Below are 1,097,952 nucleotides of genomic sequence, written 5' to 3'. Positions count from 1 at the left end.
TTCGAGTCTAATGGCAGGAAAAAGACAATGTACCAGTTCATAGGCCATCAGGCAGGAAGAGTTCTCTCTTCCTCAGGGAGAGTCAGCCTTTTAGTTCTATTCAGACCTTCAACTGATTGGATAGGGCCCACCTACTTTATCCAGGGCAATCTACTTTGCTTAGTCTACCAACTTAAACATAAATCTCACCCAAAAACTCCCTCACAACCCACCCCCCAAATAATGCAGAATATCTGGGCACCCTGCGGCCTGGTCAGGTTGACACATAAAATCAACCATCCCACCGAGGTGTTCATTCTTCTGGTCTTCCAAGTGAGTGTCTGCCAACATTCATGAGTTTAGAGGAACCCCTGGGCAAAAAAGCAAAGACGCAGCCCATAGACCTCAGCCAGAGGCTGACACAGAATGTGCACAGAGCCAAGGCTTAAACTGGAAGTGAGGCAAAGAGGTGCAATTTGGGGCATAAGAGCATCTTATACATTAGGTTTTTCAGAATGTGTTAAGACTGTTATTTTCACGCCATTGACAGAATAGGGATTTGAAAAAGAGATTCAGCTGAGGTATAGAAACATGGAGAAAGCCACATTTCCTGCACACCTGGTTTCTGTGGTGCAGGCTATTCCTACCCACTTATCACATCTAAAAAATCCTAACAAGCTAAATTTAGTTAATCGAATCTTGGCAATCAATGGGTGTTGCCCAATCACCTCATATCTCATGTGCCTTTAATTTATTTTTCCACATTAATTCATCCATTGAGCATCACTGAGTATATAAGTCGTTATGCCAGTTGGGAGCACAAAAGGTGGAAAAGGTGAATTATCTGCTAGTAGCTTCCCAATTACTTGCCTTCAGGGACAGAGGTTGATGTTGTGAATGCTGGCCAATGTGTGGGCTTATGACTTTAGACGTTATTTGGACTCTGTCTCTAGATGGAGATTGGGAAGAAAAACAGGTACCCCAAAGTTGGAAGTCACAGAAGCTCACATTTGAGTCATTTCCACTCAAAGGCAAACTGTCTGACCTCAAATTGTGACAGGCTGGGACCTGGGCCCCTGTGCTGCAGGGCTTGCACCTGGACAAACATCTCCTCCAGCTACAGAATACAAAGAAACCACGAGGGACTAAAAATAGCTGCGTGCATGCACAGTTGGGGCAAATTATGGACAAGATACAAAAAGACCAAAAACCCAACTGCCACTTCTGAAGAGCCTGGAGCAAAAGCAGGGCACTGCGCATGCCCCCAGCACACGACACCACCTAAGGGTGGGCAGACCACCTAAGCCACACCTCTGGCCCGACCCCCAGACACACCCCTACCCTCACCCCCATGTAAGGAACAAGCTCACCGCCCCCACCCCCATCCCAGGTAAGCGAGCAAGGGAACCTGTTGCTTGTTCTTACTCCCTCTGGCAGCCACAGGGGCCCCAATAAAGCCTTGCCTGGATTTCTTGTCTGGCCTGTGATCAATTTCTATTGATTAAGGAGGCCAAGAACCCTGGTCCGTATCAGATTGTCTAAGCATCCCTACATCTAAATTTATAAAGATCAAAATATTTCTTTTCAATCCATAGCACTGACATTCTGTTTCTTTTTACTGTTTGGCAATAAAGGAGTCAAACTAAAAATCTGATTTCCTTTTATTCTCCCCATTCACAAATAAATCAAAGTGAATGTCTCCAAAATGTTCTTCCTGCATTTCCTTCCTACCTTTTCCTTCTTATTCATTAACTTTCTTTTTTTCTCTAGTTTTTGCTCCTCTTGTTCTTTCCCAAAAGCCTAGAGTATAGGAGTGAAAAGTTGTTTGTGGAATGAGAGAGCAGGAAACATGGTCAATTTAAAAAAAAAAAAAAATTTCAGGAATTTCCCTTCCCGTTTCAAACCCTAAACCCCAAACAAGAGTGAACTCTGACAGCACCCCCATTTCACTCACTTGATCTAAGGAAATTCACAGTATGGTCCACATGTCAGCAGTGGGCTACAGGGGTTCTTCTCAGAGGCCACCCAATAATCAAAGCTGAAAGTTCTGTGGTTCTTACAGGTGAGTGATGCCCCAAAGTGTAGTCCACAGACCTCATTATTTTTTCTAGCAACATGTTAATAATAGAAGTAATAATGGCCAGCATTTGTTGAGTGTTTATTGTTGACTACGTGCCAGATACTCTAGTAACTACTTCACGTTAATTAGCTCATTCTTTTTAAAATTTTCATTCACATTTCTTCCTGTTGATTATTATTTGAGGGGGTGGGACATGGAATTTTTACTGCATAGTTATGAACGCACTGTCTATTTTTTAATTAATTTTTTATTGGAGTATAGTTGATTTACAATGTTGTGTTAGTTTCAGGTGTACAGCAAAGTGATTCAGTTATACATATACATATAATTATATGTATATGTTATATGTATTTAATATATATAATATGTATATTATATATTTTATATATATATTCTTTTTCAGATTCTTTTCCCATAGAAGTTACTACAAAATACTGAGCATAGTTCCCTGTGCTATACAGTAGTTAACTCATTCTTCACACCCAACCTAGGGAATAGGTACTTTGTTCTCCCTACTGACAGGTGGGGAAGCAGGGGCACACAGAGGTACAGTATACTGCCCAAGGTCACCTACTCGGTAACCAATGGAACTAGTCTGAACCCAGGCCTTCTGGCTAGAACTCTGTGCCACCTGCCTCTTTGTGAGCTGTGGAGCAGGGTTGAACTTGGGCATTTACAAACAAAAATTAGCACTTGACTGAAGTTTACTACGGACTCTCATTCACTGTTCTCATAGGCTGCTGTCTACCACGTGACAGCACAAACCTCCTACTGAACAGAGCACAGGCAGTACCTGAGTTTCCTGAATTAGCTAAACCCAGTGCTCACTTCTCAGCGTCATGGTCTTGACCCATCAGTAGTATTTGACCAAGGCTTCCTCTTCAGTACACATTCTCTTCTTGGCTCCCAGAATACCAGGCTCTCTGAAAAGAGTATTGTCAGCCATTGCTTCGTGGCCTCCTTGGCTGGTTCCCCCTTTTATAGGCCTAATAATTCTAGAAGGTACCAGGGTGCAGCATTTCTCCCTCCTTTCTTACCTATAACCACACACCCTCTTGGTTAGACAAGCCATTCTCACAACTTTAAATACCATCCGTTTCCATGCCAGTAACTCCCAAATGTAGAACTCTAGCCCAGCCTTCTCTCTCCTGAACTCCAAACTCTTATACCAACTGTCTACTTTAATGTCTTCACTTATATACCTAACAGACACCTGAACCGTTTTTTTATTGAGGTGTAGTTGATTTAAAATGTTGTGTTACAGCAAGATCTTTTTTGATCCACCTCCTAGAGTAATGAAAATAAAAACAAAAATAAACAAATGGGACCTAATGAAACTTAAAAGCTTTCGCACAGCAAAGGAAACCATAAACAAGATGAAAAGACAACCCTCAGAATGGGAGAAAATATTTGCAAACGAATCAACGGACAAAGGATTAATCTCCAAAATATATAAACAGCTCATGCAGCTCAATATTAAAGAAACAAACAACCCAATCCAAAACTGGGCAGAAGACCTAAATAGACATTTCTCCAAAGAAGACATACAGATGGCCAAGAAGCACATGAAAAGATGCTCAACATCACTAATTGTTAGAGAAATGCAAATCAAAACTACAATGAGGTATCATCTCACACCAGTTAGAATGGGCATCATCAGAAAATCTACAAACAACAAATGCTGGAGAGGGTGTGGAGAAAAGGGAACCCTCTTGCACTGTTGGTGGGAATGTAAATTGATACAGCCACTATGGAGAACAGTATGGAGGTTCCTTAAAAAACTAAAAATTGAATTACCATGTGATCCAGCAATCCCACTACTGGGCATATACCCAGAGAAAACCATAATTCAAAAAGATACATGCACCCCAATGTTCACTGAAGCACTATTTACAATAGCCAGGTCATGGAAGCAACCTAAATGCCCATCAACAGACGAATGGATAAAGAAGTTGTGGTACACATATACAATGGAATATTACTCAGCCATAAAAAGGAATGAAATTGAGTCATTTGTTGAGACGTGGATGGATCTAGAGACTCATACAGAGTGAAGTAAGTCAGAAAGAGAAAAACAAATATCGTATATTAACGCATGTATGTGGAACCCAGAAAAATGGTACAGATGAACCAGTTTGCAGGGCAGAAGTTGAGACACAGATGTAGAGAACAAACGTATGGACACCAAGGGGGGGAAAGCCGCTGGGAGGTGGAGATGGTGGCGTGCTGAATTGGGCGATTTGGATTGACATGTATACACTGATGTGTATAAAACTGATGACTAATAAGAACCTGCTGTATAAAAAAATAAATAAAATTAAATTTAAAAATTAAAAAAAAATTGTGTTAGTTTCAGGTGTACAGCAAAGTGATTCAGTTACACTTTTTTTTTTCAGATTATTTTCCCTTATAGGTTATCACAAAATATTGAGTAGAGTTCCCTGTGCTATACAGTAGGTCCTTGCTGGTTATCTATTTTATACAATATAGAGTAGTGTGTTTATATTAATCCCAAACTCCTAATTTATCCCTCCCCTGCTTTCCCCTTTGGTAACCATAAGTTTGTTTTCTATGTCTGTGAGTCTGTTTCTGTTTTGTAAATAAGTTCATTTGTGTCATATTTTAGATTCCATATATAAGTGATATCATATGGTATTTGTCTTTGTCTGACTTACTTCACTTAGTATGATAATCTCTAGGTCCATCCATGTTGCTGCAAATGGCATTATTTCATTCTTTTTTATGGCTGAGTAATATTCCATTGTATATATGTACCACATCTTCTTTATCCATTCATCTGTTGACGGACATTTAGGTTGTTTCCATGTCTTGGCTATTGTGAATAGTGCTGCTGTGAACATTGGGGTGCATGTATCTTTTCAAATTATGGTTTTCTCCAGTTATATGCCCAGGAATGGGATTGCTGGATCATAATGGTAGCTCTATTTTTAGTTTTTTAAGGAACCTCCATACTATTCTCTATGGGAGACACCTGAAACTTAATATGAACCAAACAGAACTCCTGATCTTTCCCCAAAACTCTGATCCTCACATCTTCAGATGATGAGAACTTCATCCTTCTACTTGTTCAGGCCAAAACCCTTGGCATCACGCTGACTCTTCCCATGCTTTCACCTGCTACATAAAGTCCATTAGGAAATCCTTTAGGCTCTACTTCAAAACACACCCACTGTGTGACCGCTCCTTAACATTTCCACTGCTGACACCCTAGCACGAGCCACCATCAGCCCTTGCCAGCATCACTGCAACAGACTCCTAACTGGATCCTTGCTTGCATTCCTGCCTTCCTACAATCTGTTCTCAAGATAGCAGCCTGATTGTAAGTCACATCACAACACCTGCTCAAAACCCTTCGACAGCTTCCCAGCTCGCTCACCCCACCTTTCTGACATCATGTGTCCCCTTTGCTCACTCTGCTCTGACCACACTGGCTGCCTTGCTTTCCCTCCACTGGGCACTCTCCTGCCTTCGAGCTTTGCACTGGCTGATCCCCCTCCGGAGATGGCTCTTCTGTTAGAAATCTTCTTGGCTAACTCACCTGCTTGAAGTCTATTCCTAAATGTCTCCTTGTCAGTGAGGCTGGCTCTTATCTCCCTATATTCAAAATTGTAACTGATCCCCTACACCTAATACTCCCAATCCTCTTTATTTGGATTTCCAGTTTTCTTCTTACATAGCAACTGTCACCTACTGACTATGTAATAGAATTTACTTATTAATTGTTTATTATCTGAATCTCCCACTAAAATGTAAGCACCAAATGGGCAGGAAATTTTTTTTTATTCATAGGTATATTTCAAGATCTTTTCCTAGAAAAACTGAAGTATTTTTTCCTTCCTTAATTAATCCTCCAATGTTCAGAAAGCCCTCTTTCTCAAAATATGTGGGTTACCTTGGTCATGGTTTTCATTTATTACACTTCTTGCTTTTTATTTATCAATTGCAGTTAGTTTAGCTACATCATTATGATTTAATTCATTTTTATTTGATTAACCTTACATGCCTCACAAAAAAATATATTCAGCAACAGCATATTTTGACCCACAGTCTCCCAATAAAGACACTTTAAGAGCTTTGTATTGAGGCACAAATATGAACTGGCCAAACTTTGTGGCTAAAGCAGGTATGCACAAAATCCTCACAATTTTGCTTTTGTAGTGGGAGATATTTTATTAGTGATACACTGCCTATGAATTTGGGCTACTTAAATAATATATTACCAGGGTAAATGTGGTAAAATTACTGTTATATTTCAGTTACAGGATACTAGTATGTAATAAAAAAATTATATGTATGTAGGTTTAAATTCCTCTTCTAAATTAAACATATTACTGTAATAGCAAGTAAATCACTACTTTTAACTTTTGTTTCTCTCCAATTCTTTATTAGAAAGTCTTTTTCAAAAGAAGAGTGAGTCTACGGAATGGGCCTCTACAGTTTTTCCCCAGTCTACATTAGACACAGTCAAAAATGGGTAAGATTAACTGATCTTGGGGTGACTGAATGTCTTTGGAGGGTGTGTGACCAGGTGATTAAGAACTCAGTCTCCATAATCAGACACACTCAGGTATGAATTCCCAGACCACCACCTGCTAGTTATGTGAACTGAGGCAAATGATGTAACATCTCAGCGTCTCCATTTCCTCATTTGGAAAACGAGGATAATATTAGTACTTACCTCATAGAGCTACTGAAACGATTAGTTGAGATGATAGAAGATAAGCACTTAGCACAGTACCTGGCACACAGTTTGTGCTCAACAAGTATTAGTTATTATTAAATTATTATTATTATTACTAACAGGATATTCGCAATGGAACCACAGCATTGACAATGAATCATACGACCAGAAGAGCTGGGATTCTGTACAGCTACAGAATCCAAGTTATGCCTACAGGGGAAAACATACACCAAATATTAGTTTCTTGGGTTTTAAATGGGAAGATTAAAAAAAGCACAAGTTCATTTCAACATTTTTTCCCCAAGGTCAAAATTAATTTTGCTTTGAGCTTTGAAAATCCCTCCTTTAATTGTCTAAACATCTGTAATTGAGAGAGGAATGAAACATATATGTAAGTTTATTTCCTCTAAAGACAAAAAAACATTGAGGGCACCAAAATCATTTGCTTGTACATAATATAAAGATCTAAATGGGGAAAATAAATCTTCAAAGACATTACATGCATTCATTTCACCAGCCGTGATGGCCTTAGAACACATATTAATTTCCTAAACTGACAGAAAGAAAAACTAGATCTCATCTATTTTGCCTTTAATTTTTTTTCTTACTTTTGAATAGGCTACAAGAATCAATGAACACTATAAAAATAATATAGACAGGTATTTCAAATTGAATATTTGTTATTTCATCAGTAAATAGCTTAAAACTAATCTTGTGCTAACACCTCCCGTTTATTCTATTATAACCAAATGATGCCTGTAAGAACAACTTTCACATGAGGAGGCATTAGCACATGTCACAGGTAAAGGAAAGCCACTTTGACATTCTTCCCATCAAGAGGTGGAGCCTATGTCCTCTCCTTTTGAAAACAGATGGGGTCTAGGACAGTTTTCTCACAGGGATTACAGTAGAAACACTGCTCCCTTGTCTGAGCCCAGGTTGTAAGACGCTGGCAGCCTCCACCTCCTTTCTCTTGGAACACTTTTGCAAAACCTGCTGGCTTGCAAACTCAGATGCTCCCCGGATGAAATCTGAAACCGGACCCATACACGGAGGGCAAGGAGGGACCAAAGAAAGAGGCAGACCCTCCAGACTGGTAGGTGGCAGGTTTAATAAGCAGGGGAACTTACAAGGCTTGTCTTGGGTGGCCACAAGGTGAATAGATCTCCTCACCGACCTGCCAAATCTTAAAAGTTTACACAGAGCCCTTAACTGTTTCAATCACGTATTCAGTCCAGATGGTCCCAACACCACCTTACTCTCTCAAGGCTGTGTCCTTGAAACACCTCCCACTGTGGGAATGGTGGGTGGAGTGTATATTCCAAGGACAGGAGGGGGGTGAGGAGCCTCCAATTGCCCAGGGTCAGCTGGAGGGTCAACCAGTGGTCATGGCCTCTTGATTACCTCCCCCAACAGAAGCCAGGATCCACATAAGAGGTCCAGCACCCCTGAGACCACCATGCAGTGAGGAAGCTCAAGACAGGCTCATGGATAGTCCAGCAGGGCAGAGAGACACACAAAAACCCACCTGCCTACAGCTATTCCAGCCACCCCAGCCCAGGCACCAGATATGTGCAAAGAAGCCTTCAGATGACTCCATCCTCAGCCAGCACTTGATTGCAGCCGTATGAGACACTACGCAAGAACCACCATCTGAGCCCTTCAACCTTCAGATCCTGAGAACCTCAACAGCATGGCCTTCCATTTATTGATAGGTGTGCTTAACTGCAAACCGAGAAACAGGCTTTCTTTGTACTCCTGCTTTATGTGTTATTATAGAGATGAACTTAAAATGGAGGTTCCAATTCTACAAGCTTTATTTCAGATTCTCAATCCAATGTGTTCTAGTTAGAAATTGATTCTATTACCTTCTTTAAAAATAATAATTGCCGGGGGACCTTCAAGATGGCAGAGGAGTAAGACATGGAGATTACCTTCTTCCCCACAAATACATAAAAAATACATCTACACGTGGAACAACTCCTACAGAACACCTACTGAACACTGGCAGAAGACCTCAGACTTCCCCAAAGGCAAGAAAATCCCCACATACCTGTGTAAGATGAAAAAAAAAGAAAAAACAGAGACAAAAGAATAGGGAAGGGACCTGCCCCTCTGGGAGGGAGCTGTAAAGGAGGAAAAGTTACCACACACTAGGAGCCCCTTCACTGGTGGAGACGGGGGGCAGGGGGGAAGCTTCGGAGCCACGGAGGAGAGTGCAGCAGGGGTGCAGAGGGCAAAGCAGAGAGATTCCCGCACAGAGGATCAGTGCCAACCAGCACTCACCAGCCTGAGAGGCTTGTCTGCTCACCCGCCGGGGCAGCTGGGGCCTGGGAGCTGAGGCTCCAGCTTCGGAGGTCAGATCCCAGGGAGAGGACTGGGGTTGGCTGCGTGAACACAGCCTGAAGGGGGCTAGTGCACCACAGCTAGCCGGGAGGGAGTCCAGGTAAAAGTCTGGACCTGACAAAGAGGCATGAGACCACTGTTTCAGGGTGTGCAAGGAGAGGGGATTCCTTCCCTCTCTGCCCACAGAAGGTAGAGCACTGCCTAAATGAGCTCCAGAGATGGGCAAGAGCCGCGGCTATCACCTCAGACCCCAGAGACAGGCATGAAACACTAATGCGGCTGCTGCAGCCACCAAAAATTCTGCGTGCAAACACAGGTCACTATCCACACCTGCCCTCCCAGAAGCCTGTGCAGTCCGCCACTGCCAGGGTCCCGTGATCCAGGGACAACTTCCCCGGGAGAACACACGGCGCACCTCAGGCTGGTGCAACATCACGCCAGCCTCTGCCGCCACAGGCTCACCCCGCATTCCGAACCCCTCCCTCCCCCTGGCCTGAGTGAGCCAGAGCCCCCGAATCAGCCGCTCTTTTAACCCCATCCTGTCTGGGCAGTAACAGATGCCCGAGGGCAACCTACGCACAGAGGCGGGGACAAAACCAAAGCTGAACCCCAGGAGCTGTGCAAACAAAGAAGAGAAAGGGAAATTTCTCTGTGCAGCCTCAGGAGCAGAGGATTAAATCCCCACAGTAAACTTGATGTACCCTGCATCTGTGGAATACCGAAATAGACAATGAATCATCCCAAAACTGAGGCCGTGGACTTTGGGAGCAACTGTCAAATTGGGGTCTGCTGTCTGTGAGTGATTTGTTTCTGATTTTTATGTTTATCTTAGTATAGTTTTTAGTGCTTGTTATCACTGGTGAATTTGTTTATTGGTTTCGGTGCTCTATTCTTTTTTTTATCATTATTATTTTTATTTTTTCACTTTAATAATTAAAAAAATTTTTTTTCCTTCATTTTTTCTCCCTTTTTTTCCGAGCGATGTGGCTGACAGGGTCTTGGGGCTCCAGCCTGGTGGCAGGCATGAGCCTCTGAGGTGGGAGAGCTGAGTTCAGCACACTGGACCACCAGAGACCTCCCAACCCCACATAATATCAATCAACGAGAGCTCTCCCAGAGATCTCTGTCTCAATGCTGAGACACAGCTCCAACCAAGAGCCAGCAAGCTCCAGTGCTGGACATCTCATGCCAATCAACTAGCAAGAAAGGAACACAACCCCACCCATTAGCAAAGAGGCTGCCTAAAATCATACTAAGTTCACAGACACCCCAAAACACACCAACCAACACGGTCCTGCCCACCAGAAAGACAAGATCCAGCCCCACCCACCAAAACAAAGGCACCAGTCCCCTCCACCAGGAAGCCTACACAAGCCGCTGAACCAACCTCACCCACTGGGAGCAGACACCAAAAACAATATGAACTACGCAATTTCAGCCAGCGAAAAGGAGACCCCAAACACAATAAGTTAAACAAAATGAGAAGATGGAGAAATATGCAGCACATGAAGGAACAAGGTAAAAACCAACCAGAGCAAATAAATGAAGAGGAAATAGGCTGTCTACCTGAAAAAGAATTCAGAGTAATGATCGTAAATATGATCCAAAATTTTGGAAACAGAATGGAGAAAATACAAGAAATGTTTAACAAGGACCTACAAGAACTAAAGAGCAAACAAACAATGATGAACAACACAATAAATGAAATTAAAAATTCTCTACAAGGAATCAATAGCAGAATAACTGTGCAGAAGAATGGATAAGTGACCTGGAAGATAAAATAGTGGAAATAACTACCACAGAGCAGAATAAAGAAAAAAGAATGAAAAGAATTGAGGACAGTCTCAGAGACCTCTGGGACAGCATTAAATGCACCAACATTCGAATTATAGGGGTCCCAGGAGAAGAGGAGAAAAAGAAACGGTCTGAGAAAATATTTGAAGAGACTATAGTTGAAAACTTCCAAAACATGGGAAAGGAAATAGTCAATCACGTACAGGAAGCACAGGAAGTCCCATACAGGATAAATCCAAGGAGAAACACGCCAAGACACATATTAATCAAACTATCAAAAATTAAATACAAAGAAAAAATATTAAAAGCAGCAAAGGAAAAGCAACAAATAAAATACAAGGGAATCCCCAAAAGGTTAACAGCTCATCTGTCAGCAGAAACTCCGCAAGCCAGAAAGGAGTGGCAGGACATACTTAAAGTGATGAAAGGGAAAAAGCTACAACCAAGATTACTCTACCCAGCAAAGATCTCATTCAGATTCGATGGAGAAATTAAAACCTTTACAGAAAAGCAAAGTTAAGAAAATTCAGCACCACAAAACCAGCTTTACAGCAAATGCTAGTGGAACTTCTCTAGGCAGGAAACACAAGAGAAGGAGAAGACCTGCAAAAACAAACACAAAACAATTAAGAAAATGGTAACAGGAACATACATATGGATAATTACCTTAAATGTAAATGGACTAAATGCTCCAACCAAAAGACACACTGGCTGAATGGATATAAAAACAAGACCCATACATATGCTGTCTACAAGAGACCCACTTCAGACCTAGGGACACATACAGACTGAAAGTGAGGGGACGGAAAAAGATATTTCATGAAAATTGAAATCAAAAGAAAGCTGGAGTAGCAATTCTCATATCAGGCAAAATAGACTTTAAAATAAAGACTATTACAAGAGACAAAGAAAGACACTACATAATGATAAAGGGATCAATCCAAGAAGAAGATATAAAAATTGTAAATATTTATGCACCCAACATAGGAGCACCTCAATACATAAGACAAAGGCTAACAGCCATAAAAGGGGAAATCAACAGTAACGCAACCATAGTAGGGGTCTTTAACACCCCACTTTCACCAATGGACAGATCATCCAAAATGAAAATAAATAAGGAAACACAAGCTTTAAATGATACATTAAACAAGATGGACTTAATTGATATTAATAGGACATTCCATCCAAAAACAACAGAATGCACGTTCTTCTCAAGTGCTTATCGAACATTCTCCAAGGTAGACCATATCTTGGGTCACAAGTCAAGCCCTGGTAAATTGAAGAAAATTGAAATTGTATCAAGTATCTTTTCTGACCACAATGCTATGAGACTAGATATCAATTACAGGGAAAAAACTGTAAAAAATACAAACACATGGAGGCTAAACAATACGCTACTAAATAACCAAGAGATCACTGAAGAAATCAAAGAGGAAAATAAAAAACACCTAGAAACAAATGACAATGAAAACATGACAACCAAAAACCTATGGGATGCAGCAAAAGCAGGTCTAAGAGGGAATTTTATAGCAATACAATCCTATCGCAAGAAACTTAAGAAAAATCTCAAATAAACAACCTAATCTTACACCCAAAGCAATTACAGAAAGAAGAAGAACAACAACAAAAAAACCAAAGTTAGTCAAAGGAAAGAAATCATAAAGATCAGAGCAGAAATAAATGAAAAAGAAATGAAGAAAACAACTGCAAAGATCAATAAAACTAAAAGCTGGTTCTTTGAGAAGATAAACAAAATTGATAAACCATTAGACAGACTCATCAAGAAAAAAAGGGAGAAGACTCAAATCAACAGAATCAGAAATGAAAAAGGAGAAGTAACAACTGACACTGCAGAAATACAAAGGATCATGAGAGATTACTACAAGCAACTATATGCCAATAAAATGGACAACCTGGAAGAAATGGACAAATTCTTAGGAAAGCACAACCTTCCAAGACTGAACCAGGAAGAAATAGAAAGTATAAACAGACCAATCACAAGCACTGAAATTGAGACGGTGATTAAATATCTTCCAACAAACAAAAGCCCAGGACCAGATGGCTTCACAGGCAAATTCTATCAAACATTTAGAGAAGAGCTAACACCTATCCTCAAACTCTTCCAAAATATAGCAGAGGGAGGAACTTTCCCAAACTCATTCTATGAGACCACCATCACCCTGATACCAAAACCAGACAAAGATGTCACAAAAAAAGAAAACTACAGGCCAATATCACTGATGAACATAGATGCCAAATTCCTCTAAAAAATACTAGCAAACAGAATCCAACAGCACATTAAAAGAATCATACACCATGATCAAGTGGGGTTTATCCCAGGAATGCAAGGATTCTCCAATATACGCAAATCAATCAATATGATACATGATATTAACAAATTGAAGGAGAAAAACATATGATCATCTCAATAGATGCAGAAAAAGCTTTCAACAAAATTCAACACCCATTTATGATGAACACTCTCCAAAAGTGGGAATAGAGGGAACCTACCTCAACATAAAAAAGGCCATAAATGACAAACCCACAGCCAACATCGTTCTCAATGGTGAAAAACTGAAACCATTTCCTCTAAGATCAGGAACAAGACAAGGTTGCCCACTCTCACCACTATTATTCAACATAGTTTTGGAAGCTTTAGCCACAGCAATCAGAGAAGAAAAAGAAATAAAAGGAACCCAAATTGGAAGAGAAGAAGTAAAACTGTCACTGTTTGCAGATGACATGATACTATACATAGAGAATCCTAAAGATGTTACCAGAAAACTAGTAGAGCTAATCCATGAATTTGGTAAAGTAGCAGGATACAAAATTAATGCACAGAAATCTCTTGCATTCCTATACACTAAAGATGAAAAATCTGAAAGAGAAATTAAGGGAAAAAATCCCATTTACCATTGCAACAAAAAGAATAAAATACCTAGGAATAAACCTACCTAAGGAGACAAAAGACCTCTATGCAGAAAACTATAAGACACTGATGAAAGAAATTAAAGATGATACCAACAGATGGAGAGATATACCATGTTCTTGGATTGGAAGAATCAACATTGTGAAAATGACTATACTACCTAAAGCAATCTACAGATTCAATGCAACCCCTATCAAACTACCAATGGCATTTTTCACAGAACTAGAACAAAAAATTTCACAATTTGTATGGAGACACAAAAGACCCCGAATAGCCAAAGCAATCTTGAGAAGAAAAACGGAGCTGGAGAAATCAGGCTCCTTGACTTCAGACTATACTACAAAGCTACAGTAATCAAGACAGTATGGTACTGGCACAAAAACAGAAACATAGATCAATGGAACAGGATAGAAAGCCCAGAGATAAACCCACGCACATATGGTCGCCTTGTCTTTGATAAAGGAGGCAAGAATACACAATGGAGAAAAGACAGCCTCTTCAATAAGTGGTGCTGGGAAAACTGGACAGCTACATGTAAAAGAATGAAATTAGAACACTCCTTAACACCATACACAAAAATAAACTCAAAATGGATTAAAGACCTAAGTGTAAGGGCAGACACTATCAAACTCTTAGAGGAAAACATAGGCAGAACACTCTATGACATACATCACAGCAAGATCCTTTTTGACCCACCTCCTAAAGCAATGGAAATAAAATCAAAAATAAACAAATGGGACCTAATGAAACTTAAAAGCTTTTGCACAGCAAAGGAAACCTTAAACAAGATGAAAAGACAACCCTCAGAATGGAAGAAAATATTTGCAAATGAAGCAACTGACAGAGGATTAAACTCCAAAATATACAAGCAGCTCATGCACCTCAATATCAAAAAAACAAACAACCCAATCCAAAAATGTGCAGAAGACCTAAATAGACATTTCTCCAAAGAAGATATACAGATTGCCAACAAACACATGAAAGAATGCTCAACATCACTAATCATTAGAGAAATGCAAATCAAAACTACAATGAGGTATCACCTCACACTGGTCAGTCAGAATGGCCATCATCAAAAAATCTACAAACAATAAATGCTGGAGAGGGTGTGGAGAAAAGGGAACTCTCTTGCACTGTTGGTGGGAATGTAAATTGATATAGCCACTATGGAGAACAGTATGGAGGTTCCTTAAAAAACTAAAAATAGAACTACCATATGACCCAGCTATCCCACTACTGGGCATATACCCTGAGAAAACCATAATTCAAAAAGAGTCATGTACCACAATGTTCACTGCAGCTCTATTTACAATAGCCAGGACATGGAACCAACCTAAATGTCCATCGTCAGATGAATGGATAAAGTAGAGGTGGTACATATATACAGTGGAATATTACCCAGCCATAAAAAGAAATGAAATTGAGTTATTTGTAGTGAGGTGGATGGACCTAGAGACTGCCATACAGAGTGAAGTAAGTCAGAAAGAGAAAAACAAATACCAAATACCATCTGCTAACACATAAAAATGGAATCTAAAAAAAAAGTTTCTGATGAACAGGGGCAGGACAGGAATAAAGACGCAGATATAGAGAATGGATTTGAGGACACAGGGAGGCGGGAAAGGTAAGCTGGGACGAAGTGAGAGAGTAGCATGGACATATATACACTACCAAATGTAAAATAGATAGCTAGTAAAATACATAGCTAGTGGGAAGCAGCCGCATAGCACAGAGAGATAAGCTCGGTGCTTTGTGACCACCTTGAGCGGTGGGATAGGGAGGGTGGGAGGGAGACACAAGAGGGAGGGTAATTGGGATATATGTATACGTACAGCTGATTCAGTTTGTTATACAGTAGAAGTTAACACAGCATTGTAAAATATTTATACTCCAATAAAGACGTTAAAAATAATATTTGCAATGATCTATTCTTTTCACTACCCCCTAATTTTCTTTGTGAAGAAATAGCTAAATCTCCCTAGAGCAATTATATCTACCTAATTGTTCTTTAAAATATTTTAAAGTGTGCTTTAATGTTATTATTAATGAGCAATGGATCACATCAAGCATTTTCTGAATGAATGACTTTCATCTCTGTATTTTCATATGCAAAATTCTGGAGGATGAAAATGAATATTGTCTAGAAGGCTGAGCTGATAATATACAGGAATGAGGGTTGTACATCAGTTAAATGCTGATTCTTATTTAAAAAATGAAGTTTTCCAGGTTAAACACAGTTTCCTAGCTCAGTTCAGGTATTACTCATGAAGAAGGTACTCATTTTCATAGCTTTAATTTAACTTGTTCAACACTGAAGTATGGAAGGACAATAGCCCCTACAATCTATTTGTATTTTTTGCATGGAGTGTTTTGAATTCACTGTCCATTTTCTTCATTCACTACATAAAGTAGGAACTTAACCTTTTCTCAAGCAGTAGCTCATTCAATCATCCATTCAACAAACTGGGTACTACTTTGTCAGGCACCATGTTAGGTCCTAGTGACACCAACACTTGGTCACTACCTGGAGTTCATATTCTAGCAAAGAAGCAGGGATTACACCAATAGTAGCAGGGATTACACCAATAGTAAGTGTATTAAGAGCTATAAAAGGAGAAATACAAGGTGCTATGCAAGCACATAGGAGAGGCATCTAACCAAGGGTAGAAGGTCTGAGACGGCTACCGGGGCATCCTACAATTTGATCCCAAGAAACAGCACCATCATGCCCCAGTTTTTGTACAATTTAAGGTATAAATCAATGAAGTGGGAGAGGAGACAAAATCTCATATTTTACTGATAGAGCCTTAATTATAGGATATAAGTTAGCATGAAAGCCAAAAGGACCTGAATTAAATACACAGCCAGGCCAGGTGGTATTGGAACAGGTTAAGCAAGAAGGACAGAGCTGAGCTAGACATGCCCAGTTATTATTTCCAATTTTACCAATCAAGCAAATCAGTCATAACAAAACAAACGATAACAACAACAAAAACAGCAGAGCAAAGGGTCAGAAGTGTCACACCAGACCACTTGGAAGAAACCAACATGAGTGTGTAACAAGTACGAGCCTTATATTCACAAGAGAAAGCCATTACCTCTTTCTCTAACAGGTTTCTTCTTGACCTTCTGTTCTCTTTAACAAAAGAAAAATCACTACAACTCCTGATGGTTTCCACTAACAGCATAAATCTATCGCACAAACAGTTCTACATTTAATAAATACCTTTGATGTATAAAATGATCTTTTTGCTGATTTATCATATTGGACATTTTCCATTATCACCATATGTTTCCCAAGTGCAAGGCTGAGTGTCTAAGCCATTCCACTTAAAATGCAACAGATTTATGTCATAAATTGATAAGCTGCCAGCAAAAATTACGCTAATTTTTCTCTGTTTTACCTTCTGAAGAATATAAGAATATTTCCTTTTCTAAAAACTCAGGGAAAGAAAGATTAATGAAAATTAAGTATGAATATTCCCAGATATTTCACATTTTTATTTTCTGCCCTTACTCCAAACTCAAAATTTCATTTTATCCATCTTCTAGATAAGTAAACTTTTAGTGCCAAAAATATGCCAGAAACTAAGCTGGTACTTGGTAGAGTGTATAATGAAATCATGTATGTGAAAGTATGTTATAAACTACAAAGATTCAAAAGGGTTACCATCTTGTAAAAGTGATAGAATCCCTTTCATAAATTCATGAGTGCATTCATATTTCAAAGAAATAAAACGGAAAATGCGGATGATTTTAATATTATTGTTCATGTCCAGAAACTTCCTGGATGTCAGCAGTAATTATTTTTTTTAATAAATGGGTAATGGTGGTGGGCTAAGTGAAGTGGAGGTCCAAATTTCCTTATACTCCGAGTAATACTGCCTCTTCCCAGCCTCTACCCTCCATCAGCTTGAGTGAAGATGCGCAGCTGAGCTTGTGTCCTTGGCAACACCTCTATCCTACTCTCGGCACCATCACCCCAACACTCACAGCCTTGCCACCACTATCTGCCTTGGAGACCATGAGCACCAATTCCATATGCCTCCAAATCAGGAAGGCCCATAGCCCTTTGTATCCCTCATCCCCATACAGCTCTGCACAATCCTTAATCTAAGCTGTCTACCCCTCCCCCAACCCTTTTGTGGAACTCCTGATGCAGCATCGGCAAAATCCCCTTCTCCAGATGTGTGCTGCTGGGGGGGAGAGCTCAGTGCTGTGCACACTCAGGTCGCAGGTGGGCCACCTGAGCTCCAGTCCCAGCTCCGCAACTTACAACCCCTGATCCTGAGCAAGACACCCTACCTGTCTATGCTCTAATTTCTCCATCTGTAAAATAAGGCTAAAGAGAGATTTTGTTTTGAGGATTAACTTTATAAAGCATCATGGGAAGAGTTCCTGGCACATAGTAAGTGCTTTGTAAGTTCCAACCCCTCCCCCATCTTTCCTGCTCCCAGTGAGCCCTGGCTCTCCCTGAGACCCTGCTTTCCTTAAAGCTCTACCAAAGGTATCTTCCTCTCCATCCCCCTCATGCTAATGTGACCAAAGGTTGAATGAAGGTGCTTCTTGCTCCATGTTACCCCTTCTGAACCATCAACCTTCCCGCCTCTGAACTACCCTCTCCAACTCCGAGGTCCATGCATCAAACCACACTACCATCACCAGACACCAGATCACCTTGCTCACTCCTCTGAGGACTTCAACTCCTGCATCATTACTACTGTAGCTCTGCTGTTATCATACTTTTTGCTGATTTCAATGTCTTTGGGGATTACCCTTTCAACTCTCTTGCTTTTTACTTTCCTGCTCACTTCACCTTCAGTTTCTCCTTAGCTTTAACTCAACAACTTACTGCCTTGGTTATACCATACACAGACCTTGCTACTGCCAATAAATCCATCCCCTTCCCATGGTCTCATCCTCTGACCATTGCCTCCTATCCCTCAGCTCACTCCCTTTGTTAGACAGTTAGTCAGACATGAGTGGGTCCCGCCCCATCCTGGACGGGGTCATCTTTCCCTCCCCCACCTGGACACCGGTGACTGGAACACGTCCAGAGATCCTACCTTTTGTGGTTAAGGACCGCTAAGTTTTCATCCCTATCAGGACCAAGCAAGATAAAACCGCCAGCAGAGGTCGGCACAGACATATGAAAACCTAAGAGGTGACCCCAAATAACCTGGGGTTCATTATGCCCTATTTATAATAAATTAGCATCAGGGTTTTGCCTCCCCACCCCCGTGGGTTTCACTTGGGTACTTATGGGTAAGCACCTGCACACTAGGAGAAAAGTGATATAACCTAAAGTTGTCAATCAACTTGTCAGTCAAATGACGCAGGACACGGGGAGGGACCACCACTCTAAAAAACCGAACCCGACCCCATAGAGAGGCTGCTTCTGGTTCCCAGACAGCCCACTCTCCTCCCTTCTCAAGAGTGTACTTTCACACTGCTTAATAAAACTCCTGCTGCTGGAAACTGCTCTATGTCTCTCGACTGAATTCTTTCCCTTGAGGGGACAAGAACCGAGGAATTGCCATTCCACCGGTGACACCTTCACTGCTCCTGATACCAACAGATTTGCCTTCCAAGTTCTCTCAGTGCATTGATCCTACGACCCATCCATTCACTAGCCTCACATCCAGACTTCCCTGCGTAGTATTAACCTAAAGACCAGTCTGTTATTCCGTCTTTTCCTTCCATACAACTTCAACTCCTTTGTGCCTTCACCCTTAATTTTACTCGCCTGGCAAAACCCAACCCTGGTGAAATCCAACTCTGCCCATTCTGTACTTTCCTCCACACAGCTGAATACAGCTGGAGAAGACTTCAAAATCAGGCTGACATACCTCACTTTACATTCATAACCACTAACCTAAGAAAGCACAAGTGGACCCAATAACCATATTCTCTTTCCCAACTCCTTTAACTCTCCTCCTCTATTCAATAACTATTTTATACCTTTCCTTACCTCAAACTTCCAATACCTCCTCTGTGATACTTATTCTCTGCTGGGAATGACCTTTCCTATTCCATAGGAAAATGGAAGTAATCAGAAGACAACATTTCCACCATCGATACCCTGGACTTTTCAGTTTCCCCTTCAGATCCACCCTCCAGCCTTCCCTCCTTTTCTGGGCCCAGGAGTCAGACCTCTCTGGACTACACCAGCTTTACTGCCCTTGAGCACTGGTTGATTCAGCCAATGAGAGAACCAGAGAATGGAGGTCAGGAAGGGGAGTGCTGGGCTTTATCCCCTGGGCTCCCTCCCTTCTGGTCTATAGATTGACAGTGACTGCATTTCTTTTGTAAGGTCCCAGCCCCCATCACATGGCTCTCCTAAAGTTACACACAGCGGGAGCTCCACTGGGTTCCAACAGCAGCCCTGCCCCTGGACTCTTCAAGCCTAGGGTGGTGACAGCTCCCGGCCATGACTCACATGAGGTGCTTCACCCACCAGCTCCTGTTAGTTTCCCCAAAGTGTCCACTCCTCTGTAAGTAATGACTTTATTAACCTCTCCTCGGTTACCCCACCCAAGCATGCTGCCAGGTCCTCCTAATATACCCTCACCCTCCTCCATTTGTGCCCTTACTCTGTGCCAGCACTCCCACCCCCACCCCGTAACCATGATGCACCATCTGGCTCTTTTCTAAGGCAAATCTCGTCACTTGTCCCCAGATTCCCTCACCTATGAAAGAATATCCCTCTAACAATTAATCACTTTCACCTCTGTGTTATTTTTCTCTCTCTACTGGATCATATCTATTAGCTTGCAAACATGCTAGAAGAGCTCCCATCAAAAATCTTCCATTTCTTCACATCATCCTCCAGCAGCTGCCCCATTTCTCTGTTCCACTTTAAAGCAAAAGCCCTCCAAACTGTGGTCTATTCTGTCTCCCATGCTTCTCTAACATTTCCTAAAATCCTCTGCAGATAACACTCCAATTAAAGTGGCTTCTCTAACACTTAACCAAAAAAGCCATTACCGAGGTTACCAGTGACCTCCCCATAGGTAGTCCAGTGGTCACTTCTCAGTCATCGCCTACATGACTCATCAGTAGCATCACACACGTGATGACTCCATTCTTCTTGGACCACTTTCTTCCCTTGTCTCCAGGGCAACACTTTCTCCTGGTTATTTGCTACCTCACTGACTACTCTTCTCCAATAGACTTTGCTGGCTGCCACCTGTCTAATGTTGGAATGCCTTAAGACTTAGTTCTCAGGGGACCTCCCTGGTGGTAGGGTGGTTAAGATTCCTCACTTCCACAGCAGGGGGCCCAGGTTGAATTCCTAGTTAGGGAACTAAGATCCCACATGCTGTGTGGTGAAAGCAAGAAAGAAAGAAAGAGAGAGAGAGAAAGAGAGAGACAGGGAGGGAGGGAGGGAGGGAAGGAGGAAGGGGGAAAAAAAAGATTTAGTTCTCAGACCTCTACCTTTGTCTACTTCAGTGACTTCATCCCACCTCATGTCTTTAAATTTTATTTTTCTCTAGCCCAACCTCTCCTGCAAACTACAGGGTGCCTAATATACCTGTCTAGTCAACAAATTTGGAGGTATACTAGGCTCCTCAAATTTAGCTCATCCAAAATGAAATCACTAAATCCTCCCCACCCACCTTTCAAGCTCTTCCTCCTAGACTTCCCATCTCAGTAAATGCAACTCCATCCTTCCATCTGTTCAGGCATCAGAGCCACCTTTGACTCCTCTCCTTTGGCACATCCTATATCTTATTCATCAGCAAATCCCACGAACTACACCTTCAGAATGTATCCAAACTCTTGCCCTCTCTCCCCATCTCCACATTTCTCCCCTCATCTAAGCCAACAGCATCTCTTGTCTGAAGACTGTTTTATACCCTCCTAACTGTTCCCCCGCTCCATTGAGACTTCCCCTGGCATCCAATATAATAGACCAATTTCCCTGTTTCCCTTACTCAGCTGTATTTTCTCACAAGGTAGTTATCAACATCTAACATAATCTATATTCACACATTTATTTTCTATCACCTCTTAAACTCTAGGAGAGTAAGGAGCTCTGTTTTCATTTATTGTTGTATTCCATTGCCTGAAAAAATATGTAGTACCCAACAGTCACTCAATATATATTTGTCTAATGAATAGTTGAATAAGTATTGAAATAAGCCACAAATGATTTCATGACCTAAATTCATCATGTGACTAGAATGGGAGACCCATGTGACAAGGATACCATAGCGCATGGGGCCATTGTTAATACTCATGTACTCCACGGGCAGACTTAAACCTTTGTAAAGTATCAACCAGTAAAGTCTTATCTCATTTCTTCATAGCTTAGTACTTAATACATTACTCCACAGTGAGCTTGGAAAATTAGTTCTTAAAGAAACTATACAATGTTTCTTAAGGAAAGAAAAAGAAAATCTGTTCCAGCTAGGATGAAGAGTGAGAACAGAGGCTAAAGTAGAAGGTGCAGGCCTGTTGGGAAAACAGGGCCATGTTGGAAAAAATGAAAGATAAACTTGGGTACAGGGAGACTGACTGTGAAATGATCTTCATCAAGCGTTTATTAAATGTCTATTCCTTGCAAGATACTGGGCTGGATGCCAGGATTGAGGCACATATAAGCATGAATAAGGCAGGTTTCTGTCTCCAGGTGTTTATAATCAAATATAGCAAATAAAACATATGCTTGAACAACTCTGATACAGGTAGAATATGAGGTGTCAGAAAGGAAGAGACGGTGAGAAGAAAGAGGCTCCTGGGTGGTAGAGTGACTGATGGAAATAAAGCAGCAGGTGGAACCAAACACTATTCTAAAACTTTAAGCCTAAAGTTCCAGAAGAATTGTAATTACACAAACAGAAGTGAGGAAAATCCGTTTGTCAAAGTTACAGGATTAGTTTGAAATGGCAGTGGGCCATTGGATAAGCCATCGGATAAGCCATCATCCAGGGGGTCCCAAACCTGGCTGTTCTTGGGACAGGATTGCCTAAGAAACTTCCAAAAAATACCAACTTCTAAGTCCTAGCCCATAACCACTGAAACAGAATCTCTAGAAGTGGAGCATATTAGTATGTGTGTATTTTGTCTCTATGTATGTGGATGTTTATGTGATAGGTGTGTGTGTGTGTGTGTGTGTGTGTGTGTGTGTGTGTGTGTGTGTGTGCACATATGGATTTCTTAGGTCCTGATACAGATAGTCTGTAGACCGTTATTTAGAACCACTGCTACTGACAGCTAAAAATACAGGAGTGAAAAGAAGATGTGGAGTCATTGGAGAAGTTATCATTCTTTCACCAATGATGACCTAATTCATATACTGAGGACTGGCAGCTCTGAGAACGGAAGAAAATCTGGATTCACCGCTTCACAAGAGCAGAATTAGACTGACATTCAGGGGACAAAAGGAAGACACAATTAAGAATTCTGAAAACAGACTAAAAATACTTCTTAGGAGAAATTATGAACTGTACCAATTCAATAAGCAAGAAAGTATTTCTTATGCATAATAAAATATGGAGTCAATTCCCAGGTATATCCATGCCCACATGCATATTTTCCACTTTTTTGTGTTTTGAAACTCAGCGATGTAGTGTAGCAATTATTCATTTACCTCTCCAAATATTTTTGAAAAAGAGAATTGCTATCTTAAAATAATGAATACTGAACTGAATGGTGCAGAACACATGCAATGCCCAAAAAGACAGGTCTTGCTAATTAACTCAGTACTCATTAAAGATGAACAGCTCATGAAGCTAAAACATAATTGTGCTCTGGTTTAAAATGTATAATTAATATGGAAGAGAATGTATTATTAAAATAAAGTAATATGTTCATGCAATGTTTAGTCTGTGGCCTACTTGGGAAAGTATAGTCTTAACTTTTACCATGATCAACCTCATTTTTTATTCAAGCATTTAACCAATATTTCATGGCAATTATTATATAATAATAATTTATATATTCTCTGAGCACATTACAAACTGTAATTTATTTAATGCTCTAAGCAAACACTGAGGTATAGATTGTCTACCTGAGAGAGGAGTCTGAGGCATTGTGGGCCTAAGAGGCTTGCCCAAGGAGTACAACTAGAAAAGATTCAAACCCAGACCACCAATCTCCAGAATCCATGTTAAGACAAAGCAGTTGCCATAACAATATGAATTTTATTAATTTTGAAGAAATTTAATTTTTATCTGAAAATAGATACCAGAAGTTAGTTTGTAGTATTTCACCACTCTAGCTAATGAACATATTAAAATAAACAGATTTGGAAGATGAGCTGACTGAAATAGACAGATTTATCCACATATCTGATTTTCGAGTGTCTCTTATCTTGGGATGGGTTTCCCCAGAAGCAGATCCTGGGACCAGGCTGTGAGAGGGAGAAGCCTGTCTGGGAAGTGATCTCAGGAAGCGCTGGAAGGGAAGTGCGCCCATGAGGCAGGAAAGGGGAAGAAGGTAACCCAGTGCGTTTCTGCGCAGGTGACCTCCATGGGTAACGCTGACTCAGTGCCACTGGGATTCTGAGGAGCACTGTGGAACACGCGCCTCCAAGGCACCAGGGAGCTACCAGACATCAGAGCTCTTCTGAAAATATATTTGCATAGTCAAGTACAAAGTATCCCAGACATTATATAACATTAGTAAAATTTTATCAAGGTTGTAGCAAAGATAGATAGTGGTAAAGTGAATCCCCATAAAATTTTTCAGTGCACAGTTTTACATAGAGGAAAAACTGTGAGTAACATTTACAGTAAACTCCCTATGTACGAACCGTCGAGTTGCGAACTTTCAAAGATGCAACGTGCGTTCACCTGTCCAATCACGTAAGTTAGTTCACATGTCTGGTGTACATTGTCAAGCGCATGCATCCTCTAAAAGTGGTTGTGCTTTAGTGTACTTTACTGTACAGTACTGTATACAGTAGTACAGTACCTTTATTTCAAGCCCAGGATGTCTGGAAGCAAGCGTAAAAGCAGCAGTGATGTAGCTGGTACTGCTAAGAAGCACCAAGGAATAATGATTATGTTATTCATAGTACCTAGACTAACTTTGTTGGACTTATGAACAAATTGGACTTATGAACACACTCTCACGACAGAACTCGTTCGCATGTAGGGGACTTATTTAAAACCCAGTTCTCTTGAGCTATGTGATCTAGGATAAGTGGCTTAACCTTTTTCAACCTATGCTATTATGTGGAAAATAGAAATAATAATACTTGCCTCACAAAGGTGTCAACAGATACGTATTCTTTTTCTTTGAATTACTTATTTCTTTGAAAAATTCACCCTCCTTTATTCCACGTGTCCATGAAGGAGCTGTCTACCATGATGACTGGTCACTCTCTAACAAGGACCAGCAGGTGACCCAAGCAGGGCCAGCCAGAGTTTTTACTGAAGTTAAAATAATAATGACTCTGAAAGAGGAAATTCCTCATCCACTGCTTTGCTGAAATGACAGGATGAAGTTACAGACACAAGTGGCCTTCTTAGCAGATACACGGAGAGACCCTGCCTGCAAAGAAATCAAGCAACACCCCCAAAGAGGAGTATCAGCCTTTCTGAAGCATTCAGGGTTGTGTTTTCTAAGTGGTTCAAATGGGGATACAGGTGCTAACGGGACCATGATCCTTCTCTTTCTTCTTCCTCTTCTTAGTCTTGCACCCGTACAGCTGAAGCAGTCAACAAACTCGGGCTCCCTTGGAATTGGCCACACCAGGGTCTGGAACTGAGTTGGAAGTAGATACACTCTCTCTGGCAATGCCTTTCTTATTCCATTTTCTCTACTATTGACCATCATGGCTTTTGTCCTATAGATTTAGTGTTAGGTCCCACAGCACTACTGGGATCTCCTGAAACAAAGTTAGTAAAGGGCAGATCCTGGATCCAGACTCACAACTTTTTAACCTAAGAGTCCTATTATTCCTATTATGCCCCAAGAATAGCAAAAATAATACAGAGAAAATAGTATGCAAACTTGAGGGTCTTCTTATAATTAAATGAATTTAGCACAGTCCCAGGGACTGTACTACTTTGTATATCTAACACAGTATTCCTAAGGAATTTAATAATAAATGCAATGTCTCAGTTGGAAACAGCAGCAATAATCTTTCAATAATTCATTGAGAAAAAAGTAGGTGGGAAGAAAATAAATTTGGTGTTAACACATTTAATAATGGCTCAAAATGGTAAAATTATGAAAGAAGCATGAAAAATAGATATGCTGTTGTTCAAATGACTAATTTTTTGAGAGTGAAAGTCTTTATATGAGAATAAAGAGATTTTTGTTTTAGGACGGAATTTTTATTTTTGCCAAATAACTTCTAACGCAATTAGAAGTAAAATATGATAAAGACATATATGTACCCCACATGTAATATTTTATACAGCACCAGTGAGTACCACAGAAATAGGTGTTGATATGAATAATTCATAAGAAGGAAATTACATATTACTTCAGTAACACTTATCTACAATTATTTTCAACCTCATTAAGGTGCCAAAACTCTTCAAAATGAACACAGAATGACAGTATAGCAGTGGCTGTATGACCAATCATAAAGGGATCGAAGAGAAAATAAGGAATCTATGTCTTGGTCTAAGAAACACAGAACGATTTTAGGGAGACGTATGGCTTTGTTAACATGCTTCAAGGCCGCCTCAGCTACATTCGAGCAACTGTCACTTACATGGGGGGTGATCACTGGGATCACGGTCCAGCCCACCTACTAAGTAGCACACAGTGAGAATTCAGCCTCAGGAAACATCTGCCTGTCAAGTCAGAAACAAAGCCCGAGAAAGTCGGAGAATTTAGGTGCCATTAGCATCACCCATGCCGCATGAAGAAGACTGGACAATTACTAACTGAGATGTTGTATCACTGTTCAAATTTTATCCCGTCAAACTCAGGATATGTAGCAACCAAGACCAGAGCTTTAATCTCCCTTTAAAAATAAAAATAAATAAGTAGCCCTGAAGCTATTTAATGCATGGAGTCCCTCTCATAACAAGCAGCCAACAACCCATCCCAGCAAAGATAAAGCAGGAAGAGCTGAGCACAAACAGCAGCATAGATTGTGCATCTTAGAAGGTCATGCCCTAAGTGACACGGCGATGAAGGTATACCTAGATTTTATACCTATGGGCACATGGCATGAGCTGGATTGAGGGCAAAGAGCAAACCAGAGTTTCCTTATCACCTGCCCTAGGTGGGTCTTTAGGATCATAAACTGGCGATGCACTCCAAATTGAATGCCTGACTTGGTACAGCATCATTCATTCCATGATTAATTAATTTCTGACAGCATGTTTATAAATGCTTGCCACTCCTACCTAATTCTCCCTTAATCTGTAAGTTAGAAGATGTGAGGGAATGATTTCCTATATCATGGCATTACTCAGAGATTGCCAAGATGTCACCATACCATTGGTGCAAATGTAGTCACAGTAATAATAATAAAATTCATTGTATTGGGACTTTCTACCACCTGCATAACTCAGTATCCCACACCGCTGCAGAATTTCCTCTCAAGAGCGTCTCGTGGTTTCCAGGAGGCATCTCACAGAAGGTTACCACGCATCTTCTTATGGAGCCCTTTATTAATGGAAACTGTCCATAAAGCCATCACACAGTGTTACTGTACCACATTATCCATGTTCTGAGTGGTCCTTCTATTAATACTCCCAGTGGTGAAAAGCCATATACCATATAGCCCTGAGCCAACTGGCAGAGAAGGGGTCAGTCTATCGGCTGAGGTGGTTGGTTCCAATTCCTAAGGTGAAATTGGGGTGCCGCTACAAAACAGGAGCAAAGAGGACTATGTTTGGAACCCAGGTGATTCCCTGGGGTGGCCTTAGTATTCCCTTGACTAATGCTACTTCTCCTTAGAAGACTTCAGCAAGCAAATACTAATAGAACCACCAAGGGCTCAAATCCCTTGGATGGCCCACTAGGAAAGAATAGAGGCTAGCCAAGGTACCGGCAGAAGATGAGGAGAACAGGAATGGAGTATGGAGGATGGGAGCTATGATTATCAAATTAGACGTCATGGCCAGATCCAGAAGATGTGGCGGCTATGTGTATATTAAGTACTTTCCCTGCTACCTTATATGAAAGTCATGGTTAATATTTTAGATTTTAGGTGGAAGGGCAGCTGAATTGACATTATCCTGTGAGAATATGTATCTGATAGGACTTTCTTTCCCCCTGCATAGGAAACACATATTTTTTTTACTCAAAGAATAGTGGTAGATGTTAGGGGCAAGAGCTAGAGAGTTTTTCTTTCCCTCTTGAATCTGCTCTTTACTCTTCTCCACCTTCTCCTGTGCTGGATCAAGGGCAACTGTCATTAAAGCATTAATGGTATCTCTTGCCCTCTGCCTTCTCATTAAGTTTGACCAAGAGGAGTCAGTGACAGAAAATCAGAATGGAAGGGGAAGAGTAAGGTCAGGGTGTTTAATCTTCCAGCACTTACTCTGCTGGGTTGCTGTCACTTAGCTGCATGTTTTCCATCAAAATCAAAGCTCCTGGAGGCAGCCCCTTCCCACAGCGTAGCTTCCACTCCAGGTCCAGCAACTGCTTCCACTCCTCACCCCTTCAAGTGTAAGGTTCAGCATCTTAACTACTGCTGGTCCTAGGATGCTGTGCCATCTTTCACTGGTTTCTATTTACCTTGTCCACTTCTTTGTAAACATTCCCTTTATCTGCTCATTACCCATTTGAGGAATGTACTTTTTTATTGTCAGGACTGAAACTGGTACAAAACCCGGTAACAAAAAAGAGCAAAACCCCTGAACAAGCAGACATGAAATATTCTCCAGGGGATACCATATGCTGTGCCATGAAACAAGTCTCAATAAATTTCAAAGGATTGAAATTATATTAGGGTGTTACCTCTCCATAATAGAATTAACTTAAAGGTCCATAATGGAAAGAAATCTCAGAAAACCCGTAACAGTTGAAAATTAAACAAAACGCTTCCAAATAATCCATGAGTCAAAGGAAAGTTTTAAGAATACCTTAAGCTGAATGAAAACAAAAACACAACATATCAAAATTTGTGGGAGTTAATGTAGTGCTTTGAGGGGGAATTTATACCTTAAAGTACTTATCAAAGAAAAATATCTCAATTAGTAACCTAATAGTCCACCTTAAACTAGAAATAGAAGAACAAACTAAACTAATGCAAGTAAAGAAAGAAATAGTAATGATCTTAGTGGAAATCAATGAACTAGAAAACAAAACAACAGAGAAAATCAATGAAATTAAAAATGTGTTCTTTGAAAAGATCAAAAAGATTGGCGAACCCTTCTCAAAACTAACCATAGAGGATCTTAGTAGACGTATAAGTTAAAAATTGAATTAATAATTAAAACTATTCCCACAAAAAAAGCCCAGGACCAGAAGTCTTTACTTGTGAATTCTATCAAATATGTAATGAAGAAATAATACCAATATTTCATAAACTCTTTCAGGAATTAAAGGAGGAGGAAACACTTCCAGCTCATCCTATGAAACCAACACCAGAGAAGATCTGGTGAGGGAATGTAAATTGGTACAACTGCTATGGAGAACTGTATGGAGGTTCCTTAAAAAACTAAAAATAGAACTACCATATCATCCAGCAATCCTACTCCTGGGCATATATCTGGAGAAAAACATACTTCAAAAAGATATGCACCCCAATGTTTATAAGAGCATTATTTACAATAGCTAAGACATGGAAACAACCTAAGTGTCCACTCACAGATGAATGGATAAAGAAGATGTGGTACATATATACAGTGGAATACTACTTGGCCATAAAAAAGAATGAAATAATGCCATTTGTGGCAACATGGACGGACCTAGAGATTATCATACTGAATGAAGTTAAGTCAGACAGAAAAAGACAAATATCATATGATATCACTCATATATGGAATCTAATTAAAAATGATTTAAATGAACTTAGAAAACAAAAACAGACTCACAGATTTTGAAAACAATCTTATGGTTACCATAGGGGAAAGGTGAGGGGGAGGGATAAATTAGGAGGTTGGGATTAACATACACACACTACTGTATATAAAATAGATAACCAACAAGGTCTTACTGTATAGCACAGGGAACTCTGCTCAATATTCTGTAATGACCTATATGGGAAAAGGATCTGAAAAAGAATGAATATATATATATGTATAACTGAATCACCTTGCTGGACACCTGAAACTCACACAACATTGTAAATCAACTGTACTCCAATAAAATTTTTTTAAATATGCTAAGTAAAAGAAACCAGATGTGAAAATTACATATTGTATATGATTCCATTTTTATGAAATGTTCAGAAAATACCAATTTATAGGGACAGGAAGCAGATTAGTGGTTGCCTGGAGCTGGGAGTGGTCCCAAAGACTGACTGCGAATGAACCCAGCAGAGTGTTTTCCAGTGATGGAAATGTCCCAAAGCTGTACTATAAGGATGATGTATTTACCAAAAATCACTGTACTGTACACTTATAATGGGTAGTTTTTATTGTATGTCAATATGTCCCATGAAAAATGGGGGTAAATTCATGTGACAAGGTTTCAGTCTCTTTCTTATAGGTGGGTTGTGGAGATTCAGAATTTGCTTACACTCCAACTACAAAATTATTTAAATGGTCAGGAGCATACCTTCAACATAATGGAGAAACAATTGGCAATTGCAATTAGGCACCATGCCGATAAGACTTTGTTCAATATGCTGATATTGGCATGTAAACTAGGTTGCCTACACTTACCATGATGTCCTTGAATGAACCAGGTATAACTGACAGCCTATTCTAAGCACTGCCTAGTTTTCTTCTTACCAGTAGAACAAGACAACCTAGAACAGCTTCCTTCCTTCCTGAAGTTGGCCTACTGAAAAGGTCACATTAGTTGGTATCTCCCTAATATATCTTACACAGTAACTTGCTGAAAATTACCCAGTTTTCTAAGTAATTTTCAGGCTTGTACGGAAGACTAAGATAAATGTGCATTTCCTTTCCTTTGAAACCCCAAGCAATTTGTCATGCACTTCTGCTTCAGAGTTATAAGAACATATTCTTTTTGATGTACTCAGAGGTGCCCTTTCTTCATCAAATATACTACAGGTTACCTTGAAATGCATGCTCCTCTGTCCCTCCTCCCTGCTCCTACGGAACAAGGCGAGACCCGCCAGGACTATTCTTTCTCCTTGAAATCTTCAATCCACTTTTTAAAGCAATCCCCAAAGAATTCTATTTCCTGTTCTAGTTTCCTTTTCAGGATCCGTGTATCAAGAGCTTAATAATGATGTGTGCCCATTCTGTAAGTTTGCCCCACGTCACACATCCCACACAGTTAGAGGTAGGTCTGTGGGTTCTGCAACATGCAAGGTTCTGCAGGTTAACTCTGAGGAGTTATGAGGCCCAGCTCTGGCTCTGACAGTCATCATGATCTGATGGGGAAAACAAAATGCACATATAGAAAACCACAGAGAATCAAGTTTTTCAGCTGAGTGTCAGCAGTGGGAAGATGGTCAGTGTCTTAAATGATTTCTTGAAAAGGATAGCCAAAGACAAAGTTTTGAGTGGAAGTAATTTATTTGGGCAGCAACCCAGGAAACATACCAGGTCAATAGGGAAGTGTGAGAAAAGGAAAGCACCATAAAAGCTTACCATCATGGGCAACTGACTTGTTCCTTCCTGGTTGGTAACTCTGGGAGACATCACAAGTACCACCTCACACTGGTCAGAATGGCCATCATCACAAAGTCTACAGACAATAAATGCTGGAGAGGGTGTGGAGAAAAGGAACCCTCCTACACTGTTGGTGAGAATGTAAGTTGGTGCAGTCACTATGGAAAACAGTATGGAGGGTCCTTAAACCAAAAATAGAGCTACCATATCATCCAGCAATCCCACTCCTGGGCATATATCCAGAGAAAACCATAATTTGAAAAGATACCTGCACCCCAATGTTTATTGCAGCACTGTATACAATAGCCAGGACATGGAAATAATCTAAATGTCCATCGATGGATGAATGGATAAAGAAGATGTGGTATATATATATACATACACACAATGGAATATTACTCAGCCATAAAATGAATGAAATAATGTCATTTACAACAACATGGATGGACCTAGAGATTGTCACACTGAGTGAAGTAAGTCAGACACAGAAAGACAAATATCATATGATATCACTCATATATGGAATCTAAAATAAATGATACAAATAAACTTATTTACAAAACAGAAACAGATTTACAGACTTAGAAAACAAACTTATGGTTACCAAAGAGGAAAGGTGTCGGGGAGGGATAAATTAGGAATTTGGGATTAACATACACACACTACTATATGTAAGATAGATAACCAAGAAGGACCTATGGTATAGCACAAGGAACTCTACTTAATGCTCTGTAATAACCAGAATCTGAAAAAGAGTGGATATATGTATATGTATAACTGAAATCACTTAGCTGTACACCTGAAACTAACACAACCTTGTAAATCAACTATACCCCAATATAAAATAAAAATTAAATTAAAAAAAAAAAGAACCAACAAAACCAAAAACAAAATACACAGGCAAACTTGCCTCACTCACGTCCATCTGTCTTTGGCTGAGGAAGGCAGAAGGTGTTAATTCCACTGTATCTCCAGCCTTCCTTGCATGGGGGCAAGAGGAAGTCCTCGGTAGAGGGTCGAAGGTGCTGGTGGTAGGACATCATCTGCAGGAACTGGGAAGGTGAATGCCAGGGGGTTACAGGCAGAGCAACCCTGCAGCAACCAGCAGAGACTTTGTGGGGAATGGCTTTTCAAACCTTCTTAAAGAATATACTGTGACTTGGTAGGGAAGAATAGAGTTCCCAAGAACATGCAAAGAAAAGGGCATGAGTGTGAACACGCCGAGAAGAGGGAAATGGGAGATGGTGACAGCATGGGTCCCAGGAAGTGGCCTGTTCCATGGAGCTGTTATTTAAGGGGGAAGGCATCACTTTTATCCTAGGATCTTTGTGTCTGCAGGTATTAATCATCTCATTGTACACAGATCTAATTAAACTCTCACTGGAAAATGAACAGCTCTTGGCTCAGAAAGCAGCAGACAACGTGAGAAGTTAGAGGGAAATCCTAAATGAAACTCATGTGCTAGAAAGTAAAAACTTGAGCAAGGCTAACATTTAAAATTTTTCATTATACAGCAAAGGAATGAGCAACATTGGCCCTTAAGTCAAGTCAGACATCTACAAAGTACAAGGCACATAAAGCTTAATCCAAGGGTATATTTGCAGGGTGTCTCAGACAGTGACCTTCAAAGAATCACCTATGACGTTTCTTTAAAAACACATATGCCTAAGCCAAATACCTGGATGTTTAGATTTAGAATCTCCTAAGTGTAGATCCTAAGTACTTGTATTTTAAGATCCATAGGTCATCCTAATACGCACCTTGGGTCATGAGCTGCTGATGGAGAACAGTCCTGTGTCTATGTAGTTGGACTGTGGAGAAAGGCTGGGGAAAAAGGAAGAAGACAGGAGTGCAAATAGAAATGACCTATGGCCAGGAAATAAAACACCATAGAGGGAGAAAGAAAAGAGTGTGGCAACACTAAGAGAAAAGAAGCCCCCCACCCCACTCCCATGGTGCAACAAGGGAGCTTCGCACGTGGCCTGCTGGCTCTCCACAGCAGGCAAGGCTCCCCACGAGCCTAAGTCAACAGTCACGTTACAAACGCCCCACAGACGTTTCCCCCGTAGGAGGTGGGCCCAACTGCAGCCTGAGTGTTAACCGCTCAGGCCACAGAGTTAAGGAAGACTTAGTGGGAGCACATCCCGTTTTTTCCTAAGTAAAGCAAACATGACCAGAAAGCAGCAACTCGGGAGCACACAGGATAGAGGATTAATCAGCTTTGTGTACCAGCCACTGACTGAATGTTGGGTATTGAGACCTTTGTTGATTAACAGCTATCATTTATTTCATCCACTAATGTGCAAGCTGGGCACAGCCCAGCAAGGACAACATGTCTCTGCTCAACATGGAATCATCTGAGACAGAGAATCTACTTCCCAGTTGCTTCACTCACAAGTGGCAAGTTGGTCTTGGCCGTCAGCTGGGAGTTCAGCCAGAGCTACTCCCCTGGGGACTCAGTTCCTCTCCCTGTAGGCGTCTCCTGGGGGCTGCGTGAGCTTCATTAGAGCATGACAGCTGGGTTTCAAGGGTGAGTTTTCTAAGAGATTGGGAGCTGTAGTTGACAATCTTTAAGGCATGGGCCTGGAAGCTGCTCACTTCCACCATGTTCTATTGGTCAAGCAATTGGACTCTGGGCGATCAAATTAACTACTCCCAATTTGGGGGTAGTTCTCTAAAAGGGGGTGGTAGAATGTGACCTACCAAGGAAGAGGACAGGAGTGTCCTTTTTCTATCTTCCAAGGAATAGGAAGAATAATAGGAATGGGGTAGTAGCAAGAGAATCTTGAAGGTGGTTCTGGCAGAGGACAATCACATATTAAGTGATTGACAGCTGGGTGTAGGGTGAGAGAGAAGAAAGGACAGGCAGTCCAGCATAATTTGTTATGGGTAAGTTAGTCCCCCACTAGATGTGTGTCCAAGAGATGTGACTCCCAGGTACTGTACCACAGGGAGGGCTGAAAATTGGGGTAAGACAAAGATGATTGCTTGCCCATAAATTACCTCATATCCAAAAAGAGGGCCCAGACAGAGGAACTATAGGAAGAACAGAAGGAAGGGAGGGAGGGAGGAAGGGAGGGAGGGAGGGAAGAAGGGAGGGAGGGAGGGAGGGAAGAAGGGAGGAAGGGAGGGAGGGAAGGAGGGAGGAAGGGAGGGAGGGAAGGAGGGAGAAAGGAAGGAAGGAAGGGGAAAGAGAGAGAGAGAGAGAGAGAGAGAGAGAGAGAAAGAGAGAAAGAAAGAAAGAAAGAAAGAAAGAAAGAAAGAAAGAAAGAAAGAAAGGAAGGAAGGAAGGAAAGAAAGAAAGAGGGAAGGAGTGAGGAAGAAAGAAGGGAGGGAGGGAGAGAGGGAAGAGAGAGACAGAGATAAATTTAAAATTAAAAGTTCTAGGGAGTTCCCTGGCAGTCCAGCAGTTAGGATTCAGCATTTTCACTGCCATGTCCTGGGTTCAATCCCTGATCAGGGAACTAAGATCTCACAAGCCATACAGTGCAACCAAAAAAAAAAAAAAAAAAAAATTCTAAATTAAGGTAAGATTAAGACAAATTCAGTCATAAAGTTTAAGAATAACCAGAAACATTTAACAAATTTAAAACTTCATGACTCCTAAGTCAAATTCAAAAAGAATCTACAGCACACTGTTCTGTAATTCACAGAATAACGTGTCAGTGGCCAATGTATCATTAAATTCTTGACTAATTACTCTGTATTCACAGTTCCCACTGTGATACAAAAGCACCATTTATTTCACTTATTTCACATGAAATATAACTGACCTCAGTGAATTCCCATCACTCACGCCTTTTTTGTGGAGGAACTACATTTTTATTGATTCTGATTTTGTAGCGCTTTGAAGATGATAAATTGTTTGTAGAGCTAAAACATTTCCTACAGGCCTTATTATTTTTGTAATAACCAAATTACTCCCTATTTCACAGGCTTATTTGTATTCCTGCCTTTTCCCCTTTTTTCTGATTTATTAGCACAGACTGTTCATATTTTCCCCTCCAAATACCATAACTCTGCACAATCAAGCTGAAAGGACTATGTTATCATCACTACCATCAGTCATACTCTCAGAAACAAAACAAATTAAAATTGTTCCTGTTATAGATGCCATACAAGGAAGGGTAGCAAAGTACAGCAGTGTAAGGCATGGAGACACAGCCACTGAAGTCCTGTATGAGTCTGCCACCTACTAGAGGGGCCTTGAGATGTTACCTATCCCCTTGGAGCTTTATTCTCTTTATTGGACATTGGGGATTAATAATTCCTGTCTTACCGAGTCCACCATCTTGTCATTAAAAAATCACATAATTTTTATGAAGCATGTTATTAAAGTTGTAACATCCCACAGGAAATTGTTGACATACATTTTAGAGTCTAACGTGAAAAGAAAGGTGGTGTCTCTGGAGTTGTCTTTGTTGCTGAAACTCATACAGTGGGGTTAATGCTTGAGATTAAGAGTTGGACTCTGGAATCAGATAATCTGGGTTCAGATTTGAGCCCCTCCACTCACTAACATGGTATCTTATGGTAAATTTATTAATAAATGTTTTGAGTGTTTTGATAAATGTTTGATAAAAAGAGTCTCTGAGACTCTGTGTCTTACCTGTGAAACTGAAACAATAATACCATATGATTGTGATGAGTGAATCATAAAATATATGCAGCATTTTTCTATTTTCCCAAAGGTAAGAATAATGACAAGGGCAAATGGGTAATGTCAAGAGAATCTTGAAGTTGCCTAGCACATAATAATTCTTCAATAATTGGTAGCAAATATTAGTGCTGATAATTCATGTTATAACAAAAAAAATCTGTTCTTCTCCCTTCATTTCCGCCATGATCAAGTAAGACTTATTACTGGGATGCAAGGATACTTCAACATATGTAAATCAATCAATGTGATACATCACATTAAAAAAATGAGGGTAGGAGTCCGGAGAACCAGTCAAGCAGCCACTGGTCCTCTCGATCTAGCGCCACCTCCCTGAGGGGCCCCTGGTGATGAAAATGCCAGGAAAGATTTAAAGGCATTACCAGCCTTTCCAACCAAAACTCTGCAGGAGCATCCCTCCCTTGCCTACTGTGAGGACAGGGTAATTGAGCATTATTTGAAAACCAAAGGTCTGACTCGGGGTCAACCTGTGGTTCAGTATATGAAAATAGTAGAAGCTCTACCGACCTATGGAGTCCATTATTATGCAGTAAAGGATAAACAAGGACTTCCTTGGTGCCTTGGAATCAGCTATAAAGGAATTGGCCAGTATGATTTGCAAGATAAGGTGAAACCTCAGAAAGAGGCAAAACAGATCCGCAAAACGTGCACAAGCCTCTTAGATAGCCTCATCCACCAGAGGGCAGACAGTAGAAGCAAGAAGAACTACAATCCTGCAGCCTGTGGAACAAAAACCACATTCACAGAAAGATAGACAAGATGAAAAGGCAGAGGGCTATGTACCAGATGAAGGAACAAGAAAAAACCCCAGAAAAACAACTAAATGAAGTGGAGATAGGCAACCTTCCAGAAAAAGAATTCAGAATAATGATAGTGAAGATGATCCAGGACCTCGGAAAAAGAATGGAGGCAAAGATCGAGAAGATGCAAGAAATGTTTAACAAAGACCTAGAAGAATTAAAAAACAAACAAACAGAGATGAACAATACAATAACTGAAATGAAAACTACACTAGAAGGAATCAAGAGCAGAATAACTGAGGCAGAAAAATGGATAAGTGACCTGGAAGACAGAATGGTGGAATTCACTGCTGCAGAAGAGAATAAAGAAAAAAGAATGGGGGGCTTCCCTGGTGGCGCAGTGGTTGAGAGTCTGCCTGCCAGTGCAGGGGACGTGGGTTCGAGCCCTGGTCTGGGAGGATCCCACATGCCGCAGAGCAACTGAGCCCGTTGAGTCACAACTGCTGAGCCTGCGCGTCTGGAGCCTGTGCTCCGCAACGGGAGAGGCCGCGATAGTGAGAGGCCCGCGCACCGCGATGAAGAGTGGCCCCCACTGGCCACGGCTGGAGAGAGCCCTCGCACAGAAACGAAGACCCAACACAGCCAAAAAATAAATTAATTAATTAATTAATTTTTTTTAAAAAAGGCTCCACAAGGTTTAAAAAAAAAAAAAAGAAAAAGAAAAAAGAATGAAAAGAAATGAAGACAGCCTAAGAGACCTCTGGGGCAACATTAAACGCAACAACATTCACATTATAGGGGTCCCAGGAGGAGAAGAGAGACAGAAAGGACCAGAGAAAATATTTGAAGTGATTATAGTCAAAAACTTCCCTAACATGGGAAAGGAAATAGCCACCCAAGTCCAGGAAGTGCAGCAAGTCCCATACTGGATAAACCCAAGGAGAAACACGCTGAGACACATAGTAATCAAATTGGCAAAAATTAAAGACAAAGAAAAATTATTGAAAGTAGCAAGGGAAAAACGACAAATAACATACAAGAGAACTCCCATAAGGTTAACAGCTGATTTCTCAGCAGAAACTCTACAAGCCAGAAGGGAGTGGCATGATATTCTTAAAGTGATGAAAGGGAAGAACCTACAACCAAGATTACTCTACCCAGCAAGGATCTCATTCAGATTCAATGGAGAAATCAAAAGCTTTAGAGACAAGCAAAAGCTAAGAGAATTCAGCACCACCAAACCAGCTCTACAACAAATGCTAAAGGAACTTCTCTAAGTGGGAAACACAAGAGAAGAAAAGGACCTACAAAAACAAACCCAAAACAATTAAGAAAATGGTCAAAGGAACATACATATCGATAATTACCTTAAACGTGAATGGATTAAATGCTCCAACCAAAAGACACAGGCTTGCTGAATGGATACAAAAACAAGACCCATATATATGCTGTCTGCAAGAGACCCACTTCAGACCTAGGGACACATACAGATTGAAAGTGAGGGGATGGAAAAAGATATTCCATGCAAATGGAAATCAAAAGAAAGCTGGAGTAGCAATACTCATATCAGATAAAATAGACTTTAAAATGAAGAATGTTATAAGAGACAAGGAAGGACACTACATAATGATCAAGGGATCAATCCAAAAAGAAGATAAAACAATTATAAATACATATGCACCCAACATAGGAGCACCTCAATACATAAGGCAACTGCTAACACTTATAAAAGAGGAAATTGACAGTAACACAATAATAGTGGGGGACTTTAACACCTCACTTACACCAATGGACAGATACACAATGGAATATTACTCAGCCATAAAAAGGAATGAAACTGGGTCATTTGTTGAGACGTGGAGGGATCTAGAGACTGTCATACAGAGTGAAGTTAAGTCAGAAAGAGAAAAACAAATATCGCATATTAACGCATGTATGTGTAACCTAGAAAAATGGTACAGATGAACCGGTTTGCAGGGCAGAAGTTGAGACACGGATGTAGAGAACAAATGTATGGACACCAAGGGAGGAAAGCTGCGGGGGTGTGGGGGTCGTGGTGTGCTGAATTGGGCGATTGGGATTGACATGTATACAGTGATGTGTATAAAATTGATGACTAATAAGAACCTGCTGTATAATAAAATAAAATTAAATTAAAAAAAAAACAACATAGCCGCTAGCTGGCTTGTGGGTACTAACAGTATATTCATCAAGTGTAACTTTTTTGAAATGAAAAAAGAATAAATCAAAAAAAATACAATTAAATTAAAAAATGAAGGGTAAAAATCATATGATCATCTCAATGGATGCAGAAAAAAAACATTTGACAAAATTCAATGTTCTTATATGTTAAAAAACTATCAACAAATTGGGTACAGAAGGAATATACTTCAACATAATAAAGACCATGTATGAGAAGCCCACAACTAACATTGTCCTCAACGGTGAAAAGCTGAAAGCTTTTCCTCTAAGATCAAGAAAAAGATGCACACTCTCGCTACTTTAATTCAACATAGCACTGGAAGTCCTAGGCAGCACAATTAAGCAAGAAAAAGAAATAAAACACATCTAAACTGGAAAGAAAGAAGTTAAATTGTCTCTGTTTGCAGATGACATGATATTAAATATAGAAAACTCTAAAGGCTCCACAAAAAACTGTCAGAACTACACAATGAATTCAGTAAAATGGCAGGACACAAAACCAATATGTAAAAATCAGTTGCATTTATATAAACCAATAACAAACTATTCAAAAAGAGAAATTAATAATCCAATTTACAATAGCATCAAAAAAAAAAGTACTTAAGAATAAATTTAACCAAGGAGGTAAAAAGATCTATACACTGAAAACTATAAAACACTGATGAAAGAAATTAAAGAAGACAAAAATAAATGGAGATATCAATGATCATGGATAGAAAGAATTAATGTTGTTAAAACATCCATACTGCTCAAAGCAATCTACACAGTCAGTGCAATCCCTACCAAAATTCCATGGCATTTTTCAAATAAAGAGAAAAAAAAAATCTTAAAATTCACATGGAACCACAAAACACCCTGAATAGCCAAAGTAATCTTGAAAAAGAAGAACAAACCTGGAAGCATCATACTTCCTGATTACAAAGCTATACAGGCATACCCTGTTTTTTTGTGCTTTGCTTTACTGTGTTTCACAGATTGATTGTGTTTTTCACAAACTGAAAGTTTGGTGGCAACCCTGCACTGAGCACATCTATTCGAGCGATTTTTCCAACAATATTTGCTCCCTTCATGTCTCTGTCACATTTTGGTAATTCTTGCAATATATCAAACTTTTTCATTAATAATATATTTGTTATGGTGATCTGTGATCAGTGACCTTTGACTTTACTACTGTAATTGTTTTGCCGTGCCATGAACTGCACCCACGTAAGATGGCAAACTTAATGGATAAACGTTATATGTGTTCTGACTACTCTACCCACCAGCCATTCCCTCATCTCTCTCTGTCTCCTCAGGCATCCCTATTCCCTGGGACACAACAATATTGAAATTAGGCCAGTTAATAATCCTACAATGGTTTCTAAGTGTTCAAATGAAAGGAAGAGTCGCACATCTCTCACTTTAAATCAAAAGCTAGAAATAATTAAGTTTAGTGAGGAGACAGGCTGAAAGATAGGTCTCTTGTGCCAAACAGTTAGCCAAATTGTAAATGCAAAGTAAAAGTACTCTAAGGAAATTTAAAGTGCTACTCCAGTGAACATGAATAAGAAAGTGAAATAGCCTTATTGCTGAGGTGGAGTACATTTTAGTGGTCTGGATAGAAGATCAACCCAGCCACAACACTCCCTTAAACCAAAGCCTAATCCAGAGCAAGGACCTAACTCTCTTCAATTCTTTGAAGACAAAGAAAGGTGTGGAAACTGTAGAAGAAAAGTTTGAACGTAGCAGAGGTTGGTTCATGAGGTTTAGGGAAAGAAGCCATCTCTATAATATAAAAGTGCAAGGTGAAGCAGCAAGTGCTGGTGTAGAAGCTGCAGCAAGTTATCCAGAAGATCTAGCCAAGATAATTCATGAAGGTGGCTACACTAAAGAACAGATTGTTAATGTAGATACCATAGCCTTCTACTGGAAGCAGATGTCATCTAGGACTTTCATAGCTAGAGAGGAGAAGTCAATGCCTGGCTTCAAAGTATCAAAGGACAGGCTGACTCTCTTGTTAGGGGCTAATGCAGCTGGTGACTTTAAGTTGAAGCCAATGCTCACTTACCATGTGCAAGTCCAAGGGCCCTTAAGAGTGATGCTAAATCCACTCTGTGTTCTATAGATGGAACAACAAAGCCTGGACGACAGCACATCTGTTTACAACACGGTTTACTAAATATTTTAAGCCCACTGCTGAGGCTACTGCTCAGAAAAAAAGATTCCTTTCAAAACTTGACTGCTCACTGACAGTGCTGGTCTTGTAAGAGCTCTGAGGGAGACGTACAATGAAATTCATGTGGTTTTCATGCCTGCTAACACAGCATCCATTCTGCAGCCCATGGATCAAGGAGTAATTTTGACTTTCAAGTCTTATTTAAGAAATACATTTCATAAGGCTATAGCTGCCACAGATAGTGATTCCTCTGATAGATCTGGACTAAGTCAATTGAAAACCTTCTGGAAAGATTCACTACTCTAGATGCTGTTAAGAACATTCATGATTCACAGGAAGAGGTCAAAATATCAACATTAACAGGAGTTTTGAAGAAGTTGATTCCAACCCTCATGGATGACTTTGAGGGGTTCAAAACTTCAGTGAAGGAAGTAATTGTAGATATGGTGAAAATAGCAATCAAATCAGAATTAGAAGTGGGGCCCGAAGATGTGCCTGAATTGCTGCAATCTCATGATAAAATGTTAACAGATGAAGATTTACTTCTTACGGATGAGCAAAGGAAGTGGTTTCATGAGATGGAATCTACTCCTGGTGAAGATGCTGTGAAGATTGTTGAAATGACAACAAAGGATTTAGAATATTACATAAACTTAGTTGATAAAGCAGGGGCAAGGTTTGAGAAGATTGACTCCAATTTTGAAATAAATTCTACTGTGGATAAAATGCTATCAAACAGCATTGCAGGCTACAGAGAAATTCTTGAAAGGAAGAGTCAATCAATGCAGCAAACTTCACTGCTGTCTTATTTTAAGAACTTGCCATGCCCACCCCCAACCTTCAGCAACCACGACCCTGGTCAGTCAGCAGCCATCAACACGGAGGCGAGACCCTCCACCAGCAAAGAGGTTAGGACTCACGGATGATGGTTAGCATTTTTTAGCAATAAAGAATTTTTAATTAGGGTATATACATTTTTTAGACATAGTGCTACTGCACACTTAATAGACCACAGCATAGTGTAAACACAGCTTTAATATGCACTAGAAAACCAAAAAACTCCTGTGAATTGCAATATTGTGATACTTGCTTTATTGTGGTGGTCTGGATCAGAACCCATAATACCTCCAAAGTATGACTTTAGTCATCAAAACAGTATGGAATTGGCACAAAAACAGACATAGATCAATGCAACAGAGTCAAGAGCCCAGAAATAAACCCATGCGTATGCGATCAATTAATTTTTTATAGAGGAGCCAAGAATACACAATGGGAAAAGAATAGTCTCTTCAATAAATGATGTTGGAGAAAACCGATTTCCAATGCAAAAGAATAAAACTGGACCTCTATCTTACACCATACACAAAAATCAACTCAAAATGCATTAAAGACTTGAACATAAGACCTGAAACCATAAAACTCCTAGAAGAAAACATAGGGGAAAAAACTCCTTGACATTGGACTTGGCAATATTTTTTTTATTTGACACTAAAAGTGAAAGAATAAAAACAAAACTAAACCAGTAGGACTACATTAAACTTAAAAGCTTCTGCAAAGCAAACAGCAGCAAAATGAAAAGGTAATCTGTGGAAAGGGAGAAAATATTTGCAAACCACATATCTGATAAGGAGTTAATATCTGAAATATTCAAGGAACTAGTATAATGCAATAGCAAAAAACCAAATAATTCAATTAAAAAATGGGCAAAAACCTGAACAGACATTTTTCCAAAGAAGACATACAAATGGCCAACAGGTACATAAAAAGATGCTCAACATCCTTACCATCAGGGAAATGCAAATCAAAACCACAGTGACACTCACCTCACACCTGTCAGAATGGCTCTCATCAAAATGACAAGAAATAACAAGTGCTTGTGAGATGTGGCGAAAAGGGAACCCTTGTGCACTGTTGGTGGGAATGTAAATTGGTGCAGCCACTATGGAAAACTGCATGGAGGATCCTCAGAAAATTAAAACTAGAACTACCGTATGATCCAGTAATCCCACTTCTGAGTTTATATCCAAAGAAAATAAAATCACTATCTTAAAAAAAATCTGCACTCCCCTGTTCATTGTGGCATTACTCACAATAACCAAGGTAGGGAAACAACCTAAGTGTCTGTTGATGGACGAATGAATAAAGAAAATGTGGTGTGTGTGTGTGTGTGTGTGTGTGTGTGTGTGTGTGTGGATGGATAGATAGGCGACAGGTAGATAGGTAAATAGGTAGATAGATAGATGATTGTATACAATTTATATACTATGGAATATTATATATAATAGAATAATAAAGGATAGTAAATGTGATATATCTGTAGTGATAATCTACAACGGATAAAATATACATATATGCAGAATATTATTCAGCCTTTAAAATGAAGGGAAACCTGCCATTTGTGATACGGATGAACTTGGAAGGTATTATGGTACGTGGAATAAACCTGACAGAGAAAAGCAAATACTACATGATGTCACTTATATTGTTACTGAACGCAAGTCCGTGTGCCCCACGCACAGTGAGACCAAACAATACCAAAACGCCCGCGTTTGGAGCAGAGAAAGGTTTATTACAGGGCCATGCAAGGAGACGGCTGGCTCATGCCTTAAAAAACCGTAACTCCCTGAAAGCTTTCAGCAAAGCCCTTTTACAGGAAAGGTGAGGGAGGGGCATGGTTAGCTGTTGCAAACTTCTTGGCGTCAGATCTTTTGTTCTTGAGGTCAGGTCACGGTCAGGTCACAACGTTCCCGTAAATCTCCACCAAAATAATGATTATCCTCTGCTCTGACAGAAAGGGCACTTTCACCCTCCGAGGCCCAGGTCCTGGCTAAGAGGAGGGGGTCCCAGTCTGGCCAGTTACCCTGCCCGGGAGCGTCTGTCCAGCAGCCAGTCTGGGTCCTCCCGCCAGTGCCCAGGCCGGGCTAAACAGGCACATCTCAGCTGGCGGCGCCCTCAGGGCCAGGTCCCCAGGGCCCGCCCGGCCGTCGTCACTGAGGGAGCCAGGCGCCCAGGACCCCGCCGGCCCTCAGGCGTTTCCTTTAAACAGGAGAGAATCATTTGTATCGGATCAACAGGAGTACGTGCTGAGCAAACACCCATCAGGTGAATTCCCAGCTCACGACAACTGCCCTCCTTTGAGGACAGCCCCATCACAGAGGTGGACCTGAGGTAACGACGTGCAGTGTCCTGGCAACTTAGCCCTGACCTCCGGCCACCTCCTAGGGGGAGACAACTGACCTAAGCTGGACCCAGTTTTGAAACGAACGGAAAGACTGAAGCTGGTGGACGCTGGTACCTGAATGGCAGTGTCCGTACACGCCAGGTGCTGAGGCCTCCGTGGACCGAGGGACCCGCGGAGACCGCCGCCATCAGGTCACGGAGCGGGAGAGGTTCGCGCTGCTTCCAGGCCTGGGTCCGGCCAGCATGCGGCCGTGGCGAGGGCTCTGGGGCTCCGCGGGACACAGCCCCCAGCCTGTCCCCGGGCCCCCAGCTCACCAGAGGGCCCGGGAGACCGGAGGAGAAGCCTGCACACGCCTCTCCCCACGTTCTCTGCCGCGAGGCACCCTGGGAGCCTGACTGTGGGCGGAGCGGGGCCCCTAACCGCGCTCAGTGTCTCGCGATAACGGCTTTGCGCCCGCCCAGCCCCTAAAACAATATGTGGAATCTAAAAAAAAAAAAAAAAAAAAAAAAAAAGTTGAACTCATAGGAACCGGAAACAGAATGGTGATTGCCACAGGCTGGGGATTGGGAGAAAGAGGGAGAGATTGGTAGAATGGAACAAACTTTCAGTTACAAGATGAATAAGGCCTGAGGATCTAATATAGAACATGGTGACCGTAGCCGATCATACTGAATTCTCATTTAAATTTGCTGAGAACAGAACTTGTGTTCTCCCCAAAGAAATAAAGGAAATAGGTGAGGCGACGGATGTGTTAATTAATTAACTCAATGACGGGACTCCTTTCACAATGTATGCATGTATCAAATCGCCATTTTGAACACTTTAAATAGCTTACCATTTTTCTGTCAATTATGCCTCAATAAACCTGAAAAAAAAGGAAGATGGAAAGAGGTACTTCACGCAGGGGATATAACGACGGTCAGCTGCGCTACTCATCAGGGTGAGTCATCTCACCGCAATGGCATCCCAAAACATAACCATTATAATGGCTACAGTGAGAAAGCTAAACAATACCAAACGTTGGCAAGAATATGGGACAATCAGGATTCTCATCCTCCGCTGGTGAGAGATAAATGGGTAGAACCACTTTGGGAAACCTGAAGTACTCACTGTCTCCAAACCTGTGAGTACTGTATCACCGGGGACCATTACTCCCAAAAGATACCTGTATATATAGTCGCCAAAAGATAGGTACAAAAATGTTCATAGCAGCACAATTTAAAGTGGGCAAAAACTGCAAAGTACACAAACGCCGGGAAACAGTAAAATGGATACAGAAAACGTGGCATATTCCCCAAACTGGTTACTATAGAGCAAGGAGACTGAACTAACTGCCACTGCATACGACATCACGAATGAATTTCACAACTTAATGTTGAGGGAAATTGCAGAAACAAAAGGAAGTACACAGTATGGTTCCATTCCTATAATGTTCAAAACTAGGCTCAAGTAGTCTATGGTGTTATAAATCAGTTAACTTGAAAGTGGATGGTGGCGAGAGCTGCCATGACATGGGCTTGGGGAGTGCTCCAGGGTTCAGTTTCTCGATAGTGAGTGGGTTCATATTCAGAAAAATCATCAAGCTGTACACATGACTTGTGCACTTTTCTAAAAGTATGTTCCATTTCAATTACATTTGAAATAACAAATGAGGACATTTTAAGAGCTGGCTTTTTCAGGAAAGGTGGTGAAATGAAGCTCTATCACAGAGGTGCCCATCTCTAATACCAACAAATTTAACAACAGGCAATAGAACCCAGACTCCTTCAAAAAATTCACCAGCAGAAATCCAAAAAAAAAGGGGGTGGTGTCACAATTTAATGTCACAAAATTCTAAAGGGGAAATAGCTGTGAGCTGAATTTGGAGAATAATCTGAATATGCATCCTCAAGAGGTGGTGTGGTTTTTTAATAAAATTATCAGGAGACCAGAACTTGTTTTTCCTATATATGGTTCTTCCCATCTCCCAACCTGCAAACACATAGAAAAGTGGTGGAGACACAATTCCAAGCTCCAAAAATCTATTTCAGGAAAAACAAGTAAGTAGATGTGTGGTTAAAAAAAATAAAGTCAAAGACTCACAGACTTCAAAAACAAACTTATGGTTACCAAAGGGGAAAGGTGGGGGGAGGGATAAATTAGGAGTTTGGGATTAACAGATGCACACTACTATATATAAAATAAATAATCAACAGGGACCTACTGGGAAAAGAATCTGAAAAAGAATGGATATATGTATATGTATGACTGAATCCCTTTGCTGTATACCTGAAACCAAAACATTGTAAATCAACTATACTCTAATATAAAATAAAAATTAAATTAAAAAATAAAGTCAAGAAAAATTCATTAGTACTATATCTGAGTAAAGAGAAACTCTGGTCAGGGTTGCACACACTAAATAGGAGGCTGACAAATCATCAGAATCTTATCAACAGACTAGAAACAGAAAAAAAGTAAAAGTAAGAGGAAAGAAGGAATGAAGAAATGGAAAGAATGAAAAAGGGGGAGAGAGAGAGAGTAGAAGGAAGGGAAGGAGGGAGGAGGGAAGAGAAGGGGAGAAAGGGAAGGAGGAAAAGAGGGAGGGAGGAAAGAAAGGTATGGAGTTCCAAGTCCAGAACCTCTAGCTGATGCACAGCGCCTTTACCTGATATCCAGATGTGACACCTCTTGATCCAGAGACCCAGGTACTAAAAGGACAAACTTCTGCCCCTCCACACACCCAACATACAGCAGTTGAACAAGAGCGAGACAATCATAATAAACATTTCATTCAGAAATAAACCCTCTTTTCTTTTAGAAAGGGGAAGAATGGGAACACATGGCATTCTCCAGTCCATTGCAATCCGGAAATCCAACTGGGAAGGTGTGAGGGGTCAAGACCCTAGGGTGGGGAACATTCCTTCATCTGCCTCTGATTCCGTAACCTCTGGGTTGCTCACCTGTCCACCATTCTCCACGGAGCTTGGCTCAACCCTCTAGAAGGGCCATCCTTTTCAATTAAACTTCTTTATTATATCTGAAGAGGGCTTTGAAACAACAATCGAGGCCAAAGAATCAAGAGATTTGGGCAGTGAGCAAATGGGTTATTAAACCTCTACCAAGTAGACATAAACACAGTTTAGTCAAATATCTTTGAGTGGATCCATTTGGCCAGAGTAAAAGTTTGTGCAGAGTAATGGTAGCAAAAGAAGGGTGTACGGAATCCTTCAATATGTCTCCCAACATCTACAGAATAAAGTCCTCTGAGCCTAATAGCCAAGACCCTTCATAGTCCAGCACCAACCTGACTCTCCAGTCTTATTTCCCTTAATTTATTTTCATAGATTCTATAGATGAGTCAAAATAAATAACCTGGTAAATTATTCAGAATCAATATGCTATTAAGAATGTCATCTCCAAGTTATATGTGTATATTCCTTATTGAGACCTTAGTAAAAATGCTAAATAATGAAGTGTCTTTAGAACATTTCTGTATTCGGAGCATTTCTGCATGTAAATGACATGAGGGTCTGAAGAAAGGATGTGGAGGGTTTTCTACTCCAGATTAAGCAGGTAAAGTTCCATGGTCAGAGTATTTGGGAAGGATGCAGTGTTTCTTTAGCAATCGTTCTCAAAAGAAGGTGATTTGCACCCTTGGAGATGTTTATTAATTCCTTGAGACATTTTTTGTTATCACAAATCAGGGGTTTGGGCCAAAACATGGAAACAATCTAAATGTCCATCGACAGAGGAGTGGATACAGAAGATGTGGTACATTGTATACAATGTAATATTACTCAGCCATAAAAAAAGAATGAAATAATGCCATTTGCAGCAACATGGATAGACCTAGAGATTATCATGCTAAGTGAAGTAAGTCAGACAGAGAAAGACAAATATCGTATGTTGTCACTTATATGTGGAATCTAAAATATGACACAAATGAACTTATCTACAAAACAGAAACAGACTCACAGGCATAGAGAACAGACTTGTGGTTGCCAAGGGGGAGGGGGGTGGGAGAGGGGTGGAGTGGGAGTTTGGGGTTGGTAGATGCAAACCATTACATTTAGAATGGATAAACAACAAGGTCCTACTGTATAGCACAGGGAACTATATCCAGTCTCCTGGGATAAACCATAATGGAAAAGAATATTTTTTAAAAAAGAACATCTCTGTGTGTAAAACTGAGCCACTTTGCTATATAGCATAGATTGGTACAACATTGTAAATCAACTAAACTTCAATTAAAAAACAAATCAGGGGCTTCCCTGGTGGCGCAGTGGTTGAGAATCTGCCTGCCAGTGCAGGGGACATGGGTTCAAGCCCTGGTCTGGGAAGATCCCACATGCCGCGGAGCAACTGGGCCCGTGAGCCACAGTTACTGAGCCTGCGCGTCTGGAGCCTGTGCTCCGCAACAAGAGAGGCCACGATAGTGAGAGGCCCGCGCACCGCGATGAAGAGTGGCCCCCGTTTGCCGCAACAAGAGGAAGCCCTCTCACAGAAACGAAGATTCAACACAGCCATAACTAACTAACTAAATAAACAAATAAAATTAAAAAAAAAAAAAACAAATCAGCAGCTTGGTGGGGGAGTAGGGAACAGGGGCTACTCATCTAACAGGTAGAGGCCAGAGATGCTGCTTAAACCCACCGCATTCCAGTAAAGAATTGTCTGGCCCCAAATGTCAATAGTGCCACTGGTGATAAATCTTGCACTACAGTTTGACCTACAAGCCCAAGAACTGGTCTGAAAGAAATATGGAGGTACTTCCCTGGTGGTACAGTGGTTAAGAATCCGCCTGCCAATGCAGGGCACACGGGTTCGAGCCCTGGTCCGGGAAGATCCCACATGCCACGGAGCAACTAATTCCGTGCGCCACAACTACTCAGCTTGCGCTCTACAGCCCGCGAGCCACAACTACTGGGCCCGCGAGCCACAACTACTGAAGCCCATGTACCTAGAGCCCGTGCTCCGCAACAAGAGAAGCCACCGCAATGAGAAGCCCGCGCACCACAATGAAGAGTAGCCCCTGCTCGCCGCAACTAGAGAAAGCCCGCGCGCAGCAATGAAGACCCAACGCAGCCAAAATAAATAAATAAATAAATTTAAAGAAAGAAAAGAAAGATGGAGAGAGAGAGTTAGGAGAAAAACCAGCTCTCATCACCAGAGTGGAGGGGGTGTGCTATTGGCAGAGAGCCCAAAATATACCAAGGCAGGCCTGCACCTGCCTCTGTTTCTTCGGCCCGCACACTCTACCCACACTCCTCCCCATGTGTCCCCGTCGGCTCTCCGCATCCTGAAGGGAGTGGGGCATAGCAGCCAGATGGCCTTGCCTCTCACCCTCTGCTTGGCCACTAGCTCTGCACTCACGGACTCAACACAAATCAGCCGAATTACCATTGCTATTTTCAGCAGCTTGAGGGCAGATAATCCTTGCTGGAGCAGGGCATCCTTACTACAAAAAGAAAAAGAAAAAATGAAAAAAAAAGAAAGAAGGAAAGAAAACACTTGAAAAATCTCCAAACTTGAAGTCCTGGGCGGTGGGTGTTTCTGTTTCCTGTCAGGGAGCCTGGACTTGGCCCGCAGGTGAAATGCAACTGAGTGTGCCATCAAAATAACTAGGTCAGTTTTCAGCTTCTTCTTGCAAGGCTTTCTCCCCCTTCTCTCTCCTCCCTGCTGGGCCCTCAGCTGGTCTGGGCCAGCCACCTTCATTTCCAATAATTGACTTTCTCAACCTACCTCTCACAGTCCAAAGGCCCCTGGGATTGAACAAATTGCCCACCCACTTTGAAACGAAGAATACAGTCCTGCTCCTTTGATTTGGGCATCTGGAATTGGTGACACCTACAGTGTACAAGCACTGGACCACCTGGCGGAGAATGAAATTTTACCCGATGCCTGCTGGCATTCTGGGCTTCGTCCACTGGCTCCATCAGAATGTGTCATTGGACCCGGGAAGTGCTAAGTTTCATGCTGTACCCAGGGACATGGTTTTAGGCCTATGTCAGTGGAAAAGACATGATTTATCAGGTTTGGAAAAAAATCAAACAATAAAACCAAAAGTATACCCAAAGTATCAGGTTTAAGGAATCCAAAAGCCCTAAGGAAAAAACAGATGTCAGGAAAGATTCTTTTCAATAAAATCATCTCAGAACATGGCAGCTTTTAGATAAGAACATGGTATGAATAAAGACATCTACTATAGAAATTCTCATAGTTCTTCAACTGCTTGTTTACACTTATCTTTCTTCCTTTAAACACCAATCTGTCCAAGAGATGGAGCTTATTTCATTCATCTTACATACTCACAATGCAGCAAAATGCCTCACACCTATTAGGTGCTTAATATATTAATTGATTCCTCAACCTTTTCTTGCACACTTTTTCCCAAGATGACCCTCAAACATTCGCCCAAAGACACCCGTCTCCCATTCCCTGACCCCATGACCTTAGCTACTACTTACATCCAGTGCATGTTACTAGTTAGCTCTTCCCCACCTGGATACTATCTGTTCTTTACCAGCTGACTACCACTCAGACAATCAGTTGGCTAGTTTTACAAACTATGTGGGATTTGTGTCCTAATGAATGAAAAAAAAAAAAACGCATTATTTTTTGAAGCCAGTATCTATGCTTATTGTCTTACTTATTGGTTGACATTGCAAGTTGCTGAATTCAACTCTTTCTACCATCGTGTTCTACATATTACAGATGCTTATAAATACTTGTTAGACAAATCCTGGCTTCCCCCCACCCCCATCATCACAGAAGGGAGTAGTTAATTAAGTGTATATTCATGTTCTATTTACACATCAAACTAGCACATGATGATTCCCATGCAACTTCTTCCTGAGGAGAAAAATAAGGAAAAATGGGGATAAATCATATTTTAAAAAATCATAACTGCACCATCCACAACAACCTCCAAAAACATGGATGTTTCTGGACTATAGTAAAATAAATATTTGCTCCTAATTGAAGGACTTAGGTATAAATTTCTTACATTAAGAAAAAAAAGAAAAAAATCCTAACTTGACATGCAGTCTGTCAGGGATGTGTTCTTGGGTAAATAAGGTTTCAGAGTTTTTTTTAGAAAAGAAAGATTGGCAAAGACTTAAGGAGGTTATTTCAAAGGCCTAGAAGCTGAAAGGATGGCATCGAATCAAGACAGCAAGGTACCCCAGAGGCTGAACCATTAAGGAAAGTGATGGAACCTGCACAGAGCTGAGTAGGGAGAGAGAACAAAGGCAGAGTCAGAGACAAGGAAGCCAGGGCACCATGAGTGACATCTACCCAGTGGGAACATTGGTGAGTGGTCCCCACAGTCATTCCACAAACACGGGGACATTGTCACCAGCTTCTGCTCTCCGCTCTTCTATTAATTAGGAGATGCATCTCCCTTTGTTTGCTCCAAAAACATCTGGCACAAAGTCAAGCTATAATAGAGTAGAATATGATCATGACTTAGACAACAAACCTTTTGGTGTAAACCTAAAGTTCTCAGAGTGTAAGCAATTAGAAATTTGCTACTAGTAACCCACAGTGAAAGCTTTCAGACCTAAGTTTTAAAAGATATGTGATTGTAGTGAGAAAAATTATAGAAATGATACCAACATCATTTTCTTCACTTTATCTAATGGACATTTTTTAATGACTATATGGTGCTAACTAATAACAAAGGGAAATGGAACCAGTGATCAACCAACTTATTGATTTGTATCTTACACAATCAATGTCCAAATGATTACTGTCTTCAATTTTGCCCTTTGTAGCAGGTATCTCTGGAGGAAACTATGTGCCAGCCATGTCTGGATGCTTTATGAGGGTATTTTATCTTCCTGGGAGAAATATTACCTTCTCTACTTTACAGCTGAAGAAAGGAAGATTCCGAGAAATTAAGAAGTTTCTCAAAATATGTGGCAGCACCAGGATTTGAACCCTGATTCTTCTAATTCCAATCTCCCATGTTTAATACTAAGTCACTAGGTCCCAGACTTTGAAATTCCACAGACCAATAAATTTTCAAAAACATTTTGAAGGTCAACATAAGATTGCCAACTCTTTATTTTTCTAGGTAAGGACATTAAACACACACACACACAAACAAACACACACACACACACATACACACACACCTGTCACCATCATTTCATAAAAGAACATTTTAACACCAAAAGAGTGAATAAACTCAGTTTTATAAATAACACGTTATATTTCCTTACTATTATTACATTGCTTCAAGTGGGTAAATTTTAATCAGATGGTGAAAACTTCAGCTCAGCTCTGAACTTCCAAGGACCTGCATTTGGGAACTGCTGCAGAAAATCAGGGAACCTCTTCAGGCAACAAAGTCCATCTGCCTGGAATTGGATTGGATCCTAAAACCTATTGGAGCCCACTTTGTTGACTTCCAGCCACCTACGTGGATCAAGGTATTCAGGAGAATGTGGGAAAACGTAAATGTATGGAGGAGAACATATAGATAACTTCAACATGAATAGGGTACTTAGAGACACTTTCAAGAGCAGATAATGCTATTTGTTTGCCACTGTTCTCTACAAACTGTTACTCTTCTGAAAGATATTTCTGTATTGTAAGTAAACATTCCTGAAGCTAGGGATGAATTTAGAAGCTCCTATGCCTTGCTTGGATTTAGGTATATACATTAAACTATGTAAATTTTGCACTAATTTTGCACTAATTGAAAATGCACATAATTTAGTAGACAACCCATGAGGACGGATCTGAGTTCTCTGCCTGGTTCTTTCACTCACTCACCATGACTTCCAGCAAACCACAAAATGTTTCTTGGCCTCACTTTCTCACGAGGAAAAGGAGGGACTAAGAACATTGTTCCCCAAGCTTTCTTTCTGCTCCATGAAACTCCACTTGCCAACATCTGAGATAAGGGCTTGTTTATGAAGGGCTATTTTATTCCTATTGCTTTTACTTTTCACTTTCCAATTATTATCATTTTCCAAGTACCATACAAAAGTTGGAAAAATAGACACAAAGTATGAAGAAGAAAAAACAAATAATAATCCTACCACTCAGAAACAACAATGCTAACAATATGGTTAATATTTTCCGAGTAAATTTTTACAAATTTATAAACTTTTGCATATAAAATTTTGTATCTGTTTTCTCTTGATATTATATAAAGAACTTTCCCAATTTAATCAAACAGTTGATTATAAGCAAACATTTAAAATCACTCAAACATTATTTTCCCAATGTAATCAAACATTTAGTGTTCTATACACTAATAATGAACTATCAGAAAAGAAAGTAAAAATACAATCCTGTTTAAAATTGCATAAAAGAATAAAATAGCTAAGAATAAACTTAACCAAGAAGGTGAAAGATTTATCTCTGAAAACTATTGATATAAAACATTGATGAAGGAAATTGAAGATGATACCAAAAAATGGAAAGATATCTCATGTTGGGCTTCCCTGGTGGTGCAGTGGTTGAAAATCTGCCTGCCAGTGCAGGGGACACGGGTTCGAGCCCTGGTCTGGGAGGATCCCACATGCCGCGGAGCAACTAGGCCCGTGAGCCACAACTACTGAGCCTGCGCGTCTGGAGCCTGTGCTCCGCAACAAGAGAGGCCACGATAATGAGAGGCCCGCGCACGGCGATGAAGAGTGGCCCCCGCTTGCCACAAATAGGGAAAGCCCTTGCACAGAAACGAAGACCCAACACAGCCAAAAATAAATAAATTAATTAATTAAATAAAAATAAAGGAATTCCTTTAAAAAAAGAAAAAAGAAAAAAGATATCCCATGCTCTTGGATTGGAAGAATTAATATTTTTTAAATGGTCATAAGTACCCAAAGCAATCTACAGATTTAATGCAATTCCTATCAAAACATGCATGACATTTTTCACAGAACTAGAACAAATAATCCTAAAATCCATGTGGAACCACAAAGACCCCAAATTGCCACAACAATCTTGAGGAAAAAAAAAAGAACAAGCTGGAGGTATCACCAGACTTCAGACTCTACTACAAAGCTACAGTAACGGAAATAGCATGGTATTCACACACACACACACACACACACACACACACACACAGAGACACAGATCAATGGAACAGAATACAGAGGCCAGAAATAAGCCCATGTACTATGGTCAAGTAATGTATGACAAAGGAGGCAAGAATATACAATGTAGAAAAGACAGTCTCTTCAATAAGTGGTGCTGGGAAAACTGGGCAGCTACATGTAAAAGAATGATATTAGAACATTTCCTCACACCATATATGAAAATAAACTCAAAAGGGATTAAAGTCCTAAATGAAAGACCTGAAACCATAAAACTTCTAGAAGAGAAACACTCTTTGACAGAAGTCACAGCAATTTTTTTTGGCTCTGTCGCCTAAGGCAAGAGAAATAAAAGCAAAAATAAACAAATGTGACCTATTTAACCTTAAAAGCTTTTTTACAGCAAAGGAAACCATCATCAAAACAAAAAGACAACCTATGGAATGGTAGAAAATATTTGCAAATGATGCAATCGACCAAGGGTTAATATCCAAAATATACAAACAGCTTATACAACTCAACATCAAAAAAAAAAAAAATCAAAAAGAAATGGGCAGAAGACCTGAATAGACATTTTTTCAAAGAAGATATACAGATGGCTAACAGGTACGTGAAAAGATGCTCATCTCCTCTACTTATTAGATAATTGCAAATCAAAACAACGAGTGAGATATCACCTCACACCTGTAGAATGGCTTATCACCTCACACCTGTAGAATGGCTGTCATGAAAAAGTCTACAAAAAACAAATGTTGGAGAGGGTGTGGAGAAATGGAACCCTTGTACACTGTTGGTGGGAATGTAAATTGGTGCAGCCACTATGGAGAACAGTATGGAAGTTCCTCAAAAAACTAAAAATAGAGTTGCCATATGACCCAGCAATTCCACTCCTGGGTATACATCAGGAAAAAATGAAAACACTAATTCAAAAAGAGACAGGCGCCCCAATGTTCATAGCAGCACTATATAATAGCCAAGATATGGAAGCAACCGAAATGCCCATCGACAGATGAATGGATAAAGAAGATGTAATATATATACAATGGAATATTACTCAGCAACATGGATGGACCTAGAGAATATTATGCTTAGTGAACTAAGTAAGAGAAAGACAGATACTGTATGATATCACTTATAGAGGAATCTAAAAAATAATACAAATAAATGTATATGCAAAACAGAAACTGACTCACAGATATAGACTACAAACTAGTGGTTACCAAACTAGAGGGGCAAAATAGGGGTCTGACCATATGAACTACTATGTATAAAATAGATAAGTAATAAGGATACATTTTATAGCCCAGGAAATTACAGCCATTATCTTGTAATAACTTTTAATGGAGTATAACCTGTGAAAATACTGACTCACTATGCTGTACACCTGAAAGTAACATAATAGGGTAAATCAACTATACTTCAATTTAAAAAAACAATTTTTACCTGTGTAATCAAACATTTGTTGAAACATACCTTTTATAATACATTATCTTTTTATTGATTTTAAAGTAATATGTTTATTATAGAATACTTGGAAACTATCAGAAAAACATAAAGAAGAAAATGTTATATTTCCTAAGGGTTAATTCCTGTTAATACTTGGATGTAAATATTCCAGATGTATAGTATAAAGTTTTACCATATTAACTGTCTCACATGATGTAATGGCTGTGCAATCTTTGATCATAGGAATCTACCAAATGTACTTATGAAATCCTTCACTATTGTTCCATGTTTAGGTTTCTAATCCAATCTAATATTTTAAAATGTTACTACTGCTCTTTCACTAATAATGCTAGTTGTATTAATGTACATTTTAACGTTTCAGGTTTAAAGGTACTAGTTTGCTATAATAATTATAACGAATATAACTGAGCTATCTGTGCCAGGAGTTGTCCCAAGTATTTTATATGTATTATTTCTTTTAATCCTCATGACAATGTTATGTGGGAGATACTATTTTATCCCCATTTTACAGATGAGTGAACCAAAGCTTGGTGAGCTCAGTGACTTGCCTCAAGTTTGGTAAGTAAGACTGGTAAGTAACAGAGCCAGGAACGAAATCTATTAGACATCAGAATCCAGGCTCTGAACCTGGAGACTGCCATTTCCTCAGTATGCCAGACAGTGAATAATATCTATTAACTTGTTTATATAAAGTCTCAGTCTTCTGAAACTCTGAGAAGTAGGTCTTACTATCCTCATTTAGCAGGTTAGAAAACCTAAGCTTAATGGAGTTAAGTAACGATGCTAAGAAACTGAAACCAGCAAGTGATAGAAAAGGATGGAGTCCCAGGCTAATGATTCATGTTTTTTAACCATTTCACAAAGATTTTAATACACTTTATTTATTAGTTTAACTGATACATTTGGTTTATTTTGTTGATATGTTTTTCCCTTAATTTTTTAAGTTTTGTTGCTTCCTTTTTATAGTTTCTTTTTATATTTTACATTTTTTATGTTTTCCTTTTTATATTTTCTTTACTTTCCTATACTCTAGTGTATCAAAGGCATATGTCCTATTTTTAATTTTGTTAATAGTTACCTTAAATTTTTTTCCAAAATCATCCTTGGATTTACATTCAAAAAGAATATCTTTTTGGAATTCCCTGGTGGTCCAGTGTTTAGGATTCCACACTCTCACTGCCAACGGACCGGGTTCAATCCCTGGTCAGGGAACTAAGATCCCACAAGCTGCATGGCGCAGCCAAAAAAAAAAAAAAAGAATGCCTTTTTGAAGTAAGTCAGAAAGAGAAAGACAAATAGCATATGCTATCACTTATATGTGGAATCTAAAATATGACACAGATGAACTTATCTACGTAACAGAAACAGACACACAAACATAGAGAACAGACTTGTGGTTGCCAAGGGGGGTGGGTGGGAGAAGTATGGTTGGGGAGTTTGGGATTAGCAGAGGCAATTATATAGAGAATGGATAAACAACAAGGTCCTACTGTATAGCACAGGGAACTATATTCAATACCCTGTGATAAACCATAATGGAAAAGAATATGAAAAAGAATATATATATGTATAACTGAGTCACTTCGCTGTACAGCGGAAATTAACACATTGTATTTCAACGATACTTCAATCAAAATATATAAAAAACAAAACAAAACAAACAAACAAAAAAGATGTTTTTAATTTCCTCTTGCACAGGGCATGGGGTTCTCTTTACCCCCACCTGCTCCTTCAGCACTGCTTCTCAATCATTACTGTAATCTAGTAATAAACTCTAAGCTGTATTGTTATTACACTATCATTTATTAATCTGAGATTAAATGTATTACTTATTCATAATAGATATATAAAATAGTAAGTTTGTTATACTAAAGTCTGTTTTTGCCCTACACATTTTTCAAAAAGCTAACTTAACACAAGTATTCCGTCACGTGGAAGATTTGCGGTCGTTTGTTGGATGGGTCTTGTTAAACGAGTTGCATCTACACTGCAGTCCTCCTTCACACAGAATCCTCATCCCTGAGCTCCAAGCTCTATCTTCCAAGCAGTCACACTGCAGCTCCAGTCATGGGGCCATCTAACGTTTAACCCCTGGTGGATTTCTTTCCTCCCTGGCTAGATGCTTATAAGATTGTTTTCCCTTGTCATTTAGTTCAGTATTTTTATCTGGAAAATTTGAATATGGCTCCCTTTTCAATTATTTCTCCAGGATCATAATGGAATCTTTCAATATTCATAAACTAGCCTTTTAATCTCATTTATTACATTTATGTTTATTTTTTTGTTCCAATATTCCTCTCATGAACACAAAGCCATTTGCTGAGTCTTTATTCTGTCTTTCTTACATTATGTTCTTTCTCATCATTTTAAGAAAATTTATCTTTTATTTCTACATTCTGGGAGAGTGTGTCTTCATTGATTTGATTTTCTGTAATGCTAAATCATCACTTTTTTGCTTTCAATATAGATTTTAATTCTACTATTTAACATTTAATGTACTCGCAATACTTTTTAACATTATCCATCTCTATTTTCATTCAACCCCTTGTCTTTTCATCAGAGCATTTATAAATTTTGGCTGCTATTCCATAGGGGCTATGCCTCCTTTCATCTTATTGAGAGTATCTGTTCCTTTATAGTCTATTCTACATCTACAGTAGGTCATTTTTAGAGATGTGGTTTTCTTCAAAGTCTTCGAGTCTGTTCTCTTCCCTTAATCTCTGTCGTTTTTCCATTAGCTCCATGTTGGTTGTGGGTTTGATTTTTGCTCTCTCTTCATCCTTGGTGAGGAAATATTGCTCCCCCCATGACCACTGAAGTAGCCATCAAATTCCAGTCCAAGTGCAAGTACCACTTACAGACTGCACTGCCAAGACCTTTCACCTTCCTGCTGTCTTGAGCGCTTTCTTTCTGGAGACCACATCTCCCAGGATGCCCTTGGCCACTACCAAATACCCTGAACTTCTCTGCCATTAGTTTCTAAGAGTGGCTGCCTCTGACCTTTCAAATAAAGTTGATGAGGGAAGGGGGAGGGGCTCTGAAATTTTAGCTGCCTCAGTTATGTGCAGGTGATTCTGGGCCTTCACCCTGAGTGTTTAATTCAGTAGCTCTGAGACGAGACATGAGAATTTGCATTTCTAACAAGTTTCCAAGTAATGCTGATGCTACAGGCCTGACGACCCTACGCTGAGATCCACAGCAGTAGAGGGATGTAGGTCCTTTTCCCTGATTAGTAAGATGCCTATGAGTCAAAGCAGACAGTAGTGAGGGGAGTGGGCCCTTTTTTTCCACTTGGGTTCCACACCGTGAAGCCAAACTTGAACAGATTTTCTCTGGTTGGAAGAGATTAAAACTTCCAGCATCCATTTTTCTGTTGGTTTTGGTTTCTGGGAGAGGTCATTATAGATATTTTAGTGAGAAAAGATGTTTTAAGGGCCACTAGACAGATACATTTTTAAACCAGAAGTTGGTAAATGTCATTTTTTAAAACAACATACTATTCCTTCAGAAGGATCGTGCATAACAGCTTCATCATTCTCTGAATGTTTAACTCTCAGGCTATTATCAATTTTTCAGTATTAGTAGGTAAAGCTACATTGAACACCTTTATAAATAAAGTCATTTATGCATTTTAGATTATTTCCTTTGATAAATTATGAAAAGAATAATTAATCCCTTTCGTGGCTCCAAATACAAATTGCCAAATTCTTTCCTCAAAAGTGCGTCGTAGCAATAAATACTGGGTATTCTCACAGGGGGAAAACCCACTATTTTGTTAATCTAATATACAAAAAGGAGGAGTATCTCATTATTGTTTTAATTTGCTTTTCTTAGTTTAATTTTATTTTATTTTTGGCAAGGAATGTATCTACCCACACCCTCCATATGCAAAACTTTCCTGGGACCAGGCACACACTAAAACCAGCCTAACAAAAGGGGTCTTTGGTAATGAAATTTTCATAGGGAAAGAAAGGCCAGAACCTCCTTCATCATAGTAATGTGCAGAAGAGACATTGGCCGTAAGCTAATTCTGGCATGTGAGAGGCCTTTCTTATACTCCATCGTAAGGGTGGGTCATGTTGAAGACCTGATCTTTCCTATTCTCCTCCAATCCAGCCCCAGTACCCAAAGCCCTGTGACACTCCCAGCAGCAGAAGTGAATCTAGAATAATCACCAAAACTTTCATGAGAGGCTAGACACAAGAAAAAGTAGGTTCTTGAACAGGACATCTAGAAGGAGGAAAAAGGCGAAGGAAGCAAAGAGATTTTAAATGACCAAAGGCTGGGAGAAAAGGGAAAGAGCCTAGAGAGGACCAGAAGTGGCAGGTCCTTATTTCACTTTGAAAAGGTGAACAGTAAGATGCCCTAAGAGTAGGACACTCAGACCCCACTTCCACCCTTTGGAGAAGCCAGGGAGTGGAACAAATAGGTTACAGACTCTCTTTCTGAATTCTTTCCCAAAACACAGCAGTTCCCACACTGGACACCGCAGAGCAGTGGTTCTCAACCCTGGCTGCAACCCACACTGGACACCGCAGAGCAGTGGTTCTCAACCCTGGCTGCAATCAGAATCATCTAGGGAGTTTAAAAAAAAAAAAAAGAAAAAAGAAACCTGATTCCCAGGACCATAATTGGGTACCAATATTGTTCCTCAGGTTATTTTTATGTGAAGCCATGGTTTAGAACAGGATGGGAAGTTTTGGAAAGACCATTCAAAGACAAAGTCAAGAACTGTTTGATGACTCTTCTGTAGGTCAGGAAGTTCCTGACCAGAGAATGAGAGGCCCATTTGGGAATAGACTGTATATCACTGCCTTCCACAATAAAGACTGCAGTGCTGGCTCAGGAAGTTAGTTTGAACATTTCTCCATAATTCAACCCTTAGTCATTTGGATGGTGGGTTCATATCTATAAATCTGGGTGGTCTCTTCTCACTCTCTGAGTCCACCAGCTCAGACCTGATTGCTGGTCATTTGTGAAGTGCCATGGTGCAAGGCTTCTGGATGAGTTCTGAGTACAGTATTATTGTCTTTCTTATTCTACTACATGCTGAAGTATATGTTTAATGGTGTGAAAACAGAGCAGCTGAAATGTAAATGCTAACTTACAGAAACAAATTTTTAAAAATTTTCATCCTCTCAACACTTATACTTGAATGTCTACAATATTAGTAAAGCCTATGATGATGGATTTGAGATTAGATACTGTACTAACAAAGCTCTTTTGCTATTTTACATTTTAAATCATTGAGGTTGCAGAATGCTAAAAAGACTCTCTAAAGGACCCTTAAAATTTCCTAAAACAATCAAAGGATACACATGTAGGACATATTAATAACTTCTTGAAATCAAGAAGAAAAAAGAGACAACCCAAAAGGAAAATAAAATGCAAATGATTTGAACAGGTACATCACAGAAGGTACATCATATGTTGTCCAAATAACATATGAATAGATTCTCAACTTCACTAGTCAGTAAGGGAAATGCAAATTCAAGACACAGTGAGATACCTATGCATGCCAACAAGAAAAATTGAAATTAAATATACAAATAAATGCCAAAATGTTGGCAACTGGCCTCTCATACACTGCTGGTGAGGGTGTAAATTGATACAACCACTTGGGAAACTGTTGGAAAACTGAACACACATACCCTCCAGGACCTGGCAATAGGCACACTTGTGGCCCAGCAACGTGTAATCCCTATACCCCAACAATTTCACTCCTAAGAGTTTCTCCAACAGAAAATTTGTCCAGACATGAACAAGAATGTTCATAGCAGCACTCTTCATAATAACAAAAATCTGAAAATGACTCAAATATCTATCGAGTAAGATGAATAAATATATTATGTATATTCACACAATGGAAGACTATCAACAACGATAAAGTACTACTTATGAACTATACATAACAACATCGGGAAACCTTAAAAACAGAATAAAGAGTGAGAGAAGCCAGATACAAAGTGATTTCAATTATATGAAGTTCAAAAACAGGCAAAATTCGTCTACAACGTGAGCAGTCAGGATAGTGCTTCTCCTTGAGTAAGAGTTTGGGCAATGTCCAATTCCTTGACATGAGGTGGTTGGATTAACGGACTAATTTTGTAATAAATAAGCTGTTTACTAGTGATTAGTATACTTTGTTATACACATATTACTCTGTAATAAAAAGTTTTTTAAGTAAACTGAAGTTTAGGACAACTGTATCCCATAATTGTGAATTATAAAAAGCTAATTTATTTATAGTCAACAGGGCAGGAAGAGGAGGTGATAACTCTTGGTAAATTAAACACTGTCTCACAGATCCTGAAATTGAAGTTCTTATTATTTTATTTAACAAAGATTTATTAATGTTAAACATCGATGCATTTCAACAACCCTGTAAAGTAGGTGCTAGTGTGGTCCTTACTTTGTTGAGAAACCAAGGACTGGATAAGTAAAATAATTTGCCCAACACAGCGAGTGGTAGAGCTGAGTTTTCAATCCAGGTGGTCTGGTTTGGGATGCTGAGTGGGGGACATTCTTTTTAAAAATTATTTTCCATTATAGGTTATTAAGGGACATTGAATTTAATTCCCTGTGCTATACAGTAAGTACTTGTTACTTATCCATTTTATGTATAGCAGTTTTACAGTAGTGTGTATCTGTTAATGCCATAATCCTAATTTATTCCTATCCCCTCCCTTTCCCTTTTGGTAACCATAAGTTTGTTTGCTATGTCTGTGAGTCTGTTTCTGATTTGTATATGGATTCCTTTGTATTATTTTTTAGATTTCACATATAAGTGATATCATATAATATTTGTCTTTGACTTACATCATTTAGTATGATATTCTCTAGGTCCATCCATGTTGCTGCAAATGACACTATTTCATTCTTTTCATGGCTGAGTAATATTCCAGTGTATACATATACAACACATCTTAAACTACTCATCTGTCAATGGACACTTAGGTTGCTTCCATGTCTTGGCTATTGTAAATAGTGCCACTATGATCACTGGGGTGCATGTATCTTTTCAAATTATCATTTTCTCTGGATATATGCCCAGGAGTGGAATTGCAGGATCATGTGGTAGCTCTATTTTTAGTTTTTTAAGGAAACTTCATACTGTTTTCTTTCTTTTTTTTTTTTTTAACATCTTTATTGGAGTATAATTGGTTTACAATGGTGGGTTAGTTTCTGCTTTATAACAAAGTGAATCAGCTATACATATACATAGATCCCCATATCTCTTCCCTCTTGCATCTCCCTCCCTCCTACCCTCCCTATCCCACCCCTCTAGGTGGTTACAAAGCACCGAGCTGATCTCCCTGTGCTATGCGGCTGCTTCCTACTAGCTATCTGTTTTTCGTTTGGTAGTGTATATATGTACATGCCACTCTCTCACTTCGTCCCAGCTTACCCTTCCCCCTCCCCATGTCCTCAAGTCCATTCTCTAGTAGGTCTGCGTCTTTATTCCTGTCCTGCCCCTAGGTTCTTCATGACCTTTTTTTTTTTTTAGATGCCATATATATGTGTTAGCATATGGTATTTGTTTTTCTCTTTCTGACTTACTTCACTCTGTATGACAGACTCTAGGTCCATCCAGCTCACTACAAATAACTCAATTTCAGTCCTTTTTTAGGCTGAGTAATATTCCATTGTATATATGTGCCACATCTTCTTTATCCATTCATCTGTCGATGGACACTTAGGTTGCTTCCATGCCCTGGCTATTGTAAATAGTGCTGCAATGAACATTGTGGTACATGACTCTTTTTGGATTATGGTTTTCTCAGGGTATATGCCCAGTAGTGGGATTGCTGGGTCATATGGTAGTTCTATTTTTAGTTTTTTAAGGAACCTCCATACTCTTCTCCATAGTGGCTGTATCAATTTACATTCCCACCAACAGGGCAAGAGGGTTCCCTTTTTTCTCCACACCATCTCCAGCATTTATTGTTTGTAGATTTTGTTTGTTTGTTTGTTTCTAGATTTTTTGATGATGGCCATTCTGACTGACCAGTGTGAGGTGATACCTCATTGTAGTTTTGATATGCATTTCTCTAATGATTAATGATGTTGAGCATTCTTTCATGTGTTTATTGGCAATCTGTGTATCTTCTTTGGAGCAATGTCTATTTAGGTCTTCTGCCCATTTTTGGATTGGGTTGTTTGTTTTTTTGATATTGAGCTGCATGAGCTGCTTGTAAATTTTGGAGATTAAGCCTTTGTCAGCTGTTTCATTTGCAAATATTTTCTCCCATTCTGAGGGTTGTCTTTATGTCTTGTTTATGGTTTCCTTTGCTGTGCAAAAGCTTTGAAGTTTCATTAGGTCCCATTTGTTTATTTTTGGTTTTATTTCCATTGCTTTAGGAGGTGGGTCAAAAAGGATCTTGCTGTGATTTATGTCATAGAGTGTTCTGCCTATGTTTTCCTCTAAGAGTTTTATAGTTCCATACTGTTTTCCATAGTGGCTGCACCAACTTACATTCCAAGTAGGGGATATCTTAATCACTTCATGAATGGTTCTCAAATCCTTTGGTTAGAACCTCTTTCTACTCTTAAAAATTATTGAAGGCTTTAAAGAGTTTTGTTTATGTGGGCTATGTCTACCAATATTTACAGTATTAAATTTAAAACAAAAATTTTTCATCTAAGAGCACACAACCACACATTCCACTAGTCCTCAAATCAGTGTCATCACATATCATGTAGCCTCCAGAAAACTCCACTGTGTACATGTGAGAGAACTAGAGTGAAAAAGTCAAATAATGTCCTGGTATTATCAAGAAAATAGTTCTGATCTCACGTTCCCTTGGAGATGGTCCACACTTTGAGAACCACTGTCCTACACTGGGCTTGCCTCTGTGTTAAGAGAAAGATTCCACCTGCTGTTTATCATACCAACAATTCAGATATCATATTGTAAATTTAAGCCCAGATTTCTAGGAATTCAAGACAGAATCAGAATACCTGAATTTGTATTCTAATACCATCACTTGATAGCGAGGTAGCCTTGGGAAAATTATTTCATCTCTCTGATCCTCTGTACCTCCAAGGGTACGCATTTAATTCTAACAACAGTTACAGGAGCCAGAATTGAATGGCCTACAAATTAAGAGAAAATGCCCACCATGGTTTCCAACAACAATAGGAGTTCCATCAATATATGTGGAATTTCTAAGTGTCATTTTACTCCCATGTGGAATGAACAAAGGAAATTAAAACTGTAAGAAAGAGCCTTAATCTACTTTCCTTAGCAGCTCCACACTGTTAAATGATTCAAATCTATCTGACTGCAATTCTTTCAACTTTTATGCCTGGTCTTATGTTCCCTAGAAGATAAGAGCTCTGAAGAATTTTTTTTTGGTTCTTTCACCTTTGCTGAAATTCATCCAGCACTTTTACTAGCAAACTTATGCTGCCATCACAAAGTTGAGCACCCCACGTGTCTCCAGTTATCCCAAGGACTATAATGGAATTTTCTAAGCAAGTCTGCTTCACTTTATTTTTTAATACATAACGACATGCTCTTAGCATCATTAGAAAGATGTATGGATAAGGCAAGGAGGTAATGTATGATATCATGAAATCAGATAAACAATGAAAAATCTTGGGAATCATGTCTTTAAATCAGGGGTTGGCAAACTTTCTCTGTAACGGACCAGATGGTAAGGTTTTAGGCTTTGCAGGCCATATCATCTTTGTTGCAACTACTCAACTCTGCCATAGTATAAAAGTAGTCGTGGACAGTATATAAATAAATGAACACAGCTGTGTTCTTAAAAAATTTCATTTACAAAAACCTGTGGTGGGTGAGTTCTCATTTGCTGACCCCTGATTTAAATGATGACGCCAAAAGTGAAATTTTTCTTAAAGTACCGATCTATCTTCCAACTCTTTCAGGCTTGTTTTAAAATGGCCTGCTATATCGAAAAAGAATCTAAAAAAAAAAAAAGAGTGGATATATGTATATGTATAACTGATTCACTTTGCTGTACACCTGAAACTAACACAGCATTGTAAATCAACTATACTCCAGAAAAAAAATAATAAAATAAAATAAAGTAGATAACTGAAAAATAAAATAAAATAAATTTTTAAAATTAAAAAATAAAATAAAGTGGCCTGGATGAACCAAAAAAAATCCTGTAGTGTTTCATTCTGAAATCAGTGTTCTTTTAGGAAAATGCCAAGACATTAAAATTATATTCTTATTAAAATCCCTCAGATGTAGGTTTGTTTTCTCTACCTGAAGATACTGTATGGTTATCGTCTTTGAGCATCTGAATTTCTTTTCTGGGTGTTTACAGTTATTCTAATTTCCTTGTTCTAAATCCCATATTAATAATGTTTGCAGAATATAAATGAACTATAATATATATCATACACAAAGCTCCTCAGAAAATGAAAAATGCTATATTAATGTGTTTATGTTTTTCCTTGAGATAAGTCACTTGTAAAGTAGCTTTTGTATTTTTATTGTTAGCATAAACACAAATAAATATTTTTGAAATTAAAAAAATAAAAAATAAAATAAAATGGCTTGAAAAAATATCCAGGCAATTGAATTCAAACCAACTTAGAACTCAGATGTTGGAGAGCCTCTCTTCCAGCCCCGAACTAATCGAGGACTTGTTTCTCTCTGACCTAAACTCACTACAACTCCACAAGGATGAGGCACCATATTTCCATTTACTTTCTAGTTTTATCACAGCTGTGCCATTCCTGCCAGCAAAACTCTGAGGCTGTCAGCATTTTCATCATAATGCTAGCATCTCAGGAAGTTATAAACCTGCCTAAGAGAGTCTGAGCTAAAACTTGGCATGAGAGCTTCTGGACCACGAATTTTCTCAAGGATGAGCAAGCTGGCTCAACAAAAAGTAAGTTCATACTGACAGTAGACCAAAAAATTACTTCTATAAACTTCAGAACAAGTTGTGGTTGTGAAGATTCTCAGACAATTCAATCTAACAAGCATTTATTGGGTTTCTACCATAGGTAGCCTCTGTTATTTTATCTGCCCCACTTTATTTCCCTCAGGGAATGCCTTTCCCCTTATTGATGTGAGCCTCTGATGGAGCCGTCAATCAGGGGGCTTGCTTTGCCTTCCCCCGGAGCAGTTCACACGACCCATGTGAGCCAATTAGATTACTCCATCTCTCTAGGCATAGAATGGATCCAAGGACACTTTGGGACTGTTCCCTTTTTCAAGGTTGATACAGTTTCTGGGATCAAGAGACTCTCTCTTCTTCTTTGCTCTTTACAAAGTGGCCACATGGACCTGGACCTTCTGTGTGGGATGAATTTGATGGACCATGGGACATCTTGTTGGCGATATCCAGTAGGCAGCTGGATCCAGATGCTGTCATGGGTTTGGGAGCAATCAGTGTGCTTCAAACATTTTGAAGAAAATTCTGGGATCCTACAGTTCTCTGGAACACCATTTAAGAGGAGTAAGAACACAACGAGAAAGGAAAAAAGTAAAAACAACTACTCAACAAATATACTGTGCTCTTACTACATGCTGCATTCTGGGCTAGGTGATAGGGATATAAATATGAGTGAGAATGATGTACAGTACTGGTAAAGAGATACAAATTCAATGCACTTATTAGCTGGGGACTCCTAGTCCCTTAAGATTTAGGTAATATGACATTCAGTCCCTATACCGTGACCCACAGAATCTAAAGTTCTCCTGAAAGTTTCCATGGAGTCTCAGGGGCTAACCTGGGACTGACCTAGTCACCACGCTTTCCAGGTTCCTGCTTCTGCATAATGTTTCCATTGAGCAACAGCCTAGACTAGGAACACATTTATGAACCCCCAAAACACATATTACCCATTCATTTGGCATGTGTTTGTAGTCTATTAATTTACTTTGCACTTTTGAATATCGTATTTCTTCAACTACACAATGGTTTTATTGTAAACAGAGATTATATCACGAGACCTCAGGAGCTCAGTAGTGGTGCCAACGTCTTTGTCGGTTAACCCTTATTCTACTCATCCTACCTGTACTTCCCTTGAGAGGCCTCACCTTCCTTTCTTTGTGCAAGTAATAGGGCAGTGCCCCCAATCACTAGCGACCCAAGTCAACTCAGGAAAGCAGCCATAGGATTCTTCTCTTGCAGCAGCACCAATCAAAAAGAGAGCCAAAATTATATCCATTCAGAAACATTAGGGTATTAGTTAGGTTAGGCTAAACAGCTGCGACCAATACATCCAAAAATGTTAAGTGGTACAAATAAAACTGAAGTTTATTTTTCAGTCACAAAACTGTTCAAGGAAGGTGTTCTTGATTGGCTATGACTCTCTTCTCAGAGTGATTTGGGGACCCAGGCTCCTTCTACCTCATGGCTCTAGAATACCTATAGCCTCATCATCATTGACATCAATCTGTCGGAAAGAAAGAAGAGTGAGGAGGAGGCTGACACACTTTCTTAAAAGCCCAGGCGCAGAGGTAGCATACGTCACGTGCATTTAGTTCCACAGACACTTCACCACAAGAGCAGCTGGGAATGTAGTCCATCCAATATGTCTGGCCAAAATCCAATTGCTACATAAACAGACAACAGATGTTGGTGGACAGCACATGGACCCAAACATCCTGGGTTTACCTGCTTTGGTTAAGATCATCCCAGCAGATAAAATAACAGGCAAGAGGTTCCGTGCACTCTCTTTCATCCCTTTTTATTCACTACTGAGCCCTTTCTCTTACAGTCTCGGTTTCCCACTCTATAACCTCCTCCCAAACACCCCCTAATTCCACCCTCTCTCTTTGATTACAGTAAGGTAAGAATTCAATAATCTCTCCATTTAAACAGAATAGAGAGCCCAAAACAAAATCCACACATCTACGGTCAATTAATCTTTGACAAAAGAAGCAAGAACATACAATGGAGAAAAGAGAGTCTCTTCAGAAAATGGTGCTGGGGAAGTTGGACAGCCACATGCAAATCAATGAAGTTAGAACACTCCCTCCTACCATACACAAAAATAAACTCAAAATGGCTTAAAGACCTAAATATAAGACAAGACACCATAAAACTCCTAGAAGAGAACATAGGCAAAACAATCTCTGACATAGATCATACCAATGTTTTCTTAGGTCAGTCTCCCAAGGCCAAAGAAATAAAAGCAAAAATAAACAAGTAGGACCTAATCAAACTTATAAACTTTTGCACAGCAAAGGAAATCATAAACAAAACAAAAAGACAACCTACGGACTGAGAGAAAATATTTGCAAATGATGCGACTGACAAGGGCTTAATTTCCAAAATATACAGACATCTCATACAATTCAATAACCAAAAAAAAAAAAACAAATCAAAAAATGGGCAGAAGACCTAAATAGACATTTCCCCAAAGAAGACATATAGATGGCCAATAGGCACATGAAAAGATGCTCGACATCACTAATTATTAGATAAATGCAAATCAAAAGTACAATGCGGTACCACCTTACGCCAGTCAGAATGGGCATCATTAAAAAGTCCACAAATAATAAATGCTGGAGCGGGTGTGGAGAAAAGGGAACCCTCTTGCAGTGTTGATGGGAATGTAAGTTGGTGCAGCCACTGTGGAAAACAGTGTGGAGGTTCCTCAGAAAACTGAAAATAGAACTACCATATGATCCAGCAACACCACACCTGGGCATATATCCAGACAAAACTCTAATTCAAAAAGATACATGCACCCCTATGTTCATAGCAGGAATATTCACAATAGCTAAGACATGGAAACAACCTAAATGTCCATCAACAGATGAACAGATAAAGAAGCTGTGGTATATATATATACAATGGAATATTACTCAGCCATCAAAATGAATGAAATAATGCCATTTGCCTCAACATGGATGGACCTAGAGATTATCATACTAAGTGAAGTAAGTCAGAAAGAGAAAGACAAATACCATATGATATCACTTATATGTAGAATCTAAAATACAACACAAATGAACCTATCTATGAAACAGAAACAGACTCACAGATACAGAGAACAGACTTGTGGTTGCCAAGGGCAGGGGGGAGTTGGGGAGGGAAGGAGTGGGAGTTTGGGATTAGTAGATGTAAACTATTATATATAGAATGGATAAACAACAAGGTCTTACTGTATAGCACACGGAACTATATTCAGTATCCTGTAATAAACCACAGTGGAAAAGAATATGAAAAAGAATACATATATGTACAACTGAATCAGTTTGCTATACAGCAGAAATTAATACAACACTGTAAATCAACTATATATATATTTTTTATAAATTGATTTATTTATTTTTGGCTGTGTTGGGTCTTCATTGCTGCACGCGGGCTTTCTCTAGTTGCGGCGAGCAGGGGCTACTCTTCATTGCGCTGTGTGGGCTTCTCATTGCGGTGGCTTCTCTTGTTGTGGAGCACGGGCTCTAGGCACGTGGGCTTCGGTAGTTGTGGCTCTTGGGCTTCAATAGTTGTGGCTCTTGGGCTCTAGAGCACAGGCTCAGTAGTTGTGCAACACGGGCTTAGTTGCTCCGTGGCATGTGGGATCTTCCTGGAGCAGGGCACGAACCCGTGTCCCGTGCATTGGCAGGCAGATTCTTAACCACTGTGCCACCAGGGAAGTCCCAACTATATATTTTTTAAAATAACATTTTCTAAAATTTCATAAAGTGAATTCCAAAAGATAGTCAGTCCAAAGAAAATCTCTTCATTGTGATCATGGCTTTATTTCTAAGCATTTTACAGACCAAGTCATGAATGTCCAATTTATTCATTATTTCTACAAACAAAATACAACATGCATAATATTCCCAACCCTGCAAGACCACACCTAAAAACTCTTACAAGGCAACGTTTCCAAATATATTATTTATCCTGACACTTTGTCCCTTTTCAATACAGCAAACTTCTCTTATGATCAGAATTTTCAATGTCGTATACACTTCTACATCCTCAGCCTCTAGCATTGCAGATGTCACTTTATTAAGTGAATTGTCTTCCATGATCCTAGTTCACCTAACCTGAAAAAAAAGTAGTGCACACGTTTGTCAACAAATATTTCCTAAGAGCCTACTATGTGCTTAGCAATGTAAAAGATGCCAGAGATTTGAGGATGACAAGACTATACTTGTGGATCACCAGGGATTTACTGTCTAGTATGGGAAACAAGTTATAAACAGGTATTTATAGCCTGCTGTTCTAGTAGAGCTCTGAACAAGTCTTCATAAAGCAAGAACAAAGGAAGCACTGAACTCAGCTTGAAGACGTCAGGGAAGTATCACTCAGCAGACTTAACGGCTCCCCATTGTGTACTCGGTGCTCTGATGGGCAGCGTGAAGGCTAGGAGAGAAATAAAGTGTTCTATCCTCGTCCTTGGTGAATACATCATCTCCATTCATAGAGCTATAATGTGCTCTGCATGGCTGCATACATGAATGTTGCAACTCAGTTGAAAAAGAATATTAATGATGCCCAAGACGAGGTACGCTTCCTGGGGGAGGTTAAGTCTGCAGCTGGACCTTGCAGATTTGTTTTGACTTGGACAGGAGTTGCTTGTGAAACAACTGGCTTTCCAGACAAAGGAAAGAAATAGAGTGAGATAGAACAGGGGAAAAGACAGCCAGGATGTGCCTGAAACAGTCAGTAAATTAATCTTTCTGGAGTGAAAGGAATTAGTAGAGAATATGGAAGAAAGTGTGAGAGGAGCTAGCTGGACGCAAACCTTACGAGCTGAACAGATGAGATAAGATTGAATGGGTATAAATTTTTTAATGAAATATTCCATGCCTCAGGGAGACTTCTGTAATTCCAAACTGGGATAACCTTTGATGCAAAACGTTGATATTAAGGGAACATATCACTTCCTCAGATGGCAGAGCACAGAAATTCCTGTTTTTCAGTATTTGGGAGACACAAATAGTTCAACACTGTTCTTCTTTCCCTAGTAAAGGCAGATTACTTGTATATGTTAATGGCATTTTAAACAACTTTGGGAAATATTTTTACCTTTTCTCTAGAAATATTAAAGAAAATCAGAATCCTAGAAAAGGCATCTTGGAAATGACATTTATTAGTGATTCTCTTGTACACTTCAAATTACCAGTCCAAAGCTTAAAATCTTCAAATGGCCTTCTTTCAGTTAGTTGGCACTCCAAGATTGTTATTTTATATTTCACTGAATGCTGGTTTATTTTTCCATTTTATATTGTAATGTTGAAATTTATTGTTCAGATATTCCCTGAGGAATTATGTTTAAAGACACATTTTTAAATGAAATGAATTACATAAAACCTGATGTAATAGTATGGGGGAAAAAAGATTTAATGCATATAAATGAATGGACTGTTGGAGCCTTATGAGGAGAGAGACAATTTGATAGAAGCAGAGATCCCTGTGCCTGTAATGGCCTGATCCTTAAACACTTGTGACTTTTTAACCTGTGCTCATTCTTCACTTTGAAGAGTTAGGAAGCATGGGTCCTGCCATGTGGTCTGTATTGAATGGTATCATTTTGATACTCTGGGTTCCTGAAGTGGATACGTAAATGAAAATCAGTTAGACACATGCCAAGAAGGGTGCAAGTAAAATCTCCCCAAGTTTATGATTTTGTTTTCTAAATTCTTTAATAAGGTTTTCATGTGGAAATCCATCATGGTCCTCCTGGAACCACTTATGTCATATTTTCTGCTTCCTGCTCTCATATGAACAAGCTTGCTAACTCTTTTTTAAAATAAATTTGATGGGGTTTTATTTTGTTTCAAAAGCTGTTTTTATTTTTTAACATCTTTATTGGAGTATAATTGCTTTACAATGGTGTGTTAGTTTCTGCTTTATAACAAAGTGAATTAGCTATACGTATGCATATATCCCCATATCCCCTCCCTCTTGCGTCTCCCTCCCACCCTCCCTATCCCACCCCTCTAGGTGGTCACAAAGCACCGAGCTGATCTCCCTGTGCTATGTGGCTGCTTCCCACTAGCTATCTATTTTACATTTGGTAGTGTATATATGTCCATGCCACTCTCTCACTTCGTCCCAGCTTACCCTTCCCCTTCCCTGTGTCCTCAAGTCCATTCTCTACATCTGCATCTTTATTCCTGTCCTGCCCCTAGGTTCTTCAGAACCATTTTTTTTTAGATGCCATATATATGTGTTAGCATATGGTATTTTTCTCTTTCTGACTTACTTCACTCTGCATGAAAGGCTCTAGGTCCATCCACCTCACTGCAAGTAACTCAACTTCGTTTCTTTTTATGGCTGAGTAATATTCCATTGTGTATATGTGCCACATCTTCTTTGTCCATTCATTTATTGATGGACATTTAGGTTGCTTCCATGTCCTGGCTATTGTAAATAGTGCTGCAATGAACGTTGTGGTACATGACTCTTTTTGAATTATGGTTTTCTCAGGGTATATGCCCAGTAGTGGGATTGCTGGGAAGTATGGTAGTTCTATTTTTAGTTCTTAAGGAACCTCCATACTGTTCTCCATAGTGGTTGTATCAATTTACACTCCCACCAACAGTGAATGAGGGTATCTGTTCTCCACACCCTCTCCAGCATTTATTGTTTCTAGATTTTTTGATGATGGCCATTCTGACTGGTGTGAGGTGATACCTCATTATAGTTTTGATTTGCATTTCTCTAATGATTAGTGATGTTGATCATCCTTTCATATGTTTGTTGGCAATCTGTATATCTTCCTTGGAGAAATGTCTGTTTAGGTCTTCTGCCCATTTTTGGATTGGGTTGTTTGTTTTTTTGATATTGAGCTGCATGAGCTGCTTGTATATTTTGGAGATTAATCCTTTGTCAGTTGCTTCATTTGCAAATATTTTCTCCCATTCTGAGGGTTGTCTTTTGGTCTTGTTTATGGTTTCCTTTGCTGTGCAAAAGCTTTTAAGTTTCATTAGGTCCCATTTGTTTATTTTTGTTTTTATTTCCATTGCTCTAGGAGGTGAGTCAAAAAGGATCTTGCTGTGATTTATGTCATAGAGTGTTCTGCCTATGTTTTCCTCTAAGAGATTTATAGTGTCTGGCCTTACATTCAGGCCTTTAATCCATTTTGAGTTTATTTTTGTGTATGGTGTTAGGGAGTGTTCTAATTTCATTCTTTTACATGTAGCTGTCCAGTTTTCCCAGCACCACTTACTGAAGAGGCTGTCTTTTATGGTAGAGGGAGGGATAGAGTGAGAGTTTGGGATTGACATGTACACCTGCTATATTTAAAATAGATAACCAACAAGGACCTACTGTATAGCACGGGAAACTCTGCTCAATATTGTGATAACCTAATTGTGAAATGAATTTGAAAAAGAATAGATTTATGTATATGTATAACTGAATCAACTTTGCTGTACACCTGCAACTAACACAGCATTGTAAATCAAGTATACGCCAATATAAAATAAAAATTAAATTTTCAAAAGAAAAAGAAAAGTAAAGAAAAGAAATGGCACTATGGCCATTTGAGATGAACACCATGCCAAGGGCTGCTCAGGGTCTGGAAGCAACAGATCTTTCCTGAGGAGGTGTTATCTGTCTCTGGATACAAATACAGCCTCCAAAAGGCAAACCTTACATTGCTTCATCCTCTCCACCTAGATGATAAGCATAATTTAGCACACCTCAGCAGAAATAAGCCAACAGGAGATGGCATTCAGCAAGAAGGTGTGGGAGAGGGCTCCTGGTTCAACCCAGTCGGGGCACCAGACTTTTGAGGTAATAATCACTGGGCAATGCGTCCATATGCCTCTATCTGGAAAGAGTCTTCAACATGGACTTCTAAGTATAGTTTTAGTGTTAGCAATTTGTCAGGACTGATTTTCTCTTTGATTCTCTAGGCCTAAAATGTGCACCTCTGTGTTGATTTATGTCATAAATGAATAGCAAGAATTTTATTGCAGCATTGGTACAAGCCAGACTCTGCTCATTGAAGCCAAGGAATCTGATGGGCAAAGTTCCCAAACTTATGTCGGCACAGCTGACCAGCCAAACGGTATGCAACTCTGTGGTAATCTGAACATTTTCGTTTTGGAAAGTTTATTATTCACAACAGTGTTTATCTAGCTTTTAATCTCTTGAACCTCAGATATCTTTTTTTAAGTAAGGAATATTTAGCAGTCCTGTTAAAAAATGGGAATGGTAGTCACTTTAGATCAAAAAAATATTAATTTTCATTAGTCATGCTTTTCTGAAGGAAAAATATATAAATGCTGAAATGTCTTCAAATATCTGGAGACCACTTCTGCTTGAGTTTATCAAATTTTATGCTGAGTATTTTGAGTTTGGCTAGTGATGAGAAAGATAAAGCCAATATGACAGTATGGTACTGGCACAAAAACAGAAACATAGATCAATGGAACAGGATAGAAAGCCCAGAGATAAACCCACGCACATATGGTCACCTTAACTTTGATAAAGGAGGCAAGCATATACAGTGGAGAAAAGACAGCCTCTTCAATAAGTGGTGCTGGGAAAACTGGACAGCTACATGTAAAAGAATGAAATTAGAACACTCCCTAACACCATACACAAAAATAAACTCAAAATGGATTAAAGACCTAAATGTAAGGGCAGACACTAGCAAACTGTTAGAGGAAAACATAGGCAGAACACTCTATGACATAAATCACAGCAAGATCCTTTTTGACCCAGCTCCTAGAGAAATGGAAATAAAAACCAAAATAAACAAATGGGACCTAATGAAACTTAAAAGCTTTTGCACAGCAAAGGAAACCTTAAACAAGACCAAAAGACAACCCTCAGAATGGGAGAAAATATTTGCAAATGAAGCAACTGACAAAGGATTAATCTCCAAAATTTACAAGCAGCTCATGCAGCTCAATAACAAAAAAACAAACAACCCAATCCAAAAATGGGCAGAAGACCTAAATAGACATTTCTCCAAGGAAGATATACAGATTGCCAACAAACACATGAAAGAATGCTCAACATCATTAATCATTAGAGAAATGCAAATCAAAACTACAATGAGATATCATCTCACACCGGTCAGAATGGCCATCACCAAAAAATCTAGAAACAATAAATGCTGGAGAGGGTGTGGAGAAAAGGGAACACTCTTGCACTGTTGGTGGGAATGTAAATTGATACAGCCACTATGGAGAACAGTATGGAGGTTCCTTAAAAAACTAAAAATAGAACTACCATATGACCCAGCAATCCCACTACTGGGTATATACCCTGAGAAGACCATAATTCAAAAAGGGTCATGTACCAAATGTTCATTGCAGCTCTATTTACAATAGCCAGGACATGGAAGCAACCAAAGTGTCCATCATCGGATGAATGGATAAAGAAGATGTGGCACATATATACAATGGAATATTACTCAGCCATAAAAAGAAATGAAATGGAGTTATTTGTAGTGAGGTGGATGGAGTTAGAGTCTGTCATACAGAGTGAAGTAAGTCAGAAAGAGAAAAACAAATACAGTATGCTAACACATATATATGGAATCTAAGGGAAAAAAAAAAAAAGGTCATGAAGAACCTAGTGGCAAGACGGGAATAAAGACACAGACCTACTAGAGAATGGACTTGAGGATATGGGGAGGGGGAAGGGTAAGATGTGATAAAGTGAGAGAGTGGCATGGACATATATAAACTACCAAACGTAAAATAGATAGCTAGTGGGAGGCAACCGCATAGCACAGGGAGATCAGCTCGGTGCTTTGTGACCACCTAGAGGGGTGGGATAGGGAGGGTAGGAGGGAGGGAGATGCAAGAAGGAAGAGATATGGGAACATATGTATATGTATAACTGATTCACTTTGTTATAAAGCAGAAACTAACACACCATTGTAAAGCAATTATACTCCAATAAAGATGTTAAAAAAAAAAAAGAAAAAAGATAAAGCCAATAAAATCTGGGTGCTGTCACCCAATAAAGGAAAACACTTCCTCCAAACTTTTCAAATAAGAGAGGGCCTTGGTTATAGCTTTCACTTTCTGTGGTGAGAAAATAATCTGCTAAATAAGAGAAGAAATTTCAGGAAAGAAATTACTACATGAAATGTGTTTAGGGAGGTCCCTGGTGGTCAGTGGTTAGAATTCGGTGCTTTCACTGCCATGGCCTGGGTTCAATCCCTGGTTGGTGAACTAAGATCCTGCCAGCCATCCTGCAGGCCAAAAAAAAAAAAAAAAAGTTTAAAGAAATGTGTTTAAACTGTCTTTGAGTCAGTGTTAAAGACATTTTGGTGTCACGTATGGGCCAATGAACACAACATTAAACACTGAGTGAACAAGAGCTAAACGATGCATTTCCATGTCTTACGTATGCCTTTCAGTTGTGTAGAAGGAAAGATGACTTTGTGAAAAGTAATTCATTAAAGCCACACCATTTAAAGTGATACATAAGATATAGCCTGTTTCCAATAAACTTTTCATAGACCTTGGCCATCCAACAACAGTGCCCCAAGACTAGCTCGGTCTTCCTCTGATCTGTCCTGTGTGCCCATCTTTCACAATACCCCAGGACACACAGAAGTCCTAGAAAAAGAGAGTGGAAGCCTAGATTTTGACCTCCTCAGCTGGATTAGTAGTTGATGACATTCCAAGAGCTATGTACTATGAAAGCCACTAAATAACGTGAATCCTCAAAGATGTGCCTGTCATTGGGATCAGGTAACAACATTGAAAAAACATACTTGCAGGGCTTCCCTGGTGGCGTAGTGGTTAAGAATCTGCCTGCCAATGCAGGGGACACGGGTTCAAGCCCTGGTCTGGGAAGATCCCACATGCCGTGGAGCAACTAAGCACGTGCACCACAACTACTGAGCCTGCGCTCTAGAGCCCACGTGCCACAACTACTGAAGCCCGCACACCTAGAGCCCATGCTCTGCAGCAAGAGAAGCCACCGCAGTGAGAAGCCCACGCACCACAACGAAGAGTAGCCCCCGCTCATCGCAACTACAGAAAGCCCGCACACAGCAACGGAGACCCAACGCAGCCAAACAAAACAAAACATCCTTGCATGCTGGAATCTTGCTTGCTGCTCTCATCTCTGCTCTGCTAATCATTATTATCCATGCTTGTCATTGTTTCCTAGACTCTAAATGATCAATTCGACATCATGTGTATTGATGGGTTTATGAAACCCAAAATCAGTTAGCATTTGCTGCATAACAAAGTATCCCAAAATTTAGTATTTTAAAATAACTCTTGGGAGTTCCTTGGTGGCCTAGTGGTTAGAATTCCAGGCTTTCACTGCCACGGACCGGGTTCAGTCCCTGGTCAGGGAACTGAGATCCCACAAACCGTGCGGTGCAGCCAGTATATATATTACCCTTTATTATGACTCATGAGTCTACAGTCATCTAGGTGATTCTACTGGCCTGGGCCAAGCTTGACTGGTCTTGGCTAACACATGTCTGAGACGTTGCTTGGGAAACTGGGATGGCTCTGCTCTGGCCCACACAGTATCTATCCTCCATCTGGCTGTCCAGGCCTGCTCCCACTATGGCTGGCAGTGTCCCAAGCGAAAGAGGGGAGGCACACAAGGTCTCCTGAGGCCAGGCTCTTAACTCACACACAGTTACTTTGCTTCATTCTATTTGCCAAGGAAAGTCACAAGCGCAGCCCAGGTTCAAGGTTTGGCAAAATGGATTTTGCCTATTTATGGAAGAAGTTGCCAAGTCTTCCCATTGCAAAGGGAGAGGTCAGGAGTGCTGGCTATATTTGCAGTCTGCCTCAGAAACCAGTAACCCTTCTAAGCAAAAAATGTTTCTCTGTGGGGAGTTTAATTTGGGAGGAGGGGAAGAATTCTTTCCAACACTAAAAGGTTGGTACAAATCTAAACGTATTCACCAGGTAAAGCAGCACGCAGTTGACCCAAATCACCAGTTTTCCCCTCTGAGTTCTGCTGCTAGACCCTCGCACTCCATGAAACCATCTTTCAGTTCACACCCAGGAAGGAGAGTGTGCAGGACAGTGTTTATTATTGAAAAGTAATTTAGGCAGCCTCTGGCCTGGAAGGCATCCACTGAACTGCAAAGTTCAGGAACTACAAAAATAAAATGCTTGATGGACAAATGAATGCTTGGCTCCTTCGCACAGAGGGAACTGGAGAGCAGAGGAGCTGGCAGAGAAGGTCAGAAGAAGAACAGACTCACCAGAATCCTCGCCAACTTTCCGCCAACTCCCAGGGAGACCAAAGGAGGAGGAAAGGGAAGACCCCTCGCAGAGGGAAGCAGCAGAGCCGTGAAAGCCAAAGCGGAGAAGATGAGAAAACAAAGAGGCAACAGGAATCTGGAGGACCAAAAATAAAATGCCTCGAGTTTTAACAAGGTTCAAAAATACTAGTCTTTCTGGAAAATGAATCACTAGCAGGCGTGCCAGTTTCCCTGACGGCATGTCTGTGATGTTTGGAAAGACAGCAACAAACATAATCAGATCCTTGATATTTAAAGGGTTTACTCCCAAGCTGTGGGTTATCCAGTTCCCTTGTTTTCCCTCTTTTCCATTTCCTTCAGCCTAGGGTACTTTGTCAGGTAAATGCAGATGTACAGAAACACTAATGGAAGAAGATAACAGGGAATAGTAAAAATTATTGGCTACTATAGAAGAGAAACTTCATAAATGTTAGCATCCTAACAATCCAGAGAGGAAGGTATCATTATAACCCTTAGACAATTATTTTTTAGCATCCTTATTGGAGTATAATTGCTTTACAGTGGTGTGTTGGTTTCTGCTGTATAACAAAGTGAATCAGTTATACATATACATATGTTCCCATATCTCCTCCCTCTTGCGTCTCCCTCCCTCCCACCCTCCCTATCCCACCCCTCTAGGTGGTCACAAAGCACCGAGCTGATCTCCCTGTGCTATGCGGCTGCTTCCCACTAGCTATCTATTTTACACTTGGTAGTGTATATATGTCCATGCCACTCTCTCACTTCGTCCCAGCTTACCCTTCCCCCTCCCCGTGCCCTCAAGTCCATTCTCTACACCATTAGACAAATTTAAAACTGTAGGATTAGAACAGTAAACATGTCTTCAGCGTGCCAGGCTCCCATCCACCTCAGCCTGACTCCAAAGCCCAGGCCCTTAACATGGTCCTTACAACCCTGAGACCAAGTAAAGGCCTTAGTTTGTGTCAGACAGCCAGGACCAGCGTGGTCGGCCGAGCTGCCAAGAGGAAACCGCGTCCTGGGTTAATGACAGATTTCGGCTTGACTCAGTCCTGCCACCTTCTGGTCCAGGGCTCTCCCTCTCATCACACTCCTAAGGGGAAAAGTTCAATCAGTGAGTTTATTCGTTTATTCCAAAACTTGGTATGGAGCAGCTGCTATGTTCCAGATGTTGCGTGGAGAGTTCCTGGCCCTGGCGGAACTTACCGCCCAGCAGTTGCAAGATAAATGCTCAGTTAGGAGGAAACCTTAAGCATAGGGCAAAGGAAAGTTTGGGGAGTCGATGATGCGTGGTATTCCTCCTTTCTCCTCCTCTCTCGTTCTGTTCTTCCCTCCCTAGTCACCATTCGCAGGACTTGACAGCAGCAGTACTTCACCTGCATTCTTCAATGACTCATAAAGGACCGACTGAGCTCCCCTTCCCCATGTGCGGGGCTTTTTTCTATAATTAAAGGATTGGAAAAAAACACTGAAAACAACAGCTCTGAAGCTTTAGAAGTTCTGAGTACATTGACTATCATCATGGCAGCCTCTTAATCCCTCCAGTATGGTAAAACTGCCAGCAATTTTCTCCATAGGGTGCTTGCTGAAATATCCTTTTTTCTTTCTTTTTTTTTTTGTTTTTTAAGAACAAGTATTTAATAAAGGTGAAAACAGAAATGAAGAAGTTAGAAAATGAAAAGTCAAGAGAAGCAGAAAAACACCAAAAGAGGAAACCATTAACAAAACTGAACAAAAATAAAAAGAAGAAAAACCAAATACACAAAATTAGCAATCACATGGGAGATATAATCATCAGAAGAACGTTAATTTAAACAAATCCTAAGAGACTGCTTTGTACAACTTAATGCGAAATCTAGATAAATTAACATCCATCAATAGGTGAATGAACAAATAAAATTATATATATTGCTTTCTTTTTTTTTTTTTTAAAGATTTTATGAGCATGGCTTTTAATTAATTAATTAATTTATTTATTTATTTTTGGCTGTGTTGGGTCTTCGTTTCTGTGCGAGGGCTTTCTCCAGTTGCAGCGAGCAGGGGCCACTCTTCATCACGGTGCGTGGGCCTCTCACTGTCACGGCCTCTCTTGTTGCAGAGCACAGGCTCCAGACGCACAGGCTCAGTAGTTGTGGCTCACGGGCTTAGTTGCTCCGCGGCATGTGGGATCTCCCCAGACCAGGGCTCGAACCCATGTCCCCTGCATTGGCAGGCAGACTCTCAACCACTGCGCCACCAGGGAAGCCCTATATTGCTTTCTTTTATATACATATTGCTTTCTTCATATATGGAGATGATCATATTATTAATTACATTAATGGACAGAAACATTTCCTTTTGCAGAAGTTTGGTGTCTTTTTTTCTTTAGCGTGACACTAAAATGTCTTAGAGGAAGTGAGGTTATGGTGATACCTCCAGAGAGCAAGGGCTGGGGTGCAGATAGTTCTATGGGAAAAGAAAGCAGAATTGAGGGAGTGGGAAATGCAAGACAGGAGAGTGAGAAAAGACAGTAAGATGGTGTGCTGGTTCCCTCTGTGGGCAGCCAGAGCTCATGTCTGCTGAGAAGCCTGTGCGGAAATGTGTGGCCCACACATCAGCCTTGTCTCACTAGAAGACAAGCAGCCCAGGACCTTTGTACACTGACTCCCATCAGCCGTGGGGCACTAATTCCCCCCCCACCCCGCCCCACTCCTGGACCATGTCTGTATGTGGCTGATCAGCCTTCTGTGGCTTCAAAGTAGAGAGACACAGCTTCCTCCCCTTGAGAAGGGATGCTGGTAACTCTGGAAATTCCTCCTGCAGCTGCATTTAAATCAGGTGAGCTAGCAGGATGTGGCACAGCGCATCGTAAGTATCAGCTAGAAGTAATGGTACTGGTTTTGAAATAGACATACTTATAGATACTATTTGGTACCTTGTAATTTACAAAGGGCTCTTCACATACACAATTTCATTTAGGTCTCACAGTAGCCATCCTATGAAATTGATGCTATTACTACCACATTTTCCTCATGAAGTTCTGAGGACCAGAGACGTTGGCACCAGTAAGAATATCCCCTCTTACTGACAGTTCTAGAGAGTAGGCTGCTTCCAGTTAGTATTGACTTAATCCAAACATCTTCACTTGAATAATCAATACACCCCACACCTTCTGACTTGGAAAGCCTAATAAGACTTTTATTTTCAAATCAGTTCAAAACCACAAACACCTGGCCTAATAATACTCCAGAGAACACCTGTCAACAACTTACATTTTTCTAATCCTCCAATACGTAAATCAGAACTACAGAGTCCAAGAAATAACAGGTTCCAGTTTATCTTAAAATAGTCCCAATATAACTCATATGGCAATTCCAGCAATACGAACGTTTATCCTTGTTGCCAAAAATCCTCCATAGAAATCTGTTGCTGAAAACATTATGTGGCCACATTCCCATCTGCAGAGATGCTCGTTTTTCTCTGTTCCATGCCAGAGTACTTAATCCAGTCATCATAATAAATTGCTGTTTTCTCTGCCCTCTTTATACAATCATTAGTGTATGTAACTGAAAGAATCTTGAGATCTTAACAATAGAGGAAACTCTACCAGGAACGTTAATAGAATCACTCCCACATTTCACTCCTCTGATCTTTGCTTTTTCAAAAAGTAGGCAGATAATTATATTTTTTATGAGATGTCACTGTGCATTAAAAAAATATTTCAAATGATAGTTATTTTTATCTGTAGTCAAGTCTTACTCAGCAAATTTTATATTTTGGTGATGCAAACAAGCATAATTTCATCTGCTTTGCCTACTGGCAGGTAGACACATGTACTCATAGTGTCACAAAATGACACTATGACACATATAGTCATTGCAATAGGACAGATGAATTAATATATGGAATGTGAGTTTATTTCAAAAACCAGTAAAATTACAATAAAATTGCTGAAAAAAATAAAAATAGATACAGTCTATAGGTCTGCCTACTTGTCATAAAACTAAAAAATAAAACTATTCCTGGTTCTTCTTAATAATAAAATTTATTTATTACTCTTCCCAATCATTCTTGTTAAATGGTATAATGGTGTAATATTCCCACCAAAAGAGAAACATATCCATGCCACAATTTTCAGTTTTTAGCTTATAATTATTACTTCTTATTGCTCCTGTTTGATGTATTTTGTAAACCACATCAAGGCCAGAGATCCTCCTACCAATTTCTTCTCAGTGTTTACAGAAGGGTTTACTATGTCTCTCTCTTCATCCTTTGATATGGGAAAGGTTCCGTCTACAAAACCAGGAGAATTAAAAGGCTGCTTATTAAGAAACTGTTAATAACAAAGTTCTGAGTCAAGTGAACACCGCAAGTGTGACAGATTTGTATATGCCTCTAATATATTTGCTCAACTGCAGAGAAATGTTCCACCCAAGCAACCAAGAAAATAACTCATTAAAATTTTCAAAAGATGAAATGGTTTTTATTTTAGGCCAGCCTAATGAGAAACAGTTGTTTTCCCACAATGTGCATGAAAACTTCAAGTGTTACTTGAACAAGGCAGATTTGGATCTTCTGGTCTACCTCAAATCCTTCTGGGATAAGAAGCTTCCAATAGTGTTGCTAAGAATCAATTATCCTTTGCAACAAAAGTGTGAAACAAAAGTTACTTCTTAATCATTGCAAAAACAAAGATCTGAAATTGCCCTCCAGAAATTATAGCAATGGGTTTAGCATATTGTACTCCTCACGTTGTCATAAGACATTCTTCTTGAAACCACCAATTCCAGTGGGAAAATATACTTTGTACAATCATATTTCTAATGTTTTCCAAGAAATAAAACTTCCTGGAAAGGGAAAAGGAAGCACCATTAATAGAGTCAAAACTATCCCTAGCCAGTATATTTTTGAAACACTATGTTTCTATAATAGATCACCCCTATCTCTATTTGCATTCATTTTTGCAGATGTAACGACTACGTACTCTGTGCCAGGTACTCTGTGATGCACGAGGAATAAGGAAATGAAGAACACATAGTATCTGAACTGGGGGTGGGGGTGAGGTGGGATTGCTCTCCAGCAGTGAAAGATGTAAACAGATGAAGACCTTAGCGGAAAAAACAAAACAAAACAAAACAAGATTTAATGAAGTTATACAGACTAGATGCTATGAGACACCAAAGAAGACAATAATTCAGTCTCTGCCCAAGGGATTCAGGTTCACATGGGGAGTGATTTTTGTTCTCATTCTTAAATAAAGGTATTCACTGGGACCAGGGTGATGAGGAGAAGGTAAGGTGTCACTTACAGCATATATACATATAAAAACTCATATACTAAACCGAATTCAAGTGGTTAAAAAAAAAAAGCCCAGAGAAATGTATCATTTCACATAGATAATATATCCAGAGGTGTATAGCCTTCAGATATATCTAGATCCAGGCACCCAACAGATATTATTGCAAACTAGCCTCTCCTCACCTCTAAGCTCCCCTTTCCTCTCTGCAGACACAATGCTTAGGCAAGCTTCCCCTTCATGGTGCAAGATGACTGGCTGCAGCTCTAGACTTACATCTTAGCTTCTAATAACCTCAATAGAAAGAAATGTTTCTTCCTTCCTGATAGTTCTGCAAAAGCCTTGAAATTGGGATTCATTGTGTCCAATCGAAACACCCAATCCTGTGATACTAGAGTCAAGAGGATGTGACACTCTGATTGGTCAGACCTAGATCACAAGTTCACTCCTGGAGCCAAAAGTAGAGGGATCTGCACTCAAACCAAATGGGCAGGGAGTGGAGAAGGTGTGGACCCTTGACACAAGTAAAGATTCACCATAGAATAACCAGAACAAAACTGAGCAGATGGGTCTAGGGCATACCCAAAACACATGACCACTCCAAGGGTGTTTGGGATCTACCGTGGTTCCACATGGCTAGGGTGAAGCATGTAGGTCCAGGAAGGCAAGAGATCTGGTTGCAAAGATGGTGGCAGTAAATGGTGAAGAAGGTTTTATGCTGTACTACATAGGTGAGGAGATAGAAGATCAGAACTTCTCAGATTATTCATTAATGTCCTGATGATACAAAAGAATCAAATATTCTCCCTAGGATTTAAGGCTGGAGATTAAAGCAACTTCCTGCTTGGGCCAAAATTTTTCGAAATTTGTTTTAACTTCAAAATTCTTGCTATACAGCACTATTCACAATAGCCAAGACATGGAAACAACCTAAATGTCCATAGACAGATGAATGGATAAAGAAGACATGGTACAAATATACAACGGAATACTACTCGGCCATAAAAAAAGAATGAAATAATGCTATTTGCAGCAACATGGATGCAACTAGAGATTATCGTACTAAGTGAAGTAAGCCAGATACAGAAAGACAAATACCGTATGATATCACTTATACGTGGAATCTAAACTATGACACAAATGAACCTATCTATGAAACAGAAAAAGACTCACTGACATAGGGAACAGACATGTAGTTGCCAAGGGGGAGGGGGTTGGGGGAGGGATGGAGTGGGAGTTTGGGGTTAGCAGATGTAAGCTCGTATATAGAGAATGGATAAACAACAAGGTCCTACTGTACAGCACAGAGAACTATATTCAGTATCCTGTGATAAACCATAATGGAAAAGAATATTTAAAAAAGAATGTTTATATATGCATATATATGTATAACTGAGTCACTTTCCTGTACAGCAGAAATTAACGCAACATTGTAAATCAACTCTACTTCATTTTTAAAAAATCATGCTATAGTCTATAAGATACCCTTGTTTGCTTTAACATTTTTTAATGTTTTATTTCCATTGAGAAATTAATGCTCCAGGAATTGTCAGCTTTAGGGGAAGGGGCTGCTTTCCTCCTATTCATCCTGGAGCTTTGCACACCAACAGCACAAGTATTTATTGAGCCTCTATTGAGTGCCCGACACTCTTTGGATTGGCACACCCTCATGGACACCAGCGAGAAGTTCTGTGGAAGCAGTGGGCAACTGTTTGAAGGATTAAAGATGGTGTTACAGGTTGGGTTCTCTGGAAGCACGTACTGAGACAGAGTTTGCGGGTGTTTATGAAGAAGTTTGTGAAGGACCAATACCTGGAAGGGAGAGGAGAGAGAGGAAGCATGAATGGACGGAGGGAGAAGTTAAGCTAAGACGCAGGCCCATCAGAGCCTTGGCCAGCCCAGTGCGAAGCTCCAGGGCAAGCCCTTCAGAGCTCTCCTGGTTCTAGCCGAAACCGCCAGGCCATTACGTGTCCACTTCACTCAGCAGTGGGTGACGGCCTCGGGGAAGGGTGTGACCTGGCGAGTGGAGAGAGCTGGGGCAGGTGCACCTCTCTGCAGCCGGGCAGGCCCTGGGGAGATGGGAACTGAGGCTGCCGCCCCCTCCCCGCCGTGGGGAGCGAGCTCTTCCTGAAGGCGGATCTGGGTAGCGCAGCTCCACGTCTGCAACGGGAGGACAGAGAGGTGAGCGGATCTGCTTTAGAAGGACGACTCGGGAACCACCGGAGGGAGGGGCTGTTGCCGCCGCGGAGGTGGGGCTGATAAGGGCTGCTCTTCTCGCTTTCTTTCTCTTTGGGCTTCCTTTTTAGCCCTGGACGTGCAGAGAGAGGAGCAGGCTGGTGCAACGGAGACGAGACGTGCTTCAGTGTTTCGCTCCCGCGCACCCACACCTCTCTCATTAAGTGGCATTTGCGTCATTTTCTGTGGTTCCTCGGGCACCATCACATACAGCATCTCACTTGTTTGCTCCTCACAGCAAACCTGCATAACTAGGTTGTAACAGAAATAAGTCCGATTGCACTGGCCCTAAGGGTGGGCTGGTGTGTCCTCAGAGCAAACTCCCCTCTTCCCGCCTTCACCAAGCGCCATCTCTCCCAATTGACCATCACTCCTTTCTTGCCTTTCTCTTTTTTTTTCTTTTAATTGAAGTCTAGTTGATTTACAATGTGTGTTAGTTTCACGTGTACAGCAAAGTGATTCAGTTATACATATATATGTATATTGTTTTTCATATTCTTTTCTATTATGGTTTATCACAGGATATTGAATATAGTTCCCTGTGCTTTACAGTAGGACCTTGTTGTGTATCCATTCTCTACATACTAGTTTGCAACTGCTAATCCCAAACTCCCAATCCATCCCTCCCCCAACCCCGTCCCCCTTGGCAACCACCAGTCTGTTCTCTATGCCTCTGAGTCTGTTTTTGTTTTGTAGATAAGTTCTTTTGTGTCGTATTTTAGACTCCACACCGAAGTGGTATTGTATGGTATTTGTCTTTCTCTGTCTGACTTAGTGTAATAACCTCTAGTTCCCGTGTTGCTACAAATTCTTGCCTTTCTCTTATATCTCCTCCTTGAAACTTCCAATTCCTAGAGCATCACACAAGTTTGAAGCAGGGAAGTACCCCAGCCCATTTTTCCTGACTTAAGTCCTCTTCCTTTTGTGTCTTCCCCCTAGTCTATTTCTAATACTAGCCAGGAAGATTCAATGACTCTATAGGAATTGCTTGGACTGCCTAAATCTCTTCTAATATGGAACCACTGTGAACCTCTTACCACCAGGCAAGAGCATCCCCAGAGGGCCAACCTTGGCTTGTGAGGTTGCTGTCGCTGATGCAGCGCCCCCTGGTGGGTTTGAAAGTCTTGGTCCAGGAGACACCACTGGGGGCTCCATATAGGTTAATATTCCCTGACCAAGCACTAAAGAGATCTACTCTAGACCCTCTGGGAAGCTGCATTAGGCAGGAAATGCATCTGCTCTCTGTTGTACTAGGACCTCCTTCTTCCACAAGAACCTTTGCCTAATCCAACAAGGGGGTGGAGCTACATAACTGCACCAAAGAGTGAGTATTACAGAGCTATTTAGCACACAGAACAGAGATTTGTGCCTTTCATTGGGTAGTATGCTTGAGTATTGTATTAGTCAGGATTCTCCAGAGAAACAGAACCAACAAAATATTAGAGAGAGAAAAAGATTTATTTTCAGAAATTGGCTCATGTGACTGCAGAAGCTGGCAAGTTCTAACTCTACAGGGTAAGCTGGCAGGCTGGAGACCCAGGGAAGAATGGCAGTTTGAGTTCAAAGACCATCTGCTGACAGAATTTCCTCTTCCTCGGGGAAGGTCAGTCTTTTTCTTAAGGCTTTCAACTGATTGGATGGGCTTCAACTCACTCACATTGTGGAAGATAATCTGCTTTATTCAAAGTCTGCTGATTTACATATTAATTTTATCTTAAAAAATACCTTACAGAAACATCTACAATAATATTTGACCAAAAATCTGGGTACAGTGGCCTAGCTAAGTTGACACACAAAATTAACTATCACTACTATTAAGATATAAAAGATACTATATCCAGAGAAAAACATGGTTCAAAAGGATACATGCACCCCAATGTTCATAGCAGCATTATTTACAATAGCCAAGACACGGAAGCCACCTAAATGTCCATCAACAGAGGAATGGATAAAGAAGATTTGGTACATATATATACAATGGAATATTACTCAACCAGAAAAAGGAATGAATAATGCCATTTGCAACAGCATGGATGGACCTAGAGATTGTCATACTAAGACGAGTAAGTCAGACAGAGAAAGACAAATATCATATGATATCACTTATATGTGGAATCTAAAAAAATGATACAAATAAACTTATTTACAAAACAGAAACAGACTGACAGACTTAGAGAATGAACTTACAGTTACCAAAGGGGAAAGGTAGTAGGGAAGGATAAATTAGGAGTTTGGGATTGACATGTACATACTACTATATATAAAATAGATAACTAATAAGGATCTACTGTATAGCACAGGGAACCCTGCTCAATATTCTGTAATAACCTAAATGGGAAAAGAATTTGAAAAAGAATAGATACATATATATGTATAACTGAATCCCTTTGCTGTACACCTGAAACTAACACAAAATTGTTAACCAACTGTACTCCAATATAAAGTAAACAATTTTTTAAATTAACTATCACTACTATTAAGATATAAAAGATACTATATCAAAATAGTCACAATCATACTGTGTATATTAATTTTCATATGATAGAAAGTTAATATAAACGTTATCATGTTGTTTCCATACAAGGGTTGGCTCGGTTTTGATTTTAGCCTTTCAATATCAGCTAGAGTTCTTGAATGCAAGCAACAGAAACTAACTCTTGTTGTCTGAATCAAAAGATAATTTAGTGGAAGGACATGAAGATCTGACAGAATCAACAAAAACTTGGAAGACCAGAACTGGAAAATAGAAAGGAAGCAAGGTAGCTGCAGAAGTTAGACAACCGGGAGACCACCACCCTTGTAAGACAGTGCCACTGCCCACCCCTAGATGTCGCTGCTCCTGCATGAATATTGAATTAGTGAATTCAATTGAATTGAATTATTGGTGCCATTATCTTTGTGCCATTCAACAGAGATTTAAAGTCATGGGGGAACATCAGATTGCCCAAGACTTGGTCACATGCTCACCCTTCAGCCTCCACCCCAGGTAGAGAGAATAGTGGACCTTTCTGGCTTCCACCATGTGAGATAACCCCCTGCATTCAACAAGATCTACAGCTTGTGGATTCCCACAAAATGAGAAGACTGTTCAGTGTTGTAGCAAAAGGATACAAAATAACTATGAAGCCAGAAGCACCAGGGCTACTTAAACGGTCTATTCTCAATTTGTATGCATCCTCTTTTCTGCTCTGAAAAACTTCCAAGGAGATTCCAAAGGGATTCCAAGTGGATGGCTGTGGGCCAGTCTGCCTGGCTCTCACGTCTGTCCCTTTATCCCTGCCCCAACTATGGACCGTGGTGAGGCCAGAAAATCCACTCAAGAGTACGGGCAGGCTAGGGCCAAGAATACTTACATACAGAGCAGGTAACTTCCATGGCTTTGTAAGTGGATACCCCTGGCTTTCTCATTGGATAAATGCCACCACCAGAGTAACTTATAAAAATAGAAACACTCTTTCCCTACTAACTTTGTTACACAGAGTGAAATTTCACCCTCCACCCCATTGGGAATTACACAACCCTGAAACAGAAGAATGAAACAGAAGAAGTCCTTGCTGTTAGCTTGGGGCAGACTCCTTAATCTTTTTAAGCACTTTTAAAAAAGCTAGATGGACTTGTCCAAACTTGAATCCAGACTGGACTTGGACACCTGGAGTTCATACGGTGCACTGGCTTATTTGTTCCAAACATACTTTGTGTGGACCCCCAGCAAAGCAAACATAGAAGTGAGCTTGCTCCAGTGAAAGCAAGAGTGGGAGCCTGGGGCCCTACTTACTGGGTTTTCCATTTATCCATGTGCAGGGGAGGAAAAAGTGTTCCTACAGGTCCCTGGCTGGGTCTGAAAATTAAACTGACAAAGACAGATTAACAGAAGCAAAGCATGCACATTTATTTAATATGACGTTTACTTGACGTGGGAACCTTCATAAGGAAATGAAGGCCTGAAGAAACGACTAAACCAGATCGTTTTTCTGTTGTATCTGATGAAGAGTCAAGCATCGTGCAGAAATATGAGTGAGGAAAGTGCAGTAAACAGGGGAAGCTTTGCAAGTCCTGCCTGTTAGCTTCTTCTCAGCAACCCTTTGTCTTCAGAGATAAGGATGCTTCTTTCCTCCAGGTGTAGGGAGGGCGCTTCTCACGTGAGGGTTTTCTGACCTGTTTCCAGGTCATAAAAAAGATGTGGGGGAGGGAGAAGGGCAGCGTGGCCTTTCTACTTCTGCCCTTTTCTCAAAATTCTTCAGCTTAAAATATTCAATATGCCAATATTCAATATGTCAATATTTCAATATTGAAATATTCAATATTCAATATTCAAAATATTCAATATTCAAGGTGGCATATTCTCAGGTAGCATTTCCTGAGCCTCATCACAGTTTGGTGGCCACTGAGGACACCCACTCAAGGGACCACAGTTTGAAAATAAAGATCAAGTTCAACACAACTATATACAAAATAGATAACTAATAAGAACCTACTGTATAGCACAGGGAGCTCTACTCAATACTCTGTAATGACCTATATGGGAATAGAATCTAAAAAAGAGTGGCTATATGTATATGTATAACTGATTCACTTTGCTGTACACCTGAAACTAACACAACATTGTATATCAACTCTACTCCAATAAAAATTAATTTTATTATTATTTTTTAATCTTTATTGAATTCGTTACAATTTTGCTTCTGTCTTATGTTTTGGTTTTTTGGCCGCAAGGCATGTGGGATCTTAGCTCCCTGACCAGTGATAGAACCTGCACCCTCTGCACTGGAAGGTGAAGTCTTAACCACTGGACCACCAGGGAAGTCCCCAAAATTAATTTTAAAAAAAATAAATAAAAGTGAAAAAAAAAAAAAGATCAAGTTCAGTCTTCATTCTGAATGATGACCTGCCTGACCCAAGTCCACACATTCAGTTTATGGCACATCTAAGACCTAAACTAAAATGGTTTTTAAAATAGCTACGTATTTTATGTATGGATCTATTATGACGGATATTCATTTATTTGCTTATTTTTGCATTTAATGGTGTGTTTAAGAGATAAGGAAATGGAGAAAAGACAGAAAGATGCAAATCCTTACTTTCCTTGACCTGTTCTTTGTAGCTGTGACTGTCCTCCTTGCAGAAACCTGCAGAAATCTCAGAAAAAAAACACAGAAGGTATTTTCAAAGAAATTTAAACTGTAATTGTTAGAGATTAATTCTGAAGAAAGTTAGGAGCAATTAAAAGAGACTAGTAAAATCATATGACAACCTCTCTGAAAATTATCCTGTTCCCCACATCTTTTTCATTTTGTTGTATCCACTCTTAGAGGTAACCTAGTTAACTGATCCAAGTTTTACCACTGAAGAAAAGGTCCCAGGTCACTGAGGAGTATAGGGTCTTAAAGTTTAGAATCCATTAGAATCATGGTGAAATGCAGATTTCTGGGTCATGCTACCCTGGGAGTCTGATCAATGGGTTTAGACACAGCCCCAGAATCTGCATTCTTAACAAGCAGGTTTGCTAAACAAGACCGTTCCCCACAGTCTTCGAATGCCCTAATCATGAATGTTATCTGAAGGCACATCATCTTGAGAGGTGGAAATAAGACCACCTCTATAAACAAAAGCATAAGGATCCGTCTTACTGGATTATTTACTTATAAATTCTTTTTTAACTACCAGTATTGAACGTCTCCCAGTATGCCAGACTTAGTGCTAGAGTATTTCACATTTATGGTCTCATAAAAGTCTGTGTCAGTGAGGCTGACTCCTTGAGGCCTTTGTAGAGCTGAGAGTATTTTCACTGGTTTGAGGCATGATGCCATCACAAAGGGTAACACGTCAGCTTTCTAACAGTGTATACAAATTTCTTCGAATCACTGCCATCTTGGGGAATACAGAATGAAACAAGGGATAGATGTGCTTTATTAAAGGGAAGAATGACAGAGCGTATAAAAATATCAGGAGCATAACTCCTCTAAGAAAACCAAAGGAAGTACCGAAGGGAAGCTAAAAACAAACTTGGCCGAGTGTACAAGATTCTGTAGCCCTGGGAAGCCTGACTGGCTGGTTTGCTCATTGATAAGCTAATGGGGTCCCCAGCTTGACCTGACTCCTTACAATCAGTGATCACTCTCTCCCTACACACACGGAACCCTCCATTTCCATTCTCGTATCTCACACAGGATTTCATTTACTTCAGGTCAGGGGAGAAAGAAAATTGAATGTATTCTTAATGCAGTCATCTTAATCATACAAATACACTTGATCTTACCCAAAAGGCCAAGAAGCGATTACCCACTCCTGGGCATATATCCACAGAAAACTCTAATCCAAAAAGATACATGCACCCCAGTGTTCACTGCAGCAGTATTCACAATAGCCAAGACTTGGAAGCAACCTAAATGTCCATCGACAGATGAATGGATAAAGAAGATGTGGTATATATATATATATAAATATATATATATATATATATTTATATATATATACACACACACACATACACAATGGAATATTACTCAGCCATAAAAAAGAATGAAATAATGCTATTTGTAGCAACATGGATGCACCTAGAGATTATCATACTAAGTGAAGTAAGTCAGACAGAGAAAGACAAATATCATATAATATCACTTATATGTGGAATCTAAACAAATGATACAAATGAACTTATTTACAAAATAAGTTGCATGATAATGTTGTTCCTTTAGTTTGTGAAAATACAACAGAAAATATTTCCTTTGTATCAGCAATATTTTGGACGGCAATTCAATTTTTAAACAGGCAAACTTATGTTTTTGAGATTCAAGAAGAAAAAAATTTTAATGGATTATTGTTAACATTTATACAGCAGAAATTATATCATTTCCATTTCTCAAACAGTTTTCTTTTTAAATTCAAACCAAGGTACACACATAGGTGTCTAGTCCTCTTTGCCAATAGATTGCTCTAATTCCACCAGACCTTATACCCAGTCATGATGCAGGTAAGGCCAGCTGTTTTGAATTTTGAATATGATTATATTATATTCAGAAAACTCAATATGGAATTAAACCATTTCTGAGAAAAGCTCTATCTAGATGTGGTATATTTTAACTTCATCATTTTAACCAGTTGGTTTAGCTAGCAAAATGTAAAATGATTTATCTAGGTTACAAATTAGCTACATTGTTGAGTAATTTGAGGTTTAAAAGAATCTTATACCTATTAAATTACAGAGGAAGTTGGGCAGAGTGTGATAATTACTAAGTACCAATTCTATTTCCTCTGTCATTTAACTGGTTATAGGAAAAAACACTATAATTGCTTTTTGTGTATTGTGTTGCAAAAAAGTTTCATTCCCAAATCACACACTTAGCTCTCAGCTAGAGTTTAATTGGCAGCAAATGCAGGGATATTATTTGCTGGAAGTTAACTCTCATTTAGATGTTTCTCTGAATACTCCGTGACTTTGGGGACCAAAGGAAGGAACTTCCAAATAGGCCTTCAGACTCATTAAAACTCAAGGGAATCATTTAAGAGATGCCAACTGCTTGTATAGCCAAGTGAAACAGAATTTTACTGTCTTTGGTGCCATGGAGTCCCATAGAATAGTCATCAAGATGTTGAAATATTTAGGAAGTGTAAACAGTATGAGAGAAAGAAAGAAAGAGAGGAAGGAAGGGAGGGAGGGAGGGAGGAAGAAAGGAGGGAGGGAGGGGACGAAAGAAGGAAGGAAGATAGAAAAAAGAAAACAAAATCTAGAATATTCTGAGGAATCTACTAGCTTGTGTTCCAGTGTCCATCATCACAGACTTGCATTTAAGCTACAGATGACGTGAGATGAAATACTGTAATAAGTGTGTCCCTCTTCCTCACTTGGAAGCCACGAATTATTTCAGTATTCCACTTGATTCAAACTGTCCTAAGCCAATTTTCCATTCAACAATTGTTCAACACTTTGTTGGTAGATACCAATAGCTTCCACTTATTAAAGATAGTTGAGGACCTATCTTGCTTCCTCTCCCCTAGTCTCTTTGCCAGGGGATAAGTTACAAAGAAAGTTAAGTCTCGGGCTAAACTCTGCCACTCACACATTTATTTAGAAGCAGCAACAACAAACCAAGCCATCAACCTGTGGTAGTCATGTGCTGTTACCCAGATATTTCCAACTATCTGCCCTCTTGGTACCGGTAACACTGTATTCGCCAATACGAGACCCTCCAGAGGGAGCTCCCTCTTCCTTCTTCCAAGACAGTCAACGAGGTTCCAGCCGGCGGCTGCCCTGCCAGTCAGGGTCTGAGTGATGACAGCGCAGGGCACATCCTCAACAGCACACAGAGTGAGGAAGAAGTAAACCTTTGTCAAGCTATGGGGATTCTAGCTGTTGTTCGTTACTGCAGGACAACCTAGCTATCCTGACTGAGGCACAGTGGTCATTGTAAGCTCAGTGAAATCCCCCCCCCCCTTTTTTTTTTTGGTCCTTTTTTCATTTCAACAAGTATTTTGAATGCAAGTTTCAATCTGAAGTAAATACAATAATATTTAGAGTAGGATCAACTAATCTTCTAAACCTATAGAAGATGGAATCCTCCATATTCAATCCTCCATCCCCAAGGAAGTGGGGATGAGCTAAATGTATCTAGGAAAGTATTCTGGAGTTAAGAGGTGAGGCTCACCAGATTTCCACCCGTTCATGCAACGACAAGGTGCCTATACAATCATTTTTACCAACCACATATATTTAAAATTGTTTTTCATTAATAAAAATGTATTTCTAACATCACTTAATGGGCTCAATAGTGAGCCTGTTGTGCAGACTCAAATAGCTATTGCTTATTCTGGAGTTTGGATTTACAACTAGGGTACCTTCAAATATCAATTAGCCTCAAATATTAATTTAACCTTAGAGTATAAAGTAATCTACATGTACATATATATCACAACTATAGAAATACTATATTTAAAGTTAATTACAGACAATATAACATCAGTAAAATAACTCAAGTCCTTACTCACCTCACCTATTTACAAAAATAAATAGCCTCTCTCTTCTCCAGGGACATATCTCCCATCAAGATGCTCAAAACTCTGTAGAATGCTTACTCACAACTAAAGGGTTAATTCAGATGTTCCACCACCTTTTGGGAGGTGCTGGAACTCCAGATGTGCCATCTTGATGCTGGACAAACCCGCCATAAGAAGTAAGTTGCTTTAGAAACAGCTACAAATCTGTCACACCAGGTTTCCAGTGTCACGCCTTTCATTTACTCAGCCTATTTTTCAAAGTCCCCACAAATATTTTAAAACAAATAGTTATTGTTTAAAAGAGACTGTTTTCAAAAGTACGGACATGCCGCAGGGAAATCTCAGGGGTGGCCCAATACTCCAGAGCATGTGGAGGACCAGAGAAGGACTCTGTAGGAGGTGCTTGGTGAGAGCTGTGACCTTTGTTTGAAGGATCCAACCCACAGGAAGGGAACTGAGGAGGTGCGTGCAAGCTTTACTCTTCAGTATCCTGCTGCTTTGTCCCATTGGCAAACCCAGTTGGAAACAAGAGGGCAAGGGAGCCATGATGCAAGCCCAGAGGAGAGAAGGGTAACCAGCGCCTCTGGAGAGGCAAGTGGAAAATACGCAGCAGCTCCTTCATAAGGCAGGAGGCTGGGCCAGAACTAACCACTTCATCGATCCAGAACCACCTTTGCCACTGGTCTATGTTCCTACCTTCATGACTAATTTATTTTAGGGACTTCCCTGACTTTCCCTGTGTCAGGTCCTCAGGTGGGGACACACATATTCTTCCCAAAAGGTTCCAAACTCTGATTCTCAAGAAGGAGTCAGGAGTATAGAATAAAATGTGTGTTTCATCGGAAAACTGTACATGGTTACACAGAGCACATCCTTTCGGGTGTCACATTCTAACACATTGTTGCTTTGTCTGTTTTGTAATTTTACACGTTAGTAGACTAGACATGCAAACTCTGTGTCTCCCTGTAGAGTTTCTATCAACTTCCTTCCCTCCTGTAGAAAAACAGATTTACCTCCATTCGCAATTCAATTCCTTTACTCCATATCAATTTTTTTACTTTTTCTTTGAATTAGGTTATAAGATATTCCTGGTTCTCTCCTATATGAATAAAATAAAACTGTAACATAAGTTCATTTTTATATCTGTAGTAGAGTCAGGAATTTACCTTTGTCTGAAAATTATCTTTTAACAAGAGTCTCATCCTTTACTTATCAGAAAGTACTTGGGATCCTTAAACAAATTTGCCCTAGCAAACCGTAATTTAGCATATCAATGATTTATCCCAAAAGATTCTTTAAAAAATGAATGCATTGTTATGTACAAAGTTTATAGAAAACAAGTAAGTCGATGGCATGCTACGGAAATGAAGACTCTGGCTAACTTGTGAAATGTTGAAATGTTAATCCCTTAATAGTATTTTATAATCCTATCCTTTTGATTCATTTTGTTTATGTGACCATGACTCAGAACCACAATGAGTGGCCAAATTTGATAGCATCGGCGTTTGGTTTCACAGTGTGATTACTGCATTATTTTTCACCTCTTCTCACATATCTGTTGGAGACAGCAGGAAGCTGGCTTTACTGTGTGTGAAAGCCACTGGATGGGCATTAGATGAAAAGCTCTGAACTCTTCTAAAAGAATTCTAAGTCCATGGGTGGGGGGCTGGGGGGAGTGCACAGGTGCCCTACTTTCAGTGAGCAACCAGAGAAAACAAATGAGCAAAACAATCCAAGATTCCAGAAATAATTGTTTTTAAATGACCTCCTAGTTGCAGGTTTGAAGAAGTGTTTCCAGTTTCATAAGTTACCATTTCAAAATTGTGTCTTTCATTATTAAAATGCTAGCACGAGCTAAATCTAGCTCCCACCCACTTTTCCTGGCCTAACTCTCACTACATCCTAACAAAACCCTTCCACAGTGTCAGACTTGACTACTCCTTGGGGCTGAACATTCTGGGCCTTCTCCAGAGACTCACTATCACTCCCATCAGGCCCCTCCTGAACTGCCGACTTACTTCTGAATCCTCCTTACACTTTTTCACCTGTATAAGTAAATTGTTCCCCCAAGATTAACTCAAATATTACCTCTTCCATGAAGTTTTTCCTGACCGTTCCAGCTGGAAGTGACAACATCTGTACATCTTTGACAATTGTAGCTTGTCTGTGTCATTCATTTGGTGATGCAAGATGGGCTGACTCAAGTATTACAGGCAGGCTGGATCTGCTGTGGGAATAGATAAAACCAGCAATCACATCTCTTCACTCTGTAGATTCTAAAACAATTAAGAAACAGACACGGGAGCTGGGAAGGTGTCAGAATATCAGCTTTATGGCTGGCAAAGTAGAATTAGAAGGCATGGTTGGGACCTGGCGATGAAACCAGACTTCCTATTACCTTGCCCCCTGAGTTGGATCAATTTGGCCATCCATTACTGGGGCAAGAAGCCCCACCAGTGGGAAAGTAAATTGGTACAATCACTATGGAGAACAGTATGGACGTTCCTTAAAAAACTAAAAATAGAACTATCATATGATCCAGCAATCCCACTCCTGGGCATATATCCAGAGAATACCATACTTCAAAAAGATACCTGCACCCATATGTTCATCGCAGCACTATTTAAAGCACCTAAGACATGGAAGAAACCTAAATGTCCATTGACAGATGAATGGATAAAGAAGACGTGGCACATATATACAATGGAATATTACACAGCCATAAAAAAGAACAAAATAATACCATTTGCAGCAACATGGATGGACCTAGAAACTATCATACTAAGTGAAGTAAGTCAGACAGAGAAAGACAAATCATATGATATCACTTATATGTGGAATGTAAAAATATGATACAAATGAACTTATTTACAAAACAGAAACAGACTCACAGACTTTGAAAACAAACTTATGGTTACCAGGGGGGAAATGTTGGGAGGAGGGATAAATTAGGAGTTTGGGATTGACATATACACACTACTATCAATATATATAAAATTGATAACCAACAAGGACCTACTGTATAGCACAGGGAACTGTACTCAATATTCTGTAACATCCTACGTGGGAAAAGAATTTGAAAAAGAATAGATACATGTATACGTATAACTGAATCACTTTGCTGTACACCTGAAACTAACACAACATTGTAAATCAACTATACTCCAATATAAAATAAAAACTAAATTAAAAGTTAAAAAAAAAAGGAAGAAACCACAACAGGGCTTTTATCCCCACCAATCAGCAGCGGAAATGGAGAGAACACATGCATCTATCAACAGGCTGAGCTAACATGCCCAGAAACTGTTCTGCCCCCAAGGGTATTAAGAAAGGGGGTGAAGTATGGGGCCAAAGCTACTCGGTAAGGGGTGGATATCTTTCATGTATGAGCTTGTAAGAACAGGCCATGAATGAGTGATCGTGCCTTCAGGCAAAAAGCATAATTATGTCATTTATGTCTGCGAGTAACCGGTTTATCATCACCCTGTCCCTCTCCCCAAAAAACCATCACAGGCTGATGATAGATAAAGCCAAGTCCATTGCTCTCCACGGCAAGAGACAGAACTCCCCCCGCAGAGCTTTGACGATGTCGGGGTGCAGGCTGGTCACAGAAAGCAATGTCAGAATTCTTGAGAACTAGAAGTTTGACTTGAGGAGGATCTTTCAAAGTGGGGACTTTTTCTTTTTTAAATTTTGTTGACATATAGTTGGTTTACAATGTTGGGTTGAATTTCTGCTGTACAGCAAAATGACTCAGTTATACATATATTCATTGTGGGGACTTGATTGGGGTCGAGTAAGGATTATACTACAACAGTCCAGGATTGATGGAAACAGCAAGGGGAGGATTTTTTTTTTAATTAATTAATTAATTTATTTATTTATGGCTGTGTTGGGTCTTCGTTTCTGTGTGAGGGCTTTCTCCAGTTGCGGCAAGTGGGGGTCACTCCTCATCGTGGTGCGCGGGCCTCTCACTATCGCGGCCTCTCCCGTTGTGGAGCACAAGCTCCAGACGCGCAGGCTCAGTAGTTGTGGCTCACGTGCCCAGTCACTCCGCGGCATGTGGGATCTTCCCAGACCAGGGCGCGAACCCGTGTCCCCTGCATTGGCAGGCAGATTCTCAACCACTGCGCCACCAGGGAAGCCCAAGGGGAGGATTTTGAAGTGAGAGATTCAAAGAATCTCAGGGTGCAAACTATGCTTTGATGCGTCCCACAGAAGAGTTCATGAGACTTTGGGGGATGTTCCTGTATGGACCAATCAAGCCATTTGCCTAGAAAGAGGTTCCTACTAAAATAAAGTCTTGTTAATTAAGACAGGGGAATAGGACAACCCGCAGTCAAGTGAGCGGGGTGCATCGGGATCCCTGCGTTACCAGAACCCCTGACGCACAGCCTGGTCCTGGTCCCCCTGGTGCTCATTTCTCCGCTCAGGGCCAGGACCGGGGCTGGGGCTGGGGGCTGGGGATCGAGGACTGCAGACTGGGAACCAAGGACTGAAGAGCCAGCAACTTTTTTTTTCCAACCTGAGCACATAGAGAAATTTTTCCTGTCATCTTGGGTCAATATCACACTCTTTGTGCATGCATGAAGAAAGTTTCCCTTTTCTTTCCCCACTGCCACCGCAACGAAGGGACATCCACAAAAGAGACTAATAAAAAATTCAGTAATATTTTAAAATAAATAAATAAATAAAGACAGTGGAATCACAAAATCATGTTAATACAGACATTAAGTAGTGGTTTTGGGTCTCAGTGTCTGCACTGAGTATGGGGGTAGATGATTTATTTTTTTTTATTCTTACTAGGGCATAGTTGATTTACAATGTTGTGTTAGTTTCATGTGTATAGCAAAGTGAATCAGTTATACATATACATATATCCACCCTTTTTTAGATTCTTTTCCCATATAGGCCATTACAGAGTAGAGTTTCCTGTGCTCTACAGCAGGTCCTTATTAGTTATCTCTTCTCTATATATAGTAGTGTGTATGTGTCAATCTTGGGTAGATGATTTTGTTTCTCGCTTTATTCTGAGAAGAAAGTTGAGCGTTTCTGGAGCAGGACTTTAGATACTCAAACCTCAACACTTTCTCCTTGAAGTTTAATGCAGGAAAGCTACCATATGCGAAAGGCACTCAAATCTGACTCCAGGAAATGTGACCTTGACATGCCTCAGCTAAACTTTCTCAAAGCCTCTCAGATCCCACTTCTCCCTAAAGACTTCTCGGTAGCTGTATCAGTCAAGGCTCTACAGAGAAGCAAACAATAGGAGAGAAAGAGAGACAGAGAGACAGAGATTAAGAGAGAGACTAAGATTAAGAGAGAGAGAGAGAGAATTATTTTAAGGAATTGGCTCACAGGACCATGGGGGCTGGCAAGTCCAAAGCTCATAGGCAAGCTAGGAGTCTGGAAACTCAGGAAGTTTTGAACTTGATGCTGTAGTCTTCAGGCAGAATTTCTTCTTCAAGAAACATCATTTTTTTTTTTTTTCTTTTGCTCTTAAGGCCTTCAACTGATTGGGTAAAGCCTGCCCAGAGTCTTTGGATAAAGCCTGCCCAGAGCCTTTGGGACCCTGACTCTGCCCACCAGTGAGCCAGCACTAGCCCCAGGGACCCTAGGGTTCTGCAGCCAGCTGCTTCCTGACCAAGCCCCGCTAAACAGCAGCCAGCAGCATCTGTACAAGGCAGGGCCTGGCAACCAACCAGACTACGGGTCAACCAAACCTACCAGACCACCCACATAGTTAGCCTACCACAACAGAAGGACCCTCGCAGCCCACATAGGGGGCACACTAGAGCACGTAGCTCAGGTGATGAGAGGGGAGCGCAGTGCTGGTATACATAGGATGCCTCCTACGGGGGGCCACTTCTCCAAGGTCAGGAAACATAACTAACCTACTACAGACATAAAAATACAAACAACTACTTAGACAAAATGAGGCAGCAGAAGAATATGCTCCAGACGAAGGAACAAAATAAAACCCCAGAAGAAGAACTAAGTGAAGGGGAGATAGGTAATCTACCCAAAAAAGAGTTCAGAGTAATGACCATAAAGATGATCAAGGAAATAGGGAGGAGAATGGAGGCCCAGAGTGACAAGTTAGAGGTTTTTCACAAAGAGTTAGAAAATATAAAGAACAACCAAACAGAGATGAAGAATACAATAATTGCAATGAAAAATACACTAGAAGGAATCAATAGTAGACTAAATGATAGAGAAGAACAAATCAGTGAGCTGGAATACAGAGTGGTGGAAATCACTGCCACGAAAGAGAAAAGAGAAAAAAAAATGAAAAGAAATGAGGACAGTTTAAAAGACCCCTGGGACAACATCGAGTGCACTAATATTCACATTATAGGGGTCCCAGAAGGAGAAGAGAGAGAAAAAAGGCCTGAGAAAATATTAGAAGTGATAATAGCTGAAGCCTCCCTAACATGGGAAAGGAAACAGTCACCAAGTCCAAGAAGTGCAGAGAGTCCCATACGGGATTGACTCAAAGAGGATCACACCAAACGGATTAAAGTCCTGAAGGTAAGACTTGGAGCCATAAAACTCCTAGAAGATAACATCGGCAGAACACTCTTGCACATAAATCATAGCAAGATTTTTCTGGATCTGTTTCCTAAGGCAAAAGAAATAAATGGGACCTAATGAAACTTAAAAGCTTTTGCACAGCAAAGGAAACCATCAACAAAACAAAAAGACAACCTACTGACTGGGAGAAAATATTTACAAATGATATAACTGATAAGGGGTTAACATCCAAAATATATAAACACCTCATACAAGTCAATATCAAACAAACAAACAACACAATTAAACCTGGGCAGAAAACCCAAATAGACATTCTCCCAAGAAGATATACAGATGGCCAACAGGCACATGAAGAGATGATCAAGATCGCTAATCATTAGGGAAATGCAAATCAAAACCACAGCGAGATATCACCTCACACTTGTCAGAATGGCTGTCATCAAAAATTCTACAAATAACAAATGTTGGTGAGAATGTGGAGAAAAGGGAACCCTTGTACACTTGGTGGGAATGGGTATTGGTACAGCACTATGGAAAACAGTATGGAGGTTCCTTATAAAACTAAAAATTGAATTGTTATATGATACAGCAATTCTACTCCTGGGTATATAGCAGAAGAAAACAACAACACTAATTTGAAAATATATACGCACCTCAATGTTCATAACAGCATTATTTACAATAGCCAGATATGGAAGCAACCGAAATGTCCACCAACAGATGAATGGATAAAGAAGATGTGAAGAAGATATATATATAAGAAGATACACACACACACACACACAAATGGAATATTACTCGGCCATTAAAAAAAAAGAAAGAAATTTTGCCATTTGCAAGAACATGGATGAAACTGGAGGGTATTATGCTTAGTGAAATAAGTCAGACAGAGAAAGACAAATACTGTATGTTATCACTTTATATGTGGAATCTAAAAAAATAAAACAAATGAATGAATATAACAAAACAGAAGCAGATTCACAGATGTAGAGAACAAACTAGTGTTTATCAGTGGAGAGAGGGAAGAGGGGAAAGATAGGGATGTGGGATTAAGAGGTACAAACTACTATGTATAAAACAAATAAGCAACAAGGATATATTGTACAACAGAGGAAACATAGCCATTATTTTGTAATAACTTTAAATGGAATATAATCTATAAAAATATTGAATCACTATGTTGTACACCTGAAACTAATATAGTATTATAAATCAACTGTACTCTGATCAAAAATAATAAAATAAGAATAAACGTAACATATTCACACATAGTTAGTGGTTACTCTATTAGACAACACAGATCTAAAGAGTGCAGAAATAAAGGTATGTCCCGATCTTCTGATTTTTCAAGAGGAACCAAAAAAATTCATGCTCCTTTGTGAAATACCTTGGCTTTTGCATGTTGGATCAAATTTTCTTTTTTTAAAACAACCTTATTGAGGTATAATTGATAAAAAATTGCACATATAAACATTATACAATTTGATGAATTTGCACATATGCACACACCAGTGAAACCATCAGCACAACCAAGGGAATAGATTCATCACCTCCAAACATTTCCTCATGTCTCTTCGTTTTTTGTTTTGTGGTATTAACACTTAACACGAGATCTACCCTCTTACATTTTTAAATGCATAATACGGTATTGGTGACTAGAGGTGGCTCACATTTTCTTTTAAGCTGTATATAGGTCAAAGATATTGAGAGTCTGTATCCTGCCAGCAGACCAAACAGTGCTGTCTGCTTTAGATTTAAACAATCCTTCTTAGTCTCAGATCACACTCCATATTCACCAGCTGTCTCTGTGAGGCACATCCCCTAGATACCAAAGAGACCCTGGGGATCCAGATGTCTTGTAGGCTCAAGACACAAGCTCCCAATCTCCTTGTCACTGTTCTCTCCTGAAGTGCTTTCACAGTGTCTGATTACAAGATGTGAAGCCGAATCCAGCCTCTGTACCCCGACACAGAATTAAATCTCAGAGAGTTTTGGATGAAGTATAAAAGAATAGCTTCATTGCTTTGCCAGGCAAGGGGGGCCACAGCAGGCTAATGCCCTCAAAACTGGGGGGGGAGGTGTTGTGAGGAGTTTTAAAGTCAAGGGGGTGGGGTTGCTGATAAGGAGCAGGGTGCGTGCAGGGCCTGCATTCCTTCAATCCAGAGATCATCTTGCTCAGGTGATGATGGGTGAACTGTGACCTCTGGAATGAAGAATGCTTCATCAAGTAGTTAACATCTTCCATTTGTTGGGGGTTTAGTTCTGCAGAAGAGCTCAAAGATATTGTTATGTGTATCCCTTGAGGGGGAACCAGGACCTGCCCCAAGGCTGCACTATTGTTTCTTGGCTGTTCCTCCCTTGTACCTGCATCCCCTCCCTTCCCTGATTAGCAACTGTTTGAACCTGCCCTTTGGAACTCAGGGAAGGTCATGGAGGCTGAACTAAGCCTATTTCCTGTAATCAAGAAACAGAGGACACAGAAAGGCTTTTGTGCCCAGGAGCCCTACAGGGTCCTGCTTGGTTCCAAATGTACCACATATCAAGATTTTAAACTCCATAAGACAGAAACCAAATCTTATAGTCTTTTGAAGCTCTCATTGGTGCCTGCAATAGTGATTCCATTTTCAAAGATTCTTGATATTTGTTGTTATTATTATTGTATCTGAGAAGGAAATCTTATTTTATCATGGGCACATTCCAGTTAGAGTAAAATTAATGTACAGAATTGCAGGTTTACAACAGATAAATTAGTAGGTAATTTTATGTCTACCTAGAGAATTATTTAAATGGCAACTTTCTCTACCATATTTAAGATACGATTCTGGTAAAATAGTAATACTTTATGCTATTATTTGTGGACATATCAATTGTACCAAGCAGTGATGCTAAGTTGATATTCTCAAAATGATTATCAATAAGACAGAAACATATCTGACAATCAAGCCTTCTTTCAGAATGAAAAAATAAATAATAAATTTTTTTTCAAATGTTAGGTAAGAAACTTATTTAATACAACACCACTGTTTTCACATGTATGGTGTCATTTGGTCAACAAGATAATTCTACAGACAAAGGAATCCCAACATACAATCCAAATCAAGTTAATAATTTATTAGAAAGTGTTTGCCCATTTTAAAAATGGGCAAAGAACTTGAATAGATATTTCTCCAAAGAAGAAAGACTAATGGCCAAAAAGCACATGAAAAGGTACTCAACATCATTAGCCATTAGGGAAATAAAATTAAAATCACAATGAGATACTACTTCACATCTATTAGGAAAATAACAAGTGTTAGTAAGGATATAGGGAAATAGAGCCCCTATGCATTGCTGGTGGGGATGTAAAACAGTACAGCCACTATGGAGACAATTTGGCAGTTTCTTAAAAAGTTAAACATGGAATTACCATATAATCCACCAATGCAACTTCTAGTTATATACCCAAAAGAATTAAAAGCAGAAATCCAAACAGATGTGTATGACAGTGTCCATCACAGCATGCTCACAATAGCCAAAAGGTGGAAACAATTCAAGTGTCCGTCAACAGATGAATGAATAAACCAAAGGTGGCATATACACACAATAGAATATTATTTATCCTTAAAAAGGAATGAAATTCTTATACAGGCTACAACATGGTTGAAGCTTAAAACCATTATGCTAAGTGAAATAAACCAGACACAAAAGAATAAATATTGTGTAATTCCAGTTATATGTATATCTTAGTCAGTTTGGGCAGCTTTAACAAAATACCATAGACTGGGTGATTTAAACAACAGAAACGTATTTCTCATAGTTCTGGAGGTTGGGAAGACAAAGATCAGGTCAGGTTCTGGTGAGAACCCTCTTCCTGATTTGCAGATTGCTGTCTTCTTGCTGTGTCTTCATGTGCTGGAAAGAGAACGTCTCTCTCACACCTCTTCCCATAGGGGCACTAATTCCTCTACTGAAGCCTCCACCCTCATGACCTAATCACCTCCCAAAGGCCCCATGTCCAAGTGACATCACACTGGGGTTTAGGGCTTCAACATATGAATCTGCGGGGACACAAACATTCAGTCCGTAGCAGTGTGGTACCTAGAACAGTCAAATCATTAAGAGAGAAAGTAGAAAGAAGTTATCAGGGGCTAGGGCGAGAGGGGAGTGGGGAGTTATTTCTTAATGGACACAGAGTTCTGTTGGGGATAATAAAAACTTTCTAGAAATGGAAAGTGGTATTGGATGTAAAACATTTTAAATGTATTTACTGTCACTGAATTTAAAAAGTAGAAGTGGTTAAAATGGTAAATTTTGTGTTATGTATATTTTACCACAATTAAAATGAAAACTAATTGCTCTTTGAATTCTCTAGATCACTGCTTCCCATCCACTCCCAATTTATGCTAATCAGAACACATAAAATTAAACAGATGTTCTGAGTTCTGAAATAGCATACAAAGTTGTCAATCACAGTCATTACATTATGTTGTCACAGGCATTAGAGTGTGTAAGAACATAGGATTTAAATAACAAGGCAAGTCATGTAAAACTGTGTTATTCCTTTCACTGGTAAAAGGCACCCAAAATTTCATAAGTCTAAGGATAGAAAAGAACATTACTTAATCATTTAAAGAAAGTCTACAAATTTGACCCCAGGGGAACCCATAGAAATTTGAAGGTTACTTTAAAGCTCAGCACAAACCTCTAATATATGGCTGAGATCATGCAACATTTCAAAAATACAATAGCATCTTAGAGAAACCGTGTCCATCTTGAAATCCAATAGAAAAACAGGTAAATCTTAATTAGGCCCCACAATTTTCCTGCAATGAGAGCAGATTAAGCTGGTCTATCACAGACCCCTTCCAAAAAGTTTTAGCTAAAGAAGTGCTGAAACAAAGCAGGATCCTGCAGGGCCTTCCCGGGTACAAAAGCATTTCCATGTCCACCGTTTCTTGTTTGTAGAGCTTCCCTGAGTTCCAAAGGGCAGATTCAAGCAGTTACTAATTATGAGAGGGAGAGAATTCAGAAACAAAGGAAAGGCAGTCAAGAAACAATAGCGCAGCCATGGGGCAAGATCCTGGTTCCTCCTCAAGGAATATACATAACAATAACTTTGAGTTTTTCTGCAGGAACTAATGCCCCCACCCAGGTGAAGGATGGTAACTTCAGGGTGAGCACAAGATTCCTGTTACCTCACTGCCAACCCATCAGAAGAACGTCATGAACCCTGCAGCCCTCACCCCAGATTTTGCCTATAAAAAACATTTCCCTGAAAACCATCAAGGAGTTTGGGTCTTTTGAGCACGAGCCACCCATTCTCCTTGAGTGGCCGTTCAATAAACCTTTCTCTGTTCCAAACTCCGACGTTTTGGTTTGTTTGGCCTCACTGTGCATTGGGCACATTGAACTGGAGTTCAACAACAGTGCCAGAAGAAGTGCATTCTATGACAGGTTCAGTACTCAAGGTGGTGCCCCTGTATGGACTCCAAGAGCAGCCGTGTTCAATACAGTTGTGTCAAGCTCTACCTGAGTCACATTTGGTCTAACAACCCATAGTACAAAGGCCAAGGTCACAATTTCTTTGGGTTTAATTCAGCAACTTAAATTGTGATGGGAATGACTGCTGTTGGACTGGCCTGATCAAAGCAAAACTGGTCTAGTTGAATAATGCTTACCCTCCAAGCTCCCTCACAGTTCCACCGTATTTTAATTCTGTTATTGTTGTTGAATCCAATTTCCTTTGACCGACACACAGTGAGGCCAAATAAACCAAAACATCAGAGTTTGGAGCAGAGAAAAGTTTATTGCAAGGGCCAGGGAAGGAGTACAGGCAGGTGGCTCGTGCTCAAAAGACCTGAACTCCCCGACAGGTTTCAGGGAAGGGTTTTTAAAGGCCAGGTGAGGGAGGGGAGTTGCAGGGTGTGTGACCAGCTCAGGCACAGTTCTCTGATTGGTTGATGGTGAGGTAATAGGGTGGTATCACAGGGGTCAGCATCATCAGCCTCAGGCTCCAGTAGGGCTATGTGCTCATGGTCATTAAGTAGGTAGTATCTTCCGTTTGGTGGGGGGTTTAGTATCTGCAAAACAACTCAGGAAATGTGCATCAGACACTGTTATCCATGTCTTTCAAGGAGGAACTAAAGAGTGTGTGACTGCTACATGGCTGATCTACAGTTTAAATGGCCACCAGTGCTCCTGGCCCAAGTGCTATTTTTTGTTACTACACGTTCACATCCCTTCAATCATTAATTCTTTTTTTTTTTAATATCTATTTATTTATTTACTTATTTAGCTGCACCGGGTCTCAGTTGCGGCATGCAGGATCTTCATTACCACTTACGGGATCTTCATTGTGGCATGCGGGATCTTTAGTTGCAGCACGTAGGATCTCGTTCCCTGAGCAGGGATCGAACACAGGCCCCTGTGCTGGGAGCACGGAGTCTTAACCACTGGACCACCAGGAAAGTCCCTCAATCATTAATTCTTGAGCCAGGTTTTTGTGACTCAGGGGAGGCCTGGGAGACCACAGATTTTCTACAAACAAGAGGCAGGCAGAGGACATGGCAGGGGGGAGGGTCTGTCCCCAAAAGGCCCCATAGGGTCCTGCTCAGTTATATTACTGCAAAAATTGCTGAAATATCCAGCTCTTCCCATCTAAAGAATATTAATTTGGGGACTACAAGTACCCACAGTCTTGAGTTGATGATGACCGCCTACTTCACTGTTTAATAAGGCATTAGCAACAGTCAGTTAAGCTTTAGTGATAGTATTAAAATGCAAACCAGAATAATTCATATACTTTTCCATGACTTGGAAACAGAGCTTTTGTTCTACAGAACAAAATCTATTAAAACAGCCTTTGCACATCAATCGAAACAGAATAATTTGCATGAAACTGATAATAATTAACTCACAGTTGCATAGGGCTTTAAAATTTACAAAGTGTTTTAACATACATTCCCTCATTTAATCCTCATTACTGTGTTGTTTTGTGGGCTGTAAGCTGAATATTCAAATTTCCCATTACACAATCTGAAACAAGAACAATGCAAACAGCAGTGGCCCTAAGAGTTAGCCGAGGAGTAACTTAAATTTACAAAAGAAACCTCACAATTTTTTTTTTCTGGATTAAACTAGCAACAATTTCCCTGGGACTAGAATTATAATGTTTAAATGATTCTTGAGCTTAAACTACACGTTTGAACTGTCCGACAACATTACATTATATGAGCCAGTGAAGTTCAAACACAGAGATAGAAAGGAATAAGTAGATATAAGACAAGTCAACCCCTTAATCACCACTAAAAGACAAACAAGTGAGAAAGGTTAAAAATCTGCTCTTCGAAATAAGTGTGGGTTAACCTTAAATAGTTTTAGAAGAATTTTAGCTTTTAAAGTTAGTTTGTTCTCCTTATGTTTATGTTTTGAGGACTTCTTGGTTTCAAACATATAACGACCATAAGCAAAATATTTTAAAAGAGCATTTAAAAATATGACATATTCAAAACTGAGATAAACCACTCCAAGGAGCAAATAGAAACTTTCCATAATGTGCAGGACACCTGAGTGCCTATGGTTCTCTGCATACACACGCAGGCGGAGGATTCTGGGAATCTGGGTCCTGACGGAGAACAGGTTGGTGTGGGATCACTGCACTCTGGAAAGGAGGGGGAATAGACGCTGTCGCCCATCACCTGTGGCTGCTACTTATATGAGCCTCATGCCTAGAGAGGCAGATGAACACTCACGTCACCTGGCAACAAGATGCTGAGCCAAGCCAGCCCCATCATCACTGAGGGACAAGAGCTGGGAACCACCAATAGGAGACATGGTTCTGGATCAGAGCCCCAAGGTGGTCAGGTGGATGCAACTTCAAAACGACTAAACAGGGAGAAGGAAGTCAGAAAAAAAGATAACCACCTTTAACACGAGATAAGCCTGCAAAATACCAAAATATATAAATAAAACTATGGCTAAGAGAGATAACGCATAAATCAGAACGTGAATTGGTGCCAATCAAATTGTTTGGTACGCTCAAAGAGATAAATAAAGGAATAATACTCATAGAAATAAACAAGAAATCCAAAACAGTTAACAATAAAATAAGAAGTTGATGGCAAATACAAATTAGTAGAATTAAACCTATGAGCATTGAAATTAAAACTCAATAAATAGACAAGATAAAGGTCTGTTTGGACCCAAACAGAAAAAGGAATTAGTACCTTGGAAAGCAATCTAAAGAATGTACTCAGAATGCAGCACAGAGAGACAAAAAGATTTTAAAGATATCTACATCTATATGGATAGGGAGAGAGAAAAAGAGAAAGAAACAGAGAGAAGCTCAAGAAACATCTCATATTAGCGCTGTAAGAATAGAATAAAGGAGATGGATGGCAGGGAAGTAATATTTTCAAAAAGATAACTGCTCAAATTTTCCAGAATTGACAAGAATAGAAACAATAATATGCCAATGAATTTTAAAAAGTTAGATAAAATGGATGATTTTCTAGAGCTGCATAAAAATCTCAAATTTGACTTAAGAAAAAAATGGAATTCTTGAATAAACAGCCATTAACGAAAGTGAATTAATCTTTTAAAATCTTTACCAAAATAGGACCCCAATTCCCCACAATTTTACAGGTACATTTACCTCATGTTCAAGGAATAAATTCTCTTATATAAAATGATAAGTTAATGTAGAAACTATTATTAAGCTTTAGTAATTAAAATGGTGTGGTGTTCATGCAGGAATGGAAAAATTTATGAAACAGACACATCAATATATTGAAACAGAGATGTCCTTATAAATCAATAAAGAAAGGGCAGGCTAATTAATAAATGTTCTGGGACGATAACCATGGAAACAAATAGCTAACCATATGGCAAAAAATGCAACCCTTACCTTATTGCATACACAAAATACATTTCAGGTGCATTAAACATCAAAAAAGGGAAATGATTTTAACATTAAAACTTTCAGAAGGATATTTTTATAATTTCAGATAGAGTATAAACCCCTGGGGATAAAATTAATTTAAAAATTCCAAGTTAAAACTGAAAGTGTCTATGTCTCAAGCAGCATCCTTTTAAAAAGTTAAAATTTGAGACATAAGAGTGGGAGAAGATAACATGGAACCAATAAAAGCTCAATATCCAGAGTATCAAAGGAAGTCCTCCAAAATCAATAAGAAAGAGACAAACCACCCAGTGGCAAAGAATATAAACAGATAATTTACAAAGAACCACATATTTGAAAGGATGCTCAGGCTCATGGATAGTGAAGGTAATACACAGCAAAACATCGAGACCATCTCACACCCATCAAACTAGCAGAAAGTGACAAGTCTAGAAATACCAGGTGTTGGAGATCAAGAGGAAAACCAGGAATTCTCAAACACACAGCTGGTAGAGGGGAAAATAGTGCAGTGACTTGAAAAGTAATTTGGCAACATCTAGTAATACTGAAGATGTGATCACCCCTTATCAAGCATCCCTACATAGAGGCATTGAAAATTTTGTACATATGCACAAGAAGAGATAGAAGGATTGGTGTGTGTGTGTGTGTGTGTGTACACGTGTGTACATAGCCGTTCATTGCATTACAACTTGTAATAGAAAAAAAATTTAAGACAGAAACAATCTAAATATCCATAATTGAAAAATGGACAAATAAGGCATTGTGTAGTAATAATATGGAAAACTGTAGAACAGTCTAAGTGGATAAACAAGAGCTAAGAGTATTGTAATGTATAAATCTGGAAAATAAAGTTGAGAGAAAGAAATCTAGTTGTAGAATTACACATACAGTTCAACCTCATATATTTAAAAACAAACAAAATAGTAGTATTTGTAAGGAGGCATATTTGTTCTCGGGATTTTGCTTGTTTGTTTGTTTGTTTGTTTTTGGCCACACTGCGCAGTATGTGGGATCTTAGTTCCCTGATCAGGGATGGAACCTGTGCCCCCTGAAGTGGAAGTATGGAGTCCTAACCACCGGACCACCAGGGAATTCCCAGGAGACATATATTTTTAATGAAAGTTGCACAAAAGCTAATGATGAACGTAAGAGTAGAGTGTATCTCTGGGGAGAAAAAGGGAGTGACAGGATTAAGGAGGGGTGCAACATGTATTAAAGAAAAAGAACTAAAGTAAATGTGGAAGATATTTACTAGAATTGAGTTGTTGATGCAAACCTCTTTGTTACGTAATTGTAAATATATTTGAATATTTTCTGATAAAAATATTTTTTCAATAATTTTTACCAGGAAACGCCAAAGGAAAGCTAATTGACTAAAAGTCAGTTGGTTTGAAGAAAGCAGAACTCTTAAATTCACAAATAGTAGCAATAAAAATGTCTAAGACTTTCGGGCCAAGTGTCATTTTTAAAATAAAAATAAATAAAATTTTGTAATAAATTAATAGAGTCTGTCTTCGGTGAAAACCGTCTATGGATGACTCTCTGAGCATCAACTAGAAAATGCTGAGGCAAGGCACAAAATGAGGTACTATTTTCTTAGAAATGTACTCAGTAAATTCGTGCAGCCAGCTATAAACACTGACAAGTATCATTACATAATTTCAAGGTTTTATTTTATATCTCTCTGATAGAAATCACTCTTTGTCCTTGAAAACGTGTTCCAACATCTGTGAAGCTACAGAAAGAACACCTAAGTGGCCACTCAAAGCCTGAGCCTGGGATCTGCTAGGTGCCGGTCCTTGCCTTACCTGGTCCCGTACAGGTACTGGGGCTCTTCAAACCCTGCCCAGCCCTGAGTCAATTGTAACCAAGTTTCCAGTGCATGACTCGTCTAAGAATCATCACCGCACGGACTCTAAGTTTCATCTTACGGCCCTAAACAATCTGGCTTTCCGGTCCAGTCCATGCTGTGTCCCTAAAGTTCAGCTGTTCCTACACTGACCACATATGGAAACCCCACCGGCGCCACGAGCAAGAACATGACATACGTGCTGCATCGCTGGCTGTTTTCTAGCTTTACCCTCCTAACCACGGAGGGTCCCAGCCTTGCTCCAGCTGGGACATTTCTGAGTCTTCACCCATCGCTGACACTTCACGGGGAGGCTCCTCTAGGACTGGTTACTCCCCCCTGCATTCTGGTCCTTACTTTTTTGCCTTTGCCTGGTCCTCTGTTTCGGACACTTCCAATTGTCTTCGGTAAACGTTCCCTCCATGCTTTGGACACGTTCTTCCCATGCTCTAGCCTCTCACCAAGCAGCTCAGACTGTGGTGAGTTTGTAGGGTGCAGAGCAGAGGTGAACACCGAGGACCTCCCCGTCCACTAAAACTTAGGCCCGTGACCCGAGCCTCTGACCTGTGACCAGGCTTCCATTCAGGTTTACTAATTTGCTCTCCAATTTCCCTTTCTGGAGTAAAAGCCCTGCCTTGCAAAATGAATAATAATAACAACAGTTACTTATACCTGCCAAGGTTGAGTCAGGAAAACAGAAGCTACTCCGTGTATCCAGGAAGAAGTATTTTAATACAAGGATTTAGAGGTTTCCGTACCTGTTGGAAGAGCCCGGGGAGAGAGGGTTGGGGAGTCCCCACCAGCCGTCTTGGCCTGAAGCACTGATGTGGTTGATTTTTGGGGGCTCCCTGGGAAGCTCTGGGAAGCTCTCTGCCCATGTGTCCCGCTGCAACTGCCTCTAAAGAATAGGGCCTCCCCCTCTTAGCTTCCAAATCTCACCCAGGTGTTTCTCTTGGAAGCACCCTCACCCAGATCTAGACAGAGAAGGTGAGGGAAGGAAGTGCAGCCCAGCCTCTCCTCTGGCAGGCAGAGACCTCAAGGCGGGGAGTGCTGATGTTTCTTTGACAGCACACTAACCATTTACTGAAAGCTTGGAATGTACCAGGCACCTCGCTAAATTATATCATTTAATCCTCACAATAATTCTATGATATGGGCACTTCTTCCATGAGCAGGAGGAGGAACAAAATTCAGAACAGTGAAGGAATACCTTCAAGGTTACATAGCTAAAAAAACGGCTCAATTAAGATTTGAACCTAGGTTCAAATCAGGTTCACCTGACTGCAAAATCCCATCACTTAACCACCATGCTGTGTGGTCCCTGAACTCTATCCTTTTGATTAGAACCCTTCAATGAACTAATCCTTGCTAGAACCCTCCACCCCTGCTTGAAGACAGATCCGGCACCTCCAGCCTCAGGCTGGGGTCTTATTTCAAGTTGGATTAACCTTTCAGAAACAAGGTAGTTCCTCCCAATTGATCCAGTTTTCCTGCTGCCTGAAGTTTTCTAGAACTAAGGCTCTCGAGGACCAAGACATGCAAACTAAGACATGCATTGGCCACTTCCCTTTGGCTGCTGAGATTCTCTCAAGGGCAACTTTATTTCCACACTAGTTCACTTAGACCTAGGCTGTCTCCTTCTCCCACTTCTTACACTTGCCTACTGACCCAGCATCCTTTAAGCTCAAACCATACATGTGAAAATAGCAAGGCAATTCTGCACTATTCTTGTCTCTAACTGGAACTCTTGAACTCCCCACCACGTGTACTGAGAACACCCTTCCCAATTCAAGTTAATTAGACAACAGGTCTACCATGACACAAAATTTTCAGTAGCCATTATGGCCTACAGAATTCAAAACCTGAAGAGGCCTAGGTAAAAACAGGGCTGAGATAGGAAAGCTGAATATTAAGGTTTCCACTACAGCAAAGGCAAGTATCTGTAAGCCGGGAGGTAAAGGCAGAAGCTACATAACCTAAGCTAGCAGTTGTCAGGTGTAATCCACAGGTCTGAAAGCCAAACTTGGAAGCCAGAGGTGACGAGTCTTGGGTATCAGCGATCAGGAGCAAGTCAAGCATTGGAAACACAAAAAGGTCAAAGCAGAGGTAAGGAGGACAACAGGATGTAAATGACCAAGGTAGATACAAATACAGAATTCTGAATGTCACATTGCTCAAGACATGGACACCAAGAATAAGAATGCAAGAGTCTGATTTGTGAAATAAACATGACTGATTTCTGAAACCGATACTCTCTGACTTCCTTTAGGCATTTTACTAATTGTGTATCGTTCTGAGTTCACAGGTAAATGAAGAAAATAATGAAACTAGCTGGAGCCCAGGACCCTTGGCAGATACAGGTGAATTCTCCTGACAGCTGGAACAGGAGTAGGTGAGCTGGGTTTGGCAGATTGCATTTTCCAAAGATGGTCATGACAGCATCTCCCAACGAACTTGCTCTTCTGTAGTGTGACCTTGCCATTTCCCCACCAAGAAGTCAAGTCTCAATACCCTACCTGAGTGGCTTCCTTGACCTATAAAATAAATGTGGCAGGAGTGACACTCTGGAACTTTTGAGAGAGGATCATAAGAAACCTTGCAGCTTCCACCAGGACCTCTTGGAAAGTCGCAAGTCGCTCTTGGACTGCTCCCTCTGAGACCCGCTCTCTGCTAGGAGAGCTCTAAGCCACATGGAAAGGTCATGCGTAGCATTCGGGGGCGGGGGGACGGCGGCGGCCGTGGCAGACTCTCAAGCAGTCAGCATCGGCGGCCAGCCAGGGGACGTCCCAACGCAACGGAAGCTTCAGGTCAGTGCAGCCTTAGCCTCTATCTAACTGCAGCTGCAAGAGAGACCTCAAGCAGAGCCCAGTCAAGCCACAAATCTGTGGGCGAGAATAAATTGTAGCTTTCAGACATACGTTGCAATGGAGCAATAGAAAATCAGTCGTTGGAGTTTCAGGGATGATTTTGAAAATGGCTCCATCTCTAGCTGGTGATATTGGGGCCATGTCATTTACAATGATCACCTCTAGCAGACTCTGAAGCTCACTCCGTCTCCCCCATCCCACCTCTTTTGATGTTCTAATGAAAAGTTTGGTGGAGGAAGAATTTGAAAGTTAAAACGAGATTTGGGGTTATCTGGGGAGTTTGATTTGCACTGTCTCCATAATGCCCATTGCTGCACATACTGGAGTATTTGGCTAGAGCCTGGAACAACTGAAAATGTGAAACAGCCTATATTAAAAGGCCAGGATGGAGAGCGAGCGCTGGAGATAACAGTGATTTCTGAACAACTTAGAGAATCCACACTCTGGTGATCATTAGCATTCGCACGGGGGAGTTTTCCAGAGAGATATATCTGATGTCTCTCAAAAAATTAATACCAGTGACTGTGCTGCTAGTTACTTTGTTGCATTTCCTCCTGAAATATTACAGGCGATAAGCTATTGCACTTACCTCCAGACCTTCAATCGTTCAGTCCCTGTTAATTCAGGGACATAATGCAGAACAGAAAGTGATTCTCAGTTTAGAGTCAATTTTCAATTATCCGAGGCCTATGGAGTCACAGGTCAGTCCTTGGGGCTCTGTTTAAATACTGGCTTCACTGACATTTGGGCACATCTGGAAATTCAATCTGTCTACTTATAATTGTCAAACATCACAACTAAGTTCTTTGAAATCTAAATATTCAGTCACTTCCTGTGAAGGTTTGGGCTAGATGGAAGGAGGACACAGGAAACTTTTATAGATTGTCCTTGTGTATGCATTGCTTTACATATGTTATCTAATTTAATCCCTAAAGCAACTCTATGAGGTGTTGTTATCTTCACTTCATAGAAAAAGAAACTGAGGCTCAGAGAGGTCAGCTTAGGTTTGTTTCCTTCCCCTACTTTGCTCCTTAACATTAGAAATAATAGTACAAATTCTAGAATCAAACAGGTTGGAATTAATGCTCTGTTTTCATCAGATATGTTTCCATTAGAACTGGGTTTTTTTAATGTAGAGCTCATCTCTGATTTTATATATGGCAGTTTCTCTATGATTTAGCTTTCCGGAAAGTTATGTTTTTCTTAAATGACCTAGCATCTACTTTATTTAACTCACGACTTCACCAATCTGGTAAACAGCTAGCCTTACAGGTAAACAGGTGACCATTTAACTCAGATAGTAGCAGCGTCATGCACTAAAACAGAATGGGGAGTGGAAAGAATAGAAAGGGTCATTTTCAAAAGTACAGAGACCACATGATCTGGTATTTTTTTTGACAAGTTTTCTCCTTGTTCTTGTAACGGAGCAGGACCCTAGGAGGCCTTCCCAGAATAGACCCCGACCCATGTCCTCCACCTGCCTTTTGTCTGTAGAAAAACTTTAGTCAAAGAATAAATTTAATCAGAGAAGTGAGCAAATGCAGACAGAAAGGAAAAACAATCAAGCAAGACAAAATAATAATACTTTAGCCATTAATCAGAGTCAAGGACCTTTAGTTCTTCCTCCAGGACTATAGAGAATATTCTGAGCCACATCCTTTGAGCTGCTTTGCAGGTACTGAAAACCCCACCAGGTGGAGGAAGTTAACTGTCTGCTGCCCACAGGCATGTAGACCGCAGACCGGTTGGAACCAGAAGGTTGACGATGCCGACTCCCCATTACCTCACCACCAGCCAATCAGGAGAATGTCCTCTGGCTGACCACGCCCTGCTCCTTGAACACCGTAAGACTCCTCACTACCCCCTCCAGGGCGGGGCACAGAGTTTTCAGGGCACTAGCCCACTGTGGCGCCCTTTGCCTGGCAAAGCAATCAAGCTCTTTCTTTCTACTTCACCCAAAACTCTGTCTCCGAGATTTAATCTGGCACCGGTGTACAGAGGCCGAATTTCGGCAACACCCTCAAAACTACAATTCTACCAGCCAGTGTATCCTCAGTTTTGTTTGGAAAACATGGTCACTCTCCATACAGAGAGGAAAAGTTGCCCTAGAATAACAGTGCTGACTATTAGGGGTTTTTTGGTGGCCTTTTGCCAAAGATAGGCCTTTAATGTGGACTTATAACTCCCTGCCAATTTTGCTTCATATTTTACATGCAACACAAGATGGAAATATAAATGGTCTGCAATTCAGCTTGTAATTTCTACCTACTAAAAAAACTTTGTGGTGGTGACTTATCCATTTACAAAGGGACCTTAACTCTAGGCCGATGGTTCTAATTCTCTTTCAGTAATGTGTTTTTTGCCTGGTTCCCAACTGACAGCTGGAATTAAGCGAAGAATTGAGTTTCATTCTACAGTATGACAATCTTATGGGAACACTAAGAGGTAAATAAAAAATTAGTCTACAAGCTCTAATATACTGAAATTATAAAAGCATTTGCAGGCATCACGAAGATGCAACAATAGAATGCAGAGGATGGTAAATCATAGAGCACACAAACTATGCTGAAGATTAAGTAACGACAAAGCACAAATTAACTTCAGCAATAATTCTGGAGGAACACTTTTTACTGGGGGTAATATCAATCTTAGCATAAGCAAGCAGGAAGGGAAGAAGCAAGCAGAAAGATCCAAAGAGAGTCCCTCGCAAATAGATACAATTTCTAAAATGTAAGATAAAAGAACACAGTATTAGATCTAACCTTTTTTTAATCTAAATGAAAGTAGGAAGAAATTAAAACTCTCTGTCACTAATAACTAATCAGCCAGAATTGTTCGTCACCCCAAAGACAAATAAAAATCCAAGTGATGACAACAGATTGTTTGATATCGATAATCAAATAAATATGAATGAAAGAAAAAGTAAGATGTTTGAAAAATTGGGAAAAGCCATTTAGGAAATAAGATCCATTGAAGAAAACTTATCAGAGACATGTCTAGATACGTAGTAGACTGAGCTGATATGGACCACTTTCCCATTGCAGGATAAAACTGAGCAGGACCCTGTGGGGCCCTCGGCAGTACAAAAGCCTTTCCATGTCCCCCATTTCTTGCTTGTAGGAAAAAGTTCAGCCTCCTAGACCTTCCCTGTGTTCCAAAGAGCAGATTCAAACTGTTACTAATTAAAGGAGTAAGGAAATGCAGAAAGAAAGGAAAGGCAGTCAAGAAACAGTAATGCACTGATGGGCAGGGTCCTGATTCCTCCTCAGGGGATACACATAACAATCTGATACACATCTCTGAGTCCTTCTCCAGGAACCAACGCCCCCGCCAGGTGGAGGATGGTAACTTCAGGCTGAGCACAAGCACGTGGATCTCAAACTGGTTGGAAGGCTGATAACTGAGGTTCCTGAAACACCACCCTGTTACCTCCCCACCAACCAATCAGAGAAAGGTCACACACTTTGCAGCCCTCCCCCTGAAATTTTGCCTATGAAAACTGTTCCAAAAATACCACTGGGGAGTTCAGAGGTTTTGAGCATTAGTTGCCTCAGACTCCTTGTCTGGTACCTTACAATAAATGTTGCACTTTCCTTCACTACAACGTGGTGTCAGTAGATTAGCTTTACTGCACGAGCGTGCGTACCCAAGTTTGGTTTGGTAAAAAAAACTATAAAAGTTCAGGGCATGGGTAAAAAACTGTTAGCTTGATCTGACACTCCAGCAGCCCAGAGTGGTACTGAAACAGGAGGGGCACAAGCCTCTTAGATAGCCTCATCCATAAGAGGGCAGACAGCAGAAGCAAGAAGAACTACAATCCTGCAGCCTGTGGAACAAAAACCACATTCACAGAAAGATAGACAAGATGAAAAGGCAGAGGACTATGTACCAGATGAAGGAACAAGATAAAACCCCAGAAAAACAACTAAATGAAATGGAAATAGGCAATCTTCCAGAAAGAGAATTCAGAATAATGATAGTGAAGATAATCCAGGACCTCGGAAAAAGAATGGAGGCAAAGATCGAGAAGATGCAAGAAATGTTTAACAAAGACCTAGAAGAATTGAAGAACAAACAAACAGAGATGAACAATACAATAACTGAAATGAAAACCACACTAGAAGGAATCAATAGCAGGATAACTGAGGCAGAAAAACGGAAAAGTGACCTGGAAGACAGAATGGAGGAATTCACTGCTGTGGAACAGAATAAAGAAAAAAGAATGAAAAGAAATGAAGACAGCCTAAGAGACCTCTGGGACAACATTAAACGCAACAATATTCGCGTTATAGGGGCCCCAGAAGGAGAAGAGAGAGAGAAAGGACCGAGAAAATATTTGAAGAGATTATAGTCGAAAACTTCCCTAACATGGGAAAGGAAATAGCCACCAAAGTCCAGGAAGTACAGAGAGTCCCATACAGGATAAACCCAAGGAGAAACATGCCGAGACACATAGTAATCAAATTGGCAAAAATTAAAGACAAAGAAAAATTATTGAAAGCAGCAAGGGAAAAACAACAAATAACACACAAGGGAACTCCCATAAGTTTAACAGCTGATTTCTCAGCAGAAACTCTACAATCCTGAAGGGAGTGGCATGATATACTTAAAGTGATGAAAGGGAAGAACCTACAGTCAAGATTACTCTACCCAGCAAGGATCTCATTCAGATTTGATGGAGAAATCAAAAGCTCTACAGACAAAAGAAAGCTAAGAGAATTCAGCACCACCAAACCAGCTTTACAACGAATGCTAAAGGAACTTCTCTAAGTGGGAAACACAAGAGAAGAAAAGGACCTATAAAAACAAACCCAACGGCTTCCCTGGTGGCACAGTGGTTGAGAATCTGCCTGCTAATGCAGGGGACACGGGTTCGAGCCCTGGTCTGGGAAGATCCCACATGCCAAGGAGCAACTAGGCCCGTGAGCCACAACTACTGAGCCTGCGTGTCTGGAGCCTGTGCTCCGCAACAAGAGAGGCTGCGATAGTGAGAGAGGCCCACGCACCACGATGAAGAGTGGCCCCTGCTTGCCGCAACTAGAGAAAGCCCTCACACAGAAACAAAGACCCAATACAGTCAAAAATAAATAAATCAATAAATAAATTTAAAACAAAAAAAAAACCCAAAACATTTAAGAAAATGGTCATAGGAACATACATATCAATAATTACCTTAAACGTGAATGGATTAAATGCTCCAACCAAAAGACACAGGCTTGCTGAATGGATACAAAAACAAGACCCATATATATGCTGTCTACAAGAGACCCACTTCAGACCTAGGGACACATACAGACTGAAAGTGAGGGGATGGAGAAAGATATTCCATGCAAATGGAAATCAAAAGAAAGCTGGAGTAGCAATATTCATATCAGATAAAATAGACTTTAAAATAAAGAATGTTACAAGAGACATGGAAGGACACTATATAATGATCAAGGGATCAATCCAAGAAGAAGATATAACAATTATAAATATATATGCACCCAACATAGAAGCACCTCAATACATAAGGCAACTGCTAACAGCTCTAAAAGAGGAAATCAACAGTAACACAATAATAGTGGGGGACTTTAACATCTCACTTACACCAATGGACAGATCATCCAAAATGAAAATAAATAAGGAAACAGAAGCTTTAAATGACACAATAGACCAGATAGATTTAATTGATATTTATAGGACATTCCATCCAAAAACAGCAGATTACACTTTCTTCTCAAGTGCGCATGGAACATTCTCCAGGATAGATCACATCTTGGGTCACAAATCAAGCCTCAGTAAATTTAAGAAAATTGAAATCATATCAAGCATCTTTTCTGACCACAATGCTATGAGATTAGAAGTCAATAACAGGGGAAAAAATGTAAAAAACACAAACACATGGAGGCTAAACAATACATTATTAAATAACCAAGAGATCACTGAAGAAATCAAAAAATACCTACAGACAAATGACAATGAAAACACGACAATCCAAAACCTATGGGATGCAGCAAAAGCAGTTCTAAGAGGGAAGTTTATAGCTATACAAGCCTACCTCGAGACACAAGAAAAATCTCAAATAAACAATCTAACATTACAACTAAAGGAACTAGAGAAAGAAGAACAAACAAAACCCAAAGTTAGCAGAAGGGAAGAAATCATAAAGATCAGAGCAGAAATAAATGAAATAGAAACAAAGAAAACAATAGCAAAGATCAATAAAACTAAAAGCTGGTTCTTTGAGAAGATTAACAGAATTGATAAACTATTAGCCAGACTCATCAAGAAAAAGAGGGAGAGGACTCAAATCAATAAAATTAGAAATGAAAAAGGAGAAGTTACAACCGACACCGCAGAAATACAAAGCATCCTAAGAGACTACTATAAGTAACTCTATGCCAATAAAATAGACAACCTGGAAGAAATGGACAAAGTCTTAGAAAGGTATAACCTTCCAAGACTGAACCAGGAAGAAATAGAAAATATGAACAGACCAATCACAAGTAATGAAATTGAAACTGTGATTAAAAATCTTCCAACAAACAAAAGTCCAGGACCAGATGGCTTCACAGGTGAATTCTATCAAACATTTAGAGAAGAGCTAACACCCATCCTTCTCAAAGTCTTCCAAAAAATTGCAGAGGTAAGAAAACACCCAAACTCATTCTATGAGGCCACCATCATCACCCATATACCAAAACCAAACAAAGATACTACAAAAAAAGAAAATTACAGACCAATATCACTGATGAATATAGATGCAAAAATCCTCAACAAAATACTAGCAAACAGATTCCAACAACACATTAAAAGGATCATACACCATGATCAAGTGGGATTTAACCCAGGGATGCAAGGATTCTTCAATATACGCAAATCAATCAATGTGATACACCATATAAACAAATTGAAGAATAAAAACCATATGATCATCTCAATAGATGCAGACAAAGCTTTTGACAAAAGTCAACACCCATTTATGATAAAAACTCTCCAGAAAGTGGGCATAGAGGGAAACTTCTTCAACATAATAAAGGCCATATATGACAAACCCACAGCAAACATCATTCTCAACAGTGAAAAACTGAAAGGTTTTCCTCTAAGATCAGGAACAAGACAAGGATGTCCACTCTCACCACTATTATTCAACATAGTTTTGGAAGTCCTAGCCACAGCAATCAGAGAAGAAAAAGAAATAAAAGGAATGCAAATTGGAAAAGAAGAAGTAAAACTGTCACTGTTTGCAGATGACATGATACTATACATAGAGAATCCTAAATGTGCCACCAGAATACTACTAGATCTAATCAATGAATCTGGTAAAGTTGCAGGATACAAAATTAATGCACAGAAATCTCTTGCATTCCTATACCCTAATGGTGAAAAATCTGAAAGAGATATTAAGGAAACACTCCCATTTACCACTGCAACAAAAAGAATAAAATACCTAGGAATAAACCTACCTAGGGAGACAAAAGACCTGTATGCAGAAAACTATAAGACACTGATGAAAGAAATTAAAGATGATACCAACAGATGGAGAGATATACCATGTTCTTGGATTGGAAGAATCAATATTGTGAAAATGACTATACTACCCAAAGCAATCTACAGATTCAATGCAATTCCTATCGAATTACCAATGGCATTTTTTATGGAACTAGAACAAAATATCTTAAAATTTGTATGGAGACACAAAAGACCCAAATAGCCAAAGCAGTCTTGAGGGGAAAAAAACAGAGCTGGAGGAATCAGAGTCCCTGACTTCAGACTATACTACAAAGCTACAGTAATCAAGACAATATGGTACTGGCACAAAAACAGAAACATAGATCAATGGAACAGGATAGAAAACCCAGAGATAAACCCACACACCTATGGTCAACTAATCTATGACAAAGGAGGCAAGGCTATACAATGGAGAAAAGACAGTCTCTTCAATAAGTGGTGCTGGGAAAACTGGACAGCTACATGTAAAAGAACGAAATTAGAACACTCCCTAACACCATACACAAAAATAAACTCAAAATGGATTAGAGACATAAATGTAAGACTGGGCTCTATAAAACTCTTATAGGAAAATATAGGAAGAACACTCTTTGACATAAATCACAGCAAGATATTTTTTGATCCATCTCCTAGAGTAATGGAAATAACAAAAATAAATAAATGGGATCTAATGAAGCTTCAAAGCTTTTACACAGCAAAGGAAACCATAAACAAGACGAAAAGACAACCCTCAGAATGGGAGAAAATATTTGCAAACGAATCAATGGACAAAGGATTAATCTCCAAAATATATAAACAGCTCATTCAGCTCAATATTAAAAAAACAAACAACCCAATCCAAAAATGGGCAGAAGACCTAAATAGACATTTCTCCAAAGAAGACATACAGATGGCCAAGAGGCACATGAACAGCTGCTCAACATCATTGTTAGAGAAATGCAAATCAAAACTACAATGACATATCACCTCACACCAGTTAGAATGGGTATCACCAGAAAATCTACAAACAACAAATGCTGGAGAGGGTGTGGAGAAAAGGGAACTCTCTTGCACTGTTGGTGGGAATGTAAATTCATACAGCCACTATGGAGAACAGTATGGAGGTTCCTTAAAAAACTAAAAATAGAACTACCATATGACCCAGCAATCCTAGTACTGGGCATATACCCAGAGAAAACCATAATTCAAAAAGACACATGCACCCCAATGTTCATTGCAACACTATTTACAATAGCCAGGTCATGGAAGCAACCTAAATGCCCATCGACAGCCGAATGGATAAAGAAGATGAGGCACATATATACAATGGAATATTACTCAGCCATAAAAAGGAACAACATTGGGTCATTTGTAGAGACGTGGATGCATCTAGAGACTGTCATACAGAGTGAAGTAAGTCAGAAAGAGAAAAACAAATATCATATATTAAGGCATATATGTGGAACCTAGAAAATGGTACAGATGAACCGGTTTGCAGAGCAGAAATAGAGACACAGATGTAGAGAACAAACGTATGGACATCAAAGGGGGAAAGCGGCAGTGGGTGGTGGTGGTGGTGTGATGAATTGGGAGATGGGGATCGACATGTATACACTGATGTGTATAAAATGGATGACTAATAAGAACTTGCTGTGTGAAAAAATAAATGAAATTAAATTAAAAAATAAATAAATAAAATAAACACACTCTCTTCCCTCTTGACTCAAATGCCACCTTAGGTGGTCTTCTCCGACCACCGTATCTAAAACTGTAGCCCCGCGTTTCTGATACTTCCTATTTTATCTTTAGCAATTATTACCTAACACATTATCCTTTTATTCCTTATTTAATTCACCTAGAATGTAAGCTCCAGGAAGGCAAGAATTTTTGTCTCTTTTGTTCACTGCTATAGTCTCAGTGCTTACAACAGTTCCTGGCACAAAGGAGATGCTCAGATACTAAAAAAAATACTTATTAAATAAAAGAATAAACCTAACTCCGTTTAAATCTAAACCCATTCAGCTGCCTGAGCATGTAGCAGGGAACATTATAAATAACTCAAAATAGAAAATAATGCAAATGCAACTCTCACAGAATCATAAATGTTAAGGGCTAGAAAGAATCTCAACATCCTCATTTCACAGACAAAACAAAACAAAAAAAAAAGAAACAGGAGGGAAGGACGCAGGTCACAACCCTTTAAGAATGACATAGCCGTGTGGATACGACATAAGCTGGTTAGAAGCAGTTAGGTCCAAGATTCTGGAAGATTGGCCTTCCAGTGGACCTTGAGCCTAATCACACATTCATTGTAATACATCAGCATTCAATGACACACCCACAGGTGCCATGACAGTTCCAAGGCCGACCATAAATGGCCAAAAAGTGGGTGGTGGCCCAATTCCTGGAAATCTCTGCTCCTTCTCCAGAATAGTTGGAATAATCCTCCCACTCATTAGCCTATGAAATTTCCCAGCCCATAAAAACTAACCACCTCACATTTCAGGGCCTCTTGACTTCTGAGATGGCCCACACTCTGTCTGTGGAGCGTGTTTCTCTCTAAATAAAACCGCTTCTTACCTATCGCTTTGTCTCTCACCAAATTCTTTCTGTGATGAGACATCAAGAACCTGAGTTTCATTAAGTCCTGAGACCAAGTGTGTGATCTCAGTTAAAAGACAGTGGGTTCAAGTCCCAATCTGAGTTGTGCAGCTTCAGTATTGGACTCAAATGTAGGCTGTAGGAGATGACTGGCCTGAATGGAGTTCGGGATGGGGGAGAGTGACGCTAGAGGTGGGATGCATCCAGGGAATTCCCTGGCGGTCCAGTGGTTAGGACTTGGCACTTTCATGCTTTCACTGCTGCGGCCCGGGTTTGATCCCTGGTCAGGTAACTAAGATCCTGCAAGCTGCATGGCACAGCCAAAATAAATAAATTAAATAAATAAATAAACAAACAGGACGCATCCAGAAAACCAGAAACAAGTCTCAGGAATCCAGTCCAGAAAATAGAAACTAGAGAGACTCTGTCCCCATGGGATGCAAAGTGTCAAGGAAACTTGCCTTCTGGATGGGAAGAAAAAGAAAATCTCCTGAAAAAAATGTGACAACTCAGGCTTGCTCTACATGCAGGGGTAGAGTCAGGAGATAGTCATATGTGAGAGATAGTAACAAATGGTTGTCTTAGCTATAGGTCTGGGGATAGCTTGTTATAGAGCAAAAGGTAATCAGTATCTGGAGTTATAAGAATGATTTTATACTTCCTTCATGGGGCAGGAATTTGGAGCAAAGAAATTAACACTGGTCTGAAACTGATAAAACACCTGAAGCATTGACAGAAGCAAACAAAATTACTTTGAAGAGATGTTTCCAACTCACTGCAACTCACATACTGGCAGCTCAATATAAACTAAAGATACGCTCACAATAAAAAAAATTACATATAAAATAGACAACTAATGAGAACATACTGTATAGCAAAGGGAACTCTACTTAATGCACTGTGGTGACTTAAATGGGAAGGAAATCCAAAAAAGAGGCGATATCTGTGTACGTATAGCTGATTCATTTTGCTGTACGGTAGAAACTAACAAAACATTATAAAGCAACTACACTCCAATAAAAATTAATTTAAAAAATTACAGAGGTGGGGGTGAAATAGGTGAAGGGGACTGAGGTACAAATCTCCAGTTATATAATAAGTAATGGGGATGTAACGTACAGCATAAGGGATATAGTTAATAAGACTGTAATAGCTTTGTATGGTGACAGATGGTTACTAGACTTATCGTGGTGATCATTTCATAATGTATGCAAACGTCAAATCACTGTGTATCATGCCTGAAACGAATATTGTACGACAACTATATTTCAACTAAAAAAGTGGCAAATCACATAAGGAAATGAACAACCATAAAAGAGAGCAAATAAGAAAAAAAATATATTAGAAAACTTTACACATTGGGAACTCTATTCACCACTCTGTAATGACCTATATGGGAAAAGAATTTTAAGAAGAGTGGATATATGTATAACTGATTCTCTTTGCTGTATAGCAGAAACTAACACAACATTGTAAATCAACTATACTCCAATCAAAATTTTAAAAAGAAAAGAAAATTTTGCAACCTAAAGATAGGAGTTTATAAACTGTGTGTTTCAAATTATTAAGAAAACTTAAAATAAAAGCAATAATGTTATCTTAGCTATTTCTTAACCTCTGAACTATGTCTTCAGACATTCCTCTTGTAATGTTGCTAGTAAACTCTGTTTTTGTTTATCTGAATATTGGGGTGGGAAGAGGGTATTAACTACAAAGGGCATGAGGGAACTTTTTGGGGTGACGGAAATATCCTATAACTTGATTGTTGTGGGATTACAAAACTGTTTTGTCAAAATTTGTTAAAGTGTGCATTTTACTGTAAAAGGATGAATCTTATTCTATGTAGATTATACCTCAGTGCCTGACACTTAAAAAATAATTCAGTCTCCTCTCTTTCAGGGTATCCACAGATGGAAAACAGAACAAAATAGACATTTTCATTCAGAGAAAAAGAATTTTTGCAAAGATTCACCAAGAAATAAACTCACCCAAACAAGCAAAGACATGGAAAAGAATTGGATTCAAGTCCCATGAAGGGTTTAGTTATTTAAGTCGGTGAAGGTCTGCCTGAGCACCAAGCCCCCAAAGCAGGTGTGGGTCGGGCAGCCTCACAGGGAAGCTTCTTCCCTGTGAGATTCAGGATCTACTCCCGGCCACAGCCATCTTTGAAAAATGTATAACAGAAACATTTACACTCATTTATAGCCCTGGAAAAATAATAATTAAATCCTTAGTAAACAGGTTTTTCACTGCAAAGTGACTCAGAACATATGAACTCATTCAAATCCAGACTTTGACAGTAATAAGTAATGTAACCTTGAGCCAGACACCTCCCTTCTCCCTCTGTTCCATTCCTGCGTTTATATCCTAAAAGGTTATAACACTTTGGACTTAGGCAAGGAGCCACGAAAACTTCAAAGTTAAAATACTCAACTGGAGAAAAATTAGAGACCTATAAATTCTAATTGCCATGGTAGATTACACTGTGCCATTTCAGAGAGGAGTAAAATCCTGCTTTCCTCAAAATCTCCATTTGGGGGCTTTGCTGTAGAAACTAATTTCTCAGAGATACAGACAGAAGGAAAATGTTAATATTGACATGAACTTTAAGAAGAATTAGAAAGTTGACTGTTTAATACATCATGTTCCATTCCTTCAAATTTCTATTTTAACTCTTTGTAAGAGGTTATTGATATACGAGCCTGCCCCAAACAACTTAAATGAAACTTGGAATCTATTAGAAAAATACCAGCAGCTCACATGGAAACCCAGGGCAAGAAGAAGAGCCAACCCTCAGAAGGTGCTGAAAAAGGGAACATCACGACCAAGGTTACCCTTGATTCTCGGGGCTGTATTAGAGCTTATTCTGACACCAACTGATAAACTGCAATTTAAGTCTGGCACTAATGTAACCGAGCAGGACCCTGCGGGGCTCCTGGGCATAGAAGCCTTTCTGTGTCCCCGGTTTCTTGCTTGTAGGGAATAGGCTTCAGCCTGCATGGCCTTCCCTGAGTTCCAAAGGGCAGGTTCAAAGAGTTGCTTATCAGGGAAGAGAGGGGATGCAGAGACAAGGGAGGAAAAACCAAGATACAATAGTGCAGCCTTGGGGCAGGAGGGTGCTGGTTCCCCTCAAGGGACGTACAGTTTTGAGAGCATTAGCCCGCGGTGTCCCCCTTTGCCTGGCAAAACAATAAAGCTATTCTTTTCTGCTTCACCCAAAACTCTGTCTCTGAGATTCAACTTGGCACTGGTGCCCAGAGGCCAAGTTTTCAGCATCACTAACTATCTGGAATAAGCACAGACCCCACAAGTTAAGGCCTCGGTCCTCCACAAGACTACCTTCAGGTGTGCTAATTTGCTAGACTGATTCACAGAACTCAGGAAGCACTATACTTATGATTACAGTCTTACTGTGGAGAATACAGATCAAGATGAGTCAAAGGAAGAGACACAAAGGCCAAGGTCTGGGAGGGTCCTGAACACAGAGCGTCCATGCCCTCTTCCCATGGAATCAGGACACGCCACTCCTCTGGCACATAAGCTGTGCATCTACCAGGAAGTGCCACTGAGCCCCTGTGTCCCGAGTGTTTGCTGGGTCTCACTATGTCACGGTATTGATGAGCTAATCAGTCATGTGCCTGAACTCCAGCTCCAGCCTTTGTCCTCTTCCTAGAGGTCAGACAGGCTCCAAGTCTCAACCGTCCAATCACATAGGTGGTCTTTCTGGTGGCCAGCCCCCACCCTGAAGCTATTTAGAGACTGAACTTGAGGCATCTCATTAGCATAAATTCAGCTGTGATCCAAGGGTCTCATGAATAGCAAAGATAATTTCTATCACTTGGGAAATTCCAAGAGTTTTAGAAGCTCTGTGCAAGGAACCTAGAACAAAGATCAGACGCATTCTTCATTATACATCAAAGCTCATCTCCGATTCTCTCGGTGCAGTCTTTTTTTCTATTCTTTCTCTGCACACAGGCATTCCTGGCTTCCAGATGCTGGTGGATCATGGCCACCCCAGCTGCAGAGCTCCAACTAACTAACTAACATCCCTGGGTTACCATTTTAAACCTCTGGGAGAGAAAACCCAAGTGCCCCAACTTGAGTCAAGAGTCCATTGGTCCAACAAGCTGTGATCAGAGGGGCAAAGTCGTAGGATGCTTCAAGATGGGCTGACAATTCTCAGAGACTGATGCTGAAAACTCGGCCTCTGTGCACTGGTGCCAAATAGAATTTCAGAGACAGAGTTTTGGGTGAAGTAGAAAAGAATAGCTTTATTGCTTTGCCAGGCAAAGGGGGACACAGGAGGCTCATGCCCTCAAAACTGTGGGTCCCAGCCCAGGAGGATTTGGTGAGGAGTTTTATAGCAATGGGTCAAGGCCGGGGTTGCTGATAAGATTAGGGTGTGTGCAGGGCCTGCGCTCCTCTAATCTGGCCTCAGGTGGTCTCCTGATGAGCTTCTCTGGTTCTCGAGGTTATCAAACTGTGACCTTCTCTCTGGAATGAAGAATGCTTCATCAAGTAATTAACATCTTCCCTTTGTTGGGGGTTTTAGTTCTATAAACAGCTCAAAGATATTGTTACGTGTACCCCTTGAGGGGGAACCAGGGCCCTGCCCCAAGGCTGCACTATTGTGTCTTGGCTTCTCCTCCCTTGTCTCTGCACCCCCTCCCTTCCCTGATTAGCAACTGTTTGAACCTGCCCTTTGGAACTCAGGGAAGGTCTTAGAGGCTGAGGCCTATTTTCTACAAACAAGAAACGGGGGACACAGAAAGGCTTCCATGCCCAGGAGCCCCACAGCGTCCTGCTCGGTTTCAAGACCAGAACATGGACTATGAAAGGCATCAGACAGTGTATCTAAATACAAGTTCTACAATTAGGAAGAGCGTAAGGCTCTGCTCAAGGAGAATGAGATGTAACCAAGCTCCAGGACGGTGGTCTTCCCTCCTACACTGTCTGTGTTAAATAGGTACAGAAATAGTTCAGTCCGGCTTTATACATATAGGATGTCGTCATTGAGATTAATATTCATGGGAGGCAAACCCAGGTTGGACGTGTTCTTTTTTGTGTACAAATGGTTCTATTTGGTTTTAGAAAACCATTGTAAATGGAGAGAGCAGTTTGTAGGAAATGGGAGAAAGAGAATTCCCATTTGGGAATCAAAATGTGGAGAGCTAACAGAAGACTTAGATAAAGACTAGCCAAATAGTACATATTTGAGCTAAAAGACAAAAGGATAAAGGTCTCTTTACCTGCATGTGAAGGAAGCTAATTAAAGCTAGATTAAGAAAAATGAGAATGTATCATAATGATGTGAAATAAAATTCATATTTTATGGCAAGATGAGAAATATTTAAACATAAAAAATGCTTCTCTGGGCTTCCCTGGTGGCGCAGTGGTTGAGAATCTGCCTGCCAATGCAGGGGACACGGGTTCGAGCCCTGGTCTGGGAAGATCCCACATGCCGCGGAGCAACTAGGTCCGTGAGCCACAACTACTGAGCCTGTGCGTCTGGAGCCTGTGCTCCGCAACAAGAGAGGCCGCGATAGTGAGAGGCCCGCGCACCGCGATGAAGAGTGGCCCCCGATTGCCGCAACTAAAGAAAGCCCTCGCACAGAAACGAAGACCCAACGCAGCCATAAATAAATAAATAAATAAATAAATAAATAAATTTATAAAAACAAACAAACAAAAAATGCTTCTCTGCCCTTTGGCTTCCCCTCTCTCTCCCTGCACCGTGCATTGTGTATCTGCATTATGCGTGAACCAAACCTCCCCCACTGCAGAAATACCTGACCAACCATAAAAGCAACATTCTCCCAGCATCAACAAGACAACTCCTGAAAAGACAGCATTCCTTCTTGATCCTGTAAGGAGTCCCATGACCCACCAGGACGACGCTTAGATCTGGATCATATAAGCTGTCAATAATACATCATTTGATGCACAGCCCTCTGTCTCAAAAAACTTATATAATTGTGCCTTGACTTCTAACGGGCAGAAGAGTACTCAGAGCTTTCTGAGATGCTCTTCCTGGGTTATAACCCCCAAGTTTGGCTCGAATAAAATTTTCCATTTCTTTCTTACATTGACTGATTAATATTTTGTTGACAGGGATTAAGAGATAACTCAGGAACTCCAAGTGCAGAAATGCAATCTGGCCTCCGGAAGCGACTCAGACCAAGGCCTCGTAGCTCCCACGGCTGCTCTCTGCAGGGCCTGGCCTTCTCTCTCTCTCACGAGCATTCCCATTTTACTGTTTCTCCAGCCACACGGCTGTGCATAATGGCCACTTCACCTTGAGTTTACTCTCCCTCCGTCTGAAAGGCCAGACTAGAGGAAGCTAGAATCCTTTAGGTCCCAGTCTTTAGCTCCAGGACACATTGCCTGGTTGGCCCACTCTGTTGCAATCAGCAATGGCCCAGCAGGCAAGGATTCTATAGTGCAAACACGGTGCCAACGTTACTAGAAAACTGGGTTCGCCTCTTGGTGGGTGTCGAGCCAATAGATACACCCAAACCAAAGATCAGGAAAAGGAAGGATTTATTACTTGCAGCAAGTAAGGAGAATACTGGAGATCTCTCCCAGAGCAGTGTCTCCCCAGACAGCAAAACTGGGGAAGTTTTAAGCTATGGGAACATGCATCTTCATGAAGGGGCTTGAGCAGAGGAGAATCTAGCATAGAGTTTAGTTGATTGAAGTCAGGAGGGTCAACATCATCACTCCATCCTTCAACTGGGTGGGGGCCTTAGTTCCTGCAAGACTCAAAGATATACATACATATATATATATATACTTTTTTTTAACAAGAATGTTCACTTTTATATATATATGTATATATACATTTATTTATTTAGGCTGCACCAGGTCTTAGTTGCGGCACGAGGGATCTTTTTAGATGCAGCATGCAGACTTCTTAGTTGCGGCATGTGGACTCTTAGTTGCAGCATGCAGGTTTCTTAGTTGCAGCATGCAAACTCTTAGTTGTGGCACGCATGTGGGATCTAGTTCCCTGACCAGGGATCTATCCCAGGCCCCCTGCATTGGGAGCATGGAGTCTTACCCACTGGACCACCAGGGAAGTCCCAAGACTCAAAGATAATATTATTATGGATATCCCTTGAGGAGGAAGTAGGACTCTGCTTTTATGCCCTATTGTCTGACTGCCTTTCCTCTGTTCCTGCATCCTTTTGTTCCCTTAGGATTATTAATTACTGAGACCTGTTCAAGGGCAAGCATCACACAATGGCTTAGGCCAAAATGGCTTCTCTTATGTCAAGAAAGCCACGTCTGGTTCTCTTTCTCTGGGGACCCCCTTCCCTATCTGCTTACACCAGGACCTTGTGAGTTGAGAAGATGCCCCAGGAAGTGACTCTGATACTACTCCATTTATTTAGTTTAGAGAAAACAATAGCTGCCCTGGATAAATACCTAAACACATCTCTCCAGTCTGCATGGTAGTTTCTGAATTTAACATTTTAATAAATTATGTAAAGAGTGAATGCTCAAAAAAAAAAACAAAAAACCCAAAACCTCACATTTGCAGATAAACACAGATCTCTGGAGTATAAGTAAGCCTAGGTGATAGGGATAAAATGCCAACAGATGGACTTCAATGAGTGTAAGTGAAACTGAACAGGATCTTGTAGGGCCCTCCTGGGTACAAAATCTTTCCTTGTCCCCCTTTTCCTGTTTCCAAGGAAAAGACTTGAACCTCCTAGACATTCCCTGATTTCCAAAAGGCAGATTCAAGCAGTTACTAATCAGGGAAGTGAGGGAATGCAGAAGGAAACAATAGTGCAGCCATGGGGCAGGGTCCTGGTTCCTCCTCAAGAATGTGCATAACAATGTCTTTGAGCTCTTCTACAGGAACTAAGGCCCCCACCCAGGCGGAGGATGGTAACTTCAGGCTGAGCACGAGATTCCTGCTACCTCACTGCGAACGCATCAGAAGAACATCATGAACCCCGTAGCCCTCACCCCAAATTTTGCCTATAAAAATTTTCCCCCGAAAACCATCAGGAAGTTTGGGTCTTCTGAGCATGAGCCACCTGTTCTCCTTGCTTGGCCCTTCAATAAACCTTTCTCTGCTCCAAACTCTGACATTTCAGTTTGCTTGCCCTCAGTGTGCATCAGGCACAGGGACTTGTGTTCAACAACATAAGGGGAAGGTAATAAACTCAGACAAAGTAAATCCAAAGTATCTAAATCCATTGATTCTAAGAAATCAAAGGAACATAATCTTGGATGCACTGAACAGAGTTTCCACTAGATAAAGACCTGAGATATTCCTATGACCTAAAAAATTATGGGAACTATTATTTATTGACTAATTTCTAAGTCTCAAGTATTATTTACTCATTTACTAATGCAACAGAAATAGAGAGAGAGAGGAGGAGGGGGAAATGTGAGCGGGAAGGAGGGGAGGAAGAGAAGCAATGGAAAGAGAAGGAAGGTAGGAAAGGAAGAAGGAAAAACACACTTGATCCATCACGAGTACCTCAGGAGGCAAACTGTTATCAACATCAGGGAGCATTAAAACAGCTTAATGAAAAAACAGGGGGTAATACATTTTTTTAATACTACATAAAAGGGACTTCCCTGGTGGTCCAGTAGTGAAAACTCCGCGCTCCCAATGCAGGGGGCCCGGGTTCGATCCCTGGTCAGGGAACTAGATCCTGCGTGCTGCAACTAAGAGTCCGCATGCCGCAATGAAGATCCTGCACGTGGCAGCAAAGATCCCCTGTGCCACAACTAAGACCAGGCAGAAAGAAAGAAAGAAAGAAAGAAAGAAAGAAAGAAAGAAAGAAAGAAAGAAAAGAAAGAAAGAAAGAATTTTTAAAAAACTACTACTTAAAAGGCTGAAGATAAAACAATAACCCATTTGGAACCAGAGTATGATACCAAAGAAAGGTAAACAAGTTTCTCTACCCACCTACATTTGTACCCAAAAAATGCTGCCCTGTTTACTGGCTAAGGCCTAAAATTTTCAACAAGAAAATTTTGGTCTCAGGTAAAATGAAAATCTTCAAACCCCAAAACAAAGAAGAAATTGTTGAAGAAAAAAATTGATACATAATATTACAGAAAAATTAAAAGTGACTTGTAGGCAAATAATGCCAAAAATAAGGTTAAACTGGAAATCATACTTGTAAAATATATGACAATTACTAATTTTTTTTTTTTTTTTGGCCACACTGTGCAGCATGTGGGATCTTAGTTCCCCGACCAGGGATCAAACCCGTGCCCCCTGCATTAGAAGCATGGAGTCTTAACCACTGGACCACAAGGGAAGTCCCAACAGCTACTATTCTTAGTACCTCATACAATAAGAAGAGTAAAAGCCTCAACAGGAAAAGGGCACAACCAAAATGCCTCTGGACAGAGAATGGATAAAGAAGATGTGGTACATATATATGAAACATAGCAGGACCCTATGGTTCTTCCCCTCTATGTCCTCAGCCTTTCTTTTGTCTGTGGAAAAACTTTAGCCAAGGAATAACTTTAATCAAAGAAGTGAGAAAATGCAGAAACAAAGGAAAACAGTCAGAGGAGACCAAATAATAATAGTTTAGTCATTAAGCAAAGTCAAGGACCTTTAGTTCCTCCTCAAGGGCTAGAGATAATATTCTGAGCCCTCTCCTGTGAGCTGTCTTGTAGATACTAAAACCTCCATCAGGTAGAAGAAGTTAACTACATGATGACCAGACTGTAGCCATGACATAAGCTGCCACAATTCCGAGAGCTGGCCTCAAGAAATGGGAACAAACTGACCCTGGAACTGAAGACTAACTGTACTTAAAACAATCAAGATGACACTGATCAGACCACCGATGACCAATTTCAAGGTGACTGTCAGAGCTGCCTGGGCTGTTTCTGCATGTAGCCCCTCCCTCTGTCTATAAAAGCTCTTGCCCACTGACTGTCAGTGGGGGGAGTTGGCCTTTGGACAGGAGTCTGTCCTCCTCCCCAGTTGCTGGCCTCCAGAATGAAGCAAACTTTCCTTTCCACCAACCTTGGCTCTTCATTGGCTTTTGAGTGGTGAGCTGCTGGACCTCACTTTTGGTAACATATACAGTGGAATACTACTCAGCCATCAAAAAGAATGAAATAATGCCATTTGCAGCAACATGGATGGACCTAGAGATTGCCATATCAAGTGAAGTAAGTCAGACAGAGAAAGACAAATACTATATGATAGCACTTACATGTGAAGTCTAAATATGATACAAATGAACTTATTTACAAAAGAGAAAGATACTCACAGGCATAGAAAACAAACTTATGGTTACAAAGGGGAAAAGTTGGAGGAGGGATAAATTAGGAGGTTGAGATTTTATATATAGTAGATACAAACTACTATATATAAAACAGATAAACAACAAAGTCCTACTGTTTAGCATGGGGAACTATATTCAATATCTTATAATAAACCATAATGAAAAAAAGAAAAAGGGCAAACGAGAGGAGAAGTGCATTGGACAAATAAACTTATGAAAAAATGTCAGTCTTTACTAGTAGCCCTGCTATTTGTCTATCCAATTGCAGCTTTTCTCTTTCTCTCTTTTTAATGACAATATCCAGGGTTGTGTATGTTATTGTGAAGTGTGCTTTCTTAAATACTGCAAATGAGTGTTTAGAATGTTACACATTTTCTATAACATAGTCAATCGTATCAAAAATTCAAACATCTGACTACCTTTGACCCAACACTTGCACTTCTAGGATGTATTCTAAGACAAAAACTAGACCTCAAAGATTAAATGGCAATATGTTTATACAAAAGTATCTATAAAAACTGAAAATGACTAAATTTCCAATGATAGCAACTGCTTAAAGAATGTTGATGCATCCACAGGTTAAAATTCTTTGCAACCACTAAAATGTGTGCTAGAACAGAATAGTAATGTTCTGAATAATTAAGTGAAAAAGGCAAATTATGAGGTTGTCTATACTTATCTATACAATATTAGATAAACATTACATATATAACATATATTATCTATAAATGATAGATATATAGATAATTTTTAAATATTCATTAGATATACACCAAAATATTAACAGTGGCTCTTTCTGGGTAGTAGGGTTACAGGAGATTTTTACTTTGTATATGTATGTTGTTCTCTATTTTTCACAGTTTCCATAATAAAGTTGCATTATTTTTATAGTCAGAAAACAATCATTTTTCAATCAAAGCGAAAATTCTTCAAAGAGGGAGGCACCAGTTCTGTCCATCTCATCTGTGTGAAGGATGGATTCAAACAGTTTTCGATCCTGTCCGAGGAGGTCACAAAAGTGGCAGCACATCTTGGATGGCTGCAAGTAAACTCTGTCTTCTCTACAAATTTGTGGAGCCTTTAAATATTCCTTCACAAAGCAAGACACAACAGTACATTTCTAATAAGAGTAATTTGCTTTTGATGATGACTTCCTACCAAAATAATCAAGACGTTATTCAGAATCTTCAAAAGCAGTAATACAGACAATAACAACAGCATAAAACATACAATAAAAAGCATAAAACACAAAATCAAAACAAGGTCATCTCATTAAGAACAGGGGATTCCTCTTACAAACGTCTAGGCTCTGGTGGTCCAGTGGTTAAGACTCCACACTTCCACTGCAGGGGGCAGGGGTTGATCCCTGGTCAGGGAACTAAGATCCCATAAGCCACGTGGCATGGCCAAGAAAAAAAAATGTCTAGGCTCTCATTGGAAGGAACTTTCTTTAATAATAGTTTTGATTTGGGAATGCTGACACCAAAATGACCTTATTTTCCTCCCTTCGTGGTGCCTTCATGGTCATGTTTGGGCCCCTCTGACAGTGCTCAAGGTCTGTCTGCTAAGAAGAGTGTGATTGGTGGGTGAGGAAATGTCCTATCTGCACTGTTCAAAAGCAAAACAAAACAGACCATATGCTTCTAACGTTTTAACGTATTTTTTAATTTTCTATAAACATAGCATAAATTGAGTTTAAGCAAGGCTGGCCCCTCACTCTCTACTTCTCTCTCCTTCCCAAATATTTCTCTCACTTCATGCCAAAATGGCCAAAGTACACCACTATCAAGTCATCCCGAGTCCTGAAAGCATTTGCCTTACCAAGGATCTTTCATTATTTACAAGCAAATACTCCCTAAACCAAATTCAGCTCAGTCCTTGATTCGGTGCGGTCAGCTGAGTGTAAGAAAGTGACCAGAAAGAATGAACCAAGTAGGGGACTGTGTACAAGGACATACATGCAGGAAGGAATATGGGAAGCAAAAGGCAAAGTGAAAGGATCATAAATGCAAGCACTGCTAGTTATCCGTACATAGATGACAGATACAATCATTAAATCCCAGGGGGGAAAAATGATGTACTTTTTAAACCCAGGCAGCGTCCAGTTTCTTCCATCCTTTAAGGAATAGAAAGCAAACCTCTCAGTCCTGAAATGAGCTACTTCCTCTTCTCACCACAAGATGGCGCTCTCTTTGGGATCCCTAAGCTCAGTTTCCGAACTCAGAGCTGAAACAGTGGGGACCTTGCATTAGAAATCCCATCTATAAACCATGCTCTTCCAGTTCAATTCAGCTTTAAATAGAACTTGCAGCTAATGAAACATTAGACTTCTGTCCATTGAGAATCCTTCATTACTGATGCTGCACGTATCTGGGCAAAGTCACCTCTGAATTTCAGCATCCATTTGCAGCAACATGGATGCACCTGGAGATTATCATACCAAGTGATGTAAGTCAGAGAAAGACAAATACCATATGATATCACTTACATGTGGAACCTAAAATACGACACAAAGGAACCTATCTATGAAACAGAACCAGAATCATGGACATAGAGAACAGACTGGTGGTTGTCAAGGCGGAGGGAGTTGGGGGAGGGATGGAGTGGGAGTTTGGGGTTAGCAGATGCAAACTAGTATATATAGAATGGATACACAACAAGGTCCTACAGAGAAGTATATTCAACATCCTGTGATAAACCATAATGGAAAAGAATATTTTTAAACAAGAATGTATATATAGGTGTAAATGAATCACTTTGCTATACGCAGAAATTAACACAACATTGTAAATCAACTCTACTTGAATTTTAAGAGCTATTGATAAATTTCAGCATCAACAGCCATCACTTTTCTTTCCTCAAGCCAAGCTGTCTGCTGTCGGTATCCTTTTCCCTCTTTCTTGTTGTTTCTTGGATCTTGTTTTCTTTTTATGTTATGACGAGAAAAGTGAGATGCCATGCTGTAGCAGATATGGAACTAGGGCACCAGAGCCATTCTTCAAGAAAGGGCTGGATGCCAGCTGTGGGGAATGCACTCCCCCGGTCAGGTGCAGCTGGCAGCCCCTCCACAGTCTTGGCTACAGAGACCACCTCACTCAAGTCCATGCCTTCCCACAGCCCTGCATCAGGTGACTGCGGGGGGCGGGAAGGGGTGGGATATGGAGACCGAGCCATTTCAACCCAGTGTAAGACAACAGGCAAGGCTTGTTCTACAGCCTCGCTGGCCTCCACTGCCTGGCAGCTCTTTCCTCTGGTTCACTCTGTTTCCTACCCCTTGCCTTAAACATGTACTGATCCCGATTAAGTATCTTGTTCCGTAAATGACATCTCTGTGTCTACTGCCAGAGAACGCAACCGGCAGCAATGCAAAAATAAATTGCTCAGATCATCTGACAATGGTTGGCCATTAAATCATTTGGAATACTTAGCTTTTGCTTCTGTACCCATCTGTACTTCAGATGCTTTCACTGAATTGCCATGTACTCACTTATTCAATAAATAACTGAATGGCTTCCACGAGCTGGGCACTGTGCTTAGCAGAGGATACGTGAAAAAACGTCTCGGGGCTTCCCTGGTGGCGCAGTGGTTGAGAATCCGCCTGCCAATGCAGGGGACACGGGTTCGAGCCCTGGTCTGGGAAGATCCCACATGCCGCGGAACAACTGGGCCCGTGCACCGCAACTACTGAGCCTGCGCGTCTGGAGCCTGTGCTCCGCAACAAGAGAGACCACGATAGTGAGAGGCCCGCGCACCGCGATGAAGAGTGGCCCCCGCTTGCTGCAACTAGAGAAAGCCCTCGCACAGAAACGAAGACCCAACACAGCCAAAAATAAATTAACTAATTAATGAAAATTTTTTTTTAAATGTCTGGAATGTAGACCCAGTACTGGAGGTGAAGCAGCCCTCTTGGCAACCATGAAAATGAAAGCGACAGTCAAAGGCGGGCAGAAGAGAGAGCCAGAAATAGCCTCGATGGAGCAGCCTGGGATTGCCTATCACTGGCCTTCTCGCTGTGTGAGAAAAGCAACCTCTACTTGGGTTTTCTATTATCCCCTCAGTTGGCACTTACTGGTGCCTGATGGAAATACCACATCTCAGCCATTGTTTGTTAATGTATTGATTGACTAAACCAGCAAATGAATGGTAGTTTTTTTTTCTCTATTTTTTTATTGAAGTATAGTTGATTTACAATGTTGTGCTAATTTCTGCTGTACAGCAAAGTGACTCAGTAATACACATATATACAGTCTTTTTTTATATTCTTTTCCTTTATGGTTTATCACAGGATACTGAATACAGTTCCCTGTGCTACACGGTAGGACCTTGTTGTTTATCCATCCTATATATAATAGTTTGCATCTACCAACCCCAAACTCCCACTCCACCCCTTTTTCTCCCCCCTCCCACTTGGCAACCACAAGTCTGTTCTCTATGTCTGTGATTCTGTTTCTGTTTCATAGATAGGTTCATTTGTGCCATACTTTAGATTCCACATGTAAGTGACATCATGTGGTATTTGTCTTTCTCTTTCTGACTTACTTCACTTAGTATGAGCATCTCTTGTTACATCCATGTGGCTGCAAATGGCATTATTTCATTTTTTTATGGCTGAGTAATATTCCATTGTATATATGTACCACATCTTCTTTATCTGAATGGTAGTTCTTCCTATTATTCTACCCCACATTCCCTGGTCAGACCCAGAGAGCTAACCAGCAGTAAGGAGTAAAGCCGTAAGAGGAGCCTGGCCCCTGCCTGCCCACCCCTTGACTCAAATCTGCTCACCTTATTCTTCCCTTTTTCATTTCAAAAGCATACTCATGTCATTCCTTTCTTGGTATTACAACATGAAAATGAACAACAAGCAAAGCATTTCTCCAGTTAAGATCATTTTTGACACTTTTTCATTCTATATCTTATATCCGAAGGAGAGGAAAACTTGACACATAGGATGTGGGGCTGTATAAACATATAGCATATTTTTTAAATGCTTCGGTTTCAGAGGATCTGAGACAATGGCATGTCTATCATTATCCCTCCACCGTCAGTAAGCTTCAAATTACGATCTGTTCTCAAAGGTAGAGAAAATTTTTAAGTATTTTTAATGAAATTTCAGAAGTTGCCTATTCAGTAATTTGCTATTTCATGGAGTCATATACACAGAATGTGTCTTGAGATTCTGTTTAACTGAAGGGAGGTTTTCAATCAACCTATTTGATTGGGATATAAGAAGACCAACAAGAAAAGCCTGACCACCAAGCAAATGGAATGTCTTAGAGGTCCACAAACACGTTCCACCAAAATCACAAACCACTGATGGTAGGACACTCAATTCAGCTTATTTCCTATCAATTTCCTTCTTCCCAAAAATATATCCTCTTAGTTCATATATATATATGTGTGTGTGTGTGTTCGACAGATAGTCATTGAACATCAATTATGTACAAGCATCTTGCCAGGTACTAGAAAGAAATACAGTTAAGTCCCCTACATGAGAACCTTCAAGTTGCGAGCTTTCAAAGATGCGAACATGGGTTCGCATGTTCAACCACGTAAGTTAGTTCACTGTCTGGCGTACATTGTCATGTGAGTGCATACCCTACAAGTGGTTGTGCTTTTGTGTACTTTACTGTACAGCACTGTATAGAGTTCAGTAGTACAGTATATTATTTCAAGCCCAGAATGTCCAGAAGCAAGCGCAAAAGCAGTGGTGATGTAGTTGGTACAGTACTACCCAGACATCACTAGATCGTTTTTTCAAGAGGGTAGATAGAATTGAATCCAGCAAGGAACCAGAACCTGTGCCATCAGCGTCAGGCGTGAGTGACACTGCAGCTTGCCCTCCATCTCCTATTGCTGACGATTCTTCAGCTCTACCATCTCCCACCTCCTCTCCCTCCTCCAGTCAGTAACTCTTCTTGTCTGTTCACTTGATGCCAGCCCCTGGATGCCAGCTGCTGTACCGCACTACTGTACTTTTCAAGGTACTGTACTGTAAGATTAAAAATGTTTTCTTTATTTTTTGTGTTTGTTTTTTATGTATTATTTGTGTGAAAAGTATTATAAACCTATTACAGTACAGTACTATTAATATATAGCCGATTGTGTTATTTGGGTACCTAGGCTAACTTTGTTGGACTTACAAACAAATTGGACTTACAAATGCGCTCTTGGAACAGAACTCGTTCATGTGTAGGGGACTTACTCTAAGGCATGGTCTTGGAGCTCGAAAAAAGATTCACAGACAGACAGACATAGACACGTAATAAAGCATATTAATAAACTCTCAAGTGTCTAAAAGAGGTAAACATGGCTGCGTGGGGAAATCACAGAAGAAGGAAACCTGACCTAGCGTGGAAGAACAGCTCAAGAAATATTTCTCCGAGAAAATGGCCTCTGAATCATCTCACACAATGAGCAGAAGTTGTCTCTACTGTAAAGATATTCAAATCCAACTGAAACCACTAGGTGGCGCCTCAGAGGGCTCTGAGGAGCTCCAGTTCTTTATGTCTTAGCACAGAAAGAATTCGGTGAGAGGCAAAGTGATAGATAAGAAGTGATTTATTAGGATAGGACGCTTGTGAGGCTCACAAGCATGTGGGCAAGAGGGTGCTGCCCCAAGAACTTAGTGGGCTACACTTTTATAATCAAAGGAAAAGTGGGGAGGGGGAGGAGACCACCTGCTTCCTCATTCTTTTTTTTTTTTTAATTTATCTATTATTTATTTTTGGCTGCGTTGGGTCTTCGTTGCTGCACGTGGGCTTTCTCTAGTTGCAGCGAGCGGTGGCTACTCTTTGTCATGGTGTGTGGGCTTCTCATTGCGGTGGCTTCTCTTGTTGCGGAGCACGGGCTCTAGGTGCGCAGGCTTCAGTAGTTGTGGCACATGGGCTCAGTAGTTGTGGCTCGCGGGCTCTAGAGCGCAGGCTCAGTAGTTGTGGTGCACAGGTTTAGTTGCTCTGCGGCATGTGGGATCTTCCCGGACCAGGGCTCGAACCCGTGTCCCTTGCATTGGCAGGCGGATTCTTAACCACTGAGCCACCAAGGAAGTCCCTGCTTCCTCATTCTTGAGTAGATGTCAGGCTTCCATCATGAGCTCCTCCTCCACATCAGGTGGAAGTTTTTTTGTCCCTACACGATCAAGCTGGGACTGTCATGGCACAATGGAAATGAGCAAAATGCAGTAACACATGCTAAAAATGGTAAATCATCTCAGGTTTCAGTATAAAGTCACCTTTTCCTTATATTTGCATTTTTAGTGTGTGCAGAGGAGCATGTCCTAGGAATCATTAAATTACTGAGCTCACTGGGCAAGATGTGGGTCTCATAACACCATTGTTTTATTGTTTGGGGGCATGTCTTGTGCTTCTGTTGCATGGTTTTGCTGCTAAGCAAGCCTGCTTGGCTTTGTGGTTAAGCAAACCTGCTTTCTTGAGTGATCATTAACTTACAGGGTCTCCCATACTTTTTCCTTTACTTACGATCCCCTAGTGGGATTAACTATTTAATCACCTACTTTGTCCCTTTACTCTGTTCCTATCACAACTTCTTCTCCGCACACCCACTTCTACCAGCCCAGGCCACCATTCATGTACCTGGATCATGGCAATAGCCTCCCAACAGTCTCCCTGCTGCAAACTCCTGCTCTGATATCAACCAGAGTGAGCCTCTTAAAAGGTAAATCAAAAGATATCACCCGGGACTTCCCTGGTGGTGCAGTGTTTAAGAATTTGCCTGCCAATGCAGGGGACACGGGTTCAATCTCTGGTCCAGGAAGATCCCACTTGCCACAGAGCAACTAAGCCCGTGCGCCACAACTACTGAGCCTGCGCTCTACAGCCCACGTGCCACAACTACTGAAGCCCACGCACCTAGAGCCCGTGCTGTGCAACAAGAGAAGCCCCCGCAACAAGAAGCCTGCGCACCGCAACGAAGAGTAGCCCCCGCTCACCGCAACTAGAGAAAGCCCGTGTGCAGCAACGAAGACCCAACACAGACAATAATTAATTAATTAATTAATTAATTTTTTAAAATGGATAAATACAAAGAGATGTCACCCCTCTCATGGCTGTCCTACATTTTTAAAATAAGGGTCTTCATTACGTCTGTAAGAACCCATATGATCTGGTATCTGGGTCCTGCTGGATTTCATTTCCTCTTCTACTCTTCCCCTGGCTGACTGCTCTGCGTCTAGACTTGCACCCTTGACATTCCTCAAACACAACAAGAAATCTACCGCAGGGCCTTTGTACTTGCTGTTCTCTCTGCCTAGAAGTGCTCTATCGGCTACTCACTTCATTAGGGTCTCTGCTCAAATGTCACCTCTTCCGAGAGGCTCTCCACAACAATACCATTGAAAATAGTACTTATTTGGCTTCGTTTTCTTCCCCTAGCACTTGTCACTATCTGACATTACATGTATTTATCCATTTTCTAGCTCCCACCCTAGAACCTAAGTCCTATGAGAGCGAAATTTTATTTAAGTCACTGCTGTGTCTCCAGCACCTGCAGCAATTCCTACAAATAACAGGCACTCAATAGACATCTGTTCCATAAATAAATCCATCCCATGTCCCCTTGACCCAGAAGAAAGAAGAAATAAAAGCTTAGTGTGTGCAGAAGTTGTTTACATGGCAGGTCCTGGCTCTTCACTCCCCTTCTTATCGAGCTAAATAGGCTGTTCTAGTAACATCATAAAACCAAACAAAGAAAAGATCAGTTTCAAAGGGAGTACAAAGGGTGGGCAGGACTCCTTGTCTAAAAAGCTTTGGAAATAGTATTGTTGAGAATCAGAGCCATGATACTAAAAGCCTTTTTAAATCCTTCAAGTTCTAAGTGACCGTAAGGCCCAAGTCCACTTGGAGACGCATGTTCAGCCACGTCGGCGTGATGCCACACTCGAAAGAAAGGATTTTTCCAATAGACAGATGTTCCTGGAGAAACTGCTCTACATCCTCGCAGGGAGAAGACCTGGCAACTCTTAAAATGACAACCCAGAGGCCCATCCTGTATTTAGGGGTTGGGGGCGGGGATGGGTTACATTTTATTTTTACATTTTTTAATTAGTTTCCTGCATTCAAACATTAGAATCCATACTTTCTATGATCTGTTGAAAGTGTGAAAGATCTAGCACTACCTAATAGTCAGTGTGAGGCTAGTGACAGCTGCTTCCTCCAGATCGGGAAGCACTCAGACTGCGGCCCCGCTTCACATGACCCATGTATGAACTCAGGTGGGTTCTCTCGTTTAGTTGACCTGTCTGGGCCACGTAGGCATTTAAGGTCTGATTCCTGGCCTTAAACCTGATGGGTTACTTTCCCCAGAGTCAGGAAGACCATAAAAGGAACAGAAACACTGATAAATGCCATGAAGAACCACCAGCTTTTTAAATGAGGCGTCACTGTAGAAATGTAGAGCTGGAAGGGGCCTCAGGAATCAAACAGTGGCTTCCTTATTATAGGTGAGGGGCAGGTGGTCACACTTTGAACAGATCAAAGATTGCATCTCCCAATACCCAATATGGGTCTTATATGCCATCTACGGAGTGGCCATCAGAACATGTGTTCACAGATTAACAAAAACACTGCCATTGGTCAATGTCATGGCCATTCAGTGGCCCCCATCCCTAATTTTTGAAAACATTTTTTTAATCTAAATATTAAGAAAAGGCAGTCTTTCTAACCATTTAAGAGCAATTGAGAAAAATCTATTAAATAATATTCTCACGAGGCCAGGACAAGATTCGGAGAACTGAGTTGGCCTAAATCAAAGGTGAGGAAATTCTTTTGGTAAAAGACCAGAGAGTAAATATTTTAAGCTTTGCGAGCCATCGGGTCTCTACGGCAGCAACTCACCTCTGCTACTGTCTCAGGAAAGCAACCCTAGGGGATATGTAAATAAATAGGCATTACTCTGTGCCAGTAATACAGGCATTACTATGGACACTGAAAGTCAAATTTCATACCATTTTCATGTGTCATGAAATAATAACTTTCTTTGATTTTTTTTTTGGAACCACTCAAAATTGTAAAACGCATTCTTAGCACACAGGCCATAAAAATGACAGGCAGACACAACATTGTAAATCAACTCTGAGCCAATAAAATTTTTTTTAATTTTAATGTTTAATTAATTAATTAATTAAAATGATAGGTAGGATTTGGCCCTTGGGCCATGGTTTGCAGATCTCTGTCCTTGATGGTGAGGGGAGATAAAAAGAGCAGCCAACCTGCTTGTCCTGGTATCCCAAGGTTGCTTTCAGTTTGAATACGAGATCTCTGTCCCTAACTAGACCAGCCTGACTTTTTTGTTTTTAATTTCTCTTTTATTTTATATTGGAGTATAGTTGATTTACAATGTTGTGTGAGTTTCAGGTGTACAGCAAAGTGATTCAGTTATACATATACATAGATCCATTTTTTTTTAGATTCTTTCCCCATATAGGTTATCACAGAATATTGAGTAAGAGTTCCCTGTGCTATACAGTAGGTCCCTGTTGATTATCTATTTTATATATAGTAGTGTGTATATGTTAATCCCAAACTCCTAATTTATCCCTCCCTCCCCCCACCTTTCCCCTTTGGTAACCATAAGCTTGCTTTCGAAGTCTGTGGGTCTGTTTCTGTTTTGTAAATAAGTTCATTTGCATCATTTTTTTAGATCCCACATATAAATGATATTAGATGGTATCTGTCTTTCTCTGTCTGACTTACTTCACTTAGTATGATAATTTCTAGGTCCATCCATGTTGCTGCAAGTGTTATTATTTCATTCTCTTTTATGGCTGAGTACTATTCCATTGTATATATGTATCACATCTTCTTTATCCCTTCCTCTGTCGATGGACATTTAGGTCGCTTCCATGTCTTGGCTATTGTAAATAGTGCTGCTATGAACATAGGGGTGCATGTATCTTTTTGAATTAGTTTCGCCTGGATATATGCCCAGGAGTGGGATTGTTGGATCATACGGTAGTTCTGTTTTTAGTTTTTTAAGGAACCTCCATAACTGTTCTCCACAGTAGCTGCACCAATTTACATTCCCACCAACAGCGTAGTAGGAGGGTTCCCTTTTCTCCACATTTATTATTTGTAGACTTTTTGATGATGGCCATTCTGACCAGTGTGAGGTGTTACCTCATTGTAGTTTTGATTTGCATTTCTCTAATAAGTTACAATGTTGAACATCTTATCATGTGCTTTTTCCAGCCCAATGTTTTTCTTTAATTTTTTTTTTTTTTTTTTTTTTTTTTTTTTTGCCACACTGCACGGCTTGTGGGATCTTAGTTCCCTGATCAGGGATTGAGCCCAGGCCCCAGCAGTGAACAGAGTCCTGACCACTGGACCACCAGGGAATTCCCCAGCCTGACTTTTTAATGGCAGTATTTGAATTGTCCTACAGTTTATCTAGTTTATCTAGTTTACTCATTCTCTTGTTTGATCTTTACCATGTTCTATGAGTTACACAGGGCAGGTATATACATATATATACGGCATTTCAAATTTGTTCATTTTCATACAGATAATAATCACAATAACAGATGAAAAATTCACCCAAAAAATCACAAACTCAGGAAAAAATATTTGATGTTTTTCTTTATATTGCTCCACTCTTTTTTCACATGTAAATTTTTACTGAATTGGCACCATAATGTTGATAAAATGGTAAATTCCAGTTTTTCACATAATGAGTCTACGCATTATACTGCATTACTAAATAGGCCTCGTGGTGAATGTTTAAGATTCTTTTGTACTTTATCATTATTTACTTAATCTTTTCTCGTTTGTTGGACATTTAGGAAGTTTCCAATGATTTACTGTGATAAATCATGCTGTAATGAATGTCTTTCTCCACTCTACTTTTTTTTAATTAATTAATTAATTTATTTATTTATTTTTATGGCTGTGTTGGGTCTTCGTTTCTGTGCTAGGGCTTTCTCTAGTTGTGGCAAGCAGGGGCCACTCTTCATCGCAGTGCGCGGGCCTCTCACTATCGCGGCCTCTCTTGTTGCGGAGCACAGGCTCCAGATGCGCAGGCTCAGTAATTGTGGCCCACGGGCCCAGCTGCTCCGCGGCATGTGGGATCCTCCAAGACCAGGGCTCGAACCCGTGTCCCCTGCATTGGCAGGCAGATTCTCAACAACTGTGCCACCAGGGAAGCCCTCCACTTTACTTTTATAGAGTATTTTCTTATGATATCCCCAGAAGTAAGATTACCAGATAAAAGGATAGTAACACTCTTTAATTATTCATAAGCTTTGGAAATTTCTTTCAAAAAACTTTTACTGAAGCAGAATTTTTATTAGCATAGGGTTAAAACAATGGGCCATGGAGAAGCCCAGTTCTGTCACTGACTCCTGTGTGACCTTGGGAAAGTCTCTTATACTTTAAGCTTCAATTTCCCCATCTGTCAAAAGAGGGAAATAATCTATGCTCTCAGTGAGGATTAAAAGAGATAATCTATGTAAAGGTGACTCATAATAAGTAACTTCCCAATACTAGTGAAGATGGTGTAATGATGGTGACGGTGATGATAATGGTGATAATGAAGGTGATGATGATGGTGATGGTGATGATGATGATGATGATAATTCTGATGATAATGGTGATGATGGTGATGGTGATAATGAAGGTGGTGATGATGATGGTGATAATGAAGGTGGTGATAATGAAGGTGGTGATGATGATGGTGATGGTGGTGATGATGATGGTGATAATGAAGGTGCTGATGATGCTGATGAGCTTCAGTTTATTTATGAAGAACTGAAGTTCAGCCTTAAGTGTCTCACCCAATGCCACACAATTGAGGAATAGCACTTCAGACTCTAGCTCCTGCCTTTTGCTGTTTCTTTTGGACGGCACCCAAGGATCTCCCGCGATTTGGAATATATAAGTAGTTTTGAATTCTTGTTCTCGCTCAGGGGCGTTTCATTTGCAGACTGACTTCTAAGCCCCAGATATCAGCCAATCTGTTCCTTCCGGAACTGAGGACCCTACTGGTCCATCTCTAATCTGCTACACAAATCCAGAGGTGAGGCTTTTTTTCCTTTATATTTTTTAAATTAAACAAGTAACAAATGAGCATTATGTGGCATAACATTTGTGCCTTTACATCAGCCTAGTCACCAAACTTGCTGCAACAGTCCCTTCCCTTCTGACAGTATTTATTTGCTATTTAAAGTAGATGTCAACAAGTCCTAACTGTGAGTTCATTTATATTCCTAACGCTTTATCGACACTCTGATATTTCAAGGTTAATGACATTTGTGCTCCTGAAACTGAGAATTAATATCCAAGAAGAGTTCATATAGGAAAAAAATTTATTGCTTCCCCCTCTTTATTTCTTCTTTTACAAAAATATCCCTAAGAAACTTCAAAATTGTAGAGTTAATAACAACATGAGAACAGTGACAAAAACTGTAATCTCTGTCTATATAATATTCTGAACGAGATGCAAAGATGGAGTCTAGGAACTTCCTTGGCCGCTTCTGTCAGTGCTTAATCACCCCTCCCAAGATGTTTTCTGTAAGTTTACTCATTGACGCAGTTGTGTTTCTCACTGTTGGTTGCACGTGGTAACAACTTTGATTTAAAGTATTTGAGGGGGACTTCCCTGGTGGCGCAGTGGTTGAGAATCCGCCTGCCAATGCAGGGGACACGGGTTCGAGCCCTGGTCCGGGAAGATCCCACATGCTGCGCGGCAACTAAGCCCGTGCACCACAACTACTGAGCCTCTGCTCTAGAGCCTGCGAGCCACAACTACTGAAGCCCGCGTGCCTAGAGCCTTTGCTCTGCAACAAGAGAAGCCACCGCAATGGGAAGCCCACACACTGCAACAAAGAGTAGCCCCCACTCGCCGCAACTAGAGAAAGCCCGCACACAGCAACAAAGACCCAACACAACCAAAAATAAATAAATAAATAAATAATAAAGTATTTGAGGGACTTCCCTGGTGGTCCAGTGGCTAAGACTCTGCACTCCCAATGCAGGGGGCCTGAGTTCGATCCCTGGTCAGGGAACTAGATCCCACATGCATGCCGCAACTACGAGTTCACATGCCACAACTAAGAGTTCACATGCCACAACTAAGGAGCCCGCGTGCTGCAACTAAGGAGTCTTCAAGCCACAACTAAGGAGCCCTTGAGCCACAACTAAGGAGCCCGCCTGCCGCAACTAAGACCCAGTGCCACCAAATAAAAAAATAAATAAATATTTTTTTAAAAAATAAAGTATTTGAGGCAAATCTGGTTCTAGGAATTAATGACACTTATAGTTACAGGTTGGGGGAAATTGGGAGATTAGAACAGATGTCAGCAAACGCTTTCTTTAAATAATCAGATGGGAAAGGTTTTAGGTTTTGTAGGTCTCTGTCATAACTAGTCAACTCTGCTGTGATAGCACACAAGCAGCCATAGACAGTGTGTAAATGAATAGGTGTGGTTATGTTCTAACAAAACTTTATCAAACCAGGTAGCAGGCCTGCAGGCCATACTTCTCTGACTCCTGGTCTAGAAGTTGAGAGAACTTGCACTTCTAGATATCAGTGACACTAGTAGTATCTTGGCACTTTGTGGCACTTTTTCACACTTTAATGGCACATACTATTCTAGGTTTTGGTGTTTTCTGGCACTTTGTGGAGCCGGCACTTGCTGAAGGCCTCTTGGGACTTGGTGGAACTTACGATTCTAGATCTTGATAGCACTTGAGGTTTCATGCTTGGTGATTCTTGTGGCTGTGAGTATTGCTGGCATTTACATTTCTAGAAGGTGGTTATTTAATGGCATCAATGGTCATTTGCCAATCCTAAACTCATAGCCCTGATAGTAAACTCTCAGAGAATGTTCAGTGAATACATGACTCCTTCCTGGGTCTCCAAGGTGTGCTAAAAATTATATCTCTATTATCATGCTAAGTGAAGTAAGTCAGACAGAGAAAGACAAATACCATATGATATCATTTACATGTGGAATCTAAAAAAATAATACAAATGAACTTATTTACAAAACAGAATAGACTCACAGACAGAGAAAACAAACTTGTGGTTACCAAAGGGGAAGGGAGGGGGGAGGCATAAATTAGGAGTTTGGGGTTAAGATACACACACTACTATATATAGAATAGATAATCAACAAAGGACAGGGAACTCTACTCAGTATTCTGTAATAACCTATATTGGAAAAGAATCTGAAAAAAAATGGATGCATGTATATGTATAACTGAATCACTTTGCTGTACACCTGAAACTAACACAACATTGTAAATCAACTATACTCCAATATAAAATAAAAATTAAATTTAAAAAAATGTTAAGAACCATAATAGAAAAATAAAATAAAATAAAATAAAAATTATGTCCCTAATATTTACAAATTTCTACACTCCATGCTTTTTATTCAATAAAAACTGGCTATTAAATTTGGAAAAAGTGACAGGCTTTGGCCAACAGGTGGTTCTGGTTTTCATTAATTCACATTTGCAGTCATTGTGTCAGTAAATATTAATTTAGAATCTACTATGTATAGGGCACAGAACCTCCTCTAACTAATCATTTTGAATGTTGCATTCAGGTATCTGGGTTCATAGCTTTATAAATACCTTTTACTGAAGCTTAGTATATCTCCCAAAGTACTATGGAGAAATTTCTGCATTCCCTAAGAAATGGGAATACTATTAGGATACACATCCTACTGGTCTCATTCTTAAATTTAAAAAATATATAATTGTTTCCCTCTTCAGCACAACTCTGAGAATGTGCTCCTCTGGGTTAGAAAACTCCAGTTTTACAAATAAAACATCATGAGAACTAAGTCAGGACTACCTGTTGACTTAAGAAACTGATTAGAGGGGTGGGGATGGTGGTGTGCTGAATTGGGCGATTGGGATTGACATGTATACAGTGACGTGTATAAAATTGATGACTGATTAAAAAAAATTAAATATAAAGAAAACATATTAAAAGCAGCAAGGGAAAAAAAAAGAAACTGATTAGAAATAAAACATTACTTTGAAGCTACAAAAATATTATTTATGTTCCATGACTTTGTTTGTTTTTTAAAATAAAATAACTGAAGCCAAGGTGGCCACGTTTCTATACAAGAAGGAATTTGCAAGCTGGTCTGAAAAGCCATATTAACTACCAATGCTTTGGCACCATCATGTGGCCGTTTAGATTTATCCACTAAAAACTAAAGTAAGTGCTGCCATAACCAATATGGCAACTCCACGCAGATCATAACCGATATCTGGAAATAGAGAAGAAACTCTTCAAAACAGTGTTTCAGTCCAACCTGTTCTCTGGTTCTCTGACAGGGGACAAAAGATTATTATAATCAAATTATTATCTGACGTATAATGGTAGCTTGCCTATTTTGAATCCAGTTGTTGTCAAGCCTTGTGGAATTTACTGGCTAGATATCCCCTGCATCCTCTCTCTCCTGTCTTTTCCCACTGCCACCACCCGGGTCCAGGCCCTTCCATCTGTCCTCAGCAGATCTGTCTCCTAGGCTCCTAAAGCAATATCCCCCTCGAGTCCCTTCCTCCGTTCTCCACTCTGCTGCCACAGTGAAAACAAGACCGATCCTGTCACTCCTAAACTACACCTAAACTCTTCAATAATGTCCCCACTTCTTCCGAGAAAAATGTCCCAATTCTAACTCAGCCTTGCAGGCCACCCAGCTCTGTCCAACAGAGGAGCCTCCAGCCACTTGAAAGGTGGCTTGTGCAGATGCAATGTGCTGTGAGCGTAAAACACACCCCAGAATTTGAAGACTTCAAACATAAAAAAGTATGTAAATTATCTCATTAATAATTTTAGTGTAAAATGATGATACTTTGGATATAATGGGTTAAATGCAGGCTTTTTAATTTTTTTATTATTTTATACTATTTTTTTAAATTAATTAATTAATTTATTTTTGGCTGTGTTGGGTCTTCGTTGCTGCGTGTGGGCTTTCTCTAGTTGCAGCGAGCGGGGGCTACTCCTCACTGCAGTGCGCGGGCTTCTCATTGCGGTGGCTTCTCTTGATGCAGAGCACGGGCTCTAGGTGCGCAGGCTTCAGTAGCTGTGGCGCACCAGCTCAATACTTGTGGCTCGTGAGCTCTAGAGCGCAGGCTCAGTAGTTGTGGCGCACGGGCTTTGTTGCTCCGTGGCATGTGGGATCTTCCTGGACCAGGGATCAAACCCGTGTCCCCTGCATTGGCAGGCGGATTCCTAACCACTGCACCACCAGGGAAGTCCCTATTTTATACAATTTTTAAAGGTTACTTTCCCTTTACAGTTATGACAAAATACTGGCTATGTTCCCCGTGTTGTATAATACATCCTTGAGCTTATCTTACACCCAACAGTTTGTACCTCCCCCGCTCCCACTGGTAACCACTAGTTTGTTCTCTATATCTGTGAGTCTTCTTATGTTATAATACAGTATATTATTAAACTTACTTTCACCTGTTTTTTTTTACTTTTATAACGTGGATCTAGAACCTGGGGATACAGTGAAGCAAGCAAGAAAAGTGCCTTTCCCTGTGGCGTTTCTCCCAATCTCATAGGAGAAGTGGGAGGTAGACAACACAGAATATGAGACAGAACAGGTAAGGGGGTGAAACGTGCTGAGGAGGAGGGGGGATAGGAAGAGCCAGGACAGGTGGGTGAATTGGAGATAAGCAATTCTAGGCAAGGCCTCATTGAGTAGGTGATTTTTCAGTCCTAAAGAAAGTGAGGGGGGCTTCCCTGGTGGCGCAGTGGTTGAGAATCTGCCTGCCAACACAGGGGACACGAGTTCGAGCCCTGGTCTGGGAGGATCCCACATGCCACGGAGCAACTGGGCCCGTGAGCCACAACTACTGAGCCTGCACGTCTGGAGCCTGTGCTCCGCCACAAGAGAGGCCGCGATAGTGAGAGGCCCACGCACCGCGATGAAGAGTGGCCCCCACTTGCCGCAACGAGAGAAAGCCCTCGCACAGAAACGAAGACCCAACACAGCCATAAATAAATAAATAAATAAAATTTAAATAAATAAATAATAAATCAAATTTAAAATAAAGAAAAGAAAGTGAGGGAAGCCACCCAGAAAAACCATTAGAGGCAGAGGAAATAGCAAGGGCAAAGGCTGTAAGGTGGGAGCAGCTCTCACTTATTTAAGAAGTCTCCAGAGGTCAGAGTGGCTTAGCCTCAGTGAGCAAGAAGAGACAGGGGAAGTGAAGGTCAAGGAAATAACAAGACATCACTGAGAGTCTTACAGGAGGTAGGAAGGACTTCAGCTGAGGAAGACAGGAAATTACCAGAGACCTTAAATAACAGACCAGCCCCAATGCTTTCCCTGATTCAAACTATGCATCCAATCACTGCACACTTTCCCTTCGTTGTCTAAAAGCTCTTTCAGAAGTGACTGATTCCTGACATGTCGCCCCCAAGACCAGCTCCTCACCCAGGAGTCCTCATCTTACTTAATTACACCTACGTATTACACTTATGTAGCACCTAAATAAAAGGAATTTACAGTAAAAGTCCTCTGGTGTTAGCCCCATTATGTAAAAGACTGGAAGGCATCACTCCCTTCTTACAAAAAGAAAAAGCTGAACAAACTGAAAATCAGCAACTTTTCTTGGACCTGTCAGAGAACTGAGGTGGCAGGACAAATAGCACCCTGAGATCTGGAGAGACAGGTGCATCCAGAGGGTCACAGCCAAGGTCAGCAGAAGCCACTGGAGTCATAAATTGGCAGCCACAGGTTCCACATGGTGGCTACAATTAGATTGAGAATTTGACTCCTAGGCACCTGGCAGGTGTCAATGGCTTTTCTGAGTAAGAAATGGAAACCAAAAGTAAAACATTTACCCAAGCCATGAAACCTAAAAACAGGTTTTGATTATGCACATAAAAATGAAGAACTTCTGTACAATGAAAGGGAAGAAAAGTTTAAAAATAACTAGGAAACTGGAGGGAGTTACTTGCAGCATAGGTAACAAAAGGTCAATGTCCATAATATATAAACAGCACCTACAAATCATTTTTTAAGTATGAGCAAGTTCTTGAAACATTGTTTCCAATACAGAAAAACTGGACTACGTTCACCATAGGCAGGGTATAGCCATTCCATAAGGTTCTATGCAACTGATAAAAAAGGACTGTTGTAACTCCTCTTCTGTCTTAGAAAAAGCTCCATGATTTGTATTTAAATGACAAAAGCATGATAAATATTGAAAGTCTCATCTCAAGACAAAGTATGTAATTTATCTCTTCAAGACTTCTTTATGCCCAGAGAAAAACAAATTCAAAAAGACACATGCACCCCAATGTTCATAGCAGCTCTATTTACAATAGCCAAGACATGGAAGCAACCGAAATGTCCATCAACAGAGGAATGGATAAAGAAGATGTGGTACATATATACAATGGAATAGTACTCAGCCATAAAAAAGAATGAAATCGGGTCACTTGTAGAGATGTGGATGGACCTAGAGAGTGTCATACAGAGTGAAGTAAGTCAGAAAGAGAAAAACAAATATCGTATATTAACACATATATGTGGAATCTATAAAAATGGTATAGATGATCTTATTTGCAAAGCAGAAATAGAGACACAGACGTAGAGAACAAATGTATGGATACCAAGGGGGAAAGGGGGGGTGGTGGGAGGAATTGGGAGATTGGGATTGACATATATACACTATTGATACTATGTATAAAATAGATAACTAATGAGAACATACTGTATAGCACAGGGAACTGTACTCAATGCACTGTGGTGACCTAAATGGGAAGGAAATCCAAAAGAGAGGGGATGTATGTATATGTATAGCTGATTCACTTTGCTGTACAGTAGAAACTAACACAACATTGTAAAGCAACTATACTCCAATAAAAATTAATTTAAAAAAGAAAACTTTAAAAGAGAGAGGAAAAAAAAAAAAAAAGATTTCCTTATGGCTCCACAGTGGAGTTTTACAGTTTTCTTCCAAAAGATCCTTTACATTTTTCATTAGGTTTATTTCTGGATATTTTCTGTTTCATGATGCCAATATGAATGGAATATATTCTTCCATTATATTTCCTATATAAATTTCTATACAGCTCATATAAAACTTGTTCATGTTTTTACATAAGAAATCTGCTGATTTTCTGATATTAATTTATAATTGGACTCAGTGAATTATCTTATTGTTTCTAGTAGTTTAATAACCGTGCTTACCCATTCTATTCCTTATATTTCCTCCTCTATACCCCAAGAGGCGCTGTTAAACATGACTGCAGTTCAGGGGAATTTTACTGCTAAACAGCTGGGAAAAGAGAATAGGGAACCATAAAATTACTCATATTTGAAAACAAAACAGTTTTGCAAAATCACGTAAGTCAGTATGTGGTCCCTGAACGACGGTTCCTAAGTCTTTCTCAGTCTGGGCAGTGGTGATCACACACTCTTTAGGCAAGCAGCTCTTTCTCCAAATGAAATCTTGAGCAGGAAAAAGCCCAGTACCTAAAACTGAGCTTGTGTGATTGACACTGCGGGGGGAGGGGGAGGGCAGAGGCGGGGAGGGGCTGCAGCATCCTGGGTAAGAGAGGAAGCCTCCTCTGAACTCTGGCGACTTCCCAGAATAATACACTAAGCACTGAGAGCCCCTACTACTCTCACTTCCCTTTCATCCCTGCCGACTGCGCTCAAAATTCTTTTCTTCACTTGTCCCCTTCTCTCAAATTTATATGCCTCTTCTGCCATAAAAAATTACTCTTTTTCAATGCATGGGGGCCCCAAGATAACTTCTGGACACAAATATAGGGCATTTTCTCACAGTGCCAATGAAATGTTCCATGATCGCCTGGAACATTCTGGGATTTGACTTGACTTCAAGGAACCAGAAAACAAAAAACTGTGTATGATGACTCTTTGCTTTAGAACTCATTTAACCGATTCTTTAGAATTCCCACCTGTTGACCTTAAAAACATAGCAGGTGAGTGATTAAAATTCCAGTGTTTCTGCTGATTTTCTGTCCTTATGACGGTTATCAATTTAACAAAGTTCTGCATGCCCACAGCTGCTTGAGAGAACTTCTCCACAAATCAGGAAAATCAAATCAGAACAAAACTGGAAAGGAAGCAAAAAACTTTTAAAACATTCTAGACCCAGGATAGGGCTTTAAACAGCAGGGCTTTCGCCCAACACTGTGCTTGATGCAAATCATACTTCACGTTCCATTTACCTGATGGGCAAACTGAAAGGTCTGCTGTCTGGCAAGTACTCACAAGCACCCACTGGGGGATTTGGTTCTTGCAGTCCCCTGTTCCACAGAGCTGGCAGCTGTGCTTTGAAGCTCCTCTCGCCATCCTGGAACGCATCTGTGTGTGCTTGCATAAAATTCCATCTGGTGCTATAAGCGTGATTTTAATTACAAGACTGAATTTGGCGAGTAGCTGAGAGAATGCATCAGAAGTTCTCCACATGATGAAACTGCACCTCCTGGCGTTTTACTTTTTGATGAACCGATGAGGCTAAACTACATTGTTTTTGAGCAAAAGCCTTTCCACTGAAATCATGACTTATGGTAGGAGGAGCTATCGGGAGCTGAGCCATTACACTGACCAGAAGGGTCTCCCCAAAGAAAACGCTGTTGTCTGCTAGAGGCTCTATAGAAAGTACAGTGTGGCACAGGGATTAAATGAATAGCTTTGATAACTACTCCGCATAGGTGATATCAAGAGAATAAATACACAGTTGAGGAAAATCACAGGTGTCCAGATTCACAGTATTTAATTAGCTTAGCCAAGACTGAATTCACTATTTCCACTTCCCTTTCTTACAAGTTTACTGTGCTCCCATCTCCAGGCTTAGGTTGAATGCTTAGTTTTCTGTCTCAGTTAAAGTCTAGACGTATAAGCTTCAGGAGGCGATACCTCTCCTAATAGCCAAATGGTGCATGTAAGTTCTATCGGTGTCCATTTCTTTCTGTCCACAGAGCTCTCCCATTGATTCTGAACCTACTGCACAATGGTTTTATGCATCAAGTATTGCTGATGAAAAGTCTGATATCATTCTGATTTTCTTTCCTCTGTAGGTAATTTGGTTTTTATCCTTCAGGATTTTCTTTTTATCTCAAGTGTTTCAAAGTTTCACTCCAAGGTGTTAATTTTTGTGACAGGTGTAAAGTCTGTGTCTAGGTTCATTCTTTTATTTAATTTTAAAAGAAAAAGATTTTAATTGAATAAATTTGACATGTAACATTATATAAATTTAAGGTGTACAGTGTATTACTTTGATACATTTAAATATTGTAATATGACTGTTGTAGCAATGTTTATCAGTATTATATAGTTATAGTACAATATTATTGTCTACTTTCATTATATTGTATATTAGACCTTTATGGCTTATTTACTACTCGTTACAAGTTCATACCCTTAAACACCATCAGTCTTATCCCCCCAGCCCTCATCTCCTGATAACCACCATCTTACACTCTGTTTTTTACTAGTTTGACTTTTTTAGACTCCACATATAAGTGATATTGTACAATAGGTTCATTTTTTGCTTCTGGCCTTCCAATTGCTCCAGCACCATTTGTTGAAAAGATTATCCTTTCTCTATTGAATTGCCTTTGATCCTTTGTCAAAAACCTGTGAGGGTCTATTTCTGAGCTCCTTAATCTGTGTCACTGATCTAAATCAACCTACGTATCTGTCACCAGTACCATGCTATCAGCATGTCCTGCAAGAAAGGTTTCTCAATATGCACTCCCAATAACACTGTTTTACCTTTTCTCCATATCCCCATCAGTAATGAATGTTATGTCTTTAAAATTTTTTTCCAATCTACCAGACTCTTCTCCCCGTCCCAAATCTTTACTTTTTCAAAATGCCTAATATATTGTGTCATTTGTTTTATTTTTTAAATTTATTTTATTTTACTTATTTTTGGCTGTGTCGGGTCTTAGCTGCAGCATGTGGGATCTTCACTGAGGCATGCAGGATATTTCATTGCAGCGTGCAGGATCTTCGTTGCGGCATGCGCGCTTCTCTCTAGTTGTGGTGTGCAGGTTTTCTCTCTCTAGTTGTGGTGCACAGGCTCCAGGGCATGTGGGCTCTGTAATTTGCAGCACATGGGCTCTCTAGTTGAGGCACACAAGCTCAGTAGTTGTGGCACATGGGCTTAGTTGTCCCACAGCATGTGGGATCTTAGTTCCCTGACCAGGGATTGAACACACGTCCCCTGCATTGGAAGGCAGATTCTTTACCACTAGACCACCAGGGAAGTCCCTGTCATTTGTTTTAATGATTTGTCAATACTGTTTACATATTACAGATATTGACCTTTTGTTACCAATATTGGAAATAGTTCCCTTCAATTTCCTAGTTATCTTTTAACTTTGTTTCCCTTTTATTACATGAAAGTTCTTCATTTCTATGTAGTCAAACCAGTCTTTTAAGTTTCATGGCTTATGTGAATGTTTTACTTCTGGGTTTCATTTCTTACTTAGAAAAGCATTTGACACCTGCCAGGTCCCTAGGAGTCAAATTCTCAGGCTAATTGTAGCAACCATGTGCAACCTGTGGTTCACATATTTTCATTTGAAATTTTTGCTTTCTCATATCATCATTCTAAACTTCTTAATGTTATCTAATATCCAACTGAGCTAATATATCAAATACCACCTCAAAAAATGTTTGTGCCTTACATGAAATATAAATAAAGTGGATAAAAATAAATGTACATTTTACTCAGGTATATACTCAGAAGGATTGAACCCAGGTCTTCAAATAGAAACTTGTATACAAATGTTCATACAGCCCTATTCACAAGAGCCAAAAGGAGGAAACAAGTCAAATGTCCATCAAATGATGAATGTATACTAGAGGTGATCATACTAAGCGAAGTAACCCAGACAGAGAAAGACAAATATCATATGATATCACTTATATGTGGAATCTTAAAAAATGATTCAGCTGAACTTATTTACAAAACAGAAACGGACTAACAGACATAGAAAAAAAACTTATGGTTACCAAAGGGGAAAGGTGGGGTGGGAAGGGATAAATTATGAATTGGGGATTAACATACACACACCACTATATATAAAATAGATAATCAACAAGGACCTACTGTATAGCACAGGGAACTCTACTCAATATTCTGTAATAACCTAAATGGGAAAAGAAGCTAGAAAAGAATGGATCGATGTATATATATAACTGAACCACTTTGCTGTACACCGGAAACACACACAACATTGTAAATCAACTATACTCCAATATAAAATAAAAAATGACAAACTGTGGCATACCATACATTGGAATAGTACTAGGAGTGAAATAGTGATACATAATGAACCTGGAAAATATTATACTATGTAAAAAGAAGCCAAACACAGAAGTTCTCATATCATGCGACTCCGTTTATATGAAATATCGAGAATAAGTAAATCCATAGAGACAGAAGCAAATTCGTGGTTGCCAGGGACAGTGGGGAGGGGGTGATAGAAATCAACTGTGTAATGAGTATGGGGTTTCCTTATGGGATGATGAAAATCTTTTGGAACTAGATAGAAGCAATGGCTGTACAACATTTGTGAATATACTAAATGAATATACTAAATGAGCCAATGAGAAGCAATGGCTGTACAACATTTGTGAATATACTTAAATGGTTAAGTTTACATTATGTAAATTTTACCTCAGTGTTTTTTAGAAAGTACAAATATATCAATAAACGTTTCTGTCTCAGGTGGGGATTTTCATCTCTACCCACTGCAAATGATTGTTATAATGCTGAGATGACACACTGTAAGTTAAAACATCGTATAACTATGTCAAGACCAAGTATATCACAATCACGATTATTTTCCTTTCTGGGACAGATTTTGCCTTCCTTTCAAAGCCTCTCAGCTGTGGCTCATCATTTGTAAATCTGTTAAGATGACAAATTACTTGGTTTTGACACTGCTCTGCTTGAATTTTAATATTAGGAAGGTCAAGGTTGAAATTGTAGCCCATCTCTACCCCTGCTCCAGTGAGAAGCAGGCATCTGATTTTCCTACTGACTGGATTACAAACTGTAGGGGCCACAGATGCACAGAAGGGAGATCTGTGAGCCCTTCCCAAAGGGCAGAGTTTGCTTCAGAGTTCCCACTGGAGAGTGTTGCTGTTTTATTTTCTTATTCAAAAATTAAACACTTTCTGGACTTTCCTCATGGCACAGTGGTTAAGAATCCATCTGCCAATGCAGGGGACACGGGTTCGAGCCCTGGTCCGGGAAGATCCCACATGCCACAGAGCAACTAAGTCCGTGTGCCATAACTACCAAGCCTGCGCTCTAGAGCCCATGAGCCACAACTACTGAGCCCACGTGCCACAACTACTGAAGCCCGCATGCCTAGAGCCCATGCTCTGCAACAAGAGAAGCCACCGCAATGAGAAGCCCACACACCGCAACGAAGAGTAGCCCCCACTCGCCACAACTAGAGAAAGCCCGCGCGCAGCAACAAAGACCCAACACAGCCAAAATAAGTAAATAAAATAAACACATTTATTTAAAAAGTTAAACATTTTCTGAGCACCTATTACGTGCCAGTCACTGTTTTAGGTACTTGGAATACAGTCACCAACAAACCAGTCAAAGGTACCAGCCCTTGTGGAGCTTGCCTTCTGTAGAGGGAGAGAGAAAAATAAATGATAAACTTAACCAGGAAGGAAGTCTTTTACAGTGTGCCAGAAGGTGATGAAGTGCTATGGGGAAAAGGAAAGGAAAGGAGCATTAGGAGTGTAAGAGGGTGACATTTCTAACAGGTGATCAGGCTAAGCCTCTCTGGGAGAGTGACTTGTGAACAAAGATGTCAAGGAAGAGTAGACCTGTAGGCATCTAACACTCATCGTGGAAGAGTGCTTCCAGCAGAGCTCAAGTAAATGTCCTCAGACAAGAGCACATTAAAACCTCAGCTAGGACCCTTCCCTGAGTTCCAAAGGGCAGGTTCAAACAGTTGCTGATCAGGGAAGGGAGGGGATGCAGAGACAAGGGTAGAACAGCCAAGAAACAACAGTGCAGGCTTGGGGCAGGGTCCTGGTTCCCCCTCAAGGGGTACACGTAACAATATCTTTGAGCTGTTTTGCAGACACTGAAATCCCCACCAAATGGAAGATGTTCCAGAGAGAAGGTTCAATAACCTCAAGAACCACAGATCACAAGACCACCTGACACCAGAAAATCTCTGGATTGAAGGAATCAATTGAAGGAATGTGGGCCCTGCACACACCCTGATCCTTTTCAGCAACCCCACCCCTTGACTGTAAAACTCCTCACAAACTGTCCCTCCTCCAGGTAGGGACACACAGTTTTGAGGGCTTTAGCCCACTGTGGCCCCCTTTGCCAGGCAAAGCAATAAAGCTCTTCTTTTCTACTTTATCACCCCCCCCCTCAAAAAAAACCCTCAGCTAGGAGACCAGTGTGGTGGGAAAGGAGTGAGTAATGGGAGAGAAGACGTAAGTGAGATCAGAGAGGTAAAGGGGACACAGATCACATCAGGTCCCTGTGGGCAGTGGTGAAGACCTTGGTTCTTACACATGAGTGTGACAGGGGCCGTGGCGAGGCTCTGAGCAGGGGTCCTGACTGTGCCCAGCCTGATTTCTCACTGTCTCAGGTGGGTTTCCCTCAGTGACCCTGGCTCAGCATGTCACCTGAATCAGATGCTTCTGGTGCACATTGCAGAAGCTTCTTAACCCCACGTCTTCCTTTAGCCATTGCTGCAGTTACTAGTTCTATGCAGGCTTTGACCTCCTTTGTCCCTGGGAGACTGGGTTGTACCTTGACTTTAGCTGCACTGAGAACCTCTTGCTTTGTGCCCAGGGATTCCTTTGAGGCGAACCCAAGATGTCTTCCAAATCACCCGGAATTCATGCATTCTCGATCCAGATTACAGGGAAGCTAACGTCAGTGAGACCACCCTTGACCATGGGGGACAGATGTTGATTAGTAAATGCTCCCCCCTTGCATTCTCCACCCCCTGCCCAAGAAAACAATTCCTGGATGCATTTCCTAAGGGTCCTCATGAAGTCTCACTGGATCCAACACAAGATGTCTCTAGCACTGGTCCAGCTCAACAATGCATCCTTGTACTGCCTTCCCTCCTTTCCTGCTTCATTCCTGCGTCCTGCACCCTTGCTCCCTGGGATCATATTTTTTAATAAACTGACTCTGCACCAACTGATATCTCAAGTTCCACTTTAGGAGAAATCCAGCCTAAGACACCTCCCTCCACTTTCAAATCCTACTCCTCCAGCGTGGAGCCCCCTAGAACGTGGAGCCTGCCTGGAATCTCACAAATTGTCACACTCGCCTGGTCTTGACTGACGGCCAGTTCTACCCTGGCTGCCCCTCAGGCCCTTTTAGCTCTCAGTCACCTTCCCCTCCCTCTTCATCTCCTCTGCTCCCCAGAGCTAGAGGCAGAAAATGAACCTGGAAATAGGTGGCCAACAGATTGTGAAAGTCCTTGGATGCCATGCCAAAAGTTATAGGCAGAAGAGATCCACTGGGTGTTTTTAATCAGGGGAACAATGTGATCATATTTGAGAAAAACAACGAAGGGCAGAGCATAGACGGTAGATGAGAAGAAAAAAGTCTAGAGCCATGGTGATTAGGAACAAAGAAAGTGGAGGAATAGCCACTCTGATTATGGCCATTTTCTCCCCAAAACTGGTCGTATGCCAACAATGCTGGGCATAGCAGTGGAGCCAGGGCCCACGGGGAACGGTGGATGTGCTTCCTTGAGGTGCTCAGGGCTGGGTTGCTCTGAGTGGGGTTGGCATGGTAGGTGCAGTGGGAACATAAACAGATGGGGGCCCTGGTGATGTGAGGGTTGTGGTGGAAGGGGTGCATCATGGGACTCATACTGGATGGGAAGGTAAAGAAGTCAAGAGGCAGGACCCACAGTCTGAAAGAATCAAGACAGTCAAAAAGGGACTTCCCTGGTGGCACAGTGGTTAAGAATCCACGTGCCAATGCAGGGGACATGTGTTCGAGCCCTGGTCCGGGAAGATCCCACATGCCACGGAGCAACTAAGTCCGTGCGCCACAACTACTGAGCCTGCGTATCTAGAGCCTGTGCTCCGCAACAAGAGAGGCCACGATAGTGAGAGGCCCACGCACCGCGATGAAGAGTGAACCCCGCTTGCCGCAACTAGAGAAAGCCCTCGCACAGAAACGAAGACCCAACACAGCCAAAAATAAATAAATAATTAATTAATTTTTTTTTAAAAAAAGAGCAGGATTTAAAAAAAAAAACAAACAGATTAGGAACACATGCACCCCAATGTTCATAGCAGCACTATTCACAATAGCCAAGACATGGAAACAACCTAAAAGTCCATTGACAGATGAATGGATAAAGAAGACATGGTACATATATACAATGGAATACTACTCAGCCATAAAAAAGAATGAAATAATGCCATTTGCAGCAACATGGATGGACTGAGAGATGATCATACTAAGTGAAATAAGTCAGACTGAGAAAGACAAATATCATATGATATCACTCATATGTGGAATCTAATGTTTTAAAAAATGAAACAAATGAAATTATTTCCAAAACAGAAACAGACTTACAGATATTGAAAACAAACTTATGGTTATCAAAAGGGAAAGTGAGAGGGATAAATCAGGACCTTGGGATGAAAATACACACACTACTGTATATAAGATAGATAACCAACAATGACCCACTGTATAGCACAGGGAACTCTACTCAGTATTCTGTGATAACCTATACGAGAAAAGAAACTGAAAAAGAATGAATATATGTATATGTATAACTGATTCACTTTGCTGTACACCTGAAACTAACACAACATTGTAAATCAATTATACTCCAATAAAATTAAAATTTAGAAATTAAAAAAAAACAGATTAGGAAGAGAAAAGAGATTTTTATTCATGCACATACACAAGAGTTCACAGAAAAACATGACTCAAAAAAGGTGTCTTGGGGCTTCCCTGGTGGCGCAGTGGTTGAGAATCTGCCTGCCAATGCAGGGGACACGGGTTCGAGCCCTGGTCTGGGAAGATCCCACATGCCACGGAGCAACTGGGCCCGTGAGCCACAACTACTGAGCCTGCGCGTCTGGAGCCTGTGCTCCGCAACAAGAGAGGCCACGATAGTGAGAGGCCCGCGCACCGCGATGAAGAGTGGCTCCCGCTTGCCGCAACTAGAGAAAGCCCTAGCACAGAAACGAAGACCCAACATAGCAATCAATCAATCAATCAATCAATAAATCTTTTAAAAAAAAAAGGTGTCTTATCTTTATAATTTGGGAACTACAAATTATCTTAATAGGGGAAGTGGAGGGGAAGAAAGGACACTTATGGAAAAACAAATGCCTTTTAGGAAAGATAAATGGGCCCTCAGGAGAACAGATGACAGGTATAGTTTTGTGACAATGTTTGGTTAGATGTGGTTCCAACTTCTCATATCTGTGATAAGAGTCAATCTTCCCTGGTTGAGCATTCCTGGGGAGTTTCATCACAACTGAGTTCTTCTAGGAGGATCTGCTCTTAGGCAGATAAAAGAGTTCAGAAAAAAAAGCATATCCTCAAATGACTTCAGTTCAAAATAATTTTTATGCATCAATGGCATATTGTGGACCCCTTCACTGTGTTCCAATAAAACTTTATTCATAAAACAGAGTTTGGGCCATAATTTGCTACCTTTGTTTTAGAGATACATACTGGAAGATTTAAAAATGAAGTATAGTATGGATGAGACCCGTTTCAAAATAATCAAGTAAAAGTAGGGGAAGTGAAGGGGCATTTAGGTAAAACAAGATTGCCCATAAATGGATAACTGCTAACGAATACATGGGGGGTTATTATACCTCTCTCTATTTTTAAAAATTAAAAATTTTTCCATCATAAAAAGTAAAGAAGTGAAAACAAAAAGGAAACAAAATAAAACACAATAATACTTAAGATTTTGAATTAATTGCTATTATTGAACACATTGTATTCCAGGCACCATGTTAACCACTTTACATTTATTAACTCATTTAATCTTCCCAGCAACCCTAAGAAGTAGGTAACTATTATTATCCCCATTTTACAGATGAGAACCATGAGGCACAAGTAGGTTAAATGCATTGCTATGATCACAGAGCCCATAAAAGCTCAGAACCAGTATCCAAACCCCCATAGGCTGGCTCCAGAGCCCATTCTCCCACAGTACTACACAAGTTACTTATTAGACACGTGGTGCTTTACAGATCTGGGAACTCTCTGTTCTCTGCTACAAAGACTCTTTCCTAGTTAATATGCTGCTCCAGTGATAGCTTTCTGGGGGAGTCACCTCCTGGGTTTTTGCATTCTACATTATTATTCATTCCTCTTTCTCACCCACAATATAAAAACTAAGCTTAGTTATTAAAATAATCTAAATCCTTCTGTATTTAAATGCATTTTTTTATCAACCTTCTCCCTCTTGCTTTAGTCCAAAATACAATAACAAGAAATCTTTTTGAGGAGGAAAAAAAGACCCAATGGCTTATATAGGACATGAGCATTTGAATCCCGTTAATCTCAAGTATACGATTTTAACCAGGCAGGCATAGATTCAGGTCAGGAGCCAGTATTTTTAACCATCACTGTGTACAAAGGATTTTACATTAGCAGTATTAGCATAATCTTTAAACAGACATCAAAAAACAAAACCACCAGCAACAAGGAACCTTGAGAGGTCATCTGATCCCCCACTGCTGCTGCTAGGAAGGGGTGGGCCTGAGCCAGCCTAGAGCAGCAGCTTTCTCATCTTTCATCTCTTCAGAAGGAATGTCATAAGCTCCTTTGTTAATGTTTCTATGCTTCACACTGCTTATTTTAGGGAAAAATCCTAAAGCCTGGATATGGTGCTTTTTACCTTGACAAAGCTTTTCTCCTATGTAATAAAAGGTCACATGGATGATGCTATAATAATAATAAATCTGCATAGATATAGAAATATGAAAATAATAATAAAATCCAAACCAACTGAATTTTCTGGACTTAGCAACGAAGGTCCTAGAGAATCCATACATATGGAAAAGCCCACTCAGCTCTTAACAAAACAGCCACTCTCTGTACAGAGAATACACTCAGTATTCTCTGTACAGTATTGATAACCTCATTTGAGGCTCAAAACCATTGTTGCATGGATAACATTATTGACTCTGAAACCGAGCAGTACCCTGTGGGGTCCACCCGAGGACAAAAGCCCCTCTGTATCCCCATTTCTCGTTTGTAGAAAAAGGCTTTATTCTCCTAGGCCTTCCCTGAGTTCCATAGAGAAGGCACATGCCCTTACTAATTAGGGAAGAGAGGGAATGCAGATACAAAGGAAATGCAGTTGAACAAGAAAAGTAATGACAAGAGTACAGTGATAAAACAGTCCTAGTTTCTCCTCAAGGAATACACATAACAACCTGATGCACAGGTTGTTGAGTTGTTCTGCAGAAACTAAGACCCCCCTGCCACCCAGGTGGAGGATGGTAACTATAGGCTGAGCACGAGCACTAGACCCCAGGCTGGTTGGAATCAGAGGCTGGTGACTGAGATTCCTGAAATGCCACCCTATTTATTACCTCACCTCCAACCAATCAGAAGAAAGCCATGCACCCTGCAGCCTCCCCCACAAATGTTGCCTTTGAAAACTCTTCCCTGAAGACCATTGGGGAGCTTGGGTCTTCTGAGCACAAGAGTCGCCCGTTCTCCTTGCTGGGTGCCCTGCAATAAATGTTGTACTTTCCTTCACCACAACCTGGTGTCAGTCAATTGGCTTTGCTGCAAGGTGGGCAAGTGGACCCAGGTTTGGTCCAGTAACAACTCCATTTACAGATGAGAAAAAGGAGGCCCAGTGATAGTGATTTAAACCTAGGTCTACTGAGTCTAAAGCTCCCACTCTTCCCCCAACATCACTCTGGAAAGCAAGGAAATCTCAGGTGGCTTATTCACCACCAGCCCATCTTTAACAGAGCTTGGCAAGGGTGGAATTAAGCAGTGAAAGTGAAACCAAGTCCTCCTAAAGCTGAGTGCCCCTGCTGAGTTTATGATTAACCTCTCTTTGCAAAACTTTATTCCCTTTCTTGTCCCACCCTGGTCGCCTCAAGATTGAGGGAGATCAAAGAAAAGAGAGGATTGAAACTGAGGCCCCTGCAGGGCCCTCCCAGACACAGAAGCCTTCCCATAACCCCCATTTCTCATTTGTAGGAAAAAGGCTTCCGTCTCCTGGGCCTTCCCTGAGTTCCAAAGAGCAGACTCAAGCAGTTAATAATCAGGACATGGGGGCTTCCCTGGTGGCACAGTGGTTGAGAATCTGCCTGCCAATGCAGGGGACATGGGTTCGAGCCCTGGTCTGGGAAGATCCCACATACCGCGGAGCAACTAGGCCCGTGAGCCACAACTACTGAGCCTGCGTGTCTGGAGCCTGTGCTCCGCAACAAGAGAGGCCGCAATAGTGAGAGGTCTGTGCACCACGATGAAGAGTGGCCCCCACTTGCCGCAACTAGAGAAAGCCCTCGCACAGAAACGAAGACCCAACACAGCCATAAATAAAATAAATAAATAAATTTTTTTAAAAAATCAGGACAGTAGAGTCACAGGACTCCTAGTTCCTCCTGAAGGGACATAGATAACAATCTGGTGCATATCTGTGAGTTGTTCTGCAGAACTATGACCCCCCTCAGCCGCCCAAGGGGAGGATGGTGACTACAGGCTGACCACAAGCACACAGACCCCAGACTGGTTGGAACCAGAAGGTTGAGATTCCAGAAACTTCACCTGTTACCTCACCACCAACCGATTAGAAGAAGGTTCACGAGCTGATCGTGCAACCTAGGACCCTCTCCCCTCACACTGTCTTTAAAAACCCTTGCCTGAAAGCCATCAGGGAGTTCGGGGTCTTTTGAGCATTAGCTGCCCGGTCTCCCTGCGTGGTGCCTGCAAATAAACCATTACTTTACTGCAAACACCTGCTGTCAGAGTTTGGCTTTCTGCACCAGGGCATAAGAGCCCTTGCTTGGTAACAAAAGGATAAAGGAAATCCTCATGTGCTGTTTGCTAAAGTTAGGCCAGATCAAAATGGCAATACATGTGTCAGTTACTTTGAGGTTATAAAATGTTATTAGCCAGTGGTGAGGGGGTGTGGCAATGGGCTGACATATATTCTTCTGCTCTGCTTTAATTTTTCTTAAATGAGCATATATCACATACCATCTGATGGTATATGAAAAATACACCATCAGTGTTTTTAACCAATAAATTAATAGGTCCTTCCCGCAAGATACTATGATGAATTTTTTTAATTATAAAGATACACTAATATTAAACCTGGAAAGAGTAGAATATATATACTTAGGGAAGGATCATTTTGATTTTCAAGTTGGGGTTTGGTTATCCGTCTTTATATATTCTAATTTAATGTGTCAGTACCTGCAAAAACAAAGCAGGTCCCATTTTTCCAAAGAAACAAAAGGAGATGTTCAGGAAGCTGCATTATTCCTCCTCCCAATTCAGAACAAGGTCCAAAAGAGCTGGTTCTGCCCCCGCCTATAAGATTTCCCTTGGTAGAGCCTCAGTCCTTGCTCTTTGGGCTGGTGGTATATTCATGAGGGTAAAAGTCTGTTCTTTAGAGTCAGAAGACACTCTTGAGTCCCCGCTGTGCCATTGTTTGACTGTGTGACTTCGGACCAGCTTTTTTTTTTTTTTTTTTTTTAAATATGGCTATTAGCCTTATAGCATATTCTTTTTTTTTTTTTTTTTTTTAATTTATTTTTATGGCTGTGTTGGGTCTTTGTTTCTGTGCGAGGGCTTTCTCTAGTTGCGGCGAGCGGGGGCCACTCTTCATCGCGGTGCGCGGGCCTCTCACTATCGTGGCCTCTCTTGTTGCGGAGCACAGGCTCCAGACGCGCAGGCTCAGTAGCTGTGGCTCACGGGCCCAGCTGCTCCGCGGCATGTGGGATCTTCCCAGACCAGGGCTCGAACCCGTGTCCCCTGCATTGGCAGGCAGATTCTCAACCACTGCGCCACCAGGGAAGCCCCGGACCAGCTTTTTAACTTCACTAAATTTCAAATTCCTTATCCATAAAATGGGGACAAGGATGTTACCTAAATTACATAGTTGTAACCGAGCAGGATCCAATGCGGCCTTCCCGGGACAGACCCCTCCCCCATATCCTCTGCTTCAGCCCCTCTCTGAAGTACCTGGATAACGGTATGTGATGCACACTTCCTGAGTTGTTTCACAGATGTCAAAATCCCCCACCAAATGGAACATGTTACCTACTTGATGACCTTGAGCCCACAGCCCCCAGGCCTACTGGAGCCTAAGGACTGATAATGTTAACCCCTGTGATCCTGCCCTGTGACCTCACCATCAGCCAATCAGAGAATTGTGCACGAGCTGATCACATACCCTGCAACCTGCACCCCCCCCTCACCTGGTCTTTAAAAATACTTTGCTGAAACCCATCGGGGACTTCAGGTGTTTTGAGCACTAGCTGCCCTGGACTCCTTGCTTGGTGCCCTGCAATAAACACTGCACTTTCCTTCACCACAACTCAGTGTCAGTAGATTGGCTTTACTGTGCACGGGCTAGTGGACCCAAGTTTGGTTCAGTAACATCGTGAGGATTAAATGCAAAAACGTTAAGAAATGTAGTTGAAATACTGCCTGACATACTACGTTAGCATTAGCTATTGCTATGATAATTATTGTTATTATTCCAGGACGGAAATCCAGCTTTCCAATTTTACGCTGCAAAATTTCTAGACACCCCACGGGCACAGAAAGGCTAGCTGGCTAAACACTTCAGAGAATGAGCTTCCTTGAAGACTTAAAGCAGGAGTCGCCAAACTACAGCGCATTGGCCAAATCTGTCTCCCACCTCCAGCGCCCCCTCCAGGTGGAATCCTGCGCGCTTGTCACTTGTCTAAGTATCGCTCATGGCTGCCTTGCACCGCTAGCTGCTCGACTGAGAAGGAGCAACTGAGACCATGTGGCCCGTGAAGCCAAAAATATTAACTCTCCAGCCCTTTACAGAAAAAAAAACTGGCTGAACCCTGAGCTAAAGGCATTTTTGTTCAAAACAACATAAGGAGGCTTTTATAATTCAAGGTACACTGCTTTTGAGCAATTCTAAAGAAACTACCAAGATAACCATGACCCTTCCTCCTTGGTGTCAAAGACCAAAGCTGAGCCTCTAGTAACTAGACAGAGAAAAGCACTGCAGCCCTCATTCATCACAGCCGTGAGGGCCATCCCCTGAACTTCCTCGAGACGGTGATGACAACCCTCTCGGTTTTCTAAGACCATGAACGAACTGGTCTTCCTCACCGTCTTCCTGAAACAGAGATATTTTCAGTCACTGCTAGGACTAACATTCTTCTCTTTGTGTTGGGGTGTGTGTGTGCACACGTGTGCGTGCCACACGCTTTGCTGGATTCTGGGAATAACGATTTTTGTTCCCAAGATCAGTAAGACTTCTCTTCTCATAAAGTGTACATTCTAACAGAGGAATAAAAAGCCCGGAAAAAAGTATTTTTAAAATGGCATCATTGGGTCTTCCCTGGTGGTCCAGTGGTTAAGACTCTGCACTCCCAATGCAGGGGGCGCGGGGTTCGATCCCTGGTCGGGGAGCTAAGACCCCACATACCGCAACTAGAGAAGCCCACGCGCCGCAACGAAGAACCTGAGCGCCACAGTGAAGACCCAGCTCAGACAAAATAAATAAATTAATTAATTATTTTAAAAAGGACATCATTTCTGATAGTGATAGATGTAAAGAAACAAAACAGGGCTCTGGGATGGAGAGAGATCAGGAAGGAGAGAGGGGGCTCCTTTAGATTGGAGGCTCCCTCAAGAAGAGGCAGTTGTGCTGAGACCTGAATAACAGGAGCAAGCCAATTTGCACATAAATGAAAAAGGACAAGAGAAGAGCAAAGACAGAGGCAGAAAGGAGCTTGGTGTATCTGAGGAAGAAAAAGAGCACAGTATGGCTTGAATGCAAGCAGTATGAGGTGGGATTGGAGGGGGGTCAGGGCCAGATCACATGCCGTGGTAAGGAGTTTGCCTTTCATCTGCTGTGAAACGGGCAGCCATTGGAAGCTTTCCAGCAGAGAAGGGGCACGATCTCATTTACATCATAAAAAGATCAACTTGACAGCTATGACTAAAACTGTTGCAGGAAGGCGGACCCCTTCCAGGGCTCGAGAGCGGGCTCTTGTCTAACCCTCGGAAATGAATTGTCCGAGGAGACACACGTGCTGACAAAGCAAGAGACTTTATTGGGAAGCGGCACCTGGGCGGAGAACCGCGGGGTAAAGGAACCCAGGAGAACTGCTCTGCCACGTGGCTCGCAGTCTAGGATTTTATGGTGATGGGTTAGTTTCCAGGCTGCCTCTGGCCAGTCATCTTGCTTGGCCCATATTTGGTACCACTCAGGGTCCTCCCGGGTGGTGCACGCATCTCTCAGCCAAGATGGATTCCAACGTGAGGGTTTCTGGGAGGTTGGCCGGACACATTATGGGCTGGCATCTCCTCCCTCCTGCTTTCAGCCCCTCCTGAATTCTCCCAGTTAGTTTTCAGTGGCAGCGCCACGTTCCTTTTCGGGACCTCCTGTTGTGAGACAACTCATGCAAGTGGTCATCATCATGCCCAGCCCAGGCGGGTGGTTTCAGTCAGCGGTTCCCTAACAAAATGAATGGCGCTCAGGAGGCAATGGAAAGTGGGTGCAGGAAGAGCAAAAAGTTGGCTCTTGCGGGAACTCGGGGAGATCGACAGCAGCAGTGGAGGTGAAGGGCAGCACTGTGCAGGGGATATTTTGGGGATACAATCAGGTGGAGTTTTGGAAGAAGGAGATGGGGGAAAGTGGGGAGGGCAGGAATCAAGTTGCCTCCCACCAGCCTTGTGGTCAGTGGAGCAATTTTCTGAGATTCGCTCATTTGTTCATCCAACAAATGTTTATTGGGGACACACTTTGTGCAGGTACTGTTCTAGGTGCCAGGAACTACAGCAGAGAAATAAGCCGCAGAAATCTCTACTCTGGGGACTTTCTGGTGGTCCAGTGGTTAGGACTCAGTGCTTTCAAAGCCGGGGCCTGGGTTCAACACCTGGTTGGGGAACTAAGATCCCACAAGCCATGCCACATGGCCAAAAAAAAAAAAAAAAAAAAAATCCCTACTCTGGTGGAATTTATATTCTAGCAGGGGATAGAAAATACAGAGGATTATGAGAGAAGCAAAGAATTTTGGAAGGAAGACAAGGGGAATCATTTACCAAATCCTCTGATTCTGTCTCCTAAATATCCCTTGCAGTAGTTCAAGTTGAAAACAGGTGGCAGCTGCATTAAAGTCATATTCAGGGTGTTAAATTAATCAAACAGGAGGCTGTTAGACTGAGGTGGCCCCCATGTCCTGGCAGCCTAAGTCAGCAAACCAACATCTAAGCCCGAAATGCCTCAAGGTTATTAAACTGAAACTAAGGACAACCAATCACAAACGGCCAACTAGGCTTTAAGCTGTAGCCAATCAATATGTCCTTGCTTTGCTTTGCTTCCTTTTCTCTACAAGTCGGTCCCTGAGCTCCTGCTGGTGAAGCCACCTAAACGCTCACGGTTTGGCCCATTCGAATCAAAAAACACTCAGATAAACTCGTAAAATGTTTACTATGCCTCAGTTTATCTTTCAACGAGGAGTTCACTTGAAAGACACTGGTGAGGGGAAATGTTTCCAATGGGCAGAGCTGCAAGCAATGTATCTGGTCATCCACTTTGTACAGGAGAAACTGCCCAAGAAGTGAGAATGCATCAGTATTTCTGGACAGTGGCCAAAGGCCTGGCCTTTAGTCAGGGGTCTGGGAAGAAAACAACTGGAAGACCAGAGATGAGACGGTCTGGAGTAGAGGCACGCAGACGAACACCAGACACTCCATGGAGAGTACAGATTTTCGTATCACACATTCACACCCACCAGAAAACACTCACATGGCAGAGGCACTGAACGACCAAGCAGACAAAACGACTCTGTCAGCTGACACTATAAGCCTTTGTCATTGGCCACCCAGAACTTACACAGAAGGCTTGTGAAGGAAGTCACGGTGGCAGAGATGAAGGCCACATATGGGCCCGACACTGCGGACCCCTACTTACCAAGATGGATCCAGCTACCGTTGCCTCTGCTTACTGAATGCAATCCAGGTACTGCTGCCTCTGCACGTCCAACCACGCTCCAAAAGGAGGACCTGTGGTTCATCCTCGCATTTCAGGTGCGGGTTTGCCCTTGCTGCCATCGAGCCTCAGCCGGCACCACTGTCTGCAGGTCCACAGGCATGGATTCCCTTCAACACAACTTCTGAGTGTTGGCTCAAAAATACAGGAGCTTCCCGGGAGAAATCTGAACCTGGGCCCCACAAACGGAGGAAAAGGAGGGACCAAAGAAAGAGGCAGGTAGGTGGCGGGTGCCATAAGCAAGGGAACTTACACAGGAGGCTTGTCTTGGGCGCCAGAAGACGAGGAGGCCTCTCCACCCACCAAATCTTAAAGTTTATACAGAGAACTTCACTGGGTTCAGTCATGTGTTCAGTCCAGATGGTCTCAACACCACACTGCTCTCTCAAGGCTGCGTCCTTGCAAACAGCTCGCACGGCGGGAATGGCGGGCGGAAGGTACATTTCAAGGACAGGCGAGGGGTTGTGGAGCCTCCAATTGCCCGGGGCCAGCTCCAGGGTCAACCAGCGGTCGCGTCCTCTCGATGACCTCCCCGGACACTCCAGCCCTCCCGGTCCCTCGGCTCCTACAGTCTCTCACGACCCCCCCAGCCCCTCCACAGTGGCTCTGAGAGGTCCGCAAGAGGTTTCACTAGCATGGAGATGGCTTGTTTGGCAGCTGTCTGGTTACACTGTAGCAACATAGGCACAGGCAGGAGAAAACACAGATCAACACAATGACTCCCAAAATAAGTAACAACTTTTCCCACCAAGAGCCCCATGATCCAAACCACTGATTCTCTAAATGTCCCAGGCTGGGGACACTGGATCACTCAGGGTGCTCGTCTGAGTCCCCATGTGCTCTAGTAAAGAAGACACGTTAACAGACCACCAGGTGTGAACACACAGCATTCTGTCTGGATAACACACAGGGGCCTCCTTGCGAGGCAGTGGTAATGTCCGAGGCCGTTTTATTTTGGAGGACGGCTTTTCTCACTAGAGACAGTTCAGGGTCCGGTAGGGGCAGGCTTTGCCAGCTATCACTGAAGGCTTGCTGGGTGAATGTGGTGAGGGCTTGTGTGTGAGCTAGAATAACCTCCAGGCCAATGGAGGAACGAAGATGGTGGCCACATGACGGTACCAGTGGAAGAGAGAACGGGCCCGCCTGGCCTCCAGGAGAGGGAGGTGGGCAGCTTTAGGACCTTGACCCAGTCGTGCTGGCCATACAGGTTGGCCGGGAAGGCAGCAGTGTCGGGAGTGAGGGATGGACCGGAGGTGGGCTATGTCAAAGCAGGACCAACGGTCCCCCCCCCCGCCCCGCTCCCCTCTCTCAATGGTGCACGCTCCAATCCGGGCACAGCTGGCAGCAGGACAACGGGGTCCCGGTGGAGACCCCCTGCCGCAGGGGCAGGGAGCAACTCTCCTCCCCTGGTGGGACGTCCCACTGCAAATTCCAGCACACGACGCCCGTCCCGGGCTCGAGGGGCCGGGTGTTCTCAGCAGCACAGCACGGTGATCCGTGGTGTCAGGGCACTGCTACACCCCGACACTTCCGTACTTTATGGTGTTGAGGGTCTCGGCAGGGGGCCCCGGTCTGGCACATGGGGCCACAGTCCCTACTGGTTGATCACTCAAATGTATAAAGTCTGGGACAGTGGCTTAGTCCAGCCAGCCAAGGTGGTTTGACCTGTTAGCAACTTAATCTGCTGCTCGCAGGTTACAGGGGAGATGAACCCTCTATTCAACGTCACGTTCCTCCGCCTAGTCTTGCACAGCATGGCCCTTGAAATGGGATCTCCGATCACTATTTGCCGAGGGTATCAGTACCGGGCACTCAGCTCCTCTAATCACCTAAGGGTGGCAGCCGGGTTCGTGCAGCCACAGGGGAGAGCTTGGGTTAGGCCAGATGCAGTGTCCACAGGAACCAAGGCATATTTAGAACCCTCACTCGGAGGGAAGGGGCCAATACGATCAATTTGCCAAGCCCTCGCTGGCAGGGAACTCCAGGGGGTGGCCCCAGACCCCTCTGGTAGCTGCCCTGGGCACCGTTTAGAACACACAGGACACGCTGTTGCTGCATGAACCAACTCACTGTATTTCAAGGGCAGTCCAGGGTCTGGGCAGTACGCCATCCCACCCTGGTGCTACGCCGGCTGTCCTTCCTATGCACCCCGTCTACTGATGAATCTACTGAAGGGTCAGTTACCAGGGCTGGCACCCGAGCTAGGGCATCAGCCTCCTGATTGCCAGGGGGTGTCAGCGCCTCCTGAGCCGGGACGCGGAAGCCAGTGAGGACGGCCTCAGCCTCTTGCAGGTGAGCCCAAACGTCTCTCCACACATCCCGCCCCAGCGAGGGTTTATTCATGAACAACCACCTCCCGACTCCCCGCTGTTCAAACCACAGGGTTAATCCCTTTAGATCAGCCCAACTGTCATGGCCAAGGGTTAATGGCCGGGGCTCATGAGTGGTCACCAGCCAAATGCTGAGTGCTGCTGCAATTCATTCCTGCTACAAGATGAACAGATTCTTGTTGAACTTATGCAAATAACTATATTGCCATGAAAATAAGAATGCTCATTCTAAGACTTTCTGAATTCTGGAGGGGTCAGGTAGGGAGGAAAAGATGAACGTTTCCTCTTTGTTCACAATGGTATATGTTAGCAAATTGCTGATAGCTTAAGAGAAAAGAAAATAGTTTTTCTTAAACCTGGAAAAACAAAACATAAAAGGATCAACAATGTTTCCAGTTTAAAAAATCATAAAAATTATAGTCATCCTCATCAGTTTTTCCTTTAGAGTTCTGCAAATTCTTTTTCAGTTTAGTAGCATGATCTTAGTTATCAGAAAGCTATACTCTTCCACAAATCTTGAAGATGAAGCACTCTTACAGGAACACTTTTGCAAAAGCATCAGAGCATGACAAAAGTCTGTAAATGACAGAAGACTTTAAAATGGCCAAGGTTAAAGATCTGATGAGAGCTCATTATAATGCAATTGGCAAGGAAATTTGGTTATTGCTGTGATATACATCCTCCTGATGACCTCCTCTGACACTGAGCAGGGGACCTACTTCACAGCAAAGACGGGCCGTGGGCATAGGCCAATGACACGGGATCCCTGGGTTGTATGACACATCACACCATGCAGAAGCAACCAGCCTCCTAGAAGGATGAACTGCCTTCCAAAGGCACCCCTGAATGACCAGCTGAGAGGCAACCTCCTGAATGGGTGTGGTGCCATCCTCGGGATGCAGCATATGCTTAAATCAAAGACTTCTGTACGGGGCTAAGTCCCCAGTAAGAACAACACACGGGTCCAGAAACAAAGCGGGGTGGGGAACAGGAGTGGCCCCACTTACCATCACTCCCGGTGATCCAATCACAGTGAGGAATTTCACGCTTTCCAACCTTGCCACTCTGAGCTCTGCACCGTTAAAAGTTCTGGTCTCCAGAGGGTATGCAGACTCTTGCCAGGGGCCACAGCAAGTGTCTCATTACAGCCAGGACACTTTGGCCTCCCTGTGCCCAGGGACCAGAAAGTCAGCATACTGGCTGTGGAATTTGACCCTGACCAGCCAGGGAAGGCAGCATGTGTATGGAATCCCGGTGGTCTGCTTGGGTGCCTCCTAGTATCCGCTGGCTTCCTGATCCAAGTGCCTAGGACACAGCTCCAGCTGCTGTCCGAAAAGAGTGTGGTATGATTGCCAAGGGCTCAGCCTTTCAGGACTAAAGGTTTTGAGTCACACCACCAGGGAAGCCGCCAAAGCCTGCCAAGATAATCACTGAGGGTGAGGGGAATTTGGAAAGAACAGTGGCTTAGGGAGAGGATGGGTACCAACCAGTATGCACCTGAAACCAATGCAGGATCAGGGTCTACCGCTTGTCCCACTAACTTCCCTCTTCTAAATTCTCCCTCAGAAAGAGAGGCCCACAGAACTCACGGAGGACCTGCCCCCTAAACTTGCTTGCAGAAGTAGATCACTGTGGTACAAGGGGTGTAGCATACTGGCCACAAAATCGCACAGCTCAGGTCTCCGGCTGTACCCTGGCAGCACTGTCGCCGACCACAGTGGGGGCACTAATGCAGGTCCACTCCTGAGGGTCCTGGAACTCCTTCAACATGAGATTCTAGGTTGATTTGGCCCGTCGGCCTGGCCAAAACTCTCTTAGAATGGGACTTCCATCTGAAACCTTTCTACCCCACCTCCTTTCATCCCTGCCCCCACTCCTGATGGGTGTCAGACGCTCATCACGGTCGGAGGGGCTCCCTGCCTTCTCTTGCTCCCTCTCCCCTCATCCTTCACAGGCCTTTCCCCCAGAAGACTTCCTGCACAGGAAATCCTCTCCTGGTGTCTGCTTCTCAGGAGACCTGAATTAAAATTAAAGCTCACTGTTATTACTTTTATTACCCTAAGTTGTCTACTTTTTTCCTTAAACATAAAGACCCAGGGGAAGAGGAGGGTCTTTGGGTCCAAAAATAGTCATATCCCGGGCTTCCCTGGTGGCGCAGTGGTTGAGAATCTGCCTGCCAATGCAGGGGACACGGGTTCGAGCCATGGTCTGGGAAGATCCCACATGCCACGGAGCAACTGGGCCCGTGAGCCACAGCTACTGAGCCTGCACGTCTGGAGCCTGTGCTCCGCAACAAGAGAGGCCGCGATAGTGAGAGGCCCGCGCACCGCGATGAAGAGTGGCCCCCGCTTGCCACAACTAGAGAAAGCCCTTGCACAGAAACGAAGACCCAACACAGCCATAAATAAATAAAAATAAATTAATTAAATTTCTGATTGCTGACAACACCTTTGTTTTAAAAAAAAAAAAAAAGTCATATCCTCTTGGCACTAGACCACAGAAATATCAAATTTCTACCCGTTCAATATTCTCAGTAACGTGTGTATATATAGATGTACACACATCTATCTATATAAACCGCATACACATATATACACAGTTGAGCCTAGAACAACGTGGGTATGGGGGGTGCTGACCCCCCTTCCCTAGCGTGCAGCCAAAAATCTGTGTATAACTTTACAGTTGGCCCTCCGTATCGCTGGTTCTGCATCTGTGGATTCCACCAACCTGTGGATCGTGTAGTACTGTAGTATTTACTACGGAAAAACATCCTTGCATAAGTGTACCCGTAATCCAGGTATCAGTTCAAACCCATGTTGTTCAAGGGTCAACTGTATATCCTTTATACAACTGTATCCTTGTATATTTGTGATTTTCAAAGGAAGGATTCTTCACTTCAGAAGCTATCAGTTTTAGAAAAAATTTTAAATCCTTGTCTTCCGTGCAAGAGGCAATACATATCCATCTAAAAAGTAACAGTGAGATTAAGTAAAATGTTATAAAATAAGCTGAGTTGGGATTAGGGAAAGATTAAAAGCCAAAAGTATATCTATTAAAGAATTTTTAAAAATCAGTAATAAAAGAGGAAAGAATTACTGATACACTCAATAATGTGGATAAATCTCAAAAAAATTGAGAGAAAGAAGCCAGGAACCAAGGAGTATTCTGTATGACTCCACTTATATAAAACTCTAGAAAAGGCAAATCTTATCTATAGTGACAGAAAGTTCTTCTGGAGCTGGGGAGATTGACTGCAAAGGGGCACAAGGAAATTTCTGCAGAGATGGAAATGCTCTATATTCTGATTGAGGTAGTAGTTCCTCGAGTGTATGTAACACCTTTATTAAAACTCATTTAACCATACACGTGAAATAGGTGCAATTTACTGCATGTAAATTATGCCTTAGTAAAACTGACTAAAAAAAACAAACGTCATTTTCAACTTTAAAATAACCTTGGGTCAAAATATCCTGCTTCATCCAGGCCACCATCTTTTCTTACCTGGATTTTGCTCTCCTCTTCTGATTGGATTCCCTTACAGGAATCCAGCTTCCCTCCAATCTGTTCTTTGCTCTGCAGCCGGAGTCATGTTTCTAAAAGGAAATGTGATTATGTTACTCCCAACGACTCCCATTCTTCTTCACATGTATCAGTCAGGGTTCAATCAGAGGAAGAGAACCGCTAAGAGAGATACAGATGTAGATACTTATTACAGGGATCTGACCTACACAGTTACAAGAACCGGCTAAACAGTCTCTGTAGGGCTGTTAGGTCCACCTATTCTCTTCCGCTGCTGGAGACTCAAGTCCGCCGGGCAGGCGACTGGGAAGGGAAGATGATGTAAAGTTCCAACAACCAGCTGGAACGCACAGCCACAAGAATGAACCTCACCCTGTCAGTTCTTGCTTCCTCTGACCTTGGCGTCACGGGGTGGAAGCTGGGCCATTCGTGAAGCTAAACGCATCTGGCCCAGGAGTCAGGGAAACTGAGGGAGGATCCAAGGGCGGGTGGAGCAGTTATAGGCTCAGCCACTGCCTCACCTCAAAAAGTCAGCCAGGGGGCTTCCCTGGTGGCGCAGTGGTTGAGAATCTGCCTGCCAATGCAGGGGACACGGGTTCGAGCCCTGGTCTGGGAAGATCCCACATGCCGCGGAGCAACTGGGCCCGTGAGCCACAACTACTGAGCCTGCAAGTCTGGAGCTTGTGCTCCGCAACAAGGGAGGCCGCGATAGTGAGAGGCCGTGATAGTGAGAGGCCCGCGCACCGCGATGAAGAGTGGACCCCGCTCGCCGCAACTAGGGAAAGCCCTCGCACAGAAACGAAGACCCAACACAGCCAAAAATAAATAAATAATTTTAAAAAAAAGTCAGCCAGCAAAGCCGCAACACACATGAGCTATAAAATGGCTGCTGCTTCACGTCACCCTGCGTACCTCCTACAAGACTCTCTCGTGGCCAGCCCTAACCAAAAAACATACGGTAGAGCGAATTCTGGGAAATGCGGTTCAGCCTAGCCAACCTGACACGTTACAAAACCAGCGTTAACACACCAAACCTTAGATGGCTTCCATTACCCTCACTGCCTTAACAGAACTTATAAGGTTCTCTGTGACCTGATTTCCACCAGGTCTTCTGGCTTTATCTCCTACTCCCATCTCAGGCTATAAGTATTGAAATATTTACATTTGGTCCTGAGGTTTTCTCTAAATTTCCTAGCCGTTCCATACTATGTCTCCTGGCTGGAATACTCTTCCTTCCTTCCCCTGTAACCTGGCTGAGACCTTTTCACCCTTAGGAAGCCTTTCCTGACATATCACTTTATTGCTGGTGGCCAGTACAAAACCAGGTCCACAGCTGGCACCCAATAAATTTCAAATGAACAAACCATACGCCAATGAGAATTAAGACTGATTACCACTGAATCAACATGACTGGAGACTTAGGCATATAGGGGATAAAGTGCTGCAGCAAAGGTAATACGAGCCGCCCATTAACACATGCAGAAGGCTGTTCCCTTCTCACTTTTGTCCCCCCTCCCCAGGAAACAGGGGGAAATGTCTAGAGATGTTTTTAGCTGTCACCACTGGGGAAGGAGGTGCTACCAGAATCTAGGGGGTGGAGACTAGGACGCTGTAAAGCATCCCACGATGCATAGGACAGCTCCCCTCTCCCCAACGAAGAATTGCCTTGCGCAAAACGTCAGCAGTGCCAAGGCTGAGAAACCCTGACAAACATAAAGCGTATCCGGATATTGATATATAAAAATATGCATTTACATAAACATATTATTTCACAATTAACGCAGTTTATAACAGGTAAAAAAAATCAATATTTAATGACAAATGATTTGTCCTACATGCCAGCAATACAAAGTGTTGCATTTGTACCACCAAAACCAAAGGAATTGGTGAGTCCAATACATCTTTTCTCAGTTTTCCATTCCTGCGCCTTGAGTGGAACATAATTGAGATCAAATTCTGGTTCTGTACAGTCCAGGTTTAAAGTAGGTGGCAGTTTTCGATGATAACAAGCCAGGGAGGTGAAAGCTGCCTCGGCGGCCCCGGCGGCCCCCAGCAGGTGTCCCGTGGCCCCCTTGGTGGAGGAGACGGCAAGGGCGTGGGCGTGCTCTTTGAAAAGATGTTTGATGGCTTTGTTTTCAGCAGCGTCTCCCAACGGTGTGGAAGTAGCATGTGCGTTGATATAGGATATCTCTTCAGGCTGTACACCTGCATCTTTTATAGCAGCAGCCATACATCTAATAAAATGAGAAAAGCAACTGAACTTATCGGAACGACATCTAATTTTAGCAAGGTATCCATTGTCTGTATGGCTTACGAAAAAGAAATATCCAAGTACACTGGATGAAAAGAACCCTTTATGCTCTAATGACAGAACAGCATCTTGGATTACCGTGTGAGTTGGAATGCTGCCTGCATGGGAGTAACAAGGCACCCCCAGTACCCTGGACTGATTCATCACCATGACACAAACATACAAGCCTATGGATTCTGCAATCTCTAATAAAATGTGTTTCTATTTTATTTGAATTGTCCTTTCTTCCTTGAGGAAAAAGCCACATAGACTCAGGCCTAGAATAATTTCTCTTCTAGAAATTTCTTATCAGTGGGGTGTGTTGTAGAGTTAAAACGTGGAGAAAAAAATATATAACTATGCTCTAATGTTTTCTTTCACATTTAAATGTAAAACTTGGAATATGTCCCAATAATCTAAAAAATGTCTGTACTATTACTTTAAGGCTCAAACACCCTTTCAAAAATTGTCTTATTCAGGCTATGAGAATTCTAAATAAATGAAGAAATACAAAGCCAAACCCCAAGAGAAACAAATCCAAAAATAAAACACTTCTCTGGGAAAACCTCTGAAAATCTCATGGATGTTAACACCCTTTTTTTTAGTTGTTGATCTCTGGGCTGCATACATTTCCTTAAGAGGCAGCTCAGAGTATAATCTGAAGCGTGCTGGAAGGTTTCACCTAAACATAACTATTTCCTCATCTAGCTGACTACCAGGCTTGACATTTCCAGCACCAGCAACTACTCACTAAAACTCAGAAGTATAATTCAGGGGTCGGTGAACTATGACCCTGGCCAGATGCTGTTTTTGTAAACACAGTTGGCCCCTGAACAAACTGGGGGTTAGGGGTGCTGACCCGTCACACAGTGGAAAATGCCCCTATAACTTTACCGTTGGCCATCCATACCCCCAATTCCACATCCGCAGATTCAACCGACCGCGGATCCTGTAGCTCTGTAGTATGTACTTAGCGAAAAAGATCCACGTGTAAGTCGAACCGTGTAGTTCAAACCCGTGTTGTTCAAGGGTCAACTGTAGTTTCATCGGAACACACCCATTCATTTTCGTACTGTCCATGGCTACTCTCAGTTACAAAGCAGAGTCTGAGTAGCTGTGATAGAGACCCTCATAGCTGGGATAATATTTTTGGCCCACAAAGCCAAAAATATTATTTGTTCCTTGACAGAAAAGGCCTGCCAACCCCTGGCTAATTGAACTGGTTAAGACATAATATGATCTAAGCAGGCTAACCTATGAACAAACATAACTGACACATAATGTTAGTGTCAGAGGGGTTTTTGGTTTTGCGGGTTTTTTAACTTAACTCACTACCTCTTCCACGATAAAGGCAACTTGCTTTTCCAAGTGCGGTCCTCAGACCAGCAGCGCCAGCACCACCTAGGAGCTGGTTAGAAACGCAGCATCTCGAGCACCACCCTAGACCTACGGAGTCAGAATCTGCATTTTCGTGAGATCCCTGGGTGATGAGAAGTCGCAGCAGAACCCTACTGAAACGGAGCAGAGACCAGGTACGCGTAGGACAAAGCGCTAACTGTACTGTCCAGGTCTGATGGAGGGCTGCAGAAGGGAGCCTCCTGTCCCTGACGGCTGTGAAGCACAACTGAAGGGAAGAAGACGTGGCAAGGTCACACACGGCCTTCTTCACAACGTTACTGGCCTTTGCTAAAAATCCAGATTTTGTAAGGATACTCACATGTTTTTGAGTATTTCAAACGTGGTAAAGCAAAGAATTCAAAAACACTAGTCAGTCTAAAATGGGAACACAACAGAGATACAGTACACCAAGGCCAGATACTACAGTTTCCCCTAAGTTGAGACTCCAATAAAGAGTCTTATCTGAAGAAATGTGAACAAACAACCAGTCTTTACCTTAAGGCACCTTCTCCTCCAGGATCAGGGGCGGTTATGTGACTGGCATCACCTGAGAGTCCGTAGCCCAAAATCTCTGCATAGATCCGAGCCCCTCTTTGAACAGCATGCTCGTGTTCTTCCAGCACCAGCACGGCTGCACCTTCTCCCATCACAAAACCATCTCTCTTGGGATGGAATGGCCGACATGCTGACTTCGGATCAGAGTTTGTGCTCAGAGCCCGGGCTCTGGAAAACGCAGCAAGCGACAAAGGGCTGATGCAAGAGTCGGCACCTCCAGTCACCATCACATCAGCATCGCCGTGGGCTATGAACCTCAGAGAGTCTCCCACAGCATGAGCTCCCGTGGTACAGGCTGTGGACACTGCATGATTGGGACCCTTGAGTTTATAGCGAATGCTGACCTGGCCTGCGGCCATATTGACCAGAATCTTAGGGACAAAGAATGGGCTGACTTTACTGTAACCTTTCGTCTGAAACATCAAAGCGGTTTCAGAAATCACTTCAAGGGGAACCATTCCCATGCCAATTGCAACACCAGTAGCCGCTTGGTCAGCTTCTGACTGAGGATACCAGCCGGAATCTTTCAAGGCTAACTCAGCAGCCCCAATGGCCATAACGGTGGGAGAAGACATGGACTTGATATCTGATTTGGGCACAAAGTTTTGTGCGTTGAATTGACCTTCATCACAACCTCTTGGCACATAAGCAGCAACACTGCAAGGGACACTCTTATACTCTTCACCGACCAGTGAAACGATTCCACTCTCTCCCTGGATAAGACGATCCCACACCAGCTGAGTGCCAACACCCAGAGGAGTCACTAAGCCAATGCCTGTAACGACAACCCGCCTACGCAATCTGGGTGTTGGCACAGTTCCGAAAAACCTCCTTTCATTTATCAATCGCTGGCACAACCTTGTGTGTATTCGATGAGGGCTTGTAACTTTTAGGAAACTTTGCCAGCCGTTTGACAGCATGGTTGAGACTCAGAGGATCAGAGACGTGCCCGCAGCAGGCCACGACACGCCCAGCAGGTATTGACTGTTGTTGAAATACCTTAAAGGCCTAAGAAACAACATCCAAGGTGATTTTTCTCGGGTGCTTGGTATGAGCTGTTAAGGAGCGCAGGGAAAATAATGTTACATCACTTTTACTTATCAAACCACCTGTCTGGACTCAACCCTTTTTAGACTCTCAGTACCCTCCGACATTCCAAGATAAAGAGCTGAAAAGACGACTCATTCGATTCACAACAGAACTTCACAATGAAAAATATACAGGCACTCCTGGCCGGATATAGGCTGCGGAAAGCATCCTTTTTCAGGATTACCGAGGCCTTATTACAAAAGACAGTTCACGTGTCGGTGGCATAAAACACACTTCAGAGCCTATTCTTTGGGGTGGCGGTGAGAGAACTTTTTCGATCAGGGTTTCGGGGACCGCGAAGGTCAAGGGCGGGGGGCGGGGGGAGGGAAGGGATGTGGCCAACTCCCCGCACCGCCCCAGACACCCGAGGAAAGCGTGACGAGAGGAAAAGACACCTGACCCGGGTCCTCCACACCCCTCTCCCCACGCAGCGCCGACCCGACTCGGAGCTGGAGGGCGGAAGGAGAAGAGGCGCGAGCAGACGCTACCTGCACCCGGCCTCCGGCGGCTAGCGCAGCCGCAGTCCCCAGCGCGAGGCGGGCGTGCGCACGCGCACAGCACGTCCTCACACGTCCGCGCACACGCACGTCCGCATGGCGCGCACGCGCACGCGCAGACCGCGCACGCACACGTCCAGCGTGCGCGCCCTCTGGGCCAGGCGCCCTTCCCCCGCGTCACCTTGGCGGAGGTCAGACGGTGAGGCGAGGGTTCGGGTGCCACCTCACCGACTCCAGCATAACTTGGGAACGAGCACGTAACGAGGGGAGATAGCATTTTTGCGTATCAAAAAGGGATCTCTTTCTTTTTTCTTTTGCTAATAATCCCAAATATTCCCCTGTTGTGGGAAGAGGGACTCCGTCATATTCGCCCAGAATGCTAGGGAAGAATTAAAGAAGTTACCGTATCCTTACAGCGATCTCTGTATCGCCCAGAGCTGTTTATAATAGCAAAGTAGGACCCACCGAAATGCCCAACAGCAGGAAATCAGTTGTCTATTTTGTGGTACATCTAAATAATGTGCAGCCATTTAAAATAATTTTATAAGTGAATATTTATTAATGTGGAAAGATGTTAATTTCTTAGAAGATCCAAGTTGTAACTTGTATTTTTCCTTTTTTTTTTAAAGGGTTTTCTTGGGGGCGGGGTCTGGTCTGCAAGCAAGTATAATGATTGCGGTGTTTTTCCCTTATTTTATTTTTTAATTTTTTAAATTTTTTGGCCACTCCTTGTGGCGTGCAGGATCTTAGTTCCCCGACAAGGGATGGAAGCCAGGCCCCATGCAGTGGAAGCCTGGAGTCCTAAACACTGGACCGCCAGGGGATTCCCTTTCCCCCTTATTTTTGCTTAGCTTTATTTATCATCTTCTCTATAGTATACAAACAATGCTTTTGTAATAATAAAGTTACTTTTACTTTTTAAAACTTATTTTCAGCTCTTGGGCGGTGCTCAAAATATCACAGCCAGTGTCTAAGAATGGAGACAAGAATAGAATAGAGAAGAATGTAGACATTTATTTCTAAGTGTTCGAAAAATTCAATAACTTCTATTTGCTCAGAGCTCACTGTGAATCTATCAAGGGAAAAATAACATGAAAATATAAAAAAGCAAGAAATCAGCAAGGTAGTATTTGTTTAGATGACCATCTGTTGCTCACATGCTGACCCAGGTGTGTTTTGTGTCCTTCTTTCTTCTGTAGATAAAGGATTGACCATATAACCTGCATCTGAAGCTCTCAGCATATTTGTTTCTTTCTGGACAGTGTGCCTCTTGATGGCCTCCAAGTAGAGTGCTTTGCCTTCTTTCCCAGCTCTAGAGAAGAATTTGGGAGAAGCTTAGCTTTTCCTGGTTAGTACTGGATTTAAATGTGTCTGGAAATAGACTTTTTCTAAAGTAGTTCCCTAGTATGACCTTGAGTCATCCTTGTTCCAAGGCCTATTCAGTCACTTCTTAGGATGACCTTCTTTCAATGACGATAGAGTTACTTTAAGAGGAATTAAAACAAACGTGGTTATAAAATACAACTAAAAGTTAAGGAGTGAGAAGTACCCAAACTTGCTCTCTCTCCTCTCTTCATGGCTATATAATGTTTTAAAATCATAGTGTGAAAAGTCCTAAAATATTTTTTGAAGCCAAACTCATATGAAACACAGTTTTAACATGCTGTTCTTTTTTCTTTTGTAACATCACAAAATTACCTTGGATAAGAAGTGACAAGTCAATTAAAATATTGTAGAGGGAATTCTCTGGCGGACCAGTGGTTAGGACTCCCCGCTTCCACTGGTTGAGGAACTAAGATCCTGCAAGCTGTGCAGTGCGGCCAAAAAAAGAAAAAAAAAAATTGTAGGAAAGTAAAGCCACCGAAAGTCTTTTCATTTTTATTTCCACCTCTGATCTTTCCTTTGGTCTGGAAAGGGGTGAGAGATTTTATGATATTCTAATAGCTATACTGTATGATTTAGTACCATATTCCTTGTTAAAATACCATGGTGTTTTAGCTAAAGTACCAAAATCTTCAAAAAGGCTCCACTTACCATAGCCTCTTGTTCAGACATATGTTTACTTAAATTTTTTGTAATGTGATTCAAAACTATCTTTCCAGATATAGTTCCCATTCTCTATTAAAATAGATTTCCACCCAAGATGGCTGTTCTCTTGCTCTCTGTACATCCCCTGCCTGACCAGTGCCTGCTTCACCTACACCCTACTCACGTGACTGACCTTCCTACAGACTTGCCCCCAGCCCCAGCTGGTGACTGTTCTAATCTTTAGATCAGAACCTCTGTAACGTGAGAGTTTATCAAAGGAGCAGTGAGGGGCGTGCCTCACTGCTGGTAACCGATGAGCCAACCTGACATCAATTCCCCTATAACTGGTAACCTCCCCCTCCCCCTGGAGCAAAGACTGCCGCCATGTCCTGCCCACCGTCTGCTGCAGACGGTGGGGTGTCACTCCACGACCTTGCTTCAGACATGTAAGATCCCCCATCCATTAAACCACTGATGTCTCTGTCACTGACTCTGGGATCTTTCTTTTGTCTTGAAGCTGGGTAAGCCCAGGGCTTGCAGTCCTGCAGGGTGCAGCCCAGCACCCAGCAAAACTGATCTTATCATCTCTAGATTGACTTCAGCTTTTCTTTTTTCATCTCTGTATCTTTGCTTGTACTTTCTTTTCTTCAACATTCATTTTCTTCCTAAGCTGTGCTAGAAGCTGGCATATGAAAATGAATAGGGTATGGTTCTTGCTTTCAGGAAGTTCATAGTCTAAGGAAACAGACATGGAGACAAATATGTGCAAACCACTGAAACAGGTGCTGTAATAGAAGAATATGACAGAGTTATAATAATACAAAGGAGACAACTGGGTCAATACTACCTTCCAAAGTCAGGAAAGCCTTCAAAAAAGTTGACCTTTGAACTGCATCTTGAAAATGAGTACATGTTTGTCTAGTAAATTTGGTGGGAAAGGTCATCCTGACAGGCAGAGTAGAACAAAGGCCTGGAGACCTGATATCTTCCACAAACTGCTAGTAGTAGTTCAATGTGGCTAATGCTGGATGTGAGGTGTGGGACAAAGCAACAGTGAAAGCTTGAGGCTGATCTGAAAAAGTCTTGGATGTTGTGCAGAAGACTTTGGATTTGATCCTGTAGGTCAGAAATGATATGCAGGCAGCCCTGGTGTAACATGGACTGCAACATTCTTTTATTGAATCTAAATTCCTCTAGGAAGGACTCTCTGCTACTTCTTTTGTCTTGAACAAAGCCACTTAGTACATTCAAGTTTCTTGCCTGACTCCTGACATCATTTGACGGTAGAGTGTGTGTTGCTGAAATCTGGCCTCTACACTGGTGCCAGATTAAATCTTGGAGACAGAGTTTTGGGTGAAGTAGAAAGAAATGGCTTAATTGCTTTGCCAGGCAAAGGAGAACATAGCGGGCTCATGCCCTCAAGATGGTGTGCCCCGCCCTGGAGGGGGTAGTGAGGAGTCTTACGGTGTTCAAGGAGCAGGGCGTGGTCAGCCAGAGGACATTCTCCTGATTGGCTGGTGGTGAGGTAATGGGGAGTCGGCATCGTCAACCTTCTGGTTCCAACCGGTCTGCGGTCTACATGCCTGTGGGCAGCAGACAGTTAACTTCCTCCACCTGGTGGGGTTTTCAGTATCTGCAAAACAGCTCAAAGGATGTGGCTCAGAATATTCTCTATAGTCCTGGAGGAAGAACTAAAGGTCCTTGACTCTGTTTAATGGCTAAAGTATTATTATTTTGTCTTGCTTGATTGTCTTCCTTTCTTTCTGCATTTTCTCACTTCTCTGATTATTCTTCAACTAAAGTTTTTCTACAGACAAAAGGCAGGTGTAGGACGTGGGTGGAGGTCTATTCTGGGAAGGCCTCCTAGGGTCCTGCTCAGTTACATGTGGGAAAGGGGTAGCCATAGAAAACGTTTCAGCAGAAGAATAACATGATCAGATGGGTGGTTTAGAAAGATCATCGTTGCAGCATGTGCAGGGGGATTGGGGAATGTGGGAGTGGACATGGGGAAGAGAGTTAAGACTGGTGAGGCTCTGACGGGGGGATGAATTGGGGGCTTGGGACTGACATATGTACACTACTGTGTATAAAATAGATAATAATAAGAACCTACTGTATGGCACAGGGGACTCAATGCTCTGTGGTGACCTAAACGGGAAGGAAATCCAAAAAAGAGGGGATATATGTATACATATGGCTGATTCACTTTGCTGTACAGCAGAAACTAACACAACATTGTAAAGCAACTATGCTCCAATAAATATTAAAAAAAAAAAAAAAAAAAGACTGGTGAAGCCCTGAGCTAAGGCAGTGACACGGAGGAGAGAGTGCTAGGATGCTGTCCTTAATTAAGTGTGCGTTGGGGGCATTTCCTCCCACAGCTGGGAAGTCCTCCCCTTCCTCATCTCATTAACCTCCCAACTTAAGGGTTCTCTTCAAATTCTTCTTCCACGAAACTGCAACCACAGTGGAATTTTCCTTCTTCTAAACTAATAGTTCTCCAAATTTACCGTGCATCAAAATCACCTGCAGGGCTTAGCACACACATTGCTAGGCCTCATCTTCAATGGTGGGGCCTGAGAATATCCTGCAATTCTCTGGGGGTGCTGACCCTGCGGGTCTCACCGGTGCTCCAACTCGGTGACTCTTACGAAGGCGGGGCCTGTGCTCATCCCCTCCCCTGCTGCACAGTGTGTGGCGCACGGCCCTTGGCTTCATAACTATTTGGTGAATGAATGAATTACGGAATGAATTCATAAACACATACCCTTATGCATATACCACTTTGTGCATTTCTTACCAAATGATTTTTTTCACAGTAACTCTGTTTCATCAACTCAACGGCTATCTGTATGTAAGGTATTATTATTCATTTTGTCCTTCCTACTAGATTAAAAGTTTCTTATGTCATCCATCTCAGACTGCTTTGCATACAGCATGTGCTCAATAAATAGTAGTTGCTTAATTACTTAATACCGTCACACAGTAGTGAGCTACCACATCAATTCCTGGGAGGCTTCAACCCCTCTCCTTGCCAATAACCTTTATTGAGGTCAACATTTTCTTTTTTTAAAAAATATATTTATTTATTTATTTATTTTTGGCTGTGTTGGGTCTTTGTTGCTGCGCCCGGGCTTTCTCTAGTTGCGGCGAGCGGGGGCTACTCTTCGTTGAGGTGTGCAGGCTTCTCATTGCGGTGGCTTCTCTTGTTGCAGAGCACGGGCTCTAGGCGTGCGGGCTTCAGTAGTTGTGGCACGTGGGCTCAGTAGTTGTGGCTCGCGGGCTCTAGAGCACAGGCTCAGTTGTCGTGGCACACGGGCTTAGTTGCTCCGCGGCATGTGGGATCTTCCCGGACCAGGGCTTGAACCCGCGTCCCCTGCATTGGCAGGCGGATTCTCAACCACTGCGCCACCAGGGAAGTCCCAACATTTTCTTTTTTATGACAAAACCTATCCTGGGGAAATTTCAGTGAGTTATATCTTTATTCTAGTTCATTTAAGAATAGTGCCACTATATGTCAACTCTAAAGATGATGTTCTTAACAAAGCTGGAATCCTAAAAAGAAATTCATTATTTCGAAGCAAAAAAAAAAAAAAATCAAGTGAATGAACAGGAAGTTCAAAGCTGATTTAATACTAGAACATCCTTTTATGTGTTTGAAGCAATGGTGGGTATAAAGAGATTGACTAGCTTAAAACCTTTAACTTTTCTAAAGGAAATTGAAGAATCAGAATATTTTCAACTTGACTTAAGTGGAAGAAGCAGACAGGGAAAAGAATGAGTCAAGTCCCTTGTTATAATAAATTCCCTTAATAGCTTCATAGATGGTGGTATCCAAGAGAGAGAGTAGTTACTCAAAGTAACTCAAAGTAAAGCGTAATTGGGGGTTTTCCCTGGTGGTGCAGTGCTTAAGAATCCACCTGCCGATGCAGGGGACACGGGCTTGAGCCCTGGTCAGGGAAGATCCCACATGCCGCGGAGCAACTAAGCCCGTGCGCCACAACTACTGAGCCTGCGCTCTAGAGCCCGCAAGCCACGACTACTGAGCCCGTGCACCACAACTACTGAAGCCCTCGCACCTAGAGCCCGTGCTCTGCAACAAGAGAAGCCACTGCAATGAGAAGCCCGTGCACCGCAACGAAGAGTAGCCCCCGCTCGCTGCAACTAAAAAGAAAGCCCGCGCGCAGCAATGAAGACCCAACGCAGCCAAAATAAATAAATTTAAAAAAAAAAAGTAATTGGGAAGGATTTAAATTTCAGGTGAATTAAAATAAACAGTAATTTAGTGAATTACCCTTGAAATGAGGATTTCTATGATTTTATGGACTGTACATTATTGTAACAACATTAATTTTACGGCCTTGGTTTTCACACTGTGGTTGCATGTCCCTCACAAAAGTACCTTAAAGCCATTATCTCCTCAAGGGTAAAGCTAAGTTGATAACATTCTATTCCTCCCCCACCACACAAGCACTCCTGCTTCAGTTCTAGAGTGCCTCCACTTTGGTGTTTTGTATATACTGGGTTTCCTTCTAAGGGTTTATTTGAAAAAAAAAGAAAAAAAAGTGTTCTGTAGCCTTAAAGTCATAAATACTAGATAGTATATGATAACCTTATACAATTATTATAAGAATAAATGAGTGTGCTGATGGAAAGAAGAAACTCAAGGGGAATACTGTTTGTGATAGAGACAGCTAGTTACAACCCAGGCCTCCCACCTCCCATCCCACAATTCCCAGAGTTGTGGGTGGTGCCTGTCCAGCTAAGGACTACATTTCCCAGCCTCCCCCACTTTTCATCTAGATGGGGCTTCATTTTCACTAATGATACAGTAGAGAAAACGCTGTCATTTCTGGGCCCATGTGGTTAAGAAGCAGGTATGCCCAAATCAATTTTCACTGCAAAGTAAAGGAGCTGTTACAGTGGAGGATTACTGGACTGAATGTCAATACTATGACATAGTATGAGTGTGTTTCATGTTTGGTAATTGCAATCATTGTTGCTTTTGTTGTGGTCATCCATGTACAATGCTTGGTGTCAGTCGATTTATCTCTTGTAAAAATAAAATACAGTGTGTGTGTGTGAAAAAAAAAAAAAAAAAAGAAGCAGGTATGCCGTCTTTTTGCCCAACCACTAACTAAATGCAGAAGTCTCTGTGGCCATATAGCAGTAGTTAGCAAACCACACACTAAATCCAGAAGGCTGCTTGTTTTTATAAATAGTTTCAGTGGACATACCCATACACATTCATTTTAAAGTACAGTTGACCCTTGAACAACACGGGTTTGAACTGCATGGGTCCACTTATATGCGGATTCTTTTTCAACAGTAAATGCTACAGTGCTACACGGTCCACTGTGAGTTGCAACCTCAGATTCAGAACCACAGATACAGTGGAACCTCAGATATACAGCGGAAGTTATACACAGAATTTGAATGCCCGGAGGGTTGGTACCCACATTGTTCAAGGGCAAACTGTATTGCCTATGGAACTACAACTGCAAAGGCAGAGTTAAATAGTTGAACCAGAGACCCTATGGCCACAAACCCTTAAACATTTAATATTTGGCCCTTTATAGAAAATGTTTGTTGACCTCCTCTGAAAGGAGCCTGGGGCCCTCAATCATTATCTGGAGGAAAGCTGCTCACTGACAAATGATACCTCTTGTATGAACAAGAAAGAAATTTCTCATGTTAAGTCACTGAAAATTTCAGTTACAGCAGCTAGCAACACACTATCAGTTAAACACACTATTCTTGGAAGCTGGTCCAAAAACCTACATATTTATTAAAAACTTCTCACATATATCTGGCAAGTGAATGGTAACTGAAGTGAGTGGTTATTGCTCAGGGTCTTGCTCAGAGATATTGGAGGAAAATTTCAAATTTAAAAAGCAAACTGAAGATAAAGCATCAAGAACATTCAAAGAAGCTACTTAGGCAAACAACTTTTAAAAATATATAGTGTCAAGAAAAACATTTGTTGAGGTTTGGAAAAGAAAGAAGGCATTGGTAAAGTACACTTTCAAGGTCATGGAGAGGTAGATGATGGATTAAAGAGGTTAGGATTCTTCTTTTAAGAGTAATAAAGGACACTGACCACAGGATCTACCTGCAAAACAAAGTCACAAATTAATACGTACACTTACTATATGGGATGCATAATTTTGCTGTCTTTCCTTTCCCCTCCATTCCATTCTACTTTGTCGTTATTGGATATGTGTTTTACTTTGGTCAGTAGAGTCCACAACCCACTATGTTGCAATCTGCAGTTTCGAAAAAAACTTCTTTACAGAGGCATCATATTCTCTGAGCTGGGACTTATGCAAGAGAGTTTCAATCATTTATCTAATTCCAAAAAAAATCCATATAGGAGGAACCCAGCAGAGTTTATGTGTTTGGTTTTGAACGTGGTTTTCTGCTTCTCTCTGGGGTCTTTTATCCACATTTACTTAGGAAGGCCTGACCATCTGCAAGGAGGAAGCTGTAGAACAGTTTCATCTGGGGGCAAAGGAGTGGTTGGAATATAGGGGGTTTCCGCACCGTCTGGCTGGATCTATTGAGGCCGGCCCCGGGGCGCCGAGGAACCTGGGTTCCTGCGATGCACCAGCCAGCACCCCCTACCCCTGCGCGAAACCCCCGCCCCTCCACCCCACCCCGCGGCCCCGACCACCAGACACACCTGGGCAAAGCCCCTCGGTCCGGACGACCAAGACCCACACCCCCGCCTGGTCGAAGCCCCCAGGCCCTGACAACCAGGCCCCTGTCGGCCCAAGCCCCCAACGGCCCCAAACAGCCCCCAGCTCCTCCCAGACGAACCCCACCGGTCCCGAATACTAGTCCCCGCCCCCTGGAGACCAGCCCCCGCCCTCCCTCTCCCCACGCCGAGTCCCCAGCCCAGGATACCAGACACCGCCCCCACCGGGAAAGCCCCCCGTCCTCTGGAGACCACCACCCCCCCAACGAGCCCTGCCCCCCCCTCCCCGCCCTGGAGACTAGCCCCCACCCCTGGAGACCAGCCCGCTCCCTCTCGGCCGGGCCCCGCCCTTGGAGACCAGCCCCTTCCCTCTCGGCCGGGCCCCGCCCCTGGAGACCAGCCCCCTCCCTCTCGGCCGGGCCCCGCCCCTGGAGACCAGCCCCTTCCCTGTCGGCCGGGCCCCGCCCCTGGAGACCAGCCCCCTCCCTCTCGGCCGGGCCCCGCCCCTGGAGACCAGCCCCCTCCCTCTCGGCCGGGCCCCACCCCTGGAGACCAGCCCGCTCCCTCTCGGCCGGGCCCCGCCCCTGGAGACCAGCCCCCTCCCTCTCGGCCGGGCCCCGCCCCTGGAGACCAGCCCCTTCCCTCTCGGCCGGGCCCCGCCCCTGGAGACCAGCCCCCGCCCCGCGGCCGGCCGCAGAGCGCGGTGAGCTGAGGCGCCTGCTCAGAGCGCACGCGGTGCGGGGAGGCACGGCAGCGCGCTCGAGCATGGCGGCGGCGGCGCTGGGCAGTTCCTGTGGGTCCGCGTCCCCGGCGGTGGCCGAGCTCTGTCAGAACACTCCGGAGACCTTCCTGGAGGCCTCCAAGCTGCTGCTCACCTACGCGGACAACATCCTCAGGTGCGGGGCCGCGGGCGGGACGCGTGCCAGCGGGCGGGGCTCGGCGCCCGCTCGGCGGGGTTTGGGGGCGCCCGGCCGGCCCCTGGGGCGCGGAGGCCGGGAGGGCCCCGGGCCTGGTTCCCGCTCGGGGGGGGCGGGGGGTGTGAGCTGGGGCCTCCCGCCAGGGGCCTGGAGACCCGTCCGGCCCAGCCCCGCCGGAGCGGAGGGAGTCTCTGCACCTGTGACCTGACACCTGCTGTCGCGGAGCCCGGGGCGAGCCGGGTCCCGGGACGCGCGGGGCGGAGGAGGGGAAGGCGCGCCCCGGGCTCTGGCCTCGGTCCGGCGGTTGAACCGTCTTACGTGTCAGGACAGGAGCGGCGACAGCGTTTCATCCCCACTGCGTGCGTTTCACCCACCCGGTGCCTTCAGTTGCCATAGGGCTTCTCAGAAGTTAGCCACGGGCAAGATGTTTTCTTCCCAGCATTTTGTGAATAGCCTAATACTAGAGCCTAACACTACCGTGGTGTTCGTGAGGATAACCTTGGCTAAGAGTAGTTTGTTTCCTTTTCCTCTGAGCACACTTCTAGACCTCTAAGGAGCCTTACAGATTTGGGGAATTGGGAAGTAAGTTTGGGTATTCATTTTGAAGCATTACGTCCCTCTACTCTTAGATCAAATGAGGTGGTGTCCTGAGGGACGGGATGTGGGGGGGCGGGAAAAGGAGCCCCACGTGCCGCCGCCTTAGTGCTGTTAGCTCGTTCATCAGGGCGCCGTGATTATACAGGCTCTGGCCCCGCCCCCCAGCCCCTGGTGCGCTTGCTTTTCTAAGGGGTGGATGTATTGGCCTGAAGTCTGAAAGGAGATCCTTCTCAGTGTCAAGGTTATAGATTTCACGTGACCCAGTTTTGGAGCCATTAGTTACAAGCGCAGTGTCTTAACCCATGGCAGTTTTAATATGGCTCATATAGGCAACATTCATGATTTAAAAAGTGAGTTGAAGGAAGAACATATTGAGCCCTTGTTGTGTGCCAGATGCAGCGAGAGATGCAGCACACAGCTGCACACTTGAGGCCTATATGGGGGCCTCCTTCCTCCTCTGTGACACTCTCAACTCACCTTCTCAGCCCTGGGCGGTCTGACAGCTCTTCACAGCGCCAAGGATGCCAGAGGATTCTGCACAGTGAACTCCGAGGCAGAGTTCTCCAGAGCCCGTCAGCTAGCACCCCATCTGGAAAGCCACCGAACTATTTAAACCCCATTCTTCAGAAAAGGGAGTTGCCCTTGTAATGAGGATTCACTTCTGCTTTCAATCCAGGGAAACCACAAATGCTGAGATCAAGGTGTTTTGAGGAAGAAAATCTTTTGCATCATAGTCATCATTATGAATGTTTACCAAACTCATAGAAGAAACTTGGCATGCTGTCAGTGTATGTTGTAGTCTCTACTATGGCTTATGTTTCTTATCTTAAAAAGTTTTTTTTTTATCCAAAAAGGGAATTAGGAGTCTGGAACTCATGTAAGTGGAGATGGTATGAAAAACTACCCTTTTTAGTTCATCTTAATTAATAGTATTAGTTCCTGCCCTCATTCTTACAGTTCAAACTCGTTTGGTCTTCAGAGGGGGGAAAAAAACCCCACCTTTTCTTCCTCTTCCAAGTCCAGTGATTTGCTTGCCTCTTAACAGAAAAGCCCCAGACCTCTTCTTGATCCCTTAGCTACACTGCATTACAGACAGGCTAATCTAACTTATTTGAGAATAGAGGAAACCATGGTTTCTTTTGCTGTTTTAGGAACTCCTTTAGCATGAGAGATAAGGGATGTTGTCTCGATATCCTTTGCTCCTACCTCAGGGTCTGACATAGTATTTTATAGGGTGAGTGCTGAAATGAGAATTTCATTTGCAGTTTTTTTATTGTTGTTGTTAACAGCGATATTTGTCACTATACACTGGTGAAAATAATACTTTGGGTTAAGTTTGAAATTTCTGCTTCAGATGATGTTTATCTTATTCCGCAACTAAGGCTCGTAAAGCTAATGAAATTATAGAATGTAGTATATACTAATTTGCATGTACAATATACCATGGGTTTGAACCGTTTTTTCAGTTCACTGACTTCTAGATAAAAATCAGCTGTCCTCAGTATCTACCTTTCAAAAATCTGCAGTAGTTTTCCTGGCATTCCATGTGGGTTCCCTAGAAAACTTGCTTCATTCATTCTTTAAAAAACAATATTTGATTTCCCACTAATTTCCTTTGCAAACTGCACACAGTTACTGGTTATGAACTGCACTGGGTGTGATTGGGAAGGGCCAAGAATGGAAAGTGGTTTCTTCCTTCAAAGAAAATAAGAAAGACACAGGTATGGAAAATAGCCACAGCATAAAATCTAGAGAACAATTAATTCCAAGACGATGTTTAAGCACTTACATGTTTATGTGAGGAGATAGCTGTATGACCTAGTGTGGAACAGTTCTGAGAACAGAGGTTTGGTTAGAGCACATATATTTGACATGATAGGCAACAGAAAGTGATTGTAGTTTCTAGACTCAAAAGAGAAGCATAATGAGAGATTCACGTGGAATAATGATGCGAGAAGACACAAGGCGTGGGTTTCATTTCTGAAGCTACTGCAGGGCATAAGCATAACTGTGGATGGAACAGAGAGAAGAACTGTAGTCAGGGACTGGCAGTCCTTGATGACTGAGTGCCAGGGGTAGAGCTGGTAACGGGAGGAGACAAAATACTGTACCTCAAATAACGTGAGATTTCTCATCTGGGTTACTCCTGACACCTGGAGAAACTGAGCAAGGTTGTCAACTGAGGATGGGTGAGTTTGTTGGCAACTTGTATGGTGGAGAGTATTTGTAATCGAACCAGCGGGTCTAAGTCCCAGTCAGCCATTTCCTAAGAATGTATGTAAACTGTCTGGGCTTCAGTTTCCTCTTTTTTAAAAGGAACGAACAATACCTACATTATAAGATTGTTGCAAAAGATAGAAAGAAATAAAGAACATGGCACATGTGTTGTTTGTTAGTCTCATTCAGTTTTTCATGTTAAGCTAGGTTACGTGCACATGTTTCCCTTGTTGTCAGCTGCAGAGAGCGGTGGAATTAGAGCCAGAGATGCTTCCCAGGTGTTCTAAAGGCAGAGAGATGTTTTTGAAAATTTTACATGTAAGTCACAATAACAAATTTTCAGAAGGGCTAGAAATAGTTTTTCAGATGACCTACAAACCAACTTTTGTGATCAGTAATAAAAATGCAAGATTATAGGATGCACTCATGTACTAAATTTCCACTTGTGAGAACTCTTTCTGGGATTATGCATCCTAAAGAGGAAGAGAGCTAGTGAATGCTCAGATATATTTAATTCCCAGCATTTCTGAAATAGAAACATTTAAGCTTTCCTTTTCTGAGAAAAGGAATGCTGTGACTCAGTGGGAGGCTTATTATTAACATGTTGTAAAATCTTAGAAATATGGTAGATTATGACTTTTGAGGTGCAAAGCAGGACTTTTTCCTACTATTCAGTTGTAAATACACGGGCTAATTTTCTATAAATGAAACACTTTGTCTACCTGTGGGTAAGACAGCTAGAAAGACACCAAAATGTGTTCAAAGTGTTGGTTGAGTGAGGTTTAGGAAGTTTTGCTGCCCTTTCAAACCTCATTCATTCAACGTCATCATCCAACAACCAGAAAAAGAAATCTCAAGCTAAGGTGCAAGATAATTGCTAACAAGCAAGATAAATAATAAATAAAGTCGTAGAAATAGTTAATGGTTACCAGAGATAGGGGGGAAAAAATCAAAGAGTTATAGCAAACAATATTAGAGAAAAGTCTGCAGAGAAAATTACATTAGTGGAAGAAGAAGATCAAAACTAAAGGTCCGTAGGGGTACTTCAGAGGCCGCAGGATCCTGAGAGTAGCAATGGGCTCGAGGAGAGTGGCCACACCAGACTTATGCTGTGAAGCAAGAGAGTCAGGAGTGTTTGTGTGGCACTTCTCCAAGGGCAGGAAATGGGAACTGACGGACCTGAGGGCTGCTGGCCCTGGGGCCAAGTTCTGTAAGCCTTTGAGGGCTTCAGGGGCTGACTTTCACATCAGTCTGTGCTCAAGACTATGGCTGGTCTGCTCAACACATTCATTCATTCATTCATTCATTCATTTATTTATTTATTTTTGGCTGTGTTGGGTCTCGGTTGCTGCGCGCGGGCTTTCTCTAGCTGCGGCGAGCGGGGGCTGCTCTTCATTGCGGTGCGCGGGCTTCTCATTGCGGCGGCTTCTCTTGTTGCGGAGCACGGGCTCTAGGTGTGCGGGCTTCAGTAGTTGTGGCTCGCGGGCTCTGGAGCGCAGGCTCAGTAGTTGTGGCGCACGGGCTTAGTTGCTCTGCGGCATGTGGGATCTTCCCGGACCAGGGCTTGAACCCGTGTCCCTGCATTGGCAGGCGGATTCTTAACCACTGCGTCACCAGAGAAGTCCTCAGCACATTTAAAAAGAGGAAGCTAGGATTTGGGTACCTGGATGTTATTGCCATTTTTCAAATTTTTATTTGCAATATACGTTGAGTGAGAAAAACACATAAATGATATGTGAGGTCCATAGATGTTGTACAAAGATAGAACATTGTTCTTTAGAAACTAGGGAGGAAAATCTAAGCTATACAAAGCCTGTAGCAAAGAAGCTGCTTCGACACTTTGAAACATGTCTCAAAATAATAAGCTATATCGGAACAGCTCATGTAAGTTTTATCAGAATTTTTTTAGTGTGAAAAAGGGAAGAAAAATTAGAAAATTAAGCCCAGTGAAAGACTTTGATTATGTAGAAATCTGGAAACTCTTGGGAAAAATAGACTAAGATAGCTCAAGCAGTTCTGCACCAAGTGGGATATACCCTCCTGGTGGTTACTGATGTGTTTATCACCCTGTGGAGTGTGTTGAGTGTCGTGAAAAGATGCCTCGTCTACCTGTAACTAGCTTTGGTAAAGGTAGGATTTTTCACTGTTTAATGTTTAAGTGGTAAGAAAGAGCGGCACGCTTATGATGTAGTGTGGCACAGAAGCCAGGGATGTAAACATTTCACTGTGCCCAGGGCAGCCCTCAGAGCAAAGGCCAAAGGTCAGTATTGCCAAGGTTTACAAACCCTGATCTGATACACACAATAAAAGAGTAAGGCATCTGTTTCTCTTTGTGTTTCTCAGTTATCTGTGATTTTCAAATGACCTGCAGTAAAGAACAGTATTTTTAATTTCCAATCCTTTGTGGACCTATAACTTTTGTAAAATGCAATGAAAATTTCATGGCAGTGTCAAATTGCTGTAATAATTACTGAATACTTTCAATTTCTGTACTCCTCATGGATGAAAAGCAAAGAGTTTACAGATCAGCACCAATCTGGACATTTTAAGTAACACTATTTTGGAGCTTTTGTCTCTGAATATTCTGTAATAAACTTGTGTAATTTTTGAAATTAAAGAAAAGAGGTTTAAAAAAGTTTTGTGTAGTATTTATGACAGTTTGGCAACAGGAACTGCTTGGTGGAAAACAAATGTGAAATTTGTTGAAACTTCCACAGGTAACAATCCCTGTTTTGGTTTTTATATCATGATATCTGGAGAACATGCGTTAAGTTTAGGACAAAGGTGTTTGGTCATTTGCCAGCACTTGGCCACCCCGTCATCCCAGACCCCAGGCTGGTAGCCTCAACACTGCTTCTGTGGACCCCTGAGACAGCCTCAGTCTTTCTTAATGCCATACTGATGGAAGCCACTACCATTTTAAGGGCGTCAGTATCAGATATGAAACCTACTTATCATCCTGAATTAAGTTCAGAAGGCCTTTTGAGTATAATACCTTGATTGCCTTTAACCTTTTATTTTCTTTCTGATTTTTTTTTTTAACAGCCTTTCTGATTTATCAACGTTATTACAAATCTCAAATCAAAGATTTTTCATGTGCTGGTCTCATCTCATGTGTACTATTCAAAATCTAAATCATGGTAAAAGAAGTTCATATCTTCATTGTATTTTATTACCGTAGTTGCTGTGACAAAAATATATCTTGAGCTGAAACAGAAATTATAGTAAAAAACAACCATTGGTCTAGGGAAGAAAGAAAAATCAAGTGACCATAAACGTATACCTAGGTTCATGTTTGTCAGAAGTAAAGTCTTTGAGGAGCTGTGATTCATTTGTATATAGCTTCTTAGTTTCTTTTATTCATTCGTTTCACAAATATTTATTAACCACCATGTACACGTCCATCAGGCGCTATTCTCGATGACTGAGATCCATCAGAAGAAAACAGGCAGAACCTTCTACCCCTGTCTGGAGCTTGCATGGAATTTTTTCTTAGCAACGTAAAAACCCATAAAGGTCTCTAGTTTTAACAGCACAGAAATAGAATGTCGCGTGGGTTTCCCTTAGGGCAGCATTGATATTATCAGCTGTGAAGTTAAACAGTAAGGTTGCAGTAAGTGTGTACGAGGTAAGAATCACAAAATCAGTCTGTCTTTCCAGACTGCATCCTCTTCCCTTAAAGCTGGGATCTCTACCACCTCGTAGGCGTATAGCCAGCATAAAATGTGAAAAAGAATGCAAAAACATGGTGAAAAATGTAAATTGTTATATATAATCAGACTTTTTTTTTTTTTAATCAGAAACCCTAATGATGAAAAATATAGATCTATCCGGATTGGAAACACAACTTTTTCTACTCGACTCTTGCCTGTCAGAGGAGCTGTTGAATGTTTATTTGAAATGGGCTTTGAAGAGGTCAGTGTGTTCACGGTTTCTTCTCCGCGGTTCGTGTACAGAGCATTCAGTATAGTGTTGATAGATAATTTCTAAATAAGAATATTTTTATTGATTGATTCATTTTGGAAAACTATGGGACCAGTTATTTCTTCACTTACTCTACATTGAAAAGTTACAGTCAATATGCTTTAAAATCACAGTAAAATATAACAACTCTCCCACAGGGAGAATTCTTACAATCTCAGTCCTTTAGAATAGGGAGGTCAGACATGCAACCCAAGGACTAAATTGTGGTTCTCTTTAGACCTTTAGCAAAAATCTGCCATGTAAGCAAACATGAATTGCTGATGGGGGTCCAACCACAATTGCTGATGGGGGTCCAACCACCTGTCTCCAGTAAGAAATGACAAGAGTAAAAACAGAAAAGTTGAGTTTAGTTGCCACACATAAGGGTTCCCTTCTGTGACAGAAGAAAAGAATCTCAGTGGGTTTTTTTGTTTCCAGGTCAAAGGAAAAGCTTGGTGTTTCCATGTTGTGGAATCTTGTGGCATAGTTTAATTTTATGACACAATGAAAGTAGCTTTCAAGATGATGAGTTTTCTTTATGTGTATATGCTTAACCATTTCTAGTTTATGGAATACTGAGAGAAGTCCAGCCAGGTTCTAGGGGCCGAGCAGCCAATAGCAGTCAACTGGCAAGACCGTAGCAGCTGTTAAGGAGATATTCTGAGTTGCTCTGGGATGTGCTTTCCTCCCCGCCTCTCTGCTTGCCTCCCCTGGTTCTGTTTCAGGCCTTAGGAATATAGTGGTGAACTAGTTAGATAACAGATCCCATCTCGCATGGAGCTTGCATTCCTGTAGGTTAGACAGGCAGTAGGTGTGAAAACAAAGATGAGCACAAAGAAGAAAATGAGGCATGGAAAGAACATCATAAGCAACTGTAGTGATGGGCAGCTATGTGAGGACAAGTGCTCAGGGGAGGCCCCTGAGGAGATCGTGGTTGAGCTGGGACCTGAGTGATGAGAAGCAGTTCAAATACCTGACGCTCTCAGGTGAGGGTTTTTCAGGCACAGAGATCCACACGTGTGGAGGATTTCTAGCAGGAGTAGCCTTGGCACAGAAAGTGGCCACGGAGGCAGGCCTGGGGTTTTGGGAACTGTGGTAAAGATGGCACTTTATGACGAGTGGGATGGGAAGCCATTGAAAGGTTTTAAGCAGGGAAGAGTATTTTTGAAGATGGCTCTAGCGGTTGTAAAGAGAATATTCTGGATGTTCTGGATGGGGGCAAGGGGTAAAGCAGGGAGGCCAGTTATAAAGCTGATCCCGTTAGTCTCAGTGAGAAAGGGTAGTGGTTAGTCTAGATTCCGTGAGGACAGGCTCTGTGTCTGTGTTGCTCCCTGTGGGCCGGCTGCTGGGAAAGGAGCAGAGCAGGTGGGCACCCAGTAAATATTTGTGGAATCAAAGACCGACAGCAGTGGGGATGGGGCAGTAGTGGGATCCAGGATTTCTTTTTGAAGCAGTCTGTGGGACTTGCCGATGAACTAGATGTGGAATGTAAGGGAAAGGAAGGAGTCAGGGTGACGTCTGGGTTTTGGTTTGAGCAGCTGAGTGGATGGGAGTACCATTCATTGAGGTTGAAAAATCTTGGAGAGTAGCAGGTATCAGGGGAGAAAAAACGAACCTGTCTTTTGGATAATTGTAACTGATATACTGTTAAATATTCAAGTAGAGGTGTCAAGTAGAGAGTTGGATATATGAGTCTTTGATGATTCAAAAGGAGAGGCCAGGGTGGAGGTATAAATTATGGTGTCACCTGCTTGTAGTTGCTCACAGACATCTGAACATAAAGAATTTAAAACTATAGATGGGGAAGATTGAGAACGTTGATGAATTTGTTCAAGGAAATGCAGATTTTTGAGAGTCAAATGACAGGAAAATTAAGTAAATGACAACTGGAGACTGTTGAAGTTGAAGTGTTTCAGTTTCTCATTGTTTCTCATTGTTGGAGTGTCACAGATTCAGTGGAATCATATTTATCTTTCATTCAGCAAATACTTGAGTGCCAGGAGGGATGACCAACCGCTCTAGTTTGCCGGGGACTGTCCTGGTTTTAGCAGTGAAAGTCCAGCCCCGCAGAAAACCCCTCAGTCCCAGGCAAACTTGTAGGTTGGTCACGCCAGTGCCAGGTAACAAGCCAGATTGAGACTTGCAGTAGTATTTGATGCAAGTAGAGTCACAATTTCAGAAAAGATGATCATGCTTTAAGACTAATTTATACTTAGAGTTTCTGGCTGGCTTTGCACTTCACACTGTAGGAAGTAAATGTTTTATCAGTGTTAGCCAACGGAGCTGAAACTGAACTCTACCACCAGAAAGAAACTTGGTGGGCTTTGAGATGAAGTAGCAAATCCAAGACCTATCCTGAAATTTTCAGTTGCACATTAAAATCCTGGACACCTTTGTGCCCACTTGTCCCTGAGGCTGCATTCTTGTTTATGAAAATTCTGAGGAGGAGGTTGAGAAAGAGTAGGATTCAAATGGTCGTGTGACCCATCAGGCTGGCTTAGTGGAGTAGTTCTTGCTGGGAGCTGCACCTACCCTCGGGGAGGATGGGGCATCGAGGGCCGTAGTTTTGGTTGTCTTGGTGACTGGAAGATGTCACCAGCATTTAGCGAGCAGGGATGGGGTTGACTCATATCTGGCAGTGAGAATTGCCTCACCAAGAATGCGTTGAGAAACAGAGATTTTGTTAAATACTAGAATCCTCGTTGGTTTCTTAAAATGTTACTGGGTCTAGTGCATTAAGCCTGTAGTTTTGTCCTTTTATGAAAATACAGTGCTGTCGATTAAACTTTTTCGTACAGACACTTCAGTCATAATCATACATTCTTTTAGGACTGGTCCTGAAAAGATGGAAAGGAAGGGAGCAGCCTCTGTCTCACCGGGGCCCTCTCTGAGGTGTGGACCAGCCAGATCCACATGGCTGTCGGGCTCTCCCATCTCTGGCCGTGGTGTCGTGTACCTTCCTCCGTGCTGCTCCACTCACAGTGTGAGATCAGGGGCCTCCATGCTTGGTTTTTTTTGTTTTTTTTTTTAATTTTTTATTTTTTTAATAAGTATTTTAATTAATTAATTAATTTATTTTTTATTTTTGGCTGTGTTGGGTCTTCGTTTCTGTGCGAGGGCTTTCTCTAGTTGTGGCAAGCGGAGGCCACTCTTCATCGCGGTGCGCGGGCCTCTCACTGTCGTGGCCTCTCTTATTGCAGGGCACAGGCTCCAGGCGCGCAGACTCAGTAGCTGTGGCACACGGGCCTAGTTGCTCCGCGTCATGTGGGATCTTCCCAGACCAGGGCTCGAACCCGTGTCCCCTGCATTGGCAGGCAGATTCTCAACCACTGCGCCACCAGGGAAGCCCCATGCTTGGTTTTAAACCAGGAGTCTGGTTTCTCTTCCCAGAGCTCATCATAGATAGGAGGTGGTTCCTTTCTCCTGTTGGAAAATTCACTGTGTTCCAATTTGTGCCAACCATCGTGTATGTAATCATCACAACTGTAGAAATACTTTTTGCTCAACCCTTCCAGCTATTTGTACAGGCTTGTGGGTTTTGATCTCTGTTCAGTCTCAGGTGGAATCAGTTATAGCATATAACGATTAAGGTCATGCGGTTTGAATCCTTGCTCTGACGGTTGGTAGCTTCAGGCAGGTTATTTAACGTCTCGGAGCCTTCGTATTTCCATATGAAAAGTGGGGATAAACCCAATACCTACCTTTCAAGGTGGTTGTAAGAATTCTTCAGATAATGTGGGTAAAGTGCTTTTTAGCACAGTACCTAGAAACACATAAATGCAGTAAATGGTAGTAGTCTTTTTTACAGCTGTTTTGGGTAATACATGGAGATTGCTGGCCTCTCCCAGCTTTTTCAAATGGATTCACGTGGAATTGATTTTCATGTCGTTGTGGAGTAATGTCTTGGTCAGTTGATTCCTGTAGATCTGCCATCACCAGGGAAATAAGGTCATTCTCAGTTGTGGAGTTGAATTTAAATGCTCACAATCTACAGGTTGGTCCACTGCATATTGTAACGACTGTGTTATCTCATTTGCAGTTGGTGGAATTACTGTTTTAACACTGTTGCTTCTCAACACCTTAAACCTTGATGGAATATATTTTCATTTCACTTTTCTGTTTGTTTTGTAATTTACTATTTTACATTGTGAACTTTGTTGTAATGTTTATTGTACCTCAGAGAACTCTGATTATATTATGTGAATTCATTAAATGAATCACTTCTTAAAGAATCAGATTTTTATTGTTTGATGGTTTGTTTTTGTTTGGACCACCTTTGTATTACTAAATAGCAATCCATAGTTTTGAATTGACCCTCAGGATGTAATTTTTGTTATCTTGGAAGAATTAGTGAACTCCATACACAGACTTCTAATCATGTAGCTATTCTTAAAGACTTGAGTTTAGAAGATTCAAAGGTTGTTATATAACTTCTTACTGGTTTTATGTGACCAATGATCATTTTGAATGGCTGTATCTATAGTGTCATTATTTCATAGGGAATTTCATGGAGAATAGTTGTATCATATACTATTGCAGAGAAGATAGGAATGTGCATTTTTGCATCTCTTAGGAGGATTTCTGGCTCATTACAGTATTTCTAAAAGATAAAGTATTTTTCTAAAGGTCTTTTGAACCAATAAAACAGGCTAAACATTTTATGCTAACAAGGAGACATATTTTCTTAATTTTCTGGTATACCTTTGCCTGTATTTTTTTTAAAAGTGCCAAAATGGTAAGAAAAGAGAAAGATTGTTAAAATATGATGTGTTCTGTAGTATTGGCTCCATTTTACATATACTGTGTAAGAATGACTGTCAGTATAAAGCAAAGGTTAAAATTTTCCCTAATTTTATAAATTCCAGGGAGAAACCCATCTTATCTTTCCTAAAAAAGCTTCAGTGGAGCAGCTGCAAAAAATTCGTGACCTGATTGCCATAGAGAGAAGTAGCAGATTGGATGGATCAGATAAGAGCCACAAAGCAGAATTATCTCAGCAACTTGCAGCCAGCACCCAGCTTCCTACAGCGCAGGCTTCCGGTCCTAGTGGGTTAACCCAGCATCCAGGGAACAGTGAAGGGCGGTCATCAAACCCACCGTCCACTCCAATGGTAATGTTAGAATTAAACCTTCCTTGACTGCTCCTTTCAAAGTGTTGATATAGCAAAAGCTTTAAAATAGGACTTATTCCAGAATTTATGTCTGAGTCATTCTTGGTTCTTACAGTTCTAATACGTTCAAATTTCCTGAGCTCTTTTAAAAAATTGTCAGATCTGTAACAAGAGTGGGGAAATGGCTGTCTTTTATTTGGACTTTTAAATCTTAACTTGTGGCTTGTTGTTTCTGAGGCAGCCAGGGTTTTATTTAATTTATCATTTGTAAATGTACCTGTTGCCGTGGCACTTAAATCAGTTGCACAGATTAGCATGTGTCTTTAACCTAGAAAAAGTAAAGGACTTGCTAGACAGGTGTGTGGCCATCAAATAAGGTTTCCTCTATTGCTTTGACGCTTCTGATGTAATACCTGCTGCTGTCTACCATGGAATTATTAATTCCAACAACCTACCATTATCAGCACCTCAATTCAATAAAAAATCGGCTTCTTTAGGCTTAAGGTAAATAATCATTAATTTACTGATAGTGGTGCTAGCATACACATATATACTTCTGAAGAACTGAGGTCAAATTACTGATGTCTTACAGGAATTCTCGGTATACTTAAATGACCTTATTTAATAGGAAATTATCCTGTTTACAAAAGAATCCCTTTTAATAAAGGTCCTTAAGCCTTTTACTCCTAAATTTTCACTGTCAGAAAAATTTTCATGGTTTTTCTATAGTAATTTTATCAGTAGGCAGCTTAAACTCATGTCCTCTTTCAATTTTGGTGAAACACCTGATTACTCTCCTCCATACACTGGAACTCTACATCTAGAGTCAGTTGTTAAATCTACCCTTAATTTTCTCCAGCTGGATAATTGGAGAGCCTTTAACCTAACCTCCCGGGTAGTCAGATGATGGGCCGTCATTCCTTAGTGTAGGCTGGGAATACCCTAAGCTTGTCTTTAAAAAATAAAGAATTGAAGGTGGTAGTGGCTGGCAAGGGAGGAGAGAGTACTGTCCTTTTGAATAATAATTCTTCTTCTTCTTCTTCTTCTTCTTTTTTTTAAAATTAATTAATTAATTAATTTATTTATTTATTTGCTGCGTTGGGTCTTCATTGCTGCACATGGGCTTTCTCTAGTCGTGGTGAACGGGGGCTACTCTTCCTTGCGGTGCGCAGCCTTCTCATTGTGGTGGCTTCTCTTGTTGCGGAGCACGGGCTCTAGGCGCACGGGCTTCAGTAGTTGTGGCACTCGGGCTTCAGTAGTTGTGGCTCGTGGGCTCTAGAGCGCAGGCTCAGTACTTGTGGCACATGGGCTTAGTTGCTCCACGGCATGTGGGATCTTCCTGGACTAGGGCTCAAACCTGTGTCCCCTGCATTGGCAGGCGGATTCTTAACCACTGCACCACCAGGGAAGCCCCTAAGTTACAGTTTGAGGTCTTTAATTACTTACCAGAAAGGGCCTGGATACTACACTAAAAACAAATTGTCATTCTATTGTCAAAACGAATTTAGAGTTTAGAAGAAAATAAACTTTCACAAACACATATGCTCCTAGAAGGCTACTGTATATTAACTCTTACTTCTCTAGTCCCTGGGACAAAGTATCTTTTTCTGTATTCCTTAAGGGAGTTGGGAGGAATTAGAAGGAATCTTGTTTTTTATAGCCAACTCCTGGTTCCATGGATCACTGAAGTACACATTTTTACAAAGTATTTGTTATTTAAGCTTTTATCACCATTAATTGCTGTATTACAGAGTTTGACAATTATGTTCTCCTCCCTTTCTCATTTTGAGTGGGGATACTAACTGAGAATTAAAATGGCCCAAGTAAAGCAGCAGGAGAGAGATTAACAAAGCATTTAACTGCATGTAAACTAGACAAATCCTGAGCACTGTTGAGTGTCACAACTAATATATTTCTTTGGTTGAAACTGTATCAAGTAAAATTTGGAAATATAAGACAGGGTGATAGTCATTGATGTTGAAGTTGCCAATAAGTTTTTCCCTTAAGATATAAAGTACTGGAATATACCGGTGCTCAGTAAACGGTGATGTAGTTAGAAATTTATTTTGCTGCTTTTTCTGGATATTTTATGTAAATGAAAGCTACACTACGTAGTCTTTTGCTTCTGGCTTCTTTTACTTTGTATGTTTTTGAGGTTTATCCGTATTGCAGGATGTATTAGTATTTTTTTCCTTTTTATTGCTGAATAACATTCCGTGGCGGGCATTTGGGTTTGCCATGTTTGCCTCTTACGGACAATGCTGCTATGAATGTCCACATACCAGGCTTTGTGTGGGCAGATGTTTTCATTTCTCTTGGGTAGATTCCTAGAAGTGGAACCACTGGGTTGTACGACAAGTTTATGTTTATTGCTTTAAGAAATTGCAAGCTGTTTTCCAGAGCTGTTGCGCCTTTTTACATTCTAACCAGCAGAGTGTGAAGGTTCCGATTTCTCAGTATTCTCATTGATAATGGTTAATGTCTTTTTTATTATAGCCATTTTAGTCGATGTTAAGTGTAGTGTCTCATTGTGGCTTTAATTTGTACTTTCCTAATGACCAAACTGATTTCTTAAATTTGCTGGTTATACATGCTGAGTATTTAGTGTTCTTATATGAAATAACTTCCTGATAACCCTTTATATATTTTTATGCCCTTTGCCTTCCAAAAGCAGGTTCAAAACAGCAAAGACAGTTTTTCAAAGACTGAGCCTCAGAATGTTAGAAGCATTGTTCCCAATTTTGCAACTTTATCTGGGTTGAAAGCATGTGACTCTGAAGTATGATTTGCTTAAAAAAGTCTTTGGCAGTTATTGCACAGATAGTCTAAATGCATGCTTTTATTTGATATGTGACTGCTTTTAGAATGTGTATGAAGTTGTTGAGGACTTTGCGTCAACACTTTTATCACTCTAGAAATTATTGCCCATTGTGTATATGAGTATATATGTATCTATTTAAAAGAATTATCATTTGAGATTATTTCATTGAAATTATAAAAATAATATTAGATAATGATAAATAACAAAATTAGTTTTTTTAAAACGAAGATATATATTTTTTATTTTTTTAAATTTAACTTTTATTTTATATTGGAGTATAGTTGATTTACAGTGTTGTGTTAGTTTCAGGTGTGTAGCGAAGTGGTTCAGTTATACGTATACATGTATCAGTTCTTTTTTAGGTTCTTTTCCCATATAGGTTATTACAGAACATTGAGTAGAGTTCCCTGTGCTATACAGTAGGTCTTGTTTATCTATTTTGTATATAGTAGTGTGTATATGTTAATCCCAAACTCCTAATTTATCCCTCTCCTAGACCTTTCCCCTTTGGTAACCATGTTTGTTTTTGAAGTCTGTGAGTCTGTTTCTGTTTTGTAAATAAGTTCATTTGTATCATCTTTTTAGATTCCACATAGAAGTGATACCATATGATATTTGTCTTTCTCTGTCTGACTTATTGATCATCTCTAGGTCCATCCATGTTGCTGCAAATGGCATTATTTCATTCTTTATTGTGGCTGAGTCATATTCCATTGTGTGTGTGTGTATACACATCACATCTTTATTCATTCATCTGTTGATGGATATATTGGTTGTTTGCATGTCCTGGGAATTGTAAACAGTGCTGCAATGAACATTGGGGTGCATGTATCTTTTCGAGTTATGGTTCTCTCTGGATATATGCCCAGGATGTGGGATTGCTGGGTCATATGTTAGTTCTATTTTTAGTTTTTTAAGGAACCTCCATACTGTTCTCCGTAGTAATTGTACCAATTTACATTCCCACCAACAGTGTAGGAGGGTTCTCTTTTCTCCACACCCACTCCAGCATTTATTATTTGTAGATTTTTTGATGATGCCATTCTGACCAGTATGATGTGATGCCTCGTTGTAGTTTTGATTTGCATTCCTCTAATAATTAGCGATGTTGGGCATCTTTCCAAGTGCTTTTTGGCCATCTTTATGTCTTCTTTAGAGAACTGTCTATTTAGGGCTTCTGCACATTTTTTGATTGTGGTGGGTTTTTTTTGTTTTTTCTTTTTGATATTGAGCTGCATGAGCTATTTGTATATTTTGGAGACTAATCCCTTGTCAGCTGCTTCATTTGCAAATATTTTCTCCCATTCTGTGGGTTGTCTTTTAATTTTGTTTATGGTTTCCTTTGCTGTGCAAAAGCTTTTAAGTTTAATTAGGTCCCATTTATTTATTTTCTTTTTATTTTCGTTACTCTAGGAGACAGATCCAAAAAGATATTTCTGCAATTTATATTAGACAACGTTCTGCCTATGTTTTCCTCTACGAGTTTTATAGTATCTGGTCTTACATTTAGGCCTTCAATCCATTTTAACATTACTTTTGTGTATGGTGTTAAAGAATGTTGTAATTTCATTCTTTTACATGTAGCTGTCCAGTTTTCCCAGCACAACTTGTTGAAGAGGCTGTCTTTTCTCCATTATATATTCTTGCCTCCATTGTCATAGATGAATTGACCATAGGTGCATGGGTTTATTTCTGGGCTTTCTATCCTGTTCCATTGATCTATATTTCTGTTTTTGTGCCCATACTATACTGTTTTGATGACTGGAGCTTTGTAGTATAGTCTGAAGTTAGGGAGCCTGATTCCTCCAGGTCTGTTTTTCTTTCTCATGATTGCTTTGGCTATTCAGGGTCTTTGTGTCTCCATACAAATTTTAAGATTTTTTTTTGTTCTAGTTCTATGAAAAATGCCATTGATAGTTTGATAGGGATTACATTTAATGTATAGATTGCCTTGGTTAGTATAGTCACTTTGACAATATTGACTTTTCCAATCCAAGAACATAGTATATCTTTCCATCTGTTTGTGTCATCTTCAACTTCTTTCATCAGTATCTTATAGTTTTCTGAGTACAGGTCTTTTGCCTCCTTAGGTAAGTTTATTCCTAAGTATTTTATTCTTTTTGATGTGATGGTAAATGGGATTGTTTGTTTTTTTTTTTTATTTAAAAAAAAATTTTTTTTTTTTAATAGTAATCTTTTATTTATTTATTTATTTATTTATTTTTATTTTTGGCCGTGTTGGGTCTTAGTTTCTGTGCGAGGGCTTTTCTCTAGTTGTGGCAAGTGGGGGCCACTCTTCATTGCAGTGCACGGGCCTCTCACTATTGTGGCCTCTCTTGTTGCGGAGCACAGGCTCTAGAGCACAGGCTCAGTAGTTGTGGCTCACGGGCCCCATTGCTCCGCGGCATGTGGGATCTTCCCAGACCAGGGCTCGAACCCGTGTCCCCTGCATTAGCAGGCAGATTCTCAACCACTGCGCCACCAGGGAAGCCCCGGGATTGTTTGTTTAATTGCTCTTTCTGATCTTTCACTGTTAGTGTATAGAAACAGCAGATTTCTGTGTATTAGTTTTGTATCGTGCAACTTTACTGAATTAATTGATGAGCTCTAGTAGTTTTCTGGTGGCATCTTTAGGATTTTCTATGTATACTATCTGGTCATCTTCAAACAGTGACAGTTTTACTTCTTTTCCAATTTGGATTCCTTTTATTTCTTTTTTTTCTCTGATTGCTGTGGCTAGGACTTCCAAAACTATGTTAAATAACAGTGGCAAGAGTGGACATCCTTGTCTCGTTCCTGATCTTAGAGTAAATGCTTTCAGCCTTTCACCATTGAGTATGATGTTAGCTGTGGGTTTGTCATATATGGCCTTTATTATGTTGAGGTAGGTTCCCTCTGTGCCCACTTTCTGAGGAGTTTTTATCATAAATGGGTGTTGAATTTTGTCAAAAGCTTTTTCTGCATCTATTGAGATGATCATATGGATTTTATTCTTCAATTTGTTAATATGGTATATCACACTGATTGGTTTGCAGATATTGAAGAATCCTTGCATTCCTGGGATAAATCGCACTTGATCACAGTGTATGCTTCTTTTAATGTATTGTTGGATTTGGTTTGCTAGTATTTTGTTGAGAATTTTTGCATCTATGTTCATCAGAGATGCTCTCCTGTAATTTAATTTTTCTGGTGGTGTCTTTGTCTGGTTTGGGTATCAGGGTGATAGTGGCCTCATAGAATGAGTTTGGGAGTGTTCCTTCCTCTGCAATTTTTGGAATAGTTTCAGAAGGACAGGTGTTAACTCTTCTCTAAATGTTTGATAGAATTCACCTGTGAAGCCATCTGGTACTGGACTTTTGTTTGTTGGAAGTTTTTTAATCACAGTTTCAATTTCAGTGCTTGTGATTGGTCTGTTCATATTTTCTATTCCTGGTTCAGTCTTGGAAGATTGTTCCTTTCTAAGAATTTGTCCATTTCTTCTAGGTTGTCCACTTTATTGGCATAGAGTTGCTTGTAGTAGTCTCATGATCCTTTGTATTTCTGTGGTGTCAGTTGTAACTTCTTTTTCATTTCTAATTTTGTTGATTTGAGCCCTTTCCCCTTTTTTCCTTCATGAGTCTGGCTAAAGGTTTATCGATTTTGTTTATCTTTTCAAAGAACCAGCTGTTACTTCCATTGACATTTTATGTTGTTTTCTTCATCTCTATTTCATTAATTTCTTCTCTGAACTTTATGATTTCTTTTCTTCTACTAACTTCGGGTTTTGTTTGTTCTTCTTTCTCTAGTTGCTTTAGGTGTAAGGTTAGGTTGTTTCTTTGAGATTTTTCTTGTTTCCTGAGGTAAGATTGTATTGCTGTAAACTTCCCTCTTAGAACTGCTTTTGCCGGGTCCCATAGGTTTTGGATCATCATGTTTCATTTTCATTTGTCTCTAGTTATTTTTCGATTTCCTCTTTGATTTCTTCATTGATCCATTGGTTGTTTAGTAACATATTGCTTAGCTTCCACGTGTATGTGTTTTTTTAGTTTTTTTGTTGTAGTTGATTTCTAATCTCATGGTGTTGTGGTCGGAAAAGATGCTTGATATGATTTCAGTTTTCTTAAATTTGCCGAGGTGTGCTTTGTGACCCAGCATGTGATCTGTCCTGGGGAATGTTCCATGTGCATTTGAGAAGAATGTGTATTCTGCTGCTTTTGAATGGAATGCTCTATAAGTATCAATTAAGTCCTTTGGTCTAATGTGTCATTTAAGGCCTGTGTTTCCTTATTTTCTATCTGGATGATCTGTCCATTGATGTAAGAGGGGTGTTAAAGTCCCCCACTATTATTGTGTTACTGTTGATTTCTCCTTTTGTGGCTGTTAGGATTTGCCTTACATATTGAGGTGCTCCTGTGTTGGGTGCGTATATATTTACGATTGTTATATCTTCTTCTTGGATTGATCCCTTGATCGTTATGTAGTGTCCTTCCTTATCTCTCGTAACAGTCTTTATCTTAAAGTCTATTTTGTCTGATATGAGTAATGCTACTCCAGCTTTCTTTTGATTTCCATTTGCATGGAATATCTTTTTCCATCCCCTCACTTTCAGTCTGTATGTGTCCCTAGATCTGAAGTTGGGTCTCTTGTAGACAGCATATATATGGGTCTTGTTTTTGTATCCATTCAGCCAGTCTGTATTTTGGTTGGAGCATTTAATCCATTTACATTTAAGGTAATTATCAATATGTATGTTCTTATTGCCATCTTGTTAATTGTTTTGGGTTTGTTTTTGTAGGTTGTTTTTCTTCCCTTCCTCTTTTGTTCGCTTCTCTTGTGATTTGATGACTGTCATTAGTGTTGTTTGGATTGCTTTTTCTTTTTTGTGTGTGTATCTATTGTAGATTTTTAGTTTGCTGTTACCATGAGGTTTTGATATAGCAGTCTATATACAAACAAGATTGTTTTAAGTCGCTGGTCTTTTAATTTCCAATGCATTTCCAATATCCTGCATGTGTACTCTCCTCTTCTCGCAATTGCTGGTTTTGATATCATATTTGTGTGTGGATGATTTCCTACCTTTACTCTATGTTTGCCTTTAATGGTGAGCTTTCCCATTCGTAATTTTCTTGATTCTAGTTGTGGCCTTTTCTTTTCTGCCTAGAGTAGTTTTTTAAAGATTTTTTGTAAAGCTGTTTTGGAGGTGCTGAATTCTCTTAGCTTTTGCTTGTCTGTAAAGCTTTTGCTTTGTTCTTCGAATCTAAATGAGAGGCTTGATGGGTAGAGTATTCTTGGTTGTAGGTTTTTCCCTTTCCTCACTTTAAATATATCATGCCATTTCCTTCTGGCCTTCAGAGTTTCTGCTGAAAAAAATCAGCTGATAACTTTATGGGGATTCCCTTGTATGTTATTTGTTGCTTTTTCCTTGTTACTTGTAATATTTTTTCTTTGTCTTTAATTTTTGTAAGTTTGATTAATATGTGTTTCGGTGTGTTCCTCCTTGAGTTTATCCTGTATGGGACTCTCTGTGCTTCCCGGACTTGAGTGAGTGTTTCCTTTCTCATGTTAGGGAAGTTTTTGGCTATTATCTCTTCAGATATTTTCTCAGGCTCTTTCTCTCTCTCTTCTCCTTCTGGGACCCCTATAATGTGAATGTTGCTGTGTTTAATGTTGTCCCAGAGGTCTCCAAAACTGTCTTCATTTCTTTTCATTCTTTTTTCTTTATTCTGTTCCACAGCAGTGATTTCCACCAATTTGTCTTCCATCTAGCTTATTCATTCTTTTGCCTCATTTATTCTGCTATTGATTCCTTCTAGTGTATTTTTCACTTCAGTTATTGTATTATTATTCATCTCTGTTCTTTAAATCTTCTAGCTCTTTTTTAAGTATTTCTTGTATCGTCTCAGTCTGTGCCTCCATTCTTTTTCCAAGACCTTGGGTCATCTTTACCATTACTCTGAATTCTTTTTCAGGCAGATTGCATAGTTCCACCTCACTTAATTGTTCTTCTGGTGTTTTATCTTGTTCCTTCATCTGAAACATATTTCTCTGCCGTTTCATTTTGTCTAACTTTCTGTGTTTGTGGTCTCTGTTTCTCAGGCTGCAGGACTATAATTCTTCTTGGTTGTGGTGTCTGCCCCCTGGTGGGTAAGGTTGGTCCAGGGGCTTGTGCAGGCTTCCTGGTGGAAGGGACTGGTGCCTGGCCACTGGTGGGTGGGGCTGGGTCTTGTCCCTCTGATGGGCAGAGCCGTGTCAAGGGGTGTGTTTAGAGGTGTCTGTGTGCTCAGGATGTCTTTAGGCAGCTTGTCTGCTCATGGGTGGGGCTGTGTTCCCACCCTGTTGGTTGCTTGGACTGATGTGTCCCAGCACTGGAGCCTACATGAGACACAGCTGACCCCCGCCTCCCCAGGAGACCCTCCTAGACCCACAGGTAGGTCTGGCCCAGGCTGATATGAAGTCACTGCTTTGCCCTGGGTCCCAGTGCATGTGAAACCTTGTGTGTACCCTCCAAGAGCAGATTCTCTGTTTCCCCCAGTCCTGTGGAGCTCCTGCGCTCAAGCCCTGCCGGCCTTCAAAGCCAAATGCTCTGGGGGCTCCTCCTTCTGATGTGAGCCCCCCAGGCTGGAGAGCCTGACATGGGGCTCAGAAGTCTCACTCCTGTGGGAGAACCTCTGCGAAATAATTATTTTCCAGTTTGTGGGTTGCCCACCCGGTGGGTGTGGGATTCGATTACACAGCAAAAACGCCCCTCCTACCGTCTCACTGTGGCTTCTTCTTTGTCTTTGGATGTAGAATATCTTTTTTGGTAGGTTCCAGTCTTTTTCGTCCATGGTTGTTCAGCAGGTAGTCGTGATTTTGGTGTTTTCCTGAGAGGAGATGAGCTTAGGTCCTTCTCCACCATCTTGTCTCCTCTCTCTTCTGTTTATAATTTTAAATTCTGCTTATTATATGCAAAGCCCTTCTCTAGTCTCCACATCAAAGTCAAATTTGTTCTGTCTTGAAGATGTTAAAGAGTTAAGTCAGAATTGCAAAATCTTCAAATGCAGACTTAAAACGGTAGGAGCCCACCATGAAGAGCACTCAGGTTCAGCCTCCTGGCCGTCCTGGCATCTTCTTCCCCTGGCTGTGCACCTCTGAGTTAGTCGATTTTTAAACTATTTAAATCTCATAAGACAACTTCTTAGTCTGGATCTATATGCAAACTTTGTAAGAGAAGAAATCTCCTCCTTGTCTCCTTTGGACACAGATTTAAATGTTCAATTTCTTGTTCATGAACCATTCTTAAAAGTAACATACATTTACATACTTTCAACAGGCAGTTATGACACATATTTAAATTGGCATTCTTAATATCCATTAGAAATGATGATGTGGTGTATTTTGACATGAAGACAATTATTATGTGGTGAAAAAAAGGTAAACTAAGAATTCCAAAATTAAACACCATATGTTGTGTGTATGTGTGTATTTCCATTTTTCTTATTAAAAACACACATACATAAATATGTTCATTTTTAAAAGGTCTGGGAAGCTGTACACAGATATCTTAGCTATAATTTTCTCTGAGTGGTGAAATTATATAGTGATTTCATATTATTTATACCATTCAGTATTTCCTGAAAACCTTCTGCAACATTTATTACTGTTACAAATAGAATAAAATGGTTTTTGTAAGAAATGTTTATTGAAGTCACAAGTTGATTAAAACTATCATTAAAAATTTATTAAACATAACTTTTATGTTAAGAAAACAGGTTCTAAATTTAAAAGCCACCGAAGCAAAGGGTTGTAAAAAGGTAGAAAGAGGGCTGGTGGGCTTGAGAAGCCTTGTCCTTTACTAAAGTAAATTTGCTGATCCAAATTCCACTGCTTCTATTTTGTGTGATTTGACAAAAATACACATTGTACTTGTTTTTTTATAAAGTGTCTTAAATATCTCACATTAGAAACCAAATAATTGGAATCCAGGTATGATTAGTGAAGAAAAAAATCTTTTTTGCTCTAAAACAGATTTCACATTTTAAACTCCCATTTGTATTCCAAATAACTTTTAACTCTTAAGCAATTAACTGTTGCCTCGTCTACATGGTTACCCAGCTGCTATAATGGCCATGCAATCAGCAAACTTCTATTTTTATGAATTAGTTTTTTTGGCATTGTGCCAATGAGTATTTAAAGAAATAAGGCAAAGAAAATAAACTTTATTCTTCAAGATTGTTTGAGTGCCATTAAAAACCACAGTGAAGGAGGTAATTTCCAGAGTGAAAAATGAAAATAAAAATTCTTTGCATGAGTTCTTACCCTCTCAGTAAATGAAAATCTGTGTGTAAAAATAAATAAATAAATAAAAAACAACTGTAAGGGTCTCCTCTTTATAGGAATTCTTTCAAATAAAAATGGAGACATCCTGTTTGCTTGTTTGTTTGTTTGTTTCTGTATCAATTCTGGTAAAAAAGCACACTCCTTCCTGCTGTGGGTGCCCTGGGTTTCCCAGCTTCAGGTCTGCCCCATCGCTTCCGTCATCTGTTAATAGAGTAAATGTGTCTGCACCTGCTAAAGGCCAGCCCTGGCCCCTTTCTTCCCTCAGGATGGCTTCTGAGGCCTGGGAGGGAGCCATCATTGATCCAAATATTAAATATTATAATAACTTAATTGCTTTACTTTTTGGACAAAAAAATAATATAAATAGAAGTTGTAATATTTTCTGTCCCTATCCCAGTGGACCACTTTGTACAGCTCCTTGCGGGCACCTGGCCCACTTCGGGACACCACTTATACCACTGAGTCTCTTAAAACTTGTTTTCCTTATTAACACTGTTACAAAACGTATTACTAAGATCATCAGTGATCTCCATGCTGCTAAGTTTAATGGACTTTTTTTTCAGTTCATTTTTACTTGACCATTCATAGTTTTTAGCTCAGTTGACCATATCCTGGTTTTCCTTCTATTATAAGTGGTTCAACCATTGACCCAGTTGCTCATATGTGGATCATTCCCACATATTTTTCTACTTTCCTAACTGCCCCCTGACCCCATGGTTCAGTCACTAGGATTTGTTGATTCTACTTCCTGCATGTTTTTCGTATCCATTCACTATTCTACCACCTCTGTCCCCACCCTGGTTTAAGCCTCCACTCCCTCAGAGTTCGGCAGTGGTCCCCCAGTGAGTCTTCTGAGGACCGCTTTCTCCCCCCTACAGCTGGTGTCAGACTCAGAGAACACAAATCTGATCATTTTACTCCCTTGCTTAGGTCTCTTTAATAGCTTCCCATTACAGTGGAAAGAGACAGGGAAGATCTCGATGCTTCCCCAGCCCAACTTCTTGCTCAGCTGTCTCACTCCATCATTTCCCCTGGGTTCTCCAGACACACTGACTTTCTCTCTGATCCTTCACACCATGTTAAGTGTATCCCCCTGTGCAGACTCCTCAGCTACCTACACGTTGCTCCCTGTGACAGGAATGGTCTTCTCCCTTCCCTGGTTACCAGCGGCTTCTCATCCTTCATATTTTACTGCAGATATCATTTCTCCAGGGAATTCTAGTTGTACAGTTACACTGTACAACTTTATATTTGCTTTATAACTCTTACCGTACATATGAATAAACTGTCTAACCGTTATATCCCCCGTACCTAACAGGTAATAAAGGCTCCTTAAATATTTGAGTAAATTAGCATCGTTGTAGCAATATTTGTTTCTGTGTCCACAGACTCCTTACTCTGTGAGGATAAAGTCCTTGTCTGGTTTGGTCTCCATTATTTTTCCATCATCTAACACACATATGCACACACACATTTACACACAAACATTTGTCGACTTCATGTGAAGATTCTGTCGTTTCTTGTTTTAATGCCTTCCCCTTCAGACTGTAAAGTGATTATGTCTGTTTTGTGCACCCATGCCCAGGGCTTAATACAGTGCCTGACTTTGCAGTAAGTATTTGGTAATGGTTTTTATTTTTTAAATTAATCTATCTCTGCCTTTTAATAAACAGGTTAATCCATTCCTATTTTCTGTAATTCTAATATGTTTGAACTTACTTCTGACATCTTGTGTTGTCTGTGTCCTTGTTTTTTTTTTCTTTTTCTATTTTTGTTTAGATTGATGAAGTTTTCTTCCATTATTTCCCCTCTAAAAATTAGGAAGTTAAGTATCCTCCTTTTAGTCTTCTAATTATTCACTTTAAATTTCTAATGCAGGTATTTATATTTTTCTACCAACATCTTACAACAAGACAGGAACCTCAGAAAGGATTTACTCTTCTCCCTTCCCTGCCACCTTTCTTAGGAGATTTTGCTTTTCAATTATTATTATTTATTTATAACAATCGGAACTTAAGTTTTACTAGTTTGTTTGGTTTTTATTTAACTCATTCCTGCTCTTTTATCCCAGGTTCTACTCCTTGGTGTTCTGTTTATTTACTTTGGCTGTATTATATTTGGGGGGAACAATAACTTTTCTAATAATTTTTTAAAATAGGATTTGGGAGTGATATATTTTCTGCATTGTTAAATATCAGAAAATGTGTTTATTTTGCCCTTCTATGTAATTAGTTTGCCTGAGTATGCGTCATATGTTCTCATTTTCCCTCAGTATTTCAGAGATTTTGCTCCGTTGTTTCCAGAGAGATGTTTGATATCATTGAAGGCTTTTAGTATTTTGTTTTTAATCCTTACTGTCATGAAATGTCACTATTACATACCTGGTATAGTTTTTGTTTTTGTTTTCGTTTTCCCATTCACACTGGCTCTTTCTTCAACTCTCAGAAATTTTCCATTATTTCTTTGAGAAGTTTTTTCTTTCATTTTTTTCTACTCTACTTTCTAGACTTCCTGTTAGCTGGATTTGGGAAGTTTGGGGTTTATCCTCAGTGTCTATTTGTTCTTTTGTACTGCATCCTCAGAAAATGTCTCAGTCTTCTAACTGATCGATCACTTAGCTGTGTTTGTTCTGCTGTTTGACACACCATCTGTGCTTCTTTATTTCAGTGTTTACATTTTTAATTTCCAAGATCCATAGTTTTCTTTCTCTGACTGCAGTGTACTCTTGCATTTCTAAAGGTAGACTTTTTTTTAGTCTTTTCCTGTATTTGCTGCCATTGCCACAGGGTTCCTTCTTCTGCTGTTGATTTCTAGTGCATCTTCTCAACAGTACGGGTTGTTGTGGATTCACAGGGGTCCGAGAGTCCCTGCTCGCCTGTGAATACCGCATGTGGTTTCAGCCACTGTGGGGAGGGGCAGGACATGCCGCCAGGTGGGCTCTGCCCGAGCAGCGCCTCTTCTGAGCTGGGGCACTTCTCAACCACTGCGCCACCAGGGAAGCCCTCTTAGTTTTTATAACCACTTTCCCTAGAGGATATATTGCCATTGTTTCTTCCTTTAGTCCATTTGCATCTGCCTTTCCTCTCAGGAATTTCTCAAAATTCCTGATCCCTTGAGAGTAGTCCTCGTTAGCTAATGCGGTAGAAAGTTTTTAAAAAAAATTGTCATTTACAGGGATTTGAAGTGGAAACAGCTGTAGGATGCATTGCTTAGAGTGCTATCTTGTTCCAGGTGTGTGGTCAAGAGTTCAGCATATCCCTGCCTAAATATTTATATCCTCAATAACATACTTTCAGATAAAAATATAGACATGTCTTAGACTGTGATACAGATATGGCTGTCTCCTAATACTAATTTTGTAAAGGTTTTGAGTATAATTATATTTCAGTGAATCCATACATTCTTTATCTATGAAATCATAGAACCAGTGTTTTTTTATTATGTTTAACATAGAACCAGTGTTATTTTTTATAGCATATGGAGAAAAGCTAATTTCATTATTTTCTTTCTGTTAGGTTACTGGTGATTCAATCATTCTAAAAGCTCTTCAGTCCAACATTCAGCATGTACTGGTCTATGAGAATCTTGCTGTCCAGGAGAAAGTGCTGGCTTGTATTCCAGTCCAAGAACTAAAAAGGAGATCACAAGAAAAGTTATCTAGAGCTAGAAAATTGGATAAAGGTAGTGGCTTTACATAACCATTCATTGCTAAATATGCATCATTGCTAAATAAATGGGAACGCTGAAATGGTGCCTTTTGCTGTGTACATTGTAAATACGTAACCCAGTTCTATTTGGATTTTTAAGAAGTACAACAATAGTATAATTTTTTATTGCATGCACCTCATGCACACTGGAATGTGTATTTGCAGTTTAATCATTGGTATGTGATTTTTTTTTTCAGATATAGTAGAACTTTAGTCCATGGAATATATGATGGCATTATTAGAAGATTTTAATGTGAATCGGAGAAAAACCTTACTCAAAATTAATTCATGTGATTAGACCACTGACTCCCTTTAATAAGACAGTTACTGATTAAAGAGTGTGGATATAGAAGCCAGCTACCTGGGTATAAATTCAGCTCTGACTCTCACTGTGCATCACCGAGCAAGTAATTTAATCTCCATGCCTCAGTTTCTTCATTTGAAAATAAGAATGCTAATTTTAAGAGATAACTGAGATAGTACATGTAAATGGCTCAGAACAGTGCCTGCCACATTCATCAAGCAATAATTATTTGTTGTTTTCATTCATGGTCTTAGGATTTTAGTTGTTAAATTTTTCCAACTTGAGCATTTTTACTTTGGGTTTTTATGTAATTGGTTTTTATCTGTTAAGTCATTTCTTAATACTGTCTTTTCTAGGGGGTTCTGTAGTATTTTTTTGGTGGTTGCCTTAGTTTACAATAAACATTTTTTTCCAATTTTAAAAAAAATTTTATCTTATATTGGAGTATAGTTGATTGATAATGTTGTGTTAGTTTCAGGTGTACAGCAAATTGATTTAGTTATACAGATACATACATCTATTCTTTTTCAGATTCTTTTCCCATGCAGCTTATTGTAGAGTATTGAGTAGAGTTCCCTGTGCTACACAGTAGGTCCTTGTTGTTTATCTATTTTATATATAGTAGTATGTATATGTTAATCCCAAACTCCTAATTTATCCCTCCCCCCTCCTTCAAAAGCATTATACTGCTTTGTGTGTAGTGCAGATACATTTTAACAGAATGTCTCAATTCTTCCTTCCCATCCCTTGAGACTCTGCTGTCATTCATTTCACTTACCCAGAGGCTTTAATCATTCAGTACATTGCTATTGTTATTATTTAAGCCATTACTTTTTAGACTAAGTAAGAATGAGAAAAATAACAGATTTTATGTTACCTTCATTCATTCTTCCCCTGAGGCTCTTCCTGTATGCAGGCCGGAGTTTATGACCATCACTTTTCTTCTTCCTGAAGAACTTCTTTTACTGTTTCTTTCAGGGCAGGTATACTAGAGGTGAAGTTCCTCAATTTTTCTCTGCCTCAGAAAGTCTTTATTTCTCCTTCACTGTTGAAGGATAATATCACTGGGATGTAGAATTCTAGGTTGGTGGGGGGTTTTTTTTCTGTCAATGACACTTTAAATTTCTATTCACTCTGTTGCCTGCTTGTTTATGATGAGAAGTCTACCGTAATTTCTATCTTTATTCTTCTTTAGGTTTCTCCCACCTATGCCCCTCACCTCCCCCTCCATCCCCAGCTTCACTCAGGATGTTCTCTGTTTTTAGTTTTCTTCAGTTTGAATATGACGTGCATATGTGTAGTTTTTTGGTACTTATCCTGGTTGGTGTTTTCTGAGCGTCCCAGATCTGTGGTTTGGTGCCTCATTAATTTTGGAACGTTCTCGGCCATTATTACTTCAGATATCTCTTCTGCTCCTTTCTCTCTTTCTTTTCCTTCTGATATTCCAAAATAGGGTATCCTATTCTACCTTTATCTATCAACTGTTTCCCACCATTGTTAGATGTTCTGGTCCATTTTTTAAATTCTCCCACCATAATTGGATGTTCTAGGTGTTTTGTTCCTTTGTTCCTTTGTTTTTATTCTCTTTTTTCCTCTTTGATTTTCAGTTTGGGATGTTTCTCTTGACCTGTCTTCAGGCTCAGTGGTTGTTTCCTTGGCTGTGTCCAGTCTACTGATGAGTGCATGAAAGGCATTCTTTATCTCTGTTAGAGCACTTTTGGTTTCTAGCATTTTTTTAGTTTCCATCCTTCTGCTTACATTATTCTTACATGTTGTCTACCTTTCTCATTAGCCCCCCAAACATATTAATCATAGTAATTTTAACTTCCCTAATTCCAAAATTTGTGCCATATATGAGTGGTTCTGATGCTTGCTTTATCTCTTCAGACTTTTTTCTTGCCTTCAGGTTTTTCCTTGCCTTTTAGCATGCCTCGTAATTTTTTGTTAAATGTCGGATACGATGTATTGGGTAATAGGAACTGAGGTGAACAGGCCTTTTGTGAAAGGTGTAAATGTCCGTTTAACTAGGAATTGGGCACCGTTAATGACATTGTGTTTAATGTTTGCTGTAAGTGTCAGGGGCTTCGGGTTCCCCTGGTGTTCTTGGGGTTCCTCTGTTGTCTGTGGTCTTCCCTAAGGACCCCTCCTTAGCTCCAGTCTGCATCCTGCAGATGGTTTAGTTGTAATCATCCCCTATCGTTGTACCGGAGTCCTGTTGGTGTGGTGGTGAGGTGTGGGGGAGGAGCATTCTGTAATCTTAGGGTTAAATCTCAGTGTCTTAGGGGGCCTTATGCTCGGGCCTGTGACCCACCCCCTGTAGGTGAGACAGGAAGGCCAGAGGGGCCTAGAGTCAGGGAAGCGCCCTTTCCCCAAACTTACTTAAGCTACAGGTTTGTTGTGAGACCTGGAGACAGCTCTTCCTCTTCTTGAATTAACAGGGTTTTTTGGGTTTTTTCTATTTATGAAACAAGGATGCTTATCAGTATGCGGTCACCGAGGCTGTGTCCATCTCCGAGTACTGTGGTCCTGTGCGTGATGTCTGACTGCACGCCTGCGTAGCAGGTGCTTCCTGGCATGTTCTGTGTGTGCTGAGCCCTGCAGAGGAGACGTAGTTAGCAGTGTCCCTGCTGACGTTTGCCCTGGCGTTTTTTCCCTCTAATTATAAAAGTAATACCTGTTTTATGTAGAAAATTCAGAAAATAGGGGGAAGATAAGCCATCCATAATTTCATCACATCAGAATGCAACTTCTGAGATTGTGTATACAGTTGAGCCTTGAACAACACAGTTTGAACTGTGCGGGCCCGCTTACACGCAGATTTTTTTTCTCTAAATACATACTACAGTACTACATGGTCCAGGGTTGGTTGAATCCGTGGATGTGGAACCGCAGAGGGCTGACTGTAAAGTTGTACATGGATTTTCCACCGCGCGGGGGGGATCAGCACCCCTAACCCCTGCATTGGTCAAGGGTCAACTGTATATCCTTTCACACTTAAAAATATAAGGGCAGTATAATGGCGTTTTAATGTAAGTAGCAAAGAAGGAACACATCAGGTTGTGTGCACAGTATGGTGAAAATCAGCGAAAGATTGGGCTTTTTTTTAAAGTTCATGAAGGATATGTTGGATTTATAACCTGAGATGCCAGAGGACACACAAAGGCAGGTGTCAGGGATTTTCTTGCAGGTGTGGCGACCACTACATGGGGGCAGAAGGGCACAGGCCGTCTCCGGGGAGCAGTGCCCAACACGGTCTGGTTCGTGTAGGGTCGGGAGGGGGACATCACGAGGGCCGAGACCATATCTTCGTTGACATTGAATTTCAGGCAGAGCAAAGCATACTGAGTTTATTTATATATTTTTTAACCTTTTGAAAAAGAATTAGCAGCAAAATGAAGCAGAGGATACTTCTAATGAGGTTTTGAAGTAGAAAATAGGACCAAAGAAATTTGCAGGATGAACGTATCTTAGTCAGGAGGCTGATGCTGTAGTGTTAGTGTGATTGAACGTATAGCAAAAGTATTATATAGCCTGTTCATTAGGTAGGAAGAAATGAAATGATTTCTCAGGGAAGTCAAGTGTTCTTGATGACTTAATTCAGCAGGGTTAAACATTGAAGCTTTAAGCAAGTGAAAGGTAGAGGTGCACTTCAGGAAGATCAATCCAGCAATAACTTGTAAAATGAACAGAATCAAGAGAGTACAAGGAGAGAAGAGTTCAAACACAGTAGTAATAGAATTCAGTTAAGAGGAATAAGAAGGCAAACAGGTATCGTGACTGCAACGGAGGAGGTGGATGTGAGAGTTGAGGTGACAGAATATATGGTATTTGCATTGATGGTATACAGTCGGCAGGGCATGGAGTCAGGTGTGCATAAGGAGAATGTCAAAGAGGACCGCCTCGTTTTGCATCGGCGTCAGTAGGCACAGGCTTTGAAGGGAAATGAAGAGTCTGCTTTCAGACACCTGCCGGACATCATCTGGACTGCCAGGTGAAAACGGAGGCCTGGAGCTTTGTTTGGAGGTCAAGCCTTGACATACACTTCAGGGTGATAGGTAAAGCCATGCAAGTAAGTGAGATTGCCCAGACTGAAGATGGCGGGGTGGTGGAAGGATTGCAGAGGTTCTAGAAAACAGGGCAGCACCAGCCACATGTGGGTACTTACAGTAAGTAATGAGTCTAAGTTAACATTATGAGGCCTGTTGGTTTGCTCGGTTCTTCTATCATTTATTCTGCTATTTACTGAGCACCTGCTGTGTAGCAAGCACAGCTCTAGGTCTTGGAGATACAGCAGTGAACAAAACAAAGTCCCTGCTATCATGGGTGAGACAGCCAAAAACAAATCCTCAGATCTGGCAGGTAGTGATACATGCTGGGAAGACAAGTCAGGATAACGGGATAGAGAGTGATTAGGGAGGGTGCTGTTTGGTGGAGGGTTGTCAGGAAAGGCTTCTCTTGAAGCAGTGATTTTCTTTTCTGGTAGAGGCATTGGCAACTGCAGAGGCTCCGTAGGTGGGAGTGAGCTTGGCATGTTTAAGGGATGGAAGGAGGGCGCATGGCTTTAGCAGAAGGAGCAAGACAGAAAGCTGAGAGAGGCAAAGGGGGTACGTTAGTTTCCTGTGCTGCTGTAGCAGATTACCACAAACTTGGCTCCTTGAAACAGCAGGAGTGTGCTGTCTCACAGCTCCGGAAGCCAGAAGTCCATAATCAGTATCCCTGGGCCAAAATCACGGTGTGGGCAGGGCTGAAGGGGAGAGTCTCTCCCTGCCTCTGTCCGCTTCTGGGGGCCGCGTGCGGTCTGGCTTGTGGCTGCACCACTCCAGTCCTGAGGACCAGCATCTCCACATCCTGCCCCTCCACCGCTGCATCACCTTCTCCTCTGTAAGGTCGCCCGCTGCTTCCCTCTTGGAAGGACACATGTGATTGCGTTTAGGGCCCCCATTTAGTACATAGGATAATCTCCCTGTCTCAGAACCCTTAACTGCATCATATCTGCAAGGCTTTTTTTTTTTTCTTTTTTTTGCCTCCTTTGGTAGGATTCACGGGCTCCAGGGGTTAGAATGTGGATACCTTTCAGGGAGCCATTTTTCGGCCTACCACAGGGGCCAGCTGAAAGAACGAGAGTGGCGACTTTGGGTTGTATTCTGAATGAGATGGAGACCCATTGGAGGGTCTCAGTCGACTCAAGCTACCTTGCATTCTTAAAAAGCTCACTCTGCTGTAGGGACTTGGTGGAGAAAGCAGGATGAGAGTGCTGTTTTTCTTAAAGTTCATTTTTAGTCCAGCATTCATGAATATCTCCTTGTTGAGAAACTTTCATGTCGCGCAGGAAAAGCTGAACTCTCCCTGCCAGTCAGTCCTCCACCTCCTCTTCCGCAGGTAACAGCTATTATCACATGACGTGTTCCTTTTCATATCTTTTCCTGTGTATTTACACCCATAAATAGTTATCTATAAAAATAAGTAAAGTTGCATGGGTTGACTAAAGTGTATCATCTCTCACACATTCAGCTCCTTGGTGATTTTCATTTACTGACATGTCTTGCAAGTCATTTTCCCTCCCCCCCAGTGCTCCGTAGTGTGCATGCACTGTTATTTGTACAGTTCCCCACTGATGGACACCGAGATTTCCCTGTTCTGAAGGCTGCTGCAGTGAAGAGCCTTGTAAAGCATGCCTGCCTACATGAAGGAATGTTTCACTGGGTTAGATGTAAAAGTATCAAGGGTGTGTGATACTTTCATCCTACAGTGGATCCCTGCCAAACAAATTGCCTTCCAATTTATACCAGAAGTGTCTGGGAGTATTTGTTTCAACTTAATGAAATTATTGAACTTCTTTTATGGACTTCACTAATTTTTCTAATGGGTTTTGTTAATATTCTTACTGATTGATAGACGTTCTTAATATATTCTGGATACTTTTCTTTGTTAGACTCATTACATTTTTCTCTCAGGATTCTTTAATTTCATTCAGTGTATCTTGAAATTGAAAAGTTATAAATTTTAATATGAGAAAATTATTTTTTCCATTTTTGTTTTTACAGTTGGGTTTTGTTTTCTACACCGAAGTCATAAACGTAAACTTCTACTGTTACTTTTATAATATTCCCTCTCTGTGTGTAGTGTTTATATATATGTATTAGAATGAATGTAGTAGGGATCTGCTATTTGGTAGCTACTCGTCCCAATACCATTTGTGGAACAATACATCCTCTTAGAACTACTTTAAAGGCTAACTTTATTAAATACCGTGTATCACTTAGAAATCTGTCTTTCAGGACTCTGTTTTGTTTCATTCATCTCTTTGTCTATTCTTTATCAGTATCACAATATTTTAATTATTAGAGTTTTGTAATGTGTTTTGATGTGCTGTAGACAAATTTATCTCATTCTTAGTCAAAGTTGTGTTGACTATTTTGTGCCTTTCCTCTTTCACATGAATTTTGCAGTTAGCTTGTCAAAGTTTATGAAAAATTATTTTGTAATTTCAGTTGAGATAGCCTTAAAGTACAGGTTAATTTGCGGAGAGTTAACAACTTCGAGTTTTCCCGTTCAAGAACATAATATATTTTGGCCTTTTAATATTCTCTGTAGTTTTTTTTTCTTCTATAGTTTTTTATTTTGAAACGTATCAAACATAAATACAAGAATAGCGTATAACAGATCAAACACCTGTGCCCAGCATCAGACTTTATTAGATCTTAACATTATGCCATATAGCTCCTTCATATATGTTTTATTATTTTTAATAATAAAATATTAAAGATAGGAATGAGAATCCCCATATATGTCCCCGAGATTGTTTTCCCCTCTCCTTCTTCCCAGAGATACCACTGTCTTGAATATGGTCGAGAGAGAGATCTTTTTATTTGATAAAGTGGATATAATAGTATATGTCATGCTTACTTGCTAGGGTTGTTCTAGATAGATAGATAGTACACATGGTTCTGCTTTTATGTGTTTTGTGAATTATATTGAATGATGGTGAATTATATTGTACAGTTGAAGCACTAATAGAAAAGCTAATAGGATTTTTAAGGTGTCCAGAATTCTGTGATTTCTGCCTGTAATACTGTGATTGTTTCATATTTACTTGTGAATATATCTGATAACAAATATAATGCAGTCATTTAAAAATGTTTTTCAGAATCAGACTTACTTTGTTACCTTCCAGGTGCTTCAGGATCAATTCCAAACTGTCAGTAGTTCCCTGAGGGGTGGTTGTATTCAGCATGGTGTCGGTCAGAGGATGCAGTAAAGTCCCACTGCTTTGAATGTGCAGTGGATTACGTCATTATATTTCAGCCTGCTTCACAATACACTGACAATTCTGTCTGCATCCTATTTGTGAAGACCTTTTAGATCATCTTCTGTTTTCATATATTTCAGCTTCATATTTGAGGATAAAATACACGTGGATGTTTTTAGTTTTTTCTGCTTTAAATCTTACTTGGTTCTGTTCTAACTTCTCAGGTACTAATGTAAGCGAAGAGGACTTTCTTTTGCTGGAGCTTTTACACTGGTTTAAGGAAGAATTTTTTCACTGGGTGGATGACGTTTTGTGCAGCAAATGTGGCGGCCAGACTAAGTCTAGAGGCGAATCATTGTTCCCCAGCGATGATGAGCGGAAGTGGGGTGCAAACAGGGTGGAAGATCATTACTGTGACGCCTGCCACTTCAGCAATCGATTTCCGAGGTGAGCACCCCCTGGACAGTAAAGTCAGAAGAATCTCTTATTGGGATGGTTAGGAGAGAATTTTATTAAATCAACTTTTAATCTTCATTTTAGTTATTAGAAGTATATTCCTCTAGGACAGGGGTCAGCAAGCTATGGCTGACAGGCTCAATCCAGCCCACATCCTATTTTTGTAAATAAAGTTTTATTGGGACACACCCATGCTGCTTCAATAGCTTATGGTCTGTAACTGTTTTCACATTGCAATGTCAAGAGTTGAATACTGGCAACAGAGACCATATGGTCTGCACAGTCTAAAACATCTACTGTCTACTGTCTTTATATAGGAAAAGTTTGTTGACTCTTGAATATAAATTGAGTGTAGTCCTAGCAACTTAATGCTGTAAATCTTGTATTTTTATTCTTTTAATACATAAATTTTAACTTTCTGATAACTTTAATAATAATACTGATAACACATAAAATAATGCTAAAACATTAGAATAATACTGATCATTGTGATAGTAAATACAATGCTGTACTCAAAATCATCAGGTGGAAATGTGGAAGGTGAAAGTATAGTATAGGACCATCTTTTTTTTTTTTTTTGGCTGTTCTGTGTGGCACACGGGTTCTTAGTTCCCCGACCAGGGATCGAACCCGTGCCCCCTGCAGTGGAAGCGCCGAGTCCTAACCACTGGACCGCCAGGGAGGTCCCCTCATCATATCTTATCTTGAATGGCAGAAGTTTAATTAGGGGCCTCTGCTACCAACCTAACCTACCCTCATATCTCTAAATTTAAACTAAGGGAACTGGAACTTTTCTGTTCACTTTTTCCATCCTTTAAAGTCTCTTATCAGATGTTCTTAATTGACAATACTTGTAAAGTTTGGTTGTATCATCAGGCAAGAAAAGATATCAAGTTTTTGAAATACCTGATTTTGGGGGCTTAGGGACTCAGTTCTGTCCTAATGAGGAATCAGTCCTGTGATATTCAGAGTCTAAGATAAACAGAATCCACTGCCCAATAATTATCTAAAATAAGCGCAGGTTATTTTTTCATTCAGCATATGTGTGCACAGGTACTTTGCAAAGATTTGAAGATAAAAGATGTCTGTGATTAAATCCTGTCCTCATAAAGTCTAAGCCGTTGGGTGTAGACTGATAGTGCGTGCTCAGGGAGCCAGAGGCTAACAAAGGTGTCTGTACCGAGCGGTGTCCTTTTCCCTCCTAACCGTGTGCTTGTCTTACTGTTAGCTGTTCTCTGGGTAGGGCTGGGAGGATGAACACTGTTAATGAGAGACCAAGCAGCCTTTCAAGTTGGCACAAGTGGTGTTTAGAAGATGGAGGCGTAGGATGCTCTAATCCTGCTGCTGTTACTTCTTCATGTTAACACGCAACTTTTTCCAGTAACTACATTACCTAAACCACAAATTCATTTCACTTAGCTCAAGCAAGAGCATCTGCTTGATTGAAGACAGACAGCTTGTCATTGCAGATACGGTTCATTCACAGCTGACATCGCTGCTCAGCTGGCCACTTTTCCTGAGTAGCTTTATTAGCTCAAAATCCTTCTCAACACAATATGCAAATTTTGATGTTCTTCAGCTTTATGATAATTTTATAACTGGAGTAACTTTTTAAAAGAATGTTGCCAACACATTTCAAAAAACAACTTGCAAATTAGCAAGCACCTTTAAGTAGTTCAGCAGAATAAAATTTCAATCCAAATGATTGTTAGAAAGAAGAATAGTATTTTAAGTAAAATTGAGTTCAACTAAGCTTTAAAATCTTTCTTGAGTAGTTTGTTAAAGTTGTTTACCTTTGAGGTACAATGAGCTAATTATACCACTGGTTAGAGTAACACTAATGCTTAATGCAGATTTCCTAGAGAATCTGCCTGTCCAGATCCTGCGTGTCCTTCAAGGCCCAGTTCAGGATCAAGCCCTCCTCCCCGACCCCTCCCCCATGACACTAATTCTGACCTGTTCCAGGGTTGGGATCACATTCTGCCGTTGTATTTAAATGATTTGTGTTCTCTCCTTCCCTGTCTCAGGACTGTAAGCTCCTTGAATGCTGTACCACTGTTTAATCATTTTCCACCCAGGATTCTAGCACAATGCCTCACATGTTCTAGGCTCTTTGTTATTTAAGAATATGAAGTTAAGAAATATTACTGTTTAGCACAGAGGTAATGTAAATTCTTTAGAATGCTTGATTTCTATATTGAATCGAAGCTTTTTGTTGTTGTTATTTTAAACCAGGTATAATAATCCCGAGAAACTTCTGGAAACAAGATGTGGACGGTGCGGGGAGTGGGCCAATTGTTTCACACTGTGCTGCAGAGCCCTGGGCTTCGAAGCCCGCTACGTCTGGGATTACACAGGTGCGGACGCCATGTGGGCAGAGGCCAGGGGGTTCTTGCTGACTTCAGGATGGGGTGTACAGTCCCGCCTTGTCAGTCTGTGTTTCCATTTGCCTTCTGTAAATAGCAGTAATCCCAGCCTCATGGGGATTTTTTTGTTTTTTTTTTTTTAAAGGGGATCACAGGATTGTTTTTAGTACCCCTAGCATTTTGCCTGGTACTTGACACTATAAACATTTTTTATTAACAATTTATCATGACATTTTTAGTAGTGCTGTTTCTCTATGGATAAGAACATGTATAATAATGTTCTGTAGAAATCTTCATTTTTGTAGAGATGAGTGTAAAAGATTTAGTAATCTTAATATACAATAAAATATAATAAAAGCCATGTGAGATTTATATTGTCCTTATTTCGTTATAACTTGTGTCACATGTTAAAAAGTTTTTCTTCTTAGATTTTTTTCACTTGTGTTTCTGTTATTTTCTTGGGATAAAATGAAACCTTCACTTAATAGTTATTGTTCTCTTACAGTCAAATAGAGACCATCAGTAACCAGACATCCTCTGTTAGACCTCTGCTGGAATTAACTCCTTCACATTAGCAAACTGTGTGCATTAGTCCTATGGTTTACGTGCTGTTGTTCAACGTGTTTGCCCTTTTCAGAGTTATAGCTCACATTATTTTTAATTAAGCCTAAAACTGACTGTATTAAAGGAGATTTTCCAAAACAATTGCAAGGATTTCAGAGAGAGAGAGAGGGACTTCCCTGGCGGTCCAGTGGTTAAGACTCCATGCTTCCACTGCAGGGGGCACGGGTTCGGTCCCTGGTTGGGGAACTAGGATCTCACATGCCGCACGGCGCGGCCAGAAAATAAAAATAAAAAGTTAAAAAAAAAAAAAGTCATCAAGAATTGCACCTATTAAAAAAAGAGAGAGAGAAAGAGAAATTAAAGCAGGTGTTCTAGAGTCTTGTGTGCCACAAAATGCTCACTTGTTAATTAAAATTTAGAATCTTGCGTATTGTCACGTGGTTCTCATCTTAGGCGTTCGTATATAGTTATTGGAAGTCTTGGTTTTATAAACTTAGCTTTTGTTTTCTCGTTCTGTCGCGTCCTCGTCTGTCACTTGCGTAGACCACGTCTGGACAGAAGTGTACTCCCCTTCTCAGCAGCGGTGGCTGCACTGTGACGCGTGTGAAGACGTCTGTGACAAGCCCCTCCTCTATGAGATCGGCTGGGGCAAGAAGCTGTCCTACATCATCGCCTTTTCTAAAGATGAGGTAGGACGGAAGAGAAAAAATGCGTTCTAAGAATAAAATTTATTTTTTCTTTTTTGACAGCCTTTGAAGGTATAATTGACATAAAATAAGCAGCACATGTTTAAAGTGTACAATTGAATAAGTGTTGTCATTTGTATATGCCCGAGAGATGACCTTTGCAGTCAAGGTGGTGAACACATCGATTATCCCGGGAGTTTCCTTGTGTTCGTTCTCGCTCCTTCTTGCCCCTCTCCAGGCAACCACAGATCTACTCTCTGAGACTATACACTAACGTGCATTTCTAGAATTGTATGTAAACGGAATCATATATACTCTTTTTGATGGGGGGGTTTATTTTACTCATCGTAATTATTTTGAGGTTCCTCCATGTGTTTGCAAGTATCAATAATTTATTCTTTTTATTGCTGAGCAGTATTCCATCGTATGAATGTACCATGGTTCGTTTATCCATTTGCCTGTTGATGGACATTTGGGTACTTCGCAGTTTTTTACTATTTCAAATACAGCTGCACAAGTCTTTATATGGGCATATGCTTTCTTTTCTCTTTGGTAAATGCCTGCTAGTGGAATGACTGAATCGTATGGTAGGTGATTGTTTAACTTTTTAAAAAACTGGCTCAACTGTTTTCCAAAGCAATGATGCTGTTTTGCATTCTCATCAGCAATATGTGCGTATTCCCAGTTTCTCCATATTCTTGCTAACAGTATGGTCTGACTTTTTCATTTTAGCCCTTTTTAGTAGACGTGCGGTGGTGTCGCATTGTGGTTTCATTTGCATTTCCCTGAGGACCAACAATGAGCATCTTTTTTATGGGCTTGTTTGCCATCCATTTCTCTTCTTTGCCCTTTCTTTTTTTAATTGGGTTGTTCATTTTCTTATTCTTGAGTTTTGAGAGTTCTTCATATATTCTGAATACAAGTCCTTTTTCAGGTATGTGCTTTGCAAGGATTTTCTCCCTATCTGGCTTGTCCTTTTATTCTCTCAGTGACTTTTGAAGAGAAGAAATTGATGAAGTCCAGTTTATCAATTTGTTCTTTTGTGGATCTTGCTTTTTGATGTTATGTCTAAGAGATGTTTGCCTAGCCCGAGCCACAAGGATTTTCTCCTACGTTTTCTTTTAGAAGTTTTATACTTTTAGTTTTACACTTGTGTCTGTGATCCATTTTGGGCTAATTTTTGTAGATAGTCCAAGGTGTGAATTGAAATTCATTATTTTGCATGTGGTTAATGAATTGTTCTAGCACCGTTTGTTGAAAAAGTTATCCTTTTCCACTGAATTGGCCTTGTACCTTTGTCAAAAATCAGTTCTATAATATATTTATATATAATGTATATATTCAGTGCAATAAAAATGGAGTGTTTATTTGTTGAATTTTGTGAAATTGGCTTTGTAGATAAGTTATAAACAGCTAGATGTTCTGAAAATTTTATCTCCTAATCACAGTCTTTCTTGGAAGTGTACCGGTTAGAAAATGAATAAAAAGCATATTCTCTTCGATGTTTTTCCCACAGGTTTTAAAATGTGAAACAAAGGACAGCATTTTAAAAATTCTGTTTAAGAATTACATGCATTCTAGGTATCTAGCAAATTAACGTTGATGGTTGTAATCTTGTTAAATATTTGTGTCCTGTAATTCGAGGTGGTGGATGTCACTTGGCGATATTCCTGTAAACATGAGGAGGTCATCTCCAGAAGGACTGAAATTAAAGAAGAGTTACTTCGAGAAACTATTAATACACTTAATAAGCAGGTATGTGATGGGCATTTGTCATTTTTTCAGAGGACATTTGAAATATTACATAATCAAGAATAGCCAATTTTTAACCCAGTGAAGTTCTTCAAGTAGTAGCATTATTTTACAGTCAAAAATATTTAAATATTTAAATTAAAATTTTTGAGGACTTGTTTTAAGTATTGTGAGGTGGGGTTTTTTTGCCTTAAATTGTCACATCTCAAAGTTCAGTGAAACAATTTCCATATATATATACTAGTTGACATAAAAAATATGTTGCCTTATTTTTCGAAGTAATTGTGTCTTGAATATTATTACCCACACACTTGTCCACATAGGGAAATTTCTGGAACAAGGCACGGGAAGTTGTTAACAATGAGTATTTCTGGGAAGAGGACTGGGGGGTCCAAGAGGGAAGTTTCAGCTTTGATTTTATACCCCTTTGGTAGTACTGAAAGTTTTTTTACTATATATATATGCATATTATTTTTCATGATTTAAGAAACAACTAATTTTGCTGCTGGCAGGCAATTAGAATAGGGCAGATCACCTTACAGTGGTTGAGATTCAGTGTTTCAGCATGCTCACCTGTTTTGAGCTCGGCTCCTTGGGCCACTTGATGATTGGCAAATGCCTGGAAGGGAGAAGAGGTGCAGTTCACCTCAGTTTGTTTCTTCCCTTGGGATCTTAGCTTCTTCAGGTCGGGCTACCTTGGTAGCTTTGTGTTGCATTCAGACAGGTGTGTGTGTGTGTATGTGTGTGTGTGTGTGTGTGTGTGTGTGTATGTGTGTGTGTGTGTGTGTGTTGTTCCCTGCTGTCCTCGCCTTTCTCGGCAGGACAGTTGGTCTGACTCAGGCTAGTCTGTCACAGCCAGAAACAGAAGCTGCTGCCTCTGTTTGAAACTTAAGCCAGTAAAGGGCATGGCAAGTTGGATTATGGGTGTTCAGTGATTTCTTAACATAAAATTTGTAAAAGTATTTTGTTTCCACAGTGTCCTTTCTATTTTCCAAAATTACATGTATGAAAACAAAGTTGGTTACTTCTTTCTAAGACCCTGTTAAAATACAAATGTCTTAATTATATTCATACTTAGAGATGGACCCCTGCATTCCCCTAATCGTTAATGACGTTTTTTTAAACGTGCATTACAGAGGCAGATATCTTTGTCAGAAAACAGAAGAGAAGAACTTCTCCAGAGGATCATTGTGGAGCTTGTTGAATTTATATCTCCCAAAAGCCCTAAGCCTGGAGAACTTGGAGGAAGGATATCTGGGTCCTTGGCGTGGAGAGTAGCCCGAGGTGAAACGGGTCCAGAGGTATTTACTTCATAACAGCCTGATAACCTTCTCACTTTACCACTTCCTGTCCTGTGCCCTTTACGTACAGAAAAACACGTTGGCCATGACCTTTCAATGAACTTTGCAGGGTAATTATTAAAAAATGTAAATATTTGAAGAGAACCAATAATTGATTGACATAGTAAAATTACATACAAGAGTTAGCAAAGCAATTAAAATGGGATTTTTCTGTTGTTACCTTACGTAAATTTCTAGGGCAGTTATAACTAAAGTACATAAAAACGCATTAATTGTAAGTGTGAAGCTTAACAGAGTTTCACAAATTGTGGTTCCCCATGTAACCACTAACCAGAACAAGAAGTTAGACAAGCAGATGTCTGAACGACCTGAGTTCCCTTCCAGCCACTGCCTTTCACCCCTAAGAGTGACCTTTCTCCTGGTTTCTAATATCATGGACTAGTTTTGCCTGTTATTGTGCTTCATGTAAATGGAATCATACAGGATGTACTCTTTTGCGGACGATTTCTGTCTCTTAACATTATTTAGTGAGATTCATACTTGTTGCTGCGTGTTTATAGTACATTTATTTTCTCATTGTGGTATAATATTCCACCATGTGAATATAGTATAATTTATCCACATCACTATTGGGTATTTGGGTTGTTTCTCGATTTTGGTTTAAAATTGTGCTGCTGTGCTATTTACAATAGCCAAGACATGGAAACAACCTAAATGTCCATCAGCAGATGAATGGATAAAGAAGATGTGGTATATATATACAATGGAATATTACTCAGCCATAAGAAAGAATGAAGTAATGCCATTTGCAGCAACATGGATGGACCTAGAGATTATCATACTAAGTGAAGTAAGTCAGACAAAGACAAATATTATATGATATCACTTGTATGTGGAATCTAAAACATAATACAAATGAATCTATTTACAAAACAGAAGCAGACTCCACAGACATAGAAAACAGACTTATGGTTGCCCAAAGGGGAGAGGGGTGGGGTGTAAATTAGGAGTATGGGATTAAGAGATGCACACTATCATGTATAAAAGAGATGAACAACAAGCGTTCACTGTAGAGCACAGAAAACTATATCCAGTATCTTGTAATAACCTATAATGGGAAATAACCTGAAAAAATATATATAGAAATAACTGAACCACTTTGCTGTACAGTTGAAATTAACGCAATATTGTATATCAACTGTACTTCAGGTTTTTAAAACTTATGCTGCTGTGAACATACACAGACATGTTTTCAGTGAATGTGTATGCATTTCAGATGGGTGCCTGCCCGGGAGCAGAATAGCTGGATCGCAGCGGTAGCGTGAGGATGTTCGGCTTTAGCGGATACCACCGAGCGGTTTCCCAGAGCGGTTGTGCCGGTTTACACCACCCCCCCCCCCGCCCAGCAGTAAATGAGACTTTTCTATGGCTCTGCCTATAGTTGCCTGTCTTTTTCATGTTAGCATTTCTGGTAGTATATAGTAGTGATAGTATTATATTGTGATTTTATTATTTTTTTAATAAGAAATTACATTTTTTTCCTGGAAAACATAGTTTTTTTAAAAAATTTATTTATTTTTTATTGAAGTATAATTGATTTACAATGTTGTGTTTCAGGTGTACAGCAAAGTGATTCAGTTATATGTACATATATATCTTTTTTTTTTCCGATTTTAAATTTGCACTTTGGTGCTGAATGAAGTTGAATGTCTGTTCTTTAAACGTCCGTTTATTTATTTATTTATTTTCATTTCTGGCTGCGTCAGGTCTTCGGTTGCGGCATGCAGGATCTTTCTGTTGCGGCGCATGGCCTCTTCGTTGCAGCGCGTGGGCTTCTCTAGTTGTGGCGTGCGGGTTTTCTCTCTCTAGTTGCGGCGCGTGGGCTCCAGAGCACGTGGGCTCTGTAGTTTGCGGCACGCAAGCTCTCGTTGAAGTGCGCGAGCTCAGTAGTTGCGGCGCACGGGCTTAGTTGCCCCACGGCATGTGGGATCTTAGTTCCCCGACCAGGGACCAAACCCACATCCCCTGCATTGGAAGGTGGATTCTTAACCACTGGACCACCAGGGAAGTCCCATTCTTTAAACTTTTGGATATCCTCTTTTGTGAAGTCCCGTTCAGTGCTATGAAAACTTTATAAAGTGGGAAAAATAATAGAATCTGGGTAATTCAGCAGATGAAGGTGTTTATTTCTTATTACATACTTGCCTGCATCTGGTTTTGGCTAGAAATTGTTGTTGCTCTGAGTACTATTATATAGTCAAACTTATTTGAAGATATTATCACTTGATTAATCTCCCAAAATTAAATAATGAACAATGGAAATGTAATTTCTAGAGTTAGGGGCTAGCATTAAAGCAGTGTGCTCTGTAATGGACATTAAGTACAATAGACTGTCCTTTGCTCTTAGGGAGCTTAAAGTTGACTCACTAGAAAGTATTTAATGTAAACGTCTAAGAAGATAAGCAATGAAAAATGCTTGAAAGGAAAATAATCCATCACAGTAGCAGTATCAAACAGTTCCACACAAAGTTTTAGATCTACTTTTTCTAAATTTGCCATTGTTACACCTCATTTCTCTAATAAAGGAATATATCCTGAAAGGGAGAATTATCTCTAGTAAACTTTGTTTACTTTTAAATTTATCCCATCATCTTTAGCTGGCAGTTAGAAGTGTTGGTTCAGCCATAGAATTACAAGATCTAATTTCAACAGATAATTCAGTTCACTGCTGATGCAGTGCAAGTTACAAGTCTAAATCTAAATGAAGCCAATTGAAAAGAGCTAATGTAATTCACAGCTGTGTTCAGTTTAAAATGGGGGTATTTAGGTCTTCACTTCTTTTTCTTTTTGTGGATGAGTGCACTTCCTCTTGCATGGCATATACATTGATGAAACTTTAAAAATATGAATTGGGTCCTATGCCCGGATTGTTTTCCCTGATGAACATTTTTTAAATTTCTCAATTATTGGAGACCATATTAGGGCCGTGGATTTAAAAAATCATTTTCCTTTTACAAATAGATGTTTGTTTTAAAAGTCAGTCCTAAAAAATTAGGGAACTATATCTTGAAATCGGTTGGAAAAAGAAGGAAACATTGGTGATACTTTCGTAAAGAAGTTTTGTCTTAATCTTATATTTTAAAGAAATTATGAAATATTAACGATATATTCAGTAACATTTTTCTTTTCCCTTTGATAACTAGTTATCCTTGGTAAAATAGTAGACAATGCTACTTTAATATTTTAATTCCATCTGGTTTATGTCAGCACTCTGAAATATCTTTGATAGAGAAGAATTGAGAAGTATTGTTACATGCTTGTTTTAAAGTGTAGTATACTAATTCATAGTTAGAAAATCACCTTCTAAAAATAATAAACTGCCTTTTTTTTTTTTTTTAACCTTATCCAGGTTCTGCTAGGGAATTATCTTCTTGTTTATACATTTATAAATATTTTTCTCTTTCCATCTCTAAGATGGTTTATATTCTACTTATTGACCCTTGTACATTTGAAGTTTTTACATTGTGTACTACCTAGTTCCCAATGTTTAGCGGGAAAGCATCACCTACTATCTTGATTGATTAGTAAATTGATTAGTTAGAAGCAAGACGTTGATACAGACTAGAGCAGTGGTTCTCAACGGTGGATGACTGCCTTCCAGGAGACACTTGTAATGCCTGGGGACATTTTGGGGTTTCCAGCTGCGAGGGGCAGTGCCACTGGCATCTGGTGGGTGAGGCCAGGGATGCAGCCCTGCCCCGCACGCCACCCGCTGCTGTGCTCACGTCTGAGGGGGGGGGACGTTGTGTCGGTGCCACAGACAGGCGCGGGACAAATACGTCATCTTCCTCAAACCTGAGATTCAACCAGTGATTTCAGGCGACTGTTTTACATTAAAATAAACATTTATTTTGAAATAGATTGCAAAATTTGCCTGGAATTTTAAGGTGAAACAAGAGTTTTTGTAGCACTTTCACTTGTGCGGAAGATTGTTTCCAGCTATACCTCCCAGGCACTGTCCTCGCTTCGGGCATCAGGAAAGGACCCTGGTGAAACGGCTTTAGGCTGAGGCCTGAAGGGTGAGAAAGAATCACGTAGCTGGAGAGTAGAAGGAACAGCATTCCAGACGGAGGGAACAGCATGTGTCACGGCCCCGTGGCAGGAAGCAGCTGGGCCTTTGTGAGGAACTAAAGAAGAAGTAACACGGCGGGGGTGAAGAGACCGCAGAGAAGGGTGCCGTGGGATCTGGTTGGAGAAGGAGCAGAGGACAAGCCACGTGGGCCCTGGTAGCCTTGGTAGGGGTGTGGCGTTCCTGTGCAGTGAGAGGTCAGTGGAGCCAGTTAAACAGGAAGGTGAGGGACTTCCCTGGGGGTCCAGTGGTTGAGACTCTGCGCTTCCACTGCAGGGGCCATGGGTTCGATCCCTGGTCGGGGAACTAAGGTCCCCCATGCCACGTGGTGCAGCCAAAAAAAAAAAAGTGATGTGTCCCAATTTACATTTTTAACAATCACGTTGATGACTGTGTGAAGAGGTTAAGAGTTGAAAGCTGGGAAATCAGCTGTAGGAGAGGATTGCAGCATCCAGTTAAGACATGGCGGTGGTGGAAATGAAGTCATGTTGACACAAAATCCCAAAAGTGTAAGTCAGCTACAGTTTATATTTCTTGTTTTCTGTCTAGTAATGTTTTGTGCTAAGTCAGCATCATACTGTTCATATTTAATCTGTAAAATATTTTCCAGATTTTCCAATGGCACCAGTTTTTCATTTTCAAGTTGAAGGAATCTCTTAACCACTATCCATAGCAGTACCTCTCTATGGATCTGTTTTCTATTGTGTTGAAAAACTAATTCTGCTTTCTTTTTAAGAGTAAAGAAACCCTGTTCATCCCCTCTGAAAACGAGAAGATTTCTAAACAGCTCCACCTTTGCTATAATATAGTAAAAAATCATTATGTCCGTATTTCAAGTAATAACCAAACCATTTCTGGATGGGAGAATGGTGTGTGGAGAATGGAATCCATATTCAGAAAAGTTGAAACAGACTGGAACATGGTAACGTAATGCATGAAGCTGTTTAAAACTTCAGTCGTTGTTTAAACAAATATGGATGGGCTTAATTTTTCAGCTGTGTATAATGTGAAAACGGATATCAAAATTACTTTTAGTAATCCTTAAACTTGTAAAAGAAGATCCTGCTCTCCGCGTTTAATGAAATGTCCATTTGAAATCTGTGTGTTTATATCAAGAAAAGTATCCATTTTCATCCAAGAGGCCCAATTTAATTCTTTCATGGGGAAAAATAATCAAGTGTATGACCAACTCATGTGACTCGTTTTTGCATGAATATGTAGAGTATATTGTTATCCACTTCCTTCATAGATGTGTATTGATTGCCAGCCACGGGCAAGCTGTTAGGGACTGTAATCCGTGTAGTCCGAAGTCCCAAGAGCTAACCATCTAACATGCTTCTGTTTCATAAGAATGTGGATGATTGAGCAGCGATATTGGTTATTTCTCCTCTGTTTCCTAAAAATAAAGGGAGAAATGGATGGTGGGACTGTAGTAGTTCATTGTACCAACTTGTACATTGTTGTTACTTGTTGTCTGGAATAAGAGGCTTTGCTTTTAGACTGCCCTCCCCCTTAGACACACACCAAAAATAAGCTCAGAGCAACTCACATGACCTCAGTAGGTCTGACCGTATTATGGATAGGTTTCACTGGACTGAATGAGCTTATACGCAGCTTTAACTTGCCACCTGAAGAGTGAGAAGCTGTTCACTTGTAAGACCTAGTGAATAGATTTAGCAGGTGAGTCACAGATGAACAGCTGCTTGTGTTTATGAGTATCTACTACATGCTTATCACTGTACCAGCCATTAATCAGAGTACAGAGGACATACAAAGATAAGGTCCCTGCTTTCTTCCACCCCCACCCCCACCCCCCCATAGGTTTTTGTTCTAAACTTACCTTGGTGCTTATTTTGACCATCTTTTTGTACTAAGCCAAGAATGATTTGTAGGCTCATTGAGATTGTAGATGCAGGAATTCTCTTCTTTAGTTAAGGAAGGGCATAAAATATAATACAAGATAAAATTTAGAACTTGAAGATATGTGTATCTGTAATTGACTCTTCTCGCTGATGAGAGAGGAGGAGTTTCTTCTGGAAAACCATCCTTACCTGAAGAATTGCTCTGAACAGCAAGCAGGAGAGGACGGACGTGGCGTTTACCCGAGGCCTAGCGTGTGCTGAACTGGAGACAAGGCCTGCCCCCCGCCCTGACCGCCCGCCTGGTGGAGAAGACAGCACTGTGCCGAGGAGCGGGGCTGGGGTGTGGCGTGCTCCCGTCCTGCTCCCGCGTCTGCTCGTCGGCACACGCGCCCCGAGCGCCTGCTGCGCCCGGCACGGCCCTCACCGCGAGGACGCGCGGCTGAAGGTGCCACCGGTGTCGGCCCTCGCAGCCCAGCAGGGGAAGGAGAAGCGTGAGCGGCCACGAGGCAGGGCGCTGTAACGAGGACGCCGGCGCGTTGCCATGGGGACTGCGGGAGGCTGGCGGAGCGCCGCAGCGCGGGGGGCGCGGGGGGCGCTGGGGCCGCGCGCGGAAAGCGGAGTAGGTGCTCGCGAGGCAGGGCCGGAGCGTGCCGGCCAGGGCTCGCTTCCAGACCTCGGAGTAGCCGGTCGTGGCCGGAGCCGGGGTGTTGTGTGAGAAGGCTTCACGTCAGGCAAGTGAGGTGTGAGGGCCATTAAGTACGAAACAAGAGCCCACTGAAGTAAAGTTTGTGCCTTTATATGCTTTTACGAGGGGCGCCATCTTTCAAAAAGTGAACGAATCCATTTCCGGTTAAAATACTTATTACTAAATGAAGAAGAATGCTGGAATTGTAACTGCGCTTGTAGAGACTAATCACTCTGAAGTCATATGTCGCCCTTAAAACATGAATTTTTCGCCTAAAGCAACCTCTGTCGTTCTGTTCGAGGGCGCCCGCAGCTAGGGCTTCTCTAACTCGGCTAAAAGTGGAGGCTCGTTCCGCTCAGTAATCGCCACGCTGGCGTCACGGCAGGTGCCGCGCAGCCCGTCTGGGGGTGCTTAGAACGGAACCTTACGCGCTCACGGTGGCAGCCTCCCGGCAGCACAGAAACTCTCTGAAGTTTACTCCTTAGCAAAGATACTGTTCAGTGCTGTCTGGATTTGAAGGGAACATAAAAAGCTCAATCAAGAGTCTGCTTTTTTTGGGGCTTCCCTGGTGGCACGGTGGTTGAGAATCTGCCTGCTAATGCAGGGCACACGGGTTCGAGCCCTGGTCTGGGAGGATCCCACATGCCGCGGAGCAACTGGGCCCGTGAGCCACAACTACTGAGCCTGCGCGTCTGGAGCCTGTGCTCCGCAACGAGAGAGGCCGCGATGGTGAGAGGCCCGCGCACCGCGATGAAGAGTGGCCCCCGCTTGCCGCAACTGGAGAAAGCCCTCGCACAGAAACGAAGACCCAACACAGCCAAAAATAAATAAATAAATTAAAAAAAAAAAAAAAAAGAGTCTGCTTTTTAGGAGGCAAGTAATAACAGTCTGATAAAAGTGATGTTAGGGGCTTCCTGACTAGTCTCCCTGCATTGCCCTGGTCCCTTCAAAGATGTGTGTCTGGCTACAGCATGGAGAACGTTTTCAGAACCCCGTGCGTTACTGAGTGCTCTCAAGGTGAGAAGCAGCTCTGGTCTCTTCTGAGTCTGGCCCTCGCCTTGCACCACCAGGCTGCCCCCTGGCTCTCTGCATGCGGTGCCCTGCCCTGCCCTGCCCCACTCCCCGCGGAACCTCGTTTCTTTCCTTTCTGTGAGGCTAACTTATTCTTACCCTTAGAACCTGCGTAAGCCTCATTCCGTCCAGTCCCGGCCAGCTGGTGCCTTTTACCCTGTATTGACTCGTGGCCCCTCCCCTTCCTGAAGTTTATTCTACGCACGTGTGTGAGAACAGATTGTCTCTCTCGTACCGGACTGTAAACATTGCCCGGGCAGGGACCTTGTCTTTTCCTACTCACTTCTGTGCTCTCAGTATTCACATGTCTAACATAGTGCCTGGTGCGTAACAAATGTTTAATAATAAAGACGGGTGGACGTGAGAACGAGCGCTTGAGTGTTTACGGCATAAATTCTGCGGCACCCGAGGGCCACGTCGAGCACCGCAGGAGCTCTGTTCATTCAGACTGTGCCCCTTGGATGTTCCTCAGTACTTTGCAGTTTTGAGCAGTTTTGTCATTCTCAATGCCACTAGAGTCCCGTTAGCCCTTTCTGGCGGCGCACAGCGTGATGTCAGGAATTGACCCCCTCAGCCGTTCGGCAGACGTGCGCCCTGTCGCACTCTGTGCTCGGCACTTAGGGCCTAGTGGTGAGTTACGAGGCGCACCCAAGGTGAGCTAGGCCTGTGTAGGAGGAAGACACGTGGACCAGCTGTTTCGGTTAGCAAGGTGGGCGCTGGAAGGCCGTGGGCCCGTGTGTGACACGCGAGGAAGAGCCACTGCATCTCACGCCGGAGGGGCCTTGCAGAAGAAGTGATATCCGAGGGGGCGGCAGAGGGGAGTTTCTCAGAGAGGGGCATGAGAAACAGTGTGCACACGCACGGAAGCGAGAAACACCCGCACCTTCAGAGAAGAGGAAGCAGTCGGGAACGCGGGGAGAACAGCGAGGAATAAGGCTGGAGGGGTGAACGGTTGTCAGACCCCAGGGACTTTGATGACCTTGCACTTATGCAATAGGAAACCTTGCAGGAGTTCAGACAAAGGAGGACCGTCATCACACTGGCCATCCAGAGGCTGCAGATGGAATCAGTAGGAAGCATAGTCTGGAAAGATGTAAATACAGTGGGAACTGACAGTGTTCACGTTGGACCTCAGTTGAAAAATTAGAATAACCAAAAATAAGATTCACAAGCAAGAGCAGCTTACTAGCATTCGATTAGGGTTTCTTGAAATACAGCTGCTCTGCTGGAGATCTGTAGGAATGACTGACTGCACCGTGAGCTCAGAGTTCATCTCAGCGGCCTCAGCAGAATGATAATTTTAAGTGTGTGCTAAAGAGCAGCTGCAAACAGTGCAGTGCAAACTGAACCTCCGGGAAACCGTAACAGCCGGCTAACCAGCCTGGCATGTTTCTCATGTAACGAGAAAATCTTTTAAGTGCAGATCTTCCCAAGAATGGGAAATACAGAAAGAAGCTGATGTGCAGATTGTTCTCAGTCTTGAGAGTAGTGGTCGCAGCCGCAACCCGCAGGACCAGTTTCAGCAGGGTGCATGGCGAGCCGTATAACTTAGATCTGAAGCCACAGATGCACTGGTCTCGTTCCTCCCCACAGGCTGTGTGTGATGTGCTTTCATTGTCTACAGATGCCACAGAGGGGCCGGGGTGGATCACGTACAGATTTAAAAAGCCAACAGGCAAAACATTTGTTGAAGGTAAATCAAGTTAGGAGCGATCAACAGTTACAAAAATGCTTTTTTCCCCCTTTAGAGCAAACAGTTGCCTGCTTGAGAGGTCATGAAGTATTTTTTTCTCCTAAATAAATTATAATTACCGGTTCTGTTGGTTTTACACCTAGACAGGACCACAGTTGGAGGTTTATGTAAATCCTGCTGTTTTGGTACATTTCAAAGTGCCAAACTGAGCATACCTAGTATACTATGGAACTGGGTACACACAGTGTACCCAGTACCATAGTAGCATCCTACAGTCTCTAAAAATGCTGAGTTACCTAAGTTGGTTAAAGCGCTACAGACAGAATATGTTGCGTCCAAAAGATGACATGAATTTTCAATATAAATAGGGTCTGTTTTATCTCCATATGCTGTTTCTTTAGCCTAAGAGAACTTTTATTTGCTCACAGTATGTTTAAAGGTTTATTTAAGCATTTAAGAATTCAATGATGAATTCCACCTTATCCTTTAACGTTTTAGAGTTGTAAAAACTGATGCCTTTAGGACTGAAAAGTGTAAGTCTTAGAAAAAGCAATTTTCAGACATGTTCAACAGCCATTATAAGCCTTCTGTGACAGTTAAAAACAGTTCTAATTAGCTTGTCTTCACTTTCAACTGCGATCAGGTATTACTTTTCCAAGTGTACCTGTAAGACTTTTCTGTCATGTCTCAAAATTAGAGGCTTTAGGAAAGAAGAAGGAAAAAAAAAATTTTTGGCCCAGACTCACGTGATATAATTAAGGCAGTTCTTGGGGGTAAACTAGAACTTTGAAGTTAGCTTGACTTCAGCCTATCGTATTTTATATGCCCACACTTTTAGGGGAGCATTTGAAGCCACTGAGCTCTGAAAACACACAAGACACAGAAGACATGTATTAAGACATAAATATATTTGCCCCCTGTCTTTCAGTTTCTTCCCACCACCTATCTTCCAGTGACCCCTCTGTTTGGCTCTTCTTTTCCAGGTAGCCCCCTTTACTAGCCTCTCCTTTGGAGGAGTAATTACATTATGGATAATCCCTGGGTGCCCAGGAGTTTAGCGTTGGTGAGACTAACAGCTCCCTGGCAGCTCTGCTGCAGCCCTGAGCCCAGGCTCACCACGCACACAGCTCTCGGGGGAGCAAGCAGTAAGCACACACGCACCCGAGGTGCTAGAGTGAGGTAGCCGGGACCCGAGTGGGGCAGGCAGCAGTGCAGACAGCTGGGATGGTTGTGCAGAACAGCAGCAGGCGGTTATGTGTTTCTGGTCTAAGGAGTTCTAAGTCATCTTCCTTGGAGAGTGATTGTTTAACGGTTTCATTGTCTCCAGCTCACTGATTCTAAAAACTCAAATTAGCCGGCATATTTCACCTGGAAGAAAACTAGCTAGAGGTTGCCGAGTAGAATAGCATATCAACAGCGTGCTAGCAGCGACTGACGTTTTACTTGATGGCTGAGGACTAGCGTAGTGAGGAACTGGACATTTCCACGGCAGGTGTGCTTCATGTGGTACTGCCAGCTGTTTGCCCCTGAGAAGTAGCTTAGCTGTTTCCGAAAGAATGTATGTGTGTGTGCGCGCAAGTTTCTAGTACTTAAATACTGTTTATTAAACCCCATAAATCCAGAGCCTGTGCCCCCAGAGCGTTTATGATTTGGTTAAGTTAGATAATACAAGTACACCTGAAATAAAACAGTTATATTTGGGTCACGGAGTATTGGCAGTTCCAGGCGGGATGCACTTGTGGAGGACCATGAAAACTGCGAGTTTGGATGTCATGCAAGAGGCAGGTACTTGCTGTATGTTCTAGACCAGCACACAATAGGAGGCAGTGGGATGTTAAAAACATTAATTAGGCAGTTGAAGAAAGATGAATGTAACGTCATGACCGAAGTGATAAGTGCAGTATCCGTGAGGAAAGGGTTTTTTTTTTTTTTTTTTTCCAAGACTTATTTCAAAGAAATGCATGGATTATTGTGGGAGTTTGGACATTAGGGATAAATGAGTAAAGAGGCAGGTTCTTAGGGCTTTAAACCTGGGTGAGTGGGCCAGGGCTGTGGGCGTTCAGTTTTCACGTCGGCACATTTGAAGAGTGTGGACGAAACTGTGAAGGGAGCTGGGCCGGAGGCAGCGGTCGGTCTGGACGTCTTAGAGAGGACATTGCCGCTGGTCACAGCGTTGACGGTGAAGGCCTGGGGAGCATCCGGTGTAGAGAGGCTTACGGGGAGCATGGACTTTTAGCCTTGTAAACCATTACCGTTGCTTAGCAGTGACTGAGGTATTTGCTTGACTTAGAGGATATGGCCCATCCCATTCTAGGAAAGCTTATTATCTGAAAATCCAGGCTTAGAAAAGAAGATACATTAAGGAGTAATTGCATTTAAAAGGACTCTTCGTTTTCAGCAGGATTCATCATAAAGTTCATTTTAAATAGCTGAACTGGGGACTTCCCTGGTGGTGAAGTGGTTAAGAATCCGCCTGCCAACGCAGGGGACACGGGTTCGAGCCCTGGTCCGGGAAGATCCCACATGCCGCGGAGCAGCTAAGCCCGTGCGCCACAACGACTGAGCCTGTGCTTTAGAGCCTGCGAGCCACAACTTCTGAGCCCGTGTGCTGCAACGACCGAAGCCCGTGCGCCTAGAGCCCGTGTTCCGCAACGAGAAGCCACCGCAATGAGAAGCCCGCGCACCGCAACAAAGAGTAGCCGTCACTGGACGCAGCCACAGAAAACCCACGTGCAGCAACAAAGATCCAACGCAGCCAAAAATAAATAAACAAATAAATAAATTTAAAAAATAATAATAAATTTTAAAAAATAAATAGCTGGGGTTAGTAATTTAAAAGAGAATATGATTTACCAAAATTTGGTTAGCATGCAGCCTTAGGGCTGTACTTATTGAGGCACATGTATTCAAATAATACCTTTCATCCATAGCAAAAGATGCTATCTCAAAGATTGCTAATCAAATGAAAAATTGTTACCAGTAAAAATCTTTTCAGTGGGGAAACGTTATTTTTTTTTTTTAAACGTTATGTTTTAAATAACCATTTGTGCATAGTTCCTGTGGCAATAAGACTTTGACTATATGTGTTTTTCTACACTGTTTGATTATCTCTGACAGTTCCTTTTCTCCCTCCTACTTTATAGGTGTATTTAACCCGAAAGGAAGGATCGTCTTATGCTTACATTTCCTGGAAGTTTGAATGTGGGTCAGTTGGCCTCAACGTAGATAGCATTTCCATTAGGACAAGTAGCCAGACCTTTGAGACAGGAAGAGTACAGTGGAAATTGAGATCTGATACAGCACAAGTAGAGCTGGCGGGCGGTAAGCATTGGACTGGAGAAGTAATCGTGAAGTGTGCGTTCAGCACTCTGAAGAGTGATTGTGCTTATCTGAGATGTAGTTAAGAGTTTTCCTTAGCCTAGAGTTATTCATACCGTTGCAGTAAAAAAAAAAAAAAATTAAAAAATATATATTTAAGTTAAAACCTGTAGTTTAACCTCATTAATAGTAGGGCCGATGTTTTTTATTGTGAAACACAAATGGAAGGAGACAACATCATTTCTTTTTTCAGAGGACACATTTCCTCCATAAAGAATAATTTGTATTTATTTTTTAAGGGTAGATTTTTACCTATAAGGCAGGTATTTCAAATGCATTCCGAAACTACCTCTTTATGTTCTTACCAAAAGCAAAGTGTTAATTTTTTTTTTTCCTCCAACAGATAAAATTCTTCGCTCCTATCATGATTTTTCTGGTGCCACTGAAGTTATTTTGGAAGCAAAATTAAGCAGAGGAGATGGTGTTGTTGCTTGGCAACACACCCAGCTGTTTAGACAAAGCTTAAATGACCCTGAAGAAAATTGTTTGGAGATGATTATAAAATTCAGTGACCTTTGAGAACCTGAACATTATAGAAAAGCTGGCAATGATCAAGGACATAGCATGTTCTAAAGTAGTCTCTTGGTTCCCTGCATGCTTAGGTGGCAGTGTTCTACCCCCTGCTAGCATATTTCCTTGTTGGCTATCCATCACGTTAACCCTCATGAAAATGTATCTTTTTACTGTGGACCCTAATGAAACCTTGAATTAAAAGCTTCCTTCCATATGTGACTCTGATTTGGAGTGAAGTCTTACTGCCCCACTATGAGATTTTAACCTAAAAATTGTAAGTATGGTTTTAAAAGTAAAATGAAGGTTTTCATGATTAAGTGCTATTCATGATTATGATGACATGTTAAGCTAATAATAGTAATTTGACAGTTTCTGATCAGGCATTAATTTCTCCGTAAGTAATTGAAATAGATTTCCTAAGATTTTTTAATTTTTAATAAACGTGAAAGTGTAGCATTTCATAAGTTATAGAGCATGAAAATTTTTATGATTGTAAATACGTAGGCATTTAAGAAATAAAATGAATTATTTTGCGTTATATCTTTTTAGTGATTACTTTGGCTAAATAAAAATCATAAGTATGCTAAACATTGAAAACCACTTGAATAGACAAGAATTATGAAAACGGTTAACACTGCATAAATTCCAAGATACATTATAAATCCATAATATGTGGACACTTCTGAAAATGCTTTACTTTTGAGTTTACTTTTGAGTATTTTTATCTACCTCATTGAATAAAATGTTTATTCTTGACTTTGAAACTATGTAACTGGGATGATTCAGTGTGTCTATACTGTATCAAGAGTTTTCGTGTGTGTGTGTGTGTGTGTGTGTGTGTGTGCGCGCGTGTTCCATGTAACCTCTCCAGTTAAACTTAGTGAACATTTATGAAGTGTTTGTGTGCACCACGAGGGATGCGGTGACGAAGACGACCACGGCCCCGCTCCCTAAATGCCTTTGTCATGTTCTGCAGAGCGAGTTCTCAGCTCTCCCGGCCAGAAAAGTACGTTCTCAGACATTCTCACCCTGTGCAACTCACTAGCATGTTTACATGCGTTGTGAAATATGTACTGGAATTCTGAAACAAAGGTCTTAATGTTTTCTTTTTAATCGTAGTCCAACTCTGCTGAGGATCACCTTCTTGCTAAAAAGTTACACTTAAAGGTAGCTTGTGCGTCTAAATTTATTAATACGTCTCGAATATTAGAAAATTCTCTGGAATTCTGAAACTCTTAAGTTAATCATAGCATCGTAGAGTGGCCAAATGCGTGAAATTGGACAGCCTTGTCTCCTTCGTGTCTTGAAGTGCCTGGTTTTGGCACGGTGAGTATTTGGGTGATAAGTGGAACAACACTCTTCATGAGAAAAACTGGAGCTTGACAAGCACTCGTGTTAAAGATGGCAACAGAGATAAACTGAATGTACTTTATCTGTGAAAAGGAAACATTCTAATTTTTACTGTGGCTTTAAGCAGAAAGTTCAAATGTCCTGTATTTTTACAGAGTTGAACTACTGAAGAGAAAAGCAGTTGCACACTTTTCTTAAACGTGTTCCTTGAGAGTTTCAACCTCAGGGTGCCTGACACACGTTAATAGATATTTTATGATACAGACAAGTTTGGCAGTAGTACAGAAGGTATGAGACAAAGCAATTCTCAGCAATGTGTACGGCGTAGTGAGTAAACCAGTCAGGCAAAAAGTAACTGAGGCAGAGATGGGCTGATAGTACAAACCCCCTGAATAAACTGGCCCTCATATTAGCTGCCTTTTATAAAGCAGTCATCGGAGATCTTTTTTTTTCTTTCTTTCCAGCTGAAAAATTGTAATTAATTTGCAGGTTTTTTAAATTTATCTCGATCAAAACAAATTTCAGAATCCAAATATACGATACCAAAACTAGACCATTTATATTTTGTAGAAATTAATAATAAGCCTCTCTCTCTTAAAACCTTTACAAGATACACATCTAAACTACAAATGCTTAGGGCAGTGGTTTCAAAAGTGTTTGTTATCTCTGAACCAGTGGCATCAGTATCACCTAGAGACTGTGAGAAATTTAAATTCTCAGTCCCCACCTCAGACCTACTGGATCAGAAACAAACCTCCAAGTGATCCTGGGATCTTATTGTAAAAGCCCTCAGTCTGCGGTGACTCCAGGGTGAACGCAAAGCGCTCGGGGGATACCTGCACCAGGCTGCAGAACCACGGGCTGGTTGGTGAGCCTCTGCCTCCCTTGCTCACTGTCTGAAAGGCTTTATACCTTGGCGTCCTGACGAACTTTACAGACCGTCTGCTTTCTGTTGCAGTGTTGTTTTTTTTAAAGTAGGTCCTTTGCTGGAAATCACATTCTCAAGATGAACAAGAAGTTACATCTGATGTTTTGATCACTTTAGAAGGAAAAGAAGTGCCTTGGATTAAGGGAGGGCTAGAGAACACGGTGTCATGAATTTGGGGGTAGGGGGGTTGTTAGAGATCCTTTAATCCAGACCCCTCACTTTTTCCCTGAGGAAGCTCAAGCCCGGAGAAGGGCCTGTCTGAACAACGCAGTGGATTAGTGACACAGGCAAGATTGACTTGGACACTCAGTGTTCCCTTCTACCGAGTTGCAGGGTTGTAACACAGCGTTGTAATCCTATAGAATTCTAGTCCTGTGTGTGGGCTGCTGTTGTATTACATGTTTCCTGAGTACAGATACTTTGGTAGGAATGTTCAAGTTGAGGAGATACTAAAACTGATGTTAGAGCCAGTTATTTTTCTAACTATAGTTAAGCTTTCCTGGAGAGTAAATGTATTATAATTTGATAATAGATTACTATAGATATATATGCTTTGGTATTTTTTTCTCTACAACACAATAAATTGTGTTTTGATTTTATAGTTCAAGCAAATACGCTTTTTAAATTTATTTTTATTGAAGTATAGTTGAGTTGCAATGTTGTGTTAATTACTGCTGTACAACAGTGACTCAGTTTTATATATTTATTTTTATATATACATATATGTGTGTGTGTATGTATATATATATGCACACACACACACACCTTTTTCATATTCTTTTCCATTATGGTTTGTCACAGGATATTGAATATAGTTCCCTGTGCTGTACAGTAGGACCTTGTTGTTTATCCATACTATATAGAAGAGTTTGCATCTGCTAAACCCAAACTCCCAATCCATCCCTCTCCCACCCCCCTCCCCCTTGGCAACCATCAGTCTGTTCTCTATGTCTGTGAGTCTGTATTTGTTTCATAGGTTCATTTGTGTCATATTTTAGATTCCACATATAAGTGATATCATATGGTAAAGCAAATACCCTTTTTTTTTAACATCTTTATTGGAGTATAATTGCGTTACAATGGTGTGCTAGTTTCTGCTGTATAACAAAGTGAATCAGCTATACGTATACATATATCCCCATATCTCCTCCCTCTTGCGTCTCCCTCCCTCCCACCTTCCCTATCCCACCCCTCTAGGTGGTCACAAAGCACTGAGCTGATCTCCCAGTGCTACGCGGCTGCTTCCCACTAGCTATCTATTTTACATTTGGGAGTGTATATATGGTCTGTCATACAGAGTGAAGTAAGCAAATACACTTTTATAAGCTGCGATCAAGGTGGTATTCCTTCCTAAAGTACTCATGGGAAGAATAAGGGTAAACCACACAAGTCATGATTGGTTTTATTCCCCTTAGGATGTATTCAGTTACATCCTTTATATTGACCAAACCAGTGCTTTATTTCTGATCAGAGATTTAGAATGGACCTACACTGATAGTGGCCACCTTTTGAGTGTCTACTAGGTACCAGTGACTTTGGTATCTCGTTGGATCGTAGTGGCACTGTATAGTAGGTAGTATATCTTGTCCCCATTTTATAGCTGATGAAACTGAGAGGCTGAGAGTCAGGTACTTTAATACCGGACTGTCTAACAGCCATTTCCCATTCATTACACCCCGACAAGTGAAAGCAGACTCAGAAGTTGAGACCTTGCTCTATTTCCTTAATTTTCTAAAGACTTGATCTGAGATCAACAAAATTGTAGCAGCAACTAGAAATCCATAAGTGAGCCATAAAGGGTCTCCGAAGAGCTAAAATAAAGTCTAGCCACGAAAGCCCAAATTCTTTACTGTAAGAGGGCACTTTGGGTTGTCACTCAAAGTCTGTTGTTTTCCAGTTTTAAATGTTTAGATTATTTAAGTCATTTTTGTTAAAAATTCAAACAAGACAGTATTATGAATTAAAAGTGCTGCCTTCACGCCCCACTCCTCTTGTACCATTTTCAGAAGTAACCACCAAAACTTTTACATGTGTCTTTCCAGGGCTTTTCTGTAGATTTTGACATTCAAAGATATATATGCACACACACAAAATCAGTATTCATGTATTGATATTTGGTTTTCTTCTTTTTACGTAAATGGGAGAGTATTTTCTTCTTGTATTCTTAACAGTGTGCCTTAGAAATCTTTCCATGGTCAGTCATAGATCTGCCACATTCTTTTTAACTGCTCCATAGTATTCCTCAATTTATGCATTCTTTAATTTACAGATATGTAGGTTTTCCCCCTTTTTCTTGTTATTGCAAATACTGCACTAAACTTCCTTGCACGTATGTCCTTCACATAGAATACCTGCAAAGATATGTTGCATTTTAAGTCTTACCACCCACCCACTGTCAAACTGCCCTCTAAATGAGGTACACCAATTACACACCCCACAGTGGTCTATCGGGGTGCCTGTTTCCAGTTACACACCCAGCAGTGGTCCATCGGGGTGCCTGTTTCCAGTTACACACCCCGCAGTGGTCTATCGGGGCGCCCCTTCACTCCCATTCTCCCCCAAACTGAATATGGCAGTTATGGTAGCCAGCCTCCAATGATCTCACCTCCTGGCTTCCACGTCTCCGTGTTGTCCCTTCCACACTAAATTAGAGCTGGTCTGTGCCCAGTAGAATATAAGTGACCGTGTGTGTGGTATGTCATGAAAAACCTTGCTCTCCTGGACCGCTTGTTCCGGAGGAGGCCCATGGCCGCGCCAGGAGGCCTCGAGCAGGTCTGGAGAGGAACCGACGGCAATCGAAGCCGCTCCTCCAGCCCCATCAAGCCTTCAATGACTGCAGCCTCGTGAGAAGGAGTCACGCACGTTGGACCTGCCCAGCCAAACCACTACTGAATTCCTAGTGCACAGGAACCAGGAGAGCTAGTGAGTGGTCTGTTGATAACAGCATGAGATTACTGTCTGGGACTGAATGTTGGTGTACCCTCCCCACACCCCAATTCATATGCTGAAATCCTAACCCTCTCCCCACACCCCCTGCAGTGTGATCTGTGTGAGGGTGTGAGGAGGTGGGGCCTTTGGGAGATAATTAGGTTATGAGGGTGGAGCCTTCATGAATGGGATTTGTGCCTTTGGGAGGAGAGAAGAGAGCTTGCTTCCACTCTGCTCTCCAGCTGTGAGAACCCAGGAAGAGGCCATCCTTAAACCAGGACGAGGGGAGGGCCTTTGCTGGGAGCCCAGCCTGACCTCGGGCTTAGAGCTTCCACAGCTGTGAGAAATAAATGTTTGTGGTTTAAGCCCCCTAGTCTATGTAATTTGTTACTGCAGCCCAAACTAGTACAGTTAATTAAAACAGCGTTGCTCTTTTTGCCGATCCGATGGATGAAAATTACCTAGTTTTAACTTCCATTTCCTTGATTACTATGAGATTAAAATTTATCATGTTCATTAGCCAGTTTTGTTTCTTATCTAAATGTTCTATATATACAGTCATCCCTCGGTATCCACAGGGATTTGGTTCCAGGACCCTCCACAGGTACCAAAATCTAAGGATGCTCAAGTCCCTTTTATAAAATGCCACGGTATTTGCACATAACCTGTGCACATCCTGTGTACTTTAAATCATCTCTAGACTGTTTATAATGCCTAATACAATGTAAAAATGCTATGTAAACAGTTGCCAGTGTGAGGCAAATTCCAGCTTTGTTTTTTGGGACTTCCTGGAATTTTTTTTTTCTGAATATTTTTTTTTGAAGAAATGATTTTTATTTTTTTAATTTACTGCTTTTATTGAATGAAGGAGTCTTTAAATTCTATAGTACTTTACAATTCTCAAAAGTCTCACACATGATTTCATATAATCCCATAATAACCCTTTTTTTACCCCCTACTCCTTTATTGCCCCTCCCCCTTCCCCCTTCCCTCTCCCCACTGGTAACCAGTAGTTTGTTCTCTGTATCTCTGTGAGCCTGCTTCTTTTTTTTGTTTTATACACTAGTTTGCTGTATTTTTTTAGTTTCCACATATAAGTGATATCACACAGTATTTGTCTTTCTCTATTTCACTTAACATAATACCCTCCAAGTCCATCCATGTTGCTGCAAATGGCATTATTTCATTCTTTTTTATGGCTGAGTAATATTCCATTGCATATATGTGCCACATCTTTTTTATCCATTCATCTGTCGATGGACACTTCGGTTGCTTCCATGTCTTGGCTATTGTAAATAGAGCTGCAATGAACACTGGGGTGCATGTCTCTTTTCAAGTTAGTGTTGTTGTTTTCTTCGGATACATACCCCGGAGTGGGATTGCTGGCTCATAGGGCACCTCTGTTTTTAGTTTTCTGAGGACCCTCCCTCCACACTTCTCCACAGTGGCTGCACCCGTTTACATTCCCACCGACAGTGAGGAGGGTTTTTCTGAATATTTTTGGCTCACAGTTGATTTCAGTCCACAGCTGTGGAACCAGAGGGTACAAAGGGTGACTGTGTTTGCCTGTTGGGTGGGCTCTTTGTTTGATCATCACCTTTAATCCCTGACTCTTCCTGATCTCTTTCCTCCATATCGGTTTGTGCTTGTTTAATGCCTGGGACATTCTCTCTATCAAGATTCCTAATTATAACTTGCCCAGAGGTCTGTTCTGTTAAAGAATTATCTCCACTTTCTTCTGGATCATATCACATTGTTCATCTTGTTTTCTGTTCCATGTGGTTGGTTTTTCGTAAATGTTTGATGGACTGTATTTATGACTAAGGACTAAGCAGGTAACTACCAGGTGGCAGGCCTAGGTCTCCTCACTCAGGGAGGCTGTTGATTGGCAGGTCTCTCCCTTGGTTGGGAGACTGACTGCACAGCTGACCGTGTAAGTGGTGGGCATGGCCAGTCCCCAGCGAGCCTCACCCCATCCCTCCCTGCTCAGTATTCATTTGTTTCAGGGATTTTCTTTTCCCTTTATGATCTCGTGGTTTATTCTATTTTTTTCTTTTTGAAAATATAAGCAGGAAAAAACATTTCCCCCCCTTTCCATCACTTCAGACACTGTACTATGCTACAGATTCTGTTTTGCACCTCACCTTTTTCACTTGCTATATTGTGGCACTCACTGTGTATTTTTTTTATATTGGAGTATAGTTGATTTACAACGTTGTGTTAGTTGCAGGTGTACAGCAAAGTGATCTAGTTAGACATAGACATACATCTATTTTTCAGATTCTTTTCCCATATAGGTTATCACAGAATATTGAGTTCCCTGTGCTACACGGTAGGTCCTTGTTGATTACCTGTTTTATATATTGTAGCGTGTGTATGTTAATCCCATCTATGTGAGTATTTTAAAAGCTTCCTTATCCTTTCTACAAGTGCATAATATTTCTTTCAGTGCACGATAGCTCACATTTTGGGCTGTCCCCAGTCTTATTCAACCAACAATTTGAAATTATGTTATATTTACCATAAAATCTGGATTTCAGCTTACATCAGAAAGTTAGGTGCTGTGACAACACTGCACGCACAATGGCAGCAGCTGCGCTTTCTTTAAGGCAGGACCTGTATCCCCATGATAAGGGCCGTAGGGACCATAAGCCCGCACCCCTGCCCAGCTCTGATGCTGAAGCCTAGGGTCAGTCAGTCACCTTTTGCTGTAATACTTGCACTACTTTTTTCTTAGAGAAATAATCCTCTGTTCCCGTCTACCAAGATTGTAAAATCAAAGATAGACTACATGGATTGCATATGGTTTTATTTATTCATTAATTCACTTTTACCTACAGTCAGTTTACTCATAGAAGTTATCTGCCAGTGTGCGTGTTGAAGTTCGTGCCGGCCCTAAAGGAATGTACTATTTTATTTGTGCATATTTTGCTCAAGTTTAAGGTAATTGCTTAATAGTACAAGTTGCTTAAAGCAGAGTAATTTGATACGTTGACTAGCTTTAGGAGAGGCTGTTGTCTTTGAATTTTCAGGAACTTAGGATCCATCAGGAAGTCAGCTAAGATGGTAGGAGTCATTTCTGATGTCAGATACAAAATGTAGGCAACTTAATTTTTATATCTTTTTTTAAAAATAAATTTGTTTATTTTTGGCTGTGTTTGGTCTTCATTGCTGTGCGCGGGCTTTCTCTAGTTGCAGTGAGCGAGGCTACTCTTTGTTGCGGTGCGTGGGCTTCTCATTGGGGCGGCTTCTCTTGTTGCGGAGCACGGGCTCCAGTCGCGCAGGCTTCAGTAGTTGTGGCACACGGGTTCAGTAGCTGTGGCTCGTGGGCTCTAGAGCGCAGGCTCAGTAGTTGTGGCGCACGGGCTTAGTTGCTCCGCAGCATGTGGGATCTTCCCGGACCAGGGCTCAAACCTGTGTCCCCTGCATTGGCAGGTGGATTCTTAACCACTGCGCCACCAGGGAAGCCCAATTTTTATATCTTTATTTCTATAATCCCCGACTTCAGTCAGTGTTCTGTGAGACAAAGCTCAGTTCTCACGACTGTCTTTGACAAGGACCCTTGTACTGAATAATTTTCAGAATGCTTTATAAGTATCACTGCATTTGGAGGAACTAGCGCCGCAGAGTGGCTGGCCCCACTGTAGCACCCTCACCGTTTAAAAGGATCATCGTGAGCATCCAGAGATTTTTTTCCAGGTATCCCACACTGTTTCTTGTTAATACGTCAGTTTAAAAATATTTTTAAATACAGGGAAGTAGAAAGAATGATATAACAAAACCCAGTGTCCTCTCCACTCGAAAGTGAAATACATTAGCATTTGGTTTTTCTTGTTTTTTTTTAACATCTTTATTGGAGTATAATTGCTTTACAATGGTGTGCTAGTTTCTGCTGTATAACAAAGTGAATCAGCTATACGTATACATACATCCCCATATCTCCTTCCTCTTGCGTCTCCCTCCCACCCTCGCTATCCCACCCCTCTAGGTGGTCACAAAGCACCGAGCTGATCTCCCTGTGCTATTAGCATTTGGTTTTATTTGCTTCACCTTCTAATGAACATCTGAACAGCACTTAATCAGTTGAAGGCCTTATGGGTCCCCTCTACTCCCTCTCTCCCTTCCCCACAGGCAGCTGGAATCAGGAATTTAGAGTTTATTTATTGCATGATTTTTAAACTTTTACTATATGCATATATTTAATAATATATAATATTAATTGTAGAGTTTTAAATCTACATAAATAGTATTATAAATAGTACATAATGTTCACTAATTCGCTTTTTCAGTCATTTTCCATATCCATGTTGAAACATATAGATCTTAAGTATCTTAACTGCTGAATCCATTCCATTGTTTAACAGTATCACAATTTATTTCTCCCTTACCAACCTGATGGGTGTTTGTCTTGTTCTCGGTGTTTATTACAAGCAGTACTTATAACCAGTGCTACCTGTTTCTCCTTGTGGGTAAGTGCAGTTTCTCTAGGACATATTCCTAGATATAGAGTTGCTGACTCACAGTCTATGTATATTTTCACATTTATTGCCAGTTTTTCTCCAAGATGTTTATGCCAACTTACAGTACTATTGTCAGTTTATCCCAGTTCCTGCTTGTCTACATCCTGGCCTACACACAACATTGTTAAACTTTATAACAATATTCTTTTTTCTGAAGTATAGTTGATATCCAATGTTGTGATAGTTTCGGGTGTACAGCAAAGTGATTCAGATATGTGTGTGTGTATACATTTATATATTCTTTTTCAGATTCTTTTCCATTATAGGTTATTACAAGATATTGAATATAGTTCCTTGTGCTATACAGTAGGTTGTTGTTGTTTATTTTATATTATATATAGTCGTGTGTATCTGTTAATCCCAAACTCCTAATTTATCCCTCCCCCCTTTTCCCCTTTAGTAACCATGAGTTTGTTTTCTCTGTGAGTCTGTTTCTATTTTATAAATAAGTTCATTTGTATCATTTTTTTAGATTCCACATGTAAGTAATATCATATCGTGTTTGTCTTTCTCTATCTGACTTAACTTCACTAGTATGATAATCTCTATGTCCATCCATGTTGCTGCAAATGGCATTCTTTCATTCTTTTTTATGGCTGAGTAATATTCCATTGTGTATATGTACCACATTTTCTTTATCCGTTTCATCTGTTGATGGAAATTTAGGTTGCTTCCATGTCTTGGCTATTGTAAATAGTGCTGCTATGAACACTGGGGTGCATGTATCTTTTCGAATTAGAGTTTTTGTCTTTTTCAGATATATGCCCAGGAGTGGGATTTCTGGATAATATGGTAGCTCCATTTTTAGTTTTTTAAACCTCCATATTGTTCTCCATAGTGACTTACATTCCCATCAGCTAAACTTTATAACTTTTGCCATTATGATCTGTGTGAAATAGTATTTTGTTGCTTTACTTTGTATTTTTCTGATTACTGGTGAGTTGGAGTATCCTTTTACATTTATTGATCATTTGAGTTCCCTGCTCTGCGATTGCCTGTTTGGATATTTTGCTTCCTTTTCTATTGGATTCTTTTGTCCTTTTCATACTGATTTTTAGTTCTTTATATACTGGGACAGTAATCTTTTGCCTGTTTTATATTTTACTCCATATGTGTTCCATCTTTTAAGTATGTCAATGATCCTTTGCCAGACGGAAACAACACAACAAAGAGCCATCTTCTCTAAGATCTGTTTAGGAAGATAACAACCTTTGACTTATACCATTTTATAAGCCCTAAAGCCAGTCTTACTAGAAAAGAGCTTTGTGGGAAGAACAGGGACAAAGCTGTATCTGGTGGCAATTAAGAATGGTGTGTTAGATCCCTGGTGTTCTTGAAACATAACACTGAATGAAATTCCATGTGTGATGGCAGCATGCTTATAATCTGGAGAACGTTTAGGCTTAGAGAAAAATAAATGCTTGAAAATGAAGGCATTCTCATGCTAAATTCTTTGGTGGAAAGAAAACCTGTCATCTGAAATGTTATGTTATCCCTTGCAGATGTAAAAGACGAAAAAAAGCAAAGAAGGCCTTTGATCTTCACTTAATAAATATGGAGCCATCAAAGCTCTTGTACTTCTTGTAAACTTAAATTTGAAACAGATTCAATGCTAAGGCAGAATGATGGCAGGAAAACTTTGTAAAGTGAATCATGAAGTAGTTGAATTTCAAAAAAAAATTCATGGCTGAAGAAATGAGTGCTGTAATTTCAGTTGGATTCAAATCATCTCACAGGATAAGGAGTGTCGGTACCGAATGGTCGTGCAATCGAGTCATGTACCTTTGCCACTAGGGAAAATTAAGGTATTTTTATTAATCAAATACTATACCCTGAAAATGCCAGGTGGCAGAGGAGCTGTCCAAAAGGCACAGTGCAAACCTAAGTACCACTTTTTCCTGTCCACATGAATGGGAACGGGCGTCGACACTGAGGCGTTGCCAGGTTGCAGTGCTGCCCGACTTGCCGGCGAGGGGCAGGTGCTGTCCCTCCTGCCCTCCTCCCACTGCTGTGTAGGGCACTAATACCCAGTCCCACGTCACCAGGAGCTGCAGGGATGCCTTGCTAACAAGTAGGCCTGCATATGAAACAATCACTACTTTTAAAGTATGTTTTCAGTAGGAGAATGGAAACAGTCTGCATTTGATGTCTCAGACTCTCCACAGCATACTTCATAAATCACGGTTTTTGGGGGAAAACTTTTCATTTTGATTTGTGAGTACAAGTTGATTATTTTCCTCAGTTTGAATGCAGTGTTGTGTTTCAGCCTCATTTTCTGAAAAGAAAAGTATGATTTTGATTTCACTGAAGAAGGAATGGCGTGCAGATTAAATTATACCGTTCATGAAATAATTCCTACTTTAAACTATTTGTGATGTATTACAATGGGAATACATACATGGAAACAGGAAGAAAAGAAACGGCAATTTGCGTGTTTACTGTTTCTGCTATTTCCCTTTTGTAAGGGGCATGCCTTGCGCAGAACATAGAATCTTTCAGGCAGTGTCCCCAGAGTGAGGGTTGTATCACACATCTGGGGGCGGTGTGTGCGTGTGTGTGTGTGTGTGGGGGGGGGGGTCACTTAAATACAGATTCCTGGGCCTCATGCAGGCGATATTAAGTCAAAATCCTGGGACTGAGGCTAGAGAATTTGGTTTATTCACAAGTCCCTGACTCTTAAATGGACAAACATTTGAGATCTGCTGTTCTAACATAATGCTCTCATTTTTATGATGAGGAAATTGAAGGTCAGGGAGCTTAAGACATTGGTCCAAGGCCACACAGCAAGTTAGGAATTCTTTGCCCACTGCCTAGTATTCGGAAGCCTCTAACTGTTGCTAACCTGTCTCATTCTCATTTTTACCAAGATTTTACTAACGTGGAGTTATTTCATTTTGTTCTTTCCCTTGCGTCATTATGTGCTAGCTGCTTTTTTTTTTTTTTTTTTTTAATTTAATAGAAAAGGAATTTTTTTCTTCTGGTTCTCTTCTCTCAATTCTTAGAGCAGACCAAGGTTACCTCCAAAGGGAGAGGGGTGGGAGAAAAGAGAGAGAAAGAAAAAAAAAAAAAAAAAAAATGGTGCTCTAGATTAACTGAGCCTACTTCCTTGAGTCCCCTTTCACTTTGAACCCACTGCAGTTTGTCTTTTACCCCTCACCTTTGCTGAAAACACAAGATGGCAAGCCCCTTAATTCCGGGAACCATGTGCCATTTTATTTTGTTACCCTTACTATACGTAGCACAGCACCCAGAAGCGGTATATTGTAAGAGGCAGCAAAGGATAAGCAGATAAACTCCAGAGTAAAAGAACCCCGAGTGGACTCCCTGCCTCTTCAGGGAGCTGCTACTCTGCGGATATAGTTATATATATAAATATATAAGTTTATAAATATATAAATGTGTCCTGGTGGTTTTGCCCCAGGACACACTGTCAACATTTTGCACCCCTTGGGCTGTGGATTCATGGAAGATCTGCTTCTCGGCTTTTCTTTATCTTTCCCTGTGGGTAGTGGTCTCCAAACATTCTCCCTTAGTCACCAGGACTGGCTCTCTCTCAAGCCACATTCTCTTTCCTTTTCTGATTGGATCTATCAGCATAATCCTAATTGGCTTCCTGTTACCCTAATCAGTCCAACAAGTGCTCATCTATCCCAATGGGTATTATTATGATTATTTAAATTAAAATCTGTGGTTGAAATAATCACTGGGACAGTCTGACAGCTAGTGGCACATACCACATCCTACAATTTTTTTTTTTTTTTTTGTCGTGGTCAATTCTTACCCATCTTTCAGTTCTCTTTTACCAAAGAGATCCTTTATCCAAGCTCCATTCTGAGTCTTCTTTCTAATTTCTCTATTTCTCTTATAGAAGTGAGCAGATCTCATAGTTTCCCTGACCCACCGAGGCATAGCTGACTCCCAGAGCTGGACCTCATGCTCACACCTCAGAGATGTCCGAGTTCCTGTCCACGCAGCCATCCCACTGCCATCCTCAAACACAGCCGTCTCTACAGTGGGAACCTTCTTAGCCGCTGGGTATGAGCCATGTTGATGTTCGTGACATAGTTGATTCAGGCCTCCCATAAATATTACTGACAGCCTACTCTGTATTAGGAATTATTTTAGGTGTGGGGGCTACAGCAACAAATAACACAGACAAAACTCTGACTTCATGGCGTTTGTATTATAGAGAGGGAGATGATTTGTTTTTTTTTAATTTATTTGTTTTTGGCTGCATTGGGTCTTCGTTGCTCTGTGTGGGCTTTCTCTAGTTGCGGCGAGCAGGGGCTACTCTTCGTTGCGGTGCGCGGGCTTCTCATTGCGGTGGCTTCCCTTGTTGCCGAGCACGGGCTCAAGGCACGTGGGCTTCATGAGTTGTGGCATGTGGGCTCAGTAGTTGTGGCTCATGGGCTCTAGAGCGCAGGCTCAGTAGTTGTGGCGCACGGGCTTAGTTGCTCCGCAGCATGTGGGATCTTCCCGGACCAGGGCTCGAACCCGTGTCCCCTGCATTGGCAAGCAAGATTCTTAACCACTGCGCCACCAGGGAAGCCCGGGAGATGATTTTTAAGCAAGATACACACACATATTTAGATAGCGATATGCAGAGAAATAGATATTTAAATAGTGATAAATTCCAAAGAAGAAGAATATTATTTTACCAGTACACAATATTAGGCTGGTGAACCAAGAGTGACTTGCTTACAATGAACCTAACTGACTGCCCAGCCTCCAAGCAGAATGACTGGCAATTTGGCGTGGCTTTACTGACTATCCGCACCTCTATCTGACCGATGGCGGTTACGAGGAGGACACACTACCATCTCTCGCTGTAAGGGTTGAATAACTTAAGATTTTGCACAATTCCTTGAGCTGGCTGCAAACATCCCCCCACATCTGTGTGTCCTCGGGATAAGCCTGATGCACCTCTTCTCTGTACAGAAGACCTCACTCTCCCATCTGCTGTGTGGGTGATGTTAACTGCAGCCCCACACGTTGAAGGACCAGCCGTTGGCTGAGTGGTACAGGACCGAACATTGATTAGGAGAAACAGGGCAGCAACACAGTGCGTATCAGCGCCTCTCCATCTCTCCCTGGACCAAATTTGCTCCTGTGCTTTGGCCTCACCAAGATCTTGTCAGCTCTAGCGCACCCACTTTATCACGTAGTCGTATAGCTTTAACTAAGTTCCTCGTGAGTCTGTGTTATTGTGTGATACATAGAGAGAATTCCAACATTTCAAGAACATGAGAATTGGAGATGTTTCCTATAAAGCGTTGGCATTGACACTTGGATATAATAGGACTTGATGCATGCCAGCAGTCATTGTAATTGACCTCCCCTCTCCCTACAGGGCCAGGCCTGGCCAAACTGTGTCTTCTTCCAGAATTTTGGCCTTGGCCACTCCTGTTTAGATAGCTTTCTCCTCATTCATGATTTTGCTTCATGTTTATCACCTTTTGTAAACTTGCAGTTATTTTCAAAAATGTAGCAAGAAAATCAGAGATGTTGAAGAAATTTAATAGAATGCAGTAATATTTAATTAACTAGAAAGCAATTAAAATTTAGGATTTTTTTCCCTATAACTTTTTCTTACTATACGTTCAAATGGAAAAAATTAAAATACAGATACGCAAAAATCGAAATTCGCCTGTAACCCCATTGCTCAGAGATAACCACTTTTTAGATTTTGGTATTTGTCTTTATATAAATAAGGATACATATTTTAAAGTTCATGTATCTGTTTTTTTTTCAAAAACAGAATTTCACTATACATCATGTTTTATATATTAAATGTTTGTGAATCATAATGTGCTTTTCTTTATTTTTTATAATTGCATAGTAATCAACTGTACAAATGCTCTGTCATTTGAAGCACATCAGTCTCTTGTTGGATTTTTAATGGTGTGATTAGTTTGTTGTTTGGTTTTGATTCTTGTCAGCTTTTTTAAGAGAAAGAGGTACATGAAAAGAAAAGGCAGCTCGTAGCAAAGATTTCCCCCCAAAATCAAAATACCTATAACGTGTCCTGAGATGATACAGATCAATCTAGTTTCCCAGACTTTTAGTAACATCTTAGTGATGTAACCAATTCATGGTGACCATTACAAGGCACTGAATCCCTCCCTTCCACCCTACATACCGAGTGCTAGAGTGGGACCTGAGGTGCCAGCACAGCCTTCAGGAAGCTGTTTAGCTCCTCAGCACAGGACTAATAGTTTTGGGGACACAATATTTAAGCATGGGTTTTAAAAAGACATTTTTTATTTAGTCTTGTATAAATTAAATCAGCCAGATTTTGTGACACATACGTCACTGGTACAGAGATGTTCTTTAAATTCGAATCTCAAATTTATTAACTATCTAAACATAGAACATCAAACATACTATTTCCTAGTCTTCTTGTTTCCCACTTACTTATCATGTACTTAAAAAACAAGATGCAATTTTATTGCTGATTCTCATGTAACATAAAGATGAACTGAACATCATAAGAATTATAAAGGACTTCCGTGATCTGTGGCAGATATATTTGGCATTGCTGGATGACAGTCATTTTGAAGAGGAAGTGAGATTAAAATAGAGACTGGGGAATTCCCTGGTGGTCCAGTGGTTAGGACTTGGCACATTTTCACTGCCGGCCCAGGTTCAATCCCTGGTCGGGGAACTAAGATCCTTCAAGCCATGGATTAATTAATTTAAAACATTTTTTTAGAAGACCATAAAATATAAAATAGAGGCTGATGGCAGAGTACAGGCCTGGTGGTCCTGGAGCTGTGGCCTGTCTACAACAAAGCATAGACGTGGATACTCCCGTTCTTAGAATTCTGAGGTCCACATTGAGCTGAATACACTGGCCTCTGTGAGCTGTTTTAAAGAGAATGGCAGGCTACGATTAACTCAGGTGTGGCCCCCACTCTCCTGACAAGCTGCCCACATGGGCCGAGTTTGAACCTATTGACTGTAGATTGATAAGATGTAGACAAGTCCTTTGTAGAAGAAAGTAAGATTTCAAAGATACAGCTCTTGTTCCCTCTGACCAGTATTCATTAACAGAAGGTAAATGTGGAAAAATGTAACTCACAGATGACTTCTTTCAAAACTAATCACTGCATAAATTATGGTAGGCACCATTGGGAAGAAAGTACACATACTTCGGATTCTTATAGTTAATCAAATCCATGCAGCAGTCATTTAGATGAGCCACCATCATCTTAAACTGAAGGTATTCTGTCTCGACCCAAAATCCAACTCCTCATCTCCAGGTGATTCCCTTTCCCATCTTTCCTATTTCTGTCAATAATGCCACTTTATCACAAAACTTTATCAAGTCCTTCTTGTTGATAATTTTTAAGATGTTTAAAATATTTAAAATATTTCTCTCTTCCACTCATTTCTTTCTAATCCCACAACAGGACTCAGGCCCTCATCCCTTCCTAATTGGTTTCTGTGCCTCTGGTCTCTCCCTTTTCTCTCCCTTTATCTTTCTAAAACATATCATCAGATCAATCCCCAGTTCAAAGTTGCCTTTGATTCCCCACAGATTTAATTCCTGACACATAGTAAGTTTTTAAGAAGTGTTGAAAGGGGACTTACCTGGTGGTCCAGTGGTTAAGAATACACCTTCCAATGCAGGGGGCGCAGGTTCAATCCCTGGTCGGGCAACTAAGCCCACGCACCACAGCTACTGAGCCCGCGTGCCACATGCTGCAACTGAGACCCCACGCAGCCAAATAAATAAATAAATAAAATTATATTTAAAAAGCTAAATAAATATAAATAAATAAATAAATAAATAAAATTATATATATATAACAAAAAGAACTGTTGAAGGAACTCAATGATTGGTTTCCAAAATGTGAGGTTTCAGTTTTGTTTTAGCTTAAACGTGTGATTCACTAAGCTTGAACTTGTAACTACGGAACTATACTTCTTTCAGGTTATTTTCACTCACAAATATTAAATGAGGCACTGTAAAACAATTGTTGACAGTGAAATAAACTAAGGCAATTAAAGCTTTACGGACACTTCTATCTTGTGAAATAATTTGGAGTCACAATCTAACTTGCATGTCACTAAAACTTGGATCCTTCACAATGTGTGTCTTAAGGTGATGATACTGATTTTCATAATCCTCACTTGCAAATCCTCCTCATTATTTTCTCCATCACTGTGTATGCTCAACCCTTCTTCCCATTCTTTCATTTTTAGACCCGGCCAAACTGCCAATCATCTGTGAGCCACTCATAAGCAAGACCATCACTAAACAGGACTGCAGGGTTAGGGGTTTTGGCTTCTGCGTAAATGTCTGTAAATCAGCTGAATTCACTGAGCATGTGGAGTTGAATGATTTCACGTGGAAAAGAAGTTTTGCATGAAATGCTCAGTGTTTGCATTTGGAGTGGAAGTGCTTCCTCGTCTTCCCCATCCCCCCATCTAGGATTTGCAGAAGTTGTGATGATTTAACTTTAAGCAAGGTTTAATAAGAACTTCAGATGAATCGGAGAGCCCATCTCAAAATGATACATATAATCCAAGTTCACAGATTGAATAAAACCAATGAGTTGGTTGAAACAGTTCCTAGGGTGATTCTGGTGTATCATCTCCCCTCAGTTACCCCAGTTCTTTAGCAGAGCTGGGTTTTAGAGCCCAAAATATCAGCTGATAGGAGAGTGTGCTTTTTTCTCTCAGCTTAATTTTTATAAGTCCTCCTGAAAGATGCACAACTTGCTGATTAAGTGCAGGTTATCATTTTCAGTCACTGAAATGAAATGAAATGAAATGAAAATGAGTGACACAAGGTAGATTAGCTACGTCTACTCTGGCTGATACTGGATGAATCTGAATAATTAACTCCGGAATGATTGACTGTAATATGCATATTTCTTTCGGTCATCGTGGGAAGGTCTTTTTGCTCCTCCGATTGCACACTGTACACCTTCTAATTGTAGGCTGAGTGTCAAGTTGCCCGTGTTCCAGGCAGACTGGGAAGAATGTGGGCAGTTCTCTCATGTTTCAGAGTTATTTAAAACCTGTATGACTCTTTTAAGCTGCGGTAGGCTATTCTTGCCAATAAGCTAAATTTAACTTTTCTCTCAATGTGCTGGAATGATGTTGCTACTATAAATTGCTATTGTGTAGATTGGAACTTCAGAGAGTAATTATATGTGCAAAGGGCTTCAAGCCAACTTCTACTGCATGTTTCTTGACATCTTGCCTGCAGCCAGTGTGGTAATACTAGAAGTTACTTATTCTTCAGTACAAGACAACACCTGTAGCAGAACCTGCAAAGACCCAACAGCTACCACAAAACAAGTTAGTCCCTGCTGAAGTGGAAATCAGCAAGAATACATGACATAAAACGTGAAAAATGCAGGGACTTCCTTTGTATGCCTGCTGGTGGCCATTATTTTTTAAATCTTTTAAGGGTTATTTTAACATGGGGAGAATTGTTTCCTTCAGAGGGCTTTTTTTAATTTATTTATTTTATTTTATTTTATTTTTGGCTGTGTTGGGTCTTCGTTTCTGTGCGAAGGCTTTCTCTAGTTGCGGCGAGCGGGGGCCACTCTTCATCGTGGTGCGCGGGCCTCTCTCACTATCGCGGCCTCTCTTGTTGCGGAGCACAGGCTCCAGACGCGCAGGCTCAGTAGTTGTGGCTCACGGGCTTAGTTGCTCCGCGGCATGTGGGATCTTCCCAGACCAGGGCTCGAACCCATGTCCCCTGCATTGGCAGGCAGATTCTCAACCACTGCGCCACCAGGGAAGCCCCAGAGGGCTTTTTAAACGTTCATTTTAGTATTATCAAGGCTGTTTTCTTATTTGAATTAGAAAATGTCAAAGAGTATATATTGTTGATTTGATTCAGTTTGTACCAAACAATGAAGAGCCTTAAGTGTGGTAATTTGAGGCACATTTTGAAGACATTTTTGGAAAAAATATATATTACAAGGGTTTTTTTTCTTTTTTTAAAAAATGAATCAATGTTTCTGATATTCATAAATACAGATATTAGTTTACTGTTGACTTGTGTTCCATAAGTCTGTTTTGAACAGTTACTTGTCATAGTGGAAAGACCAAGGACTTTTAAATAAGCCAGACCTGGTTAAAACTTGGTTCTATTATTTCTTAGCTGGATAAAGTCCCTTAACCTTTCAGAGCCTCTTTTTATATGTGTGGTAAAGGGATAATATCTTCCCTACTGAGTTGTTATAAAGCTTAAAGGGAATATATATAAAATGCAAAGCGTAGTACTTGAGACATAGTAAGTATTCAATTAATTACAGTAATAAACTAGCAGTAGTAGATGTATCTGCAGTTGTTGTCAGAACTTAGAATTAATAGCAGGAATGTAGGTTACTACTCACTTTAGGCATTAAAATGAGATTTTGTGGCACAGCCTAGAAATCCCATCTTATTTAAAAAGAAAGTGAAAAAGATTTTCTTCTTAAAATAAGGTTCAATTCCCAAACACAAAGACATTTCAGACCAACGTTTAAAAATCTTATAATGAAATCAGCCTTTGGGGGAAGAACACATAGTTTTAACAAGCTAAAAAGCTTGTTGATTAGAAGAAAGCCACTGAAAATACTGGCAGTGTTTTCTGACCTGAAAATTTGATATCCGCCAGTATTTGAGAAGAAGCAAAACAGAGACAACTCTTTTTTTTTTTTTTTGGCCACACTGCAAGGCATGTGGGATCCTAGTTCCCGCTAGGATGCCCCATGCCTCATGGCCAAAAAACCCAAAACATAAAAAGCAGAAGCAATATTGTAAAAAATTCAATCAAGACTTTAAAAATGGTCCACATCAAAAAAAAAAATCTTTAAAAAAATAAATAAAAAGGCTTCTTAAGTGTTTTTTTTTTTTTACTTTTTTACATTTTTTTTTTTTGAAGTGTAGTTGATTTACGAGTGTTTCAAACTTAAAACAAAACAAAAAACACACACAGGAAAAACCCTCATCCCAGTTTTGGAGACCTACAGCACAAGGATGAAACAAACACAGACAAATATTAGGATAGATGTTTAGGTGTCAAGAGCAGAAGTATGGCTTTACTTTTTTCCTCCTTTTGCAGTGTTCCCAACATTTTAAGAACAGAATCCCTGATTAAATAAATTGAGGTACTGAGGTTTTCAAGATTCAGATCACGAGTGGGTTTTATTACTTTTCTCCAAAGCATAATATATTACTGGGTTTCTCTTCCAATATCTAAACAGCTGATAGCTTTGTTGACCAGTGTTCTCTTGCCCAAAAAGGAAATTCTCATTAAATCAAGCACTTTGATTCAACCTCTACACCATTTAAAGACTGGGGGTTATGCTACAGTTAGTTTTATCCTGATGTCCTTTGTTAGCTTCATCCAACTTCTGTGGATATGAATCTTAATAGATTTCAGTCCTGTTCTATTTTCCCATTCCTGCCTGTCCTGAGGGAGTCGTATAGTTGCTTAGTGTTGGTCTGGCATGCAGCTGGAAGAAGAATGTCAAGCTTATGGGAGTGTGGGAAGGGGCTCTCTGTTTGCTTCTGCTGCCAGAAACGTGTATCTTGCAACTCCTAGGTTTTGTGCAGGACATGATAGAAAAGGAACCACGCACCTTGGTGGATATACGGATCTGAAATAGCAGCGGCTAGAGCCTTGGCACTGCTGCACAGGAAATGGGCGAGTTTTTTGGAAGGATGTCAAGTGACAGGATCGAGGCTCCACAGCTAGTAAGTCCTTTGGCTTCCTGTTCTCCAAGCCACTCACCCTGCTCATGGCTTTGCTTCCCTTCCCACTCAGCCTAGCCTCTGGGCCGACACATTTCAGCTTCTGTCTCACACACGCCACCAACCCTCATCCCTCGATGGTTCATTCCCCCAGCATCACCCGCGTGCGATTTGTCAGGTGGACCGTCCTGCTCTACGGCCTCTTCCCACTTTGCATGCTCTTCCTGGGCCCATGCTCCACGGCTCCACCTAGCCGCGTTTCGCAAACCTGTGCTGGCGTTTTGCGAACTTCTGTCTGCAGCCCAGATCTCCATCCCGAGTTCCAGGCCCATCTCCTCCCACTTAGTGGAGACACTCACTTAGATGTCCCAGGTGGAATTCACCTACTTCCCTCTCAAATCGGCATCTCCTTCGATGATTGTCAAGACCCTAGGATCCTTGGAGGGGGAAAAAGAAAGCGAAGGAACCAAAAGCCAGGAACCTGGAGTCCTTTGCTTCCACCTCTCATGCAAAGCTAACTAGAGCCTAGTGCATCGAAAGTCAGGCTGGCGTTGTCTCCTGCTCCTCAGTAGACTGATGATCTAAGGCGTGTTGCAGACGGTCAAGGCTTCAGGATGGGACATGTTGATTTGTTTATGGCATCAGCAATGACGCCAGATATGGGCCTGGAATAAGAAGAGTTCTTTAGATAAATTATAACTGGGTGTGCTGTTGTCTTTATATGCACTGCGATATTGTAAGCATTTCTTGAATAACCAGTTTCCCTGGGATATGCACGCTCCTTCTAAACGTCTATGCACTGCCCACCCATCCTTCCGTGGGAGGAACTTGCATTTAGAGCATTATCTCAATGTATGCCTTTTGAAAGGGGCCACAATGAAGGCCGTGGATTTCCTCTGGGATTGATATAAAACCAACGTCACATTGAATAGGAAAAAATCGTTTGCCTCGGCCAGGAAAGGACTATAGGATTAGGAGTGATTAAACCTTGCCTGCAGGGCTGAGATGTTTGGGAAGGTTTGAGTTGAGGGGCAGGTGCCAGGGGCCGTCTGGCCTCTCTCAAAAGAACATGATGCGTTGGTTTTTACTTCTTCAACCAAACAAAGGTGGTCAAAAAATAAAGGTGTAGCTGTTGAGGTTTGGCTTTTCTGCAGGCATATGTTCAAGAAGAAAGAGCGAAGAGCCAGGAGAGAACTCGTTCTCCTCTGAGCTGTGTCATCTGAACCAGGTCACTCTTTTCCAGGCTTCGGTTTCCTCTCCTGTTAAGCAATGCTTTTTGTGCTTCATGTAAAGTCATCTTGGATCTCTAACAGAGCACTCAGGAAAGTCAAGCTCTGTGATAAGTACGTTTCTACAACACAGAAGACCGAATATCTCACTTTAAGCCCTCTGTTATTTTGATTCTAAGACAATTCCTGTATTTTCTTTTTTAAAAGCGATCCTTGGATTTGAAGGACTTTTATTACTTGTTGGATTTGGAAAGTTGATATTATTTTTTAAATTTTAAAATTTTCATTTATTTTTTTTTTTAGAAAATAAGCAAAGACATATTATTGAAGATGATATACAGATGGCAAGCAAGCACCTGGATATTTGTTTGCCATTATTGAAAAGTTAATTTTAAAACTATGGTTACAGCGTTACAGACTGTGAGCTCTTAGTCACCAGGACCCTTGGTACAGAATAATGGTGTATTTGAAACTGGAGTGTTGTATTGGGGCGTGGGGGGTCTTTGAACCTCAAGAAGAGAAGGGGTTTGTAAGAGTCGGGATAGGGGAAGGATAGGGGATTTATACCCGCTTCACTGGGTATAAATGTGGAGCCCTTCCCAGTGCCTACGGGGCCCTGCACCCTCTGACCCTGCTGCTTCTCTAGACTCACCTCCTCCCTCCCTCCCTCCCTCTCACCCTGGCCTCCACCTGCCCAGCTCTGGGACCCACCAGCGCACTTCAGCCTCCGGGCCTGTGCACTTGCTTCCCCTCTGCCTGGAATTGTCCCCACCCCCGGCTCATGGCCTCACTTTCTTCAGGTTTCTACTCAACTACCAGTTTATAAGAGGGACCTTTCCTGACCAAGACAAATTCAAGAACACACCTTGTCCCCCTCCCTTCTCTCCAGCCCCCTTTCTTTCCCTTACCTGCCTTTCTTTTTCTCATGCCCTTACCAATACCCGATGTCCGTTTGTTCGTTTATTGTCTGTCTGCCCTCCTCATGTGAACTTCGGATGCAGGGGAGAGGGTATGCTTAGTTATTACGGTATCACCAGCACTTAGAATTGGCCCGTGGTAGATGCTCAATGAACTGTTCTTTGGGGTTTTTTTGCATTTTGTTTTATTTTTATTTATTTTTTAAATTAATTTTTATTGGAGTATAGTTGATTTACAATGTGTTAGTTTCAGGTGTACAGCAAAGTGAGTCAGTTATACATATACATATATCCATTCTTTTTTAGATTCTATTCCCATATAGGTCATTACAGAGTATTGAGTAGAGGTCCCTGTGCTATACAGTAGGTCCTTATTAGTTATCTATTCTATATATAGTAGTGTGGATACATCAATCCCAATCTCCCAATTTATCCCTCCCCCCCTTTCCCCCAATAAACCATTACTGAAGGAACAAAAGAAATGCGTTTGAGACTTGCAGAATTAGAGGTGTCTCAATTCCATCTAAGTGGAGCCACACACAAGCAGTTGAATACTGCAGGTTCAGCAGAGAGGCCTGGGTGACAGACTGGGAGTCATTGGCATCTGGCACAGCAGGTGGGGTTGCAATAAGGCAGTGAGGAGTGAGAAGACCGGAGAGCAGGGCCTGCATCCTGGGGACAGCAGCCTTGAAGTGTGGCTGGCGGGGAACAGATCTACGAAGGAGACTTAGAAGGAGTAGTGAGAGGGTAGAAAACAACCAGGAGGGAGTATCCCGGGGGCAAAGTACAGGGGGGGCCCCTGAGAGAAGGACATACTGTCAAATGCTGCGGAGTGAGCCCAGGTCCTTTAGGGCAGGGTCCCCGGCAGGGTGAAGGGAGAAGCCAGATGGCAAAGACCTGAGGACTGAATCAAGAATGAGATGGTGAGGGTAGAAGCTGGCGGTGGGAAGAACAGAGTTCATTGAGGAGTAACAGAAGCCTTTGTAAAGGAAGACGGTGAGGGAGAGGATGGAGCTGAGGCCACGGATGAGGACCCGTGGGGAAGCCACCCCGCCTGTGGTTGAGGAGAGCGGGACAGCGTAGGTGCAGAAGGGAGCCGAAGCCTGATGGGATTTAGGGAGGGGCGGGGGGCAGCCGTGGAGGACTTCGTGCCTGAGGCCTGCTATCACCCCCCCTCCCCACCAAATAATGAGGGGGAAGAGGTAATGCTATTGGCTGACAAGCAGGGAGAAGTAACGGATGGATTTCCAAAGACAATATCCAGTTTGGAAATGGGATAACGTGGGTGCCCAGAGGTGGCCGAGGCCAATTGTGGCTGGAGACCACGGCTCCTGGAGCAACCCTGGTGTTTTGTGTTTAGCTCGCCAATTTTCAGGTGCATGGGGACCACCTGGGGATCTTGCTAAGCCATGAATTCGGGCTCAGTGGGCCTGAGGCAGGCAGAGGTCTGCAGCCCCACAAAGTCCCGGTGACACCGATGCTGCGAGTCTCTGTGTGGAAGGTGTGTGGGGATTTTCTCGGGCAGCACCCAGTGGTCCTGCGGGCAGAGCGGAGCCAGGGCGGCGCGGGAGGCAGGGCTGGGGTGTTGCCAGGTGGGCTCAATAGAGGGGAAAGGGGGAAGGGAAGATGAGGAAGTTGAAAAGCTTGGCTGACGCAGGGGGCTTCGGTCAGATGGTGCTGGAGGAGGACGCGAACGAGGTGGAAGGAGGCGTCTGAAGGGCAGGAGCGGAGGACTCAGGACGGAAGGTAAGTGCGCGCTGTCAGATGCGGGCGGCGGGACCGAGGCAGACACGGGTGCGGGCCCTGGGGGCTGGGATGTAAATGCAGCTCCCCAGTACTGGCATAACGTGAAATGTGGAAGGAAAAATACTACCCATGGCCCGTGTGTAGTACTTTCTAAACACACCCAAGTTAAGCCAAGTGCCTTAAAATTCTTATCCTCTTTCTTTTTAATTAAACGTCTCCTTTTTTTCCTGTTATCTCTGCCCTGGATTTTAAATTTCCCCTGGGCAGAGATTTTACTTTGGGGTTAACATGTATACAGCCCTACATTACACAGGGAGCTTGGCTGGTCAACATATTGAGGGAATTCCCTGGCGGTGCAATAGTTAGGACTCCACGCTTTCACTGTGGTGGCGGGGTTCAGTCCCTGGTGGGGGGACCAAGATCCCGCAAGCCGCTGGGCACGGCCAAAAAATAAATAAGTAAAGCTAAAAAAAAAAAAAAGTATTGAAACTTTTCTTCTGGGCAAGTATATGGACTTCAGTGATCCATGACTCTAGTCATTGTTTATCAGGAAAACCTGTTACCATCATCCTTCCATTATTTATTTTTCTTTGGAGTGGGCCATCACCCACATTCTTAGAAACACAGCTGTTCAGTAAAAGACTGAATTATGTGGCAAGCCCATATTCTAATAATTACATTGTCCAATTACAGTTTTTTTTAAAAAAAATTTTATTGAAGTATAGGTGATTTACAACGTTGAGTTAATTTCTGCTGTACAGCAAAGTGATTCAGTTATACACTATTATACACACTCCTTTTTTTTTATATTCTTTTCCATTATGGTTTATCCCAGGAGATTGAATATAGTTCCCTGTGCTATACAGTAGGACCTTGTTGTTTATCCATCCTATATATAATAGTTTGCATCTGCTAATCCCAGCCTCCTAATCATCCCTCACTGTCCTCAACCCCTGGGCAACCGCCAGTCTGTTCTCTATGTCTGAGTCTGCTTCTGTTTCGTAGATAAATTCACTTGTGTCGTATTTTAGCTTCCACATATAAGTGATATCATATGGTATTTGTCTTTCTCTTTCTGACTTCACTTAATGTGATAATCTCTGTGTCCATCCATGTTGCTGCAAATGGTGTTATTTCATTCTTTTTTATGGCTGAGTAACATTCCATTTTATATATGTACCACATTTTCTTTATCCATTCATCTGTTGATGGACATTTAGGTTGTTTCCATGTCTTGGCTATTGTGAATAGTGCTGCTGTGAACATAAGAGTGCATGTATCTTTTTGAATTATAGTTTTGTCTGGATATATGCCCAGGAGTGGGATTGCTGGGTCATATGGTATTTCTATTTTTAGTTTTCTGAGGAACCTCCATACTGTTTTCCATAGCGGCTGCACCAAATTACATTCCCAATTATAATGTTTATATAACAAGCATCTTTTATATTTGAAGGAATCATTATTAACAATCTTTAGGACATGGTGCTGCATGACAGGAATACAAAGAGGCCTGAGGTAGGTCCCCTCCCCTTGGTTCTGTTCAGAGACTAAGATACACGTGTGTAAAAGTCTTACAAACAACACCAGGCAGTATGTTTATTAAGTACCAAAATGAAAAACATGAATTCGTACTAAAGGCACCTTGAAAGGAAAGGTAAGTCTAAGTAATTCCAAACAAAAAGCAGTTACCAGATGTTTCTGGCTTTAAGATCAATTTGAAGGTATAATTTCCAATTAGCATTAAGCCTCATTCTGCCTTGATTGCTAGATCTCTTTTTCAAAACCTGAAATCAATATTATTAGCAGTTGTTAGTTACCAACCAACACTAAAACTGAACAATTTAATTACTGCTTTAAAAGCATGTATCATCAACTATTTCAGGCATACAGAAAGGCACAGAGAATAATATACAAAATAAATTCTCACGAGTATGAAAGAATAGTTATCCCAGTAGGTACTCAGTAAAGGTTTGCTGAACGAATAACTGACTCTCATTTATTACAAAATGCCTTGTCTTCACATTTATAGTATCCTTGGAGCCAAGGACAATGTTTTAAATTTGTCGTCTTTTCCATGGTGCCCATATAATGATGGTTACGTGGTTGGCGTTCAATCAGTGCTTGTAGATTGGTTGACTTTTTCGGCCTAGGCTCCCTATGTTTGTAGCTGTCTTTAACCTTGAGCCCTAACTGGTAGCTTTTTAAACTCTAACCCAATATTTAGCTTAATTGAAATTAAGCTAAATTGTAACACATTATTGATGAAGTACAGCTCGAAAACTTTAAATTGAGAGAAGCTGAAAATCATTTACGGTATAGCTTTTACTTAATTTTATTATTACATCCTAACATCTTTTATTACTACCTGCTATTTTTAATGTTCGAATTAAAAATAGGAACTTGTTTAAAGCCCTGATTTTTAATTAGAGTAAGAATCACTCAAAAGCTGATATTGCAGAATGTTTAAGCACAGATTTCTCTTGTAAGGAAAAAAAAAAAAAAGGACTCGGCTTCAATTTTCAGAGTACTCTTGTAACTACTACAGATTCCATAAAATCCCGGAAATTGTTCCTCTACTGCCATGTGCATTTATTTTCTGCTTCTTCCTCTGGTTCGCTGTTTCAGCATGGTTGGAAATGTCTGGGGTGCTTGTTGTATAGATTCCTGACTTTCAGTCCTTCTGAATCCCAACCAGGGCAGGGGGCAGCACGTTGACGCCAGCATCTTTAAGGTTTCCATATGCTTCGTAAAGAAGCTAAACTTGGATAAATTGTTATTGCTGTTGTCTTAACTCTGGTTTTCTTGTTCAACTTTCCCTCTCACAATATCTTTAAATTTCTGTTCCTATTCTTCCCTTTTTGCTGATCCCTTCCGTACCCTACCCTTGCTCCCACTCTGGCACCTCCCTCAAGGGTCTCTTCTGTCCTTCATGGCCCCCCATGATCCATCTGCCAGTATGGAAACTTTGGAGTAGCCCCTCTTACAGAATCACTAGCCCTCCTCATTTCAGTCTCAGGGGATGTAGTCACCAAAGACACTGGAAATCATTCTGTTTCAAGTGTGAGGTGCTATAGATCAGTGCTACTCAAAAGAGCTTATTTATGAGATAAGAAACTTATGCTTGTATAATCAATGCACAATTTCCTTTTGGGGAAAGTCTTGCTACAGTTTCATATTTTGGTGCAAGCTCCTCAACTTTTCATAGACTAACAACAAACAGTTCACAGAAGGCACAATCCCACTAACCACATTTTGAGTATCTGTGCTATAGATTATGTTGTGGGAAAAGCTTTATTGAGATATAATCATACAACATAAAATTCATTTAAGTACACAGAAAGTATACTTGGAGTTTGCAGCCTTTACCATAATCGATTTTTAGGACATTTTCATCACCTCAAAAAGAAACTCAGTACTCCTTTAGCTATCACCCACCAGCCCTTCCATCTCTCCTCCTCCCAGCTGATCACTAATCGAGTTTCTGTCACTATATATCAATACTTTCCTGTTCTGGATATTTCGTATAAATGGAATCACGTAATATGTGATCTTTTGTGACTGGCTTCTTTCGCTTAGGACAATACTTTTAAAGTTTATCCATGCTGTAGCATGTATTAGTACTTCATTCCTTTCATGATCGAATAACATTCCATTGTATAGATATTTTTTTGCTTTTTCATTTATCAGTTGATGGACCTATGGATAGTTTCTACCTTTTGGATGTTATAAATAATGCTGCTGTGAACATTCATATGCAAGCTTTTGTGTGAATATGTTTTCAGTTCTCTTGGGTATATAATTAGGGGTGGAATTGCTGAGTCAAATGGTAATGTTTAAATGTTGAGAAACTGCCAGATTGTTTTCCAAAAAGTGGCCTCTCTATTTTATGTTCCTATAGCTGAATATGAGGATTCTGATTTCTCCACATTCTGCCAGCACTTATTATTATTTGACTTTTCTATTATAGCCATCCTACTGGGTGTGAAGTGGTATTGTGATTTTCATTTGCATCTCCCTAATGACTAGTGATGTTGAGTATCTTTACATGGCACTCATTGGCCATTTGTTTATGTTCTTTGGGAAAATGTCAATTCAGATTTTTTTTTTGCCCTTTCTAAAATTGGGTTATCTTTTTTATTATTGGGAATTATAAAAGTTCTTCATATATTCTGACAACAAGTTCCATGTTAGATAGGATTTGCAAATATTTTTTCCCATTCTGTGGCTTGTCTTTTCACTGTCTTATAGCACAAAAGTTGTTAAGTTTGATGAAGCCTAATTTGTCTACTTTTTGTTGATGCTCATGCTTTTGGTGTTATATTTAATAATTCATTCCAAATCCAAGGTCATGAAGATTTACCCCTATGTTTTTCTCTAATAATTTTATAGTTTTGACCCTTCCATGTAGGTCTTTGATCCATTTTTTAAAGTTAATTTTTCTACATGGTGTAAAGTAAGGGTCCAACTTCAGTCTTGTACATGTGCCTGTCCAGTGTTCCAGTACCATTTGTTGACAAGGCTATTCTTTCCCTACTAAATGATCTCGGTACCCTTGTTGAAAATCAATCGATTATAGATACAAGGATTTATTTCTGGACTGTCAACTCTATTCCACTGACCAATATGTTTAACCTTATGCCAGTTCCTCATTGTCTTGATTAGTGTCGCTTTGTAGTAAGTTTTGAAATTGGGATTCGGGGGTCTTCCAATTTTGTTCTTCTATTTCAAGACCATTTTAGCTGTTCTAAGTCCCTTGAGTTTCCTATGAATTTTAGGATCAGCTTGTCAGTTTCTACAAAGAAGCCAGCTGGGATTCTGCTAAGGATTGCATTGACTCTATAGATCAATTTGTGGATTATTGTTGTTTTAACAACATTGTCTTCTAATCCATGAACATGAGATGCCTTTCCATTTATTTAGATCTTATTTGATTTCTTTCAACAATGATTTGTAGTTTTCAGAGTCTAAGTTGGTATTTCTTTTGTTAAATTTATTCCAAAGTATTTTGTGGAATTGTTGATTTCATTTTGGATCATTCATTTATAGTTCTTACTCATTAGGGACACATAGAGGAAAAATTCAACCGTTGCAGTTGCAGGGAAAACTTGGCTGGTCTCCTGTGAGCCAGAATTTCCTAAAATGGATTCCTTGAGATTCTATGTGGGGAAAAAAGTATTCTGTGTCAAATAATTTTGGAAGATGTTTCCTGTCTTAAAGCTTCCTGATCTTTGTAAACATACAGAAGAATCTGAGAAGTCAGGCAGCACCTTAAATCCTACAGAAAGCAAAGCTTTCATCTATTTTGAAGTACTTAATCCTGAATGATTTTCGTATCCTTCTTAAGATGTGATAAGGCACAGAATTTATGTGGCCAATGTCTTGAAAGACAAAGTTAAGCTATTTCATAATTTTGCCTAGAGTAGACATTATAATGGTTGGTCATAATATTATAAAATGCATTCTAAGTGCCAGTGAAAATATTTCTTTTTGAAAGTGACACTTAAATTCAGCCTGTAAAATACTGCCTTTTGTTGAATTTTTTCCTTGGATTCAGTATCCTAAATGTGTATATCAATACTGTATAATGGTAAGAGCAGTGTGTTCAAGACTGGAGAAAGGGGCCTTGGGGAACTATTAGATGAATAAGCATACACAGTTTTAAGGTTAGGAAGGTAAGGTATAAAAAGACAATGTGGCCTTGGAAGTTGGACATGCTCATGTTTGAATCTTAGCTCTGTGTGTGTTTCACTTGAGTGATAGTGAGCATGTGTAATGGCCTCCCTGAATCTCAGTTTTATCGCTTAAAAATGGTCTTGATAGCTATATCACTTTATAAATTGCATAGCATGGTACATACATAACTCAAATGTAAAATGGCTTTGTTCCCTAAAGTAGGGATATATAATATATATAAAATTCCATTTTACATATGTTTTACCTGTATCCTTCAGATTTGTGTCTGATTTGAAGGAACACTGGGGATTGAATTCTTGGACAAGTTTAGGGCCTTCCTTCAAGAATGGACTCAAGCATTCCACCTATAACTGCACTCCAAGCTGCAGGCCAGCTTCGAATCAGGCAATTTATTTCCAGCGTTCCCCCCAACTCTTTTTTTCCACCTTCTTTCCCTACAACTCATTCCCTCCTTCTCTCTGGAATACCAGTCTGTCCTGACAAAACCAACTTTCTGGAAAAGTAATGTGTTAGGCTGTCTGAGCTCCTGTAACAAAATGCCAGAGACTGGGTGACTTATAAACAAGAAACATTTGTTTCTTACAGTTCTGGAAGCTGGTAAATCCAGGATAACGGCACTGCCAGATTTGGTGTCTAGTCAAGGCCCTCTTCTGGGTTGCTGTGTCCTCACGTGGTCTAAGGGGCCAGGGAGCTCTGTGTCAGGCCTCCCCCCACCCCTTGTTAATTTCCTTTAGCATCTAGTTTATTTTTGAGCAGCATCAATGCACCTTGGCAATAACCACCCAATCTCATTGTGTTTGTACTTAGTCTTCCATGGTTTCAAATGCCTGATATACTGTACCAATGGAAGGTACAAGGAAATTTGTATATTTTCTTTTTATTAATAAACATATATTAATATTATGATTAGCTTCGTAGATTGTTCTCCCTGGTTTGTGATTTCCTCAAGGGCAAGGCCATATCATATTCAGTTTGTCAGGCCTTTTTTTTTTATAAGGGCATTAATCTCATTCCTGAGGGTGAGCCCTCAGGACTTAAAATCTCCCAAAGACTCCACCTCCTAATACCATCACATTGGGCATTAGGATCTCAGTATCATATTTGGGGGGGATATAAACATTCGAACAGCAGTATAATGTAAAGTAAAACTGAGTCAACAAGTTACCTGTAGCAGTGATATTTTGCAATTTTCCTGTCTTCTCTAAATACGGACTGAAAGGCATTGTTTCTAGGTAAATTTTGAAACTTTGCCATGAAGGGCAGTGAGAAGGTATGGAATTCTATTTTGAATAGATGATCCTTTCCTAATTCTTCTGGTTTTATTATGCCTGCTTGATGATCAGTTCCATTACACCTCTTCTACTGGGTTCTATAATAAATCACCAACTTTCTGGGAAGGAAAGCATCAACTTTGGTGTTTTGATGCCTTTTTGGCTTTAGATCTGGTCCTAAGAAGTTGGTGTGGAGGAGGAAAGAGAATAGCTAGTTACAAGGAGACTGAATAGATGGAAAATATCAACAGAATTCAGGCCCAACGATAAAGCATAACAATGTGGGTGCTAGTCTTGGTTATTACAATCTCCAAAAGGATTTTTTGTACTGGAGATAACAACTCTCCAAACATAACTGTTGGCATGAAAATAGAATGACAGCAAGTTACTGGGGACTATGGCATTGTTTTCTGTTTTTGTTTTTTTAATTCTTGACTTTGCTATGATTTAAGTTTGTTAGCAAACGATTGTGTGACTTGTTTTAAGCTGATTACAATTTAATGCAAAGTCACTCAAGGGGCAGAACAGGGGAACTTCAGAAATGAAAACAAATCAATTCAATAAAAATTCACCCAGTCCATGTAGAGGTCTTTAAGGGATAAGGGAAAGTCTAGATGGCTCTTCCTCGGTGGAAGTGGAATGAATGGTGAGTTCATTGAGGACCTCAACAGCCGTGAGCTCAGGTATCTCTCTGGTTGGGACTCACGGCTCAACTCTGTCCACTGGAAGAGGCTGGATCATGAGATTAGGTGAATCTATAGTTTTCCCAGAAGCATGACTTTTTCCCCCTATGACCTTTGAAGAAGACATTCTAATAAAAGGAAAAGATAGCAAAATAATATTTTAACAGCAAAACTGATTTTTAAAAAATTTTATTGGAGGTAGTTGATTTACAATGTTTTGTTTTAGGTGTACAACAAAGTGATTCAGTTTTACATATACATATATTCATTCTTTTCCAGATTCTTTTCTCATATGGGTTATCACAGAGTATTGAGTAGAGTTCCCTGTGCTATACAGTAGGTCCTTGTTGGTTATCTATCTTACATATAGTAGTGTGTGTATGTTAATCCCAAGCTCCTGATTTATCCCTCCCCGCCATGCCACGTTTCCCCTTTGGTAACCATAAGTTTGTTTTTGATATCTGTAAGTCTGTTTCTGTTTTGTAAATAAGTTTTTGTATCATTTTTAAAAATTAGATTCCACATATAAGTGATATCATGATACTTGTCTCTGTCTTACTTCACTTAGTATGATAATCTCTAGGTCCATCCATGTTGCTGCAAATGGCATTATTTCATTCTTTATTATGGCTGAGTAATATTCCATTGTATATACATACCACATCTTTATCCATTCATCCATTGATGGACATTTAGGTTGCTTCCATGTCTTGGCTATTGTGAATAGTGCTGCAGTGAACATCAGGGTGCATGTCTCTTTTCAAATTATGGTTTTCTCTGGATATATATGCAGGAGTGGGATTGCTGGATCATATGGTAGCTCTATTTTTAGTTTTTTTAGGGAACCTCTATACTGTTTTCCATAGTGGCTGCACCAACTTACATTCCCACCAACAGTGCAGGAGGGTTCCCTTTCCTCCACACCCTCTCCAGCAGTTATTGGCAAAATGCATTTTTGACATTACCAAAACCAAGCATAAAATGGACTTAGTCACATGTCCCTCTCCTGTTAAACTAGAATATTTGATTTTTGAGCCCCACTGGTAAACAATGGATGTTCTCCTTCAGTGCTGCGGAAAGAAGCCTGACTGTATTCATTCCTTCAAAAGCCAACAGTTTGGGCAAAGTATGTAATGTTTGGTATCAAGTTACAGAAAAAAAAAAGTGTTCTCTAAAGCTGTGAAGGGGTAAATGCAACTCATTGGTCATATTTCTCAAATTACTCTTACGTTTGAATAATGGGAAGACTAAAAGAAATCATAGAAATATTTGGTTAGAAGGGAGTATCAAATCCAAATTCTTTACATTTTACAGATGAAGAAACTAGAAACCCAGAGAAATTATACTTTGAAACAAATGATTTAACCAACAAAACCTGTAAAGTTGAGGCCAGGGAATTAAAAACAGCTGTGAAAAACATCAGTCGCAGTTAGTTCCTGGAGACCACTGAAGAAACAAGAAATGTAACATGAACGAGTGAAGATGGGTGATAGCCTAATTAAAAAGCAAGAATTGTGCAGTATGATCAGTTCCTGAGAGAAATTTATGGCCAAGGTAATGGCAAAACATTTCAGACTTTTACTGTTCTGTATCTTCAGGTGCCCACAGTCAGGTGAAGCAATCATTCGGTTGTTGTCACAGACCCTCTGGAAAGGGTCAGCTCAGGTGCTGTGGAGACTGCTTCATCAGCAGTGAAATAAGAAAGCAGTGAATTTACGGATGATGTTTAGGGAGGCAGATTTAAAAATAACAGCCCATAAGTGATGGTTGCCGGGACTTAACTTAGGATCCCTGAGAATTTTTTGTTCTTAGAACTCTATTAACAATCCGTCTTTATTCATCATAGTATTCTCCATCCGATGACTCCTCAGGAGGAATATTCTCACTTTACAGGTATGAAAACTAAAGAGCAAAAGAGAAGCAGAGAATCAGTAGCAACATGTCCTCCGTTAAGCTTTCGAAGCCTTGGTTCATTGTTTAACCAGAGGTCCCAAAATCCCCAGCGAGGGGAAAATTTTAAGGCCAGTACTGGGAAGGAGCCATTACTTGTTAATAAAGTGGCTCAGGGTTATTGTTCCCCTCTTATTTTTCTAGCAGGGAAAGAATATGTTGTAGTAGGCAAGTTAGTCTAATCTCTTAAGACTTGGTGTCTGATTCTCTTTTCTGTTAAGATAACAGTAATAATACTAAAGCAGAAAGACTAGGAAACTCCAAATGGAATCAGGAGACTCCACTGCTTACAAAACCTCCATTGGTTTTTCCTTGGACTTTTTTGGAGCAAAGATAAAAATCCATAACATGACCCCACATGCTCTGCTTGATCTAACCTGGCCCTGGTTGTCTTCTCTCATGTCCTCAGTTACACCGTGACCCATTCTGCCTGAGGGTTCAACCCGTGCTGTTGAATGTTAATTCATACTCCGTCCTCAGAGCTCAATGTACTTTTTAAGAAAGCCTCTTCCATCCCCTACCTTGTTATTATACATTCCCTCCCCACCCCCCACCACGGATCACAGTTATTTAAGCAACTAGTTACTGAATGTCTTTCACTTGCTTTTCTAGAGGTGTGCTTTGTGCCTCTCTGGTCTACTCTTATATCTGTAGCACCTGGTGGCCCATCTGGCGCATAGGAGGTGCTTAAATATTTGTGGAAGGGAGTGAGATAACAGCTGATTGAAATATGTGGTACAGAGTTAGCACTCAATCAATATTAACAGCTAGATTAATTCTGAATTTGTTTCACTCTCCCTCTGTTGCTTGATCTGCCTTATTTTCGATTGCTCAGGGTTACAAGACCCTGCCCAGCTCTGGGGCCGAGCAGTGTGCTGCTGTATGCAGTAGGAGCTTCATACATGTCTACGCTCACTGCTGCTAATGAGAGGTCTAGGACCCTGCCCTTGGACCTGCTGCCAGTATAAACTAGGTTAGCTTTCAGGGCGCTTCATCATAGTTGGGTATGTCAACTGTGGTGATACTACATTAGCTCTATGTTCTAAAAATTCATCAAGTCTTCTGTTTAAATGTTTATTACAGGTGACTTGTTCTGCTATGGGCACCTTTAGAAAGCTGAAAAATTCTATCTCCTGATTCTGTCAGAAGAAGCTGAAGGATGTTTGTCAGAGCTGAGATAGCTTTAATATTTATTTACTGTCAACAGGTAGTGATAGTCACTGCTCAGACAGTCTCTTTTTAGAGTGGCTTCTCAAACAACCTCTGGATAGTCAAATTACAGTGGAACTGAAGGCTAAAATCATGAACTCTGGAGACAAGAATAGAACTGGGTTCCTATCTCCCCTTTACTATTTATAGCAGTGGGACCTCGGGCAGATCAACCTTCCTAGCCTCGGTCTTCTCAACTGTAAAAAAGTGGTTTGTGATAAATAATACCAAGATGTTCAGCGAATCCGTTTCACATTGTTGAAAATAACAACATAAATATCCTTCTCTACCAGTGATTCTCATTGGTGGTGCGAGGGAAGGAGTTTTGTCTCTCAGGAGACAATATATCTGGAGGTGTTTTTTGGTGGTCACGCTGGGGGTGGGTTGGTGGAGGAGAGGTGGTTTGCTACTGGCCTCCAGTGGGTGGAGGGCAGGAATGCTGGTAACATCCCACAATGCATAGGATAGGTCTTTATTATTTTATTATTATTATTTTGTGTGTGTGTGTGTGTGGTGAAGGAAAGTGCAGCATTTATTGTAAGGCCATACAGGTAGTCCAGGACAGCTAGTGGTCAAAAAGCCCAAACTCTCTGATGAGTTTCAGCAAAGCATTTTGAAAGGCCAGGGGAGGGAGTGGGCATCGCAGGATATGTTATCAGCCTGTGCACAGTTCTCTGATTGGCTGATGCTGAAGTCTCAGGGCAGTGTCCCAGGGGTTAACATTATCAATCCTCAGCCTCCCGTAGGCCTGGGGGCTACGTGCTCCTGGTCATCAAGTATCAGTAGTCACCTTCTTCCATTTGGTGGGGGATTTTCACATCTGTGAAACAATTCAGGAGAAGTGCATCAGATGCTGTTATCCAGGTACTTCAGAGAGGAGCTAAAGCAGAGGATATGGGCAAGGGGTCTGTCCCGGGAAGGCCCCAGGGGGTCCTGCTGGGTTACAGAAGGACTGTTGAAATCCGTGCTCCCCTGCCCCCCGCCCTCCTGGCCCCCCCTGCCCACTCCAAAGGGAGGGCAGCGCTGGAAGGGAGCTCATTATTAAAACCAGCATCAGGCGTCCGTTTCTAGGGTGGAGTTGAAGCCGCACAACTCAGATGGGACTTGAACCCAGCCAAAACCCAGACTGGGAGTTGAACCCCTTGTCTTTTAAAATCACACCTGGTCTCAGGACTTAATGAAGCTCAGGTTCTTTGTGTCTCGTCACAGAAAGAATTCAGTGAGGGACTAAGTAATAGGTAAGAAGTGGATTGATTGATGGCTGCGTTGGGTCTTCGTTGCTGCACGTGGGCTTTCTCTAGTCGCGGCAAGCAGGGGCTACTCTTCGTTGTGGCGCGCAGGCTTCCCATTGCGGTGGCTTCTCTTGTTCCAGAGCACGGGCTCTAGGCATGCGGCCTTCAGTAGTTGTGGCACGCGGGCTTCAGTAGTTATGGCTCACGGGCTCTAGAGCGCAGGGTCAGTAGCTGTGGCGCACGGGCTTAGTTGCTCCGCGGCATGTGGGATCTTCCCAGCCCAGGGCTCGAACCCATGTCCCCTGCATTAGCAGGCGGATTCTTAACCACTGCGCCACCAGGGAAGTCCCCAGAAGTGGATTTATTTAGAGCGATACACACTCCATAGACAGAATGCGGTCCAGCTCAGAGAGTGAGAGCAGCCCGAGGGCATGGGGGGCATCTGGGAAAGTGAGAGGGGCCCAGGGAGATATACACTCCACAGACGGAGTGTGGGCCATCTTGGAAGGCGAGAGGCAGGACAGGTCTTTAAAGAATCATCCAGTCCAAAAAGTCCATAGTGCCTGCTTATGGTGAAATGGTTGAATAATCACTGCTGTCGTTCAAAGAATGAGAGAGGTCTATGCACAGACGTAGAAGGATTTCCAGGAGACACTAAGTAAAGCAGCTCACAGGGATATATTTATAATATCTCATTTATTACTACCTCTCTGCTGTGTGCATGTGTGTTTCCACATACATATGAAAGATCTGGAAGGACACATACCAACGTGTTAATCACTGATATCTATGGGGAAAAGGCGTGCTAAGGAGTGTCTGCATTTCTTACTGGACATACTTTTTACTGGGTTTTTACAACCCAGAAGCTATTACCTTTATAATTCTGAAAATTCCTAACTCATACTGTTCCTGTAAGAATTAAAGTAAAATGTTAGTACAGTGCCAATATATAGTAAGTGCCAATAAATAAGAGTTATAATTATTGTTACTAGGACAATGTTATATTTCTTTCTTGAAAATCGAGGGAGTTTAGGAAGTGAAGGTATGCAAGTGAGTATGGTAATTAAAAGATTTCATTAATGACTTGTGGAGTTTCAGATGTGGCAGCATTCTTTATTTAATCACATTAAGTTTCCTTTTGTGCTTATTGAAAGAACTGTTCAATCTTACATCATTTTTTGGGGGGGCGGCACACATAAAAAGGGAAACACATATGAAATAAATTGGTAAGTGTATTCCTACCACTTCACATTCAGGATACAAATCTTCTAAATCAGTGATCAACTCAGAGGCACCAGTGAGCCTGTCTTTCCACACACCCTCACCCTTATTTCTATCAAGTATTGGTGATACAACATTTTTAAAGTAAATTGTTTTTTTTTTCCCTCACGGTGCAGCTTGTGGGATCTTAGTTCCCTGACCAGGGCACCCTCACCCTTGGCAGTGAAAACGCGGAGTCCTAACCACTGGACTGTCAGGGAATTCCCCAAAGTAAACTGTTTCTATTAATGTAATTTAAAATTTTTTAAATTTATTTAATTTATTTTTGGCTGCGTTGGGTCTTCATTGCTGCACGCGGGCTTTCTCTAGTTGGGGCGAGCGGGGGCTACTCTTCATTGCGGTGGGCAGGCTTCTCATTGCGGTGGCTTCTCAGAAATAATAATAACAGAAATAATATAAAAAGTAGCTGCATTTCCCAAAGTCTTTTCATTGAAACAGAAATTCAACAATGTTAATAGATATTCCTGCAAATAGTTTCAAGGCTAAGTAAGTTTAACTTGTTCACGGCAGCGTTGCTCTGAGACAAAAAATGTTAATGTTATCTGATGAATCTCTTATGCTTGGGTACTACACAATAGTGTGCATGGTTTCAGGGATTTATAATTTCCAAAATCTCTGTTTATGCCTCAAGGAGCTAGTATACTGAGAAACATTATTTGCAAAATGCTGGAATGGGAGATGAAAAAAATGTAATACATAAAAATAGGTTACAAAAGAGCAAATAATTCTTATCATAGGTGGAGTGTCCAGAAACAAGTCTTGCCTGTATGACTGCACACTCAGAATTTTTAATGCTGCTTTAAGTATCTTTTACTATGAATTTGAAGCTTTCCAAAATGTGAATCCAAGAGTCCAACCCCTTGGTACTTCTGCATTCTCCCTGCTACTTTTGAAAGTTAGCTATTTGAGTGTCTTCTATGATCATAACACTGGATTTATATTATACGGTTTAAAATCATGGACGTGGAGAGATGTCCCTGGACCCACAGGGTCTTGGACCTCAGGTAGTCTTTGATCCTTTGGACTGACTCCAAAAAGCAACTTATTTTGTAACAAGGCAGATAAAGCAGATTCAGGCTAGTGTCCAAGAGAAGTGCTAGTCAGTCCTACAAATTGTGGATGCTTGTCACCATAGTTCAATGATAAAATGTAACAACCGAAGGGTTTTACCAAGGGCCAGATTTATTCACTAGTATTGCCAGCTTCCTAGCACATTGCCGAAGATGCTCCACTGCCAAGTATGGCAGCCAACCTGGCACTCTGACAGAAGGGTGTGGTTTGGACGAAGAGAGGCTTGGGCTTGAATTTCACTTCCACCACTTGTTCAGCTCTGTGGCTTTCTATGACAATTAATTTCCTTGGCTGTGAAATAGGAGTGAATAATACCTCCCTCTTAGGGTTGTTGAAAGTTAATTAAGCTAATATGTGTGAAAGTGCCTGCCCAGTACTGTACTAAACAGATAGCAGGGTTCTCGATAAATGGGGTTATTCCTTCTTCATAAAATGAAGCATAAGCATTGGCTGGGCTACAGCTCATCGACTTCCATAGACAGAACGTGTTCACTTTCTCTGCTCAGTTTCACTCAGTTGGATGCTTTTGTTATCCCTCTTCTGGTCCCACCCCCAGTTCTTTTCCCTGGTACCGTAATCTCTCCTCTTTCCCTCCTCATATCATCCTGCTTTTCATTCCTAAAGAAGAACAATGCTTTAACTAATTCTTGATAATCTGTTAACGGATAAAGTTTAAGGTACTTTACCCTCTTTGGTATTCAACCAAAAACACTTGAAAAAATACAACTTAAGGATCCTGGTCAAGTTTCAGCACCATCACGGTGATGGGTGAGATGTTTTGCTTTGAGGAACTTTTTGATATGCCTCAAATTCATTCTTTGAGAACTTATTTACTGAATACCTACTATGTGTCAGGCTTTCTAGGACTGGATAGCACTAGGTAGTGTACCATTTACTGAACAGACTGGTCTTGTTCTTTTACTTTTCCCAAACAACGTTTAAATCAGAAATACATTCCTTAAAGAATCAGCATCTTAGGTCTGCTTCTGGATATTTCCACACTCAAGCAGCACTCTCGAAGTAAAGAAGAAAGCTATTAGACAAAGATATCAGTTTCATAAGATATCTGGGCTAATCTGTGCTTAGCTGTTTTTAAGTAGGGAACAGTTGCTTTTTGTTAATTGGCACACTAAAAGATGGAATATTTTCAAAGTTCTGATTTTTAATTATCACCTTGGGTAACCTACAGGTATCTTTTTTGAAACCCCTGTAACTTGAAGACTTTCCATCTTAGATTTTTCTGGTGTAGGTATTTCTCGTACTTCCAGCCCCGTACCATCCGAGTTCCTAGCTCTTCTGAAATGCAAACAGTGGAGTTAGGAAAGCCACTGCTATCTTATTTCTTTAGGTCTGAATCTTATAAACTCACTGAGTCCCTCGATCCAATGACTCTAAAGAGACATCTAATACAACATAGCCATACGCGCGCTAAGATCACATCACATTCTGTGGGTGAAGGTCAGGAGAATGACGGCATCTAATGCTCCCCCAAGATGGGGTTTGCTTAGAACAAAATGCTTCTTTGAAAGCCCAAACCTAATGGTACACCCTTTCAAAGCCCAAGTACAGCATTTTTTTTTTTTTTTTTAAACAACAGCTCCTGTTTTTTAATTTTTATTTATGTATTTATTTATGGCTGTGTTGGGTCTTCGTTTCTGTGCTAGGGCTTTCCCTAGTTGCGGCAAGTGGGGGCCACTCTTCATCGCGGTGCGCGGGCCTCTCACTATCGCGGCCTCTCTTGTTGCGGAGCACAGGCTCCAGACGCGCAGGCTCAGTAATTGTGGCTCACGGGCCTAGTCGCTCCGCGGCATGTGGGATCTTCCCAGACCAGGGCTCGAACCCGTGTGCCCTGCATTGGCAGGCAGATTCTCAACCACTGCGCCACCAGGGAAGCCCCCAAGTACAGCATTTTTAACTATATGCCAATCATATGCTAATTATGCTTTCCATATTACATAATTTAGTAGAGTAGTTGAGAGGCCTGGTCTATATCACCTAAAATAAGGGAAAATGTCCCTTCTATCTGTACAAGTAATTAGAGACATCACCAGAGGATCAGCATAGCTTGCTTCGCCAAAACCAATCGAAATAAACTCCTCCAAATCAAAAAGGCAAACAAGATGAACCTGCTATAATTATTATAGGTAGAAATTGAAGACCTTTAGCCTTTATCTGTCTTCTCAGTGGTGATAATACTCAGCAATGTGGTGGTCATTAATGTCTTCTGCCATCAATAAACACCTGTTACTTTTGGTGCTTAGGTATATTTTTAAAAGTAAAAATATACTTAGAAAATATTTGGAGCAATTAGTCTCAAAAAGCAGAGTTAATAATCTTATTATGATATTTACTATAGAAATGCTGAAACCCAAAAGGCTACATTGATGGTAGCTTTCTTCCTTAACTTGAGCATATACTTCTAAAGAAATATTGATATAACAAAGTAAATTACATTGAAAAAATTTAATAGTCATTATCTGGAAAACCATTTATTGAGTTTACTGAATTTTTCTTCTTATTCTTTGCCTAGCAACTTTGTATATATTTATGATCCATAAAAGCTAACACAATAAGAGGAAGGGAGAGGTAAAATTGCAGACACTGAATCTTGAATTCAAATATTAACTTCTTTAAATGCTCACTGGGTTAAAGATTAGCACCTCTCCCCTCACCTCCCAACTGAACCTCAGTGTTGGAACAAGACATGATTTAAGTGGAAACTCTATTGAAACTTTGCCAGGTATCTAGAAGTATAGTTTTGAGTTTCTATCTTCTTAGTTAAATCAATCATTTATTGATTAAAATACCTGCTGTGTTTAAGCGCAATGAAAGGTGTGACACATCAGGTAAACTGTTTATTAAATAGCAAAGGGATTCATATAAATTGCTTTTTTACTGGAAAGCTTAGCTCAAAACTAGACTACACAAGGTGTAAACTCAAGGCAGAGACTACATCCTCATAACCTTCTTGAATTCTTAGGTCCTGAGTACCTAACACATGGCAGGCATTTAATATTTTTTTGATTGCTGTAATAGGGAGACATAAGATCTAAGAATAAAAATTCTAAAGTAGTTAGGATAAATTCCCATGGAAGCTATTCAGAAAGCTTGATTAAATAAAGGCCTTTATTTTGACAGTTAATGGAATTGACTTTGATTTCTACAATTTTTCATTTTGGCTGGTGCCTGCCATGGGGTGGAAATTAAGTCTTTAAATGTAATAAACGCATGAATAAAGTAATATTACAAACGGGACAAACCTTGACATAGAAGCTTTTTTTAAATTGAAGTATAGTTGATTTACAATGTTGTGTTAATTACTGCTGTACAGTGAAGTGATTGTTATACATACATATACATGCTTTTTTTCATATTCTTTCCCATTATGGTTTATCACAGGATACTGAATACAGTTCTCTGTGCTATACAGTAGGACCTTGTTGTCTATCCATTCTATATATACAGGCTTACATCTGCTAACCCCAACCTCCTAATCCATCCCTCCCCCAACCTCCTCCCCCTTGGCAACCACCAGTCTGTTCTCTATGTCCATGAGTCCACTTCCGTTTTGTAGATAGGTTCATTTGTATCATGTTTTAGCTTCCACATATAAGTGATATTATATGGTATTTATCTTTCTTTTTCTGACTTACCTCACTTAGTGTGATAATCTCCAACTGCATCCATGTTGCTGCAAATGTCATTATTCCATTCTTTTTTATCGCTGAGTAATATTCCATTGTATATACGTAGCACATCGTTTTTGTTTTTTTTTTTTTTAATTTATTCATTTTTGGCTGCGTTGGGTCTTTTGTTGCTGCATGTGGGCTTTCTCTAGTTGCTGCAAGCGTAGGCTACTCTTTGTTGTGGTGCACGGGCTTCTCATTGCAGTGAATTCTCTTGTTGCGGAACACGGGCTCTAGGCACGCGGGCTTTAGCAGTTGTGGCACGTGGGCTCAGTAGTTGTGGCGCACGGGATTAGTTGCTCCACTGCATGTGGGATCTTCCTGGACCAGGGCTCGAACCCGTGTCCCCTGCACTGGCAGGCGGATTCTCAACCACTGCACCACCAGGGAAGTCCCTGTACCACATCTTCTTTATCTATTCATCTGTTGATGGACATCTACGTTGTTTCCATGTCTTGGTTCTTGTAAATGGTGCTGCTGTGAACACAGGGGTACGTGTATCTTTTTGAATTATAGTTTTGTCTGGCTACATGCTCAGCAGTGGGATTGCTGGATCATATGGTAATTCTATTTTTAGTTTTCTGAGGAACCTCCATACTGTTTTCCATAGTGGCTGTACCAACTTACATTCCCACCAACAGCGTAGAAGGGCTCCCTTTTTTCCACATCCTCTCCAGCATTTATCTGTACAGTTTTTAATGATGGCCATTCTAACCGGTGTGAGGTGGTACCTCATTGTAGTTTTGATCTGCATTTCTCTAATAATTAGCAATGTTGAGCATCTTTTCATGTGCTTATTGGCCATTTGTATTTCTTCTTCGGAGAAGTGTCTATTTAGGTCTTCTGCCCATTTTTCGATTGGGTTGTTTATTTTTGTCATTGTTGAGTTGTATGAGCTGTTTGTATATTTTGGAAATTAAGCCCTTGTTGGTCACATCTTTTGCAAATATTTTCTTCCATTCTGTAGGCTGTCTTTTCATTTTTGTTTGTTTGTTTTTGCTGTGCAAAAGTTTGTAAGTTTGATTAGGCCTCATTTGTTTATTTTCATTGGTATTTCTATTGCCTTGGGAGACTGACCTAAGAAAACATTCGTACGATTTATGTCAGAGAATGTTTTGCCTATGATCTCTCATAGCTTTTTAATATGGCAATTATTGCAATAGTTACTCTGTAAATGGAAGTTATTTGACAAAACCCCAGAAGGGAAAGCTGCACTGAAGTTCAACACAATCACTTTTATCATCAATATATGCTGCAGGAGGTTAAACAGGTCAACGTGTCTTCAGGAGCTGAGATGCTTGTGATCTATGTACATTTTCCCATTCATGGAGAACCTCTGCTTTAAACTGCTGATTTGCATTTATATTCAACAGCTCCTTTATTTGTGATTCTTTTAGGTAAGTCAGTATTTTCATAAGAACAAATCAAGTTACATTTACTAGAGGGTCTTCATGCTTAGAAGGCTAAAGACCTCAGTGCCTCATGTACAAGGCAAGTGAAAAGATGAACGTGAATTTCCATTAGTTAACCCATCTGACTTTTGAATATATGGTTTTATTTATTAGAAAATTTGAGACAGAAGAGCTTTGAAAACTGAAGTTTAAAAAAAAGAGATGGCTATATATTTTATATCTTGGCTTCTATTTAACACATATATCTTTATTAAAAAAAACCCTCAGAGCCCTTAAAATTATTTACCCCTTTTCAAACTTGTAGAATATCTGTGTACTTTGAAGATGTAAAGACAGAGTTAAGTACAAGAGCAAAAATCCTCAACTTAAGGAGGCGCAAACAGAGGTCCGTGAAGTTAAATAACAAGGCAGGAATACTTAGCTGATCAGGTTCAGAGCCCAGATTAGACCCTGGTCTGTCTGATTTACAAGCTGGCACCTCAAGTTCAAGGTAAAGAAAGGCTTCACTGTTCTGAACTAAGATCCCAAATATGCCAAAATTATATGGCCGCTAGAGAGCTAATTAAGAAAAACTATGTCTAAATTATTTCCATGTTTCAGAGTTCTCCTACTCTTTGGATTCAGAAGTCAGTTGAAAGCTGTGACCCGAGACATTTTTGTTTTCCCTTGAGAGGAAATGCGCAGTTGGAAGTTCACAAAAACACCTTTCCAAGAGGCAGCAATAAGGTTTTCATCTTTTTAAAAAGCTCTCTTGTCCCAACGATTTGGTGGCACTTCATGCCCTCAAGTACGCATGTTGGTGATAGTTAACTCCCTTTTAGCCTGTTTCACAAGCCAGGCTCTCAGTGACTTGAAATCAGGGGCCCCGGTTTTATTTTGAGCCCACGGCAGAGCCTGGTACAGGGTGGCGGAGTGTGGCATGGATTTCCATCCAAAAGCAGGACAAAGTCAAGCCATCTTCCTCTGCCAGACCGTGCTGCGGCTGTGTGGGTGATTTTCTTCCTTAGAAAGCTTTGATGTGAATGACATGATTCCTTGGTGCGTGCACTGGGACATTAAAGAATTAAACGTACGCTTAGAGACAGAAGGCACAGTTCTGGACAGAAGAGAATGAAACGTGACAGTGACATGTCCTCATTGTTCAGAAAAGAGAGAAGGTCAACAAAGAGTAGACTCGGAACCCTCGGCCCACCGGGCATTCTTTCCCGGGAACGTTCTCTGTGCGTCCCGTATCATTTAAGTTCTTTAAAAGCAGTTTTCTTGAAACACACCGGGTCTCTTTTGCGGTGAGGGGAGGAGAGGGCGGGAGGAGATGGAGGAGGGGAGGTCTGAGGAGAGGATTCTTACACAGCAGCGTCCACTCGGGGCCTCGGGAGGCCGGGGTCACGGGGCCCTCCTTGCACCAGTGATCTGCAACGTCCCTCCTGCGGTTTACAACCGCTCTTTAAAAATACTTTCCCTTTGGGACGGCGGCTCCCGGCTGCTTCCTGCCCCCTCCCCGCCCCCTCCCACGGCCCCGGGCAAGGAAGGGCCTGGGCTTCACCCTCAGGGCTAGAGTAAACGGCACGCTCGGAGGATTAAAATCGACCCAAGGCCAAGTCGACCCTTTCCCTTTGCCGCCCTCAAACGACCCTTGACTGCAGCCCCCGCTCTGCCTTCAAAGGGAAAACCCTCAGACACACACGCAAACAAAAAACCCCAAGTCTTCCCTTCGGTTGCTACCCGCAATGACGTTTCCCGCTCGGGTCCCGCCCCTCCGGGGCTTGGGAATTTGGGATTGGCCGAGAGGTTGGCTGACGGGGCGCCGATTGGGCGCCGCGGCGTGAGTGACAGCGGGGAGGCCACCGCTCCCGCCCGCCCTCCCCCCGGCCTCCCCAGCCCTCCCCGGGGTGCGAGTGTGTGCGGTGTTATGCCGGACAGGAGGGAGGCGACCGCGGCCGCGGCGGCTCCGCTTATTGTCCCTCTCGGCGAGTGGATGTGAGGAAGTCGGGCTGCGGCGCGGCCGACACAAGCGGCTTAGGCGCCGGCGGCGGCGACCCCGCTCCCGCTCCCCGAGGGCGGCCTCCGCGGAGCCTGAGGAAGGACAGGGAGCCGCTGCGTCCCCGGCGCATCCGGACGCCCGCGCTCGGGGCCTCGGCCGGCCCGGCGGGGAGGAAGCAGCGCCGCCGCCCACCGCCGGCCTCCACGCTTCCTGCTCCGGCGCCGCCTCCTCAGCGGCCGCGCAGGCCCGGGCGCCGCGGCCGCGCGCCTCGAGTTTGAGGGCGGCGGGCGGCAAGGCCTCCTCGGCGGGCTCGGCCGGGCGTCCGCCCCGGGGTCGGCGATGGGGCACGGGGGGCGGCGCCGCTAGGAGCGCGGCGGGCGCGCGATCGGTGCGGAGCGGCGGGGCCGGGCGGCCCGCGGGAGGCGGAGCGGCGGCCTCGGGCCGGGAGCGGAGGAGCGCGCCATGGCCAAGGCGGGCGGCGGCGGCGGCGGCATCGGCATCGGCGCGGGAGCCGGCGGCCTCGGGGCGCTGACCTGGGTGGTGAGTGGGGGCGGCGGGGCGGGGGTCCGGGCCGGGGCATTGTTCCCGGGCGGCGGTGGGGGGCTCCGCCCGTAGGATCCTGCTGGGGGTGGGGGAGGACAGGGGGAAATCCGGGCCCCCAGACGCGCGCCCCGTCGGGGCGCCTACCGGCTGAACCCCGCGCCCGCCCCTTTTCTTTCTTCCCCGCCTCGGTGGGGGCTCGGGCTGCGGGCGCGCAGCGTGCACTTGAAACTTTGGGGGACAGACCGTGAGCAGGATGGGGGGCCCCCCCCGCTTCATCTTCTTTGCTGTTGCGCAGGCTTTGCAGGGCGGTGGGGCAGGAGATGGTGGGGATGGCAGTGGTGCGTGTGTGTCCGTGTGGGTCAGCGGTTGCTCCAAACGTGTCTTAAGAGAAGCCGGGGGAGAGGTGCGCGCCCGTGTGCGTGTGCCGTAAGTGCCACCATGTGTGACGCTCTCGCGTCTCAGGGAAGAATGGATTTGGTGAGGGATGCGGCTGCAGCCGTGTGCACTTCAGTGCCGAGGGTCTCGTTCGGTTGGAAGCGCGCTCGGGATGGCTCTTTCACAGCAGTGAATACCCTGTAGCTCGTCCGTCTGTCACAGGGGGATTATTAAGGGCGCTTACCTGCGTCAGCTTCGCGGGCGAAACGGGAGGGGGGCTGCGTGGACAGTGTCGCCGAGGTGACCCAAGTGATTTGTCCTGGAGTCAGAGCATTTCGGCGCTCGGTTCCTGCTGCTGGCAAGTAGTGGAGGAGGGAAGACCTAGAGAGATCCGATTCCCACGGCGGATCGATAATTCACCCGCATTTCACTGGCTCAGCAGAGAGTTCAGACCAGGGTCACTTCCTACACACACACACACACACACACACACACACCGGCTCAGCCAACTGACTAGGCATCCAGGAGAAGAAAAGCCTTACATTTTCCCAGGGGACTTTGGATGCACCCTCCCTTTTCCAAAACACCCAAGGAGACTTTCATATGGGCATTTTTATTAAGTTCTTAATTGTCTTTTTGTTTGGGTGAGGTTTAGGTGAGTTGGGTAGCAGTTTCGCTGTATTGACAAGTATTCCCCGTTAAAAAAAAACAAAAACAAAAAAAGACAACTGTGTTACCGCTAACAGGAAAATATTTTAACCATTTATGTTTGCACGCCAAGATGCTTTGCAGACTAACTTGCCAGACTGTCATTGTTGGATCTGTCCGAATTCTGTGTATTACTCCAATAATGTAGTAAGTATGAACAGACCAGAGCCAGGAGAGAGAAAACGTCAGATAATAAGTTAGCCGTCCATGTGAACATGGGGGGGGGGCGGGGGGGGAGGAGGGGGAGGTTTGCATAAATGCAAAAGAAGGCCTTTACCCTCGTTACTAAAATCAAACAACTTCTGAAAATGGAGTTAGCCAGATGGTTCTCTTTCACTGTTTGGAAGTGTTGAGGCCTCATCAGTGTTTCCTCTGAGGACCTCTGATTCTCCGTAATGGTAAACATTTTGCTCCAAGATTGAATTGGTTAGCTTTAACATTTAAAAGCAATATTTTTTTAAAATTAATTTTACCTGTTACTTTTTACTTCTTTTTTTTTAAATTTTATTTATTTATTTATGGCTGTGTTGGGTCTTCATTTCTGTGCGAGGGCTTTCTCTAGTTGCGGCGAGCTGGGGCCACTCTTCATCGCGGTGCGCGGGCTTCTCACTATCGCGGCCTCTCTTGTTGCGGAACGCAGGCTCAGCAGTTGTGGCTCACGGGCCTAGTTGCTCCGCGGCATGTGGGATCTTCCCGGACCAGGGCTCGAACCCGTGTCCCCTGCATTGGCAGGCAGACTCTCAACCACTGCGCCACCAGGGAAGCCCTAAAAGCAATATTTTTGTTTACTGTTCCTTAACTTTGTAGATAATGAAATGACCACTTTTTCTTTCAACCTCAATAGGAAATTTTTCTTTCATTTACAGAAGAAATTTCGTGAAACTTAGAGGGTGTCATTCAATATCAGAAAAATTCATTTGAAACTAAAATTGACTTACTGAATCAGTATTTTCTCACTGTAAACCTATTATGGGAAATATAGTAAAATAAATAAAAATCACTTAATCTTTTATTTATATATTATATCCTCTTGTTGAATTAGAAATTTATTAAAAAGATAATCACTCCCTAAGTCCACTTTAAGATTTGATGCTTGCTTTAAATTTGTCAGGTTATATGAGCATCTTTATGTCCATAATATACACCATTGACCATAGACCATAGTTTAATTTTATGGGGGGAGCAATATAGGGAGGTGGTTATGAGCATGGACTTTGGTATCATATTGATGTAGATTCTGATCCTGCCTAACATGTAATCACTGGGACTTTGCACAAAGGGACCTAATCTTTCTAAGCCTGTTTCTTCATCTGTAAGATAAGGTTGCATTGATAATTAAATGAGTAATATACATAGCACATTGCTGGGCTTAATAAATGTTTGTCTTTATCGGTGAAATTCAAGAAATACACACTGAGAAGAATAAAGTTGCTTTTACATAAAATATCTTTGAGCCAGAGTGAAAGCAGATTATTCCTTTGCAAGAGTTCAGGAGTTTGTTGCGGAGGTCATCTATTTCTGAAGAGGGTTAATTTTGCCTGCTTTATTGAAACATGTCATATTGCTACCTGTTTGTGGGTAACAGGAAGAAATAAAAATTGAATCAGTCCCTGCTATCGTTCTTCTTTTTAGGGAGTGGGGGTGGGTAACGCCATGTGTTGCTGGTAGTAACTTGTGTTGGGATGTGTGCTACAGAGTAGTGTTAACATTGTCACTGCACAGAAGTTTACATTTTTGAAACCACAAAGCAAAGTGGTTTAAGATTATTAACTTCTCCTTATAATAGTGCATTGGGTTTGTGTTTGATTCGCAATATCTTAACAAGATATTTTAAAAAATTAAAAAGTGAAAAATATAAGTACTATAGTAAAACTATTTTGAGTTAAAATTGACAACAGCTATGAAAGCTTCTCTGAAGCAAGCAATTTCTTGAATTAACTTTTAGTTTGTAAAGCTTTTCTTAAAAAATATTTGTTTATTTATATGTATTTATTATTTATTTATTTTGGCCGTGCCGGGTCTTAGTTACCGTGCGTGGGATCTAGTTCCCTGACCAGTGATCTTTCCCAGCATCCCCCACTGCACTGGGAACGCGGAGTCTTACCCACTGGACCACCGGGGAAGTCCCTGGTTTGTACAGCTTTGATTTGTAGACCCTAATAATCTATTTCATTCAGTCAGTCTTTTATCAGGTTTAAGTGGTTGCAAAAAACATTTTATTTTATTAGAGTACAGTTAATCACTATGTGAATATTGATCTTTTCCCAGTACTACTCTAATTTAGTAGATTAAGAAAAAAAAAAAAGACACTGTAATGGAAAATATTAAGCCTATAAAATTATGGTGGCCAGAATGGTATAAGGACACTCCATCATCAAGCTTCAGCAGTTACAGCTCAAGGTCACCCACCTTTCCCCCTCTCATTATCTTGAAGCAAAGCAAATCCACTTTATCTGTAGATATTTCAGTATTCACCTCTAAAATGTAAGTTTCTTAAATATAATAACTACTATTAACATTGGAGTTTTTTAAAAGTAAAATTCAATGAAATATAAAACATACTTTGTTTTGACTGTGAATATTTCTAATTTAGGAAACATGACTGTATATTTAAATATTATTTAAAGATTTGTATTAAAAACTTTGTTATAGTGGCTTATTATTGCAAGTCTAAACTCCTCAACCAGACTTTCAAACCACTTCTTTTATAAACTATGTGCCAATTGAAATTTATTCCATATCGTCCTCATGGTTAGATTTACCTCTTCACTTGTCCCCTGGGCATCATGTTTGTTTTTGTCACTTTGCATGCTTATCTTTCAACAGAAATGCCTCTTTCTCTTTACCAGTCTAAATCTTAATTACTCTTCAAGGCTAGCTCAGGGTCTCACCAAACGTTTATCCTCCAGTTTATACTCATCTTTTTCTGTCACCCTTATGGATCATAAAACATAAATATATCTTTCCTTTTAATGTAACTTTCATGTGTGATACTTTTAACAATTAGATTATCAACTCCTGGAGTCAGAGACCATGTATCCTTTATAGTTTTTAGCAAAGAACTGGATACATAATCCAACCTCAGTTATTGTTAACCAGTTAGATAATTGACTAACTTCCTCAAAAGTCTTCTGTCATTCTTAGGACAAGTGGTTACATAACAATGTTCTTTAGATACATTCTCAAGTAACTAATTGCAGTTACAATGAGAACAATTTTTAGAAACTGTGCTAACTTTTCTGAATAGAAGTGGGTGTGTTCATCAGTAGTTTCAGATATGTTTAATACTTGGGTGTAGCAACAGTTGCATTTTACTAAGTACGTTAAAAAAAAAATAAGCCTCCTTTGTATTTTTAAAAATCTTAATACAAATAGGACTCAGTTTTAAAGAAGAGGTGAGACCGGTATAATTATTCCCATTTGGAGAGAAGGAAACGGGGGCTTACAGATTAGGTAACAAACTGTTAATCACGTGACTAAAGCAAAGGTGGGATTTAAACCAGGCCTATATTCCTAACCATCATTTACACATTCTCCTGGCTTAAAGACAGTAACAACCAAAACAATTTGTCTTTTATACCGTGATATCTTTCCACTAACCTTTCTCTTACTTTCACACAAAAAGCTACAAAGTACACTTCCCTTTCAGGGTGTATGTATTTTGAATAATATTGTAAATGTGATGCCTTTTAAGAGTATGGGCTACGAAATCACATCACCTGGTTTCATAACTCAGCTTCTTCAATACTAGCTTTGTTAGCTTACATTCTTCAGACCTCAGTTTCCTTGCTGTAAAAAGGGAGTCATTAGTAATGGTGTCTACTTCATGGAGCTTTTATGAGGAATGAGAGTACTCATATAATTCCCACAATGCTTTGCCCATGGTAAGCTCTTAGATGAGTGTACACACACACACTTGTCTTCCCCCTCTTCGTTTTTAAAAAATCAAGGGATCAGTATTTTCACTTTTGTCTGGGAAAATTTTCTTATATTGCAAAATGATCGCCACAGTAAGTCTAGTTAACATTCATCACCATACATAGTTACATATTTTTTTCTTTGTGACAAAAACTTTAAAAATCTACTCTTAACAACTTTCAGATAGACAACATGGTATTATTAACTATAGTTACCTTACTGTACATTACATCCCCAGGACTTACTTATTTTATAACTGGAAGTTTGTACCTTTGACCACCTTCACCTGTCTCCCCGCCTGCCCACCCCCCAACTTTGGCAACCACTGATTTGTTCTCTGTATCTATGAGTTCGGTTTTTTTGTTTTGTTTTGTTTTAGATTCCACATATAAGTATGATCATACAGTATTTTTGTCTTTCTCTCTCTGACTTATTTCACTAAAATTATGCCCTTTAGATCTACCCATGTTGTCCCAAATGTCAAGATTTCATTCTTTTTTTATGGGTGAATAATATTCCATTGTATATAAACACCACATTTTCTTTATCGGTTCATCCATTGATGGACATTTATGTTGCTTCCTTGTCTCAGCTGTTGTAAACAATGCTGCAGTGAACATGGGGATACATATATCTTTTCAAATTAGTGTTTTCATTTTCTTCGTATAAATACCCAGGAGTGGAGTTGCTGGATTATATGGTAATTCTATTTTAAATTTTTTGTGGGACTTTCATACTGTTTTAAATAGTGACTGCACCAATTTATTTATTTACTTATTTATTTTAAAGAAAAATTTTTTAACCAGCTTTGAGATACAATTTACATACCATAAAATTCTCCCGTTTATAACATACATACAAGTCAGTAGTTTCTTTTTTTTTAATTTTTTAATTTAATTTAATTTTTTTTTTATACAGCGGGTTCTTATTAGTCATCAGTTTTATACACATCAGTGTATACATGTCAATCCCAATCGCCCAATTCATCACACCACCCCCACCATCCCCCCGTGGCTTTCCCCCCTTAGTGTCCATACGTTTGTTCTCTATATCTGGACTGCACCAATTTACAGTCCCACCAACGTACACAAGCGTTCCTTTTCTCCACATTCTGCCAATACTTGTTATTTCGATAATAACCATTCTAACAGGTGTGAGGTGATATCTCATTCTGGTTTTGGTTTGCATTTTCCTGAGATTAGTGGTGGTGAGCACCTTTTCATATACCTGTTGGCCATCTGTATGTCTTTTTTGGAAAAATGTCAATTTAGATCCTCTGCCCATTTTTTAATGAATTGGGGTTTTTTTGGGGTTTTTTTTTGTGTGTGTGTTTTGTTGTTTTTGTTGTTGTTGTGTTGATTTTTTTTTTTTTTACTATTGACTTGTATGAGTTCTTTATATATTTTGGATATTACCCCTTATTAGGTATATGATTTACAAATATTTTCTCCCATTTGCTAGGTTGCCTTTTAATTTTGTTGATGGTTTCCTTTGCTGTGCAGAGCTTTTTAGTTTGTTGTAGTCCCACTTGTTTATTTTTGCTTTTGGGATCAAGTTAAAAAACAAATCATCGCTAAGACTGATGTCAAGGCGTGTACTGCTTATGTTTTCTTCTAGGAGTTTTACGGTTTCAGGTCTTACATTCAAGTCTTTAATCATTTTGAGTTAATTTTTGTGTATGGTGTAAGATAGGGGTCCAGTTTCATTCTTTTGCATGTGGCTGTCTAGTTTTCTCAACACCACTTATTGAAGAGATTGTCCTTTTCCCCTTGTATATTCTTGCATCCTTTGTGATAAAGTAATTGACCATATACGCATGGGTTTATTTCTGTGCTCTCTGTTCTGTTCCATTGATCCATGTGTCTTTTTTAAAGGACGTTCACCGTTTTGATTACTATGTTACTTTGTAATATAGTTTTTTTGTTTGTTTGTTTTGGTCATGCCATGCAGCATGTGGGATCTTAGTTCCCCTGCATTGGGAGAATGGAGTCTTAACCACTGGACCGCCAGGGAAGTCCCTGTAATATAGTTTTAAATTATGCCTCCAGCTTTGTTCTTCTTTCTCAAGACTGCTTTGGCAATTCAGGGTCTTTTGTGGTTCCATATCAATTTTAAGATTGTTCTATTTCTGTGAAAAATGTTGTTGGAATTTTGATAGGGATTGCATTGAATCTGCAGATTGCTCTGGGAAATACGGACATTTTAGCAATATTAATTCTTTTAATTCATGCACATAGAATTTTTTTCCATTTATTTTTGTCTTCAATTTCTTTAATCAATGTCTTATAGTTTTCAGTATACAGTTCTTTTACCTCCTTGGTTAAATTTATTCCTAGGTAGGGACTTCCCTGGTGGTCCAGTGGTTAAGACTCCATGCTCCTACTGCAGGGGGCACGGGTTCCATCCCTGGTCGGGGAACTACCATGCTGCACCATGTGGCCAAAAAAAAAAAAATGTATTCCTAGGTATTTTAATTTTTATTGTTTTTGTTGCAATTGTAAGTGGGATTTTCTTAGTTTCTCTTTCTGATAGTTCATTGTTAGTTTACAGAAACACAACGGATTTTCGTATATTGATTTTGTATCCTGCAACTTTACTAAATTTGTTTATTCTAATAGTTTTATGGTGGAGTCTTTAGGGTTTTCTCTACATAATATCATTTCCTCTGCAATTAGTGACAATTTTACTTCTTTCTTTCTGATTTGGATGCTTTTTAGAGAAAGTATATTTTTTATTTTCACTATGGACATTTAAGCATTTCTTATGATATTAAGTATCCCTCATCTTCTACCTCTCTCCTTGTCCCTTGGTTTGGGAGGGCATTTCTGGAGGTACATTAATGGTGGGTAGATAACATGGCCTTCTCCGTGGTTATATGAGTGAAATGTGGCTGAAATGAATATCAAAGCATGGCAGCCTTGAGGGAGAAAAGAAGAGGAGGAGATATTATAAAAGGGTAATGTGGAGTCTGAGACAGTCTTTATAGAAGACAGGAAAAGAGGCTTGTTGCTAAGCTTTTGCTGGTCCCACTTTTGTTGGCTTGGTGATGGTGAGATTTCTGTGCCTGTTGTGTGGATGAGTGGCTCAGTTCCTTTTTTGCACCAACTGGCAAACCATCTCCTTTCCCCTCTTTGGCAGCAATTCATTCTTTCACAGAAAAACAAACTATGGGCGATTGTCTCAAATTGCTGTATATCAGGTGACCACTCTGTGAATGGAAGAATCTTTCTTTCTACAGAATGATCTTGGTACATACTCTTTGTGAGATTAGGAGTTTGTTTTATTGGAATGTTTTTCTTTCCTTTTCTGGTAGTTGAAGTATTCTTGATAAAGGTTGAGTCTTTGATAAATATTAAATCTATATTCTTTTATTAGTAGTTAACAATATTGCAAAAAAGTGCTATAAAATAGATTAATATTTTAAAATAGATTTTATGTATTGTTTTGACATTTTTGTTATAATTTAAGAATTCTCAATAATGCATTGTTTAACATGGCAGCCAGCTTTTGAACTTTAGAAAAAGTCAATTATGGCATCATCATATGTATAAATCACAAATGACATAATTAAAATTTTTTTTAGTTACGTGGAGGATATTTATCTTAATATGGGCTTATTTTGCATTTTCATTGTCTTTAGTTTTATGTGGGGATGAAAATGTGCCCTGAGTGCTTAGATTCCAGTATAATTGGGTGCTGGTGTTATTTATTACTATAAATAGTTTGGTGCTTTGTCCACACAAAGACAATAAAATAAATTACAGGGCTTCCCTGGTGGCGCAGTGGTTGAGAGTCTGCCTGCCAATGCAGGGGACACGGGTTCGAGCCCTGGTCTGGGAGGATCCCACATGCCACGGAGCAACTGGGCCCGTGAGCCACAACTGCTGACCCTGCGCGTCTGGAGCCTGTGCCCCGCAACGTGAGAGGCCCGCGCACCGCGATGAAGAGTGGTCCCCGCTTGCCACAGCTGGAGAAAGCCCTCGCACAGAAACGAAGACCCAACACAGCCAAAAATAAATAAATTAAAAAAATAAAAATAAAATAAATAAATTACAAATAAACTGAACTCATAAGATTTCAGTTCTATCAGACCTTAATGAAAATTTATTCAGAATGCTCTTTGTAGCTGATTATTTTCAATGGCATACTGTTAATTTTTATTCAATGTGGAATACTTAGTGCAATTACTATAGTACAAGATACCGTATTACTATGAAGATACAAAATAAGAAAAGGTTAAATCATTTTTTTTTATCAGAAGACCCCTTGTTTTCATCGTTGAAAACGAGCATAATTCTGTTAGTCTATAGGTATCAAATGTATATCACTCTCCTTTTCATCTGTGGGCTTGAGAGTGCTTTTATAAATGTGTAGATATGAATTTGCTGGACTGTTTTTATAGAAGCTAATTTCTTGATCTCTTTTCTGAATATTATGAGCAACACTGATTGAACTGAATTTCTACTCAGAGTGACTTTCTTTTCAAGAGCTAGAGATAGTGGTAATAGTAGCTGTGGTGAAGGTGCTCAGTGAACTTTTCTCATTTAGTTTCTCTGTTCTCAGGCCAAGGTTGTTTGTATTCACACCTGTTTGTTCTAGGGATGGGGCCATCCCATTGAAGCGGGGGGAGTTGCCCTCTCTCCCCTTACCTTCAGATTTTGAGTTTTAGTGGCCTGGACAATATGCAGGGGGACACTTTCTGCTAATAAACAGGAGCTGCAAGAGACCATTAATCCAGACTTCTGTGAGAAAAGCTGACAGACCTCTCAGGGGAGAGACCCTTCTGTGTTTGCTGCCCTGAGTCAGTGCGCGGTGCAGGCTGCCCCCAGTTGAGAGTAGGAACGTGCGCTCCCTGCCTTCTACGCTGCCCGGACTGCCGGCTTGTTGTGGTTTCACCGAACCTTTTTGCCTAGATTCTAGTGAGAAAGTTGGGACTGCAGAAGTAGTAAGTAGGTACAAACAGTGTCTCTAAAAAAAGAAACCTTCAGTTCTATTCTAGCTTATGTTCTCATATACATGGATTAATAAGCTTTTAAAATATTTTAATATATGTTCATTGTAGAAAGTTAGAACATGTCTATCAGAAAAGAACATGGAAAAATATTTCTACTTCTCACAATTTTTATTTATATTCTGTTGGGTAAACAACATTTCATATTTTTTCCTAGGCGTGTATGTATTGTGTGTAATTTTTTTCTGATGAAAATGGGCTCATTTTTTTATATCCTTTTGTAACTTTGTTCACTAAACAGTATAGTTTTAATAACCTAATTTAAAAATACTTGATTATATATAATTTTATATAAAAGTTATAGTAAGAGAAGTTTCTAATTAACACACCTATTTTTTGGTATAGGTAATTAAAAATATTTACTCAATTAAATATCCAGGTTTAAAGGTTTATATGAAGTTTTAGAAATTATTTAATATCATCATGGAGAGTTGATTTGAAATATCTACAGATCGTCTGTTTTATTATTGTATTCTATAAACAGTGCATAGTCCTTAAGCTTTTCATTACTTTAAATAGAATGGTACCTTTTTTTCTTTCCTCAACACCTGTCATATGACACGTAGGAAGAAATATTTTGGCATAAAATATTTTAAGTATATTGTCACACTTATTTTGTAAGTATTTATGTATTATTATATTCCTGGAAAAGATTACAAATAGTAATCTGACAAAGCCGACTACATATTACATAGTCTTTGATTTTTGAGACATTATTCTGGCAAGAATGACAACTTTTTGAACTGGATAAGGATCTGGCAGGTGCAAACCAAACATTCCCTATTCTCATGTACCAATTTGGGAGGAAGAGATGGCGACTGGTTGTAAGGGGATGTGGAAAAAGTTATAAATCCTCGAAAAAGGAGTGAGGTGGGGCTCTACCCAGTTTTCCATACCAGTGTGCCACTTTAGCTCAGTGTTAACTCGCCAGGGCTAAATGCAGAAGTCTCTGCTGGAGTCTGATCTTAAAAATGTTTTCTCTGGGGGCTTCCCTGGTGGCGCAGTGGTTGAGAATCTGCCTGCCGGTGCAGGCGACACGGGTTCGAGCCCTGGTCTGGGAAGATCCCACATGCCACGGAGCAACTAGGCCCGTGAGCCACAACTACTGAGCCTGCGCGTCTGAAGCCTGTGCTCCGTAACAAGAGAGGCCGCGATAGTGAGAGGCCCACGCACCGCGATGAAGAGTGGCCCCCGCTCGCCGCAACTACAGAAAGCCCTCGCACAGAAACGAAGACCCAACACAGCCAAAAATAAATTAAATAAATAAATAAAGAAGCTTTCATTTAAAAAAAAAAATGTTTTCTCTGTGGTGGGATTTGTTTTGGAGGAGTAGCCTGGGATAGGAAAGCCTTTACTCGCATGGTTACTATAAGTTCCTGAGCTTTATGCCACAATTGCCGAGTTCTGAGTTAGTGGTGAGAGGTTGCTGTTACCCACGTTGGAATGCATAGCATTTATCACCCTTAAGCACCTTCCTGAAGGATGAGATCTCAGTCCTTATGAGCGTTGTTCTAGCTATTCTGAGGACCCCTTTAAAAAAATCAGTGATGTTTTTATTATTAGATTTGTTTCCATAAATTATCTCATCTCAAAAAGCAAGGGACATGATTAGAAATTTGGAGACGATCTGGCATTTTAAAAATACAGTTCATTTTTCTGGCCAGCAGGTTCGTCATGTAATTAGCTTGACAGAAATAGAATATGAAGACTTTATGAAACAGAATTTTCTTATGTCCAAAGCTATTTTTAATTGACTGGGCAGTGTTAATGGGTAACCTTATAAATGAAAGAATGTATAAGAAAATCTCTTTAATTTTATGTAAAATTTATGGCATTGGAAGATTGTAATTGATGTTTGAATTTCCGTAGGTTTTATCTGTTAAAATTCTTGTCTTGCTTTAGACTACTCAGAAGTTATGTATTTTGATTTTTTAAACATACATTTGACATGTTTTTAAAAATAATAACTTTAAAGATGATGGTATGGCTATGCCTAGGTCTTGAAGTGGTATGTTGCTTGTTCAAATGCACAAAATATCTCTGCCCCCCATTGTTTGTCTTCTGATTGTTTCATTTCTCCTAAAATTCAAATACCTATGAAAATACCTTACTGTGTCTTATATTTGAGTTATTTTTGGGCTCTGAAAAAACGGCCCTCATAATAACTTTCTCTTAGTGAGATGTCTTAGTTGTCAGCATTAGGGAATCCCAGAAGGAGAGAGATGTGTTCTCTGTTGCTATTAAGAAGACAGGGAAGTCTCCAGACCCTGGGAATTTTTGTTTGGGATCCTTATCTCTGTAGGAGTTAGAATTAGGATCACAACTTCTGCCTCCTTGGAATTAGCAGAGAAACTGGAATTATAGGGTGCCTCAGAAATGGGCCATTTAGTGCTGGTATGTAAGGAATTATTGGCATGGCCTACAAAAGTGTGACGTTTGAGATGTCATAAAACCATGCTTGGTATCCTCAGCCCTGTCAGTATCTGCTAACTACATAGGTTACTATCTTGTGCAGGTTATCTTTGCCCACTCTTTACTATAGTCTCCAGTAGCTTAATGGCAAAGACTTACATCTGGAAGTTTTGGGGAGCCCTGTAGCCAGCCAGGTTCAGTCGTTGTCAACCTATAACCTGACAAGAACTCACATTCCTTGGAAAGTTTTGAAGACTACAAAAATTAACCTGATACCTTACAGAATTGTGAAATATTTCTTTTTTTTTTTTTTTCATTGCAAATATTTATTTCCATTATGAGATCTACAGAGGCGTAATACTGTTAAAATGAGAATAGTTTCTGAACCGTATACTTTTTTTTTTTTTAACATCTTTATTGGAGTATAACTGCTTTACAATTGTGTGTTAGTTTCTGCTTTATAACAAAGTGAATCAGCTATACATAAACGTATATCGCCATATCCCCTCCCTTTTGCATCTCCCTCCCTCCCACGCTCCCTGTCCCACCCCTCTAGGTGGTCACAAAGCACCAAGCTGATCTCCCTATGCTATGTGGCTGCTTCCCACTAGCTATCTGTTTTTCATTTGGTAGTGTATATATGTACATGCCACTCTCTCACTTTGTCCCAGCTTACCCTTCCCACTCCCTGTGTCCTCAAGTCCATTCTCTAGTAGGTCTGCATCTTAATTCCTGTCCTGCCCCTAGGTTCTTCATGACTTTTTTTTTTTTAGATTCCATATATATCTGTTAGCATACAGTATTTGTTTTTCTCTTTCTGACTTACTCCACTCTGTATGACAGACTCTAGGTCCATCCACCTCACTACAAATAACTCAATTCCGTTTCTTTCTATGGCTGAGTAATATTCCATTGTATATATGTGCCACATCTTCTTTATCCATTCATCTGTCATTGGACACTTAGGTTGCTTCCATGACCTGGCTATTGTAAATAGAGCTGCAGTGAACATTGTGGTACATGACTCTTTTTGAATTATGGTTTTCTGAGAGTATATGCCCAGTAGTTGGATTGCTGGGTCGTATGGTAGCTCTATTTTTAGTTTTTTAAGGAACCTCCATACTGTTCTCCATAGTGGCTGTATCAATTTACATTCCCACCAACAGTGCAAGAGGGTTCCCTTTTCTCCACACCCTCTCCAGCATTTATTGTTTCTAGATTTTTTGATGATGGCCATTCTGACCGGTGTGAGGTGATATCTCATTGTAGTTTTGATTTGCATTTCTCTAATGATTAATGATGTTGAGCATTCTTTCATGTGTTTGTTGGCAATCTGTATGTCTTCTTTGGTGAAATGTCTATTTAGGTCTTCTGCCCATGTTTGGATTGGGTTGTTTGTTTTTTTGATATTGAGCTGCATGAGCTGTGTGTATATTTTGGAGATTAATCCTTTGTCAGTTGCTTCATTTACCAATATTTTCTCCCATTCTGAGGGTTGTCTTTTCGTCTTGTTTATGGTTTCCTTTGCCGTGCAAAAGCTTTTAAGTGTCATTAGGTCTCGTTTGTTTATTTTTGTATTTATTTCCATTTCCCTAGGAGCTGGGTCAAAAAGTAGCTTGCTGTGATTTATGTCATAGAGTGTTCTGCCTATGTTTTCCTCTAAGAGATTTATAGTGTCTGGCCTTACATTTAGGTCTTTAATCCATTTTGAGTTTAGTTTTGTGTATGGTGTTAGGGAGTGTTCTAATTTCATTCTTTTACATGTAGCTGTCCAGTTTTCCCAGCACCACTTATTGAAGAGGCTGCCTTTTCTCCATTGTATATGCTTGCCTCCTTTATCAAAGATAAGGTGACCATATGTGTGTGGGTTTATCTCTGGGCTTTCTATCCTGTTCCATTGATCTATACTTCTGTTTTTGTGCCACTACCATACTGTCTTGATTACTGTAGCTTTGTAATATAGTCTGAAGTCCAGGAGCCTGATTCCTCCAGCTCCGTTTCTCTTTCTCAAGATTGCTTTGGCTATTTGGGGTCTTTTGTGTTTCCATACAAATTGTGAAATTTTTTGTTCTAGTTCTGTGAAAAATGCCAGTGGTAGTTTGATAGGGATTGCACTGAATCCATCTGTTGGTATCATCTTTAATTTCTTTCATCAGTGTCTTATAATTTTCTGCATACAGGTCTTTTGTCTCCTTAGGTAGGTTTATTCCTAGGTGTTTTATTCTTGTTTTTGTAATGGTAAATGGGAGTGTTTCCTTAATTTCACTTTCAGATTTTTCATCATTAGTATATAGGAATGCAAGAGATTTCTGTGCATTAATTTTGTATCCTGCTACTTTACCAAATTCTTTGATTAGCTCTAGTAGTTTTCTGGTAGCATCTTTAGGATTCTCTATGTATAGTATCATGTCATCTGCAAGCAGTGACAGCTTTACTTCTTGTTTTCTGATTTGGATTCCTTTTATTTATTTTTCTTCTCTGATTGCTGTGGCTAAAACTTCCAAAACAATGTTCAGTAACAGTGGTGAGAGTGGGCAACCTTGTCCTGTTCCTGATCTTAGTGGAAATGGTTTTAGTTTTTCACCTTTGAGAATGATGTTGGCTGTGGGTTTGTCATATATGGCCTTTGTTATGTTGAAGTAAGTTCCCTCTATGCCTACTTTCTTGAGGGTGTTTATCATAAATGGGTGTTGAATTTTGTTGAAAGCTTTTTCTGCATCTATTGAGATGTTCATATGGTTTTTATTCTTCAATTTGTTAATATGGTATATGATATTGATTGATTTGCATATATTGAAGAATCCTTGCATTCCTGGGATAAATCCCACTTGATCATGGTATATGATCCTTTTAATGTGCTGTTGGATTCTGTTTGCTGGTATTTTGTGGAGGATTTTTGCATCTATGTTCATCAGTGATATTGGCCTGTAGTTTTCTTTCTTTGTGACATCTTTGTCTGGTTTTGGTATCAGGGTGATCGTGGCCTCGTAGAATGAGTTTGGGAGTGTTCTTCCCTCTGCTATATTTTGGAAGAGTTTGAGAAGGGTAGGTGTTAACTCTTCTCTAAATGTTTGATAGAATTCGCCTGTGAAGCCATCTGGTCCTGGGCTTTAGTTTGTCAGAAGATTTTTAATCACAGTTTCAATTTCAGTGCTTGTGATTGGTCTGTTTATGTTTTCTATTTCTTCCTGTTTCAATCTTGGAAGGCTGTGCTTTTCTAAGCATTTGTCCATGTCTTCCAGGTTGTCCATTTTATTGGCATATAGTTGCTTGTAGTAATCTCTCACAATCCTTTGTATTTCTGCAGTGTCAGTTGTTACTTCTTCTTTTTCATTTCTGATTGTTGATTTGAGTCTTCTCCCTTTTTTTCTTGATGAGTCTGGCTAATGGTTTATCAATTTTATCTTCTCAAAGAACCAGCTTTTAGTTTTATTGATCTTTGCTATTGTTTTCTTTGTTTCTATTTCATTTATTTCTGATCTGATCTTTATGATTTCTTTCCTTCTTCTAACTTTGAGGTTTTTTTGTTCTTCTTTCTCTGATTGCTTTAGGTGTAAGGTTAGGTTGTTTATTTGAGATGTTTCTTGTTTCTTAAGGTAGGATTGTATTGCTATAAACTTCTCCCTTAGAACTGCTTTTGCTACATCCCATAGGTTTTGGGTCATCATGTTTTCATTGTCATTTGTTTCTAGGTATTTTTTGATTTCCTCTTTGATTTCTTCAGTGATCTCTTGGTTATTAAATAGTGTATTGTTTAGCCTCCATGTGTTTCTATTTTTTACAGATTTTTTCCTGTAATTGATATCTAGTCTCATAGCGTTGTGGTCGGAAAAGATACTTGATACGATTTCAATTTTCTTAAATTTACCAAGGCTTGATTTGTGACCCAAGATATGATGTATCCTGGAGAATGTTCCATGAGCACTTGAGAAGAAAGTGTATTCTGTTCTTTTTGGATGGAAAGTCCTATAAAGATCAGTTAAGTCCATCTTGTTTAATGTATCATTTAAAGCTTCTGTTCCCTTATTTATTTTCATTTTGGATGATCTGATCTGTCCATTGGTGAAAGTGGGGTGTTAAAGTCCCCTACTATGATTGTGTTACTGTCGATTTCCCCTTTTATGGCTGTTAGCATTTGCCTTATGTATTGAGGTGCTCCTATGTTGGGTGCATAAATGTCTACAATTGTTATATCTTCTTGGATTGATCCCTTGATCATTATGTAGTGTCCTTCTTTGTCTCTTGTAATAGTGTTTGTTTTAAAGTCTATTTTGTCTGATACGAGAATTGCTACTCCAGCTTTCTTTTGATTTCCATTTGCATGGAATATCTTTTTCCATCCCCTCACTTTCAGTCTGTATGTGTCCCTAAGTCTGAAGTGGGTCTCTTGTAGACAGAATATATATGGGTCTTGTTTTTGTATCCATTCAGCCAGCCTATGTCTTTTGGTTGGAGCATTTATTTAATCCATTTACTTTAAAGGTAATTTTCGATATGTATGTTCCTATTACGATTTTCTTAATTGTTTTGGGTTTGTTATTGTAGGTCTTTTCCTTCTCTTGTGTTTCCTGCCTAGAGAAGTTCCTTTAGCATTTGTTGTAGAGTTGGTTTGGTGGTGCTGAATTCTCTTAGCTTTTGCTTGTCTGTAAAACTTTTAATTTCTCCGTAGAACCTGAATGAGATCCTTGCTGGGTAGAGTGATCTTGGTTGAAGGTTTTTCCCTTTCATCACTTTAAATATGTCCTGCCACTCCCTTCAGGCTTGCAGAGTTTCTGCTGAAAGATCAGCTGTTAACCTGATGGGGATTCCCTTGTATGTTATTTGTTGTTTTTCCCTTGCTGCTTTTAATGTTTTTTTCTTTGTATTTAATTTCTGGTAGTTTGATTAATATGTGTCTTGGCATGTTTCTCCTTGGATTTATCCTGTATGGGACTCTCTGTGCTTCCTGGAATTGAGTAACTATTTCTTTTCCCATATTAGGGTAGTTTTAAACTATAATCTCTTCAAATATTTTCTCAGTCCCTTTATTTTTCTCTTCTTCTTCTGGGATCCCTGTAATTCGAATGTTGGTGCGTTGAATGTTGTCCCAGAGGTCTCCGAGACTGTCCTTAATTCTTTTCATTCTTTTTTCTTTATTCTGCTCTGCAGTAGTTATTTCCACTATTTTATCTTCCAGGTCACTTATCCGTTCTTCTGCCTCAGTTATTCTGCTATTGATTCCTTCTAGAGAATTTTAAATTTCATTTATTGTGTTGTTCATCATTGTTTGTTTGCTCTTTAGTTCTTCTAGGTCCTTGTTAAATGTTTCTTGTATTTCCTCCCTTCTATTTCCAAGATTTTGGATCATCTTTACTATTATTATTCTGAATTCTTTTTTAGGTAGACTGCTATTTCCTCTTCATTTGTTTGGTCTGGTGGGTTTTTACCTTGCTCCTTCATCTGCTGTGTGTTTCTCTGTCTTCTCATTTTGCTTAACTTACTGTGTTTGGGATCTCCTTTTCACAGGCTGCAGGTTAGTAGTTCCCGTTGTTTTTTGTGTCTGCCCCTAGTGTTTAAGGTTGGTTCAATGGGTTGTGTAGGCTTCCTGGTGGAGGGGACTAGTGCCTGTGTTCTGGTGGATGAGGCTGGATCTTGTCTTTCTGGTGGGCAGGTCCGCATGTGGTGGTGTGTTTGCGATGTCTGTGACCTTATTATGATTTTAGACAGCCTCTCTGCTAATGGGTGGTGTTGTTTTCCTGTCTTGCTAGTTGTTTGGCATAGGGTGTCCAGCACTGTAGCTTGCTGGTCTTTGAGTGGAGCTGGGTCTTGGCATTGAGATGGAGATCTCTGGAGATTGTCGCCGTTTGATATTATGTGGAGCTGGGAGGTCTCTGGCAGACCAATGTCCTGAACTCGGCTCTCCCACCTCAGAGACAGAGGCCTGACACCCGGCCAGAGCACCAAGACCTTGTCATCCACACAGCTGAGAATAAAAGGGAGAAAAAAAGAAAAAAAGAAAGAAAAAAAATAAAGTTATTAAAATAAAAAATAAAAATAAAAAAATTTAAAAAGTAATAAAAAGTAATAAAAAAAGAAAGAAGAGAGCAACCAAACCAAAAAAGCAAATTCACCAATGATAACAAGCAGTAAAAACTATACTAAAAAAAACAAAAACAAAAAAACCAACAGACAGAACCCCAGGACAAATGGTAAAAGCAAAGCTTATACAGAGAAAATTACACACAGAAGCAGGCACATACACACTCATAAAAAGAGAAAAAGAAAAAAAATATATGTATTGTTGCTCCCAAAGTCCACCACCTCAATTTGGGATGATTCGTTGTCTGTTCAGGTATTCCAGAGATGCAGGGTAGATCAAGTTGATTGTGGAGGTTTAATCCGCTGCTCCTCAGGCTGCTGGGAGAGATTTCCCTTTCTCTTCTTTGTTTGCACAGCTCCGGGGGTTCAGCTTTGGATTTGGCCCCACCTCTGCATGTAGGTCACCTGAGGGCGGTCTGTTCTTCGCCCAGACAGGACGGGGTTAAAGGAGCAGCTGATTCGGGGGCTCTGGCTCACTCAGGCTGGGGGGAGGGAGGGGTACGGATGTGGGGTGAGCCTGCGGTGGCAGAGGCTGGCGTGACGTTGCAGCAGCCCGAGGTGCGCCGTGTGTTCTCCCGGGGAAGTTGTCCCTGGATCACGGGACCCTGGCCGTGGCGGGCTGCACCGGCTCCCGGGAGGGGCGGTGTGGAGAGTGACCTGTGCTCGCACACAGGCTTCTTGGTGGCGGCAGCCGCAGCCTTAGCGTCTCATGCCCGTCTCTGGGATCTGTGCTGATAGCTGCAGCTCGCGCCTGTCTCTGTAGCTCGTTTAGGCGGCGCTCTGAATCCCCTCTCCTCACGCACCCCAGAACAGTGGTCTCTTGCCTCTTCGGCAGCTCCAGACTTTTTCCCCGACTCCCTCCCGGCTAGCTGTGACGCACTAGCCCCGTTCAGGCTGTGTTCATGCAGCCAACCCCAGTCCTCTCCCTGGGATCTGCCCTCCGAAGCTCAAGCCTCAGCTCCCAGCCCCCGCCCACCCCGGCGGGTGAGCAGACAAGCCTCTCGGGCTGGTGAGTGCTGGTCAGCACCGATCCTCTGTGCGGGAATCTCTCCGCTTTGCCCTCCGCAGCCCTGTTGCTGCGCTCTCCTCCGTGGCTCTGAAGCGCCCCCTCCGTCACCCGCAGTCTCCGCCCGCAAAGGGGCTTCCTAGTGTGTGGACACCTTTCCTCGTTCACAGCTCCCTCCCACTGGTGCAGGTCCCATCCTTATTCTTTTGTCTCTGTTTTTTCTTTTTCCTTTTGCCCTACCCAGGTACATGGGGAGTTTCTTGCCTTTTGGGAGATCTGAGGTCTTCTGCCAGCGTTCAGTAGGTGTTCTGTAGGAGTTATTACACATGTAGATGTATTTCTGATGTATTTGTGGGAAGGAAGGTGATCTCCACGTCTTACTCTTCCGCCATCTTGAAGCTCTTCCAATATTTATTTCTTGATTGAATAGTTGTAGGCTGTTCTAGCTATTCTGGTGACTATATATAGCTACTTTTTGGGCTCAGTCAAAACTGCAGTTTCACACTATATTATAAAAGGTACTAGATTTTCAGTAAATAGACCTGTGTTCTCTTTAGAACATAAAAATTAGAGCCTGAAAGATAATTTTGTTGTTAAAGAGAAAACCTATGTTATGTGTCCATATACATTTTAGTTTACCCCTTGGTAGGTTATTTAAATTTGATTTTTTGGTTAATTTTAGACTCTTTTTGATCAGAACAATGCTGCAAAAAAAGAAGAGTCAGAAACTGCAAACAAAAATGATCCTTCAAAGAAGTTGTCTGTCGAGAGAGTGTATCAGAAAAAGACACAACTTGAACATATTCTCCTTCGTCCTGATACGTACATTGGGTCGGTGGAGCCATTGACACAGGTAATTATTAAATTTTACTGAAATTAGATGTATTTCTACTTCTTAGTACAATTTTGTAAGTATATGCTCTGTGAGTACACAATTTCATGTCTCTGGTAATGACAGAAAGTAGGGAGAGAGATCTAAGAGGTAGAAATGTCTTAATTTTTCACTAGAAATTAAAAAAACTGGGAGCTAAAAACTATCTGAGAAGTATAGAGTATAGAGAAGTATACAGTAAAATGGTGCTATGTGAACTTTTTAAAAGTTCTGAAGTTCATGCTGTGGTTTATTTTAAATTCTAGAAGTTATATATACACATTGATGGCTATTGTTTAATGCTTACTATGGACTTGGTTTACGCATAGCAGTTTTTTTTCTAGCAGTTTTGTGAAGCAGGTACTATTATCTCCATTTTATAAATGAGGACACTGAAGTTTAAATAATTTAAGTAACTTGCTCAGACCTCTCAACTAGTGAGAGCTGGGATTCAAAGCTAGGTGTCTCTGACTCCAAAATCATGCTGCATTCATACTGTTTTACTCTGTGCTACTTATACTACAGAAAAATATAATGTGTGAAGTAAAAGTGTAAAGTAAACATAATTTTTTTCCTATTTTATTTAAATACTGTTTCCAGCAATTTTTGGTGCCTTATATTAAAGCTGACTTTATGTATGAGTAAGAATACAGACTTGATACAAAATGAACAATTTCTCAATTTTGAGGCTATTTAAATTGAAGATGAATACAGCGAGGTTGACTGCAGCTGAAGTAGTATGTTTTTCTACTTTGAAGATCTAAGTATTTACAGACTAAATGACAAATATGGGTTTATGCTTTGTAAAATTGATGTTAAATATTTTTTACTCCATAAGTTCTTTTGAACTTTTCTCTCAATGCAGCTCATGTGGGTGTATGATGAAGACGTAGGAATGAATTGCAGAGAGGTTACCTTTGTGCCGGGTTTGTACAAGATCTTTGATGAAATTTTGGGTGAGTACTTGCTTAAGATTTAACGCATCTGTTTCTATTGATATCATTATAATGTCCCTATATACGTAAAGCCAGACTTATACATTTTAAAGGCATATCTCTGGTTTTTATGCTGAGTATAAATGTTCTTCAGAAAATCTGTATTACCTGCTGTAATATGTTCATATCTCTAGACATCATGTCTTTGTGTTTCGGTTTGTTCATCTGTAAAATGCATGTGTTGTATTTGATCAGTAATCCCAGGGTCATTTTATGGTCCTGTATGTGCAGTCGTCTCGGGGCTGCTCACATCCCAGTCAACAGGGGAGGGCACGTTAAAAATATAGATTTCAGGGCCTGATCTTGCACATTCAGTCGGTTTGAGTTGAGACACATAAAAATGGGTTTTTCACCAACACATTAGGTATTTCTATTGGGCAACTAGGTTTAACAACCATTGTTCCAAATACCTCTGTCCTTTCCAAATCACATGATTAGTTAAATCGCAACAAAGTGTGGATACCTAATTGACTCCTAGGGCAGGCTTGCACTTTGGAAACGTTTTTAGCCAAGGATTCTCTATAGAGACTCATCAGTGCCACTTGATGTTTCCTACCAGGGTTGTTTAGGTCTCTCTCTCTCTTTTTTTTTTTTTTTAAATTATTTATTTATTTATTTAATTTATTTATGGCTGTGTTGGGTCTTCGTTTCTGCGCGAGGGCCTTCTCCAGTTGCGGCAAGTGGGGGCCACTCTTCATCACAGCGCGCGGGCCTCTCACTATGGCAGCCTCTCTTGTTGCGGAGCACAGGCTCCAGACGCGCAGGCTCAGTAATTGTGGCTCACGGGCCCAGTTGCTCCGCGGCATGTGGGATCTTCCCGGACCGGGGCTCGAACCCGTGTGCCCTGCATTGGCAGGCAGACTCTCAACCACTGCGCCACCAGGGAAGCCCTGTTTAGGTCTCTTGAAGCTTCTTTTGGTCTTTGGGAAAAGGATAGGAGAGTAAAACTGGTTACTTATGTTTTGTACTTTTCACTCTTGTCTCCCAACTATCCGCCAGTTTTACTTTTAGGTTACACAGTGTTTATCAGGAGCATATTCCTTCTGTGACTGAAGTTCAGTTTGACAGCTGGCTAACCACTGAAGCTGTGGTTAATGTATGCAAGTATTATCAGTTATAGTTCATAGGATTTAAAATTTTGATTTCTAAGGATGCTAAAGAGTGCCTTTCTAATTCAGAAATAACTGGTTTCAGCTCAATCTGTCTATAAAATCACTAGTTTATTGAAGGAGAGCAAGAGAAAGTAGTTATGTGTTGCCAAGATAAAACATAGTTAAACTCGATATTTTACTTTTAGACCTGGATAGGGGATTGTAAACTGCAGATGTTTGTTTTTAATTAATTTGTTTTTATATATCATAGAATCATCCCCGCCTCCCCGTTTTGTGGTAGAAGACATAACCGTAATTTGGTGTGATATAAAATTTAAGAATATTATTTGGAAAATAAGATTTTGTATTAGAAGTTAGTGGTATTATTTTCATTAACTATTACCATATGTAAATGTTTATATTAAGCAGTGATGCACATGTAGCTGATGTTTATTTATGTATGCCCTTGTATGTTTATTTATTATAACTTTTTATATATTTTACTACTTATCAAAATATTTAATTTTGTAGTTAATGCAGCTGACAATAAACAGAGGGATAAGAACATGACCTGTATTAAAGTTTCTATTGATCCGTAAGTATATTTCAAGTTTAATTTTTTATGCTAAGTTGTTTTATTCAGATGTTCAACTTTGAACATTCCTCAAAGGAATAATGCATACAGTTAGTACTCTTGAGTTTCTTGTTGCTTGAGACCTTGTTATTTTTGCCTCTTTTGTCCAGAATGCTACCCTCTTATAGTTTCCTCTGTCATTCATGATCTTTTTCTCCAAAGTATTCAGTACTTCCTTATGGGAGCGCTTGGAGACCATTTTTCTCCCTCTGATGCTGTGGATACTGTTTCAGCTGCTTGTATAATCAATCTTTTCTTATTTTTGCTTTGGTACTCAAGGCTACGGGCTATTGTTAGTACTATTCCAGTTATATTATGGGTTAAATTTACTTTTTCATAACCAACATTTGGACTTTTTCATTTATAATATTTGTAAATTGGGAACTGCTGGTATTATAGAATATATATACCAGGTGTTCAGCTGATCACTACAGTGATTTTTTTTTTTTGGAGGACTGAGGGGGAGTGAAAATAATAAAGTATTTCTAACTTAAAACTTTATCCTGTTTTCACCAGTATGCTTTTGTGAGATATTCTGTTACATTTATCCTTTATAATTAGTAATTTAGCATGATTTTAAGGTTTTTCTTTAACATGAAAATTTAATAATTCAGTTATAGCCTTACTGTCAGTAATCTAATTTTAAGGACATGGTTAAGATAAATGATATAGTAAAAATATAATTTATATTTGGTTATACCATGAAGTTGACTGTATCTTATATGAAAATATTACCACATAACTATACTGTTGAAGTTCTTGGTTTTTCTTTTTCTTCCTTTCTTTTTTTAATTTGTTTTTCATTTGAATCATTTCTATAACAGATAAATTCTTGAGAATCTGTATGGTAAGATGTACAGGACACTTGCAAGTTGCAACTTAGGCAGACATTTAAAAGGAAATTTTGGCTGCCAGGATTTCTTCCATATTTAGGAAATTATCAGTTAAAAATGGTATCATTTATTATGTTTTAGGAGAGCTAGTAAGGAGTAATAGATGTTGAATTTTTGATATCTTTAAGCTTTTTTAAAAATCAGAACTGAAAGACTCTGAAAACTAAGAAAGAAGGCCTTTTCTTAAATACATTCATGGTGAACATGGTTACAATATTTGGTTCTTTTATCTTAATTGTTTTGACCACATTGATCCAACAATGTGGACTTAAAAAAAAAAAAAGATTAGATAGAACCCCATCATAACAAAGTGATCAAGAAGTGAGCTATAAAACAGCTCTGTAGACCAAATAATGACTCTTGGTGGCAGGCTTTACTTGAAGTTTATTACAGATTTGGGACAAAGTAATTCTATGTAACTAGTACCTTTATTGCTCTCTTTCTAACTCCCTTTTCATTCAGCAGACATTTTTGTGTGAGTATAAGAGTGTCATAGAATTATAACTAAATTTATTTGGTTCTTAATGGCAATCAGATAACAGTTTCTTTTTTCTTATTTATCTCTAAGTCATTTTAACTGCTTCTGCTGGAAAGTTCTTTTATTTCATATAAAATATGTATATAAAACAAAAATTCATAGTCTACTATTCCAAGGAAAAAAGGGTGAAGGTAGTATATTTTTCACCTCTCCTTTCCTATTTTATTTTGTTTATAAATTATTGATGAGACTCTTGAATCTTTCTCCTGCTTTTAATTAAAATATATATTTTATACACACACATACTTAAAATTGGCAACAGACAACCATTTGGGGACATGTTGGTGATCCTTATATTTTATTTGTTAATTTTAACAATAACATTTTGACTTTTGTGAATATTCTCCCATAAAATCTTTCCTTATGTTTTTCCTTTACTACATACATTACAGAATTCATGCTACTTTTATTAAAATCAATTTTATTTCAGTGATGCAATTTTTGCTTAAGTTAGATTTCTAAATTAAGAAGTCATTTTAAAGCAGAATTCAGATGGGGAAAAGTGCCGTTAGGCTGTTTATTTTATTGACCCATTTTTCTCTGCTGTCCGTTTTTTATATTCTTTGGGTTTCGTTCTTTCTAACATTTTTGTATAGCAGGTTTTATTTTTCTTTGTGCATGTGTGTACATGAACTCTTTGTGTAAAAGAGAGGTTAAATTTTGACAGTTCATGGGTTAAGTGTAGAGGATACACAGCACAGTTTAGCTCTTATTCCTCTTTTGATAATACTCTGTGATAATACTCTGTGATAATACTCTGTGATGATACTCTGTGATAATACTCTGTGACGTGGGAATAAAGTGTAAGTAAACAGCCACGGTTGTAAAACAAAAAAAGCCAACAACAAAAAAGTAGGAACGGATTAGCAAGGGATGCCAGGCAGAATTTGGACAGCAATTCTAGAAAGAAAATTTGAAGCAACTTCTTACAGGGGAGCTTAAAACCCATTAAATAGTATAACATAATGGTTAGTTGTTATTGAAACAACTTATTTGTTGGCATCTATTTGATTAAAATCAAATAACCGTGGAAAGCACATTAATCAGAGTTCTGTTTCTCTAGCTTAAGTATTCTTATTTATTCAGGGTTGAAACTCTTAAAGCTGTAGCTTTCAAAAAATAATACACACTCGTACTGAAATATATGTACACATATGTATACATTTTTTAAAAATCGCCTTCTGTATACTATTTTGTATCTTTCAATTTTTATTTGACATACTGTGGGCAGCCTTCTTTATTAACTTATGTAGATCTACTTAATTCTTTTTCATGTTCCTAAGTATTTTATTATGTCAGTATGTCATCATTGTTTAACCTCTTTCCAGCTAATGAATATTGGATGTTTAGATTGTTTTCCAGGTTTCTCGTTAGCTTTAATTATTTCAAAACTTTATTTATAGCTTATTCAAGGATATCATTCTTTTTCTTAATACTTCTGTGAAGATTATTGATGGAGCAAAGAATATAGTTATAGAATTCTGAATCATTGTTTAGAGATTATAGAAATAAGTACCAGATCTAGGAAGTGAAATAGATTGAAATTTTGTAATAGGTGACTTTGATAGAAAATTTCAGTTTCATACTCATACAGGCTTATAGAATGTACTTGATATCAAGCCTCATTTTTTGAAACTGTGATGAAGATAACGCATTTACAAAGTGCCTATTTTAATTATAGTACGACATATACTAAGTAGGATGAAGAAATTTTAAGGGTTTTCTCATGAGTTTGTTGACTTTTTGTGTCATTCTGAGATGTTTAGTATCTGTAATTTTCCATGCATTGTCTTTCTTCATTTCCTTCAGAATTCTTCTCTATAGTTTTAAACTCCATGAAGTGTCTTGTAAAAAAAAAAAAAAAAAAAGGTGCTTAATAAGTTACAGGTTTTAAGCCCAAGCTAGGAACTATTTGGAAGTCTAAAAAAGTAATGCAATACACAGCCCTTGTTTCTAAGGCCCACTATTTTGACATCTGCATTTAGGACACACAAGGTAAAGTACAGTAGCTAATTTGAAACCATTACATACTTAAATATTCAGCTGTGTATTCTGTAGAGAGTGTTTACCCACAAGTGAGCTAACCTAATTATGTCCTGAGGTCCCCCTTAAATACTTTAGATTTTTTTGCAAGTTTCAATATAAGGAGGGTTGGGAAACATTGTTTTAGGCTGGGTAAAAGGCTTGTGGGAGAACTGAAGTCGTAAATTGATCCTTGAAGTTCAGGTAAAATTTGGCTAGACAAAGAGGGAAAAGGTAGTATAGGCAAGGGAAAGACCAATAAACAAAGAAATGGAAGAATTGGGAATGAACGTGGACAAGTAATAAAACTGACCTGCAGGAAAATAGCATGCATGTTGCAGAATAGTGGTAGTTCAGTTTGACTCTAAGTAAGGATATGGATAATGGGCCTGGAACATGCAATAGAAGACACTTAAACTACTGATGTGTTCTGGAGCAAACAGTAGTGTGAGGAGAGCTGTGGTATCAGAATATAGTTAAGGGGAGTGGCTAGCTCTGTTTTTTAGCAGTGTTGCAGTAACAGTATTTAAGGTGATGCTAATTTAGACTCCTATACTGGCATTTGGAATGAAGGAAGGTCGGATACTGCTGAAACGAATCTAATAGAACAAATTAATGTCTTGATGACTAAACGACCTAGAGAATGATCAGGAGATATGAATAAAAATGATATCAAAATTTGAGTCTCCGCGATTCGGAGAGTTGAACCTATATTGTAGAGCGAGAGAAAGAAGATGATGTGTTAAGTTATTTTTTAGTTTCTTTTTCTTAAACTTTTAAAAATTTAATTAATTTCCTCTTGGATCTTTGATTTTCATTTTGGCTTTTATAACATTTTTTTTTTTAGTTGTAATAACTACTTCTAGTAACTCTAGAGAGATTAAGCTATGTGTGTGAGTGAAACAGTGTGTCTAAGAATAATTGTGAATCAGATTGGCAAATGGTAGCTTTTTAAGGTAATTCTCAGTGAAGCTGTGTTTCTTTGCACATTTGGCTAAGTGGGTAAAGGCATCGTATACTACCCTGAAACAATAGGGTAGGCAAAATTTTCCATCAGGACCATGGCCTACGTCAAGTTGCTGTTAACTGTAGGAACCTCTACTCCATACCATTTAGGACTAAAATAGATGGTTTTCTGATTGAAAAACCTAAAAGACCTAAAATAGGTAATACTTAACGTATTTTAAAACCATTAAAGTTAGTTTATAACAATGACTGCCACAATACAAACAACCCTGTAACATTTAGGCGGAGAATAGAGTACATTTCAGGCTGTTTTTCCTTTTCTGTCTGCCCTGCTCAGCAGTCAGGTAGGAAATAAAAATGGCCCTGGACACTGGCCCTGCAGAGCCCGGGTTCACAGGTGGTTGACTGGCAGGGTGAAGCAGGAAGATCATGGCTAATATGTGTGAAAAGAAAATGAAATTGATAGCTGGCTTCTTATAAAAGCTTCACTGCTTTTACTACTGAGAAGAGTTTCTTTTCCTGAGAAATGTTGCAGTATTACCTGCAGATCTTAGTGATCCTAATTTGAGTTATGACTCAGGGATAGAAATGTGCGTCCTCAGCAAGTATTTTCTTGGAAGACGAGTGAGTGTCTCCCAATTGGTAATGGCTGGCAAACTCAGGTTTATTCTGGGTTACATTACTTTTGATGTGAATTAATTGATATAGCTTATAACTATTTTAAGCTCTAAACTCTGCTTATTTATTTACAGTGAATCTAACATTATAAGCATCTGGAATAATGGGAAAGGCATTCCGGTAGTAGAACACAAAGTAGAGAAAGTTTATGTTCCTGCATTAATTTTTGGACAGCTTTTAACATCCAGTAACTATGACGATGATGAGAAAAAAGTAACAGGTAAAGTCTGATTTAGGCTGATCAGAATTTTTATTGAAAAATATTGCCCTCTCTTACTCTTTCTATATAAAATATTACAGAAAAGGAAATCTGTATAGTTTTATTATGAGAAAATCCTTTTCAGAATTAATATATAAAAATCTATCATGTTTAATTGTTTTCTTGGTTATAGTCTGATAGAGACTTAACTCTCGTAGTACGTTGACTTCTGCTAGAACTTCTGGAGCTCTAACCTGGCTAACGGTTTGGGTTTTGAATTAGAGTCCTGATGAAAATAAGATGTGTATGATTCCTGTTTATGTGAATTTGTTTTTACATAAGCACCATGTCTTTTGGTATCAATTAAATTGCTTTTAAACTGATTTCCTTAAGAGGGTCAAGATTGAAAGTCTAGACTCTATGAATAGAGTTGAAAGTGCTTTGACCAAAACCAGATGTTTTTCCACTTATTTACATTTCCTAAGTAGATTGATAATTTTTTTTTTCCAAAACCAAGGCTCTAGGAAGTTATATAGATTAAAATTTTGTAATAGAGAAGTAACTTTGATAGAAAGCTCAGATTTCATACATAGACTTACTGAATTATAGGAGATACAAAGCTTAATGTTTTTGAAGTTGTGATGAAGATAATGAATCTACAAAATGCATATTTTAATTTTACTATATGTGCTAAATCTTAATTGTATTTTTCTTTAAATGAAAAATCTAAATATACTTTGCATTATCATCAATTGATTATTTCAATAAGTGGAAACTGTTTTGCAACAGACCTGCTGTATGGTAGGTGAGTTAACAGTTTCTTTAAAACCATTTTCATTAAACCTTTCACATTTAATTGTTTTTACAGGTGGTCGCAATGGTTATGGTGCAAAACTTTGTAATATTTTCAGTACAAAGTTTACAGTAGAAACTGCTTGCAAAGAATACAAACATAGTTTTAAGCAGGTATGATAGAAATGTGCCTAATTTTTTTTTTTTTTTTTTAAATAATCGTGTTTGTTGCTTTGCCAAGATAATAGACCTTAGATAAATTGCAATGATACCTATATAACTTTTTTTAAAGCATTAAGCAAGTAATCAGAGTAAAAAGACTTAAGAATGCCTGGGATATTTTACATAAACCTATCTTTCTCCTATTCCTTTAAAACAAACGCTTTACTTAACAGACTTTTCCTTTAACCTATTTAAGCAATAGGGAAAATGTCCTGACCCTCATAGGCAGATTGAAATACATCCGCTTAGCATGTTTGAAAAATTCCTTGTTGATTCATCAAATTTACATTTCAAAATTTTATATTTCACTTTTGTAGACCTTTGAAAATAGTTTGAAAGTTTACGTAAGCTAAAATAATTTTGTCAGGAAAAGCATCATACCTTTTTATTTTTGTAAAATTCTATATGGTCATGTTGAAGAATTTGAAAGATGTTTAACTAACAATGTATAAAGTTGTGCAGTTTATTTTGCTTACTTTCAGCATGAGGTTATAATAGTAGTATTTAAAATTTTTTCATTTATAATATCAGTTTTAAGAATCTGGTTTGTTGTGAAGCTGGAAAACGGATATAGTTGTGGTAAATGAGTGTTATCTCATTAGCTGAGTCTTTATGTATTATCAAATATAGAGGCATTATAGAAACATTTGAATATTTTTTCTTTTAAAGACATGGATGAATAATATGATGAAGACTTCTGAAGCCAAAATTAAACATTTTGATGGTGAAGATTACACATGCATAACATTCCAACCAGATCTGTCCAAGTTTAAGATGGAGAAACTTGACAAGGACATTGTGGCTCTCATGACCAGAAGAGCTTATGATTTGGCTGGTTCATGCAAAGGAGTCAAGGTTATGTTTAATGGAAAGAAATTGCCTGTAAGTGTCTTCTAAAATAGTTAATGCTTTGTTAATTCGTAGACAGCTTACAGTTAGATCTTGCTTTTCAAATCTAATCTGTTAATTTCTTTTAACCAGTGTGTTTAGATGATTCACATTTAAAGTGATTATTGATAAATTTGGATTAAAATTTACCATCTTGCTATTTATTCATTGTATTTGTTGTTTTTCTTATTTCCTTGTATCCTGCCTTCTCTGGTTTTAATTGAGCTTTTTTTTTTATGATTCCATTTTATCTCCTCTATTTACTTGTTATTATACCTGTTTTTAAAACGTTTTTAGTGGTTGCCCTAGGGTTTATAATACACATTTGTAAATGATTTGAGTCCACCTTCAAATAATTTATCACTTCATGTGTAGTGAAAGGACTTTATTTTTTCATGGAAAGGCATTCTATTTTAAATATAGAAGTGTGTACATGTCAATCCCAAACTCCCTAACTATCCCTCCCTCCACCTTTCCCCCGCCGGTAACCACAAGTTCATTCTCTAAGTCTGTGAGTCTGTTTCTGTTTTGTAAATATGTTCATTTGTATCATCTTTTTAGATTCCACATATAAGTGATATCTTATGATATTTGTCTTTCTCTGTCTGACTTCACTTTTATGATAATCTCTAGGGCCATCCACGTTGCTGCAAATGGCATTATTTCATTATTTCTTATGGCTGAGTAGTATTCTATTGTATACATGTACCACATCTTCTTTATCCATTCACCTGTCGATGGCCTTGTTTCCATGTCTTGCTGTTGTGAATAGTGCTGCTGTGAACATAAGGGTGCGTGTATCCCATGTGTAGTGGAAGGACTTTATAACAGTACATCATACATTTCAGTTTTACATGTGCTATAAACAACAGAAGAAGAAAGAGAATGAGGTGGAAGAAGTATTTGAAAAAATGATGGCAGAAATGTTTCCACAACGAGTGATGTTGTTGTTAATGCTTTAAGCAGTCAGTTATCTTTTAGAGCAATTAAAAATACAATAAAGAATTATATTTTAGCTTCATTTATTCCATTTCCAATACTGTTAATTTCTTGGTGTGGATCTAAGTTTTTGATCTCAATCATATTCCTTCTGCCTGGAGATTTTCCTTTAATATTTATTTTCTGTAGAATAGGTCTGCTGGCAATAGATTCCCTCAGTTTATGTTTGTCTGAGAGAGTCCTTCTTTTCCTTCACTCCAAAGGATACAGAGTTTCACTGAATGTAGAATTATGGGTTGATAGTTTAATTTTTTCAATACTTTAAAAATGTCACTCTGTTGTCTTCTTGCTTGCATGGTTTCTACTGTAGTTCATATCCTTCTTCCTCTGTTGGTAAAGTGTTTGTTTTTCCTCTGGCTGCCTTGAAGATTTTCTATTTGTCTTTGGTTTTTGAGTATGCTATGCTTAGGTATACATATGGGTTTTTTTTGTTGTTGGTTGGTTGGTTTTTTTGGTGGTGGTTTTTGGTTGTTTTGGTACTTACTCTGTTTGGTGTTTTCTGAGTTTCTTGGATCTTTTGTTTGGTGTCTGTCACTAATTTTGGAAAATTTTTGGCTCTTATATCTTCAAATATTTCTTACATGCTTTTCTTTCTTTTCCTTTTGGTGTTCCAATTATGCATTTATTGTAGGGTCCCAAGCTCTTGGACGTTTTGCTGTGCTTTATTCACTCTGTTTTCTCTTTGTGTTTTACTTTTAATTTCTATTGCTCTATTTTCAAGTTCATTGATCTTTTTCCTCTACTGTTTCAAGTCTTTTGCTGAGCCTGCCAAAGGCATTCTTCTTGTTTTCTACTGTGTTTGATTTCTAGGATTTCCAATTGATTCATTCTTAAAGCTTCTGTCTCTCTGCTGAAGTTGCATATTGTCTGCCTTTTCCACTAGAGACTTTAACAGATTAGCCATAGTTATTTTAAAGGTCTTATCTGATAGTTAAAACATCCGTGACACATCTAAGTCTGGTTCTGATGATTGCTTTGTCTTTTCAGACTGTGTTTTTTCTTGCCTTTTGGCATGCCTCGTAAGATTCTGCTGAAAATCAGCTATGTTGTATAGGGTAGTAGATACGGAGTGCCTAGGCTCTAGTGTGAGGGTTTATGTTGATCTGGACAGGGACCGGGCTGTGTTTGCAGTCTGTTGTTGCTATGCGCACCAGATACTTCAGATTGTTTTTTGTCCCTTCTCTTCGCTTTGAGCCTTCCCTTGGAGCTGCCCCTCAAGGAGGGTCTGTCTCGTGTAGCTCTCCCAGCTGAGAACCACTGTTGTTATCGGAGGCCTTCTAGCCCGGTTGTAGGTTGTGGAGACCCCCACGTGTGACTAAAGCTCCGGCTTCAGAGCGCACAGTGAGCCCGTGTCTCAGGGGTCTGGCATTCACAAGAGTGTCTGCCCCGCCGCTGGAGGTGGGGATTGTCCCTTTGTCCTCTGTTCTCTTGCCCTAGTTGCAGCAGGTAACCGCCAGTGTTCTCATTCAGTATCCTTTAGGCTCCCTGCCCTGCAGAATAAACCTTTTAAAAATGTAAACTTAAATGAGATGGGGGTGAGGTGGGGTGGCCCGGGGCAGAATTACTTCATCCCAGCTGCAGTGATACTTCACCATGGCTTTCTGGCAGTGCCCTTCCCCCTGTGGATTAAGGGGGTTTTTGCTGTTGTTGTCGTTTGTTTTTCTTTTTGATAAGGGAGATGGGTCTGGGGGTCTGGGTGGGATTCCCAGTGGCTGCTCTTCTCCCCCAGCTGGCCCCATGGGGGGAACTTGTTCTAGATTCTCTCTGATCTGCCCTGTGAAAACCTGCTCTACAGTTCCTGGGAGAGTAGGAACCCTTTGACCACAGCCCTCAAGTTCTTGACACACTCATGCCAGTCCACACGTGTCCTATAGCAGTTCGTCAGAAGCTCTGGCTTAAGGCTCCTGTGGGCTTATATAACCAGGTAGCTTCGGTCCCAGGTAAGCAAAAGGCTTAGGTTCTGTGTCTCCCTACAGACACCTGTCTCTCTTCAGACTTAGGATGGCCAGCTGTCCTGTGATCTCAAGCTTTTGAAGATACATTAAAAATTTGTCACCTGACCAGATGTTTTCTTGTAAGGGAGAAGAAAACTTCTCCTTCTTTGTCCTCTACATGTCAACTCAAACTGGAGGTCTAGTTGGTCATTTTAAAAATTTAAAGTTTTGAAAGATTTTATAATAATTTACCTGTCCAGCTGTCCGTTCATAACCTCTCTTTGTCAAGTACATACGGAAATGAATTCCTTTTTAAAGGGCAGAAATCAAGGAGTAGAATAAGGTTGGGATCTGCAGATTGAGAGGTGTTGTGAATGAGCGGAAATGAGAGTGTGAGTACCTGTTGGCATTCACCTAGTTCAGCTGCCAGTAGGAGAGAAATTGTTTCTTGTTTTTGTTTTCCAAATTATTAGGTAAATGGATTTCGCAGTTATGTAGATCTTTATGTGAAAGACAAGTTGGATGAAACTGGAGTGGCCCTAAAAGTTATTCATGAACTTGCAAATGAAAGATGGGATGTTTGTCTCACACTGAGTGAAAAAGGATTCCAGCAAATCAGCTTTGTAAATAGCATTGCAACAACAAAAGTAAGTACACTAATTCTTTGTTTCCAAGTCAGTGGTAGAACAGTGCTTCATTAAAGACAATAAGATAAACAACAAAAAACAAAAAAAAACCCAAATCTGCTTTTGTGAAATCAAAATTGACTTATGAAAAGCTTATTTTCTATGAAACAGCTGTCTTACAGTTTAAACATCCATTGACAAATAAGTTTATATGATTAGTGTTTATAATTGAATACATTTATATTTTATGACATTTAGAATGATAACAAATTCCTTATTCTGTGTTCTCTGAGTTTTGAGTGTAAAAGAACAAATAATAGGGCATGAGTCTGTTTTGGTGTCAGATTGTGAAATGCTCTATCTGCCATTCTGAGGAGTTTGAACCCTTTTCTGTAGGCTTTTAAATTTCCAAATCGAATGAAATTCTTCTCATCTATAAGCATTTATCCATTGAGCATAGTAAAATATTAGGCACTACAAGTGTGTATTTTAGAATAAGCTAAAGCAGTGATCTGTCACTTTGTCACTCTTGTTCAAGTTTGAACTTATTTTTTTTATTGTTTTCTATTTTTTTATAATCTAGCATCACTTTCTCTAGTCAACAGAAATCTGTATCAGATATGATTGCATTTTGTTATGTATAACAGAAACCTAGTATACAGTGGTTTGTAAACATGTAAAGGTTTTATTCTTCCTCGTATGACTGGGGACTGGTGGTAGGCAGTGTTAGTCTGGTTCTGTGTCTCCAGAGTGTCATCAGGGACCTATGCTCTTCCTGGCTTTCTCTTCTGCCACCCTTAGCATTTGGCTTTCGTTCTCATGCTGCACCCTTACAAGTTCTAGGGAGAGAGAACGAGTTTGGGCAAATGCACATGCCAACTAGAGCCTCTCCCCTTTGATCAAGAATGCAATAGTTTTTCTGGAAGCCCCATCCAGTAGACCTCTGCTAGCATCTCTGGCTAGAACTGGGTCAAGTGGCTACCTCTAGCTGCAAGGGAGTCTAGATTGGTGAAAATTTTTAATTGGGCATGTTGCCAGTTAAAAACAAACAAATTTGGGTTTGTCAGTAAGGTTGAAGGAGAGAATGGATATTGAATGGACAACTGTCAATGGCTGCCACAGTCCCTAAGTGTCAGTCTTGTGAGTGTCACTGCCACCACCAGGCCAGTGTTCATTCTCACTTCCATGTTTCTTTTTATTCGATTGCTTTCACTTTGTATGGAGTTTTATGGAGTTGCTAACTGGCTCTATGGCCAAAAAGACTTTATTTTTTAAATCCCAACTCTGGCATTCTGAGACTCATCTTAACTCTGGAAAATAGGGTTAATAATATAGGCATACTGAATTCACAAAGTTGTGGTGAAGATTCAACGCTCATTCTAGAAAAAAATGAATATGTAACTATTTTGCTACCTTAACTATAGAAGATTTTGGATTCTATTTTTTTTTCCATCTTTAGGGTGGACGGCATGTGGATTATGTAGTAGACCAAGTTGTTGGTAAACTGATTGAAGTAGTTAAGAAAAAGAACAAAGCTGGTGTGTCAGTGAAACCATTTCAAGTAAGTGATTTTTTTTTTTTAATTAATAGCTACTTTATTTATTTATTTATTTATTTATTTATTTATTTATTTTTGGCTGTGTTGGGTCTTCGTTTCTGTGCGAGGGCTTTCTCTAGTTGTGGCAAGTGGGGGCCACTCTTCATCGCGGTGCGTGGGCCTTTCACTATCGCAGCCCTTCCCGTTGCGGGGCACAGGCTCCAGACGCGCAGGCTCAGTAGTTGTGGTGCACGGGCCCAGTTGCTCCGTGGCATGTGGGATCTTCCCAGACCAGGGCTCGAACCTGTGTCCCCTGCATTAGCAGGCAGATTCTCAACCACTGCACCACCAGGGAAGCCCCAGTGATGTTTTATATATTCTGTTGAATTATTAAATAATATCAGTTCTGATATTGACCTTTTTTGATATGTTTTCAACAGGTGAAAAACCATATATGGGTTTTTATTAACTGCCTTATCGAAAATCCAACTTTTGATTCTCAGACTAAGGAAAACATGACTTTGCAGCCCAAAAGTTTTGGATCCAAATGCCAACTGTCAGAAAAGTTTTTTAAAGCAGTGAGTAAAATCTGTATTATTTTTCAGTGTTTTTTGTTTTGTTTTTGGTTTTTTTATTGAGAGTTGATTAAGTAGTTTTCTTGATTTATTTATTCTAATTATTCTAAATCATTCTAATCAGATTAATTTCTTATATTAATTGTGGGTACAGGCATACTTATACTAAAAACTAATATGCTTGATTCTGAAAACTTCAAAGGGTAGATAGACACTGTTTCATAAAGCAGTCAATTATTTTGCCAAGCATTAAAGTGGGGACTCATGTAACTAATTGTGCTTTTAGCTTTGCATTGTCCTTTATAAAGACAGATTTGCCTCTAAAAAGTGTACAGGTCCTTATAGGACTCCTGATTTCATCTTTTCTACTTATTTCAAATTCATATACTGATTTTTACCTTTATATAGTTTTTTTTTTAAATTGTGGTAACATATGCATAACATAAAATTTACCATATCCTACATATTTTAAAATTTCATTTTACTTTGTGCATGTTTATTTAGGCTGCCTTAACTTTTCTGAAACAAGGTGAGAGTATAAATAAATAATAAATCTTCTATTTATAACTGAGCCTTGTGGCTGCTAATAATTTCTCATAGCCTCTTATGTATCAGCAAGATTTGCCTCAGTTCTCTTGTTCACCAGGACCATCAAACATATATTAAATGATCATATCTAAAGTGCCTTTAAATATGTTTGCCCTGGGAATGTAAAGATGAATAAATTACAACCCCTCCTCTTTGGAAGTTTATAGTTTTTTGGAGGAGTATCATGTAATTGCAGTAGAAATAATATTTTTATCAAATTCTGGTATTGGAATTTCAAAGGTAGGGTCTCACAAACAAAAACAAAAGTTGTTTTTTAGGTTTTAGTTAAAGGCCTATAGAAGAGTACTGTTGGGTCTAATCATAATGAATTCTGAATACAGATGACCCAATGTTAATGATAGCCCAAATTTCTGCCCTCATTAACAGTTGTAATTTGATTTTAGATTTTACACATTTTCATTTTTGGCAGAGAAAGTTTAGATTTGACAACATAGTTCACTTCTTTTTATATCTGAAACATTCCAGAAAACTATTTCATACACCTAAAATCAAACTACCCAGGTTGATGAAAAATAAATAACTCCAACTTTTGGAGACGCTTTACTTTTTCTTGTGGGGAGGTTGGGGGGAGGTTTGACATCTTGTCGCATGTTAATTCACTGCAGAATGACACATACATGTAATGTTGAAATCCTCAGTACCAAACTTTTAAAAAATAAGGACTATTCATAAGGTTTTGTTTTGTTTTGTTTTTGTTTTTTTGGCCACTTCATGAGGCACGCGGGATCTTAGTTCCCCGACCAGGGATTGAACCCGTGCCCCCTGCAGTGGAAGCGCAGAGTCCTAACCACTGGACCACCAGGGAATTTCCCATAAGATCTTGAGTTTATCCTAATGTTCCCTTCTTGTTAATATTTCTTTGTCATAGGGAATTCAAGATTCACATTTTTGTGTTGAGGGACATCAAAAATGTCAGTGTCTAAAATTTCCCAGGAAGTAAATTCATAGGTGGATCAGCTTTTACTGTGTTAATTTTCACAAAACTAACTTGTAACAAAAGCTATGTATATTCCTTATGCAGTTTATTGTAATAGAACTTTTTTCATATGTAGTAAAGTTGGCCTTTTTTCATGTGTTTACATTTCAGTACAATAGGTCATTGTGAATAGCTGCCTGAGTTAGTTTTACTGTAGTTAGAATAATATTTACCAGCATATATCACAATTATTATCATCACTACTATTGTTTTGCCTTATAACTGCACAGATTCCAAGTATTACACTAACTTTAGCTAAGTGTATAAACTTCTGGCTTGCTTGTATATTATTACTCTTTGATTTTTAGGCCTCTAACTGTGGCATTGTGGAAAGTATCCTGAACTGGGTGAAATTTAAGGCTCAGACGCAGCTGAACAAGAAGTGTTCATCAGTAAAGTACAGTAAAATCAAAGGTATTCCCAAACTGGATGATGCTAATGATGCTGGTAAGTTCAGATTTTTTTTTAGATTTTAAGTTTGTGTTTATTCAGTGAGAGACTGTTGTAACTTTCCACATATAGAGCATAGGGTTCTATGTTCAGAGTATGGTTTTACTTCGCTAAAATTGCCGTACGTACCACTGATTACTAATTTTGGGGGGGCAGGAGTTCCATAAAATGCACTTAATTTTTAAGTTACCCTGAGCATGGTGTAAGATGCTCTTACAGCGCTCCGTGGTCACTGCGATCATCAGTCTCTTGGCTCCGGGCTCTCGTGGGCGGACTCGAGAACTTTGGAATGTGTGTCCTCTGCCCCCAGGTGGCAGGCACTCCCTGGAGTGCACGCTGATACTGACGGAAGGGGACTCTGCTAAGTCGCTGGCCGTGTCCGGACTGGGCGTGATTGGGAGGGACAGGTACGGGGTCTTCCCCCTCAGGGGCAAGATCCTCAACGTGCGGGAGGCCTCTCACAAGCAGGTGCGTATCTGCGCCCGTGCCCGCGGCACTTGAGTGCCTTGCTGGCACTGTGAGCTTTGTGCGTCCCTGCAGCTCACCTTCTGTCTCTGGAGACACTCTGAAACACTTTCCGTCCTTTTCATGTTTGCACAGATCATGGAGAACGCAGAAATAAACAATATCATTAAGATAGTTGGTCTACAATACAAGAAAAGTTATGATGATGCAGAATCGCTGAAAACCTTACGCTATGGGAAGATTATGATTATGACTGATCAGGTTGGTTTAAAAGTTGCCACATATTCAAACATATCTTTTTCAGAATGTCCTTTTGATACTTGTTTCATGAGATTTGTCCCAAGATAGTAGACGTGGAAGTGATTGTATTTACATCCAGGGGGAAGATATTGTTTAATGGCACAGTTTGTGTGAAGCACATTCTACATTATCTAATTTATGGTAACCACCTCTTTGGTTAGGTATTTTAAAAATATTTTTAAATGCAACAAGTATGGGAAGAGTAGAACACACTGTGTAGTATTATGGGGTTGAAGCCCACCTATCTATAAGCAGGAAGGAAATGTTGAAATTTACAAGAAAGATTAATCAGTAGGATAATGGCTAATATTCGTATATGATGGCATAATTTGGGATGCACAAAAAAATTGGAGGACCTGAATAGTGAAATGGCAGTAATTAGGAAAGAAGTAGAAAATTGAAAAGGAAGAATTCCACTTGCATCCAACTGCTTGTCTCTTACATCCTCTAATTGAAAGCATTTCTAGAGAAAATCTTCAATGAGAAGCTGCTGTATAGTTTTAAGCAGAAATTTATCAGTTTTTATGTTAAGAGAAGACTTGTGAATACCTGTACTCCATGGATTTCTCCTTCCAGTGAAGTAGCATTATAACCCTGTTTCATTAATTTCCATCTTTAAATCATTCTTTTAGTGAAATTTGGGCAAAACTATAAAAAAGATAATGGTAGCATATTTAATGACAGAAAGATTTAGTCTGTCACTTAGCTATATTCTTTATTTGAATTTTAAGAAAAAAATTCTTGACTGTGATCATCCAAAGAATGTTTTGTAAAGCACAGTTGTAAAATTTGAATGGAATTTTGCCTCATTGCTGCATTCATACATCTAAAAATTTGGTTTTGTAAGTAATTATATTTCATAAATTATTATAGCACTCTTTACTAACATTTATTTAGGATCAAGATGGTTCTCACATAAAAGGCCTGCTTATTAATTTCATCCATCACAATTGGCCATCACTTTTGAAGCATGGTTTTCTTGAAGAGTTCATTACACCTATTGTAAAGGTACTATTTACATTAATATATTTTTATACTGTTGTCTTAAACAGTAGCAGAAAAACTAATTTTTTTTTTTTATTATTTATTTAAGGCTAGCAAAAATAAGCAGGAACTTTCCTTCTATAGTATTCCTGAATTTGATGAGTGGAAAAAACATATAGAAAACCAGAAAGCCTGGAAAATAAAATACTACAAAGGTTTGTTTTCTAAAACACTTAAATTTTGTGAAGTTACTACTGACGTAAATTTATTTTTATGAGAGCATTGTAAAATATTTTGAAAGTTTGTCTCTTTTAGCTTTCAGAAACAGCTATGGCTGATTTTTAAAGAATCGTTAGGGAAAATTTTATGTAAGTAGAGAGAGTAGTATAATGGGCTTCCCGTGTTCTTAAACAGTCACCGTTTTTCAGCCAATCTTGTTTCATCTGAACTCTTGTCATTGCCACCCCATTAGTTTGAAATAACTTCCAGGCATTAATTATTTCTATACTACTTTAGTATGTATCTCTAAGAGAATTTTTTTTAATTGTCCATAATACCATTATCATACCTTTCTTTAATAACCTTAAATATTCAATCCAGGTTAAAATTCTCCTGATTGTATTAAAAATGTTCATTTTTATAGTTTTTATTTTTTAATTTTTTTTTGAATCAGGATCCAAACAAGGCCCACACATTGCATTTGGTTGATAAGTCTATTTAATCTTAATATATTATTTCTCTTTTCATATTTTTTTCTTGTAATTTATTTGTTCAAAAAGTTGGATTGTTTGTCCTGTGTAATTTCCCATATTCTGGATGTTGCTCTTTATCCCTATATATTTTTTTTTTCTTGTGGAGAGAACATTTTAAGATCTTCTCTCTTAGCAATTTTCTTTAATTAATTAATTAATTTATTTGGTTGCACCGGGTCTTAGTTGTGGCAGGTGGGGTACTTAGTTGTGACTTGCAGACTCCTTGGTTGTGACTCGCGGGCTCCTTAGTTGTGGCTTGCCGGCTCCTTAGTTGTGGCATGTGGGCTCCTTAGTTGCAGCAGGTGGACTCCTTAGTTGTGGCTCACAGGCTTCTTAGTTGTGGCATGTGAACTCTTAGTTGTGGCACGCATGTGGGATCTAGGTCCCTGACCAGGGATGGAACCTGGGCCCCCTGCAATAGGATCGCGGAGTCTTATCCACTGTGCCACCAGGGAAGTCCCTCTCTCAGCAATTTTCAAGTATACAATATAGTATTATTGACTATAGGCATTATGCTGTACATTAGGTTCCCCAGAACTTACTCATCTTAAACTGAAAGTCTGTACCCTTTGACTGACATCTCCCCATTTCCCTCTCCCCCAAGCCCCTGGCAACCACCATTTTATGCTCTGTTACTATGAGTTTGACATAGATTTTTTTTTTTTTTAGATTCCACATATAAGTGAGATCATACAGTATTTGTCTGTCTCTGTCTGGCTTGTTTCCACTTTTATTTTTAAAATTGTGCAGGGTTGGGTACCAGTACAGCTAAGGAAGCCAAGGAATATTTTGCTGATATGGAAAGGCACCGCATCTTATTTAGATATGCTGGTCCTGAAGATGATGCTGCCATTACCTTGGTAACAAAGTTCATTTAAAAAAATCTCTCCTAATATCCATTCCCTCTTTCTGCCATACTTTTCTTCCCAATCTTGGTTTTCTGTGGTAAGTCTCTTTAGAATTCTAAGCCCAACCTAGTTAATCTTGGTGTCATTTCCCATCACCGCAGATTATGCCCTGCTTTCATAGTTCTTTAATTCAGACACCACTGTTCAAGTGTATTTTTGATAAAAGCGTATTGGAAAAAAGTTAATTTCCCAGAAATTAATAATTAGTTATTTGCCTTTATAAATTTTAATTTTATAATGAAATTCTTTTTATTTTTAATGTATGAAATTGTTACCTGGAATCTTTCAGGCATTCAGTAAGAAGAAGATCGATGACAGAAAAGAATGGTTAACAAATTTTATGGAAGATCGGAGACAGCGTAGGTTACATGGCTTACCAGAGGTTAGTCATAAAGAGTGGTGATCTGGGGGAGGAAAGAGAAAAAGGCTAAAATTCATGCAGTAATCATGACATAATTGCTGTATAACTTTTCTCTTAGCAATTTTTATATGGTACAGCAACAAAGCATTTGACTTACAATGATTTCATCAACAAGGAATTGATTCTCTTCTCAAACTCAGACAATGAAAGATCTATACCATCTCTTGTTGATGGTAAGTAGCTTTTGTTTAACAATCTTTTTCATTTTTGTATGTCATTGAGTATATTTTAATTTCATGTACTTTAACCCATCCTTATAATAAATTTTAAAATTCTGAAGTTGCTCTCGAGATGTTTTAGTAGTTCTGAAATTTTATATTCTTTATTTGAATCTTTTAAACCCTTTTTGAACTTTTAAAGAAAATTAACTTGCAAAATTTTAAAGCTTTTGCCCCAAGTTGTTGGAGACTTTTTAAAATAAAAAGTAAAATGTGACTTTGATAAGTTCTAAAGTATTTATTGGAGACCGAATTTTAAAAACACCTTTACTCCTCAATACCCAAAACCTAATGCTTTTAACTTATTTAACTTGACAAAAAAGTTAAACTGCTACCCAGTACTTAGAGCAGATTTTAGTCTTCTGTCTAGAGCATTTTGATTTTTATAACTTTTAGCAGATTAGTTGATCTTCATGTTCCTTGGTATTTCAGCTAATAACAGATGGTTCTGCTAATCCATGTAGTTCTAGCTTTGAGTTACATCCGTTCTCTGATGTCTTCCCTAATAATTGCCGTCTAAATTGGTCTCAGATGCCTATAGACTTCTATGCCGATAATTGTATGCCTCTTATTTTACTTGTGTTAATTTTCCTCCTCAATTAGATTGTAAAATTCTCAAGGAAAGTGGCCATATTTTATCATCCTTTTGCTTCTGCCATGCTCTGGGCCCACGATGATGATGGTGATAGCTAGCATATACTGAAAAGTTTATTACTGTGCTCACTGGCCTAGAGCGAGAAGAGTGGTCAGGAGGCAGAGTGCTTTGCTTGCATTATCTCATGTAATCCTCATGGTCACCCTATTAGGAAGGTAATTATTTCTGTTACACGGACGAGGACACTGAGACTTAATGGTTTAATAAGTTGTGGAAAGTCACATGGCCAAGTTGAGAAGAGTATCCAGATGAGTGAAATTCTAAAGCCTGCATTCTTAACTACCAGAACACATCTCTTCTTTGTAAGAGCTTTCCTGACTTAGGATATTCTAATAAGTTTTCAGGCTCATTGATGGCTTGCTGGTACTTTAATCACAGCTGGCATTTTGGGCACATGAGTGTTTGGGAACTCCTATGAAAGGAATTTGGTGCCACTGAGCAGTTCTTTAAGACCAGAGGGTGTCTTTCTATTGGTTCTTCACTTTGGAATAGATTGAGATGGTATAAAATGTGTTTGTATGTACTCATTTTGTTACAGAATCTCAAGTAAACAATTTTACTTATTTTTCGGAAGCAAACTATATCTTTGCTTTTTTCTCTTGAATATATAAAACATTGTTGTCACTAAAAGAAACATTACAACTATATCCCGAGCAGTATTTTTAAAAGAGGGTTGTTGTTTTTAAAAATAGGCTTTAAACCAGGCCAACGAAAAGTTTTATTTACCTGTTTCAAGAGGAATGATAAACGTGAAGTAAAAGTCGCACAGTTGGCTGGATCTGTTGCCGAGATGTCTGCTTATCATCATGGAGAAGTAAGCATGGAGATTGGAATTAATTGAGAACTATACTTATGGGCATGAAGGAGGATAGTAGAAGGATAATTCAGCATAATAAAGTGTTTTTTCTTTTATAATTTCTTTGGAAATGTAAAAGAGTTGAGAGTTTGGGTTTTAATAAAAATTAGGAAATCCATTTAGAAAATTTGGAATGTAAATGTTGTATTCTGTCTGCTTCTGTCCTGCAGCAAGCACTGATGATGACTATCGTGAACTTGGCTCAGAACTTTGTGGGGAGTAACAACATTAACTTGCTTCAGCCCATCGGTCAGTTTGGAACCCGGCTTCACGGGGGCAAAGACGCTGCAAGTCCTCGTTACATTTTCACAATGTTAAGGTGATCATTTGCTGATATAATGGTATAAAGCTCTATTTGAAGTTTATTGGAACTAACTAAATGTGTAATAGAATTATAACTACGGAGAGAGGTGATTGGGTATTATGTTGAGGGTGAATGTTCCAAATTATTTGATCACATATAGAATGAAATTTGTTGATCTCAGTTTTTATGAATTATTGGTGGAACCAGTCCTAACGAATGTAAGGATTTTTTCTGATCCAGCTTTACTTTTTAGGCTGAAGATGGGTTTTGTGGTTTAGTCAGAATAAGAGGAAATCCTTAAAAGTTTATTTATCAATACTAAGAATTTAGGCAGGTAAGTCAGTAAATAACTTAAGTAAAACAAGACTGTCTTATTCTGGCTTTGTGCCTGAGAGAAATATATTTGGTAATAAGGTTAGGTAAATTTTATTGTTAAATTTAAATTAAGCACGTGTAACCAAAATTCTTAACAAATGCATTCTTTTTAAAAGATTTTTTGAAATGTGAAGTCTTTAATTATGTATGAAGTTTTATTTTCTAAAACCATGATATTGCTCCATGTCTGTCTTTTTCCTTTTATTAGCTCTTTAGCAAGACTGCTTTTCCCTGCTGTGGACGACAACCTGCTTAAATTCCTTTATGATGATAATCAACGCGTAGAGCCTGAGTGGTATATTCCCATAATCCCCATGGTTTTAATAAATGGTGCTGAGGGCATCGGCACAGGATGGGCTTGTAAACTACCCAACTATGATGCTAGGGAGATTGTGAACAACGTCAGACGGATGCTGGAAGGCTTGGATCCTCACCCCATGGTGATTACGTAGAACTAATTGCTTATGTTGTTTTAACAGATGACAATGTGTAAACTACAAATGCCAGTCATTTTAGGAAAGTAATGGAACCATTTTCATTTTAGAACGTATTGTAGACAGCAAGGACCCTATTAGTGTGTAACTTGATGTGTGCTTACTGTAAAAGATACAGAGTTTGGGGGACTTCCCTGGTGGCACAGTGGTTAAGACTCCGCCTGCCAATGCAGGGGACACGGGTTCGAGCCCTGGTCCGGGAAGATCCCACATGCCGCGGAGCAACTAAGCCCGTGCGCCACAACTACTGAGCCTGCGCTCTAGAGGCCACGAGCCACAACTACTGAAGCCCGTGCGCCTACAGCCCGTGCTCTGCAACAAGAGAAGCCACCGCAATGAGAATACCACGCACTGCAACGAAGAGTAGCCCCCGCTCGCTGCAACTAGAGAAAGTCCGTACGCAGCAACGAAGACCCAATGCAGCAAGCAATAAATAAATAAATAAATAAGAAAGGAAGGAAGAAAGAAAGAGAAAAAAAAAAGACACAGAGTTTGGAAAAAGCCTGGATATAAGGTTTATGGGAGAAACTGTTTATTAAAATTTTAAAGTACCCTGTAGTTCAGGCTTTCAAATATCTAACTTATATAGAGAATAACGTTTTTATGACAAAGTTATATGCAACTTTATGTTATTGTTCTTAAACTACTAAGTCATATTAGAGTCATTAAGGATGCTTAAAGACACCTTGTATATATTTTAATAATCCCCATATTTTTCATTTTTGCCCTTACCTTACATCATTCATCATGTTCAGTTCTTCCCCCAAACTCCCTCCAAGAAAACCCTCAAAAAAGTATCTTACGCTCTTCTACGTGATTTAAAATCATCTAGAAATTTCCCTTTATCATGATACACTTAAATAGAAGAATATTTTTATTACAAAAATGATAGTGCTCATTGCAGAAAATATAAATAAGCGAAGAGGAAAAATACTCCATGTATATAGAAACAAACTGTTAATATTAAGTATTTCTCTCCAAGTTTGATTTCATATTTGTATTTTAAAAGAAAATTAGAATATGGGGATGATTTAACATCTTTTTTCTCCTAAATACTTTAAAGTACTTTAAAATATTTCTAACAGAAGTATGAAATTACTTTTAATGATTATAGCATTTTATTTTATTTCAGATACATTTAGAGTATTTATTGTCTCAGTGTATTTGATCAATACTTGTTTCATACATATATATATATATCTACTATATATGATACTGTGCTAGGTGGTAAGATAAAGAACCATGATCTCTGTCTTCAAAAAGTTAATCTGTTGTCAAGGCAAGACCTCTGGGCATGAAGTTTACAGTGACAAAAGATGTTAATAGTTGCTCAGTGAGCAGAAGTGTCCTGTGCTATATGCCTGACTTCTTAGTGATGATGACAAATAGGAATTTTAGAAGAGGGAGAGCTCACTTGTAATTAGGCCGAGAAGGCTAAGTAAGATTTATATAGATGAATGGGGTGTGGAGAGCTGAATAACCGTCAGGCCTGGTGGATAGAGTGAGTGAAAGTGAGAATATTCAAAATACTCAAGAGAAACATGCAAGAAGAGTGTAGTGATCTGGAAGGCAAATCACTGGAGAAAAGTTAGAAGGTTAGCTTGGCTTGTAACGTAATGTCTGAGGAGTTTGGATTTTTAATCTAGGGGAGAAGGAAGGATGGAGGGGTAATAAGGGTAATAAGCTGGAAAAAAAAAAGGCGATATTCTTGGAAGACCAGGAAAGGTGGTGCTGAGGTTTTGAGATTTGGGGGGCTGTTGAGAGTATATTAACAGAAGCTGTGAATTCAAGATTGAATGATTATTTGGAGAGGGCCTATTGCCGACGAGAGGAATTTAGTTTCAGTTGTGTGAACCTGTCGGTAGCAATAGGTCATCGACTAAGGGGCATTCAGAGGTGGCACTGGCACTCAAGTGAGAAGTTGGGGCCTTTAGGTATTTTTATTTTTCTCTACAGCTTCCAAACTACAAAAACTTTAAAGGAACAATCCAAGAACTTGGTCAAAACCAATATGCAGTCAGTGGTGAAATATTTGTGGTGGATAGAAACACAGTGGAGATTACAGAGCTTCCCGTTAGAACTTGGACACAGGTTGGTATAAGACGTGAGCTGCCTGTGAGCTGCGTGTGGCAGTTGTGTTAGGCAGTCCTTTCTGGTGAGAATATGATTGTTTGCCCTGTGTCTGTAGAGTGTTTAAACATTCATGTATACACTTTTGACACATTCATTGGAATATTCCAATGGTAATTTAAAAGTTAACTTATCTAAATGTAGAGTGACTTAGCTAGGTTTTAAAAAGACTATTATCTTTGTTTACATTGCAATGACTAGAACAGTATGTAACAAATAGTGTTTTGAACCTTTATAAATATGGTCAATAAACTCATGTCATTCAGTATTGGATCTAAAAGTACGCGCGTCACCTCGTCAGTGCTAGTTGATGCCATCTGCTTTGTACTCTCAGCCTCTTCTTGCCTTTTGAGTATGAGCAGATCAGAACCAGTATCTTGTATGTCGTCTTTCTCCACTGAGATCCCCGTGTATCGTCAACTGTAGTGACTGGGCAGGAGACGATAGAGATGAGGTTCCCCTTCTTCCCCACTGGAGTCGAGAAGGTTTAGATTGCATGACTTGTAGAATAACATGAATGTGTGTCATGAAAGATTTACTTATTTTTAAATCTTTTATAGGTATACAAAGAACAGGTTTTAGAACCTATGCTAAATGGAACAGATAAAACACCAGCATTAATTTCTGATTATAAAGAATATCATACTGATACAACTGTGAAATTTGTGGTGAAAATGACTGAAGAGAAACTGGCGCAAGCAGAAGCTGCTGGATTGCACAAAGTTTTTAAACTGCAAACTACTCTTACTTGTAATTCCATGGTAATTGACTAGATTTACTATGAATGTAACCTTGCGTTCTGTAAGTTGGATTTTTGTAATTGGTTTCATGATGGGAGTAGCTATAGTAAGTCTGAATGCGTTTCCCCCTGTATGTTTGCTAAAGAATCTAGAGGTACATTCCCTTTCCTCTAATGTTATCCTCTGCTCTTAACTCCAGCCCTGCATTTGTGCATCTGGGCTTGAACACACAGGATACACACACCCTCACACTCACTGACTGGAAGTTCTGAGAGTGATTGTTTCAGGGTCTCCTTGTGCCTCATGCCTGTCTCTATTAGCATTTTCGTGGTGGAGTTCTTATCTCCTCATGACTCTAATCTGCTTTATTAAACTTTAGATAATTGGGGAGGAAGATAAAAAATGAACATGTATGATTACCCTGTTCCATTCCAAATTAGCTTTTAGACTTGAGAAAGAGTAAAAGAAAAAAATCCAGCAATAGCACAGTGACTGAGAAAAAGTGCCATAATCTGCCAAGCAAGGCTGATAGAAAAAGGAGAAAAAGATAGAGAAGAAGTAAAATTTCCCTCTAAATTGAAGTTTGAGTGAACTGTAGCCCATTCATAAAAAACAACAAAGAGAGAGGCAAATACATGTCCATTGAGTATATGGGAGAGAGAGAACTTTAATATTTAAAAACTTACAGATAGAATATGCTTGTTTTTAGTTTGAAAAAAAATCTATTAGGTGGCTTTATAGCCATAGTTTATATAGTTTTAAGTAAGTACCTTTTTTTAAGGACCTATTTTTATCTTTCAAAATTATTCCAATTTTAAATATTTTCATAGTTTTGAGAATAGAATTTTATCAGTTTCTTGGAGCCACCAAAGGAATATTTACTTAATAATTTTGTTCTGGCTTTTAGGGGTGGTATGTATTCATATACGTGTATTATGGTTATTTTAAATACTGTAGCATACAAGTTAAAAATACCAACACAGATTTATATAATCTTCAAAAACTTTGTGTTTTGCTTAGGTACTCTTTGATCATATGGGATGTCTGAAGAAGTATGAAACTGTGCAAGACATTCTGAAAGAATTCTTTGATTTACGATTAAGCTATTATGGTTTACGTAAGGAGTGGCTTGTAGGAATGCTGGGCGCAGAATCTACAAAGCTTAACAATCAAGCCCGTTTCATTTTAGAGAAGATACAAGGGAAGATTACGATAGGTAAGATGCAACCTTTAAAAATTTGAACATTAGTTAAAATGGAAAAAAAAAACTTTATTAATAGAAGACGTTTTTATCAGTAGAATATAAACAAATACAAATTGAATCTCTTTTCTTGATCCTAACTTTATTTTTCCCTCACATAGAGAATAGGTCAAAGAAAGATTTGATTCAAATGTTAGTCCAGAGAGGTTATGAATCTGACCCAGTGAAAGCCTGGAAAGAAGCACAAGAAAAGGTAATCATTTGCAGAACGAGACATTCAGAGAAGCTTTTAAAAGCAACTTCCAAAGCAAACAAAAACCCCAACCCCTAAATTTTGAATTTAGTACTGCTGGAGGTGCTGAGTAGTCTGTGTGGAGACTGAAGTCTTCTGTGTATCCGCAGAACAGCTAGGGTGCAGCAACTTGCAGTGCACACCCACCGCCAGGCACTTTGCCAGTGTGGCTCAGCCAGGGCCTGGGGAAATGATTCCGGTTGGAGAAGGTCGCTCCGTCTCCTCAGCCTTCTTTCTGAGCCTGCCGTTAAAGGACGGTGGTGGTGGTGGTTTTGTGTGGTGCATGTCACTATCTGGGAACTACACTGGTAGCATAGAAATCATTTCCCCCTGGGCAGTTTGTGGCCACAGTGTGGAATCCACTCACCACTCACTTGATCTGGTTTTGGTGTACGCTGGGGAGACTAGAGACAGAATGGTCAATATTTATCAGTATTTATCGAGCACCATGTATGTGCTCTGACCTATGCTTAGGTCTTTAGCTGGAGATCTTAAACCCTGGAACTTCAGATTAAAAGTCTGATGTTTTATTAAATTGTCCATTTTAGATCATAGAGTACTAATATTAATTCAGTAAATGGGATATTGAAACGTTGAGATTCTTCTCAAGAATTAGCTTCTTGCTGTTGTGGACAATTTAAAAAAAATTTGAAAAGGCAGTACAGCATTGTGATTGAGAACACAAATGTACAAAAGGAAGAAAGTTGGAAATGATTAATTTTCAGATACTTAATTAGAATATTGTATATATATGTAATACTGATAAAGTTCACATCTTTAAAAAATAGTTATGATTATGTGATGTAATTTGAACTGAAACTTTAAACTTCCCAACATTCATGAGTTCTCAACCATAATGTTTTTCATATTTTTCATCAAACTCCATTGAAATAGTGTTTTCATTTACATTAAGTTTTTTTTAAAATTTTGAACTGTCAATAGATTGCCATATGTTAGAGTGAGTAAAATTAGACTAAATTACATATTTAGCAATTACATGTTAAGAGAACAGGTTTATTCATTGTTTGAGGAAAATGGGGTAGGACAAGTTGGGGGAGTATTCAAAATTAAGATGACTCAAGCATGTTGCATTCCTTTCAATGTGTTTTGTTGCATTCTTAAACCCCAAATTATGCTTTATACACTACTTGCCCTTCTGTATCATTGTTGGTTTAAATTATACCTTTAAAAAAAATTAGCTAGTAAGCTAATGAATTTAATGTTTAGTTTTAAAAAATAAAGGTGTTTAGGGTTTGAGAATGCCCTTCTGGCAGAAGTGGACTTCATGGGTAAAAGCTAGTGCTTGGTTTCAATAATTTCATTGTTACCCTCAAAACGTTCTCAGCATCTTGGCCATGTGTTCACTTTGGGGGTTCAAGAAACAAAAGGAACTGCTCTTACAAGAGTGTCCTGTTGTGTAGAGTTGGAGAAGAGAGAATTATAAAGCCGATAATTAGAAGATCAAAAAATGGTAGAATTGTCATTGGAACTTGAAAAGTTTCTTGGTTTTTGCTTTTTACCCCTGCAAGTATCCTTAGTCATCTTCATGATAACAGTGATAGATCCACATATTCATGGAGCACTCATGAATGATACTTGGTGTGTCATCAAAGCCCAGAGCAAATAGACTTCTAAAGCGTGGGTCTAAATAGGGTTTTATGACACCCTAATAATATCTTAATAGTAGTGTAGCAACCTAAAATTCCATAGCAACACACTATTTCATGAAGAAATTTTAAAAACTGTAGACTATTAATTTGTCATAAATTATCTAGGTACTTAATAATCTATATCAACTCAACAACAGCATTCTTTATTTGGCTAATGTTAACTTAATTGAGTTTATACTTTTGTTTATGTAATGAAGCATCTTGCTTTGCAATTTTTATTTTTATTCCTTTGCTTCTAAAATACACCTAACGTTTACTTTGTATATATACATTATTTTACCGAAAATTTTAAATTAAATTGTAAAGTGCTTTTTTTTTTCCTCTTGATTGCTAGACGTGAACTTTTGTTCTATGGAGTATCATGGCTCACTCAGTCATTTTTAATTATCTGAGCGCCTTTAAAAATTGAGATGCAATTTTATTTAACAGCTGTTGTTATTTTAAAAATTTTAAAGATGATGTCACCTATAATAACTTCTATTAAATTCATTGGACTTTGAAATTTAATATTAGCATAAGATTTTTTATTGCAACTGATCCTATGAAAAGAAGGCCTTATAGATAAACTTTTAGAATAGCCCTTGTGACTCTGACTCACCAGCCTTTAAATGCTGGAGTGAGCTTCAGCTTAGTCCTTGCATGAGTGTTCTTGCTTGAGGGAATCTTTATCAGGAATTCATCCGTAGTGACTGACTACCTTAGCATATTTATTATAACTGTAAAACATTCCTCATAAGTGATATTTATTTTAGGTTTCAGATTGTTCACTCACCAATATAAAGATCTGACAAGATGCATGATAAAACATTAGTTCTGCTCTATTAATTTTAAGATGTGGTGTCTTCTCAAGCAGTTAATTTTTCACCAGATTCCTGGATAGAGGCTGAATATACCATTCCTTTTGATGATTTTTATTGTGCATTTTTAGAAAATTTAAACTTTTTATAGGAAATATATTTTCATAGATAATCTTGCAGATAATCTAAAATAAACCCACCACCCTGAAGATGTAGCTTTAAGAGTATAGCATGTATGGAATTTTAAACTCAGTATTCAATAAAATTCAACATTGATTTGATATTATATAGGACTTTAATATAAAGTTTATTATTTTTTACAGGCAGCAGAAGAGGAAGAAACACAAAACCAGCATGATGATAGTTCCTCTGATTCAGGAACTCCTTCAGGCCCTGATTTTAATTATATTTTAAATATGTCTCTATGGTCTCTTACTAAAGAAAAAGTTGAAGAACTGATTAAACAGAGAGATGCAAAAGTATGAACTTCTGTGGGTTAAATAATTTGAAACTTTAAGTGCTATCCATATCTTTATTTTTCTTTTCCAAAAATAAATAGTTTTATTTAGCCTTTATGTATACATTTGAAAATCATACATTTAAAATTGAATGTTTAAATCATACTACTTTTTTATTATAGGGGCGAGAGGTCAATGATCTTAAAAGAAAATCTCCTTCAGATCTTTGGAAAGAAGATTTAGCAGCGTTTGTTGAAGAACTGGATGTAGGTTAAGTCTCCATTAAAATATATTTGGAGAAGTCATGTTTATGAAACAAGAATGAAAATTTTTAAAATTAAATTATCTCAGGGTTTCCTTTAACTCTACAAAAGTTAATATGTTTATAAGCTGCAGAGGATTAAGCTTCTAGCTCTGTGAAACCATAAAGAAAAGTTATGTCTGATGCAGATGAATAAAAGCTATGGAGTTGAAATTTAGAATAAATTAAATTCTAATACTCTCTGCTAGTTAAAATTTCTTAACTGACTTCAAATTAGCTTATTGATTCAATTTTAATGTTTTCCCCCAAAGAGGTAAGAGCAATATATATGATTGAATATAGGTACTTTGATTTTTAAAAAGTAGAATGATAGTCTCCTTAGACTTTCAATCGAGAAATTTTAATATTTTTTGTTATAGCTTAGTTTTCTCCAGGTAGAATTCCAATTTTAAAAATAAAAAAAATGTAGAGAAAGATGTAAAATATAAACTTTTTCTAAAATTGCCTAATTTGTTTTTAAGCAATTTAACTCACTTAAAATCTTAGAATTAAATTCACAGTAGCAGTATGATCATCTGATTTTGAGTAGCACAAGGTAAATTACTATTTATTATTACTCATATGATATTACTTATATTTATTACTTTTTAGTTGTTTCATTGATTTACTGTCCACATGTTCTAATTTTATTTTTATGGCCCAAGTCAAATTCGAACTCTTAAGAATGAGTGTGGTGTATTAGTTGCCTAATAAAATTTCTGGAATTGTTTAGTCCTATTGTTCTGGGTTCCCTTAATGATCTTTCAAGTGCCACAATATAATTATGCCTTGATTTATACTTTTCTTATATTGTTATGAGTTAGATTTTTAAAAAATTGCAGACCGTTTTTTAACTGCTGATTTACACATTTAAAAATTAATATCCATTAAAAATGAAGCAAACTAAAACAATAGTAAAAGAATAGCTTCATATTTGTTAACAGAACTGCCTTTTTGTGTGATTTGCTGGGATTCTGATGATACCATGTCATCAGAAGTCTTGATCCCATAATACGTTGTAGGATCCTAGAATTGGAAGGGACCATATAAGGTCATTTAGTTACTACCCCCTTGTATTGCAAATGAGAAGCTAGTTAGATAGAACTGGGACTACAGCCCAGATGTTCTTTTTTTTTTTTTTTTAATATTTATTTATTTAATTTATTTATTTGGCTGTGTCGGGCCTTAGGTGTGGCACGTGGGCTTCTCTCTAGTTGTGGCGCACGGGCTCCAGAGCACGTGGGCTCAGTAGTTGTAGCGTGTGGGCTTGGTTGCCCCACGGCATGTGGGATCTTAGTTTCCTGACCAGGGATCCAACCCGTGTCTCCTGCATTGGAAGACGGATTCTTAACCACTGGACCACCAGGGAAGTCCCCAGCCCAGGTCTTCTGACTTAGAATTATTTGGTTTTTTCTTAGATTAGATCACCTGGAAGGAAAGCTTTGTTCCTTACTGAATGAATAAAGTTAGATTTGACTTCTTATGCAGTAGTAAGTCTCTTTTCTAATGAGTTGTTTATGCCCCCGCCCTGTTCCCCATCCTTAATCATCACACTCCAGAAAGTGGAAGCGCAGGAACGAGAAGACGTTATGGCTGGGATGGCGGGAAAAGCAATAAAAGGGAAAGTTGGCAAACCTAAGGTGAAGAAGCTTCAACTGGAAGAGACAATGCCCTCGCCTTTCGGGAGAAGAGTAGTTCCTGAAATTACTGCCATGAAGGCAGATGCCAGTAAGAAGTTGCTGAAGAAGAAAAAGGTACATGTCTCTTCTTTTGGCTCGTTGGTGGACTCGACCTCCATAATGATGTATGTAGGTATTTTAATTTTACTGTGTACTTCAGTCATGCTTTATTTTTTGTTTCTAATATGTTTCACTGTGATTGGAAATCACTTGTTCTGAGAGCAGTTGATCTATACATAGAATGAAGACATGTTAGTCAAGGACCCACATATGTGTAAAGAGCTACTCACTTGATGCCATTTCTAAAACGAGAGAGAGAAATACTCTACTCAGCATTCTAAATTAAAATCATGGAATAACAACAACAAAAAGTATATCAACTTTAAAATATAAACTTTAGTTCTATATCGTGACCAATTAAGGAAGTCTTATGAAAAGAGTCCGTTTGGCTTTCAAAGTAAGCTGTCAACTTTTACTATTTATTTGTTTTTACCTTTAGTTAAAAAGTCATCAAACACAGCATATATCATTGGCATTGATGAGAGTTAGAGGGGATTTAAAAGCGTGAGATCTACCTACCCTCCAGCAGGACGGGAACAGTTAGCCAGAGGAAGGAAGTATCGAGAAGGCTGCTCAGAGCTGAGAAGCAGGAGCCTGATGGTCTCAAGGGGAGAGTCTGATTTTTCTAGGCAGGTTGATTCAGAACCCAGGGGATATATAGGTAGATGCATCCCACAGTGTAAGTAGAGCTTGGGAGGTGAGCCTGAGAGCTGTGGTGAGATGGGAGAGTTCTCCGTACAGAACTAAGAGTTGAAGCCTGGGGCACCGTGCTACCAGGGAGATCCTTCTCTTCCACGGTTCTGATACACGGAGGTCTCACAGGTCCACCTGCACATAGAACTTGCTCTCTCCTTAGGAAAACGTTTCTCTCCTTTTCCGAAGGTCTTAGCCAGGATCCGTTCTCAGCACACTTCTCTTCACCTTTCATGGTCTCCCCAGGTGACCTCGTTTGTGCCCAGGGCTTTTATCACTTACACTGGTGACTCCTTAATCGACGTCCTGAAGCTGTCATGTTTCCAGGAGGGCCAGGCTAACACAGCCGCCAGAATGCCCAACGCCCCGCAGACTCAGCTTGCCTGCGGGGACCCCTTATCTGGGCTTCAAAACTGCCCTCCCACCTCTGCGCCTGGTCTCAGTTCCTGGCACTACCAGCTGTCACTAACACAGGCCGAAAACCTGGGAGTTTTCTCGTTTAGCCTGTAACTCAGTCCTACTGACTGACTGTGAAAGTTCCAAACGCCACCCTCTGATTTGGTCCACACCGACACTGTCTTAGAATTCGGTATTTCCCTGAGACGATTTAAGGTGAGCCGAGTGGCTCTGGTGATCCTGTCTCTAGTCGTCCAGGCACGACGTCTGCCTTCTTCACTTCAGTCCTCTCCGTCTCGTCTCTCACCACCAGAGTGATGTTTCCAAACAACGAGCCTGTGGTCACACGGTGATTGCTGGTGCACAGTGATTCAGCACCCGCACGCCTGCCTGCCTCCACCTGGCTGCCCTTCCCCTCACCTTTCACTGAGTCCTAGCAGACAGGAGTCTTCTTCTTGTGCCTGGGGCGCGCTTCCCTCCTTCCTTCTCCTCACCTGGCGAACCTGCCTGATTCTTCAGAGCCCAGTCACCATGGAGAAAGGCTCCTTCTCCGTGGTGTCTGCTCTGACCCTGCCCTGGGCCTCCTCCCTCTGTCCCAGGGTCAGGGGACTTCATTATGTACTGCGAGGCATTATAAGGCATGGGTTGCTTATTTTCATTCAGTAATCTGAAGATTTTTTTCCTAGTATATAGAGGCGTGAGCTATGGGAACGTATTTTTTCAGGTACCTTTTGGTATACTTAGCTATGAGTCTGAAAAAGTCCCTTTGATGACCAAAAGCTGCCTTCTTATTTTTCATAGTTGGTTTTAAGTAGCTGTCATCTCATAGAAGGTACTACAAGCTTAGAGTGATAAGCAGTGTCATCTTCTACAGCTGCATGAGATAAAGTAAAACAGGATCTGATCAAAGTCATTTCTTAGGACCTCAGTAGAATCACACTTTATATTGGTTTTTTACTCATCTGATACGAAAAAGCGATCTCTTGGCTGGAAGTGTATCTCTAAAGTATATGGTGTTAATTTAACTTTTGTTTTTACTTATGGTTTGGTTTTCTTTTCAATGTGTAGGGTGATCTCGATACCACAGCAGTGAAAGTGGAATTTGATGACGAATTCAGCGGAGCACAGGTAGAAGGTGTGGGAGATGAGGCACTGATCCCGTCGGCGTCTGTAAACAAAGGTCCCAAACCCAAAAGGGAGAGGAAGGAGGCTGGTGAGGACTCGCTAGAGTTTCCGTGTCAGAAAGTCTGTGTGTTCAGGACATGACTAGGTTCTTGTGACTGTACTTTCTTTTCTAGTAGTTGAAGTAATGTCTTCAGTTTTCACAAACATTTGTTATTTTATCATGAAGTCTGCATTACAATAGTTTTATTTTTACTAATGACATTTGGATAAGTATTGATACATATCTTATTGTTGCTCATTTGTTTTTAGGTACCAGGGTGAGAAAAGCACCTACATCATCTGGTAAACCCAGCGCAAAGAAAGTGAAGAAACGGAATCCTTGGTCAGACGATGAATCCAAGTCAGAAAGTGACTTGGAAGAAACAGAACCTGTGGTTATTCCGCGAGACTCTTTACTTAGGAGAGCGGCTGGTATTCTGATATATTTTATATTTTATTATATACTATGGTTTGACAAAGTTAGTATTACTCATAAGTTGGTGTTATTTGTGTCATCAGTGTTTCTGAAGTACTAAACCGTTGGTATTTCAGAAGTTATAGTTCAGGAAGACAAAAAAACCTGCTTTACAGAAGGCTATTTTCTAGCAAAGTTGGACTAAATTTCTCTAAAGTGAATCATGTTTTCTTACTGATTTTTGTTACAAAGTTTGGGTTGTATTCCCTCCATAGTTGGAAGATGTTTGGTAAAACAAACGTAGCGTGGTGTAGTGTGCCAGCAGTGATGGATCCATAGGAGCGCTATGTAGTGTTCTGTTTGTTTTCCACCCCTTGTATCATGAAGAACTTCCCCTGCATTAGAAGTCTGGTTCCATATGCCCACAGCATAATTTAGACAGTTACAGTGTTAGACTTAGGCTACAGAATCCCATTTTGCTAATATATATTGCTGTTAGCATGTGATTTGATCCTTTCTGCATCATTAATTTGAAGTCTTCAAATAATTAAAAACTGATGTGTCCTATTTTATAGATTCTTCTCAAATTGTGTTAAGTCCTAATTTACATAAAATGAATAATAAAATATTATGATTGTTTTATCTCTGGGAGATACTTTTAAAATTATATCTCAGGCCTTCAGTCACTAAGTGATTGAATTTCTTTTCCTAATGTGCATAGGTCGTATAATAGAGGTGAATTAAAAAAAATTTTTTTTTACAATGTTGCAGTAGTTTAGAGGTGAATTTTTAACACAGTAACAAGTTACATGAAAATTAATTTATTAAATGCTTTAAAATTGTATTTAGGCTTTTTCCATACATCGAAAATGAAGTGTAAAATTGCATAGCATCCAAATGACTTTAAAACTTTATTCCATAGTATATGCTAGAAATTACAGTAAAACTTACTTGCATTATACCAGTGTGCCTTTCTCCATAGTTGGTACCTTTTTATGCATTATATTGTTTTGCTAATATATTGAGGTCTTATCTCTATTTTTACTATTCATCTGAAAAATGACTGTTTCTGTTATTTCATAGTAAACCTACTGTGAAGAGAAGATAGGAGTTTTTATGGAAGAGGTTAAGAGAGAGTGCAGCACTTTCTAAAGACCTGTAAGAGCTGTCTTTCGTAATTGCAGAAATGGGAGATCTCGTATTAGCAGTCACTTTCACAGTGGCCATAATGACTGCTTTCCTCACTGCTTTGAGTAAGATTTAAGCATGACGAGCTGCATCCTAGTGGCCTCATCAGCTTACCCTCTCCCGAGACATGCAGCATTGCCCCAGAGCCTCCAGGGGGTACAGGACAGATGTCAGCACCATCAGAGTAACTGAGGCAGAGTGGTCGACTTTTGTTCTCTAATGCTTGCCTTTTTCTTTTTTTTCTTGTATATTTTAAGAGACAGCTGGAATATTTTTCAAGTGCATTGTTTGGAATAGTATTTCATGTTGATAAAGCTGGGTTTGAGTGTAACACTCACTTTGATTTTTGTCCTAGCTGAAAGGCCTAAGTACACATTTGATTTCTCAGAAGAGGAGGACGACGATGCCGATGACGACGACGATGATAATGATTTAGAGGAACTGAAGGTGAAAGCGTCTCCCATGACAAACGACGCAGAAGATGAATTTGTCCCTTCCGATGGCCTGGACAAAGATGAGTATACGTTTTCACCAGGCAAATCCACAGCTAGCCCAGAGTAAGTAACACAGCAACTGCTGTTCAGTTACATGGTGCAGCTAGGTGTCTGGGCCTCTGCAGCGATCTTACAGTAAGCTCCATCCTAGGTCAGGTCCTTCTCATGACGTAATAAATCTGCTTAGTATTGCAGCTGTTTACATAACTGTTGCTATAGTTTAGAGCACAGGTTGGCAGATTTTTTCCATAAAGGGCTGGATAGTAAATATTTTAGGCTTTGCAGGCCATATGGTCTCTGTTGCAACTACTCAGTGCTGCCCTTGTAGCAGGAAAGCAGCCATAAATGATACGTAAATGAACAAGCGTAGCTGTGTTCCAGTAAAATGTTTACAAAATTAGGCGGCAGGCATACGGGACATATAGCTTGACAACCCCTGGTTCAGAGAAGAGTTATTAAATCTTTAGAATTGAGAGGTTTAATTTTCCTCCCTAGCTTTGGCCTTGATTTTTTTCTTGCTTCTGGTGAGTGTGAACATGTAACATGTAGGATGTGAAGTCTGTGAACTATTTCAGATTTTTAAGGAAGTATTTTAACCACAAGCAGTCAAGTATTAGAAGTCAGATTATTGCCTCTTCTGATGGAGATTCTTTCTTCTTGGATTTTTGCCAATAATTTACTGATGTTAAATTCTGAAGAGGTTCTGTCAACCATAAAATTTAGTGATATTTCGAATAACTTTAAAGTTTTGCTTTTCTGTTAAATCATTGGTTTGTCTGGTGTCTCTGTGTATGCACGCACTTACGCTTATGAGAGAGAAGAAAGGAGTTTGGTTGCCCTGTCTTTAGCAAAGGGAAACAAATGAGAGAACTAAAATTTTGTTCTGTAATTATAATCCTGCAGTACGTATTATATATAAATTGTCAAAGTGGAAACCAGATATTTACATTATATTGTTGTGTTTAATTTTTCTTTCTATTAGAAAGTCTTCCCATGACAAGAAAGGTCAGGATTACGGGGCTCTCTTCTCATTCCCTTCATACTCTCAGAAGTCAGAAGACGGTATGCTCGTTTCGTCTTTTTGTTGCTTACTTATGTATTATTGCTATGGATTTTTTTTATGAGTAAAAAACTTACCTTCTTTTTACATTTTCCTCAATGTAATAAGGTTTATTTAGTTTTCCTGAGGTGATTCCCAACTGATTGGTCAAAATCAGCATTATGGAAGCATTTAGGTGGAGAAGCAGATGCAAACCTGTGTGTGTGTGTGTGTGTGTGTGTGTGTGTGTGTGGAGTGGGGGGTGTGTGAGTGTTTTAAGGAGAGAAAAAAGTATAGACAGAGAAATTCTGGAAGATCAAAATTTAATTTTCATGGCAATGTGAATGGATATATGACAGCTTTTTTTTAAAGCTACAAGTGTACCAATATGCAGATTTGTTTTACTGAACCCTAGTAGCTGAAAGACTAGAACCTTCATAGAAGCAAATTTAATCAGTGTGCATACTGTTTTATTGCCTACATTTCTATGTGTGGAATTTCTAAGGTCAGAACAACCTAGTTACATTTGAGTTACTGTTTTCCATTTTTTAAATACACACATACATGTAGGTAGACACACAGATCTGGTACAGGTTCTATATGTATTGATAGATATGCATTTTTGAAAGCATGTCAAAACAGCTATATAAAACTTTCACATCCAAGCTGCCATTTTAAGAGTCCCTGTTTTGGTTTGAGTGGGGGAAGAATGGAGGGAGGAATTGATTAATTAATTAAATTGAGTGTAAAAGTAAACTGAAGGTAAGTCTACATGCCTTTTCAATTAACCTTTAATGACGTAAAGTTGATGAACATTATTACTGATATTCCTGAAATGGTTAGTTAGATGTGTAGATGCTAAAATAATCACAGTGAGAACTTTTTAATGTCTCATTTTAAAATAAGTCATCAGTATTTATTTTTGAATTGGTCAGTTATGTTTTAAATGATTAGCGTTTGGGACTATTAGGAATTTTTATTACTCTATGCATTTCTATGTTGTTCTACAACAGAGTTAACTTTTTTGAAATATAACATTGTTATATTTTTTATTTTCCGCTGTTTGTATACTGTGGATTATATGATCACAAAATAGAAACTACAAGATCTGTTATCTAGCTAAAGAGATGTCATCAGTAAAAAGAATCAGTTTAACTACTAAGTGGTCCTTATAGAATCTCTTTACTGAAAAAAAAAACTGTGTAATTTTTAGATTCAGCTAAATTTGACAGTAATGAAGAAGATTCTGCTTCTGTCTTTTCACCATCATTTGGTCTGAAACAAACAGAAAAAGTTCCAAGTAAAACAGTAGCTGCTAAAAAGGGTATGTACTTCTATTTGATTTTGTTAAGCATCGCATAAAACGTATAGAGATGGTTAAAGGAAATTTAATGTAATTTGAAACTATTTGCACTAGGACTTCAATAGAAAATTGGTATAAAGTATAAATGTGTGTGAGGAAAATCCCTCTTGTTTTCTAACCATGTGAGGTAATTATTCAGATGTCTGTAAGACCTCATTTTAAAGCTGCTGTAATTATAAAATAATCCCATGCATTGATATGGAAAGACAGCTTTCTGGTAAAGCTGTGCTGTAGTTGGTTGTTGGGTTGTGAAGTAGGCTGAGAGTTTGTGCTGGTAGCAGTTGCCCGCCTCAGCTGTGTAGGCCATGCCTTAACTCCTCCTGGGAGCTGTCGCTCAGCTCAGCCTGGGCCTCTTGTTGTTTGTGAGTCATGCAGCTTTCTTTTCCGTAACCTTAGATTGTTTATGAAAAAGTTGATTGGAGTTGATTCACGAATCTGTTACTGGTACTTAGGCACATACCTTGAAGGAGGTCAGTGTTAGTGCTTTGTGTTTAAAAGATAATCATCACTTACCCAGCAAGTAAGTAAACAGTATGGAATGTCCCTTCAGGATCTTAGACGCGCACAACAGACACCACATTGCAGACACACATGCACTAGATGCAGCAGAACAACAGTAAAAGCCCCTGCTCTTCCGAACACACTGGGGCGGCGGTGAGAAATCGGTTGGCCCTCCAGCCTCCAGCCCCGCCCTCACCCCGCCCTGGCCAGGGTCTGCCTTTCTCTACTGAGGACTTTCTCTGTTGCTGTGCCCGCCACCCTTTACCCGTGACTGAGGAAAAGCTGGTCTGCACGTCTCTCAGGGTCCGTGCCCCTCAGCTTAGCTCACTCGGGTTTCGTGCCAGCTCTCCGCTTCCTCGCGCGCTGAAGCGTCCAGAGTGACGACAGCTCGACGCCCTCCCGTTGCCCGGCCCTCGCTTCACTGTCTCGTTCTGCACCGCCTCCCTGTGCCTCCCAAACGGGCACTCCTAACTCGAGTCTGCCTTAGGGTCCGGTGGGGCCTGCGTCTGGAGAGCGCAGACCGAGACGGGCCCTGTAATTCCCCTTTAAGCACCTTTTCATCGTCCTGATGTGAGCATCTTACAACCACCCTGAAACCTGGGGAGCCCTTTCCCTCTGTGACCACGTCAGCCCGTTTCCTTCATCAGGCTGTTGCCCCGCACGCGACCTAACGAGGTAGCGGCGCCTTCACTGAGAGGCCGGCATGCGCGGCTCACTCCCGCCCCGCGGCTCCAGCCCTTCGCAGCAGACGGGCTCAGCGCCCTCCCGTAGCCGACCTACACCCGCCCGCCGGCGTCGCCCGTGCCACCCAACACTGCAGGCCTGGGAGCGGCCCAGGGGGAGGGTGGTCACTGCAGCGCCCCGCCGTGTGGCGCCCGCGCTCCCGCTGGGGGCCGCCCCGTGCCCGAGCGGCAGGAAAGCCCAAGGGCCTGCGGGCCTCTCCTGCTGCTCAACAAGGGGCCTCACCTCGAGCCCGCGTATTGGATCGCGATCACGTTCTCCAGAGAAGGAGCGCGGGCGTTTTCCTTTAATGGAAAAGTGTGTGGTTAATTCAATACATTCTTTTTTTTCAAATGCGGTTTTACTAATCACACAAGTGAAGGCTGATTTATCAATTTTCATAGACTGTAAATGAAGCAAAGTCTTTAAAAACAAAATAAAGGCCTTTGGATCTATTATCCACTTACCTAGAATTTTCATATTTCTTTTCACATAAAAAGTACCAAGTCTGGATTTCAACCTCTGAGGGGAAGTGAAGTTTCTATTCATGGTATTTGAGGGTCCCATAATTTTTTTTTCTCTAAAACATTTTAAAAGTTAGAGCTTAACATGTGGTTATACTTGTATTATCATTAATATGTCTTTTTACTACTTTTTAAAAGTTATTGCTTAATTCATTTTAATGGCCCTTGTTAATTTAAAATATCTCAATTGAATTATCAAAAGGCAAATTATGCAAAATCAAATAAAAAGCATTTTGTCACCTATGAGCAGTTGTTTGCCTTTACACTGGCACCAAATGGAGAGAAATCATTTTATTATTTAAGGCTACTCAATTTCATATCAGCAGTAAGAAATTCCATCGTTATAGGACTCACTCCAGCTTGAATTGTTGGTAAGAATATTCCATTGATCTATGAAATGGAAATTTGCTTAATAGGAAAACCATCTTTAGATACAACCCCTAAGCCCAAGAGAACCCCCAAACAGAAGAAAGTAGAGACTGTAAACTCTGACTCGGACTCTGAATTTGGCGTTCCAAAGAAGACAACAGCACCCAAAGGTGAGGATTATCTTTGTATAACCCTCTAGCATATTCCACGTGGCAAGTGTTTAGTCTCTTCTACTCACTGAATTTAGAGATGACTGGGTACCTATTTTATTTTAAATTGCTTCACTCCTCGGTAAGCAAATGTTCTAAGAATCAGTGCTGAATTAGAGTCCAAAGGAAATACAGCAATTTAGTCCACTTTGTTTACAAATCAAGAAACCGAGACTCAAAGAGGTTAAGTAAGTCAGCAACTTGCATACCAAAGCATGGTTCAGAGACCCCCTGCAGCGGACTCCCTGGGAGTGGTTGGTTATAAAAGGCAGTGGGGGTCGTCATTACAGTGTGAGACTCCTTGGCGGAGGCTGGAGCGGGACTCTCAGGCCAGAGCCTCGTCCTGCTCCGGGAGCTGAGACAGCTGTCCTCAGGGCCCCCGCAAGGGCACAGCACCCGTTCCTCTCCCTGCTGTCTCCTCTTCGCCTCCGGAATCTACGGAGTCCTTCAAGATGCTTAAAAAAGTATGTAAGACACGATTTCTCTAAGGGTAGCTGTTCAGTCTTTCGTCCAGCTGATAGATACTATCATCAACGTGTTTATTTCTTAAAGCGGTGGTTGGGATAAGGAGATACAGACCTACAGGGGGCCGAAGGGGCAGAAAAGAAACATAGTGACTAGGGAGGTTGGTACTTAGGCTGTGCATGGTTTGAAACCTTTGTAAATTCAGTAGTGCCATCTCATTGATTCATTTGATCAAGTATGACATCCCAAGACCATTTAGGCTATCTTTTCTTACTAGTACAATCAGTTAGTCATAGCTCTTAAAGTTTAAGAAATTTAGAATTGCAGTTTACTTCCTTTTTCCCTTTCTCTGGCATCACTGTAGGATGGAGGACGTTTGGTGACCACTTACGTGTTACCTTCTCCCCTTCCTCCGATGATGAGCATGCGAGATTAGGTAGATGAAAAAAAAAAACAGGCTGCATGGGGTGATTCTAGTCTGAGAAGGAGTATGGATTTGACAGATGATCTCGTTATTAATACTGGGGAATTTAGTTTAGGGCTGTGCTACTTAAAATGGGATATGCAACTGGCTGTTACTGCTGTGTGGCAGGAGAAGTTACAGTAAGCATCCAAACCTTTGCAGTCTGTGCTAATAAGAAAGTATGTCTTACTTTTCTAGTAATTCATGCTATATTTTTAGAAGTATTGGTCTATGACAAATTAGAAACTAATTTTTTTTCATCGCATACAATTTAACAAATTCTCTTCTAAGAGATTTTCTTTTCAGGCCAAGTACCACCTGTGCAAAATGCAAAGGTTTCTTTTATGCATTAGCGGTTTGGTCATTAAAGTTTGTCACCAGCACTTTCCAACTAATTTAAATGTATTGGTGAAATACTCCTTAGTCATGTCAACCCCAGAACTGAAATGGTGCTGACACACTTTCTATGTTAATCATAGTAAGAGATCAGGATTGCAGTACCAACTGGGCATGCCAAAGAAGTAAAAGTAATAATGCTTTGACACTTTTTATATTGCACTTATTAACCTTGGGAGAAAAACCCCTTTGTATCATTTTAAGGTAAAGGCCGAGGGGCAAAGAAGAGGAAAGCATCTGGCTCTGAAAACGAAGGTGATTATAACCCTGGCAGGAAAACCTCTAAAACAACAAGCAAGGTAATTAGAAGCATCTTTTTAATAATGCACAGTTTTAAGAATGTCATGTAACTGGCTTAGTTCGCTTGTTACTGTAATGTCTTGTAACAGATTTAAACCTAGCATCTCTTATCCATAGGCGGCTTGTATATGGTTAAAAAATCATCCACGTGTAAAATTTATATAATCAGGACCACCTCTTGGATAAAGGGCGGCATAAATTAGCCTGCTTGAGTCTTCCACATCCTGCAGTGGCAGAAGTTACACGCTACCCTAAAATATTACTTTCCAGACCAAATAAAGGCTATTTCTTTTGAACTTGGATTTATTTGACCAGGACTGATTTGATTCTTTTTAACTTGAATTCATTTGACTGTGGCTAATTTTCCCAATTTGTCTGACCCTTCTCCAGCAGTACACTATCTCTTTAAGGTAAATTAATAACATCAAATGCCACCCTTTTCTCTCTCTTCCCCTTCTTTTTAAAACTTAAAAACACGAACAGATGACTTTAGCTCCGTGGTGCTCTCCACACTGACCTTTTCCATCCAGTCATCTGCTGTGACTGGGGCCCATCCTGGTGACTCTCCTCTGCCTTTTATAAACGCTTGCTGCCTGCACTACATACTGTCCGTCAGTCTTGTTTTCCTCTTATGAATTGACAGGTACTTACCTACCAGTAAGACAGCTTGAATTGTACCTCATCTGTGCACTGTGCAGATTTGCTGGGTAACATAAGAAGTTTAGAAAGAAAGAAGTAATGGTGGCATTATGAGATCACCAAGGTGGCAAATTATACTTAATCCTCCTCTTCCCTTCATGAAAATGATTAGGTAACTGGCTTCACACTTAAGTTAGCATTACAGTTCTGCTTTTAAAAGAACCACTGTTTGTAGTATTTCCCAAATATAAGTGAAGTGTAAGGAATAATAATTTTTAACACTAGTCTTTTTTTTTTTTCCCTAACTTTGGGGTTTTAAATCTCTTTTTAAAAAAAATGTCTAGAAACCGAAGAGAACATCTTTCGATCAGGATTCAGATGTGGACATCTTCCCCCCAGACTTCACTTCTGAACCACCTTCTCTGCCACGGACCGGTCGGGCTAGGAAAGAAGTAAAATATTTTGCAGAGTCTGATGAAGAAGATGATGTCGATTTTGTGATGTTTAATTAGGTGCCCACAGAGCACGGAAAACAATTTTCAGCAGATAACTAACTAACTTGTGTTGTCCCTTTTGTCTTTTCTGTCTCAGACTTTTGTACATCTGGCTTATTTTAATGTGACGATGTAATTGATGGTTTTTTATTATTGTGGTAGGCCTTTTAACAAACAAACATTTTGTTCTTACACATACAGTTTTATGCTCTTTTTTACTCATTGAAATGTCATGTACTGTCTGATTGGCTTGTAGAATTGTTATAGACTGTTGTGCATTAGCACAGATTTTAATTGTCATGATTGATTGCAGACTACAGACCTGCTTTTTGAAATGAAATTTAAACATTAAAAATGGAACTGTGTTCTCTGTCGTCTCTTTACTGAAGATGAACGTGCAGTAAAAGCTCTCATACGCCTTTAAAATAAATATATTTTATTCTTTGCCAGGAGACTCCATGGAAAAAGGTAAACAGTATATGAACATAGAAAGCATTGTTAAACAATTTCAATGTACAAACAGAGCCAGTGAAAGTACATCACAGACTTGCTAATATATCAAAAAAAAAAAAAAACAAATTTTTCTACTAGTGCTTAAATGAGAACTAAGAAACTGACAGACACTTGGATCTGTTAACCACTCCACCCCAGCCTCCACTCTGTTCATAGTGATTGATTGATTGAACCAGGCCAGAGGACGCAGATTCTCTGCCAGTGACTTCGGGAGGCAACGCAAAACCGCCCAGTATCAAGCAGGAATCAGGAAGGATACAGAGTTACACGGTGCAGGTGATAGACCAGCCTGTCATTATCCCATGAAACCTCCCTAATGGCTTGTGAATAGGTAAACAAAAACTTTTATTAACACTGAAAAGTGTTTCTGCCTTGGAGGCTATCATTACTGTAAAAATGTATCTTTTTAAAAAAATTGTGTAGTTATGTCATTAAACAAGTAATAAACCACTTTTAATTTAAAGTGACATCCACAATTGAACAAATGACATTTGATACCTGAAGTGGCAGTTACACTGATACAGAATTCTCTTCTGCTAGTGTAGTGACTTTGTTGTACACTTCACTGGGCAACATGAAAGAAAAGATGCGGTCTGAGAGCATCCAGAGAGCAAGGACAAGCTTCTACACTAACTAAAGTAGAACACCTTTTGCCTTATCTTGCCACACTGTACGACAGTCCCATTTCCTTACCTCGATGTCTTGATCTGCGAAGGCAAGACAGTTATCTTTTTGACCCTTTCTTAACTGGACATGTACAGTAATCTGTTCCATAACCTTGGTGTCTTGGTTATTTGGAGTATGCAAGACAAAAGGAAAGCACCAAACGTATAGGAGAGAAAGAACAGAGCCATACTTCTGTATGTACAGAGTCTTCAGAAACTTAACCAGGGGTAAATCATTTTGACTGGGTCTTTGCCATGCAATCTTGAGTGTTCAAAGAGGAGAACAGAAGCCTTTAACTGGTTTTCGGTTGCATGAAATGGCTGATTGATTTTTAGAATTTAAAAAGTTTGTACTTCTAGGTAAGTCAGACAGTGAGGGGTACATATTGATACATATGAAAACTTCTTGGTCCTTCTTGAGTTTGAATATATTTTCAGTCCAAAAACTAAGCAGCAGTAAAAATGTTTTTTCCTTGCATTTTCAATCCCAGGAGTGCAGGTACTGGGGAATGTTTGAAGTAGCTAGAAAGTGTCTTATTGCAGCAGTGGTGACTGACCGACACCGCTGTTCTCCACGGAGCCGGGCGAGGCGCTGGGACTGTGCTCTGCTGTGTTCCCACTTGAGCTTGGGGTCAAGGGCTCATGTCCTTCAGAATTCTCCAGCATTTCCTGAATGAGAGGGGGCATCGAGCCGGGAATTTCCATTTTCAAGGTAATTACACGTTCTGCACCTTTTCGAAAGAGATCATAGAAATCTGGTAGAGATACGGAGTCAAGGTGATAACCAGGGATCAACTTTCATCTACTTTAACAAGGGTGGGTGAAAACCGTGCTACCAGGGCCTCCCAGAGGCTCTCCTAATTTGACACCATTAAAACATTTCCACTTCATCTGCAGAAGAGCAGCAGAGATAGGATGACATACTTATTAAATGTGACAACTCCACACCTCTGTCAGTTTTGGGAAACGGTATCATTATATATTTACTCGACAAATTTACAAAGAGAAGCTCCTGGTAAGAGACCAGAAAGAGTGTATCTTGAAGAGAGACAGTGAAAGGAGAGCAGTTCCCCACAAGTGCAGGCAGGGACCTGAGAAACAGACGTGTGGCGAACGAGATCACCCGCTCGATGTAGCACCGCGCTGCCCAGGAGGGCGGCCACTAGGTACACGCGAGTGTTTACACCCGCTAGGTTAAGTCCCGAAGGAAAAGCAGGCCTCGGCCGCCTCAGCCCCACCTCAAGGGCCTGAGAGCCACGTGTGGCTGGCGGCCGCTGGACGATGCGGGTTGCAGATCGCGTCCGCTCCGTTAGCGCTGTCCAGCTAGGTACAGGGAGGGGCGGTGTAAAGTTCCACAGCCTCGCGGGTTTAAAATCAGAGACGGAGGGGACATGGGGATATATGTATATGCAGAGCTGATTCACTTTGTTATACGGCAGCAACTAACACACCACTGTAAAGCAATTATACTCCAATAAAGATGTTAAAAAATAAAGTAAAATAAGATCAGAGACGTCACAGTGACTGACAGTGGTCAAGACTGGTGACCTGTACACTTAATGCCAGGCTAGGGATGAACTCAGGGTCTCACAGACTCCTAGAAGGAGCTCAGGGCTCAGGAACTGAAAGTCCTCGTCAAACACGTTCGCTGTGCTTCTAGGCACTTCTGAAATGTCGAGTTTGTTCCCTGGCTCACCAGGCCTTCAGGGAAGGGGAGTGACAACAGCACGTCTGCTCCAGGGACGCTGCTGAGCCTTCTCGGTAGGAAAGCCCTGCTCTCACACTCAGCTGTCCTGTGGCTCCAGGCACTTCTGTAATTGCTCCAGTTGCCATATTAACTGGAAATCACTAGGCAAAAAATAGTTACACCTCTTAGGAAGGCAAGAATCCCTTTGCTTAGAGGTGCAGAAGTTAAATCTGCCTACACACTGAGAGAACAACGGCTAGACTGATGGAGAGAGATGCATAACCAGTCACGGTCACCCTAAGCACTACTCTTTTCTTGAGGTTTGGGTGTTCAGGAAAAACTGGAATCAAGTTTACACAAACCAGAGCACGTATGGAAAGCTGGAATGAAATGTACAAAACGAGAAAATTAAAATGCCGGTTGTATAGTATGCTCTCTTGGAAACAGTTTTTCTGATCACTCAGTCATCTGAATTTTAAAGCTTTCCTAATCTACTAAGATCACTGAGTAGGGTAAGACTTGAGGTTTTACTGTTTTTAAGGGCAGGTACTATTTAATTCCTTTCGATTCCAATGAGAAATGAATTCCAGAATAACAGCAAAAAGGCAGCTACTATCAAACATCCAGTACTATCAAACATGGCAGTACTATCAAACCCCTCCCCTAAAACACGGGGTTTTAAAAAGCAATACACCGTGGTCAGGACCGCAAGTCCACCTGGTGGGTGAGGGCGGCGTGGCGGACGTACCTTTAGCACTGATGCTGCGGAGATCTGTGATTTTCATGAGGATCTTTGGAAACATGTGAGGCTTGCTGGGTCGTCTCTTTCTGATATAAATTTTTAGTGCTTCCAGCAATGGTTCTTGTAGCTTATCTACTTTTGTTGGTTCCTCAAGGTCCTGACGGTCTAGATTCCAGGAGTAAGGTATTAAACAATTAGTATCAGGACAGAAAGAGGTACACATTTGCAGGCTAGAGTTTCTGCCCAGTTCCCCTCCCTCCTTGGTTCCACTATATCGTAACCTTATTAATTTGATGACTCAATCACATAAACAGATCTGAAGATGTGTGCAACTGCCTTAAGCAGTGATACTTGAAAATGATTGTCCACAGTTTGAAGGCTGGTTGCTTTTGTCCCTGGCGGAGAATTACTTCTCATGACCAGGAGGTGTCACTACTGAACTGAGTTAAATGAAACCTTGAGCAGGATGGTTAAAAAGGCAAGGTCAATCAGCCCCCTAATTGATGCCAGTAACTCGTTAACCACGCATGGTTCGGCCTCCCGTGAGCCAGGAGGGGTCACTGCAAAGAAGAACCATATTTCACCCCAGCCCTCCCAAGGATGGTAGGGGGGCCGACACAGTGACTTGTGATCTCAGCCCCTGAAGAGCAAACAGCACATGCCAAGTTCCTGGCTCATCCTAAAAATGTCCCGGGGCAATTTATGTTACAACAGTCTGATCCTACCTTTAAAAAGGCACCTGTGGTAACTGGAGAAATAGCATTTTGGGATTTCAGAGCAGGAAAACCCCAAATGCCTTTATTTAACTTATAAAAATATGGAAAAATGCAACAAACTCTAAGCATGCATGCCTGGCTTTATCCACACATCCTTTTCCATGCAAAACAACTCCAAAGAGGAGATGAGGAATTTCCCATAAATCACAAGCGTGAGCTGCTCTTGAGAGTCTTGAGGACTCTCACGAGGGTTTTCTGGGTGGCGGTACCTCCACAGATCAAGCAGATGGCGCTGAGAAGGCCTGTCTCCGTGTCGTCCATCTCCAGAGGCAGAAGCTGGCCGGCGAAGGTGAACACGAGGTCGGTCAGGGGGCCGAACCCGGCGTTGTGCATCTGGGTTCGATTCAGGGTCAGGCCGTCCGAAAACGTCATGGTGTCTTGCTCTGGGGTATACCTGGTGCAGATTCTCAGAATCTGGAAGAAAACAACCACGTCTGCATCATCAAAGCGAGCCTGGCCCGGCGGCCTTCATCGGATCAGGGCAGGAAATCACGGGAAGATTTCCGAGGAGCTCTGGCAGCACACGAGTCTCTGCCCACCCCCCCCCCTCGGGGGTGAACGTCTGTTCCAGCTCTTCCCTCAAAAGACCACAGAAGTCAAAACATGGCTAAAGTTCTTTAGGGAATAATAAATAGGACACAGACTTTGAGAAATATCTGTTTATGCTAAAAGTAACTCATCTGACTCCAATAAACATTTACTGAGCACCTACTTATGTCCCAGGCACTGTGCCAGGTGCTTATAAGAAGAGGAAGAAGAGTCTATTCTTTTTTTTTTTTTTTTAAAGAGCTTACAGTCTACCAAAAAAGAAGGCCACTATTTACCACTTGTTAAATGCCTGGTGTATATCAAGTGTTACACGTGCTCTCCATTCAACCTTCTGAAGAACTCGGTGAGGTGACTACGTTTCTTATTTTATAGACGAGGGGCCGGAGGCTCAGAAAGGCTAGGCCGGGTGCCCAGTGCCACACAGCTGAGACGTGGCTGGCTCTGATGTATTCCAAGTGGGACTCCTGCTGGGACGCCCCTGATCATGCAGCCCCAGGCGACGGTGACCCACGGAGCAGGAGTGGAACAAGCAAGGTGCCAGGGCGCTGGCAGAGGGGGCGCTTGGGCACAGCCGGCAGGAAGCCACGGGCAGGTCCACGGACAGGAGATGGCCTGTCAGCTCAGCCCGGAAGTCTGGTGGGTTTCTCTGGAAAAGCGGCCTGGGCCTCCTGCCACATCTGCCAGCCCCGCCCGACACGCCCTCGGTCTGTAACCCTGCGGCCCGCCCAACCCCCGGTGCCTGTCAGGGCTCTGCGCACCCGCAGCGCTGATCTGCCCAGAGCCGCAGCGCTGCACCAACCGGGCCTCCACGCTGGACTCTCCCTCACAGGAGGCCTCAGAGCTGCCGAACAAGTTAACCCCGCCTGGACCCAGCAGGCTGGGGGAGCTGAGAATTTCTCCCAGATGCTCACGTGACTGGGTGTGGTCCCCACGGAGGTCAGCCTAGAGGACACTGCCACCAGGGGCTCCAGGCCCTTCCTGTCCCATGGCGTGGCAGAGGGCCGGCCCCTGAGAACGCCCGTGCCCGCTCCCCGTGATCCCACCAGGGCTCCCGAAAGGAGAACTTCTGCCGAATCTTGCATCGTCTCAGGGAAGTGCCGGGGGTTTGGGGCAAGGACGCTTCCGGTGGGGAAGCCCTTGCAATCTGATGGGCAATGTGGGTGCAGGAGCCTCACGGCCACTGGACCACAGCAACCAGGGAGGGGCCGGGCCGCTGCAGGGAAGGGCCAGATGCTCCCGCGCCGTGGCTCTGTGTCCCCCCAATCCCAGGAAGACGCAGACAGGCAGGACTCCAGCGTGGACGCCCCGTGGAGGGAGGCCGTGGCGGCCCTGCTGATGAGACGGTCTGCTGCCGCGCCTTCCCGGTCAGAAGACGTCTGAGAGCAGCAGATGGCCATGAGCACGCCCCACCTGGTGCAGCAGCAGCTGACACGGGGCAGATCGCCGGCCACACGGGGCCGTGCCCAGTGCTTCTAACCGCGACGTAACTTCTGTGTCAACCCACGAGGCAGACGCTACTGCCACCCCATCCTACAGGCAGGGCACAAACCCCAGCAGCTTGTCCTGGGTCACGTGAGTCCCAGGAGGCATCGCGTGCTTCGGGCCTGTGCTCTCCACCTCTGCTGCCGGCAGCCAGCCTCGGGGCTCCTCAGGCCACCACCCAAGCCCAGGTGTCCCTCTCGGGGAGGTGACCGCTGGCCCCGCCGAGGGCCTCCTGCAGCTCCCAGCCCGGGGGGGCTCTTCACAGGACCTACCAGGCTCGCAGCGGCGCGCGCCCAGCGGCCTGGAAAGAGAACGTCGCACAGCCTTCGCGTTCCGTGGGAGGGGCTTGGGCGGAACCAGGAGCTGCGCTCAGGCGTCGCGTGCCCGGCGCGTGGCCCGTGGCAGCCCAGGCGTGAATGCGCGTGGTTATCAAAGCACCACAGAGACTCCTTCCCTGGACGGGACCACCTGCACCTCTCGGACACTTGTCCAGGGATGGCCCCCCCCCACCCCGGGGCTCAGCCGTTCCCTCTGGGTCCCTCTGGCCGGCCTGTGGCCCTTCACCTTGGTGGCCGACGGGGCCTGAAGCCACGCCAGCGTCAGAGCAGCAGAGGGACCCGGACGTCGTCGGGCACGAGCCTTCGCTCCCTCGGAGGCCCGAGAGCACACGCGTTACCACACGCGTGACGGTGCCGGCAGAGACTCCCAAGCCCGGGCCCAAGGTCCCTCAGCGCCTGGAGAGGCGCCAGGAGCATGGCCTTGGCGGGAGTCACCGCGTGCTCGGCGTTTAGGGGCTCGGAACCTCTACACATGCTTCCAGGTTGGATCAAACAGGCAGCTAATCTCTGCAGTTTCGGGCACGAGCGCCGCGCCCGCCGGGGTGGAAGAGCCGGGTCTGGGGGCGAGGCGACTGCGAGCCGCCCGCGGCTCCCCCGAAACCCGAGCCCAGACGGCAGCGCACGCGGCGCCCACTCCACGTGGCAGGGCTTTCCTCCTCACAAGCTGATAAATACGTGTACTCTGATGAAGCAGTGAAACCCCGTCCTGTTGCCCCTCGCCCTACAAAGTTCAAAGCCAACACCAGGCATAAACGGGCATCCAGTGGGGAGGGCCTGGGGCTGGGCCAGGCCGCCCGGGGGACAAACCCCGGAGCTCCGGCTTGTCACACTAAAGGCAAACGCCAGCAGCCGCTGCCAAGCGCTGCTCCAGGAAAAATCGCCCTTCGTTTGAAAGGAGGGGGTTTGGTCTGGGAGGTGGAGCACGCGGGCCCCACGAGGTGCGTAAAAACAGGCCCAGCCAGGTCGACCCTCCAAAGGAGGGGCGTGGCGGACACACAGAGCCCGCTGATGGGCAAGGCTGACCCTCCTCAGGGCACGACGCCCCTCCCCCGCCCCCAGGGACGCCGAGGGTCGCCCACTGCCTGCCGGGGCCGCGGACCAGGGGGCCGCGGGTCTGAGCACGGGGCGCGGGGCGCAGGGGCCCCGTCCGCTTCTGTCCTTCCGCCTCGGCAGCCGGACCCGCCGCTCAGCACGGTCACCAGGGCGCCTGGGCCTCGCAGCCATCCCCCGGGCGAGCGGTCTCTCCAGGCCCCGGGCCCGCCCCTTCTCCCCGCGGCCCCGCCCCCGCCCGCAGCAAAGCCTGTGCGCGGGCCGCTCCCTCGGCTTTCACGCTTCCCGCTGGCCTGCACGCAGGAGACTCTTCTGTTCAGGGCTCAGCTCAACGTCACCTCGTCAGGGAGCAGGGAACACGTGTCCTAAAAACCATTACTTTGTACCACTCCACCCCATTTTTTTCGAAATAGGAAATACAGTGGTTTAAAAATTGAGGCACAGAGCTTCCCTGGTGGCACACTGGTTGAGAACCTGCCTGCCGATGCAGGGGACACGGGTTCGAGCCCGGGTCTGGGAAGATCCCACATGCCGCAGGGCCACTAAGCCCGTGTGCCACAATTACTGAGCCTGCGTGTCTGGAGCCTGTGCTCCGCAACGGGAGAGGCCGCGATAGTGAGAGGCCCGCGCACCGCGATGAAGAGTGGCCCCCACTTGCTGCAACTAGAGAAAGCCCTCGCACAGAAACAAAGACCCAACACAGCCAGAAATAAATAAATAAATAAATAAATAAATAAATAAATAAATAAATAAACAAACACATTTAAAAAGAAAACTTGAGGCACAACACGCGTGGTGGTTTTAACACATTCTCTGCTCGCACTCCCTCTGGGGAGCAGAGCTTCAGTCCCCTCCCCTGGAGATGGGGCTGGACCAGCACCTGACCCGCAGGCAGGATGCAGGTCACTGAGGGCAGGTCACAAGGCCACGGGAGGCATGGCCCCGCTTGCCTGCTCTCCCCAGTCTCCTGTCCTGGGGAGGCTGGCTGACGTGTCACTGGGACGTGCACGTAGCCCCCGGGGAGGTCCATGCGGCCGGGAGCCTGGCCCTCCGGTCAACAGTGGCACCAGCCTGCCGGGCAGGTGTGCCGAGCCGGCCCGGAAGCAGCCCATCTAGCCCCAGTCAGGCCTTCAGATGAGGCGGCCCGCAATGTCGCCACGGCAACCCTGGAAAGCCCCTGGCAGACCCACCCGGCTCGTGGCCAGCAAGGAACTGTGTAACACTGTTCTAAGTGGCTCAGTTTGGGGCAGCCTGCTACACGGCAATAGGTCACTAACACAACGTACTTGCCGCAGGTCGTGTGCACAGCCTGACACACACAAAACTGGATGTATTCCCCAAGTGGGTGCCGGCGTGAGCACCACCAGATCACAGCACCCACAGTTCTGGCGTCCACAGGCACCCTTGGCCTTTCCCGATGAACCCCCCTCCCCAAGAGGCACCATTATCTTAACTTGTGTTCCTATCAATTAGTTCCGCCTGAACTTGAACTTTGGGTGAATTGAATCACAGTCTAGTCTGGCTTCTGTTCCCTCCACGTGGCGGCTGGGAGGTTCCCTGTGCTGGCTCGTGGGGCAGGCACCTTTTTCATTGCTGTGTGATATTCCACAACCGATCCCTCGCCCTGCTTTACGTTCCTCATAGCAGCTTTGTTCTCTGAGCTTACGGATCCCCCCCCCCAGGAGATGAGCTTCTAGCAGGAGACCGCTCTTTATCTGTCCTGCCCCTTGCTGTTTCCTTGGCACCTAAGGCAGGGTGGTCCACACAGCAGGTGATGAATGAATACTTACCCACTTATTAAGGAAATCCCCTGAAAGGGGCTTACACAATCCAGAGATTTCTAAATTTTTCAGCAAAGGAGAAAACTCCAGTCGCTCACCGATCTTGTTCTCTTTATTAACTGTGTTTGGCAATCTGGGGGCAGGTCCTGATCTGATTTGACTGTTTACCCTCCAGTGCTTGTGGGAATGTTGATGTGCCATAATAATACCAACTGCATACACAGAGCTGTGCCTGGTCGTCTTCCCCGGCAGCACGTGTACCTGCAGCGATGACCACATGGGAACAAGGTGTCTCCCCAGGGGACCTGCCACCAGCCTGCCATTCCTGAGAAGGAAACGCATGTGCTGGGAGCACAAGTCTCCTCGCTGTACAGCTTCTGAGACCACTGCTCAGGGAGCCACTGCTTAAATGTTACGGGAAGTATGCTGACTTAAATTTAACAATAAATACGTTGCTAGAGCCCGGGTTCCTGGCCGCTGGCTTGGCCCTGCGGCTCCCCGCCTGCCCCCTGTGCCTGAGCAGTTATTTAAGAGTTGGCTGGAGACAAGATGGTGGAGTAGAAGGGCCTGAGCTCACCTCCTCTCATGAAAACTCCAAAATCACAACTAACTGCTGAACAACCAGTTACAAACCCATTGACCAAACAGACTGGAAACTACCAAAAAAAGATATTCTACACCCAGAGACAGAAGAAACCACAACGAGACAGTAGGAGGGGCACTTTCACGATATAATCAACTCCCATAACTGTTGGGGGGGGCGACACACAAATTGGAAAATAATTATTTCGCAGAGGTTCTCCCAGAGGAGTGAGAGTTCTGAGCCCCATGTCAGGCTCCCCAGCCTGGGGGTCTCGCATCAGGAGGAGGAGCCCCAGAGCATCTGGCTTTCAAGGCCAGTGGGGCTTGAGTACAGGAGCTCCACAGGACTGGGGGAAACAGTGACTCCACTCTTGGAGGGCGCACACAAGGCTTCACGTGCACTAGGACCCAGGGCAAAGCAGTGCCTCCGTAAGAGCCTGGATCAGACCGACCTGCAGGTCTTGGAGGGTCTCTTGAGGAGGAGGGGGTCGGGTGTGGCTCAGTGTGGGGAAAAGGACACTGGTGACAGAGGTACTGGGACTATTCATCAGCGTGAGCTCTCCTGGTGGCCGCCGTTTTGGCAGAGACCTGGCCCCACCCAACAGCCTGCAGGCTCCAGTGCTGGGACGCCTCAGGCCAAACAACAAGCAAAACAGGAACACAGTCCCACCCATCAGCAGACAGGCTGCCTAAAGTCACCCTGAGCCCACTGACGCCTCTAGACATGCCCCTTGACACGGCCCTGCCCACCAGAGGGACAAGACCCAGCCCCACCCACCAGAATGCAGGCACCAGCCCCTCCCACCAGGAAGCCTGCACAAGCCCCTGGACCAACCTTACCCACCAGGGGGCAGACACCACAGCCAAGAAGAATTATAGTCCTGCAGCCTGAGAAACGGAGAACAAACACAGAAAGTTAGACAAAATGAAACGGCAGAGAAATATGTCCCAGACGAGAGAACAAGATAAAACCCCAGAAGAACAACTAAGTGAGGTACAGACAGCTAATCTTCCTGAAAAAGAATTCAGAGTAATGATGGAAAAGATGATCTAAGATCTCAGAAAAAAAACGGAGACACAGACTGGTGAGATACAAGAAATGTTTACAAAGAACCAGAAAATTTAAAAAACAAACAGAGATGAACAGTACAATACCGAAATGAAAAATACACTAAGATGAACCAATAGCAGAATGACTGAGGCAGAAGAATGAATAAGTGACCTGGAAAACAGAATAGTGGAAATCACTGCCGTGGAACAGAATAAAGAATGAAAAGAAATGAGGACGGTCTAAGTGACCTCTGGGACAACTTTAAATGTGCCAACATTCACATTATAGGGGTCTCAGAAGGAGAAAAGAGAGAGAAGGGCCTGAAAAAATATTTAAGAGGTAATACCTGAAAACTTCCCTAACATGAGAAAGGAAGCACCCACTCAAGTCCAGGAAGCACAGAGAGTCCCAGGCAGGATAAACCCAAGGAGCAACACACCGAGACACATACTAATCAAACTGACAAAAATTAAAGACAAAGAGAAAATATTAAAAGCAACAAGGGAAAAGCAACAAATAACATACAAGGGAATCCCCATAAGGTTATCACCTGACTTTCCAGCAGAAACTGTGCAGGCCACAAGGGGGGCGGAGGGGCATGATATATTTAAAGTGATGAAAGGGAAAAACCTACAATCAAGAATACTTTACCCAGCAAGGCTCTCATTCAGATTTGATGGAGAAATCAAAAGCTTTACAGACAGGCAAAAGCTAAGAGAACTCAGCACCACCAGACCAGCACTGCAACAAATGCTGAAAGAACTTCTCTAGGCGGAAAAGACCACAACTAGAAACAAGAAAATTAGGAATGGAAAAGCTCACCTGTGTAAAGGCAAACATACAGTAAAGGTAGGAAATCATCCACACACAAATATGATATCAAAACCAGCAATCGTGAGAAGAGAAGAGCACAAATGCAGGATATTGGAAATGCACTGAAATGAAAAGACCAGCAACTTAAAACAATCTTGTTTATATATAGACAACTACATTAAAACCTCATGGTAACTGCAAACCGAAAATCTACAACAGATACACACACAAAAAAGAAAAAGGAATCCAAACACAACACTAAAGTTAGTCATCAAATCACAAGAGAACAAAGAGGAAGGGAAGAAAAAAAGACATACAAAAACAAATCCAAAACAAGTAACAAAGTAGCAAAAAGAACATACATATTGTTAATTACCTTAACCATAAACGGATTAAATGCTCCAACCAAAAGACACAGATTGGCTGAATGGTTACAAAAACAAGACCCATATATATACTGTCTACAAAGGCCCACTTCAGATCTAGGGACACATACAGACTGAAAGTGAGGGAATGGAAAAAGGTATTCCATGAGAATGGAAATCAAAAGAAAGCTGGAGTAGCTATACTCCTATCAGATAAAACAGACTTTAAAATAAAGACTGTTATGAGAGGGACTTCCCTGGTGGCGCAGTGGTTAAGAGTCCACCTGGCGATGCAGGGGACATGGGTTCGAGCCCTGGTCTGGGAAGATCCCACATGCCACGGAGCAACTAAGCCCGTGCGCCACAACTACTGAGCCTGCACTATAGAGCCCGTGAGCCACAACTACTAACCCACCTGCTGCAACTACTGAAGCCCGTGCGCCTAGAGCCTGTGCTCTGCAACAAGACCAAGCCACCGCAATGAGAAGCCTGCACACCACAACGAAGAGTAGCCCCCGCTCGCCACAACTAGAGAAAGCCTGCGCGCAACAACGAAGACCCAATGCAGCCAAAAATAAATCAATAAAATAAATTTATATAAAAAAAAGAATATTACAAGAGACAAAAAAAGACACTACGTAATGATCAAGGGATCAATCCAAGAAGACGATATAACAATTGTAAATATATATGCACCAAACATTAAGAGCACCTCAATATATAAGGCTAACAGCCATAAAGGGAGAAATTGACAGTAACACAATAATAGTGGGAGACCGTAACACCCCAGTTTCAGCAATGGACAGATCATCTAGACAGAAAAGCAATAAGGAAACACAGGCCTTAAATGACACATTAGACCAGATGGACTTAATTGATATTTAGAGAGCATTTCATCCAAAAGCAGAATACACATTTTTCGCATGTGCACGTGGAACATTCTCCAGGACTGACCACATGCTGGGCCACAAAGCAAGCCTCGGTGAATTTAAGATAACTGAAATTGTATAAAGCATCTTTTCCGAGCACAGTGCTATGAGATTAGAAATCAACTCCAAGAAAAAAAACTGTAAAAAACACAAACACATGGAGACTAAACAATATGCTATTTAACAACCAATGGATCACTGAAGAAATGAAAGAGAAAATCAAAAATATCTAGAGACAAATGAAAACAAAAGCATAACAATCCAAAACCTATGGGATGCAACAAAAGCAGTTCTAAGAGGGAATTTTATAGCTATACAATCTTACCTCAGGAAATAAGAAAAATTTCAAATAAAAACTTAACCCTACACCTAAAGCAATTAGAGCAAATAAAGAACACACAAAACCCTAAGTTAGTAGATGGAAAGAAATCATAAAGATCAGAGCAGAAATAAATGAAATAGAGATGAAGAAAACAACAGAAAAGATCAATGAAGCTGAAAGCTGGTTATCTGAAAAGATAAACAAAACTGATAAACCTTTAGCCAGTCTCATCAAAAAGGGAGAGGGTTCAAATCAATAAAATTAGAAATGAGAAAGGAGAAGTTACAATGGACACCACAGAAATACAAACGATCATAAGAGACTACTGCAAGCCGACTGTATGCCAATAAAGTGGGCAACCTGGAAGAAATGGACAAATTCTTAGAAAGGTTCAATCTCCCAAGACTGAACCAGGAAGAAATAGGAAATATGAACAGACCAATCAAAAGTACTGAAATTGAAACTGTGATTAAAAAACTCCCAACAAACAGAAGTCCAGGACCAGACGGCTGCACAAGTGAATTCTACTAAACATTCAGAGCAGAGTTAACACCTACCCTTCTGAAACTGTTCCAAAAAATTGCAGAGGAAGGAACACTCCCCAACTCATTCTATGAGGCCACCATCACCCTGATACCAAAACCAGACAAAGATACCACCAAAAGAAAAAAATTACAGGCCAGAATCACTGATAAACATAGATGCAAAAATCCTCAACAAAATACTAGCAAACCATACACCATGATCAAGTGGGATTTATCCCAAGGATGCAAGGATTCTTCAATATCCGCAAATCAATCAGTGTGATACACCATACTAACAAACAAGAATAAAATCCATATGATCATCTTAACAGATGCAGAAAAAGCTTTTGACAAAATTCAACACCCATTTATGATAAAAACTCTGCAGAAAGTGGGCAGAAAGGGAACCTACCTCAACATAATAAAGGCCATATATGACAAAACCACAGCAAACATCACTCTCAATGGTGAAGAGTTGAAAGCACTTCCTCTAAGATCAGGAACAAGACAAGGCTGTCCACTCTCACCACTTTTATTCAACACAGTTTTGGAAGTCCTAGCCACGACTATCAGAGAAGAAAAAGAAATAAAAGGAATCCACATTGCAAAAGAAAGTTAAACTGTCACTGTTTGCGGATGACATGATACTACACATAAAAAATCCTAAAGAGGTTACCAGAAAACTCCTAGAGCTCATCAATGAATCTGGTAAGGTTGCAGGATACAAAATTAATACACAGAAATCTCTTGCATTTCTTAAGAACGGAAGATCAGAAAGAGAAATTAAGGGAACAATCCCACTTATTGTTGCAATAAAAAAGAATAAAGTACCTAGGAATAAACCTACCTAAGAAGGCAAAAGACCTGTACCCTGAAAACTATAAGACACAGATGAACAAAACTGAAGATGACACAAACAGATGGAAAGATACACCATGTTCTTGGATTGGAAGAATCAATATTGTCAAAATGAATATACTACCAAGGCAATCTACAGATTCAACGCAATCCCTATTAAATTACCAATGGCATGTTTCACAGAACTAGAACAAAAAAAAAAAATCTTAAAATTTGTATGGAAACACATAAGACCCCGAATGGCCAAAGCAATCCTAAGAAAGAAAAATGGAGCTGGAAGAATCAGGCTCCCTGTCCTCAGACTATACTACAAAGCTACAGTAATCAAGACAATATGGTAATGGCACAAAAACAGAAATATAGATCAGTGGAACAGGATAGAAAGCACAGAAATCAACCCATGCTCCTATGGTCAATTAATCTATGACAAAGGAGGCAAGACTATATGATGGAGAAAAGACAGTCTCTTCAATAAGTGGTGCTGGGAAAACTGAACAGCTACATGTCAAAGAATGAAATTAGAACGCTCCCCAACACCATACACAAAAATAAACTCAAAATGGATTAAAGACCTAAATGTAAGACCAGATACTATAAAACTCTTAGAGGAAAACATAGGAAGAACACGCTTGGACATGAATCACAGCAATATCTTTTTGGATCCACTTCCTAGTGTAATGAAAATAAAAACAAAAATAAACAAATGGGACCTAACTAAATTTAAAAGCTTTTGCACAGCAAAGGAAACCATAAACAAAACAAATGAAGCAAGTCGCACAGAGAAAGACAAATATCATATGATATCATTTATATGTGGAATCTAAAAAAAAATGATACAAATGAACCTATTTACAAAACAGAAACAAGACTCACAGACTTCGAAAACAAACTTATGGTTACCAAAGGGGAAAGGTGGGGGAAAGGATAAATTAGTAGGAGTTTGGTAGTAACATATACACACTACTCTATATAAAATAGATAATCAACAAGGACCTACTGTATAGCACAGGGAATTCTACTCAATATTCTGTAATGACCTATATGGGAAAAGAATCTGAGAAAGAGTGGATAGATGTATATGTATAACTGACTCACTTTGCTGTACACCTGAAGCTAACACATGGTAAATCAACTGTACTCCAATATAAAATAAAACATCAAAAAAAATTTTAGTAATATATTTTCGTTAACCTAACAGATCCAACCTACTGTTTTAACAACATCAAGAATCATCAAGGAGATATTTCGTATTATTAAACACGAAGTCTGAAACCACGTACTTTCTTTACCACCACAGCACGCAGACCGGCTGCACTCCAGCACAGCCCCAGACAGCGGCGTGTGGGCGTCTGTGTACACACCTACACGTGCACACACGCATGTCCATGAACGTGCACAGAGACGCTCTGGGCTTGGCGGCGACGATGGTGGCGAGGAGGAGGATGGCGGCTACGGTAAAGGAGCTCTTCCTAAGTGCCAGGTACTGAGCCAAGTGCTTCCCGTGCACTAACCCCATCCGCTGTCCCTTACTGGGGAGGAGCTACCGTCACACCCACTTCAGCGGGGCTGCTCGGAGGGGCAGAGCCGGGGTGTGAGCCCGGGAGTCCGGCCCCAGCACGCCCACCTCGCAGGGACCGCTCAGTACCCCGAGGCCGGCAGGCTGTGGCTTTTCTCACAGGGACCCTGGATCCTGCAACAGCACAGGCGGCTGGGCCTCCGAGAGCAGAGCTGGCCCCTCTCAGGCCGGGGTCCTGTCTCCACCGAGTCCCTGGGGGGACAGGTTCACGCAGGAACAGCCCTGCCTGGCGGGGCCGCAGAGCCACAGATGGCGCTGGAAGCCCGGCAGGTCAGTCACCGCTGCGTGGCCAGGAGCGAGGCGCGGGTGGATGGCGGAGGGGAGGGCGGGCGGACCCCTCGGGGCTGTCGACCAGACCCGCCCCCGCCCAGGCCTCCTCGGCCTGTCCTGCAGGAGACACAGCACAGGCGCTGGTGGCCACGGGGGCCGCACGCGGCCAGGCCTGGTGACCCGGGGCTTTCCTTCCTAGGAGCTGAGCACAGCTGCAGCCCGTGCGCGCCCACCCTTGCGCCTCGCGGGCCCACTCCCGCCACACGCCCGTGGCTTCGTGGAGAAGCCACCTCTACCGTCAGCCAGTTGATATCCTCACTCAAGAGATGCTCTTTGACGTTGTGCATTTTTCAGGATCTTGTGCCTTTGCTACAAATTTTTGGACATGAACTTGTCTGGGGCCAAATAAGTGTTCCTTCTGCCTGTCTCATCTGACTGGAGACCCTGCCCTGGCCCCGCTAGGGCTTGTCCCCTCTGCACGCCGACCCCACGCTGCACCCTGAGAGGCCAGTGGGAGCAATGGAAAGGCCCCCCGACTCCCGGCCCGGAGCCCGGACTCCGCCCTGCGCGTCCTGCCGACCCCGTCCCTGCTTTCACTGCCCAGCCCCCCACCTGATCCACGCTCCACCGGGCCGCGTGAGCCCGCAGAAGGGCCTCCCCTGGTTGGCTCGCATTCCTATCGTGCACACGGGCACACTGAGGCCAGGAGGGGTCACGGAAAGTGCCTCCTGTCCTTCCCAAGTCCCCCGAGGGCGAAGGGAGGAGAGCTGCCGGGTTCCGAGTCAGCGAGAGACGCGGGGAGACGGCTGCTGGGGCCCGGGCGGGGCCCCGATCCCTGCGCCGCTGCCGCTGCGGCAACACGGCCCTCCCCACCCGAGGCCCTCGCAGCGTCCTCTCAGCCGTCCTCTCCCGAAGGGCCGCAGGGGAGGGAGTCACGAACGGCCGCCACCTGGCAACCAGACAAAAGGAGGACCAAGAAGCAGGCACAGGCCACAGCCAGAGCGTCGGGAGGTCCCAGGCCCCGCGGTGGCCGTGCGGCACAGGGTCAGGACCCCACGGTCGCGGTGCTGCCACGTGGCAGTGTCCAGCGGCTCAGGTGAAACTCGCGCTCGGCACTCGTGAGGACACACCGGCGCCCCGTCGTTCACTGCTCCCAGAACTCACCCCTACATCGTGACCCACGGGCAGGCTGCCCCTCACGCTGGGGGCCGGGCGCGCTCTGTCCCCAGGCCCAGCCCCTGCTTGTGCTTCTAGGGCCTCAGAGCTGCAATGCCTCTCGTGCCACTGGCGTGCGGCCCAGCACTCAGGTGACTCACCTGCTCTGCAGCTCCTCCTGGAAAACGGGCTGAGTCTCCACCCCCAGCCCACCCTGTCACGTGCGGCTCAGATGAGCTGAGGTTTGCAAACTCGACAGCGTGCGGGTACGTGACACATTTTGGTTTTTTGGGTTTTTTTGGCCGTGTGGCTTGCAGGATGTTAGCTCCCCAAGCAGGGATGGAACCCGTGCCCCCCGCAGTGGAAGCATAGAGTCCTAACCACTGGACCGCCAGGGCAGTCCCAGTATGTGACAGATTAATGCTGCTCTGATGTTTCATGTTTTCTGAATGTTCCTAGGTCCATCCAAGACCCTCTGATTCCATGAGAAGAAAAGTATCACAGATACTCTCGGGGCCCCCGGCCCCTGTAGGTTACAGAGTCGCCGTTAGCACTCCTCCTAAGACCCGGCTCCCAGGGAAAAGACACACAAACATTCGCGCTTCCTGCACAACTGCCCCATCCTGAGCCCCCTCTCCTCCCGAGAGGGACGGTGGCAGGCGTGCGTGCGTGTCTCTAATTACAGTTCCTGTATTTGCTTTGCAGAACTGTTTATACCCAAAGCTATGAAAGACGTAATAAAAAGAAAAGCCTACGCTTTTAAAGCACCTCAAAAGCTCATCTTACCTTCCCTACTACGTTCTGACCCATCCGTGGGGGCTGCCCCCCACCTCCTCCAGAGGCCCAGCACACACTTTCCCAGGCGGGACACGCCCCTGCCACCTCTAATGCTTCCTCGCCCGGGGAAACCAGCCCAGCCGCCCGATGACACCGGCACTGGGGCCGAGGCCTGCAGAGGCCGGGCTGGGACGGGCCTCACCCCTCCAGGGCCCTGGAGCCACAGTGTGGCACTGAAGGGCTTTGGGGCCCTTTCCCAGGCCACGCAGAGGGGCGCCCACACTGGGGAGAGAATACGAAGCTTCTGTCCAGCTCCGGGGAAGCCTCTGGCCATCGGGCAGCAGCAGGAGAGGCTAGGGACCCGGAGTGCCTCAACCCCTCCTCCCTGCCCACCCCGATGGCGGGCTCAGGCCACGTACCAGGATGTCCAAACAGGCTGCCTTCAGCAGGGTGATTTGGTCTGCGATGGTCAAGCCGGTGAAGCCGGGCAGACGTTTAGCAAACTCCACGATCTTAATAATGCACTTGGTAGCCAGTTCACTGAATTTGTCCCAGAGGCCCAGGTCCAGTCGGACTCGATGGTCGGCACTGGAATTCTACGAGGGAGAGAAAACACCGTCAGGGGTAGTTGCAGGAAGCCGAGCGGAAGGCAGAGAACCGAACACGTTTCCCATCAAACGTGAGGACAATTCACTCTTCACAGGGAGCCTCCGGAAGGTGGGGGAGAGTTGACCTTTCAGCTTAGCGTCATTTTTTAAAAATGCTCAAAATCTTATCCCTGTACCGCTGGATAATCGAGTAAGAGATGTGGGAATCTCTCTTCGGCAATCACTCCCGCTAGTAAATGAAGTAAACGGTAGGCGGAGGAGCCACCGCTGTGTAACCCTGATGGACTAGTGGCTCTACCCGACTCAGGAAAGCCGAGACGAACCGTGGGAGGAGAGGCCCTTCCGGAGATGCTGGATCCAGCCACGCCTGACCCACACCAGGATTTTAGTTTTTAGTCTGAGTCGGTTTGAGTTTGGTTTCTATCACCTGCAACAGGAAGAATTCTAACTAACGTTCAGTTACAGCTTGAGATGCTTTAGGTGTGAGAGCTTCACGTTCTCCACCAAAGAGCTGTCACGACGTAGAGAAGGGGGCCACCTCCACGGCCACCATCGCCTCCCGCCTGGATTAGCTCCTCACGGGTCTCCCTCACTCTACCCTGACCTCCTCACGGTCTGTTCCTTTACCAGAGGAATAAAGGGATCCTTTAAAAACACAAGTCAGAGCAAGTCACTGTGCTGCTCAAAATCTGCAGCGATCTCTCACCTCACTCAGACGGAAAGGCAAAGTCCTCCCCACGGCCTGCAAGGCCGGCCCGCTCTCTCGCGTCTCCCCCGGTTCCACAGGCCCTGCTGTCCCACGGCCTGCTCTGCCCGCAGACACACCCCTCATTCCTTCCCGGCTGGGCAAACTTGAGCCCCGGCCCGACTGCTCTGTGGACTCTATACCTGCTCTGCGGTCCCAGGCCTCAGCCCCCGACGCACACTCTCGTTTACTTCCTGCCTCACTGTCACTGCCACGTCCTCAGTGTCCAGAACGGCGGCCGGTACACAGCAGGGGCTCAAAACGTTTGTTGAGTGAATGAGTGAGTGAATGAGGCTTCCATGAGTCTATGCTCGTGTAGGATGTCTCAGGGCCACCACCACACGAGGACGAGGCTGCCCTGGGCCGCGGCCTCTGGCGGCCCCGGGGGAGCCGGACGTGCAGCAACTGGCAAGGTCGAGGCTGGCGCTTGGGCCCCTGACACCCGGGGACACACCCACGGAGTCTGTAAAATGAGCTGTGTTGTTAAGGTCGGCGGGGAAGCTGGAAAGGGAAGTTTGCATACGGGGTGGCACAGAGGCCCTAACACAGGTGGAGGCTGGCCGCCCCGTGGCGCTCCTGCGGGAAGGGCCAGCGTCCCGCCCGTCACTTCCCCCCATCCGTCCCCAAGGACCTGGGGACACGGCGCACCCGGAGGAGCTTGAGGCCAAGCGTGCGGCCACTGGGTCTGTAATTGCACGTAATCGTCGGCTCGCCTGGTTTGTGGGAAGACGACGCGGGAGGGGAAGGGCACAGAGGTGAGCGGACAGCAGGAAGTCATCTCACCACAGCGCCCACCCGCTGCCCGGCCCAGCACGTGGGAACGGAGCCTCCGCCAGCCTCGTACGAGGAGACGTCATCACGCACCGGGCCCGCCATCCTCCTGTTAAAAGTAACGCACAGCCGTCTCAACGGCATGTGAATCTAACCCACCACCATGCAAACTGAAGGAAAGAGGCAGCTGAGAAGACACAGAATAACCCGGCGTCTTATCGTTCCGGTTGCTGGACTCACGCGGCATGAGCTTTAAAATGGCTTATACGCTATCCTCCCGCGCAGACAGCGCACAGCTCGGCCCGTCTGCGGGGAGTGGAGGCGGTTAGGGGGGCGCTGGGTGGGGGCCGATCCCGAAACCAGGGGAGGGGGAGAAAGGGAAAGGCCCAGGCTGGGAGGGGCCTCGCCGGCAGCTCAGGGGAGCGGAACCACAGCAGAGGGGCAGAGGTGGCCGCTGCCTCTCCCCCCAGGCCCCCCGGCCCCCCGAGCAGCGGCGAAGCCCAACCCCACCATGAGATCCAGCTAAAGGGCCATCTTGGTCAAGCGAACGGACCCCTTCCCGCCTCCGTGCGCGTCTCTGCTGCTTCTCTGACCGGCGGTACTTCCGGAGCGAGGCCCATAAATGGAGGTGGCATCGCGGTGTCTTTCCGCCCGTCTGCGGCAGCTGCAGGCGCTACAGTGCTTCAGCCAGGGCTGCTTGTCCCCCTTCTCAGCCGAGGAGGAAACACAGAAAGTCTTAAAGGGAACGAGGAGCTAAGGTTCCCGGGGTGGCTGGAACACCCGGGGGCCCGGGTCCGGAGTCTCTGCCCCCCGGCCGTCCTGAGAAGCTGATGTCCTTTCAAGCTCCACCTGTAGAATGCTGCCGGCGTCCACGGCCCACTTCTCCACTGGGCACGCTTCCCATGGAAGAAGCCCTCCTCTGGGGCTCACCGGGAGCCAGGCCCTGTTCTAAGCTTTATGGCGAACTCCCTCTAGTTCTCAGGATGCCCTCACCTGGCAGCTGCGTCACTGCCCACCGGCCAGCGCAGAGGCAGCTCGTGCTGCGGCCCTGGGCCCACTGCACGGGGCACCGCACGGCCTGAACTGTGTCTGCGGAAGCCTGTCCCCTGGCGAGAAACCGCAGAGGCTGAAAGATGCTCGGCATCGCCCGGAAGAGGACGTGACGCGCGGGCCGGCATCCGCGGTCCACAGACACACGCCAACTACCAGCTGGGCAGGTCCATCCGCAGGAGGACGACACACACAGGCCCCAACGCACACGCCACGTGGGACTGAGACCCGGACGCTTCTAACCATGTGGCAACCGCCCTGCCACTGAGGGGGAGAGCCAGGGACGGGGCAGGGGGCGGGGCTCTGAGGGCCCCCAAGTGTTTCCCGGACGTCTGGCTAGAAGCGAGGGAGACGGTGCAGGACTTCCCTGAAGCTAATGTTGCAGGGGTGCTCCTGGACCCCTCCCCACCCCGCCTAAGATGCCTGGGCCGGGACAGGAGCCGGAGGGGCCCCTCCGGACAGCCGGGTGGTCTCCGAATGCAGGGGCCTTGGTGGAGGGCGGGGTGTGGCCTGGGGGCCCCAGCTGCAAGATGGTGTCCAGCGCTCCACATGCTAGATTCGGGGTGGCTTCCTGATCCTGTGGGCGGTCCTTCTCCTGGTGGAGTAAGGGCTCCTCACGTCTCCACAGCCCCACCTCCCGAGCCCTCGGAGGGCAGCCCGGGTCCCGCAGGGCCTGCGAGGGGCTGAACAGCCGCACACGGCGGGAAGCGGGAGCAGACAGCCCAGGCGGGGCCGTGCCCCCGGGAGACTGCCTTGCTGTCCCAGCCACACTTACGCTGCCAGGACCGGGCGTGTGGCTCCCAAAAACGTCACAGCACTCATACATAGTCAGGAGGAGGGGACCTGTGCGTTCCGTATGTCTCTGGGCCAGAAACAGTACAAGGCGCGCTGGACGTTTCCCTCATCCACCCTCCCCGGCAGCCCCACGAGGGAGTCACAGCTCCGACTCCCGTTACACAGATGAGGAGCGGGGCTCCAACGAGGACTCCAAGGTCACGGAGCTCCCACGCAGCACAGGCAAGATCTGAACCTGGGCCTGGGAAGCCCTAAAGCCTGGATGCCAGGGTCGCGGTCGCTGCGGAAGCAGAGCAAACACCCCAGGGCTGGGCTGTGTACTCTTTGAGAGCGCATCATCCGCAGCCCACCCTGGTCCCCAGAGTCCCCCCCTTGGCCCCTTGCTTTTCAGGAAGCTCACTGGTCAGAAGCCTCGCCAAGGAGCCCGGCGCTGAGCCTGCAGGTGAGCAAGCACCCTGTCCCCCCCCCAGGCCCAGGCGCGGAGGGTGGGTGCTGGCTTCCTGGGTCCTGACCAGGGTCCCAAATCGACCCTCATCAGGAAGAAAAAGCAGCTACTCCTTCAAGGATCCGTAGGCGGGCAGCTAGCTGCCTTTCTAACTGCTCCCTGCCCACTTATTCCAAAGCCACCTGACAGGGATGCCAGCCGGGCAAAGGCACCGAAGTCCCCTCGCAGTGGAAGCAGCTGCCCGTCGGCAAGCCCCTTATGGAAAGCGCTCGCCCCATGGCCAAGTGCCTGCAAAGGATGCCTCACGGCTGCTGCTCTTTATTTACACCTGCGCCTACTTCCCGAAAGGACTGCAAGTTGCTTACGATAAAAACAGAGCTTGATCTGTGCACAGAGAGAAGGGCTGGAGGGAGGAGCAGCGCCTGCAGGGCGCCAGGCCGCCCCGTGGTCAGGGGTCGTCCCCCGGAGATGGCACGTGTGCGGCCACTTTCCCTGCTGGATCCAAAGAGGCGCACAAAGTCCCTGCCTAGCGCTTAGGACTCAGGGCCCTCACTGGGGACCGAGGGGGCAGGGAAGGGGCGCTGGTGGCTCTCGGTGAAGCCCCGCCTGGGGCTGGGAGCAGACGCTGAGACTAGCATTCCAACGCAAGCAGCTTATGTGGGCAGAGATCCTGGGAAGCACTGGGAGAGGAGTGGGGGAGGGCCGGGGGCACCGGGGCTCCACCTTGTTGGGGAGCTTTGGGAACCGTCGGGCCGGGGCTGCTCCCAGGAGTGTCGACCCCGCCCCCCTCCGCCCCCCTCTGCCCCCGTGTCAACCACGCTGCCCCACAGGCGCAAAAAGCCTCGAGGCAGCGTCGTGGGGCTGCAGAATGAGCCACAGGGATGCGGGATGTCGGCAGGGCCCTGACAGAGGCAGGGCAGCGGCCCCACTGGCCTGGAAGCAGGTGAAATCAGACCTCGGGCACAAAGAGAATCCAGAAGGAGAGGACAGGCTCTCGGATTCCGCCAGGAGGCCTGGGGGAGGGAAGGTGGGGAAGGGCCCAGAGAGGCCGACCAGAGTCCCTGGCTGTGCTGACCCGCAGAGGGACGACGGTCCCGAGGGGGTGCTTTGGTCCCAGGTCGCACCAGGGCGTGTGTACTTGTGTTTGCCCTGCCCTCCTCCAGACCAGAGTGGTGGCCACTTCACCTGGTGACCAGGTGAGGCAGAGTCTGGGGCACGGACGAGGCCACCCTGACACCCCAACCCGGGGAAGAGGGCCGGGGCCCCAGGGGGGCAGCAAATGACCCCACGGGTTGTCTCTCACCGCAGGACCTGGCTTACAAGTTTCCATCTCCAGGAAGCCCTCCCTGCTGGGACTGTTCTCTTTTAGTCTGTCTTCTGGAGGGAAAGTTGATTTATCCCTGGGTAACAGCCCCGTCCTCCTAGCTAGATGCCTGGTGTCCCCCGTCTCCACCCTGCCTTGTCACCCACCCTCCTGAGACACGGTGTGCCGTGTGGGGTTAGAAGACCTGCCCCGGAGTCAGACTGACCACGTCCAAGGACACCCGCTGGCTACGGGGCGTGGGGAAAGTGACTTATTCCTCTGTCATACGGGGCGCTGCACCCGCCTCGCGTTGGCTCCGTAAGGAGTCAAAAGAATTCACACAGCGAGAGTACTTAGCACGGCCCCTGGTACGGAGGAAACGCTCAGTGCGTACTGGCTGTAATAATGATGACCGTAACAACAATAAACACACCTGATCACAAACTGTCGACTTCTCTCCACCACTTCAGACTGAGATTCAAAAACGAGGCCGAGGGAAGTGAAGTAACGTGCACACGGTCGCACGGCTGGTTGGCGGCAGAGCAGGATTTAAACCACATTCATTCCTAGCACCCCTGCTCCTGACTCACGGCATCACCCGCCACCCAGGTCTCCGGGCCTGCCTCCCCTCGCAGGCCGACCTCAAGGCTCCCGATGCCGCCCCGTCCTGTGTCTGCTCTGGGCTGGATGGTGCCCCTGTGCGCAAGGGGGACTCGTCCGCTGAGTCAACAGCAGGACAGGTCGGCAGCTTCGCAGACTGGCCAGCGTCTCTCCCTGTCCCTGACACCAGGGCCTGGGGGCCCAGAAAATCGTCCTGGGCCTCGCTACTCGAAGTACGCTCGTGGCCTTTGCTACTCAGAGTGTGGTCTGCAGACCAGCAGCACCTGGGAGCCTGTGAGCAACGCCCGCCCACACCTGCTGAATCAGAACCTGCTGTTTAATGGCTGCCAGGTGCTTTGTAAGCTGGCGGAGGACTGGGGAGCAAGCTCTAGGTTCTTCTTCTCCGGGCAGCTCATCCAGGGGACTTGCGGCTAAGCCCAGCGCCAGCTCTTTAGAAGCTGGTGCCACCCACCGTGCACCACTTGCTGTTCTTCGCCCCCGCCCGCATCATCATTTCACCTTTTTATCCCCATGACCTTCCCTACTATTCTTTTTCTAGCACGTCTCAGTCAATCAAACCAGCAAACGCTGCAATACTTGGATTTTTAAAAAGCGCGTCTACCAGCATGTTAGGCGGGCAACGTGAGCCACTGAAGAGGCCAGAACAACATTCCAGTGGCACTCACTCATTCAGTCGACAAATATTATTGAGCGCCTATTACGTGCCACGTGCTGGGAATACACGTCAGCGCACAAAACACATGCAAAAGCCACTAAAAAATTCAAGGACCTAAAGACATCCGCACCAGCACATCCAGACCAGCCGACAAGGCCTCCCGCCTTCTGACCCCACCTGCCCCCCACCGCCTCCTCTTCACTTCTCCCTCAGCGAGGCCACTCCCAGGGGAGCACAGCGAGCAGAGGGGGACCTCCCAGGTCGGTCCCCCTTCGCTTTCCCAGCCCCCCCCCCCCGAGACCTTGTGTGGAGCCAGACCCTGGGCGGGGGAGGCCCCAGTCCCCCAGGCGGGCTCTTCCAGCTGGAGCGGGGACCGTGAAAGGCTCAGCCCGGCCCTCCGTCCCCGCTGGGCTCTGCACCGGCGTCCGCCGCCAGGACTCCCGGCCGCCTCCCTGGCCCTCCTCGGCCCCTTCCCGCGGCTGTGGGTCCCCGCGAGGAGCAGCCACGTCTCACTCACCCTGGCCCGGAGCCTCGCACGTGCCCAACGTGTGCGTGCTGACCGAGCGGGAGGAAACGCCCTCCCTACTCAGCGGCGGCTGCGACCCCGGTTCAGAGGACCGGCAACACCGTCTCCTTCCTCGGCCCCGGCACGCCAGGCTCCAGGAGGGGAGCGTGCGCACGTGCGTCTGCGTGCGCGCGCGAGTGCGAGTGCGCGTGCGCTGCGGGGCGGGGTGGGCGGGGCCTCTCACCGTGGTGTACTTGCCCAGCTGGCAGAGCGAGGGGAAGGTTTCCTGGTGGGCTTTCCGGATCTTCTCCGTGAGGTCGTCCAGCTCGGCCGTCATTTCGTAGCTCTCCGTGCATTCCTGCTTCGAAGGCTCCTTCTTTTTCTTGTTTCTGTCATTCCTGACCGCTGCAGACGAGAGAGTAGACAGACCAGGGTCACTCGTGGCCAGGGCTGCGCTACCCGATGCTGCCTGGGAAGGGATGGGGGTCGGGGGGAGGAGGTCCGACCAGCGCATCTCCCGAGGCGAGGGGGTGGCTGCCGGGGGACTTGTTTGCGCTGCAGCCGCCGGCCGGCTCCTAAGGAGAGCTCAGCTCACCCAGAGGGCCTGGAGCCTGTTTGTTCCGAGGGAACTTTCTATCTGGACTCGTTCCTGGAAGAATTTTTCCGAGCAGGTGCCCCGCAGTTCCAGAGGGGATGGCCTGAAAGGCGCTCCAGGGAAACGCCTTTTTCCTGGGAGACACGTCCCAGAATGGAGCCAGGGATTCCTAGCTGGGCCTTTTGGTTCATTTTTTTGCTTTTCAGTTTTCTGAATTAACTGGCACCTTTTTTTTTTTTTTTGGCCACAGCTTGTGGGATCTTAGTTCCCCCACGAGGGATCGAACCTGGGCCCTCAGCAGTGAGAGCACAGAGTCCTAATCACTGGACCGCCAGGGAATTCCCTTAACTGGCACTTTCGAAGAAATTCATCTCCAAGGGGATGGGATTTGGGGTGTTGTCCCTTCATGTTTTTCTGCTTCCTAAACTTTCTGTATTAGTCATACAGTCTTTTATTACTTATAGTTTTAAAAAGTAATAATCAGTGCATCATGAGCCCTCAGCCTGGAAAGCTGTCCATTCATTCATCCTTTATCTGCCTGCAGCCCTCATCCCCACACTTTGTCTGGCCCTGGACCTCATGGGCATGGTCTTGGCCTCTGTGCTGGGTGGTCGTCCCATAGCATAGCCTCTCAGATGACCCAGATTCGAGGGGCACTCAGAGCTCTGGCTCTGGCAAGGGTCTCCTGGGGAAGGAACCTGGGACCCAGAGAGGCTGACAGATAAAACTAGGTCTTGCAACCCACACTGCCCGGGGAACCAGGGTTGCCAGGCTGGACACTGCCTGCTGTGTCTGCCACCACCCTGACCTGGGAGTCTGTGCTGCAAATGACCCAGGGCATGATCTGATCCGCTCTAAGAGGATTCGGCCTGGTCCTTCCTGAGAGCCCCGGGCGATCTGAGAGCTGGCAGGTTCCTGGGTCTGGGTCCACACCGTGAGGACCACAAGGCCGCCTGGGGCAGGAGCTGAGGGCAGAGTAAAAGCAAGGCACAGGCGCAGGGAGAGGAGAAAAGGTGAAAGGAAAGAGATGGGGAGGGAGGGAAAAGGGAGGGGGGTGAGTGGTACTGAAAAACCCCGTGGTCCGTATAAGCGCCTCACACCTGCAGTGGGGAGGGTATTTCTGAGTATCTTCAGCATCGTACTGGGAGCCGTGTCTACAGTGCAATTCATCCCCTTCCCAGGTAGGCAATTTTAAACCCATTTTACAGACAAAGAAACGAAGCCTCAGAGAGGCTAAGGGATGTGCCCATGACTACACAGCTGGCACGACCCTTCCTCACGTCCACTTGCTTGTTTGTAACCAAGTGGACGCACGTGACAAGAAAACCTGTGCAGGTGATTTTCTTCTCCAGGACTCGGAAATGACACTGTTCTTTGGCTCAGAACATTTCCAGGACTAGGACGAGTGCATAAAGACAGCTTGAGGTATCTCAGCCTCACAGGAAGGCTAGCTGTGTGCCCAAACTACTCCCGCAGGTGCAGGACACAGGTGAGGGCAGCATGGTTTAAAGCAAGGAGAATGCAAAAGTAAAAAAAAAAAAAAAAAAAATCCCTTTTGAAATCACATCCAAGAAATTAAAAAAAAATACTTAGGAATAAACCTGACCAAGGTGGTGAAAGACTTATATGCTGAGAACTATAAAACATTAATAAAGGAAATTGAAGATGATTCAAAGAAATGGAAATATATCCCATGCTCTTGGATTGGAAGAATTAATATTGTTAAAATGGCCATACCACCCAAAGCAATCTACAGATTTAATGTGATCCCTATCAAATTACGCATGACCTTTTTCACAGAACTAGAATAATCCTAAAATTTATATGGAACCACAGAAGACCCAGAATCACCAACACAGTCCTGAGGAAAAAGAACAAAGCAGGAGGCATAACCCTCCCAGACTTCAGACAATACTACAAAGTTACATTAATCAAAACAGTGTGGTATTGGCACAAAAACAGATATATGGATCAATGGAACAGAACAGACAGCCCAGAAATAAACCCACACACCTATGGACAATTAATCTTCAACAAAGGAGGCACTAATGTACAGTGGAGAAAAGACAGTCTCTTCAGCAAGTGGTGCTGGGAAAGTTGGACAGCCGCATGTAAATCAATGAAGTTAGAAGACACCCTCACACCATACACGAAAATAAACTCAAAATGGCTTAACGGGGACTTCCTTGGTGGCACAGTGGTTAAGAATCCGTGTACCAATGCAGGGGACATGGATTCGAGCCCCAGTCCAGGAAGATCCCACATGCCGCAGAGCAACTAAGCCCGTGCACCACAACTACTGAAGCCTGTGCGCCTAGAGCCCGTGCTCCATAACAAGAGAAGCCACTGCAATGAGAAGCCTGCGGACTGCAATGAAGAGTAGACCCCGCTCACTGCGACTAGAGAAAGCCCGCACACAGCAACGAAGATCCAATGCAGCCAAAAATAAATAAATAAAACATATATTGCAAAAAATAAAAAATGGCTTAAAGACTTAAACATAAGACAGGACATCATAAAACTCCTAGAAGAAAACATAGGCAAAATATTCTCTGACATAAACCATGCCAATGTTTTCTTAGTTCAGTCTTCCAAGGCAATAGAAATAAAAGCAAAAATAAACAAATGGGACCTAATCAGACTTACACATCATCAAAAAGTCTACAAATAACAAATGCTGGAGAGGGTGTGGAGAAAGGGGAACCCTCTAACGCTGTTGGCGGGAATGTAAAGTCGTACAGCCACCATGGAAAACAGGATGGAGGTTCCTCAAAAAACTAAAAATAGTGTTGCCATATGATCCAGCAATCCTACTCCTGGGAATATATTCGGAGAAAACTAGTTTGAAAAGATACATGCACCCCTATGTTCACAGCAGCACTATTTACAATAGCCAAGACATGGAAGCAACCTAAATGTCCATCCACAGAGGAACGGATAAAGAAGATGTGGTACATATATACAACGGAATATTACTCAGCCATAAAAAGAATGAAATAATGCCATTTGCAGCAACATGGATGGACTTAGAGATTATCATACTGAGTGAAGTAAGTCAGAGAAAGACAAATACCATATAATATCACTTATATGTGGAATCTAAAATATGACACAAATGAACCTATCTACAAAACGGAAGTGGACTCATGGACATAGAGAACAGACTGGTGGTTGCCAAGGAAGAGGGGGTTAGGGGAGGGAAGGACTGGGAGTTTGGGATTAGCAGAGGCAATTATATAGAGAATGGATAAACAGCAAGGTCCTACTGTATAGCACAGGGAACTATATTCAATATCCTGTGATAAACCATAATGGAAAAGAATATAAAAAAGAATATATAGGGTGGCAGGGACGCGGAGGGTTTGGTTAACCTTCTCTTGTCCCCGGGCCCTGGGGGTCGTGTCGGGACCCCACACTTCCATGCCCCGCTCTCCGCCTGACCGGCCCGCGTGGCGCCCCAGCCGGGGAGGAGCTGCGGTCGGAGAGACGCCGGGGCCTCCGGGCCGCGCCCCAGCCCCGGACGGGCAGCGGTCCAAATTAAAAAAAAAAAAAAAAGAATATATATATATATATATATATATATATATATATATATATATATATCACTTTGCTGTACAGCAGAAAGTAACAACAGTGTAAATCAACTACACTTCAATAAGATAAATAAAAAAAAATAAAGTGGGGAGAACGCAGAGAACACGGTCAGCACAGGGGAGACAAGCCCAAGGCAGTGGGCATCTGTGTTCGACGGGGAGGCCGCGGCCCGAGGCCTTGTGAGCACCGTGGCTCTGAGGGCAGGTTGCCAGCCCCCCTGCCCCCTCCTGGCCCTGCCGAGAACCCTCTCCTTCAGCTAACACTAAAGTCCTGTCTGAGCAAGATGGTCCTTCTGAAACAGAGCCCCGAGGAGAACAGTTTGGCAGGTCCTCACAAACTTAAACGTACGATCTATGCAAACCTGCACACAAACGTTCAGAGCAGCGTGATTCTGAACAGCCCAGAAGTGGAAACAGCCCACGTGCCCATCCACTGATGAACAGAGGAACAAAACTGGTCTATCCAGACAGTGGAATATTATTGGCCACAAAAAGGAATGGAATTCAGATACATGTTACAACATGGATGAACCTTGACAACATGATGTCAGTGCAAAAAGCAAGTCACAAAAGGCCACGTATTGTATGGTTCTATTCTTATGAGATGTTCACGATAAGCTACTTCATAGACAGAAAGCAGGTCGGTGGTTGCCAAAGGCTGGGGTGGGAGTGAGCGGACGGAAAGCGACTGCAGTTGGGCCCAGGGTTCCTTCTGGGGAGATGAAAATATTCCAGAATTAGACAGCGGCGATGGCCGTACAACCGTGTGAATATATTGCAAGCCACTGGACTGTATACTTTAAAGGGATTCATATTATGCTACGTGAATTGTATCTTAAAACAACAAGAACCACCACAAAAACCCAAAGCCCCGGGGGGAGGCCACACCAACACCTGGACCTGCTTTGAGCACGATGGCACCCGGACCGCTTGAGTCCCCCGCGGCGGCAACGCGGCTCGCCGACCTCCCAGCGAGGGCCAGCGCCCCCGGCACGTAACTGAAGGCTTCTTGCTCACTAAATTCCACAGTGAACCACGAGTGGTGGGCATTACAATTCCATGTCTACACTCTAGAAACCCGAGGCCCAAGGTCACCCTGTCTGAAAGCCGTCAAGATTTCAGCGGAAGACACACAACAGCAAAGACAGGGGCACACACAGCACCTGCGGTCCGTCCCCAGCGCCCCTAAGCATCACCCACTGCCGCCGGGAAAATGAACGCAGAGGAGCAACCGCAGCTCTAGAGGGTTATGTTCCGTGAGCTGCCACCACTGAGCATCTGCACCCAGGCAGAAGGCAGAGGTGAGGTGGGAAGGGGGCCTCGGTGAGCGCCGCAGGGCACCGGGTCGGGGGCACTCCTCATTTGCAAAGCCAGAGCTCCGTCTGTTGTGCTCCGGGGCCCAAGCTTGGGGCACTCTCAGCGGCTGACCGGTTGCCAGAGGACTAGCGCGTAACCTCATGCTCCCTTCCAGACGGCTCCCGCCCCCCCCAAAGGAAAGTCCCCAGCCCCCAACTGTCTCCATCACCAGAGGATTCCCGGGACTGTCGCAGACTCCTCGGCAACTGCGAATTGCAGCCACCCTGTGGGCGATAACACCCCAATTATGTAGAGGCTCCTAAGTTGATGGATGGATTCTCTAAACATTGGCTTCAGCGTTTTGCTTTGCTCAATGGTTTTGAAGTGCTGTGGAGCACAGACGTGGTATCTGGGCCAGGCGGGCGGACGGCTGCCAGAACGTCCAGAATAAGGGATGCCTTCTATATCCCGTCACTATTCTAAGTGCTTTTTTATAAATAAACTCATTTGACCCTCATGAAGAACCTACGGGGTAGGTACCATTATCCCCATTGTACAGATGAGAACACTGAGTCGCAGAATGGTTAAGAATCTGCCCAAGGTCACACAAACAGAAAGGATGGAGCTGGGATGGGACCCTGGCACATGGAGGCTTGATCACTGTACTCCTCAGCATGGCAAAGGAAGGGCAGGGGTGAGCCTGGAGCTGAGACGGTGAGGCCAGGCCAAGCTCCTGGGTAGTAGCTCTGCTGCCTGCCTGCTGGGCTGCGGCATCCAGGTCAGAGAGGAGACCATCACAGGGCCCTCCCTGTGCCAGGGAGGAAGCGGTGCAGGGCTGGGGAGGCGTCTCCGTCCTGTCTCGGGGGACTCATGTCCGCAGCTGCCAGGGCGGGGCAGGAGCTCGCCCCCAGGCAGGGCTCCAGTGCAGGGCAGGAGGCCACCCACAGTTGCTGCAGGGCCCGGGGATCTGACCGCTCCCCACCCCGGAGTTGCCGGCCCCTCTCACAGCCTCCCTCCTCGATGGACGGTGGGCTGGGTGGGAAGGGTGAGTCTCCTGTGAAGCTTCTGTGCGCTAGTCACACAGGAAGGAGGATGGAGGCCCCTCCATGTGGACATGGCTGGACCTGTGGGCAGCGCTGTGGGTCCGTGGCTGTAAGTGGCAATGATGCTTTCAGAGAAGGCGGCTGGTAGCGGCACCACGTGAGCAGGTGCACCATTGCTTTGTCCGTTCATTCATTCACCAAGTGTTTTGTGAGCCTCTACTCTGTGCCATGTGCCGAGGGGACGGAGTGGAGACCACACAGCCGGCTCCTGCTGCCTCGGGGCTCACTCACGGTGGGAGACAGACATGAATCATGTGATAGCAGTGACAGTGATAGGACTGTTGGCCTCACTATTACTACAGGTCCTGAGACTCTAGTACTAGAGTGGCTTTTTGTTTTTTGTTTTTTGTGGGTTGTTTTGTTTTGGCCACGCCGCACGGCCTGCTGGATCTTAATTTCCCAACCAGGGATTGAACCCATGCCACGGCAGTGAAAGCTCTGTGTCCTAACCACTGGACCTCCAGGGAAGTCCCTAAAGTGTTAATTATGATAAGACTGAAAAGGCTAATACAGCTTCCCCAGCAGCTCTGGGCACTCGGTGAAGCCATTTATTCATATTAGGTCATTCAACGCTCACAGCCGCCTGACAGGGAAGTATCATTATTATGCGCATTTTGCACATGAGAAAACTGAGGCACAGAAAAGTAAGTAACCTGCCCCCTCCTGTAAGTGATGTGGCATGAACTTTGAGCTCAGAAAACCTGGCTCCGGGGCCCTCAGCCGTGTCTGTCGCACTCATATGTGACGCCACGATGTGGTGAGTGTCGTGAAGGAGGCTGCAGGAGCACTGCGTGTGTGCACGTGTGTGTGCACGTGTGTGTGTGTAAGGGGCAGCGGGTGGTCCAGGATCGGGAACTGATGCTGGAGAAAGGGGAGGGAGGGATGGGGGAGGGATGGAGGGATGGGCTGGTAGGCGGGGAGCCCACGATGCTCTTCTCTGCAAGTCTGGGGTGGGAGGTGCTCAGCCCTGAAGGCCGCCTGCGATGTGTGAGGGGTGGTCTCTTCTTTCACCCCGATTGCAACTGGCTGGCACGTGCCCAGTCCTGCGACGTGCCTGGGGGTTTGACAACTGCTTTCAGGCACGGTGCATCCCTGGGAGGGCTGGGGTGGGACAGGAGGAGGGCCCCTACTGTCACCTCTGCATCAGCGCCCCATCACGGGGTAGGGGGGCAATTCCTCTTCCACACAGCCCTCCCCTCCTAGTCTGTGAGCGTCAGGAAGGCAAGGGCCATATTTTACTTGTGTCTGCGTCCCCAGGGCTTGATACATCGCCTGGCCTGTGGTGAAGGGTGAGCGTGTGGCGGATGTGGAGCTCTGTCGGCCATCAGGGCCTGGGTGCAGCTCACCTGAGCCTCTTTCTTGCAGAAATTAAAGGTCTCATCATCAGCTCCGGGCCTGCAAGGGACTCATGGCCACTCTCGGCCCCAGCAGTGCGGCCGATAAAGCGGGGGGCGTGCAAAGGCTCACGAGTGTGATGGACGCACCTGGTAGAGCCCGGCCCCGTGTCTGCAAAGCGCTTCTTGGACGAAAGGTGCTTCAGAAGATATCAAGTATTCTCCTTGTGAGGGCTAAGTGCCACAAATCAGATTTGGTGGCATAAAAGTAACATATTTATGATCCACTATCATATTGCAAATGAAATGAACGTAATAAAAGTGTCACTTATACAAATACCTCTGATGTACGGATCTCGACCTATGAATATGAAAGCAGACACCCAAGTACTTTTTTTTGAATGTCTAATCATGAAAATAAATGAAGTCATGTTCATTTCAATGTGTGTGCTTGTGCACGTATCTGGAATATTGATTCCTATGCACACAATAAAAATGTAATGCAGGAAACATGCGGAAGTCAGAAACTTCACTTAGATTCAGGAAGAGATGAAACAACGTTTCACTAGAAATTCTTTCACATCAAAAAAAAAAAAAAAGAAAAGGAAAGGAAAATACAATCAACAGTGATTTTGTCCATTAAAATTCTCTATAGTCAGTCTAGCAAAGGAAGCATAATGGTCTATTTATTCTTGTTTGAATATTAAAGTCTGGAATTCCTTCAACTTGACTCTTCACATCCTTACTAACTGTAAGAATAATGGACCACAGTCGGTGATGAGAGCTATCTGCTTGCCGTGAGTAGGGGAGGGTCTCTAACTAACATACAGATGTAGTTTCATCTTAGTTTAAACATCATTTTCTGAACTAATTATATACGTGAACTTGAAGGCAGGTGGATCTGTAACTAGTAGAGAAACACTTTCCCGTAATTTCAGGATTTGCGGTTGGGACTCAAGCAATTAACAGAGCAGGTCCCACTGTGACCTTGTGTGGGTTGGGGTGAGTAAAACAGCCCTAATGTCAGAATCCCCTGAGCGGTGGAGACTGCGTCTTTCTCCCGATTCAGCAATAGCCATGGAGGCACGCATAGAAATTTGAACAAATACACAGAGAAAGGAGGTTAGTGAGTGAGGCTGCAGCTAAGTTTTCTCCACTGCTACCAAGACACACGCCTTCTGGACCAGGCTGAGGGCAGGGCACCCATGAGAGTCTGTTAAATGAATTCAGCCCCTGTGCTTGGACCTTGATTTTGGGGTTTTGAAATGGAGGTCAAAATAGCATCCTCCAGGGACCGCTCTAGTCTGCCACGTGGCAGCCTATGTGCAGGGATTTCAGAGGGTGATGTGGGCCCAGCACAAACGCAAAGTGTAAGGAACGGCATGGCACTTGTGGTGACCGAGCAAGGGAGCATACTTAGAATTTTTAGAGAATATTAAATATGCAAGTCTTGGGGGTAATAGTCTGGACACAGCATGCTGAGAGTTTAACTAGGATCGACCAGCCTAGCTCAGCTTCTTCAAGTTATTCCAAGCACTTACAGAAAATCCCCAAATATCAGAATGTACAAAGGCCAAATACTTCTTTTAGTTAAAGTGGTATATCCTACTAACAAAACTTTCCAAATGATTTTAAACACACTTTCCTCTCACTGGCTGCTTTTACTTATGGAGATGTGATCTCCTCTCGAGGGAACTGCGTTCCTTCTGTCTCATAATCCCAAACACTTTCCTCCTCTGTCGGGGCTGGCGGGGGCAGCCTGGTGCAGCTGCATTTATCTTCAGCAGGCCCAGGGCGGTGGGCATTCTTGCAGGGAGACTTGGAGTTTAGAGGCTCTGCTACAAGGGGCAAATCCTTTCCTTTGGAGAAGAGTCTTGGATGAACTATAGGAAATATCCTAAGTTTAACTCTGGAGACAAACACTCCTGCCTAATGCATAAAAGTAAGCGCTTGGTTATGAGCAGCCGAGAAAGTGCAGGCGGCCTCTGGGATGCCTTCTTCCACCACCCGTGGTCCTTCTCTGCTCATGGCCTCTGGCAGCAAGGGGCCCTGGCAAAGGATGGCTCTCATGAAATCTGTCCACTGGAGGTGCTGTTTCCCTGGCTCTGTCTGTGGCAGAGTCATCCAGCATGATCAGGGCTGAGATGAAGGACTTTACTGATGCTATGAAACTAGATGCTAAAAAATGGAAACTGAAGACACCGAGGCTGTGGTCCTTTGCCTTTTTGTTTTAGTATTTATTTTATTTATTTGGTTGCACCGGGTCTTGGTTGCAGCAGGTGTGCTTCTTAGTTGCAGTCGGCAGGCTCCTTAGTTGTGGCTCACCAACTCCTTAGTTGCGGCATGCATGTAGGATCTAGTTCCCTGACCAGGGATCGAACCCGGGCTCTCTACATCAGGAGTGCGGAGCCTTAACCACTGTGCCACCAGGGAAGTCCCCCATTTGCTTTTTAATCAGGAGTAAACTCACATCCACTGCATGATCAACTCACCTCGTCTGTAAAAACCGCCAGCCTAGAAAAGGAGAGTTCAGTCCCCACTTCCATAAACCATTTTCATGGGCAGGACATGCTTTATTATATAAGCTGAAGTTCGCTCTCTGCAGAGCTCAACCTGCCCTTGTGTGTTGGAGAGGCTGTTTAGCGGGTCTTTTTGACTTGGTAAAACTGCAGCCAGTCTGAGTCAGGAATCTAGAGCCTTAAAATAAGGGCCATGTATCCAGAGTGACATGACTGAGCAGAGGTGTTGGTATAATCCTTTAGATTTTTTTCATGAAGACAAAGACTTCATTCAAAGCAGTATCTGATGGTGAGGTGGGGCGGGGGGCTCCAAATAACAAAAAGAAATTTCCCAGCGGACTGTTTCAGATGAGCCTGTATCCTGCTCTGTGTCACATACATTCTTCACAGCAAGTTACAGGCTGTCATATCTTAAACAACAATCTCCATGAAGATTTGTATGGAAACACAAAAGACCCCAAATAGCCAAAGCAATCTTGAGAAAGAAAAAGGAGCTGGAAGAATCAGACCCTGGTACTTCAGACTATACTACAAAGCTACAGTAATCAAGACAGTATGGTACTGGCACAAAAACAGAAATGTAGATCAATGGAACAAAATAGAAAGCCCAGAGATAAACCCAAGCACCTATGGTCACCTTATCTTTGATAAAGGAGGCAGGAGTATACAATGGAGAAAAGACAGCCCCTTCAATAAGTGGTGCTGGGAAAACTGGACAGCTACGTGTAAAAGAATGAAATTAGAACACTCCCTAACACCATACACAAAAACAAACTCAAAGTGGATTAAAGACCTAAATGAAAGGCCGGATACTATAAAACTCTAAGAGAAAAACATAGGCAGAACACTCTTTGACATAAATTGCAGCAAGATCTTTTTTGACCCATCTCCTAGAGTAATGAAAATAAAAACAAAAATAAACAAATGGGATCTAATTAAACTTAAAAGGTTTGCACAGCAAAGGAAACCATAAACAAAATAAAAAGACAACCTTCAGAATGGGAGAAAATATTTGCAAATGAAGCAACCGACAAGGGATTAATCTCCAAAATATAAAAATATACTAACAGCTCATGCAGCTCAATATCAAAAACAAAACAAAACAAAAAACCCAATCAAAAAATGGGTGGGGGCTTCCCTGGTGGCGCAGTGGTTGAGAATCTGCCTGCTAATGCAGGGGACACGGGTTCGAGCCCTGGTCTGGGAAGATCCCACATGCCGCAGAGCAACTGGGCCCGTGAGCCACAACTACTGAGCCTGCGCGTCTGGAGCTTGTGCTCCGCAACAAGAGAGGCCGCGACAGTGAGAGGCCCGCGCACCGTGATGAAGAGTGGCCCCCGCTTGCTGCAACTGGAGAAGGCCCTCGCACAGAAACGAAGACCCAACACAGCCAAAAATAAATATAAAAATAAATAAATAAATAAGACCTGGTGCAACCAAATAAATAAATAAATAAATATTAAAAACAGGAAGACATTTCCAATAAAAAAAAAAAAAAAATGGGTGGAAGATCTGAATAGACATTTCTCCAAAGAAGACATACAAACGGCCAAAAAGCACATGAAAAGATGCTCAACATCACTAATTATTACAGAAATGCAAATCAAAACTACAATGAGGTATCACCTCACATGGGTCAGAATGGCCATCATCAAAAAAATCTACAAACAATAAATGCTGTAGAGGGTGTGGAGAAAAGGGAACCCTCCTACACTGTTGGTGGGAATGTAAATTGGTGCAGTCACTATGGAGAACAGTATGGAGGTTCCTTTAAAAACTAAAAATAGAACTACCATATGATCCAGCAATCCCACTCAGGGGCATATACCTAGAGGAAACTATAACCGAAAAAAATACACGCACCCCAATGTTCACTGCAGCACTATTTACAATAGCCAGGACATGGAAGCAATCTAAATGTCCATCCACAGAGGAATGGATAAAGAAGATGTGGTACATATATACAATGGAATACTACTCAACCATAAAAAAGAATGAAATAATGCCATTTGCAGCAACATGGATAGACCTAGAGATTGTCATACTAAGTCAGACACAGAAAGAAAAATATCATATGATATTGCTTATATGTGCAATCTAAGAAAAGGGTACAAATGAACTTATTTACAAAACAGAAACAGAGTCACAGATGTAGAAAACAAACTTATGGTTACCAGGGGATAAGGGAGGGGGAGGGATAAATTGGGAGACTGGGCTTGACATATACACACTGCTGTATATAAAATAGATAACTAATAAGGACCTACTGTATAGCACAGGGAACTCTACTCAATACTATGTAATGACCTATATGGGAATAGAATCTTAAAAAGAGTGGATATATGTATATGTATAATGGATTCACTTTGCTGTAGAGCAGAAGCTAACACAACATTGTAAATCAACTATACTCCAATGAAAAAAAAAGAACAATTCTAGCAGCCAAAGTTTTCACTCCTATGGTCCTCTAAACCCAATTAATTTTCAGAAAATGAATTGCAGTTCTCGTTGACATTCTCCTGTTTTCCCTTTTAAAACATTTCTTAAAATAGAAATGAGGGGACTTCCCTGGTGGCACAGTGGTTAAGAATCTGCCTGCCAATGCAGGGGACACGGGTTCGAGCCCTGGTCCGGGAAGATCCCACATGCCGCTGAGCAACTAAGCCCGTGTGCCACAACTACTGAGCCTGCGCTCTAGAGCCTGTGAGCCACAACTACTGAGCCCACATGCCACAACTACTGAAGCCCACACGCCTAGAGCTCATGCTCTGCAACAAGAGAAGCCACCGCAATGAGAAGCCCACGCACAGCAACAAAGAGTAGGCCCTGCTCGCCACAACTAGAGAAAGCCCGCACGCAGCAAAGAAGACCCAACGTGGCCAAAAATAAATAAATAAATAAATAAATTAATTAATTAATTAATTAATTTTAAAAAAATAGAAATGAGGCACTTAGCTTGGAGAAAGTTCTGAGACACGGCCTCAGTGATTCCCCTGGGGGCGCAGGACCCCTCGACAAGCCCTCAGAACCGGGCAGCAGGAGTGCAGTGCCAGGAAGGGCTGCTCACCTAAAGATGCCCCAGTGCAGACAGAGTGTGGAGAAAAGGGAACTCTCCTGCACTGTTGGTGGGAATGTAAATTGATACAGCCACTATGGAGAACAGTATGGAGGTTTCTTAAAAAACAAAAAATAGAACTACCATATGACCCAGTAATCCCACTACTGAGCATATACCCTGAGAAAACCATAATTTAAAAAGAGTCATGTACCACAATGTTCATTGCAGTTCTATTTACAATAACCAGGACATGGAAGCAACCTAAGTGTCCATCGACAGATGAATGGATAAAGAAGATGTGGCACATACATACAATGGAATATTACTCAGCCTGAAAAAGAACCTAAATTGAGTTATTTGTAGTGAGGTGGATGGACCTAGAGTCTGTCATACAGAGTGAAGTAAGTCAGAAAGAGAAAAACAAATACCATATGCTAACACATACATATGGAATCCCCCAAAAAAAATGTTTCTGAAGAACCTAGGGGCAGGACAGGAATAAAGATGCAGATGTAGAGAATGGACTTGAGGACACGGGGAGGGGGAAGGGTAAGCTGGGACGAAGTGAGAGAGTGGCATGGACATACATACACTACCAAATGTCAAATAGATAGCTAGTGGGAAGCAGCCGCATAGCACAGGGAGATCAGCTCGGTGCTTTGTGACCATCTAGAGGGGTGCGATAGGGAGGGTGGGAGGGAGACACAAGAGGGAGGAGATATGGGGATATATGTAGATGTATAGCTGATTCACTTTGTTATACAGCAGAAACTAACACACCATTGTCAAGCAATTACACTCCAATAAAGATGTTAAAAAAAAATGATGTCCACCTGCCAATGCAGGGGACACGGGTTCAAGCCCTGGGCTGGGAGGATCCCACATGCCATGGAGCGGCTGGGCCCGTGAGCCACAATTGCTGAGCCTGCGTGTCTGGAGCCTGTGCTCCGCAGCGGGAGAGGCCGCGATAGTGAGAGCCCCGTGCACTGCGATGAAGAGTGGCCCCCACTTGCCACAACTAGAGAAAACCCTCGCACAGAAACGAAGACCCAACACAGCCAAAAATAAATAAATTAAAAAAAAAAAAAATGATGCCCCAGTGCTCCACCTGTGGACGCCCTCTGCACTGTGATGCCCCAGCTCCTCCGTCCGAAGGTGGAGACTGCTCCCCAACTGCTGTATCTGGGCTGGCCTGTGATGCACTCTCACCAACAGAAACCAGTGGTAGTCATGTTGTGCCAGCCTAGGCCCAGAGAGATCCTGTGCTGGTCCCTCTTAGAGCATCACCCCTGTGTGGGAACAAGCCCGGGCTAGCCTGCTGGAGGAGGAGAGATCAGCAGCCCAGCCAAGAGGTTCCTAGATCAACCTAGAGCCAGCCTAGCCCTGAACCTGGGAGAGCACTCAGGCAAGATGGGCAGTACTGCCACCCATGCTGCAGCTGACCACAGACTTATGAGAGGGCCCAGTGAGCCCAGAAGTTCCACCCTGCTGATCCATGGTTTTGTAAGCAATAATAAATGCTTACTGTTTCAAGCCACTGAGCTTTGGGGTGGTTTGTTACACAGCGATAGCTAACAGATACAGTCTGTGTAAAGGATGGGTTACACAGCAGTAGCACACGCCCACGTGCTCTTTCACGCATGATATATCCGAATCAGTGGTTGCGTTTATTCGGCAATTAAGGCAAAAAAGAAAATAATTTGTCATTCCTTCAATTCAAGGTTCAAAATCCTGCCCGCATCTGTTACAACACATAATTTTTTTTTCTCCCTAATTTCTAGTTTACTAGAAGTCAGCTAGGTTTTCGTATCTGCCTCTGCATTTAGTCTCTTGTAATGTGTTCTTTTCATGGAATATATGAAAGAAAAAGGAGGTGTATTTTAATAGACTTAGCAAATAATTGTGGATATTCTTTTTTTTTTTTAATTTTTAAATTAATTAATTATTTATTTATTTACCTATGGCTGTGTTGGGTCTTCGTTTCTGTGCGAGGGCTTTCTCTAGTTGTGGCAAGCAGGGGCCACTCTTCATCGCGGTGCGCGGGCCTCTCACTATCGCGGCCTCTCTTGTTGCGGAGCACAGGCTCCAGACGCACAGGCTCAGTAATTGTGGCTCACAGGCCCAGTTGCTCCACGGCATGTGGGATCTTCCCAGACCAGGGCTCGAACCCGTGTCCCCTGCATTGGCAGGCAGATTCTCAACCACTGCGCCACCAAGGAAGCCCCAATTGTGGATATTCTTGATACTGCACTAAAACTTTACAAGATTGTAATTTTTTTTAAACAAATCATTTATGTATTTTTTAATTGAAGTATAGTTGATTTACAATGTTGTGTTAATTACTGCTATACAGCAAAGTGATTCAGTTATAAATATATATATTTTTTCTTTCTTAAAATATTCTTTTCCATTATCGTTTAATCCAGGATATTGAATATAGTTCCCTGTGCTATACAGTAGGACCTTGTTGTTTATCCATCCTATATATAATAGTTTGCATCTGCTAATCCCAAGCTCCCAATCTATCACTCCCCCACCCCCCCTCCGCCTTGGCAACCACAGGTCTGTTCTCTGTGTCCATGATTCTGTTTCCAGTTCATAGATAGGTTCATTTGTATCACACTTTAGATTCCACATATGTCATATGGTATTTGTCTTTCTCTTTCTGACTTACTTCACTTAGTATGATAATCTCTAGGTCCATCCATGTTGCTGCACATGGCATTATTTCATTCTTTTTTATGGCTGAGTAATAGTCCATTGTATATATGTACCACATCTTCTTTATCCATTCCTCTGTTGATTGATACTTAGGTTGTTTCCATGGCTTGGCTATTGACAACACACATAAAGTATGGAATTAATGAAGACCCTTGTTCCCCACGGGTCTTAAATAACATGAAAGGTACCCTGGAAAAGTGGGATGACATTGGGGTAAAAGTCCAAAGGCCCAAATTTCAGCCCATCATTTACTAACTGTGCAAACTCAGGGCGGTCTCTTAATGTTCCTGAGCCTCAGTTTCCCATCTGAAAAACGGAGAAATGAATTTTTCCATAATACACAGGATTCGTAATATATATTTAGACATGTAAATAAATGCAACACAGTGTAATGGTACGAAACCAGTGGGAGTCCTACACCGATTTGCTTATTCACCAAACATTTATTGAGTCCTGTAGCTACTGAAGATTCTGAGTCAAATAAAGCATGGTTTCTCCCTCAATAAATAAAATGCACATGATAGGTAATGTAGATTCTAAGGGTTTGCTGTACATGGACTGCTTTGAAACGTGAAATGCTAAGACAGCAGGATAAGTAGACAGGAATAAAGTAAAGAAGGAAAGAAGTAGAGGAAGGAGGGAGAAAATGAGGGAGAAGAAAGAATTTTTACCAACGGCAAGATCAGTGATCCACCTGGGGCTACATCACTAGCGATTAGGGGAAAATGGAGAGAGGTAAACCGGACAGTTGTTAAACCTTCAGTGGGTTCATTCTTATGGCAGGACTTTCCACGTGAAGTTGGCTTAGCAAACAGACGTGACCATGTTCACTTCCTTGGGATCCAACTTTTTAGATATTGCTTGCCACACTCGATGAATCTTGTCCGGGAGACAGACAAATGGTCTGCGAGTCTGCCCGATGTTGGCCAAATACCGTATTTAGGATATTAATATACAGAAGCTCCTGCATATTGTCAAATACATTTTAGAAATCCAAATCATTACAGAAATGGTCTACATGTGAGTGTGTGGGTGTTGATTTTACATATTAGTTTAAATGAAGAACTCAGACTTTAAGGCCTTTGAAAGGTTTATGCCAGCCTGTACACCCCTCAGTGATTCTCACTGGGGTCCTGCAAACACTAAGGTTTCTAAGGGTTTTCAGAATCACAAAGGAAGTACATTGTTCAGTATTGCTTTTGTTCTAAATGCATTCTATTAATTTTAACTTTTAGAGAATCAGCGGTCCATGTATAAGATGTATGCTAGCCCACTATCGGATATGATTAGTCAATTAACCATAACCTCCTTTCCTAATAATGATGGATAAATTTAAACTTATTGTTAGTGTTTTAAAGGCTGGCTTAGCTCTCAAGGTTATTTTTAAAGGAATTGTTATAATGGGTGTGAGGATAACCGCTTCAGTCTTAACAGCAGGTTTTTTCCTACATCCATCCATCTGTCCACCCTTCCATCCATCCATCCATCCATCCATCCATCCGTATGTCCCATCTTTCCTCCATTGATCTGTCCATTGGCATATCCATCCATTTGTCCATTATTTCATCAATTTATCTGTCCATTCATCCATCTGTCCATCTATCTATCTGTCCACCCATCCATTCATTTATTTCTCTATCTGTTCAAATAGCTATTGAGTACTTACACTGTACCTGACACTGTGATAGGTGTTCAAGAAACAAGAGTGAAAGGGTATCATTTCAAAAGACTCACATTCTAGTAAAAGATAGAGTCACCTAAACAAAAACCATCATTCAGTGAGCTAGATGCCAGAAGAGAGATGTTTAAACAACAGGAATACAAAATCTAAGGAGTAGGTTTTAAGACGGTACTTAGTCCCACAGATGCAGGAGCTGACGACTCAGCGTGTGGGCATCATGACAACCCCTCCAGGGAGGGTTCTGGAGCTGTGCGCCCCCCAGGAGTGTGTGTGAGGCTCAGTCACCCGGGTGTCCAGTGCACAGAGCCTCCCGAAGGGATGCTGAACAAACAGTCCATACGGACAGGCCTTGGAGGGTTAGGGAGACAATCCAGATGAAGAGAACGGTGTGGACCGAGGCCTCAGGGCTGGACACGACACAGCCGCGCGAGGAAGTTAGCTCTGCGAAGGCCTTTAAAGGGTAGGAAGAACCTTCTTAACGTGGGGGACATGAGGACATCCTTCCAGGAATGACCACCTCGTGTCTGTAGGAGAGCAGGGCGGCTGGTGTGACTAGAGGGAAAAGTGGAGACTGGGGACAGGTGGGGAGGAAAGACTGGATTGATACATGGAAAGAGAAAGAAGGCAGGATGTTCAGGGGGGCACCGGGAGGGAAATCGCAGGACCTGGTAATGGCTGGAGGATGGCGAGAAGGAGACTCATAGAGGTCACGGGGAGATTTTCACTGTGGCACCCGGATGACGACGGTACGGCAAAGAGGAGAGAATTAAGGTAGCTGGGATGGAACAGGGAATCGAGCACTGGGCAGGAAAATGATGAGCTTGGCTTAAGGGGAGGTGAGTGAGGAATCAGGCAGCCATCCCAGAGGCCGCAGAGGCTCAGGAATCAGAACCTCCCCGATGACCGTCGGGGTCAGGAGCCGGGATGAGCAGGGGAGGGTGACAGAGGAGAGGAAAAGCGGAGGCGGAACTGCTCTGTGGGTGTGGCCTGTAGCTGGTGGGAAGGGGAGGAGGGGGCTGTGATAGAGCAGAGGGCCAGAGGGCAGGAAAGCTGGGGTGATTCAGAATCACAGCGACCGACGGAGACAAGGATTCGGAGACGCAGCAGAAGCCTGGCCGAGTGTCCAGTGGAGCCGAGAGTCAGAAAGAACGGAGAGGGAGCAAAGTTCACGGTCCGGCGACTGAGAAAGTGGTGACTTTCAAGAGAACATTTATAGCAGAGCAATATAGGATGGAAGCCAGGCCAGAGGGCGGGGAGGGTTAAGAGGCGGCCAGGGAAAGCCCTTCAAACACCAACCCAGGAAATAAACTTGGGTCCAGGCCCTTGAAAACTTGTCTTTCTAGAATCAGACCTGTTACAGACATCCGGGAAACCACCCATGTTTACAAACAGAAAAAGGCTGCATGGATTTCCCAGAGAGTCTGCAACTGCCACTTGTCAAGCGCTCCCCGGAAGGTTAACACACTCACGTAGGCACTGTCTACGTGGAGACCCAGAGCAGGAGCAGGACGAGGGTTTAGGTGACCACAGGTGGGGAGGTGGGAGGGCTTTCCCGGCAGAAGACAGGGCAGGTTTGAAACCCTGGGTGGAAGCAACAGGGCAGCTTTGAAGTTCTGCAGAGAATAGGGCCGGGGCTGAGTTCCAGGCTCAGGCTGGACCGCAGCTCCTGTGGCCGGCGAACCTTGCCAAGGAGACTTGGGGTTTAGGTTCACCGGGGGCGCAGTGGCAGCAACAGGACCAGAGCTGCCTTTTAGAAGGGCAGCTCTGTCCATGGTGAAGAAATGATTGGGTGGAGACATCACTCATGTGGTTGCTAGGAGCTCTCAGTGAGAGAAGAGGGGCCATGGGGTGGGCCCCTGTGAAGGGTCCTGGGCGCCAGGCAGCGGGCAGGGCCGAGTTGCACGATGGGGGAGGGCCTGTGCCCCCCAGGGCATGGTCCAGTGTGTGCAGTGGGCAGCTGGCTCTCTGGGTCCCGGCTCAGGAGACGTGACTGTCTGGAGACAGGGTCTCAGGGAAAGTCTGCTGATGGGAACGGTGGCCATGGGAGGTGATGGCGAGCCCCTGACCCCTCTGGGCTTGTTTCTTCCCGTTCCTGACTTTAGGAATCAGCTGAATCTGAAGCAGACGCAGCAACCTGGAACTCGACACATCTGGACTCCTGCTACTGGCAGTTCCTGAGCCGTGACCACCAGCTCTGGGTGTCAGGCCCTGATCCAGGTACCGGGGATGCCACAGGGAACCTGAGTCCCCGAGTCCACGGGACAGTCGGGTGAGGGCGCAAGACCACGGTGAGGGGGGCAAAGCACACAGCGGGGAACTGACTCCACACGGGTACTGCAGACTCCGACGGCGCCCCGCACTGACAGACCCCACCCTGCACGCCTTCCCGGGACGCGCCCGAATCATGACCGGACGACCCCGGGTACCAGAAATGCTCAGTGAGAAAATATCCACTGCTCCTTGCCCTTGGCTTCGAAATGCAAAGGTGGGAGAAATTCCAAGCCAGCGTGAAAATTCAAACTCCAAATCTTCCGGTCACAGACCAGCTTCCCAAATCGGGACCATGGCCTGTGAACTGGTCTCTTCTCTTTAACAGGAACTATCACGGTCACGGCCAGCCCCATCCCTTCGGGGAGGGAGGGTGTCTTCCCCGAGCTGTGTCAAGTGCTAGACATGCATTGTCTCTCACCCTAACTGGATGGAGATACTATGAGTCCCCAATCTGCAAAGGAGGAAACAGAGGCTAAATGCCACATAGCTGCCAGAGCTCAAACCCAGTTCTAGCTCCAAACCACAAGCCGCTCATCAAAGAATTCTCAAAACGGTTTCCTTTAAAGAAAAGATTAGTGTTAATAACAAGAATGCAACGAGGACTATAATTAAGGAAGTTTTCTCCTTGGCCTTGGCTTCCCTGAATGCCATTGAGGGGTGACTTGCAGGCCACATGTGTGATTAAAAGAAAATGTGAAAAATGAAACAGCAGAACTAACCTCCCCTGCCCGCCTCGTCCACCTCAGCGTGTGAAGTGGTGGCCGGAATCGTGGCCAACTTCACCCTCCCCGAGTGAACAGTGTCTCAATACAAACAGATCAGCCCAAATTGTCTTCGTCTGGGAAGGATTGCTGACATCCTACTGAGTTCACAAAAATCCTCCTCCTGGCCTACAACACTTTAATTCCCAGGTACTTATTTCTGCAGAGCCTCATCTGCAAAAGAAAGCAAGGCACCGTCACCATTCCCGGCACGGCTCAGACCCACATGCTCGATGTTTGACGCAAACAGAGAACTGAGTTTCTATCCCCGGGAAGCTTCAGCTAAGGAATCAGAAAAAAAAAAAAAAAAAAAAAAAAAAACCGCAACAAGTAACACATGCCGTTCCTACCACCCCACTCTGCTCCTCTGCCCTCCCTTCTCTCTCCACTAAACCCACACCCAACAACGTGCTTTCCTCTCCTTTTCATAAAAAAGCCATCCGAGAATGCTTTCCGGGGAGAGGAAAGCAGGGCCTGGAAGAGAAAGCGGTGCAGGGTCCCAACTCAGACGTCCAAGAAACATCAGAGGACGTGCAGGGAAGTTGCGGCTGCCTGCGAGCAACCCTAAAGGTGATCTTGACCTTTAGAGCACGTCCTGAGCTCCCATTCTGTCGCGGGCACTGCTCTAGGTGCTGGGGAGGTAACAGTGTGTGAAGCGATGTCCCCGGCTTCTGGGAGTTTCTTTTCTTCTCGGGAAAGGTGGACAATGACCGAATCCACGTACAGTGTCCCATCGGATAATGACGGCGTTACGAGCAAGGGCACGCGGGGGAGAGGAGCAGGCCGGGCACTGGGGATACGGCAAGGTCTCCGCGATGGGGGGATCTTGGGGAGGGAGCTGGAAGTGGTGATGGAGCAGGTCCTCTAAAGAACTGGGGGCAGGGCTTCCCTGGTGGCGCTGTGGTTAGGAGTCTGCCTGCCAATGCAGGGGACACGGGTTCGAGCCCTGGTCTGGGAAGATCCCACATGCCGCGGAGCAGCTGGGCCCGTGAGCCACAACTACTGAGCCTGCGCGTCTGGAGCCTGTGCTCCGCAACAAGAGAGGCCGCGACAGTGAGAGGCCCGCACACGCGCGATGAAGAGTGGCCCCCGCTTGCCGCAACTAGGGGAAGCCCTCGCACAGAAACGAAGACTCAACACAGCCAAAAATAAATAAATAAATTTAAAAAAGAACTGGGGGCAGAAAGGATCGCATATATTGGGGCAAAAGAGCTTCTCCTAAATTAAAGACACACGCTAGATGAGCTATGTGCTGACTCACTCGCAAAACGCCAGACAGTAAATATCGTAGATTTTGCAGGACTCACAGTCTCTGTGGCCACCACTGTGCCATCACGGGGCAAAAGAGGCTCTGTGCACGGAAGGGCATGGCTGTGTTCCAATAGAACTTCACCAAAACAGGCTGTGTCGGGACTTGGCCCACGGGCTGTAGTCTGCAGACTTGTACTCTAAAAAATGTCCTTGATCTGTAAGAAGTTGTTTGTAGAGTAAATCCAAATTAGGGAAGAAGGTATTTTTGGGTTGGTTTTTTGGTTTTTTTTGGCCGCGCTGCACGGCTTGCGGGATCCTAGTTCCCCAACCAGGGATTGAACCCGGGCCCTCGGCAGTGAAAGCGCCAGGTCCTAACCACCGGACCGCCAGGGAATTCCCAGGAAGAAAGTATTTTTAACAGAAAAGGAATGACTTAACACCCACTCTCCTGTGTTTGTTCTTCCCTTTTATTTCAGTGATCAGGCAACAGAGTGGACATCAGTTGTTTTTCCTGCCCAGCACCAAAGCCCTGCCCCTTCCAACAGATGTTCTTCTGGGGACTCCTCCACCCCCGCCCCTGACTGTGGCCTGCAGTCCGTCCAGACCCTGGTGGAGAGCTAGAGGGTCTCCTAGAGCGCACACAGAATAAAGGGTCGTCACCCCGAGAGCAGCGGGGGAGAGTGGAGGAGAGGGAGGAGTGGGAGGGTGGTCAGGGAAAACCCTCGCAGGGGAAGGAACATCTGAGCGGATAGCAGTGAACCAGGAGAACATTCCAGGCTTTGGGGAAGCGTGAGCAAAGACCTTGGGGGCAGAAAGACTCAGGGACTCGAGGTCGTGGTGTTCTGAGGTGTTGTAGGGATGTGAGGGGAGTTCCGTTTCTCACAAGACATCTTAACGAAGCTTGGCCTGGAAACCCAGCGGGGTGTAGTGACAGCCAACGACCATGCCTAGAAGTGCATTCAACAGGCAGTGCTGCAAAGGCCTCTGGACGCAGACGTTTGTCGGAAGAAGGAGCACGGACACACGAGACGTGATCAACGTGGTGTATTCGCTGCTCTGGAATCTGATGAAGCAACACCGCAGATGACTTTGGGGGGCGGGGGGAAAGAGGGGTTCTCCTTCCGAAGTCCTTATTCTTCCTTAATACATACGTATTCAAAGTTTCTCCAAAGTCATTGCATTCCCCGCTGCTTCTTTGGAAGGTGTCAAAAAGGGAGTCGCATTCTTCCATCTGTAAATATTTCCAGCTCCTTTTTGTCCATAACTTTTTCTCACACCCTTGCTTCAGTTTAGAGGGGCGAGGTTCTGTCTCCTTCTTGCAGATTTTAGTAGGGAGAGACGTCAAGGGTGAGAAGGGACCTGAAAACCTGTTAGCTGGACCACACTGAGCGAGACGGTGACCCTCCTGTACTCAAAGCAGAGCCAGCCGCCCTGGAAACGTCCAGAACACGAGCAGGGAGGTCACCCTCGCCTAACCAGCCCTAACCAGCCACCGAGACGAGGATGTCCCCTCCTCCTTTCCACTGACGACCAGGTCCCTGCCAACAGGGGCCGGCAGCCCTCCCACCTAAGCCATGCCCCGACCCCAGACATTTCCACTGTCTTGAGACACATGTGGCATAACTTTGCACACAGATGAGGTGGGCCGGACCCTAAGCTGGAAAGGAATGCTGGACTCTAAAGTCATATTCTTCTTATTAATTCCACCGGATCCCCTGCCCGGCCTGTTCCCCCACTTAACCCGTCATCTTTCGACTGAATTCAGGAAATTGTACAATGATTGTGCTGCTCTGGGAGCTGCCATTTTTAATCACGTGGACTTTTTGCTACCAGGCACCTTAACTGCACAGGGCCCCTTGGTCACCTATGACTGTCAGCTTGACCCTCTTATCCCAGGGCTCTCGCTGGTAGCCACTTTATGTAAAAACAGGGAAAGGTCAGTAAGTTATGGCACTTTCTTAGGATGTGTCCGGACTTAAAAAAAAATAGCAACAATTATGAAACGCGGTATTAAAAAGTGCCTTGAGCTAACTAACTTCAAAAAGAGAAATGCTGGTGAATGGGGACGGGGCTTCTCTTCCCTGAGAACTACCGCCGACTCCCAGATTTACAATGAGGAGATGGAGGGCCTGTTGGAACTTGAGGCAGCTGCATCCTGGGATCCCCACGAGGTCTCTCTGGCAGCCCATTTAAAGGACTCCCTACTCCTGGGAGCAACCGTAGCCTTCTTCTGACTCTTCATGTCTCCTGAGATTCGGGCCCAAGCCCTCCACCACCAAGTACATACATTCAGGAGGCTCAAGTTCCCACCTCTGGCCCTGACTTCCCCTAAGCATCAGACGTGCACACCTCACTGCCCACTAGACACCTCTCGACCCCTCACACTGATCCTCTCCTAAGAGGGGCCCCTCCAGCTGCCCTTACACGGCTCCTTCCCTTTGGTGCTGCCAGCTCAGTGACTGGACCCACCACCCATCCAGGGGCCCTCTCCCAGTGACAGAGGTAGACCTGTGCTTCTCTCTCCCTCATCCTGTGTACCTGCCAAGGTAGCTCCGTCTGCCTGCATCCTTTCTGTGAACGATGTTTTGCAGACAATGGCTCATCTGCGAAAGGTAGGCAAATACACTATAATACAATAAAAAGTAAAGTAGAAATAGCACTGTTAGAGCTAAAACAGGCTGTCTGTTTCCACAGAGGTCTCCTGACTCATTCTCTCTCGCTGGGTAAAACATTCAGTGAAGCGCTCAGGGAACCTTAGGTCCTCACTACGGCACATCACTGAAGGTCTCTCCTTTCATCCTCAGTACCCTGCTAAGACCCTGTCCCTAAAGCCTTCGATGATGAATTTTCTCATTAATTTTTCAGGCCATGACCTCCTCAAGCCCCTAAGACAGACACACAGACAGACAGACAGACACACACACACACACACAACATATGCACATACTCTCACTCCCTTTCCTGAGGCTCCAGGAAAGTGCAGGATGGTAAGCCAGCCATTTTCAACTGTGTAGACAGCTTTTACTGCCAACGACCTTAACTGCAAAGGGGCCCTTGGTCTCTCAAACCACCTGATTTAAGCAGCAAGTGTTCCCAGACTAACCCCACCTTATTCTGGGTACTGTGAGAGAGGACCCCCTCCCTATGCCTGGAATATTTCCAAATATCAGGAAATGACTTTGAACATGTGTCCTGAATGGAGACCTAGGAGGTTTACAGCTGCAAAGGGACCTTACTGATCACCCAGAATCAGTCTCTGGAGCTGTTGCTTATGGCATAGGTCACAAGCGCTGGGGGAGAGCTGGGTTACATCTCAACTCTGGCTCAGGAGTTGCGTAAATTCGGGCAATCTCCCTGGCCTCTCTCAGTGTCAGTTACCATGACCAGTAAGGAATGGTACTCATCTAACAGAGGCTATGAAAAGGTTCAGCGCTCGATTAACGGTACCACACTTTGTGACTTTCTTTTTTGCTCATGGCCCCTCACACAGTTCAGAGCAATTATCTTCTCCCTACGGCTGAATTTCTCCACCCTCTGAATTTCCGGCATGTTCCGTCATATCTCATAGTGGGACAGCTGGATTCCACATCATCCCTCTCAACCGGCTTTGGATAATGTTCTGTTCTATATGACTTCCCTCCGAAAATGAGGTGCGCAGAACAAAAAACAATCATGTTCCAAGATGTGCTCTGACCGGCCACAAACACAGAGACCTCTGGTGGTCTTCCGGGATCTGATTCACCCAAGATCTCAGGAGGAAGGCGCGCCTGTGGCCTTCGCCCCTCCGCGCTGTCTGCCCAGCCATCCTCCCACTGCGACCTCACGGCACTGCGTCCTCATGGCTCTGCCTCAGGACGCCTCACCTCTGTGGAGGACATCTCATCTGGACCCGCCCGTCATTTGCTCTATTGAGGATCTGCAGGAAGCCTCAGCCCTTCTGAAGTTCTCATTCTGCCAGGTTCACCTCCAGGACCAATTTTAGGGGGGGAGCCTTCTGTCTAAGGCCTCTCCCTTTAGTTTAAACTTCTTGAAGCCTGACAGCCCCTGTGGCCTCCCCTGCCTTACCTGGGACCCCTCACAGAGAGGCCAGCATGAAAGGGGAGACCCCAGAGGTGCCACTGCTTGTTGGGTGGCCAGGTGTGACAGCGCGTCACACACGCCAGACCATCCGACCAAACCTCAAGCTGTAGCAGAGGGACCTGCCATCCCTACCCAGATGCCAACATGACTGTAGTTGGTTAGAAGGCACAAATATAAAGAGCACAGCTTATTCCTAAAGAAGTGAGTAGGCCTTAAAAAAAAACAAAAAAAGAAAGAAACCAAAGGAAACACAGTCAGGTAAGTATTAGGCTCTAAATACAGAGTCAAACCTCCTCCAAATTAGATACCCTGTGGCTCACCCTGAAAAATCCATAATGTCAGCTGCTGCTTCAGTGGATATTGGAAAAATATTTAGAACTAAAATATGGTATTTCTCCAGGGGGTGTATATCAAAAATGGAGAGAAAGCAGCAATTACTAGGGAAACTCAATAAATAACTTGGCTACCTGTCACTTTTCTCCAGGTACACTAATAACATATATTAGAAGGATTCAAATCTTGCTGTTTCCTCCCAAGAATGTTCTTTTTTTTTTTTTTTTTTCCGGCCAAGTCTGGTGAAGTTCCATTCAGATCATGGGCAGGAAAAAAATAACCTATATAATGTAGTCAGTGATTCAGAGTGTACCTCACACTTAAAGGAATGGGCTTCACAGATGTAGAAAACAAACTTATGGTTACCAAGGGGGAAAGGGGGGGGAGGGATAAACTGGGAGATTGGGATGGACATATACACACTACTATATATAAAATAGATAACTAATAAGGACCTACTGTATAGCACAGGGAACTCTACTCAATATTGTGTAACTACCTATATGGGAAAAGAATCTAAAAAAGAGTGGATATATGTATATGTATAACTGAATCACTTTGCTGTACACCTGAAACTAACACAACATTGTAAAATCAACTATACTCCAATAAAAATGAATTTTAAAAAAAGATCCCATTTACAATAAAAAAATGTTTTCCTATTAAATCAAAAAATAAAAAATAAAGGAATGGGTGTGCCTAAGACTTTCTCTCGGTGCTGCTTATAATTCAGGGAATCTGAATGCCAGTCTTCCTCTATTATTCATTCCATAATTGCTGGGTTTTATTAGAAATATGATCTATTATAACCTTGAATACAGTACATTAAATGACATTGAAAATTAGATTATTCTGATTATCAGAGAAGTGAGAGCTGTGCTAAACATTTGTAAGACTGATAATCAATCAGGGTATCCATCTGAGTGTAATAAAAATCAATCTGGAGTCAGTGTGTTTAAATCTAATTTTTTAAGCATGACATTTTCCTCAGAGTTTCTTTCTAAAATGTCACCATCTTCTACGACGCTGATTGATTCTGTCTCTTGGGAGAAGCACTCACTCCAATTACTTCATCCACTGCACACAAACCAGAGTCCACTTTAAAAAAAGCTAAATGAATCGCAGCAAGGACAACGTATTTCCAGGGGCGGGGCATAGATATATGTCACTCAAGCTAGAAAATCACCCATCTTCAGCTCAGATAAAATATGCTACTTAGATCACACGTGGCTCTTTACTTTCTTCCAACGGAAATTAGGAATCTCCATATTGGGTTTTTATTTCACCTGAGAAAAAAGAGGAAAAGATTCTGGCTTATGTAAAAAACATGATTCTGCTCACATCTTTTCAGAGAAAGAAAAAAAAAAAAAAAGGTACAACTGTTAATTTACCCTTGCTTCCACCCTCCCCCCAGTCCTTCTTTCTTTCCTTTCTTCCATCCACCCATCTCTTAACACATTGGTCCATCAATCGACAATTACTGAATTCCAACTGAGGTCACCAGGAGACTGGCCGGCTGGGGGCTCTTTCTCTCTTGAGGACATTCACATGGTACAAGGTGAGGAGGAGGGCTACTGAGGTGACATCCAAGGAGAACTTCCTGAGCTGACCCGACATTCCGTACTCTGGAATGACTGTCCACTAACTCAGCTTGGCCCCCGAGAATGGCACACGTGAATACTGACTTTACGGAATATTGGTATTTTCCTGGCAATGGTAGGGGAAGGGGGAAGATGACATTTATTGAGCGTTTGGCATGACGCAGAACTTGACATCCATCACTCCCTAAATCCTCAGGGGTGGGGGCCCCTCTGCTCCCGGGCCCTGGGTTTCCCGAGCAGGTGGCTGGGCAGTGACCCTCGGTTTTCTCCCCACGTCTCCTTCTTGTTTTCCCAGGAGGAGGGACCTGTCTTAGTGCATCTTCAGGGCAGAAGCCCTTCTGGGCCTTCTCTGCCTCTGCCCGCCTCCCCACCTCGCTGCAGAAAAGGGCACCTGCCCTGCTCTCCACACCGTGGAAGATCCCAGGGGCGGGCTGTGCCTGGGAGGAGGCCTTCGGGTATCAACGCTGCCCGGGACGCGGCAGGGAAGCTCAAGTGATTCGGGGGTGAAGTTCAGGAAGCCACGAACCACCGAGGCTGCACACAGCAAGTTGCATCTTCCAATAAGCAAATGGCTCTAAAAATTAATTCATACCCGTAGGGAAGGACATCACACTGCTATCAAAAAGCATCTCTTCAAAGACTATTTAATGACATGGTAAAATATTCACGATGGTAAACTTAACTAAAAAAAGAAAGTCAGAAAAACTGGAATACACACATATTGAAAAAAGAGCAGAATAAAATAAATCAAAATATTCATAGGACTTATATCTGGGACATGAGATTCATTGTGATTTAGATCTTCTTTATAAATTTCAGTCCTTCCCAAATCATCTGCAATGAGCTACTGTTGCTTCCATTATTTTTTAAAATGTAGTTGTTCTGTTTTTTCTTTTCAAAGGAAAGTAGCTTTTCTCTAACACTAAGAAGGTTCTCGGACTGTAAGGCGACTCTCAGAGCATGTTACTGACATGGTGATCTTCTTCTAATTCCTGCAGCTACTTCTCAACTGATTACTGCAAACTCCCATCACCACCAGCACCGCCTCACCGCTCCCACCGGTCAGAGCGCTACCGTCTCTCACCTGGTTCCCTTCTGTGGCCTCCTGAGCTCTCTCTGCTTCTGCCCTGACCCCCGATAGTATAGTCTGAACATAACAACCATGTTGGACCTATTAAAACCCAAGTATGTCCCCTTTCTGCCCGAACACTTGACAGCCTCCTATCAAACTTGGAGTGAGAGCAGAAGTCTGGACAAAGCCCCTGGGCCTCTCTGATTCCATCTCCTGTCTTATGCCTGCTTGTTTACGCCCCTCTTTTTTTTTTTCACTTTTTCTTTTTCTTTTTTTTTTAATTTCTTTATTTCTTGGCCATGCTGTGTGGCATGTGGGATCTTAGTTCCCTGACCAGGGATTGAACCTGCACCCCCTGCATTGGAAACACGGAGTCTTAACCACTGGACTGCCAGGAAAGTCCCTATTTAGGCCCCTCTTGACAACTGGCTTCCTTCTTGGCCCTCAAACACACTGGGGAATGCCCCCACCCCAGGGCCTTTGCACGAGCTGTTCCCTCCGCCTGGACCCCCTCCTCCAGATACCCTGGCTACTCTCTCCCTCACCTCCTTCCAGGCTTTATTGAAACATCACGTTCTCACGAGGCCTGCCCTGACTACTTCATCAAGAACTGCAGCCCTGATCTCCAGCAGTCCTAGTCCCCGTCCCAGTTCGGTCTCCTTATTTGTCTTTTTAATTATCTTTCTCTCCCCAAAGAATGTAAACTCCTGGAGGGCAGGGATTTTAGGAATTCTTCACATGCAATCACCAGCACCCAGAACAGTGCCGGGGCATCCAGGGCCTGGGACAAGTCTTTGCTGCTGATGAAGGTTCTGGAAGGGGGGCTGAGTGCTGGGCAGGGGTGACAGGCACTGCCCCTGGTAGGTGGGCTCACAGATACCTGTGTTGGAGCTGTGCTGGCGGTCAGGGGGTGGAGGGGCACCTGTCCAATAAGAAAGCCCTGACCCCAGGGCCGCACTGCTTCCCCATCTTCACCAGCTACTCGGAACGATGCCAAATGTGCACAGGCCCAGGAGGCTGAGGGTGAGGCCGTGTGAGCATCTGATCACTGGCTGGGCCTGCGGACAATTGTGCATTCCAATCACAGGGTGTTAAACCCCCCTTAACCCAGTTCTCCTGCAGCATCTGCTTCGGGAGAGGACACAAGAGCAAACCGTGGCAGGGAAGAGGCTTGGCCCTAGCAGAGGCCAAGCCTCTTGGGGCATCTTTAGAGGTGACGGGGACTAAGCAGACAAAAGAAGGCTCCCTTGGTGTTTAGGCGAGCCATCCCTGCGTTCCTCCTTAAGAGGAAAGTGTGGAGGTATGTCCGTTGGGAGATGTACAGAGAATTAGAAGAATTCCCTAAACTCTCAGACCCGAGTTCTTGAAACCAGCAGTTCAGGTGAATTGAATACAGCTATGACAACCGCAGATTCTGCCACAGGCTGCTGTTCAGTTTAGGACAAAAATCTAAATATTGCAGAGAGAGGCCATAAAGAACGGCATTTGGCAATGCTCCGGCAAGGTAGCAGCCCCTTGGAGACACGGCCCGAAATGTATAATCACTGAAGCAGCAGTTTGGGGATGATCACATCAAACAAGTCAGGCAACCAACTTCCTCCGCTTCCCAAATTCTAGGTACGCACTTATGCAATTTACGAGGAGGGGGAAGAGGGGGGAGGGGGAGGGGAGGAGGGGGAGGGGGAGGGGAGGGGGGCGGGGAGAGCTCTTTGGTTTTCAACTAAACATCTCTGAGTGTGAACAGGAGCCTAAGGCACTAGAGGAACTAACTTCCTTAATCTTCCAGGTAACGATTGGTTTTCGGTGAAGACAGCTGCTAAATTAGGTATTGGTCAACTAGTTTCCCAGAGTGTCCATACAATATGAGAATCTTAATAAAGAGAAAAAGCTACATTCTTTTTTTTTTTTAAAGCTACTTTCTTTTGAAAGAAAAAAAAAAACACTATCTTTTTAAAAAAAGCCACATAGGCTCACTGCACAGAATTTGGAAAATAATGAACTCTGCAAAGAAAAAAATACAAATTATAATTAACCCATGTCCCAGAAACAAGCCCTGTTAATATTTTATTTTTCTCTGCTCCTTTTCATGCATTTATATATATATATATTTTATTATAGATCATAGAATATCCAAATTTTCTAATCTTGTTTTTCATTTATATTTAACAGTGTGGATATTTCCCTGCATTGTGAAAAAACTGCTTTCAATGGCGGCATAATGATCCTGCCTATGGGTGTGAATTAATTTTTTATACCTATTTTGAAAGACATTTTTAATTAATTAACTAATTAATTAATTAATTTGGTTGTGCCGGGTCTTGGTTGCGGCAGGTGGGCTCCTCAGTTGTGGCATGCATGTGGGATCTAGTTCCCTGGCCAGGGTTCGGTCTTTCTAATGGTGGCTTTCTGGGCAAATGGTCCACAAGGAGGCCTCCTTCCAGCCTCCCAGGGCCCCTCGGTTCCGGATCTTTTCCAAACCTGGTTCTCCAGCCTCCAGTCTATTCTGGGGGCCCCCAGTAGGTTTCTAATTAATTCCTCTTTGCTTAAGTTGGCCAAGTCGGTTTCTTGTAACCAAACAACCCTGACTGATGGATACCTGCAGAAAATTCTAGGGAGGAAAAAAGAAAACTGGGGAAATAGTCAAGGTGAAAGAGTTAGGGAAAAACAGGAGAGCCATTCTTAGCTGGTCTAAATGCAAACAGAGCATGGGAGAGAAAAAGAATTATAAAGAAAACTCCTGTTATTGCTAACGTGTCATCTCAAACCCCACGCTCACGGAAGGCAGGCACCTGCTCATCCAGAACAGCCATCACTATTCTCTCCATCGATGGTGACATTTGTTGTCTCTCTAAAGATTAAGTTTCCAGTCAACGGACGGATGGTCAAAATTTCCAAGATTATATAAATTTTTTCTCGGCTCAGGAACAGAAATGTAATGATTTCAGCAGCATCTCTGTCCTCTCTGTCCTCCTGTTACGTCTCTGACCCCGTCTCCTCCCTGTCCCTGTGACTCACCCTGTTCCAGATGCACTGGCCTCTTTGCTGGTCCCTGACCACAACGGGGCCTTTGCACTTGCAGGTTCTCACACCTGGGATGCCCTTTCTACAGCTATCTACAGGCCGTTACTCTCCCCCCTACGCCACCTAAAACAGCAAACACTCCAACCCCCACTGCCTGCTCGAGGTTCCCTCTTTCCTGTGCCTCTTTGATTTTCCTCACTAGCATTTCTCACTAATTTACTTAGCATAGACTTTATTTATCTATGCATTGTCTGTCTCCTCCCACTAGAATGCCATCTCTCTGAGGGCAGGGATTTCTGTCTGATGCCCAGTGCCTAGGAAGTTGTGTGGCACACAGCAGGCAGCCAACAAATGCCCGTGGAATGGATAAACGAGTGAATCTGGCTGAATGTGGATGAAAGGTTCCTTACGTGCTACCTTGCAGAGAGGCATCGGGTACCATCAGAAAAGCCCTGCTTTGGGACTTCCCTGGTGGTCCAGTGGTTAGGACACCCCCATTCTCACTGCCGACGGCCCACGTTTGATCCCTGGTCAGGGAACTAAGATCCCAGAAGCTGCGCGGTGCAGCCTAACCATCACCATCATCATAAAAGAAAAGCCCTGCTTTGGGACTTCCCTGGTGGTCCAGTGGTTAGGACACGCCCACTCTCACTGCCGACGGCCCACGTTTGATCCCTGGTCAGGGACCTAAAATCCCAGAAGCTGCGCGGTGCAGCCTCATCATCGTCATCATAAAAGAAAAGCCCTGCTTTCACTTCACAGGTGCATATCTGGGTCCAGCCCATGTCAAAAGCGAGTGTCTAGCTTGGAAGCGTGGAAGTTTCACCCTGTACCAGCTAAGACTCTCTTAGAGAAACATCTTCTATTTCTTTGGCCCCAGCACAAAACCCCTTGTTCTGGCATTTTTATTTATTTTTATTTTTTTTATTTATGGCTGTGTTGGGTTTCGTTTCTGTGCGAGGGCTTTCTCTAGTTGTGGCAAGCGGGGACCACTCTTCATCGCGGTGCGCGGGCCTCTGACTATCGCGGCCTCTCTTGTTGCAGAGCACAGGCTCCAGATGCGCAGGCTCAGTAGTTGTGGCTCACGGGCCCAGTTGCTCCGCGGCATGTGGGGTCTTCCCAGACCAGGGCTCGAACCCGTGCCCCCTGCATTAGCAGGCAGATTCTCAACCACTGCGCCACCAGGGAAGCCCCTGTTCTGGCATTTTATGCCTGTGTATTCGATGAATGTAGCTTAATGATTAAAGATTACCAGTCAGTAGTCGAAGATCACGTATATCTTTGGCCATTATAAATACCCTCAGTTCCTGTGGCAAAATGCTTTGTTCCACGGATTAAAGACCAAATCCTGGTAGCTCAAAGGAAAAGGCAGCAGGCTTCAGCGACGCTACAAAAAGGAAGATGGTGGCAGCGAGCAGGCAGCCCAATGTCCCGTCCACGTAAAGAGTTTGAAAAAGGTTTTGTAGCCATTGTTTTAATAGTCTAAAAGTGAGATGGAAAACACGGCCTGCGAGCCACAACCCTCTTCTCTCACGCCCACGGCCGATGTCGCTAATGGATTATGGCTCTCTTTCTCACTGAACTGAACCTGAATACGGCCTCAGAATCCTTCTCAACCCAGTGATGCAAGCAGATCCCAGCAGCCACTGCCTACTGATCAGCCTTAGCATAGAAAATAAAACCTCCTTGCCAGCCCTGACCTCGATGATAAAAGGCTTAAGTTATACTTCTTTCTTTTTCCCTCCCTCCCTTCCTCTCTTCCTTTCTTTCTTCCTTCCTTCTTCAGATGATAATTTATTTGACAAACACGAGCTAAGTCAGAAACGAAAAGACTGGAGGAGAAACTGCCACCTTCCCCCAAGCGCACGGCAGAGCCCCGCTCTGGTACCCGGCGCTGGACAAAGAGGGGCCCAGGCGTCTGTGGAGGAAGGGGCCAGACAACCATTCTGTGGCCTCCTTGTTTGTTCCACACTCTTCCTGTGACCCTTACCAGGGTCTCAGCTACTGTCCTTTGTGTGGTCCAGGAGACTGGGCCAAATTAGATGAGTAGAGGAGATTTACAGAAGCATCACGGCCATAGTAAGAATAAGGGCTCAGATTTGGGGCCAATGAAATGGAAAGCAACTCCCTGAAGTTCCAGGGTCTCGGCCGTGTAAGGGGACATGTTGGTGATTCCAAGCTAAGCCTTCCTCTGGGATCCACCTGTTCACCTGCGAGGTCCAGATGGGACTTTTCCGCAAGGTGAGCTCTGGTCGAATGCGCCTCTAGACAGAGCTAGACGTGCTCATGCATCCACCACACATGTGCCAGCCACTGTTCCAGGCACCGGGGGGACAGCCGTGACCCAAAAGATGGAAACCTACGCCGCTGTGCATGTTTCCAGCTGCAGCGGGGTCAGCGTGGAAGCTGGAAGCGTGGCCAGAGAGAGCAGGAGAGGACGGCGAGGGTTCACTGCACGGGGTGAGGGAAGACATCGCCACGAAGGGTGGTCGTGAGAGCTGGAAGCGGCCGGGAGGTGAGGAGCACGGGCAGGGATTCAGGACCAGCGGGGGCCGGATCCATGGATTTATTAACACAGGGCAGGGTCAGCAAACTGATTCCTATAAAGAACCAGAGGGTAAATATTTCAGGGTTTGGGGCCACCTAGTCTCTGTCACAATGACTCAAGTCTGTGGTTGATTTGGGAAAACAGCCACAGACCATCAGCAGAAACAAATGGGTGCAGCTGTTCCAATAAAACTTAATGTATAAATCCAGGTGACCCGCTGGATTTGGCCCACTGGCTGCAGTCTGCTGACCTCTGAATCAGGTCATTCATCAACTCGGAAGAAGCGGTTTCTCTTCTGGCTGTAGGGTGGCTGGGGGAGAGGCCAGGATGCGAGGCGTCCGGAAGTGAGTGGGTCGTAAGTCAGGCAGCCCCAGAGGAGGTGGGTTCCACGAGGAACTCAACTCCAGCCAACATGAGGAGGGGTGATTTCTTTCTTCTCTCTTTAATCTTTTCTATTACTACTGCTCTTAACTGCAGACGTGCAGACATGTTTATCATCACGTGTGAACCGATCACGTGAATGACTGTCCCCCACTCCACTTCCATCCCGGCCCTCTGAGGCTACCCTCATACGATGTCTGCTGTGGTCCTAGGACGCAGTGGCCACGCCGTCAGAGGCTGGGATGTGGGGATAATCAGATGTGCCATCTGCACGGTATGGAAACCGATGGCACAAAGGTCACAGCAAAGAGACCTCCTTCATCAACACTTCTTACAGGGAAGGAGGATTAGGGACGCAGCTAAAACCAATGAAGCGTCCAGCTGGGGAGCTCGCTGATATCCTCCGAATCTCCAGTCCCCAGCTAGCTGGGACCTGGTTAACTGGCTAACCTTACCCTGAGGTGTGGACCGGAGAGCTGGTGCCCAGACACTGAGCCTCCAGAGCAAATTAACTGGGACGATGAAAAGGCCTAAACCGCTTTCCTTCCACTGAGTATGATTTCTTCTGAAATAAATGACAGGATTAAAATCCTGAAGCAGCTAGGACAGAATTCCCCTGGTTGGCTGGATGGACGCTTGGTTGGATGGTGGGTGAAAGAAGGAATCAATCGATGAATAAATTAGTGGGTCAATATATAGAACAACTTCCCAAATGAAGGTGTTCACATTAAAGAGACGTAGCATTTTTATCTAGTACGAGAAAGCGATGAGATACGGCCACAAAATCAGTAATACGGTCTTAGTTGTCATGATAAGAAATACAGTGTGTGGACTGAGGGAGATGGTCATTTTCCTATATCCTGGAGAGACCACTTTTGGAGTGCCAGGATCATTTTGGGGGGCCACTGACTAAAGAATGCAGAGAGTGGAGGTGAGCAGGACAGGAAGATGGAGGGTGGGGTATGGAAGCCAGACCACACCAGGAAGAAGATTCAGAAGTGGCACAGTGCCTATGACCAAATCCTGGGACTTAGTATGATGAAGAGGTAGACCTGAGGCCAACAGGTAAGACTTAGCGAGGGAGAGGTGGGCCCGACATGAAGAAGGACTTTCTAATGGTCGCTGCTGACCCCCAAACAGAATGCTGTCCGCCACGATGCATCCCTCCTACGGTAGACGGGCTGCCCACTGGGCAGGTCAATGCCAAGGGCTACATGGCCCCCTGGGGTCTCTTCCAAACCTTAAGCTTCTGTGCAGCTATGATCCTTCAATTGCTTTGGAAAACACAGGGAACTGGCCCATCTGTTGGGGTCTCTATGGTTTTCTGAATTAGGAGAACTCAGATGTTGTCAAAGGGCATCTGTTCATAGATCATTCAAGGTTGATTGTCCACAGAGATCCTTCCTTAAGAAAAAAACCTTAGGCAAGAATATCGGCAGCTGAGCTTGCTCTGTGATTAGCAGAGTGGTATCTTAGGAAACGGCTGGCTTCAGGTAAGAAGCACTAGATGGAGACACAGGTGACAGGCCAGACGTCTTCACCTCTCCGAGCCTGGGTGTATTTACCTGTAAAATGGGGCTTAGTACGTAATCCCTGTGCCCCTCACAAAACTGGGGACAGCATGACATGGGATGATGGATGCTGTAACAACAGTTTTTCCCAACCTCTCTGTGGGAAGGGACCAGGATTTTTGTTTGTTTTGTCCACTTCTAATCCATAATAGACAAATACTTGTATAAAATACAATACAGATGAATCACTAGAAAAATGAAACGCTGCTTGGATGTTACAGCAGTATCAAATTGCTCAGAGTTTCTCAATGTTTGTTCCTCACTTTTTAATTTTATTGAAGTATAGTTGATTTACAAGGTTGTGTTAATCTCTGCTGTACAGCAAAGTGATTCAGTTATATATATATATATATATATATATATATATACATATACACATTCCTTTTTATCTTCTTTTCCATTATGGTTTATCCCAGGATATTGAATATACTTCCCTGTGCTTTACAGTCTGTTCCTCACTTCTGTCCATACCTACCTTTCCCATCTGGTAACAGTTCATCGGCCAGCTCTGGTCCACAGACCAGACTTTGAGTAACTCTAAAATGTTAAAAAGTATTATTCTAAAGCAGCATTACTGTAATGTGAAAACATTAAAACATCACAATGATAACACGTCTAAAACCTTGATGAGAAGGTAATGGTGTTTAGCAACCAAATGGATCCCTTTCTCTCTTGATAATCAGTTTGGGTTTGATGATCTTTACTGGGCCAGATGATGGGAATAATAAGGAAATTCTGCAATCAGGAAGGGGGTCTGGGGCCCCCCTTTCTGTCAGGCACACTCCAGCTTTCCTGGACGTTGATGCAGCGGCACTGCAATCTCACTTCAAGTCCTTTCACAATCAAAGAGGCTGGATTCATTTAGTGTCTGACAAAACAGTTAAAAAGACAGACACTTTCTACCAGGAACCACCATTTCTAAAAAAAAAAAAAAAAAAGGAAGGGTTTTCGTTGTTGATTTTCAATCTAAGCGATTACCTGGAGGTCCCTGAAAACTGCCTGAGAACATGCCCCAGACACAAGGGACTTTGTTTCTATAAAGCATTGAGGCAGCAGTTTGCACAGAGTTAACTCAATAAAACAACACTTTCTACTTGGATAAACTGACCTAGATTCTCTGACTTTCATGCAGAAACAGAACTGGCGGGTTGCAATCTCGGGAGCCGTCCGTGAGAGCGAAGGGGTGGGAGACCAGGGTTGGGGGCAAGTCCCGCTCGAAGAACTGCAAGAGGGTCCCTTCTGATCGTGGTTATGACTTTCATCCCCACTTCGTGAGCTGGAAGGGTCTGTTCTAGGCTTTCAAGAAGGGGTTCGTAAGTCAAATGACATCACTGTTCAAGCCTGGGCCAACAGAAGAGGCCCTCTTGATAAAAGAGCTCAGAAACAGGGACTTCCCTGGCAGCCCAGGAGTTAAGACTCTGAGCTTCAACAGAAAGGGGCACGGGTTTGATCCCTGGTCGGGGAACTAAGATCCCGCATGCCCTGCGGCTAAATAAATAAATAAATGCAGAGGATGGGGAGTTATAGCTCAAAAAAAAAAGGAGCTCAGAAACACACACTGGCCCACAGTCCTCTCATTCATGAGCATCTGCATGACATGGTAGCATGAGGTTAGGAACGAACAGCGCTACAGCCAAACAGCCCCAAAGAGCCTCGTGTCTACATCTGCAATACGGGGTTATAACATCTGCCACGTAAAGGAATAAACTGTGAACATCGGATCAGTCCATGCATAGTACTGGGAATGCAGACTGTGATCAATAACCCACGTGTGTGCTCACACCCACCCACCCACCCACCCACACACACACATGCACATGCGCGCGCGCGCACACACACACACGCAGAGTTCCAGCCCACTCAGAGCCTCTGCAAGCACACGACCAAACTTGACCTGCAGGGGAAGCCGATCTCAGGGGAAGAACTACACACAGTTGAAATAATTTACAAGAACATACAGTCCCATTACTCAATTAGCTTGGCATGAGTTTAAAGCACTCGATGGCCTTTCCAGATGCTTCTTGCTTTCAGCCGCTCTTCTGTTAACAGGCCTCTCTCCTTTCCACTAGGGCCAAGCCGCACACTCCACTCCCCCGGCCCCCGAGGGTTTGGGGTCTCTTCCTGACTTCGTTCCAGGCCACCCCTCCAACCTCCAATGGCAGCAGCCCCTCCCCAGCGGGCTGCAGAGGGTCCTGAGTCAGCGCTTCCCTCCGGGGGCTCCCTGGGGAAGCCCTTGGGGAGTTTTTCTCTTGATTCTGGGAATGCAGTCTCTTACTCAATTTTCTGAACTGGATCTGCCATCTTGTTCAGTACAACATGGGTTTATTTTCTTTCCCAATCCAAAATTTCACTGGAAAACTCCCCAACTTTCTTTTTCTAGGGCTTCTAAAGTTCTTGTTTCACGGTCACGCTCTTCCCCTCCCTCCCAGCGGCTCATAAAACTCGGGTGGTAACTCCCCACCATCACCTCACAAACCTCACCCCTTACGCCTCATCCACCAATCAGTTGCGGAGATGCTATTTCTTCCCGAAATACCCAGCCGCATTTGTTCAGAACAGCAACACTTCTGCATTTTATTTTTCTTTGCAGTTTAGCTATACCAAACTAAATTCCCCATACGCTGGGCCAGAGCCCAGAGATAAAAAAACCTTTGATTATTTTTGTTTTGATATCACAAATGTTATTAACTAGTTTTGCACTCGCCTTTGTGAGGAAGGGTTTGACTTGGAACATTTTTCCATCCTCCAAATGTCTCAATTCCATTTTGTCTTTTACCCCGTCGTGGGCTTCGCTATAAACCGGCCGTGTGGTTGGAATGAATTGGCATCATCTAACTTCCACCGAAGCTCCCAGGTGGAAGAGGCTGGACCCGCCAAGCCGTCCCGGGCGTTTAAACTTTAGAATTCCCTATTCCCCGGGGATGTCTCAGGGCAGGTGTCAGGAGCTCTAGACCTGGATTCTGCAGCCACAGCTGCTGGCCTGCTTTTGTCCTGACCAGCTGTGTGACCGCAGCAAAGACACAACCACTCTAAAATGAGATGAGATGCTTTTTCGTGCTCCCATCAACCCTAACACTTGGGGGAAACAGCAGGTAGGAGAAAAAGATACTTTTGTGCCGTGAGTGGGGAGGGTGCATGCCCCGGGACCCTGGGGTCCCTGTCAGCATTTTCAGGAGGCTTCTCCCTTGGCTGACACTGCTGGCCAGCTGCTCCGGCACCCCGCACTCTTTAAGGACTTCTATACATAACTCATTTCTTTTGCACAGCAACCTACTGAGGTCGGAATTCCTATTCTCCCACTTTACAGACAAGGACGCAGAGGCATGGAGAGCTTATTTGCCCAAGGTCACAGCCAGAGGCCGTCCTCACAGCAGACAATGGCGACCTCTCTGCCATCAGCCCAAGCTTCCAGAGCCACTTGGATGCTGGGCCGTTTCTTCCATGTTTTTGGCAAGCGTTCGGAAGATGGCTTAGGCTTCGGAGGAACGGTGCTGCATCCTGAAGGAGGGGTCTTTGCAGGACTAACTGGGCACCCCAGGCCCCGCCCAGAGACAGAAGCAGGGACCTCTTCACGCAAGGACTCTTTACAGAAGACAAAACACAAACCTGAAACACGGTTAACGTGTTTGTTTATAACATTTTCTTTGAAAAGAAATATGGTCTCTGACAAGAAAAAGTCTGCATCCAAGCAGGTGTGCTTGGCAAACACCGTGCCAAGGGGGCCCAGGAAAGCCACTGCTAAGGGCCCTGGTTGTGTGCTGACAACCAGACACTGAGTGGAAGGGGAAAGTGTGGTGTTCCCATAGCATCTGTGAAGCAGGGACCTTTCTCTGCTTTTACTTATAGTATAAAAACAAGTATAAAATCCTTAAAGAACTAAAAATAGAGTTACCATATGATCCTGCAATCCCACTCCTGGGCATATATCCAGAGAAAACTCTAATTCAAAAAGATACGTGCACCCCTATGTTCACTGCAGCACTATTTACAATAGCCAAGACATGGAAGCAACCTAAATGTCTATCCACAGAGGAATGGATAAAGAAGATGTGGTACATATGGACAATGGAATACTATTCAGCCATAAAAAAGAATGAAATAATGCCATTTGCAGCAACATGGATGGACCTAGAGATTATCATGCTAAGTGAAGTAACTCAGAGAAAGACAAATACCATATATCACTTGTACATGGAATCTCAAAAAATAATACAAATGAACTTATTTTCAAAACAGAAATAGACTTACAGACATTGAAAACAAACTTATGGTTACCAAAAGTGAAAGGGGGAGGATAAACTAGGAGTTTGGGATTAACAGATACACACTACTATATATAAAATAGATAAGTAACAAGGACCTACTGTATAGCACAGGGAACTATATTCCATATCTTATAATAACCTATAATGAAATGAATATATATATAAATGAATCACTTTGCTGTACACCTGAAACACTGTAAATCAACTATACTTTAGTTAAAAAAAGAGAAAAAAACCCAAGTTTAAGAACCTGAGTACTCCTCAGATTCAGAAAGGGTAACTGAAGACCCATTAATAATAACAGTGCTATTGATAATAACTAACATTTATTGAGTTGACTACTTACAATGAACCAGGTACACAGAACCTAAGTGCTGCACATAGATTCCCATCCATCCTTCTTGACCTTCAAGGTAGGTATTATTGTACTCTAATTTTACAAATGCTCAAGGTTTCACGGCCAGCAAATGGTGAAGCTGGGTTTCCACCTCACATGGACTGAATCTTTCTTTTTGATGATGGGTTATGAAAGGATAAACTGAACCCTTAATACTGTAAGAAGTTAGAGCTGAGTTAATGAAACATAATCTGGGGGTTTCTTCAGGTGGCACACAGTGAAAGCATGTATTAAATTTGGATACACGGGAGACACGAGGAAGGACTTAAGTTTGATTCCACGGAGGAATTCTGAGAAGCCCCAGAAGAGCACGGAGGACTCAGCAAAGTTAGTGTCACCACCACGAGAGAGGAACCCAGGGTTTAATTTGAGATCAATTCAGAAGAGGTAAAGTGTTAGAAAGTAAGGCATTTAATTTTGCCCAGGAGTTCATATTTCTTTAAATCGTGCTCCCAATTATATAACTTAATAACTTTCAAATTAGACAGTACCTGCTTTTAACTCAAACTTTGTAACTGATGTTCTTATTCATTTAGCACTGTCTACTAGAGTCCTACGGGTTACTTTTTGCTCCTTCCATCAGATCATTTTATGATTTCTGCTAATGAGTGAGCAGAATCAAACCAACAAAGGAGAAAACTGGATACATCATTTGCAAAGAAAGTACTTGCTTTATTTGCTGGCATATAAAATGCAATCTCCCCTGCTCACCAATAAAACATATCCAAACATTACCCTGCATTCCATGTCCTTTTTTTTTAATAAATTTATTTATATTTATTTATTTATTTTCAGCTGCGTTGGGTCTTCATTGCTGCGTGCTGGCTTTCTCTAGTTGTGGTAAGCGGGGGCTACTCTTCATTGCAGTGTGCGGGCTTCTCATTGTGGTGGCTTCTCTTGTTGCAGAGCACGGGCTCTAGGCCTGCAGGCTTCAGTAGTTGTGGCGCACGGGCTTAGCTGCTCCGCGGCATGTGGGATCTTCCCGGACCAGGGCTTGAACCCGTGTCCCCTGCGTTGGCAGGTGGATTCTTAACCACTACCCCACCAGGGAAGCCCTCCATGTCCTTCTACTTCTCATGGAAAACCAAAAGCACAAGATATAAAATAAGAAACTATTCTATCCTCTTGTGAAATAACAAGCCACAAGCCAGGCAGCACATTAGGCATTAAGTTTGGCCCATTATCTTAATCTTTTAGATTTACTTTACTACTATTATAATCTTTCCATTATTTCCTGATACCAATATATTATTTACTTTAACTATGGGGATTTCTTATTCAAGGTTAGTAAAACAACTATGTATCCAGAACTTGATACATCTTATTGAGTTGTGGTCTAGAGCATATTATGTTTATGTAAACACAATACTGTTCCCTCCTATAAAACCACATTATAAGTATGTTCAATACGTCAATATTTATAAAAATAGAGCTTTTTGTTAGTGTACACTGACATGGCCTTTGCAATGAATGCATTAGATTTAAAAGTGGAGGTAGCCTCTGTAGCATTTTTAGCAAGTATTATTCTTTCATAAAGAATCTCTTTTGATTCCTCAATACCTGTCAACTCATTAGCTGCACTGAAGGGAACCCTGGCTGTGTATGAAAGGAAATCTGGCAGGACCTCAGTACTGCCTGCCACCTGGTGTCAGCATGCTGAAATTGCAAGGACAGGACTCAGGCAGGTTCAGAGCTAGACATGGAGAGGCTGGCCTTGAGAGTGAACTTTAAGTGTCCTGGAGAGCAAAGCTTCTCTTTGCAAAACACTTCATCACATTCCCTGGGAGGAATTCCCTCATCTTGTGGCTCAGTGCTTGGGCCACTTGCCACCAAGAATGAAGGTAAATTCTCACTTTGGAGACAGTTATAGGAAGCCTCTTAGGGCTCTAGCCATTTGGAGCGTGTTCTTAATTATCTGAGAGCTGGATCTTTAGCCCTTCTTCCTGGATCTTAGCCCAAGAGCATCTACTAACCAAATCAGTTGGTCAAGTGTATTCACATAGTATATGGCAGATTTCAAACACACATTGCTCTTGGGAGGCAATGTGCTACACACATAAAATAAATTGTCACCAGAGAAACTACCACAAGCCTCTAAGTGCTCTCTCCTCTTTCACTTTAGGGCAACAGTATCATAAATAGAAGACATTTCTTTTAAAATAAAAAATACTACTTGTTTTTGAACAGTTCCTCTCTCCTTGTTACCCACCCCACCCCTGCCTCTGCTGTTAATAACCATCTGATTTGACATTTAAGCAGGAAGAAAATGAAGCCACATGATTTAAAAAGCATGTGTTTACGACTTGCCATGTTTAAGCACTGCTGAATAAATGTATATTGAAAACATATTTCAAGTGAGAAGCCATAATAAGGGGTTTGGAGATATTCAATATTACTCCATTAATTCATAGCACACCAAAATTATGGAATATGTAGACTTTCTAGATGTAAATTACAATCCATGACTCGGTGAGAGCCCTTTGCTGCTCTCCCCTCAAACAGCATTACACTCTTCAGGCAAATTGACACAAAATAGAATAAATTATGTCAAAAGCTATATAGAACCATTATTTCAGCCTTAAACACTTCATTAAAACAAAACAGCTCAAAATCTCCCCTCCCCACTCCTACCTTCCAGCCTGTGTGGAAACGAACTTAAGTCCAAAGATCCCGAACAATGTAGCTTTCTACATTTTTCTGGGTGGGAAGATTATTTTTACCAACAACACTAAATCCAGATTTTGCTCCAGTCCCTCCGGCAAGACCCTGAGGGAAAGGACACTGAGCTCTCCTCTGCTCTCTCTCGAATTCCTACCTGGCAGAAGATTCCTGACATACAATTTTTATAATTTGTAGGTCAAGAAAGTGGTTTTCTATTTTTCCTTATGTCTGTACCTTTTTCTTCTTCTTATAAAAATCTATCAAAATCGAAAACAGAAAGTTGAGTGAGTCTGGTTGAAGTAGGGATGGATGGGGACTTTCCTGCAAGGAGCCTTGGGGTTTCTCTGTAGAATCCTTCAGAAAACACGTTGGAAAGTTCCTGAACTATCATTAAAGGACCCCATTTAGTTACTCAGTACCATGACTTCACTACATTCAGATTTCCAGAAACCAACGCAAGTTATAACCGACAACTGTTGGTGCCCCGTGTATGTATATGTACCCCCTTGGCCTTGACTTTTTCAGTGTATTCTGACCCAACCTCCAACTGCCAACACTTGCATCTCTCTGAATGACGGCTTTCCTTGGCCCCGGAGTGCGCGCATACACAGGTCCTGGGAATTGAGTTCCCCCAAGGGCAACCCTCACCCGAAGACTAACACTTGTTGGGGGAAGACTCCAAGGCTCATGTTTTCTAGTCCCCAGCATGGAATCCACTGGCACACAGGGCAGCTACCTTGATGACACGCTCTTATTGCTGTTTTTCTCTTCCCTATCTCCCTCCACTTCCCGCCGGTATTTCCAGAGATTATCCAAAAAAAACCCCAAAAAACTGTATGCACTCAAATCAGGGTCTGCTTCTCATGTGACTCATGTCAGGGTCTGTGCACAAACGAAGACAACAGTCCCCCTGATGAGGTCCTGAACACAGGAGGAAGCATTTGCTGTCATTCTGTTAAGCTGCAGTGGAGAATTTTATTCGTTCTTTGCCACGTGTGGTAGGAAGAATCATGCCCCTGACCCACCTCCCCAAAATGTCTACATGCTAATCCCCAGAACGTGTGAATACGTTAAATTACACGGGGGAATTCAGGCTGCTAATCAACTGACCTTCAAACACGGAGATTAGCCTGGATTATCCAGGTGGACCAATGTGATCACCAGGGTCCTTTAAATGAGGAAGAGGGGGCAGAAGAGCTAGAATCACAGGGATGATATGAGAAAGACACGACCAACCACTGCTGGCTTTGAAGACAGAAAAGGGCCAGGAGTCAAGGAATGCAGGCAGCCTCTAGGAGTTGGAAACGACTGGGAAATGTATTCTCTCGCAGAGACTGCAGAAGGAGAAAGCCCTGCCAAGCACCCTGACTGGAGCCCAGCGAGACCCATTTCAGACATCGAGCCTCCAGGGCATTTTTTGAGGGAACTTCATCCCCAGGGCATTTCTCCCCATTACTCTTCCTCCGACAGAATCAAAGAGGATGCCTGTACCTCAACAAAACTGCACAAATCTTTGCTGAACTTCTATTAGTACCAGACCACATGTTGGAACGTAGGCCGCTTCCAGCCCAGGGTGATACAGAGCAGCCCACAGATGACCACAGTTCAGCAAGGCCAGCATGTGGAAGAGGAGGACAGGCAGTGGGGGCCATGAGCCCAGGACAGGGGCGGCAGGCAGGGGTCAGGGCACGAAGCACCGTCGTCCCACGAACGGTCTGACGCTCACCCGAGGAGAATGGCAAACCACTGAGGGGTTTAAAAAACTGCTTTTTTCAGTAGACTGAGTAGCTAGGAAAGGAAACGAATTACATATAAAGTATGAAGAAATCACAATATAATAAACACACCTGTGTGCCTACTGTACACTTTTTTTAACAAGTGGTTTTTCAATTGAGCTATAATTTATATACTCCAAAATTCACCGTTTTTTTACACGAATGACTACACATTTTTACACAAACGCGTAGTCATGTAAACACCATCTAAGATCAAGATATAGAATAGTTCCATCCTCTTCCCCCCAAATTTCCATCACGTACTTCTGACGCCCAAGGACACCCTGGGAGCCTCTCGGGTGCCCCTAACCATTCCGTTCCCATCTCCTCATCCTTCAGAAATAACCCTACTCTACATGGTGTGTTTATCATTTCTTTGGTTTCTTTTTAAATTTTACCACATTTCCATCCATAAAGAAAAGGTTGTTTTGTCTTGCATGTTTTGAAGTGTGTATAAATGAAAACGTTCATATTTTTGGTGACTTAATCCTATGTGAGGATGAAACCTGAGATGCATCCGTATTCTCAACTAGACAATTTTATTGTTGTTATTTATGTGTTCTACTGTTGTTGAAATCTGAATTGTTTCCAGCATTTTGCTATTATTTTCTATTGACGTACAGTTGATTGACAATATCATGTTAGTTTCAGGTGTACAGCAAAGTGATTCAGTTTTATATCTATATCTATATAGATATACACACACACGTACATACATGTCTTCCTCAGATTCTCTTCCCTTATAGGTTATTACAAGATATTGAGTGTAATTCCCTGTGCTACACAGTAGGACCTTGTTGTTTATGTATTTTATATATAGTAGTGTGCGTATGTTAACCCCAAACTCTAAATTTATCCCTCCCCGCCCATTTTGCTATTTTGAATAGCGTTGCTAAGAACATTCTTGCACACATTTTTGTAGTAGGAAATATATATATACACACACTAGGGATTTACAAACGTACAGAGAGAGAGAGAGAATTGTTACTGGGTCTCAGATATCCCAATATCCTTAACCTGTGATTAAGCAGATGCCACTTAACCAAATAATGCTAAATTCATTTTTAAATGTGTTGCAGCCAGTCCCCCTCCTGTGAATAATATTCCAATTACTTCTCATCTCATCATCCTGTAGAACCATTTTCAGCAGGAGAGTCATGATTGACCTGTTTTTTGGCTTCAGAAAGACCACGGTGACCAAGAGAAAATACGAGAGAACGACGCGGCTGACAAACGTGAAGGACAGAAAACTCTACGGTGAAGAGATTAGATCATTGCTAATGAGGTGGGTCTTCATGTGTCCATTTTAAGAAGAAAGCCTGCCTTCTACGAGTTGCTGGCTCCCTTTGGGAGGGGTTGGGCTAGGTTATTCTACGTGGCAGGACCCCCGCCTCCCCAGCAGGGGGAGATGAAGGCCCAGAGGTGAGGGGTGCTCACAGGAGGAGGACAGGGAGACGGGTCTGTCTGAGGGACTGGGGTGGCCAGGGCGGAACCGTGGGGCAGGGAGCCAGCCCGCCCCTCCCCGAGCCCTTCTCCAGACAAAACTAAGCTGGAACGAGCCTGCCTTGGAGTCCAGTGCCCACCCCACCGCAAGCTGCCTCCGGGACCCGGGCACGGCCCCCTCGACCTCGGGGTGTCAGTGCACCAGTTCAAAGCAATCTGACCAACACCCTGAGCCCCACGTCGGCCAGGCCCTTCCTCCAGGACCTCCATGCCTCGCTCAGGCCCATCCCCTCCTTTCTCCACATCCACCAGCCTCTTTACTTTCTTCTCTCCTGGTGCCAACGCCCCGGACGTGACCGATTAGTCAAACATCAGTGTTTTTTTTTTTTTAATTTTTAGAATTTGCAATAAGCCCAGCAGCTCATTCTTTTTTTAAAAAAATTAATTTATTTATTTATTTTTGGCTGCATTGGGTCTTCGTTGCTGCGCGCACTTCTCATTGCGGTGGCTTCTCTTGTTGTGGAGCACGGGCTCTGGAGCGCAGGCTCAGTAGTTGTGGCGCACGGGCTTAGTTGCTCCGCAGCATGTGGGATCTTCCCAGACCAGGGCTCGAATCCGTGTCCCCTGCATTGGCAGGCGGATTCTTAACCACTGCGCCACCAGGGAAGCCCCCAAACATCAGTGTTTGGCAAGCATTTTCCTGAGGCTTCTGGCTCAGCCCATGGGCATCTCCTCTGCAGGCCTCCTGCCTGGCTTGGTGAGGGGACTTGGAGCTGCAGCTGTGGCAGCACGCACGAGGCTTTGAATGGGGAAGACGGAGGGAAGGAAACAAAAGCGAGAAATCTGGGGGGAAAGGCTTTTCTCCTGAGGTTTACGGAGTGAACCGGTTGTTTTTCCTCTGAAGTTCTGTGGAGGCCAAGCTAATGACCTGCAGTATAATTTTTACTCCCTCAAGGAGCAATCATCACATTTTGGTTTGTTCAAGGAATGCCAAGAACATCTAGCTACCTTCAGAAAAGCTCCCCTTGCCTTGAGACATAAGGGTAATGAGACAGGCTGGGACCTGGGACCTGGGCCCCTCTGCTGCAGTGCTTGCACCTGGACAAACATCTCCTCCAGCTACAGAATACAAAGAAACTATAAGGGACTAAAAATAACTGTGTGCATGCACAGCTGGGGCAAATTATGGACAACAAGATACAAAAAGACCAAAGAGCCCAACTGCCACCTCTGAAGAGCCGGGAGCAAAAGCAGGGCACTGCGCATGCCCCCTGCACACGACACCACCAAAGGGGCGGGCAGACCACCTAAGCCACCCCTGCAGCCCGACCCCTGGACCCTCCCCTCCCCTCACCTCATATAAGGAACCAGCTCACCTTCCCCGCCAACTTGGGGAGTGAGCAAGGGAACCTGTTACTTGTTCTCGCTCCTCCCTGCTGCAGCAGGGGCCCCAGTAAAGCCTTGCCTGAATTTCTTGTCTGGCCTCTGATCAATTTCTATTGATTAAGGAGGCCAAGAATCCTGGTTGGCAACAGGGTTGTCCTTTGTTCCACCTACCCTGCGCTTGCAAGGTTCTGGACCAAATGCTTCCTGTACAAGCTAACCCTCTCACTACACACCCCTGAGGTCGCCTTAGCTCCATGTTGTACTTAAGGACACTCCCGTCCACAGACAGCCTGGAGTTGGAATGGAGCCCACGGCTGACCTCCATCCTAAAGGGAACTGGTTTATTTGAAACACACTGATTTTTCACTACCGTTTTCAGTGCTTCTCAATCAAAGTCTTCCCAGCTAGTCTTCCTGGGAGGAAATCAAGTCACAGCCAAGGGTCCACCACTGGGTTTACGCAGGCAGGTGCCTCCCAGGGAATCTCCAGAGCCTTTGCCTCACTGAGGAATGATGCTCGAATAGTGAGTGTTTAGAGCTAAGGTGCAAAACTGTGGCCGCTACCTTACCACAGAGACCCAGAATTTGGAGGGCTGGCTGGTTGGAACAGACCTGGACGTTCTCAACTGCACATCTGCATCTGGGAGGAAATCATTCCTGCCACTGACCCGCTGTGACCTCAAGCAAGTGACCTGCCTCCTCTAAGCTTTAGGTTCCAAACCCGTCTGTACAGGGGGCTGGGTGGTGTCACCCTCATAGGGCAGTCCTGAGGACTAACCGAAGTATCGTATGAGAACATCAGCACGCTGCCTGGCCCAGTGCAAGCCTCCACACCTTGCTCCCAGGTTAGTACACACACAGGACCACCACCAGTTGCCTGCTTAACCACAAACAGGGTTTTCTGATAAGATCATTGATAAATGATGCAATTCCTTCACCAGCAGAACTCCATCACTAAAAGCATGAGTGAGGAATCACAGGAAACTAGGGACCCACCTGAGGAAGGAGAACATTTCTAGGAACCAGCTTAGATATCACCCTGTTAAAGGTTGAGATTGGTCTGCCAGAACTGTACTGAAGGCCAGAGAATTCGCATTCCATCCATCTATCCCCCACTCCATGCTTCCGCCCACCCCCTCACCTACCCATCCATCCATCCATCCACCCCCAATGATCCTTCCACCCACCCAGTCACCTAACCATCCATCCATCCACCCACCCCCCAGTCCTTCCACCCACTCACCTATTCATCCGTCCATCCATCCATCCGTCCATCCATCCATCCGTCCGTCCATCCACTCCCCCCATCCTTCCACCCACCTACTCATCCATCCATCCATCCATCCATCCATCCACCCATCCTTCCACCCATCTAGTTCATCTAACATTCCCCATGTGCCTTTTATGGGCTGTCATGTTGGTTCTATACCCAATTTATTTATCAAAATCCACACACTTCTCTTTATTTTCAAATTTTATTTTTCACTTGTATCTCCACTGCCACCATCTCATTCCAAATCATCCTCTCTCACCTATGCTTAGCTAGTCTCCTCACTGTCCTTCCCAGCAACTCCCCACCCAGTTCCCACACAGGAGACCAAGCAGTCGATATTTTAAAACCAGAAATGTGACCATGTCGTTCCACGTTGATCACTTACCAGTGGGGCCTCAGGAGACTGAGAACGAAATCAAACTCCTTCAGGTGGGCTACAAGAGCCTGCCAATCTGGCCCCTGGCTTCCTCTGGGATGGCATGTTGGACCACTCCTCCCCTTAATCGCTATGCCCAGCCCCAGCGGTCGTCTGGGTTCCCAGAAGACAGACTTATTCCAGCCTTGAGACCTTCCCCCACGCTGTTCCCACAGTCTGTACCACCCCCCATCCCGCCCGCCATATGCACGGTCAGCTCCTTCTCAGACTTCATGCCTCCCCACTGAGGTCTTCTCTCATCAGCCAATTCTAAGGCCCTTCTCCTACTTACTTTCTATCATAGCTTGATTTTCAACTATATATATGCATTTTTGGCTACCTAGTTTCATGTCTACCTGACCCGGAGACTGAAAGCTCTAAGAGCTTGAATCATGACTGTGTTTCGTTTACCACTCAACTCTCAGCGGGTAGCACAGAGCCTGGCACCTGCTGCTCCTCTGCCTGCAACAGTCCTGCCCTGACATCCACCTGCCTCACTTTCTTACTTCCTTTACATCCCTGCCCAAACGTTCTCTTGCCACACAGACGTTCCCTGACCGTCCTTTATCAAATACCCCCGCCAGCCCCATAACCCTCTGCTTTACGTCTTTCTTTACATTTCAAGTGCTCGGCAGCCGTAAGTATCACGCAACACAGTTCTAAGCAGTGGGGCCCATCCGGCACATTCCGCCAACCTGCTAATCACTTACTTCTGTCTACCCTCTCCCCGCCTCCACCAAAGAACGCTCCATGACGTCAGAGACTGCCCTCAGTGTGGACACTCGGTGCCTGAAGCCGCCATCTGGCAGATGGTAGGCACGCAATAAATATTTGTTGCTGAAAGACCAAATGGTAAATATTCAGGAAATACGTGAATAATTGAGTGAGCTCATGAAGGCACGGACCGGAAACGGTACTTACTGAGGGGCCTATGAAGGCAGTGAAGGTAAAATTCCCGACCTCCAGGAGCTTGCTACTGAGGACGCGGGACAGGGCGGCCTGGTGGCAATTAGCATACAATCTGCGTCCTCTCTCCACCTCCACGCCCGCTCTCTGCCCTTTCTGTCCTCTGCCTCTCACCTCAAAATGAAACGAGGCTTTAACTGTGTTGATCTTGTTTCTGCCTTCAAGTGAATATTGGGCGTTTTGCTCCAAGGCGAACAGGATAATCCAGCATCCTGGGAATTTTCTTCTCACGACAGAAAGATCTTTGAGTGGTTTTTTTTCCCTCCTTTGTTCCCCCATCCATTTAACACTGCAAGTATGTGTGTAAAATTTTGTAGCGCTTTGTCAGAACACTTTATCAAGTTGTGATATAAACTGAAAATTAAAAAACCTTCCACATCAAGTATAATCTCCGACTGTATTCCCAGAGCCATAAAAGCAAACCTTTTCAAAATGGAGAGAGAGAGACAGAAAGAGAAAAGCCTTCTTTTGAAGGTATCTGTTAGTCTGTGGGTTTAATCTTTACTTTTATGAGATGAAAAAGGCTTGTACTACATTCCTTAGGAGACATCTTTATTCCAACCAAGATGGAAAAGATGGTGGAAACAGCGTGGCTGCTGGTACGTTTCAAATCTAACCCTAATTCCTACAGGAAAAAGGTTCTGATTAAATTATCCTTCGATCTTCTGTTTCGGGTCAACACCTTGACTAAAGAGACCTTAAAACTACGAATGCACTTTACCTTTTGTGCAACCTGCTTTTTCAAGGAGCTCGTTTAAAATGAGCGTTTATGCTGGGTACCGTGGTAACAGAAGTAGGTCACCCTGCTTTGGTTGTGCATCTGACTCCAGCAGAAAAGTCAGGCAAGCATCCCACCTCACACTCGCCCGAAAGCAGTGTTCGCATTAGCCACGCAGTGTGAGAAGGGAAAGGCGGCAATTTGTTTAGCTCTGACTGCAAGATCCTTCTCAGATGCCTCAAAAGACTTCCCTTGACTTTTTAAACACATTCCCTCCTAGCTGCAACGAACGACGTCTTCTGTATTGAGGGCACAGCAGCAAAACCCCACAGAAAATTAAATGCGCGCCAGCCTTAGGCACTGCCGGTAGGATGGAATGTTAGAACTCTTTAAGAGGCAGTTTTCAAATGGTACATTTTATGGGAATGGGAATAAGACCTTTTCTTCCCCCCTAACTCCTACTGCTAAAAACGGCTCATTTTAAAAAGTATGCAGTGTTACTAATAGGTCCTGTACAAAAGAAAAAGAGTTTGTAAAAATCACTGCAGAAGTTTTAGCGTTATTCTTTCCCCCTTTTAATTCTGAAAGTGAGTGAGGGCTGATGCTCTATTCAAATAGGGAAGTGATAGGTAAGCTGTTTTCTCATCATTTTCAAAAAGCACTTGTTAAGCATTTTTTGAGGGCACTACATGCTATGCATGCGGCAGACATGGCCCCTGACCTTCTAGAAGCTCCTAATCTGTAGTTTGTTCAGCTCAGCTGGGGAAAATGCTCTCCCAAGAGAAGGATGTTCTGGTAATAAGGGCCCTCCCCTCAGAATCAGGACGCCCGGGTTCTACTTCTGGCACAACCAGGATTAGCCATTGACACTGGACAAGTCATTTCAGTTCTACAAATCTTATATTCCTGAGTCATTATACAGGAGCTTTCGGTCTCTCCCTTACTCTTTCACGTGAAACTTGCCAAGATCCAACCACCTGAAGTTGATTGCTTGTGTTATAAAAGGATCATTCACTTTACAAAAAAACCTACCCCACACTTCATTGAAACAGTGATTACCCCGCTCTATATCTGGGGAAAAAAAGTCTTCCTATGTATAAGGACTTATCCTGCAAGAGGCCAGAAATCAAGAAATCAAGTAGAAACAAGGACAGAGAACAATGCCTTTATGCAGACATTCCCTCAACTTTGCATATGTAAAGAGATAATGCTTCTGATATGTCTGCAGAACCTACTGGAAACTATTCTCAATACATTCAGGTACATGTTTATTGTGATACCCCTGTGTTACGTACTGGATTTTTTAAGCAAAGCTGTCAGCAACTGAAACATTTCCTTGTCTTAAATATGAGCTCTGGTGAACATGAGAACTTTCTAGACACCACCATAAAAATGTAGAACATGTGAACCGGATTCTGATCACCTGTTCATGGGCTCCTAACCCAGGGCTTACTGGGGCCGTGCCCTGGATGGGAACTTGGAGACCAACCAGCTTGGGTCCCCTGCTCTACGGACAGAGGTGGAGCCCAGAAACTAGGGCGATAACCCATAATACCCGACGCATCTCAGAGTCCCCTACAGGCTTGGGTGACAGGGGCAGGACAGGGGCGCCTCAGGAACGAAAACGCTGGGGTGGGGACTCTGGGAGGACTGCAGACCTCTCACTTCCCCAGGGCTGCCTTTCCAGATGGGAATTCTGTGCCATGGCTGATGCGGGCCAGACCCTCCCAGCGTTCTCCACCTTTGCTCCTGCCCCAAGGCACCCACACACCTTCTTCTCCTCTCCTCCCTCTGCCAAGTGCCGGGAGCCAACACTTACTTCCTCAAAAGTATCAAAAAGGGATTTAAAATGCCACCTTTCCCCGGGAACTCCTATATTCGCGGGACTATAAAGAAAACCTTACAGTGAAGTGAAGAACGCTTTACGTGTAAGGATGGGAAGTCAGTGAGGAGTGGGCTTTGCTTGGACGTGGGGTGTAGGGACGGGTGTGCAGTGTCACCCACTCACAGGTGTGCCGGGCGCCCTGTCCCCACCGGGGGCTTGTGTGCCCCCGTTCTCTCTGTTTCTCCCCTCCCACCTACAGCCTAGGGACAGGTAGGGATGGAGCAAGTACACATCTTCTCATGGATTTTTAAATCTACACGTTCATGCTAGATCCCTAGAGATGGAAGAGGGCACAATTACAGCTTCACTTCTCTCATTTCCCGCGCCAAGTGGATAGCTCCTTCTCTGGACCACTTCTGCTTGAAGTATTTTGTATGGCGTATTTTCTTAGACAAGGTAATTAACCTCTTTGTGTCTAGGGAGTCCATCTCTCCAATGATGAGACGCTTTCAGAACACGCCATGATAGGAACGTTCAGAGATCCCCCCCCAGAAAGGTGACATACGAAGAAAACGCAGAGAGAAAAGTCAATCCCAGCACGTCGTTAGACCACTTTAACAACTGTCTGTCTACTTTATTAGGAGCAGAGCACAGTCCGAATGAGGCTTCTCTGTAATTGTGTCCTGGAAGCAAATATGATTTTCCACGGCAAGGTCTTGCCGATTCTAATGAAAGGCATGTTACAAGCCTATTGTCTCAGCTCGTGGGATGCCTGGAAGGGACGCTACTAATCGCTGCTTCCACGCCCGTGTTTGGCGGATGTGTGACACCCAGAGAGGGCAGGTGAGTTGCGCAGGTCTCCCACCTAGTGAGGAGCGCGGCCGGCCCCTAGGTCTTACCTATGGGATTCTGGGTGTGTTAACAGATGGCTATTACGCTCGACCAGGGAGCCCAGAGGCAGGCCTGCTGCGTGGCTCTCTTCTCCATTCATTCATGAATTACAGTCCAGCAGAACCAAAGCCCCCGTGGCTCTCATTTCTTGTTTATTGTTTCCCTCAGACATCCTCGAAACTGTCAGAGGCACCAGGAATAATGGAGAAGCATCCATCAACTCCCTGCAGCAGCAAAGTACACGTGCAGATCCACCCCTGACGCACGGAGCTCGGTGACGAGTCTGCAGGTGAGGGGAGGTTTGGTGCACCCCTGGGTTTGTATAATTCGATTCCAGGAGGAAACTCTGAGGAAGATGGTAGTATCCTTCAGAGGAGCAAAGTCTGCAAGCGAAGTAGGTTGGGGAAGTTCTTCTGGGACAGGAATACACACAGAGCTCATTTCTCCGCAGGAGGCGGGCTGTGCATTGTGCAGATGGGGTGTCGTGGGAGATGTGGATTCCAGGAGAAAAGTAATGCCCTGTCCCCTGATGCGGAGAGTCCCAGACAAAGGTTCTTCTGCAGCCTTGGGCCAGTAAAATTAACCACACTTATATCTTCTGCTTCTCAAGCATTTTGATTTGTCAAGGCACTTTCACAGCTTTTTCGTACTCCCGATATTTTGGTCTCACAAACTCTCTTAGACGTGGAAAGGACAGGAATGAATATCTTCATATTACGAGATACAAAAATAGACGCAGTGGTGTTCTTCTGCCTTGGGTGCATCTTTAAAATGGTCCAGGACACCACGCTAGTTTATTGACCTGTGTTTGTTTTAAGTTCCTCTTTGGTGGTTTATAAATGGTGAAGGGTAATAAGTTTGTCTTGAGTTGATGTAAATGTTAAGGCATTTCACTCTTTATAATGCATGAGGTTTAATACAACATGTGACCATTCAGACAAAGAGCAGTAATCCCAGGATGCTACCCGTTCCGGCTTTGGAGCCACTATTCACAACCATTTTCTCTCTCTTCTTCTAGAACTGCTTTCAGAGCCAATTTCTAGACAAGAAAATCAAGCTCATTCATTATTCACAGTCACTACTTCTTTTGGAGAATTCTCTTTGAGATAAAGAAGAGTTATCAGTTGGATGCTAACATTCTCATCTGTGTGTGCTTAAAAAAATTACACATCTTTCTAGTCAGCTGCATTTCTATCCAGGACAAAACCCTTGTATTTTTCCTTTCCTGCACCTAACATGAAAGGATTTTCGGGGTGCTGCTGGGAGAGAATTTGTTTATGAATTTTCAGTCTGAAGTTGAAATTAGATGTGGTCCTTATTGAATTATCAAGACATGATTGTAAGGCACATAACTGCTGAGTAGCTTACACGAATTGGATAGAAATGAAGGTGCAGTTACAAATTGCACATATGTTTGGCATGGAACTAAACTCTCTTGACTAGTGTTTGAATTAAAATAGAAAACGTAGGAAGAGTGAATGGATTATGGCAGGGGCTGGCGAACTCCTTCTGTAAGGGCCAGACAGTATACACTTTAGGCTTCATGGGCTACGTGGTCTCCGTCGCAACTACTCAACTCTGCTGTTACAGCAAGGAAGAAGCCGTAGATGATACGTAAATGAATATATGTGGCTGTGTTCCAATAAAACTTTATTGATAAAAACAGGCAGCAGGCCAGATTTGACTCACAGGCTTAAGTTTGCTGACCCCTAGGTTTGTGGTCTATTAAACTGAGGGAAATATGGATGTAATCCTTAGATATCAAGATGTCTAAATGTCCAGGAATGGATTTATTTCTCCTTGGGGAAATAGACAAATGCAAAACTGTATTAGCATCTATCTTCTCAACCATTTCCACCTAAAGCATTGTCAATACCCAATGTTACTTTGCCTGAAGTATTAGACAATTAGGAAAACGGAAGTTCTACCTCGGTCAAAGAATTAACCTCTTCTTTTTTTTTCAAAGAAAAGCCTTTCTTCTAAAATAGATAACTAACAAGGACCTACGGTATAGCACAGGGAACTCTGCTCAGTATTTTGTTAATAACCGAAATGGGAAAAGAATTTGAAAAAGAATAGATACATGTATATGTATAACTGAATCACTTCGCTGTACACCTGAAACTAACACAACATTGTTAATCAATTATGTTCTGATATAAAATAAGAATTTAAAAAACAAGCTTTTCTTCTTTTCTTATCACATGACTAACAAATGTACACTGATGTTACACAATAAAATAAAAATACAGATAAGTTCAAACAAGAATGTAAGAATAGCTTTTAACATTTTGAGCAATATCTTCCAAACTTTGTTTTTACAACTATGAGATCAAAATGTGCATAATTTTGTTTTATATTTTATAACTTAACAACACATTGGGACTTCCCTGGTGGCGCAGTGGTTAAGAATCCGCCTGTCAATGCAGGGACACGGGTTCGAGCCCTGGTCCGGGAAGATCCCACGTGCCGCGGAGCAGCTAAGCCCGTGCACCACAAGTACTGAGCCTGCGCTCTAGAGCCTGTGAGCCACAACTACTGAGCCTGTGTGCCACAACTACTGAAGCCCGCATGCCTAGAGCCCATGCTCCACAAGAGAAGCCACCGCAATGAGAAGCCCGCGCACCACAACAAAGACCCAATGCAGCCAAGAATAATAAATAAATAAATTTTAAAAATTAAAAAAACAACAACAGATTGAGCTTTTGTTAAATTAAAAGGCAATGTAATATCATTAGTGATCATGAAAATGCAAACTAAAACCACAATGAGATATCACTTCATACCCAGTAGATGTCTAAAAATTAAAAAGACTGAAATATCAAGGTTTGGTAAGAATACATCTCTGATGGAGTGTGAAATTTTAGGTAAAACCACCTTGGAAAACTGGCCACTTTTTACAGAATTAAACACATGTATCCTTATGACCCACTAATTCTGCTCTTGAGTATTTACCTAACAGAAGTAAGTGTCTATGTCCCCCACAAAGCATGTACAAGGATGCTCATGGCAGTTTTATTCACAGTAGTCCCAAACTGGAAGCAACCCAAATACCCATTAAGGTGAGAACTGCCAATCTAGCAAATGGAATCCCACTCAGCAAAATAAGGAGCAAATAACCAACACATGCACCAACATGGAAAAATCCTGCAAACATAATGATGAATGAAGGACACCAGACACGAAGAGTGCAGACTGTATGATTCCACACATAGGAAGTTCGACAGGCAAAACTCACCTCTGGTGACAGACATCAAAACAGTTACGTTAAGTGTGACCAGAACCCAAATCAAGATACGGAATGTTCCAACCCCAGAAGGTTCACACAGTCCCTTTCTAATATCTTGACTCGGAAGGTGGCTAGAAGGATGTTTACCTTTATCAAAACTTATTACATAGTACAGAAGATCTGTACCATTAAGATACGTATACTGAACCTTAATAAAGAGGAAAACATTCTAAAATATAGTTGATTTTCGCCTGAGAAAGGGAAGTCAAACAAAACTGAGGAGACATCCAGAAAGGCAGGATTTGAAGGAGAGAGTTTTAAAGGATAAAATCTGACAGGGAACGAGGGGAGGAGCTGACCCTTGCTTTGTGTTTTGTGTGACAGTCTTTATCAGGCTCCCTTCAATTTCGTGTCCAGTTATTTCTTTTGGGGTCTAGGGTCATAAAGACTGCCTTGCTCTTCTGTGCCCTTTTGATTCCAATTTGGAAAACAGATGAGCTTTAACTACATGGAGGGATGTCCCAAGGAAGAACAATGAAAAATGTCAAGGACATCCTAAATGACACCTACCAGGACCCTGATGGAGTCTTTTTGTAAAAAAGTGGCCATAAAAAAATCTCTGGAAAACCTGAGATTCTGCTGAACGATGAGGCTGTTTTCATCTCGTGGATGCCAAGGACCTTGCCACTGACTGCATCCCTTTATTGCTCCACTAGTGTCACCAGAACTAGGGTCACCAGAACCCTTGTCTAGGCTGCACACACCTCACTGCACTAATCTGACTCCAAGGTTTCTCCTAGTTTCCCTTAAGTCAGTCTGCCTAACGTTTAAAAAATCCTTTCATTTAAAAAAATTGATATATAATTCACATACTATAAAACTGACCTTTTAAAGTGTGTGATTCAGTGGTTTTTGATATATCCACAAAGTTGTAATACCACCAACCCTAAAAAGAAACCCATTAGCACCCACTTCCCATTCCCCCGTCGCTCCAGCCTCTGGCCACTCCTCATATACCTTCTGTCTCTATGTTTCAATTTTTAATTTAAAAAAAATTTTTAAATTCAAGTATAGTTGATTTATTATGTTACGTTATAATTGTTTCAGATGTATAGCAAGTGATTCAGTTATACAAACATCTATTCTTTATCGTTTTGTTGTGGGTGTGAAGTGGTAACTCACTGATTTTGATTTGCATTTCCCGGATGACTAATAAACATACTGAGTGTCATTTTGTGTGCTTATTGGCCATTTGTGTATCTTCTTTGGTGAAACGTCTATTCAAATCCATTGTCCTCTTTTTCAATTACGTTGTCTTTTTACTGTTGAGTTGTAATCTTTTTTTTTAACAATACTTTTGTAAACTCCCTTGCATTCTTTGAAGATGGCATTGAAAGAGAAGTATATCTCTATAAAAAGGGTTGGGGCGACATAAAACTTCCATTAGTTTTGATATGTGATATTCCATATCCTAAATCAAATTTTTAATACGCCAACATGCTAGACGACAAAGTCTATCTCTTTATGTTTACATTTCAGAAGCTGAATTAATTCTTCATATTCTGCCAGCTGGTATTAGGACAGGATTTGCCATTTTTACTATTTTCTCTTCTGTCATTAATATATATTAAAAATTTTTTTTTAAATAATAAAAAGGACAAGGAAATTAAGATGGGCTTTCTGTAAATCCAGAACTTTTTCTTTAAATGTGAACAGCCTCACAGAGAAATTACTCTGGTGGCCGTAAAAAATACCTGTTGGTTGTCTATTCTACCAGCCACACCTTCTTGTTAACTCCTGTAAACCAACGTCAATCTGATCACCTACGCATTTAAAGTCCCATTTGCCTTTAGTGGATGAATCAAAATGAAAAGACATCTTTTGATTTTTTTTTATTACGGAAAAAAGCGATGGCAACTAATTATTAAACTAGAATCAACACTGGTTCATAAATCACATTTGGATTACATTACATTCCTGAGAGGAATTTACTGGACACTACTGATAATTTAACATTAAAAAAATAACAATTCTTCTTAAGTTGTTTATTATCTGATGGCTGAAATCGTTTTCCAAAACACAACAAGCTGTAAATGGATCCATGGGCTATTAATTTGCAGTGCATGGCACCAAAGGGAAAAGCTGGTTAGTTGGGCTGATGAGATTAGAGGTGTTACATAACCATCCTCAGAGGGCTGAGAGTAAATCAGGGATAACATCCCACCTCTGGTGCTCCAGAAGTGTTCAGAGCTGCAAGTGAAAAAGGTCCCAAATCGGAGGAAAAGGCAAAGGCAGAGAGGTCTAAACAACTCCTGAAGAAACGTTAGTGTCTTATAGGGCGGAGGATTCTTCTTCTCCTTCTTGTTTTTTATTTCATCTTGGAGTTGATTTACAATGTTGTGTTAGTTTCAGGTGTACAGATAAGTGATTCAGTTATACATATACATGTATCCATTCTTTTTCAGATTCTTTCCCCATATAGGTTAATACAGAATATCGAGCAGAGTTCCCTGTGCTATACAGTAGGTCCTTGTTGGTTATCTATTTTATATTTATTACTGTGCATATGTTAATCCCAAATTCCTAATTTATCCCTTCCCCTACCACGTTTCCCCTTTGGTAACCATAAGTTTGTTTTTGAAATCTGTGAGTCTGTTTCTGTTTTGTAAGTAAGTTCATTTATGTCATTTTTACAAAACTAGATTCCACGTGAGTGATATCGTATGATATTTGTCTTTCTCTGACTTACTTCACTCAGTATGATAGTCTCTAGGTTCATCCATGTTGCTGTAAATGGCATGATTTCATTCTTTTTGTGGCTGAGTAATATTCCATTGTGTATATGTATTGATACCACATCTTCTTTACCCACTCCTCTGTCGATGGACACGTAGGTTGCTTCTAAGAAGAGGACGTTACACTTCTCGTCTGCGATAATGTCTCTATGCACAGGAAGGATGGCCGTCCAGGGCCCTCTCCAACCCTGCTTCCACATTTCAGTCTTTTTTTCTTTGTGATGGAGGTAAAACATACACGTACAGCTATGTACACACCCAATCAATGTTTAGGACATCGAGCATCCACAAGAGTCCTGGGGCAACCACCACAGTCATCTCTAGCACCTGGATTAATTTTGTTCATTTAAAATCTTTATCCAAATGGAATTATCCAGAATATTCTCTCTTATTCTGAGTTCTTTTATTCAACATTGTGTCCGTGAGATTCACCCATGCTGTCTCATTTACTAGTCATTAGTTCCTTTTTTTATTGCTATGCATCTTCCATTATTTGAATAGGTCACAATTTATTTACACATTCTGGAACGTGGGCTGTTTCCAGCTTGGGGCTGGAAACAGGGGCTGTTTCCAGCTTGGGGCTCTCAGGCACGAAGCCGCTGTGAACATTCGTATGTGTATTTTGGGAGGCTGTGCACTCACTTCTCCTGCGGCTCTTCCCAGGAGTGGGATCCCTGGGTCACACCGGTATGTTTACCATTAGTAGATACTGACAAACAGTTTTCCAAACTTTGGCTTGACTTTTACTTCCACCAGCCCCGTATGACAGTTCAGCTGCTTCACATCTCGCCAACTCTTGGTATTGTTAATCCTTTTTATTTTATTTTTTTTATTATTACTATTGGAATATAGTTGATTTACAATGTTGTGTTCGTTTCAGGTGTACAGCAAAGTGACTCAGTTACATGTATATATATATCCACTCTTTTTTTTAGATTCTTTTCCCATATAGGTCATTACAGAGTACTGAGTAGAGTTCCCTGTGCTATACAGTAGGTCCTTATTAGTTATCTATTTTATATATAGCAGTGTGTATATGTCAATCCCAATCTCCCAATTTATCCCTCCCCCACTCTTACCCCCCGGTAACCATTAAGTTTATTTTCTACATCTGTCACTCTATTTCTGTTACGTAAATAAGTTCATTAGTACCATTTTTTACATTCCACATATATGTGATATGATATTTGTCTTTCTCTGTCCACCTTACTTCACTCAGTATGACAATGTCTAGCTCCATCCATGTTGCTGCAAATGGTATTATTTCATTCTTTTGAATGGCTGAATAGTATTCCATTCCATATATATGTAGCACATCTTCTTTATCCATTCATCTGTCGATGGATATTTAAGTTGCTTCTATGTCTTGGCTATTGTAAACAGTGCTGCAATGAACACTGGAGTGCAAGCCTTCCTGGTGGAATAAAGCACCACTGTTCAATTTGATGGACATAAAATTCTATTACTCAGGAACACAGAGCCACAAAAAAGGCACTATTTTTTTTTTAAATTTATTTATTTTATTTTATTTATGGCCGTGTTAGGTCTTCGTTTCTGTACGAGGGCTTTCTCTAGTTGCGGCAAGTGGGGGCCACTCTTCATCGCGGTGCGCGGGCCTCTCACTATCGCCGCCTCTCTTGTTGCGGAGCACAGGCTCCAGATGCGCAGGCTCAGTAATTGTGGCTCACGGGCCTAGTCGCTCCGCGGCATGTGGGATCTTCCCAGACCAGGGCTCGAACCCGTGTCCCCTGCATTGGCAGGCAGACTCTCAACCACTGCGCCACCAGGGAAGCCCAAAAAAGGCACTATTTGCAAAAACACACTGGGGTTTGCGTTCTGTAGCCCCGGATCCCGTCATCAACCTGGGGACATGGGTAAGGCCAACTCCAAGTGCTGGCTCAGGCCCAGGAGACAGGAGGAGGGCCTGATGCCCCTTTCCTGGGGGGCAGGAGTACACTCGGAGCTGCGTATTTTCACATTTCTGAAAGCTCAAAGTCCAGCCAAGTTTCCATTCAAAGTTGCTCCAGCACTTTGTCCCCCCACTTCCAGGACACAAAGTGGGAATCCTTCAAGCATTACAGTTTGCACTTGATTCTCTGCCCCTCCTCATTAAATCCCGGAGTTGACAGCGTTTACTAGAAGCAACGTTTTAAAAAAAATTTATTTATTTAATTCATTTATTTTTGGCTGCGTTGGGTCTTCGTTGCCACATGCGGGCTTTCTCTAGTTGCGGCGAGCGGGGGCTACTCTTCGTTGCAGCGTGCGGGCTTCTCATTGCGGTGGCTTCTCTTGTTGCGGAGCACGGGCTCTAGGTGCACGGCCTTCAGCAGTTGTGGCTCGCGGGCTCAGCAGCTGTGGCTCGCAGGCTCAGTAGTTGTGGCTCACGGGCCCAGCGGCTCCGCGGCATGTGGGATCTTCCCGGGTCAGGGCTTGAACCCGTGTCCCCTGCATTGGCAGGCAGATTCTTAACCACCACGCCACCAGGGAAGCCCTAGAAGCAACTTTTATCTTTTCCTTTGGAAGCACTGTATCATGACTGCCTCCTGAGTGTGTCTATTTTGAAACACCAGTGAAATTCCTCTGTTCTATTTTAAGGTTTAAACTATGTTGCTGAATCAAAATACTGTTTATGAGTCTGACCCGGCGATGTTATTGAACACCTCCAAAAGAAACAAGCCAAGAAAAGGGGGGGGGACTTGCATCCTCCAACGTCAAAGCAGGACATTTCCGTCCTAAAATCATTTGGAAAATAAAACGATCAGAATTTTTCTTTAAATCATGGAGGTATATTATATTGGTGAAGTGAAGTGTTAGAACAGTCAAGTGTGAATCTGGGGCAAAGACATCCCTTCTCTGAGGAAACAGAGCACTCTCTCCTTGGTGCCGGCGCTAAAAAGACACCTGTCTCTATCAATCCAGTCAATCAGATCAAAGCAACTCTTGGTTTTCCAGTATTAAACGGAGAAATAACCTAACTGTGATTGTTAATACTCTGCGATGGCAGACTGGTTGAAGTGCTCAATCCCACTCCAGGAAGAGCAAATTCCAGACTGAACTGTGTGCGTGGATTTATGGAGCAATTTAGATGGCCACCCTCCAGAGAATTGCTGTCACGGGGAGAGGACACTTAAAGGGCCACGCTCATCACCCAGAACACAGGGGCTGCGGGCGAATCTCGGGTTGCTATTTTCACAGAGACATTTGTTTCCAAACAAAGGGCTCTCTGCTGGCTATTTTAGAAGTACTTGCATATTTACTCAGCCAGCTCTCTGTGCTGGGGATTGTCTTTGGGCACTGAGGTTTTACCATCAATGTCTATTTAAAGCAGAATGAAAAATAGCTCCAGATGAAAACATAGGATATTTCCAGCCTAGAATGTGAGATGCTTCCTTTTCTTACAGGGCTGAGATCTGGTTTCTCCCTCTCTTTCTCTCTCTCTCTCTCTGAAATTGCCACCTGTCTTACAATCTTTGCTGTGTCTTAGTTTAATTAGCGCTATTTTCCTTTTAGCGGTGCATAAAATTATAGTGCACCTTAACAAATTATAGAGTGGATTAAATATGGTGTCTAAGGTGTGTACAGTTCTGAGAGAAAGCAAATCTTCTCTGTTAGGACCTATTTACAAGCTCTATCTGGTTACATCCACCGCGGAACATACGATATCAAGACTTCGTGTCATGAAAGGGCCAGTAGGCTAGTATTTACGGTGTGCGAATTAGGGGAGGGGGCAAAACAAAAAGGGAAACCAGGCTCAATATATCTGTATATTGATTCAAATCTTTAGCTCTTGGGAAGATCAAAGTTCCTGATTCAGAATCTCTACTTCTCAAGTACCCTTTGCTTCTAATCCATTCCAGAACTATCTATTAAATAGAAGGCATTAAGTTGAGGACCCAAATAAGAATAAGACTCTGTGCCTGTCCTCAGGATGCTCCCAGCCCGTGTAGGGACACCTGTTGTTCTCTCTTTCCTTCCCTCTCTCTCTCTCTCTCTCACAAACACACACACACACACACACACACACCTACCTCCTGAACTCAAAACAAGTTTGACATTGAAAGTCACCCAGCAGAGGTGCCGCCAGCATGTCACGCTGTGGGGAGGTGAGAATGCCCCCCGCCTGCCCCTGCTGCTGGAGGAGCGTACGGGCACACTTAGGAGGGAGGTGGGTTAGCACAGAGGGGGAGGAAGGCGGGGACAGTACCGCCCGAGGCAGCTCGCGTGGGGGTCTTTGGGGAGCAGGACAAGAGACCAGCATGGGGCGGGCAGGCTGAGTGGCTGTGTGTACGGTGTCGCCCACGCCGATTCATGCAGAGCTGATTCTGCAGGTGGCGAAGGGCCGTGGCTCCTGGCACAGGATCACCGGGCTCAGGGCCAGCGCTCCGCTTTGTGGGGCCTGGCTCTGAGCGGCAAGGACAGATGTCGCACCAAAGGGTGCCCCTTGCTTTGAATAAATGGACCGCTGGGCTGGGCGGAGCATCAGCTGCGCCGTACAGACGCTGAGAACCACACTGACGATGACACAGGCTGCTCTCCGTAGGCCGGGCTGGGTCATCATCGTAGCAGGGTGGGAGCACGAAGGACCAACACTTGGCTGAGGAAGGTCTTTAGTGCCGGCCACAGATTAATCCGTTTGTCCTCACGGTAGCCATCTGAGGGAGGCACTGTGATTGTCTCTGTGTTACAGACCGGGGAGCGCAGGCACAGAGACGTGAGATAACCTGCCCGAGATGGCACAGAGCTAAGCAAGGGCTGGGCTGAGGCCTGAACCCCAGCTGCCCGTCGGGTCAGCTCTCCAGCCACGACGCTGCTCTTCAGAGGCAGGGACGCAAGTAAACCGCCCCGGAGGCCTCCCTGGCTTCTCCCGCTCCCGCTCCAGGTGGTCTGGATGCTTGAGATCCCACCGCCACGGCTCCACCCGTTACCGACCCCTCCTTGCACCAGAACAGGACGAACCCAAGGATGCAAGCAAAGCAGGGCCCATACCGTCCACTAGGGGGGTAGCTCGGGGTGGGGAGAGGGCTGGACAGAGGCAGGTCAGGGGGATCCAGACCAACTGGCAAGGCCCAGGGCTCTGCAGGGGCCAAGGCTGCCCAGATGCTGTTCTGTTCCTGTCGAGGTGCAAGAACACCTGACCAGCTGATACAGAAAACCACCGTGGGTCCAACTTCAGTCCACGCCTACCTTCACGGTTTGTCACATGCTCAGAGGCCAGTACCCTCTGATGATTTCTGCCTAAATTAATTTTTTGGTTAGATAAATTTTAGAGAACTTGATTTTACTACTACAAAGGGGAAACCAGTAGCGTTGGCCATAAATAGGAGGTAAGAGTAAAACACAGACAGCATTTTCAGGTCAACTGCCTCTGTTTGTAAATAAAGTTTCACTAAATAAAGTTCTACTGCAACAAAGCCATGCTCCTTCATAAAACTTCCACGCTGCAATCAGGGCAACTAATACCCAGTGGCCTGCAGAGCCTAAAACATGTCCTATCTGGACACTTAAGAAAGTTTGCACGCCTCTGAAATAAATACAACTTCTCACTAGGGACAGTTGCCTGTCCTCTCTGTTAAAAACAGTGGGGACCAAAGGTTCATGAGGTATTAATTAAGGGTGTACCAGCAACAAACTCGGATTTTCTCCCTGGCAATAAAAAGACTGAATGAATATTGACTGAAAAGGGAATAACTTTACCACCGTATGATTTGATATTATTCAGCACTCCCTAAATTATGTTTCACATCACTGTGGGCAGAGTTTACACTAGGGGAAATACTGTATTAAACTAGTACATAACATCAAATCATATATGTAAACAATAGAATATGTGCCTTGCCTTGGGAACAGAGATGGGTGAAGATACAGAAAGCTTTGTAACATTAAACGTACGTAAGAACTGTACCGTTAGAGAAGCGAAGTGAAGCTTGAAGAGACCCAGGGGCTGGAACTGGACCCACGGGCTGAAGCCGGCACCGTGACGTAGGCAGGCACCAGCCTCTCTGGACCTCAGCACACTGAGGATCAGAACACCGTTCCTGCCCCCCCAGCACATGGGATGACCTAAGTCTTGGGAGACCTGCTGTTGGTAAAGCCCTTTGTGCCCGTATCACCCACACGGCTGACGGCAAGTGCAGTGCCGGGGTAGAGGCCGAAAGGTGATGAGACTTGGTTGGGAGAAAGGAGATGAAGGATCCAGGGGAAAGGCAGGCCACAGAGTCCCAAACAGAGGATTTGGAGAGGGACTTCCCTGGCGGTCCAGTGGTTAAGACTTTGCCTTCCAATGCATGGGGTGCGGGTTTGATCCCTGATCGGGGAGCTAAGATCCCACATGCCTCTCAGCGGCCAAAAACCCAAAACATAAAACAGAAGCAATATTGTAACAAATTCAGTGAAGACTTTAAAAATGGTCCACATCAAAAAAATCTTAAAGAAAAGAATGCAGAGAGATGGAAGGCGCCATGTGGGCAAAAAAAGGAAGATGCTGGGAGGGAGGGGCCCTTCCCGGGGGGGGGCAATTTGGCTTGGGTTCGGCACCTCCCGAGAGACCGCAAGGCCTCACCTTGAGCTGACGATGCACGAAAGCATCCTTTCCAACACCCCAGTTCAGCTTTCCCCATGGAGTAGGGTTCCATGACGCCAGGATCCTGTCCCGTTCTCTGATTACACGTCCCAGCATCTCTGGACAGGTGAGCCACCCTCCTCGAAGTTTACAGTAGCCAAGGAAGGCGGATATTTATTTTAGAAACTATGTCTGCAAGCTTTCTTCTTAATGCTGTGACATAATATTCGGGGCCGTACATCTAAACCGCATCACCATAAACAATTCAATACCAACAGAGCCTCCGCCCTTCACCTGCCTCCTGAAGGAGGACCAAGGCGGTAGTTATTAAAATAACAACCAGCTGCGGCAGCGACAGCAGAGAACAGAGCCTGTGTCAGCAGCAGAGGAAGAACCTGAGAGAACAGGTGTCCTTTATGTAGAACCGACCATGTGCCAGGCAGGGTCCGAGGCACGAGACCCGCCAGCAAGGCTGCTCACGCTGGGGCTCAGCTCGGGCCCTGCAGCAAAAGCACGCGTCCTGCCCAAGACGAGACAGCTCGAGAGCAGGGCCGGATTCGAACCCAGCTCAGGCTCCCTTCAAAGCCCTTTGCTCCTTCCTCTGCTCTGTCCTGCTGTGTAATGGAAATGTCTCCTTCTTCTAAGGTGAGAACGTGCCCGGCGTCCCCCTTCCAGGCTGTGGGGAGATGATGTGTTCGTAAAGCTGCAGGAATCTGAATACTTCCTTTGCAGCCTGAGTGCTAAGGGGCTGCAAGCCCCGCGGCGGACATCACCGCCTGCAGGTGCCCAAAGGCAATCTGCTGTTGGTGGGGGTTTTTTGTTCTTGTTTTTTTTTTAAATCTCTTGGACAGATGTGGGAAAACATGAACATGTGGTCAGTGGAATGGGGCAGCAGATTTTTATTTTCCAGCTTCCATGACGTTTTTAGGTATAAAAATATAAAGTTTCTAGTCTTTCATTTAATTCGGGGCTGAGGGGGAGGGGCTTTTTGGGGATCTGTGTGCGGCGGGGAGAAGGCAGGGTTAATGCTGCATCTCTGCTGAACAGAGCAAAATGATCACAGTGAACCTCAGAAACACAGTAACGGGCTAGGACATGGGAACAAATGAAGAAATAAACTGAAATTAGAAAGACATTACGTGACCTGATGATGATTTTTATGTAATTTTCCAAGTACACAAGGCAACCGACAATATGAATCTCCTCGTTAGTAAGCCAGTAAAATCCAGCCATAGAACCAACGAGCACATCAATATAATTTGTGCACCAAGAAAAGTGATTTTAACTGAGGTTAAGTGCCTTTAATCCAAAAGGTTTGTTTTAATGCAAGTTTAACACTAAAGGGGAAATGAGAGAAACAGAGAACAACAAAAGCCTCTCCTGGAAGTATCTAAGTGTCCGTACAAAGCACATTTATGGCATCCAACCCACCCATGGGGACATTCACATCTAAAGTATAAATCGGAATTTAGAGACTTTATAAAAAGCTGTTTTTAAGCTCAATGTGCCCCAAATGAGAAGTTGTCAATGAGTGCTTAGGGACTCTTAAATTCAGAGATTATTCAATTGCTCTATTCTACAAAAACACTTATGAAACTGTCATAGGAAAAAAAAAATGCTGTGAAATAAACACCGAACAGCATTCTCACACAAAATCAAAGACGTGTTTTGCCTACCCCTCAAAGGCATGGACTATATAAATATAAGCTCAAAGAGAATGTAAAGAGGGTCCTTTGTAAATTAAAAGCCAGTGATTTTGAGAAAGGAAAGAAGAAATAGAAGGGGGTGACAGCCTCAGTACCTTCCCTAACATCTTTTGTTACAGACACGGGTGGAGGGCGCCCAACCTGAAGGCCAGAGGCTCACGGAACCTGGCACATGTCAGAGGCGCCAGGGGCCACAATTCCCCCTTCATCACAGCTCACGAGTCTTGGTTCAGGCTAGTTCTCATCTCCCACTCTCCTCCCCCAAGCCCAGCCGGTCCCGGCACCCCTGCCTTTTGTCTGTGAGCAACTTCACTGACAATGAGACAGGCTGGGACCTGGGACCTGTCTGTCTGTGCTGCAGGGCTTGCACCTGGACAAACGTCTCCTCCAGCAACACAATACAAAGAAACTATGAGGGACTAAGAATAACTGTGTGCATGTCCAGTTGGGGCAAATTATGGACAACAAGATACAAAAAGCCCAAAAAACCCAACTGCCACTTCTGAAGAGCTGGGAGCAAAAGCAGGGCACTGCGCATGCCCCCTGCACACAGCACCACCAAAGGGGCGGGCAGACCACCTAGGGCACCCCTCAGGCCCGACCCCTGGCCAAACCCCTCCCCTCACCCCATATAAGGAACCAGCTCGCCCCCCACTCAGGGGGCAAGTGAGCAAGGGAACCTGTTGCTTGTTCTCACTCCCCTCTGCTGCAGCAGGGGACCCAACAAAGCCTTGCCTGAATTTCTTGTCTGGCCTCTGATCAATTTCTACTGATTGAGGAGGCCAAGAACCTTGGTCGGTATCACCAAGGTTTGGCAAAAGGGAGCCGCAATCCCACCCCTTGTCCGTCTCAGCCTCTCCACCTTCACTGGGCCTTTCGTGGACAGTCACACAGGATGCCTGCTCAGCTCAACGGTCTCCCCAGCAAACACACTAGAAGATCTGACGTCTTCCAGGAGAGGCAACTGGCAAGAGGCAGCTGACTGACGAAACACTGTTGTCTAAACAGGATGAAAAGCATCAATTCTCACATCACGCCCAGGCTGTCAGTCACCAGTAATGCTCCTCGCATCCAGGTAGAAAACACAGCCCCAGAGAAAGTGCATAACTTGTTCTGGGCCCGGAGCAGAGAAGTGAGTGAGTGACAGCTGAATAGCTATACCCAGAAAGGCTCTGTGACTGACAACTTTTCAGGATGTAAAGCTAGGGAGATGCTGGGTTTGGTCATCTCTTAATACAGCCACATCACTAAGTATTAGAGAAATACAAATCAAAACTACAACGAGGTATCACCTCCCACCGGTCAGAATGGCCACCATCAAAAAGTCTACAAACAGTAAATGCTGGAGAGGGTGTGGAGAAACGGGAACCCTCTTGCACTGTTGGTGGGAATGTAAATTGGTGCAGCTACTATGGAGGTTCCTTAAAAAACTGAAAATAGAGTTACCATATGATCCAGCAATCCCACTACTGGGCATATACCCAGACAAAACTATAATTCGAAAATATACATGCACCCCAATGTTCACTGCAGCACTGTTTACAATAGCCAAGACATGGAAGCAACCTAAATGTCCACCCACAGAGGAATGGATAAAGAAGATGTGGTACATGTATACAATGGAATATTACTCAGCCATAAAAAAGAATGAAATAATGCCATTTGCAGTGACATGGAAGGAGCTAGAGATTATCATACTGAGTGAAGTCAGTCAGACAGAGCAAGACAAATACCACCCATCCCTTATATGTGGAATCTAAAAAACGGTACAAATGAACTTATTTACATAACAGAAATAGAGTGACAGATGTAGAAAATAAACTTATGGTTACGGCGGGGGGGGCGGGGTAAGCGTCGGGGGAGGGATAAGTTGGGAGACTGGGACTGACACATACACACTACTATATATAAAATAGATAACTAATAAGGATCTGCTGTAGAGCACAGGGAACCAATACTCCACTCTGTAATGGCCCATATGGGAAAAGAGTCTTAAAAAGAGTGGACATGTGTATATGTATAACTGAGTCACTTTGCTGTACACCGGAAACTCACACAACATTGTAAATCAATCATTCTCCAATAAAAAATAAATAAATAAGTAAACAAACCACTTGGCCACTCTAACTTCGCTGAGGAAAAGCATTGTGCTAACTTCTCGGCCTACAAGGTGAGGAAGACAGGATGCTTGCCGTTCAGGAGTTTATAATCAAGCCAGGGAGCCTTGCGCTATAAGCTTGTGGTTCCTGGACGTATGTCCAGAGCCCCGCGGGAGCGCAGGGGGAAGAGTGCATAACTCTGCCACGAGTGTGGGGTGGGGTCCGGGGGCGGCTTCGAAGAACAAGTGGCACCTCAGCAGGCTCCTGCAGTTCCTCGGACAAACGAGTGGAAACCCAACCCCGGGGCACAGCCTTTGCCGGAGCGTGCAGGTGTGAGGCTCGCGCGTCCTCAGGCTCCAGGGCAGCTGGAAGCTGGGTGACGGTCCGTTGGAGGAAAGCAGGGGACGGTGGGCGGGGGCGAGCTGGGGGTGAGGTCACCACTGGGGGAGCCCCTGCAAGCCTCGGGCCAAACCCAGCCCTACACCTGCTTTTGTAAATAAAGATGTACTGGGACACAGCCAGATCCTCTTCGCCCATGTATTTTCTGTAGCTGTGTTTGTGCTACAGTGGCAGAGTTAAGCAACTGAGACAGAGACCATACGGCCCACAAAGCCGAAAGATTTTCTATTTGACCCTTTTTTAAAAGTCTGAGGATCGCTGGCTGAAAGACCTGAACTATCGCTGGGATTTCCGTAACTGACTCAAATGCGTGTGCTCAGCTCCTGTGGTCTCCAAGCAGCGTGGTCTCAACCGGCTCCCTCCCCATCACAGACGTAAGCTTGTCTGCATAGCTCACTGACAATCCCAAATTTTGTGTCTTCATTTACTGTTGATCCTTTTTTTCCTTGTTCATACTTTAGGGCTTTGCTACACACTTTCCTTGCCTGACGCGGTTACAAGCCTCCCACCCGCCAGCAGAAGCTCATCACTCAACTTGAGAGTCGTGTTACTTCCTTTGCTTCCTCCCCAAGTTCTTCATAGATTTTTGTACTGCTTTTAGAATGCAGCTGAAAATCGATTTTTTTCCCCTTACTGTTACCGCTTTCAAATCCCATGGTCTGACAAAGAGCTACTCCTCCACAAAAAAGGTTCCCCTACTGTACAAAAGCCCTTGGAAAATATAAGGCATACCCACCAGCATTTATAGAACAGAAAAATGAAGAAATAATCATGCTTTGCTGACGGGACACACAATAAAGGATTTCTTTTACCAGTACATCCCCTTATACTTTTAAAACCAAATTTGATCTATGAAAATTAAATTTGCACATGATTTTCCAGGGCGTACATCTCTAATATGTAGCAAGGAGTGTAATTATTGTTTTATTAACCACTGGCAATAAAACCCAGAGTTTTCAAGGCTGCTTTTTACGGCATGCAGTATATATTGCTCCCTGGGCCCAGATTCCAGGGCTGCGCCTTACCAACCGTGTTACCTTGAGTAAGTTTACCTCTCTGTGTCTCAGCTTCCACATCTTGCTGGAAAGGAGGGAGAGAGGAATTATAACTAACCTACCTTACAGGGTTGTTATGAGGATCAAATGGTATGAAGTATTACAAGAGGTTAATGCAGTGCCTGGCCCATAGAAAACACCGCGTCTATGTTAGCTGCTACCATGGGATGATTCTCAGGTTTCTTTCTTGCTTTTCCCCCGCAGCATAAAGAATAAGAACGTACTGGGAACAGCGCTGTGAGACGATATTTCGTGGGGAACATGAAGTCGTTTCTGTCTCCTGACTTTCTGGTTTCCCACCGAGAAACACTTCTTCCACACCCTTGGCTCTTGTGGTTTGGGTGGGGTCCGGGGCTGGGCACACGATCCAAAACTAGCCAATCACAGTATTCAGCCCCCAACACCCCAAAGTCCTGCATTCACAGAGGTTCTGAGGCTCTCTCTTTCTGCCGGGCAGGCTATTGGTTGGCCAACTTTATTAGCCATTTGGAAAATCTTCCCAGAAACAAAACCAACGCAGCAAAAAAAAAAAAAAAAAAAAAACCCCAAAAAAACAGCTATGAGAGATGAAGAGGAACGATGAGAATGCCCCCCAAAACAAATGTGAGCCTTTGGATCCGGTCGTGTAATCCAGTTACATGTGGTGATTTTTTAGCTTATGTCAGGTGGGAGCTGGGTTTTCTGTCCCTTGCGTCCAAAGGGTTCTGATACATACTCGTGAAGTGACATGACCTCTGGCCCCAGAGGAAGGCAAACCTTGCTAATCTTGGTGCTGCAAAGGAAAGCAGAGGTGGCAGACCTGAACTGTAAGCTTGGCTCTGTCCTTAGCCAGTTGCGGATTTGCTGCGAAAAGCGTTTCATCTTTCTGCATCCTGGTATACTCGTGTGTCAAAGGAGAGAGGTGAGTGGAAATCAATCTCTAAGATCCGTTTTCAGCTCCACCATCCTGTGAGTCTCTGTTATTCCTGGGTTTGTTTCAGTGGTGGGTACTGTGGTATAACTGATTAGTGACTCTCCTATGTTCCTGCTTCCTTCTGTTTCAACTTTTAAAATTTTCTATTAGACTCTCAGTCACTATACTCCAAGTGTATATTTCTTCCCCTTCGGTTTCCTTCTGAAGAAAATATATTTATTTTTGTTCACTTGGGCATAATGATCCCATTTTCTTCCCATTTCTATATTTTTAAATCTAATTAAGGTGATAAGTCCCTTGAGGGTTGAAACTAGAGTTCTCCTGTGGGTGTAAACATTATTTTTCTAAATTGGCAACCAAGCTTCCAGTTTTTACGGAGAAGCAGGATATGGGTTTTAAGTAATGTAAGCAGGAAATGGGTCTCCAGCCCACGCAAAATAAATGCAAAAGTACTGATTTACCCTGGGTCCACATCTGGCTTACTCATTTATAATTTTAGCCTGAACTGAAATTCTCCCACAGAACTGCAGTGTAATATCCACATCTACAGAATATCAGACCAAAAATGGGGAGTTAGGGGCTCATCCTGTGAGCCTCGCTTACGCATATAAATAATCTGCCTATTTCAGGGCAATATCATGCTTTTCTCATTAGTGCTAGGGTTTGGGGCCTGAGCTAAGTAAAGATTAGCTTCAAAGCTTCACGTTCATGGATTTTTTTAAAAAGGTTTTTAAAATAACATTTATTTCTTAAAAGTTAACCTGTGCATAATAGGAAACCAAAAAACACAAGAAGCAAAAAACAAAGCCATCCGTAATCCAGAGCAGTTTACCATCTGATGTGTCCTTCTAGGTCTCGTTTCTGTATTTACACAACTAAGCATCCATTTTTATGGAATTAAGATCATACAGTTCGGTATCATGCTTTTTCACACACCGTGAATATTTACCATTTCAAAGTCCCAAAGCTATGAGTACTTTGATAACCGAGAATGTACTACACCAACTCAGTCTGGAAGGAAAAAGTCATTCAGTCGCTCTAAAGTTTGGAGGGGATCAAAGGAACTGGCTGAGATGCGGGCAACAGGACCACCTGGAGGAGGGGACCCTCCCAGGAGGGACGGCGTACCCAGGATGCATCCCTGTCTGGTGGCCCCATGCTTGCTCATCGGGACCTTGATTATGAATAAGACCCCAGCCTCAACTGCCTTCATGAGTCCTTGGCGGAGAGAAAAGCAAACCATCCGGAGGCAGAGGTTCCAGGGATGCCAGTCAGGGCCCGAGTTCTGTCTGTCTTTCCACTCTTCCATCCACAGAGCCTGCTCTGTCCTATAGCTGAGCTCCCTTGGGGCTGGAGAACACTTGCATCTCCTTGTTCACATGCGTCAGAAGGCAGGACACTTCTGCCCCAATATTCGAAGCATGAGTCTTTTGTTTTAGTAATTTTATTTTGATACAATTTCAGATTTGCTCAAAAGTTGCAAGAATAGTACAAGGAACTCCTTCACTGTGTACCCCTTCACTCAGATTCATAAGTCTTAATATCCTGCCACATTTTCTTCCTCTCTTTCATTCTCTCTCTCTCTCTCTCCACACACACACACACACACACACACACACACACACACACACACACACACACAGCCCTGTTGGACCATGGGGAGTTAGTGGCATATATCAAGAATAAGAACGTTCTCTTATGCAACAATAGCACAATGGTCAAAGTCAGGACATGCAAAGTTGATTCAATGTGATATTCTAATTGACAACCTATACTCGAATTTCAGTAACTGTCCCAATAATGCCCTTCATAGGTAGCTTTCCTCCACTGCAGGACCATGCCTTGTACTTAGCTGTCATGTCTCAGCCTGTCTGTCTTTCATAATCTTGGCAATTCTGAATTTTAGTTTAGTTTTGTTTTTTTAATTGGGTTATTTCCTTTCTCATCATTGAATTTTCAGAGGTTTTCCATATTCTACATGTAAGTCCTTAGCAGATATGTGATTTGTGAATATTTTCTCCTCGTCTGTGGCTTGGCTTGTCATTAATTTCACAGTGTCATTTGAACAGCAGACATTTTCTGATTTTGATGAAGTCTGATTTACCATTTTTTTCCTTTTATGGGTCATGAGCGTGAGTCTTGAACTCATTCTCACTGGACCAGCCTAGGTTACATGCTCGCCATGAACCAATGACTGTGGCTGGGACAGGTTATACTGATTGGCTTGAGGCAAATGAATGGATCCAACCCTGATGTCTTCCCTGAGGAGTAGAAACCCAAGACGTAGAAAAGCCTATGTAAACCCCGGGCAGAGCTCGGAAAGGGGAGGGGCAGGAAAGACACTGGGCAGGCCACCGAGAAACATCCCAAGTCAGAGCTCCCAGCAGAGCTACTGTAGGCCAGCTACGCACTCTCGGGGCAGCCCCGCCCGGCTCCAGGGGCCTCGCTCCCATGGCCACACGTCCCAGCTCCAAAATCCAAGAGCTTCTGACCCACATAAAGCCTTCAAACCCCACTGTCGGATTGTGGCTTTTCGTCCCACTCCCATAGGGGTCAGTGGGTGTGGCTTAGCATCTCCAGGGCCCCTCAGAGCCCCTCGCCCAGTGCCCCACTCAGATCCTCAAGTGTCGGGACGCAGCGGGGGGCAGGTGGGCAGCGATTCCACTGAGCGCCCAACCAGGCACACATTCCTGCGTCTTCCTCACACCTGCCTGAGCCTGGCCACGCGCCTGGCACGTTCTTGTTCCCTTCGTGATCTTTTGGTGCTGTATGTACTCTGCCTGTATATGTACTCTGCATGTATAATTCAAAGCCCCACAAGCAGATGATTATGGACCACTCATTTTTAATCTATTCAAATGTTCTCTTCTAAATTAAGTGTATAATTGTTTGGAGGGGTGGGGCTGAATCGAGTTTGGAAAAATGCCAACGTGCCAAGTTTCTAAATGTTTCTTCGACAGCAAAAGTTTTACACTCCCTCCCCTCTGAAAAAGGATACATTATTACCACGGTTGATGGACCCTCTGAAAAAGGGTACATTATCACCACATGCCTCTCGCCACGTTTTATTCTCATCAACACAGGCAACTGTTGAGATGGGGAAACAGAGTCTCCATGTGGCTCTAGGACCAGTTACCAGTGGCTCAGAGACACAGAGCTGGTTAGTAACCGCTCTGGAATACAAGCCTGCTGTCCACGACACCCAGCTCCTGCCTTTTCACCAACTGCCACTCAGATTGTATCAGAAAATCCCCACAGTTATTCTATTTCCATGTCATCTCTGTTGACACCTACCCTTGGCAAACTATCATTTGTGTCATGTCTGAATTCCACACGTTGATGTCCTCCACGACTTGGATTTTGGAGGCTGAGCAATCATATTTATAGATAAGGCAAAGAGGAAAAAATTTTTTTGAGACTCCACTTACATTCTTTGGACATTCCCACTTCAAAGCACTTCTGGAGTCGACAGTACTGGCATCGATTCCTGGTGACTTTATTAATAACACAGTTCTTATCTCGGTGACAAGTGTAAATCATGTTCTTCTGAATACTTCTGCGGAAAAACCCCTGCAAGCAACCAAGAAGATGAGAAAATTAAGCAAAACTACTGAGCTTCGTGAGAAATCAAAGCCAACCTTATCAATGCATTGACTGCTCGTTCTGAGTAATGAAGTGAGGGCAGCAGAAAAGTTAACTTATTTAAGCCTTAAAATCCTTGTGAAATATGAATAGTCAGTACTCTCCCTTTGCTGCAAGCCAGAAAGCCCCTTTGAATCAAAACTGGACTTGACCGTTATTATCTTGCTAAAAGAAAATGAATACCAAGCGAGTTCACTTGGAAAACATAATGCAGAGCTGGGTTCACTCCAAACACGCTTAACTTCCTAAGTGGCTCCCTTGCTGGCCAGAATGATATCAGGTGAATCCACTGTCACGAAAGCCAATAGAAGAAGCATTCCACTTGCAGAAGAAATTATATGCTTCGTGAAAGAATTAGGTCTTTCCAATGGAGTCTTCTCCAAATGCTTTTACATATTTAGCTCTCGTGATAATATTCAGAACACGATTTAATTTGCGAAGTGTTTAGAAAAATATTATCCAAGATTGGAAACGAGGCAGAAAAATGATTGTCTGCTCATTTAATGGCATGTGAGAGCTGTGATGTCCAGTACGGTAGCTACTAATCACGTGTGGCTATTTAAATCAGAATTAATGAAAACTAAATAAAATTAGTATGATAATCTCCAGGTCCATCCATGTTGCTGCAAATGGCATTATTTCGTTCTTTTTAAAGGCTAATATTGCACTTTATGTATGTACCGTATCGTCTTTATCCATTCACCTGTGGATGGACGTTTAAGTTGCTTCCATGTCTTGGCTACTGTAAACAGTGCTGCAGTGAACACTGGGGTGCACGTATCCTTTCAAACCATGTTTTTCTCCAGATACACGCCCAGGAGTGGGACTGCTGGATCATATGGCAGCTCTATTTTTAGTGTTTTTTTTTTTTAAGGCACCTCCATACTGTTCTCCATAGTGGCTGCACCAATTTACATTCCCACCAACAGTGTAGGAGGGTTCCCTTTTCTCCACACCCTCTGCAGCATTTACTATTGGTAGATTTTTTGATGATGGCCATTCTGACCCATGTGAGGTGATACCTCATTGTAGTTTGATTTGCATTTCTCTAATAACTAGTGATGTTGAGCATCTTTTCATGCGCCTCTTTGGCCATCTGTATGTCTTCTTTGGAGAAGTGTCTATGTAGGTCTTCTGCCCACTTTTTGATTGGGTTGTTTGTTTGTGGTTTTTTTGTGGGTTTTTTTGGATATCGACCTTCATGAGCTGCTTGTAAATTCTGGAGATTAATCCCTTCAAGTGCTCAACAGCCACACATGTGCAGGGGCTACCACACTGGGCAGCACATGTACAGAATATTTCCATCATTGCAGGAAGTTCCCTCGGGCAATGCATACGCCGCAATGACTGACAAACTTAACCGAGTCATCTAACGGTCTCGGGAAATGTAACTTCCTTTGACTTACTGTTTATTATTGACTGGACCTTGACACTGTAAAGACTGTAGAAGACTGGTAACTTATAAATCATATGTGCCTAATATAGGTGCAAAGATTCCTGCCTGGTTGAAATATAACCAAAGATTATTGTTTTATTGCCTTGTAGGACATTAAGCAGTTGGGTCTAACTTTGCCACCTTATTCCAGCATTCTTTTTTCCAATCACCCTATCTGTCTGTCTGCCTCCCTCCCTCCCTACCTATTTTTTTCATATCCTTCTTTGAACCAGCTTTGTCATCTGACTGTTTCCCTCATTAATGAGTGAAATAAGTCTTCAACATGTGCTTACTGCATATTTGAATAAGTATTGGTTTTTAACTTTTGGAAAGTTATATTTTGACCGAAGAAGCAATTTATCCTGATTTTTTTGGAAACACTGATGAAACAAATCAGACTTCAGGCTCCACGAGCACAGGGTCTCCCCCCAGCTTCTCCTCTCTGCTTACCCATCTCCCCACACAGCTTTGCAGAGAACGGAAAATTAAGTGGTGCTTGTTAACACACAGACGAATGAAGAGTGAGTGACGGGTAAACCTGCTGTCTTTTCTAATCGCCCAACAAAAACCTCTACGCTGCTAGGAGTATTACAAGCAAGGAGTTTTACCTTATCAATTGTGATGTGACTTTTCCCTCCATTAGTAACAATTCTCTTGAGTGTGGGAGGCACACCATCCACTGCCTTGAACAGCAAACAAGATTTGCCATCTGAGTTCAACTTTCCCTGTAGTACATTAACACCCCAGGAGCCAGAACTAAAGACCTTCAAAGCTAAAGCACATTAGCAAAGAAAGCTCACATAACACACATTGTTTAGGATATTTACGTGGGCACCCTAGGATTTTGACATCTAAAAAAACATATTTTTACTGGCATGCTTCGACTGTAAACGCCTGGAAATCTTGTTTAAGGTTGCAACTCCTCTCACATCCCAGACACACACATTTTCCAAGAAAACGTAGTTTATTTTTGTACCTCTGGAGCTACAGATATGCTCAGAATCTAAAATAACAGGTTATAAACACTCTGAAGCTCTAAGAGAATCTGTGCACTGTGGTCACCTCAAACATATTTTTTCCTGCAAAGAATACCTACAGGACACTCTTGGCTGCCAGACGTACAAACTCAATTGACAGAAACTTCACTGCTCTCCCGTGAAGTAACACTGACACATGGAAGATCCGGTCTTTTTGCAGGTGTGAAGCAAGTGAGGTATGGACCAATGTGACCTCCTCCACTTATTACAAACTGAATAAGCAGTTCAGCAAATTCTTAGCGAGTGAGCACAAAGGAGCAGAAACCAATCTCCTGACACCCAGATGAAAGAAGAAGAGAGAATTAAGAACTTTATATGTCACTAATTATGCAGTCAGCGTGGTTCAGGAACAATGACAGCAGAAACTAAATAGGACTTCTTGGTTTTCCAAATCAGAGTTTGGGCTGGATTTCAGAAGGTCTAAGTTTCAGTAAGTCATTTCCACCAGGGTAGAATACTTGCTGACTAAAATGTATGCTATGAGGTATTTTTATTCATGGGCTGGGTAAACAGAAATGCCCTCTGAGGCCAAAGAGAGGTTTGCATTGTCCAAACCCCCCTCCTCCGCAGTAGCTACTGTGAACCGTTCTGTAAACCTCATTTCCACTGCTTGGAGGACCTCGTGCGTGCGTGCGTACGGCACCATAGCCCGTGTCACCAAAATTTTATCTACTTAATGTTTTCTTTAGGTTGATTCTTCTTTATTTTTTATTTAAAGATTTGTTTTGATGTGGACCATTTTTTAAAAGTCTTTATTGAATTTGTTACGATATTGCTTCAGTTTTATGTTTTGGCTTTTTGGCCCCGAGGCATGCGGGATCCTAGCTCCCCGACCAGGGATCGAACCCGCACCCCCTACAATGGAAGGTGAAGTCCCAACCACTGGACCGCCAGGGAAGTCCCTCTTCTTTTATTTATTTTTTTATTTTATTATTATTTTTTTAATGCTATTTCTTTTTTTTATTAATTTATTTATTTTTGGCTGTGTTGGGTCTTCGTTTCTGTGCGAGGGCTTTCTCTAGTTGTGGCAAGCGGGGGCCACTCTTCATCGCGGTGCGCGGGCCTCTCACTGTCGCGGCCTCTCTTGTTGCGGAGCACAGGCTCCAGACGTGCAGGCTCAGTAGTTGTGACTCACGGGCCTAGTTACTCCGCGGCATGTGGGATCTTCCCAGACCAGGGCTCGAACCCGTGTCCCCTGCATTAGCAGGCAGATTCTCAACCACTGCGCCACCAGGGAAGCCCTCTTCTTTTATTTTTAACATTATTTAAAATGGAAACCTTTAACCTCTGGCTCAATTTGAATACCAGCACCAACTGTCAATATGAGAAGGTATTCATAAAATAAATAAAATGAAGTCGAACAAAACAATAACCAGATGTGATTTCACTCTCGCTGGATCCTGGTTCTGCTAAACCTCACTCCTGGCTGAAAGGGAAAGGAGCAAGACTTAGGTACAGATCAGCACTGACTTGAGGCTTCTCCTGAGGAATTCAGAGAAAATAAACATGTTTCTCACTATGTGATTCAATGAGGTTTAAAGCCATGAATCTGTCCCACCTAAAATTGGGAGCCTCATAATTTGGGAATCAAAACTGTATCCCAAAGTTGTTATATGTAATGAGCTTTAGAAGTACTGAGTTCAAACAGAAAACAGACTCACAGACTTTGAAAATAAACTTCTGGTTACCAAAGGGGAAAGAGGGGAGGGAGGGATAAATTGGGAGTTTGGGATTAACATACACACACTACTGTATATAAAATAGATAAACAACAAGGACCTACTGTATAGCACAGGGAACTCTACTCAATATTCCATAATAACCTACATGGGAACAGAATCTGAAAAAGAATGGATATATGTATATGTATAACTGAATCACTGTGCTGTACACCTGAAACTAACTCCAATATAAAATAAAAATTAAGTTAAAAAAATTTTGTAAGTGGGAAAAAAAAAAGGTTTCCATCAAAGCAAAGTACCGAGTGCAAGTGTGATAGTTCTTGCAGCTAGGAGATGGGTAGAGTCACATCTGCAGGAGGAAAGACTGAAAAGCTGAGCAAGTACACATGAAGGATTTGGTCCTCTTTGGAGGAGCAGCCCCACGGGAGAGAGGGGGCAGGAGGGTGTGGTGGGAGAGTCCTGGCAGGGAAGGAGAGGGGTGGGCTTGGAGAGTCACAGCCTCGGGGCTAGGCGCACTCACGCACTACCTCCTGAGGGCGGGGCTGGAGGCTTACTGCCAAGACCCTTCCCAGCTGTACCTTTCTGGGACTCCAAGTGTGTCCTCGCACCAGGGAGTGACAAGTTGGGATGGCTTGAGGGTGAGGATGAGGGGGCTTCTGTGGGCAAAGAAAATGGCCAAGGAGGAGGTCTGAAGACAAAGGAAGGAGAGACCGTCCACCTGTAGGGGTAACAACTGCGATTTCTTCAGACTCACAGACACAGAGATCGGGCTGGTGGTTGCCAAGGGGGAGGGGGTTGGGGGAGGGATGGAGTGGGAGGCTGGGGTTAGCAGATGGAAGCTATTATGTATGGATTGGATAAACAACAAGGTCCTACTGTAGAGCACCGGAGCTATATTCAATATCCTGGGATAAACCATCATGGAAAGGAATATGAAAAAGAATGTATATATGTGTATAACTGAGTCACTTTGCTGTACAGCAGAAATTAACACACAACATTGTAAATCAACTCTACTTCAATAAAAAAATTGAAAGAAACAAAAACAACTGCGATTTGTTGGGACTAGCCTGGGGCTTAAAAGACACCAACAAGAGGGCTTTCAGACGGTATCACCTTTATCTTGGAATGGAGACCTCACCGCACCTCTGTGGGGACCTGGGGCAGGTGTCTGTGACCAGATGGAGGCTGGAGTGTTGTCAATCCTGGCTCATGGTTGCTGGTCATCAAGAAGTCTGAGGGCCCGGTTTTCTGACACCAAGTCTAGGGTTGCTGGTGCCACGAGTTTCCTCTTTCACTTTCCAGAAACATCCTTTTTTCCCAGTAAACACAGAAAACTTCTATCAGGTCTTGAAGATGTTATGTCACCTCACCCAGGAAGCCTTCTCTGACTGATCCAAGCACACAGGAATGCTTCCTCTTCTAGATAACCTTGGGCTTTTGCTTTTCCTTCTACATCACACCTATCTGAGTATGATATTTAAAATATTAATCAACAGTACCATCTACTTCGGAGGTTACATGGCCATCGTGGGGGAAGTCCAGTCTGTGGCCAGCAGGCACAGCCTCAGGAGTCCCGTGGGCTTCAGAGATTTCCACCACTGGGTGTCACAGAAGCACCACCAAGTGTGACATCTTTCTTGTTGGGATTCCAGCCTCCCCGACAGGGGACAAGGAGGGGCATGGGGGCCGGCTGCATAGAACTAGGGTGGACAAGATGGGGACTCCACGGTGACTTCATGCGTCTTCCCTGGACTCGCCACAGTGGACTTGGGTGGAAGAAGACAAAGACTGAAGGCGATGGTTAGTCAACAACTGGTAGGAACATAGTTCAATATTTCAGCACCTACTACAAATGGATTGGTACAAATCAACTGCATATCCCCAGGACCGGGACAGAACCTGACACATGGCAGATATCCAACAAACAGCTGTCGATTGAACGAATGAACAATGGGCATCCTCAGCTATGAACAGAGCCAGAGTGATAGTCCTGTCCTCAATGATAATGTATTCCCTGAGGATGATATTATCTGTACTTAGGGAAGGAAGCATCCAGATTTCCCTGAGGTTAGTAGAAGACCCACTGATTTGAGTTGTAATCAGGTCAGTCAATCAGGACTTCTGTTGGTTAGCCATGATTTGTGTTGGTTAATCTGTTAATTAACTTTTGTTGGTTAACTGCTAACTTGGTGAAACCTGCCTTCTGCTGTCTAATCATGGCTCCTGCAGCTTATGCGTGACTTTTATTGTTTGAGATCGCCAAAGCAAGTGACACAATTAATGCTCTAATTACCTAGATCAGGAAGCTAGACCTGGGGCTTCCCTGGTGGCGCAGTGGTTGGGAATCTGCCTGCTAATGCAGGGGACACGGGTTCGAGCCCTGGTCTGGGAAGATCCCACGTGCCGCAGAGCAACTGGGTCCGTGAGCCACAACTACTGAGCCTGCGCGTCTGGAGCCTGTGCTCTGCAACAAGAGAGGCCGCGATAGTGAGAGGCCCGCGCACCGCGATGAAGAGTGGCTCCCGCTTGCCGCAACTAGAGAAAGCCCTCGCACAGAAACGAAGACCCAACACAGCCAAAAATAAATATTAAAAAAAAAAAAAAAGAAGCTAGACCTGCATCACAAACTGGGTCAAGTGTTTTCTAACCACGGGTTTTTCAACCTTTCTTACCTCATAGGCTCTTCTACTCTTGCTATCAAAGAACTGGCGTCCAACCAAAAAGAAAAAAAAATACTCACTTGGTGGAGAAGTCTACATAGGCTTTAGAGCCATTTGCAAGCCATTTGCTTCGCATCACGGCAATAACCATGGAATGCCCACATCCTGCTCAGAACTCTTTTGTCTCCCCTTGGGGATATGAGGTGCCATTGTTCTAACTAACGTACTATCTACGGGACAGAAACAATCCTCAATCAGAAGGAACGGTATCTGTCTCTGTAAACCTAAATATCCTCCTATACGTAACTACTTACCATTCGTAATTCCCTTGATGGACTGGTCAGATGTCCCAAATCTAAACAGGACACGGAGAAAAGTGACTCATCTCACTCCTTCTTCATATTTTGATATGACATTAAGTTGGGCCTCCTTCTCTCCTCTCATACTCTCAAATCATTGCTCCAATTCTCATCATTTTTTCTCCCATTCATGGGCCCTGTTTCACCTTCTAGTTTTCAGATATCATCACATATAATATCTTTCACCCTCTCCCAAAGGGGGTGATTTTTTGGTTGGTTCAGATAGTGGGCTAGTGGTTAAGAATTAGGCTTTAAAATATGTTTGTGAGGGGGCTTCCCTGGTGGCGCAGTGGTTGAGAATCTGCCTGCCAATGCAGGGGACACGGGTTCGAGCCCTGATCCAGGAGGATCCCACGTGCCGCGGAGCGACTAGGCCCGTGAGCCATAACCACTGAGCCTGCACGTCTGGAGCCTGTGCTCCGCAACAAGAGAGGCCGCGATAGTGAGAGGCCCGCGCACCGCGATGAAGAGTGGCCCCCGCTTGCCGCAACTGGAGAAAGCCCTCGCACAGAAACGAAGACCCAACACAGCCATAAATAAATAAATTAATTAATTAATTAGTTTTAAAAAAATATGTTTGTGAAAAATAATTGCCTGGGGACTTCCCTGGCGGCCCAGTGGTTAAGACTCTGTGCTTCCACTGCAGCGGGCACAGGTCTGATCCCTGGTCAGGGAACCAAGATCCTTCAAGTCGCACGGAAAAAAAAAAAAAAAAAAAAAAAAAAATTGCCTGTAGTTTGTCTATTATGTATAATTATAAATAATATCTTGCCTTACAGAAATGGAGTGGGGCTGAGATTTTTTTAAATTAATTTTTATTGGAGTATAGTTGATTTACAATGTTGTGTTAGTTTCAGGTGTACAGCAAAGTGAATCAGTTATACATATACATATATCCACTCTTTTTTAGATTCTTTTCCCATATAGGTTATTACAGAGTATTGAGTAGAGTTCCCTGTGCTATACAGTAGGTCCTTATTAGTTATCTATTCTATATATAGTAGTGTGTATATGTCAATCCCAGTCTCCCAATTTATCTCTCCCACCCCTTTCCCCACTGGTAACCATAAGTTTGTTTTCTATATCTGTGACTCTATTTCTGTTTTGTAAATAAGTTCATTTGTATCCTTTTTTTAGATTCCACATATAAGTGATATCATATGATATTTGTCTTTCTCTGTCTGACTTACTTCACTTAGTATGATAATCTCTAGGTCCATCCAAGTGGCTACAAATGGCATTATTTCGTTCTTTTTTATGGCTGAGTACTATTCCACTGTATATATGTACCGCATTTTCTTTGTCCATTCATCTGTCAATGGACATTTTGGTTGCTTCCATGTCTTGGCTATTGTAAATAGTGCTGCTATGAACATAGGGGTGCATGTCTCTTTTTGAATTATGGTTTTCTCTGGATATATGCCCAGGAGTGGGATTGCTGGATCATATGGTAGCTCTATTTTTAGTTTTTTAAGGAACCTTCATACTGTTCTCCTTAGTGGCTGTACCAACTTACACCCACCCACAGTGTAGGAGGGTTCCCTAATTGGTAAGGTAGGAATACACTGTTTCGGGCTCTGATTTTGCCCCCTAGGTGATATTTACATCATACTGTATGCTGCTGGCACCTACTGAACAGACGCTGGAGATGGTGTTAGATATCCTACAATGCAGAGCAATTCCCCTGCTGTAGACTGAATGTATCCCCCGAAATTCCTACATTGAAGCCTATTGCCCAATGTGATGATATGAGGAGGTGGGGCCTTTGGGAAGCACTTGGGCTATGAGGGTGGAGCCCTTATAAAAGAGACCCCAGAGAGCTAGCTTGGCCCTTTCTCCCCCCATGTGAAGGTAAAGGGAAAAGACAGATGTCCAGGAAGTAGGCCCTCACAAAACTCTGAATCTGCCAAGTGCCTTGATGTTGGACTTCACAGCCTCCTGAACTGTGAGAAATAAATGTCTGTTGCTTATTAAAAAAAAAAAAAAAAAAAAAGAATTAGGCTGTAGCTCGGGTACACGTGGATTTAAACACTGACTTGGCCGCTTAACTATGTGATATTGAGCAAGTTACACTAAGGCCTCAGTTGCCTCATCCATAAAATGGGGATAATAAAGTACCTACTTCATAGGATCGCTCAGTGCACCCAATCAGGGAACACATATAAAGTGTCAGCGCAATGACCAGCACATAGCAAGGGCCCCATGAATGGCAGCTTTAGTTACTGGCAAAACCTCTTTCCAAAGCTTTCTTCTGGACAATTTCCAATACACATTTTGTGTTTAAAATAAAGATTCCCAACTAGGACAGAACACTGTTCTGAATCTCTGAACAACATGGGTTATTGTGGGCAGACAGCCTTATGATTCCAAAGACTCATTCATATATTGATCCATTCACTCAATGCCAATTAACTGGGGTGGGCTCTCCCGGGGCATACAAAGATGGATAAGGCCTGGTCCTGCCCCTCCTCAATCTACCAGGAGCATTAAGTGAACCCAGCAGTGTGGAAGCAGCAAGTGAAAAAGGGCCCATTATAGTGCCTGGCACACAGTAGGCACACGGCAGTTATTTACTGAGTAAAGGCCGTAGGTATTCAAAGGAGTCAGAAAGGAGTCAACACTTGATCCCAGCTCTAACGAAGGGGTAGGATTTGAACAGCAAGACAACCAACAAGGACCTACTGTATAGCACAGGGAACTCTACTCAATACTCTGTAATAACCTATATGAGAAAAGAATCTGAAAAAGAATGGATAGATGTAGATGTATAACTGAATCACTTTGCTGTACATCTGAAACACAACATTGTAAATCAATTATACTCCAATAAAATTAAAAAAAAAATTTCCCCCAAGGAGCATTATGGGTGAGCAGAGGCTGGGGTTAGGAAGGACAGGGAAGGGCCAGTGGTCCAGGCCGGTAGAGTCGTGAGTGATGGATGTGTGTGTGAGACACAGCTGGGACAGCGGCTGACATGCAGACGGGGGAAGATCAAGAAGGCCACGCCAGGCGCTTGCTGGGAAAGTACTCGCTCTTCTGTGCAGGAGAGGACTAGGGTCGGAGGTATACTCTGCCCAGATGGTTCAGGAAGCTGTGCATCACTGATTTCATCATGCATTAATTGCATGCATACTGAAGCAGACAGTGAACTCTGGGTATCAACACAGATCCCTAAGACCCAGAGCCTGCCCTCAGGCCTGAGCAGGAATGGAGCCCAAGAACCCTTGTTTTCTGAAATGACAGTGCAATTGGCTGACTCGTGTGTAATTCCAAAGTTGCTTCTGAGAATTCACACCATGGTGTTTTGGATGGAAGTTGCTTTGCTGCCTTAAGAGCCATTTACATCAGGCTGAACAAGTTCAGAAACCATCAAGATCCTTTGAAGAAAGGCACTAAGTAAAAACGTTTTTCCTTTTTAAAAAAAGGCAACTTGGCCCTTTATTTGTCATAAAAAGCATCGGGTCAGGAGAAATTCACCCCAAAACTAGTGTGGGAAGCACATCTGTTTGCACTGGGCTTTTGCAGAGCTAACTTCTATCCCACGCAAAGTTCAAAAGGGTAATTTCTCCTTCCTGAGTGAGAGAAGAGAGAGAAAAGTGAGGAGTGTTACTTAGTCGTTTTTCCTCGATCATCAAGAAGACTATATCTCAACCCCATCTCAATCAAAGAGTAATACGCAGGTGGCCACCCCAGGGAGGCATGCCCCGGGCCAGCCAGGCGGGCACGGCGAGGTCCTGGCCAGGCCAGCGCAGAGCTGCAATTCCCATTTCCAGCCAGAAGCAGAGATGGTGCCAGTAGGAGGAGGTGAGTGTGGAATAATCCCATCACAGCAACTTTGGGAAACACGGCTTTCAGACCAGGAAACACGTTGCCTTAAACAAACAAAAAACACCCTCCAGAGTGAGTGGAAGTCTATGCGTGACAATGTCTGAAAAGTTATTAATAGCCAGATTTAGGGGGAGAAAGAGAAAAGTGAAGACCTTTTCACCCCACTGAAAGACAATGGTGAGAGGGAGGGAGAAAGTAAAAAAACAGCCCACTATTTTGATGACAAACAGAGAGTTTCCTCCCCAGCAAGGAGGGTGGGCACGCATGTGACATGGAGAACACTGGACAGTAGAGCTGGGGGGGCCGCTCTGAGACACGAAAGGAAAACAACGTAAGATTCCTACTCCAAACAAGAAAGTCAAGTTGTCCCAAGGGGTAGAGGCTTAGAGTTGTTTATTTTTTGTTAAAAAAAAAAAAAAAAATCCCCGCTAGGGGAAGGTCCCACTTTTGGAAATTTAGTAAAGATGAATGGGTGACAGTGGTGAAGGTGGAGGGCGCCGAGGTCTGATAGCCTCGGCTTCTATAAGGTCCCTTATTCCCCGGCGCCTCTCGCCTGCTCCCTGGGCAAGGGTCCCTTCTGTCCTTCCACCTGACCGGGCATTTCAGCCCTAACTCTCTCCTTTCAACTCCCTGGGACTGGAAATTTCCTGAGCACATTCACTCTTGCCCAGGTTAGAAAGGCGAGCCTTTATTTTGGGAGATGCCTGGAAAGATGGTTCGTCTCTAAAGAAGGCGAAGACTACAGATTTAGCAAAAATATCATCTCTGTGGGAACGAGTCTTTCCAGAAGAGGGTGATTAAGGTCTTTTCCTGGACTTTGTCAGGTGAACCCCTGAGGGCTCAACCCCTGTTAGACCCAGAGGCCAATGCTCTCAATCCTTCTAATCCCCAGTTAATTAAAACTCCCCGGGATTACCAAGGCAAAGGCAGCCCGTGTTCTTAACTGTGAACCTGAACTCACAACACCAGAGATCAAGGTTTAAATCTCCAAAGTCCCCCATGTCCCAGGAAGGGCACGGGGCCACTGCACTCAGTGCACAGTGTTCCTTACTTTAGAGGAACATGATCTGGGGAAGAAATGCCACCAGGTAATATAAACTGGGAACCAACAAGTAAGAAGAGATTAATTGGTACAAATGTCTTTTAATTTAGGTGAAAAACTGGCTTTTTATATTTCCGAAACATGACCTTGGATAAAATAAGGGTTTTTGAAAGTGCCCAGCTATCATACAGCTCTGACGGATTCTTATAACCCCATTCTGATTGCTAGGCAGCTGATCAATCAGGTTTGGGGGCCAATAATGACAAACAAAATTTGGGAGGAGAGAGCTTCACAAGGCAAGTAAACACTACCGGTTAAACTGGCTGTTTTTCAAAAAGTGAAGGGATCTGCTCTGGGCTGGCTTCCCAAGCGTGTGGCCTGGGTGGTCACACAGAGCCTGGTTCTAAAAGGGTACGAGGTTTACTGCCCTGCTGTCGTTGTCTTGAAATTCTGAACCATTGTTGAACAAGAGGTGAGCGTTTTCGTTTTGTACTGGGTCCTGCAAATGAAGCAGCCAGCTCTGGCTCCAGAATACCACCTCCAGCAAAGGCTTCCAACCTTCCTCCTCCGTGAGGACCTGGAAGTCTTAGGTAGCCTCTCTTTTCCTCTGGCTGACCTGAAGGCTAGTTGTAAGATTGCTGGTCAGACAGAATTAAGCAAGTCCACCACCATCACACTTAGTCTCCATCTCCCCAGGATCTCCTTGGGATGTTTTGAGCAATTCGATGGTTCCAGAAAGAGCCAGAAGGGAAAACCATTCGGGATGTATTTGATGTTCTACAGTGGGCTTTACTTCCCACTTGGATAAGGGACTTTGGAGGGCGCTGGGAGGAGTAGGAAGAATACCAAGAACTTTTCCATAATTGGATACAATTTCCTTCCAAATAGCACATATATTTAGGTGCAATCTCAGGAGGGAATCCAGAAGCTCAGCCATATGCGTCCTAGATGTCTCTCACTCCCCCTTGGGAGCCACCAAAATAAAGAGTAAAGTAGAAAGAAGGTGAGGAATATGAGGTCAAACAGTTAATCTGTTACCCAAAGAATTTCTGTATAGCAGGATAAATATCACAAATATAGTATCTTGGGGACCACCTCTCCGCTTCTCAAGAATCTGAGTTGAGACAGGATAGAAAAAGTCTGAAAGAGAGAAATAAAACCTCTAAAATGGACGATTTCACTGGGCTCCACATAGCTTTCTTTAAATCTGGTCTTGAGAATTTACATTAAACCAACCAAAGACATCTGTTTTCTAGATTACTTGGGTCAGTTATTTTGTGCCCTTCGACCATGAAACCCATAGTTACCGATTTATCATCAAGATTACTCTAAATATAACAGGGCAAGAAGCCAATGCATTTTACGTGTTTTAATTCTCAATTCTTTCACTGAGAAAAATGCACCAAAATAGCTCCTCAGCTACAGCCTGGGAGTTAGCAGACCCCAGCTGCTTTGCACATTAATTTCTAAATCTCATCTGGACTCAAATTCAAGATCTTCATCTGTACAGAAGAGGGGGGAAAAGGTAAGCAGAAGGAGACAGAGCCAAAACATGCTCAAATATATTTAAACTCTTTGCAGAGGAGTATGGATTTTTAAAATCTCTTTTAGAAGTCTGGTATGCAACATGTCACCATCGACAAAGCCAGGACTCGCTCCTTCGTGACATGCTGGCTGATGAGAATGTACATCTCACAGCAACTCTGTGTATCAACTAATTCACAGGCCCTTCACAGACGCCAATAATTAGGATGTACTGGTATTGTTCTATGACGCAAAGAGGGACCTAAATTAGAAAAGAAAACAGATGCTGGACGAAAATTTCTTGTACTTTTTCCAAGTTAATTTAATTTTCAAGGCCATTCAGGGATCTTCTACTGGAATTTTTCTCACTTATTTTGTATGTGGTTATGTCCTGAATCTGACATGAAAAGGAAGAAATCATAGAGGACGTGGAAGCAGGAGAAGGGAAGTCGGTCAGGCCTTCGCATGTAAGTCATCAAGAGTCTGATAACTGTTAAAATAACGGGCATTTATTGGCTGTAGGCTTCTGTTTCTCTTCACCACAGACACTGCTCTGATAGAGCAATGATCTCACTAACAGGGTGGGGAGAAAATACTGCTTAAGCTCCAGCTCTCAAAATGGATTCTGTCCTTATATAGAAAAGCCACGGTGACTCTAGGCTGAGGCCTGATACACACCTTATCCCAAATCCACCCTCTCAACTCCGAGGTCATCAATGAAACAGTCTGGAGTCCGCCTGCCCCCCAAAGTTGCCTGTGTCCCTTGTCCAGGCCTCCACACCTAGACCATCCTCTCTCTCCTCCAAGCCTTCACTCACACTGTTCCCTATGACTCAAAAGTCCTTTCCCTACCTTGCCCTTTAGTTCATGATACAGCCCCCGAGAGGGTCAGGCACCTATGAATCCCCTACCATACAGCAGCACACCCTACGGCAACACTCACTCCACGGTACTGCAGTGATGGATCTTCATGTCTTTCTTCCTCAAAACAGGAATCCTTTGCAGGCAGTATCTTAATTATCTTTGTGATGGAGCATAAGCAACTTTTCTAATTAAAAAATAATGTGGTGCACCCAATGTTCATAGCAGATCTATTCACAATAGCCAGGACACGGAAACAACCTAAATGCCCATCGACAGAGGAATGCATAAAGAAGATGTGGCACATATATACAATGGAATATTACTCAGCCATAAAAAAGAATGAAATAATGCCATTTGCAGCAACACGGATGCAACCAGAGATTATCATACTAGGTAAAGTAAGTCAGACAGAGAAAGGCAAAGACCATATGATATCACTTATCTGTGGCATCTAAAATATGACACACAAATGAACTTATCTGTGAAAAAGAAACAGACCCACAGACAGAGAGAACAGACTTGTGGCTGCCAAGGAGAAGGGGAGGTGGAGGAGGGATGCACTGGGAGTTTGGCGTTCGTAGATGCAAACTGTTACGTAAAGGATGGATAAACAACAAGGTCCTACTGTAGAGCACAGGGAACTATACCCAATATCCTGGGATAAACCACAATGGAAAAGAATATAAAAAAGAATGTATATATATATATATATGTATAACTGAGTCACTATGGTGTATGGCAGAAATTAGCACAACATTGTAAATCAACTCTACTTCAATAAAAAAATAACACGGTGCAAGTTATTTTGCTTTTTATGTATCATATGGCGATTCCATGTAGAAGGAAAGGGAGGAAAAGAAAGATCAGCATGGAAACTTAAATTCAATAAATATAACAACCATCAAAATTTTTTAAGCATAAGGAAAAGGAAAAAGGATGTTATATTTTCAACAGTGAAACTCCAGGATCATAAATTCAGACAGCAATCCCAACTTCACGATTTATCCCAACCTCCTTTCCTTCTTATTCCAAATTAGTAAGAAAGCAGCTCATATTTCACCCCCAGCTCCTCTTTCTTGATCTTTAAAATTAAAGTTGCAATATTTTGTCAGCACGGTGCCAAGATCTGAAATTGGGCAGGTCCCCAGTGCAAGAGGTAAAGGTCTCTTAAACGGCATGAACTTGCCTGCAGTCGGCACATTTCGGCTCCCACCCAAGCACCCCGCGTTATAACAGCATGCTTCTGAAGCGGCTGCTCTCGGAGCCCTAACTTGTGTGCGTTCTGTGCCTATTTGATGAGGGGAATTCGGCAAAACACACACGATTCACTTTTTAAGTGTTACTTCTCTGCTTTTCCGTCTCACCCCTGACCTGAGTTGACAAACGGAGGGGCAGGGCAGCCTTCTGACTACACGGGGGAGAAGGGGAAAATCAGTCCCGGTCAGAAAAGAGGTAGCTGCCAATCAGTTCATCTGTTCTCCAGTTTTCAATTAAAGGCAGCTAACGGATGTAGGGGGACACATTTTATTTTTTCCTGACAGAGCCCTTATGTTTAAACTCTTAGCTTCATTTTCCAAAATTGCTGGCTTTAGACTGAAGAAACACACAGCTTGAGTGGAAAGCTGTATGTTCTCCTATGTCCTGTATCAAAATGACATTTTTCTGCTCAGTGGCTACTTCCCGCTTGGCCTCCCAACGCTCTGCTGCCTCGGACGGGCTTGTGGCACGGTCTCCGCCCCAGGGGATGGGTGCTGGGTCCCATGCTCCCCGCCAGCGAGGCGTCCCTGGGAGCTCTGGGGTGCTTCACCCAACTTTGCTCTCTTTGGATGATCATTCGGTGGAATTTCATTTACCCTTCCAATTTTTTCCAGGAGGACAAAGAAGATAACTTGGAAGGGTGTGTTTATTTGGAACTCATCTGAAAGAACTCCAGTCTCTCTTAAGCAGCTGCCTCTATACGGAATTTGGGAATTCTTTTCCTTAGATCAAACAGGACTGAGCATTCCCTTGGCCACGGCTGGCCTTCTTCCCTGGAACACACACGTTTTCAGGATTGCTATTTTTATCCAGAGTTTTCTCAAATGAATAATTAGGAGATGTACACAGGCAGGAGTAGGAAAAAGTGCTAGGCCCCCATAAATCATGACCAACTAACCTGTAACCACCGAAGGACTGAATGACTTTTTGTTAACAGTTTAGCAGTTCTGTTTCTGCGGGACTGCACTGTCGCTAGACTTCAGGGATTTGTGGGGCAGTGGGAGTTACAGCTATGGGAGAAGTCCTTCAGGATTGGACCAGCCACCCCTCAGGGCTGGAAAAGCTGCTGTGAATCACGTGATCCTGGTAATTTGACGTTTAACATGTCTATGGGGGCAAGACGATAAGACATTATATAGTAATTCCTATTTCTTTTTGTTTTATTTTTTAATTTTTTACTTTATTTTTATTTGTTTGGCTGCATTGGGTCTTAGTTGTGGCACGTGGGATCTTTTTGCTGAGGCATGCAGGCTTCTCTAGTTGTGGCACGCAAGCTCCCACGTGGGCTCAGTAGTTGTGGCGTGTGGCTTAGTGCCCCGCGGCATGTGGGATCTTAGTTCCCCGACCAGGGATCAAACCCACATCCCTTGCACTGGAAGGCAGATTCTTAACCACTGGACCACCAGGGAAGTCCACCTATTTGTTTTAATATCACCTGAAGTTTGCTTGGTTCACCCAAAGCTTCGAGAGGCACATTAGGACTGAGCATTACACCTCGGTGGGCATTAGAACAGACCTTGTGAAAACACCAGGCAGCGGCACAAAAGTGGCGCTTTCATCCTGCCAGAAAAACGGAGAGGACTTTTAGGAGCCCCTCAGAAGGAGATTCTGAATTAATCTGTAATTTCAGGTTTCCAAGTGGCTTTTACAAGTTTGCTTACCCGAAGCATTTCAGAGCGTCATCTCTCTTAATTTTTATCCGCACGATGTTCCACAAACATCCTGACCTGAATCATGGCCCCTCATCTTGTTATATTAATGGGGGAAGGATAGAGTGTCCTGCCGCCCTTCCTCATTAGGTGTCCTCATTTACACATTGAGGAAAAAAGTGCTGAACGTGAATTATTTAAAATCTATTGTATCAGTGTGTGTTCTGTAAGCATTCACTACCGGCAAAGCAGACCGATTATTTTTCACTTTTAATTGTGCTGATACCTCATCTGCTCGGTTGAAAGTGGAGAGTGGCAGGTGACACCGTCTCTCACGCCGAGGACCAGAGAAGCAATGAGGTCTATCATTTAAAGCCAAGATAACCCACTTAGTGGACGTACCTTTAACGTGCTGCTAAGGATGGGCAACCTGGAGTAGCTCTTCTCGTCTGTAATGTGTGTCTATTACTGTGTCAGACGTGAATGAGAGCAGGACAGAGCCCGCTTCCTTAAAGAAGCTGTCAGCTGAGGGAACCAGTGACATGTCACCAACCACACGCAGGCAGCCATCGCCTGTGAGTGAGAAGGGGCCCGCCCATTCCCCCAGCTCCTCCACCAAATCTCAGGTGTGACCTGAGATGAGAAGCATCACATGAGATCATCGCTAGGTATGCTTGGAGACCTTGTCCTAACCTGAAGAAAACAGTTAGAGCAACGAAAATATATTTAGATAATAAACTTGCAAATCTGTGACTGGAAACTGATCGAAATAAGATTGCACACAGGACACAAGGATTTATTACTAGACATTCAAAATGAGCCCTAATCCCTCTCCTCCCTTTCGACCCCCAAGACCAACATCAGGAAATGCCCACGGGTACTGGATACGTCGGTATGTGGTCAGAAAGTGTCTCACCGTTATCTGAATTTAACATATCCCTTCCAAACACAGCAACTCAGGAATTCGTTTGGGTAATGACTATAGAATCATTCCGATGTTGTTTATTAAGTCAAAGACTTGTTATAACTCTTGTGTATCCTCAGCACCCCATCCAGCGCCTGACCTGGCTTCCGGGAAACGTTTGCTCATCTGGATGGATGCAGGGTTGCATGGGGGCAAAGACTCAGTTTGCCAGACTGAGACCAGCCGGGACCTGGGACCCTCTGCTGCAGTGCTTGCACCTGGACAAACGTCTCCTTGAGAAACAAAATACAAATAAACCATAAGGGACTAAAAATAGCTGCGTGCATGCGCAGTTGGGGCAAATTATGGACAACAAGATACAAAAAGACCAAAAACCCAACTGCCACTTCTGAAGAGCCGGGAGCAAAAGCAGGGCACTGCGCATGCCCCCTGCACTCAACACCGCCTAAGGGGCGGGCAGACCACCTAAGCCACCCCTCCGGCCCGACCCCTGGACCTGCCCCTATCCTCACCCCATATAAGGAACCAGCTCGACCCCCTCGGGGAGTGAGTAAGGGAACCTGTTGCTTGTTCTCGCTCCCCTCTGCTGCAGCAGGGGCCCCAATAAAGCCTTGCCTGAGTTTCTTGTCTGGCCTCTAGTCAACTTCTATGGATTAAGGAGGCCAAGAACCCTGGTAGGTAACAAAACGACCTCTGCCGGAACAGAGGGATGGCCGAGAGAACAAGCACCAGGAGGAAGGCTATGGGGAGTTCCCACTCTGCCTCTCACTGACTTTGGGACCCGAGCAAACTGTTGAACGACTCTTGCGGTTCCAGTTCACACATTTGAAATCATCTCTACGCGTCTTCCAGAGCCGACGTTTGAGACTTCCAGGAGTCTGAACGAGGAAACACACGTCCGAGAGTCGCCCCCGTATGAGCTCAGGTCCATGGCTTTTGTGGGACGGGTCTGGTTTGGTAAGATACAAAGACATGAAGAGATCCAGCATCTCCCAGACATGGGTCCTTTTCGCACTAAGTCGATATCCAGCAAAAAGATAACTCCCAGAAAGCTAACCAAGTCCACGGCAGGATGCAAAAATGAGCTGCAGCATGTGTGACGCTGGTGAGTTTCGTGTCCACACTGTCAAACAGAACCACTTCGGTGAAAGCCCGAAGTCGGCCCCACACGGTTCATGCCCTCCAAACCCACCGCTCCAATCCGGCGGGAGCTTCAGAATGCGCTCTTGCCTTTCCCATTCCCAGCAGTTATCCCTGGAATCTCGACAGCCCGTCATCACCTCGAGTCAGCGTGCCAGGGGAGCAGAGGCCAGGAATGTTCTACCTCTGCCCCCAAAGGGACCAGGAGAAGGAGGGGCTCCTGCCTTCCTTTCCATCTGGTTTCTCCAATACAAGGGAAAAAAATAAATGGAAATGAAAAGTAGACAATTAAAAAAAAATCACATTTAACCTCCTTTTGCTAATGTCTGTAAGATGATTTTTTGGCCTGGTAGGAGATTCCAGATGGGCCGTATAATGAGTATAATTTAATACGAAAAACCCGAGTTCAAAGGAACACATTTTTCCAAGTCAGAAAGTGGGTTGTCTCCCGTGTAATGCAAAACACCGGGACAAGTCATTGCATTTCTTTTCTTATTGCACGTTCGCCTTTCAACCTAGTATCAGTGCAGCCAGACCCGAAGCCATCAAACTAGAAGCTGTCGCTCTCCGAGATGGGCCGGCACTGGTGCACGCTCGCCGAAGGGCCAGAGACCGCTCACAACGCAATGTGTTTTCCTCCGGCCTCTCAGGATTTATACCATCAATTAAGGGCATAATGAGTGCCCCAAGTTGACCTCCTAGGAGCAAGAATTAATTAAGCACAGTATTTCTTAGTAAAGGATGACATTTCCCCAAACGAGTAATACAAGGGAACCATATTTCCTGATATTACTGTGCTTCCATGTACCATCCTGAATTGTTAACAAAGATAGAATGATCCGGGAACATGGCTTAGTTTATGTTTTTAATTTGGTAATGAAAGAAAACAATCTTTACTTTTATCCTTATTTGGGGGGCAAAGAGAATGTTTTGAGCATATTGCGTATATGTAAAGCACAAAATTATTTACATTAGTAATATAATGTCACTTCTTTTAATTACCAACATCAAGACAAAAGAAGGAAACTGGGGCTCGTATTTAGAATCTCCAGCTTTCAAAAATGAAGAGTTGTGTTTTGAAACTATTTGCTCCCTAAAGGTCTTATGGTTCCATAAATTCTGTAACCGAGTTTTTTTTTTAAAAAAAAGGTTAAGGCTTTATTTTGGAAACTACCCCTTAGATAGTCTAATCCGGGGGCTGGCAGAGTCCTTCCGTAAAGGGCCAGATGTAAACTTTTTAGCCTGTGAACCATATAGTGTCTGCTGCAAAAACTCACGCCAGCCATGGCTGACTGAAAGCAGCACAAACAATTCACAAATGAGCCAGCACGGCTGCGTTCCGAGAAAACTTTATGCATGAACACTGAATCTGAATTTCATATCATTTTCGTGTGTCGTAAAATATTCTTTTACAAGTTTTTTCAAGCTTTTCAAATGCAAAAGCTATTCTTAGCTCTCAGCTGTACCAAAACAGGCAGTGGACCAGATTTAGCCTGTGGCCTGTAGTTTGACAACCTCTGGTCTAAAAGTAACGTCTATTTTTAAGTAATCAGTGAGGTCTGAGAAAATGCAATCTCTGTCTCTCTCTCACACAGACACACACGAATAGAGAGTCACACACAAATCCACCTAATTATCAACACCAGGGTCTCTGAAACCACTGATGTGGTACAGGGAAAATATGGCTTCAAGCATGTGTCTTTAGTGCTATGAAGTAGACGTGAAAAATATCTCAGCCTTGAAGAAACATTACGAGGGTGGTAGGCAAAAGAGACCTCCTTCCTCCCGTCCTTTCTCATAAAGAAAATTCCCACCCTAAATTACAAATCATGCCCTCTACTCCTGGAAGGAGTTAATGGAGCTAGCATGAATCTGGAAATCCCTACAGCCTACTTGACAATTAATGTATTTAACTCTAAAGAGCAGAGGCTTTTTAATTTAGCCCATCAATCACTAACAGAACATTTTGGTTGAAAATATTAGGATTTCCAAATAACTTTATGGCTCTGTAAATTGCCAACATACCATCTGCAATTGAATTAACATTTATAACCAAACTGAAATAATAAATAAAGCAAATTATGCTGCAAATATTCGTGAGTGCCCAATATGCACTTGAGAATGATAATTAGCATTTTATAATCACGCTTCATTTTCTATATCCAACTCCCTGTCACATTAATGATAAAATATTTTAAACTGTGCTCTATCAGCGAATGGCAGTACAATCTCTAGATTAGCCATTAACTAACATGGAGAATGAAAACAGTTTGTGTTGCTGACATGATGCATCCAGAGAAGTTTTACTTGTAATCACATCCTCCAGTCTCCCTGGCCCTTATCTCTGGGTTTGGGTTTTTTTTCCCATGCTGCCGAAACAAGCCTCAGAAAGGCAATGCTTCCTTTGCACCATCCGAACCTCTATGAGAGCTGAAGCCACACTCTTTTGCTAGGAGAAAAGAAAGAAATAGGATTTAAAAATTTATTATGCTCCTCTGATCTAGAAAACCGAGAGGGGTCTAGAGGTCAAGAAGCTTTAAGTCACTCAAATGGAATAACTCTGGTCCTCAAATAATTCTTTCCGAAGTTCTTTCTCATTATGATCTGACATCCTCAGCTGTGGTATGTGCAATTTTTTCCCTAGCTTCAAATAAAAATGAACTTCATTAAATAAATCAGTAAAGAGTGGATATATATGCCTATTTCTTTCCCAACTAGATTTTCCACCAATTAGTAAAATTTCCCCAAAGTTTCCCATTACCTTCCTTCAAAATCACTTCTTTAAAATAACTGTATCCAGATGCTTTCTTGACTCTTTTCTGCCTTGTGCCCCTCCCCCATCTGCACTTGGCGTTTCAGGGTTTTCTCACACGGTTTCTGGCTTTGTGTGTAGCTCCCACACCTCTTTGGTCCAGTGCTGTCCTATCTACCACCGAAGCCACTGGCTGCATGTGGCTACCAAGCACTTGAAATGCGGCTGGTCCAAACTGAGATTGTTCTAAGTGTTAAAGTAACTTCAAGTTTGGGAGACTTAAGTATGAAAAACAATGTAAAGTCTCTCAATGGTTCTTTTGAAATGATAATATTTTGGATACGGAGTTAGAGAGCATATATTCTTGAAATTAACTTGCTTCTTTTCACTTTTTGAAAACGTGGCTACCAGGGCACTTTACATGACACATCTAGCTCGAATTGTGGCTAGGATCATATTCTTATCGGATGGTGCTTGTCTAGTATTGGGTTGGCCAAAATGTTCGTTCAGTTTTTTCCATAAGATGGCTCTAGTACCACTTAGTTGTCTTTAACTTCATTCAAAACAATTTTGTTAGACTGTATGCGACAGCTGTCATATCGGCGTGCATGTTAAAAAAAACTTATCAAAATTGGTGAATTTTTGTGTAGCCATTTTAATATTGAAGATGGAAGAAAAAAGCAAGTTTTTTGGCATATTATGCTTTATTATTTCAAGAAAGGAAAAACGCAACTGAAATGCACAGAAGGATTTATGCAGTGTATGGAAAAGGTGCTGTGACTGATTCAATGTGTCAAAAGTGGTTTGTGAAGTTTCGTGCTGGAGATTTCTTGCTGGACGATGCTCCGTGGTCAGGCAGACCAGTTGAAATCAATAGCGATAAAATCGAGACATTAACTGAGAAGAATCAATGTTATACCACGCGGGAGACAGTCGACATACTCAAAATATCCAAATCAAGAGGTGAAAATCATTTGCACCCGCTTGGTTATGTTAATCGCTTTGATGTTTGGGTTCCACATAAGTTAAGTGAAAAAAATGTTCTTGACCATATTTCCACATGCGATTCTCTACTGAAACATAATGAAAACATTCCGTATTTAAAACAAATTGTGGGGACTTCCCTGGTGGCACAGTGGTTAAGAATCCACCTGCCAATGCAAGGGACATGGGTTTGATCCCTGGTCCGGGAAGATCCCACATGCTGCGGAACAACTAAGCCCATGCGCCACAACTACTGAGCCCGCGTGCCACAACTACTGAAGCCCATGCGCCTAGAGCCCGTGCTCCACAGCAAGAGAAGCCACCACAGTGAGAAGCCTGTGCATCACAACAAAGAGTAGCCCCCGCTTGCTGCAACCAGAGAAAGCCTGCATGCAGCAACGAAGACCCAACGCAGCCAAAAATAAAATTAATTAATTAATTAAAAATAATAATAATAAAACAAATTGTGACGGGCGATGAAAAGTGGATACTGTACAATAATGTGGAAAGGAAGGGATCTTGGGGCAAGTGAAATGAACCACCACCAACCACACCAAAGGCCGCTTCATCCAAAGAAAGTGACGTCGTGTATATGGTGGGAGTGGAAGGGAGTCCTCTACCATAATCTCCTTCCAGAAAACCAAATGATTAATTCCAACAAGTACTGCTCCCAATTAGACCAAGTGAAAGCAGCACTCGATGAAAAGCGTCCCAAATTAGTCAACAGAAAATGCATAATCTTCCATCAGGATAACACAAGACCGCATGTTTCTTTGATGACCAGACAAAAACTGATACAGCTTGGCTGGGAAGTTCTGATTCATCCGCCGTATTCACCAGACATGGCACCTTCGGATTTCCATTGATTTCAGTTTTTACAAAATTCTCTTAATGGAAAAAATCTCAATTCCCCGGAAGACTGTAAAAGGCATCTTGGAACAGTTCTTTGCTCAAAAAGATAAAAAGTTTTGGGAAGATGGAATTATGAAGTTGCCTGAAAAATGGCAGAAGGTAATGGAACAAAAGGGTGAATACATTGTTCAATAAAGTTCTTGGTGAAAATGAAAAATGTGTCTTTTATCCTTACTTAAAAAACCGAAGGCACTTTTTGGCCCACCCAATAAGTCCTGAATACAATGATGCCTGGGATTTCTGGTTGATTACATGCTCTGTGATTGACCAAAATGATTATTATTAAAAGACCGTATCAAGTAAAGCTTTTGATCTAGTCAATCCTGCAGGAGGCCCATCAGGCAACTCCAGACAGTTCAAAGAGCAGTAAACCTGGCCTCGTGCCGTGCATAATCGTATTTGTATTGAGATAAAGGTTTGATGAGCCACACGTTCATGTGGAGATAGAGGGCAAGTGGAAATGATTCTGTGAGTTGTAGGGCTCAGCCTCCGCATTGGACCAAGCCCTACAGGGAGCGCGAGGGCTTCGGAGCCTTAGCGTAGAGTCAGTCTAGTGGTTGTGGGCTTGGGTCTTGTTGCTGAGTGGCCTGGGTTCAAGTCCCATCTCTGCCTGACAGTAACTGTGTGGTTCATCTTGGACAAGTCACAACCCCTCTGTGCCATGTTTTCTTATCTTACAATGGGGATAGTAATGTTTTCTGTCTCATGGGGTTGCTAGGAAAATGAATAAGCTAATATATGTTAAGAGCCTAAAACAGCATGAATGCTTAAAAACATTAGCTGTTATTATTATTATATATATTTTTTAAGATAAATAAATTTATTTATTTATTTAGGCTGTGCTGGGTCTTCGTTGCTGCGTACGGGCTTTCTCTAGTTGCGGCGAGCGGGGGCTACTCTTCGTTGCGGTGTGCGGGCTTCTCATTGCGGTGGATTCTCTTGTTGCGGACCATGGGCTCCAGGCATGCAGGTTTCAGTAGTTGTGGCTTGCGGGCTCTAGAGCACAGGCTCAGTAGTTGTGGCTTGTGGGCTCTAGAGCACAGGCTCAGTAGTTGTGGCGCACGGGCTTAGTTGCTCTGCGGCATGTGGGATCCTCCCGGGCCAGGGATTGAACCCGTGTCCCCTGCATTGGCAGGAGGATTCTTAACCACTGTGCCACCAGGGGAACCCATAGCTGCTATTATTATTATTTCACAATGCAAGCGGAAGTGGCAAAAGGTGCAAGTGAAGCTGAAACAAAAAGCGAGGCGAGGCCAGGAAAGAAAGTAAGTTGGATGTGGGTGGAGAGATGCAGAAAAAAGCCTGAGAGGTACCACAGGTATGACGAGGTGAGGATGAGAGCGACATTGCCCCGCTAGGATCCTTCACAGGAACCAGGCCCGTCCCTGGCCGATAGGCTTCAACAGGGACCATGGCTCACAGGCTGCATCCACCTAACCAAGGGAACTATCTGATAATTTTAACAACTTATGGATTTCCCCTTCCAGTTATAAAAGGAAAGGACAGTTATAAAAGTAGGTTTCTGGACTAGCTTTTCTTTTCTTCTGCTAAAGTTTTTCCTGATATTTTTAATTACAGAGAAGACATTCAAAAAACTGAATTCTTTCTTTCTCATCCATTATATCTTCTTAGCATCTAAAGCAGAAGTTGCAAACTACTCATCTGTACGCTGAATTGAGCCAACAGATATGTTTATTTTGGCTTAGTGGTGGCCAGCACAGTCGTTTAAAAACTTTTAAATTCGTTGCCAACATTTAAAAAGTGGGAGATTTCAATTACAAAAGAGATTGATTTGATGTTTCTGCCTAATATTTTCTTGCCTAATCCTCGTCTGGTCTGAGCGTTTTTTTCAGTAGCGAAATGTCAGCAGAACCACAAAGACCTTGAAAAAGCCACAATCCTCAAGGAATTGAGAGATTCACTAGAAATACTAGAAAACCAGGCAATGCTAGTCCCGCGTTCCCATAGGGCAGTGACTCTCAAAATGTGGTCCTTGGACCAGCACCCTGCATGACCCAGGAGCGTGTTAGAAATGCAGACTCTCAGGGCCACCCAGACCTCCTGAATCTGAGACTCTGGGGGCAGGACCCAGCGATCTATGGATTAACAAGCCGTCCGCTCCATGCTACAGCTCGAACACCATTGATACAGGGGAGCAATCAATGAGAAGACAGCTGCTGTCTCCCCACCACTCTCTATTGTCCCAAATTAGCCTGCATCATTCACCTCCTTGCCTGGCTCTCCCCATAAGGCATCCAAATTCTCAACTCCAATAGTAAAACGAACTCCAGTAAGAAAAAGTACACACAATTTCTTAATGGGGTTAATTTTTGCAGAAAATGATCTGGCATCCTTTTACCCTAAACTCAATGAAACAGAGTGGAATATGTAGTGACTTTTACCTCTACAATTATATGAAACATGACCATAATGCATCCTTGCCTCTCAAGGAATAATGAGTCAGAAAATATTCAAGATGAAAGTCAGTAACCTCAACTCCCATTTGAATCTAACCTGGCTCGTGTCACTGGTGGAGAATCCGAGGAAAAGAGAAAGTGAAGAAAGCTGGGGTCTCACCTGCAAAGGTGAGCAGTTATAGCTTCTTCATAGAGCCGTGGTGAGGGTTAACTGAGTTAAAATATGTGTCCAGCACAGGGTAAGTGCTAGGTAAGTGCTTTTCTCACTAAAGGAACACTGGGTACACACGACAGTGTATGTTTCTCAAATAATCCTAACACTCAGATGTTATTTTCCTTTTTCTACAAAAGATGAACCCGCAAATTGGGTGATATGACTCCCGGGCCAGAGGAAATCACTAGCTCAGGCTGAGGGGATGCAGGAACCCCAGGACTGCTATATTCCATCTCACCAAGACTGAGCTTGCTGTGAAGTACACAAATCTCTCTTTTCCAAAGAATACACCCAACCATTTGCGATTCAGGAATATGGTCAGTATGTGGGCCATCAAAGTTCTTTACCAGCTCCCTGGTCGCTGCACTGCTGGTAATGCGTGAAGGGGGTAGGGAGAGGAAGTCAGATCAGTCTATGTCACTTCCATGTGGCTTCTTTAAAATGTCCAGCAGTGGAGGGGTGGAAACATACAGTGCAATTAACACGGCCTGTGAATTCTGCGGTCAGGGATAGTCCAGCCTCCTTTACAGAGATAGCTCAGGCTTGGTAGGTGGTAACCCCATGAAGCCAAGCAAGGGACCTGCAGATTTCCAAGATCTCACAATTCTGCTTCACAGTTAAAAGCCATCAGAAACAGTTCAGCATTCTACAGATCTCCTTAAAACCCATGACATCTGATACTTTAAAAAGTCACTGTGAGTACTCAGTTACTTACAAGGATTCAAACAAAATACAGCATATTTCACAGTTTTGTGTTTAAATTTGAAATAGGAACAAATTTAATCTATCGGGAAATGTAAAAAAGGAAAATAAAAACTCTGGTCAGAGAGGGGCATGGATTGCATAAGACTATGCACAGCAAAGCTGAGATTTTTAAAAGCAGCCATTTAAAATAAAGTAAAACACCTCTCATCTCATTATACGGTATACCACCCTAAAACCGGTGAACACATCATGATGGATACGCTGAGTAATTTTTAAGTAAATACCCCTGCATATTTTCTCACTGCCCTTCCCTTGACATGCTGTACTTTACAAAAATTCATGTCCAAGTTCAAAGAGAAAAAAAAAAAAAAAAAGAAGAAGAAAGACAGACAGCATTTTTTAAACAGCCCAGCCTTGGAAATATGTACAGAATTTATGCATGTTTCAAGTGCTCCTTCTCCTTTGCCAGAGGGTGTAATTAAAGGCCCAGAGACAACTTCCAAACTGAGGCCAAGAGAATTTCAGCCGAAGTCAATGGGAGTTCAGCACCCTGACCACGCACAGGCACAGCACACCCAGCGAGGAATAAATAACTCTCTTGGCAGGGAGCTCGGGAAGCACAGGGACGAGAGCATCTCACATTAGAGCCCACATTTATAAAAGCAAAATTCATTCAGTCGCCTAGAATCAATAAGATAATAATCGTACGACTTGACACACAGCCCGGGAGGGCAGGGCGGTGAGCAGGCAGCCTGTTTCTAGGAAGCTGGCGGAGCTGGGTCTCACTTGCACCTTCTGGATTACTTTTTTCCCCTCTCTGTTGACACAGACATTATGTACACCCTACGTGTACATCATCATTTTTCTTAGTTACCTGTGAAGTAAGAACCCACTCACAGCAGCTTCAAGGTGGGTGGTAGCCAAACACCAACCCACCGTTGAGCTCAGGGGGTGCATGTCCTGAAGTGCAAGATTGGTGATGGAACCCACAGGGCCCTAGTCTCTCTGGGGGTCCCCCTCTTCAAAGTCAGCCATGAGTCTTCCCAGTGCATAAAGATGCATGCTTTTCCTACAACAGGCTCCTAAGAACAAGCCACCTACTTCCCCTGGCTTCTTCAGCTGCAGGGAGAGCCATCTAACTGTGGTTCAGGCCAGACCCCAGGCTGCAGCAGGCTGGATTTCCCCAGGACGGTCACAGGGGTTACCTCCATCCCAGATGCTCTTCTCAACTGACCTGGGCTCTACTGCCACGAGAGGAGGGTATTACGTCCCCCCCCCCCCCCCGCCGCTGAATCTGGGTGGGCCTGTGACTGCTATGACCAGCAGAATTTGACAGAAGGGACACTTGGGACTTCCAAGAGTAGGAATAAAAGGCCGCTGGGCTTCCCCCTTGTCTTCGGGACCTCTGACCACCATGCAATACGTCTGATTACTCCGAGATCACCTTCTTGTGAGGAAGCGCAAGCCGCACTGAGAAGTTCCGCGTCAGGGCTCTGGGCCAGGGCCCCGGCCGAGGTCCTAGGCAACAAGCAGCACCAACCACCAGATGCAAAACTGAAGCTGCCTTCAAAGGGTTCCAGCTCCCAGACCTCAGGCACTGAAGACGCTGTCTTCTCAGTGGAGGCCCAGACAAGCCATCCCCACCGTGTCCTAGCTACATTCCTGACCCACAAAGTCTGTGAGCAAAACAAGAAATGTCGTTTTATGCCTCTAACATTTGCGACGGTTTGCTGTGCAGCACTGGTAACTGGCACACACTGTTTGGATGATTAAGGGTCACTTTAACCCTTTGCAATTTTTACTGCATGCACTTATTTTAGAAATTAAGCCCTAAGGAAGAAGGGATTCTCCCCTCTCTGTCTTACCTACACAATAAATGTGTTACATAAAGGAAGGAGATACTGTATTCATAAATCCTCACTGTGGTATGCCCCGTACTTGTTAGTAATTACAGGATTTTTCATAATGAAAGGAAGGCATCTGTTATCTCACTGGTGTATATGACGAATGGGAAACGACCAATATTTGAAATTCAAAACCAGTTCAACGCGAGGCTAAGAAGTGACCTTAATAATTGGTAAGAAAACAGTCACCCTTGGCAGACACGAACACACCGTCTATCTCCTGAGGTGGGGAATCTGAGCCCAAGCGTTGCTCTTACATCATCTGTTCCAGGCCAGGAGCAGTGTGGTAGAGGGCGGCAAGGCAGAGACAGCAGGACAGTGCGGTGGACACCCCTGCGTGGTCCTGAGTGCGCACGGGAGAACGCTCCTCCCGAAAAGGACAACGCAACGGGTGACGATGCCTCCTGAAACCGTCACTCTTCCTCTCCTGTCTGCTAGGACACACTCAGTCAGCATTACCCGAAACCTCTCTTCCTCCCTGTGCCCCTTCGGCCCAAGTTATTACAGGGCAGGGGCTAACACAACCACGGGGCACAACTGTGCTCTAATCCTGGCTGGTTTTTCTCTCTCGCTTCCAATTTTGTTTATTACAGAATCATTCAACGAACATCTACAGAGTGCCTGCATCATGCCAAGCTCTGTCGTAGGCACTGGAAATACAGAAGAGGACAAGACTTACAAAGTCCCTGTCTCAGGGTATTTATACAGTAATGGAAGAGAAGACCAGTGAATAAGTGGACAATTAATGAAATCATCTCAAATAGTAGTAAGTGCTACAGAGGGAGTTCTGCTCCATTACAGGAACCCTGGCATGTCAGGATGGCTGCCATTGCTTCAATTCAACCAAGACTCAACAGGCCACACTGAAGACATGATGATTCCACAGAAAGGGACAGCGGTAGGTCCAGGACGGGGTCTCTCAAATAAAGACAGGGAGAGCATCTGCCCTTCAATGTGGGGAGTTTCCCAGAGAGGCAGGGGAGATTACTGAAAAATAAAATGACAGATATGGTATAACCAAATTCAGTCCAGAGACAGGCAACTTTGGGTGCGACGTAAATTTGTTCCTAAATCTATCCTGGGAAGTATGCTTAAGGGACTTGGAAACATTTTTGGCAGAGAAGAATGGCATTAAAAAAACCGAAGGCACAGACAAGATGGAGTGTTCTTACCCAAGGGGTTTTACATAAACCCCTTCTCAAGGGCCCAGTAGTGTGTGATACGGATGGGCAGGGAATGCGTCCTCCGCCGCATGGGAACACAGCCAGACATACCAACCATATGTACGAGGCAACCACACTGAGAACCACACGACTATGGAAAAGAAACGGTGGTGGCAGTTCTCGAAGCTGAGGGGTGAGCACTAGCGATGCCACCAACGTTGCCCACCCTCCTTCTCCTGGACACATAGTAGGGCTGCATTTCCTTCCACTGGATTCGGTAGGGCCGTAAGACAGAGGACCTGCATGATGGGAGAAGACAGGTGGCCTGCATCCCAGCAGGGCCTCAGAGCAACATATACCCACAACACTTCCTGCTCCCAGGCGGCTTGACGAAAAAGAAACAAGCGTTACAAAGACAGGAAGTTTCACAAATGTACCTAAATCATTTTTTTCTATTTTATTTACATTACTTTTATATGTCCTTGTAGGAATTTCAGCTTTAATATTTTAAAATAAGTTGCTAGGGGCTTCCCTGGTGGCGCAGTGGTTAAGAATCTGCCTGCCAATGCAGGGGACATGGGTTCGAGCCCTGGTCCGGGGAGATCCCACATGCCACGGAGCAACTAAGCCCGTGCGCCACAACTACTGAGCCTGCGCTCTAGAGCCCGTGAGCCACAACTACTGAGCCCGCGTGCTGCAGCTACTGAATCCTGTGCGCCTAGAGCCCGTGCTCTGCAACAAGAGAAGCCACCGCAATGAGAAGCCCACACACCACAACAAAGAGTAGTTCCCGCTCGCTGCAACTAGAGAAAGCCCGCGTGCAGCAATGAAGACCCAACACAGCCAAAAAAAAATTAATTAATTAAAAAATATTTTAAAATAAATAAGTAAAATAAAACAAGTTGCTAAAATACGTAAACATCACTCTCCTTTAGTTTCCACCTGTGTTACGGGGGCGTGGCTAAAGTAACTGACAATGGCCCACCCACCTGGACGTAACAGAGGCACAGGTGAGCTCCTCGGAGGTCACCATCCTCATCTCTCCTCCAATGCTCTTATTTCTAATAGTGTACATTGTAGACAACAGGAATACTCTTTCTTTCTTTCTTCGTTTTTTCTGGCTGTGCCACGTGGCTTACAGGATCTTAGTTCCCCAATCAGGGGTCAAACCCGGGCCCCCTGCAGTGGAAGTGCAGAGTCCTGACCACTGGACCGCCAGGGAAGTCCCAGGAATACTATTTCTGCGGCCCAGGGCTCATAAAGAATAAGATGGATGGGACAGAATCAAAGAGTAAAGGAATGCTGATCTAGATTTACTAATTAAAAAATACTCTTTTAGGTTTCTTAAACCACCGGGTCCATGATATTAACCCTGTGCAAACATCCCACACGTGGGTGTAGTGAAAGAAATAACTTCATTATTTGGGTTTAAAACCAAATATATCTAGTGGTGAAAATTAGACCCTTTTAGGCTTTGATATAATTCACAATTTTGTGCAGAATCCTACCTGCCACAAATATTTACAGAAATAAGTTCTATATCTGTATGTATAATATATACATGAGGCTCAAATTTTTGGTCAACAGGCAAGAATTAGCACCAAATACTCATTTAAATAGAACATATTTCCCACCTAACTCTTAAAGCAGGAAATAATTTAAGACCAAAATACAAATGGATGAGGAATTTTACATTTGATTCCATTTTGGGGCAAATAACCAGAATTAGTGGAATCGATTTCTAATACCCTCTCCCATAATTTCTGGCATTGGACTAATAACTGTCACAGTTTTTCTATCACAGTTCAATTCAACAAATGTACTAAGGGCTATTCAAGCATTTTAGCATAGTGTTTTTGATGAGATCATAAACATGATATATTGTGCGTTCAAGTGGAATAGAAGCCGTCAAAAGACATCTCATGGAGTACTGGGTCTATGCATTTTCTAACTTAGGGGACCAACCAGTTGAAGGAGCATCTAACACAGCAGGACATGCCTGTGGAAACCAATAAATATCAAAAAAAAAAAAATGCCCTCCTCAAAATTCTATTATTCTGAGACTAATTCTTTATGTTAATGAGGAGCAATGTAAACAAGGGCAGCAGCCTTCAAAAGTATTTCTTGGCTGAAAGTGTGCCCACACTCCAAAGTCCCCAGATGCAGCAGAGCTTGTCTACAATTTGAGTACAAAATGCAGAAGTGAGATCCACGCTGAAATTCTCATTTCCCTAAGGAGCAGTCAGATGATCCCTGCTGGGTTTGACTAATCAGGATAATTTTCATGATTTGGGGACTTTCCAGCCCGTATGAATGGTGGTGTTGTGTACTGAGAATGCTGCTATTTTCAGATTCAAAAGCACAGAGGAGAACTCACGTTGTTTGATCATTCTAGTTTCTCCAAATTTGTTTAACCATGAAAATCCTTTATAAAACCGAAGTTTTCTGCCCCTCGCTGACCTACCTCACATTTTTCCATCGCTCATTATTTTAAGGCTCACAGACCCTGAGAAGTACATTTTACATGCTCCAGTTCAGAGCTGCAGCCAGTATAAAGGATTTTTCTTTTTCTTTTTTTCCCAGGCACAGAAAAAGCCTCCATGGAAGCAGAACTGAGGGGGTCACTGAAGATTTTGCTTTTCCTTATTGGAATATTTATTCTGCAAATCCACTGATCTCCGTTATAAATGGAGCATTACGTGAAATCCTGCGAGGGAGGAGGGGGCCCACATTAAAACCCAAGGGCTGTCTCAGCAACACCTGAGAACAAGCTAGTAAGTTAAATTTACTGTATGTGCCTTCTCACATTTTGACACTAGTGAATAGGAAGCAGACACCCTGGCAGACAGGCCACCTTGACTGTACTGAGAAGTCTGACGACAAGCTCTATAAAAACAGTTCCACCTTGTACACTTACGCAGCCTGCTCTTTGCTGCTTTTGAAATAAAACAAAACCAACCCAAACAAAAATGCCCCAGGCGACAGTGCCGGCCACAGAACTGGTGCCAGAAATCCGGGCAGGACGTTGCTAGCAAAGGAATGTCATCTTTTCAATATGGAACAAGGAACAAGGCTCTAATGGGGCAGGGCTGCCAGAACCCAGCCTTTCCCCTGCACCCCAGACAATGCGAGCATTGTGCGGGCGGGAGATAGATGCACGCAGATTTTTATCCCCCTTTCTAGATATTTTTCAGGGATGAGTTCTAGGGTCCAGAGAACACAACTTTCCCCCATTCTGGCATTGCTTATCCATTGGACACATCTAGCCACCTTTGAAAGAAGCGGAAAAATACTGAACCAAAAAAAAAAAAAAAAGACAGCTCATAAAAGGCACAAGAGAAATGCCAATCCCAAGGAAACTATTATGATGAAAGAAACTCAGAAACAAGGAAATGTTTCTAGAGAAATGTGTGATTTCCGTGCCGCGAGCGTTGTGCTGTGCTCGTGTAACTCCTGTGCTTAAGGACGCGTATTTTTGGTACAACGCAGAAACAGAAAACAACTATCTCGCACGGTGCTCCACAGAAGGGCTAGCGACCTTCCAAAGCCGGAGGAAGAAGCGGCCTTGCCGCCTTCCTGGGAGCCGGGTGTCCTTCTCCAGCCGTCTGCTTGCCGAAGGGGTTTTCTGGGGTCATTCTGGCTACGTGTGACTTCTGCCTTGTGGGCTGACACTGCAAGCGAACCCCTGATAGAGGCCTCCCTCTACTGGGGAAGGCCTTCCCGGTCTCTCAAAACGTCAAAACCGAACATACTAGGGAATGAAGATGTTTAGGATCGTAGGCTTTGAAAAGATAGTTTGATGAGATTCAGGGGAAATTACGGGAACAATTGTGTCATGTACCCTCGCTGGTTTCCACAGTAACCGCGTCAGGCTCAGCAACAGATTCCAAATCAAGGACGTGAATGGTAGATGGGTGCGTTTTTCTCACCTGTGAAATGGAAGTTAAAAAAAGTCTCTTCCACCTACTTCTCTAAGTTTTATGAGGATCAAATAAAACACCTAAGGCAGGAACGCTCCGCTCTCCACTAAATTCACTATGGCTGTCCCATCGCTAACCATTGGTCTGTCCCCAGGCTCACGGCTAGACTCCATCTCTCTGTGCCCCCCCCCCCCCCAGGACTGGCTTGCCCCTCCCCTGCACTCTCCTTCCCAGTCTGCCAGCGGGAATGAGATGCAGCTAAGGGCCTAGTGGACACTGAACTGTAGCACGGGGAGCAGGCTGCCTTCTGACTCACTGTGAGCAAGAGAGGAGGGGCCAGCCGGGGACGCAGGCCTTGAACGGTTACCTGACGAGGAAATTCTGTGCCAAACGTGGCACATTTCGGAGGGCTTTTTCCTAACTGCAGCAAAGCTCAGCTGAACTGAATTCCGTAAAGTGAAAGTGCTTTAGAAACACTTAGAGGCGGTGTAAGTGTGAGGCATTTTTCCTGTTTCTGTAATTTTATCCAGAAGGTCTGTAGGTCTGCAGGTGAGGAGAGAGGAATCCATACAGAGAGGGCAGACAAGGCATGCACAGCCCTGCCCTCGGGAAGAGCAATACAGGGGCTGGCAGAACACGGGCGCCTGCCCTTGTCACCAAAGGGGAAAGGCGGAGGGGGCATAAAATAGGAGTTGGGGATTAACATACACACACTACGATATATAGATAACCAGCAAGGACCTGCTGTAGAGCACAGGGAACTCTGCTCAGTACTCTGTAATAATTTGTATGGGAAAAGAATCTGAAAAAGAATAGATACTTGTATACGTGTAACTGAATGACTTTGCTGTACCCCTGAAACCAACACAACATTGTAAATCAACTATACCCCAATATAAAATAAAAATTAAATTAAAAAACAAAACAAAACAGGAGTGCCCTTGCCAGGTGATTCCACTCCTCACGACTTCTTTCCAAGACTTCAACCAGGAGAAGGAACTATAGAACTGAAAGCTCCCTATTTAACCTCTCCAGTAAAAGGTTTATTAGGGAGACGGCGGAGACACTCATCTCCCCAAAGTAACTAAATCATAACCTAGGATGGTGTAAAATCTATTTAAACAGAAATGATTTTCTGTCATAATTTCTATCACTCTCAGGAAACCCCAAACCATATACTTTTATTTCTCTGACAAAAATACATTCTTGTTTTTGTTTGGTGAAATTGTAATACATTGTCACAATTCATTTTTAGATGATGGTCTCCAGGAATTTTGTAAAAGGAACTTATTTCCGCACCCCCCAAACCCTGGTGGCTCCACTCTTGCTTTAAGTCAGAAACATTGTTGATTTTTTGCTAATTAATTTTCATTGACCAAAACTCCTTGAAACATACACTCGGGACATCATTGGGAGTAAGCCATTTTCAAGTCAACAGGTTAATTATGAATATCGGAGCTTGTTTCTCTACTGTATGACAAAGGGAGAAAGCTTTACCAAAAATTACAGACTTGAAGCTTGTTTAAAAAAAAACAAACAGCAAATGAGAGTGTTCTAGATATTTTTAAACAACAAGCAGGCGAAGTAATTTAAACAAGCATTTATGAACTTGTAACTGTTAAAAAATTTATAAACCACGTAAAGCCACCAAATTAAATAAACTATTCTCACTCAGCCAACATGGGAAAAAAAATATAGGACTGCAGGAGAATTCAGAATTCACCCTCCACTTCCTGTTTATTCCTATATCAGAAGGAAAAAAAAAGACAGATTTTTCCTGCTTTTTCAATCCAAAATGATTTCTCAAGTTAGAACAACATTTGTCCAGCAGCAGAAGTGTTTTCTCCTTCTGTAGGAACTAAATCTAGAAATAGCCAGACTGTCATTTCAGCTGTCTTGATGTTTCTGGATATGAAGGTAGATTCTAGATGTTGAGATTCTTATTTTTTTGTAAAGCACTAAGAGCCCACAGTATTTTTGAGTATATCGATCCAGTTGCTAATCCTTAAGAGTTCGCTTAAAGACGGTATCAAAAAGAACGTATCTTTTGCAGTGAAGGGCTAACCTTGAGGTGAAAAGCAGAAATTACTAAGGCAATGAGCTGGATTTTGGCCACCCAAGGCCTTGTCCTGTTTATAAATTTCATAAAAATGTTCATGGATATATAATCACAAACCCTATAATATTTAGATGCAATTCATTACATAATTAGATAGACTATATAAGATTATACCACTATGTGCATTACCATAGAATTAAATCTGATTTATTACATGTCATTTATTACTATATTAATTGCTATAGAATTAGATCTAATTTATGATTAAAAACACTTATTCAGGCCCTACTATGCACAGAGCACTGCGCTAGGCACTGGTAGTAAAGCTCGGACAGGAGACCAGCCCCAGTCTTCCTGCAGTTTACAGTGTGGCAGAGGAGGCTGGGAGCAAACAAACAGCTCCATAATAATAAGTTAATCACATGACTCAGCCATAAAAAAGAACGAAATAATGCCATTTGCAGTGATATGGATGGACCCAGAGATTGTCATACTGAGTGAAGTAAGTCAGACAGAAAAAGACAAATATCATATGATATCGATTATATGTGGAACCTAAAAAAAATGATACAAGTGAACTTTATTTACAAAACAGAAACAGAGTCAGAGATGTAGAAAACAAACTTACGGTCACCAAGGAGCAAGGGAGGGGAGGGGTAAATTGGGAGACTGGGACTGACATATACACACTACTATGTATAAAATAGATAACTAACAAGGACCTACTGTACAGCACAGGGAACTCTACTCAGTATTCTGTAATGGCCTCTATGGGGAAAGAATCTAAAAAAGAGCAGATACGTGTAGATGTATAACTGATTCACTTTGCTGAACAGCAGAAACTAACACAACATTGTAAATCAACTATACTCCAATACAAATTAATTAAAAAGTAAGTTAATTACAGCTGGGTTAAGTGCAACAAAGGAGAACAACAGAACATGTGAAAGAGAAGGACCTAATGAGGGTGCCAAAGAAGGCTGCTCTGAGGAAACACAGCAGTGAGCCCTCCTGAGCACCTTTCATGCCCACTGATCCCCAGATGCCTACACAGGGCTGCGCAAAACCAACCTTAAGAGAAGGGATAAGTTTCCACATTTCCGTGCAATTCTTCACGGACTATCCCAAGTTCCCTTGTTTTCAGATTAGTCTTTAATTTCTTCCTGGAACGCTCCTCTCCCGTGCCTCATCTGGAAAATGCTCACACATCCATAAAACCACCTCTTCTGTAAAGCCTTCCCTGGAAGTGTCAGAGGGATGCGAGTCTCCTTCTCTGCACCCGTCACGCCCTGCAACTTCCAGTGTCACAGCACACGGCACATGCACTGTTTTCTCCTTGCCCGTACGTACACTCCTCCTCTCATTCAGTAAATTTTCTACTATGTACCTGTTATTTAACAGGCACTGTTCTATGTACTCTCTAAACATTGGGACACAACACTGGGAACAAAATACATAAAAACCTTTAATTTCTGTACCTAGAGCCTGTCTCATTGAAGGTGTTTAGTAAATGTCTGATCAATGAGAGAATAAATAAGTTCTCCATTGTTGGCCAGTTTTATAAAGGAGGACAGTTCTTTGGGCCTATGAGGGGACCTACTCTTTTTGGATCAAGGACTGAAATCATGAACTTGATGGCAGGCTTCATAATTCAGCTTTAATTTAATTTAGCTACTACAGCATGCAGACATTGTCCCGTTTTTGTTATTGTCTTTAGTGTGTTATGTTGTTCTTGGGACTGGATCTTGCAGCAAACCCCTAAGCAGAAGCAACTGTGAAGGGCGGGCAGAGCCCAGAATGGTCTCCAAACAGAGCATAATGTTCATGTTTATGGATGCTGATTAAAAACAAAAAAAAACAATGTCATCTTAAATGGCCTCGGTCAAATAAAATCACCAAGCACGTTTATAGTATTTAATAGGCGCTCTAAAATTAAGTGCAGACATCCATCTTCCTGATTGCAAAACTCTTTGTACTGAGCATACTCTGCCAGGAAAAAAAACCCCAAACCAGCCCAGCGGCCGAATGCTGCCCTGGAGATGAGCGCCTCCTTCTTCAGAGGCAAGGAAAACAAAGGCAGATAAGAAAATGGATGAAGTGAGCCCTGAGGGATGGAGGGGGCTGGTGGAGTTTACACTCTTCAAGGCTGCTTTAAATAGCAGGCTACCAGCGTGACCGCGATCAAGCATCCCTCTGTGTCTCATGGGCTCCCCACGTGGGCTGGGCGCTGGCTCAGAGATGGGAAGTTTCCACCCACCAAGGGCAAAGCGGAGAGAACAAGGACTCAGCACCATTTGGGAGTGTGCCCATGGGTGGAGCCCGTGTGTTAACCGTCCCTCCTTGGGAAACACTGCCTTGCAAGCTCTTCCTTCTTCTACTTATTGATGTAAAATGTCATTTCTTTTATGAAATGATCAAGACGATAGGGTTGTTTCTCTTCTGAAGTACGCTCCCACCTGTTTTTGTTTTTCATTTGTTGCCCCACGAAACCCCCAAACTGGCACACAACACACCACTGCTTCCTACCCACTGCTTCAGTGTGGCTGAAGCAGTGAGGAATTTTCCAAACAGACTAGGATTGAAATCCAGCTGTGTGACCTTGGCCAAGTTCCTTAACCTCTCTGAACCTCAGTTTTCTCATGTTTAAAATGGTGGTCATAAAGCCTAACCCCCTGGAGGGCTGTTGTGAGAATTAAATGAAATATGAGTATAAAATGTCCCCATGCCTGGTACAGAGAAGGCAACCAACAGGAGCAGTTTTTTCCTCCCCCCCTACTCACCCCAGACTTGTAAACACCAGGGACTCCCACGCCACACAAGCTATTCCTAACAAGAAATCAGTGCACTTACTGGGTTCACTGTTGTAGTGTTTGCATTTGGCTTAGGACGGGGTTCAAACTTGTGGATTTGTTTTAGTTTCACAGCTTTGTTGAAGCCCAGAGAAGTTAATGGACACAACAAAGAAGGGAAGAAACGGCCCTAGAATCCAAGTTCAGTTTCTGACCTAAAATACCCCATTACACAGCCGGCTCCTTCGCAGCCATGAGCTCTCACCTGACTCCCTATCAAATCAGGTCCCCCTCCGTTATTCTTTACCAGACCATCCTATTCATTTTCTTCCAACTCTAAATTGTTTGCCTGTCTTCTGCCCTTGTTCCAGAAGGAACCTGTCTGTCACGTCCACTGCTGTATCTCTGGCGCCCAGCACTGCGGCCCTGGAATATAGTTTTTGGAAGAGAATTCTGCACAAAACCAGGGCATAATACAAGAAGGTATGTCATCAAATGTCGGCTCTGGCATCCTCACCCTTTTGCAGGGTGACTCTGCCACTTTTCCCCATAAGAGGTGGTGTTCGCTTCTCTACCCACTGAATCCAGGCTTAACCACGCGGGGCCAATGGGACATTAGCAAATGCGATGCAACCAGAGGTTTGCACACTGGTGCTTGTCCTGTCTTACTGATGGGAACCTGCCCACCAACACGTGAACAAACGCAGGCTAGGTTCACGGGTGAGGAGCAGCAACATGGAGAGAGGGTCCAGTCATCCTGTCAAGGCCCCGGTCATGTGTGTGAGGCCATCCTAGGCCCGCCTGGCCCAAGCCAAGCCAGCCCAGACAAGAAGCTCTGCGCAGAATTGTAACAAATAATAAGTGTCGTTTGTTTTAAGCCAACAAGCATTAGAGCTTTTTGTTAGGCGGGAAAAGCTAACTGATATGGAAGATCATAAAATACATCCCACAAACCTCTCCAAAGTAAGGTGCCAGGTGTTTCTGGAAGTAGCTCACTTATAAGGAAATTGCTAATTTCTGGCTTTGGATGATAAGGAGGTGGGAGCTGAGCAGGAATGAGGGGTGGAGGAACAACTGATAGGGAGAGTGGTCCTGAAGCTGTTGCCATGGAGCCCGGGCCGGCAGGGATGGGGAGCAGCCGTCCTAGGCCCACAGTCCACCAGAGACAGCTGCCGCCACCTCTGACATGAATGCTTTGGGCCATCAGCTTCTGAGTTTTAGAAACTAAAAACAGGACATATCACCATGTACTTCTGCAGAGGTCAGGAAACTAGGCCCAAGGGCCAAACATGGTCCACTGCTTGTTTTTATAAATAAAGTTTTATTGGAACATAGCCATGCCTATTCATTTACATATTGTCTATGGCTACTTTCATGCAGCAATGGCAGAGTTGAGTAGCTGTAACAGAAACCGTACGGCCTTTGAAGCCTAAACTATTTACTGTCTGGCTCTTTACAGAATCAATTTGTAACAACTCCTGTACTAGGTAATCAGGGGAGGTTCCACGCAATGGCTGGGTCTTAACCTGAGTCTTGAAGGAAAGAGGCAGTGTTGATTTGGGTACAAAGGAATAGGGAATTGCTGAAAGAACATTACAAGAAGGAATACTGAGATTATAACCAATGTTACATGACTGTGTGCAAAAATAATTATACTAAGTTCATGACAGTACAAACAATAACTAAGCAGATATACCACTTACTATGTGCCAAGTATATGCTCTATAGTAACTCATTTTATCCTCACAACAATATTGGATGGTAGGCGGTATTATTATCTCCATTTTTCCAATTGAGAAAAGAGAGCGACACAGAGAATGAAAGATGCTTGCCCAAGGTCACAAAACTAGCAAGTAGCCCAGCTAGGATTCAAATCCTGGTATTCTCACTCTAGACTCCATACTCTTTGAAAGCTACAAAAATGGAAATATAAATAGGATAAAGGCCAAAACTGTGCATAAATTCTAGCTATGAGCAATGAGATTGTTTCTTCAAGACACCTGAAAATCAGCTTTATTACTTTATATCATTAAACCTTCTTGGCTAACTACACCACGTGTTCATTTTATGTACCCTTTGTCCCCTATAAAAATTTGCCATTTGTCCTGTTCAGCTGGAAGTCCCCTAACAGGACATCACTATGGTACAGCTGGTGGTTATGATGCCCTGTTGATGCTGTGTCAGCACAGCAGCCACTGGCCGTTCCCAGAGGTAGCCCACAACCCACTCATTAAATTCTGAGGCCGATACTGCCGCCTGGTCCCTAGCGAGACAGAACATTCTCTTCCCCAAACAACAGTCAATACGGTCATTCTGGTCACGACAGGCGGAAGCTACTGTGGATACTCCTTTTTAAAGATGTAAATTGGGTTCTGTTTGGGAATCCTACTTTACAGCAGGGGCTCCCAGCCCAGAGAAGTGATCTTTGATCTCCAGCCAAAGGATGGGCCAGCCCTTATAGGTCAACTGGGGGCCCATGGTGTATCTGCTGGTAGCCCAAAATGGTATCATGCCTGGGGCCCATTATAAACAACAAAACTAAAGATAGGCAGAATTCCCGAAGAGAAGTTGTTTCTTGATTCGTTACCTCATAATCACGGGGAGAGAGTTCTAACAGATAGTCTTCAATAATACTAACTCTTTACAGACTAACAGAGCTTACATTGATATACCTCTTTTAGAGGGCATCTTGGAAATCTGTTTAAGCCTTAAAAGTGTACAGCCATTGACTTAGAAATTCCACTTCTACTAATTTATCCTAAGTAAATTATCAGAGATAAACATAAAGGCTATTTATTAAAGCATTATTTATAGTAGAGAAACACTGAGAACACTTCAATTGTGCAACAAGGGATTCATGAAATATATTAAGATATAACCATAAACCACAACATTAATGGCATAGCCATAAAAACTACGCAGTTGTTTAAACTTTGGTCATGAAAGATTATTAAATTTAAAAAGAAAGTTAAAACCAGTATACAACATAAAATTCTATCCTTGTAAAAAAACACCAAAAATAACAATATGCACATACTAATAGAAAAACAGGTTTAACAGGGGTTTTTCTCCCAGGGTAGAACTATAGTTATTTTAATGTTCTATTTTTTATGTAATAAATTCTGCATTGTGTTGGTAATTTTTAAAATGATAACAAAAGTTATATTTAATTTTTTTTAAAGTTATATATTTTTTCCTTTGGCTGTCACATTATACTTTTGCTTTCTCATGTTTTTCAGTTCTATGAATTTCGTCACGTTTTCCCAGCAAGTCAAAATGCAGACCAGTCTTCCTCAGCAACCAGGGGGAAAGGCAGTCCACATTTTCAGAGACCCACCCATAGTTCAAAAACCCTTTAGTCGGACAACTGGTTGGCAAGCTCATCTGACCTTATTGGGCTTATAGTTCTTTATTAAAAAGGTACACCCCAATAGGACTCTGAACAGCTTTACCAAGTTCATCAAAGTTGCTTGTGCTGCTCTGGGTTTTGTTTTTGTTGGGTTTTTTCCTAAAAAGAGACAGAATCCCAAATTAAAACAAGAGGTCAGGGAATTAGCTGACTAAGAGGTGATTAAAACAGTTTGTACTTTACAGAGTGTGAAACTGCTTAATATGTAGGTAGGGCTTGGGATCTGGCACGAGAAGACACGCTGGATAATTTCTTTTCCCAGGACATAAAAGGAGCAGGTAAACTGAGTTATAACGTCCCTCATTAAGGTTTCTGGTCATGAGATGACAAAGTTTTTTGAAATAAAGGAGTGTCGTTTCATTTAACTTCCAAATGAGCACTAGAAAATGATTTATTTATAGATTGCACAACAAATGGACGGAGTGAACCGGGATTCTGCTGAAACCTTCCCAGATCTCAGGATAAATTTAAGTAGGTTCGGCGAGGGGTTACCAATAATAAAGCAGTAATTAGATGCACAGACGCTTTGCTTTTTATCCAGCTGCCAACTGGTTGCCGTGTTCTCTTCCTTGACCACCATATCTGAGGCTACTGGAAGAAGGGGCATTCCTGTCAAACCAACACACCCCCGGAGGAAGAGATATTCCTAAGGCTGTAATGAACTTCTCCAAACCGGCCTCACCCTGTAAACAAATTCATGTTTATTCAAATGATTCGAAAAGGAAGGAAACCTCGCATAATTTCTTTGAGGGGCTGACACTCAGGCGTTTCTTCAAGCTGTATCTTTCAGCACCCAGGATGTGCCAGGCTGTGTGTGAGGGGCAGCTGGGGTCCCGGGTCCCAGGTCCTGGTCCACTCTGTTCCCAGGCCATCAGACGTGCTGTGAGCGAGACCGAATGCAAAAACGGCCCCAGCTGTCCTCCCCCTGTATTCCCGCCTCTTATCTTGTGACTTCGCAGCTCCTCCTGCTAAGAAGTTGAGTTTATGTCCTTACCTGTTGAGTACGGACTGGCCTTCTGACCTGCTTTGGAAAGTGTCAGAAGCACGAGTGTGTCCCTTCCAAGCCTCCGGAGGACTTGTGTAGCCCGACTCTCTCTTTTGGAACCCTGCCTGCAAATAACTGGGGCCAGCCCGACGGGATGAGAGGCCCCCCACCAACCGGCAGCATCCTCAGAAGCAGAGCCCACCAGCTAACCTGCGGCGGACCCGGTCCGTGTGGAGCACGGCTAGGACCACACGAAACCCCCAGAGGAACCTGGCCGAGAGCACCGGCCCATGAGTTGTAAGCCAAATTAACAGTTGTGGTTTCAACAACAAGGACCTCCTGTACAGCACAGGGAACTCTGCTCAATATGATGTAACCACCTAAATGGGAAAAGAATCTGAGAAAGAATAGATGCGTGTATACGTATAACTGAACCACTTCGCTGTATACCTGAAACGAACACGACGTTGTGAATCAGCTGTACTCCGATATAAACTAAAAAGTTAAAAATAAATAAATAAAAAGGCTGTGGTTTCAAGCCATTCCTTTTGAGGATGGTTTGTCACAGACTAGCTCCTGGCCCATGCACGCAGTACGTACTAACTCTGCTCAGCTAAATACGAAATGCCTTGGAGCAGCTGGGGGTGGGGAAGGAGGCTGTAATGCTCCAACGTGTCGGCAGTGATCAATGCATCATGCAGTTTTGATGCATAAACAGCACACCTGAACTGCCATCGGCGGGAACAGAAAGAAGCCGTCTATCTAGGGAAGGGCTGGCTCAAGACAGCCACGGATCCTTTGAAAGACTGTCTGTGGATGAGTTGGATTTGCCTGTGAAGTCATTCTTTGTTTCTTTTCTCTCTTTAAAAAAAATAAGAAGCTCTTTCGCTTAATTAAGCCTGTTGGACTCGATTACGATTGTCTAGCTTGATTCAAAGCAGCCACATAGGCTCTCTGACACATGTTCAGCCTCCGTGACTCTGTAGGCTGGAATTTTAAATCCAGCTCCCCTGAATTTATGACGCACGCACACACAGTAGCAAGTCCCCACAGGCTGAAAATCAAACTGTAATTCAAAGGCCACAGGGCTGAGGAAACAGCCAGAAGATAAATCCCCATTTCAACCTCGGATTCTCTGCAAGTTGATTCAGGGGATTGTCAGTCATATTTAAAAATGAAATAAAACTACAAAGACACCAGACGGCATGTTCTAAAGAGAAATAGGGGATGCTTTTCAGGACTCCTTCAAAGGCTCTCGCGACCTGAAAAGAACTGTTACGGGTTATTGTAAGGGCCCTAGAACATTTGGCTCCCATCAGACATTTGCAGAAGTTTCTGAATTAACTAGTGAGCTCTGAGGAAGAAATGAAACCATCACACACAACCCAGAGCACCACACCGACTGGAGGTGACGTGACAAGACATCAAAGCAGCCCAGCCCTGGAGCTGGGCACTCACCTTACACCCCTCGCAGGCGCTGACCCCATAGTGGTACCCCGATGACTTGTCTTGGCAGACGAAGCAGGGCTTGTACACTCGAGGGGGAGGAAGTGGAGACGGAGGGCTCGGGACCAGTTCCTCGGAGCTGGTGCTCTGTGTTTCAATCGCTACGGTGGAGACGGGAAGGGGGAGAAAAAAAGAGAAAGTGTGTTTCAGTTCATTGCTTTTTCACCAGTGAGTTCACAGGCCTCTGCCCCCAATTCAGCAATAACATAGCAAGGATAGGCCCACAAAAAGAGCTGCCAGTGTAGGCACTGCAGGGTGATCCTGACTCTAACGTGGTATTGACAGTTTACAAAGCAATCCCGTACGTCTCTCTCATTTGCAGAGCACCGTGGCACCGTGACGGAGATGATTTTATCACCATCTTACCTTCAAGAGAAACAGAAACTCAAGGAGTGCAGTGACTTGTCCAAGACCAACTGGGCAGTGGTAAAGCCAAGACACAAAGTTAGATGTTCACTGCACACCCAGGGCTCTTTCGACTCTTGTTCCCCCTGGCTTCCAGCTCAATTAGAGTCTCTGAAATGACCTGCTTGACCCTGTCTCTCACTTAACCAAAAGGAACTTTCCTTAGGACAAAGGAAGAAAATGCCCAGAGCAGCCATTCAACAAGGACACGGAAAGGGCCGTCAGCACGCGGCCAGAGCTGAGCTTCACTAGCAGCAGTGGCGGCGAGACCTTTGCTACTGAGTCCTCCTTGGACCAGGAGTGTCAGCGCCACGTCAGAGCTTGTTAGAAAACGCGGTATCAGGCCCCAGCTCAGGTCCAAGGAGCCAGATCTACATCTTAACCAAACCCCCAGGTGACTGAACGTACAGTTAATGTTTGAAGAGCACTGCATTACATTAGTGATGGCACAGCCTGACGTTGCTCTTCATTCTAGACTTACAAACACGCGATCCCCCATCTCATTATTTAACCACCCCAAATCCACGAGGAATAGGAATTTACAGAACTTAAGATCCAGGTATTCTCCCATCCCTACTCTCCAGATTTATGCTCCATGTCAAAGCAAGACCTGGCCCTGTTCCTATTACAGGCAAAACTGCTCATAAAGGATGAGGAAGTGGGGAAGGGAGGGGCGAAAAGTGGTCAAATAATGTTCCAGAATCTTCCAATCACTTTACAATACACAGTATATTTCCCAGAGTATAAAATTTCCAGTTGTTCCACTGTTCACCATCTCCCAGATTAGCTACTCTCCCCACTGGATTGTCCGATAGCCTAACTTTCAGCAAGTCAGCTCTGCCCCTTACACATATAGTTAATCCATCCTTGTCTGAGACCTTGCTGCCAAGGCCAGCCCAGCAACCCGGCAGCATCTCTCAGCTCAGCTACTGCAGAAGCTTCTGCACTGGTCTCCCGGTGCCCACGCTTCCGGCCTAGGGTCCCCTCTGCACACGCACAGCCAGATAACTGCTCCAAAGTTAAAATCACTCTGTCTCCCTTGCCTGCCGAGAGCCCTCACACGCTCCAACAGTCACCGATGAGAGCAAAGTCAGCCTTGCTGTGCCCAGCAAGGCTCTTCATGATATGGGCCTTCAGTAACATCACTGAATTCAATGACTCTCCTCATTTACTGACTTCTAAACGCTTGGTTTCTGTTCCATCTCTTGAACAGGCCAAGCTCTCGTACCAACTTACGGCTATCGTGCTGACCATTCTCCCTACCTGGAAGTTCTCAGACCTTAACACGTCTAGTCCCTTTTCTCTCCTAGGTCTTAGAGCTAATGTCACCTCCTCACGGGTGACTTTTCTAAATAAAAGGCCCCTTCCCACTCCTGGTCACTATATCTCATTTTATTTTATTTTATTTTATTTTCTATAATACCCTAACTAGTGTCTAAATTTAGAAAGTCTGTTTGTGTACAATTTTATATTCTACCTGTGCTACCCCCCCCAAGTATGGGTCTTGTAAAACCAAGGAACTTAGATGAATTGTTTACAACTCTGTTCCAGGCCTAGAAGAGGCGCTGGCACATAGTAGGTGGGTAATCAATAAATATTTGTTGAATTAATACATGAGCTTTTCCCCTTTTCCTTACTTGTCTTCATTCCAAGCCCTAAGTGCCCTTCTAAGTTGTTAAATGGTAAAATTAGAAACCAAGTGGCTTTCACATACTCATTGGCTTCCTTTAAAATTAATTAATTATCCCTTTGGAATAGAATCAACTATAATTATAGTACTGTCATAATTCAGAAGAATCTTGGAATGAATTCATTAGAGTTAGGCAGGTCTAGTAGATAAATCTAGCGCTGTCTTTACTGGGTAGCTCAGCACAATTGTGGCAAGGGTTGTACAGGAAGGTGGGCATCGAAGATGTCGCAAGAGCTCATCAGATCAGCTATCAAGCTACAAAAGCAAAAGCATGCCTCCCCCTAAACCAATCAGCTTCACTGAAAGCAAATGAGTCATAATGGCATCGACAAGAAAGCAGTCCAAAATAATACATCACTCTTTGTTAAAAATCTAAGAAAACAATATAAAATAAGCTACAACGATACAACACAGGGAATAGAGCCAGTATTTTATAATAACTATAAATGGAGTATAACCTTTAAAAATTGTAAAGCACTATAATGTCACCTGTAACTTATATGATATGGTACATCAACTATATTGCAATAAAAAAATCTAAGATGCTGCTACTGCTGTTACTATTGTCATTACTGGGTGTCACTGATCCTGAGTCACCATAGATTATAAAATGCACGTTATTCCATGTATCATTAAGAAAGACAAAAAAGTACTGCCAATTAAATTATGACCCGTCAGTGCTTGTGAGACACAGCCTGATTTCAGAGACGTTAAAAAATTAAATGCTTCTGGAGCCCTGAAAAAAAAAAAAAAACCTAAGAAAACACACGCAGAATTACTCACAATCCTTTCATTCAGAGAAAATTACTGTTATCTTGGCATCTACCCTTCAAAACATTTTACTATGCGTATAAATGTTTTTGGTCAGTTTGTTTACCTTAAAAAGTGGAATTATACTGTAGATTCTGTTTGGGACTTTGTTTAACTTACTGTGTCATGAGTTTGTTTCCTTGTCAATAAATATTTTTCCCGCAAAACATTCCATTATGATGAATATCTTTGTAGCTAATCTCAGCACATCTCTGACTATTTCCTTAGGCTAAGTTCTCAGAAGTGGAATTATTAGTTCAAAAGTTATGGCTATTTAAGAATACGTTGCGAGTTCTAGAAAGGCTGTGTCAATTTACGCTCCTAATTTCAACATAAGTGTCCTCCCCTAAACGCCTCCCAGAACTTTCTGGTTGGTTTTATTTGTGTGCCTCTACTTCCCCCCTAGGGACCGAACTGTGTTGTCACCACGAGGAGCAATCCCGCATTGTGTGCAATGTGGGGAGAGTGTATTTTCATGTTCTACTGGCTCGTGTAGAACAGCTAATCTGGCTTGTCTAGGAAGGTTGTAAATAGAATTCTGTTAGGTCTGGATTCGGCTGTCAGAGCTATGCCCTGAATTTCAAACGTGGGTGGTAATTTCCATAAATATGCAGCTTCAAATCCATGTACTGAGGGGGTCCAGCCTCTCCCCCTCCCAAAGAGAGGAAACTGAAATGCAGGCAATCTAATCCCCGAGAAACTCAGGCAAAGCACATGGAAGCGGGGAGACCTCAGAATCGAAAGCCTTTTTCTATAGATGAGAGTCACTTATAACCAAGGAGTGAATCAGAAAACTTTCCCTCAACAGGTGTACACGGATGAAAATGTTCTATTTGGAAGCAATCAATAGCGAGGGCTCTGGACTTTTATTAAGGCTGTGGTTATTTCACTGGTAGTGCTTTCCCATATTTGTACAGTGGATGTTGGTGTGTTCAATCTTTTTTTTTCCCCATAAACTTATTTATTTATTTATTTATTTTGGCTGTGTTGGGTCTTCATTGCTGCGTGCGGGCTTTCTCTAGTTGCAGCGAGCAGGGGCTACTCTTCGTTGTGGTGCGCGGGCTTCTTATTGCGGTGGCTTCTCTTGTTGCGGAGCACGGGCTCTAGGTGCGTGGGCTTCAGTAGTTGTGGCACGAGGGCTCAGTAGTTGTGGCTCGCGGGCTCTAGAGCGCAGGCTCAGTAGCTGTGGCACACGGGCTTCGTTGCTCCACGGCATGTGGGATCTTCCCGGACCAGGGCTCGAACCCGTGTCCCCTGCATTGGCAGGCGGATTCTTAACCACTGCGCCACCAGGGAAGCCCGGTGTGTTCAAACATTTAATTCCCTGACTATAACATACCAAGTGTGTGTTACACGCTATGGACTGTACATGGTATAATCCCTTAGCCTTGACAAGTTTGGCCTAATATAGAGTAAACCAACAATTATAATATAATACACTGGTTCTCAAACTTGGCTGTATGTTAGAACTACCTGGGGAGCTTTTAAACATCCTAATGCTTAGATTGTATCTTAGACCTATTATGGCAGAATGCTTGGGAGTGGGAGCCAGGCATCAGTGTTCTTAAAAAAGTATTCCCAGGTGAATCCAAATTGCAGCAGTTTGGGAAACACGGATATGATATGATATGACAGAGAGAGGGCTATAAATAAGCCTTATTCAGCTCAGAGAAATCAAGGGAGGCTTCCCAGAGGAGGTGACCAGGCTGTGTTTTGAAGGATGAATTGATTCCGTCTATTGTGGTTTGTAACGTGAATCCTACAAATGCCACGTGTGCATCCCAGACAAACATAAATAGAAAAGACTTATATATGACAAGAAATAATCATCTTTGGAAAAATTTTCCCAATGGTGGTAAAGCATTAACTATTTGACTATATACATTCAAATATCCCCTCAAAATAGATCATTGGTGGTCCTTCATTTCCTCTGTGTGGCCCGTGACGCTGAGAACAATGCAAAGCAAGTAAGAAAAATCTCCGTGGTACCGTCAGATTGCCAAAGCTAGCTTTAAGCAAACATGCCAACGCGAGTTCTAGGATTACAACCAGGATATGGCATCAGTATAAAAGCAGATTTGAACTTCAGTGCAACCTCTGGCCTTTTTGGTAATGTAGCAAAAACACACTTTGGCCAAGTTTATTAGTGTGCCTCTTGCCCTTTGGTGCCCCCCGTCACTGCCGCCCCAAAGACAGTGGGAAACAAGGCGGGGGGATAGCCCAGGGCCCCCTTCACGAGTCAGTTCTGGCATTTAAGACAGCTACAGAGTGCCTGCCGTTGATCTGTTCGCTGTCGTCCTGCTTAAATCAATAATCTATTAGTCCCTTTAAATGAGAGTTAGATTCATCAAATGCCCTTGAGAGACGTCAAACATTTTGTGCCTTCTTCCAGGCAAGCACAATCAGTCTATGGAATGATGAATTTTTTGCTCAAAAACCCTGCAGGCCCAGCAGACAACGTGTCCTGTATTAGCTCATTCAGCGATCTCAGGCAGGCCAAAAAAGCAGTTTTTAGACTTCCTGGGGGGAAAAAGAGTTTTGTGTCATTTAAGAAAACAACCGCACTCCAGCCATCCTGTCGTGATTTCAGTTCAGGGAAAAGCAGTCTTTGAGGACTAATTCAGATCTGCTTTTTGCCTCCTGCTTTTATTTATTTCCTTGCTTACTTATTGTCTTATTGAGCTTTGTTTAGTGACTGCATCCCCAACAAGCAGCAGCCTCCAAGGTGGCATCCAAACTGCTAACCAGATGCGCTGCCTCGTTTGTCAGGGAATGGCCAAGACAGGAGCTTCTGTTGCTCGGGCGAGATGGATGTTTGGCTCCATGGGTCCCTGCCCAGAGGAGAGTCAGCACCAGAAGTGCTGAGGGGGCTTCTCTGGGCTGCCCACTGGCCAAAGGAGACAGCGATCCAAAACCTGCACTGACAGAAGCTTCCAGCCCATATTTTAAACCTCTCCAACCCCGCAACTCAAAGGTGGCTGTCATTAGGGCACCCAAAGCTAGAATCACCTTCCTTGCCGAAAAATTCATTACAGGTCTTGTTTGCCTTTAAACTAATGCTCCTCAAAGTGTGGTCCAGACCAGCAACCTGCAGCAGAATTCCGGGGGTAGGGAGGAAGCCATTTGCTTTAAATTAGTGGTTTTCAGACTATCTATGGTAAAGGACCTTTTTTTTTTTTTTCCCTCATAGATCGATAAAATCAATAAAAACAAATCCCTAGGGGAAAAAAAAGACACACAAAATGAATCTCCAGAAAAAAGGAATTAAGAAAAAGATGCTCAAAACACAAGGTACAACTTAAGGAGGGAAAAAAAGGACCTCTTAGACGTAAAATTCCTCTGCCAAATTTCTGTACAAGTTTCTAAGCATTTGCTCTCACGGCTGCCCTATCTCCTCGAGTACTGGCGGTGGGCCGCAGAGCAACTGGCCCGGGCCGCAGCTGGCACTTTGAGAAGCACTGCTCTGAAGGACTCTATAAACTCGGAGGCTGTTTGCAGACAAAACAAAAACAAACCAAACGAACTCTCCACCGACCGAGACGCCGCACAAAAGTAGAATACGGGCACTCCCAAGTGACACAGCCTTCTTAAACACTGCCACAACTCTGGGGGTTTAATTCACTCCCAAAATAAAAGCAAAATAATAACAATAACAATAATAATAATGCTGTTGCCTGTTAAGACGACTTGGCACTTGCAAATTAACTCACCTGAGAAAACACAGTATAAATGTCCTTGTTGTTACAACACACCTGAGTGTCATTTAAACACACGGAAAACCTCTAACAATAGCGCCCTTCACAATTCCTAACATGCTTGGCATTTTTCTAAAGGTTAGATTAAGTAGCAGATAACATTTTTAAGAGAAGGCCCAGTATACTATGTTTTTCTTTGTGAGAACTAATTTATGGCGGGCTAAGCCATGCTGACAGACTTCAGGATTTTCGAGGCGGGCAGGCAGGCATCCGGCATAATGAAAGCCCTGCCTTTTCACCAGAACTTTCGATGATTAAGACAGTATTTTAATGCACTCTCTGGGTAGCTGAGCCTTAAAAGAAAAAGGAGTTGTAAAGCAAAAGGCATTTCCTGCACGGCCCCGGGGGAATTTTGAGCCCTGAGCTCCGGGACCCGGTGGGAGGGAGTAATTTCAGCTAATTAACGGAGACTAGCAAAGTGTTGCATTTGGTCACAACATTTAGTTGGGTTTCATTTTTGTTGGCACGGAGGAGAGCCGGTCTGGATTTTTTTCCCCCCTTTTTCTGTGGATTCACTGCAGGATCGCAAGGCCCACAGCTCTCATACATTAGGGAGAAAGTCAAAGGAAACGCCAAAGTTCAACCAAAGTACAAGTAATTAGAACCAGATTCTCCGCTGCGGGCGTGTGCGCATGCGCGCGCGCGCACGTGGACCTTTATTGAAATATCATTTACATGCCTCCAACCGTGAGCGTGGGACGGGGGACCTCCGTACTGCCGCTCATTTAATTTTCCAGTCGCCTCCAGTGAATGTGTGTGTGTTTGGGGCGGGGGGGGGGGGGAAATCTTGCTTTTAATCATCTTTCAGGAGAAGCGGTTTGTTTCCACACACAGGGGATTTTGCAAATCTGTGAATCGCATTTTGAAATTAGGTAATTGCCAAACAAGAAAAACTCTGCTTTGAAATGGTCTTGACTCACTCTTCTGCTGGCTTTGTTATTACTGAGAAGCTCCAAGATTAGTCCCGGGTCTGGGGGAGGGGAGGGGAGGAAAACGGCGTGGCGGGCTCTGGCAGTCTTGACTCAGTAACCTGCCCGTGACCCTGAAGGAGTGTGTGTTTGCCCGGGTCACCCGGGATCCTGGCCGAGGGCTGGGGCCGGGTTATGAGAATCCCTGCTATTCTGACCACACATGCAACAGGTGCTGAGGACAGGCAGGGGACAAAAGAAGGGCCGGGAAGACTTTGCTTTTTAAGTCCTTCAAGAAAGCCTTGCTTTCCAAAGTGCGGTCCCGGGCTCGCACCATCAGCACCACCTGGGAACCGGGTCAAACGCAGGCCCCCACTCCCCTCCACCACCCTCCACAACCCCAGAAACGCCTGCCGAATCCCAACAGGCATCTTAACAAAATCCCCAGATAATTCCCAGGCACGCTAGCAACATTCGAAACACCTTGACATAAAAACGTCTTGTTGCTCTCCTAACCTCCCCGGAACCCCAATCTGCTGCGTCAATCTGGCACCGTTGACTCTGTCGGCTCCCCCTTTGCTCAGGTCCTCATTAAATGCACTCCTTGTTGAGCACTTAATACCTTAAGAGCTCCAGGCTGCGTGGTGTTTACGCTCCCCAGAAGCCTGCGTCCGCTCCCACGGAATTTCGGCAGTGGATTTTAGTTGGCAGAAGGGGTCAGAGTTGCACCGGAAGAGCTGAACTAACAGCACGTACCATTCACTGAGCACTTACTAAGTGCCCAGGACTGCGCCAAAGGCTTAGTACTGACACCGTGAGCTCACTGACTCTTCCCCAGAACCGAAGAGGACAGCAGGGCCGGGGAACCCCGCACCTTAGAACCGGTAAATTTAAACAACACACTACTCGCAGCCTTTACGAAAGAGATTTATTTATTTATTTATTTATTTATTTATTTATTTATTTATCAACTGGGGTGGCGTTGTTTTACAATGTTGTGTCAGTTTCCACTGTACCAGCGAAGTGGAGTTCCCTGTGCTATACAGCGGGCTCTTATTAGTGGTCTATTTTATTACAAAAGAGATTTAAATGGCTGAATAGATATTACTCTTACTTCACTCAAACCCACAGCTTTTTAACTTCGCATCTTCCACCTCCTTAGGAAGTAAATCACTGGTGTGGTCCGGTCGGGCCTATTTACTCATATTTGAGAACTGCAGGATTGTGTACCTCCCTTTCTTTTAATTCACGGTTATAATTTTCCAAACACTGATTTGATTCAAGACATGGTTAAATTTGACAAGATAGTTTGGGCCTTAAAAAGAGAGACAGGGGCTTCCCTGGTGGCGCAGTGGTTGAGAATCTGCCTGCTAATGCGGGGGACACGGGTTCGAGCCCTGGTCTGGGAAGATCCCACATGCCACGGAGCAGCTGGGCCCGTGCGCCACAACTACTGAGCCTGCGCGTCTGGAGCCTGTGCCCCGCAACGGGAGGGGCCGCGATAGTGAAAGGCCCGCGCACCGCGATGAAGAGCGGTCCCCGCACCGCGATGAAGAGTGGCCCCCACTTGCCGCAACTAGAGAAAGCCCTCGCACGAACCGAAGACCCAACACAGCCAAAAATAAATAATAAATTAATAAATAAAGTAGCTATAAAATTTAAAAAAAAAAAAAAAAAAAGAGAGAGACAGGGAGGCTGAGGACCCACTAATCACTCTGTATTGCAGCTACACCTGTCTGGGCTCTCGGCCAGCAGCAGAAATCCTTCCTGAGACCGACTTTTACCATAGGAAGTGCTGTCATATTTTCCTAAGGGACTATGACACGTCCAACACCTACATTTCATTTTTATAATATGCTTTCTTGCTCCAAGGAACATGGTCGAAAATTATGTCATAGATTGTTTTAGGTGACGTTTGTAACAGACGATGCTTTAGATCACGATTTTCTAGGACATACTAAGATAGCTTATGACAGGTTCAAATAAATTCTCCCTTAAAATCACTTAACGGGCCGACACATCTAACTACTTATTAATGATGTGAACTGAGAGGCATCCGAAATGGAAGGCGTTAACTGAACAAATGCTGTAACCCGCCTCAGGAGTCGCGTGTAGATGAAGCTAATTACATCGCAATACCGAGGTCCCTGAAGAGCTTATCTCCACACCAAATGATTCAGTCCCATATTCCACTTCCAATCAGGATTTCCATAATTCTTAAAAAGCAATTATTGCTCTAACAAATGGCATTCTATTATCTGTTCAAATTTCCTGCACCCATAGTGGATTAAAACAGGAGCACTAAAATGTTTATCATCTGAGATACACAATTCTTTGCTTACATACTGTAAATATATTTGAAAATCACATTGGTACCAGCCCTTACAGAAAACAGGGGGGATACTGGGGTGGGATATTTTTAAAAGATGATGATGAAATTACTCTTTGTCACATGGGAATTTTTGCTATTCTTCTGAGATCTGAGAAGGTTCACGGGTAGAGACACCAGAATGTAACCTCTTTCGCAACAAAGTAATGTTCTACTTACTCGGTTATACTTTGCTGCAAAGAAGTGTTTTTTGTTTTATTTGGTTGATATTTTACAGGTAGACACTCACACTAGTGGCCTCAAAAAGCTCTGAAACCAATTTAATCCTCATCGTGTGAGTTTCCTTTGTTCCTAAAAAGAACTAAAATGCCCTGAACCTGCAGAAAACTGTGTGAGGAAGTGATGGGACGGCATGGGCTTTGCTCCAGATGGACCTGGATTTGAATCCCTCTTCTGACACTTACTAAGTTAGTGACCATAGAGTTTTTGTTCCTTCTCTGAGTCCTAGTGTCTCCTAGGACAATGCAGACGCTCCTAGAATTCCTGTTGGTGAACGAGAGACATTGTTTGCAACTTGCCTGGCACACGATGTTTCATAAGTGATGGTCAACCCAGGCCCCCCCATCCTCCCACATTTCCCTTCCACCTTCCTTAATCTTGGACAGTGGCTCTTAACCAACACTGATTTTGCCCCCCAAGAGACATCTGGCAATGTCTGGAGAGATTCTGGCTGTCATAACTGGGGGCGACTACTGGCATTTAGTGGGTAGAGGCCAACGATGCTACTAAACATCCCACAGTGTACCCCAATGTTCATTGCAGCACTATTCGCAGTAGACAGGACATGGAAGCAACCTAAATGTCCATCAACAGATGAATGGATAAAGAAGATGTGGTACATATATACAATGCAATACTACTCAGCCATAAAAAAGAATGAAATTCTGCCATTTGCAGCAATATGGATGGACCTAGAGATTGTCATACTGAGTGAAGTAAGTTAGACAGAGAAAGAGAAATTTTGTATGATATGCATGTGAAATCTAAAAAAATGGTACAAATGAACCTATTTACAAAACAGAGAGACAGAGTCACAGATGTAGAAAACAAACTTACGGTTACCGAGGGGGAAAGGCCTGGAGGGATAAACTGGGAGACTGGGATTGACATATACACACCACTGTATATAAAACAGATAATTAATAAGGACCTACTGAATAGCACAGGGAACTCTACTCAATACTCTATAATGACCTATATGGGAAAAGAATCTAAAAAAGAATGGATATATGGGGACTCCCCTGGCGGTCCAGTGGTTAAGACTTCGCCTTCCCATGCAGGGGGTGTGGGTTCGATCCCTGGTCGGGGAGCTAAGATCCCACATGCCTCGCCTCGGGCCAAAAAACCAAAACATAAAACAGAAGCAATATTGTAACAAATTCAATAAAGACTTTAAAAATGGAAAAAAAAAAAGAATGGTTATATGTATAACTGATCATTTATGCTGTACACCTGAAACTACCACACATTGTAAATCAACTATACGCCAATAAAAATTAAAAAATAAAACAAAATAATATAAAATAAACAAGGTTGTCCTGTATAGCACAGGGAACTATATTCAATATCCTGTAATAAACCATAATGGAAAAGAATATGGTAAAGAACAGATATATATGTATGTAAAACTGATTCATTTTGCTGTACACCTGAAACTAACAACACTGTAAATCAACTATACACCAATAAAAATTAATCAAAAACAAATAGAAAACATCCCACAGTGCACAGGACAGCTCCCTCCCCCTCCCCAGACAACAACGATGAACAAGTGTCTGGCCCAAATTAGAAATAGTGCTGAGGTTGAAAAACCCTGCTCTAGGGTAAGGAGACTACTTGTGGGAAGACTTTAGGACAAAAAAAAACAACTTCTTGGAGCACGGGAGACAGAGGCGGGAGCTCAGTGCCTGATGCTGCCTCTTACTACGGTCACTTCACCTTCCTGAGCCTCAGTTTCCTAACCTGAGAAATGCAGATGACAAGTGTGTGTACCACACTGCAGGGTTTACACATTGTAAATGACACAACTCTTTATTCGAGGATTGTTTGAGTATTTGGGAACAGGTGGCGAGCCATATCTTGATGTGACTAATGCCTTAGAAGATGATGGGAAATTCTTTAAAGTCAAAGAAAAACAATACAACAGGGACTTCCCTGGTGGTGCAGTGGTTAAGAATCTGCCTGCCAGTGCAGGGGACACAGGTTCGAGCCCTGGTCCGGGAAGATCCCACATGCTGCGGAGCAACTAAGCCCATGCGCCACAACTACTGAGCCTGCGCTCTAGAGCCCATGAGCCACAACTACTGAGCCCGCGTGCCCAGAGCCCGTGCTCTGCAACAAAAGAAGCTACCGCAATGAGAAGCCCTCGCACCGCAATGAAGAGTAAGCCCCGCTCGCCGCAACTAGAGAAAGCCCGCGTGCAGCAACGAAGACCCAACGCAGCCAAAAATAAATAAATTAATTAATTGAAAAAAAAAGAAGAATACAACAACAGTATTAACAGTGACAATCACGGGGCATCTACCGTGGGCTAGCTGCCACCCCCATTCTGTTCTAAGCATTTGACACATATTAATTCATTTGACCCCCATAACAGCCCTATGAGAGAGAGCTCGTCTTAGTACCTCTAAGAAATACTTCCAGGCAAGAAACTGGAGGCAGAGGCTGGTGAGGGAACTGGCTCGAGGCCATCCAGAGGGGAGCAGATAAGCAGGAATTGGCACACAAGTGGTCTTGGGCTCAAGAGAATGGGTGTGACCCCGGGGACGACATCCTGTCTTGTGATCCTGCACAACTTCTTGGCAGTAGGCTGGCTGAGTCCCTGGCAGCAAGTCTGAGAAGATACAGACCACGTCAAGCAGACCCATGCAGTCATCCTGGCATAAGGAGCAAAAGTAAAACTGGAACACTAAAAAGGAAAGAAGCTAAAGGGACAGAAAGAATGCCCTTTCTTCTTTCCAGTCAAAGCAATAAAGCAGGAAAGTCCCCAGAGGCAAACACAGAAATGAGGAGGCACACATCCCGCGCCCACGAACCCCTCCCGCACCTTCCCTGCCGAGAAACCAGCCCCCAGCGGGCCGGGTGGCAGCAGCTCAGACCAGGTTCCAAGGGCCTCTGGCGGCGCTCCAAGGGCGTGTAACTCCACGCTGTCAGGCGCGGGTAACTCAGGCCACATGTGGCCCGCCCCACCGCCAGCTTCGGGGCTCTGCTGGGTGGCGAGAGGAGGGCTCGGGCCCCCCTCCCCGGGCCGCTTCTCCAGCTTTCACCAGTGGGCCACTTACACTCCCTCAACCAGAATGTATCTGGCACAAGAACGCAACCCGAAGCTGTGCGCTGGCTCTTCTGTCCCCGTCTGCAGGGTTGGGACGCCTCAGGAAGACCTGGATCACTCCCTCCCAAGAGGACCAGGGTATGGGGGGCAACCAGAAGCATCCCCACAGAACCTTCTAGTGGACTAACATGACGACTGTGTTAGTCTGGAGATGAGCTTCACACACCAGCTCCAAAGGACCCACTGGGGATATTTTGGTTTAAAGGATTCTTAATTTTCTACATGGAATTGTTCAGGTTATAGACAGAAACGCTCTAACACGGCTGATTTTTTTTCTTCCTTCATAACAGTGATTTCTCACTATTTCTTGATGTGAGAAGAATGACGGTGTCAAAGTGCTTTCATTTTAGTTCTTAAAAAAGAAATTGCTAAACAAACTCATGGTTACCAAAGGCTGAAACGCTGGTGGGAGGGATAAATCAGGAGATTGGGATGAACACACCCACATGACTATACATAAAATAGATAACCAACAAGGGCCTACTGTATAGCACAGGGAACTATATTCAATACTCTGTAATAACCTAAATGGGAAAAGAATCTAAAAAAGAGTGGATAGATGTACATGAGTAACTGATTCACTTTGCTGTACACCTGAAACAAACACAACATTGTAAATCAACTATACTCCAATAAAATAACAAACAAACAAACAGACAAAACAAAATAACACACCCTCACAGAAACACTCAGGATAATGTTTGACCAAATATCCGGGCACCCCGCGGCCCAGGCAAGTTGATACATAAAATTCACCATTACAAGTTTCTATTTTGGGGGATGAAAGTGTTCTGAAATTAGATAGTGGTAGTGGTCGCACAACTCTGTGAATATACTAAAATCCACTGAATTGTACACTTTATAAGGGTGAACTGAATGATATATAAATTAAATCTCAATAAAGCTGTTTAAAGATAAAAAATTTAAGAAAAGAAATTGCTAAGGAAAACTTGAAAAAATAATTCAAAGACATTTCTACCACCTGTGAGCAGGCCCCAAGGCTCAGGTCTTTTTGGATATTCCTTCCTTCAGGGAACGTCCCATCTTTAAAGACAAGCTGAAGCATGTGGTTGGAAGTGTGAACTCTGGGGCCTGCCTGCCTGGGTTCAAATCCTAACTCTCCTACCCACTAGCTGTGTGGCTCTGGGCGAGTTACTTAGTGTCTCTGAGTCTCCATTTCGCCTTGTACAAAAAGACAGCCTATCCGGCACTGGATCGTCGTGAGCATTAAATGATGAATCACTGTGAAGCACTGGGCCCAATGCCTGTCGCACAGGCGGCACAAGCAGAGTTGCCACCATCACAGGATCAGGGGCCGTGCCTGTGCTGACGAATCTCGACACGATTCACCTGCCATCTTCCTCCTAAGCAGCAGTCTCAAGTCTTGATTTGCTGACCTTTGCTTCCGTTTTCCCTCTCAAAACACTAGTCCCTCCTGATACGATTCCCCCACCAGCGAATGTGAGCAGAGCCCTTTGTGTCAGCTCTGCTCCCGCACACTCCCCCTCAGCTGTCGCGTCCCTCCCCGCCTCTGCGCATCAGCCAAAGGACCACCACAGCCCTCTCCTCGTGGCTCATCCCCAATCCATGTGCACAGACCCCTCAGAAACAGCTTCTTGAAACTCCTCCTTCCCACGGCGATCTCCCCTTTGGGAGCCTTCCACAGCTGCTGGAACCCAAAGTCGCAAACCTCTGCATGGACCAATGGGGAGCCGGGTGGACGGGGCCAGGATTATCAGCCAGCAACATCCAACTGCTGACATGTATTTATTGAGCACCTGGCAAGGCCAGACACCGTGCTAAATGCTGGGTTAAAAAGAAGTTAGAAGACACCATTCTTCGCCCACACAAACTGACAGCTAAAAATACCAGACAGTAAAGATGGTCCCAGCTGGAGGCTGGGATCCGATGGTGCCCGAGGCTGCCGTGACCGGGCATGTCACGAGCACACAAAGGCTTCGGCTGACTTGCCTTTAAATACTCAGTGCGTAAAAAGTACACAGCAGGTGCTTAATAAATGTTGCTTGAAAAATGAGTGAAATAATGAAATCTGCATAGAAATCCTTGCATAGTTATCCTACGCATTATCAAACACATGATGACCGTTTCAGCCAGTTCAGCAGATCTGCCAACAGCACACATTACCTGGTGGTGGAGGATTCCAGGTGTGTTCTGGTCCCATTCCCTCACTTGCTCCCTCAGGGCAAAAGTGTGAAGAAGAGCAAGGATTATTATCATTATCCAATTTTTACTCTCCATTATTTATAGGAGGAAACTGAAGCTCAGAGAAGTTAAAGGATTTGGCCAAGGTCACAGAGTTGGGAAACAGCTTGATCCAGAACTGGCCTCCTGAATCCACCTACATTATTATAACCGAGAAACAAAGCACTCATTTCTATTTGAAGCCGTCCTACTGATTTTTTAACGTTTTAAGACAAGATCAGTAAACTCTTTCTGTAAAGGACTAGACAGTAAATATTTTAGGCTTTGTGAGCCATATGGCCTCTGTCACAGCCACTCAACTCTGCTGCGGTACGGGGAGCAGCTACAGACAAGACATAAACGAGTGGGCGTGGCATGTTCCAATAAAACTTTATTTACAAAAACAGGCTGCAGACCAGATACGGCTCAGTTTCCTGACCCCTGCTTTAAGATAAAGGAAATTAAAACTATTCCTTCTTAGAGTAACTGCACATGTACTATAAAATCCATGCTCTTCTTTGCTTCTAGGGTAAAGACAGAATATGATAGCCATATGTTACAGAGATGAGGGAAATAGTTTAAGAATGCTAAGCACTACAGTGTATACAGTATTTATATACACTATAAATGTGTAAGGTCTGCACATTTCCCTCAAAACTAACCTCATGTACACATTTTTATTAGTTAGGGAGGTCAATATGTCTATCGTAAATACATTTTTAAATTCCTTCCTACATATTCCGTCTATTGGGATTATTTATCATGCCCTGTTCCCTGGCCTAGAGCCAGGGAGAATATGGGAGTTTTAAAACCTTTAATCCATTACATGGATTTTTTTTAGAGCTCCATAAGACAAAATAAAAAGCACTCTCATGGTCATATATGCAATAAACCTGATATGCCACTTAATATTTCATGTCCCGTTTTATTTTTCACTTGTGATGGTTTCCAGCTCTCAACGTGCAAAATGACATCATTTCAGCCATCTTTTTGCTCCAGTTTTTTGTTGTTGTTGTTTAGAGAACTCCTGACAATTCATAGACAAGAAATCTCCCTGTGGACTTTGAGGGGTGATGATTATTGCTCCCTGACATTCTGAGTAAGTATTGAAATGCGTTCGCTGACACATGCCACCCAGTTTATGGCACTGTGAATGGATTAGGCCATGTTACCTTGTATCGAGAAAGAGGTGCGCATGTATTTCTAGTTAGCATGTAGCTGGTTTCCGAAGATGGCTTGCCCAGTGACCCACACCTCCAGGGAGCTGCACCATTGTGTGGGCCCTTGCCCTTCAACCTGGGCTGCTACTGGGATTGCTTTTTGATCAAAAGGACGTGGCAAAAATAACACCGTCACACACGGGACTAGATCCTAAGAGGCCTTGCAGCTTCCATCTGGGTCTCTTGGAATGCTCATTCTGGGGGGAAGCCATGTGAAGAGCTCAGGGACCACCATCCTGTAAGGAAGCCCATGTCACAAGAGGAGGCCGTGGAGAGAGAGAGGTCCACGCAGCCTCCAGCTGCTCCAGAAACCTCAGCCGAGGAACTGGACATGGAACGCAGGAGCCACGGTGAACGAGCCATCGGCCTCGTCTGGCCCTACGGGGAGTTCAGCCCCGGAACCATCTGACTGCACCCACGTGAAAGATCCCAGGTGAGACAGAAACTTGAAAGTGAATAATAAATTGTGTTTTAAGCCACTAAGTTTTGGGTTGCTCTGTTCCATAGCAGTACATAACTGAAATTAATTCTACAGTTATCATTAATTGAAGATGATTTATCTGGAGCCATGAAGAACCTGTGGAAAGAGCCCACCCTGACTCTTTTAGAACCTGGGAGACAGTAATTTGACATCACATTCACGGTCCAAGGTCTGCATGCTTTCCTGCCAGTTACAAGAGCAATGGAGTAATTCCATCTAAAAATAAGTAACTAGGGAATTCCCTGGCAGTCCAGTGGTTAGGACTTGGCCCTCTACTACTGGGGCCCTGGGTTCCCTGGTCGGGGAACTAAGATCCCGCAGGCCATGCGGCGTGGCCAAAAAAAAAAAAAAAAAAAAAAAAAAAAAAAAAAAAATTAACTAAGAAATTCTGGATAAAAAGGAGCATGATAGTTGCTCAGCTATGAATTCAAAGACTGTGATGATTAAGATATTATAACAGAATAAGGCTCTTAAAAAATTAAAAAGTGTCCTATAACGCAATGGGTCTTTTTTTCTTCAAATTGCTTATAAAACTCATTCATATCCACCTGAGCCCACCTGCCTGTCACCTGCACACGCCCTCTTTTATTTTGAGACGCAGATGTCTGCTTATTGGGTCGTTGTGTTTTTGTTTGTTCCTCCAGAGGACGGACTGAATTCTCCTCCCCAAACCGGACACTGCAATTCAAAATAATAGCAACAACCCTGCAAGTAATGGGCCAGAATACTCACTTGATACCCACTAAAGGAGGGTTTAGATCACTAGCTCTCGGTTACCTTTCGAGAAACATCTGTTTCACATGAGCCCGTTTAAAGTGCATACATCTGTAAATAATAAGCCTGTGTGTGCACATAATTTAATGAATTAGGACATAAAAAGGAATTGAACAGTAGGGGCACAGCAATTAGAGTAAATGCCCATTTTGTTAAAAATGTATTGTTTCCAGCTTTCACTTGGAAACCTTTTTATTATACTGCGGGTTCTGGGGCTTCCAACCTTCCTCATTCCCCCTCCCTGCAAAGAACATGGGAGTTTACTTTGCAGAGTTAGCAGAAGGAAGGAAACCCACGTCACACAAAGCTGAGAAGGGGACTTCAACCCGCTTTCTCCTACTCCACGGATCTGGGCGCCTGAACTGCTCTGTGTCTGGGGATTCTCATCTGTAAAATGGAGCAATAACAGTGCCTTTCTCTTCAGGCTGCTGTGACAATGAGGTGACCGAATTCATTTTATGCACTTAATAAATATTAATTATGATGATGGCGGTTGTTTCATTTTAATAAAAATCAGTCACAACTTGAAACTATTCAGGAGGGAAAAAAACCTTGGTTCAAAACTTTCTTTTGGGGCTTCCCTAGTGGCGCAGTGGTTGAGAATCTGCCTGCCAATGCAGGGGACACGGGTTCGAGCCCTGGTCTGGGAAGACCCCACCTGCCGCGGAGCAGCTGGGCCCGTGAGCCACAACTACTGAGCCTGCGCGTCTGGAGCCTGTGCTCCGCAACAAGAGAGACCGCGATAATGAGAGGCCCGCGCACCGCGATGAAGAGTGGACCCCGCTCGCCGCAACTAGAGAAAGCCCTCGCACAGAGGCGAAGACCCAACACAGCCAAAAAAACAAAAAAAAAAACCCAACAACTTTCTTTTGACTGAATAGACTTGCGGTTGCCAAGGAGGGGTGGGGGAGGGAAGGATTGGGAGTTTGGGATTAGCAGATGCAAACTATTACATAGAGAATGGATAAACAACAAGGTCCTACTGTACAGCACAGGGAACTATATATTCAGTACCCAGTGATACACCATAATGGAAAAGAATATGAAAAAGAATATATATATGTATAACTGAGTCACTCTGCTGTACACCAGAAACTAACACAACATTGTAAGTCAACTATACTTCAATAAAATGAATGTTTTTAAAAAGTTTCTCTTGATTGTTAATTTGGTCCTATTTCTCTTTAATTTCTTCACCCCATTTCTAGGGATGGACAAAAAAAAGAAGGAAGGGAGGAGTGGCAATGTGAACGGGAAGTACCATCAGAGATTCTATTCCAAGGATATCAAAGCGAGTGCCAGAAGCCCAAGGAAATACCACGTTCTCATATTTTCAGGCCAATTTTTCAGCTGACACGTTTGTAAGGGCTTGCCATCACGGCCAACGTGGGCCTCCCAAGTTCTAACCACTCCCTCCAGTTTACTTCAGGTGTTTTGAGTGACCCCCCAAATATACAAATAAGCAAAAGCAGAGACCAGTTGAGATGTTCTGAATTTCAAGTTCGTGTTCACTGAACTATACTCAGATATCTCCTGAGCACCTACTGTGTGCCCGGCACGGGGTTACTAAGCAGAGCACACATATACGAGCAAAAGGTGCTCGGGGGAGAGAAAGCGTGGCATTTTCTAGAACACACACTGAGGCTTCCACAGAGTGTGGTCCGTTCCTCTCTGCCTCCTTGCAGTTTAAAATGTGTAAGTAGAGTTGAAAGTAGCTGGGAAAGGTTGGAAGATACTCTATATCCATTTGAAAACCACGCAGGTGTGGAGCACAGGACTAGAATTTGTATTCTCCCACAATAGGACTGCTGCAAGAAACAGACCTCACGTCCAGCCCACTGGGATTCTGGGAAAATCCTGGTTGAGCTCTGCAAAATAAGTGTTAGCAAAATAAGTGCTAAGTATTTGGCAAGCCCCAGGAAAAAGGGTTCCACCCAGAAGGAAAACAAGTTAAACAATGACTGAAATCACTACCCTCCAGTATTCTGTTTACATTCTCCTGCAGTCTATTTACCGTCTACATAAAGAGATAATTAGAGCTCCTGAACAGCAGTAGGAGAGAATAATAGAGGCTAAAGGAAAAGGGAAATAAAAGAGAATGCACAAATATTGAAAAAATATTAATAGCTGAGTATATAGAGCTGTGTTGTTCAATGCAGTAGTCACGAGCCACATGTGACTATTGAAAGTTAAATGAACTAGAATTAAATAGAAAAAAAAATTCAGTTCCTCAGACATACTGGCCACATTTCAGGTGCTCAATAGCTCCACATGACCAGCCATCACCGTACTGGACAACACAGAATTACAGATGGTTCCCGTCCTTGCAGAAAGTTCTACTGCAGAGTGCCGGTATCTGGGACCTTAAGGGGTGGTGTGCTTGAACACCTATATCCATTGACTCAACCATGATTAACTGAGTGCTGACCAATTATTTTCTAGCTGTACTAATACCATACAACCATATTGGGAAGAGAGAGGTAAAGGACACCGTATCTGACCTCAGAAGACTTCCCAGGTTAGTAAGGGAACCCAATCAATAAAACAAAATGAAACAACACACGCTAAAAAGGAGAAATGAGAAGAAACACAGAAAACAAACCTGGTAACTTTAATGGTCAATATGGTAGTAAGTATCCAAGGGTTCCCTGTAAAGTTCTTTCAACTTTCCTGCATTTAAAAATTTTTTCATAGCAAAGTATTGGGGGAAAATTATTTACTGAGTATTAGGTCTCAGGTACTTTAAAGAAACTCTCTTATTTAAGTCTATGGTAAGCTTGCAAGGTAAGTGTTATGGACCAATGGTACAGATGAAAACCACTGAGGCAACAGCAAAGGCAGCGCATGAGGAGTGCCAGCTCCACTGTACCACGCTATACACATAGGAACGCATGGAGCTTCCACCTAGAACCCACTACATGACCCGTAGACAGTCACTTCAGTTAGCCCATCTGTCTCCTCAAAATCCATAATTCAACAGCTAGATTTCAAACAAAAGAAACAGGTAGAACACGGTATGTAAAAAATCCCAAGTACAGAACAATATATTGCACTTAAAATAGCAGTCACCCCTTCGTATCTTTGGGGCATTGGTTTCAGGATCCCCATGGACAACAAAATCTCTGGATGCTCAAGTCCCTTATATAAAATGGCGTACTATTTGCATATAACCTACACATCCACCATATACGTTAAATCATCTCTAGATGACTTACAATGCCTAATACAATGTAGGCGCTATGTAAGTAGCTGCAAATACAATGTAAATACTGTGTAAATAGTTGCCAGCTGTGCAGCAAATTCAAGTTTTGCTTTTTGGAACTTTCTGGAATTTTTTTTTTTTCTGAATATTTTCCATCTGAGATTGGTCAAATCCGCAGATGTGGAACCTGTGGATATGAAGAGCAAACTGTGTCTGAAACCACTGAACTGAGAGCATCATGTGAGAGGCTAGTCACCATCATCTTGATCCACGTAAACTTCATTAAACAGTCAGTTTTCATAGGTTTGGGACCTCTGCAGCCTACCCCCAGAAAAACTCCTTTCCTGCTCCTTATGACAAAAATGCGTAACCTACGTGATCCTCCTCTTATGCACCAGCTCTGGTTCTCAGTGGGTTTTAGTTCTTTCTGTAATCAAACTCAGGTTCAAAGTCCTGAGGAGACTGTGTTTGTGTTACAGGGGGCTGCGTCACAGTGACATGTGTATACAAGCGTCTCCCGTACATTGTGAGTCCAGAGAGCAGGGACCACATGGGCTTCATCTTGGCGTGTCCGTCCCGTCCCCCCACCTCCCGCCAACCCCTGAACACATCAGGGAGCCTGGCACACAGCAGACATCCAAGAGCCATTTGTTGAACAGGACTCTGCAAGATGGAATCCATCAGTGAGCAATCGAAATGTACTGGCCCCTGACAGTATCTCTGGGCAAAGTGTACCGTGACCACCTGGAAGGTGACAACGGTCAGGTGTAAAAGCCAATTATTTGTTCCACATGGACGCCACTGCATCAGGACCACAGTGCTGTCCCACTGTGACAAACAGGAAGGATGGTCCCCCCGGTGATGAGCCACAGTCAGAGGAACCATTTCACAGAGGAAAGAGATGCCAACTCGACAAACACGCTCGCCGTTAGTGAAGGCATGCAAGCCGCAGTGTCACGCTGAAACCAGAGAAGCTCTACTCGGGGAACTGTGTGTGTTTTCAGGGCAGAGCAGAATCCTCGTTTACATTAGCTATTATATTACAAATCCTGCAACGTCCCACGTCATGGCCGTAGACGTCGATCCCGCGTCAAGGCAGGCTATTTCTCAGCCCATGGGCAGCGCGAGGACCACAGATGGAGAGATGCTCGCAGGGTAACGCATGTGCGTGAGCGGGCAGAGAGGCCGCCGTAAAACTCTCGGAGTGACAGCTCCACCGCCTCTGGGCTGAGGGCAAGGAACTCACTACCCCTACCTCTCTAGAGCGCTCTCCTTGTACAGGTGGCGGGATAACCTCTGGAAGCCCATTTAGGACTTGTGCCGCTAGAAACCCAGCACGAGTTTCTGGAAACTCTGGCCCGGGAAGCAGAAAGACGGCCTTCATCTGCATCCTCCGACTTTCTCAGCGAATCCAAACCCGTTCATCCTGTCTCTAGTTCCTATTGTTTCCTCTGATAAGCAGGGCCCCAGTGAACAATTAAAGCTTTCAATAAATAATCTCTAAGCACATTCATTTGATTGACTGTTATTTGATACAGCAGTTAGTTTCAATGGGGCAGTTAATATTGATCACATAAAGTACTCCAGACAAACATGAAACAGTTCCAGAACTCCATGGATTATTACCCTTTATCTGCCAGTCATCCGGGTTACTTGTAATGGTCACGGAATTTAAAATCAATAATAACAATTAGTGTTCTGTACACCAAAACAGATGAATCATGTGAAATGGGTTTTCATATAAGATCAAAGGTAAAGTGCGCCTATCACGTGGGAGAAGGCTCTCTGAGTTTCCAGGACACACTTGGCAAGGTACTTTCAGGCCTTGTGTGGCCTTGTGTCTTCAACACAGCCAGCAAGACAGAAAGAACGGTATTTAGGAAATGTGATCATAAAAACGCATGTGAAACCCCTGACTGTCTTAATCCAAAAAGATGAAGGGTAAAAGATAAAAAGTGATCAAAATGCATGCTAACAAACGTAGTAAAATTAATGGGACTGGCAATTTACTTCCTCTGAGATAGGCTTCCAGCTACCTTTTCCCGCTTCCGATTCACAGGCATTAATCGTGATTTTTTTGTAATAAAATGGCAGCAACGGTATTTTAGCTCTACAGCACTACTACTGTAATGTCTGGACAATTAAAACGCAGAGCAACAGAGAAATGTCTCACCATTAAACTGCAACCATCGCACTATGTGAAATCATCCATCCCAAAGACTTGTTTTTCATCAATTATTTGTTATTTATCTGATGTAAATATAAAAAGGACTAATGAAAATGTATGCCTTTTTACACAGCTTCTTGTCATTAAAGCCAATGAAAGCATTCTGAGGACCATAATGAAATAATTATGTTTGCCTTTAAGAATTCTCTTCAACAACACATGGCAGTACTGAGCTAAATTAAAACATCAGGAACTAAATTTCGCTTGCCTCCATTTCCATTTTAGTTAATTATACCCCCAAGGTTTCCAATAGGCCAGACCCTAAAAAATCTTTTGAAGCTGAAACAGCCTTCAGATCGTCAGCCTTTTTATAATCATGAACTCTGATGATAAGACAAAGGTACCGTAGCCCCCAAAGCTTTAATATTTTTGAGAAGAGGTATTTATTACTGAGGTCTTCGTTTGCTCTGAAAATTAGGGAAGTATTAGGATAAATGTGATCCAAAGCTTCGTTTTCAGGTTAGCTGATACACTCATCTTATCTGGTCTTATCTGCATCATTTCTACCACAGTATGTTGAATTTAGCTATTTTTTTTTCCTGATTTGATAACATTTAGTCAGTGGGGAACAGTAGTTGATCAATATCAACAGCAAAAACAAACATTTCACTATATCTGAGTCGAATCAGGAGAATAACTCCTTATTCAATACTCAAACTTAAAAAAAACAAAACAAAGAGCAATCTTTAAGAGTAGACTGTGAAGCCATGAACTTGAAAAAATAAAATAGGACCCTTTCATTAGAATTTCTCCTTCTCCAGACCTCAAATTGGTGACACTTGTAAAAGCAAGAAATAGTAAAAAAAAATTTTTTTAAATCTGAGTTTAAGAGAAAAGGAAGAAGGAAAGAGGAAAGGAAAAACTGCCAGGCGGTTTCAGGGCTGGTGGCAAATGCAGTGGCTTTCACCTGCTGTCAGATGATGCCAATGGGGTGGGAACGCCGTGTTTAGAAAAGTAAACAGGAGTCCCAGGGATTAACTCTGACAATGTGAATTCCGCCCATCTGGTTCTGTGTGGAGAGTCAACAGGGTTCACGGGGGATGATATTTGACTGCCGGATAGACTGTCTTCTGAGACATCAGAGGGAAACTGTTGACGGCTGCGAAACAAAGATCTAGTACATGACAACCTAAAATTGCAATTATAATCCCAGAATCTGCTTGTATTAAAACCACACCCAAGTCAGTCTTTGTTCCGCTTAGAGAAATTTCCTTTCGGGAATGAGGGACATGGTCACCCACGATCAGCCTTGTTAAAATCAGCTCCCCCCTGCCCCGTCCCAGTTCGCTTCATCAGCTGCCGGGGGGCCTGTGCTCTGAGAGAGGAAACGCTCAGCAAGGCTGGGTCACCTCCTGACGTCAGTTCCTGTTATCCTGCCTTATCGTGCTGGGGACCAGGAGTCTTATCTTACTGAGTGGCCCCCCTTTCAGCTCCCCATCCTGCAAGGCCAGAGAAAAAGCAAGTCAGCGGTTCCACTGCCTGTCTGAATTCCCATCTAAGAAGCTCTGAAAGCTCCAGATAAATAATAGAACACTTGCAGGCTCACCCTCTACGGCTGCCGAGGTGGAGAGAACTTCTGCAACTTTATTTTTTATTCATCGGAAGGGGTTTAGGGGCTGGGATGGGACGGGAATCATGCCTCTTAGTGATGAAGCAAGGAGGCGGGAAGGAAAAGAGGAGCATTCAGGGCTGACATATTGAGTGATTAGACTGTGTTATTAGATCTTACAGATGGGCAGGTCATCTCATCTCCTATTTAACAAGAGGTGCTTGGGCCAAGCCACTTACAGACAGGATACTGATAAATCTGAAACTGGAGTTAACTCTCCTCTCTCCATCACCTCCAACTCCAACTTTTTACGAAGAAGCTGGCCAAGAACTGATACAGATTTGTTCATAGTGATTCGACGTATAATTCCACCCCTCCCCCACTCCCAACACACACACACACACACACACACACACACACACACACACACACACGCTGGCATCAGAGCCACGGTCATAATACTCAAATCCATATTGCAAGGGACGCCTTCTATTTACAGATCTACATTTTGCCACAAAAGGAATTCGTGTTCAGAAGAATGACCCAGAAGCACAAGGCGATCTTCAGTCATAACAGAAAAATTAAGCTGTGAGTGCTCCAGTTATACTGACCATCAAGTCCAAACAAAGGCTTTCTGTGCCACTCCTGGGTGCAAGGGGCAACCCTAGGAGATGTCATAATATTGAAATATCTGGCATATTTAAATGGCTTATGTGGGAGTTGTGGCAGTGTATTTGAAAGTGGGTTATTCTAGAAAATCTGAGATGTATGATTGCCATAACTACCCTGTAATTTGAAAGGCAAGATTCTACATTAATATCTTTTAGAAAGGTTTTTAGCCCAGATTTTTCTGATAAACCTTCATCAAAAAACTCCCATTTCTGAAATAATCTAGTTAATTGATAGTTAACTGAATTTATATTAGAACATTTAAAGTATAAAAATGTCATTTAGGGAGAAATTTATTGGCACTTACATGTAACTCAAACTCTATAGAAGATTCTTTTTAAGATGTTCTAAAATGAACAGTGCAATCACTGTTTCGTAAGTCCTGTTCGACTCGAAGAGTTTTCTATTTTGCAACTTGGTTTTACATCTTCATCTTCCTCGCAGAGAGAACTTTCTAGTTAAAAAATTCCCAGCCTTTAAAAAAAATTTTTTTCGATTTTAAAGATTCTAAATTCCTTGACAGCAGAATTTATAATCTTCATCATTTATCACGTATTTCCCTTCTGAGATTATCTATGCATTACATTTCACAAGAATGTAGAAAGGAAAAAACGGTAAGGTTTTCTTTCTTTTTTTAGCCATCTCTGGGGCTTAACATGTTGAAGGGAAATTATAAGCACCTGATATCCAGAAGAACTTTCTTTTGTGCTTTAAAGCAAAGTTCGTGACAATACCGACTGGTTATATATGGTCAGAGCCAGGCTTCCAAAAATGAGAAGAAAACTTCTGGTTCAGGTCAGTGAACCTATCAGAAACTGCGCTGCTGGTCATTGATCTACTAAGAGAAGAAAGGCCTAGTTCCGATGCGAGGGCTTTGCATTTGGGCTGGGAAATCAAATGCTACCAAGAGTTTCCACATCCATTCCACAGCCTAAGCTTAAGGGACACATGACTACCTCTCCTAGCAGTCTGATCTATTTTTTGGGGAGTCTATCCTTTTCTGGTGATAAAATGTAAACTTCTGCATTTTTTCTTGTAAGTTGCACATCAGCGCTTCCCTACCCAAAGTGCCGAGTTACCTGGATACTGAAAAAATTTTAGTAATTCTTTTTTCCTACGGGGAAGGAAAACTTTGTGAATCTTCCACTTGTTTTCAAACGGCCCTATCCTGCACTCCCTGAGATTTAAGTAGAATTCCCTTTTCTTTTCTTCTTTCTGATGGTGTTAGTTACCACTGTCATGTGGCCAAGAAGCAGAAAATTATGTCCTACTTTAGAAAAACAATTGAGCCTTTTCACTGAAATATTTATTCAAAACCCCATTCAGTTCATACGGTGGCTGTCAGCCTTTATTTAGTCTCTCTTTCAGAGGGTATCTTTGATTTTGCCACTTTGACCCCAATTTATATCTCACTAGGAGAGGATTTAGATACTGTTTAATACTTAAAATTCAGGTCCCAGCGCTTAGGAAAGGAGACGTCTTTCCTTCCTAAATCATAACATCGATACTGTTTGTTTTTAAAAACAGATTATTTCTCCTCATTAGAAAAGAAAATCTGTTTTTCCTTTTTTCTTTTGATGTGTTATGAGCAGGGAGAAGACAGGGAAAAGGGCCAAGAAGTTGTCACACTCATGATTTCACCGAAAGCAACTACTATATTTAGACCACAAATATTAGGCTTTATCTTATGCCCACTGAGCAATTAATGCTGAAAACATCTGGAGCAGCCTAAACCCAAGGTAATCCACGAGGCACCTGAACAGAGACTTAGTGACTCTGACACCTCCAGGGGCCGTCTTAAATCATATTATTTACACCATGTTCCCTTAGTAACTCGCTACTCCTGACTTCGAATTTTTAGAGGCAATTCACAGGCCCTACTCCAACCGACAGCTGGTTGGCATATCATTTTTCTGCCTTAAAATTAAAAGGGAAAATAAAGAGAATATTCTAACACCTTTCAAAGAATGCTTCTGGTGTGTTGTACATTCAAAGGGTTTACTCCAATTCCTACACACACACACACAGACACACACACACACCATAAAAAAATAAGTAGGATCTCAAAGCAGAAAATAGTTTTGGTTAGAATTTAGTACTATTTTTTCCCTTCTGGCCCACTGCTTCCTCTGTGTTAAGAGCACAAACAGATCTGCTTCTTGTCAAAATAGTCATTGAGTAAAATGGAAAAGGTTGCGGTTTTTATGTTTGTACTTATACAAACAGGGCCCTAATATGCTTTAACTTCAAAAGCCCTAACTGGCTGTGCCACCCTGAGCCAAACACCGCGTGGCAGAGCTGTGTCAGAACTTTTATTTATGCTTAAAAACTTAAACCACTTGAACAGCTAAACTGACCTGTCCTAAAGCGGTTTGTGCGACTCTGCAGGGGCCTAAGCGATATTTACACTCTATTCATTTAACCTGGAGTCCGGGGGTGGGAGCCAAACCCTTGTGAAATTGACCACAGTGAGCACTAATTGCCCTGCTTACAAAAATAAGACACTGAAATTTCTGAAATCCCTTTGTCATTTGCCTTTATTTACTTTGTCTAATGCAAGCTTCTTTGATTAGCTGAACTTTGCTGTTATCAACACTTCTTGCTTATCGGCTGGCCCTAGGTGAATGACACATTCACCACTAGCCTCTCCCCAGATAAGGCAAATCCCTTGTTTAACTTGTTCAAGAACAAACAAAGTTCCCCCCCAAACTCCTGCAACTTAATAGGCACTTTTGGAGAGTTAATTACAAAAGGAAGAATGTCTACTTGTAAAACCTCTACTAGGTCTAATAGCTTGACGCCAGGGTCCTGAGCATTCTTTTTTCCTTTGTTAAAAAACGTTTCATTAAAACTTTCTCTCACAAGAAGAAGTTTGAGGGAGCCCTAGTTCCCTGAGATTCCAAATGAAATCGTTCATACTGTTTTAATTGCTACAGAGAGGAGGGGGGTAGGGTCTAAAAGATCTGTTAGTGGGTTGGAAAATTATTTTGTAACAGTTTCTTTGAGCTCTCCAGAAAGAAAAAGAGGCAGCAGGAAAGAAAAAGCATTTGAGGAGCAGCTGAAAATGAGGACGCCTTCTGAAAATGATCTTTTTATCCTGGTTATGGCTCTACGAAATACTAAGTCAGACAGCTAGACTGCTGGCATCAGATGGTTATTGACTTTTCAGCTACAAACCTGTTGATTTCCTGGACCCCTGAAGCAAGTCTTTATTCTTAAGAAAAAGTTTCAGAAGAGGGTGATTTAAATCTTGTCATTGTCCCCTCTCTCTCCTTTTTCTTCCCTCTTTAGATAAGCCATCATGTTATTAGGAAAACTCAATTTCTTCCAGTTAAACTTTGACCTCTTTGAAAACAAAGATTTAAAATGTCATTTTCAGGCTAATGCTCCAATGAATTGTCAAATAAAGTACTAAAAACATTTTGATAGATAGCTGAGCCATTTATCTAAATCACTGTCAGGGCAGCGATGCGTCCAGCAGGCTCCCACTACAGCCACCCGAAGGTGGGATTTTCTGGGACTGCTGGTCATTTCTCAAGCCTGCAGCCAGGCTACTGTTGACCAGTGCGTGCCTCGGCACCCTCTCAGAATCAGATAACCAAATAGTCAATATTTTTTTTAAAAAACTGGGCTACCCCACTTATGTTTCCTTCCCTTTAACCCACGTCCAGGTTCCCGGCTGAATTGCAAGATATGGAAATAATGGATGGCTCAGCCCAAGGGGTGTTCATTGCCAGTAGTTTTCTAGCAAAACAGCAACTTCTTAGAGCAACAAAGTGACTCGGAAAGGTGGCAGCAGGGTCAATGCTAAGAAATATTGCCTTTCCTCCGCAAGGAAAACATTGGCGGCGGCGGCAGCTTTAACTGGTGGTTTATGAACTTCAGGAGCAGCAGCAACCTCAATTAGGCTAAATTCCTTGCAAGGAAGATGTCATATTTTAATTACTTTGGACTGTTGAAACACACAAGGGGGGATATACATATAACTAGTAGCTAATCCAAAGAACAGCAAAGTTAAATTCCCCTCTGCACACATCTTAGTAAAAACTGTACAAACGTTGTCAAATTGCCTCACTTGAAGAATGTTTCAAAGTCCTGTGGCCACTCTACTTTTTCCCCCCTCCACGCACATTTTCTAAAACTGTTTTCAAGGGACTGTAGGGTCGGTAAGGAGAGAAGCAGGGGTCGGCAGGGGTTGTTTGGGAAGAAAACATCTAACAGGAAATTTTCAGCAGAGGGAATCAATATGCACACCAGCATAGCACACCCTTTCAGCATTAAATCATTAAATCCTTTGTCTGGCTACCAGTGCAATTTGTTTCCAATGTGTTCATTGCATGCAAGCGAGACAATTCATATTTTTTTCTTGGTAGAAGAAGGGAAAAAATAAACCTACATTGCGCAGTGTGCCGATGCTGCCATTCGGTTTGGGTCAATCCACTGAAGCATGCTTTGAGAGCTTTCTCCTGGAGCATGCAGGAAGACGGGCTCGCAGTGTAGAAATCCAGGATTTGCCCAGGACTCACTGACAGGACATCCATACAGTCAAACATGATCTCCCCTGCACCGAATGTCTGCAAAAGTGCTTATCCTCTAGGTGTGGAGGCAAATGGCATAGAAAAGTCCACCCAACTCCATCAAACTCTGCCCCCTTTTTGGCACGTAGGCTGTTGGTCTTTTTCCCAGCCTCGAATCATGAATTATGACAGACAAGCCAGCTAAAAGCCTGTAATTGATCCAAATGATCATTTACCATTTTCCAGGCTTGCTCGGCCAATCCAGCCGGGGCGGGGGGTTCCCAGAAAGAGCCCAAGTTCTCCTTCTAGGCAGACGCCTGCAAAAAGCCTTCGGAATGCGGTGCGGATCCTACCCGGACGGTGCCCAGACCAGCCCTGCCCGGCTCGCGCGCGTCCTCGGCATTCCCGTCCTCAGGCGGCTCACGCGGGGACTCGGATCCCCCCTTTGGCAAAGAATAGACCCTCCTGCCTCTGAACAGCTCACTTCCTACTACTTCTGTCACACAGAATGAAAGATTGAATTGCCTAATATATGCGAGTGAACTTTCGGTGAACCCTTCCCGGGCTGCTAACCTTCAAATGACCCAGCGAGTCTGACATCACCAGCTCCCAGGATTCTCACAGAGCCGAGCACTCCCAGCGGCCCGGGCGCGCGCACCTCCCGCCCCGCGTCTCCGCTCCGAGCGCGCGGGGCCCGGGGCGCCCGGAGCCACAGGGAGGAGGAGCGCGCGCGGTCCGGAGCCGCCGGGAGGAGCGCGCGGGGCCGGGACGCCGCTCGCCAGCTCCCGCCCTTTGCGCCCCAGTTCGCGGGGCTTCGCTCGGCCGCGCGCCCCCCTCGCCCGCCCCCGGCCCAGCCTTTACATTCCTCCGTGCGCCCGTCTGTCTGTTAAATGCCTTGTAACGTGTGTGTTTTTCCACTCCTGCAAAAAGCACAGCAAGCCGTAAACCGGAGCACGGAGAAGAGCCGCCCCTGGGGAAGCCTGGGGTCCAGAAACTTTCCATTTGATAGTCTTTTTCTGTCTGTCCCTCTTGCAGGCCGAAGGGACTGCGTTGGCTCGGGAGTAAAAAAAAAAAAAAAAAAAAAAAAAAAATCCAGCTTTCTGGATTCGTTTACTTCTTAAAATTCTCCCAAGTCTACACGCAGCCTACGAAGGAGTCGAGAATTATCGGTAGTTCCTCCTGCCCCAGACACACACAGACAATCACACAGATATGCAGGACCTCATAATATAACACAGTGGTCAACAGTGTGGATGTGGAAGTCAAACTGAACTAGATTCCAACCCACTGAGCAGCTATGGGATCTGGGACGAGGACCTAACCTCCCCGAGCCTCAGCTTCCTCATCTGCAAAATGGGAGCATGCTGCTGGCCACCTCAACGGATTGCTGTGAGGACAGAAAGAAACAGTCCTTGCATGGCACACAGCACACACCCTAGACCAGTTAGCTGTGACTCATCCTCTTATTTTTAACAGGGGAAACAGAAGCCCAGTGAGGCTGAGAGCTGCTTGAGGTCCCACAGCCAGGATCATGGCTAGAACCCAGCTCCCTGGAATCCCAGCCCAACGTGGAAATTACTTTCCTGTTGCGGACGAGCGCGGATGAGCCCTCTCATCACATCCCCATCCCACCCCACCCCCACATGACACACACAGATTTTGAGAACTGGTTAAGTGTGAAAGTTCTGTATTTCCAAGGGCCACTTTTCACCCATACTAGCCCCGGCTCAAACTTGGCTATTTATTAGAAGACAGTCACTTTAAGGAAAAGGGACTAATTTTTTTGTACCTCTCACACTGAAGCTTTTCAGCCATCCCTGAGAAGGACAGATGCAGAGTTTACAAATCAACCCAGGCAGAAAGCTGTGAACGGGAGAGCCAATCCACCCTGCAGCCATTTTGCACCACTTGCTGAAAGGATGCAACGTACATCAAAGAAAGGAAGCTCCGGGGGGAGGGATTAAAACACGTTAAGTCCTCCACTGCCCCTCCACCGTTGACTAATAATTCTCCCACAAAGCAGGGAGGGCGAGTGGGCGGGCAGGGGGGACGGCTTGCTCGCCTCTCGCAGGGAAGCGCGCACTGCAGTCTCCTTTCCGTGAATGGGCTGGAATGTGCCCTGGCTTCCAAGCCTTCTAAAAGCCTGTCGGGCACTCGCCCCGTGCTGCTCGGCTAGCGGAGTTGCTAAGTGGCACTCATGGTGTAACATGAAACGTATGCATGGCACACACTTACCAAGTCAAAGACTCTTTCAGGGAGGTGTAGGCAAACAATTTTCAGCCCAGCAAGCTCAGTTCTTGCGATTGCAAAGTCCAGGGCGATAAAGGGGTAAGCTTTTGCTGAAACTATGTGTTTGTTATTCTCTCTCTCTCTCTCTTTTATATGGTCATCATTTTGTAACACAGCTTTATTATAAGAAATCCTTTAACTACAAAGAAAACACACATTTTAAACAAGGGGCGCAGAGGAATTTACAAAACATTTAACACTCTGTCATTAAGATAGTTGTAAAGATACACAAAGCACCACATTGTGTGCCAATTGCTGCGTGGTCCATGGGACTTATAGCTCCAAATGCTTATTTAAGGTCCTTAGAGTGCCTTGGAAACTGGGCTCGTTTTGTACAGGATCATGGAGGTGGGTGAAAAGTTCTTTGAGGAGGGAGAGGAGGGAGCTGTATTTAAAGTACAGCAGGAGGAACTAAGAGATGAGAAACATGGCACCGTGGCCAGGTGTGTGTGTACGGGTTACCCATGGCACTTTCTTGCTCACTCAGCATCTTTCCAAAGGGTAGGGTGCACTGGTCACAAGCAAGTGAACATGCGGATGGGGTCCCCCAAATTCTGTTTACTCTCAGTTCTTAAGCTAGAGTTATCAGCCTCATCTAGGAAGGGAGACAACGGCTCCCACATTTCTTTCCTCAATAATCTGTCACGGCACAAAAACAATAACAGAGAAGGGTGTGTGTGTGTGTGTGTGTGTGTGTGTGTGTGTGTGTGTGTGTGTCTTTGTGTGGTAGGGGTTCAGAGATTGGTGTTTTCTTTCTTTGCACAAGAAAATTTTACATTTCTATTCACCTAGGAACACAGTTCTCTTAACTGTAGAGAAATAAACTTGAGCCTTGAAATGAAGGATCAGGGCTTAAATCCTTGTGAGTGGAACATTATGGGTGTTTCACGGTGCGACAGTATTCACTAGTCAGTTCATCATTTCTCATCATGAATCGATTACGTGGATAGCAACTATTAGGGTTATTATTTAATCCAAGTGTTAACTTACAAAGCAGCCCCCAAATTTAGCCACACGTTTCTTAGTTCTTCGTCAGTAAATCTAATTCTTATACTTCTTGAAAACCTGATTCTTCTTCTACCTTCTTCATCTTAAAAAAAGATAAGGGAAAGATACACAAATAAGCCCCAGTTCCTTAATACATATCCATGCACCATAAAGATTAATGAACAGGTAGAAGGTGAAAAATGGCCTAGTTAATTTGTGGATAATGAAGTTTAAATTATCGACCCCTATTTTAAACATTAATTAAACAATCTGGAAGAACCGTTGCCCAAATATCCTCTTAGTAAGGCATAAAATAACATTCTGATATGTGTCATTGCCCCTGTTTTCTTTATGCTTGATCAATGATAAAAGGAACTCTAACAAAAGTATTTCCAACCACAAACAAACAAAACAGCAAAAGTTTGAGCCCCAAATTCATTTTGTTTCAGAGTAACTGTGTATTTGTCAGTGTGACACAGCACATTTGAAACCCATAATCATAAAACAAAAATTTATAGCCAGGGTTCAGGGTCTACATCTGTTTCTCTGGTTTCTGTACAGCAATTACCCACTGGACAATCCAGAAAGAAACACCGTGAATCATGCTCTGCAGACACGTTTCAACTGGAGAGTTTGGTGAAGAAAGAGCAGGCGTCTCTGTGCACCAGCACTGCAGCCGGCCGTGTTCAAAACTGGTCACATGCCTCGTGATGTCTAAATAAAGAGATTCTCACAGGCGCTGACATCCACCCCAGGCACAAGTCACGCAAAGTGCTGGCCACACGGAGGTGGGGCGGAGAGCGGCGGACACGGATCGTATTTTAAGAAGACACACCTGTCTCTTTCATGGTTTTGTTTTCGTTTATTTTTATTTATTTACTTTTACTTTTTTTTTTTTTTACCGTTAGCCTCATGTAAACCCCTCTTGCCACACTTCTGCGGAAAAAGCAGCCAGCAGCACTGAGGGAGCGTGGGTTTCGGCAGGGCAGCCCGGACGGGGGTGTGCGGCGGCACAGGGCAAGTGCTGAGCTGGTCCGGGGGCTTCTGCACCCCTGGCTCAGCCGCTTCCCGCGCTGAGGGCTGGGGAGGTCCTCACACTGATCCACAGCAGAAAGCGCCCTGGCCTGTCCGTCTGAACACCGGCTCCTGGGCCGGGACTGGTGGTGTCCGTGATTCTCAGGCCCACAGGCAGCAAGCTGCATCCCAGACGTGAGCCTGCATCCCCGCAGACGCCGGGTCTTCTCAGAGCCCAGGAAACACGTGTTCTTCCTCAGAAACGTCTCTCCACCTCCAGGGCTGGCCGCTGCGTCCTTCCTTCCCTTGGCTCCTTCTTCTGTAGCTTCCTGCTTTTCCCAGTTTCCTGGACGAAGTTTTCCCACCTGTTACTTGCGGACAATGTCCCCAGGACGGGGCCACCGCCCCCCTCCCGTTCCAGACCCGAGTGGCCTCCTGGGCGCTTCCCCGCGTTTGCTGTGCGTGGCTCCTGCCCCCGGGTTCCTGCCGGTCCCACCTGGAGACCAAACTCCTGCCTCCCCAGACCCCCCCCCCACCTCGAGCCCCGCAGTGCCAGCAATGGGCTCCAGTGGGTCCTCAGCCCCCCAGCCACCCCTGTTGGCACCGGCTCGTGTGTGGGAGCCGGGGAGGCCTACCTGTGGCTATTTCCTCTTGTTTATTTTTTCCCTGTTTTAATTTAGATTTTTTAAAAAGTAGTGCATGTTCATAAACAATCAGAGTCCAGGAGATTAAAAAGTGAAAAAGTAATGTGTAAACTCTCCATGTGTTCACTCCTCAAATGCCAAGCCCTGTGCCAGGTGCCGGGCATATATCCCTGTATCTTCTGGGGGGACTGTTTGTTGCTTTTATACAAATGTAATCAAATAATGCATACTGTTCTGCGACATTTTTCTATTTAGTAATAAATAGTACATACAGAACTATCTCATTAAAAAACAACAATAAATAGCTCAATTAAAAAAAAAAAACAGGATAGTGGAGAAAGATGGCGGAAGAGTAAGACGCGGAGATCACCTTCCTCCCCACACATAAATCAGAAATACATCTACATGTGGAACTGCTGCTATAGAACACCTACTGAACGCTGGCAGAAGACCTCAGACCTCCCAGAAGGCAAGAAACTCCCCACGTACCTGGGTAGGGCAAAAGAAAAAAGAAAAAACAGAGACAAAGAATAGGGACGGGACCTGCACCAGTGGGAGGGAGCCGTGAAGGAGGAAAGGTGTCCACACACTAGGAAGCCCCTTCGCGGGCGGAGACTGCGGGTGGCGGAGGGGGGGAAGCTTCGAAGCCACGGAGGAGAGCGCAGCCACAGGGGTGCAGAGGGCAAAGCGGAGAGATTCCCGCACAGAGGCTCGGTGCCGACCAGCACTCACCAGCCCGAGAGGCTTGTCTGCTCCCCCGCCGGGGCGGGCGGGGCTGGGAGCTGAGGCTCGGGCTTCTGTCGGATCGCAGGGAGAGGACTGGGGTTGGCAGCGTGAACACAGCCTGAAGGGGTTAGCGCACCACAGCTGGCTGGGAGGGTGTCCGGGAAAAGGTCTGGAACTGCCGAAGAGGCAAGAGACTTTTTCTTGCCTCTTTGTTTCGCGGCGCGAGGAGAGGGGATTCAGAGCGCCGCCTAAATGAGCTCCAGAGGCGGGCGCGAGCCGTGGCGATCAGCGCAGACCCCAGAGACGGGCATGAGACGCTAAGGTGCTGCTGCCGCCACCAAGAAGCCTGTGTGCGAGCTCAGGTCACTATCTACACCTCCCCTCCCGGGAGCCTGTGCAGCCCGCCACGGCCAGGCTCCCGCTATCCAGGGACAACTTCCCCAGGAGAACACACTGCGCGCCTTGGGCTGCTGCAACGTCATGCCGGCCTCTGCCGCTGCAGGCTCGCCCCGCATCCGTACCCTTCCCTCCCCCCAGCCTGAGTGAGCCAGAGGCCCCGAATCAGCTGCTCCTTTAACCCCGTCCTGTGTGAGTGAAGAACAGACGCCCTCAGGCGACCTACACGCAGAGGCGGGTCCAAATCCAAAGCTGAACCCCGGAGCTGTGCGAACAAAGAAGAGAAAGGGAAATCTCTCCCAGCAGCCTCAGAAGCAGCGGGTTAAAGCTCCACAAACAACTTGATGTACCTGCATCTGTTGAATACCTGAATAGACAACGAATCATCCCAAACTGAGGAGGTGGACTTTGGGAGCAAAGATATATTATTTTTTCCCCTTTTTCTCTTATTGCGAGTGTGTATGTGTATGCTTCTGTAGGTGATACTGTCTGTATAGCTTTGCTTTCACCATTTGTCCTAGGGTTCTGTCTGTCCGTTTTTTTTTTTTTTTACTTTAAAAAAACTTTTTTCTTAATAAATATTTTTTATTTTAATAACTTTATTTTATTTTATCCTCTTTCTTTCTTTCTTTCTATTTTTTTCTCCCTTTTATTCTGAGCCGTGTGGATGACAGGCTCTTGGTACTCCAGCCAGGCATCAGGGCTGTGCCTCTGAGGTGGGAGAGCCAACTTCAGGACACTGGTCCACAAGAGACCTCCCAGCTCCATGTAATACCAAACGGCAAAAATCTCCCAGAGATCTCCATCTCAACGCCAAGATCCAGCTCCACTCAATGACCAGCAAGCTACAATGCTGCACACCCTATGCCAAACAACTAGCAAGACAGGAACACAGCCCCATCCATTTGCAGAGAGGCTGCCTAAAATCATAATAAGGCCACAGACACCCCAAAACACACCACCAAACGTGGACCTGCCCACCAGAAAGACAAGATCCAGCCTCATCCACCAGAACACAGGCACTAGTCCCCTCCACCAGGAAGCCTACACAACCCACTGAACCAACCTTAGCCACTGGGGACAGACACCAAAAACAACGGGAACTACGAACCTGCAGCCTGTGAAAAGGAGACCCCAAACACAGTAAGTTAAGCAAAATGAGAAGACAGAAAAACACACAACAGATGAAGGAGCAAGGCAAAAACCCACCAGACCTAACAAATGAAGCGGAAATAGGCAGTCTACCTGAAAAAGAATTCAGAGTAATGACAGTAAAGATGATCCAAAATCTTGAAATAGAATAGAGAAAATACAAGAAACATTTAACAAGGACCTAGAAGAACTAAAGAGCAAACAAACAATGATGAACAACACAATAAATGAAATTAAAAATTCTCTAGAAGGGCTCAATAGCAGAATAACTGAGGCAGAAGAACGGATAAGTGACCTGGAAGATAAAATAGTGGAAATAACTACTGCAGAACAGAATAAAGAAAAAAGAATGAAAAGAATTAAGGACAGTCTCAGAGACCTCTGGGACAACATTAAATGCACCAACATTCGAATTAATAGGGGTCCCAGAAGAGAAGAGAAAAAGAAAGGGACTGAGAAAATACTTGAAGAGATTATAGTTGACAACTTCCCTAATATGGGAAAGGAAATAGTTAATCAAGTCCTGGAAGCACAGAGAGTCCCATACAGGATAAATCCAAGGAGAAACACGCCAAGACACATATTAATCAAACTGTCAAAAATTAAATATAAAGAAAACATATTAAAAGCAGCAAGGGAAAAACAACAAATAACACACAAGGGAATCCCCATAAGGTTAACAGCTGATCTTTCAGCAGAAACTCTGCAAGCCAGAAGGGAGTGGCAGGACATATTTAAAGTGATGAAGGAGAAAAACCTACGACCAAGATTACTCTACCCAGCAAGGATCTCATTCAGATTTGATGGAGAAATTAAAACCTTTACAGACAAGCAAAAGCTGAGAGAGTTCAGCACCACCAAACCAGCTTTACAACAAATGCTAAAGGAACTTCTCTAGGCAAGAAACACAAGAGAAGGAAAAGACCTACAATAACAAACCCAAAACAATTAAGAAAATGGGAATCGGAAGATACATATGGATAATTACCTTAAATGTAAATGGATTAAATGCTCCAACCAAGACATACGCTGGCTGAATGGATACAAAAACAAGACCTGTGTATATGCTGTGTACAAGAGCACCAATTCAGAACTAGGGACACATACAGATTGAAAGTGAGGGGATGGAAAAAGATATTCCATGCAAATGGAAATCAAAAGAAAGCTGGAGTAGCAATTCTCATATCAGACAAAATAGACTTTAAAATAAAGAATATTACAAGAGACAAAGAAGGACACTACATAATGATCAAGGGATCAATCCAAGAAGAAGATATAACAATTGTACATATTTATGCACCCAACATAGGAGCACCTCAATACATAAGGCAAGTACTAACAGCCATAAAAGGGGAAATCGACAGCAACACAATCATAGTAGGGGACTTTAACACCCCACTTTCACCAAAGGACAGATCATCCAAAATGAAAATAAATAAGGAAACACAAGCTTTAAATGATACATTAAACAAGATGGACTTAATTGATATTAATAGGACATTCCATCCAAAAACAAGAGAATACACTTTCTTCTCAAGTGCTCATGGAACATTCTCCAGGATAGATCATATCTTGGGTCACAAATCAAGCCTTGGTAAATTTAAGAAAATTGAAATCGTATCAAGTATCTTTTCCGACCACAACGCTATGAGACTAGATATCAATTACAGGAAAAGATCTGTAAAAAATAAAAACACATGGAGGCTAAACAATACACTACTTAATAACCAAGTGATCACTGAAGAAATCAAAGAGGAAATCAAAAAATATCTAGAAACAAATGACAACGGAGACATGATGACCCAAAACCTATGGGATGCAGCAAAAGCAGTTCTAAGAGGGAAGTTTATAGCAATACAATCCTACCTTAAGAAACAGGAAACATCTCAAATAAACAACCTAACCTTGCACCTAAAGCAATTAGAGAAAGAAGAACGAAAAAACCCCAAAGTTAGCAGAGGGAAAGAAATCATAAAGATCAGATCAGAAATAAACGAAAAAGAAATGAAGGAAATTATAGCAAAGATCAATAAAACTAAAAGCTGGTTCTTTGAGAAGATAAACAAAATTGATAAACCATTAGCCAGACTCATCAAGAAAAAAAGGGAGAAGACTCAAATCAATAGAATTAGAAATGAAAAAGGAGAAGTAACAACTGACACTGCAGAAATACAAACGATCATGAGAGATTACTACAAGCAACTCTATGCCAATAAAATGGACAACCTGGAAGATATGGACAAATTCTTAGAAATGCACAACCTGCCGAGACTGAACCAGGAAGAAATAGAAAATATGAACAGACCAATCACAAGCACTGAAATTGAAACTGTGATTAAAAACCTTCCAACAAACAAAAGCCCAGGACCAGGTGGCTTCACAGGCAAATTCTATCAAACATTTAGAGAAGAGGTAACACCTATCCTTCTCAAACTCTTCCAAAATATAGCACAGGGAGGAACACTCCAAAACTCATTCTATGAGGCCACCATCACCCTGATACCAAAATCAGACAAAGATGTCACAAAGAAAGAAAACTACAGGCCAATATCACTGATGAACATAGATGCAAAAATCCTCCACAAAATACAAGCAAACAGAATCCAACAGCACATTAAAAGGGTCATACACCATGATCAACTGGGGTTTATTCCAGGAATGCAAGGATTCTTCAATATATGCAAATCAATCAATGTGATACACCATATTAACAAATTGAAGGAGAAAAACCATATGATTATCTCAATCGATGCAGAGAAAGCCTTTGACAAAATTCAACACCCATTTATGATAAAAACCCTGTAGAAAGTAGGCATAGAGGGAACTTTCCTCAACATAATAAAGGCCGTATATGACAAACCCACAGCCAACATTGTCCTCAATGGTGAAAAACTGAAACCATTTCCACTAAGATCAGGAACAAGACAAGGTTGCCCACTCTCACCACTATTATTCAACATAGTTTTGGAAGTTTTAGCCACAGCAATCAGAGAAGAAAAAGAAATAAAAGGAATCCAAATTGGAAAAGAAGAAGTAAAGCTGTCACTGTTTGCAGATGACATGACACCATACATAGGGAATCCTAAAGATGCTACCAGAAAACTACTAGAGCTAATCAATGAATCTGGTAAAGTAGCAGGATACAAAATTAATGCACAGAAATCTCTTGCATTCCTATACACTAATGATGAAAAATCTGAAAGTGAAATTAAGAAAACACTCCCATTTACCATTGCAACAAAAAGAATAAAATACCTAGGAATAAACCTACCTAAGGAGACAAAAGACCTGTATGCAGAAAATTATAAGGCACTGGTGAAAGAAATTAAAGATGATACAAATAGATGGAGAGATATACCATGTTCTTGGATTGGAAGAATCAACATTGTGAAAATGACTCTACTACCCAAAGCAATCTACAGATTCAATGCAATCCCTATCAAACTACCACTGGCATTTTTTACAGAACTAGAACAAAAAATTTCACAATTTGTATGGAAACACAAAAGACCCCGAATAGCCAAAGCAATCTTGAGAACGAAAAATGGAGCTGGAGGGATCAGGCTCCCTGACTTCAGACTATATTACAAAGCTACAGTAATCAAGACAGTTTGGTACTGGCACAAAAACAGAAATATAGATCAATGGAACAGGATAGAAAGCCCAGAGATAAACCCACACACCCATGGTCACCTTATCTTTGATAAAGGAGGCAAGCATATACAGTGGAGAAAAGACAGCCTCTTCAATAAGTGGTGCTGGGAAAACTGGACAGCTACATGTGAAAGTATGAAATTAGAACACTCCCTAACACCATACACAAAAATAAACTCAAAATGGATTAAAGACCTAAATGTAAGGCCAGACACTAGCAAACTCTTAGAGGAAAACATAGGCAGAACACTCTATGACATAAATCACAGCAAGATCCTTTTTGACCCAGCTCCTAGAGAAATGGAAATAAAAACAAAAATAAATAAATGGGACCTAATGAAACTTCAAAGCTTTTGTACAGCAAAGGAAACCATAAACAAGACCAAAAGACAACCCTCAGAATGGGAGAAAATATTTGCAAATGAAGCAACTGCCAAAGGATTAATCTCCAAAATTTACAAGCAGCTCATGCAGCTGAATATGAAAAAAACAAACAACCCAATCCAAAAATGGGCAGAAGACCTAAATAGACATTTCTCCAAAGAAGATATACAGATTGCCAAGAAACACATGAAAGAATGCTCAACATCATTAATCATTAGAGAAATGCAAATCAAAACTACAATGAGATATCATCTCACACCAGTCAGAATGGCCATCATCAAAAAATCTAGAAACAATAAATGCTGGAGAGGGTGTGGAGAAAAGGGAACCCTCTTGCACTGCTGGTGGGAATGTAAATTGATACAGCCACTATGGGGAACAGTTTGGAGGTTCCTTAAAAAACTAAAAATAGAACTACCATACGACCCAGCAATCCCACTACTGGGTATATACCCTGAGAAAACCATAATTTAAAAAGAGTCATGTACCAAAATGTTCACTGTAGCTCTGTTTACAATAGCCAGGACATGGAAGCAACCTAAGTGTCCATCAACACTTATGAATGGATAAAGAAGATGTGGCACATATATACAATGGAATATTACTCCGCCATAAAAAGAAACGAAATGGAGTTACTTGTAGTGAGATGGATGGACCTAGGGTCTGTCATACAGAGTGAAGTCAGAAAGAGAAAAACAAATACCGTATGCTAACACCTATATATGAAATCTAAGAAAAAAAAAAAAAAAGGTCATGAACAACCTAGGGGCAAGACAGGAATAAAAGACACAGACCTACTAGAGAATGGACTTGAGGATATGGGGAGGGGGAAGGGTAAGCTGTGACAAAGTGAGAGAGTGGCATGGACATATATACACTAACAAATGTAAAATAGATAGCTAGTGGGAAGCAGCTGTATAGCACAGGGAGATCAGCTCGGTGCTTTGTGACCACCTAGAGGGGTGGGATAGGGAGGGTGGGAGGGAGGGAGATGCAAGAGGGAAGAGAGATGGGAACATATGTATATGTATAACTGATTCACTTTGTTATAAACCAGAAACTAACACACCTCTGTAAAGCAATTATACTCCAATAAAGATGGTTAAAAAAAAACAAAAAAACCCCACCCACAACCCATTAAACAATGGGCGGAAGACCTGAATAGACATATTTTTCCAAAGAAGACATACAGATGGCAAACGGGCACATGTAAAGGTCCTCAATTATTACAGACATGCAAATCAAAATCACAATATCACCTCACACCTCTCAGAATGGCTATCATCAAAAAGACAACAAATAAGAAATGTTGGCAAGGATGTGGAGAGAAGGGGACCTTCATACACTGTTGGTGGGAATGTAAATTGGTACAGCCAGTATGGAAAACAGTATGGCGTTTCCTCAAAAAATGCAAAGGAGAAATCTGAATGATCCAGCAATTTCACTCCATAGTGTATACCCAGAAAAAACGAAAACACTGATTTGAAAAGATACATGCACCCCAATGTTCATAGCAGCATTATTTGCAATAGCCAAGACATGGAAGCAACCCAAGTGTCCATCACCTGATGAATGGATAAAGAAGATGTGGTACATATATACAATGGAATATTACTCAGCCATAAAAAATAATTTAATTCTGCCATTTGCAACAACTTGGGTGGACCTAGAAAGTATTATGCTTATTGAAATAAGTCAGACAGAGAAAGACAAATTACGTTATCACTTATATGTGCAATCTAAAAAAATAAAACAAATGAATCAATATGACAAAACAGAAATCGATTCACACATATAGAGAACAAACCAGTGTTTACCAGAGGGGAGAGGGAAGGGGTGAGGGGCAAGCAAGGGGTAGGAGATTAAGTGATACAAACTACTATGTATAAAATAGATGAGCAACAAGGATATATCGTACAGGAAAGGGATATATAGCCATTATTTTGTAATAACTTTTAATGGAGTATAATCTATAAAAATGCTGAATCACTATGCTGTAAACCTGAAACTAATATAATATTGTAAATCAACTACACCTCAATTAAGCAACATCAACAACTGAACAGTATTCCTTTGCACAAATGCACTGTAATTCATTTAACAGTGCTCAGCTAGTGGACATTTAGGTTGTTTTCAGTTTTCCAGTGTTTTAAGAAACCCTGTGGGTATGTGTACCAGTGTAGCAGTGTTGCCAGGTCAAAGATGATGTGCATTTTAAAATTTGATGGCCACACAAAATAGTACTCCAAAATAGTTATGCTAACGTATATTCTCCTTTTGTTCTAAAATGGAGGTCAGTAAGCTTTTTTCTGTGTAGGGCCATAGGAAATGTTCCAGGCTTTGCAGGCTATACAGTTTCTGTTGCAACTGCTCAGCTCTGCTGCTGTAATATAAAGGAGCTGTAGACCACACGTAAATGAATGGACATGTGTGTACTTAATAAAATTTTATTTACAAAAACCAGCAGTGGATTGGGTTAACCCATGGGCTGCAGTTTTTCCACCACTGTTCTAAGCCAATATATAATGATTTCACCAAATTCTACATTGCCTTGTCTCTATGCTATAAAATCTAGCCATATACATTTGGGTTTCCTTAACACTTTAATTTTCCTTCCCATTTAAAAGCTTCACCCAATTCCAACTTGTATACCACACAAAAAATAATATGGCTCTTTTCTTACATTACTTCATCCAGAGCCATCTTTATTTCTCTCTTGGCTTATCTTTTCCCACTTTCCTACTCATTTTCTTCATTTCCTTGTGTAAGGAGTGTGGGATGGCATCTCTCCTTGAAATGAGCACAGATGCCCCCGTACTTCCGTTTTTTTCCTTTTTCCCACCACTGAACGCCGGGCGGCATGCGGGATCCTAGTTCCCTGACCAGGGATGGAACCCGCGCCCCCTGCAGTGGAAACTAAGAGTTGTAACCACTGGACCGCCAGGGAAGTCCCCGAACCCAGCTTTAAAGTCAGTTATTTCCATCAACTCCCACTTCCCCTAACATAGGATGGCAAGTATTTGGGAGATGGAAAATGTCACAATGACTCCTGAGAATAAATGCCAATGGCACCACCATGCTACAACCCGTCTGTATTAGTCTGCCTGAATTATTTGCTCTGTCTCATCTCAATACATCTTCCAATGAGCTAAGGGTAGATGTGCCACCCAGCTGGCAGAGCGCTTAGAAGAATCGTGAGACTCTTTTAGGGGTGGAAAGAAGCACAAAGGATTCTAAGAGTGCTTTGTAATTATTTCACGTTAATAGTATTAATAAAGGATAATGGCTATAGCTGAGATGTCTTCCTGAAGCCTAGTTCAGCACTTAATTTTTTTAGATCATCTGTATGACCAGAGGCTATTAGGTGGTTCTTAAACCGTGCTGTTTAAATTAGTTAAAATTCCATACAATTAAAAACTTAGTTGCTCAGTCATATTGGCCACATTTCAAGTGCTTGAAAGCCACATGCGGCTAGTGGCTATCATGTCAACAGGACAGCACAGATATAGAACATTTTCGTCATTGCAGAAAGTTCTATTGGACCAGGGTTCTTAAAAGGTGAGCTGAGTGATCAGAGAGGCAATGTAGCCTGGTGGGTGGGGTCGTGGAGTCTGGACATGGACTGAGTTTCAACTCCAGCTTCACCTCTTACCAGCTGTGTGACCCTGGTCCTGTGTTACTTAACCCCTACCTGCCTCAATTCCCTCACCTGTAAAATGCAGATATTAATGGTTCCTACCTTAAAGGATTGTGGTAAAGATCGAACGAGGTAATACAAGTAAAAAGCACTTAGAGCATTGCCTGAGATATAATACGTACTTTAAAAAATGTTAGTGGAATGTCTGTAAGGAGAAAGTGACATCAGGAACACAGAGCTCCAACACTACTCAACTACCTCTGGTACAAGGTACAGAGACACTTCTGTCAGGGCAGTAATTTTCAACCAGGATGTACAGTTCAGGCTGTGAGGTCCAGGCATATGCAATTAGGGCAAGTTCCCCAGGAGATTTTGCTATAGGTGCCTGGTTTAAGTTCCACAGTGCTGAAGCACTATTACATATACTATATTTTTAAAAAGGATGGTGTCTTTTATTTTACAAAGCAGACACTGAGTCAGAATGGCAATGAAATATTTGACAAGTCCCACCCTGACGCTCCTTGTGGAAGGCAGAAAGTAGCTCACATGGCATGCTGATTTCTGCGAAGTGGTATTTAGCCTCAGGAACGTAAGGCCAATTATGGATAATTAAATGGCAAGGATATTGCACAAAATGGAAGACTGGCATGATTTATCTGTCTTCTCTTCCCATCCATTCATCCGTGCATCCGTCTATCCGTCCTCTCCACCTACTCACTCTTCTACTTCACCCATCCACCCACCTGTCCGTTACCCATCTACCAATCCATCTACCCTTCTAGTTATACACCCACCACGTGGTCCATCTACCCATCTACTGACCCATCTACCCATCATCCACCCAGGATCCAACTACCGGAGGTGATGAAGGGAGTGTGGCTTTTTGGCAGCAATATCTAGAGTAGGGAGAGGGATACAAGTAAAGCTTCTCAGATTGTACATGCGTCTATTCTCTAGAATCCTTGAAAAGGATTTCTCGGTGACGTGTGCTGGGAGAAATAAGGTCAAAGGCACTGGCCACTGCTGATTTCCGTTAAACAGGTCTGGCAAATCAGGTCATGGGTGGGGAGCCCTCAGACCTGACACTGATCGCTGAGAACATCGCAGGATTTGAAATGCTAATGAAGCCAAGTTTGATTAGCAACACAATAGTTTCTGACTCAAAGGCCCCAAAGGAATTTCCATCTGATTCTACACGGAAAGGGAATGTAAAACAGAGCAAACACATCGGAGAGGCCATTGGCCAGGGACTGGAGTTTAAATTCATCCTGGTGTCTGACGGAGAAAAAGGCAAATAAAAAGCTCAATGCGATTGGGTGGGAATCGAGGGTAGGATACAGCCACCTAGAAATCTCCGAGAAATTTCTGCTGGAGAAACAATAAGTATATATGTACATTATATACACACACAATATGAAAAAACAAATATTTTTGATGAAAAAACCATTTTTTCTCTCCTTTCAAACTATAGGGTATAAAACCACCCCCTCAACCAAGGGCTTTGAAAACTTCTGTGTGAGAGGTTATATGGTGGCATCCAAAATTAGTTTTTGACATTTTATCATTGTGTGATTTTTGTTTTGAGTTAGAGGTGCTTCAGAAGAAATTAGCTGGGATTTTTCAGAAGGCAAGAGTTCCAAAATTTAACAGATAAGCATGGGAATGCAAAAAGGGAAAGAATAGACAGAAATAATATGAACTATCTCCCCTCTCTGTTTAAGCAAAATACAATAATAAAATGTAAGATCACTGCGGTGATTCCCAAAGCATGGCAATTCTAGGGCTTCACGCTGGAGGCTACGTAATGAAAATTTCTAGGATTGGGGTAATCAGGGACTTTGTCAGACCCTCTGATCGGATGGGACATTCTACTTGGTAAACACCAAGTCACAGGCCTTTAGAGGATTAGGTGTTAAGTTTCTAGGAGTGCAAATGGTAAAGCTCTGAGCCTGGAGTGAGGTCTGGGCTCTGTATGTAGCTGCTGTATGGCTTTGGTAATCTCACACTCCTTTTTTTAAAAGTTTGTAATTAGAAAAATTTTTAAGTCAAGTATAGTTGCTTTACAACGTTGTATTTGTGTGTGTGTGTGTGTGTGTGTGTGTTTATTTATTTACTTCGCTGCGCTAAATAATAGCTGCAGTCTTAGTTGCGGCATGTGGGATCTTCGTTGCCGTGTGCGAGATCTTCGCTGCAGCACGTGGAATCTTTTAGTTGTGGCATGCAGGCTCTTAGTTGTGACATGCGGGATCTAGTTCCCTGACCAGGGATCGAACCTGGGCCCCTTGCATTGGGAGCTCGGAGTCTTAACCACTGGACCACCAGCGAAGTACCTACAATGTTGTGTTAATTTCTGCTGTACAGCAAAATTATTCAGTTATACATATACATACATTCTTTCTTTAAATATTCTTTTCCATATGGTTTATTATAGGATACTGAATATAGTTCCCTGTGCTATACAGTAGGACCGTGTTATTTATCTATTCTATATGTAATAGTTTGCATCTGCTAATCCCATCCTCCCAGTCCTTCCCTCCCCCAGCCCCCTCCCCCTCGGCAACCACAAGTCTGTTCTCTATGTCTGTCACACTCCTTCTGAGCCTTACTTCACATAAATGAAGTAAGTCTCCACATAAATGAAGATAATATCTACTTCCAATCATAGTGTTTACTTCAAGGGAAGATAATGTTGAAAAATTAAATGAAATAATGTATGAGAAAGATTTTTCTAAATCTCTAAAGTATTATGTAACGTTAGGCATTACTATTTATATATTAGGTAAAAATAGAGAATTTTTTCACCTCCTTGTATAAATTCTGTGGCGAACTGCTAACTCCAGCCTCCCCCTTAGTTCACAGTTCCCTTTAAAAATCCACATTAGTAGATTTTTAGCTGAGCACATGGCTCCCAGATAGAGAGGGTGTTTCCCAGCCCCCTGTGCAGCCAGGTGTGGCTACGTGATCATGCTCTCATCAGCAAAACGTGCTGTGTGCAAGTTCCATGTCACGTCCTGAAAAAGTACTCTCCCACCTGCCACTGTCTATCTTCTCCCTTTCCTGCCAGCTAAAATGCCGTGGGACCCAGCCCAGACCGTAGGGAAGAGGGCGGCCGCCCAGGGATGGCAAAGCCTTGCGATGGAGGGACCCTGAATCCCTGGATGTCCACATGGAGCACAGCTACCCAGCCAGCCTGGACCACTTATCTCTAGACAATCACATGAGGGAAATTAACTTCTATCTTATTTATGCCATCATAGTTCAGGTCTCTTTTGAAATCAAGTTCAGTCTATATTCTAATTACTCAAATCTCCTTTGACATGTTTAAAACTATAAATAAGAAAAATGATTATCTTAGTATCCCTCCTGTGAGGTCTCCCCTACGTTAAAGATCTGCTTTTCTTTTCTACTTGGACCAGGGTCTGCTCTCCTTTCTTGCCGAGGACAGGCACGTGGCAGGGGACACAGCAGACGTCCACGTCCACCCATGTTGCAGCTTCAGTCTTTCACTTGTTTTTCTGTGTGGCAAAGACACAATACGACAAAGCTCTGCAGAAACCCTTACTTCTAACTTTGAAAATCACCGGCCACTTCCTAGGAAAGTCTTCCATTCAGGCTTAGGCGGGCTTTAGCCATGGGGGCTGCACCCACATCCCTCAAAGCCCTATAACTGTCATGTAGGTAAAGTAATTGATGGCACATCTGGAGGGGTGAGGGCAGGCTAGTGTAACAAAACTGAATTAGGAGACCAGAGAGCTAACTTTCCACTAACAGCCTGTGAGAACTTGTCTGGTCTAATGGGTAACACAAGGAGGCAGTTTGACTCACAGTGGCAAATACACAGCTGAGGTGCCCCACGTGAGCCCACGACAGAATGACTAATGAGTCCCTCTGAGAGATGCAGGTAAGACTGCCCAACATCATACTAGCCCAGATGCTGGCAGACTTCAAGGGCCAAATCCAGCCCACCAGTAAAATAAAGTTGTATTGGAGCACAGCACACTCACATTTGTTTACATATTACTGTGGCTGCTTTCAGCCAATGACAGAGCTGAGTGACTGCAACAGAAACAGTAGTCCCACAAAGCTGAAAGTATTTATGACCTGGACCTTGATAGAAAAGACTTACTGACTTCTGCTGTAGGCATTCACCACCAATTCATTTGAATTGACTTTGAAGATGAAATCTACCAGCAATCCTGGAACTGGGTAATATCCCGGGTTTCTTCAAGATCTAAAATTCTCAATTCAAATACCCACAGGACCCTCTGCAGCTATTTTTTAAGCATGCCAAATACACTACTTCAGCATCTTTGAGTTTATTTTTGCTCTGCCTGGATACTCTTTGCTTGGATATCAAGACTTATTCCATCCCTTTCTTCAGGTCTTTATGAATATATTGCCTTAACTGAGGCACTAATGACCCTATTTAAAATAGGGCTCTAGGTCATGTCCATCGCTGGCTGTTCCTTGACACTACATTTTAAAATTTATGGACGTTATTACTATCTGGCATACATTTATTCTTTATTGTATGTCTACTATAATAGAAAGCAATCTCCTTGAGGGCAGCCACTCTATCCAGTTCACTGTAATGACCCCAGTAATAAGAACGGTACATGACAAGACGGTAATCCTTCAATAAATATTTGTTGAATGAATGAAAAAAAGCACTTCTTGGAAGATACTGCCGTGTACAACTTGGTAGAAATTTTAAAGAGGCAGAAACTATGATCTACTGTCTCAAGGCAATTTGAATGGCCTCACTGTAAGTAAAAAAAATTAGGACTAATTATCAAAAGAAGCAACACTACAACGAGATATCACTTCACACCAGTCACAATGGCCATCATCAAAAAATCTACAAACAATAAATGCTGGAGAGGGTGTGGAGAAAAGGGAACCCTCCTACACTATTGGTGAGAATATAAATTGATACAGAGTACAATATGATATGGAGTACAGTATGGAGGTTCCTTAAAAAACTAAAAATAGAACTACCATATGAGCCAGCAATCCCACTCCTGGGCATATATCTGGAGAAAAACATGGCTTGAAAGGATACATGCACCCCAGTGTTCATTGCAGCACTGTTTACAATAGCCAACACATGGCAGAATACACTTTCTTCTCAAGTGCTCACATGACGAAGCTCCAAAGCTGGGCCGCTGAGTTCGTACACACGGCCACCTCCATGGGCACCACCATCTTGCCTTCTCCACCGCCCCAGGATAGATCATATCTTGGGTTGCAAATCAAGCCTTAGTAAATTTAAGAAAATTGAAATTGTATCAAGTATCTTTTCTGACCACAACACTAAACAATACGCTACTAAATAACCAAGATATCACTGAAGAAATCAAAGAGGAAATAAAAAAATACGTAGAAACAAATGACAATGAAAACATGATGACCCAAAACCTATGGGATGTGGCAAAAGCAGTTCTAAGAGGGAAGTTTATAGCAATACAATCCTACCTCAAGAAAAATCTCAAATAAACAACCTAACCTTACACTTAAAGGGAAAGAGCAACAAAAAACCCCCAAAGTTAGCAGAAGGAATGAAATCATAAAGATGAGATCAGAAATAAATGAAAAAGAAATGAAGGAAACATTTGCAAAGATCAGTAAAACTAAAAGCTGGTTCTTTGAGAAGATAAACAAAATTGATTAACCATTAGCCAGACTCATCAAGAAAAAAAGAGAGAAGACTCAGATTCAACAGAATCATAAATGAAAAAGGAGAAGTAACAACTGACACTGCAGAAATACAAAAGATCATGAGTGATTACTACAAGCAACTATATGCTAATAAAATGGACAACCTGGAAGAAATGGAGAAATGCTTAGAAAAGCACAACCTTCAAAGACTGAACCAGGAAGAAATAGAAAATATAAACAGACCAATCACAAGTAATGAAATTGAAACTGTGATTAAAAATCTTCCAACAAACAAAAGCCCAGGACCACATGCTTCACAGGCGAATTCTATCAAACATTTAGAAAAGAGCTAACACCTATCCTTCTCAAACTCTTCCAAAATATAGCAGAGGGAGGAACACTCCCAAACTCATTCTACAAGGCCACCATCACCCTGATACCAAAACCAGACAAAGATGTCACAAAAAAAGAAAACTACAGACCAATATCACTGATGAACATAGATGCAAACATCCTCAACAAAGTGCAAGCAAACAGAATCCAACAGCACATTAAAAGGATCATACACGATGATCAAGTGGGGTTTATCCCAGGAATGCAAGGATTCTTCAATAAATGAAAACCAATCAATGTGATACACCATATTAACAAATTGAAGGATAAAAACCATATGATAATCTCAATAAATGCAGAAAAAGCTGTCAACAAAATTCAACACCCATTTATGATAAAAACTCTCCAGAAAGTCGGCATAGAGGGAACCTACCTCAACATAATAAAGGCCATATATGACAAACCCACAGCCAACATTGTTCTCAATGGTGAAAATTGAAACCATTTCCTCGAAGATCAGGAACAAGCAAGGGTGCCCACTCTCACCACTATTATTCATCATAGTTTTGAAGTTTTAGCAACAGCAATCAGAGAAGAAAAAGAAATAAAAGGAATCCAAATCAGAAAAGAAAAAGTAAATCTGTCACTGTTTGCAGATGACATGATATCATACCTAGAGAATCCTAAAGATGCTATCAGAAAACTACTAGAGCTAATCAATGAATTTGGTAGAGTAGCAGGATACAAAATTAATGCACAGAAATCTCTTGCATTCCTATACACTAATGATGAACAATCTGAAAGAGAAATTAAGGAAACACTCCCATTTACCACTGCAACAAAAAGAATAAAATACCTAGAAATAAACCTACCTAAGGAGACAAAAGAACTGTATGTAGAAAACTATAAGACACTGATGAAAGAAATTAAAGGTGATACAAACAGAGGGAGAGATATACCATGTCCTTGGATTGGAAGAATCAACATTGGGAAAATGACTATACTACCCATTTGTATGGAAACACAAAGACCCCGAATAGCCAAAGCAATGTTGAGAAAGAAAAACAGAGCTGGAGGAATCAGGCTCCTGGACTTCAGACTATACTACAAAGCTACAGTAATCAACACAGTATGGTACTGGCACAAAAGCAGAAAAATAGATCAATGGAACAGGATAGAAAGCCCAGAGATAAACCCACGCACATATGGTCACCTTATCTTTGATAAAGGAGGCAAGAATATACAATGGAGAAAAGGCAGCCTCTTCAATAAGTGGTGCTGGGAAAACTGGACAGCTACATGTAAAAGAATGAAATTAGAACACTCCCTAACACCATACACAAAAATAAACTCAAAATGGATTAAAGACCTAAATGTAAGGCCAAACACTATAAAACTCTTAGAGGAAAACATAGGCAGAACACTCTATGACATAAATCACAGCAAGATACTTTTTGACCCACCTCCTAGAGAAATGGAAATAAAAACAAAAATAAAAGCTTTTGCACAGCAAAGGAAACCATAAACAAGATGAAAAGACAACCCTCAGAATGGGAGAAAATATTTGCAAATGAAGCAACTGACAAAGGATTAATCTTCAAAATATACAAGCAGCTTATGCAGCTCAATACCAAAAAAACAAACAACCCAATGCAAAAATGGGCAAAAGACCTAAACAGACATTTCTCCAAAGAAGATATACAGATTGCCAACAAACACATGAAAGAATGCTCAACATCATTAATCATTAGAGAAATGCAAATCAAAACTACAATGAGATATTATCTCACGCCGGTCAGAATGGCCATCATCAAAAACTCTAGAAACAATAAATGCTGGACAGGGTGTGGAGAAAAGGGAACCCTCTTGCACTGTTGGTGGGAATGTACATTGATACAGCCACTATGGAGAACAGTATGGAGGTTCCTTAAAAAACTAGAAATAGAACTACCATATGACCCAGCAATCCCACTACTGGGCATATACCCTGAGAAAACTATAATTGAAAAAGAGTCATGTACCACAGTGTTCACTGCAGCTCTGTTTACAATAGCCAGGACATGGAAGCAACTTAAGTATCTATCAACAGATGAATGGATAAAGAAGATGTGGCACATATATACAATGGAATATTACTCAGCCATACAAAGAAACGAAATTGAGTTATTTGTAGTGAGGTGGATGGACCTAGAGTCTGTCATACAGAGTGAAGTAAGTCAGAAAGAGAAAAACAAATACCATATGCTAACACATATATATGGAATCTAAAAAAAAAAAAAAAAAAAGGTTCTTCAGAACCTAGCGGCAGGACAGGAATAAAGACGCAGATGTAGAGAATGGGCTTGAGGGCACGGGGAGGGGGAGGGGTAAGCTGGGACGAAGTGAGAGAGTGGCATGGACATATATACACTACCAAATGTAAAATAGCTAGTGGGAAGCAACCACATAGCACAGGGAGATCAGCTCAGTGCTTTGTGACCACGTAGAGGGGTGGGATAGGGCAGGTGGGAGGGAGACGCAAGAGGGAGGGGATATGGGGATATATGTATACGTATAGCTGATTCACTTTGTTATACAGCAGAAACTAACACACCATTGTAAAGCAATTATACTCCAATAAAGATGTTAAAAATAAAATAGATAACCAACAAGGAACTACTGTATAGTACAGGAAACTCTGCTCAGTATTCTGTAATAACCTAAATGGGAAAAGAATTTGAAAAAGAATAGATACATGTGTATGTACAACTTAATCACTTTGCTGTACACGTGAAACTAACACAACATTGTTATTCAACTGTGCTCCAATATAAAATAAAAAATAAATAAATAAATAAAAACATCATTTTAAAAGTGAAATCTATGGCATTAGCCCTGTGCTTTTAATTTACTGATAAAACATTGAACTTATACGCAGACCAGGAGAAAGGACAGTCTCTCCAAAATACAGCACTGGAACAATTAGATATCCACTGAAAAAAGCAAACGAACAAAAAACAATGATCCACAGTTCACAGCATATACAAAACTTAACTCAACATGGGCCATGGGCCTAAATGTAAAACATAATGCTGTAAACTTTTAGACAAATAAAATAGGAGATCTTGTGACCTTGGGTTGTGCATGGGTTTTTTTTAGATGTGACACCAAAGTATGACACATAAAAATATGAACTGATAATTTAGATTTCATCACAATTAAAAACTTCTTTCCCTTGAAAGACTCTGCTACAAGAAAATGAATATGTATCCAGAATACATAAAGAAATTTCAAAATTCAATATAACAAAGCAAGCACCCCATCCTCACCCCTAGTGGGTAAATTATTTGAACAGAAATGTCACCAAAGACAAAATATCTTGGCAAACAAACACATGAAAAGATGCACAACATCACTAGTTATTAGGGAAGTGCAAATTAAAACCACAATGAGCTACCATGACACACCTACAAAAACCTCTAAAATTAAAAAAAAAAAAACCCAAACCTGCCAAACCAAATGTTGCTGTGGCCGTGGAGAAACTGGAACTCTCATACGCTACTGCTAGAAGTGCAAGACCGTACAACCACTCTGAAAAGAGTTTGGAAATTTCTTGAAAAGTTAAACATGTACCTTTCAAATCATCTAGCCACGCTACTCCTAGGTATTTACTCATTTAATTTAAGAGACGTTAAAGCGTATTTTTACTCAGTAACATGAATGTTCATAGCAGCTTTATTTGTAACAGCCAAAAATTGAAAATAATCCAACTCTTCACCAACGAGTGAATTGATGAACTCTGGTGTATCCATACAGTGGAAAGCTCTTGGCAATGAAAAGGCATGAACTACCGATACATGACATGACATAAATGAACGTCATAAGAAGTATGCTGAGTGAAAGAAGACAGACGCAAACTGGTATTTAATGTATGATTCCATTTATGTAAGGATATTCTAGGAAACGCAAACTGATATACAGTAGAGGAAGCAGATCCCTGGTTGCCCGAAGACAAGGTCTGGAGGAATAGGTCGGGGCAAGAGGACAAGAGTAGAAAAGCACATGGAGAAATACTTCTGGGGGTGCTGGTAGGCATGTTCACTATTATTATTATTATTGCGATATAATTGACATACAACTTTATATCAGTTTCAGGGATACAACATAATGCTTCAATATTTGTATATATGGCAAAATGATCACTATAGTAAGTCTAGTTAATAATATTCATCATCATACATAGTTACAGATTCGTTTTTTCTTGTGGTGAGAACTTCTAAATTTTGCTCTCTTAGAAACTCAAATGTGCAATGCAGTATTATCAGCTATTGTCACCAAGCTGTACATTACATCCCCAGGACTTATTTATTTTATAACTGGAAGGTTGTACCTTTTGAGGACCTTCACTCATTTTGCCTGCACCTCACCCCCTCAGTGCCACCCCCCGCCCCCACCTCTGGAAACCACCAATCTGTTCTCTGTATCTATGAGTTCAGTTTTTTCGTTTTTGTTTTTTAGATTCCACATATAAGTGAGATTGCATGGTATTTGTTTTTTTCTGTCTGACTTGTGTCACTTAGCATGATGCCCTCAAGGTCCATCCATGTTGTCACAAATGGCAGGATTTCCTTCTTGTTTATGGTTAAATAATAAATATATATCACATTTAAAAAACCAATTCATCCACTGATGGACACTTAGATTGTTTTCATTTCTTAGCTATTGTAAATAATTCTGCATTGAACATGGGGATGCAGATATCTTTTCAAGTCAGTGTTTTCATTTTCTTTGAATAATTACTAAGAAGTGGGAGTTCTGGATCACGTGGTAGTTCTATTTTTAATTTTCTGAGGAACCTCTATACTGTTTTCCATAGTGGCTGCACCAATTTACATTCCCACCAACAGTGCATAAGGCTTCCCTTTTCTCCTCATCCTCACCAACACTTGTTATTTCTTATCTTTTTAATGACAGCTATTCTAAAAGGTGTGAGGTGATATCTTATCGTGGTTTTGATTTGTATTTCTCTGATGATTAGTGATGTTGAGCACCTTTTCATGTACCTGTTGGCCGTCTATGTGTATGTCGTCTTTGGAAAAATGTTTATTCAGATCCTCCACCCATTTATCAATCAGATTTTTTTTTTTTTTTGCTATTGGGTTATATGTATTCTGTACATATTTTGGGTATTAACCCCTTATCAGATTTGTGACTTGCAAATATTTTCTCCCATTCCATAGGTTGCCTTTTCATTGCCTTTTCATTAATGGTTTCCTTTGCTATGTATATTATTTTGACTGTGGTGATGATTTCACAGGTGTATACATATGTCAAAACTTATCCAATTTTACACTTTAAATATGTGCAGTTTAATGTATGTCAATCACACCTCAATAGAGCTGTCCTAGAAAACAGTATTTAATAAAATATTTAGCACTCAGTATAGTACAGGCACTGACCCTTGAGGAGAAATGCTGGCCATGTCAGTATGTGACAGCTGAATACCAACCAGCCTTGGTTGCAAAGGTGCTCAACTGGTTTTCCGGGAATGAAATTTAAGACCACAATGTAATAATAGGACTACATACCTACCAACACGGCTAAAATTAACACAATCAAACAAGGAATGATACAAAGGGTGTGCAAAGATGTGGAGAAATCTGACTTTTCATACATTTGCCAATAGAAATCAAAATTTGTACAACTATCTTGGAAAACCATTTGCCAATATCTACTGAAATCTGATATACTTCAACCTCTCGTACATGGGGACTGCAATCCTACGTATGTACCCAATAGAGATGGGGATATATCCAATAGAGATGGGGATGTACCCAATAGAGATGCATACATATGTTCATATAAAAGACATGTAAAAAATGGCCATAGCAGCACTAATCATAATAGCCCCAAACGGAAAACTAACCAAACATCCATCAGTAGTAGAAGGAATAAATAAAATATGACATATTCGACCATTACATACTATTAGGCAATGTGAGAGAATGAACTTTAACTACAGGCAACGGCGTGGATGAATGCCACAATCATAATATTGAGTGAAAGAAGCCAGAAACACGCAAAGAAGTACAACTCCATGATTCTATTTTTATAAAGTTCAAAAACAGACCTAATTAATCTATGCTGTTACGAGTTAGGATACCTGTTACCCTTGAGTCAGGATGAGAGACCAGGAGGAGGTAGAAAGGGGTTTTGGTGCTCTGTTTCTTGATCTGCGTGCTGGCGACATGTGTATGGTCAGTTGTAAAAGAATTCCAAACTGTATCCTTACGATTTTCCCACTTTACTTCTATGTGTATTTCAATAAAGTGTTTACTTAAAAATAGAGTGTGGATGGGACAGATGACTGACAGATTTTTTTTTTTTTTTAAACTCTTCTCAATTGGTCCTTGGATTGAAAAAGTTTGAGAACAACTACTCCGGTCAACAGTCTTGAGAAGGTGAGGTGCTCTCACCACAAGCATGTCAAGCACCGGGAGAGAAAGGGAGGCGGGGAGCCCGGGAGTCACTACAGAACCAGCCTTGAATATTTAACTCTAAGTACAAAGAGCATCTTGATGAAACCTCATGTCAGCATCTACATAATCAGGTCTCTTATTTAACACCAAAATCGAATGAAGAAACACCAAAGCCTCAATATATCAGGATATAATTTTTTTATATGTATATACTGCTATTTTATTTCAATCACACAAAGTTAGTGTGTAGGAAATTTAAATGAAACAGTACGGTAAGAATAGTGGAGAACCAAAAAAGTCTAAAAAGGAAGTATACCTAAGGCATGAGAATTCAGTATTCATTACTGTTTCATCTTCAGTTCTGACTGACACTTGATGCTTTTAAATTCTGAAACAAACTTTGAGATCATGATGATGATTCTGAAGAGATTTCAGCACCAGCACTAAGGTTTGTACATTCAGTTGGTTTGCAATTGACTTGTTAGCCATTTACATAGTGTATAGTACAGATTTGTCACAGGTTGGATCACAGCGTTGAAGGAAAGAAATACCTTCCTATCTGTATGTAATTTTTATCTTTTAAATAAATATCTAAGAAATTAAACACAGGAGAAAGAAGGGAATGAGGGACAGAGGACAAAAGAAAAAGTATCCATTTTCCTCTAGATAATAGTTTGCTATCAATTTCCCACCAAGAAGCACCTTGACCACAATGTTAATAGTAGAAGCCAAGAGTGATTAGATAACTTACAGACTCATTTCCAGGAGGGCCCAGCTCTGTGATGCCCCGTGAGGACCGTCCCTCATGCCTCCCACAATCCCTGGATGACAGACGATTGTTTAAGCGGGATGGTGATTCCATTTGCAGTTGGCCATTTCCCCAAAGTCAGCTGCTTCCACACTGCCCTCACCCAGTTCCTAACCTCCCGCTGCACTGCCCCTGCTGGCAAGGAGTCTTTCCTGTACTATCCCTCTCCCTCAGAGTCCCCTGCTGTCCCTCCAGCTGTCCCTGCATCCTTTGGATTTGCTTAGAGCTCGGGTCGCTTGGCATCTCCTCTCCGGATGCCCAGGGATCACCGTCCTTTCAGCCAATCAGTTCTCCTTTTTGATAGTAGCTCATCAAGACAAAGCGGTACAGGCCAGGCTCTGAAGGACATTCCTTGGCCTTGATGTAGAGTACTGGTTCTTATCTAGGGCAGTACTATTCCTAGGTTGCTTTGTGAGCCTTTAGGAGATATTGTGGTTGCCTCTCTGACTGAGGGCACTCCTGGCATTTAGTGGGTGGTGCTAGAGATGTCAGTGGTTCTGTACAAGGAAGCACTCACTACCCATGTCCCATGCGACTTTAGAAGGCAGGTAATCCACGCAGGTACATAACCTGAACCTAGAAACAAATTCCTTCTTATACAAACACACAGACTATTTTTTGCACGGTTTTAAATATGCACTGGACCTTTCAAGATGCAATTACCTTGTGGGTGGAGGGAAGAGTGTACTTTACATTGTGCAGAACTTTACTAAGAGCTGTTCATCATTTCAGAACATTACACTGATTCACTGAAACCTCACCTCTATCCATCTGCGTTGTAGCTGCTGCTTTCTCTGTGGTTCTAAATAAAGGTATGAACATTAGGGTACCTTATCTTGTCTTCTAGTGGAGACATGACCAAACATTTATATATTAAAATATATATTCATCTATTATAAATAACTTTCATTTCATTTTTCCTTTATATCATCATTGGGATATTATGCTGACTTTTTTTAAAGGTTTTGTGCAGGTAGATTATATCATCTATGAAATTCATTTCAGAATGGAATAGGATGTTTTCTAAAATATTTAGTATATAATGGAGATATGGAGTTTCAAAGGGCTGGGATCCACTGATTTACAGAAACAGCTCCAATTCCTCTGAAAATTTTTCAAATGCTTTTGTAAGATCTTGTCTTCTTATGCCAAATATAAGCTGACCTTTGCCCAGTGGTGTGCTGGTAAGTATTTAACAACTGGCTCTCTGTGGGGGAGAAGCCCTGATTCACAGTATTTGCTGATTTCCACCGTGTAAATACTCTGATCGTGGCCAAGTTCAAGAATCATCTAACATGACATCACTGGACTGAGGGTTGGGTAGAGATACCAAATGTGAGCTCCTGTAACTTATACAAGTAAGGGGACCTGAAGACCCCTAGGTCATCAGTTTTCTGCATAGACACCACCTCATTTTTTTCTAGGTTTTGTCTACCAGGGCTCAGGGATCATAAAGTAAATTAAGTGAAGACTAAATAAATGAAAGAAGTCACAACTTTGTACGAGTAACATAGATACTACAAGGCTCAGATTCAAAGGGAATGCAGACAGGCATGAATGAAAGAGTTCTCTATGTAGTCAGCTGATGTCAGTTAAAAGTCCAGGATAAAAAGAACTGCCTTGTTCAGATGAGAACTAGAGGACACTGCAATATGTTTCTCGTGTTTATTCTGCCCCTGGTTTTAGAGAAAACTCTAGAGACAGATTTGTGAAACTGTTTCAGGGCAGCACCTGGGAAAGGACCATTTGGCCAACCAGCCAGTGGAAATCCACGCACAGGAGGCTGGCCCTACCTGGTGGTATCTTAGCTTCTTGTGAGTGCTTGAGTGATAGAGTAACTCATGCTCAGCTCTTCTGTTACCATTTTCAGGACTGGGGGATCCACGCGGTGTGTCTGGCCAGAGTACAAGAGGAATGAATGGTGGATGAATTATCAGCTAAGAGAAAGGATGAAATTAAGAACTGGATTGGTGTAAGTGATGCTCAAACATGAAAAAAGGATCAAGATCCAATGGGAGGGGCTTCCCCGGTGGCGCAGTGGTTAAGAATCCGCCTGCCAGTGCAGGGGACACGGGTTTGAGTCCTGGTCCGGGAAGATCCCACATGCCGCGGAGCAACTAAGCTCATGCGCCACAACCACTGAGCCCGTGCACCTAGAGCCCGTGCTCCGCAACAAGAGAAGCCACCTCAACGAGAAGCCCGTGCACCACAACAAAGAGTAGCCCCCGTTCGTCACACCTAGAGAAAGCCCACACACAGCAATGAAGACCCAACACAGCCATAAATAAATAAATAAATAAATAAATAAATAAATAAATATCCAGTGGGAAACTGTCTGATGTCAATACACGTGTGTCTGATTTTGAATTTGTCCAGGACCAAAATGAGCCATATTTTCCTTCTTTTTTTTTCTTCTTTTTTCTGACCATGCTGCGTGGCTTGCGGGATCTTGGTTCCCTGACCAGGGCTTGAACCTGGGCCTCCGCAGTGAAAGCACCAAGACCTAACCACTGGACCGCCAGGGAAATCCCAAAATTAGTCATATGTTCATTGTTTCTGCAACTCCCCAATGAAGAACACTGAAGAATTCCTGGGATTTGAAAATAACGCCCTGTTGTAAAAAAAAGGCATTAAAGTACCTGCTATACCCATGGGGATATTAACAGTGAAATTTCTGGAGAGCAGACGTCAGGGAATTGCCCAGCTGGCTTGGATGGACCCCAGGTTCTACTGGCTACTTTAAATTTTGCATATTATTGATATTAGAGGGGATACCACCAGAGTCCTTTGTAATGATGAACGCTAAATTTTGTACAGTTTGCCCTCTGCATCCTTCTTTAGTGCTTTCAGATCTTCCGAAATTTCAAGCATAGTCCCACATCTGGAGATTCCAATGACCAGTGTTACTCTGGGACTTCGCATTCCCTGTGAATCCTGAATATTCACGCTGTTCAGAGAAGATCCTTGTACTCCACGGCACTGCAGAGTTAACACAATTTTGAATAAAGTCTCTAGTTTATGATGAATGTGTTCCAGACACGCGAAAGTTTACAGTGACTGTCAACCAAGAAAATGTGCAATCCCAGCAGATAATGGCATATGGTGCGTGATCTGATGGGGGGAAAGCAGGTTCCGAGCAGATGCTTAATGACAAAAGCAAAGTCAGTTGTACGGTCTCTTGGGAAAACAACCAGAAAATAAAGGTGAAAGAATTTTTCTGGTGTGTCAGTAGAAGAAATCCATGAGCTATACATTTTCTTCCGGTGTTGAGGAACGAGGGACAGAGAGCTCATGGCGGTGGGCTTAGGCCACGGTGGTCAGAGGGTCAGACAGAATCACAAAGGACCTGCTGCACTGGGGCTCGCGTTCTCAAGCATTTAATAGCATAGACGTTGCCGTTGTTGTCGTTATGTTTTATACGCCGTGGTGGCATTTGCTTTGCTTGCTGCCTGGGGCCAGGCAAATCATCCCTTAACCATTCTTTCATGGAAAAGAACTTCTGGTAGCACTGGAGACACTGCAGGAGTCATAACTTCCTGACAGGTGTCTGGAGTGAGCACCGATTGCTTCCTCGGGTGTTACTGAGGAATCAAGAAGTGAGTGAGGGAACGTGTCCTGCGCAGTTGATGAAAGATGACACGCGTCATGTTTGCGTCTCAGGTTGGGTTCCCACGGAAACAGATACTGAGAGAAGGTTTTGAGTGCATGTAGTGTATATGGGGCATCTCAGGAAGCAGTGGCCGCAGGTGGGGAAGTGAGATGGTGAAGGGACAGGCAGTTACAGGCTGTGTCACTGAGAAGCCGCTGTGGGCAGCTGAAGTTCTGTCCTGCTGGGGGTCTTGGGAGGGAGTGTAGAACACACTTGAGAGTTAGCTATCCTCCCAAAAGAGCAAGAAGGCTGGAGGATTTATCCACCAACTTCCCACTGGCCCTTGTTGAGGGCTGTTTAGTTTTCTGACACTTCCAGCTTGCACGGCCTGAGAGCTGAGAATGCTCTGCTGGCCAGGAAACACGCCTGCAGGCAGAGAACTGCAGGTCCTTACGCGAGCAGCCTGTGGTTTGTGCAGAGAGGAGGGTGAAGGATATGAACGGGGCTTGGCAGTCTCCTGCCAGTGTCTGTGTGCGTGTGTGTGCATGTGTGTGCGCGTGTGTGCGCGCACAGATACACAAAAAGATGGACCTTGGAGAATGGAACTAAGATAGGCGTGAAAAAGGGCGAGGTCTCAGCCAGCTGGTGGAATAGCGCTCAGAGGTACAGAAAGAGGAAATGCAAAGTAGAGTCAGGGATGGTAACAATTGTTGTGCCTTTAACTGAGAACATACTATGGTCAAATAGGCACCTTGGACACATTATAAACTGTCTCTCCAGCAACGTTCAAGTTAAGTATCACTGTTCTCATATTACAGACGAGTTTCAGTTAACAAGTCTCAAATGCCAGTGAGTAATGTTCATTTGAATCCAAGTCTGTTTTACTCAGAAGACTGTATTCTTCGGACTCCTGCACTGCCTGGTATGTCCACCTGCTGATCTGTAGTGAGAAAGTCAGGTTCTGTTGAGGAACACTGCGAATATTGCACTACAGGCAGCCGGGAACCACTGAAGGCGTTTGATTTAAGGAGCACAGGCCGGCACACGCCGCGGCTGTCAAAACCGGCCCAGAAAGATCGCGGTGGAGGCCGTGGTTAGGGAACTGTCCAAAAAGGCGGCTGGCAGAAAGAGGAAAACAGATAGCTGTGAAGGACCCTGTTTACTTGAGAAAAAGGGGAGAAGTCACTCCCCAGTAAAGACAGAAAGAGGGAAGCAAAGGTTACTCAGAGGTGTCAAAACAAGGGCGGAGGTGGGTGATGAACTGCCATGAGGATGCCCTGGCGTGAGCGCCAGCGAGCCCAGCCCTCGTCACCCCGAAGCGGGCAATGCAAAGTCCTGGAGAGTAAGGGTCCGACGTCACGGCCGTGGCTAGGGCCTCGGTCACGCTGCTCTCATTGCTGTGGCTGATCTGGCTGCAAGGCAGATGGTCGTGTCTTGATCCATCCCTGTTACGGGCTGAATTGTGTCCTCCCAAGATTCACGTGTTGGCGTCTCAACCCACAGGGCCCCAGAATGTGACCAGATTGGGAGATAGGGTCTTTCGAGAGGTGACTGAGGTGGTTGAAATCAGGTTGTTAGGGTGAAGCCCTGACCCAACATGCCCGATATCCCAGTAAGAGGCAGACACCCCGGGGGGCACACGTGCACAGAGGGGTGACCATGCGAGAGCGTGGCCGACTGCAAGTCAAGGAGAGAGGCCTCGGCGGAGCCCAGCCCGGAGGGCACCTTGATCCAGCACTTCCGGCCTCTGCACTGAGGGACAATAACTGACTGTTGTTTAAGCCAGCCAGGCTGCGGTATTTTGTCACGGCAGCCCTCGCAGACCAGCACAATCCCTGATGAAGGCTTTGTGCTTCCCCAGAACACGTGCCTTCCCGCAGAGAGGAGGACAGGTCTTCCAACGCACAGCTATCTCTTTAGTGGAACTTCCAGAGAAGGGTTTAAGCATGTCCAGTAGGTGGTCATGTGCCTCTGTGACCTGAGTGCGGCCAGGCCTGGATAGGGAAGGATGCCTGAGCGTGCTGGTGAAGGTTAGAGTCGTGGGAATAGATGGCAGTCCTGTGAAAAAGGAGGGAGGACCAAGGACACTACCCCTCACGGTCAGATGGCGGGAGCCGACCAAAGAAGGAAGAGCGGGAATACCCTCAGAAGAGTGACCATGGCATCACTGCTACTAATGCTGCCACCAAACAGGCTCCAAAGGTTCCCTGGGCTTATGCCATTCCTCTGGACAGTCTACCCCTTTCTCATCAACGCCAAGGGCTGGCTCTTATCTCACATCTGCTGTGAAACCTCCCGCGACCAACAGAACAGATAACGCTTTCTCATCTCTCCGTGACGGAAGTGTATCTGTGCTCTACAGTACTGAAGGCATTAGGCACGTGTGGATATGGAGCGCTGGACATGCAGCTGGTGTGACTGAAGAACAGAAAATTTAATCCCGTTTTAATGTAAACAGCCACATGCTGCTAGTGGCTAACACTATCTGGTGCTTACCGTGCCCGTCCTGGCATTTCACACGTGCCTCCGTTCTCCATCCACGTGGTGAGCCAGGTGAGAGCAGGGGTTCTCTCTTAAGTAGCTTTGTATCCCCACAACACTAAGCCCAGTGCCTGATACACAGAGATCCTTATAACACGTTTGTGAGCACACCACTATGGTTGCCATTTTGTCTCAGATCATCGATCTAGTAGATTACTTGTCAATCCTGTGGCTCAAAAGGAAAAGCTTTTAATGACTTTCATGAGTTCCACCAGGTGCCAGGTCTCTGCTCCACTTTCTGGGGAACGAAAGATGGTTAAAACATAGCCTTGGCCTCTAAGGGCTCAGGTCTCATGCAGAGGGCAGAGAAGCAAATCTAGGCTCACCTCTCAGATGGGCAAATGCCATTTAGGCAGGCCTGCAGTCTACCTTGTGGGATTTAAGATTTTCCTCCTTGTACTTTTTTCTCGGGTCCTACAGAATCAATTTTCTTTCCCATAGACTGAAAAAATATGGAACAAATGTTGACAGGGCAGGAGACCTTTTAGGATCCCTGACAAAATGCAGTGAGTGAATTATGTTTTTTGAGAAGCCATCACCAGCTGGAAGGTGGGAGTATAAGAGGAGTGCGGGATGGTCTTCCAGGTCAGAGACTTTGAAAAACTTCACTTGTTTCATGTAACTGAAAGTGTCACAACGACCACCTACCATCAAAGAGGGTCTTTCTCTGTGGGCAATGCTTGAAATACAGAGGCCATGCCTAACTGACCACGTTCCTTTCCCCGTCCCATCTCTACCCCCGACTCTGGGGACCTTGCCCATAGTAGGTGCTCAGAAAGTATCTGCTGGAGAATCTGTTGAGGAGTATCTATGCTTCCTCTCTCTACACGGGGCCAATTCTCCAGTCCCTAGAACCCTATCCTTCCAAAAACTGGGGGATAGTAAGGAAGCAGGTCTTCCTTTGGTCTAACAGGCAGTAACTGTTGGAAAAAAACAGTCCTCCAGGGATTTAAAGGGGACAAGCGTTAGCAAGCCAGCTTTCTACCAGGGAGCGCGTTTCTGCGGGCTACACAGCGCACCAGGCCAGCTAAGCTAACCCTGCAGGGATGTTAGACGGAGTATAGTCACCACCTTGTGAATGTGGAGGGAAGCCCACCGGGCTGTGCCAGCTCTGCTCATCAGTGAGGCGAGCCCTCTGCAGAGAACCAAGTGGTAAGGACTGGCCAGGAGAGTGTCAAACACCCTGAGACTCCAAGGACATGTTGACAAATCTCACTCCTCCCTGCTTTCCTCAAATCAGAATCAAGCAGTACAAGCATGAGCCGCTTCCAGATCGGGTTTACACAGTTCAGGACCGGGCTCTTCCCTGCCTTCTCAGCAGCCTCTGACAGGCTCCAGGTGGGTGCTGTCCAAGAAGAAAAAAAACCAGAAACCCTGAAATATTCAGTACAGTGTTATTAGGGAGGCTTTGCTCTTCAACTATAAGCTTCTGGGGAAAAAATATCTAGTGTTTTTTGTTTTGTTTTGTTTTGGTTTTTTTAAGAAAAAGGATTCACAGCTTGTAAAACTTGGCATCTTAAAAAAAAAAATAAAGATGATGACTGATTTCATAGAAGAAAAAGAAATGGAAATAAAAGTGCTAAATAGCAGCACTCAAATGTCAAAGAAGACAAGATTTTCCAGGAAAATATCAGTGATCAAAAAGCTGAAAAAGTTACTAGGATGGCAGTATTGTTTGAGACACAGTCTCTCCTTACTTCAGAGCAGATTAAAAAAAAATAATAAAATCACAGAGCTGATGTTTTTATTTTTGTTCTGGTTCTAAAGTTAAGCCAGGGTAACTTTATCCTAGCCTGATCTGCCTAGGTTTACTCTGGTTTAAAGGCAAAGTTGAGGTCAAGTTGAACAATAGTGTCTCATTCTCCAGCCTCAATCACATGTACTCAATGAAGCTTCTCATGGTTTTACTTCTAAACCATGAACAAATCAAGTGTTGAAAGAAATTGGCTTTGAGTAATTGGGTTTTATCCAACTTGGGATTCAAATTATGTTCTTTAAACTACTGTGATGTGTTCCACCAATTTTGGACAATTCATGGCCTTTTTTTGTCTATAAAATTCCTTTGTCCCATTCTCTCTCTTCTCGCCTTCTGGGAATCCAAATATATATGTTAAAACTTTTTAATATGTGTCCTATGTGTCTCTTTTCTGTATTTTCCACCCAACGAAGTCTTCTCCCTGCTTCAGTCTGAATGCTTTTCCCTGACCTATCTGACAGGTCACTTATCCTCTCTTCAGCTGTGTCCAAGCTACTATTAAACTCATCTAATGAGATCTTCATTTTTTAAAACAATTTTATTGGAGTATAGCCGATTTACAATGTTGTAGACCTTCATTTCAGTCAGTATATTTTTCATTACAGAATTTCCACTTGATTCTTTTAAAAAGATTTTAAAAATTTAAAAATTTGTTTTAAAATTTTTATTGGGGTATAGTTGCTTTACAATGTTGTGTTAGTATCTGCTGTACAGCAAAGTGAATCAGCCATAATTATACATATACCTCCTCTTTTTTGGATTGCCTTACCATTTAGGTCACCGCAGAGCATTGAGTAGAGTTCCCTGTGCTATACTGATGCTTTTTTAATAGGGGCTAGTTTTCTGGTGAAATTCTCCCTCCTACCATTTATTTCTTGAATGTGCTAATGACATTTATTTAAAAAATAAAGATTGTAATTATCTTTAGAGATAAGTGTAGTATCTGGATCACCTACGGGTCTGTTTCTATTATATGTTTCTTCTTGGTCCTATTTCTTAGTTTCTTACTTTTTTATTAAGTTTTGATGGAATGAAGAACATTGTGTATGAAAATTTTAGAGGCTCTGGATGATGTTATCTTCCTTTAGCAAGTCAACCCTCTCTGAAGGTAAAAGGTAAATCTCAACATCTAGAGCAGGGGGATCTTACCTCAGTCTAAGCAAGGGCTCAGTTGACCTGAGAGAAAGTTTTACCTTTCTCAGGCTGGGTCAACCTTGAGTTCTCCCATCCTGAGGGTGTTGCTTCCTAGAGGTCCCAAGAAGAGCTTTGTTTATGAGAGCCTCTCCCCAGAATTCTCTTTTTTGCCTTTCCAGCACCATGAGATTCTGAAAACCTCACTCTTTTTTAAAATAATTAATTAATTAATTAATTAATTTTTGGCTGCGTTGGGTCTTCGTTGCTGCGCGCGGGCTTTCTCTAGTTGCGGCGAGCGGGGGCTACTCTTTGTTGCGGTGCGCGGGCTTCTCATTGCGGTGGCTTCTCTTGTTGCGGAGCACGGGCTCTAGGCGCGCGGGCTTCAGTAGTTGTGGCTCACGGGCTCTAGAGCACAGGCTCAGTAGTTGTGGCATACGGGCTTAGGTGCTTGGCGGCTATGTGGGATCTTCCCAGACCAGGGCTCGAACCTGTGTCCCCTCATTGACAGGTGGATTCTTAACCGCTGCGCCACGAGGGAAGCCCCTCACTCTGCTTTTTAGCAGCTTTTCCTTTGCTTGACTTCTTAACCTTTGCCTTATGCAATTAAGCATGAAAAACTTGGGGCTTCCCTGGTGGCGCAGTGGTTGAGAATCTGCCTGCCAATGCGGGGGACACGGGTTTGAGCCCTGGTCTGGGAACATCCCACATGCCGTGGAGCAACTAGGCCCGTGAGCCACAACTGCTGAGCCTGCACGGCTGGAGCCTGTGCTCCGCAACAAGAGAGGCCCGCGCACCGCGATGAAGAGCGGCCCCCGCTTGCCGCAACTAGAGAAAGCCCTCGCACAGAAACGGAGACCCAACACAGCCATAAATAAATAAATAAATAAAAATTAAAAAAAAAAAAAAGGAGTTACACTTAAAAAAGAATGAAAAATTTACTGAGGGGGAAGGAGCATGGGGCCTTCCTTTCTCAGAGGGGCTGGCCCCTCAAGCCTTGGCAGATCTCTGATGCCTTCAAACAGATTTTTATTTTCATTTTCTCTGGCTTTTCTATGGGTTCTTCCTGGGATCATTGGTCTGCTAAAAGCTGCTTTGCCAGAGCCAGGAGTAGAAGTGTTGAATAACTGTGGTTTCTACAAAAGCAAAATCCCAGAGACAGCAAACTATCAAGAACTCAGCTAGGAAAATTCCTTCCATGTGCCAGAAAGTGTACTTGTACTGGGGTTTTTACATGAATAAGATAATATCCTGACCCCGGGGGCATTCACATCCTATCAGGCTTCTTCTAAGGTGAACTTGATTCCATTCCGTGTCCCCTCCTCTTTTTTTGCTCACTGTTAGTATTTTAGCTCAAGACCCCCAATAAACATTGGCTAAAAGACTCAGGCAAATATTAAGATCTTCTTTCTCTGAGACCTCATGCTACTTATCAGCACCTCACGGAGGCCTGAGGTGGTTAATACACTGGGCCCTACCCGCTCCCCGCACCAGACTGGGAGCTCCCTTGAAGAGAAGAACTAGGTCTGATACTTACACTAGAACCTCCAAATCACCCAACATGTATTTTTGGCATACTTTTTTCACTAGAATCACTCAATGGGCAAACTCCCATACTTCCAGCGTGTTTTGCTCTTTCTGTTTTGTTTTTGGCTGTGCCCCTCGGCTTGTGGGATCTTAGTTCCCTGACCAGGGATCAAACCCGGGCCCCGGCAGCGAAAGCACCGAGTCCTAACCACTGGACCACCAGGGAATTCCCACCTCCAGTGTGTTTTGTATGGGAAAGAGTGGGCTAAGGCAGTGGCCCTGTTTACGGCAAGGGGAGGAGTGCTGAGACTGTGTCTCTGGGAGCTGGTTCTTCTTGTCTGTGCAGCATCGGTAATGATTCCAGCCCATAGCGATAATGAGTAGCAGTTATAAACTGTTTCCCAGTATGCCCGGAATTATTCTAAGCGCATTACGTGTATTATCTCATTAAATCTTTAGAACAATCCTAAGAGGTAGGTTTTATTATTGCCCCCATTTCGCAAATCAAGAAACAGAGGCAGAGAGTGGCAAAGTTATAAAACCCAATCCTAATGCTCTCTTCTCTGGAAACAGCAGCTGAGACCGTAACCCGAGACCCCATTCATGGTGGTGGACCCTCGTCCTAATCTGAGTAATTCCTGGTGATGAACCCTAGCCGGTGGTGGAGAGTTGGTGGGAGACTTGCTGATTATATAAAACAGTCTCTGCCTGAGAGACATACCTTGCCATTTTCTTCCGGTTCCATCTACCATTTTTTTGGTCTCATTTCTAGTTTGTTTTACTCTATCAGTCAGGACTGAGTGCAGTCAGAGCAGCTACACTGGCTTAACCAGCCAGGGGCCTCTGTTTTTCCTGGGACAAGTGGTCTGGAGGTGGGTTCCTTACAGTCCGGTTCCCTATGGTGGTCCCCTAATGCCCTGAGGGTTCACGCTCTTTCTATGTGTTGATTCTATTAATTAAATTTGTAACTTTCATCCTCATGCTTGCAAGCTGGTTACTCCCTCTTCAGCACTGTGTGTTTTTCAGGCAGGAAGAAGAAGGATAAAGGGGATCAGATAAAGAGTAAAGCTAACAATTCTGTTCCCACTTAAATAGCTTTCCCAACCCTCCTACACTGTTGGTGGGAATGTAAGTTGGTGCAGCCACTGTGGAGAACAGTATGGAGGTTCCTCAGAAAACTAAAAATAGAGCTACCATGTGATCCAGCAATTCCACTCCTGGGCATATACCCAGACAAAGCTATAATTTGAAAGATACATGCACCCCAATGTTCATAGCAGCACTATGTACAATAGCCAGGACATGGAAGCAACCTAAATGTCCATCCACAGAGGAATGGATAAAGAAGATGTGGTACCTATATACAATGGAATACTATTCAGCCATAAAAAAGAACGAAATAATGCCACTTGCAGCAACATGGATGGAACTAGAGATTATCATCTGAGTGAAGTAAGTCAGAAAGAGAAAGACAAATATCATATGATATCGCTTATATATGGAATCTAAAATATGACACAAATGAACTTATCTATGAAACAGAAACAGACTCACAGAGAACATACTTGTGGTTGCCAAGGGGGATGGGGTGTTGGGGGAGGGATGGAGTGGGAGTTTGGGATTAGCAGATGCAAGCTATTATATGTAGAATGGATAAATAACAAGGTCCCACTATATAGCACAGGGAACTTTATCCAATCTCCTGGGATAAACCATAATTGAAAAGAATACAAAAAAAGAATGTATGTATGTGTATAACTGAGTCACCTTGCTATGCAGCAGAGATTGGCCCAACACTGTCAATCAACTATATTTCAATTAAACAAACAAACAAACAAGTAAATAAATAGCTTTCTCAGAAGCCCCATCCAGGGATTCTCTATACATCCAGCTGGCCAGGACTCTGTCACACCGTCACCCCTAGTGTAAGGAGTCTGGAAGATGGGTACAGTGCTACACTGAAGAACATCAAGATTCTTTCAGTAAGGAAGAAAGAACAATAGCAACCTACAGTGCCTGCCATAGCTATTAAAGTTTTAACTGAGGTCAGAGGAGGGCACTTCATCGAGGACCAGCAAGCCCGGGAGGCTAGATTTCTCAGTGAGCATCACAGTCATGTGTGGAAGCTTGAGTAAGAGATCAGCATCCTTCTGGATCAGAGCCCTGGTCCCACCTTCCTGTAAGTGATCACCTGTTGTACAACCGTGACGGTGTAGTGAGAAGAGCACTGAACTTAGAGGCAGAAGAACACCCTGCTTTTGCCACATATAATCTGGGAGACCTTGGGCAACATATTTTCACAGTCCTTATCAGGAAAATAGTCTTACCCACTCCACAGAATTGGAAAGATCAAAATAACGAATGTGGAAAAGTTTTGTAATCTACTGACCTGCGCATTTTACTTGTCTCTATGACTTTTAAAAATTAGAAATGGAGACGTATAAATAGAAACTAGCTAATTATTTCCATAAACTTTTAAAAGTCCATCTAAAATTACATAGGTATATACATTTATAACATTTTAACATTTTGTATATATAAAGTGTATGTTGATGTAGATAATTTTATCACATTATAGCCTGCACATACACAAATGTATGCAGCTGTTTGTTAATGAAATTTTGCGATATCCTTGTAATGAAATGTGGCAGAATTTACAAAGTTCAGTATTAGTACTTAAGCTTCTAGACCGCACCGGGTTGCTTAATCTACTTCTTGGGTTTATTCTATACCGGGGGGGGGGAAAAGAGGGCTTGGAATTATCAGTGTATCTCAACATTAAAACTGTCATCTCTCCCACTGGAGATATTAGAACAGTGCTGTGTTTTCTAAGATATATGCCGGCAATATTTCAAAATATGATTAACAGTGCCAATACCTTGTGAAGCTGGGCACATCTTTTCTCGTTTGGTCTTAGTGATGCCGTCTATCTTTGTGAAAGCTGATGTATTAAATAGCCTTTTAAAAGCCTTTTTGTGGCCTTTCTCTCCCCTCGGTACAGGGCTGTGACTTTCCTGGATCATAATGCGAGTTATGCTGGAGCACCTGGGGGTTATGTGGCTTCTGTAGTTAATGGTGATGGACCAGGCTGGAAGCCACGGCCTGGAGTTCAGGATCCCGTCTCAATTATTTAAGCTCTCATGGTGGGGTGGATGGAAGGTGCCTTTCAGCTGGCCCCCAAATTTGGAGCTTTTCTACCTTTTATTTTGGCAGAAACCAGTGCACGGACACATGAATTAAGTGAGATGGAATGACAACAAATTTCAGATAAAACTGTATGATATCCAAAATCAAACATTAGGAGAACTTTCACCCCAAAGATTTATTTTGATATAATCCTGAATTTCAGTTAAAGAGTATATGAAAGTTATAACCTTCAATAAACAACGAGGTCCTACTGTGTCACACAGGGAACTATATTCAGCATCCTGTGATAAACCATAATGAAAAAGAATATTAAAAAAAAATGTCTGTATATGTATATAATGGAGTCACTCTGCTGTACAGCAGAGATCGGCCCAACACTATAAATCAACTATCCTTCAATTAAAAAAAAAAGAAAGCTATAACTTTCAGTTAAATGTTATGTACACCAGCCCTTGAGAACTAGACAGGAAATATATTTTTCCTAATAGAAAAAAAAGCCTGCTTATTTTAAAAAATCACACAACTTTTGAGCTGGAAAAGATCTATGTAATGGACTCATTTTACAGATGAGGAAAATGAGGCCCACTGAGTTTAAATTGTTTACCCAAAGTCAGTTAATTCTAATCCCTGACCATGGATACAGAAAACATTATGATAATGTGACACTTGATTGCTGAACAAATATATATGCTTCTTTGGGACAGAAGGGACGCTCAATAAATACTTTTAAAATAAATTCAATATTCGAGGGCTTAAGTATTAAGAATGGAGCTAACCTAATAGAAAAGTTATCAAATTTATTCACGTTTTACTGTACTAGGAAAAGTCAAACTCATATAGTCAATGAGGCTTGGTGGGATGTCCACCAGCACATAATAAGAATTGAATAAACATTTGTTGACTGAAGGAAGCTTGTTAAAAGTTTATCATACATGGAATGAAATGAGAGTAATTTTTAAGCTACCTTATTTTTTCCTTTGATGATGACTTTTACTATTCTGAGCCCCAACCTTGATACAAATGATAGGATATGCCCTTAGTTATTCTGTATGGAGTAGATTTCCACTACGTATTTAAAAACCTGCGCTAGTTTCTGAAGAGGAAAAATGAATGTGTCTGCTAATAGTCACACAGGTGCGCTGGCATGTTTACACCCCCAGGTTGTCTCTTCCCCGATACACAGCCCTGGGCCTGGGCTTCGCCTTCGAACACTTCTCTCACCAGCCCCACTTGACCTTGTCAGCCACAACCAGCTCAGGTCTCTACGTATTTCCTTAACGCCTGTCTTGGCACCTTTGGTCTTGCTTTCCTACCTGCTTCAGTCCTCTCCCGCACCTGATTTGCCTTCATGCAAGACTCAGGTCCTACTGTACAGCATAGAGAACTACGTTCACTATCCTACGATAAACCATAATGGAAAAGAATATAAAAAAAGCATGTATATATGTATAATTGAATCCCTTTGCCATACAGCAGACATTAACACAACGTTGTAAATCAACTCTACTTCAATAAAAATATATATGCTGATAAAAATTCAACTGTACACTTTAAATGGGTGAATTGTTTGGTATGTGAATTATATCGCCATAAAGATTTTATTTTAAGAGGAAAAAAGAAGACTCAAATATTTATCATCTTCTCTTTTAGACATTACAACCTACCTAAGACTCTCCTCTCTGGGCCCCCGTGCGACCCAAACATGACTACTACTGGTGAAGTTAATGCAAATGTCGGGACCCACAGAATGGAGGCCACCCTGGCGGCCTGGCCCGCATCACCGAAGTCAGCCTGTACTTACAGGAAACACCTGCCAAGCAACGCTAACATACACCAATGACAACCCTCCAACTCAGCTTTAGCTGGCCCACCTTATCCTAGAAGAAGGACCTGCCAGCCTGACAGGGAAGTCCCTGACCTCCTGTTCCCACCCTGCCTCTTCCAGCTCCTGACAAAACTCATTGGTGCCCCGGAACCCTGGGGAAGTGTGCTCCACTGTTCGTGAGGTTCTGTCCCACCCCTTCCATGGACTGTTTTCCTTTGAACAAATGACATCAAACTTGTTACTAAATTGTATTATTGTTGTCACTTGACACTATTATTTCAATTATTTCTATAGGCACCATTTTCTTTCCCATTAGATTGTGAATCCTGAGAGGGCAGACACCCTGCATTCTATTTATTTGTGTGTCCACAGCAAGGAAGCCCCACTGAATACAGAGTGGGTGCACAGTAAATATTTGTGACATGAGTGAATGAAAACTGTCCCCCACCATAGACCCGACACCCGGTCCTCTGCACTGGTCCTCTCCTCTCTGTGCATGCAGAGCACGGGCTAGCAGCCATCGCCACAACACGCCGCAGCTGATTCTATTACTGGCCTCCTTTTACTGAAGGGGAAACTGAGCCTTCTGAGATGTTTAGTGACTTTCTCCAAGTCACGCAGCGAGGCCCAATGGCCGTGCTGTGGAAAGACTAGGGGAAGAAGCGTGAAACAAGTGGTAGAAGCCACAGCGGTAACAAAACCAATCCAAGCCAAGGATATCACGGAAGAAGCCACAGAACAAAAGATCCAAGTGTGTTACCATGTAAAACAAGGAAAGCAGGGCAGCCAGACTTGATCCGTCGCCCAGTCAACTCTGAACGCTGGGATTTCGTCAGGAAGATGTCTGGATGGAGAATTTCTGCCACCAACCCAGGAACCTTTCCTGGGGCCCTCCACGGGGACAGGCATCCTTCTGCTAACCTGAGTCCGGCATGCTGCTGCGCTCTGAGCGCCGCCGGCCACGCTCCCTCCCCGCATTCCACGAAGCTACTTTCCTGCTCTTCCCTTTCCTTTCTTCGTGCAACCGGCAAGATGTTTCTGTCCCCCAGTTTATTCAGAAGCATCATGTGTTTCTATTCAGGGAAACAGATCAGGGGCATTTTCTACCACTAAATCAAACAAAGCTTTCTCCTCCTCCAACTTCAAAGACAAACCTGCTAATACCCAAAACACTTTCTAGATTTTTTTTTTTTAATGCCTAGAAATTCACATGACAAAGGAAATAGGAAAAAACCCTCCCCACCTATCTCCTGCGTTTGTGAATATTTACAGCGCCATCATTGTTTATGTTGAGTTCTATTCCTTTTTGTCAGCTGGCTTCCTTTGTACAGTTTAACTACTTTCTCATCATGCCAAGCTCTCCCTGAATTGTCACAATGGTTAATGGGATATTCTGTGTCAAATATTATTTAATTTTAAGGCATTTCTGTCTGCTAACACATTACCAACTGCAAATTTCATTTTGCCAAGGCAAAAAACAATTTGTTTGTTTTATGTTGAAAATGGTTTTTCAAGTAAAATCTGATGGTACCCTTATCAAGCACTCTTATCTTTCATTAAACTAATGCTTTCAGACATAATTAAGAAGGGGCTAGAAAACTAAGTATACTGTAATACGCTGATATTAAAGAAGGCATATCAAAATAAATTTGCAATTGTATCATTACATCAATCTCTACCCTGACTGCAGTAGCATTATAACCATAATTAATTAGCTATAGTACAAATTACTAATAAATCTTTAGAAATTAAATGCCTAATTTTTCAAAACCATATGTCTTTGTAAGTTGATTATTTAGAATTTAGAGGCTTTTTAATTAGGAAGAAATTTATGCAATGCTGTATGTAATAATTAGGAATCAGCTTTTCTGCAATACTTTTGAACATCAGCAAAAAATTAAATCTTGGGAAAACAGTCTGGGTTAATAACAGTATTTCACTGTCAAAAATCAACATAGAGGTAAAATTTAGAGGTTAATGTGGCCTTTCCATTCCTTTAACTTCCACCTAGCCTTATGTTCTCAGTGCTGGAATCATTAACCGAATCCAAAAATCAATGAGAGGGGGGAAATCTCCCCCATGATTTATGCCTCTAAGAAAGTTTTCATTTTATCCAATAGTTTCAGCAAACCTCATCAATCCAGGTTAAACATTTAACACACTCTCTCTCTCTTTTTCTTTTTCCTATTCCCTAAGGATAAAGCAAGGCTATTTCTGAGCCTGGCCATCATTTTGGGTAAGTGATTATTTTGACATAAGACACAAAAGCTGCTTTGTCAGGAGGGTGGGGACATCACTGGGGTCTAACAAAGGCATTGCTGAAGTGCGACCTCATTATGTGTGTGGGCAAGAGACCCAGGGGCCGGGAAGAAGCCCCAGGGGTGAGCCCCTGCTCCCCCAGGGACTGCTGCAGGCAGACGTCAAAGCCAAAGCCCTCCTGTGGCCAGGAGGTTGGCTGGGAGGTGCCCCGGGCCACGTCTGGTTCCTGCCTACACTGGGGCCTGGAGGGAGATGCCTAGAGACACAACAGCGAGAGGGGAATCCTATAAAATCCAGATGATCGCCTATACAATCCAGAGACCAACTCTCTTTTCCTCCTTGCTTCACCTCCTCCCACTGTAGCTCTCTGAGTACAGCCCAGCCGAGATGTGTTTTGCATACGTAGGTGCCATAGGAATGAGGCCAACCAGAGGGAAATACAATTTTGCTCATTGAAGCACTTTTCCTTACGTCGTCCTTTTGAATTCACCTTCCTCCATAAAGAGTTGGGTCCTGAGTTCTCCCAAAGCCAGTGTCCCCTTGTCGGCCCAGGAAACAGAATTATTCTTCCCCACCAGCTCCCAAAGGAGGGAAGTCACCGTTTTCTCCCGTTGGGGTTCCGTGGTGTATCCCCAAGCCGCTTCTTCATCTGAAGGTCTTCCGGAAAATCTATTGCAGCTCCTGAGCACGTGACTCAAGGGTGTCAATCACTCACAGACGCATTTGTGCTCAGGCAGAACTGGTCCCTAATTGTCACTCGTACGGGAAAGGAAAGCAACGACAGCATCTCTGTTCACTGTTGCCGGCAGATAACAAACTCGAGATGAAGCCACATTTACCGGGGAAAAACTGCTTATGCCTACAGAATGAAATCTCAGGCTTTGACAGCTGCTAGGTAAGTAAATGACAATCATTTTATTCTGGGGAAATGCAACACAGCACATCTTGCACAATGAGACGGAGTTGGTGGCCCGAGGGCAGAGACATCCCGAGTGGTGCGTGTTCAGAAGAGCCCCCTAGGAGGAGAAGTAGGAGCAAGCGGCCTGACAACGGTCCCCTCATCAAAGCAGGGCTCCGTGTGAGCTCACGTGGAAGGTACGGCCCCTGACAGGGAACTGGAGAAAGTGGCTCTGAATTTTCAATTCAGCAGGCGAACACCACACAGGGACCCTGAGGAAGCCCCGCGTGAAAGGCCTCCGCCGGAATCCAGGACACACACCTCATCTCATGTCTGGAGGCTTCTCACAACCTCCTAACTGGTTTCTTGACTTCCCTCTCCACCCGCGGCCAGAAGAGAAGCCTTCTCAAAGGCTGCTACACTCTGCGGTCCATCAGGGGCCCCCACCTGCCATCAGAAGCCCTACCTCTCCAGGCTGATGTACAAGGCCTTCCACGCTGGCCCTTGTTCACGTCCCAAACGCATTTCTCCAGGCCCTTCAGAGGCTCTTCCATCTTTGGTCCCTCTTCTGGCCAACGCCCGCTGATCCTTTAGGTGTCAGCTGAGTTGTTTCCTGCCCCCAGATCCTTCTCTAACTCTCTGAACTGGGCTGGTGACCCTCCTCTCTGTGCTCCCTTTGTGTCTCTGGGATAGCTTTATCAGACTCCCTTCCCTCTTCACGTTTTGTCTCTGGAGTTTTCAAGGTTGCAGAAACTTGAATCAACTTAAGCTGAAAAGGAAATTCCCTGGACCCTGGATTAGCTCACAAAACTGAAGGAAATGCTGAAACACCAAGCTCGAGGAGAGCAGAATTAGGGTCCCTCCCAGACCCCCAGATTCTACATCAGGGCCTTGAACACTGGTCTTGGCTTGCCCCTATGTTTCTTCTTTTTTTTTTTAAATATTTGTTTATCTATTTATTTGGCTGCGCCGGGTCTCAGCTGCGGCACGTGGGATCTTCGTTGCCGAGCGCGGGATCTTTTAGTTGCGGCGCGAGGGACCTAGCTCCCCGACCAGGGATCGTAGCCAGGCCCCCTGCATTGGGAGCGTGGAGTCTTGACCGCTGGTCCACCAGGGAAGTCCCTGTCTCTATGTTTCTGCTCCCTGCCTCCGTCTGTCTGTCTCTCTCTCTCCTCTTTTCTGTCGATGATCTGTTGTCCTTTGCCAGAAGGGGCTTAAGCTTGCATTTTCCCCAGTTCTAATGTGAAAGGTCTCCAGCAAGAATCCTGGTTGCTCCTTCTTGGGTCACCCGCTTGCCCCAAGACCACTAATGATGGCTCTGGCTTAGGGAGGATGTATTATAGGAAGATGGCAATCCCATCCAGATCCCCTGTCGAGCTCTTGGGAGGAGGGAAGAGCGTGGCAGAGGACAGAAGGAGGCGAAGGGCGGGCTCCAACACGTGGATCATCTCTTGTTGCAAAACCCACAAGCACAACATCTCAGTGGGAAAGGTCCATAAGTATTTATTTTTTGTGCCACTGCAGGTTGGCTGGAGGTTGACCGACGTAGCGCTGACGGTTCTGCTTTGCACTGCAGGTCAGGCTGAGCCAGGCTCCTTGTGGTGGGTTAAATTCAGGCCTGCTCTGTCGACGTGCCTCATTCTGGTGCCCAGGCTGACGGGGCAGTTCTTCTTAGGGAAGTGACAGGGGTGCAGAGGGGAATGGAAGTCCTTGGTGGATCTCAGGGCCCAGGCTTGGAAGTGGCACACTGAATTCTAGACTGTTCTGTCTGGCTGAGCGCCAAGTCCAGGGCTGGGGATGGGCACCGAGCCTCTGGTGGGAAGCATGGCAAAGTCACAAGGCAAAGGGCACGGATATGGGGTCGGGGGTGAGGAAGGGGAGTCCAGGGATCCCAATGAATCCCCCTCCTTGTGTCCTGTGCCATGCTCTTCCTTCCACCCAATGAGCCCAATGATTTTTCAAAGGAAGGGTGAGGTCATTTCCTAAAGAAGGAAGAGGTGCTAAGCGGATAAAACCAGTCACGCCCACACATTCTCCTGGTCATGCTGTGCCTTTCATGGGGGCAGGAGACGTGGCTTATTGACCTGTTTCTAACTCAGTGCTTGGCAGGCAGAAGGCAGTTGAAAATGACCGGTTGAATTGAATAGAAGAGATTTGGGGGTTACAGAGAGGACAGACACCTGAACCATCTTCTGTAAAACTCAAAATCTTGCTAGGGAGGCCCAAGTTCATGTGAGTAACTGGCACAAAACACAGAGAAGTATGTGCTCCTTCGGTTCAGACAACGTGCTCTGGGCGTGATGGGGAGGAAGAGGTGAATTCCAGCTACATATGCTCAGGATGTGTCCCCGGAACAGGTGGGATTCAGGGACAGCTTTAAAGGGGACGGAAGCAGCTTTGTGACCCACCAGGTGCTGGCCTGGCAGCGAGGCCGAGGGCTGTCGCCTGGTTCCCACTGCGCACACCTGCAGGGGATGCGGCACCCCCGTGGTTTCCTGCGCGAGGCTGATTAACCCTCAGAGTTATCCGACTAGAAGCCGGCAGAGCCCGATTTGGACACAGGAACCTCGCCTGTCACCTTTTCATTGTCTGTGTCTTGTTTAGTGGCTGACAATTCGTACAGCGGCTCCGTAAGTGTGAACCAATGAGTAGGTATTTGGAGCCTGGCTCTCTTTCTTCAAATCTTTGGCAAAGGGAGAAGTCAGGACAAGGCACTTGAGACAAAGGGACCAGTCTGTGTCTGCTGTAGGAGGAGAGAGGGCACATCCCAGAAATGCCCAGGATTTATGTGTGGCCAGGGCAGCATGTGTATGGGGTTCCTGGCAAACCCCAAGGCTGAGAAGGTACGTAGGAGACGAGCATAGGGGTAAGCGTGTGTGCCTTATTCTGCCTACAAGTAGCCTTTAGGGCCATGGGCACCATAGATGACCTCCTAGGTCAAAGTTTATGATGTATAAGGCAACACAGATTGTAGATGCTATGCACTATGTTAATAATTTGGATCGAGCTCACTGCACACGTTTTTTTACTATCAGCAGATGCAGGAAAGAGGTGCACTTAATTGGGAAAACAGTTTATTTCTTATTCCCTTTTCAGCTTTCTGAATGAAAAGAATTTGGCTAGCTGGTCTTGTCTCCTTAAGAGCATACAGAAGGCTACACTGTCAGGAACTGCTCTTTTCTGGAGAGGACGCCGACAGGTGACATCACGCGCAAGGCACCGGTGTGAGCACGTCACGCGCCAGCCCCCGCCTGCCACGGCGAGCTCCCGGCTGACGAGAGAACAGCCTCAGGTGAGGAGCCTCAGGTCACCCTCACTCTGGAGAAAGGGGGGCCCGTCCCGGGGGTGGCTGTGATTACAGAGCCCGGGGTCTGAGGCTTCAAAGAAGAGAGAAAGCTGAGGTGCAGGTCCCTGCCCCAATTTCTAACACCCTATCGTCAAACAACTGCGTAGGACCCTCATCACCTATGCTTTTTCACTTCTACAGGCAGGAGTTGAGAGGCAATTTATAATTCTTCACACAAGGCTCTGCCCACACAGAGGACAAATCTCTCATTGTTGGGCCATCCGCTGACTCTCACCCCACCCAGTTGGTTCACAGGAAATAACAACAATAAATAAAGCTTGAGTTCAGAGAGGGAGCCCCTGTGCTGACTTTTCAGAAAACAATCAGACAATTTAACAAGTGCTGGGAGGTGATGGGGGCTCTGCTGGGGGGTACACAGACCTCAGACAGACATGCTGCATATTTGGGGTAAACGTGGATTTTGTTGTTTGTTTTCAGAGGTTGAAGGGACAGAAGTTAAATGATATTTTGGTGGTTGTTGTTCTGTTTTTTTTTCAATGATTTATAAGGTATTTTATTTTATTTTTTAGGTTCTCATTAGTTATCTATTTTAGACATAGTTTTGTGTATATGTCAGTCCAAATCTCCCAATTCATCCCTCCCCCTCCCTTCCCCCTTGATAACCATAAGTTTGTTTTCTATATCTGTGACTCTATTTTTGCTTTGCAAATAAGTTCATTTGTACCATTAAATAATATTTTTGGAGAATCTACCCTAACAGCCAACTAAAAAATGATCTTATAAACCTGTGTGGTCTAATATGGTAGCCACTGCTACAGGTGACTTTTAAAATTTATATTGATAAAAATGAAATGAAATTGAACATTTAGTTCCTCCTCTACCATACTGGGTGGTATAGACACAAAGCATTTCCCTAAGCACAAAGGTGGTTGGGGCTATGGGCCTGGGCTGCTATAAGCTAATGGTCGTCATCCTCTCTTGCGTGGGCGAGCCCTGGGTTCTACCAAGTTGATGTCTGGGAAAATTACCGGAGAATAGCAGCGGCTATCAGTACAGGGGCTACCGAATCCAGTAAGCAAATTGCCTTTTCATTTCTTAGGCTCAGAAAGGGCCTTCCTGCTGAGAACCCACGTCCTCTCCAAGCAGAACACCCGCCGTCCATCCCAGGTCGTGGGCTGCAGAGAGAAACCACGTGGTGAAGGAGAAAATGCCTGGGTTGGGGTCAGAGGACCTGGGCTCTCACCTCAGCTCTAGGACTAGTTTTGTGCCTTTCGTTCTTACAACCTCTCTGAACCACAGCTTCTGCATCAATGAACTGGAGATAACCAACGTGGCTGGTTAAGTGAATATAAAGGCGTAACCTCCTCCCTAAACACAGAAATTTGTATTGGGTTGGCCAAAAACTTTGTTCTGTAACATCTTACAGAAAATCCCGAACGAACTCTTTGGCCAACCCAGTAGTTGCATGGAGACTGCATCACGTCTAGCACGTCTTCGGGAATGATGGCTCTAAGGTCGTAGTGTGGGCAGTGATGCTGCTACTGAGGTGCTCCCTGTCTGGTCCTCCTCTGAGGACTTCTGGGAAGCCTGCCTCCGGGGAGGTGCTCCCTGTCTGGTCCTCCTCTGAGGACTTCTGGGAAGCCTGCCTTGGGGGAGGTTGTGGCCTCTGAGCTACTGTCTCTTTGGGATGTCACCAGCAGCAGCGGTCAGCTGTGATTTCTTTTTGCAGTCAACAAGAGAGGTGTGCCCAACCCTCGGCCACATTCGCTAGAGTCTCACAGGTGCAGGCGGGTCAGCCGGGGCTTGACAGGACAGAGCAATGCACACGGGTTGTACTACAGACAGGGCTGCATCGTCCACAACCCTAAAACACACCTTCTCCAACCACCAAGGAGCTCCAGAAGGAAACCATCGTGATCTGCCCTGAAGTATCAACTTCATAAGGTCCCAAACATACCCCAAAGAGAACAACTTAGAAAACATTAAGTAGAGGTCACGGTATGTGTACTGCCAAGTGACTTGATTGTTTTGAGAGGTGAAAGGCACTGGTATTTAAGACTGAGAGAAGAGGCTGGAGCTGCAGTAGAAAATCTGCTGGACTCAGCGGTCGCTAACTAAAACACCCAATGAATGGAAGATGCTGGCATTCTTCATTCCACAGGAGGCCACCTGAGGCCAGCTTAGAGGAGCGCAGGCCCTGCATACACCTTGATCCTTATCAGCAAGCCCGCCCTTGAACCATGGCTACAAAACTCCTCACCAAATCCTCCCGGGTCGGGACACACAGTTTTTCAGGTCAGGAGCCCACTGTGTCCTCCTTTGCCTGGCAAAGCAGTAAAGCTATTCTTCTACTTCACATACACACACACAAAGGTCTGGACTAACTAGTCTTGCTTACCTGTAACAGTGAAGGACATCTCTTTGTTTTGATCCATCCTCACCTACTATACTCTCTTGGATTCCTACTCTTCAGACCAAAAGAAATAAGCAATTCACCACTGTGGGCCAATGGAAGAGGTGATGCTAATATTCCTTAGGTAGAATATTGCTACTCTGCACCCACAGGTTGCTCCCCAGCCAAGCTGCCCCAAAGAGCACGACCATGTAGCATACAGACGTTCACCACGTTGCTGGTGGTGGTGGTGCTGGGGTGAGGTGGGTGCAGCTCTATTTTGTATCCTGGACACACCTTTGGAGTAGTAGAGAGAATATCCGCCACAGGGCCATGGTTCTCATGCAAACTTTAGCATCACCAGAATCACTTGAAGGGCTTGTTAAAACTTGAATTGCCTGGCCTCACTCTCAGAGGTTCTGATTCAGTTGGCCAGGGGTGGGTCAGAGGTCAGGCTTGAGAATCTGCCTTTCTGACAGGTTCCTAGATGCTGCTGCTGGTCCAAAGGATTAAACTTTGACAATCACTACTTTCAAGCCTTCTCAAACTTGAACACAGATGGACACATGCAAAAGGAGGTGTATTTCCCAAAATGCATATCTTCTTGTGCCTGATACCAACTCAAGTGACTTAGGCAAATCATAGTAGTTAATACATAGCTTTACTGTGTTACAGGCACAATTTTAAGTGCTAAATGTATTAACTCATTTAATTCTCATGAAAATCTTATAAGAGGGGTAGTATATGATCGTCTGTATTTGGCAAATGTACCCCAGAGAAGTAACTTTCCTAAGGTTACACAGCTAAAGCTGGAAGTAGAGTTGGGGTCTGAACACAGGAATTTTGGCACCAGAGGCTGTGACCCCTATTCGCACTGCCTCTCCCTCCCACCCCCTTTCTTTCTCAATTTTGTCCTTGTCCTGGGCAAATGACAACATTCCTTTAAGAGGGCACTTGGGAACATCCCTGAATGCAATCCTAACAGCCTCAAGACTGTCAGATGGTAGCTTTTGTCAAGTTTAGTTTTATACCTCGTAACTGCAACAGAGCACAGCTTCTCATCTGCAGATACCCTAACATTTTGGGAGTATCCTGGACTCAATAATTATTTTACAAGTGATGTAGAATGACTTCACGAATAGAAAAATGGAAACCTGAGTGAAGGAAGACAAATAATAAACAGGAAAGAGAAAATAATAGAGGAAGAAGGGTGAAAATAACCAGATGGAAAGGTCAAGGTAGATCAAACATGGGAAATCAGGATTCTACAGGAGAAACAGTCCTGAGAATTAAACATACATGATACAAAAGTTTAAGTGTGCTGCTGTCACACTGAGAAAATAGAAATTTAAAAGCTCAGAGTAAATCCAGTAAAGAGAGAACACAGGAAACAAGGAGGACGGGAGATTAGGAGGGAGAGGAGACAAGCGATGCCATAAACTGGGTTTCGAACTCCTGTTATAATTGGGCATTTACGCTATGTCAACATTCTTCTTTATCCTTAGCGTATTTTGCAATCTTTTAAATACAGGAAGCGCCGTTTGATTTTGTCCCAACTCTGGCCACTCAAGTCCTGGTTGCTTGTTTATTTTTTCTTTTGCAAAAGAAGTTTCACTAAAGGTTGGCATATGGGATAAATCTTTTAGAGGAAAGAGAGGGGAAAATAATTCAACGGGAAGGAAGGATTCATTATGACAGGGTCCAGGTCAGGGAAATGGCCACATAGCTGCATTCCTAAGAGCAAAGGCCTACGAGAAACTAAACCTGCATGAAGGCTGTTTGCTCTGCCCTGGGATCGAGCTGGGGTCACTCCAGAGGCCAGTCTCAGAGCCTGAGACTCTGAACGTTCTGTTTTAGATTAGAGCCGGGTTCACCCAAGGGGTACAGTGCGGGGAAGAACACGGCTGAGGTCAGCTCTCGTCTGAGGGCCTGAGTCCGGCATGGGAGCATCCCCACTCTGGAGCCTCTCTGGAAGGTGGTTGGCAAAGGATGGGGGGCGGGAGGGAAGGGGAGGAGTGTTGCCTTTTATTCACCTTTTCCCCACTAGTACTCAGATTCTTCTCTTTACATTTCTCTTTTGGTGTAATAGGAAACTCTTGAATTTTAAAATGGAATGCTTGCAAAATTTATCTTTCCTCCAAAACTAGTTCCTATCCAGTTCAGCATAATTTTCCAGCCACGCAGCTTACAAAGTCACTTTTCCTGCAAAGTCTTTCAGCATCTGTCCTCAGGGGATCCGTCTCCCTCCTCCCTCAGCCCCTTCCATCCTGGATGAGAGTTATCCGTGAGGCCATAGTACTATACTTCCTTGAATCCAAGACACCTCTGAGTGTAAGAACCAGGCATCGTTATTTCATATGCCACTAAGAAAAAAGCATCTGCCAATTCATGCTGCATCATTGGTTGTGAGATGTATCTCCAATCCAGAGACGTTACCACGTCAAATAAAAACTTAGAGTCCATGTAATGTGGCATCGCCTCTGCAGGATGGTAAGCTCTTTTCTAGTAGGACTGCGCCTCAGACCCTTTTCTCTTAGGTCACCCCCAAGGCAGAGGATAGCTTTTTGTATTTCCCAAGCTAGCTTGCTAACAATTTTGATTGAACTGAGAGAGAGGGAAGAGAGAGAGAGGAGAGAGAGAGTTTGATCATGAATATTTGCATAGCTAGCATTTGTATGCTATACTATAAAATTTGCATACCCATTTCGTCCTTAAGTTTTCCCAAGAAATTCAGGAACCGCAGATACTGAATTTTCCTGTCTTACATGCGACCAGCCTGAGGCTCAGGGATGTGATCTGATACACCCATGGTCAAGTCACCAGTAAGAGTGGAAACTAGGACTTGGAGCCAGGTCTGAGTCTAGCTTTTGCTTTCCATGCTCAGGAAATAGTAGAAAGTATAGAGATTCCTCAGTTCCCATCCTAGCTCCTGAGGAAAACCCTGCCTCTGATTAGAGAACGAGGGCCGTTTCTGTGCCCCCGTGTGCTCTGGCAAGAGGCGCCTTATTTTATCTCCGTGGCAGGTACCTGTCAATGCGCGGTGCTGGGAGCTGCTGGTAGGGAGTTTGTACACACCGTAACTGTCTAAACAGACCATTAAGTGGTAGTGAAGTAACACAGGGGAGCGACAGGTCAGTAAATCCCCAACAACTTGTGCTGCCTGCGAGGGGCAAGCAGTGCTGAGGGTTGTGTTTTCACAAAGTCAATTTTACAAGTGATCTTAAATAATTAGAGAAGATGCCACCATAGAGCGGATATTCTACATTCATGTAATAGCCTCAGCATTCATCTCATTGATTGCTTTTGTTTGATAGTACCTGTGGATTTTATTCTCCCAAGCAGCTATCTTCTCTGATAGCTTCTTTATGAGATGCTGAAATGCTACCTTATGAGGAACCAAGACACACATTCTTATCAGTGTTTTACAGACTAAAGACCCTGAAGTTACCTATTAGCAGAGTCTTCATGAAGCTCAGCTGTATATGCATTTTCCTTTAATTCTCTAATGGCAAGAACTTAAAATATTTGGGGGATCGATAAATCAGGGGAGGGGGTAGGTACCATACATACTAATCACAGAAGTTGGAGGAAAAATAAAAACTGTCTACAATGGGTTTATGACAACAGCAGAGAACATTTAGATAAATGTAGGTTTTCCCTTTAAGTGTCTAGCCTTCTGGGTGATGCTTATTTTTCCTTTATAAAGTTTAAATACAATGGATCTTTTGTTGACATCAAACACCATTTACAACGCATTGCAGGGGTCCACTGGGGACAGGTTTTCTTTAGGGACTCACGGTCCAGAGGCATCGGGTGGCTTCCGTCAGGTAGAGGGAGCCTCTCTGGCTTGTGAGGAAGATGCTGTAAACCCACGTTTGCCCTGGGACGCCGTGGGTCCCATCTGTTCCCTCAAGTGCCTACATAAACGAAGTTTCTGCAAGCCATCTGCAAAGGGCCCTCATGCGTGCATACCGGCGTCTTGTGCTAATGCAATGTGGTGATTTTGCAACTTCCAATAAGGTTCCTTTTAATTGTCATTGTTAAGATCAAATGCTTTGCAGCTGTCTCTCTTTTGCAAAGTTGAAAACATGACTTTGATGGTGGACGCGATGAAGTCTCATGTTCTGTTTTCTCACCTGAACTAGTCCTTACATCTAGTATGTGCTTAACAAATTTTTTTTTTTTTTTAAACTGTGACTAGGAAGAAGTGGTGGGAAAAAATATAAGAATCTCAGATTAAAAAGTGGGTTCTGGCTATTGCTCGGCTATCGAAGAGCCGTGTGACTGAATCCCCAGACTTCTTTTTCCCCTTTTGTAAAATGGGCATGTTGATTAAGTGACTCAAAGGTCCCTACCGGTTCTAAAATGTGGGTTCTATATTTTAACCATATTCCTCTCATAGCTAATTCTAACCTTGTTTGAATTTTCTTATCTAGGGAACATGACACAATTTGGAAATTATGTCCCCTTCCTTTTCCTTTACAATCCCAACTAAAGTTTTATATAAACCAGCCCAGGGAGCTGCAGTTATCATTAATCACTGATTTTAATGAAACCACATACTATAAAAGATGACTTAATTAACTCTGGCTGGTAATTTTTATCTGCTTAAGAAACCTTATTTCCTATTACCATACTTTAAGTAAAAATTAAAAAGCAATTTATCTTAAGAGATATCTGACCTACACAGTGCCATCCACATGCCTTGTGTGTAAGAACGCTTCTATTCTGTTAGGATTGTTGATACCGCCTCCACATAGGCCTATCTGCACGTTTCTCCCTCTGTCTGCCTTGCAGAGGACAAAAGCAGTGCGCAGCTCTGAACACTGTTTTGTCCAGTCCCCTTTTTGATATGGTTGGTGTTTAGTCTGACGTTTGAAAAGCAAAGAAAGGACAATTAGACAAAGTCCAGGAATACCTGTTCTTTGAGTGCTGATAAGCTCAATTGCGTGGGGCATGTCTGAGCAGAATCTGTCATTAACACAATGTACTATTTGTCCAAACATCTGCAGGTCACATAATTTCTCTTCAAGACAGTGAGAGCAAAAGCAAAACCAAGACGGGTTATTAATCACTTACTCAGTATTTCTCAAGCAACACTGAAAAAAAAAAAAAAAAGAGCTAACATAATGGATTGAAAGAAGATTACACAGAAGAAAAACAAGGCATTTTTCATTATTGTGAAATGAGCCCACCCAGGTACCACGTGGTGTACTTGGTGAGCTCTGGGGGCCATGAGAAGTTGGAAACAGGACCAGTGCCTCACGAAGGACACCCTGGTAGCTCTCATTTCCTCCAGAAGGAAATGGAAGTTCAGATGTGCATGTCATCAATATTTGTGTTGGAATTGCTTCCACCAGGGGTGTGGGAACCCACATGGATGCAATGAGCCAAACAGTCCTTGGGACACCTGACAGCATCAGACGCAGGTAGACCTGGGGAGAAAAATCCGAGCGTCCATTAATGCCAAGTGAAAAGAGAGCATGTGGGTTCTTGGCCATCCACAGCTGTCGAGGTGATGGGGAATTGCATAGGTAGGTGCACTTTTACACATCTGTCGGCAAAAGCCTGTTTCCAAATTAAAAAATCCAGTACTCAGGAACAGCAGGTATATTGTTGACCCTCCCAGGAGGACTTCAGTTTCAGGGCAAGGCATGGATTAGAAGGTGACATAAAGACATGGTTGTAGATTCCGCAGCGAAAAAAAGTCATACAAATGAGCTTATTTACAAAACAGAAACAGACTCACAGACTTAGAGAATGAACTTATGATTACCAACAGGGAAACGTGAGGGGAGGGATAAACTGGGAGTTTGGGATTGACATATACACACTAGTATATATAAAATAGATAACCAACAAGGACCTACTATATAGCACAGGGAACTCTACTAAATAGTCTGTAATAACCTAAATGGGAAAAGGATTTGAAAAAGAATAGATTATGTATAACTGAATCACTTTGCTGTACACCTGAAACTAGCACATTGTAAATCAACTGTATCCCAATATAAAATAAAAATTTTAAAAAAGACATGGTTGTATCTGGGGCCATAAAGGCTGGTAATTACTCACAGAGGCAAAAATTTCTTTTTCTTCAGTATTCTCCACACTAACAAAAGATAACATTTTGAGACAAACTGGAATTGTGTCGTATCGGACTATATGTAGCCCACAAACATTCGAGGAGTCCCTGCCCTGTGTTACGCACCAGACACTTTTCTGGGTGGCTGACACAAGCCTGAAGGGAGGGAGGGAGGTTGTTTTGTGGTGGGTAGAGGAATGGTAAGATCTCCAAAGTGAGATGAGAAAAATGCCATTTGATGTGGCTGATTCTACACAAGTACATCATAATAGCTCGTCTAGGTGGTTTTCTTCAACAGTGCAATACATTAGATCTGCAATAAAATAAAGGCGGGGTTTTAAGGGCTTTACATGGATTAACTCATTTGCTCCTCCTTAATTCTGGAGAGGTAGATGTAACATATCCCCGTTTCATAGATGAGAACTTGACCCACGGGGTTTCCGTAATGTCCTTCAAGCCCACATAGCTAGTAAGTGGTTGATGGAAACTTGAATCCTGGGAATCTAACTTTGGAGTCCATGCTTTTAATCATTCTCACTCACAGATATGGCTAAATGACTGAGGCTGATCACAAATAGAACCTCAATTTTGATCGTGGTACATGTGTCCCAGCATACATGTGTATGTTCACACATAGAGAGTTTAGAGGTAGGTATAAGGGATTGTAGAAATTCTCAGATTCTCTCACCCAATAGGTGGTGATCATCTGTTAACTGATGGATAACAAAATGTAGGCCCCCAAAGGATCCAAGTTTGCGCCCAACAAATGTGTTCATTATTTAACTCAAAAGTGTAAAATGGTACTTCTTGAACCTCAACAATTAGTCGTAAGAGCCAAAGGGCCCAAGAAACTACCACTTTGCTTGACTCGACAATCACCACATAACTGCAGAGCTTCCGAGTAAGGTGGTAATCACTGGTATGAAAACAGGGCATTGGTACAGGAAATCTCACAGTTAAGGATGGATGGCTGTGATGTTGCCTACAACACCCATGGTTCTCTAGACAGAAAACAGATTATCATCAGTAGGAGGTAATTCAACTCCAGTGACAGCGTGGTGGAAATACATCGTTATCACTGAGAAGGCGCTGGTTCACCTACTGTGCGTAGGGTCCTATATTGACTTCCTTGTTTGAAGCTAATGATTTTTCAGAGGTGGAATATGCTGGTGGAGGCTCATTTTCCAGGCTTTATTTTCTCCTTGGCAGATACCCTGTAATGGTTTTGGTGCCTAGCACTTTGGAGTAATGATTTTTCATTGCTTTTTGACAACCTGGTTTATTTCTCTCTGCTTTAAGTTTTCAGGAAAGTCTATTCTCAGCCTGGAAGATCATCAGCGCTTCCTGCACTAAATAATAAGTATGGGTTTCAGAAAAGATACTGGGAAAAAAGAAGAAACATAAAATAATCTTTGGGTCTTCGCTGTGGACTTTTTCTGGGTGTGGTTCTGTAGTTGTTTTCTAGGCAAAGTCAAGGTTAGAAGTGCTGGGTGTAGCTAAATTTCTGCTAAAGTCATTCATACCTGAAGAGAGATACCTCGTGCAGTTTGAGGAGAGAACATACCTGTTAGGCTGGACCCATTCATTCCAGAGAGGGGGTCTGTGGGGATGGCCTCCAGTTGCCCCTATGGGCCCTCTCCCTACTCTTCATGCCCCAGGAGGCTACATCTGCTCTGGCTTCTGGTTGGAGAACAATTAGCAGGTGGAAGGGGCGCCCCCAGTTCCCTCGCCGTTGGGGCAGCAGGTTGGGGGCTTTGTGAGGGAGGCCCCAGCTCCTGTGGAGCTGCCTCTGCTGTCAGCTCCACGTCAGCAGCTGCCTCCTTCCCCTCCCCTTTTCTCCCCTCCCGCTTCAGTCTGGGCACGAGAAGGAAGCCCTGATCTTCCTTAGCGCCAGGATGCTTCTGCAACTCTTCACCCTACTCGCGCCTTTAGATTCTCCTCAACTAGCCAAACTCTTTCCTGCTGGGAACTTAACCTGATGCAAAGTCCCGTCCTGGGACCACTGGTCCTGAGACCTGCCCCCTGTGCGCAGGCCTCAGACCTCACTTCCCGTCTGCCCTGTACCTTGGTGCACAGGGTGTGCACGGCACCGTGGACGGGTCTTCGTGTGTGACTGTGCTCGCCAGGTGCTGACCAGGTCCCCAGCCCTCTTCCTCCAACCATGCACCCCGCCCAGACCCCTGCTGGGGCCTCGGAAGGCTACGGAGGATTCCCATTTGAACTGAACTTCGTTTGCCAGTGGCTCGAAATTTCAAAATACACCTGAGGACTTAATGTGATCACAAGTCTCCTTCACGTTTTTTGTAATTTAATACATCATGGTTTCCCAACCATGTACTCTATCCAGTCAGGTATTGCCCTGGCTTCTCCTCTGTGAGCTCATTCTTTTCCTGTCTGTCCACTGCCTGGGGCAGGATGTCAAACCACGACAAAGGAAAATGGCTCCTCAGTCTGGACATGGTTCCAGTCACGGACGGGTATCAGCACAAAGTTAGAAAGGATGGTGAGAGTTTTCGTGGTCCACTCCCTGCCCTGGGAGAAGAAGGGGGTCCACAGCCCCCTTGTTCAATTACCAGAAGAGAACAAGACCCAGAATGCAGATCTTGGATTTTTTTTTTTTTGTACTGAAGTATAGTTGCTGTACATTATATAAGTTACCAGTGTACAATATAGTGATTCAGAATTTTTAAAGGTTATACTCCATTTATAGTTATTATAAAATATTGGCTAAATTCCCTGTGTTGTACAATATATCCTTGTAGCTTATTTTAGATCTAATAGTTTGTACCCTGTCCCTATATTGCCCCTCCCCGCTTCCCTCTCCCTACTGGTAACCACTAGTTTGTTCTCTATATCTGTGAGTCTGCTTCTTTTTTGTTAAATTCACTAGTTTGTTGTATTTTTTAGATTCCACATATACGTGATATCATACAACGTTTGTCTTTTTCTGTCTGACTTATTTCACTTAGCATAATCCTCTCCGAGTCCAACCATGTTGCTGCAAATGGCAAAATTTTGTTCTTTTTAATGGCTGAGTAGTATTCCATTTTTTATCTATCTATCTATCTAAAATGTCTTCTTTATCCATTCATCTGTTGATGGACACTTAGGTTGCTTCCGTATCTTGGCAATTGTAAATAACGCTACTATGAGCATTGGGGTGCATGTATCTTTTTTAATTAGTGTTTTTGTTTTCTTTGGACATATGCCCAGGAGTGGGATTGCTGGGTCATATGGTAGCTCTATTTTTAGTTTTGTAAGGAGCCTCCATACCGTTCTCCATAGTGGCTGTACCAATTTACATTCCCACCAACAGTGTAGGAGGGCTCCCTTTTCTCCACACCCTCTCCAGCGCTTGCTATTTGTGTTCTTTTTGATGACAACCATTCTGACAGGTGCGAGGTGATATCTCCTGTGGTTTTGATTTGTACCAAAATGCAGATCTTAAGATCACGAAGCAATTAGTTAAGTGCTTTAGAACATTGGGCATCTGGCCTGCAGACTGGACTTTCTAGCTAGAAGTGATTAGAGGAGAGGAAACATTTAGTATCTCTCAACACTAATAAGATTGTTTATTCTGACCTCTGGGAGCTGCTTTTCATTCCTTGTCTTTCCAGCACAACAAAAGCAAGGTCTTTCCTGTGTCTTCTAATGTCCTTCAGTGTTTTTCTGGGCCCTCCTCATTCACCGGGCCCTCTTTCTTGGTTTCTTCCGTTGACGTCTCCTCTGACAGAACTCCCAGCGTGTGGGCCCCAAGCTCAGTCCTGGGGCCCCTTTGCTCTCTGCTCTCCTATTCTCTCTCCTCTGTCCCGCCCTCCGTCCTTCCCTCCCTCAGAAATCTCATCTTGACCAAGTTTTCAAAAACAGCTGCATGCCAACGATTCAACAACTGTACCTCTAGCCTGACCACTCTCCTGGGCTCCAGACTGTATAGCTAACAGCCTGCTTGACCTCTTTCCTCCATGGATGTCTCTAGAGATTTCAACAAACACACCACATCAGAACATGTGCCCTTCCTCCTTGCTCTGCCCTCCACCCAACCTTGCTCCTGCATCTTTCTCCATGTCAGTAAGAGATGCCACGAATTACCAGTTGCTCAGGCCACTAACCTTCTTTGATTCTTCTCTTTCTCTTACATCCACACTTCTAACCCATCAGTAAATCCTGTGATTCCACCCCCAACACATATTCCAAATTCACTCACGTCTGTCTCTCTGCACCTAGAGACCACCATGTCCTCTTGCCTGGAGCACAGCACAGCCCCCTAACTGGCCTCTTGCCTTCCACTATTAGCTCTCCTACCAAAAACTCTCCTCATAGTAGGCAGAGAGTGCTTTATTAAACCCAGTTGTTCTCATCTGGGGGTGCTTTTGTACCCCAGAGGATGTTTGGCAATGTCTGGAGATACTGTTGGTTGTCACAGCTGGGGAGAGTGGGTTCTAGCCAGGAACGCTGCTAAACCTCTTCCTATGCACAGGGCACCCCGTCCACCCCAAACAAAGAACTGTCTGGCCCCAAATGCCAACAGTGCTGAGGCTGAGAAACCCGGATCTAAATGGACACCAGACCATGCCATGCATCCTCAAGAATGGTATTTGTTCCAGGACCAACATTTGTTCCAAAAACACTTAATGAACACCTCCCATAGGACAGGCGCTCTCCTCACCTCTGGCTATTTGCCATCTTTTCCGTACTGGTTCGCTTGCAGATTCATTCATTTGTGCATTACTTCAATAGGCAGCATGTCCGAAACCATGGAAGGGGCTTTGGTCTTAACAGTGACAGAGAAATGTCTCTAGTCCTTGAGACACCCTTGGACTTGACTTGCCAACATCAGTGTCCAAGGAATCAAATATGATCGTTTCCTTCTCTATGCTTTGCCCCATCAGCATTATGGTGGGCTGGATGATGTCCCCCCAGACCCACTCCACCCTCTGAAAAGGATTTGTCCATATCCTAATCTTGAGAACCTGTGAATGTGACCTTATTTGGAAAAAGGGGCTTTACAGATACCATCAAGTGAAAGATCTCCAGATGAAATCATCCTGGATTAGCCAGCTGGGCCCTAAATCCAATGACTTAGTGCCCTTGTAAGAGACACGCAGAGGAGAGGCATGGACAGAAAAGCAGCAGCCTGGGAAGATGGGGGCAGAGGTGGGAATCAGGGAGCTACAAGCCACGAAATGCCTGGAGCCATCAAAAGCTGGAAGACGCAAGGAAGGGTTCTCCTCTGGGCCCCCAGAGGGACCACGACCCTGCTGGCCTTCAGAACTGCAAGAGAATAAATTTCTGTTGCTTTAAGCCAGCAAGTTTTGGGTAATATATTATGGTAGCCAGGAAACTAACACGAGTGCCTACACCATACACAGCTGGTTCCTCCACGTGTTACTTGGGGACCTCCTGGCGTTGGCCTCTGCCTGTTTTCCTGTCTCTTCTCATGGTTCTGTAAGTGCTTTCTACACGCCATGCTTTTCCCACCACATGAGCCGTGCTTGAGTCAAATGGGATTATTTACATTCTGTAAAAACTCACCTTTAATGCTTCAGCTGCTCCTTTAGTCTGCCCTGTTCCTCCAGCTACTTCCCGTCCTAGTGAAGCCAGGTAACTCCCACTCAGAGTTCAAGGCCTGCTTTCTACTTCCCTGGTTTCTCACTCCCTCTTAAGGCATGTCTGCAGCACCTTACTGCGCTGTGGTGCCAATTAGTCCCTTATGGAATTGCCATAGCTTGGAGTATGTATCTTTATTGTAACGCTAATTTTTATGCTACTGTATTTTGATGATGGACTTGTATTAATGAATTTTAATTATAAAGCACTTCATGAATACAGTTGCATTCAAAAAGAGCACTGTCAAGGGACTTCCTTGGTGGTGCAATGGTTAAGAATCCGCCTGCCAATGCAGGGAACACAGGTCTGATCGCTGGTCCGGGAAGATCCCACATGCTGCAGAGCAACTAAGCCACAGCTACTGAGTTTGCGCTCTAGAGCCCGCAAGCCACAACTACTGAGCCTGCATGCTGCAACTACTGAAGCCCGCATGCCTAGAGCCCATGCTCCGCAACAAGAGAAGCCACTGCAATGAGAAGACTGCACACTGCAACCGAGTAGCCCCCGCTCACCGCAACTAGAGAGAAAGCCCGTGCAGCAACGAAGACCCAACTCAGCCAAAATAAAAAAAAGAGCACTGTCGATGAAGCTAAAGTGTCCCTTTGGCCACTCCTGACAGTGGCTATAAAGCAGATTGCTGGAGTGGTCAGCCATTTTTAATTTTAGCGAATACTGCCAAGTGTTCCTTCCCCACAGGACTGGAATGGGAGTGCCTGCTCTATGGTTCTGAGCAGAGCTCTCCAAGGAATGCAAGCATCGTGAGGACCAGCACCTTGTCTATTCTTGTTCTACGCCCAGCTCCCTAGAATAGCTCCCGGAACACGGCGGGCATTCAACCAACATTTGTAGAATGGATGACAATTTCTCCGTTTTAGCAGAATGCAAGCTTCTCTGGGCAGAATTAGTGGCTAGTTCCTTCTTGTAACAAGCCCAGTGCCTACAAGGGTCTCATACAAAACAAGCGCTCGAAAATTCTTTATTGTTGAGTTAATGAAAATATATTCTCAGCACGATACCTCTGTATCCTGCTATTCAGTTCTCTGACATCACCTTCTAGGTGCTAAGTAGCTAAAAAGTGGAAACTATGTTCCCCACCTACTCCCCTGCCCAACTGAAAATGATTATAATCAGCGATTTCACACATCCAGTATTTAAATATATAATTATGTGCTCTCTTAAGAGCACAAAATCAAAAGCATGATGTGGCTCAGCTTCCCCACCTGTATTCACACAACGATGCCTGTGGACAGACCGACTGGTCGTACAGTGGAGAATTACTCAAAGAGGTCCAGGTGATCTGTTACAATTTACAGGTAAGACCTAGAGGCCAGAAAAGGGAAAGGAGCAATGGGCCCTACTGACAGACCCCTGGGCTGGCACCACATAACATTAGGCAGATTTCATTTAACATGTGATGAACACACCTGCTGCTTGCAATTAGAAAGAGATAACAAACTCATCTATCAAGGCCAGGTCTGTTTGTCAGCAGCTCAGGCAACAGGAGTGGCTTGTGATGACGTGGATTTTCAGTGAAAACACATACAATTCCTTATAAGTGCCTCGCCACCTCTTGCATTTGTGTGGAGATTTTTTTTTGGTCTTGAGCTGTGTGAAAGAGAGTGTGTATATATTTAAACAGTGTATTACAATGAACGTCTTTGATGGTGTCTGCTTGCATATAAGTGCTGTATACATCCTAATTATGTCACATATGAATGATAAATACTAAACTTTTTCTCAAATAAGGTGGTAGAGCTATTTATTACCAAGTTTGTTGCCAAATCACTGTTTAAAGAATTCTTTAGTTTCTCTAAAACGCAAGAGAAAAATTCTCAACTACTAGTCTAGAAGTTCCCAGATCTTCACATTTCAGAGGATGATTAAAAGAGCAAACCAGTAAACAAATTTAGGGTCTGCTATAGCTTGCCAGCTTTTCGTTTTTGCCAAGGAAGGACATTCAGAAAGAAAAACAACTATTATTTACTGCAATCACTTCATAAAAGGAAAGATTTTTATGGCCCCCATGCCCCCCAAAAGTCAGAAGATTATTCTCAGAATAAAGGGAAGTCTTTCAGCTTGAAGAAAGCAGATTTATAAAAAAATTTAGGTTTACAAAAAGATTTCCTTACATTTTCTCATTTCACAGAGGAGCACTGAAAACTTGATTGCCTACAAGCCCCAGTGCAAGAAGCAGTGCTCGGAAACCACCTTTCCAGCCTGGCTGCTTCAACACTCCCTTGATTCTTCTGGAACTTTCCTATGAAATCCATGATAGTCACAGTTCGGCTGGGCAAGCAGGTTGACGCAATTCCACCAGCATTTACTAAGGGCCTACTATGTGCTCAGCCCTGAGGGAGGTGCTTTGCCAAAGGATACAAAAGTGGAAATCCTGCCCTGTAAGTAAATGTGCACTCATGGGGAGGGGTTTCTGGCAAAAACCAGAACATAGGAAAAAAATTCTTAACACAAAATGTGACTGAAGCCATTATGCTGGGTGTCAAAGGAGATTGCTCAAATGCTACCACAGCTGGAACTTCCTTCTAAAATAATCCTCTCTGCCAATGTTGAAAACCCAATTTTCAAGTCAACATTAATAAGCATGTCTGTCTTTTGCTTTTCCTGTTGGTTATTCCAACTTGAGGAAATGCTGGAGAGTCTTTTTAGAGCTCTAGTTTCACATGTTTAGATTGACAGGAAGATCATGATGGAGATATACACAATGGAATATTACTCAGCCATAAAAAAGAATGAAATAATGCCATGTGCAGCAACATGGATGGGCCTAGAGATTATCATACTAAGTGAAGTTAAGTCAGACAGAGGAAGACAGATACCATATGATATCACTTATATGTGGAATCTAAAGTGTGACACAAATGAACTTATCTACAAAACAGAAACAGACTCACAGATATAAGAGAACAGACTTGTGGTTGCCAAGGGGAAGGGGGGTGGCGGAGGGAAGGACTGGGGGTTTGTGATTAGCCGATGTAAGCTATTACATGTGGAATGGATAAACAATAAGGTCCTACTGTATAGCACAGGGAACTATATTCAATATCCTGTGACAAACCATATTGGAAAAGAATATGAAAAAAGAATGCATATATAGGTATAACTGAGTCACTTTGCTGTACAGAAGAAATTAACACAACACTGTAAATCAACTATACTTCAATAAAATTTAAAAAAAGATAATGATGGAGCATGAACTCTTGACATAAAGAAGGTTCGAGACAGACTTGCTTATATAAGGGTCCGCCTCTCCTTCCTCTCTCTCAATCTTAAAATGACATTCCGTCTGTTGCTATAATCCTGAGGCTTCCGCTGCAGAAAAACAAAAATGGCTAAGTTTGGGCCTCACTATATGTTCACCACTCTGGGAATGATCTGCTTATCTCATGCGGTAAAGTATGGCCCATGAACTATTCCAAATGCATGGATAAAATTGAGCAAGTGCTCTCACCCAAGACACTTGAAATAACCTATTTTCTCTGCCCCACAGAGAGTTCATTTGCAGTCACAGACAGCCAACATGTGTAGACAACATAATAACACTTCTTTTTTAAAACTGAAGTACAGTTGATTTACAGTGTGTTAGTTTCAGGTGTAGAGTAAAGTGATTCATTTATATATACACATATATATGTACATATATATATGTGTATGTATATATATTCTTTTCCACAATATATATATTCTTTTCCATAATAACTCAATGTAGATGAATAAAAACAAGTCCCCCTCACAAAGGTAAACTTTTGCAGAGTGGCTGACAGGTGTTTAGAAACCATGAGTCATAAATAATTTGTGCTCTGTAAATTATTTCATTTCTATTTAGTTGTCCAGCTCATGCCTAACCTCACTCCATTTTCAAAGATCTAATTCCATCAGCCTTCTAGGAATCTGAGTGCTTTCTACATAAATTCTACGGCTCCTCAAAACACAGGTTGTTTCTGTTAATCTGATCATTTGTTTCACATAATTAGAATTCAGTTGCCTTTTTGCGCAGGCGCTGAATAAATGGTGAATCTAGCTGTGTCTCACACCTACAGAGAAAAAGGTAGTGGTGTGCAATCTGTCCTACAGTCTCCATGAGGATGCTTACATTTCTAGGAGTGTGATGTTTAAAAGAAATGGCTACAGTATTCTTTGACGCCTTCCCATAGAGCAGTGGTTCTCTGTCCCCTCTCCTTGAACAGGGGCTCGGTGTGATTAAAGCATATGGCAGGGGACTTCCCTGGCGGTCCAGCGGTTGAGACTCCACGCTTCCACTGCAGGGGGTGCAGGTTCGATCCCTGGTTGGGGAACTAGGATGCCACATGCCCCAGGGTGTGGCCAAAAAGAAAAATAAATAAAGCACAGGGCAGAAGTGTTGCCATGTGGTTTCCAAGGTAGGTCATATAAAGCTATGCTGCTTCCACCTTGTTCAGTTTTGTTGGAGTCGCCACATAACAAATTTGATTACCCTGAGGTCTCCATGCTGTGAGGAAGCCCAAATCTCACAACCCCAGCCCAGGTGTCACATGTGTAAGTGAGTCATCCTCCGTGTGATTTCAACCCCCAGCCTTCAGTTTACTCCTCATCTTCAGGTATTTCTAGCAAGGTGCTAGGCATCGTGGAGCCGGGTCAGCCATTGCTGTTGTGCCCTGCCCATACTCTTAACTCAGAGTCTATGAGCAGAATAAATGGTGGCTTTATGCCACTAAGTTTTGGGGTGGTTTGTTACACAGCAGTTGTAACTAAAACATAGAACGTGTTTTCAATTTGGGGAGATTGCTAACTTGGATGGCTAATTACCCTCTTTAAGGTACCGAGGGCATTCTTGTCAAGGAACTAGGAGCCCAGATGGCCTCATTTTATGTGTTCGCACATTCAGAGCATTTTTTTCGGGCCTTTGAGTAATGAGAAACTTCTTCTAGATATCTATCCCCCAAATAACAATCAAAACAAAGCATGAATCAAGGGCCACGGCAGAGTACTAAGCTCCAGCAAAGAAGAAGTTGGGATGCTTTGTTGCAGGGAAGGAGAAAGGATCAAGAAAACAACAGCAACAAAAAGCAACCCCCCCAAACAAAGCGTGAGATGGACAATATCAAATTGAAAACTTAGTTCTCACTGAATCAAATGACAGCATTAATAATCAGATAGTAGGAGAATGATGCAACTGAGACAGTCTCAGAAGTGTAATATAAATTAGATAAACTACAGTAGTTTTAATAGGGGCATGGATGCATTTTAATTAGCATAATGATGAAGTACTCATCTATCTTTTACAATAGGAGGGAGGCTTATAAAAGTCTTTTGAAAATTCTTTTAGTTTCTCTTGTTTAAAGGCAAATGAAGACAGAAGTACATTGTGCGAAGTTTCACAACGAATGGGAGGTGAACATAGGGCAGAATTACCAGGCACAGCTCCTCATGGCTCCCCATCCTCTCCTCATCAAACAGAAATAACCTTTCTCTGGAGTTCTGGGCCCTACACACTACAGCCCCGTACTTATCTCCCGTTACTCTCCGCTTCATCATACACTCAAGACGAATGATTCCTGGTGAGCCTCTGACACGAGCACGCATTCCTGCCTCTGAGCCTTTGTCTATGCGATTCTTTCTGCCTAAGACACAGCTCCTTGATCTTGGTTTCTTGGATGGGTCTCAGGATGTGCCTGAGCCTCCAGGAAGCGAATGCAGGATTTTGTGTAAATTTGCATATACGCCTCATTCTGGGAAGAGGTCCACAGGATTCACCAGACTTACAGAGAGGGTTGTGAGTCAAGGTTGTTTAAAAACTACTCACTCTCTCCCTTTTTTCAGAATAACCCTCATTTCCCTATGAATCCGCTTATTTGCTTATTGGCAAATGTTTACTGAGTGCCCACTACGTGCCAGGCACTGTTTCAGGCACTTGGGATGCAGCAGTGAACAAAACAAACAGGGATGCGACCTTCTTGGAACTTCTGGGAACTGTAATATTCTAGCAGAAGGATAGAGACAATAAATCACATAATAAAGAAAAACTGGATATGTAAATCATATAGTATGCTAGAAGATGGGTTCTAAGGAAAAATTAGAACCTGTAAGGAGAATCAGAAGTGCTAGTGGGGAGAAACTCAATTTTAAATAAAATGGTCGGATAGGCCCTGTTAGGAAGATGACACTTGAGCAAATTGTTGAAGATGGTGAAGGAGTGATCTATGTGGGTATCTAAGAGAAAAGCATTCCAGACTGGGGGGAAAGCCAGTGCAAAGGCCCTGAGGTGGGAGTCTGACTTGCAGGTAAGAGGAGATGCGAGGGGGCCCGTATGGCGGAAGCAAAGTCACAGAAGGAGAGAGTAGTGGGAGATGAAGCTGAGAGGCTTTGCCAGTCGTGTGGGACTTCGAGAGACGTGGGAGCAGAGGAGGATTCTGAGGAATGAATGATGGAGTCTGATCTGTGTTGTGTTGAGAAAAAGCTGTACGGTATGGAGAGGATGGAGTCAAGGACAAAAGCCAGCGGGCTGCGGTGACCATCTAAGTGAAAAGCAGTGATGGAGCAGGTGACAGGAGTGGGGAGGTGGTCCGATTCTGGGTGTATCTAAGGCAGAGTTGATAGGACTTCCTCACAAGGATGAGGCCGAGATCTGTGGCCTGGACGACTGGAAGGGTGGTTCCATCCACCAAGATGGGGAAGGCTGGAGGGATGGAGGTGCTGGGGGCAAGCTGGGAATTCAGCTTTGGATTCGGTGATTTGGATTCTAAGTGGAGCCATCTAGTTGGCAGCTGCATGAGTCAGGGGTTCCAGGGAAAGGTTCAGCTGGGGGTAAACGTTTGGGAGCCATCAATTTCAGATATTCAGGAGAGCTAGCCCCAACAGCCTTCATCCCTTCTCTGACCCCCCGAAAACATTTTGCTGTACTTCCCTAGTGAAAATTTTTACATCTTTCATAGTACTATAGTTTTCTGCCTACTTTCCTCATTCTCTCTACTGGACAATAAAGTTCCCCAGTTGTATCCTATCCAACTCTGTATCTCTTGTTTTGCCTCCCAAAAATATTGGTTTAAGCTCCTCATCGTTAGGCCTTCATATTTCAATTGCTATGACCTGTAGATGAATTGAATGTAATCATTTTGATTTCTTTTCTCGTTACTCATCAACATTTGCCATCAAATCCAGGCTCTGTTTTCATCTTCTCTTTAATGTAAATCATATCCAACCAATTTTTTTCTTTAAAATAGGTTATTTTTAAAACAGACACTTGAAAAGATGCTCATCATCAGGGAAATGCAAATCAAAACCACAATGAGATACCACCTCACACCTGTCAGAATGGCCATCATTGAAAAGACAAGAAATAAGTACTGGTGAGGATGCGGAGAAAAGGGAATCCTCGTGCACTGCTGGTGGGGTGTAGACTGGTGCAGCCATTATGGAGAACAGTACAGAAATTCCTCAGAAAATTAAAATGAGAACTACCATCTGACCCAGATTTCCACTCCTGGGCATTTACCCAAAGAAGACGAAGCCACCAAATTGAAAAGATGTACCCCTGTGTTTACTGCTGCATTATTTATAATAACTAAGATATGGAAACAACCTAAGTGCCCATCAATGGATGAATGCATAAAGAAGATGTGGTACATATACTCAATGGAATACTACTCACCCATAAAACAAGAATGAAATCTTTTGCCATTTGTAACAATATGGATAGAACTTGAGGGAATTATGATAAGTGAAATAAGTCAGAAAAAGACAAATAGTGTACGATTTCACTTACATATGGAACCTAAAAAACAAATCTAAAAAATGAACAAACAAACCAAAACAAAACAAAAATCATAGATGCAAAGAACAGAATGGTGGTTGCCAGAGGGGAAGAGGGAGGAAAGTGGGTGAAATGGGTAAAGGGGGTCAAGAGGTACAAACTTACATTTATAAAACAGAAAAGCCATGGGGATGTGACATACAGCATGGTGACTATAGTCGATAATATTGTAGCGTATACTTGAAAGTTGCCAAGAGGGTAAATCCTGAAAGCTAACTTTATATGGTGACAGATGGTAACTAGACTTATTGTGGTGATCATTTCACCATGTACATCAATATAGAATCATGATGTTGTACACCTGAAACCAGTATAATGTTATATGTCAATTAAACCTCAATAAAAAACCCCACTATGCATACTTATTGTAAACAAAGCAGAAAAAAAAGTCAAAAGGCAAAATGTAAACTTTAAGAAATTCTCCTCGTGTAGTTTCCCTGAAAATTAGCTTTTGTACTCTGCTTTCACTTAGCTGGGTGCAATTACTAAGCTCTGTGGGTCTCAAGTTTCTCATCCGAAAGATAAAGAAACTGGGTTAGACAATTCTAAAATTCTTCAAATACTTGTTTTTGAAAAACTCAGAATGGCTCTGTTCAATCACTAACATTTCTGGAGACACACCATTTATTCTGCTTAAAACTAGATGTGATCAGAATAAATATCAGGGAGAAATAAATCTTGCAGTCAGTAATCTTTACTACAACTCCTTTCTATTAACTTGCAAATAGAGAATATATTTTTTTTAAACAAAAGGACATTTCCAAGAATGATACTGACCATTTTCTATGTAAGGATTGATTAAAAAGAGTCTTTTTCTGAGTTCCTGCTTACCATTTTTTCCCAATTAATAATAGCTAAGTCTACTATAGATGCATCCCATAAAAAGAGACCTAATCACAATGCAAACAAAATCACTCCCTGTGTTCTGGCACAAGTGTATTTCATGAGCTTCTAGGATACAATTTGCATGACTAAACTGAAATCCTGTGATTCTTACATTAGAACTATTTTATCTAATTATGAGGGTGAAAAGTATTGTGTCCACAATATCTTGCTTTCTTTTTTGTTCAAGTTATTTTTAATCAGGAACATTATAGGGACATACAAATGGCTCTTCTCAAAAATGACTTGCGGATGCTGCCTGGGGAATCATGATAATTAAAAGAACAAGGTCAGATCGGGCTGAGTGTTTGGGAGTGGAAGTCAACCACAGGTGGCGGCAGGGCAAACAAACAAACAAAACCCCCTCCAGCCAAAGAAATGCCTGTCAAGAGGAGGCTAAGTGGCTTTGATTGAATTGACTCATTGTGTGACAAAGGGGTTAAAACAGAGATTCTTTCAGATTATCTCAGATCTGAAAGCCCTTGGAGCACGGGGAGGACAGCCAAGGAAAACCTTGCCCTCAGAAGAGATGGATGGAAAAGATTAAAAAAACCCAAAAACCAAAAAGCAAAGCAACAAAAACTTGCCACCGACAACTGGTCCAATGGTGATAATCGGCTTCTCAGGCTTGACCGTGGTTGGATGTATCCATGCAAACGCCAATATTACCCTCCATAATCAGATTTACTTTAAGAATACGTATGTTACAATCTGTCCATGTCAGGCAGTCTTCTAAGAACTTTGCAAATATTTCATTTTCCTGTAAACCCTGGGAGGTTCGCAGTGTTAGTACCTCTACTTCTCTAGGTGAGGATGGTAGACATCCTAAAATTTGCCCAAAGTTGCGTAACTCCTAAGTGGCAGAGCTGGGGTTCAAACCCAGACATTCGGAATCCAGAATGTGTGCTCATGGTCACCGTGCTATGTTGCAAGGAAATGGAAAAAAGACACTGCAGATGAATTTATGTGATTCAACAACTCCTACTTTTCCCATTTCACGGAACTTTAGGGAGCATCCTTTGTCCTGCCACAGCTGAGTAGCAGCAAAGCACAGGCTGTTCTTTAAGTATTAAAAAGTATTTTAAGCACCTCCACCGTTGCCTAAGTGTGTGCAACTCTGTTACCAATAAATCAAACCCAACCACGGCAAAACAAAGTACCTTGGCCATCTAACTTGGAATAGGCAGCTGGGAAGCATAGTTGAGTTTACACTGAGCATCTGAAAGGCAGGCACTGAGGGGAAACCAGCAAGTTTAGTTTCCAGGTTTACAGCACAAGGTGAGAACTAAAAACCTGGTCCTGCTTGTACCCCGGGAAGATTTTCCATGGCTTATGATGGTTCCTTTTCTCCTTTGTACAAAATGACATAAAATAAAAATTAGTGGCTTACACTCCCAGGTCCAAGAGGATGTTGATATAAGTTTTGGAAGCGAGAAGCACAGACCACCCCCAGGAGGAAATTCCAGAGAGGAAAAACATACTACCAGGGTACACATGATCGTAACCTGATTTAGCATCCTTTAAAACCACAGTCTCCTCCAGGATTTTCCTGATTACTGTCTTCAGAAGCGTGAAACAGTTACACGGGATTTTCCTGATTAATGAATGCAAAAGCATGAGAAAGTTCCATGAGTCACACCATAGACTTGTCTAATTTGAAGTCTGCTGCCAGGCAGTTTGGAGGGTTACATATTTATTACTGCTACATAGCAGTTCTGGGAAAAGTAAAATATGTTAGTCATAAGAAAGCACATTCTTCAAGTGGGCTAGAATCTTTCAATCAAGCGTTCTTAACCTTTTTTTTTTTTTTTTTGGTGGTGGAAGTGGGAAGGATCATGGGTCCCTTTGAGAGAATTTGAGAATCTGAGGAAATGTTGGGGAGTATGAGTGGACCCCAAGAAAATGCCTGGGCATATTGTCATACTATACGGTGCTTTATTTCACGGGGTTCATAAACCTCTGAACTCTCTGTAGTTAGAAACCATGTTATACATTGGAGTCCCAGTGGAATTCCCTAGACAGCTTAAGATGCTAGAATAGAACTGCTCGAGGGCTGGGCTTACTGCTGCAACTGGGTCAAGACCAATGTGCTTAACTCTGGCAGACCTCTGCTCTCCCTAAAGCCACCTGGGACAGGAAGCAGGGAAACAAACACCCAGCGACAGTTAAGAGTTATCAGACAGGCAAGGAATAATCTGAATTTCGGTTTCAGTTACCTTTTTTTTTTTTCCACAAATACCACTGAATCTACTAGGGGTAAGACAAAAAAATCTCAGCAGTTGTTTTCCTCCAGAGAACATCAATCTTACAGTTAAGTTTAATGAGTTAAGAGGAAATCAGTTTCCAGTGAAAACTAACTGGAACCAGATAAAACAGGACAAATAGAAAATAAGACCTTCACAGGAATCCCCATTGATAGGGCTGAGCACGGGAAACAAATCATCATCATACATTCACTCATGCATGATTTATTCGTGAATTAAGTTAAGCACGTTTCCACTAAGACTCTGCGATGTGGCAGATTCCATGGTATGGGGATACTCCACTGATTCAACAGATCCTGTCCAGCAGTGACAATAAAGTGCTGTGGGAGCTCAGAGCTGTGGGTACCAACACCATCTTCACGGATCAGTGAAAGAGATGGGCGAGCCCAGGAGCTAACTGTGAGCTCCATGCGGTCCCAGGTCTGAACACTACAGGTGAGGCTGTGATGACGGTGATCATGATGATGAACCACCTCCAAAGGGCAGCAGCAGCCTTCCTCTAAAAGCCGTGTTCCATTGCTAATTCCTAGAGAAATGAAACTCAAAACTACAAAGAGGTATCTCCTCACTCTGGTCAGAATGGCCATCCTCAAAAAGTCTATAAATAACAAATGCTGCAGAGGGTGTGGAGAATAGGGAACCCTCCTACACTGTTGGTAGGAATGTAAGTTGGTACAATTACTATGGAGAACAGTATGGAGGTTCCTCAGAAAACTAAAAACAGAACTACTGGGACTTCCCTGGTGGTCCAAGGGCTAAAACTCTGTGATAAACTAAGAGTTTGCATGCAGCAACTAAGATCCCGCATGCTGCAGCTAAGACCTGGCACAGCCAAATAAATAAATAAATATTTTAAAAAAACTAAAAATAGACTACCATATGACCCAGCAATCCCACTCGTGGGTATATATCTGGACAAAATTCTAATTCAAAAAGACACATGCACCCCTATGTTCATTGCAGCACTATTCACAATAGCCAGGACATGGAAACAACCTAAATGTCCATCGACAGATGAATGGATAAAGAAGATGTGGTACATATGTACAATAGAATACTACTCAGCCATAAAAAAGAACAAAATAATGCCATGGGCAGCAACATGGATGGACCTAGAGATTATCATACTAAGTGAAGACAGACAGAAAGAGAAGACAAATACTATATGATGTCACTTATATGGGGAATCCAAAATATGACACAAATGAACCTATCTATGAAACAGACACAGAATCATGGACATAGAGAACAGACTGGTGGTGGCCAAGGGGGAGGGGGTTGGGGGAGGGATGGAGTGGGAGTTTGGGATTAGCAGATGCAAACTATTATATAGAGAATGGATAAACAACAAGGTAGTACTGTATAGCACAGGGAACTATATTCAATATCCTATGATAAACCATAACAGAAAAGAATATATTAAAAAAAGAATGTATATATAGGTACAACTGAATCAGTTTCCTGTAAAGCAGTAATTAACACAACATTGTAAATCAACTGTGCTTCAATTAAAAATAAATCTGTGCTCTAACTGCCTTGTGTTACATGGTAAGTGCTCAGTTAGCTCCGTGCTGAGCAGATGAAAGCTTCTGCTTCTCACTTGGTTGCTCAGTGACTCCATAACAGGCAGGGTGGTCATGATCAGTCCTATTACGAAGATGGAAAAAACTCTGTCTTAAAGAAGGTGAGCAAATGTCCAAAGGTAGCACAGTTCATACCTGCAGCTCCGTGTCTAGAATCCAGGACTTGGCAGCTCTCAGTCCAGGATTCTTCCCACTATAGCCCGACAGGGAGGTCCTGAGGTGGATGCAGTACATCGCGGAAGACGGGAGTCTGTAAAGCCAGTCTTAGTCCTGTTCGAGCTGCCTGAGAATTTTGTGCTGCTGACATTAAATGGGCCGGATTTGAGAGGAATGAGCAGTAAGCTAAATCGTGACTGAACTGGAATCAGGTGGGAGAGAAAGGAAAGGACAGTAAAGGAAAACATTAAGTTCCTTAGAAACTGGGACAGGTTAAACCTGCGGAAATCAGACACGAGCAAAGCTACAGACGTACTTGCTTGCCACAGGTGAGGCGAAAAGATAAGTAACAGGTGGTTTTAATCCAGTAGAGTTCCGTTATCAAGGCTTCAGGGCCATTGTCAAATTCAAGACAGACTGGGGTTGTTTTCTTCTAGTTTTGGAGAGTCAGGGACACATTCACATCAGGAAAGATGGATATTCAGATGGAGAGAGAGAGAAAGGAAGCTGGGATGATTCCCAAGGGGATAGGGGCTCAAATTCTCTTATGTTGAGGTCCTGCCATGCCCATGGCCTTGCCTTGGTTTGCTTTTAGGAGCTCAACTGGACCACTTCATTGCCAAATTCCAGATTTACAAACTCAAGGCTGTTTTTCAGTAAGTGGTGTGGGGTGGTGTTTGCATACTCCACAGGACACGAACTGTCTCTTATTTGATTTAAAACACACATGTGTTCTAGGAACTCTAGGCCCAGGGTCTGAAATGCCTCGGAAAACTCTAATCGAGCTCTGGCAGCTCTGAAGAACTTGGTTAAGGTCATCAGAGAAACAACTCTCCCATCAGTGCTTTTGAAGAACATCTCAGCCAGACGCCCTCTTTTTGCAGCCAGACTGGGCTGAGGCCCCCGTGGAGAGAGTCATCGCACTCTGGTGATACAAGCAGAGACGGGAATGGGGCTGAGGGTGGCGGCTGGAACGAGGGTAAACAAAAACACACGAAGATCCTTAATGGGTAAGGACTAGCCTGGGCATCCAGAGGACCACTCCACGCAGGCAGGCGCACAAGGCCAGGAGCAAAGGATTCAGACGCAGATCCCTAATGGGTAAGGACTAGCCTGGGCATCCAGAGGACCACTCCACGCAGGCAGGTGCACAAGGCCAGGAGCAAAGGATTCAGACGAAGATCCCTAATGGGTAAGGACTAGCCTGGGCATCCAGAGGACCACTCCACGCAGGCAGGTGCACAAGGCCAGGAGCAAAGGATTCAGACGAAGATCCCTAATGGGTAAGGACTAGCCTGGGCATCCAGATGAGAGGCCCCCCAAACGACAGATCTAGGTGACCTGTAACCAAATCCGATGCAAGCACATAAAAGTCATTAAGGAAATCGAATTTGTTTTTCTGCGATCGATAAACAATCAAAAGAGCAAATGGACAGAAGGGTGAGCACAAACGAGGATTCTAAGCTATAACGCCGAGTTTTCAAGGCGATGCTACAGGAGAAAAGCAAAGAAAGAAAAAAATATAGACTGGCAGAAAGCAAAAAAAAGGGAGAGAAAGAGAAGAAGAAGAAAGGAAGACAGCAAGCCCCTCTCTACATCCCAATGAAAAGCAGAACAGAAGGAAAAGCTACCTGGTTAAGCCTCTTTTTAGGAATGAATAGCTCATACTCACTAACCAGTTTTAGCAAGGGTGAGGATATCCGAGGTTTAATTGGAAATAATCTAGCATTGCACCAGAAGCCGTTCCTTAAAACTAAGGCATTCAATAAAGCCAGGTTCATGTTTCTCCCACTTCTGTATTTGGAAACAGGAGCACAAAGCCTAATGGGCCAAATAAAGGAGCTGGAGGCTCCACAGAAAACCCTCTAAGCCCATGATTGATGTCCATTGACACCTTGGGACAATGACACCATGGGAACCGGCAGAGGAGACACAGCATCCGTGACAAGGGGGTGCCCTGCCCAGGGCCTGCAGAGGAGACCCCAACGCAGTCACACCCCTACATCAGGACAACGTGCTTTGGAGCTGCCACGTCTGCCCCGGAGGCATATTCTCAAACATGACATTTCTATTTTCACTCCTTCAATAACCATCTTTGCAGAGCCTCTGTGCGCCAGGCACGGCTGTTGGTGCTGAGCATGCAGCAGAGAGCACAGGAACTGAGTGCCTTCCCCCGGGCGTTTTACATTCGATGAACATTTACATTGTGGGCAGACGGGCAATAACCACGGAGACAACACTTAACACAGTGTTAGGCAGTGGTGAGTGCTCGGAAGGAGAAAAAGAGCAGGGTAAGGGGAGAGCAAAACCAGAGGAATTTTTCAGCAGGAAGTTAAACAGAGACCCCAGCGTGGAGGTTCCTTAAAAAACTAAAAATACAGGTGCCATATGATCCAGCAATCCCACTCCTGGGCATATATCCAGAGAAAACCATAATTTGAAAGGATACATGCACCCCAATGTTCATGGCAGCACTGTTTACAATAGCCAGGACATGGAAGCAACCTACATGCCCATCGACAGATGAATGGATAAAGAAGATGTAGTACATATATACAATGGAATATTACTCAGCCATAATAAAGAATGAAATAATGCCATTTGCAGCAACATGGATGGACCTAGTGATTATCATACTAAGTAAAGTCAGACAGAGAAAGACAAATATCATATGATATCACTTATATGTGGAATCTAAAAAAAATGGTACAAATGAACTTATTTACAAAACAGGAAAAGACTCACAGATATAGGAAACAAACTTATAGTTACCAAAGGGGAAAGGGGCGGGGAGGGATAAACTGGGAATTTGGGATTAACATATATACCCACTATTATATATAAAATAGATAACCAACAAGGACCTACTGTATAGCACAGGGAACTCTGCTCAATATTCTGTAATAACCTAAATGGGAAAAGAATTTGAAAAAGAATAGATACATATATATGTATAACTTAACCACTTTGCTGTACACCTGAAACTAACACAACACTTTAAATCAACTATATCCAATATAAAATAAAACAAAAAAAACAGAGATGCCCTGCAACAGATACACATCCTCGTCCTCTGAAAACTCTCTGTCAGATACAGTCAAAGCCATTTTTGCATGTTTGGGAGGCTGTGATGGACTCAGAGTCCAGCTGACCGGCCTGACTGGTGTGGAGGCAAGGTGCTCTCAAGCAGTATGGACGGACTCTGGCTGTGGTGGCCCCAATGCCCCACATGTCCTGGGGTTTACGCCCTGTACAGACTGTCCTCTTGAGTGTGGCCTGGCCTGGCAGCTCCTTTTCACCTGAATCTGTAAGAAGGCCTGGTAGTTTCTGCTTCTGCACCCTGGGCCCTATCCTGAGCCCAACCTGCAGTGAGAAGCCCAAGCTAGTCTTACGGGGAGACCCAGAGAGGAAAATCCAGGCCCCAGGAGAGGCGGGTAGATCCTCCTGCTCCAGCCGAGCCAGCCTAGGCGACCCTGCATGCGGGAGGGCAAGCTGCTCTGAGGCAGGAGACAGACGGGCCCCAGGCTGAGCAGCTGAAGCCTGTCCCCTGTGGGCAGATGCTCCAAGATGAGATAATGACAGGAGCAAGGAGGAGCTGAGCCCTGCTTGGACAGAAGATAAAAAGACCACATACTTCTAATTCTCGAGGTCCAGGAGACCTTCCCGACTACGCGTGTGCAGAAAGGCTCCTGGGAGGTCAAAAGGGAGGGGGTGCCACCCCATAGTAGGTGATGTCAACCTTCCCATAGTCCTCTGCGCTAGAATCCATCTTGGCTAAAAGATGCGCATGCACGTCGGGGAGGGTCCTAGGGCAGGTCAGGTGTGGAAGAAGAAGTGAGATACTTGGCCAAAGTCAACAAAGACCCGAAAGAGCTGCCCTGCATATGTGATTAAATCACCTCTTTACCAGGCTCCTCCTCATTAGGGAGGTTGCCCACACCTTTTCTCTCCTGGTGTGCATCTCTGCCTCACTTCTGTCTTAACTAAACAGTTTCTCTCTGTGCTCTCCCACTTGTTGTGCTGTGTCTCTAATAATAAACTTTGTACCTGTTTTTCCAGTTTTTGCCTCCTTGAAACATTCTTGGTTTCAAATGGGGCAAGAGCCAGGGCAACTTTTCTTCAAGCCTCTAGCCCTTGCTGGTCTAGTGGTTAGGATTCCTGGTTTTCACCCAGGCTACCCAGGTTCAATTCCTGGACAGGGAACTAAGATCCTGCTTCAGAACAACTCACTGCCGTCTCCCTCAGATCAGCTCCACCCAGAGCTGCACACACTGCAGACTCAGAAGCAAAGAAATAGAATGGTTGATGTTTTAAACCACTACATTTGGTGGGTAGTTTTATTATTCAGCAGTAGCTAACCAAAACACTGACTTTCAATTTCAGGTACTAACATAATAACTTTTTATGCACAATTTTGGCTTGGAAAATTTGGGGTGGGGTTTAGACATTTTTCTTTTTTTTTTGGTTTTGCTGTCTTTGCCTTTGATTTTAAAATACCACCTCATTTGAGGACATAAATTACTGGATCTCAAATAGGGGAAAAATACGTTCTGACTTAAAGCTTAAAAATAGAGATGTCTGCTATTAGGAAGACAAGAATACGTTTCTGCTGACCTATTCATCGCACGAGGGCCAAACTTCCGTCCTGCCATAATTCTGTAGGTAGGAAGCTGAACTAGAGTTGACCTCAGTTAGCATTTCCCAACTCAAGTGACAATACCCCGCCCTGGAATTCCTGACAACACTATCAACCTCAGACAGCAGCCAGTTTCTGGCTATCCTCGGAAAGTGCTGGCAACAAAGTCTTGTCCAAACAGGGGACAAATCTGCCTAGCTTTATGCAAAGGAAAAGGAAAAGCAAAGCAATTAATTCACCCTGGGGAAACATGCTGAGGCCATGCTTTTACCGGGTGCTGCAAAATGTCAGCTGCGGTCTCAGAGAGGATGCACCATCCTTCCCCTGTTCTCTGGCCCTTTCCACCTCCGTCGCGGGGGAAGGGCAGCAGATGATGAGGAGTGGGTGGGAGGACATTTAGGACATGAACGGGTGCTACAAACCAGGATATAGTGGGAACGTCACTTCTTGAGGGCATTGATCTTAACTACATTTGTGTCACATACATCAAAGGTCACGAGAGGATACAACCCAAGGGGTCATCACGATGATCGATTGCAGAGGTTCTCAAAGTGTGGTCCTAGGACCGGTAGCATCAGCAACACTGGGGAACTTGTTAGAAATGCAAAGTCTTGGGCCCCACCCAAGACTGACTGAATCAGAGATTCTGGGAGGGGGGCCCGGTATTTTAACAAGCCTGCCAGGTGCTTTTTGATGCACACTCAGGTATTGAAATTCTGGAAATAAACCCCTAAAACTTCTATTTATATTTGTTTGTAATTTAAAAAGGAGAAACATGAAGCGTTATTAACATTTACATGCAACCGACTCTCCTGTTCTCATTTGATTCTTATCTTGTGTCGTACGGGATAAGACATTTTCCACAACCCAAAGGATTTGAGATTATTATCACTACTCCTTCATTCACTTTCAGTCTATTTAAAAATATTACTCTTATGCCCAATGGCAGATTTACAAATTATATTACCTAGTTTTAATTTCACTAACCTGTTTCAAATGGCCAAGTGGCTTAAAGGATTCCTGCAAAGAAACTGCCAAGCTGAAGCAAATAAGAAAACGGGCAGAGGTGACACTCTCACGATCTGCTCACACTTTTACGAGCCATGACATTGTCCCCACTATAAATATTGTTGAAAATAATATCTTACTGAGTACCCAAATAAATTTTTATTTAATATAATGAAATTTAAAATATTTAAGATGTTGTTTGGTTTACCTAATGTCATTCCTTAAAATATCTATTTTATATGGTCTGAGAATATAAAAATATATTAGCACAGAAGTACATTTGTATACATCCTGTGTGTATCTCGGGGACTCAGTCTAAAATACCTTTTATTGATAGGATATACTGATATATTCTGTTGCGCTCTTTTAAACAGAATTCTTCATAGCAGGTGTACAGGTATGCACAATAAATTCTGAAGATAGTATAGGCAAGTTATGTTTCTTATCCAGGGTAAGTGGAAGATATCAAATAGAATAGAAACAGTTTGGGAGAACGTGCTATCATTTATCTTGGATTAAACTCTCTGGAGTTTGATTGCCTTGAGAAATGTCCAAATCAAGAACAATTATAGATTTTTCTCACACCACATACACCATGAAACATTGAACAAATACTTCTTTTAGACTATTCAGAAGCTTAGAAAGGAAGAAAATTGTCTATTTAGTGGTCGCCAAAGCCAGTAAGATGGGAATACAGTATGATGTGTAGAAGAAAAATAAAGAGAACCAAGACTAGCAGTGAAAAAAAAAAAAAAAAAGGAACAGTTTGGGAATGGTGACACATGGGTACCTGTGTCTGGTATATAAATATGGAATACCCCAAATGGTTAAATTTGACAGGATTAATGCCATAAAATTAGCAGAAATTGCTCCACAGACACAGTCACACTTGGGATTTCGTATATTTTTATATATAAGATGTGATTTTTATCTATTTCAAATCAGTACTAAATCAACCAACCCCATTTCACAGATGAGGAAACTGAGGCTTACCTAATTACATAAATATATCAAAAATCTAAGGGAAAGATTTAAACTCTGGAGCATCTGTTGGATCCCATAACCTATTGCTATCAGCTGACTGATGGCCTACGTGTGGGTTTTTAGCTTACAAAGCCTGTGAAGGTGGTGATGGGAGATACAGGTGTGCTGAACGAGATTGGATCCAGCTTGGAGATTTGTGTTCATCACAGAGCTTGCAGGAATTCTCAGAAGACAGGGCCAGAGTGTCCTCAAAGAATCTGGACTAGTTGACAGTATGTCCAGAGAAGGTAGAACGTTCCTGAGAAGGGTTTCCTATGCTATCACCAGTGATATCACCTGGTTAATGGGATTTGCCCTGCGTTTTGCAGGAATGAACCCGTGTGAATGATTGGAGTAGTCATTGTATTAATTTTTTCACAGCATTGCACAGATTCACGAATTACAAATCTTGGGATGGTGTGGATTAAATGGGCTTTCAGGCCTTTCGCTGATTTTACAAAATGTCTAACCCTGAAGTTTCCATTATTACCACATCTTTTCATTGCTTTTGGGTGGCTAACTTAGACTCCCTTGTCACTGTGCCTGGAAAAATAAGTTTCACCAAAGTGAATTTCATGAAAAAGTAATAATAAATGATATAGAGAAAATAAAACTTCATTTAAAAATCTAAGTGTACCTAAAGACAGTATTCTTTGTGACCTATCATTGATGATTTTCTTAAAACATTCTTTTATTTGTTTATTTATTTATTTATTTGGCTGCATCGGGTCTTGGTTGCGATACGTGGGATCTTCGTTGCGTCACGTGGGATCTTCGTTGCGTCACGCGGGATCTTTGGTTGGGGCGTGTGGGCTTCTCTCTAGTTGCGGCACGCGGGCTCTAGAGCACGCAGGCTTAGTTGTCCCATGGTGTGTGGGATCTTAGTTCCCCGACCAGGGATCGAACCTGCGTCCCCTGCATTGGAAGGCGGATTCTTAACCACTGGACCACCAGGGAAGTGCCTTCTTAGAACATTCTTATCAAGTATCATTTTCAAGTGGGTGGCAGGGGCTGCTTTCAGGTGGGGTACCCCGTAGATGGGGAGAGATGGCCAGCTCACAGGCTCCAGAGTGCCACCCAGTCTGGAGGCACATGCATTTTCCACTTGTACTATTAAGGGTGCATCCCACAGCTCACCCGTTCAGAACTTTCCTGCCCATGCTTTCAACTCCCGGTACCTGGTACCTGGTAATACCAACAGCTGCAAATTGCATGAACCTGGCCCTGGCTGTATGCAATGACCCTTCTTGTTAGGCTCTGTATCTCGGTGGCTGAGCCCTGCAGGAGGAGAATCCACAGTAGACTCATGGTGTCCGTTTCAGAGCCTGGTAATCCGGTATGTTTTCCTGGTCCGCCGGCTTCTCCGTTCTCAGTCACCACGATCATAAACCTTCTTTCCTGTCCTCAAACCTATATTCTCAATGCTTCCTCTTCAGAACACTCATGATAGCTTGTATGGACCAATGTGGAAGATTAATAACTAACAGTTCTCTTACCAACTTGACTAGAGCCTCATGTGGGCTGAGCCGGCATCAAGGTTGCTCACACAGACTCCCCCAGAGGGTTTCACCTGGGGTAGCTGCTCTAATATGCATTTGAATATTTACTGCTCAGGAGAGATGAGTGGTTGCTTTCAAACCTTGACCCTTGGGCCCTGTCCCCCTCCAAATACCAGTGAGCCTTGGAGGGGGTCTCAAACAGCCTTGTCCAAACAGCTGTGTCAAAACATCCTGTGTTGATGGAGCTGTAATCAGTCCCTTCGAGCTTCCTGATTAACTGGTGAGAAACAACTGGGGCACAGTCTGCAGTGCCTACGGAGGTGGTAAGTGGTGTCCATGTTGACCTCGGGATGAAGTCTCTAAGGGCAAAACTGCCAGAGACTAGTGAGCTTCTCTGAGACGTACAGGAAACGGGAAGTGGAAATATTAAAGGCAATAAATTCAAATAAAAATGCTAATTCATTTAGCCATCAATTTTTAATCATTTGACCATCTAAATTAATGAATCAATTAGTTCTGTTTGGCCTGTGGCTCCTTCCTGAAAGCATTTGGGGCTGATGACAATAAAAGACACAAATAAAATAACCCTAAAAGTTACAAAAAATCAGAAGAAATGTTGGCTTTCTCTCCACTCCCTGTCTCAAGAAAATCCAGGCAACCAGGAGAGGATGTTGCCTTTAGGAATATTCTAATATGACACAGATTAAAGAAATTACAAAAGGAATTTAGAGACATGGCCAGATGAAAAAATAAATGGAAAAGGTATTGAAGTTTGATTCGAATAAGGGACCAGGCTGAAAGGCCCCATGGAGAGAGGCCTCAGGTGTCTTTGCTTTGGCCGCCTCTGACCAGACAGTCCCCAACTAAACCAGCAGCTGAGCACGGATGCAAAAAATGAACTCCACTGAGGTGGGTCAACTCCGGATCAGAAGAGACACTCCTCAGAGCCCACCCCAAAGGGCAGGCTTGTAGAGTCACAAGCTAGTTAAATGATGGTTAGTTCTGGAGAAGCTCCTTACACATCAAAAGCTAATGGATATATCCTGACTTTGAACAACACAGTTTGAGCTACATGGGTCCACTTTACACGGATTTTTTTCACTTAACACATACTCCAGATCTGCAGTTGGTTGAGTCCCTGGATGCGGATGGGTAGATTTGGAGCAGGGCTGGCTGTAAAGTTATACGTGGATCTGTGTAGGGGTTGGCACCCCTAACCCCAAGCATTGTTCGAAGGTCAACTAGATTTCATTTCACACATAATCACCTCTTGAGAAACAAATACTTGTTTGCTCCAATCTGCAGCTTTGCCACATGGAAAAATCTTTTTAAGCTTTTCCTGAGTCCATTTCAATTTTGTCCTTGATGAATTTTGTGCAGCTTAACCCTATCGGCTATTGGATGTAATATCCATAGGGGTAAAATAAAGTACCACGAATTTCTGCTCAGCAACTTCTGTTGCTTCTTTTTCACTACAAAACCAAAACAAAGAAATACTCCAGAGGTTAAATTGGACTCCTACAGCTCTAGACAGACAGCTTTGGTGAGTTGTGTTTGTTTAGGTTTTTTATGCTTCTGGGGGTATTAATACTATTGAGTTTGGGTTGAGAAAATTTTTTTCTCTTTAGAAGCTTGAGTCAGGGGCAAACCTAGCAAATCAACACCCACAGATATTTTTTACAAGGTGGTAAGCCAAACAATCCAACTTCAGTATGTCTGCTCTCCCATAGTTAAGATGGTCTCTGTAAACCAAACGAACAAGCATAAAGGGAAAAAGAAAGAAAATGCTTAAGAACACAAATGTATATTTTAACTTACAAACACAAATATGCCAAATACTTTTCAGAGAGCATGCATGAGAATGACAAATAATTCATGCTTAAGCCCTAAAAGCTTTCCACTCTCTCTGGCTCCAACATGTATATAAGAGGTTTAAATGAACAAGAAAAACATGTTGGGATTAGGATTTGATTCCAAAGAGCTCTTATACCATATAGAATGACCAGGAGTTACACTAGCTTCAAAAGACACACCAAACAAAAACTGATTTTTATCAAATAGCATTAATACTTTATGGACCAAAGTTGTTTTCGCAAAGTATTTACATAACGAGGAGCTTGCCAAGCTGTGTAAATGTTTATGGCGTTAGGATTCCCATCTTGACGCTTTCAAATTCAGTCAAAGGAAAAACCATGTGTTTGTTTATTTGAACTTTAAAATTTGTAACTAGATATCAAACCGCACACTTCTGAAATACAAATGGTGGGCCCAGTTCTGACTCAGTTAACTACTTTGACAGTGATGGTCAGACACCCCAAGCTGGGGTGCTGGCAGATGCATTTTGATAAGTTACTTCATTTCTTTGTTAATTGACCCAATCACGTGTAAGTCTCAATGATATAAACATTACTCAGAAATTAATTTTTCTGGACTTGTTAATGTGAAAACGTGCCCAAGATGCTCAGAACCTCAGACTGAAATGAATAAACATAACTGTTTTTTCACAAAGTACCAAGTTTTTTCATATGTTATTTCACTCTTCTTGAAATAACTCCAAAGTTCTCTACCAACTTGAGCTTCTAGCTTATTTCCAACATGATTTTATGAAAGAAGAAATGAAGGGTTTAATTATCCCATTACCTCTGAGGCAATCAGTTCAGAAAAGTGATCCAAGTCACAGAGGAAGTTTCTGGAATATAATACCAGGCTCCTGATTCTTAGCTTTAAGCTGAGAAGTTTTAAACTTTGCTAGCGTGCTGTCTTTGGTCTCCAGGCTAAACCACACATTGAGGGACTGTCATGGCAGGCATGAAACCCAAGCTTTCCTCTCATAACTGCTGTTTTTCTGTCTGCTTGAGCTTCCCATTTTACAAAACACCTTCTTCTGTCCTTTGAATCCTTTCTTCCTGTATGCTCCTTTTATTTTGCTCTTTATAAGCCTTATGATGTAAAACAGCAGTTCACAAACTTTGCCATGAGTGAGAAAATGACTGGGTAATCATTATCCCATGATTTTTTCCCCTGGAACTCTTTCTGGGTTGCATCATTCAATAGGGTTTTTTTTTTTAGTTTTTTTAATTTAATTTTAATTATTTTTTCATACAGCAGGTTCTTATTAGTCATCCATTTTATACACATCAGTGTATACATGTCAATCCCAATCTCCCAATTCATCACACCACCACCTTCACCCCCTGCTGCTTTCCCCCCTTGGTGTGCATACGTTTGTTCTCTACATCTGTGTCTCAATTTCTGCCCTGCAAACCAGTTCATCTGTACCATTTTTCTAGGTTCCACATATATGCGTTAATATACGATATTTGTTTTTCTCTTTCTGACTTACTTCACTCTGTATGACAGTCTCTAGATCCATCCACGTCGCTACAAATGACCCAATTTCGTTCCTTTTACTGGCTGAGTAATATTCCATTCTATATATGTACCACATCTTCTTTATCCATTTGTCTGTCGATGGGCATTTAGGTTGCTTCCATGACCTGGCTATTGTAAATAGTGCTGCAATGAACATTGGGGTGCATGTGTCTTTCTGAATTATGGTTTTCTCTGGGTATATGCCCAGTAGTGGGATTGCTGGGACATATGGTAGTTCTATTTTTAGTTTTTTAAGGAACCTCCATACTGTTCTCCATAGTGGCTGTATCAATTTACATTCCCACCAACAGTGCAAGAGGGTTCCCTTTTCTCCACACCCTCTCCAGCATTTGTTGTTTGTAGATTTTCTGATGATGCCCATTCTAACTGGTATGAGGTGATACCTCATTGTAGTTTTGATTTGCATTTCTCTAATAATTAGTGATGTTGAGCAGCTTTTCATGTGCTTCTTGGCCATCTGTATGTCTTTTTTGGAGAAGTGTCTATTTAGGTTCTGCCCATTTTTGGATTGCGTTGTTTTGTTAATATTGAGCTGCATGAGCTATTTATATATTTTGGAGATTAATCCTTTATCCATTGATTTGTTTGCAAATATTTTCTCCCATTGTGAGGGTTGTCTTTTCGTCTTGTTTATGGTTTCTTTTGCTGTGCAAAAGCTTTTAAGTTTCATTAGGTCCCATTTGTTTATTTTGGTTTTTATTTCCATTGCTCTAGGAGGTGGATCAAAAAAGATCTTGCTGTGATTTATGTCAAAGAGTGTTCATCCTATGTTTTCCTCTAAGAGTTTTACAGTGTCCAGTCTTATATTTAGGTCTCTAATCCATTTTGAGTTTATTTTTGTGTATGGTGTTAGGGAGTGTTCTAATTTCATTCTTTTACATGTAGCTGTCCAGTTTTCCCAGCACCACTTACAGAAGAGACTGTCTTTTCTCCACTGTATATCCTTGCCTCCTTTGTTATAGATTAGTTGACCATAGGTGCATGGGTTTATCTCTGGGCTTTCTACTTTGTTCCATTGATCTATATTTCTGTTTTTGTGCCAGTACCATATTGTCTTGATTACTGTAGCTTTGTAGTATAGTCTGAAGTCAGGAAGTCTGATTCCTCCAGCTCCATTTTTTTCCCTCATGACTGCTTTGGCTATTAGGGGTCTTTTGTGTCTCCATACAAATTTTAAGATTTTTTGTTCTAGTTCCATAAAAACTGCCATTGGTAATTTGATAGGGATTGCATTGAATCTGTAGATTGCTTTGGGTAGTATAGTCATTTTCACAGTATTGATTCTTTCAATCCAAGAACATGGTATATCGATCCATCTGTTGGTATCACCTTTAATTTCTTTCATCAGTGTCTTACAGTTTTCTGCATACAGATCTTTTGTCTCCCTAGGTAGGTTTATTCCTAGGTATTTTATTCTTTTTGTTGCAATGGTAAATGGGAGTGTTTCCTCAATTTCTCTTTCAGATTTTTCATCATTAGGGTATAGGAACGCAAGAGATTTCTGTGCATTAATTTTGTATCCTGCTACTTAACCAAAATCATTGATTAGCTCTAGTAGTTTTCTGGTGGCATCTTTAGGATTCTCCATGTATAGTATCATGTCATCTGCAAAAAGTGACAGTTTTACTTCTTCTTTTCCAATTTGTATTCCTTTTATTTCTTTTGCTTCTCTGATTGCCGTGGCCAACACTTCCAAAACTATGTTGAATAATAGTGGTGAGAGTGGACATCCTTGTCTTGTTGCTGATCTTAGAGGAAATGCTTTCAGTTTTTCACCATTGAGAATGATGTTTGCTGTGGGTTTGTCATATATGGCCTTTATTAAGTTGAGGTAGTTTCCCTCTATGCCCACTTTCTGGAGAGTTTTTTTTTATCATAAATGGTGTTGAATTTTGTCAAAAGCTTTTTCTGCATCTATTGAGATGATCATATGGTTTTTATTCTTCAATTTGTTAATATGGTGTATCACATTGATTCATTTGCATATATTGAAGAATCCTTGCATCCCTGGGATAAATCCCACTTGATCATGGTGTATGATCCCTTTAATGTGTTGTTGGATTCTGTTTGCTAGTATCTTGTTGAGGATTTTTGCATCTATATTCGTCAGTGATATTGGTCTGTAATTTTCTTTTTTTGTAGTATCTTTGTCTGGTTTTGGTATCAGGGTGATGGTGGCCTCATAGAATGAGTTTGGGAGTGTTCCTTCCTCTGCAATTTTTTGGAAGAGTTTGAGAAGGAGGGGTGTTAGCTCTTCTCTAAATGTTTGATAGAATTTACCTGTGAAGCCATCTGGTCCTGGACTTTTGTTTGCTGGAAGATTTTTAATCATAGTTTCAATTTCATTACTTGTGATTGGTCTGTTCATATTTTCTATTTCTTCCTGGTTCAGTCTTGGAAGGTTATACCTTTCTAAGAATTTGTCCATTTCTTCCAGGTTGTCTATTTTATTGGCATAGAGTTGCTTGTAGTAGTCTCTTAGGATGCTTTGTATTTCTGTGGTGTCTGTTTTAACTTCTCCTTTTTCATTTCTAATTTTATTGATATGAGTCCTATCCCTCTTTTTCTTGATGAGTCTGGCTAATGGTTTATCAATTTTGTTTATCTTCTCAAATAACCAGCTTTTAATTTTATTGATCTTTGCTATTGCTTTCTTTGTTTCTATTTCATTTAGTTTTGCTCTGATCTTTATGATTTCATTTTTTCTGCTAACTTTGGGTTTTGTTTGTTCTTCTTTCTCTAGTTCCTTTAGGTGTAAGCTTAGATTGTTTATTTGAGATTTTTCCTGTTTCTTGATGTAGGCTTGCAGAGCTATAAACTTCCCACTTAGAACTGCTTTTGCCACATCCCATAGGTTTTTAATCGTCGTGTTTTCATTGTCATTTCTCTCTAGGTATTTTTTGATTTCCTCTTTGATTTGTTCAGTGAGCTCTTGGTTATTTAGTAATGTATTGTTTAGCCTCCATGTGTTTGTGTTTTTTACGGTTTTTTCCCTGTAATTGATTTCTAATCTCATAGCATTGTGGTCAGAAAAGATGCTTGATATGATTTCAATTTTCTTAAATTTACTGAGGCTTGATTTGTGACCCAAGACGTGATCTATCCTGGAGAATGTTCCGTGTGCACTTGAGAAGAAAGTGTGATCTGTGGTTTTTGGATGCAATGTCCTATAAATATCAATTAAATATATCTTGTCTATTGTGTCATTTAAAGTTTGTGTTTCCTTATTAATTTTCTCTTTGAATGATCTGTTGATTGGTGTAAGTGAGGTGTTAAAGTCCCCCACTATTATTGTGTTACTGTCAATTTCCTCTTTTATAGCTGTTAGCAGTTGCCTTATGTATTGAGTTGCTCCTATGTTGGGTGCATATATATTTATAATTGTTATATCTTCTTCCTGGATTGATCCCTTGATCATTATGTAGTGTCCTTCCTTGTCTCTTGTAATATTCTTTATCTTAAAGTCTACTTTGTCTGATATGAGTATTGCTACTCCAGCTTTCTTTTGATTTCCATTTTCATGGAATATCTTTTTCCATCCCCTCACTTTCAGTCTGTATGTGTCCCTAGGTCTGAAGTGGGTCTCTTGTAGACAGCATATATATGGGATTTGTTTTTGTATCCATTCAGTGAGCCTGTGTCTTTTGGTTGGAGCATTTAATCCATTCACGTTTAAGGTAATTATCAATAGGTATGTTCCTATTATGATTTTCTTAATTGTTTTGGGTTTGTTTTTGTAGGTCCTTTTCTTCTCTTGTGTTTCCCACTTAGAGAAGTTCCTTTAGCATTTGTTGTAGAGCTGGTTTGGTGGTGCTGAATTCTCTTAGCTTTTGCTTGTCTGTAAAGCTTTTGATTTCTCCATCGAATCTGAATGAGATCCTTGCCGGGTAGAGTAATCTTGGTTGTAGGTTCTTCCCTTTCATCACTGTAAGTATATCATGCCACTCCCTTCTGGCTTGTAGAGTTTCTGCTGAGAAATCAGCTGTTAACCATATGGGAGTTCCCTTGTATGTTATTTGTTGTTTTTCCCTTGTTGCTTTCAATAATTTTCCTTTGTCTTTAATTTTTGCCACTTTGATTACTATGTGTCTCGGCGTGTTTCTCCTTGGGTTTATCCTGTATGGGACTCTCTGCACTTCCTGTACCTGGGTGGCTATTTCCTCTCCCATGTTAGGGAAGTTTTCAACTATAATCTCTTCAAATATTTTCTCAGGTCCTTTCTCTCTCTCTCCTCCTTCTGGGACCTCTATAATGCGAATGCTGTTGTGTTTAATGTTGTCTCAGAGGTCTCTTAGGCTCTCTTCATTTCTTTTCATTCTTTTTTCTTTATTCTGTTCTGCAGCAGTGAATTCCACTATTCTGTCTTCCAGGTCACTTATTTGTTCTTATGCCTCAGTTATTCTGCTATTGATTCCTTCTAGCGTATTTTTTATTTCAGTTATTGTATTGTTCATCTCTGTTTGTTTGTTCTTTAATTCTTCTAGATCTCTGTTAAACATTTCTTGCATCTTCTCGATCTTTGCCTCCATTCTTATTCCGAGGTCCTAGATCATCTTCACTATCATTATTCTGAACTCTTTTTCTGGAAGGTTGTATATCTCCACTTCATTTAGTTATTTTTCTGGGGTTTTATCTTGTTCCTTCATCTGGTACATAGCCCTCTGCATTTTCACCTTGTCTATCTTTCTGTGAATGTGGTTTTTGTTCCACAGGCTGCAGAACTGTAGTTCTTCTTGCTTCTGCTCTAAATAGGGTTTTGAAGAGTAGCAAACTGTCTTGGGAAGACACAGCACACACTGGCATATCAAAGGCAGTGACTGTTTAACCCAGTATTTCCTAAGCTACTTATTTAAAGAACTGGGTTTGGACTTCCCTGGTGGCACAGTGGTGAAGAATCCACCTGCCAATGCCAGGGACATGGGCTCGAGCCCTGGTCCAGGAAGATCCCACATGCCACAGAGCAACTAAGCCTGTGTGCCACAACTACTGAGCCTGTGCTCGAGAGCCCGTGAGCCACAACTACTGAGCTTGTGTGCCACAATAACTAAACCCCGCGTGCCTAGAGCCGGTGTTCTGCAACAAGAGAAGCCACCGTAATGAGAAGCCTGCACACTGCAATGAAGAGTAGCCACCACTCGCCACAACTAAAGAAAGCCCGCACAGCAGCGAAGACCCAATGCAGCCATAAATAAATAAATAAATAAAGTTATAAAAAATAAAGTACTGGGTTCTTGTTATATATCTGAAACTAAAAGAGTATTGTAATTAATTATACTTTAATAAAAAAATATAGAACTGGGTGTGGGAAAATTTCTTTTTCAAAATTCAAAATATTCTTTTCTTGAATAAAGCTTTCTTCTTTTCTTCAGAATTTTCCCTAATTCAGAGTTTCATCTTCTATTCAAACTATAGGAACTATTGCTTGAGATGAAAAAGCAGAGATGGGGGGAAAAAGTGAGATTAATCTCCTCCTCCAGACTTTCATTACTTCTCTCTCTTTCTTTCACAATTATGTAATTTAGAGACCAAAAAAGAGAAAAACTATAAGTGTGCAATTGGTAAAACACTGACTGAGAATGTCCTATAGGCATGGCACTCTGCTGGGACCAGAGAAACTGACAGCAAGAGGACATGGGTCTCGAGGAGACCTTCAAGATGGCAGAGGGGTAAGAGGTGGAGATCACCTTCCTCCCCACAAATACATCAGAAATACATCTACATGTGGAACTACCCCTACAGAACACCTACTGAACGCTGGCAGAAGACCTCAGACTTCCCAAAAGGTAAGAAACTCCCCAAGTACCTGGGTAGGGCAAAAGAAAAAAGAAAAAAACTGAGACAAAAGAATAGGGACAGTACCTGAACCTCGGGGAGGGAGCTGTGAAGGAGGAAAAGTTTCCACACACTAGGAAGCCCCTTCACTGGTGGAGACGGCGGGTTAGCGGGGGGGAAGCTTTGGAGCCAAGGAGGAGAGCGCAGCCACAGGGGTGCAGAGGGCAAAGTGGAGAGATTCCCGCACAGAGGATCAGTGCCAACAAGCACTCACCAGCCCGAGAGGCTTGTCTGCTCACCCGCCGGGGCGGGCGGGGGCTGGGCGCTGAGGCTCGGGCTTCGGAGGGCAGATCCCAGGGAGAGGACTGGGGTTGGCTGAGTGAACACAGCCTGAAGGGGTTAGTGCGCCACAGCTAGCCGGGAGGGAGCCCGGAAAAAAGTCTGGACCTGCCCAAGAGGCAACAGACCATTCTTTCGGGCTGCGCAAGGAGAGGGGATTCAGAGCACCGCATAAATGAGCTCCAGAGACAGGCATGAGCCACGGCTATTAGCGTGGACCGCAGAGACGGGCATGAGACGCTAAGGCTGCTGCTGTAGCCACCAAGAAGCCTGTGTGCAAGCACAGGTCACTATCTACACCTCCCCTCCAGGGAACCTGTGCAGCCTGCCAATGCCAGGGTCCCGTGATCCAGGGACAACTTCCCCGGGAGAACGCATGGCGCGCCTCAGGCTGCTGCAATGTCACGCCGGCCTCTGCCGCCGCACGCTCGCCCTGCATTCTGTACCCCTCACTCTCCCCGGCCTGAGTGAGCCAGAGCCCCCAAATCAGCTGCTCCTTTAACCCTGTCCTGTCTGACCAGGAACAGGCGCCCTCAGGCGACCTACATGCAGAGGCGGGGCCAAATCCAAAGCTGAACCCCGGGAGCTGTGCAAACAAAGAAGAGAAAGGGAAATCTCTCCCAGCAGCCTGAGGAGCAGCGGATTAAACCTCCACAATCAACTTGATCTACCCTGCATCTCTGGAATACCTGAACAGACAACGAATCATCCCAAATTGAGGTGGTGGACTTTGGGAGCAACTGTAGACTTGGGGTTTACTTTCTGCATCTAATTTGTTTCTGGTTTTATATTTATCTTAGTTTAGTATTTATAGAGTTTATTATCATTGGTAGATTGTTTATTGATTTGGTTGTTCGCTTCCTTTTTTTTAATATATAGATATATATATTTTTTCTTTTTTCTCTTCTTCTGAGTGTGTATGCGTATACTTCTTTGTGTGATTTTGTCTGTATAGCTTTGTTTTTACCATTTGTCCTAGGGTTTGGTCTGTCCTTTTTTTAAAATTTTTTATGTATAGTTTTTAGCACTTGTTATCATTGGTGGATTTGTTTTTTGGTTTGGTTACTCTCTTCTTTCTTTTTTTTTTTTCTTTTCTTTTTATTACTTTAAAAATTTTTAATAATTAAAAAAAATTTTATTTTAATAACTTTATCTTCTTCCTTCCTTCCTTCCTTTTTTTTTTCTCCCTTTTCTTCTGAGCCGTGTGGCTGACAGGGTCTTGGTGCTCCGGCCAGGTGTCAAGCCTATTCCTCTGACGTGGAAGAACCGAGGTCAGGATATTGGTCCACCAGAGACCTCCCAGTTCCATATAATATTAAACTGTGAAAACTCTCCCAGAGATCTCCATGTCTATGCTAAGACCCAGCTCCACTCAATGACCAGCAAGCTACAGTGCTGGACACCCCATGCCAAACAACTAGCAAGACAGGAACACAAGCCAACTGATCAGCAGAGAGGCTGCCTAAAATCATAATAATGTCACAGACACCCCAAAACACACCACCGGATGCAGTCCTGCCCACCAGAAAGACAAGATCCAGCCTCATCCACCAGAACACGGGCACCAGGAAGCCTACACAACCCACTGAACCAACCTTACCCACTGGGGGTAGACACCAAAAACAATGGGAACTACGAACCTGCAGCCTGAGAAAAGGAGACCCCAAACACAGTAAGTTAAGCAAAATGAGAAGACAGAGTAACACACAGCAGATGAAGGAGCAAGGTAAAAACCCACCAGACCAAACAAATGAAGAGTAAGTACGCAGTCTACTTGAAAAAGAATTCAGAGTAATGGTAGCAAAGATGATCCAAAATCTTGGAAATAGAATGGAGAAAAGTACAAGAAATGTTTAACAAGGACCTAGAAGAACTAAAGAGCAAACAAACAATGATGAACAACACAATAAATGAAATTAAAAATTCTCTAGAAGGAATCAATAGCAGAATAACTGAGGCAGAAGAATGGATAAGTGACCTGGAAGATAAAATAGTGGAAATAACTACTGTAGAACAGAATAAAGAAAAAAGAATGAAAAGAACTGAGGACAGTCTCAGAGACCTCTGGGACAACATTAAACACACCAACATTCGAATTATAGGGGTCCCAGAAGAGAAGAGAAAAGAAAGGGACTGAGAAAATATTTGAAGAGATTATAGTTGAAAAATTCCCTAATATGGGAAAGGAAATAGTTAATCAAGTCCTGGAAGCATAGAGAGCCCCATACAGGATAAATCCAAGGAGAATCATGCCAAGACACATATTAATCAAACTATCAAAAATTAAATATAAAGAGAACATATTAAAAGCAGCAAGGGAAAAACAACAAATAACACACAAGGGAATCCCCATAAGGTTAACAGCTGATCTTTCAGCAGAAACTCTGCAAGCCAGAAGGGACTGGCAGGACATATTTAAAGCGATGAAAGGGAAAACCCTACAACCAAAATTACTCTATCCAGCAAGGATCTCATTCATATTTGATGGAGAAATTAAAACCTTTACAGACAAGCAAAAGATAAGAGAATTCAGCACCACCAAACCAGCTTTACAGCAAATGCTAAAGGAACTTCTCTAGGCAGGAAACACAAGAGAAGGAAAAGACCCATAATAACAAACCCAAAACAATTAAGAAAATCATAATAGGAACATACATATCGATAATTACTTTAAATGTAAATGGATTAAATGCTCCAACCAAAAGACACAGACTGGCTGAATGGATACAAAAATAAGACCCGTTTATAGGCTGTGTACAAGAGACCCACTTCAGACCTAGGGACACATACAGACTAAAAGTGAGGGGATGGAAAAAGATATTCCATGCAAATGGAAATCAAAAGAAAGTTGGTGTAGCAATTCTCATATCAGACAAAAAAGACTTTAAAATAAAGACTATTACAAGAGACAAAGAAGGGCACTACATAATGATCAAGGGATCAATCCAAGAAGATATAGCAATTGTAAATATTTATGCACCCAACATAGGAGCACCTCAATACATAAGACAAATGCTAACAGCCATAAAAGGGGAAATTGACAGTAACACAATAATAGGGGACTTTAACACCCCACTTTCACCAATGGACAGATCATCCAAAATGAAAATAAATAAGGAAACACAAGCTTTAAATGATATATTAAACAAGATGGACTTAATTGATATTTATAGGACATCCCATCCAAAAACAACAGAACACACTTTCTTCTCAAGTGCTCATGGAACATTCTCCAGGATAGATTATATCTTGGGTCACAAAGCAAGCCTTGGTAAATTTAGAAAAATTGAAATATCAAGTATCTTTTCCGGCCACAACGCTATGAGACTAGATATCAATTACAGGAAAAAACCTGTAAAAAATACAAACACATAGAGGCTAAACAATACACTACTAAATAACCAAGAGATCACTGAAGAAATCAAAGAGGAAATCAAAAATACCTAGAAGCAAATGACAATGAAAACATGACGACCCAAATCCTATGGGATGCAGCAAAAGCAGTTCTAAGAGGGAGGTTTATAGCAATACAATCCTACCTCAAGAAACAAGGAACATCTCAAATAAACAACCTAACCTTACACTTAAAGCATTAAAGAAAGAAGAACAAAAAAACCCCCAAAGTTAGCAGAAGCAATGAAATCATAAAGATCAGATCAGAAATAAATGAAAAGGAAATGAAGGAAACAATAGCAAAGATCAATAAAACTAAAAGCTGGTTCTTTGAGAAGATAAACGAAATTGATAAACCATTAGCCAGGCTCATCAAGAAAAAAAGGGAGAAGACTAAAATCAACAGAATAAGAAATGAAAAAGGAGAAGTAACAACTGACACTGCAGAAATACAAAGGATCATGAGAGATTACTACAAGCAGCTATATGCCAATAAGATAGACAACCTGGAAGAAGTTGACAAATTCTTAGAAAAGCACAACCTTCTGAGACCGAATCAGGAAGAAATAGAAAATATAAACAGACCAATCACAAGCACTGAAGTTGAAACTGTGATTAAAAATCTTCCGAAAAACAAAAGCCCTGGTCCAAATGGCTTCACAGGTGAATTCTATCAAACATTTAGAGAAGAGTTAACACCTATCCTTCTCCAACTTTTCCAAAAGATATAGCAGAGGGAGGATCACTCCCAAACTCATTCTATGAGGCCACCATCACCCTGATACCAAAACCAGAAAAAGATGTCACAAAGAAAGAAAACTACAGACCAATATCACTGATGAACATAGATGCAAAAATCCTCAACAAAATACTAGCAAACAGAATCCAACAGCACATTAAAAGGATCATACACCATGGTCAAGTGGGGTTTATCCCAGGAATGCAAGGATTCTTCAGTATACTCAAATCAATCAATGTGATAAACCATATTAACAAATTGAAGGAGAAAAACTATATTATCATCTCAATAGATGCAGAAAAAGCTTTTGACAAAATTCAACACCCATTTATGATAAATATACTCCAGAAAGTAGGCATAGAGGGAACTTACCTCAACATAATAAAGGCCATATATGACAAACCCAGAGGCAACATTGTTGTCAATGGTGAAAAACTGAAATCATTTCCTCTAAGATCAGGAAAAACACAAGGTTGTACATTCTCACCCCTATTATTGAACATAGTTTTGGAAGTGTTAGCCACAGCAATCAGAGAATAAAAAGAAATAAAAGGAATCCAAATCAGAAAAGAAGAAGTAAAGCTGTCACTGTTTGCAGATGACATGATACTATCCATAGAAAATCCTAAAGATGCTACCAGAAATCTACTAGAGATAATCACTGAATCTGGTTAAGTAGCAGGATACAAAATTAATGCACAGAAATCTCTTGCATTCCTATACCCTAATGATGAAAACTCTGAAGGAGAAAGTAAGGAAACACTCCCATTTACCATTGCAACAAAAAGAATAAAATACCTAGGAATAAACCTACCTAAGGAGACAAAAGACCTGTATGCAGAAAACTATAAGACACTGATGAAAGAAATTAAAGATGATACAAACAGATGAAGAGATATACCATGTTCTTGGATTGGAAGAATCAACGTTGTGAAAATGACTATACTACCCAAAGCAATCTACAGATTCACTGCAATCCCTATCAAACTACCAATGGCAGTTTTCACAGAACTAGAAGAAAAAATTTCACAATTTGTATGGAAACACAAAAGACCCCTAATAGCCAAAGCAATCTTGAGAAAGAAAAACGAAGCTGGAGGAATCAGGCTCCCGGACTGTAGACTATACTCCAAAGCTACAGTAATCAAGACAGGATGGTACTGGCACAAAACCAGAACTATACATCAATGGAACAGAATAGAAAGCCCAGAGATAAACCCACGCACATATGGTCACCTTATTTTTGATAAAGCAGGCAAGAATATACAATAGAGAAAAGACAGCTTCTTCAATAAGTGGTGCTGGGAAAACTGGACAGCTACATGTAAAAGAATGAAATTAGAACATTCCCTTACAGTATACACAAAAATAAACTCAAAATGGATTAAAGACCTAAATGTAAGGCCATTCACTATAAAACTCTTCGAGGAAAACATAGGCAGAATACTCTATGACATAAATCACAGCAAGTTCCTTTTTGACCCATCTCCTAGAGAAATGGAAATAAAAACAAAAATAAACAAATGGAACCTAATGAAACTTAAAAGCTTTTGCACAGCAAAGGAAACCATAAAGAAGACGAAAAGACAACCCTCAGAATGGGAGAAAATATTTGCAAACGAAGCAACTGACAGAGGATTAATCTCCAAAATTTACAAGCAGCTCATGCAGCTCAACACCAAAAAAACAAACAACCCAATCCAAAAATGGGCAGAAGACCTAAATAGACATTTCTCCAAAGAAGATATACAGATTGACAACAAACACATGAAAGAATGCTCAACATCATTAATCATTAGAGAAATGTAAATCAAAACTACAACGAGGTATCACCTCACACTGGTCAGAATGGCCATCAACAAAAAATCTACAAACAATAAATGCTGGAGAGGGTGTGGAGAAAAGGGAACCCTCTTGCACTGTGGGTGGGAATGTAATCTGATACAGCCACTATGGAGAACAGTATAGAAGTTCCTTAAAAAACTAAAAATAGAACTACCATACGGCCCAGCAATCCCACTACTGGCATATACTCTGAGAAAACCGTAATTCAAAGTGTCAGGTACCACAATGTTCATTGCAGCTCTATTTACAATAGCCAGGACATGGAAGCAACCGAAGTGTCCATCGACAGATGAATGGATAAAGAAGATGTGGCACATATATACAATGGAATATTACTCAGCCATAAAAAGAAATGAAATTGAGTTATTTGTTGTGAGGTGGATGGATCTAGAGTCTGTCATACAGAGTGAAATAAGTCAGAAAGAGAAAAACAAATACCATATGCTAACACATATATACGGAATCTAAAAAAAGGAAAAAAAACGGTTTTGAAGAACCTAGGGGCAGGACAGGAATAAAGACGCAGACACAGAGAATGGACTTGAGGACACGGGGAGGGGGGAAGGGTAAGCTGGGACAAAGTGAGAGAGTGGCATGGACATATATACACTACCAAATGTAAAATAGCTAGCTAGTGGGAAGCAGCCACACAGCACCGGGAGATCAACTCGGTGCTTTGTGACCACCTAGATGGGTGGGATAGGGAGGGTGGGAGGGTGACGCAAGAGGGAGGGGATATGGGGACATATGTGTATGTATAGCTGATTCGCTTTGTTATACAGCAGCAACAACACACCACTGTAGAGCAATTATACTCCAATAAAGATGTTAAAAAAAAAGGGAGGACATGGGCCTCATCTTCAAGATTCTCACAGTGTAGTGGGGAAAACTAGACAGGCAGAAGGAGGTAGATGTACACATTTTGTAGGACAGCTGCTCTATGCTATAGTCTTTCCCTCCATGCAGAACCTTTCAATCTGCACCTGAAATTCTCATCTTCTAATCAGTCACTCCCTCCGCCAGCCCCCGCCACCACAGAGGGCAAAATGTAAACGGCAAGTCCACCAGGTACACTTTGTATCACGAGTATTTGTTTTTTTTTCTCTCTTTAACCATGAGCCCTCTTTTGTTGTACTCTCTGCAGCGTGGACTGGCCTCCCCATTTATCTTTCAGTGCCACAGCCTTACCACGTCAGATTCTTTTATTTACTTGGTGCTTTTGATGAGACGCAAGCCCAGGCCCCTGCAGTGGAAGAGTGGAGTCCTAACCACTGGACCACCACGGAAGTCCCCCCACTGCCCACCTTTCTTTTTTTTTTTAACTCATCGCTTTCTTGAACTGAAATAGAGAGCAATCCAAGACCCCCTGACAAATTTCAGTTGCTTGTGGAAACTACAACTCTACTTGATCATCTTATTTGGCTTATTTCCTAATGTTAGTCATGTGTTGATTCATCCATTCAGCAGACATTTATTTAGGTTCTACAACATGCCAGGCATTGTGTTAGGTGCTAGGATATAGTGGTGAATGAGATACACACAATTTCTTTTTCTAGGAGGTTTGATTTTTAATGGAAGAGATAAATATTAAGTATTTACTTATAATTGTGACAAATACTACGGAGGGAAAGTACAAAGTGAGATGAGGATATTATAGGGAGTTAGTGTAGCATGAGGACTGTCAGGGGAAGCTTCCCCAAGGTACACTGAAACCACCGTTTCTAAGCTTTGGCAGTACTGACATTTTGGGGTAGAGAATTCTTGGTTGTGACGGCCGCCCTCTGCACTTCAGGGTGTTTAGCAGAATACCTAGCCTCTTCCCACTAAATGCCAGTAGCTCTCCCCTCCCAGTCGTGACAACCAAAAATAGCTCTAGACATTGACAAATATGCCCTGGGGGGCAAAACTGTCCCCAGTTCAGAACCATTGACTTAAAGACTTGAAAGATGAATAGGGGATTCAATCACACCAAAAGGGAGAGGTTCATCTTTCACCCAACCCTCTTTCCTTGGTAAATTTTTAAAGCCCTCTTGCTTTATTCGAAGACCTTGAAAAATCACTTCTTCTAGAAGTGTGTTGAGTAATTGCAAAATAGGTGCAAAATTCCCTCTGGTTCACACCCTGAATAAACAGTGCGTCTTATGACCTTTTTCTTTTTCTTTTTTTAAAAATTATTTTATATTGGAATATAGTTGATTAACAATGGTGTGTTAGTTTCAGGTGTACAGCAAAGTGATTCAGTTATACATATACTTATATCCATTCTTTTTCAGATTCTTTTCCCATATAGGTTGTTATAGAATATTGAGCAGAGTTCCCTGTGCTGTACAGTAGGTCCTTGTGGTTATCCATTTTAAATATAGCAGTGTATACATGTCAATCCCAAACTCCCAATCTATCCCTCCCCCTCCCCTTCTCCCCTGGTAACCCTAAGTTTGTTCTCTAAGTCATGACCTTTTTCTACTCACTGTTTCACCAACTGCAGGGTGCCCTGAGGTCTGGAAGCATAGATGGTACTATTCCACTTTTCCACCAATTGAAGATGACCTAGAGGACCTCATGCACATTCACCTCTGCATCCAGACTCTATGGCACCCTGTGTACGGCTTCCTTTCTTGTGGCCTCTCCACAGCCCGGCCTCGAGGGCCTGCTTTGTGCGGGGCCTGTCTTAGATGCTACAGTAGGACTATGATAAACAAAGATCTGTGCTGAGAACTCCCTCTCCTGCTCCCCCAGGAGCAGTACCGGCAACCCTTCAGTGTGCAAGCAGGTCCTTCCTGCTGCTTGAGTGTCCCTTCAAATGAAAACAGATGGAGAAGCAAAGGCAATGCCCATCTGGTTCATAATTCAGCACCTATGATGGTGAAGGGAGAATATCCACAGAATATTGACTGATGGTAACTCTGGTAGCAAATGATGAATGACAATGATTCTGCACTCACTCAGACAACCTGTAGCTGAAGTGGCCGTTCCACTAAGCCTCCATCCTTCCTAATTATTTGCTGAATCAATTAAAAGTTGGTTTTCATTTGCTTCAAGCTCTGTTGATGGCTTCCCCAAAGGGAGATCTCTCCTCAAATCCTCTGCCTGGCTTTTGACCTACTTCCTTCTTGGCCTGTCTCCACAAGACAGAGCTTGCCCCGAAAATCTCTCTTGTCTATCACCTGTCTGGCCAAGTCAACTGCCAAGGACAGCAGAACCGAATGGAGGCAAAGTATTTCTTTCCTGCTTTGTGGAGCCAGATACTTTGAATGAAAAACAAGGTACCCTTGTGCTTTCTAAGTCATGTTTTGTTTGGTCAGAACCACACAATGATTCACATGTCCAGGCTGCTTATAAAATAAAACCAGAGGCATAAAAACTGATAACAACATGCATTTCTATTTTTTTTTTTCTTCCCTGCAAAAGGGAGCTTGATGGTGGTGGCTCATTCCTCGTGTACTGAAAGTGGACTTGAGATTTGAAAGTAAATGGGGCTCAGAATGGAGGGATGGTTAAATCTCGAACTCAGGTAATTGGGAGATTAAACTGTTATCCTGTGGAGGTAAAAGTAACTCACCAGGAGAGCCCCCTAAAGGGAAAAAGTTCACTAGAACAGTGCAATGGGGTAAATACAGTAGGACCCAAAGTCTCCCCTTCCTTCCACGGGCCCTTCAGGTGCCTCTGGGGCCAGCCTGGCACCGAGACCGAGGAGGATGGCTCCACCCTCCCTCTTCTTCCGAGGAAGGAAAATGGTAGCAGGTCTCTGCATTTAGTATCAGTGACCTTTGCCCCGAGTGCTCCCTGTCACTTTAGACATCCGTTACCCATGGTTAGTGCACTGAAGGTCTTCTTTTTCATGTGCCCATGAGGGGCTTTAAACCCACTCAGGCCCTCCGCATGCCTTAAGCTTGCGGTCATCTCCACGGTGGGGCGCTTAATAGTTTATTTCTGAGAAACTGTCTAAATCATAGTGCAGAAACCGTGGCCAGAGTTATGTGAGACTCAGGCAGTGTTATCTGGAGACGGCCGAGGACGAAGTTCTCTTCCAGATGAACAGGGGGCCAAGCACTGCAGTATATGTTATTAGTTGGACGCAGTCCTCGGACCTTCTCTGGGAATGGAATACGGCTGACTCCTATATCCCAGCCGATGCAGCCGTGCAGGAGCGGGGGGGAGATCCCTGTTCCCTTGTGGGCGTACGTGTTAAAACCAGAACATCCTTTCTTTGGAAATTCTCGCCAATTAGGCAAAGGGTGTGAGGCTTGTTTCGGTAAGGGCAAGGCAATGGAAGTAGATCCTGGGGGACTTCTTTAGGATGTTTCTAAACAGCTTAATATTTTCACCTTATGTGAGTTCCATCTCTGTTATGAAGTAAAGGACATAGAACTTTCAAATGCAAGTTTCATTGCTCTTATGGTCTCAGGCAGCCTGATATTTAAATATTTATCATATGGAAGGTAAGGGCGTTGCTACTCAGAATGGACCTGTGCCTGCTGTGTCAGGCAATGACTGTTGGGTGGTGATTTTGGGAAGGGCTGGTGAGGGGGTTCTGGTGGAACAACCCAGGCGACCCTGGTGGTGCGGGAGGCTCAGGATAGTGGACCCTTGAACAACACTGCTCGGGTCCACTTATACATGGAGTTTTTTCAAACAGTAAATACTACAGAACTATGTGATCTGCAGTTGGCTGAATCCACAGATGTGGAATTGCAGATACAGAGGGCCAACTCTAAGTTAGATGTGGATTTTCGACTGCACAGGGCCAGGGCCCCTAAGCCCCTGCATTGTTCAATGGTCAACTGTATTTCACAATTTTAATACCCAGTATAGCTGTATTGGTGCAAACTGCTGAGTATCAGCCCTACTTTCATGAATAAAATTAAATGAATGAATAGATGAATGACTTATCCTCAAGGAAGAATCAGGTCCTCCTTAGTTCTCCAGAAATCTACAGAAGCTTCGAAGGGTGAATTCAGTCTTTTCCTGGGAACTTTCTTATGGATAACAGGTTGCTGAAGAACTGAACAGGCTGGCCACTGCCTTTTGGCCATATGTCAAAGTAACTGGAGAAGGTAAATGATTCCCGCCAAAGCTATCAATAATTGACAGCAGGTAATTTGGGACATTGATTCCCCAGCCGCCTTTCTACAAAGGTGGCAAAGAGAATGTCTCTCTGTTTCTCTTCACCCATTCAATTTAGACACTAGCCCACCTCCAAATAACGCCACACATTCCAATCACGAAAAACAAACAGTGTGGCAATAGCCAGGGGCCCTCAGGCCAGAGCATCCCTTTGGTAAACACAGCCTCCAGCTGCCGTCTCCAGCTCAGCTCTTCCAGGGGACACCTGCTGCAGAGAAGGAAGGCTGAACCTCAAAGTTGGGTGGGTTTAGAAATTATGGGTTATATCACCTCTGGGACCCAAATGTAGCACCTGGGCCCCAGAAAACTTTTATTCTGTGTGTGTGTGTGTGTATGCGCGCTCAGTAATGGTGATTTCATTCTAAAGCCAATGATTCAATGAAAGACAGAGCATTAATTATCTGTAGAGGTAACTTACAATTGTTAGATGTAATTTTCTGGAGCTTTCAATTTATTATCTCTAGGTAAACTCGATTAAATTAAATTTATTCATTTATTTATTCAACCAGTATTCATTGTCTCCATTCTGCATCATCTACTTTTTTTAGGCTCCAAGGATGTATAAGGGAAGAGAGTAAACAAGAAATCTATACTCGTGGAAGTCACCTTCTAGGGAAAAAAGCCAGATAAATAAATAAACAAGTAAATATTTGTCTTATAATTTCAGGGACTAGTAAGTACTCAAAAGAAAAATTAAGCAGGATAAGTGGTGGGTGGGTGGTCAGGGAAGGCCTCTGTAAGGAGATGACCTCTGAACAAGTGAGGGGAGAGACCTCTAAATATTTGAAAGAAGACCATTCCAGGCAGAGAGGACCATCAAAGCAGAAGCCTTGAGGTGGAATGATCCTGGTGTGTTCAAGTCACATCAAGATGCCCAGGGAGAAGATATTTGCAAACAATGCTACTGACAAGGGATTAATCTCCAAAATTTACAAACAGCTCATGCAGCTCAATATCAAGAAAACAAACAACCCAATCAAAAATGGACAGAAGACCTAAATAGACATTTCCCCAGAGAAGATATACAGATGGCCAAGAGGCACATGAAAAGATGCTCAACATCACTAATTATTAGAGAAATGCAAATCAAAGCTACAATGATGTATCACCTCACACCAGTCAGAATGGCCATCATCAAAAAAATCTACAAACAATAAATGCTGGAGAGGGTGCGGAGAAAAGGGAACCCTCCTACACTGCTGGTGGGCATGTAAATTAGTACAGCTACTATGGAGAGCAGTATGCAGGTTCCTTAGATAACTAAAAATAGAGCTACCATGTGACCCAGCAATCCCACTCCTGGGCATATATCCAGAGAAAACCATAATTAGAAAAGATGGGCTTCCCTGGTGGCGCAGTGGTTGAGAATCTGCCTGCCAATGCAGGGGACACGGGTTCGAGCCCTGGTCTGGGAAGATCCCACATGCCGTGGAGCAACTAGGCCCGTGAGCCACAACTACTGAGCCTGCGCGTCTGGAGCTTGTGCTCCGCAAGAAGAGAGGCAGCGATAGTGAGAGGCCCGCGCACCGTGATGAAGAGTGACCCCTGCTTGCCACAACTAGAGAAAGCCCTCACACAGAAACGAAGACCCAACACAGCCATAAATAAATAAAATAATTAATTTTAAAAAAAAAGAAAGAAAAGATGCATGCACCCCAATGTTCACTGCAGCACTGTTTACAATAGCCAAGACATGGAAGCAACCTAAATGTCCATCAACAGATGAATGGATAAAGAAGATGTGGTACATATATACAGTGGAATAGTACTCAGCCATAAAAAAGAACGAAATAATGCCATTTGTAGCCACTTGGATGGATCTAGAGATTATCATACTAAGTCAGACAGAGAAACACAAATACCATATGATAGCACTTATATGCTGAATCTAAAAAAATGATACAAATGAACTTATTTACAAAACAGAAACAGACTCACAGACTTAGAAAACAAACTTATGGTTACCAAAAGGGAAAGGTGGTGGTAGGGGGGATAAATTGGGATTTTGGGATTGACACACACACACTACTATATTTAAAATAGATAACCAACAAGGACCTACTGTATAGCACAAGGAAGTCTACAGAATATTCTGTAATAACCTAAATGGGAAAAGAACTTGAAAAAGAATGGATATATATACCTGAATCACTTTGCTGTACATCTGAAACACAACATTGTAAATCAACTACACTCCAATATAAAATAAAAAAATTAAAAAAAAAAGGATGCCAAATGTCTGGAGTGGCCTGAACGAGGGTGCAAGTGTAGGAGAGAAGGCTAATGTCACTCTTGGTAAGTCTCAGCCTTCTGGCAGGCAGATGGAAGGGACTTTTCAAATCAATGCTGTAAGTTCCTTCCGAAGAACTGAATCCTTCCTAAAATAGTTCCAGTGGTGGTGATGAGGAGACTGAATTGTACGGTCATGCTCCTAAAACAAAAACTTTATTATTGTTGGTACCTGGTATGGTTTCCCATGCGATTCTATAGCAAACGTATTCTAATTTTTCCGTTTTTTGTCGGGGAGAGGAGGGGCAGGATGATGGTTTAGTGGCTGACATATCTAGACTAAGGCTAAATACAAAACAGGACAAAATGTGCATTTCTAATTCCTGCCTTTTCTGATTTAACACGTGGCCCCAGAGCTCTCTCTTTTCACACACTCTCACCATTCAGTGATACCCTGTTCCAACTCACTGGGACCTGATGGAGTTTCTCTAGTAGAATTTAGTTTCCACGAGGGCAGGGGTTTGTTCACGGCTTCCATGGTGGTTTGCAGATAGTCGCTGAACACCTGGACACACTCCGCCCAGGTTCATCTCCTCCTTGTCATTGCTGTCTCCTCCGTTAAGCCTCACAGGGCAGGACTCCAGTCTGAGAGGAGCACCACAGGGCACTCTGGTCTCCCAATCATGCCCCCTCATGTGGAACATAATGTGCAATGGGCCATTCCATGGGAGCCCCCATCCACCTGGTTCAGGTAATAGCACTAAACTTAGGAACAGTTCAGAGGAGTTCTGGGGGATGAGAGAGGGGGCCGTGTTTGTCCAAATGGTTCCTGTCGTTGTGGAGGATTTGTTCTAAGGATCCTAAATTGGTGGTAGCATCACACTCCCTCTGTCTTCAAAGCTGGGATATTTATAAGCACTTAACATCAGAAGAGAGCTGGGCACTAGTGGTGAGACAGGCTGGGACCTGTCTGTCTGTGCTGCAGTGCTTGCACGTGGACAAACGTCTCCTCCAGCAACAAAATACAAAGAAACTATAAGGGACTAAAAGTAACTGTGTGCATGTGCAGTTGGGGCAAATTATGGACAAGATACAAAAAGACCAAAAACCCAACTGCCACTTCTGAAGAGCCGGGAGCAAAAGCTGGGCACTGCGCATGCCCCCTGCACACAGCACCACCTAAGGGCTGGGCAGACCACTTAAGCCACACCTCTGGCCCAACCCCTGGACACACCCCTACCTTCACCCCATATAAGAAACCAGATCGCCCCCCCCTCAGGGAGCAAGCAAGGGAACCTGTTGCTTGTTCTTGCTCCTCCCTGCTGCAGCAGGGGCCCCAATAAAGCCTTGCCTGAATTTCTTGTCTGGCCTCCAGTCAATTTCTATTGATTAAGGATGTCAAGAACTCTGGTTGGTAACAGTGTTACAGAGAGGTCTAACAGCTGGTTCCTTCCTACAAGAGGTTCAAAATCTACTGAGGAAAATGGTAATAATAAGATACCATTAAACTAAATTCTAAATGAATAAAATAAATTTCATTACCAAAGTGCACTGAATTCTAAAAGCATCTAACATGGCATTGGAAAACAAGTACTCAAATGTTCCTGAGTACTTATAAATAAAGTTGTGTTATTTATCTTGAGGTTATTACTACTTATTTTAAAATCATATATATATTTTTTCTCATGATAAAATAATAGACTTCCTAAATAAAAACAAAAAGAGAGGAGTAAGGAAGTAAATGAAAACTATTCATAATCTTTGAATCCAGAAAGACCTCTCTTAATATTTTGGTTTATTTCCTTCTAGTTGTCTTTTTTTTCCTTCTTCTTACATAGATAAGATCGTATGGAATACATAATTTTATTTCCTATTTTCCTCTTAAAATCAAAGCATGTTCTGCATGTCTTAAAACTCTCTGGTTATTGGCGATTTAATCATCAAATAAATGGTTTATTAACTCGGCTGAAATTTTATGTATGCCATATTACTACATACTCCAACAAAGTTTCTGTATTTGGATGCTTCACACTGTCTACTGTGCTTTGCTTTGGTCTGTTCCCTGGTCATATAGGTGACAAATTATCAGTTCAAGAAAAGAATATAGCAGAGAACATACAGATAAGGCCTTCAGAGGCAGAAGCTCAGTATTTACTTGTCTGCCCTTGCAAAAAGTGACCGTGTGGGATTCTGGCTGTCTGACTGGGTTCTCTGTTCTCCAGCAGGGTTCCCTCAGGAAGTAAACTCTCAGTGGCCTTTGGGTTGACAGCCAGAAGACAGGCGATGCTGTCAGTATTTACGCCGGAGCAGAAACCTTAAGAGGTGACCGTACTGATGGAATCGGTGGAGCCGAGAGAAGGGAATGAAGTGCCAAACCTGGCCTGACATGCAGAATGCAGGAGACAGAAGCCAAGCAAACACACATCCACTCGCTGGGCTTGGGAAGTCTGTCGAATGGTGGATCGCTTTTGCAAAGCTTTTCCATTCATAATCAGAGCCCTGTAACTAAATGTAACTAACAATTATTTTTATAAGGAAATTATTTTTTAAAAATCCGTGGCTTTGCTTCCTAAGCATTTTGGACGCCTTCTTAGCACTTCCACTTACTGTTTCATGATGTGTATGTTATCAGCTAAAATACAGTGGTAACTGCTGCTTATTGAGCGCTGAGTATGTGCTAGCACTGAAGTGCTCTATACGCATCCACTCACTTAATCCTCCCAACAAACCTACACAATATGCTTGTTCTATCACCATTTCCATGCTACAGATGAGGAAACAGAGGCACAAGAGGCTGCCCAGAGTCAGCCATCCCGGGTGGGTGGAGAGTGGACCTTGAGCCCCTTCCCTTCACTACTCCAGTGCCCTTTCTCCATCCCTAAGTAACCCCACAAGGGACATGGTTGTGCCTTATCTTCACATCTGCCACGACTCACACTCATTTGGAAAAAGAAGGTGACCAACAAATAACGTTGGCTTGAATTGAATCAAACCATGTTGGGTATCCTTATTTTTGTTTCCTTTTAATTTCTTTGTCAAAGTAACATACATCATTAAGAAAAATAAAAGTGACAAAAGAAATGTAACAATTAAACACCCCTCCCCACTGCATGCCCCCCAACTCCCACCTCTTTTTCTCTTCCTCCCTCCCTCCCTCCCTCCTTCCCTCTCTCCCTTCCTCCTTCCCTCCCTCCCTTCCTTCCCTCCCTCCCTTCCTTCCTTCCCTCCCCTCCCCTCCCTTCCCTTCCCCTCCCTTCTTTCCTTCCTTCTTTTATTTTTGGCTGCGTTGGGTCTTAGCTGCAGTAGACAGGAACTTCCTTGCTGCATGTGGGATCCTCTGCTGTGGCGCTCCGTCTCCTCCTTGTGGAGCACGGGCTTCTCTCTAGTTGTGGCGCACGGGCTCCAGAGTGCATGGGCTCTGTAGTTGTGGCACACGGGCTCCTTAGTTGCGGCCCGTGTGCTCAGTAGTTGCAGCACACGTGTTTAGTTGCCCTGGGGCATGTGGGATCTTAATTCCCAGACCAGGGATCGAACCTGCGTCCCCTACATTGGGAGGCGGATTCTTAAGCACTGGACCACCAGGGAAGTCCCCCACCTCTTTCTTTTACATCTCCTTTAGCAATTTATTCTGATCTCCAGATTGCCAAATTTCTTATATAGATATTTCTCAGTATATTAATTTTATACTATGTATATAGATATCCTTTATGAGACATGAGGATCTAGCTTTTACATCATTCTCCTTCTCACCCCATTTAAGAATATATATTTCTAATGATATACTAGGAATATCTATAATTCCTAATAAAGTTCTTGTTAAATCATCAGTGTATTAAGTACTGTCTATTATTTACTGCAGAGCCAAGTAGTGTACTATAATTATTTTTCATTTCTTGTACAAATGACTTCATAATTGCATCTCTTATTAAATCTGCTTAGTTTTCCATATATCTATCTTTAATTTTCTTTCAACCATTATACGTTCCAATAGTCAAGTCGGCCAGATAATATACCAATTCCTTCACCCTCCCACCACCCTGGAGAATGCCTTCCCAGAACGCTTCATTCTCTTGCTTTAATCTGAACTCCTTTCCCTCTAGGCTAATGGCACAGTTTGTCATCTGGGACTTTACCTTTCCCACAATCTGCATATTGCTTTACATTTCTGATTTTCTGTCTTGGATCCTCCCTTTCTACTTCAGAGTTAATTGCCTAATTTGGCTAAAGCCAAACATCGAGGATCAGGTTAGGAAATCGTGCAGGGAAGAGAAATATTCTGAGACCCTACATATCTGAAGTTGCTTTATTCTGCGCTCACACTGGATTAAAAGTTTAGGCAGGTGTAAAATTCTAGGTTGAAAACCTTTTCCTCTCAGAACTGTAAAAATACTGCTTTTATGTTTCTCTCTCTTCTAATTGTGGCTACTAAAGTCTGATGTCTTTTTGGTTCCTGTTACTTTGAGTATGACTTGCTCCCCTTTTTGGAATGTTTTCTGAGTCTTTATCTGTTATTGAAATATCCCAGTAGTGTTCCTTGGTGTGGATCTTTTTATTTACTGATTTTTCTTTTTCATAAATTTTATTTATTTATTTATTTTTGGCTATATTGGGTCTTTGTTGCTGCACGCGGGCTTTCTCTAGTTGTGGCAAGCAGGGGCTATTCTTCATTCGGCTTCTCATTGTGGTGGCTTCTCTTGTTGCGGAGCACAGGCTCTAGGTGCGCATGCTTCCGCAGTTGTGGCTTACGGGCTCAGTAGCTGTGGCTTGCAGGCTCAGTAGTTGTGGCGCACGGGCTTAGTCGCTCCGCGGCATGTGGGATCTTCCCGGACCAGGGCTCGAACCCGTGTCCCCTGCATTGGCAGGCAGATTCTTAACCACTGCGCCACCAGGGAAGCCCTTTACTGATTTTTCAATTACTGTACCTAAGCATTTGTTGTGCCCTTTCTTTCTGGAACTGTATGTCCTTCATATCTTGGAAACTGTCCTTTATATTTTATTCTGTATTTTTCAAAATTTCCTTCCATCCATTTTGCCTTTTCTCTCTTTCCAGAATTACTGGTAGTCAAATGTTAAACCTTCTGTGTTGATCTAAATCTTTTTTTTTTTTTAAATAAATTTATTTATTTATTTATTTTTGGCTGTGCTGGGTCTTGGTAGCTGCGTGTGGGCTTTTCTCCAGTTGCAGCATTGCGGTGAGTGGGCTTCTCATTGTGGTGGCTTCTCTTGTTGTGGAGCACGGGCTCTAGGCACGCAGGCTTGTCGTTGTGGCACGTGGGCTCTAGAGTGCAGGCTCAGTAGTTGTGGTGCACGGGCTTAGCTTCTCCACAGCATGTGGGATCTTCCCGGACCAGGGCTCGAACCCGTGTCCCCTGTGTTGGCAGGCAGGTTCTTAACCACTGCGTCACCAGGGAAGCCCGATCTAAATCTTTTTTTTCTCCCTCTTATTTTTCATTCCCTTTGTCTTTTTATTCTACATTTTGGGAAAGTTTTTTGATATTCTCATTTAGTTACCTATTAAATATTTTCATTTCTATAAAAAGATGTTAATTGTGACTTTTCAGATTGTCTCAGAGTATCAGGAGAGGCTCCCGAGGCTGACAACAAAACTTACAGACCTACTAAGGAGATGCTAAAAGAAGATGAAACCACAAATGGAGCTAGGCTGTTGGAAAAAAGTTGGACTTGTTAGGCTCAAGTCAGGAAATCATTTTTTTAAATACCATAGTCTGTCAACCATATTATTTTGAATATTTTCTTCCTGCCCTTGAAAGAAACTTGGGTCACTTCCAGGTATTAAAAACAGTCTCAATTAGACAATTGTCTCAAGAGACAATTGGGGACATCTTGCTTGTCTAGAGGTCCCTTCTAGGGTGATGCAATTTCTGCTCCTTTCCATAGTTTCCACACGTGACCCATGGGAAGCATAAAGATTTGTTCCACCGCCAGCGGGATGAAGCGGGTTTTCACCACAGTCCTTTCTCCTTGTTCTCCTGCTGGGGCCGTTAGGTACCAACCATTCTGTCCCCCTGAATTTTACGGAGACATATGGCAACATCTTTCAGTGTTTTTTCAAAAGTGAATTTCCTTTCCCTAGGGGGAAATGAGCAATGAAGAACGCATTGGTACCTCTCTCTAAAGAAGCTCTCACTACTGCTCTCCTTCCATAAATCTCATTCTCTCATATATGCTTAAGATGCGTGCTGACAAGGGATGCAAATCCATCTCACGTTCTCTTATGTGGACCAAATAGGATATCTGCAATCTGCTCATCTTGGATCTAGTTAAAACTGAGACAGCAAGAAAATCTGCATTTAACCTCTTGCTTCACTCTAGCAATTTTATTTTTATTTCCAAGAATTCTTTTTGTTTCTTCTTTTCAGTTTCCTGCTCTTTATTAACATGCAGTATCTTCAAATTTATCTGAGACCACAGATTAGTAATTTTCTTCCATTTCCTTTATTATCTCTGTTTTCTTTAGGTCCTCTTTTGTTTGTTTACTTTTGCTTTGTTTATTATTTTACATCAGAAGCATCCTTCCTATGCTTGGGAATTCTTGATAATCTGCTGTCATTTAAGAGTTAGGGACTAGAGTCTGAGTGGTGTTTTAGAAGGGAGATAAACTTATGGTTAAGTTTATCACATTTAACTGAAAGGTCTCCTGGGCCTTGGGATCATCAATTAACTGTAATTTTTAAATCTTATCACCACATTAATCCATTTTAGCATCATGTCTTGTGTCTTTTTCTGCAGTTCTTCTTCTTGGTGTGGGCCTGGAGGCCCAGCATCAAAATGTGTGACCCTTCATTATCCAGGACGGTGGGTGTTCTGAAGAGTTTCCGAACTAGACCCTTCCAGTAATGGGCAAACGACTTTATTTCAAAACGCCTGAAATACAGTATATCAGCCAAAGTTATGGCGTCTACTTCCCCCATGTAATCCATGCGTACACACAGAGCCACAGTTCTTATTTGGGGGATACTGAAAAAATCTTGGGTATTTACACTGAGTAGACGACTATTATACCTTACGGCCACTCCTAGATTACTTACGTTGAACACGCATGTTGGGACACAAATGGACTAATTCATCTGTTGGCTAAAAGTGGCACATTTTTGAGTCACACCGTGGTAGATGCAATCCACCCCCCCGAACCCACGGGTCCTATGCCATCCTGCCCACTGTGAGTCTGTTTTCCCTCACCTTGGATCTGGGCTGGCCCTGTGACTTGCTCTGAGGAACAGAAGGTGGTGACAGTGACACTGTGCGGCTGCCAGGTTGCGTGGCCGCTGCCCTGCTCTAAGCCGAGGCCGTGTGCCCTGCCGAGAGAGACTGCAGAAAGGGTACCGAGATGCCCAGCCGGCAGACGTGGAGTGAGGTCCTCCTGCGTCTTGCAACCCCAGTCACGTGCAGGCGACCACACTCGAAGCAGAGAAGAGCTGTGCCTGCCGAGTCCCGCCTGAATGTCTGACCCACAGGATCACGAACAATCCAATGGTTCGTGTTTTAAGTCACTGCGTTTGGGGGCGGTTATGCAGCACTGGATAAGTGTGCCTTTAGAAGAACCATTCAGGGACTCAACTCATGTAGCATTTGGGTGTCTGTACTTCTAGATACTTGTCAAGCGATGGAGTCCACAGCTTTCACCTGATTCTTAAAAAAGTCTTTGTCTCCGAAATGACCAAGAACCACTGATTTACGGGTCATTCAAAGTTAAACACAGTATCAACACAGTTTTTAGTTTTTGTTTATAAAAAATAATACATGCTTGTACTTTTATAAAAATAAGATGAGAAAATTAAGTAAAAGATTGTCCTAAAGGCATGGCAAAAATGTTGGTGTGTACCTCCCAGGGCACGTAAATATTAAGAATCTAGCTGGAGAAATTAAAATGGTATACATATGTTTATATACCTGTATCTTTAGGTGTACATTTATATTCATATATGAATGAATCACTTTGCTCAGTAAGAAAATCAGACCTTTGAAATATGTATTGAAAATATCTTATACTGGTTTGCTGTTTGTCCTTTGACTTTTGAGGAGAGCCTAGTTTTGTTTTACGTCAAATATATCAATATCTTACACTATAAGATATTCTGCCTTTCACGTCACTCCTAGAAAGGTCCTCCCTTCTTTAGCATAAAATACACCTAGGATTTCTTTTACAACTTTGTGGTATCAACTTTTTTTCCCCTCATTGTAATCATTTATCCCTCTATGGGTTCTCAGAATTGTTTAAAATTTTTGGTGGAAGAGGTGAAGTAGAAAGCCTGCTTTATTTTCTTCCCATCATTTATTAAACTGCACACCTTTCCACCACTGATGTGAAGGCCACCTCATCTGCTGACTTCCCCTGTGTACTTGGGACGACCTCTCCACGAAATGCTGCCCCACCCATCTTGCTACTCCTACATCAGTAGCTCTGTTTTCATCACTGTTGCTTATGATGCATTTCATTATACGGAAAGGAAGTCCTCTCTTCTTTGTCTCTTTTTACAAACATCTTTTTCCCTTATTACTATCTTTTAATTTTTTGAGATGAACTTAAGAATCATATCAAGTTAGCATCCATCCTCCGACTGCCTGCCTTCACAAACTCCCCAGACATCTTTTTTGGTTTGGAAGTCGTACCACTGAACTCATAGTTCATTCTGCGGAGAAGTTACGACTTTATAACACTGAGCTCTCCTACCCAAGAACAAGTTATCTTTGCAGTTAATTCAGGAAGCACACTGGCTGATGGCAGATTTAAATTTTTTTTCTCTACTTGTCTCTGTTGAGTTTCTCTCTAGATATTTTAACTTTTTTTGGTCAAAAAGATAGTATACAATACAAATATTCAGTTACCTCTGGCTTGGAGGAAGCAGATACATTACTGCGGTGTGCAAGTAAACCCATGACTTTCCCCCATATGTTTCAAAGTCATTTTAGTCAAGTTCTCAAAGTTTCAATGCGACACACAGAACTTCAGATGCGGCATTGGTCCTGTTCAGCTCAGGGATAATTGCCCTTGATCAACTCGGTGGTTTCGCAATTCATCCTGGTTCACTGTCCAACACGGGAAGGTCTGCCTGTTAAATTGAGGCTGATTTCCACAAAGACGCCAACACTTAGAAAAACAGGGCTCCCAGAGAGAAACCCCAAGCTCCTTTGATGGGCTTATACAGCTTATAATTTGAAGGAGGATACAGAGGAAAAATACTTTTAAATATCAGTGTTGGTGGGTGCCTCAAAATTTCCCAGGTACAAGTCTCTGTTCTGTAAATCAAAGTGTTTTGAAGGAGTTAAGTGATAAACATTGAGGCTTTACCTGGGATTTCACTAGATGCTTCAAGACTGAAAGAAGAAACAGTTAGATGAATTCACTGGGAAAGAAGCCAAATAATATCTCTGGTATAAATATGTATGTAAATCCTTGGTTTCAGAAAAAGCCCCTTTTTTAGCACTTTTTTGAGAGACATGCTAACATCAGTAATTCTACCTGTGGATCCACATAAATGGAAGCCTGGATTCTGAATATTACTTTGGTGTTAGGTGTAAGACATAAGAATTCAGAAGTCAGGTAGCTATTTGACATGATGAAGAATTTAAAACACAAGTATACGGGGGTAGCACAGTATGGGGAAGTGGCAGAAGGAGAGATAATGGGTGGGGTTAGTGAATTGGTAATGGAGTCATAGTAAAAGGCCTCTCAGTGGCCGAGGTTTACATTGTGTGTTTTGGCCCTGGTAAGCTTCTCTTCTGTCATTGTAATACAGTGCGGATCAGTTCCCAAAGATGATCAGATAGGGATTCAAACTGAAGTCGGTGTGAGAGCATAATGCAGAGAAAACAAGTACGTGTGGGGCAGTGGTAATGTCTGATGAACCATTTATATTTACAACAATATTTTGAGGGAAAATAGTGAAGTCGTGAAGAAAAAACAAGATGGTGTGCAGGCTTCTCATTGCAGTGGCTTCTCTTGTTGCGAGGCACGGGTTCTAGAGCGCGGGCTCAGGAGTTGTGGCGCACGGGCTTAGCTGCTCCGTTGCATGTGGGATCTTCCCGGACCAGGGCTCGAACCCGTGTCCCCTGCATTGGCAGGCGGGTTCTTAACCACTGCACCACCAGGGGAGCCCGCCCTAATATTCTTTATGAAAACATCCTGACCATCTTTGATGACTGCATAGAATTTATTGTGGAAAGGAATCCTAAAATTTAGGAGCTGGTGGTGGGCAGTTTGTAGAGGTCAGGGAACCTTAGAGGGGGTCAGCGCTCCTTGCCTTGGTCTCTCCCAGATTGATGTATCAAGAGATCCAAAAGCAACATATCCATTAGCAAAAAGATGGTCCTTATCACTTTCATTTTTAGTTGCTGATTACGGGGAACATATCCCCACTGTTCCAGAAATAGCCTGATATACAACAAGCCTTTGACCTCCCAAATTAAGTTAGGATATCAAGATATCTCTAGTGACTTTCTGCAGTGAATACTTCCAAGCTGTGTCACCTTTTCAAAACAATAATAATTTAAAAAAATGGCCCGAGAGTGTATCCTGAATAAACAAATGTCTGAAATGTGCACTTCTACCGTAAACATGATTTTTCTGTTCTGGAATGTAAACCTCCTCCCCTCCATGAACACAGTGTTCACTTGGTCGTCAGATCACTTTCTCATCAGGACCCACCCCTCTTCAGGCGGCGGTGAAACCTGCTGTTGAGGAGAAGGAAATCAAAACCGCCACGTATGCATGGCGTGATGCTGAACTGGGTTCTCGGGACTGTAAGGAAAAGGCCCCCAGTCACCGGCTTGGGTGGAATGCGACCACTCCTCAGTTTGGTTGGTCGATGAGCTTGTCTGGGCTGAAGGCTGGAAAACGGGTGTAGACTCAGAACATGGAGAGGGGAAATAGGGTGATGGGTTTATGCGAGTCCCACACATAATGCAGCAGCTGGGTTCGAAAGACTCAGGTTCACTCACCCCTGAGGACAGCATGACCCTCCACAAGAGAAAAACTAGTTATCGTCCCCATGAATGAGATGGATGCTATCAAGAGAATTCCACGAGGATTTAGTTATTAGGTGGGAATGGCCTATGTCATCAAACCGTATCCCAGGAGGACCATGGGGCTGTGATGGCCGCGATCACAGGCTTGCAGGGGTGAGAGGGTCAGAAAGTCTCATGTCAAGCACCTTATCCCTCCTGTCCTCCCCACCCCCCCCCCCCCCTTTTTGGAAGACAGAACTGCAGCATTAATTTAAACCTGTCATCTGTCATAGAAGAATTTCCTTTCATCTCCCAGGCCCGAGAACACAAATGTATCGACCCAATAGATCACTGGAAACCATCTTTCATATTGTAGTTAATAAAAATTTAACAGCTAAATCAGATCTTTTTTTTAGAAATGTTTTTGGTATTTATTCTCCATCTTCTCTTTCTATACTTAAAAAAAATTTTTTTTATTGAAGTATAGTTGATTTACAATGTTGGGCCAATCTCTGCTATACAGCAACGTGACTCAGTTATACCTATATATACATTCTTTTTTTTTAGATCTTCTTAAGTCTACTTTGTTATTCAGTAATCAAACACGGACACGGAGTTCGGGGCAAAGACACACCACGAGTTACTATGAGTGCTGGGCCCTGCGAGCGTTAGAATGAAACGTTGGTGAATGGGCACAGAGAGGAAAGGACGTCAAGGATATTGCCCGAGGACAATGCTGAAAAATCAAAACCTTCCTGAAATTCCCGTGTCTAGCAGGTCACGAGAGTCTCAAGGTGATAATGTTTAAACCTGGGGGCCACTTACAATCCTGCTAGGCGCTGTTAAGAGTGGCCGCGTGCTTGGGTGGAAATCACCCTTTCAGGAACACAGAGAACTCTGCATTTTCTCCTAAAGAGCCTCTTCTTTAATAAGGACTTGAGCAGACCCCTGTCATTGTTCTAGATAATGGATTACCTATACATACATTTTCAAGTGTAATGACACTCTTGCTTATTAAAGACCTCTCAGCTGAAGGGGCAGAATATTATGAACTGGCCGAGCCATTCATTTTCCTGAATATGTTATTCAGTATTTTATGCTAAACCAGCAATACACCATCCATTTCAGTACAATGATCCTTATGTTCAATAAAACTGAAGTGTCACGTCATAAATCATTAGAGTCATTTATTTTACATTAGACACATTAGCCCCTATATTCCATAATCTATTACAATAAGGTGGATTTAAATGTACCCCAAGGAACTGCAATAATAACTCGAGAACCGAATATAGCAATTTATGGATAAAATATGCTTAACCTAAAACTGCACCAGCTATTGTGATGGCTGTGAACTCTGAATGGAATCGAGTGCTGATGGGGACTGAACTCAGCTGCACAGAAAGAGGGAAAAGACAGGGAAAGAAATGGCAGACTTTCCTCACATTTTCTGTTCATTAGTTTAAAAAATGCGTAAGATCGATAATGACACAATCAGTGAGAGAGACAAACTTTGCTGTGGAAAGGTACTCAAACAAAACCTTTTCTCAGTGACACGTGTTCAAGATCTCCAGTTGCCCATTTAACGGGGTATCTGCTGCTTCCCACATTGTGGTGCCTGAAAAACCTCATCAATTCAGACTTCCCTTAATTACTCGTTTGTGAAAAGGCAGACAGAGGTTGGGTGGTGTGGAGAAAAAGGTTTGCACATGTAATTAATAATGTGAAAGAAGTGCCAGGACAATGTTTTCATACCAGAGAACCATCTAAAACCATCCTGAAATTTTGTAGGAGGCATCATAACTGAGAGGATGAATACACATTCTTATCAATGAATGAAAAGAGGTTTCCCCACTGATCTTTTTTAGATAATATTTTATTAGCCTACTCCATTTTTCCTGTCGGTACCGAAAAGCAATGCAATTGTGTTCTGCAGTTCAGATCCTTCACTCATTTGATGTCCCTCCACTTAGTCATAAACAGGAGGTCCTGTTGGTAATTTCAGGCAACTGACTCCTAGCTCTGCTATTGATGCTCCTGGACACCTCTCTTGGCAAACTCAAGTCTACTGATCATGAAAATGAGACTGGATTTTTATATTACCTGAAATTAAGTCCTTGCTGTGTTAAATATAAGATAGCATGGCCCAGAATTGCCAAGGTCAGTTCTTCCTCAGGAAGTTGGAGATCAGATCAAATTTCCCCTTGGAGGTCAGTCACCTGTCTTTCCACCCAACCTCCTTCTCTTCCTCACTGTCTCCCTCCCTCTTTTCCATCATCCAAGCATCCAAGCATCCACTCACCAATCAATGATCCAGCATCTCTGTGTCGGACATGAGGTGAGCACTAAGGATGCAACAAAGGACCAGACAGAGCAGCTATCCTTGTAACAAGATAGGTTCAATGATTACGTTATTCTTTTACCTATGCAAATGTGCTATGTGTTTTTGTTTTTTTACACCATTTCTAATCATCAAATACTTATGGTTAGATTTGCATTTTCTCTTAGTCAACATACACGGAATTGTAAGTTGACACACAAGGAAGATTCTGAGGGGAAAGGGAGGACCTTGTTTAGCTGAATTTCTTGATGTGAGTTATTTATTCTCGCATTTCTTCATCTGTACAATGAGGGGGTAACCAGGTAGTTTCTAGGATCCCTTCTCAAATTCTAGGATTAGAATAATTTTTGCTGTCCCTTATCGTAACCTGTCCCATTTATGAAAATGTCTCCAATATAAAAAAAATGACAAAATACAGAAGTACAGAATGTCACCATTGTCATATTTGTTAGTCCTCTGCAATGCCATTTGTACTTTTTGGTCTTTTCTTTTTACCATCCACACTAACAAATTTGCTATTCTCTCCTCAACTTGCAGTCCAGTTTATGCTCTTAAAGTTATTACCAGCTGACTATGGTGCTGACCCCAAGTTTGTTGTCACTACTATTCTAATCCTCTTTCGGTCTCAGCACCATCCCGGTTTTACTACTCTATTGATAGATCTGAATTATATATTATTTCCCCCAGGCATGTTTTTCCAAATGAAATAAAATTTCATTTTCTGTTCCTAGTTCTAATCCCACTAGATTCTCTGGCATTTTTATAACTTGGTCCTATTACACGTATTATATAAGGTACTTCAAGGGAGTTCTGGATGATGCTCGCCCATATTTAAGGCTTTCTCTTAATAGAATATGCCACCTTTCATATGTTTGCAATTGTGGAGAAAAATGACACTCTCTGTCTCTCGATAAGTAGATAGACTAGAAATTATATAAACATATAAAAAAGATATATGGATATAATGGCCCTCAGATTAACCTGTGGGCTCAGCCTGGTGCCACATATAAAAAGTTTACTGAAGACAGTAGGGATCTATTCATACAGAATCTTTAGGCTAAATTCAGAAACATATAAAAATTTCTAAGCTTATTTTTTTTAAGCAGAAAAAGAGTATGGATCAGAGTCCAGTTAGAAAAACAACCCCATTCTAGGTGATCCAGTACAATGAACTTAATACAGTAACTAGTCACACATGTTCTGTAAGAGCTGGAAATTGAAAGGGGTGCTGATAGAAATTAACACAGGCAGGAAGCTGGAGGGAGAAAGGGAAGAAGTGGGGTGAACAAAAGCCAGGAGCCCCCCAACCCCCAACCCTTGCCAAGTGCCTCCTTTTGACCAGGCCAGGCTGGAAGAAGTGGATTGAGAGGGAAGTTAGTGAGGCCTAGGCTGAAGGGCCTCTCACCATGAAGACCCCTTACAAGGCCCTAGCAACTTGCGTACAAGGGTCCTATGTATGCAATTTGAAAAATATGCTATTTGAACTCATGGCTATCAGTGCTGTCTCTTTGAATTCTCTATGCACACCCCGTCTCACATTTCCTCTCGAATTTGTCATTCAAATGGCCTGGGGCATCTTTAGGGGCTGGCTAGGGGAAGGTGATTTAGTTGGTGTCTAGTGGGGTGTATGTCTGCGGTTCACATTTATTTCTGAGATAACTGAACCCCCTGGGGGTCTGGTTGCTGTCACAGGATTGAGGGTTGCTAGCACCACTTAGTACGTAGACATCCTGCAGACATCAGAATGTCCCACGCCCCTGAGAATTTTCCGCATCTTACATGCATTTTAAATGTCCCATCAGACATTCAGATGGGGGAAAAAGGTTTTTCCTGGTGTCAGAATAGCCTGCAGTAAAACACGACTGTCCGCTGTGCCATTTCACCTGGCTTTCACCTCAGATGCCTTAACATGAGGACATGGTAACAAACCACTTGGTTGCAACATAAGAAACTTAAACCACCTTAGAAATCTCACAGCTCTACCATGAAAGCAAGCTGATAGAGGCTTGCCCACAATTGACAATGATCCTAAAATTTTACATAACTGCATTAATAATGAGTTGATAATGGAAACTCTTCTGAATTGTCAATAATAAAAAAGTGAATTCCAGTCAGCATACTGAGGAAAGACTGAATGATACTTCTGCTTTTCTCTATAGAAAATTATTGTCATAGGAAGAGAAAATCCAAGAGTATAAAGTCGAAAATTCTAGGAAAAAAGTAGGAGAGAGACATCTGCCACAGTTCAAGAAAAATATGATCTTATGTTTCCAGCTTGTTATTTTTTATTTGTTCTTTTATTTTCTCATTGTAGGTAAAATTTTTAAGATTTGTAATTTGTTGTGATTTTTTTCTCATTAAATATTCCCTTTTTTACATAATTTTGTTTTTATAATTTTGAATTATTTTTTATAAAAGAGAGCCCCCAAACTGCATGAACTTTACAAACCTGCTGACACAGGAGCTTGGGAAGTGTATTTTATGGTGGTTGCCCTGTACAACATAGAGTAGACGAGGGGAAGGGTGGGGAAGGGAGCCAAGACCCAACAGGCGAAAGACAAGCACTACAGAAACTTAAGGAGCTCACGGTTCTTCTGGGAAGGCCGGAGAACAGGGCGTGGTAGTCAGGCAACCAGCGATGATGGCTCACTCCATGCAGGGGATGGAGGGAGCCCAGACGTGTCCTATACTGGCTCACATCGCCAACCCACTGATGCTGGGTGTTGAATGGTACCACTGACGCATCTGCCATGGCTGTTGCCAGAGATGCAATGTAGCTCTTGCAAGACGCACCATGCACGTGTGTGTTCCTGTGGGTCACTAGCTGTCAGATCTAAGTCTGGTTCATCTGCATTTGACTGGAGGAGCCAGGGTCACCCAGTGCTGCCCTAGGTGCCAGGGAGTCTTGGGAAACATGTGAATCTCCTTATCCCCATAAGATGGGAACTTCCAAAGAAAGAAAAAATGTTGAAAGAAAAAAACAACAAAAAAAATCCCAAATATCCAATGTTCATAGCAGCACTATTTACAATGGCCAGGACGTGGAAGCAACCTAAATATTCACTGATGGAGGGATGGATAAAGAAGATGTGGTACGTACATACACTGGAATATTACTCAGCCATAAAAAAGAGCGAAATAACACCATTTTCAGCAACATGGATGGATCTAGAGATGATCATACTAAGTGAAGTAAGTCGCAAAGAGAAAGACAAATATATGATATCGTTTATATCTAAAAAAAGGTACAAAGGAACTTATTTGCAAAACAAAAATAGACTCACAGACATTGAAAACAAACTTATGGTTACCAAAGCAGAAAGGGGGGAGGATAAATTAGGAGTTTGGCATTAACAGATACACAATACTATATCTAAAATAGATAACCAACAAGGACCTACTGTATGGCACAGGGAACTATATTAAATATCTTGTAATAAACCATAATGGAAAAGAATGTGAAAAAGAATATATATATATATATAACTGAATCACTTTGCTATACACCTAAAACATTGTAAATCAACTATACTTCAGTGTAAAAAAAAAAAGAAAAGAAAAGAAAAAAAATCTAAAGAAAAAGAAAGAAAAAATAACAAAAAGATCCCAAATACTCACTATAGTGCCACCATTATCATCCCTATTTTATAGAATGGAAATAGAAGTGGAAACCTTGAGAGTGAAAGTAGACTGCCATGTTCACATAGCCAGAAACTGATAGAGCCAGGAGGCACAAGTTCAAATGCCTGCAGAATCCAACGAATGGTGTAGATGAGTAGGAGAAAAATAACAGCAGGGGTGTGATGGAAATATCAACTGACCCCTGGTCTTCAGGGCTGGGGACGATAGGGAATGGTGAGGACTGTGGCAAACTAGAGCACTCATGTCTATCAAAGAGGGACACTGCTCCTAAGCTCCTGCTGGTTGTGACCATGTGGGACCAGACAGTGGAACCAGACATGCTGATTTTAAGAGAGATGAGAAATCTAGATTTCACTGTGAATTGTCCTGAATTTTAAATCTTGTTAAAAATTGAAAAAACTTTGTTAACATTGTTTGGGCCATAATTGTGCAAGGTCATCTTCTAGTAGATTATGATCTCTATTTGCAATTTCTGCTCCAGAGTGAGCCCTTGCCTACTAAACTATTTACATTGCCACACCTCCTCTCTTAAGTGGATTGCATTTTATGAACCCACTGTTAACTCCCAGGTTTTGCTTTTCCTCCATACTTGACCAGACCAGAGTTAGGACTGAGTTTCTAAAGGCCTGACTTTACTGTTCATTATCTATGTAATCCTGAGGGAATCCTCTAACTTCTCATCTGTCAAATGAACATCAAAAAAAAAAAAAAAAAAACCCACTCTGCCTACCTCCCAGGGTTGCTGGGGTAATCAAATAAAATACTGGATCTGGACGTCAAGACTGGACTATCAAGATCCACAGAAAAGTCAGTGCATTATTTTTAATGATAACCTTAACTTTCCAAAAGGTAATTAGCCCAAATTCCACCTTTCCATTTATAGAAATAACACACTAATTTTTCTTCCATCTCTGACTCTCCCCCGCCCTCCTTGGCATTTCAAAATGACTGTCTTGGATTCACTAAGTTCATTAACCACTTCCCCTCATACCACGGGAAACAACTCATCTGCTCCCCAAATAACTTCCATTTGGGACACAGGATTTCTTTTTTCACCCATCTTCTTACTTTTTTCTTTTTAACTGAGTACAACATTAAGGAGCTTGGTTTTCACTTGAATTTTTCTGTGGAGACCTGAAACTCACTTGAACAAGGAGACAGAAACACCCAGGAGGTCAGCTGAGAGGCAAAGAGGGGCAGCTGCAGTGTGTGTCTCCACAGCCCCCACTGTCATCCCCTGCGTTTTTTGAGAGTTTGTGTCATGAGCCTGAACTGTCTATGTACCATATGTGCCCCGGGGAAAGCCATTCTCATTGAAAGCCTAAATAAACCCATCACTTAGATGAAGGATGGAGCCCATTTGGCAACTGTGTTCCTTTCCATATTTCCCTTCTCCAAATGTTTTTTTTTTTTTTCATGGAAAGGCATTTTGCTTTAAATATAGCAGTGTGTATGTACATGTCAATCCCAAACTCTCAGTCTATCCCTCCCACCCTCACCCTTACCCCCTGATAACGATAAGTTTGTTCTCTAAATCTGTGTGTCCATTTCAGTTTTGTAAATAAGTTCATGTGTATCTTTTTTTTTTGATTCCACATATAAGTCATATCATATGATATTTGTCTTTCTCTGTCTGACTTACTCATCTTAGTATGACAATCTCTAGGTCCATCCATGTTGTTGCAAATGGCATTATTTCATTCCTTTTTCTGGCTGAGTAATATTCCATTGTATATATGTACCACATGTTCTTTATCCATTCCTCTGTCGATGGATATTTAGGTTTCCATGTCTTGGCTATTGTAAATAGAGCTGCTATGAACATTGGGGTGCATGTGTCTTTTTGAATTATGGTTTTCTCTGGATATATGTCCAGGAGTGGGATTGCTGGGTCATATGGTAGCTCTCTTTTTAGTTTTGTAAGGAACCTGCATACTATTCTCCCTAGTGGCTGCACCAATTTCCATTCCCACCAACATGTCTTGTTACAACGTGAGGACAGGCTTAAGCTCCCCACTGCCTCCCCATGGAAGCCTTCAATCGACCCATTTACACTGATGTGGAATACCTGCCATCAACACAAGGGATGTCCAGGGAGGAACATCTGTAATTTGAAAGTTTGATAGCTATTGTTAGTTAGATGAAAACTAAACGAACAGAGAATCTGTGATAAAAGGAAAAGTCCCAGACAGGCAAAGCTCTTTTTGTTAGCTATGGGAGAACTGTTTGATTGAAAAGAAAATGAAGAAATCCTTTACTACACATCTAGACAGATGTGTAGATGGTTGGTATTCTGTCTTTCAAAATTCTATCAGTGTCAGCTAACTGTCCACACAGCGCTGGTCAGAATGTGCTCCTCACTCCCGCTCTCCGTTCTTACCAGGGGGACCCCATCCTGCTTCCACAGTACACCACACTCGTTGTCCTCACCTTCCCTAGGGGGCTCTCCCTGTCTGATAGGTCGCTCCCTGATGCCCTCCACCTACGTGGAATCTACAGTCCTTCCAGGCTGGACATAAGTCCAGGGCTCTCCATGAAGCCCTCCTTGGTCACCCTCATCCCCACCACCTCTCCCTTTCCCCTGACTCTGAAACACAATTTAGTACAATATGTCATGCCCTGGTGCCTACCTGCCACTTTTTTTTTTTTTTTTTTGCAGTCACTGTCATAATTCCCTTCAGAGGGTTATTTTTTTTTTTTTTTTTAAACACAAAAGCCAGGTACATAACCAACATAATTTTTCCACTCTGGAGTAGTCTTTCAGAGGGCAGGGATGAAACCATGGGACTGATTGCACCCTGAAATGAGGCATTCAAACACTTCTGGGACCTACCTGACTCTCAAAGAATAACTGGTTAAATACCAGTGTGAAACAAATTAAAGGGGTTTAAAAAGAAATAGAAGTTAAAAGAAAATGATATAATATGTATTAGCTATAATAGAAATATTACTTATCTTTATTAAAAGTTTACTAACTCTACTCTGGGCATTTGGAACATTTTACCTGTATTTTCTCATTTAATTCCCACAACTCTCCAATGAATCCGTCAGTATTATTATAACCATTTAAAGAATGCCCACCTGCCACTCTTATCCGCCTACTTGAATGTGAAGTTCAGGGCCATTGTGCAAGCTTCTCCTCTAAGCTCCAGAGCTTCCGGTCCAAGGCAGCGCTTGGCACAAAATAGGAACTCAGTAAAAAATTGATTTACCTGCAAATTCTGGCCTTGGGGATTTCACCACAAAATGTAATTTGCTGCATCTCCAGGCTTCTGGAGTCTAAGAGCTTCAGAGGAAAAACATTCAAGCAGACACAGGTGCTCAGAAATGTAACACTGCCTTGGGAAGTGGTGAGGATGCTGTTTCCGGAAGTATTCAAGTAGAGGCTGGACAACCATCGTTACGAATGGCATGGAATGGAATTAAGCATGAATGGAAAGGGGTAAAGGAAAGAGAGGCCCAGACAAGTAGAGTGGTCAGCCTAAAGTCATACAGCAGGTAAGTGGCAACACTAGCACGTGAACCCTGGCACTCCGACACCCAGCCTGGATGATCTCTAATGTATTCACGGACAGTCACACATCTGAAGACACTCAGCCTGAATCTGTTACCTTCTGTCTGCCACGCTGTATTTGCAAGAGTCCAGGTGTGAGGTGGCCATTACATTAAATGTTAAACCCTTTATTTCCACAGGGTAGAGATTTTTGTTTTGTTCACTGTGACAGCCCAAGTGCTTTCACACAGTAGCTACTAAACAAAGAGTTACCTGATGTTGAATGAATGAGTGCCCAGAAAATGTGAATATAAGTCAGATAGGCCAGGCTATGTTGCAAAAACAACCCCCAAATCTCAGCCACTTACAGAAGCAAAGGAATATTTTTCACGCAGTCTCCATGTCCACCCTGACTTAGCAGGGGATCTGCTCTCTGCCACCATATTGAGACCCAGACTCATACGATGGCCACAGTCTTGAATGTTGCTGAGCACCACGCCAGAGAGAGAGAGAGAGAGAGAGACAAAGAGAGAGGAGAGAGATCCAGCGTTCTGAACATGAACAGTTACATGCTTGGTCTGGAAGTGATGCACATCATTTTCACGTTTGTGATTCATTGGCCAGGTTTCATCATATGGCCTGCTCAGCCACAGAAAGCCAGCATGGGCAATCCTATCATGGTACCAAAAGGTGGGGAGTCTTTGCTTTTAGCCACTTTCTTTCCATTGGAGGTGGATAAAGTAGGTGGGAGAAGAGTCAATAGTTTGGAAGAAGCCATGTTTCACATGGATGGATGAAGGGAGAAAGAATTAGAGACCTTTGTTTTATTCCTTCCCAGCTAAGAAGCAACTATCAGATGTTAAGGGATCAGGTTCTCTTGTAAAATCAGAGACACAGTTCAGGCAGGTATGATGGCGGGGGTAGGTCGGTGGAAAAAGGACAAAGGTAGGAAAAAGAGCAAGATTACTTTCTATATATCCGGAAAGGGGTTTTAGTTGATGCTATGGACTGAATGTTGGCATCCCCCCCAAAATTCACAGGGTGGAGCCCTAACTCCCAATGTGACGGTATTTAGAAACGGGGCCTTTGGGAGGTGATTAGGTTTAGATGAAGCCATGAGGGTTGGATTAGTGTTCTTATAAGAACAGACAGAGAGACCTCTCTCTTCACATGCACACAAACCAGGAAAGGAACTGCAAGCATACGGTGAGAAGGTGGCCATCTACAAACCAGGAAGCGGGCTCTCACAGGAGCCAAATATGCCGGCACCTTGGTCTTACAATTCCCAGCCTCCAGAACCGTGAGAAACACATGCCTACTGTTTGAACCACCCAGTCTATGGTATTTTGTCGTAGCAGCCAGAGCTGACTGAGACAGTGGATTTCATGCATGGTCAGAATCCACAGTGAAATGTGGTCTCCCCAAAGGCTAATTCAATTTTAGCTTACAGTAACAGAAATATTAATTCTAGAATGATGGAGGTGATGGCTCTGTGTAACTCCACATTGGTGGAACCACAACCTGGAATATTGCCTTAGTACCTGGTGGTGGATTAAGGCATCCAGGGGAGTGTGAATGGATTGGTAAAGGCCTCAGTACTCGAACATAAAAGGAACCAAGAAAGTAAACTGGAATATCTAACTTGAAGAAGAAAACACTCAGGGAGAAAATAGCAGTTTTTAATACCTGAATGATCATTGCATTGAGGGGGGTTCATACTTGTTTATATGCCTGCAAAGCATACAGACATACAAATGGAAAGAACCAACAAGGAGATAGATTTTTACTTGATTCAAGGAAGAGTTCCTAAAAGAACTATCAAAATACAGAATGGCACGTTTGGGGATTTAAGTTTTCCCAATACTGGAATATGTTATTGACGGTAATCAAACATCAGTCAGAAGGGAAGTAGGACAAGGTGATTTGTAAGATTCCACCTCACTCGGAAGGCCATGATTTTAATTTCATGATTTAACCTACTCTTATGTTTGCGTTCATAGTGAAGCTTTGAGAAGCAGCTGTATCTACTCTTGGACATCATAATGTAGGAGAAGATTTTAGAGAAACACAGCTCTATAGGCCAGGGATTAGCACATTTTTTCCGGGAAGGACCAGATAGCAAATACTTCAGGCTTTGCTGGCCATGCATTCTGAATGGCAATTACTCAACTCTGCTATTGTAGAGCCATAGACAATATGTAAACACACAGACGTGGCTGTGTTCCAATAAAACTTTATTTACAAAAGCAGGTGTCAGGTTAAGATTTGGTTTGTGGATCTTGTCAACCCCTGCTGTGGACGCTAAGCAGGATTCTGGTTAGAGGAGCTGCTTATCCAAGAAATCTACACTCTCTGAGTGTATCACCCTCCTTCTAGGAATAAAGACTGAAAAGTTAGAGAGTGAGCTCATCTCTGTCCAAAGACAAGGAAACCCCAATAGTCCCTGGCTTAGCAAGAGGTAGAGTGAGCTCTGAAAAAGGCACACAAGTTTGTGATAATGGTTTGAAAACATGGAAGAATAGAGAAAAAGGACATGGGTTTTTAGGAAAGATGCTTCTGCTTGACTTTCAAATCTAACTCATGGCGCGTTGTAAGGAAACAGAAGTGCAACCAGAGGTGCTGTGGAAGCTTTGGTGTGTTGGCCCAGGAACTTCTGAGATCAGCAGTAACTATGCAACACAATCAGGACTATGCCAGGAACTTCTGTGGCTCTGTTATTGTTCTAAACAACGAATAGGTACCATCGATGTTTTCTGGACCACGGTGAGACCAGACGTAGGTCTCCGACCCTCACAGAACGTGAAGGAATGTGTCTTACCACGGGGCAGCTTGACATGCCTCCCTGAATGACTTGGATGATGAAAGTGGTCCATCCATGGCCCTTACCCAGGGTGAGGCCAAGCCAGGCAGACGATTAACATAGACACACGGTTTTTGATCTGAACTAACAAAAATGTTCAACCCACCCCACTCAGCATGCATAAGCAAGCATTATTATAATGGTATGCAAATTGTAGAAACGGCAGACATTCTTTCCAACTCTGTTTTCATTAAAGATTCAGCTTCTTTTTTTTTTTCCCACAGAATAATAGTAAATGACATGCGAACTTCATATGAACTATGGGTCATGAAAGGATTTAGTATTGGCATTTTTAATCTAAAAAGTCTGGTGCCAGAAAATCAATATGTTTCAGTTGCAGCATTCGAATGCAATTTTCCTCACGTAACAGGGTTTCTTTCTTCCCTTCTTTCTTCTTCTTAGTCTTTTTTTTTTTTAAAGAATGAATAATTCCTGTTTTTTCTATGAAACAAGCTGCTGTATTATAAGGTAATGACATCAATAACACATTACATGTAAACAGAAAATGAACAAAAAATCATTCAAGGCCCTTTTGAAACTGGAGCACTTTTCATCAGCGCTATTACAGGTTCCATTCACATTATCGGATTGAACCATCCTGCATAACCGAGGTGCTGACAAGTCCTGATTACCCAATAACTCCTGGATCCCTTTCAGGCAGGTTCACGCAGAGGACAGGGGTACCAGGCCTTGCTGGGGGGCCGCCGGCCTGCCATGGAGACCTGATCAAGAAACCCAACACCAGCTCGCTCACGCCCCCTTGCCAAAAACGGGCACGGCCCCTCCTGGGGTGTAACGGCCTTTCCTTCCCTGTGTTCTCCGTGGTTTCAGATGACAACTTTATGATACATCGGGGAGGGCCAGGCTAAACCTCCTAAACCCTTCCCCCCAAATGCGACCAGGCTCCAGGTAGGGTACCCACGTGTCACTCACGAAGCAGAATCAACAGAAGAGCTTGGGCCCCCGGGACAAGACGGGGACCCGGCGGGTTAATCGCCTGAACTGCGTGACTGTTTCAAACAACCGGCCACCTGCCTTCCTCTCCTGACTCTGCAGTGACCCTGCTCCCAGGATGCCTCAGACCCTTCCCCATCCCTGTTGTTCACAGCACTGGGGGACATTTCCCTCTTTCTGAGGGAATGCTGGTCGAAGCCCAAGCTCTTTGTGCTACTCAACAAACAGGACTGTTCGCTCCTTATGGGGTAGGGAGTGTGGTGGACACTTCTGGCCGGCGGTGCCTATGGTGAAAGCCAGTGGCCCACCGGCCTGCCTGACGTCAGCAGCCCAGGGCACTCCTTCCAAAGACGCAGAGCCTCTGGGAGGGCAGGGCCACGGTGCCTCTTCTCCACATGACTTTTCAACCCTTGCCTAGAAACTGCAGCCCATGGCTTGTGGTGCAGCTGAGCAGCTAAGCTAACCTAAAGCAGCCTTTAAACAAGCAAGCTGCGGTTTTGCCTTTTGGGTGGTATATCACCATATATTTGACGTAATCTGCGGCTTGGGAGAGATCATATTTTTAAAACAAATTTCTTGGCTCCCAGCTTGGCTCTGGGGCATTGCTGTCTGAGGGATTGGGCTTGACTAATTAATTCAGGCTCCAGTTTTTTCTCTTTCCCCTTCCTTAAAATCTTTCCACCTACAAAGTCACACATTGATGCATTTGCAAATGTAAGAAAACAAATAGTGTCGGGCTCCTTACGGAAATATCTGAAATTACAATGAGGGTCTGACAGCGTGGATTGCAGCACATCTTAGTACATGGCCTATGTCTAGCGGCAGGGGCGGTGGTCCAGAGGCTGGTATGGGTTCAAATCCTAGCTCACAGCTTACTGCCGGGGTACTTGGGGAAAGTCTCCTGACCTCTTTGTGCCTCTGTTTCTTACCAGGTAAAACATGCAAAAGGCTTAGAGCAGTGCCTCGTGTAAACACTTGTTCAATGCCAGCTGTTATTATTAATATGGACAGTCAAACCCTGTGAAGAAAGTTGTAATTGCTTGTGTGTCTTAGAAGATCTTGGTGAATTTTCAATTTCATCCTAAGGGTGGTGGGAGCCATTGAAGGACCTTGAATAGGGGAGGGACATGCCTGGAATTACAGTCTAAAAGGATCACTCTGGAAGCCAGTCTGTAAGGGCAGAAGTGGAAGCAGGAAGGCTTATTGGGTGATTATTACAATAACCAAGGTGGCGTCAAATGGTGCCTTGTACTTGTGCGGGTGGTAAGCAGTGGGGAGATTCTGGAGGACTTTCGAGATGGAGCCCATAGGTGCAAATCAAAACCACAACAAGGCATCACTTCACACTGGTCAGAATGGCCATCATCAAAAAGTCTACAAATAATAAATGCTGGCGAAAATGTGGAGAAAAGGTGCCCATTGTACACTGTTGGGGGAATGTAAAATGGTGCAGCCACTGTGGAAAACAGTATGGAGTTTCCCCAAAAAACTAAAAATAGAACTACCATATGATTCTGCAATCCCACTTCTGGGTATATATTTTAAGAAAACAAAAACACTAATTTGAAAAGATATATGCACCCCAATGTTCATAGCAGCACTATCTACAACAGCCAAGATATGGAAACAACCTAAGTGTCCATCAATAGATGAATGGATAAAAAAGATGTGGTACATGTATACAATGGAATATTACTCGCACATACAAAAGAATGGAATTCTGCCATTTGCAGAAACATGGATGGACCTAGAGGTTGTTATGCTTAGTGTAATAAATTAGAGAAAGACAAATACTGTATGTTATCACTTACATGTGGAAACTAAAAAATAAAACGAATGAATGAATATAACAAAACAGAAACAGGCTAACAGATATAGAGAACAAACTGGTGGTTACCAGTGGGGTGAGGGAGGAGGGGAGGGGAAGATAGGGGTAGGGCATTAAGAGGTACAAACTACTGTGTATAAAATAAATAAGTTACAAGGATATATTATTGTACAGTACAGGGAATATAGCCAATATTTTATAATAACTATAAATGGAGTACAATCTATAAAAATATTGAATCACTATGTTGTACACCTGAAACTAATATAATATAAATCAACTATACTTCAATAAAAAAAATATATATATCTTAAAACAATCAAAATAAACTTAAAGCAGTAGTTCTCAAACTCTGCGGCACATTAGCATCACCCCAGGAGATTTTAATGATTCTGACACCCAGGCCTCACCCCAGATTAATTAAGTCAGAATCTCTGGGGAAAGGACCCAGGTATCACTAGTTTTTAAAGCTCCCTGGTAATTCCAGTGTGCAGCCAATACTGTGAACCAGTGCTTGGAGCAAACTTGCATCTCATTCAAGGCTTACGTTCTAATACCCAAGGCAAAATCTGAGAGTAGAAAAAGTTACTCTTGATAAATCCTTTAACTGCCCATGAAGTAGAGCATAACTGGCTTTGTGCCTGTAGCCCTGAACGGTTGATATTAAGTGTAGATGCTTAGTGCACCCAGAAATGTAAAGCATATGGTAAATGGTACATGTGCACAAGAGAGTTTTGCTATATAAATTATATAACCAAAAGCACACATTGAGTTTCATTCAGGTTATTAAAATGCACAGAAAGATGAGTTCCACCATCCACATGTGGAGTTAAAGTAGTGTTCATATAAATGATTAATCTTTAAATTTTGGATGGCCCACTGCTAATTTTAAGATCTGAGAGTTTTCATACCATATCTCTGGTAGTATTTTTACAACTTTCCTGACGTTCACAAAAGGAAGTGCCTCTTATGTGATGCACAGATCATGGCTGAACCTAGAAGCCAGGTGTCTAGACTCGCAGTGCATTACTGGGCAGGTAGTCAAGCCTCCCAAATCCCCACTGCCCCTGACTTCTCTGCCTCACTTTCACTGCTTCCTAGCAAAGCTGCCTTACCCAGTTCTGCGGGTCTCCTCTACCCCTGACATTCAATGTTCGTTCCATTCCCACAGCTTTGTGCAAGCGTTTTCTCCTGCCTTGAATGTCCTTTAAATCCTCTCCACTTGCCCATGACCCCAAAGCCACCCGCCTCTGTGCTCCCTCCGTCGTAACTGCGGTGCTCTAGTATTGCTCCCTCAGACCCCCAGGATGATTTCTTTCTTCCTTACTCAGCTTGGTGCTCACATTCACTCTTCTGGACGTTTTCTTTGACCTTGATCCATTCCAGCTGGTCAGTCCATCTTTGGAATAATCTTTGAATCTTTTCTTCCTTTATTCCCAATATCTAATTCTTCCACAAGGCCTATGGGCTCCATGTTTTGTTTCTTTTAAATTGAAGTATAGTTGATTTACAATATTATATTAGTTTCAGGTGTACAACATAGTGATTCAATATTTTTATAGATTATACTCCATTTATAGTTATTCTAAAATACTGGCTATATTCCCTGTGCTGTACAATAAATAGCTTATTTATTTTATACATAATAGTTCGTACTGCTTAATCCCATACCCCTATCTTGCCCCTCCCCCATTCCCTCTCTCCACTGGTAACCACTAGTTTGTTCTCTGTATCTGTGAGTCTGTTTCTGTTTTGTTATATTCATTCATCTTATTTTTAAGATTTCACATATAAGTGATAACATACAGTATTTGTCTTCTCTGTCTGACTTATTTTACTAAGCATAGTACTACCCTTGAGGTCTATCCATGTTGCTACAAATGGCAGAATTTCATTCTTTTTTATGGCTGAGTAGTATTCCACTTTCTATATGTACCACATCATCTTTATCCATTCATCTGTTGATGGGCACTTAGGTCGCTTCCATATCCTGGCAACTGTAAATAATGAGGCTGTGAACTTTGGGGTACATGTGTCATTTTAAACTAGTGTTTTTTTTTCTTTAGGTACCTATGAGTGAAACTGCTGGATCATGTAGTATTTCTAGTCTTAGTTTTTTGAGGAACCTCCATACTGTTTTCCACAGTGGCTGCACCAATTTACATTCCCACCAACAGTGTATGAGGGTTCCCTTCTCTCTACATCCTCACCAACATTTATTCTTTGTTGTCTTTTTGAAGATAGCTGTTCTGACAGGTATGAGGTGATATCTCACTATGGTTTTGATTTGCATTTCCCTGATGATTAGTGACAATGAGGATCTTTTCATGTGCCCGTTGGCCATCTGTATGTCTTCTTTGGAAAAATGTCTATTCAGAAATTCTGCCCAATCAGGTTTTTTTTTTTATTGAGTTGTATGAGGTATTTATGTATTTTGGATGTTAACTCCTTATCAGTCATATCATTTGCAACCATTTTCTCCTATTCAGTAGGTTGTCTTTTTGTTTTGTTGGTGGTTTCCTTTTCTGTGCAAAAGATTTTAAGTTTAGCTAGGTCCCATTTGTTTATTTTTGCTTTTATTTCCTTTGTTTTAGATGACAGATCCAAAAAAATACTGCTAAGAAGGATATTTTATTTTTAAGGTTAGCAAAGGAAAGGTATGCATGTACCCGTATTACTGTGGTCAAGGGGGTTAAATGTGTCTTCTGTCAGGTCTCCAGGTGCCTGTGGGGGAGGTGAGATGGACCTAGGAGGAACTACCATGTTCCCAGTTTTTCTGGAACTTTGGAGCTGCTCTGTGTTCTTTTCCATACCAGGTACCCCCAAGCCTCAGGACTGTCTTGGCTATGGCCTGGCAGTATTCACAAGCCTTGGTAAACCAGTGGGCCACCCACGGTTATAATTCATCCGTGAATCCTGGACACTGTAGTCTGTAATTAAGAAACAAACCAAGACCAAACAAAACAAAATAAAAACATTCTGCCAGACTGGCAGTGGCTCTATGGGGCTCAAAAGCAGCTCTACTGAAATTCTGCCAGTGATTGTGGTAGGTTGTTATTGTAGCTGAGTTTCACCAAGAGGGAAACCTGAGCATCTAAACAACCGTTTATCACGGGGAGAGAGATGAGGAACACCATCTTCTGTACTTGATGAGGTTTCAGCCGTGCGGCGGGCGCCTGTGGTGTCTGCCCAGCTGAGGTCATGGGGGATGAGAGAGAAAACCAGAAGTCAGACAGGACTCGGGCTTCGCTGGGGGCTCTTACTCATCAGAGCCGTTGGTTTACTTACTCTTTGGGCTAGCACAAAAAATTAATTGAAGCTCACCTTTGCTATCATTGTCAATGATCATGTTCTAGCTCAGTTGTAGTCGTTACTGAACCCAGAGGCCCGTGACAAAGTCAGTCAGCAGGGTTCACTGTTTTTTTTTAAATTGATTGAGCTATAGTCGATTTGCAATGTCGTGCTTAATTTCTGCTGTACAGCAAAGTGACTCAGTTATACATATATACATTCTTTTTCATATTTTTTCCATTATGGTTTATCACAGGATATTGAATATAGCTCCCTGTGCTATACAGTAGAACCTTGCTGTTTATCCATCATAAATATAATAGTTTGCATCTGCTAACCCCAAACTCCCAATCCATCCCTCCCCGCAAACCCCCTCCTCCTTGGCAACCACAAGCCTGTTCTCTGTGTCTGTGAGCCTGTTTCTGCTTTGTAGATAAGTTCATTTGTGTCGTATTTTAGATTCCCCACATAAGCGATATCATATGGTATTTGTCTTTCTCTGTCTCACTTACTTCACATAGTATGATAATCTCCAGGTCCATCCATGTTGCTGCAAACGGCATTATTTCATTCTTTTTAATGGCTGAGTAATAAGAGCACTTCGAAGAATGAGATTAAAGGGGGTTGGCAAACTCATGAGGATAAAATCAGTGTCCGTTTTCTTTGCTTCTTGAGCCACCATCTCTCCAAGCTCGGTTTTTCTCACATGCAAATGCGGATACTGATACCTCCCCAAATTGTTTTGAGTGAACAAGGCTCCGGGGCTGGACCGCTGTGTGTGCCAGGGGGCTGTATGTGGAACGGACCACGGAGCCCCCGGGAAAGAACGCAGGCTCTGATGGGCATGGAGGTTGGAGCCGTCCTGAGGAGGGCATCCAGCCTGCTCTTCGGATTACCTTCCAGGCCAGCCTCTTAGAACCTGAGGCTGGAGGATGCAAACACATGCTTAACAAGCTTTTCTCTCCTCACATACACACACGTTCTGTGACTGGAGAACAGTACACCTTAGACCCAAACCACTCAAGTGAGGGATGAGAGGAATTGTTCTCACGGGACCTAGTGTAACCTCTGCCCAGCTTTGGGGAGGACTCATCTTTTTGTTCTAACAGTTTAATGGAGATACAATTCACATAACGTAAAGTTCACCCTTTTAAGGTATACAATTCAGTGGTTGTGAGTATATTCAAAAGGGTGTGCAACCATCACAATTATCTAATTTGGGAACTTTTTCATCGTCCCCCAAAGAAAACTCAGTAACTCCCCATTTTACCCTGTCACAGCCCCTGGCAACCACGCATCTACTTTTTGTCATATCTGTTTATTTTGGACACTTCATCTAAATGGGATCATATAATATGTGGCTTCTTTCACTTAATGTTTTTGAGGTTCATCTATGTTGTAACATGTGGCAGCACTTTATTTTTTATGGCGGAATAATATTCCATTTTATGTTTATCCATTCATCCACATTCATTTTTCCATTCGCAAGTGATAAACATTTGGGTTGTTTCTAATTTTTGGCTATGATGAATAACACTGCATAAACTTTCATGTTCAAGCTTTCGTGTGAACACATTTTCAGTTCTCTTGGCTATGTCGTCATAACCTTGTGAGAACCGCCAGACTATTTTCCAAAGCTGTTGCACCATCTAAAATTCCCCCTGCAGGGGCTTCCCTGGTGGCACGGTGGTTAAGAATCCGCCTGCCAATGCAGGGGACATGGATTCGAGCCCTGGTCTGGGAAGATCCTACATGCTGCGGAGCAACTAAGCCCGTGAGCCACAACTACTGAGCCTGCGCTCTAGAGTCCGCGAGCCACAACTACTGAAGCCCGGGCGCCTAGAGCCCGTGCTCCGCAACAAGAGAAGCCACCGCAATGAGAAGCCCGCGCACCACAACGAAGAGTAGCCGCCGCTCGCTGCAACTAGAGAAAGCCAGCGCACAGCAACGAAGACCTAACACAGCCAAAAATAAATAAATAAATAAATTTATTCCCCAAAAAAATAACGTAAAATAAAATTCCCACCGCAATGTGCAAGGGTCTCAGTGTCTCCACATCTTTGCTTACACTTGTTATTGTTGACTTTTTGGTTTTAGCCATCTTAGTGACTGTGAAGGACGATCTCATTGTGATTATGACTCACTTTTATTTATTCAGCTTGGCTTTTGAGTGAACTTCATCTGAGGACTCATGTCCTAAAAAATTCATGGCCACTATTTCTTTTCTTTTTCATGCTTTCTATTTTCTCTTTTTGTGCCATTTATTAGACGGATGTTGGAAGTTCTGGATCTGTCCTCAGGTTTCTTAACCTTTTTTTTTTAATACTTCCCATCTCATTATTTATCTTCTAGCTCAGGGATTTATTCTGCACTTGAGTCCAGTATGCTGTTCAGCTTGGCTGTTGAGTTTTTAACATTGTCCCCACTGTCAATAACTTCAGCCACAGTGGAGGCGGTACCACTGTCAGGCTAGAGAAGGTATCTTCGGCACAAGTGCTAGCACCATGGGCATCAGCCCTGCGATCATGGAGGTGGAGAAACACCTTCCAGAAGCCCCAGAAACAGCAGAGCGCTCAGCCATGATCTAAGAGGACCAAGCAGAAGAGAAGGAAAGTGACCCACATGGGCAAAGTTGGTGAGTACATGTGAGACACCCACAGGAAATGCCAGGAAACTTATGTGTGTGAAGCGGGGGACTCCTGAAAAATGTTGGCATTAAAGAGGAGGACTAGAAAGAATCCTATAAAGGAGATTGACATCAGAGAAATCTTGGCAGGTGGAGCTTGAGGAAAACTGAGGATGAAATGAGATGATGTACACAAAAATTTCCTAACATATACTGAAGGGGAAATGGGGGGTTGGGATAAATGAGGAGTTTGGGATTAACAGATACACACACTACTATATATAAAATAGGTAACCAACAAGGACCTACTGTACAGCACAGGGAGTTCTACTCAGTATTTTGTAATAACCTATAAGGGAATAGAATCTGAAAAAAATAGATATATATGCATAACTGAATCACTGTGCTGTGCACCTGAAACTAACACAACACTGTAAGTCAGCTATACATACTCCAATTAACAAAAACTGCCTAACACAGAGTCAGTCATGTAAAAGGCCCTCCTATGTTCCCTGAATATGTATCTGAAAATACAAAGAATGGCTAGCTTGGTCTTCATGCCCCGGTCTCTGTACCAGCCACCAAGGGGATGTCCTGTCAACCCTCACAGGTGGGGGGCTTCCCCGAGAATCATTATGTTCCCTCCGTTTTCAGCCTTTATGAGCCCATTACGCAAAGCTTTGCCTCCCTTGATTCTTCTCAGAGGACCGCCCTCCACGTATGGGGTCCCTGCAGGATGGCTGCACCGTAAGACCATGTCCCCTTGGCTTCCTGAATGAGCCCGGAGGACATCAGACTGGACAGTCATATTCCTTCCTCTAGAATCTGGAGGGAATGACCCTGAGACTCGGCCATTCTGCTAACAGTGAGACCAGGAGGCCACACGGGATGAGGAGGCTGCGTGTGCACAGGACAGCGTCCTGCCCCCCCGTGGAAAGCAGTGTCACCCGGCCCACGTCAGCCTCCTGCCCCCGCAAAAGCGCCGTCTACAAGTCTACAGCATCTTAATCCTTTTCCACATGGAGGAGCACATGTTTGTGCTGAACAAATGATCACGCAAGAACATGACCATGTAGAAGACAGTGTCATCTGTTGTCCCACAAGAGTGTTTATCAGATACACCGCGGAAGCTCTAATGGAAGCACAGGTTAAATGTAGAGCCGCGCTTGACTTCACGCACCATCTTCTCCCCCTCAACCACGTTCTCACTGGGGCAGAAACTATGACACTATGAAGCCTGCTGAAATGAACAGAGTTTGGCATTGAAATCGAAGCAAATGAACTAAATATCGATTTGACGTACACTTAATGCCATGCATAGTTGTAATTATGTTGCACGGCAATTAGACACAGAGGCAAACTCTTCAGGGGGATTCATACAATTATTACGACTTTTCCACAGTCAGTTGGAGTGGGGGAGGGGGGAGAATGATTCTCAAAAAGGAGAGAGAGGGGCTTCCCTGGTGGCGCAGTGGTTGAGAATCTGCCTGCCAATGCAGGGGACACGGGTTCGAGCCCTGGTCTGGGAAGATCCCACATGCCGCAGAGCAGCTGGGCCCGTGAGCCACAATTACTGAGCCTGCGCGTCTGGAGCCTGTGCTCCACAACAAGAGAGGCCACGATAGTGAGAGGCCCGCGCACCGCGATGAAGAGTGGTCCCCGCTTGCCGCAACTGGAGAGAGCCCTCGCACAGAAACGAAGACCCAACACAGCCATAAATAAATTAATTAATTTAAAAAAAAAAAGTGGGACTCCTGATATTCATCCCACTTTAAAAAAAAAAGGAGAGAGAAAGGAATGAACATTTCCTAGTCGTGAACTTGCTAAGCAAAAGCTCTTAACCTGATTTTTGTGCCACCGACCCTTCAGCTGGCGTTGAGGCTTGTGAACCCCTTCTCAGGATAGGGTTTCATAAGATAAACTATATAGTATTACAAAAGAAACCAGTTTTGTTAAAAGACAGTTAAAGTATACATTTTAAAATTTATGATAGAATAACAGACGTTCCTCTTTATTAACTCATTAAATAACATATTAGTGGTAAGTCTTAACAACTAGTGTAACTTTGAAATAGTGATGAGCATGAGTAATATTTTGAGATATTGCAACAATTTAAATGTGATATAAGAAAAGACACAGGTGCCGCCAGTACTATTATGGTTGGTTCCCTCCATTCAAAATCCTAAATTTCAGTTAGGAGTGAGTGATAATGAAGATAGAACTTTTTTTTTTTCCCTATCAACGCTGACGGATCCTCTGAATCTATGTTAAGAAGCCTGTCCTTAGGGGAGAGATCAAAAGCAATTATCCATCAGGACTTCCCTGGTGGTCCAATGGTTAAGACTCTGCACTTCCACTGCAGGGGGTGCAGGTTCGATCCCTGACCGGGGAACTAGGATCTCACACGCCCAAAAAAAAAAAAAAAATCGCACATTCAAGAAAACAACCATCACTCTCCAGGAAATGTTCCCTAAATGTTAATTATTTGTTGTACAAACAAAAGCTGCATGAATAATAACAAGTGTTTTCATGTCACCTAAAACTGAGCTGATACACCGATTGTGTTAGAGTAAGTCACTTAATGCCATCCTCCAGGAAGCAGTTTTAATAACCGCACAAGTCGATGATCTCCCCAACGTGAACGGTGCTTCCCTTGTGCAGTGCACGTCAGCACAACCAGACAGGGCAGCCTTGCCGTGAGGCCCTGCATGGCTGCAACGTTAGTTCTTGCTCAGATGCTCGTTCCCTCCTGGCATTTGGAATCAGGACTGACCTCTTCCGTCTGAGTAAATCCCTGTTTATGTGGATGATCTGGGGAGGGCTGAAGAGGTCTCCGACCTCCTGAATCACGTTGTCCATAGCGGTTATTGGAAAGCCCAATGGAATTCTCCAGTTTTCATCCTCGAGCCCTCCCGGGGAAGCTGGGAAGTTCTGGCTCCTTCTTGGAATCTGCAGACCCCATGCATCCAGCCTCCTGGGCCACCCAAGTCCAAGACACGTGAGGACTGCGGATATTCCCAATGTGGTGTCACACCTGGGACAGGAAATTAGAGACCAGCCTAAACTCACCACTGCCCAAATCACTGGCCTGAGATTTGATTCTCAAACACAGACACACGAGTAGTTGAGTTAAGAGAACGTGGGAACAGCCCTTGCTGGTTCTTTATCACTGTATCTAAGCCTAGTTTTTAAGCATACACTAGAGGAAAAGACGTGGTAGCAACTCTTAATAAAATTATATGAATGTTTACATAATCAAAATAGCTCTTTTGTAAGCTGGACAAATAAATACTACTGCCGCCTCAGTCTGACCCTCTGCTTTGAAGAAAGAACGCGTGCTTAGCTGTCCTCTGTCCTATGTTACAGAAGAAAAGCCCCTTTCTCTGGAATATCTGAATCATCCACTGGCAGTTTCTCAAGGAAAACAGAGTAAATTAAAAATTAATGTTTCTCATATGTATGTATACACAACACAGAAGTGAACGCTTGCCTCACCAGGCATTAAAAACAGTCGAACCCATCCATCATTACAAAAAGCCACTAAAAAAGTAGATATGCTAGGACAACATCAAAAAATTCTGAAAACAATCTCCTGGATAAAGATAGATGTCCTTGTCTAATTAATCCCATGCGTGAGATTAGACTGAAGGACGAGGAAAAAAGAAATTGGATCAACTCTTGCTTTTAACAGGGGACAAGACAAAAGGAAAGAAATAATACTTTATAGTCCTGATATCTTAGGAAAGGGAAAAAAAAACAAAACCTCACGAAGATCTGCTTTTTCCTGCCCATGATTATCTTCTCCTCATGAATTAGGTTTCTGATAAAAGCTGCTTCAGATTACAAGAAAACAAACAAACCACGATGCTTATGAGTTCATATTACATTACATCTCTGTAGAGAAGGCAGGAAAGCCTCTGACCAGTCTAAATCCAAAATAAAATTAAAAATAAACTGTAAGTTGGGAAAAAGAAAAGCGGCTTTTGGATTCTCTGTTTTTTTCCAACTCTGAGATGTTGGGGATGGGGACGGGGACGGGGACGGGGAGGTTGCTGGGTTACGTGCACCGATTACAATCTCCTTTCTTTCTCTAGGGTACCACATTTCAGGTATTGGTCTGATTATCCTGCTGGTGGGGAACCTAGACCTTAATTCCCCTACTGTATCCTAAACCAGTGATTATTTTTAACCATTTGAGAATATGAAGAAAGCAATGAATTCTCTCCTAAGAAAGATGTATCCAGGCCCATACAATCATGCCTCCCAACACACAGGGGCATGGGTGTCCTATAGTCTCTATCCTCAGAAGTCTCAGAAGTCCAGAGAAGTCAGATGAAGGGCCTGGGTCTTTAGCTGATTTTACTGTCCACTTAACTCTTTCTGTAGATGACAGACACTTGGGAGAGGAGAGCCCTATACCAAACGCAAAGTCTCCGGGAACCATCTGGGTCCACGGGCCTTAGGGACCTCCTTCCATGATATTCCAAGAACTATCTCCTTGTCTGTGTGAAACATCCTCTCCAGATCAGGTGGGAAGTAAAGCACTGCTGCGGATGGCATACTGAAGAGATGGCTGGTTCACTTAACCAATCGTACGGATTCAGGCCAGAAAACAAGAGTCATAGGACTTCCAAATTACAACCGGTAACAGTGACATGGACCAGTTCATGGGTCAGGCTGGAGATCCACCCTGAGAATCACTGAATTAAATAGTAAAACAATTTGGACAGGGAATCAGTTGATACTCCCAGGTAGAGTAAGGTTTTTTTCCCCCAGTGACCCAGATCATTCCTATCCTTCTCTTCCTTGAATAATTTACTAAACCTTTACCACCAAATAATTAAAATAAATGAACTAAGAATTTTGGATATTTACTACCTGCCAGGTACCATGTTAAGCACTTTCACATACAAACTCATTTTAACGTCATATCAATGTCAAGAAGGAAGTACAGTTAAAATCAGAATTTTATAGATGATGGCACAGAGGCACAGGGACATAATTTACCTGAGGTCCCAAAGCTAGAAAATGGTGAAGTAATTTGCCATCCACCTTTTCTCATGGATATGGTGATCTCAGTTTTCCCTTAAGCGGTAGCTTCCAGCAAAACCCTCATTCCCAGCTTCCTTGGTACAGAAAGAGTCTTTCTGGATGCTCCAGGGCTGCTTGCCCTTCAGATTTTCTGCTGCGGGTAAGAAGATTTTTCTTTCGTTCTTTTTTTTGGACATTTCATGATGTTTTAATCTTTTAATCCTTTTCTAAGTTTCTTCTTTCAAGGCTCACCTCGAGTTTTGCCTCTTTGGGTATCTGACTGTCCCAGCGTTTATTATATTATGTTGAATTATGCATCCTTGAATGCACTTTTATTGGACAGTCAATAGCCACGGACACATTTCTCCAAATAAGACATACAGATGGTCAAAAGGCACATGAAAAGACGCTCGACGTTGCTAATTATTAGAGAAATGCAAATCAAAACTACAATGAGGTATCACCTCACACTGGTCAGAATGGCCATCATCAAAAAGCCTACAAATAATAAATGCTGGAGAGGATGTGGAGAAAAAGGAACCCTCCTATATGGTTGGCCAGAATGTAAATTGGTGCAGACTAATACTATGGAGAACAGCATGGAGGTTTCTTAATAAAACTAAAAACAGAGCTACCATACGATCCTGCAACCCCACTCCTGGGCATATATCTGGAGAAAACTATAAATATAGACAGAAAAGATACATGCATCCCAACGTTCATTGCAGCACTATTTACAATAGCCAACATAGGAGCAACCTAAATGTCCATCAACCAACAGAGGAATGGATAAAGAAGATATGGTACATATATACAACAGAATACTACTCAGTCATAAAAAAGAATGAAATAATGCCATTTGCAGCAACATGGATGGACCTAGAGATTATCATACTATGTGAAGTAAGTCGGACGAAGACAAATAACATATGATATCACTTATACGTGGAATCTAAAATATGATACAAAAGAACCTATTTACAAAACAGAAAGAGACTCACAGACATAGAAAACAAACTTATGGTTACCAAAGGGGAAAGGTGGGGAGGGATAAATTAGGAGTTTGGGATTAACAGATATACACTACTATATATATAAAATAGATAAGCAACAAGGACCTACTGTATAGCACAGGGAACTCTACTCAATATTTTATAATAACCTATAAGGGAAAAGAATCTGAAAAGGAATATACATATACATAAATACATACACACACACACACACACACATATGTAACTGAATCACTTTGCTGTATACTTGAAACTAACATGATATTGTAAATCAACTATACTCTAATAAGAAAAAGTGCTAGGTCAAAAAAAATAGCCATGGACATTTACTAAATCGGTCAACAAGACAATCTTTTGAGAACCCCTGGTGTATGAGGCAAAGCTCCCCTTCCTCTGGCTCCTCCACGCGCCTCTCCGCCTCCTGATACGTCTGAACCCTCCGGTGGTTCCTGGGGGTGACGGTGAGGAGGGTCATGGAAGCTGCTCTCAGCATAGCCCTTTCTGCTTCTGATGATCTGCCTCACGTGTAGGCTGGATCCGGCATCAGCACTGGTACCCGAGTCAACATGGAGGCAGAAAGAGCCCCATTTTACCATCTTACCATAGCAATAAAGGTGGGCCACTGAGACGTCAGAACTTTAGGCAGGGCCTGAGAAAATCATCAGTTACAACTTAGGAGAACACAGCCCTGTATCACTAGCCAGATCAAACTGAAAAATGCTGTGAGACTGGGACTCTTTTTAATCTTACTTTACAATGAAAAAAGTGAGGAAGAGGGAAGTTAAATCACCCAACATCACACAGCAGGTACAGCCAGAATTTGAATCCAAGGGCTTCACAGCTCTGGTTCTTAACCACTACACTACCCACGCTGCCTCTAGAGTAAGAGAGTTTCATGGTAAAAGGTAACATACAGATCTACTGCTTAGGGTTATATATGGTTCTTTTGGGAAAATGAACAGATTAAGAATGTTTTCAGAGGAAAACGCATAGAAATACTTTCTGGTGTCCCATGAGGTTATAGCACATGACTGATCACGAAGCACCGGGCTAACAGGGCCTTGGTTACCGACCTCTATGCCATGGAACCCTGTAATAAAGAGCAGAGCAGGGGGAGGGTGGGGAATGAATCTGGGAGATAATCTGCAAAGCTTATGAATTTTTCTTCTCTTTTTACAGGAGCAGGAGGGGAAAAGACTGGGAAAGGTGGAATACATTGCCAACTGGCTTCCAGGAAGTTTCCACCAGCAGGGGCAGGCGTGGGGAGAACCCTCTGCCTTTAGGTGCTTCTTCTGGGTGACAGAACCTCCTCTGGGGTTTGGCTCTCACCATCTGCCCCAGTCCCAAGGCTTTGAAGCACCCCCCACTGTCCCTTTAGCCCCCTGTGGAAGCTGACATCTGGGTTGCCCAGCTCCAAGGTTCCTCTTTCAGCTCTTCTATCAGCTGTACAACCAATTCCCTCCATTAAATTCCTTCTGTGAGAAATAACTGGAATGGTGTTTGTTTGTCCTTACTAGATGCCGACCGATGGACAGCTGGAGTGAATTCAAGACTAACACTTGCTTAAGGTCACACAGTAAGTACTGAAGTTAAGTTCTTGTGGTCCAAATGTCTCTCTCCAAAACCTAAATCTTTCCCATTAGAAATGTTCCTCCTCAGTGAAGACCCAAAGTTTAAAGTTTCATTCTTAGCCAATGACAAAATAACCAAAATATATTAAAAAAAAATCTTAGGACTTCCCTGGTGGCGCAGTGGTTAAGAATCCACCTGCCAATGCAGGGGACGCGGGTTCGAGCCCTGGTCCGGGAAGATCCCACATGCCATGGAGCAACAAAGCCCGCATGCCACAACTACTAAAGCCCGTGTGCCTAGAGCCCATGCTCTGCAACAAGAGAAGCCACTGCAATAAGAAGTCCGCGCACCACAAGAGCAGCCCTCGCTTGCCACAGCTAGAGAAAGCCTGGGCCCAGCAATGAAGATCCAACGCAGCCAAAAATAAATAAATAAATAAATAAATTTATTAAAAAATAAGAATTGGAATCAAAAAAAATCTTAATCTTCTTCAGTTTTTTATTTTCTTTACGTTGAAATTATTTTTATTAGTTTGTTTTGCCTTTTAAATATATCCATTATTGTATAGAAATTAAAAATTTTTATGTACTCAAACTTATCAGTATTTGCCTTTACAGTTTCTGTATTTCACGGAGTGCTTACAGTTTTTTAATTCTACTGACTCTTTTGGCAAGTTCCAACTTGCTCATGAAATTCTTACAGATGCAGGGCTCTTTCCTGGCAAACAGGCTGCATTTTCCTTGATGAATTCTTTGGTGAGTATCTCTTCTTACCTCCTCTGAATTTATTGTTGCTTGACACTCATATTGTCGCCAAAGGTGAGGAGACTTATTGCAGGGAACGAAGTCCTTCAAATAAATGATTAGGGTCAGGATGGAGTCCTGATTAGCCACTCCTGGTTGTGACACGTGAAACTAGGCCCCAGGGTTCTCTGCTTGAATTGCAAAAATGCAACTAGGTTGTGGCCCTGTGAGACTGGCAAGGGTAGTGGGGAGAACCAGTTCTTCATTTTGGTGGCAGAGAACAGACGGGAGAAGGACACACACATCACACACACACACACACACACACACACACACACACACACTCACACACACACACACACACAGCTTCTTAAGCCAGAACTCCTGAGCCTGAGATGTTTCTATCATATACAAATAGGATTGTGAACAGGGATGGACATACCAGGTGATGATGGTTTTAGACAAATGGGATGAGTTATTGCCATAGACACACACAAGCTGTTGTCTATCTCTGGATTTTCTTAATGGAGTTACTCCAACCTTGGGAAATAATTTTCTTTTTGTCCAGAGTTCTGCAAAGGGTTATCTAAACTTGGAAAATGTCTTATTGTGTGTTGGTTAATGTGCTTATTGTGTGTTGGTTAATGTGCATTCCTCCTGTAGACACCAGTATCCATACCATGACATCAACTACAACAGAAACATTAAAAGTGTTAATAGCAACTAATCTTTGAGGGCTTACGATAGGCCAGGCTCTATTTCCAGTGGTTTATTATAATACACTGATCCTCTTAACAGCTTGATGAAGGAGGTACTGCTGTAACTTTATCTTACAATGAGGAAACAGCATGAGGAGGTAAAGTCACTTGCCCAAAGGGACAGAGCCAGTGAGGGCAGAGCTGGGGTTTGAACCCTGACAGGTCGGTGCCTTTGCCCACAAGTCTGACTGCATACTCACTCTCCAAGATGTGTCTCAACTTGGACATAGGCGTATGTTGGAAAATCACATGTGCACCATCTGACCTGGCCGTGACCACACAGCGAGGGTCATTAATACCTTTTGGTCCCATGTGATAAGCAGGCCAACTCCCTTTACTGACCGTCTGGGATCTTTTTCTGTTCTTGAGGGAGCCTCTCACACACTGTGCTTATCTTGTATTACGTTTTGGGGGGCCCTTCAGTTTCACGGACCCTGAAGGCATTTTCAGGCTAATGCTAAGGAAAAAGTTATTTCTAAGTGACCAGCCCTGAATAGTGAGGACCACTTTTTCTCATAACCCAGTGCTACCACTAAAATAAAGGGCACGTTTAAACAAGCACATTTTGAAACCAACCCTTCATCCCCCTCTTGCCAGTGGGGACAGCTGACCATATCAAAGGGAAGGGAGTGCCTGAAGACTCTGGTTTCTGAAGACTTTGGTTTCTGAGGATTTGAGAAAGCTGAGGAGGGAGGGATTAATGTAAATCTTCTCCTGCCCAACTCCATCTGTGATGTGAAGCTCGACAGAGCAATGCCAGCTCCCTCTTGTTTTAGAAGGACTTTTTCGTCTCATAATCTACTGTATAAAACTACAAAGGTCTGTGTCTACAGGCTTTTCCCCATCTCCTTTCCCTCCCTCAAAGGAAGACAGGGCCTGGTGTTTGGCTCCCCCCCTTAAGAGAAAACGTTCATGGACGTGGTGACGTGACCCAGCCCACATAGGGGAGGGCTTGGTGTGTCGCCACTTTGCCTTTACACTCTGGACATTGGGAAGGACTGGCCCAAGGCGGGCATTCCTTGGATCCATTTCCAAATTCCATTTTGGTGGGATGCGGGTGTGAGAGGGTCAACTCACCAACTGGTGGCCCTTCCCTAGCTTCACAAAGAGGGGTGAGGAGCATCCCTTGTAGCCTTATTAATTAGCCAAATTCCCTATTAGGGACGAGAGAGCCAACCTCCCTCCTCAGCAATCCCTTAAGCAGAGTATTCTGCAAGCAAAGAGTGGGGAGTCTGAGAAACAATTAGTCTCTATCAAGGTTTGGCCAAACAATGGGAGGAAGGCTTACCCTCTTCTTCCCACGTATTAGAAACAAAGTCGTATTAAATTGGTAAAATTTTAATGAGAGGAACTCCGTAAGAGGGGGAAAGTTAAAGTCCCAGGTTAAAGATTAATATTCCAAGTTCAGAACAAAAGGATGCTCTTTTGTGGTTCTGTGCTTATACCTCTGAATGTAAACATTGTTCTGAGAGCCATTTTTTCTTTGCCAGATCTTTAAAGGGTAATAAATTAGCCTGTGGACAGCCATACAAGCTGCTACTAGATGTGAATGTGAATGCGTCTGAAGAAAAGGCTGACTTTCAATCAAAGTCTATTGAAAGAATGGTTGGATTTTCTAAAGAAGCATGTTGTGCCTATTAAGCAACTTACAAAAGGGGCCATTTCCTTGATTTATGTTTGGTTGCTATAGAGATCCTGCAGCCCAGACTGGCAGGTGAAGCTCCCCTCCGACAATCTCAGAGGTTTTTCTTAGTTACCCTCGGAGGCCAAACACAGCACTGGGTAAAAGGCAGGGTGCAAACAAGCTGTGTGTGTCAAAAAAAATAATCAAACATCTGGCTCAAGCATTTTCACACATCTCTCTGAAATGATGACTTATATGCAAGACTCAGGGGCAAGCATTCTTATAGCCCTTATAAACATGAGTACAAGGAAAAGTTCACTGTCCTATTTGGGACCATTAATGGCTGGTTTCTATAAGGGCAGCTCCTTGCTTAAATTCCTTGCAGAATGCACCGCGTTCAGTGTTGGCACTCTATCTTGGAGGATGGCTGTGCCTTCACGGCCCCGTGGGAGAGACATAGGTGTGTCTCAGTGTGTCTTTGTGCGTATCTGTGTTGAGCAGGTGGATTAGCATCACTGCATGTTAATTCTGGAGGGATCTTAAAGATAATCTTGCCTCGCCTCTCTGTTTCTCAGAGGGGGGAAAGGAGGGGATTTGCCCAGCGTGACACGGGTGGTCTGTGCCAGAGCAGAGCTGTCTCTGCCAACACTCTTGCCATCATTCCCCTACCTTGTGAGTGGGCCATAGAAAATTCCGGGGTCAGGGGTGGGGAGAGGGCTTGTATATTGATGATGGGGTAATTTCACATGTAATTCTCAAGGAAAACATTATCGCTGGGTCAAAGACAGTCCCCAGTTTATGTTCTGGGGGAGAGGGAGAGAAGAGGGCTGGCGAGACGAGAAACAGCTAAGGACACGCTTCACTGTCAACAGCCCTTATACAGGGAACGACGTCCGAGAAAGAGGTCAACACAGCCCGAGAGGCTGGTTATCAACTGATGACGCACTATCTCTTCAAGGAGGCGGAAGGCATGGGTGGGGGCACTTCTGACCCTGACCCTAAACCATGTGCCCACTTGGAGCCTCCTGGATCAGGCGAGCTCCTTGTAAAGCCTTCTGAGTGTCTGGGGAAGACCACGAAGGAACCTTCCTCCCTGGTCTGGAGGTGTGCGGTCTGTGCCCTTTAACACACGTTATTAGTCAGCTCAGGCTGCTAACAAAATGCCAGACTGGGCGGCTTGAACAGCGGTCTGGAGGCTGGGAGCCCAAGATCGAGGTGTTGGGGCATCATTTCTTCTACGCTCCATCTCCTTGGCCCATTGATGGCCGTCTTCTCTGGGTTCCTCGACACGGTCTTCTCCCCGTGCGTGTGTGTCCTCATCTCATAAAGGACACCAGTCAGATTGGAGTAGGGCCCACCCTGATGACTTTATTCAGCCTTGATGATCCCTTTAAAGGCTCTCTCTCCAAAGACAGTCCCATGGCTAGGTACTAGGGTATTTGACTTCAACACCTGAGTCTTGGGCAGACACAATCCAGCCCATAACTCACAGTTACAAGAGATTTCTATTGGAAGAATCCAACCCTTCACCAGCCTGAAGAAGAAGGACGCATTCTGCAGAAGGCTGTCCTCAATCCCCCAAACCCAGGCCCCAGAGGGAATTTCCACAGGCCCTGCCAGTACCTGCCAGAGCCTTCTCCTGATTTCCAGTAAAGCCAGGATTTCTTCACAGCTCAGAGCTGTGGTGACATCCTTTCAGCCACTAGGAATTCCTGGTAGTCTCGTTCCCCACAAGGTCTTGGAGTCTTTTGGCTAAGAACTGTTTGCTAGTGGTTGAAAAATGAATCCTTTGGTTCCATTCCAAAAATAATTTATGGCTTATTCCCTTGCTCTCCCATACTTCCAAGAAACTGAAGGGAATGGCCCAGAGGAAAAAAAAAAAAGAAATCCTGTTCCTCCCTCCTACTCCTTTATTATGCTATAAACATTTGTTAATAGAGCAATTATCTTTTGAGCTGTAAAGGCTAAGTAAGTCTGAGGAAGAGGGGGTGAAGGAGAGGTGCAATTCTTCAAGCTTAATGAAGTCAAGTGAGATTATTTCAAGTGGATGTGAGTTATGGCGGACAGAATCCTTTTTTGCTGAAGTTTAGTAAATAACGACATACCATTCTGTTGATCTAAACCTCCTTGCAGCTCAGTTTTGTCAGACTACGTACACAAATACACAGTAAAGACATCTGTGGACAACTGTGGCCTTTTAGAAAGGTAACTCTTTGTGGTTGAGAGGTGGCTGGTGGTCATGGGAACATGAATACGTCGTCTCCTTGATAACCCATAGTTTATGAAGCTGTCTTCATCAAGCGTTTGCCAAGAGTCCACCACTGTGCCCAGTACTTCTGTTTTTTTGGCCGAACCACATGGCATGCGGGATCTTAGTTCCCCGACCAGGGATCACACCCGGGCCCCCTGCAGTGGAAGTGCAGAGTCCTAACCACTGGGCTGCCAGGGAAGTCCCATGCCCAGTACTTTATACACTTATCTTATTTCAACCTCACAGTATCTGTGTGAGAAAAGTCTTCTTTACCATTTTTGGCGAATGAGGAAGTAGGGTCAGACACACTAAGGCACACGACTAGGATTCCACAGCGTGTGGGAGATAGAGCTAGTACTGGAATTCAGCTTCGGCTCTAAACCTGGTCTCTAACCTACTACCGGGCACATCTGAACAGGCTTCTCTGCTGGTCCAGGCATCTACATGTACTTTGACACCATGAAACACGGCCTCAGTGGTGGAACGTTATAACTGAGTTAACATTGTCTTTGGCTCACAGGATTATTATTCTAGAAGTTCAGGCCTCCAAATATAGGTGAAGTACAAGGACTGAGGAGTAATAGAGGGTTCTGGTCCTCTGCCTGGTGGAAAATGGCCATCGAATGGGAACTTGCATAAAAGAGAGAGTTAAGGAGAAGAGGACAGGTGGGGTAAAGATCAATGTCTCAAATTTCTACAGGGACCACTGAAAGCAGAAATTTCATCTTTAAGGGAAAAAGCACAGCTCCAAAGCAGGACAAATTCTCTGTAAAGATGGCAGCTCTCGGATGACTGTCTTTCACTGTCTCTGTTGTAGGGAGCTCTGCCGATGGTCAGGAATGGAAGTATCTCCAGGGGACAAAGGCAGTCTGTGACCAGGTAATCATTCACCAAATGGACACCACCTGGGGTGGGGTCCCTCAGACATGCAAACTGGCCCTCATCACCTCCTGAGCTCGTGGGTTATTTGAATGAACAGAAATGGGATTTGATGTCAAGTGGCCGCAAAAAAATGGAGAATACTTTGCACCAAAGACTTGAACTCAAGAAAATAGCACGCTGACCGTGTCCTCTCTGCTTCCATCAGCTTAGCAAGTCTTCCAGTCACTCCCACTGCCAGCCCGACGTGATTAGGTGGAGAAGTACTGATCAGCTGCTCTACAGTCTGCACTGGAACTCAGTTCCAAAGTCTCTCTAGATCATGTATCTTGCTGCTAGTTATTTATTTTTACATTCCAGACATCTAAGCTGTTTCCCTCCTTTCTCTCTAAGCTGAAGCTACAGTAAAAACATAATTGACTGCTAGATGCAGTATTGCCTGTAAACCGTGTGGATGATTCCCTGTAATTGCTTTATATATTTGCAGCTTGAATTTCTTTGACAATGTTTTACTATATTTTGCCACTTATTTTTAACGTTAAATTTGATACTCTTAGCTGGATAAACACACTATTTAATTTTTATTGATACAGATTTTTATTTTTAAAAGTCACAAGCTGGGCTTCCCTGGTGGCGCAGTGGTTAGGAATCTGCCTGCCAATGCAGGGGACACAGGTTCGTTCCCCGGTCCAGGAAGATCCCACATGCCGCGGAGCAACTAGGCCCGTGAGCCACAACTACTGAGCCTGCGCGTCTGGAGCCTGTGCTCCGCGACGGGAGAGGCTGCGACAGTGAGAGGCCCGCACACCGCGATTAAGAGTGGCCCCCGCTCGCCGCAACTGGAGAAAGCCCTCGCACAGAAACGAAGACCCAACACAGCCACAAATAAATAAATAAATATATTAAAAAAAAAAAAAAGTCACAAGCTTTGTGGATAATTTAATAGTGAAAAATTTCTTCCCCTCCCCCCTTTTCGTACACATTGAATGAATAAATCTGTGATCCTACATGCCCTGCCTGAATGTTTGGGATCACAGCTGATCTGCTTTTATTGAGCTCTAGGTGATGATGGCTGAGAACAAATGGAAGAGAAATGGCTCCTCCAGAACTACAATCATGTCTCACAATGTCTATTTGCATCCTTCCTGAATTTAGTTTTCAAAATAAACTGAAGAGTGAAAAATATGAAATACAGCAGACATTCTATTTATGTAGAAAACTCTGTGATTTACAAACTGTTTTCTGTGCATTTCATTAGCTGACAAAGGGGAAGACCCTTTAAAAATTTTGAACTCATACCAAAGGAGCTGGAATTTGCAGTGACTCCTGATACCGGGGAAGGCTGCTCGCCTGATACTAGGGGAGGCAGAGGGGTCTATCTGTGTGTGGACCAGGATGGATGAAGGCATTTCCCATCCATGTTTCCCCCTTCTGCCCTGTTAATGACCTCAGCCCTGGCCTGAGGGACCAACATCCCTTAGAATGAGAGGTTATTTAGCTTTGATATGAGTGCAGCCTTGGGAATCTCTGTAGAGAAATTGCTTATTCCAAAAATTTGGCTTCTTTCTTTTTTTCTTATAAGTGGAAACATAGGAAGAAATGTGGTTTGGAACATAGAGTACATGGAAAAAACAAAGCCATGCCAGGAATGAACTTTGGGTGGAGCAAGGAGGATGGATTTCACGTTGGTTGGAAGAGAAGAATGCCAGGATCTATAGGAGAGCAACTTGGGTGCTTAACTCTGCTCAAGGTGATGCGCAGTTCTGCCCAAGATGTGAGACCTGCGTCACTGTTAGGATGTGACTGAATTTATGAGGCACACAAACAGAAATGGGAAAACAGTCACCCAGTGAGAAACGAATGGCCTCTTCCAGGGCTCTGAGTCCAGCCAGGAGAAAGTCTTCAGAGTTGCAATGTGTCTTTACCTCTCTGATCTCTCCTCAACAAAGAGAGCAAGTATCACAAGTGATAGGGTTTTTTTCCTGTGTGGCCATGATATATAAAGTTTCTTATAAAACAAATGCATTTAAGTAAAAACATAGGTTTATTTAAAGAGACATATTGACAGAGTAATACTATAGGTGCCACTTAGCATGAGCGACTAATCTCTTTGAGTCTTGATTTACTCCCCTGTGAAATGTGAAAATGCTAACCTTGTAGGGTCGTTCTGAACATGAGAAAGAGCTCTGTCCACCCTTAGGTGCCATTAAAATGTTCAAATGGCCTGTTAGGTGACGGTGAAGATTCAACAAATGTGGCGGAACCAAGAATCACAGAGAAAAATCATTGGGGAGTTGCACCTGGAGGGTGAAAGGGAGAGAGTGAGAAGGTGGGGCTTTAAGCTTAGGTACTGGGGACGCCTGAAGCTTCTGAACAGGGCGTGTTATGACGAAAGAGGTGGTTGAAGAAAATCAATCCAGCAATGCGGCAGAGGACACATTGGGGAAGAAAGAGGCTGGGGAGGAGGAGAAACATGAAACTGTTACTGAAAAAATGCTAGAAGGCTGGCAGTAGAGAGGGAATAGAGAATCCAGTGCTGTATTCCAAAGAGTTTGCCAGAGAAGGGTCAGGAGTTAGCAATGAATCGAACGGGGTTGGGCAGCTGGAGAAGGGTGCTTGGTTGAGACAGAGGGGTTAAAGGAACCAAAATAGGGAGGGCAGAAAAAGTGGGTTTTAAAAATATTTTTGAGCTTGTGTGTGTGCACAGGAGCACACGCATGTGCGTCTGTGTGGACATCAATGTTACAGAGCCTGCCTGAGCGTGTGCAGATTATCTGTATGTGTGCATCAGTGATACACAGGGATGGACACAGAAGAAAGAGGAAGACTAGTGTCAAGCTCAGTTGTCTAAGACGGAATTTGGCATCCATAATCTTTCTCCTTTCTTTGGCTCTGCCGTTGACTTTGGGCAAGTTGTCACACTCTCTAAGCTTCGATGCATCATCTGCAAGAGGGAGGTATGAAACTCCCACTGCATCCCCTCCAAAATTCATCACTCACCCTACCTACCTCCCCTGAGACATCTCTCTCAAAATGCTCCCCAGATCCCAGTCACCACCCTGGTGTCAGGCACCATCCTCTCTCCCCTGGGTGACTGCAAGTGCCTCTCACCTAGTCTCCCAGGATCAACTCAGGTTCCCCTCCAGCTGGTTGTCCACACTGTAGCCAGAGTGACATTTCCAAAGTGCCCATCTGACCACGTCACCACCAAGCGCCCTCTTGAAATGGCTTCTACTGTGTTTCCTACAACCCCCTCCAAAGCCTGGTCCCCACTGACATGTCCTATCTTTCCTCCTTGCTCTGGAGGGCATCAAACGATGGGCCTTCCCAGCACATGGCCTCCGCCTGTCCTCTTCCCTCTGGCGGGAACACTTCTCCTTGCCCCATTCACCTAGTTAACCCATCCTTCAGTCTTTACCATGTCACTTCCCCAGGGAAGCCTGCCCTGACCACACGCTTTGTTTGGAGAAAGCTTTGTCGCTTTGGGAGACATCTCAGGTTTTAATGATATCTTCATGGTTGGGATCCTTGAGGCACTGCTGCTCTCACCTGTTAAACCGGCAGCTCCGTGTCCCTGACCCAGTACCTGGAGATACACCGGTGGATGCCCGAGGGAAAAAAGGAGTGAATACACAAATGAAGACAGGAATAAGTGGGTGCTGGGGCACCGATCTCACAGAGATGCTCTAAGGACATCTCTTAGGAAAAGTAATTTGTATTCCAACACGTGCCAAGGTTTGATTTATAATTCTGAATGTTCCTGAATTGCCCACCCGAATGGTTTTACTAAGCATTTGAGACCCTCCTTTCACCCTCCAGGGATCTCCGGAGTGCTGAGTACCCATGTTTTAGAATTCTGCTGCCCTTACTATATTATCTAGTGCCGTGTAAAAAATTACTCATAGCTTAATGGTGCAAAGCAACAACGTTTATAACCTTACGGTTTCTTTTGGTCAGGAATCTGGGCACAGCTTAGCTGGGTGCTTTACTTCAGGGTCTCTTTACTGGCTGCAACCAAGACATTGACTGGGGAAAGATCCACCTTCAAGGCCATGCCTATTTTTTCAGAATTCAGTTCCTCGAGAGATGTTAGATGGAGGGCTTCAGTTCCTAGAAGGAAACTGGATGAAGGCCACCCTCAGTTTGTTGCCACGTAGGCCCTCCCAACATGGCGGCTTGCTTTGTCAAAACAAGCATGGTGCTGAGGAAGAAGGGAGAGAGAGAGATGGCCAGCAAGAGAGAGGGAAGTCACGCCTTTTATAACCTCATCGTGGAAATGACATCCCATCCATTTTGCCATATGTCGTTTAGAAGCAAGTCACCGGGACCACTGTGCACACACAAAAGGAAGGGCTTAAAGAAGGGAGTGAATACCAGGAGGTGGGGATCATTAAGAGTCATTTTAGGGCTACCTGCCCCACTCGTGCAAATGCCCAAAGGATATCGCTACTCAGCAACCAGACCGTGAGCCCGTCCGACTGGACCCTAACCCAGTGCACACGCTAGGCGCTTCGAAATGCTTGTGTTTGCTCCCGATGATGGAAGAATCCTGCTCAGAACAGCAGCCCCGCAGCAGATGACCTTATTGATCTACAGCTGGAAACTTCTCTGTTTCTTCACAAGGTGTGTCAGGGAGAGAAACAGTCAGTTTGACCCAGCAAGGTCACGCTTACTCCATTTCCATTAAATAAATATTCACAGACTTCGGTGAGCCATCTCTAAGGTGTCAGGTATTACGCTTTAATTTCAGCAATTATGTGGCCTCCTGTCAGATTGATGTGACACCAGTGTTGAGATACAGAGGGACCAAAGAATTTGTACTTGGGGTCAAGCCCAAAATAGAAGGAAGTCACTTAATGTTCTTCAACCTAAGTGGACTGGGTACTAATAACAAAGAACCTGCCACAGAAAAGGCAGTGCTTTGAGTCGCTATTCTCAGGTTCTGATTGGTTTCTATAAGCCTAACTCTGCTTTCTGCTCTGGTCCAACACTGGCAAAAGTTAGGGTTGCTGCCATAATTCTAGGAGAGGGCAAAGCCTCCCTGGGGACTGAAACTCCTGATTTGGGTCTTATTAGTACCATGCTGTGAGTAGCCAACAGAGATGATATGGAGTGAAGCAAGGGCTTCTTTTTTTTTTTTTTTAAATCTTTATTGGAGTATAATTGCTTGACAATGGTGTGTTAGTTTCTGCTTTATAACAAAGTGAATCAGCTATACATATACATATGTCCCCACATCTCCTCCCTCTTGCGTCTCCCTCCCAGCCTCCCTATCCCACCCCTCTAGGTGGTCACAAAGCACTGAGCTGATCTCCCTGTGCTATGTGGTTGCTTCCCACTAGCTATTTTACATTTGGTAGTGTATATATGTCCATGCCACTCTCTCACTTCGTCCCAGCTTACCCCTCCCCCTCCCCGTGCCCTCAAGCCCATTCTCTACATCTGCGTCTTTATTCCTGTCCTGCCGCTAGGTTCTGAAGAACCTTTTTTTTTTTTTTTTTTAGATTCCATATATATGTGTTAGCATATGGTATCTGTTTTTCTCTTTCTGACGTACTTCACTCTGTATGACAGACTCTAGGTCCATCCACCTCACTACAAATAACTCAGTTTCGTTTCTTTGTATGGCTGAGTAATATTCCATTGTATATATGTGCCACATCTTCTCTATCCATTCATCTGTCGATGGACACTTAGGTTGCTTCCATGTCCTGGCTATTGTAAATAGAGCTGCAATGAACATTGTGGTACATGACTCTTTTTGAATTATGGTTTTCTCAGGGTATATGCCCAGTAGTGGGATTGCTGGGTCGTATGGTGGTTCTATTTTTAGTTTTTTAAGGAACCTCCATACTCTTCTCCATAGTGGCTGTATCAATTTACATTCCCACCAACAGTGCAAGAGGGTTCCCCTTTCTCCACACACTCTCCAGCATTTATTGTCTATCGATTTTTTGATGATGGCCATTCTGACAGGTGTGAGGTGATACCTCATTGTAGTTTTGATTTGCATTTCTCTAATGATTAGTGATGTTGAGCATCCTTTCATGTGTTTGTTGGCAATCTATATATTTTCATTGGAGAAATGTCTATTTAGATCTTCTGCCCATTTTTGGATTGGGTTGTTTGTTTTTTTGATATTATGCTGCATGAGCTGCTTGTAAATTTTGGAGATTAATCCTCTGTCAGTAGCTTCATTTGCAAATATTTTCTCCCATTCAGATGGTTGTCTTTTTCTCTTGTTTATGGTTTCCTTTGCTGTGTAAAAGCTTTTAAGTTTCATTAGGTCCCATTTGTTTATTTTTGTTTTTATTTCCATTCCTCTAGGAGCTGGGTCAAAAAGGATCTTGCTGTGATTTATGTCATAGAGTGTTCTGCCTATATTTTCCTCTAAGAGCTTGATAGTGTCTTGCCTTACATTTAGGTCTTTAATCCATTCTGAGTTTATTTTTGTGTATGGTGTTAGGGAGTGTTCTAATTTCATTCTTTTACACGTAGCTGTCCAGTTTTCCCAGCACCACTTAATTGAAGAGGCTGTCTTTTCTCCACTGTATATGCTTGCCTGCTTTATCAAAAATAAGGTGACCATATGTACGTGGGTTTATCTCTGGGCTTTCTATCCTGTTCCATTGATCTATGTTTCTGTTTTTGTGCCAGTACCATCCTGTCTTGATTACTGTAGCTTTGGAGTATAGTGTGAAGTCCAGGAGCCTGATGCCTCCAGCTCCGTTTTTCTTTCTCAAGATTGCTTTGGCTATCTGTGGTCTTTTGTGTTTCCATACAAATTGTGAAATTTTTTCTTCTAGTTCTGTGAAAACTGCCATTGGTAGTTTGATAGGGATTGCAGTGAATCTGTAGATTGCTTTGGGTAGTATAGTCATTTTCAAAATGTTGATTCTTCCAATCCAAGAACATGGTATATCTCTCCATCAGTTTGCATCATCCTTAATTTCTTTCATCAGTGTCTTATAGTTTTCTGCATACAGGTCTTTTGTCTCCTTAGGTAGGTTTATTCCTAGGTATTTTATTCTTTTTGTTGCAATGGTAAATGGGAGTGTTTCCTTAATTCCTCTTTCAGATTTTTCATCATTAGTGTATAGGAATGCAAGAGATTTCTGTGCATTAATTTTGTATCCTGCTACTTTACCAGAATGATTGATTAGCTCTAGTAGTTTCCTGGTAGCATCTTCAGGATTTTCTGTGTATAGTATCATGTCATCTGCAAACAGTGACAGCTTTACTTTTTCCTTTCTGATTTGGATTCCTTTTATTTCTTTTTCTTCTCTGATTGCTGTGGCCGTTCAAAACTATGTTGAATAATAGTGGTGAGAGTGGAAAACCTTGTCTTGTTCCTGATCTTAGTGGAAATGGTTTCAGTTTTTCACCATTGAGAACGATGTTGGCTGTGGGTTTGTCATATATGGCCTTTGTTATGTTGAGGTAAGTTCCCTCTATGCCTACTTTCTGGAGGGTTTTTATCATAAATGGGTGTTGAATTTTGTCAAAAGCTTTTCCTGCATCTATTGAGATGATCATATGGTTTTTCTCCTTCAATTTATTAATATGGTTTATCATGTTGATTGATTTGCATATATTGAAGAATCCTTACATTCCTGGGATAAACCCCACTTGAACATGGTGTATGATCCTTTTAATGTGCTGTTGGATTCTGTTTGCTAGTATTTTGTTGAGGATTTTTGCATCAATGTTCATCAGTGATATTGGCCTGTAGTTTTCTTTCTTTGTGACATCTTTGTCTGGTTTTGGTATCAGGGTGATGGTGGCCTCGTAGAATGAGTTGGGGAGTGTTATTCTCTCTGCTATATTTTGGAAGAGTTTGAGAAGAATGGGTGTTAGCTCTTCTCTAAATGTTTGATAGAATTCGCCTGTGAAGCCATCTGGTCGTGAGCTTTTGTTTGTTGGAAGATTTGTAATCACAGTCTCAATTTCAGTGCTTGTGATTGGTGTGTTTGTATTTTCTGTTTCTTCCTGGTTCAGTCTCGGAAGGTTGTGCTTTTCTACGAATTTGTCCATTTCTTCCAGGTTATCCATTTTATTGGCATATAGGAAGCAAGGGCTTCTGAATGAAGAGATGTTCGGGGTAAGCCTGGCTCCAAGATGTACTTGTTGTGAGACCTACAGCACATCACGCAGCCCTGAGGCTCAGGCTGCCCATCCAAGAGGGGGCACAGTGGTCTCCTCCATGTGCCCTTAAGGTCCTATGGCAGATAGTTGGGTTGGCTTCCGAAGGCTCCATTACACCTCTTTCTACGTGAAGATGTTGAAAATGTAAATACTACATTTGCCAGATTGTCTTCCTAGGGGTTTGAAGGAGGAGGGGAAGCAGAGGCCATCCTCCCATGGGAGGGAAGGCTGTCAAGGAAGCTCCCAAAGATGTGCATGGTGCGGTGCGGTGGCGAGCCCTCCCAGCCCTACATCAGCAACAGCTGGCTGAGCTGTGGATTGCAGCTACTGTGGTGTGACCGCCCCCCCCCCCCCCACCATTAGGCAGCACCCTGCCTCCCTCTCCACCAGCTCTTCCAGCCAGGCTACAGGCACCTAACTCACTCACCAAATATTCCATCTATATTCCAGGGACTGATGAAGGCCCTTGGGGCTCATCAGTGTTCAAGAGACATAGAATCCTGTCTGTGGATATTACAGTGTAAAGGGAATTAGAAATGCTGGAAGTGAGAGTGAGTAAGAATTTAAAATCTGGCAGCTGGGGTAAACCTCATTGAAAAGGTGGCAATTGAGGAAATGAAGGAAGAGGGAGCTGGCCATGTGGTAGCTGATGGAAGAACATTCTAGACAGAAGGTATTGTCAGCACAAAGGCCTCTTGGTGAGCGTGTGACTGGGGAATTCAAGGAGGAGGGAGGAGTCCAGTGTGGTTGAAGCTGGCCAAGGTGGAAGAGGGTAGAAGGAGATGAAGCCAGATCTGGAACTTAATTCCCTACATTAAATCCCCTTCTGCTTGAAACAACTAGAATGACCTCTCTTTCCTCTATGACACTGATCAAAGCAGACCCTTTGCACAATTTTATTCTAACCTTTATGCAATCGCAGTGAAATTGTATTTGTACCCACCCTGAAGCCGTGGCCTCATGATCTTTGTACTCCAAGCACTAGCCCAGGGCCTTACAGGGCAGGCACTTCACATAGAATATTGAACACAATGCAAGCACAGTTATTTCCAAACCACTGCCTCTTCCAAACAGGAGGCTTCTCTGTGGGAACATGTAGCCTCCAATATGGCTGGATGTGTGGGGGAATAAAGGTCTTTCTCATTGAAGGGATACATTTAGTATTCTAATGAAGTAATTATAAAAGTAAGTAATTATTGAAATAGCCACATCAACTGCTAGTCATTAAAATCCTCCGAAACAGAGCTGGCCTGATGGCTTAGGCTATTAGAGACCTTGGCAACCACCCAACGCCCACAATAGCTTGTAATTAATTGATCTCACCTCTAATCTGCTATTGTTAGCCCAGTGCCATCATTTGTTTGGCCTACAGATCCTATTGCCCCTTCCTTTTGATTGTATTTGTTACTGTACCCCCTCTATCTCTTTCAATTAAGCACAGGTTAAGTGGTTCACCCGCAAGAGAAGAGGAGATAAATGGTATCAATCAAAGTAATCTCTTTAATTTGCTAAATGGATTACAGGGAAACCCCAGCCAAAGTGAAGTCATAGCTAGTGGCCTTCCCTTGAACTACACACGAAGAGTATCTAATTATTAACCCACCATAAGCCAAACTTGATTGAGGAATAAATGTCTACAAAGGTAGCAGGTATCAGCAGTTTTCAACAGAAGAGATGGCTCTCTGTGACTATATTGTTTCCAGGGTGAGACGTCCCCACTGGCTCCTTTCCTGTTTCTCACTCGCCGTACCTTACCATTGCAACGCACAGCCTCACACACCAAGCAAAGTACTGCCCAGCACTCCAGTCAAGAGAGTGGATTTATAATCTCTTTGAGGACATGCTCTGGCTAGAATTCATTTTTTCTTATTTGTATATAAATGCAAATGCAGTTTCATAGGCATGATGGCTCTGGCTTTTGCTGACTCTGAAAACAATATATATTTAAGAGTAAACAAGTTTATCCCTAAGCTGGTAAGTAATCTTCCTTCTTTTTTGTGACCCTGCTTGTTCTCTCTGTTACACAACACACACACAGGCACACATGCACACACACACACAACTCTTGAGACCCCGGGTGGGACAGAGTATAGAAAGATCCCACACCACTAGGATTCTTGGCTTTGCACATGTCCTTGGTTTGTTAAGCAAGCAGGCAATTAGGCAAAGAATGTTAAATCTGGTCATCTCCCAGTACAAGAAGAACAATGGGTAACAGCAAGAATAAAATGGAAGGTGACAAAATACAAAATAAAACTCTCAAAGACTGGAGCACCCAAATTGTGGTTTGAAAAGTTCAATAAATATTGATGTAACCTCTTTGTCTTCAAGCCATCCAGCTTTCCACGGAGTCCTAACACTGGGCCACCAGGGAATTCCCAAATTGCCTGCTTTAAATGAGGTAATTTTATGCTGTGCAAATTATATCTCAATAAAGATGGTTTTCGTTTAGCTGACATGTGATATTTATTTGTGAGTTTTCATTACCAAAACATTTTCAGTGTTACGTTATTTTCTTTTAATTCAATGACCAAAACATTTATAAAATAAATTAATTAAAATACTTAAGGAAAAAAAGACTTCCAGCTTTCCGGGGTCACGGTTGTTTTCCGTATCAACTAAAATGGCCTGACCCCCAGAAGCCCATGCTCTGCAGTGTCCTGTGACCTCCCCAGTGCTCCCACGTGCTCCTGAGGAGCCTTACGTCCAGGTCACTGCCACTCGGCTCCTGCTCTTGACCCAGCTCTCAACTTTCTCCTCCTGTCTTGCCTCCTGGGGCGCTTGACCTCCCTCTTCAGACCAAAGACCGACCTAACTCCTCTTCCTCCATTTCCTAAAGAACCATTGACACAGGATGTACAATCTGATTTTACTGGAGTTCTGGGCAAAGTCGTCCAGAGGGGTACTATAACACAGAGCGGAATAAGGGATGCCTGGTGGTAAACGTTAGCTATCACAAGCACTCCACCATCCTCACCACAGAGAATGGATCACTAGCCGTTATTTCCTTCTGGGCTCTGGCCACCCACCGTCTTTTTCAGAGCCACACTAATCTCTCCCACCTCCTCCCTTCTGGTCCCAACCTTCCTCTCAAGTTGCCAGGAAAAAATGCTTGTTCCATAGCTCAATAATAATCTGTCTCTTCTCTATATTTGCTCTGGGATCTATCTTGGCACAGACAAAAGCTTCCTTAGGGTCTTGTCTCCATCAGGAATGCCTTTCAGGAACCTCCCTGCTGGCGCAGTGGATAAGAATCTGCCTGCCAATGCAGGGGACACGGGTTCAAGCTCTGGTTGGGGAAGATCCCACGTGCCACAGAGCAACTAAGCCTGTGCACCACAACTACTGAGCCTGTGCTCTAGAGCCCACGAACCACAACTACTGAAGCCTGCGTGCCTAGAGCCCGTGCTCCACAGCAAGAGAAGCCACCGCAATGAGAAGCCCGCGCACCGCAACAAGGAGTAGCCCCAGCTCGCTGCAACTAGAGAAAGCCTGCACGCAGCAACGAAGACCCAACGCAGCCATAAATAAATAAAATTAAATCTTTAAAAAATCAAAAAGAATGCCTTTCATTCTCTACAAGCAATTCTGAGCTCCTAGAGCAAACTGTTTAAACTGCAACTGGCCTGGAAAGAAAGCACATTCAGCACCCACTCTGTTTAAGATGCAGGAGTGGGTGCAGAAGAGAAACGGCACAGGATGAGGGGCGCCCTCTGCTTCTAGAGCGTGTATAGTATAGCAGGGGAGGTGAGTACACACCCAAGAGGCATGTGGTGAGTGGGAGGAAGTTGGAAGGCAGGAGATCCAGGTTTGGTTCCCCTACTTGATTATGTTGCACACATGGACAGGATAGGCAACCTGTCTGAGTTTTAGGTAAAACAGGGATACAAACATTCCCTTCCCTGCCTCATTCCCAGGGTGGCTGTGAGGATAAAAGGGAATGCTGTGTGTAGAAGGGTAATGGAAATCCTGAAGCCTGGTACGAGTGCACAGTATTGCTGTGATCACCGTGTGAGAAGGAACACACAATAACTGGCTACAAGTGCACCTCCTCACTGGTGAGCCATCTTTTGGGTTCAAATGTTAAAATGTTGGTGTCATGCTCGGCGGGACTAAAAGAAACTAAACACTAAACAAATCAAGGATCACCCCAATGAAACCACAGCCACGTACCTCAGAATCCTCCTAAATCTACAAAAACATTCTTAGCTCTCACACGTGGTCCCCTTTAGTGCTTCTGATTGAGCAGAATGTCACAGCCCCCAACTCTGTTCTCACATATGCTCGTAAGGCCAAGTTCACATAGAATCTGGTAAATACATAAATTTCCTTTGTGGCTGGCCTGATATTTTGCTCTCTCTCTTTCCCCTTACTTTGAGTAAGCTATATGTTGGTTTCCACCTGTTTATACGACCTGCTCAGTATTTCTTTGATAGAGGGTATTACGACCTAGTGGAGTTTCAGCTGTGGTGGAAATAAAATCTACATATCAACAGATATTCGGCAGTGCCCCCAAGTAGAGACACTGGTGTACCCATGTATGTTGGCCTAGAGTCGAGAACTGCTCCTGCAAACCCTATGTAATATATGGGCTTGGAAGGCCTGAGAGTGGTTAGAGAACGCTTCAAGAAAGATGTTGGACTTTTCGATGGGTACAACAAAAACGGTAGACTAGGGTCTCCCTCAAAGTGGCAACTCTTATATTTGCACCACATTTAAAGTTTGCAAAAGGTTCACATACATTATCTCATTTAATTGTTACCATAAACCTGTGAGGCTGATATCACTGATTTCATTTCCTAGCTCTAGTGAAAAAGATGCTTGGAAAGGTAACCCGACAGAAGGGTGTTCACATGTGCCCCCAAAGGCATGTACAAGATGGGTAATAGCTACAATGTTCACAATGGCCCCAGAGTGGATACAACCTGAATGTCCATCCTCAGGATGAAGAAACACACACGAGTGTAACACTGTATCCTCGCAGCAATGAGAACAAACCAACTGGGACCCGCTGCACAAAAGGATGAGTCTCTCAAACATCCTGTGTGTGAAAGATGGCAGACACAAGACAGAAAATACTGTATGATTCCGTTTGTGCAAATTTCAAAAGCCGGCTGTCAGAAGTCAGAGAGTAGATATGCTTGGGGGGACGGTGGTGACGGAGCAGGAGAATGGAGGGATCTTTGGAGGCACAAGACATGTTCTGTTTCTTGACTTAGGTTCCGGTTACCTGTGTGTTCACTTCCGAGGTCAACCCCGGTTCACAGACTTTTGTTATTTGAGAGCCACTGCTCTTTGGAATCTGGAGAAAAACCAGCTGGGCAGGAGCTCTCCTTGTGGTTTCTGATCCGTAGATTTCATGCATACCTTTTCCCTTTATTTCTCCTGCAAGTGAGAAGCTTAACTTAATCATGACCCACTGGGGCTCTCTGAGTGAGCGGAGTAGGGTGGCTTTTGGGTGGCTGAGAAAGTCCTGGACCCCACGCCCCAGGCTGCTCTCCTAGGTGGACCAGCCGGTTCCAGTCTGCCCACCCTCCCCCTACACTGGCCTCCACAGCACAGTCACAGCCAATTCTCTGTTATCGGCCTGAATTCTTCCTCACCAGCTCCACCTTAAACCAGGCCTTGCAGCTCTGAGCCTCTGCTCTGCTCTTTGAACAAACAGGTATTCAGCTAACTTCCGGAAACTACCTGGACACACATGGATATAGGCTTGCTGTTGTTATTATTATTGGCCTTGAATAGTAATACCCTTTATCTACTCTTTCAACTATGCAAATATTCATTCATTTATCCATTCATTCATATTTTTCCCTCTCTTCTCTTTTCCTGTCTAAATCGACCAGAAAAGAGGACGAGTGCTGGATCTAGGACATAAGTTTCCAGTTTATGAAATGTCTATTACACAAACTGCAGTCAAGATACACTGTACTGGTCAAGTTCTCTTGATCCCCAGACCTGTCAACCAGTCATATGGGGAATGGAGACTGGTGCGAGAAAACTGGGTATTCACGTAGCCATTGGGCTTACTACCAAGGACCCCGCTCTCTTCTAGGTATCTGCAAATGGATTTTTCAGCCGGCTTTGTTTTCCCTAGGCCTTTCCCATGCGAGGTGTTCAGCCCATCATTTCTATGATCACTCTTGGAAATTAGAGGGCCAATATCTTCTTTTGCCCCAAACTTTATGAGTAGCAGCTCATGGTCTGGGGATTATTTTGACTGGTTCCACAGTTAATAATAGAGGGAAAATGAGGTGTGGAATGAATCTAATGAAATTCCCTCTATTATATTTCACTTCATTTGGTTTCTTGTATTCCCATTCCACAGATTACCAATTTATGTATCGAGTTTTTATGAGGTACATGCATTTTAGGGCTTTTACATGAATTATTTAATCTTTACATCAACCCCAGGATGTAAACTTCCTATTACAACCTCACTTTACAGAAGAGGAAACTGAATGACCTAGGGATGCCCTCGTTTCAGACGAGACCCTCTATGTGGCTCTGACTTTGCTGCCCGTTTTAGGATAATTTCGTTCAATCAAACACGATGATGCTAGTCCCTGAGCTTGGCACTGGAGATTCAGCCATGAACAAAGTGGGCTTAATCACCGTCCTCCTGGGGCTCCGAAGCAATAGGGCATTAAAAACATGGGACACACATGATCCTGAGGGTGGTACATATTATCAAATGCAGCAGAGCATAGCGTCCTCCTGTGGCTGACAGTATAAGGGGGGAGCGTCCGGATGTTACAGGCAGTGAGCCAGGGGCTAAAAAATCCAGAACTGAATGAGTTAGGAGCTGAGCTCTTAAGGGTGTGGCATGGAGGGCCTGTGAGCACGATGGTTGAGAAGGTGCAGGACCCCTGAGGGCAGTGAAGGAGCACAGGAGAGCACAGGGCCAGGGGAGGCTTTAGGTCTTATTTTAAAAAAACACTCCTCAGCTTCTAAGCTAAAGCTGCCCCGCTAATTACCCTAAGATGGCACATGGGGTTGAGTATTGGCTCACACCTTCTCTGCCCCGCCTGCCCTGCCATGGTCAGTGTGGGTGCAGGACACTTCCTCACCCCCTTGCTGTCGGGCTTGCTCACTGACTTGCTTTGGCCAATGCAATGTGGGGAGAGCGGACAGTATGCCCGTCCCAAGCCTCGGCCTTAAGACGCCTTAAACGTTTCCTCTTTTCCCCTCTGTACTTCTGCTACCATCGTGGGAAGAATGTATAAGGACGCAGCTGCTGGTCAATGAGGAGCAAAGAGGAACCCAACCTGCACCCTGGGCCTAGCCCCAGTCCCACCATGCTCTCCAAGACCCTGCAGAGCCTGGCCCACTACAGAAAATATCCTATTGTTATAAACCTCTGAGACTTGGGGGTTGCTGGTTTCACAGCATTACTATAGCAAATACACACCAGGATTGGCTTAGGTCCCATTTTCAGACAGCCAGGCTCCAGAAATTTGTCCTTGCTTCCCCATTGTCACAGCGTCCCTGTCTCACCCTGTATAAAGGGGCAGTCCCCCACTGGCAAGTCACTCTTTACTTTTCCTTACAGTACAGAGAACCATTTTACACATGATGCATTTATTTACTTCCTGTCTCTTCCCCTGCTGATATTACTTTGTAGGGTGAGTAACTGAGCGACTAGGTCTAGGGTGGTCCCCAGCCATGGCGGCACGCTGGAATCACCTGGAGTTGAACAAGCCCCCGCTCACCCCCCAAACTAAAGCCTGAATCCCAGTAAGATCCTGGTCAAATTGATCTGTGGAGAGGTCTTTAGGCTTTTAACGAACTGCCCAGAAGATTCTCACGTGCAGCAAAGGTTGAGAACCACTGAGCAATGGGGTGCAGGGGCAGAGGTCAGAGATGGCTTTCTAAAGGCAGTGCCTGATCTGAGTCCTCCGAGGTGAGCTGGATAAGCCTGGTGAAGGGGGTGGGAAGGGGTAGAACTGCCCTGTCCAGTAGGGCAGCCTATAGCCATCAGCCACATGCGAGCACTTGAAACGGGTCTAGTCCAAACTAAGATGTCTTAATCGAGTGCAAAATACACACTGGATTTTGAAGACTCAGTCTGAAAAAGGGAATGTAAACAATTTCATTCATGATTTGTATATTGGCTACATGTTGAAATAGTACTTTGAACATGCTGGTTTAAATAAAATATATTGTTGACATGAATTTCTCCTGCTTCTTGCTTTTTTTAACGTGGTGATGAGAAAGTTTAACGACGCCCCGATGGCTCAGGGTGTGTGACTAGCGGGCAGCTCTGGGCTGTGGGGTTTTTCAGGCCAACAAAATGTGACCAAAGAGTGAGAGACATCCGGGGGCGAGGGTTAGCCTGAGCACACGGCTTGCTAGGGCTCACAAGGTCGGGGAGGTAGCGTGGAGGATTCCCTGAGGGTGGCACAGAGGCAAGAAAGCCATGCTTAGGGCTGCAGCCATCTCCCGGAGGTGCTTGAAAAGGATCTTTCTTAAAGCGGGACATTCACTGGAAGATTATTAAGAGGAGACGGGCAGATACTAAGGAAGTGAAATATTTGTAATAGGCGAGTCAAGAGCCGGCTGACAACCGCTTTCCTATTCTGAGGCACTTACAGGTTGATTCATGGGCAATTTGAAGCCATGAGCAGTTACGGTGATGAAACATATAGCCTGAATGATCGCCCATCCCTTATATTTGCCAGTGAGCACGTACTCCCCTCTGCCTGCCGTCACACACACTGTCACCTTGAAAGGTGCTCTCCCATCACTGTCTCTGATGGGATGAGCTGGGAGATGTCACTTCTAACAGCCCATGAGAGATGGGGCCGTTCAAAGATGTATTAGGCAGCCTCTAAGAAGCCAGCCTGCTTTGGCGAAAAGCAAGAGGGAAGAAACTCAAGTCATAACCAGATGAGAATGTCATGCAAATATACCTTTCACCTCAGTACCCATTAGGTGATGATTTTAAAGGCTAGTTGTGGAAACTTCTGGAGAAGGAAATGAAATGATTGCACAAATGGGGACCAGGAAAGACCTGGGACATAAAAAGAAACATTAGCTTGTCATGCACAATAGCTGAGGCCAGCTAGAGCCCCTTGCTAGATGTCCAAACATCAGTGACGATTCTGTACTTGATACAACACGTGGGTCCACACAGAAGCCACTGAGCCCTCAGCCAGACTTTACACACTGGATAGTAATGCTCTGTGTTGGTGGCCCGTCCCCTAGTACACCGACACAGCGGGGGCTGTCTGGGTAAGCTTGGGGCTCTCTGAGGCTTGTACAGCATCAGCTCACAGTGGATATAAAATGCATAGGAATTAACCGCGATGTCAAAAGAGAAAAGATTTCTCCCCATAATTTAGTATGAAGAGTTCTATTTGATCACATTAGTAGGAACTGGTATTTCCTAGACTGATAGAAGCTGAATGTGAAGTAGATCATCCCTTTCACTGAACAGGGGAAGATCCCGAGGCCCAGGCAGACAGCGACTCATCCAAGGTCCACAGCCAGCCAGAAGGAGGGCTGGAAACTGCACCTGGGTTCCTGTGTCCCTGTTTAGTGCTGCCTGTGGCTGACCCAGGGGCTGAGATGCCTTGGACTGAAACTATTTGAGGTGCTAGGAGCAGGTCTTAGGGCTGTGGTTCTCAGCCCCGGGTGCATAGTTCATTATCTGGAGGCATTTTTAAAGAATCCTGGCTGCAAATCAGAGTAATTAAGGCTCTCTGAGGATGGGACCTAGGCATGTGCAGTTTTAGAAGCTCTCCAGGTGATTCCAATCTGTAGTTGAGAATTGCTGCCTAGCGGAGTATTTGAGTGATCTTGGAGAAAACCCAGTTTTCAAAGGCAGGGCATCACCTGCTGGAGATGACTGCCATGCCCATCTAGAGTCCTCTGTTATAGAGGAGGAGGAGATCAAATTAGCAATATTATCTTGACCTCAAGACTTTTTTGTTAACAGACACTGGTGAGTTGCAAAATCACCTTAATGGTGCCCAGAGAAGGAGATCGTGGCACACCTACGAGCCCTGACTGGCTGATGCCGGCTTTGTTTCAGTTGGTGCAATGGTGAATTCTCCCACCAGGCCCTCCGTGGGACCAGATGGCACACAGCCCAAGATGAACAAGTCTTTAAAGCAAAGCACAGAACAGTCCATAGAACTTTCTGCAAAGATGCAATGTCCTCTGCACTGTCTAAGATGCTGCTACCAGCCACACATGGCTACAGCGTAGTCGAAATGTTTCAAGTAGAGCTAAGAAACTGAATTTTAACTCTTATTTCACTTTATTTTATATTTCAATTTAAATAGACACACATGGCTAGTGACCACTACTGCACAATGAAAAGAAGGTCTCAGAACTGTCCCAACCAGGTAGATGACAGAAAATCTGTAGAGGACAAAGATAAATATTTTAACTTTAAACTGTGCTGTTGCTGGTTCATGCTATACGTCATTAGCTTGCTTAGCAAGATTGGACATTAAAAAAATACCTTAGCAGACAGTGGTTTGTGACAATAAAGGCACAGGTAACACTGATTTTTTAAAAAGTGATTTGTGTATTTGGTTTTCCTTTATAAGCAAGATTTACTGAATTGTATGAGAAAACTCCTGCCTCGGCATGTTAAAATATATGATGAGAATGAGTTTGAGGCATAGCAAGGGTCTCAGAGCAACTGCCTTGCTCTCAAATGCTTGAAAGAATCATGTCATAGGAATGATGGAACTATTGTTTCATCTAATGACAACCTTTCCGTGGCAACTCTTCCAAAAGCAACTTATTTGAATGCCAATATCAACTTATTCTCCCAGAAACACAAAAAGCACCAAATTCTCCTAATGCAGAGGCAGGTCTCTGGTCAAGGAACATGACTAAACTTTTCTGATCACGTCTTTCAGTTCAGGAAACAGACACTCTTTTAGGCCACGCATTTGAGATGAGATTCTTGGGAGGTTGGTAGCTTAGCCTATGTGACATTCCAACAGTGAGTTGTTTTGGTTAGCGCTTTAATTTTCATGGAAAAACCATATAATGCCCATAGAAATGTAAACCCCTGCCACCTCTATCTTGATATTTTATCTCATTCTTAAATGCCTGACAGTGTTTCTTGATTTACCCTAATGAAAATGGAGGGATCATAAACTTAATTCATAGTTCTTCATCCTCGGGGATTGCAGTATCTCTACCAATTTCACTTTACAAATTGTAAAACAGAGGTTATGAGAGACCTCTGGTTCTTTGCCTGCCCAGGTATGAGCATTACTTCTATTTCACTGACAAGTAGAGGAAAAGAAGATCTGGTCAATGGCTGGGCTGATTTAGAGGAGAGAGCATGGGAGAATGTGCCTGAAGGTTGAGGACCTGATGCCAAACTTGCCAGTAACGTAACCTTGGGTACTATGCCACTTAATTTTCCTGAGATCCACTTTTCTTATCTGCATAATAGGGATAAGAACAATATTACCTCAAGGGGGTCTGTGAGGACATCACAAGGTGATGCATGTTTATATGTTTCATAAACTGAGAGTGTTATGCAGGTGTGAATTATCAGGGAGTGATAGCATGGCCTGTTCTTTCCCAGCAAGACCTGCATGTAACCTGGTTTTGTGATGGACATTTTGGCTTGTTTCCACCTTTTGCCTATTGTAAATAATGCTGCTATGAACATGTGTGAAGTAATGTCTATTGGAGTCCCTGCTTTCAATTCCTTGGGTTTATACTCAGAAGTGGAATGGCCAGATTATATGGTAATTGTATTTCTAATTTTTTGAGGAGCTGACACATTGCTTTCCACAGTGGCTGCACCATTTAACATTCCCACCAGCAATGCACAAAGATTCCAATTTCTCTACCTCCTCACAAATGCTTATTCTCGTTCTTTGTTTGTTTTTGAATAATAGCCATTCTAATGGGTATGAAGGGGTATCTCACTTGGTTTTGATTTGCATTTCCCTAATGATTAGTGATGTTGAACATATTTTCATATACTTATTGCCATTTGCATATATTCTTTGCAGAAATTTTTATTCAAGTCCTTTGCCCATTTAAACATGACATTCTTAATGTTAATGAGAGTATATCTATTTTGTTAAAAAATGTTTTAGGATCTAACAACAAAGTCATAATGTCCTTAAAAGTCACTATTAAATGACTCCACATTGTTATTATAATCACTATTATTTTAATAACTTATCATTCTTGCTGCTATTTAATTTAAAATGATTGAATACTAGCCCTGTTCTAGGCACGGTGCGCATGTACTGACTTACTGGATCTTCACACCTACTCTACAAAGCAAGTCTTGTTAGTATTACCATTTTACAGTTGGGGAAACTGAGGCTTAAAGGAGCTAACTAGCTTGCCCAAAGGCCATGCAGCTATTAAGTGAAAGAAGTGGGATTTGAAGCCAGGCAGTAGGGTACAAATTCTTTGTTCTCACCACAATGTGTTACTGCCTCTCAGTGATGGCTGCTGGTCAATGATCCACTGACCTTACAGGACATCCGTGTTAGAGGAACAATAAATAACAGGTTATTGCTCGTGGTCTTTCATTTCAGAATACTTAAGGAGATTCATGGACTCATTTCTATGACTATTCTCTGCTCTTCTGAAGTGATCCAGCAATATGACTATAGTTTGCTATTATTTAATAGCTCAAAGATGAGATGTATTTTGGAACATACCTGAAAAAAATATATTCCATAACACCATACTGTCTTGGCTTGATAATTTACTCGAGGGACCAAGGTAAGTCATAATCACTTTTGGTATTCAGCATCCTTACATACTGGAGAAGAAAATTTGCATTTCACCCATTTATTCTACAAATCTTTATTGAGGGCCCCTCATGTGCATGGTACTATTCCAGATTCCAGGTATACAAATAGACAAAGCTTTGCTCTAACTGGTGGTGAGGCAGGTATGATGGGCAGGGAACATGCAATTGCATAAAAACTTCAATATCAAGTAATGGTGGGGACCAGGAAGAAGAACAAAGCAGGTAAGAGGAGGAGGGGCTCTAAGGTGTGAAGAGTGTCTGACATTTTAGACAGGGCTGTCAGGGAAGGCTTCTATGATAAGATGACATTTGAGAGAGAGCAGAATGACACAAGAAAATGAACAATTGGTAGAGAGCATCTCAGACAAAGGGAACAACCAGTGCAAAGGCCCTGAGGCAAGAACATCCCTGGAATTTGTGTACCACAATGAGGAAGGAAAGGTGGGTGGAACAGAATGAAAGGGGGAGCTAAAATTCATTAACTCTGCTGTTTCTTGAACTCTTCATGATAACACTGGAGTTTATCAAATGGCAGTGACCCAGCTGGGGACCAGAGCTGAAATATACCACATCTAAGATCTGAGCTGGGAAAATGACATGGAAACGATAGACTTGCTTTTGAAGAGCAAATAGCACTGGATTATTTTTCCATTTCCTGGAGGACCATGAATCAGAAATGTCTGAACAAAAAAGAATTCCCCAGGGGGTAAGGCACTTCCTAGGGCATTGATGTGCTTATGTAAATACCAATCAGGACATTAAGATTCATTTCTTCTACATCAAATGATGAACGCTTCAATGTTGGATACATTTGCTCTTTCTAAAAACCAATGATGGTCACCAAATCCTCTCTAATGGAGAAGGGGAAAAGAAGTCCATAAACGTTAAAAGATTAAAAGAGGATGATTGGACTTCCCTGGTGGCACCGTGGTTAAGAATCCACCTGCCAATGCAGGGGACACAAGCTCTACCTCTGGTCCGGGAAGATCCCACATTCTGCGGAGCAACTAAGCCCGTGCGCCACAACTAGTGAGCCTGCACTCTAGAGCCCGCGAGCCACAACTACTGAGCCTGTGTGCCGCAACTACTGAAGCCCGTGCGCCTAGAGCCGGTGCTCCGCAACAAGAGAAGCCACCACAACGAGAAGCCTGTGCACCACGATGAAGAGTAGTCCCCGCTCACCGCAACTAGAGAAAACCTGCGCACAGCAATGAAGACCCAATGCAGCCAAAAAATAAATAAAATTAAAAAATAAATAAATAAAATAAAATAAAGGAGGATGATTCATGTCTGAGAGCTCATCTGTGTACAGATTTTTTTATTGTAAAATTTTGTTAAAAAGTTTACCATTCAATAATACGCTCCAAGAAATTTGACATTAGAATCACAGATAATTTTGGAAAAATATAACCTTTCTAGAATTTGACAAAAACCTTGAGACATTATCAAAATTAAGAAAATATATTAGTTTCAGCATTATGTGTATACATCTGTCAATTTTCCATATCGGATTTCTATAGTTAATTCTGAATATCTGAATCCATAAACACTGGAAAATGAGAGTACTTAATTCCATGCCATTATTATATATAATGGTCTGATTTTTAATATGTATTTAACCAGATACTGGACTGGAATAACCACAAATTATATATCCCTTCAGTTCTTACAGAATGAACTCCCACCCAGATAACTCCCAAATGTGAATAACTGTATTTCAGAATAATACCCAAACATTAAAAATCTCTTTTCAAAAGGAGTCTGTCAGATTTTCTACAGAATAAAAATAACCTCAGTCAAATGTGGAAAAGGTAAGGGTTCTATAGGATTCCAGCCTCCAAACTCCACTGTCAAGGATGGCATTTTATTCCTAACAACAAGAAGAAACTGAACAAGAGGTGATAAAATGAAGACAGATCAAAGAAGTAGGTAGGAGAGTTAGGAAATAGTTATATACACACTACTATATATAAAATAGATAACTAATAAGGACCTACTGTGTAGCACAGGGAACTCTACTCAATACTCTGTAATAACCTATATGGGAAAAGAATCTAAAAAAAGAGTGGATAGATGCACATGTATAACTGATACACTTTGCTGTATACCTGAAACTAATGCAACATTGTAAATCAACTATACTCCAATAAAAATCAAAAAAAGAAAATGCTCGCATTCTCAAAAAAGAAAAAATAAAAATAAAAACACTGAAATCATCTGTGTAGAGAATTGGGAGCGGCAGTGGGAGGTGGAGGAGGGGACTCGCTAGAGGCCAGGGTGGGCCTCACGGCCGCTGTTTGGTCTCTAAAGAGAGGCCTTCAGTGCTTGAACAGTTAGAAGGCTGGGCTGCCACAGTTTCCCTACAATGCCTAATATACCATAGCTGCTCAAAATTAATATGATGTACTCTATAAATAAAGTAAGAGTAAAATGCAGGTGCTTAATCAATACTGAATCAAGGTCAAATCAGTCCTCTATCTTGAGGTGGGAGAATGGGAGAATACCAGTTTCTAACATAATTATATGGTTTTTGTAATGCTTAACTTTATAAAAATTAATAAACATGTTAGTTTTCCATTAAAAAAAAACACCTACATTGGATTGCACTAGAATAAAGCAATACATAATTTTGCTAAGTTCATCGTGAATAAGTTATTCAATCAGCTCTCGCAGACTTTTTGAGGATGCCAGCCACAGAAGACCAAGAGGAAGACGGAGTACACAAGGCATCATTTGAGCTTTGGCCAGAAGTCACGCCTTAGCCGTTCTCCCTCATGAGGAACAGGATAGTGGCTCTTGCCCACCATGGTTACAGATGGAGGGAAAACAGCTTCCCTTTACCCCTGAGGGTTCTCGGAGGCATCCTGGGATGATGCTGTCCCCTTGAAGTCCTTCACGCTTTCTCCCCCACTTCCTCAGATTCTAAATCAATCAGGTTACTGTTTAGCAAGACCCTTGAATTCAGCGAAAAATATCACCAGCTTTGTAAGCAAGTTGTTTGCCACAAAACAGAATCACCCTCCAAAAAAACTGTACCCTAGCTAACAAATACATATTACTAGTTTGCTCTGCCACTAACTGAACTGCTGAAGTAAGTGAGGGGGTTGCCTGAAAACTTACAAATTCTGTTGCCCTTGCACAAAACAAGCTCCTGATACCCCTTGCCTTTGATGGCGTCTATTTCTTTCCAGGGGTCCGAGAGAAATAAGGGTGTCAGAGCAAATGCCTTCAAGGGCTCCCCCCCAGGAACCGCCGAGAAGATACAGAATTTCTGACTGAGAGGAGGCGACAGCGTGTCCCCCAGAGGCAGCAGGAAAGGCAGATGCTGTGAGCAACCGCAGATTTAATGTACTCCTTCCTTCCGTCTCTCCTCCCGGGCACACTGGCCTTCGCCTGGGACTGACTCTCATCAAACTGACAAAATGATCATGTGTGGACTCACAGTTAGGCCCAAGGATTTTCCCAAAGACCAAGGTGGCTTTGAAAGATAATCCATGGCTCGTTTTTACACTTGAGGCCCATAGTGTATATGTCTTAGAAGTTGCCTGGCTGAAAAATCTCAGATGGAGCTAATTCACTCAGTGTTTTCCTTAAACCCAAGAGGCTAAAAGCTATTGGGTTTCATGAGAAATAAACAAAATTTCGAATTAACTACAGCGACCTCCCATTTATGTAGACTGACCACAGAAGGGATTGTTTGGGTTGGCAGAATAAAGGGGATCACTCAGTGTTACTGTATGTTAAGCTGGCTGACATCACGCAAGCTATTTAATGTCTCATGCCTCAGTTTCCACATTCATGAAATGGGCAGTAGAAATTGTACCTACATCAGAAGATTGTTGTAAAAACTAAATGAATTAACACATGAAAAGCACTAAGAGCAATGTCTAATATATAATAACAATGAAGTAAATGACAGTATAGCAATAAGAGTAACGCAATTTATATTCTTAACATCACATACTGGTTGACCAGTTTTCACAGAAATGGAATTATTGATATGAATAACTGTAATTACTAGGCACAGGTTGATCCCTCTTCTGTGCTGATCCTTAAAGGGAATTTAGGTTATCCCTAGGTATTTGAATGATCAAAAATGTTTACTGAGGGTCTATTATTTGTTCTTAATATAGAGATTCAAAAATGAATTAAAAAAAAAATGAATAGATGCTAAAGAAGGTCAAAGTTAAGTCAGGGAAACTGACAAATATACAACTGCTACAGCAATATATAAATGTATCAAATTAACATGTTGTACCTTAAATTTGCACAATGTTATATGTCAGTTATATCTCAATCAAAAAAAAAAAAAACACAAAATGATATGATGGTACTTATCGTGTGGAATGACAGAGTTCTGTGGGAACACAGAAATGGGCATTGTGGTAGGCAGAGTAACAGCCCGTCCAAAGATGTCCATGTTCTCACCCACAGAGCCTATAAATATGTTACATATATGTCAAAGAGGAATTAAGGTTGTTAAACAGCTGACATTAAAATAGGGAGATTATTTTGAATTTTCTGAGTGGGTCCAAAGTAAACAGAAGGTCCTTAAAAGTGGGAGAGGGAAGCAGCAGAGTTAAGTCAGAGGTGACGGGAGAAGTCAACCAGCCATCGCTAGATCTGAAGCTGAAGGGAGGGACCACGAGCCAAGGAATGCAGCTGCCGTGTAGCACCTGAAAAAGGCAAGGAAACAGATGCTCCCCGAAGCCTACAGAGAGGGATGAGCCCTGCTGCAGCTCTGACTTTAGTCCATGAGACCCATATCAGACTTCAGACCTACTGAGCTGTGAGAGAATAAACCTGTACTGTTTACAACACTACATTTGTGGTACTTTGTCGGAAAACTGATACAGAGGTAGGATCCAACTTGTATGTGGAAAGAGAGAGGGGTGATAGAGACGGGAAGTTTCTGGGAGGGGTCACGGCTGAGCTGAGCGTCAGGGGATGACCAGCGGACACCTGTAGCGAGGGGACTTCGGGCACTCTGGATGAAGACTAGTTTCACTGGTCCAGTGAACAAAGCTTGAGGAGTGGAATGCTTGAAAACGAGTCTGGATAGACGTCATGGCTTCCGTGATAGGGAGTCATCATCTTTAGCCTATGAGAGAAAGGGCCTCGGAGGCGCTTTAATCCAGGGAATAATAGGGTCATTTTTGTGTTTTGGAAAATTACTGGGGTAGCAAGCTTGAAGAGGGTAGGCCAAGAGAGAGGAGACCACATATGAGGTCCAAGTGAGAGGTGGTGGAGTCAGAATTAAGGCAGTGGGGAGTCAGAAGAGAAGGAAAGTACCAATTTGGGAAATATTGGCCAGCAAAATGGTTTGGAAGTGAGGCACGAGGATGAAGATGGAATCCAGAACCACCTCTGCATTTCTAGCTTGGGTGACAGGAGGTAAAGATGCCCTCACATGACGGAGGAGGAGGAGAAGGTGATTTAGAGGGAAGACGATGAGTTTCTTTCTGAATGATCTGGGGTCACCAGATGGAGACACATCGTGAACAGCCACATGGGTACCTCTGGAACCTATGCGGGCCTGGACTGCTGAGATGGGTTTGACATCTGGAAACAGGAGTTGCCATCAGCATATGGGGGATAATTTGAATAGTAAGACTGGGTGACATCACTCACGAATGAGAAGAACAGTGGGCTGTGGATAGGGGAGCAGAGCATGTAAGAGTTCCATGAAAAGGATGGAGGAGCAATGAGCAGGAAACAGCCTGGAGAACTAGCATGAGTGGTGCCCCAGGAGCCAAGGGAATGGAGAGTTTCACGAAGGGAAGGCGACATAGCGTCAAATGGAGCAGGGCTTAGGAAGGTAATAACTGGGTGGTGATGGTGGTGGTGGTGGTCATCATCATCATCAAATTATAAGGACAAGAGAAACCAGCACTTCCTGAACATTCATCTTGAGCCAAGTACAATGATTTATTTAACCAATACATATAGAGGACATACTTCCTACCAGAAACTACTCTAAGTGCTTTATAAGTTTTAACTCATTTCATGCCTATAACAATCCTATGAGGTAGACACTATTACTAGTCCCATTTTACAGATAAAGAAATAGTAACAGAGGTTAACTTGCCCCAAATTACTCAGTAAGTGATGACTCTCTAGAGGCTATGGCCACCCCATGCGGCTTGTGGGATCTTAGCTCCCCAGCTAGGGACTGAACCTGGGCCATAGCAGTGAAAGTGCCGAGTTCTAACCCCTGGACCACTGGGGAATTCCCTAGAGGCCAGGTTCTTATCACTAAGCTCCGCTGTCTCCATCTCACTTGATTTTCAACAACACATAAGCCAGTGAGTAGGTTCCGCCATCATCCTAATTGAAGAGATCAGGCAATCAAGGATTAGCAAGGTTTACCAACTTGCTCAAGGTCAGCCAGCCTTGGCGGTGGGTCTGACAAGTGAGATCAGGCTGAATGAACTGGCACCAGTAACGTGAAGGAGAAGCTCTAGATGACATCTCTCACAAGACACAAGCTCCCCTTTCCTCTGGCTGGCAGATGAGGTGAAGGGCTGCTCCAATCCAATCAAGCATTAAGCTGTGTTGGGCATAGGTAGCCATTTTTAAGACTTGGTTCCATTCTGGTTTGTTCTTACCCCTTGGGTGTGGCCTCTTGACTTCTGCTTGAGAGCCTGGCAAGTCTCTGTCTCCTGCGGGATCGTGGGAGACCCTGCCCCGCCCTTTGGAGGTCTGCTACTCTTTTTTCCTACTGAAAGGAGTGTGAACAAATCCCAACACTGAACTTTATGGTCTGTTCAGTTTCTGTATAAATGGTAGGCCAATAACCGGGACAAATCTCCTTTAAATTAGGAATTCTTTATTGGCTTAAAACAGAACACAGAGGTTCCAAAAACATATCTATGACATGCACCCCAATGTTCACAGCAGCACTATTCACAATAGCCAAGACATGGAAGCAACCTAAATGTCCATCGACAGATGGATGGATAAAGAAGATGTGGCACATATATACAATGGAATAGTACTCAGCTGTCAAAAAGAATGAAATAATGCCATTTGCAGCAACATAGATGCAACTAGAGATTATCATACTAAGTGAAGTAAGTCAGACAGAGAAAGATAAATATCATATGATGTCACTCATGTGGAATCTAAAATATGACACAAATGAACTTATCTATAAAACAGAAGCAGACTCACAGACATAGAGAACAGACTTGTGGCTGCCAAGGAGAAGGGGAGGTGGAGGAGGGATGCACTGGGAGTTTGGGGTTAGCAGATGTAAGCTTTTATATATAGCATGGATAAACAACAAGGTCCTAATGTATAGCACAGAGAATGATATTCAATATCCTATGATAAGCCATAATGGAAAAGAATATTAAAAAAAGAATGTGCATATATATGTGAATAACTGAATCACTTTGCTGTATAGCAGTAATTAACACAACATTGTAAATCAACTCTACTTCAATTAAAAAATAAAAATATAAAAATAAAAGCCCCCGAAACACATATTTATGTATTTCTTATTCTACACAAAATACTGCAGCTTTCTTCTCTGTGAACCAAGACTTGCAAAGCTCTGGTGTTCTGGCATTTGCTGTCTTCTGCCCAGGCCTGAAAGAATGCAACTGGGGTCCCCTATCCCAGGGAACTCTGACCACTGGGTATCAGAGGCTGATCTCAGTCAGTACAAACAACAAACAAAGCTGAGACTCAGCTGGGCCTGTGCCCAAGAAAACCAGCCACACACGAACTCACACCACGGGGGAAGGAGAAAGGGGAAAGAGTTCCAGAAACAAACCCGAGAGAGAAAAAGGCAGGCCGAGAAGCTGGCTCCACACTGACTGGCTCCCACACGGATGTGTGAGAGGCAAAGCCTGAGAAAGAAAAGCTTCCCTCCACTTGCCCAGGAGACGGGCCCCCATCTCCTGACTTGGCTGGAAAACAGTGACAAAGGCTAAGAGGTCTGACTCTACTGAGAAAGGAGACAGACAGCTTTGATTCATGCATAAAATAAAAATAGGTTTTGCTTAGGAAGAAAAAAATCAGAACTGTTTTGCCATCTTCCGTATTCTTTGTATGGAGAAGCCATCCTGACTGAAGCATTTACTGGAAGACTCATGGGCCAGTTAAGATAACAACAGATGCCGTAACAGGTAAACCTGAAACCTCAGTGGCTCCACACAGACTGGGGGAGCGTGTATACAAATGAGGAATAGACTGAATGAGCTTCAGGAGCAGACAGCTGACGTGTGCTTTGGTGGAAAGGTTGAGTTTTCCAGACTGAGGAGCTAGGGTGGTAGTAGGGGTAGCATCAGACATGGCCTGGGGGGGGGTGGGCTATAATTATCGTAAGGGACTGGGGGATGGAGGGGGCTACGAGGTTTAGGAAGGAGTGAGGGCTTGGGAAAGAGGGAAGGAAGAGGGACGGATGAATAGAAGCGGGCAGCAAGGGTCTGGGACGAGGTGGAGGAAGCGAGCCCATGCTTGGGGCCAGAGCCTTCAGTTTAAGCATCTCTAATGAGCAGACCTCCTGAGGAAGCCAGTTTCCTATCTGGACAACTTGAGATGCCATCAAGGTATTCTCAGCCCAAACCTGCCTCACTTTGGTTCCTACCCTTCTACCCTGGTCCTACTCTCCTAGACACGTAGGTCAAGCATAATCATCTTTCCACAGGTCAGCCCTTCCAGAACCTCAAGTCAGTTTTCATGGGTCTCCCCTTCTCCAGGATAAAAGCCCTCTTCACATGTGTTTTCCTGTGACGATGGTTTTAACCACCTTTTCATCATCATCACAGTCCCCTATGCAGGACATATTCCAGCTGGTCAACTTTTCCCTTGAAATGTGGTCCCCAGACAGAACAGGCTCTTCCAAGTGTGGTTCACCAGCCCAACCTTTGATCTGCACTGGAGCATCAAATGATGTTACCAACCAGACATACCACAAGGCTGAGTCACGCTCAACTTCCTGTCAGCCACTACCAGTGCCGCTGCTAAGCTCATTCTCTAGCCCACTTAGGGCAGATGTTTTTTGAATGCGAGTGTATAATCTTCCTTTGATCAATTTACATTTCCCTTGGAAAGATTTGGTCCATTTTTCCAGGCTGTCAAGAGCTTTTGGAATTCTTTTATAATGTCTTGGACAATTATTATAAGCATGAAGCCAAAGCCCTCCTCTAAGTTCTTGATCATGGTGTATAATGAGACAAAGCTAAGATAGAACTCCATAAATTGCCACCCAGGACCTCTCAAAAATAGGCTATGTCACTCTTTATTTTCATCCTTGGATATTCTTATCTTTCCCCACATTTTAACATCTTCCGTTTTAATATCTGGGTTCATCAGAAAACTCCATAGGCGGCCAAATTAGTTTCTTCAGTTTCCTTTCTCTTTTCTGCTCCACTGATGACATGGTCAGAATTTTATTTCTGACCCCCTCCTGTCCTTTTTGAGAATACTGTCCTTTGAGTTGTTGTTCATAAATTTTAATTAACGTTTGCTCAAATATTTAAAGATTCTGAAGTCATGGTTATATGTCTGATCATGAGCTACTTGCCAGTACAATGTTTTGGGTTTTTTTCTGTATAAATTTTAAGAAAACATGGACCACACCCCCTTGATGGGATATACCTCTTTAATCAATTTCTTCTTAATTCCTTTCATTCCTCCTTAATAATTAGACAAGTTTTCCTCATTGTTTTTGCTCTTGCATTCGAGGAGATTATGTCAGTAAGAGTGGAATAACAAAGCGAGATGGATTTTCTAGACTGAGGGAACAATACGAGAAAAGACAGGTAAGTAAAGATAACAGCATATTCTGCAGATTGTTCATGTATGTATGTTTCGTTCACATCTCCCAAGTAGACTGGCATTTCTTTGATGGCAGGAAGGGACCACATCTTTTCTGTAGAATATTGGCTCTTCTGCTTCTATCACAGTGGAGTGGCAAGTACCCAAGTATCCACGAATGTTTTTGAATAAATTACAATGACAACTACACAGTTTGATGTTTAAATGCATACATACTTTCACCCGCTGGTTGAAGCAATTAAAGTCTTGGAAATTAGTCCAATGTGTAACACCATTCCTCACAGAAATATTTATAGACATACATTTACACGATAGATCAAAAGATAGTCACAAATCAGAGTTTAGAAGGAAAAATTCACCTTTAGGAAATCTCACTGCAAAGTCGGTAAATCTTGTGAAACGAATATTATAAATGAATTTACAAACACACACACACAGTGGCCTTTACTTGTCCAGCAGACCAAAGGTATAAAATAATCATTTAAAATTTATTTTTGTCAATAGTTATATATTTAAAAGACCAGGTTCCAGTTGTCTTTGGACTTCAGCAGCTCAACTGATAAATAAATAAAATTGTGTTGCATAAACTACTCTAATATATATAAAATCTATCTGCAACCAGAATTTATAATTACAGTTTTTTCACCCATATTATCAGCTCTGTGAGAGCCCTAAATGGTGAGTACTGACTCTTATTCATCAAGATAAAATACTAGCTTTTATTTTTTCACTTACAAGGTGCATAATGATTAAGGATTCTGGTTGCCAAGGGTGAAATGCTGCTTCAAACTCACAGTTCAATTGTTTTGTGAATTTGTAATTGCACCCTTTCTGAGGTATGAGGAAGGCAGAGGAGGAAACTCACAAAAGTGACACAAAGTAGATAATAACAGGGTCCCATGAAGAATCCATAATGATATTTAAGGTATGAGGGAAAGAAATTGTTTTAGTCACAAAGAATGATCTCTGATCACCCACTGCTAGCTACCACAGAGAGGGCTGTAGATCTTAGGATGCACATGGTGTTCTGATAACAAGTTAAACATCCAGGTCCTGATCCCCAGAGAAAATTCATATTTTTCTTGATGCACTGTGCCTGCGAACGTGGGGGTGAAGTTCTTTGAGAACACTCACCAGGCTTTCACTGGGTGCCCATGTCTGGTGACAGGAATGCGAGGCTGTTATCCAAAGTGAAGTCCGAATGTAAAACGGCCAGCAAATGACCTCTTGACCAATATTGAGGGCAGCCCCTGGTCAGACCAACAGAGAACCAGAAGGGTGCTAGTATTTGCTGAGAATGTACTAGGTATCAGGCGTGGTGTTGGATGTTCCTAAAAAGTTCCACGTCAACCACTTCAAGTGGTGACTAACACGTCCAGTTTACAAACGAGTGCGCCAAGCGTGACAGAAACATGCAAACTGCCCAAGGCCACAAAGTCCGTTAGTGGCAGAGCCTAGAATCTCTCCAAACACCATCACACTGTCTTCTGCTTCCTTCCATCTCACTTTTTTTTTTTTAAGATTTATATTTTTTTGATTTAGTTATTTTGGCTGCACCAGGTCTTAGCTGTGGAACGCGGGATCTTTGTTGTGGCATGTGGACTCTTAGTTGCGGCACACATATGGGATCTAGTTCCCCGACCAGGGATCGAACCCGGGCCCCCTGCCTTGGGAGCGCGGAATCTTACCCACTGGACCAGCAGGGAAGTCCTCCTTTTTTTGTATTCTCCCTCTCTTCACCCAGTCACCCAGTGGCTAAGCCACTTGGCCATCCAGCACCCGCCCCCACAAGACCTTGCCTTGAAGGAAAGCATTTTTAGCACATTTTCAATGCCCCTCTTTCAGGTGATGCATTTCAGGAAAGCTGTCAGAGAAGGAGCATCCAGCTGGCTGCTAAGGTTGATGCTCAAGGATGGCGTTATTCCAGTGTGATTATCCTCAATCAGTTTCTCAGCATTTTTGTAAAAGCAGAAGTAGGATGTCATTAGTTCATTCAGAGATGATCAGGCTGTAGGTGACTAACTAATATTCACCAAACTTGCAAAAAAAAAAAAAAAACGATTACTAACACAGAGGCCCATTTACTAACATAAGCTACCTATGTCCTGAGTTGTTAATCTTGTTCTCCGTGGAACTGCTTCTCAGTATAGGGTACCAGAGAAATCAAAGAGGAGAGGAAGTACTCCTGAAGTCTATCATCCAGGCTGCAGAAATGTGTGATGAACTATCTTCATTCCACAATAAGTGTGTATCTTTTTATTTATTAAAGTATAGTTGATTTACAATATTCTGTTAGTTTCAGGTGTACAGCAAAGTGATTCAGTTATATATATATGTATACACACACACACACATATTCTTTTTCATGTTCTCTTCCATTATAGGTTATTACAAGATATCGTTCCTTGTGCTATACAGTAGGTCCTTGTTGGTTATTTACTCCATATATAGTAGTGTGTATCTGCTAATCCCAAACTCCTAGTTTATCCCTCCCCCCACTTCCTCCTTTGGTAACCATAAGTTTGTTTTCTATGTCTGTGAGTCTACTTCTTTTTTGAAAATAAGTTCACTTGTATCATTTTTTTAGATTCCACATATAAATGTGATATCATGTGATACTTGTCTTTCTCTGTCTGACTTACTTCACTTAGTATGATAATCTCTAGGTCCATCCATGTTGCTGCAAATGGCATTATTTCATTCTTTTTTATGGCTGAGTAGTGTTCCATTGTGTGTGTGTGTGTGTGTGTGTGTGTGTGTGTGTGTATATCTCACATCTTCTTTATCCATTCCTCTGTCGATGGACATTTAGGTTGCTTCTATGTCTTGAGTGTTATAAATAGTGTTGCTATGAACATAGGGGTGCATGTATCTTTTCGAATTATGGTTTTCTCTGGATATATGTCCAGGAGTGGGATTGCTGGATCATATGGTAACTCTATTTTCAGGTTTTTAAGGAATCTCTGTACTGTTCTCCACAGTGGCTGCAACAATTTACATTCCCACTAACAGTGTAGGAGGGTTCCCTTTTCTCCACACCTCTCCAGCTTACTAAGGGCATACCTTTGATGATCTGTACCAGGTACACACATCTCTCTCCTTTGGATAATGATCAGGAAACCCTGACAAATTTTTAATATCATACTCCATTTTGCTGTGAGTTATTATATGTCTCGTGATGATATGGCAACCAACTGAACGAGTTGATAACTGATTTCAGAGCACTTTACCTTAGAATATGTTATCCTAGCATATATCGCTAGTGGGAATGTAAAATTGTGCAGCTGCTTTAGGAAAGTTTGTCCCTCAAAAAGTGAAACATAGAGCTATGATATGACCCAACAATTCTAATCTTAGGTTAGAATCCCAAAAGAGCTGAAAATAAGTGTCCACACAAAAACCTGTACATGAATATTTATAGCAGCTTTATTCATAATAGCCAGCAAATGGAAACAATCCAAATATCCATCAACTGAAGAATGGATACACAAAACTTTGTATCTGTACAATGGAATATTATTTGGTCATTATATGGAATGAAGTACTGATACATGCTGCCACATGAATGAACCTTGAATACATTACTGTAAGTAAAAAAAAAAAAACGAGTCACAAAAGATTACATGTTGTATGAGCCCATCAATATGAACAGGCAAATCCATAGAGATAGAAAGTAGAATAGTGATTGCCAGGGACTGAGGGGAGGTGGAATGCAGAGCGACTGCTAATGGTTATGGGGTTTCTTTTTGGGGTGATAAAAATGTTCTGGAATTAGGTATAGGTGATGGTTGTACAACTCTGTGGATATACTAAAACCCAGTGTATAGTAGACTTTAAAATGTATGATATGTGAATTATATCTCAATAAAGCTATTTTATTTCATTTATTTTAAAAATCTTTATTTATTTATTTTTTGGCCATGCCGCATGGCTTGCAGGATCTTGTGATCTTAGTTCCTGACCAGGGATCGAACCTGCGCCCTTAGCAGTGAAAGTGTGGAGTCCTAACCACTGGACCAGCAGGAAATTCCCAAAGCTGTGAATTTAAAAAGAGTTTATCTGACTTACTGACCAAAAGCTTATACATCACTATATTTTTGGAGTATAATTTTTAAACAAAGATTACCAGCCTATGTAAAACAAAGAACTGTTTAGAGTATAAGCTTTCATCCACTGTACTACAGGAAAATGCCATTTGGTATTTGAAATGCTGAAGTGAAAAGAGGAAAATAAGTGGCAAAAGGGAAAAGAAACAGAATATTTATTAAAATAATATTCTGGTTACTTTAAAATCATTTTATAATGCTGTTTGGGGAAGCTACCCTGAGAGATTATCTAATAAATGACATCAAATTATTATGAAATTTTAGTTCTTTAGTAACCAAATTCTCTAAATGGATTGCTCAAAGTATACTGAATATTGTTTGATATAGAGTCGTTCTGTTGCGAGGTATTAATTCAGGAAAGCTTTTAACTGTTAAAGGAAATCTTTTCAGATAAAAAGAAAACTTTATTAAATGGAAAGATGGCAATTATGATAATAGCATGAGATATTCTCTTTCGAGCGATACCAAAAGTACAGAAAAATATCACGTGTGGAAAGTGCACAGTCTGATTAGCTCAATATTGGAAGGCTTACAGCTTGTGTTCAGAGGAGTGCTTAGGTAGAGAAATAGAAGGATAAGAGAGCAGACAATTATCAGATAAATGTTATCTCTGAGGTTTTAAATGAAAATTATAATACTAAAAAAAGTATATTAACCATAAGGATTGAGAGACGGTCTTCTAGATAAATAATAACAATACCTAAATTAAAAAGTGGTCCTAGCACTTTTTATAAAATACATTGCATGAGGACGAACTCTGCTCTTTCTTATACCCTCTACCAAATACTGAATTCCACATGAAATGCTACTTCATGGAAACAGCAGCAAAAGGATGCTGATGGAATAGTCAGCATTTATTTTCTCTATTACACACATATATTAATATTAACAGTTTGTGGTACCAGCTCTTCCATGTTGATTAAAGTGCACAGTGAGGGGAAAACAATCCTCTTCTCCCTCCTTCTCTCCTCCTCTTTCTTTCCCTCCTTCACTGGCTCTTATGCGCCATCTTTTCTTTTCGTTATCTTTTGTTAGTAACATAATGGCCATTTAGATACTGTTCATGGCTTTTGCTTCAAGGGTTCAGGAGTTTTTAGAAGAAGAAAGACAGTGAAATAAATATTTGGCCAGAGACATATAAAGCAAGCAATTATCCATCTGTTATTTTGAGGTAACAATAAACAGTATATCATTGTCTTTGAAATTATGTGGAGCTTAAACACTGTTGAGTAAAATAAAGTGGGGTATCCACCTGGTCACCACATCTATCGTTTTTATTTACTGCTTAATTCTATTGTTCCTTGGTACAATTAATGCTTGTTGAATGAATGTAGCAAGGCATATAGCTACATACATAAGGCAATCCTTTATACAATGAGATTACCACATCATGAATAAAAATCAGAAATGAGTATTTCTGAGGACTACACAAAGAGGATATCTAGAAAGTCCAAAGAAGATAGAGTAAAAAACTAAGATCCCCTGAAAAGTTCACATGGACTCTTTTCTCAGGCTACTTACACCTGAGGTTCAGGATCTTATAAGGCATCTAGAGATGTTTGATTCATGACCCCAAAGTTGATGTTAACGTGAAAAACAGAGGTGATGAATGCCTCTTTTTTTTTTTTTAAAGTCTTTATTGAATTTGTTACAATATTGCTTCTGTTTTATGTTTTGGTTTTTTGGCCATGAGGTATGTGGGATCTTAGCTCCCCGACCAGGGATCGAACCTGCACCCCCTTCATTGGAAGGCGAAGTCTTAACCACTGGACTGCCAGGGAAGTCCCGATGAATGTCTCTTGAGTCTGAATAAGTATCGGATCACTTTTTGGCATTGTTTATTCACAGATACAAGTACTGTGGGGAAAATAATGAGATTTCTATTTACATTTTAATGCACAAACAAAAAAGTGAATAATAGTCAAAGAAGGGCTTTTGTAACCAAACATTTCCACCTCATGTGTATACCTGTGTGTGTGCTTCTTCACTCTGCCCTACTGTCTTGTAACCTTACCCAAGAGCTGTAATAAGTAATAGAAAAGTGGCTGACCACATGAAACAGCAGACTTGCTTATTACATCTATGGAAAGTTTTGTCTGTGATTTAAGTGAGTAAAAAGCATGATGATTATTACAGACACAGAGGAAAAAGGCAGCTGAACTCCAATCACAATGAAGAGTGAATACCCTTCAGCTTTGCTGGGACTCTGAAAACATATCCAACCTCTTTTGGTGAGGAGAAAGATGCTGCTTTTGTAGTTCAGAATCCTAACTCACCTCAAATGTCTCTAACCTTTTGAATCGACTGTCATTGTAAGCCCAATTTCCAGAACCTTCTCTGGTCTTCTGAGTAAAATCTTGCTTGTAATATTTGATGGTGAGATTGTGCAGTACTCACCAAGACGCAGCTAGTCTGCCTGAGACTCTGTCTCTACATATCGTAACAAGAGAGTGCAGACAGAACATAGCAACTATCTGAGGGCCTGAAAAGTAAACACTCTGCAAGCAGAGCATGAGGAAAGCTGAGACTTGAAGAATGACCACTGAATCTACTGGTGTGGGACCAACAGCCTGAGCTGCAAAACTATGCAATAAGCACGAGGAGTGAATATGGAGAGAACCCCTCTTGCTGACCAGAAAAAGGGGCTCCTGTGAGCTAGAAATTACAGGGAGAATACCTGGAGCTTTTTTCTCCTCACCCAGGACTGCTCTGTGGACAGTGCCAGCCGTGAAGCCGTGCTGATGCGATGAAGATGTAACAGTGGCCACAGTGGCATGGGTACACAAGACTCCAAGAAGAAAAACTGCGTCTCTGGCCAAAGGCACCAGAAAAAGAGGCCCCTGAGGTCCAAAGTGTGCAGGAGGAATTCCTGTAATTTTTTTCCTCCCTCTTTTCTCTTGTTGATTTACCCCAAGGGCAGATGCAGTCACTCAGAAATGTGCAAGATTTTATGGGGAGAAACCCATCTTTCTGGCCAGAGGAACCAAGAAAACGGGTCCCTCTAGAACCAGAGAGTGTGGGAAAATCCCAGGGAAGAGAAGACTGAGAAGGAGGTCTTCTAATTCTTCATTATAAATGGATACAAGTGCCAGGCTCACCCCCAAGCCATGCAGACATGGAACAGGTGGAAAGAACAGGTTAAGAACATGCTACTTCCAAATATGGCCCCTTGGTGTGTTGACTATTTTAGGCTGAAGGAATTTGAGAATTGGCAAATGGGGGAAGGACTCTCTGATCTCCCCTTTCTTCCCTGAAGAAGGTCATAGAAATAGAAAGTGCTGGAAGGACTCTCTGACCTCTCCCTTCTGCCCTGAAGCAGGTCATAACACCCTCTTATGAGAGGTGCCTTCTCTGTATCTGAAGGAAAGGAGCATCTTTATCTCTGGAGATGGAGGGGTGCAGAGAACAGTCCAAGTGAACAGGCCTTGGTAAGTTTCTCCAGTTTACTGTGCTTAAACCAATGCTTATGTCCTGTCATGCTTTCCCCTGACTTTCCACTCTTCATCAAACCTAGTATAAAAAGACTCAGATTTAACCATTTCCTCAGGTATTACTTTTCTTATGAAGGCTCCTGTGTCATGTAAAACTTATATTAAATAAATTTTTATGCTTATCTCTCGTTAATCTGTCTTTGGTCAGTTCAATTATCAGGGCCCCAGCCAAAGAACCTAGGATGTTCGTAGGAAAAAGAATTTTTTCTTCCCCTATGCACAGAAAGAAATGGTAAAGATAGGAGCAGAATAGGATGAAACTGAAAACAGAAAATCTATAGAGGAAATTAATAAAGACAAAAGCTAATTCTTAGTAGAGATTAATAAAAGTGATAAGTATCTAGTCAGACTAAGCAACAAAAAGAGAGAAGAAACACTAATTACCAATATTAAGAATGAAAGAGGGGATATCACTATGGATCCTAAAGACCCAAAACTGAGGTGAAATGCACCGGTTCTTTTAAAGACAGATTATGGAAACTTGGGACTTCCCTGGGGGCACAGTGGTTAAGAATCTGCCTGCCAATGCAGGGGACACGGGTTCGAGCCCTGGTCCGGGAAGATCCCACATGCTGCGAAGCAACTAAGCCCATGTGCCACAACTACTGAGCCTGCGCTCTAGAGCCCGTGAGCCACAACTACTGAGCCCGTGTGCTGCGACTACTGAAACCTGCAAGCCTAGAGACCGTGCTCCACAACAAGAGAAGCCATCGCAATGAGAAGACTGCGCATCGCAACAAAGAGTAGCCCCCACTCGCCTCAACTAGAGAAAGCCCGCGCACAGCAACGAAGACCCAATGCAGCCAAAATAAATAAATAAATAATTAATTAATTAAACAACAACAGAAAAGAAGAAATATATAAGCTGGATAGCCTATAGATATTAAAGAAATTGAATTTGTAATATAAAAACCTTCCAACAAAGAAAATTCCAAACCCAGATGGTTTCCCTGGTGAATTCTAACAAATATTTAAGAAAGAAAGAGTAGAAGTTTTACACAGTCTCTTCCAGAAAATAGAAGAGGAAGTAATATTTTACAGCTCATATTATAAAACCAGAATCACCCAGATAGCAAAACCAGACAAAGACATTACAAGAAAACTATAGACCGATAACCCTATGAACAGACCTCAACATCCTCAACAAAATATTAACAAATTGGATATAGAACAATATAAAAAGAATAATACATCACAACAAAGTGGGGTTTATCCTGAGGAAACAAGGCTAGCTCAACTTTTAAAATCAATCTAGGACTTTCCTGGTGGTCCAGTGGCTAGGACTCTGTGCTTCCACTGTGGGGGGGCACAGGTTTGATCCCTTATTGGGGAAGTTCCACATGCCTCGAGGAGTGGCCAAAAAGAAGAAAAACAAGCAAACAATCTAATCATGGTATTAACAGGTTAAAGCAGAAACATGTGATCCTCTTAACAGATACAGAAAAATCATTTGACAAAATTCAACAACCATTCATAAAGAAACTTCTCAGCAAATCAGAAATAAAAATAATGCCCTTACCCTGATAAAGGGTAGCTAAAAAACTTACAGCTTACATTATATTTTAGGATGAAAGACTTAATGCTTTCATCCTAATATTGGGACCGGGACAAGTATGTCTGTCTTCACTATTCTCATTCAACATTGCTCTGGAAGTCCTAGTCAGTGTGGTAAAGCAAGTAAAAGAAATAAAAGGCATACAGATTAGAAGGGAAGAAATAAAACTGTCTCTATTCACGTAAGAGATGATTGCCTATGTGAAAAATCCCACGGAATTTATAAACATGCACATAAACACACACACACACACACATACCTTCTAGAACTAATAAGCGATATTAGCAAGATCACAGATACAAGGTCAATACACACAAAAATCAACTGTATTCCTATATTTGGGAATCAAAATTTTATGAAGTACCATTTATGATAGCATCAATAAATACTTAGACATAAATCTTAAAAATACTGTCAGGATGTGTATGCTGAAAGTTATGAGACACTGGTCAAAAAATTCAAAGAAAACCTAAATAAATGAAGAGATATACTATGTTCATGGATGAGAAGACTTGATATTGTCAAGATGCCAGTTCTTCCCAAATAGACCTACAGGTTCAATGGAATCACATTGAGCATCCTCTTGTAGACACCAAGAAGCTGATTCTAACACTTATTTGGAAACATCAAAGGAACTAAAATTGCCAAAACAATTTTTGAAAAAGAACAATATTGGAGCAACCATACTATCCAATTTTGAGACTTACGATAAAGCTACAGAAATAAACACAGTGTGGTATTGGTAAAAGGATAAGCACATAGATTGGTGGACGAGAATAGAGTCCAGAAGTAGAGCCACACAATATGGTCAATTAATTTTTAACAAAGGTGGTTAAATGAAGAACTGACAGTCTTTACAACAAATGGTTCATGGGAAATTTGATATCTATATGCAAAAGAAAAATAAATCTCAAACAATAACTCATAGATCTAAATGGTAAACATATAGCTATATGACTTTTAGAAGAAAATATAGAAGAAAATCTTTGCAACTTTTGTTGGGAAATGAGATCTTGGATATGATACCAAAAGAAAAAAAATGGATAAATCGGACTACATCAAAATTAAGCAGTTTTTCTCTGTGAAAGACAGTGTTAAGAGAAAGAAAAGACCAGTCACAGACTGGAAGAAAATATTTGCAAATCATATCTCCAACACAGGCCTTATAAGCAGAATATATAAAGAACTCTTAAAATTCAACAATAAGAGAGTAAGCAACCCAATTTAAAAATGCACAGAAAAGTTGAAATGATCCTTCAATAAGATATATGGATGATAAGTAAATGCGTGAAAAGATGCTCAACTTCACTTGTCATTCGGGAAATGCAAATTTAGACCACACATGATACTGTTACACACTAGAATGGCTAATATTAAAAAAAAAAAAAAGACATTATCAGGGGCTGATAAAATGCAGGACAACTAGAACTCTCACACATTGATAGCTATTGTTATAGCTTTGACTTCTCAGAGGAATAACGTAAAAGGTCTCAGGGCACTGATTGCTTTCTAAGTGTTGCTTGCCTGACAGGAAAATTAAAGCTCTACAAGGATTTTTGGGTTTGACTTCAGATGAGCTGGAAGAGACTTGGTATTGGAAAAGACCTTGCCTATGGTGATTCTAAACTAGAAGGACCTACGTGGTTATAAGTTAAATAAGCTAACTTTAAAGAAGGTGGGATTTCTTCTATTTCCTGAGAAAAGCAGGCATTGCTTTGCTCTCCTGTATATTTATGAACACTCTTTTAGTTAAACATGCTATAAGTACTGAGTTCTTACTTTCAAATGTCTCTCTGGAATGACCCTGAAAATGTTAACAGCAAATTGTTAATTTTTTCTTGGATACTGGGTGTTAAATATTTGTTTGTTTAAGGAGGGGGTACTGCTAGAAGCTGAGAGCCAAACAAACTTATAAGGTGCCTTCCATATTTGTATAAGATTTTCTTATTTTCATAAGAGTTTAGATACAAGAGTTTTAGAGACAGCATAGTTCTTGTTCAGTTCATTGATTACCTACAGCTGCATAACAGAAAAAAAAATGAATCTTAGAGAAGACAGCTAGATCTGTGTGGTCTAATATGGTAGCTCTATGTGGTTATTTAAATTTAAAATTAAATAAAATTTAAAATTCAATTTTTTATCACATTAATGATAAGATAATCTATAATGATAATTATTGTTAGAAACTAACCACAAGGCAAATATAATTTAACTGAGGAATTTAACCTTCCTTTGAAATTGTCTACTCCAGGTTTGAATAACTATTTATGTTAGTGAATAGGGCATTATTTTGATTTCTTCCTGTCAATCTATCTCCCTGAGATTTGGGGATTAGTGGGAGAAGGGGAAAGTGTCCCATTTGTAGTTATAATTCCATGGAATGGGAAGGAGAGGTGGACCAATATCTCACTTCCTTTCTATGTATTTGTGTGTTCCCACTGTGTGAAAAGGCATAAGGTGTGCTGGGTTTGGGGAAAAAATAAATTGCTATAAGCTTACTGTTCTTGATAATTACAAAATCACTCTTCTCCAAATACTTATTAAGAAATTAAAGCATTTTAAACAGAGTGTTTGTATGTAAGAGAAAATGGCATTAGAGATGTAGAAGAGAGAAGGGGATAGTACCGGGGGTTCCTAGGCTAACACTTCAGGATAAGCATACTTTATTCATGATCTGTATTCCTTTGGTGTCACTAGGCACCATCATTCATAATATACTCAAGATCCTTCCCCACTCCAGAAATACGGTTTATAACACAAGCCTTTGATGATCTGAAAAACTACAGTCCACTTCATTACAGACTATACTTAAAGAGAGGATGAACTTCCGTTGGGGTGACCTGTCACACCCAACTCATCCATTACATCTCTTGTCACAACTGTTTACTTTTTCACACTGTGCTGGAGCCATTAAGAAGGAACACTAGGTAGGATTGGCTACATGCTGTTCTCCTCTTGACCTGCTAGAGAATTAATCTTGAATGCTCAATTTAATGCTTTCTAACAATGACTGCTGGGGGGAAAAAAACGTCTGTTGCATTGTTTTTTTAAATGCACCCATTTAAAGCACAGAACTTAATTTCACTGACATACACATCTATCACTTTATCTTTGATAGGAAAATAGTAACTAAAGGTCCACACATCTCTTTACCATTATACAGTATAGCCAGTGATTACTGGGGTAGGATGCTTGCTTACATATTAAGGTGGACATGTATCTGTAAAAGACACCAATTTGTAGACAGTCATTGCAAATGATAGTAATTTATGGAGAATTATAATTTTTTACCGATGTGAGATTTGAGAGATGAATTTACAACTTTATTACATTTATCAAAATCAATTTAGGAGTCTTTGCATTTTGTACACTTTTAAGAAGTCACATGAGGACTTCCCTGGTGGTGCAGTGGTTAAGAATCTGCCTGCCAATGCAGGGGACACGGGTTCGAGCCCTGGTCTGGGAAGATCCCACATGCCGCAGAGCAACTAAGCCCGTGTGCCACAACTACTGAGCCTGCGCTCTAGAGCCCGCAAGCCACACTACTGAGCCCGCGTGCCACAACTACTGAAGCCCATGCGCCTAAAGCCCGAGCTCCACAACAAGAGAAGCCATGACAATGAGAAGTGAGAAGCCGGTGCACCACAACGAAGAGTAGCCCCTGCTCTCCTCAACTAGAGAAAGCTCGTGCACAGCAACGAAGACCCAATGCAGACAAAAATAAATACATAAATAAATAAATTAAAAAAAAAAAAGAAGCCACATGAAACTCATACAGAAAAAATGAGGTAAAGTTCTGCGTGTCCTTTTTCCTGAAATTCATGGAAACAAAAAAAAAGGAATAAAAAAATTGGGTACAAAAATAGAGCTCATAATTAAATTAGAAAACAATTACAGCCACAAATCACAGACTATGAAGATAGTTTGCCTAAGACAGTGACATTTGTTCCAAATTAAGTAAAAAAATTAAGCCAACAGGTCCTCGCAAAATTCTCTAGCAGGGCACACATATTTTGAAGATGAGTTAGTGGGTAATAGCACCTCCCCTAGAGGAGTGAGGACTGACTTAGTGGACAGGGTATCAAGGACAAAGAAACCTCCTTGCAAACTTCTGGCTCTTTGCAATGCTGAGATATCAATACTTACTGGAGATGAGGTGAACATAGAAGAAATGAGGAAAAATGGAGAGAGACAAATTGCAATTTGGTGAGGAAACTTCACTATGAATTGCCCTAATGTCTGCCTCAGTGATTTGCTCTCACAGAAGAGAAATATTCTTCCAGCGCAGAAGGTGCCTTAGTGAGAGAGTGCTCTTGCTAGTCTCAACCCACTCCCTTACATGCGCGCTTTTACTTACACCAGTGGTGAGCGCACAGTCACACCCAGATGACTGGTACCCAACAAGGATCCAACATGGGGCATCTGTATGTGGATACCATGACACTCCCCTGTCTCCCCCACGAAAAGGCCAAGAAGGTACATAAGAAGCAATCAATACATTTCAGGGCTTTGGAAACAAGGAAGACTATGAATAGTCCTCTACACTCTTAAGAAAAATGGAAGGATCCTTGGAATCTTTGGTAGAAGGGGAGAATATCAAAGGAGCAATACGAGAGATGAAAGAAGAGATAAGATAATTAAAGAGATGAAAGGTAATCTGGCCAAGCTTAGGAAAGAAATTAAAGGAAGCAATAAACCATTACTAAATAAAAGGAAACCACATCAGAAAGAGCCAGAAGTAGAATGGATACTGCTAAAAATAGAGGCAAGCACATGGAGGATATGCATAAGAAAATAACATACAGGTGACCCTTGAACAGTGTAGTGGTGAGGGGCACCAACCCCCCGTGCAGTCAAAAATTTGCATGTGACTTTTGACTCCCTCAAAACTTAATTACTAATAGCCTACTGTTGACTGGAAGCCTTACCAAGAACATAAACAATTGAGGGCTTCCCTGGTGGCACAGTGGTTAAGAATCTGCCTGCCAATGCAAGGGACACGGTCCAGGAAGATCCCACATGCCATGAAGCAACTAAGGCCACGAGCCACAACTACTGAACCTGAATGCCACAACTACTGAAGCCCGTGTGTCTAGAGCCCGTGCACTGCAACAAGAGAAGCCACCGCAATGAGAAGCCTGCGCACCGCAACGAAGAGTAGGCCCCACTCGCCGCGACTAGAGAAAGCCTGCGCGCAGCAACGAAGACCCAACGCAGCCAAAAATAAATAAATAAAATAAATAAATTTTTAAAAAATTAAAAAAAAATAAACAGTTGATTAACACATATTTTGTATGTTATATGTATTATATACTGTATTCCTATAATAAATTAAGCTAGAGAAAAGTAAATGTCATTAAGAAAATCATAAGGAAGAGAAAATACATTCATAATACTGTACTGTATTTACTGATACCTTAAGTATAAGTCATCTGTTTGCAAGATGAATCATCTGTCTGTCATTATCTACATCAATATTGTCTTATATGATACAAAACACTGTAGATGTTATACATATTACTAACACTAAACATCAAAAATGAAAAGATAATGTGAAAAAGAAATTCATATTATTTATAGGTGTACTGATTCATACATTAACAAAGAAGCAGCAATATGATTGCTTTATGGTAGTTTAGTGTAATCCATACATTTGCTTCATGATAGCCTAGTCTGTACACTAATGAATGAATCATTATAAAATTTTTATGGCATATAGTATTACAGTCACATTCATAATACAGTATTGGAAACACTGCTACATTAAAAAAATCCACTTCCTTGTGATGATAGGTTGGTACACAGTTTCTCCAATTACAAGAGAGAGGCATACTACACAGTACTATAATTCTTTCAAAGCAAAGTTATAAAACAGCAAGAAAACAAACACATTATTAATGTTATATTAAATATCACTCACCTTGTACCTGTGTAAGGATAGGCTATTCAATACAAGCCTTGCACACGATGTTCTACAGAACACTCCTTGCACTACAGTGAATAGATTTCACACAAAGACACTTACACACCTACCCAACAGATAAGTTGATTTCCTGTAGGGCAGGATGGTTATTCATTAAGTGGAAGTGGATCACCGTAAAGGCCTTCCTCCTTGTGCTCACGTTGAGTAGGCTGAGGAGGAGATGGGAGGGGACGGTTGGTCTTGCAGTCTCAGGGGTGGCAGAGACAGAAAAGGTGAAGGCGGTGAAGGGGAAGCAGGAGAGCAAGCACACTTGGTGACCTTTACAGAAAGACACTCATTTCTGTCTGACTTTTTTGCTTTTTCATTTCTCTAAAAATGTTTCTACATGGTACCAATCCTAATGCCACCGTTTGCTTTAGTTTCAGTGCTCATATCACAGAAGGGTCCATGTCAGAAGCAGTCTTGAATAATCGAAACCCTTCTGCCGGATTGTCTGATGTCATTTTGTCTTCTGGCACTGCTTCTCCCACGTCTTCTTCCTCATCATCTGGCACTGGCTAGGAAGCTCTCATCTCTTGTTAGGTCATCTTCTGTTAATTCCTCTGTTGTGGTGTCTGTCAGCTCTTGAATTTCTCCAAGTTCCATACCTTGAAGCTCTAGGCCTCCCCATACTCCCCACCCAGCCCCACCCTCTTTCGCCATATCCACAGTCTCTTTCATGATGTCCTTGATTGGCTCTGTCGTAAATCCTGTGAAGTCATGCACAACATCTGGACATAGTTTTCTCCAGCAGGAATTTATTGTTTTGGGCTTGATGGTTTTTTTTTTTTTTTTACTACTGATACAACAACAATGGCATCTTCAGTGGTGTAATCCTCCCATACTTTCACAATATTCTCTCTATGGGGTTCTCTTCCATAGTGTTGACAATCCTTTCCGTACAGTACCATGTGTAATGAGCCTTAAAGGTCCTTATGACCCCCTGATCTGGAGGCAGAATTAGAGGCGCTGTGTTTGGGGGCAAGCAGACCATTTTGACGCCTTCAGTGGCGAACTCATGGGGTTCTGGGTGGCCAGGGGCACTGTCCAATATCAAAAGAACTTTAAAATGCAGTCCGTTACTGGCAAGGTACTTCTGACTTCAGGGACAAAGCACCGACGGAACTAATCCAGAAAAAGGCTTCTTGTTGTCTAGGCCTTCTTGCTGTACAACCAAAAGACTGGCAGCTGCTGTTTATCTTTTCCCTTCAAGGCTCGGGGTCAGCAGCTTTATCGATAAGGGCAGTCCTGATCATAAACCCACCTGCATTTGCGCAGAACAACAGAGTTAGCCCATCCCTCCAGGCTTAAATCCTGGTGCTTGCTTCTCTTCCTTACTACTGAATATCCTTCGTGGCTTTTTTTTTTTTTTTTCTTTAATCTGCACTAAAAAACCTGTTCAGACAGATATCCTTTGTCCTCAGTGATTTTCTTAATGGCATCTGGAAACTTGTCTGCTACGTCTTGGTGAGCAGAAGCTGCTTCTCCTGTTATCTTGACATTTTTAAAGCCAAACCTCTTTCTAAAATTATCAAACCATCCTATGCTGGCTTTCAACGCTCCAGCTTTAGATCCTTCACCTTCCTTTTGCTTTTGGTTGTCATATAATGACTCTGCTTGTTCTCGAAATCATATTAGAGTCTATAGTTGTGACTTTCTTATGGCAATCTGAACTCACATAAAAGTTGCATTTTCAGTATGAGATCAAAAAGTATTTCACAAGAAGTGCAAGGTTTTTGCGTCTGCTGGTGTATCTGTGGTGATGGCTTCACAAATTTCCTCTTCTTTTTTTAGTGGTTCTTACACTGGATTCATTTATCTTGAAATGGTGGCAACCACAGCTACAGACCTCAATCTACAGCACACATCAAGCAATTCAACATCTTCTTGTCATGTTATGACTTTTCTCTGCTTCGTGGGAGCACTTCCAGCATCACTAGTGGCACTTGGTGGGTCCCATGGTGTTATTTAAGGTTTACAGTATTGCACTAAACACGATAAAAAAAATATGGGAGAACCACAAGAGATCACTTTCTACTTTGATAAATATACAGCTTCCTGGTGAGATGAACTGCTCACATGCAGAGGTGAGCATCACATGGATACTGGCGGCACTGAGCTCACCACAACAGCAACAGGAGGTGGCTCTGAAGTTACTACAGCAGCACAAGATGTACTACAGTTAATTTTATGCAGTCATGATTCGATTTAATACTGCATTTTTACATTTGTTTATATTTCTCTTGACTGTGAATGGGGCCATGAAAGTGTGTGCATACGTTTGATAAATTTTAACTTTTTTATGATAGATTTGTATATATTTTATGGTAAAAGATAATTAAAAAGACTAGAATCTACATATATTTTATGAATTAATGACATACCTAACTTTTTCTTAATTTTTTGCTACTTCTAGGCTACGTGGTTGGTCTGTGAGTTTTTTTCAAATTCTGGCAAATCTCCAAAAAATGTTTCACCTTATTTATTGAAAAAATTCACATATAAGTGGACCCATGCAGTTCAAATCTGTGTTGTCCAAGGGTCAACTCTAAATGCAAAGGAAAACTAAAAATCCATGAAAGTTATTTTAGGTATGGAACGGTAGAATATCCTTAAAATAGAGAACTGAACGAATGAGCAACCAATAAAACAAACGAAACTCTCAAAGACATAATAGAAGAAAAATTTCCCATGAGAAAGGAAGTTCTAGATCCAATGGCACAGCAATTTTTTATAAAAATAATTATAGAATAATCAGTAACATGATATGTTCTGGTGAAGTTTTTGAACTGCAAGGATAGAGAAGGAAACCTGAGAGTGTTGAGATGAAGTATTAAATCACCTGTAAGACATAAAAATCAGGCTAGCCTCAGACTTCTCCATAGCAACACGTGCTCTCAGAAGGCACAGAAGCAATGTCTACTGAATTTTAAGAGAAAAACACAACTAATACACTTATCCCAGATTTCAGTCACTTTCAAAGACAGAGAAAGTCATTCTAAACAAAAGTGAACTATTGGAAGAATCTAGTTGATAACAGAATGTCGTCCATCAAGAAATGAGTGAAGAGGAACGTGCAACTCAGGGAGAGGAAACTACAAAATGAGGGGATGGTCCATGAGAACGGATGCCATGTGAATTAAGAAGAAACTTAATGATAAACCACTATGGAAATCATGATTACTGAGAGAATGTAAATGCTACAAATGTTTACAATGCGAATCTAATAATACAGTAAACAAAATGTGGCCGTGATGGGCATAGGAAGAAATATAAGTGAGCCACTTTCTTTATCTTCCATGCAGGATTCAAAGATGACATCATGAGGTTATCTCAATATAACAGCTTGGAGGATACAGTTGGACCTTGAACATAATTTACAGTCAGCCCTCCATATCTGCGGTTCCCCCACATGCAGAGATTCAAACTGCAGTCCGTGCTGTGCTGTAGTATTTGCTATTGAAAACTATCCACCTGTAAGTGGATCTGAACAGTTCAAACCCGAGTTGTTGAAAGGTCAACTGTATTTGCACTATGCGAAGTGAGAAAAATAGGCACAGAAGTATATATGTAGTATGATCCTAATTGTGAACTTTGGGGGTGGGGAGTAGGACTGGCAAGAAAAGGAACCTTTGATTTACCCTTATGAACAGCAGGAAATTTCTGTACTGCTTTTATAATTAATATCAAATAAATCCCCGTTTTGAATGGATAAATGTTATAGCTTCCATGCTTAGTCAAATTGTCATGCTGACAATTTGAGTTATTTTATTGCATAACTTACTCTTTTGAAAACATTTCTTCTGTTTTAATTCAAAGTAAAATATTCAGACTTGTATTTATTTCTCTCAAGTCTTTAATTTTTAAATATAGTTTCAGCACACACATAGAGCTGACCAGTGAGCTCATGAACCTATTCAATGACCATCTTTTTAAAACTGCACACATGCTCTCTCATGTGACTCTCTTTAAGCAATATCTTTACAGTGTCCAAACATCAGCTTCTGGAATAAAAACTAAAGCTTGAAAAAGTAAGTAGACTAATTGGGCTCGTCAAGGAAAGCAAAACACCTAATCAAATCAGTCAATAATAATCACGCTTAGGTTGAATGTGGGCTATCATATATAGGTCTCCCACAGTGTGACATGGTCTGACTCATGAGAAAAATCATGGCGTTAAGTCTTCCTGAGGTGCAATTATGGATAACTGTGGGTCCCTCCAAAGCCCCTGCACTCGGCCTTCCTGAACCTGTCACATCCTGACCAGTTTCGAATGTGTCTCATTGTGTTTGATTTACAGAGCAGTCTGATAGGCAGGGGCATGGAGCTTGGGGTAACCTGCCAGAGAAGTGAAGGGAGACACTTTTTTTGATTGAGTACCACTAGCAATTCAGACAGCGGCCAACCTGCTTGAAGACAAGCTGAATGCCAAATCCAATTCACGTCCCTCAGCAGATGTTGTCTTTGTTCACCTGTCATATAGTCTAGATGATATTAAAACATAAGTATTGGCAGGTTTTCAGGTTTTCTTCTGAGAAGATAAGAAAACTATGTAAAGATCTCCATAAAATGCTTGGGAAATTCATCATAAAGCTGATTTTAAGTTCCCTTTCAAAAGAGATTGACCCTAGTACTTTTATTCCTAGGAGAAATATTGTAACGGACTATTTGAGGGGGAAAAACTAAATTATCCTGAAGTCAGAGCAACTTCACTGCTATTTAAAAGTCATTATGATCTAGTGCCATTGTTTGTTTAATAAAGGCTCTTGTACTACCAACTAAAATAAACTTTGATAATGTAATAGAAGTGCCTAACTTTTATAGAGTAAACATGAACTTTAATTGAAGATATCTGTAACTCTACTGATTACCTAAGTGAACAAGTAAAACATGCAACATTAAAAAAAACCTGGACTTCCCTGGTGGCGCAGTGGTTGAGAATCTGCCTGCCAATGCAGGGGACATGGGTTTGAGCCCTGGTTTGGGAAGACCCCACATGCCGCGGAACAACTAAGCCCGTGCGCCACAGCTACTGAGCCTGTGCTCTGGAGCTCTCAAGCCACAACTACTGATCCCCTGCACCACAACTACGGAGCCTGTGCCCTAGAGCCTGCGAGTCACAACTATTGAGCCCGTGCGCCACAACTACTGAAGCCCGTGCACCTAGAGCCCGTGCTGCACAACAAGAGAAGCCACCGCAATGAGAGGCCCGCGCACCACAACGAAGAGTAGCCCCCACTCGTCACAACTAGAGAAAACCCACGCACAGCAACGAAGACCCAACGCAGCCAAAATAAATAAATAAACAAATTTTTAAAAAAACTAAAAATAAAACGTAAAAAAAGTCTGATGGCAAAACTTTTAGAAAAGTGAACCTCCTCCCCTTACATATAAAATTGAGTGTTCCTATGGGCAGTTTGCCTAAAAAGGCTACCGTTGTCTTTATTGATTAAGTTATCTTACAAACATTTAAACCACCAGGGACTTAAAAATTACTTTTATTATATATTTCCTGGTTTTATGGGTAATAAACGCATCTTTATTTGGAAGATGACCAAAGAACTTTGCGACACAAAAATCTGTGACGGGTGCTAGGTTGTTCAAATCTTGCTTTTCCTTTTTTTAAATTTCAATCAAAAATACCATCACACTATTGAAGCAAATTAAAATAACCTATTGATTAGAAATGACCATTTGAAAATTTTGGTGTGGTTGTCTCCATCACGTGTGTGTGTGTGTGTGTGTGTGTGTGTGTGTCTATGTTTATATCATCTGTGTTGAGTTGTCCTGTTGCAAATTCTTTCTTATTTTTAATTGAACATTTTAAAGTTCCAGGTAATGCTTTTTTTAAAGTCAAATCATGACTTTCTGTAGTATCAATATGCCATTTTGAGAGATTTCAATGTTTTTTTTATGGCATATTATTGGAAATTTAAGGATTCCAGAAAGCATGGGGTCTTAAATGATGCTGAGTTCCATCTATTTGGTGTTGAAATATAACCAAGTTATTTGGCCTCCTGATGTGTGTCTCCCTTTGGAAGCATTATGTCCTTCCAAAGTGAACCCAGGGAGAAGACACCCTGCTATTTCCTTTTTCACAGATTTCCTTTGCAGCTCCAGGAACTACCTTCATCTTGTTACCCTACTAAAATGCTTTTCATATAAGATCCATCTCAAAAGCCACCTTCTCTTGAAGTCTTCCTTAATTCCCTCCCCACATTGAGATCCTCTGTTCTTCCCTTTGCCCTATCAGAGTATTTACTCATTCCTGTGTTATAGCACTTAATCACTTCACAAGCATTTGATAAATAATTTTTGCATTAGTGGATGGATGGATAGATGGAGCAAGCCAGAGTTTTATCTAGTGGCAGTCTAAAGTGCTGGTTCAGGTATCACTTTGCTGGATTTATAAAACAACACAATTCTGTTGTATCTTAATGGTTCATTAGATCTATAAAACTCAGGATATTGCAGAGGCCTGCATCTGAACGTTTTTTATCTGCTGAATCCAAATCCATGTGAATGTCAAAGTTTATAGATAGGGTATGTGACAAGAGCCAAAATTAACCTATTATGACTTCAGATGAACATTCTACCTGAAAACCTAATTTCTGGAATATTTAGTGATTTGACATAGAGAGTACACCTTAAAGACGAAATAAAGGTTTGGTTTAAGGCATATAATTAATAGATTTTGCCATCTGCTGAGATGTCCGGTTGAGGCGAGGTTCCATTCGCTCCAGTATAGAACTTCGCCTTCTTTTATTTGTTTTTCTTGCTTTGACATGGATTCTAATTCAAGCTATGTAGCTTCTCCTTGTGAAAGTTATTTTTTCCTTGACATGCTCCAAAATACCACTCAATATAATAGAGACTGCACACTCCCAATTCTCCTGAGTAAATTTTTTTTTTAGGATAGGTTTTATTTCTATTTTATTTTATTTTTTTTTTCTGGCCGCGCTGCACAGCAGGCAGGATCTTAGCTCCCCGACCAGGGATGGAACCCGTGCCCCCTGCAGTGGAAGTGCAGAGCCTTAACCACTGGACCAGGGAAGTCCCTCTCCTGAGTAAAGTTTGAATATGAACAGGCAAGCAAACTAAAAGATCTCCCTTTTGCTTTCAGTTCAGTTCTGCCAACTAACTGCTTGCTGACTGGGATTAACAGGCTATTAACACATTTATCTTCAATTGCACAACACTTGCCACCAAATGTGTGAACTGGGGCGACTCATTTTAGAGAGTCAGTTTCCTCCTCTTTTCAAATGAGGACATTAGACTCAACCATCTTTAAGTGTTAACATTCTATGGTGCTCTGTTTCTAAGTGTATCGTTCCTTGGTTATACTTTTATATGTTTAGAAAAACTCTTAGAAGTGAAGGTAGTACGTGATTCAGAAAATTACTAAATATTTAGAAATATTTTTAGGGCAAATAAAAGGACAGGGCATAGTACATGTCCAGGGTTGATTATCCCAAAGTTGAGAGTTCAGGATAAATAAAATACATAGGATACCAAAGGTTTTTCAAATGCACAGGTGATGGAGCTAAAAATGAGTCCATAAGGAACCTGAAATATGTCCAGAGCATCCAGTCACTCTACAAGCACTTCTATGGTAAGTGCTCAGTGCGTAGTAATGAACGTAACTTGCCCCGTTAAGTCTGACTGCTCCTGATCTTGAGGGACTGCTCTCTTCACGTGACTGTTGTAGTTGGATGATGAGCATCTATTAATGTCTTCACTTACTTACTTAACAATGATTTATTAAGCACCTAGGAAAAGCAGGCACTGGGCTAGATCCTGCAGATATGATATAATGGTGAGCTGGAGAACACGATTCTATCACTTAGCTTGCAAGCTCGCCCTGGTAAAGTACTAAAGGATTTACTGAAATAGAAGGCATTGGCTCTCTATTCAGTCGAGAATACACACTGCCACCTCTATGCTTCTTATTAAATTCAAATGGATATTCTTTCTAGCAACTGTTCTTAATATCCTTTAAGCTTTTTTCTTATGAAAATAAATCCAAATGAAATACTACTCAGCAATAAAAATGAACAAAACACGAATACATACAACAACAAAGAGGTGGAATAAAAGAAGTCAAACACAAAAGACAACATGTATATTTGATTTATATGGATTTCTAGAAAAGGCAACTTAAGAGTGACAGAAAGGAGACCAGTGGTTGCCTAAGGCGGGTGTCGGGAGAGGAGACCCACTGCACAGGAGCATGGGGGACTTTTCAGCATGACAAAACTCTTCAATGTCTTGATTGTGATGGTAGTCACATGATTATTTACAGTTACCAAAATTCATCTCAATGTATGCTTACAAAGGGTAAATTTTATTGGTTGCAAATTATACCTCCATAAAGCTAAAAAAATCATAAATTGTTACCCACCTCTTTAAAAACTGTTCAGAGGAGAGAAGTGATTTTAGAGGGAAGTAGTAGAAAGAAATGGTCCCATTCATTCCCACAGATTTTCTAACCCTATTCCCAAAGAAAATTATATACCTGCACCACATTAGCTTTGCTTTTCACAGAAAATGCCTTAAATGGATATGTTTTAATTACAATATATCCTTGACTTTATCAGAGGATGAGAATAAGAAATCACTATGAAGAATTTTCAGTGATATTACCATTAAAGGCAAAGTCGATTAAATTCTTTAAGGTTCCTTAGATATACATCCAAAGTAAAAATTCTTAAAATTTAATATGAGAAAGAAAATTTCCAAACAAAATAGTTTTCATTCTTTCAATACATCATCCCATTTTGGTTGTCCTTCCAGTAAGCTCAGAGATAAATATAATACTCAAATGCACCAGCTATGTTAGCCTTGATTTCTTTTTTTTTTTTTTTTTTTTTGATAGAGAATCTTGTACTTTCTTTTTGGAGGTATGATTGGCATTGTGTAAATTTCAGATGAACAACATATTGGTTTGATGGATTTATACTGCAATGTGTTTGCCCGTATAGCAATAGTCAACACCTCTACTGCATCACATAATCATCATTTCTTCTAGTGGTGAGAACAATTAAGATCTAGTCTCTTAGCAGGTTGAATGTTTATAATACAGTTTGTTCTCTGTAATGCCTGTACTGAGTATTAGATCTTCAGGACTTATTTATCTACTAGTTGCAAAATGTTGATTTTTAGGATCATTATCTCCTATCTTCTTTTTATTGGAGTGGCATTACTGAATGAGTCTTTAAAAAAACCGTATCCACTTTACAATCATGTAGGGTATGAATCATATAGAAATCCAGAAGTGCTCTGACAATGTCGGCTATGAAACTAAATTTTCTGTAAGTGTGACTCAGGGAAAAACCAACTGGATCAATCACACACCCAAAGGAATGAAAGTTAGATATTTCTGGACCAGCTGAAGGACTCCGTGTTAGTCAGAAAGGAAAAATGAGAACAGTCTGGGGACAGATGGGCATTCATTTGGATAACTTAAAAGTAGCTAAACTTCAAAGAGTAAGAAGGGTAGGGGGAATCCGTTACACAGAGCTTCTTGGACCCTGGGCTGCAGTCAGCCCACATCTGCCCCTGGATGCTTTCTGCATCGGATAGGCCTGCTTCTGGAGTAACACCTTACTAGTGGGATTCACCCTGTTGATGAATTACACTAATGCATCATTAGAATGACAGGTCACACTGGTGATGTATTGCCAAGTAACTTAATGAGAGCAATAGCTCATTCTGATTATGCGCCCATGAAAGGAGGGCCCTGTCTTCAGAAGAACTCATCTACAAGTCGATTCTACTTAATTACAGGATACAACATAAACTAATAGCAATGTCAAGATGTTCTCTGGCACCAAGTTTTTGGCACTGATCAAAATATAATTTATGGCTCTACTCTGTACACTTGGAAACATTCACACAGTCTCAAAATGAGAAGCGAGACACCCTGGAATCTACTTGGTTTTGAGGCTGGAAAAACGAATTTCTACTGTAGATCTCTCAAGAGATGCCTGAAAGATACAGATTTGAGTGCTTTTGTCAATCAAGTTGTCCCGGAGGAGGCTGCGTTTGGTTCAAAAGAGTCGGGGGAGGCAGAAGAAGTACTATGATTTCCCTTTAATGGCTGGCAGAAACTTTTTATTACACAAATTGCATCTTCACAATGACAGATTACTTTCATATGGACTAGACCTAACAATAAACCCACTGATGTCTTAGGCTTGTGTGGAATTTTGATAGCACCAGTATCAGCCTAAGAAAGCAATGGAAACATGCTGATAAAGTAAAGAGGAGGATTATTTATTAAACTTCTAATAATAATCATTACCACTTCTTACCTGCCTACTTTGTGTCAGGTAAGCTACTAGACCTTACAGCAACGAAGCTCACATTATCATCCCTGTTTTACACATACGGAGACTGAGGGCCTGAGAGTTTATTCAACTCACCTAAGGTCTAGTAAATGGATGGCTCAGAATCTGACTGGCTCTGAACCATCCACTGTACAAAACTTCAGTCCCTGTGAAGATACCATCTGGGGCCAGAGAAGATGAGCTTTTCATCAAGAGCTGGAAATAGTTTTTAAGACAAAGACCATAATACTTCTGATTCTAGATCACACATATTAAGTGGAAAACTGACACAGTAAAGACCAATTAGAAGAGGCCTGGAAATGGGTGAGCTGAAGACTGGCTACTGGCTTTTACTGTTTGACTGAATAGAAGTCGACTTAAGAAAGAGTATATCTTTTTTCGAATATTTGAGAAAGTCACCTGGAAGAGGGAGCTGGCTTATCCTCTGTTCTCGCAGCTCTAAGGAACAGGGACAAGTAGGAGAGTTTACAGGGAGGCAGATTTCAGTTCAGTGTAAAGAAGGACTTTGTAACGATCAGATCTATCAGAGGGGAACCAGGCTGCTACCAAAGTATCAACCTCCCCCAAACCCAAAGAGCTCAGAACAAATGGGCAGGGCCTGGGAGGTTATTGTGAATTAGGGATGCAGTAGAAGGGATTTCCCTTTTCAGTACATGTTCTGACAAGCTAAATATTAAGGAAATTTGTAACCCCAGTGATAAAATAGGTCATCAATTCCTTATATAAAACCACTGGGGCCGGATGTGTTTGATTTCAGAATTTTTCAGTTTAGAAAGACAATCTAGTGTATACACCATTTGTATACAATGCAGGATCCCCAGCATTGTCTGGGGCTGCACTCCGTAGCCAAGTGCATAAAATATTTCTGCTTTTGCTTTAAAATTCCACTTAACAGTCAAAAGACTCTTAAATAGCCTCACATCAGTTCAGGTCAGATTATGCTCGAGTTTTAGGTAAGATTTTGCTGTCAAATGAGTTATGAAAAATGTTTTTAGACTCTGGAAATTTGGGGGTTTGAAATTACAGATATGGGGTCGAACTGTAATAACTGCTGTGTACTGATTGCCATCTGTATGGCAGGTAATGTACGTCTAACAGTAGAGCAACTCTGCAAGTTGGATTTGGTGGACTCATATTTTGCAAACGGAGAAACTAAGGATCAGATATACCAAGTGACCTTACTAAGGCCACCCAATAAATGCAAAGCTTGGAAATAAACTCCTGTCTATATGACTAGAAAACAAGTCTGAAGGATGCAGCCTCTAAGACTTCATAGGTTTATAGAGCAAACTTTCCTCCTCATCTTGAACCCAAGTATATATTTGAATTTGGTAATAATCTAATTCATTTTTCCATTTCCTCTATCACCTCTGAGGTCCAGATATTGCTAAAGGATCCAGGCAAAAAGTTAAAAAGCTATTAACACAACTCACAGGTAGGGTGATTTCTGGATATACAAATACAGACATGGCAGGCATATGTGTGCACCTCACATGATATAACAATGCTAGGAAAACACAGGAGTGAAACCCTAAGGATATTTTTCCATGCACTCAAAGTGTGGACAGAGCACTAGAAAGGTGGCTTTTATTTCACAATATTCTAAAATAGCTTTGAGCAAGACGGATTCACAAAGAATTAATCAGTTTTATGTGCAGCAACAACACTTTAAATGAGGCACTTTGATAACAAAGATTATAGTTTCCTAAAAAAGCATTTGGTAATGATCTATGAAGCCTATTTTAAGTAAGGTATACTGCAAGGACAAAAAGGGTTCTCTCAATCAGACTGGGAAAACCATGTAAATAGTGTGTTTGTCCTGACTGCTAGGAAGCTTAGGAAATTTTAATGTTAGTAGTTCCTTCTAATTTCTCTTGCCTTGTTATCCGGTTGCTATTCATGCGTCCTTGTTTGTTTGATTCTATTATATCTGTGTCTTGTATCCTATAGATACTTCAAAAATGTTGCGGGGAAGTGGAGCATAAATTACAACAAAAAAAGAGTAGATTTGCAAAGCCATTGAGTGTTTGTGTATTTGTGTGTGTGTGAAGCGGAAAAACAAAACCTAAAGAATGATACCCTTTTGCATTAGTCATTGCTTTACACTCTTGCAAGCGCTATTTTTTCATCTCACTTGACTTGCATCAGTGATCCCATTAGATAGCGAAGACATGAATGACCATCTCCATTCAAGAGATGAGTGCCCGTGGGGCTTTCCTGGTGGCACAGTGGTTAAGAATCCACCTGCCAATGCAGCGGACACGGGTTCGAGCCCGGGTCCGGGAAGATCTCACAGGCCGCGGAGCAACTAAGCCCGTGCGTGAGCCACAACTACTGAAGCCCGCGTGCCTAGAGCCCGTGCTCCGCAACAAGAGAAGCCACCGCAATGAGAAGCCCGCGCACCACAACGAAGAGTAGCCCCCGCTCACTGCAACTAGAGAAAGCCCGCATGCAGCAACGAAGACCCAACTCAGCCAAAAATAAATAAATAAATAAATTTTAAAAAAGAGAGAGAGATGAGTGTCCACTATCACATAAGGAATAAATGGTGGAGTTAGCTTTGGAACCTGGGCCTCATAACCTCAAGATGAGTTAGTTCTCTTCCTCGTGTATAGTGCTTTCTTCAAAAGAACCACAACACTGATCAAAGGACTTTTGATAACTGTTGGACAGTGGTTAGAAATACAGCAGCTCAGCTACTGCAAAATGAACTCTTACTCACAGAAGACAACTGTCTATTGGTTGGTGTCTGTTGAACCACGCAGTTAGGGAGATACAGCTGTCAAACTGACTGGTCGAGACAGTGACAGTGAAGGAGTCCAAAGGTGGTTCAATTACAGTATTTAATCAATGGCTGCACACGAGGGTTTTACAAAACGTGTTAAATGGTGGGTTTCTTGTTATGTAAGATGATACAGATACCTTCTTTAAGATAATCCTATATCCCTACTCAAAACTGTCTGCAGAAAAAAAGATGAATTCAAATCAACACACTTTTCTCAAATGTCCTCCTCTGAGCATACTAACAATCGTTTTAAGAGGAGGTATGTGTGCCGCATTATACAGATTTACTTCTATTTTTGATCCTAGATTAGTTTTTTCCATTTCATGGATCACACTTGACTCTCTTCGTAGGAGTCTAAAGACTGTGGATGAGCCGGCAGGGTGAGCATGTAAGAGCCTGCAATCCAAAACCCTTCAGGAGTACAGCCTTCGACAAACTGAACGGGGCTTCCTGAAGCCTTGGAGTTGTGGATCATGATCGGACTCAACTGTCCAGAAAATACCATTTTCGAAAACAAAAACATGCTTTATTTGAAGATTCTGATAAAATGGGTTTTGGGTGTGGGAGGTGGGGAGGGCAGAGTGCAGCCGGCTGGCAAGTGTGAGCAGAAAACAACAACAAAGCAAAAAACCCCTGCAGATCCTTGTCTGGGGACCAAGGGATGCATTAGGTTCTGTATAGTAAATTGTTGATTTTATACCGCAAACAACACATTAGTGTTACTTCGAAGTGTAAAGACATAATGGCTCAGGCGCAACAACTCAGAGCTGTGAAATGCTTGTTCTCCAACTTTGTGCCTGGACTCTCTCTTCTTTTTCTTATGGTAGTAGCTGAATATGACAAGTAGGTAGCTTGAGACTTCCTCACTCTTTACATGATGCATGGATACACATTGATTTTTTAACCTGGAGACAACAGTTTTATCAATTTCCTTTCAGGAGAGAAGATCGTTAAAAGTTGATTTTAATAGGAAATGTCAGACATAAACATATTATATTATATTAGTATGTATAAATCATTCTTCCACTTGACTATAAGCACCTTGAGACTGTTTTGTTCCCTACAACCAGGGGCCCAGTGCTTGACACATTGTAGATGCTGAAAAAGTACTTAGAGTTGAATGAATAGGGTTGGCTTAGGGCTGGCTGAAAGGGAAAGTGATAGGATCCAAGTGCTTGCATCAGCTGGAAGTTCAAGTGCAGAGGCCAGGAGCTTCCCACAAGGGGAGCAAGGAGTGCGTGAAGGTAGGAACTCATGCTTCGCTGAAATAAGTGAAGGCCCGGGGTGCGGTGGCAGAGAGACCATTGGGTGAGGAGTGAGGGCAGTGGAGTGATAGTTCTGCTCTAGCAGCTCAGTGACCCTGAGTCACCTCTCTGAGCTCAGTTTTCTATTTTATAAAATGGGAGTAGAAGTATGTCCCCAGCCTTCCTCGGGGTCAGAGGCAAGCGTGCACTTGACCATTTCTGCATAGACATAGTCAAACCCTACAGTGATGTCAGGCCTTCGCAACAACTTCCTACTTCTTTTATGAACAAACATCTAAGTGTTGATAAAGTTTTATTTATTTTTTAAAAAAACTTTATTTTATATTGGAGCATAGTTGATTAACAATGTGGCGTTGGATAAAGTTTTACGTCACTGTGGCAGAGTGCCCCACAATCCTCCTTTCCTACAGGTGGATAGAGAGCATCCAGCCTGGTCAGGATTTACCTAGCAGCATCTGGTTTCAGCTACAGCTTTCCTGGAGAGAATTTCTTTTTCTTTGAAAATAAATGGCAATTTTTAAGCTGTCTGAGCTACGCAAGTGAAAAGGAACAATCTGGGGGAAATGCAGAACAGCACACTGGGTAATTACAGGAGCCTTGAGGGGTGACCGAAAAGCAGCGTGAGAGAACGGATGTGTGTGTGTGTGTGTGTGTGTGTATTGGGTGAGGGTGCAGAGCTCACAACTGTCACAGTGTTTCTGAAATGAAGCCAGAGAAAACTGCCCTCCCTGGAAGTTGGAGTCCTTCCAACTAGATAAAAGTGTGGGTGCCTGTCTTCTTCCTGGGAGGCCCACGGTGCTGTAGCTAAGACCATCCTTTTCAAAAGCTGGAAAAGCTGGTTGGTGTGTTAATAAAAAAAAAACTTCTAGGAATGACCAGTTAACTTTCCTCATAAAACAAACATAGGGACTTCCCTGGTGGTCTAGTGGGTGAGACTCTGCGCTCCCAGTGCAGGGGGCCCAAGTTCGAGCCCTGGTCGGGGAAAAGGATCCCACATGCATCCCACAACTAAGAGTCCATATGCCGCAACTAAGACCTGGCGCAGCCAAATAAATAAATAAATACTTAGAAAAAAGAAAACAAACAGAATGAAAACACATTTTATTGAATGGCGATAATGAAAAGCTCCTTTAGAAGAAGACAAAAAAAGAGTAGTGGGAAAAAAAAAATAACTACATGCACTAATGGCCCTGAACCTTTGAACAATTTGTAGCCAGGAAAACATTCTCCTAACAGAGATTATAAATCAGAACTATGATAGATTGAAACAAACCAAATATGTTTATATTCATGAATTCCTAATGATTTAAGACATTAACTGGCCAGTTTTTGGAAGAATGCTAGGCATCTTCTTCTTTATTTTGAACATTGGTAAATAAAATGAAATACCCAAGCATTTATCCTGCTTTTCTTCTATAAACTGTGCCACCAGACAACCAAATAACAGAAAAGGGGAAGGTTCTTTGTATAGAAATATTTCAACAAATAAATGAAGAAAGAATGGAAGAATTAGAATATCACCATTCACTCCTAATGGATTAAGGATGTAGGTACTGAGAATCAGTGGCTATTTCCAAGACAGAAAGAGAGAAAATGAGATAGAATGTATTACTATCTCCTGATGAAGAACACATCACCACCTAAGAAGACGTCTTCTCCCAAACAATCACATCTGAATGTGATTAAGCCTCTGGAGTCAACAGCCAGTTTGCTGGAAACACAGAGGCCAAACTCAGACGTGAAAGCACATGGTGGGGTGCAAAAAAGGTGAACACAGGCTGAGGCAAACTGCATAAGAGATGACCTGGTTCCTCCAACAAGTAAGCAGCAATGGAGTAAGACGAAATGAAGGAACAGAATTAGAGAGGGAAAGAGATCTAAATGATATTAAAAAAAATAAAAACAGGCAATGATAACTCTGGTGTTTGGGTGAGAAAACTATAAAGAAAAGTAAAAAGTTGACTACCATGAAAGTCGGGATAGTGGTTCCTCTTGTGGGTAGGGGAGAGGGTTGTGTTTGGGAAGAGACGGGGGAGGGCTCCCGGGGCGCTTCGCAAAGTCTAGCTCCTTCCGTGGCTGGTGGCTACAAGGTGTCCTCCTTTATTAACTAAGCTACGCATTTGTGTTACTTTCACAATAACAGGCTTTTATATAACTGTGTTATGCGAATGTGTGTGTCTGTGTGTATTGGTGTGTGTGTATTTGTGTGCACGTGTATGTATGTGTGCATATGTGTATGTGTATATGTAGGTATATGTATATATGTACGCATGTGTATGTATGTATGCATGTGTGTGTGTGTATGCGCTGTGTGTGCACGTGGGCATGTGTCTATGTGTACATATGTGTGTGTGTATGGCTGCTCCTCTCTGACTTGCTTCAAGCATGGATTCCCACGTGGTGGTTTAGGGCTCTGAGCTCTGAAAGAGTCCTTGTCTCTGAGTGTGAAATGCACTTCTGGGGAGAATTCCTTTAAAAACCTGGCTTATTGAAAACAAAAATTCTAAGTTCTGTCCTCTGTATAAATTTTGAATTCCAGTTCGGTTTGACAAATACTAGAGTCTCAGACCAAAGTATGTCGGGAATTACTTTCTTAAATCATAGAGCCATTCCATTTGCAGAACAGTCCAGGGAATAGTTCTGGTTCTGTCAACTCGGAAACCCAGGCAGCCTGTCCCGTCTCCACCTTCATATCCTGCTGACCTCTCTTCACTCTGAGTTTCCTTTCCAGAGCCTGGAGGCCAGAGGTCATGTGATGGACCAGTGACCAGGAAAGGCTGGCTTCAAATCACAGCACCAAGAAAGCCCTCTCCTTTGTAGTAGCCTTCAACATGCCCTGTCTCTCCCCCCTCCTCTCCTCCCCTGCTCCAGTGGACCAGGTGTCCAATTACGCTACTAAATTTTCTTCTCTATTTATCTCTTCGTGAAAGAGATACAGTTTGCAGGTTGTCAATCTCTTTCACATACATGCATTTATTTTCATGCTTTCTTTAAAAATTACATTTTTGATTTAGATTAAATGCTTAGTCTACAAAGGCATTTAATCTCAATCTGTGGTTTTCAACCTTGGCTGCAGAAACGTTTCAAATACACTGCAGCTGGGCCTTCATCCTAAACGAAACCAAACAGACACTCAGGTACTAAAGCCTGGGCCCCAGGTGAATCTGTGTGCGGCTGGGATGGAGACCCACTGGCTGGGTCTTTACAAGTTTAGGTGAAATCAATCAGCTGCACTTGACAGGTGTTTTTCTTTGCAGATTTCCCATTCAGTATTCACTGTACATATGCTCCGACCACCATCCTCTCCTTCCCCAGACACGCCTATTGCAGTGTGTGTGGTTTACATGCCTCCCCGGGAGGAATCTCTGCTAACCCTCCCTGAGGTAAGAGCGGGTAATGAAAGGGAACTGAGGAAAGTCAGAGCTCCACTAGCTGCTGGCTACCCGGCACTGGGAAGTGACCTCTCGGCCTCTCTTGGCCTCGTTTTGCGTATAGAAAACAGGAAGAACAACGTGGTCCTTTCCAAGTTACTGTGCAGGTGAGAAACACGCAGAGACTGAGGAAGAACCTGGCCTCTAGTCAGAGCACAGAACCTAGGGCTCTGACTCCCATCCTTGCCTCGGGAGCCATGTGACTCGTGCCGCACCCACGGAGGCTCTGAAGCCCTTTCAGGTGCATTTTGTGACACCCGTCCACATGCTCAGGAATCTTACAGTTGGGATATGTCATCTGCAGTCCCATCATTCAGTGTGAAAGATACATGACTTACTTACACGAATATTTGTATCACATATTTATATTTAAATTCATGTCTACTTATATATTACTTTAAATGGGGAAAAAATAAAAACCACTCAACTCCATCACCTCAGTCTCAGTCTCCCTGTGTATGGCTGACGTACGTATTATCTCACCTGTCCTCTTCCGACTTAGCAAGGCCCCTCCTGGTGGGACGCTTCAGCGCAGCCCATTTGCACCTTGCCGTAATCCCTGGGGGAGCCCTCCTTTCACCTGGCCAGGGCTCTACCCTGAAGTCAACAAGAGCTCTGCCAGTACAAAGGGACAGAGGGAGAGAGAGCCAAGAAGCCAAGGGTAGGGCCCCATCAGGCAGCTTCCCCCACGAGTCACGGCCCGCGCCTTCAGGCCCGAGTTCCGAACTTCTGAACGTCTGTTATGCTGGGACAACCCACACTTGACATTTGACCTCAAGGTCTTCTATTCTGACTATGAAATTATAATGGAAATATTGCAACTTCAGAGAAATACATGAAACACTCTGTATGCATAGTTTTGGTGAGTTGGCTCCGCTGGATTAGTCAACAGCCATGATGTTTACTAGTATTTCTATGGTCTGATAAGCCAACAGTCTAGAAATATATCACAGAAGTTATTAATTTATCCACCAAAAGAATGAATGAATCATGCAGGGCAATGGGGGGATGCAAAAAGGACTTTTTCAAAAAGAGAAGTTTATCAATATCAGGGTGGAGACTTGAAAAATGATGCAGACATTATCGAAGGTGTCCTCCCTCTCCATTTTAAACAGAAGTCTGACATTCTTGGCGAGTCAAGGTCTACACAGTTGAGATAATCGCAGCCGCTCTGCCGTGGTCCAGCACTGCTCCTGTGCTGACGAGACTCTGGTCCGATGTCACATTCTTGAGGGTCATGCCAGCGCTCATCACAGTCACCACCCGCATGCCTGCCTTTAGCAGGGCCCGCTTTTAACTTGTTGTTCAAAAACTGCTGTGAGGGACTGCCCTGGTGGTCCAGTGGTTAGGACTCCACACTTCCACTGCAGGGGGCGCAGGTTTGATCCCTGGTCGGGGAACAAATATCCCACATGCCACGTTGCACAGCCAAAAGAAAAAAACAAAACAAAAACCCAAAACAAAAAACTGCTGGAGCTTCGGGAAACTGTTTGGTAGAAAATATTGAAGCCAAGCGTCCTCAGACCCTGTAACCCACGTCCAGGGGGAATGTGCAAGTATGGTCCCCAAAACACACGCATCAGGGAGCTCACAGCTGCCATGTTTGCAATAGTCCCAAATTGGAGACTACCCAAAGGCCCCTCGACCCCAGAATGGATCAATAAAATGTGGTGTATATTTACACAATGGAATACTGCATGGAAATGAAAAAGAACCAACAGAAGCTCCACGGGACAATACGGATGATCCCACAAACATATATATTTTTAGAATTTATTTTTATTTATTTATTTATTTTGCCTGTGCCAGGTCTTCGTTGCGGCATGCAGAATCTTCACTGTGGCATGCAGGATCTTTTTTTTGTGTGTGTGTGTGTGTGCCATGCCAACTTCTTAGTTGTGGCATGCATGTGGAGTCTAGTTCCCCGACCAGGGATCGAACCCAGGCCCCCTGCATTGGGAGCAGGGAGTCTTAACCACTGGACCCCCAGGGAAGTCCCCCCACAAACATACTGAGTAGAGGCAGCCAGACACGAAGAACCCAGACTGTGGGATGTAGCAGGCAGAGTGCAAGAACAGCCCCACAAACGTACACCAGGGGAAATCAGGACAGTGTGACCCTTGCAGGGCAGTGATGGCAGCAGGAAGGAGAAAGGATCGGGTGTGGGTCTCTGGTTCTCACCTGGGTTCTGTAAATTCACTGAACTGTCTACTTAGAGTACAGATAATTTTCTGTATGCGTATCATGCTTCCATAAGAAGTTAAAAATAAAAAGCTGTGGTGAGCAAGGAAAAACAAAGCAAAGCATTCAATTTAAATTAAGACTATGTGAACTCTGGGGAAAGCTGGAGAGGTTCGCTTAGCAGCCAAGAACAAGAGGATAAGCTGTCATGATGCTCGGGGATGTCCCTTCCTTCCTTCCTGTGCCCTAGTTTGGGTTCCCCAGTAAATAATCTCTTGTAATTAAGACTCTACATAGCTCTGCCTGGAGTTTCCTTAGTTAAATGGCTTTGGTGTTGCAGTTCATGTGGATATGGGCTTCAGAGGTCTTCAATATGCTTTTTCTTCCGTATTCATAAAAAAGTGGGAAATAAAATAATTGGCATGTTCATGGAAATAGCATCAGACTAACATGTGATTCAATAGAAGATATGAAGATTTAGTAACATAACGTTCTGGAGAGCACACTGTTTCACACGTAACAAGATACTCATTTCTTTAGAAATGAAATCAGCATCTTGAAGAGACTTCTGAACGCCCATGCTCACTGCAGCACTATTCACAACAGGTGAGTTATGGAAACAACCTAAATGTCCATAGACAGATGAATGAATTTTAAAAGGTGGTATATATGAACAGTGGAATATTATTCAGCCATAAAGAAGAAGAAAATCCTGCCATTTGTAACAACATGGATGAGGCTGAAGGATGTTACGGTTAAGTGGAATAGGCCAGACACAGAAAGACGAATACCACGTGATTCACTTATATGTACAATCTAAGAAAGCAGAACTCAAAAAAGCAGAGAGTAGAATGGTGGTTGCCAGGGGCTGGGGGTGGGGGCAATGGGGAGATGTTGGTCAAAGGGTACAAAGGATCAGTTATGCAGAATGAATACAGTTTGTGAATCTAATGTACAGCATGGTGACAACCGTTAACAATATTAGACTGTATACTTGAGATTTTCTAAAAAGATAGATTTTAAGTCAAATCTCACCACACACACACTGGTAACTATGTAGGTGGCGAATAAGTCATTTAGCTTGACTGTAATCTTTTCACAAAGAATATGAGAACACATCAAGTTGTACACCATAAATACATACAATTTATGTCAAAGATAACACAAGAAAATTGTTTGAAAATACACATCCATTTATATTCCACAGGAAGTGTTAAACAGCAAGTTGTCAGAATTATTGATGCTCAATTAAGCATAAATGGTCTATATTATTGAATTAATTTTTGCATTGTGCTTACTTACTTAGGTAACGTATCCATTTTCCTTTCAGTTTTATTCTCAAAATATGAGAATAAGAAATGGAGTTCAGATAAACTCTTTAACTTCAGTCCATTATTGGTCCTTTGTCCATTAGCGTTCCACAATCTCATTTCAACTTATTAGAAGAACATGGCAATACTCATCCCCCATCCCCCAATTAAATAGAAATACTTGACAAAACACCTTGAAATTTAGGTAGCACAATATACCTCTTTTTCTTCAGATAGACTTTATGCTCCTGGCAAAAGGGAGCAGAACCAGTGTTTGCTTTAGTGATTCTGCTTCACCAATGAGAATATTTTATGGGGGAAATAGGTAGTATACACAAGAATGAGAGAGAGAGAGAAAAAAAGAGAAAGAAAATATACCTTGTATATACCTTGTAATTGTTTAAATCCTGGGTCTGCAAATTATAAATAAAGTTTTTTTGGAACACAGCCATGCTCACTCATTTATGGATTGTTTATGACTACTTCTGTGCTACAACAGCAGAGCTGAATAGTTGCAGCAGAGACTATATGATACCCAAAGCCAAAAATATTTTCTATCTCGCCCTTCACAGAAAAAGTTTGCCAACCGCTGGTTTAAATGACAAAATTTACATTTACATTTCAGATTTCAGATTTGAACCATGGGGAAATGAACCAGGCAGATATTCTATCCTTTGATGCTTGAGTTCTCATGCTATCTTTCCCTATGTTATTGATCATTATTAAAAATTTCCACTAGACCACAATGGCTTCTATGATATATTGCAAAGTATACTACATTCAGGGCAGTGTGCCTTCCTCTGCTTTTGACATGAATCACCAAGGCACTCTGATGATATATGTTCAGAAAACGTTCTTTGTCACGTTTTTGTAGAAATGGCTCAAATTTATGCTAACCAAGAAGAAGGCTTATAATAATTCCTCCCCTCTGCTCAGTACTCACTCTGCTGTCAAGGCAGCCTCAGGATCCTGTCCTGTTTCATGTTCCATGCTAAAATAAAATAATATAGTCTAGTGCCTTGAACATGTCTTGGTCCTTGGTAATAGGGCCATATCCTCAGGACCAATAAAATCAATTGATTTGATGAATAAGACTAACATTTGCTGAGTGTGAGCTATGTCCCAGGCCTAGCTCTGAGTGCTTTTCATTTATTAACTAAATTAATCCTTACAACTATGTCAGAGAGGTAGTGTTACCTCCACTTTGACAAGATGAGGAAAACTAGTGCAAAAAGGTAATTTACCCAAAATTACACAACTGGGGTCTGGACCAGGAACTGAATTCATATCGATATTTTAAAATAGTATGTTTAAAAAAAACAGTATGTATTGAGTGGTCTTTTATGGGATAGATCTAGTGCAAGAGTCTGCAAACTTTTTTTATAAAGGGCCAGATAGTAAATATTTTTGGCTTTGTGAGTCAGACAAGGTCTCTTTGCAACTTCTGACCTTGTAGTAAGAAAGCATGACTGCTTTCGTGGACAATATATAAGCAAGTGGGCATGGCTGAGTTCCAACGAAATCTTGTTTACAAAAGCAGGCTGCAGACTAGATTTTGCCCAGAGCTGTAATTTGCCAACTCTTGGTCTAGACAAACCTACTAACCTACAAATGGTATTATTCTGTGTACCTATTGCTGTGTGGGTGTGTTGGATGGGAATGAGGAAAGGTGTGAACATAACTCTCTCTAGAATCAACCGACACACAAAACTTATCTGCTAGCTAGGATCTATTTCTATTATGATCCAGCCCAAACTGATAACCTGAGAAGTTATGGAGCCTATTCTGAAACCTCATCTCTAGAAAGTAGAACCTGGGACTTCCCTGGTGGCGCAGTGGTTAAGAATCTGCCTGCCAATGCAGGGGACACGGGTTCGAGCCCTGGTCCGGGAAGATCCCACATGCCGCGGAGCAACTAAGCCCGTGCGCCACAACTACTGAGCCTGCGAGCCACAACTACTGAGCCCATGTGCCACAACTACTGAAGCCCACGTGCCTAGAGCTCATGCTCTGCAACGAGAAGCCACCGCAATGAGAAGCCCGCACACTGCAATGAAGAGTAGCCCCCGCTTGCCACAACCAGAGAAAGCCCGTGCGTAGCAACGAAGACCCAATGCAACCAAAAATAAAAAAATAATAAATAAAGAAACTTATAGAAAGTAGAACCAGCCCTGGAGGAAAATGTTGGGAAAAGATACCCGAGAGAGTCCGGTGGGTTCATTTCAAGAACATGTGGCCTATGATGATATGTCATAAATGGGATCATCAAATTTACTTTATGGGTTTTAACTTTGAAATCAAACTGGACTGTGGGAAGATGGCAGACGAAAACTTCCTGGCAGTATTTTTGGTCACACCATAGGGCCCAAAATACATTCTGAAGACAAACTCACCGGCTTCCAACACAGGGGAGGGAGAGGCTGTTTTCAGTTTGTTTTGAACAGGGCTGCACTGTAAATCTGAGAACTCAGTTGTTTTTAGATCTCCAGTGGGATGTGATGGGGAACAGGAGGGCCAGGGCTGGAGGTGGGAAGTAAGATCCCAGGTCCACTCTGCACCACTGTGCATGCTGCTCCCAGCAGAAGGGGCCGAGCTAAGGGGGCGTAGAGGGGCTGAAATGCACTCTCCAAACCGTGCAGCCCCGGACCCGCCTGCCTCCAGGGTCTTTTCTTTCCCAGTTCTCGCCCAGGCACCCCATGGTTTATCCACAGTCCTGTAAAGAACTGAATTTGGCAACTCTCTGGGTTAATTACGACTGCACAGACATGAAGCATGGTCTCATCCTAGCCCACGTGACGACGGGTCCTCATCACATCTATATACATGCCCGTTAGGGATCGACTTCCAAGTGTCTTCCACACCCACCCACGGCATGACTTGTGCGGCCAAGAAGGCACTCGTGCTTCCGAACGGAGAGGTTAAATGAAGTGATGGTAAGGCCGGAAACACCAGACGGAGGAGTCAACAACTTCCTCTGGGGCCAGCGATCATGGCGTCACCAGCCTGTGTCTGCTGCCTGCAGGTGGAGCTCCAGCTGAAGCTGAGTATACACTGAACTGGTCTGTGGACACACATATTTGTGGCCACTTGTCACAATGACAGTGAGAATAGGTGAAATGTCCTCAGCCTCCTGTTTCCCTTTTAACTGAAAGCCTCTTCTCACCACAGGGAGCTATGATTCCTGTTTGTTTTCAAACATTAGACTGAACCCAGGGCACTACACTGCTTACGCATTGTGCTTGCAGGCACTTTAGCAAGTGAAGAGCTCCTCCTTAAGAGGAAAGACCTTTTCATGAACTCCAAGGACAATAAAGTAGTTGGGGGCTTCCCGGGAGAATGACTGGCCCTGTGTCCCGGTCACCTTCTCTTGCTGGTTAAGAGAAGGTACAAGCTAAGCGGCTTGGGGCATTTGCAGCCAAATCTGAAGGGCTCTGTGTGATCCCACGGCTTTGTTTGAGAAAGGAAATACACTGCTTCTGTAAAACAAATGAGGAAAACAAGATAAAAATGTCTGGTCAGAGAGCTAGATCAAATGCATGGCGCAGTGGGGCATTTTGTCTCTTTTCTAAGAAAAAAGAACAAAACAATTAAAAAGAATGAGAGGGAATAACATATTTCCAAGACAGAATGGTACTGTATAGACAGCAAAGGAAACCAACAAAATGAAAAGGCAATCTAGGGATGGGAGAAAATATTTGCAAATCATATATCTGATACGGGACTAACATCCAAAATATATAAAGAACTCATGCAACTAAAAAAAATTCAATTAAAAAGTGAGTAGAGTATCTGAATAGTTCACAGAAGACCTACAGATGGCCAACAGGCACATGAAAAGATGCTCAACATCACTAATCATCAGAGAAATGCAAATCAAAACCACAATGAGATAGCACTTCACACCCATCAGAATGGCCATCATCAAAAGGACAAATAACAAATGCTGGAGAGGGTGTGGAGAAAACGGAACCCTCCTGCACTGTTGGTGGGAATGTAGATTGGTGCAGCCACTGCGGAAAACAGTGTGGAGGTTCCTCAAAAAAAAAAACAAACAAAAGAACATCATATTATCTAGCAATTCCACTCCTGGGTATTTATCCAAAGGAAACAAAATCACTTACTTGAAAAGATATCTACACCCCCATGTTCACTGCAGCATTATTTACAACAGTCAAGACATGGAAACAATCAGTATCCATCAATGGATGAATGGATAAAGATGTGGTACATATACAAAATGGAATATGACTCAGCCATAAAAAAGAAGGAAATCCTGCCATTTGCAAAAACATGGATGGAACTTGAGGGTATTATGCTAAGTGAAATAAATCAAATACTGTGTGATTTCACTTGTATGTGGAATCTAAAATAACCAAAAAACCAAAAACCCCAATTCATAGAAACAGAGAACAGAATGATAGTTGCCAGAGGCAGGGGGTGGGTGAAATGGGTGAAGAGGTGTAGTCAAAAGATACAAACTTCTAGTTATAAACAAGTCCTAGGGATATAATGTATAGCATGGTGACTATTAAAAAAAAGACAAAGTGGTGCTGATATTTAGGACGAGACTACATCATAGACTGGGGGGTGGTAGTGCTCATAAGGCAGGCATTATGTGTTTAATTTTTAAATGTAGAAAAGAAATGCAAAATGAGAGCAAATGACTTGCCGGAAAAATCAACAGTAGAAATCTAACAATCACTGGAATAAAGTTGAGCAATCAGTATTTAACTGCCAATATGTGAATGAGCCTTTTGATGAATCCTGATCTCCAAAGGAAATTTATTCTGATATTTTGATAATTCAGAATTTCAGATTAGTTGGAGCTTTCTCCTATTCTAAAATTAGCTTCCTCTAATAGAAACACAAATCTTTAGATCCTTAGGGTCTAATTCAAAAATATAAAACACGCATGCTCTCCTTATGAAGAATTTGGATTGCATTCATTCATTTATTCAAGAAATACTGACTGAGCACCCCGAAGCTGTTCTAAGGGCTTGGAGTGCCTCAGGGAATAAAACAGATGAAAATCCTTACTCTTTTAGACTTTCCATTCTAGTAAAGAAGGAGAGACAAAATAAATAAGTAAATGATTTAGTATATTAAAAGGCTTCCGTAGCATAGAAAAAATGAAGCAGGAGGAAAAAGGAATATTACCATTTTTATTTATTTTTGTTTTGTAATTTGACTACTTATTACTTGTCAAAAATGAGAAGTTGCTTTTTTATGTGTTTGATACGTGCTTTGCCTAGTATAATACAGAATATGTAAGAAGAACATGGAACCAGGAAAGAGGAGAGAGGACATGTGAATACATGTCCCAGATCTGCTGTGTTTCCTTGGGCAAAGCACTTGACCCCTCACAATCTCAAGTGCCTCATCTGTAGGATAAGGGCATTGAACTCAATAATTTATTTCTAAGGCTCCTTCTCTTCTTAACCTCATGATTCTGTGATTCTAAGAATGAAACCTTACTGTATTCAGAGAGCAGTCAACAACCATGAAAAGAAAGGTGTTGGGGGCAAATCCTTTTCCTGAAATCCACTAATCCAATTTGACTTGGTCAAGTAGCTTTTCCTGCAGGAACCGTCCATGACACACGCCTGGGACTGCCTACTGCAAAGTCACTAAGCACTGATTCCAGCACGCAGGGTCAGTCTAGGTAAGCGGTAAGTGCGGGTGAGGAGAAGTAAAGCCAGGGTCTGGGGACTCTGCTGGAAGCCGTCAGGCGTGACTGCGTATCCACAGCACAGGGGCACTGTGGCCGTGTTCACCCTAACACAGCTTTTTCAGGAAGAATAATGGAGGTAGTTCTAGGGTGCCTCCAATCTACAATGAATCCCAGCATAATTTCTGCATGTCTCACTGAGCTATCGTGTGGCATCCAAACACTATTCATTTCCTTTCCTTTAAATGGTTTCTTTTTTAAAATTTTATTTATTTTTATTTATTTGGCCGTGTCAGGTCTTAGCTGTGGCACTCGGGATCTTCGTTGCGGCATGCAGGCTCTTCGTTGTGGTGTGCGGGCTTCTCTGTAGTTGTGGTGCTTGGGCTCAGTAGTGGAGGCCCACGGGCTTAGTTGCCCCGCAGCACGTGGGATCTTAGTTCCCTGACCAGGGATCGAACTGACATCCCCTGCTTTGGAAGGTGGATTCATAACCACTGGACCACCAGCGAAGTCCCCTAAATGGTTTCTTAAGCACACAGGAAGCTTAGAAAGAAAAGTTATCTGCAGTGGGTAGATGAAAACGAACTTAGGAGCCCTGAGCTGGAACTATATCCCCAGGCAAATGACCCCATTATTCCCTGACCAACCGGCAAAATCTTCAATGTAAAGCATCAGCGATTTATACACTTTTTACCTGAATGTTAAAATGTGACCTGAATAATTTAGGTGTAAAAATTTAAGTAAGCGATAGAGACTTCCTCTTCAGAATTAGAAATTTCACATGAGGAAGGCTTAAAATATCAACTTAATAAGGAAAGGACACCAGCTATCTAAATTCTAGAGGGAGGTCTTATACTGACTGCATGGGCAAACAGACCCAGGGATGGAGGGTGTCCAAGATGGAATATTTCCAGGGCTGGTAAATTGATGTTGGGCAAACATTTAGCTATAATATTGGGATTTATAGTAGAGTATAGATATTTAGGCAATGAGATATGCTAGAAAAGGCACTTGAGGGTAGGTAGTATCTATCCTGCTTTAAAAATATTTGTGGTGAGTTGATTGTTCATTCCATCTTACAGGGAAATGGCATTGTGATTACTTCTCTGATGATCAAAAGGATAGGTGGCCACAGATTAGTATCCACTGTAGCAGATGCTGTCACTGGGGGAGACCAGGCCATATCTCCTGGGCATTGATCTTTTCAGAGCATCCTAACTGCCAGTACTTGCACCTCTTTTCCAGGGGGCTTTCTTTGGCCAACTGAGCCCACTCTCACTGTGGTGTGACAGCAGAAAGTGCTAGAAATTAGCATCCTTCCTGAAGAACCTCAGTCAGTGGGTTGGTAGATAAATAACCAAGCTGTTTGCCCCTTGGGTGGGGTAACTATAGTTCAGTGCAGGGTCTACACTGTCTCCCTTTGGGACCAAGTGTCAGTTGCCCACATGGTAATTTGTGTGATGCTATATACTGTATCGCTTCCTTCCCTTATGTGTCTTACTCCCCACTCCCCCAATTTCCAGCACCTCCTAATAAAACAATTTGCACTCAATTCTTTGTCACAGTCTGTTTCTAAGGGAACCTAAACTGAGAAAATGATAGATGCATCTGGAATGCTTATCTTTTTTCTGATCTGTAATAGCTCCCCTTGAGTGATATAGTAACAGTAAGGCATAAGCCTGTCCCACTTGAAAGTCAGGCACTGAGTAGAAAATTTCATCATTTTATATATAAATACGAGAGATTTTGAAAATTTGAAATTCTGTCAGTGGTACACCTGATAACCTACTCTACAGCTAGAGGCTGACCATGATGAAGAATTTTTAAGTGACTTGAAGCGAACAAGAAAACAATGCAAATACAACCACAGAATTCCCCAAGAGCCTTGCTTGCATTAGTTCACTAACCAAACAATTAATTTAAAAGAGCCACGAATACTGATTCTAGGAAATTAACAGATCATATATAATTGAGAGATATATAGCTTTGGGCATTTTATGGAAGTTGTGTACATTTTGATACTATATCACTACCAATGTTTTATCAAAACATTATAGTTTTTCCTTTAAATATGTTTATATTCACAAAATTTCCACATGTAATTTTATTTTACTTTTACTTTATTTTTAAAGTTTTTCCCACTATACAAAGATATCAACAATATTATTGTGCTGCACATTTCACCCCCATGACTCATTCACTTTGTAACTGGAAGTTTGTACCCCTTAATCTCCCTCACATATCTCACTTGTACCCCAAACCCCTTCCCCTCTGGCAACCACCTGTTTGTTCTCTGTATCTATCAGTCTGTTTGTGTTTTGTCATGTTTGTTCATTTGTTTTGTTTTTTAGATTACACATATAAGTGAAATCATATGGTATTTGTATTCTCTGACTTATTTCGCTTAGCGTAATACCCTCTAGGTTCATCCATGTTGTCACAAATGGCAAGATTTCATTCTTTTTTTATGGCTGAGTAATACTCCATTGTGGGTGTATATATCTATATCTATATATCTATATCTATATCTATATATATCTATATATATATCTTCTTTATCCATTCATCTATTGATGAACACACCAGTTGCTTTATTTTGGCAGCATTATTGTAAATAATGTAAATAATGCTGCAGTGAAAACAGGGGTGCATGTATCTTTTCAAATCTAGTGTTTTCATTTTCTTCACAAAAATACCCAGAAGTGGAATTGCTGGATAATATGGTAGTTCTATTTTTAGTTTTTTGAGGGACATCCATAATATTTTCTGGTGTACCTATTTACATTGCCACCAACAGTGCATGAGGGCTCATTTTTCTCCACATCCTTGCCAACACTTTTATTTGGTGTTTCTTTGATGACAGCTATTCTGATGGGTGTGATGTGATAACTCACATGGTTTTGATTTGCATTTCCCTGATGATTAGCGATGTTGAGCATTTTTTTCATATGTCTGTTGGCCATCTGTATGACTTCATTGGAAAAATGTCTATTCAGGTTCTCTGCCCATTTTTTTTTTTTAAACACATAGCATGGAATTTATCATATTAGTGATTTTTTAAAAAATTTATTTATTTATTTATTTATGGCTGTGTTGGGTCTTCGTTTCTGTGCGAGGGCTTTCTCCAGTTGCGGCAAGCGGGGGCCACTCTTCATCGCGGTGTGCGGGCCTCTCACTATCGTGGCCTCTCTTGTTGCGGAGCACAGGCTCCAGACGCGCAGGCTCAGTAATTGTGGCACGGGCCTAGTTGCTCCGTGGCATGTGGGATCTTCCCAGACCAGGGCTCGAACCCGTGTCCCCTGCAGTGGCAGGCAGATTCTCAACCACTGCGCCACCAGGGAAGCCCTCTGCCCATATTTTTAACCAGGTTGTTTTTTTGATATTGAGTTGTATGAGTTCTTTGCAAAATTTTGATATTAATCTCTTATCAGATATATCATTTGCAAATATCTTCTCCCATTCAGTAGGCAGCCTTTTCATTTTGTGATGATTTCCTGTGCTGTGCAAAAGTTTTTTAGTTAATCTAGCCCCATTTGTTTATTTTTGCTTCTGTTCCCTTTGCCTGAGGAGACATATCCAAAAATACATTGCTAAGACCAATGTCAAAAAGCATACTGCCTGTTTTCTTCTAGAAGTTTTATGGTTTCAGGTCTTACATTTAAGTTTTTAACCCATTTTTAGATTACTTTTGTAAATGGTGTGAGAAAGTAGTCCAGATTGATTTTTTGCATGTATCTGTCAAGTTTTCCTAACACCATTTATTGAAGAAGCTGTCTTTTCCCCACTGTATATTCTTGCCTCTTTTGTCGTAGAATAATTGACCATATGAATGTGGGTGTATTTGTGAGCTCTCTATTCTGTTCCATTGATCTGTATATCTGTTTTCAGTACAGGACCATACTGTTTTGATTATTGCACCTTTGTTTGTTTGAAATCAGGGAGCATGATACTTCCAGCTTTGTCCTTCTTTCTCAAGATTGATTTGGCTATCTGGGGTCTTCTGTGTTTTCATACATATTTTAGAATTATTTGTTCTAGTTCTGTGAGAAATGCCATTGGTATTTTGATAGGAATTGCATTGAATCTATAGATTGCATTAGGTAGTATGGTCATTTAAACAATATTAATTCTTTCAATCCATGAACACAGTATATCTTTCCATCTGTTTGTGTCATCTACAATTTCTTTCATCAGTGTCTTATAGTTTTCTGAGTACAGGTCTTTTACTTCCTTAGTTAGATTTATTCCTAGCTATTTTGTTCTTTTTAATGAGATGGTAAATGGGATTGTTTTCTTAATTTCTCTTTCTGATAGTTCATTGTTAGTGTATAGAAATGCAACAGACTTCTGTATGTTAATTTTGTATCCTGCAACTTTACCAAATTCACTGATGAGCTGTAGTAGTTTTTCTGGTGGTGTTTCTAGGATTTTCTATTTATAGTACCATTCACCTGCAAACAGTGACGGTTTTACTTATTTCTCTCCAATTCAGATTCCTATTTTTTCTTGTCTGATTATGATGGATAGGGCTTCCAATACTCTGTTGAATAAAAGTGGTGAGAGTGCACATCATCCTCTTGTTTCTGATCTTAGAAGAAATGCTTTCAGTTTTTCACCATTGAACATGATGTTAGCTGTGGGCTTCTCCTATATGGTCTTTATTATGTTGAGACATGTTCCCTCTATACTCACTTTGTTGGGAGTTTTTAATCATAAAGGGATGTTGAGTTTTGTCAAACATTTTTTCTGCATCTATTGAGATGAGCATATGATTTTTATTCTCCAGATTGTTAAAGTGGTGTATCACACTGATTAATTTGTGGGTATTGAAGCATCCTTTCATCAGTAGGGTAAATCCCACTTGATTATGGTGCATGAACCTTTTAATGTATTGTTGAATTCAGTCAGCTAATATGTTGCTGAGAATTTTTGCATGTATGTTCATCAGGGATGTTGGCCTGTAATTTTCCATTTTTGTGGTGCCTTTGTCTTGTTTTGGTATCAGGGTTACGCTAACCTTGTAGAATGAGTTTGGAAGCATTTCTTTCTCTTTAATTTTTTGGAAAAGTTTGAAAAGACTAGGGGTTAACTCTTCCTTAAATATTTGTATAATTTTATCTGTGAAGCTGTTTGGTGCTGGACTTTTGTTTGTTGGGAGTTTTTTTTTTATTACTGATTTAATTTCATTACTGGAAATCATCTCTCTTATTATCTGTTTCTTCCTGATTCAACCTTGAGAGACTGTACATTTCTAGGAATTCATCCATTTCTTCTAGCTTGTCCATTTTATTGGTGTATAATTGTTCATAGTTTTCTCTTACGATCCTTTGTATTTCTGTGTTGCTGGTTGTAACTTTTCTTTTTTCATGTCTGATTTTATTTATTTGGGCCTTCTCTCCCCCTTTTTTTGGTAATGACCCTGGCTAAAGGTTTATCAATTTTGTTTATCTTTTCAAAGAGCCAGCTCTTAGTTTCACTGATCTTTTCTATTGTTTATTTAGTCTCTATATCATTTATTTCTGCTCTGATCTTTATGATTTATTTTCCTTCTACTAACTTTGGGTTTTGTTTTGTTTTGGTTTTCTTTGCTCCTTTGGATGTAAGTTTACGTTATTCATTTGAGGTTTTTCTTGCTTCCTGAGGTAAGCTTGAATCACAGTAAACTTCCCTTTTAGAACAGTTTTTTCTGGGTCCCATAGATTTTGGATCATTGTGTTTCCATTTTCATTTGTCTCCAGGTATTTTTCTTTATTTCCTCTTTAATTTCTTCAGTGATCCATTGGTTGCTTAGTAGCATGTTGTTTAGCCTCCATGTGGTTGTGTTTTTTGCAGTTTTTTTAAAATTTTTGTAGTTGATTTCTTGTCTCATAGCATTGTAGTCAGAAAAGATGCTTGATATGATTTCCATCTCTTAAATTTACTGTCACTTGTTTTGTGGCCTGGTATGTGATCTATCCTGGAGAATGTTCCATGTGCCACTTGAAAAGAATCTGTATTCTGTTGCATTAGGGTGGAATGTGCTATATATATCTCTTAAGTTCATACGGTCTAGTATGTTGTTTAATACCTGTGTTTCCTTATTGACTTTCTGTCTGGACGCCCACTGATGTTAAGTGGGGTTTTTAAGTCCCCTACTATTATGGTGTTGCTGTCAATTTCTCCCTTTATGTCTGTTAACATTTGCTTTATGTATTTAGGTGCTCCTATGTTGGGTGCATATATATTTACAATTGTTCTATCTTCATCTTGGATTGATCTCTTTATCATTATGTATTGTCTTTCTTTGTCTCTTGTTACAGTCTTTATTTTAAAATCTATTTTGCCTGACATAAGTATTGTTACCCCAGCTTTCTTTTGATTTCCATTTGCATGGAATACCTTTTTCCATCCCCTCACTTTTACTGTCTTCGTCTTTAGATGTGAAGTGAGTCTCCTGTAGGCAGCATATATATGGGTTTTGTTTTTTAATCCATTCAGCCACTCTATGCATTCTGAGTGGAGCATTTAGTTCATTTACATTTAAAGTAACTATTGATAGGTGTGTATTTATTGTCATTTTGTCAACTGTTTTCTTGTTTTTGTAGTTCTTTTTATTCCTTTCTTCTTCTTTTGCTCTCTTCCCTTGTGATTTGATGACTATCTTAGTGTTCTTTTTAAATTATTTTCTTTTTGTCTGTGTGTATATTATAGGTTTTTGGTTACCATGAAGTTTATATATAGCAATCTATATATACACATGATTATTTTAAGTTGATGTTATCTTAAGCTCAAAAGCATTATAACAATTCTGCATTTTTACACCATCCCCCAACTGCTGTTTTTAAAATCATATTTTACATCATTTTGTTTTTGTATTCCTTAACTACTTATGGTGGATACAGATGATTTTACTACTTTCGTCTTTTCACCTTCCTACTAGCTTTATAAGTGTTTGATCTACTACCTTTACTGTATATATTCCTTTCTCAATGAGATTTTTTTCTTTCATAATTTTCATATTTCTAGTTGTGGCCTTTTCTTTTCTGCTTGGAGAAGTTCCTTTAACATTTCTTGTAAAGCCAGTTTAGTGGTGCTGAACTCTTAACTTTTGCTTGTAAACTCTTTATCTCTCCTTCAATGCTGAATCGCAGCCTTGCTGGGTAAAGTATTCTTGGTGTAGAATACTTTTAGCATGTTAAACATAAAATATTGTCCCCTTCTGGCCTCCAAAGTTTCTGCTGAAAAGTCAGCTGATAGTCTTAATAAGGGAGTTACCTTGTATGTAACTAATTGCTTTCCATTTGCTGCTTTTAATACTCTCTCTTTATCTTTAAGTTTTCCCCTTTTAATTACAGTGTGTCTTGGTCCTCTTTGGGTTGATCCTTACTGGGATTCTTTGTGTTTCATGGACCTGGATGTCTGTTTCCTTTCCCAGGTTAGGGGTGTTTTCAATTATTATTTCTTTAAATAAATTACCTGCTCCTTTTCTCTCTCTCTCTTCTCCTGGGACCCCACCCCTATAATATGAATGTTAGTATTCTTGATGTTGTCTCCAACTGTCCTCATTTTTAAAAACTCTTTTTTCTTTTTTCTGTTCAGTGTGGGTGATTTCTTCTGTATCTCTAATCTACTGTTGCTTCCCTCTAGTATACTTTTCATTTGTTATTATATTCTTCAACTCTGTTTCGTTCTTCTTTATATTTTCTAACTCTTTTGTAAACTTCTCACTGTTTTCATCCATTCTTCTCCCTAGTTTCTTGAGTTATCTCTATGATCATTAACTTTAAATATTTATTGGGTAGATTGCTTATCTCTACCTTGCTTAGTTCTTCTTCTGGGGTTTTATTTTCTTCCTTAATTTGGAACATATACCTCCGTTGCCTCATTTTACCTAATTCTCTGTCTTTTCCCTGTTTTTATTTCTATGTATTAGGTAGGTTGGTTACATTTCTCAATACTGGATAAGTGGCCTCTTGTAGAGGATGGGGCCCAGCAGTGCACTCCCTTCTTGTCACCTGAGCTATGTTCTCTGGGGGTGTCCCCAACATGGGCTGTGTGGGTCCTTTTGTTGTGGTGGGGCTGACTACTGTGGGCATGCTAGTATGTAGGGCCGTCCCTTAGCCTGTTTGGTTGCCAGGCCCTGCCTTGTGAGGAGGCTGCTGGCTGCTGGTGCGCAAGGCCTTGTCCTGGGTCTGGTGGCAACCTACTGGTGGTCGGGGCCAGGTCACAGGGTAGCTGGCTGGGGAGCTGGGGGGTTATAGTGTATGGGTTTTCCCACTGGTGGGTGGGGCTTGGTCCCAGGATGGCTGGCTGCTTGGCTTTGAGTGTCCTGGAGCTGATGTTGACTGGCTGGTGGGGGGGTAAGTCTCCACCATTTACAGGTTAGAGGGAGGATTCCAAAATGAAGCTCACCAGCACCAGTGTCCTTGTGCAGTAGAAGGCGCTCCCAAAAATGCCTGCCTTCAGGATCTGTGTCCCCAGCAGGAGTCCCTGTTGCCTCCTGCCTCTCTGGGAGACTCTCCAACATCAGCAAGTGGGTCTGACCCAGGCTCCTTTCAAATTTATGCCTCTGCGCTGGGACTCAGCATGTGGGGTTTTGCATGTGCCCTTTTAGACTGGAGTCTGTATCCCACAGCCCTCTGGCTCTCTTGTATGCAAGCCCCACTGACCTTCAAAGCCAGACATTCTAGTGACTCATCTTCTCAATGCAGGACCCCAGCACTGGGGAGCCGATTTGGGGCTCAGACCCCTTGCTCCTTGGAGAGAATCTCTGAAATTGTTATTATCCTCTTTTTTTGCTAGTCTTCAGGTGTTCTCATCAAGAGCTGCTCTGTGAATAGTTGTAATTTTGATTGTGCCCGTGGAGGAAGGTGAGTTCAGGGTCTTCCTACTCCACCATCTTGGCTACTCCTCCTCCTTGTAATTTTAATTTAGATTTAACACCCATTTTTTTCGTCCTGGGAATGAAGCTATAATTTTACAGCAAGTCAATTGTATAATACATCCCACTAAACTGAAATTCACTATGAGTTAAATTTTTAATGCACCCTTATTCCATAAAAAGCATTTTAAACTCACTGATTCTGATAACATGCTAAGAAAATGCCTGGGAATTGGGTAAAGATGGAGAGAGCAGTAATAGAAATGAGATTTGATGGATTTATCTGGGATAAATTCAGAAACTAAATATGATATTAAGGATAACCAAGCTAATGCCACAACTACTTTTTTTAAATGTTTAAATCATATTAAGAAATACTACTTTAGCATGTTACTATTGAAACCCACCTAACCAAATCCGGTGACATTGATACCTATTCCCTTAGCCCATGAATAACTATAACAAAGCTTTTTACCAGTTACTGTGTCAGAAATTGAGCATATAAGACCCTGTATACTTTTAAGTGATCTGATTTCAAGAATAAGGCCTGTGTCGGTGAGGAATTAGCAGACTCCAAAGAAATAAATATCTGCAGGTGAATCTATGGAAAAGAAATTCCCGTATCAAGAGCCATAGGGAGAACAGTCGACAGTTTATATGACTTGATTTCATGGGAACCATAGAGACTTTTGTATCAAGAAATATCCCTCATCTTCCAAATACTGACTGATGTTAAACACATTCTTTTAGAGTCACATTTTAATCTTTTTGTTTAAAACTTTTGTTCTGTTAAAATAAAATATCCACGGGAGGTGTAAGATAGTAAGCTATATTAATCATTTGCCTTTTACTATAGTTTCCTTTTCCATCACACCTTTGCTGAGAATGAAATGCTGACAAGCAATTATAATTGAGTTAATTGAAACATACAAAACAATAAAAAGCACAATCAGTTCATGGTTTGATGGAATGGAGAAGTGATTTCTAAACTTTCTAGAGTCTTAATGTTTTAATGTTTCTATCTTTTTACTCCAGAGCAAACAGATTTATTTTTGCTTTAAAGTTAAAATTTAAAAGACTTCTTACTATCCTGGAACAATCTTTGAAGAAGACTCAAGGGAAATTGGTTTCCATTCTATGAGAAATTTTCTTTGGATTAGGAAGAATGTAAAATCAAGGGTTTGGGAGAAGTTGGGATCAGTGGAAAATAGAGACATACAACTAAGCCAAAAGGGTCATGGTCAAAAGGGGGTTAATGGAACAAGTGCTGTAACGTTTTCCCATTACTTAGAATGTGAGGTACCACATGAGGCCCCCATTCCTGTAATTCAAAGTTTTCTTTTACATATTTATTCAGGTAAATGGCAAATGAAGCTTTCCACTTTATCACTTTCTTCGCTAACATGGCCTGAAGCAATATTTATTAAAAGGCTTTTTCTGGAAGGTAAGTTTCATGAGAAACTGACTCTTTGTTTCATTCACAGATGTATATTCTAAGTACCTAGAAGAGTGCCTGGCACACAGTAGGTGCTCAATAAGTGTTTGTGTACAATGCACCAGGCACCCAGTCAATTACTTACTCTCCACGTTCACTAAGACCAGGTCTAGAGACACGTGTGTTTCTCAGTGGGGGCCACCGGCATTTTGAGCAGAATGATTGTGTGTGTGTGTGCGTGTGTGTGTGTGTGGGGGGTACAGGATTGTCTGGTGCAATACAGATGTTGAACATCCTTGGCTGGTACCCATTAGTTGCCAGGGGCAGCCCTCAGTTATAAATGACAAACCAAAAAATTCCTACATATTTCCAAATGCCTTCTGGGGAAGAGTTCTACCCCTTAGTTGAGAACCACTGATAAGAAAATAGATGGGTAGGGACTTCTCTGGTGGTCCAGTGGATAAGACTCCATGCTCCCAATGCAGGGGGCCCTGGGTTTGATCCCTTGTCAGGGAACTAAATCCCACATGCGTGCTGCAACTAAGAGTTAGCGTGCTGCAACTGAAAAAAAAAAAAAAAAGATTCCCCCGTGCCACAACTAAAGATCTCACATGCCGCAACAAAGATCCCGAGTGATGCAACTAAGACCTGGTGCAATCAAATAAATAAATAAATATTTTAAAAAATAGACTGGTAAAGAGAGTTACTAAATATTAAATTACTAAAGAGCATAATAGGTTATTTATTTAAAAAATTATTAATTCTTACTACAGGCATATGAAAAGTTCACTTTTAGTGTCTACGTGGTATTTTTTTTTAAATTAATTAATTTATTTATTTATGGCTGTGTCGTGTCTTCGTTTCTGTGCGAGGGCTTTCTCTAGTTGTGGCAAGCGGGCGCCACTCTTCATCGCGGTGCGCGGGCCTCTCACTATCGCGGCCTCTCTTGTTGCGGAGCACAGGCTCCAGACGCGCAGGCTCAGTAATTGTGGCTCACGGGCCCAGTTGCTCCACGGCATGTGGGATCTTCCCAGACCAGGGCTCGAACCCGTGTCCCCCGCATTGGCAGGCGGATTCCCAACCACTGCACCACCAGGGAAGCCCTATGTGGTATTTTATTGAGCAGATATATCTTATTTTCAATAATTTCTCTTTCATTATTCAGGGAAAATATTTACATTATTTTCAGACTTTTGAAGCTCACATTCCTTTTGGCCTAACTTTGCCTAGAAGTGTTATATTCATTGAGTAGAATAGAACACAGTTTCAATGATTTCTTGTGAGAAGTAAATTTTCACTAGTAATTATATCCTTTAGTCTACCTGTAAATATAATATAGATTAACCATGGAGTAACCCTCTTCCTTACCTTCAAAAAAGGGCAAAATTGGATTGAGATTGGTTGTCAGTGCAGAACTTCTGTACGTCATTTCGTTCTTGAAAATTTATCCAAAGAAAGTAATTTTTTTTAAATGGGGGAAAAAATTCCTTGGATGTAAAAGTTGTTTATTATTTTCTGCACTGATAGAAAAAATAAAAACCACCTACATGCATATGATGGTTTACCTCTGCTTTTAAAATATTACACAGAAATTAAAATGATAATTATGAAGGACACATTATAATAGTAAAAGAAAAAAATTCTTGTAGAAAGAAGTTTAAGTGCTTTATATAACATAAAGTGAACTGAAAGAAAACAGAAAACTGTTTGAAGAAAGTAGAATTGGATGAGGGAAAGAAAACACGATGCAGGAAGAGAGGTATGTCTGGAAAATGTTCATTGTAAATCCTGTATTCCAAGCAGACTACAAAGGTACTCTAAGCCTTCCAGGATCCAATGTAGAAAGGGAGATGTGATCATCAAGTGAGTCTCCACGGCCATAAGATAAAAAACTTTTTTTTTTCTCACTAGGAACATTATTTGGGCTGTAGAAATCAGAAAACATATTTCCCTGGGATGGCTCATAAAGGAACACTGTGCGATAGAGCAAGCGCTGTCCTCAGTGACACCCAACAGAGCAACAAGCAACAGCATCCTTTTGTAAAGAAAATCAGAGACCATAATTAAAAATCGTTTTTGCGGGCTTCCCTGGTGGCGCAGTGGTTGAGAATCCGCCTGCCAATGCAGGGGACACGGGTTCGAGCCCTGGTCTGGGAAGATCCCACATGCCGTGGAGCAACTGGGCCCGTGAGCCACAATTACTGAGCCTGCGCGTCTGGAGCCTGTGCCCCGCAACAAGAGAGGCCGCGATAATGAGAGGCCCGCGCACCGCGATGAAGAGTGGTCCCCGCTTGCCGCAACTAGAGAAAGCCCTCGCACAGAAACGAAGACCCAACACAGCCATAAATAAATAAGTAAAATTTAAAAAAAAAAAAAAAATTTAAAAAAGAATCAGAGCCTCTGTCCAAAGTGGCCCTGAATGATTTAAAAAAAAAAAAAATCGTTTTTGCAACACAACAACAAAAAAACAAACAACCCAAATGAAAAAATGGGCAGAAGACCTAAATAGACATTTCTCCAAAGAAGACATACAGACGGCCAATAGACATATGCAAAGATGCTCAACATCTCTAATTACTAGAGACACTAGAGAAACGCAAATCAAAACTACAGTGAGGTATCACTTCACACTGGTTAGAATGGGCATCATTAAAATATCTACAAATAACAAATGCTGGAGAGGGTGTGGAGAAAAGGGAACCCTCCTGCACTGTTGGTGGGAATGTAAGTTGATGCAGCCACTATGAGGAACAGTATGGAGGTTTCTCAGAAAACTAAAAATAGAACTACCATATGGTCCAGCAATCCCATTCCTGGGCATATATCCAGACAAAACCATAATTCAAAAAGATACATGCACCCCAATGTTCACAGCAGCACTATTCACAATAGCCAAGATATGGGAACAACCTAAATGTCCTTTGACAGATGAATGAATAAAGAAGATGTGGTATATACATACAATGGAATATTACTCACCCATAAAAAGAAGGAAATAACGTCATTTGCAGCAACATGGATGCAACTAGAGATTATCATACTAAGTGAAGTCAGACAGAAAAAGACAAATACCATACGACATCACTATATGTGGAATTGAAAATTGACACAAATGAAACTATCTACAAAACAGAAACATATTCACAGACACAGAGAACAGACTGGTGGCTGCCAAGGGGGAGGGGGTTGGGGGAGGGCTGGAGTGGGAGGTTGGGGTTAGCAGATGTAAGCTTTTATATAGAGAATGGATACACAACAAGGTCCAACAGCAGAGCACAGGGAACTATATTCAATATCCGGAAAAGAATATGAAAAAGAATGTATATATATGTATAACTGAATCACTTTGCTGTACAGCAGTAATTAACACAACATTGTAAATCAACTATACTTCAATAAAAGAATTGGTTTTGCTTTATGACTACAATTATATAAAATTATGTATGCATATGGGCTAAGACCAAAATAAAAGTGAGGAAAATAACTATAGTTTAATTTTCTAGAGTTATATTTAGATAAATTACATTCTAATACATTGTGATATCCCAATATTGGGACATTTATGAACTATTTCTATTCTATAAATGCATTCATTAAAATAAATTGCAGGCTATTGTATCTAATAATAAACATGATAAAATAATCTAAGTCATAATGGCTAATATCTAACTATATTTATTGTAAAACTAGTCCCTGAAAACATAGCTTACTCCATAAAATCATTGACCAATAGTTTTTAAACAATCACATTGATTTCTACCAATCAAAATCTTTTAAAAAGGTGGCAGGAGGGGCTTCCCTGGTGGCGCAGTGGTTGAGAATCTGCCTGCCAATGCAGGGGACACGGGTTCGAGCCCTGGTCTGGGAAGATCCCACATGCCGCGGAGCGACTAGGCCCGTGAGCCACAACTACTGAGCATGCGCGTCTGGAGCCTGTGCTCCGCAACAAGAGAGGCCGCGATAGTGAGAGGCCCGCGCACCGCGATGAAGAGTGGCCCCCGCTCGCCGCAACTGGAGAAAGCCCTCGCACAGAAACGAAGACCCAACACAGCCAAAAATTAATTTAAAAAAAAAAAAAAAAAAAAAGGTGGCAGGAAATCTGGAGAATAATTAGCTTATGAGGAGCCCCAAGAGGCTACAGTGCTTCACTTGTTTGGTCTATAAGTTATTTTACTATGAGAGGTTATTCAGTTGTACTTAAAGCATCATATGAAAACCTTTTCTAATTCGTGTTCTGATATTTACCAAGTCATTGGGCAAAGATACTACCTTTATGTTCCATAAGCTCCAAAGATGAAGAATTATGTAAATATTAGATTTGGAGCATTCAAAGTTCACCGTCATTCCTGCTCTTCCAGAATAACTGCTGTGACTCTGTAGTGTGTCAACACTCAATCTCTTTCCCTAAAAGACTCCACATTCTCCCCCCACCTTCTTTTTCTCCACATCCCCTCCCTCCCTTGCCTGCTTTACATTAAAGGAAAACCTATACATCAGCAAATTCACAGGATTCCTTGACCATGCAATCAGAGACAACATGGGAAACTTTTTCCCCAAAGATTTAATTTGTCGTCAAAGTGCACTACTGTGCCTTGTTACCCTGGATTATAAATATTCTAATCTCCACTGAGAGGCTGTAATTTAGGAACACAGAATTCCTGGTTCAGGAGGTATGGTTTCAAGTCCTCGCATAGATGGTATAAACTTAAAAGTGTCTTCCCAATGCAAGTTACTTAGTTACTGCTCAGCTTTAGTTACTGTAACACGATCCAGCAAAGTGGTTTAAAAGCTCAATATGGATCTTTTCCTTTATTCCCCCATGTGCTTTGGAATAAAAATTCATAGTCATCCATTTTTGGATTCTTTCCTTCATTCAACAAAATCAGGGAGAATCTCCCTGGTAAAAGGCATCATCCAAGTGAAGTTGGCAGTAATGTAGGTCTTACCCTCAACAAGCTGACAATTTCATGGGAGGGAATAAATGTTTAAACTACTGACCACATTATAAGGGTAAACAATCAAAATTCTTCATTGGAGACATAAAACTCATGTGGTGAGAGTCCAGAGGAAGTAAAGATGAATTCTGAGGGGAATTTTCATTGAAAAGAGGAGAGTATTATCCCACAAGCAATGTCTGGGTATTTATTACCATGTTGGCACCAGCACTGTGAGTGACAGGGTCTATATGAGAAATAAGACTGTCTGGGGCTTTTCAAATTCTCCCCTTTGACTCATTCACTGGACTAAAATGCCCCTTTAACTCATGAGAGAGACATAAAAGTTATGCTACGGTATCAAATACATGCTCACAACCTCCCAGTAACCTAACACTTACAGAATTCCTCTTGTCTACTGTAAGCTCGGATGTGGGGAGAGAAAGAAGAGGGGGGGAAGATGGACAAGGACCCCAACACAAGCCCATGCAAACCAACCAGTTGTCTCCAGGGAATTAATTGATTCTGACTCAATTTATCACGTGTTTCTGAACCGGATGTTTTTTTGTTTGTTTGATGGCACATCTGGCAACATCGTAAAAACTCCAAGTCCCAAGTGATTAGACAGGAATCACTTCTGTAAATTATTTATAACTATTGCTGATGTGAGCTCATTCTGAACAGCGAGTGACAGAAGTAGCCAAGGACAAAGGAAAAAAAAAAAAAAAGCCTGGGGGGTGGGGATAAGGTCCTTTTCACTTTGAGATGCTTCTCAGGAAGGGCCATCATTTATCATCTGAAGCTAGAAAATGGCCGTCATTAACAGATTGGAATTAATTAAGCATACTTCAAGGAATCACCCGGCAGTCTCTTTTTCATTTGTCTGTTAAAGAAACGCATTCCTTAGTTGAGCAGTTGAAGCTTTCCGTGAAAAAATGTGGCACACTCTGACCTCAGAGAGAACTTGCCAGTTAAACATCTCCTGCTGTGCTATGTAATGCAAGACCCATAATAAGATTAGGAAACACTTCATATTTCCCACCCCCCAAAAAACCACCATCACTGACATTTTGTAGCAAATATCAGTACCTTGATGACCACACAAAAGAAGGCAATATCATTTGGAAACATATAAAGCATCTCCTCCCATTGTGTTTTTGTTGAATGTGTGGGTCTGGGGGATGGTATTGGAAGGGGAGGGCAAGGGGGTGCGGGAGTATATGTATTGATTATCCCTTCCTTGATCCAAAGAAAATTAATCCAACTGAGGGAAACACAGCCATAAATCCATTTGCTTCTGCTGAGGTAGTTTTTCTTCCATGAAGAAGAGTCTTAGTTCTAGATACTATTATTTTCCATTTCCACTTTTTCTTCAAGTTCTTCATACTCCTCCTCTTCCCCCAACCCCTTGCCTATCAATCAACTGACGTACAATGAGGGAGAAACTGAGCCTGATTGAGGTTCCATGCAATGGACCTTCCATGCAAGCTTCCGTTCAGTCCTCACGCTGGCCCTACTTCCTGGCAGATAAGATGGGCAGAGCCATGCCAAGAGAACAGTGAGAGGAGAGGGGATTTAGCCAAGAGTTACACAGCTGGGTCCCAGTGGGGGTTTTTCTGGTTCCAAAGTCTACACTTTTAACTATGCTGCTCTACATTTTTCTATAACCTGGTGTCTGTTGGCACTGACTCAAAATTAGTTCGTGAGGGAAAATCCTGTTCCTTTGGCTCCTTGGGTCTTTGTCAGGAGAGTATAACCTCAAATTCATGGCTTCTTAAGGCTTACAAAAATCCTTGGATGAAGAAAATACTTTTCATGGAGAATTGCCTGAAGGCTATGAAGACCATTTTTAAAAAAAATCTTGACACGCTAATATTTATTTTTGGGTTAAGTTCAGATTGAGAGAGAGCTATATGTACCTGGAGACTTTTCTTGGGACTCCCGCAGGGACCCGCTTTCGCAGACTGAACTTTGGAATGATTAATTTGGCCTGTACTGAGGGATGTTATTAAAAACACAAACACACATAAACAGAGTCAGATTTACTGTGTCGTTGGCCTGAGCTGGCGGTACAGTTGTGCGTGTTCTCTGGATGGCTGGGTAACTTCATGTTACGAACCTATCAGCCATGTGACTGTGTGGACAGTCTTCTTGGGACAGGCTTTTAGGTCATCTGGGCAACATTTATTATCTGCCTTGTAGGACGCACTTTAATGCACTGGCCTCAAATTGGTTTCAACCCATTTCCCTCATACTTATTTTCTCTTTCCCCAAATGTACTCCTTTACAATTCTAAAAAGTGGTGTGTATGCTTTTTTGTAAGTTATAAAATTTATTTTCCTCAATGAAATAGGGCATACGTAAATAAATTAATTAAAAAATACCTCACATTTGCTGTTGAAAAAATAAGATAACATTTATAGTTTCTCACATAGGTGATAATTATGATTTTATAAGATTCTATAAGACAGCAACACTGATAACAATTACAATATATCTGGAGTCTACGAAAACAGAAGTGGCCTTCTACATCGATGGAGTACACGGCTACCGTATGATAAAACTTTGAAGAAGCTGATAGAATAACTTTCCTATTCCAAAATATCTCTTTGGAAATTCTACCACTGCTGAGTTAGGATCTTAAATGAAAAGTTACTATTTCAAAATGCAAATGTCCCTGTGAAGGGTTAATTCCTTGGAAATGGAATCAGGCATGAATATCTTTAATGTGATACTCAGCTCTGGGAGGAAAAGGATGGTAATTTAGGTGGGAGATTTGTTTCAGTTGAGTACAATTGAAGTAGCTCAATAGAAGGTCTCCTTTCTTTTATTTTAATTAATTCCACAAGTTGTCATTTAATGCATTCATTCACACAACCAACATTTAGTGGGTACTTACTATGTGTCAAGGACTTAGCAGTGAGGATATGATAGTAAGCGAGACAGTCCTGACCCTGAATAAAGTTAAAGAAAACATCACAGATAATCCCATGACCAGCAATAAATACTATAAATATGCTCCCCAGACTTTGTCCTGAACTCACATAGATAGCTCCATACATATACAATATATACCTGTTAAAAAGTAGAAGACTATTAAGTATTAATATTTAAAACAATTCTATTAAGTCTGTAACTTGTCTTCCCCATTGAACATTTTCATGTCAATATATTAATTTCTCCATCAACATTTAAAAGGGCTGCTTATTATTTTTATTCTCTCTATATTTTAATGTCACTTTTTATTAGGCATGAAGACTGTGCCAGTTTTTTTTAAAATTATAAACAAGTCTGTGCTAATATCTGTGTTCTCCCAAGCACACTGAAACATTTATTTCTTATGAATAAATTCACAGCAGCAAAAACGCAAAGCCATTGGTATGAATATTTTAAGGCCCTTGTCATTTACTGCAAAATTATTCCATAGAAAAGATATATCAATTTTCATTCTCACCATCAAGGCTGTATATAAGTATTCATTTCTCTATAGCCTGAGTAACAAAGGGAATCTTTCTTTTAAATCTTTGCCTTCTCATAACAAGAAATAAAATCTTAATTTGCATTTCTTTAAAAATTTGCATTCACACAATTACTTGGAAGACTGAAAATTTAAAAATATTATTATTGGCCATTTGCCTTTTTTGGTAACATGTGAATTTTCTGCTCAAGGCTATTGCCATTTTTCTTCACTTTTCCTTTCTCCTGTCTGTTTCTAACACATGAAGGATATAGTCATAGCTTTTATCTTTTTAATGTGCACTTAATAACTACAAAAATAAATGTAACATATATGTATATTGTATAAAGCATATTAGTAAGATGAATATTTAGGAATTAGAACTCTATCACTTCAGTTGCATCCACCACGTGGTCCTTGCCTACCCCGTCCACTTGCCTATCCCATTTAACACCAGGAGAAATCTGTTATCTTGAATTTGGTCTTTATTATTCTCTTGATTTCTTAATGTACAGTTTTATTACAAACATATAGTTTTTCTAAACAATGTTTCTTTTAGATTTACAAAAATGTTAGCATCCTGTATGTAGCCTTGAAGAATTTGCTTTTTTACTTAATATTATGTTTCTATGATCTATCCGTGTTGTTGCCTATAACTTCATTTTCATTGATGAAAACTATTGAATTTAGTGAAATATGCATTTGTCTGCTCATAGATATTTGGATGGTATCCAATTTTTACAATTTATGAACAGCGCTACGATGACCATTCTTAAACATGAATCCTGGTATTTCTGTTAAAGAGCTTCTCTAGGATAGTACCTAGAGACAAATTGCTTGGTCACAGGAAATCTGAATATTACATTTTATAGGATAGCAGTAAGCCATTTTCAAGATAATTACACTAATTTAGACTCTCACCAGCAATATATCTCAGAGTATCTGTTGATCGACATTCTACCTAACACTTGGTATTGTCATCACACTTCTTAATTTTTGCAACTTAAAGGATATAAAATCACCTTGCAAGATGGTCTTGATTTGCATTTTCTTAATTACCAATGTGAGATTGATAGGGGTCATCTGAATTATTTTTTTAGTAAAAATGCAGTTTACTGACTATGTCTGGTTTGGATTATTTGTCTTTTTCTTGCGATGTACAAGGTCTTTCCATATTCTTTGTATATTCTGTCCCTGCTGGTTGTGTGTGCAGCTGGAGTGCTGGACCCCCAGCAACAAGCCTTGTCTTCTCCATTCCTCCACAGCGCTGCTCTGTTTGCCCACTTCTGGACACACTTCTCTGTTTTCCATTCTCAAAAAAACTGTGACACGTGCTAAAGAGATGTTAACCTTTGCAGCCATATTTATTTAATGTATATTTACTTAAACCTACCAGGGGAATTCAGAATCGAACAAGACAACATTAACAGTGGCACATGCATACTTTGATTTGTTACCTGGCTTTGGTTCTGGAATAAGACTTCTTGTGAAGAAGAAATGAAAGACAAATACTGGAATTGCCTCTAGGAGGTCAGGGCAGGGGTCAGGGATGGTGTGAAGTCCCTTCATGTCTCAAAGATTGCCATCAGAACCCAAGGAAATCCCTGTTTTGTCAAATATTCCATCAAGCCATTCTGATAAAAGAGGTTTACTAAGTATGGGAAGGGTAACTTTCTTTTTAAGCATGTGGTCATCATGATGTGCTATTTACTTGTGTAAAATGCCAAGATTAATTTTTTTCTTTAGGTATTTATGTTGGATTGGTCAACTTCATAACCATTAAGCAAGTAACATTAGAGTAACTTGGTATTAATAGAAGCAAAACCAACATGGTTGAGAAATGTACGTTATTATCAACATCACAGAAATTAAACCAAGCATTCTTAGAGATTATTTACAGAGACAGAGTGACCTGCAGAGCCTGCAGCCCCTGGAGGAGAGGAGGGCTCGGCGTTCAACCTCAGATGCATGTGCGTTTCTCAGACGTGAACTCTCTGTGATAAATACACATTACTCCGCAGGCCATGGCTACTCATGAAAAAGAGTCCATTCCCATACCCAAACTCAAGACTACCTCCTGGAGAATTCTGAAATTTAAAGGAAAATCTTGGCAAGGTATAAACTCTGTGAAGTGAAAACTTCCGTAGGCCTAATATAGATTGTAAAGAATATGGAAAAGTACATGTGTATGTAAAAACAACCTTTGCATTTAGGAAGCAATTCTTAGAATGAACAGTTGATGAAATGACAGTCCTGTGACAACAAAGGATTTTGCTTATAAGTGGACAGATTCTGACTGCAGAGCACAGGTAAGAATAATGACTGTTATTATTTACTGAGTTTTTACTGTTCTAGCACTGTTATAAGTAGTTTACATGTATCAGTTGATGGCAATCTCATCATATCCCTTTGAAGGAACTGTTATTATCCTGATTTTACAGACCAGGAAGCTGAAACACAGGTTAAAAAACCTGTTCAAGGACACAGATGGGGTCTGGAAATAACAAACTCTCTAGCTCCATTTCTACTACTCTCCTGTACCATCCCCCCAATTATCTGCATTAATACCATTTTTAGTTCAACAAGATGAACCTTTCCTAATCCGTAGTTTTGTCTTCGACTGTTGCCCCTAGAGGTAAGCGGAAGTCTCTGAAGAGTACACAGTGTGACATGCGATTCACCACAAAGTAATGGCTACGTAACTTACTGCTGTCATCAGTACCCACAGGGCACTGTCCTTGTCCCCAAAATACCCAGCTTATGGGCACTGGGCAAAATATCTTAACATTAAATTAACAGGATGCATTCTCATTGGAAAGTGGTCATTCCCATCAAACAGTACAATGGCTTTATTTAGATTTTGGCAACAAACTGAAACAAAAAAAACCTCTATATGTACAGATTTTCATATTATTAAATTTGACTCATCTTATGACACAAAAAGACAGAGACCCAGGTACCCACTTCACTGAAGGCAAAGTTTACCAGGGAAGAGTTTTGTGAGGTTTGGAAGCCTTAAGTAAAGCTTAGACGTGATGTAGCTTTAGGTGGTCTCAAAACAATTTAGAAAGGTTTTTGGCTACAAGAAACTAAAAAAATCTCAGATGTGGAGAACGAATAGAGGTAGATGTACAGAGTACAGAACTAACTGTATGACAAAACTAGCTCCAAGGATAAAAAAGGAGTGTATTATTGAAGGAAGGGTGCCAGGGGCTGGACGGGAAGTCACTCAAATTTTCCTGTTCAAAGAGGGAGAAGCCACTAAGAATTCCAGAAGGTTAGACAAAGTCAATTAGATTTATAGCTCACAAATCCTGAAGAGGGACTGCCAGGTAGCCAACAAAGTGATGTTCAAGATAATAAAGAACCAATCATGATAATGATAAGATCACTGCTACCAGTAGCCTCCCAATGACTGGAACGTGAAGTATGGTCTTGAAATAAGAATGACTTTTCTGGAGACTCTCACAGACTCCAATATGACCGTGATGGGCAGAGTTTTGAGGGAAAGGCTTTAAAAGTAAGAGCAAAATGAATATTAAGGAAGACTCATGGGGGTTATAAAAGAGGGTGCGGGTTTGGCATCCGAGGAAAAGACCAAAAGAGAGCAAAAAGGCATAGAGAGAAATTCATTGAAAAACACTGTGCCTCAAGACCATGGACTTGTAGCTGCCAGAATCAAGAGAGATTGGCTATGAAGGGAAAAAAAATACTTGCCTAAAATAGTATTCATTAGTTCAAGTCAACGGAGCCATATAATGCAGGAAAAGAAAGTCACTGTAAGGATAAAATTATGAGAAAATAGCTGAATTACTAGACATTTTTAGAGGGGGGGAAAAATCAAAAGCATAGTTTTTCCTTCTTCGGTGGTAGGAAGGCACAGTTAGGGTTCCCAGTAGTTTCCTACGGCTGCTATAACAAAGCGCCATAAACAGTTCTGGAGGCTAGAAGTCCAAAATCAAGGTGCCAGCAGGGTTGCTTCCTTCTGAAGGCTGTAAGGGAGAATCTCTTCCATGCCTTCCCCTGAGCTTCTGGTGGTTTATTGGTAATATATATATTTTTTTTAATTGAAAAAAAAGATAAGTCAATTTTGTTGCTTAGTAGGTTTGAGTTCTGGTTTCTTTATATTCTGGGCTTTGTAATAAGAGGAAAATATAAAGTGTCCTTGGGGTCTAGAGAGACTTACACAGGTGTTTATTTTTATTTATTTATTTTTTAAATAAATTTATTTATTTTATTAATTTATTTTTGGCTGCGTTGGGTTTTCATTACTGTGCGTTGGCTTTCTCTAGCTGCGGCGAGCGGGGGCTGCTCTTCATCGCGGTGCCCAAGCTTCTCATTGTGGTGGCTTCTCTTGTTGCGGAGCACGGGCTCTAGGTGCGCGGGCTTCAGTAGTAGGGTCACAGTAGTTGTGGCTTGTGGGCTCTAGAGCACGGGCTCAGTAGTTGTGGCGCACGGGCTTAGTTGCTCTGTGGCATGTGGGATCTTCCTGGACCAGGGCTTAAACCCGTGTCCCCTGCATTGGCAGGCATATTCTTAACCACTGTGTCACCAGGGACGTCCCTACACAGGTGTTTAGATCACTTCTAATAAACCTAATTTTGCAAAATTCTGAGGGGTAATAAGTTTCAGGTTGATAGAATCCAACTGTTACAAGAAAAAAAAGACCATAATGAACTTAAAAGTGGGCTTTCCTTGTTTATTTAGCAGTTCTATCTTCCTTTTTATTGAAAAATATATAATTAGTCAATGAAAACTATATGGGATAAAAATCTATGCAAAGAAATAGGAATAAATGTTATTTTCTGAGAATAGAAACAGAGATTACCTTGCACAAGTTTGTGAGTTGGCCACATTTGACACGCTCAAATCCGCTATTATGCTGTCTCTCCAGATGACCCACTCATACATTTAAAAAATATCTGGGTGGCTATACTTTAGTCATGCAGCATGGTAGAAAGAACAAAACATTCTCGTGTACATGTGGAATTTCTAATCCAAAGAGAAAGCTAAACTTTCAAGAAATAGCCACATTTGAACTGTAAAGTTAGAACTGTGACTGTTTTAAAAAGGTAAGCTCCATGGTGTGCTAGGTTATGGTAGGGAAATTTGATTTCTTCATGGAGATAGAAGAAGGAAAATGGAAGGAATGTGCTATTTCGGCTGAAATGTAAGGGCATTTTACATTTTGGTGTTCCTTATCTTGTGCCAGCATAACTCCAAAATTCCCAAACTTCTCCCTGTATCTTTGTCTCTGTGTCCACATTTCCCCTCATTGTAGGACACTGTCATATTGGATTAGGATCCACCCTAATGACCTCATTTTAACTCCATCATCTGAGAAGATCTTATTTCTAAGTAAAGTTACATTCAATTCATAGATCCTGGGGGTTAGGAGTTCAACATCTTTTGGGGAGACACAATTCAACCCCCAACAGTCCCATAAGTTTTTCCTGGTAAATCCTAAAATGATGTCTCATTGGAGGTACAATCTGACAGGACACACAAATGAGAACCAATTGCTCAGATGGGTTTACCCAGAAAACCATCAGAGAGACTCAGAAGTGCCGACTGCAATACCTAACACACGTGGAAGAGTGAATTCATGAATAACAGTACATTTGAATCCCTTTTGTACACCTTGGGGACTCTGGTTACACATCAGGAAACGGAGACAAAGGCTGGATGTTCCCTTGTCAACCCCACACACCATCCAAGACGGGAAACTTAAAACACCTTCCTTCTTCCCCTGGGTCTTCCGCATATGGCTTTTCCCAGTGCCATGCCACTGTCCCATGCCTGGTACAATCACTGGATTTGGTTTTGCAAACCTTTCCCTGTCCATTGCACTACTAAAGTTCCTCCCTCTCCTCTCAACAGCCAGAACATTTACTTTCTAAGCAGTTTATTTGACATTGTCAATTATTTTTCACTGATTCATTCATGGATTCATCCATCCATCCATTCATTCCGGTAATCTTCAACATTTTGGATGTAACACTTCTTTTAGCAACATATTTTATAACACCTGCTTTACAATATCAAAATGAAAATCATAGATAATACAGCCCACCTACACATGTAGTTTGAAAGAAGATAATATAATGCCCTGATTGCAATATCAAGGGTGAATTCAAAGAAAATCATTTATAATAAAATAATAGTTATTTCAAGGTGTAAATGCTCGGGCATAAAGAAGTGGTACGATGCTTGTCCCTCTGTGCAGAATTGCAATGAATGTTTTAACTGCAAATGCAGGTTGTTAAAAATGGGTGGTACTGGTGACCCAAATACCAAGAATAACACTGTCATCAGTGACACGATTTCCTGAAAAGTTGAAAGACTCTTAGAAACATTCCCAAAACACCAAAGATGAACCTATTCTTGATTTACACAGCAATTATAGCCCTAAGTAAGATACAATAAAAGCATACAATAGTTTGCATTTATATTTAAAATGGAATTACAGTTTAGCTTCAGTTAATCATGATTTATCTTGGGGGGGAGTTGATAGGACTGGTGGGACAGTCGGAAGTCGTGAGGCTATCAGGGAATTCTGTATGATTTGCAACGACTGCACACGGCCCACAGCCCAAGCCCTTGCCCACCAAACGCTTACCGTGCTGCCAATCACTGTGATACCCAGAAGCACATCCACAGATTTCTAAAATCCTCTACCGGCAAGAACCATTGATTCGGTCATTCCACAAACCTTAAATGAGTTTCCACTATGTGCCAGGCACTCAGGTTAACAGCTGCACAGAGGAGGTAAAGCTATGAAAACAACTAAAGACAGCAGAATAGGACATGTATCATAAAAAAAAAAAAGTATGCACAGTACGCGCATGGGAAGGGATGTTACAAGCTTTAAAAATTCAAGGTTTTCAAGGGCAAAGAACAATCAGAGTTTTAGATCTAAATGATTTTCGGTGATTATGACTATCCAGTAGGAGTGCAAGATACAGTGTTCTAAAAATCTCTGCATCACCTTGATATCCACGGCTAACATGGGGTATGAAAATGAGACTGGCTTTGGTCAGAGCAAGAGGAGTTCAAACCCAGTCCTACAGTTTTGGTCGGAGCAAACTTAGGGAAGTTGGTTACCTCAGTCTTTGTCTCTTTTCTTTTCCATTTGGCAGATAGAGGTAATACATGCAGCACAGTAAGTAAATGGCAGCTACTTTTAACACTTATTCTTATGGCAAAGTGAAAAAACAAGCGAGCTGATGGTACCACCTGGCTGGTACCATTGTTTGGTCTGGTGGTCCCAAACTCTTGGAGGTGGCCTGCAGCTCAATGACACAGTTAATTATAGTCTCTCTCTGTCTTTTTCCTACCTCTCTCTCTTTCCCTACTTCCTTGCCTCCATCCCTCCCCCCCCTCCTTTCCTCCCCCTCTCTTTCCCACTTAAAATACCAAAAATCATTCAAATGTCAGAGGGAACCAAAGCAGAAAAACAGAGACGCAAAGACAAAATAGGGAGTTGTATCAATTTAATGACATAGCATAAATCATCCGGGCTTCTGTGGGGCCACCTGAACTCCATCCTGAAGATGGCCCAGAGGGCAGCCGCCTGGCGGCAATTCTACCTGTCCTCGTGTCCATCTACGTGGATGTGTATGGAGGTTAGTCTCCCATCACTCAAGGTCATCTGAATGGGTTTTTCATCATTAGAAGCAAAATAACCCATCTGAAATGTGTAGGAGTTGTAGATTGATGAATTCATCAAGACAGAAATTTGGAACCCATGAAAGGTCTCATATCTCACGGCCAACTCAGCCAACTCAGAGCTGCTGTCATTCCAGTTTTCAGAGGTTCAATTTTCATGAGGTCAAAAATGCTCTCTTTAAATGTCTCTGTTTAATTTATTTGACAAATCTAAACTCTAAAGCATCCCTTTCTTTTCTCCATTCTTGGTCTTTTTTGGTATATATTCTTCCAAACATGCTCTCCCTAGGAATAATCATAGGAAGAAACTTAGAGGAAGATTCAGTCTTGTTTTTACGATCACCTCCGTGGACTGAAAGCCTATTTCTATTCAAAAACACACTTCTTTTTCTTAGATTCCATATATATGTGTTACTATACGGTATTTGTTTATCTCTTTTTGACTTATTTCACTCTGTATGACAGACTCTAGGTCCATCCACCTCACTACAAATAACTCAATTTCATTCCTTTTCATGGCTGAGTAATATTCCATTGTATATATGTGTCACATCTTGGTTCTGATTAACCTAGTGGCAGGACAGGAATAAAGACACAGATGTAAAGAATGGACTTGAGGACACAGGGAGGGGGAAGGGTAAACTGGGATGAAGTGAGAGAGTAGCACTGACATATATACACTGCCAAATGTAAAACAGATAGCTAGTGGGAAGCAGCTGCATAGCACAGGGAGATCAGCTCGGTGCTTTGTGACCACCTAAAAGGGTGGGATAGGGAGGGTGGGAGGGAGAGAGATGCAAGAGGGAGGGGATATGGGGATATACGTATGCATATAGCTGATTCACTTTGTTATACAGCGGAAACTAACACAGTATTGTAAAGCAATTATACTCCAATAAAGATATAAAAAAAACAAAAACAAAAAACAAAAACTACTTTCGAAAAAAAAAAAACCCACACTCCTAGAGTTATGATTCTCCTTTGGGCATTGTAGTTAATTTGATGAACTTGAACAATAATCTTTTTGTTTCTAATTCATGTTCCCATATTCCTGATCCCCTTGGGGTAAAGTTCAACAAACAGAATGAACCCAGCTCCTCATTAGAACTATTCAGAGGATTACATGTTGTACTCAATCAAAGTCTGGGGAAATTGTACAGACGTCGAGATGACACAGAGATTTCTTTATTAGTGGGGAAAAGAGGTACTTCACTGAAGTAATCAGTACCTCTGCCCCTTTAAGAAACAGTCTCTTAATATAATACACACATGGCCTTGGGCCTATGCAAGACACTAAAACTGTTCAATCACGCTAAAAGCTTAAACTCTATTTCTAAAACATTCAGGTAAAGGCTTTTGACATCTCTAAGGCTCAGAACTTTAGAGAAACCAAATGACCAAAGGCAGATGAAAGGGGCTAAACTGTTTTAACTGAGTTTACTCAAATCCCTAACAAGTTTCTTTTAGTCCATTTTACCTTGTTTTTATTTGGCTTAAAAATCGTGAAGGATACATACATATGGACCATACTATTATGTTTGACATTCACTAAATACCAGCAATATATTAAGTCCCAAACATATTAAAATTAGATGTGATCCCTGTCCAATGGGGTCCCTGTGTCTGTTTAAGGACAAATATAACTCACAGTAGAAAGAAGATAAGACTACAGAGCATAGGATGATGGATAATACAAATTAATGGGTTGTTTTAGTTATCATTAATCTGCATGCATTTAAAACAGGATCAACACCTCCGGGCCCATGTTCCTTCACACGCAATAAGAAATTCCAACCTGGCCACACACCCTGCTTTAGACAAGCTGGGTAAACAAGGCTCCTCTTACTTTAAGACAAGATATAGAAATAAGACCCATTTTATGCCCTGTCACTGGTAATTCTGAGATTCACACTCTGCCTCTCTAGAAGGTTGGGATTTTCTTAAGCAAATACCCAATTTTGTGATTTTGACAGCACTTTCTGATCGGTAAAGAAGCAGGGGAAAGAACTCTGATTTTAAGATGCTGGCGTTAAATGGCGATTATTTTGAGAGAGGCTCCGAAGCCAAAACTCTTAATATTTTCCAGCTTACAACAGCCTATAAAAAAGCACATGTGCAGCCGTAAGACAGAACAAGCGGCCATGACAGGAGCATAAAGAGAGACAGGGGGACAGTGGTCCAACTTTCACAGCGAGCTCTGGAACATTACACTTTGGGTGTTCCCTGGCACAGAGCATCAGGCGTCCTTCCTGTAGTGTTTGCCGGAGGTGACGAGCTTGCCGTCCACAGGAGACAGATGAGTGGAAACATCGCGGTGACTGCCTGTCTGTGGGGTCCACCCTCAACCCCCCCCTGATGAAAAATGATAGCTGCTCCCACAGTAGCTGGTGAAACCAGAGAGGTTGTGAGGTCCTATAAATGTCTTACATCTCCAAGGTCTCCATGAACCACCGTGGGAAAGACACCTGCAGTGCAGCTGGGGGATTATCTGAGGGGTTGAGTTGGCCCCCTTGCCCAACACATCGGGTAGGACACGCACTCTGGGACCCCAAGACCTGAGTTTGGGATTTGGCTCCAAATTAACTAGCTGCTTAAGCTCTTTACTTTCTCTAAGCCTCATGGGTAACTTTTCTTATTACTTATTTTAACCCTCTCTTTTATGTATTTCCTCATTTCTAAGCTTACAGAGACTCCATGATGTAAGAATTAAGTCATAATGCAAAGACAAGGGCATCCCACATGGAAGATGCTTCAAGTTCACCTCTCTCCTGCAAATATTCTTCTCCTTTCAGTTAGAAGGTTCTGGAGAACAGAATTTCTGAAACGTGGCCACAGTGGAATTCCCTCTGAGTTGTGCGTGGTCGCAAATGGTCATACCATTAGCCAAGTACTCCTTGCTGCAGGAGAGGAGGATCCACCACTGCCACAAACCAAGGAAAGATGGGCTGTTTGCCTGCAAATGGCATGGAGACCAGGAGAAAATCTGAGCTATAACATAGAGAATCATTGCCTGCTAGAGTTGAAAGGGCCCTCGAGATGCTCTGATTTCATCCCTTTGTAATACAGCCCTTCTTTCTAATTTATACCCCACCTTTATCCTGAAAAGATTTGAATATGATTGTTATCAAAGACTATTCTTTAAATAAAAATATTTTCTAGTTTATGGAAGAGAAATTCAGGGAGGTTGAATGACTGTAAACAAGATGTCAGGTCAAGGACTGTCTCACACGGGGATGTGTGTGCTGCAGGAAGACAGGGTTCCCGTTCTGGTCTAGGAACTGGCCAGGGTCTGGCTGCCCAGGGGGTCTGAAGTGGAGGGAAGAAGAGTAAGGAGCAGGTGTAACATCAGTAGCCGCTATGGAAATTGTCCTCACTTGCTTTTGAGGTAGAAGGTTCCGGAGCCTATAAATAATATGGTGCTGAAAGAACCTTGTTATGAGGCAGGAGAATTTCTCTTCTGGTTGAGCTGCAGAGTCAAGGTGTGTACAGATTATGAAAGAAACGTCAGCAGATCCCATCACACAGGGACAAGACCCCATTGATGGAGTCACCACCACCATGTTTGTTCCCTTCGGATTCCCACGGTACCCAGCTTTCCACCCAAGCATGTGTTTTGCTAGTTGTCAAGATGATGAAATTTGGCTACCTCTCTAACTAACCTCAGTACAGGAATAAAACTTCAAGTTGAATTTTAGCAAGAGAAAATCTGTATGTAACTTTTAGGACCTGACCCTTGTTTCCCAGTCTTTCTAAACCACAGGCTTTAACAAAGACAACTCCCTCTTGGAGGGCCAACTAAAAGACCACATAGTAACAGTGGCTTCTTTTAATGATCTTCTTTCATGTGCTTTGTCTTTGTAGTAAGAAATAATTAAACAAGGTATTAGCCAGAGTATGAAGTCAGCCAACTTTGGAGTTTCCAGCCTGAACTTTCTGTACTTTGTCCTTTTTCTGCCCCTTCTCCAGACACCCTCCAGTGATATCTTCCAAGGTGTAGTTACTCAGCACCCTCTCACCAAAGCCCTCAGAAAAAACCCCCAGTAATTAATTATTTACCCTATTTTTTTTTTGAACTGCATACACTCTCCTTCTACAGGTTGAATTATATGAAATTGCCAATACTGACCAATTTTGATCTTGAAAAATAGCAGTTGCATGATGGGTCAACTTAGTAGTGACGGTATCTTGTACTTTACCAGTAATTGTGAAATGAAAAGAACAGCCTTGTGTTTATAGGTGACCTTCGGTACAATCTAGCCCAGCTCCTTCAGGGTCAAAGGAATTAGAAGGGCTAACATCGCCTGTTAGAGACAGAGCCTGATTAGATTTGGGATGATTTGATTCCTGTCCCAATGCTCTTATCTCCGTAATAGGGGTCAGCAAACTTCTACTGCAAAGAACAAGATAGCAGATATTTTAGGATTTGTGGGCTATATGGCCTCTATCATTGTAGCATGAAAGGAACCATAGACAGTATGTAAACAAATGAGTGTGGCTGAGTTCCAATAAAACTTTATTTACAGAAACAGGTGGTGGGCTGGCTTTGCCCTGCAGGCTGTAGTTTGCCAAGCACTGCTCTATAGAATTCTTAGAATTCTAAAAATACCCACAAACAGATGGGTGAGGGATTTGTATACCGAGAGCCTGATCAAGCGTTCAGGGATGCTCATCCAGCACAAAGATCTCACCCGCCCTTCCATTGACTATGCTCTGCATTCTCCTTTAAATCAGTAGCCAAAAAAGCCCAAAGTTGCTGGGATTTGCTGGCGGGCATCTAAGGGTGCAGCCACCTAAGAATTTTCAACCTGCAAGATTAGATCACCCAGGTTGGGACTAACACTCATGTCTTAACTCCCTGGCTACATCTACAAAATATACTTCCAACCTGAGGACAGAAATGTGTTAGAATGTGCTGTCCTTTAGGTTGGCTGAGCTGTAGAATTAGCTCTTGGGGGAAATTTTAATAGCTTTAACAATCATTTAGTCAGGCCCATTCATGTGTTAGTTGAAAGTAACCTCATTATATCATTTGCATGTTGGGTGAACAGGGTTTGAACTGGCACCTGGGTCAACAAGATAGTTTGAATACAGGTTTTTTTTTCCATCTCTCCTGATAGCCAAGAAGCTACTTTGGCTACATCTACTTTCGATTTCAACTTGAGAAGCATGGGAAAATGTTATTAAGCAATTTAAAAGACTTTATTGGTCACATGCTCAGGCCAGAAATGCAAAACACAGAAGGGAAGAACCATAATCAGGTCATTCCAAGAAGAAAACAAATCACTAAATATCAGGCATGATAATACTGTGATTGCAATCAACATCCCTGCAGAGAGAGTCTGTCCATCTGTTTGTTCATCCCATCCATTCATCCGTCCATCTATCCAAATACCCAGGTGTCCAGAAATCCATCTCCTACTAATTTTGAAGGCACTATACCAAGAGCTGAGGGATCCCAGTTAGGTAGAGCAAGCTCTCTGCTCCCAGTGAGCTAAGGAGGCAGGAGGAAGGAGAAGTTGAGGAGCAAAGACCACAATACAGAAAAGTGAAGGGAGTAATTTAAAGGACAAGGCTTCTAAGACCAAGCCAATATTTGGAGGAACACCTAAAAAAGCAGCAAAATGCGAAATAATCAGCAGGAAGAACTCTGAAGAGCTCGTGCCAAGTTGTGAACCTGAAAGAACTTAGAGAAGATGGTGGAACTTCCCTGGTGGCGCAGTGGTTAAGAATCCGCCTGCCAATGCAGGGGACACGGGTTCGAGCCCAGGTCCGCGAAGATCCCACATGCCGCGGAGCAACTAAGCCCGTGCGCCACAACTACTGAGCCTGCGAGCTACTGAGCCCATGCGCCGCAAGTACTGAAGCCTGTGTGCCGCAACTACTGGGGCTGCATGCTGCAACTACGGAAGTCCGTGCACCTAGAGCTTGTGCTCTGCAACAAGAAAAGCCACTGCAATAAGACCACGTACTGCAACAAAGAGAAGAGTAGCCCCCGCTCGCCGCAACTAGAGATAGCCCCCACACAGCAATGAAGACCCAACACAGCCAAAAATAAAAATAAATTAATTAATTAATTAAAAATAAAAAAAGATGCTGCAGATGCCTTGATGTAGCATCCACGTGCCTTTTACCTTCAGATGCCAAACCAGGAAACCTGTTTCTAAAAGGTGGAAGAGTGCGCTGGCTACCACAGCCTGTCCTTAAATAGGCAGAACTTTTTTTTTTAAAAATCCCATAATCCCACCATGCTTTCTATGAATGAGTCATATCGGTCTTGAAGAATTCTAACTCGAAATACTTTTATCTTATAGTACCCAATATTTTAGAGAAGACTGGAGGTAGAAATGGCTGAAAGAGCCAAAAGTGTTCAAGGACATTTAAAAAGCTTATGTAGTATGAACTGGCAGCAAAGACCCCTGGGAAGTTGAAAACAATTACAGATTCTATCCGTATCCAGGAGATGCGTAAGAGATTCAAAAGACCTCACAACCAAAATCGATGTTAAATTCAGGATTACCATTAGTGATTTTTATGGTAACATCTAATTCATTGCTCATGTTATTTATCAAGTGGACAATTTCTTCAGGTGTACTGGTCACATCTGCTGATTAATATTTGTGTTTACATTTTATCTAACAGAACCAATTACCAATGTGGTTTTGAATGGACCAAATTCTCAAATTCACCATTTATCTGGTTTCAAATTACCTTTCTGCTGATAGAACTAAAGGTACAGTTCTAGACCAAGAGAAACCGGCACCCAACGAAATGAGAACTCACCCAGGATATCAACCATTGTGTTTTCTCAGGTCCATTAAGCCAATCAAGCAAGAGAAAAGAGAGAAAATTCAAATGGTACTTACTTGCAGGTGATGGGGTGCTACATCCACTCGGAGGAGGATGGCTGTGGAGGCCATGGTGGGGAGGCAGGGAAAGTCCGCCAATGACCGGTGGGAAGAGTAATGGGTAGGGTGCGGCGGGATAGTGAGTCATGTGCCCGTTCACCGCCGGGACGTGACATGCGTGGCTACTGGTGCTCATGTTTTGGGCTTCACAGAATGAAGGGTGCTCTGGGGCAGGAACACATCACTCCAGGCCTTGCATCAAAGTGGGGTAGGTCAGTTCAAAGAGAGTGGAGTCGGAGCTGTGTTCTGGGCCAAAGGCAAGAAGGCTCATCAGATGCCCTTGCTTCTTCCCAGTCTGGTTTTTCCACCTCTCATTTTGCTGCACTGATGACAGGAAGGGTGGCTTTTTTGTTCAGCTTCTCAGTTGAAGGCTGGGAAATGCTATCACTTTAGAAGTCCAGAGCTGCTAATCCTGTAAGAAAAAAATTTACACACATATATCTCACAGGTCAAAAAATATTTTCTTCTTTATCAAGTTATTATCTGAAAAATCTCTAATATTAATCTGGGACTCCTAATTCCCAGTTGTTCCCCTACACTCACTACCTTAATTTTCTTAAATTCTCACATTCTAATATAGAATAAAACTTCTACACAATTTCAAAATAACCCTGTCTGATTAAATAACACCCCTCCCCCAACCCCATCATTCCCCGTATTCCTCCCCCACTTCACTTTTCTCCAGGCACTTAACTCCATCCATTACACATGGGAGTGTTTATTTCCATCTCCCCCATTAGAATGTGCTCACCAGGAGGGCACAGCTTTTCTCTGCTTTGTAAACAGCTATGTTTTAACCTCCTATAAGAGTACCTAACAGGCAACAGAATCTCAATAATATTTGTTGAATGAATGAATGAGTGAAATTTGTTTCTTGCTTCTTTTAGAGAAATTTATTGTTTCATGTTGTCCTAACCTATGTGCTTACAAGACTTTGGACTTTCCAACTTCGGATTTTATGCAGCTGTTTGGAATGACCCACTCAACAAGATAAAAATAACTGTGAGGGAAAATTATAACCTAATGAAAGGTAGGGAAGAGACACAGCCATTAAAGATCAGTGAAATACTTTACATCAGTTCCTTACTGTCAAGCAGTATACCCCCTTCTTGTAGGAGCACCATCCATCCTTTGGTCTCCATTCAATCATCCATACATCCATCAAACCCTAACGTGCCATTATGTCCAGGTGCCGATATGGGGCACTGGAGGTACAGAGTGTGGGACAATGCTACTCTGGTTCCTGCCCTCATGAAGTTTCTAGCTTTAACAGCTCCTAACTGAGGTCATATTGTTAAGGAGGGTTCAATTGCCCTGTTGCCCAGGAAGGACATTCCAGGGATACTCAGCACTTAGAATTCCTTGACACTGAAATAGATTCTAGGGTAGGCTGACAGTGGACCAATATTCGCTAAAATTCCCAAACTCTGGTGCTCACTGAATGGCAAGCCCTGAATGTCAACCCATCTGGCATGAAACAAGAGCCAGACCTCAAGGCCAGCATAGAGTGGTGGTTAAGAGCATGATAACCAGAGCCAGACCACCTAGGTGCAAATCATGTTTCTGCCCCCTTGGGCAATTATCTTACCCCTCAGTAGTTTTTATCGTAAAATGGGGACAATCGTAGAATTTATTTCAGAGGGGTGTTGTGAGGATTAAATGAGATAATGAGGTAATACCAAGAGAAGAACAGTGCCTGGTACAGAGTAAATACCAGGTAAATAGTAAACATTAGGCAAGTTTGCCATTACTGTATGTGTCGCCCCATCAAATGATATGTTTCTGAAAACCCAGCTTGCTGGAATGAACTAGTGGCTTTGGGGACAGGACAGGGAGGAGACCACATCACAGTAGTCCTGGGAAAAGAACATTAGGACTAAAACGTTTGTCATGGAAATAAAGGAGTAAAGGCAGGATGTGGGCGAAGCTGAGGACGAAGACTCGCTAAGGCTTACTGACTTCTCAGTTTGGTTTCTGCAAACCCGAAAATGTTCTGATCAATAGTAACTCCCATTTATTTGTTTACCATGTGTCAGTCACTTCACTTGTGAGCTCTAAGTTCTAGCCCATAGAACAGCCCTAGGAGGCAGTTGTTATGATCTGTATTTTCCAGGTAAGAAAACTAAGTCTCAGTGAGTTTAGCTTACTTACTCCTAATGTCACAGGATCAGCCTCTGGCTAAGAATCTGCACCGAGGCCTGGCTGGTTCTACCATCTCTGCTCTTTCTCCTCGGCCATGCTGTGCTTCCATATACTGAGCGCCTGCACTGTTCTAACTGTCCCTACAGAACAGAAAGTCCACGTGCAGTTGTGATGGGAGCAGCTGTCCTCACTCAGATGACCTTCTCCCCTTGATGCCTGGACTGTTCATATTAAACCTGAACATCGCCAACAGGGAGACCGTGTGGTCCCGGGCTCCCCCGGACTCCCCTGCGTCTTGCAAAGGAGACTGCATTCCCGGCTGACTTGTATCACACACTAAACTCCAAAAGTGATGTCCCTCAAAATATCAATGTCCTTTTCAAACTCAAAAGGCAACTTGTTTCTCTGATGAAAAGAAAGTAAATGGACTATGAGAGGTGAATGTTTTCAGTGCTTTCTCTTCTAAAAATCACAGACCATCTAATACGTTGAACACTTTATTTTGTAGTTTGTAGTAAATTAATTAGAAAATAAACAACGCCATTGAGTATTTGCTGTGTTCCCACTCAATTTGATTTTTAAATCACACAGACAAAGCCCAGCATTGTTATAAATGGTCTTTTCTATTTCCATTAGACAAACTACCTCATTAACTGGTGAAGCTGACAGTTCGGCAAACCTGCCCCCCCAGGGCACAATTCTTAGATTTTTAAAGCTGTTTGTTTTACCAACCAGGGACTATTTCTATCCTTAATAATCCTTCATTTCTCTTTGCTTTCAAACACCACAGATTTTCGGTATCCTGTCTCTCTGGTTGAAAAAGGTCAGGTATTAGGCCTAGCATCTTAAAAAAATAAAATAAAAAAATAAAAACCTACTTAATCTGATACTAGGCAAGAAGAAAAAAGATCAATGTGCCAGGAAAATCCTGTTATGTTGGTGGAAAATTGTCTGAACAGTCACTGGGTCTGTGTTCACATATGTGACTGATTAAGGATATTCCTGGAAGCAGAGAATTTCCTTTGTTTCAAGCTTTTAGGAAAAAAGATGGTCACTGGTATTAGCAGTGCTTTTTTTCTTCACGCCTGATTTGAGTTTAGGCTCATTTGGGTTTTTTTTTTCGCACCACCTGAGGCAAAGCAAACAGGAGCTTGGGTGGCAGAGGGGAAGGAAGTGGGGACTGCATCAGGGGGTCTTGGATCTAAAACCCATGAGATTCCCTGGGTGTCAGTTTCATCATCTGTGAAAGGGGTCAAGAGAAGAGAAGTAGGTTCTAAATCACGTTTCTTAAATTGTGTTGTCCAGAAAACAAGTGTTTTACGTGAAGATATTAAATGAAACATGAAAGGTGAAAATGATATTTTAGAGGAGAAAATTAAAAAGACAGGACTTTACATAACTGTCTGCATCACTGACGTTGTTATGCAATAATCCGTCTCTGATAAATAGTGGAATGGCAGGAGGTATCATGAAAGGTCTACTCACCAGCCACTGGGATGACACGTGCCAGGGAGGGGCAGGGGTCCTGGGGACAGTTAATCTTTATGTCTGTATCTGTGAGATCTTACTATTAATACAACACACTATATTTGCTTTGGTGTAATTTGTTACTGTTTGTGTTCAGCTAAAAAGTTTTTTAAAAATTACATTTTAATCATTGCTTGTCACACAATTTACAGGAGGTTGCTTTTGTATGTATTTCAGCTTAAATTTGCATGCAAGCTTCCAAGCTTATATTTCTAAACATTTAAAAGTTATTTTCTATAAACATGATACTTATGTATGACTTTTAGAAGTCAGATGGTTCTTCTAGACCAGTGGTTCTCAAAGCACAGTCCCTAAACCAGCACATGAGCATCACCCAGAAACTTACTGGAAATGCAGATTTTCCACGTCCCACACAAGATCTACAGAGTCAGAAAGTCTGAGGTGCTATCTGTATCCTAACAAGTCCTCCAGATGATTCTGATGCAGCTAAAATCTGAAAACCACTGCTCTAGACATGAGGTTGGCCAATTTCTTGTGTAAAGAAAGTAAGTATTTTAGATTGCAGGCCATACAGTCTCTGTCACAACCACTCAGCTCTGCTTTTGTACTGACTTCTTGTGGCACAAAAGCAGCCACAGACAATCCATAAACAAATGGGCGTGGCTGTGTTCCAATAAATCATTATTTACCAAAACAGGCAGCTGGCTGAATTTGGCCCATGGGCCACAGCTTGCTGACCCCTGCTTTAGATTAATAAAGAGAAAGAGCAGCCCATTTTCTCCATCCTTAAACTCCCGTCCATAGCAGCAACTGCTCGAAACTATTTTAGCTGGGCTTTTTTCTGATACTTAACATTTCTAGATAATGTACTTAGACTATTTTTTTGTAATATTGTAAAATTTTCTTTATTATCTATTGGTTTCTACAATACATATGATTTTGCTCTCTTAGGCTATTGCCCACACATACAAAACTCTCCCTCCTCTCTTACTCTTAAAATAATTTCATCACAGTTCTAAAAATGAAAATTATTTACATTACTATAACTAGATTATATTGTTACAGCTGAGCCACGTAATGTACTATACTTAGAGTACTTTCTTCATAAAATTTTTTGTTTTTCCTGGAGTTAATAATTGCTTTGTTTATATAATTTGATTACTTTTCTTTGTATCTATGAATTCTTTCCCAATTCTCAGACAATTTTGTCAGACATGTCATATGACATATGGGTTCCACTGTTGGAGACATTTCTCCTGTTCCAGGGCTGACTGGCTGCTTTCCTAGCCTCAGACATTGATATAACTAGGACTTTCTATTTTCACTTTCTTATTTTTTTTTTGGAACACCTATTTCTTAGAGCGCATGTCTTCCTCTTTCTTGGTTTACTTCTTCACCTGGGTGGCTTTTGCCCTAAGATATTTCTGAGAAATGGTGCATGAGAGGTAAATGTTTTCAGTCTTTGCATGCATTAAAATATTTTGATGCTACACTTCACATTTGATAGTTTGGCTAGGTATAAAATTGTGCATTGGAAATAACTTTTTAAATTAGAGCTTTAAGTATGTTGCACTAGTTTTCAAGCTTTTTACATTGCTTTGGAAATTTCTAATACTCTCCTGATTTCAGATCTTTTATATGTGATATATTTCCTTTTTAGAAGCCTTTATAATCTTCTTTTTATCCCCTAAGGATCTTTTTTCCTACATTGTGCTAGGCACTTGGTAGAGGTCTTCAATCTCATGATCCATGTTCTTCTGTTAGAGAAAAATTTATTTTATGCTTCCTTTAATAATATCTTCCTTGACATATTTTTTTTCCTCTCCATTTGGAAGTCTTAGTATTTAGATAGTGGGCCTTTTGAATTAATTCTCTAATTTTCTTTTCTTTCATATTCTACTTCTTCATCCACTTGTTCTACTTTCTGCAAGATATCCTCACTGTAGACTTCCAACTGTTCTACTGAATTTTATATTTATACTACCATATTTTTAACATCCAAGAATTTTTCGTGTTTTTTCTGCTTTATACATTCTGGGATTTTTTGTCATGAATGTCTTCTTTTCTGAATACCTTTTACAGTATTAAGAATAGTTCTTTTTATTGTCTTATTCTGCTCTCTACATTGACTATGTTTCTTTTCACTTTTTCCATGTTGTGTTATTTTTTTTAATATGACATGCATTTCTCAGTTGTATTGTCTGCCCAATTCTAGCACTGTCCATTTATATCTAAAAGGGAAAACTTATTGCAAGGTCCATTTTCATGAGCAAACATTGTCAAATGGGTGAGTTTCATGAAAAAGTGATCAAACTGGGACATTTCTTTGTGGGACTTCCCAAATGTTACGTTTATAGGCTTTTTATTTGGGGCTTGAAAGGTTGCAAAATACGTCACTTCAAAATATGACTGTAGTTCAGGGCATGCCACCCCAAAATAAGCTGCTTTGGTATATTGATTATTTTGAGTTGCAGACACTAGAAAAACAGTAAAATCAGGAGAGGCTTTCGCTGAACCCTCCTCATCTGCCTAAAGACAGATCCTTCAAAAGAAAAATGAATGTCATAAATCCCCTCCCTGGGAGTTTCATCAGCCAGCAAGGATTGACTCTTATCACAGGAGAGGAGAGAGGAGTCAATACCACACCCAGACACACTTTGTCACAGACTATCATACCTGCCATTATTCTGCTAAGGGCTCGTTCATCGTTCTTAAAAGTCATTTATTGTTCCATAAGAGGCACCCCTCCCCTTTTCCCTATTAAGATGGTGTTTAGTCCTGAATTCTAAGCCACCTCAGAGCGTTACTCATTTTTTCCTCTGGCTATCTCCCATGAGGTATACATGTTAATAAACTTTTGTTGGTTTTCTCTTGTTAATCTGTCATTTATTACAGGGGTCTCAGCCAAGAACTCAGAAGGGTAGAGGAAAAAGTATTTTTCCTCCCCTAGAGGCTCTTTGGTAACTGCATCGAGAAATCCTCTAAATTGTGCCCAGGATGGAGAGGAAAGGAAAAGCCTTACTGAAAAGCCACCTGGTAGTTACATGGAGAAAAGAAGCCAGGGCTGCTGGCGGGCTTACTATTAAATATAGTAAATATATTTAAATAGTTAAATATATGGTCTTTCACTTCTTCCTCCTGTTTTCAGCCTAACAGCACCTCTCTCCACTCCACATTTATGCCTGGTATCCAGAACACAGTAACCTCTCTAGTTCTATTTTCTTCAAAGAATAGACTTACCTTTCCTACCAAGATTAGGTTAAAGTAATCACCAGGATGTAAAAGGTAGAGGAGCAGATTTAACTGCCCCTTGTTCAGAAGTTCAACCTATCTTTGTATTCAGTCATCACTTTTATGTTTCCAGGTTATCTGGTGCCTCTACGCTCTGGGACTGTCCAAAACCCTACAGCTTTATCTCCTTGCTTCTTCTTTGCATCTCCTTCTTTAGGCATTTAGCAGTCTGCTCTCTATCCTTTGCTAATTTATTCACTACTGCCTATCTACTTTCCAACTTCAAAAAACTTGCTGCCATTTCTTGTCTGCAATTAGCGTCACTCGTGTTCTTGCTCACTTTAATGGCTTATACTTTTTACATCCCCTATCAGTTTAGCAAAGATTTGGGAAAGAGTAGGGACAAAGGCATGTTGTTAGCATATTATAGTTCACTAGAAATTCACTCAATTAGAAAAAAAGTAGCCGTGTTCAAATAAGTTTGGGAAAGTTTGAATGGATGATTCCTTACCCTTTTCAGCTTGAAATTCCTTCTATGAAAAGGGAGTTAAAGAACAATCTAAGATAAAAGGGTTCACTCAAGACCCCAGCTGAGATAAGGTTAATTCAATGTCTAAACTGTTATTCCTATATGGCAAGAGAAAGTCAGTAATGGTTTCAATCTGAAATTGAACAAAAGAGGTGAGATTTGACCTGCCATCATGGACATGCCCTGGGACTATGTCAAATGCCTTCTACTAATAAATAAATAAAATGAAGATGGGATTTGACCTGCCTTAGCCATGCACCTACAGGCACATTGGATAATTAAAACTTCTAGTTAATGTGCTGCTGACTTGATACGTGCTTTCTTGATGACTCCAAGTTGGAGATGGAACTCTTGGTAGAGTCCACCTTAAAACATAGAAGCCAAATACTTTAATGTGGCGAGGTGTTAATTTTATATGGTACTGCCTTCAAGTGTAATGGATGCAAAAAACAGACAAGATTTTTGGAGAAAACATTGTATCCATTTCCTCCTACTGAAATTTAATGGCACCACAGCTGATGTGGCTAACATAAAAAAAATATAGGCAGAAGTGAACAAAAGATGGATTTTAAATTTCTTGTAATGGAGAACAGAAAACTCTCCTGTATTTCTTTAGCTGATTTAGAATTTCTTGTGGGGGAAATCTTTGCTTTGACAGACACCACATGCATATGGCTTCTTTTCCTAGTGTATTTTAGCTCAAACCTCCCTGTTTATTCAAAACATTGGTTCCGGGTAATGCCACTTAAAATTTCTCAAATGCATTCAGCCATGTACCTGTTTTCAGCAAAAATGCTAAACTCAGCACAAATTCTGTGAATTGCTTTTGCTGCTGTTTTGATAGAAAAGAAACATGGCTGTAAAGAAGTCAGTTTTACATGCGTGGTAGTTTCGTAGCTTTTCTGATATCTGCCATCTTCAGCATAAATATTACTGATGAAATTATGTTCAGCTTAAACCAAAGGGAAGCCACAATGAGTAACTTGAATTTGGCCAAAAGAGATTATTTCTTACCTCCTCTTGATTTAATTTGGGAAGGAAAGAGATACAACAGAGTCATTTAGAGGGAATAGTGCAGTCAGAGGAGCCCCTGAGAACACCAAGTGAGCAGAGAGTGAAATCTGAATCCCTGTCTGCATCAGGAGGTGGTCGTTTGGCACGCTGAAGAGACATTTTTAAAAGCATATACAAAATGCCCCTGTATTCCCTTTTAGGACACGTTTATAAGACCCCATCTGCTAAAGAAATATGACTTTCAGAAAATAAGCAGAAATGTACATATGTTAGAATGTATAAAACTCTAAGATTTTAATCTCATAAATTATGGGAACAGTAGTGTAAATATGGATTTTAGGGTGTCAACACTCAACCCAAAGTTGTTGCCTATGCTAGCCTTGCACACACTTCCTGAACGGAGAGCTTTCACCTAAGGTCTTTTCACATAGATTCCAAAACATAAGGTAAAAGTATGTATAGGCCCAAATGTGGTGCCATTGCTCATTTTTGAGAAAAGTGGCAGTGGGCTACTCCTTGTACAATGGTTTCCATGCTTTGTATCATGGAATTCTGCCAAAGCAAGCAGAATGACTGGACTAGGGTTTGGTTCTCAAGGGAGAGTCAGCCATAGATTCTCAGGGGACAGTGAGCTGTCTACAGGCTATGAGGTGACCTAGAAGTAGTCTGTCTCTACACTGGAAGGTGACTCACCTGTCCCATTAGAGTATTAGTACTGATTTGTTTTCAATGTTCAACACACCAAGAACGACACCAAGAGAAGACTGGCACAGAAATGGAAAGACACACAGGAAAATAAGTTGGCAGAAATGATGAGGCTAGAGAAACCACAAGTCAGAAAGAAACATGAGGCAGAGAAGAACACAAAACCAAAATATTGGTAAAAAAAAAAACAGAGATAAAAAAATGAGTTATAATAGCTATAACTGTGCTTCTAAAGTTATCTTTTAAAAAACTGAACTAGAGTTGACTTACAACATTACATTTCTTTCAGATGTATAGCACCATAATTTGATATTTTTATAGACTAGACTCCATACAAAGTTATGATAAAATATTGACCACATTCCCTCTGTTCTACGTTACATCCTTGTAACTTATTTATTTTTATACCTAGTAGTTTGTACCTTTTAATCCCCTTCATCTATTTTGCCCCTCTCTGCAATCCTCTCCCCTCCGGTAGCCGCTAGTTTGTTCTCTGTATCTTTCAGTCTGTTTCTGTTTTGTTATATTTGTTCATTTGTTTTATTTTTTAGAGTCCATATATAAGTGAAAACATACAGTATTTGTCCTTCTTTGTCTGCCTTATTTCACTAAACATAATATCCTCCAGGTCAATCCATGTTGTTGCAAATGACAAAATTTCATTATTTTTTTATGGCTGAGTAATATTCCATTGTGTATATATCACATCTTCTTTATCCATTCATCTATTGATGGATACTTTGGTAGCTTCAGTATCTTGGCTATTGTAAATAATGCTGCTATGAACATTGGGGTACATGAATCTTTTCAAATTAGTGTTTTCATTTTCTTTGAATAAATACCAGGAGTGGAACTGATGGGTCATATGAGAGTTCTATTTTTAATTTTTTGAGGAACCTCCACACTCTTTGCCATAGTGGCTGCACCAATTTACATCCCCACCAACAATGTACGAGGGTTCCTTTTCTTCTCATCAACACTTATTATTTCTAATCTTTTTGATGATAGCCATTCTTATAGGTGCGAGGTGATATATCATTGTGGTTTTGATTTGCATTTCCCTGATGATTAGTGATGTTGAGCATCTTTTCATGGGCCTGTTGATTATCTGTATGTTTCCTTTGGGAAAATGCCTATTCAGGCCTCTGCCCATTTTTTAATAATATTGTTTGTTTCTTGCTATTGAGTTCTTTATATATTTGGTTATTAACCCCTGATTTGCAAAAATCTTCTTCATTCAGTAGATTGACTTTTCATTTTTGTTGATGGTTTCCTTTGCTGTGAAAAATCTTTTAAGTTTGATTAGGTCCCATTTGTTTATTTTTACTTTTGTTTCCTTTGCCTGAGGAGACATATCCAAAAAAAAAAATATTGCTAAGACCAATATCAAAGAGAGTACTGCCTATGTTTTCTTCTAGGCATTTTATGGTTTCAGTATTACATACAGGTCTAATCTATTTAGAGTTTACTTTTGTATATGGTGTGAGAAAATGTTCTAGTTTTATTCTTTTACATGTAGCTGTCCAGTTTTTCCAACACCACTTATCGAACAGACTGTCTTTTCTCCATTGTATATTCTTGCCTCCTTAACCTTGTAGATTAGTTGACCATAGGCATGGGGGTTTATTCCCGGACTCTCTATTCTGTTCCATTGATCCATGTGTCTGTTTTTGTGCCAGTACATTCTGTTTTCATTACTGTAGTTGTAGTATAGTCTGAAGTGAGGGAGTATGATACGTCCAACTTTGTTCTTTTTTCTCAAGATTGCTTTGGGTATTCGGGGTTTTTGTGGTTCTGAACAAATTTTAGAATTATTTCTTCAGCATACCTCAACATAATAAATGCCACATATGACAAACCCACAGCAAATATCATACTCAATGGTGAAAAGCTGAAACCTTTTCTTCTAAAATCAGGAACAGGACAAGGATGCCCACTCTTGCTACTTCTATTCAACATAGTATTGAAAATCCTAGTCACAGCAATTAGGCAAGAAGAAAATAAAAGGCATCCAAATTAGAAGGGAAGAAGTAAAGCTATTTGCAGATGACATGATACTACATGTAGAAAACTCTAAAGACTCCATCAGAAAAATTAATAGAACTAATAAATGAATTCAGCAAAGTTTCAGGATATAAGATGAATATACAGAAATCTGTTGCATTCCTATATACTAATAATGAACTGTCAGAAACAGAAATTAAGAAAACAATCTCATTTACAATTGAGTCAAAAAGAATAAAATAATTGGAATAAATTTAACCAAGGAGGAGAAAGACCTATACTCTGAAAACTACAGGACATTGATAAAGGAAATCGAAGATGATACAAATAAATGGAAAGATATCCCATGCTGATGGACTGGAAGAATTAATATTGTTAAAATATCCATACTACCCAAAGCAGTATACAGATTTAATGCAATTCCTATTAAAATAGTCATGACATTTTTCACAGAAATAAGGTTATCTTTAGTGTTAAGAACAGCATTCCAATTTTTGTGAGTCCTGAGTCTTTAACTGTTCCACTGTTTTGTATTTTTGTTCACTCCTTCATACAACAAAAACTCGAATTGTATATCTTGATCTTAGACCCCAGAAGAATCTTACTAGCCTAGTACTTAACTCTTCCCTTTCTGAAAGATGTGGCCAGTCTTCAGCTGACTGTGATAATTGACTATTGATGTCACGTCAACTTGCATGTTGAGATTAAGATGGATATAATGTTACCAAGTAGGATTTCATGAATGGCACAGTGCTGGAAAAGTGCTAAAGTAAGAGACACCTTTGAGGTCCCTGGACCCTTGCTGTTTATAATAATATGGAGATTTTAAATAAAGGCATAGTTACCTTGCCATAATCATACTCAGTCTGTATGCATATACACTGTCGTACGAAAATAAATTCATTGCATATTTATTCTTTCAAAGAAACCCTGAAAATTCATATAGAGTCCCCAAAGTAGTGAATGTAAATAATATGTATTTAATATTTATTAATATTTAAATATTATAACATGCTTGTAACTTTTAGGGGGTATAGCTACTGTAGAAAGTGAGGCCTAGCTGTAAATGTATTCTTAACAAATTTACAAAATCAAGACAACAAAAGAGCAAGAATTTTTAAGGCACATTGAGTTACTTGGGTTGCCTAAAAAATGAAATGGTCACAGGGTTTCCACCTTAATAAGGAATGGAGACTCTCAGAGCTGCTACAGGACACCTGGGCACTGTACACAGGAGTTACCAGTGTCCACTCTACATCTGCTCAGGTTCTGGCACTAAGGTTGGCCTCCAGTCTTAGATGAAGCAGGTTAAGGCTCCTTTGGTGCTTCTTGTGATGGCAAGCAGGGTCTTGAATGAATCTTGCCGTTCAATTGCCACTGGGCTACAGGAGGTAAGCCCTCATTCTCGTCAGTTTCTCAGTTGAGACAGGATCCCTGTCACTGATCAACTCCCCCTCCACTCCCCAGCACCCTCTGGCTGAGGTCCAGATTCTCTACCTAGCTCATGCCAACTGCCCCCTCCTCAATGGCTGGATCTTGTCCCCTTGCGTCTGGGTGCTAGCATTGTGCTCATGTCAGTAAGGACAGACAATCTGAAACTATCACTGCATAACCGTGATCTACCTCTGTTTGCAGTCACTGTAGCTTGGTCCATACTCCATTCACACTGGATCCTCTTGGAGAAGGATCAGTGCCCATTTTTGGACACAGCTGTCATGCTGTTAGCTTCCTCGAGAAAAAGTTCCACGGCTAGATAAGTTACCATAGCTCAGGTCTTATCCTGTCCAATATTGTTTTCATTTCAGGCTACATTTACCTCTTGAGGTCAAAAGAAACATCGCAGCTATATTCAGTAGAATAGAGCTTTCCAGTTAGTTTTCTAAAAATGGGTTAGAAATATGCCTGTGTCTTTGATTCTCATCAGGCCCTGGTGGCTTGGCAGGGCCTGGTGGTGGGGGAGGTGGAACAGAGCCCCTGACTCACTGCATTCATCCATTAGCAGACTCCTTTGCTTGCTACCACGGGCCATGTAAATGTTATTTTTTTTCTTGATTTTTTTATTGAAGTAGAGTTGATTTACAATGTTGTGCCAATCTCTGCTGTACAGCAAAGTGACTCAGTTATCCACATAGAGACATTCTTCCTTCTTATATGCTTTTCCATTATGGTTAATCCAAGGATATCGAATATAGTTCCCTGTGCTATACAGTAGGACCTTGTTGTTTATCCATTCTGTATATTATAGTTTGCATCTGCTAACCCCAAACTCCCACTCCACCCCTCTCCCTCCCCGCTTCCTCCCTGGCAACCACAATTCTGATCTCTATGTCTGTGAGTCTGTTTCTATTTTGTAGATAGCTTCATTTGTGCCATATTTTAAATTCCACACATAAGTGATATCATATGGTATTTGTCTTTCTCTTTCTGATTTACTTCACTTAGTATGATAATCTCTAGTTGCATCCATGTTGCTTCAAATGGCATTATTTCATTCTTCTTTATGGCTGAGTAGTTTTCCATTGTATATATATATTGTATGTATACATTGTATATATGTACCACATCTTCTTTATCCATTCCTCTGTCAATGGACATTTAGATTGTTGCCATGTCTTGGCTATTGTAAATAGTGCTGCAATGAACATTGGGGTGCATGTATCTTTTTTGAATTATGGTTTTCTCAGGGTATATGCCCAGGAGTGGGATTGCTGGGTCATGTGGTAGTTCTATTTTTAGTTTCCTGAGGAAACTCATACTGTTCTCCATAGTAATTGTACCAACTTACATTCCCACCAACAGTGTAGGAGGGTTCCCTTTTCTCCACATCCTCTCCAGCATTTGTTATTTATAGACTTTTAAATGATGGTCATTCTGACCAGTGTGAGGTGGTACCTCATTGCAGTTCTGATTTGCATTTCTCTAATAATTAGTGATGTTTAGCATCTTTTCACGTGCCTTTTGTCCATTTGTAAGTCTTCTTGGAGAAATGTCTATTTAGGTCTTCTGCCCATGTTTCGATTGGGTTATTTTTGTTGTTTTTGTTATTGAGCTGTATGAGTTGTTTGTATATTTTGGAGATTAAGCCCTTGCCTGTTGCATCATTTGCAAATATTTTTTCCCATTCCATAGGTTGTCTTTTCATTTTTTTTATGGTTTCCTTTGCTGTACAAAAGCTTGTAAGTTTGATTAGGTTCCATTTGTTTACTTTTGTTTTTATTTCTATCATGCAAATGTTATCAACCCGTTTATAGCATAATGTGGGAAAAAGTTGGGAAGCACCATATTAGACTCATGATACTTCAGAGAAAAGAAAAGACCAAATAAACAAATATTTACATTTTTATAGTTGTGGAAGAATGCTTAATTTCTTTAGATTTGATTCGACTCTAAATCCCTATACTTCCTGATATTAGGGAATTCAGTCTATTGTTGTTAGGGTTTTCTCCCTTTTCCCGGGTTATACAAAGTACCTGGGATATCATGCAATCAAAATATTGGGGGTGGGTTATGAGAGTAACAATAACAAGTGTTGTAGAGGATGTGTAGAAATTGGAACCCTTCAACATTTCTGGCAAGAACATCAACTGGTGCAGCCACTTTGGAAAACAGTTTGACAGTTCCTCAAAATGCCAAACAGAGCTAATATATGACCTGGGAATTCCACTCCTGGGTATATGCACAAGAGAACTGAAAATATATGTCTAAGTAAAAATTTGTGCCCAAATATTCACAGCAGCATTGTTCACAACAGCCAAAAAGTGGAAACAATCCAAGACTCTATCAATTGATGAATGGATAAACAATAAGTGGCCTCTCCATACAATGGAATATTTTTTGGTCATAAAAAAAGGAATGAAGTACTGATACATGCTACTACAACACAGAGGAATCTAGAAAATATTGTGCTAAGGGGAAGAAGTCAGACATAAAAGGCTACATATTATAAAATTCCATTTATATGAAATGTCCAGAATATGCAAATCCTTAGAGAGTGGATTAGTGGTTGCCGGGGGCTGGGAGAAGGAGGACTAGGGAATGACTCTTAAAGGGCATGATGTTTCTTTTTAGAAAGATGAAAATGTTCTGGAATTAGATAGTGATGATGGTGAAGCAACTTTGTGAATATATCAAGAACCACTGAATTGTACAACTTAATAGGGTACATATATGTTTTGTGAATTACATTTTGATAATTAAAAAAGAATATAGGGCTTCCCTGGTGGCGCAGTGGTGGGAGTCTGCCTGCCAATGCAGGGGACACGGGTTCGAGCCCTGGTCTGGGAAGATCCCACATGCCACGGAGCAACTAGGCCCGTGAGCCACAACTACTGAGCCTGCGCGTCTGGAGCCTGTGCTCCGCAACAAGAGAGGCCGCGATAGTGAGAGGCCCGCGCACCGCGATGAAGAGTGGCCCCCGCTTGCCGCAACTAGAGAAAGCCCTCGCACAGAAACGAAGACCCAACACAGCCAGAAATAAATAAATAAATAATAATTTAAAACTTCCTTATTTAAAAAAAAAAAAAAAAGAGAGAAATAGGTACATGAACCAACCAACCAACCAACCAACCAATGGCGGTAGACTCAGTCCACACAGGTTCTGATCTATGCCCAAGGTCCGAGCCTAGGCTGACCTGTATGTCTGGCTTTCTTGGCCTCTGTCCCTGAACACAGGGTCTAGCCTCCCCATGGCACCCTGTAGCCATTTCTCTTGGAAGGACTCTCACCTCCGGGGGTCTCTGTCAGGATCAAGTCTGAGTCCTGAGAACTCACAGGCCTTGGACTCTTGTCTTCTACTCGTATTTAGAGAACTTCCTTCTCTTCTTTGCTTCTCATGCATTTCCTTAAATTCTTAAATTCAGTACTTTTAATATTCTTATCTATTTTTATTCCCCCCCTTGGAAGGGACTTTGTCAATAAACTTACATTTGCTACTTAAAATATTCAACCTTTTGAAAAAAAGAAGTAACCAAGATATTTATACACACGAAACTAGCTCCGCAAAGAGGCATGCACAAGAACATGTACTGAGAAAAGTGGAACGGGGAAAAGGATGGAAGAGAATGAGGAGAGTTTGACATTTCTGATCTGAGTTTGACATTTTGAGGAATTCTGGAGAAGTAGGAAGAGTAGGAATGCCACTGACTTACAGTCCTGCGTTACCGTGAAGAGGACATTACCTTAGTCGGTTTGGGCTGCTGAAACAATATACCATATTCTGGTATTTAATGGACAACAGAAATTTATTTCTCACAGTTCTGGAGGTCTGGAAAGTCTAAGAGCAAGGTGCCAGCCTTGATCAATAGTCCTGTCCTGGGGAGGGCCCTCATCTTCCTGGTTCATAGCCTGTGCCTTCTTGCAGTATCCTCACAGGGTGGAAGCAGCAAGCTACATCTCTGGGGTCTCTGTTATAAGGGTGCTAATCCCAACCATGAGGGCTCTGCCCTCTCATCCTGATCACCTCCCAAAGGCTCCACCTCCTAATGCCATTACTTCAGGGGTTAGAATTTCAACATGTGGATTTGAGGGGAACACAACCATTCAGACCATAGAAGGCATGGACTTAGGCCTCTGTAGAATGGCTGCACTGAGCCAGCTATGGTGGACTGAACAATGGCCCCCAAAGGTATCTGTGTCCTAATCCCTGGAACCTGGGAATAGTATCTTATATGGCAAAAGGGATTTTGAGGATGTAATTAAAAGAAAGGATCTTGATACATGCACCCCTATGTTCATAGCAGCACTATTCACAATAGCCAAGACATGGAAGCAACCTAAATGTCCATCGACAGATGAATGGATTAAGAAGATGTGGTACATGTATACAATGGAATATTACTCAGCCATAAAAAGAAAAAAATAATGCCATTTAAAGCAACATGGATGGACCTAGCGAAGTAAGTCAGAGAGAAAAGGACAAACACAATATGATAGCACTTACATGTGGAATCTAAAATACGACACAAATAAACATATCTACGAAACAGAAACAGTATCACAGACCTAGAGAACAGACTTGTGGTTGCCAAGGGGGAGGGATGGATTGGGAGTTTGGGATTAGCAGATGCAAACTATTATATGTAGGATGGATAAACAACAAGGTCCTACTGTATAGCACAGGGAACTATATTCAATATCCTGTGATAAAACATAATGGAAAAGATTATGAAAAAGAATATATATATAACTGAGTCACTTCACTGTACAGAAGAAATTTAACACATTGTAAATCAACTATAATTCAATAAAATTAAAAAATAATAATAAATTTTAAAAAAGTAAGGACCTTGAAAAGAGAAGATTATCCTGGATTATCTGATAGCCTAATGTAATCATAGGGTTCCTTACAGGAGGAAGGCAATGGGAGATTTAACTACAGAAGAGAAGAAGGAATGATATGATGATGGAAGAAGAATCTGGAGCGACTTGCTGAGAAGCTGGAAGAAGGAGTCAAAAGCCAAGGAATGCAGGAGGCCACTAGAAGCTGAAAAAGGCAAGGAAACGGATTCTCTCCTCAGAGCCTCCAGAGGGAACTAACCCTGTTGACACCTTGATTTTAGCCCAGTGAGACTGATTTCGGACTTGTAAGCCCCAGAGGTGTAAGAAAATAAATTTGGGTGTGCCATTTTTTTTTAATTAATTAATTTATTTTTGGCTGCATTGGGTCTCTGTTGCTGCACGTGGGCTTCCTCTAGTTGCAGCGAGCGGGGGCTACTCTTCGTTGTGGTGCGTGGGCTTCTCATTGCGGTGGCTTCTCTTGCTGCGGAGCACAGGCTCTAGGCATGCGGGCTTCAGTAGTTGTGGCACACAGTCTCAGCAGTTGTGGCTCACGGGCTCTAGAGAGCAGGCTCAATTAGGGCTTAGTTGCTCCGCGGCATGTGGGATCTTCCAGGACCAGGGCTCGAACCCGTGTCCCCTGCATTGGCAGGCGGGTTCTTAACCACTGTGCCACCACAGAAGCCCCTGTGTGGTTTCAAAACCACGCTTGTGGTCAATTGTTATAGTGACAATAGGAAGCTAATACACCAGTCCACTCTGAGCCTGAAAGTATCTGGTCAAGAACACAAACCACAAACACTGATATATTCCTTATCCTGGAGTCAGTAACCAGTTTATCAGTTTTGTCACAGTAGAATTTTCCCCACAGAGGAAAAACCCAACGTGTGGTGTTGGTCCAGGAGAGAAACGTGAATGTGCTCACCACTGGCTGCTAAAATGCCCTACACCAGGGAAGCAGAGACGATGCCCAGCCATGCCAGTTCTAGAGAAGATGGGGGCTCTAGAAGAGGCCAAGGGTCAGAGTAATGCCAAGAGAAGAGGCAAAGGGACTTCCCTGGCGGTCCAGTGGTTAGGACTCCACGCTTCCACTGCAGGGGGCACAGGTTTGATCCCTGGTTGAGGAACTAAGATCCCATAAGCCACACAGTGTGGTAACCCGTCCCCCCCCCCAACAACAAAAAACCACACAAAAGAAGAGGCAAGAGTGTGGCGTATTTGTTAAGAATGTACAACCACTCCCGAACACCTGTTTAGAATATTTATTTGACTCTTTCGCCTTCCTGCCGTGTCATGGAAAAATCGTGCGTGGTCACTTATTTATCTGCAGCCTCAGAGCATCCCGGAAAACGGCCAGAGTCTGGACATATGTGATAGAGCTACTTAACCTGCAATGGACAGAATGGAGGCAGGTAAAGGAGGGAGTCAGAGGATTCATGCGTGCATGTGTGTGTCTCCAGAGAGCGTCTGGAACAAAAATAGTAAATTTCAGTGTTTTATTTTGAAATTTTTTTTTGGTTTCCTTTTTTTAGTAAGAATTTCCATGACTAACTTAATTACCTTATCTATAGTTCTCAAGAGACTTGGGAGTAGAAGAAAGAAAAGGTGGCAACCTATTTCTTGCAAATAAAGACGTATCTGAAATATCTCCTTTTATTCTTTTTGAGAGAGAAAAAAAGATAGTACCTAAAAGAAAAATGAAACATTTAAACGCCCTTGAAGATTAAAGTTTGGTCTTCCACATTAGGAAATGGCTTATTTCCTTTTTAAGTCGTCCCAAGGCTTTCTCCTCCCAAAGGCTGGCAGTTTTGTTGCACGGCCTCCAATCCCATCACAGGACCCCGTCTCTGCCTCTCCATCTATTTGTCAGAAAAACCCGTAAGAGAGGCTTGGCAGACAAAAACCAACAAGTCTTGAAACTGCTTTGCTACTGTCATCTGAATGGAATCATGTATGCAACGTGGACAAAACGTAAAACCAGTAGAAGGAATCTACAAGCATGTGCCTTCATTCAAGAGCACATTCTCTCTAAAGAGACTCACAGACATAGAAAACAAACTTATGGTTACCAAAGAGGAAAGAGGGGTGGGGGGAGGGATAAATTACAAGGTTGGGATTAACATATACACACTACTGTATGTAAAATATATAACCAACAAGGTCCTACTGTATAGCACAGAGAACTATACTCAGTATTTTGTAATAACCTATAAGGGAAGAGAATCTGAAGAAGAATGGATATATACATCTCTCTCTCTCTATATATATATATACACACACACACACACATATACATATATATATATATCCCTGTACACTTGAAACTAACACGATATTGTAAATCAACTATACTTCAATTTAAAAAAAAAGATTATGCTGCTATTATTCAAGATACTTTTGGAATGCCTTTTTGGGAGAGAACACCCCTAGAGTTAACACGGCAGAGACATTGCTATGTTCTTGCCGAACCCCATTTCCTTTCCCTTCTAGTCCCACAACCAGACAATATTTCCTAACATCCCCTGCAATTCAGTGCAGGCGTGAGACTGAGCTCTGGCCATGCGGTGGGGGTGGACACGACGTGTGCCACCTCTGGGCCTGGTCCCCAAACCTCCTTCTTTTTCTCTTCTCTCACCTGCTGGCTGGATGCAGAGGGTCCAGTGAGAACTCTGACAGCCTAGGAGAGAAAAGAGCCACCACATGGCAGGAGCCTGGGTCCCGGACCTATTGACCTGCATCTGACTGTGACATCAGTAAGAAATAAAATGGTACTGTATTAAGGCACTGACCTTGGGAATTTCTTCTGAAATTATATTTTTAAAGCAAATCTATCCCAAGGGTGAAGAGCGGTCACCTTCCTAAGTAAACTAATGCTTGCTACAGAGGCAATTAAAATGAAGAATTCTAAAGACACTGTGACCACCTGTGGCACCGCTGGAGCAGGTCTACAGCTTCTCCAAGGATCATCTTTGAAACCAGCAGCGCTCATCTGAATACAGAACAGAGTTTATAAGGCATTGTAACATAGTAAGAATTTGAGCCACGGGATTATTATAAAAGGCTATTTTAAAACCATTACCACTTTAATAATCACAGTATTCTAATAATCAAAGCATGACTTTGTTTTATGTATGGTACAAAGCGATGGTGTGATCTCCAGGGGAAATCATCGTAGCCTAGTCCCCAGGACAGAGTTAGGAGAAGGGAAGTTTGTAAGAAAATATAGCAGTATTATCTTGCTAGTTGGCTGGTAATGCATGAGCTGTAATGTTTCCTAGCTGCTTATGTATTTGGGGAGGAAATTATGTTTAAAGTATTTAATTTCAGTTGTACAAAAATCACGCGATGGGGGTAAAATGCCATTTATCAATTGTTACATTCTTTCAAAATCAAGATATCCACATTTTGGAAAAATTTTAAATTCAGAATGTGTCAAATTACAGACATTGTAAGATCAACAAGAGTCTGCTGCATTAGTTCTGGCATGTGTGATTAAAACTGGTAGGTGCCCTGCTTTGTGAATTCATACCTTGCAAATAAACAGGTGAATCTTAATCTAGGAAACAAGTGATGAAAAAGCTATTGTACGAGGCAAAGGGTGAGGTCCCAATGTCACTGAGTCTCAGTTTCCTGATTTACACAATGGCAACAATAACAGTACTCAGCTCACAAATTTGTGACACGGAATAAATGAGTCAATGCACATAAAGTTCCTAAAACTGTGCCTGGCACCTAGGAAACACTAGTTATTCTTAATAGTGTTGAGACCATGAAAATGCCTGATAGCTTTAGGCATATTTGAACGATTGATTAAGCCAGAACAGAGCAAAATACACTTTTTCCTCATTATTTATTTTTAACCAATAATCTTTTCTTCTATGTTATTTCTCCATCTATGTATTTATATCAGATGTATGTTTAAATACATAAATGTACATATATACATTCTTTTTCAAAAGTTAAGTTTCTTAAAAGTCAATTTAGGAAATTTCTTAAGGAAATGACAAATGTATGAAAATGGTCATTATTTCCTACTGACTGACTTTACAAGTGCCTGCCACATTCTTCACTATTGTGTCCGTCCAGCTGCCTGTGAGAGAGAGACAGCACCTCTCTTACCCCTGTTCTCCTTAAGACTCATTCTGTTTTTCCATTGCTTAAACTCTATTTTCAAGAGGAAAAAAAAAATTCAGCCTAAAAATTCCTCTGGGCCAAAACACAGCCTTGGGCATTATGCTAAGAGGGACTTGAAAAATCTGGCTGCGGCATTTTTTGAATCTGTTTGTAGGGATGAGAGCATCTCCATTTAGACTCTGTGTGTATTTCTATAACTGTTTAATTCTCTCTTCGTGAACAAGCACTTTAAAATCAAAATGAAAAATTAAGTGAAAACTCCAAATGCCTTTTTTTTCCAGTTGGTGCAAGAATCCATGCAATTGAGGGAGTCTCTTAAAAGGAAGGAAAATTAACAGCGAGAAAGCTCTCACTGGTGATGTGAATGAATGGCCACATTTCCATGACATTTTACTGCATCCACTCAAACAGATGGGATTCCAGGGCTAACTGGCCTCCGTTGAGATGAATGAGATTCCACAACTATTAGCACATTGGCATAGCAATGGGCCGGATTCGGTTGCAGAGGCATTCTTACAGAAACAAAGAAGAGCACAAAGCTATCCTGTCTCCAGTGCCCATCAATACAGACCCATTTGTTATGGAATCCCATTCATTCAACCTCAAGCTACATTCAATATCATATGACCCTCTTCAGGCACCACATGGAAATCCTGAGGATTGGATCAGCTGTTAACCACTATTGATGCTGATGTGGCTGGTTTGGCTACAGAAGACCAAACAGCACTCCTGCAAGTGGTGATGCAAGTCAAAAAAAGCACCAGGCAAAAATCAAACACGTAGAGAAAAAGCAGACTCACAGATAAGCAAACGCACTAAGGCCTCCTGTGTTGGCAAAGGTCACCCAAGACACTGAAATTCAATGAAGGGGGTTTTAAGTTAAGGAAAACAGGCAAGCACCAGGGAAGCTGTCATGTAAAAAGGCTGGGGACCCAAGCCCCCTTTCCTATAGAAAGGAGCCAGCACGGCGCATGCCTTGCAGATGGAGTGGGCTGGCACACAGCCTGCAGAGCACATCTGGCACACAGGTGTATGGCCCTGGATTCGAAAGCCAGCCATCAACAGTCATGTGCAAAGAGTCCTATTGCTATTTGGGGTGGAAAGTGAGAGAAATTATAGCTGAAAAATCATTATGCTTTTCCAAAAAAAAAAAAAAAAAAGCGTATGGGTCCCTGCCAAAACAGTCTTCCTCTAGCAGATTATATTTTTAATCCACCTACTTAATTAACTAGCTCCTCAGTGGACCAAATGATATTAGTGAATGAGTTAGAGTAATATTGCCACTGGAGCAGCCATTTAATTCTGGCAACTCTAAAGCAAATTATTTCATAAATGGATAGTTTATTCAATTCCGTTCAGTTCCAATTCAATTCTGAGCCCCTTCTATGACCAAAGCACTGAGCTGGACCTGTGGGGGAACAGAGTGAGGGAGGAACAATCCCTGCCCACAATCTAAATGGGGAATGGTGACCGATAAGTGAATTATAGCAATAGAATGCAAATCAAGCACATGCGTGCGGCGTGGGCGTGGGGATGGGAGGGAAGAAACTGGTCAGAGAAGGGGGGGTTACTTTCATGGGTAGGAAAGCAGAGAAGACTTGACAGAGCAGAGACCATGGATGATGAATATGAAAGATACAAGAAGGCAATGGGCGGACAGAGATGAGGGGATGACAGATATATTTGGGGAGTACAGAGAGACCACAGTGATGTAAATCTAAACTAGAAGACGGCAATGAGAATGGGTAGAAGGGGAGTGACTGCAAGAAAGAGATAATTTAACCAGTGATTGGATGAACTGGGCAAGCTTCATGAATGATTGCTTATGTGAAAGGTCCTACAGTGGGTGCTAGGACATGAAAGGAAAAGACACGCTCAGGTCACACATACCCCCAAAGTAGCTCACAGCCTAGTGGGGGAAAAGACCACCCATAAGGGTTTGTTCCATCCTCTGACAGAGTCATGTGCCTCATACTATGAGAGCACAGAGACAGGCACCTAAAGCAACCCAGGGCTGGTGGGGGAAAGGTGAGAGCCGAGCTGGAGGAAGGGTCTTCTGCACAGAAGAGGGAAAATGCAGGGTATCAGCCAGGGCATCGTGTCCCATGAGGCAGGAAAGGAAGGAACTAGATGGAGAAGCCCCTGAACACACTGTTATGGAGACTGGACTGTTCCCCTAAGGGTAATGGCCAGTGAGTCTTTAGTAGCTTTGAAGAAGGGGAGTGACATTAACAGACTTGCATTGTACAAAGGGCACCTTGACAGCTGTGTGGAGAATGAGAATGGATTGATGGCAAAGACTGAAGGCTGGACAATTGGACAAGAGACAATGGCCATGGTGGCCCTGAGACATGGTCCACGGCCTTGGTAAACCCCAAGGATATTAATGGGGTATAGCATAGATAGAATAAGACCTGGACTGGACACCGGGCATTAAAGGAGAGTAAAGAATCAAGGTCCACTCCAGAATTCTGGTTTTAGAAACTAAGCAAATGATGGTGCCCTTCATCAAGATGGGGACAGAGAAGGAGCAACGGGTTTCAAGGAGGAGGAATGCTGCTTTGGATGAGTTCATCTGAAGTGTCTATGGCGCATACCAGCTGAGATGTTCATGAGCACAAACTGATGTTAAAACAAGTCACAACCCTATAGAAAACGGAATAAAACAAGCTAACTCTAATTGTGCACCCCAACATGGCTGGCTCCTAACAAATCAGTATGATCATAGAACAGAGTGATTTAGAATGAATGTAACAAAAGGGAAAAGTATACAAAGATAAACCCTCCAACGCAGAAGTCTTTCCTGTAGTGTGGATTCTCTACGTTCTTTTACATATCTCTTTAGAGACATGGTCTTCAGAAGGCTCAGTAAATGTCAACAGGTTCTGGGCTCTAATTTGCCGGGCTCTCTGATTTGTAAGCACTTACTGAGTAACTGCTATGTACAATGTGCAACACGGGGTGAAATGAGGAATCTCAAAACAGACACAGCCTTGTCCCTAATGTCCCAGACATTATCCATGTGGTTGATGTGACACAGATATGCATGACCAGAACACACAATAAAACCTGCCTGGTGATGAACAATGAACAAAGTGAACAGTAGATGACAATACTGAGCTGATCTTATTCAATTTTGGGTATTTTTTCATTGTGGATTTTTTGCATTAATTTTGATTCTTTGATTTTTTGGCCATGCCGTGTGGCTTGTGAGATCTTAATTCCCTAATCAGGGATCGAACCTGGGCCCTTGGCAGTGAAAGCAAGGAGTCCTAACCACTGAACAGCCAGGGAATTCGCAATTTTGATTTTTTAAAGAAAAATTTTGCATTAAAATATTAGCTTGATTGCTGAGTTTTCTGGTGCCCCTAACTTAGACCGTGTGTCCCAGGTGAGCACCCTGCTCACCCCGTCCCAATCCCGGCTCAGGAAACGTCATCCATAATTCAGACGAAGCAGACAAACAGCCAGGAGTCATCAAGGCCAAATCGTGACCTCCCCCTTCCTAAATTACTCTAGTCTCTGAATTCTTCTTCATCCCTCTCATGAACAGAGCTGCCTCCTCAAAACAATTTAACCGACAGCTATGCTTAGAGCTTTCCTTTTGGGCAAATCCTCTATAGTGAATCACCAGGAGAAAGATGGTATCATTAATTAGCTCAGATTTTACATTTTGCTTCTTTATGGGTAGTTTCCAATTTAACATAAGCATGTATTTTGATTTCTATCAAAACTATTTCTTCCCTCCGACCCCCAACAGGTCTATGCACTTTAGAACCCACCAAAAATATTTTGAGCAGACAAAGAAAATCGGAGTTTGCTGACCCCTCCACTGGACCCAAGCTCCCCTGGGGATAAGAATCCTTTCCAGCAGGTGCCCTGCTGTCTTCTCAGTGCCGAGGTCTGTGTGGTCAGACCATAGTTGGTACTTAATACACGCTTACCCAGGTGTTGAGAAATAGAAGATTCTTAACAACTACATTTACCAAAGCAAGTTAGAAGATATTCACATTGCTTAATTACAGCCATATATGTGTTCTCATTACTGTTTTATATCAGCCCAATGCCCACAGAAATTCAAAGTATGACTTTCCAACCCTAACCTCATTGAATTGTCACCTTCTGACCATTCCTTTGGTAAAGGCAGAAGCTGTACAAATGGATTTGAGTCAGGGTATTTTATACTCAGTGAAGAAATCGTCTCTGTGTGTTCTTACTAGAGAATGAAATTTTGAGCCACCTTTTGGAGGACAGACTGCTCATTAGTGATATTTCCTTTTTGAACTGTTATCTTTTTTTTATTGGAGTATAGTTGATTTACAGTGTTGTGTTAGTTTCCAACGCACAGCAAAGTGATTCAGTTATATATATATATATATATATATATTTTTTTTTTGGATCCTTTTCTTTTATAGCTTATTACAAAATATTGAGTAGAGTTCCCTGTGCTATACAGTAGGACCTTGTTGGTGATCTGTTTTAGATACAGTAGTGTCTTTATGCTAATCCCAATATTAGTGATATTTTGATGGCTCACTTGACTTGGAAATGTCTCGTTAAGGGTCTGGGAATGATGTGCACAAAACCAGACGTGTCTCTGCTTGTGCCGCTGTGTATGCAGAATTGCTGAGCACTTTTCCTGGAGAAAGATAACTCAGGATGCCTCTCCCCTCCTGAACACTCACACACACACCCACCCGTGGCTATTATTTGGGTGGTCTGGATCATGACGCAGAACAAGTGACGAATTCCATGAAAGCAGGAATGAACGGTACCCAACCATAGATTACAAACTCTTCTGTACTTTTCCCCTGAAGAATTTTACTCCTCCTCTTGCTCAAATGGCTTGCCCACATAATTTTAGAGGCTTTAGATATTCTTGGGAAGTGTCATCCAGCTAGTGAACCCATCAGACATTATTCAGTTTATGAATTCTTATGAGCACATAGGTCAAAACGTTACTGCCCTAAGTAACATTTTAAATGATTTTAATGTACTCCCATAAAAAGTTAGCTGCCAAGACTCAAATCTGCGGACTCCAGAATACAGGGACTATACAGAATCTTTTAATATTACAACTAGTTTTAATGCAGCAGTCTGGTTGGTATTACTGCGTGTGCACATGCCTGTGTGTGTATACGTATTACATATTATATACATAATTATAAAATGAAAAATACATATATAGTTTCATGGAATATTGTATTTGTTTCCTTCTCTAGGTATAGCAGTTAATTCTAATAAATTGTAATTTACTTCTTCTCACTTTTAGTTCCACAGAAATAAAAGAAAAAGCCAATAATTATTTTCCCCTCTGTTGTTTTATCTTCACAACAAAATATCTTTGTACATAAGAGGAACAGAATGTACCAATTTCTAATGTACTTCATAGCATAATATTTTGGACCAACTTAAAAATATGTTAACCAGGCTTACTGCATGAAAAGGGTAAGATCTTTAGCTAAATTATCCTAAAATAAAAAGGCAAGTGAATTGAAAGCACAGCAGTGCAAAAAACCAACTCTATAGATATCCACATGTCTAGAGAGTATTTAAACTATTTCACTTTATAAAATTCAATGGGGAATGTGATTTCTGGTGTTCTGGCTTATAGAATCACTTGGGAATGAATAATTCATAGGCTTTTTACCCAGTCTCAAGTGTAAATCAGTCAAATATAGCAACATGATATTCATGCTGAATTTCTAAGTACTGAAAAACATTTAGATGGAAACTTCTTTTCAAGAGAGCAGGAGGAAGAATGTCACTTTCCCTCCGCTTACTGTGCTCAGGCATATTTGCACTACGTCGTCCTTTAAAAAAATCTATACAAAGAGATTTAATGAAACACTAAACCAGTTAGGTTGCATAAGTGAAGAAAAGAAAAGCAACAGAAAACTTTCTCACTGTTATGTTTTCTGTATTAACATACTGACGTGAAACTAAACAGAAAAAGCAATCTAATAACAAACATTCCTTTGAGACATGCTCAGGGAGCAAAAGGACATCCACTTATTGTTCCGCCCATCCGATTGGTCCATATATGGCAATAAAGGTACAATAGACGGAAACAGGAAACAGACTGGCACATCTGTAGTATCTTATTAGCAGTTAATGGATATCGGAGAAGAACACGCATATAAAGCTGAATCGTCTGGACCAATCTCCGAAGCAATTACTCTTAATTAGTGGGTTCTGTTTATAGATTCAACTTAGTTTACCCTTATGTATCAAAGAGATGAAAGCAGCTGCAGAAAGAGAGATGAGGCTCTTAAAGGAAAAGTATTCCAAGATGTTGGAGGATTTCATTTTGGTGAAGTGAAACCATTTCTTTCCCTTCCCTGGCTGGCAGCAGGGGGCTTTCTCCTTTGTGAATGATTAAAGAAAAGGTAGGAAAAAATGTCCAAAGCTGGCTAGCTGTTAAAGGTATTCTTGTCATCTGCCTTAGGGAAATGTAAAGAAAACTGGTCAAAACAAAATAATTGTGCAGAACAAAAATACTCCCTCAAACTGTAACTATAAACATTTCCAGGAGGTGCCATCCTCCACCTTCAACCAAATCAATGCTTTAGGGATGCAGCACCTGCATTTGGTGTTTGCCAAATTGGAAGCAGTGGGGCAAAATGGATGATGTGACCAGCTGTATCTCCATAAGAGGGAAAACACAAAATGGTTTTTCCAGGCCAATCTAGTCAAAAGAGATCCAAGTGTATTCACGGAGCCTCTGAGCCAATCGCCCACTGCCTGTAAATGGAAAAATATCACGTAGCTCAGTTCCCCACCCAATATATACCACATACTGGCCTTCTCAACAAAAAGGAAATTCCTTTTGGGTAGTGGATGTTGCATTTGTACAGTCCTATTCCCATGTAAACAGTTCTATGGCTATCTTTCTTAGAGGAAGCCGTCACTGGGGTCCTGCCTCTGGTGTGACTCTTGAACTACTAGAAGGCTTGATTCTTTAAGCATTTCTGATTGGTTTTGCAACACACTGGTCTACTCGCTTGAAAGTCAGCGAAGTTCTTTCCTGTCTTGTGAAATTCTGTTTTAAAAGATCATTTTGAATGCATAGTTAGTGCACTAATGTTTAACCTGTGACCATTCTCTCAAATGACTGTACTCTGTGCATGCCTAAGAAAGCTGGGCTGCATTTCTTCAGAGGGTAAAGGAGGGAACTTCTTACTTGTCTGGGGTTTACCACAATTCAGGATAGGCACGATTTCTTTGCATTTGCCTTCCTGAGTGTCCAGGAGTTTGCACATGAGCCCCTCCCCCACTAAGGCAAGAGAAACTAAAGGACTGGCCTTTTCCATTGTCTTCACACGCAGAGCACAGGCCGAATGGAGCCTCCCAGGCTCTGGCTCCCACGAAGGGCTCCAGGAGTCCGTGCTGGAAGACAGTGCTGCAAACATGGGCTGTTCTCCCCGGGGAGGCCTCTCTTCTTCCAGAAACCTGCTCCAGACGCTCTTCTGTCGGATGAACCCACCTCTGTTTTACTGTGTTATGCATTCAATTTTTCAGGTCTGAAATTTAAGATTCTTGGCGAATGGTTCTGATGTTCATGAATATGGGCAATGTTGTTAAAATTTCATTAAGTTTATAAACAGCATTCTTTTTTTAATGTATGTATGTATGTACCTAATCTATCTATCTATCTATATTGTTTTAAATTGAAGTATAGTTGATTTACAATGTTGTGTTAGTTTCAGGTGTACAACAAAGAATATACATACATATCTACATATGTGCATATATTCTTTTTCAGATTCTTTTCCCATATAGGTTATGACAAGATATTGAATATGATTTCCTATGCTATACAGTAAGTCCTTGTTGTTTATCTATTTTATGTATGGTAGTGTGTATCTGTTAATCCCAAATTCCTAATTTATCCCAAACCCCCTTTCCCTTTGGTAACCATAAATTTGTTTTCTATGTCTGTGAGTCTATTTCTGTTTTGTAAATAATTTCACTGCATCATTTTTTTAGATTTCACATATAAGTGATACCATATGGTATTTGTCTTTCTCTGTCTGACTTACTTTGCTTAGTATGATAATCTCTAGGCCCATTCATGTTGCTGCAAATGGCATTATTTCATTCGTTTTTATGGCTGAGTAGTATTCCATTGGATGTATGTACCACATCTTCTTTATCCATCCATCTGTCAATGGGCATTTAGGTTGCTTCCATGTCCTGGCTATTGTGAATAGTGCTGCTATGAACATTGGGGTGCATGTCTCTTTTTGAATTAGAGTTTTCATCTTTTCCAGATATATGCCCGGGAGTGGGATTGCTGGGTCATATAGTAGCTCCATTTTCAGTTCTTTAAGGAACCTCCATACTGTTCTCCATAGTGTAGCCTTGTGTTTTTTACGTACTCTTTCGAGGTGAGTGACAGAGTCGCAGGCAAAGAACAGCGTACACAAATGGAGAGAGGCATGTTGCACTGTGCGTGCATTCATTCATGGGCAGTCAGACTGTATGGGCCGCAGGCATGGGAGGCGAGTAGGAGACAGCAGCGGTCAGTGTAAGCACTACGCGGTGACTGTCACCCTCTTTCTGAGTCCGTGCTCCAGCAGCGACATGAAACGGGGTCTCGAACGTGAGGGTCTTCAGCTGGCCCCTCTCCCAGAGAGTTCTCACAGTGTGTGTATGAGCACCACCTGCTTAAGCAGGTAACCGAAATGGCCCAGAGAAGCGACCTGTCCACAGTCACATTTTCTGATAAAACTGTGATCAGCATATGCGCCCTCTAGTATATACTACATACCATTCTCTAGGTTATACATTCACATGCATGCATTACTGCTCAGGATTGTAGAGGCCACATCACATGTGAATGGTCCTCCATATGGGTAATTTAATGTTCTAGGCTACTTCTGACAATACCCAAATGTCAATAGAGGCATTTTTCACAGATTTGAGAACCCATTCCTAATGGAAGAGTCACCATAATGCCACTATATATAATTCCTACAGACCAAATCATCCTCCCCACACCCCCATCACCTTTCTTGCTCCCAAATGTCTACAGGTGGTAATTAATTTTTCTTTCCCACTCAGGGTGTTATTTCTGGATGAAGTTGAGAGAAAGGTAATGGGATGGCCATGTAGCTAGGTGGTTTTCAGTCCATTTCCATAACATATCAGAATAAAACTAATTCTTTATTCCTAGCTTGTGTCTTTCTACTGCTCAGCAGCTGTGAAGATAGACCAGACACAGGGAGAAATGTTTAAAGTGAGCTAAGATGATGGACATATAATGCAAATGGAAGCAGCTCCCAGGCCCTTACTTTCAGAGGCTGAGCTGTGCAAGGGTAGACATCCAAGCTGCGGCTTTAAAAAGGGAAAGGGGAAATTTAGCAACTACTTACTAGGTTTAAGGATCTGTGGTTGGCATTCTTTCATACAATAATTTAGTTCAGTCCTTTCAGTAATGCTGAGAGCCAATGAATTATTGTCCATACTTTACACATGAGGAAACTGAGACACAGAGATATTACATAATACGCTCAAGTCCGCAAAGGTAGAAGGTTTTAAAGCAGGGTCTGAACTTGCATTTTCCACTGTACCAGCTGCTTCCATTAAAGAACAGCCACAGTTATTAGTTAGTAATATGATCATCCAGTAACTATAGGAATGGTCCTTGCAAGTCGAACTAAAAGAAGATCCAGTACAATTAGGAGATCAGAAAATAAGAGTAGATGAATATGGATATGTTGAATTACAAGAAGGTAAGAACTAAGTAGATGTTTGAGAAGTTTATATGGAGGAGATAATAAATATTATCCACTATTACACTGTGATAAAACTAATGAATAGCAGTTAAAGCATTACCAGGATGTTTCAAAAATTATGAGGAATAAGAAAGTTATGTTATATTGAGTTAAATAAATATGAATGATACAAAGAAAAAAAAGAAAAAAGAAAAAAGAAAAAAAGAAGATCCAGTACAGAGAGCCATGAAAATCTTGGAAGAGCCACCTCTTCTGACCCAGCCTCACTGGGATCTACTGATCCAATGATTTTGTAACATATCAATATTATCATTTGTAAGAGCATTTAAAAACTGTTTTCGTCAAGTAGCTACCATGTTAGTTGACAATTATGTTTTCTTTTAAAATTTCTGCCCATGATTAATAGAAGCAACCCTGCCTCTGACCAGTAGATAGAACAGTGTGTACTTTTTAAAAAACTTGTCAGAAAAGGGCCTTCCTGGCTTGCTGGCTCATTCATGATGTAAGATGAATGTAAGATGATGTAAGAAGGCTCACATCACTTTATTAGGGCGTTCATGTCTCTTAACCATCGCATACTCTGTAACAGAGAAAAATGTAACTTACATACTGCAGTTAGGAATTCTTTTGGCTGCATGTAACAGAATTTCTGAGTGGCTTAAGCAGTGAAGGTACTTGAGTGTGTCACGTAAACAGCGAACCAGGAAAGGAGCAAAGGTCAAAGAAATCACCAAAGAGCTCTGTCCCCTATCTTCTTTCCACCTCCACTGATGTGCTGGCTTGGTCAGTGCAGGAGGAAGGGTGGGAGGGTGGGAAGGGGCATGTATACATTTTGCCAGGATAACCAGAGCTCTCTCAGAAGGACTCTTTAGACTTCTGCTCAAGTCTCAGTGGCCAGAGCTGTCATCTGTCCAGCCCATGCTGCAGGGTCAGCTGGGAAAGTGAGAAGATTTTCTAGCCTCTTTGGTGGAAGCCAATAGCGGAGAAGAGGGTTGACATGGCTGTTGGCATTCAGCAGCACCTGCCTCACTAATGTAGTGACTGTGAAAAAGGATTTTGTTTCAGACTATTAATGTTACAACATTATTTTGGTACCAGATATCGACATACATATTACCTGCTTTATTTCTATTGTAGAAGAATTTTCAAAGCCTGTTTTGAGTCTCATACCTATACTCCTCCCTTTACTATTTGTTTATAGATTTGGGATGAGAGGCAAGAAGTAACCAAACAGCGCTAATTTCAAACGAACACTACTTTCCAAAGACTTCCTTTGCCCTCATAGGATGCCTGGGTATTCCTCCCACCAGTTTACAGTTATGTCGCTTAAAAACAAATGTCAGGTCTTGTATAATTTCCATGTATCCTCTATACACAAGAAAAAAATGGGAAGACTTTTTGGCCCTAAACTATCTCCTCACTTGGTGCAGAACTATTTTTCTTTTTCTTTTCAATTTATTTATTTACTTATTTAAAAATTTTTTTGGCCGTGCCACGTGGCATTCCAGATCTTAGTTCCCTGACCAGGGATCAAACCCTTGCCCCCTGCAGTGGAAGCGTGGAGTCTTAACCACTGGACTGCCAGGGAAGTCCCCAGAACTATTTTTCTTTAGTATAAAACTGGGACTTTTACTCTGGAAATGAGACATTCCACTTCAACTCAATCATCCAGGAAAATCCATGTCACATGGTGGCCGTACCCTCTAGACTGGAACAAACCTCAAAATTCGACTCTGGAAGTAACTCCTTTGGCCGGTATGTGGCTTCCCCAGCAATATGGCCACGGCCCATTAGAACAATGGGTTGCCCTGACTCGGATCTCCTAGTCTGGGTGTTGGGAAGAAGCTGCAGATCAAGTAATACTTAATAGAAGGAATAGAAAAGGGAGGGTGAGTTTCCCAAACTTGTCTAAAGATAAGAATCATTTGGTGAGCTGGTTAAAAATATAGATTCCTGGGCCTGAAGCCAGAATCGAATCAGAATTTGCAGGCAGAGGTCTGGAAATCTGCTTTCTTTTTTCTAACAAGTGCCCCCCAGTAAATTTTATCATTGGTGATACTCATCCTGGCTGCTCAGTAGAACCATCTGGAGAGCTTGTATAAAACACCAATGGTCGGAGCCTCACCCTCAACCAGAATAACTGAGCATACAGCCCAGCATTTGTTTTTTTAAATATCTCTGGCAACTCTGCTGTGCAGATCTGACAAAGGCACAGGCTTTGGCGTGGAAACCCGTATGTAAGTGTGGCAGCTTAGAGAAAGACTTGATTCAGCTAAAGGCATTACTTCAGGGATCAAACTATGGCCTACAGGCCACATCCTGTGTTCTGTCTGCTTTGTAAATCAAGTTTTATTGGAACACAGCCATGCCAGTTCTTTACCTACTTTCTGTGGCTGCCCTCTGCCCTACCTACCACAGGAGAGCTGAACAGCTGCAGCAGAGATCACTATGGCCCACGAGCCCCATATATTCACTCTCTGTCTCTTTACCAACTTCACCAATCTCTACTCACCGAACATTTGGATCAAGGGCAGTTAAAAAATTATAATCATAACACTAAGCTCGGATTATATATAAGATATGGTTCTGAGTGCCCTGCATCTACTACCTCTATTCTCACTTTACCAATAAGGAAACCGAAGATCTGAGAGGTTGAGAAACGTATCTAAGGTCACAGCACTAACAAAGGATGAGGCCAGGATTTGAATGCAGGCTGTCGGACTCCAGGACCTCAGGATGTCCCTTTTTAATTTAATTAGTATGTCTCTTAGACATGACTTTTGTGACAAGATATAGGAAGAGCAATGGCGAGTCATGAAGACAGATGTCTGAACAACCTAAGCCAGCCCTGTCTGTTCCCTTGAACCTCATGTCCACTGGAGCAGTCAGCCTGGAAAGGATTCATTCTTTTATCAAACTTGAAAAATGATGAGTGCTGAACTGTACACTTTCTTTTTCTTTTTGCAGTGCACCATGTTCCATATGACTAACTCTTCAAGCTGGAGTCCTGAGCGTCACTCAAGGCTCCCAGACATATGGCACGATGATCACTTCCTTGGCTGCACTAAGCCTCACACCCTTAATCTGTCCCGTGATATATTCAGTATGTTCCTAGTTTTCCACAGGATCATCAGGATAATAGTTTGCTGTTAAAGACTGGACATTCCTCTGGAATCCCCATTTGTGGCTGCTTGTCAGAGGATCAGTGAAGCAGTTGGAAGAGAAGAACATGCAGCCATTAAACGCTGAGGAACAAAGACCAGGCAGTGGCTGGTGAGACAAAAATACCCATTTTATTGTCAATATTTTGCTCTACAGGGAGCCAATAAGGCAATGGAAACATGTACATTACGTGATGAGATAACCCAGCCCCACAAAGACCTTCGGAGAGGGTGGAGCTTCTGGATCACCTGCACTGACAACAGAGCCGTCACCGTCTCAGGTGCAAGGACAAAGCCACAAAAGGGCTCTGTGTCTAATTCCTTTGTCCCAAATTTTATAGCCCTGAAGTGAGGCACGCTGTACGCCAAAGTGCTCGTCAGACAAGTCACATGGAGGGTGAGCAGCGCGCTGAGTCACGTTACCCACCCAGGTCCCTCCACTGGTCTCATGTAGTGCTCGCTGACCTTCACAGCCTTGAGGTGCCTGGCCACGCACTCATACTGGCCATGTCCATTCTAGCTTCAGTGCTACCAGTCCTTACCAGACATTGAGAATACAAGGCCAGCAACGATGTTATTCCCCGATGGGAGAGCCAAGCGAGGTCCACCTGATGTTCCCGTCACTTAAGACAGACTGTTTAGCCTCTGGAACTATGCCAGATTATTTGACGAGTGTTCAGTGCAGTGAGACTCTTTTTTTGGTCTTGCATCACCGCTTTTCATTTTTGAACGTTTAATGCCGATTTGATCTGAATTCTTTAGCCAGGGAAATTTGGTCTCTGGCTCAGGCTGACCCTCTCCTCCTCACTCCCCACGCCACACTTTGGGAGCAGCCTTCCTTGTAATGCCCACCCCCAGCCCCACTCTAGAACCTCTTCCACAGGGCTCCTCTCTCTCTCAAGATTCCAGGAAAGGACTGTTGGCCTGTCTTCACCTACACATTCCCAGGGAGAGGCCATCGCTCATCTGAATGGTTTCCAAGTGAGGTCACAAATATGATTATAAGCAAGAACCTGAGGCTTTAGAGCTGCTGTTACCATCTAGAAAGTGCAGATGTGGAGGATGGAGGCTGAGGAGAAAGGGAGGTGTATAGCCTAGCACCACAGAGCCTCGGAAAAGCAAAGACGCAAACAGAGGACGCTCCCTCGTCTAAGGATACGCTCAGATCTTGCTCTGTGTCTGGCAGACTCCCCTTCCCAGTCAAAGGGAAAAACCAAACTGGGCCACTGGATGCCTAAGCTCATATAATTCCCAGGGCCAGGGCAGCTTTCCTCCCAGGCAGTCTAATCCCAAAGCATGCAAGGGCAGCACCAAGTTAGCCTGCTTCTAGGTCTGAAAGTGCAACAGCTCTGGGTCGCTCAGTTTCAGGGTTATCATGGAGGGACGATAAAGACCTACTGAGGCTAACAAGGCATTCTGTGGGCAGCCCTGTGTCAAGGAGGAGGGCCAGGGAGCACAGTGCCCTGGTGAGGATGGCGGAGTGCCCAGGTGACCTGACTCTGACCTGAGCTTCTGTGACACGTGTGCGAGCTGGTCCCTGGAGGCTGCGTTATGACGGATACGGATCAGATTAGGTGTCCCTGATCTAAGTCTGAAGACTAGGACAAACGAAATTACACAGCTTGGCTAAGTTGCATACAAGAGGGGTTTTATCAATGTTAGAGGAAAAAAAAGGCACACAAATGGTCGGTCTAGTTGGGATTTACACAGGAAATCCCCACCACCTCCTCTGCCCTCCTCACCCCTCACTGTCACCTCCTTCACTTTGCCTCAATGCATCTGCAGCTGCTCTCTAAATTACAGCACCAAGACACTGCTAGGCGAGTGGGGAGTGTCTTGCCATTCTGAAGTGCAGACTTCAGAATGGCAAGATGAGCACGGAATTCACGGGCAAGAGACGATTTACCTCATATCAGTGGATACTCCAGGCTAACTTCTGCCCAGGACAAATGGTCCTCAGCTAAAAGCTCAACTTATCTGCCTGCACCAGGATTCAACTCCTCTTTCAGAAACTGTCCAGAAGATTTGTATCACTGGCATGATATTTTTAAAAAAATCATTATATTTCATGTCAGTATCATTATCTCTGAGGTGTATCCACCCTTATAGCAAAGACCTAGACACAGAGATAGTTCTTGTTTTGTCTACTAATCATCTACAATTGTCTATACAATTCTGCAGCGGCCCCATTTTCTCCCTCGTCTTGACCACCGGTTCCGAGTTAGAGCACAAACCAGCCAGCTATGGATTGCAGCCCGTTCGCTGGCTCTCATGCTTTGCTTGTGGTTCTGTAGGCTTTCTGTGAGGTAGCATTCCCTCCTCAGAAAGTAGATATATCATCTGTCTGTTAACCACAAATTATCTTTCCCCAAAGCTGATGATGATGGCAAATAACCATGTCCTCAAACATGCCATTGACGGGCTTTAAAAAAAATACTGGCAATGATTTCCTGCACTGGAAGAGAATTCTGGTGAGAGAGGGAAGGGCAGAGAGATCACAGTTTTTCCTCAAGTACTACTGTAAAGGATAATAAAGCTGCAGGGCAGGGCTTCTCAAACTCGGGGATCTTGTTAAAATTCTGGTTCTGGTCCAGGTGTTTTAGAGCCAGCGATTCTGCTTTCCTACCAAGCCCCCAGGTGAGGCTGATGTTCCTGGTCTTCAGGCCATACTGGAGTAACAACACTAAGAGAAGTCTACATTGGACGTCATCAGAAGCACTAGTATTTCCAACGACAAATCTTACAACCCACAAATCTGTCACACATGCACACCCTACTCACCTGATTTCCACGTCTCTATGCTGCCTGCAGAAGGTGAAGAGGACACTTCATTATTTATAAAAGTAACTTCATTTTATAAAAATCTGGATTTACCAAACTGATTTTATACCACTTAAAAAAGAACTCACTTCATGGACGGACTTAAGAGATGATCATACTAAGTGAAGTAAGTCAGACAGAGAAAGACAAATATCATATGATAGCACTCATATGTGTAATCTAATTTTTAAAAATGATACAAATGAACTTATTTACAAAACAGAAAGAGACTCACATATTTCAAAAACAAAATTACAGTTGTCAAAGGGGAAACGTGTGTTGGGGGGATAAATCAGGAGCTTGGGATTAACATATACACACTACTATGTATAAGACAGATAACCAACAAGGACCTACTGTACAGCACAGGGAACTCTGCTCAATATTCTGTAATAACCTAAATGGGAAAAGAATCTGAAAAAAATGAATATATGTATAACTGAATCACTTTGCTGTACACCTGAAACACAACGTTGTAAATCAACTATACTCCAATAAAATTTAAAAAAAGAACTCACTTGAGCATTCCTAGATGTAGAATGCTCCCCTACTAGCAAAATAATGATTTACTTCGAAAAGCTGTACTTTGAATATAGAAGCATAGGAAACCATTCATGATTAACCTGGTAAACATCTAAACTGGGATACGGTGGAAAGAAGTTAACACCACAGGATTGCAATGAAAGCCCTTGGACTTTCCATTTGGATGGCTAAATCTGTCACAGTCCTCAGGGTTTAGCTGCTCCCAGAAAATGGGCAGCAGGGTTTCAACGGATGCTAGCCCTCTAAAGAGTCTCTGAAATTGTCAGATCATTCCACCTATGAGTGGCCACCTGGGCAGTGAATGAATTGGGTCAGTACAAATAGGTCAGGTACTTCTCAGAAAACCACTAGAGATATAATGTTAAGCTAAGAAGCCAAAGAAACCTAGAGTGGATTTTATTTGCACCATCCTTACACATCTAGTATATTAAATTCAGACACTGGCAGAATGTATATTTGTCAGTGGCAAAAGTTATCCAGGGAAAGACAAATATCTTTTGAGAACATGCATCAGTCTCCTGGTACTAAGGATTTTAAACTACAGTGTTTCTGAACCCTCTCTCTCTCTCTTTTTTTTTAAATTTATTTATTTTATTTTATTTATTCTTTTTTTTGGCTGCTTTGGGTCTTTGTTGCTGCGTGCTGGCTTTCTCTAGTTGAGGCAAGCGGGGGCTACTCTTCACTGTGGTGTGTGGGCTTCTCACTGTGGTGGCTTCTCCTGTTGCGGAGCACGGGCTCTAGGCGCACGGGCTTCAGTAGTTGTGGCCTGTGGGCTCTAGAGCGCAGGCTCAGTAGTTGTGGCACACAGGCTTAGCTGCTCCGTGGCATATGGGATCTTCCCGGACCAGGGCTTGAACCCGCGTCCCCTGCATTGGCAGGCGGATTCTTAACCACTGCGCCACCAGGGAAGCCCCTGAACCCTGTCTTAAAGAACCATATCTTATAGAGGATCAAATGATAAAAGACATGTTTTTTGAGTATAGAATTCTTACCAGTTAGTAATTCTAATACTAATTTAGTCAAGTTAAGGTTGAAACTAATGGTTCCTTTTTTTGCTTATATGTGGCCTCAGTTAAAAATAGTAATCTATGTAGAAACATTACCTGTGTTGACAATTTTTCAACAGATAATTGATAACTATAATAATACAAAACGATCTTGAACATGTACCTCAATTTTCTTTCCTCAGAAACTAATATTGCTTTCCAATGTCCCTTCATGCTTAAGTCTATCAAGAGTGAGGACTCACATTGCTAATCAGAACACTGGGCTTGAAGTTTAAGTAGAAACAGTAAGAAGTAACGCACATCGAATATTTATCCGTTTTGCTTCATCCTGTGCACCTTGGTACAACAGGTGATGGACGGGACTCAGTGAGTAACCCTGTTTGAACCAATGATCAACCTAGAAACCAGAAGAATTTTCCTTTTTTAAAAAAATCTTAGTTATGGTGCTGCTTTTAAACGGATGTATCATAGCCTGGGGGCCAGAAAGAAGCAGGTAACTTTTAGTAATTTCTTCACGGACGCGTCTGCTTTCATCTCTGCACAAGCGTAATTCGAGTATCCCCAACAGTCTCTAGTCACCTCCTGACTCTTGGCCACGCCAGATGTTGGGGAATTGCTTGAAAGGCAGGCCTGTGGCTCCCTGAAGACTGGAATTCCCTCTAACCCTAAGGTCTCTCATCTGAAGTCAAAACAAATCCTTCTTGACTCGTTCTGCCAATCTTTTATCTCTTGGTTGCCTGACCATGCCTCTCCTGAATGAGATCTCAAATTTGATCTTAAGTGAAAAGGATGTTTTGAGTACCTTTACTCCTATGTAGACAATGGCTATTTCAGAGAGCTCTAGTCTTTCAAAAGCAGATGCTTCTTTTAAACTCAACGAACCCTTGCCTTTGGATCTTACAAAATGGTTCTGCCTCTCAGTCACAGCTGAGGGCTGAAAAGACAGGGGTAATTGGGAATTAGGAGGGAGGCCTCTTTGGTCAACATTCTTTAAAAAATGCCAGTGGGACCTAAACTTGAGTACATGGCTTCTTATTACACAGTCATTTAAATGGCAATAAACAAAGCTGCAGCTAAGAGGCACTCACAGGTCTGGTAAATCTTGCTCTAAGGTATTAATTTCTGCTGGAAATATGGAATCTCAGTAAAATGCAACAAGAATGTGTTTACAATTTATAAAGCACTTCAAACTTCAACATCCACATGGAAAAGAAGAAAATTTTCTACTGAAACTGAACTTTGTTTTCTTCATCTCTGACCAAACTGATTTCACTGCTTTTTTTTTTCTGTAAGTCACTGCAAAATACTGATAAACAAACAAAACCAAATCTCAAACCCTACAGTATATATGACCCATTATTCCTGAATTTCAACATTACCAAGCTTTTTAAAGGTACAGAGAAGGGGACAGAAATCATGTTCTTTATTGAAATCCCATTTCATGTTGAAACAGAAAACATATCTTAAAATATCAAACTTTATCCTATGTGAGAAATGAGAAATTATAGGCATTCCAGCTGCATTCAAAATTCCTTAAATTTTAAGTTCTTAAAGTTTGTTTTCTTTGGCTGTATAATCTCATTCTTTTAAATACTACTCAGTCATAGTGAAATATTCTTTTAAGTGACAGAAACATTTAGTGCTAGCCTAGGCTAAATAATAGGGCTTTTGGTCTATAGTAAAAGGCCTGAGATTAATGTACCTTCATCTGAAAGCAATGTTTGAGCACCTCAGTGATTACAGAGTTTGACATCCATCTGCTGTTCCTTGCTTAACACTTTTTTTTTCTTTATCAACACTTTAGGTGCAATGAAACTGCTGACTCTTTTGTGATCTTGACAAATCTGCTTGGTATTCAATACCATTAACAATGTCGGCCCAACCTAACTTACCCAAAGTATATCTCTCTACCTCCCCATTGAACTATCTACTAAAGATACCACCCACCACTCCCCCAGTATTCCCTGAACCCAAATTCATAGCCCATGAAGCCCTCTCTCTTCATCCCAAACACTCCCCACCCTTCAGTACTGAAATCCTGTACTGAAATCACATCTATTAAATAATCATCTCTTCCCAGGTCAGGTCACTGGCCATCATATGTACTATTAATTGGAGGTAGGAGACACATACTATATCCAGCTTTATGCTGGTTCTTCTATTGTGGTCTTCTATGCCTATTTCAATCACTGTCAATTAATTAGTCATGTGCTATATTTTCATGCAGTAATCTAATAATCTAGAAAGCTAGCTATTTATGAAACAAACCAATCCAACATGCTCTACGGGTTATGTTTCCCAATATGTAATCGATGCCCTAATTAAGGTTAAACACCAAGCAAAGTTTTCACAATAAGTCATAAACCCATTCAAAGAGGGACCACATATGAATTTTTATATGACCATCTCTTAATTGAAAACTAAGGAAATTTAATTTTTTATAAAAGTGTGAAAAAAGACAACAGCTTATACACATGTGTCCCGGCCCTAGCTTTCGGTAAGTATTAATTCTGCAGTTCAACCAGCCCCTATAGTCAATAGAGCCTCCAATAAGCCTTTTGGATAAAGCTTCCTGCCACAACACATACCGTGACATTCTCTGGAGTCTGCCCTAAATTGAGCTTTTCTGTTCGGTAAATAGCCTGAGACTAATATGTCCTTATAGTTCTTCTGTCTAACTTTTTAAAATTTTATTTCATTTTTATTTGTGCTTCATACATTCTCTGTCTCAAAAAAATAACATGATACAGTACTTCCTTTTAAAAAAAGTCTTTGCTCTCCTTTTTCTATCATTTAGCTATATCATCTCACTGACATCAATGTAATCTGGCTTTCCTGGCTGTCTTATTTCATGCACAGTTGTTTAGGTGAAAGTGGCAACGTGGCTCAGCCTATCCTCCAAGTGTTAACCTCACCAAGAATCATTTGTAGCACAGGCTGACAGTTCTCATTCTAGGCTTTTCCTACTTACCTCTGGTTTTTCAGCTAGTGGATGGATGTTTACTTTCCTTAAAACTTAGATGTCTGGATAGGTGGGATTATTTCTATGACCCCGAAGAGAACAGAAATGACATGAAGAAGGATGCTTCAGAACTGAGCTGTTCGATATGGTAGCCACTAACCATAGGTATCTATTTAAATTAAAATTAATTAAAAATTCAGTTCTCCAGTTGCACTAGCTATATTTTGATTGCTCAGTAGCTATACATAGCTAGCGGCTACTATATCAGATGGTACAAAAATCATTTACATCATGACAGTTTTGCTAGACAATGCTGCTTTAGAGGATGAGGAGAATCATGTCTCCAGGCCTATAAAACTTAGACTATTAATAGGAAAAAAAAATGGTGGGCTCTGAAGGACATTTATCATGCCTGTCCCAAATTTTCACTACCTTATTTTTAAGCCATGGCATCCTAAAGTAGAGTTTAATCTTCATATAGTAACTTTAAAGTTCATAGGGTGAAAATCCACTTGTGGGGAAAAAAATCTGTGTAACAGCAAGAAAGCTTCAGACGTGATGGTGGTTTTATAATTCAGACTCAGGGAGAGGCGGTGATGGTTCAGGCTAAATCCACCCCCAGCTACACTCTGATTCTTCTATGATGGATATGATGACTGTAAGAAAGCATAAATCCAGTAAAAAGAAATCACTCAATACTAGTCCAATGTGGATCCATAGCCTTTTTTCCCCCCTAAAGTAGAAAATTCTGTTATCAGAAAGAACAGAGAATCAAGTTTTCAAGGAAATAAAATATTTTAGTTGACAGAGAATAACCACATATATGGTCACATTATCATACAAGCTAATACCTTTGAGTGATTACCAGGTGCCTGCACTTTACATGTATCAGCTCATTTGTATTAGGAAGGTACTTGGATTATCCTTGAAGAGCAGAGGGACAGAAAAGCTAACCCAGGAAGTAACCCAGGTGACAGCTCATAAGTAGCCAAACCTGTACTTAAACCAGGCAGGCTGACTCTAGAATTCTGTGTCTTCACCATTTACCTACTATGGCCCATAAATCACAGATGAACTTTTGCATTTTTGACCAGTTAAAAAATTTCATAATATACAGCTCTAAACTCTACTAAGTATCATTTAATAATTCTTCACTGGCTCAGAAAAGAATTCAGATACTACCAGATCTCCTGATTTTCATTCTGAGCAAGAGTTTTCACTTAGCAGTGCTGGTGACGAAAGAGGTTTGGTAAACCAAAAGTTAGGCAATTGGTTTCCTCCTCCACCTCTGGAAGTAGACAGAAAATATGAAAACAAAGACTAAAAAGCAGGATTGACAGGAATTGCTGCAAGAAAGGAATGTTCTCTTAAATGATGGCAAAACATCTTTTTTTTTTTTTTCCTAGCAAAAACAGTACTCCCCAGGAAATCTCAGTTTTTGTTTTTGTTCAACCAGGACTGTAATATTTAATTAACTTCACAGCTGGATCAACATATTGATGACATTTTATATTCATTTTTCTTAAATGTTTCAGTGGAAATGATCTCCCCACCAGCCCTTCCCTCCCCTCGTTCCTCCCAATTCTCTCTCTCTCTCTCACACACACACACACACACACACACACTTTTTTTCATCAGTGCTAATCAGCTTTTTATTTGGAAATGTGTGTGTGCGTGTGTACCTTTGTCAAAAAATCTCTTTATCATATCTTCAAGATGGCTTTCTTTGAATCCTTAAAAGGCTGCTCTGCAGAAAAAAACAAAAATGAAAAACTATAAATTATAGTTAGTTTTCTGTAACTACACTAACTGTTATAAATTATAGTTAGCATAGTCACAGAAAACAAGATCTTAAAAATGGGTCTAAGTGAAAAAAGAAAGGCAGACTTTTATACTTAGAGTGAACTTTTTTGGGTAACTTAAAAGACATGATGGAGACCTAGAATTTATTCTCAGGTCTGCCTTTAAAGCAAGGAGGCAGTAAACTAGATGTCATTGGTCCTAAACCACATACTTTTCCCCTTTTCATTATTTCTGCTTATAATTCCCATCCTCAAGGTGCTGCTGTGATGTTGCTATCATTGTCTGTGTTACCTCAGAACTGGCAGAGTGAGTACCAGAAGCCTGGAAAGAAATCCAGACAGAAACAGTGTAGCACCGTTTGAGATATGCTCTGTTGCCGTTGTTTTTTTGTTTTTGTTTTTTTTAATCTCATGGTGGGCAAAGCCAGGAGCCCTGGTGCTTCTTAGCAGAGGGCTTCTTCTAGGTATACACTGTTTTACTTTTTAAAAATTACAGGCCAGTATCACTGATGAACACAGATGTAAAAATCCTCAACAAAATACTACCAAACAGAATCCAACAATACATGAAAAAGATCATACACCGTGATCAAGTGGAATTTATTCCAGGGATGCAAGGAGTTTTCAATGCCTGCAAATGAATCAATGTGATACACCGCATTAACAAATTGAAGAATAGATACCATATGATCATCTCAGTAGATGCAGAAAAAGCTTTTGTTAAAATTTAACATCCATTTATGATAACAACTCTCCAGAAAGTGGGCCTAGAGAGAACATACCTCAACATAATACAGACCATATATGACAAACCCACAGCCAACATCATACTCATCAGTGAAAACTGGAAAACATTTCCTCTAAGATCAGGAACAAGACAAGGATGTCCACTCTCACTAATTTTATTCAACATAGTTTTGGCAGTCCTAGCCACAGCAGTCAGAGAAGAAAAAGAAATAAAAGGAATCCAAATTGGAAAAGAAGTAAATCTGTCACTGTTTGCAGTTGACATGATACTATACATAGAAAATGCTAAAGAGGCTACCAGAAAACTACTAGAGCTCATAAATGAATCTGATAAAGTTGCAGTATCCAAAATTAATATACAAAAATCTGTTGCATTTATATACAATAACAAGTATCAGAAAGAGAAATTAAGGAAACAATCCCATTTACCATAGCATCAAAAAGGATAAAATACCTAAGAATAAACCTGCCTAAAGAGGCAAAAGACCTGTACACCAAAAACTATAAGACACTGATGAAAGAAATTGAAGATGACACAAACAGATGGAAAGATATATCATATTCTTGGATTGGAAGAAGCAGTATTGTTAAAATGACCATACTACCCAAGGCAATTTACCAGTCGAAGGCAATCTACAGGTTCAATGCAATCCCTATCAAAATACCAATGACATTTTTCACAGAACTAGAACAAATAATTTTAAAATTTGTATGGAAACCCCAAAGACCCCGAATAGCCAAAACAATCTTGAGAAAGAAGAATGGAGCTGGAGGAATCAGGCTCCCTGACTTCAGACTATACTACAAAGCTACAGTAATCAAAACAGTATGGTACTGGCACAAAAACAAACACACAGATCAACTGAACAGGATAGAGAGCCCCGAAACAAACCCCACACACGTGTGTTCAATTAATCTATGACAAAGGAAGCAAGAATATACAATGGAGAAAAGACAGTCTCTTCAGTAAGTGGTGCTGGGAAAACTGGACAGCTACATGTAAAAGAACGAAATTAGAACATTCTCTAACACCATACACAAAAATAAACTCAAAATGAATTAAAGACCTAAATGTAAGATTGGACACTATAAAACTCCTAGAGGAAAACATAGGCAAGACACTCTTTGACATAAATCACAGCAATATTTTTTTGGATCTGCCTCCTAGAGTAATGGAAATAAAAGCAAAAATAAACAAATGGGGCCTAATGAAACTTAAAAGCTTTTGCACAACAAAGGAAACCATCAACAAAATGAAAAGACAACCTACTGAATGGGAGAAAATATTCGCAAATGATGTGACCTATAGGATTAATATCACCATTGTTATTGATGCTCTTGGGGAGACAAATGGTGATTCTGAGCTGAGAAGTGATTGAGAAAAGTCTGACTCTAAGAGTGGAGACGTTCAGAAACATTTTAACCAATTTATTTCACTTATCCTTTCCGTTTTACATGTGGTTAAGAGTGATATATGATAAGAATCTATGTCTAAATTAAGTCTAAAATAACTCTTTCAGTAAGTTAAAAACAAAAATTCTAAGTGATAAGCAAGCATAGTGCCACAGTTTAATCGACAGTATTTTTTCTTTCTTAGTGGTACATAAAATAATGGTGTGTCTTTCTGTGATACCATCTTAGATTTGATGAAATACCATAACATGGTGGTTTAGAACACCAGTCAGACAAAAGCTGGAATAACTAAGTACTTAGTGTTCTACTTCTTATTACCTATGAGTCCTTGGATGAATTTCTTTACATCTCTGATTTTTAATTTCATCATCTTTTATCTGAGGATATAAAAGTTCTTATCAAGTATTTTTGCAAGGATTAAATGGAATAATGCAGAGAAAGCACCTTAGCACAATGCCTCGCACATAATAAAGACTCCATAAATGGCAGCCCCTGCTATTATTATGTGTTAATGTGGGCAAGTCACGTGATTCTTGGATGATGAGTTTTCTTAATTGTCAAGTTGAGTCTAAAATTTCCTGTCTGATCACTTAGGGCTGCTGTGATGTTCAAATGCAATTATATTATGAAAACACAAAATGGTAAACTGCTATACAGATGTGCTATTATTGTTTGTAATTATAGTAGCAATTGGTGCTATTAAACAACAAGAATACTGTCTCCCATGGTTAAGAGTACCTTGGTACAGAAGGATTTACCACTTGGGTTCAAGCAGAGGTTGACAGAAGAAAAAGAGTGAAACCTTTTCTGGAGAGTGGAAAAGGAGAACCTGTGTTGGGCCATCTTTAAGATGCCTTCCACAGGCAGGATTTCTTGAAATTGAAAATCAGTAAGGTTTAATGTGTTGAGATAGTGTAATAAGTTGGGATGGAGGATTGTGTCAAACTGAGGAATGTGTAGCACAGACATCCCTCGGTGTCTGCAGGGGATCAGTTCCAGCACCGCCGGGGACACCGAATCCCTGAAGCGCAAGTCTCTTACATAAAATGACGTACTATCTGCATACAACCTACACGTCCTCCGTACACTTTAAATCATCTCTAGATTACTTATAGTACCTAATACAATGTAAGTGCTATGTCAATAGTTGCTGGTACAATGCAAATTCAAGTTTTGCTTTTTGGAACTTTCTGGAATTTTTTTCCCTGAATACTTTTGATCTGCGGTTGGTGGAACCCCTAGATGCAGAACTCAAGATGCTGACTGTACTTGACTCTTGGTGGGGCCCCAGCCTTTAGACCCCCCTGCTTTTCACTTTCTTGGCTTCAATCCCTCCTCTTCTCCAACCTCATCATCTTTTCACCCTAATCCTGCTTCCTATCCTTTGTCCCAGGAGCCCACAGTTCCCTCTGACTTTCTTTGTCCCCAATATATCTAGTGCTGGCAATGGTGAGAAACTTCTCAGCTCGATATTTTGTTTCCTTTAATTTTGGGGAGGGTGTGGGAGTAGGAGGGGGAAGAAGTGCTGATTTTGGCACCAATTCTCAAATTAGAATTGTAAATGTTCTGGGACCTCATATTCTCTCCCACTGGCTATCCTGGCAAATGGCTCTACCCTCTGTCCCCCTTGAAATGTTTCTTATGGTGAATAGGATCCATCATAGACTTGTGATTCCTGAAATCTAAAGCCTTTACAAATATATTTTTTTCCTTAGCAGATGAGGAAATTTGAAAAATTATAGCACGCCAGACGGGTTTAAACAATTCATCTGGTATGTTGAAGCTAATTAGACAGGCAACATAAACACTGCCATGATAAAAATGTACAGAAAAGGCATTTCACAAACAATATGACTATAAAATCCTACATCTGATCAAAAATGTTTAAAAAGGAACAGGTCTGTGCCAAGATTTTTTTCCCAAGGTCTATTATTTTGAGTGTGATATCTGTAGAAGGAGCCAAGTCACTGAAGAGCTTGATGTTAAAGAGTGAAGGACTCAAGCTAAACACAAGATGATTAGGAACCCAGGGGGAAGGCACGGCTCTTGTTATCCTTGGCGCTAAGCTTGTGAACCTTTCTTGAAACTTGGCTGTTTCTGTAGGCACCTCACCTTGCACCACTTTACAGTCTAATTTTTGTGCTTGTCCTAAGACCTCAACTGATTTTCCCTTCAGGCTTGATTTGCAGAAGACAAACTCCATTGAGTTCACGTAAATCAATGTGAATGGAGAGGTTTGAAAGAATTAATGATAAATATCTCCAAGTCTGCTGGGACACATTGTTACGGTATATGAAGTAGAAGCAGGGATGGACAATTTGTTCATTCAAAATTTCTAGGTCAAGCAGATTCTGCATGCAAAGATGGGATTGTGAGGGACCACAAGATGAGTGAGACAGGCCTCTGGCCTCTTAGAATTACTGCAAGAGAGTCAAGACATTTATAACAGTAACTAAAATAGGTGACAACGTTCAGTGTTGATTTTGAGCAGAAAAAGCAAATGCCCTGCTTACTTTTTTTTTTAACTACACTAAGGCTTAATAGGAGATTTAATACCAGGGCAGTAAGAGTGAGACAGAAAAAAAATGTAGTGAGGCAGGCAGGAAGGAAAATATTAATAAATGTGAGGTGGTACATCACAACATTCTCAGTCTTGCTAGAAAAGTCGTATAGGAACACAGCACCTTAGAACAATTCCTTAGCCTCTGATTGTCAAGGTTATTCACAGAGGTTGTTATTTTACCCAACAGAGCACATTTTCTAATAGGAGTTCAGCTAAAATTGTTCCAGCAAAGCTGCGTGTTGCAGGCGTGTTTTAGCCGGGCTTCGGCAGGTTCTGCTGGAGGGAGAGCATTCCGAGACAGTGCAAGTGCTCCCAAAGACTGGAGCTGCTGTGGAAGTGCTGCTTTACCCATCCCCGCCCCTCCACATGAGGACAGAATGGACCAGATGCTCAGCCAGCCTGCCGTGGGCCTGTTAGTCCTATGCTGCAGTTATATCCTGGACACAAAGAATGTTTTTGCCTACAGATTCCCATAGGAGGCTGGTCAAGTCTCAACAAGGTCTTTACCTGGGTCTTCCCTCAGATGTTCTAAGCTGGGTTTTCAAATCCAAAGATTTGCTTATGTGGACTGGAGAGGGTTCAGTGGAGGAAAGGCCACATAAAGGAGAGACTCTGAGATAAAACCATGTAAAGATAGATTTTTAATGGGCAGGAAATATTGCTAAACAATTTCTAATCACTTTCTTCCTCTATCACTCTGCACCAAAAGACTGTGTAATTAACACCAAAAATGATGATAAATGATGACTACAACATTTAAGAAAATAGCAAATCCAAACAAATGTAAAAAGGTACTTTGACTTAAAATTTTTTTCTTTTAATCAATCTCCTAAAATTTGAAAATAATTTATAATAGTCATTAATTCAGTCATCTAAGAAGTACTTACTAAATACCAGCTATATGCTAAGGGTTAGTCTTAGCTCTGGTCTTTTATTTGCAATTAAATATTTTCTGGCCTATAATCTGGACAAACTGAAGGGTTAAAGTAAGAGTAAGTTTAAATGCAAAGACCAGGACTACTGAATCTACTTCACTGGGGCTTGAGATCAGTTCTTTTAATATAAATAGAACCTACATAATCTCATTCTAAATGTGCCTGTTACATATTTATATTCCAGACTTTGCTTTAAACAAATGAAAGATCAGGAATCCTTAAACCGTTTCTCTATGAAAAGACACACTCTACTGATGTATTAAAATATATACGGAGGATGATTTTTTTAAAAAAATCTACCTTTGTGCAAAAACTCCAAAATTGAAATCAGAGGTTCTAATATTTACACACAGGAAAAAAAAATTGATTTACAATGTAGAAGAATCGGTATAATCCTTTTCCACTAAACTTGTCTGCTGCTTTAATAGTTTATTACCTACAACTAATAAAACAGCAAGAAATATGTCTAGTACAATACTAAAAGGAGGAAAAAAAAGATTTACAAAAAGGCCAAACTAATTCACTGGATTTATACGATGAGTTAAACACTATCTTTTGCAAATATTGCCTCTTCCTCATTAGAACCTGTGTTGGACCTTCTTACCCTCTTCGCCATGTCTTTTAATTTCTCTTTTGTATTCTATCATTTTGTCTTCTCAGCTAATTATATAATTTCTTTATATCTGGTTTCTCATTAACTAATTCTTTCAGGAGGTTCTAATTTGCAGGTTCTTCTCTTTAACTTTTTTTCAGCAGGTTACCTCATCTGTTGAATTTTTATTTTTAATTATTAAAATCTTTAATTTGACAGTTTTTCCTAAATCTCTCTTAAAATTTCCTCAAGCCTCTTATTCTGTTTTCAGTGACTGACCTAGAATTCTCCGAGCACGTTTAGTTGCTTTCAATGACAGGACCGTTCTGGGTGTCTAGCTCACCAGGGCCTGCTTCCTGAAATAAATCCAGGACTGCCATCTATAGCCCATTCCATGTAAAATTATACCCTGAATTGGTGCTCCTGGAAACCATTTACATAGATAAAATGTAAACGGTCATGCCATCTACATGGGTTGCATAACAAAGGCTGCCTCCTGGAATCGTGTAGTCCCCAGAAATATAAGCCTAGGTACTTTACATAAATGATTTGAAAATCTCATCACAACAGATTTCTATTTTCATGTAACAGGTGAGAATAAGGAGGCTCGGAAAGGTTTGGGCACTTTCTCAGAGTCACATGACTAAGAAGCATGGAGCCCAGATTTGAAAGCGGACTCCGTGGACTCCAAAGCGCACTTTCTTTGCACCACCCATGCGTGGACTCAAGGGGAGGGATGAAACACCAAAGTGAGCCAGGGCAATTCATCCGGCCCCAGGACCCCAGCCACCCCAGCCTTAGTTGACCATTTAGCAAATGTTTGCTCTGGGTCCCCAGACAGCAGGCCTAGAGCTCTGTCAGCACGAATACATTATCTAGAGTGGAGAACCTTCATTAGGAGTGTTGTTCTTATGTAAATTTCCCCAAATGGTGCCTTTTTTCAACTCATTTGAGTTTCGGGAAATAAAAGTTAATGATGTTACTAAAACTCAGCATAGAAATGAACTACTCTTTATAAAAAAAATATATTTTTAAGCCTTTAAAATATATGTGGTAATTTCTGTCTCTCCTAGAACATGAGAGAAAGGTAATTTCTAATAGTACTCAGTACCAAACTGAAAAATGTGGAACATTTTAATCAAAGGTTTTGGGATTGTTTTCCTTCCTTCCTTCCTTCCTCCCTTTCTTTCTTTCCTTCCTTCCTTCTCGTTTCTTCCTTTTCTTTCTTTCTCTTTTTCTTTCTCTCTCTCTCCCCCCCCCATCTCCCTCCCTCTCTCTCTCTTTCTTCTTGGTTCCTTTCTTTCTTTGCCCTCCCCTCCCACCCACCCTCCCTCCCTCCATTCCTTCCTTCCTCCCTCCCCTTCCCTTCTTTCCTTCCTTCCTTTCTCCCTCCCTTCCTCCTTTCCTTCCTTCCCCCTGCCTTCCCTTCCTTCCTCTCGCCCTTCCTCCCTTCCCCTCTCCCCTTCTTCCTTCCTCTCTCCCTTCCTCCCTCCCTTCCTCCTTTCCTTCCTTCCCCCCTCCTTCCCTTCCTTCCTCTCGCCCTTCCTCCCTTCCCCTCTCCCCTCCTTCCTTCCTCTCTCCCGTCCTCCCTCCCTTCCTTGTCTTCCTCCCTTCCTCCCTCCCTTCCTTGTCTTCCTCCTTCACTTTCCTCCACCCCCCTCACCACTGTCCCAACCACCTGTGACATGCCAGACCCTCAAGGAGCTTATATTCTAGTGTGTTGGTGTGAAGCTAGAAGATAAACAAGTGAACAGATACAAAATAACTTACTTTCAGAGGGTGAAAAAAATAAAGCAGGCAGATAAAATATAAAAGAATGGGGCAGGGCTGATTTAAATAGGGTCTTGAGGTTCTGCCACTCCCAGGAGGCGACCCGAAGGATGAGCAGCCACCAGCACCAGTCCAGCACCCTGGGAATAGCCTTTCAGACGGAGAGACACGCCAGTGCAAAGCTCGGAGGTAGGAAGTCGGCTGGTCTGTGGTGTGCAAAGAGCAAACAGAAGGGCTGGAGCGAGGCTCCCTGGGGAGAGGGGCCTGGAAGGGGAGAGCAAGGTCCGTGGGGTCAGAGCAGGTAGCTCTCATCTGCCGTGGTCATGGGTTGGGCTTTACTCTGAGCACAGGGGAAACTACTGGAAGATTTGAAGCAAGGAGGCACGTCGTCTGATGTCTACTCTTGGACAATCACTCAGCAGCTGTCGGGCAAGAGGAGAAGCAGGGCGGTGAGTTAGGGGACTCTTAAGAGCCGGGGCGAGAGGCACTGAAGGATCTGATGGGGCTGGTGTGGTGGAGATGGAGAGCACAGGCTGGACACGGGGTGTCTGTGAAGGTACTGGTGACAGGATTGTGGACGTGCTGACAGTGTGAGTGAAGGACACGCCACTGACAAGGACTCAGGGTTCGCCTGACCTTTTAAGCGGCCTTTAGGACGAATTCTCAGATGAAAGAAGCAATTGCTGAGTAGCTGAGCTGACAGATCTCAACAGTTATCCAAAAACCAGTCAGACCATAAACACAAAGCTATGTTCCAATGACTGATGAGGGAGTCTACTGTTCAGGAGATGCAACTTACCGCTTAGAGCCTTGCTGCTTCAAGTGTGGTCTGGGGCAGCAGCACTGAGTTACCTGGTTAGAAACGCAGAGTCTCCATCCCCACTCCAGACCCGCTGAGTCAGAGTCTGCTCTGTAACCGGATCCCCAGGGGGCTGGTGTCCACACAAAGGCTGGAGATGCAGTGGCTCAGAGAGGTTCTGGCTGATTGGAGGCTGCAACCGAGCAGGACCCTCTGGGGCCTTCCCGGGACAGACCCCTCCCCCATATCCTCTGCTTTAGCTCATCTCTGAAGTACCTGGATAACAGTATTAAAACTGAGCTGTACCCTGTGGGCTCCTAGGCACGAAAGCCTTTCTGTGTCCCCCATTTCTTTGATTACAGGAAATAGGCTTCATTCAGCCTCCATGACCTTCCCTGAGATCCAAAGGGCAGGTTCAAATAGTTGCTGATCAGGGAAGGGAGGGAATGCAGAGACAAGAGAGGAGCAGCCAAGATAAAATAGTGCAGCCTTGGGGCAGGGTCCTGGTTCCCCCTCAAGGGGTACACGTCACGATATCTTTGAGCTGTTTTGCTGATACTGAAACCCCCACCAGGTGGGAGAAGTTAACTGTATGCTGCCCACAAGCATGTAGACCCGAGACCAGTTGGAACCGGATGGTTGATGATGCTGACTCCTGCTTACCTCCCCGCCAACCAATCAGAAGAATGTCCACTAGCTGATCACACCCTCTTTGAACCATTACTATAAAACTCCTCACTATCCCCTCCAGGTCGGGACACACAGTTTTGAAGGTGCTGTGGCCCTCTTTGCCTGGCAAAGCAACAGAGCTATTCTTTTCCACTTCACCCAAATCTCTGTCTCTGAGATTTAATTTGGTGTCCGTGTACAGAGGCCAGATTCAGCATCAGTATCTGATACACAATTCCTGAGTTGTTTTACAGATGCTAAAACCCCAACCAAACATTCACTAACTACTTGATGACCTTGAGCATATAGCCCCCTGGAACCTGAGGATTGATTTTTTTTTTTTTTTTGATGTGGACTTTTTTTTAAAGTCTTTATTGATTTGTTACAATATTGCTTCTGTTTTTATGTTTTCTTGGTTTTTTGATGAGCCATGTGGGATCTTAGCTCCCTGACCAGGGATGGAACCCGCACCCCCTGCATTGGAAGGTGTAGTCTTAACCACTGGACTGCCAGGGATGTCCCAAGAACCTGAGCATTGATAATGTTGGCCCCTGTGACATCGCCTTTTACCTCACCATTAACCAATCAGAGAATTTGTGCATGAGCTGCTTACATACCCTGCGACACCCCTCCCTCACCTGGCCTTTAGAAATGCTTTGCTGAAACAGGTTTGGGCCTTTTAAGCACTAGCTGCCTGGACTCCTTGCTTGGCATCTGCAATAAATGCTGCTCTTTCCTTCACCACAACCCGGTGTCAGTAGAGCGGCTTTATTGTGCTCGGATGATCAGACCCAGGTTTGGTTCAGTAACAAGGCCACTCCTTTATTTTAAGAAATAAACAAAGGCCCCGTGCTTATTTGGTATTAGCAACCTTAAAAAGTAGAAATTGCTTGACCTGGTACAACATCCAAAAATACCAAAATAAAACATAAAACCAGCTCCAATAAGCTTACTTCAAATCCCCCTACTTACCAGATTTCTTCCCCTTTGCCATGCTCTTATTTTTTCATCATTTTAGTGATTACGCACATGAGAATGGAAATCTGCACAAATCTGGTTAGCAGACTTCAGGGCCTTGTGGTCAGGAATACTGCTCTCCAGTGATATTTTAAAGGAAACATTACTTTCTTCAATTATAAATAGGGGTCACAGCAATTTCTGTGCAGACCCCTAAATGTTTTATGATGTTTCTAATGAAAAAAAGGCAAAGAAGCCAATGCTGCAATATATCATACACACAAGAGCAGCAAAACATTATAATAAAAATCTATGTACTCAGCTACATTTTCAACCGGCAGTGAATCTACCGAGAATGCAACCATTTATATATAGCTCATTTCTTCCTTGAGTTCAGGGGAACCTCGCTGAAATGCACTTCTCTCAAAATCTGGGTTTCCTTCCTGGAGATGTCACCTAAAAACTGAATGCGAAAGCCATCTGTTTAAAAGCGAAATCAAGATGTTTTCCAGAAGTGGTGCTGGTATTTCTGTATTGGCTTGCACAGAAGTTATTAATCAAAGTTTGGAGAGAATCAAAGTTCAATTCAAGTCAACAAGTATTTATTGAACACTCATAACACTTAAGCGCTTTTGAATTATGTGCATATAGAGCTACTGAAAAGTTGCTGATTGAGAAGTTTCCACATTGACAATTTCAAAGACAAAAGGAGAGACATTCCTTAAAACTTAAAACGCTCACAACTATGGAGATTTAATCTCTCTTTGGAGTATTAAATTTATTGTATCTTCTTTCCCCCCTTTTAAAAAATACCCAAGTCTAGTGATACTGCCTAAATGAGCCCCCTCAGAAGATCTTTCCTGCCCACCCAATTGAATGTGGACTTTCCCTCTCATATAACCTAGTTCTTTCCTTTCATAGCACTAGCACACGCTCTAATTTTTTGTGTGTAGCTTTGTCTTCGCTCTGTCTTCCCGTTAGATCACTTCTCATGAGGACAGGAGCTGGTCCGATTTGCTCTCCAATGAATATAAACGGCTAGCGGAACACCCTTTCAGGACAACAATAAATATTTGTTGAACGAATGCACGAGTGTTAACAAACTCAAAATCTCTTCTCTGCTCCACGGATTACCTCCTGCTCATGTTATACGCGCTATTAAAACACATCTTTCTTTAAGTTTCCGATTCATCTGCCTATTTACTTAAAACACTATGTGTGCTGGGTACAGTATATCGGTCTAGAAGAGAATAAATACTGGGTGGGCCAAAAAGTGCCTGCGGCTTTTTAAGTAAAAATAAAAGACACATTTTTCATTTTCACTGGAAACTTTATTGAACAGTGTATTCCCCCTTTTGTTCCACCACCTTCTGCCATTTTCCAGGCAACTTCATAATTCCATCTTCCCAAAACTTTTTATCTTTTTGAGCAAAGAACTGTTTCAGGTGCCTGTTATAGTCTTCCAGGGAATTGAAATTTTTTCCATTAAGAGAATTTTGTAAAGACTGAAGTAAATGGAAATCCGAAGGTGCAATGTCTGGTGAATACGGTGGATGAATCAGAAATTCCCAACCAAGCTGTAACTGTGTTTGCCTGGTCATCAAAAAAACATGCGGTCTTGCATTATCCTGATGGAAGATTATGCATTTTCTGTTGACTAATTCGGGACGCTTTTTGTCAAGTGCTGCTTTCACTTGGTCTAATTGGGAGCAGTACTTGTTGGAATTAATCGTTTGGTTTTCCAGAAGGAGCTCATAATAGAGGACTCCCTTCCAATCCCATCATATACACAACACTTTCTCTGGATGAAGACTGGCCTTTGGTGTGGTTCTTGGTGGTTCATTTCGCTTGCCCCATGATCTCTTCCATTCCACCTTATTGTATGGTATCCACTTTTCATCGCTCGTCACAATTTGTTTTAAAAACGGAACGTTTTCATTACGTTTCAGGAGAGAATCGCACGTGGAAATATGGTCAAGAAGGTTTTTTTCACTTAACTTATGTGGAACCCAAACATCAAAGTGATTCACATAACCAAGCTGGTGCAAACGATTTTCAAAGCTTGATTTTGATATTTTGAGTATGTTGGCTATCTCCCATATGGTATAACACTGATTATTCTCAATTATTGTTTCAATTTGATGGCTATCAACTTCAAGTGGTCTACCTGACCGTGGAGCATCGTTCAGCAAGAAATCTCCAGCATGATACTTTGCAAACCACTTTTGACACATTCGATCAGCTACAGCACCTTCTCCATATACTGCACAAATCTTTTGGTGCATTTCAGTTGCATTTTTACCTTTCTTGAAATTATAAAGCATAATATGCCAAAAATGTTGCTTCTTTTCTTCCATCTTCAATATTTAAAATGACTACACAAAAATTCACCAATTTTGATAAGTCTTTTTTAAATGCATACTGATATGATAGCTGACATACAATCTAACAAAATTGTTTTGAATGAAGTTAAAGACAACTAAGTGCTACTACAGCTATCTTAGGGAAAAAACTGAATGAATCTTTTGGCCAACCCAGTATGTTCTTTTGAGGGCTCTGATTCTAAATCTCAGCTGTCCTAATCATCCAACAGTCACGGATACTAGAACCTTTTTATTGCTTTATTTAATTTCTGATTTTTCTCACTTAAATCTACATGTGGAAGCCAGTTGTAAGCGACATGACCTTACTCAAGGATTTTCATCATTAACTAAAAGCTAAATAATCAAGTCCAATGTGTAAGTTATTAGTGCCAAAATTCCCATTAAAACTATTTGTCGTTTACTATATTATCCAAATGAATGACAGATTCCAAAGAAGACATCCAAAAAGATCAATCTACTTAGAAAAAAACGTAAGGAACATAGACACAGGTAACCCAGTGGAATGTCCCCAGTTTGTACCTGGATAACAGGACCGCTGCAGCTGGGCTGACCACAGACAGGAGGCAGATGAAGCTGAGGGGCCACAAATAAGGAACATCCATCAAGTGGAAAGAGAAAGTAAACACCTCAACCTAAACTTGTCTCCAGGCCAAAACCTCAAAGCTGCATTTTGGTGCACATGCTTATCAGGTTCACAGGGAATAAGGCAGAGAACTAGGGAGAAAATTTAGAAAAATTTCTGAAATAGTCAATTAGGCTTCCAAGGTGGGCAGAAATCTACTACAGTCGATTTGGAACCCCAGATCTAGTATGGCTGCAAAGGTTTTGAAGAGGGACACAAATGTGCATTCCATTCCCAGTAAAGGATCAAATATCTATTAATTTGCTAAATGTACTTTTTCTTTATAAAAGTAATAAAGGTCATTAGAGAAAATTTGGGAAGTAGAGAAACAAAGGGCACCACACACAATCACTAATGCCACCAGAGGTCATAGATTAACTGATAATGGTAAAATTGGGGCAGAAAATAGTTTTTCTTTTATTCATCATTTTCATACACTTTCCTGCCAAGATTACTGTAAGAAGTTTAGTGTACTGATTTCAAAAGGGGGCACTGAATGCATTCAGGATAAAAAGGGAAGCTTAATTATAGTTGCTTATATTCCCTAGCTTTTCACAAATTTTACTGCTAAACAGTCAGAGGTCTGGGACTGGGGCTCATTCGCTTGCTCAAGTCTTGTCTGTCGTGGAGACTGTAATGGACTTGGTTCTGAACATTCATCCCACTCCTCCCTGACTGAGTTCTGGTTACCCATTTTGAGGAGTTTACCCCCACTCAAGGGGATGTACACTTGGATTATTCAAGTTATCCTTGGTACTGACTGGTTCAGGACTGAGATGTCTGGCCAAGAAGACATGAGAAGATGTTTGCTATCAGCTTTTTGGAAAGTTCTGGAGAAAGCCCCAGGAAGCACACCTCACACACAGCCCTGTAAAGAAGCAAACTTAAAACTAAGTCAATATCATAGATGGTAGAGGAGAGAGATGAGAAAACAAATCCTGGACGATATGGTTGAACAGATGAATTTACAAACACTGAGCCTGTCGTAAGAGGAGTGGGTTAAAAGAGCCAGAACAGCGGTGGGTGTTGGCTTGCTCTTTGCTACTTTTTATGAGATATTACAAGAAAGAGACGAGCAGAGAGGAGTTGCTGGTTTGCAAGCAGAGACAGGAAGGAATGAAGGTAGTCCAGCAGCTGGATGCTGGCTGGGCTCGCATGACGGAGAAGGGGTCCCTCCCCAGCCTGACGTTTCAAGTGGTCTCAACAGAGCCACCATTCATGTGAAAGAGACATGGTACTGCAAGGAAATAAAGACCTAAGGAAGTAGAGGAGTGTGCCTGTGTGTCGTCAGTATCATGAGACGTGACGGGACTCAAACGGGTGAGAAGCCTGCTATGATTCCGAGGAAATTATGTTGCCAAAGAAACCACAGGACTAGCCTGCAAAAAAGCCTGTGATGATTCAAGCCCTGAATGGACTCTCAGCTCCCCCAAAGTGATGCCAGCAGAAACTGGATTGTGAAACAGATGTCCCAGCGTCTACCCCAAATAACACAACAGAGGATAACAGCCAGCCAGGAAATGACCCGTCAGTGGATGGAGCCAGAAGCCACAGAAGATAGTGGGCAAGAGAGTTTTTCACCTAGAAAGCAGAAACAGCCTCCCACTGCCAGGTCAAAGAGCATTCCAAAGTGCTCGTGCAGGAGGGTTCTATTTTTGCTACTGACCAATTCTTTCTCTAAAAGGCAGTTTTTAAATGCAGTTATACTGTCCTTCAGGTACCATCATGGTTGTATGAATGTGTTGTGTGTGTGTTTTGGGGGGCCAGTATAAATAACTTGTCTTTTAGTACACAGATGCCCAGACCAGGAGGAACCAATTCCAGACCTACTGGAAATAACTGAGCATCAGCAGAGATCCTGGATTTCACCCTGAAGCAGTAACAGGTTGCGTACTTCTGGTTTCTTCCCTTGGGAAAGGGGGGAGCATTCTCTAAGCGGCTACGAGGTAGACAGTACAGAGACTTTGCTGTTCAACAAATTCTTTCTCTCCTCCTCTGGAGCTGCCTGGGCCGTGATCTGCTAGCTACGTTACACTTCCTAGCCACAGTTGCCAGTACTTTTGACCATTTAACTAAGATCTTGCTGATAGAACATGAGTAAAGTGATAAGAGTACCAGGGAGGGTCCTTGGAGAGAGAGGCTTACCTCTCTAATGCTCTCCTTTCTCCTGCCATAAGCATGAGCATGGACACACCTGTGCTTGCAGGTTAAAGCTAGCAATTAAACCTAGCTTTACCTTGAACCGTGCATCTGCACACAAGAAAGCAGAGGCTCCCAAATTTCCTCATCTTTTCACAGTGCCCTTTGGCCGAAAGAAATATCTGATGATTCCATTTCAAAGCAGTTAGGTTCAAAAAAGCTACATATGTATGTCCTAATGGTAGTCTAGTAGTTGTTTGAAAAAATAATACATATAAAGTTGAGAGAGAAATATTCTTACATAACCATCATTGCTTACTAATGAGATCTGTGCATCTGTTGAGCTTTGTACAACTTCTCAAACGCCAACTTTATTTCCTATGCAATGTTGATTTGGGCATAATATTTGTTTTTAAAAATCACAAGTTCTGAAAAACCAGCTTCACAAAGATATGATGTCATTGAAAGGAACATAGTGTAAGATCTGATGTTGAAAGTGATCTATCTTATTTGCTTGTTGGGTTAGTTTGTTGCAACAATTAGCATTACCCTAACTAATGTATTAACTGAACTCTTGGATGTCCTTCAAAGAAACGTAAGAAACTGTCACGCTGAGTTAGAACGAGGCATGGGTTTCCCTGGCTCACTAGTGCCTTGCTTAAGGCTGAACTGAAACGTAGGAGGAAGAACATGGAAGAACCCAACCAGTACTCTCCGGACATAACCCTCCAACGAGCACGAGGAACCCCCCAGCCAAATAGCCTCCAAGTAACTCTAGTGCTGTCATCCCTGGTCCTCTTCTCAAACAATAATTCTGGAATGTTCAATAGATAAATCTTGAAGAAAGAGTAGGAAATGAATATGTATAAATTATTTTGACTAGCTTATTCATTAATTTAGAAGGTATTTACTAAGCACTTACTATGTATACATTACTGCCAGATATTAAAATAAATAAAACATATACAGTATCATTCCACGTGAAATATATTCTTTGCAAACTATTCTTAGGATAAGCAAATCCACATTACTTATTCCTTTGACAGACTGGATTCTGACGCCTTGCTAAGCCAAAAATCAGATGTCCACTGTTTGCAACATCACTCCCTGAGAAAAAAATGTTAGTGTGCTCAGACATTTTTCTTATGGACCATATTCATTGTCTATCTCGACTGAGTAGTTTATACATCAACTAGCTGTGTTTTGTTTTAAAGTTGAGTCAAAGGAGCTATTCTTTAAATAACTTAAATACAGACCTTGCTCTTCTGAGAGCTGAACCAAGATCTTCCTTGCTTCCCTGATTTACTCCTGGGAATTTTCAGCCCTCATTTGCCTCCTGTCTTTAGCAAGCTGAAATCATTAGCTGTTATCCCAACACGCCATGCCTGAAAGTTCTCCCTTCTGCACTTGGGAACTCTGTCCTGTCCTTCAAGACCCAAGTCGAATATTACCTTTTCCGTGTAGCCTTCCACAGCACCTCCGAATAGTAATGATCCCTCCCTCCTTCAAGCTCTCCCAGCACTTTATCCACAAGCACATGAATTTATATACACACACTTCTGTTACAGTACTTTTCAAATTACCTAATCATTTTTGGTTGGTGCATTTATTTAGATTAGGGGTTGGTCAACTTTATCTGCAAAGGGCCTTGCAGTAAGAGTTTTAGGCTTTGTGGCCTATAGGATCTCTGTTGCAACCACTGAATTCTGTCATTGCCAAGGGAAAGTGGCCAAGACAACATGCAAATGATGGGTGTGGCTAGGTTTCAGTGAAACTTCTGCTGTAGGCCAGACACGGTCAAAGGCAAATCTAACCCTTCAAGACAAGAAGTCCCATATTGCTTATGAAGTTTCCTAGGTCATTTATCTTCATGGAATATGCATGGAATATGCTCCCTGGCCATTTCCCAAAATTCTGTGGGGCTACCTGAACAACAGGATCCATTTTTGACTGGAAAATTTTGGCCAGGGCTTTTGTTTACAATATATAGCTCACATCCAACAGGATGTGAGTAAGCCAGGTGTTCAAGACATCAAGCTGGGCACACAGTTGTGTTTTATTTGACCTCTAATGTTGACCCATGTAATGTCTTATATTTCAATTGGTTGTTGATCTTTTAAAATAGAGATCTTAAAAATTTAAAAAGACTGTGTTTCCTACTTTTCCTGACAAACTGGAAGCCATGGCCCTATTTCATCTACCTTCCACCATGGTGACAGTCAGTTGGATGTGAATAGTAGCTGCCTTTTTTTTTTTTTAATTGGGGTATAGTTGCTTTACAATGTTGTGTTAGTTTCTGCTGTACAACGAAGTGAATCAGCTACATGTATACATATATCCCCTCCCTCTTGGACCTCCCTCTCACTCCCACCCCCATCCCATCCCATCTGGGTCACCACAGAGCACCGAGCTGAGCTCCCTGCGCTATACAGCAGGTTCCCACTAGCTGTTTTACACGTGGTAGTGCATATATGTCAATCCCAATCTCACAGTTCATCCCACCCACCCCCACCCCCCATGTCCACACGTTTGTTCTCTACGTCTGCGTCTCTATTCCTGCCCTGCAAATAGGTGCATCTGTACCATTTTCTAGATTCCACATATATGCGTTAATATACAATATTTGTTTTTCTCTTTAGCTGTTTTTAAAGGAGCAAGTAACCTCCAGTTTTCCCTAGTCACCACTACTCTCTATTGCTCTCAGAGTCTGAGGGTCATTACCATTTATCATCTGCCCAGCCTCTTTCTTTTATTACCTGTCTGGTCCTGTCGTCATCTGAGTTTGCAACTCTTAATATAGGTATTAAGAATTCCTGGGTGATTTGAGACCACAAGTTTTCACTTTTCTTGCACCCATCAAGTTATACTCCTTTCCTGCACACCCAAGGTAGGCATACCAATTTCTATGATGAATCAATTTTATAACTGCATACCTTGAAGTTGGGAGGGAGGGACATGAAATTCTCTGCTTACTCTGTACTAATCAAACCATCACTTCTCCTTTCCTCCAGTCCTGGTTCGACATTTTGATTGTCCACAGTCTCACAGGTTATCTCATTTATCTAATTAGATCCTTCTTTTTTAAAATGCAAATGCTCATTTACTTTTCAGTGATAAAATACAAGCAGCAGCTAATAAGCATCTTGAGCTCTAGTTGAGAGTCTCTCTGAATGTTCATAGTAGCCACATGCTAACCTGAGTGAATAAGCAGGTCTTCAAATATGAAGGTAAGTCCCTTGCTATTAGCAGCAGAGCATGTGCCCTTGTGATGGCTGCATCACTCGTGGAGCTGGGCTGAGTTATACCTGTTTGTCTTGTCTGCCTTGTGTCCTGCAGTCTGCATTTGTGATATGGGTGCATTGGGTCAGTGCACCTAGCTCAACTAAGACTAGTAATAGCAGCCAACGCTTACTGAGCACTGTGTGTACCCAAGAGTATCCTAAGATCTCTTACATATATTATTCTGTTTAATCCTCCCAAGACACCTATGGAGTATATTATATTCATTTTATAGCTGAGGAAACTGTGATACAAACAGGTAGTTTGCCAAGGTCAAATGGAGGATCACGAATTTGAACCCAGGAAATGAGATTTCAAAGCATGTTCTCCTGACCACTGAGGCCCCCAGGGACCCCTCCCTCACTCTTGGTAGATGACCATACAGCAGAACCAAGCCTCTTGTCCAAACAAGTTCAAACCCAAGGTATTGCCAGAGGTCTACTAATTCAGCTATCATACTTCAATCTAATTGTAATAATGCGGCATTCCAGAATTACCCATATTCTTCTTTAGTAATGAAAAAAATAATGCAGATTTACTATTCCTAGGCTTAAAGAACCTGGGACACTGGTAACAATTTTAATGGAAACTTAAAAAAAAATTGCATTACATTTTTTCAGCCTACACTGGGAATGACACTGCTCAAGCTTGATATTCTCTAGATACTCTATTTGCTGAAATTTTTATTTTTTACGACCAAAGTGGGCATTTGGTTACAGCTGCTTTAAAATTTTTCTGAGATAAAGATTAAAGTTGTACCTTAAAACAGGGAACTCTGGGACCTCCATTTCCCATCTGTCTGTGTCATAATGGACTCAAAATGACTTTCTGGGGAGGATCTTGGGTTGCCTGGGACTATTCCTATGACTTATTGCTAAGCAAAACCAGGTACACTTCTGCTGAGGCACAACTCATTCTTAAACAACCTGACTTCACAGGAGGGTATTAATTCTACCCCAAGCTTGGCTGAAAAAGTACATGGCTTTGCACTTCCTGATACAACAGAGCAGCTGTCCTACATGTACTTTTCCAGGAATATAACTTTAACCTCATTATTAATCCTGCAATATCTTTTTAAAACTTGGCTGAGAGAAGATGTATGTATGGAGGATTTTCCCAAAGCTATGCCTATACCTCAGAAACAGTGAAGAAATTAGGTTCTTTCCTATTTTGACATCCAAAAAAAATATGCAGCATGTATGTATATCCACTCTTTTTTTAAAAAATACAAGTTCAGGGACTTCACAAACACAAGGTAAGAAAAAGATAGTCCACATTCCATCCCGGGTGGATGGCAGACCATCAGAAACTGACAATCGAACACAAAAGGTCGAATCTGTTGGGAACACTCTCTTCTTTCACACAGTTGACTTTCAATTACTCTTGTGACAACAGATGCTGTGGTCTGTACTGAGGGACTGTATAGGGAAGAGCTGACGAAGGTTACCCGATAAGGATACTGTTCATGACACTATATGGTGTCACTCTAGAGAGACTTATTGGAGAAATTTCTCTTTGGTCTCAATAGCAGGCAGGGTGGGACTTCTCCAGGCAACTGGCTGTGTTTCACTGATGAGCTCCACAGATCATGTTTGCTTCCTCTATTGGCTGCGGAAAGGCTTGGTGTCAAACGTGTGGTCCTTCTCTCCAAAGGAGGTCACCTGACTCTGTCTCAATCTTCCGTGATCATTTGTGCTTTCCTTCATCTACTTATTTTATTTTCTCTTGTTATACTGAACAGATTTTAGTAACATATAGTAGTAAGATTTTTGACAAAGAATGGTAGGAATAAGCAGTTATTTTCTTTGGTGATTTTTTCCCCCTGGTGACTGGTTCCACTGATGATCCTGTCAGTACAACTAAAAAAACCCTGAAATTCATCCTTGACTCCTCCTTCTCCCTCATGCCCACACTTGACTCTGCTTCAGATTCATCCACTTATAACTCCACTGTCACTACCTCAGTCAAGGCCAACAGCGTCTCTCTTCTGGGCCACCACAGGAACTGAACTGGTCTTCCTCTCTCATGTCTAATTCATTCCCTTATCCAACCTATCCTCTAAGCATCAGCCATGCTGGAAACCCTAGTTTGGCTTCCCTTTGGCCTTAGGATATGGTCCAGACTCTCTAGAAGACTTTTCAAGTCCCTGGAAAACCTGGAATGAGCACTTTTGATCTAACCCATGGACCATCTCCTACTTCCTCAAAAGTACGGTTCCCCCTCTCTGTCTTTTGGACATTTGCACGCACCGTTTCCTCTGCCTGGGATGCTCCTATTCTATACCCCTGGCTCTCTTTTATTCACCTCTCAGTTTAAATGTTCCTTTTTGGGGGCAGGCTTTCCTGGTATCTTAGATTGGGTTACACATTCCTGTTATATGCCTATAGAAGCAGTTATTATTTGGGAAGTACAGATTATTGTATTTGATCAGAGTTAATGATTGGATTGTCTGTTTTCCCTGCTACACAACAGGACAGGGATGCATTTTTGCTCACTGCTCCAGACCTAGTGCCTGGAACAATACAGAAATGTAATAAACATCAATTGAATGATTGAATGAGATAAATCACCATCATATCATCACTCATAAAGCACCAGAAATTAGGAAAAGCTGATAGAAGATTCCTGGCTAGTATATCTTTAGTGGACCCACAAATTTAATGAAACAACCTGCAAGGTGGCTCTTATTTTTATGTAAAAATGTCATTACATTTGCTTGTTCCTTTTCTATCTTCTAATATTTTCAACCTTAAAATAGAGGAGAATTCACACAAGCCATATCATTCCTGGGTTGATTCCTTATTTGGTTGCCATAAATCACCCAGGTAATACAGCAATAAAAGACAAAGTTAATCTTCAGAGATCTTTCCACTTGTCAAGGAAAACTCTGTTAGTCAGACTTAAAGGGAGGCTTTGGTTGTCTGCTTGAAAGAAAACAGAGAAGAGGAATGATTACCATGTAATTTAGAGATTTCATGTACTTGCCAAAATCACTGTCACCTCATTCCCCTTGCAAAGCCAATGCAATGCAAATGACTCATGACAACGATGGTTTCTACCTTTTTGGTGAAAATAAGTTGTGTTGTTACCTTTTCCACACATACTACAAGGCAAGACAATATAATATCACAGACTCCTATTCTTGGGCTGAAAGTATGCAAGTAGGTCTAGGATGGACCAACAGATACTTGGCTTCACTTCCTTTATTTCCTGCATTCTTGACTCCTGCTCATTCATAAATTTGAATGAGATATTCCTATCTAATGCATGTAAGGATCATGCAGGTTATAGCTTTCATGAAATTCAGACAAAATGATTATTCTTACTTCTGCTAAAACAAATATTTTAACTCAACAATGCCTATAGAGCATTTCCAACCAGTTAAAACTCTCAGTTCCAGTTAACTCTTGAACAAGGCAGGGTTGGGGCACTGACCCTCCATGCAATTGAAAACACTCATGTAATTCATAGTCAGCCCTCCATACCCAAGGTTCCTCCATATACGTGGTTCGACATTTGCAGATTCAACCAACGGTGAACCACATAGGACTAGTATTTACTGCTTAAAAAATTTCACGTGTAAGTAGACCAACATATTTCAAACCCATGTTGTTCAAGTGTCCACTGTACTTGCGAATGGAGAGGGGACTTCTGGGTTGCTATGGTACTCAATTTCTCAGACTCAGCTATATCTCAGGCCCTGGGTTCTGTGAGATGTTCTGTGCTCTTATATAGTGACTTCTGTTATCTGCAACCAAAGGAATCTGAACAAGTAGAGCAAGCCCACTCGGTCAAGTTCAAACACATGGGTGGTCTGAGGTACAGACTGTTACAGAGAAAGGAAAGAGAAACCTTCTTGAAATGACCTCTGTGGGAGAGAAGCAACTCACCCTTTAAAGACAAATGCAAACTATCTTCCAAAATTAAAAACTGAAGAATATAAGCATAATTAGAAATGCTGACTTCTTCTGCACATAGATTCAGCTCAGTTAAGTAATCATCTTTACACATACACATGCATCCACACTCACCAAGGTATTCTCTGCCCCTTTCTCACTACTTTTATAGACTTAAAATGCCATGAACAGTAAAGCGCAATTTATGTACTACTAAAAAAAAAAAAAAAGTACTGCCAATTAAATGGTAGTACAAGGCTCTCTTACCCTTTATTTTTAATTTTCTACTTCCTGAAATGGCTTCTTTTAGATTTAGGTAGACAGATTTTAAGCACTTCTCATTTTTATGCATAAAAAGGGAAATCTGAGATAAATATATTAAGGTATTCCTAAAACATCTTTACATTCAGAGTCCAACCCTTTCAAATCACTTTTCCATTCAGTCTTTGATAACTATGCTTTTTTTTAAAAAAGAGAAGCATTTCTTTAAAAAGTGCTTCACTATTGTCTCTAAGCTGCCAGCCATCATTTGGAAAGTTCTCACGCTAGAGCTTTCTTGATCTTACCAGAAGGTGTCAACAGAACATGGTCAGACAATAACCTACTCCTCCTTCCTCAAATGGCCCTTTAACGTCTGTCTTAAATGTCAAGAAGTTATGGTTGTCTAGCCATGCAACTAGAAATAACAACCATGCCCACGCATGCAAAGAACAGCAATTAGGTCATGGGTGCTGCCAGCAGTGATTGCAAGATGCCATAAACCGTAAGCGGCATCCTGATTTTAGAGATAAGAAAATGTGTGTGTGTTGGGGGGAAGTGTACCTTAGAATCAATGAAATACAATGGATACTCACCCCAAAATATAAAGTAAAATCCCTGTAAGACAGGCTCGATCATTTTTACTTCTGTGAAAGCAAGTATTTTAACTTAAGGATACTTTAGAGCATTTTCAAACTAGTTAAAACTCTCCGTTACTTGCAATTAGAGTAGTTTAGTGGTAGAATAATCAACCCAAAGCAACACTATTGCAGTTGGTTGGTTTGGGCACATGGTTCTTCTTTAGTAAAAGGGATTTTACTGCAAGCTGTCCTGATCCAGAGGAGGCAGAAGTTTCTTGAAGGGTTGTATTTCCCATTTCTCCTACTCCATAGAGATGGAATGGGTAGACTATAGTAGATGTGAAACATACCTGGCTTCAACAGATCATTGGTTTACCTCCCCTCCCCCACCCTTCCTTACAAAGAATGATGATACAAGCTGCATTCAGTGAAATAACCGAGAAACAAACTAAATAGGTGTGTAGGTTGACAAAATATTTTTAATACACCATCTGTAAAGCTCTCAAACATTTTGGGTTAAGCTACAAGCTCTTTCATGCATAAAGTCTGGGGATGATACGGAAAATTTCCAGGGCAACAGGATAGACTTTACTATCCTGAGAGGCCCCCTGCCTTCCAAGGAAGATAGGGTGTTTGTTGCCAGTGCAACCAAACTTCCCTGTCCTCCGTTCAGGGCTCTTTCTTCCTGCCTTGGTGGCCACCACTTGTTGCTGGGGATTTTTGTGGCCAGTGTTCTACTTATCACCCTTCAATTCAAGATTCTTTCCAAAATCTATTGTCTGCATCCCAGCTGGGTGGCAAGACTGTCTGTGAAACCCTGGACCAGCCTCTAGCCGAAAAGTTTCCAAAGACCTGAAACTAGCACTTGGTGGGGATTATCAGAATTTGATGAAGTTAATACACCAGAGAATTAAGTAGCAACTTGATTATTAGCAGGAAGTTGTACAGAAAAGAATAATAATGCAAGTTATTCTCTTTCTACTAAATAAAGCAATTATCTTTTTTTCTTAGGCCTTGTCTTTGGAAGAGGACTTTATTCTTCAAGTAAGAAAACAAACGAGCCAAAAATATTTCCACTGCACATTTATTGTTAAATTAAGAAAGGCTTGGTCTTAGGGTTGTCAAAATAAACAGGATATGAAAATTTAGACTTGTAGGAAATTTACAGTGATGCTGAAATGTACTGTACCCAGTGGTAATTTAATTTCCTTATCAGTCTTTCCCAAGAGAAACTGGGAACAAAATGTGCCCAAGCCCAAGAAGAAATCCTGAAGAGACTGCAGGAAAGAAGCTAATTGCAACCATGAGTACCAGACCGAGCCAGTTCAGATAATACAAATACAAAGGGGCAAAAACAGGGAATTCTCAGTGAGAAAGAGGAAGAAGAAGAAAAAGAACAGAACAAAAATAAACCAGAATGGCAGATCACTTTATGATGTGATGTGTTTTAAAATCAATGGCAGGTCAGGACAAAACCACATGAAAAAAATCTGGCTCTCAGTGGTGCTGAAGATCTATCAAGAACAGCAAAAAAAATAGATATTTACTAGATAAAAAGAAAAATATTTCAATATTCAGAAAAAATCTGAGGATGTATCTAAGAGGGAACCCAGAAGACTTTACAGTACCTATAAATTTTATACTGTTAGGCTGACATGACTCTGCATAAAAAATAATATATTGGGCTTCCCTGGTAGCGCAGTGGTTGAGAGTCTGCCTGCCAATGCAGGGGACACGGGTTCGAGCCCTGGTCTGGGAAGATCCCACGTGCCGCGGAGCAACTGGGCCCGTGAGCCACAATTACTGAGCCTGCGCGTCTGGAGCCTGTGCTCCGCTTCAAGAAGAGAGGCCGCGATGGTGAGAGGCCCGCGCACCGCGATGAAGAGTGGTCCCCAATTGCCACAACTAGAGAAAGCCCTCGCACAGAAACGAAGACTCAACACAGTCATAAATAAATAAATAAAATAAATAAATAAAAAAAGAACGTGAATTTCTTAAAAAAAAAAAATAATATATTGAATATTAATTTCCCATACATCAGAGTTAGAAAAACCAATATTTTTTATAGGAAAATGTTATTTTTAATACCCTATAATACAGTTAGGAAAACTAGTGTATAATGCAAGGAGATGTCTCTCTTTAATTTTTTTTTTTTAAATCTTTTTTTTTTTTTTTAATGGTAATTATTTATTTATTTATGGCTGTGTTGGGTCTTCGTTTCTGTGCAAGGGCTTTCTCTAGTTGCGGCAAGTGGGGGCCACTCTTCATCGCGGTACACGGGCCTCTCACTATCGCGGCCTCACTTGCTGCGGAGCACAGGCTCCAGACACGCAGGCTCAGTAATTGTGGCTCACGGGCCTAGTTGCTCCGCAGCATGTGGGATCTTCCCAGACCAGGGCTCGAACCCGTGTCCCCTGCATTGGCAGGCAGATTCTCAACCACTGCGCCACCAGGGAAGCCCTCTCTTTAATTTTTATATCAAATTTTAAATGAAGGGTCAAGTTATAAGGTTTTGAGAATTCTTTTTTAGTGTTGTAGCATAAGTGTTCCAGTGGATCGTGTTTTAAAACAGGATGGTTACTTGATGCTGATGTTGGGGATCTATAAATATCATTAAAATGCTTTTAGGCCAGTATGTCTTCTACATTAGTGACCCTCAAGTTTTCCCATGCATACAAATCACCTGAGGATCGTGTAATGCAGAGTCTGACTCAGGAGGTCTAAACCGAGGGCCGAGAATCTGCATCTTCACGAGCTTCTAAGTGCTCCTGTGGACCACGATTTGAGCAGCAAGACTCCGCACGTGACCTCTGCTTCTGGTGGGGTCTGTCACTCATGACACGCGGACTGGAAGGATGGCCAACTTCTAGCTCAGAACCATCTCTGGTCTTAATTACGGATTTTGGCTTAAGAGCACCTGCGTCCAAGCAACTGTTCATGTCTATAAGAGCCTGCTCTCTCTTTTATTTAAAGGCATCATTATAATGAAAACACTGAACAGCTGCCTAACATCTGTGTAGTTGTAGATTAGGTTATAAATGAAAACACAGACTCCTGTCCTGAGGAGTTTACATCACAACAACACTGTGTGGGTGTGAATGTGACATTCCAAAGCAAAACAGCAACACCAAAGCAGATGCATATCTTCAAATCACTCTAAATCAAAGGTTTAATCTGTTTTCAAAGTGAAAGAAAAATCAATATAAAAATTTGATGGAAACTGAGATAATTTAGCTTAGGAAATTTAAATTGTAAATTTATAGAGCTGTCAGTTTTCTTCTGGACAATTCCTATGAAAGGGCAGAGGATGTCAGAAATTAAGAAAAAAGCAGTTTTCCAGGCTGCAGGGGAGAGAGCACTTCTATGAGCACAATAACAAACAGGGCTGCCAGCGTCAAGAGCATTCTTGGCCGTTAAAACAGATACTGATGCATAGTGGTCAGGGAAATGCAATGAAAACTACAAGGAGGTATCATCTCACACCTGTTAGAATGGCAATTATCAAAAAATAAAAGTGCTGGCAAGGATGTAGAGCAAAGGGAACCCTTGTACACTGTTGGTGGGAATGTAAGCTGGTATAGGCATTATGGAAAACAGTACAGAGGTGCCCCCCCCAAAAGAAAAACCCCACCAGAAATGGAACTACCATATGATCCAGCAGTCCTTCTGAGTATATATTCAAAGAGATGAAATCAATACTTTGAACAGGTATCTGCACTCTTATCTTCATTGGCATTATTCACAATAGTTAAGATATGGAGGGCTTCCCTGGTGGCGCAGTGGCTAAGAATCCACCTGCCAACGCGGGGGACATGGGTTTGAGCCCTGGTCTGGGAAGATCCCACGTGCCGTGGAGCAACTAAGTCCATGCGCCACAACTACTGAGCCTGCACTCTAGAGCCTGTGAGCCACAACTACTGAGCCCACGTGCCACAACTACTGAAGCCTGTGTGCCTAGAGCCCATGCTCCGCAACAACAGAAGCCACAGCAATAAGGCCACACACCACAACGAAGAGTAGTCCCTGCTCGCCATAACTCTTAGAGAAAAGCCCATGTGCAGCAACGAAGACCCAGTGCAGCCAAAAATAAATAAGATAAATTAATTTAAGAACAAAGATATGGAAACAACTTCAGTGTCTATTGAATGATGAACAGATAAAGAAATCGTGGTATATATATATACATAAAAAATATAAAATGGAATATTATTCAGCCTTAAAAAAGGAGATCCTGCCTTTCGCAACATCATGGATGAACCTAGAGGACATGATGCTAAGTGAAATTAGCCGCACAGAAGGACAGACACTGCATGGTATTACTTACACGAGGAATCTGAAAGTGTTGACTACAGAGAGGCAGAGGGTGGAGTGGTAGTCACCAGGGGCAGGGAAGGGGTGGAGGTGGAGAGATGTTGATGAAAGGGCACAAAGCGATAGCTCTGTAGGACAAATGAGCCCAGAGATCTAACCTGCCGCACCATGATTACAGGTAATAACACTGTATTGAATACTGGAAATTTGGTAAGAATAGATTTCAGGTGCTCTCATCATACACAAACACAGCTATGTGCGGAGATGAGACTGTTAATTAGCTTGACTGTAATAATCATTTCACTATGTATGTGCATATCATACAATCATGTAGTACACCTTAAATATCACAATCTTTATTTTTTTAAAAAAAGGCCGTGGGGAACTCAAGAATAGCTGTCAGTCATTAACAACTAAAATTAAATATACCTGTGACTCTCAAATATAATTGAAGCACTTCCTAGATTTATGCAACTAACTTTTCCTCCAAAAGCTTTGCAAAAAATATACCTCAGTAAATGAAATCAAAACGGTATTAGGATTGATTACTTGCATCTGAGAAAACAAGATGCATTTGTTAGGAATTCTAGAGTTCCTTGCTGCCATGGCCCTACAAGCATTTAACTGGTATGAAAATAATCCTGCCAAGCTTTAGAAAGACCCCAGGGTCTGGAAAGAGCCAAGATGTTAGAAATATCTCCCCATTCCCACTGTTCTTTCTGTCAAACTCATAAAAATGTACATAATCCCTGCACATTTGTAAGAGTGCACTGTATTTACGTCAAAGCAAACTGGAATGTGGAGCTTTCTGTGTCTTTCACACAATGCAGCCCATTGTTCTCTGAGAAAAAAAGGATGAGATATTTTGATACCTGGGGCAAGGCTGAGATTATTCAATTTGAGTTGGGGAATTAAGAACAGATTCTTACTACTAACGCTTGATCAGTTTAAACTGTTACAATACACCAAATAGTCCTTCTTCCTGAGATTTTGAAATTTAATATCTTTTAAAATGGGAAAAGCCAAAAATTATTTCTCTTTAGAATAAGATATAATTATAGCCTTCTAAAGCTGCAGTTACATGACTAAGCCAATTTATTGGATTACCTTTCCCTTTCACCATGTCAACTGGCACTTTATTCTCTTGTTAGAAGAAGTCTTAATATTTAAAACAAAATTTGCTCTAAATGAAGCAATTGGTGCTTTTAAAACATTTCGAAAAGGTAGTTGTAGTATAGAGAATTAAAATATCTGAATTTGAGTCCTTGGCTCTTTCACTTACTAACGCTATGATTTCAAGCATCTCAGAGGTTGAGTCTCTTCTTTTGTAAAGCTTCTCAGAGACATGAAAGAAGGATATCTAATCCTTCCTAAGGATTATCCTAAGATAACACATATGCATGCCCTTTGGAAACTCTAGAATGCTATGGTAGTTTTATGTTATTTTAGGTAGTGGCAGCAGCAACCATAAAGTAAGACAAGTTGACATATATTTAGCCTCGACGTGGTTAAGCTGTCAATTTATGAGCATAGCCACCCCCGTACCCTATTTTTAGGGGTTTGTTTCTGGGACCACTCCTGGCATGAATTTCTGAATCAGTCAGGAGACAGAAACAGTATCAGACAGGATTTAGTGTCAAGAATTGTTAACCAGATATTGGAGACGTGAAAAGGCAAAAAGGGAATACAAGTATTATACAGCAATAAATTGCAGGAAGCAACTCCTAGTCACAGGCTGGGGAAGCAAAGAGAAGAGGCTGGAACTGTCACAGCTTGAGGCTCAAAGGAGGGATCAGACCTCTGAGAAGACTCCACCTAGCGCATGCTGGGGACTCTGAAACTGGTTCTGGGAGTGCTGCCCAAACAGCAACCTGGAATCAAGGGAAGCCATCGAAGGAAACTGTCACTGCCTGCGTGAAGGGGCGTGGATGCGGAAGGGCTCACAAGGAAGGGAAGCAAACCTGCTCCTTTTTCCTTGTCCTACCTCACAGCGACCCTGTAGCATCTCTGTTGGAGGTGCACAGGGATCCAGCTGGATGTGATGAAATGTGGTTGCATCGTACCAGGGCAGCAACACAAGCAGAGAGTAGAAGGGTACACTTGACCCTGAGAAACCACATCTTAGTAACCAGCATATCCAGATTTAAGACATTTTGCTTTTTGGGAGAGCGTTTCGAAAGACATTTTAATTTTAGTATTTTCGGTCTGGGTATGCATTCACCAGTTAACCACAGTTCCTACCATTCCCCGTTATCACATTTGAGTCTGATCCCCCAGATCACAATTCCAAGTGCCACTGATTCTTCTAAAGATTCTGTGGAACATGCTCCAAATATTATATTCCCCTCAGGAAATAAAGCCAAGAAACACAAAAACTCATCCTTTATCAGGTGTTACAACTCAAAGGATGCAAACTTTGGGTGGAGTAACATCTTCAATCATATCCATACTCAAAGGAAATATCATCAGCATTAGGATATTACTAATATACTCATATATTTCTTTACATAGTATAAATTACTATACTATTTTAATAATATCATATTTTTATTAGGTTACTGTACCTACCAGTTGAATGCTTATCATAATGGCAAACACTGAGTGAGATGATTCACATATCTTACATCACTGATAATTTGCTATCTTCCAGAGCCATTATTATGAAGTGCCAACTTCAGAAGATTAAGCATCATAGCCAAGATTCTACCATTGGTGTGTCAATGCAGGGCTAGAATTTGGTCTGGATGACTCCAAAGCCCAAAATCTTTGCTCTGTATCTTCCTGTCTCCATATAAAGATTAATTTTGTATGGAGGGGCCCACTTGGAAACTGGCAGAGAATATTTGCATAAGTAAAAAGATACAAAAATACTGCTGCCATGGTGAGGCTAATTTTTAAGTGATATCAGTTTTAGCAAAGTAAGTTTAAAACGTAGCTTTATTGGGACTTCCCTGGATGTCCAGTGGTCAGGACTCTGTGCTCTCACTGCCGAGGGTGCAGGTTCGATCCCTGGTTGGGGAACTAAGATCCCACAAGCTGTGCAGCGTAGCCATAATAACTAACCAACTAAATAAAGATAAAACGTAGCTTTATGGTAAAAAATTTAAGGTCAACTCACACATAGTTTTAATTTTAAAACCTTGTACCATTTGAACACTGTAAAAACTACAGAGAAGAAAAAATGGCTACAGAATTGGCAAAATGAATGTCACAAAATCTCTATACAAAAAAATATTGAGCAGAGACTGGCATCCCTCCATCAAAATCCATTCTCTCTCTCTCTCTCTCTCTCTCTTCCTAGGCACTGAATTAGACTACATTACCCAGGCACCCTTGCAGGTAGGTCTGGCCCCATGACTGAGTCCTAGCCAATAGGATTGACAGTGGGGGCTGTGTGGTCCTTTCTGATCTGGCCCATAAAACCTCCCACCATCATGCCTTCATCTCTTCCCTTTCTCTCTGGGTGGATGCAGATGACATCGGGACTCTAGGAAATGGAAAAAACTCAAGTCGGAAGACGCCTGGATAGGTAAATCACCTCATGGTGACCTCCACCCCTCTTCTGGGCTTTTCTGTATGTGAAAAATAAACTTCTGCTATGACTGAACCACTTTATGTTTGCGTGTATTTGTTTCCACTGCTTAATTTATTCTTAATGAATATACACATGGTTTTTAAGAATTAGACTAACAACAACACTAAAAATAATGCTGATAGCTCATATTTATTAAGCTCTTACCGAAGTGTTAGGTTTATGAAAGACCTTGTCAGGCCTTCACTGAGAACCTCTCCATACTTTGCACATGGCATAGAGGATCCCAGTTAGGTGTTCTTACAGTTCAGATTAAACTGAAGAAGAAAACTAGAATAAAAAGATTTATCTGTAAATAAGATCCCTGATAGAAGCAAGAACTGACAGCAAAGGAAGAGGCAGAAGGAACATACAAACCATGTAAGAAAAAAATGCAACCTGGGACCATTTGGTATAGGGCCGTTAACTCCACCAATCCGTAAAGCCTTTGAGGAAATCACAGTATGATTGCTCCTTACAATAGCTGATGTTTACAATGATGACTAAGTTATCAAAAAGTTAAGCCACATTCCCTAAGTCCTGCTTAAGAAAGCAGAAGTGTGTTACAATATGCCTGTGAATATTTTCCAACTGACACGGTCCACATTGAAAAAAAGAAAAAAGAAAAAATCTTGGGACCTCCCTGGTGGCGCAGTTGTTAAGAATCCACCTGCCAATGCAGGGGACACGGGTTCGAGCCCTGGTCTGGGAAAACCCCACATGCTGTGGAGCAACTAAGTCCATGCACCACAACTACTGAGGCTGTGCCCTAGAGCCCACGAGCCACAACTACTGAGCCCGCGTACCACAGCTACTGAAGCCCGCGTGCCTAGAGCCCGTGCTCCACAACAAGAGAAGCCACTGCAATGAGAAGCCCATGCAATGCAACAAAGAGTAGGCCCCGCTTGCCTTAACTAGAGAAAGCCTGAGTGCAGCAAGAAAAACACAACAGAGCCAAAAACAAATAAATAATTTAAAAAACAAACAAACAAACAAAATAACCCCCTGGTATCTAGGGGATGTGCTTTAGTTAGCTGGAAAATGTGCTTATGGAACAGCAAATTTCTAAATGGTGGTACATTACTATGCATTTATTTATCTGAGAAACCATCCTTTGAAACATCACAACTCTAAATCCTGATGGGAACTCAGATGCGGTTAGATTTGATACAATGCAGACTATCAGGAACAGTCTCTTTTACTGCAGTCCCAGGTCATGCGCAACAACCTATTCTGATGTGAGTCACTCTCACACCTGGTTGGTTATCTTTCCACTGCTGTCTTTCTGGGGCATCTAGTGTGAACCATGTAACTCAGCTGTGCGGCTTTCCTGCTGGGATTAGTAATAGCTGTACCACCAAATATTACTGTGCAATTGACCTAGGGGGTTACATTTAGATTACTTTGGATTTCTATACTTGGGAAATGCATGCTTTAATTTTCCTCTTAGGTTAAAATTCATAATGGAAAAGAAGATGTCTGTTCATGATACTGACTTATACAGTGGGTATGATTTGCTTTATAATAGCAGTGCTTGTACCACCAAATGTACATTTATGAATTAGGGCATCCAGGCTAAGGAAAAAAATAGGCTGACAAGTATTAATAAAAACACTGGGAATGGGAAACAATCCCAACTGTAAGGCGGATAACAGAAGCTGCTTTCTCTACCTATGAGGGGAATTTCAGGAGAGTGGAGATTTGGTGATCGTGCTCTTTCAGTCTTCCCCTCCAAATGCATGGAGGCCTATAAATAGCCAAATCCATTATTCACAAGATAAAGGCCAAGCAAGGAACCTAGACCATTATATCAGAAGCAGTGCAGTCTTACTTGGCAAAACATATGACTGATATCCTTTACGGCACCACAAATCTTTTGTTTTGCTTTGTTTTTTTTGCACATGGATATACTGAACAACTGTCATTTCTTTTTATACCTGTTATGAATTTTTAAAAAGTGCTATCGAAGCACTTGTTTTACTATCTTTTTCTTTTTTTTTCTCTTTTACAGTAGGTCTCAGAGAAGCCTGAGGGCACATCCTAAAGCTCATTAGGTAGGAGAGGAATAACGTCCAGCCACACATTGATTCTCTGTGGGGACTCAAGATGTTTGTATGTGGTATAAACTGCAGGGAGCCAAAATAAAAATTCCCTAACACTAAAAAGAATAAAATTGTGAAAATATTTTACCTCTAGAGTTAAAATGCTCGAATTAGAGTGACTTTTCCTTCAACAAGAGTTTTTAAAATATTTTAACTTTTTGCTAAACCACAGAAAAGTGCACAAATTTTAAGTGTGAGGCTCACTGAATTTTTACCAAACACACGTGCGACCAGCATTCAGATTAAGAAATAGAACTTGACCCACAAATAGAAGCTCGCTCTCAGTCTTCCCCTCCACCACCCCCTGCCAGGGAAATTACTGGGGTATTGAAGATGAACTCTGCATCTGTGTATCTACACACTGGAAGCCGACAGTATGGTACTACAAGATGTAAGATTCATCCATATTGTTGCACACAGTTTTAACTCTGTTTATTCTCATTGATGTATGACATCCCGTTGTTGTGTCTCCATTCTGATATTGGGTACTATAAGATATAAGATGCATCCATATTGTTGCACACAGCTGTAACTTTGTTTATTTTCATTGATGTATGACATCCCGTTGCTGTGTCTCCGTTCTGATACTGACAGACCTTTGGGTATTTTCCAGTTGTCAGCTATTGGGAATAATAGTAGCACCAGCTTGTTGCACATGTGTTTTGGTGAACATATGCTACTGCTTTTTATCAGGCTTTCACTGAGGCATACAACCAATGGGTCATAAGATATGAGCATGTTCAGATTTATCAGATACTAACGGTTTTCCAAAGTGGCTGCACCAATTTATACTTCTACCAGCAATGTATGGGAGTTCTGGTTGCTCCGAATAGTCACAAAAACTTGGTAATATCTGTGTTTTCCATCTTAGCCATCCAGGTAGTTGTGTGGTATATTCATGCTATGACGTTAATTCCCATTTTCCTGCTGACTAACTAATGATGTTAAACAGAATGAGACTTTTGGACACATTTTTAAATAAATGTGTATTGTACAGAATCCTGAGACAGTAAGGGATCTCAAAGACGACCCATCCAAGGATAGCAAATGTGTAGCACATCTGCCCCCACTGACTCCCTGCCTGTATCTCTGGAGGAGAACACTGCAAACTGATCACTGGACCTGGATTCAGCCTCAGAATCTTTCCCAATACAATTCCTTACATAGTCATTTCCAAGCAAACAGAGTAAACTCACCAGAGGAATCTTATTGACCAGATGAAAATTTATCAAAAGCAGAGAGGTAGGAATAGTGGAAAAGGCCCTGGGTTTAAGTTTCAGAACTGCCATTCACTGTAGCAGAAAAGAAGGTCCCCGTTCATGATATTGACTTTATAAAGTGGTTTGTTTGGCTTTATAGTAGCAATGTTTGTATAGCAGCAATATTCAATTCATTGAATTGAGTGACACTAGCAAGTTAATTCATCTCTAGAAAGTGTTATTGTGAGGATTAACTAAAAAATATTTGCATTATTTGCAGTTCTATTCTCCTTCCCTTTTTTTAAGGACAGCTTTCTTTCTCCTGGGGACAAATCTTTTACTACTTCTGCTAATCTATCTGCTCTTGAACTAATATGCTTCTTACAAGCCTGCTGAAGATGGCAGAATTTTAGGCCGACTATGAGTCATTAAGAGGGCAAGGTCTGGATAGAGAAGATGTGGTACATATATACAATGGAATATTACTCAGCCATAAAAAGAATGAAATAATGCCATTTGTGGCAACATGGATGCAACTAGAGATTATCATACTAAGTGAAGTCAGTCAGGAAGAGAAAGACAAATACCATATGATGTCCCTTACATGAGGAATCTAAAATATGACACAAATGAACATACCTAGGAATGTATCAAAGACTCAAAGACATAGAGAACAGACTGGTGGTTGCCAAGGGGGAGGAGGGGTGGGTAGGGATGGAGTGGGAGTTTGGAGTTAGTAGATGCAAACTATTATATATAGAATGGATAAATAACAAAGTCCTACTGTAGAGCACAGGGAACTATATCCAGTCTCTTGGGATAAACCATAATGGAAAAGAATATAAAAAAAGAATGTATATATGTGTATAACTGAGTCACTTTGCTGTACAGCAGAAATAAGCACAACACTGTAAATCAACTCTACTTCAATAAAAAAAAAAGAGAGAGATAGAGCAAGGTCCTTCTCAACTTTTGTCTACAGCAAGATACTTACATTTGGGCCATTTAAGTCATCATCTAAAACCATGAAAAACAAGGTGGCGGGTGTTCAGTGATGGAATTATGAGAAGGATCTGGGTCGTGTCCCCGACACTTGCGATGGTGCCTATCACCTCTGGCATTTGGGGAAGTATTCATTCACTCACACCACCCTTAGCAGATCTCCTGAAACTGTTTCATGATCAACAATGATGTCAACCATTGGCCACGATGGGGCAAAGTGCTCCCGCCCAAAGAGAACTACAGAAACAGACTCTCTTGGCAGCTCCTTTTAGCTACCTTTGCATGGTTCCAAAGCCCTCAGCCTGCCCTCACAGGCAGGTGGAGGATTCTCCCTCTCTGCTGGGCCAAACTGGGCTGGGAGTGGTACTAATTCATGGCATCTATGTATGCTATCTTTCAAAATCCAACACATTTTGAATTCTGAAATAACTCTGTCCCCAGGAGTGTTGGATAAAGGAACTGGACCAGGGTTGCAACAGGTCTTATTCTCAAACTCCTGTCCTCTGAGTGTTTGCCCTTTAACCTGAATTATTTTAAAGAGAGGCAAATCAAAACAGAGAGACACAGGCTTTTACCTAACAGAGAAGCCAAAATATAAACATTTGAAAGTACCCAGGGTGGAAGAAGACATGGGGAAGCAGGGACCCCCATACACGACCGGTGGGAATATATACTGGTACAAACCTTTTGAGAAGCTATTTGCAATTTTCCTAGAGAATTTAAAATGCATGTACACTTTGATCCAGCAATCCTACTGTAAAGTATCCTGTGGAAAGAGTCAAAACAGTATGCCAAGGACATGCCATATTGAATATAAAAGAAAAATATAAAATAAAGGTTTATCAATAAAAGACTGGTTACATGAATTTTGGTATAACCACACAAAATAATACAATGCAGCCTTTAAGAAAGTGGAAATGAGGTAGACCTATATGTTACAATATGGAAAGATAAATATTTAAGTGAAACAAGTAATTTGCAGAAGAACATATATAACATATGAGAAGTTTATGAAATTATATATAATATGGTTTTTATAATTTCTAAGGATATGCTTATATTCTAGATAAGAAAAATTTTCCTTACACTTATTTTTATGGAAAATGACAGGTGCTGATGACTGGGAATGAGAACAAAGGAAGAAGGCTTTCACCTTTCACTGTATATGTTTTTAACTTTTTTCTTTCCCATGTGCGTGTTCTGCTCTTATTATTGGTCCTCAGGAAGCTTGTGGAGTCTTCACAGGCTCAGTTACAGTACAAGTCACTGAGCATCTTTCCTGAGACTAAAAGTGCCATGAAGGGAAGCCTCCAGGCACCAAAGACCCCCATGACTTTCTGGTTAAACTTGACCTCCACTGACCCTTACATATAGACACAAGACCTACAGTAATATAAACTCCCTAAATGACATCATGGAATTCTAGAGTTGACTTTCTGCCAAATAAAGCCAATCATCACCTCTAACTCCTCTTCAGTGTGTGCTGTGTGAGCCATGTTAACTGCATTTTTGCCTTTGTGATCCGACTGCATGGTCTGTGCTTCAGCTCTGGTGGTGCTCAGTGCCAACGGGAGTCTGTGATGGGTGAGTGACACTGAACCTCAACCCAGGGGTAATGATCCCAGGTCTTCCACTTCCCGTTCCCCCACTGCACCCAGCATGTGAGAGCTGGCTTACATCTTGGTAGAGGAGGACCTGTGTGCTGCCCTGCCCAACACTTCCTGAGTGGTGACCAGGATCTCCTTGTTTGATGGAACAGTAACCACAGGATGAGAATTTCTATGGACCCCTTCAAATCCACTTGAAAGATCTAACTCTGCTCTAAACTTATCTGGTATTGCAACTGGATTAGAAGGACGACAGGAAAGAGCAGAGTCACCTTTCATTGTCAGGCCACACACACCAAGTTTAACACTACTCATTCTGTCCAGCAGAAACATATAAAAGAATATGAAACAATATCGTTGGTCAAACTACCAGTGGATAGATGTGTCCTTAAGAATCAGATGTCTGGTTACCCTACAGGTTTTATTATTTTGAGTTAAATCTTCTCCGCTTTTTCTAAACCATTTATTTTCCAACATGAAAAAAAAATCTAAGTACACCCCATCCTTCGGCTAAATCTTATACGTACAACACTCTTCTCCCTGATCTTTGCAAGGCTGGCTGCTTCTTGCTGTCTCAATCACAGCGTAAAGGCACCTAGATTGGTTCCTCTAATGAGGCACCGTCACATGTAAATTTCCTGTATATTCCTTATCATCATTTATTTCCTTTACTTGCTATTTATTCAAGTATTGTTGGTTTATTCCCCATCCCCAGTATGTAAAAACAGAAATGTTGTCTGTTTTGATTATCAGTATATTCTCTGGCACATGGTAAGTATTTGGTAACCATTGGATTAAAAAATGAGTGAATGAATGAGTGCTTTCTGTCACCTCTCATCCCCTAGAAGGGTAGCCAGAAGCTTTGTTGGTGAAAAAGGCAAAGCAGATATCCCTTTTGTGTAGTAGGCAAAAGGCCAGTGAAACCAGGAAATAATTTTTTAAACTGAATAAAGCATGGAGGTTAAAGGAGCCGAGGTGGGCCATAAGGAAAAGTGTTTCCTAATAGCCTCCAATGTCTTCCCAAAGCTTTCCTGCGCATCGGAGTCAGGGGACTACACTTGCAAACAGAGTAGAGGTACTCCAAGCTCTCCGGAAGTACTTCTGAGATGCACCATGTTCAAATCTGTTCACGAGTACTGAGCACTGGAGAACTGAAATAAAGACAGCAAATGCCCAAATGTAGGACTCTGATGTCCTTCCACAGACAGACTCACACAAATAAAATCTTTACACAAACGTTTAGACATCATCTACTGCATAATGAAAGCTTTTTTTTCTTTTTAATTCTGAAAGCACTCTTGAGAAAGTTAGAGGAAAATTGACAGTAATGGAAACATGTTAATTGTATAATAATATCTAAGAAGAGATAATCTGATTCAATGATATATATGCATCTTAATCTTGGTATTTTTCAGATGAACTTTTCCCCTGCTAAGTTTTTCTTTTCTGTCTAAGACATTATAAATAAATGCTTCACTCAGCCCATTCATATTCTGTTAGATTAATATTTTTCCTTTGAAAGCGTGTCCTGGCAATCTAGCCCTCCTCTTTACCCAATGCCACACGAGAAACCTATTGTCTGCAGTAGGTCTATGTCTCCCCTGAAACAAGGCCGGACAGGCAACACTGACTTTGGCCAAGGGTGCAGAAAATGTGAGCAGGGTAGGGGCAATTTTACTTGGGGTCCCTGACAACTGAACTTTTTTTTTTTTTTTTAATCCAAGGGGTTTGAGGAGTGGCCACCTGTTGTGCTACCATCTTTCTTTTTACGCCCACTGGCTCATGTCACGATGACTACTTAATCAGTTCACCTGCACAGAGTCATTCTTGCATGCCTCCTCTGGGCGAGACGCACAGCCAAGCGCTGAGGTTGCAACAGTGAATGGACCTCAGCTCCTGCTTACACGGAGCTGACATTCTAGTTACTCAAAGTAGGGGTGTCACAGGTTTGTAGCTTCTGAAATATCTTAGAGGAAAACATTTTTAAAAATTCCTCAAACAATAAGTCTAATAAAATGAGGAAGGTTTATAATTTAAGTTGGATGCAGGGGTAGGTCGTTGGTGTTGAGGAGGAGGATAAAAATTAAAAATTAAAAAAGGAGGCATTAATGGATTCATTAAAAATAGACTTATCCAGGTTAACAACAACAACAAAAATAATAAATGCATGCTAAATGTACAGCTCAGTGGTCAGCAAACTTTTTTCCATCAAGAACAAGAGAGTAAATATTTCCACCTTTGTAGATCAGATAGTCTCTGTTGCAATTTTCCATGTGGCACCAAATCAGCCATGGATGATACATGGCCATGGCTGTGTCCCAATGAAACTTTATCCATGAGACCAGTTGGCAGGCTGGATTTGGCACACAGGCATAGTTTGCCAACCCTGACCAGTGCTCATCTTTTCCCAGCAATCCTTTATGATGAAGAAACTGAACGTCTCCTGGGAGAAATCCTTCGCCCAACATAGACAGGTAGGATTGCTCTAACTCACTCTGCATTCCTCATTTCATCTAGTTGGTGGCTAGGACAATCATGGAGAAAAACCAGCCTGGGGGAGACTGAGTGTTGGAGATGTCTGACTTCGAAGATAAGGCCTATGATTTGGGTGACTTGCTGTGATGAAAAGAAGTTGATCGGGGAGAGCGGGAGTAGTTATGGAAATCCTCCTGGAGAAGGTGGGCTGGAAGGATTTCTGCCTTGGAATTCCCACCCTCTCTTCCCCTACCTGCCTCACCTGCCTGTAAATACCTATCACTGCTCAGGTCTCACCTCCCGCTTCCCTTGCTTCGGGAAGCCTCCCCAGAGCCCTCAGGTACACTCAGGTGCTCCCTCTGCAGGGCTCCCACTGCCCGTGGTGAAAGCCCACAGCACCACGCGTGCACTTTTCTGCACGTGTATTATACTTCATTAAAAGGAAAACCAACGGACAAAAATCGGCAGTACTTCCATGGTACCATGGACTGGCTATTTCCACATCTGCATCTCCAAAGGGCTGTGAGCAACCCAAACGCAGGGAGTGCCGTTTCACCTCTTTGCCGGGAGTCAGCCCAGGGCTGGCACTCGGTGTGCGCTCAGCACTCGTGAGTTCATGAAGAGGGGTAAGATGTGGAGGAGCAAGGGGTGGGGAAAATACACTCCCTAGAGGGGGGATCCCCTATGACCCGAGCTTGAGCGTGAAGCTGAGGCTGAAACGGGGGCACCATGAGGAGGTGAGCACAGCGGGAGTGGGGCTTGGCTTGGGTCGGGGGGGTCCCCAGGAGTGTGCTGTCACTTTATTGGTGGCACTGCCCTCCACTCAATAACTTGTCATGCAGAGTTGGAAATTATTTTTGACTGCAGGTATTTTCATATGCAATTTTAGTGAAATTGATTCCCCTGCTGAAGCTGTACTACTATCTTACAAAAACATTCATGTAACACCCTGCATGTTTTCGTGTTATTCTCTTTTTTAGTACCTGGGGATACGCTTGGGCTAGATTTCTATTTTAACCTATCTTCTTCTTGTCCTTTCATCTGTAGCTTCTCCTTCAGTTTCTCTGCCTTAAATTGTGGAGGGTGGCCTTTGGTGGATCTCCGTAAAGTCTCAGTATGTTGTCTATCAAGCCATGTATTGTCTTGTTCTAGGTGGTCTTTGACTAATGGTACAAATATGGAAACATGATGGACAGAATCTTCACTGCATTGTCACTAATTGTTTGCTCTTCCTCTGCCTTTCAAATCACTTGCACCCTTTTCACTAAATCACTCCAAAGAACTGGAAGAAACAACTCCCAGAGCAAGGTTGCTGAAACGTGCTGTGATGCTGCTGTCATTCTGGGCTACTAGTAATAAAGGCTTGTCTGTGTCTCCTTATCCAGACCCAGAGGCTGGGCAAGACTTTATCTCAGAGGTTTCATGTAACTTGAAATAAAGCATCATTTCGTATCCCACATCACTTCTTAGCTGATGAAACTGTAACCAAGCCATTTTCCTACTGAGGGGTCTATTTTCTTCTGACAACATCTTGTCTATGAATAGATTAGTCTTCCCAGGATCCGCAGCTGCCAGTTGATTAAGAGGCAGGGTCCACCCCCGGATTAATCATCTTGAGATACTAGGAGGTGAAACACCCACCCAGCCAGGTAAAAGCAGCTAAGCTGCCCTTTTCCCCACCCCCTCTCCCTCTTTTCCTCAGCATTTTCACTACATTGTTAGACATAGGTTCCTCATGATATGATGGAAACAGAAAAAGTCAAATGATGTCCAAGTCAAAACTCAAAGTCAGTTTTTGGTTGAAAACGGTACAACTGAAAATAAATAATTCACTAAAACGTAGGGGAATATTTTGCATATATTATAAAGCATCTTAGTATTGGTGACTACTGACTAATGTCAAACAGCTGGATTGTTTAAATCTGTACAGTAAATTTAGATACGATTTCCCCTAATTCTTCCAATGGCATCCAGCCTTGCATGAATATGTCCACTCTCTCCTCCCCTCCTGGGGCTTCAAAGGAGTCCTCAGTTTAAACAATCATATCCCATTAACACCTCTCTCACCCCAACATGCTGGACTCTTAATTCTTTCACAAACCATTGTCCTAAGAACCAGTAAAACCTAACCCAAGCAGCTACTAAAGTCCAGAGGGAAATACTTGAAAAATATGTCGAAAACCAGCCACACTGAATGAACATGCAACAAAGGGCACTAGGGAAATTGGCTAATATACTGAATTACTTAAAATTATAATGTTGAAGAAAATAACTGCAGTAGCAGGGAAATGATGCCAGTTAAGTATCCCAGTAATGGGACAGAGGCAGGGGAGAAGTCACTTTACTGCCGTGACCCAGCCCTTCCCTTCTCAGGCAGTGAGTGCCTGCTTTCTGCCATCATCATGGAACTTCTGGGAAGATGTAGATTTCAACTGCTCTGAGATTTTTGCCCGTTACAAAGACATCACCACTGACTTCAAAGCACAGGAAGGAAGGACCACAAACAACTGAGGCGAAGTCAGATGACAGTACTCACTGCTTTCATTTTTCTCCAGAGGACAATTTCTTCCTTTTCCTTCTTTGCTTTTTGATGGCGCAGTACTCTGGCCACCCCCAGAAAGATTCCAAAATCCTCCCTTAGCTTTTATTCCTGCAGTTGGCAACCTACACTACCTGGAAATCCACCTTTAATACAAATCTGAATGCTTTGTACTGTCATTTGGGGTTAAATATATTTCCCCCTGAGCTCTGGCCTCAGTAAAAATAGCAGACAGCTGGTCACCATGCTCCACACTATAAACTTGTTGGGAGGAAGTATGGCCAAGGGGGTTGGTTTGAATCAAAGCCACTTGGAAAGCTTGTTAAAACACAGATTTTTGGATTCCACCCTCAGAGTTTCTGATATACATATCTGGTATGGAATACATACCTGATAGTAGATACCTACTATCTCAAAAGCTAGGACAGTGGTTCCCAAACTCTACTACATCCCAGAATCACCTAAAGAGCTTTGAAAATTCCAATGCATTTTATACCAGGTAAAGTACAATGTCTATGCAGGCACCCATATTTTTCTAAGCCAGGCATCGGTACCTTTCAGAGCTCTCCAGGAGACTGCAATATATAGTCAAGTTTGGGATAAGGCCTGGAGACAAAGAGAAGGACCAGAGGCTGGAAGAGGGAGGAAGAGCAGTCCTTGATCGTGGGATGATCCCTCTGTTTCCCTAGTCTGTCTTTTCTCATCTGTCCAACGATATGACTAGCTCTTTACTTTCCTCTCAAGCATCAGTAGCAGGAAAAATACATCAAACAAGTAAAATAGCTTTGAAACTTAGGAAGCGAAGGAGGTGGTGCTGCCAGGGTAAGATGCAGAGGCTTTGCCATCAGGGAGACCTGGGTCAGCATACTGAGTCTCACCAGCTCTGTGACCAAGTTAATTTAACTGCTCTGTGTTGCATTTCCCTCCTTTGTAAAAAGAGAACGACATTACCTTGTTCATGGGGTTCCTCCAGAGCAACCTTGCTCTTTGCCCAGGTTGAAATGGGTGCTCCAGAAATGACTGTTATTTGATTGGTATACATACTACACATGCCATTATCCCTAAATATGCAAAAGGCAGACTCTTGGGAAGAATTTCAAACAGAGGTTAGTGAGATAAACAGTGGAAAGACTGTAAAACAGCATCCAGTAGACAGCCCATAAGCAGACAACAGACAATTGTGGGTGTGTGGTTTAAGTAACTCAGCGGCTGGGTCTTAAGGCATCAGGTCCTTAGAATTACAGACTTCCACCATCCTTTCCTCCTGCTTCTGGACAAGACCCATTTACCAGCAGGTTTGCTCTCTGACACTCCATGTACCGGTGGTTAGTCTGAACTTGGGGGTACTTTCAGATTTTGTATCTGGCATTTTATTCCATGTATGTAAGTTTTTCTCCTGGGCTAGACTGCAAGTCCTTTAATTTCATGAGTTCATGTTTTCCTAGAGCACCCATGAGCTCACAATTCTGGGTGCTTAATAGTCATCAATGTCTCATTTATTTCCACAAGGCCCCCTTCTAATTTACCCTTCATATAGCTTCCAGAATAATCTTTCAAAAATCCAAATGTCATCTACTTAAAAGTCTTCCAAGTTTTCCCACTGTTCAAAGGGTCCAGCTTACCCTTCTTAGCCAGTTCATAAGGTTCTTTGTGATCTGGCCTCTGCTGACTTCTCCCCACACCTTGGAAGAGGAAATAGCCAGGGCTTTGGTGTCATGGAGATTTGGGCTTGAAATCCAGCCCAGCCTCCAAAAGGCTATGCACCTGCCAAAGAGTTCCATAATCTCCCTGAACCTCAGTTTCTTTATCTGCAAAATGGGAAAATACTAACTCCTTTCAGGTTTGTTGTAAGACTAGAATTAATAAATGTGAAATGCCTGGCATATGATAGACATTTTTAAGAAGTATGAACTGCATTTCCTGATCCTCGTACACGTGCAGCCCCTGCCCCAGGAACCGGGAGTGCCCTCAAACACTTGATGCTACATCATGCCTCTTCACCTTTGAACAGATAGCTTCCTACCTCATCAGCTCGGAAACCTCTCCCCCTTCAAGACTCAGATGAACAAGGTCACTTCTGTGCTGGCTCCGTGACCCACAGCTGCAAAGCCGCTCCCTCCCCTGGGTGCCATCTTGGTACGAAGCTCTGTTTAACTCACTTTGCCGCAATTAACGGTTTCTACGCCTATCTTTCAAACCAGATAGAGGGTACTGTAAAGATCAGGGACAGTCCACAGTGATTTAGCATAGCACGTGACTTGCGTGGAATGCGTGACTGTGTCAGCTAAATGTCCCCCTCCTGTCTGTCCCGTGATCTGCGTGGGTTGACACATAATCTGCTCCACTGTAGTTCACAGAGGCTGTCCTGCACCTTTGCCACCCCCAGCCCAGGAGCACTGACATCCCAGGGGTGCCTTCCAGGATTAGAGAATCGCAGGCCCCCTGATGACCGGCTGCATCACAGACCGCACTGTAACCAGCCGCTCAGGTGACGTGCACGCACACTGGAGTCTGAGAAGTGCTGCCCTAAACATACGTGCACCCCACAAGAGGCACACGGGAGTCACCGGGCGAGAACGAGAGTGCGGGGAACGACGCAGCACACGTTAGCAAGCAGGAGGGCAGCGCTCTGAAGACGCCGCAGTCCCAGCGTAACGCCGGTCACAGGAAGAGTCCCGGATTTCAGTGTGGAATGATATGTATATGTAATATATATAACACTGCGGTGATGAATTCCAAGCGCCGTGTTCACAGGAGTTCCTGAGGAGTATCACTCCTTACTTTGACCAATAAAAATTAAAGTCAGCAACAACAACAGAACAATCCCAACCCAGATACTTGTATAAAAGGAGAAAAACCAGAGCTTTAAGTAGTGCTGGATCACATAACGAAAAATGAAACAACTCAAAGCTAATCTTCTAGTGGAGAAGCAAGCCAAATCGTGTAGAAGAGAACGTCCACTATGAGCAAGAGAATTCTCTTTCACCACCTACATCAGAGCAAGGGAAACTGCGACAGGGCACTGATCCCGAGTCAGTGCCACCGCGGGTGACACTTGTGCTCTCAGCAAGGATGGATGCCAGCTAGACGAACACAGTGAGTGGAATACTGTCACTTTAAGTCCCCTTTCTGCCTCATCTCTGTAATGCTCTGAGGAATGTCTCAGTCGTTCTGAGCTGTAGGCTCAGTCCCCGTGCCTTACCTCCTAAATTAACATTAGAGTCTGAGCACGGGCACGAGGAAAAATGACCTTTGCATCAAACAACCTCCCTCAAACCTAGAACTCATGTTCAGGTGACATTACTGTCTGGGAATCCAGCCAGTGAAAAACATGTCCTGATAACCAAGAGCAATTACATAGCAGGACCACAAACTTCTCAGAGGCATGTTTTTGACATTCACAAAACTTCTGCACAATTGTAAATGCTGTCTTGCATTCATTTCTGGAAAAATAAAAGGAGGAAGCCTGTAATCTGAGTCAAAGATTCCCATTTCCAGGTAACAGCCTGCTCTTAGTGGCGCACAGTGGCCTACAGAGCACAGAGGTTGCATCTCTTCCCAGGACGTGGGGGAAGGTGGGATTAGAAACATCGAAATAAAAGTGAGACAAATAGTTTTTACTTCAATTTTCTCTAAATTCTGGAGGAATTTCTGCTTACAAATTAGCAGCATAGAGGCACTGCATTTGTGAACAGAGTTTTTTTTTTTAAAGATCGTGGGCAAACAAACAAAAAATCCTACATGAAACGAGAAAAAGGCATTTGGAGTATTTGCTTTGTGATCCTGTCCTCAAAAGAGCTCAGACGTCACCATAGCTTGCAACCTTTTCGGCTGGATACTTTTTTCCCCACCACTTAACAGAGGGGAAAGATTTTGTGAACATTTTAAAGCACACGACAGAACCGCCTCCTCCTTCCTAAGTGCCTAGTCAGCAGATTCCTGGAGCCTGGCTGTAAAAGCACTTGTTTCTACTTTTCCCCAATCTCGGAAAGATGCCTCTTAAGCTATAGTGAGAAAGAGCATAGCCATTCAATTATCCAAATACCAGAAGTCTATAAAAGAACATCGCGCTGCAATTGGTTTCTTAATTTGAGTGAAACAGCATGCCCAAACATATCCCCAGATCCTGAAAATAAATCTCCACACAACATCTTCTGATTCAACTGCATTGCAGGACACATTTTTATCAATTTTGACATAACTTGCAGAATATGCAGACCATACCAATATGATCACAGTATCACAAAGGGAAAAATACACCCCAAATTAAACCTTTTTACATGGCTTTTTACATGCTATTGAGAGTAGCAACAACAGATTCTATTTTTTTGCCTTTTTTTGGAAAGATGTTCAGATTTCAATTTCCAGGATGCCTTTAAATGTATTCAACTGTTTTAATGTGACACGTGCCTTTTAGTGCCCACTTTCCAAATATTCCAGTCATCCTCAGCTACGGGCATCTGTCTACGACCGCTTGGAGAATACGCAGGGGAAAAAACCTAACCAAACTAAAACGAACTAACAGATAATTGTGAAGTCTATAAAATTTATATCTACCCCATATGAAGCAGATGGTGGGTTCTGTAGTAGGCATAAAGCCACGAGCTGTCCAGTGTAAGGTTTGGTTTGGTAGCAGCTATTTCCTAGAAAAGAATGGCTCATCACAGTTTCCGTGCACTTCTCCTGCTCTCCAAGGACTTACCTGTGCTTGGAAAGAGGGCCGGAGCTTGAGAATTCATTTTCCTAAGGAAACCATAAAATCCATGGACAGACCGAGTTCAGCTTCCAACCTCTGCCATCAGAAGACCGTGCACCCTCAAAGCTCAGAAAGCATCCGGGAAGCACCATGCACGTTCAATGCTCTGTACATCTTGCAAAAAACTACCCCTCACTCACTTGTGTGGATCTCTTTATTGCAGTTGACATGGGCTTGCCCAGGGGACCGACTTGTTGTTCCACAAAGATCCTTAAATAGGCACTACTGATGAAACATTTAATCCAAGCCTCAGGATCAAATGGCTGCTACTGCCAGGGACAGTAGTAGAAAAATCTATTCCCCAATTAAATAATTGCATGCAAAGCTATGACTGTTCATTATGTCCTTTAACCCAGTTCAGCTTTTCTGGAACACAGCCAACAGGCTTCATATTTTATTTTAATAATATGTATGTAGTACTTTCGAGATCATGGATTATTTTAGACATTTCTTGAAGGAACTCATCTCTTTCCCCCACATGAAAAATGGAGTGTGAGTTTGAACAAGAGATGCTTGTTACACCATAGAGCAATTATTCTTTTAAGTGCATATTGGTTGTTTCTGAAATCCTTCTCTGCTTATGGTTAAAATGTTATACTTTATTTGGGGGGCATTTCTGTTTCCTTAGTACCATGAATATTTTATTTTGGCCTAATTTAAGCTGTTTATACAGGAAGTGAGAGGAGATTCATCAACTCTATATTAAGGAGCTGTGCCTCCAAAGTCCAACAAACAATCTTGTTCCCCGAGGCAAAAGCATCCACATTATATGAGAACATCAGACAATAGGAAGGTGGTTGAATGGAAAATGTCCAGAATGATATGTTGTTCTGAAGCTTTAACTTCCTAAGTACACAGGGGATTGTAAGTAAAGTGACAGGGGATTTTTTTTTTTTTAAGGGAGGGAAGTTACATATTGAACATAGGTAGTGAAATAGTTCTTAAAATTAGAACACTCGTACATACAAATGAACTTCTTTGCAAAAAAGAAATAGAGTCACAGATGTAGAAAACAAACTTATTGGTTACCAGGGGGAAGGGCAGGGGAGGGATAAATTGGGAGATTGGGATTGACATATACACACTACTATGTATAAAATAGATAACCAGTAAGGACCTACTGTACAGCTCAGGGAACTCTACTCAATACTCTGTAATGACCTGTATGGGAACAGAATCTAAAAAAAGAGTGGATATATGTATAACTAATTCACTTTGCTGTACAGCAGAGAGTAACACAACACTGTAAATCAACTATACTCCAATAAAATTTTTTTTAAAATTAAAGAAAAAAAAGAACACTTGTACAAAACAAGTAAATGTTGGTTTTGAAATGCAGAGGTATTAGAACAAAGAATATCAGCAGTTTGGGGAGGCTTAAAATATCCTCTATTAGAATCTTTCCTCAAATGCTTATTTTTTCCCAAGAAAGAACTAAAAAGCACTGCCATACATGCTTCTCATCTCCACAGGGGGTTTATTTTGAATTAAGTTCTTTCTGATAAGCTAGCACAGAATTTGTTTCTCATCCCTTTCAAGGAAATGGATTTTTAATCCTTCAAAGTTGCCCTATGTCTTTGTTTATTTTGTGCTTTCATTCAGATTAACTATGGATTTTAATTACTGCTTCCTGTCATTTGGTTAATGAATATGTTTCTGATAAGTCACATCGGTAGACCTGGACTGAAGTTACATCCCACATCTGGTCAATGATACGGGATTCTTCTCCAAGACCCATCGATTCTCGTGTCATTGAGTCGGGACTCTGAGTCCCAAGGTACCAACATCTGGGAACTGTCTTTCTCCTCATGTCAAAGGATTCTGATTTAACAAGGAATACAATCTATGAAAAGCATTATTTCCATTTTGACTTTATCATCATTCACATGGGAACTATTTATCAGTTCAAACCCCTTTAAAGAGGAGGAAATGAACTGAAAATGTTCTTGGTTTCTCTTCCAAGGAGAGGGTTGCTATTGCTGAATTTCACTGAGATAAAACAATGCAAAATAAAACAAATAACTTCAAATAATGCCTACATCAATAGGTACATGAAAAAATGAACCACAATGTGCTTGCCTCAGACCATTTTAACTTCCACTTCAATGGTAAGAGCTGTTTACTTAGTAAACAGAGTGAATCGATATTAAGCAGTATTTCAGCATAGCTCTTGTCATAATTTGGGATATTTCTGTAGGATATGATCCAGTTCCCATCAGTGCTTACAATTCTCTTTGATTTTCTTTGTTACTTCCTTTATTTTTCCCTGATGGATCAACATTCTCAATCACTAAAATACTTTGTGTAAATAAACCACCTAAAATTTACTGTATCTAGTGATGAATTACTCTAATATTGGCATTATAATTCACTTGCAAAAATGTGTATGTAATTTTTTTTCTGAGTAGGCTATTGAAATATCATGAAATATCCTTAGCTGGCAAGGTAATTTTTATGGAGAAAAAACAAAATAAACTAAAAATAAATTATAAAGTCTGATATCTTCACAATGAATATGAAAGAAAAGAAAACTGGCTCATGCTATTCTTTCCAACCCTTGAGAAGAATCTCGAATTACTTTCAGAAACTTAGTATTAATTTTTTTGCACCCTAAAGAAATGTGCAACTTAGAAAGTTTCACTGATTCTTTTCGAATGAGTAAAAGCTAAAGGGTGAGGAGGGAACACGGCCTTAAATTCAGCATGTACTAGAATGACAGGTACCCCAAGCTATATTGTGATGAGGCTGCCAAAAACAAACAGAAAATCTGTACCTTTCCCCCTTTTTCTCTATTAGTAAAAAGACTGTGCCATTTAAAAAGAGCTTTCAACTGCTCCCCAGTCAACAACTGAGCAACTTGTCAGGGACTCTGAAGAGGCTTTTCAATATTAATAATCTGAAATACTCATATAAAATCTCACTTTCGGAGTAGCGAGTATATCTGGTTCACCAGACAGCTTGGATTTTCTTTATAAACGCCCCACAATGAATGCATGAGCTTTAACGACTACGCTTCTGACGAGCCACCTTGAGGTGGTCTGACTTTTGCTTTCTTTACTTTCACAAACACGCTCCTCACCATGATGAATGGCCTCCCATTGGGTATATGGAAAATTTCCCAGCCCTGTTCCCTTGAGAATGCTCCACTACATGGATTTCTGGGCAAAGCTAGATTAAAAGAGGAGGAGCATGAGCTATGATCCCTCTACCCCACAGCCATCAATTATCTGCAGCTATAAATCAAAGTTTTCAGCCCAAACAAAGACCCGTGTGGCAAGCAAACAAGGGCGTTCACGGCAAATTGTTTTGAAGCCGAATAAAACTCTTGACAGAAAACAATGCGGTCGGCAAAGCCACTGTCAATATCACTCTAAAGTTTAGCTGATTTATGAAGAATTAGACATGGTGCATCAAGTCACTGGAGGATTGATTGAGAAACAGCAAGAAGAAGTGTGAATACACTTCTATACACTATACACTGATATAAAACCAGATGAAGCTCCTCCTTGATCACAGAAAGTTTAGCCAAATAATGCATTTATCCATACGAATTTGACCCCCTGCCTGAGATCCCTACTGTGAAACCTCTAATTATCAAACATGCTCTCCCTCTCTCCCTCCCTACTTATTTTTGGTTTCTGTGGAAGCAAAATTATCGGCCTTTACAACCTTCCTGTGAAGCACGGTTGCAGGCTCATATCTTCCTTTCTGTTTTGATCCTACACTTGGAAGAATGTAATTTCAGTAGTTTCATATACTGTTTACATGCCCCACATAAAAATATATCCTAAATGGAGAAACAGAAAAATATTGACTTTTGTGAAAACAAATAGAAATACCATCAGGAGGCAAAGCTAGCTCAGAAGGCATGAAATTAAATAAATAATGGTCTCATTTTCTAGGTTTTTTTTTTTTCTTTTTCTTTTTTTTTTTTTTTAATCCTTGAGGTCTAACATTTGTCAAGAGCTTTCTCTTTTAGAGCCAGAAATTGCCCACACCTAGAAGGCATGTATGTACTTGGGTGAGAGAATGAATAATAAATCTAATAACAATCCCCATTACTAGTGTAACATTTATTGAGCATTTACTATGTGCCAGGTATTCTTCAAAGCAATGTATGTGTGTTACCTCATTTATTCTCGAGAGCAAAGCTATGAAATATTTACTATGATCCTCTCCATTTAATGGAAGAAGACTCTGGTGCATCAAGAGGCCAGCTGGCCTGAGGTTGCATGGTGAGGAAGTTACACAGGTAAGACGTGGAGGGTCCTGGCTTTGAACCCAGGAAGTATGACTTCTTGAGTGTATGACCTTAGCCACTACACCTAAACTCACATTTGGGAGAAATAAAAAAACATGTCTTCCTTACATCACTCAAAATTGTTTCAAAATCTTCATATGGTAACAATTTTCCTGAAGACAGATGTCTTACTTGCCCCACTCATCTGCTTACCTTACCAAGTCGTGAGCATCAACTCAAATGTTATGGTACACAAATATGGAAAGGAACTCTTCTAAAATGGATGGAACATCTACAGTTATCTTGCCCACTATCGCTTTGTTTAATAACAAAACTGCTCTTTCCTGTGGATCACCCATTCCATGTTCTTCTGCTAGGAGCTGGACGAGTGGTGGGTATCATTCAGGTCTAAGTAGAATCCATCACTCCCACAGCTAGAGTGTAATGTGAGTGGGTATGACGTGGGCCATTTCTGTGTCCAGACCATTAAGAGGTGAGTGACCCTCTGTTACATTCTCTTCTCTTCCACCAAGAGCCCTGGCTGTGGTAAACCTGTCATGACCATGCTGCTTAATCAAGGGTGCAGGGGATGGCAAAGCCACAGGACAGCAGGAACCCAAGTCCCTGAATCATTTATACGGAGGAGAGCTGCCTAAACACCCACAGTAGGTTGTTTTATAAATAAGAAATAAACTTTTGCTACGTTTAAGTGTTACAGATTTTGGTCTATTTGTTACAGCAGTTTAGCTTACCCTGATACATGCAATAAAAATGCAAATTCAGCTACACTTTCAGTTTAGATGATTTCATTAGACTAGTCAAAGCGAAGAGTATGAGAAGGAGCTTGGAACAAATCAGGACAATTGTGAGGGGTCTGGGGCAGGAACAAGTAAGACAGAAAGAAGATGATGAAGCCAAGAGTTCCTAATTTCATCATTTGGGAGGAAGTGGGCCCTGACCAAGACTAAGAAATTAGATTCTTTAAATTGAGAGTGTTTATCTTCAGTTTTGTGTTCAGGAAAGAATAAAGGAAATGAACTATTGGGTCGGACAAAAAGCTCCTTTGGGAATGAACTTTTGGGTTTCTTAATGAACTTTCTTATGGAAAAAGTCAAACTAACTTCTTGGCCGACCCAATAAATCGGTAAAAGTCGTAAAGAAAATTTAGCAGGGAGCAGAAAAAAAACTCGAACAAGGAAAATCTATGGGAATGAAGAAGGGAAGGAGAGAAGACAGAAATGTGAAAGCAGTAAAATGAACAACAAAAACCCCAATAATCCCCCCAAACATACTTCTTACCAAAATCTGGAACATCCTTGAAGAATGATTTATTCAGACTTTTCCCATTCTGTGACGCGATGGATAAAAGTAGATTCATCATTAAAAAATAATAAAATTTGAAACCAAGTTAACCTGAGAATAATTCTCTCATGCTCCTCGGTAGGATGCCTGATCATTCTGTTTTCTATGGCTTTTGCTACATTTTTAAAAGAAATTCTGCTTCACTTTCACATGAACAGATGACACTGTTGCTTGCCAAAGAATAAATTCCAAGTGATAAAATAATCCAGTATGTTTGAACTTCAGGTGGCACATCTATAGTGATCACCTCTTGGTGTTCTGCTTTTGGAATGATGCATGACAGGATATCTTCAAAATAATGGATTCTATTAATCTGTAGTTTATTCAACTAAAAGCACTGGAAGCTCTGCCTTGTAATTTTACATGGAAAGAATATTACACAAACGATTTCTTATTTGTCATGATTCTTGCATAAAAATGTACTTTAGAATTCAGTGAAGTGGTGGAAAAAATGGAAATATTTAGGAGATTACATTGATTTATGGTGGGGTCTATGCAAGTTGGCAAATGCTCTTTTTAAAAAAGTACTCAAAATTGACTTTAAAATCTAATTAAAATTTTAGATTAAAATAAATATACATATTAAAAATAGAGATAAAATTCAAAGAGCTGGAAAGAAATGTTTAAAAAACCCAAACAGATGGAATATAAAAAGGAGGGAAATACAAGAGCAATATAATTAAAACCAGAGGAAATAATAGCAAAAATGTCCCTTTGCATTTTCTGATGAATCCTAAAAGAACAGCATACACATCTCTTTTAAATACTATTTCATAAACCCCTCCCCAAATGCCAATAATTTTCTAGCCATAAAGGAATCTGAAATAGTTTGTTCTCTATAGGAAGATTAATTATTGAATCATTAGCCAAATGCTATTTTCATCCAGAGGGTGTAACTCACTGAGGTCTGGCAGAGAATAGCTACTGACAGTGGGGAGATGAATGAAGCTTCCGAAGGTAACACAGCACTGGAAGACATTTCAATTCTACTCAAAGTGGATAGACTTTGTGGAATATCCAGAAAATTCAGGTGACACTTTATAAATGTTATACCTTAGAAGCATGGCAACTTAAGGCCTACAATCAGAGCTACTTTAGATTTTTCCCCAAAAAACCTAAGACCAACCTGAGACTCTAGCTACTTAAAAGCCAACTAAAACAAAACTCAGACATCTTTAAAGAATGATAATTTAACCCAGACAGCCAACAACACGGAATTTACCACGTCTAGCATACATTCAGTAATTAATAGACAAAAAAGGAAGCAGGAAAAAAATAACCATGAGAGATAAAATATAGAAACCCAGACATGACACAGATGTTAGAATTAGCAAATAAGAATTTTAAAAGTTATTATAGTTAAAATTTAAATGATTTAAATAAAAGATGGACATAATGAGGGAACAAGAGGCAAATCACAACAGAGAAATGCAAACTATAAAAGATCCAAGTAAAAATTCCAAAGTTGAAGAGCACAGTCTGAAAGGAAAAAATTTCATTGATGAGATCAATAGCAGATTGGAAATGGCAAGAGAAAAGACCAGTGAACTTCAAGAAGGGTCAATAGTTATCTAAAAGTGAAGCACAGAGAAGATTAAAAGATAAAAATGACTAGACCCTTAGTGATCTATGGGACAACATGAAATGGTTTATCATACATGGGGACTTCCCTGGTGGTCCAGTGGCTAAGACTCTGAGTTCCCAATGCAGGGGGCCCAGGTTCCATCTCTGGTCAGGGAATTAGATCTCACATGCCTGCTGCAACTAAAGAGTTCGCATGCGAATAGTTATAAAGATAAAATGGGAGAAAGATAAGATGTTATACATAAACCCAACCATATCACAATTACACTAAATGTGTACGGACTAAATAACTGAAAAGAATGAACTGTCTGACTGGATTCAGAAAAAAGCTGTTCGCACTTCTATGCTCTTTACCTTTATATTTTATACAGTATTTATATTTACATTTTAAATATAAAGACATAGATTTAAAAAAAAGATTGAAAAAATATACCATGGAAACAGGTATGTAAAGAAAGCTGGAGTGGGTACATAAATATCAGCAAAGTAAAGCTTCAAGACAAAGAGTATTATCAGGGATAGAGAGGGATAATTCATAATGATAAAGAGTAAATTCATGAGATTCCAGATCAAGATGGAGATGTAGGAGGCTCCTGAACTCACCTCCTCCCAAAGATACACCAAATCTACTGCTACATACAAAACAATTCCCTCTGAAAGAAATTCAGAAATGCAGTAACTTCTTTGCATTGTGAAAACAAGAAAAAACCCATATTGAAATAGGTAGGAGAGCCTGAGACATAATCTTGCCATAAACCTCACCCTCACTGCAGTGACACGCAACTCTCAGCTTCTCCCTGAGGAATGAAAAGGTTTGTACCCCACATCTGGTGCCCAACTTTTAAGACTTCCACCTGAGAGACAGGCTCCTAAAACACCTAGCTTTGAAAGCCAATGGGACTTGTATCCACAACATCCACAAGGCTACAGTTGAACTAAGAAACAGTTCCTAAATGGCTTTCATGGACTCACTGTGGCAAAATGATGCTGAAAACTCTGCCTCTGTGCACAGGTGTTAAATCGAATCTTGGAGACAGAGTTTTGGGTGAAGTAGAAAAGATTAGCTTTATTGCTTTGCCAGGCAAAGGGGGACACAGGAGGCTCATACCCTTTAAAACCTGTGTGTCCATCCAAGGAGGATTTGGTGAGGAGTTTTATAGCAATTGTTCAAGGGTGGGGCTGCTGATAAGGATCAGGGTGTGTGCAGGGCCTGCACTCCTTTAATCTGGCCTCAGGTGGTCTCCTGATGAGCTTCTTTCTGGAATAAAGAATGCTTCATCAAGTAGTTAACATCTTCCCTTTGTTGGGGGTTTAGTTCTGCAGAAGAACTCAAAGATATTGTTCTGTGTATCCCTTGAGGGGGAACCAGGACCTGCCCCAAGGCTGCACTGTTGTTTCTTGACTGCTCTGCCCTTGTCTCTGCATCCCCTCCCTTCCCTGATTAGCAACTGTTTGAACTTTGCCTTTGGAACTCAGGGAAGGTCATGGAGGCTGAGGCCTATTCCCTACAAACAAGAAACAGGGGACACAGAAAGCCTTCCAGGCCCAGGAGACCCACAGGGTCCTGCTCAGTTTCAAAAGCCCCCAGGACCCAGTGCAGAGGCGGCAGACTAAAACACACCCAATCTTACAGTAAAAGAGGCCCATTTGTTTATCTTAAAAGCTTTGGTCTGAGGAGCAGGCTCCTAATTTAACACACATCTAAAGGCTGAATGCAGTTCTCTCCAGAGACTGCAGAGGCAGGCAGATGCCACCTTCTTGTTCTCCCTCAGCCTCCCGCCAGGTTGTTGATATCTCCCAAAAAGAAGCTTGTGCACATGTCCAGTGCTCTAGTTTTTGCAGCTGCCACCCATGGGACCCCCCCCCCCCCACCTTGATCATCTGGCTCTGGTGCTCTGTGGGGCTTGATGTTTGTGGGTGCTACAGAACTGTAAACAAATAGAGAAAGAGTTCCTAACCACCATTCCTCTAGGGCACAGTGTAGAGACAGCAGACAGAAAGGCCTGGTTGTCTTTCCCTGAAAGAGGCCTATTTGCTTGTCTTAAAAGCTGTGTCCTCGGGGGCAGATTTCTAATTTAACACACATCCGGGGGCCAGCTGCAATCATTTTCAGAGATGGGGGATGCCAGCTGGCACAATCTTCACATTTACCCTCTGCCACGTCCCAGGCTGCCATTGTACCTGAGAAAGGAGCTTGTGCACATATCTTGTGCCAAAGCTTTTGTGGCTATTGCCCAGAGGATGCATCCCTTGATAGCCTGGCTTTGGTGACCAGTGGGCCTTGTGTTCACAGGTTCAACGGGATAGTAGCAAAGAAAGAACCAGTTCTTACGTGACTATGCCTGCAGGGCTCTGAGCAGAGGGAGCAGACAGAAACACCCACCTCCCAGTCTTCCCCTGAAAGAGGGGCACACTTTGAGAGCTGCTGCTTAAGGGTCCAGCTTCCTATCAGCCTGCATCTAGATGCTGATTGTGATCTTCTGCTTTGGGATATTGACAGGTGTTGGCACATCCTCAACTCCTGGGAGCCACTAAGAACAAAGAAGGCTGCTTGGACAATCACAAAGGTTTAAAAGAAAATCAAGAGTTAGGGCAGGGTTGAATGATAAGTCTTATCTCCTACATGAGAACATTCCTTCAAGACTGGAAGAGGTGGCTGTTTTATCTAACACATGGAAACCAACACAGAGAGTCAAGAAAAATAAAGAAACAGATGAATATGTTCCAAACAAAAGAACAAGATAAAACCTCAGAAAAAGACCTATTTTAATAAAATGGAGGTAAGTGACCTACCTGATAAAGAGTTCAAAATGACAGTCACAAAGATTCTCACCAAAGTCAGGAGAACAATGCGTGAACAAAGTGAAAATTTTATCAACAAAGATAGAAAATATAAGAAAGTACCACAAATAGAAATCACAGAGCTGAAGAATACAATAACTGAATTAAAATGTTCAATAAAGGGGTTCAACTGCAGACTAGATGATGTGGAAGAAAGAATCAGCCAACTCAAAGACAGAGCTGTGGAATTCATCCAATCAGAGAAGCCAAAAAAAATAAAAAAGAAGAAGAAAAAGCGAAGATTGTTTAAGGAACTTATGGGACAACATCAAGTAGATTCGCATTAGAGGAGTCTCAGAAGGAAAAGAGAGAGAAAAAGGGGCAGAAAACTTACATGAAGAAATAATGGTTGGAAACTTCCCTAACCCGAGGAAGGAAACAGACATCCAGGTACAGGAAGCCATAAAGATCCAAATTAGATAATCCAAAGAGACCCACAACAGTACAGATTATAACTAAACAGTCATAAGTTAAAGACAAAGAGAGAACCTTAAAGGCAGCAAGAGAAAAGCAACTTGCTACTTACAAGGGAACCCCAATAAGACTATAAGCAGATTTTTCAGCAGAAACTGTGCAGGCCAGAAGGAAGTGGCACAGTATTTTCAAAGTGATGAAAGAAAAAAATTGCCTATCAAGAATATTCTACTCAGCGAAGTTGTCCTTCAGAATTGAAGGAGAGATAAGGAGTTTTCCAGATAAGCAAAACCTGAAGGAGTTCAGCACCACTAGACTGGCCTCACAAGAAATGTTAAAGGGACTTGGTAAGCTGAAACAAAAGGGCACTAACTAGTAAAAGAAAAACATCTGAAAGTATAAATCTCATGGGTAAAAGTATATATACAGTATATACATTCAACATATACAGTTGAATTCAGAATAATTTAATATTCTAATGATGATAGGTAATCACTTATAAATCTAGTATTTAAAGTTAAAAGACAAAAGTAGTAAAAATAACTATAAGTATCATATTTTAATGGATACACAAGACAAAAAAAACTGTGACATCAAAAACATAAAACACGGAAGGGCAGGATAAAAATGTAGAGCTTTAGTATGTTTGAACTTAAGTCGTTATCAACTAAAACAGACTGTTATAAGATGTTTCACGGAAGCCTTATGGTAACCACAAAGCAAACCTATAGTAGATACACGAACGAGAAAGAGAAAGAAATTTAAGCATACCACCAAGAAAGTCATTAAATCACAAAAAAAATCAAGGAAAAGAAAAGAAAGGATCAAAGGAATTACAAAGCAGACAGAAAAAACAATTAACAAAATGGCAGTAAGTCCATAGCAATCAATAATTACTGTACATGTTAAATGGACTAAGTTCTCCAATCAAAAGACAGAGTGGTTGAGTATATTAAAAAAACAAACAAACAAACAAAAAACCCCAAGACCTAACTATATACTGCCTACAAGAGACTCACTTCAGTTTTAAGGAAACACACAGACTGAAAGTAACAGGATAGAAATACTCCACATAAATGGAAAACAAAAGAAAGCTGGGGCAGCAATACTTATATCAGACAAAATAGACTTTAAGACAAAGACTGTAATACAAGACAAAGAAGGTAATTAGGTAATGATAATGAGGTCAATCCAACAAGAGAATATAACATTTGTAAATAATTATGAGCCCAATATAGGAACACCTAAATAAATAGAGCAAATATTAACAGATCTAAAGAGAAAAATAGACAGCAATATAATAATCATAGAGGATCTCAATATCCTACTTTTAACAATGGATAGGTCATATAGACAAAAAATAAGGAAACACTAGACTTAAATGACACATTAAGCCAGATGGACTTAACAGACATTTATAGAGCATTCCACTCAAAAGCAACAGAATACGCATTCTTCTCAAGCATACATGGAATATTGTCCAGGATAGATCACATGTTAGGCCACGAGACAAGTCTAAATAAATTTAAGAAGACTAAAATCATATCAAGCATCTTTTCCAACCACAATAACATGAAACTAGAAATCCACCATAAGAAGACAACTGGAAAATTCACAAATATGTGGAGATGAAACAACATGATACTGAGTCATCAATGCATCAAAGAAGAAATTAACATTTTCAAAATATTTTGAGACAAATAAAAGTGGAAATACAACATACCAAAACTTACGAGATGCAGCAAAATCAGTTCTATGAGGGAAATGCATAGTGATAAATACCTACATTAAGAAACAAGAAGGATCTGAAACAACTTAACTTTATACCTCAAGGAACTCGAAAAGAAGCACAAACTAAGTCCAAAGTTAGTCTAAAGAAGGAAGTAACAAATATCAGAACAGAAATAAATGAAACAGAGACTAGGACGACAACGAAAAATGTCAATAAAACTAAGAGCTAGTTTTCTGAAAAGATAAATAAAACGGACAAACCTTCAGCTAGACTCACCATGCAAAACAGAGAGAGGACTCAAAATCAGAAATGAAAGAAATGTTACAACTGGTACCACAGAAATACAAAGGATCATAAAAGACGTCTAGGAACAATTATATGCCAACAAAGATCTAAAAGACTAGGAAAAGCAGAGATCTGGTGCCCTTGGTTACCAAGAGTCCACGTATAGTTCCCATCACGCTGGACCAAATTTTTCTTGGGAATTCCACCCTCTGAACCTCTGTCTCATGGGAAGCACTGTGGTTCATAAGGTAACTAAGGTAACTCCATGTTTGTCAAAGCAGATTGAGACTCTCTTGCTCTTCTACACGTAACTGATTTGAATAAAGACTTCAGTGGCTAAGTAGGTTTGGAGAATACTTTGCTTTATTTTAAAAAAACACCTTAAAAGTTTTAATTTATTGCAAGACCTCCTCAAAATCCTTAATATGCAAATGTTCAGCGTGACTCTTCAGAATGGGACTACACTGAGAACACTTTTTAAACCTATTTGAGCAGGGAGTCATTTATTCACTGAAAATCTCAGCAATAAGGAGTTCCATGGAACACACACTTTGGGAATCTCAGGACAGAGTAAAGTCTGGTGATCACTTGAGTGCTCAAGAGAAGAAAACTACAGGTGGGCAAATCCATGTCTAAAATAGTTACAGACCTCTAGTAATTGCCATTTTATATATATATATATAGCCATTATATATACACATATAAATTGACTATATATATGAATTGACATTATATATATATAAAATGTATAAGGCATGTGTAATGTATATATAATGTATAAGGCATATATATCGTGTATACTACTGAATGTTCAATTTATGAGCTTGCTAATTTAACTGAGGACTTAAATCCTTGAATAGACTGCTTCATCCTAACAAAGTTTGTTGAGAATACAAAGCAATAAACTATATCTGAATTAATTTTTAAAAATTGAGTTCGATGATCAGATGCTGACTGTGAGTTTTCTAGTACCCTCTTTCTCACATCTAAAGGCGCGGTCAAATAAACAATTTGTTGGTCTACAAACCAAAGTGTCAGGAGAGGTAATTTATCAATTTGTTGATTGCTCATGGTTATCAGTCAGCAGACGGGCCTGAAATTATTATTTTGCATACCAGCTCTTCAACAGGAAGCTCCCACATTCATACTTTCTCTCCCCTGCCAAATCATTCCAAAACAGCGTGCTGATATAATATCATATCAGGGGACCTGCAGCAAATGTCACAGTCATTTGCTTTTCCAGTTTTTATCTGAGGACAATTCTCTCACTAAATGATCTTCACCCTCCATCCCGATCCTCTCTATGGATAATAAGAGGGTTCTTAGCAATTAGCAGAGTTCCAGTAAAAATATTTTTCCCTAGCTATAATGCAGTAATGGCCAAGAGAAATCGGGGCACACATTTTTCTATCTACTTTAATAAGTGCACATCCAAGTAAGGACATGCAGGATACCTGCTCAGGCATGCCCCGGGCTCAGCATCGATCTTCCTGCTGCTTTACCACTTCCAGACTGACAGCTAAATTACTGCACAGAAAAGGTTTCTGTGGGCTGTAACCATAATGCTGCCACTGAAACTCATTTGTTGGCTAAAGGATAAACAGAGATTGAAGGACAATTTTCATTAACAGAGAAAGACGGGATATATACAGGAGAGGAGAGCTGGATCTGCATGGGAGAGCAAGCTTAGCGACTTCGGAGAAAACGCGAGGAGACACACTCTAATTGAGTTGTAATTTCCTTGTCACGTGGCAGGCACCAGCTGAATTCTTGGAAGAACCCCACATCTGCAGCTGAGACTGTCTTACATGCTTTCTGTGCCCAATGGTTAAGAATGAAGGAAATTTTTTACCTGTAAATAGAACTGAAATTAGGGCAATGAAGAGAGGAAGTCAACAGTGTTTCTGAATGGAATGGACATATTCTTTTCAGGAAAATGAACCTTCTTTGCTGAAGCATCATCAAGCGATAGGATTGAAAACTAAGACTGAGAAATATGGGGATAAACAACCCATGTTTAGTGAACTATTTGGCGAATATGTACAAGCCACTGCACTCCATATATATAAGATAGGATCCTGAACTCAATGATCCTATAGCTTAAATTAAGCAGAGGAAAGACATTCAAATATATACTAGGTTACAAGCATCTACTTCATCTCCAACTGTCAGTATACATAATAACTCCTTAACATATATTTATTACTGAAATAATATTTCTTATTTAAGGGGGAAGTAGTAACAACCGTAAGAAAGTTACAGGTGTGAGTAGTGGGCTTCCAAGGGTGAAGTTTACTTCTGGCTGGAAGGGTCAAAGATGACATTATGGAGAGGTGGCATGCGATTTGGGCATCAATATTTATAAATGTTTGGAGGTTCAGAAGAAGAACAAAGAACAGTATGACGAGAGAAATGGAGAATTCTTAGGATGAACAGGAAACAGCAGTGGTATACTTAATAGTCAGCAGCTACTGTGCAGGCTAAAATGAACACACTTTTAGTATTCTGATTTTCAGTTATCTTATGGGAAAGCAAATGCTGTGTGTAGCTACCTCTGCAACTACAAACCAAGTCAGGTCACATTATGACTCAGTAAATGGTTGCAGACCAAGATATTCCTTTTCAAAATGTCAGAAAAACCCTCATAGAAAGGGTTGTATTAGCAATTTTCCATTATGACAAATTATGAACTGAAAATACACATTTTTATTTGATCCCTGGGTTTAGGCTATAACTGGCATTAGCTACACTAGTAATTTAATCCTAGACTCTACTCAGTGCCTGACGTAGTGCCTGGCACATAGTAGGTATGTGAGAAATATCTGTTGAATGAATAGTCAAGATATTGTCATGTACTGAGGAATAGATTATTCTGTAGAATAGGCTTCCTGTATCATTTCCAGTTTCACTCTCAACTTAAAACTTGAAAACCCAAACACTCCATGAATTTTAAGAATGTCTAATTCACAGTGTAGTTGATGATAAAAAAAATCACAATTGTTTCCCACTTTTACTCCATATACTGAAATCATGGTTTCTAACTTGCCAAGGTCACTTACAGGCATCCTTATTTTAGGTTGTTTTCAGCATCTACTGTTCCCCCTGGATTTTCACTTACAGGAATCACACTCACACTATTTACTGCAAAGTAAATTGCTTCATGGTCTTCCAAAGTACTTTGATGAAGTATCCACAGAAAGGGGGGTCCAAGGGTCAGATGAGTTTGCGAAATGCTTCATACCCTGAGCCTACTCTTGGAGGTTCACTTTGTTAAGTAACACACTTAAGTTTCTGAGAAGCCCTGTAGTAAAGAAGCCCAATGAACTCTGGTTTAACCTAGTGTTTTTCTAACTGTTATGACCATGGAGGCTATTCTGAATGGCTTTCACTCTCTTTCAGAACTAGTTAGTGTTCTAAGGTGCAACCTTGGGGCAAGATCCTAAGGTAGAGATTACAAGCTACTGAGCCCATGGTATTTTATCCTTGAGTGACGGCACACACTGAGAGACAGGACAGATGTCAGCACATCTGGCAACACTGGGACCCTAGTGCCTCCTAGCATCAGTCCCCCCCACCCCTTTTCAGTGGGCATAGTTTCTCTGATTCATTATGGCGCTGGCATTCCCATATTACTCCCAGACCATTTCAGGCATGTACATCACTTGCCTGGTCCCTGTAGGTATTTGACTTTGGAATTCTTGCCCTGCGGTATCTTAATCGTTCAGTTGTTCCTACTACGCTTAGAAGAAAAAGGAATACCAGTATTCAAAGGCCAAAAAAAAGAAAAGAGAGAAAAGTCAGTATAAGATGAATCCCCTTTTAAGCTACTAGTAGTAATTGCTATGTCTGTTGAACTTCAAGGAAGCAGTAAGAAGGAGCATATGTCAGCATCTTGGCCTCCAAATGGTGTTTGTCCCATTTTCTGCATCTGCAAATCTATAATCCTCAAAGTAATACAGGAATCTTGGGATGTTACAAAACACCACTACGAAGTGTTTCACTTGTCACTTGTGCTCCCTAGAAATGGAGCCTTACTTCTGAATGGGATCATTTCTGATTTCATTTCAGATCTTTTTAGGCTCACACTCCAACGACTGGCTGCTCTACTGGGGTCCATGGAGTTCTGGACTGAACTCTCACACTTACCAACAAAGAGCACTCGGTCTATACAGTAAGCAGATTGCCTTCCGAAGGAAGCTCTTGGCTCTCCAGAATGGGTCCTTATTTCCCCTTTTCAAAAACATCCTGCTTACTCTTTTGTGGTGATATGCTAAACTGCCCAATGTGTGACTAAAAGTGTCTTAGTTACTGAAAATAATTTATTTTTTCTAAATTTTAAAAGGGAACATATTTTAGTTTGCAAACTTTTGAGGCCATGGTGGGGGACATATTGGGGAAGATGCAAAAACCACAAGGGGCATTTGGTACATAACCATGACACAGCCTTCTAGCAGGGAAGACCAACACAGAAATAAGACTTTTGCAAGAGGAGAGCATCAACAGGGCAAAGTGAGAGACAGCTTGTTCTGTCTGTGCTCTACTTGTGCTCTCCAAGTAGTGTATGCCACCCATAGCACGATTTCCTTAAAAAGAGTAGATTCCAAAAGCATTTGAGACATCAAGCTGGGAAGGGGGTTTTTTGGTTTCCTTTTGTTTTTACCAAAATGTCCCACACATACTTTCTTTTTCATTACCTCAGGCTAAAAAGTATATTTTGGCAGTGCCTCTCCCTAGACTGTAAAATCAGGGTTTGTCTTCTCTAAATATTTTCCAATTTGCAACTTTTGCCTTTTTAATCATGTCAAATGTCAGCATCTCATAACTCGTTACTATCATCCTTCTAAGTGAACTGATTGTATTATCACCAAAAAGGATGTAACCTGAGGGTCTGGACAGGAAGTGAAAGAATTAGGTTGTAGAGAAGGAGCTTCCTGTTTGTGTTTTCCTCCTCTGGCTGCAGGAGTTTGAAGCACAAACGCCACAAACACAAACCACCCACTCGGGGCAGACATGCATTTGGCTTAGTAAGTGTTGGTTTGGGTGTGGAGGGAAAGGCATAATGCTGGACCTTCTAGCATGTCTCTTTCAGCAAAATCCCAAATCAGTGTATCTGAAGTAGCAAGATATATATTTCTAATTTTATAGCCAAAATATACTGTTTATGACTACCAAAAGCTAGTAACAACCTCTGTTTTCCCTGACTTGATTCAGGCTTTGGGTTTGAACTGCCTGTTAACTACCGTCAACCATTCATTCTATGAATATTTAATGAGCCTCTCCTAATGGGCTGGCTACTCTTTTGCGTACTAGAGAAACAGAAGTGACCAGGTAAAAATTCTAGCTTGCATGGAGCTTATTTTCGAATGGTCATAACGCCTACATTTTATTTTTATTTATTTTTAAACTTTTTAAAAATTAATTAATTAACTAATTTTTGGCTGCGTTGGGTCTTGGTTGCTGTGTGGGGGCTTTCTCCAGTTGCAGCAAGCGGGGGCTACTCTTTGTTGCGTTGCGCGGGCTTCTCATTGTAGTGGCTTCTCTTGTTGCAGAGCACGGGCTCTAGGCGCGCGGGCTGCAGTAGCTGTGGTGCGCGAGCTCAGTAGTTGTGGCTCGCAGGCTCTAGAGCGCAGGCTCAGTAGCTGTGGCGCACGGGCTTCTTTGCTCCGTGGCATGTGGGATCTTCCTGGACCAAGGCTCAAACCCATGTCCCCTGCATTGGCAGGCGGACTCTTAACCACTGTGCCACCAGGGAAGCCCAATTCCTACATTTTAGTGACGCCATTTTGTACTTGTCAGTGGCATTTAAGACTTGGAGGAAACATGGTGGACTGAGGCTGGTGAATGTCAGCAGCCCACGGCAAGGGAAGATCTTAAGAGAAATTTATTCTAGCTACGCTCTGAATGCCAACAGCCTCTGGTGCTTGCATCTTCCCCAGACTATAGCAATGAGGCAATGGAGACAAGAGTTCTAGTGCGTTGGACATTCGAAAGTACGAGACAACCATGGAGTTCCTTGCATCTCGTGCTACAGAAGAAACATGTCAGGCCCCCAGGGACTCAAAGAACAAACCTTTCCTTCCATAGGAAGGGGCTTGATCTATGCCCTTGTGCTTATCACACAGGACTGCTGTGAGGGTTAGATGAATGTATAGTACTCAGAATTGTGCCCGGCAAATATTTTTGTGCTACTAGTATTATTAATCACTGTGTCCTCACTGTGTCCTCTTGTCCTGTATGTTGTAAGTCCTAAACATTTTATACAGTTATGTCTCTATCTAAAATATCTTTAATAATGGGATACTGTTGTATCCACGTACCTCGAGGTACCTGGAGGTTGGGTCTTATTCTGATAATCTCATGTAACTCAAACAGCATCTACTGTCTTTAATACCAAGGGTTTCTAGCTAAGTGTGTATTGAATTGAATTAGAAATGTCTTTCGGGCCTCCCTGGTGGCGCAGTGGTTAAGAATCCACCTGCCAACGCAGGGGACACGGGTTCAATCCCTGGTCCAGGAAGATCGCACATGCCGCGGAGCAACTAAGCCCGTGCGCCTCAACTACTGAGCCTGTGCTCTAGAGCCCGTGAGCCGCAACTACTGAGCTTGCGTGCCATAACTACTGAAGCCTGCACGCCTAGAGCCGGCGCTCCGCAACAAGAGAAGCCACTGCAATCAGAAGCCTGCGCGCCGCAACAAAGAGTAGCCCCCGCTCCCTGCACTAGAGAAAGCCCGCGTGCAGCAATGAAGACTCAACACAGCCAAAAATAAATAAATAAATATACTTAAAAAAGAAAAGAAAAGAAATGTCTTTAGGTCTATTCAGTTAAGACTTCAAACAAATATCTCCCGGAGTCACTGTTATGGGTTAAATTGTGTCCCCCCGCCCCCTCAAAAAAAAAAAAAAAAAAAAAGAAGAAGAAGATATATTGAAGTCTTAATTCCTGAATATGACCTTATTTGGAAATAGGGTTACCACAGATGTAATTAGTTAAGATCACAGTGGAATAGGATGGGCCCCTAATCCATATGCCTGGTGTCTTGTAAGAAGACAGCCATGTGGAAAAAGAGAGACACAGGGAGAAGACCAGGTGATGGTCAAGGTAGAGACTGGACTTAGGGAGCTGCAAGCTGAGGAATGCCAAAGATTGCTGGCAAACGACCAGAAGCTAGGAAGACACAAGGGAGGATTCTACCCTCCAGGGTTCAGCCTGGCCCTGCTGACACCCTAATTTCAGATGTCTGGCCTCCAGAACTGTGAGCTGATAAATTTACATTGTTAGAAGCCACCCAGCTTGTGAAACTTTGTTACAGCAGCCCCAGGAGACTAGGGTCTCCTCCCTGAGTCATTCATATCAGCAGTTGTGTGGCACGGGCTTCCTCACCACAAGACGCACAGTTTATTTTGTGGCTCAACATTTATACATAGAATATGTGCCACTAACAGGTCAAAACAGACTCAGTTGTCCTAGGAGAATGATGCCTTATTCATCTAAGTTTCCCTCCTTACACCTTTTCCGCAGTAGTTCAGATGTTCTTGAAGTCGGCCAGATGAAACATTCTGACAGCATACACTTAGCAAGCCACAGGGGACAGATCCAGGGCGTCAGAGAACAATCCCACGGAGATTTAGAATGCCCTCAGCATTTATATCCAGGTAGGAGACTTGGGGAGATTTTCGAGGCAGATTTTAGAAGTGAGATTACCCTAAGAAGTTTCCAGGGTTTTCTTGGTGCCCTAAGAACTCTATTCAATATAAAATCATTCCTTGCTTGGGTGGAAAGATGCAGCATAAAAATCTGGTGCAATATATGCCAGTTAATTCAACAACATGTCAAACTGTCTAAGGAAGTCTTTAGAAAAGGTTTACCTTTTGTGTCACCAGGGAACTGAGTGATAGGAAGGAAAGCTCATGAAGAGGAGATTTTCTCTAACTTCTGCCTACAGTGAATAAATCAATGGTATTGTCAAGTCCCCTCAATATCAATGAGTTTATCTGATAAGCAGGCAAGTATTTACAGATGCTAAAAAAAAATCTCCAGTGTTTCTTGTTTCTCCCCTTCCCATTCCAGCCTTATTTCTTGTTTGCTTTCTGTCTTTCTACCATTTCTTTCCTTCTTCCTTCCCCTTCTTGTTCCTCTGCTAGTCTTTGCATGGTAATAGGAGGAAAGGTCTGTCTGACAGCTGCTATCTCCTACCTCTTAGCTTCTAAAAGCTATGATGAGTGTGGGGTCTTCACTTCATTTATTTATTTTTTTAAGATTTAGTCTCCCTGCCCTGAACTGGGTTTAGGGTAATTGTGCGTCTGCTTGAGGGCTGAACGCAATCTCTAGCCTTTTTCATAAAGTTTATGGCCCTGGTGCCCCTTTAAAAGTCTCCTGTGGTTGACTGATGGGCTCATTTCTGATACGAACTATAAAGGATTGGCCATCCCGAAGATAAGCCGCTCCTCCCTCAAGCATCTCAAGGGGGAAGGGCGGCCGCCTTACAGAGGAGGCCTCCGTTATGGATGGCGCTTCTCGCCTCAATCAGATTCATTCTTCAGCGGCCCAGGCACTGCCCTGCACTGAGGGACTGCCCCACAGACACACAAGCTCAGCCAGGTCCTTTCGTTAATGGGCGTCGGAGGATTCAAACATCATCATCGGCGGGAGGGAGAACGCAGTAGCTAGCACCCCATCTCCTAACTTGTGTTCATTCTCTTTTGGCGTCATTTGCCCAGAGGTCAGACTCACAGCGTATTGATCTTTCAGTAATTCAAGCCTTTTTATTCAATGAAGTTTTCCTCAGAGTTCACCCTTTAATATTTGTTCTTAGGTTTCATGTCAATCTGTTTTTTTCTCCTTAAGCTATCTTTCAAATATCTCTTCATGGGACAAATGTGGTGATGAGCAATTCTTCCCAACTTCTACAACTTGTACTTTCTGGGTCAAAATGGCACTTGAATTCTCAGTGAAAGGCAAAAACGGGAGAGAGGATGGCGACGGGGAGGTAAGGGGAGGGGAAGAGAGGCTGAAAAGGAGGGGGGGGGAAGGAGAGACAGAGGGAGGGAGGGGGAGGGCTGGGGACGGAGGGGGAGGGAGGAGAGGAGGAGGGATTTTAGGAAGGCTAACACTTAAATCTTAACTGGAGACTTCATTTCCTGGAGGAAGGGGAGTTGATTTGTCATTCGCCAAAAACCAAGACATGAGAGAAATCACAAAAGAGCTGATGGAGATCACGTGGCAGCCTATCAGGTGCGGTGAGCAAGGGGAAGGCAGGAATCAAAGACCAGTGCAAGCAGAGGAGGAGAAGCAGGTTTGCGAAAAAAGCGTTATCCAACATTCAAATATTCACTGAACACTTTATAGGGTAGGTATGACACTATGACTCGGGTTATCAGAGCTAAGACGGTCAATGCACATAAGGAACCCACACTTTAAGTAGTGAACTGGGCTTCCCTGGTGGCGCAGTGGTTAAGAATCCACCTGCCAATGCAAAGGACATGGGTTCGAGCCCTGGTCCGGGAAGATTCCACATGCCGCAGAGCAACTAAGCCCGTGTGCCACAACTACTGAGCCTGCACTCTAGAGCCTGCGAGCCACAATGACTGAGCCCGCGTGCCACAACTACTGAAGCCCAGGCGCCTAGAGCCCGTGCTCTGCAAAAAGAGAAGCCACCGCGATGCGAAGCCCGCACACCACAACGAAGAGTAGCCCCCGCTTGCCGCCAACTAAAGAAAGCCTGCACACAGCAACGAAGACCCAACGCAGTCAAAAATAAATAAATAAATTTATAAAAAAGAAAAGGAAAACATCAGACCTGTAACCAAATAATTACATTCAATGTTATAATGTGATAAAAGGCATTTAGAGATGTTGCCAACACCTCTGTATCCATCCCTGTCTGGTTTCTTTCTTACATCACATCACAAAACAGCAAGAACAAAACAACAACAACAAAAAAAACCAAAGAACAAAAAAGTCAATGTCACCAATAACATCTGTGTTGCTAAACCCAGTGAGTATCTTTCAGACCTTATTGTAACAAATACTCTTTGACCCAATGGACCACTTCCTTCATCTTGAAACACTCTCTTCTTGGGTCTACTGCATACCACATTCTTTGGTTTTCCAACTACATCTCTGTTTCTTTTTAATCTCTCTTGCAACATCATCTCCTCTTGCCAACCATAAAATGTGGTGATCTCGCCAAGGTTTGGTCCTGTGCTTACTTCCCTTCTTTGTACTCTCCTAGGCAATACCATTCACCCTCTGCCCTCAGTTACCTTCAGGGTGCCAAGAACGCTCAAATGATCGCTCCAGGCAGAACTCTCCCTCTACAGCCCAAGTGGAATGCTTGCCTCTCCCAGGTGCCCACGTAGAGTTAGCTGCACCCTTGCTGGGCACTTCTTCAGTAAGTCTGTGTCTGTCTGTATCTGCCAGTGAGGACCTGTGCGTTATTCAGCTGTGTGCGTTCAGTGTTTGACAAGGCGTCTGGCACATGGTGTGGGTTCAGTTTGTTCAGCTGGAACTGACTGGAATTAGGGCAGGGCTTGGGGGCACAAGGCATGGCACCATTCCACATACTGGGGTGCTGCTGGGTCATTCTGCCTTGGCAGATGAGCTAAGATACCTCACTACGGGAACAACTTTTCAGATGATAATCTCTTAATTATAATCTCTTAAAAAGAGGACAAAATATATACATGGGATTTAACATGGCTGATTTTTATTTTTTTTTTCTGTTATTTTTGTATTATCAGAGTTTTCTGCAATGTATATATATACTACTTTTATAATTGGTTTTTATAATTTTTTTTTTTTTTTTGGCTGCACCACACGGCATGTGGGATCTTACTTTTCTGACCAGGGATTGAACCTGTGCCCCCTGTAGTGGAAGCACAGAGTCTTAATCACTGGACCCCCCCAGAGAAGTCCCAATTGGGGATTTTTAAAAATTTCTTTTGAGGTCTGCTCTATGTATTGATAGGGCAAAAGAGAGAAAAGTATGTGCGTGTGATACACACACACAGAGTCAGGGTAGTGAAATGAAAGAGAGGAATGTGAATTACTAGCAGAAATTCTAGGAGTTGGAATCCAAGGAGTTAGAACACGTTTTTCTTCAATAAAAGTATTGCCCGAATTCTTCAATAAGCGGTTGCCCAAACTGCCTTTGTTTCTAAGTGACTTTTAGGGAGAAATAGGACAAAGAGAAATTATTTACTCAAATGGCCTGTCACTCCTGATTTTCAAGAATTAAACACAAAAAAGTATTTTTAGATAATAAATTTGATAGTAACATATGCTCTCCTGCATTCTAACTCAGACTACAATCTTTGATGAGTAGACACTGACATCCTAGTCAAGCCGTTCAAGCCATCAAAATAAGCAACCCCTTATGAAAATGAAAATTGAATATTACATTGGAGAAATTGAAAGCATGTTTTATCAAAGGCAATTTGTCTGTTATCTGACAGCCTTGAAAAACAACAGGAAAATTACATCTCACATTAAAATGAAAAGGCAGCAGCTTCTTTAAACATTACAGTAATAAGGGAACCTTGGGCCATTAAAAAAAACCCTGTTTATTCTATATGCTGGCACTGTCTGACTTCTTCTCTCCTATGTTCCCCTGGGGTGGGGGTGGGAAGGGCATATTTCTGCACTAGTTAATGGATCATAGAAGAAAGGAGTACCACTTTCTTCCTTTTAAAAAATTCTTCCTTTATTGGTAAAAAAAAGAGTGATTCTACGAAGCAGTCTCAAGGGCCATCAAAGTGGTAAAGCCATCAGGTGTGTCAGGAAAAAAAAAGAGTGATTCTACAAAGCAATCTCAAGGGCCATCAAAGTGGTGAAGCCATCAGGTACGTCAGGCAACAGGCAGCTCCCTCCTTCAGGGAAGAGCCAGTGGTTCCCATGCCTTCCAGCCCTGAGTCAGCCCTCTGATGTTATTCCTCATGTGTTTGGCCCGTGTGAGCTGGATTCGTGTAGGGAATTCACACCCTAGATTCTCAGATATGGTACCAAGTATTATCTAACTACACATTTATTTGAGGAACTTTTCAGCCTCCGCCCACTGTGATAAGGAAAGCAGCCATGAATTCTGGTCATGCTTTGGGTGGAACAATCATGCTCATGTCTATATCTTGGTTACGTTTGTTAAATCACCAGGAGTATAACGGAAAAATTAGTCCAATATGTGGCACATCTAGTGAAAGTACTTCTATAATGCTTGAGTCAGGTTAACACTATCAGTACTACTCGTAGCCAGTGCTGCTTGTGTACTGCAAAGGCTTGCTTATTTTATTGCAGCAGTTTAACATCATTTTCTGAATATTAAAATACATTCAGTTTTCTTTTTAAATGGACCATCTAGAGGAAAAGCATAGTTACTAACCCAATAACTAGTTCTTTAATGCCAATATTTCAGAGAGCTCAAGTTTCACTAAAGCACTCTATGATGTACAAATAAATTTTATGCAAACCGAATGAATCTTAGATTCTCTGCAAGGGTGTTAATAACTAAAATAATAGAAAAAAAGACTTCACAATAACATAGGAGTGACTCCAGAAACTGAAAAAAAAGGGTAGTTCTAGAATAATGCCTAAAATCAAGTGTACTTAACCAATTTATGCTTTTCTTATGTTCTTCAACTAAATGAACCTCACTGATTATGACATTTGATCACTACCTTTAACTCAGAGCTTCAGTGGGTGAAACATTTCACTTCTGAGTTCTGGGAAGACTGATCCACATGTAAGTGGTCTGCAGTTCAATTCGTGGACCTGCAAGTGCAGTGGAGTAGAGAGATGCAGAGCTCTGACACTTTCCAGCTACGTGGTCTCAGAAACTCAGTTTCCTAAAATATAATTTGGGAAAACAACGCTTTCTTCTAGTACAAGAAATCCTAATATATAAAGGTGTTAGTTCCCTTCCTAAGTGCTTCACATACATTTTAGGTTAGCACTGGGTAAAGTTATCTCCTTTTATAGATGCTGTATGTTTCCTCTATTGGAACAGTTAGCTACATGAATCACAAACATCCCTTGATGATACTATAAGAACATTTCAGTGAGTACTAAAAGCAGGACCCCTTTTTTGGATAGCCTACAACTTTATGTGGAAAAAAAAAACTAAAAATAATGCCATTTTTGATTGCTGATGTCATGGGCATTGGCAAGAATATTGAAGCTGTACATCAAAAAGATATTTTGGGGATAAGTCAGCAAAAGAATAAAGCAGAGCTCTGGAGCTCTCGTGAAATTGAGAGATCTCTTTTGTATCAAAGTATATTTATGAGATAATATTTCAACAGAAATGGAGAAAAAATGGAAATCCATTGCCATTATATTACTATTGTGTTGAAATGGCAATCTTATAATGAAATCTAAAATTCCAGCTCTCATATCCTAAAGTGGATGCCTGCTTGCTTTAATCTTGGTTATCGTTATATCGCTAAAGCAATCATTGAAATTAGCTTTGGCATTTACAAAAAGGCAAGATGGGTCTACTCTTCCCTCCTGCCTTTTCATAATCCCCTCCCTCTAGCTCGATGATGCCCTTGACAACAAAAGTTCAAGAACACCCAACTGCAACCGGACATTTGGTAATCACAGTTTTCGATAATTGAGTCTTACTAAGTCACAAAGGAGTTGTTAATTCTGGTTCAGCTCACCCAGACCACACCCTCTGAGACCTCTCAGTCACGTGAAGTAAAAAGATTTATTTACCAGTGCTTCTCTTATCTTGAAACTGAGCCTGAATGTGACCCTGTGCAAGGCCCCAACCTCGCAGGGTCTATGCTTCTTTATTTGCACAACAAGTGTCTTCAACTAGTACATAGTCTATAGATCCCTTTGAGCGCCAATATTTTATGACTGCTATAGTCTTATAGTTGTTATAGTCTTACAGTTGTTTCTTAAACTTCTGTTATTCAGAGTCCACTGGCATGAATTTTGCCTTGTTGGCAAGCAACTTTCATTCTTCATGTATTAGTTTTATTTAGGTCAGCACACTTTTTTGTTTGTTTTTCACCTGAATAAATATGTTTAAGATGGACAAGTTATAACACTCCTATAAGTGATAAATCAGCTTCACTTACCACAAATATAAGGTAAACTGTAAAAATAAAAAGGATTGGGAAAAAAACCCACTGTAATTGAGCCCTGGTTAGATGCTGTGGCCTAAGGATAGCTGTAAGTCTCAGGACTGATCTCTTTGTTAAAAACAGCTACAGAAGACGGAATATCACCACATAGCCGTTCTTGCCAAGAGAATCAAAAGTTTTGGAGGAGACGTGAAAGGAGAATAAAATACTTTCCTCACTATAGGATTTAATTCATCACTGGTACCACCACTGATGTAGATCCCATTGCTGGGATAACTTCTGTGACTATTAAAAGGCTGTGTTACATTTCAGACTCAACTGCCAGATCAGGTTGGGCAAATTCTTCAGTTGTCAAAATATCTTGACTATATTCACATACTTCTTCTCAAAAATGAACACTATATCAACTTGAATCACTTAACTTTTTTTTCCCTAAGTTGTATGCCATAGTCATTATTAGTAATACTTAATTAGTATAAAATACTTTGTTCTCCAGAATATAAACTGCAACAATAAATTAATACAATTATTCCAGTTTACATTTAAATTTGGACAAAAAGAGCTAGCTCTGAGTTAAGAAAAAGCAACAACAAAACACAAAACAGAAGAATGTTGTGTTCAATTTTAAAATATTCAGTTGAATGAAACTACCCCAGCAGAGAAAAAAAACAAATTTATCATGTCATAAAAAATACGTTAAATTCGAAATGAATTAGAAAAAGAAATACAGTTATTTGGAACAGCTACAGGAGTTCTGTTTTAAAGTAACCAATTGAACTTACCCAATAGGTTCACTTGAAGATAAATTAAAATGTGATTATAATATGAGAAATTTACAGTTAAGTAGCATTACATTAATTCCTTATTCTTTCCTAGTACACTTTAATATGTTTTTCTTTCCTATTCTTTGTACATACTTATCTTCCCAATAAAAAATAATGAATAATGAAGGAAGTGATGGGTAAATGAAATTTTATTTTCACTATAATTAGATTTCCCCTCTCAGAAATCTTCCATCTTCTTAAATCACTGTGAATTAAACTATAGTGTTTCCTTTATTGCAAAATTCCATGCAAAGCATGCTAATCCTTTCTCAGGAAATCTCAGGATCATTCTGGTATAGTTGTGTTTACCCAAACTTTGCTAACAGTTTGAGAACATGATTTTTAAGAGGATCCACACAAGTCTTGGACTTGCAGAGGTATCAGTAAATTTGGGCAATTCTTCCTTGCCCGAGTGCTTCACCTACATGAGTACCAAAATTCTGCATTAATCCCCATCCCGGGGGGAAGAGAATTCTCTCATGAACTAACCACTGAATTACATAGATTATTTCATTTAGTTTTCAGAATAACCCTGCAGTCTGGGTATTAGTACCCACACTTTACTCAAGAGACCAGTGAGCCTACGTGCCTCACCCAAGGCCACATCTAATAATGGAAACTCAAGCTCAGTCCCCTTTCTCTCTATACCCAGGGCATTCGTCATGCTTCCTCCTCAGACATCATGGTTTTCCAAAATCACTTTCCTTCTTTCTGTATTTCAGGAGTTAGAAAACTATAACCTGTAGCACAAATGTTCCCTGCTGCTTGTCTTTACAAAGTTTTATTGGAATACACACCTACGTGTCTACTTTTTTGACACAACAGCAAAGCTGAGTAGCTGGGACAGAGACTGTGGGTCCACAGAGGCTAAAATGTTTATTATTTGGCCCTTTCCATAAAAGGTTTGCCAGCCTCTGCCCTATTCCATCTACATGTTAGCTGAGAGAAAATAAGACTATCTGTACAAGATGTATGTAAAAGAACAATTTGCAGAAAGATTTATATATATATAGTATGACTCTGTTTTTGGAAAAAAAGTTAACATTTGCTTCTATGTATACATATAAATACTTGCAAAGTTCATATGCCAAACTGTGGTTATATCTGAGGCATCAGATTATATAGGGAAACTTTCATGATATTTTAAATATTTAAATTACTTCAATATCTGCTTATTTGAATTTCTTTATTTCTTCTTTCTTTACTCACCAGGTGTGGGTCCTCAGGCAGTTCCCTTCATCTCTGCAGGGCTCTATTTTATCTGTAAAATGAGGAGCTGGGTTAGGCAATCTTTCAAATTCCTTATAATTCTAACCCCCCGCTGCTGTATTTAATGCAGCCGCCCAATTTCCTAGGATCATTTAATTTTGATAACTACCAATCATAGGGAAAGATGTTTGCAGGGGAAGCCTATAATTTAAAATTTTCCATTTGTCATTTTTATTAGAAGTAACCTTCACAGACAACTCACTCTTCTCAGACCGTTTCACTAGAATCTCTTTCACGAGAATAGTCACAGGAATTCTAAGATACCACCATATTTATAACTCAGTCTAAGATTAATTTCTCATCAGAGAGCATAGCCAACTGTGATTCGTGGGGACAAAGGTTCTCTACCCCGATTTCAAGTTTGTTTTCTCTAAACATGATCTTTTTTGGCTCTCATTCTATGACTTATGTTTGCATTTGTAATTTGTTGACTTGCTTTTGTAAAGAACATGACACTGAACTTTGTCTTCAGAATGCTCATATCCTAGAAGTTCCCATTTCCTCTAAATTTGATTTTGTTTTTAGTTTTATTTTAAAAGCAACATTACAAATCTCGAAACATCATTAAATATATATTCCAATTTTACATCAAATATAAAGTACAGAACACATTTTTGTAGTCATTTTGCGACGAAATTACGAAAGTTAAAATCAAAACAAGTACCCAGTAAAAGTGACCTATGGAGAGGATGGACACAGTCCCAGCTAGTGGAGGTGTACATCAGTATGGTTTTCTGGGGGGATATTTTCAGTCATATATCCAAAGCCTCAGGAGTTTAGCCAAGAAATTTCACTTTTATGATTGTGCCCTAAGCAAATGATTAAAAATAAGGAAAAGGTAGGCATCCCACTATTTATAAAAATGAAGAACTAGAAAACAAATGTATGTAAACAGTGGCTTGCTTAAGGCAACTGAGATGCAAGAATGTTATTAAGTACTATGCAGCCATTAAAATTATAATGTAAAAACAATGTATAAAAGATCATGGGGAAATGTTGGTTCTAAAAAGTAGAAAATGGCTGTAAAATAATGCATATATAATAGGATTCCATTTCTTGTGAAAATGTATATGTGCAAAGATTTTTATGTATGTCAGAAAGCAACTGGGAGGATTCCAGCCAAAATGTCAATACTGGCTACCACTTGGTGAAAGAATTATAGTAAATTTTTGGATCTTTTGGTAAATTTGCAATCTTTCTGCATTGACCACATATTATATTATCATAAGAATTATTTAGGGGCAGCAAATTATAGTTATAAACATAACTTTAAAGTCTCTAGATTATGCCTACTCATATGATCAGAACTTTATGGATTCAATCATTTCAATGATTCAGGAAGCATATCATTTTAACTGAATCTAAGTAAACAGTTTTTATCTAACGCACAATCACTGATTTTTAAAATTTGTATTGAAGAAAATTAAAATTAGAATAATGAGCAAGAAAGAGGAGAATAAGATCATCAGATCATCTACCCCTTCACTTCCCTCTCATTCTCTTTCTTAGGGCTGTAGGTCATTCATTTCTGAGCTCTTTTTAAAATAACTTGTAATATTGTACTTATTTGATTTTTACTTGGTTTTGATGCACCTGCCGATTCAACTGTAAGCTCCATGACGGCAGGAGTCATATCTTTTTGCTTCATTTAGCACATATCTCATTAAATACTTCAGCGAGACTAGGTAAAAGAACAAAACAACTAAAGCTTTGTAACATCTTAAAATCAAAAGTCATTAGATTGGTTGGTCGGTTCCTGTAATCTCTAATGGCCCAAGTTTGGCAAAATGTTCCCCGCAATTAACCTCTTGGAACTTACAGAACCCAACCACATGAAAGCAGAGTGTACTATATCAACGTCCAGTGTATTTATGGACACCAAGACCATCAATCTTGATGATCTAGGGAAAGTTAATCTTCTTTACCTGCACTGCCCATTATTTAATCTTATGCCTTTAAAAGATTACATCTGATAAATTAGCCCTAATCAAAACTTTGAACTCCAAATATAATTAACCAGAGGCACCCCAGTACCATTTAGGTGAAAGTCAAAGTGCAGGAAGTTCACACTGAGAATGTTGCAATCTGAGTGGAATGGAAGTGCATGATTAGACATTGGTCAGCCATGTTTAGAGAGGAGAGTCTAATTCAGGAAATATTACGTGTGTGTGTGTGTGTGTGTGTGTGTGTGTGTGTGTGTGTGTGTGTGTATAAAATGCTGATTGTGCAGAACTCTGTCTTTACATCACCTATAAAGACAGGCTTCCAAAGCAAATTAATAGTGTAAGCAACACGTTTTTCAAACAACTCTGTGTGAATCATTTTTTTTCTAAACAATAATTCAATTTCATGGAGAGCTTTTCTAAAGGACTTTATTTGTCAAGCTCTGAATACACTGTCTTTGGTAAAAATATTCTATTTCTTTAAAACTAATTGATAGGGCTTCCCTGGTGGCGCAGTGGTTGAGAATCTGCCTGCCAATGCAGGGGACACGGGTTCGAGCCCTGGTCTGGGAAGATCCCACATGCCACGGAGCAACTGGGCCCGTGAGCCACAATTACTGAGCCTGCGCGTCTGGAGCCTGTGCTCCGCAACAAGAGAGGCCGTGATGGTGAGAGGCCCGCGCACCGCGATGAAGAGTGGTCCCCACTTGCCACAACTAGAGAAAGCCCTCGCACAGAAACGAAGACTCAACACAGTCATAAATAAATAAATAAATAAATAAATAAATAAATAAATAAATAAATAAATAAATAAATAAATAAATAAAAAAGAACGTGAATTTCTAAAAAAACAAAAAAACAAAAAACTAATTGATAGCTGAGCTTTCTCCATTGTTTGGGCTAGTCTTCCTCCAGTAGGTCGGAATGAATAAAAGTTCATCATCTCCTTAAAATATAAAAGCAAGCACAAATATAATTTAAAGGCCAAGAAACTGAAACAAGAGAAGTTCTTCTCATTTTTCCTTTGAAGCTGCTCTCAATACCATAGGATCCACGAATGAGGAAGCCTTTCCTACACCAAGTGTTCAAAACAAAAATCGAAGGGGCAAGTTACTCAATTATCTGGTAAATTCAGTCAGTGAGGAAAGCCAACCTAGATTGAGGCTCGATTTTAAGTACCGATTTTTGCTTATGATGTTTCTAAGAGATTAGGGATGCAAAATTCAGTCTCTAGAGTAAGCATTTTTGTTTTAAATTATAAGTTATAAAATAACTAGGAGATCAAAACCCAACTCCCATTCTCAAATGTAATTTGAAAAATTATGGAGACAACCACAAGTCACTTAACAATGGAATATCTTACTTTAAGTCATAATCAGTACACAAGAGTGCTTATTGCAAAAGATCCCTAAAATGTCTCTTCCCTACTGGTTTATAACTGCCAGTGGGACTGGTTTGCATGTTGAAGGCAACAAGCATGGAAGTTTCCGGCAGAAAGTCTTATAAAGCTTAAATGTAGCAGCAGTGGGACCATTCTGACTCAGCCCATAAGCTTCAAGGTTAGAAGCTAACATTTCAATGATCTACCTGATCACCGGTGGTGAATCACTGCGGAAACTTCAACAACGTCCTGGTATTTAGGCTAAATGGTGGGGAGTGCCACCATGAAATACTGCTTCATGGAGAGCTAACAATGAAGGCTCATATACTAATGATATGGTTACTTCAAGGTTTAGTAATTTGTTCTACATTCAATCAATTTACATGGACTTTAGCTGGCTATTGGTCATTAAGGAGATTTTTCCCTCAGGATTCTGAGGAGGGTCAAAGGAAGAACTGCACTGAGACAGTATTTTATTTTGTATGTAAAGACAAATAACACTATATTTTGTTGAATAATTGAAAGAATTCTATCCTCCTAAAATGCTGATGGCAAAACCCTCAGCCAAAAGAAGGGTTTAATTATCTTCCCTGAGATGCACACAAGTATTAAACAAATCAACAGGTATTAGACATATACTGAAAATTCCATCACAATATAACCCGATACTACAAATGGCATTATTTCGTTCTTTTTTATGGCTGAGTAAGCAACATGGATGGACCTACAGATTGTCATACTGAGTGAAGTTACAGTCAGACAGAGAAGGACAAATATCGTATATCACTTATATGTGGAATCTAAAAAAATGGTACAAATGAACTTATCTACAAAACAGAAATAGAGTCATAGATGTATTGATAGTAAACAATCTTATTGGTGCCAGGGGAGAAGTGGGGGATAAATTGGGAGATTGGGATTGACATATACACACTACTATATATAAAATAGATAACTAATACACACTACTATATATAAAATAGATAACTAATACACACTACTATATATAAAATAGATAACTAATAAGGACCTACTGTATAGCACAGGGAACTCTTCTCAGTACTCTGTAATGACCCATATGGGAAAAGAATCTAAAAAAGAGTGGATACAGGTGTATGTATAACTGATTCACTTTGCTGTACACCTGAAACTAATACAACATTGTAAATCAACTATACTCCAATAAAGTTTTTTTTAAAACACCCTGCTACTAAGAGCATCTATTACTCTGAGACAGAGTCCCAACTTTTAAACAGGTGGCAAGAATCTAGTAGGTTCAACCTTCTTCTCCCTTTATACCTGCTTTCTATATTCTGGAAAGTTTTCTATCAATGTCCAAACCATATTTTTGCACATATTAAGGTCCTTTATTTTAGACATTTGGTGTTGCAAACTGGTGAGCTACAGGTCAAACTGTGCACACAGATATGTTTTTGAGCCAGTACTCTTTAAGGTTGAATTTCAGTGCTTTTAGATGGGTCTATCTCTTTGGCTTCTCAGAGGCTCCCCTCTCCCCCACTGCCTATACCAGCTATTTGGAAGCTTTCTCACACGGACAGTGCCTACCCCGCCTCTCATGGTTTGTTTTCCTGTCTTAGGAGAGTGCCTAGCATGTGTCAGTCCTCTGCCACCAGCCTGTTGCCAGCAGGAAATTAATCTCTTGGCCCCTTTGAAACCTCTTCCTGCACATTGGGCTCTGAATCAAGAAAACTGCCAAGAGGTGGGCATGATTCCCAGGATGATGATAGTGATTATTTACTGTCACCATGGACTGGTAAAATTAAACTTTCTTCCCATAGCATTTAATGATAATCATGGAATACTGGACATAGCACTGCCCACACCCTCCTAGATCCCTTTCGGAGCTTTGCACACACCAGCTCCCCAGGTGTGTTCATTCCAAACAGCCAGCACCTGTGACTCTTTGTGGGCTGATCATCAGATACAGGAGTAATAAATATGGTGCCGTGACTCCAGGGTACGTCCTACACTAGTTCCAGAACTCTCCAGCAGGACAGGACCTAAGTTACTCTCCAGCGCACTTTTCTTGAAACGACCCCTTTGTTAGTCTCCTTCTCTTTCCTGTCCTACCCCTCCCCAGCTCTTCCTCTTACTTCCCCCCAATCCTCACCATAAGCTCTGCTTCTGGGAAACCTACTTAAGATAGCTCATTTCCTAAATGGGAAAGGACTCTTCTAGAAACCCCGTAGTGTTCCCATAGAACAAAGTGACTCAAGTTGGAACTTCTGTGAGTTACAATCTCTGTACTATCTCTGCACATGCAATGCACTTTGAATTCTCAAGGGCCCTCAGTACCTAAATCAGTTACCACAAGGATGCTTGAGGCTGACAGCAGAATCATCCATCAAATGCATGCCTGGTACTTGGCAACAGGTACTTCCATGACATGCTAAGTTTGCAATAATGTGCAAAAATTCCTGATGCTGTCAAGGAACTATGGGACACCTTACCAGTTCGTCTCTCTTTTTTTTTAATTTACCAAATGACAGGATTAATTTACAAACTGAAATCTCAAACCTCAATATGGCTGTGAATTTTAACTTTGGAATCATATTTCTGAAACGCTGACTTTTAACTTGTTACTCTTGAGAATTGCTTTTTGGCAAAAGCAGAACGAATAAGTGTTAACGATGTAGACTTGGGTTCAGAAACGGGTGTTATGATTTTCTAATACATGAAGTATTTAAAGGCTGATGAGACAGTACATTATATCTGCATGGTAATTTAGTTCAGAAGTTCACAATTATTTTATTTTCAATATTAATTGCTTTTGTCTCTCAATAAATGACTCTGTAGGAAGTGGAATTCAATTTCATTCATTTTCAATAATTGAGATCGCTTTGAACCAGCTCAATAACTCTCACTCCTCTTGGCCTCCGATATATTGCTGGTGGTAGCACATAAATAATCTCAGTTTTCTTCTTAGATTCCTAAGCAGAGCTGGCTTTTGGCAAAAGAGCTAAGGAGACACGGTTTGCTGTCCACGCCCCAGCCCCTTGCTTTATGGCCTGTTCAGCATCCACAGTCCCCCTTGCTTCTCAGCTTCTCATACTGTGGTCACCCCTGCCCCCTCTCTCCCGCCAGGGGCAAGTGGTAGGAGAAAGTGATTCACACACCTGGGATCTCGAGCCCCTTGCCTTTGCTCACCCTGTGCCTCCGCCTGAGGTGGCCTCCGCCTATACACCCAAACGCACCGAGAAGTAAGCTGGTGGGTCAAATCAAAGACCGCCATCTCCGCAGGGCCCCTGCAGCTCTGCCTGGGGTAGGAGGGAACATGTGGCCCCCCGGGCTCCTCTGCACCCCTCCCACCCTCCTTCAGCTCCTCCACTGGCTTACAGGTTTTCACACGCCTCTCTCCTCCACTAGACAACTGGCTTCTCAAGGTCACAAAGCACAAACCATTTATCTACATATTTCATGTAACGCTTAGCTATGCTCCTTGTTCCAAAAAAGTCTGAAATCAGAGAAAGACAAATATCACATGGTATCGCTTATATGTGGGATTAAAAAAATGATACAAATGAACTTATTTACAAAACAGAAACAGACTCACAGACCTCGAAAATGAATTTATGGTTACCAGAGGGGAAGGGTTGGGGGGGGGAAGGGATAGACTGGGAATCTGGGATTAACATACACACACCACTATATATAATATAGATAACCAACAAGGACCTACTGTATAACACAGGGAACTCTGCTCAATATTCTGTAATAACCTAAATGGGAACAGAATATGAAAAAGAATAGATACATGTGTATGTAGAACTGAATCACTTTGCTGTACACAAACTAACACAACATTGTTAATCAACTATATGTCGATATAAAATAAAAATTAAAAAAAAAGAATGTATATGTATGTATAACTGAATCACTTTGCTGTACAGCAGAAATTAATACAACATTGTAAATCAACTCTACTTCAATTTAAAAAATTAAAATTGGGGAAAAAATAAAGTTTTAACTTCTATAAAAAAAAAGTCTAAATGAATAAATAAACCAATGGATGAATTAATGAGCAGTGGGTTAAGAGAGGCTTTCTGTGTTTTAGCCCCATGAAACTAGTTTCTCCAGCACAAGTTTCACTAACTCACCTCAGAGCCTTTGTTTATCCACAGATCCTAGCCTTGATCGGGTTGTACTGGTTCTGTGTCCCTGTGGACCCCCATCTAGCCCCTATTATACTGAGGACCCCTCAAGGGCAAGGACAGTGGCGTCCATGCCCAAAGTAGGAGCTCAACCATATGTGTGGGATGAACGGGGTCATGGTGCCCTGTGGCTCCATTAGGTTTCCTTTCCAAAATTTATATTTCAAAAGATTCCAGGCAGGGTGTTTCATGAACAAGAGCAAAATAAAAACACAGTAAGAGCCACACCACTTTTATTGGACTTGCTACATGACAGACACTATTCTAAGCACTTCACGAATATTAACTCATCGAGTTCCCACAACCCTCTGCGATAGGTGCTATTACCACCCCACTTTATCCATGAGGAGAAAAACACCAGGAAATGAAGCGACTTACCTGAATTAATTGACAGTCTCCCTTATAAAAGCCTGGTATGGTGTCAGGACATTAAAAGGGACAGCTGATGTTGAGACAGGGGGCATCGTCACAGCGTAAACCAATACATGGCTTCCCTTGTTGATAAAGTTTTCAACTGGGGGGGAGGGGTCAGTTGAGTTAAACAGGGGACTTAGTGATTTCCTAATTTCCATTGCAGATCCTCTCTTTTGGCCCTGATGCTCTTTTCTTATCCACATTTCCAGTATTCTCTTGGACACTTTCCTATGGTTTGATAACTCAAACTCATTATGTCCACAAACGACTCATTCCTCTCCAGTTTCTGCTTCTAATCACTTCTCCAGTTCTGTGAATGGAATTATCATTAATCTAGTTATCCAGATTTGAATCACTGACCTTTTGCCCCTTTTGCTCTCCTCTTCCAACTGTCCTAGAGTGTGTTTTTCATTCCTTTCCTCACAGTGGTTCCATCCTTCCACACCCACTGTCCGTAAGGAGCTTTAGCTTTTTCCTTCCTCTTACCCCTGAAATCACAGCATCTCACCTTCTTGCTCTACCTTTATATCCATCCTGTTCTAAGATATTTTGCCTACAGCTGCCTGATTTTTCTTCCTGAAGAGCAGCTCTACCCTAGCACTTTACTCCAAGGTTTGTAGTAGCTCTCCTGCTCTACTGAAGCCCACACGACTTCTTCTACCTGGCAGTTAAGGTTGTTGGTGGTTGGTGGAGACACCTAACACTCATTCTCCACAATACATTTTCATAGAAGGAATTTCACTTCTGGTCCCTCCTTCAAGAGAGAGCAGTGTTAGAGAGAACATTCATTTCTGCCCAATCTGGTAAGACTGAGGTAAAGATCGTTGTGTACCCATGATGTAGTCGAGCTTTGGCTGATTTCTGTTATGAGACGTACCCAGTCCCCTCTCTTCCACTGACTCCACCCTTGGGTCTAGAGGCTTGTGGTTGTCGACATGCTCTGTAGACAAATACATGCAAAATTTAGAAAGCCTGACTAAGCTCCTGTTGCAAACTACTTCCCCCGTGCTAACTTTACTGTCAATTCTGCTGGTAATTTAATTTGTGTCTGACTCCTGTTTCTTTCTGTCAAAATGTTCAGAACCCATAGGTGAAGGAATATGGCTAATGCCTCAAAAACCTCAATAAAAGTCCTCTGTAACTTGGCATCAATTTATCTCAAGTCTCTTAACCAACATTCAAAATGTTGACCTGAAGGTTCTTGCCCAAGTTCACTATGGGTTGTCCTCCAAGTGCACCTAGCCCTCCCATGCCCTTATGTCATTGTGCATTCTGCCTCTTCAGAGAACACATTTCTCACCATTTTTTTTTGCCTGAAAAATCCTGTTTCAGGGCCCTTTTAAGATGTCACCTCCTCCAAGATAAAAGTAGTTTCTCATCTGCATGAACTCTCAGCTCACTCATGTTCTCTTCCATGAGTTAGTTCACCTTGACTTATTTTAGTTGTACTTTTGTCTCATTGACTTTTCTTAACTGTAACTTCTTTGAAGTATCTGTTGTCTGATAACACAGAGCTCCTAATGAATTAATAGTCGTATCCTCAAAAATCAATTGAATTGAATATGGGGTCTTATTTTTAAATAGGTAAGTGACAGAACAAAGCTCTACTAGCAATAAATTTTCTTCCTGTACAAATTCAAAGATTTATGACCTGATATTTGCAAATACCCTTATCCTCCTCTCATGTTTCTCATATTTTTAAGCACTTAAGATTCAAAGAGGGTAGACTCTACTTTGATTTTTAGGTACAAAGCATCTTTAGACAGTTCTTCAAAAGTATTTGCAAGCTTCCTTTTTTCGTTTCTTTATAAACCTCAGGCCAAGACCTGTCTTCTTGCTGCAAAATCTCCCTCTCTCCTACATTTACACATAGAATGCTCACAATGACAATTGTGAGCATTCTCCTCCTCTGTACACGTACTTTATCTGTGTTTCTTAATATCCCTGACAAGTAGTTGAAACTCTGCTCTATCTCAACACCTGCTTTTCCTCTGTGATGATTAAACATTTTCACTTAAAATTCCACTTCTGCCTTTTCTATGGTCCCACCTAGAAAGGCCTATTCTACCTATGTTAAACACAGCATATCAAAGATAATTTATCTCTACTTCCTCCCTAAAGGCATAAATCCACAAAGTTAAAGAGAATGGGAGAGGAGATGACAGCAGATGAAAGATATCAACAAAATTTTAGTATCTGGAAAGCATACGGAAAACTTCGCAGACCAGAGAGAATTAAAACTGTAAATTGTAGCTTGAGTCAAAGAGGAGTGGATGGTCACCAAGAACCAAGCCAGTTTATATGACAAAAGGAAAGGTCATCATAGAATATGGCATTTTTGTCTAACAGCAATGTTTATACAATCGTATGCATAATATTGAATATTGATTGAATTAAAATTGTGCTAGAGCTATGTTGGAAAATGGGGATGGGAACTGAGTACATGAGTATAATATGGAAGAGTTAAATTTTGATTTTCTATAATTGGATGTCAGTAAATCATTTCTATGATTGAATAATCACAAACAGTGTGAAAAAGTAGATTAGAAATATTAGAAGAGAATAAAAGAAAATTGCTGAAAAGTTGAAAACAGTTGCCCCAAGGGAGCAGGAATCATTGCTGGAAAATGGTGGAGCAGGGAGGGCACTGCTGCTGTGTCATAAGCCACGTAGAACTATTTGACTTCTCGAACCGAATACAGGTAATACTTTTCCTCTAAAAAGAGACCTCTTCACTCAAGTTTAACAGGATATAATTTTAATAATTCTGAAATCATGAGCCTTTTGAGAAGTAAAGCTTCATTTAAAAAGTATCAGCTCAAAGGACAAATAACAAGTGCTGGAGAGGGTGTGGAGAAAGGGAGAACACTGTTGCTGGGAATGTAAATTGGTGCAGCCACTATGGAAAACGATATGGAGGTTCCTCAGAAAACTAAAGATAGAATTACCATATGACCCAGCAATCCCAGTCTTGGGCATATACCCTGACAAAACTGTAATACAAAAAGTTACACGCACCCCTGTGTTCACTGCAGCACTGTTCACAATAGCCAAGACCTGGAAGCAACCTAAATGTCCATCGACAGATGAATGGATAAAGAAGATGTGGTACATATATACAGTGGAATACTACTCAGTCATAAAATGAATGAAATAATGCCATTTACAACAACATGGATAGACCTATAGATTATCATACTAAGCAAAGTAAGTCACAAAGAGAAAGACAAATACCCTATGATATCACTTACATGTGAAATCTAAAATACAACACAAATGAACTTATCTATGAAACAGAAACAGGCTCACAGATGTAGGGAACAGACTTGTGGTTGCCAAGGGGGAGGGGGGTGGCAGAGGGAAGGATTGGGAGTTTGGGATTAGCAGATGCAAACTAGTATATATAGGAGGGATAAACAACAAGGCCCTACTGTACAGCACAGGGAACTATATTCAATATCCCGTGATAAACCATAATGGAAAAGAATATGAAAAAGAATACATTATATATATAACTGAATCACTTTGCTGTACACCAGAAACTAACACAACATTTAAATCAGCTATATACTTCAATAAAATTTTTAAAAAATATTAGCTCAAGGGTCTCATCTTTAGGATTGATCCTTTTGTAAAATATTGACCATTTCAGATAACTTTGGTTGTATGGTAATGAAATGTGTCTCGTGTGCTCAAATAAGGCTAATAACCCTGTGGTGGTGAACATGCCTCCTGCTGGACCCTTTCCCCAGCCAGTCTGGAGTGGGTTGGGGCAGAGCTTTCCAGGTTTGATTCTTGCACAGCCATCTCATCATACCATCTGCGTGTTGTCACATGAAACTCCATGAGTCGAGAAACTTGACACACTTATATAAGCCTGGCATATGCTTTTCCATCTTTCTGAAATTCCCTTCCTCATCTGCTTAGAAAACTCTTAATTATCCTTAAAAATCCAGAGTAAATATTCTTTCTTCCATGAAGCTTTCCTTCCCCAAATAGTTAAGGATCCTCTTCCTGTTTGCTTGATTCTATTACTTAACGTGTCACTCACAACCAGTTACCTCTCTACATGTCTTCCCTTTACTAGACTTTGAGGTCTTTGGGAGAGGGAGCTGTATCTTATTTATTCACAGTGCCAAAAATATTTACCAAATGAACAGATTCAGGAACTTAGGCAGCTCCTATCAAATACCTGAAATGTTCATTAATTCTACAGGAAATCACTGAGAGCCCCACCATCCGCTTATATCTAAAAGTCCAACCAATGTGAAGAAGCTGAGCTAAAATCCCATGCTTTAATTCTCAACACTACATAAGAGGCATTTTGCACAGACAGATGTCACAGAACTACATGTTCAAAGTATGCCCTCTTGCCTTTATGAACCTCAAAGCCTGTCCCAGAAAGTCTGCCAACTTTTTCATGACAAGCATCTCAAACGGAAAAAGAATGGCCAGAATGACGGAAATTAGCAAGGAAAAATTGCTAGTCTAGATCATACATATTCCAAAGTCAATGCTGAAATTCTTGAAATTCTAAATCAATATTTGGTGGACCTCTGACAATTCTCAGTCAAATCACATGAATGCTAAAGTCAGTAGTGGAAGAGGACAAAATTTGTCTAGAACTGGTAGAGAAAACTGTTTCTGATGAGCCTCAGCCTGCCCTTCCGAACCTGGCTCCTTTCTCTCAGTTCCTGGGACGTCAGTCCTTCCACAGGCACCTCTGAATGAAGAGTCCCACTGCTTATTCTGAGCTACTTCAACCTGGCCTGATCCACAAGACTTCTCCAAATCAGCTGAAAACTATGCCTGGTTTCATTTCTGTACCAGGGACAGTTATATCACTGCTGAACTAAAGAGAGACGCGACCTTAATTTCTTTCTCTGTAGATAAATCTTTTTCATCCCCTAAAACTATAAAAGCATTGCTATATAAAGCAAAACAATCAGATAAAGAGTAAAGAAATCTGAGAGCAAGTGTCTTTCGCCAGAGAATCCACTAGTTTTCTGCTACCATAAAGATTAATTAACACTTGCAGCATGTCTCAGAAATTGAGATACAGTTATAAACATTTTTTTAACCTTAGTGAATATATAGAAGGAAAACTTGGACAATGAAATAAGCCCTTGAACATCATAATACATTCCTTCAAAATATCAACATTCTGCTTTTACTGACATGCATTAACATGGGAAAGTTGGATGCATTTATTTGGGATATCATATGTTGAGGGGTAGAGCTGCTTTGTACAAAGTATTCTGCAAGGCGGAGCCATTCAGGTGAACCATGTAGGAAACACAGATCGGTAATTTAAATGGCCCAAATCACCGAGTTAACAATTTTTCAATCCAGTGTTTTTCACTGTGTAGATTAAGATTTATACAAAGTGAAGAGATGAAATGAGCAATAATCCTACTCATCTATGCTAGCAGGACAACCTGCGTAATTCAGTACAGAAATGCTGGTAGGCAGCAGCATGGTGCAGTGGGAAGAGCAGGTGTTGGAGCCCAAAGGACATAGGTTCAAATTCTTTGAGCCTCTCAGTTTATTTCTCTGCAGAAAGAGGGAAAACACAAGGGCCACTGTACTGAGTGACTGGAAGGAAGGCCCCATCGTAGGCTTAATAAATGGTCATGATTATTCAAAATATGCATGGCCCTTCATCCTATTCTACCCAAGGACACACGGTCTCAAGGTTACCATGAAACACCATTTTCCTTAATGTTTATGGCGTCCTATCTAGTAGGTGTGGAGTCTGGGTGAATATTTTAAACACTCCGTCCTCTTCCTCCACCAGGATCTTTTGCATAAACATGTTTTTAGTGAACTCCCCGCCCCTAGCCTTTCCTTATGGATTGTGCCCCCGACCTAATTACGTAAGTTCCTGATGGGCTGGAACGCTTCCAAAAGGGCCTCTTAGGAAAAACAATCTGAAGGGTTTTCTTCCCCTTCTTCTGTAATTACATAATTACTCAGCTGACTAATATGAGTCACCGTGTGCCATTCTAATCTCCCAGGCACAAAATAGTTTTATTATTTTCCTTGGAACTACCTAATTACCCAATGGATAGCAGTAACTCCAGGGCTCTTTTCAGTAAGTAATCTGTAAAACTCAAGGCTGAAATTCCTCCAGAAGTCTTTGAAAATGGAGGAGAACTTAGAATAAGACTATCATTCACCGCATGAGACACTGGAGTTCTCGGGGACCAGGGTGGTCCGATGGTGCACCACAAATAATTCTGGAAGAAACAATTGTTCAGACTCTGGGCATGGGATAAGTTAATGAGGCAGATTCTCCCTGCTGGGTTTTAGGAAATAAGTGTTTCTGAGACAGCACAGCAGTGACTGAGAGCAGTTAAAAAAGAATTTAGCAAGCATTCCCGATACACGTGTACTTATTAACAAAGTATATGCAACTGCTATGGTTGATCCATATATTAACTATTAGCGAAACTTAATATTTTGATACAGCCTAAATAATAATAGAAATTATGATATTTTTCCATATCCCAATGGAATGTTAGTGTACCCTGTTTTGGAAAATGCTGCCTTCTAGAATACCAAAGTCTCCAATATGTTCTAGAATTGGTTTATGATTGGCCTCTAGTCAGTCTCTATTCACTTAGGGAATAGATTAGTAGACTGCCTATATTAATTTCTTTTCTCCTTTTTAAAAAGGAACGTGAAAAAAACTCATGCAAGCCTGTGAGCACATCAGCCTATCCCAGGATATTTCCTAGGAGATGCTCAGAAAGCAACAGGCACAAGAATCTTCTCTCTATGTGGTTCCTGACCTGCTTCTTCCCCTAATTTCCCACCCAACCCCAGGAGTGGTGGATTTATGACAGCCTCTTTCTGGTCTAGAGTTTAAACGGTTGCACAGACTACATGATTTAGAAAGCTAACATGCTGGCCTATGCCTTGGGTAGAATAGATTTTCAATAAAAAGAAACACATATTTATCCAAGCTATTGAACAGCTAGGTCTAATCAGTATTAACCCTGATCAAGCCATTTTCCAATGTATCATAAAATACTAAGTCATGTTCATAATTCAACTGTATCTGAAACTGTCCTCTGTAGTTCATATTCATTAAAACATTTTAAGAAAAAGGCTACAAAAATGTTATTTTAGGACTCATAGAAATATTGAACCTAAAGAACTTCTGAAGCTTCACAAATACAGCTGAACCTAGTCATAAGCTTGTAATTTACTGAAGTAATTATTGATTCAAGTCCATGACAATGAATTTTATATTCCAGAGATTCACAGTTCCCATTTCTTAAAAGTTTCATAGGCGTTAGAGAAAATAAATTTAAAAAACTGTTCAGTCAAGTCTGATTCTTCTGGTAGATAAACCAAATCACACAGTGTAGCAGAAGTAGCTACAATGAAGTCGTTTTGACAGTTGAACACAAATAGAGGCCCCAAACAATGCACACACAGAAACAGTACACTTCCCTGGGGGAGGCAGCTCTGGCTTTGAATGTCTAGAAGGGGCCAGCAGGCTGTGCATTAACTTAAGCCTCTCAGATAACACACCTCACCTTCTCTTTGGGAAAGGCCTCCTCATCAACATCCCCTGCCCCATCCTGGACCCCAATCTTCCTCAACTCTGTTAACTTCGGGAGAGAAGAAAAGGAAGCTTCCTGACATATCTATAAATGTACATCTCACTCTCTCTTCCCAGATTGGAGGTTTAAGACTGTCCTTTTTTCAGCCATCATCTGGGAAAGTTGCTTTTGCAAGGAGGCGCTATACCTGTGCTTATCCCAGTTTTTAGACCAGTGATTTCCTAGAAACAGACCTGACATCTTCCTTCCTCTCTTCTCAGACCTCTTGGTACCACCAAACTAGACTTAAAGAGTTTTGAACCTTGTCATTTGGTATAGTCCATTCTACAACTAGAATAAAAATGCTTGAGAGACTTTGATTATCAAGTTGATGAGTCCCCTTCAAGCTGTGAACTGTCAGTTACAAACAGGGCATTGACTGAGAATAATGGAGATGAATAAAGAAAGGTAGGGCAACCTAAATGTCCATCGACAGAGGAATGGATAAAGAAGATGTGGTACAAATATACAATGGAATAGTACTCATCCGTAAAAAGGAACAAAATAATGCCATTTGCAGCAACATCGATGGACCTAGAGATTGTCATACTGAGTGAAGTCAGTCAGAGAAAGACAAATATCATATGATACTGTTTATATGTGGAATCTAAAAAAGTGGTTCAAATGAACTTATTTACAAAACAGAAGTAGACTCACAGATGTAGAAAACAAACTTATGGTTACTGGGGGGAAGTGGGGGAGGGATAAATTAGGAGTTTGGGGATTGACATATACACACTACTATATATAGAATAGATAACTAATAAGGACCTACTGTATAGCACAGGGAACTCTACTCAATACTCTGTAAGGACCTATATGGGAAAAGAATCTAAGAAAGAGTGGATATATGTATATGTATAATATAATTGATTCACTTTGCTGTACACCTGAAACTAACACAACTTTGTGAATCAACTATACTCAAATAAAAATTTAAAAATAAAAATAAAAAAAAAAAAGAAATACATTAAAAAAAAAAGAAAGATAGGGCTGCTGTCTGGGGAAAGGAATGGTTCAAAGATTCCAGGACTGGCCTCATATAGTCGGTTGACAATTGCTTCTTGCAGATCGCATTATTACAAGGAAGAAGTTTTACAAAGTTGTAGAATATTTCAGTAACATTAGAAAGACATTTCCTTCAATTTACTATTCATGCAGTCTACAAAAAGTTGAGTACCTACTATTTTCCAGACACTATTTACAGGGAACTAGAGAGACACAGTTCATTCACTTCCCCAAATATATTTAGAATATTCATTAGAAGCCAGGAATGTGCTGGCCACACACACTATACAATGATGACTACAATCAAGGTACTCCATCATGTTACACAGCTATCCTTTTGTGTGTGTATGGAGAGAGCATTTAAGATCTACCCTGTTAGCAAACTTCAAGTGTACGGTACAGAATTAACTCTAGTCACCATGCTGTACGTTAGATCCCAGAAATTACTCATAATGGAAGGTTTGGACCCTTTGACCAGCATCTCCCCATTTCCCCCACCCCCACTCCCAGGCAACCACTGTTCTATGCTCTGGTTCTGTAAGTTCAACTTTTCTGGATTCCACATGTAAGTGAGATCATAACTGTCGAGAGTACTTGAAGGGAAGGCTGTAAGGTATTAAACAGAAGAAGCTTGGTCAAAGGAGAGGGAAGAGTCCAGTAAGAATTAACTAAAAGAATTTTGTTGCTTAAAATTCTTCCCTCAACTCATTTGCCTTTTGTTGATTCATTCTCATTTACTTTAGAGGACTTCATTGGATGGAAACTCTTAATTTTTTTAAAAGACATGGGAAAGCCTGAGAGGTCTGCAGAGCCTCAGCCCCCAGTTGGGATGGCTTGCGCTCCAAGTCCTGACACACACACACATGGTTTCTATTAAAACCACCGAGAAGTACTTCTGTACAGCATCAAGCACACGTTTCCTCAGCGAGCCACAAAATAAAGTGCTATTAATTCTCACCAATATTCACAAAATGATTGCCTTTTATTGCATATGTCTAACCTCCTGCCACGGTCTCGAGGTTTCCTATACTTTTCTGACCCATGGGCAAACCTCTCTGCATCTTAGGGAGCATGCTGGGGGGGGGGGGTCATAAAAACGTTCAAGGCTGCCTCAGTTATAAAGTCTAATATGCTATGCAGAGAGAAATCGTACTGATGTAATTATAAGTGGTTTTTTTTTTTTAAGAAAAGGAAAGATCTGCAAGCCTGCTTTTCCTTCCCTCTTGCTGAACTTCATGGTAGCAATAAGCTTTCTTTCTGTAGAAAGGCATTCCTTTTGAATCTGTTAATACATCACTAGAAATTTTCCTTTTTTTCTCTTCTTTGTACCTCCTTCCCTCTTTCTTTCTCTTTCCCTTCCTTCCTTCCTTCCTTTTCTCCCTTCCTTTCTCCCTCTCTTTCTCTCTCTCTTCCCCTCTCTCTCTTTCTTTCTCTCTCTTTCCCTCCCTCCCTTCCTTCCTTCCTCTATTTCTTTCTTTTCACTTCCAAGTTCTGTTGAAAGTGGTTTTCTTTTCTTATTTGAAAAAAAACACATTACATTTTACATCTACTCTGACCATTCTCAAGTTACAAGCCTCTGAAGTGTGCTTGGCCTGTTGCTGGGTGTATTTATTACCATTAATAAATGAGTCGCTGGCATAAGAATGCAAATTTTATGTGGCCCACGTATAAATGAGCCTGTTAAGGATGACCAGATACACATTTTATGTGACTGCTAAATAATTATGCCATAGAAATACAGCTTGCGAATTCAACATTAAAGAAAGAAATGGATTTGAATAATGTTAGAATGAGTATTAATCAAAACATGGTTTTAGTGAGTTAAGGTCATAAAAAGAGGACAAAGAAAATGTCTGGGTTTTAGGAAGAGACTGTGGAAGCTTAAGCTTACCATGACGACCTTTGATGGCCACTCCCGTACCTTCACATCATTATAGTATGAAGACACATCCAATTCACAAAACTGCTCTTACGTTTTCAACAGTTCTGTCTGTGAGGATGGGTATTGGATGAGGGCTCCTGAAGCTGTGTCTACAGAGAGCAGCAAAACTTGACATCGGAGTTGAGAAAATGGCATCAGGTAACAGGGACGTGACAGAGAAGGAGACAGACACAGTCTTGGGGCTCACATTCAGAGGGGGATAGGACAGTCAATACAGTGCATTGTAGTGTTATAATCATGGTGGGTAGTGTTTGAAACCGGAGTTTTTTTTTGTTTTTGTTTTTTTAATTAATTAATTAATTTTTTATTTTTGGCTGTGTTGGGTCTTTTTTTTTTTTACATTTTTTTTCTTTTTTTGCTTTTTCTCTTTTTGTTATAAATTTATTTATTTACTTATTTATGGCTGTGTTGGGTCTTCGTTTCTGTGCGAGGGCTTTCTCCAGTTGCGGCAAGGGGGGACCACTCCTCATCGCGGTGCGCGGGCCTCTCCCTATCGCGGCCTCTGTTGTTGCGGAGCACAGGCTCCAGACACGCAGGCTCAGTAGTTGTGGCTCACGGGCTCAGTTGCTCCGCGGCATGTGGGATCCTCCCAAACCAGGGCTCGAACCCGTGTCCCCTGCACTGGCAGGCAGACTCCCAACCACTGCGCCACCAGGGAAGCCCGTGTTGGGTCTTTGTTACTGTGCGAGGGCTTTCTCCAGTTGCGGCGAGCGGGGGCCACTCCTCATCACGGTGCGCGGGCCTCTCACTGTCGCGGCCTCTCTTGTTGCGGAGCACAGGCTCCAGACGCGCAGGCTCAGCAGTTGTGGCTCACGGGCCCAGCTGCTCCGCGGCATGTGGGCTCTTCCCAGACCAGGGCTCGAACCCGTGTCCCCTGCACTGGCAGGCAGACTCTCAACCACTGCACCACCAGGGAAGCCCGAAACCAGAGTTTTTTAAAGTGACATTTCCATGTCAAGTTGTCTCATCCAATCAGAAATCTGGATGTTAATTTAATGTCATTTCTCTAGCCTGACTATTGAGCGGCAGCTTCGGATAACAAGGATGGGCTCAGATCAACTGGCAGAGGGGAGAGTCCAGAGAAGACACTAAGGCATCCTGCAAAGCAAAGCATGATGCAGCCAAAAATTCTTGGGTGTTGGAATGCTGATACCAATCTAGAATATTTGAGTGAAACAGTAGTTATTTAGTCTTGGTCTGAAAACAGTTTCAGAACTTAATCTAAATCCCTAACGCCTTCACTAAATATTATAGTATCAGATCTCTTTAATTAGTATATCTTTTGGCAAACATGTAGGGCTTGGGAGGGTTTCTTTGGCCATGCAATGTTTTAAAAATATTAGAAATCACTGCCAAAGCTTTAAAAAAAACAGATTTTCCATAAACAACTACATATACAGCTTTTTTTTTTTTTTTTTGAACGGGAAGGTCTGGCAATATTCCCATCTTAGCCTCACTCAGCAGGAACACAGCAGCTTTCAGCTTCTCGCTAGAATGGGAATGTGCCATCCACTTTACCACAGTCTCTTCCATTCCTGATGTCTTCACACCTTGGGGGATGGGGGAGGCGGACCTCACTGACTTTAGACACCTTGCCTTTGGAGGCAGCTGCTTTATAAATTTCAAGCTTTAACTGCATCACTAATTTAGACAATTCGCGCTTTTCAGCATTTTGCCCTCCTCTGTTCCATGGATGCTATATTATTACCTCTACTTTACTCAGCTCCTTTATTCATTAATTTCTGCATTTCTGTGGCAGTTCCAACTCCACCCTCAACTATTTATACATTTATTATTTCTATAAATACTTACCTATTATTTTATACTGATTGGGGATTGTGGGTGAGCAAATAGATGTATAAGGCACAATCGCTGTTCTAAAAGGCACACTCCATAATCTAAAAGAGGAGTTCAGAGTGGAGAGTAGCAGGGATTTAAAAAACTATTAGCTGTATACTGTTGGTGAGAATGTAAACTGGTGCAGCCACTACGGAGAACAGTATGGAGGGTCCTCAAAAAACTGAAAATAGAGCTACCATATGATCCAGCAATCCCACTCTTGGGCATATACCCAGAAAAAACTATAATTCGAAAAGATACATTCATCCCTATGTTCACAGCAGCATTAGTCACAAAAGCCAAGACACAGAAACAACCTAAATGTCCATCGAAGAAGATGTGTGTGTGTGTGTGTGTGTGTGTGTGTATACACACACACACACACACACACACACACACACACAATGGAATACTTCTCAGCCATAAAAAAGAATGAAATAATGCCATTTGCAGCAACATGAGTGGACCTAGAGATTAGCATACTAAGCGAAGTAAATCGCAAAGAGAAAGACAAATACCATATGATATCACTTATATGTGGAATCTAAAATATGATACAAATCAACATATCTATGAAACAAAAACAGTCTCACAGACACAGAGAATAGACTTGTGGTTGCCAAGGGGGGGAGGGTAGGGAAAGGATTGGAAGTTTGGGATTAGTAGATGTAAATGATTATATATAGGATGGATAAACAACAAGGTCCTACTGTACAGCCCAGGGAACTATATTCAATAACCTGTGACAAGCCATATGGAAAAGAATATGAAAAAGAATATATATATATATATATATATATATATATATATATATATATATGTATGTATACCTGAGTCACTTGGCTGTACAGAAGAAATTAACATAACAATGTAAATCAACTATACTTCAATAATATTAAAAAAAAATTCTTAGCTGGAGAGTCATGTGGAAAACCATAAATTTTGGTCTTCTATATTTTGTAGGAGGACTAGGGCAAGACCTTTTATTTGTCCTATGTTTTCCCTCTCAACTATGTTCTCTGTATTTTCCCTCTCTTTAAGGATATGGGGCAAGGTATTTGAGCTAGGGGGGCAAAGAAAAGAATATGTATTTGAGAGCCAGACCCATGGGGCTTTCCCTGCACACTTTTCAAATGCAAGCTCTTAAGGATGGTGTCAAAGAATTTAAATATGTAAACGCTAAATGGTGATCTTGAAAAAAACTTGTGGAGAAGATGTATCAGTAGAGAAATTAATCCAGCATAGGAATGTTAGAGCTGGAAGAGATACTGTATTTTATAGGTGGGGAACTTAGAACTGGGTAAGTGACACACCTCAGGCCTTGGAGACGATTAGTAACAGGCAGATCTCAATCTCAGATTTAAATATCCCCAGATATTATTTGCTTTTAATTATCTAATAGTAATACAGACCATCCAATTATCTCACTGCTCACCACCCTCATCCTTTGACTTCTTTTATTAGATAACTTCAACAGACAGGTATTGAGTCCATTCTCTATGCCAAGCACTGTTCTGGGTGCTGGTGATACAGCCTGAACCAAACAGCCAAAGGTTCCAGCCCTCCTGGAGCTCACATTCCAATCTTGAGTTGTCTTTGAACCCAATCCAGGCGTATAGCACACTAGGCAGACCTTAGACCCACAGCCCATTTAGCTCCTAGGACTACTGGAATTATCCAGTGATACAACGACCACAAAAATGCTGTGTAACATCAAAGGGTTCTATAAACTTTTGTTGCAAATTCTAACACTTCAGTGACGAATTCAGCTCATTTGGCCAGTCATGATGTAAGAGAAACCATAGTAATTGATTCCATCCTCCTATAAACCACACAATATCGCCTACTGCCTTCACCTTAACCCAAACCTGGTGCAAATCTGTTGAAAGAATGGTGAGTCCACTGACTCTATAAAAAAGGCCATGCAGAGAACTGAATATCATGTCTCAATTGCATCCTACAGAACATCCAAACTGAATTATTTGCTTTCCCGAAGAGCTTCACTTTTTTCACTTCATTTTGTTTCTGTTGACAGAATTTTTTTCACTGCTTCCACAGCATTTCAGACCAGAAAATAAAAATGTACATGCAGCCCACATTTCCATAAGTGCCCCTGGCCTGGCCAGCAGGGCTAACCTTCAGGACATCAGGGGAAGTACCATTAAGTGGACTTTCTCTAGTTAACATCCTTCTCTTTCCTGAGCCAAGTAAAACCCTTCCGTGAGGAGCTGTCTCTCCTCGGCTTTCTACCCCAGAGTCTACAGACTGTTTGTCTACCATCCAACTAAAAATGCTATATAATTAAGTAGTCCAGCGGCCACATCTAATTTTCTGCAAAAACTCTGCAATGATTCTCCACTTCCACTTTTCTCCAAAGACAGCCCTGTGTCCATTCTTGACACTTCTTCAGACTGGGGAACTTCTAACAGGGACGAGACTCAAGAAGCTAAAATCACCTATAGCCCAAAGTTCTGCCTCCAAATTAACCATAAGGACAGAAGCCAAGAATTCAGCTTATCCTTTAGATCTCAGCTTTCACCCCCAAACGGTCTCCTAGCTTTCCACAGCATCCAGTAGTACACAAAACAATTATAACAGCATAATCCACTGTGGGCTTAGTTAATTAATGTCCATTTCCACCTAGAACATGTCCAGATTCATATTTGTCTCCTCATGGCCATGTTCCCCAACATCTGATATAATTCTTTCCACACTGGAGGCACTTAATAAATATTTGTTGAATTAAAAGAATTAACAGATTAGAGACAATTAGTAACAGCCAGATCGCAATCTCAGATTTAAATATCCCCGGATTTTTTAATTTTAAAACATCTAATAGCAATACAGACCAATAATCTGTATTGCCCACCACCTTCATCCTTTAACTTCTTTTATTACACAAATTCAACAGATACATATTGAGATCATTCTCTATGCCAAGCACTGAACTGCACTGAACATCATGTGAACTGCAAAATCTCTCTGACCAGGCTTACACAGAACAACATATTTTTCATCAACAGAATAAAAAGGCCTTGCTGGTCTCCCCATCGTCTTACTGAATTCACAGCCCGTTTTCCATGGAGGTTTGGTCTCAACTCCAACCATTCCTGCGACTACAGCAGGACTCAGCACTCTCAGCGTCTCACTTCTGCCCTGCCCCCCCAAATTGGTCTTACATGCATCCCTTTAATCAAGTGCAGAGTGCATGAAATCTGATAGGCCAGCACATGAGCTTTACTTTGATGTATTTTTGTCAAGCCTGTACAGACAAGTGGAGAGAGAACTGAAAGAGAAGTTGGGAAACACTGCCCGAAATGATGTCAGCAGATAACTTCCGAGTTTACCTTCCTATTAGTTCTAAACCTTGCAGGCAAAGTAGCCACTCTTTGTCTGCAGGTCAAATCCCAAGCCTGAAATCAGAGAAAAAAGGCAAAGCAAATCCCTAATAGAACATTTTTCATCCTATGGTCTCAGAGATTAGATTTCTTTCTATTTTTACGTAAAACAACAGAGGTCTATGCCTCCCTGCCTTTCCAAATCATACCCGGAGGTTAGCAATATAGCTCCAGTCGGTAGCTAATAAATCTCAAATAATGTATCGATAACTCTTCATGCTTTTTTCTATTGTTCTTAAAACATAAGAACTGTCTCATTATGTTAAGAATAAAAGGACAAGTTTCCACACTTAAATGCCAAGCAAGGAAAGAAATCCCTGGGAAGCTAATAATGAAACAAAGGTGGTTTTCTTCAGCAGAACTGTGTGCACTAAATTGCACTTTTATGTGATTTTTAGGGCAATTTGCCACTTTCTTGGCACCATTTCATCACTTTCCTTCAGCAACAAAAAGAAAAAGGAGGGCCACAATGACCTATATATTATAGCTCTAACAATGCACGGGCCCGGTCTCTCCCAGCGCATGAGTCTCATTTAATAATGGAAATTTCATTTTCTTATCTAAGCTGGAGAAACTGGAGGGTACATTCTCGTTACCCCAAGGATTTTACTGTTCCTCCCAGTTTGTCCATCAGAGAATCTTCATCTTTCAGTGTTGTGAACAGCAATGTTTCCATTGCTTCACTGTATATGATGACCTATGTGTTATACACAGTGTACCGATTGCATTCATTGTATTATATATGATGATGTATACGTTATACACAGCTCCATTTGATGCAGAGCATGTATCAAATTCCCTCATCATAAAAATGGGGAAACTGGGGCCCAGAGATAGGATGTGACTTGCCTTCACCCATGCAGACCATCAGGGCTACAGGATTCAACAGCTCTTAAGGTGGATTATACAGATGAGAGCTTAGTGAAATTGGAGAGGTTTATAACCAATCTGAGCCTCATTTTTCCCATGTCTAAATGGGAAAATACCTACCTGGCTGGGCTGTTCCTTCCCATCTCCAGGGGTTTGCAATGAAAATCCCCCCCACCCCCTTCCTGGAATGTTATTCCTCTTCTCTCCTTGGACTTGCTTTCCCCTTACTGCCTTGTGTCAAATTTCACATCTCCCCAGGAAGCCCTTGCTGATCCTTCCGACTACCTCAGGTCCACAGGCACTCAGGACACCCTGTACTTACTTCTCCATTATAGTTTAGTCACAGTGGTAATTAAATGACGTGTGGGGAATTTGCTGCTCCACTAGATTATCAGCTCCATGAAGGCAGCGAGTCAGCCTCCATCTCTGGGCGCTCTCACATACTCTGTCGCCTACCTCACAGTAGCTGTTCTTATTATGTACTAGCAAAGTATTTGCTAAACGAAAATCAAAACACATATTCCATAAATGAAAGTCAATGTTCATGTTTCTTCTCAGTCCTTCTGGTGGCTGAGCCAAGAGACACATACGTAGCTCTTTGCACCTCTCCCAGGTCAGTCCATTCCTCTCTTTAAAAATGGCTTAGTCCATGGTTTCTGTGTATTGATAGCAGCTTCCTGATGTCTGACGTTTTATCTCTCATTTCGTGTGAACAAAACAATTGAGGAAAAGTCAGTTCTGTGTTTAGCTCTTTTGGCAAAACAAACGTCCCTCTTCCCTTCTCCCCCCACCCAGCATTTGCCCTGAATTTGACTTCACCACAGTCTACATTAAGAACAACAGCTAAACCTTCTTTGAAACTTTATTCACCATGGCCAACAGGAAAAAAAAAAAAAAAAAAAAAGAGCTGGTGAAATTCCTTTAAAACGCGCTTTAATCTAGCTGGAATGCCATAAATTGCTTCCAGATGTGCACGATACAAAAGTCAATCAAAGCTATTTATACTGACACTCTACAGTCCAAACAATCTGAAGCCAAATGCCATGTCTCCGCTTCAACAAAGCTATAAATGTCAGTTTTGTTGAATTTGGAGAGGTGTTGAAGAGTTCATGCAAGTTTGAGTTCTTGACTCTTAGAGCCAGCAGTAATTTTGAAAAGGGGGGGGAAATAAAACCATGACACACACAGACTTTTGTAAATCCCCAACTCTCGGAGCATACACAACACCTCTCATATATGACCTTGAAAGTCCCACAGGTTTGAAGACAATACTCAGTTTTATAAGACAGAGAAACGTAGCTCTTGGACAAGACACCAAAGACCCCAAAGAATCTGGCCAGATACCCTCAACCCACCCTGAACACAAACAAGCACACTTGTAAGTCGGCTGGCTGTGTGGCCTGTAGTGATGCCTTTTTGACATCCTCATGATCCTGACGTTCTCCAAAGCAGCCTCCACACAAAGACAGTTCATGTTGTTGGTACCACATGCAGGTACAGGTGTGAGCACAGCACCTGAGGTCCAAGTGGCCGGCTGGGGGATTTGTGACATAGAAATGTTTGCTGTCTCTCTCCATATGAAAGGTGATTCCAGGCTTTCTGCCTTATTCAGCCTCAAAACCTCAGTGTCTGGCGCACAGTAGGCCCCCAATAAATAATGCTAAAGGAATGCATACTTAAAGGAAAAGAAAATCTATGAGTCTTGTAATTTCTTTTCAGGGATATACTTAATATTGGTGAATTCAGAATAGAAACTCCTGATATTTACACAGTAGATAGAGACAGCTTGGGCTTTGGGGCCATAGACTTGGGGCTTCAAATTCTACCCTGTGGACCGAGGAGTGGTGTGACTCTGTACATGTTTCCTAAGGTCTCTGGACCTCAGTTCCCTCCACGGAGTGGGGTGGTCAGGAAGTCGATCTCCTGCAGTCCTGCAAGGATGCTGTTCTCCTTCTACGCCAGGCCTCCTCTGGAGCTCATTCCTTTTTTCCCCATGGCTGGCATTTACAGTGTTTGAAAAACAAAAGGAGACAGAAACAACTCAAATTTGGAACCCGAAATAATGGAGAATCCAAAAGTGAACCCTAGTCAATTCTCATCCAGATTGGCATAACACCTGGGTAGAACTACATGAGCTTTCCCACGGTTCCACCTCCTATGAAGGGCCGTGGGAAGCACCACGTTACAGCATTTGCTGCCCTCTGGGCAGTTCCTGAAGGATAACCACCCTTGGCGGATGCAGGCACTGCGGCTCTGGGTGAGACCCAGCCGCTGCCTGTCTCTGTAAATATGTCCTATTAGAGCATGCCACACCCATTCCTTTACCTATCGTCTGGCTACTTTCACACTACAGAGCAGAGCTGAGTTGTCGCAACAGAGACTGTAGGACCTACAAAGCTGAAATTAAACTGTTCACTATCTGGCTCTTTTCTGCTGACTCTATGAACGTGGGCTCTGAAGCTGGATTCCGTTTTCCAGTACCCAGATGATGGCACATCACTTCCTTTGATTCAACTCAGGGAAGGCCCTTAACAACCTTAATCTCAGTTCTTCATCCATAAGATGGAAATAATAGCTACCTTGTATGGCTGAAAGAATTAGATAATGATTAGGTGTTGAAGCATTTAGCACAGTGCCTGGCACCTAAAAGTTAAATTAGCTGTAGCAGCTTCATCATTATCACCTATCAATATTTCTTAACTTACAAGGCATATCATATCACATGTGGGATAGTATATGGTAAAGGAAAAGGAAAGCAGCCTTGGTGTGGGAACAATTCAGAGGGGTGGGGGCCATGGCCATAGGAAAGCCCCTTGTCTAAAAGAGGCAGTGGCCCCTGAGATCCAGCAACAGATGTCACCTAGGAGTGTCAGACCAGGTTTTCCAGGTTTTCAGAATTTTTTTTTTTTAAAGGAATGGAACTTTAAAAAGAATTTTTTTTTTTTTTTTTTTAATTTTTGGCTGTGTTGCGTCTTCATTGCTGCACACGGGCTTTCTCTAGTTGCGGTGAGCAGGGGCTACTCTTCGTTTTCGTGCGTGGGCTTCTCATTGTGGTGGCTTCTCGTTGCAGAGCATGGGCTCTAGGCACACGGGCTTCAGTAGTTGTGGCACGTGGGCTTCAGTAGTTGTGGCACACGGGCTTCAGTAGTTGTGGCTCGCAGGCTCTAGAGTGCAGGCTCAGTAGCTGTGGCGCACGGGGTTACTTGCTCCACGGCATGTGGGATCTTCCCGGACCAGGGATCGAACCTGTGTCCCCTGCATTGGCAGGTGGATTCTTAACCACTGCACTACCAGGGAAGTCCTGGTTTTCAGAATTTCTAAGAGACACTGGACTGAGATACTTATGCAAAATCTCCCATTTTTAAATGCTGTTAACTAATTAAAAATGTTTGAAATCATTTTGTAAGCCTAAAACAACGCCAGTAGTCTTGTTTTTGTTTTTGATGTTTGTCTCCGTAAAAGAGAGAGGAGGAGGAGCAAAGGGGAAGGACCTTCGTGCCTGGTGTAGAAGACGGCCTATGTTCGTGTTGGGGTTGACCTGGAATACCTTTGTTCTGCCATTAAAAACTATTCTGGCTGAAGGTTTGCTCTTGCCACATCTACTTTTATTTGCATCCGTCTTCCTCTACCTAGAGAAACCACAGTCCATACACTTCCTACCCACACCCATTAAAGCATTTATTTTACACCTACTATGTGAAAGACACTGCGTTTTTAAGCTAAGTTGCAGAACATCCTACAAACCACCATGTTCTGGTCCTCCTGACACACACCTAAGAGATCTGAGATACATCCCAGCATCCACTTTTGGCCCCCATGGTGAACAAGTGAGCAGAGGCTGAGAAACACCCTCAGTTCAATACTCATTCTGCTGGGGTGACTGCATCTCACAGCCTCAGAACAACTTGAAGACTTTAACAATCCTTAATCTGGAGACATAGATTTTACCAATATTTAAATTGTCTACTCTTCACTATCTTAACGAGATGAGGGCTGGGAGAGACCCCCATGTACTTTTCCGGAACATACGTTTTTTTCAGTGATGGCAGATAGAAGGCTTAAGCTAACAAATAGTGCTGCTTGTGGTGCTTTGCATTGAGCCAACCTGGCTAAGCTGCAATTTGTTTCCCAGAAGCCCCTTCTCTGAATGGGTCAAGAGTGATCTGCCTGCGGTCGGGAAGCAGTGTCACTACTGTCTCGTGTCCTTGCGTCCAGGGGCAGTTCTGACTTGTTCTCACTCCGGTCCATGTCCAGCTCTCCTTGACGGCTGACCTGGCCGTCCAGTGACCCTCCGGCTCCTGGCTGGTGCCGGGCAGCGCCCCCACAGGTGGCGGCTGTGTAGATGCAGCCTCCCTCACAACACTCCCCAACCCCCATCCCCTCTGCAGCCCCATTTTGGGCGCTGGAGGTGCCTGTGTCTCAGATCCACTGACTGGTGACTTCTCTGATTCTCCCTTTCAGACTTTTGACTTCCCAGCTCCTCCCACAGCTGAGTAAGTTCTGACTCCTACGATAAATTCCTTATCCCAGGACTCATGGTGAACTCTGCTTCCCTGATGGAACCCTGACTGATACAGATATCGTTTACTACAGACGTGTGATTGCTATTTTGTCTCTACCCCACTGCCTATAGGTCCGTGGGGGACCAGGACACCGAAACTCCTTTCTTAAAGCTCCAGAGCCTTTAAGAAAGGAACATTCATAGGATCGACACCATCAAACTATCTCTCTACTTGAAAAACAGAAGCACAAGTTTTATTAGCAAAAAGCCTAGGTGAATGCCTGGCAACCAGAAGACGTTTAATAATTATTTGAGTATGAAGAGAAAGATGACTTAAGCTGAGTGACTTTTCAATTCAACTTAACAGGTTTCACTGAGTGCCTATGGGTTGCAAAGTGCTGTATTCATTGCACGAGGTAATACAGTCGCCTATGATTGATCGTTGAGTTGTTTTCTTTTGTATGATTGTAAATAATGTGACCACAACACAACCTTGCCCTTTTATCTGTGGGAAGGTTTGTAGGATAAATGCGCAGAAGCTTGAGAAGTTGTTAGAACAAAGGGTGGGTTCGGTTGTAGTTCCTGCCCCTGGCACCCCGCCTGCCTGGCCTTGCTGAAGTGCCCTCCACCTACCATCTCTGTTCTACCAATTGATACTTCCACCAACAGTGTATAAACGTGCCTGTTTCCCACACATCCCGACCACTGCGATATACCATCAAGCTGTCCTACCTCTGCCAATCTGATCGGGGAACAATGGCATCTCAGTGCTGTTTAAAGTGAATATTGCTCTTGAATTTGAGTAGTGCCTGGAGTTCTCACCTCTGCTTCCTTTCAGCTCCACATAATCCATCAATAAACCAGTCTCACCCTGGGATGGATTAACTTCATAAGGCAATAAGGGATCCTCAGCATTTATATAGCACTTCAGCTAATGACTGGAACTGGCTTCAAGGGGGAAAAAAAAAGTGTTGCAGCTAATTATCCTAGCCCACAGGGACACTAGCTTTTACTGTCTTTGTTTTACCATTCTTGCATCAGGTAAGTGGAAGGTGTGGACAGGCAGGCTCTATCATGTAGACTTCGGGTTACTGAAGATAAATAAGGCAGCTCACTGACTGTGCATGTCTTTACAATGCAGTTTCAATGGTGGCTACTGTTGCCAACATTGGCTAGTGCTGGTAGCAGAGAAAAACAATTAGTGAATTTGTGAATTATGGCCCTATTAATAGTTTTCTTGGGAAAGAAAATAATTTTGGCTTAATTGATACTCTGCCTTGATTACAGGGTTAGTAAATGGGTGTGGATGTTTAGGGGGAAAAAAAATCCTTCTAATGGCTTTAATCAGGAGAAAATCTCCCAGGAATAATAAAATGTTAACTATAACAACAGAATGTTAAGAAAAGTAAAATTTATTAATCCTCTTACTGTATTTTTCCTGATAGGGATACTACTCATTCCAGCCTTAGGTTTCTTGGTTTATTTTTAGTGTCTGAGCACTGACATTAATTCCCTAAAACTGGAATGAGACCTTGGAACAAGTATATAAAGACATGATGGAATTATTTACAACTGCCCTTTTCAGTTGCTCTTACTTCATACAGAGACAAGATAAAAAGTTGGACGTTCTCAGGTATGGCTGATGGAAACAAATCTGTCCAGGGGCGGTTTCCTTCCAGGGCTCGATCCCAGGTGTCTGCTACATAGCGAAGCCAGGTGGGAGAGAGCCCCTTAGCTAAGAGAAAGCTGGGGGTCAACAGAGCAGGGGTGCCCATGAGCCTGTTCAGCTTCCACTGTGTCCTCTTTGCCCTCATACCTTCTCCCTACCTTCTGCTCCCCACCCCAAGGTTCCTCCTCCAAATATCAGCAAAATGTCTCTACTATGCGGGGGGGAAGGACAGGGAGGATCGTAACATCCCTTTTCATTAAAACAACCATCTCTCTTCCCTTGGGAATCTCTAGGAAAAGCCTACGGGCTGGGAAGGGGACAACAGAACTAGCTTAGGACCTGCCCCATGTGTCTCGGTTTCGTGAGAGTTTCAGTTCGAGGACAGACCTGCAGTGTACCCAGCAGCTCCCCACGTGGTGGTGGGGGGGGGAGGGGAAAGCAATTCTAGCCCCCAGGGCACATCTGCCAACACCTGGACACATTTTGGTTGTCCCAGCTTGGTGGGAGGGGGTGTGACTGGCACCTGGTGAGTGAGTAGAGGTCAGGAACGCTGGTAAACATCCTATAGCACACAGGACTGCCACCCACAACAGAAATTATCATGTCCAGTTCAATAGTGCTGAATCAAGAAACCCTAAGTAGCGCATCAGAACAAAGGTTTCATACTCCTATAATGGAAGTAGACTGGGAAAAACCTCCAGAATATAAAATCTCGGGATGAGAATACTCAGAGACTGATTTCTTGCTGTATGTCCCTGTTGAAGGGGGAAGAGGGTATTTTTGTTTGTTTGCTGTTTTAAGTTAACCAACATATATTTGAGTACCTAAAATGCACTGAGGACAAACTAGAAAAAAATACCCCAGGGCCTTTGCTTTTGAAGAACTTACCTTTAGGGTTACAGGGACCAGACAGACACATTTGATAAATTCAAGGGAGCTCTAGAATATGACACAGTGAAAAGCAGCTCTTCGGATGGGAATGACTCCTCCACAGCTTTTCCAGGAAGCTGTGGGGCTTCCTCAAAGTCATGGGACGAAATACCAAATTTTCTCTTAGACATTCCAAGTGCAGAAAGCTGAACTTTTCCAGGCCCCACTTTATTTATTTTAATAGTGCTCAGGAGGAGGCATAAGATAATACAAATTATAAACGTTTACTAAATTAAACCTCAATACTGTTTTCCTCCCTCAAAAAGTTATTAAACGTATTTGACTTTATTGTGATTAAAAGGCCACAGCTATCAAGTTTTTAACCAAAGCCAAATCTGTGGAAGAATATGGAATTAAGTATTGTCCAACACTTTTTTATTGATTATGAATTTCAGAATCACATTCCCAACCTAGCTTAATGGTCATAGAAAAAGGCAGAAGAAATTACTCTAGGGTGATGATTTAGAAAATGATACAAAGTAATCTTCAGCTAGCATTGCTGGCTTTAATGTGTGTAGGGGCTGAATATAAAGTACAAGTTGAACAATGCAATATTTTTCCTCTCCCTGATCTTTCTCAATCTCACACAGGCTCGAGCAGAAGATAATAATTATTTTCCAGTAACATAATAATAGAAAAGGTATTGACCAGCAATACAATCTACTTGATCACCCCATATGACTCCATTCTTAGTGCTGAAAGCTCAATTTGATGGCATGAGATAGCTGTCTCTCAGAGGAATAAACGGCTTTCTAGCTGCACCATAACTGAAGGATGTGATCTGTCTTGCCTGACACCATATTCTATGCATCCCCAAATTCAGAAGCCCTGTTTCATACATCATCAAGCAGATATTTTCGCTCTGGTATGGTTTCTGGGACCTGGCGTTCTACAGCAGCAAAATGCAACTAAAGGACTTCTGCCTTCTACTCTGTCCCCTGTGAATTTACTTGTCCCATTTGGCTGAAACGGTAGCAGGACCCTTACTGCCCACTCCTGAGGGGAAGAGCAGCACCGCTGAGCCACGAGGGACTTAACACTGGGTTATGGACCCAGAGCTCTCTAAGGGTTCTCTCTAACACACAAGGTGTCCTGCAGTGCTAAATGGTGCTTTGGAGTGTCGAGGAAGTGGCTAAGAAATGGGTCAGAATCACATAGAGAAAAGGAAACTCCCCACTGGCCACACATTTTTAAAAGCTAAGAAGGCTCACCAGTGAAGACCAAGGAAAAGGCTCTCCTGGGCCATTTATCCATAAACGGAAGCTGGAAATACTTTCCACTTGGAATTTATCCCCAGGTCACTAGTTTTGAAGCAGTTATGCAAATCAGAGTTGGGCCAAACTCAGGACCAATTCATTTAATTTATTTCTTACCCTTGGAGTTTACTTTTTTTTTTTTTTTTTTTTGCCAGAGGCTCTTGCTTTCTAAGAAAAGGAAACACACAGTCCTTTGACTTTTGGGTTCCTCAGGACCGACCTAAGGCTTTATGAGGGTGGGAGGGATATTAGGGGGAAAAGTCATGGAGGACAGACTCAGCTTTCAGGCTGCGAGCAGGTCTTCGCCAAGATGCCTTGCTCTTCTGTAAAATGCCCTCTTTATAAGAATAGAATCGGTCAGCGCCCAAACCAGCTCCGTCTGATTAAAAAGGTCCTAAAGTGAAGTGAAGTCCTAAAGTAGATGACCCTACACGGCGGCTAGGATTTTGCCAGGAAACCTGTCCAAGGATGTGCCTTTCTATCCTTTAGGGAATGAGAAATACCCGCATCCCTGGGATGGTGGTGAGAACAGGTCTGGGCCCCTCTGTGCCAGCGACAGGCAAGGGCTAGAGCTGGGAGAGGCACAGAGTCGGGTAGGCAGAGCGGGGGAGGGGTCAGCTCTCCCGGGTGAACAGCTCTCCTCTTAAACCAGCTTCCCTCTCTCCCAGCGACCCGCTATTCTAACACACCCGACCACAGAAGCATTCTTTCTCACTGCTCCTCCTTCCTCTTCTGAATCCACTGTGTCTCCCAAACTGATGTTCCACCAGGCTAATGCCTTCCTCTCCCCAGTCTCGGGGGAGCCACCCTAGTCCATTATTTTAAATTACGCTTTGGCAATAACGCTCCCTCTTGCTGAGCCCCATATCCCACGTTCTTAATGGAACAGGTCTGAGTGAGGCCCAGGAATCTGCATTTCTAGCAAGTTCCCAAGTGAGGCTGATGCTGCTAGTCCAGGGACCTCACCTGAAGAATCACTGGCCTACAGAGATGAAGCTGGTGATGAGCAAAGGGGAGAAAGCCTGACCCCCCGGAGCGTGCTATAGCATAGCATCCCACCAGTGAGCCTGCGTCAGAGGCACCTGGAAAGGCCAGATGCCGTCCTCAGAGACCCTCGTTCACCAGGTCCGAGGGAAGGCCTGGGAATTCGCATTTCTAACCAGTTTCCAGGTGATGCTGGCGCTGCTGGCCCAGGGACCACACTTGGAGAACCACTGGGGTGAGGATCCCATCTCAAAATGAAGTAAGTGAGGTTGATCGACATACTGTAAGGTGATTATTTTCATTTCAAGTCAACATATAGTTATTTATAAGACAGCTCTGAAATGGTTATGAAGGCACATTTGCAGGAGAGTTTGAAAAATTCATGAGCCAATGAATATGTCTATTTTTTTCCCCGAGAGCGTCTTAAATGCACAACTCCCCCGCCCCCGTTTTTCTTTAAAACGACTTTTTCAAGAGTACAGCAACGAGGCGCCCTGCTGTGATATAGTCAAAACATAAAGTGTATACTGAGGCTTAACTACTGAACTGAAAGTAAACCCCCTCTGAGGTTGCTTGCGTTTCTGATACAGGTCACATACCTGCTCTTCTAAGCCAGATGCACTTTTAAATGGGTTACTTGTAATTGCCTCTGAGGGTTGTAAGGAAATAAAAGAAGTCTTTGAAAAACATCTTTTTGATAACAATCTTGCTAATTATTAGAGACAACAGAATTATGTTCTTTCTTTCCATTAAATGTATCTTCTGGGGTGATCGTATCATACGTTAAGGGACAGACACACACATGACCTTTGGATTTTTTTTTTTTTTTTGGCTTGTAGAGACATAGACATAGAAAGGATTTGGCGATTTATATAGTAAGTGATAGGATTCCACAATTTTAGAGTTGAGAGGCTCCTGAGAAGTCGTCCAGACGGGGGTGTATTTTAGAGAGGGGAAACTGAGGCTCAGAGAGGGGCCCCCCCCCCCCATCAACAGCCTTGTTCTGGTGGGATTAGGGTAGGAATTCAGGTCACTGGACCCCCAGCTGGCTCTTCCATCATCCTCACTAATTCATTGCCCACCTAACCTAGCTCTCCCTTCAAACTCTTTCCAAACTCATTCATTCATTTTGGATTTTTCCTGCTTATTTTCACCCATATCCTGTCAGTCATCATGTCCAGTAGAGTCTCCCTTTATAATTTCAGACGAAGCTGTCCTACTTTCCCATTCCTGATTATAGAATTCTACTTAAGAGCTACATAACTCAGTGGTGTGCTGGAGCTGGTTGGTATTGGCTCTTGAGACCCAATGTTAAATTTTCAGCAATTTGGCTGGCGAATTGTTAAACATGCACAGCCGTTAGTAAGAATGAAATTACATAAACTTACAAAAAGCAAATGATATCAACAGCAAAGATAACAGACTAAACCCTCATCTCGTACTATTTTATTACATTGACTATTATTTATGGTCTGGAGGTTATTCACGCCTACTGGATGCAGATGGTGGCACTGCTACGGAATGATGCGCTTTTATCCATATTGGCCCAAGTTTGTGTTCAGTGACATCATGTTGGTAACCTGAAATCAGCCATGATGGGAATATTTACACCACAGAAATTGGCAAACGCTGCAAGTAAGGATTTTCCTCCCTAGAGAGATGTTTGTTAAAAATTTTTGAGTGCACCACTTGTTGTGTGCTGAATTGTGCTCCCTTCATGCCCCAAACTGAAGCCCTAATTCCCAGAACCTCAGAAGGTGACTGTATTTGGGAAATAGGCCTTTAAAGAGGTGATTCAGATTTTTAAAAAAGTCGTATTTGTGGGTCCTAATCAATTTGACTGGTGCTCTTATAAGAGGAAATTTGGATGTATAAAAGGACACCAGGGGCATGCACACACACAAGAAAAAAACTATGTGAGGACACAGCAAGAAGGCGGCCGTCTGCAAGCCAAGGTAAGGAGCCTCAGAAGAAACCAAATTTACCAACACCTTGATCTTGCACTTCTAGCCTCTCAGACTGTGAGAAATTTTCCATTTAAGCCACATAGTCTGGCATTTGTTATAGTCGCCTGAGCAAACTAATACAGCACTGTATTTAGACCTGCTCACACACAGGGCCTTAACCTGAAGCCTTGATTTCTAGGTTTTATAATTCCCTTTCCCTCATATCTCACAACTTGATGCAAAAGTTCAGGTATCTCAGAAGGTCCAAAGATTTAAAGAAATTTATCATGGAGGGGGGAGTGGGGATGGTTACCCAGAAAACTCACTTTGTGCTGTTCTTCTATTTCATGTAACTTGCACATCGGTTCTGACAACACACACTATCATTCTCAATGGTCTGAAATTGCAAACTATTAGGTTGAACTACAGGAAACTGCTGATGTTTGACCATTTCTTAAGCTATAAACATAGCAATGTCCTACGGTTCAATTTCATAGAATTTGACTATGTAGCTTGGGAACCGCCTTCAGATTTTTTATTTGTAAACCAGGATTTGTACGACTCACAGACAGATATTGTTTGTTCCACCGAGTGTTTATTTGCAATCTGAATTAACTCCCAACATTTAAAAACTGAGCAAATGCCCTAAGAACTTTGAGATTCTGGGCTCCTGGTTGTATGGATGGTCAGGCAGAACTACACCTGTGTCCCTCCTGGCAACTGGTCCCTCAAAGTGGAGCATATTCTCTAGATTGTTCCAGAACCTTGCACAAGCATGTTGCTATTTATGACATCTGCCTGGTCTCAGGCACATCTGTGTGGGTAACTATGAAACATACAGTTCCCGCTCTAACTTTCTACTTCCTTGGCCGGCTCACATCTCATCAACCAGTCAAATACATACAAAGTGAGATAATGGATCATCTAGGGTCAAGAGTGAAGCCCAGAAAGGCAGGCTGCCTGGTCTCAGCACAGCCCTCTAGGGCTAAGTTTGACATGATACAAACATGCCTTCATATTTGTGCACAAGTCAAAAGGAGAAGGGCTCTGACACCCTAAACCAATTGGTACCAAAGTTATTAATGAAGTAATGTGCTGACAACCCGCATGAGTATTTGCTATCATCTGAATACAATTAAATGGCACTTAAAGTTCATCTTGGAAATGCCATATAAATGAAAATGTCGAAATTACTTTATTTCAGAAGGACAACCTCAAAGGAGGGATAGCAAGTCCTTATTCATACGATGTTTAAAACTTTTATTGGCAGATATGGTTTTCTCTAACCAATTTTTAGTTTCTTTAATTTCAAGATTCCATTTAATTTCTTATCTTGCTGCAGCTGAAATCACTGTCTAATGGCTTTTTAGCCTGTTAGGTTACTTCTGATATTTAAGGCCTTTTAGGTTGCTTTATTGATAAGAAAAGAGGCCTAAGAGAATTTTCTTATCTGCAAAGAAGATAAATAAAAATTGATCACAAAGCACACTTTGTTGCTTAATTAATGTTTATGATAGTCTCTATAATTACTCTCAAATGGTATTACTTTTAATCATGTCTGTTTATATGGATCAAAAAGTACAACACAATGTATCCCCAGAGTCTCAGTTAGGATAATTCACACTCAGAACTATTTCCAAAGTATTCTCTACTAGTTTTTTTGACTAATAGTCAGTAAATATTATCAACTAAATTGTTGCATTTTGGCTGTATCCACTAAATCACACAAACATTTCAATAACTAATAAAAAAAAAGAACTATCTAGTTTGCTCAGGGTTACAATGAAAAATCTACAAAAATCTTACAAATTTCTATTTGTTTTAATCATCTCAATTTTCTAATTTGAGAGTAAGGGTTTTGACTGTTAGGAGGACTCACTGGAGAGCATGTTATTATGGTTGATTAATTATGAAAGATTCAGACATTAGAGCTTAATATTAATAGTCCTTAAGGATTATCTAAGGCCAACTCCTTCACTTCACAGACATAGAAGCCAATGTCTAGAGAGAGGTAGTTAATTGTTCACATGAGTTCATGGTAAACTTCAGTCCATGATAATGCCACACTCACGTACGAGCACACACACACACACAGTCAGACTCATGTCTCCTCCATCCCCCATCCACATCCATAGAGATTTCTGCACATTACTTTTTAATTTACACTAAATTAATTTTTCTAGATGATTATGTTGCCATGTTAATGACAGTTTAGATAGCTAGTCTAACCTACAGAGGCTTCACTAGAGAAACTCACATGAACTTCTGCTCTATTCTTTCACAGTTGTATTGCATATAAACATCAATGTACCACATTTTTATATTTCATACTCTCAGGACTAATCATGGTGGCAAAAATTCATCCCAAGTCCCTAGTAATGGTGATCCAGAGCCTGCAAACCCAGATTCTAGTTTGATTGGAACCAAGAAGGATAAGCTCCCTTTGTCACAAAGCCATGTCACCTACATTTCCTTCATGCGGGAGGAAACCTTGGCTGCAATCGGTATATTCTGTGATCGCCCATAAACACACATGGGGCTCCTACACCTAGACAAAGCACAAAGCCACAGAAAGAAGCCTCTTTCCTGGAGACCTGGAGCTCTCCTCTTGGGCTACAAAGTAGCCCCCTCTGCATGTCCAACTCCCTCCCTCCACCCATCCAGCCCCTCTAATTTGTTTTCCATGAAGCAGCTAGACTGATCTGAGCACATGTGATCATCTCCTCTGTTCAGAGTCTTATGAGGACTTCCTGTTGCGTCGAGTATACAGATAAACCTCCAAGGTTCTGCTCCACCAGGTACCCCTGACACAGCCATCCTCACCTCACCTGACTGCCTGTTCCTTCTGCTCCAGCCACACCGGCTCCCTTCCCCAGCTCTTCCTGACCACGCCACCTCCTGCCACCGGATCTCTGCACAGTGCCGTGCCCTTTCCATGGAAATTCCACGGCATTTCCATGGAATGCTACCTGTTCCCCTCCTCCCCTGGTTAACCACAGTGCCTCATTTCAAGCCTCAGCTCAATTGTCAGTTCTTCAAGGGAGCTGTTCCTGCCCTCCCTTTTTAGAAATGCCATCAAAACGACAACGTGATACCACTGACAGTACTAAGAGCTAGTAAGGATATGGAAGAACTGGAACTCTTGTACATTGTGGTCAGAAATGCAACATGGATGGACCTTGAGATGGTCATACTGAGGGAAGGAAGTCGGACAAAGACAGATATATGATATCACTTATATGTGGAATCTAAAAAATGGTACAAATGAACTTATTTACAAAACAGAAATAGAGTCACAGATATAGAAAACAAGCTTAGGATTACCAAGGGGGAAAGGGAGGGTAGGGATAAACTGGGAGATTGGGATTGATAGATACACACTACTATATATAAAACAGATAACTAATAAGGACCTACTACAGCACAGGGAACTCTACTCAATACTCTGTAATGACCTCTATGGAATAGAATCTAAAAGAGAGGGGATACATGTACATGTATAACTGATTCACTTTGCTGTACAGCAGAAACTAACACAACGTTGTAAAGCAACTATACTCCAATACAAATGAATTTTTAAAAAACATTCTAAAATTTAAAAAAAAGAAATGCAAAATTGTACAGCCACTTTGGAAAATAGTTTGGCACCTCTACTAGTGATGAACATATACACCCTTTGATCCCATAATTCCATTCCTCCCAATCTCATGTGCCCACCAAAAATGTGTACATATTTTCATTAGAAGACATAGACTAGAAAGTCCATAGTAGCACTATTCTTGACAGACAAAACTTAGAAATGGCTCCCTTTGCTCACTAATAGCAGAAGGGATAAATTGAAGGGTACACATAGAATGGGATACTATACGACTTATACACAACTATATAGATGAATCTCACAAATGTAATGTTAAGTAAAGTAAGTTGATACAAGAAACCCACAAAAAGAACAAGCAATGTGATTCCTTTTATATAAAGTTCAGAAATAGAAGAAATATGTCATGCTTCACAGGTCAGGATATCGGCCACCCTTGGGGTGAGTGGTGACAAACGGGGGCAAGGGAGGCTTTTGAGATGCTGGTTATATTCTGTTTCTTTGTGAAAATTCATTGAGCTGAACATGTATGATTTTGTTCATTTTTCTGCATGTATAATACACATTGATAAAAAATATCAAAAAGTCTCCATTTAGGTTCTGGAAATAAATACTTATTCTTTATAGCACCTGTCTCTCAAAATTTTACCCTTGATTTGTGTCATTACTTGATCAATGCCTCTGTTGTCCTCTCAAGTCTTGACTGAAGTTCCAGAGTTTTTAATAATCATTACTCTCCAGCGCCTCACTCATTATTTATCAAATATTTGATAAATTAAAAAGGACAAATGCAGAAATGCCCATTTTCACAAACCAGTGTCAATCTCTGATTATTTGATTACACAGTCCTGCTTCAGTAATCTGAAGCATGGACCTGGGCGCCAGCACTCAGTTTTTAAGACCGGCATCTATTGGGTTGAGGCAGGGAGTGACTGGTCTCTGTCTGGTTGACCACTGTTCCTCTGGAACTTAGCACAGTATTTGGAACATGACAGGTTCTCAGTCTTTTGTGCTTGTTTTTGTTGAGTGAATGGAAGATTGAATGCACGTTAAATTGGATTTAGTATCTTTCCAGTGTACAATACCCTCAAGTGGACAAAAAAACAACAAGATGAATCAATCTGTTTTACTTCTCTCATCCTGGTTGCAATAACCTAAGTGTATATGCTCATTTCTAAACTGTTAAGATCACAGCCCTGCCAGACTCCACTTCCCACTTCTCCTTGCCTCTTGGGCCCAGATACCATAGCATCTGGTTGTTCTGGTGAGTTTACAGCTTATAAGGTTAAGTTCTTAGCTCACTTACAGGAAGCCATCTTAGGGACTTCCCTGGTGACTCAGTGGTTAAGACTCTGTGCTCCCAATGCAGGGGGCCCAGGTTCGATCCCTGGTCAGGGAACTAGATCCTGCATGCATGCTGCAACTAAGAGTTCGCATGTCACAACTAAGGAGGCTGCCTGCCTCAACTAAGACCCAGTGCAACCAAATAAATAGAGAAATTTTTTTTTTTTAAAAAGAGAAAAGGAAGACATCTTAGGGCACTTTTGGAGGAATTGGTAATAAACTATGGTGTCCAAATGACAAGATTATAAATAAGTTCATTTGCTACTTTTCCAGTCTAGAAAAATTCTTGACTGACTTGAACATAGAAACTTTTAGGGAAGGGGATTAAGTGATTAAATATAGATTGAGGATATTTAATTTCTTACTTTAGGACGTAAAATTATATTACAGTAGTAATATATTACTTTCAGAAATACTACTCCTCACTGTTTCAAACAATGTTACTAAAACTCCACATGCATCTTTTAAATCTGTCTTCACCGTCAAGAGAACCATAGTTTCATCTTCTAAGAATTTTCCAGAGTATCATTTTATTTCCATTTGAGATGCTGACTTTTTGAGTCCATGTAAAATGATGCCACTGGAAAATTTAGGTCAAGCCTTAAGCACTCATTTGTACAACCTTGGGATTCATTACTTATTTATTCATCCTATAAGTATTTGTGATCTCCACAACATAGGAACTTGCTCTGTTGCTTTTGAAAGGGATCTTCAAAAGCCTTTCAGCTAATGAAATCCAACCCCATGTTAAATCTGTCTCTTTTTAAAAGAACGATTCTTTTCATGTGACCCCTATAGGTATTCAAAACCAGCAATGATGGAGGATACATTTCTCCAAGGAGGATTCTTGGTTGTTCAAAGTAAAGGGACTGTGACACTGTCCCCTACATGAGATGCTTTACAGAGACTCGAGTATAATTCCTACCTTTTATTATGAGGGCTTGCTTTGAGTAAAATTTCCATCTTCTATTCAGTCATGTATGAAGGTTTCCATGCCCTGTGGAGGTTGGAAAAGGTGGTCCGTTCCCCAGGGTTTAGGGGGTGAGAGTTAGGCTGAGAGATGGGTAGACAGCTCCTTTGGGGCAGCTTGCTCAGAATCTACAGTGACCTGGAGTCTCTTTAATCTCCAAGTCCTAATTCTGAGTTCTGCCCTGCTGCCTGTGAAGCACGGAAGACTTCACAAGTCAGAGCCAAACTGCAGCCCAAACCATTCGGCATGGGCCGGCCTGAGCTGGATAGGGCTGCCCTCCAAACTCTCCTGTCATTCTCCTTGAGTACCTTGCTGGGTATCTTCCTAAGAAGCAAGGGAATAATCATGCTGTGTCTCAGCCTCCTGCACCCCGCTCCCTCCCCTGCAGCAAAAGGGAATGGCAATGAACACCTTACCTGTCTATCTTTTGAGCTAGTTACAAGGCTTGGTTATTGTCTCTGCTTCCCTCTCAGAGGCACAGATAAAAAGCTTTGATACTCACATTCACCGCACATTAAGTATTAATGCAAATTAAGCTTTCTGAACCTTGAGCTGCAAAGAATTATTTTTAGAAGCTTATAAACCTATGAAGAAAAAAGTGATGGGGATCTGGCATCGCTGGCAGCCTCCTGTATCCAAACTGGATTTCGTGTGCCAGTCACTAGCCAGCACGTCCACAGCTGCACGGCTTCCTTCCCTCTGCACTAGCCTTCGTGTGCTACAGCACATTCTGTTTTCCTTCTTTCTTTTCGGCTTCTCTAACAATCATGCGGACTTTTTTGCCTTATTTTTATTTCTTGAATTTCTATTACACCTCAAATACAGTTCTAAATCTGATTCAACATTTTCAGGGCATTTTAAAAATAACAATTACTCAACAATACTAGGCACAAAATTCTCTCTGCTGGGTACAGCCCAGTGGATGCTACGGTGAAATGTTCAAATGAGGTGTGACACGGGAACTCCACGGCTGTAATGAAAAGGTGATTTCCCAAGAGTCATCTCTTAGTTGAAGGCATTTAATTTTCAGAGTAGCTCGGTATTTGAACAAGTTCTGTTTTTCCTTCTTTTCATGGTTTCAACAGGCTGTACTTTTATGCCAGTCATCAATGCGAACATGTTTAATTTGAATTCTTTAGGTTTTTTACTGGGTTTGTGCATCAGCCCCTGAGCTAGGATGGTAAGGGAAAAATGGCTGAAATGCAAGAGTTTAAAAATATGTGCTCCCACTTCTAGCACTGGTGAAAGTCTCTTACAACATCAATCACCAAGAAAACTTGCTATATTTGGACAATTTAATGGGGGTAGAACTCAAGAGCTGGAAGGAATCGAAGGGTTTTACTTATTAGCAAACTTCTGCCTGGGCAGGACAGGTGCTTACCCAAGGTGAATGAGTCATGACTCAAAGCCAGACTTTCCAAAATTTCTGACTTCACTTACAATGGCTTTTCTAACTACATGGAATAACATCATCTTAACTTTTTAAATGAATGTGATTTGCTCATATGTCCTAGCTTTTAAGATAAAAGAATGAATGTCTTCACAATTGCCTATCATTAGTGATGGGCTTCAAAGACAGAACCAGTGTGATAAAGGGGGGTACCCATCAATTATTAAGACTTTGAGGCATATTGTCAGGATATTAAAATTCTTGACAATTTTCTAAAATAATCTTTCTAAACTGACTTGTCTTTCTTCCCAGCAACTCCATATTTGATTCCAGCCTACGATAACCAGTTCAACAACTGGAATTCCAGGATGGCAGAAACCAGAATGGGAAGAATTACTATACTTAATTTTGTATAACAATGCACTTACCTACCTCTGATGGCCTGCAGGTTCAGGAAATATGATTTGACTGTGCTTGCATTGCTCTGTGCACAATGTATTTGTTCTACTAAAATACATCTGTGCTTGCAGTAATTAAGTCATCCATCCGGTTAGGCACTGGAGAAGAGACCTTCTAAAACTTCAAATCTACCTACATACTAAGGGTTGAGACTATTCTGTGTGATCTTTCATTTAAAAAGGAAATGATTGGCCCTGATTCGGAGGCAGTAAGTTTAGTAGTATTTATCAAAAGCGCCTCTTATTCTACCTTAACAGAAAAAGAATTACAGTTCACACAGTATTAACAAGCTGTCTTCCTGTTTCTATCTAACCTCCTGTCACATAGATAGTCATCTTTCAACAGAAAGGTATTTGATCAATCAAAGAGCTGAACTCAAGCTACTTATTAGGTACACTGCTTTCTTAGAATATTATAGAATATTATATGAAAAGTGCTCCAGATAAGCCAATGCTCTAGGGGAACCTTAGAATCTGACCTTCAGATTCCTTTTAAATTTTATATTTGAATTAATATTGATGGTAGATTTATCAAAATGGCAGAATTTTTCTTTCCTTTTTTTTTTCCCTAGTGAATGACTTGTTTAAACTTTGGGAAGACATAGCCTGGGTTATGTGGGGTCTGTGTGGAAAGAAGATCATTTTATTAACAGTCAGAAGAGGAATTAATCATAACTGAAGTTAACTCTCATCTTAGAGATTTGGGAGCTTAGACCCTGAAAGGGGAAAAAAGAAAACCCAGTCACCTGGTAAACAACAGGGCCAGCATCTAAACACGGACATCGTAAACTGTATCTTCCAGGGAAGGTGGCAACAATAACCATCATCCTCTGTGCTCTTCTGCAATGTGACCCTGCCACTCCCCAGCAAGCCACGGAGTCTAACTCTCCTCTCCCTGAACCTGGCTGGCACTAGTGACGCACCTGTAACCAGAATAATGCAGTGAAAGTGACGCCATGCGGCTCTCCTAAGGCTAGGTCAGAAAAGCCTTGCAACCTCTGCCTTGGTCTTCTGAAATGGAAACCCTTTCTCAGAACCCAGAGATGTTAGAGGATATAATGAGATAATATAGTAAAACACCAGTGTCTGGCTAGCCATTATCAGTATTTATTACACGTAAATGCCCCAAGGAGAGTGGAGGTGGCAAGAATAGTTCTAACGAGGAAATTTAGGATATAGACAAGATGTCAAAAGGGAGAGAGAGTTCAAGAAAGGGAGGCGGCGGAGGAGGAGGAGGAGGAGGGAGAGGGAAGAGACGGGAGAGGAAAGGAAAAGGGGGAGGAAAAGACTGGGGCACAAATTAATACTATAAATGAGACTTAAGGATTACTAAACTAGGCTCCACTCAAGAGAGAGTAGAGAGAGTAACTTACTAAAGACACTTGCTATGGAAACTGATCACAAAGTGAAAACAACACACAACCCAGTGTGGAAAAAGAAAATCACTCAGAGTATGATGTTAATCTATTTGAACCAAAGGGTTGTACTAGGACAAAAACGGCCCCTGATCATGGCCCCTGATCATGATCTAAGATAACATTCACCTTTATTCCAACCTTCCCAATTGTTTAGACAGCCTGTGGAATTTCCCATCTCTCAGGATGGTGCAGGAGCAGCAGAAAGACTTCCTTGTATCCAAGAATAGCACAGAGGTAGAAGAGAGAGCTACCGGATCTTGAGCACACTTGAGGATGGGGAGAGGAATGATTTAGCACCGAGCATGTGCATCAATGGCTGAGGTCCAGATGGAATGAATGATGAACATCTCAGAGGATGCAAGTGTAGGCAAACGATGCTGGAACCCATCCTTGATTCCTGGGCACTATGTCCCTGAGGCTTGGCATGCTCTGAAGAAAAGAAATGCTATACAGACCATAATTAAATTTCTGCCACTCCAGTAGAATGGGATTGGAGGGAGCATCACAATAGAAATTAAGTAAAAGTCCCCCCAAATAAACTTGTATTTTCAGCACACCTAAGTCTATGGTCAAATGACTGTGCTCAGTACACTAACTTTTTCTGAGCCCAACCTTGTAGAATAAATGATGGGTTTTATTGATGTTCTAATTAGAGTATTTCATGACAGGTGATTGAAAACTTCAAGCCTGCTATCTGTGAATGTTCTAAACCAATGGTTCTTGACCTGTGATGATTCCTCTCTCCCTCCTTGCCCCAGCAGAAATTGGTTAATGTCCAAAGATATTATTGGCTGTTATAATGGGAGGGGGGAGGGTGCTACTGGCACCTAGTGGGTCAAGGGTCAGAGACGCTGCTAAACCTGCTACAATCCTCAGGGCAGCCTCCTACAACAAAGAATTATCCAGCCTAAAATGTCAATACAACTGAGGTTGAGAAACCCTGCACTAACCCTAATGCCCCAATAGCATCCCTTGGACATCAAAATGCAAGAGAGACTTACGTGCACAAGTGAAAACAGCCAAGCAATAGCTTCATCCCAGACTCCTGCTTCATTTCTTTCATATTCAAATTTGTAAGCACAGTGTGCTCTACATATTACTCAACAATACTAGCATTGCCAAAAATTGTTACACACTACAAGTAGGTGACTCCCATCTCATCTAGACTGAATTTGCCCTTGTTCAGCTCCAAACACTTCTCCACTTACTCGTTCAACCAACACATAGCAAACTTCTATTTTTCTAGCAAAGATCTGAGGATTTTATGAGGAGATCATTGAAGAACTGAATACATTCTGAATTTTGGTAGAATGCCTTTCTATAAACAGAGTTAAGGCAAAATCTGAAAGAATAATCCATTGGGGCCACTTGGGCTGTGGTGGGAGAGCCAACATGGTATGGCTGGGTTTACTTATGGGGAGTCAGAGAGCCTTAGGCTTGTCAACATTTACAATATTTACAATCTGCTATTTGTTATCACTCTCTCTACGTGCTGGTCCACTGACTTCCTGAAATGTCTTGCAGTTCATATTCATGTGCATTTAGTCTACAAGCATGAAGTCTATTTCATATATGACCAGAAAGAGAAAACATCTCCCTCCTTGGAATAACCAACAGTGTACAGAGGAATAAATGGCTTTTAAAAATTTTAGACTGCATCAAGAGGAAGGCTATGGGAACCAGGCTCATCTTCTTGGCAATGTCTAAAGATTAGAGTAAATGAATTCTTCGTATCAGTGGAATTATCAACGGATCTTATTAAGAACTTTTCCATATGCCTGGTTCAGGGAGAAAAAAAAACCCTCTTAGACAAATGAGGGATGGTGTCAACCAGCCCTTCCGCTCTGAAGACAAAAAGATTCAGTTTATTTCACAGTTGCTCTAACAAGTTGTAAAGAAAATATTCTCTCCCCATGAAAGATTCAGTTTTTGGAAAGTACAAAGTATTTCTCACACCTCTCCTTGAAACACACTGTAATGATAAGAAATTCAGAATGAACTTAAAAATATATGAATATTAAATTCCTTGTGTTTAACAGATTCCAACCTATAAGCATTTTTCATTCCCTCCTGTGCTTTTTGATTTAATGTAAGTTATTTTGATCAGTATTAATGGGTATTTTTGAGGTAAAGTCCCATCTTCATATGTATGTTTTTTTTTCCTTTTCTTTTTCTTTTTTGCAGAACTGCAATTCTTCAGCACACTATGTATAGGAAGCCATCTGCTTATATACACACACGCAAAGCCAGATTTTTCGAGACAACAGAACACAAAATGTGGAAAGGTCCTGATTAAAAGCACTTCAAATCTGTATATAAACAAAACTCTTTCCCTGAATGTGTCACACTCATAGGGAAATGTAAAAAGGAAGTAGAAATGGTCTTATTCTTTAGGTACTACATAAATACATGTCGAAACAGTTGTACAGACAAAGTTAGGCAAATATAACCAAAGTAGATGGGGGTGGGGTGAACATATAAGGGTTTTGTCTGCATAATTATTCCTATAATAATATCCTGATTTCCCACAAAGACTCTACTCCCATTCAGTATGTTTCTAGTAGGGTTAATCTCATCCCCCTACTCTATGAATGTGTAGAAGAATATTCTAGCCTAGTCAAAAACATAAAATGTGGTGGTGGTCGTGGGGGGTGTTAAATACAGAGTTTTAGAATGTGTTCAAACTTAAAATGTTATCAACATAAAATACACTGTTATAAATATACATTGTTATATGTAAGTTTCATGGCAACCACGAAGCAAAAACCTATAGTAGATACACAAAAGAAAGAGAGAAATGTAATTTAAACATAATAAAGTCATCAAACCACAAAGGAAGACACAAAGAGAAAAAAGGAACAGAGAGGAAGTACAAAACAACCTGAAAACAATTAAAATAGCAATAAGTATAGCTATCAGTAATTACTTTACATGCAAATAAGCTAATTTCTCCCATGGAAAGACTCAATGACTGAATGGATTAAAAAGCAAGACCCATCTATATGCTGACTACACGAGACTCTCTTCAGACATAAGGATACACACAGACTGAAAGTGAAGGGATGAAAAAAGATGTTCTATGCAAATGAAAACTGAAAGAAAGCTGAGTTAGCAATACTCATATCAGACAAAATAGACTTTAAAACAAAGACTGTATTAAAAGACAAAGAAGGGTATTACATAATGATAAAGGGATCAATCCAACCCAACACAGGAGCACCTAAATATACAAAGCAAATACTAACAGATCTAAAGGGAGAGATAGACAGCAATACAATAATAGTAGGGAATTTAATACCTCACTTACCTCAATGGATAAATCATTCAGAAGAAAATTAACAGGAACAGGAAGCCCCTGCCATAAAGGACATATACCAGATGAACTGGTTTTATATATATATAAACTGGTTTTAAATAAATAAATATATATATATATATATATATATATATATATATATATACACACACATATATATATATATATAAAACATTCTATCCAAAAGGATCAGAAGACACATTCTTCTTAAGTACACATGCAGCATTCTCCAGGATAGATCATATGTTAGGCCATAATTCAAGTCTTAATAAACTTAAGAAGATTGAAATCATATCAATCTTTTCCTACAGAAATGGCCTGAAACTAGAAATAATTACAAGAAGAAAACTGGGAAAAACACAAACATGTGGAGATTAAACAACATGCTAAAAAAAACCAATGGGTCAATGAAGAAATCAAAAAATATCTTGAGACAAACAAAAATAGAAACACAACATACTAAAATGTATGGGATGCAGCAAAAGCAGTTCTAAGAGGGATGTTAAGAGCAACACAGACCTATCTCAAGAAACAAGAAAAATCTCAAGTAAACAATCTAACTTTACACCTAAAGGAACTAGAAAGAGAAGACCAAATGAAACCCAAAGTTAGTAGAAGAAAGGAAATAAGAGAGATCAAAACAGAAATAAATGAAATAGAGACTAAAAAGACTAGAGGAGATAAAGGGAACTAAGATCTGATTCTTTGACAAGTGAAATGAAATTGACAAAACTTTAACTAGAGTCATCAAGAAAACAAGAGGGCTCAAATAAATAAAACCACAAATGAAAAAGGAGCAGTCACAACTACTACCACAGAAATACAAAGGATCGTAAGAGACTACTATGAACAATTATACACTGACAAATTAGACAACCTAGAAGAAACGGGTAAATTCCTAGAAACATACAAACTTCAAAGACTGAATCATGAAGAAAAGAAAACCTGAATAGACCAATTACTAGTAAGAAGATTCAATCAGTAATCAAAAACCTCCTAACAAAAGGAAAATCCAGGAACAAATGATTTCACCGATGAATTCTACCAAACATTCAAAGAAGAATTACTGACAATCCTTTTCAAACTCCTCCAAAAAATGAAGTGAAGAGAATGCTTCCAAACTCATTTTATAAGGCCAGCATTACCACATGCCAAAAGCAGACAAGGGAGCTACAAGAAAATTACAAGCCAATTATTACATCATATCCCTGATGAACCTGCAAAACTGCTCAACAAAATGTTAGCAAATGGAATTCAGCGATGCATTAAAATGATCATATACCATGACCAAGTGGAATTTATTCCAGGGATGCAAGGATGATTTAACATCTGCAAATCAATCAACACAATACACTACATTAACAAAATTCAGAATAAAAATTGTAGGATCTCAACAGATGCAAAAAAAAGTATTTGATAAAATTCAGCATCCATTTATGACAAAAGCTCTCAGCAAAGTAAATATAGAGGGAACATACCTCAATATAATAAAGGTCACATATGACAAGCCCACAGCTAACATCATACTCAGAGGAAAAGCTTTCAGCTTTTCACCATTAAGATTGGAAGAAGACAAGGATGTCCCTCTTGCCACTTTTGTTCAATATAGCATTGGAAGTCCTAGTCACAGCAGCAAGGTAAGAAAAAGAAATAGATGCAATCCAAATCAGAAAGGAAAAAGTAAAACTATCCTTGTTTGAGGATGACATGATTTTATATATAGAAAACCCTAAAGACTCCACCCAAAAATAATAGAGCTAATAAACAAATTCAGTAAGGTTGCAGGATACAAAAACCAATACACAAAAATCTGTTGCATTCAATAAACAACTATAAGAAAGAGAAATTAAGAAAACACTCTCATTTATAATTGCATCAAAAAGAATAAAATGCCTAGGAATAAGTTTTTCCAAAGAAGTGAAAGACCACTACACTGAAAACTATAAAATACTGATGAAAGAAATTGAAAACACAAATAAATGGAAAGATATTCTGTGTTTATAGGTTAGAAGAATTGTTAAAATGTCTATGCTGCCCAAAGCAATCTGCAGATTCAGTGCAATCCCTATCAAAATTACAATGGCAGTTTTCACATAAATAGAACTAACAATATTAAAATTTGCATGGAATCACAGAACACCCTGAAGAGCCAAAGCAATCTTGAGAAAGAACAGAGCTGGAGGCATCACACTCTCTGATTTCAAACTATATTACAAAGCTATAGTAATCAAAACATTACGGTATTGGCATAAAACAGACACACAGATCAATGGAACAGAACAGACCTACACATTTATAGTCAATTAATCTACAACAAAGGGGGCAAGAACAGATGATGGGGAAAGGACAGTCTCTTCAACAAATGCTGCTGGGAAAACTGGACAGCCACATGCAAAAGACTGAAACTAGAATGAATCTTACACCATATACAAAAATTTAAGCTCAAAATGGATTAAAGATCTGAATGTAAGATTTGAAACCATAGAAGTCCTATAAGAAAATATAGGCAGGGCTTCCCTGGTGGTGCAGGGATTAAGAATCCGCCTGCCAATGCAGGGGACATGGGTTCAAGCCCTGGTCCGGGAAGATCCCACATGCCGTGGAGCAACAACTACTGTGGCCCATGTGCCACAACTACTGAGCCTGCGCTCTAGAGTCCATGAGCCATGACTACTGAAGCCCACACGCCTAGAGCCCACGCTCCACAAGAGGAGACACTGCAATGAGAAGCCCACGTACCACAACGAAGAGTAGCCCCTGCTCACCGCAACTAGAGAGAGCCCACGTGCAGCAACGAAGACCCAATGCAGCCATAAATAAATAAATTAATTAATTAAAAAAAAAAGAAAATATAGGCAGTCAATTTCTTGATATTGGTCTTGGCAATGAATTTTTGGATCTCACTCCAAAAGCAAAGGCAGCAAAAGCAAAAATAAACAAACGAGACTATATTAAACTAAAAAGTTTCTGCGTACCAACAGAATTCATCAACAAAGTGAAAAGGCAACCTATTGAACGGGAGAAAATATTTGCAAGTCAAACATCCGATAAGGAGTTGATATAAAACTATATAAAGAACTCATACAACACAACAGCAAGGAAACGATCAAATTAAAAAATGGGCAGAGGACTTGAACAGGCAGTTTTTCCACAGAAGACATAGAGATGGCCAACAGACACATGAAAAGATGCTCAGTATCACTAATCATCAGGGAAATGCAAATCAAAACCACAGTGAGATATTACCTCATACCTGTTACAATGGCTATTATCAAAAGATAAGAAATAAGTGTTGGCAAGGATGTGGAGAAAAGGGATCCTTGTGCAGTGTTGGAGGGAATGTAAATTGCTGCAGCCATTATGGAGAACAGTATGGAGGGTCCTCAAAAAATTAAAAATAGAACTACCATATGACCCAGCAATCCATTTCTGGGTATTTATCTGAAGAAAATGAAAACGTTACTTCGAAAATATGCATGCACCCCTATGTTCATTGCAACATTATTTACAATAGTCAAGATATGAAAGCAACATAAGTGACATATTTCACCTATACATGGAATCTTAAAAAACAAAAAACAAAAACAAACAAAAATGCCAAGCTCATAGATACAGAGAACAGGTTGGTGGTTGCCAGAGGTGGGGGGTGTGGGAGCCTACAGGTACAAACGTCCAGTTATAACATAAATCAGTCATGCAGATGAGACATACAGCATGGCGACCATAGTTAATAACATTGCAGTGAATATTTGAAAGTTGCTAAGAGTGTCAATCTTGAAAGTTCTCCCTACACAAAAACAAAAATAAAGTTTGCAACTGTGTTTGGTGATGATGGTAACTAGACTTACTGTGGAGATCGTTTCACAGTGTACACAAATACGGAATCATTATACTGTATACCTGAAACTAACATGTTATGTCAATTATACCTCAATAAAATTTTTTTAATAAAAAGTAAAAAGACTCTTCCAATTTCTATTACTGAATAACAAACTACCCCGCAACTTAGTGGCTTAAAATGGTAACTATTTTATTACTTGCAAGTCTGTGGATGAGGAATGTGGGCGGGGCTCACTGGGGTTGGACCATCTCCACTCCACGTGGCATTGGCTAGACTTACTCATTCAGCTGCATGCTAGCATCTGGGCTTAACTGGACACTCTCATAACTGGGCCCCTGGTACCAGGTGTCAGCTGGAGGAACTCAGTTCTCTTCCCTGAAACTGTTCGGTTAGCATTCCCTCTTCCTCCAGGGCCTCTCCTTCTAGGTGGCCTCTCTTTCCACAAGGATAGCCTTAATTTCCTGACATGAAGATCCAAAGAAGAAAATGACATAGCACAGGGAGATCAGCTCTGTGCTTTGTGACCACCTAGAGGGGTGGGATAGGGAGGGTGAGAGGGAGGGAGGTTCAAGAGGGAAGAGATATGGGGTCATATGTATAACTGATTCACTTTGTTATAAAGCAAAAACTAACACACCATTGTAAAGCAATTATACTCTAATAAAGATGTTAAAAAAAAAAAAAAAAAGAAAAGAAAATGAACAAAAGCAGAAGCTTCCACGACCCTTGAGAACTGGGCCCAAAACTGGCACAGCAAAACTGGCACATTCTGTTGGTCCAAAAAATAAAACAACCTGCCCTGTCTCCAGGAGTGGGGAAAGAGACCCCATCTCTTGATGAGGGAAGAGACATTTTGTCATATTGTTATAGAATGTTACGTTGCCAAAGAGCATTAGAATCGGAAGACATCTTTGGGGGTATGCGGAATATGGCCTATGAAGACCTAAGCTACACAGCAACCAGGAAAAAAGTGTTCTGTTTCTGCTCGAAGTGATAATGGCATAAAATATATGTCTATTCCATCTATCACATGAGTAGGGACCTGCCTGAGAATAGAGAGAACCCATAGCTGAGAGAGGCAGAAAGTTCGACAAAGTCCTGACAATATTATTTATGTACATGAACAAGACCATTCCTGAATGTAACACTGTCCTGGACCTTCTAATTTTTAGAGTCAAAAAATTCTTTTCTGTCAGTTTTAGTTGTGTTGTCGCACTACAAGTGGAAACAATCCTGAATGACACAGATGGCTGTCTGTGCAGAGAGGAGGAACCAGCTCAGCTCCCCCACCTGAACCTTGGGGCGCTGGGTAAGAGAGAAAGCTGTATGACCAGCACTTGGTCCCTCTTTTTTGCAGCCCTTACTTCTCCATCAGCACTGTTCAGCAAGGCCATCTTCAGGCTCTAGGTTGTACAGTGCTTGATTCTCCTACTAGAACTGGATGAGTGTTTGTTGACCCAGTGGCTGACTCTGATCTTGTCATGAGATGAGGGTGAATGTGATTAAGGGCCCAAGTCAGAGATCAGGGCTCACGAAGCAGCCCCAAGCACGATGGTCTTCGTGGCAGGGCAAGGACAGACACAGGAAAACTAATCACAAAAGTCAAAAGATGAGATGGTCAGGGATAGTGAGGAAAAGAGAACACATTAGGACAATGGCTCAGAATGAATTCAGTGAAACCAAAGCAGCTTCTAGAGACCTATGTGGTGGCAGCAGACATAGCCCAGGGGTGTGCCAGCTAGGTGAAAGGAACTGCATAGGACCGGATGACTATTTCATCTGGGCCATTTCAGGGAGACAAAAGTGGTTCTCACATTGACCTAAGGATCTGAGATAGTTCTGAGATTCTTAAGCAGAATTAAACTCTGCTCTTCAAGTCAAAGTTTTTCTTAAACGCTGACTTGATTCCTGATCTAATGTAACCACTTGGTCATCTCCTCAAGGGAACTCTGTTTGCAACATGCTGCCTGAGTCTATGCTGACTCAAGTGGACTAGGACCTGAGCAGAACTAATCTGGTCTGCAATAACAGAAGGGTCTGAGCAGATGATACAGTTTACTGAGACCCCTTACACACCCACTTGTGCTTCCTCCATACACACCAATTATTTTATGTATTTAGTCCACTTAGGGTTTGACCTAAGGAAGACATAAAGGAGATTCATAAAACAAATAATAATAGTAGCTATTATTATTACTTTGGAATACTAACTACGTACCAGAAGCTATACCAGTTTATCTATGGAACTGACCTTCTCATTATCACCATTTTTCAGGAGTGCCCATCATATTGTTGACGTACATTTTTGTTCATTCCAAAATTGGAATAATCAAATTATTTTGACAAGAAAGCAAGGGCCGCAATACTCGTATCAGACAAAATAGACTTCAAAACAAAAGCTATAAAGAAAGACAAAGAAGGACACTATATAATGATAGAAGGATCAATACAAGAAGACGATTTTACACTTGTCAACATATATGCACCCAAATACATAAAACAAATACTAACAGACATAAACGGAGAAATTGACAGGAATACAATAATGAAGATTTTAACACCCCACTGACATCAAGGGACAGATCTTCAAGACAGAAAACCAATAAGGCAACAGAGATCCTAAATGATACAATAGAACAGTTAGACTTAATTGATATCTTTAGGATATTACATCCCACAAAAAGCAGAAAACACATTCTTTTCAAGTGCCCATGGAACATTCTCTAGGATTGACCATATACTAGGGCACAAAACAAGCCTCAACAAATTTAAGACGACAGAAATTATTTCAAGCATCTTTTCTGACCACAATGGCATGAAACTAGAAATCAACCACAGAAAAAGAAACAAGAAAAAAACAATTACATGGAGACTAAACAATATGCTACTAAAAAACCAATGGGTCAACAATGAAATCAAAGAAGAAATTAATCAATTATTCCATTTCAAAAGCATGGTCTTCATACATCTCTTTATTTGTATAGATTACTTCTCCCCTAGAAATAAGATAAAGCATCTCATTTTTCCTAAACCTAAGGGAAAAGAAACCTAAATCACCTCAAACAACATTTAGAAGTTCATTCATTAGAAAGTCAAAATATGCCAACCTGTGGAAGCAATGATACAGGACGTTTTCCTCTTTGGGCCTTTTATGTGTGATAAGACAGTTAAAATTGAAATCCGTTTATCATGCAAGTTTCTAACATGTGGCTGAGAGCAGCTAACAGTCCTACGCAATGCTGAGCCCTCCATACAGGGCATGTCTGAAGCTGGCTGACTATCTAAATTCATGTGGAGCTTGTTAAAAATATTCATTCTGCTGCCCTTCTCCAGACCTTCTGAATCAAAACATCTGGGTGTGGGACCAAGGAATAGCTTTTTAAACACTTCCCAGGTGACTCAGCTTGTCAGCTAGATTTGTGAACTGCTTTCTTATCCATAAGAAACTGGTTTAAAAATCAAAGTAGATTTCCTACATATTAATAATCTTTTAGGATGCTAATATCAGCTTGGAATATTTAACGTATGTGTCAGGACATTTTTGAAGTGCCTTCGATTTCCTGTCAGTGTTTAGCTGGGCTGATATAATCCAGAGCCATGAGACATGCAGACGTTTACTCTGCCCGAGCTAGAAACTAAATGAAGCTTAATTACTACTTTCTCCACTGATATTAATTTCATATGGTATATTGGAATTGTTTGTCACTATTTCTCAGTGCGAGAATTCCAAGGCAGCTTGGGTGAGGTCTGTGCTCCCTGCTCTATTAGCGTTGTAGCTTCCTGTGTCCTTTGCTCAGAACGAATGACTTTCTCTCGCCCCAAAATGAAGAGGAGGTTCACCATTCTCTAGGTACTGGATCAAGACTCAACTCTCTGACCAACTCCATGCCTTAGTGATTATGTTATTAATTTGAATTCATACACTTACTTATATTTTGCCTTAGATAGAATTTGATTCCTAGCTGTGGGGCTGGTCTTCAAGGTGGATTATAAAGTCCACAAAGGACACACCCATTTCTTCTCTTTTTTAAAAAAATATTTATTTATTTTTTATTTGGCTGTGCCAGGTCTTAGTTACGGCATGTGGGATCTTTGTTGCTGCGTGTGGGATCTTTAGTTGTGGCATGCAGGATCTAGTTCCCCGACCAGGGATCGAACCAGGGTCCCCTGCATTGGGAGTGCAGAGTCCTAACCACTGGACCACCAGCAAAGTCCCCACACCTGTTTCCTTGACGTTGTTTTCAGGCTTGAAGCACTACCGCAGAATAGGTAGTGGATAGATGGATGAAAGAATGAGCTGGATCGTAAAACACAACTGGATTTTCAGTGAGCTGCTACAATTTCATTGGTCAGTCTAAGGCCAAGTCAAGAAAGTTGTACACTTGACCTCTTTGAGACTCAGTTTCCTCACCACAAAATGGAAAAAAAAGATGAAGGACAAGATAATTTCTAAGGCCCATTCTAGTCTAATATTGACAAAATGGATCTAAAACCAGAAGGAGAAATACCCCAATGTTTCGCTTCACAGTTAAAAATATGTTTTAAGTTCATGTCAGTTTTTTAAAATGTCAGTGGTACATATACACAGACCACTCCCTAACCTCCTTCAGCTTTTGTTCAAGCATCACCTTCTCAGTGGGATCTTCTCTGACTACCACATTTAGAACTGTAGCCTCTCACCAAATTCCCCCTTTCCTTCCTCGTTTTCTCCATCGCACTATCCCATCTGATTCTTTATAACTTGTTTCTTGTCCTTATTGCTTCTTTCCCTTCACTAGGATGTATGTACATACAGGCAGGGATTTCTGTCTGACTTACTTCTGTACCCCTAGCACCTAGGCAGGCGCATTACAGGCGTTCAATAGATACTTGTTGAATGAAAGACTCAACAAAAAGTAAGAGAATAGACATAAATTAACTTGATTCAATGCAAGAAAGAAAAAGAGTCACAATTCTAAACAGGTGTCATGTACACTGGGCATTGAGGGGGATGTGGAAACAGTACAAAGCCTTGCTCTTGATGTCACACGCTAAGAAAAAGAGAAGTCTGCAGAGTGAGATGGTTAGGAAGACCATAAATAACATGAGGCAGGATTGCAAGTGTATCAAGCAGAACCACATGCAGTAATTTGTGTGAGTCTAAAGGAAGGAGTGATTTAATCCTGACCAGAGACGGATCAGGGAACGTTCGTGAAGAACTGTGACTCTGGGCAAATCACGAAACCTCCTGAGCATCCTTTTGCTCTTCCAGAAGAACAAAACATGGCAAACTTTCTCACAGGGATACTGTGAGGGTTCAATGAACATGCCCACCTCAGGGCAACCAGATGGAAGATGCTCCAGTGTGAGCTGAACCTGAATCCCTATAATAATCTGTTGCTCTGAAAACAAAGGTGCCAAACAAAGTGGTGGACAAAGATTTAAAACGGTGGAAATATTATGTTACACGATAAAAAGTATGCATGCAAAGTAAAAGATCACACTTCCCAAAGCTGAGATACTTACATATCAGGTTCACTGGATATTATAATTATACAGATAGAGGTTTTTTTAAAAAAAATCTTGTGCAAACACATCTATAAAACTGACTGTCACGGTAATTCTTTAACATCAGATTTAAGTAATTTTTAAAATTCTTATTATTTGTGTTAGTTTAAACAGGGCAGAAGAAGGAAAGTTTAAGTTTGTGGAAGGCTTGGAATCACTGTGGGAGAGGCTGTGATTTAAGATCTGGAATCTGATGGAGTAAGATTGTAAAACTCATCAGATGTGAGTCTTAAGGTTTTCTTTAGTTCCTCTGTCCTTTGGCCCTCAGCATTGGAACCCTATCTTATAAGAGGAAGAAAGGGGTGAGTAACCTAGGAAAACCTCTACCTGAGCTGAGGTTATAAAGCACAATCTGCCAAGGGGTCATGGCCTGGCCCTTTGGACTGGCAGAAGGTAAGAGGGGCTACTTGAATCAGACAGCCTGGCTTTTTTAAAATAAGAAACAGCTTTGACGTCAGCGCTGTCCCTGAACTGAACTGCTGAAAGGTTCAGATTGGGTTCAGTTAAATTATCCCTTCCTTCCTGCTTGTCCCCCTTCCACTGCTTCCCCTAACCCTGACAGCATGGTCACGCCACTCTGACCTTCCCAGACAGAACGCGGCCAATGAGCATATTTATCACCACCCTTCTAAGACTTCTGGAACGAGGCTTATCCCAACTCACAGTGCCAGAGCTGGCAAGAGAGAGTGAGGAAAGGTGGGCTGCAGTGGGGCCGGAGCTGGGACCCCTTGGGGACCCGAGCAGTGGAGTGCCTAACAGTTCTAATGAACCCATGAAAAGTGTGAGTGGAGACATTTCTCCTGCCAATCAGGAGACTCCTATTCCTAAGGGGATGGCTTGAAGCTAGGGATCTGAAAATAACTCTCTGAAGTTAGAGCTGCTTACTAGAGCCACAGTGTTTGATTTTTTACACTGATAATTACTTACTTTTGTGTATGAGGAGGATTGCAGTTTAAGAGAAGAGAGACTTAAGGTCACAATGGTTTTGAGTAGGATTGTGGATGTTGGATGAATGGAATATTTTCAATGTGAAAATATGAAATATATGATTATTTTAAAACAGAAAAGTACTCCATGAACTCAGTCACAAAAGCATAGACCCAGGTATCTATACTTATAGATAAGTATCTTCTGTCAGTCTTTCCACTCCGTACCCCCATAGCCATGGTCTTTTTCTTAGAGTCACAGAATTTTAGAGCTATAATTCTGTAGTTAGACAAATACACCCAGACTTAAGTGATCTGCTCAAGGTCACTACCCGATTGTGGCAAAGCCTACATTTTGTCTCCTGATCCTTGCATCAGGGACTTCTTAACAGTCACATTGCTTCTTTGGGCAAGTAGACTTCATTTCATTGCTTTTAACTCTGAAACAAATTCAAGATTACTAGAAATATTAGATCTTCAGAAATTAAAAAACACAATTAAGAGGATACTACTTGTTACAATTAGGATTCAACAGTAATATTATCTTTTACTAGTAAAAGTTCAATATAATGAAAACCTGAACTTGATAAATAAAATTTGAAAAGCATGTAAAGCAGGAATGTCATTGTTCACAGGACCAAACTATTTACCACTGGCTACACTCAACTGGGAGTGTCTGTATCAAATGCCTTGAGGGTCAGGCTGCTGGTGCCTGTGTGAATCAGACAGGGTTAAAGAGACAGAGAGGACTGCTTTTGGAAGTGGTAGACTTACAAGGCATTAGACAAGTACCACAGCAGCCAGGACCTGAGGAATGAAGAAGGACCCCGCACCGAGGCAAGCCCGATATTCTGCACCAAATTCCCCCTCAAGGTATCTGAAGACTCTTGAGCAGTACCCTTGAGGAGCTGAAAAGATGAGAAGAAGGCAGCTACCCACAGATACAACCTGAGGAGTGCTTTCCCTGTCTCACAAGACTGAACCAGGGTTCAGAGCTGCCAAGACAGCTAGGACCTGAGAGACCAAGCTCCTGCAGCAAGGCAGGCAAAAGGAACCTGCAGTGATACATCTCAGGGTGGTGGTGATCTGTGGAGGAGGAACCGGGGAGGGTCAGGGAGGCTTAAGGTGGCCTTCTACCACAAAGTAACAAAATTATAGGTCATGATACGGTTCACTGCAAGCCCTGAGATTTGTACAGTCCGCCCAAAGGCATTCAAATTTACACTTCCTAAAAATTCTGTACTAACCAAACAAAATTTTATGAGCCATATTTCGGCCTGTAGGCCAAGGTATCTGTGTTTAGATGACCTCTTTACAAGAGCTACAAATAAAAGTTTCTATGTATGATGTTTCAAGATTCAACTAAAATGAGATGACAGGGCATTTTTATATGTCAAAAGGCCCAGCAGTGAATTACTCACATCTGGGGTGGCTCTGGGTGGTGTGCAAATTTGGGGGATGGAAGGCAGAGTATAAAGGATTCTCCAAGGAAGTGAAAAACCAGACAGATGAGGGTTTGCTGTGCAATTCTCTTGACTTTTTCTGTGTTTGAAATTTTTCATAATAAAAATGTTGGGAAAAGAATAATTCACTGCCAACAAGGGATGAAACATCAAACTAACAATGCTATCATTTAAGAGAAAGGTTTAACTCAATCAGGGATGTGTGCAGTGATGTTACTAAAAAAGCATGGTTTAAAGTTTTCTAGTAATTGTTTTCCTTTGAAGCTACTTATTAAATTTACCTTGCACTTGCCTAGAACACTTTTCATAACAGAAATGGGCTCTAATTCTACCTCTGACTCGTACTTGCTAAGTGGCCATGGGCAAGAAACTGAAGAAGGGATTTCCCTGGTGATGCAGTGGTTAAGAATGCACCTGCCAATGCACGGGACACAGGTTGGAGCCCTGGCTCGGGAAGACCCCACATGCCGCGGAGCAACTAAGCCCGTGTGCCACAACTACTGAGCCTGTGCTCTAGAGCCCATGACCCACAACTACTGAGGCTGCGTGCTGCAGCTACTGAAGCCCGCACACCTAGAGCCCGTGCTGTACAACAATAGAAGCCACCGCAATGAGAAGCCCACGCACCGCAATGAAGAGTAGCCCCCGCTCTCTGCAACTAGAGAAAGCCCAGACGCAGCAACAAAGACCCAACACAGTCAAAAATAAATTAAAAAAAAAAAAAAAAAAAAAAAAGACAGTGGGTTTGAGTCCCCTCCTAGTCAGGATCGTGGGTTCAAGTCCCAAATCTCAGGTGTGGGTGGGTCAGAAGGAGTGTGGTTTCAGAGGGACTGCCACTTTCCTGTTCTAGGAATAAGGAAGCCAGTGTGGCTACAGTATATGAGAAAGGGGAAAAGAGTGGGAGGTGAAGTCAGGGTGGTGGTAATGGGCCTTCCAAACCTTGACTTTTATGCTGAAAGAAATGGGAAACCATTGAAAAGTTTTCAACAGAGAAATGACACAATCAGATTTACATATTTCAGAAGGCTGCTCTGACTGCTAGGTAGAGAATAGACCACAGGGAGCATAGTGGCCAGCCCCCAAAGTGGCCCCAGTGTTCCTCTCCTCAAGTACACACAGCCAGCCCCTCCATATCCACGGGTTCCACATCTGTGGATTCAACCAACCATGGATCAAATTGGTCCAGGGAGATGGAACGCCAAGGGTACTATGCCATTTTTTATGCGAGACTTGAACATCTGTGGAGTTTGGTATGGGGAGGGGGTGCTGGAACCCATTCCGCCGGTGGATACTCAGGGACGACTGAATAGTCCCCTCCCACGACAAAGTGGGCTGACCCACGTAAACAATAGGATATTGCAGAGGTGATGGCGTGTGACTTCCAAGGCTAGGTCATAAAAGACACGGTGGTTTTCTATCTTCTTCTCTCTTGGATCACTTGCTCTGGGAAAACCAGCTACCATCTTGCGAGGATACTCAGCCTTCAGAGAGGCTCCTGTAGCCAGGAACTTTCTCAGCCAGCACTAACTTGAGTGAGTCGCCTTGGAAGCCAATCCTCCAGATCCAGATAAGCCTTACGGTCCTGGTCCACAACTTGGCTGTGACCTCATGACAGCCCCTGGGGCAGAGCCACCAGCTTAGCTGCTCCCGAATTCCTGACCCGCAGAGAGAGTGAGATGACAAATGTTTGTTTCAAAGCACTAAGTCTGGGGGTTATTTGTTATACAGTAACAGATAACCGATACAGGCAATGGTGGAAACAGGGAGGGCAAGGATGCAAGCAGGGAGATCGTAGACCATTTCAGTGATGCAGGTGACCCAGTGTTCTGAACGAACTGGTAGCAGTAGAGGTGGGGAGAAGTGGTTTGATGCTGAACATGTTAGGAAAGTAGGGCCAACAGAATTTGCTTAGAGATTTGATATGGGGTATGAGAAAAAAAGAAAGGAATCATGGATGACTCCAAGATTTTTACCTGAATGATTAGCAGAGTGGAATTTCCATTGGCTGAATAGGGAAAACTGCCAAAAAGAACAGGAGTGGAGAATGAGAATTCAAAATAATCAAGCATACAGAATTGCTCCATCACTGTTCGAAGAGTCATAGTGATAGAGTTATATTTTATAAAACTCCAAAAAATATGACTTGAATAGCTGATTTTCACATCTAATAAATATCATAAACTGCAACTTAAACTACTTCAACTTTTCAGCTGTCTCAGTCCTTACACATCAAGTTTGAGAAAGGCTCACTACTGGGAGTGAGTGGAGGCTGGACCATGGCATGGGGATCTAATGACAATGCTATGTTTTCACTAAATTCCATTACACTTTTCTGTTTTGGGACATACAGAAAGAATGTATTTCCAGGGTCTCAAGGTATTAGGTTGGGGTATGTGACTGCATTCTGGTCAGTAAGATATGGCTGTGAAGGATGTAGTCATACATGGCCCTGAACTTAGAACCATCACGTGCCAGCTTCATGCTCTCTCTTCCCTTACTGCTGTGATGTGTTGAAACGGTAGCATCTTAAGACAGAGGAAGCTGGGATCCCTGAAGCTCCATGTGGAGGAATGTGCATCAGACCTTGTGTGAGAGAGAGGACTTTTTATAGGCTCAGCTACTGAGAGTTGGGGTTCATCTGTCATCACAGCAGAACATGTCCTGTGCTACCAGGCGTGACTGTCAGGCTCTGATGAGGCCCATCTGATTTCTCAGATTAATTTTGTGGCCAAAAGGTAGCCTGAAGCTGCTGCCATATGCTCTATAAACTGTACGGTTACAGGAGTACAGATCCCATGAGTGAAAATGGAAGGTAGCTTTCATGAGCCTTTTCTTTGGCTTTTATCCATCTATCCTTCCTTATCTCTCCCCAGACAAGGAGTGGATCCTTACTCCTTCAACCCATAAACTTTGTTTAAAAAATACCCTTATTCTAGCAAAGATCATATTTTCGTATAACTAATTATGAGTCCCTTAAAGGTAGGATTTTGTCTTCATTTTCTGCTTCTGTGAGTGCCTAATACACAGAGAGTACCAAATAAATTGGTGGACATTTTAATGAGTATTTGTATTTCTATCCATTAAACCATTTAGCTATACTATTTCTGTCACAATATATGAAATATCTATGGAACTGACAAAAGCGTATACCAGTGCTAATGTATACCCAACAAAAGTAGAGACAAGAGGGAAGACCATCTCATCATTACCAGTGTTATTTTTGATTTCACAATAGACTTCATTTTTTAACTTTAGTGGCACAACAATAACCTGCCTTTGGTCTCAGGTATGCCCTGATAAGCTGAGTCTTCCCTGCCAAGCTGGTCTGACTATATCTCATGTCTGTTCTGCTTTTCCTTCCTGTAATTATTCCTAATGAACTTCATTTCAATAGCATGTTTTTATTGTTCATGTATTAGAAGAACAATTCAAGCAGAGCTAGAAAACAATAAGGAACAATGCTAAGCAAAGGCTGTGAGGGGTGAGATGGAGGATGGCCGTCAGACCATTACAGAGAGGTCAGAATGGCTGAATAGCCGACAGCTGAAAAGTCAACTTTACACCAATTCAGAGAATACTGCAAAGCCAGTAAGTCTATGGACAAGGATCTCTTACTGCTTTAAAGTGATCACAGTATAATCATAAGGAATACTTCTATAACATTAACAGTTACCAGATACTTTCCTAAGCATTTTATATATATATATGCAATATATATGTGTTTGTGTGTGTGTATGTATGTGTGTATATATATATATATATATATATATATATATATACACACACATACACACACACACATATATCTGTATATATGTTCAACTGATTTTCCCAACAGCTGTGGGATAGATATTCTCATTACCCCATATTATAGATGAAACCGAGGCATTAAGAGGTTAGTTACTTGTCCAACAGTGAGGTGATACACTGTGGAACCAGTGTGCAAAACAAAAACGCAGAATACACACTCTCAATCTCTCTATGTATTATACACACATAGTCTAATTTTGTCTCTAATGTGTATATGTGATACATGCATACATATGTATATGTACAGATATTTTATGTATGCACATATGTACGTATTTACATTTACATATATTTGCAAATATATATGTAGCACAGAAAAAGCTGATGGGAAACATGCCAAAATATTAAACTTTCAGCTTTTTTATATTTTAAAAAATATTTGGGACTTCCCTGGTGGCACAGTGGTTGAGAGTCTGCCTGCCAATGCAGGGGACACGGGTTCGAGCCCTGGTCCGGGAAGATCCCACATGCCGTGGAGCAACTAAGCCGGTGCGCCACAACTACTGAGCCTGCGCTCTAGAGCCCATGTGCCACAACTACTGAGCCCGAATGCCACAACTACTGAAGCCCACACACCTAGAGCCTGTGCTCCGCAACAAGAGAAGCCACCACAATGAGAAGCCCACGTACCGCAATGAAGAGAAGCCCCCGCTCGACACAGCTAGAGAAAGCCCACGTGCAGCAACTAAGACCCAACGCAGCCAAAATTAAATTAATTAATTAATTATTTTAAAAGAGTTTTTGTACATTAAAAAAACAGAGTGACACTGGTTTAAAATAAAGAGAATAATATTTCTCCTGTTCCATGTTTTTTAAAAAAACAAAAACATTCTACTTTCTGTAGTAAGCTTTATAATCTTAAAAATAAATAAATAAATAATAAATAAATAATGTTAATTTTTAACCTAACAATAAAAAGATGGATGCACACTAGACCTAGCGAATTACACTCTACACAGCAGCCCGGTCTGAACAACGCCCAGTGTGTGGTTGCATGATGCTCATTAGTTGATTCCTTCCGTCCTTCCTCCACGAGCACCTCCTTTGTATCAGGTACCGTTCTAAGCACACAGGGACATTTGTAAACATTTCATGATGGGAAGGTTCAGTTTCACAGTGAGATGCAAATTATCCCGCCTGGCCACAATTACTGTCGGGAGAAGGCATCTGATAAATTTTGGGTTGAAGGCTGAGATGCATGAAGCAGATTCTACATTTCAACTTGAGAAGCCAGTAAGTCTATGGCTTACTGCCAGAAGCCATAGTCTTGTAAGCACTTCTATGCTTACAAGCCAGAAGTTAAACCAAAATTCCCTCCCTAAATTCACTGCCCACGAATCTCATGTATGGATGGTAGTCACAGGATCCAGGGAACACACTTTCGTGATCAAAAGAGCTACGAGTAAGAAGGGGATTTGAGATAGGAAAGAGATTGTTCAGATTAGTTGCGTCTACCACAAATGAGATGGAGCAATACCTATCAATGTTTCTCAGGCCACACATTCTGAATTGATTTCTCTTCTTACCAGTTGCACAAGCGAGTTGGGATCTACGTAAGTGGAGACATGAGCCTAAGAGCTGATCTTTCTACTTAATTCTGGGGATTCGGGTCTGCTGTCCATCACGGAGGTGTTTGCCATCATCAGTGTGTGAAGAAGCCCTCTCCCACCACTCTTATTTCTTTTCCACCTGAAGGAGAGGGGACAGTTGAGAATAAAGGCCAAAATATCCACATCACTCTTCTGCTGAGTGGTTTGAGGGTGTATCAAAATTTCTTATGAAAGACATTGGTTCCTTTGAACAAATGAGAAGCTAGGTGGAATGTCTTCACATCCATGAAACATGGCCACTGTTAAAAACTTCTAGTGGTTGGCAACTGCTTTTCTTTAGAAATAAAAACCACAGTTGGTTTTGTATTATGTGCTTCGATTAGAAACATTTTACAACTTGCCTTTGTTTATGTTCAGCAGTGTTAGTAGAAAAACTGCCATCTGCTTACGATGATGAATGTGACCCTTATTCACCTCCTTCTCTCCCCATTCTCACAAAGTTTTAAAGCATTGTTACTGAAAATTTAGAAACTGTTTGCAAACACACTTTGTTTGGGGGAGCTCATTTCAAAATCAAGTCTCTCAGCTTCTATGTGAAAACTAATATAATTGAAACTGCTCTTCTCTTTAAAACAAATTTAATTTTTCTAAATACTTTCAATAAACAAATACATATACAGCTGACCTTTGAACAATGCAGGGGATAGGGCTGCGGACCCTCCCCTCAGTGGAAAACCTGTGTATACTTTATAGTCAGCGCTCTGTATCCACGTTTCCCCCATATCTGAGGTATCCGTGGTTAGGAATCCATGAGTTTAAACAACCAGGAACGATGCAGCACAGTAGCATTTACTATTAAAAAAAATCTGCATTAAGTGGACCTGTGCAGTTCAAACCCATGTTGTTCAGGGGTCAAATGTATATAAAATCTATAGCCTTGGTGTACTTTTATATAGCGGTGCAAACTCTAGCATTTATGCGAATAGAATTTTGCATTCCCACCAGCAATGAAAGAGTTCCTGTTATCCCTCATCCTCACCAGCAACTAGTATTATTAGTGTTTTGAATTTTCAGCATTCTAATAGGTGTGCAGTAGTATCGCATCATTGTTACAATTTGCATTTCCTGATGACATGGAATGTGCAGCATTTTTTCATATGCTTATTTGCCATCTGTGTATATTCTTTGGCGAATTGTCTGTTAAGGTCTTTAGCCAATTTTTAACTGAGTTGTTTGTTTTCTTATTGTTGAGTTTTAAGTGTTCTTTTTATATTTTGAGTAACAATCCTTTATCAGATGTCTCTTTTGAAAATATTTTTACCCAGTCTGTGGCTTTTCGTTTGTTTATTTCACCCAGAGCGTACGTTTTTAATAAAATCCAGGGGTACAAAATAAATTACATACGCCAGTTGAAAAACAAAAAGATTTTTTAAAAAGCCAGGGGAAATTTGATTTTAAAATCAGTCTTGCAGGTTAAGAGAGAACTTAAGGTTTCTATAAGAGAAAAAACCCTAAGTCAGGTAAAAGAAACTGCAAAAAAGGAGGATTTCTCTCTTTAAGTAAGTAAGAAATGAGCCAAAATCATCATGGCCCATAATTAAGTGAATACATAAACATATCTGGATAGTTCCCATGGTATTGTTGGACCTGACTTTTTCTTATTTTCCCCTGAATTTGCAAAGTCTATAAAATAATTGTGTTACTTTTATTTAGGTTACATGGGGCTGGTCTAAAATTTACATCCCAGAAATAAGTAAAGTACCAGTACCTTAAATTCATGAAACTATCAGACTCCCTAAGTCATTGCACCCATGTGAAAGCAGAAATTTTGTAGTTGACATCTGTTGTTTTGACTTCTCAGCATCCTGTCTCTCTTCTGGAAATATAAGACCTTTTTCCTTGTATAAATTGCCCATCTGTCACTCTAGTGTTTGAAGCCTGATCTCCATTGCCACTGAACTGGGTGCATGACCCTGACTAGCCATGTGGCCGTTTCCCCTAGCCACAGACCTCAGGAGTGAGTTCAAGATTCAAGCCGAGCAGAGCTAGTCAAAATATCTTCTTGGATTAATGCGCCTGTTGGGGAAAAAGGGTCCATCTCCCTCTCTTTTTCTTGCTTCCAAGGCTCTAAAGAAGAAGTAATGCTGGTGCTCTCTGGGGCCACCTTTGCTACTTGTGAGGAGAATCTCCCTGCAATTAAAATTCACACAACAGACCCAAGAGATGGAGTGACAGAGAGGCATACTGCCATGACTGAAGCCCAATGTACCTCTTCTAGAGCTTAACTAGGAGCTAAGAAAGTCCTTTGTGCTTCAGTAAGTCTAAACTGTATCGTGAGTTCATACAACCAAAAGAGTCTTGAGTACTAGCAACCATGTCTTGCTATTTTCTTGTTGGTCCTTAATTTGCATACTGCGATCCAAGAAACACCCATGTTTCTTTCTCCTCTGCCTGTATCTGACCATTTGATGTCATCAACTACTGACTTGAAACAAGTTTAAGCAGACATGTACAAAAGTACACACCTGTAGGTTTTGATGCCTTAGCTGGACCTGCCTCACAGCACCATGCTCATGGGATGGGGGTTACAGGCAATTAGAAGCTTCCTTCACTGCAGTCCTAAAAGTCACTTGAAGAATTCTCCAACTTGACAACGCACACCAGCAGAATATAATGGCTCCTGGGAATAGATGACTTGTACAAAAGTATAGGGCAGAACAGGCTTTGGAAGACATTTATGCATGCTACATATGGTAAATTTGTACAGCATGGCTGGCTGTATACCAGAGGTTATACAATCATGCAAGATATCTTTAATTGCACATCATGTGATGGACATTCACCAAATACATAAGAGGACTTATATCTCTAATATAGTATACCATTCTAAATCAAATTAGAGGCTGTTTATCACTGCAACAGAAAAAGAGGATATAAAGAAACTTGCCAGGTAGGAAAGTGCATGGCACACTTGTGTGTGTCTGACAGATTTGATCCCTCCTGGAATAGTTAGGGCTCTGGGGTTATATACAAGTTTTGGTCTAGAATTCAGCGTGGTTCCAAACCAAAATCCTATCAGCGATTTCTTGGATGCTTGTCAAATTAATTTGAAACTCCTATAGAAGAGTTAAGTATCAAGAAAAAGTAAGAAAACTTTGAATTAGAGTTAACAGTGATATGGCTAACACAATATTGTAAATCAACTATATTTCATTTAAAAAAAAAGAGTTAATAGTGAAGTGGCACTAAACTGAACAAAGACTAAGATGCAATGTTAAGATCAATAATACTTAAGACAAAGTGGTACTAGTATAAAGCTAGACAAATAGATGAAATGGAGCAAAATATAGGGGGCAGAAAAGTCCTATTGTATGTATTTAAACTTGGCTTATGTTTGCATAAAGAGAGCACATCAGATTCCTCTCTGATATCATACTTGAAATTTCCAATAGACTAAAAATAACTATAAAAGCAAAAGTTCAAAATTTTAGAAGTATAACTAAGTACATTTACTATGTTGGATTAAGTAAGATTTTTAAAAACAAGATATTAAAAATTCAACTATATTGAAATACAAAACTTGTATGTGACAATAAGCAACATAATAAAAGTTGGAAATGAACTGTGGACTGGGCAGCTATATTTGCTTTGCATGTAATTCATAAAGAGTTAATATTGAACACAATAGTAAAATAATGCTTAAATAGAAAAAGAACAAATAATAAAAATAAGTCACAGATTGGATAACCCGAATGGTTAATAAATATATGAAATGATGTTCAACCACACTGATAACCAGAAAAATATCTATTAAACATCAAGGAGAGATGATATTTCAAACCCATCATCAGGTAACCGTTAAAATATCTTGCAGTATCAAGAATCGGTGAGGACGCAGGGAAGTGGAAACCCTAATAGTGGCAGGAGAACACTGATACTACAATGTTGGAGAGCAAATTCTAATTGAGTAGCTGAGTGTTTCCCTATGACACAACCATTCATGCTTATAAGTATCTACCTGGGAGGAACTCTAGACCCAGGGCTATTGTTTAGCTGGCACATCTGACACAGCATCTACTCTTGTTGTTCAGTATCCCATTCTGATGGGCTGGCACTTATGCTGCACAGATTGTTAAATATTTTGACTATCACTATTATATAGCAGTTAAACTGATTGACAAGATCTACATCTAACAATAATTTGATATTATTAAATATATAACAAAACTTTAAAAAATCAGGTTGTAAAAGGCAAGTACATTGTGATAGTATTAAGGTAAAACGTCCGAAGAGAAAGACCAAAACTACATACTGTTTAAGGAAACAAGCCATATATGACCACAGTACAAATGCATTAACAGATGAGCCAGAAGTACACTCGCCCACTTCAGGAATGTGACTACCTGCTTGTGGAGCAAAGGAAGGAGATGGGATCGAACAAATCTTCAAGTGCACGTGGAATGTTTAACGTTTTCAATGAACATTTATTAAGACTTATAGAAAGGAACATGGTATTAAATTTTTCTTCATATTTTCTAGTATATTTGAAAGATTTTATAATCAAAAAAATATGGTAACTATAAAAAAAAAAGATGAGGACTGAGCAACCTTGCATTTTTTTACCTTGACTGAAAGAGAGAGATTACTTCAGGGCCTCAATGTCTATAACTAGTCACACCTCCTGAGCTCAAAGGATGGCTGATTTTATTTTATTTTTAAAATTTATCTTACTCAAGTCGAGTTGTTTTACACTGTTGTGTTAATTTCTGCTGTACAGCAAAGTGATTCAGTTATATATATATTCAATATACATATATATATATACACACACATTTTTTTTAGATTCTTTCCCATGATGGTTTATCACAGGATATTGAATATAGTTCCCTGTGCTACACGGTGGGACCTTGTTGTTTATCCATTCTGTATATAATAGTTTGCATCTGCTAAAAAGGATGACTGATTTTAAATTCAATCATCCCAAATGGTAAACCAGTAGAATCATATTAATCACAGTCTTAAAATATAGCAACAGATAATATTTACATGGTAACCATGGACAATATCACGACACGAGTGATCCAGAAATCAGTATCACATTTGAAATGTCTTGGTTAAAGGTTTTCTACGGAACAATTACAACCAGCATCTCAACCAAGTTCATCCCAAAACAGAGGCAAGTTCTCTAATATTTACTGTAAAATGTTCCAATTACAATTAAGACTGATAATTAGGGGGGAATGGAGCAAAAGTTCTTAAAAGGAGAGAAGTCAGGGCTCTATTTTTTGTTGGTGTTATTTGTATTTTGTTCTGGTTTTGTGTGTATGTTTATGTGTGCCCACGTGTGTGTGTGTGTGACCTTTGGCTCTGGATGTGTTTGCAGGGCAGGAGAGCCCAGATTGGGGGCCGGAAGAGAGCCGTGTGGCTAAAATTCAAATCTATTACCTTACTTTCAACTTACCCATTTAAAAGTATGTGAAGTCAAATTTGAAAATTCTTTCTCATCTTCCACTGGACCTAAATAATCTCTCTCTATATTTTTCTCTCAAAACCTGGTCTTTAGCTCTGCAGAACATTTCCTCAGGAGGGCTATAAGTCTCTTGTCTTAAAAATGGAATATATTTCTTATGTGGCCCCAAGGCAAGTGACTACTATGATGGTTTTGCATCAGAGAAACCCTTTCCTCCTCTCTCTGACCCCCCTGCAAGTGTGTATTTAAGATAAGGATTCCATGTGCCCCTCCAGGATCATCATTTTTCACACTGCATTATTTCTCCTTCTGAAACCCTGTCTTCCTTGCTGGTCTCCTTTTCACAGCCACTAAATCACTTTTCTGTTACACTTCCATCCTGTTCACCTTCCGAAATGCTTTAGTTGGGGTGAGTCTTTACCTTGAAATGTTTTAATAAAAAACGAGGGAGGGAGGCTAAAGGAACAGAGATTGATTTTGAGATACAGGTGGCAGCACAACAGAAAGAGCAGATTGCTAAGGGTTATTTTTTGAGTAAGTACTTCTGAATTTTGTGCTATGAATATATATTCCACTCATTGCCCAAGATTTAGTCAAGTAACTCTCTGGAGGCTAATAAGAATTATAGCACTAGAAGTTGGGGGGTTATATTAGAATTTTCTTAGGAGAGAGACATTTTGTTTTCAAACCTGCATTTTTCTGAATAAGTATCAGATTTCTGAAAATGGAAAGATGACCCCCGCTGAATTCTGAACGTTCTAGAGTCATGAGATTTTGATAGGCTACTTTTGGTTTCTTCAGCCAGACTAAAGCATAAAGCCCCACAGAGAGGTGAAACTGTTGAGGTGTGCATTTCCACTCTTTCGGCAAAGGGGCAGAAGTTCACAGCACAGCTATCAGGAGGTACCAGGAGAGGGCTGCTATGTGACTTGCCATGCTGATTTCCAGTGAAGTTTCAGTACTGCTTAGCTTCTCTGAAATAACATCTGTTATTTGAACCATAAAACACACACACTGCAATCTTCCAGAAGTTAACTACAGATTGCTTTTATTCTCTCGTTTAATGATCTTTATGAATAAATTAGAACAAAAAATAGCATTATGCAAGCAGAATCCAGGGAAGACAAATTAAATTTCAGTGACACAACATGAACTACTATTAATATTTCTTTAACTAAAACCACAAAAACCATTTGCACATTAATCCCAAAGTAATCAACGAACAGCCAAGACTCATTTCGGAAAAAAGTAAAACTCTGACAAGAATGAATTGCAGAACTGGAATTTTTTCAATATTTCAAAAATAATTTTTATATTCTAGATCTTTGATTTTATCTGCATGGTAAATATTTTCTCTTGAAGTTGAGGAGGTAGAAGTTGCACATATGGTTAGTTATATTGAATAATTTCACATACACACAATATATTTGGCATTTTTACTACACTGGAAATATTTATTAGAATTGAACATGCTCTGTATAATTTTAAAGTTCTACCCAACATGGGGCAGGAACACCCAGACATTCAATAAATATTTCCTGCATCAATGAACTCTGCACAGTGTTCAGAATCAAACAATTTGTAGGCTAGCACTTAAAATCAGCTTGTCACCACTACAGGTGATCTTACCCAGGGTTCTTAGAATTATATTCAAATATTCCAAGGCTGGGGAGAAAAGTGTGCTCGTCGTATTTAATCCCATAAATATTGTATGGTATATTTAACACGGACACAGATGAGCGCTAAGTCTCTGTTGTTAGCCTATTATTTTCCTCTTTGCATCTGCCCTGTCCCTTCCGCTAGTGTGTGGCTGCGTCTGCAGCAACTGCCATGCGTGGAGGCTCCCGGCTGCCAGTGTGGCGGCAGGCACTGGCCTCAGCGCTGTGACGTAGCTATTTAACGAACACAGCTGCTGTAGCTACTGTGTGAAGTACAAAAGGGTAGACCTGCCCTGGAAAAGGCATGGCTTGTAAAATGGAAGAAAAATGAACAAAATTTCTGGAAACAAAAGTCCCACACCTCCCCCTTCTCCCAGAGGCAAACATTAACTCTTTATATTTTGCCAATCTAGAGGTTCAAACCAAAGGGTCCTTGCCATGTATTGTGTATTTGTTGAATCATGATCCTTGTTTAGTTTTTTTCCCATGCGGAAAACGTGTAAGGTAAAATTGCTCTGCGTAAAATTACCCAAACTAAGCAAAGGTTTGTCTGCTGTTTGTTTATCCCTTTAGATTTAATAGAGAAGTCACATCAACTGTCGTCTTAGCATAACACAAACACAATATTGCTCAGTTGGGAAATATTCTCATCAAAAATAACCATGAGCAAAATGCGATGGCAGTGATGGAAACAGTGTAGCCCAGTTGTGGTTTTCTGCAATCTCAATGCCCCATTAAATTCCATGGTGAGGAAGGCCAATTCTTAGGCTCTGTTACAACATGCAATAATCTGTAATAATCAATATCAACTACTAAATTAGAATGTGAGCAAGTGGAAGACATATTAACTGCTAATATTTTGGGGGAAAAAAACAAAAACAGAAAACAAACAAGAAAAATCCTCACCGTTTCCACACTAGCGGTGTTGGTGATTAACTGGATAGGACCATCTACAATGTAATGGAGAAGAAAGAATCGAGTATGTATTTAAGGCATTTACAGAATCAGTGAACGAGATGACCCCGTGAATTCAGAAAGTCAAACTCTCCACTTCGCATATGAGAACACTTGCCCAGGTGGTTGGCAGAAAAGTTCAGATTAGAACAGGTTATAGGTTATTCTTTGTGAACTCACATTTGACTGAGCTGAAGATGTTAGGTGAATTTTTTAAAACCCACTCCCCCCGACACATATATTATTTTCTTTCCCTTCTCCTATATTTTCCTTGTAATATTCCCAGGACCTAATACAATGCGTCTCACTAGTATGTACTAAATAAATATTGGCTGAATGAATAAATGAACAAATGAGTGAATGATCATAAATATACTTCTTTACTATATATAATTGTTTTATGCTTGTTTCCAGGTGGTTATTGCTTCATATTTACTAACATTTCCACCTGTTCTTTGCTACTTCGGTTACTTTTACACTGCAACGAACACCTTCATTTGTCTGGTTTATTTCTTCCCTTTTGCTTGGCTTAGCTTAAATTTTCAGGAAGGAATTACCAGATCAATAGGAATGCACATTGTAATGACTCTGGATTATACAGCCAAATTACTTTCCCAAATAATTTTATTAATCTATAATGATACTAACAGAGTAGTGGCGGAATGGTTCCATCACAACCTAAACTGGAATTAGTGAGAATCATGAAAAATGAAAACCAAGTAAAAATTAATTGGAAATCACTTATGCTTTTCATTTGGTTTATTTTATTGCATTGGCTATTTCTACATGTCTTTTTTTTCTGTAATTGCATTTATCCTGTTTTGAGTTATATTTCATGTTCCTTAGCATCTTATGTCTTAGGTGAAGACCACCCCCCTCCCCATATTTTATAAGATAATCACATTCTTCCACACATTAGGCTTTAGCTATGAGGCTGAGGTCATGGAGGAGAAGCAGGACAGACTGAAGGTACACTTTCTTTTAAACATTTATAAAATATCCTGAAGTGAGATTTGTAGAAAATATAACCTATCTACAAACATCAGTTTAAAAATCAATAATAGTTCTCTAACAGTAAGACAAAGGATAAACAAAAGGAAAGCAAATGATAAAGATGTAATATGCATTTTCATACGGAAGTGTCAGATACAATTCCACTAGAAGGCACAACAAGGTTGGCAGATGTGTACATAGATATGCAATATCATCTGGAAGGTGACAGCTACAAATTCTGATGAGCACCTGTGTGTTTATTGGCAACTGAAATGCCAGGAGGGGCATTACTATTGGCGATGTGTGCAAATTTACAAACAAAGAAAAATTATTTCAATTTGTTTGCTTGTTACATTCTTGGACAATTCAGTAGCGATACTTAACATACGTGTGTGTGTAAGTGTAAGAAAGAGTTATAATGTAGGCTCAGATAACTTTAAACAGGCTTCTTATGACAATCTCTGGAAGAACATTTGAAGGCCATGCAGACACAGGATGGATATGTGGCTAGATGAGGCTCTCATGCTTTGAAGGATGTTCAGCATCCCTGGACTAAATGCTCTAGAGTCCCCCAAACATTATGATGCCCAAACCACAAAATACCCCAACACATTTCTAACCACTCCCACCCCTGGGATGGTATAACTACTATTAAGAGCCACTGACAGGGGAGAAGCTGGGGCTGGATAGAGGAAGGGAGTTTTTTTTTTTTTTTTGGAAGGGAGTTTTAAAAGGAACAACTACTACTACAACTCCAGGGAATTACGGGAAGAGGAGAAAAGGGTTAAGACATTTTGTGTTCTGAGCTCTCTTCTATTCTTTTTTGCCCAGAGGAGAAAGTATTACATAAATAGAAAGGAAAGCAAAGACAGAGGGACCCAGTGGACCCAGGACCATGAAAGGAGGTGTGCTCCCACACCACCCCATCCCAATCCCACCTGGACAAAGACAGCCCCGAAGCTAATGAGCAGCTCAGGTGGGTGCGCAGAAAGACAACCTGAGTTGAGCTTTCCTAAGCAGCCTGGGTTCCTCTGTAGCTTGGAAGAGAGTCTGAGAGGGGATGTACAGATTGGCCAAGAGAAGAATTAGGCTGGAAGAAGGGATCATCAGGAGGACAAAGTGGCCCTGTGTACCTGAGTGGGAGTCCCGGCTCATCTCAGGGAGGTTATAAAACTGGGGAAAGCAGAGGTTGAACCAAGTCAGCAGAAAGAGCAGCTGGGCTCTGACCAAGCTGAGAGAGCACCCGGGCCACCAGGCCCACCAGCTATAGATGTCATCTGGCCACACATGCCAGCAGGGCATGCAGTGAGTAGGCAGACATGAGACACCCCTGCAAGAGAGGCCGGCTCGGGCCAGAGAACAGCATGGGGATCATGAAGGTACAGCCAAGATTCCCCACTGCTCCCCAGTGTCTTAAGGTCACATTAGCCAAACTGCTCTCCAGACAATCGGATACCATCTCAGAGAATTCAGGAGCAAAAGGAAAAAAATACAAGATCTCTGAACATTCGTACCTAAAGAGCTTCAGTTTGTTACCCCCTCCTTCACAAAACCCCTCAAAATTTAAATTATTGCACTGGACTAAGACAAAATTGCTGAACAGAACCAAACTAAGTATTTAAATCCCCCAGGATTTAACTAAGTATTAAATCCTGTAGGACGGGGGGACATAAGATCAAATGATAGAAAAATTAAACATACACATTCTCTTTTTACATCTCAGTGTAACATGAGCAAACTTCCATCTCATTAAATCATCTAGTTAGAATTTAATTCAGGGCTTCCCCTGTGGGCAGTGGTTAAGAATCCGCCTGCCAATGCTGGGGACATGGGTTCGAGCCCTGGTCCGGGAAGATCCCACATGCCGCGAAGCAACTAAGCCCGTGCGCCACAACTACTGAGTCTGTGCTCTAGAGCCCGCGCGCCACAACTACTGAGCCCACGTGCTACAACTACTGAACCTGTGCGCTTAGAGTCTGTGCTCCACGAGAGAACCACCGCGATGAGAAGCCCCCGCACTGCAACGAAGAGTAGCCCCTGCTCGCCGCAACTAGAGGAAGCCCACGCGCGGCAACAAAGACCTAATGCAGCCAAAAATTTTAATAAATAAATAAATAAATAAAGTTGTTAAAAAAAGAATTTAATTCAATAATTAATCACTAGAAGGTAAGCTCCATGAAGGCACGGATTTTACCTGATATTTTCTCTGTTGGGTCCCCAACACCAAGAACAAAGCCTGGCATGTAGAAGGTGCTCCAAAAATTATTGAATAAATATTAATTTTAATAATAACAATACTAATAATTACAATAATAGCAATGCATATTTATTAAGCAATTAACATGAAGGGTATAGAATTGGAATAATCAACTCATGCCACCTCTCACCATGAAAGCCACATTTTAACCTCAGTAGTTCAACTGATATTCATCAGATTCTAACCCCAAATCCTTAAGCTATTCACCGTGAATGAAGTACAAATGCATCCTTAATTCATTTCAGAAGTTTATTTCAATTCAAATGATTAATTAAAATTAAATAAAATTTAAGATTTACTTCCTCCGTCACACTAGTCCCATGTGAAGTGGCCATCCAATGCCATATGTGACTGGTGGCTCCCATGGTGGGCAGTGAGCTCCAGAAGATAGACAAGCATTATAGACCATTTCCATCACCACAAAAAGCTCTAAGAGACAGTGCTGACTAGAGGGTAGTCACTTCTAGCCGCCTCTAAGGACCCCTCCAAAGCTTCCTCCTCTTCAAAATATGGATGGTTGAGAAAAAATGTTCCTCTTACATCTTTCAGTGCCTGAGAAAAGCTTTAAGTGTTACATTGGCTGATAGATACTTATTTGCAATTTCTTATGTGTTTCTCTCTATAGGAAGACTCAGGGATATTGTATAGTTGTTTATGTGTATATGAACTTGCAGAAATCAGGAGCCTAATGACGCCATAGACAGTCATATTGGGAGGGAACATCATTATTTAATGGGATGATGAAAGTGACGGTAACTAAAATAAGGAGATTTCTTCATCTTTCCTTCAGAGCCTGTGCTGAGTCAGGTCAGGTCACAGAACTGGGCACAGGATGGGATGTGAAAAACAAATGCATGGAACAGCCACTGTGCTAAACTCCTACTCCACATGTGGGTTTCTCTTCAAAGGCGGGACTTCTCAAAGTTCCTATTTTTTCACGGTATTGAAAAATACGTCAATGCTTGACATGAAATCACGATATTTTTTGATCCTCTGCATATAGAATTTATGGGATAAAGTAATGTATTCTGTACCCCAAAAATCAAACTGTACCAAGCCCAATTTATGCTGTTTTTTAAAAGTTCATTAAAAGTCAGAAGATTAATATCCTTACTTCCCCACTTGTGGAAGCCACTGTCCAGATCTGATGTACAATGCAACCTCCCTAGATAGGTATGTGTTACCAATTTTACAAAGATAGCTTTCTAAAACAGCACTTAAAAAAATTTTTTTTTAATTTAGGTTTTGGCACTTAAAGAGTAGGCTTTAATTATGTATGAATATCACTTACAAGAAAAACTCCACTGTATCAGATGCATAAGAATTATTAAATCAGTATATTTCTGATTTAAAACACAAATGTTATTCTAAATCTATTATTAGAGTTATATATGTGTTAAAAGCTAAGGATCACTATCATCCCAAACAAGATTTAGCTTCTCACCTTTTTGTTTTCAAATAAAGGCAGGCTAGAGTCCAAACAATAAGCCCGTCCCCCGCAAAAAAATAAAGGTTAAATGACTAAACTCCTAACTTCAGTTTCCTCATCTGTTGAATTAGAGTAATAATTGTATCCCCCTCACAGATTTGTTGTGAAAAATAAATGACATCATGCATGAAGATGACTGGCGTGGTACCTAGCATATCACAAGTTCTCAGCAGATGTCAGAAGTGGTGTCATTTATACAATCTCATCTGTCATCTTGGAAATGACACCCTCTGCACTGGGTACCACCAGATACTAGAGTCCAGGGGGCACTAGAGCCAAGGGTACAGAGAGTGCCCAGGTGGAGAATTGGTGAACAACAGAAGGTATCCTGCTGAACTGAATCTCACATTGATGGGGACATCACAGCTGTGGGCTGCCAGAACAAGAGCATCAGGAGCCAAAGAAACACACTTGGTGTCAGAGGCGTGGGTTCAAATCCCAGCTTAGACTGATGAGTTACATAGAGCAAAAAATTCAAGCAAATTCCTCAGATGCTCTGAGCCTCAGTTTCCTCTTGTATCACTTAGTTTAATGAGTGCTCAGCTCACAGGATTTTTAATAAGACTCGATCACCATCTTTAAGAAAGCAGCCAGCAGTTAGGTGAAAGAAGGGCAGTTCTCGTACATGTCTATGAAAAGGGAGGTGCTCATTAGAGAAAATGGTTTGGGCATCCAGTGGAAAGTAATTCAGCTTACGTTAAACTCACAGAGCTCCTGAAAAGTGTTCCTATACTGACTTGGAAACAGAGGAGGTGAAATGGCAGTCTTGATGGAACCATCTGAAATACAGGCTTGTGAACCAGAACTGCTCCATGACAAAGTATTTATAAGCAATGAGGAAAATACAGACTACGCTTCACACAGCAGTCTGTTTTTCTACCTCAAAGGACTATCCTTTAAGTCCTCTCTACTCTAGTACTAAAATGAAATGCCTTTCTTACAGGTGTTAAAGGAGATGGTGACAAAGAAGCTGTGCATGTGTGTTTAAAAGGCTTTACCAGAATTTATTTTAATCAGAAACTGTGTTGCCTCAATGCTTTTATTTAAATTTACTGGTCTGTGAAATTCAAAAGTCCACTTTTGTACGATGAAAATCTGACTTCTCAGGGAGATACTGTGATTGATGTTATCACTACTGTGTAACCAAAATGAGAGCAGCAGAAGCACCTTGGTTGTTCCATATCACCCCTCACAGACAACATTCAGAGAAACAGCTCTATGGGGTAGGTACTTTTCAGCATGCTCTTTTTATAGACAAGAAATTGATGATGCAAGGGAAATAAACATGCAAAAAATGTGACACCCATTTTTATATCTGTATAATATTTGTATGTATAAAAATACAGGACTTCCCTGGTGGCGCAGTGGTTAAGAATCCGCCTGCCAATGCAGGGGACATGGGTTCCATCCCTGGTCCGGAAGATCCCACATGCCGCGGAGCAACTAAGACCGTGCACCACAACTACTGAGCCTTCACTCTAGAGCCCGCGAGCCACAACTACTGAGCCCACATGCCGCAACTACTGGAGCCCGCATGCCGCAACTACTGAAGCCCGCACACCTAGAGCCTGTGCTCCGAAACAACAGAAGCCACCGCAATGAGAAGCCCGCGCGCCACAATGAAGAGTAGCCCCCGCTTGCCGCAACTAGAGAAAGCCCGCGTGCAGCAACGGAGACCCAACACAGCCAAAAATCAATAAATTAATTAATTAAAAAGAAAATACATAGATTGACACTTCAAAAGACTTATTTATCATTCATTAATTTCTATATTATTCAAAATGAATATTGTATTGAAATTACAAACCACTTTTTCTCTCCTTGTGCCTAAACAGGTAATTTATTGATTATAGGAAGTCTTATTTTTTTTTTAAAAGTGGCCAAATATATTTAAAGTAACCACAAACCTGCTTTGGCCAGTTGTTCAATAGTAATTGTGAGGCAGAACTTAAAATGTGCTTGCACGCTGGCGCCTGCCCTCTCTTGCTGTTCTTAGAAGCCCATGTGAATAAGCCCAGGCTTAGCCTGTGGAACGACGGAAAATACGTCACCCATGCCCAAGCCAACAGCCAGCCAATCTCCGGATACATGAGTGAGGCCCTAGCCAGCCCTGTCCACCACATCCCACCTGTCAGTTAACCATAGGAGGAGGCAGCCCATCTAAAATCAGCCAAATTCAACCCAGTCCAGAAGAACTTGTCCAGCAGAATCATGAGCTAAATGAACAGCTGTCAGTTGAAGTTACTACGTTCTAAGGTGGTTTATTTTACGGCAAAATTAACGGATTCTTTATCCCCAAAAGGAACGCATGTTATTTTTGTCACGAGAAACATGAGAACTAAAGTCTTAGAGAAAGAATTAAGATCTTTTACCCAGTCATTACCAGGAACATTGCTTCAGGGAACCCTTTTAATCTGATTTATGTGGTTAGTATATAAAGACAACTAGTCAAATTGGATAATGTGGCAGATGGTATTGGATTTATGCATATTTATGGAGCACATGTTTAACTGTCTACTTTGCTGTCCATCTTTTTGCCTCTCAAATAGATGATTACTTATAATAATTGTGATACTTTAACTGGCTGACACTCTAAACCCAGTTTCTTCCTTTGGATGCACTAGGAAAAAAAAACCAAACCAAACAAAAAAAGCCACCAAAGCTCCAAAGAGCTATTCTAATTGTTTTACAGTTTCATTACAAAACATCCTGTCTGTTATGCTTGCTTCCGGAAATTCTAATGATAATAGTGTTTGTTGCTACTGCTTAATTCCCCCTCAGGGTGTCTGCCTTTTACAGTTACAATTACAACTGGAAAGTCGTTCAACCACATGTTCACATCAATTTACCCATTAATTTATTTGACCTGTTAATCCATTAGTTACTCTCCCGGTAATCCATTAAACTGCTTAAAATAATATTTGCAGTCTCTAGTGTGGGATGCCTTTGGGTCAAAGATGATGAACTCAAATTATTAATGATGATGCTATTTTATTCATTCTGGAAACTTTGATAGCGCTATAAAGCATACTGTGAATGCCTTCTTAATTACATGACTGCAGAGGAGAACATAAAGGCCAGTGATAGGGCAATAACTCATTCCGAGGCTCCTACTATCACTCAGCCGGTTCATTCTGTACCCAGGAAAATATGCTGAAAGACACGTGTAAGTGGAGGAAACTGTATACTTGGTGCGATCAGAGATAAATGGGAAGGGACCAGATTTTGCCCTTAAAAGATGATGGTGTGAATTGAGGAGACAAATTTACAAAGCAACTCCTTACAATTCAAAGCAAGAAGGAAATCAAATACTGTTCTAACAACTCACTACAGGAAACACAGGGGCTTGAGCCGACCCAGGAAGCACTGAGGGATGATCCAACCTCTAATCCAAGGTCTTACGATCAGACCTTACAGGATAGAGAGAGATACTTTAAGGGAATGAATACAGCCAAGGGAAATAAAAGCAGATGGGCATGGTGGTGACCGTGACCAAGTACAGGGTTTATACCCTGTCAATGGTGGCAGCCACCACGTAGTTCTGTCCACTGCTACGGAGGATCATGAGCTGAATCACCAGATCTTCTGACTTTTCAAGATAATGTGGGAATCCATAACTACATGCAAAATCATTTGCTTCTGAAGTATTTGCAACTAACTCAATTTTTTAAAACTACACAAAGCAAATAAACCACATCAGTGGATTTACCCTTGAAGATAGGCAGTTGGTTTGTCACTTTCATGACAGAAAGCATTCATGATGCAAAGTATGGAAGAATGAAAAAGTACAGTGAGTTCAGGGAAGAGTGTGGGTCCAAACAGTTGAAGGGTGCAGGGTGTGATTAATTAATGGAACAAGCATCTGAGCTATATTAACACATTAAGGTCATCTGAGAAATATTTTCAACATTGATAACCAAAACAGTAAAAGCTGAGTTTGAATGTTGTTGTTATTGTTCTTTAAAGTGTAGCTCTGATTTTAAGCATCCCTGGTCTGTTAAGCATCTGCCCAATATCTTTCCTGCTCTGCTTTTTGTTAGACTTCAGAGAGAGGAGAGGCGACGAACGTAAACCAAGGTCAGACGCAGAGGATGGTAAAGTGACCCCGGACATTCCTATTCTTAATCAGACCAAGGAATGTGCTAAGAAAAACACACACTGAGGTGTGGAAACCATAACATATCACCAGGGAAACGAGAGAGCAGGGTTTAGAAATGCAAGCCACCTGCTGATACTGTACCCGCGATAGTAAGAGACACACATGAACAGAAATCCCTGAGTCTTAAACTAACGCCCACCTCCTTTTTTGTCATTTTCCAAAACTGTTTCTCCTAAGTGTTAGGTGCCCCCCCTCTGTCTCGCCACCTCAGTCACCTTCAATCTCACTCCTGGGTGACCTAACACAGTCTCTCCTCCTCCTTCTGATGTCCCCCAATGTGATCAAAGACGTATGTCTGTTCTCTGCAATGAAGTATTAAAAATGTCATAGGTCAATGCCAAAGAACAATACTTGAATGACATTACAAAATAACAAAGAAAGCATTGAAAGGTAGAGGTATCACTTTAGCTGTATTTTTCACCTCTCTGAATAAGTTTCCCAACTCACCCACCCTAATAAAGCCAAGCAGCCCTAAGTGTCTCTCAATGCTAAGCCGTGCATTTTTTTGTAACACAAAACTAAAACATGCACTAAGAAGGCAACAGTAATACCACATTACTTTTCCTCAGGGCTCTGCAACTACAGATTCGTTCAGTTATCTTCCTTAATCTTCACAAGAGGATTATAAGGTGATATTATTATTGGTGGGGGGAGAGTGAGGAAGCCTCGACTCAGCTGGCGTGACAACTCCAATAAAAGTGACAGAACCAGATAACTGTCACAGTAACAAAAGGATTTACTGAGGTTTTACTATGTAGCAGGCACCTTCTCAGCATTTGACATGTATTATTTCAGTTAATCCTTATGACCCAGTGAGGCAGGGACTAAATGGTCCTCTTTTTCACAGTTGACACAACTGAGGTACAGAGAAGTAAAGTAACTAATCAAGGTCATCCAGTGACCTTTGGGGTGGTGGTGGAATTCAAGTGAACCATTTGGCCCAAAGCCCACCCACCCCATAGCCATAAAATATTGCCTCTCCACAAGGCAAACTCCAGTTTCCTGATTGCAGATCTACTACCCTTTTAATTCTGCCCCAATTGTTTCACTCACAAACCTAAAAGACAAAAACCTACTACTTTTTCCATAGATTAAGAGAGCATAGGTCATTAGCCTTCCTCAAAATGACTCCAGTGAAAATATTTCTGGCCCCAAACATTATGAAATTGTGTTATGCTTTGGCATGACCACTCTACTCCAGGATTTGGGATTTCTGTATTTATTTTTATATTCTCCTGGGCACCCCAAAGAATGCAAATACCTGATAAAAATACACTCAATAAAAGAAAGTGGAAAAATGAGGGGAGCACACTTACTGGTGTTATGAGACCTGAACCCTCACTGGAGGTGAGTCTAGTCATTATGGCCATGAGAGGTCGAGCAGCCAACATGGAAAGGAGAATAATTCATTACATGAGACACAGTTTCTATAAATCAGAACTTAATTCCAGTTCTGTCCTTAGAATCAAAGGGCTGCACCTTCACAAATACCCTTCCTTGGTAATGTTTCCTATCACTACAGACAGCTCAGAAGTGAGACCAGTACAAATGAGCACCTACCCATGTGCTGTCAGCAAGGACACTGCTCACCACTTCCCCACTGCACCAAGGGTGCCCGAAGCACTGCTGTTACAGAACTCTCCTGAATGCCAAGGGAGGGCCTCAGTGACGATGTGCAAGCTACCTGGCAGAGAGACGAGTGCTAGGGTGCCCCTCCACACATCCCCACGTCTGCACTGAGCAATTCACCGGATTAGCCAGTGGTCACTCCCAACTTCAACAGCCTGTGGGCACCATCTCGTGGGGAAGGCATACACAAGCACCCACATACCCACATGCACCGACGTATCCACACACCATCTACAGCTCCTCTCTTCCACGTGTTCAGAATACCCTGAGCCAGCCCTGACCAGTCTTGGGTGTGCTTTCAGAATCTAAAGTTTTCTAAACGTTAAAAAGGACTAGAATGTAAAATGGGGATCGAGAGCAGTGGTCTGATAAAAGAGTTTCTCTGGCAGCCAGGTACCGAAAGGAAGATTCAAGAACAGTTGCAAGAGATAAATAATAACATTATTCCAAAGCTAATGTTTCATGTGACGTATGCAGAAAAAAAGAGGCTATTTCTCTTAATGACGTTTAGCAATGAACAGTCTCTTGATTCTATTTGATTTGTAAATTTCTTTAAACTATCAATCACTCTAGGCACAGCCTTTATCTAACCAAATAAGCAGAAAACATTCCCACAATTCTAACCTTACTTTTTTTTACAAACGAAGGAAGCCTGATTGTACCCTATACAATATATGCAGGGGGGAAAAAAAAAATCAACGTTTTGTAGTTGAGTAGAAACTCAGTTTGAAAGGACTTTGGTGATAAAAGTGGGAGAAAAAGCAAAAAGGAAAAAGGAAGATGTTATTAAAGAAATTTTCCTGGTCCCTTTTGTTCTGTTCAGGCATCATCTGTCAGGTATGGAAGCCCTCTGCTGGTCAAGATTGTATACAAGGCCTTTTACCAGAACTCTGGAAAAGACTTTTTAAAGAGATTTTTTTTTTTTTCCCTCCAAAACTGCAGTTGGACTTGTCTCTGAAATCTCTTTTAAAGATTAATTAAATATTGATTGAGCCTCAATAAGTTGTTTTGTGAAAAGAAGAGTGTCGTTTATTCCAGGCTCCTACTGTTGCCAGGTGCATTTCTGTAACTGAGACTGTGAACCACACTCTGGTGGGGAGCACACCCGCACACGGACTAGCTCCTCTCCTTTGGTGTTAGGAAGTGTTTCTCATCCTTGGGACTCGTAGCTTTGGCCAGGTTTCTTGATTCTCCAAGGCAACTACGTTTTCCAGGATCTGGAGGGTTTCGTTCTAAAAGTTATTCTGCTTCCTGAATTTGGTTCATTAAGCAAATAGTCATAGTGTAATGGAAAATAATCTCATTCTGAGAGGAGGCTAAAGTCAGGCTAAAGCAGGCATGAGAAGGCAAATGAGATCAAGAAGCCATGAGCGTGACAACACGGAGGGGGAGCCATTAGGCCCTAATGCTTTGGATACAGCACAGCTGACCAAGGACAAAAATAGATGAGTTCCCAGTGCTTTGCCCCTGTGAGAGCCTCCTTAATTAATTCACTGGCGTTTATATTAACGTGCTTCTTTGCTTGATGTTGCAAAGGAACTTGCCTAAAGCTTACTCCATTTCAAACAGCCAAGGGGTCATGGAGAGAGCCACTAGGCCCTGTGGAACAATACACAACTTTCCTCTATTAAAGAAAAAAAAAACAAGAACAATGGAAAAAACAAAATTTAAGGTACCTAGAAGAGAAATTCACAGGGTGTTAAAATGCATGGTTCATTAGTAGGCACAAATTACTTCTGCAGAACAGAAAAGAATAGATGGTGAAGGCTGTAGAGCTCGGCAGCCAGGCTGAGGGGGTGAAATTATAAATGCACGTTATTTAACCTCCTGTGAATCAGTTTCTCATCTGGAAATGGGGATGAAAACAGAAGGCACTTTACAAAGCAGCTGTGAGAATTAATGAGTTAACACAAGTAAAGGGCTCAGAAGAGCTACTGATACACAATAGTAATCATTTATATCAGGTAGCACCATCAAAGTCAGTGGTTTTGAACCAGGGGTGATTTTGTCCCCAGCAGATACTGGGCAACATCTAGAGGCATTTTTGATTGTCATGACTGGGGGTGCTACTGGAGTCTAGAGGGCAGAGGCCAGGAATGTTGTTAAATATCCTACAATGCACAGGACAGCCCCCCGACAATAAACAGTTATCTGGCCCCAAATGTCAATGGTGCCAAGGTCAGGAAACCCTGACCTAAGGATACATTTTAAAAGACTACAGATGAAATAATGCCATTTGCAGCAACATGGATGGACCTAGAGATTATCATACTAAGTGAAGTAAGTCAGACAAAGACAAATACCATATGATATCACTTATATGTGGACTCTAAAAAATAATGTAAATGAACTTATTAACAAAACAGAAATACACTCACAGATATAGAAAACAAACTATGGTTACCAAAGGGGAAGGGAGCGGGAGGGATAAAGTTGGAATTGGGGATTAACATGTACACACTACTATACATAAAACAGATGAACAAGGACCTACTGTACAGCCTAGGGAACTATATTCAATATCTTGTAATAACCTATAATGGAAAAGAATCTGAAAAAGAATAGATACATACATAAATGTATAACTGAATCACTTTGCTGTATACCTGAAATGCTGTAAATCAATTATACATCAATAAAAAACTAAAAATTTTAAAAAAAAAGACTCTACGTGGAACACAAACCCATTACAGGTCTCTCTCTCACAAACACATACACTTAACTTTTAGCAAACCAAACACTTTGCTTTTGTAGACACTGTTAAGTGCATGGTGTTCTGAAGCCTAGATCAGGTAACTCTAACTTGATAGAGCCGGTTGTGTGTTTTGCTGGTGGTCAAACGGCCTCTGGGAGCGCCCGTTTCCTGACCACCCCCATCATCCGTGCTCTGCGGCGGTCCCTCCTTTCCCACTCTCTGAGACACCTGGAGCATCACCGGGACTCTGTGCCCCCACCCCCCTTCTCATAGTGTGGCAAGCTGCACGAATCCTTCTCTCCAAATGACCTGAAAATCTCAGATGATCTGTCCCACAGAAATGATGAGTTATTACCTTTATTAGTAGAGGGCTGCTTGACCTAAAAAAATTAATTCCACTTTTACAAACTCTCTCAGATACAGAAAATGTCCAATTGTAATGTGATTTATCAGTTTCATCATCAGTTAATACCCACAAAGCTGAGCTATGAAGCCGTGAGTCCTGTTAGGATGATTTCAGCGAGAACGTGAATATGTTACTTCCAAGTTATTCATGGCACAATATTTGCACAATGTTTGTTTTTGGTCTGGAAAAAGAGGGGAAAATTGAGAGCTGTTGAAAAAGAGCTGTTGTATAACTATCTTAGCAGGGTGGCTTGCACAGTAGATGCTCAATAAATATTTATTTATTTAACAGCAACCCTCGGCTCCTACTTATTAAAATTTATAACAGCAAAGCAGCTTTTAAACATGGAATACTGCTTCACAGTCTTCAAAAATGCTTTCTCAGTTCCCTCCCCATTTAATAGTTTTAACAGGACATATTGCATTGACAACATGAGAGAAGCTAAGTCCTACCCCCTTTCCTGCCCCCTCCAGGGTCCACCGCTTGCTACTGTCAAGATTCCAGAACCCACTTTCTTTCCCATTTTGCCTTTTCTGCTCAGCGTTCCAATCCCACCAACATATTTTATGTTGATGTCAAGAAGACTCCTCCTATAATCATATTTTATTCCACGTTTTAATAAAAACTAAAAAAGAGTCAGATTGATAAGAATTTTATACCATTAGCCTCCAAATATGTAGAAACAAGAAGTGTTATGTGACACACCAAAGTGAAAAAAAAATTCAAAGCTCTAATGCTCAACAGAAAGTTGCAATTTTCTATTCTTTTCTACAGTCTATAGTTATAGCTACAGTGTCAAAAATCATTTCATCCACAGCATTTTATTTTGGGTCTGTTTCAATAAGGAACAAGAGGTTGCATATTCAAATTTAGCGTCCCCAAAAGGCAGCCACAATTTTCTGTCTCACCCTCTCTGATTTGCTCTGCACCTGAGCCCAGTATGCGTATAAAAAGTGTGTGGGGTCACATCACATGCACGCGCGCACACACACACACACACACACACACACACACACACACACACACACACACACACTCTCTCTCTCTCTGACGGGTCGTCTAGTCAATTGAAAAGAAAGAATGGAGCTCTTCACAGATTGGGAGAAAACCTTTTCAGTGGAACATTTTGTGTGTGGAAGTCAAACTGTTTTTCCCAGGAACACCTCTCAACATTTACGAAAGCCATTGTGATGCATAACTTACCCGAGCAGACTGTGCTAACACTGATAGATTCCTAGAACAGATCAATTTCATAAGAGGCGTCTCAATAACATTTCGAAGGCAACCTTCAGGTGCTCAAAGATTGGTGTGCTAAAAATTTCAGTTTAAGTATTAGATGAGTTTTTCCCCTCAAAATAGGAAGCCCTCATGCCATTATAACTACCAGGAGGTATTCAGGTGCAGAACAACCTTAAAGGGAAAAACGGTGGATAATGAATTAGAGAAAACAGTCTCTATGTGCTCAGTACCGCCTTTCTCTTGCTGTGACCCATGGATCACTCAGTGTGGGAACCACTGCTTTTGAGGTTCTGCCACTATCTTGGGACCTACGGGCAGACTATGACCCAAACCCCAAATCCAATTATCAACTGCCTGATCTTGGATAAGTGTCCTAACTTCTCTGAACATCCATTTTTTAACTGTAAAAGTAAAGATAATAATGTTGATTTTATAGGGTTTTGTGGGGATGAAATAGACAAATACAAATAAAGGGCTTGGAACATAATGGTGCATTAGCCTCTCTGCCTTGGTCCCCTTGTTCCTTGCTTCACACCTCCCTTTTTCTGATAAGCATAAACCAAAGAGCTCACCGTCAAATTATTCTCTGTTTTTCTTTTTAATCCCAGCCACCTTTTTGACTTAAAATACTCCTAGAAAAGACATGAAAAATCTTCATTGCAAACTGCAGTGTAAGTCCAAGGAAGTGACTATATGGGGTTCATGGCCCAAAGACCTTATCCTACCGGGCATTAAGAAACATGTTACTAACAAATCTCAATTTTATGAACTCAGGACTCTGTAAATTCTCTTAAGTTAAACACATGCTTGGTGTCTTTGCAGACTGGCAGTCTCCATGAGGTTTACCCCTCATTGTGTCATGCAAATAACCCTGAGTATGGACATTCTAGAAGAAACACCAGGAAAACTTCCAACCAACGGAAAAAATAAAAAAAGAAAACCTAAAGGGAGCAGCATGCATTTTTAAAAATCAGGGTGTGAGAGAATTTCAATGACTCTTTGTTTTCTGTTTAATTAAATTGCCTTTATGGTCACTTTGGTAGACATCTGGGAACCAAATAACTAATTAAGAACAGAAAGAGCAGTTTTCTCTTTGCCTTTACTAGAGGGTATATAAGGAGAATGAGTTGTGAGTAAATTATTAATTCTCAAGTTGACTGAGTGCTTCCTGATGGCTGAGGAAACCTTCTAACTGTCTGGGGGAGACACAAGTCCTCCTCCCATTCTGTGTGTTTTTAATGAGTCCAACACCTGATACACTTTACTGTGAACACCAGAGGTCAAAAATCTGACTATCAAAAGCTTTAGAGTCAGAGCTACTGTAGTCCTGTTGGTGGCGTGCTGAAGCTGGATGGCCCTGGCTGATGAGAGCAGAATGCTACATTTTCAGGAATCTTGGTGACGCAACTATTAAACACAAGCACCAACAAAAATTATATAAACTTACAATAGAATTATATTAAGACAAAGGTAGTAAGTTCTCAAAATTCATCATTTGCTAATCTTTTGGTTATACTTTACTATATCTTGGGTTTATTTACATATATTTTATCCGTATGGTGTGAATGTATATGAAGGCATAAAGACTCCTATCATTATGCTGGAGACATGAGTCACTTCTTGCCCACCTGCCCACTCTTTTCTAAGGGTGTCTGCTCTGCCCACATCAGGGGTGGCCTAAGCAGCACAGTTTTGTCTACTTGTAACTGGACCCTCCCCCAGATGGCTGACTGAACTTCAGATGGGCACCTGACGCAAGAGTGCCAACCCATTGAGGGCCACGGCCCTGAGCTATGCTAGTGGAAGAGCATGACAGCTTCCTGGCGCTGCCTTGGGTCAAGAACTGTCCTCTGCTTCATACTCCCTGAGTCTGCAATGCACAGTGGCTCTTATTCTGGAGTCCCTGTCTCCCTAACTCCCCCACACATACTCCTGTGATTAACTACACTTTATCTGAGATACCCTGAGTGGCTTTCCTTTTCATACAACCAGATACAAATTGAAGCAGTGACTGTAAAGATTTCGGAGGATGAATAGCCAAAGCAATCCTGAGAAAGATAAGCGGAGCTGGAGGAATTGGGCCCCCTGTCTCCAGACTATGCTACAAAGCTTCAGTAATCAAAGCAGTATGGTACTGGCACAAAAACAGAAATATAGATCAATGGAACAGGATAGAAAGCCCAGAAATAAACCCATGAACCTATGGTCAATTAATCTATGAGAAAGAAGGCAAGAATATACAATGAAGAAAAGATAGTCTCTTCAATAAATGGTGTTGGGAAAACTGGACAGCTACATGTAAAAGAACGGAATTAGAACATTCTCTAACATCATACACAAAAATAAACTCAAAATGGATCAAAGACCTAAATGTAAGGCCAGACACTATAAAACTCTTAAAAGAAAACATAGGCAGAACACTCTATGACATAAATCAAACCAATATCTTTTTTGGATCCACCTCCTAAAGTAATGAAAATAAAAACAAAAATAAACAAATGGGACCTAATTAACTTAAAAGTTTTTGCACAGCAAAGGAAACCATAAACAAAACAAAAAGACAACCCACAGAATGTGAGAAAATATTTGCAAATGAAGCAACTGACAAGGGATTAGTCTCCAAAATATACAAACAGCTCATGCAGCTCTATGTCAAAAAAACAAACGACCCATCAAAAAATGGGCAGAAGATCTAAATAGACATTTCTCCAAAGAAGATATACAGATAGCCAAAAAGCACATGAAAAGATGCTCAACATCATTAATTATCAGAAAAATGCAAATCAAAACTACAATGAGGTATCACCTCACACCAGTCAGAATGGCCATCATCAAAAGGTCTACAAACAATAAATGCTGGAGAGGGTGTGGAGAAAAGGGAACCCTCCTTCACTGTTGGTGGGAATGTAAATCAGTACGGCCACTATGGAGAACAGTATGGAGGTTCCTTACAAAATTAAAAATAGAGCTACCATATGATCCAGCATCCCAGTCCTGGGCATATATCTGGAGAAAACCATGGTTTCATAGGACACATGCACCCTGATGTTCATTGCAGCACTGTTTACAATAGCCAAGACAGGGAGGCAACCTAAATGTCCATCGACAGATGACTGGACAAAGAAGATGTGGTACATATATACAATGGAATATTAGCCATTAAAAAGAATGAAATAATGCCATTTGCAGTAACAAGGATGGACCTAGAGATTACCATACTAATTGAAGTCAGAGAAAGAAAAATATCATATGATATCACTCGTATGTGGAATCTAATTTTTTTTAAAAATGATATAAATGAACTTATTTACATCAAATTTATGGTTACCAAAGGGGAAATGTGGTGGTGGGGGGGGGGGGGAAGAGGGATAAATTAGGAGTTGGGATTAACATACACATATTACTGTATATAAAATAGATAACCAAGAAGGACCTACTGTAGAGCACAGGGAACTCTACTCAATATTCTGTAATAACCTATATGGGAAAAGAATCTCAAAAAGAATGAATACATGTATATGTATAACAGAATCACTTTGTTGTACACCTGAAACTAACACGACATTGTAAATCAACTATAACAAAATTTAAAAAAATAAAATTTAATTTAAAAAAAGATTTTGGGGGAAAACAGACCTAACAGAATCATCCAGAGAGTAAAATTTTAAATTATATTAAATTCTAGAATGAACCAAATATGGCATTACTGTGACGGATTATTCTTTCTGCAGGGCATAGAAGGAAAAACTAACTATAACTCTGAGAACTCCAAGCACTTAATTAACCTGATCAAAAAATAATTTTTATCTTATGTTTCATTTGACTCAAGAATTACTTTATAATTAAAAGCCAAATTTCTCTGTTGTTAAGAGCTAAAAGCATTATGTATAACATTCTCATCCCCTGAAAGGCTAAACGTACACCACTTTCTGGACCCGTATTAAGTGCCAAACCCTGTCCTAGACACTGTAAGTAGACAGGAGAGGATAATTCTGCCCTTCCAGTTATTTCCTTTTTAATGTGAGATAAAGACATGTATACAGACGATCATATTTCTGAAAAAATTTGAATGTCTTGACAGATGTATGGAAGCACAGAGGGGGCAAGCCATCTGGCACAGAAGGGGCGTGGGCTGGGGGTCCTTAGAGGAACACTTCGTGGAGGAGGTGATAAATATTGTTGGCCTGGGAATGAAGGGCATGTCCAGCCATGGAAAGTGTCACGGGAAAATAGGGGAAATAGTTTGGGGTAGCTGGAGCAGGATTCCACGAGAGTGGGAAAAATCTAATAAAGATGAAGAGTCTTCTCTGACATTTACAGGGATCTCAAATTTATCCTGGGGTGTGAAAACGGAAAGAATGAAGGATTTGTTTGAGATCATTCTTATGCCGGTGGTATGGAAGGTGGTTGGAAGGAGCCAAGCCAGGTTTAGGGATTTCCCTATAACTGTAACCAGGTAAGAGATAACTGAACCCAGAGTGAGGCAGTGGAAGCAGAAATTATGAAGAAGACACAGATGAGGCATTTAGAAGATAGAACAGGCAGTATTTGGTGACATTAAATATACAAGGTGCAAGAGAAGATTACATTTAATATGATTCCCACATTTCTGGCTTTGGCAACTGAGTGAAAGATAGTACTATTTTCTTTCTGCCAGACACAAGCAGCCACAGGAGCAGATGAGCAGACAGGGAGGAGAGGAAGGAAGAGCTTAGCTCTGGTTTAGCCCTGTTCAGTTTCGCTTCCTAAGAGAGTGGTTTTGGGCAAACCAGTCACATTGCAAAGAAATGCTGGTTATTAATAACATTTCTGGTAAAAAACACACTGAGTCTCAAGAGCAGGGTTAAGGTTGAATTATCCAAATTGTCTTTGGAGATCAGCACATTAGTTTATACATGCTTTAACTTGTCCATACCAAAGGCTTTACCTTGATTTCACTTTGCTCATGTGATGGGTGAATGAGCTGGGTTAAGTCCAATAAAACTGATGGGCAAATTGCTAACGCAAAGCAATGGAGACTAAACACAAAGAACTCCTAAGGGGATATAAACTTTTGGTGAGCATGTGAGAAGAAGATAGCTTAGTTTAGAGCCAGAAAACTAGAGCAATGGTCTTACATCTCTATGTAAGAAATGAGGCCAAATTTGAATAAATTATCTGGAAAATTCTAACACTTAGCAAACAGTTTTACTTGAAAGCTCCAAATAATCAAGGTGTGAGGTGTGCCTCTAGCCTCATAATATCTGGATAACAATTCTGTTTTCTCTTATCCTGTGAGTGATCATAGCTTTCCTCAGAACCAACCTTTTCTCTTCTTCTTCACAGTTATCGTGTGTACACTGGACCTTCCTCCTGGCCATTTGTTGACTCCCCAGTAGAATGCTGGTGCAAACTGGGAGAACATTTGAGGTGTTCTCTCTGGTTCCACAGGCTGACAATTTTGATGGGCCTGTTTTCAGCCAAAGATTCCTCAGTAATGTTAATAAAACAATCAGTTTTGTTAAAACTGGAAGAAGCTCTGGTTTTAGACCTCTTAAGGAGGAGCGAATAACATGTTTCTTTGGGTTTCCGGGGCGTTGAGTCCCTTTCCTATTGTCATAGGGAAGACTAAATCTGACTCCATATTGGATCTGTTTCTTTTACCTCAGCATTTGTATTCCACTGCTTTTGTTTCCTGTTAAGAATGTTGCCTAGAACCTGAAATATACAGGAGAGCCCCTTCGCAAGGCTCTGACCTTTAAGGGGATAACACTTTTCCATTCATATAGAGATTAAAAGTTGCAGAACAGAGAATAACTTCTGTCTTGCTGGAGGTTTACAGGAACATTGTGACCTGACCTACGTGGACAGCTGAAGAACAAAGGATTCCTGCACCAAGAAGTTGGTAACAACCAACCACACCCCTCCCTCACCTGGCCTTTAAAATGCTTTACTGAAACCCTTCGGGGAGTTCTGGATTTTGGGGGGCATGAGCCACCTGTTTCCTTGCTTTGTCCTGCAATTAACCTTTTTCTGCTCCAAACTCCAACATTTCAGTTTGTTTGGTCTCACTGTGTGTCGGACACACAAACTTGTGTTCAGTAACACTATGATTCAGGGTCCGCTAGAACACAAGCCAACACTTCCCAAAGGTGCTGTGCTCTACGTAGGAGATAGCGTGGGCTTCCATGCTGGTTTCTGTAGTGCTCTGTCTAGACCCCACTTTAGGAGGGGCACTCACCACCCCTGCTGCCTGCAGTGTTGTCTGCTGTCGGCTTGGCTGAGGCCTCTCTGGCGATCTCTCTCAGCAGAAGAGAGACACCTGTTCACGTGTCAGTCCTCCTCCACGGGGGCAGCCAGCATCTAACGGCCTATTGGTGTGGAGGATGAAGACCCAGCCCCTTGGCCTCAATTCTGGGTAAGCCAAGAGAACCACCCCAATGGCAGAGCTCATCGAGTGTTTGGCTGAGAACCACATCCGCTGTTGCAACTGTATTGAATTCCTTCTCCTATCTGATCCAGCTTTCCTCATTCTGTCACAGGTACAGATCCCAAGGGCACTTTGCAATAAGCTTCCGGTGTGTAAATATCCACCTGATAATCTGTTTCCTGGGGAAGAAGACTAAGTCCACTTCCTAAATTGTTGTATGACCTGTAACCATGATCAGTCATTGTAATGTTAAAAAGAGCCAGCAGATCAGTCTTCATCAGAATTGAGACCAAGTTACAGATATTTTCACGCATGTGGCATCAGTTAATAATTTTTGACAAACAGTTGTCCTGTCTGTGTGTTCTTCCCTGGGTACAGTTGCAATCCAAGAATTGTAGCTGGGATTACAAAATGGGAAGCAAACAGCTTGGGGCCAGGCTTTCAGATTCTGGTTTCAGAGCTAGGTGGAATTAGTTTGCGCTTCAATTAGTTTGCACTTCAACTTAGTTTGCTAGGTGGAATTAGTTTCAGAGCTAGGTGGATTAGTTTGCAGTTGTTTTTCACCTTGTTGAAAACCAGCCTCAGGAACTCCAGACCATTAAGACACGAGTGCTAACTCTTCTTCATAGGAAGGTGGTTAAAAAGAAGGTTCAGTCACAAATCCAAAACACCAGCAGTTACTATTTGAGTGCCTTCTGTATATCAAGCCGTTTACACTTTTTTTCCATGTAATCAGGAAAACAGACTTACAATAAAATTATTGTTACCTCCATTTGACAAATGAGAAAGTTGAGATCCAGAGAGGTTTCAAATTATTATCTTCATCGTCCTCCCTCTTGCCTCATCCTCTTCAGAAGAAACATGTCTCTCTCTTTTATCCTAAAAATACTTCCTTTTGCCACTTCCCCCAGACTTGGAGAAGGGCCCCAAATTCTGCTCCATTAGCAGTACAGCTCTCTCTCCTTTCTTTCTCACATGGCCATTCTGTAATGGGGTGGACTAGAAAAGTCACTTGACAACATGTCAGCATCCCCAGGTTCTAGATTCTTGGAGTTGTCTCAGTTGTAAAACTTTGAGCGAATCACAACCTTTCTGCACACTGTGAAATGAAGGAATTAAATTTGTTCCATGATTTTCTAAAGCTGCCCCAAGGAGCACATCTTGACTTCTGATTTCTTCGTGATTTCCTGTGGCTTCTAGCACAATTTAGGACTCCGCTGCTGTTTAACGGCCCATAAAATGGGGTCTGATTTTTCAGGCTGTCAGAGGTTACACTGCAGAGGAAATAATAGCTCTGAGCCCACGTTCGAACCTATTTATTCTTCAGAGTCCTTTCTGGAATCCAGACCAGTGGGCACGTGCCATATTTTAAGATGAGTTTTCAAGGTCCCATCTCATTATCATTTTATAAAATGTGTAGATACATCTGCTGAAATTGCCCATTGTCATTTTAAGAATCAAGTGGACTCAATGTGTTAGAATATCTGGAATAGAAAAATACACAGAGGTGCCCATAAAAAGAGTAGTGACAGAAAGCAGTGAGGCAGGAAAGTCAGGGGTACATGGAGATGGGAACAAGAGATGGAGGAGGGGTTGATAAGACGAAAGAAGGAAAGGGAGAAATAAAGAAGTAGAAAGTAAGGAAGAAGACGGATGTCCCTGTGCTTCGGTGGTTAAGACTTCGCTCCCAATGCAGGTGACGTGGGTTTGATCCCTAGTCCAGGAACTAAGATGCTGCATGCCACACGGCACCAAAAAAAAAAAAAGGAAGAAGAAAAAGGGGAAAAAACTGGTCTGAGTACAAAAAAGGACAAAACAACCGATGAAGCCCTAATTTAGTGTAAAATAAAGAAACCTGAGTGGTCAGCTGTCTACGTCCTTCCCCCAGCACTGGTAGTGCCTTTAACCTCTGAAGAAAGTTAATCTCCTCGACAAGAAGTCAAGCAAGAATCGAATGGGCGGAACACATCACAGATGTGATAATAAGAAAAAAGCTTTGGAAGAGGAGTGGAATGCACAGAGTGGGAGTAAAGCAAAGTGAGTTCTATGTTTGATTTTGACAGAAGAATTGTTTTTGAAAAAAAAATCTGTAATTTCCTAGGCACAAAGGCCTCTTCTGACATATGAGATCATTTATCTACTATCTCTTCAGTGCTTATCTATCATCTAGCTATCCATCATCTAGTTATCTCTATGGCAACGATCACCACTGCACGGAGGTGTTTTGACACCCCAGAACCTAGCTTCCAGAGCAGGGATCTGTCACCTGAGGTGAACACATTGCAAAGGAAGTGTTCTGGGGTCCTTTCTTAAATGCACTGGCATTTCCAAGGTAGCGTTTCCGAAGAATGTATTGCTTAGCATTGTAAAGTGAGGCCCTGGCTCTTCAAAGCAATTGTTACTAAGATGTTTCCATTTATTTTAGAAAATAAATCAGGTATAGATTGCTTCTGCAGGTTTGGCTTCCTCATTTTCTCTCTCTCTTTTCTCTTTTGAATACGCATTCCTTCCTCCACTGTGCCTGCTGGCAAACTTCCAAGGATTTTTATCAAATATTCTGGGGAGTGAATTACTCATTTTAAGTTATTTAAATGAAAGAGATGCATAATACCACTTCACATTCAAATTTCATGAAACCCTGCCCATGACCTATTTTATCTACATGCATCTATATGCTCTCAATCCCCAGCTCACCCTTTCTATGAGCCTCTCCCTGGAAGGGACTACACCTAAAACGGAGTCCACTGGACACTAAACAATCAAAAAGATTTTTTTTCTGGCCACAATTCATGGTTTCAATATTATATATTCTTTCATAATTAATGTGCATTGTGAGCTATGTTATGTCTCTAAAACTACACAGCTTCTGATGCAAAAAAAATAGTTTTACTATGCGCCTTTGTTACCTTTTAACGTAATGAGTTGCATAAACAATTTAGAGAAATTGAGGACTGGGTCTAATGTCTTTGTAATGAACGCATCAGGAAGAGGGGGAAGAAAGAGGGCCAAAGGAGACAATGGAAGAGAGACCGGCTTCAAAAGCAGGTACACAGAGCAGTCTTCCGTAGCCATTCATTGGTTTAATTAATGTTTATTGAGCACCTACTGTGCCAGGCACTGGGCTAGAGGCCAAGGGAGGGCCAAGCCCGCACCATCTTGCCCTTACGGGACTTAGAGAGGAAGCCACGTGAACTCAAAAAGAGTGAAGTTAGGACTGGGTGGTAGTGGAGGAGAGATGCATTTTGGAAAAAGAAAGCCTAGAAAAGCATTCAAAAGAGGTTCAAAGACAAGTTTAAAAATCTCAGGAAATGTGTGTGCATTTAATTCTGTAAACTTGGGGGAAAACTCATCCAATTAATATATAATGAAAATATTATTTACAGTACATTTCCCTAATCACTGTTTAAACCACTGAAAGAAGCAAATGCTACTTTTTAAAAAGGAAGGTTATGGACAAGGCTGAATTAGCTGTTTCCGTCTAGGTAAACAGATGATAAAATATTCTGATAATCACCCCTAAATACAAGGTCAACTGCAATGCATTGCCTACAGCAAAAGTGTATCACCATGTTTCCCATATTTCAAATTTATTCTCTATAGGAAACCGAACATGAGTCAAATCCCACTTGGCTTTATCTCTAAGGTTAAATGAGAAATTGTTTGCCCTGAATATTTTCATGAATGTGAATGAGAGGAGGGAATGCCCTAAGGAAGAGCATCTCTCCTCTTGCATCTTCTGCTTCTTTGGGGGGTCACTGGCATTTGTTTCCTATTGACTAGATGATTTTCGTTCTCTCAAATATCCACAGACAAGTGCTTTGGGCCAGCTTGAAGTCAGATGTCCCAGAGTGAGTGTACCAGAGATGGGCCTCTAGTAGGGGATTGTGAGAAAGTATTGATCCCGGGCTTCCCTGGTGGCACAGTGGTTAAGAATCCGCCTGCCAATGCAGGGGACACGGGTTTGAGCCGTGGTCTGGGAAGATCCCACATGCCGCGGAGCAGCTAAGCCCGTGTGCCACAACTACTGAGCCTGCATGCCTAGAGCCTGCGAGCCACAACTACTGAGCCCATGTGCCACAACTACTGAGCCCACGCACCTAGAGTCCATGCTCCACAACAAGAGAAGCCACCACAAGGAGAAGCCCACGTACCACAACAAAGAGTAGCCTCCACTCGCCGCAACTAGAGAAAGCCCGCACACAGCAACGAAGACCCAATGCAGCCAAAAATAAAAAAATAAATTTATAAAGAAAAAAAAAAGAAAGTATTGATCCCATTTAGTGTGGGGTTCATTTTCTATCTTGGGTGTCCAATGACTCCTAAGCCTTGCACTGATGGCCACGTCTCTGGCCATCGCCCCCTCAGCCTTTTGTGCTCTGGATGCGCTAACTCCTGCTGCCCAGTCCCCCAGGGCACAATGTTTTCCCCCCTCTGCCTGGATCCTGCTTTCTGCTGCCCCTCCTAAAGATTTGGCCAACACCATACACTTGAGCCTGGGCAGTGACACACCAGGAGACCGGATCGGCCACCACTGAGTGGTAGAGCAAACACATAACCCCGCCTTTGGGCAAGATTCTCTCCATGCCTTTCACATGGTTCCTCCAACTGTCTTAACTCTGTCATGACATTGTCACCTTAGAAGTCACTGCAAAGGTGCTGCTTTCAAAACATTTGCTCTGGAGAGAATAACTACCTGGTATATCTCTACTAGCTAGGCTCTGCTCTCCATCCCCATGTCCTTTGGGTCCCTGACTCTCCCTCTCCTGCAGCTGGGCTTGGCGTCACTCCACACAGGTGCACAGCCTCTCAAACACTCAGCACACTGTGCTGAGGCTGCTGGAACCTTCCAGGAGACTGGGAGTTCTCAAATTTGAGTGCACATCAAAATCACCTGGAAGATCTGTTCGGCTTCCTGGGTCTCTTCCCCATGGATTGATTCAGGATGGGGACAGGGTAGGGCACGAGCATTTGCATTTCTAACAGGTTTCCAGGTGATGCTGATGCTGCCGTTCCCGGGACCACACTTGAAAACCACTGTGCTTTCTTTGTATCAACTGAGCTTGCTGTGCTCGAGCTCTCCTTTATATAACACGATACCTTTTCTTTTTTTTCCTTTTGCTTAATTGCCTACTTTTTTCAATTTATAATTTCCTTTTTCTGTTTCCTCCTCTCCTGCCTACGCCTTGGGTCTTCCAGTAACCCTGCTGGGCTTGGTTTAGCTCTGCTCACAGCAAACAGGACAACAATGGTTCCCATCTCTGGCTCCACTATGTTCACCTCTAAAGTATCAGATGTAGTTGCACATTCTCCCAGGCAAACTAATCTGTGATATTTCAAGTGTATTTCATGGACCAGAATAAACTGGCATATTTGAGCAAAGCCGTGTTCTGGCTCTATTAAAGTATAAAAACTGGCATGAAAATCAGGTCTCATGTAAACAGGAGATTATTATTACTTAGAATCCTATAATGTGCCCATCATATGGATCTCTAGAGCATTTGCAAACCCATTTTTACATAATTATGTGAAGAACATGTATTTTATATGAGATGGTGAAACTAAATACAAAATAGAGCATTTTGAAAGGGCTGTAATGTTTTAAATGAAGAAATGAAACTGTTTCGAGACATATGCAGGAGAGAAAATTTATAGACAGCAGTTTTTAAGAGGCTCTATTAATTCCAAAGAAAACACAGGATGAAAATGAAATATGTAAAGAATAAAATAAGAGGTCTCCCATAAAGATCAGTCTATGTGATGCAAGCGGCTAGGCTGCCTCCTAACCCTGTGAAGTTTACAATGTGATGCTCACCCATATTAGCATTTCAAGGGCACAATACTTTCGTTACACACTGTTGCGACTGCAGTCATCTGTCCCTTCCCTCTGCTCTCTAATCTCCGGAGGCTCCCAAAGGGAGGAGGATATGGCTGGCTGGTGAATCTTGTCCCTACACCTGTGCCAACCAAGCCTGGTATTTTCTAACCAGTTGCTGGATATTGGTGGAAAAATTAAAGGTACAAATCAAATTCATCTTGTATCCATTCCATTCAGAAAACACGCAATTTATAATCCAGCTTTTGGAATTGCAGAGTACTTTATTCCATCCCAGAGACTCTAGTGTAATGTCCTACACAAAGATTATTTCCAACAATGCTTACAAAGATCTAAATAAATTTTAGATCAAATGGAAAGACTCAAAAAGCATATATTCTCATTTTAAAATTTAATAGTAATATTTTGTTTTTAATTTTTCATGTAACATGTCTCCTTACATAAGCATAAACATATGTGAAATTGTTTTACAAACTTTAAATTGCTATTATATTAGTTATTTTGACAATTTGCCTTTCATCCAATTTGATCCTCAGTTGTACTGTGCACCTTCTTCCGAGTAGGTGAGCTGGAAATCCACCTATTTGCACAATCTGTTCTGGGGGGGAAAGAGAATTATATTTTCCCCATATCCTAGAGGAAGTTCTTTGGGTGTGTTCTGTGACACCTCCCTTCAGCGGTGCCTTCTGCAGCCTGACTTTGGGAGAATGAGGTCAATAGCAGCTCCAGTGGGAGTTGCTCTGTTGCTTTGACATTGAGAGCTGTGGATCTGAGACCAGGTGGAGAAAATGCAGTGAAGCTTCCCAAAGTTTGTAGGTGGCTGATGACATGGGCCAAGTGGTACCCAAGGCTGGGAAGGTCCCAATCCTTTTGCAGGACCAGGGTGTATCTCTTGACCTTGTTCTACAAACTGAGGACAACTAAGAGTGTTTTCCAACTGTGAACAGGTAAAGGAGGTGATCATAGGGGTTATATGGATGGAACGTGAAACAGCACTGAGTCACAGCACGAGAGTACTTTTTCCTCTTAAATTTCTTTCAGCCTTCATTAAGCAAATAGAAAAGAAGCCCTAGAGGTTTCCTAGCCTAAGATAAAGGGACGCAATGGAAAGGATGGGAATAAACAAACATCTTTTCAGCTGCTTCTCATCTACACTCCCTGTGGTTGACTTTCCACATCCTGCTGATGAAGAATGCAATGGTCCCACCTAAAGACAGAGGAGCTAGGATTTGAACCCAGAATTCTGGTGTTATCTGCATTTATTTCTCCATCTCCCTCTGATTCCCCTTCTGCCCGGACTTTCCATCACTGTAAACAGAGGTGTCTGCTTCTATAACTGGTGCTACTCCAATGGGTACATGGAGATTTAAGTCCTGGGGATGCCAATGCTTCCTTCTCAAAGACCTTTTCAATCATCTCTAATAATCTGAGCACAATTCCTCAGGCCAGCTGGCCCTAGAGATGAGCATTGAGTCATGATCTAAAAGAGGCACAGGGTCTGATTTGGACTATGGGAAATGCATCTACAAGGGGGTACTCGTCATTCTACATGGAGTAGGTTTGCAGTCCGGTGGCTGGAGACCAGCATGTAAAGATATTGCAGTGGCCAAATGTGCCAAGGGAATGTCTTTTCACTTCTTGGCAAAAGAGGGTCACCAAGAATAAGCTTCTGGAAATATACAGGTTCAAAGAAGCCACATTTCTTCGGTCCAATAGGAATTGAGTACATAAGACACCCATAGAAAATCACATGGGGTAGGAAATCTTCTTCAGGAACTGTTGCTTATGTCAAGACTAAACAGTTGGGCCCCAGGAGATGCTAGTCAACCATCCCCCCAAACTTCCACTACCACCATTTATGTTTCACGGATATAAAAGTATGCGTGCACGCGCACACACACACACATTACCCTGATCTAGTTTCAGTTTTATCCCTGGGGATCATTCTACTCTGCCTATTCAGAAAATGGATCCATCTGTAGGTGCAAAATGCAGCTTTCAGGAAAATGGCACTTCAATATATTCTGACACAATGTTCCATCAGCAGTCCTTATCATTAGACAAATAAAGACCATGAAGAGCCATGCAGACCTGTTGACATCTGCTCAAAACCTGTACCCGCATTTCCTTGTCTCTCCTAGCATTAACTCAAGCTAGAATTCATTTAGGTAATTCCTTAAGCTTAGAATGCTTAGCATGTCACATTTCCACCAAGCCTCATTTATATAATTAGTGCTAACATATGGCCCACAATCAACATCGGAGGTTTGGAATCATTTTTAGCATGCCGTTAGACCTGAAGGGGTATGGATTCAATATGGAGGGAAGGGAATTAGGCATGCAAATTCCATTTGTGATAACAAGAGCGTAGCAATGGAAATGTACCCCCAAAAGGTTCGGCTGCTAATCACATAGCAAGCAGAAAGAATTACATTCTTAATAACCTTCACCAAGTGCAATAAAAGGAAATAGAAGTTTGTTTTATGGGATGCTTTTGGTTACTACTGCTCCCCCTAAACTCAGAAGTATTTTACAAACCAGTGCTACCAACTCAGATCACCTCAACAGAATTCTCCCGTGCAGAGTCAGCTTACAGTATCTGAATCAAGACATCCTCTTGGCATCATTCACTAAGAGTTCATAGCCAACACTGTATGACCTACAGCAATCACTCTTTCCCTGGATTGCACTCAATGGTCTTGCTATTCACGTTTCATTGAATTCTCGTTCCAAAACTTGGTAGCCCAAGTCTACTCTTATTCCTTTAATTTTTTTAGTAGTTAAAAAGCTCTGAGATGATGGCGGATACAAGAAAAAGTATGGCTAATTGATGTAGCCAGGCTCTAGAGCCTTCATAAATCAAAAATTGAATCCATAAGTTAATGGAGAAAGAATTTCCCTAAACCAACACACCTCATTTTTTCTCATAAATCAATACCACTATGCTCTTGATAATAATACTCACCTACCCATGTCAGGCAATATAGTGCAACAAATGTAATACCACTTGATCCTCACAAAACCCCTCAAGTTGAAATGATCTTGATTTCACAGATGGGTAAGCTGAGGTCGCCTGATCTCAGGTCCCTCAAATCGTAATGGCAGAGAAATACACAGCTTGTGTTTTTAATGACTATGCTATTCTGCTACCAAGTTCTTAATTCCTTGTATACCTTTGAATTCTCTATCTTTCAGCCTCCATGGTTAACTAGCCATCAAGTCTTGTTGACTCTTAACACCAGAATTACTCAGATCTGTCTGTTCATCCCAAGTTACCTCATTAGATTAGGGCCTCATTATCTTAAATACAAATTAGAGTAAATAAACACTAAGATCCATTTCAAATTCAAGGTTTGATGCATCTATTTGTTGCTTTCTAGATGGTATCTTCCCAACACTTGATAAAGAGAGCTACAGAACTGTGTGGTTTATTATTATTTCTCAGCACCTCATGCAATAGTGGCCCCCAGGAGGTGTTAAAATGGATGAATATCTAGATGAACCAGGAATTATGAAACCTGGGTTCAATCTCATTTTTACCACAAAACAGCTGTGTGAGCTTGAATAAATCACTTAACGCTTCCAAACTTAAATGAAAACATCTGTAAAATGAGGCTATAGGACCAAAAAAATCTAAGAAAGCTTCCACATCAATACGACCGAATCATTCCTGTAGTACAGAATCTCTGTCTTCCCTTTGGGAAAAAAATTTATAACCTTCAGCCTGGGATCCTGATTAGCCACACTTTCTTCCCATGGGAATGTTTGATGATACACAAAGAACCACAAATGCAAAACCTGGAATTACCCCAAAGGTTTGAGTCTCCCAACCCTGTAAACTGGGCAGTTACTTTAGGTAAATGTCAGTCTTAGCTTTGAAAGGAGTTGGAAGCTAGATTCAAGATTTTCACATGCTGGTCTAGGAATGAAGTTATTTGATGGTCCACGGGAAAATGAGGCAAAGATAAAAACAATATAGTAAAATTTCCATCAGGCCATATTTATTCAGTGTAAAGGAACTTCTTTTGTTCTATGATTCTTCATTTTTGCATTAAAATCATTGAGGAAATAATGAGGTTTTTTGAAAATATCCTTTGACATAATAAACAATTTGGCAATCCAAAGTTAGCCCAATATCTCCAGGAATGCCCAGGAAGGCTCCACTTCCCCTAATAATCACTTATTCTTGTTTTGTTTATGATGACTTCCCCATATAGGGTACCATATGGGATACTGTATGCTTCACCTATGACTATTCTTTTCTCTCTTCCAGGGTCTATTAGCTCAGAAGTGAAACCCCTTTAAATTCATCTCCATTCTAAAGTATCAGCAATAATTATATATATATATATATATGTATATATATATATATATATTTTTTTTTTTTTTTTTTTTAAACAAGGTGTTAGTAAAAGAAGGAAATTCCATTACAGCATGGGGATGATAAGCAACTTAAAATTTAATGTTGCCTGGCTTTGTTCTTAAAAGTCCTTTGGGCAACTCCATCTCAGATAATTCTTCACTGTCCTTCTTCTCTACCTGGTTCTCAGTCCTCATTTTCTCTCTAAATTCCTACATTTCTCACAAAGAACATATCAGATGAGGAAACTTAAATGCTCCAAGAGGTTGACTAACTTGCTAGAGTTGACAAAAGTCAGTAAGGGACAGAATCAGACCCAAAGCCAGAGCCTCGTACTGCACAGCCCATGCTGTCCCTGGGTCCCATCACTGTTGAGTGGCAGAATGAAATCCTGGGTCCGTGCCTTTCCCCCAGTATGTGGTAAGTTAGACTGGCTGCTTATACTGGGAACGCACATAGGCAGGAACTCAGTTGGGTCCAGCTAGAGGAGGGTGCCCTGCAGGGTACTGCCATAGAGAAGCAAGACAAGGAAAAAAAAGACAGGAAAGGAATTAGATGGAAAAGAAATCTGAGTTGTCACTTAGCCAGGCAGTTCACTTGAATGATTATTTTGAAAACTAAAATGATATAAAACCCTTCTGATCCTCTTATCCCATTGTAAAATATAACAGAAAATGGGATTAATTGAGATCTTTAAACAAAAGACATAGCTCCTCCTTTTCCACACTGCAACTCCTCTCCACACTGTCAACATCACAGACCTGGATCTTAGTCCTGAGAGTTTTTTGAGCCAATGTAGCCATTCCCACCCACAGATCTGCTCCCATTATTTCCATGGGTGAACATAAGGGACTATTTGGTATGAAATTGTCAAATGAAACTCCTTTGTACTATGAAAACATGAACCCACACGCTACAGCTTTGACTGCAGACACAGACCACTGCCACCATTTAAGAGGAGACATGTCTGTCTACATTATTGCCAATGATGACTTTTCTTTTCTCCCGAAGTCAGCCAGAGAGTGTTTCAGAGCTCACTTTAACTCTTACACTGCCATCCCCAAAGTTCATTTACATAATAAAGTTAAAGTGTGCTTAAATGAGTGAGAAAAATTGTTTTGATGAGAATCATAAAATTTATCTAAAACGAGTGCCATTTGCTTATAAGGAAAAGCATGGCACAAACTGTTACTGGTGGGTATAGACTGCACTGTGTTTAACATTCCTCCGCACATGTGTGCATGTATGTTAGTATCATACTCAAACCACATGTGCTCATGTATGATTACATAAAGGCATTTGTGTGATAATGTGTTAACAAATTAACTTCCAGGATTAGAAGAATGGGAACCCAGAGTTAACTTTGTTGGTTGTGCAAATAGGCTCATCAGCTATGATGGTTTCCATGGAAGAATTTAAATTCTATAAATCATTATCAGAACAGTTAATCTGAAACCAAAAAGTGCTGCATATAGGCTTGAAAACCAGAAACAGTGTTCATCAAAATTGGACCCTAATGAAACTCTTTTTGATTAGAATATTTAGGAAGAATTTACCTTTTCTCTAACCTGATAAATATTTCCTATGGCAGAAGAAAAAAAAGCCTGGCTTTATCGTAATTTAAAAGGACGATTTAAGGCAGTTTGCATTTTTCACTCCTGTAAAACTATAGAACGGTTTGGCAGTTTTTCAAAAAGTTAAACATAAAATTAACATATGATCCAGCAATTCCATTTTGAGGTATATACCCAAAAGGATTGAAAGCAGGGACTCAGACACTTGTACATTGGTGGTCACTGCAGCATTATTTACAGTAGCCAAATGTCCATCAACAGATAAATGGATAAACAAAATGTGATAGATACACACAATGGAATATTATGCAGCCTTAAAAAGGAATGTAATTCTGATACATAGTACAACATGAGTGAGCCTTGAAAACATTATGCTTAGTGTAACAAGCAGACACAGAAGGAAAAATATTGTGTGATTCCACTTGCATGCAGTACCTAGAACAGGCAAACTCAAAGAGAAAGAAAAGTAGAATGTAGGTTACCTGGGGCTGGGGAAAGATGAATGGGGAATTATTATATAATTGGCACAGAATTTGTTTGGGATGATAGAAAAGTTCTGGAAATGGACAGGGGTGATGGTTGCACAATATTGTGAATACACTTGTATTATCAGTTGTACATCTAAAAATGGTAAAAATGGTAAATTTTATGTTATGTGTATTTTATCACAATAAATATATATATTAGTCTTTCTGGGTTCAGAGCTATTAAAGCTTAGGATCACAAGACAGTGAGTGATTCTGTCTGTAAATTATTACTTTTTTTTAATTGGAGAGAAACAGAGTATCTACTGGGCTGAAAATAAAACATAAATCTATGGAGGAATGAAAAGGTGAGTTGTTCCCTAAAATCCAATCATGGAACACTGAAGTCCTAGGGATCTAAAAGGACAATATACCATTCTTTAACAAATTCCATAGAGCAATGAAGACTCTAGGGCTACAGCAGAAATTTTGAAAAAGAGAGGGGAGGTGGATTATAGATATAAAAGTGCCAATGTGATGCTTCTGAACTATAAAAAGGTAAATTTCATATGGTCCCAATTAAACCTGGGAAGCTGCCTTGCCTCTCTTCCTACCCTCACCTTAATATTGGCCCAGCCAAGGTTGATCTGATCACCTCTCAAGTCATCTACCTCTCCCTCCAAAAAAGCACCTCTACCTGCACATCATGAAAGGTGTGCATGTGTGGGTGTGAGGGGAAAGGTGGGAGGGAGGAGGTTAGCTCCGTCTACACAGGGGCCAGGCAGTAATGTAACAGACCCCGTTGATCACCAGTAAGTATACTCACCCTTGTCACCTCCGGTCACCTCAAGGTTTAGTTTGGAGATTACAGATGCAGTGTTGCCACTCTTCTGATTTTCCCAAAAGAAGCCAGAAATCTGGACTGGGATTGAAATCTGTTAATTTTTTAAATGTTGGCTCAATTTTTTAAAACACTGTGCATGCCAAATAAAACATCTGTAGACCCAACTCCCTCCACCCAGCTGCCAGTATATATCCCTCTGCTGTATACAGATGACCCAACTACAGTGAGCAATTGCCTGAATAAATGTTTTGATGCAGCCCCCGAGCAGATTTAGAGTTTCCTTTCTACGTGAAACCACAGAGGAATGAGAGTCTTTCCCATCCTCCACATTACCCCTGCCCTCCCTCCCCCCACCTTCCCTTCTTCATTCCCTTTAGTTGATATGGGTCCTAGGATTTGCCTTGGGATCTTGGAATGGAAACAAGTTCCATATCATTCAGGGCATATGTGCATTTGGGTGGTGAGGTGTTGCTGGCAAAGTGAGGTAAGGATGGAAATAAAAATAAAGAGGGATAAAGAGGGACAGGGTCTCCACTCACCCTTGGAGTGAGGGCAAGTTCTGGCACCTGGGTAGGCTCTTTGGGTAAGAGTTACTTGTGTTAATAGGCCCTCTTCAGCTTACTGCACTGCACACAGAAGCAAATTCACATCCATATATTGAATCAAATTGAGTGGCCACTAGTTGTTTCTGGCAGAGAATGGAGAATTGTTATGGAGAAAGATAAAAGGACAAAAATAAAGAGAGGAAGGAAGAGTTTATTTTTCATTTCCATATGATATATCTGTTTTACTAGTTACTAAAAACCAGGCATGCCTCAAATGAGACAATTACTTTTCAAAATGATATCCTTAAATTATACGAAAAGATGAATCTTACATTCTTTTATAGACAATAGTCAAGAAAGATTTATTTTTACTTCTCATGACAGCTTCAACAGTCATAGAAGACTAGCACTGAAGATTTACCCAGACTCCTTGTAGATATTTAACCCAGGGATGGCCTCTTCCCTTGGAATTTTGGCAAAGAACACCCTACACACTCCAGAGCATTTAATTAACTGGAGACCATTCTCAAGTACACTTAATTATAGGTCAGTATTCTGACTATATAAATCATGGAAAAGGAAAGGAAATGACACAAAAGCCCTAGACTAATATAATTTATAGCTATCTGAACAAACACAAGGAAAGAATGGTACTGTGCTATAATTAAAGACTAGGTTAGTGCCAAAAATCATAATTTTCTTCCTGGCTTTAAAAGCAAATGTCATGTTAATGATAGTTAACTTCTGATTACGCAGGGATGATTATATATAGTTTGTGGATTATCTATGCCCTCATTTTCTTTCCATCTTCCTCATGTTGCTTTATTGCTAATTAATCCCTCTATCAGAATTCTGATTAAGGAAAGGAAGAGAAGTAGAAAATCAAATTAGTCATTTGGGCTGATTGTTAGCTGCCTCAGATAAGAGTCTTGGTTAAGCTGATGTGAAAAAAATGCCTTTCTGGACTTGTTCTTGATAGTACTTCCTGACTTTTTAACTAAGATTATCTGAAGTTGAGCATCCTGAGAAGATTAAATATTATGTTGTAGACTACAGTCTTAAGATATTTTTATTTTATTGTGTGACCTGAGGTCCCAACACATAAAATTAAGAAAACGTCTTCACTCAGTATATTAATTTATAAAACAAACAGAATCTCAAGAATAATTCTGTACCCCAATCACCATCACACATCTCAAAATTATGATGCTAAATAAGAAGCATTTACACCTATGCCATATCCGGTACAAGCATGGACAGGGTGATACAATTCAGAAATGAAAAATTCAGAAGAGTGATTCTAGAATATAATTTTGAGACCCTCAGAGGATTTTTTTTTAAATGGTACATTTTGGCTCTTTAGAAACCACACTGTTTCCAAACAGTTAAGCTCCAGAAGACGTCCAGATCCTCTCAAATAATTATTCAATTGGTGTATTCCCCTAAAATATGAACAAAATTCACCTACTCTGTGCCAATTCATCAGTGATGAAATCAAGAAGATTAACACCAAGCAGAAACAATGAGACTCTGTCAATGGGCCTGCAATAAAAATCAGCCAGCAGACGGCCCCGCATCGCAGCTCAGTCAATATTATGCCATATCAGCGTCGTCACATAAGAAAGTAAAAACAATCCAGTTTCTGAATCTAGACAAGTTCCGCTCATCCCGCCAGGCCTGCCTGAGGACACCCACCCATCTCCCATCGTCAGTCATCTGACCCTAGCAAATGGCAGCCCAGTCCAATTCCTGAGGATTATGAAAAATCAGCACAAACCTGGTCGTTTTCCAATATCTGCCTATAGAGTTAGAGGTGCAGATATTTCCACACATTGACAACAGATCTTTAAAAGTCAACTCACTTCTGTGAAATCAGAGGAGACTGGAGTTGCAGGTTGCGGCGATTAAATTAAAAAGGCACAGAGCTTGGACAGGGTCAGTTCCAGGCTTTCATACTGCCTTAGGTTTTGTTTTGGGTTTTTGTTTTTCTTTAAGGCATGGTAATTTTGTTTGTTTGCTTTGGAGGTCATACACCTATGGCTTTCCAGAGAGGGAAAGGAATGAAGTGCGGTTTTCTCTTGGTAACTACTGGAGCTCAGTGGGATGTATACATATAGAATGACATAATGCCTTTGTTCTATACCTAAATGTAACAAAGCAATTTGACTTCTGCTTAAAACCTGCAACAGGGTAGGAAAGTGCCTTATGGATTAAATTAGCCAGCTACAGCCCATTACTGAGCTTTGTGAAGAAAATGACAAACATTAATAAACTTCCGCCTTTCAAAAACACCTACCTCTGGAAAACATAAGCTAATGCAGTCAGAGTCCAAAAGGAATGGAAACCAATATTATAACACCACATGATCTGGTTCGTTAAACACTTCAAGTCTTTAGGGTGCTTTTCGGAACTGCGAAATATTTGTCATCTCCCCACTGTAATTTGGTACTCCAAAATACCATTAACTTTTAAATGTACCAATTTGCTTTATGCTGCTTGATAAATCTTATTTGTCATTCACAGACTCTAAATTCATTTTATACCTTATGATAGCTCACTTAAAAACTTTTTCCAGTGCAGCAAATTCCTCAATGATATTTGGTCCTAACAATACAGGAATACAGCCAGGCATTTTCTTCTTTCACATTAAAATGGATATAATTATTTATGGTAGGAAAATTATTTATATTTTGATTATGGAAGCAACCAAAGAACTTACTAAAACTCAGTATAGCTATAGCCTAAGAGGTATGAAATTATTAGTTTCATGCATTAGACTACAAAAGGACAGAAGTTTCTATTAACAGAGACGTCCGGCTTATTCAACCACAGTTTATAGACCAAGACCAAATCCAACTTAATAAAAGTAAGAAATTCAGAGTGTACGGTATATTCCCTCAGCAGACATGTAAGTAAGAAAGACAAAAGCAGTTTAAATCTTCAAAGTCATCTAAACAATACGTTAAAAAGAGCTATTCTTACCAGAAAGGTCTTCCAGATAATCTCTGGGTTATGTTGACTCAGGCTGAGACGTGCGGGTAACTTTTCCACCCCTCAGCCAGAATGGCAGGCGAGCAGTCATCAGACTGACAACCATTAGTGCATGGCATCTGATTTTTCACACCGGAGAGAGCCACAATGGAATGGCTTTGCCTTTTCCCTGCTCTGGCTAGCTAAGACCAAGGACACAGCTGAATTTCACAAGTCATGATGAACACAAAAAAGCAGACAATACCTTTTGGCAAAATAACAATTGAAATCGCTCCATTATTTATCATTATGTCCTTCAAAGGGAACTTCACTGAGAAGCCGGGAAGTCTCTTAACAAGACAAAAACGTCGTTCTCTGAAGGTTCCAAGGATACCGAAAAAGTTTTCTAGTCTCTTCTTTAGAATGTATGTAGTTTATTACCTTATTGGAAAATACAAAGAAATATAAATGGATATATACATGTTTATGTGTACTTCAATTTAGAACAGCAACATTTTGTTTTTTAATGTTATCTGATGCTTTCTTACTAGATTACGTCTTTATATGCTACAACACAAAAATAAAGGGATTGTGAAAAAAGTGGTCATAAACCTATTTATGGATATTTTGTTTTATTTTTTCAAATAAATTGTTTTAAAATGTGTTAAACTGGCCATTGTATAAGGAAGGCTTCTCGCCTTCTAGAACTTCCGTGTCTCTGAGTGTTCTAGAACCATCCTGCTCTTGACAAGCGCGGCTACGGACACACACGCTAGGTGTGGTCCCAATTCGCTCTAACCTCCAGTCCACACTGCTGCTCCTGGCTGGAAGAGGTAAAAACTGCACTCAAAGACAAGACTGTGAAAGGACAGTGTCACTAAGAAACTAACAAGACTACCAAGATTGAATACTCAATTTTATTTAAACTGGCTTCTGAAAAATTCCTTATCAGTGTTCAAAACAACATTTAGGGAATTTTTTTTTGAAAGCTTAGAAAAACCATGTAAAACATGTAAAATATTCTTTCCTAATACATTCATATTTTAATCATTCATTACTTTCATGAAGATCTGTAAAGAAAATCTGAAGTGAAATACTATTGTTATTGGTCTTCTGCCTCAATCGAAAGTCAAAAATTCTACTTTAAGAGACTGAAAAGATGTACATATTTTACCCTTGCTTTGTAAAAAATAGATTCATATACAGGGAAATAACCTTACATTGTTTATCTCTTTAATTATGCACTTTCTTTCTTCCTAAAAATTATCTTTCCCTTATTTATGACATTATGGCTTCACATTGAAAAGTAACAAATCTGAATCATACTTCATTTAAATTTTCTGAAAGAAGATAGATTTCTTCACCTCTAGTTCTCTCATTTAAGGATGTTTTACCAGTAAACAAATTATATAGGCTTCCCCTCTTCCATAATGATTAATTACTTTCTCTGAGCAGGGATAGAAACAAAAGTGGAAGAAAGATCAGCACCTCTATGAGTTCTGTCAGCCAGTGGTAGTTTTCCCAACTGCAGTAGCAATTAATTATGATTCGATCCTGCTAGATGTTTCTTGTTTCATTAGTAAATAATATTTTTCTGGTCACATATCAAAACCTCCAACAGTCTCTCTGAATAACTTGCTGAAGACAATACTATTTGTCCCCAAATAATTTTTTTTAATTACTAAAAATAACAAAGTAGATCAATCTGATAAACTTAGCCCATGATAAACATATAGAAGGCTTTGAGGTTGCTGGAAAATTACAACAGATATTCAACATACAGATATATCTATGAATATGTATAAAAAATGTGTGCATATGTATATACTTAGAACACATTAAAATGCACGTTTAATGAGCTCTTTAGAGGTGCTAGTGAATATGAACTTAATGGCAATTAAAATGATAAAAGAAAACATATATAAGCACCTTCAACAATTCTAGCAGGTAGGAGTCACTACACAATGAGACAAACGCATGGGTCAGTGCTGGGGCTTCTGTGCCCTCATTCTGGTGCTGGGGCATTGGGAGCGGGAGAGAGGCTGGTCCAATTTTAGAATTGTGACTTTGAGACCTGCTGGGAGTCACTGCCTTCCTTCCCTTTTCCTCTGCTTGTCTTGTGGATCAAGAAGTGCACTTAACCCCCTGGGTGAGGGCCACACTCTAAGGTGCATCATTTCTTTCTCATCAGAGCGTATGGAACATGGAATAGGTAAAAAAAAATAAAAACAGTAACTTTTTCTTTCAAGCAGCCTCCAAAACTTGGGAATTTTTGTTTATTGTGGAAATCAAAGGTATCCAAGGATATAGCTTGGCATTTAGTTGGAATCGCCTCAATTTTTCTACCCAATAGTTTTGTGGAAGGAGATATAAATTTAGAAACATAAGTCCAGGGACCAACAGAATGGTAATTGCTCTCCAAACAACTAATAGAAAGAGCCAGACTGGACATTCTCTGGCCTCATGATAGCAAAAAGTGCCTAACTCAGTCAACAGATCCTTAATGAGCTCCTGCTATTTACCAGAGGGCTGCCCTGTACTGTTGTGCCAGTGTGCACTGCCCAAATCCTGGGGTCACCATTTACACTGTAGACTATGGGAATACCATAGGCAGATGTGTGTGAAAATGCCTACAAAGGCACGTGAGAAGCCTACAGGAGCTGTTCAGTGCACGCTTCTGTGACCACACCCATCAGTCCTTTGTACCAGATGTGGTGCTAGACCCTGGATTATGTATATAAATTAGACAACTCCCTGCAAACTTCATAGAACAGATGACATTTAATCTGGTCTTGATAGATCTGTAGAACTGGGGTTGGGCAAAGGGAAGTCAAGATCACTGAAGTATAAAACCAAACAGCCTAGTCAGGCCATTGGGATATTTTATGCTTCTTGTATTCTAGCCATAAGGGAAGTACAGATAAATAAGGTAGAAAATAAACAAGGTCAAATTAAGAGAAGTCCTAAATGACATGCCAAGAAGTGTAAGGTTTTTCCTTATGTGGTTAGAAGGTGGGAGAATTTTCATGCAGGAAAGAAGAGGAATAATTGGGTCTATGCTCAAAAATATATCCTAAGAATCAGTGGTTCTCCCCAAATTATTTTCAGTTCAATGAAGCACAGTCGAGTGGTTAAAAGCATGGACTGTGGAGCTGGACTGTCTGAGTTAGACTCCCAACTCCTCTAACCTACAAGTTGTGTGATCTTGAGCAAATTACTTAACTTGTTGCTATTTCTTCACCTTTATGGGGATGCATATCTCACAGGATTGATTTAAGGATTAAGTAGTTAATATGTGCAGAGCATTTAGAATAATGTCTGGCAGAGAGTAGGCAGTGTATAAGCATGTGATGGATAAATAAGTATTAACTGAACTCTTATCACGTACCATACTTTGGATACCAGACATTGAGGATGTAAGGATGAAAAAGACAAAGAACCACCTGCTCTGATGGAATTTACAGCAAAGCAACATTCAATGCCCCATCGAATGGCTTTCACTGGTTTCCTTTAATGGTTGTGAATTAAAATTACTTCCGTTTGGGGTATTTTGTTGAGAATTTTAAGACCGTAAGTACAACCATATTTTGCAATTCTATGAGCAGGACTCATAGACACAAAGTTAATGGTGGTAAAGCTTCTGCCCCTCAGTGCATCCCACCCCCCTTTCATTCAGAACCATCAAAGGGTAAGACCCCCAAGCACAGGACCCTCACAGGAAAACTCTGTGCACTCTGTCTAAATGCAGACAACTGTTGTGTTATAACTGTACTTTATACTTGCTCATGTCATTAATTGTGGGGGTTTTTTAAACATCTTTATTGGAGTATTGCTTTACAATGTTGTGTTAGTTTCTGCTGTATAACAAAGTGAATCAGCTATGTGTATACAAATATCCCCATATCCCCTCCCTCTTGCATCTCCCTCCCACCCTCCCTATCCCACCCCTCTAGGTGGTCACAAAGCACTGAGCTGATCTCCCTGTGCTATGCAGCTACTTTCCACTAGCTATCTATTTTACATTTGGTAGTGTATATATGTCCATACCACTCTCTCACTTTGTCCCAGCTTACCCTTCCCCCTCCCCGTATCCTCAAGTCCATTCTCTATGTCTGCGTCTTTATTCCTGTCCTGCCCCTAGGTTCTTCAGAACCTTTTTTTTTTTTTTTTTTTTTTTAGATTCCATGTATATGTGTTAGCATACAGTAAGTCTTTCTGACTTACTTCACTCTGTGTAACAGACTCTAGGTCCATCCACCTCACTACAAATAACTCAATTTCGTTTCTTTTTATGGCTGAGTAATATTCCATTGTATATATGTGCCACATCTTCTTTACCCATTTGTCTGTTGTTGGACACAGGTTGCTTCCATGTCCTGGCTACTGTAAATAGTGCTGCAAAGAACATTGTGGTGCATGTCTCTTTTTGAATTATGGTTTTCTCAGGGTATATGCCCAGTAGTGGGATTGCTGGGTCATATGGTAGTTCTATTTTTAGTTTCTTAAGGAACCTCCATACTGTTCTCCACAGTGGCTGTATCAATTTACATTCCCACCAACAGTGCAAGAGTGTTCCCTTTTCTCCACACCCTCTCCAGCATTTATTGTTTGTAAAGATCCTTTTGACCCACCTCCTAGAGAAATGGAAATAAAAACAAAAATAAACAAATGGGACCTAATGAAATTTAAAAGCTTTTGCACAGCAAAGGAAACCATAAACAAGACGAAAAGACGACCCTCAGAATGAGAGAAAATATTTGCAAATGAAGCAACTGACAAAGGATTAATCTCCAAAATATACAAGCAGTTCATGCAGCTCAATATTAATTGTGTTTTAATAGACCCGTTTCTGTTTTCAGTGTGTTCTAACACACTGTTCTTTGGCAGTATGACCTATAAAAAAGAAAAAAAAATTGTTGCTGTGTTTTTTTCATTCAAATTAAAATATTCTATATCAAAGTAGAATGCTGTCAATATCCCTTTTAAAATATACCTAGACTTGTAACTTATTGAGCTATCATACTGTGCTAGATTATTATTCACAGTGAGAAATGAAAAAAGGTGAGAAAACCACAGTAAAATAGGTAGAGTGAGATACACGTTATTCTTCATAATTATTAAGAAACATTCTTCATAGTTACTCCTTCATACTTATTAAGAAAATGTTTCTTAAGGAGTCAATCCAAAGAAGAAGCATTGACACCTGTAGCAGCGCTGCCCAGGCATTACAGGTAGGCCATACTGATTACGTTAATACTGGTATCAGGTAGAGTTTGGAAGTTTTGGTTCGTCTAGAAGTGCTAAGGAGCGGAGCTGAGAGATGGAATAAAAAGAGAGAAAGGAGGGAGAATTTAGCAATCTAGCTGCTAGAAATGAGCCATAAATTACTGTGTTTTTTTAACCCTACATCTTCAGAATCTAGCATGGTGTTTACAATTATGTAAGGGGATTCAACAATTATTTGTGTAGTGAATGAATAATGACCAGTGTTTTTTTAGCTTTTTGGTCTAAAATCATGTTTTCAAACAGCAGAAAAAAACTGCTCTTCTTTGCTCTTTTGTAAGTGATAGTTCCAAACCATCATATTATAAACTACAGCTCAGGACATTTTTCCCCTTAAAATGCATTTTTATTGAATCTCATCAGTCACTTTTCTGCTTACTCTCAAGAGCATGGTGAGATCTTCCTATAATTTATCCATAAGAATAGCTAGTGCAATGTGCAAACGCAGAGATTTCACTGTGCACTCTAACTTCCAAATCATTTATTAAAATATTAAGTAATGCTAGTACTCAGGTTCATCTGTTAAGAGATTCCATTAGTAACCTGTTGTTCTCACTCTGTCTTCTCTTGGAATATTTGAAAATACTTTCTATTTATAAATGTGTTTGTTAATTAAATTCAGTATCTTATTTTCAAAGAATATTGTAAATTTGACATAATAGTAGGTGGGAAAATATTCATATCATTGCTTTTACACCATGTCTTTTCTAAAGCCCTTTTTCTAAACAAAATAGGCATTTCACTGTTTACAATAAAGACTAGGAGAAAACATGATCAATATACTAACAGTGTGATCATTTCTGGGTAGTAAGATTCTTTTTTCTGTTTCAAGGTTTGCTGTATTAAAAAACAACCCAGTTTCTAGGAAATACTAATGCAAAATAAAGATGATTTGTTATACCAGATTATTTAGAAGCACTACACGTGTTCTGTGAAATAAGAAGAGAGAACCTCTAAATGGAAGAAGAGTGCTCTTATAATTGGGGGGAGTTTGAGTGAGAATTTGGTGGCTGAGAATGTGAATTAACCCCAAGTATCTATCTGGGGAGGAACAGTTAGATCTTACTTGGCTCTAGAAACCATGAGAAAGGGACCTCCCTGGTGGTGCAGTGGTTAAGAATCTGCCTTCCAATGCAGGGGACACGGGTTCGAGCCCTGGTCCAGGAAGATCCCACATGCCACTGAGCAACTAAGCCCATGCGCCACAACTACTGAGCCTGCACTCCAGAACCCGCGAGCCACAACTACTGAGCCCGTGTGCCACAACTACTGAAGCCCGCGTGCCCAGGCCGGTACTCCGCAACAAGAGAAGCCACCACAACGAGAAGCCCATGCACCACAACGAAGAGTAGCCCCCGCTCACTGCAACTAGAGAAAGCCTGTGCACAGCAACGAAGACCCAAAGCAGCCAAAAATTAATTAATTAATTAATTTTTTAAAAAAAGACCACAGAAAGCATCAGCAGACAGTGAGATAAGTTTCTTTCTCAGCAAAAAATGTTAACACTGAAAAACCAGAACCCCAAAACAAGAACTTTCAGTGATTGAGTCTAAATTAGAAAATGATTAAGACTATGGGAAGAGAAGGATCACTTGGCTGAAAGAAAATTCCTTTAAAATTGAAGAAATTCTTTTAAGTATAAAAAATTTCAAGAGTTAAGGACTGTCTGTTGCCCTCAGGTCTTTCCATCTTTATATTCAATGATATAATGAAAGTTGTTAAAGTGTAGTTACTAAATACATGTTTGTACCAAAGTTTAACCCACGTATTACACTCTTGATATGTAATAGATGGACTATACTTTTGGTACAAAAAGCATTTGCTCTTTTGAACCCTGTCCACTAAGACCGGGGATACTTTTGTAAGGGGTTAATCAACCCCTTCATTTATAACACTGTATAAGCAATGCTTTCCAAGCCACAGGTTCCTTTGCATGTTTCTGAGTTTTGACCATATCTTCAGCTCATATCAGAACTACCACAGACACTCAAGTATTTAAGACATGATAAATAAGCAGATGTTACACAGTTTTCAACTCAATACATCCCCAACCAAAGACAAAGATCATGGCCACTGTATCCCATTGCTGTGCAGAAGCCACGTGGGCTGCCTCATGTAAACACAGGTGCACTACATGCAATTCTTTTACTATCCTTTTAGGAACAATGGAGTACATAGCTTACTTGGGGATTCAGAACTGGGGAACTCAGAGCAAGTTAAGTGATTCCTATATAACAATAAATAAATGTAATGATAGCTAAGCTCCTTCATGAAAATTTCCAGGTTTCATTTTTTTTTTTCTATACAGATCCAAGAGTCTAGTTAAATATCAGAGTCACTGAATGAAGTATTTGATTTGATAATATAAGGACAAAAACGGCTCTACAAGAAAAACTTAATTTGAGGATGAGGGCGGTTAGGATAACAACATCACTGGATCAATCTATCTTGCTGGCATAGTAACAGGAGGATGACAGAAGTGCATTCTTCTCATCTTTAGGGGTCTTGTGTGACTCTGTAAATTAATGGAATCAACCTTCAGTGGTTCCTGTTTGGAAGTTCAGCTGAATTATGGCAAGAAAACATTAAGACTGGCCCTTTCACTTCATTTCTTAAGCCAAGCACATTTGGCTTGAGAATAGGGTAGTGATGGGAGTATCATATTAAGCCTCATTTGGGTAATTTATCCTGATCTAACAATAAACTATTTGAACAGGATAATTTGTTCTTACAGCAGCCTAGAACATAGCATCCAGGGGCTTTGGTTTTCAAAAGCATGCTATATACTTACTTACGCTTGCCCTGTTGTCTTCTCCATCCTGATAGATCCAAACACAAAGTCCTTATTTTTACCACAAAAATTGCTCTTAATCTCTCTTTCCTGAGCAACCCCATTTCTCCATCAGGCACAAACACTTTAAAGCCATCATTAACTCATCCTTCTTGTCCTGGTGACTTGCTTAGCTTTCCAGTGATATGTTAGCACGTCCATGGATAACTGTTCCTTTTCTCAATTCAGATATATTTGTGGGTCAGTATTATCTCTCCAGTTGAACCTGTATTTGAAGGCAAGGACTGTGGCATTTATATTTGAAGCACCACAGAACTGAGCAATGAGCTGCTGGGAAACAATGCTTTGGCTCCCATCACTTAGGGTAAACTATACCCCCAAATGGGCTTCAATTTCATATGTCCTTCACTGCAATCTGGCTCAACAATACTATTATCCTCCTCTTCTCCTAATTCCTAATATCCTAATGTCCTACTGCTTTTGCTTCATTCTCTTTGTTCAAAGACTCAACATTATTGGGATCCTATAGTACATGAAATGCCAGGACGTGTCTTCCCATTAACAACCCGCTGCATTCCCAAAAGAGTAGAGGGGGCTTTCAAAACTATATACCATCATGAGATTTTCTCTAAAAGGAGATATCAAAAACAAATATGGCAGAAAATTAACAATTTGTAAACCTAGTTATGAGTAAGTGGAGTCTGCCATGTTTTCTGTGCTTTTATATGACTATTAGCATTTTATGATAAAAAATAGATTGAAAATGAATAAGTGAGAATAATATATTCTTGCATTTACCAAGTATTTGAATGCCTTGGGTACGCAAGGGAGAGTGTAAGGCTGTAGGGATAGAATTTTTGTTTCATTAATTAATGCATCTCAGAGGGCTGGGGAAAGAAAGGTGAGAATAACAAGATGTAGACCCTTGTTACTAGGTACTTGTCTGTGCAAAAAGGATACTGGGGCAGGGGTGCAGGGGTGCAGGGGAGGGTGCTAGTGTTCAGCCCAGGAACAGGTGAGAAGGGATTGCATTGTCTGGAGAGAATTTTAAAATATTTTTAAAATACCAAAAAAATGCTTGCCTGCATTTTATTATTTCTGAGCTTCAGCGATTCTAAACAATTTCAGTGATAAAATAATCCTTGCCACTGTCTCTTCTCCTCAGTACATTGCTAGTCTGTGCAATTCAAGGCCACAGTTCTTTTCTAAATACTCAGAAAGCCGTATCTGGGGCACCTGAATCAAGCAGTAGCGTCCACCACCATGGATCTGGCACAGGGAGTATTCACTTCCACCAGCACTTTGCACACTATTAACTCCTTTATTCTTTACCTCATTCCTGGGGTAAGGAACTTAACTCTGCAAGAAGTTAAGACCCTGGCCTGAATCACACCCAGCTGCTAGTGCAAGGTTCTTAACCCAGGCCCTGTAGATCATGTCCTATAAAGCACAATGCTGCTATGTTCCTCCCAAAACATGGACATATTCAAATGCACTAGTATGAGATCTTTGACAACACAGGGTTGTTACGTGGCTTTATATGTTGACGGAGCAAAAATATTCAGACGTGTGCTGCCCAGTACAGAATCCACCAGCCACATTGTCTCAAATGAAAATTAAATGAAATTAAAAATTCACTTCCTCAGTGATACTGGTCCCATTTCCCGCGTTCAGTTGCCATATATGGCCAGCGTACTGGACAGTGCAGACGGAGGTCATTTCTGTTACCACGGAAAGTTCTATTGGACCCTCCTGTTCTAGAGTCTAAGGCTTTCTCAACCATGTTTCTTCAGCGGAGCCAAAGGATGCAGAAATCCATCTGAATAACTATTTTCACAATGTTCTCAAAGACATTACAAGGTCACTACCATTCTAGATGCAGGGGATGTCTTAGGACATTGGGGCTTAGTTCTTTCTAGGACTCCTGTTGAAAAGGGCTGATTCTAAACTCCTACAAAAATGGAGAGCTTATGACTAGAAGACTGTGACTATTGGATGCTGACAGTTGGAGTCCAGACCCGGCTGAGTCACCAGATTTTACCCTTGAACAAGCCATACAGCCTCAGTGGGCTTCAGCTGTTATTATTATCATTATGTAAAATGATACAATTTGGCATGTTGATTTCTAAGATCTCATTCTGTTGAAATTTTAAAAAAATCTACAAACACAGAAACCACCCTCCTCACCTCTTCCTACTCCAAATGGACTGTAAGTGCTCTTAAGAAAAATTAAACATTCACCACAACCTACGAACAGGAATATCTAGGTATTTCCCCACACTCTGCCAGATTTTTAAGCTTTGTCAGCTACTAAACTCTAGGTCTGTTCAGTCCCCTTTGTTTCCTCAAGCTTTCTCAATAATTCCATATGATTCAACCAGCTGTCTTCAGGATTAAACAGTCTCCTTTAAGGTGATTCTTACACCTTACCCTAAGCGAAGGGTCTTTAAGGTTACTGCTAAGTCTACTAGGGTTTATTCTTGATACCTTTGCCCAATATTTCAGAAAGCAAATTGTCAGAGCTGAGACTTTGCCTCTACATGCTGCAGATTCAAAATAGAAAAGGAAGAAGGAAGAAAAAATGAATGCCTATATAAGGTTTTAAAATAGCGATTCTATAATTATTGGTAGATCTCAATGGATTTAGTACATCACTAATTATACTGCATTACTGTCAAATGAATTCTTTTAGCATGATTAATGTTATTATGCCAAATCCCAAATTAATTCACAATGAGTATCTTAGAGTCTCAGCAATGCTTTAAAAGGAGGGAAAAAAGATGACAAATTAAGCTGGGCCATTAAAGTGAAATAGAGAGAGGTCCGCTATCTAAGCACTTCAAATATATCGCTAGATGAACCTATACATTTATGAAGCACCTTTCTGATCTTAGTTCAGTTTTGCAGTAGATTTCCCAGCTGGGAAAATAACGTGCTAAATGAATAGCTCAAACACTCAGTGTCTTGACCTTTTTCCCTTGTCTGAACATTTCTATTGTTTGTGTGTCTTTTCTTGCAACCTGCCACAAAGAACCCAAGAACAAAGAAGAAATATAGTCTCTTTGTCAGTTGAATTTTTAATTTATAATTACTCAGTTATTTTTCTGATACATTTAGCCTTGTCCAGTTGTCCCAGGATTTGGGTGTCCCTAGTCAAGCTGACCAGGGAGACCCTGAGGGTTTACACCCTGAGACAGCAGCCCCCCACCCCCTCTCACGAGGAGATTCTCAGCGCAGCTGGAAGCAGCTGGCTGCAGCATTGAGCATTTAATCTTTCTCTTCTGAAGGAAAGGCTCTGTATTTCAAATGTGACCCACCTTCTTTACAACCTTTCCCAACATCCATGAGGTAGCCTAGTGCAGCGGTAAAGCGAATAGATCGAAGGTAGGCACCTTGCCTGTATGCCTGGGCTCTCCCAAGCCATGTGTAACTTTGGACAAAATAGTTCTATCAGACTCAGTTTCCTCATCTATGAAATGGGAATAATAAATACCTCCTATAAATACCTACAGCACAGGATTGTTGTGAAAATTGAAGGGTTTAATAATGCCTGGCACGGTACCTAGAAAAGTATATGTGTTTGATGATACAAGTTAGCTTTCATTGTTATCTGTTCCCTGCAGAGGAAGGACACAGCTAGCAGCAAAAACCCAGTATTGCCAGCACCATCAGCAGTCACCTCCCCTAATACCAAGTATTACGTTAAGCACTTAGCAAACTATTCACTTAACCATGTAGATCTTCATTTCCTAGGCTTAACCAGACAGCAATGGCAGAACCAGGATTTGAACCAAGGTGGTTGAACTCTCGTGCCTACAAGTTTATTTATAAAACATTAATGAAGAAGGCGGTATCTTCACTTTCTATGAGGAAATGGCACCTTAGCAAAATTACCTTGCCTTAGCTCATGGGACCACGTCATGCAGAACTAGGGGTTCAACTGCATCTCCTGACCCTAGGGATACATACCATATGATAACAGACCTATGAGGAAAGCAGCAATGCCAGGCAGGTAACAGAGGACTGCATCCAATCTGAAATCTCCAACTCAGCAAATGCATCAATCGATACCAGACTCAGGGCATCTGAAATGCATCATTTCTTACAACTGTTGTCTAAGAATTGCTACACTGGGTCACTAATTGCAGAGTTATCCTACACAAATTAATACCGTTCCTGCTATTTTTACTTCTTGGTCTAGGTTCAGAAATATTTCAATAAGTCTCAGCATCAGAAAAAGTCAAGGGCTAGTTAACACCAAAACCATAAACCGTAACAGCCCATGCTTAAATTCCTTTCGAAAATATCTGCGGTAGTGTTCTTACTGAGATCAGGGTGGGAAAGTGTGAGGAGGAACTGGGGATGGGGGCAGTGGCGGGCATCGCTGAAGACAGGACAGTTCTTTGGAGAAAGGTGATACAGTCTGCGCTAGATTATATGGAAGGGTGGTGAAGAGGGGATGACTAGCACCAGGGATTTGAACAAGATCTGCACGGACCTCCTCAATGATTGGGTGCTGGGAGGAAAAAGGTTGAGCTGAAGACCAAAGTAGGAAACTCACTGGTAAACACAGGCACGTGGTCGTCAGGACTATAAATGCTGTGTTGACATAAGGTCACCTAAATGCTGGTCTCAGGAATGCCTCATGTTCATCTAAACAAAGACAGTAATTGCTCCAGAGTATGGAGCTGGGCTGAACTCATGTGAGGTTGGAAAAATAGAGGAAAGGGTGGTATGGACTTCAGGGAGCAGATGGATGCAGACAAGTTCATTACACTGGGGGAACTGACATTTTTCCCATTGGCTTTTCACTGGCTGTAGAATAAAAGTATGTAGCACAAAGCTGGACATGCAACAGAATCTCAGTATCTGTATTTGGGATGAAATAATGAACCCAAAGAACTGATAGGTTCATGGGCTACAAATTGCCAGGACTGCTCAGTGTTTTAAAAATTGGGAATTATCTTCCAGCATTTATTTGTTGAGAGACTTTACACAGAAACCTGGATTTACCATCTCTTTTCAAAAATAGAGCAATCTGGCAACACTGGCAGCACTTAGCTGGAGCTGAGTAGTAACTGCTCCCTTAGAAAACAGGCAGGTGCCCTTTGACCTGTTTCCACCTGCTTGGGTTTGGAGGCATCTGTCCTAGCAAACCCTGACCTAAAGGCATGGCTATAATAGTGGGAATTATAGACCGCAGGAGGGAAAGTGATGCCATAGAAGGCTTAAGAGAGCTACTTGGGAGTGAAAGAAACTTTGATTTGCCACTAAAACCATATCACCTAAGCAGGAGTAACTGTCTCACTCTGCTCCTGTTGGGGATGTGCTATAAATGCAGCCCCCAGTTAAGAGATGATTGGCAAAGGTGAGCAAGACTGATGGGGATTGATAAACGCTGAGCCACAGGCAGAGAGCAGGCTGTCTGGGGGAGTTTATGACCCATGGAGTTGAAGACAGAATGGACACAGGTTGTGGCATAAACAGAAATAGAATTCAACACAATGGATTAGACAGAAAATGGAATTAGGAGTCAGGAAAGAAGAGTTCCCTTCCAGTGCATCTGCCAACATGGGTTGTGACCTTGCCCACAGCTGCATCGTCCTCTCCTTAGTTCTTGGCTTAATTTCATAAGGACATGGAAACTAACAGCTGAAGCTGAAATATTTGAGAGACCTGGAAAATCAGAGTGACAACGGGTATGGGGAATACTGCCATTTTTTTGAACATCTTTATTGGAGTATAATTGCTTTACAATGGTGTGTTAGTTTCTGCTTTATAACAAAGTGAATCAGTTATACATATACATACATCCCCATATCTCCTTCCTCTTGCGTCTCCCTCCCACCCTCCCTATCCCACCCCTCTAGGTGGTCACAAAGCACCAAGCTGATCTCCCTGTGCTATGCGGCTGCTTCCCACTAGCTATCTATTTTACGTTTGGTAGTGTATATATATCCATATATACACTACCACTCTCTCACTTTGTCCCAGCTTACCCTTCCTCCTCCCCATGTTGATTCCAAGTTTTCCAATTTTAAATCTCTGATTATCCTTCCTGAGCTGGTTGTAAGGCTCTCTACTATATATGCAGGAAATTTTTGCCCCACAAATTAATAGGATTAATAAGATTTCTTTTGGACTGTGACCTTAATCTGGGGTGGGAGGGACTGTTTAAGGATCTCAGCACATTCTTGATTTGTATGTAAATGGTGCTGCTAATTGCCAAATTGAAAGAAGCCCCAGCAGGACCTCTTCATGGAAACACTTGGTTAACAGCTACTTCACATTGTTAGTGTTCTTGAAAAGTAATAAAATTGCTCTTTATGTTCCAATAATCTTAAATTCAGTCTCTTCACTGTGTATGACTGGCATTCACCCAACTTCTGTAAACAGAAATTTAATTCTTATCTTCTCTTCAACACCCACCGACCCCCAGCAAACTTGAATAATACCCTATTTTTCTCAGCTGAGGATTAGCCCTCAAATGATGTCAACCAAAAATTACATTACAAAAATAAGCCTATATGTGTCTAACAAAGTCATCACAAAATGCACGTATGAAAACCCACCCATTTTACTTTGTAGGCAAAGACCGCAGACCCTCCTTGAGCTATGCTAGATTTCTCGCATTAAAGCGGATCAGAGTTTTTCACCATTGAGGACAATGTTGGCTGTGGGTTTGTCATATATGGCCTTTATTATGTTGAGGAAAGTTCCCTCTATGCCTACTTTCTGCAGGGCTTTTATCATAAATGGGTGTTGAATTTTGTCGACAGCTTTCTCTGCATCTACTAAGATGATCATATGGTTTTTCTCTTTAAATTTGCACTAAGATCAGGAACAAGACAAGGTTGCCCACTCTCACCACTATTATTCAACATAGTTTTGGAAGTGTTAGCCACAGCAATCAGAGAAGACAAAGAAATAAAAGGAATCCAAATCGGAAAAGAAGAAGTAAAGCTGTCACTATTTGCAGATGACATGATACTATACATAGAGAATCCTAAAGATGCTACCAGAAAACTCCTAGAGCTAATCAATGAATTTGGTAAAGTAGCAGGATACAAAATTAATGCACAGAAATCTCTTGCATTTCTATACACTAATGACGAAAAATCTGAAAGTGAAATTAAGAAAACACTCCCGTTTACCATTGCAACAAAAAGAATAAAATATCTAGGAATAAACCTACCTAAGGAGACAAAAGACCTGTATGCAGAAAATTATAAGACACTGATGAAAGAAATTAAAGATGATACAAATAGATGGAGAAATATACCATGTTCTTGGATTGGAAGAATCAACATTGTGAAAATGACTCTACTACCCAAAGCAATCTACAGATTCAATGCAATCCCTATCAAACTACCACTGGCATTTTTCACAGAACTAGAACAAAAAATTTCACAATTTGTATGGAAACACAAAAGACCCTGAATAGCCAAAGCCATATTGAGAACGATAAATGGAGCTGGAGGAATCAGGCTCCCTGACTTCAGACTATATTACAAAGCTACAGTAATCAAGACAGTTTGGTACTGGCACAAAAACAGAAATATAGATCAATGGAACAGGATAGAAAGCCCAGAGATAAACCCACACACATATGGTCACCTTATCTTTGATAAAGGAGGCAAGCATATACAGTGGAGAAAAGACAGCCTCTTCAATAAGTGGTGCTGGGAAAATTGGACAGATACATGTAAAAGTATGAAATTAGAACACTCCCTGACACCATACACAAAACTAAACTCAAAATGGATTAAAGACCTAAGTGTAAGGGCAGACACTATCAAACTCTTAGAGGAAAACATAGGCAGAACACTCTATGACATAAATCACAGCAAGATCCTTTTTGACCCAGCTCCTAGAGAAATGGAAATAAAAACACAAATAAACAAATGGGACCTAATGAAACTTAAAAGCTTTTGCACAGCAAAGGAAACCATGAACAAGACCAAAAGACAACCCTCAGAATGGGAGAAAATCTTTGCAAATGAAGCAACTGACAAAGGATTAATCTCCAAGATTTACAAGCAGCTCATGAAGCTCAATAACAAAAAAACAAACAACCCAATCCAAAAATGGGCAGAAGACCTAAATAGACATTTCTCCAAAGAAGATATACAGATTGCCAACAAACACATGAAAGAATGCTCAACATCATTAATCATTAGAGAAATGCAAATCAAAACTACAATGAGATATCATCTCACACCAGTCAGAATGGCCAGCATCAAAAACTCTAGAAACAATAAATGCTGGAGAGGGTGTGGAGAAAAGGGAACCCTCTTGCACTGTTGGTGGGAATGTAAATTGATACAGCCACTATGGAGAACAGTATGGAGGTTCCTTAAAAAACTAAAAATAGAACTACCATACGACCCAGCAATCCCACTACTGGGCATGTACCCTGAGAAAACCATAATTCAAAAAGAGTCATGTACCAAAATGTTCATTGCAGCTCTATTTACAATAGCCAGGACATGGAAGCAACCTAAGTGTCCATCAACAGATGAATGGATAAAGAAGATGTGGCACATATATACAATGGAATATTACTCAGCCATAAAAAGAAATGAATTGGAGCTATTTGTAGTGAGGTGGATGGAGTTAGAGTCTGTCATACAGAGTGAAGTAAGTCAGAAAGAGAAAAACAAATACAGTATGCTAACACATATATATGGAATCTAAGGGAAAATAAAGGTCATGAAGAACCCAGTGGCAAGACGGGAATAAAGACACAGACCTACTAGAGAATGGACTTGAGGATATGGGGAGGGGGAGGGGTAAGATGTGACAGGGTGAGAGAGTGGCATGGACATATATACACTACCAAAGGTAAAATAGATAGCCAGTGGGAAGCAACTGCATAGCACAGGGAGATGAGCTCGGTGCTTTGTGACCACCTAGAGGGGTGGGACAGGGAGGGTGGGAGGGAGGGAGACGCAAGAGGGAAGAGATATGGGAACATATGTATATGTATAACTGATTCACTTTGTTATAAAGCAGAAACTAACACACCATTGTAAAGCAATTATACTTCAATAAAGATGGTTTAAAAAAAAAAAAAGCGGATCAGAGTTCATCAGCACCACAGGAAGCCACAAATGAGGAGGAACAGGAAGTTGCTCGTTAGCGCTCTGGAAAGTCTGATGAGAAGAAATTAAAGGTACCACAGCCAAGAGGGAGATAGAGTAAAATTAGAAGTCAGATAAGGAACTAGAAAAGCATATACCATTCAGGCTCTTTCAGGAAGGATATCGACAAAACCCAGTACCGTATCTTGGGAGCAAATACTTTCATCCAAGATTAAGATCTCTGAGCCAAAAAGAAAGTGAAAATCTAGCCAATTCCCCTACATCATCATCATCATGGTAATAAGGGTTGACATTTAAGCTCTCAGTGTGCTAAATGCTGTGCTAAAGTGTACTGTTTATCTCATTTGATTTTTGTAACATTAGTAAGAAGTAGATACTACTATTATTCCTGTATTACAGAGGAGTAAAATAAATCATAGAGAGGTTAACTTCTAGAAGTCACACAGTAAGGATGAAGGGAATCATATACCAGATTCCATTCTCATAACCACAAAACTCTACCATCATATCACTGTAGAGAACCCCGTTTTTTGAGTTCCACCAGTCTTTGTTTCACAGCTATTTGTAATAAATGTGAGATACTAACACATCATTCCTCTGTTTTAAGTGTACAATTCAGTGATTTTCAGTGAATTTACAGACATGTGCAACCACAGCCATAATCCAGCTTTAAAACATTTTCATCACCCCAAAAACAGCTTTCTTGTCATTGGCAGTCCATACCTGTTTCTTCCTAGGCAGTCATTTACTTATTTTCTGTCTCTATAGACTGGCCTTTTCTGGACATTTCATACAAATGGAAACGTAGAGTATGAGATCTTTTGGTAACTGGACTCACTCATTTAGCAAAATGCTTAGGAGATTCAAGCAGGTCACGGCACGTGTTCGTAGTTTGTTCCTTTTTACTGCTGAGTTACATTCCATTGTATGAATAAACCGCATTTTGTTCAGCCCTTCACCAACTGGACGTTTGGATTATTTCCAGTTTTTGCGACTATGAAAAATGGAACTCTGAGCATCCCCTTTTAAGTCTTTACAATCATACCTCATTTTATTGTGCTTCACTTTACTGCACTTTACAGATACTGTGTTCTTCACACATTGAGGGTTTGTGGCAACCCTGTGACCAACAAGTCTATTGGCGCCATTTTTTCCAACAGCATTTGCTCATTTTGTGTCTCTGTGTCATATTTTGTAACTCTCGCAATATTTCAAACCTTTTCATTATTATTACATTTGTTATAGTGATCTATGATCAGTGACCTTTGAAGTTACTACTGTATTTGTTTTGGGGCGCCATGAAACGCACCCATATAAAATGGCAAACTTAATTGATAAATGCGTGTGTTCTGACTGCTCCACTGACAGGCTAGTCCCCCATCTCTCTCCCTCTCCTGGGGCATCCCTATTCCCTGAGATACAATAATATTGAAATTAGGCCTAATCTTACAATGGCCTCTAAGTGTTCAAGTGAAAGGAAGAGTTATACATCTCTCACTTTCAATCAAAAGATAGAAAGGACTAAGGCATGTCAAAAGCTGAGATAGGCTGAAAGCTAGGCCTCTTGCACCAAACAGTTAGCCAAGCTGTGAATGCAAAGGAAAACTTCTCCAAGGAAATTGAAAGTGCTACTTCAGTGAACATGAATGATAAGAAAGTGAAATAGCCTTATTGCTGGGCTGAGAGAGATGAGGAAGCTGCAGAAGAAAAGGTTTAAGCAGAGCTTGGTTCATAACTTTTAAAGAAACCATCTCCATAACATAAAGGTGCAAGGTAAAGCAGCAAGTGCTGGTGTAGAAGCTGCAGCAAGTTATCCAGAAGACCTAAGATAATTCATGAAGGTGGCTACACTAAAGAACAGATTGTTAATGTAGATACCATAGCCTTCTACTGGAAGCAGATGTCATCTAGGACTTTCATAGCTAAAGAGGAGAAGTCAGTGCCTGGCTTCAAAGCTTCAGAGGACAGGCTGACTCTCTTGTTAGGGGCTAATGCAGCTGGTGACTAAGTTGAAGCCAATGCTCATTTACCATCTGAAATCCTAGGGCCCTTAAGAATGATGCTAAATCTCCTCTGCTTGTGCTCTAGAAATGGAACAACAAAGCCTGGATGGCAGCACATCTGTTTACAACATGGTTTATTTTCATGGTTTATATTTCCAGCCCACTGTTAAGAACTACTGCTCAGAAAAAAGAATCATTTCAAAATATGACTACTCATTGAGTCACCCAAGAGCTCTGAGGGAGTTCTACAAGGAGAGTCATGTTGTTCTCATGCCTGCTGACACAACATCCATTCTGTAGCCCATGGTTCAAGAAGTAATTTCAACTTCCAAGTCTTATTATTTAAAAAAATACATTTCATAGGGCTATAGGTACCAAGGATTAGTGATTCCTCTGATGGATCTGGAAAAGTAAATTGAAAAACTTCTGGAAAGGATTTACTACTCTCGATGCCATTAAGAACATTTGTGATTCATGGGAAGAGGTCAAAATATCAACATTAATAGGAGTTTGGAAGGAGTTGATTCCAACTCTCATGGATGACTTTGAGGGGTTCAAGACCTCAGTGGAAGAAGTAACTGCAGATGTGGTGGAAACAGCAAGAGAACTAGAATTAGAAGTGGAGCCCCAGGTCGTGACTGAATTGCGGCAATCTCATGAGAAAAATGTTAACAGATGAGGAGTTGCTTCTTACGGATGAGCAGAGAAAGAGATTTCTTGAGATGGAATCTACTCCTGGCGAAGATGCTGTGAAGACTGTTGAAATGACAACAAAGGATTTAGAATATTACATAAACTTAGTTGATAAAGCAACAGCAGGGTTTGAGAGAACTGACTTCAGTTTTAAAATAATTCTACTGTGGGTAAGTAAAATGCTATCAAACATCATTGCGGGCTGCAGACAATCGTTCTTGAAAGGAAGAGTCAATCAATGCAGTAAACTTCACTGCTGTCTTATTTTAAGAACTTGCCACGCCCACCCCCAATCTTCAGCAACCACGACCCTGGTCAGTCAGCAGCCATAACACGGAGGCGAGACCCTCCACCAGCAAAGAGGTTAGGACTCATTGAAGGCTCGGGTGATGGTTAGCATTTTTTAGCAATAAAGCATTTTTTAAATTAAGGTATGTACCTTTTTTAGACATAATGCTATTACACACTTAATGGATTACAATATAGTGTAACATGACTTTTATATGCACTGGGAAATAAAAAAATTCATGTGACTTGCTTTACTGCGACATTTGCTTTGTTGCGGTGGTCTGGACCTAACCTGTAGTATCTCCGAGGTCTGCCTGTACATGAACCTATGGCTTCATTTGTCTTGTATAACGTCCCACGTGTGGACTTGCTGAATTCCATGGTAAATTTATGTTTAGCCTTTTAGAAAACTGCCTAATTGTTTTCCAAAGTACCTGCAACCCTTTACATTACTACCCGCAACGTATGAGGATTCTGGGTTCTCCACATCCTCGCCAATACTTGCTTTGTCTTTTTGATGATAACCATCATAGTGCGTGTGAAGTGATCTGTGGTCTTCCCTAAAGACTAATAACATTGAATATACTTATGTATGCTTCACGGGGTGAAGTGACTATTCAAATCTTTTGCCCATATTTAATTGGGTTGTCTTAATATTGAGTTGTGAGGTGCTTTATATATCCTGGAAACAGTTCTTTATTAAATACATGATTTGGAAATATTTGCTACTACTCTGAGCTTTGTCTTCACTTTCTTAAAGTTTTATGAAGTTTAAAAGTTTTAAAAATGTTGAATTTATCAATTCAACAATTCATCAATTTGTCAATTGTTTTTCCGTGAATACTTTTGGCGTTATATCTAAAAACTCTGCTTAACCCAAGGTCATAAAGTTTTTCTTTATTTTTCAATAGGTTTTATAGTGTTATTTTTATATTTAGGGTTGTGATCCATTTGAATTAATTTTTGTGAAAGGTATGGGTTAAGAGTCTAAAGTAATTTGTGCCCACTAAAGGACCAGAGTTTACAGATACAGGTAACCCCCACTTTCTGAAAGTTTGCAACATGCCATTTCGCTTTTAAGTAAGACCTACATTAGTATGAGATGGCTTTTTTTGGTAAACACTAAAATCCTCTTCAGGTTTCTCTCAGTTAGGAAAAACATTTACTAATGTAGGCCTTTTGTAAAAGTGAAGGGGTGTATTGCAAACTTTCAGACAGCAGGGGAAACCTGTAATTTCATGTGCCTCTCCCCCCAAGACTTTATTATGAAAATTTTCAAAATACAGAGAAGTTGGAAAGATTGCACAGTGAATACCCACAGATCAGTTAGATTCTATAATTGTTAACATTTGATGTGTTCACTTTATCACATATCTATTCATCCATCCATCATCTTACTTTTTGATGCATTTCAAAATAAATTGAAATGTATATTATTAAAGTTTAAAATTGTTTTCAATTATTTTATTTTTAAGGCAAGTATACATATAGTGAAATGCACAAACTTTAGGTATACCATTTGAAAATTTTACATACTGTTTCTCACTTTTTGAAAAATTCGCATACTGTTTTAGCCCAAATACTATCAAAATATATTTATCATCCCCCAATTTTTCTCATGTCCCTTCCCAGTCAATTGCCCCCAACTCCAACAGCCATTGTTTTGATTTCCTTTATCATAAATTAGTTCTGTCTCTCCTTCCACTTCATAAAAACTTCATACAAATGGAATTAGATAGTAGGTACTCTTGTGTAATGCTTCTTTTACTCAGCAAAGTATTTCAGAGATTCACGTATGTTGCTGCTAAGTGTTCCATTGAATGGATGTACTGAAGGTTGTTTATGCAGTCTCCTGTGAATGGACACCGGGGCTGTTTCCATTTTGCAGCAGTACAACAAACTTGCTATGTATCTTCTTATACAAGTTTTTTTTTTTTTTTTGCACAGCAGACACTTAGGAATGAGACTGATGGGTCATAAAATAAATGTGTATTTAATTTTATGAGAAAGTGCAAGACTTTTTTCCAAAGCGGTTTTGTACCATTTTACACTCCCACCAGCAACATGGGAGATTTCCCATTAATTGTTCCACATTGCCACCAACGTACTTTCTGGGAAACACCACTCTCCAGGAGTGAATACTACTCCCTAGAACATCAGACATCATGGGTGTCGCAGAGGATGAAAGAATAGTTCTACAATATTTCTAGAGGGAGTGAGCAATTTAGCCAGTCCAGGCTTCCATTTTGCAAACAGGAGACCAGGACTGCCACAGGTGTCTAAGAGACACTAAGATTCAGCAGAAAAAGCCCTGGAGTAAAACATCACTGTTCAAGAGACGCAAGACTATGTTGGTCTTCATCTCCTACTGCTTTTCCGTGGGGCCTTAGGAAAATCAAGGTTAGAAGAGAAACAAGACTGGTGGTCCCTATGAGTCTTTCCAGCTTTCCCTTTTGTCTTCTTTGGCCCTGTGACCGAGTGGAGGAGAATGTCACACTTCCCTGCAAATCATGAAGGCGGCTCTCTCTCTCTTCTCTGTGTCCTACTGCTTTCTGTGAAAGCACCTTTTTCTTTTTTCTCTCTCTCTCCCTTCCTCCCTTCCTCCCTCCCTCCCTCCCTTCCTTCCTTCCTCAGACATAAACACTTGTGCTCTGTTTACAAGGAAATAAACGGATAGGGACAGGCTGGTTATTTTTTCATCAATTCTCCATGTCCACTAGCCAACAAACCTCCTTCAAGCTCTGAATGCTCTCTACTCCTGCAGTGGTTAACACTCTGCTTCCTCTGCACAAAGCTGGCCTCCCCTTGCCCCTCCTCCAAGCCTGCTTCCTTCAGCCTCAACCTGGAGGCACTAGGGCTTCCTTTTCCAGCTTGGTGATCAAGCGCTTCATTTCTTGACTTCAGAAATCCCATTCCTTCTCCTGGAGGATATCTCTACAGATTGATCATTCAATTTAATGCTTTACCTCTTCACCTGCAATTGTATAGACTCAGAGGCAACTGATGATATTTCCAGAAGAATACTGTTTGGTGAGTCACCAAGGCTGAGAAAGTCACCTCATCTCACATGTCAGCTGGAGCAGATCCAAAGTCACACATCACACAGACAGTGCTGCATGGCAAATACGTATGTAATGCCTGAAGATGTTTTTCCTTTTCTGAGAAGTTTAAGAAGCTCTTTCATTACAGATGGACAATAGGCACATGAAAAGATGCTCAACATTGCTAATTATTAGAGAAATGCAAATTAAAACTACAATGAGGTACCACCTCACACCAGTCACAATGGCCATCATCAAAAAGTCTACAAATAACAAATGCTAGAGAGGGTGTGGAGAAAAGGGAATCCTCTTACACTGTTGGTGGGAATGAAAGTTGGTGCAACCACTGTGGAAAACAGTATGGAGGTTCCTCAGAAAAATGAAAATAGAGTTACCATATGATCCAGCAATCCTACTCCTGGGCATATATCCGACAAAACTATAATTCAAAAAATACATGCATCCCCATGTTCATAGCAGCACTATTCACAATAGCCAAGACATGGAAACAACCTAAATGTCTGTTGACAGATGAATAGATAAAGAAGATGTGGTACATACATACAATGGAATACTACTCAGCCATAAAAAAGAATGAAATAATGCCATTTTCAGCAACATGGATGCAACTAGAGATTATCATACTAAGTGAAGTAAGTCAGAAAGAAAAAGACAAATACCATATGATATTACTTATATGTGAAATCTAAAATATGACACAAATGAACTTATCTATAAAACAGAAACAGACTCATGGACATAGAGAACAGACTGGTGGTTGCCGAGGGGAAGGGGGTTGGGGCAGGGTTAGAGTGGGAGTTTGGGGTTGGTAGATGCAAACTAGTATATATAGAATGGAGACACAACAAGGTCCTACTGTATAGCACAGGGAATTATATTCAATATCCTGTGATAAACCACAATGGAAAAGAATATTAAAACAAGTATATATTGTGTGTGTATATATATATATATATATATATATGAAACGGAGTCACTTTGCAGTGCAGCAGAAATTAACACAGCATTGTAAATCAACTATACTTCAATAAACAAAAAATATTGGAAAAAAATAGCTCTTTCATGAAAAAAATATTGGGGCATTTATTCTCCAGTCAGAAACTTCTCCAATGGATCAGGCATGATTTCCCAGCAATTGAGGAATGTGGCCTTTGGTCTAGAGCTGCCCTGCTCAATATGGCAGTCACCAGTCACATGTGCTACGAAGGTGTGCTCTAAGTGTAAAAGTCACACTCATGTTACAGAGAGTACAGCAATGCTAAAATATGCTGATTATTTTAAAACATTTTTTGCACATTGAAATATTTTTGGATATACTAAAATTAAATAAAATTGTTAAAATTTCTCCGTCTTTACCTTTCTCAATGTGACTATCAGAAAACTTAAAATCCCACATTTGACATGAATCACATTTCCATCGGACAGCATGGACCTAGGACATTTTAAAGGAAGGTCTTCCTTTCCCAACAGTTTGTTTTTATTCACTTCACCTTGAACATTTCTCATCTAAAGTCAACAGAATGAGTGCTTCAGAAATGTTTCTTATAGAAAGGTTTTTTTTTCCTCCACTAAGTACACAGTTTTAAACAATCACTTCTATCTTTCAAGTCTAATTTTTAAAGCCAAACAGGATGGATCTCCATGTGCTACACATGGTAGCTGGGTCTCCCGTGCAAAGCCAAGGGGCTATATCCACTTTCAAAGGCAGGACAAGTGTCACAGAAACAGATCACAGAGAAGCATATTTGTAACATGCATGTGGTTAGGACCCGCTAATAGCATCTCTGTTAGTACTGAGATGACCACATCCTTCTGACCATTGTATTCTAAACATAATCAGCCTAAGATGTCATATGTGCCATATCCAGAGGCCTCCTTTTATGAGCAGGGTGAGGCCCATCTGAGAAGGCGTAATGCATGTCTTGCCTCCATAATCCTGGAGCATCCCCTCCCACCTTGAAAAGCTTCGAAACTTCAGAGTGGCAATACTCCAGGAATCCAAGACCTCTCCCCTGCCCCATCGCTGAGATGCCACAGGAAAGCCCTGGAAAGGGTTATTGCTCAGGAGATGTGCACGTGTCTGGATCCTTCCTGTGCTACTAAGGGATGTTGCTCCATTTACACATTCCCTGCCTCTGATCCCTGAGTGGTAACATGCTGGGGCATACAGAGGCAGGGGTGGTGTAGGACTTGGAAGGATAGCATCTCTGATCCCTCTCTTTCTAACGCTGCGTAACTAGTGTCCTGCACTACACAATTCCATGTGTGGTTGGCACTGTCTCGGCCACACCCATCTTCTCCCTGTGGCTGTAGCTACCTTCCACATCTGAATGACTTGTACATATTTCCACTGCATAGAAATAGACAAGCTGGCTTTACAAAGAGCTTTACAGAGCTGGTTTGATTTCCAAAACAAATTATTCTATTGTTAAGACACAGTTGAGTAAACCCAGACTGTTAGTGGGTAGTGATGAAGTACTGTTAGACAGGACATCCAATGTTCTCTTAATGTTACTTCTAGGCTTATTTATAAATTTATAACTACTGACCCGACCATTAAAATTAATCTTGATACTTCTCAAAAAAAAGCTGAAAATACTGGACCATAAAGACCAATGTCCATGATGAGCTCATGAACAAACCCAGATTGTGAATCATCCTACTTTAAAGCATGTGATTGTATTTTGATGGAAGGAATTCCTGGCATATTGTTGTCCACTAGTTGTGACAGACATAGGGACATAGGTAGAAAGCTACAATACTTTCTGTAAATAATACTTCCTAATATATTATTTCATTTAATTTGTTATTGTTTTGGCTCTTGGATTTTCATTCAGTCTGGCAATCATTGTCTTACTGGTTGGGGAGATTAGCTGGGTTTGAGATTTATTGCTGTCATGTTTATTCTCAGGGTACCATACTCTTTAAATTTCTGTAGTGATAACCTGTGTTTAGGGTTGGGTTAGTTTTTCAGAGCACTGCCTGTTTGCCTTTTTTTTTTTTTAATATCTTTATTGGAGTATAATTGCTTTACAATGGTGTGTTAGTTTCTGCTGTATAACAAAGTGAATCAGCTATACGTATACATATATCCCCATATCTCCTCCCTCTTGCATCTCCCTCCCACCCTCCCTATCCCACCCCTCTAGGTGGTCACCAAGCACAGAGCTGATCTCCCTGTGCTATGTGGCTGCTTCCCACTAGCTATTTCACATTTGGTAGTGTATAAATGTCCACGCCACTGTCTCATTTTGTCCCAGCTTACCCTTCCCCCTCCCCGTGTCTTCAAGTCCATTCTCTACGTCTGTGTCTTTATTCCTGTCCTGCCCCTATGTTCTTCAGAACCTTTTTTTTTTTTTTTGATTCCATATATGTTAGCATGCGGTATTTGTTTTTCTCTTTCTGACTTACTTCACTCTGTATACAGACTCTAGGTCTACCCACCTCATTTAATTTCAACCTTGCTGTTCTAGAAAGAAATTAATGCATAAATTCTTTCTACAAGTATATTTTTCACTCTTCCCTCGCGTTAAGAGACAGGTGTTAACTATATTTCTGTATTCAGTAGTACAGGTGATCTCTGACTTAAGAAAAAAAGATTTCTTACATTTGCTGTATCCCTACAGAGTTGTCTGTAAATTGAAGTAAATGCCAGAGGAAAACACACTCTGTTAAGCAAAGAATAACTACCTTATATGTGTACTGTCACTTCAGATACTCATGGGTCAAGCTTTCTTGAAAGAAGAAAGACCTACTTGTATGGGATCATTTTTCTATCTTCTAATCCCTTGCTGGAGTTGAGAAATTTAATGAACTACTCTTTGAAAACATGGTTCTCTTGGGGGCGAGAGGTAGAAAAACACCACCAAAATCATCATTAGATTCAAGTTCTTTCTAACAACCAGATCTATTGGGTAGGTATTGAAAATACTCATGGAATACTAATTTTAGAAAGGGTGTCAGATGCAACTTAGTTTAATCATATAGTTTAATCAATCATTTCCTGAGAGAAGTGGTGGCTTCCTCTATTTAAATACTCCCAGTGATAGACCTCGTTGCCCTGTGCCCTGGTTCTATTTTTATCTGTTTCTATAATTATTAAAAGATTCTCTCTGTTAAGATGAACTGTGTCTTCCTATAACTCCGTTTCCATCCTCCCTACAGGGCCACCCATAGTAAGCCTCATTCATCTTATCACCTGACAAATATCATGTTTAAAGACACCAAATATTAACTGCCACTTGCTGAGATTTTACTGTGTACTGGGCACCATATGAAGTAATTACATGTATTATGAATTTACTCTTCATAGCAATACAGAGAAATAGGTGCATGAATCCTCCTTCTATAGGGGAACAAATGGAGCAATGGCGAGGTTCCCTATCCCATCGGAGACAACCTAGATAGTGGAAGAGAGGGCTTTGAACCCTGGTGCCTGATGCCAACACCCGCACTCTGGACACCCAAAGACACACATTTTAACCTGAATTGGTACATGTATAGATCCTCTACTGCCATCCATGGAGGAAGCATAGGATCTAGGTTTATTCAAATTTTTTGCAGCGTTAAGATGATACTACTTTACAGAAAAAACAAAAAATAAAAGTTGAGTAACTCTTTGTTTGACATTAGGTAACACTTATGCTTGATCCCACTCCGTGGAACTATTCTTCCTAGCCTCTTTCTCCAAATACGCATCAGAAATTGGTTGTTTCTAGTGTTTTCCTCCAGACATATCAGCTCATTCAAGGGTTGGCGTTCTGAAAGTAATTCTCAGAAGTGTGCACCACTCCTTTTTACGTTACCTCGGTAAAAAGTTCCTCTCTATATTTTGTACAAGTTCTTTTCTTTTACAATCGAATAAGCTGCACAATCCCAACCATGTCACTTACTGAGAGGTCTGCTCATTTATTTCTTAAGAATTCTAATTCACTTACACAGTATATCGCAGCTGTGAACAAAGCCAAATAAATTTCCTCCAAGAGAAAATATGGTTTTATCCTAGAGATACTCTTAATTATTAGGCAGTCCAACTTAATTCATCATTAGGGCCCATAATGAAAGGCAATAAGGCAATTTAGAAGGAATGAAGCAGAGGTGCTATAAAATAAAATATAAAGTCATAACATTTATCACAGCTTGAAGGAGAGAAATTTATTCTTCTGGAAGCAATAATTTTAGATGTAAAACTTGAGCTGTTAAAGAACTTATGTCCACCCTGTGGTAGATAGAAACTGGCTAGCTGTTCACAAAATTCAGTTCCTTTCCTTTGGGACACAGTTGGACTATGTTCCTTGTGGTTAAAAGTAGCCAGATGAGTGAGTTCTGGCCAATGGAATGGAGCAGCCATTTGGGGGTCTGCATGTAAAATCCTTCCTTGTAACTGTCCAGTCTTTTCTGCTTCTGGTTAGTTGTGATGGAGATGACCCCCAGGCCAGTCTGAGACCCATACATCGAAAATTGTAAGGCTACAAAACGGAAGGAAATGGAGGCTTTAAATTCAAACCTGGAGAAGAGCTGCCAGATCAGGACGACTTCAAGGTAGGCTCTTAGGTGAGTGACAAATAAAGCTCTCTTACATGAGATTTGAGGGGTCCAAGTTGTATCTGTCATAGCAGCTAGCATTATTTGAACTAACACAGCTCCCCTTAATAAGCATAGATATCCATGGGTCCTGAGAAATCACAAAGCTTAATATATTTACTCTATATTTTATTTATTTATTAATTAATTAACATCCTTATTGGAGTATAATTGCCTTACAATGGTGTGTTAGTTTCTGCTTTATAACAAAGTGAATCAGCTATACATATACATATATCCTCATACCTCCTCCCTCTTGCGTCTCCCTCCCACCCTCCCTATCCCACCCCTCTAGGTGGTCACAAAGCACCAAGCTGATCTCCCCGTGCTATGCGGCTGCTTCCCACTAGCTATCTATTTTACACTTGGTAGTGTATATATGTCCATGCCACTCTCTCACCTCATCCCAGCCCACCCCTCCCCCACCCTGTGTCCTCAAGTCCACTCTCCACATCTGCGTCTTTATTCCTGTCCTGCCCCTAGGTTCTTCAGAACCTTTTTTTTTTTTTTTTTTTAGGTTCCATATATATGTGTTAGCATATGGTATTTGTTTTTTTCTTTCTGACTTACTTCACTCTGTATGACAGACTCTAGGTCCATCCACCTCACTACACATAACACAATTTCATTTCTTTTTGTGGCTGAGTAATATTGCATTGTGTATATGTGCCATATCTTCTTTATCCATTCATCTGTTGATGGACACTTCAGTTGTTCCCATGCCCTGACTATTGTAAATAGTGCTGCAGTGAAAATTGTGGTACATAAAACTTTTTGAATTATGGTTTTCTCAGGGTATATGCCCAGTAGTGGGATTGCTGGGTTGTATGGTAGTTCATGTTTTAGTTTTTTAAGGAACCTCCATACTGTTCTCCATACTGCTTGTATCAATTTACATTTCTACCAACAGTGCAAGAGGGTTCCCTTTTCTCCACACCCTCTCCAGAATTTACTGTCTGTAGATTTTTTGATGATGGCCATTCTGACTGGTGTGAGGTGATACCTCATTGTAGTTTTGATTTGCATTTCCCTAATGATTGGTAATGTTGAGCATCCTTTCATGTGTTTGTTGGCAATCTGTGTATCTTCCTTGGAGAAATGTCTATTTAGGTCTTCTGCCCATATTTCGATTGGGTTGTTCATTTTTTTGATATTGAGCTGCATGAGTTACTTGTATATTTTGGACATTAATCCTTTGTCAGTTGCTTCGTTTGCAAATATTTTCTCCCATTCTGAGGGTTGTCTTTATGTATTGTTTATGGTTTCCTTTGCTGTGCAAAAGCTTTTAAGTTTCATTAGGTCCCATTTGTTTATTTTTGTTTGTATTTCCATTTCTCTAGGATGTGGGTCAAAAAGGATCTTGCTGTGATTTATGTCACAGAGTGTTCTGCCTATGTTTTCCTCTAAGAGTTTGATAGTGTCTGGTGTTACATTTAGGTCTTTAATCCATTTTGAGTTTGTTTTTGTGGATGGTGTTAGGTTTCATTCTTTTACATGTAGCTGTCCAGTTTTCCCAGCACCACTTACTGAAGAGGTAGCCTTTTCTCCACTGTATATTCTTGCCTCCTTCATCAAAGATAAGGTGACCATATGTGCGTGGGTTATCTCTGGGCTTTCCATCCTGTTCCATTGATCTATGTTTCTGTTTTTGTGCCAGTACCATACTGTCTTGATTACTGTAGCTTTGTAGTATAGTCTGAAGTCAGGGAGCCTGATTCCTCCAGCTCCGTTTTTCATTCTCAAGATTGTTTTGGTTATTCGGGATCTTTTGTGTTTCCCTACTGACTGTGAAATATTTTGTTCTAGTTCTGTGAAAAATGCCATTGGTAGTTTGATAGGGATTGCACTGAATCTGTAGATTGCTTTGGGTAGTATAGTCATTTTCACAATGTTGATTCTTCCAATCCAAGAACATGGTATATCTCTCCATCTATTTGTATCATCTTTAATTTCTTTCATCAGTGTCTTATAATTTTCTGCATACAGGTCTTTTGTCTCCTTAGGTAGGTTTATTCCTAGATATTTTATTCTTTTTGTTGCAATGCTAAATGGGAATGTTTTCTTAATTTCACTTTCAGATTTTTCAGAATTAGGGTATAGGAATGCCAGAGATTTCGGTGCATTAATTTTGTACCCTGCTACTTTACCAAATTCATTGATTAGGTATGGTAGTTTTCTGGTAGCATCTTTAGGATTCTCTATGTATAGTATTTTGTCATCTGCAAACAGTGACAGTTTTACTTATTCTTTCTTGGTTTGGATTCCACTTATTTCTTTTTCTTCTCTTATTGCTGTGGCTAAAACTTCCAAAACTGTGAATAATAGTGGTGAGAGTGGGCAACCTTGTCTTGTTCCTGATCTTAGTGGAAATGGTTTCAATTTTTCACCATTGAGAACGATGTTGGCTGTGGGTTTGTCATATATGGCCTTTATTATGTTGAGGTGGGCTTCCCTGGTGGCGCAGTGGTTGGGAATCTGCCTGCCAATGCAGGGGACACGGGTTCGAGCCCTGGTCTGAGAAGATCTCACATGCTGCGGAGCAACTAGGCCCGTGAGCCACAACTACTGAGCCTGCGCGTCTGGAGCCTGTGCTCCGCAACAAGAGGCCGCGATAGTGAGAGGCCCGCACACCGCGATGAAGAGTGGCTCCCACTTGCCGCAACTAGAGAAAGCCCTCACACAGAAACGAAGACCCAATACAGCCAATAAATTAATTATTTTTTTTAAAAAAAGACTATATTATTATGTTGAGGTAAGTTCCCTCTATGCCTACTTTCTGGAGGGTTTTTATCATAAATGGGTGTTGAATTTTGTCAAAAGCTTTCTCTGCATCTATTGAGATGATCATGTGGCTTTTCTCCTTCAGTTTGTTAATATGGTGTATCACATTGATTGATTTGCGTATATTGAAGAATCCTTGCATTCCTGGGATAAACCCCACTTGATCATGGTGTATGATCCTTTTAATGTGCTGTTGGATTCTCTTTGCTAGTATTTTGTTGAGGATTTCTGTATCTATGTTCATCAGTGATATTGCCCTGTAGTTTTCTTTCTTTGTGACATCATTGTCTGGTTTTGGTATCAAGGTGATGGTGGCCTCGGAGAATGAATTTGGGAGTGTTCCTCCCTCTGCTATATTTTGGAAGAGTTTGAGAAGGATAGGTCTTAGCTCTTCTCTAAATGTTTGGTAGAATTCACCTGTGAAGCCACGTGGTCCTGGGCTTTTGTTTGTTGGAAGATTTTTAATCACAGTTTCAATTTCAGTGCTTGTGATTGGTCTGTTCATATTTTCTATTTCTTCCTGGTTCAGTCTCGGAAGGTTGTGCTTTTCTAAGAATTTGTCCATTTCTTCCAGGTTGTCCATTTCATTGGCATATAGTTGTTTGTAGTAATCTCTCATGATCCTTTGTATTTCTGTCATGTCAGTTGTTACTTCTCCATTTTCATTTCTAATTCTGTTTGAGTCTTTTCCCTTTTTTTCTTGATGAATAACCAAGAGATCACTGAAGAAATCAAAGAGGAAATCAAAAAATACCTAGAAACAAATGACAATGAAAACACGACGACCCAAAACCTATGGGATGCAGCAAAAGCAGTTCTAAGAGGGAAGTTTAAAGCAATACAATCTTACCTCAAGAAACAAGAAAAATCTCAAATAAACAACCTAACCTTTCACTTAAAGCAATTAGAGAAAGAAGAACAAAAAAACCCCCAAAGTTAGCAGAAGGAAAGGAAAGGAAAAAATCATGTAAATCAGATTAGAAATAAATGAAAAAGAAATGAAGACACAATAGCAAATATCAATAAAACTAAAACCTGGTGTTTTGAGAAGATAAACAAAATTGATAAACCATTACTCTATATTTTATATTTACCATTACATGTCATCTGGTTATGCTAGTGTTTATTCATCTTTGAATGAGTTTTTGCTAAGGAGTTTCATTATTACACAGGGTAAAAAGAGTGAAACATTAATGTTAGAAGGACTAGGCCGGAGGGAGAAAACTATAAAACTTACTTGAAAGCCTTTGAAGGTAAGGTAGAAAGGCCAACAATATAACTTTTTTGCCAGCATCCTCCTCCCCGGTTTCTAGGCTTAGGTAGAACAATATTTAAAATAAGAAATTCAATATTTAGCTTTCCAAAAAATGAAAACAACATGAAAAAGTGAAACAGGAAGCATTATAGAGTAAGACCGCCCTAGGTTCCTATCCTTTGCTAAAAATGCAGCTAGGAAGACCAAGATTTATATTTGCTGTGAGAATTCAATAAAACATTCAAGCACCTAGCACATAGTAGCTTTTCCATAATCCCTACCTAGGATAATTGAAAGCTGACATTCTTCTTTACTTTTTAGACATAAATATTTCAGGGCAAGTATGTTGAAGCTAGACACTTGGTAGAGAATACACACACAGACACATATACACACATGAATATTAATAGTTACTCAGCAAGTATAGGCATCTATGCAAACATGCAATATATACATTATTAAAGTCCTTATGCCCTGGAAAATTACACATTAAAAGTCAGAGGTGACAGAACAAAAACAGGTCAGGGCAGACCATTCTAAATGTATGCACCTTGTGATCAGAGTACAAACAAAATAACAAGCCTAATAAAAATTCTGGCACAGTCGAAAGACATGATGAATCCTTAGTAAATAAAACTACAGTATATAAAAGGATTTTAATTTACAAACAAACAAAAAGGGTGGGGTAGCTTGATGGAAGTAGGTTAAGAGAAGGTTAAAACTGAGTCTTCTTCCTGCATTTTGCAGCAACATGGATGGACCCAGAGATTATCACACTAAGCAAAGTCAGTCAGAAAGGGAAAGTGACACAAATGAACATATCTATGAAACAGAAACAGAATCACAAACATAGAGAACAGACTGGTGGTTGCCAAGGGGGAGGAGAGTGGGGGAGGGAAGGATTGGGAATTTGGGATTAGCTGATGCAAACTATTATATATAGGATGGATAAACAACAAGGTCCTACACTATAGCACAGGGAACTATATTCAATATCCTGTGACAAACCTTAATGGAAAAGAATATGAAAAAGAATATATATATATGTATAACCGAGTCACTTTGCTGTACAGAAGAAATTAACACAACGTTGTAAATCAAACATACTTCAATAAAATCTTTTAAAAATTGAGTCTTGGAGACAAGGTAAAAATGCCAAAAGATGAAGACTAGCATAATCAATGCTTCCCAGACAGAACATGTAGGTACACCAAGTCAGGAAGACACATGTAGAAATGGGCCAATGCACACAACCACATTCCCTCATAGCTTACTGCATTCAGCTGTGTTAGTAAACTTTAGTATGTTAAACATTAATATGCCAGGAAAAACCAATGTAACCGCCATGTTTTTTTCTTTTTTACTATTCTTTTATTGAAGTATCATTAATTTATAATGTGTTAGTTTCACTATACAGCAAAGTGATTCAGATATATATGTGTGTATATATATATACATTCTTTTTCAGATTATTTTCCACTCTAGGTTATTATAAGGTATTTAGTATAGTTCACTGTACTATACAGTACATCCTTGTTGTTTACTTATTTTACATATAGTAGTGTGTATATGTTAATCCCAAACTCCTAATTTATCTCCCCCCCACCATGATCACCATGTTTTGACATCACTCTCCTATTTACCAATTGTGTATGTGTCAACGTGTATTACAGAAACATGTATTACAGCAGAATAGAGTAGGGGATCAACGAATATTTGTTGAATGAATAAATGGATAAGTAAGTGCCTAACAGTTCTATGGGGTAAAGACAGACAAGTAATGAGAGAATGGAGTATAAAATTTGTAGCATAAATCCTGACTTAGGTCCAAGTCGACAACTTATTGGCATTTAACCTCTTGGAGACTTGTTTTCTTCCTCCTTAAACAGTCCATCATGATAATAACTTAGTTCCCAGGGTTATCTTGAAGAGTAAGAAGGATATCTTGAAGAGTAAACATGCTTTGATGTGTTTAATGGACTATACGAATGATTAGTTACCACTATTATCAATAGCATGCTTCTCTGTTGAAGTGCTCAGCAAATGAACACTTCACGGAACACTGAGGATTTGGCTAGATCATGATGGGGAGTTGCACATGGACAGTCGAGGGATCTGAGAGAGCAGAGTGTGCGTCGAGGTTACAGAAGATGGAAATAAAATAAATTCACATTTTACCCAAACAATAGTTAGTCAACTAGATTGATAGGTTACTGCTGATAGGTTTTTGCTGACAGGTTACTACTGATAGGTTACTGCTGGTAGGTTACTGCTGATAGGTTACTGCTGACAGCTCCTAGGACTAGAAACGTAAGATGGAGTTAGTCTACTAAGAGGCAGTACACATCAATGCATTTCCTTTTTTATTTTTTTCCCTATATCTTCTCTACAATGTGAATTAACTTTCATGTTAGCCAAAAAACACAGAACTCGCGATTTCTCAAGAATTATGGAATTTTAGAGCTACAAAAGGCTTCATGTTTATATAGTCAATTTATCCTCCTCCCACTAAGGTCTTTGATTTGACCTTATTTCTGCTCCTCAAGAAAGCATTTCCAAACCAAAGCAGCTAAATTCTGTTCATTATGTTGAACTAAGCTGCACACATGTATTGGTCTTATCAAAGAGAAGATCCAAATTGTTAGGGTTCTTGCTTCATTGATTTTCCTTGACTGAAGCCATTCATGTATTGGCTTTCAATGTGCAGAGCATATGGTGACTGCAGTCTCTTCTAGTATAGATTTTACTGCTACATATTTTAAAGAAAAGAGGTGTTTGCAAAAAAAAAAGTAACACTAATATATATAGCTTCTGTATGTTACATAGAAGTTATCTTTAACTTTAGACAATTTTTTAAAGGAAGAATTTAAGGGAGCAAACACCATAAATATCAATCACTCTGATGATAAAAATCCAAGTATACCTCCAAGTATACTTGACCAAATACCTGGACAAGTATCAGTACTTCATCTCCAAGCTGACCATCAGGCAGACTTGGAATATGCTGTAATACTGCACAGGACTTATGCACAGTCCTAGGTTCAGAAAAGAATCCCATTCAATTCCCAAGCTTTTCTGGGAGGCTGATAAAGACACAAGACCTTCTTTCCCCAGTGACCCCCATAAACCACAGTCAGGTTTAGAACTGCACAGAGACCAATTCCAAAGGGAGTTCCTTGGATCACTCATCCCTAAGGTTTAGAATTATAGAGGGATGACTTCCAGGGGGTGTTCTTGGACTACCTGTCCCCAAGACAGTCGTAGAGAAGATTATTTCACTGTAAAATCATTTTGGGAAACATTGCTTACTGAATTCCTCTACTGGCAATGTGCAAAGTTCATTTGCATATAAAAGGCATGAAGAAGTGTTGCTGAAAACAAATATGTTTAGCTTTATTTCAGACAGTGTTTAACCAGGTATTTACCCAGAGAAACTTGCTTTTCAGATACAGTTTCTCTACACCAGGAAAGCACTTCGGGAAAAATGTGTTCAAAGCCTCTTTTTATTTAGGAAAGAAGCAAATTTCTTAAGCTGATTCTATATATCATCCTGTATCCTTACTACTCACATTCCTCTATTCCTCTAGTCACAGCTATCATGCTTCTGCTCAGCTCTTCTTGCCCGGTATACTAAATCCAGGGAATGTTTCTGCCTCAGTTTGACTTTTTAGCACACTCAGCAACATGCAGCAGATATACCTATTGCTTCTTTTTCAAAACTTTCGTTTTCTTGGCCTCTCCTTATATCCCTTTATCTCTTCCCTCTCAGTCTTCTTATAGCCAAGTCTCTTTTCTAGTCTGGTACCACCAAGAGTGGGCCCTAGACCAGTAGCATCAGTATCACAACCTAGGGGATTTTCAGAAATGCAGAATCTCAGCCCTTACTTCAGACCCTACTGCATCAGATCTCTTGGCTGGAGCCTTGGAAACTTGTTAACAAGCCCTCCAGGTGATTCTGACACTAGTTTGAGAACTTTTACCCTACCCCACATTCTGGTTCTTCTGGGGCTTGCTAATGGTCCTTTTCTCCTGGATTCAAATACCATCAACACACCAGTGCCTAGTATAAGACTTATTGCATGGTGGGTGCTCCATAAATATTGGGTGATTAAATGAACATATAATTCCAGTCTACATCTCTAGCCAGCCCTGAATACTCTGACCAGATATCTACATTTGATGGTCTTTTGGCCTCTCAAATTCACCATATACAAAACTGCCCTCTTTTTCTTCCTTCCCTTAACCCGACCCAATAATAATAATTAACACTAAATGTTATTTCTATGCTCCAAGCTTCTTGTGAATTGTCTCACTTAGTCCTGTCAACACTACCTGTGAGGTGTATAGGTTAGTGCAGCATTACAGGTAAGGAGTCTTGATCAGAGAGTTAACCTCGCCAAGATCACAAGGTTATAAAGGCTGGAACTCCCTCCCATACACACTCAGGTATCTTTGATCCAACAATCTGAACTGTAATGTCTTCAATGTCATGCCCTAATCTGGTTATTTGTTATACCATTTTCACCAAAAATCTGTAACACATTCTAGATTTTCCTTCTGCCTGCATCTTTTACATCCAGTCAATCCAAACACTAGTACTCATCCATTCTCCAAACCCACTTTCATAATTGTACCCCCAAACTCCAATATCTCTCCCTGGAATCTGACAAAATCCTCTCTACTGGATACCCACCCCTGGCACCACTGCCCAGTTACTAGCCATGGCAAGATTTGTAACACACAAATAGGGCTACAATACCCCCTCCTTTATCTCATCTCTGCAGAACACTCATCAACACTTATCACTGCACATAAAATTGGGTCCAAGCTCCATCTCATGAGCTGCAAGGCCCCCTTTTTCTGTTCCTCTTCATCAATTACCACTGCTTTCTTCCAACTCTACCCATTGGCTACAGTGACCTTCTTTCAATTCTTTGAATACAGTGGTTTCCAGAACTTTGCACTTATTCTTTACTACCATCTCTCCCTCCCTCTACCTGGCTATTCTTATACTCAGGTATCCATGACCTCCTCCCTGCCTAGATTAGATCCTCATTCGATAGGCTGTCTCCACACTCGTTCCTTCTGTCTAATTTTTGTTGAGATGTGTGTACTCTCTGAGAGGGGCTGGGGGCTTCCTTCTATATCCCAGGGCTCAGCTCAATGACTTAAGCCTAGTTAAGTGAAGACAAAAAGTCACCAGAGCATTCACTGTCTTGTCCAGTGCAGACAAGGAAACCAACAATTAAAACACCGGGCCTTAAGTGCTTTGATAAGTGAAATACAACTATGGTAAAATAGTCCTGAGTGCATTTGTAACAAAAAACCTGACTCAGTGGTATGAATAGATGTTGATCAATAGATGTTAATCATTTGGCTGATGCCACGGCTCAGTGATGCTTTCAAGGATCCAGGCTCTAACACGGTCTACGATTTACCATCCTTGTGGTGCAGGACTGTTCCTTGTTCTTGTTGTCTCACTCAAGATGACTGCTGCTTCTCCAGCTTTCAAGTGGGAGGAAGGAAACAAGGGCAAAGGAAAAAATGTTTGCCAGCCCAAACTCTTTTTTTCTTTTTAAATGGAGAAAAGAAGGCGTGTCCAAAAGCCCCACTCTAGTAATCTCCCCCAGTGTTGCACTGGCCAGAACCATGTCACCTGGGCATCCCCAAAGAGCAGGGGGCTGTGGTCAGAGGTGAGTCGGCCTGTCACTGCTGGGTACCATCACCGCAATCACCAGAGCAGAAAGATGAGCAGAGTGAGAACAGATGTGCTCAGAGGCATAAAGTAAGCAGAGTTTTTCAGACTGTGCTAAACCCAGCCTTAGACAATGAGAAAAACAAAAAGAGATACAATTGGATTTGTGTTTTAGAAAGCTCATTTTCACTACAATTCTAATCACATTCGAAACTATCAAATCGGGAACTTCCAAGGGCCCAGGGTAGGAAGAGATAGCTTTTCACGCTATCATCTGTGAAATGAGTAAATCACAGAGTCACTGTTCTCTAAGTTAGCACTGTGGTAGAAACTTCGGTTGAATTTTTTTAAAAAAAGAGAGAGAGAGAGAGAAGTAAAGGGAAATATGGCTTAAGAAAATAAACTAACTGTAGCCAAGAAAGAATGAGCCATGACTCTAAAAGTACAAAAAACAAATTGGAGCAGGGTACCTGCTGTGTGCCAGACATCTTCACATACTGTGGCAGCCACAGATTCACCTCACAACCTCCAACAGGGACAGTTCCGGTGCCAGGACCCTGCAGCTGTGTGGAGATTTTCTTAAACTGCCTGGAGGTACCACTTTCCCAGCCTTGTTCCCTCTGTCCTTCCCTGGTCTCTGGCCCTCTTCGTTTTCCCAGGCTCCCTCCCCACCGTCTCTCACAAGCTTTTCCCCCAATGACATCCTTGCACGTTTAATCTCATCTTGGCATCTGCTTCTCAGAGGGCTCAGAAGAACACACGTTACATCATTTAATCCTCAGACAGCCCTAGGAGGTCAATGCCACCTTTCGCACTGCAGGGACGAGGAAAAGTTAAAGAACTTGCTCAAGCATAGGCCCCCGTTTAGTTAGTTAGGGCCAGAGTAAAGCGTCCAACTATTTTTATGAAAGTAAGTCCCTACATACGAACCTTCAAGTTGTGTACTTTCAAAGATGTGAACATGGGTTCGCATGTCCAATCATGTAAGTTAGTTCCTGTGTCTGGCATACACTGTCATGTGTGTGCATCCTCTATAAGTGGTTGTGCTTTTGTGTACTTTACTGTACAGAGTACAGTAGTACAGTATCTTTATTTTAAGCCCAGGATGTCTGGAAGCAAGTGTAAAAGCAGCGGTGATGTAGCTGGTACTGCTAAGAAGTGCCAACTGCTGTACTGCACTACTGTACTTTTCAAGGTACTGTACTATAAGATTAAAAATGTTTCCTTTATTTTTTGCATTTGTTTGTTTTTTATGTATTATTTGTGTGAAAAGTATTATAAACCTATTACAGTACAGTACTATATAGCCACTTGTGTTCGTTGGGTACCTAGGCTAACTTTGTTGGATTTACGAACAAATTGGACTTACAAACTCATTCCTAGGTAGTGGACTTGCTGTATTTTTTTTGAATTAACATTTGATTTTTCTCCACCTTAAGGAAAAAGACAGATTCCACGAAACACACATGGAAACCGAGGCCAGCTTCACAATCAGACTGCAACTGTGACCTGGGGAACAAATGACAGAGTGGTAGCAATCCTTCAGAAACACTCTTCTCACTTCCAGGACCTGTAACTTTGGTACAAGAAAGACTATAAAATGTGACATCTCCCGAAAACTATTTTACATTGTAGCAGTTAAATGTCTGTTTTTTCCAATTAAGTTGAAATCGCCTTTTAAAATGCACGGTTCCTCCGTGTTACCAGACACAAAATATAAATGTTTCTCAAAATATGCTCCCTTTACTGGCCCTGACCTGAAAATTCACCAGAAAACATGATGTATTCCACTTGAAGATCAAGGCCCTGAACAGAGATTTACTGGAGAATTCTCTCATCTGAAGAGTTGCATTGTTAACATTTTATTAGTATACTGACTTTTTTTTTTGAAGTGTTTGTCATTATTGGTAATTTTCATGGTTACTTAATCTATGCCATTTTAAAAAGTCACTCTGGGTCCAGTTTCCCCTTTATTTTTCTGTTTTATGAGCAAAGGTATCTTGGCTTGGAGAAGGACCAGGAGAATCTGAGCCTTTGCCTCCAGTCTGGGGCTCAGTCACAGGGCAAATCCCTCCGGCCAATCAGGGCGTTCCTGGGCCTTGGTGGCCCCTTCTGAAAAGCCTGATCACATCACCTGTCCAGGATGTCGGAAGGATTTTGAACAAAGATGAAGCATACACAGCTGACCCTGGAACAATGCGGGGATTAAGGAGCCAACCCGCCACCCCACCCCGCAGTTGAAAATCTGCCTATAACTTTACAGTTATACTATATGTCAAATCATCCGAATGCTTTTAGACATATATATCATTTACACAAAACACTGAGTATTTTAGAGAAGCTCTTGGTCATCGGACCTGGACTACTGCATTCCTGCAACCTGGTTCACATAGAATTTTGTCTTAATATATTTTTATGTTTGTGGTCTCATGCTACTTCTCCACCACAGTGCATTTTAATTTTATTTCCTATGGTCCATAGGCTATCCTACTGTGAAAAACAAAAATTCTTTTGGGTTGAATTATCATTACAGTTATTACCGTATTTTTGAAATTAAATATTAAAAACTCTTGGAAATTCCCTCTCAGTCCAGTGGTTAGGACTCTGTGCTTCCACTGCAGGGGGCCAGGGTTCAACCCCTGGTCAGGGAACTAAGATCCTGAAAGCCGTGAGGCCAAAAAAAAAAAAAATTGTTATAGCTATTATACATAAGGAGAAACTGTATTAAAAATTTATTTTAGTGAGATGGAGCTTTAAGCTTTTTAGTCAACTTTGGAAGCATCTCAGATGGTTTTTCTAAGACTTATCAAATGACTATGAATTATGCCTCTTACTCTTTTGCTCAGGGATACCTCATTTTTCTCAACATACTTTGAAAGATTTGGAAAAATCAAGTATTAACTTAAAAACACCCTTCCCAATATAAAGATGATAAAATACTTTGATCTTATCAAGTGCTTTGTATTTGTGCTAACCAACCCTTAAACTACAGATTTAGTGCTTGTAATTTATGTAAAACGGCTACCATATAACTAGAATGGCAAAGTCATTGTCAAACCAATCAGCCAGATGAGACTGACTTACTTTATCATTTTTCGTTTCAAATAAACATGGCAAGAAACATCCCTCACGTGACCAAAACCCTCTCTATTTCTGAGAGAGAGGCGGATGGGCGGGGAGTTAAGCCATCTCGGACAAGTCAGGAGATGAAAGGGGGAGGTTGCAGAACAGTCTCTTCATTCTCATTTGACTCTACAATATATTTAAATTCAGAAGTTCTCGACACAAACCCATTTACCCATTTCTATCATCTCAGGTTGTCCTCAACAGAATATGGCTGAATCTCAACGCTCTACCAATGAGCCTGGGCAGGATCCTGGAGGGTGTGATGTGTTCCTTTCTTTTGTAAAGTGGAAAAAGTTGGGGAAGAACTGGTTTCAACTAAGGATGGATGTGAGGTTAGAAAACAATTCCGTGGAAACTCACACTTTTGCTCCATTCATTTACTTTCTCCAGAGGGTTTACAGGTTAGGTAGAGAGGCACACCCCACACATAAAACCTAACAAAGGGACTTCCCTGGTGGTCCAGTGGGTAAGACTCTGCCCTCCCAATGTAGGGGGTCCGGGTTCAATCCCTGGTCGGGGAGGGAACTAGATCCCACATGCACGCCACAACTAAGAAGCCTGCATGTCACAACAAAGATCCCAAGTGCCACAACTGAGACCCAGCACAGCCTAAATTTTTTTAAAAAGCCTAACAAAAAGAAGGAGATGTGTTTTGGAAGCAGTGTTCATCGTCTCTGGGGACCGACCGCTAAATCTGATCAAATTCTAGATCTGCTACTTCCCAGCTGTAGGAACTTGGACGAGGTGTGTAACCTTCCTGAATCTCAGGAACAGCATCAATCTCATATGGACAGTTAAGGGGTTACATGAAGATATATGTATAAACACTTAGCACCTGGTATAGTAAATGCTCAACAAAATATCAGCAAGGCACATATAAACACCTAATGACTATATAGTTTAAAAGTGCTTCCAAAGAAGTGAAAACTTGGAAAGGAATTGCTCCCTCCCGCTGCCAGTCAGAAGAGGTTCCCCAAAGGAAGGTGACCCGGGCATCATCAGAAGACTTAGGACAAGAGAGAGGAGCTGACAGACATGCTAGGCAAGTATTTGAAATCTCTTATGTATGGTCTTAAGAATTGGTTACCACAGGCTTTGGCGACATTGTGCTTATTTTTATTATTATTTTTTTAATCCCCATAACTTTGGATTTTGTTCTCTTCTCATTCTGTTCTCTTTCTTTCAGATAAGGGCCCCATGATAATGCCCACTACTTCCCAATCCTTTTTTTTTCCTTTCAAGATACTTTTTTTTTTTTGGCTGCACTGCACGGCATGTGAGATCTTAGTTCCTCAACCAGGGATCCAACCCGTGCCCCTTGCACTGGAAGGGCAAAGTCTTAACCACTGGACCATGACGGAAGTCCCCTGAAGATATTCTTAATTTCACTGGTTTGTGTCTACCCATCATGCTCCTGGGCTCAATTGAATATCCCATCACACACAGGCAATCCTAGTCGCCAGCATACCAGGAAAGGGCACGGTCTTTGAGACTGTTCTGTGGATGACAATGTACAATCATGGTGCGATCCTGTTCTTTCCTTTTTCATGCCATATGCCATCAATTCACACCAAGACTTTTACCAATTTACACTGAGTCTTATCCCTAAGATATTTAACAGAACATATATTCCCACTGGTACAGGGAGGAAAGCAAAAGATAAGATGAATATTTTAAGTCTTGGATTATGGAGAAACCTATCATATTTTAGTCTTCCAATATTGGATCAATGAACCTTGTACGTATGTATTCCAAATTATGTAAATGGGTTATTATTTTACAACTCGAGAGTTATATTATTTATTGTTTTGCATTCTTTCTGTTATCAGCATTCAACTTTTCCCTATAATTTTATTACACCATCACTTTCACAGTATGGCTGTTCAAACTGCATGTGCTACTTCGCTCAAATTAGACCCACTTAGCAACATTTTTAAGAACTAAAATTGTGCTGAAATGCATTTACATCAGCCCTCTCATCTCATCTTTAGAAAAACAGGCAAACAACTCTATTGTACCAGTTTTCAAAAAATATTTTTTAAAGCAAGCTTTGGCAAATTAGATAATTATTAAGCAAAACAATATGGGGCTCAACATGATGCATTAACAGTTTCTAATGTTACTGAACTGAACGACAAGAGAGGCACTTTGTTCTTACTTACTTGGCAGACAATTATTCTTTACTCCAGCAATACTTCATGTGCATACTTCCAAGGAAGACTCATGAATGCAAAGGTTCATTAAGGGAATGAGAGAATCGATTGTAAAATGGAAAAGGCCGGGTGAGGTCATATTTCAAAGAGATGAATATGGTACACTCCATTATGTTGTAATCAGCCCCTCTCTTTCATTCCACAAACTGTCATAGTTAATCCTAATTTTTAAAAAAGGAAAAACAATTCTTGCAGCCTTTGGACCACCTTCATCCTAAAGCCAGGGAAGGAGTCACACATGCTGCAGGCATTTTCCATTCAGCGCCGTCCTTGGAGTCCACCAAACCAATGTTCGTGACCATTTTTCTCCTTAATAAGAAAAACATTCAAATGCTACTATTATTGCTGCCCTGGCAAGCCACACTTAACAGATGGTACTTGCCCTGTACATGACACTTACAACATCAATCAAGACTGAATTTTATCTCAATTTATTATGGTTGCTGTCCAAATGAAAAAATGCTTATATCGTAAAAATGTCTTGCAATATAAATGTGCTAACGATGTAATCACAGGTTTCAGGCAAAAAAAAATCCTGATTTGGGTTAAACATTTGCCCATCCTTCCTCCTAAATTTTTCATTGAGGTTAAACATAACAAAATAATGGAACCATTAAGAGGTAATGTTGGTACAAAGCAGAAGTCACATGTTAAATATTTTATATCTTTATGAGGGAGCTTTATTATATTTTCCTTCTTTAAGAAGAGAGTTGATATTTCCAAATGATCTGCGATAAATGACTTTAATTTCACTTTCATTTAAGGCTCATCTGCAATTTTTTTTTACCCCTTGAAACAACCATTCATCAGGGAGCAACACTACCCAGGCTATTAGTCTGGAATTTATCCTCGGCCACAGCTGTTGGCTGGCAGAAGCTCCTCTGGGTCCTACTCAGATCCCACGGGGCTTCTGTCCCCAATTAAGGGGAAAGGAAGATGTCAAGAGATGCTTTTCACCAATGGCAAAGAAAATCAGGCAATGTTCTGCCTCTCACGTGACTGACCAGTGACTGGATCTTTCGACAAACACCCCAGCAGGTTTCTCAAGAGGCTGGAAGGTCTGGGAAATAAAGTACCTATTCTAGGCTGCAAAATCTTCTTCAGTGGTTCTCAAATCTAAGCATCTGGAAAGCTTGTTACTCTTTCCATTCCAGAAGGTAAGGCCAGCTTCATGGTCATGGGAAGTTTCAGCACAGGGCCTCCTGCTTGGTTTAAGGCTCTTCTGTTTTTGTCTTGAAATTTTAAATAATTTTTGAACTAAGGGCTCCACATTTTCATTTTTCAATGAGTCCTACAAATTAAGTCCTGGTCCTGACAGAAGTTCACAGGTACAGCAGAACTGACATTTCTAACAAGATCCAGGCAATGCTGCCGCTGCTGGTCTGGGGACTATACTTTGAGAACCACTGCTAGAAGTCAGATTGCTAAATATTTGATTTTCCAAGCCCTCTCAAGAAAGAGATGGTCATGAAACATAATTCTGGCCAATGAATTGTGAATAGAATTCTACTAAGGAGGGCCTCCCTTCCTGCGCCCACATAACCCTTCCAAAAAACAGATTCTCCACTGTTCCCCCTGTCCTTCCTGCCTGGAATGCAGTGGTAGGGCCTGGTAGCACAGCAGCCATCTTGCACCAAGAGTTAAAGCTGAACATGTTGGAGCAGATTTCTACCCTAGGGAAAGGAGGAATTCCTAGGAAACAGAACTGACCAGAAAAAGAAAACTGTGTACTACAATTACTATGTAAAACGCAAACGTGTAAAAAAGTACTCATCCCAAACTTTACCAAAACAAAACACTGTCAACAATTGTGCATTGTGCCTTCTGATATTTTCGTTCTATACAAAGGGTTAGTTTTGGACATTGCTGTGATCATACTGTATAATCCTACTGTATATTAGATTTTGTATCTTAATGTAATCATAGAAATAGTAATTACCAAGGCTGTTGTCTAATTATAGTTATCATTCTTATGATAAAAATGCTCTGAAATTGTTTGTGCTTCACCGTTTGCAAGGTTACTTCACAAGCACTTTCTCACTTGCTGACCACAATCCTATGAGTTGGGCATGAGAGGGAGCAAGGCCCCAGCGCACTGACGAAGCATCAGAGCTACAGAAACGTCCAAGGGTGCCCAGCCCACCAGCTAACAGAGCAGGCACCCAAACTCTGGGCTTGACTCCTAACCCCATACCTGTCCACTCCAAAGGGAAAAATAATCTCTTTTCAAGGTCATACAACACCAAATAAGCCATGAGGTCTAAAGTCTTTACTTCTTCTATTTGTCCAATGAAGGAAGTTGTACTAACTTTTCATTTTCCCCTAATTCTAAGAGATGCCTCTGGAAAAATAAAGAGGTTCCATAATGAGTATGTGCTGGGAGTCTGAATTCTACAAATTTCTTCTTGGCAATTCACAATGCAAGTTATAAAGTAAAGGTTCTTAAAAGCCCTGTAGTTATTTTCTTTTTAAGTTTTGTTTAAACCAAAATTCGTCAAAGTTATTTGACCATAGAAGACCTTCTTCAAGGAAAAAACTCATCAAAATTTCTCAGCACATGGTGTTCTATGGAACCTGTTGTGGTATTTTCTGGATAGAAGCCCCTTCTGGTTTTAAGATTTTATTGAGTAAAAGAAATGGAAGACCCAGAAAAGGAATGACCACATCAAGTTATCAAGTATTAATTTTGTACCCAAAACGTTTTATCAAAATAAATATAATTTATAGTTTTTAAATATAGTTTTATATTTTTAATATACTTTTATAGTGTATAATTATGGCCTTTGTAAGGATTAAGAAACTTGGTCACTCAATGTCATGAAATTTTTATGAAAATAAAAGTGGGGTATTAAATCCAGGAGCACTCTTCCCCTTTACAAAAGCATAATTCCAGATAAAAGAAATTTCTTTTGAAAAATGCCATGATCAAGAACTACACGTTACCCAAAATTAATAGCCTTAACTTGAGTTGCAGAAATCACCCTGAGCATTTTACTCCATATATTTATTTACTTTACTATATATTTATTTTACTATTAGGTTTTTCAACAAAGTTCACTTTGGTCCCATTTAATTGAGTTAAACAGTTATGCCTAAGGTTAGAAATTATGAAATGATGGATACGAACAACTACCCCAAATGGCAATGCCTTGGTTTATGAAGGAGGAGAGATAGGGCATGATGCTGGCTTTACACGTTTATTTAATTAGCAGCAGTCTAATTTAGACATAAGTGTCAGAGACAGACATCAGGGATGCCAAATCAGACAGCCTCTGACTCCCAGCCATTTTCCACGAGCTCAACTTACATACAACGGCTTCCCATTCAGACAAATTGAGACGTGTTATTTTCCTCGAAGTCTGGCCAGTGGTTGGATGTGAAGGGTTAACTTCTGGGTGAGTTCAACGTGTGCATTATTTTTCTGGGTCAGTTTCTATAACAGCTCAAATTCTGGCATGAGACATATCTAAAATAGAGGTTTATCTTTCCACTCTAGGAGTAAATATTGCCCCATTTTACATTCATCAGTCATTCAAAGAAGTCTAGGTTATTCTAGCAAGCTTTGGAGAAATACTGAGATAAGCAAGAGGGAGGGTATGGACTATACTCTTTAAAGTCCTTTTTTATTATAATAAAATGTGCATAACAAAATTTATAACTTTAACGATTTTAAGTGTACACTTCAGTGACACATTCACCATGCTGTACAACCATCGCTACCACCCATCTGCAGAACTTTATCATCCTAAACTGAAATTCTACCCATTAAATCGTAACTCCCCACTTGTCCTTCCCCTCAGCCCTGGCAACCACTATTCTACTCTCTGTCTCTGTGAATCTGACTGTCCTGGGTACCTCATATAAGTAGAATCATACAATATTTTTCCTCTTGAGTCTGGCTTATTTCACTTAGCATAATGTTCTCAAGGTACATCCACGCTGTAGCATGTTACAGAATTTCATTCCCATTTAAGGCTGAATAATATTCCATTGTATCTATATGACACATTTTGTTCAGCCATTCATCCATCCATGGATATTTTAATCGTTTCCACCTTTTGGCCATTGTGAATATTGCTCTTATGAACAAATATCTGTTTGAATCCCTGATTTCACTTATTTAGGGCATATACCTAGGAGTTGAAATGCTGGATCACATGTTCATTCTACATTTAAATTTTCTGCTGAACTACCAGACTGGCTTCCACTGCAGACGCACAATTTTATATTCCCATCAGCAACGAACAAGGATACCAATTTCTCTGCATTCTCACCAACACCTGTATTTTACAATAGTCATCCTAAAGGCTTCACTGTTTCCTTTAAAAGACCCAATTGTAGGGAGCAAATGGGAAAGAGATAATTGGTATATGGAAAAAGAAAAAGATGTAAATTTCCATTAATCCATGAGCACATTTTAAACATTAACACTTAGATAAATAAGCCTGTTTTTAATCTGTAGCACTGGTTCTCAAAGTGTGGTCTGTGGATGCATGTTCTAGGACTCCACCCCAGACCTAGTAAATCAGAAACTTTGCGGGTAGAACCCAGCAGTCTGTTTATATGAGCCATCCGGGTGATTCTGATGTGCAAAAGCTTAAGAACCACCAATTTAGAGCTCAGGATTACTAAGAAGCGGCTTGTAAAAAATGCAATCCAAGTCTAACTGGGAGCTGCCTATAATCTAAATAAACTGATAAAATCAATTTTTACTCTACCTATTTAATGAATTAGCTGTGTAATATTAGTCCACAAGATTCTGAGCCTCAGTTCCTTTATCATAAATCACTGAGTATACGATCCAGCAATCCTACTCCTGGGCATATATCCAGACAAAACTATAATTCGAAAAGATACATGCACCCCTATGTTCATAGCAGCACTATTCACAATAGCCAAGACATGGAAACAACCTAAATGTCCATGGCCAGATGAACAGATAAAGAAGATGTGGTACATATATACAATGGAATATTACTCAGCCATAAAAAAGAATGAAATAATGCCATTTGCAGTAACATGGATGCAACTAGAGATTATCATACTAAGTGAAGTCAGAAAGAAAAATACAAATACCATATGATATCATTTATATGTGCAATCTAAAACATGACACAAATAAACTTATCTATGAAAGAGAAACAGCCTCACAGACATAGAGACCAGACTTGTGGTTGCCAAGGGGGACAGGGGTTGGGGAGGGATGGATTTGGAGTTTGGGATTAGCAGATGCAAACTATTACATATAGAATGGATAATAACAAGGTCCTACTGTATAGCACAGGGAACTATATTCACTATCCTGTGATAAACCACAATGGAAAGGAATACAAAAAAAAAGGTATATATCAATATATGGATAATTGAATCACTTTGCTGTACAGCAGAAATTAACACAACATTGTAAATCAACTATACTTCAATAAGATAGTTTAATTAAAAAAATAAACGGTTGAGTAAATCAAATAATTCTTTGCATTCACAACATGGCTAACTGTTTGGAGCAAGAGGCCTAGCTTTCAGCCTGTCTCAGCTTTTGACATGCCTTCCTCACACTAAGCGTAATCATTTCTAGCTTCTGATTTAAAGTGAGGATTACACAACTCTTCCTTTCACTTGTACACTTAGAGGCCATTGTAAGGTTATTAATTGGCCTAATTTCAATATGGTTGTGTCTCAGGGAACAGGGAGGCCCGAGGGGAGGAAGTGAGATGGGAGAATGGTCCATTGGTGGAGCAATCAGAACACACAGAACATACGACTAAGTTAGCTGTCTTACACGGGTACAGTTTGTAGCACCTCAAAACAATTACAATAGTAACATCAAAGATCACTGATCACAGATCACTATAACAAATACAATAATAATGGAAATGTTTGAAATATCACAAGAATTATCAAAATGTGACAGAGAGACACGAAGTGAGCAAATGTTGTCGGAAAAACTGTGCTGATAGACTCAACCTTCAATTTGTGAAAAATACAATATTTGCAAAGTGCAATTAAGCAAGGTATACCTGTACATCTCACTGGCAGAAGGAAAAGCCTCTCTATATATGTTCTTCAGCTCAGTTTAAATGACAGTCCTTTGAGAAGCTTCACCAACTCTCCTCTTTATCCCACACACTTAGCTCAAACCTCTCCTATAATTTGTACCATTTTGTTTTGTTCTCATTGGCTACTGGTCTCCATAATGGCAAGTACTACATCTTCCTTATTTTTGTTTCTCTAGCATCTAGCACACTCTTAATATATTGTGGTTAATCTACAAGTATGCTAAATAATTGAATTCTCTTTCTTATTGATATCATTTTATCATTGCTAACCAAAAGCAGACTGACTAGCTAAGTCACAGAACTTTCTGAATAATTATCACCGAAAAGCACAGGCTTACATTTAGTAGACTAAAACTACCTTTGTTCTTGCCCTTTTGAAGTCACTGGTTTATTTGAAAAGCAAATGAAAGTGTTATAAACATTCTTCCTAGAAAATGCACATGACTACATGCATAAAAGCAATTTTTTGTAAGCAGGTATTTTTATTACATTAGGGGAAGACATTTGGGGTAAAAAGGCCTATTGTATTCATCTCTGTCTTATAATACCTTGCACAGAGTGGGTGGTCAAAAAATTAAAGCTATGAATAACTTCTTGAACGTTTAGGTGAATACTAGGCAATCCATTCTTAACATTCCTTTTATTCCTCTATTTTGAGATTGTGTTTACTTAACAAATCTGGGCAACCATACGTAAATGTTGTCCTTCCTGAAACAAAACTCTCCCAGGGACCACCCCAATGTTTGCCAAGGGTAAGACAGCAAATGAATTAACATGATTCAGGTGCACATTAATCCCATGTGATTGGTGAGAAACCTTTGTAAAGTTGTCATTAAGCAGGTGTCCCACTATTGGAGCTCAAAGGCTCTCCCCTTAGGCAGATATGGAAGGGAATCTGGCTTGATAACTAAATGTCACCCTGGTGCTTTACGTGTGTGGTACAGGAAACAGACAAAACTCTGTTGACTCAAGCTACTCTGAATGTGGCCCCTCTGCAGACTCAGAGAACAGCATCCTGAATGAAAAGCAATCATCACAAGATCACTGACAACATGGTATCTGGAGAAAGTTTCCGATCTCTAACATCTGACTACAGGTCATGTTAGATCATCAACTGAATTTAACATCATGCTTTGGATGTGCATCTTTTATATTTCTTTAATGGCATATATTACACATGAATCCACGCTGGAAAAAAAATACAGAGGTAACTACTGCTCCTTGCCTTTTACAGATACGAAAGCACTTTCAGCAATTTTCTCTCTAAATCTTCGGCAAAGTCATAATCCCTTGATTTGGGGGGGTCACCGATTCCTTTGAGAAGGCAATGAATGTGTTTTGGTTATTCTCCCTGGAAAATGCTTACTGAAAAACTCACGAAAAACACACATTTTGCCTATTGGCTTACGTTGCAAAGTTTAATTCAAAGTATAACTTGAAAACAATGCAGAGAACATATCTTAAACCTCAATTAACCTAGCCTCCTCTGTCAGTCCCCTCCATTTGGTTGGTAGAGGGAAACAGCTGACCAGTTTATACCACCAATTGGAGTAAGCTTTAACCAGTCCCTAGGGATCGTATGCAGCTCCACTTTATAACAATACACCATCTCTCAGAGCACCCTCAGTCTTCCACCTCCAGCCTATTTTCTCCCTAGGAGAGCATCAGGTGCAAGATTAGGGAAGGCCATCCACATTCCTCTTTTTTCCTAAGATGACATTCGAGTGAATTAGAGAAGGTATGTCACTTTCTGCCTATCTCAGTGTGGATGAGTCAGGCTCCTTGGGGACCATGTCCTAGTCCACCTGGCTACGTCTAGCCCTGGAACATCCCCTGCTGATGTGCAGGGGATGGCTTAACCCACCACCTGTCTCCCCACAAGTTCTTACTCCCTCAGAGGTCTAGCTGGGCAGCCACTGGGCCTGGACCAGTCTTCTCAGAAGGTCTCCACCCCCTCCTGCTAGTGATGCCCTCTGACAAGCTCTCAGCCACCATCTCACCCACTTCTATGGGTTCATCTCCAGAATCAAGGGTGACTCAGGAAACCTGAGCCCTAGAGGTGCACACCCAGCTGTGAGCAGCCTGGGAGGTGGTGCTCCCCTCCATCCTCTGTAGGTCAACAGGTGGAAGCTCTGGCTCTGTCTTTACTTCTTCTCTACTCACCTATTCTAGAATGTTTGACTGTTTTTTCCGCATTTCTCATAGGCCAGAAAATGGTTAGACTTTTCTTTAATACCCCTGTATCTGTTCCTGTTGCCTGACTTTTTTTTCACTATTAAAGCCAATGTTTAATTAGCCATAAAGAGAAATTCTGATAAAGGCAAATGATCATTAGCGTTAACTATATGCTTATGGGAATGGGGATGGGTAAGGAGTGGGTAATATTTACTGGATGTTTACCGTATGCTGAGAAATGCATATAAAGCATTTAAAATAGTATCTCATAATACCCACAACTAACCCATAAGGGAGGTGATATTATTATTCTCACCGGGGAGATGGGAAAACTGAAGCATAACCAGGCTAAGTACCTCGCCCAAGACCACTCGGCCAGCAAGTGGACAGACAAGATTCAAGTGCAGCCCGTCTAAGCTCCAGAGCCCACGGTGTGAACAGATACATACCACAGACCACCTCTAGCATGACTGAAACATAGCCTTGCTTTGAGGACAGTCAAAATCAAAGATAGAAACATGTGCAGATAGAGACTTCAAAGGTAAAATGTCACGCAATATTATCGAAAATTAAAATGTACAGTCCTTGGTAGGGTTACTTTTTTCCATTCAGTACTTCATTTGCTTAAAATCAAATTTTATGGGCTATATTGGTCACAACTTTGCCAACAGATTCAAATGCACTGAGTTTTTCCATGTTCATTTTAACCTTGGTGCTACTTTACTCACAAGGGTTAAGCCATAGTTTACCAAGGCTGCTGACAGGCCTCCATCCCAAAACCCCCCTTGTTATCCCCATTTCACAGATGAAGAAATGAAGGCTCAGCAGGGTTCAGTAATGTGTCCAAGGTCACACAGCTTGTAAGTGAACCCACACTCAAGCTACATCTGTCAGACTCCAGAGCCCCCAGCATCTGTCATGCAATAGTGTGGAGGCGTCTGGAAACACCTACACAAACAACCGAACTTTTGTTCCATAACGAGAGCAACTCTGCCCAGCAACTGACGCCCAGGTGCGGTGCATACACAACCGGCCTCCAGGGTAATCTGGACCATGCCTCCACGAGGGGATCACACGGCGGCATCGCTGGGGATCAGAGACTGAAACCCACCTGCGTCTGCCTGTGGCTGGCCTTCTTGCAGAACTGGACACCGGGGGACAGGTCTGTGCACGAGAGGGGGCCACGCAGTCTCGCCCACTGTCTCACCAGTAGTGCTGACCGCTTGACCCTAGTACAAAGCAAGAACGGCCGCACCAGGGCCTTCTCCCCTCCTCACCCATCTCCAGGGGTCAACAGCAGCACTCTCCATCTGGTCAAGGAAAGTGGCCAACCCCGTGAGCCAAGAGGCAAGACTGGGAAAAGCCCTGGATAACGAGGACCACTGAGAAATCGATCCGAGTTCAGGAACAGGCACCGGGGATGCCCAAGTGTGAAAGAGTCCCAGAGGAGGTACTTGACTGGTGACTTGACCTCCTGTGGTCAGCACTGGCTTCTCTGAAGTGGGCTGAGGGGTCCTGCAAGCCGCTCGCGAGACTAGGAACCCCGTTATTGCTCCATCTTCCTCCGCTGGTGAGGCGAATCCTGGGTGATTCTCTATCGACCTCGACCAAGGTCCCAGGGGCTCTCCTCCTGGTATCAGCACAGAACACCAGCCACCGTGGTGATCTGAAGAGTACCCCATGGGGATCTCTCGTACTTCTAGCCCTCACCTGGTGGGAAGTCTGAAAACTCCTCCTTTTTGGTTGAAAGGAGGAAAGAGAAGATGCTGCCACTCCCTAAAGGACCAGATAAGTCAAGAACTAACGTGGCTAAGCTGCTCTGGCCCGGAAGCATCCCCTCCAATCTCCTGTGGAATATTCTGATGGAGGAGGGACTATCTAAAGCATGGGTCACTACAAATTCAAGGGGGGCCCCCAGTTATATGAGTCTAAGCCCATTGGACGCCTCCTTTTTGAGTCTTTTGAGGAATTCATTAACAGTTTGGTGCTGGTTCCAAATTTCCAGAACCAGAAATCTTATTTGGCTCAAATCTTTTGGCATCTGCGTGCCAACAAATCACTCCAACTACCCCCTCAGTAGCTGGAAACAAATCCCTACACCCTGAAAGCAGAACGTCTAAGGTACTGGGAACCAAACGTCCACCATACTGAAGGACAGCTCATTAGGGTGCACTCGGCAGAACTGGAAGTTTTTAGGGTATTGCTCCCTGACCCCCAAACATGTAATCTTCCTGGGTAACACAGCCTGGCCCTGGGAGATGGGGAAAGCTGGCCCATCAATGGGTCTCTAAGTTATGTTGCTTCGGACTGCCCTGCTCCCCGTGCAGTAGCCCCAAGATGTAAGTGAAAGTCCAGTGCGTTTGAACTCGTGGATGGTAAACCCATTCCCCAAGCCCGAGACAAGGGACACCTTAGCCCCCTTGAAATGGAACAACTCAAGAGTGCCCTCCAGGTGGGAGAAACCATGAGAGCCCTCACGGAACACGGTGACCAGCTGCCACCCGCATCCACCCACCTGGCCCTCCCCCCTCTTTGGGCCAGGAGACCAGGTGAACCTAAAAACCTGGAAAATGGCAGCCGCAAGGTCAGCTCACGGCTGAGTGTGACCGACGCCACCTGGTGACCCTAACCGTCCATCTTCCCTGAAGCTGCAGGGGTCACTCCGTGGGGACAGCACACTCGAGGGAAGAGGCCCCAGAGCCCCAACTTCCAGAGATGCAACCTTGGGGCAATGGCCCCCTGGAGCATTCGTGTGAACCCCTCTCTGACCTGAAGCTTCTCTTCCGAAAAACCACCAAAACGTGACTGGCAACATTCAGGCCGCGGCAGTGAGCCTCGGCGTCAGGGCACCCTTCCCCGCGGGCAAAAGATACGTTCAGTTTTAGGAGAAATCTGTCATGTGGCCATGACTCTTGCTAACACTGGGTCCATGCATCCTAAATTATCCGGCGTCCTTTGTCTCTCAAAGTTCAGACAAATGGTGGGCACTCAGGGACACGAGCAGTCAATGCTGAGGCCTGGTGACCGTCAAGCACATCTAAGGGCAGCTGGAGGGAAGTTCCGCTCCTGTCCCCGCGGTAAGAACACCGAAATCAGCGCGAAGCAGTTCGGAGGACGGACCTTCGACCCTCAAGAATGAGGGGCCGGAGAAAGTCACAGGAGGGACTTTTCACCGGCAAAGCCCACTAGCGATCCCAGGGGCATGTGGGTAATACAGTAAAGTCTTACCTTCTTTTTCCCTTGGTGCTTAGTTTACTTTCACTTGCTCACAGGAGGTCGCGTGCAGAGGCCTCACCCCCGGCCCTTCAGACCAGCGTTCCCAGCGCGAAACAGCTGTGCCGACACCTCAGCTCGGGACCGTGTGCAGAAGCCGCGCAGCACACTCAATTCAAGATGGCGGCGGCGGGCCGTGCGCAGAGACGCTGCTCCAGCCTCGCGAGGCCCCACGAGAACTCCGTCCCCCCACCCCCACCCCGACGAGATCCCTGGGAAGCAGCCCCGCCCACGGCCTGTCAGGGAGAACCTGTGCTCCAGAGCGCGGCTCCCACCTGTCCATGCTCTGATCAAAGGATAAAGCTTTCCCTTGCTTTTGGAAGAAACGAAAGTGGGTCTTGAGTTTCCTGGAATTCCCCTTCAGTAACTGTCAGAGACTAAGCTAAGGAACTTCAACATCAGCCACGGTCAGGGACTTGACAAGGGAGAAACGGGAGCAGGCGGGGGCTCAGCACCAACTGGGAAGAGGGAAGCGTCACCAACCCTGTCCTTGAACCGCTGTGGTCAGCGCCCGCAAGGCAACTGCCAAGGCCGGTGCTGTAGACCACAGAAGAGTGATGACAACCTAAGAGTCCATCCACAGAGGAATGGATAAAGAAGATGTGGTACATATATACAATGGAATAGTACCCAGCCATAAAAAAAGAATGAAATAATGCCATTTGCAGCAACATGGAGGGACCTAGAGATTGTCATACTAAGTGAAGTAAGTCAGACAGAGAAAGACAAGTATCCTATGATATCACTTATATGTGGAATCTAAAATAGGACACAAATGAACTTATCTAATGTAACAGAAACAGACTCACAGACATAAAAAACAAACTTATGGTTACCAAAGGGGAAAGGTGGGAAGGAGGGATAAATTAGGAATTTGAGATTAACATACACACACCACTATATATAAAATAGATAATCAACAAGGACCTATTGTATAGCACAGGGAACTATACTCATTATTTTGTAATAACCTATGATGGAAAATAATCTGAAAAATAATATATATATATATATATATACACACATACACATATATATGTAACTGAATCACTTTGCTCTACACCTGAATCTACCACAACACTGTAAATCAAATATACTTCAATAAAAACTTGTTTTGAAAGATAAGAGCCACCCATCAAAAAAAGAATAATAACCTCTCAGGAATGAAAAGAGTGCATCCACGTTAAGACAGAGGTAAACCATAATCACACCTAGGTTACCCTAATTCTTCACTATTGTCATCTAGTAATGCAGAATTGTTATAAACGTAATTACTGTGTGTACTACTGACCACACAATAATATTGAATTGGCTACACAAACATTTACTATTAAGGGTTTTTTCACAACAATCCAAGATACACTTTTGAGTTCAGATATTCTTTTCTTACATTCTTATTCTTAGTCTGAAGGTAATGTCTTTGAATGGTATCCCCAAATTCTCAACAACCCTTTTAATAATATGAAACTTTTCCTATTTCCAGAATCCGTTTATATCTTGGGCCACATGTTTAAAAAAAAAAACCCTCAAAAAATCAGAATTTGTATCCTTATTGCAGATACACACACACACACACACACACACACACACACACACACACACATATACATATATATAATAAGAGGTAACTAAATGCATTTGGAGAGGGGAGAGAGAGAGACACACACAACCCAAACACTAGTAGTAGATATTGAAAATTTAGAAATATTCTTAGCAAATTTTTCCTATGAAGATTTCAGGAGCACCAAAATTGCAAACTAGTACCATATAATTTCATCAACATAAAAATTTCTTCGGAAATAGTAAAAATTACGATTTGCTCCTGTTATTTCTTGAACTGATTTTCACCCCTTTAACAAACATAAGGTAATAAAAAATGTAAACACTGCAGTAATTGGAGGTTGAAAAAACATGGCTTTTCCAAAAATCTTGACTGTCTCTCCTGCTTCGTTTCACCAATGAAAAACCTAGATTTGAATGCATGCAGTTGACTCTCTTATGAGTGAGATTCAACTGCCCAGGAAGAATTACTCGAAGGAAGCAAGGCTCCTAAAAGAGGTGATGATGGTTTGTGGTGATAGCACATACATCAGCAGCGAAAGGAAAGGAAGTAAAAACAAAGAAAAAGGGATGTCAGCCGGAGGACTGTGATGAATCCACATTTTGTGGGTTGGATCGTGTGCAGTGAGCTCTCACGGAATCCGGCACATGGCTGTCGCAGCCTGCCCTCAGCAGATCATCCCCCGCTTCTATTTGCAAAATTCTCAATAATTCTATTATCCTATTAGAGAAGGAAATACACAATATTATCAAGAGGAAATTAGTCTGACAGTTGCTGTTTTCCAGTTAAATAAGATCCAGGACTGTCAGCTGAAAAGTGAGGTGAACTTGCTAGGAATGAAAGTTGAACTTCAGGCCTGCTACAGTAACCCTACACAGCCGATTCAACTACAAAAGCTGAAACAAGAATATGGGCACCTTCCACCTCTCTTATTCTACAACCCCCTCTCATCTGTGCCCATAATATACAAAATACCAGACTGTTTTATACCCATCAATTGATAGCCCTGCTATTCCCATTGTTAGAAAGAACACGAAGCTAACATCTACTGAGCACTTAGTATATGCCAGAGATACCACAATTCCCAAACAATGTTCGGGTTAGATCCTATTACTTACTATCCTTATTTTACAGATTAATATTTTTTAAAAAGCATGCATGTTAAGTATTAGATTGCCAGCACTTAAATCCAACTTTGATCACAGGGCCTTAGCTTTTAGCCACTAGGCATGGTTGTTAAAAAAAAAAAAAGGTTGGGATTACCTGGGTTCAGATTCCAGCTCCACCACTAGTACCTGTTTAAGTTACTTTACTTTTCTGTCCTCAATTCTCACAGGGTTGTGGTGAGTGTTTATCAAATTAATATATATGAATCATTTGCTTAGCACATACTGAAAACTACCAAGTATTTGCTATTACCCTTATCCTTGTTATTGTTACTATACTTTAAAAAAGAAATTCTTATTTTATGTAGAACAGCCTATCTTTCAGGTTTCAGGATGTGTGGAAAGGGTCATACCTGACTATTCTAGTATTTCTATGCAACAAGGGTGGAAACATTTCTTATCCACAAAAATGAAGACTCACGGCAGGTTAGTCGCTGAGTGTCATGTAATTATAACAATATCCAGCACATGCCTGTATGCCACGGGCACTCAAGCAATGAAGATGGGCCAGGCAGTGACACAGTACCAAGGGGTCAAGATCCAGATAAAGCCCACTGAGTTACGCTGCCTCACTCCCCACTGCGCTGCCCTCTCCCCCGAGGCGGTCAGCTTTCTCTTGCAGGCCAAGAGGGCTAACACCATGGTCAGTCCACTGCTGGCAGGACCAAACCCTGCCCAGTTGCACAAGTCAGTGACATCCTCCTCCCAGGAAGCAGCAGGGGTCTGTAACAGGGCAAAGACTCAAAGGAAAACATCGCATATAATCTTCCAAGACTGAACCAGGAAGAAATAGAAAATATGAACAGACCAATCACAAGTAATGAAATTGAAACTGTGATTAAAAATCTTCCAACAAACAAAAGTCCAGGACCAGAGGGCTTCACAGGTGAATTCTATCAAACATTTAGAGAAGAGCTGACACCCATCCTTCTCAAACTCGTCCCAAAAATTGCAGAGGAAGGAACACTCCCAAACTCATTCTACGAGGCCACCATCACCCTGATACCAAAACCAGACAAAGATACTACAAAAAAAGAAAATTACAGACCATTATCACTGATGAATATAGATGCAAAAATCCTCAACAAAATACTAGCAAAGAGAATCCAACAGCACATTAAAAGGATCATACACCAGGATCAAGTGGGATTTATCCCAGGGATGCAATGATTCTTCAATATACGCAAATCAATCAATGTGATACACCATATTAACAAACTGAAGAATAAAAACCATATGATCATCTCAATAGATACAGAAAAAGCTTTTGACAAAATTCAACACCCATTTATGATAAAAACCCTCCAGAAAGTGGGCATAGAGGGAACCTACCTTAACATAATAAAGGCCATATACGACAAGCCCACAGAAAACATCATTCTCAATGGTGAAAAACTGAAAGCATTCCCTCTAAGATCAGGAACAAGACAAGGGTGTCCACTCTCGCAACTATTATTTAACATAGTTTTGTAAGTCCTAGCCACGGCAATCAGAGAAGAAAAAGAAATAAAAGGAATACAAATTGGAAAAGAAGAAGTAAAACTGTCACTGTTTGCAGGTGACATGATACTATACATACAGAATCCTAAAGTTACCACCAGAAAACTACTAGAGCTAATCAAGAATTTGGTAAAGTAGCAGGATACAAAATTAATGCACAGAAATCTCTTGCATTCCTATACACTAATGATGAAAAATCTGAAAGAGAAATTAAGGAAACACTCCCATTTACCATTGCAACAAAAAGAATAAAATACTTAGGAATAAACCTACCTAGGAAGAGAAAAGACCGGTATGCAGAAAACTATAAAACACTGCTGAAAGAAATTAAAGATGATACAAACAGATGGAGAGATATACCATGTTCTTGGATTGGAAGAATCAATATTGTGGAAATGACTATACTACCCAAAGCAATCTACAGATTCAATGCAATTCCTATCAAACTACCAATGGCATTTTTTACAGAACTAGGACAAAAAATCTTAAAATTTGTATGGAGACACAAAAGACCCCGAATAGCCAAAGCAGTCTTGAGGGAAAGAAATGGAGCTGGAGGAATCAGACTCCCTGACTTCAGACTATACTACAAAGCTACAGTAATCAAGACAATATGGTACTGGCACAAAAACAGAAATATAGATCAATGGAACAAGGTAGAAAGCCCAGAGGTAAACCCACGCACCTATGGCCAACTAATCTATGACAAAGGAGGCAAAGATATACAATGGAGAAAAGACAGCCTCTTCAATAAGTGGTGCTGGGAAAACTGGACAGCTACATGTCAAAGAATGAAATTAGAACACTCCCCAACACCATACACAAAAATAAACTCAAAATGGATTCCAGACCTAAATGTAGGACTGGACACTCATCTACAGACACTTTCACCTGGGAGGTCACATGAGGCTCCTGCAAGCCCCTCTTCTCAATTAAGGATCAGGTGAGCTCATCTCAACTAAACAACCATCCGTGGGATGTACCACGCTCGGAGGACTCCAGTGAGATGAGTGACTCAGTCCCTTGGGCAAGGGATGAGCAGTGTTAATTAGAGAGGCCAGATGGACCCAAGTTACAAATAGAAGACAATAAAGCCAGGGATATTTCGATGCTAAAATTTGCCTTGCAGACAAGAAATCCCACCAGAGGCTAAGATAGGGCGGCCCAGCCTTAGCCGTGGCTAACAGGGAAGGTTCACAGAGAACATGGGACTTGAGTTGACTGTGAAGAAAAGGAGTTGTTGGCCAGATAAAAGTCAGCAGTACCCTAGCACAGGAGCTCGAATCTATGTCAGCAAAGGAGGCTAAAATCATGAAGTTAAGATCACGCTTGAAAAGCCCCTAAACCACTCGACAAAGTACAAATATAGAGGACAGTTTTATAGCACTACTTAATGTATACCTATATAGCTCAAATTGCTTACATTAAATGCACACATGATACAACTTCCCTGTAAGGAATTTCAGACTGGTTATTTGCAACGTCATTCTGGCTTCTCAGAAGTCCAAGTAGAAGAGCATTCTAGGCATCGCCGACTTGGCTTCAAAGAGAATTTTTCCCCATGTCCCAAGGTCTCCAAATCTATACCTTAATCGTATTTATTTATTTATTTATTTATTTTGGCTGCTTGGCTTGTGGGATCTTGGTTCCCTGACCAGGGATCGAACCTGGGCCATGGCAGCAAAAGCGTGCAGTCCTAACCACTGGACTGCCAGGGAATTCCCTATACCTTAATTTGGTATCTTGCCCAATTTTAGTTTAGTGGTCCTGACACTAGGTCCTGTCACCCAAATTTAGGATCCTGAGGTTTCGGCCCAGCTCATTCTGAGGTCAGTGATTTAGACTACACTAAGCCATGTGAGACTGCATTCATTCTAGAGTACGATTCTAGGACCAGATCTTTAAGACAACTTGTGTTAGAATCCACAGCTCTCCATGGAACTTCTTCATTTAATAGAACCACAGCCACTCAAGGTTTGAGACAACAGTAAGCTCATACAGTCCAACCATAATTCTGACCCTCAAATCCCCACTAAAATGACCCTGATCAAAGGCCTGACCATCTTATTTGAGCAACTCCACTGACCAACTGACAGTTCCCAAAGGCAGGTATCCCCTTTCAGGCACACAGAGTTCCTTGCAAATTTCTTCCTTGTCTAGCAAGCCAAGGTCTGTCTGTCCCTCTCTCATGGATCCTACTTGAACCCTTTGAGGCCAGCAGTCGAAGTCTTCTTCTTTAAAATTCGGATGAGTGCATGGTCTGTTTGCTCAGTTCAGTCCTTGTATACGATGGCTGTCCCCACTCAGTCATTAATACTTCCTTCCTCTCACTCACAAAGGTGCCCTCCTGGAAGATCAATTATATGGTCATCCTAATATAACAGGTCTTGACCAGTTGGGAGACTACCTGAGTCTCCTTTCCTCCCAGCTAAACTTTTCCAGATCCTTCAAATAGTCCACCTGGCATAAGTTCAATAACCTTCCTGTTTTCCTCTTTTGAATACAAGCAGCTGGTCTCTGCGCGGGTTTGGGGAAAAGATGACAGATCTCAAAGTTTCCTGTACTCTGTAAATGTGTTGTTTTACACTGACAGACACTTCACATCTTGCATTCAGCTTGTAATATTTTCTTTCTCGTGAGTAATAGCTTCCGTTTCTATTTTTGCAGTGACCATTTGGGTCTATCTACTCTTCAGAATGGGACTCCCACAAAGAGTCAGCCTGTCATTGAGGTCAAAGGCAACATTAGACCCCACTCAATGGTATATAACCATTGACAACAGTTCAAACTATTTGAGTAACTTCACAAGGGGGCTTCATAAAGAAATATAGAAATAAAAATGACAGCACAATAGAGACTGAGAGTCAGAATGCAATTCGTCATGAAATGTGAGGAACCAGCACTACACCAGAAAAATCAAGCCCAAATCTACTATCACTATGTCGCTGCTATTTTATCTCTAGAGACCATCGGGGGGGGGGGGCGGGGGGGAGAGGAACCGTACTATATAACTTAGGAGAGTTTGGGAATGCTCTTTTGAAATTTGTGCCCTTGGTATTTCCATCCTTGTCCATGTATGGCTTTAAAAAATAAATCTACATACTCTCCTTCAAACTAGTCCTTCACAAAATGTACACTGAGTAGAGCCCCTGATCACGTTCATATTTCAGTCTGATGGAGAGCACAGCACTGCTCTTCCACCCACCCCCCTTTCCTGGAGAATCAACACTGTCTCACTGACACATTTTCTTTTCAGCCGACCCCATACGTGGTATTCACAGGACACTGGCATTAACATTTAATAGAGTTTGCAGGCATAAAGCACTTTTATGGACACCTGCTAGAGAGCTTTATTTTCCTTAAAAGTTTTATTAAAGCTGTTACATTTTTCTGCAGTGTTTTATGTGACTTGCTGTAAATGATTATTGTATTGCATTAAACACAACAAAATCATTGTTGTCAGGCAACTAAAAAACTATGTGACCAGACACTTGTCACCTATTTAGACGGGAGAAACAAATCTAACAGGACACAAAACTACCTGGTTTTTCTGGTAAGGATAATAAAAATTAAATAGCCACATAGGGCCTGAAATGAGAAATTTGATATGATGATACACAGATATAAATGAAATGTAAAAATACTAGCAACTTACACAAAGATCATTGATTTTTTTTCCCCCTCTGATTACAATTTCAGTGATTTGAGTATATTAGGTACTTGTTTGCTTGCGATGTGTTTTATTAATGCTCTATATCTGACATCCAGTTTGGAAATCAATGCTTATTTCATCAGTTTTCTCTGAGGGGTTCTATTATTTACAATTGATTTAACAGGAATGAGAGGCTTACAATTAACAAGACTCAGTGGCTGACACTTCGCAGGTGAAATACTGAAATTCAAAAAGTGAATTAACTTAACCATCGCCAAGACTGATGGTTTGATAATTTTCTGCACCGTCTAACATATTTATAATTAGAATGTCAAAACAATAGTGTTCCTGCTCTGCCCTCTTTCTTGATTACTTCACTTTATAATATTTAAAAGTCTGTTTGCTTCATAGACCATCATTCCTTTGAGTTTAAAAGTGTTCCTTTAGTAGCCTAAAAAAATACCACATTATGACTGTGGAAAGTCTGGCTTCAATCATGTCCAAGTAAATATGTATCTTTCACCCCTGGTATCAAAGGAATAACGCACATAAAATGATATAATTATTAGAGGTCAATGTAACTATAAAATGAAACTTACTTTTGGAAAAATATCAATTAAAATGACTTCAGTTGCAAGTTTTAAAAATTCAGATTCAACTGACTGACTTAATTAAGATTTATAAAATCTAAGTTTAAAAACAAAAACAAAAACAGGGTTTAGTTCCCAGGGTTGGTTAATTTCATGGTCCCACAATGGCATAAGGACTCATGGTCTCACTCTCTTTCTGCTCCGCATCTTCAACTTCAGCTCCCCTCGGTGCTGCCTGCAGTTCCAGGGAACACAACCCACGTCAACACCATCCATTAGATGAGAACACTATCTGTCCTTGTGTTTTCACAGTAAGGCAAACTTTTCCAGACATCTTCGTCAGTGAAGTCTCTCCCTCAGGTCTAATTGGTCAGAATTCTGTCATATGTGCATTTGTCAACTCAGCATTGGTCAGGAGAATGGGAATGCCAGTGTTGGGTGAACATATGTCCATGAGGAGGAGGGTGGAGTTTCTGAACAAAGGGGCATTCGGCCAAAGAGAGGATGTGGAGAATGAGACATGAAATATTTTCAACCAGGTCCTTATCTTATAGGCAGTAGACAGTAAGGATTTTTCCCCCCTGGAAATCTTATCAGTTCAAGAGGAGCCACAAGTATTCTGACAGCAGGAGCTCCCCAATGAACAGTTCATGCAGATCATCTTACAGCAGTGGTTCTCAACCAGGTTGATTTTGCACGCTACCCTGCATTCAGGGAACACTTGGCAATGTCTGGAGGTATTTCCGGTTATCACAACTGGAGGATACTAATGGCATTTGATGGGTAGAGGCCAAGGATGCTGCTCAACATCCTACAAAGCACAGGATAGTGCCTGACAACAAAGAATTATGTGGCCCCAAATGTAATAGTGCTGGCATTGAGAATTTCTGACTTAAAGCAATCCTCACCATTGATACGCCCAACTACCCTTTCAGAGCTTCCAGTCTGCCTGTTTCCCACTATAACTCACAACACAGTCAACTAAGGCTTTTACCACGTGTGCAAGGAAAGCACTGAAAATGGAAAAGAGAGAAGAAAGCAAAGAGAGAGAACAAAAAGGGCAACGTGAAGGAAATATGTCAGGCAGGAAGAAGAAAATTTTGAAAACAGAATCCAACTATGTGCTATTTATGAGGGACACACATAAAGCACAGA

The 1,097,952-nt window shown here is 41.8% G+C and overlaps 4 protein-coding genes across 14 annotated transcripts; 2 read left to right on the top strand and 2 right to left on the bottom strand.

Moving 5' to 3' along the window:
• Window positions 1–180,961: 180,961 nt before the first annotated feature.
• Window positions 180,962–186,075, bottom strand: OXSM (3-oxoacyl-ACP synthase, mitochondrial). 2 transcript variants are annotated; one of them, XM_082392793.1, is made up of 3 exons: window positions 185,971–186,075; window positions 184,334–185,448; window positions 180,962–182,384 (listed from the first exon to the last, which is right to left on the bottom strand). In XM_082392793.1, the coding sequence occupies exons 2-3, from the start codon at window positions 185,311–185,313 to the stop codon at window positions 181,982–181,984; spliced, it is 1,383 nt and encodes a 460-aa protein (XP_082248919.1). In that variant the 5' UTR covers window positions 185,314–185,448; window positions 185,971–186,075; the 3' UTR covers window positions 180,962–181,981. The 2 variants fall into 2 exon arrangements, with proteins under 2 accessions (XP_082248919.1, XP_082248920.1); XM_082392794.1 differs by having other exon boundaries at window positions 184,334–185,401; window positions 185,971–186,046.
• A 9,302-nt stretch (window positions 186,076–195,377) lies between these two features.
• Window positions 195,378–251,108, top strand: NGLY1 (N-glycanase 1). Of its 4 annotated transcripts, XM_082392718.1 has the most exons (12): window positions 195,381–195,600; window positions 202,236–202,350; window positions 207,264–207,509; window positions 222,144–222,309; window positions 230,113–230,335; window positions 232,580–232,701; window positions 233,818–233,963; window positions 235,605–235,715; window positions 236,849–237,013; window positions 241,879–242,064; window positions 249,597–249,774; window positions 250,175–251,108. In XM_082392718.1, the coding sequence occupies exons 1-12, from the start codon at window positions 195,470–195,472 to the stop codon at window positions 250,348–250,350; spliced, it is 1,965 nt and encodes a 654-aa protein (XP_082248844.1). In that variant the 5' UTR covers window positions 195,381–195,469; the 3' UTR covers window positions 250,351–251,108. The 4 variants fall into 4 exon arrangements, with proteins under 4 accessions (XP_082248847.1, XP_082248845.1, XP_082248846.1 ...); XM_082392721.1 differs by lacking the exon at window positions 249,597–249,774 and having other exon boundaries at window positions 195,378–195,600; XM_082392719.1 differs by lacking the exon at window positions 241,879–242,064 and having other exon boundaries at window positions 195,379–195,600.
• Window positions 251,109–297,029: 45,921 nt separating this feature from the next.
• On the top strand, window positions 297,030–363,938 carry TOP2B (DNA topoisomerase II beta). Of its 3 annotated transcripts, none has more exons than XM_082392613.1 (36): window positions 297,031–297,675; window positions 317,884–318,039; window positions 318,923–319,013; window positions 320,675–320,738; window positions 325,949–326,094; window positions 326,942–327,039; window positions 327,757–327,969; window positions 331,382–331,555; window positions 332,994–333,095; window positions 333,512–333,649; window positions 335,540–335,678; window positions 335,992–336,149; window positions 336,282–336,407; window positions 337,344–337,454; window positions 337,540–337,645; window positions 338,933–339,042; window positions 339,380–339,472; window positions 339,570–339,684; window positions 341,077–341,198; window positions 341,411–341,559; window positions 342,128–342,359; window positions 344,370–344,504; window positions 345,104–345,304; window positions 346,304–346,499; window positions 346,646–346,737; window positions 349,567–349,722; window positions 349,884–349,967; window positions 351,562–351,756; window positions 353,899–354,043; window positions 354,265–354,426; window positions 355,953–356,154; window positions 357,074–357,153; window positions 358,344–358,454; window positions 360,655–360,777; window positions 362,345–362,439; window positions 363,424–363,938. In XM_082392613.1, exons 1-36 carry the CDS (start codon window positions 297,598–297,600, stop codon window positions 363,589–363,591), a joined length of 4,866 nt encoding a protein of 1,621 aa, XP_082248739.1. In that variant the 5' UTR covers window positions 297,031–297,597; the 3' UTR covers window positions 363,592–363,938. The 3 variants fall into 3 exon arrangements, with proteins under 3 accessions (XP_082248740.1, XP_082248739.1, XP_082248738.1); XM_082392612.1 differs by having other exon boundaries at window positions 317,869–318,039; XM_082392614.1 differs by lacking the exon at window positions 360,655–360,777 and having other exon boundaries at window positions 297,030–297,675; window positions 317,869–318,039.
• Window positions 363,939–363,986: 48 nt separating this feature from the next.
• RARB (retinoic acid receptor beta) lies at window positions 363,987–1,039,501 on the bottom strand. Of its 5 annotated transcripts, none has more exons than XM_082392788.1 (10): window positions 1,032,960–1,039,501; window positions 921,446–921,497; window positions 802,106–802,559; window positions 512,154–512,302; window positions 466,864–467,005; window positions 390,121–390,281; window positions 382,798–382,974; window positions 368,166–368,370; window positions 367,187–367,345; window positions 363,987–365,506 (listed from the first exon to the last, which is right to left on the bottom strand). In XM_082392788.1, the coding sequence occupies exons 3-10, from the start codon at window positions 802,281–802,283 to the stop codon at window positions 365,286–365,288; spliced, it is 1,392 nt and encodes a 463-aa protein (XP_082248914.1). In that variant the 5' UTR covers window positions 802,284–802,559; window positions 921,446–921,497; window positions 1,032,960–1,039,501; the 3' UTR covers window positions 363,987–365,285. The 5 variants fall into 5 exon arrangements, with proteins under 5 accessions (XP_082248914.1, XP_082248916.1, XP_082248918.1 ...); XM_082392790.1 differs by having other exon boundaries at window positions 363,987–365,482; window positions 1,032,960–1,036,900; XM_082392792.1 differs by lacking the exons at window positions 802,106–802,559; window positions 921,446–921,497; window positions 1,032,960–1,039,501 and adding an exon at window positions 544,120–544,234.
• Between the last annotated feature and the right edge of the window lie 58,451 nt (window positions 1,039,502–1,097,952).

This window comes from Balaenoptera borealis (assembly GCF_965194805.1).
Source record: "Balaenoptera borealis genome assembly, chromosome: 5".
Taxonomy (NCBI): Eukaryota; Metazoa; Chordata; class Mammalia; order Artiodactyla; family Balaenopteridae; genus Balaenoptera; species Balaenoptera borealis.
This window is presented reverse-complemented; position numbering and strand designations above follow the sequence as displayed.

Coding starts and splice junctions, on each gene's coding strand:
- TOP2B (XM_082392612.1), top strand. CDS start 297,598: ATGGCCAAGGCGGGCGGCGGCGGCGGCGGCATCGGCATCGGCGCGGGA. Junction 318,040..318,922: donor CGGTGGAGCCATTGACACAG/GTAATTATTAAA, acceptor CTCTCAATGCAG/CTCATGTGGGTGTATGATGA. Junction 349,723..349,883: donor TTAAACAGAGAGATGCAAAA/GTATGAACTTCT, acceptor TTTTTATTATAG/GGGCGAGAGGTCAATGATCT.
- NGLY1 (XM_082392718.1), top strand. CDS start 195,470: ATGGCGGCGGCGGCGCTGGGCAGTTCCTGTGGGTCCGCGTCCCCGGCG. Junction 202,351..207,263: donor TTGAAATGGGCTTTGAAGAG/GTCAGTGTGTTC, acceptor TATAAATTCCAG/GGAGAAACCCATCTTATCTT. Junction 249,775..250,174: donor ACAAGTAGAGCTGGCGGGCG/GTAAGCATTGGA, acceptor TTCCTCCAACAG/ATAAAATTCTTCGCTCCTAT.
- OXSM (XM_082392793.1), bottom strand. CDS start 185,313: ATGCTGTCAAACGGCTGGCAAAGTTTCCTAAAAGTTACAAGCCCTCAT. Junction 182,385..184,333: donor GGAGGAGAAGGTGCCTTAAG/GTAAAGACTGGT, acceptor TCATTTTATTAG/ATGTATGGCTGCTGCTATAA.
- RARB (XM_082392788.1), bottom strand. CDS start 802,283: ATGAGCACCAGTAGCCACGCATGTCACGTCCCGGCGGTGAACGGGCAC. Junction 390,282..466,863: donor AGTGGGAATGTCCAAAGAAT/GTAAGTGGAGTC, acceptor TCTCGTCTGCAG/CGGTCAGGAATGACAGAAAC. Junction 365,507..367,186: donor CCGCAGCATCAGTGCTAAAG/GTACGTCCGCCA, acceptor TATCTCTACCAG/ATTTCTATGATCTCTTTCGA.